The sequence below is a fragment of the Gymnogyps californianus genome, chromosome 1, assembly GCF_018139145.2.
Source record: "Gymnogyps californianus isolate 813 chromosome 1, ASM1813914v2, whole genome shotgun sequence".
Lineage (NCBI taxonomy): Eukaryota > Metazoa > Chordata > Aves > Accipitriformes > Cathartidae > Gymnogyps > Gymnogyps californianus.
Window position 1 is genome coordinate 73,336,998 of NC_059471.1, and position 1,153,433 is coordinate 74,490,430.

The following is a 1,153,433-nucleotide window of genomic DNA, read 5'->3' on the forward strand; positions in this document are numbered from 1 at the left end:
GGCAAAATGGAACCATCACTAGGCTGCTGGTTTAAAAAGGTGACCTGTCTGAACAGGAATCAATGATCAAGTTCCAAAGCCCCCATCTTACGTGGGATGCAAGAAGGCTGTGCTGGATAACACTCTTCTCACGATGTTTTAGTTTTTTTGTAAGGTAACTCATCAAATAGCAATTTGTTATTAAATCATTTGACTCTTATTTCACTGGGGACTGCAGTAATTTATAAATTGTAGTGGCTGCATTTTTGGATTTGCCCAGCTGCTACCACGTATTTTATTTGAAAAGCCTCTGGCACAAATGACACCACTGTGTTTTTCCTCCTGAGAGCATTAGGTAGGCAAAACTAAAGTTTGTGTTTTAAGGAAAATGTGCTAAACAATCTTTTCACCCTCTCATTTATTCAAAGGTAAATCTTTCGTATTCTGCCATTCGTTCACTCTGAACATCACAGCCACGTCTGAGGATCTTGGTGGTCTTCTCAAACATAATACATTTACGAATCTCACCACTATTTCAAAGTAATGTTTATTGTAAAAAGCTGCATTGGAGTAACAGTAGAAGTTGAATCTATTTCATGGATCACAAGGCTGTAATACAGAGAGTATTAGAGATATCCGTTTAATGACTCGCCTCACTGTGCTGCTTGGACCAAGACCTCTTGTGTTAGAAGTCTTGCTGTACAAAGACGACAGGAACACAGAGCAGTCGAACCACTTCTTAGATAAGGTGAGACGGAGAAATGTTGTGTCATATGTCATCATTTTAGTAGGTAAATTCACCATCCTCCCATAGCTTCATTTTCTTGCTGCCATCTGTAGATGTGCTTATAACACATACACGGACAAAACTGTTATCAGAAAATATATCTAGATATTATTGCCCTTTAATCCTAGCAGGCTGCACTGCTAGAAAATCAAATGTCTGTCTGATCAACTGAAACTAATTAAATAGCAGCTTTTAAAATCATATTGATTCAGCTTTACAGTTCCCTCACTTTTGTAACAAGATAATGCTAAGCTTAACTTTTTATACAACTACAGAAAAAAAGTGCTTCCAAAAGCTATAATTAAGTCAAAATAAGAAAATCCAGCTAAGCCTTTTTTTCACTTTCAGCAGGCCAGAGGTGCAAGTATAGATGGAGAAGAGCATTTTCTTCTCCCTCAGGAAACTTCATTCCTAGAGTTCCCTCCACTGTTTGTAATAAAGTTTCATTGTAAAGTGTGCTTGGGTGGAGTCTGAAGTTGGCACAACGTTTGGGAAATTTTTAAGCCTGTTTTCCCTGCAACCAAAATCCATCTTCGCCTTGATCGCAGCCGTTGTTTCTTGGGAAGTAACTAGCAAGGGATACTGCCAGCTAGCAGAGGGAACAGGGCCTGATCGAGCAAAATTTCACCTTAGGCCCTTGACATTATAACAAACCCAGGATACCCTCTGGCTGCAATACAGGTTTGCTGGTTTGACAGGAAACTGCAGAGGGCTCATCAGCAGAAGAGTGCTTAAAACTTCTACAGAAATGTGGGTTATTACCTTAAAACTGGAGTCAATAGATAGGGGCAGGCTGTGAAACTTATGCACAGAGGGCCAGCTACTTGCTAGCTTGTGTAAACAGGGAAGCTCTGATGATGGTGGTGCAATAAAGGATGTAACTTGCGTAGGGTGTCAGCAGAGCAGCAACAGACACAGGATGGCTTAATAGATCGATTCTCCCCTCACCCTAATAAAGTTTTGCTTCATTCGAAGTGAAAGCAGCTCTGTGATTCTTGACTCTGATTGACTTCATGACTTTGTTTCCAAAGAGGTTACTTTTTCAAATAGCAAAAAAATGAAGAGAAACATCAAAGTGCAAATCTCCACAACTTGCAGTTTTAGAAATATAAATAACACATAAAGATAAAATATATATTAAATAATATACAATATAACATGATATATAACATAAAATGTATAATGTATGTTGTGTATTCTGTTATATGATCTATGATTATATAATTTATCACATATCATACCTCTAATATCATATTTATTATGTTAATATATGTTATATATTATGTATTACATTTCTACATGCTGGAAGAATCCTTCAGCACATTTTAGGACCAGACTCAACAAGGAAAGAACCAACTAAAATTCAGCCCAATGTGCAAACAAGAGGAGCTGAAATTTTTTTTTCCCTAATATTTCCTTTAAGTGAGAAATACTAGGAAGAGCTGATTTTGTTCTTAAAGAAAATGTTGTAGAAAAGATTAGCAATCTTGTGGAAAGAAAGAAAGAAAAAAGAAAGAAAGAAAGAAACAAAAACCCTTATAGCAAAGAAAAACTTATAGCAAAGAAAATCTTGTAGGAAAGAAAATCTTGTAGCAAAGTTATATGGTAAAGACAGGGTGACATTCTAGCCAAGGGTGTTTATATGTAGCATATCTTGTGGGTGAGGGTGTTGAGCAACACACAGAGCACCTGGGCAGCCATCTCTCCCTCTGCCTCCGAATTCATGTGCCCAGGTGAGGAGGCTGCAGCCACGGGTCTCCTTCTACATCTGATGGAGGCAAGCTGGTTTCCCTAAAGGTGAGCAAAAGCAAAACCATAATATGGGCAATGCAAATTGTTCTCTGGAAAAAGCCTATTTCTCCCCTCTGGAGGGGACTGAACCTGTGTGCAGCTGAAAGCCAAGGCACTTTCGCAGGCACACGCTTCCCCGACGCACTTCACAAACGCCCCTTTGGTGCCGTGGCTTGACAAAGAGGGAGAGTTAGGTGCTAAAAAGGATTCATAGAAAATGCAATGCAGAGAGCGTGTCCAGGGTGCTGAGGAGAGGTAAGAAACCTACATCAGACCCTCTGGGCTACAGGAACACACCCTGTGCTGCTTGGGATGCAGAGTGTCAAACCTTTTCTGCAGTTAGGTACTTAACACATTTCCTTAGGAAGTACAAGAGCAGTCAGACCTTTGTTTTAAAGCTGTGACAATGCTGCAGAATGTTAGCATTTCCTTCATGCATTTTAAAGGTAAGATTTCCTTTTTACTGATTCCTTTTTAAATCAACATTTACTGGATATTGGAGAATTTAGTCCAAATTCAATCTGTGCTTGAAGGGAGATGGATGTTTCAAGGAACGCCCCAGCTTCTATCTACTAGTGCTGTGTAGGCTAAACGGACTCTTTTTTTTTTTTTTTTAAGCCTTTCTGATTTATACCATGTACTTACACACTCATTAGAGTGAAGCCTAGGACACAAGTCCTCCCCCATACAGGTTTGCTTTAACAATTAGCCTGTAGAGGCATCAGCCGTTCTCACTTGAGCATGTCAGTGATTCATTTTGTATGGCAGTGGAGGAGCTACAACAGGCAGGACAGACCCCCCCCCCAAGACACACACACAAAACTGGGTGCGTTCAGCCACCAGCTGGCAGAGCTGCGGCTTTCTCCAGGGTCCATCCCGACACCCAGCTCCTGAGCCCTTCGCCTCCTCACCGGCTTGTACTCACCTGTGGTTGCATCCCCACACGTGCACCCACAGCCCTTACACCCCCGTCTCTCCAGTGCTGGCCCCATGGTCCGGCCCCATGGCAAGGCGGGCAATCAGCCCTGCCTCGCATGGGCACAGGGGATGGGAAGCCCTTACCAGGAAAATCATTAGAGTTTCATGAGGAGACAGGAGAGGCTGCACTGGCCGGCACAGGCATGGCCGGACTCATGGACTGACTAGCACTCGCTTCCATGCCACCAGCCCCTTTTATCCCGTTTTCCCTCTGTTTTCCCATGCTTGTTCCTCCCAGTACCCCTTGATCCCTCCCTTTCACCACCTTTGTTCCCTCTTCTAAACATCCCATCCAAAATGCTCTTCCCCGATACAGAGTCTCTTGCCTGCAGGCAATCACCCCCCATCTGTCAAGTGACCTAGGCAGAGCCTGTCCCATGGACTCATCTTGATGGGTCTCACCCAGCCCATGGGATGGCTGCTCTCAGTGACACCCAGGAGGGCCAGGGCAGGGGACTCCACTGGCCCCTGTGGGCTTAACGGGGCTCCCCCACACACCCTTGGGCCTCCCTGCTCCTTTTGCAAGTCTTTTTTTATCACACAACCTAACAAACTTTTGAGTAGACCCAGTAGATGGTGGAAGCATGCCGTGGCCATGTTTAGTTTGGCAGGTCCTCAAGGAGCTTTATGCCTCATTAGTCTGCTCTCTGGAAGCAGGCAAGCAGGGACCTGGAGACCGAGACCCCTTCAAAGAGTGGGGAACATTTTGTGCCTGCCAGTCATACGTAGATGTTTGAGTTAGACCCTAGGAAGCAGTTAGCCCGCAGTTTCCCTGGGGGATCTGGACCCGTTTGGGATCCCTCTGGGTGCAAAAATGGGGGAAGTTCCACCGGAGCCAGGAGACTGCATGGGAACAGGGTGGACTGCCAGAGGGAGAAAACAAGGCCCAGAAGAGGCAGTAAAAGCACAAAAAAAAAGCATGTTTTTTTTGTATAACTGAGAGAAAAAAAAGTCCTTGGGCATTGTGAAAGTCTGCTATCAGGATGCAGGTTTTGATAACCTTTCAGTATTGATTAATCAGTTGCTGTGTTCATTTGAAACAAAGCCCATGGCTTGTTTAGGAAGTGGCAGCATTGCAGCTTAGTAGTGTCCAAAATACCATATCGCTATCAAGGCTAATTTAACACTGGTGAGATCAATAGAGCTCCTAGGGCTAGGAGTAGATAAGAAACACGGCTCATTACATGCTGCTCTAGTTCTCCATGGGAAAGAGGAAAAACATGCAGCAGGGTGAGAGAAAAGGGACTTGGAAACTGTGGAGTCCTGAAAATCCGGCAGGTACTTTTGGCTTGCTCCAGTGAGTCACCTGAAGTGACATCTCTCTGAAACAGTGACAGAAAACTGGGAGAGGTTCCTTTCTTGTATCTGACTTACTTAGGTGCGCCTCTTGACTGGAACATCCTTTTCAGGCTGTTGTTGTCAGTGCTTGCTCACTTTCCCTTCTCTCTCTCCCTCTCTATTTATTTAATCTGCCAAACATACAAAATCTGAGTTTTCTCTGCAAAGGTAAGTCTCTCTGCAATCCCATAATCTTTGGTGGTACCAACATAAACATCACTTCTATACAGAACTGTTTCTGGATATTGTCCAGTAAATATTGCGTCCTGGTATAAAGCTTTAGAGTTAGACACAAAAAAGCACCTGGAGTCTTGAAAGAGGGGTGCGATGATGCTCACAAACTGCAGAGCAGCCCAGCTCCCTGGATGGCATGCCACACGTGCCTGTGCCATGCAAGGGGAGAGACGGAGATGCCAGCAAAAATACAAGCAGCAAGCTTTCTGTAGCAGGCCTGCAGTCAGCATGATCAGTGGGCAGTAGCCAGTAGGAAACACAAAGGAAAAAGATGAAATCCTGGTCCTCTCTGGGAGTTAGGTATCTTTGCCAGCCCTGGATGCAAAGCACAGACCCCCGAAGGCAGTAGCTGTATTCTTTTGTTCAAAGTATCAAATGAGGTGAAGGGAGAGTGTGTGGCTGATTCCCTCGGTTTTTCACAGTTTAAAAAGGGAGAACCTCTTTTTGTATATCAGTTTAATAATTGAACTAACAATCTATATAGCAGACTAATAGAGTGCTCAGCAAGAAATTGGGAGAAATCAATTCCCTTTCCTCCCTGCCTGAAAGACTTCAGCTTCACGTCCCAGCAGCATGGCCAACCAACAGTGACAGCATCACATTCCTGCATGTCCCTTCTTCCTCCAGGCTTGAATTTTTTCTTGCAAGTGGCACCAGTACGGTAAGATAGATTGGGAATGGCTCTTCCTTCTGTCTCCACCTCTAGTACCATCCAAGAATAACCCATGTAGTCCTTACCTCTTCTTGCAATCACTAGGCTCTGTGATGTTTTGAAGGCTAAAGTTTGGTTGAATTCTGGTACCTTCTAGGTTAGACAAGCAAAGATGATCAGAAAGATGGCTTAGGTCTTCTGGTCTTCACCAGAAGATGCTGGCACTTCCTGCACAGGTCCAAGGGTATGACAAGTTGACTGCAAAGTGTTGAAGGGATTCACACAGCCAGAGTATTCCCTTCTGGGTTGCAGGTTCATACCCACCCTGTCATTGCAGTGATGAAGAGGGAACTTCAGATGGTTGCTGAGTGATTTATTTGGGAAGTGTTTATTTATACATTCCTATCTGGCACATACATCATCAACAGTCATATTTCATGGTGATGGGAAAGACACTGTGTGTAATTATCTCAACCAGGCAGTCATTTCCTCCTTTTAGAGGAAAGATTAAGAGTTCTGAAGTCAAAAGCATGGCAGACCCTCCTTCCCAGAAGCACTACTCCTTTCCATGGTAAAAATTTATGTAGTTCACGTAAGAATCTTCCTGTCTGAGAAAACTAGCTGAAAAATGGATTTGGATCACAATTTGTTTTCAATTGCCAAACATTCTAGCATGCGATAGTGGCAGTTCCAGGCAATATAATATGATAGTTTTGTACCTTGTTAGAGATGCTCTGTTTAACAAATTTTTGTATCCATCCCATTTAACTTCTCAGCAATGTCACACACTGACCCAGAGACTGGACTTGGTGACCTCAGGATCCTTTCTAGCAAGTTAGATCTACCAGGCTGGGGACGGGCACAGCCCCAGGGCTTTGCCTCCCCCATTAACCCTTGTCTCCCCACTCCTCCCAAAAGCTTTGGAGCTGTACTGGAAGTTGCAGTCGTTCTTCCCGCAGCCACCTCATGCCAAAGCAGCCCCACAGTCTCTGAAGCTCTGGGGCAGAGCTCCACATCAGCATCAGGGAAGCTGCCCTCAGCTGAATTATGCCAGGAGTGGCCAGCTGCTGCGTGCCAGCCCCTGCTCCCAGCGATGCTGCCCCACCAGCTGTCAGCCCACGGGATCCTGCCCAACATGGGACCCCTGGCTGAAAAGGGGCTCAGCCTCCCTATTACCACCGTCCTGTGTATGTGACTGCTTTTTGAGTCTTTCCTCCTAACAGCAGCTCCTTTTCAGGTCATAAGCATAAATATAGTTTAGAAGACTAGGGTCCTAGAGACTCCCGGGGCCTTCTGAACACTGCAGCCATGGCAAAGTATCCTGAAAGAGAAAAAATGCCCTGCAAAAGTTAACATCAAATTTAATTCAGAGATGTATGCAGAAGTATAAGGCCCCATCCTCTCAATAATTTCCATGGAAGCTAACTTTCAATCAAATAACATAGTCAAAGTTCAAGCCAAAGAAAATGAGCTCAAATAAAAAATGAACAGAGCTCAGCTAAAACTAGAATCAATAGAGTAGCGAACTTAATGACCTGTTCATCTTAGTATCATGTAATTAAGCCCAAATGATATTTAAGCAGAAAGAAAACTGACCTTACCATTTGTTAATAATCACATTCCAGTAACAAGGCTATAGGAGTGTTCCTTTAAATGCATGTCGTGTGTTAGCATTAGTATCCTACTCCAAGTAAGGGTAGCTGATGAACTCCAGCCATGAGAGAAGAATCAAATACAAATTAAATATTTAATGGCTTTAGCAAATGCAGTGGAAGTAGATACATAAATCTACTGGATTATGTATAGCAAAAAAGAATCCCCAAAGTAAGGGGAACTTAATTCAGCAGCAGCCTGGTTTAAGGGTTTCCAGTCTCTTTTATTTTGGAGAGTTGCACAACAATGACATATCCAGTGCAGCAGCTTGTAAGCCCACATTTTTCAGTCAGTTTTCATGAGGCAAAAGTGTAAGTAACATTAAACGAAGGTGCATTGCACTTATACCGTACTGTTTGCATGCTTTTGGTCTGCAAATAATTTCATATAGAGGTTTTAAGACTCGCGATTGATAGCTTTATTGTAATTAGCCAGTTATACACAAAGTTATGAAGCATTGTTATCAAGCCGCAGAAGGGTATTTCCTTGTTTAATCAACAGTGATGTTCAATGAAACTAACCAAATAATAATGCATGAAATACATAGGACTGATTAGGGAAAGAAAAACATTTTTTAATTTTTGAAGAAAACTTATGCATCTGTCTGAGATGATCCTTTTCCTGATGACATCTTGCTTATTTCTGTCTTTGGAGGCTAGGAAGATAATGCTGAATCATGGTGCAATGGGAAGAATTACTTTAATTGTAGTAGAGTGGGGGTGTGTCCCCCGCCCTTTTTTTTTTGAGTGATGAACAGGTTTCTGTGTCTAGTTAGGACCAAACTGAAGCTGTCTGAGGTTAGCAAACCTTTGGATTGATTCCAAGGGGGTTTCTGCCAGGGATTAATTCTGCAATTTCATTGTGTCACTGGTTGAACTTTCTTTCCCCTTTTGGAAGAATAACTGAAGTCTCAGTATATACGGGCATGCTCAAAAGTAATCAAGATACAACCCCATAGCTGGAAGGCGCTGTTCCCTAGCTGAGAGGTAGCAACTGACCATGTTGGCCTTTGAAGCCCATTGGAACATAAAGTAAAATCGATTATTTAAATCAACAAGAGTCTTAATGGAACTGTTAGTGGAATATCAGATTTCAGCCATCTGTGACATGGAACATTTTGCATTTTGAATCACAATAAAATTGTGTGGTAGGTGAAATAGATGTTGTGACACTAGATAATCAACAGCAAACCGTTTTACTTCACAGTGCTACAGCCAAGGAAGATAGTTGGTTACCATACCCCAGCTCAGGAAAAACAAACTTCTTGCAAGGAAATCAGCTTTTTTGGAAGTACTAATTCAATTGCTTGTGCTTATGCAAAGATACCCATACCGGGGCATCAATATTTTCATTACACTGTGGACCTCAACAATCAATCATTGTATCTACAGCACAGTTTCTCTCTTTTAATCAGTCTTTCAAGGTCTCCTTTCTCTGTCATATAGATTAAATATAATTAAAAGATAATGCTACAGAAACCAGGTGACTGCAGTTGTTTAAAACTGTTATTCCATTAATATCTGTATTCCTTTTCTTGATCTGGTCTTCATGAAATTCAATATATGGAGGACTGATTCAAAGGACATGCAGTTATTAAACAGAACTAGTCTTATCAAATCAATTTTCTATTACACTTGCCTTTCAGTATGCTGGAATTCTATACAATGTTCATTTCAAAAGTCTTCACATTTCTGTAAATATTCTGACTTGAGCCATGAGGATAAGTCATTGTTACTTATTGTTTGAACAATTCTCTGTTTAGAAGAACTTTGTTTATCTCTGCTTCATTTTATTATCCTGGATTTTCAATTCTATATAGAATTGAAATCTATATACAAGCTACAATCCAAGCTACAGCTATTTCCACTTTCTGTAGACACTTTAGAAATCTGCAAAACCATCTGGAAACTGGGAGATGCAGGTGTTTTTTGACTAGAGTGCTTCCAAATGACCACAATATAATTGAACCATCTATTTTTACTGCATAACCTACATCATCTCCAAAAGTGTGGGTGCTCTCACCAAGCACCCATGGTCCACAAATCACAGGGCTTCGAAACAGTAATTTAGGTAAACTGCTATAATTTGTAACTTATAATCCTTGTAGGAGCCTTAAATTTATAGTGGCATTCACAAAATAAGCAACCACAACAGGTTTGTATATTATAGGCAACTAGAAAAGGTGTCACAGTGAACCTTATTTGGATTATAATGCTGCTGGCGGTACTGTGCAAAGGTTTGCTGTAGAAAAGTTAGGTAGCAGTGGAAGGAAAAGTACTGTACTTCTCCAAATCTTCCTATGTTCCTAAGAATAGTTAATGTTCCTTTTTTCAGGTGCTAGATGTGAACACTTGATCTGAAATCATGACCCAGCTCAAATCACTGGAAATGTTGTCATTAACCAGGATGGAGCCCATATTCAGAGTTTAAAACATATGTCAGTCACTACTGAAACGCACAGCTCTTCTATCTAGCTTAGCTCACTGGTTGCACTAATCACAACCTGTTGGGCTAATATTGCCTTAAAAACAGGGAGGACCTGGACATACCAAGGACTGACAGAAGTTCTGTGTCTTGATACCCAGCATGCTAATGGCCCTGAAAAGCTTGCCTTAAATGGAAAAATCTCTCTCTCTACGAACAAAGCTTGAAAAGGAACAGAAAAACATTAAAACTTACAAAGGGAAGTACCGAAGATGCTTGGGCCTTGATTCGGCAGTCTATTTTTATTGAGCAAATCTGTGAGTGCTAGCGCAGTGGGACTAATGAATGCATTGATGTGCTCTGCTCCTTTGTGGCCTGAAGGAGATTCCTGTTGCAGCATGAAATGAAGGCTTCTGTGTTTGAAAACAAAAGTGGGTTCTGCAGAGCTGGATTTCTGCCCTCCAAGGGTCCATCCCGCAGATTCAGCCCTGTGGGAAGAGAGTCTCACTCTTGGTGCTTCTGGAAAATGCTTTCTTGCTTTCTTCTGGAAATAGCAAGGAAGTGCTTCTGCTCATCTCCTCCATCATTTTTGTGACTTTCACTTCCTGCAGCCTTTCCTCAGTGCCAGAGAGCAGGTATGAATCAAGACATCAGTCTATTGTGCTGATCAAAATGGAGGCATTTTCCCCTCAGAGTTTCCATTCTCCCCTATCTAAACAGTCAAGGAAACAGTCTGCCTATTCAAATTGCAAAACATAAAGTAATGCGTCAGGAACCATCTTAACTTTGTCTGACAGCACCCAGCATGATGGGTTGTGGTCTGTGGCTTGGATTTAGGCATTGTCATATTGCAAACAGTAAATGTCATGGAAATGTGACTAAAATAGGATGAATTATGAAAAAAACCAACCTCAACAGCATCTTTTATTTGTCCATAACGCATGAAGGAAGATTTTTATACAAATCATTTAACATAGGCATAAATGAATGTCTAACACTCTTGTCAGGGAGAGAAAACAGATTTGCATGAAGCACTTTGATGTATTTGTTAACTGACCCTTTTCCTACCTCCTTTAATTAGAATTTCATATCTGGTAAAATGTATCATTTGTTTCTGATTGCTACGTACCAAAAGAGGAGGGAGAGAGTCATTTTAGAACAAGCATTCACACCTGTTCTATATATAGCTAAATATTCTACATCTATTTCATAGCTAGCTTGCAGAGTGGATTAAAAAAAAAGATAAATTACTGCACCATTTATCTGACTTTTCAAAACAACTAATGCCTATTTCCATAGTGAAGAGATGGAATAAGAGAAATGTAGGTCTAATTTATTTCTCACTCTGTTTTCCCTCTCACATTGTTTCTCTAAAGACCTTCTGTCATCTTTATACTATTAAGAAAATAAACAGGGAATTAGCGTTCATATATATTACTTCCTTCTCTAGACACAGTTCTAGAAAGTGAGTGAAAAGCCACAGGAAGGGCATGGACTCAGCATTGCTGCTGTGTGTCTCAGTGAGATGGTGAGTTGAGCAGACATTAGTCCTGAGAGGTGTCCTCCCTTTGTGCCCCAGTGTCATACTATCTTAAAACTGTCTTAGGCCAACTGCACAAGCCCCCTTTGGGGGCTACCTTGCTCTCAAAGAGCTGAGGCACCCTCCCACTTGCCTACCTTGCTGCCCCCTTGCATTTCCTCCCTGCAATAAAACCATTCACTATCGTGGACTATTTCATTTGATTATTGCTATTTGTAGCCACAGGCTACTTCCAAATGTAATTATTAGCCTAAGATGTGTTATTCTTAAGAAATGACTGCTGCTTCAATCTCCCATTGTTTCCTGGTTCCCCTGGGCTCTGCTTGGTGGCAACTGGAGCCCAGCCCTCCTGGAAGAGGTGAAGAGAGGCTCAGGACACCTCAGCAGAGTATATATAAAGCCATTACCATAACACCTCTTGTTAAGCATAAACACTCAGCACAGCAGGGTCTTTGAAGGCTACCGACAACCCAGTGCAAACAGGACACCTGTGAAGCCCGTCTGCCATCCACTGAAGGGTCAGGAGCAAAGCTGCTATCAGATGGACCGAGCACTCAGGATAAAAACAGCAATGCAGGCTGTAATCAGCATCAGTCCAAACTGTCTTACTGCCTCTTGCAGGTAAGTCAGCCAGGAAAGGATTAAGGACAACCTGTCTTGCAGGTAGCCCAGGAGAAGATGTCACGAAGGAGACTGTAAATGATGAGAAGAGTGATGGCAGCGGCCATTAGCTCATGTTGTTTAGAGGTTTTGCTTTATTTTCTGCAATGTGTGGACTCTGTCTTTGCTTGAAGCACTTTGAAGCAACTTGAAACAAGCCTGAAATGGAGGAGGGTTCACTTCTACCTCTTAGCTGGACAGTCATGAAATCCCACTTGTGCACTCTTTCCCTTACCGATTTCCCACCTCATGATGGCAGTTTAACACGGAGGAAGAAAGGCAAGGAAAAGGGTTTCTGTGAATCCGTTTTGGTCAGCTAATAGACAAGAGTACTGCAAGATTTTAGCTTATTGGAAATACAAAGTGCTCTTGACCACACACAACTCCTGAGAAATCTTTGCTAGCTTTCCAGCACCAGATTGTACCACTTCATAGCTGGTTAAACAGGTCTTGCAGATTTCTGAGAACGTTTGGGAGCTTTGTCACCAGTGTGATTCCTCTCCACCTGAGGCACCTGCTGTGTCTCTCTCTGGATGCTACTTACATCACATCACCTTCCAACACGTTACCCGGGTCTCATGAAAAGACTTACTTAGAATGAACCAAGCCATACCAGGTATTGCAATATTTACCAGGAATGATGGCTCAGATCTCTGCAGGACTTTCTATCTACTTTGCTTCAGGCTTCACATCTCAGACACTCCACAGTGACATGAGGACGTTTCCAGGGGAAATGCAGCATCCTATAAATTGTCTTCACAGTCTTTCTGTTCTTAGTTAAGAGGACGCATTTGCGAGGAGAGACAAGGGTACTCCAGATCTCACACAGCGCACACAGGGCAAGAGCAGAGGGAGGGAGAAGAATTAATTTCACCTCTGAGTTAATTTCTCTTGGCTTTTGGCATGCTCAGAGTAAGATGGACATTCACCTAGATTCACTGGAGGGTGAATCAGTTCCCAAGTGCTGAATAGCCTCTGAAGGAGCTCATTTCTTTTAATTGGCAATACTGGGAGCCTGGACTCCTCACAGAGGAGACAAATTAGATGCCCAAAGATAAGTGGGGTGGGGAATCTGAGCCAAGAAGCCTGAGGACAAAAACTTTATCAAATGTTGAGGGAGGAAAAAAAATAAAAAATTATGTGAGGCTTTTGTAAAAAGCTACCCTTACAAATGTTCAGGGACTATGAAGTCAGACTGTAGAGTTGGCAGTTCCTCTGTTTGAACCAGTTGCCTGTCTCATAAGGCTTTTATGTGCCTTTTATCTCCCTTACCTCCCAGTCTCTAGAAGCTGCTGTTTCTAGAGCTCAGGTGATGCACATACATTTCGAAGTTTGATCATTTCATAAGGTGTATGAACAGAAGATTAGGCCTTAGGCCCTGAAATAAGACCCATCACAATTTGAGCATCGAATATTGTGGGGTCCTGGTTGTAGATTTTCTGTAAATCTTCTACCAAACACTCCCAGGAAAACTTTGCCAGTGTTGTTAACAAATGCCTGTTTTAGAAAGGCTGGTCAGTTCAGCCCATGGATAGAGAGATGGCTGTAACACAAAAATATGCAAATAACCTTTCCTGCATTTTAAGATCATTAAGAATATTTTGAGTGACACCTGCCCATCATAGTGGTGTAGTAGACACACATTCACAATTACAACTCTTTCACTTTTTTGTACTCCTATTTATTGCATAAAGACTTCTTTTTTCAGAAATGTTTACAGTGAGATTTTTAAATCCAAATTACCACTTTGCCAACATTTTGTTGCATATTCATAACCGCTTGTGACATGATGCCAACTGCTGAATTAATTATTTAGTGAATATTTAGCGTGACACTTGAAGGAATGTGATGAAAGTGCTGGCTGTAGACCCTATTTTAAGAACTCTTATTAACCAATGCTAGAAGTACCTCAAGGTATGTTGCAGTCCTGGAGATCATGTAATACAACAAAAGGAATTGGAGCAGCAAAACATTAAATTCCTTAATTTCCTTATAAGATATTAAGGAAGTGAACTCATTTGGAGGGACCTGTCCTTTGGTAGCTTGCAATAAGGAAAACTTTTTAGTCTAGCTAGAAAAAAGGTAAATACCCCACTGACACATCTTTACACCAAGTCTGGAAATGTTAGATGAGAGATTCCACTTTTCAACCATGCACATTCTCCTTTGTCCTTTGTTTCCCTTCCTCATTCCTTCTATTGGCTATTTCATGTAAGTATTGCAATTAGATATTGCAAAGGCTTATTCAGTCATCTAGTCCAAAACCTTGCTAATTCTGCATTCCCTACAATAAAAGGCATTTCCTAGAGGATTCAAGTTTAGTTCACTCCAGCACCAAGTATCCCAAAGAGTAGATCTTCCATCCTTTCCCATAGGAATCCATGTCTCAGTCTAATAGACCTCCTGTGATGTGCAGCTTAACTTTTCTCGCTCTAATTTCATCCCACTGCTTCTGGCTATAAACCTCCACAGCTTTACAGAATCTCTCTTCAGACTTACTGTCTTTATGCTGCCACTGTTCAAAACACGAAGTGTTGATTTCTACTTGTCCAAGGCTCCTTATATTTAAGACAAGATTTTCTGAATGGGCTATGTCAAGATAGGATTTTGAGATAGGAAGCTGGTATTCTCCTAAGCGCTGAGTATGACTGCAGGCATTGCTTGGATCTCAACACTTTAATAATCTCAGCAGTCAGCCTTTGGCTAGCCACATCACTTTCAGCTTTCCCTCAATCACATCTCTAGGGACTGACACTACAAAAGTGGACATCAGAGGCAAATCTTCTACCAAGTGAAACAGAGGGTGAGGGCCACTGTCATTTTTCATGGGCTTTCTTGAGTTTCTCTATGTATCCCAAACTTTTAGCTCTCTATGGAAGAGAGCAACTCAATTTGAAATTATTACTTAATTACATTTGGCAAAAAGTCTCTTGATCTGGTTGCTCATTTCTTTCCTTCCAACAGATGTCATTCATAAGTAGAGGACAAGTACAAAAAGCCACTTTTCATTCTTTTTTCCACTTTCAAGTTCTGATGAACTTTCGTTTCATAGCCTTCATGGTGTCTTTCCTGCTTCTGAGGGTTTTCTGCCACAGTCCAAAAGGGAGAATACTTGAGGTTGTGATGTGAAAGGTGCTTAAGGCAACTTCAGAAATATATGCTAAGATTAATGTAATGGATTTATCCATACTTTAACTCCTTTGTGAAAGAAAGAGGGTACAATTTTAACAATTTTCTTCTTTAAAATCTTGACATGTGAACACCTAGAAGTTAAAAATGTGTAAAAAGAAGTGTAAAATTAAAAGGTAAATCTTAATACAAATAGATTTTGACATCTCTGTAAATCACTATCTGGACAAGCTCCTCCTGGACTAGGAGGCAGACAGGGTGAGGAAGAGAAAGAAATGGGACACTCAGCCAGAAGACAGCTGTGAAATTCCCAACATTGAGTATTTTCAAATCAACACTTGCATCAGTTCCACTGACTTGAACACTATCGAAGTGTAACTTTAAAAAATAGATTTGAAGAATGTAACTTGAAACATTTCTGCATCCTAGGAAGAAAGATGTTTAGAAACAATCTCAGTAGCTTAGCTTGAAATCCCTCATCTGCAGACATCTGGAGTGTGAACAGATATTTTTAAAAAGTCAGGAATTTGAAAATTCTGGTAAAAATACTCTTCAAAGGTGATAACAGCAACTGTGAATGAATACGTAGAGATGAAATCCTGTCCGCAGCCACTAACAGTCACTTATATCTCAAAGAAAACTAGGTTTTTCTCTGTGACTGGGGGTGAGATCCTCCAAAAGTCCAAAGAATGCCATTGATCAAGAAGGAGGAAAAAAACCCCCAAGTCTTAAAAAGGAAGTGGTAGCTTGCCAATATTTGATAAATCTCTGTAAAATTTTCACTCTCAGCCTTTTGCAGTCCTAAAAGAAAATGACAAATTGCTTTGCCTGGCACTGCCCCTCTCAAAACATCCTCCCTGTTAGATAGCTCTTGGGATCTACTAGCCTAAAAGGTGTCCTGCACACCCATGGTCTTGGCTGTATCATGATGACAACATCCCTCCGCTTAGCATGAGCCATGACTTCCCCCTGGTACTCTGATCTCCCTGCTGGTTAAGGGCTGTGGGCCCCGCCAGAGAGTTTTTAATGCAATCTTTGCTTCTTGGTGTCCCTCTTGCCATGTCTGCTGGGCCTTCTCTGTTCCTGTGACTTGTCAAGATGATTGATACATTAAATAGCTGGTTAACTACCTGGCTGATGTTATACAAATAAAGAAAGGGAACAGGGAGAACATAATTTCCCAGGAAGCAGCCTGGGACGACATTATTAGCTCCACATTATTATGGGCGAGCAACAAGTACTTGTTGCTTAATAAAGCAGGGACAAATATTAACAGCTGGTACCAGAAGAGCGTACTGCTTGCAATAATCAGAAACAAGCTGCTGATGGGCTGTGTAATAGAATTACAAATCAGTAAAGAAAAACTAGCACTCTCTCTGACAGGTTGGTGTAGGTAGAGATGAGATAATTATGACCAAATAAATACCACAACAATAAAAATTCACAGGGAGGGCAGCGGCAGGCAGCGGCAGGCCGCAGTGCAGAACTAATGAGCAAATTGTTGCTAAAATTCAACTGTAGCTGCAAAATGGAGATTAATTTGCTTTGTTATAAGGCACAGCTATTAAAACCTCACAGGCCTACAGATACATTGCAGTGCAGAGATGGTGAAATGAGATTTCTATGTCAGATTTGTACTCTTACAATCGTGCATGAGGCTTTTGCACATTATTTGAGAGGCTGAGATTATTAATGATTAAGAATCGTCTATATAACCTTCGAAATTACATCCTCTTTTACAAAACTGATTAAGATGTGCTTGCTTTCCTCTTTTCTCCCTCTCGTCTCCTTCCCTCTCCTTCCAGACAGGTGTCAATTAATGGACAAATATGGTTTCCTCCACTCATGACAGTATCCAATTGCATTTTTAGGGAAGTGTAAAAATCACATCAAAATGCCAACCTTTTGAGGTCCATTCATTATCAGACCAGATCATCTATGTTTAGTTATTATCAGGTGTTCAGAAGCTTTTCAGAACTATCAAACATACATCATGACAAGAGTGTCAGCTACGTAGGATCTGCCAAAAGAAGAAGGACCGTGTCTCAACTTCACATTGCCTTCCCAAGCCTTTGCGGTATGGCAGACCAGGCTGGCAGACCTTACCAGACAGGCTACCAGAATCACAGCATAATTTAGGCTGGGAGGGATCCCCAAAGGTCATCTGGTCCAGCCTCCACTCAGAGCAGTGCTGGTTTCCACGTTAGCGCAGGCATTGCAGGCAGCAGTCATTTACAGGATCTCCCACATGAGCTTCAAGCCAGCTGCATCTGCATCTGGGTGCTCCCTCCCTGCTTTGTCCTTGTGTCCAGCTATTCTTCTTGAATTCTTGGCCTTTTTTTGGTCTTCTTTCCTCACCCCCTTATTTCACTGTATACCAGGGATGAGGTCCTTTTTTGCTCTAGTAGCATTAAGTCTGCCTTGATGCCATCTCCTTCTTTCAAACCTTTCTGGGTATACCGGCCACAGCTATTATAAATGTTATTTCTACTCCATTCCTTTGCCTTTCTTTGGTATATTTCCTTTAGACTCTGTTTAGACAGGAAATAATTTGGGGCAGTGTCTGTCACATCTTAAAACCTCTGTAAAGTGTCACAGGATATCATGGTGTCATCCAGCAAACCAATAATAATGAGGATAATGACTTCTTTCATAGCTGTCAAACCTACTTTGTCAAGAACTAAATTTTTAAAGATACAGAAAATGAAATGTTTGTCTTGACTTTCCATCAAAAATATAAAATTTCAAGTGGGTATGAATTTCATTTATTATCATTATTTTCACTCATTTATGTAATCAATCTGCAAAAATGTTAGATATGCAAAAGCACATTAAGTGACATGTTGTCAGTTTATAACTAGTTTCATACTGTTAAAATAGTGATTTATACTGTGTCTGCTGTAGCTCTCACATTGTGGTGTCTTGCTAATGCCTGCACTTAACTGCATCAGCTTAATAGCATTGCCTGCTGATTCAGGACTTACTTGTTTTCTCTTTGAAAGGGTTTTGTTCACATCAGTTTAAAAAAAATATTAAATTTTGTGAAAAAATATTATCCTTTTTTTTTTGCACTTAACAAAGTATTTTTGTTTAAGTGTTTTTTCATAATCCACTGGGGGATAGTTGGGTTTCCCTAAGCTGAGGCAGTTTCTGGGAGCATTTAATTCTAGGAGTATACTTATAGAAATATCTCTTTGGCTTCATGGGTGTAATTTCACTGAACTTCATGAGTTGGTTCCTATATAATTGAGAAAATGATACGGTCTATAATATATATACATAGAAAATAAGCTTGAAATCATGAGTAAGACTGTTTACTACTCAAATAAACTGGCAGTCTTCACAGAATTATTTTAAAAGCTTGAAGAAAAAAATTAACAAAAGCTGAAACACAAACATTTTGTAGCCCTTACGGATGATTTTGTACAAAAGCAGAACACAATAACATCTGCCTAATAATTAAACATTCATCATCGTACAAAACACTGAGAAATAACTCCAAATATATATGAGCAACGGCTTATTCTAGCAGATGAAAGCAGATTTTTCTGTTTTCACATATCTGATCAGCCATAAAGCATCTTATATAACAGGATGTAGGTACATTTCATTCTTTCTTCTTCTGTGATTAGACACAGGATCATCTCATTATACAGCCGAGTGAAACCAGAAGAGGCTCTTCACTTCATTATAAAACTCACAGTTGGAACCTTTTTTTTCTCCTCTTTGCAGTCCTCACACAAAAAATATTATGTGTGAACTAGGTACTTGTGACTTTGCAAGTTATGAGCACTGTTAGAGTTGTACAACCTACATGTTCGAAGGCCTTCAGCAAAAAGCATCACAGGCAAACCCATTTCAGGATGACAAACTGAATGTTCTCATGGTCTCATCTGACCTTAAAATTTTTATTTTGATTTCAGCATTGCTCGGGAGCTGTGCTTATCACATTCCTCATGCTTCATTAGTTTTATTGTGCGACTAGCCACATTAATGAACTTGGTTCGGTCCTTCCAAGACATTTAGGTGTCCATTTCTAGGCAGGCTTCAACCCGTTGCAACTTCAGAAAAATGAGGTGTCTAGATACAGGCTGGGAGATAGGCTTCCTGCTGCCTAATTTGGTGAGGGGCTGAAACTGGAGGTCCTGCCCATCAGTGATGGAGTGACGGAGTTGGGAATGGAGAGAAGAGCCTTCTAAACAGCATACTTCCTTCTTTACTATTTCTGGTCTACAAAGCTAGTTCTACATTATCAAATTAATCTGTGCCAGAAAGCATTGCCAGGCCCTGGAACAAGACTCATTGTACTGACAAGTCTGGGCCAAATTCCCGGGCATAGCTCAGATCACAGCATGGCCAAACAACCGTTCCTGAAGGGCAGTTTGCATGCAGCCACTGTATTTCGGGAAGTAAGAGCATTAATACTGTGCACTTGGGCTCTTCTGTGCTGTTTGGCCTCAATGCCTGAGCTTGGCCCTTAGCAGATTTATTTACTAGTATAGACATAGTCCAAATGAAATGTAATCAATGGATTGAATAGCACCAGTTCCTTTTCTTTAGCCCGGCTACTTAACAGGTTAACCAAAATTGAGTAAGAGCTTGCAACTTGTCTTTACGCCATTGGTTTCTAAACTGCTTACCTAATTCTTTTCTTTAAATTTTCCTTGGCGTAATATCAGAAGAACTGTACAAGTCATTCAGTGCTTAGACCATAAACCAATCCAGAGATTCCTGATATCCTGTTATTTAGAAACGAGAACTGACCAAAGCTAGATTGTGAACTCATCTCTCATAATGTTGAGAAATTACTCACTGAAAGATCTTCTTTGATTTCAGTGAAGCTGGTAAGGGAACAGTGACATGTTAAAATAAAGAATTTTTCACTCAATATTCTTATTAAAAGTTTGTACAGCCCCTGCATATTAATTTAATATGACACAGCGCTAAACTATAGATGAAATTGGCATTTTAATTAATAGTATTTGTTTTGAAATGCATATAAGTAGCCCTTTATATAACCTCTGAAAACAAATGAACACTCTGTTCAAGAATTAAAGCCAGCAATGTTCTGCCCAGAAACTAAATAAAACCAGTGAAAGCAAGAACATTATGTGCCTTTTAAAACATAGACATGTTACTAGAGCATTACTGGATGAAATTCGAAGCCCAGCACTCTCTATATATACAACCAGGTTGGCAATTAAGTTCTTTTATTTGCTGTGTGTCTAGAAAAGCTTCCACTACTTATTTGTTAAGCCAAACAATTTTTTCAGTGTTCCACATCCTTTTGAAACTGAATGTGTTGAGCCCCATCAGTCAATATTGACGACTCTACCATTTATTGTGTTTACAAAAGCTGCTCTGGAAGCTGTCTCATGCTGTAGCAGAAGAGAAACTTCAGCCTGTAAATCTCTTGCTAGCTCACTTTTAAGACTTACATATTAATACATTATGAGTTATGCTTCTGGATTGCATTGTGTATTGCTCTCCAGTACGAAAAATAATTTATCTGCTTCTGTAGCCACCTCCATAATCTTAACCCAGATGTGATCTGCAGTAAATTTACTTGTCTTATAACTCACTTGTAAACAGACAATCAATCTTGGTCCAACAGAAAAGCCCAAAGGTACACTAAGGCAATGCAAAAATTCTCCATATAATATTATATGCCCATTTTGTCCTAGACGAGAACATTAGGGAACAAAAAGTGGCCCAGGGTCTTTTTGGGGACTTACTGCAGGATGGTTGCTTTTGTTCTTAAAAGGCCCCAAATATTTGGATGTAATAAGTCTATACCCTTCTCCTCAGAAATTTCTGGACTATGCTGTGCCTGTAGCTGGAAAAGATGATTTTTGCAAGAGCCATTAATTAGTGTGTAGAACCCACCCCACCTCATGCCCTACAAGTTGAGCTTTATGACTGCCTAAAAATCTCCATGTGATTGCTAAAGTCCCTTGCCTGCTTCTGTACTTCACCATCCCACTCCACCAAAGCCTTCAATCTGGATTTTTTTTTTCTGGATTCAGGTTTTTCTGGAAGTATTCTGCTGCACCATACACACACAAAATGTTTGTGGAAATTTGAACTTTCAAACCTAGAGTGTGTATCCGACAATGGTTCCTGTGAATGCATACCTCCAGTGAAGGGAAATCCATGAAACAGCTTCTTCAGTCCATGGAAGCTGCTTTTCTCTTTCTTTCCACTGCTCTGGCTATCACTCCTCCCCCTCCTCTTGCCTCCAGCTTCTTTGTGCATTTGGGATTGATGGTTATGCAATAACAAGGAATTAGGTACCTTCAGGAAATGTGTCACTTTATGAAATTGTTTTCATACATACTGTAACATTAAGTTTTCTAAAAAGAAGACATGCTGGAAAATAAAGGCACACAGTACAAATTTTAATTGCATTAAGCTAGTGCCCCAGTCCTGAATGGATGGCTGGACTAGTTCTGCTGTTGGCACAAATATATGCTAACATCTTTGCAGGATCCTAGAGAAGCAAGCAGTGTGCTTGTATTACAAAATGTATCCCAATATTGTATTATAGATTTGACTCTTAGCTTCTTTGCAAATCTGTATTTCCTACTTCAGTTACATCAGTGTAAGTAAGAGGAGTGGCAGACTGAGTGAGCAACAACTTTCCAATGTTTATTGAAGCTTAGCCTTTTTCCTTCCTCTTCCCCACATCCTTCTGTAAGGACTGCATAGTCTTTATCAGGAAAGGGATCTTTTATATCAAATCTCTCTTAATGTCTTTATCATAAAAAAATCTTTACCATATTTCATAAGAAATACGTGAAAGTTGGGGAAAACTTGTACGTGTTGGGCTCATGAATCATTACTATACACAACTGTACATAGTACCATTATGCCACTTCAAATGATGTTGTTCAAGTTGGAAAATGCTCTTGAAAGTTACAAATCAGGTAAACAGAAAGTCAATTTTATACATAATTGTTAAAGCAGGCTGGGTTTCAAATTAATAATTCATCCATAAAATGTATCCTAGAGATACACCAGAAAGGTTCTCTTATTATGATAGGGGCCTCTTGGCAGTACAGCACAGTAGTTAGCTGGAAAAAAAGCTCTGCTTCATTTTGTTTAACCAAGGGAACTGCAGCAGAACCTCATTTAAGTATCAGGATCAGCCAGAAACCAAGTGTGCTTGATGTTCTTTCCGTTCCCATGAACAAAGGCTCAAGCAGCAGCGCTTGAGATGCAATCAGTGCCAGAAGACCTTCTTCACCTCCATCCAAAATAAAAGCTGCACTTGGAATTTCATCAGCTGGATCAGTTTTCTTTCCTGGAGTTTGGTTGTAAGAGACCAAGAAGATGGGTGACTCATTTAGTATTTTTGATTTTAAGAGCATTTAAATATAAGAATCACACTTGACTAAATAGAATCACTTTCCTCCGTCATCAATCATGATGGAGGAAATACATCATTAATCATTATGGAGCTACATACAATATGCTGTTCTCTTATTTTAAAAGTAACAGCTGAATTCTCACGTACAATAAGACAGGGTTGCAAAGTGGCCTAATGCACGCGATATATGTAAGTTCAAAGGCTCCAGTGACACTTACATTGTTCTCTACAACTAGAGAAATGTTAAATTTCCAGTTTTAAACTAAATTATTTTTTAAATTTAAAGTTAAATTTAAATTTCCTTCTCTGCTGGGAAGTAAGAGACTCTTCCCCTGAGTAAAGGAACAATAATCCCTCTTTAGAATTAGCAAAATATGAAAAGGGGATAATAAATGGTATAATACCATTTTGGTTTAAAGATTTGGACCGTTTTTTTTTATTACTGGACTGTCTACCTAGAAAGAAGTTCAGCTTTTTTGTACACAGATGACGCATGTTTACCTCCCTTTTTCTTGTGATGCCATATGGCTCCCTTATGAACATTATGAATGCTGACACATTCTGAGGGACTCACAAATGGAACAGATGACTACTGGAAAGTAGAAAGTATTTGTAACTAATTCTTGAGCTTCTGGCAGAGTTGTGCCACTGTGACATTCCCTCCACTCTCCTCCATCTCCTAAAAAAGAATATAAATGAACAGCAACTATAAGGTTTATGGAAGACAAGTTTGTTCTGTTTACCACAGAGTTGCTATATGAAGAGAAGACTGTAGAAATAAATTACCATCGAGTGACTCTTGAAGTGTAAAAGGCTAAAAATATTATTTCATCGAATGGTATACTTTGCATTTCTAGGGTCTGAACCTTTAAAGTTCACTCATAAACACTGCTTTTCACAAATGTCATGGGGGCCTGTCAATAATTTTCATTTCAAGACAAGGTAAATGGTTAATGAATTCAGTTGGTAATTGTTATCTCGGATAAGGAAGGCAAGCAGACAGACAGATGTAAGAGTAAAAGCATGACCCAATAGCAGTAACCAAACATGTAAGGAAAAAAGGCAGTTCTCTTGATTAAGAAGAATTGTGTAAAGATATTAAAATCAACTTGGTCTTTTATCTTCAGGTCTTGGAAAGTGGTGGGAAGAGACAACAACAGGTTGTCACACAGAATTGTCCTTGGAAGGCTCCTAACTGCTCCTGCCCTGCAGAAACAGGTAACCCAGGCAATGCAGGGGTAAAGTCACAGGGTAAACTCTAAGCAAAGATATAGGGGCACAGCATCCTCTGGGGCACAGCAGAAAGAGGCTTTGCCCACAGCTTATATGAGAATGATCAGAGAGCTGATTTACAGAAGTAAAAGACTTTGTTTCGTCTCATCAGTGGCCGGCTACTTGTCTGCACTCATAATATATGGTGTACGAAATATTCCTTCAGAATTAATTTTCTAAAACCAGACCATTACTGAATGAGTAAGTTCATGTGGGCAGTTCCAAGGGGACAAGGATTTTGCCGCCTCCCCAAAAAGATGCTTGAAATGCAAGGAGTTTCTTAAGTCAGATCCTGCCACACTCATGAACCTTGCCCCTGTTGTTGGCAGATGCAAACTCTTCCAGAGAGTTGCGCTGGAAAAGACAGCATCGGGTAGATGTAGTAGAGCCTGAGGACAGAAAAAAGACAAACTGGAGGAGAGATGGTAGGCAGAACTACCAGTGACACATTGAAAACAATAGCACTGTAAAGGGAAAACATGCATCCAGCACAGCTTTTAATTGTCAAAAACTACAGCTACTCTTATTATCAAGGATAAAATGTTGTAGAAGAATGATTGTAGCTATAAAAACCTACAATAGGCTTACTACAGTATTTTTGGCTGCTAGTGAATAATGCTATAATAAATTTATCAGGCAAATAAGGACACCCAAAGAAAACAGCTTTAAAAGATTAACAAGTTCAGTATCATATAGAGTAACAAACACCTGAAAAATATTCACACTTGATATTGAGACAATATTATGTAAGTGCTTTTGTTTCCACTGTGGGAAACTAATGCTTGAATTTATTATATTTTATATAGATGGTATTTATAGAGTTTTGCATCTTTCACTGAGTAGAACTGTGCTCTGGCATGCTTCAAAACATGTAGGGTGTCAGTTGAGTTCTTTCTGGTTTTTTTTTTCCCCTTTAGAAAGACTGAGCTTTAAAGTCTATTGCAAGACTTATCATTTTGCCTTGGGTTTGTAAAAATGATATTTTCTTTTTTTTCTCTCCTGAGAGTTTTAAGAGATAGCTTATTTGAATGGATTTTACTACTTTTATTTGTGCTATTTCTTTGGTTTGCCCAGAATAATAAATAGGAACCTTTTTAAACAAGTGTTCATACAGATACAGAATAAATGTATGGCAGCTTTTGTCTCCTTCTCATGGTAACAAGGCTCCTGAGCCTCTTCTTGGTGGGCTGTCCATCTCTCTACCCATTACACCTCTTTGGCCCGACTGTCTCCATCCATGGTCACAGGTAGCACAGCTCCCCATCTCTGGGGCAGCAGCACTCCATTTTTCTTACACTGCTGAGGCCTAGAGGTGGATTTGAGAGTGGGACATCAGTTGCATCCCAGTCTCTGCCTTTGCCAAAACCTGCAGGGCAGCAGCTAGATGTCTGTTCTTACTGCAAAGATCAGCTTACAAAGTTCCCATCATGAAGAACAAAATAAGATTTAAGCCAACAGCGATCTTACAGATTCAGGACATGCTCAAAGGTGAAAGTCAGACAGAACCATTACAGGGGAGAGACCATAAAAGAGAAGCAATGAAACAAAGATGGCCATTCTGCAGGAGGGTCAGACTGTATGGAGGAGCAGGGAAGGATTCAGATGACATTAGAAAGCCAATTACTGGATCCAGCCTCTGAAACAAGCTGTGTAATTTTAATCAGATGGGGCAAGACTGGAAACGGAAGGACACCATGCAGTTAAAAAAAGAAAAAGATAGATCTATTAAAAAAAAAGACTCTAGGAAAAAATGTATGGTGGAGCAGAAGTATAATAGAACTGAGTCACAAAAGACTGAAAATGAAACGAGCTTCTTGAAATAGATGTCTTAGTTGGTCTTTCCAAGAGGATGACCACAGAGAGGATAGAAATGAACTGTACTTTAAAGAACTTCTGTAGCCACATGGAAAATTTTGCAAAATAATTTAAAGGTCTTTGATGTGCTTTATCTTAGAATTTGAACACTATGAAGTGTGCAGTTTAATACTAGGATATTCTCACAGAGTTCACCTCATGGATTACTGCTTAGCCTCACCTGAAAGGGTGGTAACGTAACAATGACTACAATCTGAAAGCCTGAATAGATGTGAAGTCCTCCTTCCCAATTTCAGTGCAATGCATTCACTTGTTTACCTATTACCCCACATGCACTTCTCACTTCCAGCAGCAGATTTAGAAGTCGTCTCTATCCCTAGTCTTGCCCCATGATGGAGGTACCTAAGCTGCTTCAGAAGGAGCTGGTGTGCCTACACCATCCATACGCCACAGTGCCAGTCAGACACTGGCTGGAAGCAGTGTATTTGTGCTTATAGATAGTGTGATGCTGTCCTGCTTAATTAATTAATCCAGCTTCCCAGCAGCGCTGTGGGCTTGGATTCTGAAGCCCACTTGCTTGAGGGACTGCAAAGTGCCATGCCTATGCGTACCAGCCAGCATAGATGTCTCCCACTGCTCTGAACGTTGATGTCTTCAGGTTGTAAACATTGGGGAAGAGTCTGAGGTCATCTATCCCAAACAAACAAAATTCATCTGGCCAGATTTGAGACGTCTAAACTCTAGATGTCTATTTCACAATAAGTAACTCTTTCTTATAAGTGGAAAGAAAAAGACATCTGGAGAAAGTGGTTCATCTAGTCTACTTCAGACACTAAGGATGAGATGACCTGTATTGTGGAGGAGGCCTGCTCCTCTACAGTGATCATAAAAGGAGCACAGGGCGAGCAGGTCAGATGTAGATCAACCTTCAGATGCTTGAATTAGGACAGATGACTCATCTCAACTGCCTATTTCTATAGTTAGTGAGGAAAAAACCAGGCACCTCCACAAGATAATTCACGCCATGTCTTAGAAAGGTGGGTTTTTTCCCCTAAATGCTAAAACAGGGACCTAAAACCGGGTTTAAAATGGATGCATACATTTTAGACAGCTAAAATGTGGTGAGATGACTCCTAGGGAAGGTGGATACATTCTTCTGTCCCTCTGTACCTTTTATAGTGGGAATCTAAGACTTTTCGTGTGTTTTTCTCAGGACTTCTACATTTATAAAACTTGCATGTTCAAATTAACAGTTTTATACTCTATGACCAATATGTAAGCTTTACTAAATATGAAGTGATTGTTACTTACTGCAGATGCCTACGTGGTTATAAGCATAATGGCATAACATTACTTTCCCTCCTTACTTCGTGTCTTCTTATTCACCCACACTTTAAAATGTAATTCTGAAATACAGTGAGCAGTATAACCATAAGTTTCATCATAAATATTCTCTGTGTGAGAAGACACTGGAGTGCTCTAATGCTGAAAGACGGAAGGCAATAGTGAGCAGAGATTTACACCCATGTCTCTAATGCAATATGACGGGATAAAAATCCAGTGTCATTTTGGAGATGGGTACCCAGAGGATTCATGAAGCAGGAAAGAAGCAGGCCTTTCATCAACTGCACCTTGAAGACTTTCTAACTAAACACCAAAGTGCCAGAAAAATGTTGACAAACTGGAGGGGTTTCAGAGAAAAAGGGCTAAAAAGGGTGCTAAGGAGTTAAGTGCAGTGTGGTAAAACAACAGAAGGAAGACAACAGTAGCAATCTAAGGAAGAAAGGAGTTGTAAGCTGTATGATAGATCCATCTGGTCTAGCATTAAGTGTCCTATCAAGCATGTTTTTCCCTGGGGCATTCCATTCCTGAAAATTAGCATGCACAGGCAATAAAAAGCAACACACTTTTATAAGTAAGGACAACCCAAACCCCTATCTGGGCTACAAGCTACTGCTCTGTTATCTACTGTCTAATGTGATGTCTTCCTGTCAATGAGGTAGCTGTTTTTATGGCTTTCTTGTTTACTCCAGTGCAATGACTGGGCTTTCTGCCCGGTTTGTTTCTCCAGTCTCTATACCTATATGACACATGCATCAGCAGCTGGCTAACTCCTTGCTTGCTAGAAAATAAGTAGCACATCTCCATCTTTTAACATCAGTATGGTTACAATCATACTCTTGGCCAGAAGGCACAAACACAGTCTGAACTATAACGGGCAGAGTGAAGATTTTGGGTGTTTCCTGGAGGCAGACTAAGATGCCAGATTTTCCTCCAATGAAGACCAGAAACCCTGAATAACTTGTGGATAAATTGCATAACTTAGTGAGCTGAGGTCAATGCAATGTATACTGATGGTCTAATTTGAAACCCTTGTTTTTATGGATGAACTAATACTACCAATATTAATTTTGTATTTTTCAGCCTTTTTTTTTTCCTAGAGTTGAAGAAGCTGGAGTGTCCTCCAGACTTAAAACCTGGGATTGTCAGTAGGGCAGGGTTGATAAGTACTAAAAGAAGAGAAGAATAAACAGCCCCTCTGGAAGGGAACTAAAAGTCAAGTTTCTAAGGACAGTCTCTTGCATGTTGCTACAGAACATAAATATTTCCCAAACAGGATGGGTATAATCACTGGAAGGAAGCCAGAAACACAGGCTGCAAATATTTACAAAAATGGATATGCATCTTAGCAATTTGAAGTCATTGACCTTTTTCTCAATACAGCAAATGGAGTGTCTATATAAGCATTTAAGACTTAAGTGTCTTGGAAGGCATGCCTAGACTTAAATACGGTTATTGGTATAAAGAATTACCAAAGTCATTATAATGCACTAATTTATATAAATGTCACGTTGCATGGTTTATTGTAAGCTGTGAAACAAAGTCACATAAAACATATGACCAGAGCATAATTTTAAAAGTATTGCTAATGCAGAACTGATGAATTGCACCAGTAAGAGCAAGCAAAAACTTGTTATAAAAAGGGATATCACAGCAACATATGCACATAGATAATGATGAATGTAAAGGACCAAGAGAAGAGATGCCTGGGATAGGATTCATCTTGCTTAACTTTGGTGGCTAATTTTGAACTCTCTTAGTTCCTGTTAGTGCTGACAGAGATCTAGTAAACATAAGCAATGGTATATAAAGGATGGTTTACCTGCTGGCTATTTTAGACTGCAATGAGTTGCTCTCTAGACTCCATTGACTGGTGTTGACTAGATCGTTATTGACTAGAGTGGAGCCAAGCCAATTGCTCACATGTAGGCATTCGCCTTGTAGCTAACCAGGTTAAGATGAGATGAATTCAGTTCCTAATTTGAGGTATATTCTACCTTATTGTTGAATGAATACAAAAAAATGAAAGGGAAAGGCAAAGGCTGATATTGTTAAATTATGAAAATAGGATGACAGAATCAAAATATGAAAAAAACCACTTGAAATTAACGACGCTGGTGGGAAATAAATATTCCTTTCTGTTTGACACTTGTCTGGAATGCCAAGACATTTTACCCATCAAGGTTATTTCAATGGAGATGTGATTATATGACTAGCTTAGCCGTCAATTTTTTATACAATTTTACATTTATATAATGTGCACAATTACATTTTATATAATTATAATCAGATACTTCAATATTTCTTTTTTGTCATTGGCTGTATTTTATTAAAATTGAAGTAGTACCACAGCTTCATAAATCTCAGGCATTGTTCTTCCCTTTTATTTGCTTTTTTTGTATCCCAACATATTAAGACCTTATGCATTTTTTGTAGCTGTTCAGAAAGGAAATAGAATCTTTGATGACTTAATAAAATTAAATCAATCATAATTACACCATTAGGCTGCAGAGTAGACGAGTATTATAAAAGTAACTTATCTTCTAAAGATAACGTTTGCTTGGTATGGCTTAAGGTTTCAAAAACCAAATTCAGATCTCCTCAGGTGGCTGGTTGATGACCAATAATTTTCCTGTGAATTCTAAGGATGGTTAAGGTTAAAAACATGTTTTCTTTGCATCATGCCAGAAAAAGAAGCAATAAGAGAAAATATCTTATATTCTGGTCAGTAATTCTAAGGGAACATCTTTTTCCTTGGAAGGTGTTACGAGGAAGAGTATTGGCAGTAAGTCTGTTCTGTGGGGTTTGTCACACACACACACCAGGCAGGGTGTTATTCTGCTGATGGAAAGCATCGTTCAACTGGTTCAAACCTGCTTTTTTCACTCCCCAGGAAAGTATAGCAGCCAGAAGCCTTGGACATGAAAAAGAGGTGAGGAGTATTCCCTCCGCCATCCAGTTCAAGCTGCACGTCTGTGCAGCAAACAATTTAAGAACTGACTCTACTAAGTAAAGTGAAGATGGCTCAACAGGGAGGTGGTGAGGGCTGCTGCCTGACAGGACCTTCTCTGGCATTCAACCACCTAAAGCATTTTCATGTTTTGCCACTAGGGTTAAAAACAGGAAAAAGAAAAATCCAGTTCCTTCATGAAGGCTCAGAAAGGAGGTGATCCCAGTCCCAGCTACATCAAATATACAAACATGCTCTCATGAACAGTTGAGTATTTTTGACAGCAATACTGGGTACTATTGGTACCACAGCTACCACCTTCCAGCTCAGTCTATAATGAAATCAGTAAGGGAGTTTTGTACGGGGAAAGGGGATTTGGACTTTGTGAGGCTGAGAGGTCACTGAACCCATGCACACCACTTCCCGGGTCATCTCACCAATATAGTTTCACTGTTAGAGAAAAGATCACATAATTTTGAAAATCATGTTATAGCACTGTATTTCATTTTTGTGCTGTCCTCACTACTGTCAGAGTGAATTGTGTGTGTATATCAAACTCTGTGTCATGGGATGACTTCAGATGAGGTCAGATCTGCCTTGTAAAGACCTCAGCACCCATCACCATTACAAACTGTCTACACTAGCAAATAGTGTGATCCAAAAGGAACCGATTTGTACAGTGAGATAGGTGGTGTGGAGGACCTGATATCCATACTATATGTACGTTCTTCCTTACACTAGCTCTAGCCTCAGCCCATGGACTCAGTGACCATTACAAGCTGAAAAGGATTTGGTACGTTTTGGTACATTTTGGGAATACATCTCCCAATTTAGTTCAGCAGAGCAAGGACTCAGCCCCTCTGGGCCTTCATTCCGCAGGTGTGAGGTGGGAATGATGGCACATCTCCCTGTCCAAGGGAAATTGTGAAGATGAGGAAAAAGACTGTGCGGTACCTCAGATGCTATGGTGATGAAAAATAAAGTTAGATAATCTTTTATAACAGTACAGAAAATGCTTCATTAATCATTTTTAAAAGGCTGTCCAATAAAATGTTCCAGTACTAATAAACTAGAAAAAAAGACCAAAGTGTAAATTACCCAGGGGGGAAGCAATACATGAGGAAGCAGAGGAAGGTTCACAGTGTTGCAGAGCTCAGGGAAGAGCTGTGATCTCCATCAGCAGTGCTAGCCAACGACAGAGGAGCTTTGGGCAGTGCAGGCAGGTGAGGCCATGTTACTGCTCTGCTTTGCCTGCTGAGATGACTGTACTCTTGGTAGCTCTGAAAGTCCCACATATACATATTGATAATTCCCCACTGAGAAAGATGCGAGGCCATAGTGCAGAAAATTGTTTACTTAGAAATTGCAAGAAGTGTGTTTTCTTTTGAAAAGACTGAAAAATTTCAGTAAGGTCTAATTTATGGAAAATAAATTTCAAATTCACTTTCTCCCAAATGGCCGATTAATTTATCTGATACAGAAGTATACCATCAGGCCTTAGCTAACCATTACAACAGTTTGAACAGCTTACATAGGAGCTAGTGATTGAGACTCATACCTAGACAGTACTGTACCAGTTCTGTGAATAATGAGACATTTAAGAGTGTTTCCTTGCAGCTGATATATCAACAACAAGCAAGATTTAATTTCTTGAGTTCTCAAAGTTACGTTCACAGATCTTACAACTCAAAAACTTAATTCTGCTGGAGTTATTTCTTTCACTGAGATATTTTTGAAAGCAATGTGCCCTTCACTCAGAGATTAAAGTAGACAACCTCTCTGTTAATTTAAATTTACAATACTCGTTTGCTAGGCTATCACTTGTTTTCATTTTTCTAGACAAGCAGCTACTGTTCACCAGCCCATGCACTTGAACTGCAGATTGTATCTGCATGAAACTCATAATTCAAACCACAACAGCATGCAAGAGCCCATTTGGAAAATGATGCCCATCAGGAAGAGATTCATTTCTCTGCATGAATTTTTGGCAACACTCTATTCTTCATAATTTGTACTGCAACTGCTCTCATTTACTGGCACTACAGGTGTACCTTTGTGTATTTATTTTTAACTGTAGGTGATTAAGGAAAAAAAAAAATTCTCTCAATGATAAGTCATCTCTTCCATCTTTGTCAGATTTCCTAGTGCTTGACTTACAGCTTTTTCAGTCTGAGTCAGCTTGACTATGGTATTAACGAGAAAACCAAGCATCATCAACCCTAGATCTTGCAAAGATCATCAGACTGTCATTTGGATGAGGAATGAGTACTATGATCTACAACTGGATGTTACCAAACCAAGTACCATACCTTCACAGCACATAACCTGTATGAAATAAATGCAAAACCACATACATTTGCAAGAATGGGACTTCATTATCAAAAAAATTGTCCATCCTCCTGGTGTCCTTAAACAGGGTTATTTAAAGATTTTGTGCAGGCTGATTTAGTCACATTTCTTCAGTACTTTTACTCAGACATTCCATATTTGAAAATAATTAACATGTCTGAGAAAGAACTTTTCCTTGTGTTTCATTGCAAGAAAAAGGAAAAAAAAAAAAAGAATATGGAACTAAATAAATACTCTTTAAAATTGATTCCTAGTAACTTATTCAAAGGGTGTCATGGAGGATCAAAAAGCCAAATTGAAAAGGCACACCAGCGTGCGGGGAATTATCAAGTTATTCACAAACACTGAGTTTAGGGTGCTCCACTGTTGAGTGTATTTCTAGCGGCTCCAGCAAAGACAGAGTCTCAGGATGATGAGAAAAAAATGCAGGCCACTTCTTTCTCTGAAAGTCTTCTAACCAAAATGTAGGCAAGTATTTAGATTTCTTTTGATCCAGTTATTGTGAGTGCTTACAGTAAGGCAGCAAATATCTCTTCATGTATTCTCATTGCAGAAATGTAGAACTCTTGAGACCTACCAGTACGATAAAAACTGATTATAACTGGACGTATACTAGCAAATGTGAATTGGCACCTAAAGTAAATGCTGGCACAGCTACATTGACTAGTTATAGTCACCTGGGGAAAAAAAAAAAAAGTCATGTCTTGTGAATAGATTATGTTCCTACCCATCCCAGCTACATGGTGCTGAAAGTCTTTGTTCACTTAATACCCTTCTCTCTTGAAAAGGACAGATGTTCCAGGTAAGTGCAATTACACAAGTAAGGGAAGGAAACCCATAAAAAGAAACTCAATCTTCAGAGAAATGCAGGATAGATGCAGAGTAGGGGATAATTCAGACCTGCATCCAAAACAAGCTTTTTCAAAGCTTATTTGGATATTTCATTTAAAGCAGAAGCTTCATTGAATCATGTACAATTTGCATGTTCTCTTTACATCTCATAAATTTTGTTTTTCTCATGGTAGAAAGGAGGTGGTAATCTTAGCAGCAAATTACTTTGATGGAAATAATGCACTGGAATGCACTCCAAAACAGTGATTTTATAATACCTTACAAGCATTGTAAGTAGTCACATTTGAGTTTAAGAAGTCCCAGGTTATGTGAAGGAAGATTTGAGGGAAGCATGGGGAAATCTATCCGGATACATGTGGCTTGACGAAGCCCCGCTAACTGGCTTTGAAGCATAGCAGCATGCTAGTGCAGCCACACCGAGTTTGGGACCCGAGCTGACATCTCTGCACAGCATTGTGCTATGCATACTCCCTTCCTTGGAGAGGCTCAAGAACTTATGCGAAGATGCAGCATCATAGCTTTGATAGCTTTCCACGCAGCCACAGCTATGATTCCTGATGGAGTTTTGAACATACTTAGACAAACTGACAGCAACAGAGGGTGGGATTTAGTTGCCTACCTGCCTTATCATGCCTGGCCTCCAGCAGGCCACTTTAGACAGCCTGATGTAGCTGTGACATCTGTGCAGGATTGGCAGATCTAACACAGGAGGTGCTTTGCCTTTGGAGTGGCAGCTGCAGGACAAGGGGTTTATCCCATGGCACCTAAATGGCATTAAAGATCTATGACTGGGTCCTGGAATCCTTCCCAAAGTATGAGAGTGCTTCAGAGCAGTGACTTGCTTTGAAATATATCTAAGAACTAGCAGGAGAATTGGAGAAATAAAAGTACTATTAGGGTGCACTTTTTATCTTGCAATTTTGTACTTCTGTCATCATCATAATTCTGGGAAATGACAACTTTTAAGAACATGTTGTTTTGTCCTTTTAAACTTGTCTTCTTAACTACAAGACAGGTTTTATTTTAAAATATTGGGGAACAGAAAAACAGCATTAATAAAGACTGTCTTACAATGATTTGTGTTTTCTTTTGCCACCCTTCTCTCATTAATCTTGTACTATTCACTTCATAGTTACAAATAATCCGTGGAAGATTTGAGAAATCTCATTGTATATTTTGGCCTGTGGCCCAATGGACAGGACATGCTTGAGCAAGGCACTGAACTTGGGTTTTCCGCTTCATAATTAATTGCTCTAACCACTTGGCTATGGTAAAAGAGAGGATCTGTAGCCCCTGCCACTGAAAGCAGTGTGTCTTGCCCAGTTCTTTAGAAAACTGCTGGCAGCAGCCTGCTCTTAGGAAGAAATTTGGGCTCTGGACTCTACGTGAACAAAGCTTAATAATCCTTACCTAGGGTCCAAAATGTGAAGTTTAGGCAAATATTTGTGCTCGAAGGCTTTCCAGATGTTTGGCAGTCTCAGGTACCCAGCTCCTCCCATGCGCTCAGGCAGGACCGTTTGCAGACAGCACAGTCTGATAACAGGAGCCCGAGCAGTAAAGCTAATGTGCAGTTGTACCTCCCTTTCATATACTTACGGTCTTTACTGGACTGGCTCCAAATCCTCAGAAAGGGTCGGTCTTGTTCCCATTAAAATGAGTGAAAGTTTTCCCACTGAAATCAATATAATGAGAATCAGAGTCATTCTCATTTAGTACAATTCCCATAGATTTAAGAGCCCATCATTTTATACTGACTGCTTATCAGTCAGTATAAGAAATGGACCTCATTATGGAAAAAAACAGCTTTGCATTTTCAAAGCATGGTTTAAATATGAACCAATTAACTTCAAAGTTTTCACCTGATGCAGTGACAAATCATGATGACAAACACGCTAGTGCTAGTTATGAGTCTCACTAACCCAGTCTCCACGCCTTGGAGTTAAGTCTAGAAAAAAGTTTTGAAAGAACCAAAGTTCTACAGTCACGGCTTACAAGAGAACATGAATCATTTATACAAAGAAAAATAATGAAAGGATTTTACTCAGAAAGGTATTTGCCTTTATGTACCTTGATGTTAAAGCACCAGTAAGTTTATATGCTGCTAAGAGAAATGAAGGGAATAGTATGGTTTCTGAGGACACAAAAGAAGCTTTTTCTTATTCTCCTATAGCTGCCAGAAATTTTGTGACTGATATTCTGTAAGATGAAAAAAAGAGAAGGAATCTACAGTTATCTCCAGATTTTACATTTTTTTCTATTTGATTTTTAAATGATATTTCATGTTTAAAATGTCTTGTCCACTGCTTTTAAGGTTGAATCTTCAGAAATTTTTTTTGTGCATGTCCCCAGAATGTCTCCTTCTTTAAAGTGGAATGAGCATCCTTGGTCATTCCTTGCTTTTCTCAATGTTTTGGAAGCTGGATTAGCAAGAAGTAACTTCAGTGAATTGAGAAAACCAAACTGTAAGAACTAAGAACAAACAGACACTTTTGAAAACAAAACAAAACAACACCCTGAAAAAAATGAGCCAAGACTTTCACTACCTCTTTTCCTAAACTAAGTTAAAGCTGGTCACTTATGTGGGAAGATTCCTGATGACTGGAAAAGGTCAACTGTCACGGTCATTTGCAACAACAACAACATGTCAGCCTCACCTTTGTTCCTGGGAAGGTGGTGGAGCAAATCCTCCTGGAAGCAATTTCCAAGCACGTGGAAGGCAAGAAGGTGACCCGGAAGAGCCAGGGCAAACCATGCCTGACAAACCTGGTTGCCTTCTGAGCCATGGGCAACAGGAAAGCAGTAGATATCATTTATGTTGACCACGGCAAGGTCTTTGATGCAGCATTTTTACAGCCAACTTGGTGAGACATCATTTGGATCAGTGGACTATAAGATATATGGAAGACTGGACCACTGAGCTCAAAGGATGGTGATCAGCAATAGAAAATCCAACTGGTCACTGGCTACTAGTGATGTCGTTCAGGAATCAGCACTTGGCCAATGCCCTTTTAAGTCTTTATTTGAGATCTGCACAGCAGGACAGCATGCCCTCTCAGCATGTTTGTGGACAACACTAAATTGGGTGGAGTAATTGGTACACTGGAGGGCAGGGCTGCTATTTGCAGGCACGTTGACATGCTGGAGATATGGGCTGATAGGAAGCTCACAAAGATGCTGAACATTAAGTTTAGCAAAGGGAAATGCAAAGTCTTGCACCTGGGGGATGAATAGTCCCATGTATCAGCATAGGCTTGGGGCAAATGGCCAGAAGGCAGTTTTGAAAGAAAGGACTTGAGGGTTATGCTGGACAAGAAGCTGACCACAAGTCAGCAGTGTGCAGAGATCATAGAATCATAAAATATCTCCAGTTGGAAGGGAACCATAAGGATCATTGAGTCCAACTCCCTGCTCCTCGCAGGACTACCTAAAACTAAACCATATGACTAAGAGTGTTGTCCAGACGCTCCTTGAACTCTGACAGGCTTGGTGCCGTGACCATTTCCCTGGGAAGCCTGTTCCAGTGACTAACAACCCTCTCAGTGAAGAACCTTCTCCTAAAGTCCAATGTGAACCTCCCCTGACTCAGCTTCATACCATTTCCATTTGTCCTATCACTGGTCATCAGAAAGAGGAGATCAGCACCTCCCTCTTCACTGCCTCTCTTGAGGAAGTTGTAGACTGCAACGAGGTCACCCTTTCTCTACTCCAAGCTGAACAAACCAAGTGATGTCAGCCACTCCTTATAAGTCTTGCCCTCGAGACCTTTCACCATCTTGGTCACACTCCTCTGGACACGCTCTAATACTTCGATGTCCTTCTTATATTGAGGCACCCAAAACTGCACACAGTACTCAAGGTTGCGGCTGCAGCAGTGCAGTGTAGAGTGGCACAATCACCTCACTCAACCACCTAGCTATGCTGTGCCAGCTGGCTATGCTAGATGAAGGCTAACCACATACTGGGCTGTGTCAGCAATACAATTAGCCAGCAGGTTGAGGCAAGTGATCCTTCACCTCCCTTCAGCACTTGCAAGACCACATCTGGAGAACTTGGTGCAGTTGGGGGCTCCCTTGTGCAAGAAAGACTTTGGCATACTGGGACAAATGCAGTGGAGGCCACCAAGACGGTCAGAGGCTGGAGCACCCGACACATGAGAAGAGGCTGAGAGAGAGGGGCTTGTTCATCCTGGAAAAGAAACTGTTTCAAGGCAACTTATTACTGTTTTTACTGACCTGCTAGGAAGATGTAGAGAAAGCTGAGCCAGATTCTTCTCAGAGATGGACAGGGATAGGACAAGAGGCCATGGACACAAGTTGAAACATAGGAAAATCCAGATGTAGGGGAAAATTTTAAAGGAAAAGGTAGCTAAATTTTGAAAGAAGTAGCCCAGAGAGGTTGTTGAATTTCCATTCCTGGTGACATTCAAAGTGCAGCTGGACACAACCCTGAGCAATATGGTCTGACTGGACCTGCTTTGAGTGGGGTATTAGACTAGATGACCACCAAGGGTTCCCTCCATCCTAAATTATTCTGTGATTCTGTGGTTGCTATGAAAAGATGGCAGAAAAGCAGAAAGGGCTGGAGCACACCCTTCTCCTGAGAATAGGATAGACTAAACTCTTGCACCTAGGAATTGGGCACAGCTCGCAGCTGAGTTATTGAGTTACAGTCCTACTAAATAATTTCCCCTACTTTACAGAGCATATCCCCTTCTGATGACAATTAGGATTCTCTAGTGAACAAGCAGTTTGCAATGAAAACTGGTTACAGTGCTTGTGTGCTTCTAGCATTAGTGTTTTTCACTCTGCTTTATCTTGTTTTCTCTGTGTACATTCATTTTTGCACCTCCATAAGAACAAATGGGTTTGCCAAGGTACAATTTTCAGTTTTAGGTCTTTCTCACTCCACATCTTAAGGATCAAAATAAGCTGCAAAGTGGCAAATGGACCTAACAAAGAAAGGCCTACATACAGCAAGACAAGGCAAATAAGAAGAAACGCAGGTATTACTACAGTGACAAGTTCTGAATGGCACCCATGAAAGCAGGCTGACAAACAGAGAGTGTGTTCTTATTCCCCAGAAAAGGCATGATAATTTTATATTGAAGAGCAGAACAATCTAAAAAAATGAGGGCTCCTTTAATTTTACATTTCAATATGGCTTAAAAAAAGTACGACACAGAAAACCTGGAGCCTTTTTTGTTCCATAAATTATAGCTTGTAAAGTCATTAACATGAATATCTTAATCTTTCTAAATGATCATTGTTTTCTTAACATGCCTTTGCATAATACACCATCAAAATTGAAATTCAAGAGTAAATTTTTTAGCTGTGAACCATTTTCCTGCTGAATATCATGATCTGCAGTCTGTATATGCATAATTTTCCTGCTTCTTTCTCTCTTGCAGATGTGTAGGTGAACTGTAGTAATTCCTACTTTGCAAATAGTGATATTTTTCTACTTGAAAACCCTTTTTTTCTCCACTCAGGCTTCCCAAGAGAAGCTGAAACTTGTTTGTAAATTAATATAATTTAACTTTGTTCTCCACGGAGCTTCAGGCATTTTAGAGCCTGGAGGTGCCACTAGGCTTGCTCTATCTTAGGGAGAAGGCTGTTATATCCCATCCGTTTGTCCCCAAATTGAACACTACAGTCTGTATTTAACTAAACTATTTCTTCCAAACAGAAAGGGCTTGATCTGCTAGTCTGAAAGGGTCCACCATTTCTTTTGGTAATTTCATCTCACGATTAAAAGTTTGCACCTGACTTCTTATTTAAATGTGTCTGATATCGGCCTTCAGCCACTAGTACTTGTTACTTTCTATTGGATTAAGGAATCTTTTCATACATAACATTTTTCTTCCTGGAGTGGGTCTTAACTATTGCAATCAAGTCACTTTTTGGTCTCCTTTATGACAATTTTTTTGTCATATGCCATATTACAGTGCATATTTTTTAAAAAATCTCACCCTAACAGGCCTTTGCTTCAGTCTCTTGAATAAGTTTTTGCTCAGCCTTCTCCAGTTCCCCATTGTATTTGACAGCAGAAGTGGAGATTTTTTTTTGGTCTTACTCACATTTGATGCCGAGAAGACTGCTTCAATACTTTTCTTGTTCTTTTCTTCTTATGTGTTGATATGAAGATCACATCAAGCCTTCACTCACAACATTACACAGTGATATCGCCTTTAGTCTCCCTGAAGTCTTCTGACAATACTTATTTTCTACAGTAGCGTCTCCCCTTCCCTATATTGATTTATCTTATTTCTTTCTAAATGCACACTCTCAGGGTGTATTCACCTGACCAAAGGTATTCTCCTGATCAAATCTGTATTTACAATTTAGGTGCCCACACCTGAACTAGCACTTACAAGATAAAGGTACAGACATTTCTAAGGCCCTACGACGCTTATCCTGAGGAAGGTGTTCAAAGTAGGCCAGGTAAAATCATGCCCTGAATGATGTATTCTCTATGTTGATGATAAAGGCAGCGGAGGTGGCTAGCTCTGATAGACAACTAGTAGGCATCTAAAATGAGGTAAGTGTCACCCATCATGCTTGCTTGCACCCACCTCACTAAGGAACCACCTTATGCTATATTACTTCCCCCCCTTCTCGTGCTTAAATATGTATATAATATATATAATAAATATATGTAAAATGATACTCATTTCCTTAACAGTCTACAACACCCACAAAATGCATTGGCAGTGATGTTATACTTGCTTCCAGATGAAGCATGAAAGTTTGAGTATGTGATGTTTAGCAGTAATGCCTGAAGAATCACTGAGTAGCTGGGACTGCCCTCTGTTCCCACCAGATGTCATCAAGTCATGACCACAGGTACCGGGTAGCCACCAATCCCTAGTGCAGTAGTGAATTTACCTTTACCCTTCACAAGAAGGTCTGGAAGAGTTACCTTATGTTGTGTGCTATATGTTTTGGACATGAAATGTAATCCTTGTCTTTTAGAAACTGATATGAACTACTGGCTATATACAATTGTCAGTATCCATCTCCAAATTGAAGCTCCCAATGAAGTCTATGTGATTTCTTTCCATGCATTACAAAGGAGCGTTCAATCTCACCTCTGATTTGTACAACATCTTGCTGTGCTCCAGTACACTCAAACTATAAAACAAGAGCCTAGCAATTTACAAGCTCCTCATACCTATTTAGCAATAAAAATAACTGGCTCTGTTTTAAAAGATGTTGACTCTTTAAATGTTTAACTTAGTGATTGGTATAAGACACGCATCTTCTAAAGGACAGAGATAAAGAAATCTATGGTAGTAAATTTAGTGCTAGGAGAACAGACTGCATCTTTCCTGGTGAAGTCACTGAGACTTCTGTAACTTACACTCTTATTTATATGATAACAAGGGATAGTAGTAGATAGATTAGTCTCAACATTGCTTACGTTCCTCTGGTGTTCAAATCGACCTTGCTCACCTCTGGAGCACCACTGAGACTTTCTTTTTATCTGTTAAATCCTCTCTTCCTTCCTTCCACCATGGCGCTAACTTATGCGAGCTGCAGTGGGTTCACATTGTGGGTTGCAGTCATCTCACCTAACTTTTTAACGCCTGCGGTGTCGATGTCCACATGTGACCATGTCTTCCCAGGCTCAGTTTAGAGTCACTGGAGCTTGGTTCCTCTGACTTATTTTAAACATCCGTGTTAAGATGAATTAAATCACACATAGAAAAGCCTGCTTCTTTCTGCTGATGATAAGCCCAGGACATGAAAGTCTACAGTGTAAATCTGGACATCTGGTCAGGTGAGTCCCACACAGCATGTCTGACTGTAACTGGGGCTGGCTGAAAGGCTTCCGTCAGTCCCCTGTCCTCAGTGGTAGTGGGGATGACAGGAAGAAAAACAAGGAAGAGGTTGCTTTGCTTTGAAATACTAACTAAATACAGTAGAGTCATAACAAACCAGCCCAAACACATTCTCAGCGGAAAATGAAAACTATTGTAAGTCATAGCAAAAGTCCTCTCAACTACTGAAACCAAAGGCTGTTCAGTTTTCAGATTCAATTTAGAGATAACAATTTCAGCTGCAAGTTTTGATTCAGGTAAAAGTCTGGGCTTGTTTTCTGTTCAGAATAAAAAAGTTTTCAACTGATTTATTTAAATGTTAACATTTAGAATCCAAATGCTCTAATTATGCAAAATGACTTTTATGTATTTCCAAAATATCTCTGAAAAATGGAACTGAAAAAATTCAGAAGGCAGCAACATAGCTAAAACAGGCTATTCAAGTGTGATATATTCAGTTTAGTTCTAGGTGAAAAATATTTGTAAAACAATAGATATCACAGTGGAAAAAGCACATGGCCAGCGTTTACTATTGCATAATCATTGAATCTTCAAATGTTTGTATTGCTCAGAAGGGAAAGATAAGTTATGCCATCAGGCATGATCACGCTCACATGGTCCCCATTTCCCATGGCAAATGGCCTGGACAACAACAGCAGGTAAGACAGAAATGTGACAGTAAATGATGCGTGTATGTGCACACATGTGTGGGGGACTAAAACCCTAACTGTACGGAGGGCATCGTGCTAAAGAGGAAAATTACTGCTGGATTAAATCATAATCAGGGAGTTGCACAGACACTTTTGAAACAGAGAAGTCAGCTTGAAAATGAGTATAAAAGAAGCATAAAATACACGTATCAGAGGAGAGAGTGCTTAGGAACAGAGCATCGGTGAAAACCTTGGTGGCCCCACGGCTCCACAGCCCCTGCCCAGGCAGCCTCCCCAGGGAACAGGGGATGGGGATGCAAACAGCACCCAAATGGAGTGACTGTGTGGGTGCAGTGCGGAGGGACCCACACCTCAGGGTGTGCCAGTGTACCCGTGGGGGCTTCCTCACCATCATGGAGGTCTGTGGGGTGTTGGGAGCAGTGGGGGTGACATGCAGCCAGAGCAGCCGCATGTCTCACGTGCGTGCGTGTGTGAGATCAGAATGTCCTGGGATCAGCTATAGAAGGGCCTTTAGAAATTTGTAGGTGTTTATTAACATTCTGTAACTGTCTAGTTTTGTGGTTTATCTGTTACATTACCAATATTGATTCTGCATATATGGTTCATGGACTGTGAGTCAATGATCTGTCATTAATAAATCAATAAACTGTTTCAATTCTGATCTAATTCAAACTATGTGAACTGAGCAGTTTTTCCCTGTGGCATCAGAAAGGTCTGCAAACAAACATTTCAGCCTATACTGCCATCCCTACAGTGTCTTTGTGAGCTGTTCCAAAATAACACCCTTGGGTCCACAGTAAATGAGGTCCGTTTTTAAAAAAAAAACACATTAGAATTGCAAACTCATCAGCCCTGCAGTAGACACTGTCCACAGAGGGAGACAGTGGGCTGCAGCTCCTGGAAGTGCAAGCAAGCGGGCATATTTACAAATGACTGGAGGAAGGTAGCTCTAATCTATCCTTCTGCGCTGTGCTTCTCTATTGGTTTGCCAGGGAGCAGCTAGTACAATCCAGCATTGCCCAGATTCCCAAGGACTCTAAGAAGTATTTCTCCCCAGACACACTTGGTGTCACCTTGAACGACTCCTTCCACCAAGCCTGAACTGCTACCACAGAGCCTTTATGGCTGCACAAACTGTGACCTTGTCATCAAAATGATCTACATAAGCAACTGAAAGCGGCTGACAGCAGCTTTATGCTATATGAGAAGAGTCTGGATTGGAGGATGCATGCATATTTGGGATGGGGAGGACCCATGCACGGAGCATTTCTGGTGCCTCTGTACAGCTGCAGCACCCTCCTGGGCTGAATCAATTACAAGCAGAATCTCTCTGACTTTCGCTAAAGCACCATTAACAGCCACTGCTTTAACATTATACTTATAATTTTTTATATTCCCTCCTTTCTTCATTTCTTTTGTGACTGTAACTGATTTTGAAAGAAAAACATAATGTCAGCAGGACTCACCTTGCCCTCCAGGTATCTCTATAATGGACATAAGTGTACAGCCAGCAGCTAGTCCAGCACCTCATAGCTACATTAACAGGTAACAGCCTTTTCTGGGAAATAGTTATGCTATCACTAATGAAAAAAAAAAAATCTGTGGAAATACAGAAAAATTACAGCAAATAAGCAACTCAGTCCTTTATAATTCTGTAATTTGCAGAGGGAAAGCCTTGTGTCTTGTCTGGCACTGTTCTGGCAGATCTAACCTCCAAGACTATGCAAGAGCTGTTTAAAGAGACTTGCTTCAAGACAGCCAGTGCAATGGCCTCACACGATGGCCCTCTTCTCCAAGTGCAGCCCCGAAAGAAAACTCCAAACTTTCATAGCAGTGCAGCTGCTGCACAGTCCCTGCACACAGAGTACCTATCAAACAAGCAGGGTAATTAGTAACCGACCCCTTCATTTAGTCAACCAAATGTAAGCAGTTGCTTGCTTCTCTGTTCTGAGGATGTTTCTTCATTCTTCTCCCATAAGCATTTTCAGGAAAGCAGTTGCAAGACCAAGGCTGCCTGCCTCATTTCATATATAGAGCTATGCTGTTCCCAGCCTCCCCAGTCCTGGGGATTCCCAGGTTTATTTCAACCAGTCTAGACTTCATTAGAACACAATGGCACCTATGTTATCTAGGTTTCATTGGTATCATCCAGAGTAAAAAATTATGGGTTTGACTCTAGGTGTTCGCAGTGGGAAGACGAGGCTGCCAGGTCTGGGCAGTACATAGTCTGTACAAGCACAGCACACCAGCCTCTGTCCTGGTGAAAACCACCAAACTCTGTTGATATCAGTGGTGCAAACTGATCTGACCAGAAACACACTGATACCAGTGCACAATTTTTAGCAGTATTTGCTTTTGTGCGTGCCTGGGTTTTCTGTTACAGGTGAATTTTGCAGATGATGAAATCCTGACTTCCAAATCAGAGAGAAAAGAATGACTTTGGGGAAGCTGGTGGAGCTACCTATCTACACCATGGAGAGCAGGAGAGGGGCTAGGACATGTAAACTGGAGCACTGATGCAAACTGGGGCCCAGCTGCAGCTGGTTTGTGCATAACGGCTACCCAAGAGGTGCAGTGTTTAGTATTCAGATGCTATGCTTCTAAGATGCCAGGCTCATCAGGGGAGATTAAGATGTCAAAAACTGACAATCTAGACAATTAAAAGCTTCCAGTACTGGAGCCCATCAAGTAAGAGGGAGGTGCAGATGGGGGGAGAAAAGGGAGGAGGAAGATTTAATGATTCCTTCAGCGAAATTAATTTCCATCATCACCTTTTGTATTTTTGCCAATTTCCGGTTGACAAGTGCATGCACAAAAAGCAGGAATTTTAATAAGTGTTTATGACAACGTTCTTTTGAATGAAGTTAATCATATTAACCTCTTGTGGGCCCTAGTAAAGGCTCTAAATCAATAACCCTTTGTAAGTCTGTAAGGTAAGATAGCTGTGTCTGGAGTGGGAGAAAAAACATTAAGCCTGATACACATGAGAGGAGTCACAGCACTGCCTTGATTATCACAGCGGCTGTCCAACAAACGCTTGCAAAAGGTTTCCCCTTGAGACACATTTGCAAGTTCCTTAAAATGGGGCCTGAGTGTCTACCACACGTCTTGTGAAATTGAAGTCTGTCCTAATTTTCCTTACTCCCATGAAGCCCCCCATGGTCTGACAGGTATTCCAGTGCTGACTTAAATGGAGGCAAGATATTACTGAGATACTTCCCTACAGATTTACAGTGAAAGCTTCCTTTCTTTTTCTTAGCATGTAGTTTTTTTGCCAAAACATATGTGCTTTTGCTATTCTAATGTCAAGTTGGTGCTGCATTTGCCAAACAATTTAATCTGGGTTTCACTGTTTGATTTGAGGTTGCTTTTCCGATGTCCGCAGAGGCCTGCAGATCCCCTCTGTATGTCTCAGATCCTCCTCGCTGACCTCCCAGGAGAGCAGGCTCAATGCCATGTTGCTGTTTTCCACAGCATCTTCCTCTCACCCTGTGCTTGCAGCCTTTCCACTCTGTTCAAAGCACTTGAATACACCCAGGACCATCGACTCGCACCACAGCAGCCCTTCAGCTGGCTGCTTAGGGTGGCACCGGGGACACAGACCACCTGGGTTTCAGTCTCAAGGCCCCTGAAGAGTTACACATTTTGTGCATAGCTGAAGGGCTTCAGCAGAAGTGAAGAGCACACTCCATCCTATACACCAAGTTGTCTGAGGATAAAGCTCTTTTCCTGGGGTGTGAGTTCAGGAGAAAGGAAGATTTGTGCTGGGGAGGCTGAAGAGTTTCGGCTGAGCTGAAGTTGTTCTCCTGGTTCCCCTTCCTCCTGGTGAATTATTTAACCTTGTGGGGTAATGAAAAATTCATTGCTTTGCTTTGATATAACTAACAGTGGGGCTTGACTCCTATCTTACACCAACATTACCAGATTCAAAAGTTGATAGCTTTTTGCACTTAATTTCAGCCCTATTTTTCTTCACTTCTCATGATTAAGAAAAGAGAAATAATAGAACAAGGTTAAAATGTTCATCCAACAATAGCTACATTTCTATGACAAATCTTGCTGTGAAGTAGCTATTGAAGTTATCTTTAAATACAGTGATACCCATTGCAAACATTATGTAGGAAAAGAAACCCCCATATCTGGGCTCTGGAAAAAGATTGTTTATGTATCCTTTTAATCTATGTACTTATTTTAACACCATTACCCCCAAAATGCCAAAGTTCATTTTCTGAGACAGGGAATTCTCAAACAGAAGGGAAAAGTAACTAAGGATGAGGGATTCTATACTGGAAATTAATAACTTCTCATTAACAGTGCCTAGTGAACCTGCATGGATCACATATCTTGGACTACATCCGCAGTATTATTATTACCATTGTTTCCTGGTCCAGGTTAGGGTCACCTAGCTGGGTGACAGGACAAAATCAGGCACATGTACACCCACTTGCCTCATGATGCTGGATCTTACGAGGAGGAAAGCCTACCGTGGGGGCTGAGCAGATGCAATGGGGTGCTCCAGGACATCCCTGGGTGGTGGAATCAGTGGGACAGAATCACAGAGAATGTTGGAGTGAGCATCAGTAAAGCCAGGTACGGCTTTTGGTGCTAGCCACTTAACTTAGAAAATGAGAGTTACTGCTAGAAAGAGCTTACAGCCTGGAAGATAAGATGTATCAGCAGGGTGGTGGAATTTGAAGTAGCATAAAAGCTGATTTATTGGATGATATTTATGGAACAGTTCTACAGATGTGGTAAGCCAAATGGTGGCAGGTGGCAAGACAAGCAAGGATTTCATTGAATTGCTGCAGTCGAGGGTAAATGATATTCTGAAAGCAAATATTTATAAAATAAAAAAGCAAATGGTTAAAAGGAACAGGTTTAAATTCATCATTCCCCTACACATGTAAACTTTGTTGAATGGAGCAGCACATAACTACATACTGTCAACAGTTAAATCCCAGCCATGGAAGAAGTAGGTCACTGCATTTTGAAGTATGGACTCCTTCCCCAACACATGAGTGGATTAGCTGATTTAAGAACAAGTATTACCCTTTCATTCAAGTCACAAGCCTGCAAGCGATCCGTGTGTAGTTGACTGATGCAGTGTCACAGCCATGTAAGTTACGTGCTTTGACTTTCACTGGCTCTGCTGAGCTACAGATGGAAAGTAAGAGCTTGCAATGTGTCAGACAGTGAGGCAAAGGACATTAGAAGGGAAGACTGAAGTGGAAATGTTGGTGGCTGGCTTGCTAGCTTGCTCGTAGGAAGGCCTCAGCCCCATAGGAATCTTCATAGCAGCTGTGGAGAAAACAATGGGGGAAAAATTGCAAGTAGCATGAAAGCTCTGGTACTAACAAAAGAAAAAAGGAAAAAAAGAAATTTAGGGATACAAAGCGAACAGCCAGCTTCTCAGTATCAGCCTGCCAACCTTGGTGTATAGCGCACATTGCACTGCCTTGGCTGCCTCAGACCAGGTACCATGGGGGGAAGCAGGGCCAGTGGCCAATGGAACACATATTTCATTTGCTACAAGTTTTGAATTCTTGTCATGGTGTATGTGCAGTTTTTCAAAGAGGTCATTTTATCAGCGCACATTCACTGGACATGTTCATGCAAGAACGTGCTTTGCTAACATCTCCCCCTTCCTAAACGTGTTTCAGTGTCTGAGTAAGGTATCAGAAGTTGTTCCATGCACCTTGTGTGGTCACTGAAGGTGAATCAGGGAGCAGCTGAAGTGGGTGAGACTGAACTATCTGCCGGCCTCCTCCCTTCTGGCTGCGTCCCACCATTCCGCTGGAGAAAGGCTCGGCTTGGCCTGTCCTACCCAGGTGAATTCTGAATTCCTGCTTTGCTGTGGCACAACCTTAACAAACAAACTGGATACCATAGAGGGATCTCAAAGCAGATCTTTCCCAACTGGACTTTTTTCTCCAGCCTGGTAGCCTAGATAAGGTGCCATACAGCCATTGCACTGCTGAACTGCGTGTCCAGCATTAACTATGCCCAGTGAAGGAGCCGCCTCTCTTAACACATTGTTTGTGTTTCCAGTCTCAAGGGCCATGTACCTAAGTCACGTGTACATAATTGTATTACAGCTCTTACTGTGGCATGTAAATCCCTTTTTTAGGGTCAGACCTTAGGAGTTTAAGTGTGATTGACTTACAAAGGTACTTACGATCCCAATAAACTATTGAAAGTTTTAAACCAAGACTTAGGACCCTAAGTTGTTTAGATGCCTTGAATGTTACCATCAAATGTCTCTATTAAAGTCAACAGAAGTTGCCAAACTGACACAGGTCGAAAATCAGACCAGAAACACAAGTATTCAGTGGATTCTCATTTTATACTGTTTCCCTTGTACTATTTTACATTTTACTTCCCTAAGAAGAAAAATAGCAAACTTACTTGTGGCAGTTGTTAAACAAGTTGTTTTTTTTTTTTTTTTTTACACTGCAGTGGCACTCATTGGATCTTTTTCTCTTCATCAGCTTCTCACAGCTATACCTGAATGTTGAGTGTGAACTCAGGCAGTTAAGGTCTCCTCAGTGACTTCTTATAGGCAAGTTGATCTTGCCAGGCCCAGAAAAAATTTAAGTTTTCATTGCAAAGAAATATCTTTAGTACAACATCACTTCACTATGTCAGCTTAGGTGCAGTTCCACTTGAAGTGTCAGAGTTAATTTTAATGGGTATCAGGTGCCTTTTAAATTTCCATTTAGAAAAGAAAAGAACAGCAAAAATTCTTAGTCAGCATGCAGGCCTCAGAGGGAGTGAAGGAAATTCACAGACCTGGGCTGGCAGTCTGAACCTTTCACATTGCATCTTGCTGGCCAACCACATTGACTGAAAATTTTTGTCCCCTGACGAAGAAAACCTTCTTCACAGCTTCTCTTCAAACGCTCAACCACTGCACCCATCTGTCCAGACTGGAGCTGTGCGTGTGCAGTTGTCCATACCTCCACAGCTCCCAGAAAATGAGGGTTTTTTTCATGCTCAGGAACCAGGAGGCAGTAACTGGAAGGAATGCAAAAACCTTTGCAAAAAGCTGAATTTCCTAACCCCCAAATTTCCAAGCCTGGCATGCAGTAAAGGCTGTGTGGCCAGAACTGGCTCTGCTGTCAGGTTAAATCATGCAGATTTTGCTCAGTGTTTTGCATTAATGAACAGGGATTAATTTTACTGAAGAAAGTATTAGTGGTATTTAGAGATCTCGTGGGAGCAGTCATGTACTGTTCTTGGCAGAATTCCTTCATCATCTAGTTAATAACTTTAGTTTCCTACACTGTTGACCCAGAGATATCTTTGAGGGGAGATGGATGATGAAATTAATTTCTCTTCTAATCTTTGATTAAACATGACAATGACTTACTTGGACTGATACACATATTATAAGACCTGTTTCAAGGGAAGAGGCCACAGGAAAGGATGGAAGATTTTTCAGTTACAAAGCTTTTCCTTATGTGTTCATGGTGAAACAAATTTCTCATTATGGTAAGTGGTTACTGCAGGCTCTTACTCTAAACTGTATGTTAGCTTCAGGACCAAGTTTAATCAATAAACTACTTTGTCAAAGAAGTAAGTCACAATTAATCCTCATAAGTAGATTTTAGTAGTTTTCTGGGTTAATACAACCTAGTGTAAAGAACTTCATGAAGTTACATGACAATAGGACTCTTGTCTTCTATGTGCAGTCTCTATTTTGAGATTGCCAGGTGCTAAGTTTGAAAGTGATGTGAATTCTGCTCTGTCTGAAGCAGAAACAAAAGCAATAGTGACAGGACACAAATTTTTGATGTGTTCTAAATCTGCAAAATGTCCTTCGGATAGTAAAAAAACATTAGTAACTAGGATCATTTTACTTCTCTCTCTATATAAAAAAATCTCAACACATCTGAATTACTAAGCAGGGTATTGTGCACAAACAACAGTAGCACTCTCATCTGTTCCCCAGAGCTTACCCTGAAAATTCATGTTAGCTGAAGTGACTGAGTGCAGAGATCCAGGTGAGTCTGATCTTGCCTTTGCTGTGTTGGAAGAAGTTACTGAATGCAGAAACCTCTACTTTGGATAGACAGACAGTGTTGGCCTGTCAGACGCACTCATCCAATAAATTTGTCACAGGGAAGAGCTATAAAGGCTCTTCTTCTTGGGGAATTCTTGACCAATTATCATTTTTTTATTTGGAAATACTGAATTTATTACATTTTTACCCTTTTTCTTTGCAATATGGAGGAGAACTGAAAGGATGCTATAAAATGTGTCCACTATGTTATAATTCAAGAGTTTTCTGGTTAGCTTTTGAAGGCTCAGCCCTACAAATATATATTCTTGATCATAGAACTTGTAATGCAGAAATAACCTGACAGATTGGAAGTAACATAAATGACCAGTAGGATTTCAATAACCCTCCAACATCCTCTCTGCTTGGCATTAAGGATTGATTACTCTCCATTCAATGCTGATTCGGCTTCCATAAGTCAACACTTAAGTGAGCCACCTAAACATTCAAAATCAATCCTTCCCAAATATCCAAATCTTTCCAAAACTAAAATGAAACTAATCTCAAAAATTTCCATGATTTCTGAAGAATGATTAAAAGTCTTTTATTCAGATTAGATTAATAAATTTATTAATCTTTGTAAACTTAAAGAAATGCCTAAAAAAATGAAGTTCCTTTCCAAAAAGATTGTGATAAGTTGCATCAATGTACTTCCTTTTTTTATTTCAGAAATAAACTTACTTATTTTACTACACAGCTGTGTTCTCCTGTGCTCCTCAACATAATATTTGCTGTCTGAAAAGATTCACATGAAAAGTTTTGTGTTATATTATTAGGCATTTTCACTGCACTTTCTTACAGATAAGATGAGATTGGAATAAACAATTCATGTCAATTAAAACTAGGGATAAGGACATGCAGAAAAGATAAAAAGAATTGCTGATAATTTCTTAAAACATGTCTCATTTTTGTTTACAAATCATTGGCCAACACATCCTGAGATAGACACACGGTATTCTTAAAGCTGTCAGAATACTCTATGTGAGAAAACATTGGTACAGGTTTATATATCATTTATGTCATGTTTCCTTTAAATGCTGTTCTATTCTGTGCTTCTATTTGTGTAACTGTTGTAGGTTTTTTGAAAGCAAAACAATGAATAGTGATTAACAACACAATTTGTTGGATGAACTCTGTATTAACTATAACAATTTACAACCTAGAAAGATTTTGGGAACCAAACTAGGGCTTGGTGAATATTCAGCAGATGAAAGGCCAGGTGAATGAAGTTAGGTAGCTGCATTTGTGAAAATGTTAAAACTACATATTTTAATATATATGATCAGCTCTTATAACAAAACTGGAGTGTAGGAGGCAGCTTGTGAAAAGCAGAAGTATTTCAGGCATAGGGAAAATATGTGTGCAAATACAGATGCTTTACCGTGGTCTCATTCACATGGCTGAGAAACTCCTGTCCGTGGCAGCTGGTTTCATTCCGGAATTGGCCATTACCCTCAGGCAAGGGCCTGAGCACAACAGCATTTTCTGCTGGAGCACCTCTGGGCACACACTTATCCCCACAACAGCTAGTCTTTCAAGGGAACATCTTTTGTAGCTTCTTTGTTCTTTATATAACAGTATAGAAGGGGACGTTTGGCCAGCATGAGAATTTGCACCACAGCAAAGCACAGTAAAGGTCTGCCTACCCATTGTCCTATCTCCACTTTGGTCAGTGTAAAATGCTTAAAATGGAAATAAAATGTGATTCTTTTCCTGTTACTTATGCCCAACTTTCAGCAAGAAGCAGTTTAGGGAGGGGACATGTTGTAAGAGCTCCCAAGGTGCAATCCATTAGTCAGTCCTTACGCAAGCTCTTCTACAGCTCATAGCTTTTCAGCAGAGAAAAAATTCAGACAAGGGGCAAAATACACTGCTGCTCCCTTTTCAGATGCCATACATTTTCCATAAAGCCCTTTCCCTTCCAGCATTTCCTAGAAACCCTGTTAACTAGAGCAACACTCAATACTTTTGTTCTTCTCTACGCTGCTCTTCATTTTGCTGATCAACTCTCACCTTTTCTCAGTGCTTGCGTCCTACTTAACAGGATGCAGGGCACCTTTGGCCATGGTTTTAAAAGCAACATGGAAAAGCCTTAGGATACCCATTGAAATGAGCAGGAGAGTACCAACCATTATGCTTGATTTATTTCTAATGGAGTACATTTCATCATACATTTCTATCAAGAAGAGGACAATCATGGCAACAGAGCCTACTTAAATCTGTTCTGAGTGTATTTTACATCAGAGACATACCTGAAAATATTTTTTAAAATTAACATTAGCCAGAGCGTTTACTTATGTTCAGAACCTTGCTCCAAGAATAAATAGCAACTGGGGAGGGAACAGCTTCTGCTCCTGAGATTGTGACAAGGAAACAAGTGTTCACTGCAAGAAGTCAGGACATCTCACTGTGCTTTGTTTTCTTGTTCACTTCCTTTCAGACACAGAGAGTTCTGTGATGTCACCCAAATAACATTACCAACATCAAAGCAAACAAAGACAATTTCCTTATCTGATAATTGTGGCCTTTCTCATTCCCTGCTGTGTGTGCTTCTTAAATAACCAGTGTCATTGACATCAGCAGCTACCAGTACATGTTGTCTCATTTGCACACCACATGAAACAGAGCTGGTAAGAAATGTTCCCAATAACTAGGAGGCTATGCATTGTCAATTAACAACATACTTTAATGGGTTTCTTAGCAACATCATTTACTTTAAGCATATGCCCCTAAGGGATGTGTTCTCTGTTGTCAGACAAACAGCAAATGAGGGCAGCTATTGATCCCTACCCTGTTGGGTGCTGAATTGCAACATACAAGAATAACTATGTCAAAATGACATTTGGACTCAAAATGCTTATAGTGCTAGATGTTTCCATTACGAATGAAATGTCCCTTCTATTCTCCCAGTGGGATTCCCTTCTAAAAGTATGATTTACTGAAGGGATTTCAATCAAAAATTGCCAAAAAGTCAAATCTCCAGTCTTGAAGTTACAGAAACATGGTAAAACTCCATTACCTGGTGGAGAAGAGAATGGAAGCCCAAGTGGTCCCCAAAGCTAGGTGAAAGCATTTAGTCAGAGTATTTTTAGGGAAAATACAGAAATAAGGCCTTGAAAAACTTTCAAGAGGCCATCCAGCTCTAAAAAAATTTTCATTCTGGAGTAAGCATAGTTCCAGGGCATAACTGTTTGCATGATGACAAAGTTTCTCCTAATGCTTTACATAATTTTGCATCTAGTATTTGCTTTTTCATCCAGCTCTTATTCAACAACCTGGGCATGCAGAACTGCTCGTTACCTTCTTTTTTTGCAGGTATTGTTTTACATGTTTGAAGAATACTATTTTTCTGAACTAAAAAATGCCATTCCTGCATTCTTTCCTCATCCAGCAGGTTTTCTAGGCATCTGATTACTTTCATTTCTCTACTGAGCATTTTCCCTCCCCTTCGTATTTCTTGAAGATGTTGACCAAAGTAGATCTAGTACCTCTACTGCCCCCTAACTAGCGTGAAAGCTTTGACTTACTACTGTACCTTACAGTCAAAAACTCCTGTTAGTGTAACAGCTGGGGCTCCATGTACACCAACAGGCTCTGTAACCTCCTCCCCTTCCTTGGGGTCTGGCTACATGCGTGCAGGCCAGCTCTGCTACAGCTTGGTCGAGTAACCTGGGATCACACTGCTGGGAAAGAGCTGGGGCAGGCAGATCTGGGAGAAGTTTTGCCAGGGGCTCCCCTTTCCTTGGAGCTGCATTTGAGCTCATGCCCTCTCTCCTTGTCCTTGCCTGCGCTATTGCTGTAGGTACGGCTACACCTGGACATGTACCTCATTGACTCTGACCTACAGACTTGACTTCCTGGCTGGATCTCAGCCCTGCCCTGGCACTGCGGCCATGCCGAGCAGCCACATGGCTCTGGGTTTACCACGGTCACCGTCCCCGGGCTTGCTGGGTCCTACAGGACAGAGCCTGGTTGGTGAGGGCAGAGTTCTGCTGACCCCATGGCCACCCTGGGCGCCCTGCCCTTGTTGGGGCAGCTGGCCCTTGCTGTGCCCTGGCAGCAACTCAGGTTAACCCACAGGCCCCTTTTAGACACAACGGGTGTCTATATACATATTCCCTACTTTGTATGATGTAGTTGGCTGTTTCAGTTGCAATGCTTTTCCCACTATTGAACTGACTAAATTCAAGATACACTAGCTGATGTTTCTTCCCAGTCTTTAGGACCACTGTAATGGAAGGAAATTACACAGATTTTCAGAGTGTTATTTTAAAGGAGAGTTCTTGTTATCTATGGCCCAGGCATGCAATAGTCTTCAGTGAAATAAAATATTCATTTTAGCTAATTTATGTTATTTGCTATACGCTTAATCAGAGGGTGTTACTCATCTCTGACCAGTGATGCTTGTTGGATCTGCCTTGTTTTCTGGGCTTATTCATAGGTGTCAGCAATGTTAAGCCTCTTTTCCAATATTTCTTAAAATAGCAGTAGTTGTTTGGGCACTATTTTTGTTAAGTTTCAATTGTCCTTTTGCATGAATGCTAAAAGGTAGTGCATCAAATGGTAGTGAAAATAAGCCATGTTAACTTTATATAAGTTCAAAAACAAGAATCGTGGATAGACAACTTGTCTTCTCACAGGTGGACTCTTTTTTCAAGAACTATATCTTGAAAAAAATCTACAACACAATTTTGTACAAAAACTGTACAATGCAAATTGCATTGAAAAGATGTACAATACATTTCATTTTAAAGCTCTATTCATGTTTCCATTCTTGTCAAGCAGGCATTCTGACTAGGGTAGAAAACTGAGGTTAAAAAACAAGTATGGGACCACAGCCAGCATCTACCTTGGTTTCTTTTATCTTTGCACTTTCTGGGCCACTGCCAGGCCCCCGAGTGCCCCCACAGACCTCACTGTCCCTGCCGGCCCCCCCGGGGCTCCCCCCACCCTGCCTAGGGCCCAGGACCCCATGTCGGCCCCCCAGGGCCTTCAGCCCCTGCCCAGCGACACTACAGCAGGACCGGTCTCCAGCCCCCCCACAGCCCTGCCCTGCCCAGCCATGGGCCCCACCGAGCTGGGCCCACCCACAGGCCCATGTCCCTGCCTTGGCCTGTCCCCAGGGACATGCTTGATGCCCGGGGCTGGGGCTGCCCCGGTGGCCCCAAGTGCCCTGTTCCTGGCTGGGGGTGGGAGGGGCCCTGGCTGCCAGGCATTTAGGGAACCAAAATCTTACTTTGTATGTTTTGCTGCTTTTAAACTTGACCATTTCTTTAATTTATATTGCTTCCTCTTAACAATGGGTATTGTGCAGACGTTTCTGCTGCCCTCATTAGCTTTGTCCCAGCCCCTGAGGTCAGGGAGGAGCCATTGTTCAGCCTTTTGACGCCATGTTTCTAAAAAGACTTCCCTGTAGTTTTAGGCAACTCTCATCTTATTACCTTAATGTGCAATGTATATACATACACGACTCTAAGGGCAACAGCAGTCCCGTGCTGGCCACACAGTCGAGATGAAGAAGACAGGCAACTCATACCCCACTGCCATCTGACCCAGGTGTCAGGGGCTCTCCTTTTCTTCAGGTTGCCCAAGGCTACAAGAAAGTTGTGGATTTAGTTGCCCTTATCGTAGGTCTTTGCTCTTTGGACTCTGCATTGTCTTGGTAGCAAAGGAATAGTTGTGCCCAATTAAACCCGGGGAGGCACCTAGGACTTTTGTATCTAAGCCTACTTACGGAAGTGTTCCCTTGCTGACTACAGGGTTTGAAGCAGGCAATTAGCTTGCATAACTATTTTCCAGTAGATTTTGTCATTGAATAGTCATCACTTTTCTACTTTATTCCTCTTTCTGAGATCCTAGAACAAGGTTTCTGCCATGTCTCTTCCTTTCCTCTACCACATCTAGAAAAACAACAATGTAGATGTCAAAAGCACAGCAAAAAGTTCAAGAGACAGAACAGTTCAGGAACCTGATTTCACTGACCATGCATGTGTATCTGCCCTATATCTAGCCTTCGAAGAGGTTTATGGATAGACCAGACTGCAAATGCAAAATCAGATCAGTCAGAAAAAAATCTTACATGGTACCTTCCTCGTTGGATCTTCTACTATACCTCTGTGTAGCTAGATCCCACTGCTCTTTTAAAGAAATCAGGGCCAAAATAGGGAGGAGGAAATGACAATTTGAAGAGGTTTTTTTTATTCAGCACAAATATAGGGTAATGGTTTGAAGGGGCAGACAGAACATAAGCTTTATTATGCCTGCCTCACCTCCCTATTGACTTGACACACTAGTAAATTCTGAAAATATGCAAACTTTTCTTACCATTCATGCTAATGGGATAAACAGTCATTAATTACACTCAAGCAAATAATTTTATTCCTTTTACAGTTGCTGCATTTTAGTTACCCTTGAAGAGCTGTGATACCATCCCCAGACTAGTACTCAGTAATGGACCAAGCTGCAAACTCAGTGACAGTGTGAGAACCAGAGGACATTTTGTGTGGTAATTTATATTCTCTCAAGTCTATTAATGCAAATTTGGCCAGTTTAGCCCTCATTTCAGTCACTTTTCTTCAGATTGTTGAGAACACACACAACAAAAGCTTTAACTTTGTTCCAGTAAGAGCAGTTGGCAGAAGAGCTTTGAAAGTGTGCTCTCATGGGGAAACACGTTAGGAATATATGTCCTTACTTTTCATTTCCTTAAGGACATACTTTTTTTTCACAAGAATTTTTTGAGAGTTAATAACTGCTGTCCTCCTTCAAGATGAACAACTCTATGGAAGCACTAAGTACTAAGTGTTTCTGATTTTTGCAACCTTAAGTAATCTTACCAAGATTTGAGTAGCCATTTGGGAGAAAGAAAAAGGATTTGAGTGTTACTATGGACTGCAGAAATGCCTGTTTGCATTTTAGTTAAGGTAAACCATTCTACTAAAACAAATCATTTAAAAGAATCTTAAAAAACTTAAGCATCTTAACACCACACAGAAAAGTTATCAGATTATTCCTAAAAACGTGTTGTAGGGTTGCTGTGGCTTAAAATACAAAATTGATCTTTGTGATTTGGCAAAGATCGCACAGTGGAATTGCCCCTTTTTCTGTGCATGGATGTTGGCATTATTTCAAGTGACTTGCATGATGTTAGCAAGCGTCAGTACACGAAGTATTTCACTCCTCAGTCTATTTGATAGTCATTGCTTCAGTCCCTTCCCAATGGCCTTCTCTTTTTGAATCCAGTCCCCCTGTTCCACTTTTCTGCCAGGTGAGAACAGTTCTGGAACTTGCCACAAAGTTATTTTTTTCTTTCCAGTTAACATGTAGAGTCTTGATTTGCCCAATTCTGTCACTGTCACTGGGCAATGAAGGGGAAAAAAACGGTTAAAAAATGCAGAATTCTTGCATTTTGTTTATGTTCTTTACTCTCTTCTTACAGCTCAGCAAATTGTTTTGACCAAAAAACCTCTGTAAAACAAAGAAAGCTTCTTCTGAACAATGTCTTCTAAATGTTGTCTTTCAAGAACCTTCTTCAAGTTATGAACGATATTTTCTTTTTATGAAAAGATGGAGTTATCCATCTCCCCACAAGTTCAGTTTAAAAAATGGTTCTATTTCATAGGGAGAGAAAGAAAAAAACTTTCGACAGTCTGAAGAAAACTGATCATGTTCTTTGAGTTATGAATCATTTCAGAAAGTCATGAGCTTTTGAAATTCTGATTTCTACCTCTCATTTTGGATTTGTATTGCTTCCAAAGTGAATCTATATTTCCCATTAATTTAATAATCCAGAAGTCCCTATATTCTATGCATTTAAAGTTTTAGAGGCTGTAGAGCATATCCCCAAGAGACAGAAGTCAGCATAGCTCCAGGAATGTAATTCAAGCTCTATCGATTTATACCTGCTGAGGATATGCTGTTGAATGAGATAGAAAAAGGAAATATGATCTTTGAAAGACAGAAAAATCCTGTTAAGAAACCAGTTGAAGTTGCTACTTGCCAACAAAGTCCTTTTCTATTGCATGCATAGATAGCAAGTATTTAAAAGACAAAGAAAATATCACCTGGGGATATTAGAACTCTTGTCTTACCCTCAAGCTGCCATATGTATTTTCAAATATTTTTTAAATGATCCTTTGTGCTGTGTGCCTGATTAGTATGTTTGTGCCTGATTAGAAACAGATTAAAGGGTTTATTTTCAGAAAGCTAATCTTATAACTTGTGCCCTCATCATAAAAAAAATCAAAAGATGTTCTAAGGGCATCTCTAGATTCAAAATCTGCCTTCAGAAAATCTTGGCCATTCAGCTTAAATTATGGACATAACCATCAAGAAATAGGAGTCTGTTGGGTCTATCCTCTTGTCATCTGCACCGGTCTTGTGCCCCTAAGCTTAAGAATTACAAGGTTATGGAAACAGAATTTGGCAGTCTTCCTCTTTGCCACCAAATCTGAAAGGATTTTGAACTCATTTAGACCTTCATCCTCAGTGGAGAATACACCCCACCAGCTAACTGAGGGAGCCCATGTTCAGCATTGCCTTGCTCTGTTCACAGAAGCTGCTGTGTTTGATGAATACATGTGAGACAGAGGATTAGCAGGAAAAGAGTCTGAAAAGAAGTGGGGACTCTTCCTTAAGGCCAATCTCCTGCTCCAAGAAGCTTCATGAAGGTAGAGAAGGAATGAAAAATGTGTCAACACAAAGACATAATAGAGCACATAAAGAGAAAGCATAAGGCATTTCACATATTAAAGATGTGTGAAGAAAGACAAGTACCAAGAAAGGCTGAATACAGTACTGAGCCTCCCTCTCAGATAATACATATTTGTTTCATAAGCTATCCTCGAGACAATGAATATAAAGGTGAAGAGAACATGACAGACCCTCCTGGTGATGGGAAGAAAAAGCTCATCTCACTTGGTGTAAATTGAATTGGGATTGAAGCAGTTTAATTTATGGCATGTATTTAACTGATAATCAGTGAGCTATACATTCAGGATCAATATCAGCACCAGAACAAATAGAAGCTGTGCCTTATGACCATCAATGCAGTCTGCCGTGTACTAGGACAGGTAGAAGAGCGTATATTGTTGTGCTCATGCCCTGAAATGCAGCACCTGTTTATAAACAGGGAAAACCTCAGGATTCCCTGAAGTAAGATCTTGCTCCCCAGTGTTGTGCTTTGACTTCTTCCCACATGCCATTCTCTGCTGGGTTTCTCCTGGCTGCCTCACATGTTTTTTTCAGAAACAAGGAAACAGCATCTGAAAGCTGCTTAGCATGTGGAAACAGAAGAGACAGCAGTGACAGGGTACGGAGGTGGAGTATGGTCCCTAAAAACAGGTGTCCAGGGGCTATTGAAATGTTCAAAGTTATCTGGCTGCCCCTGCAGAGTGCCATGAATCTCTTCTAGGACAGATAACCTAGGAAGGCATTGTGTCATATCTGACAGCCCATAAGGATTTCTTTCCCAAATGTCACTGGGTTCCTTATGGTCAGGTGACAGCACCAAGCCCAATTCAGCACAGGCAGTGGAGTTTGGAGACTCATTCAGCTTTCCCTGAAATCAATGCTTAAACTTCATGAGTTTTGGAAGAAACCTTCTAGTAATGCTAAAGTGAAGAGAATGGGTTTACCTGGTTTGAAATAGCTTAAGACCAAAAGTCAAAATAATGTAAAACCTAAGATACAGTAAGTGCCTTATGGTGTTAGAAACACAGCAATATAATTTCATTTGGTATTCAAATTACTCTGGGGAAGAGGGAGAAATTAGTAAAACCTATTCAGTATTACTGGAAGGGTTGTAGCTTCAAGGGCCCTTTCATTCCCTTCCACGCTGTTAAGTAAGGGTTCCGTTCGCTGGCGTTCCCAACATCTTGGCTTAAGAGGGAATTGCTCCTGGTTACAACACACCTTTCTTATCCTGCTTTAATATCCCTATTTCATACTAGGATATTTGACTTAAGTGGGCCGAATCCTCAATGATGTAAACTGGCTGAATTACTGGAAAAGTTAGTCTACCTCAACTTTGGCAGCTAAAGATCTAAGATGGACACCTGTAATACCTTTAAAGTTGGTTCAAAGAAAAAGTGCCTCCAGAAATGACTCATCTTTTCTTAAAATAGTTGTCCAAGACAGATCAAGCGAACCATCTCTGGAGGTGCCCATTTTTCTCTAATAACTGTAAAAGAAGCCTGCTGTGACTGGCCCAAACTTAGCCATCTAACTTTGACGCCTCTAGGGTAGTTGAGATGCCATCTGCCCTCACTGACTTTGTGGTCTCTAATGGTGTCAATGAACGTTAAAGAGGCAATACTGGAGAAATCAGGTTGCCAAGGAAAAGAAGTGCCAGGTTTGGATCCCTCATCCTGGTTATCAGAATTGTGAACAATATCACTGGCTCACAGCCTTTGTTTTGTTGGAGATATTTCTGTTTTGAAAGCAGAGTTTCTGCCAAATATCACTCATTCTGACATTTCTTTTTTCTTCCTCAAATGTTCAGGTGTCTCACGTGAAAGTTCCCTTCTAACACTCCAGATTTACAGCTTTGTGAAAGGAGAGGTAATCACTGCCCAGGCTTCAATGTGGTTTGTGTCTTAGTCCCAGATAGCATACACACCTCATCCACACGGGAGTATTTATTGTCAGCCTCTTGCTTTGCTAGTCCTGAAGAAAAGTAGCTCTTACTCTTCTTTAGCTCTGGGGATTTAGCTCTGGTGAGCTAAAGGATTCCAGCCTTTAAACAGGCCAGAGAGCAGATACTCATACCTTGGGTCATTCTCAAAAGCAGCATTTCTTAGCTTCCTATTCCCACAAGGTACAGAAGGTTGATTTGCCACTTTAGTTTTTCAGCAGAAAAACTGCAAAAGCAGTGGGGAGCTGACTCCACCCCACAAGCTATAGACCGGGGAAGTATAGCAATACAGAGACAACTATGTGGAAAGCCAAGTGTGTGTAAGCATTTTTTTTTACTTTACTCAGTTACATTCTATATTGGTTTTGTCTGTATGAGGTATTCACATTCCCAGAGTCTGCTTTATTTACGAAAACAAATAAGATTTATTGTAAATAAAAAGGAAGCTGTGACTTTTTCAGTGAAATGTCTAAATCAATGAAGCACATTAGAAGAAAAACGTCATAGGATTTTGGCACAATTCCACAGGTTATAGTTGCTTTGAAATGACGTAAAAACAGAGCCATCACTGACATGACAAAGTCTCATTCAGCAAGAATCCCATGCCAAATTACAGAGACTCAGCAGAGAGACTGCTGCCGCATGAAACATTGATTTAACAGTAAATCCACATCTTAGTACCTAGACGAGCGGGGGTTTTCAGAGCAAGTATTTGCAGATTCATGTATCAGATTTCATTCAGCCTTTAGCCCAGCTGGGCACCCACTGGAAGGAAATCCCTGTGAGACTGAAGAGGCAGGGTGGGGTTGAAGAGGACATACCCGTATTTCAGAATCTCCAAATCTGGCTTCCCTTTGCAGAGGGTTCTGCTGCTCTGGGAACTCTCCACAGCTGTGCAGAAGGGCCCAGATCCTCTCTGCAACATCTGCTCCCTTCGGAGAGCTTGCAGAGTGAGCAAACACTGCAAGCATGGACAAAAGTTGAGTGTCTGTATCCCCCAGTGAAAGACAGATACTCTACTACAGGGGACAGAGTGTTGGGGAAGCTAGGAAGAAGTGGCTATTGTATAATGACTTTCTGCAGCTTGGAGATGGCATGGTATTAAACAGACCTTCGATTTGTTTAAATTACACCTGCAAGAGTACCCCAGAACTGCTCTTAAGGGTATCAAAAGATGGCTTAAACCTTAAGCAGTTTATATGCGCATTAGGAAGGAATGCTTAGAAGGTTGTCTCAATAAGGGTATATGTATTTTATAATCAATACTGAAATATGATTTAAGGTATCCACAAAAGACTTTGAATCAAAGGTAGCTCTGTGAGTGACAACTTGAAAGATAATGTTTACATTTCCATCTCTTGATTGTTAGGAAGTTAATGTTAAATGGTAATGTTTACAGTTTTGACAACTGTAATTGTGTTAATGATGTTTTGTGTGTGTAAGTTCAGGCTTAGTATGATTGATATTTTAAATAAATTTTTTTAACATTCACTAAATTATAGGTTTTACTTGCCAAGTCTATCAAGAAAATAAAACTGAGATAAGTTATTTCCCTAAACTACAGCCTACAATCTGATTAAATTAAAATTTGAGTGCTTTGATTCCCATCAGTGTTTAGTAAATACTTCAAACCTTTTTTTTTTTTTTCCTTTTGCTTGCTTCTTTATGGAAATACCTTAGAGCTAGACAGTGAGGAAAAGCCAGGCCGTTGAATTCAGCATCATCCCTCAGAAAAGATTTTGGAGGTTCAGTGCAATCTATTGAAAATGCTGTTCTATCAAAAGAAAGGTAAAATGGAACAAAAATAACTGTTTTCACTTCTTTGAGGTGATAGCAGAACAGATAATCTCATAAATTTGGATTCATCTGAGCACAGCGGTTCTTGTTCCCATCTACATATGTAATCTGTAAATGTGAATTTTGTCTCTCCACCTGCTGCTTACCTGCTCAGACGAGTTAGGAAAGTTTCAAGGCTGAAGAGCTACATGTCCTAAGGCCTTTTTGGTGGCAGAGACTGTCCTGGTGACCCCATGATCTCTTTAGATGCATCACTGCCATTTAACAGGAGACCCTTACTCTACTACATTCTCCTTCTAGGAGAAAGCAGGGCACTGTAGCCATATCTGTATGGTCTCTGTTAGCCACACCTCAGTGTGGATTTGAGTCAACAGTGCCTGCAGGAGTGTGATCTGAGTTAAAGTCCAACCCTGTGCACGCACTTGTGTAGCATGTGGGTTGCTCATGTCCCAATAAATTGAGTCGTTGTCTAGGTACTAAGGAGGATCAGGACATTCAGGCTCAACCCTAAGAAAAAAGATTATATACATTTGCAGACCTTCCTTCCACTAACATATCTAGTGAGCATGTGTGTCAAGACTTCCAACTCTGTGAGGGGGAGGAAGGAGAAAAGACAGTAAGTAACCCTTCTGTCCCTTGCTCCTCAATCTTAACTATTGAGAAGGAGACTTGATCAAAAGACCTTTGATTCTTAGCAACTCCTGTTCTCCCAGAAGAGGGATTTTTTTAACTGATCAGTTTGCTGTCAGTGGTAATTGTACCAGTAACCACCAATAACAGTGTCAGAGAAAGAGGCTTTGTCATAGCTCTTTGCTCCTGTCCATGAATTGATGGATTTCCTAGCCACGTATTTCAGGCTGCTCCTTAGATCATACTCTGGATGTTACGACTGTCTACTATTCAGATATTTGTATGTCCAAGCTCCCCTCGTTCTCTTCCTCTTGATGTCTGTTGCACTCATTTTGTTCTCTTTCCATTCCTACTTACTAACACATTCCCCAGTCCAGCATCAGCTGGACAGTTTGCTCCCCACAGCAGAATTTCCTTGGGTGAGCAATGTGGGTGCCTCAGCTGAGACCCTACTCTGGAATGACTCTACTCTATTCTGAATTACTTCTTGCTCTACTAACTACCCTTCTTCTACCTCCCTCCCTCCATACTACTGCAATAGTGCTAGTATGAACTCTAGCTGAGGTAATTACCCTGCTTTCAATTTTTCTTTAATTTCTGTAGTTGGCCTGTTTGCAGCATTTCTGCACAAGGAAGTACAAATCTACCCTTCGCCACACATTAAGATAATTAGATGTCACAGCCTGCTTCTTTGTGAATAAGGTCTAATAGACTATGTCCACATCCTGATAATATCTCCGGCACAAACACAGTAAAAAGAATATGCATACATTTTAACAAAACCTGATCTTTCTTGTGCTGTTGTCTGTTCGACAACACCTGGAATAAATGCCTTTTCAGCTTATCCGCTAGTGAACAGCCGACCTCTTCTGTGGAAGGTGCCGCGTGACCGCATGTAGCTAGCACATTGTTTGAACACTGAGGCTTGTATCTGGGAGCTCCAGCCATTAGGCTAAGTTTATTAGAGTTAAAACCAAGCTGTGGATCCACAGCTCTTTCCTTCATGACAATGTTTCTCTGCTCATTTTGGCCACCCCTACTATCTTGCCAGCTTGTCATTCAGTCATGGTATTTTTATTCTCTAGCTTTTCACATTCTGGCCACGGCTCAATATTGTTGATCCCTTCTGCAAAAGTTCCTTTACACAGTATGACTCTCATCCAGGTTTTCACTATCTTACATCTTTATTAGTACAAAATTGTTTTCATCTGCTTTGGCAGTTCCCTCTCTTTGCATATCCATTCAGACTGCTGCCGCAAAGTGCTGTTCTACGAGTCATTAATTTTGATCATATTACTCTTGTCTTGGAAGCTTTTCACTGTCTTTTTTTCTTTTCTATTTTATCAGACACAGGCCACTTGTCATCTCTTTCAAGGATCTTAATATCTTTGCCTTTCCATTTCAGCTCTGTTCACTATCAAAATGACTTCTTGCAACTCTTTTCAGCTTATGGCATCACCCGCATTTTCCACAAAGAAGTCCTCTGTAAATCTTTGCAAAGTTACATCAAGATTGTCCTTCAGTCCCTCCTTCACAGTCTCTTTCTCTGTGAAGACAGCAAAGACCTTGACAACATCTAGCCTGCTGATGCGCTGGAGCCAATACCTCCAGTGCCTTTGCAGTACAGCTCTTTCATTTACCTGGTATGTTAGCTGTTTTCTGTATGTAGCATGCAAACTGTCTGAGGAAAGGATTAAGTTTTTTGTTCTGTGCTTGTATTTCCCAGTCTTGGTAGACTTAGTCGTCTTCCATGACTGGACTTCCTAACCACTGTAGATTACTGCCAGATGGCTGTGAGACTTTTTTAAAGCAACATATAGATATGCTGACATAAGCCCAAATGAGAATACAACTATATTGGTATACTTTCTGGAATGGTATAAGCAATGCTGGCATAAGTACTTGGGACAGCTGAAATTGAAGCTTTTATTACAGTTAAATAGTCAAAACTGCAAAGCATCCTTACTTAGAAAACCTGTAGGTCTCGCTGACGCATGTCACCATCAGACACTGTAAGGGTGGAGATGGGAATATACTGCTGTGAGGGGCATCAATATTATGACAATGAGGGCTAAAAAATATATATGTAGATATTTAGTATGGAAGATTATACAGGCAACACAGATGTCAAATCACCTGGCAGGACTAAGAACATTTTTCGGGGGGACAACAAGACCCTCAGTGACCACATCACGATTCATCTTTGTCAGTTGCCATGTCTACGACATCCTCCTCCCCAGTTCCCCAGCACATGCATTGATTGGTGACCTCAGAGAATTATGTTTATTGCAAAGAAAGTGAATATTTAGAGATATAACCTTGTCCTCTTTTATGTTTTGATTATTATTCAGGCTTCTAAATGTTCTTCATCAATTCCCTCTCCCATTGGATTTTTTTCCAAAGAAGCATTCCCAACATCAATTCCTTAAAGCAACATTACCGGTGCTCACAGTTTCTTTGCCATGACAATGAAATACTAAGCTGCAGTAGATTTAGGCTGCCAAGAACTAATTAAGTCTGTTTGATCATATGGCCATCCCTTAAGTTTAGTAAAAAGGAATAACCCAATCAGTCAGATCTGTTTAAAGCACTGGATTAAGAGTTGTAAGTAGCATGTTAGCAGTAAGAGGTATAACATTTTGATCTCTTCTAAATGCCCTAGTTGAAAAGAGTGAAGACTTGATATATCTGAAAATAAATCCCTTCACCAGATGTCAGTCTGGGGAGCTGAATTGATGCAGCAATAAGATTTAGGAAGAGCTCAGGTGAGGTTGAACTTGTGAGTCTTCGTTTTTACAGGGAGAGGTCCTACCACACATCCCTGCATAGAAATAGAGTTGGGGCAATACTCCCTCTAGATTATATAAAGTAATCAAGAAGCTAAGGCCTTAATTGAGCAAATCCTCTGTTCCGCTAAGCACATGTTGAAGTTGTAGGCCTCTGTCTTTCTCATGTCATGTCCTAATTAGTTACATGACAAGAAATGATATACAGCAGTGGTTAAGGAAGCTGAGAATTAGAGACTGTCATAGGAAATGATTGATAAAACCTTCTGCAGGGGTTACTCCTGCCAGTGTAATGGGGAGAAACGAATGGAGTAAAATTCTGTTTACAGCAGCAGCTCCAAGCCCTCTAATTACTCCAGCTCTGATAGTGACATGTTTACTGTGAAACTTGGCTAAATCACTGGAGAAAGAATTAAGCCTACAGAGGTGGATCCAGAGCTTAGTTAGATACTAGAATACCATTTTTCCCCCATATCCATATGGCCTGAGGCAGACTGGTCCTGGATCCCAAGCCCTTAGATCAACATATGGTTGGACCATGGCATCTTTTTTTTTCAGCCTAAGTAAGTATTTGGATTTCCTTTCCATGGACAGTTGACAAGAAGTTGGGCACAAATGTTGTTGTAGGCCAAGTCACACCTGCGATGAATCCAGGACACTGCTAAAATGCACAACTTCATGCAAGAATTCAGGATTTCTCCTGGCTCATTAATGTAGCTGTCCCTCTGAATGGACAAGCACAGGCAGAGTGTATTTGCTTGGTCTGTGGTCTGAGCCAGAGGAGCCATCTCAGTCTGTTCTTGACTGTGGTCTATGAGTGCAAGTGACCCTATACATCTAGGCTGGGTTCAGTCTTGAACTCAGCTCAAACCAGCATACTTCATTTCGTCTTCCTACTAGAAAACAGGAAAATCATGTCTCTGAATCTCAGAGGGGGGGATGATGTGATAAAAACACACCACTTTCAACATCAGCTTCCAACAAGCACTTAATCAGATAGGGATAAGTAGATTGCAAAATCAAGCAATATAAAGGCAGCAGATGTTTTGACTCTAAACAGAAGTATTTTGATAGTCAAATAGTGAATGGCAACTGTCCATCCTTCTTTAATGCAGGAAAAAAAGGTTGTTTGACAGCACTACATCATTTGTTGCCTTTTCAAAATGCTGTCGTGTAAATGCCACTTGCATTATGGTCATTCACAAGAAATGTCACTTCAGCCAAGCAAGCTTATGGCTGAGGCTCTGTCATTTTCCATCCAGTTTGCACAGTGAATCAGGCACTGTGATAAAGGGGAGCAGAAGGCAGACAAGTGAGGTAAGTGGGGAGACGGCATGCTGAGAAAGCTTGGCAAGACAATTTTCTCTCAGCTTTAACCAAACTGACAAATGCTAAGAGAATGCCATTTACGTGAAAACCGTGATCAGCTTGCAGATAAAGTTTGGTGATTCACAAGCTGCCTCTGTCCTTCTGAAACAATATTTGTAGGGCTGTGAAATATTGCTTTTTCAATATAGTGACATTTAGGATACAATAACACAGGGAGCTGCTTGTATTTAAAAAAGCCTGCAATTTGCACCAGCCCAAGGACACCCAAAAATGGTTTTGTCACCACAGCTGCATCCCTATTGGATGCTGTGACCCCCATTCATCTCTTCCAACACTGTCCAAAGCCCTTCCAATGGAATTGGAGCTCCCAGAAACTGCTGCACCATCTTCTGTGAGCCTGAAGTTCTGCTGAATGGGACAAGGATGTGTAGACATCAGAAAGATTACTTCAGCCCTGCCTTTGCAGCTACTAATAGCTAGATTGAGCCTGGTTCTGGCCTTATTGGTGAGCCCAACACATAAGAGGGACTAGAGACTGTTTGCAGCTATCCAGAAAGAGGGAGAGCTGAATGAAACAAAATGCTGGTTCAAGTCTTTTCCACGTCCCAATAGCTTAACTGGAGTCCCTGTAAGAAATCTGAGAAAAGAGCATGTGGACAAGTTTAGCTTGCAAGACTCACCAAGCCAGCAGATTGATCGCTTAGCCTGTCTTCAGTGTCAGGAATTTACTGCCCACGTGGGTTAAGCAGACTTTCTGAGGTCATGTCAATCACATGCTATCCGGTCAAGCTTACAGAGTTCCCCTGGTTATGTAGGACATATTACTACATTTGTCCCTGCAATATTGTATTTCTATAAATAAACTCTGACTGGTGAGTGGACTTCAGGGGCAAATAAAGATCCTGCCATCAGTTTTAGCAAGAACAGAAATTCAAACACATGTAACACTAAATCCCTTCTCCCACCCCTGCCTAGTTGCAACCATCACCCTAAATGAATTGGTGTCTACATGCAGATGGCTGAATCATACTGTAGGACTGTGTCAAGGGGCACAGTGATGCTGGAGCGATGGTATCAAAAGCCAGGATAACAATAGTCTTGTCCCTGTTTGAATCATCTCTTACATGAATAGTTTGGGGGGAAGCATCTGACCCCCCAAAGACTCAAAAATAAAAGTTAAAACTAGCAGTTAACTGTGGCTTTTCTTCTAACTAGTAAAAGCTACAAGCTGCTGCAAGAAGTTTAGAGTAGTGAATTAGATGCCGGCTTTGCCGTGAGCATTCTCTGGGGAATCAGTACAATAGCAGCCTAATACATTTTATTCATTACCTGAGCAGAATTTATCCCAAGTGTGAGCATGATGGTATTTCGCTGAATGCAGTCGGCTCCACTGATCAGAAAATGAGAGCCCACAGTGCTTAGGAAATAGCCTACGAGAATGAAAATTATGTAGATGTTAATGATGTAGAGATAATAAGGACCATTTGGATTTTGTAAGGACTAGATATTCTATTTATCACAGTGACTTTTAGCTTGCTCCCTTAGACACAAAAACTTGTTTCATAGGTGGCTTTAATTCCAAAGACTTTGTTTTGTATCTCTGTAGTAAATTTGTAATTTAATTTAGAATCTAATAGTATCTACAAGCTTAATTCAGTGAACTCTCAAACTTAATTTAGTGAACTCTCCTGATTGTGATATGGCCAGGGTGGATTCAGACTATTCGGAACCTATGTAATGCAGTCTGACCTTCAGGACATTTACATTGTTACACAACATCTGAACAAATTAGCAACTCATCCAAAAATATTTTTCCTAATAAAATCATGCCATTTTAACAAACGCCATTCTCTTAAGCCAACCAACACTAAGTATGGGGTTTATTATCATGTAGTATAGTTGAATTCTACCTGAAATATTTTACGAGTAGGTAAAACATCTATTTTTAATTTCCCACAAGAAGAGGGTGATTGCATCTGCTTTTGCATTCTCTTTAAATTACCCTTAGTTTATTGTAAAGCATGTGTATCTTCAAGCAACGATCCAGCAAAGCTAGTAAGTAAACACATTTTGAAAGTTTTCCTGGGTGTATATCACAAAACTACTTCATCCATGGGCAAAACAAGTTATCTCAACAGCATCAGATACTGGATTTAGTTGTACTATTCAGTATGAACAGCAAAATTAATCAAGCATGATTATAAAGAAATTTACCACTTACCAGCATATACCTGTAACGCTGCATCCTCATTGGAACTGCAGGTTTCAGGTAACCTTGGTCATTTTCAAAACTATGAAAACATCCTCCAGCCTTTCACTTCTAAAGGAAAATGTGACAGTTATAAGCACAACCTTACATAAAGACCTCCACCAATGACTTGAAATAGCTTTCCTAAGCATAAACATCAGGTGTCTCCAGGCCTTGCAGAATGAGATTTGAGTTGCATTATAGCAGGAATCTGGGGTTCTTCACTCTAACCCTAGAAAGTCTAGTCACAGACCTATTATTGGTCCCAGTCTAAGTGTTTCCTGTCTTGGGCATTTGAACATTGTATGCTTTCCAGAAAAGAACCTGCATTAGAAAAAAAAAACAACAAAAAAACAAACAAAAAACCGCCAGAAGACTGATTTATGAAATAAATTACTATTTCAAGTGGGCATTGAATTCCAGAAATATCCCTCACAGGAGCAAATCAGTGTAGAGTATGAGACAGCGTAAGCTTTATCAGAATACCAATTATTGAACTTGTGTCCCTTCCTCACACAGGCACTTCCTTTTACATATCTGGTTCAAGCGTGTGATGTAAACAATTGTAATAGCATATCACAGCACTTGTTTCATTCTTAAATCCATGGTAATTAAAAATAAACCAGTCACAGCCAGCCAGAAGAATCCCCTTCTTTCCTACTCCCCATCAAACGAGAAAGGATACTTAAAAAGCCTGCCCCCACACAAGAGAAGCATCGATGCTATTTGGTGTTTGGACTTCCCTTAACAAAGAGAAACTACCTCATCACTGCAGAAAGAGAGAGGAGTTTAACTGATTAGCCACACAGGTCTGCAGTTGCCCAAGTGTACTGTCTGTACTCCATTTACCACTGCATATCTCAATTTTACTATGATGTGAGTTGATTGACAAATTTTATTGCGAAATAGAGAGAGACTCAGGGCTGTTCTATCAACACAGCACTCCAGTTTTTCTCCAGGACAACAGACATGGAGAAGATGAATGTCCCTACGTAAATTAGTAAGTAAATTCCTGCCTTCTTGTAGCTGACTGAAATGCTGTCATGTGCTGAAAACTGTGGGCCAAAACTAACTAAAAGCACATTTCATAACCCAGTCACCCCTTTCCTTAGGGGGCGATGCACGGGTGGCGTCTTCATACTGTGTGTAGGAAGGGTCTTGTTCTGGTGTTGAGTGGGAGCACAACAATGTAAGTTATCAGCAAAGCAGCTGCTCAGTGTTGGCTTGGGTGTATTTCCACAGCGCCTGCTTCCACAGCACCTCTCTGCCTGGCTGTCAAGTTTAAGATATTGCTTTCTGTCTGAGGAAACCTTGGGAGCAGATGATTGCAAAGTCAGGAAAACTGAGTTTCTAGTCCCTGATAAGAGACTGAAAAAGGGCAGGGGGAAGGGGAAAATGTCTGAAATCAGCTGTATCAACTGTATATCAACAATAGTGCAAGTAGGTCCCTGAGACGCACCAGCAGAGTTGGTCTGACCGGTGAGACCATAGGCGACCAGACATCAGAAAACCACCAGGCTTACTTTGTGACCATAAATATTACATATTAGCTTGTGGCCAGGAGACTCTTGAAAAGGACTTGCAGTTACTCTACGCAAATAATGTGACAATGCAGTGCATCTCGCTGGCCTAGGAAGGTAGCACTCGTCAGTGTAACAAAGGCATATTTGAAACACAAATTAGCCTTCTGGTCCTCAGCACAACTGAGGCAGAACAAGCTCCTATTTGCGCTATAAAATAAAGTGACTGTTTCTGTGCTCTGTAAAGTCATAAATACTGTGCTTTATTTACTCCTGTTTCTCTGTTCTCCCAAACTGCTCAAATACACTTATTTTTGTTAAAGTTTCAAATTTATACTCACCAGAGAGTAAGCAAAGCCACAAGAAATCTAGACATGTGGAGCTTCAGATAAGTTGTGTGGTACTTTCCATGGAAGTGTAGGGTTTTGAGGTAGAATCAAATGGATATATAATAACCTCACAGTTCTTCAGCTATAGGTCTTCTGTAACAGCTCAGGCAACAACAGTTAATCATGTACAAAGAGATATACAAGACTTTCTTTGGGAGACAGATATAGAAAATACCTCTGCCTACCTCAGCTCTTTCCTGCAGTCATACATTTATCATAGTACCAACTTGCACAAGTTATAAATAAATCTAAATGTGCAGTGCTTCAGGATGTTCTGGTCCTCAAAGTTCAACCTCTTCAAATGTGGTAATAGTTTTAACGTGGCCTGAAATAGTCACAAAGATTGTACGGTACACCATGGTATTTCAGTTAGCTCTGCCTTTTGTGCTGCAAGCAGGTTAAACACAACCATCCTGGAAAAAATAAATACTGGGAAGACATCCCTAAATCCAAGTGCAAGGTCCTGCACCTGGGTCAGGGCAACTCCTGGTATCAATACAGGCTACGGGATGAAGGGATTGAGAGCAGCCCTGCGGAGAAGGACTTGGGGATACTGGTGGATGAAAAGCTGGACATGAGCTGGCAATGTGCGTTCGCAGCCCAGAAGGCCAAGTGTATCCTGGGCTGCTGTCATGGTTTAACATCCAGTGGGATGGGGGGGAGAATTGGGGAAAAAAGGTAAAACTCATGGGTTGAGATAAGAATGGTTTCATAACTAAAGTAAAATATAATACTAACAATAATAATAATGAAATAATAATAATAATTGTAATGAGAAGGAATATAACAAAAAAACCCCCCACAAGTGAAAAAAAAGAGAAAAGAGAAAAAAAAAAAACAAACCAGTGATGCACAATGCAATTGCTCACCACCTGCTGATGGATGCCCGAGCAGCGATCTGCCCTCCCAGCCAACTCCCCCCAGTTTATATACTGGGCATGACATTCCATGGTATGGAATACCCCTTTGGCTAGTTTGGGTCAGCTGTCCTGGCTGTGCTCCCTCCCAGCTTCTTGCACACCTGCTTGCTGGCAGAGCATGGGAAACTGAAAAATCCTTAACTTAAGCTAAGCGCTACTTAGCAACAACTAAAACATCAGCATGTTATCAACATTATTCTCACACTAAATCCAAACCACAGCACTGTACCAGCTACTAAGAAGAAAATTAACTCTATCCCAGCTGAAATCAGGACAGCTGCATTAAAAGCAGCGTGGCCAGCAGGTTGAGGCGGGATGATTCTGCCCCTCTACTCTGCTGTCATGAGAGCCCACCTGGAGTACTGCATCCAGCTCTGGAGTCCTCAGCACAGGACCTGTTGGAGCAGGTCTAGAGGAGGGCCACAAAAATGATCAGAGGGGTGGAACACCTCTCCTATGAAGACAGGCTGAGAGAGTTGGGATTGTTCAGCCTGGAGAAGAGAAGGCTCTGGGGAGACCTTATTGCAGCCTTTCAGTACTTAAAGAGGGCTTACAAGAAAGATGGGGACAGACTTTTTAGTAGGGCCTGTTGCGATAGGACAAGGGGTAATGGTTTTAAACTTGTCATGGTTTAACCCCAGGCAGCAACTAAGCACCATGCAGCCGCTCACTCACTCCCCCCACCCAGTGGGATGGGGGAGAGAATAAAAAAACCCCAAACCTCGTGGGCTGAGATAAAGACAGTTTAATAGGACAGAAAGGAAGGAAAAATAATGATACTGATAATAATAATAATAATATGACAATAATAATACTAAAAGAATTAGACTATACAAAACAAGTGATGTACAATGCAATGGCTCACCACTCGCTGACCGATGCCCAGTTAGTTCCTGAGCAGCGATCCGCCCCTCCCAGCCAACTCCCCCCACTTTATATAGTGGGCATGATGTCATATGGTATGGAATATCCTTTGGCCAGTTTGGGTCAGCTGTCCTGGCTGCGTCCCCTCCCAACTTCTTGTGCCCCTCCAGCCTTCTTGCTGGCTGGGCATCAGAAGCTGAAAAGTCCTTGACCTGGTATAAACACTACTTAGCAACAACTAAAAACATCAGTGTGTTATCAACATTATTTTCCTACTCAATCCAAAACACAGCACTATACCAGCTACTAGGAAGAAAACTAACTCTATCCTAGCTGAAACCAGGACAAAGCTAAAGGAGGGTAGATACAGACTAGATATAAGGAAGAAATTTTTCACAATGAGGGTGGTGAGGCACTGGAACAGGTTGCCCAGAGAGGTGGTAGATGCCCCATCCCTGGAAACATTCAAGGTCAGGTTGGACGGGGCTCTGAGCAACCTGATCTAGTTGAAGAAGTCCCTGGTCATTGCAGGGGGTTGGACTAGGTCCCTTTCAACCCAAGCTATTTTATGATTCTATGATAAATCCTTGAGGATTACTTTGATCCCAAAAGCAGCTGGAAAAATTAACGAGAGAAAAGTCTTTAAAGTCTGTTACACATACAGGCAGCACATCTTGCTCAGGATGCCCCTGCATTTCAGGTTGTTGGAGCTGGGAGACTCTTCTAGGGAGATACCCATCTGCATGACTTGTTCTTCTGCTCTTGACTACCTGTGAAGTAAACATCCTGGGCTTGTTGGACTTTGGTCTGAGCCATGATGGCTCCTAATCCTTCTATATTTATGTTGTGTCTTTGTTGATATTTGTGAGAAAACCAGTTCCAGTCCCCATGCTGTCTCCTCCTCAGGACAGCACGTGCTGCTGTGCGTGGGCATCCATTCTGCACTCCAATTCAATGGTTTTCTAGGCCAAAACTTTGTCCTCTCCTTCAGTGTCTGCCTAAATTCTCCAAGCATAAACACAACACCAGAACTGCCACTCACATTTGCTTTGTTTGGGCAATGTAGTGAGCAGCAAGACAGCACAACATTTGGCACATGGATGCCCAAGCAATTACTATTAGAACCTAAGTGGGCAGCTGCTAGGCTCCCAGGTCTCCCAGCCCTGCGTCCTTTGCATAAAATACATACTCTGCCCCGCTGCTTTACATGCTTACAAGTGGCTTCAAAGCGCAGTTAAGTACTTGGCACACATACACTCACCAGTTTTTGTCTCCTGACCGTGTACTTCACATGAGCATCCTTGCCATATTAGGAGCTGTTCTGGCTTGTAGTGACACTGTGATTGAAACTGGGGGATATCTGAGCATCGTCAGTGATGACATATATACCTGAACTAATACATACTTCGGCCTCTCTCTGCATTTTTGGTCCTTTTCTCCACTTGTCTGTCCCTGTAAGCCTTCTGTCAGTAGAGCCACCTTCATCCTTATCACACTGTTAGCATGCCAAAATTGCCTAAACAGGAAAACAGAGAAAGGTAATTTAAGGTAAGATATAGAAGCATGACATCATTTGGCCCTTCTGTTTTTCCTCAATGTTTGGCAATAATTCTTTTGATATAATTCTTCATACAAAATTTTAGCAAAACCCCCTCCCTTACTATATTTTGATACTAATTCATCACACCAAGGCTGCATTTCTTGAGGGAGGAATTATTTATCACTGATCTTTTTGGTAGGGAGAAAGTTTGCTGGGCTTGGGGTCAGCAGGTCTTTCTTTTTGGACAAGTGCCAGCATCTCTCTGGCTCTGGAAACAGCAATGGTGGAAACCCCTCTAAATCTCTCCCATCTAACTTCTCAGTTAATACTTTGACCCCTTCACTTTTACATTTATGCTACACTTACGGAGCCTCAGGCATAGACTAAAGTGCAAATCCCTCCTCCTCCCACACTCAGTGACTAGAATTGCTTGAGGTTAATTAGTTCCCCAACAGACCTGGCCAGGGGTAATTGCTTGGGTTACCTGCCCCTAGACCTGACTCTCTTGCTGCCTCTTGATTTTTATTTTGTGCTTCCTGGCTCCTTGGCTTTCCTACAGACAACATGTTAAAAGCAATGGCAGAAAGTGTGCTGGCTGCAACTGAACCAAAATGTCACCTGTCATCTCCTTACCTCTTGTGTTTCCCCACTTGTCAGCGCTCCCAGGCAGCCAAGGCAGCTATGAATTCAACAATTAGTGTTTTGTGTTTCAAAAACAGTTACGAGCAGTTGGTGAGTAAATTCTTCATTCTCAATCCTACCTTATAAGCTGCAGCAAAACCTCTCCCAGGACCTCAGTTGAGACTTGAAGTTAGATCATGACATATAAACATTTCTGGCAGGAAGGAGAGACCTATGAAGATATTAAATGTTCAAGGTGTTCCTGCTTTGTGATTACTGATTAAACAATGTGTATCCTCAGTGGTCACACAGTTGCAGGCAGCATTTTTGGCAGTTGTCCTAGTGTTGTCTAACTGCCACCTGTCACATCAACATGTCAGGTACTATGCCCCATGTTCCCTATTGAGAAAGGCTGATTCAGTCGGTTAGAACAAACATGCCAAGGGACATGTTTTTAGTTGGTTCACAAGAGGCTTTGTTACTGTAGCTTTAGGCATTTTGGGGGAGAGGGAAGCAGAGTCTTGCATTACCAAAGAGAACTAGGTGTTTTGCCAAAGGAGGAGAGTAAAAGTAGGAAAACTTGTTATCTTAATGCCAAAATAACACAGGATTCTTTTGGCGATAGGTACACAACCTTGCAAACATGCATATAGGGAGGAGGGAGTCAATTTAAATCAATATTTTCTGAAGCTTTTTGTTTAGCTATTAGCTCATTCCCTAACCCTGTTTTGACCTCCTCAGACAGCCTATCTTCAAAATAAGTTTTCTGTAAAAGGGCACTATAAACCTCCCATTTGGCTATGGCACCAGGAGTCAGTCTTTGTCCAGCTTTTATCTAGCTCTGCAGACATAGCCAGAGTGAGCTGGGCTTTGAGGCTAATTGCTCCACATTTCTGCCAGCAACAGGCTTGGGGGGCTCAAGCTTGAGGAGACGGCGGAGAAGGAATGGAGGAAGTTGTAGAGATAAAGGCACTGAGAAACAGCACTTCACATTGCACTTATGAGAGCGGCTGGCTCTTTGCGTACTATAACGCTACTAGTGAATTGGAACAGGTCAGGGACTGATCTTGCTGGCCACAGTGAAAAATGTCAGAAAACTGTGTTTCAGTCCAATGTGGGGAAATGGAGAGACCAGGAGACTTTTGGCCTTTCACAGAAGTCAGCCAGGATGAGAATAAAGTCCGATTAATCGTAAACTCTCCACAGATTTTGAAAAAAATATGTTTCCAGATTTCCAACTGTTTCTAAACCTCACAGGAAACCATGGTTGAACCTGGAGCATAACTGAGGGAGGAAAGGTTAAGATCACAGTTCCCTGAAGAAAAAAGCACAGGGGGTGAAAACTTGCTTGAAACGAGCTCTGCAGTGCAAACTGCTGTGCTTAGCATGTCAGTGGTCCTGTGAGCCGTCAGAGAGGCACATCCACAGGGTCCCTGCTGCACCTCCAGCTGCTTGTGAAGCTTCGTGGTAGCACTGGCCGTCAGGAGAGTCTTCTGCCAGACCTGCCACAAAAACTTCTGTGGCTCTCCATGTGCTCCAGAAACTACACAGATTTATGAAAGACTTCGTTCAGTCCTGGCATGCTGTGAGGAAACCAGGAGTTAGTATACGTCTATAAACATGCTCAAAGTGAGCAATTACTTCTGGCATGTGAATGATAGGATCAATATGTACACATTCTGAATAGTCTTTGCCCCACCTGCTCAGTGCATAGGGGAGATTATTTTTAGCAGTGCAAGCTGCCTGCCAAGGTAGATTTTTCTACCTTTGCTAAAGTTGCTTTAGCCTGGGAAAGGCCAGGGGAGAGATATCTGACAGAAGAGTACAGATGGAGAGCAAGCTTCCTTCTAAAAGAGAGGAAAAGTTTGGACCAAGCTTGCAAAGCCAAAAGCTAGGTTAATTAAAATATTTCATCCTGTCATTCTGATGTTCATGGAAGCAAACGAAAATACTTAATAGTGCCCTTCAGGGTCAGACCATGCTTTGCTTCGCTTCACTTCTAGATGCCTCTCCCAGTCATTGTTAAGTGCAAGCCTCCAGCTCATAGGGACATCAAGCTTATTAATCAGATTTCAGACGAGATCACATTATATTGGTCTAGGTCCCAGGAATGCCAAGTGTTTTCTGCTGAGGGCTGTCTGATACTTCGGATTGGTTGTCCATTTCTGGGCATTCAGTGGAAACCAATCCTCTACAGTAATGCTGATAAGGTATCACCAAATGAGGTACATCACAAGCTGTAAAAGATTAGCTGTATTTCATATTAACAGAAACCATTTGGGGCTAAAGTAGAAGCGCACTGAATGGTGTAGCATGGAAGAGGAAAGTCTTGAAAAGAATTCTTCCAATGTCCACAAGTTACCAGCAGGGAGACTGCAATATGGAGTTGCATTAGGCTTCTGCTGAATCTATACAATTTGAGCATTAATTTCTTCAAAATCCTTAGAAAATCTTAAATTGAATCTCCCTGAAAAGCCATACATCAAAATGACAGAAGTTGAAGACTACATTTGTTGTGACTCAAAGCTGAAATCAGTACCATGGTCTCAATGACATGAGAAAAGAGCAGAAAAGAAGCAAAAAAGAGAAGATTGACTCAAAAAAAAAAAAAAAAGAAAAAGAAAAAGGAAGATCTATCATGTTTGGCGAGAAGGCAAATATTTGAGAAAAAGACAAAAATAATTCCCAAACCATTGCACATCACAGCCACAGTGACGCACTCAGGAGCCCAGGTTGCTCCTCTATGTCTTCCTCCTCAGGTTCTCCAAACAGTTCTGCCTTTACCACACTACCATGGCATGGCTCCTCCTTGGGCCAGAGAGTGCTAGCAGAAGGTGGCAGCCCCCAGTATATTTGCTCAGATTTATTGTGACCTCCAAGCCATTCTTGCTCTGATGTTGTTGGTAATAAGAAGTGCAGTGTAGCTGGATACTCTCAAATAAGTGATAGCACTGAACAGTGGGACATAGCCACATTGATGAGCTGAGGTAGGCATAAAAGCCAGTGTTGCACCATTCCCAAAGAACAGCCTCTAGGCAAAATCACTGGAAATGGATATACACCAGTCAAGATTTATTTCTCCAGGTTAAGGAGGGGATTATGTTTTTCCTGGAACAATTTGAGGGAGTACGCAGGAAAAAGAGCTGACCTCCAACTGTCACAGGTTAAAGAAGAGGTTAAACACCCAAGGATAGATACCATCTCAAAAGGATAGATACCATCTCCTTTGCTGCAACTCTCTATTCAGCCTCAGGACTCTTGTCTCATTCATGGAGGTTGACTGTAACTAGATTAGTCCTGAACACATACTCTGTCTGCCCTGAAATTCAAAATCTGTCTCTCCTTATGGCTGATAGACATAATTTCTTGCAGGTTTCCAAGTTTTTGAGGCAAGCAAAGGAAGCTAGACCCTTTCCTGGGCCCCTATTTCTTCCTGGCTCATCGGTTAGCACCAAGAGTCGTGATCCTATGGTTCAGCTCTTCTCTGAGCCCCTGCTGGTGTCAGCCTCATTTATCCACTTCTTTGCCTTCTGCTACTTCAAGGTCCTGTTCTCCTGTGAGTCCCTGTCATGGTTTAGGCCCAGCTGGCAACAAAGCACCACGCAGCCGCCCGCTCACTCCTCCCCCCCGGAGGGATGGGGAGGAGAAAATACAACGGAAGGCTCCTGAGTCGAGACCAGGACAGGGAGGGATCACTCACCAATTATGGTCACAGGCAAAACAGACTTGACTTGGGGGAAAAGAAATCAATTTAATTTTGTTATCAATCAAATCAGAGCAGGATAATGAGAAATAGAACCATATCTTAACAACACACCTTCCTCCCACCCCTCCCTTCTTCCCGGGCTCAGCTTTGCTCCTGATTCCTCTACCTCCTCCCCCTCAGCAGTGCAGGGGGATGGGAATGGGGGTTGCCGTCAGTTCATCACACGTTTTTTCTGCCACTCCTTCCTCCTCAGGGGGAGGACTCCTCACACTCTTCCCCTGCCCCAGCACGGGGTCCCTCCCATGGGGGTCAGCCCTCCATGAGCTTCTCCAACACGAGTCCTTTCCACGGGCTGCAGTCCTCCATGAACTGCTCCAGCGTGGGCTTTCCCACGGAGTCACGGCCTTCTCCGGGCCCAGCCACCTGCTCCGGCGTGGGGTCCTCCACGGGCTGCAGGGGAATCTCTGCTCCACCGTTAACCTCCATGGGCTGCAGGGGGACAGCCTGCCGCCTCACCACGGGCTGCAGGGGAATCTCTGCTCCGGCGCACCTCCTCCCTCTCCTTCTTCACTGACCTTGGGATCTGCATGGCTGTTTCTCTCACATCCCACTCCTCTCTTTGCTGTAGCTCTTCTTCCTCTTCTCTCAGGAGTCTTTTCCCCTTCTTAAATACGCTATCACAGAGGCACTACCACCGTTGCTGATGGGCTCGGCCTGGCCAGCGGTGGGTCTGACTTGGAGCCAGGGAAGCTTCTAGCAGCTTCTCACAGGAGCCACCCCTGTAGCCCCTCCCCTGCTACCAAAACCCTGCCACACAAACCCAACACAGTCCCTCTCAACCACCAACAATGATACAGCAGTACTTCAACAGGTGTACATCAGCAGGGCACCAGAATAGATTTTTTTAAAGAAAGAAACAGGGGAATTTCAAAAACCTTGTTCCGTTTGGTCTGCAGCTCCTTCTGAAATGACGTGACGTTATTTCCTATTGTTGTCCTCCTAATTTTTAATTTATTCACCCCTATCATAAATTAAACTGGAAACTAATTTCTTCCTCAGAAAGTAATGGAGAAACAAGCAACAGAATAAGGAGTTATAGCTCCATTTTTTAAAGACTTCCTGTGCTTCAAAGGAACGAGAACTCAGCTCTGCATCACTGGGACGAATAAGTGCTGGAGGCACAACAGACTCCTCTAAGGCTTTGCAAACCCCACTAGAAACAAGAAATCAAGTGTGAGCCCTTCCTCACATCATACTGAGTCCTCTAGAGTTACTGTAGCTCTTCTCTTCTTCTTAAAGCATTTTCTTTCTTCTTCTTTGTCTCAGCTGGCTGGTTAGATGGTCTCCAAAACTCAGGCCAAGGGGCGAGTGAGGTGTGGGGGAAGGTCCTGCTGGCCTGTCTGCAAGGCGAGTTATTTCCTCTGATGGAGGGGGAGTGTATTTGCCAGCTCACAAAATTCTTCAATTACGTGGTCCGTTTTACTGAGTATTAGTGTAATACTCAGTATTTTACTGAGTATTAGTGACTTTCAGAGGCCTTCAGCAATGTATAGTATTCAATGCTGCCAACTCTCATGAGTTTACCACATTATTTGTGAGTTTGTTTTCAGAGGAAAAATGATACACCCTGTTTTTGTTACCCTTTCTCCTTCAGAAAGCACAAGCCTTAGAGTCCTCCAGGTGCACATATAAACTCAGTTAAAATCAGTCAGGGATATTAAGACTGATGAGGAAGTTGAGGTCTGAAGGCTGGGAGTAGTCCCCAGAGCTGGGAAGAGGGTCTGGGGCAGAGAAGGCTGATGGCCCAGAGCCAGAAACAGGGTGTCTCAGGGTGAGGAGGTGGGAAGAGGGATGGGGAGCTCACAGAAATGGAGACCAATTATGCGATGTGCTTGCTGAATGGACTGTGGCTGCTGTAGGGATGGGGAAGAGGAGGTAGAGATGAAGAGGTCAGTGAGTAGAGAGCAGGCTCGAGGTAAAAACGTGTTGATAGTTTTAGGTTTGGGGCTGACATATGGAAGGAGGTGGAGAATTATATCCCCAAACTCTGAGTGTCAGTCTTCTCCAGCTGTCAATGTACAGCTGTGAAATGCAACAACAGAGTGCGTGCCTTATCAGGTCTGGCTGAGGTCCCTGCAGGTGGGGACACCGCACCCTTGCTGCTGTGGGGGCCTCCGCCAGCCCCAGGCAAAAACAATTAAAAGTGCCAACCCTGTGGATTGCCCAAACTCGTGTCAAAAGGATGGTACCTAAAGGACCCTTGGGTTACTCTTCTATTTGTATTCTTTAAAAAGCTATGAAGACTTTATGCAAAACTACTGTAAAAAAAATTGAAATAATGCTGTTTGCAGACTTAATGATCTCAAAGATAAGCAGTGTCAGAAACAGGTGCAAATCAGTCTTTGATGACATATATACTAAATGTTGCCAGTGTCATACGGAAAAGTACTGTCTGAACATGTAAAGACTCTCTCATAAGGCATACACAGTACAGGAAAGGTGTTATATTCAAATTACACAAGCAAAATTTGAGTTTTCCCAGCTCATGAGTGCTTTTTTTGGCAACAATAGTAGTGTTATTTTAGCTTCGCGAGTTCCATGTAAGCCAGTGCTGAAGTTAATGAGAGGCAGTGTACACTGAGCTGCATAATGACATCTATTTTTACTGTAAGAGTTTGGAGCATTAATGCCCTTTAAACAGTTTATAGATTTTGCTTAAACTGGGTGTTTATTGCTCAGTCTTTCATATGTTTGAATTTAACCTATACAAAGTCTATATACACAGTTTGTGTGTGTATGTATGTAACCTCATGTAGATAGGTATAATGAAATATTGTTCCATCAGCTTCCTCAAGTGAACTATAAATGGAACACTGGTTTGTATAGGATATATGTGAATGGCCTACATGTATCTATGCTAAAAACATGCATATGAAGGGAGAGGGCATAGAAGATTTTCTCAAAAAATATTGCTTTCGCATTCTGCTGTTTGTGTTGCTTTATACCAGGAATGCACGAATGTGCTAATGTTTTTTGTAGCTAGGTAACTCATTTATCTTTCTCCACAGCATTTTGACTTCTAGGAACCCTAATTGGTGTTCCATTAGGCACAGTGCTAGCTTCACTTTGAACAAGTATAGCAAACTCTTCCAGTATGCATCATTAATGACTGCGTAGCACACAAAACCGTTCTCCATGAAGAAAAGACAGATGGCTTCTTTACGTTTTTAATATTGCACACAGTCAAATCTTGAAATTGCTTTTATTCAATAAAATCTTTTGTATCCTCTACAGTAGGATGTATTCTAGCCTTTATGGCCTCACAACTTATTAGATAAATAATTACTGAATTTCCATCTATCACTGAAGGCACAGATATGCTATAGATACAGAGGGGACTGGAGTGTGTTTATGAAACTGATAGATCATCTTTAATCAGTGGGTTCCTGAAGTGACCTTCAGAGATATAAATAGCTACCATCAGGTGTCTGAGTCTGAAGCCTAGCTTCCTATGAAGAAAACAGAGTAGGTAAGGAATGTCCAGAGGGCAAATAAGAGGAGGAGAGTCACTAAGGTTCTTTAAATTGTTCTTTGAGAGGAAGTTTATCTTTGCAGATTAGGTACAGTGCCTAGGAAAACAGTGTGAGCACCTAAATAAAGTTAGAGTCCCAACAAATACCAGTTGAACCCTGCCCTCTTCCCTCCTCTCCTCCAGGGAGAGTAGGAAGTATCAGAGGAGAGACGATCTTGACAAGTACTTTGGTTATAAAATGTCCCCCAAGGGGATCCTGTGCATCTCCTCCCAGCTGAGGTAGCTTAGGTGCACCCAAGCACATGCTCAGCCTCTGTCTTGATCTCAGAGGCACCATGTTACCTGCTAATTCTGTAATATAACTGGAAATCCATTTTTTAATACGCTGTTGGAAATGTATTTACAGGAAAGTTCTTGTGCCTGAAGATGAGGCAAAGTTTACTGGCCATTTTCCCACTCTGTGCCAAGCACTGGGACAACATGAGGAAGGTGAGGTGGTCGCCTCTCCAGCTAGAAGTTAGTGATATGCTCTAAGCTATTCACGTAAGCTCCTCTGTGAGCTGATGAAGGCAGAGAAGTGATTCCTTCCCCCGTCTCAGACACTGAGACACTTTGGTGAGAGACAGCACATGTGAACCGAAACTGAGAGGGGCACATTATGTTTTTCAAATCTTGGGTGACCTGTTGCAGTCAAGTAGCCGTTCTCCAGACTGTTGAAGGGCAAAACAAAAAATAAATAAATCACCTTCCCTCCTGTCAATAACAGCAATAGCAAGAAAATAAAGGATGAAGATCATTGGTACCCTAATTGAGCAAGGAGAAATTGAAGTAAGTCACTGTTACAAAGCCCCACTCCACAGAGAACAGAAGACCCTCATTAGGGAAGTCTTGTGCAGCCTCTCCTTTGGGCACTAGTTTTGCTGTGGAACAAAGTTATTTATTCCAGAGGGACAAATGACTGAAAGCACAAGTGTTCTGCATTGATACTTGCCTCATGAATGGCCCATAACCATTATACTCTAACCAGTGTATAGAGTTTCCTGGGATGTCACTGAGAATGAGGGCATCAAATGCTCAATCTGACTGCTCTGATCCCCCAAAAGAATCATTGCTTTCTTTTGCAGCAGTGTAACAAAGGCGTTAACACAGTTTGGCAATTTTTAAAATGTTGGAAAAGGGCACAAGGAATTCACAGTGCTTTTTTTGGAGTGGATTCAGTTTTTTCTGTAATTTTTCAAATCCAGATAAAGAGGAAGCTCAGGCCATCTGTACTTGAAGGATAACCTGGACAACAGCTGTTTCTCTTACATCAGTGATGAACATTTTGTTCTCCTCTGTGATTTGTCATCTGTTTTTTGTTTGCTGTTTTTATTTTTTACTACTATATTCTTGCCCCACTAGGTCTAATTTTTCTCTGAGTTACAGGGTTGTAAATCAACAGCGAGTGCTATGAAGTCAGTGGCGCTGTGCTGACAGGGAGACAGCATTTTCTCTGTGGAGAAGTCTTTGGACATTGCTCCCTAATGCTGTCACACACTCTTCTGTAACTGTGCATGAGCTGTGGAAGCTAGTGATTTTCTGAACCAACAATTTTAATATCTAGTTACAAAATGTAGCCATATGGTCATTTATCTCTTGGTCCTAAGGGTCTGTATATATTTGCATGCTTCCTCTCCAGGGCCACCACAGATGAAGAGCACTTTCGGGACAGAAAACAATAGCAACAGCAACACTCACTACAGCTGTGTGGGAGCAGATTCATACCATTCCCATGGTATTGCTGGGATCTTCCACTTGTTGGGACATTTCTAATTTTCAAATTATGTAAGAAAAGCATGTGTGCGAAAGGGAAAGAGACATACACAGAGGGAAAATTCTGTGCAATGCCTGTGTAAAAAATGCATTAACTGGAAATGGCAAAAAATTCTATTTTGCCTCAATCGTATCAAATGTCTTCTCCATCTTCCCCTTGATCTACAAGTAGGTATTTAGGAGTCCAAAGTTTATCCGAATGTGGAGTGGTGGCCATCTTTTTAAGCAACATCTATCTCTTTCTGTAAAAAAACCTGTTTTTCATTATCCATTCAGTCACCCTGCTACTGGCTCTGTTTCATTAGCACTACCTGTACTTGGGTTGGAAGCCCACTCCAAAATAATTTTCGAGGTCAGTACAGCCAGGCAGTATCTCCTGACACTGTATGGATAGGCATGATGACTGCCTGTGACCAAAAGGACTACCTGTATCCACCTTTCTCTTTATGGCACGTCCCATCTTCCTCCTTTCCCTCTCTTAGATTTGATTTCTCTCTAATAACAAGTTGGAGTACCTCTGGATGCCAACAGGTAAAGGCAGGAGATTTGTGATCCTCCTGCTTAAATTTGAACAGTTTGGGCTGTCCATCAAATTGAAAATGAATGTGTCTAAAGTTCTTAAAATTCAGAGAGGGAGATTAATGGTAGGCAGTCTTTTGTATTATGCTTCTCAAGTAGTGCTGTGTGCACCTATGATCTTTATTTGCGTTTCAATCACAAACAAAATCTCACTACTGTGCTGTTCCTATTCTTCACATCTGCTTACAAAAAGTCTCTCTGGGCGATGCCTGATGGCTCTTCTCAGATACATAATTGAAGAAAGGGAACCTCTGAGGGAAAAAAGCACTTAACCATGTTTAACTTTTTGAATTAGATGCACAGGAGTCTTTGACCCTAAGGATGATCTCAGATATATCCCAAACAAGATAAATATTCAGGGAGGCTCTTGAAAGTGTTGTTTTTCTATTCTCCAGCCTTCTTGAATTTCCCTCCTAGCTCAGACTAGTCTGTGTCACATTTCATGCAAGTTGTAATCTCCAAGGGGAAAAAAGCACTTAACCATGCTGTCAGGCTCTTACTTCAGGCTCTCAACAATCTTCTGCTTCCTCTGAACACTAGTGTATATGTATGAGACTTATAGATATTGTCTGACTAAACAAATCAAGCCACCAGATATCTCATGGGAACTCCTGAGGTAGCTTTACTCCCCTACTCTTCAAAATGTCAGGATGTCTTTTAAATATGATTGAAAATCTGCTAGAAATGCCATCCAAGCTGTAGCAGCTTGAAAACAATCAAATGAATGTACGTAAACAAGTTTGATAAATTTGCCCTAATTAGATGGATTTTAGTAATAAGTTAGAAAGAGATATATATAAATTTGTGAAATAATACATATACAAGTATATTTATATATTGTCTATATAGTAAATATGTATATAAATAGTATAGCAATGTAACATAATAGCATATCTATTGTTAGAACAGACTATTTCAGTTGGAAGGGACCTACAACAATCATCTCATCCAACTGCCTGACCAATTCAGAGCTGACCAAAAGCTAAAGCATGTTGCTAAGGGCATTGTCCAAATGCCTCTTAAATGCTGACAGGCTTGAGGCATTGATCACCTCTCTAGGAAGTCTCTTCCAGTGTTTGACCACCCTCTCGGTAAAGAAATGCTTCCTAATGTCCAGTCTAAACCTCCCCTGACACAGCTTTGAGCCATTCCCACGTGTTCTGTCGCTGATCCCAGGGAGAAGAGATCAGCACCTCCCTCTCCACGTCCCCTCCTCAGGAAGCTGGAGAGAGCAGTGAGGTCGCCCCGCAGCCTCCTTTTGTCCAAACTAGACAAACCCTGAGACCTCAGCCGCTCCTCACAGGACATGCCTTCCAGCCCTTTCACCTGCTTTGTTGCCCTCCTCTGGACACATTCAAGGACCTTCACATCCTTCTTAAATCGTGGGGCCCAGAACTGCACACAGTACTCAAGGTGGGGCCACACCAACGCTGAATACAGCGGGATAATCACCTCTCTTCACTGGCTGGTTATGCTGTGTTTGATGCACCCCAGGATGTGGTTTGCCCTCTTGGCTGCCAGGGCGCACTGCTGACTCATACTGAGCCTGCTGTCAGCCAGCACCCCCAGATCCATTTCTGCAGGGCTACTCTCCAGCCACTCCTCTCCCAGTTTATACTTGTGCCTGGCATTATTCCATCCTAGGTGCAGAATCTGGCATTTCAACTTGTTAAATTTTATCTCACTAATCAGCCCAATGCTCCAATCTATCTCAATCCCTCTGCAAGGCCTCTTGTCCCTCAAGAGAGTCAACAGCACCTCCCAGTTTGGTATCATCAGCAAACTTGCTAATGGTGCATTCAACTCCTGCATCCAGATCATTGATAAATATATTGAACAGAACTGGCCCTGGGACTGAGCCCTGAGGAACACCGCTGGTGAACCGTCGCCAGCCAGATGTAGCCCCATTCACTACAACCCTTTGGGCTCTGTCCTTCAGCCAGTTCTTCACCCAACGCACCGTGAACCCGCTCATCCCACAGTTGGACAACTTGTCCAGAAGGATGCTGTGAGGGACAGTATCAAACGCCTTACTAAAATCCAGAAAAACTACCCACCGCCTTCCCTTCATCCACGAGGCAAGTGACCTCATCATAGAAGGATATCAAATTAGTTAAACAGGACTTTCCCTTTGTGAACCCATGTTGACTGTGCCTGATTTCCTATAGCTATGTAAGTCTAATTTCTAGGAACCCTGGGAAATCAGGGAACTCTAAAGGAAGAATCTATGTGTGACCAAGAATATATTAAATCTATCCTGGATCACACTTGGAAAAATACCAGGAAGTTACTATGTCTTAAAATACTGTTAATCCACACCTGAAGTAAAACATAATTTGGTGGATGTTCCACAGACAAGCAGATTATCTGGGAAAATGATCCACAGAAGAACAGACTGTCTGAAAGAGTATACATTGATGGATGGTACACAGAATGGATGGGTTATTGAATTAAAGAAAACAGGAACCTTCTGTTGGAAAACCAATTAACCTTGTATGTGGATCACATAAGTTAATCACATGAAGAATCATCAAAGTTGACCATAACTAATGTCTTAGGTTGTGTGTATCAGACTCCATCACACACAGCTGAGTTGTGCAGACACTGCTTTTCTTCAGAGTTGGGTGTGCAGAATTGTTCATTTTGATATCCCCTACTGTAAACCTAGGTATGTCAGTACTAGTTTAGTAATATTAAAGGGAAATACATTTCTATTGCTGGTGTTTGGTTTGGCATCCCACCCTTGAGATGTGTCTGTAATTTGGATGTCACAGAGGGATTTCTTCTGCATTACTTTCACAGTTCTTGCAGACCCTGTGGAACCACATGCAGCCCTACAGAAATATAAAGGAATAGCCTGGACCTATTTTTCTTCCTTTCTTTTTTCACTTTCTTTTCTTCCATGCTCAGTTTTCTAGCCATCACAGAGACACAGTACATGGTTTGTGAAGAAATCTCAAACAGCCTAACAAATGGTGTGGGAACAAGCTCTTGATGCAGTACTCTTGTAGTCGACGTCTCTGCACTGGCAAGCACTTACAATTCCCCTTGGGTGTCTCTAATTATAATGTATGGTTCATTAAAAATGACAACAGAGTTCATCAAGCCTGCATTCTTGTGATTAATTGCAATGTTCTCCTAATCAGTTGTTGTTATTTATACCTCCGCCTTTATGCAACTGATTATACTGTACATTTGCACCATTCAGAGAGTAACAGAAGGGACATGGAGGGCATGTTTACATGATGCAATGGAGCATGGTCTAGATATGCCTGAACTAGCAGTGATCCAAGCTGTGTGCTGGCACAGCCCAGAGCTGTACGGTGCTAGAGATACTCGCCTGGGTCTCCTGTCTCAGAGCCACAAGGAAGCCACGCCAAGCTCATAAGCTCTGCCTCTCAGCAGGGTTTGTTAGACTCTACGAAGAGCTGTGGAGTCATGGTTTTTCTGCTTTCAGTTAAGCTCATGCGGTCTCCAGTTGGTGAAAAATCACAGGCAGCTCGGTGCAGATATTTCTCAGGAACTCCCTTTGCATGTTCCTGCCTGTATGTGCGTGTATATATCAGATATCAGATATCAGATTTCAGCAACCAGAAGCTAAATCCTTCTTGAAGCTTCCTAAAAATATCTTTAAAATATCCTAGATCCACTGACTAAGCATTGCTGTGTACTAAAGAACCCACTGAACAAAACCTAAAAAAAATCTCTGAAAATCAGCTCCCATCCATCAGGAGGAACAGAAATTTTGAGGGTGCAAAACTCCATGATAAGTTGCCAATAACAAGGCTGTAGTTTGATCCACCTTGAGTTTACATTTGTCTGCAAATGATTTCTGGTCTTCCTTTTATGATCTCAGCTAAGGTAGTAAGCAATTTTAGGGGCCTGTTATTGGATATACCAATCTGAGACAGACAGCAGTAATCTGATTTTTGGAGAAACTGCAGAGCAGCTATCTCTGAAAATAAGTTAGTCTCTCTTGGGTACACTGGATGTGCATACAAAAATTGTGGCACTGACATGCCAGCTCATTTTTCAGAGTGTTTTTGCAGAGAAGGTGCAAACTTCCTACGTTGTTACAGATCTTTCTTATGCCTTCCCCTTCTTCTAGTTTTCTGCTTGCTACACATCTGCTCTGCAATTCTTCTGTTCCTCAGTTTCAGGCTTTTAGTTGCAATCTAATGCTATTTGCACAGCATTATCGCCTGGAGGCCTAAGTCAACTTTGGCAAGCCTCCCACTGGCATGTTATGTTAATAACTGATTGGTTTTGTTCTCAGCGAGAGCAATTTGTTCCAACAACTGGGATTCATCCCACTTTTTTCGTGAGTACACAGCTACACTCTAGCACAAACATTAAAGGCCAAGATCTTTAAAAATAGAAAGGGAGGGACCACCAGCATCACTGCATCCAATCCAACAGCTGCGGCAACCACAGAGTAGCTGCCTAGTCCAAACTGCACACCCACACCCAACCCCACTGCCACAGAGCCTTGCTCCTGAGGGCAAATTCACATTTTCAGACTTCTGACTGAAGTTTTTGAGCATCCAAGCATCCCTACCAGCTTCAAATATTTAGACCTTTTAGCCAGACAGTTGTTAAAACTTTGGCCCATGCTGGTATGTAGGTACTGCAGGAAAAATCACACAGATAAGGACCTGCAACTGACTGCATTAATTCATATACAGCAATGGGAATTAAGGTTACAGAGAGCATGCTTATCTGTAAGGTGTTTGTTCTTCAATATGTGCAAAGTATGTCCCTAATATTACGTGCATTTGTATTTATCAATATGAGGAGGTATCTCCATAGTTTAAGCTGGGCATTTTAACTGCCTGGGAAGTTTCCAAAAAAATATCCCCAGACAAACAAAAAATGCTACTCGTGAGCAACGAAAAATAGTACGTGAAAATTACTTTGTCATCACATGCAATTTGCATTTTTAAAATGTGTCTGTGAAATTTTACAGTCATTTGCATTTCAAGTCAGGAATTAGATTAAAAAAGCCCACAACTGCAGCTGTGACAAGTACTCTGTTACATGAAAAAACATAAATAATCCTCCTGTCCTCCAGTAACAGCTCTGATGAGAACGAATTTTAGCATAGCGCTCAACTTTTGCCTCTTCATGATCTTCATCCTTGATACAGTATAACTGGAAAACCTAAAAGAATTGGAGTCCAAACAAGATATGTATTTAATAATACGAATTGCTCTTGGTATTGCACTTGACCCTTTACAGAGCATCTTTGCAGGTGCCATTAGGATCAGCTACAGAGCAGCCCCAGAGCCACAGAGAGGGTTTTCCTGGCACACAGGGTGGGATGGCATCCCATCAGCTCCATCATCCTTCAGATGAAGGGGAGATGAAGGTCTCTGGGATGGGCATCCATCAGCTCCCCCGGAGCTAGGAGCACATGCCCTCCTAGGAAGGGGAGCCGAGGCCAGATGCTTTCTTCCTCATCTTCCCTGCCTGTCTTGTTGACAGAGACTTTGAGGCTTTCTTTGGCAAAATGAGACACAAAAGAGCAGGACTGCAAATAAATACCACCTCTTTTCCCCAGCTTCCTCAGCCCTCAGTACCAAAACTGGCACCTTCCTTGGCACGAGCTGGCTCAGCTCGCCCTGAGCATTGGTGCATCCAAACCCAGGCGTAGCAGTCAGTTCATGACAGCTTTGGGGAGTAACAGATATTCGGCGTAGAGAGGACTGACACTGACAATTTAATTATTCAACAGCTGCTCATGGATCAGGTGTCTCTATTAAATGACCTTTGTCCTTAGCTTTGTCTTCAGGTTCTTTCTGTCCTGCCAAACAAGGCATCTCCCCATTTCGCACTAGAACCAGCAGGTCACGACCGGCTGTGGGATCACAACTCGTCTTGGGGCTTGAATGGGATCTGATTTTTGGCATGGACATTTTGGAAATCAGGTCTCCGTGCAGCCCTGCAAGTGGAGTACCAAAAAAAGAAAAGGAAAGGGCAGGCAGTTCTAGTAATTTTAGAAAATGTCAGCTCATATTCAGTGGTGGGTTTTAAAACACGTCTCTGCATCAGTGGGAAAGCTCCTTTGACTTTCTGAAACGGCCCTGCTCCAGCAGGCTGCTGGCTGCGCCCGCAGGGCACGACCCACGCCGGGCAGCCAGAGACACCAGCAATTTGTTATAAGCGCAGTGCACCGCTCTGCTCCGTGCTTGGTTGTTGCCGTTGCTGCCGGTTTTCCCTTGGTGGTTATTAAGAGCGACATTTGTGAGCAGTTTTTATGTTTAGCTGAGCTGGCAAGAGTAGGTGCTGCGGTCTGCCGCAGCCCCATCCCGAGCACCTTGCTTCACGCGTGGACGATGGCTTCAGTTTCAAACCCCGAGATAATTCAGTGTTTAAAGTCTCTTCCTGCCAGCATTAATGCTCACGTCATAACAGAGGTGTGTTAGGTCTGAGTCCCAGGACCTCATAGAGGAAATGTGGCACCTTGGAAAATACCCATCACCTGTTGATGTCTGGTTTTCTCTGCACTTCAAAACCTGTTCTTGCCTGGTCAGTGGAGCTGGATGAAAGACACAGAAGACTTGGTCTCTCTTGTTCATCAGTGAGATGAAATGCAAGCTTTCCCTTCACCTTTAATTCAGAGTTTCTCCTTCCCTGTAATATGTGTTAACACGAATTCCTTTCCTTACATCAGAAGGCAAGTGGACAGCACAGGGAAAACAGAATTAGACACACGAAAGAAGATTAAAAATAGATTATGAGCTAAGGGCTGGGCAGGGGAAGAGACTGACAATGGTTATTGGGAGAGTGTGTCCAAACAGCACAAGAGAGGACGTGATCAGAAGGAATAAAGACAGTAGGAACAGTATACAATATTTTGGTCATTTATGATCCAGAAAGAGGGTTATTACTATTTTTTTCTGCAACAGGTGAGAGAAAGACTAAGATGGTGGTCAGGAGAGAGAAGAGCACGATGTGACTAAAAATAGCTGAACTTGTTTTAGCTCAGCAAAGGGAAGGTTGAGAAAGATGTGATTTCTCTCTAGAAATATATCAAAAGAGTAAATGCCAGATGGAGAATGGCTATTTGAGCTAAAGGGCAATTTTGGCAAAAGAACAAAAGGGGAGGAAAAATCAGCCATAAATACATTCAGCCCAGAGAGCTTTCTAACCATCTGAGTGGCAAGAGTCTGCAGTGTCCTCTCGGCTGGAGCCACTGGGGCAATCTCTGGGACTTAAAGGTAGAGCCTGATCGCTGCATGAAAAGGAGTGAGTGACAGGGCTGCCTGGATTTGACAAGGCAGGATGCTCCTAATGTTCAGGTCTTGCTCTCGAAAAAGCCAATGAAAATGGAAATGAGTGGAGGATTTGCTGGCAGCCTTTTTGTTAGCTAGCAGCTATCTATCAATAGGACTGAGTGCACTGAAAATTTCCGCAGCTAGCTATCAGACCCTCATCCAGCCAGTCCCCTGAAGCTCTTACCTTCATGTTTTACAATCACTTTACAATGGAAAAAAGTGTATATCCGTGAAAACGGTGCTTCAGCGGTTATCAACAGTTTTTCTTGTTACAGCTGAAGCTACTAAATATGCTTTTCAAGATCATTTGACGCGCCAGCCAGCACTGAATTCCAAACGGGCCACCTAAATGTTAAACAGAAATTCTTCCAAAATTGCTACATTATCAGCAGCATGAGGGTAGCCCCCCTTGCCTTCCCACCTTCGAGGTTCTCATCCTTTTCGGTTGTTGTGATTTCTACATCCTCATTTAAACCTGTAGTAACTCACTCTCAGACTGCCGGGCTGGTGTCAGTGGGCAGGAGGCGGCATGAGAATCAGGCCCTGTTTTCACTTTTGTACATCGGAAAGCAGTTTCTGGCCAAAAATTCTTCACTTCCTGAATCAGAGCTGTCCCATAGCTTGGGCTACAGTAACCTGGTTCAACACGGTCAGCTCTTAGATAAGGTTTCCTTTTCAACAAAGCATGTAATATGTCTATATTATTATTAAATAACAATAATACTATTAATATTATGATATCAACATTTGTATTAACAAAAAATAATTAAAATACCTATCTGTTGCACTAGGACATCAGCCTGCCTCTGGAGGTGGGGAGAGCTGTCTGACCTGCCAGAGGTGCTCTGCTTCCATTTTTTGGGGGTGATTTGGAGGTTCTTTATTTGCTTTGGCATTTTCCTGCTAAGGGGCAAGCCTGGGTTTTGTGGACATCCATGGACAAACAAAACCGCAACCTGGCTGTTTGTCACCTTACCAGCAGCAATGTACTCGATTAAACTAAAATCGCACGAATTTCTATCCCTTGTGCCTACTGCAATTTCAGGTTTCAGTCCTCTACTGCATTTTGATCTTTCCCATAGAAGTCTTAAGTTCTGGCATTTTTTTGTGTCTTGAATTTTATGTGATCATTTAAGATGTAAATTTTCCATCAGTCTGGCTAACATTAACTTCAGGTGGTATGCAAAGCCTGTGGAAACCTCCAAGAGCTTTTCTGTTGACTATAATGGGCTTTGGATCAGGACTCTTAATAGCAGTCATTTGTTTGAATCTATCCTAGTTTAATGAGTGATTAGCAGATGTTTTTTCCACTCTTTACCTAACAGTTGATAAACCAGAATCCGTGAGGAGCTGTGTACTAAATAATGGTATGATTTTACAACCCTCAAATTGCTTTAGAAAACAGATTTATAAATCATGCACATAAAAGTAAAGGATATTGACAAATGCTTTGCTATAAAAGGAGGCTTGCTGTGGTTTATGTGGGTCTCTCAACAATAAAGTGTTACCTACCATGGGACATTGGGAAAAACTATCAGATCTTTATATATCTTGGTGTCTTGGGTACCTCTCCGTTCTGTTCTCTTTTATTTGAGGTAATTTACATGTCTTTGGTACTCCAGCTCCAATTGCCGCATCTTTCAGGACCAGATTCTTGTTTAAACAATGTTTAAACAACTCTTCGTGCAGGAAGAGCGTTGTGCAAAGAAAAAAGCCCTTGATTTTCCAATTACTTGTTGTTATTCTTTAAGTCACCTTCCAATCCAAGCAACGTTTCTAACGCTGAAAGATACCAACTATCAGGATTTGTTCTACTCGACCTTTCATGATATTTAGGCATCTGGCTTTCCAGCTCAAGTAATCAAGATGATAATTAAACCTACATCTTTGTGAATGTCAAAACTGTCATCTGCATTCAGAATGTTACAGGTCTGCAAGAAATGATGATCAAGAGAAATTTAACATCAGTGAGGTCATTAGGAAATTATTCCAGCATTGGCTTCACCAAAAACTGCCTTGTCAAAGCAAATGAGATACATGGAAGTATGCTATATTAACTGCCCATATAGAATACCTAATCAGTGTCATTATAAACTAAGCACACGTTGCAAATGTAATTGTCAACAGTATTTTAAATAATGCCCAAGCAGTAGTAGCAGGTTATGGATATCCTTTAGATTGTTTCACTATTAATACCTTGCACTATGTGCAGTTGTATATGCATTTATTACACAGATGAATTACTTTCCTGCTGCAAATGTGTATTGTATTTTTAGTGAAACCAACAAAAACCCCTCAATGCTTCACATTAAATAATGAAAAATTAAATTGTAATTTGAAAATGAGTTAATGATGCAATAGCTTCCAGCTTAGAATAAGGCAAAGTCAGGAGCATTAAGTTCACGGGAAAATGCGTCTTGAAACTGTTCCCGTTTGCAAATGAAGTCATGTCACAGTTTTCCAATCCCAATAAGCAATCAGAAGTTATTTCCCACCAGCCAACGTGGTCCTGAGTTTCCAGCCAAAGTTGTAAGCCCACACTTGGCTCTCACCAATACTGAAGGGGAGGCGAGTGGGACAGTGTTGATCGTGATATGGGATCACACGCATTGCAGGATGTCTTCTGTCATCTGCAACTGAAACAGTTTAGTCCAAAACATTATAAATCTAGGCAAGTGTAAGAATTATCTCCATTTCTCTGGCATTATTTCTCTCTTGCGCTCCCTGCCATGTGCAAACTTCAAGCACTGCAACTCCAGCTGCAGAGCACTGTGCAGCAGCACTGCTGCACACACAGTTACCTCTGTCGTCACTCACAAGTTTCTCTGGAGGCTGGTTTTGCAGCTAGTCAAAGAATTAAAACTAAAAATGTTGGCTTGGAACTCCAGATGCAGGCTTTAAATAGCCCTCGGGATGCTAGTATGTATTTCCGTTGGTTATAAATAGGGTCTATAATGACTGAGGGACTAACCGGCTGCCTCAGATAAATGTGCCGTGTGAGATGGAACGAATTCAGCCCATGTGTCCTCTGCAGCGGCAGGGGAGTTAGACAGCTCTGAAGGGCAAAGCAGCACGTCCAGTGTGCAACTGTCCAGGAGCAGCGGCAGGAAATACAGAGCTTAGGGAGAATCCATGCCTTGAAGGCACTCACAGATATCTGCTTGGCACCCAAGCCTTTTCATGACAGGAGGCTCCCCTCCATCTAAGATGCAGTTAGATGGAGTGCTTTTGTCAGCTCTTTACATCAGAGGCAGATGCCTAGAGCACTTGCCCAAAGGGTGCTCTCGGTCACGGCCCTGGACTGTTCTCAGCTCAGCTGGGAATTTCCATCAAAACTCTCCAGCTGCTCAGCCAAGAAGAAAGACCTTTGAGAGCAAGAGGAGCACAAGTGCCTGACTCCAGCCTAGCTCTCGGGCTGCCTGCACTGGGAGATTTACTGCATGCTGGTTCCTGCTCCCGCAATTGTTTGTGCCTTTCACATTAAATATCCCCAGAAGAAAAAGACAGAAAGACTTCATTGCTAGCAATTTTAAATACTTTTGCATCTACCTACATTACTGGTGTTTTGGACTGCAAACTCTTAAGAGTAGCCCTAGGCAGGAAGAATTTTGTACCAAATTACTTCTGTCCCTGTGGATTAAATGTATAACCTGAAGCAAAATTTGAGCCTGGGTGTACAGAGAGAGGTTCTTAATTGCCTGACAGCCTGCAAATTCCCCTTTTTCTAGTAATTTTCAAAGGATGGGAAAATGGGGTCTCTAGTGGCAGTGCTGGCACTTTAGATGGAGGAACTGTGAAGCAGCAGTTAGTTGTTAGACTAATACAGCGTCTGATCTGTGTGACACTTTCTAACAAGCAGAAGATCTAATGGTACAGCTGGGCAAGTCATCACTTGGCAGCACACATCTGCAGGCTTGAGCTCTCGGTAACCTGTAGATGGGTGGTTAACCTAGTGCAGGGGTAATGTAAACTCTGACCTGTGATATGGATGAAGGACGGAGGAAATGCCCAAGGGAGTACTGCTGAATGGATTTAAAGTCTTTAGAAAACTCCCCATGCTCTGTTCCAGACTCCCAAGTATATACATATAAAAAGCATCAGCACCTGGAGACAAGCGTGCTAACTCTTGAAGGTTAGAACATAAACTGAAATATATTTAAATACAATATTAGAACGAATAACCTAAAGATTACCATGATGTATCATAGCCCCGAGTACACATGCCGTTTGCCGGTGTGCCTTCTGCCAGCTAGGATAATAGCTACTTTAGCTCCAGGTTTTTGCAGCAGGAGCAATAACATCTGAAAGAAGCCAACTGCTGGTGGTAAGCTGGGGGATAATTCAGAGTTTAGCCTAAGGCTCCCTCTGGAGTCAAAGGAGAGAGATCGGTGCCTCCAAGGAGGGATTCAGAGCAGGGACCTGAGTGGCTTTGGGGAGCTCTGTCTAGGGAAAACCCAGGGAGGTGCTCTCCCTGCGCCTCGCTGGAGGTCTGCCAGTGCAGGGACAAACTTGGCCTGAGCAGCCACTTCCTGGTTTTTCCCTTGTTTCCAGAGGAGAACAAAACCTACTAATCTAAATTAGGCTGCAAAGCTGGGACAAAGGCATACCGCATAGCACATTGCAAACGTAAGGGAGGTTGTCCAAACAAATATTGTGCTTGCTTAAGCATTACCTAAAGTTCAGTTAATTAGGCAGTAATTTAAACTCTGGCTGATTTTAGGGGCAGTAGTTTTTCTTTTTGTATTATTACATATCCCATCCACGTGGCTTTAGTTTTCAAGTATGACAAGTGATGCTGTATGTTGGGTAAGCTGCAAAAGGGTTTGATTTTTAGAAGGTGTACGTCCGAGTCCACAAGTCAGGCCCTCACAAGCTATAAAAACCACATAAATTAAACCCCCAAAATCTGAAATAATTTTGGAAAAGCCTAGACCCTGTATTTGGAGGAGTTTGAAGGCACTTATGAGAGATTCTTTGTTCAAAAGCAGTTCAGAGAAGCCTTGGGATTCCCACTACTTTTAGTTTAGTTTTCAGCTGTCTGCCATACTTCTATTAGCAGGTAGCGTTTGCTGTTGTGACAGTCGTGACTATAAAACCAACATCTGTGGAAATAGTCTTGATACTAATAGGACCATATTTATTTGGGGACAACAGTCAATCATTTCTACTAGAACCTGAACTCCTTTAATATGAGTAGTATTTAAGCAATTAATTGATAATGTTTATCCATACATCAGCTCCAAAATACACAAAGAAATAAATCTCTTACTAGATATTCCCAATCACAAAACTAAGCTTGGTACATCATTAATGTTTCCTACTCTGCAATATGGGCTGGACTGGAATAAATAGATAATAGATGTTACTTATGATCTGGGAAGCCTTGCTAAAAGAGAGCAGAAACGTGCTGCAATCAGAGGGAGCCTTTGTGTTGACTTCAAAAGCCTTGCAATCACATCTACAGTGCTGAATATTTTATCTACTCCTAAAAGTTGTGACACATATCATTAGCTCTTGTGAGATTTAAGCAGCGTGTGACAGCTTGTTGCAATGCAAAGCATGGCAACTGGGCTTAAGGATGGTCTGCTTTCCAAATCTTCAGGGTATTTTTTGGTTTTGGAGGAAGGGGTTGGTGAACTACTGTTAACTTTAAAAATCCCTCTTGGAATCTGTCTGTATCCTGACTCCTCTAAAATAACTTACTAAGCAATAAAAAGTGTAGTGAACACAATTAGCATGCCCAATACAATTAGCATTCCTGATACAATTAGCATAGCTGGAGAAAGTTTTTTTGGTTTGGTTTTGAAATATTTATGACTTGGTTAATGAAACAGATGAACAGGACACCACTGTCTTGTTTTGATATCAAAAGCTCTTCTGCCTCCTGGGCAGGTAGAGCTTTCAAATAAAGCAGAGGACAAACTTTCTGCTCCTAACTGGCAATGCCTCAGCTTGAAGAGAGGTTAGTTTGCTATTATGAATCTTGCTAAGTCAGTGGATTTTCCCTCTTCCTTAATCTACCATAGAAAACACTAGGAAATATAGTAGTTAAATGCTTAAGAATCCCTTTTGCTACTTGTGTGCTGATAAGAAAATGCTTTCACGTTTTTTCTTCTTTAAAATAGTGTAAGACTAACCATTACATGATATTTGACATGTAATTAAACATTAAACTTTAGCCAAACACAGTCATCACACTCCCTCCGTCCCCAGAAAAAAAAGCAAGCAATTAATCTTTAAATCCTTTTTAATAAATGAATATTCATTCATCAATATTTTCATAAAGCATCTCTTCATCATTCCATTTTACTATTCTTTTTTTTTTTCACTGCTGAAGAATACCAAAAATACATAGATGTGCCTTAAGCAAAAAAGACTGGGTTTTAGTTTATCTTTACAATGGGATGAAATCAACTTAGAGTTAAACCACCATAATATTTCTGCTGTTTATTGACCCTTTGGGCTATAACACAAGATAGTTACAGTTTTCTTTTTTTTTAATGCCTTTTACAAACAAATGATGTGTAAATATTATTTATAGTAGTGTTGAGTTAGAAAGGAGTTAATTAGCTATGAAATACATTACTCTGGTGCAATTTGGTTCAAAGTACCATTTTTAGTCTTAAAGCCATCTATGGTTAAAATCATACACTGCAGCTAGTGTACAGGGACAAGAGCCAGAAAATGGGAGGTCAAGGCAAACACTGTTCTTAACACATGGCGGGGGGGGTGTGTGTGTGTGTGTGTGTGTGTGTGTGTGTGTGTGTGTGTGTGTGTGTGTGTGTGTGTGTGTGTGTGTGTGTGTGTGTGTGTGTGTGTGTGTGTGTGTGTGTAAGAAGTGGTGCTGGGACTGGAAGAAGGGAATTGGCAAAAAAAGGCACAAAAATGAGTGTTAAAGATGAAGTGTTAACCTTAAGTGAGATTTTCCTGGCTTTTTTCAAGTCAAACCAACACTTTGATCTGTTCAAGGTTCAAGCTGCTTGTGCCCCATGGAACACAACCAGACTGATGAATATGAAATCTCGTGAAAAAGCTGAAACGTGCAACTGCCCACTGTTTGCGATGACAGGCAAGGTGGGGAGTACGGTTTCGTGAAAGGGGCTGCAGTAACACACTGCCCGCCAGCTATGCAAAGGGTAAGAGAGGGAGAGTCCTCAGAGACTCAGTTCTCTTGCCCAGGCAGGGTCCCGAAAATGCACATTGCCTCTCTGCTCTGGCCAGACAGAATTTTCCATCTGCTTGGAAATCCCGGCTGAAACCACCGTAGAACTGATTTCAGTCGGACTGGGAGTACACTTTGCTATCACAACTAAAAAGTCTCTTCTTCTTGTTGAAGATCTCTGCCTGACCACACAATTTCTAGGAGCTGGAGCTTGAAGAAAAGAGAGAACTGTGATTAAATCATGACGGTGGGACCACTCTCTTCTTGAATCCCATTTTTCAGGGTAGTTCTTTAGGGCACTTACTGGAAGACTTGCTTGAAGATGATTTCATTAGGGTAATTTTTCTAAAGCAAAGCCTACCATTTTTAAGTTTTATTAAAATCAGATTTCTTTGTTTAATGATATTTTGTTATTAGGATAAAAGCTTGGGAGGGCTTTTCAACAATTCTACCAAACATGCACTTTGGGAGGGTGTTAATTGTTTAGTTACTTTGATTATAATGATGACAATGTGCTCTATAATCCCTTCACAGTTTGAAGAGATATTAGAGAGCTCATAATACATTGAGGTTTACCAACGGGAGCTAATACTGAGGAGCTTTTAAAAACCAAGTTTTTCTGCTCCAGCTATACAGGTTCCTTTGAGGCTCTTCATACTGTATAGTTGTCTGCAGATACAGTGCTTAAAAACTGCAGTTACAGCCACTTTGCGCCACTGCCAAGGATGCAGCAGGACTGCGGTGCTGATCCTGCACACGCCGGCAGCCGAGGTTACGGTGAACGCTGCGAGCCGGGGATCGCATTGCAGCTTTGCTGCAAGGCAACTGTGCGGAGCCCATTCCTGTTGAAGGAGCGGCCCCGAGGATGGGATTGCAACACAGACTTTGCAACCCGGGTTCATCTATGCTGAATTTCAGCCCAGAGCAAAGTTTCACAGTTCAGCTGCACATAGTCAGGGGTGGGAAGAGTAACGGACCGTACACGGCAGCAACACAAGCATCATTGCTCTACTCACAGATAAATCAAGTACTAGCGAGAACATGGGTCATTACGGAGCCAAGGCAGCCTTTTCAGTTTCATCCCTTTTTGGTGTTTTTGGTAGATGCATATCCACACATTTTTCTCCCATAGACGTCTCTAACTAGCATCCAAAGCTCGCTACCTGCCAAAAATTCCCATCGATGTCCAGAGGAAATCTACATGCAGAGAACTGGCAGGGCTAAGCCTGAATTCTTTTTTTTAGATCTACTTATGCTACTGTATTGTTATTTGAGAATGTACGTGATAGAAACACTGTTTACAAAAAATATATCTTCTTTTCTTTAGAAAGGTTTAGTTCTGATAAATAACAAATTAAGTTTACAGATCTGAAATTGGCATACCTTGACAACTACAATCTACTAGACTGAAAAAAGTTGGAATCCCGGTGAGGGAATGAATTGGGATGAAAACCAAAGTGGTCACATCTGCACGAAGGATATGTTAGAACATAGTTAATGCTGAAACAAAACATACTGTTTGCTATCTCTTGTGATCTGTGATGGCAGCACACTAGCTTAATAAGTGTACGTGTACATACTTTCAGTATATAAATAAAATATGAAAATGCTCCATTACTGAATCAAAGTATCAGAAGTGTTCTATTTGCTCAATTCTAGAGAATAAAAAGTTGTAACATCACAGAAACAAAAATATGACACAGCATGCGGTCACGATAGCAAGCACAGGGAAGAAAAATATTGAGAAAATATACTTATATGCATATTATGCAAATATATTTTACATTAACATACAATGTTATAAGAATGTTAAATAATGTGAATGCATGTTTAAAAAAGGCTACAGCTAGGTGGTTTCATGTCGAAGTAGCAAATAACCTGAGACATCTTCTATGCTTTCACTGGAATAACAATCTTTAAATCTACAGCGGATGTAGAACACATTGACAGTAGTTGAATTCTCAGCTAAATTAGACTAAAAATGTGCTATTCTCTTTCAAAATGACATGGCAGCTGGAACCAGTCCAAGGGAAGGAAAATGTGCTGTACATTTACAGTACTTACAAAAGGTTCATTTCACTGTTGATGGACACTTAAAATGCTTGTTTGAAATATTATGAACATGTATATGTCTCCAAAGACTTAGAGCAACACTCCCATGATCAGCTTGCTTACTGCAGAAGAGAAAGCAAGAGATCATTAAAAACCATGCCCATTCAGGACTGGGAAAAAACTTACTATGACATATATAAACCCAAGAAATTTTAGCAAAGAAAAATAAATTTGGCCTGATGAAATTGTAGTTGATGGCTCTGCAATATAAATGAGTTGTTAGTTTAAACTTACCAGTGTTAACTCTACCGCTTTATGATTAGTGTGTATGGCAGCATTTACAAACAATATTACTAAATACTGACTTTATACACGATTACAGCTGTTTGAAAACTTCTATGACAATCAGTTTTGTAGTGATAATATACAACACTTACTTTCTCAAGGCTTGTTTTGATGACACTTGCCATTCAGTTTTAAAAGTTCCTCTGAAGTGCATTCTATGTTAAAGTGTCCATAACCTCAGAACGAATGTGTACATGTGTGTGTGCATACATATACTTTTGCTTTGCAGTATGTGCTTTTAAGTACACACAATTCTTTGCTACATGTATTCACACATACATGAGTATGGTCTACATAGTAAAAGTTCATATATATATATATTTTTATATATAAATATATATATAAACTCTGCAGGCAAGTAGTACTTCACTTGTTATAACTGAAGTCCTTTAAAAAAGTTCAGTCACTCAGTTAACATAGTATAGCCAGTAAATTAAGTTGAAAAGAGAAAATGTGAATGGAAACACCATTCTTGACCATCTGTCAATGGCATTCACATCTGTTAGATCAGGGATTTTTATTTTCAGTTGCGAAGACCTTCTTCGTAAATGGCCCCTCTTGCTGTGGGAGCCTGTTCTTTCTGACGAACGCCTTCCAAGGCTTTCGCGATGTGAGCTTTGTTTTCTGTACTGGATTCCTGAGTTGTCAAAGGATATCGTTGAATTTCGGGCATCCGTAACGCTGGTGGTGACCTCGTTGCTTGCCACCTCGTTGTGAATTTCAAGCGATGTTAGCAGAATGTTTCCATGGGTGTCCACCTAGGGGGCAAAAATAGAAATATAAATTGTTTCAAAAGACTTGACATCTATCAGCAGAACGTGGGCATATTAAAATCTCCAAACCCACACATATTGTAAGAAAGCATGTATTCACTTTAAGCATGTGATAATCTTGGAAAAAAATGGCAATGCTCAGCTGCTTAAAATTAGGCAAGTACTTACATACTTTTACAAACAGGGTTATCATCATACTACCAACATCCAGTACAAAACCGTATTTGGCAAAACCAATCATTTTCCTCTCCCTCTAACCCAGCCGCGTTTTAAAGGATGGTGTAGTTCAGTGAAATCTCCACATTGCTGGCAATGTGGGGAGAGGGTAACGGATGGATTCTCTCTCTGCTACAGTAGGAAATTAAATTAAACTGGACTAGCTTTTTTCTATCTGGGATTTAAAACCAGATGAAAAAAGTGCCTGTAAAATTTGCTAAAATCACAAGAATAGTTCTGATCTGCTGAACTCTCTGCATTTTGCAATCACAGAGCTTATTTACAACTTTTCTCTTAAACTTTTCCTTCCAAAGTCATTTGCACAGGTTTCCAGTCACGGCACTGCTTAACTGCGGGGCTTTTCCGCCTGGGTAAGTGATCTTAAAGAGCAATGAACTTAGACGTGGAAGAAAGCTGCTGAACTGAGGAAATAGGTGGCACCCTTGCCTTCCACCTCCATATCCAAGAGGCAGTGAGCACAGTGCTGAGCACAGGTGAGCAATGCAATGCCATTTTCAGTAATTAAGAGGAAGGCTCTGATCACTTAAAGTCTGTAACAAATTCTGGGCCAGACTCTCCAGTCCCCCTGAGTAGCGACAGAGGAGGAGCAGCACAGAGTTGGGTACGGCTCCTTCAACCCGGAAAAACTTCCAGTTCCCATGAGTGGCACTGATGAGAAGTCCCGAACAATGCTGTCTTAGTCAGTATTTGGTAGCTTCAGTGGTGGGGCACCACATCCCCTTGTGCCCGTGCCCTGCATGCTGGAGGACGGGCAGAGAACACAGATGATGCAGGGATCAGCTCCAACTTTCCTGCCAGTTTTTGGGAAAGGAAAATGACAGCTGAAGGTAAAATAAATGCTCTGTGCTGGGTATTTTCAGCCAGTTAATGCATGCGTGACTCTGTTCAAGTGAACTCAGTTCCCCATGTCAGAAATAGATAGTCAATCATGGCATACAGGATAATTTCCAGTTTTACGTATACAATTTATTCATCCACAATTCATCCTGCAATTAATACATTTTTCTAACCTGCCACGTGATCTAGCTGTGTCAACTGTGCAGCAGTTGAACGTCTCATCCTAGAAGCATCTGTTTAAAAGTGGTTGAGAAAACACGCTATTGTCATGGCCTTTTGAAGTTTGTAATCATCTGATCCACGTCCTTTGCAAGCAAGCTTTGTGTGATGCATTAGAAGTATGCATAGCTATATGTCTGTCCATATGCATATAGCTTTTTTCAATCTTGTTAAAATTCTGTAAAACGGATATTTCTTTCATCAATTATTGATGCTACAGCTTAACTTTTCTCAGTGAAAACAATTATGATATAGTGTATCAATAATGCTTTGCCAAGCTTCTCGCAAATGGAAAAAGAATATAAAATGCTATGAATGACATACAGGCAAGTAGGAAAAAAAAATCCTAAGGTATCCAACAAATCCTGCTGTTGTAGGCAACAGCGCATTATGCTGATGAGTGCCTATAAATAAAAATAAACAACGTGAACCAAAATAATGGGGTGGAGAAGCCTCAGTGGTGATTAAGAAGAATTTATTTTCCCCATGGCAGAAACCCATTGGGTACAAAAGTATGAGCTTGAGGTTTGTAGAAACGAGTTCATGCTGTTGAGCAGTATCTGCAACCAGGGAATACACACAGCTGTAAAATATAGCCAAGGATATCATCACTACTTATGGTGGTCTCTGAAAAGAACTGATTCAGTTTGTTCTTTTTTTTTCACAAAGAGTACAAATTATGATCAGGATTTGTAACAGCATTGTGTAAAATATCTCCAGAATCTGCATTTTCCTTATGAAGCTTAAAACTAAATCTCTCATCCAGGCCCCCACAGCATCACATGTCATCTCCTTTCCCATCTCCTCCCAGGCTTTGAGAAATGTCCTTCAGCTTACTAAAAATGCCCCAGCAGAGACCATTTTGCTGGGCTCCACCCTGACAGCACTGCCTTCCCCTTGCAGGTCTCTACTCCCTTTCCTTCCACCACCACAGATGTCAGCTGCTCTTTCCCTCAGGGCTTCCTGATCTCTCCTGATTCTGTCTGCCACCTACATATATACAGACATTAGCCCATCCATGGGTACTTTGTCCTTCTACAACAAGCCTGGATTTTTGTAAGTAAAAGTGAGGTGTCCGCTGAAAGCTTGTATTCTGGAGGGTACACCTATGTATTTGGGCTTCTCCTGCCCAAGGAATTAATTTTATTCCACTTATTTCATTGCATTGCGTAGCCTTCTTCACCTTATCTGCCACCCTTACATGCCACCCTAACGTGGCTTCTGCCTCTGATCTGCTAGTGATGCTGCCACTTCTCACTTCTCACTGCTCATCACTGCATCTATAAATCCAACTAGTAAGGTGGTCAAGAAGGTTGCAATGTTTGTGTAAATGCTTTGTCTGAAGACACCATTATGTCCTATGAAGTTGCATGACAGCATATATTTTCTCAAAATGTCAAAGGAAACATATTTGGAAACATACTTTTGAAATGTATCTCTTTGTTAATAGAGCAACAGACTTGCATGTCAAATACAAGGAAGGAGCAGATGGAGAGAAGAAGGGGTCTGCAGAAACTGAAATCAGGCTTCTGGTCCAAAAATATTCTTGAGATCTACTCCTGCAAATTGTATTGATTCCTTCAGAGGTTTTGGATAAACCACCTAAGCCCTCAACAACATTAGAGCAATATATCCTAATGCTTTGTGACAATCTTAAGGTGATGTTGTGAAATATGAATACTTAATGCATGCAACATGTTAAAAAGTATTTGCACATAAGCATGACTTCTGAATGATTTAAGCAATGATTTAAATGACTTTGACAAATGTACACAAGCTCTCTCAATGAATAAAGAAGCAAACCAATAATGGCAGGGTATCCTGTGCAAGTTGACTCATGTTTGCCTGAATACACGGGTAAGGCAAAATCCTTCATGAGTGAACATGAGTGTTGCTCGGTGGCTCCAGGGAAAATGTTACCCCATGTACAAATAAGGATTAAGAAAAGCAGCTGAATGGATTACAGTCAGTCATGGCTACACATGACAAACAAGGCCAATGTCTTTGATAAAACTTTAGCTTTACTCCTTATGAGCCTTAGAATATAGTTTTATCACCTGGCTCAAAAATGTCACTGTCTGTGCACTGGAAATTCTGCCCAAAATATTAATGCCAGGTTGCTCTCAAACCTTGTTATAAATCAGAGAGATGACATTGTGGATTTGGCCAATTTCCCCTCACTCCTTATCATCCTTCTTTAACCTAAATATTTCTCTTTTTTGCCTTCTCTGCCAGCCCTATGCCTCCATGCTTCTTGTAGTCTCCTTTCTGCCCACCATGGCTCCACCTGAAGCCATTCATTCCCATTTCCCCACTGTGGTCTCCACTGCTGGTGCTCCCATCTCCTCCCTGACGCAAGCCAGGGCTGGTTGTTTCTATGGAGGGTTTCTCACGGAGCTCATCAAAGCAGACGGTAACAGCTGACTACCAAATCATTAATTAATTCCCTGCTGAATCAGCATGGATCCAAACACGCAAAACTGATGCTCTTATTTCAGAATCAATTTTAATCAAACCCCATCCCTCCCACCTCCGAACAACTACAGCTCCTGCACCAGGGTGAAGTGATTGAGTCTCACATAACTCCGTTTGGAGGCTGAGAAGCACGAAATGCTGTGAGATGTTTTATACACAGAAAAACAGATTCACTTTTGAAGGTTCACCATTTCTGAACTATACATATTACAGTACAAATAAAAAATCCAAAGACTCTAGCAGCCTAATGTCATTACACAAAAATGACCATAACTGAAGCCAGAAAGAGGAGAATTAAGATAAGGCTCACAAAGAACCTCTGGTCCTTGCTCTTGGAGGAACACCACGTCACCAATGGGCTCAACTTGGATTGTATATTGTAGGTATGAAACTTCAACAACCCTGGAAAGTCCTGAATCTACTTCTTAATTCTAAACAACATATTGGCTCATTTAGATGTTAGGTATTATACTTTTAAAGAAATGAAAGGCAAGAGCTGCTATTGAATACCTTTCTCCAATCAAGATTCTTGGAAAACTTCAGCTTTAATGCCAGTTTGAAAACACTTTACTAGGGTCGGGAAACTACCATAAGGCTTGATTTACTATTAGGTAGTGTCTGAATTATTTCAGGTTCATTTAGTTCTCTGTTTAATATTCCATAAATTTTAAGGAGTACTTTACAATGAAATCTCTTTTTCCTCGTAAGTCTTTCACTCTACTACACAAAAAGAAAAAGAGGAAGCATTTTGCTCAAACCCCATAGGTATGTTTAGGAGTTCATCAATCCCAAATTTTTAAATACCATGTAAACACTTTCCATCATATGAAGCAATATAAATGCAAATAGTGGGTTTAAATAACAGCGTGAAAAGCTGCCTCTGTAGTTAGTCTTGCATTATTTTACATCAAAATCACTATTCAAGTACATCATCCCACAAAATGATCTCCACTTCAAATTATAATAAAATGGAGATTATTTTTGGTGGAAATTGTAATCTAGACTCCAGCTACCTGATTCTCACCTGATCTGCCCTGGTGCAAGCGTCTATGGTTTTGCAAGGGGTAAACTACCTGGTAGCAGTTTTCATCTTCTTTACTTAGTATAAATGGCTTTCCAACATGTAGAACAGTACACGATCAGGCCCTAAGTGTTATCTGTGCTTAAAGCAAAATTCATTGACCACATTATGCCTTGGATATTTTAAAAATAATTTAAAACTGCACGCACAACAAAAATGATAGTGTTGAGTGTTCTCCCTGAGTCTAAAAGTTGATACTTCTCTCACTACCATTTTAATATGTTTATATAAAGCACAAAAAAATGAAAGAGAGAATTATGTCATATCAGCCTAGTAGATGAGCGCAGGGTAGCCAGCAGAACTGGGAAGATGGAAAGATCTTGAAAAACAAGGAAAGTATGAAGAAGAAAAATAATTAGGACCTTTCATATTAATATCACTGTTCACCAAGTAGGAATGGAGTTTGACAATTAACCTTGATGTATTTGAACAGAGAAAGAAAAGGAAATAAATGTATGGTCCTCCCTTGCCCTGTATTTCACATTGTCTGGATTCTTACAATCTCTGGGCTGTACTATGGATTGCACGTAAAATCCTTCTTACTGTCTCTGGATTTGCATCATTCGTACTTGTGCAAAGTGGCTGCAGAACAAAATTAGTACATGTATGAGTCTCCCAGTGCATACTGAATGTCTCCATCGTAAGCGCTACAGGACGAGAGTTCTTCCCACAAGAACTGTGCTCATCACCCTTGACAGATATTTTTCAAAACTTGGCACCTACTCATCACACTTACATTTCAGAAATATCCCACTGTTCAAAACCGCACCAAAAAAAGTATCCAGGAAAGATGAAGATGCACGGGAGAATACTGTGAGCTTTGCTATTCTCATATTTCCCAATTTAAACTGAGTGATAATTCTGCCACAGCAGCAAAGATATTCATTCTCAGAATAAAATCCCACTTGTGAGAAGGGGTGCTACAATTAACAATTCTTTAAAAGTGCTAAGTAGATGTAAGTGGCCTGAGCCTCTATTCTCAGCAATGCCTGGTGGGAAGCTGCCGCCTTGGCCGACAGTGGGAGTTTGAGCCAGGAATCTCCAGAGCTAAAAATACATGCAGGGACTGCCTGACAAGAAAGGCCTTTTTATAAAGGGTTATGCATTATTTTTGTTCAAAGGAAGCTCTTCCCACATGTCTGACAGCCACGGGGGGTTGAAGCTTGAATGAGCTTGTGTGATAGTTACCCTCCTGATTGATACCCTGGGGCTGAACTTTTGGTCCCACCAAACTGAAAAAGTAAATTGCCACAGCTTGAACTAAGAAGCAATATTTTTAGCAGGAGACTGTAACAAACCATAACCTCTGTGGATTGGCCCAGAAGGAGCAATGTCCAAAACACATGCTCACCAGCTGATTATGCCAGTAGCCCCTATCACAAGAGTGAGCAAGAAGTGAGAACAGGATTGCCTTAGAGCTCTCTCGTGCTGACTTAGTTGTAAATTAGGCTGTATCTGAGCCTTATTTAAAAGAAACAATTTATGTAGCAAAACTGAAAGTGCCAACGCAAACAAGAGAAACAGAATTGATCAGTAACAATGGTGATCAATTTTCAAGGGAAAACATTTTTACAGGCCACCTATTCTTTTCTGACATTTTTTCCACAAACAGAGGACTTAAATTTAGGCACCAATACCATAGGCAGAAGAAATATTTTATGAAAAATCAAGATTCAGTTCTTCCTTTATCCTCGAGCTTGTCCTCATATATGAAGCAGTGTATCAAGGTTTTCAAAAGAGAGTTTCCAATCCAAAACTGGTATGTGTATGAAAATTGGTTATACACAAAAAAGGAGCATCCTATATTTGTCTTCAGTAACTATGGTTTACTGGGACAGGCTGGAAAAGTTCAGCAAGGAATATTATTTACAGTGCATTATCTGAAATAAAGTGCGATGCAAAAGCAGTGAAAAGAAGAGCCGGCTAAGTGTGAAATTTTCTTTGTAGTCAGCTGCTGATCCACAGATGAGTCATTCGTAAAGGCTCACTCAGGTTTCATCTCATCACGAGTTCTGAATCTTCTGAAAACATTTCCAGAGATTCAGTTTAGTCAGACGTGCCTCAGTCATCATGCCACCTTCAGTAGTGCTACACGGGAGAATACAGGGCAGAGTTTTCCTCTCCCCACTGCTTTTCTTTGTCACCTCTGCAACGTGAGGACACTGGCTGTGCCGTTTCCATGCTACGAGGGCTGTTCTTTCCCTTGTGCCTGGAGCTATTGGGCTCATTGGCTTTAACACACGGGCAGAGCTGGACAGAAAGCCGTAACGGGAGCAGTGAAGCCAACAGGCAGCTCAGTGACCGCAGCTGGTGGAGCCCTCCTCAACACAGCAAGCCTCAGTGGCAGCAGATCAGGAACAACTCAGAAGTGCCTAAAAGCTTGGTGTTGGAGAGGCACATCCATAGCAGCAGCATCAACATGGAGATGGCTGTGCCAGTTTTGGCTTTTCAAACCCATAACCTCTGATGCAGCACAATGCAAATGCATTAGGAAGCAGAGTTACTGAGCATGAACAGCAGCTGCTTTGCAAAGCAATTATCAAATAAAACACAAACATCCCCACATCTGTGGATTTTGTGGCCTATAATATTTTTGTTATTAAAATTCTCCTGCTCTACAACCAAGTAAGACTAGGAAAGCATGAAAAGCCCTTTTGCTACTGTAAGAGGAGTGTTTATAACCAAGCCTGCTAGCTTGCACGCCAGACTTCAGCTCTCTGACGCGTAAAAAATGAACTACAACACCAGTGTCCATGCTGGTTCTACTGCTTTCCATGGGCTAAAATACTCCTGAGTGAAAACAACATAGCATTTTCCCTCATCGTCCTCTGGTTCCCTTTGCCTGAGAGACAGACACTGCCTCAGCAGCACTCCCAGTCTCGAGTACCATAAGAGCAAGGCCCAAACTCAGGGCCTGAACGCCAGACAATATGTTGTGCTGCCTCTGCTCTGCTAGTGCTGCCTCCCAACACAAACAAGCGACTTCCACAGCACTGCAGCCCCTCCTGTCTGAGCACTGACTCAGGCTGGACCTGATACAGCACAGACTTGTTCTGTCACCACATCCACAGGTTACAGCATCTGATGTGGAAAATAAATGGACTAATATTTATCTATTTATTTGGTTTGGTTTGGTTTTTTTTTTTTTTTTCCCTAGTGTCCTGAGCCAGCACTCTAGGTCAATGACAGGGAGCCCATGCACACAGTTTGTATACAAGCAAATTCAATTACTAAAACAAAACAGCAACACAAATCAACCCAAAATGGTAGTCTTAGAGACAAACTAAAAATAATGTCTTTTTCCAGTTTTATATCTGAACCCTTTTCAATCTTCTTTCCAGCACAGTGTACATTTTGACAGTCATCAAATAGTGGCGACAGCTGCAAAGGGGGCTGCCTGTTTTTAGGCACTCTCCCATTCTTTAAAAATGTTGCTCAGCCCCAAATCATGTGAGATTTGAAATATTTCCCAGGATTAGAAACCTTCCCTGTCTGAATGGAAATACATGCCATGGAAGCCTGAATCCTCACCAAAATGAAAAAAAAAAAGATAATTTCATTGAACTCGCACAAGGTAGTCTTCATCTGTGGCTCTGAGCCTCCCTTACTGTGCAGTATGCCCTCCAGTTTGTGAGCCTCTCCCAGGACATCCAGCCCCTGAGTCACAACTCTAAAGCAAGAAGCTAGCAAATGCCAAGCAGCCGGTATTTCCATCAGATTCAATGATCTTCAAGAGCCACCAAAGAACAGGTTGGAAGTTAATGCCTCTTTACCGCCCCTGAAGAAGTCAGAGCCAAGGTTGCAGAGCTCTCAGGTACTGTCTTCCATGGCAAGTATGTTAAAAAGTCTGGCATGACCACCTGTCCTGCTACATCCATGGATGCCTGTACTGCATGGTACATGGCAGGCATGATCCAGAACTGTGGAAACCATTTTCCTGCTTCAGGGCTATGGTGTCTGGAAGCCCAGGTAAACTTTGTCCAAAGTAGATCTGCTAGATGGATTTTCCCTGAGCTGCTCATCCTGAAAGCAACAGGACCTCTTACCTGCTCTGAGCAATTCCCTCTACTTTGCATTTGCCAGTGTTTTTCAAATCAGAAGTTCAGATTTGACATCCTACACCCACTGAATCTGCATTTTCTGTCTATGTTTTGTTTCAAAGGAAGATTTCTGATCAGCTCCACCTAATGTCCCTGTCTTTTCCTGTTGTATGCTGGCACTGCTTCTCTGAAGGCACCAAATCCAGTGACTGCAACAAAGCTCTGTTGACTTCACCCGCTGAGGCCTGGAGACAAAATGTTTTCCACAGAGAATGGAACCATACCTCATTATTTATCTTAGATCATTTGAACAGCAAATATTCAGTCAGTATGACTATATGTGTTTCTACAAAGCATACAGACTTCGCTTTCACAGCTGGGACTACAAGGGACAAAGCAACACACTCTTCTTTCAGCTCTAGTGTGCTGAATTTGTATCCTAATTTCATTCATGCATGGTTGATATTAAACCAGCAGAAAAGTCAGAAAAGTCCACAATATTTGCTTAGGATGGTCCAGAAAAAAAAGGTTGTAAGTCAAAAGCAAGAAAAAAAAAAGGGTTGATATATGGCATGATCAGATCTGAGATATAAAAATGACATGATCCGGGTATGAAAACCCCTCATTTTCTTTAGTTGAGGTTTATATGCTTCTTTTGACAATATAGACCAATTGATCTCAAGACAGAAGAACACTCAGGCACGGGATGCTATTGGGCCCATTAACAAGACTTGTACTGAATTATGTAAATCATTTAAATGGATGAGATTCACCAGATGGTTTCCATTGGGAGAGCTGAACCTTAGTGCATACATCTGCATTACCTGCTTGCAGCTAAAATCTTCTCCATTACTTTCAGTTGTGATACTCTTTTTTTTTCCCATCTGCTTTTTTTATTATCATAACTATTTATTTTTCCAGCAAAGGGAATTAATTCTTGCTGCTAGCTTAGTCCTAAGCAGTGCTGCCAACTGTGATGAGAAGTTGGTTTCATAATATAATGGACAAAAATGAGTTTATTGGTTCAAAAATTATTTCACAGATATGAGTGTCGATAATTAGGTGTAGTTCTGCATTACATTTACTATAGCAGACAGAATCATTAGGATCAAAAATGCAGCTTGAAAGTACTTTTATGATACCGATATTTAATAAACAGGTAGTAGTTTTGTCACTGTGAACTCTTCTAATTTATAGCTGATAGAAAAAACAGTCTTACGCAACAAAACTGAACGAAAAAGCCTCACTGGGAGCATTTTAGCCAAAAAAGATGTTCTATTCAATGACATGACTTGCTAACATCATATAGTGTTGAATACCTTGAATTTTTCTTCCAAAGGGAAAAAAAAGGGTATTCATTGGATGAAGTAATACTCCAGACACGGAAATAGGCTGGAGTGTAATCAGCACAGACCATGCCAGTACTGTGCTTCAGAAATCAATCTGAAAGTTTCTCTAGGAATCATAATTTTCTGCTGGTCTTAAACAGCAGCAGATGACAATGCCACACAGAGCAGTTCAGCTATGCTGGCCAATTAATTAGCATGGCAGAACTAATCCTTTATCAGTTCTCTCCCATTTTAAATGTGTCTGCTCTAACTGAAGTGAGAAAAAGTATGCTCAGATCCTGGATTCCCTTACGTAGGTACTGAAACAAAATCACAGTTAAATTATATTTGATTTAGACAAATAAATGCCTTTGTAGATCTGAGTCTTTATTTTCAAGCCAGCTGCATTCCCATTGTTTTCTTCTTCTTACAGTTACTTGTCATACAGATCATACTCACTTGATTTCTGTATGCCCAAATATATTCTTCTATGTAGGTTCTTGAATATAAAAATGCCAAAGCTTGCCCACAAAAAGAAGATGTGGTTGGTGATGTTTTTACGCAAGCTTTTTTTGTTTATTATTTCATACTGTTAGTTTTTGTAATAAAAGAGAGACTATATATAGATTAAAGAATCCTACCCGGTTGCCTTCAAACTTTGAGCGATCGTTGTTTGCCTTTGCTGTTTTTTCTGCAAGTTTCTTCTGCCTTTGAGGGCCTTTTCCGAAGAAAATGTAGTTGACAAAGGCGTATTCAAGTAAGGCCAAGAAGACAAATACAAAGCAGCCCATGAGATACATGTCAATGGCTTTAACATACGGAATTTTAGGCAAAGTCTCTCGCAGATGAGTGTTGATTGTTGTCATAGTCAGCACAGTTGTAATTCCTACACAAAGAAAAAAAGAGCACATATCTTACAACTCCAAGCATACCATGCTTCAATTTTATTTTCCTTTTTGGCAAATTTGCCTTGTCAGTGTGAAGAAGCTTAAAAATTTTTGAAAGGTATCTCACAGGTGACATCACTGCAAATGAAAGCAAAATTAAAGCTTGATGGATTATTATTCTGTTACAATATTTCCTTCATATGATCAGGGGGAACAGCTAACAAGGGGGCCTAGCACCACTGCCGTGAGTTAACGTAGCGTCATGGAAGTCCACGTAGCTGTACCGAGGATCTCTTCCATGAAGACCAAACTGATCTGCAACAGGAAGGCAAATAGTCTGCCAAGCATTAAAAGGTGTGCTCTTCCAGCATTGTGCTGCTCAACACAATGGAGAGAAGTTTTTAAAAAGTAACAAAACTAATTAGGGGTCTGGACAGATAACACCATGTGCACATATTAAGGCAGAGTGTTCGTATAGATGGTGAAAGATTCCTCTCATGTAGTTCTAAATTTCTAAGAGTTAAGCAGTTGGTTGAAGTTAGTCCTGTAGGGCGCCCCTGTAGTAGATGGAGAGAGACGGGCACCTTTCTAGAGCAGTTCTTCCCATCTAATTTAGACACCTATTTCAGGAAAGGGCAATATAGAAAAGGGATTTGAGATGACTAGTTTAGAGCAGTAGTCTAATTTTTACATAGAAAGAAGTGAGATGAACAGTGAGAGGCAGACAGGTATGTGCATTTGTGGAAAGAAAAAGCCAAGGAGGGAGAGCAGCATTTTTATAGTGATCGACTGGACACTAATAAAGTACCTAGAAAAATCTATAAGGTATGTCAAATCCTCATTTATTTACCTAAGGATGGACATAGCACCTGAAAATATATTACAGAGCATTGTTTTGAAAAGCTGGTAAGAAAAGCAAATTTATTGTCAGTCTGCTTGAATTCACAATAAACTGCAGGGTCTGTATCTCTGCTGGAAATTTTATGGGAATCGCAAATCACAGGTGGCTGAAAACACTGATTTGTGGAATAAGACTACATTGGTGAAAGAGGCAAGCCGTTCTAATAGGTCCCCTCCATTACTATTTTCTCTGATTCTATAATTATACCATTAGTTTGTAAGTAGTCACTAAAATGCAAGCAGAACAAAAATAAAGAATGAAAGAGAATTTCTGCCATATTACAAAGAACAGATTCTTTTACCTGAAGAGACAGAAATAAAGACAATGATGTAACTCAAAATCAAGCTGTCAGTGTAAACAGCGTCACTCCAGGGAATTGTAGTAGTAGCCTATGAGGTTCTGTAACAGATATTTTGTATATTTAGTAGGTCAGTGTCATGCGGTTTTCAGGCTTTTCCTCTAAACTGTGAAACAAGTGTGTGTTGATGTCAGACGTTTCATGGCTTGAAATACAGCGGAGACACACACAGCACAAGCTTGTTTAAAAATTGCATTGGGTATAACTCACCCTACTCTGCAGTAAAATGAGGAGTATAGCTGACACATTATTTTTACCTAAAGAAACTTTGACAATGTCTCTAGAAAACCTCCATGCCAGCACAAGGAACAGGGGTGAGAAAGCTGGAGGACTGCAGCAAACACTATCATACGTTTGCAGCCCCAGGGATCTCTCTAGCCTGAATTAGCTTCTTTCTTTGTAGGATTACCTGCTGCTGCTTCCCATAAGGGATTCCAAAAGTTACCTAAGATCAAATTGATTTTTGTATCAGAAATCCCACAGATTCCTTTTAACACACCCTTGGCATCTCCCTATCATCCCACAGATGCTTACCAAAGCCTAGGTCAACAAGGGACTTACTTAGAAGCCTGCCCAGCGGGTGTTATAAAGCCCACATTTTTGGTGTCTGTTTCCAGGCTGTGATCTCGATTCCAGAGATAAATCCTTAAACACCACACAGGGAGAGTTTGGTGGCTCTCCTGGCGATCCAGAAGATTAAGCCCACTGAATAGAAAGGCGGCTACCACTAACCAAAAGGAAATATGTCCCCTGGGAGATTCTGCTGACATCCTGCAGGCAAATGCCCTTCTGAAGATCAATAATTTATTTTAAAGCACAGCTGGAAGACAAGCAGCTGACACTCACCTATCATACAAAAACAGGATAATCTTGTGATTACAGCCCTTCCCAAAAGTGAGAACTTTTGAGATTATTTTCCTCCTCACTCAAAGGACTGAATTTAGGAACTTCTAGGGCTAACTAGCAAAAACTCAGTTTTGAACAGAATTGATGGTTTTGAATATTTCTCTTGAGATCAGCCCTATATCAGCCTCTACCTGCAGCGTCTATAGCACATAGTCTCTGGAATGAGCTGGCCTTTGCTCCATGCCTGGGTTTCTCTGTTGAGGGAACTACTTGGTTCAGTGCAGCCTGGACGGCAGACAGTGTGTGCAGCGAGGGACCAGGGACAGGAGCAAAACATGGAAGTGAGTGAACTAAAATCAGGCTCTTTCTGAGAACACAGGCTTCCTGCAGGAGTTGAGTAAAAGCTTGTCTCCATGTCTCTAAGAATGACACAGGGATTTCTTCCTCTAACAAGCACCTAAGCCAGTAGGCCTTATCCTCCTCTGAAATGAGCTTTTCAGAGCTAGTTACAGATGTCCAAAGGTGCTATATTGCCTTTAAACTTTGATACCATTTCATATCAGCTTCAGACTCATAAGAGTGGCTATACAAAGGAACACAGGATTAGACCCACGGTACTGAACTTCATTATACGAACATCAGGTGATACAAGACATAATCACCAAGGCTCTAATTGTTTTCTCAGAAGAACCTATTAGATGGATTTTTGTCCTCTCAAAAGCACTTTTTATCAATTGGAAATAGAACATTTGGGCTCCTGAGCTTGCTTTGAATGTACTCTCTGACTTTTGTTCTAATATTTGTGTTATCACAGTACAGTACTTGATGAACTTGTGCTACACAGAAATAGGCCACATGAGACAGTCCTGTTCCTTAAACAAGGAAAAACTGTGTGAACCCATTATAGAAGGGCGTGGAATGTCACTGGGTTTGGTAACTTCTGTCTAACCATCTGTTCTCTGCAGTCCTGGCCAGTATGTAAAATATAGATGCTGACTGACGTGTTTGAAGTGCTCCCCTCAGTCATAATGTCTCCAGGGTGGATCTTTGGTATCCAGCAGTTCATTTATGAATACATCAGAGCTGTTTGGACTCTATGTCCCACCTCCCATTTAGCTACTACTTACCTGCAACCTGCTGAACATGCACTAGCTGCTGAGTGGTAATGCCAGGCTGTGTCATGCCCATATGCACCAGCTAATCCACAGTATCTGTAGAATTACTGTACAGTAACTGCAGTTAATCTACAATATCTTCAGTTACCCAAGTTCAGATGCTAGGACGTAATATGATATTGCACAAAGGTATAGCTGTGGCTGCCCAGCCTACTTTGGTATGTGCGGCCTTGGGAGGTACAGGGTACAGAGATGAGGAATCATGTGGACATGGGTTGGAGTCCCGGTTTGCTGTGGTACATATCAGAAAAATAAGGGAACTAGGGAATACATTCCTGTTTTAAGAAGAGAAGAGAGTATAGCAAGAAGTTATACAGCATAGGCTCAGTGTCAAGTTTTGGGTAGGAAGGTATGTGCTATTGGGAAGCACAGGGTCGAAGATGGGTTTTGGGATGAGATGAGAGGCAGCAGTAGTTATAAGGATTTATGGATCCATTTAATCTTCCTTGTCTATAGCTACCCCTGAGTATGCTTCTGTAATAGATGAAATATTTCCTGTGAGATATTTTGAAGCCACCTTCCCTTATCTAAAGGACACTTTGATCTGAAAAGGTCTTGGACAGGGATCACTAATCTGTGCCAAATCCATGTTTTTCTGCCATGAGGTAAACGGCACTTTAAGCTGTCATAAAAATGCACTTAGCATACCATGCATTCTGAGGGTTGGGCGGGGTGTCATGGTCCATAGCTTGATGTGCCCCCGCGCTCTGAACTAGCACGTGGTTCTTGAGGTCTGTTTCTACCACTGTCAGTTAAAGCACCCGGGACCTCAGGAAGAAGCTTGGAGCCACACTTGTCTTCCCACACTGAGCTGGACTAAAAGCCCACGCTCAAGCCCTTGGAGTATGATTCTGGAGCTGGTCCCCTCACTGAAGCTACTGACAACAACATTAACTTTGATGAGAACAAGGCTGGGATGCGTATGAGCAGCTCATGTCAGAGACGCAGTGGTAGCTACATTCTTGCATGCAGGGGAAACCACCACTTTTGAGGCAATACTGGATGACATGATTTTGACGTAAATGAATTTGGAATATCAAAACACTGACATCATGTTACAGTCTTTAACAACCTCTGAAGGCTACATTCAGTCTGACATTTTAATGTCCCACTCTTTCTTAGCACATACCAAGGGCAACTCTTGCTGCTGATGCATCATAATTGATCCAGAATGACACCCATGATAAAATGGTAATCAGTATGGAGGGCATGTAGGTTTGAAGAATAAAGTATCCAATATTTCTCTTCAACCTGAAGCTCAGTGAGAGTCTTGGATAGGCACCTGAGGAAAGGGAGGGGAAAATAGCGTTATTTATACTGAAGAAAAGACACTTGCAGATAGTTGTCTTCAGTTTCCGTAGAAACTAAAGCATGTACATTTTATGGGGTAGTATGACATCTGCAGAACAGTAGGGAAAACGCCTTCACTGTATTACTGGTTGGTATTAAATGAAACCTTGCAGTGAATATAGGGATATCCAAGCAATTTGTATTTGGGAAGAAAAGAGAGAGAGCAAGTTATTCTAGATTATTGAACAGATGGGTGAACACCGGTCAGTTTTTAAAAACAGATGCTTAGGTTTCCAAGTAAAATGCTTATCCAAATACACAGTTTTATGTATAGTATTTATATTGAGAGGATTAGTAATGTGCATAGTTTTTTATTTACATGGAAGAGTTGTTCATGAGATGGTACTACTTAATTACATCTGAACTATGAGAAACATGCTACCTGTGGTGTCAAAAATAAATTGTAAAAAATCCCAGTAAGGAAAAGCCTTCAGACCAGATCCTCTAACATCAATTAGAGCTGGACAGAATTTTTCTTCCAAAAATATTTTATGCAAAAAAAAGACGATTTTGTATGTGTGTGTACATATATACAGTATATATATAGGAGTCATGAATTACTACAATTGGAGCAAATAATGAAAAAATGAATAACCTCAATGTCAATATTTCAAACAAAATATTTTATTATTTAACTTCAAATTGGTGTATTTCAAAATTGGTGTTCATCTTACTGAATATATTTTATATATTTAGAAATCTCAGTTAAAAAAATTGTGACTTCTTTCACCAAATGGAAAGAGGATTAAATCTGAGTGCAGCTGTACAAGAAAAAGGTAGTCATTCACACAACCTTAGCTCCATGATTTCAGTGTTTGCATTACTAGTCTTAGATATGATACTTCTAATAGCTCATCTAAAAGCTCTAGTTATAGTCAACATCCTAAAAACCATCTCCGAACATACTGAGGGCCCAACTAGATATTAGATCACATCCCACCCATTCTAATGCAAATATGCGCAAGATATGAAAGATTACATCTAGAAACAAATAAAGAATTACAAACTTCCCTTTAAATTATGTTCATATGTTTGCACATGAGCATAAGAAATTACATTTGCCCATATACACAAGAATGATGGATTTCCTGAGAGCGAAAGCGAAAGAAAGAACAGAAAACCACAGAGTTCTCTTCATCACATTCCTGATAGTTTGGTATACTTCGAGTCATATGACAGAAAAAATGCTACACTGTTTCCAGGCAGCAGAAGCATCCAGGGAGTATCAACCTTTATGCAACTATCCTTAACTGTTTTATCAAACAATCTCAGAAGAACTATCACTGGAAAAAGAAATATCTGGTAGATGTACTTGGTTGCTGTGATTACTTCAATCAGTAGTAATTTCTTCCAGGATGAAATGCCTTCTAGTTTCACCAACAGAAGAATATTGGTGGAGTCAGAAGAATTTATTTCATCATGAGAATCAGACCAAGGTTTTCTGCTGTCTAAAGCAGTCAACATAATTTTCCGCAAAGAATCATTTAGACTTTAGCTTGCTTAACATCTTTGTTTTCCAATGAACAATTTTTCATTTCAAAAGACAAATTACCTCTTTGAAACTGTGCCTGCTTTTTTGGTAACAAAGCTTAACTTTTTCATTGAGCTTCTTATGAAACGGTTTCTATGGCCTTGTGTCTGCAGACTATGTACATAAAACAGGAGCATATCCTGCCATCATGAAATACATTAAAAATGTAGCAGACCTGATCACCTTTCTGCAATAAGAGTGATGCATCAGACAGAAATCTTTATAAAGCTCTGTTGAGGAAAATTATTTCATATAATACACCACCCACGCAAAGGATTCTCTATAAATCTCTTCCTTTCCAAAAGTCCTGTCCAGGTCTGGGTGTCTGTGGAATATCATTGATAGAGGTGATGACTGGAAAATCTCCCATAAAATACTGATTCTTTGATAAATAGTCTGAAGGATTCATTCAAGAAAGTTCAGTGGAACTGAATCACTGAATCAAAGCCTCTTCTTGGGCTGCTCCAGTGCCAAAGACCCTGGATGCACTGGGGAACCTCAGAGAAAGAAGAGAGCACTTTGCTATCGATAAGGCAGGGGAAATGGTGTGGATGGAGGAGGCATGTGTCAACAGTGTAGAGAAGTAATATGTCACTTATGTCAGTAATGTTCAGTAATGAAATCCTGAACTGAGAAACCGTATAACAGAGCAAACTTTAGACATTTATCTTGAATGCTTCACCCATGACCATCATTCATTACCTCATCACCAGCTCCGTCTAATGAGATAAGGTAATTATTGAAACTAGTGGGACCTGGCCTTAAAGGTGGAGTCTCCAGACAGACTGTCTCAAGGCCAGAGACATCAACATAAAGTTGTTTCAAGCACCAGGTTCTTTGTCCTGAAGCTAGAAGACAGAACCCTAAGAACCACATCTAGGGCCAGGGCTGTCAGTGCTGACTGTCTTCCTGCTCTAGAGTTGGAGCTGGACTGTAACAGAGAGACTCAGTTGCAAATCTGAAGGTGCACTGTTCCTTTTGAGATGCCCTATGACATCTCAGACACCAGCATGCAGCTGGTGGATATGACATAGCCCCTACATCTTTTTGATCAGTAGCTGGTGACTAAGAAGGCTGCCCTATGACATTTCAAATAGCAGTTGATTAAGCGACTTGCTTGAACTGCATACACATGAGCTAGGTGTCTAAGTTCCAATTACATTTACAGGAGAGTCAGTTCATCTAGACAATCTAGTAAATGAAACCTAGAGAATTATCCATCTCCTCCTAAAATAGACTCCTATTGATAGACTGAATTTGTCTCCAGACTCCACTGACTGTATTGACTAGATTCCCATCAACTAAGACACCTAGTTCATATGTAGACATTGAAATCATATTCCCCTTAAATCAGAGCAAGATGAATTCCAGCCCTGCAAGTCTCAGGGTAGGTTTTGAGGGTCTGTGACTCCTGGGCAATCTAACCAAAAGTCTTGCTGGCATTACAGCTACTTAGTGGAGTTGACAGATTGCTCAGGTTCATGGAGGTAAACAGAATGTCATCCTGTTTTGTGGTGATTTTCCAAGCTCAAATTTTATTGGGAGGTCTGGATCTCAGGAAATTTCAGAATCATTTGGTCTTTGTATAGTTCAGGTTGAAATCGGAACATGAACTGGTGGCCTTGTTTTTTCATACCATGCAGTCAGAGTTCTCCTTTAGGTAGCTCTCCCTGAGACTACAAAAGTTTGTATTACTTTCACCTGTATTGCTTTTATGCCTTCACAGATGATCTATTGGCCCTACCTCCAGCCTGCCATCTCTGCTATAATATCTCACCTCCAGCAAACTGACCACAGGAATCTGTGGAAAAAAAGAATTAAAAGAAGGAATGTTCCTTATTTCCCCCTCTTTGTCTGGATGGCTAAAGCTCAGTGAAAAGGATGGGTCCTAACCTGCATGGAACAACGATTGTAAGCCCAGATCTTTATTTATCTAAGAAGGAACCACCTTGTGTAACTTATTTAATAAAAATGGATTTCTTGGTGAGCTCAACAATTACACTGTTACCTGCCTGATTATGCTTGGATAATGATTTGTCAATTAAGGCTCAGTACATTTAGAGATTAACTACCAGGAAATTCTAGTTGTTAACATTCCATCAAAATTTGTTTTTTGCCTAAAGAACAGTGTTGCTGTTCAGGGATCAGATTTGCTACCCTTCCTCCCATCTCATATAACATGTTGATGGCTATGGGCTAATTTAAATAGTACAGGAATAACAGAATTTGGCCTGAAGTATTTAAATCTAACAACAGTATGGAGAATGCAGGCATGAAAACAAATACTTAATCAATAACTGAGCCCAAAATATTCCTCTTTCATACATCTGGGCACTTGGTAAAAAGTAATTACTTGTTTCTGTTTCAATTTCATTAAAAGCTAGCAAGCTGAAAGATCTAGCTCCAAGGCTAAATTAGTCTCTTGCTGTTTTATTCAAGTATGAACCAAGATAACAGAGTTGGTCAGTTACAGAATTCTTATTTTAATCTGTTCTTCTGGGCAGGTTCTTCGGCTAATTGGAAATGTACTTTACAGATTGATCTTTCAGAATACAGCAAATAATTAATTTTCAAATCTTTTAAGACTACCCTCCTCTCACCAACAGGTTGCTAATCTAGCTCTGACTGCTATGCATCTTGAGGTTTTTAGGTGGTGTTTTACATATCCCCATTCCTGTTCAGTTTCTTGGCATTTCTGGGTAAGAAACATTCAGGAGGCAGATTCAGCTCACAGGTCTAGGCACTAAATTTCAGATGTTTGCGTGCAGATATTTACACATGGATGGCACATAAGCTCTCACTGTAAACCATGGAGATCTACAGTTACAGCCAGCTGATTCTAAGGGTGTGATTTAATTGCCTATACAGAGGTGTCTAATGCCATTTGAGATGCATTAGGCTACTGAAGATTAGAACTTAATACTAGTTAAGTAATTAACACTGAAGCACTAGATTGTCACATAGGACACAACACCGTAACACTCCAGAACAGCAGCGTAATTGCTAACCAGGATGCTCTACAGCATCTCAAGACACACCAGATACCTATGTTTAGGCAACTGCATACTGTCCTAAGAGCTGTTCACTTGAGAGAATAGAGGTGTTCAAGAGCTGAATAGCTCTTTAGACTCCATTGACAGCACTGATTTGATATCATTTGATTGTGGGCTTAATTCAGTTACTGACACATAGGCATCCAGTGCCATTTTAGATGTCTTATGGTAGCCTGTATGGCCTTCAGCTGGTGTTAGAAGGATAGTCAAACCAGGTTTTTCTTCTTCATAGCAATTTAAATACTACTTTCTCTTCTTTCCATCATGAACAAAGAGAACAGGCTATTGCCCATGTCTTTGCAGATACCTTCTAGACACTTGAAGACTTCATTTAATTCCCACCAAGTGTTCTCTTTTTTTAAACTACACGATCATACTTGTTTCTCCGGTAATCTCAGGTATTCCATTTTCTAGACTTCCACTCATACTAATTTTCCCTAGACCCTCTTCTATTGCTGCACAACTGTCTCGAAGAGTGCTACCCATGACCACAAATACTCAGCTCAGGCTTTAGCAATGCAAGTCAGACTCCTTATAGGATGTGTTTTGGTGTTTTTTTCCCAAAAAGATGTTATTGGCTCATGTTCAGTCTGAGATCAACAGCAACCCCTAGATTTCTACACACAGAACCCTGGCCTAACCTGGTATTCCCTATCCTGAATTTGGATAGGAATAATTAGTTGTATAGACGTTGTATTTTGCACTTGTCCATACTGACTTTTATACTTTTTTTCAGACCCATTTTGCTAATTTGGCGAGATAATTTTTAACTCCAATGCTATGGTTCAACATGCGTGCAGTTCCTCCAATATTCTTGCAGCCCCGCACAGCTTTCTGTCATTATCTGTGGGGTTTTTCCCATGCTTACCGTTGCTTCTCAGTAGTAACTATAGGAAGAGATTTTTCCATTTGCATAAGTTACACAAGATTATACAGCACTGTTCCTCATGGAGGATAGGAGAAATAACTACTCTAAAAGCTGTTTATGGCATGACTCTGAAGTCTTCTTTTAGTTTTATACAATCAAAGCACACTAGTACTGAAATCTCTGAAATGTTCACTGAGATATTGCGCTCAAAGAACTAATATCTTCCCTTGAGCCTTCAATAACCTCAAAGACAAAAAAAAAAAGCATGCCTGACTTATTTTCCACAAAAATGTAGAAACTGGCCCTAATTACTAGGACCTTAAGAAAACAGGTTCTTGAGAAGAAATTTGAAAAGAGCGTGCTGACTTTATTCGTTAGATTCATTAGCATGCTTCAGATTTAGAATTAAATATGTGGTTTTGAGAAACAAATCTGATGTTTTCCCTGCATGGAAATACTTGTCACAAAATTTTATAATTAATCAAGCATTTTCATAATGTCCTGTACCAAAATAATAGTAAATTCAGTACTGTGTCTTCATCAGTGACAAAAATTCTATGCTTCAGAAAATGGTACAAGAAACATGGAGTAATCTGTTCTCTGTGACTGTCTCATCCTACTCCCTAATGTCAAGCTGTCTTAAACCCTGAAGCATGAGACTTTTTTACTCCTTCCACAAGCTTTTTGGAAAGAACTGTTATGACTCTGAAAATTTGGCCAGTCATATAAATGTCTACTCCTAGTTTTCATTCTCTCTCATATTTGTCTCACAGCTCTTTGGATTTCTCTTTTTCCTGAATTTAACAAATCTCTCTCATCTCTAAATTATTAAATCATGCCTTTACTGAAATATTCCATACTGAACTAAAAGGTGGCTTTGGACTGTCATAAAAACTTCCCAAGTAAGTTCTCTGTATTCTTATTGTTGTCCAAAAGAGCCATCCTACAAAATCATATCCAGTCCTGTGGAGGAGCAGGTAAACCCTGGCTGCCAAAAGTGACACCAGCTGCAGAACAGAAGAATATAGGATTAGAGTATCTACTTCTCTATAGAAAAAAACCCTTCCATTCACAATGATAAACAAGAACAGCAGCAGTTGGCAAACCCCCTCATATTAATTTCAATCCCAGCAATATCTACATTTTGTTCTGAAATACAACTTGTGTTTCTGCGTACTTTGAAACAGATGCTGTGTCCAAAGAGTGGGTGAAGTGATGCTTACAAACATAATAGAGCTGTGCTTCATTTGTTCTAGTGCACTGGGACAGACAGAACAGCACACTCCTGTGGTCTGAAGAGCACTGAAAATCTGGAGGTCCCAAATAGTGTCCCCACACTTGCTGATGGCTTTCTGTGTTGCTTTGGTCTTGTCACACATAACAACATTTTCCTATGCTGGTGTCTAACATTAAACATGTAAATCAACGTTGTGCTTTGTCACCTGAAGACATCCAATGCTGTGAGTTACTGGTAACTTTTATCATATCTTCAAGGAAACAAGGAGGAAACCCAGGGATTTAATTTTAGCATCATAACAATGATGACAAAAGCACTGGCTATGTATATAGTACTATATACCCATCAGTGCAAATCAAGATATAAAAGACATTACATTCACTATACAACAACAAAACAAACATGTACTGAAAAGTTGCAGGGAGATGTTCATAAAAACGGTGGCTTTTTTACCTAGTATGCCAAAGCATACCTAAGTATGATCAGTAACGCTGTAGGCTACATTTAAACTCATGATTCAGAGGTGAATGACTTCATATTTATTTAGATCATAGATATTTAGGTGTCTGGTTAAGTATCACACACACACAAGGAAAAGAAAAATAAACAAGAAATGATATTTCATGGGCTCCTACCTCCAGGCTTTATCAAGTAAGTAATCTCTTTAGCCAAACACACAACACGGACTATATATAGCTATGATTAATAATGATTAATTATGATTAATAAACCAGTAATTGTCATACACAAAAAAATTAAACACTAAATGGGCAAATGACAATACTTGCCTGTGGCAAAGACAACATTCTTTGACACCAGTCTATATTCCACGATGGAGAACTGAGGAAGCTCAATCCTCTCCACGCCAGTGACTGCATTATCTCCACCTCTCCAGTAGAACTCTATGTCGTCGGTTGTGTAGCCATCTGCAGGCAAAGCAGGAGAGTAAGTCAGAAATAACAGCAGACTCAAATGTAGCTTCAAACACAGTACACGCAGTTTGTCATTTGAGACAATGAAAAGAATCAGAATAGCTGGAGTGGTGTATTGTATTTTGTTCTGTATGCCTGTGGGAAGGTCCCCTGAAGAGCTATGCCATTACAGTCTGCCCAGGAATTTGAGGCAAAATACTCTGTTTTCTTTTTTTTTGTTTTGGTATCACTCTCATAAAATTCACATAGGGATTAATGGCCCCAATGAGACAGAAAATGCTACCCAATAATTGGCAAAATTGCAGATTAGCATGATTTAAGACATCATACGCATTTAGCACTGAAACCAAGTGTATATTTATGCTGATAATCACCAGAAGAAGGTGGATTATTCAATGAATACAGACAAACATAATTGGGGCAGATCTTTTCCACTCACACTAAAGTGTCCCACCATTTCCATCAGCTTCTGTAGTGGAGGACTACACTTGAATATAGAATATATACTAGTATTTTCTGTATATGGCCCACAATCTCCAGCCAGTAGCAGAAATGGAGCAGGAACTCTTGAAGTGCAAATATACATCTGAATATTGCAATCCTAGAACATGACTAGGTGGAAGACAGAATCTGGTTCTGTGTGGAACACAATTGCAAATCATAACTGGGGCCAATCTGAAAGCCCGGGGGGGTCCTGTGGCAAGACCATCCATGCATAATAAAGCATACTGAAAGAAAATGATGTCACAGAGTTTGCTCTCTTGAAAATGAATCTGATTAAAACATCAACATTCTTTCTCTTGTGTTGAAGATAAGCATCCAGTCACTGCCTCTGCCAAGTCAGGCTGGATGATGATTTCATTCTGTCCTAAACCTGTTTTTCTAGGATGTATCCATCCATCTAGAAATGGAGGACCCCCTAAATTTTTTTAAAAAGTCAAATAAACAAAAATCTAAAGGGTGATAATTACACGATTCACATAGTGTTTATAGACACCAGTGTAAATATTACTAAGTTCTATAAAAGGAAAACTGCCCCGCATCTGAACTAGGTTTTAAATGCATTTTCTTATGTACATACAGCTTTCTATTTCCAGAGTACAGTTTTGTTCATCTAATGGGTATCTTCTCAAGTCCATCATACAAGCTGCAGTGGTTGTGATTCTGAAACACAAACATCAAGTAGAATTACTGTACAGCCAGTAATCCAAGTTTTGTTGTTGTTGTTGTTTGTTTTTCAAAATGAGGACTCTCTGAAGAATAGCTTACAATAATTGAGAATCTGGTCCATAGTTTTACATTGAGCAGCAGCTTAATACAACAGCAGCTACCCTGACTGCAATGGAACAACTCACTGTGACTTACCCTTATGCAACCAGTCCCTTTGGGGTTGAATGGACCTATCCGCATATGCAAATATTACAGAAACATTTGCTGAGATTAAAAAATATGACTTTATATCAGAAAATGTGAAGCGAAAAAAGTCTGCTACAAACGTCAAAATGATTAGAGCTGTGTGAATAACTGATTCCTTGGTTTTGTGGCAGCTCCAGAAAAAACCTGAAATGTTGAAAAAATGTTTTAAGTCCAGCAAAATGCCTTGTTTCAAAGTTGAATATACTTCTCTAGTTTAAGAGGATTTTGTAATGAAGCGCTGTATTGAATTTTAAACTTTCTCCCCAAATAACAATATATTTTTGCTTCTCTATCTCCAATGCAGGCAATTTAGCACACTAAGGATGAATTTGCAAAACATTTCACTATTGATGAATCTGTGTTTTTCATCAAGCTCTTGTATATCAGGAGTGTCAACAATACACATGCACAACCAAAACAACTGTATGAACAGCTTCACGCAGCACTGGCACTTTATTTTTAAATTAATGGATTTATATATTTGTACTAACTTTTAGACAGATATAACCATATGCTCACGATTAATCTTCAGTGTATTTCAGTGTTTTGCTGAATCACAGCCTTCATCAAGATTATGTACATTATTATGCATCATTTTCTTTATAATGGCTTCATATAAATCTCACATTTAAATTATCTTCTGAGCCTGACTAGGTCCATTCCTTACTGATCCTTTTCTGATATAAACAAGAGATGGACCTTGTACACAGTTAGTTCCTAAACAAACAATATTCTGGTGATAATTTATGCTAATAATACAAGAGGGGAAATGCCTCAAATGTACCTCTAAAAGCTGGAACCCTCAATGCTAAGGTTTTGTTCATGTGTTTTCTCTGCTTTGAAGCTTTCTCTTTAATCCCTTAACCTTCTGAAATTAGAGTCTTCTAACCTGGTAAACGACTTTAAAATTCAGGGGCAACATTTCAAGAGGAGAAAAGTAGTTAGGTGCCTTTCTTCACCTCTTTCACACTAAAAAAACCCCATGTTGTTATTATGAATGCCCTATCCAATCTCCCAGAAAAGGAAGGAAAGAATGCTTATCCTTAGCATACAGGTTATTTCAGATGGATAAACACACAATATCCAAAGGAAGGGACTAAGACCATTACAACTATCTCATAGGACAACAGAGGTCACCGTTCTCTGACTGAGAAGGTGCTTTTGCAAGAAAATATTATCATTTCTTTGCACAGGGAGAGACAGTTGTATGAGCACAAAGGCAATGGATGAGCTAGGAGATGAAAAAGCTCAAGGATCTGTCACTCAGCATATCTTCTCACTTGTGTTCCTACCAGTAGCCAGTGAGACAGGCACACAGCTGATCTTTGTCCTTCTCAGCCTTATCTATGGCATGATCATGTCTCTGCCACTGCTGTTCACTCTGAGTGTCCTCTGAATACCCTTATGTTAGTCCTACAGGCTTTCAGGTACCAAGTATTGTATCACAGAAGGATACTTAGGTCAACCTTCATCCAGCTGCCTGCTGGGAGATGCTCTGGTTCCTCTGTTAACACATGTCCCAGTGGGCTAGAATAGTTTACAAACAGCAACTTCTCAGCTGCTCTGTAGTTTAGGGGGACGTCTTCTCTGCAATCAACATTTGCAAGTGCCCTTCTGGACCCTCAAGCAAGGTGCTAGACACAGGGCTATTAATTACGGAGATGAATGTCTCCTCAATATTATGACTACTAGCAGCTCTAGCTAAGCACATAAAACTAGGACTAGCATAGAGTCTTAGAGGAGAAAACTTATTCTTAAATCTGCGATCATTGATGAACAAGGTCTTAGCAGCGATCAGCTTTACAAAGCCATACTGATTGTGCAATCAAATGATCTTGATCCCGAGTCAACTGACAACTGTGCTCAAAGTAAAACAAGCAGGCACACTTGGGCGTTGCTGCTATGAGGTTTCTATCCCATGCTTTAGTACATTCCCCTACACTGACCTAGGTCTCATTTAAGATCCTCCAGCAGAATCCACATGAGCTAAGTTGATACAAGAGGGAGTGTGGTACCAGGATCTTAACCATTATGTTGTATAACTAGCTTTAAATGCCAGCCATACAGAACACATGTACTTACAAATGATTAATTTGACAGAATTATTAACAATTATGCAGCTGGCAAACTTGCATTCAACTTACTAATTGCCTTATGACTTTTTAAGGAATGTATTTTTATTTTGGCCTGTTCACATACTGTAGTGGTTCTGTGTCACAAGTTCCAGTACCAGAAACTGCACATTCTTGCTCAGGTAACTTTTTACACTACAGCAAAATGTATGTTTTTTAATTTCATAAATATCCACTAGAAAAGAAGATACAGCTAGATTTAGATAGAAACAGATTTACCCCACTTACTCAAAGTAAGTTGAGTGCTCAGAGGTCCCTCCTGAATGAATGTTCAAGCAACCAAATTTAACTTGCACAAATGCTCACCAAAAGCAAATATTAATTGCTCGGGCTTGTGCACTCTCTCAAGAAGAGCAGGTTTATTTTTTATGGGATGGGATGCTGCCTGACACAGCAGGACAATAAGGTTTCAAGAACTGATCATCACAGCAGTGACAGAGAAACAATTATGAGCCAGACAAAGATAAAGCGGTACACAGATACACGTACATTTTGGGTGAAAGCAATACACAAAGGAAATATTTTTAATTGTTTAGAATTCCCTACTCCAGTTATCTTTCCTCTGGATATAGATTCTCTTATCCTTCTCTGCTACTTTATTACCGGGCTGATTGCCTTTGATTATACTGCTATATTGCATAGGAACCCCACCTGTGATGTGCTGGGAGGTGCTGCGCAAATGACTGACAGAAGGATATTCTCTGTCCCCCAAAAGTTTACAACATAAATCAGTCTAAGCAATATAAATACTTCTTATGGGACTAGGTCACAGTCCTGATGGCTAATTTGATCCTTGTTTCATCCTGATACAGAAATACATTCGTCCAAAGAATAGATGAATCGCACAGAAATAAGTGCGATTGCCTTGTCTGACCGATTACAACTAACCTTTTCACCTTGCAAACATCCATCATGTTTCATATACAGGTGATAACTAGGTGAATCCTTTCAGATAAAATACATATATTCCTCCACTCTATTTATTTATAACATTTAGCATTGTACTGCCTGAGAACAAGAGGTCTATATATGGCAAACACACAAGCAAGCAGTCAGAAAGACTCTACTTTTGATCCCCAGTCTATAATGTCATTATTTCTTTTTTGGTCTATTATGAAAAAAAGCTGTTGTATCATCATACATCTTGTATATTGTTCTGAACAACGTGGAACAAAGTCAGTATCGTGCCCAGACAAAAAAAATCCCCAGAAATGGGTTGAACTTCAAAAAGCTACTGTCCCATTCCCCCACTCTCGTAGACTTTTGCTGCAGTAGTAAACTGCTTTCTCTGAAGTAGAGAGAAACCTTGGATAACTGAAGGTCAAGTGTTTCAAAACTATAATACATTCTACAGTGTTCAGAAGAGGACACAGAGCCAGTGTGGCCTCGGGATCACTTTTGTCATATATTTTTTGAGGAACTGCTTTGCTCTATGGATATTCTATAATCGGTTGTAACCCTCCAAAATTTCCCCTATTATTCTCAGTGACCCTGTGTTTTGTGGCACATGAAACTCCAGGTTCTGGTCTCAGCCCACAGGATGAATCATTGCCTCCAGACTGCGGCTTGAGGCCAATGCCATCAGGATGCTCTGCAGCCACCACACAAGAAGATAGGCTAGCGGTAAAGCAACACAAAGCGCAACTCTTTAAATCGATGGAGCTAAGGCTCAGGTATTTTCTTCCTTCTGATCACAATGTCTTGTATTTTGCCAAGATTTAATTTCAGACAGTTATCCTTCACTAAGTAACTCAGCTGCTTCACACCATGGATATCTGACCCCGGATATTCTGTGCTTTCAGAGGAAAGGGAATGGAAAGAACTACGCCACACATGAGCCACTGGTGAAATCCCTGCTACGCAAACACTATCAAGTGAAATGCAGTCTGCTGATGGACATTTATGTTTTGCAGAAGAGGAAGCTAACTTATTCAAATACACTATTTTATGACAGATAATCCTCATCTGAATGACTCCAAATGTTTTTAGAGTGTGACAGAAAGACTTCTATACATTATTATGATCACAAGAGTTCCAATCTCCATCACTTTTTTATTACATTGCTTGTGGGGATGGTTCTTGAGATAAAGGAAACAAAAGTATCTTGCATCATTTTTTGACATTTAACTACTTGTGGAAAGAATCCTAAACCTGCAGTGTTCCATACTGGGTCAATAGCATGTGAGATGAAAGCCTCCTTTTGCTACAAACAGTTAATTATAGAGACAATATTTCCTGAACATCCTAAGCTTCTTTAAAGTTTCATAATAAGCTTGAATCTATTTTTATTTTGTCTAGAAAGATTCATCCAATTATAGCCTATACATGATATGTAATAGGAGTTAAAGAGGTGAGGGGCCAAGACCTAAGTCAGGTAAAATGTTCAACTGTTGATAAAAAACAAAAGCAGGTAAAATAATGATACTAGACATATAATCTATCTGCACCACTTTTCTGATCTCATTCATCTTTATACTAGGGACTCTTTATCCTGCACTGCTTATGTGCAGCAATCTTGAGTATTACCTATGCTTAAAAAGACAAGAAACTTCTGATGATGGAAATGGAGCTTCCACTGGCAAAGACTTGTTTTGCTGGTACAGTTTAAAGCACTGGAGCAAACAGAGTAACCTCTCCAAACACAGCAACTGTTTGCTACTATTGAGTCTTCCATTAAGACTTTTGCTAGTGTAGTTAAGTTTATTAAGGGAACGATTTTTCGGCATTCCTAACCATAAAAGCTGTGACAGAAAACAAAGAAAACACAGGTCAAGCCTAAAATAGGTAGAAAGTAGGATAATGTAAGGTCACTTTGTACCTCTGGTTTGAAATATAACACATTGCAGTCCTGATTCCTGCTTGAAGAAATCACTGAAGGTACCCATAGTCATGGTCTTAGCTGTGGCTGACTCCATTCAACCAGGGCTGCTTGTGGCTTTTTCTTTATCAACTACAGACACATCAAGAGACAACATAAGCACCCACATTCAATCTTACCGCCTATATTTTGGACATTTTCAGGTTTGCAATTAATGCGTGCCTTTCTGCTTCCTATAGCCAGTGGGCTTTCCAGATATGGTGACTACAGAAACAGATAAAACCTGACTGAAGGCGCTTCTGGCAAAACTAAGAAACATTGAGTGTGTCATTTATTTTCTACAGGCATCTTTCAGAGTTACAGGGAAGGTTACATAATATGCTACCCAATGTTTGTAATAACCTTGTACCAGGAAGCAAATATCAATAATACATAATGACAGTGATGAAGTCTTCATCATGGAAGCACACACCTGAGGCCGTAAAGCACCGTTCCGTCTGGGTGAAGGCGAATCATTCGATTCTTCACGGTAACGCCATGCACAAATGATTTCTTGTCATTTAGGAAGTAAGTGTCAGGCACCCAGAGTTGATCTGCCACTCGGTTATCAAGCGTGAGGTTGAGAGGTATGCCAGCGTAAGCTAGCCTCTTATCTCTCCAGTACTGTTGAAAATACATAGTCAAAGTGTAATCCTGGTGAGGAAAAAAAGAGAAGCCCAACAGTCAATCATACTTGGTGTAACTAGAACAATAATTTTTTTCCCTGTCACTAGCTTATTTTGCTGTTGGTTTAATTCAAATTTAAATATTTTTTTTAAAAAAAGCTTAATAAAAACATTAAATATTCCTATCACTTACTAAATAATTCTAATAATTCAAGTACCACTCTAGTCTAAGGCAGCATTTCAAGTCTTAAGATATTCAGCTAGTATTGGTATCTTTTGTCCTGCTCCTCCTTTTCTTTCATGTAGTTCCCCTGACAACTACCAGAAATTATGATGTTTGTGGAATGATAAACGAGATAATAGGTAAATACTGCCATCTTCCCCATTTTTAAAAACGATAGGTGAATGGAAAAACATTCAAAGTATTTTGAAGCAGTATGCAAATTTCTGTCTGAAAAATAAGCTGCTAAGATGTTGTTTATACATGTGCCTTTGTGTGAGACTGCATCTTGCAGTGACATAAAGATTTTCTCATCAACAGGCTACATCAGTACTTAGAAGAACAGTAAATTGTAGTAAAGCCCCACTAATGTCAATGTTTGGTTTTCATAATTTTGTCAATTAAGGTTCATGGTGTCTGCTATGAGCTGTGATCACTAACATAAAAGCCTAAAGATGGATACAGAAGCCTAAAACATCCATTTTAAAAGTCTTTATTCCCTTTCAGAATTTGCTAACCTGACTTGGTCATGTTGTAACACTATATTGAAACACTTTGAAAGCCTTAGACAATAAGCCTTATTCATTAGCTTCATGGTATTAAAAAAACAAAAAAAATGTCTGGGAACATTTTAAAGTTAAGCGCCAGAAAATTGAAGAAAAAAAAAAAAATCACATGAAATAGCAAAATTTCCTGTTAGAAAAGAAAATCCTTTGTCTTTTCTTTCCCTCATAACTTTCAAAGTGCGGAAGGACATTTTCATTTTTAGAAAGCCTAATTTTATGCATGAAATAAAAAAGGTGAACATCTGAAAATAATACATTCTTATATATGGAAATGAATGTTTACAATTAAAGAAAACATTGGGTTTAGGTATGATAATACTGCCGTATTTAACAATGAAAAAAATGAGACTGTAAGTACAGGCCATTAAGACTCTCATTTTCAAATTACAGAAGTGCTCTAAATGATAAAACTCTTCATGAAACTCTTTACAAAACACTGAGAATTTATGTGATCTCCAAACATATTTAAATATTTAGCAGCAGGTGTGCAAGCCACAGGATACCTGCATTTGCATCTGGTTCTACAAGCTGGTGATGCAAAACCCCTCAGGCTTGCTGCTTGTTTGGGAAAAGGATGCTCAGGCTTTCTAAGTACGGCTGTTGGGAATGGTCCATTCTTGTAATGGGTTTCATGTGGAGACAACTCAATTTCAGGCACTGATCCTGCCCTGCTTCCCTCAAGCCCTACAGCCTTTCCTTGAAATCAAATGAAACTTGAGCACGCCTTTCACACTCAGAGCCTCTGCATTTTTTATGCAGTGATTCATTCTCTTTAATGAGGGAGCTGCTATAGCTTTAAGAAATCAAATTTAATTGCTTAGAAAAATAAATCATTATAGATATCAAGGACAAGCTGTTCCCATTTTAGGAAACTAATAGGAGACCTTTGAAAACAAAAGGGGCCAGTGATGGGAGAAAGGAGCCCGTGTGGAACTGCCTGGAAGGAAGCTCATTCCTCAAAACTCAAATCCAACATGACTGCTCAGGAGAACGTGCTCCGACCTTTTCGTCAGAAGCTTTCTTCGGTGGGACTGATGGTCCCTGCTCATCGGTGAACGAGGTACCTGCTACACTGGGTGCACTTGCCTCGCTCCCATTAGCACGTCAGGAAGACCACATCTCTCCTCATGTTCTCTGCAACCAATTTTCTGACACTGATGCATTAGAACAAATATCCTCTACCAGCTCTGTTTCGCCTTAATTAAAGCTTGTTTCTATTAATGTTCAAAATTTGCTATGTGCTTGGCTTCTATAATGGCTTGCACATCAATGTCAAGAAATCGGGGATTATAAAAGCTGTGGACACATGAGCAGTACACCAAAAGCTCACTATGTGTAAATGCACAGTATATGCACAAAATAATGCTAAACAGAAATAAAGAAATGGGGTGGCACTGCACAGTGTTGAAAGAAGTGGACCGGCTAGCACCAAAATATAAGAGAAGCAGTACATTGGAACAGAAGAGAGCTTTAGGCTAGCCTCCTTTTTTCTTTGGCTTGAGATAAAATACATGTTAACAGCTAACAAATGGAGTAATTAACTAGCTAAGTAAAACAGGTAACAATACAAGCAGTAATAGTCTGTCATTTTATTTTTAAATAATAAAATTTACTATGGCAGGGAACAACAGAGAAAAAAGTTTACAAATTACACACAGAAACAGCAACACCCAGCAAACATCAAGAACTTTCAGTGTCTTGACTGAAAGACAAACTTCCAAAATACATCCTGTAAGGCAGAGATTTCATTATTGCTTTCTCAATTAACCTTCACTTCTTATTTCATCTGAACTTTAAAAAAAAACCCCTATCTATATGTCTGCTGATGTATATGACTGCATTTGCATGTATTGAAAGCAATGATACCCCGAAAAGTTATTTAAAAAAAAGTACATTATTGCATGCGAAATATCAGCTCATTCCCAGTTCTTCGCTTGGTATCTACTAAGGAAAATGCTCAAACAGCATCTTCTGCAACGGCAACGTACCACCCAGATGCACCGACACGTCTGCCTAACCCCACTCTCTGCACTTTGAACAACAGACATTGCAGAAATAGAGTGCCCGAGAAAGCATGCGTGCTACCACACACTTTGAAGGATCACTGTACATTTGTGCTCTGCCAGCGTCACCTGCTCTGAAGATGACGGGACAGAAAGAATTAATATGAACCATGCTTGTTCACCATCACACTTTTTCCAATCACCTCAAAGCAAAAAGCAGCAGCGAACTCGTATTAGAACTGCACTGAAACTGCTCGGTTGTGTAAGGAGTGATAAAATGAGCAGGAAAGGCCAGTTCCTTAGGGTGGCTCTACCAAAATCATCATCAGCAGAAACTAAGCTTATTAAAACCCATAAGGATGTCAGCTCTCATTCTTTGATTAACTAATTTGCTAGGCTTTGTACCCATAAAGGAAGTTCTCCCCTTTTCTGTACTCCAAAGGAAAATGCAAAAATGGTTTGAGTGTGGACTGGAAAAAATGCACTAGGTATTTGTCAGGTAAAATGACAAAATGGACTTTTACCCCTAGGTAAGTAGCCTACAAAGTTTATTAAGGGCCACCTTCCTCCAGGGGAGCTTATAATGGCTAGCTCTGATACAGACATCAAGAGGGTAGATGTCTAAAGCTAGAAGAGATCAATCCCACTACAGCTACTATATTAGGGTGCTATTATATGTCAAAGATGACACAGAGCTGCCAGCTTTAGGAAATTCTAACTACTGCACAGAGCAGCGGACAATTTTCTCAGCAGCAAAGACCTCCATAAATCATATTTTTTTTCCCCATACAATACCATGCCACGTTCAAGGTCCCCCTTTCCACTCTCCAGTTCCTCACAGTAATAGACGCTTCAGGTGGAGCACGGTAAGAAAATCACTCAAAGCCCTGACAGAAGGACAATCATGGTGCTTCTGAAGTACAGGAGAAATGTCCTCAAAACCAGAAAAGCTGGACTGCACAGGCAACATGAACTTTCTTTTGTGTATTCAAAGACCACGGAACATCCTACAAGGATAAAGAATGGTGACGAGCATCCTTGACTTTCTAGCACTGCAATGATGCCACTAATGTAAGGAAAGGCACACAGAAAGGTGTGCTGGTGTTTTTTCAACATCGTTTTCTCTGGGGAAAAGAAAAAAAAAAAACCAACCAAAAGAAAAAACCTCAAATAGTAGATAATACTTGGGAAGGAATTTAGATACAATGGTAAAGAGGCTGATATCACAACTTAAATAATATATCTGTGTTTCTCATGTGTATTATCTGTGATTTCAAAACATCTTAAGCAAGAATTATAGAGACTCACAAATACAGTATGTGCTAAGCAGGTACAAAGAAATTTTTAAGCGTTTTCTACATGGTATTTGTCTCTCCACAGACTGAACATACCATGTAGGGAGCACAACAATGATTTAACTACAAAGCCACTTCAGACAGGCAGAATGTATTATAGTATGCTACTGTACAGTGCCTAATGCATTGACTATAGGAGTAATGAACGATAAATACTAATATGCTGTAATACTAAAAGCAAACAATAATTTGTTTTCTATTACAGGGTTTATCATCTTCAGCTTTTCTCTCCTGCACTCAAAAAAAGGGAAAGAAACATTTAAAAATATAGTTTGCTCATCAAAATAAAATTAACAACATTATAGCAGCAATAATGCTCTAAAATTGACTATCACTGTTTACAGTCTTACTGTGTTACGTATCAAGGATGCTAAAGTTTTCCATTAGCTGTAAAAATGTTGTGTTTCTTCAAAATGACTGCTTGATAGAACACTACAATTAAAAATTATGATGGAATACTGTTAATATGGCAGTTAAGCAAAAGAAATTATTCATGCAAAATAAATAAATATATTGAAAATTACTGGAAATATTGGAAAAAAATATGCAAAAAAACCCTATTCCACTGCTTGGGAAGACAGCCTTGTATCTACTTGAAATGCAGAGTCCTGTTTCAGATTTGCATTTGGATGTAAATTCACATCCTTGTTTTCTTGACCAACAGACAAATGTGATTATTACCATCAGCTTTTGGATTATTTATTTTTGATGAGTTAATAAAGTAAATGCTCATTCAGTGGACAAAAAGATGTAGTGAAAATCCATGCCTTAGTCTCCGTATAACTTCAACGTTCCTTCCCTCACCTTCTGCACAATTTCAAAAATTAGATATGGCTGCTGTAGTATAAGGAGCTATTTCTGAAGCATTGATGATTGAGTTTCATTCTTCCCAATAGGCCCAAAGTGAGTTGCAAAGCCAAACTCATGAATCCTATGCTTTGACAAAATAGCTGTAAATCTGTCCCCCTACCACACACAGAAGAGACCTGAGAAACAGATTCATGCACACATTAATTCACATAGCTAAACATGAATTTAATAAAGACGTATTCAGAAACGCTAACCTTAGGAAGTCAGACTTTACCAGCAATACTATTCAGTTGTGTGAGATGATCACTTAAACATTTCTTTCAGCATTCAAAATTCTCTAAAAGCTTCAGCAACTTTCATATTAAAGAAAAATTTTATTAAAGAAAAAATTTACATTATATTTCTCCTGTTGACATTTTGATTTGCCCAATGTCTAAACCATACATTACTTATTTAATTGTCAGTGAATGGAGAAAATCACCGAAGTCTATTGTTCTGCAAAGTCTTTTCCAAGAAAACTGCCTGATCCGAACTCCTCTGGTGTTAGATGTAGTTCATGAGCAGCCTGAGTGAAGGAGACGTGCGCATGCACACAGACGCACACACATCCACTCTACTCCACCAAAGCACCTTCCTCTAATGTTTCTTGGTCTACCTGCTCTTATAGTAAAGATTCATCTCACCTATAAGATCCTGACTCGGGCTTCTCTCTGACACCACTCAAAAACCCTACAATAGTGACAGGTTGAAAACATGACACATATTTTCCCAAGCATGGGGCTAAAATACTCTTCTGTTAAGAAAATGCAATGCTAAAGCAGCTCAGTTACACTGATTTCAGTGTGACCCTCCATGCATCCATGTTGTCTTGGTATCCTTCGTACCAAATTACCACGATGTTTTTCCTCTTCTACTGAAACACACCAGGATGATGTTATAAATAGGTCTAAGGAAATATTTAGCCTCCAAGAATCCACTTGATGCTACAAAACAAAGTTTTCCAAATAAATGTATGATTGCATGGGTCTTTCCTGCCCTCTCATACCCTTTGGCACAAGAGTTTGTGCCTTCTCCAAAGAGCCTGTCCCCCACCGAGCATCTCTGGGTGCTCCGAGGAGGGTTGCCATACCAACCAGCTCTCGGCTTTCTGCAGGCAAAGGGAGCACGGTTGACATAGCAACTGGCCAAAGCAGCTTCTCCCCAGCTTTTTGGGGACAGGTGGTGGTCACTGCAACAGAAGAGAAGCTTCTGAACAGGAATGAAGGGAGCAGCCGGGCACCCTCGGTGGGTACTCCCCCACGGCACCTTTCCTGGCATGGCCACGGGAGCTTAATCTTCAAAAGCTAGGTAGTGGCTTTTCCCTCTATGTGTTCCTCTGCCCACAACAAACTGATGGGGATGCCTTCCCGCTCTTGGGGTGTTCTCTCATCCGAACATCAGAGGACACCAGCTGACAAGGAAGCAAGTGCTTGGGCTGAGCTTTGGTAGGCAAATACAAAGAGAGAAAGAACAAAATTCCTGCAAATATTTCAGTTCAGGGACATAAGACAGGACAGTAAGAAGTCAGTCTGGGCTATTTAATCCCTGACAGATGGGGGCGGGTGGAGAATACTTAAATATTCCTTACTCTGAATCGGAGTATCACAGGTATTACAACACTATAGGCTTCTCAGTAATCAGGAGCTTCTATTCCCAAAGGACTGATCAAAAAAACCCTCACACACACCTTTACACATCAAGGATATCACACTCTCTGATCTGGCGGCAGAAAGCTAGCTAAAAGAAGTATGGTCTTTCACTACACCCCTGAACATCTGTCCAAAGATTGTGTGGCAAATTGCAATCAAAATCCACTTGATGATGGACAGACAGAACATAAAATTCAGTATCTGATGGAGCCCTTCTATAAAAGAGGAATAAAAATAGAAATGTCAAATGTTTAGATGCTATACTCAAAAACTCTAAAAGAGATCAAGTCAGAAAAAAAACCCACCAAATATCCTTAAAAAAAAAAGATTTATAAGAAAGAAAAAAAATGCCACACTCAGTGAGGCACTGAACTTGCTTCATGAAGCACACATTTATTTATTTTAGAGCTGACAGGACCTCAAGAAAACAGGTACATTTAATTTCACTAATTGAAATCCTGCTAACAACCTACAGGGAAGAAAAAAATCAACTTTTATCAGCTGTCAGCTGGTTCCCACAATTGAGGCAGCTGACCTTAGAGAGATGGGAACTGACAACTAATGGAGTGTGCCTCCTACACAGTAGCAGGATGTGCCACCAGTGAGTTGGAGAAATGAGCTAGTGCCCTAAAATCTTAAAGCTATGGGATTTTTTTTCAGTTATGAGATATGAACAAAGGCTACAAATTTGGGATCTGCCAGGTTCCCATTTTACAGAAGTAAAGACTTCTTACACTTCTTTGTTCTTTCCATAAATATATCAACTTATATCACTCTTTGGCATTACTTGAATTAGCAATAAAAGTCTGGAAGAAAAAACAAAACTCAAAGAAAGCCCTATAAGTTGATACTATTTTTTATACTTGTTCAGGTCTTCCTATTTCTTAGACTATTGCATGCACAATTCTTTTAGTGTCTGCAAGGTGTTCAGGACAGCAGTGATGGAGGTAGTTAAGAGCCTCCATAGCTGGGCATACACAGATGTGTTTTAAATACTGTGACCATAAATATATAGCTCCATGCCCCTCTTATTTGCTATGATTGAACATGAAAACCCTCCAAAACAGTTTTCAGTAAACCTGTATTTCAGACTGAAAAGTCTACAGTCTTTTTGTCACCATAGAATTGTAAAAAGACCTTTCTAAAGGCACTCCAGAACTTGTACAATATTTTTTTAATCACTCCAGAGTTAACAAATAAAACAACTATATTTAGGAACAGAGAGCTAAGGGAAACACGCACTTGAATGAAAACAGAAATACATCTCTGTTCACATCCACACTTTTTGGTTAAAAAAAGGAATATTTACTCCACTGTGGGGAGAACTTTTTAAAATTTTCTCACCTCCAAACCTATTCATTTGCTGACTCTGGGAGCCAGACAATTTCACTGGCACTAGAGCAGCAAGGCTGACACTCAAATTTCTACTTGCTGCCTGTGATTATCTGAGCCACCAGATGTTCTTACAGGAAATCCCAATCAAGACAGACACCATGAACAAAATGCCCTTCGACAAAGAGAGTGAGAATACATTGGCCACCAAATGCTTTTAAAATGCGTAACTTGAAACATGATCTGTGTATTTTCAATATCGCAGCACACACCATTTGGGTGTGCCAGGCCTGGAGGGCAACCGCAGACCTCGCCCTCAGGGCCCTCAGGGCTCCCCCTGCCCTGCCCAGGGCCCAGGACCCAGGACCCCATGTCAGCCCCATGGGGCCGTCAGCCCCTGCCCCAGCAACACCACAGCAGGGCCAGTCTCCAGCTCCCCACAGCCCTGCCCTGCCCAGCCATGGAGCCCACCAAGCCAAGCCTACCCACAGGCCCATGTCCTGGCCCAGTCTCAGCCCAGCCCCTTCCCCAGGAAGGTGCCCGATGCCCGGGGCTGGGGCTGTCCCAGTGCCCCCCTGCTGCCCTGCTCCTGGCTGGGGGTGGGATGGGCCCTGGCTGCCAGGCCCTGCCCTGCTGCCCTCCATGGGGAGCTCCTACCACTACGGACACCATCACAGGGTGTCCACAGCAACTGTGGCTCTTTATATGTAAACGGGCAGTTCATTGGGACCAGGATATTATATGTTCATTTTTGAGCAAGGAAATAAACTAGAAGAGATTTCTCTGCAATGGCCAAGAGTCGGAAAGGTGATCAGTGAACTGTCCTGAACAGCCTATTCCCTTCCCTCCAGACACATTACTTACACTGCCAGCTTCCCTCACTTCGCCCTTTCACTCTATCAGCAACGCTAAATCCAACTTTACATCTTGCAGTAACAAAACTGGGACGCATGCTAAGTCAAAAGGAAAACAATGCATTTACTAAAAACTCATTACTGCAGGTAGGATAAACTCATCCCGTGACATGGCTATGTTCATAAAACTTGGTAAAGCGCAAGATAAATAAATGGGTAAATAAAGCCAAGCACTGCATCCAAGAGGAAATATTACAAGCATACGTGATATTCAACCCACACACAAACCTCTTGCTGTACAAAGACTTGTGAAAGAAGTGGAAAAGAACGTGTCCCCTGCCAGTGCCTTTTAAAAAATTAGGCTGTGACTGATTTTAAAGGGAAATGTCTTGCTCAGGGAGCGTCTCCCCTCCTGCACATGACCTGAACACCCTGCAAAGATCTGCTAATAGCTTTTGGAATCAAGGAATCAAAATGTGTCACTGCATAAAGAAAAATGAGGAGGGTTTCAAACTGCAACGCTGCCCGACTCCTGAAGCCGCAAACAGGACGCTCTAAACAATGGACATGAAACACATATTTAGTCACAGATCTTCAAAACTTCCAACTTTAGTAGCTGGATTTTTTAAAGCAGAGTTCTCTGATGACAGTGGACGCTCCCAGGGGTTTGTATCTACTTAGGATACTTAGAGCAAAACTGATCCTGTAGTGGATAACGTGTCGGTTACCTTCCCCTTCATGCCAACCTCATTAAGTTCAACAAGGCCAAGTGTAAGGTCCTACACCTGGGTTGGGGCAATCCCAAAAATGGATACAGGCTGGGCAATGAGTGGACTGAGAGCAGCCCTGTGGAGAAGGACTTGGGCATACTGGACATGAGCCAGCAATGTGCGCTTGCAGCCCAGAAAGCCAATCGCATCCTGGGCTGCATCAAATCGCAGTGTGGCCAGCAGGTCGAGGGAGGTGATTCTGCCCCTCTGCTCTCATGAGACCCCACCTGGAGTACTGCGTCCAGCTCTGGGGCCCTGTGCTGGTTTTGGCTGGGGTAGAGTTAATTTTCTTCGTAGTAGCTAGTATAGGCTGTTTTGGATTTGTCCTGGAAACAGTGTTGATAATTCAGGGATGTTTTCATTATTGCTGAGCAGTGCTTACACAGAGTGAAGGCCTTTTCTGCCTCTCACCCCACCCCACCAGCGAGGAGGCTGGGGGTGCACAAGAAGCTGGGAGGGGACACAGCCGGGACAGCTGACCCCAACTGACCAAAGGGATATTCCATACCATATGACATCATGCTCAGCATATAAAGCTGGGGGAAGAAGAAGAAGGGGGGAGGGGCGTTCGGAGTGATGGCGTTTGTCTTCCCAAGTAACCATTACGCGTGATGGAGCCCTGCTTCCCTGGAGACGGCTGAACACCTGCCTGCTGATAGGAAGTGAATGAATTCCTTGTTTTGCTTTGCATGCGTGCACGCGTGGCTTTTGCTTTACCTATTAAACTGTCTTTATCTCAGCCCATGAGTTTTCTCACTTTTACTCTTCCAATTCTCTCCCCCATCCCACCAGAGGGGGAGTGAGCGAGAGGCTGGGTGGTGCTTAGTTGCCAGCTGGGGTTAAACCACAACAGACCCCCAGCATAAGACAGACATGGACCTGCTCTAGTGGGTCCAGAGGAGGGCCACGAAGATGATCAGAGGGCTGGAGCACCTCCCCTATGAGGACAGGCTGAGAGAGTTGGGGTTGTTCAGTCTGGAGAAGAGAAGGCTCCAGGGAGACTTCATTGCGGCCTTTCGATACTTAAAAGGGGCCTACAGGAAAGATGGGGAGGGACTCTTTATCAGGGAGTGTAGTGATAGGATGAGGGGTAACAGTTTTAAACTGAAAGAGGGTAGATTTAGGTTAGCTATTAGGAAGAAATTCTTTACTGTGAGGGTGGCGAGACACTGGAACAGGTTGCCCGGAGAAGCTGTGGATGCCCCATCCCTGGAAGTGTTCAAGGCCAGGTTGCATGAGGCTTTGAGCAACCTGATCTAGTGGAAGGTGTCCCTGCCCATGGCAGGGGGGTTGGAACTAGATGATCTTTAAGGTCCCTTCCAACCCAAACCATTCTGTGATTCTATGGTTCTATGATCTACGTACAGTAACAATACTTTCCTCAAGGCTATTGTAGGCTATTTTCCGACATCAACACATATGTACAACACAAGATACCTGCAAAGATGAAAAACTGTGCATGTATTCTGCCGTATGTTCACTTCAAGTAATTGAATGTAGAAAGGGCTACTTGTGTATTGAGACATTCCTCCTAGTGTGGTACCAACTGGAAGGACAGAAGGCAAATACTTTTATTTCCTTGCAAATTTGGTGAAAACATTGAGAACTTAAAACTCAGTTTATATACCTCCCTTACACAAAGTGTTTTTCCCTCACTAGACAGTTACTCTGCTGCATATAATGCTTCTCCTGCAGCAAAATTACTCGTATAAATCTGTGCTAGGTGGACACGCTGATTTCAAAGGTGCTCCTCGAATTCAGAAGTAAAGACACAGACCAGTTACTTAGAGAACCGGAGTCTTCCCTACCACAGGTACAGCCTATAACCACTGCTCAATTACTCACCTAATTCATCTACTATTGTCAAATACCTCAGAAGTAGCAAAGTGCATTTAAGGGCCAAGAAATCATTTTCCCCACGAGGCCTTTGAGTGAACAAAATGTGTCTGGGTAAAAGAGCGTGAGCAAGGTACATTATATACCATCGCTTTTAGCCAGAGATTAGTATTCTGCAGAGCACCTCAGTTATGATAATCAGATGGCCTCCTCAAATACGAAAATTATATCCTTGATCGTCTACCTCTGCTCCTGCTCCGGCAGTGCTTTTTCATGCTGGCTGGAGAATCAGTCCTTCAGACAACAGCGTAGGGATGAAGGGTTGAGATTCATCAGGAAGTAGACAAACTTTGTACAAAGTCTGTACAGCAAAAATAGGATTCAGGTAAAGCTGCTGGAACTAAAAACCAGGAAGGTTACCAGAGAAGGGAATTGAATTAAAGACTATAGGAAAGCCAACAGGTGCAGAAGAAAATCTGGCTTGGGGGATGAATCATAGAGGGGTGAAATTAAAAAAGCTTTATATCCTTGAGAAAAAAAATAAGACAGCAGCTGGTAAAACTCACTTAGGACACACGTTAAGCTCATTCTGCACCCAAAAATACCATTTAAAGATAGCATAGAAAAATAAGCAACCAGATCAAATGCATACATGCTACTATTGAAATGCTAGAAGTTTTTAAATAAGATGAAGGTCTTTAAAACCGTTCTCATCTCAACCCACGAGTTTTAGTTTTTTTCCTGATCCTCCTCCCCATCCCACTGGGGGGGGGAGGGGTGAGCAGCTGTGTGCTGCTTATTTGCTGGCTGGGGTTAAACCACGACAGAAGGAAAGCAGTCAGTGGAAACCTGTAACATAAAACAAACTACATAGGCAAGAAAAAGAAGGATGTATTGTATGTTAAAAAAAGCTTTGCATCAGATAGTTAACTGTACTGAATGTTACACATTATCTCTACGGATTAAGACACCAGGCCTACATAAGTATTAGAAATAAGTTGTCATGGCCTAATCAGGATGACAATGGTGTCAGTGAGGTGCCAACAGAGATTTAAGAGACAGCAAAAAAACAAATTAGTAATCAGAAACTTCAATCACCCCCACATAGACTGGGTAAATGTCAGGTTGGAGTGTGATGCAGAGACTAAATGACACCACAAATGACTGATTCATGGAGGAGCTTTTGGTGAAAGCTGAAATAAGGCAAGACACTCTTGACTTGGTTCTGAGCAATGTGCAAGTCATGGGTCAAAATGCTGTGACAGAACAACTGCTCCATAACCCTGATGGAATTGGGAAATCATCTTTTGAAAACGAGAAAAGTCTAAAATGACATGAAAATAGCAATTTCAAAAAGTAAATTGTATAAAAATGAGGCTGCTCATTTCCAAGTTGGAGAAAAGATTGTTTATAGTTATCATAATATGAACTTCTGTATATCAAAAATAACTGTTGAGTAACAAACAAACAAAACCAAGAATGTTTAAAATTTCAGGTAAATAATTTTATTAGAAGTAAAAAGATGTACTTCAAAAATAAGAAGTCACATCCAAAGGAGAAAAAACAGATAAGAAGATAAACATAGAAAAGCAAGCCAAAAACACATAAGCAATAATTTGCTACAGGCATAAACATTTATTATACATCATCAAATGGTCTTAAAGAAAGCCTCGTAGAACAAGAAAGTAGTTCCTTCCATGGATTAATGACCAGGTAAAAGACATGAAACAAACAGCAGAGCCTAGCAGTCAGTTTTCACAGCAGTGGAAGGTCACTTGCAGACCTGAATGGGGATCTGTGCAGGACTCCATTCTGGTCATCATCCTCATAAATGGCATAGACAGGGGATGCACATTAAGGTGCTTATATTTGCCACAGCATTTCTCCGAATAGTAAAAATGAAAGATGTGAGTGTGAGGAGGTGCAGGACAACAGCATTCTGAATGCCTGAGTGATAAAATAGATAAAATTCAATGCTGATGCAAAGTAACGCATATGGGGAAAATCTAGTCCTAACTATGGACTAAGTGGTAGGTTCTGAGCTAACTATGGCCACTCAGGAAAAGAAATGTTGCGATATTAATCAGCAGTTTTATGAAGAGATCAGTTCAATATTCTGTAAAGTCAAAATAAGCAAACAGAACGTTAAGACTGTTTGGAAAAGAAATAGGAAGAAGGAAAAATCATTGCGCTGTATCATTTTAGTCTACTTACATATTAAGTACTGCGTGCAGTTCTGCTCCCTGGCCCCAACAGGACAGAGCATAACAAGGTAGCAGGAGATGCAGCAAGGGCAATGAAAGGCACAGAATGTCTCCCATACAAAGACAGACTAAACACACAAGGACTTTTCTGCCTAGAAAAGAAGCAACTAAGAGATATATTGCAGGTATCTGTAATAATGTTGTGGAGGAGGCCAACAGCTATTCACAGCTCCTCACTTGTAAGAAACAGAGAGTAGCAAAAGAAATTACCAGATGTCGGGCTCAAAAGAAACGAAAGGATACTATTTTCATGCATATGTGTATGGATGTGTATGCTTAAACTGGGCAGTTCTTACCCACTGCTTGACACCAAAACTGTGCAGAGGTTCCAGGAAGCCCCTGAGCAGTTTCATAGTTTGATGCTGGGAGAATATCAAAGAAATACCACAATTTAGTCTCATTCTACTTTTATACTCTTCTCGAGCCTTCATCATTGCCCACAGTTGGAAACTAGATACTGAGAAAGATGGACTTCTGGTCTAACTTCATAATGCCATTCTCATGTCCTTATCTTCTTGGAGTGCACTATTAAGTCATTTAGGAGACTGCGGCGTTGTTCATGAGCTGATGTGGTTGTCCTGTGGTGTTAATAAGCATTGCTGTCGGGGCTGACAACTTATTGTTCCAGGGGGAAAGGACGTAGAAGTTGTGACCTGAAACACTTACACAATTCATTTTTGATTCAATTGCATATGAAGATAATTTTGTACATGAGATTTTTGCAAATAGCATAAATATGCCAATGTAGAATATTTAACTGCCTGTCAAAGTTCAGAAATTATTATAGAGTCGCTTCTTTAATGATGCTGAGTGATAGTTATGTTCACTTTAATTTGCCTAACATCTGCTCCTGGCAAATGTAAGCAGATGCATCTAATTATTACCTTTCGATACTTGTATATGCATAACATGAATAAGAACATGAAAAAATTAGATTTTTGTGAAATAGAGGTAAAATGCATTTGAAGCAAACGACACGGCAATCAATCAGATGATAGCTAAAATATCTATTTTATAGTTGGGAAGTTAGCAAATAAACACAAGCGATATATTATTCCAAGTGAAAATATTGTTTGAAGATGATAGATATATTTAGTCTATGTGAAATTTAAATTAGTTTGGAGCTTGAAGTCAGAACTGTGTTCTTTCCAATGTCTGTTGATTGATAGGGGTAATATTCTTGACCTTACTTTCCAACTGCAACACCATTCACATTTTATTTGAGTGTTTTTTACATGTTGAAAGATTTTTAAATTGGTTAAAACCTCAATTAAAGTGGTGCATTTACGCCTTTTAACACAACACAACAATTACATAGATTTCTGGTCTACGTCAGGAGACAGAAGTTTAACTATAAATCCCCTGCAGAATGATTCTGCACTCACTTATGTCTGTCTCCTCAAATTGGGACCTCCAATCCCATAGCCCCTCGTGCAGCCTCTCCACCGCTCTCACCTACGTCTGTAGCCTTGGATCTTGGGTCAGTTGTTGACAGCGCAGCTCTTGGACTTGCTGCCGTGCCCAGGGACAAACTGCTGCCACCCAGCTGGCTACTGCCATGCAAGCCTGCAGGCAGGCAACGCCGTTCGCCTGACGCGCAGGGTCTTGCTGCTGTGCAAGGGAGTAGCTGCCGGCTTTACGTCCGTATTTCCGACAGACCGCTGTCTGCCCTGTCCCTGGCGAGGCTGCTGCTCTGCAAGGCAGCATGCTGGAGAGTCTCTGGACTCTCAGGGGTTATAAAATGTATTGCAGAAAGAGGGTGCGACGGGTTTCTAGGGAGATTTGATCAGGTAAAGCTGAACTCTGACAACTGCTGCAAGAGCAACATAATCTCAAACAAATCAAGAAATCGCACTATTCACACCAAGTGCAAAGTTGGTTAGGTTATCACCTCTCATACACAGAGCACACATCATGCCAGTAAAGAAGGAAATATTTTACTTTAAAATATCTACTCAATCCACAGATAAATTCTTTTAGCAGTTTAAATTTTAAAAATGTTTGTTTCACTATTAAATGACCTGATTTTATTCACAGTATATAGACAAAATGGCTCTGCTCATAACCAAATATCAAATTTTCTACATGGTACAAAACCTGTAAATAGTTCAAATTCTGCTAGATGAGAAAGATGTAGCTAAAACTATATTGCATGCCAATATAGATCAGTGGACAAGCTAAAAATAATTATTCATCCACCTTAGTGTGCTATAGTGAATTTTGATTCTGTTCTTATTTATGCAAACAGATACTTTTTCTACACAATTATCTAGTTTCTGTGATGACTATAAGAAGTTTGTATCTTTTTCTAATTAGAATTGCAATTATCAGCTACTAGCGGAAACAGAATTACTCAATCATTGATTATATAAAACAACAACAAAAAGTAGACTGTATCTCAAACTCAGAAACGAAACGTATGTGCGATTTGTACTTCAGTATATAACCTAGTTTTACATGATCTCTTTCATGTTTGTCCAGGTTCATATCTCAAAGAATTCATTCCTATATGGCCAGCTTTTCTACATGGTCCCAAATCCAGCAGCTCACCTTCAGAGTAGAAGCTGCTGGATGCTGAGCACATTAAAACATCTGATGCTATACTGGCAAAAAAGCTCTTAGAAATCTGGTCGTAATGATGGAAATGGACACATTTGAAAAATATGGTTGATTGGTTATCTTTTACAACTAACTGTAACAAATGCATTTACACTAATAAAAGAATTTACTTTCTTTGAATTCAGACTCTGTTCCCCAGTGGAGTGATTTACTTTGTGCTTAGAAAAGGCCTTTGCTAGAATTATTGATGTATGTGTTGTTATTACAATAACATGACATGGTAGAAATATTCCAAATGGATTCATAAAGTGGGTCCCTGATAATATAACAACTAAATACAAAGATACAGGATTTATCTTTCCTACCAGATACACAGATTATACATGCATTTGTATGTGCAGGCATGCAGACTTTAAATCCTGGTTCCATGCTACTGTACATGAGAGAAACATCTAGTGTCTTCATGTCACACTAACTCATATTTTCAGTAACACAGGTCCCCTATCTAGGCTTTAAAAAGCTACTGGTTTATGGTTAACATTACGATTTAAAAAAAGTAATTTGCTGATTATTCACAAGCCATCTGAAATATATGAAGTCACTGCTTGGAGCTATTGTTTCAAAACCTTTACCTGAGGCTATGAATTCTAGAAAGCTAATTTAATTAAAATTGATTTTAAAAATATCAGTAGGCAATATTGCTTTTTTGGAGTACAAGAATTTATTTTACATACTTTGTGTTTTCAAAATTGATTGACCTTCCTTTGCGGGAACTGTCTTCAAGTGACTACAAAATGTAATGTCACTTGGGTGTTTCCAGTAATAACAAATGCAAATTCTATTGAAAACTGTAGGAAATTAGCCCCTGCCTTTCATAAGGTTAGAATTTCTTCGACTGTCATATGTTCGGGACACACTCCAGTTACTCCTACTTAGTTAAGGTCTCCTTTCAGTCAAAGAGGATGAAGTGGTTTGAAATTGGGGAGCTCAGTCAAAGATGATGAAGTGGTTTGAAATTGGGGAACACAGAACTGAAAAGTCATGCACCTAGGGACTAAGAACGACAACATTAGCTGATCAGTTGGTAGGAAGCATAGAAGATGAAGCTGGGTATTTTGGGTAGTTGCAAGAGTACTATGAGTTATCAGTGAAATGCATATGTGAAAGATGCTATTGTAATCCTAGCATGCAGCAGGTAATGGAAGTAGCAGTGCCACTGCACAAGGTATCAGTTAAAATTTCACCTAAAATATGCTGTAAAGTTCTGGACACCTTTCCTCAAAAACTTAAACTGGAAAAGATGTAGCGAAGGGCTGATGAAAATCCAAGGGAAGAGAGAAGCTGTCTTCTGAATAAAACACTGGCTTGTTTAGCTCAGTGACATGAAAAATGGAGTGTATTATGACTCTCTCCTTGCACCACATACACTGATTTCTTTCAAACTGAGTAACGGGAAATGGAGGGAACGTATGCACCTACATCTTAGCAAAACACGCCGTCAGGACATATCTGCATTGTTTACCTTGATCCTAGGGAAGGAAACAGTCCATGTTCAGACATAATCTAAGACAGTTTACAAGTGATTGCCTCGAGAACCACCCAGCCACAGTTCTTCATCATTTAGTATTAACCTTTCACAGAAAGTCCTAAAATAAACTCCAACTTATATAAAAAAAATAGGCAACAGGTCTTTTTTTTAAAGGTGCCTAGGTGCAGTTAGGATGTAGGCTCCTAAATTACTTATGATCTTAAACTACTTACCAAAGCTCTCATCAAATAAATTGTTGAAATTTTAATGGGAATTAATCAGAATAAATTAATCAGATTTTTTCTAATTTATTAGGAAAAAAGTATTAATTATATTTAGAAGCATCAGTTGCCTACTTAATGTTGATCTGATTCGTTGGTTGCTGTCATTGATTGTCACTACTGAAAGATTCAAGGTATTTATTTTAGATGATTTATAGTGGTGTTAAAAACAGAAAATCTGAACTAAACCTGAAGTTGTGGGACTTGTCCAAGCACACTTAGGGCTAAAGCCACAAAGCTATTTACATATCTCAATCCTATTCAAGTGCATCCTTCACACTGCACACACACATCAGTGTGCATTTGGAAACCGAAACACCGACCTCAAGAGCGTGTGAAACCATGTGCATGGGGTCTACTCATACTGGAGGGGTGACAGTGACGAGCGGCACCTCTGCAGCGTGTGGAGATGCCTGATGCCATCTGCTGATGGGCTGCCTCACCAAAAAGTGATGTAAAGGCCCAGGAGTATGGGAAAGAGAGACAAGAGCCCGCTTTGAGGGTGTAGTTTGAGTGGCGCGATGAGTTGGTAAATAGGAGTTGGAGACCTCTGTGCTTTTGTGATCTGGACTTTGGAGTTTCCCAGGAGCGGACTGATGCCCCAGTATCAGGATCCAAGTGTGACTGATGCACAGGGAAGAGCTGATGAAGAAAGACGACACAAAGCAGAGGTAAAGCTCTGCTTTGGCACCCCGACACTTGGCAAAAGCAGGGTGTAAGTTACAGCCCAGGTATAAGCAAGTGCTGCTTTCAGACTGTTTCCACATCCTCATGTTAGCATTATCACAGTTTTATTTTAAATATGCTTATTCTTGCATTCAAGGTTTATGTTCAATTTTCACTGAAAGGAAGCATTAAAAGGAGAAGATATTGATGAAAACCTGCAACAACAGTGATAGTGCGCAGTTTACATGTAACTACAGTTACTATTGTACTTAGACAGGATGAGAGCATATTCATAGCTTTAATGCACCAGACCTATGGCACGTCCATGCCTGGATAAGCATTCTCTAGAACAGAGTCATAGCAGAAGAGCTGCACATTTTAAAATACTTCTGGCGTGTGATTCAGATTCTGGACTGAGCTCAGACAGACAATTTACAAATAATGGGCCAGATTCAGCTAATGTCATGATATTAGAACTCTACAGGTTCTGATGGGGTTGTACTCCTGTAAAGGACATGTACGTTTCTCCCAGTAAACAATAAAATAATGATTCGTGTAGAATGCTGTGATGCGAGACTAAATACAACCCAGAATTAAACACATATGCTTCCCTCCTTTCAGGGCAAACACTGGCTGCTTCTGTTGGTTTTTGCCTGCTAGATATTTCTTTCTCCTTCTATAAACTGAGTTTGTGCTCAGACAAATTCTTCATTTATTGATTTTTTTAGTATTCCACCTACAGTCATACATTATATGGTCCATGCCACCGGAGCTTCATCCTCTTTGCCATATTTTTGTTTCTGAGTATACCTGATTTGGTCTGTGCTTTCAAATGCATTCCTCTGTCCACAGAAAACATATTTCTTCCTCTAAATGTATTCCCTCATACTTGTTTCTGCCACTATGCGCTTTTTAGATTACACCTGTTGTTACAGTACTATCAGACCAGAGCAATAGCTTCCTCCTTATTTCTCTGCTGTGGATTTAGTCTGAATTCACATAGATGTAACAGTGCAGAAACTGAAACAGAACATTTTAAGGTGTTGGAATCAATCTTTTTCCACAAGCCAGCACTTGTATTTATGTGAATGGGTTTTAATAAGTATTTCTCTTCCTTATAAAAGTGCTGTGCATAACAAGCAGTCATGCAATTCTGCAGGGCTGGTCTTGGGAACTTTGCTGGTTGCTGTGAGTTGGCTCTTGCCATACTTCAGTGCATCAACTGTATTTATTCACTGTTAGATGCAACCAGTTTAATCCTCACTAATCTAAACCTCTCCAAACCCCATAGGTAGTAAATATAACTCCCTGCCTTGGAAAAAATACAGATCATTGAAGCCACCTAAAAACTAACGATTTTATCAATATGCTCAGGTTTTTACATATGATCTGAGCCACCCGGGCTCAAATTTACCAGGCCCATAAATTCAACAGACAGAAGGAAGAGGAAAGCTGAAAGACTTCCAAAGTTCAGCCAAAAGCATTCTGCATTTTATTCTAAGATTTACATGCAGGTAAAAAAAGGCAACTTAGGCTACTGATCCCTCTCTTTCTGGCAGCTTCCACGGGCTGATACTGCTGTGTGTTTTAATGTTGCGTTACAGAACAAAAGGTATTCACAGGAGAGACAGTTCACTCAGGTCTAACTACCTGGATAGTTATACATACAGCATTAAGGAAATGGCACTTAGTCATTTGGAGACTTTTCTTTGATTTATACAGATTTCAAATCAGTTCCTCAAAAGGACCTCAGGATAACTGTTGAGTAATTAAAATATTCACTAGCACGGGATGAATCACAATAGATTGCAACCAAACTAATCTGATGAAGTAATTTTATTTCCTTATTTGTTTCCCTCGTAAACAATACATATCACAACTTTCCCAGGATGCTCAAACTTCCTTCAGATGGATTAGTCAAACTATTTCGAAGCAATTTTTAAAACTCCCTTTTAAAAATAATTTTTAGAAATTTCTATTCTGAATATTGCATCTTTACTAAACATTTTATTTTTTTACTCTTCATATGTTGCATATTTACTGAACATTTAATTCTTTTACGCTTCATATGTTGCATCTTTACTAAACATTTCATTCTTTTACTCGTCATATGCAGGAAAAAAAGTTGATACCCTTTACTCAAAACATTCTCTTTAAACACAATACTCAAAAAAATATCCTGGAGTGTACACACTTTCCCTTCGCTAATCACTTTAACTGTGAAGAAGTTGTTACCAGAAAATTTTAACCAGAAAATCCTCAGCAATCTTGGTCTGGCAATATTGTTCTTATTCTTTAAGCTTTTAAACCACTAAGTAACTTCCAAAGTTCTTTGCTGTCTTCTGTCTTCTTAGAAGCAAACTGGAACAATCATAAACCCATGCAACTTCAGCCCTCATGTTTGTTTAAACATGCAGTGCAGTTGTTAATAGGGCCTCCAACCATAATGACGAAACCCCATTCATTCTGTGTAGCTATCACTCCACAAGAAGAAACAGCTTCACAGACAACACTACAACTGAGTTTTACCCTTTTGTACATGTACAATTTAGTTACAGTGTAAAAATAATCCATGCAGCAGAGATTGAAACGATTTGGAAATACAAATGCTCTGTTGCAATGAAGTCAGACAGAGTGGCTTGAGGGGTTGTGCTCTGCCTCGTTTGGCAATAAAAGTAAATACTTTGATTATCTATTACCATCACATGATACAGTGTCAGTAGCTGATACATTTTAAACCAGTATAAATAAAAGGAACACAGAATGACACCCATATGCAAAAGAGATTGACACTAAAAATATTTATCTGTCATATGCCTTTACTGAAGCCAGAGGGAAAAAAACCCCAAACCCTAATGCGCTATCCTTAAGAAGCCTGGCAATTACTTCAGTCCACAGGAGGTACAATATTTGCACAGGTATGGTTTTACCAGAGAACCCAAACTTCCAATGAAAGAATGAAATAGCCGAAACACGAGGAGGACAGCACCTTACACATGATTCACCTCAGCACGAAAACGTAGGTATCATACCAGTGTCTGAGGACAGTTTGAAAATGCAGATGCTGGAGATTTAGTTTCATTATAAAGATATATATGAAAGGAAGAAAGGACCAGAGTAAAAATGCACCATCCATGAGGAAAACACTGCCTGTGCAGCCCTGGGAGAAAGCCAAGACCCACAGAGGAGTTTTTTTGGGTAGAGTGCTTGTGGCAATGACCAACTTATTTATGAACACAAGGGAAATTCCTCTTGTTTATGCACAGTGTGACCAAGAGAATAGGACTTTGCATATATTCTTGCCTTTGTGTGTTTCCTTTGTAAATAAACACCACAACTGGACCAAATAACACCAAACTCATTCATTTCCCTTTCTCACCAAAAAGTTAACAAGACCCTGTATGTTATCAAACTGCGTGAATCTCAGCACAGTAATATCCACACGTGCTCTTACAGTTTTAATGATTAATTAATTAATATTCACAAAAACAATTTCATTATTTAGTATTTACAAATTGATTCTGTCTGGAATACACATTATGAAGCACCAGATGAATGGAAAAGATGAAAAGAAACATGCTCAAAGGCTGTTTATATATTAATGTATTTTAATGTGCCTCAAATATTTTTTAGTAAAACCTTTATTTTTCACTTTAATTTTTGAAATTTAAGCCACTGTTGAAGCAGAAGTAATTGACACCCTGTGGATGCAGAACAAAGAAAGACAGTGTTACTTTATACTTCCAATATAAAAAAAAGGGTAAACAAATGAGTTCCCAATTGCCTGTGTATTGAACTCAAGGGCTGAATCAGCTCATTCCTAGAGCTGCGCTACCCTTTCAGTGTTTCCAATTCAGGAAAACATCAGCCCATAACTAACTAGAGTGTGTGGTTAAAATCCAAGATTTGCTCATTTCTTGCTCATACAAGATTTTATTATTATTATCTTTAGAAACAAAATGAATTTAAAAAAGAAGTTGTCTGCTTAGAAATAGCAAGCCTCTTCAGCTTAATGCATTTGCTGGGGGTAGCAGGTGAAAACACCTCTTTCAGAATCAGTGACTGCCATTTCAGGCTGCAAAAAATAGAAAGCAGTAAAATGTCAGCTGACACAATGAATATCTGTATAAAAGCAATGATACAACTTGGCTAAAGCTAAGGAGATGTATGTGATAGCTGAGGGCAGTAGAGCTGTCAGCCTGCTATGCAGATTTTATTGTATTTCTCCTAAAAAAACCAGTAATGCAGTTTATATTGTGCACTACAGATACAATATTTTTGCATTTGTTAGTGCTCACCTTCCTACCAGCATTTTTACTTTGTCACTGACATAAATCTGCAGTATTGGCAGCTGCAGAATAAAGGTATGCAACAGGATGTAATGACTTTCTTAACTGGTATCTGCTTGTCTGCTTGTTCAATTAAATCAGCTCAATGAAAATATTAAAGCAAACTTGATTAAAAAGTAACCTTATTTAGATAAAAAAATAATTACATTAGTCAAACTAGAGCGCCTGCCAAATTTCCATGATGTCAGTTTTAGTGAAGAAGCAACCCCAAACTCCATGGGCAGCCACTCTTATGCTTCTGAGGATACTTTACGTACAGAAGTGCACATCATTTGCATCCACATAAACATGAGATAAACACATTTCTTTCTTGCATCTGTCCTCTTCTGGTAGCTTTGGACTCTGTCTACCAATATAATCTGGCTGGCACTAATTCAAAGAGTGTGTTCCTGCCAAATAATTTTCCCTATGACAAAAATGCTTCATATTTTCCCTTCTGTACTCCCACACATATTTGCATCCATCTTTGATAGCCTGTGCACTGTTGGGCCTTATAAAACACTCAGAAAGTTTGCAGAAAAAAGAACTACTTTAGCTGCAGAAAAACTATTTCAGAACATTTTTATTGCCTTAGAAAACATTTTAATATTCACATTGTCCTCAGCAGTTGGTTTGCTGATGTTGCTCTCATCGGCAGTACATAAAGCCCAAGCGCTCACCAAAAAAAGGACAAGGATAAAAACAGTACCCAAATGTCAAATAACTTCGGTAAATTGGGGTCAGCAATAAACACTATGGTGAAACCAGGATACTTTTCTCTGGCACACAATGCTGATCTGACAACAGATACGAATAGTGAGACTACTAGTAAATTGAGTAAATCACTTACTACCAATGCCAGTACAAGCTCTTCCTTTGCCTTTCATAAAACAAATGACAAGATATATAAAAAGGAGAGAAAATCAGTGGCAATGATTACTAGGAGATTTTATTTCCTTTTTGACTCTTAATGAAGAGACAGCACAACAAATTACAAATGAAAATAAAAAGAAAATTCTATCCAACAGACACTGTTTACACTTATAGTCTGTAAAAATTTAACATAATTTCAGCTAGATCTATAATCTTTGTGTTGTTGCTTTGATGTTTGTGTGTACACATCACTTGAAAGAATATATACATAAAAACAAAATAGCTTTTCCTGAAATCTATAAAGTAGTTGTGGAAGCACATTTGTTCTGAAATACAAATATTACAAATATGAGAAAGCCTGGTCAAATCTAGGAGTGTAAATATTGATTATGACATAAATTAACTTAGAAAGTAGATAAGTGGGGTTTTTTCTTGCACGAACAAAATAAACAGTACTTATTTTACAGAATTTCTTAGGATTTTTTTCAGTGGCTCTTTACAAAATAATTCAAGTCCACAATATAGTGTCTTTCAGTGTGTTACTTATAGCTCATTTAGTGCTCAAGGTTTTGTTTTTTCAGAGCGCTCAGAATCTGGCACCCAAACACCAGCTTGTGACCTTGCAATACAGTAACCCATCTCACATCTTTCAAGAAAAAGAACATTTTCATTCTACTGGATACATGACTCATGAACTGAACGCTTGGCAACTTTAGGCAACCAGATTAAAACATCATTTTCTGAACCTTCTAGTAGCTTGCTGACTACTTAATAATAGTTTAAATTTTCCCACTCAAAACCATTGCTTCTTTGTCCTTTACACTTGCCTTTTTCCTCTCCCCTCTCCTTCCCCTTACCTTCCCTAACCCCTCCTTTCCTTACTCCATCTCTCCCCTTCCCTCTTTTTTCATATCAAAAATAACGAAGTTCATCATCTGAGCCATTATGCAGTGAAGGTAATGAAAAGAAACTCAAGTGGACGTTGGATGACAACAGGAATGGCACCCCATGAGAAGCTCACCCAGGATACTCTTGCTGTATTTTAGTGCATTCTTAATTCTCCAGCCCTGGACCCCTCCCAAACACAGACGCGTGATCATTTCTCAGCAGAAAGATGTGATTGCATATTTCAGTTACAGCTTCCATATTCTGAACACTTGTGATCATTGAAAAACTCCTTCACAGCCAATAATACCAAATATTGCTGGACATTAAAGAGGCAAAAGCTTCCAAGGAAAGAAATACTACATGCTATAATGAACATCTGAAACGAAGCCAATCTTGTATTTTGTTGCATGGACAGTGATTCTAGATACAGGCTATATGACGACTACACTTTCCTTTTCATGAATGACAGGAAAAAGAAAAAGAAAACATCTATTACTTCTTCAGAGAGCATGAGTCCTTAGGCCCAGGCTCATCCTGCTGAATTTTAAGCACCTACATGAGTGAGATGCATAATTGCCCCAGGCCAGTGGAGAAAGACAAGCTACTCTAGAGGGCCATTTAGATCTCAGGCAAGCTGAAGCCTCTGGAGGTGCACTTCTCTTTCCATTGACTGCATATGCAACCTAGGACAAATGCACTCATAATTTAGACACCTCATATGAACCCCAAATCAGTTTTCACAGGCAAGTTACTCAACTTGGACTAATTAGGGTTGAAACAAAGCCACCTCTGAACTAAATACCTCAGAATCTGAATCAAATGTCTATTGCAAATGCAGTTTTAGTCTTGCTATTCCAATTTTCACCACATAATTGCAAGCAACTCTTGTCCATTTCAGCCCCTCATTATATTTCTAGAGCTGAAGAGTTGATATTTGTTTATAATAGGTTTGGAAAAAGCTTTATATTTCACTTTCCTGCTGCCTCCAAATATTCTGTAAATAGGAAGGATCATCCATTGTCTATTTACCACTCAAGATAGTAAACAGATAACTAACCTCTTCTAGTACACCATATGCCTCTATAAAAATTTCATGACAAATTTGCTTGTAGAAATAAAGCAAGAAATAATACACCTACTTCAGCTAGAATTGGTTCTGGCAGTTACACTTGCCAGACAGACTCACAGACTACTGGACAAGCATTGGTGTGTTGCTGTCATCTTACAAATACGCTCTAAATTTTCATCCCAAGGTGGTAAATAAATTGTTTGTACACACAATCATTAGCTTAATTTTGTGAGACTATCTAAAGCTGTAATTTCATATTTATTAGAAACCCTTTTTTTATTTGCTGCAGGGAAAAAGAGAGTAAGTGAACAAACAATGATAAAATAATTAACATTATAAAACAAATTTTGACTCACAATCAGACCCTAAGCCCAACCTAGGTTTCTTTTTATTTCCAGAGAGAAATTAACTCTCAGTCTGGAGGACTTACTAATCATAAAGCCAAGCAAGTATTTCCATATTAGAGGCATCATGTGGGGAAAAAACCTGCCTGCCAAGCAATTCATTACAATAGGTGTAAATATACAGAGGTGAATGGATCTCTGACACTAAAATTCATTCTCCTGGAGCCTAGTGCATTTCTGCACTCTGGTGGCTCTGGCAGATCTTGGCGTTATCTAGTCCTGTGCTTCACAACACCTTGTAGTAATGCCTTCGGCTGGCCTGGAAGCTGATTCACATGTCCCTTTGGTACCTGTGGGCAGGGTTCAGTTCCCAAGACACACAAACCTACTCCTCTTGGATATCTAAGATTTCTGCACAAGACTGCAGACAGGACACATGACCATCAGATGACCCACTCCCTTCCTGGGACTGTACCTGGAGGCCAGATGGAATAACTGCAACACCCAAAGGGACACTAGATACCTGTAAATGAGCAAAGGACTCCAACCCTCTCTACTACAAAATTAATACAGATTTAAAAAAAAAAAGAAAGAAAGAAAAGAGATGAGCAGAAGTTGCACAGACATTAGACTGAAATAGCCGACCGAATCACAAGTAGCAGGCAAAAGCACAGGCTGCAAATTCTGATGTCAAACAAATTTCATGCCTCCTGTGTAACTCCTCCCACTATTTTTCTGTTCTATTTTGCTAACTTAGTCATAGAAGAAGCCCCTGCTGTTTCTCTATCAGGGTTTCATTTTTTCTTTATAAATAAGTCAAAAGAGAAATGAGATAAAAGATGACAAGAAATACTTAACTGATTCAACTCCTTTTCAGCCCACGTCTGTGATGTTCATTTCCAACTTTTCCACCCAGACATCCTCAGAATAAGTTACCAGAATGGGAATTTCAACTCCCAAAGCTGTAAACACCTCCAGACAAACAATGCTTGACAATATATGCACTGACAGGGTAAACGCTCACTTTCCTGAATGGCTCATTGCCAAAGACTTCAAAGAGGGCATGATTTTACCTTGAATAGGTAGACATATCAGTTCCTAATATCTTTATATGTACAGCAAATGACCAGCTAGGAATAGTATCTTCAAGAAGAACTAATCTCGCTGGTGTAGGATTTGTCTTTTAGAATTACATGCCTGGCATCTGTGCTTGTGCAAGCGTGGTCTTCTGGTTCAAGCACTCCAGCTTTTCCAAGTACAAAGAGGAATCAGAATATAACTTAATTATACTGATATTACAGTTGCTACCTAGTTTATGACCTAAAGCAGATAAAAGGCGTAAGTTTAAGTATTCAAGCATATGCATATCTGGAGAATACAGGAGTGTTTATATCCTATTCATCTCTTGTGTACAAAAGTAATCTCTGAAAACTCACAAAGCAGAGTCAACAAGAACAGCAGGAAAAGATTCAGCCATTCTCATTAATTCTACATCGAATTAATTAAGCAAATTAATAGCAGAAATGTATCTGTCAGGCATCACTCATTTTAGAGAGTCATTAAAACTTGGTGTAAGAAATATTGGATGGATAGCGGAAGAGCTGTATCATACAAGCTTTTAAACAGAAGGGCAAAATCATACTCTATGCAAATCGTTGTCCAACTAAGGCAATTTTACATATTATTAATTTTTTGACAATAATTATTGAAGAGCTGTTGAATGAACTTTTGGGATTTGAAAAAGGCAATACGATTTAGTTCTGGGACAAAGTATGACCAATACTATATCAACTGTGTGCATCCTCATGAAGAAATCTAGTGAGGAGAAATAAAAAGAAGCCCACCCTATGGCAGTGACCTTTAGAAACTGGGAGAAGACATTCCAGCCATTCCTGAGTATGTTAGCTAGGGGAATTTGCTCAGGATAAATGTACTGGAAGGATACCTCTGTATTACAGAAGACAACCATGAAAGCAGCCCTCTAAGGCAAAGCTGCAGTACAGACCTTGCAAAAGATTCTGGCTTGCAACAGGTTCAGCACTGAGTTGACTTCTGCTGGTGGCTGCCAAGAGATTGAGAGAGGAGGAGAAGGAAGGAGGGAAGGAAGGCAGGAACTTCAGTAAGATTCAGGCCAAGGAAATCAGAAGCTCCACATAAGAGTATTCCAGTGGGAGAGCTTAAAAGACTGTAAGTAATCCAGCTCCTGGGGATGTAGGCTGATTTGGGTGACAAGCTGAATATAATGCTGCCTGGTTTGGTGCTGTCTCACACCACAGCCACAGTATGGCCGCTGCTGTACAACACTACGTATGCTTGACACAGGTAAGGGGAGCTTTCACTGGTTCTCTAGAGACAAGAAGGGCTTAAAGCCAGTTACTCTATCTGAAAAAAAACTAAACTATGAATGACTATGCACAGGATCTATATGTCAGAGTACCGGGCAGTCCTGGAAGAGCCCCCAAGGATAAGTCATACATCCCCCTGACTGCTCGTGTGCTTCTGCCCCCTTGCACAGGCTTCCCAGGCTGTCTGCAGTGCACAGAGCGGGCTGGCAGACAACTGCAGATCTGGAACATTACTGTAAAACATGCAGGTGCATGGGTCGCATCAGAGCACCTATGGACAGGAACAGCAACTGGAAAGACAGAATCTGAATTCTACCTTTGTTTTCAAACACACAAAGAAAACCAAGACCAGCCTAAATACCATTAGATGACATTAGGAGCGAGGACGCAATTTTACCTCCCTGGGAAAACAGGTTAACATCAGAAGGCTTGCTGTACTGATGCCAGATGGGGTTTTTCAAGCATCTGTAGATCAAACTGAAGGCTTCAGGCAAATCAGAGACAAATACATGGCAGTGTTCATCACCCACTCATAAACAGTACCAGGGAAAACCAAACTAACCAAACAAGCAGACGCAAACAAACCTAGAGGCAGGACTTCCTATGTTTTAGGCATTAACTGCGAACTGTATTGGTGCAATTTCTTTGTGGTCAGCTACCCCAGCAGGGACATAAGGCAAAATTAATACAGCTAAGCAGGACTTAGAACAATTTTGATAGAAGTGTGCAAAGTCTATGATCAGAAACAATCTGCTTTTAAGCAAAAACATAAATTTGTTTACACAGGCATGATTTATAGACATGATCAGAAAACCGTTTGTAAAATTCTAAGAGAACATTTTTCTGCTCGGATTAGCCATGCTAAATGGGGGATAGTTTTGCCCCTTCTCCCTCTTCCTCTTCCTCCCTTCTTCCTCAGAACTTAACACAGTACTTCTTAATTCAGAAAAATGTGAGAAAATGTAGGTCACTTGTGCAAAAAAACCAACAACAGAATTAACCATTTTTATTAACAATTCAGCAAGAGAACCGAGAAATACCAACACTTTGGAAATGCCAGGAGGGTACTTCAGAGCCCCACTTTGCCTTTTTCCATGGTCTATGTATAAGGTGGTTATTTCAGGCTCAGGAAACATCCCTATGTATCACCTCCAGTGAGGAGAACAGTGAGTCTCAGCAGTGAGTGCTCTGCTGCAGACAGCTGCTTCTTGCTGCTCCTCCTGTGCTCCGTGAGCCAGATGCCTGGGAAGGCTGGAACTGAACTTCCATCCACATCCTCTTCCCCCCCAAACTTGGGTGGGAGAGCGAGAGCCACACAGGTCTTGCTCTGCCTCTTTCTCTGTTCCAGTACCAAAATGTATGGGAGACTGCCCATGCTAGCATCTAGGCCAGCAAGTTACATCTCTTGAATCTCCAACCAGGATTAACCAAATCAACTATAAACTGACCATTAGAAAGGATGCTAAGGAGACAATAGATAATATCACCAGCCATTTCAAACATTTTAAATACAATCAAAGTAACAGAAGTGGAAAGCTAGACTTTGAACTATTCCCAGTACAAGAAGGAAAGCAAAAAGGGAGGTGTTACTTTTTTTTATCCAGTAGGACATCTAACAGGGATCATAGCTGGCTTTAGTTGTAGAGATTTGAATTCAGATCTCCCAGACAAGTATCCCTGCCAGGGGTATTCTGAAGAGTATTCTGAAATGCCTTTAAGCCACTCCTATCTTTAAGGCTTCTTGGTCTTCCACTAGGTTTAAAATACTCAAATACTCAGGGAGCCATTAGGAAGCAAACGTGAAGTTAACTCTGCCACCAAACACCTACGACATTCACCTATACAATGAGCTCCTCTTCTTGCTCCAGTGAACACCGAAGTATTACGCACCAAGTACAACATTGTCAAATGGGAGAGACTTGCAGGACCCCACATGCGAGTAAGGTATGCTCATGGTTATGTCTTCCGAACGGTAAATGAGTCAAATCCCACTTCAGCGAAGAAAGGAATTGATCCTCAGATGTCCACACATAAGAGTGCCACTGAAGGCCTATAAAGTAAAATGAAACCTCTTCTATTTAATTATTCTGACTTAGTCTTTTTTTTTCCTTTGGAAACTAATGAGTGCCTTCTGAATCATTCTCACTTTTTCCCCACACAAAAGACAACTCTAATTTCAATATACTTAGAGAAGGAAAAAATCACCACTCCAAAAGAAACCTATAGAGACCAAACAGAAAATTAGAAAGAAAACTACTCCAACTGGTTTACAAGTCAAAGGATATATTGGGAAGACCATGATCTTCAATGGCCTTTCTTTCAAATCCCATTAAGAGCAATGTTCCACATCTATTGGAAAACAATGATTCTAAAGAAGGGAAATGGCTGAAAAAGGCTCACTGTGGCATCTTCCTCTTTAACTGGAAGGTCCTCTGAATTTATCTATATATTTTCACATACGAGCTAGTACTAATTCATGGTCTGCATTTGTTTCTCCCTGGTGTTGGGGGAGGGAATACAATTTTTGCCCAGCTAAACTGAGACCCTCTGTGGAAAAGAAAACAACAGGCCAATTCTCTTACTTGGGGCTGCTACATCATTTTCTGTAATTCTGAAAAGCTAAGTCCTCTCCATCTCCCAGTTGCTGCAGTAAAATACAGTACTTCTGGAATCTGAAATAGATTCTCCAAGGAAAAAGATGTACCAGTTTCATGCCAGCCATGGAAATGCTACTTCACTGGTTGTTTTCCAATGACACAGTCATAGTAAATCTCAAGCATGAGTCTTGCATAATCCTGCAGCTCATTCTCCCTTGTTTGTGGATTTAATTATAGCTGGATAAGCTATTGCCAGATAACTTAAGATACAGGAGAAAAAAATAATCCAATTTACACAATAATGTAATTAAATTTCACAGTGCAAATGTATGCTGTTTGTTTCATTTGTTTAAAATCATGCGCCAAACACTAACGTTCTCTCTAATAACCAGCAACCAGCAACACAGAAAAGCTGTGAAGGATGTACAGTTATGCTGAGTGCTGTCTGGTGGAAACTTTAATTTGTGTGGAGGCCCATGTGAATCCTTGGCGCACGTAATGTGAAACTAGTGTTGAAAGGATACACAGGGCACAGTGAAAGGGGGTGAACTGAGGCTCCATGGTCTGGGTTAGCTGTTTGTGTTTGGTACTCTGATGATGCTATGGAGTTGTTATAGCAACAGGCCAGAACCCTCTTGGGGAGAAAAAAGAAAGAAAAAAAAACAAACAGAAAGAGTTTACGTGACATGTGGGTCACTGTGAATCTGTTTTGATTGAACAGGGATGGGGAACAGACACTGCCTCATTCCGATATCTCTGTACAGGCCTGAATTTCTCTGTTTCTTTAGCTTGAGACTTTATCGTCCATTAGACTCCACAACCAAATGTGTACATCCTCCTTTAACGTACATAAAATCCTATCTGGTCCAGTCAAGTAAAGGAAAACAGATGAGGACATTACAGAAAACAGATAGGGATCGTAACTTTTTCCTGACTGTTTCCCAACAACTCTGAAATTCCTTAACTTTTGCTTCCCTGCTATTCATGCCTTCACCTTGCTTTGCTGCTTTTGTGACCAACAACAGCAGCAACCTGTAATGTAAGTGTTTGAAAGGATTAGTGAGGTAAGGGAGTTGATCCGACTTATATTGAGCTTGGAAGCATGGAAACTATTGAACTGCAAACAATGTCAGACTCTTCATCATTGTTTACTGCTATGCTCGTCTGCCTCCCTCTGACTTACCTTTGCTGGATTTTGAAACACTCACCAAAACCTGACCATTCATAACAATTTTTTCTTGCCCAAGAAGAATAATTGTGTCTGGAAATTTTAAGCAAATGTTTTTCTTTTTATCACTTAATATAAAACACTGATAAGGGATAATTCCTCATTATAGACCTATTTTTAATATTTAAATTATCTATATTTGTTATCCTTACTCTTTTTTCTAGTTTGGTAAGAAAATGGAAAAAAAAAAGTTACTTAGCAATGCACCACAGGAAAAAAGCATAAAAAATCTGAATTTTAGTAACTTCGTCACCTTGAAAATAATAAAGAGAGAATTAAAAGGATAATTCAGAAGTGCACTCATTCTAACCATTCATGGCAGCATTGGTGTGGGAAGTCGCACATCACCTTGATATAGTATAGAAGACTGGCTTATAAAGAACCAAAGCAACCTGGATAAATGTTCACGTCTTGGTGCGTGGCATGCAGCATATGGCAATCTTTGGTTTATACTGTCAAATGTAGATACAGGAAGGGTAACATCAATGTATGACAACTACATATTCAGATACAGCAAATCTAAGTTTCTAAAGCCTTCAGGGCTCTACAGTACATCAAACATAGTTACATTCTTGTGCTTAGTGGCCCTTAAATGTGTATCCTAATTATGTAAATACCTGCATTTTACATAAAACTCCTCAAGGACTACTGGCAGGAAAGAGGACACACCTTTTGTATACACAAACATACACCAGAAAGTGGGGTCCCCAATCTTTCAGCTCTTTTTAACTCAGGACCAGCAAAGGGCTGGAGGAAGAGATGAAGTGCTTGAGCTGCCACGAGCAGAGCAATGACTTTCCACTGATGCTTTTCACCCACTTACCGATTTCAAATAAGACACAAACGTAACTTCTTGCACTACCCGGGAAACTAAGATATTTTTGAAAACGTATCCGGTTCAGCCCAGAAATAAATTAGCTACTGTACATTCAGCTACATGGGAATGTGCCGAGGATGACTAGCCAGCTGAGGATTATTCATGGCTGTGAAACCTGCTCTCAGCATTCACAGCTGATAAGCATACAGTGCATGGCCTTTTGGCTGTCTATATTTGTACCACTCTGCTTAGAGGGCTTTGCATTCGCTTAGCATTGGTCAGGTCATTAAATCAGGCATCAGCGCTTCCCTGTAAAACAGAACGATTGCCCAAAGCGGTTTTAATCAGTTTGTAACTGGAAATGTTCCATACAGGTCAATGGCTATCAGTTGTTGGAGCGTGCATAACGTAATTAGCATGGGCTACAATTGCTATTTTTTACTTCAGTAAGGGCCTTTTTGCTAAAGTCCACAGCTTTATCTGAAAAGATACTGAACCGTCTCTTTCTTGTAGTAGTGGCACAGTCCATGGAGGCTTCATTCTCTGAACCATGAAATCCGGACTGTTTAAAGAAAGCCATTATGCATACATACTACTGGAGGGGGAGGGGGCTGCTTGGTTTTCTTCAAGTCAATACTCTGCTGCCCTTGCTCTGCAGAATTTAGGAGTTGCCTTTCTCTTATTAATCAATATAGAACATGTATTGATTAATACATGTTGGAGGGCACGAAAGATGTTACTACTGTTAGCACATACCTTGTAAAGCCCTCCATAGACTGTTCCCTATTATGCCACACTTTATTCACAAGATAGCAATTGTGTCTTCTGAGTCTTTTGGACTTAGTTGTCTTCTTTCAGCAGAATCTTGCAACAGTAGTTTCTGGGCTCCTAGGTGTCTACAGCCCTAAAAACGTTTGTGAACTAAAAGGACACTACCTTTCCTTCAAACTCCCTCCAAGCTTCAGGAATTCCTGCAGCTCCTCAGCTAAACCACTGGCTGATTTCTGCAGCACTCTCCTGTGTTTCTAGGTAGTTTGGTAATTAAACAGACCTGGCTTTGAGAGGCAGGTCATGCAATTATTCTGAGGCAAACAAGACAACTTTTCCAGGCTACTGATAGCGGCTGTTGCCCTCTCATTGCGTTTTACATATTTAAAGCCTAACTTCCATCACAAGGTAAAATTAGCACTGAGGCAGATAATTTTTTAAAGCATCAGTTCATAATGTTAAACAGAGCAAGCGACTTTCCCTTTGAATTTGCATGTTAACGTCCGTCCCCAGTCTGTGTGTTCCTTGTTTTAAATGGCAATAGGTGGAAAAAAAAACTCAGGGAGGCAAAACAGCAGCAAGCAGTATTAGTGAATTGAAACAGTATTTAGTGCTACAAAACGTCTCCTTTTATTATTATTAAATAGCAATGTTAAAGCAGCACCTGAACATATTGGTTTAGATTAGGCTGTATTTGGTAGCTACTGTACAGAACAGACATGAACAGAGTCTTCATTCTGTACAGTTTACACTCTAAAAGACACACTGAGTGCAAAAGGGTGTTTGGGAAGAAAGACAAATACAACCAAATCTACTGATATACTGACCTCTTTGCGTATTAAAATAGCCGTCAATTGTTCATATGCCATCATCCTCTCAATGCACTGGAAAGCACTAAAACTTAGAGGTCTCTCATTGGTATTCCAGCAGAAATGGGTCACGAGCAGCCTGAAACCTTACCGATGATGGAGAACTGCATCAAAAAAGGCGTGGGCATTTTTGTCTGAGTAGCAGAAGGGTGAGGAAAATGAGGATAGCTCCCTTTGTGGAGGGGTAGAGAGCAATCTGATAAAATACAAAAATGAACCAGCAGGAAAGATGCAGCTGTTTCCAGAAGATGAAAAGCACAAAGCGAATGTGATGGAAGAAGAAGATGGGGCAATGGGGGGATTCCCAATGTGAGAGTTCTGAATCCAAACTTATTGGCAAAAAAAATTGCTTGAGTGTCTGTACTTAAAAAAAGAAGAGGGAAAAATGAGAACGGTGTGAGGAAAAACAGAAAAGGAAAGGCAATGTCACTAAAGGACACTGAAGTAAGCTTCGATCACACAAGAACATGTTTTAGAAACTTACTGTAGAGATGCATTAGCAATTACAAGCAGAAAGAAGAAATAAAATGAGTTGTAACCTTAAACAAACAAGGAATATGAATGGAAAGGCAAGGGCTGGGGCTACGTATTTATCTAAGTATTGCTGAATCTTCATCAAGGAAACCAAAACCTTTGGATCCAAATGACACCAAGGATCAAATAAAAATATATTGACAATAGGTAGTGCTGGTTCAGACCTAGGCTAGAGAACTCATGAGAGGGTTTAACTAACGCATATGTACAAAGGGAATTATTTGGTAATAATTATGGAAAGAAAGAAATTCAAGCATGGTAGCTTGTCTTAATAATAGCCAATACTGAAGAAATCTTTCCAATCACATGCAGCACAATTAGAACTTGATGGGGGGGGTTGTATGTTTTTGTTTGTGGTTTGGTTTTTTAACTGCTGTGTCTCTGACATAATTATTAATTATTCAATGCAGGGCTCTGTTGGAGAGAAATGCCAGTCTGTTTCAGATGACCAACCACTGGAATTACAGCCCATTGCTGATCACTTGTTCATCCTGCTTCTTTGCAGCCTCAATCTATTCCCTCTCTGTGATCTTTGCACACTCTTTTGGCTGTTCCCCTCCTCCCATTCTTGGCAGACAGGTGGACATTTTGACGGCCAAGCATAAAAGGAAGCAAGAGGAGACTACTTTGAAGACTCTCTTTCTCCCCATGCTAAGCTCAGCAGACAGTTTTAAGGCCTCTAACATGACTTCTCTACTTGTAACTTAGGGTACGCTCCCCTGTTTCTGGAAGGAAGAGGAGAGGGAGGGAGCCACTTGGACTGGTATCTTGTGCCTGTTGTCCTTATCCGTTTGTAGACAAGGGTATCAGCACAACAAACTTTAAAAATGTTTGCTGTTCACTGGCTCTAATCTCTGGGAGGGGAAAAAAGGGGATCTGAATAGCATTTCTACCCAAATATGTCTACAGATACTTTGTATTGGCTTAAATCTAATTGTAAACTTAAAAAAAATCTAAACAAAAAAAACTTCACTCCCTCTTCACAGTAGGGAGGCTTCACAGGAGTAATGAGTGTACTCCCAGATATCCTTGTTTATAATCAAGACCAAAATGCTAAGCTTCATAGGCAAGGTCTATTATATAAATTAACTTAAATAGTTCAAGCTGGCTTAATTTGTTTTGAAAAGATCCCATTAGTATGTACATTCTTCAAACAAAAAGAAATCTGTCTACAAGTGCAGGGTGTATTTATGTGTATAATTAGTGTAATTGTAATAGCTGCAAAATGAAAATCTGTAGAAACACTCTAGAAAACAGGGAGTAACCAATAACAATTACCATATTGATATAATGTGCTAACTGGCTGAAGAGCTCCCTTCTAGAGACTTTTAAATGTGTTTAGTTTTAGAAAGAGCATGAAAAAACAGACAGCTAAGACCCTTTGCACTGCAGGTCATTTGTCTAAATCCAGTGCAGGTTACAAGAGCTAGATAGTCACTCCCGCATCAAGTGTGGTTCACAGCTTATATGAAGTATTTTGTTCTCCTTAATGAAGTCTTAAGGAGCACATCACAAACATGGTTAAGGCACCAATGCTGAGAGCTGATTAAGAACTTTTTTTTTTTAAGGTTGGCTCAATAAATTCACGTTGTCCAAAACATTTCAGTACATTCCTAACTTTATGCCTCGGCAGAGGTCACGTGGAAGCAAACAACATGCTCCACGTTGAAGACACACCTAAGTGAGCTGCTGAATAAGACCTAAAGTACACTCTTCTGAGGAAGCTCAGCTGGGAGGCCAAAGTCATAGAGAACAAATTACCACTTCGCCCTCAGACATGCCTTCCTCCAGACAGAAACAGAATTATATCAGCAGCGGCTGGGGAGAATTTTGCATTGGTGACAAGATAGGTGCGATTTTCTATCCAGCCTAAGGGAGAGTGATAATACAGCAACCCCCTCCAATACCCCTCTGGCACTCCAGGAGACCTGGGCTTCTGAAATGAGCTCCCGAGCAGATCTCAGCCTGGCTCTCCACCTCCTGTGTAATTATGCTGCTTTTCAGGATGCTAACATCATGGTCTTTAATCAAATTAAAACTTGAAAATCCACAGACAAAATGCTGAATGTGAATTTTATTCTGGATTTGAAGGGTTGTTTGCTCAAATTAGAGTAATGTAGGAGGATAAGAACTCTCTCAGAAGAGCAGGATAACATCTGCTAGTAAGACCTTTGGAAAGCACGTACCATTCAGCCAAGTATCTAAGAGCTAAGGATACAATTCTCAAGCAGAAATAATTGAATTGTACCTTGAGACAGGAGTCCCACTCACTAACTACTGTTTTCAATCTAGCTGTTTGTTACGATGTACTTACTCAAATTATATGCTGATCAATAAACTAATGGAGGTCTTCTTTAAACAATCTGGTTTTGGCCATAAGGTCTTTTCAGCTAACAGTGTTCTACCACATCAGCAGCTGCAGAAGAATAAACCGAAGTATTTCCTGAGATATGACTCTTGATTTAGTTTGGCTCCCAGCTGAGAAGCTGCTGATTCCCAGGAAAGCACGGTCCACCAGCGGATGGGTGATGCAGAACCGCTTTCACGCTGCTGGGGCCGAGCTGGCACCAGCAGGTCTTACCCTTCCCTGCTGCAGGGGTGGTGGGCTTGGCTTCCAGGAGGCTCTTGCTATGCCTAGGAATAGGGCTCCTTTGGCTGCCTCCCATCCTGGTGCAGGACTGACTGCTGGTACCTGTCCTGTGCATCAACAGGAGACTGCAACCCTGAGGGCTACTAGTCTGGTTCTGCTCCCTTCACAAGCAATGAAAACTGTATTTTAAAACTATATAGATACATACCTATATATCCAAAGAAAAGAAGACTTTTTATGCTACTGATGAGTAGCCCATAGGTGAGCCCACATCTTTGATATCTAAGATGACAATATTAATATTTTTATTATCTTTGAGAACCAGGGTACAGAGCTACCCCGAGGAGTTTTACACATTATTTTCTGCACATTGTATTACTGGGTTTATATTCTAGTAGAAAACAAAAGTCATTCTTTTTCTGGCATACTCCAGATTGCAAGAGGAGATCAAGTACATTGTGTGAACAAGAATTCAGAGAAAAAAAAGAAGTCCAGCTGTTTGATATGATAATTAATTTACCATAACAAATACAAAGAAAAAACATTTGGCAGGTGGTGATGGACTTAGTGTTGCTGCTAGCAAATTTTAGTTTAGTTTCAGTAAGAGCATGTTCACTGCATAGTAACCTTGAGTTCACCTTGCCAAAACCAGTGGAGAAACAGCCTGTCAACTGCAATAGATATAGCTGGCTATAGGTAGCTGGTCTAGAGTAGTCACTTTCAAAGTGGTGAGTTGGCAAGGCTTGTCTTCCATTTGGGGAAACAGGACAGGGCACCATCGTTCATATTTGTCTTTGCCTCTACTCTGTGGGTTGTCCTCTATTCTTTACACAGGGCACATAAAATGCTAAACAGTAATTATCTAATTTTATCTGAGCATTTATGTTTAATGAGGTCCGCGTTGTTCCTTCCTGTACATCGAAATGTATCATTTGTCAAAAAAAAAAAAAAAAAAAATCTTAAATGAAAAAAAGAAATAGGAAATGAGGGCTGAAGAGGGGAAGGACTACAGAGTAAAAATTAAAAGAAAAAGCACACAAATATGGCTTGACCATCTAAAACAATTCCCCAGCTGAGAACTCCTAGCTTCCCTACAAATAGAGCTGCACCCTTGTAAGTATTTTATAAATCACTATTCTGCTGGCAAACAGTATGTAACCCGTTAAGCTCCTAGATGTTATATCTACATCAGAAAAGAATAGCTCTATTTTTAGCCACAAACATGTTCTGGTTAAAGAAAAGCAAAGTAAAGCCATGGCAATTAAACCTAATCGCTGTGCACAGCAGTCCTGTCAGGCTGCCTCTCTATAAGTGAATGGAAAATGCAGGGGGACTAAAAGCTCTGTAGCTGAAGGAAATTGCACAATTAAGATGCTTTTCTAATTTGGTATTTTTAATCTGTTTTTTAGGGGAAAGAAGCTATGCATTTGAGATTTTCTTCTAATAACAGGGAAAACATTTCAGTGAGATTTGTTCCTTCGATCCTGTATCTTATTCCTTCCAAGAATTAGAAATACAGTGAGTTTCAGTTTCTTAGAGCATATTCTGCTATAGAAGAGAGGAATTAGAGGAAGATGTAATCATTCACCATTTGGTTCTTTGCTTTCCTTCCAGGGTTCTCAAGTCTACCTCTAGTCTTTAGATACTCAAAAAAACCTCCAAGCAGACCAAAAAAAAAACCAAAACCAAAATACAAAACCACAAGAAACCCCCAACACAACAAAATGCTCGTTTATTTTTCAGATATTGCAGACATTTCTCATTAGCAGACCTTTCTTTGGCCCAAATTTGTGAGTGCTTGGTAAAGCCACTTGTAAGATACAAGACTCAGGATAAATAGGTGTTAATTATGTTTTGAAGAGTCTCTTAGCACTTTTTGCCATGTTGCTTCTCCAAAAACTGTCTGTTCTGGAAACTTCAAATAAACCTCATCTGAAGTGAGATGTAGCTGAAAAGGGCCATTAGAAGAAGCAGGAAGGCATTCTGGGATATTATTTGTTGGTAATTAGGAAAGTAAGAAGAATCTTACGAGCTTTGAAAGACTTTTTAAAGGATGCAAAATGACTAAGATTTGGAGTCCTAATCCTTATGCTTAACTACAGGCGAATGCAGCTTTGGAGGAAACAAGGGAGTAACAAGATTGTTAAAATGGTGGAACTGAGCTCTCTTCCACCCTGTTGAGAGACATACATGTTTCAAGGCAACTGGCAAGGAAGTATTACAGCCAGCAGTGCCTTAAGATGACATCTTCAGGATGACACTAGTGCCTGAATCAGAGAAGCTTCCTTCAGGTTTGCAGTGGAAAAACATAATCCCACTGAAATGGAAGAGATTTAGCATGTTGAGGCTCGCATCCTATGCTGCACAGGGTATAGCACATTTGGCCCTTTGCGTCTTACATCTAAAGAGATGGACGCAAGAGCTCTTCCAGGTGATGCTACGAAGGCCAGAAAATAATCACGGCGCTTACCAGCCGGGCCCCTGAACAGGACGCTGGCAACCAGTGTTCAAGACACGTGTTGGAGTCTCTTCTCTGAGGATGAGGTATTGCAGTGCTTCTGCTCCCACACTGTGATAAGGGTCAGCTGTACGTGGAAAAAAATGGCTGATAACTGGCACATCTAACTGAGCTTGCGGCACCTGCGCAGGTTTTTCCTCTTTGGAAAACTATGACCAGTAGCAGAAGGCTTCCCAATGTATGTTTATAGGGATGCTGGAACTGGATATTTAAAAAGAGGGGAAAAAAGGATTTCAAACCACAGCTAACACAAATATATAATGTCAAGATTCGCACATTAGAGTTCCCTCTTAAAATAAAGGGGTAGAACCCATTTATGATCTCTGAACAAACGTAGGCTCTCTTTGAGAGTCTCCGTGCAGTCTTTTCTTTATGCAACCACCCTGTTCTTACACTCCAGCCAAGGTGAGCTTCATGGACAGAAGCACCATTTCCTATGACACTCTGTCTTAGTCAAATGGTTCACTTCAAATCACTATCACAAAGATTTCATTTTTCTTTTCTTCAGAGGGCATACGCTCCTACTCAGTCAAACCCTGAGTATGAAGTATCTCTTCATCTATAATAAAGGCGTATCACAGCAGTTACAGATATGGATGCTGTGTTAATAAACACCGAGGACTACAGCCTTATTTGTTACAGCTTTGTATCTCTGAAGGTCTGCAAGGAGGGAAAGCAGAAATCAATACATGCAGATGGCGGGAACACTGAGTAACTGCCAACGCGGACATACGCAGCTCTTCAAAGGCTCAGGTAGAGGCAGGGGAAATGGAAAATCATGAAGTAGTATAGACCCACAGACCCACAAAAACTGCTCTTCAAATGTTTTGTCCTGGTATCTTGCAGAGAAAATATACAGAAAGGAAATTCCTAGAGGAAAAAGTCTTTATTAAGCTAAAATCATAGTTCAGAACATATTTCAATAACTAAAGGTAATACAAAAGTATTTCACTCGCAGTGAAATAATTATTAGAAGAGGAGGAAATTGAGTGTTAAATACAACTAAAACTCAAAGATTCAAAAGCACTGAAAAGTGTGTTATCCAAACAGCTCTGGGTCTGTCCAAAAGCTATTCATGTGGAACACCACCACAAAAAACAACAACAACAAAGTAAAACCCAGTTCAGTAACTCCGAGACATCCTTTTTCACCAGAACAAAATGGGTTCATTTTCATCAGCAATACAGCAAAATAGAATTATTTAAATTTAACTTTTAAATTTTTATACTAACACCATCCGCTGGGATCCACAGAGAGCTCACAACAGAAGCTGTAACTTAGATCACTTTGACTAAGGGCAGAAGATGGAAGTCCACCTTCCACAACTTTTTACTGTGAACCCTTTCATTATGTTACAGAAGTTCAGTATGTCACACAAAGGCACAGAGGTTACGTGAAATAAGACTTGCACATATCTATAAAGCAGCAGAGGGGGAAAGAACCTGACCTTAAACCATTAATTTAACAAAAATACAATTGTGCTTTTCAGCCTGAAGCCAGTGTTACATAAGTACAGTAATAGAGAAAAATGGTTTCCATGCAACATAGCTAGATAATCTATCTGAATAAGAAGCTATTTTTAGTTTTGAAGAAAAATTACTTCTTCAGATGAAAGCATCACTTTCACTATACTCAAAAATTACTTCTCGTCAAACAGTCATAAGTATAATGTGTATCATCTATTTACATGTTTCGCATAGATTTGATATTTTACCCGATACATTTCTTAAATGCTAAGTTCTATTAAAATACATATAATTTGTCTTTGATAGTAGAATATTTTATTCCAGTAGGTTCTATTTATTAAAATGAATAAATACAAGGTTTTGCTTGAAGACAACTGCATTGTTATGTGCTGTGAATAGAAGTCAGTGATGTTTCTGTGATACTAATTGTAATTTTTAAAGACACTGGTGTAATTTCCTTTTAAACCAATTTCTCACAACAGTACTGTACAATAGCATAATAAAGATTTTTTTTTTCCCCAGCTTATCCTTTAAGGACTTCTCTTTGCTCATTTAAAAATTTTTTTGCTATGCTGAATGCGTGGCACTTACATGCTGTCCTGGTTTCAGCTAGGATAGAGTTAATTTTCTTCCTAGTAGCTGATATACTGCTGTGTTTTGGATTTAGTAGGAAAATAATGTTGATAACACACTGATGTTTTTAGTTGTTGTTAAGTAGTGTCTACACTAAGTCAAGGATTTTTCAGCTTCTCGTGCCCAGCCAGCAAGAAGGCTGGAGGGGCACAAGAAGCTGGGAGGGGACACCGCCAGGACAGCTGACCCAAACTGGCCAAAGAGCTATTCCATACCATATGACATCATGCCCAGTATATAAACTGGGGGAGTTGGCCAGGAGGCGCGGATCACAGCTCGGGAACTAACTGGGCATCGGTCAATGAGTGGTGAGCAATTGCATTGTGCACCACCTGCTTTGTATAGTTTAATTCTTTTAGTATTACTATTGTCATATTATTATTATCTTTATCATTGTTTTTCCTTCCTTTCTGTCCTATTAAACTGTCTTTATCTCAACTCACAAGGTTTTTTTCCTGATTCTCTCCCCCATCCCAGGGGTGGGAGGGCAGTGAGCGAGCGGCTGCATGGTGCTTAGTTGCCGGCTGGGGTCAAACCACGACACATGCAATGCTCATCACGACAGAATTCAGAAGATACTATTAATAATGTCACTGATTTGTATTAAGACTGCACTACAGGATTAATTTAAAACAGAATCGCACACTAGAAGTCTCTGAGCCAGTCCCTAAACCAACGTACTTACTACACCAAGAAAAGTTAAAAACAAACAAGCAGAGAGGAGAGCGCGACAGAAGTCATATTAGTGTCACAGAGAGAGAGTGCCATGCTTTCTATATATAGATACATACGGCAGGATGACAAAAGAAGTGGGAAGGCAAAAATGGCAGAGGAGAGGGAGCACAACAGGAGAGGGAATGGTAGAAAAGAATAACATATTAAAAGCAATTGGCTTAGGCAGACAGTTAGTGGATGGACAGATGATCACAGGTGACTAAAGTCCTGTGATTCCAGTTGTAACTCAGCGACTCAACAGTGACTACCCTCAGCCCAACCTACTAGTGCAGTAAAACCATCTAGGACACCAGGCAAGTGGCTTTAACCAAGAAAGTTTACTTCACGAACAGAAATGCAGGACTGTGAATACGGTCACTTGATGCTGAGGTACCATCCAGCTTCTCATTTAGTGAGAGCAGCTCCGTGTCCTCAGCAAGAGCAGTTGGTTGTTTGAGCTAAGGGCACAATCATCCCAGGTTTGTTCGTGTACACTTGTGTCTTGCCTTTACCAAGAGCTAGTGATGGCCACCGCGATTGTTCAGATTTATGTTTTTCCATGATGATCAGTTCTGCATGTGTATGTTCGGAAAATCATGGACTTAGTTCCTATATATTCAGAGATAATACTGCAATTCAGCACTACCAACTTCTCCTGGGAATAGGAACAGTTATTTAGTGTAAACACTTTTTTTACAGCCCAAACTGAAAAATAATGCTGGCTAGCCAGCTGACATATGCCCAAAGCATCTTTACGTGACAAAGGAAAACTCCCTCAAACAAGGAAAACAACACGGTAACGAACAAGTAAATGAGATCTACTGCCCTCATAACACTGTAACTAGGATGCAATTTAAAAATGGAAATACCTTTAAGGGAAAATCTGAGGGAAAACTTAAACCCAAGCAGTGACTATTTCTAGAAGGGAAAGCCAGAAACCAGAACTCCTAAAGATGGTGGATCCCAGTTCTAGGAAACTTTCAGAAGGTTTTGCAAAGTCAGCAGCAAAGCCACCTTTGCCAGTGGAGAAAATACCGACGATACAGCATCCTCAGTTCCCACAGCAGTGAGTCCACTGTTCCCTGAAACAAGATGTCAGTGCGTTGTCCTTAATTTTTAAATCTTTTGTGAATTCTGGTATTGCTTCACTAACACTAAATTCAGAAGGGCAGTATATGTTAAGCAATCAGGTCTTGGCTTCTATTGAATGGATTACTAAGCTAAATTATTATTTTCAATGGGTTTGATATCAAACAAACAATGGAAGACTTTTTTTATCTTCCTTTACGTTTTCACATGTGTTTCATAATAAAAATTCCTACCAAAGAAAAGATGATTGATGCACCAAAGCATCACAACACTTGTAATAGCAACACAATAAAATATCCAAGATAGATAAACTTTGAAGAAAAAGTAAGAATCAAAATGAACGAAAATACAAGTCTATTCATGAACAAGTAGAGAAGAAAAGAATAAAGCCTAAGGCTTTGGGGGTTGGGGTTTTTCTTCATTTTACAAAATAGTATTTAAAAAAATATGTAAGATACAGATGAATTATGTAGAATATATACATTATCTCATCTGAAAAGTACTGCCTCCAGAGCCTTATTTTTAGGCATCAGTCTGGGATGAAGGATGAGCTCGACAAAGGATACGTAGCTCTGCAACACAGAAGAGTTTGACTGTCACCTGAGACAGCAAGAGCCAGAAAACTCTGAATAACCATTTTGTGCATGTATGGGCAGATCTGTTTTTATGAGTAATGGGGCACTCAGGCAAAACCTTTTAGTGCCCTAACACCCCTGAATGTGTAGTAGGGAAACTAGTAGATGGGTAATGTGCTGGTCGACAGGGAACCTGGAAAAATATGATCCATATTTGTGGATATTTCCCTGCAAGTCTTTCGCAGAATTCATAGCAAGACACTCCATCAAGAAGTGTGTGTCCTTATGATATACACAAACAAAACTTCAGTTAGTAGCCATAAATTCTTTTTTGATTGCTAATATTATTCACCAGGTCTTTATTTAAGGGGTTTCTGTTTGGTTTAATTCTATTTTTTAAAATTCAAACAGTACATTTTAGCTGTATTTCAGTTGGGGTCAGCCTGAACTGCGACAGCAATTGCTGGCAGAGTTTTTGACCAAATGTGTTTGGCCTGAGACAACTTGGTCGTTTAATTTAATTAAATTTCTCTACTCTTCTCTCTTTTCCATCATGTATAATTTAAGCCATGTGTAGAATCTTAGAGTAATGCGGCAGTGAGAAAGCAAATCTTTCTACTGGCAATTTCTTCAAGCAAATCTTATAGTTAGTATTATTAAAGTGAGTCAGGGTCTGAAAAAGAACAATCTTATGTTTAATAGTTTTTAAAACATTGCACATTTAAGGAATACTAAAAATTCTTTATGTTAGTATGTCAGTGGTGTTACTTTATACTATATACTCTTCAGCTGGCACAGTCCCCAAGCATATTGCTGATAAAGCACAATAACTGAAATCATTATGCCACTAGCACACTTAGGATGTTGGACTAAGCAAGCTGATTGCTATTAATAGCATTTGCCTTTTGATGCAAAATAATAACTCAGAATATAATTCAGTGCTAGAGAAAAAAAAAAGAACCAATTTCACCTGTGGCGCAATTCCAGTGAATATACATGAGGAAGACTTTGGACCAATTCATCAACTAAATCTGTTGTATTGCTTAAGTTCACTTAAGTGACAATGACTTTATTTTGAGAAGTGCTGAAGTAGCACAAAATAAGCAAAGAGTCTGTATGCAGCAGAAATTGCAATTACCTGAGGTGCTTCTTGAAGCTCCAAGTCAATCTTCTTTAGCTGTCATAGAGAGATTATCAGGCAGGATTTTCTGATATTTTGTTCTTAGTAAACTATAAAGGCACACTGTGGGGTTTTGTGTTTGTTTCCCTCCCGCTTTTGAAGACTAGTATGTTCTAAAACATTATCATTCTGTTGTGATGTAAAAACCTTGCCTGTTGCTGTTATGTTTTGGGTTCCCTATTTCAGTCTTGGAGTAAATTAGTCTCCCTGCAACTACCTAGCTGGACCTTTCTGTTGAATACTGAGAAAAGTTAGGGCATGCACACACACTCCCGCATCACAATAATCATGACAGCAGCCATTTTTGCCCACAACAAATCTTCTAGGGTCAAAGTTGCCTCCTTGCCTCCCATTTTTAAGGGTGGGAGTAATTTGTAAGCAGCATTCTGCGTTCTGGCACAATTTAATTGGAAACCTATTGGCTTCCCCTGCAACCTACCATTCGGCAACAAGATAGGCAGGTAGCATAGCCAAGGCTGAAAGGCTGTTCTTACAATCCACTTAATTCCCTTGTGCACACATGTAGCCAATACCAATCTACCCTTTAAAACTAAAAAAGAAGAAACGGATTAGCCAAATACACACACGCTTGTATTAGGAAAATAAAGAATGAATGTTACAACCAGTAAAACAAATTCCATTAATATCACTGAATGTTTCTTAAAGTGTATAATATTTACTATTCTATGTGTTAAACAACCAAAGGAATGTTTAAAAAGAAAAGGAAAATTAGGCACTGTGCATTTATAGCATTAAATAGCATCAAATGCACTAAGGACATTCCAGCTCCAAAAGGGGGGAAGAGCCCAAAACCAAGAAAGAAAAACCTGATCACCCGTGATCTGACAGGCGCAGAAAATTTTGTAGCAATATATGAAACTCTGTTGCTTTCAACACAGATTTAGAGGAACTTCTATCTACCAGAATGAACAGAACAATAATTAAACTTATTACTGTGTCAGAAGTTTTCTACTTTTCATGCTATTGATTAACTGCTGGCAAAAATTAGTTTACACGTCTTGCATTTTTAAGAGCGATCTATGTCTACTGCCCTCTGGACAGTCTGGGTCTCTTAAATTACATCTACTGACTAAGAATTTTAATAACTGTTTCAGTGATTGATACTTTCTGGATCATTAGCAGCTGAATACACAGAAAACAGGACTTCAGTGTTTACTACCAAACACTGGTTTTAAGTAAACATCCAAACAGAGAAAAAAGTCTTCTTCAGCAGGAATGAAATTATCTGGGCAAAAATTATCTCACTTTTTTTTTTTTACAAAACAGAAGTTTCCTAACGGGATTTGGAAAAACTCTTCACAGAGAGTCCATAGTCAGGACACTATATTCTGAGCAGGAAAGCAAGCAAAGGTATGTGTACAAGTGGGAACGGATGGGGGGAACCTTTTAATGAAAATTGTATCACATACGGATTATATTATACTGCACAAACTTGCTAAAGTTAGGCAAGAAAACTATAAGGACGGCTAGACTCTAGTATCTTCATTTTGCTACAGTAAGCCTATCACAAGCCACCAGAATGTAAGAACCATCACAGAACCCCAAATGTAAAAGAACTGATCAGTAAGGGTAGGAATATCAGAATGAGATCCTACTCTCTTTCCAAAGTGAAATCTCATGGTATTTTTTACTAAAGCACAGGTTTGACTTGAAAAAAATTGGAATAAAATTTAAGAAAATCCCAGAAATTTTGTTTTTTGAAAAACACATCCCCAAGCTATTTGCAATTATTTAGGTGTTAACAAACAATTTTCTTCAGTTTTTTCTTTTGGGTACATCATTTTTGTATAAATTTTTGTGAAATGTCCTGGTAAAGTAATAGAGAGAGAAGCACTGTATTATAATTCACTGACTACTGGTCTGATTTCTTGATCCCTAAGAAGTTCAGTGTTTGGTCGTGAAGAAAGCTACAGTAGATAGTTGGTATCAGAACAGAAATTAGACCATTTTAACCACGGTAAGCAGAGTCAGGGAAAGGGAAATAAGAAAAGACAGAAAAGTTGTAATAGAGACTCCAGTCAATGCAGAGAGAAGGTGATGACAAGGGCCATGTCTAATCACGCTCCTGACTACTTAAAACATGCACTGGATGACACAGAGAACTGGGATTTCCACAGCATAACGAAGTTTGAGAGAAGCAAAATCTCTGATACAACAGTTTTGCTACCTGACATACACATTAGAAGGTCCTCTAGAACTTGAGCCACCATAAATATCAACATCACGAAGTGATAACGCTGAGGTAACACAAACAGCAAAAAGATGGGTTAGGGCGATCCATCAACATCACGAGTACTAATCAGCAAAATACCCGACACAAATTCCAACACCCACGAAGGAACGCAGCCTTGTCAAAACTCATGTTTCTAATTTGAAAATCCATCTTCATTTGTGCAACTGCTGAGCTGGCATTAACCTCACCACTCCAGCTGGAACGGGATGCCTGAATCGCAGAAGAGCATGATTTACAGATTTTACCTCTTTGTTGGGTAACCAGAGAAATTCCCCAGCTACAAGCATGTTCTTCAGCAGGAACAGTGTGCAAGGTGAAGGATGCAGCAGCACACATTGGCTCATGTACCATGAAATGTTCTGCAAAAACTGTTTATTACACACAAACCTGTACAGGTGTCTGTGCATCTCATCAGCTTGACTCATTTACTGCCACATGGGCACTCTCAACAGCAAGCAGTCATTAAACAAACATCATTGCTTACAGTTCACCCAGTGTTTTTCCATCTGTGGATTGGCCGAGAACAACTAATGGAAGCATTTGCTACTATAGATTTGTTTCCCAAGTTGTACAGATCAGCCTGATAAGCCAAACAAGCTTAGGAGAATTGTTTCTGGAATGGAAAATGATGATTTGTATCAGAAGAATGCTTTAAAAAAACCTAGGGTTTCCCTGTGTGGCACAATATAATGTGTGAGGATAAACAATACACAAACAATCTCTAAAGAAAGCCTAGCCTCGTTATTTGAAGATTACTTCAAGGCTACAGCTGCAGTTATAGGACTGTCTGTCTAGGCTCATTTAGCCTGCTGACATTTTGCTATGAAGATATTTTCAGCATTTTGGAGTTCTGAGTCTCATGGGGGAAGGGAACACTTTTCACAAGACACAGCAATTAAGCAAGATTAGCAAATATTCAAATAATTTCAGCCTGAATGCTGTTCTGTGCAGCCCTAGCCCTGAAGGTTAAAATTATTATTTAACTCTTTACTGACCACATCCTCCTAACTTTAATCTTGTTGCACACAGGGTACAATGGAGTCCTTTACTCTGTAAATGGGTGAAATACTGGCTGCCTTTAAATGAATCCACTACAGATTTATAAGCATAGGAACAGAAAATGGGGAAGTACCATAAAAACTACTGAATGCCATCCCTTGCGATGGCAGGATTAGATGGAGTCACAATTCCATCCACTACAAGAACTAACAGTAAGTTACTAACCACTGACATTAGAAGGGCAGAAGCAGCCTCTTAAATTAAGGTTTATCAGCCAAAGACTGACAGCGACATTGTTTTTCCTACTGTACATGTTACATTATGCAAAAGGCATGACTTCCAGTTTGCAAGCTTAATGTTCTTATGCCCAGGGCATTTCTATGGGCAAAACTTAAATTGCTTCAGTGCTTGTAAAAGGCACACACAGCAGCAGTATAAATATAAGCAATGCCTGCTAAGGTAAACAATGCAGTGCAGTAAACAGTGCCTTCTCCAAAATCTTAGGAACCTCACTTCTGATTTTTTTACCATGGGATGGAACCATCAGCCTGTGAGAGTTATTTTAGATACCAGTTAAAATGCATCTGATATGGGCATGCCAATGGACAAATACCCACTGTCATTTCCAGAATCAAAGGTCTCGCATACAATGCAAACTGTTTGACCTATTTTGGGTAGGCACCTCCTGATCAGCTTCAGGACTAAAATGATCCCAGATTCATCTCCTGATTGTGTGCCGGGGTGTGTCTTTAACATCCAGGTGGACAGTCGGTGAAAGCTGACAGACAAAATTTGGCAAATCAAGATCTGCTTGATTAGGTCATTTTAGTGTCTATGCGCAAAGTACTGCTTTCCTATGTATTCAAGCTACCAGCGATGTTTGAGCAGGTCTGCCTCCAAAAGGAATCTGACGGACTGCAAGAGAGAAATTGTTTAGACATGACAGGTTTTTCTGCGTGGTAGGTGACACACAGGAGGATTCAGTAAATCCAGCAAATACACCATACAAATAAGAACAGAGAGTTAAAGGTCCCACAGACAGCTCTCGTGCCCACGGTGCAGCAGTGAGACTGCATCATGGCACGGCAGTACTAGCCGAGTCCTGAAAACACAACAGCTGTATCAAGACGCTGACACCATCACTCCAATAAGCTCAGCCACTGCGTGATTTGATACGCCCTTGGAAGCACCAGTCCCGCTGAGATTGGACTTCACGGAGGAATATTGCCTGCTCCAACCAGTTTTGGTTTGGATGACTTGAGGAAGTTCACCATATCAAAGTGGATGGCTGCAAACGTAGCACAAGCTATTTGCCTCCCAGTTTTGTTTTTGAATGTGGGGTATTTGCAGGAAAGGGACATTAACACTGTCCTATCATTGTCATGTTCAGAACAGTGAAGTCTGAAAACTTCTAGTAGAAAAACACTCTGGCATTTTACCAATAGGGAGGAAACTGAAGAAACAAAAAAGCAGAAAAACTGCACTCCAGAAATGTCAGAGAAATATTCAAGTGAAAGAACGTGGATGATACGAGAAGGCGGAGGAGGAAAAGAGGATGAAGACAAAGATGAAGAAAAAGGGCAAGGGACCCTAGGATCGTTTTTTAACCAAGTTTTTGTTCATTGCAGCAGAAATAGAGGAGATTTCTTGATAAAGAAATCTCAAGATTTTCTCTTGAAACTTATCTTCCGTATCTATACTACTACTGCACCGTTCATTTGGAATGTCCTCTAAGCCAAAAGCTATTACAAGTGCAAAACAAGAAACTATATCCTATGGAGCTAGGTAGCCATATTTCAGCTGTGGAGGAAATTGCTGGACCTTTTATAATTACATGAAGTTTAAAAAGGGTTTTGAGATGTCTAGTACTTAAGATAGTGGCTTGCACATAGTATTGACAGCCAAGAACTTCCAAGTTTTACCACAATTTTTTCACCACTCACTCCATTTCGGCAAGCATATCACTTCAGTCAACATCTTCCTAAACCGGGTAGAGCAAGGCACTTACTTAAATATATTTTTAAGAACACAGGTAAGTGGTTTGATGCCTCTCACCTGCAGTGTGCAGCAAAGTAAATAAGACCTGCTAACTAAACATTAAAACACCACTAATCGTTTCAGGAAGAAAATATTGTGGGATGCGATGCAGCAGGAGAACTGAGTATGCTCCACTTCACGGTCCACTGCCACACTTCTCAAAAAAAGGCAGCTCAGGCTGAACGTTTTTGAAGGCAAACATTCAATACCTAATTACATTTTATGAGGATACAAATGATGGTACCATATCCCAACATTACTAAAAGGAGTACAAACATTATTGAATCATCTGTACAACTCAAAGCACTCAATCTTTATTTTACATACTCTTTTACAAAGGCAAAGTAGGCAAAGAAGACGTTTTCATCTTAACTAATCAAAATTCCAGCCTGGCATAAGCAGGGTAAGTCAAAGCATTATTTCCATGCAGTCATTCAATAAAAGCCTACTATACATCTCAGTAGGATAATGGAGGGCAGAAGAAGGAGTTCTGTACTTAAGACCCAGGTGAAATATTGCCACATTTAAGCCAACTACAAAATTATTAAAACCGTAAGTTGTGACAAGAATTATCATTAGGGAAATCAGAACGATAAAAATAGTATTTTTATCAGTATTAACTGTTCTTGAACTCTGTACGCAATAATATTCTTTTTGTTCCTTTAACTAAAATATTCACTATCACCAAAGTAAACAATTTACTTTGCATTTCCAGTATATTTCTGTACCAATTGTTGACTTACATGCGTTTGTTTACTAGCAGCTTCTCCTCAAGATATTGGTGTTACAGAACATCAGTGTTTCATAGTTGCGAGCACGAATAATTCAGGTTGGTGTTCACTAAAGTGGGTTTGTTCACCTCGGCATGTGAAAATCTGAAGTGTGATTTGTGATCCATCCCTTGAAAGTGCACAGTAGTGCTGACAGGATCAGTAAAAGTAAAGAAGGTTCATTTCACTTTAAAACTCGAGCATCAGTAATTGAGGTCTATGTTCAAGTTCTCTTCCCTAAACTGCAAAAGCAGCCTTAGTCCTGTACTCTGATCACTGAGAGAAACTTCAGCAGTTTGATCAGCTTAATATGTAGAACCTCACAAAGTTTAAAATAGTTTTTTCTACATTCTCCAAATCAAAGAATTTGTCTCAAATACAATCAGTTACCTTAATTAAATATGCTAGAATCTATCAGGCTGTGAAGTGGTTTGGCAGCAGCTTTCCATATAGACTGAAACCTCTGCAAACACCAAGCACAATCTTTTCCAACTTTCCAGCAGCTATCATTCCATCCCTTATTTTTCAAAGAAATGGGGACAGACATCAAATAAATGGTTTGAAGTAGTCCTGGTAAAATTACACTCAAGCTCAAAGTGGCAGACAACCCAGGTCACATTTGTTCTCTCTTCCCTTAAGCTTTTCATTATACAGCAAAATTTTTCCTAAACATGCCTTGCAACCCTGATTCTATTTAATTATGCTTTAGCTGTTATCCAAATAACTTAAAATGAGTAATTTTTGTGATGAACAAATATAGTAGGACTGCAACTTCCAACCCAGTTTCATTGCATATTGTATCATTTCAAATCTGTTCAATAAATACACATTCAGTTAGTTAAACAACTAGCACTTCATTGAGTGGACAAACACTGAAGAGCCCACTGAAGGGTAAACACTAACTCTAAATATGCATGAGATAGGCATTTATCAGTTCTTAATCTGGTTTCATTGTCTGACAAAAAGGGAGCCTATTGCACATATGCAAATAAAATTCTCAATTATAACAAAAGATGTCTTCAAACCAAAGTATGCCACGTTGTAGCCAGGTTTCAGGTAATAATGACACTAAACTACGCTGCCTATACTCTTGATAAACACCATGTAGACCTTACAACTCCCTATAAAAATACTAAACTGTGGGATAATTATTTATTGTGTTTTCTTAATAATACATGGGTCAAGAGATTTCAATGCAACCTGTCTTATTGCTGTTCTCTACAAAGCGTCTGAAAATTTAAACAAAATGGCTGAGCTTCAGAGCTGTGTGGCCAGAGAGGTCTCACTGGGAGGAGGAATAATGAATCATGATATCTTTCAGATAATTTGGACCCCTTCCTTCTCCAACATTTTCAGATATGCTTATTATAGATATACACCTAGAAATACCTCTGAGAGCTCCGGGCACATAGCTGGTAAGTAAAACAACTACAAAATTAAGCACTATCTATTTCTATAATCAAATCTTTCCACCCCCTACCAGAATGGAAAAATGAACTTTGCATTATATACAAAGGCCTGATGGTAGACTGAAGAAACTTAGCTACTACTTCCTTTACAGAACCTATATAACGTGCTTCTTTCAGTCACTTACAACTTAGTTGCATTACTCCAAATTCATGTCAAGAAGGACTTTGTAGGGCCCTGCATAACGACTTTTTAAAGGACCAACCTCATGAGAGAATCAAAAATAATGTCGGGTTCACTAAAAACTCAGGGAAAAATAAATCCTATCAAAAACTCCTGTGTTTTTTAGAAAACACTTTTTTTTCTTTCTTATGTATGACGAACTGTTCCAAGTTCACCCCTGCAATTCTGCTTCTCAGTCCTGACTATCTCCCTCTGACTTCTCACCCCATCTATATGCTTATGGGCATATAGTCTTCTGGACTAGAGAAGTTCTGTTCAGAGGTACGTACCTTTACACAGGAGCTCAGCATAAAAAGGAAAGGCACAGGAAACAAACTGGTTTTGGAGTCATATAAATTACAGAAGAACTCCAGGGTTTTTAGAAGTTTCTAGCCCTTACAGTTGCAGGAAAAAAACCTTTAAAAAGTGAATTCTCACTGCTCAAAACCCATAAAACAACAAAACGCCTTACAAATTGGTTTTATATCTGACAAGCACAAATACAATTCAGCTTTGTAATCAGTTTCAAGATGCGACAGCCATCATTAGACTTCGCATCTGGCATCTGACTGTAAAACAGAGCACTGCCGCCCTCCCGCTCAGCACTGTGCCTTCTGCCAGATGATCCCTGCCCAGCCCAGCCCTCCGCTTCAGCGCTGGCTCTCTCACTTAGCGGTGAATATAAATTTCACGTTGCCCCAGTTCCACACTAATTCTTGGAGCTTAAGATCACGTCACCAATATGATTTAGACCCCGATTCAAAAATTTGTTGAAGACAGCAAGTGTTGGATCACTTTCTCAAAGGCAAGTATTAGAGGTCTAACACTTCTACATTCTCAGTCATTTGGCAGGGCTAAGGATCACAATGGTGTTGAAGAAATAAGTTTTACTCAAATGAGGTATGTATGCCCAAAATTATATTATTCAAACTTAAAAGGTGAGTTTAGAAAACTAAAAGATCTGAATGCTATCCAGTCTCCCCATACATTGGCACTGACAAGCATCTACAAAAACACTGTGCAAATCATCTCCCCGAGAGCTTCTGCTGACCTGGGCTCTCCAGTCTTGACATTCAGATAGAGCCCTGAACTGACCACCCTTAAGCTTCAGATCCCTCCTGAAGTTTTTTTTAAGGTGTCTGCTGCTGTTCATTTGATTTCACTCAACCTTGGAGCCAAAACCAGCCAGAAGTGCAGACCACACTCTGCTTCACCTGCAACTCACACAGACAAACCAGTTGAAACCAAATGAAGGTGCACAGGAAAAGAGGATGAGGCAGACTATCTTATTAAGGGTTGAAAGAACAAAAAACAAATATGAAAAATCCTGCTGAATGAAGTGAGATTTTTTATTTGTTTGTTTACGTACATATCTTAGAGATGGCAAAAGATACTGACTGATCCTGCTAATCCTGTCACTGTACCCCATCTATAGGCTTATGGGCATACAGTCTTCTGGACTAGAGAAGTTCTGTTCAGAGGTACATCTGCTTCCTCCTAAACATGTTGGTATGCAGTTTACAAATGGAGATTTCCACTAGTTAACTGTAAACCTCCTCCACAGCCTAACATATCCCACTGACCACCTCTCCCTCACATTTGTTCTAAACCACCGTGTCGTGCTTTAACCCCAGCCAGCAACTAAGCACCACGCAGCCACTTCCCCCTACCCCCTCCTAGTGGGGTGAGGAGCAGGAGGGAAAAAAAGTAAAACTCGTGGGTTGAGATAAGAACAGTTTAATAACTAAAGTAAAATAAAATACACTACTAACTAAGAAGAATAATAATAACAGTGATGAAAAGGAATATAACAAAAAAAAGAAATAACACCCAAGACACGTGATGCACAATGCAGTTGTTCACCACCCACTGACCAATGCCCAAGCAGCGATCCGCCCCTCCTGGCCAACTTCCCCGTTTATATACTGGGCATGACGTTCTACGGTATGGAATACCCCTTTGGCTAGTTCAGGTCAGCTGCCCCGGCTATGCTCCCTCCCAGCTTCTTGCACACCCGCTTGCTGGCCACAGCATGGGAAACTGTAAAATCCTTGACTTAAGATAAGTGCTACTTAGCAACAACTAAAACATCAGCGTGTTATCAACATTATTCTCACACTAAATCCAAAACACAGCACTGTACCAGCTACCAGTAAGAAAATTAACTCTATCCCAGCCAAAACCAGGACACACTGCCATATAGATTATTTGTATGGTATGTGTATATTATGCCTCCTCTAATGACTGAATTGCTCTTTCTCTTTTCAATATCTGTACACTACAAGCAGAGATTATCTCAGGATAAGGGTGTTAATTTAGAGTGTGTCAGGTGGTCAGAGAAACTATTCTTGTGCTTGATCTGATGCCACCTAAAACTTAAGTCATTCTGCCATTCCTTCACTGAGAAGTAAAGAATTTCTAATAAATTATTAGCAATTATTATGACTTTCTTTTCTGATCTTCCTACAGAATGTTCATTCTGGTTTTAAAATTTAAAATGTAAAAAAGATTATGAGGCATAAACCAAAATGCCAGTTAATACTGTACATAAGAATGATGTTGCACTTGAACTAGCCAAGTATGAGAACAATGTAAGGGAAAAATAAGGCTTTACTCATAAAGTATTTTACTCTTTACCTTAAAGTATAAGGTCATTTATCAAATTGTATTTTTAAATGGACCATGAATCTTGAAACTCTAGCTATTAAACTTTTCCACAAATAAGTCCTTTAAAAAGCATTTCTTCCCCAATTACAACACCAAGTCAGAAAAGCACATTTATCCACTTTTATTTAGCAAATCATGGAACATCAGGAGTGCCTTTAACTCTGCTGACCACAGTGTGCTTCACAGCAATGCTGAACCTAGGCCTTAAAACATCATTGCCAGTTTGAACAACCTTGGCAAGGCTCTCCCCTTGTTCTCCGTCCTTTCTGCATTGCTCTGCCACAATGCCACTAGAAACCAAGTAGAAAGGACTCCGGCGAAAGCACGACCGGTATAGCCAGGATGCTGTCATTTCCGAGGTGGTTTTCAATAGAGGAACCGAACGGAAATTCCTGCAGCCAGATTACAAATTGTGGGCCTTCGTGCTGCACTCCTTCAGAGGCTAAGCATGTTTCAACAGAGCAGAGAATAATGACAACGCTGACCCAGAGCATACACAACGTTTCTTTTATTTTTTCCTTCCCTTTGCAGTTGGCAATCTCTTTTTGAAGTGGGTACAGGGGACAGTGCTGTCGGCAAGAGGGAAAAGGGGTTAAAAGACCACAGCTGCTGCAAGATCCCATAGCCTTTGGTGAGTGGCACTGGTCCCCCGACGGCGAGTCCTCAGGGAAGGCTCCCGGAGAGGGAGCAGTCCTTCATCGCCTCACCTGGACCGCTCACACCACTGGCGTGACCAGCTCCTTCTGCGATTTCTCAAACGCATTAACTGGGAGAGTTAAGTAACCTCAATTTGATTTAATCTAGTGGCTCTGGCGGGACAGTAAGTATTTCAAGCTCTATCTAATTTCTGGTGGAAGCAGTAGATTTAGGATTGAAGAATAATTTTTTTTTCCCTGACTCTTCATTTCTCTGCTTCTTCATGATATAGAAAATAATAAAAATAGCAAGACAACTTTATCTTTTAAAATACCTTCTCTTCCCAAAAGGTGAAGCTGCATTTGCTCATACTTCCACTCAAGAACACGATAAAAACATTTAAGCCAAAACGAAGAATTCTAGTCAGAAATCATCCACACTTCTAACAGATGACAACGAAGGGATTAGGAATTTATGACTATAATCAAGGTAGGTTCTCTACATTAAAGAAATAGTTTTTAATTTACAGAGCAGAAAACCTACCCAGAGCCTCCAGAAACTCTTTGGGTTGCTCTGGGAGTTTGGAAGTCACTCACAGCTTATTTAGAGGGTTCTTCCTCCAGTGGCTGCTCCGCTGCATTATGACATGCACTATGTGTCACTGCAGTACAAGAACATGTAACAAACTTCATTGACACTAGCATTAGAAATTTATGATGAGCTCTCCAAGTATACAAGACCATTTAAAATAACTGACAAAAGGAAGGTTAGAATTGCTATTACTTTTATCAGACTCTGCAGTAAAAACAGTGAAAAAGTATACCTTAGAGTTTTAACCATAACATGTTAATAAGTCTACAGCTGGTTTTGAAAACTTTAAATATAATAGTGAAATTGCATGAAAGAAAGGAAGAAGTGATTTTTTTTCAGTGCTACTTCTCTACATTTTGCTTGCAGTCATCCAATTTATTATTAAAAAATACTCAGCAACTCTGGTAAAAGGAAATACATTTCAAAATAAACACTTCTTTTATCCTATAATATTATCCAAGTATGTACTTGGAAAAAAACCGCTCACAGTGGGAATGGAAACAGGAGTTAGTTTTACTAGCACTACAGGTCTGAAAGAAGGATACTCTTTAAAACAGTATTTTTTAATGCATAGGAACAAAAAAGAGTGTTGAGTGAAACAATACAACATTTAGTGTTGGTTCATCTTTCTTACTCCTCTTTGAGAACACAGACATGATTTTACCTTTCTAAAAAGTTAATTGGATTTGCAGAAGACTGAGTGCAACACAGGACTGTACCTTGGAGGCGAATGCCTACCTTATGAGGAGAAGCAGTTCAGACACTACAAAAATGCATATGAACTGTTCAAGCAGAAATGCGATCTGTACAAAAAGCAAAATGTCATTTTGAAAAATTAAATGACAACGGGCCAGGACACATTTATGTAAAATGTTCAAAGTTTGTCTTTGTTTATTTCTAAAATTATGAGATATCTTAAAGGAAAATAAAATGAATATGCAAATGACTAATGTTCTATTAAGCAATCAACAAGTTATAAATAATTACAAGCTTGTCTATGCACTATTACATGAATAATTTTTACATTTATTTTTATCCTAACGTGCACACAGTACTGGAAGTCTAATGCATCGGTTAAGATATATAAAAAATTATAAGAAATAATTTTTTATGTTAACGTATTTTTAGTAGCCACTACAGAGACATTTTTGAAGTTGGATTTTTGCCTATTTTATTGTATTCTTCTGTGAAATGATTCCAAAACCAACATGTTTCTAAAATATTGATCCTGACATGTGTTTTGCAGTCGTCATTCCAGTCAATTTAAACAGATTATTTTCCGCATCTATATAACTAATAAAGGTTAAGTGATGCCACCCTGACACTAAATTATTTCATATGCAAAGGAAGAAAACGCAACACTTGCCAAAAAGTATAACCTGAACAAAACCTTGGCGTTCTACAGAGGGGTGATGAATTAGATCCGTAACTCTGTTCTACTTCATTGAATCTAAACTGAACTAGTGAAATGTAGCATAGTAGAATACCATCTTATTTTCATACAGGAGATGATATACAGCATCTTAAAAAAACCCTAATTCCCAATTGATATAAAATGTCACGGTGTCACTAATTTCAGAAGTGAGGTGCTACAGATAGAGGCACACATGTTGGGTCATGGGATGATTTCAGCGACGAAACGAGTTTGTCACCTGTATCAGGTGTGTGACAGAGGAAGCAGGCCAGCATCTGAGACGCATGTCATGTGTCAGCACCAAAAAGAGGAAAAAAAACTTTCCGCAGCAATTCAGGAGGTTCTGGCAAGAAGGCAGCTCATTGCTTGCTACAAGCAGTCTCACTGGAACACAGCACTGAAAATGCTGCAACTTCAAGAAAGGCTTTCAGTTTCAATTGGAATATTTACTTTCCTCCTCACTATAATTCACTATTATATATAGCTACCTATGTTACTGAGGATATAAAATATATACTTTGTGATGTTTAAAGTGTAAAAAAAACTTAATAAATAAATCTATCGCAAGAATAAATGGGCAAATTATGCATCAAACAGGAGATTCAGTCTCTATTTTAGAGTAATTTCTAAAGCTGACTTGCTGCTCCAGTAGCAATCACTCTAATGCAATGACATGGTCTTCACCAATGCCACATCACTGCATGCACCTGGAGCTACTTTCCTGAGCTTGGACTGTGAGCATCACAGCAGGATCGAGGAGTATGAAATTATCCCAGCATGGCCTCAGTAATAAGTCTATCCTGACAGCCTAGGGCTTTCTGTGATTTTTGTGATACGTGTGGTCTTACCTAGGAATTAATAGCCCAATCTAAGCATGCATCAGTTAATGACTTTTACAATCCCAGTGTACAAAAACACACTTAGTCAGGCTCCACTTCAGTTCAACCAGCTGACTGTGTGTTTAAGGACACCGTTATATCTGTACACACCCCGCTGGCTGGTATAACCAGTCCTAATGCTACATCTCTCATCCTAGACTTCATCAGGCAAAAGATATTAACATCCCTTCGCATCTGCCCCTGTCCAGAGTGAAAAGGACCAAATACTGACCCGCATATTCTTCATATACTCATTCAGCTAACTTAATAGAGCAAATAATACTCTAAAATCAGCAGACTTTTGTTGAGTGGATGTAACTTTACAAAGGATCATAAAGGTCTGCCTGATAGGGTATATTCGTACCCTATCTTTTGAGATTATTCAGTCAGAATTGATTGTAACTATAAATCCTCAGTGAAATATTTAATAGGTATGTAATGTTTACTTCTCTGAAAGTATCTGATGCAACTGGATCCCACTCTGAAGGACTAAACTGTTCCACAGAAGCCTCTTTGGGGAAAAAGTTAACAAATAAATAAATAAATAAATAAATGACCAAGCATATCTATGTAATAAATTGATTTCAAGCAGAGATTTGCTGGAGTATGACATGGAATATAGTTACAAAGCAAAGGTGTGATGACCATGTGCTAAAACACTGGTTTTACCTGTGCTGTCTAAAATAACAGTGAAAATAAGAACTTGAAAGCTCAGGCTTCAATACACTTCTGCATTGCTGGAGTTAGCTCTGCCATTGCTCCTACATGGTAGTAAGTAAATAAAGGCTATTTTAAGTCTTTATTTTCCCACTTGTACTAAAGAGATTCAGCAGGCACAGAGATGCCAGTTTTGTTACACATGCACTTTTACTTTGCTAGGAGTGCTTAGCACCATAATGAGTAGATTCCAATAGCACTGTAGTTGTTTCCACATTGCTAAAAAGTACTATGGCATCAAAATTACACTTTGTCTGCCAGAATATATTGATTTTGACAAAATGTCATTTAGAAAAAAAACTGTTTGAAGAAAATCAATGTTTTGTTGCAATATTTCAGTAAATATTTCAGTATAGTTTCATATTAAATTAGCGCTACATTGAAAAAAAAACAGCATTATGATAAAAAACATTTTGACTGCTCCCAAGAAATATTTTTTAAAATATGTTCTATTGAAAATATTTAAATATTAAATTTTTGTTGATTCCAGGCCAAAACAAACGTGTAAATAATAAAATTGCCATGAAGTGGACAGTCTGGTTCCCGCACAGCTCAATTAATGGTTTGCATCTGGAAGTAGCCTCAGGAGAAGACTTCACATCACAGTAAGTCTACTACTTGGTGTCCTCCTCCCCTATACTCCAGACTTCTTTTGGAATGCTTCTATAGGGGTTCTTCATACCCTGCAAGAGTAAGAGCTCTAATTCCTCAAAAGGCCCCTTGAGTCTGTTGTCTGCCTATCTGATCGTAGCATGAAGCCACTCTGGAGTCTGACAACTCATGGCTGTGGTTAAGGAGGGGTGGAGAACATATAGGCATGTCCTGGTTTCGGCTGGGATAGAGTTAATTTTCTTACTGGTAGCTGGTACAGTGCTGTGTTTTGGATTTAGTGTGAGAATAATGCTGATAACACGCTGATGTTTTAGTTGTTGCTAAGTAGCGCTAATCTTAAGTCAAGGATTTTACAGTTTCCCATGCTGTGACCAGCAAGCAGGTGTGCAAGAAGCTGGGAGGGAGCAGAGCCGGGGCAGCTGACCCGAACTAGCCAAAGGGGTATTCCATACCATGGAACGTCATGCCCAGTATATAAACAGGGGGGAGTTGGCCAGGAGGGGCGGATCGCTGCTCAGGCATCAGTCAGCAGGTGGTGAGCAATTGCATTGTGCATCACTTGTCTTTTCTTGGGTTTTATTTCTCTTTTTGTTATATTCCTTTTCATTACAATTATTATTATATTATTATTCTTAGTTTGTATTTTATTTTACTTTAGTTATTAAACTGTTCTTATCTCAACCCACGAGTTTTACTTTTTTTTTTCCTGATCCTCCTCCCCATCCCACTGGGAGGGGGGAGCGGCTGTGTGGTGCTTAGTTGCTGACTGGGGTCAAACCACAAGGCACTTGTGACTTCTCTTGCACCATCTGGTCATTCTGCCAAAATAGTCTTGGAAGACCTTAAAATAATGCACTAGAGAAGAATTTGAGCAGTTTGCAGCATCACAACAGACTGAGAAAACTATTGTGAGGATTAGCTTCTCCCTTTGCCTGCCCACTCTCCATTCTCCTCTTGCTCTTCAGCGTACCTGAGGCTACAATGATTGACTTATCTGGAAAACTCTATACCAGTTCCAGGGTAGATAACAGTGAAGAAGATGCTGAGGTGAAGAACATAAGAAAGTATATACTGAGAAATTAAGAGTGTGCGTCAGTGAAAGGTCTGTGTGTGTAGCAGGAACCACAGATTCTGTCTAATCTGAGACACCAGGGGACTCATCACCAACTCCCGAATAAGGGTGTGTGTCTCCAGGCGCCATACCTCAAGCATGCCCTGACCACAGGAAAAATATCCTGTTTTCCACCTTTTTATGATGCAAATAAAAATTATATTGTCCATTTCAAGAGATGCAATACTTAATCCTCATCTCTATTTGATTTTCCGTCCTAGATTTCACAATGACTTAGTTCTGAAGCTTTATCTTTTTGGAAAGGGAGGAGTCACGAGTTCTTGAAAGAACATTGCATCTGCTCTCAACTGCTATTCTGCATTAAAAAATACAGATTTTAACAGCTTTCAAAATGCATTAGAGTTTCTTTTTTTGAAGTTCATTGAAGTCATCAGAAACTCTCATCTCAGGGATTACACACTCCTATACCTTATACTGTAGAACTCAGTATTGTAGGCAAAAGGAGCTTGAGGAAAAGTAGTCTCAGACATAAATTAATCCATGACTGAATATCCAAAGACATTCGGATTTTCTCTTCTTGAATTCCCAACAGCATAATTCAAACATCACTTCAGAAAGATTTTTGAGGACTAGTGCGATTTAAAGCAAACGAACTGCTGCTTTGAGATTTCTGGACTGGAAAAGTCCAGAAATTTAGGGGAGAGTTTACAGTTTTTCATCCTTACAGTTGTAGACAGACACACACCGCTTTATACTGTTTGTACATTGAAGTTTTCTGGCATTCAGAGGAAACAGTTGGTGAAAGCAAGCAGCTTCCACAAATCTGCATGAGTGCACAGAGGTAGATTACACTGCAATGTCAGTGATTAACACTGGACAGCTTTGGGGATTTAACGAGCACAACTAACAACAATGATGACACGCGTTGTAAAAGTATGTTGTAGAAAGTATGATCTACAAGGAAAAATGTGGCCAAAACCTATATCTAGAGATATCCTTTATCTAGGTGCACATTAGCTAAATAAGTGCAATCATTTATTTTAATATCCCTTAGCTTAAGCATTAAGAAACCAACTGCAACCACAGATATTCCTGAACTGAAAACCATGGAGGCTGGGAGATTTTTCCAGGGAAGTATCACTTTTTTGTGCTATTCGTTAAACATATGATATTAGCCCCAGTCAGAGATATGATACTGGCCTAAGAGACATTTGGTATGAGCTGATACAGCAATTCTTACACCTGTTTACCACTGCTTCTCGTAAACAGCAGAGAAATGAGAATAACGATGAAGATATCACTTTACAACTAGTTGCTAATTAAGTGATGAATAAATAACACATCAGATGGGGATGTGCTTCAGTGTCCCAAAATGAAATGACAATTCGTTCTAAAAATGGGAGTCAGTATGGCTTTGAGTTACCTGTATTAGCACTGTAGTTCAAATTGGGAACGTGCTTTTGAAGCGAATCTGCCCACTGCTCTCCCTTACTATACCTTGATTCACGCTGCAAAGCTGTTTGGGAGCATGTCAACTTTACTCCTTTTGGATGGCCCAAACCAGAGGTGCTCTCCATAAGCACTCCTAGAGCTCCAACTATAAATAGTTATGCAGCCCACTGAACCAAACCAGAACTACTTCTACAAAGCCAACTCCCAGCAGAAGCATTTAATGTGGACATCAGGCACCCAGCTGCCTCCTGCAGATCCGCACCTACTGGGCTGCACGGTACCAGCCTTTGGCACCAAAAACTGGACCAGATCTCGGGAAAGCAGGGTCTGTCGTTGGTCTGCTGAAGGACGTAGGACATGCTTCCTCTCCTGTCTGTGGCCCCATACCGTAAGACTATTTAACTCCTTTAGATGGAACTTTGAGACCTATCAATAAAAAGCTACTTCCACAGTTATTTCAAATGCATGGTTAACACGACATTCTGGTAATCAGTTCCCTTACAGACGTACAGTATTGTACCTCGGTTTTGTAAACTATCTGTCCCCTGCCCACATCTCACTTGTCAGGCTCTTCACTAGAGAAGACACACATTTGGGCAGAATCAGACCCTCTGGACCCCATGAGCGGCTCAAAGGTCAGCCTGCAGAGCACGCAGGTAGGTCTGATCAACTCAGTGCGGAGAAGGCATTTTTTAATAGAAATCTTGCAGATTGCTGCTATAAATGGAGATGTCAGTCGGCTTCATTCTCCACTGACATGTTTCCAAAACAGACAGTTTCCCACTTTTGTTAACATAAAGCCTGCAAAATAATTCTACATAGCATTAAAAAAAAAATTACCTGGTTTGATCAGTACACATCAAACCAATTTTTATCTGTGTTAACTTTATTGACATTTTCTCCCTCATCTCTCGCGCACACTGAACATAAAGTATTTCTTTGGAGTGCTACAAGGGAAAGTGGAAGGAAAGTTTGCATCACAGAAGGGCTCTAATGGTGTCAAGGATGAAAAGCATAGGGTGATGACATCCATGCAGCTGGCCATCGCACCCAACAGGGACAACCTGCCAGTGCAGCATCAGCTATAGGTCTGAGGCTTGTTGCGTCTGGAGTCATGCATTTCCTTCAGAAAAAAAATTTTTGGGAAAAGCTGAACTGCAAACATCACTGCAGCCTTTTGTGACAGAAAACTGTGGGGAATTTTCACCAGCTCTGAATTCCTGCTGAGAATTCATCTTCATTTAAAAGTTCAACAGGTATGGCTTAGTGAGGATGTTTAAAAACGCTCAATGCAGTACAGCCAGTACATCTGGTACAAAAAACCGCTGAATTTATTAGGCCTACAGGTCAGTATGTAAATTTCTCAAAGAGACTCTATGGCTATGTCTCTACTAGTGAATTAAACATGACTAGAATATTGAACCTACACTCTGGCACTGAGGCCATCCGGCAAGAACATCTCAAGTCCTTACTATCAGACTTTCTCACCCTCCAAAAAGGGGTGGCTGTATGCTAGCTGGGTATCAGAAGCGTCTCTGACCCGCGCAGACTCCTGAGCAGCGCCTGGGAAGTCTCTGAGGGAACACCAGCTGGCAGGGGCCAAAACCACCCCATGAAGCGCTCCAAGAATTTATTGGTAGGGTTGGCTGGACTTCCAGTACTCAGGAACATTTTCCAAAACTGTCGTGAAGTACCCTACTGGCAGTAGTGTCTGTACATGTGTGTCCCCTGCCTTTTTTGTGTAAGTCGAGAGAAGGAGCTGAGAGTCGTGGTGGGACAGCAGAAGAAACACAGACACACACACACACGAACGCAGGTCAGGGAAATTCAGTTCCTGGGGATATTTCTTCGTGGTCCGGCAGTAACCGTTGAACTGTAAAGTCTTTAGTAATTTCTTTGGGATGTACACCAACTCTAAATGACAATGACCCTCTGGAGATTATTGAAGAACTAATAAAACATTTTTTCTCCCCTTTTATCAGTGTCTAATGCTCTAGCTTGTTTATTCCCATGAAGGGAAACGAAGAAAAAAAAATTGTGTTGGACCTGCTGGTAGATACTACATACTGAGTCAAACAAAACTTTTTATTCAGTTTCTGTATTTTTCACTGGGAATTATGCTTGAAAAGAATTAAGAAAACATTGTTTTAAAAATGTAGTGATCGGATCTTCATCAGGTAGAGCTTACAGTCAGAACAGCTGAAGGGAAAAATGGGAAAAGTTGTCTTAAATCACCTTCTTGTTCCTCTGATCCCAAAGTGGCCAGACTGAGCCAGCTCCCAGCATGAACTGCAGCAGAGCAAGGACTACAGAAACACGACACTGCCGAGTCATCTAAGTGTCAAGCAGACCCCGTTCCACACAAATCCTGTCCTCTGCTTATCCTGACAAGCTTCTCTCCATATCCCACCTAGACGGAGAGCGGGTATTAGCTCCAGGGAGGTATTTCCAACAGCATGCCCAAAGGGAATCCTTAGCTTCTTATTTACGCTCTTGCACTGAGACAACCATCAACAGCTAGACTCCAGAAAAGGATCTGGCTACTTCCTAGATTTCTGGATTAAAAAAGCCCATTTTCATACATAAAACTTACAGTACAACACTAGACAATATATCAGCAGGAATCATGACTGGCATTACAGTTGGTGGCCACTAAAGAGAATGCTTTATTAATAACAACAAAGATAAGCCAGAGGGTGATTAATGCAAAAGGGCAAGTTTTAGAAACACATCGGCATTTGAGAACTCCAGCCAATATTCCTGCAAAGCTAAGGAGTAAGTAATACCATTCGCATATGTATGAAGATATTGAACTGAATACCAGCCGCAGTTCTGCTACATGTTTTGCTGCTTTTAGAAACAAGGAGAGGGCAGAACGAGACCTAAAATTCACACAGATCATGGGATGATCAACAGAGGTAATGTTTGAAAAAAAGTTTTTCAAAGAAAAGATTTGAAGTATTTTCAGAATTTAGTCTTGCAATTACATATAATTCTTCTGCTGCTTTTAACACTCTCCAATACTCACAATGCCGTGGTCCTAGTTTTTCAGGGAATATACATAAGATGGAAGGCATGGCCACTTCTCCCCCTTCAAAGCACCTAAAAATTCAGACTATGATACCTAACCGCTTAAAAATTCCAGTCTTGGCGTGAAGATCTGCGTGTCTGTAGCTTTTGTGCCATCCTGTGAAGACACAATGGGATAAGCTGATGGTCAGGATATCGGCATTAGTGCTGGATTGCTTTGCTTCCACCAGCCTGTGTGACAGCCAAGAGAAGATGGGCCGAAATGTCTTCTCTTTGACACAGCTAAAATTGCACCACTGCATGGAATAGCCAAATTTGACACTGTATTTTCCCTGGAAAGCAAAGGAAAATGTGTTCCTCAGAAGTCTGATATGACATAATATGCTAAAATAGTCTCCTCTGGAGTTTTTTCAGTCAATCAATGAAATAAGTGTCTTGGAGGAATACTGAATACATGTTTTTGATCACGTGGAGACTACAGCTCCTTCTGAGTAACTGCCTATTTACCAACGTTTTTTGTGAAAAACAATAAACATACCCTGTCCCTGCTGAGCAATGATAACCAAATAAAATCGAACTTTCACTCCACTATGATTTTATAGTAATCTAAAAATTGAACAATCCCCTCCCTGCCTTCCTTCCCTGTGTTCTCTAACTTCATTAGAAACAGTCATGGTTTATAGGATGGCTCACTACAGCAAAAGCACAGGTGGAGGATTGTTTTGCAAAGGTCTGGTCCCTCAAGTCTTTTAAAGATTTGACCCTTCTTATACTTATTTATATGGCACAAATGTCTGCTATTCAAGTCAAAATAAATAAACAAATAAGATATAGCATAACAGTATCATTAAAAATAAGCACTTTCTGTTTTCAAAGAAATTAACATGCCTGTACTGACAGCCATGCCACACTAGTAGAAAAGGAGACACAGAAAAGGATTCGAAGCTGAGCGTTGAGCGATGAGGCAAGGTAGCCAGCTGTAGGCAAGGGTGTCTTAAAGAATATGAAAAAGCCTAACTGGCAGTGGGTTGGTTGTGCTGCGAGAACTGATGAAAAAATATCACACTTCTGACAAAAAGATGACCGGAGAGTAATAGACATGAAGATTCAGCAAGGGACAACAGGGAGAAAACAATGGAAATACACTAGCAGTCTTGGTAGAAGCTAGGACAAAATCTGGTTGCAGTGATAGATGACCACAATTCAATGACAGATTGAAAAGTAACCCTGACACTTTCATCCTTTGATTGCCTTCATCAACATTACATCTAGTCAATTTTTCACACTCATTATTTCCATATATCTGAAGATTTATCACTCATCTTTGAAAGGCAGTATTTCATTTTGTGTCCTCCAGAAGCAATTAACTAAATCCATCTTCTGAATCTTCAGCATTGTTACTGCATTATTGCTGTGTTTTAATCGAATTCCTCAGAAGTGATCTGCCATTAAGTATAGATTCATCACAACATTTTATTTCAGGTTTGCTTTGGTTTTATCATCATGAAGGAGGCCACAATAACGTATCAATGTATAAAGAGACATACAGGATTCAACAATGCCACACAGAGTAGGGTGCAGATGACATTCAATATTGCTCTATCAATGTTACAATCAAACAGCATATAGTGTTGCAAAGAATTTTAGAACTCATTTATTACCATGCTATGCAGTAGCAAGCATCAGGTACAGTCAAGCTCAGAAGGACCAGCTAATTGTGTGCCAGAAAATAGCAAGCTACATTTGTATTTAGCTTAATTTAGCAGTGTTTTCAGGGAGAGGGAGGGATCTGGTTTTCCCACAACAGACTTTTTTTTTTTTTTTGTAGACTGCACACCTTAGGAAAAGGACTAGAAAAATAACGATGAGAAAAATACAGCCTCCTGCTTTAGAGTACAATAGATGTGAATAAACAAGAGTCAAGAAGGAAGAGAAAGAAAAATTGCAGAAGATTTAGACAGGAGTCTCATGAGATTTGGTCACTTTCTTGAGCTATTAAAAAAAATCATTCAGGGACTTTTAGTGAAAAGTAGTAACAAATTACTATGACTTCTGCCTTAAAGACAGCTGTTCAGCGAGCACCAGCAGTTGAATTAATAGGTACACTTATATCTGAGTGGAATAATTCTTTTTTCAGTTAAACCACTTTGCACATATAGAAGCCTTTGTGCCAGCAGGTTACTAAATGACATTACACTTGTGTCTCTGTGGGTAAATTAGAGGAATATAAAGCAAGATTATAAATGAGATCCTTTTAGATGTGACTAATGAAGGAAAGGGACAACATCATGAGTGTAAGGGCTAGATTATTTCCTTAGGAAGGCTAAGCAAAAGGGATCTTCTTCAGAGGTTGAATTTTTTTTTTTTTTTAATGTAAAGATAAAGAAATACTTCACTAATGGATAACAAGATTACTTTATGCAAACTTCTGGCTTCCCTTTCCAAATTACAGCATCTGCATCCAATTCAAAAGGCACCTAACACCACATAAATGGGTATGCCGGGAAAGACGTACAGTATTAACCTTGATGCAGTACTTTACAGTCAGGTTAATAATATATGAGCCTGCAACTAAAGTGGGCCTACTGGAAAGATAAGCTGATCAACTATCCTAAATGCATTTTCTAATTCACTGCCCATCTTCGTCGTTGTCTTTTTTTTTTTCTGTCCATTTAAGGGGGAGGGTTTATAAAAAGAATTGTAGGTAGATAATCAACATTTTTAAAATAGCTAAGCCATTCCCAAGCTAGCTCAACCATTTTTCTGAAGAAAAAAATGGAAGAAATGCCAAAGGAGACACCATTTTTTGATTAAAAGGAAATGAAGTATTTCCTCCTTAAAATTGATTTCTCTTAATCACCTCTCGTTCATCACACAAACACACAGGTACTGCTAACTACTTCTCTTCACATTTCATAATCTCTTACTGCCCAAGGACAACCTGCTTTCTCTGTCACACAAGGTAAAGGTGAAGTCCAGTCCAGATCATTTAGGCAATTAGCTTGCACCTACATTCTAGGTGCCTAACAAAGGCTGCATAGGGGACTCTGGTACTTTCCTTAGTTTGTATTAATGAAGAGAGGCGAGTACTCTGGCAACCCTCCACAGAAAGACCATTATCTACCTAAGCTGAGGTGAACATCATCTCTATCTGGATTTAAGTGTATGTTAACTGCCCAGCGTAGCTGGCTCGGATACCACCTCAAGTTCATTCTTCTCTCCATCAGTAGCTATCGCTCATCTCCCAGAGCTTTCTGCTCTGTGATGCAGCTCAACACGCAGCTTTCTAACTGTGTGGGAAGTCACTATCAATGAGTATGAAGGCAAGCAAGACCAAAAGACAGAACTTGTCCCCGAGAAACGAGTTTGTGACAGCAGTTTCCCAATGCGCAGAGAATATTTGTCCAGGTACTATCTCTAGAAAACACATCCTCAAAGAGAAACAAAGAGGTCCGACAGCAGGGCAGAGTCAAGAGGACATGCAGGTGGCATTCACTTCACCTACTGCCAAAAGCCTAACAGACAGGCATTTGGCCAAACCATGCTCCCTGTATGGAGAATAGAAAGAAACAAGCTCTCTACAATGAGTCATCTTCTAATATAGGTACTGCCAGCCAGATAGGATTTATCACCCTCTGGAGAGTCACAGTTCTGCCACTAGAAAGGGTGACTACATAACTTCACATGGATGCAATGAATTGCACTTTCTGGATATACCAAACACATAGAGTGGGCCAGGGAGTTTTCTGGTCTAAAGGACAAGTGGCATGGCATGGCATGGCTTGTTTCTATCTAGCTGAACTCACTTATTTCACAGCACAAGTAGCTGCATCCAAGTTGCCTGCTGGGAATGGACCTGGCATGTGCTAACATCCAGCGAGTACCCAAGCATCACCTGGGAAAATGCTGGGCCAAATCCATGCTAATGATTAACATATGATGAGTGCATGCCTGAGTTCAGGCACCGTGCTCAAGCACAGAAGTCCTGACATTCTTCAGATTATCAGGAGCATCACAACTCTTAAATCTAGACGATCCATAGCTTATGGGGTCCTTTTGAAAACAAAATCAAGGGTCATATCTATTCTGCAAGTTCTGCTAACATTTTGCTATGCAAAATTCCAGTTGGTTTGGGAGATGTTTTTGTTATCCAAATAGAAAGCCTATTTTACATGATTGGAAAATGCTCAGAAAGGCCAAGTGTCATTATCTGAATAGCCCAGGAGGTCAGAAGCTAAAGCAAATCACTGCTGGTGGAAAGAAACACAGACATATCATTGTGTTATGTTACAAAAAAAGGCCCAAGTTCATCTTCTGTGTCTTTAATGAATAACAAGACTTACTGCATTACTCAATACTCCTATCTTGAGTTGGTGCATTCTAAAATTCAGAATTTAAATGCATTTTGGTATTGTCTGTTATTTTCAACTTCAAAATTTCAGTGCATTTAAAAAGGCACAGTGTCATCAGAAACCACCAGGAAAAATAGCTATCTGCTTACAAAATAACTTTTGGTTAGGTAGAAAAATGGTTTCCACTAGTTTACATTTTAGCATTCTAAGTCTGGAAGATTCAATTTCTTACCCTTCCAGACTTATTTCCCCACTGAAAAATGTGAGAGGGGCTCAGCTTCCCTGCAGAGTCAAGCTCAGCTCCTGGAAGGGGAAGCCCTCAGTTCTGATTCTGCACCAGCCCAGTCCCAAAGAGTGGAGGGCCCTGCCCAACCGAGCTCACGTGGTGTGCGAACTGGATTACAACTCAACATTTGACGTTATAACTAAGCAATGAGCTCACGTGCTAAGCCTATGATGGATAAGTAACCACCGGAATGGGAGATGTTAAAATATCCCTCATGTGATCAGGAAATAGCCATGTGTGACTCAAGGGAATGAAGCTCTTCCTTTCAAGTAACTTTAGGGTTAACAGACCAGCAGAGTATGATAGTGGGGCTATCTTACATCTCAATTAAAAGTGCAAGGGATGAGCAATTTTTAATCATATGGATTTGAGCTTGCTTTCAAAGGTTATCTTCTCTGTCCTACATGTATTTCGATTCAGGACTCACACAAAGTCTACCTGAAAAACTCTCCACGGTTCACACTGTATGGAGAATTTTACATGCATTAACCTGCTGGGTAATATTACTTAGTGCTGCTAAAGATCAACTGTGTACCAGTTCAGCACAGTCTTCTACTTACCCTCGAAAAGGCAGGTTAAGGAGGAACAATAGGTGGAATTCATCCCAACATTAACTAAAAACTGAGCATCTATCCTAGGACAGACAACTCCTCTCATTGTCTTCTCCGCCCTATTACCCTGGTAGCACTCCTAGACAGGCACTTCTGGAGGGCCAGTCACCCTTACTGTCTTAAATACCTGTCTTCTTAGAACAAAAAATACTGTCTTATGGAAGTGCTTCTCTCTGTTAAAGGGAGCTTTGATGATCAGCGCTGGCTGGAGGCTGGTCATACGCTGCATAACCTATTTAAAGCTTGTGAAACAAGTCGTATTCAAGGACCTAACTCCCACTGATACAACCATCCTGTACAGAGCTCTGTATTGACATAACTTCACAGCTTCCAGAAACTGTACTAGCTGCACCAGAGGTACCTCTGGCATCTCTGCAGTGTGCTGTATTGTGCCATGGAGACATACCCATGAACTAATGAAAATTCAACATTCATATTAGTATAAAGAAAAAAGTCATTAACTGCTACTGAACTGCCAATTATCCAGTGTAACTGCAGACCTCCCAGCACAGCTGTTTTACCTTCCCTCTCTGCTGTATGCAATATTACACTCATATTGCAGGTTACATTATCACAGCAACCTGTAACTGGTTCCTAACTGCTGAAAGAAAAAATTATTTTGCCAAAATTATTGGTTCAAATCCATAACAGTGAATAATGAATTAGACATGCCCAGACTTGGGGATTTTCTCCTTGCAATATCTGTAGTTATAAGGAACTGTGAAATTCAATTACAAATATTAAATGAACTCTCCTTTTGAAATGATTCTTCTTCCAGCTATTTTTTATGACTCTGTGTCATACAGGAGAAAAAAGAAAGTTTGTCCTGGATAAGCTAAAACCCCTAATGGTAGCTAAATATTACTCAACCTCTTCCACTGAAAGTTTTTATTATCCTTCAGTATTGATGGATTGCACTTGATACTACCCGAGCTAAATTCTTTATATAATCAAATCTTTATTAAAGAAAATTGTGGGGAAAAGTGTATCATTACTAAATGATCCCAAAGGTCTGGTGACACCTAAACAAAAAGTACTCTCTCTGCGAGTCTTCAGACTCAGGAATTCTCAAGTCACAAATGAGGGGAGGTTGCAAGAGTACACTAGAGAAGTATTAACACGTGTTTATTTTATTCTTCCCTAAGCATCCACTACTGGCCAGTATCAGAGTCAGGACACTTGGCTGGGTGGACCTTTAGTCAGATGTGTCATGGATGTTCCTGTGTTTGTATGTTGTCTTCTGCCAAGCATGAGATTGTCTGCCATGCCTTTATCAAATTGCTAAGCTTTCTGTATGACTACAGACATTAAATTATCTGAATAAGCACTCAGTGCATGAATAAAAATATTCATATAAGTATCACTCTTTTCTTTCTCTCTTTTCTTTTGTCTTTAAAGGAATGGGAAAAACTGCTAGGCATAGAGTAGGTATAAATCCATAAAGGTTCTGTGAATTTTCCACTCCTGTATAACTTAAATTAGTGTACTTCTTCATTACTTGGGCATGATGAAAGGCTGTCAACAGAAGTAAAAATTTACTTATGGTTACATGCACAGAAGTCCTGACCTTGTACTTTACAACTCTTTTTTTTTTTTATGACCAGTATATCTGAAAGGACATACATGCGACGCCTGTTGCAATCAATGCAAAGATACCCAGAATACGATGAAGATACATACACAATGTTGGTAACCAATGACATCTCAGATGGCGTGGCATATCCTTATGACACTGGCATATATTACAAATGACCTATGGGAAACTCCTGATCTTCTGCAGCATCAGCAGGAGACCAGCAGGGGCATCTGAAACCACACCAAGACACGCTTGTGTGTACAATGCAGGGGAGCCCTGACAGAAATAATAATTAAATCAGAGGACAGATTCACAGAAATGCAGTGCCGGAAAAGATCTCAAAGCATCAGCTAGCCCAGCCTCTCCAGAGCAAGAGCAACACCACTGGAACAGGTATTTTTCTAGTCTCTTCTTGAAAACGTGCAACAAAGGAGATGCTAGAACAAATGTAGCTAGCTGATAACTAATCCGAAATCAATTAATTAATTTCTTCAGGTCTTACTCCAATTGGTTCTAAAGAGCAGCTCATCCTCCTCCTCTCACCACGCGCCTCCTACATATTGGGAAATTTATGTCCTCTCTCCATCCTATTTTTCAGTGCTAAACAAACCCATTCACTTCAACATCGCTGCATACGCCCTGTTTTCTAATTATTTTAATTAGAAACATTTGTTTCCCTTCCTTACACCTCCTGTTCGTTTCCATCTCCCTGAAAGCCAGCGCAAAAACACTGGACACAGCATTCTTGCTCAGGCTTCACTAATGGCGGAGAGAGAAACCCCTGTGTCTTGTGAATGACACTTCTATTTATGCACCTGAGACTAAGATGCGCCTTTTTTCAATTGCATTACACTTGTGACTTGGATTAACTTTTTCACTTGCTTTAGACTCTGGTTCAATAAAACCTCCACATCCTCTTTTTCTGCACTGCTGCTTAGCCAATTCTTTATCGTTTTAAATACTGGATTCTTCCTTCCTTACAAAATGTAGCACTCTGTGCTTGCCCCTTCTTTGTTTAGGGCCTTTCCTCTAATTTGTAAAGATCATTTCGAATTCCCTTTTTGTCCCCTGAAATGTTTGCAATTATTCCAAATTGATGTCATCACAAATTGTATCTATTTCATCATCCAAGTCAGGATGATTCAACATTGGCAGCTGGAGCTGGCTTTTAAAAAGCCTACTGCCACCTTCCAGAAACATTAACTACCTCTTTGTCTCTGCATAAGCAGGTATTTCTTCCCCTTCACAGCAGCCGCTTTCCTCTGCGGATAAGCAGAAGCCTGTCATCAATTCCCCTGGCCAAACAGGAGTCATTCTCCTATCATGCCGTCTGCTACAAGCACTCCTCTCTCTCTGTCAACAGGAACTATGAAACATGACAGGAGTGGAGAGACAGAGCGAGGCAGGCTGAGGGAGTTCACGGGTACTGTCCTGAGGAAGAAAAACAGACGGGGCCAGGACAGAGGATTAGAAGGAAGGATGCTCTTGTTGCCAGCTGGCAAATAGAGAGCAGGTAACCTGCTAAGATAGACTGTCCTCCAGGAGCGGTACCCGTTGCTGCCATCTCCTAGTGGATGGCTGCTGGCTCATCACCAGCACAGCGACAGCGCTCTTCGCAGGGCTATGCTGGCCTCAGGAGATGCTTCCCTGCTTGGGCAGTATTTCTTTCTTCTTCTTCCTTTTTTTCCCTATATTATCTATCAAACACATACATACATACATACATACATATATACACACAAAATGATTTATATGGTCTATCTGCCATATCTGTTCAATATGATCTACTAGTCTCCCTACGTACATTAAATTACAAAATATATGTTATATATTCTATTTTATACTCTTGTGATTTGTGATCAAGTTATAAGCATTGCACACATGAATCTTCTTCTAGCTAGAAAACCTGTGTTTGCAATAAAAATGATTATGTAATCACTCTATTAGTACAACTCATTTAATTTCTCCACCTGAATCTTCAAAGCAAAATATGTCACAACTCAGTTATGATTTCCTGCATGAGGTAACTTCGAGATTCTGTTTGCAAAGTATTTAGAAAGTAGCTGTTTATGGCAGGAAATATAAACTACATTTATGACAGAAAACATAGGTTACATTTCACTGTGCCTAGCTGCAGCCACTTGAAGACTAACCAAGTTGCCTTGGCTCTCTCCATAGCCATTCAGGAAAGATGGACACCTCCCAGAAAGACGCATCCTTCCATCTTAAAAAAAACCCACATAGATGTCTAAGACATCTCTTACAAATTAGTGCCCGACTCCTTCTCGTGATTCCAGAGAGAGCCTGGAGGATGAGCTTTGGCTGGACACCTAGGGAACAATTCACTTACCTAAGCAAGGGTGTCTGGTGCCATTTTGGATGCCCTGGATTATGCAGGACCCCTGCATAGGGCTGGCAGGTACAGCACAGGATCTATGGGAGTCCCCTACCCTTCTGGAGGGGCAGCTGGAGTCCAAGCAGGATACCTTGAGACACCTAAAATATCTAAGAAGCACTACTGAAGTGTCTTCTTTATTTTAAGGTAAATAGCTTTCTGGACTCCATCACCTGTATTGACAAGAATAACAGTTGCTTAAACTTCAGGAGCTGGTGTCACGTCTAACACAGGTGCACAGAGCACACAGACATGGCAGAGGGCTTGCAAGAGATCTGCACCAACCTGGACTGGAAATTGGAGGGCAAGTATGGTACCTTGAAACCGAAATGACAGTAGACACTTTTGCCTGAGCAGCCACATTCTGTTCTAGATCTCCATTAACTGCAGTTGTAGAGCTTAGCAATCCAGCTCTCATTTAGACATCTAATTGTATACCTCTCAATTTACATAAACTGAATTCCACTCCATTTTTTAGACGTCTAAAGTAAGATGTGACAAATCTCATCAACAGAAGTATGAAGGTTCTGCATCTTCAGTACTTCAGGTGAAGTATGAATTAATTCACCTAAAAATAATTATTTGTGCATCACTATCTAAGGAAAGTAGACAATATTTGCCCTCGGTGAGTAAGAACTTCAGTTGACCTTAGAGCAGCAACTAAAACACAGTTTGTCAGAAAGATGTCAAAATTGCTTTGAAAATCAGCAGGCACCCAATGAAGTCCATACGCATACTTGCAGTTTTATAATGGAACATATGTAAAAATAAAAAATTACAGTGTTAGCATAGAACAGATTACATCTTTTTCAGAAACAACAGCTCGTAAGTTTTATGGTCTGACTTTATGTCAAACTAATTTTCTGAGTACAGTATTCTCAAAACAGCAGGATGACTATATAGCCAATGATGCCTCCTGGGTTTTGCTGGTTTAATTTTATCAAAATTAGAGCCTTTGAAAAACCCCGGATGAACAGCTCTGAAGTCCCCTCTATACACAAAGAGAATGCAGACAGCACTTCAGAGAGCAGTAGCACAAGTTTCCTTTCTTACAGGAGATCGTACTATTCTCTGCAAAACATCTCTAAGAAGAAAGGTTCATTTTTGCACTGATCCCCTTGTTTTCTCTATCCACTTTATAGCTTTACCTCCCATAAACTATAAAACACATCCTAAAATGATGGTAAAATGACAGCACAGCACCTTAGTCTTCCAGCTATAATGATGAGTTTAAAGAGGGGGTTATTTGGAGACTCAATGTATTGATTATTTAACTTCCCAAGGATAAAAAGCTACAGGAGTATTTGGGTGCTTGAAAATTATATGCCTGGAACTAACGCATTTGACTCACAGACCAAATGTTGAACAAGAATCAGACTATAAAAAAAATCACAAATTGTGGATACTATCTGATCGGAAATAGGCTGACAGACTAGTAAAAAGCACGAGAACTATTTCTTTTTCAATTCACATCATCTAAGCAAAACATACCTCTAAAACACAGGAAGTACAGAACACAATCAACCCAAATCATGTAAAATGATAAATTATAAAGCTAAATTATTGAAATCTGACAACAGTAATCTTCCATGCTCTTTATTTGTAAGATGAATTACAGTATTTTCTCAGTATTATGTCTGTCATTATTGATTAGAATTTTGTTTGGAGATAATTTGTTTGGAGATAATTTGTTTGTACAGTAATGTACATTTTACAGGCATTTACAGCAGTTTCAAATGCAATTATTGGAGGTATGCACAAAAATAGGTAGGTAAGTACCCAATCACAGGTATAATTTGTGAAATAGGCAAATAATAATGGGAAGGCATGCACAGGTAAAGCAGGGAAATAAAGCACATATGGAGATACACATATATATGCATATATATATATATGTGTAGGTCATTAACAGACTGCGGCCCTTCCTTGAACAATGCACTTCTTACATACAACTTCATTAATTCATTCTTGCTATCATATAGATAACTTAAAGTATAAATATCAAAGCATATTATTTTTACTTCATAAATGTTTAGTATGTTCAGTATGATGTAATCAGTATAGCAGAGTAACAATTTCAAGAATGCTACTCAACATTTTCAAGATGTTAGGAGATCAAATAGAAACTGCTTATTTAAAACTCCTCAGTAAAACAATTTGATGCTGTGCAGTCCTGATACTTCCATCAGTCCTCCTGATCCAGCTGAGCATTTCAGCATCAAAAGTAAAGAAAAATGTTAACTGTTCCATGTAATCTGAGGAAGATGCACATTACTGTTCAATAAGTCTATTCTAAAAAATAGCTACAGGTAGCCTGGATGTATGGACGGCAAAGGATTTTTAATAATTTTCAACAGAAGGACTAAAAATACACAAATTTTTTAAATGCTGAAAGGCCAAATGAATAACTAGTAACTGAAGATTCATAGAGGAATATATTATATGTAAGCCTACAGTTTGATTAAGAATAGAAAAGAGTATGATACAAGCTGTAATTCTTGTTACAAAGAACTGTCATCATATCACTGAAAGGTACATTACAGGCTGCCTAGAAGGCAGCATAATAAAACTTGCTGTAATAACTTTTTATTTATATTCATAAAATTGGAGAATGTTAATTCTCTGGTTATTTTATTTTTAATATAGAGGTGAATCTTAACAAGCTGATTTATAAAAATTTACACCAGTGTCTAGATTTAAATCAAAGGAATTAATGTCCATACTACCACAGTTCATAGAGAGAAATTCCTGTAAGACATTTCAATAGCTGATGAGGCTAAAGGTCAATGCTCACAATATCTGCTTGGAATTAAATGAAAGAATATGTCAAAGATAAAAAGTTTAGTTGGTAACCAGCATGAAGTTCAACAGCTATGCCTCAGGTCTTCAAACTAACTGTGACTTTTTTTTCCCCTCCAAATTACTATCTTAGAATGTATACTTCAGTAATCTTGAAAAGCTCCTTCTGTTCGTCCTTATTCACCATTTCCTGATATTTACTCAAGAACCTTTGCAGATCAGTATAAAGTTACTGAAAATAAGTGGAAGTAATCAACTCGGGCAATACTTGAATATAGCTGTGCTTAGTCAAAGATGAGTTCTTTCACAGGGAGAAGAGACAAGCTCAGCTGAAACTCCAGTTGTAGTAAGGTGTTCGCCAACCAGAAGCCCTTTCTGCTCATTTTTCCTGAAGTAAATACATACAGTTTTTGTAACAATAGTACTTTAGCAACTCCCTTCAGAAACACATATTTGTTTCTATTGCAAGATCTGTACTGGTATTTTTCACACTTTGCATTGCCCCATGAGAGGGCACGGGAAAAACCTCTTCACTTCTTCACAGCTCTGGCAACTAATGGGAAACAGCGGGCACTGACTTGTGGGGCAGCTAGAAACTTAAGTAACTGGTCGGCTGGCTCACTGTCCGGGAGAAAGGGATGGCACCCATCCTCTTGAGGAGCTCCTGTATCATTCAAGACCTAATTACCCAGTCTAGCAGCGTAACAAGCAGTGTAATTACTTACTTTTCCTTATACCCTTGCTACAGTGGGTTGGACAAGTTGTTATTTAAACCTAACAGGCTTTCCCACAGCTGGGGGCGGGGGGGGGGGGGAAGGCACAAAAAGCAGCATACATCCCCTCATTTTCTTTCCAATCTCAGCCTGTCTTTCTCTGATATTTATTGCCTATGGGGCACTTCGCATACACAAAGTGTTATATATTAATTTAATGCGTAATTTAGTGCTTCCCTAAGTCTGGAGCATAGCCAAAGGTGGGGAAGGTGGCAGTGGGGACAGTGAAGTCAGACTTTTCAATTACTCTTCAAAGACTCAGCTTCCATTTTTTTTAAAAGCACTCCTACAGGTACAGAAAAGCCTGTGGAATATACAAGGTGTCTCTGCAGCTGCCTGAATTTGCAGAAAGCCTAAAATAAACTCTTTTAAGTAAGAACTATCATCTCACTTGTTCCTCCTGAATAAGTAAAAAGGCAGACGTTGGTGGCACTTTTAACTGCAAACAGGTAACTAACTCTGTTAAAACCATTTTTTAAAAGATCGGAAGTAGAGCAAAAGTTTCTATCTCAGAATTCTGGGTAGAGTGGGTGAAAGAAGGGGCAGGATTAATGAAAATACACAGATCATGTCTAAAGCCAAGCTATGCCAGCTTGTAACACTGCAACAGTGCATTGAAGGAGTAGTGCGGTGTTAGTGTCATATCTACTAAAAGAGAGCTCAGCTTCCAAACGTGCAGATTATTATTTTTAATGCCACAAATGTAACCACAGCACTGCAGAGTAGGCTGGTCTTTTTACCTCAGGTTTGCAAAAGGAAGAACAGAAGGAAAAATCTGAGATACAGAGGGAAGGAGTAATTTGCTCAGGAACATGAGAAATCCACCTCAGACTGAGGATTAGGACAAGAAACAGCAATTCTAGCTTCTAACCCCAAATCACCAAACTATACAGACCGGGGGACCGAACCACAGAAACACAGTAAACACCTCCCTTTTCCTCAGTGAACCCGACAGCCCCAGAACAGTACCACTCTGCGAGGCAAAATTACAGTTCCTCCAAAGTCCGTATGCACTCGCGCCTGCTCTAGATGCTCAACAATAATTAACACACTCGCACGTGTCAGTTTATCCACCGACAAGCTGGGTCGGTTTTTTTGGGTTTTTTTTCCCTGAACCGCACAAGAAGCGGGGAGATGCCGCCAGCCGCGGCCCTCCGCCACCGGCCCCGGGAACCCCGTCGACCGCCGCCGCCAGCCCGCCCCGCTCCGCATCCCGCCGGCTGCGAGGCCGAGGCAGGTGCCGGTGGCCCGGCGGAGCCCCAGCGAGCTCCGGCCGGCGGCGCCCGGGTGGGGGGAACGGAAGGAGGAGGAGGAGGAGGATGGGGGGGTGGTCAGGCGGCCCGGCACCCCCGGGCTCGGCCGGGCCACGCACACCCGCGGAGGCGGCCACCGGCAGCGAGAGGCGAAAGGCGGGCAAGGGGGACAGCGCGTCTCCGGGGAAATAAAGTTTACAGGCGGAGAGGGCAGCGCTCGGCGCCCCGCTCAGCTCGGCCGCCGCCCGCCAAGGCAGCAGCGACTTCGTGCAAAGGGAGGGATGAGGAACGGGCGGCCGTGACCCGCCGGGCGGCTGCCCCGGCCTCGGCCGGGTCCGTCCCCGTCCCCCCCCGCTACTCACCATGTTGACTTCGGAAACCATGTCGATGCTGGCGATGTCGATGTTCATCCCCACGCAGACGGGCGGACCTGCGGGCAGACGATACCGTTACCCGCCGCCGCTCCGCGACCTGGCGGCGAGAGGGGCCGCGGCAGCGGGAGCGCAGGAGCCGGCCCCGCCGTGCGGGAGCGGCGGCAGCGCCGGGGAGAGCGGGAGAGCGGGTGAGGGGGGGGGGGCCTCTGGGCGGCGAGCCCGGGCAGGACGACTCACCTCCGAAATCCGGCCGGAGGCGGATGTCGTAGCCCTTCAACAATTTATCCACAGTTTCTTTCACGAAGGACATGTTGCCGGGATCGTTCACACTGTGGGGGCGAGAGAGACGGGGGGGAGAGGGGGTGTCGGGCGGGGGAGGCAGAGGACGGGGTGCGGGGAGCCGGGGGGGGGGGGGGGGGGGGGGGGAAGCGCATCAGCTTGTTCCCCTGGGAAAACGCATCCCGCGCCGCCGCCGGGGCACGCTGGCTCCTACCTCTGGGCGCAGCAAACCACGGCCACCAGGACGGGAGCGGAGAAGATCCCGAAGATCCTGCCTCCCCCAAAGCCCCACATCCCTCCGCTCCGCGCTCCCTCCGCGCAGCAGCCGCCGCCGCCGCGATACGGCTGCCCCGGCTGCCGCTGAGGAAGAGGGGGAGGCGACAGTCCCCGTTCTCCCCCCCCGCCCTCGCCCTCCCCCCCCAAAAAAAATCCCCCACCCCCTGCCCCAACACCGCTGCCCGGCACGCGGGAGCCGGCAGCGCACCCGGCTGCGCCCACCCCGCGGCCGGACGCCGCCGAGCCCCGGAGGAAGCCGCCCTCCGCCGGAGCCCGGCCGCCCGCCTCCCCGCCGCCCGCCCGCCCTGCCGCCTTCCCGCCAGCCGGGAGGGGAGGGGAGGGTGAAGGGAGGGCAGGGCGCCGCCGTGCCTCCCGGCGGAGAGCCCGAGGAGGGGCGCCGCGGGGAGCGGGGCTCGCCGGGGCCGGCGGCAGGGGGCGGTGGCTCACCGGGCACCGCCTCGGGGCACGCCCGCCCCGCCGGCCACGGCGCCGGCCCGCAGCAGCCACTCTGAGGCGGGGGTGCCCGCTCGCAGCCCCCGCGGCGGCTTACCCGCAGCCGGCTCCTTCTCTTCGGGAGGGCGAGGGGATCCCCGGGGTGGGAGCGGGGCTGCGGGGCCAGGGCAGCCCTCCGGGACCCCCCTGGAGCCGGGTGAGAGGGGGCTGCCCGACGCCGGGCTGGGCTGAGGGGGCGCGGGCCTGGCTTCAGCCCTGGGGCAGGCCGCCCTCCCCTGCCCCTCGGCCTGCTCCGTGTGGGGTGACTGCGCCCAGCTGCCCCTCGGTGCGTCCTGGGAGCGGTGCCCGGGGGGAGGCCGCTGGGGTAGGAGAGGGAGCTGCGCTGGGAGCCCTGTCCTGACCCGCACAGGGCCGGAGGGGGTCCCTGCCACGGCCAGGGGTGCGGTGTGCCTGTGCAGGTACGGGGCCTGAGGCTCCCTTCAGCCATGCCTGTGAGGCTGCCATCAACACAGACCTGGATCGTCATGTTTTGCCAGGCAGACGTTACATGGGACGGTAATGAAGGGAAACTGCGCTGGTGCCAAAGGGGGGTATGGTGAGAGCTGTCGGCTCTCTGTTGCATTACCTGTGAGCTTCTGGGTGCTCTTAACTTTGTATAAAACACTGGTTGGGGTGGAGACAGCACAGTTGTTATTATTGTTAATCTCCTTTCAGGTTAATTAGTCCTTTTAGCAGGACTAATTGGCATGGAAACAGAAGCATGCTGACTTTGCTATATTGCTTTTGGTTCCAGAGCCAGCTCCTTCTCAATGCCAGACCTCTTCACCATGCTCTACCAACGGTGTAAACATGCCTTTAGCCAGCTCCTGGTTCTGGTTACATTGTAATCAGTGGCCGCTGGTCCATGACAGAGCACAACATTTCACTAGCCAAGGCAGAAAAGCAATGTCTTTTTTTGCCCTTTTTCTCTTACTACCTGTTTTTCCTTCTACATATCCTCTTCCCTTAGAGAAACTGCTAGGAAAAGGATGTACACTTGAGGAATGCTGTGGTGTTGCATACAGGTGAGAAAGCATGGACAGCTTTTCATCTCTCCTCAACAAATTCTTGAAAAGAAAGACGAGTGCAATCCATGGCGTACGTCCTGACCTTGTTGCTGTTGCATTTAATAATACAGCTCCAATAAAAGAAGGAGCAGGCTCAGTTTTAAGAACAATATAAAACCCTACAGGTGATGAGGAAAAATGTAGAGAAACTGAGTGTTGCCAAATCTTGTTCTTTCATTTTAAGTCTTGCAATATTTGGATTTTTTAATAGTGCCATAATTACTATGATTATAAAGTAAGTGAAAATCTTAGCTTTCATTTAAAAACTAATAAGGCTTATGATGAAAGCTTGAGAAATGTGACTCGAAGCATACATGACTTAAGGGCTCAAAAAGGAAAAGTCAAATAATTAAAATACATATGTGTGTGTATATATATATTAAAAAAGTGATTTGAGGGTCCTGGATCCTGATTTTTTTTTAATGCTATGGATGGGCAGTATTGAAGATTAGTTCTTTCAAAGACTTCACAGAAAGTGAATTTAGGGAAGGGTACCAACTCAGTTCTCTCCCCCTAAGTACTGAAAGAAAGTATTAACACTGAAGAAAATATTTCTTATGAAGAATTTAACGTGGTTTAAAAGCACATTTAAGCACTAATAACTTTTGTTAAATAGATTGTCGGGTTTATAACAGAAATAAAATATTTTAGAGAACACTACTTCTGATTGACACGCTATCCTGGTACTTTGGAAACACATCTGAGGTAGGAATGAATCAACAGTGCTGTAGAGTCTGTCATATTTTATCACTTCATTTAAGTATTTGTCTTCTTGATCTTTCAGAGCAACCATTTCCCTTTACTTGTGGGTAGTTTAAAGATAATCCAGATTGGAGCTGATGGGACAAGGAGGTAGTTAGAGGGTTATGGAGCATTTGTTCTGTGGGACTTTGGATTCGTTTAGGCTTAGCAGTAACTGAAAGACTTTAAAAATTATAAATGATCAATGAATTTTATGAAAGGTAAAAATCATCTCGACTTCTCAGTGATGTGGCATTTACAGTGAAAATGGCACTTTGGGTTTTGTCCACAGGAAAGACTCAGAACAAAGCTGCTGTGGCAACTGTCTGGAGGTAAGACCCAGCAAAGCCCTGCATAATGCAGAGTATTTAAGGAAATAATGGCAGAAAAGACTTTTGGGGAGCTGTTTAATGTGGCCCATACGAAAAAAATGGGCACAGAAATAGACTCCTTGTCCTGCCCCAAAATTCACCACCCTGACTTTTCTCCTGGAATTAGACTCCTAAACATCTCCTTTCAAAAAGCAAACAGCTTATTTCAAGGCATTGTAGGAAGGAGTCTGGGCACTTTTATTCACTGAAGCAAAGCACCCAGTCAGAACCTGCAGGTTCTCCATCCAAGAAAATCCCAAGGATGTGTCTCCTGAGATCAGCCCAGACTACAGGACCTCGAGGTAAGGTTTTCATCTCTGTTGTTTGAAATGTTCCACTTTTCAGCAAATAATTAAGTAGGGGAGAGAAGGAAAGAGTTAACATGACTCTGTGGCCTAGTGGTTTGGCTCTTATCTGTGAAGTACTGTTATTTCACAAATAATCCAGTAATTCATGAATTAATTACTGGATAAAATGAATCAATGTTCGGTGGTGTAAGGAATGGAACCTGATTCTCTGCTCCCCTTAGGTGCCTTCATCATTGCTCATTCTCACTCTTGCTCTTTTTCCAACGTACAGTGTTTCCGTCCAAGTAAAATTATCCCTGTAAAAGATGAGACTTCGAATGTTGTAGTTCAGGGACTAAAATTCATCACCGTTTCTACTAGTTTGGTGAACGCTCCAGCCTCTGGGCCACTGGACAGTTAAGATCTATGCTCCCGATCAAATTTTGTTCAATAAGGTAAGCACAGCGATATTCTTTTCTTCCTTCGAATTGCCAATATTGTAAAGGCCAGTTCAAAAAGGGGTAAGTCTAAACTGGAAAGGCAAGCATTATGTGTGAAGGAGCAAAAGGACTGTCCTTGGGCCAATGCAAATGCATGTGGAAGAATACACCTGCCAAGCCTACAAGTGAAAGGAGTCCTTGGGGTGAGTGGGGTTACAATGAATTCATCAGTTATGTCTGGGTGAGCAAGCACTGAGGCTGGTCTGTAGAGCAAAACTGCTGTTGCTGAGGACCTGATATCCACACCATACTCATTTGGGGTGGTTTTTTTTTCCCTTAGGAAAAGTTCTAATCTAGTCGCATACACTAAACGCTCATTAGCGGTTGGGCCACATTCAGTGTGCTGCTGGGCTGCATTTTCCACCTTAGTTTCGTATGAAAGGAATCGAGTTCATGTGCTCTGAGACTGCTCTGAGATGTGAACCAAAGCACAGTAAGTGGGAATGATCAAATGATTTGCTTCACAAGCAGAGTCCTGATCTGCACTAAAATGCTATGTAGATGCACCCATCATCTCCTTTCAGAAGGAGGTGGAACAGAGCACGCTCAGCCTTTGTTAAAGGACAGAAATTGTTGAAGGCAGTGGGAGTGGAATGAGGAGCCACTCAAAATTTTGGAACAAATTCCAGTTTTCTTCATCATTGTCAGTACTAATGGAGATACAGAAGAGGAGGCAATGACAGGAAGGCTAGAGAAGAGGAGACGTCTTCTCACAACTGATGCATTTGCAGTACTACCACTATCAGTCACCAGACTGTAGGAGAAAGACTGGTTTGAGAATCAGGGAAGAAGTAATTGATCACACCATGCAATACATCACTGGGCTCTTGCACTGGAAAGTGGTACTGAGGGTTTACCTGACAAAATGAACATAACCCAACTTACACGCTGAGGTCAGAAACACTTATCAGAACGTTTTCTTTTTCATTTTCCTCTCTGACTTGTCTGTCATTTAACTGATTTTGACAAAGATCCAGTCTTATCCTGAAGCAAACTGCAATCACAGAGGGTTCAGAGATACAAGAGAGAGAGAGACAGAAACTAAAAAAAAGTGGGAAGAATTGCTGCTACAGCTGAAGTGGTGTCTTCTGAGGAACACAGGACATTAATCTTACTAGGCTGAGACCCATGCTGCTGCTTACCTATTCTGCCTTGCAGCAATTTTAATAGCCTGCTGGTTTAACCTGCTGAGAAGGTGTAATTAATAAAACTGGCTGGGAAAAAATCCACAAGAAAAGTTTCAACTCTTTTTTTTTTTTTTTTTCCCCCAAGCCTGACTTCTTTGTTACTTTATGAAATGAAAAGTTGAGGACCATTTTTGCCAAAATACCATTCAACAGAAACTTAATATTTCCTTCAGAAAGCTCAACTTTCTTACTTTCTGTCCTACAGTATCTCAGCAGAAGCAGAGTTTTAGAGTGACAGGAGGATGCTGGGGAGTAGATACGCGGCATCGGGGTTTAGGGAATACTCTGCACTTTGACAGTTTCATACGCTGTGTTTTGCCTGTTCAGATAATGAGCAGTGGTTGTTGGACATACTATGTGGGGAAAACAATATTATATTTATCTACTATGTATATTTATCAGAAAGCGTATGTAATATTTGCTGATGCTGAGTAATACTCAACAGTTTATGCTGAGCTTATAACTGACAATGAGTTTATACTCATTGTCCCCATTTCTGTCAGGCAGATTGCAAACAGAGTTGCATGAATCCGTTTGCTTGGGTTGCATAATCTGCTGGTTTTCATTTAATTATACAGAAATATTAATGTTGTTATGTCAACAGTTCTGATGTAGTGGAGATCTGAATGTTTCAGTGGGCCACATAAAGAATAAGGTATTAATCAATATGAGTAATGGGGACAAATTTGCCTTTGATAAGAGGCTTGATCCAAATTGTTTTGAACTGTTGTTTGATTTTCAGATGGTTATTTTTCTTCATATTCAAGAAAATAGAAAAAAAATTTGCATTATCTGAATGAATTTAAAAGAGTATTCCTGCAATATTCCATTCCTTATGCGGCAAAACCTCTGGATTATGCACATAATGAGTCAGACACATCAAAATAAAAATCCATTGACACTTTAGCAGAGGAAGAAATAATCAAGGCTCTTTATAACTCACATTTTTTCATCATAAAGATTAATGATTATGGACTGAAATAACACAAATACATTAGAGAAGCCTGTGGTGCTTTAGAAGTACTATTCTTTAAGTCTCTGTCCTGATGAAAACACAGTCTGTTTAGAAAAACAGACAAGTAACTGAGTTATGATTTTTTTTTTTTTTACTGTAACTGCAGTTGAGGAAGAGCTATTTTACATAAGACTTATTTTTTAAGAGTTTCTACTTGAGTGTTTTCATCTAAATCCCTTTGTCAGGAGCACATTATTCTTAACAAAACTATGCAGCAGTTACCTTTTTTCTTTAAGATTAGATAAAAATAGAAGGATATAGCCCATTTCTTTGTGTTTTCGTGTTTATCAATACCTTTATGATCTCATTTGTGATAATTATTTTTTATGCAATTTTTTACTACAGCAACCAGAATTCCAAGTCAAGACCCAAGCTTCACTGTGCAGGAGATTATATGGATGGAAGAAGACAAATGCGAATTATTTGAATTGCTTATATTTAGTATTATGTATATTTAAAGGAAGATCAGGTCAGGATCCTAACTGATGCGTCTGTATAAGGACTAGCAAAAACACCAAGAGATGTTGATTCCTGACATTCTCATCCATATGTCCCTTTGAATTTTAACAGTGGGAAAGTAGAAAGACAAAGAATAAACACTGGGGGGAAAAAAGAAAGCCATTTACACATGCAAGCACTCCCACATAAAGCAGGATAAGCAATGAGAAGGAAGTGCAGTGAAATGATTTGGCATCAATCCTGATTTGCTAAGATTAGGAAGAATTCTGGAAGTGATAATCCAAGGTAACAAAGAAAAAGCTATGGGTAGAATAAAGTGAAAGTCTGCTGTATGGCTTGCTCTTATCCTTTGAGTAGGTTTTCTACTTATGCTAAGGAGTGCCCTGAACAGGAAACAGTCCGTGAAGGATGAGGGGAAAGGAAACGCTTCAGAGTGTGGAGAGTGTGGAGGTGTGTTTATATAGAGGCTGTATCCACAGCCGTGCAGTGCCAAGACACAGCGCTCTGCTGGTGGAAGTGCCTCTTAGTCTTTTTAAATGCATCCTCTTTTCCCAAGGCTGTGCCAGCTAGCCCTTTGCTTGCGTTCCCCAAACACTGGCATCAGAAGCAGCCACGGTTAAGCTCATAATACACAGATCAGGATCGTGGGCCGTATTCCATCTGTGGAATAACACGTAAATTAAGCTGGTTGTGTAACTACATTTCTTTTTCATATGCACTGTATACAAAGGGAAATCACTATAGGTAAAGAGGAATCATTATTAGGTACATACAGAATTCTGTGCATGAAGATCTAAAATATTTGTCATTGCGCCTTAAGTTAAAGATTACTTTGTGGCTCAGAAAAAATAATATTTTAAAATAAATGTTAATAATTTTTAACATTTTAAAGGGTTAACATTCCATTTACAGATAATAATCATGTTTTTAAAGTACTTTTTGTTACTCACCTCGTGTCATAAATTGCATATAGTTTTTTGTTTTCTTCAACTGCATTCCTAAAAAGAGAGAAAGAGAGAATATCATCTGCATGCCCTGTGTCCATTGCCAAAACAAAACATAGTTTAGGGCCTTGAAGGTTTTCAGATCATCACTGTAGAATCTAGGGATGGGAAAAAAAAGAAAATCTATAAATTGACTTGTTCAACCCCTGACATGACAAGATTGTAATAATCTTTTGGAAATTGTCTAAGTGGGTTTTTAATTATAGATCCATGACGCTGTTGCCAAGAAATGAAAAAGGAAAAAAATAGTCACTGCTTTTGTGAAAAACACAATGCAACAATATGGTTTCGATAGAGCTATGTGAATAATTTTCAGAAAAGGTTTCTAATTGATCCAGATGAATGTTATCCAATTCAGTTATTTCATTATTTTTTTATAAGCCAAACTAAAAAAATATATTGAAGTCTAATGCAATGTATTCAATGTAAAATGAAATACTTTATCTCTGATGTTTTGAATACTTTTATGTGTGTTTAAACGTTGAGGTTCATATAAAAAAGGCATATTGAAAATTCGAAGCTTAAGTCTATATTTTTGAGCTTTTTCAGTTGAAATCCATGTGACTTTGCAGAATACATTTTGCATTTTTTAACTAGAAAAAAGATATTTTTTCCTAAAATTTTTTGTTGGACTATTTCAGAACATGTGGGAACAAAGGACTCTTCTGAAATAGTGCTACCGATTTAAAGGGGAGCAAGAGGAGATGTTGTCTGAAATGTGTTGGCTTTGCTGGAATCAGCAATAAAATATAAGTTTAGCTAAGTAGTTTCTGAGAAGGCGTGATGAATGTAAGGGGCACTCCATAATAAGTATTGATTTGTATCTTACAATCTGATTTATGTCTCTGTGCATTACTTTACCTGTCTGCTTAGAGAAGTTAAAGAGAAGCAACTAAAAGCATGGGGTAAATGATCCTGAGCTTGAATGCATTAAGCTCCACTTACATGGGAAAGGTAGATCCTGGGTTTGGTCCCTGTTCCTGGAGTGGTTATGCATTTTACATTAAATGTGCACTGGCTAAAGGATGTTAACAGCTGAGTATTGTGAATGCCTGACTCCCTTGTGCACTGGGTAGGGAGAGGTGGGGCCTCTCTCATGTCTTGGATCCCCTTGAAATAGCCAGCCATCTAAAACAGAACTGGTAGGGCTGGGTAGGGCTCAGGTTAGATGCCACCATCTAGTCCATTTAAGAAGCCCTGAGTTACCTGAGACACTGCATAGAGCTGTCAGTTACAACACAGGACCTGTGCGATACCCACACTCTAGTGGAGAGTCAACTCGAGTCCAAGGGGGATACCTTGGAGCATCCCAATGGCTCAGGATGCTTATGTATGGGAACTGGGCTGAGCCTCTCAGGTCAGATTCCACCCAAGAGAAGGATCCCCAGCTTTCTATACATAAGCTCCATTAACCGAGTTGACTAGATCTCTGTTGACATAATGGGAGCACCCAGTTCTCATGTAGACACCTACATCTAATCTTCAGATGAATCCTACCCCAAACTTCACAATATCTTATGTTCTTTTGATAGTTCTAGGCATCAGGATTCCCAAGCCACATTTCTCTGGATTTAAAGATCACTGTATTGCATGCCTGCAACCATGCCTGAGCATGCTATTTTGTGGTTTGATTGATATTCTCAAGTACAGTTTTATCTAGTGTCCACACTTCTTAGTTGTCAGGTCCACCGTAACTCAGTATAGGCTTGGGGTAATTTCTTGAGCTCAGCAAAGGAGAGAGGAGGGGAGGAGGAGCAGAGAAGGGGCATCTGAAGCCTCGACGCTGACCCAAATATATCCCCTGATTATAGTCACATATCTCATATTGGTAGAGTCACATGGTCAATACTGAGACGAGAAGATGGCTGGGCTCTTTTCTGAAGTGCGCATGGCCACTTGCTCCAAGGAATTGGAGCAAGCACTCTACATTTGCAGAGGCTGGATATAGAGAGTCAGGGAGCACGCTCAGCCTTCATCTTCCTTTAGGACTGTGCTCCCAAACATAGCCAATGACACCTGAGAGACAGATGCAGCTCACCCTGTAACCATGACAACTGGCATGGGATTTATAGCAAATTAGGTATGGGCGGAAGAGGGCACCACTTCTAAATGAACATGTACAATATAGATGGAATAAGTGTCTTTTCAATCCCCTTACCTAAATATATCCATACCCATAAGATAAAAAGAAACTTGCATATACTAACAGTTTCGGTTAATATATTTATTCAGATTTTCAAAACAGTGCAAAACATTGTATATGGCCACCTTGTGTTTACAACTTTTGACATCCATCAGCAAAAATGCCAATGGCAGGATAGAATTAACTTAGCTTCTTTTTTGGAAGAGAGATTATAACAGCAAAGGGAGATCAGGAAAACAATTAGGCAAATGTAACAGGAAAGAATCAAATTTAATCTTTTAAATGTTGAAGTTTCACAATGAGCTTTTATTCAGACTGATAATGCACTCAGTTTTTTTCTTCTCTTACAAAAATGTAGACATATCTTGATGTTGAAATTCTCTTATTCAGCAGTGGTAAAATCCTTTGGTCTCTGCATTGAAAAATGCCTTCTTGTGAATGATGAGTAAATGGAGTTCTTCTCTTACAGAAGTCTCCTACTGCTGCTGTCTGCCTGGCACCAATAGAAGACATGCTTCTGAAAGTATTACAAAAGTAATTCCCCTATCACAAAAGTGCCACATTAAAAGTACTTGTATTAAAAGCACTTTGTTGTAGATGAATCTCATTATATAATTGATTATTCCCATTAAAATGCTTTGCATCCTTATCACAACTTTAATAAAAGAACAAAACTGCTTTGAATATTATACATGCGCTTGCCTAGAGCCACTATTAAGCAGAGAGGCTCTGTGTGCAGCCAGGCAGTCACTGATGGTAAATCAAATGGAGGGCATATGGTTTCAGTACTGCTGCTGGTGGAGTTTTTGTTGCTAGAAAGAGCTAATATTTTGCATTTAGGATTATTAAAGTAACAAAAATAGTAACTCATCTTTTCCCCTTTTTTTCTCCCCAGCTCTCTTGAAGGCTCACTCAATATAATACAGGAAAACATACCATGAACAACCCATACTGGAATGTTAGGACTTTTCTGAACTGCAAAGTAAGAACTTTGTGTGCTTTTTTAACGCCTGCACAATTTCTGGGTGATACCACAACTCAGAATGTCTCTGGTTGGGATTCCTCCTTGCTGATGCAAGCATCAGGGATTAAATGTGTAAGTCTGAGCCAGTTACCATGGGCTACTTTAATAAGCAGTGAGGGGGGGAAAGCAAGTCCAAAGAGTGAAAGAAACTCCAAAGGCTGAAAAAGACTAAAAAAGCGTAGATGAATCACCCTCCAGAAGTACCTAATAGCAATGAACATAGCCTATACCTAGCTAGACATCTAACTTTTGGGTATGTAATGTTGCATAAGATAAATCCCATCCATGGTGATTTAATGGGAAGGAAGGCTAGATCTGTTTCAGTACATTAAGCATATTGCCCTCCAAAAGCTTATCAGACCAAGATGACTTATATGTCTTCAGGTTGGAGCTCCATGAAGAATATCTCTCCTAATGGTAAGTGGACAGCAAAGAAACAGGAAAGCTGTTAAGTTAGTACTGTATTTCTGGAATTGCTGGAGTCTTTTAACTAAATGTAAGTTAAATTTTAAACAGCGATCATCACTTTTTGTCACACCTTTAAATCCTACAAGATCATGTAAAAGCAGAAATTAAGTTAAATATCATATTCATTTGACGATAGTCTTGAGGAGAGTGAAATGTAATAGCCCCTTCTGGATTAAGGCCAGAACACAAAGCAATGCTAGTGAATCACAGAATGCTTAACAAGTACTCTTGGTGTTATGCATCTAACAAAATGATTCAGCGTGAAAATATAGATACAAAGGCTAATATTTATAGCTTGGAAGATAACGCTGACAATAACAAAGTGAGCTATTTCAGCTTCATATTCTGAAAGCATCTGAACATGGAATGCCACTATTGAGAAAAAGTACTTTCTTTTTCTACTCTGGTAAGAACTCTGTACACCTCACACAAGCCATTTACAAACAGGAAGAAAAACAAACGTGATGCTAAACTCCTTCTCCACAGGCTTGGAGAATGCACACTTCATTATGTTTGAGCCTTTTTCATTTTGAAGTGAAGAAAACACTTCTATTGATTGACCCAGCATACACAATAGAGACCAAATTAAGCCCATACTACGTGGCTTTGGTGCAATAACTATTGGTTGTAACAGCTAGATGCAAAAGTTCAGTGTAAATCTTCCTCCCTGGAACAGCTGCTCCTGGACTTCTACCTCAAGATTGCTCAACCCGCCTTGCAAACCCTCCCTCCAGAAACTTCAGAAGCAGTGAGGCACCCGCACCAATGAGTCAATAAAATTCACTTTCCCTTTTCCTAGGAGGTTCAACCCATGCTAACTAGGTTAGGTACTCAAGGGCATCATTGTCACACAGCGTGATAGGCACTAACAAATTATTTTTAGTACCTAGAAGCCTATCAAGAAAAGTAAGAAGGTACAGACTGAAATGCCAAATGCAAAAATGGGAAACTGTGTTTAGAACTCCCAGGATATTATAGACACAGTTATTGAATTACCATTGTAGATCTGCTGAAACCTCAGTAAGCAGCAGACGATGGAGGTTTCTGCTATAAATGTGATTCACATAGCTATCTCTTATTTTTTAAAGTATAAATTAAGTGGATGCAAGCCAAGTTTTCATAAATAATGCCAAAAATGTTTATGTATGAGAAGCTTAAAGTATGTGGCTCTAGCTGAAATAAATGTTTCTGTGAACATGATTTTAAACATGATTTATTCAAATGTTATGTTAAGTAAGCATTCAATATGCTTTTATGTAATGCTGATGCCCAAGTTACATGTAATTATGATGACATTATAGCATCCTTGATCTTTCATAACCTCTCTAGAAATTCATTTTTCCCAGCATCAAGCTCCACAAATAGTATGGAAGTGACAATGTCACATAGTATAAACAGTTACCAGAACAATACTTTCCAGGTCCAATTCTCTGATGGCTAGCCAGTCTTGACTCCTTTTGACATCAGCCAGAGCTGGGAAGTTTAGCGTTGCTCAGAAACATGCCAATGAATTAGCAAGTCTACAAACCCGTTCGTTGGCATTTAAGAGCAAGGTAGGAAGGATGAAGTGAGAATATGTCAAGATGTAGACTCCTATTTACTCACATTTTAAATCACTGATATTCTTGAAGGTGTCTGGTTCTAGTTCAAATCCAACAGGTTCTATACCATTATTTTAGTCCACAGAATTTCTTTTCTTTTTAATGCATTCTATTTCCAAATATAAAAAATAATAGGCATAGGGAAAGCTATCAAAATATATACAACAGTGGTGCATAAATTTGCCATTCATAGAATCATAGAATCATAGAATCATAGAATCATAGAATGGTTTGGGTTGGAAGGGACCTTAAAGATCATCTAGTTCCAATCCCCCTGTTATGAGCAGGGACACCTTCCACTAGACCAGGTTGCTCAAAGCCCCATCCAACCAGGCCTTGAACACTTCCAGGGATGGGGCATCCACAGCCTCTCTGGGCAACCTGTTCCAGTGCCTCACCACCCTCACAGTGAAGAACTTCTTCCTTATATCTAATCTACATCTACCCTCTTTCAGTTTAAAGCCATTACCCCTTGTCCTATCCCTGCATGCCCTTGTAAAAAGTCCCTCTCCGGCTTTCTTGTAGGGCCGCTTTAAGTACTGGAAGGCTGCTACAAGGTCTCCCTGGAGCCTTCTCTTCTCCAGGCTAAACAACCCCAACTCTCTCAGCCTGTCTTCACAGGAGAGGCGCTCCAGCCCCCTGGTCATCTTCGTGGCCCTCCTCTGGACTCGCTCCAACAGGTACATGTCCATCTACCGTTACCCTTACAGTAAAGATCTCAGAGACACTGCAGATAGTTCAGTGAAGGTCCCAGCTCAATGCTCAGCAGAGGTCAAAAAGGTAAACAAGTGCTAAGAACAATCAGGGAATTAATGGAACAAAACAGGATCAGTACAGTATTGTAGAAATCTGTGGTCTACCCACATCCTGTAAACTTCGTGCAGTTCTCTTCCATCTCAAAGAGCTTGAGAACTAGATAAAGCTATAGGAAAGAGCTACAGGGATGATTAGAAGTATGAGATGGCATTGGTAGGAAGAAAGAGACTTAGGCTGAGACTCTTAAGTCTGGAAAGCAGTTGAGGGAGGAGAGATATGATAGATGTATATGAAGTCATAGACTGCCTAAATGATTATTTGTTATTGCTCATACTATGAAAAACAAAGGAGCACTCAGATGATCAGGCGGTTGGTTTAAAGCAAGCAATATGAAGTCCTTTTTCACACAATGCATAATTAAATTGTGGAGCTCATTGCCAGAGGAAGCTGTGGAGGTCAAAGATATAAATGGGCTCAAAAATCCATTAGACAAATGCATGAAAAGGAGCTCCATCAATGGCTATTAAAATCAATGTTGTGAATGCACCCTCTGGCTGAGGAAGTCCATAAAACTCAAGACTGCTTGAAACTGAAAGGTTATACCTGGGGAAGAATTGCTTCCTATCTGTCCTGTTTCTTATGCTCCTCCCAAAGTATGTGCTACTGCCCATTGTCAGAGGCAGAACAGCAAACTGGATGCAACTGTAGCTTGATTCAGTATGGGAATGTTTATGTTCAATGCGATCAGAAATACATATTTCTGGTTTACTGTGACCCAGCAGTAAAATAATTTTCACATCTCAAACTGTCCTGTTGTTTTTATTACCACACTCTCCACAAATAAACCACTGATTTTGCTTCTCTTCCTTCAGAAATTCATTCAGTTGCATATTTTTAATTTCTGTTCTTTGATCCCCTGAAGCACTTGCACACATGCCAGGGTGATAAAAAGTTTGCCAGTGTCCCTTCTAACCCTCCTGAGCTATTAGACAGCTGTTGTAAAACGCATGCATTTTTTCAGAAAGAAAAAATTTAAGATGTGGTTAGTGCTCATAAAATGCTGTAAAAAACCCCCTCTTTACACTTTCACAGACCAGAATATATGTTTGACAAGTGTATCCATATTATAAAAGACATGAGATTTACCTCTTGATACAAGGATTGTGCACCTTTGATGTATATTGGAGTGTATTTCAAGTTCGGTGGCAGGAGAAATTATGACTTAGAACAAAGCCTACTGTCTCAGCCTCTTCAATTTCTTTTTATTCTTTTAAGTATTTTTTCATTTTCAGAATGAAAGTTAATAGTCTGGGTAAAATAAAAATTAATTCATGAAGAATAGTTGATGCCACTTCTGAAAGGCTCGTGACTGAAAAGGCCAGTTCCTCACAGAGGGATTTAGGTTTTCCATGCAAAGTTACACAGAGGCAGAAGAGCACCTTGAGTTCTCATCCTGGCATCCTAGTGGGCATTGTATATGTTATTCAATGACCTGTACTACAAAATGCAGAGGTCACCTTGACCCAACATTATGACAGATTTGAATGAAAGTAGGTGTTGCTAACGTGCTCTGTGCTGAACTCAGTGCTGAACTCAGTGCTGTTGTGTAATAGCCATGCCAATGAGCACATCTATTTGACAGGGCCCCTTAGGTACTCCTCAGGTACTTTTACTGCAAAAATTTAAGGTGCCCTTGGTCTCCAAAGAAGTTAAGGTTTCTGTGGATCATTCCTTGGATTTTGTAGGCATCCACAGAAAACAAAAAATACTTTCTTTTGTTTTGTTTTAAAAATCATATTCTGAAAAAAAATGGAAAGAAGACATTTCCATGAAATGCTCAAGTATTTCAGTTATTTGAAAAAATATCATGAGGAAGAATAATTTCTTGATCCATTCTAAACCTCATGAGTGTATATATTGTTAAACACAAATACATAAAATAGGGTTAGTAATCCCCCTGACACACACTTGTACAGACAAAACTTGTCTTCAAATTGTTCATGGAAGAACAATTTTAAGATCATGAAAACCTGTATGATCAGATGAAATCATCACCTGAATGTGTACATGGTAATACTTTCTCATAAGTTGCTACTGCTTTGTAAGACCAGATCAAAATAATTATTCTAAGTGATCTTTAGCTCTTTTGGTTGTTTAGATAGGAAGTCTTTATAAATTCAAAGGCTGTCAGCCCGCAGTGTGTCACAAAACTTGAATTTAGGAGCCCAGCCCTAACATTTACATTCCTAGGTTATGCTTCAGAGTTGGTTGTAGATGTGAAGAATATTGCCTTTGGGACCTTTAAGTGCATTATATCATAGCCTCAAGCTGTACTTTCTTTTATCCACAACTCTTCTTTAAACATCAGAAGTTTTGATTTAAAAGAGAAACAAGCTGGTAACAGAGTGTATGTATGCATCTCTGCATCTTCCCTACTTCACATCAAGTGTGAGGGATGAGAGAACTGTAAAGTGTAGTTAAATCGTCATGGCAGTCTACAAAAAATTGGAAATGTTCTGTGAATTGGAAAACATGGAAATGTGCTTTACTTTAAAAATGAATCAGAAGAACTAACACCATTTTTATTTTACAGGTTTTTGAGATGTGAATATGTACACTTAAACTATCCAGAATATACTGGGACATCCCACCATCTGTTGCAGTAGTGCTTTATTCTAATTCAATGCTTTTAATAGGGCTCGGTGGAACTTTAGCAGCTAAAACTTTCTTTTTTTTTAAATGTAAAATGAACATCCAGTGACACTGGAATACTCTCAGCTCTCCTCTTGACTTTGCTAAAAAAGAAAACATTGACTTTTTAAGAATGAAAAGGTTTAGATATTTTTATTGAAGTGATGTTTCAAAATTCCCTCCATCTTCATTTTAAAATATTGTGAAGTACTTAACTCTGAAAAAAGACTGCTGAAATCCAAAGCACACGTTTCAACACCTCAGCTTATCAGGAAGTTTATAAACAGTTTTGAATAAGCCTGAAATACTTTTCTGTCGCCGGTAAACAACAACAAAAAATGTTTATTCATACCCCTTTATTTATTCATATGCATTCAGTGTTTATTCATCCACTAGAATCTCCAAATTGCCTGGCTTTTTTCATTGTCATCTTTATAAATTGTACTATGCATGCAAATTGGCTAAAAGGCTCCAATATAACCTTTAACTATATTTGGTGTTTTTCTTTCAAAGTTCTCAAATGTTGTGTATACATATATTAGACAATGTAAAATTGGGGCATCTGAAACCTCAGAGAAGAGAGCAGTTATTCATCTCCATTTAAAAATCCCACTTGAGGAATATGGGGCAAACACTATGGAATTAAATCATTTATCATTATCATGCCGTGAGTCCTGGTTATAAGGTTTCCCTGGCAGACGGAAGAGAATGTTAGTCTCCTAATACCCAATACTTTGTTGTAAGTTCTAGGAAACCTAAGTGGTATTTTCCCCTATTGAAAACAGCTCTACATTCAACAGTGCTTTAGACAAAATAAATCAATTAGACATCTATTTTACAGTATTTCAGACATCCTAATACCCTTCATTTTGGCATGCATAACTCTTATCTATAGGTTTATTATATATGATTAAATACAGATTGACTTTTAACTCGAAACTGCAGGTTGCTGGAATTTAGGCGTTATGGAGGAGTTGACTTCCCACTGAATGTTGGGTGCCAGGCAATGCAATTTTGGCCCTTGAGCAAATGAGATACTAATTCCTCTACCACCAGGAAGTTTCTCATTACTCCCAAACTACCTGCCTATATTTTTTTTCTCCTTTCACCCTCCCAAGCCCCTTGAAATTTCAGCACGTGGACCTCAGGCAGGGTGGGGACTCCAACGGAGACCCAGAGCTGACTGGGACCGCAGTGGGAGGGACTGTGAGGCTGGACCCTCTCGCAGCCTTCCCAGCCCTTCATTGCTGCTAAGCAGAAGGGAACTGCCCTCTCTTTTGGTGGCTCTGTAAGTACTTGCCCTCTTCGTACTCACTTTCTATAAGTTTCTATGGGGAGTCGCTGAATAGGAAGTTTCTGTCTGATCCAGTGTTCCCATTCTTATGCGCTTGTAACTGTACAGAGATTTGCCATTTCACTGGGTGTCTGTACATTTAGCAGCAGTTTTAAATCTTAACAGAATCTCTCAGTAGAAATGTCTATAATGAAAATAAGCTATAGTTAACTGAACTTTAGACCCAATTCCCTTTTTGCTTTAGAAATCAGCGTCGTATTATGCTTTACAAATTTTCTTGCTTTTCATTCAATGCATACAATCTAATAACTTTCAGAAAGTTTAAAACCTCATTCTTTAAAACAGTAGCAAATTGAACAAAACACATACTGTGTCAGCCTTTATTCCCTCCTTAGTACAATCCCTTCAGTATTAAAAGAAATTGCTACAAGTCCACTGTAATTGATGTTAGACTGAAAGAGGAACCAATGGAGCTGACAGCTTCTACGTTTCAGTGTGGTATGTTCTGGCGTCTTTTCCAGTTTCCCTCCTGGAAAGATTAATCTAGCTCTTGTAACATAAATCATTTTTTTTAGTCATATTTCTTTCTAATCTGTTTTCATTGACACTTATGCATACAATCCACTTAGAACAATAACTAAAAAGCAATAATCCTTAGAAAAAGAAAACATAGTTCTGAGTAACAATTTACTCTTTGTTTTTCTGCTAAATGAAGGGGATTATATGAAACTATGGGCCAGATTGTGCCTCACACAAACATGCCTCCTCTGGAGGTTATGGCAAGCTGCACAGCCCGCTGGGAGCTCTGGAGCTCCATCAGGCACAGTAGACATGTGCCAGATGCCGCACCTTCTCAGCCATACGACATCCCCTCTTCTGGGGGTTTGCCCAGGGTAGAAGATGGCTAGGTTTTATTTCCCATCTTGGAGGATGGTTAATAGACCAGGAATGGGAGCGCAATGCAGACACAGCTCTCAGTAAAATGCACAACTGCCTTGGAAGAGCACAGGAGCATACACACAGGTATGTGTGTGCCCCCACACGCGCACAGACACCTCACATGTTGTAGTCACCCTCCATGTGCCAAGGGCTGGCTAGCATTAGGTCAAACTTTTGCTTAGGAAGTATCTCTTATGGATGCTTACAGATAAATAAAAGCGCTTGAGATTCCTATCAGCTTTATACTGTGATAAAACCAGAGTGTTTAGGGCTTTATTCACATGAGGGTGGCACCATTTTTAAATTTGATGTGACTTCATCTGTTGATAGTCAAAGAACACCCCAGATTAAACTGAGAAGTGTCCTTAATACTGCCCTCCTAAGCCCAGAAAGCTGTGAGCCTGCGTAATGCCATGGGGTGCACTGTTGAATCTGGGGGCACACCAGGCCCCAAATCTTCTCTTCTTATTGTCTAAAAAGTATTAAATGCCAGGGCACAACTTCTGTGCTGCATCCAGCCTCTGAGCTGTCGCTTAGCCCTGAACTGCTGCCTAACACCTCAACGATTAGAAGGGTGCTTAGGTATGAAGATACAGAAAACTTGGGCAAGGAGGAAGGGAACTGCTTGAGCACTCTGGCCATTCCTGCATCGGGAGCTGGGATGAGAGAGCGTAGCGAGCTGGTGATATCCAAAGTGACAGAGAATTTGGTGCAACTCTCTATTTCATCTGTGCAGCTCAGAGAGACAGAAGGGGCCAAAAAAATCTGCGTAAGTCCAGACTTCAGGAGAGCAAACACAGAGACTGCATGATGGCTTAGCATGGGTACAAGAGCCATTTTGCTAATGAATTCAATGCATGGACAAATTTACTTTGTTTCTCCTTTGGAAAGAACCCCACCATACTGTGGTACTGGATAGCAGCATCTACCAACTACCATAAATAAGTTGGTTAACCTAAACTGCGGGGAACCCCAAAGACCTTTGAAGACCCTGACGTACCATCTGATATGGGAGCTGGGCCATTTTCCTTAGAATTAGATAGCAGGAAAACTTTATAACATGGGCAGCATGGGACATTCTAGGGCTTTTATTTCATATATTTATTAGCAGAAGTCAGAAGATTTTACCAAGAAAAGCATTTATCTAACATCTGGGACAGACAATTTAAATTTTGTGCCCTATCAAACAACACAGCTATCCTCGTTGATATTTCCCTCCTGTAGAATCACAGAATCATAGAACGGTTTGGGTTGGAAGGGACCTTTAAAGGTCATGTAGTCCAACCCCCCTGCAGGGACATTTTCAACTAGATCAGGTTGCTCAGAGCCGGGTCCAACCTGACCTTGAATGTTTCCAGGGATGAGGCATCTACCACCTCTCTGGGCAACCTGTTCCAGTGTTTACCACCCTCATTGTGAAAAATTTCTTCCTTATATCTAGTCTAAACCTACCCTCTTTTAGTTTAAAACCATTACCCCTTGTCCTGTCGCAACAGGCCCTACTAAAAAGTCTGTCCCCGTCTTTCTTATAAGCCCCCTTTAAGTATTGAAAGGCCGCAATAAGGTCTCCCTGGAGCCTTCTCTTCTCCAGGCTGAACAACCCCAACTCTCTCAGGCTTTCCTCATAGGAGAGGTGTTCCGTCCCTCTGAACATTTTTGTGGCCCTCCTCTGGACCTGCTCCAACAGGTCCATGTCTTTCTGGTGCTGGGGGCTCCAGGTGGGGTCTCATGACACCAGAGCAGAGGGGCAGAATCACCTCCTTCAACCTTCTGGCCACGCTGCTTTTGATGTAGCCCAGGATACAGTTGGTGTTCTGGGCTGCAAGCGCACATTGCCGGCTCATGTCCAATTTTTCATCCACCAGAACTCCCAAGTCCTTCTCTGCAGGGCTGCTCTCAATCCCTTCATCGCCCAGCCTGTATTGATACTGGGGGTTGCCCTGACCCAGGTGCAGGACCTTGCACTCGGCCTTGTTGAACCTCATGAGGTTCACATGGGCCCACTTCTCGAGCTTGTCCAGGTCCCTCTGGATGGCATCCCATCCCTCAGGCATGTCACTGAGAAAGATTTAACCACATCGCAGGGTGCACTGAGGATTAATCCATTTGTTCTTGTAAGGTGCTTATCTATTTCCATGTGTAGATGTGCACAGTTCTACACCTGAGTTTGCTTTTTTTCCTCTCCTCCTATTCTGCTCTACTAGCTAGCTATGTACTGCTAGTATTAAAGAACATTTAGTTTATGGTAACTGACATTTTCATTAGAAGGGTCTTAAATAAGGAGTAGATAATTCAATTTTCAGCTAAGAAAAAGAATAATAAATAAATAATGCTGAAGCCATCTTCTTGTTCCTCCCTAATGGGAGGTTAATCGTTTATCTTTTAGCCACTGGGGAAATACATACAAGGAAAGATTGGGAGGAAAATAATAATTAAAAAAAAGACTGAAATGAGATTACTCACATTAGCAAAGTTACCAATACCATGGAGTGTCTACATGCAATAGAGAGAATGGCAGGGAAGGTTTTAATTATTCATGTAGGCATCTGAAGGCCTAAGAGCCATGTAGTAGCAGCCATATCTGTTATTTTTTAAAAAAAAAAAAAGGAAATCTTCTGAATGATTCAGGCCTTTTATATAATATGGAGCATTGCTCAGGTTTCCATGCTGTCACCTGAGTCTGTCCTTCTAAACATGGTCAATTCTCTCTGTGCATCTCAATAAAAACACTTACACAGCAAAACTTACAGCATCAGCTCCTTTCCACAGTAAATTCTTGTCTTTAAAACGTAAACCTGTGTGCAGTCATAGCTGGGTTAAATAAGCCACCATTGCATAGTTGCTGCTTGCCGCCACAGATTTTGTTGAGTTTAGGCATCATTCTTATTATAACCTTGCTTGCGGTGCTGGCTCACAGCTCTACATTACAACTGGTCCTGGAGTGGTGGTAGATGGTACATTCTTCCTCCATTCAGGTTTTTCCCTGGTCTCACTGTGACCTTTTCAAAGTACATTCTGTGATATGAAAGATGACAGTGATCTCTCCTTCCCCTTAATCTCTTTCCCTGACACCAAGAAACAGACATCGGTCTTTCAAATTGGTTTTGATTACAAGCACCAGGGTGCTATTCCAGGAAGATGAGAGTTTTGTGTTTAACTCCAAGTACAGCCACGTTACAATCATTTCGATATATGCTAGCACTGAATTCTTTGTACTTAGCACGAACCCTGCTGAAATTCTGCTTGTTGCAATTATGTTCATCTCCTACCTCTCAATAGTAGCATTATTTCAGCGGCCACAGTTTTCGTGGGAGATCATGGTAGGAGATTTTTTCCAGTGACCTCATCAGTGGTTAAAGAAAAAGGCCATTTTCAACTGGCCTCTCTTTCATGGGGGAGCCTACATGAAAACTCATTCAGATAATCCACATTCTACTTACTTTGCTATGTTTTCTAATACCTAGGTGCCTCTGAAGATGTAGACCTAGGCAACAGGAAATACTAAGCAAAAGACATTAAATGAAATTTAGGCCATCAGATTCTGTCAGACAACAATGCAAAAGGTGATGTACTTCTGGCAAACTTTTACTGAGCAGCAAGGCTGCCGTGTTCACAACAAGCTAAAGATTTCTTCACTGAGATCTCTTTTACAGTCATCCTTTTCATATGCAAACTATTTTTAAAATGTTTTCAATGTGAGACAGCAGATGTTTAATTCATAAGTGACTAGAGGTAACAGCCATCCCTGACAATGATTCTGTGCCTATTGTTTGTATCCTGCTCATAGCCAGTAGCACCATTTGTAAAGTGAAAAGTAAACCTGAAGGACAGTGTTGCAAACATTTTTCTCCTGAGTTAATCACTGCAATAACTTTGCATATGGATTCTGTTGTGATGAATTCTCATGCCCAGAATGAATCATGTGTGCAGTTCATAAAATCAGGGCCTATAAAGAGACATTCATGGACATAATTTGCTCCAAAATATTTGTTCATGAAGGTTCTCAATATAAGTAGCAAGAAGAAATGCTTTAAAGATATAATTAAAAAATATTCTTTGAGGTCATATATTTCTTTGTTTTATGCTGTATATTCTTATTATCTCAAATAGATCTCAGATATCACAGATAAGAATATCAAGTAGACGTCTAGAAATGTGTAGAGTTAGATTACAATAAAACATGATCCCTTATTGCACACATTGAAAGGCTGTAAGTATTATGCAGTGGATGATTCCCTTTTATGTCAAGACTACTTCAAATATCATGATTCTAATTTGATATGTCCTAATTTTAAATGTAGCATCACCAAATGGGGTGGAGATTGACCAACAAATCTGTGCATACTCTGTCTTGGCAGAGCTTAGATCTCCTTATGTGTAGAACAGTAAGCATGACTCCAACTATACTCAAATGAGCCCTGTCAGGGAACTGCTGCACTGGCACATTGTATACACAAATGCAAAATAGAGAATGACAATACAGATCTCTGAACAATGTAATTGTAAAGGGACATTTGGCAGCTTGTTTTCTGGATTGCACATGCTTTTAACAGATGCAATAGCAATGGTCTAATAAGCAGTTGAATTGCAGGATAAACATGCTCAGACTACTCTAATAAAGTTTGAACTGAAGTGTTAGCATACCACTGTGTACAGTGGTCTTCATTGTTTTCCTTGCTATTTTCAATAGCAAAAATCTATTTGTTAAAAGAGGAGCCCTTTGGGTGGATTTTATTTGTATACAAAGAGAGAGACACTGTAACAAATTGAACAGGTCACCTATCCTGCAACTAATCTGAGAACCCAGAAAAATGCGATATAAGAATGGGAATATGATGGTGTGGTCAGAACAGACATAAAAAAAAAAGAGGGCAGATTTGTTTTTCCTGGCTTTCAGACAGAAATAATTGCACATGAAGAATGGATACACGTGCACAGTCAAAATGCTATTTTTGAGTAAAGCTCTTATGGCAGGGCGCAAGTTACAAACCTAATCATGTGCCTGCGCAGAAGACAATTGCCTTAGAAGAACATAATAATGGCTGCCAAAATCAAGTGCTTTAAAGTTGGAGAACACTAGAACCTAAATGGATGATGAAATCCTAACTGTGCTTTCCTGTAAATCAGTATTAAGATTTTTCTTGAAATGTGTCTTTGCCTCCCTTTTTTTCCCCAAAGAACCCTTTATCATTCATTACACAGGATAAGTAGGTACTGATTACACAGTACCTACAGAATAAGTAGCTACTTAGAAAAGTAATCTCCACCAGCCAGTTAGCAGTGCCTTATTTACTGCACACCCAAAGCCTGCAGTAAATACAGAATTATTCATTTTTTCATGGTCTTTTCTGGGCCACTCATCACTGTAGTATTTGCATGCCTCAAGAACACAGATGAATTTATCGCTGCCAAAAGATAGGAAACCATTATTATTATTCCCATTTTACAGCTGAAGAGATAGGGACTTGCCTGGAGCTACACAGTGAATTAGTGGCAGAGCAAGGATTAAAATTCATGGCTTGCAACCCTGTGCACATTACTGGAGACTGCACTGCCTTGCAGTCAGAGGTGCTGAGAAACCACAGCTCTCATCGACTTTGTCTACCACTGCAAGTGCTCTATAAGCCTTGGGCAGCCCAAGTTGGTCATCCATAAAATAAGACACACAGTTAATAGTCAGCTGCCAGAATATTGAGTTTATCATCACATTTAAGAGACTAATACTTGAGTCCGATGTTTACAAAAGGGTCTTGAACCTGGTTCACCCATGCCTGGGTGAATGCCTTAGCTACTGGGGTGCTGGTGGTTCCAGAGTGGGTAATTTACTTTTCCGTGGTGTAGATGCTGGAACTCAAAAAGCTGCGATAAAAGCACCATAACCTGATTTCAACAAAATGGCACTTTATGATGAAACATGTTTAGAGTGGAAAACTAACTGACAGGCTTAAGGTCTCTTCTCTTGGATTTTTCACTTGAAACTCCTTCCCTCCTGCTGTCTTGAGCATCCCAGGATTCTGCCCCAGCGCTCTCCACACAAAAAGCATCTGATTAACATTTGATGGCTCTTGTTTTGTTCTTTTTAGTGAACTGGGAAAACACCAGTAGATCAAACTGCAACCATTCCAGCGGTCATATTTTATTTAAGTCGCTTTTTTCTCTTTGAAGCTATTCTTTTGATCCTCTTCTGTGCACCTGAGATGCTATGTTCATTGACCGTTCCCACTCTTTGGCTGCTAAAATTAACATGAGTGTTAGCTCCCTGCATCCACAAGTGATGTGTTTAGACAAGCAGGTAAAGTTTCTTGTACACAATTGACCAGCAGTCTGTGATCCATTCCAGTATACAGCCCCAAATTTGAAACTAATCCACTAGTTCTCAGTTGCTGAAGGTGAAAGGCATGGTGATAAATCCAGCTTATCTTACTTATGCAAGTAGTCCTGTTTCTCCAAAATGTGCAGCCAATGGAGTTGTTGCGGAGTTTAAAGAAGGACCGGACACAGTAAGTGTGCAGCCTGGGGACCTGGACAGAGTGTGCCGCGCTGTCCCTCCAGTTCATATGCCTGTTTGCTTCCTTCAAAAAATACAGCACAAGTAGTCAAGGAAAACACTCTGCACCCGGGACTGAACTTGGATCTGCTACGTCCTAAGTATGCAGCTTGGAGGTAGGGTGCTTTCCTTCCCTCCAGGCAAAGCTTTCCTTGGCAAGGGCTGGCACACAGGTATTCATCTCCACTAGTAGTTGACCCACTGAGCACTCAATCACTTCTGTAAAAGTGGAACAGTTTATGAGGAGAGAACAAGGAAAATCCATACAAAGTTCCCTATGTCCAAAAAGATAATGGCTGCCCATAGCAAAGACTTAATCTGGGTTTCTCACAGCCAAAGGGAATATTCGAAGCATGGGTTGTATGATGATTCCTCACAGCTCTTCTTAACTTTCTGCAACTAGACCCTCTTCTTCCATCCTACTGACCTTTTTAGAAATGTTAAAACCAAAATGCTCAATATCTCTAGTGTTTTACTGTACTTTTTTTCCATTGACTAATACAAATTGGCAAATTTTAGCCTGCTCTGCAGTTGTTTCATGAGCTAGCCACCTGCATTTTTCATTGAATAAATTATTTACCAAAAAGAAAAAAAAATGCCCCTACTTAATATCTGTGCCAAATCTCATTCTTCAGATTCAAACAAACTCTCATTGATTGAATCATAATAACTGTGTCACACTCGAGGCATAACCCTCAGCTGATGTATGGGTGTAGTTCCGCTGCCCTTCACTTAGCCAATTTATACTACATGAAGATCTGGCTTATTGACTGATATACATAATATATGTTATTATTTTTAATCTTTCAGAATTCTACTGCACTGGGACTGACAAAATATTTTCACACAAAGCTGTAGGACTAGCATTACCTGCGTTGGTGTGATATATTATAATGCTTGCTATAGTTCAATCATTAATATTTAACATCCTGTAGTGTTATATATAGATCATTGTGAAATCTCCATCAATATCTTTTCCAAAACAAGGCATTTTCAGGTTATTTCCTTTTTCTTTCTTTCTTTTTTTTTTTTTCTTTTAGCAGCTCTGTCCAATTGCTGTAAATGTTAATTCTACATTGAACAATTTAAAAACTCATTTTTCTTGAAATTTTATTAATTATAGCACTGGAATCTATATAACAGAAGTCACATTTAATGGGATTTGGAACTGCTGAGAACATTTATTCCCACCTAACCCTTGCCAAAAAATTCAGCCTGAAAATCAGTATATTGCAAATCCTAAAATAAATGTAAGTTGTGTCTACACTGGTATGCATTAATGTATTTTTTGTAGCAGCAGCTAATTATTATAATGAATCATTACAGGGTGACTTGAAAGCTTACGTAAAATTTTACAAAAGTGGAAACTAATATTTGTTCGTATCTTTGACAGTTACCTGTGTTGATCAGAAACAGAAATAATGAGTTCTGTCAACATACCCAGCACACATGTAAACAACACAGAGAAATGCAGTAAATATGGAAACTATAGCAGCCAAAAAATACCTGAGTTCATCACACAACTTAAAACATGCTAATCCAATCTTATCTTAGCATTTACATAGCCAAAACCCAGTTGACAGGTAGGCTTGATATGTACATACATGTATCAATAGGCATAAATATTTATAGCTTATAACCTAAATATGAGAGAGAGATATACATACATATGTATGTATAATAAAATTTGGAGATGTACTGTCAAATAGATTTTGGTACCTCTTGTCTGTATTTAACCAATTTCTAAACTTCAAATACTCTGTCCTTAACATCACTAAGTACATTACATTACTGTAGTCCTATATTGTCCATGAGTACACTCACCTTCCATCCATTATGAATATTTGAATATATACTTAATGAAAAATTTATCAACACTGATCCTTCCATCTTAGTTCAATGAATTTCTGTGTTGTTCCTTCTAAGATTTGTTCTATCCTTCCTGTTATGAAGGAATTATATGTACAGTAGCGTATGCATAAACCCTTGAATATTGATGCAGAACTTGTATGCTCTAGTTTAAGACTGATTAATCTTTCTTCATGAGCCATATGTATGAAACTGAATCATTGTGGTTATTCTCCACAAAGTGCTTTCTTACTTAGATGCTTCAGAACACAGAGTAAGGTGGGGTTTTTTGCTCAACTGTATCATTAAAGGTGCGCTCTGTCCTCACAAGCAGTGCACTGTGCAGTGTCATACTTACTTACAGAAAAGATGCACCTGAATCACCAGACAGGAGGACTGAGGCCTTAAAGATCATATACAAAGCTACCCTAATGACCCATTATTTTTCAAATATAGATATAACTGCTACTCTAGCTAGCTAAAATACTAATCAGTAAATTTAGCCATTTTGAAGATATTAACTAAAGGTATTTTATATATGATAGGATCATAAAGTTCCAGTTCAGAGGTTTTCTGAGTTGATGCTCACTTGTGTGCAATAAAAAACTCCTAAGTTTACACAGAAAACGGTAACATTTTAGATATAAGCATGTATCACCAGTGTTTAACATAGGATAATCTACTTGAACACATTAGTTACCAGTATCTTACACGTTTAGAGAACGCTTATTCATCCTTTACATTATTATTTCTTTCTATGCAAAAGTATGGTTTATATATTTCATGTTTAAAAGTAAAATTCTGGAGAACTGGAAGATCCACAGGCAATTGCCTGGGAATGTCAGGATACAATGACTGCCACCGCTGAGTAAGCGCACAGACTGAGAAGACAAAATGTGCTTCTCTTTGCTAACTTTGGCTTTTGAATACACCTGCTTCTCACTAGGCCTGCTAAGAAGCTTAAGTACATCTATTCACACTGTCATTCCCATACTATTAGCACAATGTCTATGGTTGCAAAGCAGGGAACCTGTAATCGGTCCAGCTCAGAGGTGAGCAAAATGTGAACTTTTTTGAACTAACACATTTGTATCCACTATGTCCATATAGGTACATTAAATCAATTTGTTAATATGGCCCAGGATGTCAAATCTAAGAGATCTTCTGGTTATAAACTCTGATTGGATGACACTCTTATTTCAAATCTCCTTCTACTTGCAATGCCAATCGCACTAGTCCACAATCTTATCTCTGCTAAAAACACTGTGCCAACAAGAGAAGAAACTAGGGGCAGATTCAAGGTGAGATACCAGCAGGCACTTTTTTATGGGATATAACGCTCACGGAGGAGGTTACTTGCTGCAAAGTTCTTGGATACCCAGAAAAAACAGCCTGTATTCTCACAGAGCAAGAGGAAAGCAAACCAGAAAGTCACAGTTTATACTGCTATGGAAATCTGTGGACTGTGTGGTGCAGGAGGGGCTGCTGCTAGGTAGTCCTTTCCGTCCCCCAAATCTAAGACCATGAACTGGCTTGGCTTTCATGGTTTGTGTCTCAACGGCAGACTTTGGTAGACTCTACAGGAACAGGGAGAAAGATTTCACATCTGAAACTGGAAAGAATGTGAATAAAATCTCAATTCTTCCATGGGAAAAAAACATCTGTGAGCAGGTTTGACCTCACACTCTGACTTTGCGTTGCCGTCCACGGGTATAAAGGAAATTCTCTCTTTTCCAGGACAGAGGAGAAAAGGGCTCTCTCACTGACAAGCTGGACTGATACGAGTGAACTATCAAAACCCGCCTGTGCACAACATTTCCCTGCAAAGTCACTGCAAGGGCAGCGCCAGGCCTGAACCCCACCGTTGGCCCGGGCCCCATGCTCCGCACCGACCAGCTCCAGGCTCTCAACAGTTACACTCATCTCAGCAACACAGGTGGAATTTAAACTGTGTAAATCTGGCCCAGCTGGGTTAACCTGTAGGGAGGATAGGATCTATAAGGGAGAAGGGAACTGTAAGGAGTCAGACAACAAGGTGGATTTGGGGAAAAAGATGGAGCCCCTTTATGTGTCCTTATGCAGAAAGACAGGGACGTCATCGTAAGTAACAGACAATGTTTGCTTTAATGCTCTAATCCAAGGTTTTAAAACCTTACAATAGACTGAAAAATGTTGGAAATGTTCTCCACTCCTTCAGGGGAGGGTGTGAAATATCATTTCCCTGGTCTAATGGGGCAAAGTGTCTAATACAGATCCAAACTCATTTAAATTTCCTGCCAGCCACTTTTGAGAAATAGGGCTGCCAGCACCCGAGGCTCTCATCTCAGAGTAGGGACCTCTGTAAGGTGCCTAGAGTGGTTTTCAGAAACACTGAAGCTTAGGGCGTGCTACAAATCCATGACAGCAGCGTTCAGGCATACCCTCAACATTCACTCAGCTGTTAGTCTAATATGTGGAAATGGACTGAAGCGTAGGTTGCCCATAACAGATAGGATGAACCATCAAACAGAAAATGTAGCCTTCCGTTCATTTCTAAACTGAATGTGTGCAGAAAGCAACCGGCTCAGGATTAGCTTCAGATGAAATTTTTAGACCTTTGAACCTGCAGATTGGGGAATCGCAACAAATAGCACGCAGAAGCACCAGTGTTGCTTGCTAAAGGTGTCGCTTTTCGCAACCAGCTAGAATTTTGCTGGGACAGAGCAGGCGGTCACCTGCCTCTCTCTCCCAGTGACACCACTGATGTCTTCTGTGTCACACAAAAAGGGACCAACTCTATCTCTGAGCAATGCTTCCCAATGTTACTCTGCCCCCAGCTGCCTTTCACAAAGCTCCGTTAAGTAGCTCTCTGTTGCCACCGGCAAGCAAGAAACAAACTGCCAAAACACCAGGTCCTAAATGCAGCTCTGTCTGCAGCGTGGCCCGTCAGACAAGTGAAATGCAGGGCACTGGTCATGTTTTATGGGTGTCCGTGGCACTGTAGAGCGGGCATGCATGAGGGAAAAAAAAAGACTTTTAATATCCCTCCTTGTCATTCAGAAATACACCAAATGCTTCAAAGTCTATCAGACTCTAATACCTCTCACATCAGCAAGGTTGGTTGTATCATTCCACTACCAGATACAGTTGTGAAATAGTTTGGGGGAAAGTAACAGAGAGTTTCACAGGATGACACTGTTTTCATAGAATCATAGAATGGTTTGGGTTGGAAGGGACCTTAAAGATCACCTAGCTCCAACCCCCCTGCCATAGGCAGGGACACCTTCCACTAGACCAGGTTGCTCAAAGCCCCATCCAACCTGGCCTTGAACACTTCCAGGGATGGGGCATCCACAGCCTCTCTGGGCAACCTGTTCCAGTGCCTCACCACCCTCACAGTGAAGAACTTCTTCCTTACATCTAATCTACACCTACCCTCTTTCAGTTTAAAGCCATTACCCCTTGTCCTATCACTACATGCCCTTGTAAAAAGTCCCTCTCCGGCTTTCTTGTAGGCCCCCTTTAGGTACTGGAAGGCTGCTACAAGGTCTCCCTGGAGCCTTCTCTTCTCCAGGTTGAACAACCCCAACTTTCTCAGCCTGTCTTCACAGGAGAGGCGCTCCAGCCCCCTGGTCATCTTTGTGGCCCTCCTCTGGATTTGCTCCAACAGGTCCATGTCTTTCCTGTGCTGAGGACTGCAGAACTGGATGCAGTACTCCAGGTGGGGTCTCACAAGAGCAGAGTAGAGGGGCAGAATCACCTCCCTCGACCTGCTGGTCACGATTCTTTTGATGTAGCCCAGGATATGGTTGGCTTTCTGGGCTGCAAACGCACATTGCCGGGTCATGTTGAGCTTCTCGTCAACCAACACTCCCATAGCCTACAGGATCACAGAATGGCTGGAGGGCACCTCTGGAGATCAGCCAGTCCTACCTCCTGCTCAAGCAGGGTCAGCTACAGTGGGTTTCCCAGGATCATTCCCCTTCAGGTTTTGAGTATCTCCACAGATGGAGACTTCATAACCTCTCTGGGCAACCTGTTCCTATGTTTGACCACCCTCAAAGGAAAAACATGTTTTCTTGTGTTTAGATGCAATGTCATGTTTTTTAATTTGTACCCACTGTCCCTTGTCCTGTCAGTGGGTAGCACTGAGAAAAGTCTGGCTCCCTCTTCTTCATTCCCCGCCCCCCCCTCAGGTATTTATACACATGGATTAGATCCCTCTGAGCCTTCTCTTCTCCAGGCTGAACAGTCCCAGCTCTCAGCCTCTCCTCATAGGAGAGATGCTCCAGTCCTTTAATAATCTTCTTGGCCCTTTGCTGGACTTTCTCCACTGTGTCCATGTCTCTCTCATACTGGGGAGCCCAAAGCTGGACCCAGCACTCCAGATGTGTCTCACCAGGGCTGAGTAGAAGCCTCTTGACTGTCATCTCTACAAATACTTAGAGAAAAGGGAGTGGAAATGACACTTTCACCCTTTGTTCAGATCCAGTCTCTGTGTTGAGACTGGCCAAATTGGTGTTAGCTGATGATTAGGGATTCATGCAGTGACTGATGAATTCAGACTGCTCTCTATTGGAAGAGGGTTTGTATCACCAAAATCACTGTCCCAAGCGCTACCTTTTGCGGAGTCTTAGCTAGGAGGCCAAAGAGAAGATTTCAAGAAAACAGGCAATCCTCTCCACCTAGATGTCAGAAGCGAAATGTTTTGGCAGAAGAGAATGCCTTGGAAGAGCCTACTGCTTGTGTCAATACCCACAGCATGTTACACCTCCACGCGACTTCATGAGCTTTCTGTAGCTCTCCTGGGAGAAGAAGGAATGGCTTGGGCGATGACAGAGATGCCTTTGGCTGCTGGAGAAACAGACCATTTTCCAGCACAGAGCATCACAGTGTCAGGATTTGGTGCGCATTTCCTGGTGAGCGCCCGAGTGTGTAAGTACTCACGAGTGCCATGGTAAAAAATCACAGCACCCGTTTGCCTGTACTATTGTTTCAGCCCCTTGTAGAGGATGATCTAGCTCAAAGGCATTTATCTCTGCAAATAAGCAACATTACTTAATGATGTGGGGAGGAGAAATGTCAGAGAGGGACCATGTAAAACTTCTCCCAAATATGAAATGTCTTCTGGTAGGCTGTGTCGGCTTTTGCCAAACGCCAGCGCAGAAAACATCCAACCAACCAATCCAAACGTTTCCTTGACCACAATAAAAAGCAATTGTTTCACATACTAAATTCAACACATCCTTTAAAATCGAACAAGGAGGCTAAGAACACAAATAGGGTAAGTGTGAATCACAAGGGAGTGCCTGAAGAAACACACAGCGGAGGACATGTACAGTACTGCTGCCTTCAAAGCAAAGATCTCTCTATTGCTTGTAATAACTCTGCTATCACAGGTCAAAGCCACCATCCTGCAGGGATCCAATCTGGAAACCTACGCAATTAATGTCTGACAAGCTCTCAAGAAAGCACCTTTGCCCAGAGGTTAATACCTTGCATTATGAACAACATGTTTCAGATATATTGCGTCATTAGCTACAACTAGCTGGCAAACAGACCCAGATCTGTATTACACTGCTACCGTACAGACAAGGCTATAGGAAAAAAAAAAACCAAAAACCAACCCGACGCCGCTGTTGGGAGCCATCAGACGCGCTTCCTTGCCGGTATCACCGCCACCGGCGATGCCTAAGACACCTTTTCCTCCCAGCCGCTTTATTTTCGCTGGACTTAAGGCGCCGCACCGCAAGCGGTGGCTTCCCAGCGGCTTTTGCCGGGCTCCCTCCTCGGTACCTTACCCACCAGGTCCCGCCCGGCACCCCTACGACCACCGGCCCCAGCGGCCCGGAGCCCGCGGCGGCCCGCCGGCGCCACCCCCCTGCTCCGGGGCGCGCTGCCCGCCGCCGCCGCCGCGCGCTGCCCGCCGCCGCGGCTTGCGTGGAGCTGGGCTGCCCCCTGGCGGCGGCGGGGGGGCCGAACGGCGAGCCCTTCGCCGAGGTCGCCCACGCGGGGTGACGGTAGCGCAACCGCGGGAGAACCAGGTGGGGCCCGGCGCGGCGTGGGCGCGGAGCGGCGTTCTGCACGGCGAGCGCGGCGTTCTGCCTGACGGCGGGTGTCTGTCAGCCCGCCGCTCCGCTGAGTGAGGCGCGCTCTCCTTTGGTTTGTTTTTTTTTTTTTTCTCCCCTTTTTCTTTTTCTTTAAGCTTTTCTTCAACGTTCTCTCTCGCCGTTTCGCTTCCCCGAGTCTTAAACGCTTTCTCCCTTCGGTTCCGTGAAGCGGATCCGCAGCGTATGGCTTCGCGGAGGAGATGTGGCGAGTCGGGGGAACCAAGGCTCGGTTCTGCTTGCCGGAGAGCTGGAGCGAGCAGCCAGAGCGCCCAGCTCTCGCCCGCTCGCACGGGAAGCCTAGGCCAATATTTCTACGGCTTTCTTTTGCAAAATTATTTAAAGATCACATATTTTTACAACATCACCTATGCGGAGATATAAATAGTTCATGCTAGAAATCAAAGCACTGTAAAAAATCTGATTTAAGCACTCCTAGGCAAGAACATTATCATGAGAAACTACTGGCACTTCATACTACTTCACTCAGATATTTTTAAGCACCCGGAAAGCTGTTCTGATAGCAACATTCATTCACAACTTCGTATTTATTGAAGTCACTAAGGAACAACAAGGAACAACTTATGTCATTGGCTCTGCATTTGAGATCATAAATCATTGCTGGAAAACCTGAACGCAGCTAAGCACCACATACAACCAAAAAAACCGAAAATTTAAATTCGTAAGGACGAGTTTTCAATTCAAACCGTGCAGACCATGAACTAGGCACACGCATAGCAGCACCCTCTGTGGCAATGAGCTACAGAAGCAATATGGATTTCAGTGGACAGATTAATTTCACAGAGCTTTTTTATGGATATAGGAAAAAGACAAATGCTTAATTGATCCATAATGTTGTCTGAAAGACAGACATTACCTCGTTAGATCTGTTAATTTAATAACTGAGTTTGGAGTATTCTTTTGAAGTATGGTCACAGCAGTATATATTGAAATCATATTTATCACATGTAACATGCGAATGGTACAAGATGTTGCATGCATCTCCAGGAGTCCACGGGAACTGGGACCATACAACACTCACTTCATCTTTTGGATAGTTCAAAATGCACCAGTCCTTCCACACCTGCAAGCAGTATAGAATATATGTGATTTGAACATGTAGCAAGTGTAATGCTCCCTATACTGAGGCTGTGAAGCAGTGCATCCGTTTTTCTAGAATAACACCACATACAGTCACAAGGAAACCTCGAAGTTATTGCAGGTCTCCTGAAATTATTAATACCGATACAAACCATGGATGTCTAATAACGAGGAGGTACGAAGAAAGTTAATGTTGCGGGTACAAATCCCCACTTCAGCATTTAAGAGTTACAATGGTTTAGATCAGGTCCGTTGGCTACAGAAGAGGAATGTAGATACAGATCTATGTACGCATGGGTGCGTGTGTATATATGTATGCTTGTATCTGTGTGTGTAGGGAGCCCACACCACAGACCGGCAAGCCTCACCCGCTGCTGGGGCCGGCCCTGCCCCGCGGTTACCCGACACCTGCACGGCCGGGCTGCGGCAGGGCCTCTCCCCGCGGAGGGTCGGTGCCGGCAGGGCTCGCCCGGGACCCTGCCCCGGGGGGGGGGGCGGGGGCCCGGCGGGGGCCGCTCTCGGGAGCCCGGGGAGCCGCAGGACCCTCCCGGGGCTCCGGCGGTGCCGGGCGCGGCCCCTCCCGGGGGGGTCCCCTCTGGGGTCCCCGAGGGGCGGGCGCGCCCCGCGCACCGACCCGCGCTCCCGGCCGCGGGCTCCGCGCGGGGGCGGCGCGGGCGCGGGCGCGGCGCTGCGGCGGGGCCGCGCCTGGCAGCGGCGGGGAGGCAGCGCCGCCGCTCCCGCTCCGCTCCCGCTGCCGCTCCGCAACTTTCGGGCAAACACCGCCCCCCCCCTCTCGCCCTCGTCCCCCCCCCGCCGGCGGCTGGTAAGCGCCGGGCTCCCGCGCCCGGCCGGGGCGGCAGTGGGCGGCGGGGAGCCCTGCCCGCAGCACCCCCCGGGCGGCCGCCGCTGCGCTCAGCGCCGCGCACATGGCCGCGGGAAACTTTGGCGGGCGGGCGGAGTGGGGGCAAGCCCGGGGGCGCCGCGGGGATGGGATGGGATGGGAAGGGAAGGGAAGAAGGGAAGGGGCGGCGGAGCGGGCGCGGGCGGGCAGGTGCCACCCTCGGCGGAGCGGTGCGGAGCGGTGCGGAGCGGTGCGCGGCGCCCCGGGGCGCAGTGCGCGGGCGGCGGCGCAGGGGAGCGGACGGCGGTCGCCGGGCAGGTGCGGGCGGGCCGGGGCTGCGCGTGTGCGGAAGGGAGCGGCGGCCCCGCAGTGGCCGGTGCGGAGCGGCGGGGAGCGAGCGGGACCCGCCGCGGGGCAGCGGGGGCCGGGCGGGGGGGAGCCCCGGGGGGCGGCTTTTGGTTTGGGCTTTTCGCCTTGCTGCGCCGGCGGGGTGGGGAGAGTAAGTTGCTGAGCGGTGTAGCGCGGGGGCACAGGGTTCAGGTGGAAAATCCAGGCAGCTCCTCTCTGGGTGTGTTTTTGGGGGTTGTTTTGGGGTTTTTGTTGGTTTGGGGTTTTGGGGGGGGGTGTTTGTTTTTTGTTTTTTTTTTGTTTGTGGTTTGTTTTTTTTTTTTAATAGGGGACAGAGGAAAACGTTAGTGCACAATGCTGAAATTGGTGATCTGGTCGCTGAGGCAGGTATCCGAAAAGCGGCAGTCGCTGGAGCAGCCACATTACTGTCATTCTTCGTGCTAGCGTGAGGTTTATGTGCCTTTGCGAGGAAGGTCACTTTTTACCCCCCCCCCATCCCACCCTCTTTTTGCTAAGCCGTGCATCAGCAGTGTGAATTCCAAGAAGCAGTAGGTGTTTCTTGGCATTTCAACTGGGATTTTGGAAAGGGAAGCCGGGTATTTAATGGGAAAAAATTGCGATGGAAGGAAGGGATGCGGAGGCTGCACACAGCCCTGGGTTTGCAGGCGTGTGGAAGTTGTGGAAATAGGTAAAGGTTTGAAATTGGCATTTGGAAAATGGTGACTATTTCTTTAGTTGCTTATATCATAGACGAATATAAGGGAAAACTGGGCCACTAAGAATTTTTCCTGTTTTGCAGTTTGCTGTCAGCAGAAGGTAAAACATGTCCTTGAAGATATACAATTTTACATAAACAGCTGATGTTTACATAAGCCTAGATAAGTTTGTGAAAAACAGAGATAGCAGAAGATGCGGTGTTAGCTGAACTCGGCTATCCTGCTGTTTGTCCATGTAATAATTTATCTTTTTTTTGTATTGTTGCAGCGTAAGAATAAAGTGAGCAGCTGCACCTTTACCAAAGCAACCACCTGCGTTCCTCCTCTCCTCTGGAATGGACAATGGGATGGTCTCTGGCTTTATCATGATCAAGAACTTCTTCCTCTTCTGCGTTTCCATGAGTTTAGCCAGCCACTTCGGGTGAGTTGCCAATTGCGTTTGAATTTTTGCTGTGGTTTTTTGAAAGACATGAAAAACCTTGGCTCCGGGTGGTGCGGAGCAGCCGAACAAAACAAGCAGGCTTTGCATTTCATCTTAACGTGCGGGTGTCGGGGGGGAAGGGAGCGATTTGCTTTCCTGCTCAAATTTACTCTCTCGTATCGGTTCTTTATGCCCGTAATGCTGTTGCGGGAAGGCTTGGGGGGCACAGGGAGCTCAGACCAGGCCTACAGCTGCTGAGTGCTCTGACCTGTGCGGAGCACAGCCGGGGGCTGCCGTGTTCCCTGCCTCCGTGGCTGCGATGAGGGAGGCTTGCACCTTCCCTCTCACCTGGCGGGTGCAGGCTGTAGGCAGTAGTGCAAGGCTGCAACAGCAGGACTCAGTGCATGCTGCTAGCTAGTACTGGCTTTCCTAGTGAGTAAGCTAAGATCGTGACTGCTCAGAAGGATGGCTGAGTGTGAAACTTGCTAGAATAATTAGAAATTGTGTTTCCCTGAAGCATATAACAAGGAATCCTGTTTCCTTATTTTTGCTTTGGATGCTTTCCTGACGGTGATGTTCTGAAAACTATATTGAAGAAATACTCCTACTATAGCTCTTAGGAAAAAAAAAAAAACAAACAGAAACCCTCTATTTCTATGTTTTTTCCTAAAGCCAGAGATCTTAAGAACTTTCCAAAATCAGGCTATGCAATGGAATCTAGAAAAAGCATTTCGCAAGTGCTCTGGAAGCGTAGGTTGATTCTTTTTTGTGGAGGAGAACAATTATTTATGATTTCACCAGAAAAAAATGAATCCTCCCAAGGTGCTGATTCACAAGCACACCCATCATTCCTTGCTACAAGAAGATACAAAATGGAGATGCAAATCAGTTTCTGATTTCAAGCGAAGTGATTTTTTCCAGATTGGAACTAGGAGAAAGACCAAACTTTGAGTGATGACTGTTTATGCTATAAGCAAAACTTAGCCCTGTCTCCAGCGTGCGTCTGATGTAGGCAGGTGGAAGCGTGTGACCACAGTGGCTTATATGAATGGTTGTAGGACAGCACACTACAAAGGATGCAAAGAGCTTCACACTGATTTATTCACCTTGGAAAAGCTTGATCCTGCTTTCACTGTGGTCTAAGACAAAACTCCCTGGACTTTGTGATAGAAATGAAGAGGGCTTAGATAGTGCGGGACTGGTTTTAAACTTGTCTTGACATGGTTGTAATTTGACAAAGTATTACCACATTGAGAAAATCTTGAGGACTGTAACCTTAAGTCCTTCCTGATTGTCCATCATCCCTGCAGAAGGCAGCACATTGCAGTAGCTGAGCATGACCTGTTTGGTGTGGGGTCTTTTAACTGTGTTACTCCTCTAACAGAAGAATAGATAGGTGAGGCTGCAAAAAAAAAAAGAGGGTTTAACTCCCCCTTTCAACTCCAAATCAAGTACTGAATCTAAGTCCCATGTAGGAATCGGTGTGACCTGTAACCTGGCAGATAATCAGAACAGGACAGTTAGGGGAAACTAGGACACTTCTTTTCTGCGAGTTACTCAAAAAGCTTCTGTGCACTAAAATGAGATCATCACGTAACCTCCCCCCGCCCGCCCCCCATTTCTGATCTAGTAATTTTAGTCCGGGCCTGTAGAGATAAGGATCTCCAATTCACTGCACCATTCACACGCTGCCTTAGGGCTGAATTTTGACCCTGCTCAAAAGACAGAGGATGCTCCAGTGCTTCTGTTTCAGAGGCAGAAGCAGTTTCAGAGTGTAATTTGCTAAGTGCTTTGGGACTGACTCTTCAGGACAGAATGGTACAATTTACATGTAGGCTGGTATATTAACTGCAAGAATCTAATACTGATAATACTTGCTGTTGCTACCAGGTTCTTCTTTATTAGCTTCATCCATGTTTGGACTGCACTGTTACATTGCAGTGCGTTTTGCAATGTGCTAGATAAAAGCGATTGGTCAAATGGGCACAAATTAAAAAGCAAAATACAGCAGGACATTACAGATGAAGGTAAAGATTTGTCTACGTTTCTCCGTAGTCATTACATATTTATATTAAATCATAAATACAGTTTTTGCTGACATAGCCAAAGCCACCTTAGGGGATTTTGATGCACAATGCCTGGTAAAATAAACAGGAATTGTGTATCTTGGTTTCCTAGGCTACTTCAGAAATCTCAGCAAAAGTCTGTGATTAATGTTTAACATAAATGTGGAATGACTATTGAGAGTTATCCACATCAATAGGTGGTAGAGAAGGACTGTAGGCATAGTTGGTAGAAGTTATTTAAAGAAAAATCACTAAATTAAAATTCAAAGATATAGATGAAATGAGAAGAGGATGTGAAGCCCCCCACCGTTGTTGGTGTAACAGTTTTATGAGTCTACTTCTGCAGAAATGGTCCAGCACGAGTCAAGGCTTTTTCAAGCTTGCTTGAATTCAACCTTGAGTTGTATAATGCTCTAATGAGTTAAGGTATTTTACTGAAGCATTTCAAGATAGTTCACAATTGTCTTGAAAGTAAACATTAATAATTGAGCTAGGGAATAATTAAAAATCAAATACAACCGTGAAGAGTGCTTTCAGATGAGACAAGAGTGATTCCTCCTGAGCCCTCGGGGAGCCCACGTAGTGGCAGCCCTGTGAGGGTCGGCGCCATGGGTGGCTGCCTGCACTGAGATCTCCCTGAGACGAGGTAGCACGTGGTCAGCCCCATGCCGGCCAACCTTACTGCATCCTCACTCTTTTTTTGCAAGCCCCAGACTGTCCACGGGCACATCTCTGGGGACACGCTGGTGACGCACGCTCCCTGTGCGTTTGTGTTTTGGACGTGCAATTTCAGAAATCTGTCTGAGAGCCAAAACCAACAGGGATGGATGTTGTTGGTGTACCCACAGTTTAGTTGCCATCTGCTAATAATATTTATAATAGTAGAAACATGGAAAACAGAAGATCCCAATTAAATGTAGCCAACACAAGACTTCTCTGTACACTGTAAGAATTCAGTCCGTGGCGTGTCTGTAGTTTCACATACTTTTCCACTAGCTCACAGCCCTTATCACTAAGACCATAATCCTGCTATTTAGGCTAAACATACCTTTCCTTCAGGCTGTTATTTCAAGTTAGTCTCTGTAACCCTAAGCAGTTAGTTCTGCTGGGTTATCCCTTTCCAAGTACTTGCAGATGCTGGGGAGTTCTTCCTCATATTTTTAAGACTGATTTTGTAAGAATTATCATATCCTTATGCAGTCATGCTTGTCTATTTTTTTTTATCCTGTTTTTCTTTCCTTCTCCATGTCTCCAGATAGCTTTTTGAACCCATTAGACAATTTTAGTAATTGGAGAACTAAGTGGGTACCTAGAACTGCTTGGAGGAGGCAGACAGACATCAGTCAATCCCTCTGCCGAGCAGAAAGCTACAGCTTCAGCATCTCTGTTTCGCTTGGCCTGCCAGCTGGCCAAATAGCAGGCGTGTACCTGCAGGCCATCCAGCACGTGCTTGGTGCAGGACCAGCCCTGGCACGCATTGCCTCCCAGTGACGCTGCAGGTCAGTGACCTGGGGAGCTGAGAGTATTGGGAGGTGTTTAATGACCCTGGGAGAAATTCAGGATATTGAAAGGGGCGTTAAGGTGCAAGGGGGTGAGGACAGTAAGACATCGCCCTATGAAAAACAGCGCTTTTGAAGAGCTGCTCACAAATTGCTCCTTCCCAGAAGGTAGTAAAATACTGCTCTTGCTAAATAAAAGAATTAAATTATTCTTTAAGGACCTGCAAACGCCATTGAAGCTCCATCATTTTAGTCAGACCTCTCCTCTAACCTAATCCGATGTGAAAGAATTGAATCTTCATTGCACAAATTCACAAAATATCAGCATTTTTAGACCTCAAGAATCTGTAAGAAAAGGATGGCAAGAAGCTAACTTAGAAAAGTAAATCTATTTCCTTCGATGTCTGGCCAGCTGGCAGTATCCAAAAGTGTGCAAGTATGTTCTTCACTGTCTTTTCCACAAACTGTTAATTTGCCTGAAGTTCTGGTATAATTCCAATCCTATTAAAGCAAGTTATTGGAAACTCTGCTTTTGAGAGAGAGAGAGAAAAAAATACAACTTTCAATAGCAAAATACTCCTGAGTTATTTTTCCAGTGTCTCTTACCTTTTTTTTTTTTAAAGTTTTGGGAAAATCATGAAATATCTACCATACGTTTTCCTCTTATTACAACTAAGCTATGAATAGTACCTGTCATGATTTTGACTAGATGGCAAAAAAGACAATGGTGTTTAAAATGGTAAATGATGAACTCATCGGAAGACGTAGCTGAGCATCTTTAGAGAGTTATTACATTTTACACTGATGGGCCCCTTCTGTGGCTTTGGATTTTTTCAGTCACCCTGAAATTGCAATATTAAATAAATGTGATGAGAAGTATTCCTCGTTGGTTTAGTTTATGTCCAATAATAAGCTTGAAATGTAATTATCTTTGAATTTTCTTAGCATTTTCCTAAGGTTCTTTTCGAGGTTTATTTTTATCCATAACTGAAAATGTCTGCTATAAAAACATTTTTGGTTGCAGAGAGACAATAATGTGCTTACCTACTAATACATTGATAAAACCTAATCTTCAGCTGTGTGGAAATAATTTATTTAGGATATCACCTGTTTTCTCTCTATTCATAGAGCTATAGTATCTAATACATGCGTGTAACTTTGCAAGTATTGTTTAGAGGTCTTAATGTCATAAAAGACAACCTCAGGACTTACTCCAAAACAAGCATTTCACCAGCAATCTCAAAAATAGAAATTAAACGCTAACTTTTCTGTGAAAGAAAAAGTAACATTTGCATTAAGGGCAAACAGTAATCCATCTACAAATGCAACTTCACATAATACTGACATTTCGCCGAAATTCAGCATCAGATGCCTTCTTTTTCGGGTAAAGTGATCTGCCAAATCTAAATTGGATTGCAGTTTTGCAGATGAAGTGCAGACTTTTTATGAGTCTTCACTCTAATTGTTTCTCCATCTTTTTCATCTATTAATTAGCTTTTCTTGTGGAGATATAAAAGTATTTCAGTATTTGAGATGTGTATACTATTCTTGTGAAAGATGTACGTAGCTGAGATAGAAGGAAGCAGCATCAATTACTCTTGTTAGACTCAGAGGAGCGGTTATGAGAACTAAGTATATTTTGTCCCATCCCTACAAAAATAGTTCAATGGAAATCTTCCCTCTGAGTTCAATTAGCTTTGAATTCAGCCATAAGCACTAAAAATAACAAGCTTTTTCAAGAGCAGAGGAACTAGTGAAGCTTTGTATCCTGTGCCCCCAGCACCGTACCTTTGCAATAATCCCGGCTCCGCATTTGGCATCCCTTGTTCCCATCTCCCACTGCAACACCTACATTTTACCTCTGCGGTCCTTTTCTCCCAGGATCTTTCCTAATCTCCCTGCAAGTCTCCTCCATATCTCTTAATTAGCAGAGAGGAGGTGGGCTGGTTTTGCTGAGGCTGTTCCTGAGCTACATGCGTGCTGACTGGCCCAGTCAGCGAGCCGGAGGGAATAGATGACTGCTGACCTCACATTTTTACTTAATGAGGCACTAATTTAGCTCGGTCTCCCCTTGTCTAGTCACTGCTTCTCATGAAACTTGTAGGAATAAAATGAAGTTTGATCTCTCCACTTCTTTGTCAGATGCATTGGAAAATGAAAACGGGTTCCTACATTGATACAGTGAAGCAGGCAGACAGCATGATGCATATCTCTTTCTTATGAAAAAAAGAAGCTAAAATAAATGAGAAAAGTTTAAAATAGTATTCTAGGATTTTAGCAAAGCTTTAGTTATGGTCGCTGCATATGAAGAACGTCTGTAACTTCTGTCTTCTGTTTGTATTCATTAGGCTGCTGCTTGTAAATATTCACCTTTACGTGGTGAATCCCTTCGATTACGATTGACAAAAAAATATACACTCTTTTGTCTTGAATGGTCCAGCGTGCAAGGGTGTCTAATGTTTCTGTAATCAGTTTGCATCTGCTGGATTAACTGTCTTTCATTATAGTCAAACATGTCCGTGGTGGTGTCTGCCTCAGGTACTCACTAGAGGTTGTGGTCACAGCATAGAAAACAGAATTAATTTGGTCTTTTGACCACGGAGAAATGGGATGGCCTGAAAAATGGGTGAGATTTGCGGCTATGCCTCTGTCTGCAGTGAAAGGGAGCTCCTTGGTGGCCGTGGGCTCTCCAGCGTTGAGCTTGTTGAGGGTCGCAGCAGCGCCGACGGCACTCGGGCCGCAAGGAGCCTCCTCGGCCAGGCGTTTGCATGTGCTTCGGCGTTCCTGGGAATCGGACCCGTGCTCCCACTGCCTGGCCTCACTCCCTTTTCCGGAGAGGCTTTGCAATCCTTTCCTTTTCCAGCAGAAGCACACAAGCTGTAAAGGGAACAGGTGCAGGACTGGGGATCCCCATGTCTGTGGGGGGCTACGTGGCCACTAGCAGCTTGTCCTGAGCCAGGTCTCGTGTCACTAAAACTTCCAGACCCATTACATGGGTGTCAGCAAGGTCCCATAAGTGTAAACCTTGTGCAGGTAAAACTGGGTTGAGGTCCCTTGTCTTTCTTTGTATAAATCCTGTTCTGTTAGGTAAGCCTAATGCATATGTTACAAGCATTCTGCAAGGCAAGCTGTTCAGAGGGATGCTTTGAGGTTCTCTATTTATTTACTGATTTATTTCCCTGGGGACTGGTAGTAAATAAACATGGATTTTTTTTTTTCATTTTTTTATCTCTGGGTGACTGGCTCACATCGAGTTCAGGTTGTTGGAGTTGAAGTGATTCCTGTCTGCTGGCAGGGTGCATGAGGCAGGGTACAGTTCCTAGTGGGGCCACGTGCCCTGTCGCAGCTGGAGCATTTGTTGGCTATTTCAGCAGAGACTGAAACTTGAATAAGCACTGAGTGTGAGCAAACTTGCTGTCTTAAGAGATGCTCATTGCTTGCTGCAGGTGAAGCATGCTTATGGATAAACTTATGTGTCTGTTCTTTAGGTAAGCAAAGGCATTAGTAGGCAGGGGATTCTCCTAAGCGTCATTAAATGAAAATCAAATAGACTTAAAAATGCAAGTTATAGTTGTGCTGTGAGCAACTTCCTAGGTCTGAGCCATGGATAAAATGATGAAATAAAAAAGAGTTCAGAATAAAAACAAATCTGGCCCAAATGATATGAAATGAAGCCCACTACACATTGCTCTTATTTGCATACTACAAAGGAGGACTAATTTATGCAAAAGAGAGAGGAGGAATGAAGAACTGTGTTTTCTGTACTGCAGTATGTTTTTTCAGCTACCCCAGTGATCTGGGGTGGGATTTTTGAATGCAATGGGAGTTCGTTATCCTCAAATAAGGTTAGAGTTTATCCTTTGTTCTGGCAATGAATTACATAAACTGTGGAAATTAGAAGCTGTTTGGCATGTAAGGATTAAAGAGTACCTTCAGGCAGACTTGAAGGAGTGTCCCCAGGCAAATGCGCGCTGCTCGTGCAGCTCCCCTGCCAGCTGATGTGGTTCCCAAAGACTGGAGAGCTAACCCAGGGAAAAACCAGTAACAGCTTTTGCTGGCCCCGGGAGCTGACCTTGCTCCCTGCAGGGGATGGAGACATGCCAGCGCCGGGCAAGCGGTGGGCTGAGGTGGGGCACGGCAGCGTGGGGGACTGGGATGTCCCTGTGCATTACGGCAAGAGGGTCAGTGGGCTCAGTTGCCCCCTGATCCAGCGCCCCAGGGCTGTACCTCCATGGCATTGGTCCTTCCTTGGGTCCTCCTCCTCCAGGGAGAGATATTTATGATTACTTACAGCAGTGATGAAATCGCCACAGCTCCCCGTGCTTCTCAGCTGGAGCAGCAGGAGAGGGCAGAGGCTCGGAGGCTCCGTCGCAAAGTTCCCTTGAGACTGAAGCCCCGTGAGGCTGGCACGGCTTTTGACGTGTTTCTTTTTGTTTGCATAAAATAGCTTCTCGCAAACACCAACAGCATCGGGAAAAGAGGACACCAATGATAACATCACTATATTCACCAGGATCTTGGACGGTCTGCTGGACGGCTACGACAACCGACTGCGCCCAGGACTGGGAGGTAGGATAATGCATTCGCTGTGGCCGGTCTCCTGCTATGCAGGACCATCGTCTATATGATGCCCTCCCAAATGGGTACCTGCTCTCGGCACGGGCCTTGACGAGGGAGTTGTGTTTCATTAGCTTGATGAAGCTCAGAAAGTAGATTTGTCTCCTGGCAAACGGGGCACAATACAAAGGTCACTGAAAGTCGTATTCTTTCAGTCATTGAGGTCATCTGAGGTTGGGTGAGGAGAGCACTTGTGATGCATTTTTTCTGTAATTGAATACAGTTTGGGTTTCTTTTCTTTCTGGTACTCCCTAAGGTGAGCGAGACAGGGTGCTAGCAGGTTGCTGCAAGGTTCTCTCACTGGTCAGCATGTATAAAATTATGCCAGTGACAAAAATCTCTGTTAAAAACAGATCCCCAAACCATCCATTTTTAGACAGCTACAGCAAATCTGTATTGATATGTCATTTTGATAACCTCTACAGCAGCTATTTTAAAACGATAACATGTGAATAGTTGCTTGCCATCCTAACCTTGTTGAGCCCTCCTTCAGCTCTCTATCCCCCAGATTTCTCTCATCTTCTACCCATGTGTAAACCATCTGTTATGTTTCTTCCTGGCCCTTTTTTAATCTGGCTACCCCCACCCCTTCCTCTTGTGAGACCAACACATTGCTTTCATTCCTTTCTCTCCTTCTCCTCTCACTTTACACAGAGATGCTTGAAAATAGGGCTTGATGCTCCTATCTTATGTAACGAACTTCTGAAATTTCTGCCCTTAAATTAAATTAGTCCTGGATTTGAAAAGATGCCAGAAGGACTTAGAGTCTTGAACGTAGAATTAATTTCACCTCACTTTGGACATCTATAATATAGATGTCTGAAATTGGGCAGATCACCCAAGCCAGCAGAGGGGAATAGGTCCTTCCAAGATACACTTCATCTCATCCTATAGTAGGTATCAAATATGTGCTGGCAACTTGCACTCACAGCCCAGAAAGCCAATCGCATCCTGGGCTGCATCAAAAGAATCATGACCAGCAGGTCGAGGGAGGTGATTCTCCCCCTCTGCTCTGCTCTTGTGAGTACTATGTTCAGCTCTGGGGCCCCCAGCATAAGAAAGACAGGGATCTGTTGGAGTGAGTCCAGAGGAGGGCCACGAAGATGATCAGAGGGCTGGAGCACCTCTCCTATGAGGACAGGCTGAGAAAGTTGGGGTTGTTTAGCCTGGAGAAGAGAAGGCTCCAGGGAGACCTTGTAGCAGCCTTCCAGTACCTAAAGGGGACCTACAAGAAAGGCGGAGAGGGGTTTTTTACAAGGGCATGTAGTGATAGGACAAGGGGTAATGGCTTTAAACTGAAAGAAGGTAGGTGTAGATTAGATGTAAGGAAGAAGTTCTTCACTGTGAGGGTGGTGAGGCACTGGAACAGGTTGCCCAGAGAGGTTGTGGATGCCCCATCCCTGGAAGTGTTCAAGGCCAGGTTGGATGGGGCTTTGAGCAACCTGGTCTAGTGGAAGGTGTCCCTGCCCATGGCAGGGGGATTGGAACTAGATGATCTTTAAGGTCCCTTCCAACCCAAACCATTCTGTGATTCTATGATCAAAACCTGTCGGTCAGAGGAATTGCACCCTTGAAGGGCCTGTTTCTTTCCACTGATTATAAGAAGAGAGCCTGGGCTCCCAAAGGTCGACATCTGCATTTGATCAGGGATGAAATTCCTCCTCAAACATCATCTTAATTTTAAGCTTTTGGGGATTTTTGAGTGATTCAGAAATTGTTAATGGAGAAATGCAACTCAAGCACGTATTTGCGTCTTAAAGCAATTACTAATGCAGAGCCTATATTTATTACAGAGAGAATAACTCAGGTGAAAACAGACATCTATGTTACCAGTTTTGGTCCTGTGTCAGACACAGAAATGGTAAGTTTGAGCACGTGGCTGCCAACTCCATTGTATTTACTTTGCTAAAGTAATTTTTTGAACCATCGCTTCTATTCAGATCCTGCAATACCTTGACTGTTTCTTTGTGCCAGGAATATACCATTGATGTTTTTTTCCGACAAAGCTGGAAAGACGAAAGGCTGCGATTCAAAGGGCCTATGCAACGCCTCCCTCTTAACAACTTGCTCGCCAGCAAGATTTGGACCCCGGACACTTTTTTCCACAATGGCAAGAAGTCTATTGCTCACAACATGACAACCCCAAACAAACTTCTGCGCCTGGAGGATGATGGCACTCTGCTGTATACCATGAGGTAATAACCGGGATCGATTTCTTCTGATGCTGATTCCCAACTAGCTCTGCAAATACTTGTGGGGAGCATCGCTTCCCCCACTCCTAGTAGAGCCGGGCAACCAATCTTTCACACATATTTATGTGAATGTCAAGAAAAATGGAAAACATAATCGCTGCCTACAAGTACCAATTAATTTGTAGCTTCTGAATACTGCTAGTGCTTAAATATTTCCTTTGATTAAATGGAAGGCATATTCTCAACAGATTTGATGATTCAGTCCAGCTTTTTTATGAAGATCTGTTCTCTCTTACTGTTTGTATTTGCAGCTGCAGTGCTGATTGCAGGAGAACTGTCTCCAAGGCCAGAAACTGAGATCTTGTTCAGGGGCAGTACATCTTGAACCCTTGGAGCTTTTATTATTATTTTTTTCGATTTCACTAACAGTGCTAAAAGGCAAATCATCATAGGGATAAATGAAATAAGCTAGTAGCACTGAAGCTGCTTTAGCAAGTACTTTCCTGAAAACAAAGCTGGCACATTATATTGGCAGAGAAGCAAACTGGTGTCTCGGATCTTCAGGGTCGTGCTCCTCATCTGATTAGAGGATACTGTCAAGCTTCATCATTGCATAACCTAGATATGAGATATAATGATAGAGGATTGTCTGAAATTCTTCTCAGGCCAAATCCCACATCAGTGTACAGCAATTTGCTCATTAAAGGTAATTAGCCTGTAGTAATTAAGACTGCCGTCTATCTTCAATAGGGTTTTCTCCAAAAGCGTAGTCATACGGACAACACTTGGAAAAGAGATGAAAGGAAAAACCTACCGAGCAACAAAGCGTTACCGTGAGCTTTTCACATACGAGCCCAGAGTGGTGCCTGAGACCCAGCAAAGTGCTCAGGAGCCTGAAGTTAAGTGCTGAGATGCTCGTTAAGTGCTGAGATGCTCGGGTTTTCAGCAGGCAGCCCCCAACGAAGGGAGGGGGGAGCTGAGCTCCCTCCGGCGCCCCGTCCCGCTGCAGGGCCGGCTCTGCGGGGCAGAGCCGACAGCCACCCGGTGCCTCACGTTGGGAGGGCGAGACCCGAGCTCGCTCCTGGCGCCCAGTGGTTAAGAGTTGTTGGGACTCAAATGTTGCACACTTTTGTATGCAGGCACCTGGAGCTTCCCAGATTTTATTTCAGGCATTTTCGATCTGTTTTATTTATTTATTTATTTAGGCCCTAGCCTTAAATGCCTTCTTCTGAAAGGAAAAGAGATTTAGGAGAAGTAAGGTATCCTTACATAAGTCCTTACAGCTTCAGACCATCACAGTTGTAACTGCACTGGCACTAAAAAGACTTAGACATGATAGAGGTCATGTTTAAAAGAAGGAAAAAAACCCCTCATTTTCTCTTCTACTATGTATTGCTGTTCTTACTAGCGTCAAGTTAGTGATCTCTGCAATAATAAACTGAAACAATGTGAGGATACACGTATGCACTTAAATGAATAAAAGTCAGATAACTATCAAAGAAACTTATTTTCACAAAAATATTTGTAACGCCGGCCTTAAAACCAGTCTCACTCCTGCTAGGACTATACTAGTACCACTCCAGAGGCTGCTGCAGAGGCAATTCCCGATTATCTGTGTAAATTACTTGTGTAAGTAAAGTCCAGATCAGGCTTGCAGTCAGCCTGGAGCAAAACATTACGTCATGTGGCGGATTCGCAGCTGGCATGCTATTTCTGTGCAAGCACTGGGTTTTGCAGTGTTAAAGAAATGCAGCGAAGCACCAATTCAGGAGGCAATGAGCTGAGCCACCCGAGGTAGCGGAGCGAGACCTGGGTGTGTGAGACCTAGGTGAGCTCGCCGCTGAATCTGAGTTGCAATGTGGAGGTGCCTCTCCTGTGACCATGGGAGAGTATTGTCACGTTAGGTGCCACAGGCTGTAGGTATATTGAGGAAAAGACAGTGCCCTGCTCAGCATATGCAGCTGGAGAAAAATTTGGGTTTGACACAGACTATCTCATCGTCCCACTCAGTCCCTTTTCCCCCGGTTTTCACAGAGGGAATGCTCTTTGGGATTGATATTTTTGTAGGCTACAGAAAGACACAGAATGCTTTTGTAACCTAAAAAACATGCAACATAACTTTTTTCTTTTGGTAGAGTATTGTGTGTGGGTGTGCATGTGTGTGGAAATAAATTCCCACTAGCCATGGTGTATGTGATAAGAAATGGAGCGCAAAGCTTTTTAAATAGCTTGCCTTTCACTATTGCAAGTAATAACTTTAAAAATAAAAGAATGTCTATGCTATTCTGTTTAAACACAAGTCAGTAGACTACTTTTGTAATGTGCATGGAGCTGTGCTACTTTAGGGATAGCAGTTTTTTGTGATGGGCGTTTCAGCAGCTTGAGTGATGCTCTGCCGTGAGGTGGCTTGAGGATCCCATCCCAACCTGTGCAGAGGTGGCTGTGACGTGCAGCCAGCCCCTTCAGCTGCCTTTGCATGTCGCGACAAAGGTAAAACAGCTCAGCAGCCCTACCTAGCATGGCTTTCACTGACAAGATAGGCAGCATTGGGCTTTTTGAGGGGAGAGCTGCTTGTCTCGGCAGTAGTGCGCTGGTTGAAGGTACTGGCTCTTAGCTGGGGCTTGACCCCCCATCTCCTGTAGCTCCTATATCAAGCTTACTCAGTTCTCAGGATCTGGGGATGTGGAGACAACCCTCTGTTAGCTCTGCGTTCCCCTCGTTTCCAAGGAGGAATTGCGAGCTTCCCAGACTGTACGTGGGAGTAATCCGTGCAGGGAGGATTGGACCCTCTGTCATTGACGGAGATGCATGAATTGCTTTTGCAACCTCGCATCTGGCTGCCTGAATGAAGAGGAGGAAAGCAGCCGAGCCGATGCTGACCTTCCATCTTATTTGACTTCCAAATATACCGAGTATAATCAGCTGAGCAAACTTCCAGCTTTAGCACTTGTCAGTACATACGTTTTCATGATACATGTGTTTACTTACAAAGAAAAATGTATTCTTTGCATACTGCATTTGATGATATGTTGTCTAGATCAGAAGTTGATGGGATATATGTTGCTAGGGATATCTGATAAATGGGCTTCTATATACATGTAGTACTAAAACCCTTCTGCATGAATATAGGAACACAACATGCTCTTTAGACAGATTTCATAGGCAGCAGCGTTCTCTGCAGGAAACAACTTAATAATTCTGGTTGTCTTTGATTTGGTAGGCCCTATTTGTTTTATTTCGCTAATGTGGTTTACAAATGATACACTGCTGAATTGAATGTTGCAAATTCTGTTTCTGCCCCTAGAGGGGAGTATTGTCCGTAGCTCCACTTTTAAATGATTTTTTTTTTTTTTTAGTAAGAGCACTGTGGTAAAAAAGGACTAGTAAATATGCTTCATATTTCACTAATCTGTACAGAAAATAGCTTTGTGAATTGAGGCAAAAATTTGGTTCTTTCCCTTTGAAAACTTAAAAGATATTTAGTTTATCTTATCCGAGAAATAAATGTTGTAAAAAGCATAAAATTCATTTATTCCATCAAACTATTCTGAAAAATGGGGCCAGTGATTTAAGCAACCTTTTCAGGCTTAGAAGAGAACCAACATGTCTCAGTGAGCTGCATTTTTTCACTCAGTTGGAATCGGCTATAAAGACAGAAGCTTTCATAAACTTTGCTGTAGAACGCCAGGAAAAAAGCTGCGAAGAAGCCAGAAATTATATGAATTAGAGCATGCTCACTAGAGCTAAACTTTTGGACCATAAATTAACTTTTTGCCATCAGATCATAGGCATTTTTTTATGATTTTCTATCAGCTTGCAGATATTGAAAAATCTTTCTGTGTCATTGGAAGGGCTAGGCTCCTTAGAGCCCCATTCTCACTGTCATTTTGAAAGGACCCCAAACCCCTTTTGCTACCACTAGGACTGCCAGGCATCTGATATAATTTGGGATTTTAAATATGACATGGTTGTATATCTGAAGATACAGATCTGTACAAACAGATTTTTCCCATGTTATTATGGCGACTGAAGGTTGCCAGAGATCCTGAGACTGTTTGCAGTTAAATCTGTCCTATTAATCTGCAAATGCATAATTTATCAGCTGGAGACTGCAGACATTTGTCAGTATGGTGTTAAGAAACTCCAAAATTTTTTAGTACAGCCCTGAAATACAGTTATCTTTACCACTCCTGGAAGATATTTAAAATTCAGCAATGTGTAGGATGGCTATCCACTTGATGGCAGCATAACCACACTACTTGCTGTTCTGTAGCGAATACACAGGCTTATCTAGGCTGAGAATATTGTTTCTTACATTAGCACTGAGCGTTAAAATTGTATGTGCAAGTGTACACGTCCTGGATGCGTGTTAGCACAGAGTCTGCTCTTCTATGAAGCACTTGATTAGCAAGCTAACCATTTTATGCTGTAGAGCTATTGATTATAAAACCAGTTGACTAGAAGATACGGTGCTGCTTTCAAGACTTCCATTGGGAAAGCCAGGTTTTGTTTGCTTGGTTTTTTAAGGGGAAATTACGACAAGGGGTAACGGCTTTAAAATGAAACAGGGTAGATTTAGATTAGATATAAGGAAGAAATTCTTCACTATCAGGGTGGTGAGGCACTGGAACAGGTTGCCCAGAGAAGCTGTGGATGCCCCATCCCTGGAAGTGTTCAAGGCCAGGTTGGACGGGGCTTTGAGCAACCTGGTCTAGTGGAAGGTGTCCCTGCTCATAGCAGGGGGGCTAGAACTAGATGATCTTTAAGGTCCCTTCCAACCCAAACCATTCTATGATTCTATGAAAATTATTCTATGAAAAATGCATGGGTTCTCAAGTGCCGACTTTGCCAGAAGGCAGCCTTTCCCAGATGCAGATTTGCTTGCGTGGCCCTGAGCGAGGAGTGACCAGCAAATCTACGCTTTAAAATGAACCCTTAGTTTTCAATCAGCCAGCCTTCTAGATGGGAACATTTCTGTTCAATTTGAATATGTTGTTCTTATTTCAAAGGGAAGATTTCATTTATGCATCCATTTATATTTACAGAAAGGGATCTGTCAATGCTTTTGGGCATTGTATAAATATTACAAAACAAATTAGGAGCTATCAAGCCATACAAATACTCATTTCCTTTCCCTGTGTTAGACTTGCTGCCTTTTCTTTCATATTCAAGCTTCAAACTGCCTGAAGCTGGAAGAAAAAAAATAATTTCTTCACATTGGGCTGAATCTTGCAGTGATGAAAAACTGCCATGGTGGCAAGGACTCTCAGCTGCTTTTCATCAATTCAGATTTTGACAGAGCGAGAGAAAATAGGGATGTATGAAGTGAAGGGCCCTTCCCTGAGGATAGCAGCAGGATTCTTGTTTTAACATCAAGCCTACCGGTTCCCGTCTTTCTGCTTTGATTGCACATTGCCCCATTTCTCAAAAGTTGTCCTTCAAGGAACCAAGATTTGTTCTTTTGAAAAATCCATGGCTGGAGTTACCCACAGGGAGAGAAAGGCATCAGAGGAGACTGTGGTGTAATACATTCAAAATGAGCAATTATGACCTGCCCAAATATAGTCCCTATTTAGAGTCCGTGACAATAGCCTGTTCCGCTGGTAATAAAAGTGGGCAGAGCCCTGTAGAGATCTCCATCACAGAGATGGGAACTCACACAGCAAGGGCAGAACTGATTAAAAGACAAAACCGAAACCAGAATCAGCCCATCCTTGGATGAGGGAGATGCTTGCCTGGACTTTGAGGGGTTACAAAAGGTCCAGCTTTAGTTTCAGGTCTGCACTGATCACAGAGGCAGACCCCACTTTCCCTCAGGGTTAGCTGATACCAATTTCTGCCAGATTCCCTTGTGCTCCCCCCGCTTTATAAGGACGAACCAGGAGGGCTGACCTGATGTCCTGGGTGTGCGTGGAGGGAACGGGGTGACTGAACAGGAACCGGAGGGAAGCAGTGCCCTGATGGGTACCCCCCAAGCACCCCCAGGAAAGTACAGCTGTGTTGGTGACTCTGTCTTTGCCCAAATCTGCAGATGGGTCCCAGCTTCTGCAGCTGGGGGCTTTGGAAGTACCTGGTAGATGCTGAAGAATTGTTATGGCTACGCTATCTTTTTTTATTACCAGGGGAGGATAACATTACAGTGAACTCCCTAGTCATTTCACTTAGACTGAAATTAAAATCTTCATCTGCCTAATCGCAAGTATTGTCCCCTGAAGTACATTTATGTTTGTGCTGAAACATCAGACTGCCTATGAGTAATCTAAAATATGCTGTGGTGGAGTGCACCAGGCAGGATGGGTGGGATTCACCTCAGCTAATTTTACTCATATGTAATGTTGATGGCTGCAGCTGAGCCTCTTGGCTCAGAATTGCTCCCAGTGCAGGGGAGAGACTTTCTTAAGGAGTTAGGTGTCTGCATTATTTCAGATGTCTACTTTAGTATGAAAGATGCTTATTTCTCTCCACTTACACTTTAGGAGGTTCCTGTTTTCTTCACAGTGACAGAAAAAGGAGCATAGGGTAACTGCTGTTACTCTTGATGTCTGCATTTAGTCACGAGTCCCATCCTACTTACTTATTTCCATTGCTGTTTCCCACCCCCGTACTCATGTAGCCTGGAGATGGGTAGGGTAGTGTGCCAGCCGCCTAAAGCTATGGGATGTTCTGGCCAGCAGCTGGTCCTGTAGCTGTGTTGCGGAGGACGTGCATAGTTTCCTCTCCATGCAACATAAAGCCAAAGGTTGTGCAAGCGTAGCCCACGTGAGCGCACTTAAATTGGGTTCAGTCCTCCACTTTTGTCTAGGTGGGTGTCGGAGGGAATATAGTACACCTTAGGAGGAGCTCAAGAAACTCCAATAAATTGCAGTCCTGCTTGTGCTTGTTTAGATGAAGGGAAGAGCCCATAGAATGTTGGTGAGGAAAGGGCTGTCTAGCGAGGGATGCCAGAGGCCAGCTAGCTGCTGGTGGGTGCCGGGTACCTGTGGCTGAGTCAAGAGTGGAGGATCAGGAAGATGCATTTGAGGGCTTAGGTGAGATAGGGTTTTGCAAGAAATGGGGGTAGAAGGGTTTTGCAGAGCAGGATACTTGTTACTGGTGATGGTCACTCAGGAATAACTAGAAGGTACTGCAGGTTGGGATATAGAAAGTAAAAGCATGTGTGTGAGGAATAAAGGGCTTAGGGAGGCTGGAGAGTGGCTCCAAGCTACTTCAGAAAAGACGACAGGAAGGGCCTGGTCTAAGATGCTTCAGAAACGTCTGATCAGATGAACATATTATGGTGGAGTGAGAAATTAATCCTGGATCATGTTATACCACAGTTACCCTGTAGGAAATTCTTGGTAATTTGCCCTTCTCTGAAGGCTTCATTAAATCCAAATACCAATATATACAGCTGAGTAAAGTCATGCAATGGGCATGGGTAGGAATAGTCTTCATTGTCCCACTCCATTCCTTTCTATTTGGCTTCTTCAGCCTTTCTACAGGAAAGTGTCTTGGTGTGACGTTGCAGATCAAAAAATGCATGTGGCTTGTCATTTAATGAGTAGTCCACTGGCAGTGCCTGTTTCTAGTCTTTTGTCTGCTCTGTTCTGTAGAAGTCTTAAGACATTGCCTTTGGAGACCTCAGTTGCTTTCTAAGAGATCTTACTATGTTATCTTATCTTATATTGATGTTCAGCCTGACTTACTCCATTTTCTACTGTTAAATTAAAATTTCCTGAAACCACATACACAAATTTTTATCTTACAGTCATGTTTGTATCACTCAAAAAATTCCAAACTGTTATTTCTATCTGGTTGCTCTAAACGATGAAGCAAGTCTTTTTCACCAGGCTCTAGCTAAAATCCTAAGGTTGTGTCCATTGTATGCACTATATGCAGTATAAAAGCCTAGGAAGAATTTCTGCAAGCAAGGCTGGCCTTCCCTTTGCATATTCCTGTCAGGAATTTGGGCCAGGAAACTTTGGGACCAGAAGGGTCCCAAAACCCCTGGATTATTTTAATGGCTCGGTCAGACTTCATAAGGTTGTCTCATTGCTCCACAGTCATCTCTTCAGTGGCTAATGCACTCGTGTTCTGTCCATGTAAAAAAAATGCTATGTTTTGAATTGGAGATTCAGCTAAAAGATAAGGAAAATTAGCAAAACCTTCTTAGTCAAAATAATAAATACCTACTGTGTTTTTTGCCATTAACTGTGCATCTTAAAAACATCAGTTACGCAAATTGATTTCAGCATCAAACAAACTCAGACCACTATCTCTAGGTTTGCTTGGTCCAGTGGTAGAATATGTATCATCTCACCCATTCTGCCTGCTTTTGCTTTTCTGTCTCTTCTGAAGGTGTCTCTGAGCTGACCTGTCCCTGAGGTGTAGGCACAGCTCTGTCGTCCCTGTTTGCAAGCAAGGGCACAGGGGTGCATGCCCTGGGGGAAATAGTACCCCACTGATCTTGATAGGAGCAGGGAGCTCCCATCCCGCTGCATAACTGCATCTTCATCCTGGGGAAATCTGGGTGGAGAGAAGGAGCCAAGTACATTGTTGAACGTGGTTTAGCATGGGGACAGTCCAATGTCACTAGGAGATTTGGCCCTTCCTTCTCTCAGGTTGCACTATAGCAAACAGGTGCTTATGCTGCAGCAGATGCTAGTGCTGGTGGTGGTATAAATAGCAAACAGATGGTAAAGTGAGGCTTGTTTAATGACTGTTTATGGTGTGAAACAGCTGAGGGATCAGAGGGCTCTTTCCCTGGAGCACCGAGCACCCACAGCCTGTCCCTTTACCTGGCACTTCACGGCTATATTGATCAGGAGCGTGTAGCATTTCAGAAGCAAGGCAAAAAAACCAGATAATAATGTCCTGCTTGGATGGCCAAACAACCTCCTCTGTGTACCAATAGGGGTACATACAAATACGCACGTGCACGTTTCCCTGTGAAAGAGCATATCGTCAAATCGCTTGATGCATGCCCTTTTCACGCAGAGGTGTGGAGGAGCATTGAAGTTACACAAAAGGCAGGAGATCTTGATGAGAGCTGACCTGGGAGGTGGACATAGAAATGTGTGGTGAATAAGAAGAGACTGGGATTAAATGTGAGTTGCTGAAAGGAGACTGTGGTGTGATGTTTCAGAGCTCTAGATCGTTTGTCTGAACTGTGGAAAATAACCAAGGATTTCAGCTCTGTATTTAGGCTTTCCAGGTCATAATTCCTCCTACCTACCTTCCCGTGTCTGTGCATCCCAGTCGAGATGTAAGAGAGTCCAAATGGCCTGGTACTGCCCATCTGGTTCCCCCCACCCCTTATTACTTTCTAAATCCAGCTCATTTTTCTCTGTAGGAAATACTGCATGCGGTTTTGTGCCTGTCCATACAAATATAAAGGTTGTATGAACTAGGAGGAAGGAATAGGATGGCTGTGCAGCCAGGTGACCCTCATCCAAGGGGGGAATGTGTGCCATACTGACAGACAGAAACAGAGGAACAAAAGCCCCTCTGGCCAGTCAGAAAACCTGCACTGATCAAATCGTCTAACGGGTGGTATCAAAACTGGAGGACAGGTGCACTGTGCCGTGTCCATCACAGTCCTTAGCCTCCATCGCCTAGCGTGCCTGCAAGAGCTTTCTGTGATCCCTTCTTCCTTGTTTACTTGGGTTTTCTCCCACTGAAAGCAAGGGTCGGATAACCCCCTGTGCTGTTGGGTGGCACTGGTTATTGCCTTCACCGGCTGGTTCTGCCAGTAGCTGGGACTGGCCTCTCCTGAGAGCCAAAGAGAACCCCATAGTTCAGTCTTACACAGCACTGCAAGAACAATTGTATTTATTGCAGTTAGCATGTAGTTGAACATGCCACCAAAGGGCCATGCTGATGAGGAGATCATAGCCAAAACATGGAGCATGTGCAGACTCCGGGAAATGTGTGGCATGGCATAATGAAGTGTGGGCTGGTTGAGATGTTGTTTCCCATTTTACCAGCATCAACAACTGCATCAGCTTCTCAGCATTACTAGTACTAGTTAGATTTTTTGTTTTTAATTCAAGAATTCAGTAAAAATGGAAGCTACTGCAGAGGAGAGATTTGAAGGCCTTCCTCATGGTGTGTCAAGGAGAGTTCATCATGTATGAGGGACCAGCAAGGACAGAAAGCTTGGAGAGGTTAAGTGAAACTATCAAGTAGATGGGTGCAATATTGTACTATAGCATTCATAGCTGCATAGCCATATTGGTCTAAAGTTTCTTTAGGTAAGTAAAGTTTGTAGGCAGAGAACCTAAAGGAGCTGACTGCAAAAAAGCTTGGGTTTTTTACTGCACCAGTTAGTCTGATAAAAAATAAAGCTTCTTCCAGCAAGTTTTACCTTGTTCATGGACTTCATTAGACACCTTGCATGGCAAGGATGGATAAGCATAAACTCAGTGTTCCATCCATTGCTTTTATCCATATTAAGGAAACACCGGAGAATGAAAGGTATTACCTCTACTATAAACTTTTACCAGGAGCTGGAAATGTGATTCTTTCTATAATGCCCCAAATCCCTATCAAAGATCAGGTAATTTAAGTGCTCTATTGGTTATTTCATTGCCTTTCTCAGTTCTTCCTGTGTCTAGAGGCTGAACATCCCCCCTGCCCCTGTCTAAGAGTGTGCTCTGGGTATGCCAAGGTACTCCACATGTAGAGAGGTCATTCCAATAGTGGTGCAGCTTTTGAAATCAATCCTGTCCACCTCAGATCATCTCAAGATAACCTACTCTTCAGCACAGTTAGTCTAGGCAATTAAAGTCTTGTTTTCTCACTTCAACATAAGCTATGCTAAGGATTTGGTTTGCTGAAAATGAGAGTTTTGCTGTCAAGTACACCATGCATCTGAATTATGTATTCACAGCTCACAAAACCATCAGTAACTGGAGCTCTTAGTCTTCCATAGCCCCTTCCCTGTGGCATTTTTGAAGCACATTTCGATATCATATAAAGATAACACATCTCAGCATCACAAGAAAGTTGGGAAAGGGTAGTGTTCTTGGCAGAGTGGTTATGAAGGAAAAGTGGGCTAAGATAGACACTTCTGCAGACCACCTCACTCCAGCTCCTAGCTTTAATTTCTATTCTGTGTTCACTTGGTATGGTGGATCCCAAGGAAACGAGTGTACAACCAGCATTATAAATAAGAAGCAGTGAACTGCCTCTGCGTCCCATGCAGAGGTGCAGAACAAGGCCTTGAGTCCATATTTTGGCCTCTTATCCAACACAGTGACAGAGATTCTTGAGCAAGGCAGTGTTTGAGTTACCGAGAATAATCACTCCTCTCCCCTGAGCCAGGCTGCAGACAGTCACTCAGCCAGGGACGGGTTTCAGGGTGAGACTTACAGCCATCGATACTGTGACTGTATGTGTATCCACATCCTAACACTTCTGTGCTATGTTTGGTAAGCCGCTATCACCACCATCAACAGGGTTTGTTAGGACTGTATGGGAAGTGCTTCAGAACCAAGAAAGGTCTTTACATATATATATGTGTGTGTGTGTGTATCTGTGTGTGTATATATATGCTCATATAAGCACATGTTACATTCATTCAAGGAACACAGGGAGACATCGGTTCCCTGGACTACACACTTACTGTGCTGGGGCCTGAAACAAGTCTTGCTTTAAAACCCTTTGAAAGGAATAACAGTTTGGTTATAGATGTGTTCCTAAGACATCACAGTGGGAGAACGGGTGAATAGTGTCCTGAGTGAAGGCTAAACGAGTAATTTCACAAACCTAGCAATGTGTTCACAGTTTGAAAAAAAACAACCCAAACCAGCAACTCTCCATTATTCTCTTATCCGCATGAGTGTGTGAGAGTGCGTACTGGAGATGCTGCAAGGGCTCAAACTGTTCTGCCGAGATCCTGTTGGAGCAGGTACCTGGGGAAGCTCCTCCTGGAGTTGGCTCCTGAGAAGGGTCTGACCTGACCCTGAAGTCTCCCTTTGCATGGAGCCAGCTGGCCCCTTGGGATGGGGTATGGCTTGGGCAAGGCTTGATCCACTTAACTCTTTTTTGGCATGTTGGGGAGATGTTGAGATACATTCGAGATGAGTTTCAAGCAAATATTTTGCCTTTTTTTAAGGAAAGTGGTGATGGCTGGCCTTGTGCTGGGAAGGGCTCTTTGGCTGTTCTGTGCCCATTCTGGCCTGAGCCCCACAGTGGGTACTGGTTGCCAGCACAGGTAGGGCCAAAGCACAGCATTAAAATGCTCCCTTTATTCGGGGCAAGGGCAGTGCACATAAATAAACAACTAAGAAGATGGAGCTGGTTTGGGGATTAGGGCAAACAGGCAGAAGAGCTTCGTATCTGTCTGGCCCCAATATCTTAAAGCCAACAAAACTTTCTGTGTGTCCCCTTCATCAGTAACTCTTGTTATTCAACACTTATCTTGCGTTAACTTCTCCCAAAAGCCACTAGTGACTCTGCCTTTCTGCTCCCCTCTCCTTCTAAAGCTCTCTATTTTAATTTGTTTCCATACTAAAGCTAGTAGCTGATAAGAAAAAGCAAGTTGCTGTGGCTGTCTGTTGGCTCCCCAGGCAGGTGACTGCCCTCACCTCCTGCCTGGCAGCTGCAGATAATACTCTGGAAAGTGTTTTCTGCACTTCCAGGGTATCAGAAAGAGGATAGCTTTGGTCAGTCTCCCAGCTCTTTTCCTACGAGCAGGAGCAGATGTTCCTTGCATTAAGTGAAATCACAGGAACAGCGGGGAGGTCCCTGCAGCACCCTAAAACAGGCTCTTGCAGGACAGAGTGCCTTGTGCTCTCCTTGAAGCACACTTGCTGCGGATGTCTGGCTCCCAAACATCTGCATTTATTTCCTCGCCACATCCTTGACTTAAACACCTCCTTCTCCCCCCGCCTGTTAAAAAGCAACAGCCTCTTGAAAGCGTCATCTTACTTAATTCTCCAGTAGAAATTGTTGAAGGTGACTTTTCTGGAGTGAAGAAGACTTGCTGCTTGAATTGTTGTGCTTTTCTTAGATGGGTATTCACTTATGTGTCTATATCTTGTTGAAACAGAACATCAGTAATCACTTAATGTTCTTAAAGTAAAGGCTATACGTAGTGAAGCTTTGATGAAACTTTCATGTACAATTATGGATGATAAGTGAAATAATTTGTAGACCTAACTTTTTTTTCAGATAGTTAAGGTGTGCTGTAGCGTTTTGTTGGCTGATTTACATTTGGATAGCAGTGTAAGTATTTGGAGCATTATGAAAGTGAAATTTTGTCGTTAATAATAAATCAGCAGCTGTAAACCAGGGTTTGTTACCTATTTTGGGTGAATACCAGCCCCATTGAAGTCAGGGAGAATTTTACCATTAACTTCAATAAAATCAGAGTTTCGTCCTCCCATTGTAAAGGACCTTTAACAGCCACTTATAATCTTGTCAAAAACTCTGTTTTAGTGAAACTAATCCCATAGGGCTTTTATTAAGACAGAATGATGGTGGAGGAGGGAAGCTTTTAAATGCTTCTGCTGGAAAGATCTGCAGTTTGAGCAGTGCTTGTGCTGTGACAGAAAAATCCTGGTTTGGAGACTGTCTCTAGCTCAGATAACTGTGCTGCAGTGATCACAGCAAGATCGTTCTGGAGTGACCATATTAAAAGGATTAGGCAAAGGCTGTTTCATATATGCATGCCAAGGCCTCCTTTCTCTTCTTTCAATAAATGCAAACTGGGAGTAATTTTGTTATAATCAGCTGTGTAAACTAGGGTATGCAAAGGGTACCAAAGCTTTAACACAATGTTAAAAGCCAAAGTGTGCAAATATCAACCCAGGTGATATTTGAAGGAGCAGACTAAGACATCAATTTCTTTGTGACTCCTGGAGCTATGATCTGAATATATAGTTTGTACTGTGCACCTAGGAGCAAATCTGTATGCAGTGACCCATGCTTCCAGCCCCCAGAGTGTAAGAGATGGCTGCTGTGCTGCTTTTTTTTCTGTATGCAGTAGAAAATCCAGTCTCTTTGAACCAGGAGTCAATTTAGTGACTCTGTTTTTCAGGTCCTCACACAGTAATGAAAAACAGCTCCTGTTGGGCACAGAGTGCTCTGCAGAAATTCAGGGTGGTGACATTTATGCAGTGTATCAGAACCCACAGTCAAGTTTTCTGTTGCGTTGCCCATTACAAGATGCTTCACAAGCCTTGGGTAATACACGCTTTGTAAGAGGTAGCTAGGAGAGTGTTCACTGAGCATTTTAAAATTACCTAAGAGGCTCAACTACATACTTTTTAAGAATAGCATGTAACAAATAGGTATAGCTAGTTCATTTGTTCAAGATGGCCAGACTAGGAGTGGCCCTAGGATGGAGGCACAGGAAAAGGAAAGAAGCATGCAGATATCACTGATAATGAGCAAAAGGAACTTCTTCATCCAAAGAATTCATGTTAATGAAAGGAAAGGCTGTATGCAAGCACATTTGCAGCTGCTAAACTCTGTTCTCCCTACCCCTGGGCTAGACCCAGAAGACTGCACCAGGCACCATCCTTTTAAGGGATATGCTGCCTTTTGCTGGATGAGGAATTCAGAGGGGGCACAGGAGTAGCCCTGGCACCACCAGGGTCTTTGCGGCTTCTGAGACAGGTAGTGGCAGCCAGGTGCCCTCCAGCCTTATGTGCTACCCTTTCATTTAAGACAGGCAAAAATAATTTCTGGAGGGACTTAATTAAATTCCACTAAGTCATAGTCTCTGTGCACCTCATCTTCACTTCCACATTTACAGTTGAGGAGTGTCTACAGCCTTCCTCATTACACACAAGGGTTATTTCCAGAGATGCAGGCAGCAGGATACAATTCATAGGACAATCAGATGAAGCAGAAGGTCTTATTCATAATTCTGCATTGAATCTTCCTTCACTTCCTGATTCCACAGCTGGTGTCTTGGTAAGATGGCTATAGGGATCCCCTCTGTTGATGTTTGTAGATGACAAGTGTGTGTATTAAAGTCTTGTCAAGCTGCAGCCTTTGAAACAACATACTTGAACTGTTGATAGACAAAGAGACAGGAGATGGACTGCAGTAAAACACACCAGCTTTCTTATGGCACTTAGAGCAAGGTTTCTGAATTTATCAAGAAAATTAAATTTGCAATACTTAGTACAGAAAATATAACGAAACATTGGAGGTATGGCAGCCTTGCTTTCAAGTACCCATTAGAGTGATTTTTGTGAAAAGGATGCAAGTTCTGGGCAGGATGCTACTAGAACCAGCTTGTTAAATTCATCCATGTAGCACTCTAAGTGACTGTGGCTTTGCTGGCTTTGGTGCCCAAGGGCAGTCTCCACTGCAGACAACTCCGTATTTTAGTGATTTTAAAATTTCTTTTACAAAAATAAAGTCCAAGAACAGTTTTGCCTAAGGGCGGGTATCTCAGGCCTCAGTAATTTCTTTTCTGTATTGTAGACTTCCTGTCTGCTCTTACCAAATGATACGTTATCTCTGTTCTGAACTGGATTTTTTTTTTCTTTTGCTTTATATGTTGTATTATCTTTACATTTTCTATTACTGTTTGCAGTTTACCTTCTTCCCTCCCTGTTTCCCAGCTCATCCTCATGATACGATCTCTAGCCAACGATGCTATTGCATTTCTCTGCGCTTATTTTGCCATTTCCAGCTATTGGTAAAGCTCCAGAATTTCTGTGCGTTGGCAGAGAGTGGAGCTGTTTCCCCCAATTTATTGTCCATGTAGCTGGAGTGCCCCGACAAGGCATCATTGTGTTGTATTGAATTGGACTGGCTGAACGCTGTGCCATCTGTACATGGACAGATTGTTACCTTTTATGATTCCTTTGGATAGAAGTTCTTGTAGCAAGAATACTCACTTTGGTGTGCTAATATGAAGCGGTGAGTATATATAGCTGGGGAGTATGGCTACGTGCGGCTGTTGTGATAGGAAAGGGTACTTTTGCATTCTGGTAGTAGGGTGTCGTGGATTTCTTTGCAGATTTTTGCCCCCCAGGCAGCAGTTTGGTAAGGAACCAGGCTGCCCTCCAGCAGAACCCTGCATCACCCCAGCACCGGGCAGTCTGTGAGGCTTTGGGTGTCTCTGGTCTGTTGCCTCTGAGGCAGAACAGCAGCATAAAACGAGAAAGCCATAAGGGTATTCATAATGTAAAATGAGACTTGCATCCTCACTATCCTGAGCAAACCATCTGTATTATGCAAATATCAAAATGGCATAATCAAAACAGATTCTCATTGTGCTATGTGCTGCGTGCACCTAGAAAAGTAAGCTTTGGCTCTCTTGATATATTTATTTGATATATTTGATATCAATACAAGTGATATTGCACTCCTCAGAAATTTACCTCAGACTTTTCTTTGTGTTCAGCTTGATCTGTCAATCATACAGAAAGTCCATGGGATATGTCTATTTTTTCCTAAGTGTTTTTCCTTCCCTACACCTATGTCCACTGTAGCTCAAGAATTTCCACATAGTGGCAAGGCAGTACAGGATAGAATTGCTTCCCCAGGCAATACGCTGGGGAAAATGACCCTGTTGTTTTTTCCTGACAAGGTGCCCAGGTAATTCACAGTATGCTGAACTGAAATGGACTGCCCCAATACCATGTGATTTCCACAGAAACTAACTATAGTGCTACATAAAGTAATCTATATATGTCATTAACTTTATACAAAACTTTACATATAGTTATAAATATTTATATTCTATACTTTTATTTTTAAATATTTATTTTAATGTATTTAAATAGTTACATCTATATATAAAGTCAATGCTTCTTTATGTCTGTAACAGTGGTATACTCAGGAGTCAAATTCCTAGTCCAGTTGCAGTATCTACAGAAAGCAGATAAGTATAAGGTGCGTGGCAGAAGCTCCAGCACAGGACTTCCTTCACGTACTAATAAGAAAGAATGATCTTATTGGAACAGCTTACATACATAAATGAAATCATTTCATGTGTCTCAGGGTTACTAGATAAGGCCTACAGCATGCACAGACAGTGGTCCACCTGGCTTATCTCACATTCAGTTTAACAGGGGGTTGCTGTGATTTCAGCAGGAGCGAGGAGCCTTCAGGAAAAGCTTGCTTGTGTCAGCCCTCATGTATTGCGGTGAGAGGCCTAAAGGGAAGGTGCCAGAAAAAAAATGATGTGTTTTCTTTTTACTCCCCCACAGACTGACCATCTCTGCTGAATGTCCCATGCAGCTTGAAGATTTCCCCATGGATGCACATGCTTGCCCATTAAAATTTGGAAGCTGTAAGTTCTCTTCTGAAATAAGAACTGGAAAAATCCATCGTTATCTGTCTTTTCACGTTCAGCCATGTCTTGCACGAATCGTTCACCCTTCCCCCTCCCCTCCCCTTTTAACATTGCTCATTAGCACCCCCAGTCTGCCACCCCTGCTGCTACCCTGCTGCTTGTTTTCCATGAGTGTGCTTTATCTGGCACTGCTGCTTTTCAGCTCGTACTTGCATGCTCCATGATAAACGGTGAGCTGATGGGTGATATGTCTTACATATCCACATCAAGTGTAACAGCCACTGTTAGATGGAGTAGTAGATGCAGCTAAGTTGATAACTTGGTTTTACATTTGTAGAAAAATGGAGCTTTCATTGGGCAGATCGGATTGATGTGCTATTGTGGTATTTACGTGAATCAGACCGCAGTGCAATATCTACATCGCATATATTAAAAGAGATCTAGAATATTAAAAGAGGAAATATCTTTCCATTTGGCTTTAATAAATCCAGTCCTGTATCTTGTTACATGATGTTGTATACACATGTATTTTTGTATATGCACACATTATTCTAAACTGTATGCTGAATGATGATTTTTCCTCAATTCCAAGCCTCTAATCCACCACATTGCTGCCTTGCCAGAAGCTTACTTTAAAAATAACCTCAGGGAATCAGATGGTTATATTTAAATACAAAGCTCTTAATTAAAGTACAGATTAGGCTACTACAGTAGACATTTTTTATTTCGGTAATCAAATCAGGGGTTCCAGGTGCAATCAGTGTCTCTAAAGACTTTTGAAAATTACCAGGCAAGGCATTTTGCTAGTCCCTGAAGCCACCTAACTTCAGCATTTTTCAATGTTTTTTCAGTCGTATCAATTTAGAGTCACTAATCCTAGCAAGATTAAGCTTTGCCTTTATCGTCTGTATCTGCCCGCATTTAATACTGGCTATGCATTGTGTTCTAGTGATCATACTAAGAAGTAAAAACACTGTTTACAGTAATGATTACCAAATTACCAAACTTAAGATGAACTGATTTCCCTTCCCTCTTCCAATCCAGATAGACCCAGTTTCAGCTGAATAGCCACTAGTATTTTACAAGGTCACTGCAGGTTCAAGTGTGTCCATTTACTTTAGCAACATTAATTTACAGCAAAGCCAATGTAAATCTGAAGGTCTGTACACCTTTACACTCAACTTAAAAAATTATATGCAAACCATCCGTTTCATTCCAAACTTAAAAATGGGAAAACATCTCACAGGAAACTGTCATTATTTGTATATAGGGTTAAACAAAAGCTACTGGAAAGAATTAAGATGAAAAAGAAAAATAAGTTGTCCTTCCTGGTATTACATATTCTTTACTGTATTGATAGATAAAGTTGAAGTCACACCTGTTGGTCTCTAGTGCAGACTATAGAACTGGGATTTTGGGTAGTTTTATGAAATCTTGCAAAATATGCAATATAAAACTAAAAGAAACATATCAAAGAGCCTGATGCAGCAGAGATCTGAAGGTCAACCTTAAATGGATGCTTCAGTGCATTAGTAGATTAGGTGCAGTAAGGTACAGGTTCTAACTCTCCATATAGTAAGACAAAAAAACCCCCAAACATGCAAGTGCGGGAGATAACATTACTAGATAAGCTACAAATGCTTAGAAGGAGTACAGTCTTCAATAGGATTGAAAAAAACCCAACAATCTGTCTGAATGCAATTATATGTTCTGCTTGTGCCAAATGTGTTACATATTAATCACCTATTAGTGCACAAGTAATTTTAACCTGGGGAAAAAACAGCACTGAAAAGTCATATTTTAGGCATGTGAGGGCTGAATACGGTTTTAGTTCATGCTCGCCATGCTCAGCATACAATCCTAGAGTATATTTTACAAGCTACTACAAGTCACCTTTAAGTTCTTCCACAGTGTATAGACATGGAGTCATTTGGCCTGTGCTAGTCCACACCGGTAGCCCCTGCAGTAAGTAAATATATAGGGACAAGCTATAGACAATCTTTCAGCCTTGGGAATATCTGTATTACTGATCTGACAGCTCATTAGTCATTTATTGGGATTTAATATGCAGATGTTTGCACAACTAGCAGCCAACAAGTCAGGGTTTATTGAATTAGCCCAGATGTATTTTAGGAGAATACAATATTTATTCCCTATTTCCAGCAGTACTGGTTTGCATTATGTCATCTTCAGGCTTGCGGCAAGACAAAGCCTGCAGGGATATATTACACACAAGCACATGCCCTTTCTGCTTTAGCTTTCCTCCCTGTCTTTCCCCAAACGGTTTCTTTTTAATGGTCGTCTTTCCAAGAAGGGTTTTGAAGAGCCTCAAGGAATAGCATCAAAGTAAATGTTAAACACATCATTATCAGTAGAGCTGGGAGGGTGGAGAAGAGACGAGTGCTAACTGGTCAGAGGGTGGAGAGAGCAGCGCAGCGAAACAAAGCAGCCAGCGCACAGGCAGATCGGCAGCAGAAAGGATGCCAAGAAGCGATTGGTGCTGCATCAGAGACAGGAGCAGGTTATCATTTTTCTGGCTGCATGAGCGTTCACTGCACTTGCTATAATTCAGCAAGCAAAAGGAAAAAAGCCCTGACATTTTCTTCAGTATTAAAGAGAAGGAATGTTAACCTTGCTCACAGAAATAAAGGTAAATGTTGAATTCTTATGTCCCGTTTGACTGGTTTCTTGCTATATTAGAATTGTGGGAGATTTTATGGGCGTAGGCAGCATTATATGTAGCAACAGAATATTTTGTAGAAATAATGAAAAGCAAGGTTGAATATGGGAAAAGGGATATAAAGTTACATGCACACACCACTAGCCTAGATACCTGCCGGGCAGTTCCAATGCCAACTACAGAAGTAATACTTCTTAATGTCCTATGGCATGTCATGAAAAGCTATGCTGGCAAGAGGACAGAAGTTCAAGGATGGCTTCTAATGAACTGAACAAAGCAGGTTTTAGTTGTCCTTCTCTTAAGTACAACACCCCAGTGCTCAGAGAAGGCAAGATCAGGTGGGTCTGCTCCAGGAGGTGCACGTACGTGGATATTCTCCCTCCGGGCCTGCATCCCTGCTAGTGATAAGGCCACCTGTAGAAATTATCCTGCAGAAATCTCATTTAGAGGTACAAGGGAACGGGGGATGGTGCGCGAGTGCAGGCTCTTGGATCTCTGCAAACAGGCTCCGCTCCCTTTGAATCAGGGGTGCTCGGTGGGGATGGCTGTGGCAGTCTGTTCCTTACCTCACGGTAGCATGGGAAGGATGCTGGTTTCTTCCATGGCCGAGTTTAAAATAAACTTTCTGTTGCAGTTCTAGTGCTGACCTGTACTCTAAATAAATTTGCTGGTCAAACAGGATCTGATGAAAATTCCTGATGCCAGCCACAGTTTCGCTAGCAGCGTCTTAGCCTAAGAAATTCCTCCTTACCCCCAAGCTATTTCTGGTGTGGGGAGGAGGAATTAGATAAGACAGCAAGGACGTTAAAGCTAGGAAGCTTTAATGTTTCACCTCTTCCACTGATAGGCCTTAAGAGTACATCAAAAGTATCATTTAGTACAGTTTCTAAACACCCATGTGTCACCGGGTAGGTAAGCATCATTATCTCTAGGGCAGCTGAGGCAGAGAAGTTAATTGACTTTCCATAAGGTCACACAGCAAATCAATGTCAGAAAAAGGATTAGACTCAACTTCTTTGGTTGGAGAGACAGATGTCTAATCCACCAGACCATGAAGGCCTCTGCCCAGGCAACTGACTTAACTCCTAAATCTCATTTTACTCATGTGTTAATTATATCAGTTTTACCTAGCTCACAGGGTTGCCCTGAAGATGAATCAGTTAATTGCTATTAGTGAACATTAACCAGTGCTTTGACAATGTCAAATACTGTAAGGTGGAGTCTATTTATGGCAACTGTCTCTTGAAGGCACAGTGTCTGAGTACATGTAGTTATCAGATCTTGTATTGTGGAACGGATAAATCCATGAAGCTGCTGCCCACTAGTCACTCGGCGGCAAAAAAACCCCTACTATTTTTAGAGTAAGTAGAGAGTCTAATGAATATGCTGAAAATAATGAGATCCCCTAGCTCATGAGCAGAGGAAAAACAGGCCTGGCATTTATTCCTGATTAATTTAAGTCGGCCGTGAAGATGGCAAAGGTTGATCACTGTAGATCAAAAAGGGAGCTTGCCAACTGTGAGAAAACAGCACTAGATACAATTTGTAGCATCTGAAGAAAGTAGTTAACACGGTTTGTGTACATATTCCTTTTTAACAGTTCAAACTGAGTCATGGTGTCTGCTGTGGTCTTTGATAAAAGAAAGTGCACAGGCTATTTCTGTAGCAGGAGGCATGCTCAAATTATTTTCCTCTAAGAAGGCTGGTGAAACCAGAGTAACAAGGAGACAGTAACTTCACCAGTATCCCAGGATTTTATTGCAACACTTAACATTAAGGCACTCACTGTTCACAAACTATCCATGCACCTGCAGCTGCTGAGAAATTCCTCCAAAAAAAGTATTTTAAGAAAATTCCCCTTATGGTGATGTTTCCCTATAATGCTGAGAAGGCACTGAGGTGAAAGCACCTACAGGGGGTTTCTTGATTTTGTGCTTCCCCCCCATTAGCACCTGTGAAGCTGCAGGAGAACTGCAGGTGTGGAGGGAGAACTTCAAAACAGAGTCCTTCTAAACAGACTCTAATTCTGGTTTAATAAAATGTGATAAAGAATGTATTCAGCCTCTCAAAACCTGTGGGTAAAAGTCTTGTATAAGAATATAATTAAATGAATAATAAATAAAGACAAATGTTAATTTTAGGAGACTTTGAAAAGGGGAAATGGCTCTTCGGTAGGTTTTCCTGGGCTGCTCCCAGGGAGAGCTGGAACTGCAGTCTCACGTGTAGAGGCAGAGCTTTTCTGTTACTCATCTCTGTCAGCTGGCCAGAAGAGGCTCCTGAGTCCATTCCTAAGAGCAGAGACAGGCAGCATGGCTTGTTGACTCTTCTGGGAAGTGTTAGTGCCTTCTTTACAAAAGAGCATATGGAGAGAGCCAGGGAGGTCCTCTGTGAAATGCTGAGCAGCCAAGTTCAAGTCTAAGTTGTGATTTTGCAATTTAAGGCAAAAGCCAGCTAACACAGAAATGATAGGTTTGGCCTTTATGCGGTGTGCAGAAGCTTTACTTGAAGGCAAGGGAGGCGTGCTGCTCGCTCATGTAACATCTTCTCTTACATTTTCCTAAGGTTTATCACTGCTTCCTTAGACAGCTCCATTGCAATGGACACTGAATGACTAAAATAAGGTGAAGCTAGGTGAATACTAAAATTCAATATTTCTAAGACATTTGATACATTTTTATGCTCCCTCCTTCTGCCCCATGTTACCACCAGCTACCAACCACCACTTTGGTTGGAATTCTTCTCCCCTAATTTCTAGCTGTTTAGAAGCTAGGTCTCCAGACACACTGAAAGAGATGCTTGTGGCAGCATCTAGACAACTAGCTTGAACCAGGGCTGTAATATTACTTAAGTTTAGCTAGTAAAGCATAGGTATCTAGCCTGAACTAATTTTCCATGCAACCCTTAGAATGAGTGGAGGAGATGGAGACCACCTAATGGTATTGCTGTTATTTGCCCCTAGTTTCTTTGAAATCGTGGACACATGACTAGTCGTGGGGCTGCGTTGTTTAAAAAATTAAATCTTTTAGTTCAGAAGTCCTTAATACACAGAATCCTGACTGAAACACAGTCACAAATTCTTAGGGATTCACTAGAGCCACGAGGCTCCACTAGACTCCCCCAGATCTGCTGTGGCTCTTATCTGTTCTAGAACATGGAAATGCTCTGTTGCAGAATGAGCACAGTGGTTTGGCCCATATCAAAAGCCTTGCATTGACAGCAAAGCCTTGGAAAATGGGCAGGATGGATCTGTGACAATTTTAGATAGACAAATATGTCACAGTTAGTTGTCTAGACTCCCTTTATGGCTGCTGAAAGGAAATAAGTACTTCTGTAGTGAGGTTCATTAAAACTATTTTTGATACCTGCCTAGGGATGAGATGAATCATATTTTAGAAGTTCCTATTTTTCTGCAATACTAGCTCAGATGTAGATAAGTGTATTGTACCCTGGTCAGAGTAACTTAGAAGTCCATTTTTCTCTACATTGCTAGCTCAGAAATACATACTTCTGTTGTACTTCGTTCAGAAGAATCAGTCATCGCTGTAGATTAGTTAGGTGTTACATATGTTGGTGGTGAGCTTTTGTATCTCTTCTAGGTACTATTTTAGCTGTTTCTGCTGGAAGTCCCATTTTTCAAAGGATCTTAATAAAACAGTCAGTAGGGCTCTTCAGTATGGAGACAACTTTACCATTTCTGCAAGCATCTTGTATGAGCTGTGCTGTTCCTCCTGCATTGAGTGGAGTGGGTTATACCAATAGATACTTAAGCCTTCTCACAGGTGGTGCAACATAGCCTGTACTCATTTCAGATATGCATGTATAGCGATATAGACACCTCTTTAGTCCAGCATTTTGGGCAGTCAGTGCTGCCAGGGTCTTCATCCTTGCATTGAGTCCCACAGTCAGGGTGGAGCAATGCAGTCTGGAGCTCCCAAAGGGCAGGAGATTCAGCAAGGGTGGTGCGTAAAACAAAATACTGTAATATTCAAGTATTTCAGAGATCTAAGAAGCTTTCTTAACAGGAATCTACTTAGAAATTAAAACGTAGAGTTCTGGACCTCGACCGCGTGGTGCGGGTTTCTGCAGCAGCTATTGTTACGAGACCCCAGGCTGCATCAGAACTTGCAAATGAATACGACCCTAACTTCTCACTCGTCTGATAGGTTTCTCATAGAAGTGATACCTTTTAGGGTGACAAAAGGGAAAAGGGCCCTTTCTAAAAGCTCCCTAAAATTATCAGATCAGTCATTTTTTCTTCACCCATTACAATGACACACATTCAGGACTTTCCAGAAAAGGCTGGAGAAACTCTTCTAGTATCCTCTTTAAGCGTTTGCAGTCGCTGTTGTTAATTAACTTTTCAAAGACTCTGTCACGCATACATGGTTACTGTTTGCACTGAGATAATTTTAAAAATACATTAAAAATGCAGCGTTTGCTACTGTCCAGTCCTCTGGGTGTGTGATTGCTTTGCTGTGAAACACTGCCCAGCTCTGAGTCAGTCACTTCCTACTTCTGGTCACCTCCTGTTTAGAAGCCAGTGAGTTTTTCCCCCTTAGGTTCACAACAGAGCGAAAAAAGGAGGTCAGAAAGAACAATTGGTCGCACAGGGCATTTGCCACGTGATCCGAAAAAGCTGTTGTCTTCGCCATCCATCTCACAGCCAGCAACAACCCCAGGCTGCAAACTCTGCCGACGTGCAGCGGCCGAGGGCTTGGCTCCCCACCAGCCTGGAGCAGCCGCCGCGCAGGCAGGATCGCCCTTAATGAAACCCTGTTTTGTATCGGTAAGGAGTGCTTCGTGGGGGTGGCGGCGGCAGCTTTTGTAGCAGCTTCAGAGAGCCCCCTGAGCGGCTGCTGCTGAAAGCCTGCGCGCCGCCTGCCTGGGGAGCAGCCTCCTCATCGGGAGGTGGCCCACGTACATCAGGCTTTTTGGGGAGGAAAAGCTCGACCGGTGGCGTTTTCGAGCTCAAGGAAACAAAAGTTCAGGCAGGGGAAGGAGTTGGTGTGGAGATACTCAGGAGTGGGGTTTTTATCTGGAAGAGGTCTAGACACGATTGTGGCGGAGCGGCGTGGAGATCCAGGTGCTTTGCTGATGGTACAAACATCAGCATGCGTTTCCCACTCTGGAGATTTCAGCCTAAATTTAAAGGCTGTGCAACTGCCTGATTACAGGAAAACAGTGATTCAATTTGAGTTGTCAGCAGTAGAAAACAACATGCAGAGACTCTGTGCTTAATGTGCTTAAGCTTTCAAATGACCCTTGGGTGCAAACCTGCAAAGACATTGCTGGGCCCATAATGCCCCAAAAGGCACAGCGAGGGCTTACAGTTGCCAGCCATGGATCATGGGTTTATGCCACTGGTAAATGGGATATTATTTGTAAATGGGACAAATGGGTAAATACTGCTCCACTGCTTTACAAGCCAGGTTTTTAATGGCTGTTATTTTCTAAGGTGGCTGTTTCCATGGCTTGTAAGCATTTCATAAACGTTTCTGAAATCATTCTCATGATGCTGGTGTGAGGTTGGTAGGTCTGTGCCGCCTGCATTTTGCAGGTGGGGATAAAGGAGGCAAAGAGCAATTACAGTCTCTTCTGAGCAAAGATAGAGTGGTTCATTACCTGCTTTTATTGCCTCTGTCGTTACGGGTCCCAAGGTTCAATTAGAGCCTCCCAGTGCTACTGCAGTACTTTAATGACAAAATGACTTGCCTAGGGTTTTCTGGCGGGGGGAGGAAGCTGCAAGACACTGCTGAAACTTGGATTTCAGTTTCCAGTCTGGCAGCTCCTTCATGACACCTCAGTCGCTGGTGGGCCAGGGAGTCCTCCCTCTAAATTGCTGGATCCCGCATTAGCCTCCTCCCCTACACAGAGAGCCATGTTAGCCCAAGCCGTGATCTAGCGCTGCTGCAGTCCCAGCTCAGCAAGCTTCTTCAAAGAAAACAGTCGTTTTGTATTGCCCCCCATGAAGAAACGAGAGGGAAGGAGTGGGAAGAAGGAAAGCCTGAAAGGCCGTCTGTTTTTTCCCTGTTGCCCATCATATCCACTGAAAGTCTCCTCATGGCCAGCCTGTGCTAGCAGCTAGCTGTTTTGCTGAAAGCATCCCAGCGGTAAATCTGTCAGCAAAGCTGGGATTCCTCTCTCCTAAATTTATATTTCTGCAGAGTAAATATATACAGCTGAGCGGATCGCTCTCACTCTCTTATAGTCAGGGGAGAGAAGTAGATATTTTTAGTCTCAGGTTAATCTCCTCCTAAAGCAGATGACTAAAATAGGTCAGCTGATGGCTGTAGATAAGGAGACGTTTTACTTGTGCACAGGGAAGATGAGACCATGAGCACCTTTGGGCCTGGATCTCCATGACTGGAAGGGGCCGGTTGCCCAAGAGGGGACATGTGCCTGAGTGCTGTGGCAGACAGCAGGTGAAATGGCAGTGCCTCTGGTAAGCAACAGCTCACCTCAGAGAGGCTCCTTGTATCCATCACTGAGGTTGGGCGGTTTGAACCGATGGCCTCGGGAGACTTTGTCCCCTTCTCTTAAATACGGGGCTGCACTGCATCCCACGGCAGGAGTCTATAATCCAGCTTCTGAGTTTTAGATGACTGCACCTCTGGTGTAGGGAATAAGTTCTAGTGATTGCAATATCAGAGCAGTATTAAAGTGTTACAATAATAATATTTCAGCCTGCTATCTCTGCATACCTATTGATTACACATTCGCACAGTGTTATTAATGTAGCAGTACTTCTGAGATTTGTAAACGTCTTCATTAAGGGACTGGTTTCAGAAACAAAGGTATATATTTAGTTCTGCAAGTAGTCCCAATCACTGTTGGCTGGTTTCAGGTCATACTGATTTATAAGTGAGGATGCTTTGAATGGTAAGCTCAGCAGATAGGCTAACTATGATTGGTGAGTTCCTGGTGCCACTCAAGTGGGTGGGAAGAACGTCTGCTGACTACGATGAGGTCACGGTTTCATTCTGTGATGTTAGATGTAGCCAAAAATACCATGTTTGTGAAGGCACCTTCCACAACAAGATCAAATGGAGTATTTTCAAAAATTCACTCCGCATTTCTCAAAAGAAACTCCAGTGATACTCCTGGAGAGCTGATCACATTAGCTTTGCTGATGTTAAGCGGCAGCTTGCAAAATGAGTGGACCGCTGCAAGCAAGATTGCTTAGAGAGTAAGGTACTATGCGAAGTGAGTAATGGTGTCAGTCACACTTTGGAGGATACTTTTGTTTGCCTTGCAAAAAGTAAATTAAATCTCTAACATCTTCCTCACAACCATGCTGTTTTTTCTAATGAAGCAGTTAATATAGCTGCCTAATATTGTGATTGCAAATTCAAAGTTCATTAAATATTAGTACAGTGCTCAAACTGGCCGACTGATTTGGAATTACCATATGCCTGGCCTACAAAGACCAACATAGGGTCAGGAAGTTCCCAGGACATTTTGAATTTTTAAATGTCATCCCAGCACATCCTACTGCTCTGCTTGTTGCTCTAGTCCTCTTGCAGTGGATGTTTATACCGTCCGTAACAGGAAAAAAGAAAGCATCAGAGGCTGGAATACCAGATTTTGACCTGTTCCATATGAAAAGCAATTGTGTAGCCACCATTAAATGTGGTGTAAAATCAATTCTCAGATTAGTTCTAGATCGAGATAGCTACCACTAAATCTGAAAATAAAGCAAGAAGTTGTGTTATAAATACTGACTGCAATGAGAGGAAGAACTGGGAAGAAGCAAAAGAAGGAAGGCATCACCTGCTCCCTCATGTCAGCTCTCAGATGAGAGCGGTGACTTTGGGAAGATGACCTGGTACTGCCTGGTACCGCGGAGCACCTGGATGTGTAATGGTCCCGCAGCAGACCCTGTTTATTCACTCCTTTCAGTCAGCTTGTGGCAGGCATCCCACAACAACGGGTGGCACAGTTTAGTTGTCTAGACCTGTGTGTCTGTTGCCGTTTGAGGTGCTCCGGGCTGCCCCATGGGAAAACTTCTTCTTTGCTGCTTTTTTTTCTCCTTTTCTGAGTGGAGCCTGAGGACCTGCTATCCCAGGACACACAACTCAATTCAGCATGCCGTGCCTGGTTTTTAATCCAGGTGCCTATATTGCCAGATTTCACAGCAAGGAGTCAGTCCCAGTCACGGTCCCAGTGCTTGGGGAATAGATGCAGCACTCTGCTCCCCTGTGGCCACATGGGCAAGCAGGAAGGGGCAGGGAAGAGCTGACACTGTCACCGGTGATACTGCCTGCGTGGTGGCAAATATGCACATCTCTTTAAGGGGCATCGCTCAAATTGCCGTGCTGTTTCCACAATCATCCTTGAGAGACATTCTGTATTACTCTGCACAGCTCCTAGCTCAGGGCTCTTCTTAAATGGTGTAATAGCATTCTGTGAAGGTACTGTGTCTGACTGAATTATCAGGACAACCGTTCATTAGTATTCATGTTACATTCATCATTGGTATGACTGTGATTTAGTGTACCAGCTTGCAAATAGTCGATTTATTGTATTAAAGCAGTCAGCAGCCTTGCCTATGCTAATCATGAATCACACCTCTGAAATCACAAAGTCGCTTTTAGGCAAAATCATAAGGGTTTTTTTTTCCTTTGCTTTATATTTTTGAGCTCTACATCGGGTCACATTTAGAGTTTTCCCACATGAACTGGAACTTCTAAAATTAAGCAGGACCTTCTACCTGTCTCTTGCTTTGAAAAGCCAAAGAAAATGGCTTTTACAAAACTATGTGTCTCAAAATGAATTCCACAGGCATCTTCAGTTCTGTATGTCTCACCACCTTGTGGGTACAGTCTGTGCTTCCATTTCATTTCCAAGCCATAGACACTTCTATCACATTCCTATTCCCACCTTTTCCTGAGGTGACTTATAAATTACATTCAGAAACAGAGTCATTTTGATCTAACTTAGGGCTTTATTTTTTTAGTAATGATCAGTATAGTATATTAGTGTTGCTTAGTAATGAAGTCTCTCGAGACCTGTCTGGCACATTTTTCAGAACATCCTATTCTATTCTCTGCAGAATGTGACAACAAGATCAAATAAAACTGTGTATCGGGAAAACGTATAAAATACTGCCTATGTTATCAAATTATATTTTTATTTTAAATTCAGGAAGGACAGAAACGATCATTTTAGTAAGACTGAACTTCCTACTGCCCGTTTCACAGCCAGTGGTGTCCTATTATCTTTTGTCATCAGTTTTCATACAAGAATTGTTCCAAGTCTATGAATAATTTCCTCCTTGGATATCCTCCGTTGTCGCATCTAGATGATACTGTGCCATACCAAAAAAGTTTCATCCTGAGCATTTAATTTCTACTCACATCTGGAGCACTGTGTCCCATTCTGAGCTCCCCAGCCCAAGGAAAATAGGGGCTTTGTGGAGCGTGTCCGGTGCAGGGCCACAAAGATCATTTAAGGACTGGCACTTCTCTCCTGTGAGGAGAGACTGAGAGAGCTGGGACTGTTCAGCCTGGAGGAGAGAAGGCTCAGGGGGACCTAATCCATTTGTATCAATACCTGATGGGAGGGAATGAGGAAGAGGGAGCCAAGCTCTGCTCAGTGGTGCCCACTGACAGAACAAGGGGCAGTGGGCATAAGTTAAAAAACATTAAATTCCGTCTGAACAGAAGAAAACATGTTTTTACTCTGAGGGTCACCGAGCACTGGAACAGGTTGGCTAGAGAGGTTGTGAAGTCTCCATCCATGGAGATATTAAAAACCTAACCGGACGTGGTCCTGGAAAACCTGCTTTCGGTGTCCCTGCTTGAGTAGGGGGTGGGACTGGATGATCTCCAGAGGTGCCCTCCAGCCCCAACCATTCTGTGATTCTGTGTGATGCGCATTTGTAATCCAGTGTATTTATACACATTACACTTCTTGTCCGTGGCACATATTTAAAATCATGCATGCTGTTTATCCATATGCTGTAAGCTCATGCCAGTTTAAATGATCAGTCTTAATTCTGATGATTTCAGGTCCCTAAAGTAATTTCCATGACCCTCAAATTCTCCCAAGAACAGCAGAATTCATCACAGTATGGCAAAGTCTTCATTTTAGGCTCTTAATCACTGAATATGTGAATACATTTCTCTTAGTATTTAAATTGCTATTTTACTTTAATAACTTACTGTTACAAAAAACTATTTCCCCCTAGACCCAGTCCATGCATATTTAGTACCATGTCTTGTTGTTTTTATATTTAAAATTACATTTTTACTAGATCGCTTTTCCACTAGTTCTTCCTATAGAGTGATCTCATTTGTGCATCAATTCATTCTTATCAACTCAATTTAATGGGAAATGCCAATTACAGAGCTCAAATCTGGCCTCAGTTGCATAGGCGCAACCATTGACAGATGCTTTGTAATGGGTTAAAAAGTATTTGTGCACAAACCACAAGAAACCCAGCCTGACTCTTAGAATTCAAGCTGGTACATGATGGCTTAGTAGCAGCACTGTTTTACTGCCTGCAGAAGTCCTTGAGACGTTGTAAATCTGGATCTCTATTGAGTTGTCTAACCACCTCTAAGTGAGTCAAAGACATTAATGGATAGATAAGATAGAAAGATAGATATTTGTATGCGTATTCCGATTGCAATTAGAACTTCTAAAAAAGATGACAATTTATGCACATTTTTCACAATCAACGGGCTTTGATGGGGATTAGCAATACTCCCAAAATTAGGCAGTCTGATGATCCTGTGGCGTGCACTAAATATCATGATGATAAAGGCTAAGAATGTAACTGCACAATTGTAATGAATAAAATAGAAAACAAGCCAAAAGTTATCTTTCTACAGTATCTTTTTAAGTTAATTCAGCCTCCAACTAGCGTAATTCTGAAAGACAAGTTCCAGCCGTGGTTTGTGGATAAACAGTTTGTTTAATAGTGGAATGCAACTCAAGCACACAGGGTGGGCACCTGTACACACAGATCCCACATTTCACAGGTTGCCTTTCACAAAATTATGCAAGGCACTGCTTTTATGACTTCCTGTGGGGTCTGTCAAAGGGTTTGGGGGTGTTTTGGAGAGGGATTCTTTTTTCCTAAATTATTTATGCTCTGTCATGCAGATATGAAAACACTGGCAGACATCAGTGGTGACTTTTTTTTGTGGGTTATAGCTTCAAAAAATCAGTCCTAGAAATACATCTGGGTCCTATGGACTCAAAGTTTGGACTCAGCCATCCACATTTAGGTTTATTTGACTTAAGGAGCCAAGAAACACTTCCCCCCCCCCCGCCCCGCCCCGGAGTTTATTCCAATATGGAGGAGAAAGAAAGGCAAGAAGGGAGAGTGTCTGTCAGTAGCCACAGGTGCCACCACTGCCCTGTGGTGGGGGCAGTGGCAGGAGAAGGTTCCCTGCTTGTGGGCTGCTTTTTGAACGTATGGGAGGATGCTGCACTGCTCACACTGTTTCATTCGCAAATGAAAACAGGGAAAACAGGGCACCCCTCAGTGCCAAGGCGAATGGCAGGGATCCTCCAGGTCTTACCAACTGGCTGCTCTGCTTTGTCAGGCTTTGTCTTAATGTATGTCCTCCCTTTGGCTGTGGTCGCTCCCCTGCCCTCTGTTCATTGGCGTAAGAAAGACCATGTCATGCTTTCCTTGCCAGACATACATGAGCAGGAAGAGGGTGGGAGAAGAGCAAGGGAGATCTTTACTGTTTTTACATTTCGTGGTGTGTGTTGGATGTTAGAATGCAGAAAAATGGATCTGCTTGTCAATAAACAGATAGGAGAAGAAATTACTCATTTCATCATTCTGGTAGGTGATAAGCCTGCAGCCATTTATCAAATGTCCACTAGAAATAAATGTCTGTTGTCATTTTCTCACTTTTAATAACGTTATACCTCTCTGTAATTTTAGCTGTTCATCTCAACTGCTACCTTTTTTTTTTTTTTGCTTTTTGAAACAGCAGGCTTAGAAGAGAAAGAATAATTTAACGAGGCTTCCCCCTTTCTTTGGCAAGCCAGTAAAATGATTGTAAAGAACACCAAATTAATTATTTGGATTCATAAAAACAGAAGAAGCCCACTTGCTTAAAGTAGAATAAACACCAAGCAGTTTCACTTGGATTTTCAGTGGCTTTGAATTTAAGTGTGCTTTTACAGCAACACCAGCAGCATTCTCCCAGCTTGCTAACCCAAAGCCTCTACTACATTTTTCTGTCACCCTTTGGGAGACTTCTTGTCCCCACTCTGTGTGCCATGTAGAGGAGATGAGGGCCGTATTCCCTTATCAGCAGTAAACCTTTCTCATAACTCTAGAAAGCATGAGCTGAAGTTCTTCAGTCCTTCAGCAAGCATGGCTGGTAGGCAACCTACTGGAAGCTTTGCTTAAGTGGAAGAGGGTTTTTACACAATTTGGTATGACAGTGAATAATACCATCTCTCCATTAGCACCTGCTCTATCCTGATAGCAAAATAACATTATTCTAGACTACTCCCACACTTTCAGCTTTCAATATGACTGTGCCTAATTATACTGCATGGGTTATCAGCAGCAGAGCTGGAGCTTTTGGTAGTCAAGTTCGGGATAATTGGAGTTTGAGGTTTCTGGGAAGATGTGGCAGAAGGTTTGCAGTAGGAAGACAACTACCTGCTACAAGTACACAGGTTTATCTACCTGGAGGTTTATCTAGATGACCAGAAAAGAGGTGGTCAGTGGTTCAGCTTCCACACCAAGGTGCATGGAGTGGCTTTTTCCTGTCAGAGCTGTAAGTTTCTCTCAAGGGTGTGTATGGACTGAGGGGGCGGCTGTATCTTTTTACATTCACATTCATGTTTTGACATTTTCTCCATTCTTCTCTTTCTCCCAAGGAGGCTTAGACACTCAGAGCCTGGCCTACAGTGAGGAAAGGAGGCACTAAGCAAAAACTCTTATATTACAGATTTTAAAACACAGACCATGTTTTCTTACATATGCAGGGAAGATAGATGAGGATCATATCATGTATGTGATCCATCACAATAGAATATCTCTAGACTGGGGTAAATTCATCCTGTTCCTAATGTGACAGACTTCTGAGGGGGGAAAATCACTGCAGGTTGCATTGGTTTGGATTGGGCTCTGCAGGGACACATCTGTTACCCTCTTGTGTCTTAAAGCTCTGCCTATAACCATCCTGCTCCTGCACAAGAACCTCTTCTAACTGGGCTGTTCTCCCTTCTCCTGTAGATGCTCTGCTCCTGGCCAAGCAGTGGCACAGCTCTCTGTCTTGTAGCCTCGCAATAGATATTTTCCTGTGAGAGAGGACCTACAGGCTGGAGTCCTCCTCCCAGGCAGGGACTGGCCTCAAGCTCTGCTCTTGCCTGCCTGAGTGCTCTCTCTTCTCACCAGTTGGCCTGGGACAGGCAGCCTCCCTTCCCTGCCATGGTTTGGAAAGAAAGCAGCCTCACGAAGTATTGCTTGGGCATACCTGCGAGATCTGGGTGGAGTTTTGGCACCTTCTGGCCTCTGTCTGAATTACAGCTGTTTTTTTACAGGAGGAGGTGCTGGGCTTCTGTCGTGGTTTAACTCCAGCCAGCAGCTAAGCACCACGCAGCCGCTTCCCCCTCCCCCTCCCAGTGGGGTGGGGAGGAGGAAAAAATTAAAAGGCAAAACTCGTGGGTTGAGATAAGAACAGTTTAATAACTAAAGTAAAATAAAATACACTACTAACTAAGAATAATAATAATAATAATAATAATAAAAAAATTGTAATGAAAAGGAATATAACCAAAAAAAAAAGAGAAATAATACCCGAGAAAAGACAAGTGATGCACAATGCAGTTGCTCGCCACCCGCTGACCGATGCCCGAGCAGCGATCTGCCCCTCCCAGCCAACTCCCTCCTGTTTATATACTGGGCATGACGTTCCATGGTATGGAATACCCCTTTGGCTAGTTCAGGTCAGCTGCCCCAGCTGTGCTCCCTCCCAGCTTCTTGCACACCTGCTTGCTGGCAGAGCATGGGAAACTGAAAAAAATCCTTGACTTAAGATAAGCGCTACTTAGCAACAACTAAACCATCAGCGTGTTATCAACATTAGTCTCACACTAAATCCAAAACACAGCACTGTACCAGCTACTAAGAAGAGAATTAACTCTATCCCAGCTGAAACCAGGATAGCTTCTCCAGAGTAGGAGCCTCCAACCCTGTACTGGTGCGTGTGTTTAAGTACCCAGTAAAGGCTGCAATTCAAAGCAGAGGCACTGATTTATTTTAGGACCCCCAAGGCTAGGCAGAGCAGAGAACTAAAGCATCTGAATACTTGTTAAGCCTTACAGGCCTATGTTCCTGTGTGGTTGCAATTTCAGTGGAATTTAGTTACAGTGCTCTCACTGGGAAGTGCCTAGTCGGGCTGAATTATTGTGTGTCGTTGGCAGAAAACAGGACAAACCCAATTATCCCAGTGCCTGGGATCCTTGCAGTAACAGGGAACTGCTGAGGTGGGATACATCTGGATCATCCCAGCAAGAAGTCCAATGCTGGGTTTTTGCACAGGAAGTAACATAGGTAAAAATCAAATTCTCTGACAATCCCAAATCTGCCTACACAAATCTAACATTCACTGGGGATATCAGCACATGAACAACATATACCAGATAAGCATTTAAAAAGGAGGGCTTTCTGCAGCACCTTTTTAAATGGACCCATCTCCTCCTACTTGCCTTCTCCATATCTGGCTTTGGAATTATTTACAACATGTTGTGAACTTGCAATCATCTCTGAGATGAGAAAGTATCTCAGCTCCAAAGGGAAGGTGAAATTCCATCGCTTTTTGTGATGCAAATATTTTGAAATAGGGAAGACTTTCCTTCTTAGCCTTTCAAAGCGGATCATGAGATGTAATTACAGTAATTTTACTGCACAGCTACAAATACAAGCACATGGAAGGCGTGTGGGCAGTCCTGCATAGCTGCATGGCTAACAAGAGATGGAGAATTTGTAGATCCTCAACTTCCAAACCCTGGACCAGCGCCAGCCCTGAATACAGCAGCAATAACTGTCAGATATGTGACAAAAAAGATCTCATCCCATCATTATCTTTCCAGTGACAGTAGTCCATATTTTTTTTCTCAGGTTATCCACTGTTTAATTACCCCACCCCCCAGTTAGGAAATTGTGTCCTGTTCTTCATCTGAATCTGCCTGAAACCATCTTTCAGGCACTGAATTTTTCTTTTCCTTTTGTCAGTAGTACAAGAAATCCACCCTGGTTTTAGATTTCTGTATGCAAGTATCTATACTCAGCGCTTGAGTCACGTCTCAGCTTCTCGTCAGTGAGCTAAATAAGTTGAGCTCTTTAAGCTTCAAATCATGACTTGTTTTCCAGTCCCTGGAGATACTTGTGACCCTCTTTTGAACTCTCTCCCCATCTCTGTCCTCATTATTTCCTTATCTTTTCTGAGGTGTGGACAACAATGTACAAATAGCCATAAACAGTCAGACCAAAGGTGTATCTAGCCTAGTGTCCTGCCTCTGGCAGCACTTCCCACAGACGCCACGAGAAGATTAACAACAGTGAAAACAAGGTGCTGCTTTCTTCCCTGCTACCTACTCCAGCATCCAAGTGATCTGCAGCTCATTGTGCTATGCACATATGCTCTTAACCTGAACCGGGATCGCTTCCCATTTTCTGCTTGACGGTCTTGGTTGCATGGATCCAGGGACAGCCTTAGCATATTTCTTGCCATTGCAGTGCCTCAGAAGCTCATGTTGACCCACTGTCTGTGAAATTTTTTAAGTCCTCCATGGAGCTGTGGCTTTCCAAGACAACTTACTAGCTCTAGCGAACAACACTTGCAGTCTGATGGAGCCAGTACGCACGATCCTTCAAGATAACCTCTTGCCCTTGACTCTCAAGTCCTTATCTGGAAAGTCACCGTGTGTTGCCTCCTGCACAGATTGCATTGAACTAGGATGTGAGTTTTTCCAGAAGGAAACATTCTGCACCCCCAACTTACAAGTTACAGAGTGCAGAAGGTGAGATATTAGTATTTGACTTCAGACTGCTTCCAACTCTACCTGCTTTTCACCTCCTATTTGGAGACTAAGCCTTGCCTGCTTTCCAGAGATTTTAGTACAATGGACTCCAGGCTACTGTAACATGCCTGCAGTAATGTTACCTGAAAGCTTTCAATGATCGAGGTGTTCTAAAAAGTGTGAGAGCTACTTAAATTAAATAAAATATATTTAAATGTATAGTCAGCTCCTGGATTTTTTGAGACTATCTGCAGAGAAGGCTCAAAAAATAAAACCAGCATTGACTGTCTTTCTAAAAGAAAAGTGAGATTCCCTTATAATACTGTAATTACTCCAGGTGTTAGGGCATTAAAAGTAACAGCAACATTATAGAGGAAGGAATGAGTTGGCAGTACCACCTTTATTTCCTAGGACTTCCAAATGAATGTGAGATAAATCTTACCACATTCGCATCTCCAGGTGTGCAGGTGTTTCCACACCACCACTCATTCGCTCCGGTACGCACAACCCCGCCACACTCCTACTCTCCTTCATGCAGTCTCACCCCTGAACCCTGTCTCTGCTCCTCAGCATCGCAGGCACAGGCAGACACATCCCGGCTTCCTTCATTTACAGCCGTCACCTGCACACAAGACCTACCCCCCCATCCACGCGTACATATCCCAAAGTCAGCACACACACACCAGACCCCGCACTTGCACAGGGCGTCACTTAGTATTTTATCCTGGAGATGGGACGAGACACAGAGGGTCCCCTTTGTCCAGGCACGTAAGGTGCCTGAGTCCTTTTGAGGGGGGATTTCAGCAAAATGCCTTTTGCAGCTTGCTGGGGCTTAGGAGCTGCCAGCTAGGTGAGTATAGGTCTGAGCTGCTTTCTCCCAAAGCGAGTGGTTGTGATAGATTATATTTATACCTCCACTGTTCCAGCCTTTGACAAACCATCCCACACATCTGTTATGTTACAAGGCTTCAACCTAATATTTTTTTGAGCTGGGCATATGGGAACATGATTATATCATCTTTATTTGTTTTTCTCCATTCACTCTCACTCCTCCATTCTTCCCTCTCCCCACCATTTATCATCTAAGGATCCACTAAAATATTACACAGTGTTTTTTACTCATCATTGTCTTTTTTCCCCCTTGTTGACAGATGCTTACCCCAATTCTGAAGTGATCTATGTGTGGACTAATAGCACCACAACGTCTGTTGTGGTGGCCGAAGACGGCTCACGACTTAACCAGTACCACCTGATGGGACAAACTGTAGGAACTGAAAACATCAGTACCAGTACAGGTAGGGAGAATATTTTCATCCCATGGTTGCTGATAGCTGGAGCAGGAGAGAAGTCCACAGGCTCTGGTTATTTTGCAGGGAGGCTAGGGAAGCATCTGTGGGACATGGAGTGCTAGGGAGATCCCGTGCAGCTTCCTGGCTCCTTAGCAGAGGCACTGAAACACTGAGAGGCTTATATGCTGGCTCTTAGGTACGTCGCAAGGCTGTTGCTGAAGGTGCAGCCAAGCTCCTGCTATTTAACAGGAACGCTGGAGAAGCTGCACGCAGCTTCTTGGCGACCGCCTTTGCTGAGGCTGCCAGCGCTATTGCTGGCTTATTTCCCTGTGGGAGGAACCACCCCGGGAGGCAAACACCACCCACGCATTTGATCCGTTTCAATCATCGCTTTAAAATGATTTGCTTGATGAAACCGCGCGGGGGGGAGGGAGCAGAGGGCAGGCGTGGGCTGTGTCGTGGCTCTGCAGCGTGGCCGGGGGACCATGTGGCCGGAGAGGAGGTGCAAACCCCGAGGATTCCCATTTCCTCCCGGCCTGCAAGCGGAGGCGCCAGATGTGGCAGCATTAGGGAGGCAAAGAAGCTTTAATCCCAGGCCGGGCACCCACGTCAGCCATGCCCCCCTGCTTCTTCAGGCTCCCACTCAAGGGCAGCCCTGGGCGCGCACTGGCGGGGGGGGAACTCCCGGGGGGGTCGAGGCCCGGACAGGGATCACGTGGGCTCAGCAGGACGGGGGGGCTTAACCAGGTTACACAATGCACTCGTCTGGAGAGCATTAGTGGCATCCAGGGGGGGTGGGGGGGAGGCGGTAGGGGGGGAACGAAATAGCCTGCCGTGAAGGGAAGAGGGATTTCCACTGCCGCTGGTTGCGCGGGGCTTGGGGTGGGGAAGGGGGGCAGCCTGCAGCGACACGGCTGGGAGCAATTCCTGCTGGCAAAGCACAACAGAGTTTTCTGGTGATGTACTGTGTCCCTGGTGAAAAATGACGGGCTTTGAGCTGAAGGCAGGATTGGAGAGGACAAGGTATAGATTGAGTTAGGAACCTGTTACTATCCACAGGAAATTTAGGAGATGTGAAAACAGGTACACATACACTTGCACGCAAAGTTAGCTGGACCGAAACATGAAGGCGCGTAAAGCTTTCTGCTCAAACTGTCCAAACATGGCAAATAAAGAGGGGGCAGCTGAGCTTCCCGCTTACTGTCCAAACAGGACACAAAGTGAGGGAGGGCTTGCCTTGGGCAGCACAGCAGAGCCACTAAACACAACCACCGTCTCCATCCTATAGAGCTTCACCCCCTCCCTTGCCCATTTCAGGAGACACAAAGCTGTTGCTAAAGCAAAGATACCTAAAGTCAAGAGAAGCATATAGACAGAGTCAGAGCAGCCACTGCTGCAGAAAGAGGACGAGTACGCTATCTCCCATTAAAGAGCAAAGACACTTTTTTCCTTACCAGTTTACCATCATAGCCGCGTTGTTTTCTGCAATGAACGGCAGCTCCCCTCTCGCCTTCATTGTTGCCAAGAAAAAGATCCAGAGGATGTACTGGGGCATCTCCTACAAGCTGATCCTGCTCCTCAGAGCAAGAAAACCATCCAGCCCAGCAGTGAGTGCTCCAGCGTGTCAGCTCCAGGCCACTTCCAGTTTGCAGCTTTGCCTGTGAAAGCTCCTTGTACTCCGCAGCCCAAGGAAACAGAGGACTCTTCAGGCAACCCCCAAAGTTTCTGCCCAGTAGAAACCTCCCTCCTGTATCTTAAGATTTAGGCTAATAAATGCTTGTTTTCCAACGTCAAGATTTTGTATTAATGTCCCGGGTTACATCTGGGCTGGCTGGATTCTGATTGCAGGGTGGATCACAAAGAGCAGGACACAGATTGTAACCAGGGATTAGCAAAATACAAAAATCCGATTTTGCCCAGGGAAAGCATCAGTCAGCGATGGATTTTCTGGACTTCATCAAGCTTGTAGGAGGCCAGTAATCAGGGTTACTTATGAACGGCCATCTAAGGCATTTCTTCCTTCTATTGAATTGTTGAATGTGAAAAAGAAAAGCCAAATAGCTATTGCACAAATCCAAGTGCTGGGATCTTTTGTGGGTTTTTTGACACGCAAGTCAAACTACACAGCCCTTGCAGTTGCATAGGCAAAATGTTTGTGCATGTCATAGGATGTTTATGCTCTCCTTTCTAGCAGACTTTTTTTTTTTAAATGGAAATGCTGGACCTGCACCAATCCCTTGGGATTCTGCTGATTTTGTAGGCAAGCTGCTAAGTTTGGCTGTCTTCTCAGAAAAAATATCCTGGCACTCCCAATTCACCAACCAGTCTTGAAATTGGGAATATTTTAGCCATGCCACAGAAGATAGCTCGGACATGTGCCACCTGTTTGGTTTTTTTTTCCTTGGTGCTAACATCCCCAAATGTCATTCCCCCCAAAAAGAAGATATTTGACTACTCACACTGCTTGCAACAGGCCCAACATCTGTTATGGTGGTACAAGTGCTGAAAACAATCGATATGGGATTTGGGTCCAAGCGGATCTTGCTGCTTTCCACAAATGGTTGCCCAGTTCTGTTCCCCATACCCAGAATCTCGCATTGCTAACTTAGGATCTGCAGTGCCACCAAACAAAACAAAAACCCACTCTTTTATCTTCTGCCAGCTGGAGCCTAAGCTCTGAAATATCCAAAGCCTAAATAATAAAAGAAGCATTCAGCCCTTCATTTTGCACCAAATAATTCTGGTTTTTCCCTGAGATGAATCTTTCCCCTGCATCACTATAAAAAGGACACAGGCATTTCTCATGGGCCAAAATATTCTGTGTGTCAGCGTGGTCAGGGATGCAGCATCACAGACCTAATGTCAGGATCTCGCCAGAACAGCTGTTGATACACCTGAGCCCAGGTATATCCAGTAAACAAACAAGCCTGGGGGCTGGTCCAGCCTCATTAAAATACTGTATTGAATCCCAGCATCATGGCAATGGAAGAATACATGCAAGATCCTGGAAAATTAGTAAGCATGATCTCCAGAACTTCATCATGTAGATACCAAAAAATACACTGTAGCAGCTTTTAAAGCATTAAAAAACCCTTAAGACCAGCAGCAGCACAGTAGCATAGCTCTGTGAAGAAATGCAGCCATTCCCACTCTAAGGCTTTTCATTAGTGCTAAATTTGTTATTAAAATTGTTTTGTGCAGTGATGAGTGGACCCCATCAGGAACAGGATTCTCTTTTAAGTGCTACATAAACCTATAACAAAAATTAGCTCTTGCTCAAGAAAGCTTATGGTCTAAGGATAAACAGTGGCCTTACAGAAGTACAAGGGAGCTTTGCCACTCCAACAGAGCCAGCATTTTGTTCTATATAAACAAAAGGCCAACTCAGGCAGCTTTTAGCTTTACTTTAAGCAGTGGGCCCAGGACATTAAAAACCAAGCTGTGGGGTTTAAGCCCTAAGTCTGCTGGAGGAAGCATTCCTACTGCAGGCATTTTTGAAAGGGACAGCATGGGAAATTGGAGAAGATATCGGTTGGAATAAACAAGTACAAAATCAAGGTTATATCATTATTTCAGTGGAGACAAGAACTTTGATAGGTTAAAGAAAATGATAAGAAAAAAATCAGCTGTGGAGGGCCATCAAAATGTAGGCATTCATTTTCTGCATTTTAAAAAGGAAAAAAAGGGATCCTGTTGCTCTGCTGAAGCTGTGTAGAGTTTTTTTATTCCGGCTCCGAAAGCATACTGTCAAAATCAATAATGCACATCGTCACTCCTTAGCAAGCAGGGAAACTGTGACTTGAACACATCCCAGTGCAGTAGCAACTCAGAAACAGATTATAGGCACATAGACTCTGCTGCTCCTGGCATATTTTATGGGCAAGCCACAACCAAAATGCTCCTAAATAAAGAGCAAGTGGGGTTCCTCCTGAGACCACAGCGTGTTCAGCATCCCTGGTTCAAAATTACACTAAATGGAAGGGAATTAGACGTTGCTTCACAGGGATTTTCTCCCCAGTTTCACAGCATTCCCTGTCCATCTCCACATTCCTCTTCAGGGAACCATTTCACCAGAAAATCAGACTCCAGAAGAAAGTCATAAAGATTGAGGCAGGCTGTCAGGTAAAGTATTTCTGTGCTATTCCAGTCTTTCTGTCTAAAATCCTCAGCACGAACCAGGTCTGTAAACTTCATCCAGAATAACAGAGCTCCTCTAGCATAACATATCAGTGCAGCTATATCTGCAAAAGCCCTTTCACTGCAGACCTGTTCTCTGCTAATAAGCCATATTGTCACTTAGAAATAATCTGCCAAATCTAACTGCTTAGCAATGCTGGCCGCAGCTCAACTCGGGCTATTCACTCAAGGCAGAATCAGACTGTTATATATTTTATTTTTGTGGCTGGTCTATAGAGACTAACCGTCAAGTCTTGCAACCGAGATTATAGCTATATTTGTTTTGTTCTTGGAGGACAATACATATTTCAGAACAGGCATTACTCTGATTCATCAGTACCCAACTGAACCGTGCATGCTTTTAAACTAATTTGATGTCAATGTGAGTGGAGATCTGTTGGGGCTTGAAGAGGTTGGTTGTTTTTTATTCTTACATTTTGTTTTTACTCCTGTTTTTCCTAGGCAAATAGTAGCCTGTTTTTAGCTAGCAAGATTTTGGCTTTGGGGAGCAGTTACCATCAATGAATAGCCTTCAGTAACAACTATATGGTATTCCAGGAACAGTCTGAAAGAACCAGTTAAGTTTTGATTTTTTCTGAAACATTAGGGAAGGTGACAGCTGGTCTGTTGATTTTGGAGTGCATTTTTTTTGGCTTTTATTGAAATTCAGAGGACCTGACAAAAGACAGATTAAGGCAATGCTGTGAATTTGGCATATAAAAAAGACATGGAATTTAGTGGCAGCTTTCAGTGAATTCTCCATGCAGGCAGTACAATATTCATTGCACAAGTGAACAAGACATGGCACAATGTCTATCCAGAAACAGATTACCTTTCCAAGGGCTAAGGTGTACCAAATTCTAGGAAAACTGTATGCCCTAGAGGGATTTTTTTTTTCTGGAGGAGCAATCTGATGGGTTTAGGTACTCAGATCAATAAGACAGCCCAGGATCCATGTGCAAAACTGCAATTTTTGCAGCACCGACACTGGGACAGGCAGTCCCTAAAGTGCAGCGCAGGAGCGTCTGGACCTGTTCTCATTCCTGAAAACTGATGGCTTGGCAGTAACAGTTGCCCTAATGAGGTTAAGTCCTGCTGCTAAATCAGGTTTCTAAGAGTAGAGGGCCTTAATCGTTACTCTGGTAAGACAGTTTGTAGGACTGAGTCAAAACCAGGCAGGGCTGAGGCAGTGCCAGCAACCCGGATTTTGTAAGCCTGTGAACATCAAGACGTCCTAGGTGCATAAAAGGACTGCAGCTTTTCAGTGCAGTAGAAGTAGTCAGTCGTTGTCTTCTGCTTTTGGGGACTGAATGTGAAGACTAGCAAGACCTAGCAGCACCTCTGTCTCAAGTCCTGGTTTTCCACAGCGTGGAAATCCAGACATTTTTCATGCAATTAAGAATGGCTGAATGGTATCCTGAAATGGGGGGGGTGGAGCTGGCCTGCTTAAGTCCCTAAATCAGTAAGCCTCCCTTATTTTACCCACATGCGCATTTTTCTCTTTCTAGGTGAATATACTATTATGACAGCCCATTTTCATCTGAAAAGAAAAATTGGTTATTTTGTCATCCAGACGTACCTTCCTTGCATTATGACTGTGATCTTATCGCAAGTGTCGTTTTGGCTAAACAGAGAATCTGTCCCTGCTAGGACTGTCTTTGGTGAGTATTCCACTTTCTCCCAGCACGCGGGAAGGATCGGTCTGGCTTTTGGAAGTGATTTGCTCTAACAAAACCACAGTGCACTAATGCTTATTTCCGCTTGAGATGTTCTAGATGTTCCCTTCCCTTCCAGTTTAAACTCAAAATCCATTTAAAAACACTATCTGGGCTTTTTTGGTAAAGTTATGACAGAAATTGCTCAAGAATCAATTATATGAAGGTTAAGGACAGAAGACAGAAGAATCAGATTGGTGTGATTTGTGGGGGTTTTTTTGCAGTCGGGTAAAATACTGGATGGTTTAGAACAAAAAAATCACACATATTATCATACTCTAGCTAAGCATTTGAAACAGATTTCACTTCAAGACATTTTGTTTATCTCTGTTTTAAGATGTTTATCTGGGAAAACCGTGTAGAGGTTAATTAGTGACAATTATCTCTATTACCATCAAACAAATTAATATGATTTTGCATTTAGAAAACGTATATTTACGACAGAAGTTGTCATGGAAAAATCCTTCGGGGTCTCTTAAATGACTTGATTTATTACTAGAAGATTGCAGAAAATAAACAAAATCTTAAGTGAAGGCTGATGAAATACAAAATTTTCACTAGATGAAAAATGAGGGGAGCAGGAACAGTTTATTTTGTAAAACTTCATTCAGCTGTTATTAAAAGAGTCATTCTTCTCTACAAACCTCCTGAAATCAGTCGGCAGCTTTGATCAAAAATCAGTTCAGCAAGCTGTATGGGGAGAATACAGGTACCAGCATCGATTTGCTGACCAGTGGTATCCATTCTAGGTTTACAAAGCTGTAACTGAGAGTTGAATTTTGTCCTATTGGGAGCTTCCTTCCACAGATGAAAGTAGCGGCAGCTCTGTCATTTACTGGCCTATGGGAAAGGAGGAGCTGCAGTCAAGGAAATCAGTAACAGCCAACAATTTCATACATAAAATGTTCATGCAAGAAAACAAAATCAGTAATCCCACTTTATTCTGACAGTTACTGCTGAACAGGTTGCTCACTGATTTTATAATGTACCACTTAACAAGGGACACTCTATACATACCATGGATCAGTGTACAGGGGTAAAATACCAGTAAAGGTTTTGGTTTATGTAACAGCTGGGTTTGCGTTACCCCTAAAAATACTTCCTTAAATACACTATAACTATAGGTAACAGAACACCACAGAAGTGAACACCTGAGGGCTGAGGCTTTCATTTTTTCTTGGGGAGCAAAGTATCTTACTCTTTTGGACTGTAATATGCAAACACTGACTGACTTCATGTGGCCTTCTTAGGCATCCTGCTGAATTGGGGCCTGCTCGTAACTTGTTAGGGATCTCGTAAGGGCTACCAAACTGATCTCTGCCTCTTTTTTTTTTCCTTCTTTACAGGAGTAACAACAGTCCTCACCATGACCACCTTAAGTATCAGTGCCCGTAACTCTTTGCCAAAAGTGGCCTACGCTACTGCAATGGACTGGTTTATAGCTGTCTGCTATGCCTTTGTATTTTCCGCATTGATTGAATTTGCAACAGTCAACTATTTCACCAAGAGGAGTTGGGCATGGGATGGCAAAAAAGCCCTGGAAGCTGCTAAAATCAAGGTGCTTACCTTATATTTTTTAAATACCTAGAATAAAAAGCAGGTACTCAGCGTAATTCAAATAACTGACTGGACACTTTTCAGCTTCTTCATGAAAAAGGTATTTAATTACCTCATGACATACTTTCACCTTCCTATAGAGGAAGATTTGCAAGGAAATATGCTTTCTTCTCTTCACAGAGATAAATTATCAGTCTGTACCATCTATATGAAGAGGATTGTTTTCTGAAGGATATAGCGCATTGAGTACACGTGGCATGGGATTTCAGTGACCACACTTCTGATAACAGCAGACATATACTATGAAACATATCTTGGCAGAGCACTCCCTATGTGCTCTCCCAAATAAATGATAAAGCTCACACTGAGCTCCATGAGTCAGGGTCCCACCACAGTATCCCCAGTAAAAAAGAAACAAAAGAGCGGTTCTGTGAAAACACAAACTTTTGAGGTTTCATGCTGAAATGCAAATTTTGGAACAGGACTGACTCTTAGCAAATGATCTAGAGAGAGCTTGTACCTGCAGGCATCCCGAAAGAGCAAGACAAAGAGGGCAAGCTGGCAGGGGCAATGAGCCCTTCCCCACACTCCTTGCTGCAGCCAGGAGGGTGAGGTTCGTGTCTTGGCAGCTGCCTGCGGGGCCGCAACCTCTGCAGGTGCATGACCGCATCGCCCTGACAAAAAGAGCTGCTAATGCACACACCAGGTGGGATCCGGGTCCGGCCGTCCGCTCTTAGCTTTCTCTGGCATCAGGGAAAGTTTAACCTGAGTAAGGGCTATAAAATGAAGGCAGAAACAGCTGTTTGGTAGTCAAAGTCGGAATAACCAACAGGCATTTGTTAGCATGATTGATTACGGTACTTAGATTTTTGGGTTAATATCTTGAGAACATGTTTCCACTTTCCATTCCTGTGGTCTAACGTTTTGTTCTTTATATTGCAGAAAAAAGAGCGCGAGTTGCTGGCAACTAAATCAACTAATACTTACAGCACTGGGAAGATGACCCCCGCACCAAACATGCCAAAGGACTCAGCCCCATCTGTCATCTCGAACACTGCATCTGCTCCAGTGAAGTCTGCAGAAGAAAAGCCCGCTGAAAGCAAAAAGACTTACAACAGCATCAGTAAGATTGACAAAATGTCCCGGATAATTTTTCCAGTGCTGTTTGGAACTTTTAACTTAGTTTACTGGGCCACATATTTGAATAGGGAGCCTGTTATTAAAGGTGCCAATTCTCCAAAATAAACTGAAGGACTCTAAAGCCACATGTGAGCCATACTTACAAAGCAGATGCTACCAAGGAAAATTTGAGATCCAGACGACTTTCTACATTTGGGCAATATTCTTCAGGAAGTTTTTTGCATGTTTAATAATATGTACAAATAATATTGCCTTGATTGTTTCTACATGTAACCTCAGATGTTTCGGAGACGATTATATTACTTACAGCAACAGATCTTTATAAAAGATCAGAAGGCATTGAACATGGCTTCTTTGCTGCTGAGTATCTTGCATTGATAGTTTACAAATAAAATAAGTTATATTTTTTAACTGTTCAAGTGTACTACATATCGTGGTTTTTATACTTCAGATGTACAGTCATACAAATATAGGCTTAACCTATATTTTACAGAAGAGCTCCACTATTGTCATCTGATAAGTTACTGAGTAACGCCAGTTGTAAATGTGCCAAATTATTAAGTGTAGGGCTATGTTTGAGCACCTTTACTGGTTATAGGTAGTGCATTACTCCACAGATAAAACTGCTCAGCCCAATTTTCATTGGAAGTTGATACAATGCAGTAAATCCTAATGGGGCTATGCCGATTTTCACTGCTGGAGCCTCTAGCTTGCAGTGAAGTAACATAGGGAGCAGGATGCTACTTGTGTAAATAAAGGTGGTGGAATCTTGCCCTTAAAAGAAAACATGAAGTTTGTTTGGATTTTGCATTCCAAGGAATTTTCTTGAATGATTCTCAGTATTTATTCCAAAAATTAGAGATATATTGCATGAAATTAACATAGATTAGGAACATAATTGTGCAAATAAAACTTTTAACAACAGCAGTAGACATTTTTATTAGGGTAAAGTAAATGTTGTTTGGACATTTTCCGAAGAAGAAGATTGCATTATATTAGCAGAGATTAACAGTAAAGAATTACAGTAAATCTGCAATAATTATTACTTGTTTCCCACAATGAAAACCAATCAGCCAACCCTAAGAAGTGTGATCAGACAAAAAGATGTGCTTCGTGACAGCAAGGTGTTTCAGTGACAATATTGACAGAAAGGTCTTTGTACTGTCCATCTGAAACTTTTCTATAAAACGCCTTGCTGCTGCCAATGTGTTTTGCTTTCACAATGAATGAGAAAATGCAATCTGAGTTTTCAGCTCTTTCCTCCTTGGCATCCTTTCCTTGTTCCAGAAGCTTTTGTAATTTAATCTTAATGTTTAAATAAAAAATGCATTCAACATTTGATTGCAAAATGTCATTCTTATACTGGTTATCCTTTTAGAGAGACCAAAAAATCACCACAAGAGCTGGAAGAATTAATTGGAAAGCACACACGCACGCACATGTGTGCGCATGACACGTCCTTACTGTTGCCCAGAAAGGTACATACTGAGTTAAGACAGTGAATCAAGATGTTTCAGAATTAGGTGATATCTTGCTGTGGAGCACCAGCTCCATGTTCTGTTTGGGACAGAGAAGAGAGTTCATGCTTCACTTTGAGGTGTGGGTCTGGTCTGGGACTGGGGAGCTGTCTGGGCTTCTTGTGTGTCTTCTCTTGATCCCCTTCATTCCTAAACATTGCTGAGAAAAAAATCTCACACACCTATTCCTTTTTGCAGCTTTTTGTTTGATGCTGTGGAATTAAAAATTTGCAAATTCTCAGTGGCCACGGAGAAGCCACAGGACTGAGCGGGTGACTGGAAGCTGGTAAAGAGGAGCACGGGAGGGGCATCCCCATCTATTAGTTACAGTGCTATCCTGAGCCAAGGTGAGGATTTGGATCTCTGTTTTCATGTAGGCTTCCCATGTGGCTTTGAGCAGCCACACCCCTCCTTGTTCATCATTTCTTTGTTTTTAAAAGTGGGGTAATGGTATCTGAATACAATGAATCTGGCCCTTTGGGGATCGAAAACAGTGAAAAATTGCAGAGCCTATTGGGAGGCAAAACTTTATAAAGTCCCATGGCTATTTCTTTTCTTGCATGCAGGTTATTCCCACAAAAAGGTTGGAGGCAACAAGACCTCCTGTTTTCTTGGTGAAGAGCACATAGCTTTGCCAAGTCCAATAGGGATGCAGTGCAGTGAAGTGCACGCACATTGTACTGGATGTCCCCAGTGATTCACTCACTGAGCACCTCCGAAACAGCTAAAACCACCTGGCGACTGGTGGAGGGGAGCAGCTCTTTCTGCATATGCAAGACAGACCCTCTCAGTTGCAGCCTCTTCTGCCTCTACCTATGGCCATAGAGATGTACAATTAATGCCATGCTAGGCTCCTAGAGGCTGAATATCCAGTCGAGGAGAGGTGAGCCCAACATGCTGTCAGGGCTAGCAAACATAACAATTCCTCTTAGTTGGGATGACTGGAGAACTTCATATGGGTGCGCATTCCTCCTGCGGCAAGGCAAAGCGACCATGAAATGAGCAGCATGGTAGGGTCTTGTTAATCACTGAGGGAAACTGCCTGCAGCCCTACAGATGTTTGCTCACTGCCCTCAAGTCTTTTCCTGTGGTTGATGATGATAGGGCCGCCATTGACACTCATGGCAGATCGATGTGTCCTGCGTAACGCATCTGGACAAGGCTTCTTGCTAGGAATCAATTTACCAACAGCTTGCCATTTCTAGTCTCACCAGAATAACAGATGAGATGTAACTCTAGCAACATCAGTGACACAGCATAATGCACCAAATTAATCTTCCTCAACCAGGTGTCTGAGGATGATGGGTGGGCTGGTGAGGACCCATCAGGAGACAGTCCACTTGATGATTTGCCGGTTTTTTTGACCCCATATGTACACATGCTACCATGTTGTTGGCAGGTATATATCCGTACCTGGCAGCTCAATTCTCTTCCCAACCATTCTTGCAGCCTACAGGTGGCACAGGCTCAAGCTTTTTTATCACACATTATTATTTACGATAATATTTGCAGTTGCAAAGTTGGATTCTTAACACTTCTTCCCCTCAGATACCAAACATTCAAGTTACATGAAAAACATGGTGGGTTTGGTTTTGGGTTTGGTTTTGTTTTGTTTTTTTTCCCCACAGGAAGATTAGGTAGTTGTAGGGTTTTAAAATAAAAAGTTATTGAACAATGAAGTTCCAAAGATTAAGGAACTAATTGCACAGTCACTGACCGAAACCAGGTTCTGTGGGCTCAAGTTCAATCTGGAGCGTGGGACTTTTGCACAATTCTCTAAATAGATTGAAACTATATCAGGATCCTGAGACGCTAATTGCTAGAAGCTAAAGGAGTACTTGGGAGGAATGTCATATATACATGCCCTGTTCCTCTTATTCTTCCCAGAAAACCTCTGCTTCTGGCCACTTTCAGAGGAAGGATACTGCTCTATCCAGACCTTTGTCCTGACCCCATACAGCTACTCAGCAAATGTTTTTCTGCAAGAGAAGGCTGGAGTGCAGGAATGCCTAGTCAGACCCTAGGTCACACAGTACTTGTGAAAGTGGCACCAGAGTGCTTCTGGGACAATATGGAGGCTGTATGTACTACACTGTTGAAAACTATGAACAATCTGCAAACCTGCAGAGGATGCTTTCCTCAGACTTCCACAAAAAGCCTCCAGTGTGAGGTTTTTCACTACATGAACGAGAAACTCAGAGCCATCTTTACAGCATCTTCTCCAGAGCCATTCTGTCTGCCCCAGAGGGTTTTCTGTGCTTTGTTTCATTTGCTTACACCCAAGTCTGACTCTTAACCTGAATGGTTCAGCATCATTTTCTGGTCTCCATTGCAGGACTCAGTGCCAAGACCTCTAAATCTGAACTATTTTACTTACATGGAAAGTCTTCACTGAATACGGAACTACCTGCAAATAGCAGAGGTGCATGGTCGCAGGATCAGGCCCTTTGCTTTATTTTAGTAAACAATTTATCAGAGTTTACCTGACGTGTAGAGGACCTGATAATTACCTGCCAAAGGCATATGGCACCACAGACATTCTATACATAAATCACTTCCAGTTATATTGAGTGTCGCTTTCTGTGTTTGAAGGTAAAGGCAGAAAATAATGATTAGAGCTCATTCTGTTATCGTGGATTTGCTAAACCAGGTTGAAGTTTCCTGAAGAAACCGCCTATCTTACATTTCTTGGAGAATCCCACGCACTCCTAATCCTTGCCGAGAACTGAAATGATAGAAGAAGCAGCCGCCACCTTGCAGTGTGTGCTCCTTCCTGAACAGTAGGTGTTGTCCCATAGTTTGGGAGATGCTTCGATAAGCCGATCGATTCCAGGCTGGAATACTTAAATGCCACTGCCTCGCACTACACAACACCTAACATTTTAAATCTCTCTGCAGTCAGTGGAACTGTTTGCGTGGGAGACCATTACTCACTGATGTCATCTGAACTGTGGGAGATGGGAGCATTTCCCAGATCTTGGCTCGAAGTAAACACCTTGGCCTTGTCCTGCTCCAGGCTGGGGCGGTATCTGGATGTGCATCAACCTCCTCTGGTTTCCCCTGGAAGGAGCTTGGGCCTTCAGGAGCGGGGTGAGCTGTGTCACTGTCTCCAGTATGGGTGAGCTGGGACCCTACGGGGCACATCTACTTCACAGCTTAGTCACAGCCAAAGAGAGTAATAAATAGGAATTGCTTGTCATTGGGTTTTTCCTGTATGCTTTCATGAAAAAAGAGTTGAAAAGTGATTTACAACAATTCAGCACTGGAGAGTAAGTGTGTGCAGTTCTACTGGCAAATTTCCTCACTTGCGCCCATTAAGAATGAAAGAACAAGTCAAATACAATGGAAAAGGTTTTTATTTCTGATATTTGAGCTGTGCCAGCTTACTCCAAGGATGAATTTAGGCAACAATGTGTTTTCTAAAGCTTAGGCCTCTTCTGTTATCTTGAATTGTGGTCTGCTTTTTTCTAAATGGAATATGGCCTCTGTGGAATAACTAAACATATTTGTACAAAACTGAGAAAGAAATGATTTTATTAAAATAATCTTGTCTTTCAAAAATTCTTGCTCAATGTATAAATTAAACTTTGAAGAAAACTGAATGAAACTGTTTTGCTATTCAGTTTATGCAGACAAGATGAATGTAGCACTTGCACAGCTATTTGTTTTTTTAAATCTGGAGATAATGTTCTTTGTAATAAGGATATATTTCCCCTAACACCCTTGCTCCTCAAATTGGAATTGACACTGAAATGTTCAGAGGAACCTATATTATTCTAAAGGAGTGTTTGATCAAATTGCTTGAATTCTTTCTGGCTTTTTATATGTTTTTATATGACTACAAACACTTAAATATGGCCATCGCGTGGTGACAGTCTTAGATGACATCCTCACCTTACCAATTTTGCATCTTCCACTGTTTTGTTATGGACATTTGTTCAATTTTGAGAAAGACAGAAAGAATGGAAATTAGACTTTATGAAGCCCAAAGGACTTCTGAAGGATCTTCCTAGGATTACCACTAATTTAGACTCAAGTGTAAAAGTGTCCCATTCTGTACTGCATTATTTGCCTTTTCATTGCCATCCGCAAAAGCAATTATCACTTCTCACAGTCATCATGTCTTAAAAGTTGCTGTTTAAATTGGCCCTGGCTAAAAACAAAGTGAAAAGGAAATTAAGAATGTTGATTGAAGATACCAACTCATTTCAGTTAGATGAATTTGGAGAGTTTTTGAGAAATACCAATAGATTGCAATGCACTGGACTGACAAGGATAGGTTGTATTTGTAGGTGGGAAAATTTGATGTACTACACATAGGACAAAAAATACCACATAACTTGTCACATACATGATAACAAATGCTGGAACCAGCCACCCACAGCAGTCTTGGCCTCAGTGGATCTGGACTCAGTTCTTCATTCACTGCAGGCTGGTGATACTGATATCCTCAGAACAACTGCTCAGGGGTCGTCCGGCCCCAGAGGTCCAGATCTGCCTGCCCTCGATGCCCATGCTTCTGCCAGCAAGTGTACGCAAAGCTGCTGAAGAGCTGCAGCATGGCAGCGTCAGGAGGGATTCTCCACATCCTGCCCACAGGCCAAAGAGAGCGGCGAGCCCTGTGCTGAAGGACAGAGCTGAGGGCACACAGAAAGTGTCTGGACCTCTGAGGTTCAACTTCCTACCTCGAGGCAGATTTAATTATTTGTGCAAAGCAGAGTGCTTCCAGCAGGAGCGACAGAGACCTTCAGCCAGAATAAACTGGCTCTAGTCTCTAATAAATCTCTGATAAGCCTCCAGCTGGAGTACTCCAGGAGCTGTAGGAGACAGGTTTCAGCCCCTTCCTTGTTTGTTTCAGAGCAGCCCCAGTTCCCTCCTGTGCTGCTCATGGTGCAGGTGGCAGCCTCAGTCACTGGGATGCCAGGAAAGCCACCAGTGAGGGCTCTCCTTCAACATTTAATCTCAGAAAAGTTCACGTGCCCAATTTCAGGAACCTGTTCAGTGCTAGAAAAAGGGCACCCAGTTCTAGCACGTGAGACACTTGATCTGTGAGCCCCATTCCCTCCCTCTGCATTCCCCCCCCCCCTTATTTATGCTAACTAGCTCCCTGCACAGCCGCTTTCAGAGGCTCTTACTTCCCCGCCTGCACAAGAAATACCACAAAGGTATCCTTTTGGTATCCCTCAGGTTGAAAAGATAGTCATCCTCTGTGAAAATGCAATGAAACGTAAGTTAAAATGTGGATCCATTTTATTGTGCTAGAGAATATAAACATTTTACTATCATTACAGGGTATGATAAAATGTTCTTTTGTTAAAACGTGTGCTGGATAATCATGATCCTTACCTGAATACACAATTTGAAAAGGCTCAGCAAAGGCAGAGAGTGTGCTTAAAAGTAAGAGAAAAGCATGTGAGTATGAAGAAAAGAGAAAAAGAGGAAAAGTGGAAATGACCAAGGGATGAGGTATAGTAAAGAGTGGTGCTAAAGTATTCCTTTGGCATTAACACATAGCCCACCGAGGACAACAGAAAGAAAATCTTAAACATCACCTTTTCTTTTTCCTTACAGCCTGAGGAGAAGGAGGCAACAATTAACGAACCATAAAGCTCCACTCGAGCCTTGGGGCTTGCTGTCACACTGCCAGGGAAGAGGGGAGTAGTCGGTCTAACGCCGTGAGGGTTTTCCCGGAGGGCTGCGTGACTTGATGACCACATACAGCACCGGTAACGGCACACGCTCACCGAGCAGGGGTAACCGAGTGCTCTGCCGCTGGCTGGAGGCGGGCCGGGGGGCAACCCGGTCCCGTCCCGTCCCGTCCCGTCCCGCCGCGCTTCCCGCAGCCGCCGCCAGAGGATCCCGCCGCCGCCGCAGGAGGCGGCGAGGGCGGGACGGGGCTGGCGGGCGGCGGGAAGAGGCGGAGCGGCGCCGGGCGGAGCCGCCGCTGCGGGGGAAGCCGCCCCCGGCCGAGAGGGGAGGGGGCCGGGGGTCCCCGCGGCGCAGGGCTGCCGAGAGCCCGGGTCCCCGGCCGGGGAGGCGGCGCTGGACCCGGGCTCGCCGTCTCTCTTTGCAAATCGCCGCCGGTGTGTCTCTCCTCCGGGTATTTCTCCCACGGTACCATCTCGCCTACTTACGCCGCCCCCCCCGGGCGGCCCCTGCCGCGGCCCCGCCGCCCCCGCCCCAAACCGCTGCCGGCAGAGCTCCCCCGGCCGGGGCAGCCGCAGCCCGCTCCGCCCCGGAGCGCGGCAGCCGCCGCTGCAGCATCTCCCCAGCAGTTTGCTCTGCCGAGCTCCTCGGCAGGGGGGCCGGGGCCGGGTTAGGCTTTTATTTATTCGACTTGAGTGTGTGTGTGTGAGTACACGCATTTTTCTATACGTGGCCAGCGCGGGGGTAGCTGGCGATGGCGAAGCCCCTCTCTGTAGGCAGGGCGCTTCCCGTCCTTGCTTTCCAAACGCGCAGGCACTGCGAGCCGGGACGTGGGTACCGCGGCCTCGGAGCCCCAAGTCATGTTTCCATAAGCGCCAGCCTTCAGAAAACCTTCGCGTGCCTGAAAACGCTCGTGGCCGCGGCGAGCTGCCGTGCAGTGGTGCCGGCGGCAGCGCGAAGCCCTGTGCCGCCGGGACGCACCGGCACCGGCACCGGCACCGGCACCGGCACCGGCACCGGCACCGGCACCGGCGGGAGTTTCTCCCGTAGCTGAGAGGCGGCGGCTCCCCCGCTCGCCCCGTCCCGCCTCCCGCATGCCCCACAGCGCCGGTGTTTCTGCAAACTTCACATCAGCGGATCGGCGTGGTGCTTAACGGGCCCGCGCCTGAAGAAAGGCGCACTTTCACATAGTTATTTCTGGTGAAATCCAGGCAAACCCCGAGCTCCTGCCGTGCCTTGCCTTGCCTTGCCTTGCCTTGCCTTGCCTTGCCTTGCCTTGCCTTGCCTTGCCCTCCCTTCCCTTCCCTTCCCTTCCCTTCCCTTCCCTTCCCTTCCCTTCCCTTCGATATTCCGGCCGTTATTTTCTCAAGGCAGCAGGCGGTCTGGAGTCCACCTGCACTTCTCTGCTGGCGACGGAAAAGACCACAAGTCTTATAACAAGTGATTATTAGCAATTCACAGTAACTGCAATTAGCCAAAGTCAACACGAAAGAACTGCTGCATAATCTAGTAAAGAGACGTTTAGGTTGAAAAAAACCTAAAGTGCATGACTGGGAATTAATTGCCTGGCTCACAGCGGATTTTCCCTAAGCTGTCTCGTTCCTTCAATAAATAACTTCGGGAACAGAACTCTCTCCAGCCAGCTCTTCTAGTTATCATGTAGGAGTTATTCTAAAAGCAAGATTGCATCTTCCAGCAGAACCTTTTTTTTTTTTTTAAATGTAATGTCATAATTAAAAACAACTCCCCCAGAACTTGGAAATTATGTCTAAGGGAGGAGGAAGCAAAGATTTATGCTTCCGAGATTTCTGTTCACAGTAAAACGATTACTCGTTGTACCTCTAGCAGAGCTTTTGGTTTCCAGATTACCGTCATGTAAGTGAAATTTTGTCATTTCCCATTCTGAAAGCAAAGGGGAATATTCTTATTACCTGATGCCTGGTGCAAAGCTCCACACACCTGGAGAGAATTGAAGTCGCTAAAAATCACATCTGTGCTGTTCTTAGTGGAGTAGAAAGACACATGATGTCCAGACCCAAACTATTTTTGCCCTGAATACACTTGGCTGCCGTCACATTTCCGAGTTCTCACAGCAGAAAATCCTCATTTATTCTAAAGTTCCCAATATACACACAAATCCATGTAGCTCGGTCTACCGCATCTCTCTCTCTTCTCTGTGCATACATTTTACAGGCATACCTTATGCATACATATGTGTATCCATGCATTCGTACAGTGCATGCAAACTTCTACATACATCCAGCTAGATACCGAGGCATATACAAACACGCTGCGTTGTGTATGTTTGTCTATCTGTCTGTGGAAGACTGTACTGTGGATCCCTCTCTGTAGCCGCACCGATTACATGGATCTGCGTCTCTGTGTACATCGGGATGCCCGTGGTTCCGACCACCCCGGGACCAGAAGCAGCGCCGACCCCTCTCCCTCCGTCTGAAGAGAGCACCTCCAGCGCCCTGGGCGGCCCATTCGGCAAGTGAGTGTGGGGTTTGGGGATGGGGGCACCCCCCAAAACAGCGGGGGGACGCTGTCGCCGGGCGCCGCAGCCCCCTCGGAGTCGCCCCCTCGGGAGCATCGGGCTGGTGATGGCGGGGAGAAATCCCCGCTGCCGGCTGCCGTCTGACTGCGGCTGGCGAGTTTGCTGCTCCCCCTCTCCCCTGTGCGTGTGTGCGTGTGTATGTATGTGCGTGTGTGTGTGTGCGCGCGCGTGTGTGTGTGTGTGCGTGTGTGTGTGCGTGCCCGCCGGGGCGGGGGCAGGGTTCACTTCCCGGCTCACCCCCTTGCCGGCGAGGCGGGTACCTGTTGGGCAGGGAGCGGGGACGAGGTGCTCCCCGATGCGGGGCGGCCCCCGGCAGCGCTCCGGTGCCGCGCTGCGGGGCTGGCCGCGGGCCAGGCGCTCCGCGGGGGGGGGGCGAGGTGCGCCCTTTCCCCCCCAGCCCCAGCCCGCCCTCCGCCCGGCCCGGCCCGGCCCGGCCCACCCCGCCCCGCGGCGCCGGGGGCCCGGCGGGGCCCGGGCTCCGCCGCGCTGTGCACAGCCCGGGGGGCACGGCCAGCGCCAGCCGGGGGAGCGGGAGAGGCCGCGCCGCTGCTCCCGGCGACTGATTGCCAGGAAGGGGGAAGCGCCGCAGCTCGGTGCCCGCTGAACACCTGTCAGCCCGTGGAGCCTGACTTATACCTGGCCCTGGCAGCCTCTCCGCTGGGGATTTCCCCCTCGTCCCACTTCTTTTTTTTTTTTTTCTTTTTTTTTTTCGCCTCCCCCCTCCCTTCCTGGACCGGTGTGAAAGGGGGTATTTTCTTCAGGGTATAAAGCTGAGAATACAGAGGAAGAGAGGCTAAGAGCTTCACCTCATTGCCTCATTCTCCCTTTCATGTGAACATCCTGCAACATTTCCTTCATCCTGCCGCACCTCTCACCTGGCCAGCGCTGCCCAGATCATGTCCGCTAAGCTCCTGCCGGTTTTCTTCCTCCTCTCAGTGTTTCACGCCTGGTAAGTCTGCACTCCCCTCGCATCCCCCCACCCCCGCTCCTCTCCTCTCCTCGCACCGGGGCTTGCGGGCTGGAGTCCCGCTCGCCGGAGTTTGCAAAATACTCGGCGCCCGGGAAGGACAGCGAGCTCTTCCCCCCTCCCCCGTGCCGTGCCGGGGCTTTATTCCCGAACGCGCCTTCCCCGGCTCCCTCCCCGGGACCCGCCTGGCTCCCCGGACAGCTGCAGCCCCGCTCCCGGCGCTGCCGGCGCGGCCGCCCCGCCGCTGTCCCTCTCGGCCCCTCGTGAAGCGGGAGGTCGCCTGCGAGGGCTCTGTCCTGAGCCGGCCCGGCAGAAAGTTTTCCCGCTCCGGCGGCTGCCAGGGTCCGGCACCCGGCGGGACGGCGGCTGGCGCTGCCCGGGCTCCCCTCACGGCGCGGAGCGGCCGGCAGCCCCGGCTTCCCTCCGCGCCCCACCCCCGGAGGCCCCGCAGACGGGGCCGGCCTGAGGAGGAAGAGGGCAGCCGCGGGAAGCGTGAGCCCAGCGGCCGGGACCAGCTGGGGGTGCTGAGGGATGCCCTGGTGCCGGGGCGGGGGGGACCGGCGGCGGCTGCCCTTAACCGCCTCGCCGTCGGTCCGGCGGGCGTGGAGGGAGGCCGGGAGGGGCGCATGTGGCGGGCTGGGCCGGGCCGGGCCGGGCCGGGGAACCCCTGGCACCTGCCTCAGGGACGGGAAGGGTCTCCCCGGCGGGGCTCCGGTAACGGCGGGCGGTGAGGGGCCAGAGGGGGATAGCTGGAAGCTGCAGCTGTGACCTTTTGGACCAGGCTCGCCTTCGGTCCCGGTGGTTGTCCAGGGTACTGGGAAGGGCCCTCCCCGCGCATAACCCAGGCAGAGGGGTCACCTCAGCGTCCCCCCGCAGGATCCGCCACCAACCGGGCTGCAGGCGTGCTCAGAGGCCCTTCCCTTCCCTTCCCTTCCCTTCCCTTCCCTTCCCTTCCCTTCCCTTCCCTTCCCTTCCCTTCCCTTCCCTTCCCTTCCCTTCCTTCCCTTCCCTTCCCTTCCCTTCCCTTCCCTTCCCTTCCCTTCCCTTCCCTTCCCTTCCCTTCCCTTCCCTTCCCTTCCCTTCCCTTCCCTTCCCTTTCCGATTTATTGACCGTGTTCTACTTCTCGGCAGCCTGCCCCACACCCGAGTGGCATCTCTCTCCCAAATCCCCACAGGAACTAGAGGCTGCTTCATGCCAGCCCCCAGAGCAAGTCCCGGACACATGTGTTGCAGGAAATAAACCCTTTCCCCACAACCTCTCAGGGTTTTCCAGCCTTCCTCCTTTGCAGTTCATGGACTGCCTCCTCTCTGTCTCCTCACGGGATCAAAACTAGTGGCCCCTGAGGAGTTTGGGGAAGGTGTGCAGTCTTTCTTCCTCCCCAATTTGAGAATGGCCTGCCATCATCCCGTGCTTGTTTCTGTGGATAACAGGAATATGCTGGCAGTCACCAGTAAGGCTACAGGTGAAAATGCAACCTCAAGTGCCTTCAAGGAGCTTAATTTTGTAGGGGCAAGCAAGGGAAGTGAAATAACAAACTCTTAAGGAAGAAAACAAAACACCTTGAAAAATATGTGTCCAGTGTATTAGTCGGATCCACTGTGAAACCTCTCCCACCCCCAATCTTAATCTAGAAGGCAGGTAGGAATTTACATGGCTTGGAGATACTTTCTAGGAAACAAGCTGCTAGAGTGAGGGGATTTAAAAGGTCTGTCAGTGCTTAGACTCTTGTTAGTGACTAGTTTTAAAGAAACGGCTCCCTGAAAGGGGAATCATCATCCTACCGGAACTCAGTTCTCATTTCCACGTGCAGTCTGAATGCCTCCAGTAAAGTTGTGGTGGGTGCAGCAGAAAAAGATGTACGATTTGTGCTCCTTTCCTATCGGCAATTCAGCACCACTGCAGCGTTTCAGCTCTGAAATATCAACCATATTGGTGCCTCCTTTGAGAATGGTTCTGTAACTGCAGTATTAAAACATAGGGCTTGTCATGAGTCTGAGGGAGGAAAAAACGGAAAAAATCCTCTTGGGGTTTTTTAATGCTCATTGGGTGAATTATACAAAAAAGATCAAGTTTTTGAAAAATACATCTCACTAACAGAGAAGGAATGGTCGTCTATTCAAAATTTCCCCTAAGTTTTCTCTACTTTTGCAGCTTGGTTATGTGAGGTCTCCCTGTAGAAAATCCTCAGGGACTAGGTTTCAAAATTATTTTTATATAGAAATTGTACCTAGAGCACTTGCGATTTGTGAGATCACGTTCAGTGATTCATGGCTAATCCTTAGGGGCATATTGGCTGTAGAGCAGTTTCAGTTAAAAGTTTCATTAAATGCTCAAATGTTGGTCTACAAGCAATGTTGAGGGTTGATGATGCTCTGTGATTAAATTTTTATACTCGTATTCATTTTTTTTCTGTTACTGTAGAGTGTCTATCAAATCTTCTGGACATCTGAGATATTTTAAAAGACACTAGTGTCATTATGGAGAGGAGAGGGAGAGAGAGAAAGGAGGTTGCTCTGATGCGTGTAGCACATCCCATGAATAAGCAAGGCTGGTGCCTCTGATTCTCCGCCGCTTTGTACCTTGCATAATTATTGACATTTGTGTAAAAAGATTGCGAAATGATATTGTATCACCAGGGCAATTGCAGGTCGAAGCAACACATGATTACTGCTGTAGGTTCCACCACTGAGGTTATCTTTTCTCCTGATAACTTCATCTCAGTTTAACTGTCATAGATTTTCTCCAGTGAGAGACATCAAACAGATTTGGTTTCTAAGATACCAAAAGATACATCTTCAAATCAACATTTTACTGTTTGTGCACAAAAAGCTGCACAAATGAAATTAGTCTTGTGTGAAAATACCTCTAGCTGTGATTTCTGGGCAAACTGTAGTTTCACCACATTTATTTTAGCAAACTCTTAAAATACAAATAATCCACCTATGAAGGAAAAAAGTCGCAACTCTTGGTGTAGTACTGTTTTTTAAAAAATGTCATTAAAATTACAGGGAAATTCAGATTAATTTATGCAATGTATTTGTGTGCTTGTGAAAATCCATCTTAAATTCAAGGAGCAAGCTCTTAATTCTAAGCCTTGTAATACATTAAACTCTGAAATTCAGGCACTGAGAATATAATAATTTATTAATAGGATAAAATGATCAGGAAGTATTAAAAGATCTGAATTTTTAATACTCTTATTAGCCTTTGTGCAAGAGATGAATCAGTTGTCTTGATGTATTAATAAAATAATACTGCAGATATTCGCTCTTTGTAAGAGTATATTGTAAACTAACTAGTCGGGATAGGTTGGTTAAAATACAGGATATAAAATACTACTCTGATAGCTGTATTAACTCCCAGAGTATAATTTTTTGAGAGACTGGCAGAAGACAATTTCTACACAATTCTCACTCATGACCCATCCACAGATACTCAACAACTGTTAATGGGAACATCCTGTTGCAAAAACAGCCTAAGGCTAGGTAGATGCAAAGCCAAGGGAGATATCTAAAACTTCTTCAGATGAGTGTGGAGATTTACCCACAATGTAAATTCAGATTTTAGTTGTGTAAAATAACATCTGTTTGTTTGATTTGTTATTGCAGTTCTAGAAAAGTTGAAGAGGATGAATACGAAGATGGAACAACTAACCAAAAATGGGTTTTAGCTCCAAAAACACAAGACACAGATGTGACTCTCATATTAAACAAGCTGTTGAGAGAGTATGACAAAAAGCTGCGGCCAGATATTGGAAGTAAGTACTCCTTTCTGCACAAGTGAGGAGAAACATCAGAAAAGACATTATGTTACACATTGGTTAGTGTGCACAAATGCCTGGGAAAGTGGAGATTAAGGTTTTTTGGCTGAAGTTCATTTCCAAGTCAATATTTAAAAAATGCTCATTCTCATGGGAAGATGTGGTGGTAACTTAGGGTGCTAAACTCTGGTTTGCTTGTACAGAGTTTGTGTAGAGATATGGAACGGCTAGCTCTAAAGTATTCAGCAGGTCTTTGGCAGAGTTAGGAACATACTTATCTCTTTTGTCATCCAATCCATGCATATGAAAAACTCACGCTCTGAGAAGCAATAAAAACCCCAGCATATTAAAAACAAAAAGCAGGACACAGCAAGAGAAGAATGTGCATCTACTCCCTTCGAAATGCGATCACGAAAGTTATGTTCCTTAATGCTGAGAAGAAGGCACTAGGATTTGCCTGTGTATAGGGCAACTCTAGAGATTTTCTTCCCCAAACCAGCAGCCATCTTATCTCCAAAAGAAATCTGATAGAATGGAAGTGTCTTGTGGGCAGTACTACTACATATAGGTATAAAATTTAGATGAGAGCCAGTAGATACCTGCATACAAGCATTTTGAGCTATTTTCTTTTCCTTTTTTTTAAATTTGTACGGTGAGGTTGTGTGTTTCAAACCAGTATTGTTTTACCTTTTGTGGTTATGCCCTGTTTGCCTTGTTTGCATCCTTAGATCAGAATGGCTATAGCACAACTGCTGCTCAGTTTGTTCACAGCAAGTTTGTATGACAGAGATCAGAGACAATTTGTCATTTACGTTTACTTCACCTTGCGTATACTTCAGAATGAACTGGGAATGAGGAATGCTCAAAACAACCACCTAATATAATTTGCTTTTCCTAAATTTTTGCAGAGATTAGAGGGAGAATTCCTACCACTGATTATAAGTGACACTACCATTTGCTGATGGCACATGTATTGATATACTTTCTAGGTGATCCCTTTGGGTCAGTTTAGAGGGAAGTAAGAGCCATCGGTATGTATTCACCATTACAATTATTAGTGTCTCATAGCTACACATTAATACAACAGTTCCAGAAAAAAACCTATGCTGTGGTATGAAAGAAAGTGTGGGTTTTTTTTTTTTAATAGCTATTACTTTGATTTTCCATAGTATTTACAAAGATCATATTTGATAGATGTGTCTGTTTTTAACACAGAGTGACATTTATCTCTCTTTCTCTCTACTTAGTTTGTCATACTGGATTTAGCTGATCTTTAATATCTGATGGAGAAGTGCTTTAATGCAGTTCCCAACCCATATCAACATCTGGAAAACATTCTCAGACAAATGTTTTATTTTACTTTGTACACGGTGTCCTCAGATCACTGACTTCAGGCAGAGTAAATTATGTTATGGCTATGTGGGGCAAAGTAATCATTCAAAGTCCCCATGTCAGTTGCCATAAAATCAGTAGAGGTCAGACATATCTTACAGCACTGGAAAATCATTGTTACCAAAATAATTCCTTTTGTCTCTCCATAAACTTTCATAAATCCTGTTTTAGAGAAAGGAGTTAAATGACACAGCTCCTCATATATCGTACCAAACAGAGATTTTACATTTCTCAACTACATCTATCTATTTCTGTCAAGCGTCTCAGTCCTAGGCCATTTTTCTCTTTGATAGGAATCTGGCTATTTCAGTACTTGAGCTGAGTGTTGTTCAAACGCTAGAGAAGTTAGTTCACCTCTGCTTCCTTCCCTGGTCCCTCTTCCCTCCTCTCACACCTTTGATGCAGATAAATAACATTGCCCTTTTGAAGCTAAGGAGCTGCTGCATTTGTCAAGGAGAACATGAGGGGAATGTTAGAGAATTGGGCATTATACCTTAGCTTCCCTGAATTGCTGGCTGGTGCCTCACACACAAGCACATTTTCCTTTCCCTCTGGGAGAAGGTTATCCTCCAAACTAGATGGTTGACTTGTCCTGCAACTGAACTGTGTTCCTGCCCTGAAGGTCCCAGTATTAATACAAATCAGTTAAGCATAATACATATCAGTTAAAGCACTAGGAAAAAAAGTAGTGGACCAGGTAACATAAAGCATACAATAAGAAAATGCATGTTTTAGAATTTATAGAAAGCACGGAATGAACCGGTGGAGGAAGAGAGAAGTAATTCTCAGAATCAAGCAGAAGTGTAGCCAATAAAAGATGCTGAGGGTTAAATCCAGGACTAACATGCAGTCAGCTACTCATTAGGGCCTTTATGTTTGTGCAGTGCTGCCGGTGAGCAAATTGGCTGTCCCACAGGTCAGGGGACACTCACCGTTTCATGCCACATTGCTCTTCACTCAGTTTTCCAATCCTTTATTGCAAAGCCACTATATCTAACAGTGGATAACTTTAGCAATGCTCCTGAAGAAATGGTCTTCTTTCTGAATGCAGTCAGAAAAGCCTAGGAAAATACTGACTTCTTTGCACTTTCAAAGGTTAGGATTGCAATTTTTATATCACTTGGGAGCGCACTTTTGCAAGGCAAAGGCCATGGGGAGAAGGAGAAGACTGTGGCAAATAGAAGGTATTGAAGTGCATGCTGGCCCAGACAGTGACTTTTCTGTGGTCTTTCATCCTTCCAGGGCAGCTGATGTTTTGGCTAGCTCAGGTATGTCCAGGTACTACCTGGCACTGTACAGCCATATTCTGAGTGCCCACTTGCCATGCTATGGGCACTGAGTTCTTCAGTAATCACGTGACCTCTAGGTCAGGAGTATAGCCATCGGTGAATGAACTCCTGTGAACAGACACTCGGCCACCCTCCTTCCTCCTCCCCCGCCCAGCCCATCTAAATGACTGTAAAGAGCGTGTAGGTCAATGGTAAGATGCAAGGCCAGGACTTGCTCTTTCCTTTCTTTTTTTCTTAGGCTGACCTATACTTGGCCTAGGCTTTCAGGTAAATGACTGTTGGTCAGATCACATTCTCAATCTACACTCAGCAGTGCAGGCATCACCTGCAAGGTTCCAAGCCAGGATTTTGAAAGAGTGGATTGAACAACCTAAGTATTATGCAAAATAGTTACCCTGTGAAGGCTATCAGCAATGTGACACCTTAACAGGACCTGTCTAGCTAAAAGGGGCCTTTGGTCTTTGGAAACAAAGCAGTGTTCTACCAGCAGGGGAATGTCTGACTGCATTCCCTGTGACCGCACACTTGGCAGAGTTCTTGTCTCCATAAATATCACAGCTTGTGAGGGTTTTCATTTTAATGGTGGCATCTGACAGTTTTCCATTATACCACAGAACATACACGCCTTTTGGAATTGAAAAAAAAAAAAAAAAAGAAAAGAAAGCACCTCACACTGAACAGCTTATAACAGTGTACTGATTAGATCAAAAAGAAAAGTGTTTTATGGAGACAAAGCATCTTTTCCACCTACTTTTTACCAGCTACAATTATAGGGCTGAGAATGAGAATCATGGGTCTGTTGCATGGTATAAAAGGTATCAGTCCCAGATGATAACAAGTAAACTCATTCTGAACTGTGAAGGTCTTAAAATCTCTTCCATAGGCAGGTACTCTGGAGTTCGTTTCAAAGTCCTTTGAAGTGAAGACCTGTTCAATGGATATGCAACATTTTCTAAGTGCAGTAAGGCTTACTACCCTGCAAGAGTGATTTTTTTCCCCCCAAAGTCACACTGGCTTAAGTCCTGACATTTAGTAGGACTAAGTTCTGGCCCTGAAATTTTACCTTATTAATAAAATGAGAACAGAAAAAATAGAAAAACTAACAGGCCACAGAGTAGAATGATAATAATTACAACTAGAAACATCTCAGTCTTATTTAGGTTCTATTAACAAACTAGGTTTTTGCCATTGCTTTATTTTTGATTAACTGATTTAAAATTTAAGTTCCATTTAGAAAAAAAAAACAACAATGAAGCAAACCACAGGTAAATTAAATAGCACATGACAAAACATATTTCCTTCAAAGTCAGTTTTACTTTAATGAAACCTTCCCTTTCACCTTCCTTAATGGACAGCTTAGTCCACAATGGAGTCCTGGAAAATAAAAGCTACCTTTATTACCCTACATTGTTGCGTGCTTCTCTTCATATGGAATGTAGGTTGCCTTAAACAGACAGAAAGTTTGTAACAATGTATTCTTCCAAAGTGAAAGTTTTGCCAATCACATTCCCTGAGTGAGCTTTACATGGGGAAGATAATATGCTATCTTTTTCTTTCATTGTGAAAGACGCCTTACCCATCAAAAAGGTTAGTATGTGAGAGGTCTCTGAAATGTGCCATTAGTAGCGGGAGAAAAAAAATCTCACTCTAGACCAGGCTCAGAGCTGCAGTACTCATTTGGAGCATGAAGAGCAGTAAGTCTTAAGAGTTGCCTTTCAGTAGGTAGCTGGTTTGCTTACCTCAAAGAAAAGATCTTTTTCCCTCTTGTTCATTAAGAAGCAATAACTAATGTGGCCCAAAATTTCAGTGATGACAAGGCAATAGTAATGTTAAGACTACTTCATAAGCCGAGCTAAACTCCAAGATTCCCTCTTTATCTCAACCTGCTAATGTAAAAGAAAACATTTTATTTCACCAGTAATTTTTAGAGAACAAAACCGTTCCCTGAGCATCTCTAACAAGGAGTCAGTTACCTCAGCACTCTAATTTCAGTGCGAACGATATTCTAAAACACACATCCTGCAGTCTGACCAGGTGCTCTGCAGCCCTCCTGTGATTACCTGCCCTTTTCCCCAGCTCCTGAAATACCTTCCCCAGAACACAACAGGACTAGAATAAGGAGTTACATGCACTTGTTAGGTACAAGCAGACAGAACTGCTGTCCACTACCTTTCCCCATGGTGTTCCTAATATGAAATTAGGAAAGTGATAAATTTCTGTTTTAGTATTTTTTTACAAATGCCTAAAAAATCATAGGAAAAAAACATAGAAGTTATTTCCCCTGCATTTCAGGCTCTACCAATGATCTTTGCAGTTATTTATACTCTGCCAGGGAAAGTTTAATACTTTCCATTAATTTCTAGTTCAGAGGCTGGAGCAAAATAATGCTGGTAAGAGAAAAGCCAACTAGAAGGGACTACACTCTAGTGTACTCAGACTACCCAGGGACATTGAAAGTAGAGTGTGATCTTAAATATTAGAAATAAAGCTAAAATAAGATAAGAACCCAAATCAAGGAATATAAAGTTACAAGACAGAACTTCCTGTGCCTCAGAGTTACTTAGCTGACAGCAAGTTTTTCAACTGATACTTCTTGTAATGGTCAGCCAGAACTGAGCAGGCCGAATTCCATGTTTAATGCAGTGGAAGTCTTGTATAAATGTGGTAGTTTATTGTATTCATTTATTTTTCCTATACTTTCTAGCACCTGGTTTCTAAGCTGCCTACCTTCTTACTTAAAAAAGAAAGTCAAGCTGACATCAAATCAGACTTGAGGCAAGAGCATTATGGGAGAGACAGAACGAGCATGAATAATACTGATTTTACTGATATTATTCACTGAAAGGGTAGATAAGAGTAGTAAGATAATTTGTATTGCATGTTTGCATCTTCTGTTTCTCAAATGTATCATATTAGGGAAGGCTCTGAATTGCACATGTTGAAGAAAGCTTCGTCAGCTTGTGTTCTGAGATGCTTTCACCACTAATGCTTGCTTTTCCCTCCTTTTTTGATTATCCTGCAGTAACTTTTGGATTCCTCTTGGATCCTCTAGATTTATTTGATCCCTACAGCCTCTAGTGGTCCCCTGTATTTATTGTGTATTTATAAGCCCAAATAAATTCACTTTGAAGTATGTAAGTGTATATGCTTATATGTATATGTGTATATATATATGCATATACACACATACGTACACCCCCTAATTTAATGCCTATATATCTTCTGACTCCACCAGTTCTAGCTGTCTTGAGAGTCAAGCTGGTTTTCTTTGCTCCCCAGGTATCTTTATAATCATTAGCCAAATTTCTGAAGATGAGAGCAGTCTCACAAAAAGCTGTGCAGCTCTTAGTACCTTGAGTAGGTTTGTACGAGTGTAGCTGGTAGAAATAGATGGGCTCATTTGTGTCAGCAAACACAGAAGACTAAGTTCTGTCTGACATGCTTTACTGTCCTGGCTTGGTAGCGTTTAACAGTGGTTCTCTTTTTAAGCAGTTAAAAGTTCTCGCTGTGATTTAAGCAGTTTCTCAGTGTATGCAAGGAGCAGATCTGTTGGGTGAGTGGGCACAACTTTTATTCTGTTGCTTTTTAAAGGAGATGTGCATTTTCAAGCACGATCCTAATGAAAACCTTGAGTACTGAAGCAGTATCACAACCTTTCTTCTGTCTGACCTGCCTTCCTAGCACGCCACACAGAGATGACCCCTGAAGTGCACCACAGGCTATTACCACTGTAGCTGTCAAGTTATTTTTGCTAGCTGCTGATTGCTACACCTGATACTCTTTTAAATTAGCTCCAGCAAGGTTTCCCCATATGTGGTGACAGAGGGTTGCTTATTGCCTCACAGATCAAAATATTTCCCAGATCATAGTGCAGAGAAAGCTGTAAACTGTCATGCAAGGTCAAATTACTACTTTCTGCTGTAAGTCTTTTTTTCTGCTAGCCTACGAGAGACAGTGTCAGACATCTCATAATAGGAAATAGTGAGGGAGACAGTTGTCACTTAGGGATTGATTATAGACAGTTGCACCTGGAGAGCTAACCAGTGTGTAGAGGTACTACACAATGGGAAGGAGAGAGGGAGTAACTTCTGTTTGTATTATGGCAGCACTCAGGAGGGGAAAACCATAGTCCTGGATCCAACTTCTGTAGTATTGGGCACTGAAGAAGATTGTGGAGATTAGTCTAATTCAGGTTTGTATGGAAGAAGAAACTTGAATAACCCATTGGTGAGGATGAGGAGTGCTGTGGCTAAGACTCAGCTAGGAAACAGGGCTGAATACAGTGAGAGCTCAGGAGCTGAAAAAGATCATAAAAAAATCAGAAATGTTTTAATTGTTCTCATTGATACTTCCCTCTTTCTTTTTTGGGGGAAAGTGGATTGTCTTTATTTCAGAAAACTTTTGTTCTGATTCAGCCACTAAACTGGAAATCCATTAACTGTCCATTTCCATGAGTGAGACAGTAAATATGAAGACTATTTTAGTGCCAGTCATCTCCCATGCATTATGTGTAAGCACACCTATGCAAGGAGAGGAATATTCCTGAGGAAAGGGTTGCTATTCAATGCAAACGAGAACAACCTCTGTTCTAGGTGGGAGGATAGAAGGGATTTCTTGATTGTCTGCAGGAGTTCTAATTCTCTAGCATCTTCAGTAATCGATGCTTTCTTCTGCAGACTTTGCCATGAACATTTCTAGAATATTGATGGAAAGGCTAATAAGTGAAGGGTAAACTACTCTATGGCCACTCCAAAGTCCCAGATTTAGATTTTGAAAACTGTGATCCATGTTTGAGTTTTAAAACATGATATAAATAAATATGTTGGTTGCACCTAATCCTTGTCTGGTGCCAGTATAGTCCATCAAACTTAGGCTCGTTCAAAATCTAGCATGGGAACATTTCTGATTAGGATAGGCTGTTGACAGTGAGTTTTTTCATGCCTACATTCTGCTTTTTTAATCGCTTAACCATGGAGCTCAGTAAAGGGGAATTTCTGACTTTGGCTTCTGACCTGGTTTGGTTCACAGCTTCTCAACTGTCAGGGGAAACACCCTACTTTTACTCATTACTTTTTACTCATCCTTCTCTCAGGTAAAACTCTTAATGTGTCATCCTGAAAGAATACATAGAGAAATTTTATTCCAATGCAGGAACCCTGAAGCCCTCCAATTTAATGTTTCTGCTTAAAAAAAAAAAAAGTGGTTTTATTTTTTTGATTATTTAACAGGTTTGATTTTTTTTTGCTTTTTTGTTTCATTTTTTTAGAACACCTAATTTAAATCAAATGCTGGAAAACAACACTTTAATTTGAAGTTTACAGTACTTCAATATATAGAAATATTTCAGTATTCAAACACTTTGTTTTTCTGAAACTAATCTCATAATTTAACTCAAGTAATACAGTTCTTTGCAGATAAAACTACTCTTTTGTGTAATTTCTGATGAGCCACTTGTATCTTTGCAATACTAATGTCTTGCATGTAGTCCATTGGGTTGACAAAGATGTACTGGTTTTGTGTTGGAGAGAGAGGCCTTTTACCCGAGTACTTAACAGCAAGGTCCCTTACAATACAACCTTCACTTTGTGAATGTAAATAATTCATTTACACAGATAACTCTTATTTAGAGTTTTATTTCCTGGCGGTGATTACTTGCTGAAATGGCTTGATACAAACACAGACTGAATATTTTTCTTGAGTGGCATTGTAGGTAAGAAAGTTTCGTTGACAGTAATGTTTGCCAAACTCTTCATCTAAACTGTCAGACCCAAAACTACATATAGCAGCTGCTAGTTCTTATTTTCTCTTCTTTTCCGTAACTTCACCTAAGAAATCTGAGAGGAGGTTGGGAGTATAACACAGACTTTTGGGATGCCACAGATTGAAAGTTAGGTAAGAGTCAGGAAAAGTCTGAGATATTAATTACATAAGAAAATCCCTTTCTTCTCTCTCCTTTCTTCTGCGATTACCTAGACTATGCTGGCTTTTCCAAGTGTAGAAGTTTATTTAGAAGTCTTTCTTATTAAAGGGGGTTCTGAGCAAGTATTTGTAAATTGGGCAGATGTGCAGTGCTACAGTTGCCATTTTGAGGTTGTGGCACAAACTAATAAATTATTCTGTCATCTTTAAACAAGGAAAACTTTCTGCACATATTATTTTAAAATATTGTTGCTCTTTTTTGCAATTGTATGGTTTTCTTATGACTGCTATTGTTCATCCAGACCTTGGTTGCTAGCTTGCTAGACTTCGCAGGAACAAATTCTATTATTGTTCAGTCTTATAATATCACATAGGATCTGCCCCCTCCTATGAATATAAGTAAAACAAAAATGGAAACTTTAGGGATTGATTGTAAAACCAGCCTAACCATTAAGATCTACAGTTTTCATTCCCAAACAACATAATACTGGAAAAATTACAGCTTGTGCATTAAGGAAAGGTAAATGAAGGATAAAAATGCTGAAGGTTGATTCATGGTGATGGTGGGATATGAAGAATAAAAGTGATTTGTAGTTAATTGAGGGAGTCCGTTTATGTGCACGCTTGTCATTCACACTCCTGGACAGAATGGCAACAAAACCTAGCATGTGAATAAAATACCCTGTTCAGAAGACTGTGTTCTCATCCTGGTATTGCTGTCATCCAAACTTTCTTTCAAGTCTGCACCCAATTTTTGATTATCCTTTTGATTTTCATTTGCAGTCCTGTTTTGGTAGTTTGATCCTAAAACATAGGGATGACAGTTCTGTCAGAGTTTCTCTGGCTGTAGCAAGTGGAGGGCTTTGACCTCTATCTGTTGTTCAAGCCCATTCTCTTCTGTGCCGGAAGAATGAGTCTTTTTTATTTTCCTCACTGATACCTTCGTAGAATCATAGAATAGAATCATAGAATCATTTAGGTTGGAAAAGACCTTTAAGATCATCGAGGCCAACCGTAAACCTAACACTGCCAAGTCCATGACTAAACCATGTCCCTAAGTGCCACATCTGCACGTCTTTTAAATACCTCCAGGGATGGTGACTCAACACTTCCTGTTACTATGTCTTTCTTCAAATGTGGTAATTTGTCCTAAAATATAGAAGTTTTAGCTGACCACAATTATCCCTGAGAAGTGAGTTGTTAGCATAGCCATTTGTTTTACAGGAACAAACAGGTAATTAGATGTTGCCTATAAGGTTGTGTAGGAAAATATTAGTAGTCATCATCACTAACACAAAGTAAACATTAACATTATAATCACTACTACTACGGTTACCGATAACTGTGTAATGATTTATTACAGCTTTATCCCAATTTAAAAATAGCAATTTATGTGCTAATGAGATAATGTAAAATATCATTATAGAGTAATTTCAAAAAATATCTCATTACTGTAGAGCCAATCTTGTTAGTCTTTTGCGTTCAGGAGCCTTGTGGAACTTAGGCAGAGTTTAAGTGGCTGTGTATTTCTGGAACAGAGCTCATATTGTGTTTGTTATGTGGTTGTGTGCCTTCTAAAAATCTAGTGCTAATTGTTTTGCTTCTAGAAATATGTGTATATTGATCCATAACATTTTTACTACCACTGTTTTGGGTAAAACCAGAATAATTTAGACCTGGGAGTTGCTTGAACAATGTAAGAAAGGTTAATGCTCAACAAAAATTAATTTTAATTTTATTTTAAAATTTATGAGAGCTCAGCTAGTTCTACTCATGTTTAAATGAGCTACCAATAAAAATATTTCTAAACATTAAACTTTAAAAAATAATTTTAAATATTTATGATTTGTGCAGGAACATAAATGCTATTTGGACAGACTTCAAATGTGGAGGAAGCTTTCTGTAGGAAGCACATAAAGTGGTTTCATTCATGAAATAAGCATCAATTCTGAATAGCGGAGATCTATCAAAAATTAAGAGATATTTTAAAAGGACAGGATAATTTAAAGTACTAAGTAAAGATAATAAAATGTCAGGAACTTACTGGAGATTTTTTCCCTACATGACTTGTGAAATTGTGTAACAATCCCTTTGTTCATTTCCTCAAAAGTCTTTTAAAATTCTCCTGATTTATCTGTTGAGTTTTTTATACACGCGATCAGCTTACATGTGTCCAAGACTAAAGTATTCACGGACTTTAATGGGATTCAAGCTCAGGTACTGTTTATTTCACCAGTGTAAATCTATAAAGCAGGACTACACAAATCCTAGAGTTGGCCTGCATGGGTATTTGTGATCAGGGCATTATTCTAGCTGTTTCTGTGTTTTGTTGTCCAGACATACCTGACCTAGCTTTACACTAACTGTCTAAGTGTTCACTTGGCTTCTTAAGTGAGCTTTGCAGGCAGCGTTGAACTCACGACTCCTGTGGCTAGGCGTCTTTTGAACCGTCTAAAGTTTGTAGACAAATTTCACTCGGATGTGTCTTTGCAATGTGATAGTCACAAGGCTGACTGGAATATAAACACTCCGTCTGTCTCAAAGCCATGGCATTTGGATCAGATGGGGACTATTAGCTAAATATTGGTGTGACCTTAGTTTTGTTTGCAGATATTTTGATTGGCTTGATAAATCCCTTCCTCAATTAAAACCAACATGTTTGAAGATGAAGTGATTATGATAAGCAGTTAGCTAACCTTAGATAGCACTGTGTAGCAGCATAACACTGCAGTTACTTGGATGTTCTTACATTGTCTTTTAGGGAAAGTTGACTACCATATATTAAAGAATATTTCAAAAAACTTTGAGAAGGTTGGTACATTTGTTGACAACCTTTAATTGCTCTCCTGCACGTGATATACACATGGTTCTGCCAGTAATTTTTCTAAGTTTCTGACAGCTTTTTAAAACTATTTTGGGCTGATGCCGATATCAAAACGGTACTGGAGCTGGGTATCCATTTGTCATCTTATTGCCAACTTTTAGGGAGGTATTAACACTTTCATTGTTTAATCAACAAGACTGTGAGGACTTTCCTAGTGCAAGAAAAAAGGCTCCATCTGCAGCTCAGCAACTCCATGCATGGCTTAAATCAGTCCATGAACTGAGTGTTCACAAATGCATGTAGTATACAGAAAAACTGAGCAGGCCTTGAAATAATTGTTAATGTAACTATTTATGTCTTCCATGAAACTCAGTTTATTTTGAAGACTGGTAGAGGGTGAGTTCTTTCTAATAAGGTGTGATGACTTTAAGACTCAGTTATTTTCTTTTTCATAAGGCATTTTGGAAGAAGTAATCTTAAAATCTTTGCCTCATTATGGTTGGTATTTTGAATTAAAATCCTATGATAACAAATCTAAAATTTATACCCGATGGTTCTCCCAGTTTATATCTGTTTATATCCATGAGAGACCATGTGCAACAAGAACTGTACTCTTCTGTCTTTTCTTTCAAAAGCTGAACACATATGTACCTTACAATCATATTACAATTGTATTTTCTGCCTCTGCCTAGGAAAACAAAATATCATTCAAAGGAACTTTCAGTCATCTTTGTTGCTGTAGTGATATAATAGCTTACCTGTATTTTTTTTTTATTTTAAATTTGAATTTCACTGGGAATGTCTGAGGCTAGATGGTGATTTGACATAAGAAGTGGCTGCTGCTTAGTTTTCTTCTGTTTCAAGATTAGACCTTTACTGTGAGTAAGACCAAATTCTCTTTAGCATTAACAAGCAGGGCTTCATTCTTTTTGCACTGGAAGAGAATTTGGCCCAGCACATTCAGGAGAAATTATCATCTCATAATCTATTTATGTACTTAACTGCAATGATTAAACAAAAATGGATTCCAGGCACCGTGTTCTAGTCCTGAACTTTGTCCCTGATCCTGCCAAGATTCAATTGCATGCCAATTTGCACCACTAAATCTAGTCCCATTAATGTTCACCAGAACTCCTTAGTGTTGAACATCCAGCTAGATATGTGCATAAGCCCTAAAAAGATCAGAGCCCTTTATTCCATGTATGCTATCTTGGTAAAAGAGCTAGTGTAGTTCCCCGCTATTACCAAATCCTATGTAATGACATTTATTACTGCATTTTGAGGCAAGTCTCATTACCAGAAGCTGCTAGACTCCTATTTAGTTATTAGCTGGGTACAATTAGAGTTGCATTAATCAGTTGTGCTTGTTCAACTGAGTTCAGATTTTCTTTTGCTGAAGGGAAGATCCGAGTTTATAAGCCAGTATTTCAGACAATTTGAAACCATGACCTTAAATAATCTTGGATGTTCTGACCATATGCAGTCAAAGAAGTATGTGGTACTTAATGAATTAGAGAGAATGGTTACCATCTTTAACCACTATTTGTACCCACTTTAATGTCTGTTTTTGCAACATTAGATCTAGTCTTCCTAATGATATGTACACACCAAAGTCTTACCTGACAAGCCAGCCTGCCTACTTTTTCAGAACCATCTAGCTTTTCAGGTATTTTAAAACTCCTTGGCATCTCGTTGGTCTGAAATTTGGGGGATGCAGACAAAAATTATTCATCTTTACATGTGAAGATTCCTGTCTATCTTCAGCTTTGTGGGGGATGGCTTCTTAAGCTTTAGACAAATTAACTGTTATCCACCTGAGATAAGCTTCCCACAGAACCGTGGTATTTAACTGTTCCTCACTTCTCTGCTCAGTAGCTTCCCCAAGGAAAGCTGTCTGAGTTTTGAGTGGCCGATGTACCTGCATTTCCTCATTCTAGGGGGCTTGGGGATTGGTGCAAAAAAGTCCTGAGTTCAGCATAGTTCCCAAACCTCAGTGGTTTGAACTGCTCTCTGGAGATTTTTGAAGACCATGGAGAGGGGAAGGTGCCTCTCTGGGAAAAGGAGATGTCTAACAGAAGCTGTTGGCCTACTAGGGCCAAGTTTACATCAATTCTGACTATGCAGGTTAGAACAGGATTTATACTTACTTAGTTTTGGGTCAGCTAACCCTGGAGAAAGTAAAATACCAATTTAGATCTCAATTTAGACGTTAATGTATACCCTCTGGGGTTGGAAGGAGGGCAGTATAAGTAAAAAAAACAATGTACCTTTCAGTGTAAGAGTGGCAGAGTTAGGCTTACATCACCAGTAAGAGCTATCTGAATAGTGTTCAGCAGGTACACTGACACCAAAGACTAAAAGGAAGATAAATCCTAGTGGCCTCAGCTAAAGAAAGGAGTACAGAGCTTGTCTTGGCCTATTAGATCCTGGAAGTCTGAAAACATGGAAGATCTTGTGAGAAACTTGCATGGACTAAACCAAATCAAATTCAAAAACCTTTGCATGAATGAGTGCAAAGGCGATGTGAGCTGAAGGGAACGAGTCTAAATTGAAAGGAGGAGAGTTGCTTAGGTTTAGCTAAATGGATTTCATAGTGATTTTACTCTGTGTTAGGATGATTTCAGGGCTGATGAGATGAGAAAATCTGGAAAGATTTTTTGGTGTGGAACAAACATGCTAAAGGACCTGTGTGTTGAGGCAATGGGAAAAAGTGATATGCTGCATTATTTCTAGTTTCATGTCAGTCATCTTAGGTTTTGACTTTGAGCCACTGTGCTTAGCACTGAAAGTTTCTTTAACAAATTGCTGCTGAGATAAATGGGGATCGTGATGATAAAGTGGTACAGGCTGTAATTTATGGCAATTTCTGTTGGGTAGGAGGAAAAGAACCCTGTCTTCCTGAAAAATACATAATCCATATTTCTCAGTAGTTCTAGCCGAAGAACTTACAGTTCTAGACCTTACAGTTATTGGGGAAGAAAATATTTAAAGTGATTACTTATGTTTTCTGCAAAATAATATTAAATAATTTTTTTTTTCTCCACAGTAAAACCAACAGTTATTGATGTTGACATTTATGTCAACAGCATTGGTCCTGTATCATCAATAAATATGGTAAGTGACTTGCTAACAAAGATTTTTATCTGGACTGCTGGTGTTGGCATCAATACTAGCTTCTGAAAAAGACAATAAATACCACTGGGATAAGTTGTTTTGATTGCTGATTTAGTTCTGTTTTCAGCTATAGCTCTGTTTTTCAGATGACTCTTTTGTGTCTCTTCAAGAGAAGAACAAACCTACAAGCAATATTATGCTCTACCACAAAATGCTGGTAGATCTTGAATGGTAAAATAGCCATCTTAGGAAAAAATAAGTATGAAGCAAAGCTATTGTCAAGAAAATTCTTGAATTAATGTTTCAAGAGTCAATCGAATATACAGAGCTTCATAATGTGGTTTTAATGAGAGTCATCACATACTATCAGTATATTTATTTGAAATTCATCATCTTTTCAGTGGTTACTCTTCTTTCACTGAGTTATCAACAATCTTTAGCCTTAAAGTATAATTTTGAAGGAGTTCTATGTAGCTGTACTGCATGTGTAAAGGCAGGAGAAACTGAAAGAGTCTGTGTGATAGTGTGACGATAGTGAACCTAGCAAAATGTAACAGTTGTTCAGTTGTTGTGGTCGTCTTAACTTCAGGACTTTCCTCAGTTCTGCAGCAACACATTCAGATGTAGAAGGCAAGCTGGATGTTTATGTAGCTGTGGAGGTACGGGTTACTGTGGCTGCTTGTGCAACTTCAAGTTTGAATTCAGCACAGTATTCCTCTTTGTAAACTAGGCTGAATTTTTTCTTAATGCAATTTGGAAACGGAGGACCTGTTAATATCTTAATTTACTTAAAACTCTTATACTAACCTCTTCAAAGCAATGACTTTCTCTTGTTCACAATGACATTCAAAGTCTGCTGTGTACAATGGTCATATAAGATTCTAATAAATGCGTTGCATGTATGTTTTGTATTTTTGGAACAAAAGGTCCTGAATTTGAAAGGTGGTCATTCAGTCTGATTATTTGGTTTTGCCTATGTATATGGGAGAATGTAAATTATTGCAGCTTGTCAAATACTGGGTGCTCAGAGACTCCTATGCCCCCTGGCAATGGGAAATCTGGCAAGTAAAGACAGAACAAATTATGTGCTGGGAACAACTTGGCCGCATATTCAAAGAGTGTGAAATGTATTGGTCATATTTCATGTGAAGCACTGAAGGTCAAGCAATGGGAGTACCTGCTCCATTCTTGAACTAATAAATAGCTAATTATCTTGCCCTTCCCAACTGCGTACCAAAATGACTTGTCCAGAGAATGATTTATTGGAAGATCTATTCTGCTTACAGTCCTCTGGCTTGCATTTACGCATACTCTAGGAATGGGTACTCTGTTCAAAAGCAATGGGGACAATGGCGAGGATGCTTACTTTTCAAAGTCTTTTTGCTCTTTGCCCCTCTGATTTAGCTTGTAAGTAGCATTTTAGGGTGCTGGAAATGTATGTGGAATAATAATTAAGAAAGCATTTGATCGGAAGCGCTTCAGGTAGGAAGAAGGAAAAAATAATAATAGAAGGAACCAGTGGTTCTTGGAAGATAATTATGGCACAGTCAAAACATGACTAGTTTACTTATCCCTGAACTTTGAGTTCAGGATATCTTATGGCACAAAGATGGAAAGATGCACCAAGATATCAATTTAAAACATGCGTACTGTATCTCTTTGATAGTAGACGGCCTTATTAGGATAGTTAATGAGTGTATGACATAGAGATGTTTCTTGGTTACAGCTGAAAAAAACCCTGTAAAATCTGTAAGGGCAGAATGATAAATAAAACAATAATGAAATATAAAATGTAGGTAGCTGAAGTTTTAAGGACTCAAGTCTGCTTAAAGCTGTATTTATACTTTTGAATAGAAATGGACCTTGGTTCAGATATGCTTGTGGACAGTATATCCCACTGAAACTGAATCTGAACTAACTAAGCACTTACTTTTGAGTTTTACTTCTATTCTCAAACCTAATTATAAATATAGGGGATGGACATTAGGCACCCGAATGTAACAAACTTTTGTCCAAAAGCTCCATTTCTGCTCTGTTACTTTGGAATTTGTCCGAACTTACAAGAGAGAGCAGAAATGAGCTTGCAGTCTCAAATTTACAATGAAGATGGGAAGTCCTCCTCACAGACCTACAAGCTATGGTGCTGTATGGTAACTTGTCTCTCCAGTGCCAGGACTGGTTGAGGAGCTACTTTTCCCACCATTTGTGTTATTTCAGCTGTTTGGCTACAGTATACAGTAGCTCTGTGATGCTTTACTGGAAAAAAAACAAAACAAAACACTTTTTGGAATTAAAAATAATAATGAAAAAGAATCATTTATTTATTTTAAGTAAGCAGTTTTCCATGTAGCCTGTGAACTGCTGGAGCATGGGTACACAAACAGCTGAACAGAAACAGTAGCTAGAAATTACCTGGGGCAGAGGAAGAGGAAGGAAGGGACCATCCTCATTCTGATTACTGTCATATAACTGAACTCTCAAAGGGAGAGGAATGTGTGTGAAAATCGTGTACAGAATTTAGAATAGTATTCTGGGAGAAATAAAAGAGTATTCTTGCGAGAATCTACATATGCTATGTTTCTCAGCAGGACGGGAACTTTTAGCTTTTCTCACCTAAATTATTATTAAAAGTTGAGCTATTCTGTCAAGGCAACTTGGCAAGATGGTAGTTGATTGAGCTAAAAGAAAGATGATTACATTGATTTCCATCTTTTCTATTTCAAGAGTGAGATCATCAACATGTACAAGGAGGACTTCCCTGCTGTGTACTTCCAAACTTAGCCCTTAGCTCTATCACTTTTTTCTTAATCTGCAGCACTTTTGAGGGAAAATCATGAGGAGCTTCTCTAGAGATCAAACTCTGCAGGTATATTTTCTTATCAGTTTTGATCAGCACTTTTCATCCTGTGGGTGAAACCTAGGAAGTAAAATAATTTTAAGTAAGTTATCTGTTCAATGGGTGTTCAGTTGAATGTTCAAGCCAATTTTGTAGAGCAAAGCTTTTCAGATGTCAATAACTTTGTTGTAATTATGATTGGACTTGAGTATGAATATTAATATCTCACTGTTTCTTTAACAGTCAGGAAAAAGACAATTGCTACCAGACACCTGCCTACAGCAAAGATAACCTCAGATGAATTTTATGTGAATATTTGTGGCCCTGAGGAAAAAGATATCCTCTTAGACTGAGTCTGGAAGTGCCACAAGGGGAAGAAATGTTAGGGATCCCTTCAAAAAGGCTTGTAGTCAAAGGAAAGGTAATGATGTTCTCTGTGACAAAGATGGCATAGTCCACAGGAATATATGACTGACCCTGCATTCCAGACTGTTTGCAGAGGGTTTATGCCACTTCCCCTAAAGGCCTTACCAGTGATTCATTTCCTAGCTGCTTTCAAAAGTATCTATTTAGAACCTCAGGATTTCCAGAAAAAACAGGAGTGATTGTGAGAAGGTAATGTAGATGCTCTTCTATTAGAGACTCATCATTATAACATCTTTATGATGATAATAGAAACTTGTTTTTTGGATAGACAGTGGTGACTCTTCCTTTCTCTGTGACATGGAAGATTTCTTGGGGGCACGGTCTAAAAAAAGCTAATGTTAAGTAGCAAGAAATAGGAATTGTGTAAGAACAAAGAAGTAAAAGCAGGCTGAATAATGAACTGAGTGATACTAGGAGGTAGTCTCAAGTGGCAGTGGCTTTGAAGAAGAAAGTAATTTCAGCATTTTGAGCTATGGCATGATGTTATGAAATGACAGAAATGATTGATACTAGACAAGAGTATTTTGAAATTTAAACCTCTGAGATATTTGAATGCCCATTCAAAAATTTTAGGGTGGCTTTTTAACAGATAAAATCCATCTATTGTATAAATATCTTGATGCCTGTCCTTTATCAAAAACATAATGGAATGTGAGCTTGGACTGATTTAAAAGAAACATAAACTGGTTGATTTAAAAGTAAATGACACATGGATGTTCTGAGCCAAATAAAATCTTCCTGTGTGTGTATTATATCCCTTTGTCTTGGTTTTCATCTCTTCATAAACTAAGTTACAGAAATCTACAACTTGCCATTTCATGTTACAATGTCATTAGAGACCCTGATTTGTACGATGCAATATTCCTATCGCAAGATTTTATTTCAACCTTTTCTGTATTTCAAAACTTTGTTATATCTGTAATCATAATGAACATGCTTCCACTGCTGTTAGGGATCTTCTAAGTGAGTTTTTTAAATTTGAAATTTATCTGCAGTCTTGTTTTTATTTTTTCCCCACACTTTATATTGTAAAACAGGTGTATGAATTCCAGATCACTCAGTTTTCATATCTTAGTGTCTTTTTTTTTTTTAACACTTCCCATGCAAAATGGTGTCCAGGAACCATATGCTTTTGCATTAAAATCCATGCTCCAATTTTTGTCAACAACCCAGTTTTGTCAACAACAGCAAAGGTTTATAAGTTGCTTTATAAAACTTAGATCTTCATGTGGCTTACTGTAACCTCGTTTTCTACAGATAAGCAGTACTGGCTTGTGTATAAAAGAACAGAAAAAGGAGAGAGACCATGTCAATATGCAAAGTGGGAATCAGATGTAACTGATGGGAAAAAAAAATCCCCTAGAAGTAGTTTGGTGAGACAGAAATGTAAACACACTGAGATTACAGACTGTTAAATCTCAATAACATCAAAGTCTGTGTGGTTTTGCGTACACACATATAGTCTTAACTGAGTAGCTACAGGAATCTGAGGCTGCAGCACAAGTTGCTGGTAAAGGAAGAGTTTGACACCTATATGGTTTTAGCAACTGGAATCTCATTTTAATGCAGCTATACAGAAAGTATGTTGAAGAGACAGTGTGATAAACAAGCTTATAAACTGTACTTACCTGTTCATAAAACTATTAATTGGTTATCATCTGCTGGATATATGCTCATCTCTTTATTCTCAGGTAATCTGAAAAGGTAATTCATAGAGTGTTTCTTTTGTGTGTTTCATCACTTCATTCTTTTGTGTCCACTCTCTAGGCTATGTCATATATCTTTATGGATGCTGTATTTCCCTTTTGTTCAGTTAAGTGTTGTAGAATAAAAGCAATCTTTACTCTTTTTTTCCCCTTAATGTATTGATAGACTTCTTTGAACTTCAGTTTCCAAGTCCCCACATGCTCATTTTGCTTCTCTGCTAGACATGATAGGTATTTAAAAGAATAGTCTTGATGTGGAGACTTGTCTAAAATATTATTCAGAGCTTATAATTAAGTCTGAATTTCTTGCATATTTTTAGACTCTATGTCTATTTACTTGACAGTTAAAACTATTATTGGAGTATCTGCAATTATAGAAACATAACCTGGTGAATCTTTCCGTAATAAGGCAAAGCTAATTTAAATCCAGATTTCATCTGTTTTTCACCCCACTGTGTAGCCCCAAATATTTGCTTTACAGGCTTCTTCTCAAAGATAATGCAAGACACTATTGGAGCACAAGCCTGATATCCTGTTGTTCATTGTTAACTTGGACTGTTTTTTTCTAACTGTATCTCACTGTCTTGCCTAATCTATTTATAAAGCAATTGTGTAGGAAGGTGGTTTCTGTTATTTTTGAGGGGTGAGTTTTCCAGTTGGTGAGTTCAGATCATCTCTAAAATAATGGAATGCCTCAGGATGTTTGTATTTTTCTCTGCAAATTTTACAAGCTTCTTTTTTGCTGTGTGACCTAAGAGAACACTCAAGTCCTGGATTAAATTTTAGTTTGAGTGGGTCTGTTCATTTACGAGGACTAAGATACTAATCATACACTTAAACATTTTGCTAGATTATGATCAAGTTACTATTCTTGTTTCTAGAGCATATTTATATACTGTCATTAAGTTTGGGTCACTCATGATAAAAAAGGTATGAATTATAGAAAACTTTTAAGCTGCATGGATTTTTGCTGATAAATCAAAATCATCTCACATACAGACTCATTCTTGTTGCTTCAAGCTCTGGCAGTCAATGCATCACTATGAAAATGTTTCTGGGAGGTAGTAGTAATAAGCTGAAACTTGAGTCTATTTATGACTTCTGTTCCACCATTGAGCTTGTGAGAGGCTAATAAAATCTCAAAAGTGAAACAGAGTGGAAAGGACGAAGCTGGAGGGAAAAAAATGAGCATGGATTGATTTTTTCACATATCACCTTGGCAGCTTCTACTTTTGGTCTCCTCTAGAGCCCCACTTCGTGTAACTAAAATAGGACCTAGCTGATAGACACTTGGATAAAGGCCTTAGGCTGCCCTTGTTTGAGGTGCAATGGGATGGACTAGCATAATGTTAATTTTTCTGTAATGAAGCTTATGTACTGTGCTGCGTAGCAGTAAAATACTTATTGCTATAATTTACTACATTGGCAGGAAATCCAGTTTGCTTCTTGGAGGAATGATAGTTTCTGTCACAAGCCTTTGGTAATGGACTGATCTTCTGTCTGCTGGTCTGTCTTATCAGAGTTCAAGCAGATTGTCAAATATGGATGACTTAGCTTTAGTGTTGTCTCAAAAGATGTATAACAAATGAGCAATTTACTTTCAGTAATATAGGAGAATGAAATGTCTCATCTGCTCAGTAACAGGCATTGAAAAAAGATCTAGAGAACAGCTGGACTGAATGTTTTTTCCATAGCTGAACAGTGCTACAGTATCTAACAGGTACCTCATCTTTGAGCAAATAAATTGGCCTTTGTACAAAGTATGGGAAGAAACTACTTTCCAGCCTGATGCCAGTTCTTATGCTTGATTTCTCCCACTTCAATAACCTATTTCTTGGGCCTGCAGGTCCTAGACTTTAGAGTAAGTGTATGCACTGTTATAGTTCCTTTAGAAAGTAACAGTTGCCTGCCTTGTCTGTCTTATGCTACATAGCTTCACTTTCTTGCCAACATTTGGGAAAGTTAATTTAGAAAAGCTATGGCTAAATTGCTGCAAAAGATATAGAATTACTTTAGGGTAAATTGAGGGTCTCTTTGCCTAAATCAATTTAGTTTTTGAGTGGTCAAGCATTTATCAACTATGTTTTAGAGCTTGAGCTTTCCATGATTGCTCCATGAAAGAGTAATTACTTTTGTGTCGACCTGTTTATTGGATTCCTGCATGATATTGACATAATTTAAAACATAGTTTTGAGACTTTAGTCTTCCTTAGTTCTTCCAGTGATAGATTTACCCCAGAAGCAAATGGATGTTGCTGATTGGTTCCATAAATAATAGAGCAGTCCTAATGACACTTTGTTGTAAAATTTCATGGCATAAAGTTTTGGGAATGCAGACCCAGCCATCACAGCATCCACAGAGTGATTCCAGTGGCATTATAAATGTGCTTGTAGTTAGGAAGGAACATCTGAATACAATGTGACCCCATATAATCCCTAATTGGGTCACAGAAGAGTCTTCATGTTTCTGTAAGGTTTTTTTGGTTGGTAAAGAATGAATACTATTCATCAGTGTAATTTAAATATCAGAACAACACCCTTCATTTTTCACACCATTCTTATAATGAATAAAACCCAGAAGAACCCACATACCTTCATTTTTTTCCACATGAGAGCTTGTCATCAGTCTAATTGGACATAATTTCCTTTATTGTCTCATTGCTGAAAAATAAGGTTTAGAGAATTGTATTTCATTTCCCTTTAAGCATTTGTAGTGAACATGGTGTCCCTTGACTCTTAAGTACTCTCAGACATGCTTTTTCTGGTACAGACAAGGTATTTCTGCTGAGTGACTACACAGAACTGAAGAATAAAATAAATGCTTGGTTTCTGCAATTAAAAAAGTCTACAGACAGCAGAGATGTATCTGTATCCCAACACCTCCATGCTTTTGTAAACATCATATGCTTTTCTCCTTGTAAATCACTGTAGTCTTTATTTATTACTTTCTTGATCTGGAAAAGGGACTTTTATGTTGTCAAAATAGTGATATTCTAGGTTCTTTATATGTTTTCATAGGTTTCTTCCTCAAAGCTGTCTCCACCTCTGTCTTCTCATGCATCTGCTTTTTGTTAGACTTTTAAGATACAGGTGGTTCTGCTACGTACTGTGTTGGACAAGCTGTTTTCTACCCTTAAAACTGCTATCTCCTCCAGAAACTTGTGTCTCTCTTCCTACTTCCACAAATGACATTTGCAACCCTTGAATGCTGAAGAAATTTGGTGAGAGGAAGATGTTTTTGTAACTATTATTAGCTTTTTGCATACTACACAGAAGCAGACAATTTTGACCACAGAGTTTTGGATGTGTTTTAGTTAAACATCTTAGGTATTACGGTGAAGTAGAGTCACTCCATTAAAAATAGCAACAAACATTTTAATGTCAATATAATAATTTTACTAAGTGTTTTTTTAAGTTTTAAATGGTAAAGATAAGAAAACTGTTCAGGGGTCTAGGAGATGAAATTCTCAAGGGTGTTGTGAGATTCTTAGACCAAAGAAACTGCTACCTTCCTTTCTGACTGTTCTTTGTGCTTACCCCAGGGCTAGCTGTGTGTGCTCAGAGTTTATCTAGGAAACTGCATTCCTTGGGAGACTTGGGAGCAGGGATAACTGATTATTGCTTTCTCTGACTTGCTTTGGCATATTTTGCAAGGAGAACAGAATTTTCAAAAGTACTTAAGGAACTTAGTCATGGAAGTTATTAAATACCTAGCTATAGTAACCTGTTGTAATTCTCATACATATAACTTGACAAATTTAGGGCCATGTTCACAAAGGTATGAAGGTGTCAAGCTCTTTCTTACAGTGCCTAATTTATCATAAATGTCAGGGGTTGTTAAATACTTATATCAGTCTGAGCTCCACTGATATTTTCCTTGCATAGATAGTGAATACTTGATTTAGGTGGGATTAGAAATCTAGAAGAAGTCTGTATAATTCTTGACACTTTCTGTAAGTATTCTTCCATAGGAATTCTGGTCTTAAAAAAAAAATATGTTGTAATAATAGGGTTGTTGTACCTGTTGTGATTTGAGATTTAAAAAAGCAAAGTCTGAAGGAAGGAAATTAGGCCAGCTGGTATAAAGAAGGTATATTTGGAAAAATGGAGGGACGCTTAGTCATGCAGATACTTCATCATGTTTGACATAGACACAGTGATGATTACATTGTCATGTAATCTGCTTCTGTATTAATATTCTTTTATGAAGCCAAAAGTTCCTGTGAAGATTGTATGGTAGAAACAGAACAAATATGATGCATCACAGTGATCTGTAACAGAGGAGGAAAGACAAAAATGGTTGGTTACTATTTTGAGAACATTTCATAAGACAGTCATGCTATTTCAGACCTCCTGGTCCTTATTCTCGAGAGACATTTCTAAAACCTTCACAAGAAGAAGCCTGGAAACTAAATTTCATAATTGTGTTGAATATGGAAAAGCACAAGCTCAACAGTGGCATTGGTTTTATGTCTCTGTACAACTTGTACTCCTGGTAACCTCTGCAAGTGGTAACTACTTGTCACCTTTCCTGTCTGTTGCACCTTCTCCTGATTCAGTTGTACATACTAACCTTTATCTTGATTGTCCATTGGTTAATGTAACTTATTTTTACCCGGAACATAGTCATCTCAACAGGCTTGAAGTTTGTGATGTCTCTCTCAGATCAGAAAAAAGGGCATGTGTGCCCAAGATTTTGTGATTTTTTTCCAGCTGTATTATTTACCCAATAAGAATAAATTACCTCTGTTTTCAGACCTTGCCTCTCAAAATCATTCTTGGAAACAGTAGCTAGTGGACTCAAGGGATAGTGAGCTTTGTCTGATAGTTCATGTTTTGTAAAGTGTGTCAGCTAACTGAGACAAAGAAATAGCTGCCATCTGCTTACACACACTCCGTATATCAGGCTCTGATAGTTCTGTGCTTTCAAATGGCTTTTCAGGTGGATATTTCCCCGAGGTATATTTACTGCAGCGTGCACAGTATGTTTTTTTCGTTACCTAGAGGCCTGTAGATTGAGGTTGAATTACAAGGCAATCAAAATTGTGAACTGTAGAAAGGTATGACCTTATTCTTTCAATTTATAGAGATTATTATATTGTAATAAAACATCTTTTTGTCTAATAATGTCAGTTACTTAATTTTACTGCTTTTAGTAATTGAAGAATCGAGATCACCAAGCTGTTTGCTGGTCTTCCCCGCTGCAAATGGAAATGAAAAATTTCCTCCTGTATTACTTATCTGCCTCAGTCTTGGTCTTCATTTCTCTGGGTGAAATTGTCACTTGATCACATGCTCACTAAACATCTGGCCATCTTTAAGGCAAAGGAGTTTCAATTTTCCTAAATTGGATTCCATGCATTATGCAAACGTTACTTCATTAGACACTGAGATGAGCTATCAAGCTATATTGTTTGGTCAGAATAATGTAGGCTTGCCTGTCCTCTCGATGCTGGTTTGAAATCAGACTAACAATTTTGGATAAATTCAGTTCATGCAATCATTTTTGCTTGTGATTCAATTAGGGCATACATAGGGATCTAGGTAAATGCAGTCAATGATTTTGTCTCTGTTCCTGACTTACGCTGATACCTGTGTGCAATGTGTGAAACAGCATAAACAATAAAAGACCTAAATTAATCTCTCCGGAAGTGAATGGAACTATGCCAGGCATAAATTTGAGCCACATTCTCCTAAAACATTCCACTCTGAGAGGCTAATAATAAGATCCAAAGTAACCCAAAGTTCATTTTGCTAGTAGCACATATTGGATCCTCACTGCCTTCTGTCTTTTCTTTTCATTTGCACTATTGTGGAGAGTGCAAAATGAAACACCAGTAAATTGGGGAATTTCTTCTGTGCTGGATGGGGCCGAATAAACAGGTGATATGTACAGGAGCGAAGGATCTGCCTGGTGCCTAATATTGTGGTCTGAATTCCACAGGGGGCCCAGGTTCTCACCTGACATAAATGGCTGACCGCATCAACATAAATGGAAATGTGCCGATCTGTGCTAGTCCATAGGCTGCTGCTTTCATATTTCTTTTTTCCGAAGTACTTTTCATTGTTTACAGATTAAAAGGTTAGGTATTAGGAGGTTTTTTTGCATAATACTATAATCTATTATATCATTCCTTTGTAGAGTGTATTAAGAAAAAGAACAAAAAAAGACTGCAAGATTGTCTGATTGCACTCACCTGAAAGCTGCTAAGTTTATCTTCTTTATTTTCCCTGTAATGTGTTCTCTAACTCTCCGGTGTCTGAAACTGTATTTATGTAAATATGGCTGAGCATTTCTTTGCCATCTGGATGGTACTGTAAGAATGGTACAAAGAAAAGGAAAATGAAAACAAATGTAGGAAGCATAGGAGAATGCCTTAAAAAGATAAGATTTGACCTATATTTTGCGAGCTGCCTAACTGGACCAGCACACAAAGCTTTTGACAGATTGTGGTACAGCTAGATTAGCCAACTGCAAAGAGGCAGATTAAAATAATTATTTAGGAGTTTCTTTTGGATTTCCAAAAAGCCTGGCTAAACTGGTATTGTGTGAATGTTCGAGCTAATGGGAACAATGATAGCTAATGCATTGAATTGTCAACTTGTGCTTGTTCTTTGGTTTAGCCCAGATTTATGCATGAAACTTTGGCCGACATAGCAGTGTTTAGGACTGTGACTTCTTTCAAAATACCTCACCAGAAAAGCCATCAGCTAGAGTATGAAGTAAAAGTGTTTTGCTTATAAAGCCCACTGTGCTTGGAGAATCAGCAGCTGGCTACTACTGTTGGGTACAGAAGTACCTGTGCTAGCAGTTACATTTGCTGGCATTGTGCAAGTAAAACTGTATCAACAGATTGAGAGGGTAAGCTTATTTAGTAGGAAAAATATAAACATCAATTTACATCTCGCACAGAAAAAACTCCATACTTTCCTAGGTCTCATGCACCTGGAAATGCTTTTTTTTGGCTGTTGCTAATATCTCTTAGCCTGTACATATATATAGGCTGTGATAACAGATCAGCATCTCTCAAATTTTAAACTCTCCATAGGTCTAGGGTTACAAGGGTCTTTGTAAAACTCTTTGAATAAAATGACAAACAAACCAGCAATCAAAACCTTAATTAAATAAAAATGAGGGACATGCCAAAAATCTGTCAGCTCCTAAATAAGTGACCTGGTTTATGCCGAATATCACATGGAAGCCAAAGTCAGGAACTGGATTTGAAAGTGCTCTTTCATTATTTTTGTGTCTAATTGAACTTTACAAGGCTTAGCTTCCATTTCCGCTCAGAATCTGAAGCCCTTCCATGGGCTAATTCTCCAGTTGTTTTAACTGAGTATTTTCCAGGATGAGATGCAGGACAGTGTCAGTTTTACTTAGAAAACTGTAGATAATTTTAGCCTTACCTAGTAATTTTTTCCTGTGGAACTATTCTGGATTATAAAATTACAATAAAAATTGTGAAATAAGGGTATAATTACTTGAGGTTGATGTTATAATCTAATTGAACATCTATGTAATATTTTTCTTTATAAATACTGGTTTTCAGCCGAGTATTGTAAAGATTTGGGGTAAAATTTTCAACAGCAGATATCCTTCACAAAACTTTTATTTGCCAAAAGCAATTCAGACAGTGGTTTGGCGATTTCTGAAATAAAACTAGGAAGAAGCATTTTTTTTACGTTCAACAGTGAGTGACCCTGCACCTCTCCCCAAACTTTACTACCTCATGCTAGTTAGAAAGGACATTGAACTTTAAGGCTTTGGGGAGGAGGGAGAGAGAGAATGGTGCATTTCCTGTATGTCAGAGATGCCTTCTGTTGTCACTGTGAAAATCTGCCTGCAAGTCTGTTTGCACATGCTCTGCAGAGAAAAATGATTTTAGCAGCTTAAATCTCTGATTCCACCTGTGTTGCATATGTTTCAGTGTGAGTGTGGGCCAGATTTCCTGGAGAGCTTACATTTGAGCTACTGCAGCTGATGTGAAAGAACAGTATTCTGTGCTCCTAGTGATCTTGCTTGCACCACAGCATCATGGAGGAGGGAGTTACCTGATTGCAATGGACAAGTGGCTAGGGCTGGTGTCAGGTGGTGGAATGCATGAAATAAATGTGAGAAGAACTGACTGAGACATGGGTGTGTTGAAGATCACAAAAAACTGAGGACTGGCTGAGTGCAATGAATCGAGTGGACTGAAGAATTGGAGTATGGAGAAATCAGGATTGGGGGTAAAAAGAAAGAGCAGGGTGAAAAGAAAAGGGGCATGCCAGGGAGAATGGATAGGAAAATCTATTAGTAGAGCCCTCATGTTCCTCCAAAATCTAAGAGCGAATTCAAGGCCATGCTGATATTCCTTTTCATAGCTGTGTGCAAGTTTGGATGTAAGCATCCTGATGATTATATTCATATTGCCTATGGGGATGACTATCAGCTATGAACTAGTGTCCATCTATTTTGACTTATCTAGATAGCCAACTGAGTCACTCTGAAGGTGGAGTGAGTGTGCAGGGAGGGCCAGTGTATAGCTGGAAAGATAACCACACGATCTAGGCTTGGGCCTGGATATGCTTAATCTGAAAGAACTGTACAGGTGTAGCCCCAAATTCCTTACCATTCTTAACATTAAACCTTTGTGAAACCCAGTGGCAAACTCTTCTGGTCCTTGAAGGGGATAGCAAGCAATGGTTTATAGTTACTGGGAACTAAGATGGTCTTTTAGCTCAAACAGAGCTCGCTGTGATGGAGCTCATATTTTGAACTCTGTTTATTTACCTACAGAAATGACAGTACGGTGGTGTGTAATAGGTTATTTTGTATGTAAAAAGCCAGGAAAGTATTCACAAAAGTTATATTTAAAGACTTCTTTGGAGTTGAAAAGTCAAAGTTGTGGTTGATTTTTTTGCTCACTTGCACTCAAGTGTGATAATACAGTCCTGCATTTCATGATAATCTACCATGTTTCTGCAAAAATAGTTCCTCCTTCAGCATACACAAAGCTTCTCTGGTGTCCTGGTTTCGGCTGGGACAGAGTTAACTTTCTTTTTAGTAGCTGGTACAGTGCTGTGTTTTGGATTTAGTGTGAGAATGATGTTGATAACACTCTGAGGTTTTAGTTGTTGCTAAGTAGCGCTTATCTTAAGCCAAGGACTTTTCAGTTTCCCATGCTCTGCCAGCAAGCAGGTGTGCAAGAAGCTGGGAGGGAGCAGAGCCGGGGCAGCTGACCTGAACTAGCCAAAAGGGTATTCCATACCATGGAACATCATGCCCAGTATATAAACAGAGGGGAGTTGGCCAGGAGGCACAGATCGCGGCTCGGGAACTAACTGGGCATCGGTCAGCGGGTGGTGAGCAATTGCATTGTGCATCACTGTTTTTTTTCTCCCCCCCCCTTCCTTTTTTTGTTATATTCCTTTTCATTACTATTATTATTATATTTCATTATTACTATTGTTAGTATTATATTTTACTTTAGTTATTAAACTGTTCTTATCTCAACCCACGAGTTTTACTTTTTTTCCTCCTCCTCACCCCACTGGGAGGGGGAGGGGGAAACGGCTGCGTGGTGCTTAGTTGCTGACTGGGGTTAAACCACGACATCTGGTCTGAGACTCTTTGTTCATTAAAGGAGATTTCTGTTTATTGCTATTGCAGTACTACCAGGTGTTTGTAGGGAGACAACAGTAGGGTCTTGAGGTTGCAGCAGCAGAATGCTGCTCCAATAGAACTGAATCCTGCTTCTGCCAAAGAAAATTTGGTAGCATCTGGGACAAGAAGTTTATAGCAAACTTCTCAAAATGGCTATTAATTGGATGTTGCTTTCAGTAACCTAATTTGACACTCTGTGGCCTGATATGCAGCAGTGCAATAGATACTGAGCTGATGAGTGTTGAACGTAAATCCTATGGCATTACATATTACTAATAGAAAATACTCTGAAAAAACCCAAGAAAACCTTGTTTCAAGCACCAAAAAGTTCTGTGAATTTTTGACTTATTCTCAGTCTCAGAGGCAGAAATTATGAGACTTTTCTGAAACTCCTTTTCTGAGCAAACATCTGGGAAGATGAGTGTGTGTTAGCACACTTAACGTATATTTCTTGACACATATTAAAACTAAGTGGATGGAAAGGACCTTCATGACATTCTGGACTTTCCTTATATTTCTCTCTTTACTATATCCTTAAGTGCCTGTTTTCTTACTGTAAATTTGCATCAGCTACAAACTTCATGGGCTCTCATAGGAGAACAAGAAATTAGGGGCTTCCAGTTGGCATTGCTTCCATACACAACTGAAGACCACTCTGTCTTGTCCTCATTTTACCATCTTCTTCTGTCTGCAGCTGAGAGGTATAAGTTCTTCTGCAATGAGACATGATTTAGGTAAGGTTTAAAATCCAGTTGCTGTTTAAAGAAAGAGTTTTGATCTCTTTAATAGCCCAGTCCTGGATTTCTGGGATGGCCAGTGAAAGTAGCTTTGAGACTTAAAAGACTTCACTGGTACAGTATCAGGTGCAGGTGTAGTTCCATCTTTGGTGAAATGCTTGAATTAATCTTAGTTTTACCACATAGCTTTTTTGTATCTGTGTAGAAAAGGTGTTGGATATGGCTAGGGATCTCACTTTCTGGTGGAAATTCAGGGTTTTTTACGCAGAATCCACATACACATTAACTGACAAAAAGTTTTCAAAGGATGGATTGCCTGCATGTTGTTTGACTACATCTGTTTCAGGACTAGTTTAAAACAAACAAATAAACTGGACAAAACAAAGTTACCTGAAACTCACTCAGACACTCCTATGATCAACAGGAGATGAGCCCGCAAGAAGCATGGCAGCCTGCTCTTGGGCAGAAGGGCAGCTGGGTGCTGGGAGCTGGTTGATGAGAATGGGCAGGTTGCTTTTGTTGTTGTTTTTTAAATAAACTGTAAACTGGCATTTCTCATTTAAAACTTGTGAGGTTCTAATAACCTTTAAAAGAGCAGTTTTCTACTCAGGAGTTAGGAGGATTTCTTGAACTCTAAGTAGAGATACAGTGAGCGAAGAAATAATTAGAGGCCTTTCAGCTGGGATGTAGGAGAATGCAGATCAGGTTTTTTGTCCTGCCTGGAAAAGAGATGGGACTTAAACTCAGGAGTTTACTACTGAACGCTACCAAAACTGGGTAATTAGTGGTTGGTAATTAGGTTGGGTTTGGGTTTTTTTCCTATTCTGCAGTAATTTCCATGAATACTTTGTGCCCCTCTTAAGTGATTGTTGCCGATACGCAGAGACAAAGGAACACAACCTATATTTACTAAAAAGACATAGTATGAGGAATACGCAGTGATCAGAAAATGGGATGAGGAAAGTAACCCAACTCATATTTTGAAGGGAGACACTCTGATACTCTCCAAATAATACTCCATAATCTGTTTCCATATAATTTATGAAATGCTGTTACTGGGGGGGAGAGGGGCAAAGGTTAACAGAAATCTTTCTTTCCTCCTAAATATTATGATATAGTTAAGCAAGGATCACTCCTTTAATGAAGAAGATAAAGTCTTAGGTGGAGCTTCAATGTAATTTGCTTGAAGGCATATGACGTGGTAAATTCTACATCACGTTAGGAGAATGCAGTTGTTGGAAGTAAGGCTTTACAGCTTTTTGGCAAGTAAATTAACCCCTGCTCACTCATTGATTTAAAACTAGTGCATTATGAAATCAGCCTGTGATTTTTAATGTCATTCTCGTGAATGGTCAAAATCTGTCAGTCTACAGATGCAATCTTCTATTTTCTATAGTAGGCATCTTGGAGAAATTTATTTTAATCAATGAATTATTGATTATAATACTTGGTAATAATGCTTGCTCATGTAGAAACAAAAGCTTGGGTTTAACAAGCAAACTTTTCTATCCAAGATACGATTGTTTGGCTTCTGTGTTTTCCTTCAGATAAGCAGAACTGACAGACCTATCCAATCCATAGCTTAAAGGCAGGACCTGAAATACAATATGAAATACTACTTCTTTTCTGCTCATTCTCTCAACAGATTCTCAGCAGATCAGTGTTATTTTTCTCTTCATCTGAATTTTCCTCAACCCATTTTTTCCTCTCAAAAATTGTGTATATTTTTAGAAAGCCTCTGAAGGAAATACGACGATGTTGTTTTGGAGTTTTTGTTTTCTCTAGAGGACAATTGTGTGGTAAAATTGCTCTCTCCTTGGCTTGTTGTTCCCTTGCCTCGCCTCGCCTCACCTCGCCTCGCCTCGCCTCTCTCTTCATTTTCTTTCTTTTCTTTTTTCTTCATGGCTACTTTCTCCATGGCTAGTGTTAGTCATTACATTTCAAGCTGTTACATGTAAACAATTGTCTATTTCCTCCTCTGTGGAGGAAAAAGAGAATGAATTTCCAAGATGAGACCATTACTGTCTTGCTCCTTAAGAAAACGATGCCGTTTGCTCAGGTTCCCATATCTTTACATGTCATGTTAAGCCTGCCAAACAGGTTAACTGCTAAAAGCAGGAAGAGCGATCTGATTGCTCGTGAATACCCTCACTTTTGCTTTTAATATAGAAAGTTGAAATATTTTCTGGAGTTCTCAGGTGGTTTTGAATCTTGAGTGTGTTTGACTTTTTCTGATGTGATTCAACTGTGCAGGCCAGTGGCTCGATTCCAATTTTTAATGGATCAGGTGCATGGCAACATGGTCCTTTCTACCCCTGTTATGCTATAATTCTGTTAAGCTAACAGACTCCAAGAGCCCTGCTGAGACTATTTGTTGATTTGCCTGTAGATGTTGGAAGAAAATGACAGAATAGCTTTGTACCTGCAGTCTCCCATCTCTTGTGTTGTAATAAGCAGTTTAGTGCTGCCAATTATTCCCTCTATAGGCTGTGGCCATAAAATTTTGTCAGACCTTTTCTTCAGCAAGGAAAAACTAGTGGGAACATTGAGGCTATTCTTGTGTCAGGTACGCAAGACACAGTACAATCTTTTTAAATGATTCAGGTAGGGAGGTGTCACTGCTGACTGAGAGAAGTCATGAATGGAAAAAGTATTGGTTGTTGTCCTAGATGTAATACAGGTAATGCTTCATGATGGAGGGAATAAAAGATGTGCTATAAAGAAAAGAGAGTGTTGCCATTACTGTGGGATTGCTAGATGTGTCTTCAAGCTAAGGGATATTTGTGCACCTTGAATGCTCTGATAGTCTCAGTTGGCTTTGTGACCAGAAGGACCTTTCTATATCATGCTCTTATAAAGATTATAAAGTTGCAGTTACTTTAATTTATAATTCACAGTAGCTGTCCTGACACTTGCTTTACAGACCACAGAATCCTATGTTTGTTTGTAACAGCTGTATATTGATCGGCTACGTCTTTGTTGTTAGTGAACACTGAGTTGAAAATGCCTGTGCTTTTTGCAGTGCTTGCTACACTGGGAATACAATCCTTGCCTGAGATTTCTTTGTCTGAAGAGAATAAGACAACTCTGTTATGGGCAAAGAATAACTTGGTGCCTGAGAGGGAGCATTAAGTACGTAATGGCAGCAACCAAAGCTAAATTAGTTAAAAGGGAAGAGAAATCTCTCAATAATTAGTAACTGTAAAAAATTTGTGGGAGAGCTGGATTGTAGACCAGACAAATGGACAGGTTTGCATAAAACCTTAAAGCCATGCTTGAAGACACTATTTCTTTATGCAGGGCAATAAAAGCTGAAGTTATCCCCTATGTCACTGGACTGATTCCATGGTGCTGTAGGAAGCCGTGTAAGCTAGGCTTTTTCATGTATCCTTCTTTAGTCTTCTTACACCTAAACAATTGGTTTCTACTTCTGTGGATTGGCTGACCAGATTTTTCAATTCAGATCATTCAGGTGAATGCAGAGATTAGCATCTCCTTCCATTGCTAGACTAGTGAAGAAGCACATCATACACAGTGTAAAATGTAGAATGGCTTTTCTTTGTATTTCTTGTCTTACAGGAGAGCATGAAATCTAGGCTTCCAGATGCAATGTGCTGGATACAGTAAATGAACAGAGGAAGAGATGATCTGTACACACAAAAAAAAGGTGGGGGGAAGCTGAAGGGAGAATTAGCCACTTTCTGGGTTTTAGTTTGTACAGTCTGTCATTCATAGAGGGTGGAAATAAAGCCCAGACACTCTGGCTGTCTTGTCTCTCTTAAGGGTTACTGCTGCAAGCTGCTGGCATTACATGGCTAAACATAAATATGGTTATATTTAACATGAGAAGCATATACAGAATACCACGTGGAAAGAGTGAATGAAAGAGCTACTGAAATCCATTACTGATGGCATATTACAAAGGAAGGGTTCTGCTCTGTGTTCCTCTGGTTTCTTTCCCATCACTGTAACTCATCTTTACTCCAGTTGTTTCTTAATTTCTTACTCTCATTTCCCTTGAAAAGTCCTCTTTCTGCCTTTCCTTTCCTTGTAGCTTATCCTGTCCTAACTTATGCCACTCCACATCTTCATAACATTGATTTCTCCCTTCCAACAGAACTGTTGCACAGTCGGCTACTCTTCCATAACTCATTCTGTGCAAGATTTTGTGCCTTCTTTCTGCCCTCATTCTGTCATGCGTACCAATTCTTTAGGACATGGGACATTTATAACAGTGTGTACAGCAGAACTGTAGTGGATTTTACCCTTTGTATAATTGCTCTCTAATAAATATGATTAATATTAAAGGCCTACTATTAGCCTAATATACAGTCTGTGCTGAAATTAAAAATTTGAGGGATACTTGTATAAATGTCAACTCTTACAGTTGTAACATTTTACGATTGCAAATGTCAAAGTATGCTATGTAATGATGTTTGTCTGTGTGTGAAGTACATTATAATCACTGATGGATGAATCTTAAAATTTTCCAAAGTTCACACAAGTTAATCAATCCAAAGTTTAGATGCTTTTACAAACTACTGAATTTTTTCAATGTGCTAATGGAGTGGAAATCAAGGTGTGTCAGGATTAACTAAGAAAATGCCGAAGCAGTCAAAATGAAAATTCAAACTCCAAGGAATCTGGGCTGTAAAGCACTGCTTAAGGTGCATGATTGAAGATTCTCATCGGTTTAGACATCCTTATGTGGTCATGGAAAAAATATTAGCAGCAGAGGCCTCTCATTCATTATACATGCAATTACAAAAATGGCATGTGAAAGGGATTAAGGGGGGATGATTTTGACTAATCAGTGAGCTAGTTGAAAAAGACTGTGATGAAATTCAGGTTTTCCATATTTATCTGCTCAATTTCTTTCTTCTTAGATGGAAATCTTTAAATCGTGATTGCAAGAGCAGGCAACAGTCCTTTCCACAGGCAATGTTTTTCAATTTTTAATCCTGGGCTTTTCAAGTGATAGACCAAATATAGAAAACATTAAAAAAATCATGGTTAAAGCAGAGTGTATATCTCATGATTCCTTTAGATTTGAACAGACAGAATTTTGACAGTTTCTCTGTAGTCAGAAGAAGTCTGACTTGAGTCAGCAGAAGTGGACACCTGGGTGGTATTCCAGTCTAGCATACAGGTTGTTTCAGTTGCAGGGTCAGAATCAGTATCTTGGTTGTTATCATTTGCCACTCTGTCCATTTTGTTGGACATTTGATTCAAACAATGCATGAATGCATTTTTATGCATGTCCTTAGCATGAATGCAGTTTGCATGAAGAACAGATATGGGGCCTCATGACTGGTTTGTCTTTTTTGGACTCTATATAGAGGGGCAAAAAATGGATGGGTACTTCTTCCTTTCTTGATATTTATGACAGTGGATGGTTGCTGTCATGGAAGGATACATGTTTTAATGGATATCCTTTAAAAGTTAATTTGAGGTTTGGGAAGAAGAGTGGGAAAGGGCTGCACAACAGGCTGTCAAAATCCCTCTAGAGATTATTCAGAGTTTTCTTTTCAATGGTCTAATACAGTAACTGATCTTGCTTCATAAGTTGACTGTAGCAAAAGTAGAATGTTAAGTGTGTAATACCTTTATTGGTTGAACTAATCTATAGAGGAAAGAATACTTTCCCATTGGGGAAATACTGGTGTAGCTACCCGTAATTGCAATATTCTCTCAACCCCAATTGGTTTAATTTAGCAATGAAACAGAACAGCAAGGAAGCTTCTTCCCAGCCGTTCTGAGCTTTGGTTTATCTTAATTTGGCTGGCTCAAAGAATGCTGACTATCTAATCCACATGTAGAGACTGCTCTATTTTTAAAAGACTGTGTCTCTTTGTGTCCAAGGCAACCGTTTGAAGCCAAGGAAATCCTAATATCTGCAGAACTTATTCCATGTATGTATGAGTCCAGCTACAGAAAGCTATCTCTCAGAGTCTGCCAGTTTATCACCCGAAACATATAGCAATGCAGATGTCATCAATTTGTCTCCATGGGATTAAAGCTGGCAACAGCTGTTGGGGGTTTAATAACACTGCTGATGTTTAAATGTAGAGATGTGCTCTTTCCTTTTGCAATCATTTTTCACTTCCTTAAAAAATAAGTTGTTTTTTGTTTCCTGGTGTTTAGCTTTTATTAATAGATTGGCCATATTAATCACAGAGCTATTCCAGCTTCGCAAAGCATTATTATAATTGAGCAAAGTGCAAATGTACATGTATGTATTTGGTCTAATTAGGCAATTCAGTGCTTCATTCCTGATGTTAACCATGTCTTTGTGATCATTGAAAGAGTGTCAGCAAAGTGTCCTGAAGGCGTTTGATATCAGCAAACTAGGGCAAGATACAGCCCACAAACTCCTTGACAAACTCATTAAAAGCATTGTGAAGTACCTGCTTTAGCAATCTAGAAGTGATTCACAGCAAGACAGTGTGGCTATGTACTTCTCAATTTTTTTTCCACTTTTCATAAAATAAAAAAAAGTGCAGCTATGTACATATGTTAATTAGGTTCACAGCAATCCTGCATGAGCTTATAACCTATTCCTCATGTTTTAGAGGTGTGTACGCTAGGGCTCAGAAAAAGATTTTCATGACAGCAGGATGCCTCAAGACCATCCTTCCCAAACCAAACTGGGGAGATCGAGGGAAAAGACCCCAGCATTCTTTGTCACTTACCATTACGTACCTTGCAGGTAGTAGATATGTGACAATCTCCCATTTCTCATTTTCTTCCTCTTGCCAGGTGCTCAGAAATGCTAAGTGTATTAAGATATTTCTAAACTAAATTCCCCAGGTGCTTTCCAGTTCCAGTCGCACACCTTGATAATGTTGTGACTTCAGGCTGGGAGGAGACCTCAGCCTGCATCATCCTCAGTGTGCTTTGGTCTTCAAGGGAAGAAGGTGGGGTGCATGGACAGGAAGGGATCTGAGGAAGACTGCAGCTTCACTTCATTGTAGGGATGGAACAGTGTTTCCCGATCAAGGGGGCTTCAACTCAGCAATATGCTTATATTGTGCTGAGGAGCTGAAAATAGTAATCATCAAACTGTACCTTACCTATAGCAAACAGCTCATTACTCATCATTACAGTTCTTATTTTTAAAGGCTTGCTTTAGGTTAAAGCTATGATTATATGTTGTAATTAATATATCATGAGATAGATGATGAGAGACCTCATGAAAGATTTCTTTCCAGAAATCACCATGTGATTTTTCTCTTGAATTCAACAGAACAGTGCAAAGTAATTATATGGTAGGACAAAAATAAAAAATAAACAAAACCTCTGTTTCCTTTTTGCATTGCTAAACTGCTTTTCAAACATTAATAGTGGCTTCCAAAGAAGTGATGGAGATCTACCTATTTCTATGGAGTCAAAAGTATTCTGGAAACATTTGAGACCTCTTTGGAGGAAACTGAGTTGTCCTAGTGGAAAGACTGGGAAATGAATTCAGTAAACAATTAGAGGAAGTAGAAGGGCAAGAGAGATGATTACTCAACCTGTTCTGAATTCTTGTTATTCACTGTCGTGGTTTAACCCCAGCCGGCAATTTAGCACCACGCAGCTACTTGCTCACTAGCACCCAGTGGGATGGGGGAGAGAATCGAAAAAAACCCACCCCAAACTCGTGGGTTGAGATAAAGACAGTTTAATAGGACAGAAAGGAAGAAAAATAATAATAATGATAATAATAATAATAAAATGACAATAATAATACTAAAATAATTAGAATATACGAAACAAGTGATGCACAATGCAATGGCTCACCACTCACCGACCAACTCCCAGTTAGTTCCCAAGCAGCAATCCACCCCTCCTGGCCAACTCCCCCCAGTTTATATACTGGGCATGACGTCATATGGTATGGAATATCCCTTTGGCCAGTTTGGGTCAGCTGTCCTGGCTGTGTCCCCTCCCAGCTTCTTGTGCCGCTCCAGCCTTCGTGCTGGCTGGGCATGAGAAGCTGAAAAATCCTTGACTTAGTATAAACACTACTTAGCAACAACTAAAACATCAGAGTGTTATCAACATTATTCTCCTGCTAAATCCAAAACACAGCACTGTACCAGCTACGAGGAAGAAAATTAACTCTATCCCAGCCGAAACCAGGACATCCACCTAGCAATTTATTGGAGTTGATTCTTATTTGACTTTCTCTTCTGGATAATTTTTTATTTGCACTTGTGCAAAAAGAAAGCATTCTGATTTGGAAGTGACTCTTGCATCCATCTAGCATTTACTTTTTTCACCATTAATGATAGTATAGTCAAGAAAGTAGGATATAAGTCCTGTTAATTACATTACTCTTGTGTTGAATTAATGAGAAAAACAGCAGTGTGTGGTATTAGTGTTCTTATACTTCCTCTAGTTTCTTGGAGCAGTTTGTCCACAAGTGCTATGGTTTAGTTTTATAAATAAATAATAAAAATAATGTTTGATAAATTGATGTCTTCATTCTTTCCTACCAACTCCTAGCATTTTTATTTATTTATATGCATTTGCCAAAGTTAGTTGGCTTCTGTCTGAAGTTTTGCCACTGCATTCTGTTAAACTGTGAAGGTCATAATTTTATTAAAAGTAATCAGAGATAGTAACCCAACATAAGCTCAAAACTGCATGTTACTTGTTAGAAGCTGTTCATGATCCTTGTTCTTTCTGGTCCTCTATAAGCTGAATTTTCAGCTGAATATAACTTTTTTTTTTATGGTACCTCAGTCTCAGAAAGGTCATGGCAAGAGGGACGTAATTGAGAAAGTCCTTGGGGTTTAACTGCCAAATATTAATAGCTTTCTCATCTTGATCTTAGGATCAAGCTAGGAAAACTAATATATTTTTATAATGTCAGCTGTGACATTCAAGCCAATGCCATACCAGAGTACCAGTTTTTGTTAATAAGGAATGTTGAATAGAGTATTATTCAAATAATCAATAGTTGAATTTGCAAACTTGTCTCCAGTTTCCTTGTCCTGCACATGGCTATGCTAAGTAACCCATGATAATTCATGGAGCTCTGACTCTCATTACCGTGCAATGACAGAAGGAATTTTTAAAAAGAGTAGTTTAATTTAAGGGTAGGGCATAACGACTGGGGTTTGGGTATATAAGAGTAGCATGAAAGGCTGACAAAGCTTTCTGGACTGTATCTAAAATTCTTGATACTAGCTGAAAAAGAGGCTTTTAAAACTCACTGGAAATCTACTGGTATTATTTTAAAGGTATGCTCAGCTAATTTATACAGATTTCTCTCAGCTGTATTTCATTTTTGTAGTTTCCATTGCTTGAGTCTGTTCTTGCTTAATATTACTTTACTTTTCTTAAAGCAACTTATTTTACAGTTGCCTTATCCATCTTTATGTGGAAAAGTTGGTCTTTCTTCTTGGGTGACTTTAGAAAAATCTGCAAGTCTAATAAATATTGCTATGAACTATACAACAGCAATTTCATTAAATTATCGGGATAGAAGTTGGGTAGATAACAGGCTACAAGATACTAAAAGCTGAAATACTTTTATTTTTTTTTAATGGATTTCTGAGACTTGACTCTCATCTAAACAGATTCTAAAGTTTGCAGGTTAGCTTGCAAGTATAGCCGTAATGTTTTAGCAACTTAATTAGGCATCCTTTAATATAGTAATGTTGACTCATGTTCATCAGAGTTCCAAAAACTGAGAGGTACTTTATAAAACATGAAACTGTCATGAAATAGCTAACATAAATTGGCTAAAGCTGTAGTATTTTTACTTTGACTGATGATTTGCAAACCCAAGTATTAATTTCTGAAAGCTTTTCACTGTAATCTTGACCTGAGTGCAGAGGAAGTGTGAGAATGTTCAGTTTAGTTTGAAATTTATCACACCAAATTGTGATGTGGAGTTGGGAAGAGAGCACTGGGAAGGGACTTGGACCATTTTGATTGTATTCCAGGCTCATTACACAATTTTGATCAATTCATTGCTCTTCTCTCTACTTTACTTTTTCTTACCTTTCCTTATAGGTGAGCAGAGACAACAGAGTGCAGTTGTGACAAACTTGTTTCCTGTATATTTACCCAAATGTCCAATCTAGCACATCCTTAAAAAGGCATGGAATCCTGAAGCACTAGTGCCTGGTACTGTGCAGGCAACAGGGCTGTCCCAAGGACATTGTAGTCTACATGGTAATTGCTTTTTTCCGTATTGCTGTCTGGAAAATCCAGAGAAATTGTTAGAGAAATGCTTTTCTGTAGAAAAGTAGAATATTTATGGGTATTTTAATACACTGCATGCCAACAGATTAGGATATTTGGCAGTTAAACAGATTGATCCATTGGCTGCCAAACCTTTATTATCCCTAAATTGATCTGATCAGCAGTATGCATTTTCAATATCTAATCCTAATAAATAGGGTCCTAATGGGATCCTGTATATTCTAATCTGAAATAAACAGGGCATTTTTATCCTCAGCATGCTATCAGGAATCGTATAAGATTCCTTGGAATATTATGGTGCTAAGTTACTTTTGTTAGCAGGAAAAAAACTTGGCTTAAACTGAGAAGCGAAAATGAGAGAAGTCAGCACACGAAGGAATTTATTTTGGATGCTTTGTTTGAAGAAGGTTATCTTAAATTTTTGGATGCCAAAACTGTGGGACATACTTGTACTTGTACCTGATGAAAGCTTTCTGTTTTCCACAAAGCTTTCCCCACCCCACCCCCAACAAAAGAGAGGATGAAGGCGTAAAATGCAACTGAAATGTTGCTGCAGTTTATAGGATAGGATGAAAATGGAGTGAAAGTTTTGGGTACTACCCAAATATTTGCATCTGTCTACAAAAGAAGAGAACATAAGAGGCAGATTTTTGGACTGGGAGTGTAATGTGTGGAAATAGATGACCATGATGACAAAGTTGAAGAAGAAACTGAGAATGGAGGAAGAGATGGATATATTGGAAACAGAGGAGGAGAAGCTGTGAAAACAGAAGCTGCGGCAAGCAATAAAGGCAAAAGAAAATATATGGGGGATTTTTTCTACTGCGACAACAGATAGAACTGTCATAGACCTGGGACAGTTTACTGAGAAAACTGTTTGTTAAAATGGAGACTTGAGTGATTTGTGGAACCTTCCAGTTCTAAAGCTGGCAATGGGCTGCATGATTTAAAGATGCTTATTCCATTAGTTATTCCAGGACTTTTACGACAAAATCTCCCCACCTTTCAGTGGGAGGCATGCTGACTGGCATCAGTCTCTTCAGAACAGCATCCAACAGCTCCAGAGCTTGTGAAAACAGATGTTTTACAGAAGTAAGAGATAATAATTGTCTAGAACACAAGTGCTCGTTGTTATGTTCTGTTAAGGGAAGATAGATCATGTTGTAGTAGCTTTTTTGGTTGACTATGGGGTAGCTCCATAACGAATTCATGTTAAGGATGGAACAGACTTGGTTTGAATTCCCTTTTACTTTTGCGTAGAGATAGTTTTTGAGGTTTTGATTTTTTTCTTTTGTTTTGTTTTTAAAGGAACTCCCTATATAGGATATATAGGATATCCTATATATTCCTAGGACTGGCTTTTATTACAAATAGAGATTTTCAGAATAATGCTGTGAGAAATTTTTCTAGGAATGGTATCAATGTGTGAAGTTAAGGTTTCCCATAACTGTTATGGAAAACTTATTGAGAACTTTTCAGTAGGTGTAAATATAGTATTTGATATAAAATAATATAGGCAATTGCTTGAAGAAACAACTTGAGTGCCAAATTATTGTTTAGTATTATTTTTACTTTATGTAGAGAGAAGATGGTACAATCATATATGATTGCTTTCTTGAAATTCAGTTGCCAATTTAGATAAATTAGGTAAGATTTCTGCCTGTATAAGTAATTTTACTATTAATGTTCTTTGAAATAATCATTACTTTTGGTTTTAAAGATTTACTTTCTTTTTTAGACTCTTATTTTCATTCTGTCTTTAGTTAACCATCTTTTGCACCACCTTCTTATCAGTGTAGCTCATCATAGCTGATATGGCTCTTTACCCTTGCTGTCTGTACTGCATAATTAAGTTGTTAACGTAAAAGAATTTTACTTTTTTACTGAAAAAGTCTGGTCACTTTTGGGCTTGTAATTTTCTCAGCTAATGTGTGAAGGTCAGCATAAAGTTCAGTTATTCCTGGATGTGATAGCAGTCTGACTTCTTTACTAAATAGTTACTGGGCCAAAAAACTGTAATGTTTGGTTGTGTAAGTACTGGGGAAAAAAAAAAAATAAAAAAAAAAGAACCCTGTCAGATTAAGAGGTTGCACATCAGTTCAACTTAACTTTCACTTCAGACCTGTTTTGATTTTCCTTCCAGGTGATATACTTTAAAAATCAAATTTTGAGAAATTTAAGGCAATTATTTAATGAAGTCAGGCTGATTGCACAGCTCAAGAAATTTAATGTTAAAAAGGCTTGTAGTTACTTCAAAGTTCTATTTCATCCCAAGCAAAAAAAGAGGTGGGATGGAGGTGAAAGGGATAATGAAGGAGAGGGCTACAGAACTAGGTAAAATGGAATTAGGAGTCAGCAAAGAGCCTGTTAAGAACAGATAGTGGATTAATTACTGAAAAGCCAGCCCATTTATCAAAAGGGTCTGAGGATAAAGTAATTCAAAAGGTAAAACACTTTCCAAAGAACATTAAAACTCCTAGTACTGTAGCTGCCAAGTACAAACAGAATATGGACAACTGGGGCTATTGTTCACTTGCAATGTGGTATGATCCCAATACTAAATGAATGCCTGCTCAATTGAATGAGAAGGTTGTGCAAAGGAAGAATAGCTGAGAGCAATGAAGCAATAAAGATAATAACTGTGAAGTACAAACATGCAGTCAGGTCAAGGGAATAGCCACTCTCTACCTGGTGCATAAAATTGCAAATTTACCACCAGCAGGTAGGGCTAGTGATGCTGTACAAGGTGGGATGAAACTTCAGCTGAAACTCTTTAAGAAAGATGACCTGAAGATGGAAGAGATGCAGAGAAGAGCTACTAAAATCATAAGGAGGGTGGAGATTTTACTTTCTAGGAAAAAGACCCACAAAAGCTGTTGTTAGACAAGCCATTTTGGCTGCAGTTGAGCTGAATTCATATCTGTATGTATGGTGCTTATGTGTTATCTAACCCATTTCTGTCAAAAACCCTCCAACAGAAGAATGCTTTAATATAATGTTGACAGAACTGGGAGAGGAAATGAGCTGATATATAGTTGTGCCACCTCATTTGAAGAGGCAGGGAAGATGATCTGGAGATTTATATTCTGCAGGTTTAACCTAGTGCAACTCTACAGCTGAACAATGTAAGCAAGTTTGACTTGTTTATTAATATGATGTTTGATTGCTGATTATGTATACTCTTATGAGGCTAAACACCAGGGATGAAGAAGTTCAAAGGACAAGGTTAATACAAATATGCAGTTATAGATATGCAGTGATTCATTGTGGGCTGAAAATAATGTTTCTAACTGTCGGAACAGTGAAACCAAAATGGTCTTCTCTAAGGAGAGGTAAGTGGGTTTCAAGAGGGAGCTTGTTAAGGGGTTATATGTTGTTGTCACAAGCCACAACATAGGACTAAATTTGATTACCCAATTCCATCATTCCAGGTGACAAAACCAATCACAGAATCACCATATTACTTACAATAATGCATTCAATCAATTTTCTGTTCCCCAGTGCTTACTTGTACAGATCCATTATTTATTTCTAGATTTACAATGTAATAATGTTCAGTATGATGTAAAAAGGGTCTTTTAAATTCAGGTTGTTTCCAGGTGAAAAATATGGCATTCATTTTTAATCCCTCAGCCTATCTGGTTTATTAAGTAGGTCTACAGTCATCTGCTCATAGAAGTACTTTAACAGAATCTTTAATCTGTATGCCTTCAGTAAGGTTTTAGATAATATGATTTTCTTTAGTACTTCTTTTGGGACTTCGCAATATGGATATATCTAAATCACAATAATAGATAATGAATTAAGTTTTCAATTTAATGTTGATTTGTAAGGATTTTTAATGTAAAAAATTTCAATGTAGTATAAAAATGCCAGTTTGTTTCCCCCATATCTGAGGCCAGTAGTGGTCCTTTGACACAAATAAATGAGACTTAAAAAAAATGTGCATTGCATCTTACCATTAAGTGTGAGCAATGGAGTTTAACTGACAGATTATGTATAAGCAGAACTTTGAATTTTCCATTGCTGTTTTAGGTTGAAACTGTGAAGAGTTTACACCTAAATGTTACATCTTACGAAGTTTTTGAAGGTTTAGTTTTGGGTTTTTTTGGTGTGTGGAGCTAGATACCAATAAGCCAGAGCTGCCTGAAATTTTGCTGCGAACAGGAGTGGGAGTGTCACACTGCATGTTTCTTGTGTCCTATACCATAGTAACAGGACAGAAATTTTAATTTATATCTACTTTCACACATTTTGTCTGAACTAACTGAAATAGCCAAAGTACTGGAGAGGCCAGTATAGCAAACCAGTGAATAAATATGGAAGTGCCGCTATGTCTATACAAATCAATGTTGCTCCAACATGCAATTCTAGATCAAAATATTTACCTGGTTCTTCATGCAGTTGATGCAAAGAGAGTCATGGACAGTGTTTTTTAGAAAGACAAACTAATTTATTGGGATCTTAATACAGAGTAATGTTCTCTAGGCTCCATTGCACGTCCTTACAGCAGCATCTTCATCTGGATCAGATGAGACTCCCCAAGCCACTGCTCTGCTCAGCTCTGGCTGTGGCCCTCGGTGACCACCCAGCTCATGCATAATTCATTGCTATTGACTACCTTAACTACATACAAAACACACTTTCTAATGACTATTTGCAAATGTCTTACTGTGGTGGGTTGACCCTGGCTGGATGCCAGGTGCCCACCAAAGCCGCTCTATCACTCTCCTCCTCAACTAGACAGGGGAGAGAAAATATAACAAAAGGCTCGTGGGTCAAGATGAGGACAGGGAGATCACTCAGCAATTACCGTCAGGGGCAAAACAGACTCGACTTGGGGAAATTAGGTTAATTTATTACCAATCAAATCAGAGTAGGACGATGAGAAATAAAAACTAAATCTTAAAACACCTTCCCCCCACCCCTCCCTTCTTCCTGAGCTTAACTTCACTCCTGATTTTCTCTGCCTCCTCCCCCACAGTGGCACAGGGGGACGGGGAATGGGGATTGTGGTCAGTTCATCACACATTGTCTCTGCGGCTCCTTCCTCCTCAGGGGGAGGAGGACTCACACTCTTCCCCTGCTCCAGCGTGGGGTCCCTCCCACGGGAGACAGTCCTCCATGAGCTTCTCCAACATGAGTCCTTCCCACGGGCTACAGTTCCTCACGAACTGCTCCAGCATGGGTCCCATCCACGGGGTGCAGTCCTTCAGGAACAGACTGCTCCAGCGTGGGTCCCCCGTGGGGTCACAAGTCCTGCCAGCAAACCTGCTCCAGCGTGGGCACCTCTCTCCACGGGTCCACAGGTCCTGCCAGGAGCCTGCTCCAGCATGGGCTTCCCACAGGGACACAGCCTCCTTTGGGCAGCCACCTGCTCCGGCATGGGTCCTCCACGGCCTGCAGGTGGATATCTGCTCCACCGTTAACCTCCACGGGCTGCAGGGGGACAGCCTGCCTCACCATGGTCTTCACCACGGGCTACAGGGGAATCTCTGCTCTGGCACCTGGAGCACCTCCTCCCCCTCCTTCTTCACTGACCTTGGTGTCTGCAGAGTTGTTTCTCTCACATATTCTCACTCCTCTGTCTTGGCTGCTGTTGCACAGCAGTTTTTCCCCCTTCTTAAGTATGTTATCCCAGAGCCGCTACCACCATCACTGGTGGGCTTGGCCTTGGCCAGTGGTGGGTCTGTCTTGGAGCCGACTGGCATTGGCTCTGTTGGACATAGGGGAAGCTTCTAGCAGGTTCTCACAGAAGCCACCCCTATAGCCTCCCTTCTACCAAAACCTTGCCATGCAAACCCAATACACTTACCTATATACAATGTAATCCATCTTGCGCATGAACTACTTAGAGGAGTCTTTGGAGGAAAAGGCCATATTCTCCACCTAGGATGTTAATCAACATATTTAAGTATCCAAATTGCTCAGACTACACACAGCAGGAGCTGCCTGAGGGAAATCTCTAGAACTGTACGAAGGTACCACCCAGAGAGGTCCTGTAATAATCTGTCAAATCATCCCTGTAAGCATCAGCCATTAACTCCTTGGGTCAGCTGCATAACTGAGGAAGCTGGACTGGCCCAAGGTAACAGACAAACTTGAAACTGGGTGATTGCCGGAAGTTTCAGTGGTGACGGGGCTGCACCCAGGCCAGGTGGGGATGTCAGCCTGCAGGTCAGGGTCAGGATCAATGAGATCTGTGGCCAGGCAGAGGCATCACTGCAATACAGCTGGAGACTGGCACTCCTACAAGGTTGCTGAGGCAGGGACTGACAGTCCTGGCATGGGCTGAAATCAGGCCCCTGGGCCCGTGGGCAGAGGTCGTAGGTGGGGGGTCCCAGGTGAGGCTGATCAGGGCAAGTAAGGTCTATTAGTGCACTCATGGCCCTGACATAGAGGTACCGCAGACCCCTTAGACTAGACATCTATCACATGGCTGCCTGGGCTGTAGGAATGCTGGAGCAACACTGAGAACTAAGGCATGGTAATCCATACCGGAGTCTTGTGCTACAGTTAATGATGGCATTTCTAGTACCTGTGATTTATGGTTTCATTTTATATGGTGCTGCCTTTGTCATGGATCTGTTCTTAGCCTCCTTGCAATGAAATAGTATAATGTACAAATGTTTCATTCAGGACGTCAGACTGACAATGATGGCTTCTTTTGTTTGTTACATGCTACTCAGTTGTGCTTAAACCCTTACCATTTTTTAGTGGAGTTGCTAATCGTTGCTCTGATTATGCAACTGTCTTCATGCTGCATTGTGGATTTCATAATGTCCTATTAGAGCTCTGGTTAGCCAGCAGATCTATCTTGCCATCAGCTGTAGGAAAACACTTTCAGAAAAGTGCACTCCCAGTGGCAGTTATTCAGATTTTAATGAGCAGAATGTTTTATGATCTTTATTAATAAAAATGAAACTGGAAGAGAGCACTCTCTTGCCAGAATGTGTTCTTCTCCGTATTGCCAGAAATTGCAGGATACTCATAAACTGTTGTAATTCCAAGCATATTCTGTCAGAATATGAATATGTATTATTCAGTTAAGTGTTACAGTATGACCATATAAATAGTAATAATACCATGTGCTGAGATGGGAAATCCCATCGTGTATAATAATGCCACCAACAGAATAGAATACTAATGTGTCTTCTTAAACATTCAGTGAAAAGTAGTTAGTGACCTCCCTGCTCAGCAGCTCTCTTCAAGCAAAAGACCTAAACTATTTCAGATTCTCTACCTCTCCTCCCCAGCCCCTGAATTCCCAGAGGAACAGCATATATTAAGAGCTAACTGCCTACAGCTTGTGGGCTTACAAAATATCGCTTCAGTTTTTTTCATGACAAAAGCTATTTGAAAGCATTCTTTCACTTATAAATAGAAATAGCCTGCACAGTTAATACTTCTTTTAAAATGTGTTCCTGAATTGACAACCTAAACCAAATGCTAATGTAAGGTTTAGTCTGGCTGTTGAAAACTATATCCAGCTAATAAATTAGAAAAATAATGTTTGAGATGATAGAATAGATTTCCTTTCTGCCTTGCCTTTACCAACCCTGAGGAAAACATATTTGAAACAATTCTAATGTATGTGCTAGGGTCATACTCCCAGATTCTTTCTGAACAGAGTTTGATTGATCTTGCTGTTGGAGCTGAGCCATGAGTCTGTCTTGCTACTTTGCCACACTGTCTCGGAAAACAGCAGACTGGGATATGGGAGAATAGAGGTCTCTAATAGGCTCTGCAGTTAGCCTAGTAAGATGCTTTGCTGTCTTCTTAAATATTTCTTTACTCTCATTCTATAAAACATAGTATATTGTCTATCCTGGAAAGAAGTTTGAGCCTGCCATCAGTATTTTTCAGTAGTATCTATTTATCATTCTTATTTGGATGAATGATGACCTGTTATTATCTGGAAGAGTTTTTATGATGTTTTGCCTGCGCCAAGATTTTCATCATAAAATACCTTACAGCATCTTGTACATTATATGTTTAGGCTAGGACAGTTACCTGTTTTAGTTCCTTACATTGTTGTCTAGTAGGTACCATGTGTTATCTGGTAAGTAAGAAGGCGTTTGACACAGCGGATGTAGGATGGGTACAATTATGGTGAGGCTATTCAAACCAAGTCAGATTACAGTGGAGATCATCGTAATCTGTCAATAGTGGAGGAACAAGAGCAACAGTATTTGTAGGTAATGAGGTATATATGTTTTCACAGAGGAACTATTTGAGTGTTCTATATCCATAAGTACTCTAGTGTTAGCCTGATGCTTCTTTCTTCCTTTTTTTCCCCTCCATCCATTAGCTCAACAGTGATAAAGAGAACCAAATTAAATCTAAAAACTAGCATTTGGCCATAATTCATGGCCAACTTGAATCCTTTGATGGCAATCTTCATGTAAACCATCTGTTAACACCTGGGGAGAAAAAATGTGTAATATATTCCACAGTGGTCCATGGATTACATGGGAGTTAATCTGTGTGACCTATTTAATAGCATCAGTCAGGACTCATCTGTTTACATTATTGAACAACTGAAGGTAGAGGAATATTCACCACTTGCTTTAAATTGAAACTCTGTTCCTAATGGAAGTCATTTAACAAAGGGAGCTCCTGTTGACATGAGAACAGAGTAGAGACATGGGAAGGAAGAAGAGGGAAGGAGTACTGGAGTTTTTCTTCTCTGCATAAGGCTGAAGCTAAGAATAATGGAATTTCCCAGAAATAGAAGAGAGAAGACAGTGTTCTAGATGCAAAAATCATGAAATGATGAGGGAACTGCTGATCATGGGATTAGGACAGGAGAGAGGAGCATGTCTTGTAAAAGAAAAATCCAATTTATTAGGCTGGCTAGGTAAGGAGGAAGGAAATTGACTGAACAAGAAATGGCCTAGTTTATAGAAATAACAGCTAGAGGACTCTCTGGAGAGGAAACGAATATGAACAATAGACATCTTGGAGGATCCGTGAAGACCCTGTGCTCAAGAATTATTTGGGAAATTATGTGTGTTGTTTTCACTTTGCCTACAGTTCCCTTTTAGCTACGGCAATAAAACTGGGGAGGAATTTGTATGGAAAACTTCAGTTATATTTTGTCTTATTTAACTTCTGACAGCTACCTCTGAATTAGTAGCAGTATTAAACAGTAGAGAAGTAAGTATTTCTGGGATTAGGCATCATTTGATCAAACACAGACATCTAATTTAGGATAAGACCAGTTGCACCCTACAAGCATGTTTTTTTCTCTGTTGGTTTTCAAGGGAGACAGTCTTTTAGTTCTGTGAGTCTATCTCTTTAGCAATTGTGCATCCTGGAAGAGTGAATTGTAAACCTAGAGTGAGGATGGAGGGGAAAAACTATAATTAAACTACTGACCAATATGGAGAGAGAGAGAGTACTGAGGAAGGTGCGGAACTAGCTGTTGTCCTGGTGGCCTAAAGACCTCATGGTTGCACAGGCTCATTTCCATCAAAGGACAACAGAAGGTGTTTGTGCCCTGAAAATATATCAGAGAAGCCTATCAAAAAGAGTGTGCTTCAACTTAGCTGGGTCTAACCAAAGGAAATATAAGACTAGATGCATTTCTGTTCTCAGGTTCACATTTGAAGGCTGCTTGTGTGTGTGTGTGTATGTGAATACATGTGTCTAGTAGAGGAGAAATCTGCCAGGCATATGACTGTTCAGAACAGATTATTTTATACCCTCCTCTGAAGACCTAGTGCCCTCCACAGCTGAATATTGGCTGTACCTAGAAGGAGTGGCAGAAATACCTTGATTGTCCAAATCAAGGGTTTCTTCAGATCATTTTGTGGCTCCTCTCCAGTTCAATTACCTTGGCCCCTTCCTGCAGAAGCCAAGACCAAGGGGCTGAGAACTGGTTTGCACTTGAGTCCTGACTCAATATGGAGTCAGAAGAAAAGCACCTGTACATGCACCTGGATAGGGGAGTTCAGCGATGCTTGGCCTACCAGTGTTGACTTAGTCATAGCGACTTGAATGGTTAACTGGGTGAGTCAGGAATGCCATAACAGGCATGAAATGCTCTTATATGACTTAATAGAGGTTAAGGTAAAGTCCAAATGTTCTTTATCGTTTTTATTTCTCAGGCCCAAATATCAAACCCACTGTAAGATTTTAGCAAAACTATATACTTACTGTAACTTAAGTTGGATATAAAGGTGTTGATTCAAATGTTTTTTCTCTTACAATTCTCAGCCTCCTAATATACCTTTGAAACATTGCAGGCTTTGCGAACACAGTATGGTATAAATGGTTTCCCAAAATGATTACAGTAGGTTCTTCACCCTGCACAAGCAAGCTTGATATTCCATAGAGACTGCACCAAGGTCGGGGCCATTACTTAACAAGTCCTACTGAGCCAGATGAGAGTCTCATCAAAGCAAAAACTGAATTGATGATTCAGGATCTGGCTGAATAGGAAAAGGTCTGAGTCTTTAGCTGAAGACAGGAACGTAAAGGCAACAAAGGGATGTTGAAGAGAAACAGCCTTAGATTTTTTTTTTTTAAACACTTATCATTATACTAGTGCTCTGCAGCTGTTGCCAGGTCATAAGCAGGCTATATAAATGCACCAGAGGCTCAAAATTGGCTTTAATAAACTTTTACAAATAAGTGAAAGAGATTTTGCTCTGTTTAAGTAGTATACAAATAAAAGTATCCAGGGCAGCTGTATCTTTCAGAGGATGAAGATATTCAAAGTATCTTTTGTTTTTAAATCCTCAAAGTTGATCAACTTGTGAATGTCATTGAGGTCAGGAGGTAATATTGCCCAATGAGGATGGCATATTGGGCTTGTCGTTGGTGTATTAATCTTTTTAAGATCTTGGTCAAATAATTTGGTTCATATCAGTTAAGCAGTAACAGGAGTGCTTTTTCTTTGCAGAGCACTTTTTAGGATTTTGAGGGTCTCAAAGAGATCAGAAGACGTTCTGAGGAGTGCAAGCTGTGACAGTTTATTGACCTCTTGTGTTCTTCATAGTAACCACTTGCTTAGTGGTCAGCAAGCAGTAAAATCCAGTAATACCACAGATACAGTTAACAGCCCACAAATGGGAGCCTGAGATGGCAGAGGAAGGGTGTTAAGTCTGAACTAGTTCCAAGACAGCAGTAATTGCTTCTGGATTCATGACGATAACTGCATTTGTTTTAAATAGAGATAATGCTGTGCAACTGTTTCTCTGGTAAAAATAAGCAGGGCAAAGACATAATTGTATCCTTCCCCAAAAACTTCAACTCCTCATCCTTCCCCCCAAACACAATATTCCTAATATTTTTTCTCCTTTTTCTTCCCTCTCCTGCTTCCTCTCTTGATTCTTTTCTTTGCCAAACTTACCTTTCAGCCTGTTTTTGTCACCTCTTGAGTAATCTGAAGCCCACCTTGCCAGTCCCTGAACTATCAGGCTGACATCACTCCAGCACTGCAGTTAATGCTGGTGCATTTTCTGTGAAGGTTCCTGAACTGGTGCTTACCTGGCTGTGTGTAGTGGGTAGCCAGAGGATCCGTAGATCATGCTAAACCTCCACCTATAGATCTGTCACTCTCACTGTTGGCAGAATCCCCTCACAGGTACTGGAGGGATTCTTCTCCTGGCTGGCAGCTTCATAACACTTTTTGTCTAGAGAGTATTATAACAGGCAATCAAAAACAATCAGAAAACCTCACACTGTGCTGGATGCTGTTGTTACCTGTAGAAGACCATCCACATACCAATGACTCTGGATTTTCTTCCCACAGTAGGAAGTCTGTTTTGTAGTAGAATACATAATGGATCAAATAAAACTCTGATAAACCTTAAAATGGTGACTAAACTTCCATTATATATGGTTACATGAATTTAAAGAAACTGTGTGGCAGGCACTGCTCCCTCTGCTGGCTCTCTTATTGGGCATCTCACTCATGTAGTGAACTGTCACTGCTTGAGTCATTAGACCAGTGGCTTTATCAGGTGACAATGATGACTGTGTTAAACTAGTAGACATAGAAATGCTTGTGAGCTTGCCAAGTCTGGGTACAACCCTAGCAAGATCTCAATACTATAGTGAGGTAAAACCCCAATGCATGGTGCTCCTGCAAGCCACCCTTCCCTTCTCCTTCATTTCATTGGAAAGATCATAATGGAGTAATAGTCTGCTCTGGTAAGGTGTGAGGTCTGGATGACAAATGACCAGGGCCACAGAGAATGTTGTGATGCGTGCTACTTGGTCTGCCAGAGAAACCTCATAAGGTTCGTAACACATACACGGTCAGCTAATTTCCAGAGGGGAGGGTAGCAGAGCATTAAGCATTCATCGCACATGTACTATAGTTAGCTAATTCTCATTGTGTCACAGGAGACAGAAGACATGGTAACTTTATTTAGCAATACAAAAAGACATTCTGTACACTGCTGTGTTTAATACTCCAAGGTCTGAACTACAGATGAACAAAAAACTTTCTTTCTGTCTAATAGCTTAATGTTCTTAGTTTTATAGATTGCGAGGTACTTTTCAGACTAATGAAGCTATGATTTTGAGGGGAGGATTCTTTCCTCCCCCTGCCCCTTCCCAGTGGGGAAATTGCTGGTTGCACTAATTCTGCCAAAGAAATAGAACTTAGTAGTTGGAGACAAAGAAGCTAGAAAAAGTAGGTATACGTACGTAATTCTAGCTTTTTGGAAGAAAAATCTTTGAAAAAAGCTACTCTGCTTTCTGCATGTTCACAATGCTTGCAGTTGGTCATTTGAGGTGATGCTCAAAATAAATACAACAAACAGGGATTTCCAAAGGTCATGTAAGAATTTGAGTTCAGTGCAATTAGAAAGGCCATCAACATTAAACTCCTTTAAATCAACTTCTTGAGCGTCCTCCTTAAGTTGAGAGTCCTGGAAGAATAAATCCATCAATGCAAAATTGAGTAGCTTTCAGTGCAGGTGTGTGCATAACTATTTAAAGGCAAAATGGGTCAAATAAATAGGAAAGAGTTCCTAGAATGAATACATGTGCCTAAAGCAAGAAAATCATAACAGAACAGGTTATTAAATACCTTTTTGAAAAGCCTGTTAACAAGCTACCTAAACAATTTCTTTAAGCAAGTGAGGTACAGGACAAAAACAGGAACTGCAAGAACAGGTCAACCTGCACTATTGTGACATGAAGGACCCAGGAGAAATGAGCCCAGGATAGGGCTGTGCTGGTGCCGTGACTTCTGCCTTATAGCCACCATGTCTCCAGAATCAGGGGCGTGGTGAAAGTACACAGATCTGACATTGCTCTAGTAACTGGCCATTTAACCTAGGGAAGCAAAAAGAGTGAAGGGGCCATGGGAGAACGGGTATTCCAGCACTACAGATCTGAGGTGAATACATAAGTTTGCAAATCCTGTTTAATTAGTTATAAGAAATTCAAGCTTTATAGTCCACATGAGAGCACAGTGTCCTACGTCCAAAGGGCATTGGTCAACTGCCCATAATTATGCTTGTAGGTCCCGGATGTTGCTTGTTATACTCTAAGAGTCTCTTCATAACATTTTAATTCTAACTTTTGTCATTGTTTGAGTGGTTCTGGATAACTGCTAGTGGTGTTAATTTATGTTAACGTCTCTCCACGGTTTAATTACCTTGGAGACCTGTGGGTTTTACTGTTATCATAGAAGAGGAAGCTGCTTGGGTGGCATGCCTCTCATCAGATCCAAGCCATTTATAAACCCGCTAGATGTTTGATCTAAGCTAATCATTTACAGTCTTTGTAGAGCCAATTGAGAGAGAAGATGAATTTCTGTCAAGGTATCTATCAATTTTAGACACCTGTCTTAAGTATTTGCAAGGAAGAGTTTATGCTAACCTGTCTCTTTTTTCATTGACTAAGAGGCATACAGGTGCTAAAATTCTCAGGCAGCTGAAAGAAATTCACCCTTGGCTACTAGTGTTGCTGTAGAATGCTGTGGAAATAAGGGACGATTATTTTTGTAAGTAGAACTTGCAGCTACAAGCAATCACTTAATATTCTCAGTAATCTCTTTGAAAAGAGCTTCTTTCATTCTGAAAAGATGGCCTAAATGTTTTAAGGCATAAACTATGAAAAGCTTTGGATGCTTTTCAAGGTTAAAAGATACTTCAGATGATCATGATACTAGATATGTTGCCATTTCTAAATCTTGGCTAGTAAGCATTTTAACTCATGCAGACTTGTTTGTGTAAGCCAGAAGCAATGATGCTATGGTTTAAGATGAACAATAATACCTTTGTGTTTGAATTAATGTTTAATTATAAGATACCAGATTGGAATTTGCTTAACTTTAAACATTTAGAAGTACTATAAGAGACCATGAATGGAAACATCAGTAAATAATGAAGTTATCTAATTGAAATCAAGAGCACAGACTATGGCCATATAGGTCGTTGGAAAACTATAAATCTAAAAGAGCTAAATTGAAAACATGATGAGAAATTTAAGCTGAATTCCTGAAACTCCAAGGGAGACCATGTGAAATACGAGTAGTGTTTCTTTCTTAAAATAGATTGTTCTATTAATAGAAGCCTAAAGTGATGCTTCCACGCTGAAATGCTTTGGCTTGACATCAAATGTAATTTGCTCTCTGACATTTGGAAATATCTCTCAAAATGATGGTAATGTTTAGACTTAGGATGCATTAGAAATTCTTTTCACTAGGATGCTTCTGATGTATTTTTGCACTCGTTACCTAGGATTCCAGAGAAGAGAGTATTATGAATAATAAGCAAGGTTTTATACTAATGTCTGCATTGTTTTCTACCATGGATATAAAAATGTATCATGAGACAGCAGACTCCTACAGAACACATTTAATTAATTAATTTGTAAAATTACCTACCACTGTTATATTCAGATGAATACAAGTATGTATCTGAAAGCATAAACACAGCTGTGTCTGGGTCTTTCCAAAAGGATTACCTAAGAAATTTGCAGTGCAAATGATGGATGGTTTCCTCCACAAACAGAAGTGTGCTTTTCACTTTTTTCCTTTTTTATTGACCTCTCCTAAAAGGCTCTTGAAGATATTAGGTTCAGCTCTGACAGCCCTGTTTCTGTTACAGTGCTGCCAACTACAGAAACATTTTACTACATAGCTTTGAACTCCTGAGCTTTGAGTGACATACACTGCTTCTACGTTCTTTCCCATTGCTGTCTGTAATGAGGATATTTGTGCATCTGTAATGTTTTTCTTTTACAACAAAGAGAAATACTCACTTTTTTCAGGGATATTGCAAGCCAGTGTTCCAGCCATATGTTCTTTCACCTTGGTAGCTTTTGATGTGTCCAACCAAACCTTTTGCGTGGTGAGTGTACTGCTGTCCATTGAAGGCATGGATTGGTGAGGGCAGCCTTCAAGATGTTATGCCATGGCCGCTGTCTTGCAGGTCAAATATTTAGATGATAATGTAACTTTTTCACCACTGGGGGCTTGATTAAATAGAATAAATAGGTGGGAGGGTTTTTTGTGGGCTTAACAATCAACAGTGAGATGAGACACACAGAACACTCCAAGTGCGGTGTTGAGACTGAAGATTAATTGAAGTATACAAATGGTATGGCTTGTTTCATTTTACTTTCTGCTTATTATGACAGTCATTGTCTGGGGCTACCAAGCGAGAGAGGTAGCCTTCTGCCTCCCCTTCTCTTTTGTGCATGCGGTATCACCATGAAGGGAAAATTTGGGCTCCGGCAATACTCACTGTATGTTTTTATTGCAGTCTCAATAAAATGCCTGGAAAATGCCCGTTAACAGATGCTAATTGCTCTTAGTGCCATGAAAACTAGCATGCCAGAGAAGACTCGTCTTATTGAAGTTTGATACAAATTTAGAGCTGTTTTAGGAAACATACTGAAAACTCTAGGTTATAACATCTTTTGGTCCTGCCAAGAAAATACTGTAGATCAAAGTTTGAATGAGGGCACAGGTTCTTTGCCACAATGCCCACCATCTCTTATGTTGTCACTTTTTTGTCCATAAGGCTAGAAATACTCCCTCCACATTCTCCATTTTTTTTCCTCTAGGAACATGTAGCGTCAGAGAATTAGGATGATGAGAGGAAATCTTGGCAAATGAGGGCCTTGCAGAGGCTTACTACTACGGTGCTGAGGATATCAGGAGACACTTGGACACCTGTTTCTTTCAGGAGTAGTATTGTTCTGTGCTTGCCAGGAACATTCCTCCTTTGGTGATAGGTGCCTCTGCATGTCTACTAGGTAATCCAGGTCACTCTACCTTGATGCTATATAAGAGAAAAGGTTTACTGCTAACAAAAAAAAAAAAGGCGTTAAAAGCGACTTCTAGACCTTTTGCTACAGAATTAGTACTAAGTAATGATGAAGAATAAAGAGAGCATAACCCAGGATCATACTTCATACTGCTTTGTTTGTGCCTTTTCCAGAAATCTCCACACTGTCAAAAATCCCTAACAGAGAGAATTAGAATTAAATCAAGGCTGTTTTCCATTAGCACCAGTGGACTTTGAATGTGACTGTATTTAATGCTGTATGCGTATCTACAACATACTTGTTTACATAGTGTGTAAAGGCAGTGTTATGTGCCATTCTCTAAGCACTATAATGGGAAATACCCATTACAGTACATATTAGTTAAACCCAGTTTAAGTTTGATTGAGCTGTTAATTTCCATGTTAGCAAGAGTCTGTTTTTCTGTTATGTTCTTTGATTACCAAGACTTCTAGTCTTGCAAGACACTGGCTGTTACTAAATTGCTTCCTATTTTTCTTTTCAGAGGGTCTTAATCTTGTTAAACCTGGGACTATTATACCTTGACTCACTGTACTTTCTCTACTTTCTGGCTGAAGTGCCACCTGCGAAAAAGGCTGTCTAAAAATACAGCCTGTAGACTTTTCTATTGATTGCAAGGGTAAAACTGGATTATCTCATTCTTGTTTTGTCAGCTCAGTTTTTCAGTTTTGTCTTTCATCTTTAATCTTTGCATTCTGTTTTCTCGGGTTTGAATTTCCTCGATTTGAAATCATCGCATTAGGAGGCAGGTCGTAGACTAATAAGGCATTCTCTCATGATTACTTCCATCTATTAAACATTCATTTGGAGTTAAATGATGAAGTATAGATCCCTTGGAAAATGCCTATACATGCAGCCAGTTGTCAATCAGTTATCATTCCATGTAACTCTCCCCAAAGACCCCTGTTGGTAATCACAAAACCTTGGAGAAATTGACAGTAGGAAAGTGATTGACACTAATCTCATTTTGGAAAGCTCCTTATGCTGAATAATAACACCTGTTAGATATTTGTAGGATTTATATTCACTTTATTTGTAGGATTGCTAGCAAGCATCCTCAGTGTCCGGGGAATTCAAAGTGGTTCTGAGAGATTGAATTCCTGAGAAGACTGGAGAACGATGTACTCCTTTTTTTTTTAATAAAGTTTTTCCTTTCCTGTTACTGTTAGAGGTAAATGCACGTAAGTGATATCCAATGAAAATGGAAGTCTATGCCATGGCCTAGTAGTCTGCCAGCAGATTAATTACTCATATTTGATTTTGAGGGTTGAGTACTGGTAATTATTGGAATGTAATGGCCAAAGTGTTCTCTTGCAAAAATGACCAATAGCCATAAGTTGGCTCTGAAATGTCTAGCTTATGGCTGTGACATCAAAAAGCCTGAAAACTTCATTAATTAAAGCCAGTGGTGCTTTAAAAGACTGAGACAAATAGCTCTGGTTTCTTTCCCTTTAAAAAAAGAAAGTGCAAGCACACAAGATTTTAATTAAATATCAATGTACTACTTTTAAACTGTTTTCTTGTTTGAATTTGAAATCAAGACATTGAAAAGGATTGCACCTCCAAAATAAAATTCTGTATATTAGAACATGAAAGTAGATCAGAAATGTAAATGTGTAATATAATACATAGAGCTGTTTTCAAAGTATTGTTTTCCCCAACACTGTTATTTTTCTTTAGTTCATAACATTTCTTGGAAATCCATTTATTAGATTAGGATTGGACTGATATTTATTTTTAATTCCTAGAGGAATATCAACTTTTCTTTCAGATATTGTTCTTTCACATTGCATTTGGTGGGTATAACTCTTGATTTGGGCTACAAAATGCATATGACTGAGAACAGTAGTCTGATCGTATACTCTTTGAAGTCTGGAAGGACTCAAGGCCTTCACTTTTCTGACTCTAGCCCACAGGGCTTAATAGCAATTTACTGATGGAATATTAGCAGTGAGTCAATATCTTCCCAGGAGCAAAAGAGGGAAAAGATGAGGAATAATAATGCACACAAGTAAAACTACCATAGGATTATATTTCTTGCTGGTGCATGAAGGACACCGCTTATCGATCAGTTTCAGACTTTAAACTGTCTGAGACCAGTTAAAATCTCAGCCAGTGAGCTACAGCTAGATGAAGTAATGTTGTTAGGGACAATTCCCATGAAGAATTTACAATTTTATCAAACACTTGCTATATTCTTCCTTCTTTTTCTAATGGAAAGAATTCTGGCAGGAATGTGATGTAAAAAATATTGGCACTGGAAAAGATTGTTTGAGCATTTTAAAGAAGGGAAAACATCAGACTTTATTAGGGTTTTTTATATTGTTGCCTTCACTGAATGAAACTCAGTTTTCATACTTGATAGAGTGCTACTGCAGTTTCAGGTCAACTCTTCAAATACAAATTCTTAGTGACTGTGTATTAGGCATCTACTGAACAGGTTCCTGTTTTAACCAGAAATTTCAGAATAGCTTTTTTTTTTTTTACATTCTGTTTAAATAATGAGGAATAATAAGTAGGAACAGTTCCCAGCCAAGCATCTGACCAACTATTTAGCATGATTTATAGGCCATGGTTATTAATATTTTTGTGTAAAGAGTAGTATAGTGGGTTTTTTCCATGTCTTACTTAAACAATGCTTCTAGCAATCCATGACTCATGACTTTCTAGGACAGTGATGACACATACCGGTAAAATCTAAGGAACAAGAGAATCTGTCTGATCAGTCTAGTCCTCATCAGCAGGCAAACTAATCCTGTAAAAATAGAGCAATGAATATTAAAATGGATAAAAGGTAAACTGAGGACAATAAATTATTGTAAAAAAAAAAAGGAGCTTTATTCAGGGAAATTTAGGAAAGTTTGAATGTGGAATGTCACAGAGAAACCACTGGAGACTCAGTAATTCACCCATAGTTAATGGTTTGCCTGCTATAAATAACATTTTATAGAGGGTTAATCCTCATCTTTTCATAGTCTGGCAGCTATTTCTGATGGCTTACAGCTACACGTGAGTACAGACTTGGGAGAAGAAAATTTGCTAGCTAACAGCATATTTTCTTTGTAGAAGCTGGGGATTCTGGTTAAAAGAGATCATCCAACCCTGTGATGACTTGGGGGAGGGGGTTCTGCCCAATTTATTCAGTGCAGTTAAGGATGTGAAACTGTTGAATTTTTTTAATGTTCTGTTATTCAGCCACCAGCCAACACAGAATTCATCACATACCATCTACCCTGGTGGAAAGAAGATAGAGAACTTGTCAGAAATTAATTCTTAACGAGTTTGCTCTCTAAAGGCAATGAGGGTGTCTGAACTGGGATACCATCTGTTCAGCTGACGTGGTTTCTAAGCCAAGCTGTGACTCTGTGCTGTAAAGACCTGGTCAATGCGAGTTATGATGCCAACTCTTCCTGTGTGGATGGGTTTCCTTTTGAAAGACACCAGGATTTAGGCAAAAGACTATTATTTGCTTGAGTCCTGCCCTACTGCGGGTGCAGGTAGGATATATGCCCAGACCCAGAAGCTTGGAAGCATTCCCAAGCTCCCAAATTTACATCCTGCTTGAATTTATTATCGGGCAACCAATAGTTTCCCTCTACCAAGACCCAAGCCAAAGAAGAACAGAGCGGTGAAGAGGTTGCACAGCCCATTTTGGGGAGTTTTGACTATGGTAACAATCACTGTTAAAGGAAACTGAGTGACAGTTGGGCTGAAGTGGAGAATAAGGAAGAGACGAGAGGGACTCCTTGTTCCAGAAAAGAAGCCATTAGCAGGAAAGACACCAAAGAAGGAGACCTTGACCAATGGAAACGTGTCAACTATATCTTAACATGTTCCAAAAGAACATGAGAGAAACTGAGACAAGGAATAACACATGTTCTGTTCCTTTGCCTAAATTGAAGCCATTCTTGTGCTGCTTGTAGTACAGATTGATTACTTTCACACTTCTGGCAAAGATTTTTAACTGTGCATGCGCCAAGTATGTGAAAGGCTGTGTTTCACTGTGTTTGCCTGCAAATTTAAAGAGGGAAATGTGGTGGCACCTCAAAATTTTCACATTCATTTTGCAGGATTTCCCATTCATTTTACAGAAAATTCAATGCAGTCCATAAAAATGCCTCTCACTTTCTCCCCTTCCTCCTTCCGTTTCAGTCTTTATCCTAAACTTCTTGACAGGTTTGGAAGCCTACCTTGGCAAGACAGTCACAGAACTCTGTAGTGCTTTGGTGAAAACTCACATCTTCAAATGTCAGTGGTGCCCCAGTATGCTCATCAGCACAAGTCTCCACGTGAAATATGGTAGAGTTTTTTGCAGGAAATGGGCTTTTTTTGAGGTTCATTGCTAGGTATTTGCCATATTCAGTGCAAATTGGGTATAGGCTAAGTGTATTAGCTCAAAATTTTATTGTGTGAAGGAGATGTTACTTTTAATCCTCAGGCTTAAGTGGTATTTTCTGTTCCATTTCTCCTGGGGTATATTGTAAGATTTGCTGTGCTTTAAGAGCGCAGAAAATAGCATGTAACAGACTATTATTCAAACACAACAGTAAAATTTGAGAAACTGAGATGTAGGAATTTGTCAGTACAATCCTGTGTTCATAGTGGGAAATGTAATCAATGTATTGGATTTTTTCAGTGGCATGTCCGAGGGGATTGGCAAGTTAACTTTGTGTGACATTTAGCTGGAGATTAATAGTCTTCCTTGCACAGTGATACTGGCAACTACTCCGTGTCACTGAGGGAAACCTCCTGAACTTACAGAGTTTGAAGACATGCACTTATTTAAATACTTGTGCACCTTTTCACAGTAGTGACATTTCTAAAGGTGGTCAATAGAAATATGTTTAGCAACTTTTTTCTAGGTTTTTTCCTCTGTGTAAATCATAGGCTCTGTCTCTTCCTGTGTGAAAGTATATGCTCTTCTTTCTGTAGATAACAGAAATTGAGATGGTAGGATATAGTAACTAAACTAATCCAAACAATTTCTGAAATATCATTTTCAGTTAAAAAAGCTTTTTCATTAAATTAAAGATATTAGTTACTTTTGGCTTTCCAGCTGACAACGATCTGCAATACAAAATCCGACAATGAAGTCTTTCTGTGTTTGGGATATGAGCTTCAAATTTTTCTAACCTTCAGATTCTAAATAGCTGAAAAGAAGCTCAAAGAAAGAATTGAAAATTATTTATAAAAACATCCATTAAGCTCTACAAATGGTTTATCTAACCTCTGACATAAATAAAGAACCCATTTTTTTCCACAGAGAAAAAATGTTGACCACTTTGTTGATCTGCGAAAACAAAACAAAACGAAACAAACCCAACCCCTCCTACCCCAGCCCATTTCTGATCGAGTATTTAAGTAATACTCTTAGCAAGGATTTTGTCCTATCATTTCAGTTTCAGTGCCTCCTCTTTTTTCTGATCAATGCGTCTATGTAGAAGAAGAATTCTTTGGACTTCTTTTTCTTGCCACAAGTTCACATAAAATAAAAAGAAACAATGTGTCTCGAATGGGATGGGGAGGGGTAGTGCTTCTTTTCACTCCCAGTATGAGAAGATCTACTAGTGTCACTCAAACATGTTTAATGGAGGTCAACCTTCCAGCAGTTTTTGCCAACTGCCATTCTTCATTGCTGTAGTTTTAAGTCCTGTTTGGTTCATCAGGAGACTAAATTGAGTGTCTGTGACAAATGTCAGGAGCAAGAACAATTGCATTGCCAGATAGAAACCTATAATAAGCAAGAAGAAATGAGATTTGAAATAGAGTTGGGTTTGAAGCTCAAAATGCAGATCTAGGATTGAAAACTACAGAAGCTTTGAAAACTGTTCAGCCTGTTTATCGAGAAAACTAAGAAAGTCCTGCTTTAGTTTGGAAATGTTCCTGCATAATACATTTAATTGCATTTTGACCAATGCTGACTTTTCATGCTTGCTAGTTAAAAAGATTTCCTCCAAACTTCAGCTTCTTGGTAGGTGCAATTGTAGCTTTGGAACATTTGCATTTAATATTAGTAGGTGGTGTATGCAGCAGCATCAATGATAGCTAAAACTGAAGGAAAATGGTTTAAGAAATAAATATGGTTTTAGGAGCTTTGGTAGTTGAAGTTCTTGAAATAGGCTGACTTGGAATTTTTTGAGCTCCAGAGACTGCGCTTTGTTTATTTGTTTTTCCTCTCCCCCTAAATAGATGTTTGCAAGATGACAATGTTCCAGAACTACAGCGTTGGCCGTTAAACAGACATTCAATGTCTGTGCCCCTGTGATCCAGAAGAAAACTTTTAGATGCTTTCTTTTACCACTGAAAGTCAATACTGAATGTACCAATTGCAACAGGATTGCACTGCTTTTGTTTTTTGGTTTGGTTAGGGCTTTTTTTGATCCTCTGACAGTCTTCTGGCATACTGGAATGTAATATGAGAGAGGTTTCTTACCTTCTTAACTGTTTAAGTTCCAGATTCACCTTTCCTAATCTTTACCTACATGTCTCTCCTCCATTGTAGTCCTTATATAATTTGTCCTTTATCTGCATGTGTTAGACTTACATACTTGGACACTTGCTGCAATGCAGTCATGCCATGGCAAAAATATGCTTATTTCTCAATGTATCATCATTTCAGGTTTACTGGTCCTAGGACACTATGGAGTTCGAAAAAACCTGTCTGATTTTTAGCAGAATCCTCCTGAATTTTGTCATTTTAGCCACAGAAAAAATGTGAGAATGTAGCAGCGGAACAGTGCTTAAGAGATGCACGCACAACTTCTAAGGCATCATTACATCTGAAGTCACAGATCCCTGCTCTGCTGGTAGAAAAGAGGGAATCTGTCACTGAGGGATGGTTGTGCTCTTCAGATCAGGAACGGTGCTTGTTATTGCTGATGAAAACTGTCTGGGCAGCTGACATGACCCAGCAGTAGGCCCTTTGCTGCCTGAAGAAAAAGCTTGTGAAATCCCGTGTGATGCTTGACCTGTGGGTCCTGTGCGTGTCTGTGGGGAGATCCTATTTCTGATGCATTGGAAACGTTATAGGGATGCTTCTCCCTTTGTTCCCATGAAATGTGAAATGGGCTCAAAATGCCCATAGCAAATTAATATCTCTATCAGTTGCTATGATCATCAAAAAGACTCTCAAGCCGCACTTGAGCACACAAAGGAAATTTATGTTGGAGGGAAGTTGGGTTCTTTCAGACTCTCCTGCTCCACCAACTTGCCTGCAGCTGAATATGATGGCTTGCAGTGGGGTGCTGCTGGCTTTTAGCAAGGAGAGGCAAATAAAGGCTTGTTCATCCCTCAAAGTACCCTTACTGTGAGCTAGTGCTACTAGTAATCAGCTCTGCACAGTAGGCGTTTATTCATTAACTTTTATCACAGTCCTCTGCATAGGACAGCGTGATTAGTTCAGCCATAACAGGGGCATACAAAGAAAATAAAACATGGCAAAAAATGGGAGAAATATTGAGGTTATTAAAAATTAAAAATGGGCTTTAACTGTTTTATGAAAATAAAAATGCATCTTATAATACTACTTAGTTAAAAACTGGTCATGGAAAAGCATTAATAATCTTTTTGTGCTTTTTGTTTTTTAATTTGGAATGATTTTAAAACTAATATTAAAAATTGTTTTAAAATTTTTTTTCCTGATTAAAGTACTCTCTTTCTGGATCTAGGGTTATGATCCTGTTAAGAAAAATCCTTCATAGGTTCTTAGTAGGAGTTCTGATATTGTGGTGGATTGACAAATGTGTAGACATACCATTCTTTAATTATGAAACTTCAAGAGCTTCTAATCCTCCCAGGATTGTAATCAAGAGATGTTGCAATCAATTTCTGTTGTTCTTGGAATGATACATAGGATTTTAATTTAAACTGGTAACTTCTCCCTCCAATCACTTGAAAGGGAAGCTGGCAGCATGGTCAATTAAATTCAGACTTCTGTAAATTATTTTTATTGCTCATGATTCATGCAATAGCACCTTGATGTACACAGGCAATGTCCTGCTAGGCTTTGGGGATGTGGATTTTAATCACTGCGAGTAGCCAAGGAATTTAATGACTTAATGACAAGTCCACCCATTTTAATGGGAACTGCGTGCTAATTAATTAGTAGAGGTAGTTTGTCAGCTTTTTAAGAAACATTGATAACTAGGCTGCATTTGCCCTTTGGGAATGTGAATAATTGACTAAGTTTAGCTTCCAAATCAGTTTAATTGGGGGAAGTGGAAAGATTGCTGCAGATTAACAAAATTCTATGATTTTTCTTTTAATAAAACAACACCTCAGAGTTTTATGTTCTGTTGAACAAAAAAAGCTTCATTTACTCAAATCCAAAATACTTCATTTCAGGTATTAACTTAAAATGAGGAGTGAACTAACGTGAAACAAAAGGCTAAGTTTACTGTACTGTTGGAGAGCAGGAAGCCACCTTCTTGTTCCCTTCGTCTAGTAACTGAAGAGGTTAGAAGGAAGGCTTGTGGCAAGACCCTTCCAGGGTCTGATGGCTTTTGCAGGGGGGATGTGGGAAGATTAACCAACTGAAAAGATACAGGAAAACTCTGGTTTCTGAACCTCTCTACCAGGATTTAGAACAGTAATTTGCAGTAGGCACAAAACAAAGTCGAGTTGTAGCTCTTCCATGAAAATAAAATTGATTCACATCTGCAGTTGTCACTTCTACATACAGATGAGTTGGTATCTATAGTTTTATTACCAGAATACAGTAGATACTGGAAAAGTTCCCTTTGATCTGCTTATTTTTTATAGAATAATTTGCTTTGAATGTTTTTCTTCTTTAGTCATGTGCTTGATTCCAGCATATCCCAGAGTACCACTCTTCATCTTGGCTAAGAAGTTATTTTCTTTCTGGAGTTTTTCTTTCTTTCATGGAATCACAGAATGGTTTGGATTGGAAGAGGCCTTCAAAGATCATCTAGACCAACCCCCCTGCTGTGGGCAGGGACATCTTTCACTAGATCAGGCTGCTCAAAGGCCCATCCAAATGGGGCTCAAGTCTCTTCACCTTTGAGACTTGAATGGGGCTTCAAGTCTCCTCACCTTTTCTGGTTTTGCCAATGAATCTATAAAAATTACTTTCCATAAGGATGCCATGGCATTTACCTACTGAAAGTGAGGTCAGGGTGAACACACCAGTGTTCCAGGGGAAGAAAAGGGCCCCAGCACTTCTGAATGCGGTAGGATATTTGAGTGAAAGGTGCTTTATGTTCAAAGTTTTCAGTCCTGATAGATTTTTCCAAGACAGACATATTTTTTAAATTGTTGCTATGCTGCTCTAATACTGACTTGACTCCAGTTGAAATCAGTAGAAAAACTCTTACAATTTAGAAAGACGTTGCAAGAGCAATAATTGATTTCAGTGTAAAGTTTGGCAAGAGTGTGAAAAGCTGTAACCTGAAGTTGTTTGTGCTGCTAGCTGATCCTCAGATTGTTCTGTTTGCAGCTTATCTCGCTGCATTACTTGTAAGATGTGTTTGTTCTTCATGCAAATCACATGCAAGCATAAATATTCAATGCTTTAGGCTTGCTTTTATAATAGTTTGTCATTCAACGCTGCAACCAATGAAGATATCTATGATGTAGCAAAATATAACATGAAGTAATTACTCCTCGAACCTTCTCCTACAGTATTTATTAAATATTTACAAATAGCAGCTAGCTTGTGGGTTTTTCTGCTTGTTTTTAGATCAGAATGGGAAAGCAGAGGGGGAAAAAATCTGAAGGCTTTTCCAGTACTGAGTGTGCATAATATTTTTGATGGGCAGATAAGGCATATGTTGTCGAGAGAAATCTCCCTATATTAGCTAACAATTAAAACAATGAAAAATGATTTGAAGGTAGTGCTTTTACAAGAATGTATAGGGAATGAATTAAAAGAGTTTTGATTTTTTTATCTAAGCACCCAAGACAGAGATCATGTGTTACCTGAACAAAACCAGGAAAGAGCCTCCATTGATCCTGAAGCAGTCCTGCTTGCTGAGCTTGGAAGTATAAAGGTTCTGCTAGTGTGGAGTGAATTAGTCAGGGAAAAAATAGTCAGCAAGAGGCCCCAAGATTCTGGTGATTCTGGTGGTTAAAGACTGCTGAATATAAATGATTGCTACATTGCAGGTCAGTTCTTGAATGCTCTATTTTTACATATGTTGTATCACTTTTTCACTTTTTTGAAATGCTGTTGCCATTCATGCTCATAGGTTCTTAGAGACTGTTGCTGTCATTATTTTATTTTATTTTTTAAGATGCCATCCCTTAATTGTACTAGCAAGGTGAGTAAATTGTTATGACATCAAAACATAAAAAAGCAGGATATTATTTTAGGTGAGGAACAAGCAATAGACAAATGTTGTCCTGAGCGACACATCAGTTGCTTTTTACGAAGTCCTTTGAAAATGAAGTAGTCCCAGTCACTCTTTTTCAAAAATGTGCTTGGGAATATAATCTATAAAATAATAACAATTAAAAGGAAAACCAGAAAACAACTAGCAACCAGTATGAGATAGTTACTATTTCTCTCCTTTGTGTTTCTGCCTTTTTCTACAGTATTGGAGCAATGCAGGTACTTCAGACCAAGAGGGATAGTGGATCTGATTTGAGAAGTAATGAAGGTTAAATTATTTAAGTACAATCTGCATGCTTTGAATCCTTTAGCATACAAGCAAAAACTGACCTGAGTACAAACAGAAATGGAAAATTTCAGTACAGAACCTGGCTTTAATGGGAGATAATGGTCAGTAATTTTGAAGTGAGGTTGCTTCATGTTAATCCCATCTCTGAAACTGTCTCCCTATCCAAGGACAAGCTACTTTCCTCTGTTTTTCCAGTTTGTTGAAATTGTTCCAGTCTGATAGTGCTTCCTCATCCGTCTCACAGGGCTGCAAGGAGCTATTATGGCTACCTGGAAGCATCATAGCAAGGAAGATGTAAGAAACTAAATGCTTCCATGCCTGTCCTAGAAAATGTATTCGGCCTACTCTCTTGCCATCTCCATTTAACAATCTGTTTTTGAACTGCAGAATGGACAGCAAAGTAATTATAAGGTTCAGAAAATGGAGATGGGAAGAGTTGCCTCCATGTGGGAGAATTTTGCCTCAAGGACGCCTTGGTTGTAGATCTTGCCTTTCACCTCAACAAATCAAATGCCTTTAGAAAATACGGTGCATTTGTGTGTAGTCTGAGTAGTGAATGCTGGCCAGAAAGCTTTTGGGAGTTGTTGTTTAACGTTTGTGAGTGCAGAACTGCATGCAGGAAGACAGTGTCAATGTTGTTGAAGGCCATAAACGTAGCTATGTGGAGTAGGAGGCTCTTTGTGAGAATGTATTGGGTTTGCATGGCAAGGTTTTGGTAGAAGGAGGGCTACAGGGGTGGCTTCTGTGAGAACCTGCTAGAAGCTTCCCCTATGTCCAATAGGGCCACTGCCAGCCGGCTCCAAGACAGACCCACCACTGACCAAGGCCAAGTCCATCAGCGACGGTGGTAGCGGCTCTGTGATAACATACTTAAGAAGGGGGGAAAAAACCTGCGCATTTTGCAGCCGGAGAGAGGAGTGAGAATATGTGAGAAACAACTCTGCAGACACCAAGGTCAGTGAAGACGGAGGGGGAGGAGGTGCTCCGAGCACCAAAGCAGAGATTCCCCTGCAGCCCGTGGTGAAGACCATGGTGAGGCAGGCTGTCCCCCTGCAGCCCGTGGAGGTTAATGGTGGAGCAGATATCCACCTGCAGCCCGTGGAGGACCCCATGTCGGAGCAGGCGGATGCCAAAAGGAGGCTGTGACCACATGGAGAGCCCATGCTGGAGCAAGCTCCTGGCAGGACCTGTGGACCTGTAGACAGAGAGGAGCCCACTGTGGAGCAGGTTTGCTGGCAGGGCTTGTGACCCTGTGAGGGACCCACGCTGGAGCAGTCTGTTCCTGAAGGACTGCACCCCGTGGAAGGGACCCATGCTGGAGCAGTTCGTGAAGAACTGTAGCCCATGGGAAGGACTCACATTGGAGAAGTTCACAGAGGACTGTCTCCCATGGGAGGGACCCAACACTGGAGCAGGGGAAGAGTGTGAGGAGTCCTCCCTTGAGGAGAAAGGAGCGGCAGAAACAGTGTGTGACGAGCTGACTGCAACCCCCATTCCCTGTCCCCCTGTGCTGCTGGGGGGGAGGAGGTAGAGAATTCGGGAGTAAACTTAAGCCCGGGAAGAAGGGAAGGGTGGGGGGAAGGTGTTTTAAGATTTAGTTTTTATTTCTCATTATCCTACTCTGATTTGATTGGTAATAAATTAACCTAATTTCCCCAAGTCGAGTCTGTTTTGCCCCTGACGGTAATTGCTGAGTGATCTCCCTGTCCTTATCTCGACCCACGAGCCTTTCGTTTTATTTTCTGTCTCCTGTTCATTTGAGGAGGGGAGTGATAGAGCAGCTTTGGTGGGCACCTGGCATCCAGCCAGGGTCAACCCACCACAGAGAACCATTCATTTCCCTATAGATTTTCTTTGTGCTTATGCTTGTCTCCTAAGCTCAACAGATTGGTAAACCTCCTCTTCAGTGCTAGCCCATGCAGCAGCAAATCCAGTAAGGCTGGAAATCAGAGATTTATTCCATCTTCCTGCTCACCATATCAATACTTGTTTTATCAGTTATTAAACATGCAAGGATGGAGATTCTCCAGCCTCTCCACATTCCTGTGCTTCATACTCTTAGAAACTCAAATATCCCTTGCTGCCTTGGGCATTGTAAATGTGGAGAACTGATTGCACCAGCCTTTTATATATTTGAAGACTATAAGGTTTTGTTGAGTCTCTTATTCTTCAAATCAACATCTCTTTTCTCATTCCACAACTCATTCAGTCTGTCCTAGTAAATTTTAGATCTTCAGTTTCTATGAAGGACACTGTATGTCCCCTTTGAACTTTCTGACAGTCCATGCCTATCTTGGTTTCATGCTTGAAAGTAGGTCTCAAAATAATTTTCTAGGTGAGGTCTTACCACTGTCACATAGAGCAGAAGGATTTTTTTATGTAGCCTTCTTGTTTGTGTAGCTGATGACAGTGACCTACATCTGGAAATTTACATATGTTCTATCAAATTTCATTTAGTTTTCCTCCAGCACATTCTCCAATTTTCAAGTTCATTCTGAATTCTCATTCTGTCCTTTAGCTGCTTAAAGCCACTCCCAGCTTGATGTCACCTGATTATTTTTTTTGTGTGTGTGTGTGTGTCTATCTTTTGTATGGTTAATAAAACTAGATGATTCTGGATCAAGATTAGACCCCAATGGAACATTGCCTGATTCAGCCTTCCAGATTTTTGGTCATAATCTACTAAGAGGCAAATATAATGAAGTAGTTTTCCATTACAGCTTCTTGTTACCATGTTCATATACATCATAATTGTCCTGGTTTCGCTGGGACAGAGTTAACTCTCTTCTTAGTAGCTGATACAGTGCTGGGTTTTGGATTTAGTGTGAGAAAGTTGATAACACACTGATGTTTTAGTTGTTGCTAAGTAGCGCTTAAGCCAAGGATTTTTCAGTTTCCCATGCTCTGCCAGCAAGCAGGTGTGCAAGAAGCTGGGAGGGAGCAGAGCCGGGGCAGCTGACCTGAACTAGCCAAAGGGATATTCCATACCATGGAACGTCATGCCCAGTACATAAACAGGGGGGAGTGGGCCGGGCGGCGGCAGCACAGTGGTGGCGGGATCGCTGCTCGGGCATCGGTCAGTGGGTGGTGAGCAATGGCATAGTGCATCACTTGTCTTTTCTTGGGTGTTATTTCTTTTTTTTTGTTATGTTCCTTTTCATTACAATATTATTATTATATTATTATTATTATTAGTTAGTAGTGTATTTTATTTTAGTTATTAAACTCTTCTTATCTCAACCCATGAGTTTTACTTTTTTTTCCTCCTCCCCACCCCACTGGGAGTGGGGAGGGGGAAGCGGCTGTGCAGTGCTTAGTTGCTGGCTGGGGTTAAACCACGACAATAATCCACCTTAGTAGAGGAAGTGTAAGCGTTTGAGGGAAGAGGGAGTGAGACTCCCTGATAGCCAGTCTATTTCCTTCTCAATTAAAACCTCCTTATCTCTCTTTTCTCCAGCCTCCTATAGCTAACAGAGGATGCTTAACGGCAAAGAACACTTGTACAATCTTTTAAAAGACTGGAAATGTAAACTAAGGGAAACCATTTTTTCTGTTTTCAACATGCTAAATCTATCTGGGAATTTTTTTCCTGTTATAATTTTTTACAGAATTGAAAAAAATAAATGTGTATTTGTTTTGAGACTTACTGAGAGGAAGCTATTTAGCAAAAACATTTCAATACGAAAGGATTTTCATTTGGCTAACACTTCCACTTATGTGGAAAAGTCAATACAGTTTGGGCAAAGAGATTTCAACGCCTACTCAACCCATTAACTGTTGCTAACAAACATGTCTGTAAGAGTTCTCTCTATGAGTAAATGCATAACATGCCACTTGCATAATTCTCTAGACTGTGTATGGTTAAGTTCTATTCATATCATCGTAGTGTGCCTGTTGCCAAAAAATCTGAGATGCTTCCAGGAAAGTGACAGCAATATAATCTACCATCTGACACTTTTTTTGCTTTCTTTTTTTTCTTCACAAGGAGAAACTTGCATGTGAGATTTTTTTAAGGGAAAAAAAATGTACGGTATGCTAAGTAAAAGCACTTTGTGTCCTCAACAAAGACTCCTAATGCAGTCTAACACAGTCACTGCCTAACTCAACTTGGTATAAGTCTGTATAAGGTGTCAGGGCAGTGTTGAACCTTTGTTTATCAAAAGTATAGTGTTTGGCTTGGACGATTGGACATGGAACCTTCAAATTTAATAAAATAAGTCTCCTTTTTTACTTAAGCTGAATTTTGTATGTGCTTCTCAGGCCCAATAACCAAAATCAGTCTTGTAGAAGATTCTCAGCAAGGATACATGTTTCCAAGCTAGCCCCTAGACATTTCCAACACTCAAATTCTTTTACTTGTAATACATTTGTCTCCTGCAGCCATACAGTCTGTTTAGTTGATCTGTCAACATGCTTCTTCAGTTGATCTAACTACTTATTTTTATGCAAAGTTTCCAATTCTAGCTGTTCTCTACTGATAGAGGGAAGTAATACATGAGATTTGCTTTCCATTAGCAGTTTACAAAAGACAATCAGCCTTCTAATAGCACCATGTGATAAACCAATTAAGCTAAACCTGGCAAACACAGATGTAACAAATGCTTTTTCCTGATGCCTCTGTGGACAGATTTTTACTCAGCCTCATTCTTCTCTCTCCCCATTTGCTAGGAAACAGACTGAACTGCAAGCTCACTGTAATCTATTTTTTAAAATCCTCATGTAGTGCCTCAATCAAAGTAGATTTGATCCCGTGTATAAGCCATTGGTCTGGGCACTGTGATCTTGGTTGTGTCCAGATTTATGGGACAAAGAGAGGTTTTAAAAAACCCCACAACCCTCCTGCCCCCAGCACCCTACCGAACTATGACTTTGTCTTTAAAAATGGAAATATAATCATGGCATCTCTGTTGACCTTGCATCTGTTAGAAAGAAATATTGAGTGGTTTATCAAACTCTTTCAACACCACTGGTGCCGGGGAGAAAGTTTGCAACATCCTCTCAGCTTGTAGACTGTTTCCCAGCATTGGAGAGAATTTTTACTGTTTTTCCTTTTGGTTTGGGGTAATCAGATTAGTAGAGGACAATGGTAGTCTTCTGCTGGCTTGGACTGTAAATGGAACATTATTGAGACTTGCATGAAACTATTGCCCCACGCAACTCAATTTTGGGTGTGTTTATTTCAACCTGTTTTAGTTTAGTTAAAGCAGGATCACTGCTTGTATGAATGCATTTTGGTTTAGGACTGCTACGAACTGGTATGAAAGACTGAAAGGCAGCTTAAACCTGCTCCTGTATTTTATCAATGTACATGGTTCTTAAACTGAAGCAGGCCTGTTCTTTTTTATCACTTATCCATCATTTCCAGATGGCTCACTTGAACTGCCTGTGGTGTTGCTATGTTCTACAGTGCTGGGGAGAATTCTTTGCTGAAGATTTTTCCACATCTTAGTGACAGTGAGAAGACAACATGAGACAAGGCAGGCTGTTCCCTTGCCACTTTAGTAACAAGGGAATTCTGCCTGGAGGAGGTTTGCTATTCGTAAAAACAGTCATGTTTAGTGAATGGGGTCAGAATCTGTAGATAGCTAAGGGTTTTGTATCTGCAGGAAAGCTGAGGGAGGCTTGGAGAATAACTTGCAATACATTTATGAAATAAAGCCTCCACAGTGAGTCTGAAATAGTGAAGTGTGCATATAGCAGGTTCCTGTTTCTTGTTGATCTTTGTTCACACTTGTTGCATTCTTACCTGTAGACAGTCCACAAGCCGTCTGTGACAGCAGTCATCTCCCTCTCTGCTTGCTCAGTAAGGCAAGAATGCTGACCTTTCGGACAGGTCTCTGTCACACAGATGATGAGGGTGATGATGATGTATGTATTAGTTCCCAGCAGCTTGACGTAGAATCAGATCAGAAGTATAAATCTCCTTTCTTAAAATTCAGGATTCACTGTCATCCTTCCCATCAGAAATGGGGCATGGCTGTGTGTGGCTGCTGCATTCCCAGGCAAAGGATGAAAAATATTTTCAAAACCCTCCCTGCAACTGATTATTCTTACTCTCCCCATTACCGTTCTCATCGTAATGTGCTGCCTGTGCCCTTGCTTCCAACTAATAATCCATGCTTACTGATGGAGGTTAAATGTGATTGTTGAAAGAAATAGGTTAAAAAGAGTGGCAGCCAGTTGGGTCCATACTGATATAATAAAAGCAATTACACTTAAGAGATTAGAAGCATTGAAATGGCAGCTGAAGCAGCTCCAGACTCTGGGGCTCAGTAGGAAGTTCAAATGCCCTGTTTTGGTTTTAGTTTTGTATGGAGTTTTTCAGAGTGGATTATAAATGGCTTCTACTGGGAGAGCAATTAGAATTAACTGGTCAAATAAGTTGGAAGTACGACGTAAGTACAAAGCTGACAAATTTTGTTACTGAATGGTCAGGTGGGAGATGAACAGTGGTTTACTATATCTAAGGAAATAAAAGCTACTGCAAATTAAAAGCTGAATTGACGTAACAGATTTTAGTTAGGCTTGTAGATTCAAATGGGCTGTGCTTCCAGACTGTGAATGTAAATCAGTGGGGAAGTGCAAATGGTTTTAGATCTTAAACAAATTGTTTCATGGTAAATAGTCTGTGATCTGGGGCCAAATTTTAAAGGTCCGTGAGTTCAGAAAGTAGAGAAGCACCAAAATGAATGAAAATGTCAGTAGATTTCCAATTTCCAGTGTTTCACTGACAGTTAGGAACTACATAGCCTCTGAAAATATTAGTGGGAATCTGCATCGCTTTTTCAAGATCTAAGCGATAGCAATAGATAGACATCAGATCAGGACTACTCTTGTGATCACACTTAAGTCAGTGTGTGCAGTATCGAAGTCATCCTGCCCTTACATAATGGCAAATCTTAAGTCTTTAGAAAAATCTACGAATATGATAATGGCACTGAAGAAGAATACCAGTCTCTGAATTTCCCTATTAGTTGTAGCTTGGACAATATTCACAGTGCCTAGAATAGAAGAAGAGAGAAGTTACGAGACAGCATGTCTTGACTCAGCTGCTTATCAGAGTGCAAAGTATAAGCAAACCTACGTAACTCTGTGCTGTGCTGAAGACAATTCCCAACTTAGCGTGTAAGTCTAGCATTGCCCCAACTTGAGTTCTTTCCATTCGCACACTTCTGCTTTTGCAGACACAAGAGGCTTTCCACCCTGAAATTATGAAGTGGTGAAAAAGATTATCGTACAGTGAATCCAGCAGAAAATCAAAACCTAGCATCTTCACGTGCCCTGTACTGCTGCATTTGGCAAACTCCATCCCCAGTGTTTTGCAGTTCTGGTTGTGGTATGCCCAGTTTCAACCACTGCAGGTTCCCATAGGAACATTAGCTGTTCGTATGCAAAGGAGAAGAGCGTACTGTCAGAATTGCTTCTCTTGTAATTTCTACCTAAATGCTGCTAATGGGAACTTTGTCTCTCTAATCTTGCTCAAATAAGTTTTACTCTTCCATCTTAACACTGTCTTTAATTATTTTTTTCATGTCTCCCCCTAGTCTTCACCCAGGCTTAAATGCAAATTTTTTTTGTTTGTTTCTTTTACTGGTACTTTAGTCCCTGCAGGAATTTCTAACCAATTAGTCACTCAGAATATAGCTGTTTGTTAGGTAGAACAAGAGAAGATTCTCCAATTTGCCTCCCAGTGTCAAGAGAAGCAGAGGTACCCTTGCAGGGACAGTTCCTCACCAAGAGCAGCACTGCTGTCACAGATGATGAGTAAAAGTGAATTCATAGTTACTCCTCAAGGATCATTACTAGATGCAATTTACCACAAAAATGCCAAATATAACTCCAATGTTCTTTGAAAAACTCAATTTTGTTTCACTCCCAGTAGAAATATTCATGTGTAATCTTTCATAAAGCAGCTTTTTTACTGCTTAGTACTAGGATGTGCAATTAGTTAATTGCATGTGTATATTTTTTTTCACAATCAGGAAATCAGTATGATCCAAAGCAGAGAGAACTTTTTTTTGTCAAGTTGATCTATAGGTCAAGATCTGCAGCAGAGCAGAGAGTAGAGGTTATTGGCAAGCATTTTTTTGTGGGGATTGGTTTTTGTTTGTTTGTTGTTTTTTCTGATGCACACTGTTAGAACATCTCACAGACCAGGTTTATACAGGAAAAATGAAAGCATTAAAACCTAGGCAATATTGTTCTTGGTGATGTTCACATGCGATGCCTAACTCCCCAGAGATGCGGTAACGTTGTGAAAAGCAAGCTTTTGCTGAAATAGTATTACAGTTTGTAGGGAGCTGGGGCCAACTTTTTTTTCTACTGATAGGTGGATCAACCAATCATTTAAATGTCTTTTAGGACTGCTAAGAATGCTTTTGTTAGAGTTATTTACCCCGGATGATTTTTTCCCAGTGTACATTAGACCTTACATATGAAAGCCCAGGGTAATCCTGTGGAACAGCGGCCAGTGCAAAGGCACTCAGAGCTGTGTCAGTGTGTGTTTGTACTTCGGGGTGGCATGGTGAAACATCCAGTCCTTTCCAGAGCTATTTCCTGTGAATCTATGACTTCAAGAGGAAGAGCCACATTGAAATAAAATTAGGCCTGTGCTTAAACATGTACTGAATTGAAATTTAAAGCTAATGTTCTGTACAAGTAATAGTATCCCAGTAAAATAATGACTCTTTCTTTTCAAATGCATTCACTCAGCTCAGTAAGAGTATCTACACCTTTATCTTAGGCAGTCCATTTTTAAAACGACTTTATCTAGCAGTAGATTTTCATAATATGCTCATTGCTGGAGAATATGTGCTGATTAGAAATCTGTGACACTGCTTCTGGACTCTGTTCTAATACAGGCTGCAAATTTCACTGAGCTGAATGCATCTGGAGCTTTTAAGTAGTAGTCACGTAGTTCTGGCAATGTCACTTGTTCATGAGAGACAGGGGGCCAAGATGTAGAATTCCAATGGTGATATTGTAGTCTATAAACTGAGTATGTTCATACTGGGGAGAGAAGAAGTTGTGACAGAATTACCTCTAAGTTCCCATATGTATCCAGTGCAATAGCAGTGGTTCTGATTATATGATTTACTGTTTCTTTTATCATTCAAATACCTGTTTAGTTCTGATTTCTGATTCATCAAAAACACTTTTTTACTCTGGAAAGATGCTACTGCTGCCCTTCTGCCAGTTTTCCACTGAGGTAAAGTTAAATTTCAGTCTAATTTTTAGGGCCTTTCTTCAGTGGATGACTGTGTACTGATATTTGCTGTCTCTAGAGATCATTTTTCCAACAAATATTTGGAAAGCTTTTGTATAGAGGTAGTATTATTAGTATCTGAAGTGACCTGGTGTTTCTGTAGTACCATATTTGTTCTTCCAGGTTCTGTTGAACTGCTTGTATGAGGACTGGCAAATCACAGTAATACAAGCTTTTGGGAGCAGGGTCTCTTCTCCCTGTATATATTTAAGAAGAAATGAATGTCTTACTCTAACATGTCCCCAGATTTTGTGATGGGATTAGTGCAGCTTTAGCATCCAGAATAACAAACAGTTTTATATATGTAATAATCTCATTTGAGCCCTGGATATTTGTACCAATATGTTTTTCTACAAGACCCTCAGTATTATATTCTTCGTTTTAAGTAAGTGTATGTACTGCCTGAGTCCACTGCCAATATTTTCAATTGTAAAGCTATAGTAATCTGTTATATTCAAGTTCTACTGACTTTCTCATTTTTTAACTGTATCGAAATACATATAAGCTCAAATAAGCAAATTTATCATGTTGAAATTTTTGAATCTAATCCATAACTTTCCAAGGCTCTTTTAAAATGAAAGAAATTTGTATTATTTCGTGATGCTGTAGTTTGCTTTCCTTGTTTTCTGGGAGCATTTTAACATTCTCACTATGAAAAACATTACCAGCTTGTTTAAAGGAAGAATTTCAAAACAGGAGGAACAAAAGCAAAGAAATGTAACTTTTTAATGTTTCTATTTGTTTTTTTTGTTTTCTTTGAGTGTCGCAGAATCACGTAATGGTTAAAGTTGGAAGGGACCTCTGGAGGTCATCTTGTCCAACCCCCCCTGTTCAAGCAGGGTCACCTAGAGCCGGTTGCCCAGGACCATGTCCAGGTGGCCTTTGAATATCTCCAAGGATGGATTGCACAGCCTCCCTGTGCAACCTGTGCCAGTGTTTGGTCACCATCACAGTGAAAAAGTGTTTCCTGATGTTCAGAGCGAATCTCCTGTCTTTCAGTTTATGCCCTTTGCCTCTGGTCCCGTCACTGGGCACCACTGAGCAGAGCCTGGCTCCATCTTCTTTGCACCCTCCCTTCAGATATTTATATACATTGATAAGATCCCCCTCGAGCCTTCTCTTCTCCAGGCTAAACAGTCCCAGCTCTCTCAGCCTTTCCTTGTATGATTGATGCTCCAGTCCCTTAATCGTTTTTGTGGCCCTTTGCTGGACTCTCTCCAGTATGTCCATGTCTCTCTTGTACTGGGGAGCCCAGAAATGGAGCCAGTATTCCAGGTGTGGCCTCACCAGTGCTGAGTAGAGGAGAAGGATCACCTCCCTTGACCTGCTGGCAACACTCCTCCTGATGCAGCCCAGGATACCATTAGCCGCCTTTCCAACAAGGGCACATTGCTGGCTCATATTCAACTTGGTGTCCACCAGGACCCCCAGGTCCCCTTCTGCAAAGCTGCTTTCTAGCTGGGTGGCCCCGAGCATATATTGGTGCATGGCGTTGTTCCTCCCCAGATGCAGGACTCTGCACTTCTCCTTGTTGAACTTCATGAGGTTTTGTGTCAGCCCATTTCACCAGCCTGTCAAGGTCCCTCTGGATGGCAACATGACCCTCTGATGTATCAGCCACTCTTGCCAGTTTTGTGTCATCAGCGAATTTGTTGAGGGTACACTCCACCCCATCATCCAGATCATTAATGAAGATGCAAAACAGGAATGGAACCAGTATTGACCTGTGGCATACATTGCTAGTTACTGGTCTCCAACCAGATCTCATGCCACTGATCACCACCAGTTTTCAACCTACCTCACTGTCTGCTCATCCAGCCCATTCTTCATCAGCTTCTCTATGAGGATCTTATAGGAGACAGTGTCAAAAGCTTTACTGAAGTCTAGATAGTCAATATTCACTGCTCTCCCCTCATCTACAAGGCCGGTCATTTCATCATAAATGGTTATGACGTTGGTCAAACGTGACCTCCCCTGTGTGAATTGATGCTGACTGCTCCCAGTTGCCTTCTTGTCTTTTATGTGTCCAGAAATGGTTTCCGGGATTAGCTGCTCTGTCATCTTCCCAGGGATCACAGTGAGGCTTACCAGCTTGTAGTTCCCTGGTTCCTCCTTCTTGCCCTTCTTGAAGATAGGAGTGACATTTGCTTTCCTCCAGTTCTCAGGTACCTCTCCCAGTTGCCATGATTGTTCAAAGATTATCAAAAGTGGCCTCGCAATGGCATCAGCCGACTCCCTCAGCACTCATGGGTGCATCCCATCAGGGCCCATGGACTTATGTATGTCCAGTTTTCTTAAGTATTCTCTGACCTTAGCTCTGAGTCAAGCTAATCATGTTTGTGGCACATCCGTGGATACCTTGTGTCAGCTGACAACTCCTTACTTCTTGAAGAACTCAGAAAATTGTTGTGTCTGTTCTAAGCCACAAAGAAAAGTTTGAAGGGAATTTAGGATACTGTGCCAATATCTGGGCACAGTATGTTTCTCCATAGTGTGTCTTAGGGGGGAGAAAATAAGTGTGGGATTCTAGAAAGGCTTTTTTGACTTGGCTTTCTATCTTCAGCAAATGCTTCTAATAACTAATTACCATACAGATGTCTGTTAATCTATTTAAGCATTTAACTTAATGTAATATTCTGTGCTAAAAACACACCTTGCACTGTAAAACTGCTGAAGTACAAGCTAGGATTTTAACAACTTATATACAGTACGCAAAAGCATATCTATAATGACTGAGTTCTAATAATAAAACTGAAAAGCTCTTGAGAAGAGACCATTATATTTGGAAAACTGAATTTGATATAGCCGTAGAATAATATAGGTTAGAAGTGATGTCAGGAGGTTTCTAGTCCAACCTTTTGCTCAAAGCAGGGTCAGCTATCGGAGCAGATGGCGTTGTTCAGGGCTTTCCACTCAGTTCTTGAAAATCTCCAAGGACAGAGGTGAAACAACCTGCCTGGGCAGTTTGATAGATCCTGTTAGGCTCCTGTTAGGTCCCTCTGAAGCTGTCTCTTCTCCAGGCTGAACAAGTCCTGTTCTCTCAGCCTCTCCTCACAGGGCAAGTGCTTCAGCCCCCTGACAGTCTTGGCATCCCACTGCTGAACTTGCTTAAGCAGATCATGGTCTTTCTTGCATTTGAGGACCCAAAACTGAACATCATATTCTAGATGCAGTCTAACAAATGCCAAGGGAAGGAGGATAATCACTTTTCTCAATTTACTGGCTGTGATTCTGTTAATACAGCCCAGGATGTTGTTGGCCTTTTCTGCCAGGGCATGTTGTTGGCTCATATTCAGCTTGCTGTCTACAAAGACTCCCAAGTCCTTTCCCACGGACTTCCTCCTCAGCCAGCCAGTCTCCAGCCCGCATCATTGCCAGGGGCTCTTCCTTACCAGGTGCAGGATTTGGCATTTGTCCTTGCTGAATTTCATGGTATGTCTGTTGGCGCATTCTTCCAGTCTGTCCAGGTCCCTTTGGATTGCAGCCCTTCCCTCGAACATATCAACTGCTCCTCTCAGTTTGGTGTCATCTGCAAATTTGACAAGAGTGAATTTTGTCACCTCCTCCAGATCCTTGATAAAGATGTTAAACAGGTCCCAGGATAGACTCCTGTGGTTCTCCAGTTGTTACTGATCTCCAGGTAGAGTAGGACCCATTGACTGTTACCCTCTGAGCCCAATCATCCAACCATTTTTTTTACTTATCTAGTTGTCCGCTCACGCAGATCACATAATTTTAACTTGGATACAAGAATACTGTGGGAGACAATGCTGAAATCCTTGCTAAAGCTGAAGAGCATCCACTGCTCTTCCCTGACCAACAAATCCAGTTGTTTCATCATAAAAGGCAATCAGTTTTGTTAGGCATGATCTAGCATTGGTAAACCCTTGCTTTCTGGTTCCTAGTCACCTTTTCCTTCTTGTACCCAGAAATGTACTTCAAGAGGACTTGCTCCATGATTTTCCCAAGAACCAAAGTGAGGATGACTGGCCTGTAGTTCCCTGAATTGACCTTCCAGCCTTTTTTGAAAATGAGTGACAATATTTACCTTCTTCCAGTTGTCACAGATCTCCCCCTCGGTTTCCTGTAAGTTGAAGTTACAGTTTGCGGTTTTTGAACAAGTGAAAGAAGCAATCTTTTTGTTTCCAGTAATTTGTCCACAAGTCTCCACCCAACTCTTTGTGGATTTAGAGAACTGATGTTAACAAGGAATTTTGCCAGAACAACAAGGATTTACTTTTGTTTTGAACAGATAGTAATCTGAGGAGAGGGATATGTAGCCTCTGTTCTCTTTTTTTTCCCCTCAGTCAAAACCATTTGTAGCTTCTCCTTAAAACATCTCAAGACTGTGCTTTGAAGTGCTCCATTTTGATACAGACCTCAGATGGAAACACGTTTTTCCTTTGATTATGCAAACGCAATGTCTTTGGCTGAAATGCAGCAGGCAAAAGAGAATTTGGGCCCAAAGAAATGAGAATCTTACATTAAGCAAACCATGTATGTCTCATGTAATACTTCATCAGAGACACCTCGGTCCCAAGCAGATACTAGGACTTAAGACTTCTAATGGTTGCCCAGTGCCATGGATGCCTTGTTATGTAAAGGCTGGGGGGAAGTAAACACAACTGCAGATCACACCTTGGCCAACCGTCTTTGTTGCTTCCTTAAGAACAACATTGTATTTCAGATTAAAAATGCTTCAGAGTAAACCTGTATTTTATAAAATGTGTATGGTTGGACTTGATGATCTTATGGTTGGACTTGATGATCTTAAAGGTCTTTTCCAACCTAAATGATTCTATGAATCTATGATTCTATGATTTTGCTGCAGTGCTGAGAGGAAGCTATAGTTCTTATGCAGGTTTCTTGAAGAAGTAATGTCTCTGCTTGTCTAGTATTCATTCACAGAATAACTTTCAAACCTACTTGCTGATACAGAATTAATACAACAGTGTAAAAATCTCAAAGATTTAGTCACTCTTATGAATTCCATAAAAAATAGGGAAATACAGGGTGCAGAGAAGAGAGAGTAACTATACAAGTGTTCAGGTAAGAAAAGAACTTAACTATGTTATTAGACACTAAGGAGTCCTTAATGAAAATATTCAAAAACTTCGTAAGATTACAGTCTGACCTGAGATTCCAACCACTGCGCATGTGGATGTATAGAGAAAATCAAGCTTCTTTAGTTACTGCTGCATCTGAAACTCTTTGTTTGAAATAAGAAGATTCATGGGGTGAATGTTTCTTTGGATAAAAGCCCTGAAAGTCTTTCAGTACTGTTAAACACCCTTTAAATTAGTTGTATACAAACATTCTTGGGAATGATTTGCCCCCAAGAATGCTTCTGAAAAGCAAAAGTCTCCAATTCTTTAGTGTGTTCATGGAGAGATTAATGATGGGAGTACCTATGCTACCTCTTTTGAAAAGCTTTTGATTTTTCCCACCTCCCCTTAGTCATAGAAGTTAATTTACCTAATTAGGGAGCAAAACTAATGTGATACAGATGATCACACCCTGCAGATAGCTAGCGAGTATTATCCTCTTGATTAAAGCTTCTGTCTTCTGTTGGTGCAGAGGCAGGCTTGAAGTGAATATCTTAGGAAGTCCAGATGCAGGAATCTGAGCATTTGGCAAACATTTGTAAATAGCAAAACCAATGAAAATAAAGCTGTTCTCAGAGGAAAAAAGGCTAAACTAATTGAATAAATACAAGATTACAGCAGCAGATGTCAAACAGTAGGTACAGGTTATTCTGCAGTTGTTATGTTAATCAGTAATTCTGAAAGTTAGTCTCTCTAGTGGTGGCTCAAAACTTAGTGTTACCACTTGTGTACACAGATGCAGGCTTGGTGAAATACAAAAGACCTATCTGAATGCCATAAGAAGGTCTGGTTAGCCTAAGGATTGGACTAGGAAATGAGAAGCTTGGAAAACAATCTTTTCCCTCTTTTTAGCATGAAAGATGAATGATTAAGATTAGAAGAGAAAGTTATAAAATGTGGTTTATTCTCTCTCAAATTAATTCCTGTCAGTTTTAAAAGCTTCATAGAGTCATTATGTCACTATGTCATCATGAAACTCATCTGAAACATCACAGTTTTCACTTCAGTGAGAAGGCTAAAAAGTTATATCATTTAGGAATTGGTTTTCAAACTGGCCTAGAAACTCCTGTTTCATTTCCAGAAAGGGAGACTTGGTTATTAGAAAGAATTTTTTACTTTAAAGTGCAATGAATTTCTGAAAAACTCTCTGGGAGGTGGTGAGATGCTTATGACCAGAGGTTTTGAAGACTAGACTAGAATCTGACTGCATCAAAGTGGGTGTGCTTTGCTGCTGTGCAAACTGCCTGTGCTGGAAGAGGAACTGGTTAGTGTCTTGAGGTCCTCTTCAGAGATTACGCGTTTCACGTTCCTCACCTGTCCCATATATGTTTCAGTGCCATATATATTATGATGTAATGATAAAACACAACAAGGTTTATCCTGTAAAGCACCAGTGTAGCGTGTTCTCCGAATCAGTGACAGAGTCTGATCAGTATTAAGCTCCCGGTCCTGCTGTTCCAGTGTTTTGGGTTGGGGTGGGTAACTGGAGGCTCCCCAACCTCTTGCTTCTGTGGATTGACATGGAAACAGAGAGACGGAAGGAAGCAAGGGAGGGCTTTGTCTTCACTCAATCTTCTCTGCTGCTCCAGAGCAGAATTTTCCATTCTTAGGTAAAGCTGATCAGAAGAAGGACCCAGAATGAGAAATCCCTCTGAAAATACTGTGGTGAAAGCATTCTGGACTCATTTTAAGAAGATGTTCACTAATTTGGGAGTTCTGTGAGAATCAATGATTAACATGGTGTGTGACATGGTACTATTTCTGTTCTGCCTGTGTGTCTGATTTTCTACTGGGGGCAAGGGAGATGTTGATCGGAGTAAGTGAAGAAAAGAGCCTGTAAGACAGCCAAAACTGTCTTTAGTTTCTACTGAAACACCTACCAACTGCTACTCTTCTTTCTGCACCAACAGTACCAATACTGTCAGCACAGATGTGCTTCTAGGAGGTTATAATGATGTTTCTTGGCTATCCAGTGCTTTTGAAACAGGAAGGGATGTCAAGAGAAAAAGCTTAAAGTGTGAACTGTACAAGGAAAAAGAGTTAAATTAGTTTCCTCTTCATCCTTTCTATCTTACTATTCATTTGTTGGATCTGTTATAGATCACTCTAGTTTTAATGGAGAATTCTCTTCTATAGAGAATTGGTAATGTAAAGCCCTTCAGGGCTAAGCCTTGCCTACAGGTCTCCCTGACAAAGTACAATCAGGGCTAATAAAAGGTTCTTAGAACTGAGAGAGGATGGGAAATAAATAATGTAATGACTAAGCCTTCTAAACTTCTGGGACTTCATAGTAATCTAGGTCCGTATTCTGCTAGTACCTTTGTGCTTGCTGAGGTCATTTACATTATTCTGGAAACCTGTTAGCTCTGAAAACAGAACAAGGCTTGAAGTACAACAACAAAGAAGTGTAGCCGTGGAAGACTTACCTAATGCATGGCACCATGAACTGAGAAATTTTACAAGAAACACTAGCTTGTGTTTCTGTAGATAGTATTAAAGGATCTTAAGTATTTCCAATATTCTGGTAAAGGTCACCAATTAAAAGATTTTGGTAGCTTTCACAGTTTCCAAAATGCAGGTAATACCCAAAGATATTCCATAACATATTTCTTCTAGTTTTTTGAAGACCAGTCTGAAATATGGGCTGCAGCCCTTCCTTGTGATCCCAAAAGGTCAGGAATGCATCCATGAGTTATCATAAATGTTCTCAAAATACTTACCTCATAATAAATGAGCTCTTAATTATAAAGTCTCTGGAGTTACCAAAAACTATCATCAAATTCTTGAACTATTCATATACAAAGTTGCCTTCAAAGACAGATGTATGAAAACTATTGGTGCTTCTTGTGTTGAAAATGTATTAGTTATTTTATCACCTTATTTCTGGTGAACTACAAGCATGCTCTATCTTATGCTCTGCTAGTGAAGCAGAAAGAAACTGTGTGCATGAAACTAGGTGAAGCTACAAAACTAAACCAAAATGGCAATGCTGGAACATTTGCCAGGCAAAGAATCATGAAAGTGAGAGGAGAGGATGACTTCTGTTATAACAAACAGTGCCACACTTTCCAAAATGCCCTCCAAATCCCTTGCTTATATACACATTTCTCGTGCAGATTTCAGATTTGGAAAAAGCTAAAATTTGCTAAAATTGCAGTATAGTAATTCATCATTCTATCTGAGGTAAAAATTCAAGCTGTTTTTGGAGTTTTTTCCCTTGAAACTTGTAAACATAGTTTGGGACTGTTTTAAAACACTTTTGGTCTCTGAACAGTGAGCTCACTAATGCTTTTATGTAGTCCATTAAACCTGGGAAAGATTATTCAATTGTTATGGGAGACTGGAAATGCAAATAAAAGTCATGGAAATAGTCTGCATTATGAGAGAAGTGTTTGAAAATTACTTTGAAGAGAGGACATGTTTTTGTCTCTGTCTTCTAAAGTGAGCAGTAGGAAAATGCCTCAACCTCTTGTAGACAATATAAAATCCATTGATGTGGAAAGCAGCAAAGGCAGAAAATTAAATATGTCATAGATTGTAACAGAGTGGAGTTCAAACAGCCTGTTTGGATAATAGACTACCATAAATATATCTATGACATGGAAAGCATGCCAGCTGAAATTATAGAGGATTTTCTTAGTCTGAGAAATGCATATTCCAAAGATTGTTTCTGGTCTAATGCTTTCTATTCCAGGAAGACTTAGATGGTGAATTCAAAATATATTTGCAGTTCCATCACAACTTTGATGTAGAATATTTAGCATGGGATATTCAGGCAGATGCTTTCTCTTTTTACACCTTACTCCTGTCCTTTCTGTCTTTCTGTCCTTTTTTCTGTCCTTATTTTTAAACATTTTTCTGTCCTTTATTTTTAATCCATGCCCTTTCTTTTCTGGGTTATTTTTTTTTTAAATGCTTTGAAAAGGTGAATTGGGGAAGGGTCCTTGTGTGGATGAACTAGAGCTTTACCTCTTAATCTAAATGCCAACATTCAGTACTGGAACTTTAAGTTCATTTTATTTTGAATTATTCATGTTTTCTGTGTATGTGAACAATTATTCTCTTCCAAAATCAAATGAATACTGTCACTGACTTCATCAGCAATCTCCGCTTTCACAAGTGAGCTTTTCTGTAGCAATGGGAATGAAAATAGGAACATTGCTACATATATCAATATAGTCTCTAATCTCTTTCTCCTCAAATTTTGTACATGTCTTTACATTAGCTCTGACTATTCAGTACCATGTTTAAAATGTGGGAACCAGAAGCTGCTGCAAAGTCATGAGTAACATCCCATTTTCCTTTATGCATGTAAACAATGGTTGTGTCAACCTTTTTACGCATCCTGGAAGTCTGTCTGTTGCTTGTCCACCACGACCTGACTGACATTCTTTGCAGTCACTGCTTCCTGGGATAAAGTACAGCCTCAGCATAGGACGTCTTATGATGTGTGTATAAACGTATGACTTCGCATTCGGCTGCATGGAAATGTGTTTTATGTTTGCATTATCATAGCTCTTGGTATGCCATTCTTGCAATCATTGCTTACCAGTTTCAACTATCATCTCTAAATGTAAAGGATAGACTACTGTAAATATAATGGTTAGACAACTGTCATTCACATGGTTTGATGGGAGATTATAGCAGGCTGCTTCTGTAATTTTTAATAAACCAACTCATGTGATTGGTTGTTTTTATTACATTAGGGTAATAAATATGAGATAGCAAATAGTGCAGTCTTTTAATTGGCTGTGTTTTGTATTTTCAGCCACAGTGAATTTCATACTTAGTTTTCTCCAGAGACTCAGATGGGGTAACAACAATTAAATATGTCACATGCAGTCTCCCAAAAGATATATTTGTCTTTTCTAATGGCAAAGGTTGTTGGAAGTAAATAACACAGCAATCATTGGTGGTTTATTTTCATCTTCTGTGTCTAAAGTAACAGCTATTACATTTGCTGCTGAGTCTTTCAAGCAATGCTCTTTTTAAATTTAAACTTAATTTGCCTCTTTTCTACAAAAATTGATTTAATGTAACACAGACTTCTATGCTCAGATTCATTAGATTTCTAGCTTAATTGTGTCTGGGCAAAGAGCGGGACCTGACTGCAGATTGCCACTCTTGCAGATGCAGTGATATGTCATCTTCATAACCTTTTTGCATTAGCTTGTCCCTCTTTCACTGACACACTCCTTGGAGAATTCTTGTACAAGGACACAGTTAAAGCACAGCACTGACCATTTGAAATACAAACACTTTTTTTTTTTTTTTTTTTTTTTGCCAGGGTAGTTTTGAATTTCTCTTTGCATTGCTATAAAACACAGCATTTGAATTTAGGAGGTTTTTTTGTTTGTTTTTTTGTTTTATCAGATGTGAGATCCATTTATTGCCTAGTTTATTGACATACATTACTACATATATAATATAATGTGGTGGTAAGCAAAACTGAGCTTGGATCTCTAAATACTGCTAGAAGACATGAATATATTAAATTGATTGCTTTTTAAGGAATAATTGCTGGATTACTGTTTTTGTAGTTAGGTAGATACACTTACCACCACCGCCAAAAATGCACACGTACGCATGCACACATACGAGTTGAGTTCCCTCCTATGGAAGAAGATGGCTTTTAACCCATCTAGATGAAATCTTCAGGCAGACTAAAGAAAATCATCAGAAACTCTGGGAATGAGATTCAGTGAGTTAAAAATGAGTCAAGAAGCAAAACTTGTGATGTTATACTTGAATTTAACTGAGATTGTGCATATGGTTTGCTAGGGTTTGAAACTATTTTGCAGATAAAATACTGGGCAGAAGGCCTGGGGAGGGTCTGCCTGAGGTAGCTCTAGGTAGCCTGCCCACTACCAAAAAGTGCTGCCCCTTGGATCATGCTGGGCTCTGTGGAGGACCTCCCCGCACAGGAAGGCCGCTATGCACTCGAAGTGATGCCCTTTGACCGATGCTGCATTGCAGGGGGTCTGCATGCCTGCCCTGAGTCAAGTGGAGCCAGCTATGGCTAACACGACCATTTTCACATAATGTAGCAGAACAGGCTCCTTGGTTTAGGCTGTGACAAATTAAAGGTGTTACTGAAGTGAATAGCAATTCATTTTACTTTGACTTCGAGCCTGCCATCAGCTAATAATGGCTTTGTCACTAATGATTTGGTGGGAATGATTTCTTTTTACATAATACCTGTCATCCAGAAGCATCCCAAAATGCTCTATAGCCTAATTTAGTGATTACTCAGAAATTGCTTCCTTCACTAGTAGAATGCAGCTTTGGATAAAAGGTGGCAACTGTGTGCTACAGCTCAAAATCTACTTGCCAGAGATAGATGGGAAATGAAAGTGGTACTTACTAGGGTCCAGGGAGAACTATCTAGTCCTGGTAAACGAGAGTTTAGCTATAGCTAATATGCTTGTAATCTGTGCTGTACAAACTTCTAGATGAGGAGGGAGACCTTAGAAGGGGTTTGTGGAGAGACAGGGCAAATCTAAGGGAAGATAAAGTTCTGCATGCAGGGGTATCTTGGTTGTGGAATGGGAAGGCAGGTCAGAAACTCTGCTTTCTGAGAGAGACCATATCCTAGCAATTAAAGTCATGGGGTTTTCTCGTGGAGGAAGTCTCATACTGCAGTGTCATACAGATTACTGCTCATTTAACTTACAATTATTTTTAAGTTACAAGTTTGCTAACTGGAAGATTCAAAGGTGAGAATTACACAATGTCTGTTGAAGAAAAACACAATGTAAACACTTAAATTTACAGATTTATTCTTAAAAAAGAAGAGTGGGAATTTAGATTTCTATTCATCAGACTATGAGATTTTGATGGCAGTGGGGAATGATGGAAACAAGAAAACCCTCTACACAATTGTGAAAAGTTTATAGTTTCTTTATGGCCTAGGTTTGAAAGAGGAAGGGACTATACACTGCAAGTTTCTTCTTGACCAGTTTCTTGTAAAGGCCTTCTGCACAGAGAGAAATATGTTCTCATGTAGAATATAGGAAGATCCATGCATGATAATATTGATTAAAAGGTGTTTTGACACTGTAAAATACTTTACAGATAAAGACAGGACATTAGATTGGAGGATACAGAGGACTTTGCTAAAGGTCCTGTGATTGCATCTCTGATATTTTAAGCCTGGAATTTTATTATTTGTTGTGTTGATATGCATTTCAACAAATAGTTGCCCTAGTGATAACAAGTGATAAAGTGATAACAAGTGATAACAGGAGATGTTTCAAAGCCAGCAACTTACTAGATGTTAGTGTAATAGTAATTTTTGTTTGTTTGCTTTTTAATTTAAATGCTTATTTTTATTTCTGGGTTTTTTTGAGACAAATATTCCAAGGTTTTTTATATACTGTCCTGATGGATGAAGAACCTTGATGTTTCTATTTCGCATGTAATCACAGAATCATGGGATGGCTGAGGCTGTAAGGAGCCTGTCCCACCCCCTGCACAGGGCATGGTCAGCTAGAGCAGGTTGCCCAGGACCGTGTCCAGTTGGGTTTTTAATATATCCACAGATGGGGACTCCACAAGCTTTCTAGGCACCTGTTCTGGTGTTTGACAACTACTGCAGTAAAAATGTGTTTTCTTGTGTTCAGATGGAATTTCAACAGTAATCCCCATCACAAGGTGAACATATTCTTTAAGTACAATATTGCTTTGAAAAATGTAAATTATTACTCCTGTTCTAGGAAAGGTCAAGTGAATTCAAAGGAATTTTTTTTTCCTTTTTACTCAAACCTGAATGACTTTTTTGTATGAAATTGAAAAAGTTGTTTGAGGAAATAAGAATAAAAACTCCACAGGAAGTATTTTAGACAGGATGTCAGTTCTTCAAGAATTGAACTCAAATAAGAGTAACTTAAAACACTATAGGATGAGAATGAATTCTAGTGTTCTTGGGAAATAATTCACTCTGCAGGAGGATCATAAAAGAGACTTTTCAACAGTGCTCAGATGTGGAGTCTTCTCTGAGAAACAAACAGCAACACTGATAAAATCATAATTGTTTCGATACAGGCTATGCCTATCGTGTAAGAAGGGTGTTTGGAAGCCTGCTGAACTACTTTGAAAAGTACTAGGAACCAAATAAGATGTTTTTTCTATGAGATGATCTCCCAGGAATGCAGAGCTTTTGCAAAGGAATCCACTTATCTAGTTGCCTGAAAATACATTATGGATGCTAACTGCAGCTATCAAGTTTGTAAATACTGGTTGCGTGAATTTTATTTTTTGACTCATACAGTAGTAGAAGACTGTTTGAATTATTGTATCTCATTGGAGCACCAGTTTTGTTGCCAGTGAAGATAACAGTGAAAGTAATCTTCAATGAGACCTTGATTTAACCTTGTGACCAAGTGAAAGAGTGCATGAAAAGGTGCGTGGTAGGAAATCATGTGTAACATTGGGTGATGGATAAGAGAGTGCGAGAGACAATTTCATCATAAATCTATTCAATATCAGTGTCAAGGGAAAGACCACATCTGACAATCCTACATCTGAATGAATTCAGAGTGTCAGAGTGATTCTACTTTTCTGTGTCCTTGGACAGCACTCTTTCAAACTTAATTACCTGCAGTTAGGCCTATTTAGAAAGCTACAGAAAATAAGTAGCATGATCGTTTGGAGGCTTTGAGCCCTGTAACTATTATCCCTGAATGCTTTTTTATTATATTTTTCCTGTTCACCCTCATCAGTCCCATAAACAGTTGCTAGAACTCCTCGGACAAGACATTTACACAAGGCCCCCAAACAGTTTATTTATTTATTTATTTAGTGTTTACCTAGGTTTTCAAATTATGAAATGGAAGATAGATTTACTTAAAGAAAAACCCAAACCCCCACACCATCTGGACTGAATCAGGAATTTGTCAGTTTTATCCTTCTAGAAAATTGTTTTATATTTTGCTCTTAAAACTTGTTCAAAGAGAAACTGACCTTTCTAGAGAAACCAATTATGTTTAGAAACCTGAACCAATATTTGGATGCTCTAATAGTTCCTACTGTTAAAAAATATTTTGGAAATATTGACCCTTCTGTAATGCACCGTCAACTGTGGGAGCTGGAAGGCTTCATACTGACTTATAACAGCCGAAGTCACACAAAATTATGCATTATGCTCATTTGCATTATCATATTTTATGTGGGTGTTTTTTCCCCATCAAGAAGCCCAAGTAAATAAAACCCAAAATAAGATAGTTTTGCACACAAAGTATGGAGAGCTTTGGAGTGCATGTTTTATGTTTGTAAGTAAGTAAAAGTTCCTTCTGAATTGTTATGTAATATAAAAGCCTCCTGACTTAGGAAGCAAACTGGATTACATTTTTCTAATGTATTTTTCAGTAACATGTAAAAACTGGTTCCTTTTCCAAATGATGTGTCGTGGTTTAACCCCAGCCAGCAACTAAGCACCACGCAGCCGCTCGCTCACTCCCCCCACCCAGTGGGATGGGGGAGAGAATCGGAAGGGTAGAAGTGAGAAAACTCATGGGTTGAGATAAAGACAGTTTAATAGGACAGAAAGGAAGAAAATAATAATAATGAAGATAATAATAATTAAAAAATGACAATAATAATACTAAAATAATTAGAATATACAGAACAAGTGATGCACAATGTAATTGCTCACCACTCGCCGACCAATGCCCAGTTAGTTCCCGAGCAGCGATCCGCCCCTCCTGGCCCACTCCCCCCAGTTTATATACTAGGCATGACGTCATATGGTATGGAATATCCCTTTGGCTAGTTCGGGTCAGCTGCCCTGGCCGTGTCCCCTCCCAACTTCTTGTGCCCCTCCAGCCTTCTTGCTGGCTGGGCATGAGAAGCTGAAAAATCCTTGACTTAGTATAAACACTACTTAGCAACAGCTAAAAACATCAGTGTGTTATCAACATTATTCTCCTACTAAATCCAAAACACTGCACTATACCAGCTACGAGGAAGAAAATTAACTCTATCCCAGCCGAAACCAGGACAGATGCAATAAAGAATATCAAGCTACATCTTCTAGAACATGAATTTTAATAGCTCTGCAAAGTTTTGAAGTTACAGATTCAGATCACGCTTTGCTTTGAATGCAGATTGTTTTTACCTAGTCTAGAGGGATGTTGTTACTTTTATGGGGACTTTTAACAGAATTAACAGAGAGAAACAATGTACGTCCAAGAGGAGAAAAATGATTTTTCAAAACAACAGTTTAGAAGAATCCTTTGTGATCTCAGCAGTGACCATACTTAAAGGCTTCCATTATTTATTCTCCCTGTTAAAATTTATTTCATGAGACACCAAACCAGCGTGATATATATGAGTGAAATCTGGAAAAAAAATAGGAGAGTTCCCCAACTAAACCTGTAGATCTAAAACAATAAGTACAAAACCCCCTCACTCTGTCTTCACTGAGGCTCTGGAATCTGCGTAGGACAGTTCTAAAGAGAAATATTTCCAGTATTCATCATCAGGGGTTTTTTTTACACAAAAATTTCCAAAGACAATGAGAGAAGTCAGTGGGAGGAAGGACAGTAACTGCTGTTGGAAGCTCCTAGAGAAGGTACCCTGCTAGTTTTGTCTTTGAAGGAGTACTTTACTTCCCCCACTTCCCCCACTTTCCACCCTTAGCACAAGAGATGGGACCTAAATGAAGAAGCCAGCTTTGGAAATAAAACTTGTTTCAAATGAGCTATGAATGGCAATGAAAACATATGCTGCATAGCTATTGTATAGAAGTTGCAGTGTGCATTGGTTCTCAGACTGTTCTCTTTGCCATGCCATTGCCATGCCTTTAGTAATGACTAACATCTGTCACATGTTTATTCTTTTCCCTATACCCCAAGGGAAGAAGTGTGTGCAGTGAAATATTTTGTTTGTTTTATTTTATTAAATTTATCCTGCATACATTTACTGTAAGTTTGTTATATGAAGTGAGGTCAAAGAAATGTTCTTTGAATTTGAAAGCTCAAATTGTTATTGCCTTTAGTCCTTTGAAAGATCTCTCCGTGGCCTTCAACCATCCCTGGAGAAAGCTCATCTTTATCGACGACAAACCTTTACCCTCAGGGCAGACAGTTCAATTGAATGTTTAAGCTAAGAAATACCTGTTTGTATCAAATACTGTAATATTCAGTGAAACAACTGGTAATAGCACAAACGCTCTAGCCAAGAGAATTAAAAAGACAGCATCGCATGATAACTCAAATAAGGTTTATATAAATACAACTCCTAATATAACTGAACTCCAAATTACTCTAAAAATAAGCAGGGAAAGGAGGAAAAAAAATCTTAATGTTGGAAAGGCAGTCCTAAAAACATATTCAGCAAAATATTCCATTCAATACTATATAAACCCAATGTTTTTTCTTAAGTTGCATTTTTGAACAGTATTTGATATTTAAAAGAAACATTTGTGTATCTATCTCCTTGGAAAATTTTCAGTACACAAATACCTAAGTAAATTTATAAACACCACTTTTAAATACCTGATTTCAAAGAGAAAGTAGATAAAAACAAATAAATCATTGTAATGAGATTAAAAGGCAAAACCTCCGGGAAGGCTGTTTATAATGCATGCTAGAACAAAGAGCAGGACTTTCCTTAAAAGATTAGTATATGCTGTAATTCCGGTGAAACTGAAAAATATTGCTGCTGAAAAACTAATGAGTAAAATTCTGTAAGAGACCTTATAACTCCTAACAAAGCAGCTAAGCAGACAGAAGCAGAATAACATCTCCGTTTCTCCAGGCTTCATTAAGCAACCATTAAAACCTTCTTAACACAGACTAGCAGGAATAAAAAATGGTTGCTCTTCAAATAAGTGAAGTCACATCCTCATAAACCCTTAAGGTGGTACAAGGTATGAAACAAAATGGAGGTTTTCTGGTTCTTTTCATGACAACTCATGATTTGTACAGCAATAATAGTGGTTTGGGAGGTATGGAGTAGAGAGAGATTTTCCTTTTAAATAAATATGAAATAGGACCTATGCCTAGGGGAAGGAAGAAGGCTGGCCAGTGAACCACAGTAACTGTGTTGCTGAGCCTCTCACTGAAGTTTCAACTGAGCCTCGATCAACAAGATATTAAAAAGCAACATAACCCAAAGACGTTCATACCCAGACTCTGGTCTTGTGAAAACCTCAGTCTCAGTCAGTGGTTTCTGGAAATTTCTTGGTGCATATAGTCCAGCTTTCAATAACTTTTAAGTAAATGAAGGGTAGCAGGGGAGAGGAAAGAAAGGATTCAAGAAGCTCCAAAGTCCCCTCCAAGCATTTCCTTTTGCACACTGAATACCTTCATTGCTATTATGCTGGTGAAAAAAAATGACAGACAAGATGAGAGAGATTTCTGAACCAAAGTAGTTTGCCCTGCCGCAAAAACACCTCTTGCTGTGGTAAGTACTTACCCAAACTCAACAGAAGCTTTTCCACTGACTCTAATACTCTTTGCATGGGGCATAAAAAGCACAGGGGCTGGGCTAATAGACTTCTTGCACCTTGTTTGTCAACTGGAAATAACTGTATTCTGTTTTTAATGCTGTTCAAAGACTACATTATATGTAAGCATCTAAGTCATGCAGTCATGAGGATGATTTTTTGAATACAGCTTTGATTTTACTTTGTGGCCTCAAGCTTTCAGTCATCCTCAGGCAATGAGCCTGAAGATGTGTTTGGAACATCAGACCACATTAAGTGGGTGCTCCTGTGCCATTGGGATCTGAGTGCTCAGCAACACACTGCTTGCTGACATCATTAATAGACATATTAGCTAAGAGCAAGCATGATATGGACTGAAATGGGGCAGAGGACAAGGTGATGCCTTTGGTAAATATATGATGAGGATGTGGGATTATTTCCATGAGATTACTGGCTGCTTGATCCTTTATCTGTGTAGTAACATCACCATAATATTATTAGTTTTGCTGGGGATGGATTGGCATAGTTTGGCCTTGCTTTACCAGAATCACCCATTTCAGTTGGATGCAGCCAACGTTGCATGCCATTTGCATGTCAGGCAATCCCTTTGCAGCCAACGGAGGAAAACAGGCACTTCTAGAACATAAAGCACTTTGTAGTCTCCAGTTTTTCTGTCAATCCAAAGACTCAGTCACGGTCTTATGGTTTTTTAAGTACATGAGTTCATCCCTTGTTGCTAACATCAGTGCGCTACTACAGTCATATTTGAAGCTTGCCACCTATCTGGTTACATTAATTAGTTCTTTTCCTGCCAGTACCCAATCTGTTTAATTTCTTACTTCTGTTTTGCTGGGTGCATTAAGCAGCACTTCAAAGAAGCTCTTTCTTTGCTTTCAAAGGATTCTTTTGAACCTGTATAAAGGGTAAGCTTTTAAGTTGTAGACTTTGCACATAAAACCACATTTATAGAGTGCCTAATCTTTATCTTTGCACCCTTCAGACTACTTATCTATCATTGTGGTGACATGCACAAATAGGCTGCCTTGGATATGATGTTGTCTCGGGTTATTAACCTCTGCCATTGAATCTCTCTCAGTTGTTTCTCAGTTGATTGTTGCATAGCATATTACATAGAAAACAGTGTGTAAAATATATTGATTACCGTAGGAAACCAGCTGCACTTATCCTTCAAAACTTAGTTGGCTTATGTTTGGAAAGGAAAGGCCTAAAGATTAGTTTTGTCTGAAAATTTTCATCAGAGCTCTCTTTACAGATCTCATTCTTCTATTAGAAACATTAGAAATTTGTAACAATAAATTATAACATCAATTCATATAGTGTTCCCATCAATGAGGAATCTGTACATAGGGTTTTCATGCAGATGGACCCATATCAATGTGATTTTTGATATATCATTGAAATGGGGCATTATTTCAAAGCAGCAGTGGTCAAAGCAACAAGAGAACTTAATATATAGTGAAGAATTGGTTATTTCCATCTGCCCTGCTCCAATCCCTTTCAGCTATGGAAAGGCTTAAGAAATGTACCTCAACATTTCTTAATTTTCCTTTTTTAAGATGAGAAAGAAACACAAGGAAACAAAAACAACTTCTTTGCTGCCAGGATGGTGTGGACTAGCCATACTATAGTTCACTTTAATGGTACATTCAGTTCCAGATTAGAGAAAAACCAAGAGTACCAGATTCTTGACACAATAGTGCTCTCCCCTATTTCCATTACATGGAATAAAAGTGGCCAGTTATTGGAAGAGCTGTTAGTCTTCTCTCCTTCTCTCATTATGCTGTCAAGGAGAGCACAGGCTCCTTCTGGGTGACTTTACTGCCTAAAGAGCTCTTCTTTCTACATCCCTCCTGACAGACAAGGACTTCTTAACTGGACAGTCCCATAGGACTTAGTACAACAATAACATTGCTTTGAAAATGGCCACAGATACCAAATAATACCAGCCTTCATAGGTCCCGTGGCTATTTCAGTATCTACTGCACTAACCTCGTGCCTCTCCCTGCTATGCCCAACCTGGGGTTGGGCTGCCTGCCTGGCCTCTGCTCTCCAGCAGGAAGAAGAAGTAGAGAGCAGTCCAGACTTCTCCTCTTCCCCCTGCTCAGAGATGCTCCTTTATCACTACTCCAGAAAGAGCAAATACTCTTGAAAAGAGGTTGAGTGAGGATGGAGGCACTCACAACTTCACCTAGAACCACCCTTCTCTTCAGCCTAGAGATTGATTAGTTTTGTGGTATTTGGATGTGGTGTTCTGCTTTCGATGTTAAAAAACCCCTATTTATCATCTAGGCTGTCCTATTTGAGGAGGTTACTAGGCTCACTTGATGATTCTTTCCTATGTGAAAGTGAGTGCTGCTGCTATGTGAAGTTTCAGCCTAATGTGAAGTTACAGCAAAGCAAGAGAAGGGAGGGGGCTGCCTTTTCAAAGTACAGTGAGCCACTTGGTAAAGGTACATCCAGCAAATATAACTCTGAAGAGCATTTGTAGGTGGTGTGGCCACATCACCAAGCTCATCACCCTGGTTCCTTTCCAGGTGAACGTAGGAAGCTGATGTACTTGCCATAGCCAGAGCTGCTGGAGAAGTGCAGTGCCATGTTCTGTACCAGCTGCAGATTTGGGAGAATACAGGGGCTTAATGGTGGTCAATGTTAAGATGATAAAGACCTCTATAACTGAGGATGGGTCATGTGCCAATAAGGTAATCTCCTGGCCAGCTGAAGAAGGTAGGAAGTGCTGCCCATCTGTGTCGCTCTGTGGGAGCTTAGGGTCAACTGGGAAGCCAGAAGCACGTCCCAGTTTCTGGCTTGACTGTCTGATACACTAATTTAAGTCCTGTTATTCCCTAGTTCAACAGTCTATTGCATCTGCAATAACAGGAGTACTGTGGAAGAAGGTATTGCTAGCTAATGTAGGGACAGTTACAGCAATATTACTTATACTACTTCCATGCATGCTTGCTAGTTGCTCTGCTCTTTGAACTATACGTATTCAAATTAAAGGTACTATTCAGTCAGAAGCACTGCATAGCTTCTTTATTATCTGAGTTATGTTTGCATTGTAGGTATTTATAACAGTAAAAATACCCTCAAATGTAATGGAAAATAGTATGTGCCTACATCATGGTAGAATTCACATTGATTTAAATAATTGACAAACCATTACTTTATCACTTTGCAGTTAGTGGAAATCCAGTCTGTGATTTTATTTTTACTTTTTTTTCTTTATTTATAACTCAGTTACAAGAGTTGTCGGGGGAGGTGGTAGAACAGAGAAAGACAGCTTACAAAATCACAGAAACCTATTATTTTAAAAACAGTTTCTACCAAGTCTAAAAGATATTAAAGAGGAAAGAAGTGAAGTTAACTACTTATCCTTCAAAACTACTGTAGTGGAATAAAAAATTAATGATAGATGAATACCATTTGCACATAAAGGTCTTTATAAATAGATCAGAGATACAGGAAGGAAAGGAAGGAAATGATAACTCAATGGAAAAAGCAATGTTTTTTTCTGTTTTGCTTAGCAAGTGAAAGCACAGTTCTGGCAAATTTATTTGTGACTCTTTACACACTTTGAAAGATATTTTAGCTCCCAACTAAGACATTCAATTATTTTTGAATGATGTAGCAAGATGTAGACTAAGCAGAGTGAAACAATGAAAAACAGGGAAGATGTGCCGTGAACAAGGCTTGTGGCAAATAAAACAGGTGTAAATTCTACTGTGAACTCTAGGTACCAGTTTATAACCCATCTGGCACCCAAGAGCTTGGTTGTCTCTATGCTTTGATCTCCGCAGCAGCACAGACTCCAAGTGGAAGGATTTCAGACAAACTAAGGAGATGTTCTGCACAGAACTAATTACAAGTTTGGAGTCTTTTTATTGTGACTGTTATTTGCAAAGAAAGAATTTTAAAGTTGTCCCAAGTACAGTTTCTTTTAAAAGAGCTGGATGAAAAAAATCAACTTCTTAGGACGACATGGAATAAAATAATAAACCCTCATTATGTTTATACTCATGCACATGTTGGTTAGGAAGGAGGAAGAGGATGCACGTACAACTAGGACAATTTGCACCCCACACTGTGCAACACAATTTTTCAAAGTGTGTTTTGTTTTCTTGTTTTTCTTAATTAAATGCCGCCTTGCTGCATAATGCCAGAAACCGTATGGGAGGTATGGGGAGAACTTGGCAGGATTTGACCCAGAGGAGGAGAGATTGTAGAACTGCTTTCATCGCAAACCTCTGTATACAGAATGAGAGGAAAACCCAGTGATGCTGAAAGTTCCTAGCCACAGAAATGGAAACTATTTCATGACAGCTAAGACACTGGCTTTACAAACACTGCGTAAAAGGCAGGTGGTCTCATAGCAGTTGTAGTGAGAAATAAAAAGATTCAGTCTTGAAAGAGCTTTTCATTTTTACTTTTTATTCTAGCCACCCATGAGAGTCGTAATGAGATCTCCTGTGCTAGATCTTTTGAATTTGTTTTTAGAAGCAGGTTGTAATTTAAAGAGAATAAAGCTGCCAAAATGTTCTGATGCTTTGGCTGCTCAATATTATCTGTTCCAGAGTCCCCTAAAGTCTCTAGGCAGTCATAAGGACTTCTGATGCTGCTCCTCTGTGCTGTTTTAGAAGTAATGCTGTTGCCAAGCTATGAACTGCACAGAAACCCATAGCTCATGTCACATAAAGCTGCTGACAGGACTGGAGATGAGTGAGTGACTTACAGCCTGAGTCTGTAAAGATTTGTGCATGCTCTTAAACCTTGAACTGCAGTGAGAGTGCTGCCAATGACTGAGCTGTCTTTTGTTTAAGTTGCGCATTACGTCATACTGGATCCTGACCTAGATAAGAGACGAACCCATTCTTGTTTTGCAGTGTTGAATTGCTCTTAAGGTCACAGAAGGTGTGAGGAAGCAGGCTGAATTTTTGTGTTCCTTTTGCTGAAAATAGGTGGTCCAGCAGGCTGGGCTGGTAGCTGAGTGTTAAGGTCCACAATCAGCACCTTCCCAGTAAATTTTGACCTGGTACTTTTGAATTACCTTGTGGCTATTTGAAAGGAGAACGTTGGGTTTACTTTTCATGACTTTTCTTTTGGTTATTTTTTATTTTCTGGAGGCTGTTTAGTGCAGCTCATGTCTGCACATTTGCAAGAAAGACACTAATGTATTTAGGAAATTGTAAAAAGCAAAAGAAAGGGATCAGGTTGCACTGTAACATTAACAAACTGCATGGCTTTCAACAGGCACTCAGGAAGGGAGCATTTGCTAATGTCAGGATAATTTTTAAGATAGCATTTAATTTTACAATTGAAAATTTGAGGTAAAACAGTGAACGCAAATGCATCAGTTCAGAAAACAAAACTACAACTACCTAACGGGGTTTCAGAGCCTCTTGACAAAAACAGCTGTGGCAGGACTTGTCAGCTCTGGAAAGAAACCAAATCAAAAATGACTGCTTGAGCATTTTGGCAAACAGGAGAAACTATTGAAAACAAGTCTATATTCTAAAAATGTTAAAAGGCTTTCCAGTTGCGAGGAATGATAATTAAATTAAGCCATGAAGGAGTATCTTCTGCCTTTAATGACCCCATTCAGAGTTAATTGTGACCGGACTGTCTGGTTTTGTGGTATGATTCTGACTACAGTGTTGAGTAAGGACAGCTGGAAAAAAGCCTGCTTTTCATCTTGACACCAGTTTTTCTAGCTAATATTTCCTTCCCTGTTTTTTATAGAAATGGGATGTGTGTTTCAATTTGGCTATCTATTTTGCTGGCAGCAGCTTTTTATGAATATGATACAATGTCAGACATTTCACACTGAATGTGCTTTGCATATGCTATGCCCTTGAATTTAGGCTCCCATCCTTCCCCTAAGAAGTAGAAGAAAAACTCCACACAACCCACCTCTTGTTCTGAAAAACTCTTTTCAGGAAACTTGAAAGGCTTTTAATTCTGCATGGGCTCTTTCCTCCCCCCTTTCTTTTATTTCTTCTTTCATAGCCATCAATGCCACAGTGCTCCAATAAGTATTTCTAAAAATAAAATCTGCAAATTACAGGCCTTGGTTTACCACAGTGTTGCAAACTGTCATTAACAAACAGTCTTCAAAAGCCACTGGCTCTGCAAAGCATGAGGTAGCTTAAGTCCATAGAATTATATTATTCTCTTCCAGTGCTCCCAGTCACTGTTTATTTTAACTAGTTTTTTTAAAAAAAATACTTACTTGTTGCTTGAAGAAGCTGGGTTTTTGTCAGCAATGAATTGATGTCCTGTCTATCACTCCAATCATTTTCCAAAGAATATATGACTTAGAGGATGAATAATCCTCAGGACATGCTCTTATTACAACTTCAGTGAACTTTTAACATCTTGTCCCTGCTGAGATTTAGTGCTTAACTTCACACACAGAGTAACATAGCAGTGGTGCGTTCCTCCCCTTGCCCCACACTATGAAATCCAGAATATGGTGATGCATAGCTGAGAGAGAGATCAGAAATGTGCTTTTCTGTGTGCCGTCCTTTTCCCCACCCTGTATGTGATTCATATGCAAATTATGTGTAGGCTACTTTTCAAGGCTTTTCTATAAAGTTGGCTGACAACTAATTTTGCTTATCTAAGTAAAGGTCTGGGTATACTTCAAAAGGTGGTGTCAGTTACTTCCAGCTAAAAATGACTTTGCCAAATTGCTCTTTAGCTTGGGGTTAACATCACCTGGTCCTCTTTGGCAGGCAACTTGGTGAACAAGTCAAGTGCTGGATCTATAACTGGAAGAGTTTCAGAGTAGCCATAGGAGCCATCCATAGGAGCCCTTTGAATTCAAGAACATTCCCAAGATTTAAACACCTGTGTCCATACCCTGTTTTATATATAGCTCATGCAGACCTGGAGATCTTGTTGCTTTCACGTCCCATCTTCCACCACCTGCCAAGGACTATCAGAGCCTTTTTAAGAGGGACCTGAGGGCAGATGGTTAAACACTGCTGACATTGATTGTACTGACCAGCAAAATTGGGCATGATATTGAAGCTCCTGCCTTGAAGACTGTTATTCTCTACTTGCAATAGGTCCTATGGCTTGCGTGCCTAACCTCTCTCTCAGTATACAATTTGTTGTCTTTTTAAACTGAAACTTCATTTTCTTCTTTGTCAAATTTTGCACTCCTGCAGCTGCAGTCATTCTCCTGGAGGTGTCCCTGACCTGAACTGAGGAAAACACAAAGAGAGGACAAGATAGCATTTAATATTAACTAAACTGTGAAGAAATGAAGCATTTAATATGGGACTTAGATACCTAAGTTGAAAACCTAGTTCCTCCAAGTGTCTATTCGGTCACTGCAAATTCCATGTGCCAGCATGGGAGGATGAGGGGGTGTGTGTATGCTTTGTTTTTTTCTAATAACCATATGTTTTATCAAAAATGTATGGTCTTCCAAGGTTTAAGAGCCAGTCTCCCTTCCCAAGTGATTGCCTAACTGCTAAGCTAGAGCACTGTCCTTCCCTGGAAGAGTGCAATATGTGTATAGTGCATACAAGACCTAATAGCTTCAGTAGCATCAATTACTGATGTACCTAGTTATCCAGGTCTGGTGCTCGTTTGTGCTCCTCAGACTAGGTTCAAGCTGTCCAAGGAAGAGGAGGGAATTAAGCTCAAGTCTCTTGTATAAAGCCATAGCTTTAACCATTGACCTATAGAATAAATTTTATAGGTGCTTTTCATTTCCTTTTCTACCATATTTGGAAAGAAAGGCCGTGACCCTTACAGCTGCCTCACTAGCTCTTTTGTTAGTTTGTTTTCTAAATGAAGGGCTTTTTAAGTGTTTATTTTCAGGAGGAACTTTGGAGCTGTGGGTCCTGAATAGATGCACATGTGTTACTATAATGATATGAAGTACTTTTTGTTTTGATAAGAGCAGGGTTTAAAAACTAGTCCTTCTGCTAACCTTTTCCATAGGCAATGCTCAGTCAGCTGGTGAGACTCATCCTGTATTATAGGAAATGTGGGTGTTTAATGCAAGGCAATTCAATCCACTATCTGGCCAGGTTGCTTCAACATTCAGTATTTTGGTGCCGAAGTCCCTTTGTAGATCTAGGCCTTTTTCTTAATTGGTCAGAGACTGTAGAAAATAAAATGCAAATAGGGATTGATTTGAAAAAGCAAACTAAAATTTAGTCTTTTTTAAAACTAACTTTTGTTGAATCACAAAATTATTATTTAATGAGTAGCTATTATTTACTGGGTTCTTATGAATCCTTACTAGTAAGAAGAATGGAGAGTGGGTGATGAAATGTTGTAATACACAAAACATTAGACAAACTATTTCCCTTGAGAGGTTTTCAAGTAGCCTTATTCCAAGACGATACTGTGAAATATGCCTTTGTACTTTATCAATGTGTTATTCTACAATCCCTAGAATACATTTCTTCAGAAATAGCACCTAATGATGAAAACTGGAGAGAAGAAGCATTCACTGACATTACTTCTTGAATTGTGTCAGTATTTTTTGTTGTAATCCAGAAAAAAATACTTGGCTTTTCTTTGGAGTGCCCACATTAGTAGTCAGTGGGAGTACTAGCTGTGTAGCGCTTAATCAAGTTTCAGAATTTGACTTAAGAACACATTGGGGTTTTTTAATTAGACTTTTTATTAATACTATATTCTGATTGTAATGTTTTTGCTTGTTTGTATAGAGATAGATTCATATCTACCTGCACATATCCATACACTTCTGTATAGATAATAAGTAGCCACATAGGGTTGTACTGAAATACTAAAATTGATACAGGTAGAACAATTGTGCTCTCTGAAAGTAATGATTATGTGATTCAATTAGCTGTGTTTCAGTTGATGAACATCTAAAGCAGATACTTCCTAATTCTGTGATTTGAACACCAAAATGTTTAAGTTATAATGCGTATTACGGTACAGGATGCAATTTAGTTTCAATTAGCATCTCTTAACATAATATTTTTATTCCAGTGAATCAATAAATTGAATACTTACTTCTCTTTAGCATGAATGATTCTTGGTAGATTGTAGGAAAATTGACAGTATGAAATAATTAGCAAACTTCAAAGGCTACACTGCAATAGGAAAGATGACTTGAGCACATTTCTGATTAGACTAAAAAGATATCTGAATGTTGATGACTAGTTTTACATTAATTTGAGAATGCGAACAAAGCAATTTGATCCATCTAATATATTAAAAACCACTTAGCCTTAAAAATTAAAATTTAAAATTAAGTCACTGCAATAAGTTCAATATGGTAGTTGGAAAAATTAGAAATTATGAAGCTTCAGATATTTATTTCAGTGTTTTAGAGTAGAAAATGCAATTTACTGAGCCTGAAAAAGTGTGCTCAAGATATTTTGTATTTAGGAAGGCATCACCAAATTCACAATAAGTATTCTTTAAGTTCTATCTGAATTATAAGTAGATACTCTCTTTTTGAACTCGAGGTATTAATCATATATATAAACACAAACAAGAAAGAATTGCCTAAAACTCAGGTGGGGAGATGTTGTAGCACAATGTCTGAAATTACCTCTGGCTTAATGAAAAATCAGTGCAGCATATTTGAATTTAAAATTTTTATTTGCAGAATGTTTCTTTTTATGATTTTTGCGTGAAATTCTTGAAGACTTGGAATGAATTTTTAAGATTTTTCTTGAGTGAGAGAAAAGACTTGTGAGCACAGAATGTTTTTCTACTCTCCCATGTGTGTGACTGTGGAAGCACAGCTGGAACTGCAACACGGTAGACAGCTAGACCAGAGAAGTTGTGTAAACACAGAAGAGGAAGAAAACCCGAGTTCTTAGCGTTTTGCTGGACTTAAGTACAGCATCTTCTTTTCACCCTCTGCTCGAGGAAAGATGTAGACTCCCCAATAGTGGTTCATGGTGCAATGCACAGCTTGTGCTACCTAGTCACAGTAGCTGTGTTGGTAGTGGACATCCCCATCGCCCCTCATCACCCTTGTTATCACTGGAATGCTGAGGGCAGCTGAACACGTCTCTTATGTGTTCACCCCCCAGCTGTTCTAGCATTAAAAATAAATAAATTTTCAAAAAATCAGCGTGAGGCCTCTGTAAGATTCCAAACCTCAGTCCTCGTCTGCTTTCTGAGAGTTACAAAGGCATTCATTTCGCTCCAGCACAGAAGGACTCCTTTCAGCAGGGTATTCAGAAGCATGTAGAAATTGGTTTCTGGCTGCTTAGCCATTCCTGGTCCTGCCAAGCACAACATCCAAAGGAGCATGGACTTCAGCAGGGCTTCCTGACAAGGTTAGACACCTACTAGCAGAAACTAGAAATTAGCAGGCTTCTGAAGGCTGGGCCCCTGGCACTGAAATTAAGGATGAGGTTTCTCTTCCTTCACATAGTGAGGCATCTATCTATGTGTGAGAAGGCTTCTTTGCCATCCTTGACAGAATAGACATCCAGAATAGACACATGATCTGTGCTTTTTTTTTCCCTTCTTTTTTTCATTTTTGGTTTTATTTATACACTCTAACTCTTACTACTGTATCTGTAAACACTTGGGTTTCCACATTTGAAGCATGAGTTTACACTTATTGTGATGCATGTTGGAATTATAGAGGTACAGATTAATGTTTGCTATATTTCTAGACTGCAAAGTTTGAAAATGAAGTGGCATTTTCAGAGTGGGGAGGGGAGAGACTGGGAAAAAGTCCTATGTTCTTGCAGATTACCGACTACTGTTATTTATTATTTGCAATACCACTAAAGAAGCAATAATATTTCTATTTATTTTATTTTGTCAGATTATCATCTGTTCTGATCTCCCTCGTGTTCTCCTCCATTCTGTTGCCTGTTTTTTCCGTTGATAAAGAAATTTTTGGGTGTTTTCAAGTTGTGTGAGTTCCTCTCTCTTACATGCCTGGTCTTCTAAAAGAATTGTGGCAGCACTGCGCATAAAACCAGAGATCTGACACATTCCTCACAAAATGTGTTGGATATCAGATATGGTATGCTAGACCTGGTGATGATTGCAAAACTTTTTTAGTCTTGCCCATGGAAGAAAATAGTGCAGTATCTACTCACCTTAAGTATACATTTATGTAAATGGAGATAAAAAAGCACACTCAAAAGCTTCAGTGTTTACGTGTGTAACTGTGTGATCACTACTGAGTCAAAATCGTTTCTGAAGATTTTCCAGCAAATGTATTTTCTTCAGTTTATCTGGAATGCTGTGCAGTCATGGTTGTCAAAATATGGTAGATCTTAATTTTCATTATGATTATACTCATACTTTTCTAGCAGTACAAGCAGCAGAATAGCTTATCTCAATAATTTGAGAAGGTGGGAATGGCTCACCGGTCCATGTATTCATTCATTCATAGCCTCCTCATGTGCCCATTTCACTCTGTGCCACTCTGACATGAACTCAGGTCTTTTTCTGCCTTTCTCTATCCTGCTGTAACGCACCTCTGTTTGGACAACAGGTGAGCCGGGCACTTTTATAGGCAAGTAGCTAGCAAGGCCATCTAAATCCCTTTGAAAGCAATGGGAGTTTTTTGCAAGGGCTTAGGGTAAGTAAGTCCTAAAAGTCACTGCATGTGCTTATATACAGGAATACATGATTTACTGTATTTGAATTATATGCATGTTTGACCAATGATTTATGTAGTGATTTGCAAAAAGTTTCAGTGGTGTGAATTCCTGAAAATATAGACAGATTCCTTTCTTGCTCACTGACATTCATTTTCTGGGCCGCCATTTTGTGCTGGAAAAATGTTTCTGCAAACTAGTAAGTACCTAGAAAAAAAAAAATCATGCTAGGTTGAAATAAAAACACTTGATAGTCTTTTCACAGTATTTCCTACTGCTGATGTACCAGAGAATGTAAAATTATAAGCGATTTTCAAAGCTCATAGATTTAATTTTCTAGAACTGATAGCTTTAAGTGTAGTTTATATCAGTCCAATTTTAAGAAAGGCTGCTTACTGTAGTTGCAGAAATAAATTTATCAGTGACACTGTGTTAGTCCTCTCAAGGAGAACAATGTTGTAGTGATAATTCTCTTTTTTTCCCTCCAATTAATATTTGTCTGACCTTTAAAATTCCCCTTTATGAGAGAGGGAACTGTTCAAGGTGAATAATATTTACAATGCAATGCATCCTTGTGCATTTTATTGCTCACCTGACAGGAGAGAAATATCCAGCATTCTTATTTTGGTTTTATACTTCATTTTAAAACAATCTTACTTAGATACCATCAGTGATATCTTCAGATGGTCTATACCCTCTACTGTCTTTCAGTTGTTACTTTTTTCTGCAGAGTGGCAGAAAAAGCCACTTTTTTAGCAACAGACAGCTAGAGCAAGGCAATGGGTTATCTCATTTCCCTTTCCATCTCCTTGCCGTTGCTTCAAGCTTTTAGATCAGAGTTGCTAGGATCACACTGTGGGACAGGTGGATCTTCACAGTCCAGATCCCCAGGTTATCTATAACAAGAGACATGGGGCCCCTGATACAATTATGCTTGTTTTTACAGACTTCCTGGAGGTGTCATGTTTTTCATCTCATCTGATGTATAGTCAGGACATGGCCGCAGGTTACATTTGGAGGCCAGGTCTATGTAGTGGATCTTAAGTCATCCCTAAGCTATCCAAGCATATCAAAGATCATATAGCTCCTTCTGAACATGTCAGATCTGTGTACATCAGGAGAGCTTTTAAAATCTTGGAAAGTGTTTAAACTTCTTGTAGTAGTTTTTCACTGGTTATTTGTCCTTTGTATTGGGAGTGGTCAGTATACTGAAGAAATGGTGCTGCTGATGACGAATTCTTAAACTAGAAACTGGTGGTGGTGGAAATCTTGCAAGAAGAAAATTGCCAAGTGTTTTCTGGTATAATATTTCAGATCCTAGATAAGTTTAGAAGTTCAGGGCAAGCAATGTTTCAATAATAGTATATTCCGATGGAAGCATATTTACTTATGGTTATCTGGATAAAAGAAGAAAGTAAGAAATAAAGCAACATAGCACTTAAATGGGGAGGCTGTTGATGTGCTGTGTCATGACAGCTCTCAGAGCAGCTGCACTTGCTTCATGGTTATTCAGATCTTTAGAATTTTTTATCAGAAATTAAAAGGTATTGATGTTAGTACAAAGATCCCAATCCCACAAATGCTGCCTGTATGCTGCCAAAGTTGAATATTTGAATATCTCTATTTAAATCCACTGAATTACTTCTGGCAGTGAAGTTACCCACAGGTATGTATTAGTGGAAGCAGGCTAAAGTCTGAATTGCCAGAGGAAAAAACTGTTGATAAAATATTTTGACTGAGTTGAGACCAAAGAGGAGTTCATCTGAGAGGCAGAGGCTGTCATTAACATGTCAGCGTGGGAAGAGCCTCATCCACAGTGATCCATAATACAGCTTTTATGAGCTAAGCAAATGCTGCGTACTTGTGAATAAAGGAGGCATGCTGTGGCCACTGCTTCTAGTAGCAGTTTTAGTTTTGAGATGAATGGTTGACACAAAACACTGCTCCACTAATGAAGACTTAGATCGCTGGGGACTCCTTTCCAAGGTCAGGACCTTGTGCGCAGCGAGGAGGACAGGTATTCTTCATGAGCAAAGGAATGAACATTGCAGATACTTCCTGTGACTGCAGTTTAAACTTTCATGCACCAACTTGGTATCACAGAAGTTATATATAAATACATAGGTGTGCATATGCTCACCTATCATCATAGACACCCCTTTCCCTTTCCCTTTCCCTTTCCCTTTCCCTTTCCCTTTCCCTTTCCCTTTCCCTTTCCCTTTCCCTTTCCCTTTCCCCTTCCCCTTCCCCTTCCCTTTCCCTTCTTTTTTCTTTTTTCTTTTTTCCCTCTTTGTATAGATGTGGTGGTTTCAAGATCTGCAAAGGGCTTTGGAATAGTAATGGCAATTATAGTTTCTGCTATGATATAATTTAGCCATTTTGTCCACTACAGCTGCTGAGGGAGTTATGCTCGGATTTTGTTTAAGGAATCCAAATACTTCATAGTCTTTAGTAAACATTGCTTCCTTCGATGTTCTGTAATAAATATTTTTAGGATCTCTTAAAAATTAATTACAAAAGCAGGTAAACTTGAACTATGATAGTCTCTGTTCATTACAAACAAAGGAAAACAGGTATCTTCTGCTTCCTTTATAATTTGGAGGGGTCACATTTTTTTCAAAGTTGGCACTTTTTTGTTTATTTTTTGTATTACTTGTGAAATGCATGCTTAGGTTTCAACCAGTTCAGCTAATATTTAGAAGAATAAAGATAACCACATCAGTTATACCTACAACAATTCTAGTGTTATTTGTTTGCAGAGTGGCAGCAAAAATTGAAGGCTTCCTTCTGATGCAGCAGAGCTGTGCTGCCTTTGTGTTTGTACTAGAACAAAAGTTTTCTTGAAGTCCTGCAATATTTACATACTCAAGAGGTCTTTTTTTTTCTGTTGTTTACTTTTTCTCTTTCTTTACTTCCAGCCTGTAAAGTTGTTCCTTTAATATTTTTGGCAATCAACACAAATGAAAGTGGTATAAGTATCTCAAGGAGGTCTGTTCAGCCTTGGGTTTTTTAAGACTCAAGCATCTTAAATAATTCAGATCTGTGGAGCTTTTATGTAGCTTGGTATGAGTCTGACAATCCTGTTGAGACTGAAGTGTTTAGAGACCTTGTCAATTACTTTTTAAAAACTCCCTAGTGCAGGGGGGGGACTCCTCTTTTTTCCTTCTGTAAACACCAGTTATGTCCATTACCTGAAGAATGGCTGCATGCATGCCTCCCAACTTCTTTTTCTGTCAGCCACTCCGACCACCCTGGCATGTTGTAAGCTTTTATCTGATGGTTGGATTTTCTTTTAATTTTTTTAAGTTATAAAAGTTCAGACCATGTGACTCTCTTGTCAGGCTTTCAACTTCTGCTGTGCTGTACAGCCTGGAAAAGGCAAATCAGAGGCTGTGGAAGGAGTAACTTCACCTTTTCCTTGTCTTCTCTCACACACTGTTACTGGGAGAATGGAGATAATTTGGCTTTTTTACAGACTTAAAGCAAATATTTCCCAGGCTGCTTTGGGCTGGGGGTTATATAGCAGTGCACATTTCCTTGTAGGTTGTTTTGTATGAATAGATTAGTGTCTAGAAGCCTTCTGCCAGGTGGCTGCTATCCTAATGTTTCTTAATGGTGGGAATATTTTTGGTGCTGCAATCTGATAGCAATTTCCAGTCAAAATAGCATTGATTTATATTGCCTTCTGGATGCTCTTTTGTCTCATATATGTTGTTCATTCTTACAGAACTGGTCCAACAGCTCTCAAGTAAGCACCGACTTCATTTCTCACTTGTGACACTGACTAAAGTATTATGTTCTGTTGAATATAGATGTCTGCTACATGCTCATACTTAAAAAAAAAAAAAAAATTAGCCTGTAGCTGATTTCTGGTCATTTAACTCTGATGAGTATAGGTTCCTTTTTTCTGTAGAAAATGTTCCTATTGCATCATTGAGTGGTTCTGTATTTTTAGTAGTCAAATGGGAGTCTTGGGGGTTAATGGAGTTTGTTCCTTTTGCTTACCTCTACACACACATATCTTTCTTCTGAGAATGCCCTCAAACACTGGTTGGAAGTGCAAACCCATCTCAATCTAATTATCCGTGGCAAAGACATGCTGGCTTTCTCAGCATTATGCTGATCTCTCCAGTGCAATGGTAAATAAGTTTACAAATCCTACTCTTTATGGTATAGATGTTGGCTCTGTCCTGCCTAAAACTTGTTTTTCTACATAGGTCATCAGTCCTATAGCAATTTCATCTCTTTCATGTCAGAACAACTTTCTTTGATAGTAAAAAGCTCTTTTCCTGTTGCTTTAGCTTCTGATCAAGAACAAAACATAAAAAAACCCCAAACTGTGCCATGTTATAGCACTTCATATTATGTTACAGGTGCCAGAAAGGGGAATTTGTCCCAAACACTTCATTAATATAAAAGTGTACTCTGGTTTTCATTTTATACACTTTCATTATATTTGCTATAGTAGTCATTTCATCTAATCTTTGTTCTAACAAATGTCAGTTGCACACAGATTTTTAGGGTCAATTTGTTCAAATCATTTCAAGTAAAGCAACAGCAACAAAGTGTATTTATGTCTTAGTGATTAGTCAGACAGCCGAAACCAGGACAACCTTTGCACACTCTTTTTTTAATTCTCTTTACCAACAAACTACGTGCTGTTTTGATGTTTACCTGTCTTGTGTAAGAAAGTATATTGCTAAAACAGAGGCCAAGTCAAACACTCTGGTGGAGTATTTTCAAGGGGTATTACCTCAGAGTAGAGGCTGTTGCACGGAACGTTTAACGTGACTGGATGTACATGGATGCTTGGCAATGGGTTATGCCTTGATGAGACATTAATTTGCCTGGGGTAATATTCTGTCCCACTTGTGCCAGGGGTTTTTCTGGAGGGAATTTTAAACCTTTCTCAATGTGGTTACATACTGATCATGGCTTTTTGCTGTCATCTGTGATTAACTGCTACTTTGACTGCAAATATGCACTAAACTGCAATCACAAATATCTGCCTTCATTGCTGAGAGGTGAAAGGAGAGTTTTGCTCAAGGAACTTTCCAGAGGGCAGTTAATAGCTTATCGGCCACTGGTGAGGCATCAAATATACTGTCCCAGCATAAAATTCTTTGCTGAGGAGAATTTCTAGATTACCTTTTAAAGGCACATCTCTCCCTTGGAGGTTTTCAGGTGTACAAGGTTTTCCACTCCGAATCTAAATCAGCCAGCTACTTACCTTTGTCAGAGATGATTGACAAGACATTCTGAGTTCTGTCTAAAAATACTCCTGTGCTGCAAAGGAATTCTGATCAGGGCCTCTCCCATTGTTTGGTTTACCTTTATACCTAACAGTCCTATAGATTATATATTTTGTCACTGTTACATGGAAATGATGAAATTACTTACTCTGTACTACAATGTCATAAATTGCATCTTGCTTTCGTAAATAGTTTTGGGAGGGAAGAGGATGTCTACTCTGGAGATTATTAGTCGTTCTTCTGGAAGTGGATGATTGTATTCTAAGAGACTTTTTTTTTTTCAGAAATTGGGTAGCTATGATTTGGGTGGCTTCAGCTATTCAACATGATTGGTGGACAGATATGAAGACATGGTAGAACCTGCCATTCAGCATAGTTCTGTACTAACTCTTCAATTAGAAACTTCCCCTCCCTTTTGCTAGCAAGTCTTTGATATAGCAACATCTATGCCAGCAAGCACTTTCACCAGCTTACTTCACCAACCTTTTTCTGTTTCTTTTATCAAATACCTAGTTATGAATTGCATGTCCTTATGTAGCATTATAATACCATCAATGATTCACTTCTCATTTTGAACTCATTATGAGTTGTAATGGGACCTATTTATGTACGTAGGACTTTTTGCAAATTAACAAAATGGGTTGTATCTCATCAGCTTCCTAATATATATGGTTGAATGAGGATGCCAACCATTTCTAGAGTGACTTTTAAGCCACAAGCAAATGCTCTTGCTTTAGATATACTTTTTTTATTTGTTTCTTTTTCTAAGATTCTAAGCACTATCACCTCTGGGTCTACTCTTCAATTTGCCTTAGTACATTATCCCCACTCACATTTGAGATGTTCAAATTGGCATTCACTGTGTAGGTATTGACACCAATGAAAACATTTGCATATGAAAACTGGTGCTTGGGTAGAGCAAGACTTTCTGCTTCAGCATCAGCTGACACACTATAGCAGGATAATCAATGCATATATATTTGCACTTCATTATATATTCATCATTTTCCTTTCCTGTTGTAGCAATATTGACTTTTATCTGAATGTGTCGTGAAGATGTTTGCTTAATTGGTGACACATGGTAATTTAGGTTTTGGAAGTACTTGGACACTCAATTGCTATTCATTGGACTACACAAGCAAAATGCTCTGGATGCTATGGATAAGTATAATGTGAAGGCAAAATAGCTCAGAGTGTTTATCATTTTTTATTTTAAATAGATATACATGGCTATATATTGCCATAGACATATCTAATATTACAGATTATGACTGCATTTGTTAGAAGTACTAGACATTGTACTAAAATGAGTACTGCAAACTGTTATTCTTATTTAGTCTGACTTGTGATCCTTGAGTGCTTGGATGTGAGATTATGTAAGAGATAGATGTTGGATTAGGCTCCTCATGGACATGTCTTTTATCTTCTGTCTTCCTAGAAAAGAGCTAAGGAGTCAGCAGACATTACATGTGAATTTTTTTAAGAGATTTTACATTGCTTTAATAAATAAAATAAAATAAATTCTCAGTAGGAGTTTGAGTTTTCTTAGTGTCTTGGAGTGGGACTAATTTCTATTGCCAGGCTTCTCAGCTAATTGTGTTGTGATAAATTACCACGCCTTTAATAAAATAGTAGCAATTTAGTTGTACAGTAAATGTTAAATGCAAATCACCTACTGCTAATGTTTTGAAACTACGTTCCATCAGAAGCTTTACTGAATTACAGCTATCAACCAATTCATAATTGCTAATGAAGGTTAAATTAAGGTTTGGGAAACCATGTTCAAAAATCATTCTGCCCATGCTATCATCTCTGCATTTTCTAGCTACATCACGTAATGGCTTAGAAAGTATTCTGTGAAGGTGGATGAAGTTGTTAGGTACTAGTAGGGAACTAGGATACATCTCAAAGATAGCACAGTTTCACACCACTCTTCTGTCCTCCATTTTCCCATCTCTGAGATACCAGTAAACCACTGCTGTGAGTTCTGTACATTAGAAATTCTGTGTAAATGGCTGAGTAATCAAACTTTGGAAAGGCTCTGTAAATAAGGAAAGGCTTAAAGGCAAATACGGGAGTTACATAAGAGAGAATACTTACGGGAGGTTTTATGCTATGCTATTAGTCTGTCTTTCTTTAATCTATTTTCACTTTTTTAACTAACGTTTGGAAGCTGCTCTTGGCTCACTGAGCTGTTTTTGTTTTCTGATTGTTACATATATAGTATTTGTTGCCTTGGTTGGACACTCTCGATCAAATAGCCATGCTTACATTAATAGATGATAGAATCACAGAATCATAGAATCATTTAGGTTGGAAAAGACCTTTAAGATCATCAAGTCCAACCATTAACCTAGCACTGCCAAGTCCACCACTAAACCATGTCCCTAAGCACCACATCTACACATCTTTTAAATACCTCCAGGGATGGTGACTCCACCACTTCCCTGGGCAGCCTGTTCCAATGCTTGACAACCCTTTCAGTGAAGAAATTTTTCCTAATATCCAATCTAAATCTCTCCTGGTGCAACTTGAGACCATTTCCTCTTGTCCTATCGCTTGTTACTTGGGAGAAGACACTGACACCCACCTTGCTACAACCTCCTTTCAGGTAGTTGTAGAGAGCGATAAGGTCTCCCCTCAGCCTCCCTTTCTCCGCACTTAACAACCCCTTAACAGCTGCTCCTCATAAGACTTGATCTCTAGACCCTTCACCAGCTTCATTGCCCTTCTTTGGACACGCTCCACACCTCAATGTCTTTCTTGTAGTGAAGGGTCCAAAACTGAACACAGTATTTGAGGTGCAGCCTCACCAGTGCCGAGTACAGGGGGACAATCACTTCCCTAGTCCTGCTGGCCACACTATTTCTGATACAAGCCAGGATGCTATTGGCCTTCTTGGCCACCTGGGCACACTGCCGGCTCATATTCAACTGGCAGTTGATCAATATCCCCAGGTCCTTTTCCACCAGGGAGATTACAAGAAGAGAAGGATCTTTTGATCATCCGGCTGATCTCAGGTATCACAGTGACCACAGAAGCAATGCTTCTTCCAGTACTTAATTTAAGGAATTAATGTACAACCTACTACTTCCAGCTTACGTGATATACCCCCCATCGGGATTCTGAAAACAGGCTTCCTTCCCTTCATTGCTAGGTTCTCAAACGAACTCACCTGGAATACTGTGGTATATAAAGCCATACTTTAACCCCCCGGAACAGAGATGGACTTGGTTAGCAGAGTAGATGCTCATAAATTTTTAAACATAACATTAAAAAGTGCATAAAATATTAGTGCCTGGGGTACGATAACTCTGCATCATCTTGCCGTACTTCCATCTGTATATACTTTTTTTTTACAGCAACTGGCTGTAAGGAAACATTCAGCGACATCTGCAGTACTAAAAGCACAGTGATAGCCCAGGAGACTGCTCCCTTAAAATACAAAATATTTTCCTATAAATATTATTCCATTGATAGTAAAAATTGCCAAAATATTTCCAATCCAACAGCAGCTGTTTGGGGAATTTATTTTGTCTTGTAGCAGGCAAAATGGAAGAAATGCAGGATAATATTGTTTATCTGCATATTTTTATATCGATTTTAATTATGCTTTAATACTATGACATTTGGAATAACCTTTACTAAATGCAATTTTTGACTTTTCTGAACAGCAGGTAGTGGCTTTATTGTTACTAATACAAAACTATAATTTAGTCATTTCCTTTTCTTACTATGCTATTTGAGTATTTTAATTTTCTTCGCATTACAAAAGATGTAGGCAGATACTATTTTACTGGATGGAGAAATGGGGACTTATAATTTCTTTTCACTCACTCAGGCAATTAATAGTAAACTTAGTTCTTAAATGGATAGTTTTAACTCTCTGGTTTTGCATGTTAATGAAATCACTTCCCTGTCCTACCCAGGTAGTTTTAAGAGTAAAATGACTGAAATCATACATGTTGCAAACTGGAGAGTTTTGTCTTATTTTTTCACGTTGTGAATAAATACTACATTGCTACCCACCTGAATTTCTGGCTAGCTGGTATAAGTCAGAACAAAATGTTAGCTATCCTTAAACTTGCTAAAGTGATTTTAAGTGCCTTTGGCTTCCTCCATTTGGGTCCGGTACATGGGACAAGCTGAGATGAACTGTACATTTAGAGTACAGATTTCTCAAATATCGTTAAAACCCTTCTTAATAGTCTTTGTCGAGGAATGTAGGTCCAAAAGCAATAAGCCATTTAAAATGCTATACTTAGAAAGCCTATCCTGTTCTCCTTTGAAAGGTCTTACTAATTCTTACTTGTTTTCATGATTGTTAGTGTATCTCTGAAAATTTTAACTGTCACCTGGCTGTATGCATGGCACAGTGTATAACTTCAAATAATAATGCCCAATCTCCTCCTCCCCAAATACCAGATTCAATATTTGATCTTTTGAGTAACTAACTTCTGTATGCTCATGTTTAGCTTTTTGGTTTTTATATCTGTATATCTATATATTTAAAATCATCATAGAATCATAGAATAATTTAGGTTGGAAGGGAACTCCAGAGGTCATCTAGTCCAACCCCATGCTCAAAGCGGGCAAGTCAGATCAGGTTGCTCAGGGCCGTGTCCAGCCAGGTCTTTAACACTTCCACAGATGGTGGGTCCACAACCTCTATGGGCCCCTTTCCCAGTATTTGACCACCCTCAAGGTTAAAAATCTTTTCTTTGTATCTAATCGTAGTTTCCCATGTTCCAGCTTCAGTCCTTTGCCTCTTACCTTATTGCTATGCGCCACCAAGATGAATCTGGTTCTGTCTTCTGATCACGTAGTTGTAGACAGCGTAAAGGTCTACCCCTGAGACTTCTCTTCTTAAGGGTGAACAGACTCAGCTGTCTCAGCCTCTCCCTCTGTCTCATGTGCTCTGGCCTCTGACCATTTCAGGGTCCTCTGCTGGATTTGCTCCAGTGTGCCAATACGTTTCTTGCACTGGGGAGCCCCAAACTGGACACAGTTCTCCAGATGCAGCCCCACAAGAGCTAAACAGAGGGGAAGAAACGCATCCCTGCACCTGCTGGATGTAGTCATACTAATACTGTTACACATTATTAGCATCTGTTTATCTAGCTAACCAGCTGTATTTATTTCTGTGAATTGACTACAGTTCAGTGCAAGAAATTATATAATAGGGCATTTTCGAGGGCACCTTGGTGGCTAACATCTTTCTCAACTATTCATCATATGTGCACTCAAAAAACCTGACAACATTCCATACTAAATTAGATACATTTAAAATAATTTGTTCTCACATTTGCAAGGTTGTGTCAGGAAATGAAAAATTGGGGAGAACACGTTCACGTCCAGTGTGTTGTGGTGAAGTGATTTTGTTCCATGAAAGTACAGTGATTGACTTCAAATATTTTTATCAGGTTTTCCAAAGCATACCCATATACTGTGTCATGCTTTTTGTTATCATTGTGTGTTTAGAGTAATTTAAGAATGTATTTCTTTTGTGCATTGAGCAAGAAGTTGGGTTCTTTCAACTGCACTGAATTAAATTCTGTCTGGAAAAAAAATTTCTATAGATTGTGAATATAAAAATGTGACTTCTAAAAGTTTTAAGAGCTTTTAAGATTAAACTGGCACAGACGCCCTGATCAAGCTACTTCTGTCCACAGGGAGCGTGCCGGAGTTCCAGTCGCAGTAGCAGCTTTGGGCACTGCTGCAGTTCTACCTCACACTAGCAGAACAGCAAAAGACCAGCCATTCACAGAAAACACAGTATTGAAGCCAGTTTTATTTTCTATGTGTGAATCGTCTACTGTCAGGCATTGCTTTTTTTATGGAGTTGTTGATTATTTTGATTTTTTCAGTATAGACTATTATATGAGCCTTTTCACCTTAGAGATTACTCACAAATTATTTTCTGAGACTGTTCTTGATTTGTTTTTCATGCTGGGATTTCTCAGCTAAGTCAAATAATTTTAGTTTGTTTCGTAACTGGATGAATCCTAAACCCACCAAGAGCTTCTAAGTTAGCAATATGAATAATTTTGCCTGAATACTAATGTGAAGTTTTGTATAAGTCTTCACAGCCACTTAATGCTTTCCCTGATCTTCCGTGCGTATATGAGCAGTCCCAGGAAACCAACTGCAGGTTGCAAATGGCTAAGACGCATATCTGCGCTTTCTCAAAGGTTGGATGCAGCCAGGATGTGACTTGAGTGACAACTATATGGTGGTACAGTGGCTGGCTTGTCATCTGACCTGGAAGATATGGCATACCAGGCAGTGTGGATGGTGAGGAGAGTGCCACGGCTTCTTGTTAAATCTCTTCTGGGTCATCCTGAAGAGTGCTGAGGATGATCCTTTTGTTATTGCATTATTGCCTTACTTCTAAGCGGGAGTCCTTCTTTCCATTCAGCCTTCAGATCCCTAAGGCTCCAATCAGTCTTGATACTGTATAGTTTGGGATACAGTGTACCTAATGATTATGCTGTTCTCTTCATAATTCTATTAATTTTCCTGTACAGCTTCAGTGAACTTGCACTATTTAAAACAGAGGAATTTTTTTTTATTCTTTGAAGACCGAAAAATGCCATCTGTGAAGAGTGTGGTTGATAATTCATACGCATCATGTGGATTTTCTCTCATGTATTTGCATAGTCGACTTTCAAAGATCTCTTGTAAATTATAATACCATATAAACTAGTATATATCTATTATGATGGCCTCTTAGTTGTCATTTTAGCTTATTCTTAAGCTATAGCTGCAGAAAAAAAAATTATAAGCTGCATAGAAATGTCTCTGTTTCATTTATAAATGTATCTACTTTTGAACTACATGAATCAGTTTACAAATATGGGTGTGTGCATCCTGTAAATGAAAAAAAAAAATTCTTGAGAGTATTTGCCAATAAGATGTGAAATCTTTATACTAAGTTACAATATATGCTGACTTAAAAGATGACTTGACCAAGCTAACTGGCAAGTCTCTTTCCAAGAAGTTTTTCTTAAAATTAATTTAAGTAAGTTGAATTCTTGGCATCTTTTAGAATCAGGGCTGATTCTGACTGAAAAATTAATATGGCACAAAGTTAGCATTAATAGTAGCGTTGGTGAACTCTGGTTATTTAAGACTTAGCTCTTTTTTTTTTTCTTACTTAGACATACGTGGTATCTTGATTAACTTAGAAGTAGAAGCATCTCCTGGTATCCAGCCATGTGGCTTAATCTGTTTCATAAACTTATAAAGCTCAATCTTAAAAGTAGTGAAATGTTTTTCTACTGTAAGTCCTACCGGTACTCTGGTTCAGAACCTTTTCTGGTGGTCAAGTTTGTGGACACAGAAGCACTTTCATACCAGATGAACAATAAACAAATTTATTAAACATACATTCCAGGCTGATGATTATGGACAATAGTTAAATCATGTAACTGCCTAGGGCTACAGCTGTACAGTGAGTTACCCAAGCAATCTCATAATTGCTGGAATATCTGCGAGAAGATATCAGTGCTTTTGTATGTATACTGTCCTTCTTGATAGTGGAATTATAATACCCCAAGTAGTGGGTTCAGTTCTTGCTATTAAACTTAGCTGATACACTTAGACCTTAATCCATGCGCTCAACAATTGGACTAGATCTTGTAACTTTTATGTTTTTCAAAGCATGATATTTAAATTTGTATCTGTTCTTCAGCGGTGCCCATTACTGTCTGACTCTAAACATATTATTATTTGGCTTTCCATTACTTACATTTGTTGAAATTTACCTGTTTGGTCTGACCACTTTTTATGGTATTGTCCCTACCTAAGAAAAAATGCTGTTTCAATTCTTTTTTTGACTGAACATACAGGACACCCAGGTGTCTTTTATTTATGCCAACTTTCCCTCTGCCACAAGATGAGGCAGGAAAGCCAAAGCCTCCTTTCTCCTCTTCAGAGAAGCTGCAACCTAGAACACCTGGCCAGAGTGCATGAAAAGCTGTCTTGCCAGACTTGTTACAGTAGGAACAACTTCGATTTTTTAGACCTAAATTTATTCATGCAGGGGCCATAATATTCTTCAAAGAAAATGTTGCAGACTAACCTTCCCATGTACATTATTAGTGTAAGTTACTTGATTACTGACAAACCCTAATTAATCTCAGTCAAGAACCAATAATGAGCTCTTTGGCTTACAGAAATTCAAGGCTGCCTCTGCATCAAAGTCCTTAAGCTGTCCAGTCCAGCTAAGTCACCCTTTTCAAGATCTTGAAGCTTAGTTCTGTCCTTCTGCTAACATTAAATTGGATTGGCTTACATGCATAGATCCATGGCTGCTTGGTATGATGAACTCCAGTGACTACAGAGGTAACCTATGTGCTTAACTTAGGCTAGGCACATAGTTTTGCATTCAGACTGTACTGTGTTTCAGTCTACTGGTATAATCAATATCTTCGTGATTAGTACTTTACTTCCTCGTGCAGAAGTAAAGTCCAGCATTCTACCCACTGAAAATATTTTATGCATTGTTGTGTCTACATTTATGTTATTTTTCATTATCCTGTGTATTACAAACAGGAGGTGAATGTCATGTGTTCCTCCCAGCCTCCTCCCCCAACACACAACACGAGATTCAAGTGAATACAGAAGGTTCCCAGAGGAAGACACAGAGGAGAAGAAATGAAATTTAGACTTAGTATATTACTTCCATTAATGTAGACATTTTGCTTCCTGCAAGCGTTTCCACTTAAAAATTATTTTGTTTTGTTAAAGTGGGCAGAGAAAGTAGATAAAAGGTGATCCTTTTCAGGGGCTGTGTGCTTTACCCAGTGCCCAGTTGTCTCTACAGAGCTAACAGCGAATACTAGCTATGCCTCTAAACTATCCCATGAATAAATTCAGGGCTTTTAATATTTTGCATGTTTCATATATCAATGAAATTACCAGAAATTCCATATCCACAATGGACTAATAAATTTGCTTTAATTCACTCTACACTAAATTCCCATCTTTAATTGTTTCCCGATAAAAGTCATCATTGTTTTCTAGGAGGCCATTTTCCATCTTTTCAGTGATTCCATTAGAAAATCAATATCATTAGAGGATATCTGCAGTATCCTCTAATTTCTGAGATATTTTCACCCCATTCAAACTTACTGAGAAGTTTTGATATTACTTTTGTATTAAGTCATAAGGAGTGTTAGCCTACATTAAATTTGTAAGGGCCTTGTATATGCAAATGAAATTTGCATACATGAATGAAGTTAAGGGTATATAAAATGCTGAAATTAGCAGAGGTAATGGATACCTTTTGTAAAAAATTGTAGGTCAACAGGGTGTCATGTTAATGAGCTTCCTAGATTGGGGATTACCCAGCTGCTGCTCTAGACTGCTTTTCACACCTTCAGCATAAAAGTTCATTGATGTTCATTGGATTCATATTGACTGGATGTCCTCCAGCACCCCATTTTAAAGGCTGGTGGATGGCTACGGTTGAGTCCTTTTCCAGTTCTTGGTTCCTGGGGTTAAAACCATCGTGTTGAGGTTTGCATTACTGCACTCACAGGTGTGTAGAGTACCCTGTGCACCTGCCTGGGGCTGGGGAACTGATTGTTGCAGGTATCTCCTGAGCTCTGAATCAAAGGGTCAGGAAGCCTTTGAGCATAATCATCACACCAAGGATATATTTGAAGGCAGTGCTAAAAAGATGCAGTTGCAGATGAAGGTAAGGGAGTCTGTACCAGCTTGATAAGAAAACTAGAGATGGCACTTTACATGCTTTTATTACAGAGAATGGGGTATGACCTTGCTCAGAAGTAACATCAATTTGCATTTTATTGTGCATAACACCAGATGAATGGAGCCACTAAGGACTTCAGTAGTAACCAGGACATCAGTGAGGAATAACACTCTTTTCAACAAAAGAAACCCAAGACCTCTTGAAAGAAAACATCTACACCTGGTCCAAAACCTTTAGATACCCGAAATTAAATTTTATCACACAGAACTCATATCACGTGTTTTCATAAGTGTCTACTAAATACCGCCACAGTGTTTGAACATTACCTAGTGGCTATTTTGCTGGCTGCAGCCATGATCAAATGGCTTGGTAAGAGGAATCTTCCCTCTTTCCCACCTGACATCTGCCACAATTCCCTTTCTTGCTTCACATGCTTCTAATCATGATGCTTTGCTGCTGTTCTTGAAATATTCACATATTTCTTTCTCCCCTCACTTCCAGATGTAGTTTCTTTCAATTGCCTGCTGCAGGAAACTTTCCTTGTGCCTCACATCTGAGGGGCAGCCTTGCACTACCTGTCATCTCTCTTTTGACGTGTTGGATTTAAAAAATAAAAAGCACATATCAAATCATGTGATGAGCAAGTAGAGCTTAAAACTAATTTGTCCAATGGACTGCTAGGATATAGAGCTTTCACATTATCAGATACAGTTTATAATACAATCTGAAATGTATTTCGAAGGATTTTCATCATTCCCTATGAAGAGAGAGATTTTACAGTGTTCTACCCAGACATTTATTCCTGGCATCAAAAATAGCATTCAAACAGTAAATAAACTGATTAAGATACACATGAAAATGCATTCAGGTAGTAAGGCAGCAGTAAAGTGAACCAGAGGATGCTCTGAACCCCTAAGGCTCCAGATAATTATTATAAAACTCCATTTCTTTCACAGCAGACTTTCTGCAGGAGACACAAAATAGATTTTAAGGTACAGTGAGTGCTCTCTTTTGGATCAATGGGACTAGACAAAGCTGCTTTGTTATTTTGTTTAAGTTTGTCCTTTAATCCTTCAGCTGCTCATGGGGGGACAATATTCTGGTGAATAATACTAATTCACCTCCTGTTGAGCTTTCCTTTGGTTTCCTAAGTGGATATTTCCTCTGTCTTTTGGTCACAGGGATCAGTGACACATCATCCAAAGGAAAGGCAGCCATTAAATGCATGTGCAATTCTTAACATTTTTCCTCTCAACCGTCCTGTATCTAACTCTGCCTTTGTTTTTCCCAAAAATCACAACATGAGATGCAACGTAAAACTCTATTGCTAACATCCTGGCCAATTTGCTTACTTTCCTCACTCAGCCACTCTTAGCCTCTTTAAGACGTGGCACACCATGACTCTCTGCAGAAGCACTCTATGGAGAAGAAAGCTTGGCCGTGCCATTCATGCAGAGTATCAGTTCTGGGAGAAGGCTTACAGATATGCCAACTCAGAATTCAGCTGAAATATTTTTTTCTGCCCTAAAAATAGGCAAAACCCAGCTATTACTTGTAACTTTTCCCTTCTTTACCTGAGCCTCAAGGACAGAAATTCGATTAACTCCCTGATGCCTGGAAAATCTGTGGGGAAACAAAAGGCAAAAGTTATATATTTGGAGAATATCACTTCCTGTGGTCAAAAGAGTGAAGAGAGCTCAATAATAGAGGAGATTTCCCAATTCTGAAAAGGATTAAAGTCTGAGCAGAGACAACCTTACCTTAGCAAACCTCCTTCTCTGGAATGACACAGCATCTGAGAAGTTCCCATGTTTCACTTCCCAAAAGTCTACAGCCAAAGAGCAGCAGCTCATACCAAGAAGTCTTAGCCACACCTTCTCTCCCCTGCTGACTGTTATGTCAAAAGAGGATTTCTCATTAGCTGTGTCATAACACTTGAAAGACACATTCTGCCTAATCCTCAGCAGCTGAGCTTATGTTGTGAAGGAGGTCTACTCTGCACCAGACCCTTTCTCCCATCAAGCCAAGTGGGAGACCTACAGAAGCTTACCATAGCTGTCATCCTGGCATATACCTGGGTCTCCTTCCAAAGAAACTGGGAGCCATGAAGTTATGATGTGTAACTAGATCTCATCTTGTTGTGCAATTATAATATGGCCAGTGTGAACTGCTAGGCACCAGATGGTGGAGGGCACCATGGAGTATAACAACTTCTCATGCACTCACATCAGGTGAGACTTTCTCACTTATTTTGACTTCATGCTGTGTTTTGCACAGCATCCGTCATAACATAAGGCAGAGATTGCTCAGAAGCCTCTAGTTCCAGACATGAATGGAATGCTGAATAAATACATGCTCCTGAATATGTGCTCTGCCATGGTATTTAGGCAGTTCTTTAATACCGTCCAGTTGGCGAGCAGATAGCCTCATCAGCCAGCAGAGAAGAGCTCTGGAGGGTTGCAGAATGTAAGCTCCATTAGTATTCACCATTGTCCTGGAATTAACTCACCTTGGATATTATTTCATCTGGTATGTAATAATTCACTCTAGGTTAATTTGTGTGATCAGTCCAGGCTCAATTAAAAAAAAAAAAAAAGCCCCTTTCCATTTTTGGTATCCCAGACTGGTTCCATAAATGGTCTGAGTCAGATCAGGAACTGCTTTTAGCCTATACGGAGTATACTTTTGCATGTCTTCATCAGGAATGTTGCAGTAATCTCTCTGCCAAGAACAAACTTGTTATCTTTTTGCCAGCAGCAAAGGAGGTGTGTCCATTGCCAGCTACAAGCCATTTTCCCAGATGGTTAGGAAAGCTCTCATACCAGATACTGATAACATAGCAGATGGGTGATATCCATGGATAACTCCAGACTTAGACCCGCTGTCATGCTAAAATGCAGCTACCTCTTATGGTTAGCCAAGACTGCATAACTTCCTTCATTCAAGGCTTCTTTTATGTACCTAGAAATGATGTTATATCAAGAGCAGCTGAAATTCCTCTGCAGATAGCTAATCCTTTTCCCCTCCATTTCATGGTTACCGTCCTTCTGCTGCAGTGGACAAATGCTGCAAGGTCTGGTCCTGGTCTGGGGCTGGACTTCCACGCTGAAGAGGTGTTACATACTTCTCCCCAAACCATCTCTCACTCACAGTGATCAGGAATACAATGCATTGTATTTCTGTTTGTTAAGAAACATAATTTTCAAGCTTCTACCAATCACTGTGGACTAAAAAGATGTTTCAATAGGACTGCATGCAAAGCACTAGCAGAATTTGAAAGTTAGACTCCTGAGCCTACTGGGTTTTTTATGGTTGTGAGAGGCTTCTGATGTTTATGTTGCAAAATGCTGTGGGGCAAAAACATATATCTTGCAAAATGCAGTTCCCGAGAGAAAAGGACTGGGATCCCCATTCACAATGCTGATGGTTCACCATATGAGAGCAATGACTTAAACTGAAGTCTGGGTCATTTGGGCAACTTTGTTCCAGAACATCTGATATGTTAGTCTTTGAACCACAGGTTGCTGTGGGGCCACCTGAGCCTAAGGCTTGTAGCTCAACTGGTTTGGGAATGACTCTTGGTTTTTTCCACATCATGTTTCTCCAAACTCTCAAAGGTGATACAAAGCAGGTAGAAGAAAGTGTGTGGGTGTGTTTATGCATGTGTGTGAGTACACAAAAATGTCTTTTGAATTGCTTTCTCTATAAAGAACTCATAAAAAGAAACATGAGGATTTACTTATTAGAATATTAAAAGCTCTTTCTTGTAATAAACTGACTGATTTAGGAATAATAATGTTGTTTTAGATAATTTTGTGTAGAATAAACTTGATTAATTTCCTGTTTCAGCAGCACATACAGTGTACTGCTGTCACCGATTTCCTTTGTCATAGCATGTTAACCAGTATTCTACAGTAAGCAAAATAATCCCATCCCCAAAAAGCTCTTTCTCCTTCCAGATTCACTGTGAAATGCTGAAATTCAGCTGCTTAGGAATCATGTCTTAGAAATCTCCACCAGTTTCCACAGTTCTTGTGGTACGCTTTGGCTCTCTATTCCTTTTTATTTCCCTTCATCGTCCTCTCTGTGGTAGCAGAAGCGCTACTCTTTACATTTCATTGCTATTCATCTTTATCACTAGACAAAAGCACATGATTGCACTTAAAAACCCCCAAAAGAGCACTACAAATATGATCATGTTTACAAGAATAAAACCAAGGAGCCTGAGAAATTTAAAATTGCAGCAGCTTTAAAGAGAGCAAATATCTCAACAGAGTATAGAAATCTGATCTCAGTTCTAGAGAGCCTGGACAATCCAGTGGCTCCAGCAAGCTGTTCTGAGTCAGTGCAAGGTATTAGTATTGACACTACTAAAAATAAATAAAGAATGAAAAACATGACTGTGAATCACTGTTTTGAGGGAAGCAATCTAGATTTAGCAAGTCTAGCTAGCATGCCTGTAAACCCAGCTGATTTGATTACAGCTGGGATAATACTATCTACATTGTGATTTGACAAATCATATTCGCATAATGCATAGCATTTTTTGAGTCTGTGGGGTTTTTTTATCTGTTGGCTTAACATTTATCATTTCGTTTAGCCTTTCAAGTAACATGTTCCACCATCCAGATGCAGCTTACCTTGGAAGTGTTATCTGATCTTTCATCTTGTGTTTCCCTAGCTGTTGAACTCTTTCCTAGGGCTCTGACATCTGTTAAAACTAAGCTGGGATAACAAGGTGCCTGTGGGCTCAATGGAGAGCATGCTGAAAGGGTGAATTTCTTTTCCCCATAGCTAGGCTTCACTCAAACTAAAAAAAACCCCAGACTATAAAGCTGCCATTACCAATTTTAATGATGCAGAAAAAGAGATGGTCTATTCATCATTCAAGGCATCTAAGGCATTCATTTGTTGAGAGAAACTCTGAGCTGCAAAATTTGTAAAACCCTGGAAAGAAAATCTAACAAAATAAAGACAAAGAACTCGTCTAACATTGTGACAGAATAGGAAAGGTTGTGGTTTAACTCCTGCCAGCAACTAAGCACCACCCAGCCACTTGCTCACTCCTCCCTGGTGGGATGGGAGACAGAATTGGAAGAGTAAAAGTGAGAAAACTCATGGGTTGAGATAGACAGTTTAATAGGTAAAGCAAAAGCTGCGCACTCAAGCAAAGCAAAACAAGGAATTCATTCACTACTTCCCATCGGCAGGCAGATATTCAGCCATCTCCAGGAAAGCAGGGCTCCATCACATGTAACAGTGACTTGGGAAGACAAACACCATCACTCCAAATGTCCCCCCTCTTCCTTCCTTCTTCGCCCAGCTCTATATGCTGAGCATGATGTCATATGGTATGGAATATCCCTTTGGTCAGTTGGGGTCAGCTGTCCCAGCTGTGTCCCCTCCCAACTTCTTGTGCACCCCCAGCCTACTCACTGGTGGGGTGGTGTGAGAGGCAGAAAAGGCCTTGACTCTGTGTAAGCACTGCTCAGCAGTAACTAAAATATCCCTTTATTATCAACACTGTTTCTAGCACCAATCCAAAACGTAGTCCCTGTCGTGGTTTAACCCCAGCCAGCAACTATGCACCACACAGCTGCTCGCTCACTCCCCTCCCACCCAGTGGGATAGGGGAGAGAATCAGAAAAAAAACCTCGTGGGTTGGGATAAAGACAGTTTAATAGGACAGAAAGGAATGAAAAATAATGATAATGATAATAATAATAATAATATGACAATAGTAATACTAAAAGAATCAGACTATACAAAGCAAGTGATGCACAATGCGGTTGCTCGCCACCCGCCGACTGATGCCCAGTTAGTTCCTGAGCTGCGACCCACCCCTCCCAGCCAACTCCCTCAGTTTATGTACTGGTCATATGATGTCATATGGTATGGAATAGCTCTTTGGCCAGTTTGGGTCAGCTGTCCTGGCTGTGTCCCCTCCCAACTTCTTGTGCCCCTCCAGCCTTCTTGCTGGCTGGGCATGAGAAGCTGAAAAATCCTTGACTTGGTATAAACACTACTTAGCAACAACTAAAAACATCAGTGTGTTATCAATATTATTTTCCTACTCAATCCAAAACACAGCACTATACCAGCTACTAGGAAGGAAATTAACTCTATCCCAGCCAAAACCAGCACATAGCTTTAAATTCAAAGATAAGGAAAAGAACAAGCCTCACAGGTAAAGGAGAGAGGAAAAAAAAGACAAGCTTAAAGTTAGGGGAAAAAAAACGTAAAGAGCATGCAACTAGAAAGCTCAACAAACACTGGACAGAATAATCCCCTGGTAGGCTCAAGATGTGGATAATTACTCCTTTCATCAAAATGATGGTCTTGTTAGTTGGTGTACGCTGTGACGAAAGCCGCCAACCACCAGAATGAGTGAGTAATTGGGATCTAAAATTCTTCTTGAAACTCTGATGCTTGCCTGCATTTAAAGTTAGTAAGGAAGATGAGGCTGTGAGTCTGAAGGGGTGTCTCTAAATCTGGAAGAGATGAGATCTCACTCTTTTCAGGACTAATAATAATAGCTACTGGACTGAACCCTTCTCTGGGGCCATGGCCGTTTCTGTGCACCACATTCCTGCTTGTTCTGCAGTATGGCTACCTCTGTTTAAAATGTCTGATTTGCTGGTATTAGTTAACACAGAGATGTGTGTAAATTGCTGCAATTACCTTCTGCTGTAACTTCTGCTGCTGTATTTGCTGCTGTGTCAGCAGTATCATAGTACTGCTGAGCGTAAATTTACAGTAATCCAAATCCCTGACGATAAATTGGGTATGGCTATTTGGAAATTGGGAGAAAAAGAAATAAGGATGTCAAGTCTTTGTAAGCAGCAAATATTCAGATCTCTATTTTTTCCTCAAAAATAACAATAATCCCAAGTGAGTCCCATATGCTGCAGTGGGCTTGGTGTTGCTTATTTGTTTGCATCCTTTTTTTAATGCAGTGGCAATATTTTTGTCAATCCCAATGATAATTAGAAAGGAATGGTCAGTGATGCTATGCTGAAGCAAGATGTGCCTGTTTTTCAGGACAAATGGCAGAGGCAACAGACCTCCCGCTTTGTGTGTGCTGAGGGAAAGCCATGGCTTCTGCTCTTCAGTGTGTGTCTGAGGAAATGAAATGGAGTCAGGCTTTAGAAACAAAGCTTGTTGCACAATTATCTATCCTTATGCTTAATTATAACACTTGCAGTTGAACTTGTTTTATTCTTCACCTGTATAAGTAACTACTGAAATCACTTGCTATACATTTTCTTCTTCTTCTCTAATCATTTTCTTTTCAATAGCAATAGTTGGTGCAGGTCTGACACGTCTGTAAATCAGAGTTGTCTACTGACAGAGCAGAGGGAAATGACCTGAGAGATTTTCAAATCTGTTTCAGAGGGGTCTCCTCTGACTACAGAATAGTATTTCAGCCTGTACCTCTGACCTACTATACCCAGTTTGATCTACTAACAGGAGGGATTAATTAATTTGCACAAGCTAAAATATCTTCCCACACACTACGGTAGTATATTGTTTAAGCTGGAGAATGTTCTGTAATTTGCCTGAACATGAAGCTGGGTATAGGCATGTTTTTGAAACTGTTGCTCAGATAAGAGAGCAGTCTGGAAGCTGACTAGATGTTTTGCTTATCTTGTTCTTTGGTATATTTAATGAAAATAAATCTATTTGCTAAGCAAATGGCAAGTGTTTGCTTTTCCATTTAATAGGATTTTCTTTTCTTACCCTACCTGATTGGAGGGGCAGCAAAGGTGAGGGAGGGTTTTGTGGTGGGTTTTTTTTTGTATGACTTTTTGCCTCATTAGTGTAAAAATGAAAGCATCAAATCACCATCTGTTATACCACATCCCCTGGCAGCTGCACCCCAGTGGCAAAGCTCCTGTCCCATGTGGCGGTGAAAGCCCTCACACCTTGCCATCTGCCGTAATCCTAAACTCTGAGCTGTCTGGGCACCTTACACGATGCATGGGAAGAGGTGGCTCAAGCCTAAATTGCTCAGGGAAGAAGTACGAAGGAAAAGGGTTAAAAGAACCAAGAACTGACCTTTGCACAGAGGTCACCTAGTGTTCGGGTGACAGATATGAAATCTTTCCATTAGGCATTCATAGTTAAGTCAGTGCTGTGCTTCTCCACCTCATTTTTGAGAACATGAGAGTGCTCAAGGTCAGTGATAGAATAACCAACAACGTAGTTTTTGGGCACTGACCTGGAACAGGAGGACACTTGAGCTCTGTTCACATAGTCTTCCTAATCTTTTTAGCTCCCTGAAGCTTTTCGATATGCTGTTGCTGTTTGCTCGTAGGAAGTAGCCAGATCTCAAAGCTCAAGCCAGACTGTCTTGTAATCATAAATGGCAGCCACATTTCTGTAATTGAACTATTCCACCAACAGTCTTCTCTCTACCTTGTCTATCCTTATAAGTGATCCAAATTCCTAGCTTTGCTTCCCAGGATTTTCCTGAACTCTGCTGAAGTTGTGCCCTGCCTGTCATTAGCTTTAGATGATAAGGAAATACTTTTTCATAGTTTCAGCCACTCAAAGCAGATTTCCAGAAGGCAAAGGCAATCTTTTTCCTGCCTTATTTCTATTGATGAACCCATACAAATTTTGAAAGCTAATGGCAGTTTGTTCTTTGTTCACATTACCCTCACATACAAGTCCATGGAGGATGACTTGGGAACCTGACACCTTGCTGCTTGGAAAACTTCCCATCTTGGATTTTGCTTTGATATTCACGTGCCCTATAGGAGAGAGACTAATAACGCTGAGAATATTTCCCAGGAGCTTGGTTGATGGAGACGTCAGTGACCAGCCAAGCTCAACATAGGTCTCTGTGTGCTCCCAAGGGACAACACGATAGCTCACATTAGGAATCAGCTGTCCTTAACTGCACTTCCATGCATGATATAGTCGTATGATTCAGATTGAAATATAAGGTATTTGAAAATTAAGTTAAAGCTCAAGAAATGCATCATAGGTTCACACATACAAAGCTTTCAGCTCATTCAGAGGAAGAGGTAAATATCTGAAGCTCAGGCAACCATGTATTCTGAAGTGTCTCTAGATCTCTTGTTCTAGAGCTGTCTTAGTTTCATTTTGTTTATAGGCAGTTTTACAAGTGGATTCAAGAGAGGTCCGTATGTACTCTATACCAGCCAGATGTGAGCTGGTTTTGAATCAGAAACTCTGCAGACACGTAGCTTGTCATGCTGTATTTTGGTTAATAATCTTGGCATTGAGTTCAGACAGAGCCTGCAAAAGTCTGTGTAGAGGTACTGAAAATATGAGAGAAAGCTACAATAGGACTGTATATTATTTTTGATCTTTGCAGTGAGGATTTAATTCCAGTTTTATTCAAAGTGGGAATCTTCAAGAGAGAGGAAGGAAGGGAGACACACCATAGTATATGAATGTCCTAATGACGGGAGTACTTTGGGAGTAGGGTTTTGAATCTAGTTTTCCCATATTCCAGTTCGGTACTCTTATAGGCCAATATATGCATGTGTTGTGGCTTTCATTGTCTTTTACACTGGACCTTGGGCAAACTCTGAAACTGGTCATGGGTCTGCAAGTTTAGAAATAGGACAGTAAGATTATTCTCTTCCTTGGTTTCTGTTGAAATACATGAGGTTTATTCCTAATGTGGGAATAACATAAGACAAAGGACTTTATAATCAGAATTAAAATGCTGGTTTTGATTAACATTTTTTGGGTCTTTCTTCTTAGAATCTGTGTTAACTTAGGGCTCAGACTGACTCTTGAACCCAAACTCCATATCCTGATCATCTGGTTTGCCTCTATCTTGGCTTTTGCAGTTCTGCTCAATCTGAATTAAGTCTGTTGGCAGCCCCCTCTCTCGCACAGTCAAGGCTCCAATTTTAGTGATGCTTTGAAGGCATTTGAGATGCAACTGGTGTTCTTGGGGGAAGAGAGGAGGAAGTAGGATAAGATTCACTATAATAAATAAATATCCCCTCTTCCGCCTCTCTGCAGTTCATTACTAAGGAGGTTGAACTCTTTTATCTCTTTAACCTTGCATCTCATAACTCAATTATACTCTTATTGTGTTGTCTGGAGGCCTCCAGAAAGCCCTCTGGTGTTCTGTGATCCATAATAATTACAAAGGCAGAGGTAAAGAAATAGGCCAACAAGTTCAACAGGCCAAACTACTTTGCAGTGTTCCTTTCACAGGCTATAGTTTTTATTTGTCAAATGTCTGTCAAATTCCTGCTGGTGTGAAAGACCGGAAGGTGCAGGTCAGAAGTTGCAGGGGACTGATTATTTGTTTGCCCAGAGAGCCTTGTGAAAGAGCAACACATTAACGGGGGGGGGGGGGGGGGGGAAGACAGGAAATTTGCTATCTTATAGAAAAGAGACAAGCAAAAGAACTGCTCACCAGAAGCAAAGGAGCAGGAGGACACAACAAAGAAAAAATCATGTTTGCTATTCTCATTTAAAGGTGAGAGAAACATCAAAAGAGCAGCTGACTGGAAAGACATCCACGATCATCCTCAGTAAGCTCACCAGAGCACTTTAAAAAGAGGCATTTTAAAAATCCTCCTCCATCATCTCTTTTTCCTTTTTTTTTAACTAAACAAGTGAACTGGAATTATCTTCAGCCACTTTCATTATTTTGTTATGAGTTCTGTAAGTGTTTTAGTACAGGAGAGATAAAAAAATAGTAGATTTTATGTAAATACTGGTTGCTAATGATGCTATCAAGAGACTGGAAAGCAGGAAATGGGAGGAGTTGATAAACAGGAGAGGTTAATTGAAAGTGCTGTGCAAAGCTGGTTTCAGACATGGCTCCTGGATGAGGAGACTGTTGTGTTCCTGCAGTTCATCCAGGCAATGAATATATCTGAGTATTTGATTAAAGGCTAGTGTACTGCAATAAGATGTGAGGAATAATGCACCTAAGAGATGATGAGGAAATGTACCAAAGACTTCTATCAAGTGGGATCAATGAAATTCATGGCCGAGGAAAATATACTTGGAGACCTAAGCAGCTCTCTTTGTGTCAACCAGGTGATGTTGAGACTTTCTTCACTGTCAGATACAGGAGGTCTGTGGTGTACCTTGTCTTGTTCATCATTCATAGGAGCTCCTTCAAGCCCTACCCTCCTACTACATTTTATCATTTTCTGCATATTTTTTTCCTTCACATGAATGTGGCTCATCAACCGTGCTGATATTCTCTGAGGCCCCAAACTGGAATAAACCTGGAGCAGAAGAGCATCTGAATAGAGCATAAGATACTGGGAAATCTTACCAAGGCATGCTTATTTAGATACACAGACTGTGTCTAAATAGAGCAATGGAACTATGGAGTTAGAGAGTATTTCAGAGATTAGGGACATGCTGTATAAAAGCTAAAGTAATATTTGGGAATTGTTGTAAGTGTTGTACTTCATTGGCAATAGATGCACAAAATGACCCAGAATTACTTAGTTTCATACTATGAAACAGGACTTTACTATCTACCAAAAATAAGGCTTTCATAAATATTAATATGGAGGTCAAAATGTGAGAAATTAGGAAGCTGAAAGAGATTGAAAGGGTTCTGTTCCTAGACAGATATTTCTGTATTGATATAGAGATGCTGACTGAAACCTAGCTTCTGCGGAGCAAATGGATTATCTGGCAGTTAAAATGGCAAGATTTTTTCTGGTTTATTAAATTACTAATGTGTAAAGAAGAAAAGACATTGAGATAGATCAGACTGAAACTACTCCAATGTTATTGGTTACCCCAGTGGGACTGGTTATTTTCATGTAACAGTTGTCAGTAAGACATGTTGTCCTGGCATAAACCATGAACGAATGGAAAGAATGGTCAGCTCTGAAGAATATGGAGTTAAAGCAAAAGGTCTTAAGAGAGAGAGAAACTTCAATGCAAATCCTACGTGAATAAGATAGGTGAGGTAGACTACATGTTTATATATACATTGAATAAAGTATTATCTAAATAACTGCCATGACTGAACTAATTAGAAATAACTCAGTTGAGTCTGAGTGAATTCATAATGGAATTAGATAAGTAGAAAAGTACTAATGCCATCAAACCCCAGCCCATGTTGAAGAAAGTTGCAGCTGAATTTCTAGAAGAAATTGTGCTGTTATCAGACAGAGAAAGGTGATAAAAACAGTGGCTATGCCTCGGTGATTTTTTTTTTTCACTTGCTTTTGGCTGTCAGGTCTTTGTAAGTAGAGCCAGCACTGCTCAGCAAGTTCTGTTAGTCCAAGAAGTCTTGAAAAATGGTCTAAACAAAGTCTCTGTACCATTGTCTGTATCAGAGGTAGTATTATTTTCTCCACCATTATTATTGGCCATTCAGACACCCATTTCTAAATGAGGAAAGATGGATGGAGTGACTCTGTAGTAGAGAAGTTGGTGGTATCTGGTTGTGGTGCATTGTAAATGTGATTTGTGTTCACACATATACCAGTTCTGAAATTAGATGGTCAAACAGCATTAATGTCATTTTTCTAGTTTATATCTGGTTTCTAGGAATTAATTCAACTCCCAGAACAGAATCTGCTAATGCACATGAACCCTGTTCCCAAGAAAAGCTTAGCCTATTTGCCTTAGCAGGCTGCTGTTTTTTTGTCCAAATTAGTGCACAGTTGGGTCCCGCTGTTTAGCAGGATGGTGATGACTGGTGTTTTCAACTAACCTGTTTGACTTTCCTCTGAAACAGGCTAGAAAAATTCTTGCAGTTGGTTACAACAGAGTGGTGGTGTGAGGAGCTTTTCCTTACCGAACCTCAAGTATCTCACCCCAAGTTTCTTGTGTTGCATGTTAGCATTCTTGCTCACCACTTGGTAGCCAGAGTTCGTACTTTCCTGTAATAACTGTCATCCTTTCTCACCATTGTGTCCCAGCAGATCCCAGTCTGTGGCCTGGGATGGGAAGCAGCCTGGCTTGGAACGTTGTCAGTATCTGACTACAGTGACATGAGAATGTCACCTGAGAGGCTTCTACACCTAACCCACCCAACCGTAGAGGGTCCTCTCCAAGCCCAGCTTTTATTTGCGTGCTAATATGGCTTTGGAGGCTATGTGAACAGTGAGACTTAGTGGCAACTGCCAGAACTATACCTTCAGGAGTAGAGGCTGTGTTTGATAGAAGTAAATTGTAAGTAGAAGTTGTAACCTATCTAATTGGCTAACGTATCTAATTAATCAAAAAGGTCAACAGTAGCCATTCAGCTTCGCTTCCCAGTGGGTTCATTTATGTGCCAGTTAAACTCTGTCACAAATGGGAAAAAATGAAGGAAAAGAGAACACTAACTTCCAAGTCTGAGTAACATTAATTAATATAGGTGATGGTGTTTGCATGTGTAAATGCTGTTCTCTCTATACTGCACATTAAAATTATTTGGTCTTAGTACCTGAAAAAATCATGAAGCCCTGGTACTGAGACCAGGTTAAATTACTTCTAAATGCTTTTCAGTTCTGTCTGCTCTTTTCAGTTCACCTGCCCTTTTTCACTCTTTATAGGTAGTGCTTTTATTGGCTACTTTATCTCTAGATAAGATAATAGTTGGACGAGTATATTTGACTAACTTGCACTTATGGAAATGGAAGGATGGACTTTCTATGTGCCATCTTCCATTATTCCTCTGAAATCTTGTATTTTTTTTCCCCTCTTTCTTCTTTATTTTTCCCATTGACTCTTGCTTCTTGTTGCTGTTTTCCTGCATGTCTTAAAGCAGTGCCACTGCTGAACAATTGCTCTCCTTTTGTAAGAAAACTATTAACTTAAATTGATGCCAGTGACGTATCTCAAAAAAGAGGTGCAGCCAATTACCTGTGGTTGTGATTTCTTCTTGCATAAACAGAAGTATCCTCATTGTTGAGTGCAGATCAGCTACAGAAAGTGGGGAATTGCCTTGGACATTACATTGCACAGAAGGCACACGTGTGCACTGTAGAGTATTGTGTCTCGCTACATTGCTGCATAGCTACATAGCCTGAGGGTTATCATGATGTGAAGAACAAGATGACTGAGGATAAGATAGAGACCTTCCATTTGGCAGGCAGTGTTGCTAGCTGCCTGTATCAGTTATTATTTTTGGTCTCTGCCATGGGTAAGACAGAGTGAAAAACAGCCCTAGAGGATCTGGATAGTGGGGATTATTTAAAAACCAGCAAGATTTTCTTTTATTGTCTCATGCAATCACTTGCACCCCCCTCAGTGTTGTATTCGACAAGTCTCAGCTTACCTCCCCAGCAGGGAGATGGCTGCTGGTCTGGGAAGGTGGGACAGAAAGTGGGATCAGTTTGGGCTGTGCAGCTGCCCAGCTGTTAGTGACCTGTCTCAGCTGATAGTGGCCAGGTCCCTGGGCGTCCCCGGCATTTGTTTCCATGCACCTCCCTGATCTCCAGGATCTTCCCCCACCTCCAGGATCTTTCCTCCACTGAGGATCTTCACCTTTTAGCCCTTCTTTTAGCTGCTGGCCCCCAGTTTTCCCAGAATCACAAGGCATGATCAGCCTCCTAATTGGCGGTACTGTCTCATGTCTCTTCATTAATTGGAGGATTCAGGATACGGCACTTCTATTTAGACCTGGTGTTATCAAAATTTACAACCAGCCCATACAGGTTGCACACAGCAAGTTGTACACGTGTACTAGAGAGTTCAAATGTTCAGTTTTGAACATTTACCTCCCCCCCATACATCCAATTATCTATTGTCTATAAGCATTCACAATTTTTTTTTTTTTTTGCCTACAAGAGTCTCAAAGCACAATTTTAATTTTATTTAGAGATACACCATCCACTTGCCTTTTAGCTGCAGGTAACTCAGTTCTTGCCAGATCTTTTCAATTTCCCAGCTCTGGAGTTTGTTAGGTTCACAAGAATTTTGAACTTGTAACTTTCTGGAGATTTCTGGAATTGCTATGAGAACATTCTGGTTCGGCTGATTAAATTAATGATTGTTTCAAAGGAATAACAATCAAAACAGAAGAGCTAGTTAAATGAATTTTGAAAGAACAGTATTCTGTGGAATTACATGTTTTTGTTGTAATCACAAATGGTAAATTTATTCGGAATTTGGTATCAAAGGAAACTAGAAAACAAGTTCTGAGCTATGTAGAAATGTCATTTTTTTTCCTGCTGTTTGCTTTAAAGAAAACATGTTTAATGCCTTTGTTCTGAAGCAAGCTTCAGTTATAGTTGTGTCTAGCTTGTATGTGATGATAACCTCATATTGTAGAATTATTACATGGACTGGAAGGGGAATCTGGAGGTCATCTGGTCCAACCCACCATTCAAAGCAGGGACAACTTACATCAGGTTGCTCAAGCTGTTGTCCACTGAAATTTTTAATATCTCCAGTAAACTCTCTTTGCAGACTGTTCCAGTGCTTGACACTCTCATGGTTGTTCTAACATCTAACCAGAAACTTCCTTGCTGCAACTTGTACCTGTTTCTTCTTGTCCTGCCACTGTACTCCTCTGAGAACACTCTGGCTCAATTTTCTCCAAACCCTGCCATTTGTTGAATACATTAAAACACTTCACTTTGCCTAAAGAAAATCTTTACACCAATAAAAACAAAAATGGAAAGATCTCTACTGGCTTTCTATGAGACCGTTTTCCTTTTGGCATGCCTCTGGATAAAAAGAAGTATTCCTGATGTTTTTTGTGTGTTGTGGAGCCCCAGTGACTGAGGAAGGAACAAAATTAACACAAATCCTGAAACAAAAATAAGCTTCTGAACCTGTAGACTTTGTTAAAGAGTACTAAACTGGTAGTACAAAGCCATATTTGAAAGAAGAACTTTAAATGTAAACATTTGCATCCTGAATAAATATTTTCTATTTCAGAATATTTCTAAAAACACTCAATCGTGGAAGGGGTAGAAATGTAATAATATTAAATTCTTCCTTACATAGTTTTTTCTCTTGATGCTGTATATATTTTAACAGAAGAATGGGTGCAGTTAAATGATTCATCATCCCCCATTCTTTTGATGCTGAGCTGTTTCACAAGTGCAGGTTCTTAATAAATTTTACGAGGCAAAATCTGAGAGCCAGTATATGTTTTGAGTTCCTGACCCTAGAAGGATCAGCATTAGATTCTTGCTGTTCAACAAAATAACACTACTTTTCAGCTCCGAACTCAGTATCTGTGTTTTCTCTGTGCAGTCTTTCGCTGAACACCACATTGCTTTCACTTCCAGGTATTCCAGTAATTGTGCCTTCCAAGTGCAGCACCACGGCTTGATGTGATTGCCTCTTACGATCTTTGATTATGATGGAAGTCTGTTTCCAGCTACATCACCCCATCACTCCTCAGTCAAATTCAATTTCAGTTGGAGGGAGCTCTGCCATCCCTTGCCCGTCATTTGCTATTGTCCTCCTTCATTGAGTTCAACCTGTTGATGTTCTGATTGCCGAAGGCGTATCATTTGATTTTGAAAAGCCTCCTCCTCGGTGAACGCCTCGGGGTACTTTCAGCTCTATTTAGATTTGTGCATTACAGTTTTAAATTGCTACTTTGGGCTCTATTAAAACAATTTTCAAAAAGAAAATGTCAGTGTGCACAAACAGGTAATTGAAAATAGCACTGCCTAGGAACAAATACAGTTTTCCTGCAGATTTCCGTAGCTTTTGTTTAAAAGCGCAACATTAGTATTATGCTAGTGGGTTTTTTTTGTTTGTTTGGTACAAGTGCTAATCATGACAAAATGTCGTTGGCTTGGGTAGCTGTATAATGCTTGTTAACATATCCATTTGTGCAAGAACAAATGATCTGTAGGAGTTGTGGTGCACACAAGTAAGGAATCCCAGGTAGTAGTCCATTAACCTCAGGAGTGCAGTTCCCATTAATTTATGAATGTTCATTATTATTTTACAGTATAGAATATTTTATTCATTCCATGCACATTCAGCTTATAGTAGTCTAGTGTTTTCTGTGAGTGGTAAAATACTCAATATTCAGCATCCTATAATCATAAAATATTTTTATTCTGGAGTCACAACAATAAATCTTTCAACTCTGGCAAACTGTATAGACTACATAGCTAGTATCTTGATGTCTTTTGACTTCTGAAGTCATTTATACCATTGCAAATAATTATGCATCATTTTATCAACTTAGCCTGACTTTGCTTTCCTTTTCCACCTGCGTAAATTCTATACAAAGACCAAGACATTCATTTAGCTTCAGTGGGAGCAGTGTAGATGAAGGTCATAGAGGGAGCTTGGAGAATTGCCTGTGACATTGTAGATTAAATTTTCTTTAACAAAATTTTTAGTGAAGCATCACTACTTTCAGCTTCAAAACATTATTAAAAAAATTATTCCAAAACATTGTTAAAAAAAATCCACTAGGACCAAATTGGTGTGTTTTGTCACTAATTTTCTCCTGGAGCTAAGAAGGCTCTGTAATTCTCAGGCTAGCTTTTTCTTATTTTACATGTGTTATTGACAGGATATTAGTAGTGAAAAAAGCATAGATTTCTATTTAATTTCAGTACACCATTTAATTTCTTGTACAGATGGGTTCAGGTCTACTGTAAAGCACTGCAGACACTTAAAGCACTCTTCTATATATCAACTGGTGCAATGCAGTTTTCCATATTACATAAAATCGTATAACTGCATGATTCCACAACCTAATAGCTTTTCTCCTGGTCAAGTCCTTCACTCAGTGCAGATGTATCTGGAAGTAGCAACCTACTTTGGCAGCAAGTGTCTGCACTATTTCCTTGTGTTGTCTCTCTCTGTAGTCCTCTATGAACATGAAAATTCTATGTAAAGGAAAGGAAACCTGTAAAATAACAGAAAGCAAAAAGCATAATTAAGTTACAAATGCTGCAGATACTCCCAGGAAGACTTAAGGAAGATTGAGGGACTTCTATTGACCTAAGCATTTTGGAAACCAAAGAAGTCAAACAGATTACATCAGTCTGTGGCATTAAACGGATCAACTCTGAACTATCTTGACAATATGACCCAGGACTGGCTGTTGGAAGGAAGCAAGCACATTCTCTGCTGCTCACCAGCTCCTTCTTATTGCCTTAGACATCGTTTGATGTTTGTATAGTGCTAGAATGGCTCTATGTTTGTTGAACTTCTTGATCTTAAAAGATTGACTGTTGGTATAAAAAATGGGGAGGTTGATCTTTGGAAGTCTGAGTTATTGAAATTGTGTTCACTTCCAGTCAGTCTTCATTCATTCACAGATGTCTCCCAAAGAAGGTAAATATGCCTTTTCAATCAGTGTCTCTTTGACAATTGCTTTTGGAATAAAATCTTTGCAGATCAATGTTGCCCACATGTCCACACGGGATCCGTATGCTGTTATGCAGTGGGTTGGGAGGGGATCTGCGCACGGAGCAACAGCTACATTTTGGGTGTGTTTGACCCAGGGATTTGCCCCCTGGTTGTTCCTGTGCCCAAGCTAATGCCTAGGTAAGCATTTTGCCTCTCTCAGCTGGGCTGTGATCATGTGGTTTGTGGCTCTCAGATGCTGCGTGCAGAGCACCGGTGGGTTAAGGTCTGTTTGGCTTTGCTGGAGAGCGAGTCAGGAGCACTCACTCGGTCAGGCAGAGCTTAGAGGCAATTGAAGAAGTGATGGTGTGTTGCCTTTCGGCTGTGACCGTCAGCCTTCTTGTGGGGCTGACCACCCAGGCAGCGTGCCAGCCATAGTGCAGGCAGTCCTGGCACCCCTGCCTGCTCTCACACCTTCCTCCTGACCGTCCTCCACGTCAGGTCTGAGAGAGCTGCAGCATCAGGAGCAGCCAACAAGGTGCTCAGATTTGCGTGGAAATGGTTCAAAGCACCTTCTTCACAAAACAGGCAGGCTTTCCTCACAAGAGGAGCAGCAAGGAGAAATAGTGGCTGTGCTCACATTAGAGGTAGTATGAGGTACCCAAACTGCAGGATTGTTCCAAAGTCCTTGTATACTGAAATAAAAAATTTTTAGAAGCCAGAAATATATTTACAATGTATAGGTATAGACACTAGCGCAATTGGGGGCACAACGAGGCGGGGAAGGGACTTGGAGCATCTAGGTGTTACTATACTATGCGTAGTAATATCATAATTTAAGATGTGATTTCCTCAGTTTTATTCTGCTCCTAAGCTATTACTCATCTTGACTGCATTGTGTATTATGCATGAAGACAAACTTAAGCTTTGTGGAAAGAACATTATCTTGGGATTTCCCATGTCCAAAAGTGCATGTTGTTTAACAATGTGTTTAGACAACATAAGCTTCAATCTAAAAGGATTTTGTGTTGGTTTTTGTTTGTGGTGTCTGTTACTTGTGACACACAGAAGCACGGTCACACACACTCATACAAGCAGAACAACCTGCAGGGGGAAAAGGGAAAACTCCAATCTTAAATGAAGATAATGAAAGCTTTTTCAAAGGCAATAATGTCAAATACAAAAGTGGTTAAAGAGGAGCAGGAGGAAAATATTTAAATGTAACTACATTCGTTTCTACCAGCTAATAAAGAGACCATTTTCTTTGCTTTCTCTAGTGGGAAAATAGAGCAAAAGAACCTCCTTTAACACTAGTTTCTATAGTGACAGTATCCTCAAAATCATCTTTATGCAATCAAAAAAAACTTCATAGTACAGTGTAGAAACGGAGCTTAATCGGAATTTTCTATCCTGCAGAAAACTGTTAATGATCTTGAGGAACGAGAATTTAAATTGCATGGAACATTAAATTCTTCTAGTTTAGTACCTGAACGTTTGTTTGCTCCTGCTAATTAGATGAGAGATGGCCAAGGTCATCCTCCCCAGCCTCATAACCCCAGCTGAGGTCCATGATGCTCACCATGCTTTTGTGTTTGAGTCCACAGGTGCTACATCTGCCCATTCCTTAATTTTTCCTTGGTCTAGGTGCAACTGAGCTCTCTGGTTTTCCTTGGGGTCTGGGGCATTTCTTCTCAGCACAGACACTAGGGAGCTGAACTTGACTCCGGGGTGGACGGGGAGCGGCACAGCTCCCTTCTGATCACATGAACCCACCTTCACAGCTGGAGGTACAAACCCACAGCCCTCCGCCCTCTCCTACCCTGGCAGCATCCTCTTCTGCAACTGGCATCTCCTGCTGGTCATCACCCCTTTCTTCCTCCTCCCTGCAGTCGGTTTCTCTTTCCTCAGCTGCTTCCACAGCCAAATCAGCAATGAAAACACGTCCCTTTTCTTACTCTCTTGCTCCCAAATTCCTTTTGTTTCTGTCAGCCCCTGCTCTGTAATGTACACCCTGCTTTCCTCTTTGGGAATTTTTCAAGTGTCTTCCACTCCTGTTTCCAGACAAAGACCAAAATGGTCTTCTTTATTTCTTTTTTTTTTAGGTCTGACTGTAGGGTTCATCCAAACCCTAAATATTTCAGTTAACTTCTGTCTTTCATTATCTATGGGCTTATCTTCCAGACAGAGTGGGCAGTAATTTACAAAGGACTTAGCTAGTTCATGGCTGATTCATTACACGCTGAGGCATTAAATATTGAGCAATTTTACATAATTAACCAGAATTCCTAAATTGCATGCATGCAGGTTCCTCAGCCAGTCACAGCTGATTATGCTTCAGTTACTGATGAATTGTAGCACTAAAAAAAATGATCAGCTTCTTCCCAGGATTGTTTTCACAGACGAATCTGTCTGTTATGATGCAGCCATTCCAGCAGTGTGCTTATTTAGCTACTTAACTGATTTTACACTCGGAGCTGCAAGATATTGTTAGAGAAATAGTTCACTCATTTCCCACAAAGTTTAATTAAAAAGAATGATACCATTATATTTTATGTGTATCTATTATGTGTATCTATTTTAATGTCCTCTTGCTTATCAGGTTTCATTACTCTTCATGGTTTGTTATTTGTTTTGCAAACACACAAGTCAGGAAATAATTATGAATAATATGTCGGTCACCCATGTGAGCTGAGGGGGAGAAGTGATCATCGAGTTGTTCTGTTCCTGGAAAATCAGAGAGAAGCGTTTGAGCGGTGCAAGCCTCCAAGGTAAAATACGCCCTCTGCTCAAAATTTCTGACATGCCGCCAGCTGTTCAGGGCAAAGAGACCTTTGAGCTGTAACCAGTTCTGGGAGGTCTGCCGTCCAGGCGTGCTGTTGTCCTCTGCGGCTGGAGCCTGCAGGCACTTGCGCAGCCCTGGTGAGGAGCCAGGAGTGATGCTTCCTCCCTGTGCCCCCCCTGCTCCACGTTCAGACCCTGCTCCTGGAGGCCACGGTCCCTCCTGAGGAGCAGTTGCTGGCAGCTGTGCCTGGGAAAAGCCAAGGCCTTACTAAATCTGCACATCCCTCCTCTCTGACAGTGCTGCAGACGGGCTTGCAGGACTGTATTGAGGAATATAATTCCTAACTGAGAGCTTTAAAGAAAATCAATCACTCTGAATAAATGCCTTGCCTGTGCGCTGCTGTTTTGAAAGCGTTGTTTTACTTCCAGTGAAGCTGCTGCAGGAGGCTTCCCTGCAGGATGAGGCTTCCCTGCATTTTGTTAAAGGTGAGCAGTGTCTCCTACTCTGACTTTCCACCTGCTAGCCAAGTGTCAGTCCCCCGGGTTGCCCTTCCTGCCTGCTGTCATTCAGCAGTGCTGGCTGGGTGCCATTCACAATGACTGAATGTACTCCATTGTCATTTGACTCATAATATTTGCTGACGGAGCCACTTGGAGATATGGAAAGCAACTTAAGAAATTCTGATATTGAAGAAAATCAATCCTATTAATCCTGCAAATTAGTGTGAAATGTAACCACTTGCATTCAGACCTAAATCTTGGATAAATATTTATTAATTTAATAATTAATATTTATCAATCCAAGATTTAGTCTGAAGACAGCTAAGACAATTTGAGTTTGGCTGCTCAGGTTGTTTATGTTGAGCTTTGCCAACTTACTTAGGCTTGTCTTCTTTCTCAGAAGTGTTGAACTTTAAAGCCTAAACTGGTGCCTAGCATGATACTGGCGTATCTTCAAATCAGAGATAAGTCAGTAGGATAAAAATAAACCCGACTGTTTTCTTGTCTTGAACATTGTAATCCATGGTATAATATTATTCCCTTTTCTCTGTTAGAGATCTGAATTATCAATGACCCAAAGGCCTTTTTATTCACTAAAATAATTGGTTTTACCTTTCTATTCTTCTAAGGCCAGTGAATTTAAAATTCTTATAATTTTGCCTAAATGAAAACATATATTATGCAGTAGAGGGAAAGATGCATCCGTGATTAGTCTATGATTATCTTGCTGTTAAAATAAATCTAAACAAATGGGATTTTTATTGTTCTAGTGCAGACTATCTGGATGGTAAATTATTCTAAATTGTTCATAAGCCACAGCCCATTCAAGTTTTTTCAGAAAGCATACGCAAATGTGTATCTTTTATTATTTTTAAATATAGTTAATTTTTTTCATTCTTTATGGTTTTTTCTGGTTATAGGTAATAAATGCAGCTATATATTACTGCTTTGTGTACCTGATATGTCAGCATGATATTCTTTAAAACACCAATGATACCATTTGATTTGAATTTTTAAAAACTGAGCACCTTGCAGAAACCACTGTAAGTAAATGATGGTTAAAATTACATAGACATATAAAGTGAACTCAGTGTCAATTTGTCTTTGAACTCCAGATGCCTACTGTGAGAGGCAACAGTGCGTGACCATAGGATGAATAAACAGTGTATGCTACTTTAATGATGGAGAAAGAGCAGTGCATATGTATATACATATAAAGAGAGATTCACTGCTATGTTGAGAAGATGTGAGTACAGACCTTCCCGAGCTGACTTTAGGGCATCTTCTGTGAGGAAGGTGAAGCAATGAAGATGCAGAGGCATCAACTTCAGCCACCTGAGCTGGATCTGGCACTGCTGCTGTGCTTTCCCACTAGCTGCCGTGTTCAGATCTAGCATGATTCATGTATCATGTCTAAGACAGTCAATGTGTGGTGGCCGAGAGCGAATGGGATCTGCATTCCTCCTTTCTGCAGGTACATGGCCTTGCAGAAGCAGCAGCTGCTTCTCTGTTAAACAATCTGAACTAACTGGACCCCTTTTATTCAGTTGCCAGCGTAGCAGAAAATAGTATTCTGCCTTGTTAAAAAGTTGATTTGGCTTGCTCTGCAGTTAAAAAAATATCTGAGCTGGCGTGAGAAGCAGCAGATCTGAGGAGGTAAGGTGAGAGAGGGTGACTAAAGGGGACCAAGCCCAGATCTTTTCAGGAGTTTAATAACTTAACAGTATTGTTCAATCTAGTAGAAATGATGACTAACTGCTCGTTACTAATTGGTTACTAATATTTACATTCTGCAGCATGTTATGATGCTTCTATAACCTAAAAAAAACAATGTTATGTGTTTGGTTATCTTATTATGTAAATTAAATAAGTTTTTTTCAGGGGAGATGAAAACATAGCACATCATAGCACTCCTATAGTGTTCAGCTGGAAGGAACAGTCTTGTGCATGTTTAGAAGCTAGTTAATTTAGTGCCTCAAAATGCCCTTTTGCTGTTAGAGGGGTTAGAATAAAAGAAAATAATTTCCCCAGTGTGGACCAGTTAGCAAAATGTAATAACTCATGTTTTGCTATAGAAGTACAAAACTGGTTATTCAACCCTAAACTACCAAGCTTTGGAATTACTACTTTCTCCGCCAGACTGTAGCTGGATGAGCTGGAGGCATAGTTTGCTATCAAGTACTGGTGTCACTGGTACAGCCAAGCCTGTAAGGTTTGTCATGGTGATTGCCATAGGTCATATGGATAAACGGGTGATATTTTGTTCTATTATATGGAAGATGTCAATCTCATTCAGTTCCCAGTTTTGCTACAAGTGACCTTGTAAGTTTTCATTTACTGAACTAATAAGTTAATGATGTTACTTCCTAAGGCCAGGGAGAAAATTTTCTCATAGAAATGTTTTCTACTGGAAAATGTTGATTCAGCTAAATCAAGGCCTTATGAGGGAATACAACTTTTTTTTAAAAGGAGTTTTGGCAAGATATTACCGAGTTTTTCAATGTTCTTGACAGATTTTTAATGTATCAAAATAAGATGTTTATGGATCAACTATTTCTAGAGGGTTGAAAAAATGATTTTGAAATATTTTGCTTTGTGAACAGTCCTGATATTTTGATTTTTTCTTACTGATTCATGATGAATACAGTGTTTAGTACCTTAGAGCTTTGAAATACATGGACAGTATTGTTTTTGGCCAACCTTGGCTAACTGTGCAATGATATTTGATAGCAGAGGTACTGACATACACACATACTAAATATAATTCTGAATTAAACAGCTGAGGCTACTCCTGATCTAATTTCCTAATTCAATGTACTTCCTTCATGGAAATAAACAGTTCCAAGATGGAAGTCTCCATGAAACTATCCCGTGGAGATGAGTCCTGTTCTATTAACATGCTCCACGAAGTGATGAGTTGTACATAAAAATATATTGTTTCCATCATAACTCAGAATCAGATAAATCCTTGCCTTAAGCTAATCAGAGGTCAATAATGAGAAAGAAACGTAATGAAAGAATTTTAGAGGGAGCACTTGTATTGCCAGGATACTGTTCTGAGGAGATGTTGACGGTCTTCAAAGTGTGGCACAAAGCCTGAGCAACTCTGACCTGTATTGCTGCCTATTGCTGCAGCTCCAGCAAGTACACTGAAACTTGGTGTTACACTCCAGTGAAAGATTTAATGTAAGATGTCTCCTCCTTTGCCTTGGGAACCACTGTGTGCCTGGAAAATTGTTGGATTAGGCACTAATATACAACTGACCTATCTGGCTGATGCTGTTTTTGTTTAGAAGGACTTACAACGGGGACTTGTCACACGTTTGCAGACACAGATTTCTTCATGAGGACCATTCTGTTCTTCTGTAACTGATGGTTCAAATAACACAAGTATGATCTTCTTCAAGCACTTTTCTCCCTGCTGTAAGCTTGCATGGCTTCCTCCTACAGTAAATGCTCCTACTGTGAATTCCGCTGTTCCCGGTCATGAGTGAGAGTCACGGACATCTACCCCAGTGAGCAGGACTTCTCCTGCCTCTGGGCTGTCACAGTGCTCCGTCGATTCCCCCACTTTCCCTGGAGTGCTGCTGTTCCTTGGAGAGCAGGGGAGCTGCTGGCTTATGATTTGGTTTTATTTTCCTCAACAGGGTTCTCCCTAGCAATGTTCAGTGTTTTATTGTCTGGCCTATTTCATGTAGTACACTTGCCACCTCTAATGTATAGAGTTCTGCGCTATTTGTTAATCCAGCTGAGAGCTATAACCCAAATAGTAAAGTGCCTGGATGCTTTCTAGACTTCTCTTCATGCCCGTATTCCAAATGGAGTAAAGACACTGAAGAAACACCCTGAAATACATGCTTCATTTATAAAGTGAAATGACTCCATATTAATTCAATGTTAAATAGACCAAAAGGTATAAAGTTGGTTGCCCAAATTTTGGCACATGACGTCATATTTATGCAGCCAGATGCATAGTCCAGTCTTCAAAAGTATGCACCACTTTTCTATCGGTTATCAGCAATTGCTTCTCATGTGATGTGTTGATGCTTCACAACTCTGAAAAGCAAGACTCTTACGTGGTGCGTAACTACTGCTATAGGACCTACACACAGGCAGCAAAGCCTGAAAACACTCATCACAGATTTACACTTAAACATTTTCCAGGAAGCCTTTGGGAAAATTCTGTTTGCATCAAACAACAGTGTCTTGTTCTATAAAAATATTAAGAGAATATAAACATGGACCTAGTTAAGCACTTGTGTAAGGAAATGGCAGCATTTGAATTGCAACCTCAGTAATCATTCTCTCCTATGGTTTCAATGTAATAGTACATGGTTCAACATCTCCTCTTCCTGCAGCTTTCATGCTATTTCCAGCCAATACAAAATATCAATTAGCTCTATGGTATGAGTAGTTTCAGTAATGTTTCTATTCCTATCATATCAGCAGAATTTCTCCATCTTTATGGACAGAGCTGTGTATAAGTCTTCTGTGAAAATTTTAACACTCTGGTCAAGAGATGTATATTAAGAGTTTTCACTCAAGTAGTGCCTCCTTGTTAAGGCAAAATCTGATGTTTACTTTTTTTTAACCAAAAAAAAAGATCTTCCGGTGGAATTTTGGAGGAAAGGCAAATTTGTATAACTTGATTGCAACCCAAGTATGCAGTCGGGTAGCTGGTACACATGGAAATTTTTAACTGATGATACTCTGATACTATTGATCTGTGTCATATTTGAATAAGCAGAATTCGTGTCTTGCAGGTACGAGGGAAACAAGAACAAGGAGACCTTTGTTCTTGAACATATGAGAAGAGCTTGTGATACTATAAGCACAGATATTATTGCATGTGAAAAAAGGTCAAATATTGAGGTTTTGATCACAAAAATATTTTTACACTAATGCCTCTGGTTGGTATTTTCGTTCATTTGTTAGACAAAACCAGTAATGACATAATGCTGTTAGTCATCTTGTAATGTTCATCCCTGCTCTCAGCTTTCATCTGCCATGAACAGTTGGCAACTGATGCTCAGGCACTCTCTGCAGTGAGATGCTCTTCAGCCACAGACTTTACAAGCGTAGCACTGCTGTTGAAAAAGTAATCATGTGCAGGGTAATATTTCAAGGGTTCCTAATTGAAAAAGGAGAACTAATTTCCACTGGGTCACTCATATCCATTGTGTGAATTATGGTTTGAAGGGAGTTTGTTATAATGTTTTCCCAAATCATTCCAGAGAGGTCTGTTATAAAATCTTTGCCCTTCTTTTAATCCACAGAGGACCCATAACTGATAATTTGGAAGGGCCTTCTGGAGACTGCCTTTTGCAGGATAAGCAGGGCTTTTATATAATTAATTGATCAGTCTGATAACAAAATTTTTGTCTGAGCTGGCACTTCTGCAACAGAGCAGTTCTAATTTGTGGCACTGAAGTGAATGCTTGGAGTAAACCTAACAAATGACATCAAGAAAATGTATCAGACATTAACTGCTTCAGAGGTAACACTGCCTTTGCAAATGCAGACGCAGGCACTGCTTTAAGAATGTGGCAAATTTTTCACAAGGTGAAAATTCAATTTGAAAATGAGTGTTTGGTAATGGAAAAAAAGTCACATTTGATTCTGAGCTATGTATTTTGTACTTTAAATAGTTATTTAATGCCTACCATAGGGCTTCATTTTTTCCAAATGTACTGATATGAAGATCTTAATGTCAGAAATCATTATGTAGTACTTCAAAATTATTTTACTTGTTGCATTAAAAATACATATGGTACATGTGGAAAACCAAGACCGTTAGGCTGTCTCTCCCATTTTGTACCAAGCTGCCATCTCAGTAGAACGGACATTTTAAATCCTTTTTAGCAACATATAGAGGATAAATAATAGTATTCTGCCACATGAAACATTTCACTAAGTTGATATGGTTGTATCACCTGTCTGTCCCAAAGCAAAGGGTCACACTGAGCGTACGCAGGATGTTGTTACACCTGAGATGTATTGTTTGGTTTGGGGTTTTTTTTTTGCAGAGCTGTACTACTAATAAGCTGTTTTAAATAGATATTACTGATTAGGTAGCTGATCTTAATGAAATTAAATAGTTTGAGGCTGACAGATCCCTTTTCTCTGATAGCATTTGAGAGAGAGGGAATCAATTAGCATGACGCACTGGCAGTGTTGTTCAGAGTGTACTCACTGTTTAACAAAACGAAATGCAATCCTGCCTTTGCTTCCTACAGACACGGAGAAATACAACACTCTGGTATGCTCTTTAACCTTTAGGGGTCTAAGACAGTAACAAATGAAAGAACAGCTTGATAGTGGAAGATGATACACTGTTGTTGCAAATACATAAAGATACAAATCTTACCTGACAATCAAGAAATGACCAAAAAGGCAGGATAAAAAGGCAAAGGAAGGCATAGATACGTTATTGTAAAGTCTCAGTTCTTCTTAAGAGGCAACTTCGTGCCACTGATCACCACCCTGTGGGCCCAGCCATTCAGCCAGTTTTCAACCCACCTCACTGTCTGCTCATCCAGCCTAAACATCAACAGCTCGTCTATGAGGATCTTATGGGAGACAGTGTCAAAGGCCTTACTGAAGTCCAGGTAGATGCTGCTCTCCCCTCATCTACCAGGCGAGTCATGTCATCATAGGAGTTTATCAAGTTGGTCAAGCATGACTTCCCCTTGGTGAATCCATGCTGACTACTCCTGATGATTTATTTTCCTGTCGTTCATATGCCTGGAAGTGGTTTCCAGGACTAGCTGCTCCATCACCTTTCCAGGGATCGAAGCGAGGCTGACCGGCCTGTAGTTCCCTGGTTCTTCATTCTCGCTTGTCTTGGAGATAGGAGTGAAATTTGCTTTCCTCCAGTCTGCGGGCACTTCTCCCAATCACCATGATTGATCAGTGATTATCCAGAGTGGCCCTGCAATCATCACATCTGTCCTGCTGTTCTGCCAGCGTCTTACTCCTGGCTGGCAACCTCTGCTGTTTTACACTCGCCGCAGCAGGTATTGAACACCAGTCATCTGCACCATTTCATAATGGATTCAAGGGCTGAGTTTTGCAGACTTTGAGGGCATCTAAGGGCACTGTACTCCCACAGAATTCAGTGGGGTTTGAAGGTGTGCAGATGTTCTTCATGGACAGACCTCTAAAACAACATTCTTAGTTGTGTCTGAGCCAGAGCGTGATTCTAGCACTGAGGTGCAACCACAAATTCAGATTCTGTGCTAGCGTAAAATGACATACTAACTGTTTTATCTTCAACTGACAAATTAAAAAGGAAGATATCTAGTGATAGCCAAGCCTGGAGTGCAGTCTTGAGGTAAATTTTGCAATTTTACTAGTTCCTATTTAGGTTATGGTGATCTACAGAATGTTTAAAAGCAGATAGAAGGAAAAATTGCTTAATATGTAAAAGACAGAAAAGAATAGCACCACTATTTGAGAACCTGAGGATCACAAATTTTAAACAGCTTTAGAAATTATATAGCATATTTCTGCAGTAGTCCAGAGACAGAACATTGACATATCCAGTGAATTTATAGAATGGAGAAATACCCTGATAAATATAGGAACTGAGCACAAGAGGTTCAGAATGGAACTTGGATTTCTAAATTGAACATGTAATGAAAATTCTGAATAGGTATAAGGATATAAGCCTATAAATAGGCTTTAAGAATATGTTAGAAAAAGAAGAATAATGTTTAGCTTATTCTGGGAGAAAAAAAGGAAGAAAATCTGAGTGAATGTGGGGGTTTTATGCATAATGGGACCATCCATTCAACTTACTTTTATCAAACATGAAGTCTCCATAGGTTTTGCAGAAGCAAGAATGCTCTATAAATGTCTTCAGTTATTGTTGCTGGTTTGGTAAGACCCAAAGAATTAATTTCTACATTTTCTGATAGACATTTGGGTCTCTCTAAATCCAAAATTGCTACCATTTTTCTCAGAAACCTCTTCATGTCCTATCTTTACCCTTCATTTTCTAGCATTTGTCAACTGACCGATGTGCTTATCGGTCAATATTTTACTCAGTTTGATTTATCAGATTTATCAGTTTATTGCTATGAAAGTCAGTATTTACCTGCAACAACACAGCAGTATACATATACTTTGGAATACCTGTATGCATAGTCACAGTGATTCCTCCATGCCATATTCCACTGTAAATAGCAAAGAGTGAATATCCGCTGAAATACCTGATGTGATGCAATGACCTCAGTGAAACTCTGTAACTCAAAAGTTAATGGAAATTCTTTTGGTCAAGTTCATTTCCCCATTTTCTCTTTCACCTGGTTGGGAGTGTTGCAATGAAGTTTTGCTGGGTTCTGCTAAGGTGTGATCTGAAAGAACTGTCCTCCACCCACAGTGCATGGAAATAAAAGAATGTACAGGTCAGAAAAGACAGGATATTTACTTTTTGCTCTGTAGCTAAGGCCTCAGCACTTCAGAGCAACGATTACAAAGAAAGTCCTGTTTACTGCCAGCAGAGAAAATTGTCTATTTTGGACAGATTCTTTGGGAATTTAGCTGCAAGGATCTAGAAAATGTCTACTAGGAACATACAGACTGACTTGGGTTTGTTGTTTGTTTGCTTGTTTCATTTTCTTCTGGTCATAGTTTGGGTAGATTTTCAGCATAGATAAACATATGTTTTCTAACACAAAGCTACCCTTCTTGCAACTTTTGTATTCTTGACCCAAGTCGCAAGAACTTCTCTCCAGAGTTTGCAAGAACTTTTTTTATAATGTTAGATAAGATGATGTTGCTATTACAACTTCATACTCAGAAATGGCTGTACTTTTTTGACTGAAATAAAAACAATAATTGTGAAGTCGGTCAGAGTAATTTACTTGACATTGATACTGCTTTTGGTATATGTACTGAAAATAGATTTCTATAATGGGACAAGTCAGATCCCATAATGTCTGGTGACATTAAAAACCTCACCTGCAATATATTAAAATTATTTTGATGTGGAAACTCTTAATCACATAATAGAACTGTGTTTCCTAATAAATTTATCTAAACTGAACCTTGTTTAACTCTCAGATTTGGGGCTTTTAGCATTATAATTCTGGGGATATAATTTAGACCAACCTTATGCTGAGTTGTCCGTGTGGTTCCTAATGTTCATTATAAGCCTTCCTTATCCATCAATGTGCGGAGTACAAGTCACTTGGGTGCATATATGAAAGTATTTCTGGCAGGAATGGGGGCTTGCTTGTGATTAATAGATTTAATATTTGGGTCTCTGATAGGAGTGGAGATGATGCTTCAGGTTATTAATATACTTCTAACATAGATGTCGTCTGTGGCAGCAGGTGTTAACACTTTGATCATTCACTTCCGTTTGCTTGCTATTCATCTTGATCAGTTTAGGCCGTTTGCCATTTGATTACATTATCTTTTGATCTACTTCAGAATTCTCATCCACATAAATGTATTTTAATGTCACATCAGCTTCATGCCCTTATTTCTAATTTCTTTAGTTTTCTCTTTAAAAATATGACTGAACTGTATCAAATATCAAGTTTTACTCAACTGGCCTGAATGGCTTTTTTATTTCAGTCTTTGTTATGAGAAATAATTGATTTCTAAAACATTATGGAAACTTTCAAGGTGTGGTGTAAATGTGCCCTTTTCCTGCTACATTTCCGTATCTATTGCAATGCCTGTCAAATTGAAATGAGAGGTCTTAAGAGCTGTGGCATTCATCCCAGGCTTGGGTGTTCATCACCTGTCTCTGGGAATGTAATCCATACACTTCACTGCCTCCCAGCCCACCCAAACATCAGGAAAGTTCTGACATTCATTCCCATTTCAGTATTTATAACAGGCACTATTCTGAGTTCTGGGGTACCTAAATTAACAAAAAGTACATTTGATGGAAGAGGACATGCTTTGAAGCATTGACTTTTGCATAGCCCTAAATACCTCTGTGAAACTGGAAGTCAGGGCCAGAAAGTGCTTTCTTAGATAGGACTGGAGAACTAAGAAGGACAAAGCTTTAGCATGTTATTACTTTTTTTTAATCCAGTAATTGTCTAATGTGGAGTGTGTAAATTCTTGCTCGTCTCCCACTCTTCAGCTAACTTTGCAAGTAGCAGTAGATTGCCGTCAAAGTGACTTTTTTTCTCATTCTCCTGGCTCTATGAAACTTACCTTTCTGGTGACACAATGACACATCTTCAACAGAAAGGGTGAAATGTGCTGCCATCCAGAACATTCTTCTCCCTCAGCCTGTATCCAACAATATTCTGTCCTCGGATGTGGGAGCGTGGGGTTCAACCCCCTTTGGCTATCACCTGTCACGTCAGCTATCACCTCAGGCCCCTCAGGCTATCTCCTGAGGTGACTAAACTGTCACCTCAGCTAACAAGGACTCTGCTGGGTTTGCTCCATAGCATATCTTCAGGCATTTAAGATGTCTGAAGCACCTCAGCAAATTTGGTCAAAGCTTTCCTGAGTTGTTCTCCTGAACTTAAGATTCTTAGAGCCGTTAAAAGTATCATTTGGGTACATAAATGCTTTGAAGAATGTCCACCTGCCTTTGCTGACCCTCATCTAGATAAAGATTGTCATGCTTTGGAAAAAGCCATCACTTGTACATTTAGTCTTCATTCTTTAAGACAGAATCATGACCAGTTTTCTTTAATTTTAGATGCATTGACCAGTATAGCACTGGCAACTGTCCAGACTTTGTCCCCTGGGAGCCTTTTTTTTAATTTGTAGAACTTCAAGTTTTTTCTTACTTGCAGAGTAATTAGTGTTGGCTTATTATCAAAGAACGTAACATCAGGTAGAACAGTTCCCATGTTTGCTGTTGTGATTGCTCAGTCTCATTCATCTCTGAAGCACTCCTAAATCTGTGTATTGTAATAAGAACAAGATGAAAAGAACCTCAAATGAAGGTTCAGCTGAGAAAATTCTTTGGTTTAATATTTGATCACTCATTTCTCCCAGACTGGTAGTGTCACTTTAATTATGAAGGTCACTAAATTCAAATGAGCAAAGTTGCAGCAGGTGGCCACTTTGCAACTCTGATGAGCGTTCTTCTTTATGAGTTTAGAGAGAGAGATAAACTGCATTAGGATTGCTCCTCAAGCTTTGTTCACTCTAATGACAGCTGACTTATATGTATGTGTTTATCAACTAGGACTGATGGTTGCTTTTTAAAAAACGCATAATTAAAAATTCAGTTGTTCAATAGCTGCTTTCAAGAATTCTCACATTCCTTAGTTCATTTTTCATGCAATTATTGCATCCAGAACAATTCAACCATCTTTCTCATGGCTTTCATTCCACGTTTGAAGAATGAGAAGAATCTGCTTAGAACAATTTGTACTTTGGATCCTTTGTTTTAATTCTTACTGTTATTTTAGGAAATTAAAAAGTAAGGATTCACACAGGGTTCCAAGCATGTCCACTTCTTTCATGTTGTTCACAATGGACCAGTTTTTGGTATTGAAACTGCTATAATAACTTTTCCCTTTCATACGCAATTGAAATGTATATTATGAATTGTTTCGTGAAACACTTTTAAAGAAAAACTTCACAGCTGGGCATTATGAAATATGTTTTAGAGAATAACAGTGAAATAGAAAATTGCCATAGAAAAGAGATCTCTTTTTTCCTGTATTGGCATAAGTTGTTGTCGAATTAGAGCTGAGTTTTTCTCTCCTGCAACAGCCGCACCGAGTTTGGAGATGCTCAAGTGAAGAAAACAGCGTGAATGTGTATTGATATCATAAAAATGGAAACCAGTGTTAGCCCTTGGACTTTCACATGTCTTCTTGCTGGACTTCCAGTTGTCTGCTACTTACAGTTCAGCAGTGGGATAGACCATGAAAGATTTGTCCTATTCTTCTGGTGAAAGGAGCTTTAATAATCTGGGAAAGTTTACAGTGGTTAAGAAAAGTTCAGAAAACTTGTGCTGGAAAGCTTACGAAGTTTATATTCTTTGCAGTGGAAAATGTTCAAGGCTGGAGAATTTTTAGCAGGATTCAGAAAGAAATACTGTAAGATCCTCAGCAAAACATTTATTTTCATCTTCCTTTTACTGACATTGGGAAAAAGAAAAACAAAATAGAAATAAAAATAAAACCTCTACCAATTTAAGAACAGTATTCAGAAATGAAAGAAATGCAGACTGAATAAGCCAAAATACATTGAGTTAGAGAAATGTGGTTGGGTTAATATTATTGTTTCTTTTCTGTCATTAAATAATACAAGGGGAAAAAAAACGGCAAAAAGCCTGCTCTAGAGTTAATTACTGGTGACATTCACTGCTGGGCAAAGGATCAGCCTCAGTCCGTGTACCACAGCAAGTGACATACAAGCATTATATTGACCCCATGACTTTCCCCTATAGCATATCCCTGCATAAATGCATCCAAACGAAACAAACAGAACCTCCACAGCCTCTTCTGTCTGAGAGAAACCGGTGCTTTCCCTACATCTCCCTGGTTAAATTTCCAGCTGCGTGGTGCCGATGGCAGTGCGTGCCCTGAGCCCATGGCCGAAGGATGGGTGGGTGTCCAAGCAGGGCTGCAGTCTGTGGAGGGATGCAAGGGTGGGAGAAGGGGGACTGATGTCAAGTGGTTACCGCAGCAACGGGGAGGGGACCAGCGGTGGGGGGGAGCAGAGGTGGGAGTGTTACCATGGCAACGGATGGAGTGCCTTCCTCACTTGGGTTGGAGATGCAGCTGTTCTTACTTCTAATTACCTGCCTGGTGCTGGGGGATTTAGGCACAACGTACAGAATTGCCTGCGTTATCACTTACATATATTACCAATTTAATTTCTAGTTAGAAAGTGAAACTGCACTGGAGATAAAGTATTTTTCCCATGCAAGCTACACACATTTTAATCTCTTTTGATTGATGAGAATATAACCAGTTCACAAGTAGTAGCAGAATTATTTTTTATTCTTTCTAATATAGTGTAAAAAAACTATATTCCAGTATCAGTTATTAATCCTGCAGTGCTAGAAGAGATGCTGAGTTAGGGAGTGAGTTTAAACTGTGTTAAGGAGTGAGTTTGTCTTACACATCATTACATGGCTATATTTCATTTTCTCTAATGAACTTTGCACGATAGATCTTATGATTTCTTGTTTAGGTTCTTTCATTATTTTTTTTCCTAATGGTATCAGGTGTTGCAAATTCCTGGTAGGCTCTTTTTTGAATTTGCCCAACTGGGGAGTGATGGAGTTTGTGAGTATAAGAGGAATGTGCTCATATAAAACTGATAGGAACAGCCTGGACTCCTGAAATTGCTATCATTGAATGGCCCAGTGAATGGCAATCAGCCATCTGCTGTTTCATCTGGTGTCACTTTTCCCCCTGACTAAGGACAATGAAGAATTACCAGTGTCAATAAGTGATTTAATATGAGTCTCATATCAAAAAAGGATGGACTGAAATCTAGGGGGAGCTGGAATTTAATCAACTTTGGCTTGAAAAGTAGGGTCTTAAAGGGAGACAGAGCTATTTTGGGTGTCAAACCATCTAACACAAGAAGGCTTGGGAGGAAGAAGGACCTGGATGAGTGGAGCCCAGGGATTACCTTGGAACCACCCACAAAACCAGATCAAAATTAAAAAAAAAATGCCCAAGAGGTGAAGAAACTGGGTGAGGCAAGGATAGGCCTCCAGATATGTACCCTATTGAAATGTCTCTGTGCTTGTTTTGTGAAGCCTAGATGAAGCCTAAAGACATTTGCCTGCTGTATTTTCCTCTGAAGAGGTAAGCTTTGAACCGGAGTGTCCTCAGCTTGGAAATGTGGGAAGGCTAGGCTCAGCCTGCTGAAGGCAACCAGCACAGTCTTAGGGGCAATATATATTGTGAATATGGAGTCTCAGCCTCCCCTCAAAGCATACTTCCAGTAATGCAGAAGCATAGGGGGACCTGGTTTTGCCTGAGCCAGCAGTGCAGAGGGGTGCAGGGCTGCCCCGGCTCCTCTGGAGGCCAAGAGCAAGAAAGGCTTGAGCACAGCTGAGACTCTCATTACAGCGTGTCTCTCTGTGTCTATGTGGCAAAACAGTCTTGTTCTCATTTTTAGAGCGGTTAAACATTTGCATTTCCCTCAAATGCAAATGAGGGCTTTTACAAATGAACTTTTTCTACTACTTTATGCACAGCTGGCTTTTTTGTGCATCGTTTTGTTTAATGACAGTAGCACCTATTCACATCCTGTGGATACAGGACATAACTCCCTCACTCACTGTTGCTTCATTTATTTACTTGATTTCTGTCATCCAGCACTTCAAGCTTTCCTTTTGGATCCTATTTGTGTTGTAATGAATTTAGACTTTGTGACCTGGGTATGCTGATTCTGCTAAATCAAAGATGTCCAGGGACCAATACTTGTCCCCAAGACTGAGTGGCACCAACTGGTGTAAGTCTACATTTCTTAGTTTTAGCTGCCTCTGTGGCAGATTTGCCTTGAAAGGATCAAGGTAAGGAAGTCAGTTGGCAATGAAACAAGGTGAAGCGGTGCCTGAGCTATGCTTGTACTCTCCCTTTATTCATCTGCGGGGATGCAATCACTGCGTTAGTGATTCTTTTGAGGAAAAGCACAACAAATGCAGAAATGTATGTATTTATTTATTTTGACCCTTGAAAATGTTCACTGATGGGTGGCAGGATGGTTTCAAATGAGAGAGGGTTTGAAAGAATGGGGTTTAAATCCCTGGTGAGCTGTAGCTTTCCTGCAGAACCCTGGAGAAGACATGGATGCCCTCAATATCTCAGCTTCTGAGAAAGCAAAAGAAGGTTATAACTTTTTTTCCCCAACCAGAGTGTTGTAAGGATAAGAGAGCAACTTTCTGGGGCACTTGGATACTGTAGTAGAGTGGTATGTGGGTTCTTAAGATATAACATAACCTCAGGAGATACCCTACAAATGACACTGGAGGGGAACAGTTGGAACAGGACTTCTACCCATCTGATTTTGCCACCTACCTCCTTACAAAGTGCTCCTTACCATCTTTCCTGTCGCTCATGATTCTGCGTAAGACCCTCACTGTACCTGATCCTTCAGCCTGAGATGGGTGTCTGTTTTTTCATCACTGCCCCGTCTCCCATTCCTTTACACCTGTTCTTGTGCTAAGAGTGACAGTACACATAAAAACATCATGGTAACCTCTGCTTTTCTAGCTTCCCAATGGCATAAAAGATGTTTCAAAATGTTCTTCCACTTCTTTGGCCAAAAGGCTCTCTCTCCATCATTAAAACAAACTCTTTAATACAGAGCTTATGCACATAAAGTCTTACTGTGTGCAGTCTTTCAGAGTGCATTTATTTTCGTGAACAGGGAAGTTTAGCTTCTGTTATGAATAAGCTAACACCTCAAGAACTATGCTTATAAAGTTGATACATCTTTTGTTGTAATATGTGAATACTATTGAGTATCTCTATAATTTGTTTTATATTTTATATCAAGTATTCTTAGGAGGCCTTAATAGTGTACTTTATTATATTAAGTACAGTGATTAACATATGTTCACAGACTTTCAGTTTTCTCTTTCTTTGTTTCTTCCATTCAGTGATTATTTATTTTTATTTCTTTATTATTTCCACAGGAGTTAAGCTTGTCCTTGTGTGTTTGTCTTACTAAATTCACAAGTTAACAACCTTGGTTTCTTACCACATTGAATTATGCATTTGGAATCTCTCTCTCTCTTTCTCTTTCTCTGTGTCTCTCAAACAAAACCCAACCTGTCTGCTGTTTTAGTAAAGCCTTAAATTACAGGTCAGAGTGGGCACTGTACTTTCTCTGTCAATCCCAACAACATTGTTTCTTCCAGCAGCAGTCTCCTTAAGAGGGACTATTTTGATTAGCATTTTGAGTTACGTTGCCCACCAGATAACAGTGACCAAAAGCCTGCCCACTGCCATGTATCGCCCACCTCGACTTCCCCTGTGAATTCCTTGCATGCTTTGGACATCCATTTTTCTAAAGTGGCCCAATTTAAGAGCATATAGTTATGACTCATCGAAGACAGAGCTTCTCATCAGGCCCTGTCCCCAACAGGACATGAACCCTAGCCTTCTTGACACACCAAAAGAAGAGGCTGTGGAAGTGCAGTTGTGGCGTGATCATAGCAATCGCGATGTCTTTGGGAATGCTCTAAGAAACAGAAGCCAACAGAAGAGTCCCAAAAGAAATGGGAAGCAGTGATATTCAGTAAGAATGAAGAGTCTTCCACCAAAAGGGATGGGAAGAGAATAGATCTACAGCTGGTTTTCTAAAATGAGCTGCTTTCTTTCTAATTTCGTGCTGTGTTTCTGATTATGGAATGGTTGATTGAACCAGAAGAGATAATCCATCAGTGCAGAGTGAGGAGGAGGCATGAAGGGATCTCAGGGGATGGGCCAAGACAAACATCTCCAGCCTTTCCTTCAACTGAGTGTAAGAAGTTATCTGGAATACAGCAGGACTGGAGCTAGCCTCCAAGGAGCCAAAATAGGCGCAGTGAGACAGATAAATGTTTTCTCAGTCAAAGAAAATGCTACATGATAATTACATGTTTTGTTTTTAGTGTGAGGTTCACTGTCTTTCACTCTTTATAACAGCAAGAAATCAGTGAAATAATCTCCTAAAGCAGCCAGAGGGCAACGCTGTAGTGAAGAAGGCGAGCTTCCATCCTCCTTGCTCCGAGACTCCTGCTGAGGCAGTGATGAGAAGAGTTGGGTTTTTTTTTTGACTCAAAGCATTCAGCTATGGAGGCAATTGTGACTGCTTGCTGAAATATTTTGCCAGTATTAACCTGAATAGCCACTATATCTGTGGTGACAATCTCAATGTTGACTTTGCTTCGTTCATTGTATTTTCTCCATGTAACTATCATGCTTGTAACTTTATGAAAGTATCAAAGCAGATTCTCACAAAAGAGCAAGTTATTCAAAGTATTTCTAGACATAAAACAGTTTGGAAAGTTTTCAAAGTTATCTGTTTTACTACCACTGTAAACCAAAGCTACTGTTCTGTGTTTTGGTTTGTATATTTATTTTGGAGGTCTTTTGAAGGTACACCCTCAATGCTGCTGGGAAAGATAAACTCAGATTAAGAAAAGAAAAAAGCTCAAAAGTGGTGAAGTGTTTCCTGAGCTCTTCCACCTCTCAGAGACTATTACGAATAAGGGTAGGAGCTGGATGGGGAGCAGGAGCGTGGAGAGTGGAAACAAAGGAGGCTGGTGGAGAATGGGAAGGTGTGCCACGATACGCTGTCCTTTAGGCCCCAAAACCCAGTGTTGTATGTAGTGTGAAGTAAATCCCCCCTCATTTGGCTCCTGAGCAGCCTCTGAAAACATGAAGCTCCAGGCTGGCAGAGATACTTCAGGGAAAGTTACAGGCAGCCCTTATTGGTGCTACTCCCAAGCCGTGCTGAAAGCAAGGCAAACTTTCAGGGCATGCATGTGAGAATTATTGTCCTCACAGAAGGCTTGTGTTGGTCTTGATGATACCACAAGAGTTTTGAATATACACTGTATATGAAATACACTCTATTTTACCAGGTTTTCTCCAGCAGACCTAATTTATTTCTTTCCACATTATTTCCACAAAATGAGAGTGTGTAGGATTCAAAATGGCTTTGCTGGAAAATGGTAGACCATTCCACTACTTTCAGTTCCTTCCCCCAGGATATCTGAGAGTTTTTTATCAATTTTTCAAACTAGAATGCAAGTTGCACAGGATGCAAAACCAACCAGTACCTGTCAAGGAGTAATGCTAAGGTAACATTTTAAGCCTTCCAGGGCTCTCCTGGAATCGCCGTAATTCCTGGCTTTTTATAATCTATACACTGTGCAGTCTGGGGAGCAATCAGCACACGTCATGCAGCAATTGCTGTGGGAGTATTTATTTCCATCAAGATCAAAACTAGCCATGAGCACGGCCTGTACCTCTTCAAATGATCAAAAGCCTGTTCAGAAGATGTTCCATTGGACAAAGGACAATTCTCTCCTCCTTCTAGCCCGCTTATCCAGGGTAAGATATGACGAATCAGGGAAGCTAAAGGTGGGCTGTGCTCCCCAGAATTACTCTTGGTGTTTTGATATCAGGCGTGTGAATGTTCTGGTTCAGGAAGAGGGAACCACTCATCCCATATTTCAGGGACCATTTCTTCTTTCACTCATTTGTCACAAAACTAAAGGGGCGGCTGAATCAATCAGACAGCCCTTTGCAGGGTAATCTTTGGCAATTCAGTTGTTGATTAAACTTCCTTTCAGTGGTGACCTGGGCTGGAAAAAATATTCTTTTGTTGAAAATGAACTTCAAACTCTGAAAAGATTACCCTCTCTTAATGTTCTTCAAGTGCACCAAATTGCAGACTAAATAAACAGACATCACAGGTATTGCTCTAATGTTTGGGACATTTCCTATTAAAACACAGTATCTCAAAGCCTTCTCTTTGTACTTTTAATCCAAGCATGGCAAGGGCATAAAGGGCGTGTTCACCTGTGGTCTATGGCTGAGTGCAGAAAGAGGGAGACCCACCCCTCAGAGATTTTGCTCCCATTTCTCTCCTGTTTCCCTGAACAGCCCTGTCCCATGTCCCAATCTTAAACCATAATGCTTAACATTTCTGTGACGCTGTTTGCATGTAAAGGGTTCTACCATTATTAGTTTTTTTAAGCATACTTCATACTGAATGGTTTAGACTGAAATATAAAAGAGAAGTTTAATACTTATTTCCAGAACAGTTTAAGACTTACAAATAGGATTGCCCACTTTGGTAAAGTCAAGCCTCTTGGTAACTAAAGGAGATTTTATCCCTTACACAGTTTATTAGACTAGTTTCAAGCTTATGGGAACAGTGTTTGTGGTGTGTTGGCATGATATACAAGGGGTGCGGAGGGCACAGAATGATCATAATCTAAACTGGACTCTAATTATTTAGGTTGATTGAGTACCAGCCTCATACAAATCCCAGTAATAGCTTTAATCAAAGACAGTCTTACTCCATCAACAATCAAGATATAGGCTCTACAATGAAAAAAATTAACATTTTGGAAGAGTTAGAGAAATAATTCTGAATTGATCAGAAAAGATAGTAATAGTTGCCCAAAGGCTTCCTACAGTACAGGAAAATGGAGTCTTGAGGTGATGGTGCGTTGTGTGGTAGGCAATAGCAAGAACCTGGAAAGTATCATGCAAGAAATTCTTGCATTTTTTCCAAGGACAAGACTCTTGACGTTGTTGTTGTTGTTACTGTTGTGAGGAATTGTGAAAATGCAGAAAATGAGAAGGCTTCAGCAGAAGCAACAAAGGCATACCATACTATTATCCATAGTCATTCAAACAGATCACCCAACTGTGACAGCCAATTAAATCGTATTTTCCAGGATTAACCCACAGCTAAAATGATACATCGTGGTAGGAGAAAAGCTTCATGTATTGCCAACAACATGTTAGCTCCTCTTTTGTCCAGAAGACAATGAAAGACTTGGTTGAAAAGCATATATTTTTCTCTGTGACTACAGATGCCTCAAACAATGGCACTTTCAAGGTGTTTCCCATCATTAATCATTCCTACACAGTTGAAGGGCAAATAATTCACTGCTGGCTTGATTATTTTCAAGACACTAATGAAAACACATTAGGAATATTTGAAAATGTAAAAAATATGCAAAACCCAAGTAGTTGGAACCCTGACTATGTCCAGTTATTTGCAGCTAATACTGTTGTTAACTCTGGGTTATGTCCCCCTGCCCACAAATCAATAGAAAGTAAGAAAGAAAAATCGTCTCTAGCTTATTGCTCTGTACTGAACCACAAAACAGAAAAATACTGTCTAATTAAATCATCATTTGATTTAGAAAAGAATTAGTCACTTTTCCTCATCTCATTCAGTCATTTTTCTCAGCAAAAGTTTCAGATTTAAAGGAAAGCTTATAAAATTTGAATGGAAAGAAATGTTCTCCATGAGACAATTACTTGCATGCTATACAAGTAAAAGGACCATAATCTGTTTTCTTTGTTTTAGAAGTTACTTTTGGAAGTTAAGTGAGCATTATCAAGTGCCAATTTTAAAATCACATTTTCAAATATAACCTTGTTGGACGTGATAGAGATTTTCAGTAACAACGTTACTTATTATTTTCAGGTTGTACTGAGTGTTTCTTGCAAGTATAAGTCTTGCAAGTAGAACAGACTGGTTTTTTACATGACAAAATGTATAAGATAATGCATTCATTTAAGGGTAAGTTGCAAAAAAGAACAGATGACAAATTCTTTGGTCATAAGCTAGTCATCATTGGAGAAAAAAAAGAAAACAAAAACATTTCACTCAGAGGTACACATTAGCTGCCAGAAATGAGGCTTTATATTTTCATATGATCAAACAAAATACAAATAAACTGATTTAATTTTACTGAAAAGCATTAGTCTTTCCAGAAACAGTAAAAAATATTGATAATTTAATATTTCTTGAAAGGCCTGATGTTATGTAGTTAGAGATTCAGCTGAGTACTTGTATATGTCAGGAGTCTTCATCTGGGAAACATTCTCATATTCTAGTTTCACATTCTTGCTCTTTCAATTTCTTAAAATTGTTTACTTTATTAAAAAACCGTTTTCCTTATGTAATCAGATTTGGACAGATTGTGGAATCCTCAAACAGATTCCATTTTGATGAAGTTTTTAAGTGTGAGGATTTTAACATGTAAGTTGTTTTATGAATTTACTTTTAAAGCCAAACATAATGAAATCTATTAAAATTGATAATAAATCATTCTTCTATCAATCCCTTCAAGTTTATAACTGAATTTTGCATCAGAGAAATTTAATATTATTTCAGAAATATGTGATGTACTAAAGGAAATAAGATTTTACTAGAATTTCCCTTCATGTTAACATGTAGAGCTATTTTTCCCCTTAGGATTGGCCCTTACTTCTTCTCAAGAAGAATGTCTTTTCAGAAGAGTGGCTGCTCTGCCGTGTAGCTTCAGTTAATGCATCCAGGCACAGTGTGAATATGTGGTATAACTAGGAAAAATCTTGAGTCTGTTTTGGTAGCGTGGCAAATTAGGTGCCTGCAAGATGAGAAAACTTAGTGACAGGACACTTTACTGTACATGACCTTGGCATCATTTCATGGAGAACATAGTGTCACCTTTCTGCTGCTGGGAAGAAGTCTTATTGAAAAATTTGCTGGTTTTTATTTCCTCCTGTGTTCATTATAGCAGTCAATGGTTACTGCCAAAAAACAAAAAGGAAAAGAAAGAATCAGAATGATATTAACATTTCTGGTGCAGTGGTAGAACAGAACATAAAAGATATTATTAGAATTGTAGGATGTTGCTTCATCTGAGGCATCATTTTGCTGAAACCTGATGTCCTGCCTGAACTCTCTAAGTGCAACCATTACATTTCATAAAGATCTAAAATGGCAGGTATTAGCTAGCAAATGAAAAGCATTCCTTTCTTATATTATATTATATTATATTGACCTGTGTATGAGACCAACATAGAAACCTTTCTTCTGGCAGTTTCTTGTTGGATGCTGAGTGTTGGAGGTCACTGTACCAGTTTTGTGCAAAGCAGTGTATGGAAGCTGTTGACTTCACTGGGAACTGAGTATCTGCTGTCAGTGAAGACAAAGGTATTTTTCCTGAAGTATGCACAGGCTTAGCTCCATTAGAAGTGAAGAACTGAGTGCCAGTTTCGGAAGTGACCTCTGTCCCTTCCTAGTAGAGTGAATATATGAATATCATACCCCATTATCTGCTTGGCTGAAGACTGAAGCAATTCCAAAGATTAATGTAAAGGATGTACTGATCTAACATTCACTTCTAAAAAGGATTAATGGAGAGAATAAAAAGGATGAACTTGCAATTCAGATATTAAATAGAAATGTGCATTTATTTTTACTGGGAAAATTTTGTTTTGTAGTTTCTACATTCTGACTGGACATTGTAAATACTTTACATAAAAAAAATAGGGGTAAAGTGTTGAAAAAGTCAATGCAACTAATTTCAAACAACTTTGACTTTTCTTTTAAAAATGTTGCTTTGCTTTTTACAACCTCAGTTTACAAAAAGAAAAATGCATTTTTTAAAGAACTAAATAACTCAGAAGATCTGTGAACCATTTAATTTGAGTTGAAAGGTTTTTATTAAGGTGAATGGAGTTACAGTGGCCCATTGCAGAGATATTTTGAATAATGATCACTGCTGGTGTGTTCTAGTTGCAGTAATAAGTAAAGGAGATGCAAAATGGGAGTTGGACAGTGGTGTTAGCATGGCCCTGCTTCTAGGCTAATGATGTAATCTGTTTCTCAGCCAGAGTAGTTTACCTGGGTGGAAACCACAATGATACATCTATACTGCTCCTGGTGCCCACTTTGCTCAGATCTAGCTGCAGTGCCTTTTCAGGACACTGTATCATGGAGCTCAAGGTCTTTCTTTCCTTTGGCGGGGTAGAAATCCTAAATATCCAAAGTCCTAAAATCCTAAATATCATTAAATATGTATGATATACTAGAAGGGAATTATGGCTGCTCCTAAATTTAGTCAAAATAAAGCCTTCATATAAAAGAACCTCAAATATGAATATCATGCAAAAACTTGTCCTGTAAAAAGACAGCACTGTCATTAGCCAGCTGTATACAAATGGTCTTTGATTCTATAAATACTGATTCTCACATGTGAGCTAAAAAAAGCAACTCTACTCACTCAGCATTTGGAGAAACCCATAGACATGTCTGGCATATTCCTCTCTATAGAAGCTGAATGTGCCAAACTCTTGTCACTGGACTTTCAAGGACTAAAATGATACAAAATTGATTGTAAAGAAACAAGATCAGCACTCTACCATCTTAAACCTGGTGAATTAAGGGTGTCCTTTTTGAATAATATGGGTACGCTGTGTACATTACATTGCATCCTTTAAGTGTGTGGAATTGTGCAACTTTGTGCTCATCGAGATGAAAGAAAAGTCTCTTCAGATTCAAATCTGTCAACTTCCCTGAGAAAATAAAGCTAATAATACAATGAAAAACGATAGTGAGATAGGCTATGAAGAAAAATGGTCCTTAATGCCTTTGGTGGCTAAGCTTTAATTCCTAAGGTGATCTATTACCTGGTATTTGGATACATGCTAGCACCACTTATGCACCTATTGATCATTTGCCATCTCGAGATGAGAGGCCCAGAGTGTGTTTTGGACTAGGATTACAGTGTCAGTGTATTAGGTTTCCTGGTTTTATAACATCAGCTTTGGAAGGATGGCCTGCCAAAAATGTAATAGTGCAGAAGAACCAGATGTCTCTTAGTGAAAACACTGTCCTCAGTTCAGACTACAAGCTCTTCTAACTATCTATAAGTAAAAAAATATACAATACTGTTTGTATAATAACATTTCTTTTTACACCTTCTATTTTAAAGCTTAGGAAAAGACAAACAAAAATGCAATAAAAGCAAGTTCAGAGTGGTCAAAGGCAAAGGCATACCAGACTTTCCACACAGCCTTAATTGTCCTTTGCTCAGCTATACCAAGAGTACACCTACCAGGGGACCTAAGGAAATGTTTTCCTCTGGATTATACCCAGCCCCTGTATTAGCCTGCACTGTAGAGTATATGCTTTGTGTCACATCAGCAAATGCCGTCCCTGTCATGGATGTGGCCAGCCCTGCGATACTGAGAGGGTCTTTCACGACACGGTCAAATGGCCATTTCCACGGGGTTCACAGGTAGAGCAGTCTGGAAAGAGGAAGAGGAATATAAGCAAATCAAACGTGACCTTTCCCAGCCTCCGGTGGCTGGAATTCGCAATTCAAATACTGGTTTTTACACAGTTTCTTCCATGGGGTATTAAATACATAAATGAGCGTGTTTGTATGTTCACCTATATTATTTTATCTGTTTGTCCATGGGTATTTTAACTTCTGCAATTATACCTACTATCACTGCTTACCTACAGAAACACAACAGTAAACATGGAGTGAAAGAAAGGATGAGATTCATGTAAATTATGATATTAGCCTATTCAGGGCAGCAAGCTAGTGACCGCTCAGCTCTTAGCATTTGGGGTACATGAGGTGTCTGTAAAGAAGTACAAACATGCCTTTTCAGTTCTGCTGTAGTGTTTCCTGAAAAAGAGTGGCTGAACAATTGGTAACAAACAGAACAATTGATTTATTGAATTTACACAACCCCCTCCCCAAGTCATTGCTATAATCAGGGGAATTTACCATTCTCCAGCTTACGTGTGTTGCTCCTGTTCATCTTTCACACCTCTTTTATCAGTCTGCCCTACAACAAAGAAGTCTCTGCAAATTGTACCTTGTAGCTGTGACTTTTCAGAGACAATGGAAAAGAACGTGCTAGGGCAGAAATTGTTATGGCACAGGACCAAGGCAAGTGAAATGTTTGGCCTGTTTTCTAAAGTAGCTAGAGGGGAAAAAAAGGAAAAAAAAAAAGAAAAAAAAGTATTTCCTCAGGCAGTAAAAAAAGAAAACATAGCTCCATTGGCCTGAACGTATCCTGCTGCTCTACACCTGGATAGACCTTATCAAACACCAAAAAGTAGTGAGGATTGTGGAACTGATTTCAATTTGTGTGTTGTGCTTTCATTGCAGGAATATCAAATTGATATATTTTTTGCCCAGACGTGGACAGATAGCCGTCTTCGCTTCAACAGCACCATGAAAATACTGACTCTGAACAGCAACATGGTTGGCTTGATCTGGATCCCGGACACAATATTTCGTAATTCAAAGACGGCGGAGGCTCACTGGATCACCACCCCCAACCAGCTCCTTCGCATATGGAATGATGGCAAGATCTTGTACACCCTCAGGTGAGCAGTCGGTGAGGTGCAGGGCTGAAAGCTGCTCCTGCCTCTGGCGTAGTAATAGTAATTTTCAGCAGTATCTTTGTTCTCCTCTGCTGTTTTCTTCCTGATGCTTACCTGACCGTGCTTGACAAATACTGAAATATTCAGGCGTAAGTACTGCCAAGTTTTAAAAACCAAGTCTTGTCTTTCTAAAAAAGAAACCTTGAGAATTGGAAATAGGTCTGTCTAAATTGTAGAAGTTGGGCTTTTTAGTGCTTGTAATAAAATCAGGAGCATGTAGTCCCATAAAACCTGTCAGAAACCTTTCTGATCAGAGTTAGATGCAGGGCTGGATAAAGTATTTCTAGATTCATTCTAATGCCAATACTTGATTCTTCAAGTAAGTCATGCTGAAAGATAGTCTGTCACATCTCATCACAAGGGTGAATTGCTGGAGGAAAGGCTTTTAGAGTTTTTCTAGTCTTTGTGATCAACTGTATGGTATTAGAAATACTGTATATATTTGCCTTAAAAAAGCCTGTGGAAATTAAAATAAGTGTTTACTTATGGAAGAGATGAATTGCTCAGAAGGGAGTTTTGCCATAAGCCCTATTCCACACAGCAAACTGTTTCAGAAACATCCCTTTCATGCTACATTTTCTTCAGTGATTGTGTTCAGCCCTCTCAGTGGAACAGCATATTCTGATCATACTTGCAATTGCAGTTGGGGTCCAATAGAAAGCCTTTGACAAACAGTAAGAAAGGAATTAAACAGCTGGAAAAGCTACTGATATTTTTAGTGCCCTTCCCTTCTTAGGCTTGCTCCAGTGTGAAGAGCTCTTGCTTACTTCAGCAGCCTTTAGCTAAAGGCTTGGTGATTAGGATGTCAACTCCAATACCCTCTTGGTTGGTTTGTTGGGTTTTGGGTTTTTTTTTTCCTATTAAGTCCTGTTTCAGTATGTCAGGGCAATTTAAGTATCTACCTAATAGTAGTTAGACTTACATACCTGTCACTAAAGAAACTATTTGTTGAATGAACTGCAAAATTTGTCTAAAACAACTAAAAAAGGGGCAATACTTAACCCAGTGGATAGTTTGAATCAGCATTTTTAGTTTGTGAAAGATGTTTTGAGCCCTTTTCGCCCACTTAGGTCAGCCTCCTTTTTACATAGGAGGAGCTGTTAGAACGATCATTGTTCATTGATAACACTGCCTAATTCAAAAACAGTTCATCTGACTTAAGTGAGCACAGACAATTGGTATGGTATGGAAGCAGTAAATACTGTATGCCCTGGTACTGTCAGGCATTGATGAGTGTTCTGTATTCAGGAGAAAGTGCACAAGGTTCAATCATGCTCCATGCCTTTCCATCCTCTTCCCTGCCCGCTTTTGGGTGTGAATGCACTCCAATAGTCAATGAACAATCTGCAAATGTAGTCCTTTCCTTTCAGGCCTTACTTATGGATGTCAAAGCACTCTTGCATGACACCTAAGGTTACCCTGCGTCCTCCTCTGACTGTTCATTGTGCTGATGTGTAGTAACAGATGCTTGGTTTCTCCATAGGCTTACCATCAATGCTGAGTGCCAGCTGCAGCTGCACAATTTCCCAATGGATGAACACTCATGTCCTCTGATATTCTCTAGCTGTAAGTACTGCTTTGATGCTTTATTCTTGTATATGACTAGTATGCAGAGGCACGAGTTTGATTCTGATTTCTGTCAGGTTGTTCAACCATTCCACAACAGGTATAGGAAGTTCAGGTTTGCCTAGATATTCAGGGAATTTCTGTTTTCCTCTCTAGCACTCCTGGTCAATGGACTTATGCCATGAAGTCTTCTGTAGATTTACTCTGTTATTTTTGCCAGAACCAGCTTTTTTAGTTGATACTATAGTCACACTTTCAGCAGGGGCAGATATTCATACCAGTCTGTGCTATGTTAATCTATACAATCATGTGACATGCAAATGAGAACAGAAATGACAGTTTTCTTGTGGAGGTGCACAGCTTGGGAACATGCCCAGCAATCTCTGAACATCTGAGTTTATAGCAAGTAGCATGGTAATGCCTCTCTGTTCCGTAATAAAAGTAAATGGCTTAACTGGTGTAAATCTCATTTTCCTTTTATTGATCAGCTTATCCAGTAGTCCCAATGTTGTATCGTATGTAGTGTTGTTGGTATATTTAAAACCTACCTAGTAGGCAAAACAAATACATCGGTGAAATGGATGGAAAACAAAAGTCAGGTGAGTTAATCTTGAGGTCCAATATTACTGTGAGGAAAAGTTACCTTCATGCTGATTCGTTTGAAAAAGCTTGAGAGCTGTCTGCTCATGGGTACACCTGCACAGTTTTGTAATCCAAAGTCACACAATGCAAATGTTTTACAAACATTTTTAAAAGGGTCTCCACTACAGATTTTTCTTTTGATAAACTCCAAGACTCAGCATCTGTGTTCTCCCAAAGTGAATGGGAAATGTATTGTTTTATCTTTCTATTTAGAAAATAGCATTTTCTCCATCATCTCTTAAAAAGTGATAGAAGAATAACACTATTTAATGTCTTCATAATAGATATGCTGTTGTGATAGTAGGGTATTGATTTCCATTTATGAATAGTATAAAACCAATGATCCTCAGTCAGAAACTGGATTTGAATTTCAGCTGATCCAGGGTGTATTCTTCTTTTTCCCCAGGAAAACGTTTTAAAAAAATCTGCCAGTGTAAACGTTTCCCTTTCCCCCAAAACATTATCACTACATTGCCATTTTTTATGATCTGTGCATATAAGTGAGCCTGGGCAAGAATACACAGTGGTGTGTTTAATTCAGATGTGTGGAATATGTGCATACTCAACTGAACAAGAGGCAGATAACTCCTGAATGAGCTTTCCTGCTAATGAACACTTGTCACTGAACTATATGCAGCTCAGCTATCTTTAGTTACTGCATAAAGCTACTCTTACCTTGTGGCAATCTGCTGTTGATTTGTTGAGGTACTGGGGAAGGAATGTGTGATCTTAAATCCCAGTCCAGAGATACTAATTAAACCTACCACATAAATTTGATAGGTCCTGCGCTAGCAATATCCAAAGGCGAACTCTAATAAACAGGGAAGTCGCTTCAAACCTTGCATTCCCTAATAGCTAGACAGTTGCTGAATGCAAGTAAATTATGCTCTGTGTTTTTTATTTAAAGAGAGAGAATATCAGTGGGAACTTCAGAAGGCTCCGCTCCATGGCAAAGTTTCAAATACATCTTGATTTGCAGAGGTTCCTCCTAATTTAGATCTATTTATTCGGAGTCCTTCTGCCCTTGAAAATGTACATGTAATACCATCATACATGTACTACCATCATACATGTACTATCATCTATGGAGATGGAGATTACATAGGATCAAGCAGCAACTGAATGTGCCACGGTTTCTATGTGCGTTCATTGTAGTTTCTTGCTAGATGGAAAAACCTGTGGAGGAATATTAAAATAATGTTTTATAGTTTTGTCAACCTTTTTGGTCATGTAGATATCAAGGTTTTATATCTTTAGGTTCATACTGAATTGTGTTCTTTTCATTGAACACTTTTAGCACTACTATTATGATAATAGTAGGACATCTCCTGTGTGATTTTGTGTTTCATAACTCGGTTGTATTTTCAGTGTTGTGTACATTCATAGCAGTCTCAAGATACATGGCACTCAGTGGGACTTACAAAGTGAATGACTTAGTGAATGCCTGAATGATTTATTACTGCCTGCTATGACAAGTTTCTGAGGGGACAAGCTGATTATGGATTCCGAGACGTACGTCTTTGAATAAAATAAAAATGGTAGTAGAATTCACAGCACAGCTCTGCTTCCCTCTGCATCCCTTTCGTCTGTTCCCCAGCACACAGATAAATCTTTGCAGTTTCCACTGTAGGTAAGCACAAAAACGCACAAGTTTCGGAGAATATTCCCTGCATCTCTACACACACATGACCAAGGTTAATATTTGAAATGTCTTACTTTTTATATAAATTTCCCTTGATATTTCAGAAATGTGAAACTAAACTAATCTCAAATCGTTTCTAGAGTATTTTCCTCTAGTGCCAACTAATTCACACCCTAACCCTGTTGTTGCTCTGGGGACAGTTGATATTCCGTCAGTGGGAATACTGAGCTCTACTTGGTCCGGTTGCCAGGATGAATAGGGAGAAAACAGCGGCTTATAAACAAGAGACCATCTCAGTGTGCTAACAGTGGTTACTAAAATCTACCTGCCCTTTCCTGTGGAAAATCTTGTTCAAGAACGGTTCCTGGAGCTCTCTAGTGTCTTTTGTAGGAATTAGAAAGTATTGAAATAATTTGAAATCTCTTTATTCTCTGTGCAAGTTTTGTATGTGCTTCAGGTGACATGATGAGATGAATCATCTGGCATATCAGGGCACATGGTAGGTGTGTGTCTGTTGTTGCCGTCCTTACGTAGATGTGCGCTTAGCACGCTGCTTATGTGAAAAGTTGAGCCCAATGGCATAATGCAGGGCTGCTATGCAATGTGACAGCTCTTTCCCACTCTGTGTACCAGATTGGTTTGATCAACCACATGTGGCAAGCAGGATTCCTTAATACAGAGATGCTACAACATTGGCATCAATGCCAATGCATGGTAGGAACGTGTGTTTCCCTGTGAATGTGAAGAAAGAATCAAGGCTGTGACTTGATCCTAGTGTAGCAATCTTTGACAGATTTTACTCTATATGATCACATTTTCTTCATATGGTTTTAAAGTACTATATACTACTGCATAAAAATATTCTGTCAGTGTGGTTCTTCATTTGGGTTAATTTATCCTCCTGTGCCAAGCAAGGCTGCTGTGCTAATTTTGGTACGGAAGTAGCTTATTAAACTGTCTTGGTTATCTCTATTCAGCACTGATTTGAGCATTGTGGAAATAATTTCAGGATTCTGCCATAAAATTCAGTTTATTATTAAGGTAGTTAGGCTTCACATAAACATCAGTAAGGAAGAGGAGGTATTCTGTCTGAAGGACGATGTCAGCACAAGAATAAACAAATAAGATATGGGCAGCAAAATGCAGGCTGGAAATGAGAAGTTAAGCAAAATTAATTGTGGAACTCCTACCATAGGATACTGTGGGTGCTAAAATTTTATAAGGATTCAAAAGTGTTTGGACAAATCATTGGAAGAAAAACGCATTGGGAGCTATTAAGCATAACGAGATCACTCTGTACTAATGGCCACTATTTTTTTTTATTCTGAGGGAGTAAGAGTGTTTCAGATTAAATAGTAGGCAAAAGTGGCTGTATGGCTAAGCTACTTGAAGGAACTCTTTTCCATTATAGTCGTCACACAACTAGTTTCCAGCTGGCCTACATGGTTTTGGTTTTCCTTTGTCAGCCACTGGTGGGACTGTTGAATGTTCTGGATTTTCTTAATTTGGGAGGAGTAGGCACACTGCAGAATAACGTGAGCATGTTTGCACCCACACCTGCGAAACAGTTAATTGTTCGAGGTGTTTATTTTTTCAGCCCAGCACAAACCTTCACCTCCTCTCCCCGTGCATGTGCTCAAGATTAACTTAAACTCATGACACTCCTTCAGGCAACAGCATATGACAGTGTTGTGGTTTAACCCCAGTCAGCAGCCAAGCACCACACAGCCGCTCCCTCGCTCCCCGTCCCCCCACCCCCCGCTCCCAGTGGGATGGGGAGGAGAATCGGGAAAGAAGGCAGAACTCATGGGTTGAGATAAGAACAGTTTAATAACTGAAATAAAATATAATACTAACAATAATAATAATGAAATATAATAATAATAATAATAATAATAGTAAAGAAAAGGAATATAACAAAAAAAAGGAGGGGGGAGGGAAGGAAAAAAAACCCAGTGATGCACAATGCAATTGCTCACCACCTGCTGACCGATGCCAGAGCCACGATCCGTGCCTCCCGGCCAACTCCCCCCTGTTTATATACTGGGCATGATGTTCCATGGTATGGAATACCTCTTTGGCTAGTTCGGGTCAGCTGCCCCGGCTATGCTCCCTCCCAGCTTCTTGTACACCTGCTTGCTGGCAGAGCATGGGAAACTGAAAAGTCCTTGGCTTAAGATAAGCGCTACTTAGCACCAACTAAACCATCAGCGTGTTATCAGCATTATTCTCACACTAAATCCAAAACACAGCATTGTACCAGCTAAGAGAATTAACTCCGTCCCAGCCGAAACCAGGACAGACAGCCATACCAAAATGAGGCTGACAAACCCATCACACCTTGTTTAGAGCATCTGGTCAACTAACTTTTTAATTAGGTACAAGGAGCTTTATGGTGGGAATCTGTGCCAGCTGCATACCTGAGGTCTGAAACAATCTGTAAGGCCATGCTTCAGGCTTTACCAGATGCAGTAATATTGAGCTGCAGTGCAAGATGCCAGAATAAAAATAGTAAGACTGAATTGATTAATGGGTTTTCATTGCTTTATTTTTCTTGCTGCTGTTCTGATCAAACTGCAGACACTGTTGTTCATTTTAAAAAGCACCTTATATTTAGGTAATAGAAATGATGACATTTTTTGTAGCCAATTACTTAGCTTTTCCCTAGTGAGAAGGTCTACAGTTTCCTGAGTTGCCCATTACTAGAGGATTGCTGCAAGGCAGGAAAAGGTGGGCATGCCCAGAATGCTATTCCTACTGCAAACACTAAAATACACACACAAAGGTTCACGAACAATTCAGGTGTTTTCAGTTCAGTTGAAAATAGAGGAAAGCAAAATTTCCAGCTATTGATGGTCCAGTTTGCTCAGTCAGGTCTTAAAACATGTACTTTTAGCCTTCTAAAAGTTCAAGGGGTTTTCTTAAGTGATGAACAAAAGCATGCAAAGTATTGCAGAAAAAAAGTAAGGAAATGTGAAATGCATTTAATAGAAATTCATCCAAATCTAACATAGTGCTTGAAAGAAACAGATCCCGTCTTTCTAAATATAAACTCAGTTCAATCAAATGTTACCCCTTTGAACATGAAACCTCTTATGGATATGCAATCAGTACTTTGAGCCTCATATCATTAATTTTCTAACAGAACTAGCTGTCATCGCCAATTTTAATATGTTTCTCCTAGCCTAGAAAAGCAAATGCTGGTTTTGTGGAATGAGCTGTGCTTTGTTTCATCTCATGTATCATCAGCAGAATCATTAATAAAGTCTGAGGGCAGAATTTTACTCCTGATGAAGAACAGGCCGGAAGGAACACAGCTTAATGTTCATATCTCAAGAGGAGTTTCATTAAAGATGCTGGGAAGGCATTGCAATGTGTGGAAAGAGCTTTAATCCACATCTGAACTTCCCATCTGTGCTCTCTGTAATGGCCTGAGCCAGATCATGGGGCATCAATGGAATTCTTGATTCAGGTTTTGTGATGAGCATATTTTAGCTATTGTAGATTTTTCCTCTTCCAGGAAGGTAGAGATTAAGGTACTGGGATGCATCCATCTTTCTCTTCAGAAAGCTGTCTTTTTCAGAGGATAGTCAATATAGAGAGGTCTTATAGAGAGGAAAACAGAAATATATTTATGGAAAATTTGGCCTCTGATGGTTTCCTCCCAAACCCTGTGTTTAGCATATGACTTGTGTCATATATGACAATTCATGAATACAATACGTGAAGCATATCTGTGATAAAACCCTCTTCCTATTCATCTGCTAATCCCTCTCATACACAGACACTCCCATATCTTCTTATTTCTGTTGCCCTCTTTTAGACTTTACTGTTTTCATTACACATTTTTTCAAATACCTTGGCTGGTGTGCAAGGCAGTATTCAAAGACAAGTTGACCATTCCAAAGATTTATGAAGGAGTGCATGATTCTGTAGGGATCTTCTTTGCTTTTGTTAACCTGTAGGCATTAATGTTTCTAAGCATTTTTTTCCTGAGGTACCCACAATAACACCTGGATATAGTGAATTTGAAATATGTTATATTCTTATGTGAGTGATTGCATTTCTTCATTCCAATAGCCATTCTGAGTGTAATCCGCTATTGCATTGCTTAGTTGTTAACTCTCCTTAGGTTTCCCTAAAATTCCCTGCAGGTGTTTCTTTTTTATCTAACGTAAATAAAGTATTCTTTCTTAGAGAGTCAAATATTTATCCAATTCCTTGACTACTCACTACAGGCTAATTCACTACTACTTTTCTGTGGGTGACCCAATACATTTCTCAATATGTAAGAGACACTGCATTAAGGATCTTTTAGATTTTTATGACTTTCTATTTTATAGCCAAGCCAAGACTCATAAAAATTTTACAAGTTAGTTTGCACTGGAAGTTCTGCTAATTTTTGTCTAATTGCTCCAATAAGATGTACTATATATCTATGAAATTGGTAAAATTCATCCATGATGTAAGTACATTCACTGTAAAGTTACACTTTCTAAATCTAATTTATGGTAGATTCATGCCAAATTAGTGCATATTTTAAGTATTAGTGTGGCACTACTCTTTCTGTTAATCTTCCGTCTCATTGCTTGAGGTATATCAGGGACACCTTTCTAAACATTTACAGCTATATGGTTCAATGCTGGTTCCAAATTTATACAATATGTTGTGATATAAGAGTAATAGACTTAAAACAATCTGATATTAGATCTGATAGCCACCAATACACAAATGATCTCTGTTTGTAGAAAAAGCAGCGAAACTTCCCTAAGGTTGAGGGTTGTCCGTTGCCTCCCTGATGGTCAGGGAGAGTTGATGGCAGTGGTTAATTCATGTATTATCCCTTGCTCTTCTGTTCCTCACAAAGAGATAAGGTTTTGGCCTAGTAGCAGACCAAATGTCTCTCTCCTTTTATAGCGACTCTTGAGATTTTTCTCCATGAGATTGAAGGCTCCTCTGGAGAGGCAGCAGCTGCTGTTACTTCCAGCAAAAATGAGACCCTAGAGTAACACTACAGCAAGTGCTAATTAGTGAAGCCTAAAATGCTTAACTCATGATATCCTGGGTCCAGCAAACTCTTCCTGAGACTCTCTGGATTGATGGCAGGCTATTCCAGGAACCTGGCATCTACCCCAGTTTTGCAGCGGTCTTCCAAGGATCCTTGGTGTCTCTATTTACCCTGCACGGTTGCCTGAGGAAGATGGGAGGCCCCTGTCACTGTGCAACTGTCTAGGCAAACTGCTGCAGAGCCAAAAAAATGCTCTTATTCCAGGATCTGAAGATTAGGATAGGCAACTATTTCAGGGATAGGACCCCCCAGCTCTGACTTAAGTTTAAACAAGGAGACTGGAAGTCCCAAAAATCCCAAGTGCAGTCTAGCTTCTCAAAGCTACCAGTCTTATTTTTCTAAATTTTCTATTAGTAAGATTAAAAAAAAAAAAATCAATACCAAAAACAATTTTAGAAAAGAAAAAACCTGCCTGCGAGCCATTTTTTTTTTGCAAAAATATATGTAGCTGACTAAGTTATGCTTATGGTGTCAGGAGAAAATAAGAGAAAATGCTGAAGCAAGGCAGGTGGCTGGTTGCATGTCTGACAGCTGAATGTATCAGCAAAAGGCCCTGGAGTCTCTGCCATTTAACAATCATTGTTAGTTCCCATGATTTCATCACAGATCTCATGATATTCAGTGTTTACTTGAAGCCAAAACCCCTTTAAGCATGTTATCGTATGCCAATGTGAGCTTTCTTTTTTTTTTTTTAACAAACATTTGACAGTGTGACACAAATGCACCACAGGCAGGAAGAAAATAGCTTTCTCCCTCAAATGTAATATAACATCTATTATATACTACATATTTATATTATTGTTAATTGCTCATTTACATATGTGATAACTGGTTTGCATATGAATCTGATCTTTATGGAGAGGCTGGTCCATAACTTGCAAACTTCTGGCAGCCCCGCGTTTGTAACTTCTGACATATAGAGCTCATATTTGTGATATACAGAGCATCAGGAGAGAGTCACACTGCTCTGCATCATATTTTTTAACACAAAAAGGAGTGACTGGTTTTGGCCCTCTGTAACAATTGCATCACAGGACAACGTAGCCATGTTGTACCAGCCAGCTTGTAGCCATCGGTAACTGGATTTTGGCTATCGATGGCTACAAGCTGTTCAGAAGGGACAGGTGAGGAAGGAGGGGCGGAGGGGTTGCCCTCTACATCAAGAAATGGATAGAGTGTGAAGAGCTGTCTCTGAAGAATAGCCACGAGCAGGTTGAAAGCTTATGGGCAAGAACTAGAGACCGAGGCAACAAAGGGAACCTTGTGGTTGATGTCTACTATAGGCCACCCAATCAAGGGGAGCCTGTCGACACAGTGTTCTTACTCCAGCTACAGGAAGCATTGCGCTCACAGGCTCTCGTCCTGCTGGGGGACTTCAACCACCCTGACATCTGCTGGAAAAGTAGCACGGCAAGCTGTAGGCAATGCAGGAGACTCCTGGAGTGCATTGAGGATAACTTCTTAAGGCAGGTAATAGGCAGCCCTACCAGAGGGGATGCAATACTGGACCTGATGGTCACCAACACAAGTGAGCTAATCGGTGATGTCAAGATTGGAAGCAGCCTGGGCTGCAGTGATCACGTACTGGTGGAGTTCACAGTCCTGAGGGATATGGGTCAGGTGAAGGGTAAAGTCAGGACCCTGAATTTTAGGAAAGCAAAATTCCAGCTGTTCAAGGAATTAGTCAATAGGACCCCCTGTGAAATCGCCCTCAGGGACAAGGAAGCAGAACAGAGCTGGCAGATCTTTAAGGATGCTTTCCATAGAGCACAAGAGCTCTCAATGCCCAGGTGTATGAAATCAGGCAAGGAAGGCAAGAGACTGGCATGGCTGAGTGAAGGCTTGTTAGTGAAACTAAAGGACAAGAAGGAAATGCACAGGCAGTGGAAGCAGGGACAGGTATCCTGGGAAGAGTATAGGGACTCTGCCCAGTTGTGTAGGGATGGGATCAGGAAGGCCAAGGCGCAGATGGAGCTGAACTTGGCAAGGGATGCAAAGAATAATAAGAAAGGCTTCTACAGGTATGTCATCCAGAAAAGGAAGCTCAAAGAAAGTGTACCCCACCTATGAGCAAGACTGGCAAACTGGTAACAACGGACAAGGAGAAGGCTGAGGTACTCAACAACTTTGTTGCCTCCGTCTTCACTGGCAACCTCTCTTCCCACACCTCTGGAGTGGATGGACCACAAGGCAGGGACTGGGGGAACAAAGTACCTCCCACTGTAAGAGAAGATCAGGTTCGAGACCACCTGAGGAACCTGAATATACATAAGTTTATGGGACCTGACGAGATGCATCCCAGAGTCCTGAGGGAATTGGCTGATGTAGTTGCCAAGCCACTCTCCATGATATTTGAAAAGTCATGGCAGTCAGGTGAAGTCCCTGGTGACTGGAAAAAGGGAAACATTGCACCCATTTTTAAAAAGGGTAGAAAGGAGGACCCTGGGAACTACCGACCTGTCAGCCTCACCTCTGTGCCTGGGAAGATCATAGAACAGATCCTCCTAGAAGCTATGCTAAGGTACATGGAGGACAGGGAGGTGATTTGAGACAGCCAGCATGGCTTCACCAAGGGCAAGTCCTGCCTGACCAACCTAGTGGCCTTCTATGAGGGACTACATCAGTGGACAAGGGAAGAGCTACAGTTGTCATCTATCTGGACTTCTGTAAGGCCTTTGACACGGCCCCCCGCAACATCCTTCTCTCTAAATTGGAGAGATATGGATTTGATGGGTGGACCATTCGGTGGATGAGGGATTAGTTGGATGGTCACATCCAGAGGGTAGTGGTCAACGGCTCAATGTCCAGATGGAGACCGGTGACAAGTGGTGTTCCTCAGGGGTCCATACTGGGACCAATACTGTTTAATATCTTCCTCAATGACATAGACAGTGGGATCAAGTGCACCCTCAGCAAGTTTGCAGGTGACACCAAGCTGAGTGGTGCGGTTGACATGCCTGAGGGACACGATGCCATCCAGAGGGACCTGGACAAGCTCAAGTGAACCTCATGAGGTTCAACAAGGCCAAGTGCAAGGTCCTGCACCTGGATCGGGGCAACCCCCAGTATCAATACAGGCTGCCCCTCTACTCTGCTCTGGTGAGACCCCACCTGGAGTCCTGCATCCAGCTCTGGAGCCCCCAGCACAGGAAAGACATGGACCTGTTGGAGCAGGTCCAGAGGAGGGCCACAAAAATGATCAGACGGATGGAACACCTCTCCTATGAGGAAAGGCTGAGAGAGTTGGGGTTGTTCAGCCTGGAGAAGAGAAGGCTCTGGGGATACATTATTGCAGCCTTTCAGTACTTAAAAGGGGCCGATAAGAAAGATGGGGACAAACTTTTTAGCAGGGCCTGTTGCGATAGGACAAGGGGTAATGGTTTTAAACTGAAAGAAGGTAAATTTAGACTAGATATAAGGAAGAAATTTTTTACAATGAGGGTGGTGAAACACTGGAACAGGTTGCTGAGAGAGGTGGCAGATGCCCCATCCCTGGAAATATTCAAGGTCAGGTCGGACAGGGCTCTGAGCAACCTGATCTAGTTGAAGATGCCCCTGCTCATTGCAGGGGGCTCGGACTAGATGACCTTTAAAGGTCCCTTCCAACCCAAACTATTCTACGATTCTATGATTCTATGAATGTGGGGATGCTCTGGAATAGAAATCTCTTGGTTAGGGAGTCATAGCAATCAATTCTATAAATAAAGAATTGTCTGTAAGTAAGATAAAAGTGCCCCTTTATGGGTCTTTTATTTCAACATGAGAAAGCAGACTGAATGGCTAGCATGGTGTGGCTCTTACAGGCAACAGTCAGAGGTGGATCAATAGTCAGCAGTGCCCAAACTCTTAACAGTGTTGTGCATAGCTCATTCCTCTTCGGGTTATGGGCAGATTTTGATCTTTGGTGGTTATCTTGATCCTTGAAGAAACTTCCTAAGGCACCTTCCAAGATGCATGCTCTATCGTGTGTGCACAGACGTTACATCATAAGCTTATTTGGGGTTCCTTTCTTTTGGAGTCTTACGTTTTTGCAAATGCTGATATAATTACATGTGTTTATTCCTTGTAGCCTCCCTTAATGTAGCTGAAATGTACATCACAAAATACAACATAAAACATGAAAATACAAGTCAAGGTAACCTACTGCCAGGCAACTCAAAAGCTGCAACAGTTCCCTTCTCCTACCCTTATTTGCACATTTCCAAAGGCAGGAGATGAGCTTGCTTGAACCTAGAAGGTTCAAGCTATTTTAGGTCCTAGTAGAGTATGTGGCATATTTTTAAAGAAACAAAGAGCATATAGTTCTCTAATTACTTTAGTTGTTGCAATGAGTAGATTTTAATTTTTTTTAATTATTATTTATTTATTGTATTATTGCCTTTCACGGCCACCTCAATGGCCACACTAAAAGTTACACTAGTGCATCTCCAAACTGTGAGAACTGTGTGCTTGAACTCACTGGTGTCTTATTAGAAATGAAGAATTGCTGCAGAATTGCTTCCAAGTGTAGAGAAACCATTTGGCACTTTGAGAACCAAGAAGTACTGAACAGATGTCAGAACCAGAACAAATACCAGGTAAAATCGTTGAGGAGGAGAGAAAAGGAGAACAAGAAGAGACCAGAATTGCCAAGGTCAGACAGATATCCTGCAGTATGCCACAGAAGTTTAACAAAAGCAGTGACTGTTGACTCTCAGATTAGATGCATCTTGGCTAGAGCCCAGTCGGTGCTTGTTACTTTTGCAAGGCTTGACTGACCAATGATAATGAGGTTAGTTAGAAGCCATCAAAGGTTTACTTGTAACGGACTCAAAAACCAGGATGAAAACATCAAGTCCTCAACTCATTAGCCTTGTCTTGTCAATGTTATTTACCTTTAACACAGCCTGGAAAAACAAGGCAGCCTGGAAACATGAAACGTTACCATGAGAAAAGGCCCCTCCCTTTTCTCGCTTCTGCTTCTGCAAAATTAACAGAAAAACAAAAACATATCCCTAGTGGCCATGGAGCTAGGAAGGGGAAGGAAGTAAGAAGGCAGTCGTGCAGCTTTGAACATTGCTTTGCTAATAGTGCTAGAGGACAATCAGGGAAATGCCCTGTGTATCTGCTCCCGTTAGAGGGGTGTTGCTGAGGTCTGCCTGGCTAGATCCCTTGCTATGAAGGGCAGGTCTGTCTCCTTAAAAAGTGATTAACTTTGTGTAACGGGCATGCTATATGACAGATAATAAAACTTTAATCCTTTCTCATAGTTGGGTAGCATATATGTCTGTCAAAACAAAATAGGCTGGGATTATGTCTCTTACTATCAGATAACCCCTCAGACAGACAAACAAATGAGTGACAAGATTTAGACAGGAGAAAGCAGAAACACAAATTGAGACATCAAATTTAACTTAGTTTTTAAATAAGTATTTTTATATTCTCTCATATGATGTAGATTTTCAGTTGATTCTTCTTTAAGAAACACTGCAGTTTTGTATATCTAAATACAGAGATTATTTCTGTGGAATGGAAATTAAGTTATGATTTAATACTGGGGTTAGCCATGCATATTTTAAAGTAACTTATTTTTTTCCTATTTTTTTTTCATAATGTCACTTCTGGCAGTTTTACCGCTAATCTGTTAAAGCTGAGGAATAGCTGACTTTTCCACAAAACTTTTCTATCAGTCATAAGAAAAAACATAGGGAGTCATGTAGATTGAACAAAAGGTACATGCTATTCTGGGGCAATTGGCCAAATCAGAGAGCTTGTGCAGAAGACACTGAGGCTCCTGTCTAGTTGCTTCTACCTGAGTTTCTTTCCCAGGGAAACCAAGACAGTATGGGGAGGGCTGGTGTGTGACTTTATTATGTCCTGATGGGGGTAGGAGCATCTAGGAGCTCAGAAGTTCTCCTAGCTCCACCAGTTGTGAAGCAACCTTAATCAGACTACTTGTTTCATATTGTCTGTTGCTTTTGCTGCCACTTGAATTGGTGTCTTTTGGTAAGCACTCGTGAGCAAGGTTAGCTGCACCTGTCTCCTCTGCTTGGTCAGCCCTGAGTGCATCACTTTGGGGAATGGCCCAGTTAATGTCCGGTTTTTCACTCTGGCAGCCTGATTTGACATCTGTGTTTCTTCCCTTTGGAAAAGCACCACCAGTGAAAAACCAAGAGCCCCATTAAAACAAATCTGATTATCAGAAATTGGAATGAATTGCAGTTCACAGTATTTAGGTCCTTCATCGATATCTTTCTATTTTCATCCTTAGCAACACAGGTTACTAGAAAACCACATCAGAGCTGTTCCATGATTGACGTGGGCCTCTTAGGCAACAGAAAGATGAACAAAGCTCATGGTCTGAGTCCCTAAGCTCAAGGTATTCCATACCATACCCCAGGATATATTAAAGCCATCTAAATTCCTAATTAAAACTGTTGCTTGACTAGAACAGAAGAAAATCATAGGTGTGAAAGGCTGATATGAAGTTAGTCCTTGATTTGTAGATGAACATCTTAGAAAAGAAGATCCATCCTGATCTCACCATCTTCTGCTCCAGTTTTGTCCTCAGTAAAAACACAAGCAACATGAGTATAAAAACAAAGCTACCAAAAGAATCTCTGTTCTTCTCTCTCTCTCAGAGGCATGCATCCTGCTGCACACACCCACTCACTTACAGACACACCTAGAAGAATGAGAAAGGATGAAAAAACAGATATGTGATAGTTTTCAATCTTTTCATTACTGGCAGATGCTCAGCTACTAAGGCAACAGGCGATATGCAAGAAGCTGCATAGAATTAAACAGGATGAAGCAAAAAGAAGAACAAATCCTACTGTGAATCCTCTGAAATGGACAAACTGACTGTCCTTTAACTTTTCTTAATGGAATATATGTCAAATATTTAGTTATGGCCTTGAGGCACTCTGATGCTGCTATTCTTATAAGTCTTCTCTTTATCTGCATTAACTGATTTGACATTTGAATACACATTTCCTATAATTGCGCTTTAAAAAAAAATCTGTTAATATTATAGTCTTCATGGGTTGCAATGGTATACTCTGCATATCTCATGCCATTTGAACTGATGAAGGCTGAATGTCAGAGCTGATGAAGAATTTTCAACGGAAACTTCTTTTTTTCCTTTGGAAAGAGGTTATTCCTGTGAAATATAATTTTTTCTTTTTGAGGAATACACATTTTAAGTTTGTGAAAGATTTTAGGAATTTTTGGTCCTCAACAGAAAGAAGTATCCACCCTATAACATCCTGAGGCACTCGAATCCTGAATATGTGATGCTTAGTTTCAAATCTTGTCTTAAAAGGACAACGGAGAGATTCTCAATATACTTTTTCATTTTGCCTGTAAGTGGCCTGATCACACACTGGCTATTTTACAGTTTTTGAATCGTTTCTGACACTCTGATTTTTTCACTGCAGAACGTAAAATCAATATGCTTATTGTATTTCAAAATATAGCACCTAAGGGAAAAACAGTAGCTATTTTGCACTTACAGTAGTTCCTATGCATTTATCTGGAAGGGAGCAAAAATGCCACCTCATTTAGGAAAAAAAATGGTAGAGCAGTCAATGATGTTGTCCATGTTTTAATTCTGGAAGGTCAGTTGCTCTTTTCAAGTTAAAAGGAAGAAAAAGTAGCAAGAGGTGCATGTTTGTACCTTACAGGTATTTTCTTCCTGTATTGATTGACTTCAAATGAAGTTACTAGACCAAATGAGCATGGAGAAGTTTGTCTGCAAGTGATGACTTTCAACAGAAGGGAACTTTGAGGTCTGAACAGTGTATTTGTTCACAGCAGTTGTCTGAAAAATCAACATTTCAATAAGACAACGTTGCTTGCCTCTGGCAGCCAGAGAAGCCAACCACAAACTCTTGGATAAATGTCTCATGATTAAAAGGAAACTGAGATATCCAAGTGTTTCATAACACGGTATTTCCTTTCTTTCTTTTTGTCCCCAACACCTTTCCCCAAAGTCCATACTTGAAATCTTTAAAGCTTTTCTTGTCTAACCAACACAAGACTGCAGAGAGGAAGATAAAAGGCTGTTCCCAGCAACTCGCAAACCTCAAAGTTGTTTGGGAGATTTGTACTGTAGGTTTGTATTGATTTATGTGCAAAATATAGCAGCATTTCTTATGTCAAGGCTTAGCAGAATTGGCAGCCAAAAATCCTGGTCCGTGGTACTATCAGATTTCAAAAGTTAAGCAAGCTGAAACTGGTCACTACTTGTATGGGAGTTTCAGCAGGAAAACTGCGGTGTTTCTGTGATTCCAGAAAGACAGTTGCACTTTTATTTATAATTGTGTTCACTGTGATTCATTACAGCCACCTTAGGGTGTCTTCCTGCTAGTATCTTACCTAACTGTACGTACCAAAGCAAAACACATTAATGGCCAGTGCATGGTAGTATTCTTTAATGTTTAGATACTATACTGAAGTGCATGGTGGAGTAATGTGACAATGGTCATTACCTTAAGCAGGGGAGGTTCTGACTTGATAGACGGAAAAGAAAAATCACCAAGAACAGTCAAGCATTGGAGCAGGTTGTCCAGGGACGTTGTAAAGTCTCTGTCCTTGGAGGTTTTCAAGAGACAACTGGATCAAGCCCTGAGACACCCGGTCTGAATTCAGTATTTCCTGCTCAACGTACTTTGAGCGGGAGGTTGAACTAGAGACATCCTGAAGTCCCTTCCAACCTGACTGACTCTATCACAACATCTTTTTCACATTCAAAACAAGATTTATGTTAAAATACTCAATCTTCACTATAGAGCAATTTGTTCATATTCAGAGATAAAAATCTGTGTTTGTGAAAACCATCTTTCCCTGACAACTTTTTAAGAGATTCAATTTTCAGTGTTGGCTTTCTTAAGGAACTTCCAAAAAGGGGGGAGGGGAGAAAGAATTGAAAATTGTTGCAGCTTCCTCTTTGCAGTTTATTTTTCTGAATGACTGAGTATATGTCCTATTAGAAATGGCAATGTTTTTTCTGTATTTTTTCATTGTACAATGGTTGTTACCACCAGCAATCACTGGTATATTATTTGCAGACAAGGTAAACTTTTGTTGATCAAGACCTGGGGATTCTTCCAAAGATTAATACAGTCCGGCAATATATTTTTAAAAGTCAAGCAGGATATAGAATTTATCCTTTTATTTCCCTAGAGCTCTCCTCACTCTGTGCAGATTCCAGGAATTGATTTTCAGGTCCCTGGCATACTGCTGTGATAGCTCATTTCTTCCACCCATTTGCTATCGGCATTCACAGCACAACAGTATGCAAGGACTCTGGCACTGACTCCAGCAGCTCCTTCCACTCTGCTCAAATTAGACACTACTTCTGGTTCTTGTCACAGGTCAGACACGAGATCTGTTTCCCCTCTTCTCTGCCACCTAGTCAGTCCCCACAGAATCACCTCCCACCTTTCACAACTTTCTTCAGAAGCCTCCTAGGTGTCTCTATCTTCTACAATCCTTTCTTTTTCTCCTTCCCCCCTGCCCTTTTTTTCTCTTTTTTAACTTCTTTCCTTCCCCCCATTTCCTTTCTTCTCATTTTCCCTTTTTCATCTCCCTCTCCCCTTTTTTTAATTCTTCGTATTGTCTTCCACCCATGACTGTTTCCTTTCTCCACCTACCCAATCTTTCTTTGCACTCCTGCGTGGACTGGCTGTAGCCAGAATTCCCTTCCTCAGGTCTGCCAAGGAAGAATGTTCCTTCCAGCTTCTTCATTCTCTGGCAAAAAAGAGGAGCTGAGAGGCTGACCTCTACCTGCGAAACCATAAGGGTAACACCTAGAGAGTACCTCTTGCTTGGAAGGTCAGGGTGGCCTCTGCATAGGAGCGACAAGTCTCAAGTGACATTCAGATGGACAATTACATACAATAAAGGAGGGGTAATTGAAGAGCTGAGAGAAGCAGCCCAGGAACAATAAGAAGAAGATTTAAGGACTAGAGAATCTTCTTGTGATGCAGATGTTGACAGAGGAGGAAAATGGATAGTCATGTCCATGTTTGAAAAGACAGATCCAAAAAATTGATGATATAAGGTAAAACCCATAGAGAAATAGAAAACCCAAGAACTATGACTGAATTTCAGGATAAGATATTCACAGTGACAAGAAACTTGGAATTAGGAAGTAGAGAGAACATAGAGAGCTAGTATAGAAAGTAGATCAAAACTAAAAAAAAAACAGAGAAAAAATGTGTAATTATTTCATTGTTCAGGACTCAAGCATAAAAAGACATAAAACAGTGCCATATACATACCTATCACACAATTCATACAGTTTCTGTGAATTTGTTTTTCTAAACTCTGTTTCATAAGCATCAGTTCAAATAATTAACTGAACTGAAATTTTTGTCCTTTACTTAAATTGACCAGCTTCTGCAGTTCACTAAAAAACTTCAGTACTTACGTTTGCAGTAATTTTCTTATCATATACTTCTGAATTTTTTTCATTTTAATCAGAACTTGATGCAGAAGTGCTGAAATACTGTAAAAAATATTCTTATAGTATTCCTCCAATAAAGAAAGGCAGGGCATAGCAGAAATTTCTCACTGGAGATTTTACCTCTGTAGAATTTCTGGACAACTGTAATAACTGCATGTGAGACAAATGTTATTCAGACAGACATACACACTTCTCAGTGATGGTCAGAACAAAACCTTTTGAAGTTCTGGAAAGAACTCATCATACAAATACTATCATGAATGACTGACTGCAATTCCAAATCTGCTTCATCATTTTCATCTTAACTTCAGTTTAAAACCGTTATCCATCACAGGCTTAAAACACTTTTGAAACCATAGGAAAAGCTAATACCTATAATAGTCAGAAAGTTCGTAACGACTGTTGAAGTTAGAGAAACAAGGTTTTAGAAATCTCTCAAGGAGATTTTTGAATGTTCTTTGAAATAGTATTTAGCTTCTTCTCACCTCTCAACTCAGGCGTATAAATTACTACTTTTTGAACTATATAAGGCCTTGAGAAACTAAAGAGGCCTTCGTTAACTGACCTAAAGTACTTATGTACTCCATTAAAGTGTCAGTATTTTCAAGGTCTTTTTATTAAGCCACTCTGGCTATAGAATATGACTTTCCTTTCCAGCCTTGGAGGATTTTAAGATGTTCAATATCAAACTTATAGAAATTTTATACCTAGCAAGATTATTAAAATTGTAAGAATTAACTTATACTATACCAGTATTTGTGTGTACATAGGATATACCACAATCAGATTTATAGGATAGTAACATATGAAATGAATATTGCTGATCTATCTCAATCAAGAGAGAAACAACGGAAGTTCTTTTTCACAATTCCTTATCTTTAATTTTTAATGAATAAGTCCATTTAAAGAGAGTTTTGTTTTGTTTTTAAAGTAAAGCCAGAAATTGAACAGTTGGAGGAACGTTCCTCATATAACTGAAAAACTTTTCAGGTGATGACTGACATATAGCAGATTTTGACCTAGACCCGAATTTGGTGTCACTTTGGGGGTCTTTTTTTTTACTTTCTTAAATGTTGCCTGTTCTTTTGTTCTTATACCATTGTGAATGGCAAGTGATCTTATAAATTAAAAGTACAACAAACCTAATAAAAAAGACTGAGCAGAGATCTAACAAAATGCATATGAACAAATTGATGTTTTGTAGGTGATAATACCTGCATATTTATTTTTAGTAAGATAACTTGGATTTCCTATGTTTTATTTTTAAATGTTGTTCTCATGAAAACAATACTTGAGCATTAACATCAGATACATTTAGCCTTACCTCAGGTTTAATATGCCCAGGGTTTGTACAAAAGTAAATAAATCCCTGATGTCTTTGCTGTGTTTATGAGATGTCAGTGTGTTAGTTTGGACATCTGTGTTACACTCTGATAGTGTAAGACATCTACAAGTGTCTGTAACGCTAATAGTTTGATGCCAGAAAGACTTCAACTTATTAGGTTGGAGGAGGTGTCATGGTATGTTGCAAACCAATCCAAAACTCACGTGCTGTGATGGCGTAGAGACACAAAATTCTCATGCTGTGATGGCATAGAGGTGAATCTTAAGAAGTTTAGTGCTGTGGGTATCTTCTTGGCTGTATAGCATAGGAGATCTGCTAAGAATCTTTGAATGCCAAACTAGCTGGTCCATGAATCCATGCAGGGTTATCACCAAAACCTCAGGGCCTTTCCTCTTGATGTTGTAAGCATTGACTAATTAGTTTACTGTGAACTGCCAGCACCAAATGTAAGAAAATCGTGCCAGGTACCTAAGCTATCAGATGAGAAGGGACATTCCAAAGGATTTCTGTAATCACTGAGTCTTATTTTCAGTTGTCTTCCTGCAACTGTGAGACTTAGAAACTTAATTTTAAAATGGCAGCCTGGGAATGTGCACGTTTTTCTTGTTTCCAGGAGCTAGGTTTTTAAGTGAAATAGCAACTCTACCAAGTAGGTTTTTTACAGCATGCAGTTGGAGTTGCCAGATAGTAAAGGAAAAGCATGGGACTTCTTCAATCACTGGCTTTGGTATTTTTATTTCCTTAACATATTGAGTTTTCTAGTTATTAGGAAAGGGAATCTGCTTCTTAGTTGGAAGAAAAACATCTCACCCAATTACCATTTCTTGTCTATGTTGTCCCAGCCTAGGATTCCTCTCAGTTTCGCCCCTGTGCACATAACGTAGAATATCAAGTGATTCCTAAGTATAACAGTGTATAACTTCATATGAACTACTGGCCTATACATTAAGGAATGACATTTTTAAACTCATCATTAAATATTTAAAGGCTGATGGTGACCTGAAATAAATCTGGGGGTCTGGCTGTGGATAAAACCATTTGTGAACTGTTAAGGTGGAATAACTTATAAAAAGGTACCACAGTCAGTACCCTGTGTGAACAAAACACGTGTTCATCCAAAACGTTGAGGCTGTATCTGTACCAGTAAACTAAACAAAACCAGAGTATATTCTTAGGTGTTGGAACCAGATGCCATGACTGGATTGTTGGAGCAGCCCCTTGGCAGTGTCTTGTTCTTTGCTTATTGACTTTCTCCCATTTTCCAGGCGTGGATTTGGGAAGGTGAGGAGGAGAGGTTGCACTTTATGTTAAGGAATAGCTTAAATGCATGGAACTTTCCTAGGGAATGTGTGACAAGGACCTTGAGAGCTTATGGCTAAAGATCAGAAGACAGACTGATACGGGTGACATCATGTCAGGCATCTGATGCAGATCACCTGATCAAGAAGATGAAGACTTCTCTAGGTAGCTGGAACAAGCTGCCCAATCACAAGCCCAGGCACTCATGGAGGACTTGAAGCACTCTGATATCTGTTGTAAGGGCAGTATGGTTAGACATTAGCAATCCAAGAGATTTCTACAGTGTGTTGATGGCAGTTTCTTAACACAGGTGATTGACATGCAGACTAGGACATCAGTTTCTGGTGCACTCATTACACACAAATAAGGAAGAACTGTCTGGGCATGCAGGAGTCAAAGACAGCCTTAGCTGAAGCTACCATGAGGTGACACAGTTAAAATCCTATGAGAAGTGAGCAAGACAGAGTAGAATCACAACTCTGGAGTTTAGGAGAGGAGACTTCAGCTTGTTCAGAGACCTGCCTGGCATAGTCCCATGAGAGGCTGCCCTGGAGGGCAAAGGGGCTGAGGAGAGCTCATTGACGTTCAAGGACAGCCTCTTCAGGTGTGACTGATCAACAAAACCCTACAGTGGAAGAAGACTTAGAGGAGATGGGCAAGAGTGATGAGCTCAGGAAAGGATGTGAGGAATGAAAACTAATTATCATAAAGATATCTGAATTTATATCAACACAAAGGGGACTGGAGGGTGACCTTTGTTTTAGATATACAGCTGTACCAGTGGATCATTGGGTTGTGGTTGTGTAAACAGCCTTACCTGAGATAATTAATAGAGAGTAATGTTTTCCTGAGCTAGCCAGACCAGCATGGAGGGCAGAGAATTGCATATGTGACTCAGCCCAACATAAAGTATAAAAACTGAACAGTTAACAAAACGTACTTTGTAGAGAACAAAGGGCTTTAGCTGGCTTTAACACACATATTCCTTCCCAGTGACGGGGAAAGTCCAGTATCATGATGGTGGAGCATATGGAGACTGGTAATGGGAATCACATTTTAATTGTGATTCAACTGCATATTGCAATTGCTATATTGTGCTTATGTTGTCATTTCAGTACATTGCTGTAGCACTCTGCTAAATCAAAATCCTGTGTAATGTCAAATGCCTACAAATAAGTAAGTCTGATATTAAGCATTAAGCCCTCCTCATGTGGAGTATCTAGATGAACCTAGTGAGAGACTAACGGGCTCTGGCATCAGGGAAAAAGAAGAGCCTGCTCCAGCATGCAGGACGTCAAACAAACATGACAGAAGGCCAGCATGGGTGAATGGGGAAACCCTGATGGAGCTCAAACTCAAAAAGAAAGTACACACAAGGTGGAAGTAGGAAGAAGCTACCTGGGAGGAGTATAGAGACATTGCTGAAGCATGCAGAAATAGTTAGGAAAGCCAAAGACCAGCTAGAGTTGAAACTAGCAAGTGATGCAATAGCAACAGGACGAATTGCTACAAGTACATTGGCAGCAAAGGAAGGCTAAGGCAAATGTGGGCCTGCTACTCAATAGGGCAGCATCCCTAGTGACAAAGGACATTGAAAAAGTTGAGGTACTCAATGCCTTTTTTTCTCACTTTTTTACTGGTGAAGACTGTTCCCACGTCCCCAAGCCTATTGGCAGGGTCTGTGGAGTAAACTGTGAAAGACAGAACTATGAAGTGCTTACATCAGTTTAATATACACAAATCCATGGGACCAAGTGGAGTGCGTCCAGTGGCCGATGTCATTGCAAAGACGCTTTCTGTCACCTTTGAGAGATCACAGTGATTGAGGCAGATTACTGATGGCTGTAAAAATGCAACATCACACCTGTCTTCAAGAAGGAGGATCCAGGTAACTACAAGCCACTCAGCATAATCTCAGTCCCTTGGAAGGTTATGAAGCAAATCCTCGTTGAAGACATCTCCAAGCAGAGGAGGGACAAAAAGATGATTGGCAGCATCCAGCATGGATTTATCATGGGCACATCATGCCTGAACAAACTGATTGCCTTCTGTGATGAGATGATTGGCTTTGTGGATAAGGGGAGCATAGTGGATGTTGTATGGACCTTTGACATAGTCTCCCCTAGTATCCTTGTAGCCAAATTAGTGAGATATGGATTGGATAAATGGATTGTAAATTGTGTGGAAAATCGTCTGTGCTGTTGACTCAAAGGATCCATGGTACAAAATCTACCTATGGCTGGTTACTAGTGGTGCCCCTCAGGGATCAATACTGTTTAATACCATTACTAATGACCCGGATGATGAGACAGCATAGTCTCTCAGCAAGCTTGAGGATGATACCAAATTTAAGGAGGGGGAAGGTAGTACACTGGAGGCCAAGGCTGCCACACAAAGGGACCTTATACAAGCTGGAGAAATGGGATGACCGGAACCTTAAATGAAGTTTCATATAGGGAAATGCAAATTTCTGTATCTGGGATGGAATAATCCCATGTAACAGGGGGTTACTGGCTGGGGGCTGACTGGCTAGAAAGCAGCTTTGTGAAAAAGGACCTGGGTTACTTTCTGTAGTCTCAGTAAAAGACATCATGTATCAGTGGGAACACAGAGATGAAATAATTTGAAAAAATATCACAGAGTGGGAAAAAAGCCATAAATCTCAGAATTTGTTTAAGAAAGCATTTATTAGCAAACTAAAATCAAGCAAAGTTATTTCAAGTGCCAGCATATGAATGAAATATTTGACAAGTAATACCAGTGAAACAGAAAGGGGTGGGCAATGTAATAATTTTTTTTTTGAAAGTGGCAAAAGTAAGCGTAATCTTGGTATCTAGATTTAAGTTCATTTGCAAATCAAATACCCATGAAGGCACACAGTATTCAAAAGAAGATTTGAAAACTAGAAATTGCTTTTTTATTTCTTTTTGGCTGGCTTGAATAATGTACATCAAAAGGTTACATCAACTATTATTTTTATGGTCTGTATTGAAATTAAATTCCCTATATCTACTCAACAAATTCATTCAGCTATTCAGTCTTCATGAGTTGTGTTATCCTCCACCTCATTAACCAAACGAGAGTAAAGGAGGGAATCAGGAAAGAAAATCTTCAAAATTTATTCTGTTATTCTATAGCAAAAAATATTCTTCAGTTTTTCACAATTTTAGTAATGAGAGTATTGAAAGAGAAATTGAGAAAAATACCTGATGGTTAGCAAATACAATAGAGAATGTCAAGATTCACAGAAGTCTTTGCTTCAAGTTTAAAGGGGATTCTGGATAATACAGTTTTTCCTCTTTACTGAGAAGAACATTCTATAACAGCGTACAATTCAGATAATTGTCGACAAGGTAAAAATGACAGGAGTTTCGGGGAAAAAAAACCAAGACAAACTTGCAAAAAAATTGATGCCCCTGAAAAAGTCTGGTGGAAATTTTTCCCCAGTTCTGTCCCCAGGGAATGTAGACTCTCCCTCAAGATCCCATTATTGTACTCTCATTAGGACCACAGCAACACCTATTTTTCCCTCTCTGTCTTTTTCCATGGGTCCTGTATCATACATTTACTGCCATCTCTCCCTCTTTATTTGCCTTCTTTGCATCTGCTTCCTCTTTGTTTTCTCAGTTACCCTGTGGTCAGTTTGATATTACCAGGTATTACCTCCAGGCTGCTGCCTGAATGTTTCTGGCTATGCCACCTCTGCTCTGTTTCCCTATGAACTCAATGCTTGTCACAGGTGAAACGTTCTGCCTACAAACTCAAAATCAGCATAGCAGGCAAATTTGGGACCATGGGACCATCGGTCTCCATAGTAATTGCCACCTGTTACCATGGAGGAAGCACTGGCTGCCTTCCCATTCTGAATGTGGTGCTTTTCTGTGATGAGGTGGGCATCAGAGAACTGGTGCTGTCTATGTATACGTTAAATATAGGCTTACAGTGCTCTACAGCTGCTACTTGTCTTCCCTATAGTGAAATTCTTGGATATCTTGCATAGGTTTTGCTCTAGGGTGCTTATTTTTCACTCCTTTTTTTTGGTGGTGGTGGTTTGGTGTTCTTTTCTGGAGCGTTTTCCACAGCAGTCTGTGTGCCTGAGTTAATTTTAGAAAGAGAACTCACAGACTCCTACTGTAGTGTTCATGGTTCTGTCAGTGCTTCTGATTTTCCAGATGTCAAATAACATTGAAAGTTATTTCATCTTCTCTAAGCCAAAAGTCAACATACCAAGAAGCAGCTGGCCAGGTAGTACTAGTCACTCAAACACCATATTGTCAGATGTAATCCTGGTACTTCTGGTATATGTCAGTGCTCAATATCACTTTCTGTCTGTCATCTCCTGTATTGAGCGGCAGAAAAAATATTTTTATCTAATCAATATATTTTCTGTATCTCAAATTCAACCAAGAACCATGAGTAAGAACTGATAAGCAATAGTTCTTGGCAGATATGTACTTCTGTTTGTATAGTATTCTTCTGAATAGCAAGTAGAGGCAGATCTCTTTTCAAAACACAGATCAGTGGACAAAAAACAGAACAAAAACTCTGTATGCATGTATGTTCAGGGAGAAAAGACTCTCTCCTGTCCCCAAGTCAGAGGAAGTACTGTCTGGCATCTATTACTTCACCTAACTTTTAGGCAACGTTTTTCTCATTGTGTTCCATCCTGAGGAGACCTTCAGCCACGGGATCCATGAAGTCAGAGATTCTTCAACCACATTCCTCCTTCAAGTCACTGTTGCCTGGCTAATACAGTTTCTCTTTCTGCCTTAAAGAAGCCTTAAGGACTTAAGTCAGAAGTTGTGTAGGGGCAAGATATTAACTTACCAAGCACACACCTGGAATTCCACTTGTATTTATCCTAAAAGAATTGCTCACTTCATTTCCATTTTTCCATGAGTGTCTTCTATGCATTCCATTGTTTAAAACTAAATACAAAATGAATGCATAACAAGATAAAAATAAATCTATGCCAGTTCCTTTGACTGGAACTTTATAAGGAAGCATAATCTGGACACATGCCATTGACCTAATCTTGAATATCACTGTTTCAACTATCCTTCAACTCTTAGAGTCAACACAGTCCATGATAAAATGGATGGCTGCTCTGAAGGGTGCTTACTGTGAGTTCTTGGGATCAGTCAGCCAGTTGATGAACTGAACACACTGGCCTGATCTTTACAAGGACCCATTGTGGCTACACAATGTTCTTAATACAGAAACTAGTTTTTTGCAGTGTTTTCAACCCATAGGTATCTGTGGATTCTGAACTAATATATACTCACAGGCCAATCACTATTCATTGCATTGAGTGGGACTAGAAGAAAAAAACCTGCTTTGGTCACAGAGTCACAGAATCACAGGATCACAGAATGGCTGAGGTTGGAAGGGACGTATGGAGGTCATCTGGTCCAACCCCTTGGCTCAAGCAGGGCCACCTAGAGCTTACTCTATCTGATGTATCAGTTTGTGATTTTCACATTCATTGTCTATGCAAAATGTACTATTCTATGTCCAATGCTTTTTAGTATCAGTTCCATGATTTTCAGAAGTTAACCTTACCCCTAACTAATAAGTATATGTGAGATGACCCTGACTGCTTCCTTCTTGTTCTGAGAGAAAAAGCTATATGCGGAAACCTCCATTTTCTCCCGACAGGTGCAGCTGGTCAGCCACATAGGTGATTAGTAACATGGAAATCTGTGCTTTCCATTCTTCTTCATAGATATGTAACTTAATTGCTTAAAATATATATATCTTATTGCTATATATTATATATATGCTTAAAATATGCACTAGTTTTCTAATTTGTGCTTTTTTTGTGAGTCTTAAAGTCCTTAAGGTTGTTAAGACTAGGAAAGAATCCACATCTGTTCTTCACCAATAATGTTTTTCCTTTCTTTGCATTTCTGCCACTTTGGACAATGAAAATAGCCTCCTCAGTTTTCAATTCTGTTTACATTTGCTGCTTCTTTCCATCTGTCATGAACTATTACAATGATACTAAGCTTTGCAAATAGAGAATTATAGAGAAATTCTCTCCTAAAAAGCTTGACCATGGGAGCTTCCACAGAAATTTTCAAGATTTTGGAAACATTGTGATTTTCTTGTTGTTGGGTTTCTTTTTTTTTTGGTCAAATCTTATTTTAGTAAACTCAACTCTTTGATCTAACATTTTATTTTATTTTAATTGATTTTATTTTATTTTATTTTATTTTATTTTATTTTTAGGTGTCTCATAGCTGGCATTTTATTTAGTTAATGGGATGCAGTAATTGAAACACTTGAATAGTAGCGCTTTGTTCACATTGGTTTGTGTCAACCATACACTGTGGCTTAATCTAGCCTTGGAGAATACCATGTCCTGATCTGATGCAGAGGTGTTGCTTTTAGGAGAGCACCTTCCCACACACACGCATGCACCAGCAAGCATAAAAGAGGTAGCAGTAGTTCTTCAGGGAGCTGCGAGAAGGAGTGAAAAACAATGCCTGTTTATCTACATGTAGCCGTGATCTGGTGATAACCACCTGTGACTAACAGGGACAACTCAGCCCAAGTCTCATAAACTGTACTCTGTGGTAGTTTGTGGGTGAAGAAACTAAAGTAAGGCAACCTGCGATCAGGCTATATGAATGTCAGGAAACTGGCTGTGCATTTAGGTTACTAATAAAAAATACTTTCCCTATAAATCAGTATTTTTTATAAAAAAAGCTTCGTGTGGATTCCATTAGAGATGTCTGAATAGTATTCAACAGTGTATTAATTAAACTGCCTCAGAAGACATCTGGCTTTTCTCTGTTAAAATTAGACAAGGATTCCAATTACATCTTTCTTAGGCATTAGCTAGCTAATGATAGCCTTAAATTGCACTGTCCAGAAGGACAATGAGGATAGGATAACTGTCTAAAACCAGGTGAAATCTAATCTAAACAAGTCAGTTTAGCTGTTTCCAGAGGGCAGCTCATCCAAAAAATAGAATAAACTGCTTTAGGGCTGAAGTGAAGTATTTTGTATTCATTTTAAAAAATCTGTATATCGAAAATGCATTTTTTAAATATTCTGGTGGGCAGAGGATGTTCTTAAACTATATAATGTCATCTTACTCAGTGCTAATCTATTCAGATTTCAAGATGGGGGCAATCGGCAAACCTTTTGTCTTACTGTGTTCTAATTCAGAGAGAATTCATCAGGTAGTGAACGTGATTCTCCTTAATGCAAAGAAAATGATATACTCGTATGAAAAATAGTTCCCAGAGCCATCAGGGTTCTTTGCTCATTCTTTGAACTCTACCTTTTACAGATTTAGTAACTTAAATAATAGGGGGGGTTTAGATTATTTTTAACCTTCTCTTGGTCTCTCACTGCAATATCCTCCCTTGCCATCAGTGAGACATCAGATTTTCTGTATTCTGCATTCATAGAGTGACTGGAGAAATCCTGACCTTCATCAGCAACAGGAAGAAACGTCAGGAGCGAGCATGGCTGTTAAACTTTTGTTCTACTTACTTTGACAGTTGAATTTTCTGGAGTGAACTGGGATTTTTCTTCCTCTTCCACATCTAACCTGTACCTACGTGCTTCAGACTGGGAACTTCACTTTTTGCCTGAGCAAGCTGCATACTTTTTCATGTGCGACAGTATGCTGAATGACCCTGGTTGTGTTTGATACAGAGACCAGGCAGATTTGCAGAATGGAAAAAGAATGAAAAGGGATTTGAAGTTCTGTTCTTTCCTCGCTCCTGTGTCACTGGACATTTTGTGTCACGCTGCTGAAACAGTCTGAGTAAGGTCAAACTTTGCCAGGCACAAGGCCACCTTCTTCTTTAAAAGGTTATTTCAATACATCAGCATGTGGATTTTACTAACCCAGTAGATAAGGGAAAAGTAGTCCTGCTACAGATTAAAACACTGTCAGCCTGTTCCCATTTAGCCATTTATCAAGGGGCTTTTTTGCCTGTGGCTCTCAGTTTGATATCATCTCTGGATAGCACAGTGTTAAATGGCTTTTTTTGTTAATAAAGCACACAATTTGGAGGATTGAAATCTGTCTGATTTAGGACTTTACAGTGAAAATCCAAAATTAGAGGCAAATGAAAGTGGTATTGGCTACACCTCAAGCAAATTTTTATCATCTGAGTCATGTGATTATTTTTTTCCTTTTGTTGGTGTTTCATTTTCATATTATCCTGATTAGTCTACTTGTAATTTCAGATTAGGAGTAGAAAAATCTCATTTAAGTATTTGTGATTGGATTTTACAATTTGCAGAAAAAAAAGGTGTGTGTGTGTGTGTGAAAGAAACCTTTTGTGAGCTCTCTTTGGAACAACATCTTCTGTTTTCCAAACTCTGTCAGATAGTAACATTTTAACACTTTTGCCCAACATATACCTGTCCATATCTTCTAAAAGCTTCTCTTCTAGGGCTGCTTCCTACTTTCAGTTTCATTTAAAAAAAAAACAACCTCCAGATTGTTGCTAGTGATGTTATTGTTATTTGCAAAGCATGTATTTTCTAATGACACTGTCCCCCTAACTCCATTTTGCTCAGTTTATGCCCTGTATATGAGAACAATGATGTCTTCTTGTTCTCAAGTCAGGCACAATCCATGGCAGGTATCGCAATGACAGTAATTCCTCAAAGGACCCACATAGTTAAAAAAGTTTCCCAACAACATACAAACAAAATAATGAGTTTATCTCTTCTTATGTTATTTTGAGCATGGATACCCACAGTACCGTGCTGTGCCTTAACTATATGTAATTGCATGCATCTCTTGATGATTTCTCTATTGATGGCAATATGTCTATGTTTTGAATAGAGAGAGATTTTTTCCAAACCCACCTTACATCTAGAATTTCTAGAAGAAAAGCAAGTGATTATTTAAAATGGGTTATCAGGATATTCCCAGATTGGTCTATGGAAAGATTTTTTTTTGAGTGAGAGAAGAAACCAAAGATATGATCTCTGTAAAGTTGAAGAGCATGGGCAGAGAACGCTGAAAAAAGAACAGGTCTTCTTCAGGATTTGCTCAACAGAACATTTTAACACCCAAATCTACCAGCACTAAAGCCGGTATTTATTGTAACTCTCAGAGGAGCTTGAGACTGAATGAGTTTGTGGAAGTGCCACTGCTATGTAAGGTGAATTTATGGGAAGTTGCTTACCTGATCGCTTGTATCAGAGGTACTCCACAAACTGGAGGATGATCTCCAGAGCAGCTTCAGCTAGCCTGGCACGTAGGCAAGATATCTGAGCTAGGAAAATGACCTATAGTTTCATTCTTATGAAAATCGAGAGGTCAGGAATCCCTTTCCACTTTTTCCCGACTCCTGGGTTAGCACAGTAGTCCACTGATTGTTCCTTTCTGCTTTGTCTGTACATCTCTAGACTATGGATGCACCTTCCTAACTCCTCTTTACTTCCCAGCACAAAGCTTACACAGACAGTGTGCAGTACCTACTGTACTAGTTGCATAAATGAAGATTTCAGCTGGAAACAAGGAGCAAAGATTTATATTATTTCCATTTAGTGTGGATGGAAAGAGCCATTAAATGTTATTTTTTAGTCTAATTTTAATTCTGAAACTTTCAAATAAGAATGTTTAAGTTCTTCACAATGATCACTTCCCTTTTACAATGACCTCTATACTTATTATTAAACTAATTACACTGATATAAGTACCCTTAACTATTTCTTTTTTTTAAGCCCAGCCACAGAGAGATAAATGGTGGACAGATTGATTGTTTTAAATCACAAGTGTGAGGGAACAATTATGTGTCTGTTAAAATGCTGTTGCAATCCTTTAATTAAATTATAGTTTTCTTTCCTGTGCTTCAGTGCTGCATTGAGTGTTTAATATTGTATTTAACCATTGGGTGATATCTGGAGAGAAAGGAGAGAGTGAAAGTAGATATGCTTATTGGCTTCCTGAATTAAGGATGGTTTGATTAGTTTAAGGCACAATGACATTTTCACTATAAATCGAATGTATGACAAGTCAGAAATAGTTTATTTCTAAGTTAAAAAATAAATGAGTAGAGAATACTTTTCACTGCTTTGGAGGAATGAATTGGAGAATGTAATCTGAGGTAGAATGAAGAAAATCCCACTGCACAGTAGATCATAGTGTGTGTGGTGCAATGAAAACACAGGTTGTATGTACCTGAGAAATATAAAGCACATTCAGCAATACCTCAAGCATCATGTCATGAGTATTACCACTAGTAATAGAAAGTAATCTACTCTGAATGTAAACAAACCCTTCCTCTTCTCATATCTCTAATAAGACTACATTTCTCATTTATTTCCTTTCATCCCAGCATCCACTAACATGTTAATTGTTACTAGGGCATTTTATGACTCTGGTTAGTCTGCGTGGTGATAATGGGCAGGAGGAATGACAGCATGGTTGAGTCTGGAAGGCACTTCTAGGGATCATTCGGTCTTTACCCCCTGCTCAGAGCAGGGTCAGATACAGCAGGTTGCTCAGGGCTGTGTCCAGTAGTGTCTTGACTATCTCTACAGATGGAGACTCCACAGTGTCTCTGGACAACCCGTTCCACTGTTTGACCATGGCCACAGTGAAAAAAGTGTTTTCTTATGTTGAATTGGAATTCCCTGTATTTCAGTTTGTGCCTGTTGCCTCTCATCTGTTCATTGGGCACCACTAAGAAGAGTCTGTCTCCACTTTCTTTACGCCCCCCATCAGGTATTTATAAAGATGGATAAGATCAACTTGAGCCTTGTCTTCTGCAGTCTGAACAGTCCCAGCTCTCTCAGCCTCTCCTCGTATGTTAGAAAGCTGGTGGCTTGTCTGGATGGAGCTGAATCAAACAGTCTGGAAACTGTATGTCGCAATGGCTTGTAGGTAAATGCATCACAAGTGCAGAGATAGCCACTCGTACACTGAGTGTGAGACTCCTGAAATTGAATTTGTCCTCACACTTACCCTCTGCTGGGACTGGCCTTTTTTAATTTTTCAGTGCAAAACTATGACAGATCCCACCTGTCTAATGCATTTGGTAAATAGTTTCTTTCACCTAATCAGCATCTGTTTCTTGAGCATAATCAGAGCAAAAGATCAGCTATGCTGCTGTACAACAGGCAGAGTCCTCTGGCAGGATCATGTGTGAGATATACACACAAGAAGGTGCAATTTCCACTTTTCACAGTTGCTGTAGCCCCCATCTGTTCCATTGTCTGATATACTGATGTCTCAATGACTGAAGCAGAGGAAACAGAGGGATTTCTGTGTTGCCTTTGGGCCAAACGATGTTGCCAACAATGCTAGAATGACCCCTCTGTACATTCAAATACCTGCCATTACAATGGCATCCATTGAATGGATGCAGGAGGGTCCAGGAGGACATCTCTGAACACCCAGTGTACCCCCAGGGTGCTTTTGTTATAAAGAAGCCCTCTATTCATGCTTGGAACTAACACGCTTTTGTAGCTACATGAGTAATGTAAAAGTAATTACTGCCATTCAGCATCTTGCCAATGCATTAAGAAAGTGAGGCAAGGAAGGGGGCATGTTGCAGCAAATCGTTCTCCCAGATCATGTACTGTCCATCATTTTATGGTATGCAGGTGACTCAGGCCACCACTCTTCCCTGTCACATGTACTTGGCTCATCGTTCCTACCTGGATTCACTTGGAACAAAGACAGAGTTTGACAAAACAGGAAAGTAGAATAAGTTAACTGTTCAGTCAAATTATTTGCTTCCCTTAACCATCTCCTCTGAGTTGTAGGTTAACAAGAGTAGATGTTTAAAAATATTGCTTTTTCATTTCTCAAATTAGGGAAGAAGGATGTACCACCTGGTTAGAACAAGTCTGCAGGAATCACATCAGTATCTATGAAGGTATGCCTTGCACAGTAGAGAGCAACTAATTCTGTTAAGGAGTACTAGAGGCCCTAACAGAGGAAGCAAGGTGGCTTCTCTTACTCATCAAGTATCTGAGGAAAAAAAAATTACTCTTCTGAAGGCAATGGCAAACTCTCTTCGGCATCAGTAAAGTAAAAAAAATGTTCTCTCTCCTAAAGTTCTCTGACATTCATTGAGTTGAGAGAAAAAGAATTGTAGCTCTGGCTTTGTTCATTATTGGGCTCTGGCTTTGTTCATTATTGGGGTAACATAAAAGGTCAATCATATGCAAGTTGCATTCAGATTTGCAGGCTATAGTCTAATGGTCTAAAAGCATTATACATTGTAACATTACACGAAGAAAATATGTTTTGCGGTTTCAGTCTGAATTCAAATATATATATTACAGGTCAGTTGCAGCCTTTGGTAGAGCTGTGCAAGAGCCAACATTTTTCCTTTGAAGGAAATTCATGACGGACTTTTCAGTTTGTGTTGCTGTGGAAATCAGTGTGTTCCTGCGGGGAAGTTTGGTTCACTGACACTGTCTTTCCTGACAGAAAAAAGTTCAGGTAGAAAATTTTCAGTTAGTTCAAGTATTACCACTTACTGAGAGTATCTTTACGAGCAAGCCCCAAATCTTATTTTAGCCTGAATCAATATTTTAGCTGTGTCTAGATTTCAGGGCAGGTGCTTTCTGTAATTTGACCCCTAATGGCATCCCACCTGAGGGTACGTATTGGCCTCATTCTCTGTGCACCCAGGCACATTGCTTCCTTCTGATGTGCACAGGCAGAGGTAGGTGTCATCACTGTGGCTAGGCAGTACTGCAGGGTGAGGGAAGGAAGAAGTGTAAGTGGCTTCCCAGTTTACTTTTTATACCTACAAGTATTTGAATTATCTTACTGCATTTCAACCTCTCCAGGGATAACTATGCAGTTTGACAGATGGTGCCCCCGTCTTTTCTACCTCTACTTACTAAGGGAAGAAAGTATTGTTCACTGGAACTAGAAGCATCATGTGACAAAGTATGAATTATGTTTTACATTTGAAATGATTTAAAGTATAACAGAGGTCTAACAAACCTTTTCCAACTGGATATTTTCAATATCATTCACTGATATGCTTGAAATGCTGAAGTTTCCTGTGGAAATTGGTATTTAATGCCATGGCATTGAGTATGTGAAGACATTAGTGGCTTGAATTCTTTGGGAAACCAGCAGTAAGGTTAGGTTACTGCAGATTTACAAAGTGAATTCTTTACAAAGATTGATTATAAAGAGCAGAATTATTAAAAGGGATTATTTGACAGTCACAAGTGCTGTCATCTTTTGCAATGTTTTAAAGGCCAGGTTCTGGTTTGTAGGACTCTGAAGAAAAGAGCTTTTTCACATGCTAGGCACTGAAATGGGACAATAGAAACAATATGAAAGTGCATGCTCTCAAATTAATTTGAGATTAATGCTTTCTTTTGTAGGAGTCTTTGGAAAAGGTAACTTTCTAATTCTACAAAATTGCTCACCTAATTTATGTATACTTCTTTCTTTCAGAAAGTGCCTTTAAGACTGTACTGCATACCCCAGTATTATATCTCTCACCCTTATGGCATTCAGTTCTGTGCCCTAGTCTTTCATGCATAGGAGTAAAAAGGCACAAGTGGAGCATGCATTTGTTCCCTTAAGTATTCTGCTTAAAATACTGTCCTTATTCATTCGATGTCTCTCAGAGTTCTGGGTGAAAGAGTCAATTATTTTAGCTTCCCTTCAGTTATTAAACTATATTGTGTCTTTTATTAGTAATGACGATGTAGATGAAGCTGTAAATGTTGAAATGTCCTGTGGGCTCTACACAGCGTTACTCTGCTGTTCTGCCATTACTGCATCCTCTCTAAAGTTCTTAGGTATGAGTTATATGTATATATGTGTGTGTGGGAGAGATGGAGGAGGAGAATGGGGAGATTTGCATAATCTGACTGAACCACCAAACATCTGAGCCAAGACTCCCAAGGTAGTCAATGGAGAGAGTTTGGCTCCTCAACAGGGTGATTCAGAGCACCTGAGCTATACAAGCTGCTTAGAGAGACTACAAATCAGACATTTTAAGTTAGATGGTATAAATAATCATTCCTCCACCCCCATGTGTTAAATTTGCCATATGGCCAAATGTAGATTCATGTCTGGATAGTTGTAAGCTAAACTTCTATCATAATCTTAATGTATTTCAACCGCTTAATTGTTGTTGAGGTAGCAACTCAAGTAGTTATTAGTCATCTGTTAACCTCCATCTGTATATATTTATCTATTTATCCCTCTGTCTTGCAGAATGCAAACAGGCAGAGGTATTCCTAAAAACAAAATAAATTTTAGTAGAATTTGTATAGATGCACCTCAAAAGTGGCATATTCCCTTGGGATATTATGGAACTGAACCGATCCCTGTGGAACACTGTGGAAAGTACTGCTTTACCAAATCCTGTGGTCACATCATGCCCTTAGTTGCACTTCTTCAGTGTTTTCCATGTGCAATTCTCAACGGAATTTGATCTTGATAATTTTGGTGGTAGTTATCTCTATCTCCTTTTTACTGCAATTATGCATATACTTTAATGGACAAAAAATCTGCTGGAAATGAAGAAACTGCTTTTATCTGCTAAGGTTCTTTTCCTGGCAGTGATGGAGTTTGTAGTCTCTCACTGAAGAAGTGACAAGAACTACCACTACATTCATCAGGACTTTGACTTTATTTTCAAAAGGAAGTGTATGGGCCACTACAACACTCTGAGTCAAATATAAGATTTTTGTTGCCTTACAACTTCAACCTAAGTATTTGGTTTTGTTGGCTCAGGCTTCATGTTGCTCATATTAACACAATATACTCATGGATCTGGACAGCAGTCTCAAATAACTGAAGACTAACTAAGAATTAAGCACATGTTGCTGTACAGTTGGATGGCTGTGCTATGAAATTATCTCTATTCAAAGCATTCAATAAACTGTCTAGCAAGAAGCATTGGACTGCTTGTTAAATCATTTTCAGTAGAAAGCCATGTTAAATGAATTCAAAGACTATCACTTTCATAGCATAATTCCATATAGAGTAATGCAATGGAGCATAATAAATAAGATAATTTTGTGTTCGATGGACGTAAGTCTGCTACAGGTGTATGGAAGGCTTTAGCGAAGGACAGATCATACTTTGAGTAACATAATTATAGAGTTTGAAATACTGTTCAGATGACCTTACAAGCTTGGCTAACTTGAACACCTAGTAACAGTGAGAGGTCACAAAATTGCTGCTAATTTTCAGTGTATATTTGTAGTCTGAATTTTATATTTGTTCTGCTTGTTTGAACATCAGAATACATGGTTTATAGGATTATTTGTGCAACACTATTCCATCTTCTAACGTAAGCATGTGAGACATTTCATTACATTGTTTCAAAAAGGTAGTAAAATAATTGTATTTGAATTTTGGACATGCTGCAGTTCTTCCATAAATAATTCTCAATGGAGTATATCAGACATGATCTAAAAAATGAAATACTTTGTTATGTTGCATTGCAAGTTGCTTTCAAGCTGTTGTATAAATATAGATATATATATATATATATAGTGTCCAAGATTTGAATGATATTTACTCTTCATATGCTAGAATATTTTGGAAAAAAGTCTGAATTAAAGGAAACCACTTGATCACTTAAATCCCAAGGTATTACTTTCAAAATGACAAAACAAAGTATTCCTTGCAGTTTAGTATGACATAGTAGTTCAGTTTTACACTGTTGTTATATACATGTTACATCTAAGGGAGCTTAGTTTATGTCCTGAAAAGTTTATGAGGAAATTTCAGGTATAACACATGATGGTCCTGGCATTGGTTGAAAGAAAGACAGGGGCAAGAGCAAGCAGTTACATGGCAACTTAGAGAGGGATATTTCACTATATGTTCTAGAGAAGAATGAGTATGTATGTAAACGTCATACACTAAGCAGTTATCAAAAGAAAAAGATAAAGATTATTTTGGCAAGCTAAATATTTAAAGAATATTTAAATAATAATAATTTATTTTATTTGCCATTGGGTTATTACTACAAAATACAACCACCAAGGAAAATATGTTCCAGTATTTGCAAACAAAACGAATAAATGTAAAACTTTGTTAATAGGGATGTGTTAGAGAAATTAACCACAATGGTGTATTTAGTGATAGAAATACCTCCTCTTTTGGATTAACTTTGCTGCATTGAGTGATGATTGTTACAGGGGGAAGTCCTTAGCAAGAATGACTGGATGAGCTAAAATGAATCAGACACAGATTTCTAGTCTTGATTTCTGGCTCAGGAGTTTGGGAGTTTGATCATGCCTGTCTTAGCTGTACCACTATCCCATCATAGATGCACCATCAACTCTTATTAACAATGGGGCACAAGTAAAACTAGATTACTTGTAGTATAAAATAATTTGTAGCTCTCTATTAAACCCCCCCCCCATATTTACAAAGGTTTACAGAACAAAATATCATTGCTGTATTTCACCTGCAGGTGTTTTTTTTTGCCAGGAGTTAGAGATAATCTATTTAGATTTAGCAAATTTTCAGCATCTTTGAAGCAGAATACAGTAAGGCTGCTGGTAAATGCTGTGGAAATTGGATTTTAAGTGGTTCTTTTGTAAACAAAGCAGAATATTTCATAAGAAAAATTTCTGAACATCACCCATTTGGCCACAGATTATACATTATTAAGCAAATTAGGCAACAATTGAAGCATGTATATTTACAGAAAGCTAAAATAAGGATTTTCCCTAATTGTAAAATTTCATTGAAACTGTGCCAACTCATAAATTAATATTTTAAAGATTACGAAAAGCACAATAATCATAAGTACATAAAATAAACAAGGATAAATCTAACTGATTTTCTGTGTAACTGAGGATTTTGTAGACTTAGGTGATGTAACTTGGAGCATATTTGTTATTTAAATAGCCATATCAGGTTTATTTAAAACCTATTTTTTTCATTCCTGCGTGATCTTAAAAAAATTGACTAACATAGAGGATTAGTTCAAGCATGATTTTAAGCTGACTATGAAATGCAATCAAAATGCTTGGATACGGGTTTGTGCAGTATTTAAACAAATCTAAAATGAAAACCTAGTTTCTCCAGTGCAGAAGTTTGAAAGTTTCAAGGAAAGGAGATAATGTATTATTGGTTCATCTTTGCAAGCAGAGGTTTCAAAAATATATGCTTCAGTCAAATTATTTGTAGGTAACCCTTAAACTTGTATCTTTCGTGAATCCAGTACCTTTATAATGTCCCTGGAACGGTAGTAGTAACTAATACTGTCAATAGGTTTCTCAGGCTACAGAATTATAATTCCACTGAGTTCATGATCCAGTCATATTGTGGAACTATTCTGAGCATATCTAGTCTTGGGACAAAAAAAAATGTAATTTGTGATCTTTGTGTGTAGAGTGGAATCTTATATTTAGCCATGTGCTTCCTGGGCTAGTGTTCTTCTAACCTCATTGCAACCCTTCCATTCTCAATGAGCTAGGAAGGTGGGAAGAGCAAATAAGAATAGATCAGTCTGACCATAACTTATTTTCCCATAGACTTTCATCTTTGCAGCCAAAAAATATGTGGTTATGATGGCTGAGTGAGTGCTTATTTGAATAATATACTTCCGATCAAAAGAATAAAGCATTTTAGTTCCCCATCATATGGAATATGTCCCTAGATTTATCTTTATTTCTTTTTTGAGTATTTTGAGTGGTATCTGATAAGAATTTAATAACCACTTTAGTGGGTTTTCCTACTGAATGTAATACTTGTGCAAGGCAAACATTCTTTGGTATTTTATCAGCTGCCTCAAAGATCTTTCATAGAACTAGAATGTCAATTCTAATGTGTGTTTTTTAGAAGATGCTTTTTGAGCTTTACATCTATTGCTAGACAAATTGTAGGTTCCCCAAGCATGCAGACTGGTACAGCAAAATGCATTAATCACAGCTGTTTGAGTGTTCTAATCATCAATCCAAGCTTAATATACAAATTTGCAGAAAGACAATTAGATAACTGATTTCAGTTCCTGTGCCAAAGGATGAACTATAACAAGCTTTAAGTAAATATTAAGTGGAAAAGATTAACATTTCATGAAGCTGAGCCTTAAGCAATTAAAACTCAGTGAAAGATTGTTGAATTTATACAAGTAGTCTAATCACTTACCCAAAAGTATGTCATCACTGCGACAAGAGGGTAGAACAAGGACAGGGGTCAGTTTTTTTTTCTGCTGCCTTGGTTTATCTCATGTTGTGAAGTGGCAGTGTGTCTCCTGTTGTACATGGGCTGGAAACTCACTAATGGCAAGTGATGGTGGCAGGGCACTCATGTATTAGTACATCGCTGTGTCACAACACAATACAGTGTTTTGAGCTCCTAAAAACACAGCTTCTTGGTGCATAAATGTTACAAAAAGAACAGTATAACATTTTATCCAGGTATGTCAGAATGGTTATAAGTGCATTTACTAAAATCATTTTGCAGTGTTCAGGAACAATAATGATAATATTATGTTATTTTCATAACTGTAACCAAGAACTCCCTTGCTTTTTTCTGTTCGTTTCACAACCTAAATGTTAGTTTGCTAGTGAGAGAGGGGTATATTCCTTAATCTATACAAAGGTGTCCTGTAAATGCAAATACAACCTTCTTTGGACAACTGACGTGAAAAAGTTACACTTCAGAGGGTGGTAAACAAAGAACTAAAAGACAAACAATTTTTTAATATATGTAAACAAAATCTGACAATCAGAAAAATGACTGTTTCTGAATAGCTGCAAAGTGTGTGTCAAGTTTTCATGAACTGTAAGTCAACCATAGCTTATGACAGGAGATGAGAGAAGTTTAGATCCTAGCACAGGATGGTTTATGCTGAGTTTCGGAGATTATATAAAAGAAAAGTTTCTGGATTCAGCTGTCACAGTGCTGTCAGAATGGCTACCTGCTGGTTAAGGAAGAGTGAAAGGTGGCGTCTCATCAGAAGGGCCTTTATTGACTGCAAATAATGAAAAACATGCACACGACTTCACCGTAACCTTCCAGCTGACAAATGTGACTTGTGCTTTATTCATGCATTTATATGGGAAGGTGTTCTGAAAGGGCAGTGTTCTTCCCACCCCGGTTTTCAGGGACCTTCTCTCTCAGAGAACTTTGTCAAAGGAAAAGCTACAGAAAGACTGAAGGAGCACCGAACAAAAAGCTAAGATATTAAAAAAATACGGTTCTGTGAATATAACTGTTTCTTCTACAGTGATGACATGTCTGTTGTTGCTGTCTCCCAAGAAAATAAAGGATTGAATGGGTCAAATTCTGCCCTCCTGTGTTCATATGGCTCCTCTTGACCTCAGTAAGAGACATGTCATCATGTGGATGCGTTATCTGAGGCTAATAACTCAGTGAATGATTCCCCGTCTCTCACACCGGGCAAAATGGAAAGCCCTCTGAAGTGGGTATCAGGCATGGGCAAAATATGTGAGTGTGCACATATGTGCCAGAGGTAGTTCTGCTGATGGAACAAAACATCTTGCTGCTTTATGTAACAGTGTGTTAAGATACTTTGTGAAAAACTATCAATAAAATATTAAGCCTTTTATCAGTGTATTCAGTATGGTGATGGAAGTTAAATGTTAAGGTTCCCAAGAGGGCATGCCTCCAGCCTGAGATAAATCTAATACAGCCTCACTGACTTCATCTGAGTGCTGACTTTTGGTAGTACCCGAGGGCCTGCTGGTTTCAGCTTATTTTCTCCCACATTTCTAGTTAGAACTGAGATTAAAAAAAATAAGTAAATGGAGATCGTCGCTTCACCAAGAGTACCTTGGTAGCTCATAGAGAGGCTAGAAGAGAGTACGGAGCAGACACATCATGGTCTCCCTTTGTGCTATGTGATGCAGAGGGTGTGAACAGCCAGTCTTTTGGAAAGGGATATAATAATTAACTCCGAGTCAGGTCGGTTTTCCTGTAATGCCACAGTGCCTGCAGCGATGTATGTCAATGCCAGCCGGCTAACTTGCCTGCACATATGTCCTGTAGGTGAGACAGGCGACACTTTCACATGATGAGACCTTGAGCAGACCAAACCAGGGTGAGAATTTCCACCTTCTCCCACTCCTAAGCTGCCTGTCGCTTCTGCCTTTCTCCGTCGCATCTTACAGACCTCTCTGCTGGCGCACAGGTACAGGTTCACCTCACTGATAAGTTTTGGAGTGCAGATGCACTCAACCAGGGAGGTGTAAACCATGAGGAGGGTGTGAGAGCAGAGGGAAGAAACAGGCTTTGTCTGTGCAGGAGAAATCGAAGGACGCCCGTAGTCATAGGCATTTTCTACAACTGTATCTCTGGTGCTCCACTGCAGATTATGCAGATATGGAAACAGCCTAAATAAATAGCATATGCTTGATATAAATGATGCTTTTTTTATTTGAGGTAACATTCTATTTATTTCTGGGTTTGAAGATATTTAAATCATGTTTATGCTAGTCAGTGTTAAGTTTTATGTGTACTGGAAGGCAGCAAAATGCTTTGGCAGATAAGCAGAGAGGATGAGTTTTGAAGAAGTTCAAATCATTGTGGCATTAGTTTCACTAACAAGGAACTTTTAGTTTTGTTGAAGTTTTCCAGAAGGTCAAAACTTAACTCTTGTCAGGTATAACTGCTCCCATAACTTCAGAAACAAGGTTCTCTTCTCTCCAGGTCATCCATCTTGTTCAATTCAACACATGCTTCATTTCTAGTCAAACTGAATAGAAGCTGAAAAAAAGAGGAATGTTTATTTTCATCTAGCAATGCAGTATTTTAATTTGAGATACAAGGAGATCTGAATTAGTTGCCCTAAAATCTTGGCTAGGATGGTCTGATATAAATTGTTCAATCAGCTAAGTGCAAATAGTATTTAATTTCTTCAACAAAAGGCTTATGTTCAGATTTAGAACATGTTTTAATAAAGCTTTTTTCTATGTACAACATATTTGAGGCATTTTTATTTAAACAACTGTAAATGCTGGCTTTGTTTCCTTGAAATTGAATCGAATTTCCCTTTAAATACAGCTTCATGCAAATCACAAGTAAAATATGAAGTGTGCCCAGTAAACCAGTTACACAAGCTTTACGTTTAGTACATGTTACTATAGCACACAGCAAAAGGGAGTCCCTGCCAATGTATCTGGACCCTTAAAGTCAGCAGCCTGGAGTCAGATTTGGTCTGACCTGTGCAAACAGTGAAGAGGGAACCGTGTAAGGAAGGATCTTTTCTTCCTTTGTCCCATGTCTGCTGAACAAAAACGCCACAGAGATCTGGACTTCATACATGCTGTAGAGTGATTGCTACCTGCTCTCTGCTGGTCTGAAGTGCTCTGTCTTTAGTTCAGTTGTGTTGCGGCTTGTCCAGGTGTGGATACAAGTACAACAAAGAAATAATGAGATTATTTGATGAAGTTTGTTTTTACTAACCTCTGGAAATTCCAGAAGAGTCCTCGTTTCTGAACTGTGGTCCCTTGGTATCATTTCATTCACAGTGTATTAGGGCACTTTACAAATTACATTTCCATGGCAACAATGTTCACAGTTATCCTGAACTTAAATACTGTCACCAAACATAAAATATGTAAAGCTGAAATATTGAATGCTCAGGTTTCCTTTTTTAAAGTCCTTAGCTTTAATGTTTCTTTGAAAAGCCATGTTCATTCTCCCAAGTATTGATCTAAAAGCGATGTCAGCACTAAATCATGAGTGGTGTGTGAGCTCTCAGGCCTTAACGTTTTCAGCATGTGGAAAAGTGTCATGTCTCCACTTCAAGTGTGCTTCTCATGTCTTGAGAAGGGTTTCAGTCTCCCTGGTGTGCGGGAAAGATGAGGCTAACAACACGATAGTGTTTGTACTTTGAATGCTGGTGTGTTGCTCCCTGCCGAGTCTAGGTTTACAAGTAAATCGGTGATAGTGGAGAGGCTGGCTATGGTCCTCACTGCCACCCCGTTCCTTCTGGGGTCAGAAGGGAAGAATAAATGAGATTTTTTTTTAGTCCTGGTTTTGAAGGAAGGAAAGACAGGCATTGGGACTGGAGAGGAGCCGTGTCATGCCTTAGTAGGTCTGCACATCCAGAGGATGGGCAATGCCTGTGCACCTCGCACCCACCCAATGCTCAGATACAGCTCTCTGTCAGCGCTTTTCCAGGACTCAGCCCACCTGTAGGCCTCAGAAAGGGGGTGTTTGTCTCTCCGATGTGTAAGGACTCAGCGGTAACATCTGAAGAATAATAAGAATAGCACTCTGGAGGCTTCGCAGTATATTGGAGTGTGAAGCGCCAATTCATTTTCTGTTACTGTAGCTGTCTTAAACTTACGCCTTTCAGCAAAGAGCTGACAAGAACAATCCATCAGTTTGTTTCCCCCCCTTAATATTATAACAAGTCTGGGGTTTTTTTGTTTGTTTTGTTCAAAGTTGTTTTGTTTTATTTTTCAAGTACTTATTTCTTAAACTTGTAAAACAGGCAAACAAGCAGCCCCCTTCCTGTAAGTGAGGCACCGCAGTACTGAGTGGGGAACTGGCATATGAACTAAAGGCATTGCTCAAGAGCCTCTGTGGGTAGGACACGTTTCCTTCTTCTAGACAAGAAACAAAATGAGAGGTGCAAACTTACCACAGCTCCCAGTTATTGAAGAAAACTGAGAGGTCCAAAGTCAAGCCCAACCAGGCGTGTGGTGTCCCCATGAACACATCCCAAGCCTGTTCTTTAGAGCTTCCATCGGTGGAGGCTGGAACCAGCCTGCCCAGGAGGGCTGTACCCATGACTCGTTGTCCTTACTGTTAGGTTTTGGATTGTTTTTTCTTGATATCTGACTGAACTCTTCTAGTGCAATTTAAAGCCATTACGCTTTGTTCTGCCCATACAGGAGATGGATTTATTCACTTTATACCTGTCTTTTTGCAAAGTTGAAAGAATTACCCAGTTTTCTTATGCCCTCCATAATCTTCTCTAAACAGCCTTTTCTAGTTCACATACTTTAAACTGTTCTTGATATTCCCCTGTCTCTAATTACTTCACCATTTTTTAAGTTCAAGTAAAACTGCAGTTTTTCAACCAGCTCAGAGTGGAACATCACAGGTTCAGCATCTGTGTTGCTTCCTATTGAGCTATGTCCTGTTTTCCTCAAAGCGTTTCCCCAGTTTGTTCAGTTTTCTTTGAATTTGATGTCACCTAAAAGTTTATTTTAGGTTTATTTCTTTTCTGCTAGTAAAAACACTGAGTAACACTGGATCCAGGACAGATTCCTGTGGAACTGTACCTCCTGTTTTGGCAGCAAAACACTGATAAGCGCCATTGAAAGATGCAGTGTGTACTGCCCTTGCACTCACTCTTCTGTTGGAGAACCAGCACATTAGCACATTGCTGGCCTAAAACTGTTTCAATGCGTGAGCTTTGCACAGGCATCTTGCCATATTGCAGCGCCTGCTATGTGATTGTACCAGCTCAAACTGCTGATACATTAGGGTGCTGGAACACAGGATTTTGTAAAGGAAGGTAGATCAGAAAGAACTAGGAAAATTATTTTGCAAAGTTCTTTGAACAAAAATTCTGTACTGGGACTCAAACATTTTTTCATGACTGCTACAATAAATGAGAACATGCATGACCTAAGACTAGAATTAATGTAGTTATAATCAAGCTGCTCTCAAAGTCACTAGATATTTTAAGCTGTTGAGCCATTTTTCCAGCCCATTAACTTTATTTAGACATAATTACATTTTTTAACTTGTTAATCCAGATAACACCTTGATTGTGGTTTTACATATGCTACAGTGCAGTAGACACACTTCACAATTATGTATCTTTGCTTTGGGTTTCTTGTATGGCCCCCATGTCCTGGTTTCGGCTGGGACAGAGTTAATTTTCTTCTTAGTAGCTGGTACAGTGCTGTGTTTTGGATTTAGTGTGAGAATAATGTTGATAACACGCTGATGGTTTAGTTGGTGCTAAGTAGCGCTTATCTTAAGCCAAGGACTTTTCAGTTTCCCATGCTCTGCCAGCAAGCAGGTGTGCAAGAAGCTGGGAAGGAACATGGCCAGGGCAGCTGACCCAAACTAGCCAAAGCGGTATTCCATACCATGGAACATCATGCCCAGTTGTTAGCTCAGTTTGTTAGAGCGTGGTGCTAATAACGCAAAAAGGTTGTGGGTTCGATCCCCAAATTTCCAGTATATAAACTAGGGGGAGTTGGCCGGGAGGCATGGATCGCGGCTCTGGCATCGGTCAGTGGGTGGTGAGCAATTGCATTGTGCATCACTGGGTTCCCCCCCCCCCCCCTTTTTTTTGTTATATTCCTTTTCATTACTATTATTAGTAGTAGTATTAGTATTATTATATTTCATTATTATTATTGTTAATTTTATATTTTACTTTAGCTATTAAACTGTTCTTATCTCAAACCGCGAGTTCTGCCTTCTTTCGTGATTCTCCTCCCCATCCCACCAGGAGCAGGGGGAGGGGGACGGGGAGCGAGGGAGCGGCTGTGTGGTGCTTGGCTTCTGACTGGGGTTAAACCACAACACCCCAGATATCTGATGATGAGTTGTTGTGGTTTTTGGGGGGGAAGGGGGGCAGGGAGATGCTTTGAGGTGGTGGTAGGTTTTTGGGTTTTTGATATTTGCATTTTTCTCTGGAGTTTTTTCATTCTTTGTCATGGCTGTGATGATTGCTTCTCAGATTGTTGCTCCTTTTCCTTTCATGACTACTGTAATTACACCCCAGCTCTTGTTTCACAGTTGGCATCCTGTTTGCCAAAGATGATGGTATTACATGGTATACATTCCACAATTAAGAGAATCCCTATTTTACTAAGTTTGTGGAACTGTTGTGGAATTTAAAGCTTCATTTACTACTTGGCTTCTGATGGCCTGACAAGTATTAAACAAGAAGTAAGAAATTGGCCAATTATTTCTCCCTGCACAGAGGTAACCCTCAAACTTTCAACCTGGAGCACCCTTGTTTGATGGATGGAGATTGATTTGTGACTCTGAAATACATGTGTCACATTTTAAGGAAAAGCAACACATTTTGCCTGTTAGGAGGATGTTAGGAGATCTCTGCCTGTGAACAGGAGTCTCTGAGAAAGTTTAAGGTGCTATGTTTGGAGAATTTCAGGGAGATAAAGATTCAGGGACAGTTTTATTAATTCACTTTTGCTTCGTGAACATTTTTGATTAGGACAGAGAGGAGCGTTCCCAGTCCTTATTGATACTATGCTCTGTTACATAGGCATCTCCGCATTAGTTAACGAGGTGTCTCAAATCGAGCAGAGAGTCTGCATTAGATCCAGCAACGTGCTTCTGAGTTTAAAATGAGGTAGCTTATCCCCGCAGTGGAGTCCAGAGCACGTCCAGGCAGTCTGGTCCCCCACGCCAGTGGTGGGGGTAGTTCAGTACAGGCTAACGGGATCCCCACAGGCTGGTACTCAGAGAAGCTGCTAGACAAAGTAAGGATAGGGACGTTTAAAGACTGTTTTTCTTTTGAGTCCTTAGGCATCTTAGCCAGGGCTTCAGAAAACTGTCTGCTACTGTTGCCCTGGAGTCTCTTTTGAATTAGGTCTAAAGAACTTAATATAGGGTTTGTACAAGTGGTACAGAACAAAATTATTTTCATCCCTAGCATGTAACAGCTTTTGCCCTAGAGATGAGAGAACTGAGTTCGGCTCCTTCTTCAGCTTCAAGGGTTTTAAATCTTCCCACACCATATAATGCTGCAAAAATACAAAAACAGGTGGGGGAGCAAAGACCAAGACGGTCCTAACCACCAAGGTCATGCTCTTGATTGATCCAGTGAATCTTGTGTTATATTTGGCCTGTCCTTACTGGAGGGCATGGAAGTCCTAGTCCATCCAACTTTGTCTACAACCTGGGGCAATCCCGCAATTAGTGGATTGCGTGGATTTGGATCCCCAGAGACTGAGGAAGGAATTTTCTCACAATTTTTCTTATCTTCCAGGCTAATATTAAGTGAATATCACCTCCCTCTAAACTCACCTAAATGCCACGTGAGTATGACAGTTTCAGCTGGTATCATTTAGGTGTGATCTGAAAATGTCCACCAAAATGAGCTCTGAGAGGGAAGGTGTTCCCCTGCAGAGGTTTTGGGCTCTATTCAGGTTTAGGTGTTCTTAGTCCAAGCCACCTTTTGGTCACAGGCAGCCTCCTAATGTGGATTAAAGTCAAGCAGAGAAGCACCTCATGAATTCAGGCACTTCTCGCATTACACAGGGATAAGAGAAGGCTTTGGGGGGTTAGAAGTGGAACTGATGCACTTCCATTCCTCTTAGCACTTTGGTGGATTTTGCTATTTATGACTAAAGTGAAACGAATCATCTCAATTATAAGGATTGTATGAAGAGATGAAACTCACTGATGAAAAGTGGGTAAGCTACAGTATTTAATTAATGGGTTTAATTACTGCATCTAATCATTGTGTTTAATTAATTACTGTGTCTAATTAAGATAACATTAGCTATGAATAAGCTATGTTGGTCTGGATGGAAAACCATCTCTCTACTACCAGTCTCCCAGGGAGAATCTGCCATTACACATTGAACTGCCATATTCTTTGGATCTTGCGCCCTTCCTCCCATGTGAAGCAAGGAGGCATGCTTGGAGGGTGAGCTGGAGCTTCAGCTGCAGTTATATAAGGCTTGTGCTGCTTTACATCTTAGTCCCTCTCTCTTGTTTGTGGATTATAACTTCACTCGGCTGTGACAATTTCACTGCTGGACTTCACAGGTAGCCACATAACTCTCCCAGGACCAGGGAGTCTGGATTAAGTACCTGAGAGCAAGGTATTGTGCACATGAAAGGTACTGTACGAACTTCAGTCACTTCAGTGACGCATAGTATTTTGCATTGCTTTCTGATCTTTCTAATTTCCTATATTGTGCTGCTATGCCTGTAAATACAAGTAATATTTTCTGAAAGGTCTTTTTCTTTTTCATATCAGCATTGGAAATAGTATGTGCGTGTGTTGCAGACCACCAAAATGATATTTATATAGACTACAATAGAGGGTTTGTGTTGCATGACCTGGACTTGACATGGGAATGCGTAGGGAGTATCCAAGGACATCGTTTGCTGGGATGGGGTGGAAGACTGTAATGTGGAAAGAGACAACCCTGGCCTGTCGTCTGCTAGGAGAGGTCCCTGGAGTGAATCAAATCCAGAAGAGTCCTGGATCTTCATCTCAGAGGACATTAGTGGTTTTACTTCAAAGGAGAGTTTCAAAGTAAATACATGCAATATGGACAAAGAAGGGTCCAGGCAGTTGGAGCTAACCAGAGAGCTTAGTTAACTGCCAGTACATGTGTCCTGAGATTGTCTGAGGCTACTGCTAGTGGCAGTGGTTTGTTACTAGATGCTGGTTCAGTTCCTCATATCCTTAGTCATAGCTCCCCCAGCAGCTGCTCTGCGAACAGTCCAGCTGCGTGACAATAAAGATAGCGGCTCGTTGTGAACGAGAGGATTTGGATACTCTGTTTAAGGAACTTTGATTTCTTAGGACTTGTTTCTTTTTTTTGTCTCCCAGAGCATTTCTTTTGATGGGGGGCTGGATCCATCTTAATAATTTGTTTTTTTCTTGAGAATATGTAGTTTGTTCTCAGGGATGGCTGTTTTAAGTGTCTGCATTATAAGAACCACCTATCCAAATGAAGTACCTACTGTGGGCATAAACTGAACAACCGGTATAGCACCTCTGCTGGGTAAAATATACAAATATATGTGCAATTTTAATATCTCCACCATCTATGGAAGTACACCACCTTTACAGTTACAACACTAATCTCCTCTTTCAAATCCCCAGGAAGACCATGAGATTTAAGATACTTACCTGTATACGGAGCTTGGGCAAAGACAGAAATATACATTGAATAAGCTGTATTTGGACTCCTTCTTCCATAAGACTGAATTATGCATCCTTCAGCTAATAGGCTTCAGAAGGCAAGGGTATTATTTTCTCCTTTTGTTCCTGAAAAACAAAGATTATGTCCAGTGGCAAGAGGTCATTAGTTTTCAGAGGAAATGATGTTTCCTCTGGTATTTCACAAAGACTTAAAGACTGTCATATTTTGTCAGAAGGTACTCAGGTGAAGAACAGCTGAGTTAAGGAAGTTGGCAGCTGTTACCTGGTGCAATTCTTTAGTGTTTCTGCCGTAGATTCTCTTACTCAGTTATTTGTTGTAAAGTCTAGGATACAGCTGAGCAAATAATTTGAAGAAATAGAATGTGCAATCTGAATTTCTCTCAAAAGTTCCCAGGTGAATCGCATGCTTTGAATAGAACAGGTATAAAGAATGCTTAAAAGACTATGGTTCATTACTTCTGACTTGTCTTTGAACAAAGCAAAAAAAGAAAAAAAAATTTTGCAATGATTTAGTGTAATAACTGGAACTAATAAAATTGGTCTGTCACTTATTTCTATAATGACTTGCAGTTTTCACTTACAGCCCTGCAAGTATAAAGTCACTGTTTCAGTGCATAATATTGTTTATTGTGTTTTATTTCTTTTTTAAATATCTAAAGGATTTCTTATATTGAATTCTTAGGGAAATAAAGGAACAGTTCCTGTGGTATTATACCTCTCAGCTTTTCTTGGCTGATTTGCACCCCAAACAAATCAAAACTTCTTCCTGAAAGCAATTTGCAGGAACACCGTGCACAAAACATTCATTAAGAGTCACAGTAGTGACAGGAACCAAATTAGAACAAGAACATTGCCATTACTATGCTTGTCCAAACTTGATGGGCAATGAGAATAAACACAAACACAAATACAGTTTCAGTGAATGTCTTTAATTGCAGAGAAATAGCTAAAGCATAGAAATCACATTTCATTCCCTTGTATTTACAGCTGGGAGAGAACAGTCACTGTCTCTCAGCTGTTATAGTCAACTGTGCTTTAAGGTGAACCACTACCGATATCGATTGCAACATAAGGTCAGAGATATAGCTGAGGCTGTTTCCCTTTTAAGTGGACAGGAAGGAAAAGAAATGGCTTCAGCAGCACAATCATTTGCTGGCTGTTGGAGGTGAGGGAGGCAGAGGGCAGGCAAAGAACATAACCATCCAGTCAGTACCAGCACAGAGATACTGAATACTTACAGCTGTATATTTGGGGCTTGTGTCTTGCATTCCTGCGCCGCTTCTCAACTTAACTTTGAATTTCTAGCTGAAGGCTTAGTTCTCCACCACTGCCATGCAGAAGCATAGATATCTAAGGGTCTGATCAATCGGCTTTCAGGAGGGTGAGGCAGAAATTCTGTTGATGCAGAAATTATGTATGGATTCCTTGAAAATTTCCTTTTATGTTATTTGCATGCTTTTGCCCCTAGGCACTTGCATCAAGTCTTCCTCACTGGGGAAAGCTGTGGTGCCCCCAGGATTTTGGTTGCTCAGTCATCCAGGAGACTTCTTCAACAGCACGTTGGAGTCCTCTCTATACCCGTGGGTTTTCTTTCTCTGAAAACTTGAGTCAAGTGAGGGGTGAGCACCCAGATCTTGGCCTAGTATGAAGTTGTCATACAGTGAGAGCACAAATATAGATCTGGGAACCTGAAAGCATCCCAGGATCAAGCATATAAATAATGTCATGGGGGTGAGGAACTCAGCTGTTACCCCATGGAGTTGCTCACAGACAAGACATGAAAAAGCCTCCAGGTGTGGGGGGTTAGTTCCTTTTCCCATGGGACCTTGTGAGAGAACAATTGCTCCTTACTGTCAGAAGACACAGGCCACCTCAACACCATCCTGCTCCTTGCAGTGCTGTGCCTTCCCGCTGGTGGAGTCCAGCTCCTTTTATACAGGCAGCGACTGCTGGAAATCATCTCCAGCCTGGTTTGAGAATCCCCCACCAGCATCTTTATGTGATCTGTCTCATAGATGAACAACTACATCTTTTTTATTTGAAAGACAGAATAAATGAGTACAGTTATAATTTCTCTTATGTGCTGTTAGTAAATAAGACTGATAGGTTTTTGTTGTTTGGATTTCTCACCCTCTCTGAGATTCAGCCACTTGGACTTAGCTAAGAATTACGGTTTAATTTATTTTAAGTAGAGATGTTCTGTTTTCAATTATTTTCTGTTACTTCCCAAAGGACTGTTCTATCTGGGTATTTATTTTTCAGCTGCAGATTACTGTTACCATCCTTGGATCATTTATTAGCTGATGACAGTTCTTGCTGACTTGGTGGAGAGATTGCTGAGGAAAACTAATATAGTAGCCTTCCTACTATATTAAGGACTGCAAGTTGTTTTTAATGGAAGTAAGGGAAAGAGTTTTTTTCCCTTCACATTTTAGCAGAGATCAAAACGGAATAATTTGTTTCCTCCTGAAATTGAAAGCAACATCTCTTAAAGGAAGTTTAAGTGGAAAAAAATTGTACTGTGTTTCCTGTTCTTGCTCTAAAAACCAGCACACTAAATCCAGTCTTCATTTCCCTATCAGTTACCTAAGGAATGTTATCTGAATATATCTGACTGACATTTTGCCTCTCACATTTCATTATTGGAGATACTGCTTAGATTTTGCAAAGTGAGTCTAACAATTCAGTGATCATTTAATTGTTGCATCAGCCTGGTGAATATATGTTGCTTATTTGTTAAAGTATGTAGTGAAGGAAGCGTAATAAAGTACTTGAGCCACTTTGAGCTGAAAATAAATTGAGAAGATAATTCCCATCATTTTAGCAAGTTTACATATATTTTTTTCCTGGACCTTAAGTACTTTATGATTACAGCAGAGTAATATGTATACCAAACTGTTGCTTCCAGGAATGGTAGCCATTAGTCCATTTATGAGCATGCCATATATGTGCGTTGGGATATCCCCTTACCTTTTGACAGCCCTATTTGTATTGTTCTTAAATGACATTTCAGCTGAAAGCTTTAGGACAAGCTGTGCCTCGCAGATGCAAAGGAAGAGACCCTTCACTTTTCATTCAGTCCCACCCTCTTCCATTTATCCTATTTTCCTCTCTATATGAGCATGTGAACGTGTGTGTTTTATTCAAAAAAAGAAACAAAAACCCAACCAACCAACAAACTACCAAGAAAGAGAGAGACCATTGGTTTTTAAAAGAGAACTTTTTTTTTCATGCTTTTGACCATACCTTCTCTGTATTTCTTCTAGTAACTTTTACGTAATTAAACCTATTGACTCTCTTTGACAGAGTCTTGTGTTCTGTCCTTTTCATTGCCAGAATTTCAGTGTCAGGAGGACTCTCACCACTGGCTAGTGCAGATTTTGCAATACAGCCCCGACATCCTGACTGGTCTCAAATTCAGAGTCACAAGAGGACCTGCCTAACAGATATTGAGTGTTGTAAATGGGCTGTCAAAGGAATTCCTCATTTTCCCTGGTGCTGTGAAAGCATAAATAATAACTGTAAAGCTTTCTCTGTAGGGCTTTCTTTGGTTAGAGGTCCTTGCAATCACACAATCTGACATTCACAGAGTGCAGGAGTAGAGTTTCTGGATTAGAGTGATTTTTTAATAATAAAGCCATTTGTGAATACAAATATAAAAGCATATGTGCATACATATGTCTACCTTGGGGTTACCATCTGCCCATGGCATATACATGCTAGCTGGCATTTTGGGAAAAGCTGAATAATCTGTTTTTGGAATTAAAATAACATCTATCATTATGTACATACCCCAGCTCAACAGGCATCGGCTGGCCAATTCTGAAGATAGTGAATGCATGTAGTCTCTGTCTCCTTCATAATACATTAATATTTTAGGTGTAATTTAATGACAGGCAATTGCTCGATTGCTGTTTCTATAGAATCCCTCAAGGATGTTAATCTGCAGTGTGATAATAAGCAAATATTTTTTAATGTCTGGTATTAGTGTTCCACAGGGTAATACCACAAGAGGTGATTTCCAAGTAAGATATTCCTGCTGAATAACCAAAGTAGCCAGAATAGTAGAGTTCACTAAATAGCTACATTAAACAGTTTTTTTGTTTGGGGTTTTTTTGGTTTGGTTTTTTTTTTTTTTTTTCTGAGCTAGTACTACGAGCTGTTGCACTTGCTTTCAAAGAGCAAATATTGTTAGTATGTGTATTTGTGATACAGAATAGCGGCAAATGACTGCACTGGAAGCAGAGAACACTTACTACTAGATTAGATAAAGCATTAGAAAGCACTAATTCACTACCAGCGTAGACTAGACCATATAATGGTACTGCTCAATCTTCCTCCACAAAGAATCACAGGGAACCAGGAGAGTTACAGGATCTTATGATATTGTATTGGGTCTGGCTGAGATGGAGTTAATTTTCCCCATAGCAGCCTTCATAGTGCTGTGCTCTGTATTGGTAGCTAGAAAGGTGTTGATAACACACCAGTGTTCTGGCTACTGCTGAGCAGTGCTCGCACAGCACCAAGGCTGTCTCTCCAACATTGCCCCCTCACCAGTAGGCTGGGGGTGGGCAAGGTCTTGGGAGGGGACGTAGCCAGGACAGCTGACCCAAACTGACCAAAGGGATGTTCCATACCACATGACTTCTGCTCAGCAATAAAAGCTAACAGAAAGGAGGAGGAGGGGGGGCATTCGTTATTATGACGTTTGTCTTCCGGAGCAACCACTATGTGTACTGAAGCCCTACTTCCCAGGAAGTGGCTGGACATCGCCTGCTGATGGGAAGTAGAGAATAAATCTTTTGTTTTCCTTTGCTTCTGCACACAGCCTTTGCTTTTGCTTTATTAAATTGCCTTTATCTTGCTCCATGAGGTTTTTTCCATCTTATTTTCTCCCCCCCGCCCCATCCTGCTGAGGAGGGGAGTGATAGAGTGGCTTGGTGGGCACCTGGCATCCAGCCAAGGTCAACTTACCACAGTCCTTAAATAAGTATGTCTTCTGTAAATCACTCATCCAGTGTGACCAACTCTATGCCAAAACTGACTGAATGCCAGGTTTATGCCAGGTTTCTTTTAGCTGGAATAGAAAAATGTGTATCGAAAACCCTAAAGTAGCTTCTACTCAGAGAAATCGTATTGCTGTTTCTGAAGTCCTGTGATGAATTAGGGAAAATAATAATTAAAAAGCAAGTGTTTTAAATAGCTATCTATCACTCCCTGTAAGAAATACACAGTACTTGGGTTGCTAGTTATATTTTAGCAACTGCTCATGCTGCTTAAGCGCAGCCTGTTCTGACAGCTATGATAACAAATTGTTCCAATGAGCCATGGAGCTAATAAACCCCTGTTTCCAACACACTTTGTCCTTTGTCCTCAACACCTACAGTAACTTCAGCTTGTGCCCCAAATCCTAGGGCACAGTCACAATGGGGGAGACAGTCTTACTTTGTCTGGGTGTACAGGGCTCAGCCAGCCAGGGACCTGTGCTACTGGCTCATGAAACCTGTGAAAATTTCATGTTTCAGCTTCCTTCTTGCCTTTTTAAATTTGATTGAAACTGGCCTGTGGGTCCATAAATCAGTGGGAAAGGACATCACAGAACAGCTGATTTCCTTGGAAATCAGACTAACATTAGCCCCATAAAGTTCTCACCTATTTTATGTCTCAGTAATGCCATATTCCTCATCCATAGTTTTAAAGGAAAAAGACTGAGTTCTCAAATATGTTTTCTCCTGCATTTGTATGTCTTTACAACACAGATGTGAACTCTGTTCTGCTTAATCTGGTTCCAGCTTAATCAAAGATCTGATCTTATATATGTTGTTTATCCACAAATTCAGAGACTTCATCAAGGTGCTTAAGTATGTGCTTGTATTAAGCAGCTGAGTAGCCCTGCTGACTCCAGTTGTACATACTTAAGGACCTTGATGAGGAAGTTTCTGAATATGTGGATAAAGATCTGGTGCTTTCCCAAAGTGAATGAAGGGATGAGCTGAGAAACATAAAGAATAAATACGAAGGGGAAAAAAAAAAAGAGCTGGGTATACTGAAAAGAGGAATTTTGCAGTGAGGGTAGCTGAGAATAATTAGCTGCTTGTTAGCTCATTAGCTGAGCTCAGATGGACTCTGAGAGCTTTGGCAAAAATGTGGTGGCAAGTTAAAATCAGATGACTGAAACGGCTAGTGCCCCTCATCAGCCACCCTGTGCCTTTGATGCCCTGAGTTAAGGCAACCTGGTCCACCTGTGAATCAGCTCCAGCACCAGTTAACTCTTCATCCAAGTATTTTAAGATGAATCTAAATCAGGGACAGAAGCAGTAATAGGAACATCAGAATGATTCAAAACTGGGAGTGAGCTTTATTTTCTATTTTATAACAGATGATTGCCACTCATAGTCTAGGATAGATTGTACTTTGACTGCTAAACATATAATCCCATTGCCTTTTGATTAAGTGCGTTGCAAACCTCACTGTCTTCAGTGGGGCTTCATTTTTGAAACTAATGGCAACATTAATCTCAGAGGGATGATTCGCGGCGCAAGATACTACTCAGCATGAACAAGGTTGTGCATTAAGGGAAAGCTGGTCCTACAGGGGGGTTAGCTCCCTCTGTGATTAATCATCTGCCTCCCAGCTGCTGCTCTGATTTTTTTTTAATACACTCCAAATGCAAACAAAGGCACAAATATACCTAGAGCCAAAACTAGCTCACAGCTTTCAAAGTTGTTTTTCAAACACAAAACCAGACACAATTCTTAAACAGAGATATTCCTACTGTTATTTGCCTCAGTATTGCTCAATCCTTGCCCTGTTAGTTAGATAACCAACTCACTCACAGGCCTAATCCATTCCTTTATCACATAGGTAACAGGCTGTTTCACTCACCTAAGTGGACCTTGTCAGTGCAGCACTTATACACCTGCAATTAGAAAAAAAGAGACTTAGGTAAATGAAACATAAAATATTACTCCATTGCAAGTTCCCACTCCCATTTTCTCTTACAGTCACAAGACCTATTAGCAGAAAACTTTATGGATATTTTTAGGTAAAAGATTCTAGAAGTGTTTACTGGAAATCATTCTGGGACTAAACTGAAGTATGGAGGGGAAGCCAGACGTAGCCAGAAATGTGGCCATTGCTTCAGGCTAAGAAGTAGGAAACAAAGAAAAACATATTGCGAGGTCTCACAACAGGAGAAGTTAGCAGTGAGGTTTCAGAGGGAGATCTACTGTTTAACATATTCATAAATGACCTGGAAAGGGAGATGAATAATGAAGTTAGAGAATTTGTGGATACTACCAAATTATTCAGGTATATTAAAAAAAAGATCGCAGAGTTGTAGAAAGGTGTCATGACAGTTTTGGATGGATAATGTACAGCATATTAAATTATCAGTGACCCAGAGAAAAGGAATGATTACTCTGTGTTTCTTCTAATGTAAGATCTCAGGAGCATCAAGTGAAGCAATTGGGAGGCAGGTTTTCAACAGACAGATTTACTTTCCTTTATGTGCCATGCAATTTGATTTTTAAACTCTCTGTCACAGGTGTTCTGGAGACTAAAAATATAAATGGTTCAAAAAGCACTTAGCCATGCGTCTAGACATTTTGAAAAACCCATCAAGAGTTATTAAACATCAAAATAAGGATATAAAAATAGCTAGCTCTAGGGAATTGCTCCCACGGCAGAAGACACTCCCCCAAAATCCAGAAGAGTTGAAGTCTAAAAGAGAGAGGAAACTATTTGTTAGGAAGAAGAAATGAGCTTGCAATTCTTTTTCACAAATTATTCTTATTTCTCTACAGTATCTCTTACCAGTTCCAGGTCCAAGTTGAACCTCCATTACTGATAAAGCCCCAGTGTTCTACATTTCCTTTCCTCATGGTTGTTCCACTGGTCTTCTAAACAGGGATGTGTTAGTCTGCCTTTGAGACATGGCTGTGTCCCCTTATGACCTGTTGTGGGCCGCATTTCTTGGCATCCTCACAACTGAAATAGCAGTAGCAAATGTCATTAGATGGTGAGAGGAGAATCTTGTTACCATTAGCCTCAATGTGATGATCGTCCAACTCACAGCCAAGCCAGAGGAGCCACAGCAAAGAGGCATCTTACGCCTGCACGCAGAAACCATTAGCCCTGTCTCTGCACTGATCCCTTCATGAACACCGTCTTTTGAATACAGAATTTGCCATGCTGAATGAAGCTATCTGAACTCCATGTTTGGGGAGTATGGTTAATTATATTCATGTGTCTAAAGCACAAAAGCTTTTCTTTAATCCGCAAAACACTAAAACTTCCTGATAAATTTTCCAGCCCAAACTTCGGGTATTTTGTATCAGAGGTGCCAATGAGTATGAAATGAGCCCGCCCTTCATTATGCTCTGCAAAGCATGCACTGTTCAAGTCAGTGTTCATAGCAACTTCCTTAACATAGTTTAGCTAGACGAGGGGCTCTTAGTTGTGCGAGGATGTGTTTTATGCCCACCTTTCTAAACAAGATGGTAATCCCTTTTGTAGGGAGCGTCACACACCGTTTGTTAAATACTCTAGCAAACAGTTGTGGAAGAGGTCACTGTCATAGGCTTTCTAAGTCTAGAGAAACTTCTCTGCTCACAAAGTTGCTTCTCCCAGTTGTGATGAGACAGTGACCCTCAGACCCAGTAGCCTCCCTAGTACTCTGGTGGCCAAGTTCTGCACCTTTCACAGTTCTGATACTCGTTGGGGAACTGATTTGGTACTCCTCTCTCTCATCTGCTGGGTAGGCTTCTCTGAAGCCCACCAGCAAGAAGCAGTGCAGTATCTTTAGTCACTACCTCACTTGACAAAGTGATCTAGAGAATAGGAGAGCCCTGAAATCAAGTCCCTTTTCTGTTTAGGAGTTCCCTAGACCCTGCCTACAGAGAGGGGGAAGTTGAGTAAACTATTCCAGGGACTTTCAGTATCTTGACTGGCATTCTTCCATTTTCCCCCTCTTAGTCCAACATTATTGTGAGTGAGGAAAGAAAAATATAATACCATAGATGTAAACTTCCATTTCCAAAAGTTCCATTAGGAAAGTTAAAGAGTCGAGTCAATTCCTGCATTTGGTCAGGCTTTGTTATTTGGTGGGTGTGGCATTGGTCCAGAGAACAAAGAATAACTTCGTCAGCCTGCCACGGGAGGATGTTAACTTGGATCTGTCTGTTCAGCCAGGCAGATGAACCCCCGTTTCACACATCTTCATGGGATAATAGTTCCACAGTAGCCAGTGAGCAGAAGCTTCCTTCCAGAAAGCTTTTGTAAAAAGGATTGCTTATCTTAGTTTTTAAGGATAAAAAGTATGGGGACTCTCAGTCCTTCAGAGAACACTAAGTGAAACGAGGTGGCTTTTCTTATACCAGAGAAAACTGCCTAAATCCAGAAGGGCAGGGCTGAAAATGCAAGTCTTCTCTGCAGGATTTGTCATTGTGACTCTCCACTCACTATTACCTGGTTTTCCTATCGTCCTGCGACAGGATCCCTAGCTGGATCCCTAGAGGTCATCTTGGACTGTGGGTCCCATTGCATTGGCAAAAATTTCTTAGTGAACTCAGGCCTGTTTGTTCTTTCAACCAAAAGACTTTGACACATTGAGGATAAATATCTTCTTCTACCCAGTGTACTGCTCTAGATGGACCAAAATGAAATGTAGCCATTAGAGACCAATGGCACAGAATTATTACAAAATCCAGGAGCCTTTGAAACTCACCAGATAATTGTTATTTTAAATTCTTCCATATTAATGTACTTGTGAGGTCATAGTGTCAGAAAGATGAAATTATACATTTCATTACTCATGTACAGCAGAAATGGGTTTTTTTATATATTACTTGCATACAAAACAGGAAAAAAAAAACAAACAAAAAACAAACCCAAACAAGGGAGGCTCTTGGAGACTTATCTTCAGCTAAAATAGGCAGATTTAGTCTGATTTAAGAGGCTTATTAGCATTCAGTGGAGAAACCAAAGAATTTCCAAAGTACGTCTATATTTTTTCTTAGATATGTTTCAAAGACAAAGGCTAGCCTATAGAAGAAAAGCTGAAAATCCAAGGTAGAGAGCTGCACATGCAGTCCTTTGTGAAAGGGCAAATATTTTATGTAATAGGGAAGACAATAATACAGTATGTTCCTCATTGTGCTGCTAAGCCTTATCAGAAATATTCGGTTTATTTTTAGTAACCACTGAATTCAGTTCATTTTTGGTAATCTGTAGTGAAAGTGTTTTAAAAAAAAAGTGTGATATAACACTAAAACTGGTCACTGAGTTTGGTTTTATAGGAAGAAATCCAGTTAAATAATACACAAAGTTTGAAGTGTGCAACCAAGAAAATCTACACTCTGTTTATGTTGCAATGACATCCCACAGACTCACTGAGTGAGGAGTTCCTGCTGACTTATTGCAGGTGGCTGGAGACAAGCTGCTCCTCGTTTCCTTCTCAAGAAGTTTTTTTATTGTGTTTATGGTTATCCAGTTTATCATAAGACTTTTGTAACCTCTGCTGAAGCCTGGAGTTGTTGATTTTGATGGGCTGCTGCTTTTAAGATGCTGCATGCTCTTTGTTTAATCACTGTGGTAAGCAGTTTTATCATTCAGCTGAATTGCTCTCTTAGGTTTAAAAAAATTGATTACAGGGTATGCAGTGACACAGCACTCTTTTTTAGACTTTAAAGTTGCAGACAAGCCCCCTCAAATATCTGGCTTCTTTTTTAACCTTTTCCTGCAAAAGTATGCAATGAACAAATGTATCGCATCCTGGGGCCCAATGCATTTAATGTGGATCCTGAACTGCAAAACTTCCAAAAGCTTCCTGTGAATTCTTAGCCCTTTTTTTGGTTAATTCTCATCCTTCGGGTATGTTTGATGAGCTGTGACACTCTGCCATTGGTACAGTATGTGTACTGCTGCTGGCTTGCATTTCCAGTGCAAGGAGAGATGAGGGAATGCAACTTGGAGAGATGAGGGAACATGGCAGACCCCAAATGCTGTGGGGTCTAGCAACGCGATGCCAAGAGGTGGACCAGCTCAAACACTGCACGAGTAGAAAGCGTGAGAAACAACCAAGACAATGATTTCAGAACATCCTTGAGAGTATGGTGACTTGCTGAAAGAGCTTGTAACTACAATGGGAAGGTGAAATTCATTCAATCATTTGCTATTAATAATTCACTGAGCTCTCATCTCCACTTAATGGGAAATTGAACTAAACCTAGTGACCTTTGGAACAATTTCATTAATGCCTAACTGCTTTGCAAAACGGTTTCAAACCTGATTTACTGAAGTAATATTCTCTGTTCTTGTTTAAAAAGCATCTCTGAGGTCTATTTTTAATAAAGGGTTACAGAGCTCTTGGAGATAATACCGGAACATGCAGTATGTGAAGAACTTTCATAGGGAATATTTAGAGTAATTGTGTCATGTTGTTGTGTTTATAGAAAGTTGTCAGTCGGTTGCAGTGGTTTTCACTAGACTTTCACTTATGATCTTTCTTGGGAAAGATGAAAACCTGTCACCCTTAAGTAGGGATATTCCACACAATGTGAAGTGCCTCTTCAAGGTGTATGTGCGGTCATAGTGGGTGCATTCCCTTGGTTTGTTTCCCAGATATTATGTACTAGATGTGTTTTGAAATAAATGTGCCCCACAAATTCAAACACAGGAGATCACAAATTAATCTGGTACCTAACAAAACAACAAAAAGTAAAGGTGTATTCTGTCATTTCTATGGCCGAACTATAAAGTTAAATAGACAGTGCAAATTAAGACTGTTTGCAGGAACCAACAAAATCGTAGATTAGGGGATTATGCCTAGTTTAGGCCTGTCTGCTCTATATTATTCCAGTTTTATGCTGCTGTAAAGTGATTAAAATTAGCAGCGTTAAACAGGTTTCAAAATCAAAGTATCATAATAAATGCATGCATAAGGCTCCAAACTGATTTTTAGGAGTAAATTTTCTGTACTGATACATATTTTTTCTGAAAGTGTACCAGTTAAATCTGCTTAACAATGACACTAAAGCTCAGCTAGAGACCTTGCAGGCTGAATAATATCAACATGTTTATGAGACATGAAATACTTAACAAATGAGCCTGCAGTACCACTGGATACTGGAGATAAAAAGGTAAATAGTTCCCAAAGTATTATTAGAACTTTTGTTTATGTGGCTGATGTTTTCCAGTTACCATGGCAACTCTGCCCAACTGCTAGAGCCCTATAAGGCATCTTTACTCCGGTAAACACAAAACCTGGTCAGCTGGCTACAGGGATGCTGGCACACCAGGGCACGCTGTTGAATAGCACAGCCTGAATATCCCTCCAGGGATTAGCAACCAGAGTGGCACCAAACAGTCATCCTTGCCTTGACTGTGATTACATCCTATCTCTTATGAAATGGGAGTTATCCCTAAGATGTTTTGTTCAGGAAAGAAAGGTTTCACTGCAGAGATAGAGAGGGAAAAATACTTTCTTAATCAAAGTCGTAACTTTCCTGAGCTTTTTCCCATTGCAAATTCTTACCGTTTTAATACTCAAACAATGAATGGCTAGGTAAGAATAAAAAAGATATTAAGAAAAAAATAGCAGAAAAAAATTTTTCTCTGGCTGCTTATGAAAGAGAGAATTATTTACCTGTAACTCCAGTAATGAAGTTGATTCAAAAGCCAAAGATTTACTAACAGAAGACCTCTGATAGCCACCCTCCAAACAAATATTCTCCTCTGACTCGCTATCTTATGAATTGCGTTGATACTTAGAAACTTTTTGTTCTCTCTGGAAGAGCCTGTATCGGCTTGATTATACTCAAATGCGCATCTGAAAAGAAAGATTTTTTTCTCTCACCGTTGCTGTGAGTGAACTTACTTCTGAGGAGTAAAAAACTGGCATCTGTTAAGTGGCTACTTCTAAAGGGACTGTAACAGCTCCCAGATCTCTAAGTCCCAGGAATGTCACCTTTTCATAGCTGGAGAGGAGTGCTTCTGATGGCATGGAGACTTTGAGAGTCCCCAAGGCTCCATTCTTTATAAAGGCAGTGGTGCTTCACATCACTAAAGCATAGAAATGTAAAGCTGGAGAAAATTTCAAGAGGCCATCCAGTACCCTTTGCATTGAAATAGCATCAAGGACACCTACATCAACCTTAACAGAAATTCATTTGATCAGCTGTAAAAAAAACCTTGAAAAGGAAATTCTACAATCTACGTAAATTTTACTAAAACTTTACTGTCTTTTTTTTTTCCCAGAACTAAACAAATCAAATTCTTCCATCATTTCCTCATGCTTCTTCAATCTGTTTTCACTCTACTTTTCTGAAGGACTCTCTGCAGCTTCTCAGAAAGGGTGGTACACTGAATAAATAGACATAGGCCTTGAATGGTATTCATGACTTTTTCTGCAAAGCTGCTGAACAGCCATTGCACAGCTACACAGTTAATACATTTATTTTTAGCACGTTGCATCTTGTTGATTTTGGACTCTACTGACCCTACCTCCAATTTATCCATATGATTTGAACTCTGATCCAACCCAGAGTGTTTGCAGCTCTTTTGAAAGCTGATGACATTTACAGAATTTGAGAGGTTTTTTTATTCCATAATTCAAGTAATTACTGAAAATATTAAATGGAAACAGATCTAGAAAACAGTTGCATCAGATCTTGTTTGATATTTCTCCCAGTGATCCTCATAGGCATGCAGTAGAGTAAATCCTTCTTGTAGCAATACATTTCAATAGGCTGTGCTGGAACAGATAGTCACAAGATGTCACTGGCAAATCAGGGCATTTCAGGGTCCCAAGGACGTATGCGCATATGGGTCTTGCTCCCTGAAATTCCTGTTAAAAGTTCATTTAAAGTGGGCAACCAGAACAGAGCAAATACTCCTTTGTTGTGCACAGAGCACATGTATATAGCGGGAGCAGAATGAGCCAAGCTCCCCTGCCCGGGTTTCCAAGGTGGCCACCTCTGGCATGCAAACTGGACACTGGAGCAACGCAACATGCATCCGCTAGCATGGCCTGCTTCCCTGCTTATGTACTGCACTACGGTAAGCATTTATGGCTGCATCTACTTTAGTGTTTTGGCTCAGATCAGTTGATCTTCCACTTTGAAGTGGATCTCCCAATTGCCTCCCCTTACTGTGCTTTGGTTACACCGTGGAGTGGTCTCAGAGCTCACAAACCAGATTGCTTTTAGATGAAGATGAACTGGAAGCTGTGCTCCAGCAGTACGTCAGAGAGAGACACTCCAACTGCAAAAGGGCACTTAGTCCTTGGGCCAGACTAGCATCAGCCTAAAGGAAAAATTGTGGAAATGTTCAGACAACACCAAGAGCTGTTTATTGTAATCCTCAGCACTGCTGTAGCTCCTAGACCTGTTTCTTGTAGTCGAAGGGAAATCCTACTGTATTTCATGGCTTTCTGCAGCAAACTGCATTGTCAGAGAGCAGACTGTCTGGTACAGGAACAATAGAGTTGGGTATTCTAGCAGGTTATGAAAAAGTCTTTTTTCTGAATTGCCTTTCATAAGAAGGATCAACTTATACAAGAAATCCCCAAAGTGCATTTAGTCATGTCATCTTCTTGTCACAGAATGCGAGCAAAGAGCAGCTAAAACCCAGAGTGAGTGTAAAGCTCAGAAGTACTTTGGCAGGCTACTGTTGAATCCACTGGATTGAGATTCTTGATCCTGCATAATTTGGGAACTCAGATCACTGAACTATGGGATTTTTCTTTTTAGCAAGTAGATTTTTATTTTTCATAAAATACGAAACTACAGAAGAAATGCCAATGCGTTATGAAGTACTTACACGTGCCCACAAAGATGGGATGTCGAAGCTAGCATGTCATAAGGATTTACCTAATAAATAATGCATTAGTGGCTAGTCTATCAGCAGTTATGTATTAAATAGAGATTTCTAAAGCCAGCAGGAGGCTTTTTGAAAGCAAAGTTTTGAAAGAAATGGAGGGAAAAGCAAAATAATATTGACCTGAAACAAGGTTACCCCAGGAGCACAGCAAAAGCTTTGTTATTATTATAAAATAAGACTGATTTGAAGGGAAAGATTGACCAAGACTCAAGGAATTTGTGATTCCTTAGTACACCTATAATAGTAGGAAGGATTGCCATGTCATCCTGTAAACACTTGCAAGCATAAATCAACTTAAGTTTTTTTCAGGAAAGCTTTGTTATTTCCAGCCCACACTCTCCGTAGCCAAAGAAATCAATTCATTTTTCTAAATTGAGTATGGCTTTCTTTTATAACTCTGTAATAGTGGATACTAATTTTGATGTCAGAATCGTTCCTTAAGAATCTTCTCTTCGTAGACCTTCATGACTAAAATAAGCACATGGTGATTACACCATGTGCCGACACACTCTGCTCAACAGTGAGAGTTACTATAGGGCTCTTATTTGGTACCCATGTTATCCAACAGCGTGAATGGCCATTTGACGTACGCGATCAACTCTATAAAGGTGAAAGAAGATTCAGAACAAAAGATTCTGTGCAGGATCTTAAATTTCACAGATTTGCTGTTCATGACATATAGATGATGTGTACGGGATTGGCCATTAAATATGACATGCACAGGGGTTGGAATATCTTTCCAGATAATTTGAGCTCTAGAAATACAGCTTTGTTGTTCCTGTTTTTGGTGCCGTATTGTAGTTAGCAACTGGCATGAGAACATAAGAAAGGCCATAGAGGGCCAGTCCAGAGTTCTAGCTCTCTATCCTGTTTCTAACTGTAGTCAAGAGCAGATGCTTAGAGAAGAGTATAAAAATTGAAAGTTTATAATATTTCTTCTTCTGTGCATTCTCCTGTCCTCTATATATCTTCAGCCCAAGGACATCTTGAGCTAAAGATGATATCTTCGTGTTTAATAGCTTTTATGCATTTTCCTTCCATAATTTTTCTTGTGGCTTTTTAAACTTTATGTAACCTTTTAGCAGCTACAACATCCTGTACCAATGAATTCCTAGTTTAACCATGTTTTGAGGAAGAAATACCACCTTCAGTTTGTTTTGGAACTGTCACCTGCTAGTTTAATTTAAAACCTCCCGATATATATGTGTAAGATCTATATGTGGGATGGCAGTCAGATAAACAATCAGCAAACAGTCACTCCAGCTGCTCTTAAAAAATACTTTGAAACCTTGCTGAATCTCATTGACAGCTGAGTGCTTGAAGATGCTGTTGAAAAAGTGCATCTTGATTCTGTCAGCATATATATGAAGGAGGCTTTACCTACCACTTAGGGAAAAATTAGTCATGATGCAAAAGCAACATAGCTCTGGTTCTTCCTGAAACAGAGCTAAGACAAGGTTAAGGCAGCACAGACAACTAACTACTAAAGGTACCAGGATTCAGACAGCTCAAAATTACAAGGGCTTAGACAAATGTCTTCTTGTGAATATTCCTGAGATTGTTTTTATCTCAATGTCTGCTCTTCTAATAGCAGTTTAAGTGAATATATTACTTATTTAAGCTAGGTGGCTGAGAAATTCAGCTTCCTTCCCTGTTTCAGGTGTGGCAATACCTGGGAGAGAGGGGATATGGGCAGGTGTGGGGAGAAATGTCTTCAGTTCCCTCACCATGATTCTCCAGTAGATATGTCTGTGTCTTTGGAGACTGGAGTTAGAGGGTGGCAAGAAATCTTGCACTGACAGGAAGTCTTTAAGAGATTTTGGGAAGAACCCCGTTGCTCAACCTGTGTCCCCATTCCTGTGGTCTTGTTTATCCCTGGCTCTGCAGGCTTCAGGCCCAACAACACTTCTTATGGGGTTTTTTTGCAGTTTTAACTCCAGCAATGCCTCGTACTGATAGGTGCAGATGGCAGTTTCCCCAGACAGCGGCTTGGTTGGTCTTCCCCACCGCTTAAGGTATATCTGGTCCTATACAGAATACGTATGAATGTGGGGAGCACACTGATTAAACCTATTCTGACACTGATGGTATGGTGGAAGATTAAGGGACATCCAGGAACATTCAGGCTGAGCACAGACTGATTAAGTTGAAGCACTGCAGAGAAGATCCTGGGTATCTTGGTGGATGGCAAGTTGAACTTGAGTTGTCAGTGCACTCTTGTGATAACTGCCCATGGAGCCATATTGAGAAACCAGAGCCAGCAGATAAAAAGAAGTGATTATTCCTCTCTCTCCCTCACTGTTGAGTCCAGTTCTGGGCACCTCAATACAAGGCAGAAGTCAGCAAACTGGACAGAGTCCAGCTGAAGGCCACTAAGGTAGTTGGGGAGAAGCTGAGGGAGCTGGGTTCATTCAGCCTGGAAAAGGGAAGGCTAAGGAGGAGTGTCTGGCTGGGGCCAAACTCTTCTCAGAAACACACAGCAAAAGGACCAAAGCAATGATTAGAAGTTGCAGCAAAGGAAATCCTGGCTAGGCGTAAGGGGAAAAAATCCCTGTCAGAGTAGCTAAATACAGGAACAAGTGCTGTGGGAGAGGCTGTGGGATCTCAGTTCCTGGAGATTTTCAAAACTCAGCTGAACCTATCCTGATCTAACTTTGAAGCTAGCAATGCTTTGAACAAGGGGCTTGAACTGAAGGACCTGCAGAGGTCCCTTCCAATATCAATATTTCTATGACTCTACGAATATGACTTCTTTGAAGTCACAATTTCTTCTCTTCATTGTATGGCCTGCAGTCAGGTTGCTCTATTAATATTTAAACAAATTAAATAAAAAGGCAATAGTCTTCATTCTTAACACCCGAGAATCCCACTGCAGTTAATGTGAGCTGAGGAAAAATTTCAGAATACTCTAAGTAAGGAATCCCAGCCACCAACATGGAAGATTTTCCATACAAAAATGAAACTCTTTTTCTTTTAGCAAAATGTTTTGGGTTTTTTGTCCTTCAATATGATATAACACATACCATATATGTCAATATATATGACAAAGGAGAAAAGTAGTTACATGTATAGCCCATGAACCAAAAACCAAATGGCATACGCATTTGCTCTGAGACTCCAGCCCAGTTTCATAACCAGATAAAGCCCCACCATCTCAAGACGTTTTGCTTTTTTTTCCTTGTCAACCATTTTGAAGCATTTTTTAAATACAAAGATAAGAGAAAATAAGGTCTCCTCACAAGCAGTGCCCCTTCACTACTGCATTCCATTACGTGAAGCAACATAGCAGTCTATTGTAAAAATGACTTCTGTCTTGTCAAAGACATGTTAGGAGTGTGACATAACTCCTCAAATGTAGAAAGCTCAAAGAAAACCCTTGTTTTCTTGTTCCCAGTGCAAGTTAAAAGTATTATTAACTGTACAGGTATGAATGCCTCCAAAAGTGTTGAGCAGACTGACAGGCCTCCGAGCTGGCAATGTACTGAGTTCCTCGTGCCATTAACATAAAGGATTTAAAACAGGATTTTGGTTGGAGAAATGTCCAGACTAAAATATTGTAAGAGGCTGACAAGAGTATTACAATGGTGGTAATCGTACACAACTTTCAAATTAAGATACATTTTCTTTCCATTTCAAAGCCTGCAATTCCATCTTGGCATCAGATCCAAAATATTTCTCTCCTGCCTTTCTTATTCTCTCCAGAAATGGATCCTTCAAAACTTCTGTTTTTCAGTATGATTGAGGAATGGAGTTGGAAACTGCTAAATTATTCTATTGCTCATGGTAGAAACCCCAGCTCTATCTTTCCTTTCTGTGTGAGCTTTACTGTGCTATCAGGAACATGCATTATTAAAAAGTTATTTGTCAGTGAAGCCAATGGAAATGAGTTTGAATACTCATGAGGACTGTACCTGTTAAGCAATAAAGGCCTTTTCTTATCTGGTCTTTTTGCACAGTAGCATCACACACTGAAACTAGTGAAAAGTGCTACTCAGTCTTTTTTAACATAGGAGAGTGCCGTCTGTCAGAGGTAACTGTGTACTTCATGCAAGGAGAGGCTCAGATCTACCCTTAGACGAAGTTCATTTATGAGCAAGGCACTCTGGAGCTTGTTATACAATAAGTCCGGGTGCTTCAAAGAGTATTACTTCTAAACACCAGTGTACTGACCCACATCCAAACCTCCGCAGTCCTTGGAGTGGCTGCTCAAGCTTCCATTTTCGCTTTGAATTCACACCTTCACTGAGGAAGCTCAGTTCATGTGAAAGAGCAAACTTTTCTTTCAACTCACATATTCCTTTCTCAGAGTACAGCTGAAGGAGCATGTTTTCTATCTGATGGCTATGAAAAAAACTGCCATGACAACATTTGTGCACCATGAGCTTCCCTTCTCCCGCCAAGCACACACAGTTCAATGAATATCTGAGTGTTCTTTAAAAGTGGTGTCATTTTCCTGAAACATCCCTTAGCTGGTATTTAAGTCATTAATGGAGGTGGCTTGTTGCCTTAAGCAGTTACCAAGAGATGGCAGACAATAACTGAAAAATACTGTAATTTTATTGGGTGGGCTGATCAAAAAAGCCCCCAGAAGAAGAACAGTCCGAGAGAGATTTCTGTATGAATTTTGTGAAGAAAGCTTGAGCTGTAGTTAAGGGTTAGTCGTAGGAAACTTCAACTGAGGCTTTTTTTGCCCCTCAGTATACGAGTCTAAAACAGTTAATGAAGAAATAAATGCAGTCATAGATCTTACAGGATATTTTGTGTAGCATATTGGTAGATTTAATTTATTTTTTATTTTACACTGTAAAAAACACGTATGTATTAAAACACTGACAGTGACAGTACTCTTCATATTCTCTATATATTTGTACTATTTAGTTTATTAAAAGATAATTTATTGCAGACATACATTTAGGCGTGTAACTGAAACTTTAACATCTTCATTGAATGCATATATGAAATCTATAACAGATTTTACAAGGTCAAATTTCATGAAACTCGGGGTTCAGGTTTAGTTTGGAGTTTGACATCTTTAAGTTGATAATTAAGCATTACCACATTTAACTTAGCATATCTTTATGTTTTGTAAGTGCTTTTGTGTTTTTCCATCCTTTCAGCTTACAAAAAAAAAGAGAAAATGATTGTACATGATCTAGAAGCACTTTACTTGATATTTCATCAACCCTGATCATGTTCACCAAGAAATGCAATGCAAGCAGGAAATTACTACTTTTAATCTTTCTTTGACAGCTTGTATATCAAAATACTGACACTTAGGATTGTGACTGATCACTAGCTTAGCATAAGCTCAGTTGATTCCAGTGCTAAATTTGGCTGAATATTTGTACTGATCAAAGAGCAATTATTCTGATCAGTTTAACTTTCCTAGATGTCAGTTCATCTCTATGTCCCAATCAAATGTGACCTGTGGAGTCATGTTCATCAGAAACATATCGTAGATTGGCATTTTTTTTATATCTGACATTTTAAAGCTCCAGCTGCCTGATAGTACTCAATAATATGAAGTGTGAAAACCGATGTCTGACATATCCATGGGTTAATAGATTTTGTAGCATTCACAACAGGCAGGGTTATCAGTGGTTCTCCACAGTTGCCTTCTTTTAATACAATATATCTGCAGTGTGACTGAAAGCCAGATTGGCTTCTTGATCTGATACAGAGCAGAAAAAAATTAAGATTTTAAGTTGGTGAACAAGAAGCCATCCCCCTCCACCAAGCAATGTTTCTTGGTGCTGTACATAGTTTAACTTAAAATCAATTTGTCTTTCACCAGTGTGAACCTCTGCCAACATTCATCCTTTTCCAACCCTTCTTCCTCTATCTTCTCCTCTGCAGACTGAAAATCTCACATACTGCTTTCTGGCAGTAAAGGTATTGAATGTCTTTCTCTAGCATGGCATTCCAGTTCTGCACACTGTAGCTGATCATTTAATCATAACAGATAAGATACTGTGCAAATGTTGGCTAATCAGCAATGGGAGAAATTACACATATTTCTGACCAGAAGGTAGACTAATTGGCTTAAAGAAAGAAATATAATGCAGTACTGATGCAGATATCTATATCTACGTAACAGCAGATAGGCAGATGGATGGTTGGATGTTTGGCGGAATGGATGGATGGACATGTCACCCAAACGAAGTAAAGCCATCCACACTGCAAATGCCATTTCATCCTACCTATTATGCAGTAACACTACTACTCCCTCTACAATGGCTATGATACGTGAAGGCAAGTGATTGTAAGCAGGATTACTGAAATAGAGCATTAAATGATGTGTTGCAGAGCTGAGTATAAAAGGGATTTACTCTACATACAGATTGCTCTTCTTTGGCTTTTCTACTAAAACCAGACATAGCGCTAATTAAAAAAAAGTAGTTGCAGGCAGATTGTTTAACAAAATAAATAGCCGGGGAATAAGGACAGCAGGAACAAAGAGATAACAGAAAACCCACTGCAAAAGGTGACACAGAACATGCACCTTCTGTCCCTGCTGTTCTCCCTCTAATTAAAAACAGAAGTAGGAAACAAATTAAATGTACCAAGCCTCTGCTATGTGCAATTCTCAGACCAGACAAGGCATGCATATCTCCTGCAAAAAAGTACACATAATGGGTGGCATCTGATGGGACTTTAGGTCCTTTTTCATCCCGTTGCTATAGGACTGTGGGGCAATGCAATACTGAACTAGTAGGTGGGCTTATACCGTCAGGTTGGTTTGCTCCCTGTTTTGCTCCTGGCCCTGATTTCCACCAGCCTATATTTATATACGTCACACTTTGCCTGTAGGCTTCAGCCTGGAGTACACCAAGTTGCTATAGAGGTGGGAGAAATCCAGCAAAAACCAGGTGATTATTTGCCCTAGGATCTCTTCTCCCTACCTGCAGTATTCAACATGAGACAGTCCACACCAGTTAATCCGTAGACCAGGCCCCACTCCTTGGCACCAAACCCAGGTCCCCTTACCGGTATGGCTCTACAGAAATACATCCAAATCACTTTGTGTCCAGCACTGTCTTCTGTTCTAAGACTGTACAGCACAGGTAGACCTAGCATAAAAATAAAAAAACTAATGTATTTTAAACATACAATTTTTTACCATCTTTGAATTTTTGGACTCTGAGGATGAGGTGCATCTCACCTACTCATAAATGGAGGAAAATATGCACCTCCAGAATGTGATTCACGTGATGTGTGTTAGAAAAGTCTTAAGATGTGCTGGATCACCTTGTAAAAGCACACACAGAAATATTGTCTGGATAGTCTGAGATGACTAGCTGAGAATTTGCTTTCTCAGTTTTGGATACCTAAATTGGGGTAGATGAATCAGAATAATATTATATTGGGAGATCCTAGAATTCACACTTTCATATATTTTCTTTTGTCTTTTTTAACGGTAGAAGTTGCTAATTCAATATATGCTAGTACTAATTCCTTTCTGAAGATCATATTCTGAAAGCAGACACACAGACCCATGTCAAAGTTATTTTCTGTCCTTTCTGCAATGTATATGGGAACTAAACATATCCTAGCTGATCTACTTTTGTATTTATTTCTGAAAAGATGAGCTTACAATGAAGGGACGCCAGCAGCAAGGTTAAGGTGCCTCCAGTTTTGGTAAAATTATGTAAACACAAAAAAAGTAGAAAAGTTATTTGGGGAGGTTTTTTTTTTCCCCTACAATATAGTGAAATAATGCAAAAAAATGGGACTTTGAAGTCTGATATGAAGCTATCTTTTAAGAAAGCTGAAAAAAGTTCTGTTTGTAACAAATGACTGTCATAACTCCCACCTTGTCCAACATGTTACCGACTGAATAGGAAACCTGAAATTGGAAACATGAACTCCTGTACCTCAGACTACATTCTGCTTTGGGCTGGAAGAAGGTGTTGTTGCCCCTTTGGCTGCTGACACTTTGGTAAACTCTGCACCAATGAGGACCTTTAATGTACACATATTCCAGGTTACATGAACAGTCATCATTAGTGTTATCAAAAGTTAATCTTCCATCACATAGATAAGCTCAGGATCTACATTAAAATCTATGTTGCTTGCTCATATTTAAAGACTCTATATATCTTCCTAGGGTTTTCCAGACAGAAGCGCATCCACATGCCCTGAACCATCCATGCCTTTCACCAGCACACTATGATACACACACGCACAAAAAATTTTCTCCTGCTTTCTAGTGAGATCAAAAGATGAAATCCTTAATCCTTAATCCTTAAATATGAAATGCTCCTCTGTTGTTTTCACTGATTCTTAGCTTTAAAAGGTTAGCACATATTAAAGAGTAAAAGCTGAGATTTCAGTTTTCATTCAGATCAATTCCAGCTGAGTTCCAGGAAAAAGGTAGATCACAAAATGAAAAGTATAAAGCTTTAGTAGATCCTGAAGGCTAGATCTTGTCAGTCCTTCTGCAGGTACAAGAACCTGCCACGTTAGAGCAGACCATGTTAGGGCAAGGTAAAGCTGTGGCTCTGGCTTTTCAATACAAAGTAGGACTAGCTGCCTCTCTGCTTCCACAAGGCACAGGTATTGAACCCAACAAGGGGAGGAGAGCAGACCTCTGAAGAGGAAGACTATTGAAAGAGGTTGTCTGATACTAGTGAGGAAGATACACCACACCTCTCAGTGATGTGCAGAAGCAAGCTCATTTGTTTGCATGCTTGGAAAACCCTCTCTGCAGTTGCAGGAGCCCCTTACTACAGGCCAGGCATTTATAGCATAATTGAATCATAGGCTGAAGACCTTAGTACATAGCCTGCAATACTGTAGGCTTTACACTTATGTATGGAGCATGTTAATCCATAGGGTATTTCTTCTCTGACTTTCCAGATGTTCTTCCAAATTGCAAATACAGTGCATAACACATCGTTCTCTGCATGTCTACAGTCATGATAATCTTATCATCTAGTGGTGTACATATCTTTCTCGGTCAATTGAAGTGTAAACATCAATTCATGGGTTGGCCACTATCATTATCACTGTGCCACAGATGTAGCCTTCGCAGGTTACAACGTTCTGGAAAGGAGAAGCCGTTGCTCTGTAATAACAGTAAAAAAAGGAACCTCATCTGCAGGAGAGTGTTAATGTCCAGGATGCACACAGAAGCTCTGGGGCCAATCCAAAGAACTGGTGCAACTAAAATTTGTAGAAAACTCAGTGTGCCTGGCATGCATATTGAGGAAGTACCTCTGTCCTTGGTTAAATACTGAATAAAATATGAAGCTAGAGGCATTCACAGTTTGAAAGAATCTGTTTCATATCCTTACAATCTGTGGCAGCTTCCATTTTTTACTGTGCTGTTTTCAGGCTTCTCTCAGGCATGTTGTTGCACATCAGAAAAGTATCAGAGTGTAAGTCCTCAGGTATTTCATTCTGTTGTGGTACGGGTTATTATCAGTCTTCAGAATATTTGGCCCAGGAAATGATTTGAAGCGGTTGCACAGCAAGAAATATTCTAGACTTGCTGCTGTCTGGGAGCACTCAGTTTTAGGTAAGAAATGGAAAGACACAGAAACTTTTAGAATACACTGGAAGCTAATCCTCAATGGATTATTTTTGCATTAAAAAAAAAAGTAAGTTCACAGCTGCAAAAATAATCATGTAGGAATATTTGGGGATCAGAACTGGGAGGATTTGCAGAACAGTGGACTGGAAGTTTATGCAAGTCCCTAGTCCCCTTTCAAGTGCACTGTTGACTGTACTGCATAAATTATTTTTGTGGTTTGGTGAGACCAAATTATACATATATATTTAAATAAAAAGAGGTTATATATGTCTCCTTATGGCACAGGGATGTACTCCTGTCCCTGAATACCTCCTGGGATGAGGAGTGTGTACCCATATCCATACAGTTGCTGAACTCTCCCATTCAGACTGTAATTATGTCTGCCCCAAATATTGCCTTCTGGGGTGGTTTTTTGGAGTTCAGCTCCAGTTCAGATCCAGAGCACCCTTTTCGGTGCTAAGCTGGAACTTAGAAAGAGAGATTCCATAAAGTACAAATAATCATTTTTGTATTGCTGTTTTTCTCTTTGTATGAAGTCCTCTGTATCTCAGTTTCTCAAGCCACCTAAAACCAACCCGGTACGGATTCTGGAGTGTCAGTTTAAAAGTACATTTTCCTAATTACTTTTTCCTCACTAACAATTGATTCCTGGCATTTTTTTTTTCTCCTGCAGCAGGTGTCATCTTACAAAAGTCTCTGCAGCAGTTAATGAAAAAGTGGAATATTCTGGGAGTTGTAGTCTTTCAAACAGAGCTTCGCAAGGACATACCTGTATTGGAACACTACAGCTCCCTGAACTTCCTCGCATCACTGCCTATGAAACGTCCTGCAACGTGACTAGTTTGGGGGGGTGGTACTCATGGAATTCCAGCACTGCAAATCACACAGCACCTCGCATCTGTGTATGGGAGCAATTGGGAGCCAGAATGGACACCTGTGAACCCGTGCATGTTTAGGGTGGGGAACAAATAAAGAAATCTAGTATGAGATGACAACAGACATGACAACATTGTCATTTGAAATATTTCACTTTAGAAAAATATTCAACCCAATTTGTGCCTTTACCACAGAGCTCTGCAGGAGCCCAGCCACTTGGACACTCTCCAGACACCTACATTTTGGTCGAATTGTGTTGCACTTAGCTGCGTTTAGAGTTTTCTTTGAACTAAATGACTTCCACTGCTGGCTGTTTTCTTCAACTCGTCTGGCCCGTGCCCTGGGAACAGGCTGTCTGTCTGCAGTCCCTGAATAGAAGAAAGACTCTGGGGCCACTGCTGCACTCACATGCCCAACTCCTCCATTGTTAAAAACTTTCTAACCCTCTGAGAACTATTTTTCGTTTTCTTTTTTTTACAGCTTAACTCTCTGTGCTAGTTCATTCAGACAGACACAGGTTTCGGAGGAATTACAAAAGAAATCACTCTACCTAGCTGGAGATATATAAAGATCTAAATAACAATATTAAAAACTTGGACATATTTCTTACCTCTGTTTCTTTTGGCAATTCCTTGGCCTTATCTCCAACTTGCCTAATGAGCCCAGATTTAATGAGACCCACATTATTCCTGATTTGAGAACTTAGGTACAAGTTACATATTCCCTGATGGCATATCGCTGGCTCCAGATGTAGACTATATTCATTGACAGAGCAACTGGAGAGCTTCACTAGAATTTTTCAAGTTATTATAAAATGACAGTCCCCCAAACATCATGCTCATCAACTGGTAAACATGTGCTGAAACTCCTACAGCAGCAGCTGTGCTTGCGCTGTGAGCACTGTTGGTTTCTGCTGCTGAGCAGGTGCTGTTAGAATACCCTCTTTCACTGCCTTTTTGCATTCATGATTCTAGCTGGAGACCAGAAGGTGGGAAAAAGCATAAAACTGTAAAATGAAGAGATAGAGATAATGATACTTTCCTTCTCCCCAAGGATTCAATTTCAGTTTAACTTCTGAGCAATTGTTTCGGGAAATCTTATTTTAGCTAACCAGCCTGATTCTCCATCTGAGTCACAGTTTTGGTTTATCTGTACTAACACAAACTTTCAGTGGCTCTGCTGTAGAAAACCTCATTTTCAAGTCACAATATTCATTGAGACTATTATATAATTTAAATTCCATGGAATAACTATATGCATGGATTTATATATGCACCTAAATATTTGGAAGAAAAATGGAATCTTAATTTGCAAAAGAAGCATACAAGCCCTGAGGAGAAAGGGAAGAGAAATGGATGCTGAAGGAATCAGCTTCCACAGAGATCATTCACTTCATAAGAAGGAACTTCAATTAATTGAAAAATGTTAGGAAATACACGAGAAAAGTACATACTATTCAAGTTAATGACTAGTTTTATGCTTTACAGTCTTTGCCCTACATGCACAAATAAATTCCACAAACATCCAATACTTAGATCTGGCAGAAGATGTATTTATAATTAATGTCTTGTTGGACTGAGTGATGCTTATTTGCAGATTTCACTAAATAGCATGTTTAACACATTCCTAAAGAATGCCAAGAAATTTACGTGAGGTAAAAATTTAACTGTATCTTGGGCTGCTTTAGGGAAACTCCAAATGCAAAGTGTTCTTGGATGCTCACTTTTACCAGAGGAAATATACTTTCTGATTTTTTAATATATGCTATCACCTGGTCCCTAATGGTGAAAAAAGACAAACTTTTTTTCTGTGGTGCAGTCATGCAAAGAAAAACAAACAAACAAACAAACAAAACAGGGAAAAGAGAGTGGTAGAATAATTTTTTTAGATAATACATTCCTGCAGAGGACACAGATATTTTATTATCTTTATTTTAAAATCATTTCCTAATGTTATGTGGCTTGCTATTCTTCAAAAAGCAACAGACTTTATTATTGTAATCCCCTCCAACAAATAAAAAAGAACAGATGCATTTTGTCTTCAATCAAAATGTAATTCTTTTCGTCTTCTGCAATAACAAACACTGGTATAAGCCCAGATGCTTTTGAAGATGAATATACATGTTAAATGCAAGATTATTCATTCAATTAATTCAATTAATTCAATTATTTATTCTATTAATTTATTCAATGAATAATTAATTAGTTGTTGTTTACTTTTAAAGTTCAAGAAGTCCTTGAGCAATTCATGGACCAATACATCTGTGTAATTAACCACAGGCTGCACTAAAAATACGGTGAAAATTTTTCATCTCCTGCTTACAGTGGATGGAGGTGCTGGTCCTTAATGAGCTGTAACAGACCTCTTTGGAGAGCGCTGCTATCACTCCGTACTGCTTGCTGTCTAAACACACAGAGAACAAGGAAATGCATAATCATAATAACAGCCCTTCCTTCCATTGTAGGGCAATACTGAACAATGGAAAATGAATGCCACAATTCAAACAGTCAAGACACTACAGGCTAGATCTTCTCAATCTGTCCTTGGTCCTAACCAAGGGAGATGATACTTCCAAGGTCAAATGTTGCTCATCAGGTACAATGTCAGGTAGTGGTCAGTGTTTCAGGAGTGCTAGGCTCCAAATTTGTCCTGATCCATACCTATGTGGCATGGAGTTCAGGACCAAATTTAACTATCACAGTGAAGGAAGGCATATATTTATCCAGTAAAATTCAGTGTTAACCCAGAGACATTAATTAGACTGTGTTAATATTACCAGACATTAAGCAACTGGTATCAGTTACATCCTCTGAGTCTGCTGCTGTCCTCTAAGGTACCCTGGATTGTTACAGCAAATTTGCCCCAGCATTTGTGTCAATAATCCAACATTTATTTACATTCATTATATTTTTGGATAGTACAGCAACAAAAACATCAGTAAGTGCTATTAGCTGTTTGGGCAGCAGACCAGAAAAATGGATATCCCTCAACAAAATTAGCTTAAAGCATTTGTTAGGAGATGTAGAATCGCAAACTAAGATATTAGCTATTGAACTAAAGACTCACATTGGCCTTTTGAAGTTATAGAGTGGAGATTTTTTGTTTGTTTTTGACTACATCACTGAACAACTGGAGACATGATGATTAATGTAAAAGAGATTCACTACATTTCAACATGGCTTTTGCTTTTAGAAATACTTTATTAATATATTTTCATTTTTATCAGTATGCTACTTGTAATAGTTGATGAATCCTTTGTGCTGATGTACATAAAAGAAAACTTTTACTTGGGAAAAACTAACTGCACACCTTTTTTTGTACATAGCCATCTCAGCATTGCTTTTTCTTTCCAACTGGGTGCCTGAAAATCAAATAATAAGTGAGAAATCTAATGTCTTAGCTGCAACCCTTCCAGTTTGCGTGTGCATCGACATTAAGCTTTTATTGTTATATAAACAGTAGTTGAATATAAAGAGGTTACTCATATTGCTATTTCTTGGAAGCAAACAGATTTTGTTAGAAAAATCACAGAAAAAAATCTTTTGAAGTAAATCTCCAAACCTGTTTTGTGCTTTATTTTTAAATGCTGATTAAATGTACTGGTTCATGTTATTAGGCTGAAAGTTTGCTGATAATCAAGAATAATTTATTAATCACAACACATTAAAATATGTTAAGATGTTTTTCAAGTATTTATATAAATTTGCATAATTATTATTTATTCATATAAGTGAATTTGCAACTGATTATATGTAGGAAGCGTTGTGAGCGTGATCAGTTCAGTGATACCTCTTATTAGTGATTCCATTTGAGCTCTGTGTGGTGGGGAAAAGACCACATCTTGCTGAAGCCGGTCTTTCCCTTTCCAAGGGAAAGTTCTAGCTTTAATTATTCCACAGCTAAATCTTTGCAAATCTCTTCTACCTGAATTTTGCTTTGTGACCCAGACAAATGTGTTCCAAAGTCTTTTGGACTTCTGCTTAATCTTGAGGTGTTCCAGGGACCTCATCTACTGAAAATTAGGTGTATACTGAAGTTTGTCTTTCCTGGGAACTATACACATGCATATACTTTATTTGGTATATGCATATATTTATTTGGTTTTTATCTTTATTTTTAATTAAATTTAGGACAAGTACTGATCAAAATTATTTGATTGAAAAGCAATCATATTTACATTATTTTCTTTCTAAAAAGCTTTCAATGAATTCAAAATTTTTTTTTTTAAATTATCATTTCTCCAAATCTTTTAAGGGGCTTTTTTAATGTTTGCTTTGCATTAAAACTAAGAAACACCCTAAGCCTAGATGTAGTTGCTGTGGAAATAATTTTTAATTAATATTTACTGAAAAATAAACAGCAATTTTCTATAGACTGTAGTAAGTTTCCAAGTATTCCTCATTTACTGCAGCCTTTTCCTCCTGGAACTCCATAGGATGTTTGATCTCTCTAAAGCCTGTGACATCAGTTACAACTGTTCTTGTTAAATGTTTTGGTATAGTTTTCTATGTAAAATTCAGCTTATCCAGAGAGATACTAAATGCCCTTTAATTTTTTTTTTTCTAAGCAGAGTAGGCGTTTTGTATCTGTAGACAGTAGGAGATGTAGAAAATGATAGCATTGCTGTGTTTCAGGCAACTCCACTTGCCAAAACTACAGTTTTAATGTTGTTGTTGTAGTTGAAGTATCATGCTGATAAGATAACAGAAGCAGACTGAAATGCTGATATGGTCCAAAAGAAGCAGAAAGCCAATCATTGATATAGCCAGCATTACTGGCAACTGTAAATTTAGGCCACAGCAATGTAATTTTGACTTCATGTTGATCTATGCAAAGTTATAGTACCACAGAGACCTATAGTTTGGTGATCTTGTAGGTAGGATGTGAAAAACATACAAGGTAGTAAGAACCTCCCACACCAAGGTGTTGTACATACACGCAGTGAGATCGTAACTGTGGGCAGCAGGCTCTGCGGGATGGCAGATTCAGCTCAAGGCGAGGGCACAAAGGGAGATGAGGATGTAAGTCATCATTCCTCTATTTCTGCCTTCTCTTTTAGGGTCAAATCTTATTTTGCCTCCTTAAGAAGATACACAGCAAACATTCAAAGACTTAAACTGCATGTTATTTTCCCTTCATGAATATCAGATCCTGTACAGACCCTCTCACTCTGCACTTCTCATGCCTTTAACATGATGCTGTTCCACGGCATAAAAATATAAACCTGTAGTGTTTACGAAGGTCAGGTTTTTTCACAGATAGCAGCACAGTTGAGAAAAGTCTTCTTAACATCATATCCTCCTTCTGATTTTCAAAGAATAGACTTATTTTGCCCCTCCCACATCAGCTCAGTGGTAAATAATCTACAATTCACTGAAATGACCGATAGTCTTTCGAAGACCAGCTCATATACAGGGAGGTGGAGCTATCTTTAGTCATGGTTTGGGGCGGGGTGTTTTGTATATGTGAAAATATACTGTATATGGGGAAGAGGAAAGGGCATTGGTTTTAAATTGATTTTTAGTCTTACTGAAAGCTGTTTGGCTGACAGCAGTGGAGAATTAAATTCTCTGCCAGCCATAGAAATAGTATAATATGAGCAGTGGAGATTTGTTATGCTGCCAAGTGTATAACTTCCACCTTGGTCAGAAGGAAGAAGGCCAAAAATCCAGCAATGACAAAGAAGTCATTGGCCTCCCCACCGCCACCACTGCCCCCATAGCCCTGCAGTATCTGGCAGAGAAAAAAGCTGGGACTCTGCCAGCTGTGAGGATGCAGAAAGCAGCTGGGAAGGACTGATTCATGTCACGGACCATATACCCAACAGCCATCGGAGGGGAGCAAAAATTGGTCACAGTTTGACCTCTATTTGAACCAGCGACTTACAAAGGCAAAAGGCTCTACGTGCCATTATCAGGTCCCAGAGTCATCCAGTCCTCTCATGGAAATTAAATCTTATCTTCAATATGGCATTCCTGAGCCCTAGTCGAGAGGATAGCAGAAATCAAGGCTGCATGCAAGCCTGGCTTTATCTATCTCCTGGAATCTGAAGGAAGCCATTTATCACTGGGGTTTAAAGACAGAATTAGAATTTGATTTTTCTCTCCAGCTGCTTTATGTGTTTATGTGTATGAAATATTTTATTGAAAAATAATTTAATACTTTTGTAATAACCATGTTTCTCAAGGAATGCGACGTTGCTATGCCAGAGTTCCTGCTGTGTTCTGTAAACTTTGAATTCATTACTGAGGGAAAGCTATCAATATTTTTTCATTATTACAGTATCCTTTTGCTCTGAAATTATCACAGAGAGAGAAGCAGGCCAGATGCCATTTGCTTTCATTGATATGTCACGCATTCAAAAGTCTCTCATGAGATTCCCAGAGCGGCCCTTACTCTTTGTCTGGTTTCGATTCCTTCTGAACCAAAGCGTAGATTTTGCTTCGTCTTCCCAGGAAACATGCAGGGAAAACGAGTTCTGAGAGGAAATGTTACAGTTTACCCTGCAAAAAAGTAGTAGCGGTAACTGAGCTCTTCCCTTAAACTTCTGTAGGTGGAAACACGTTATAAACCACCAGCCCCTGACTGGTGAGCAACACCAGTGCTAGCGGCAGTTACTAACCTTTCAGTGATGTCTCAAGGCCCTTTCACATTGATGTGATTAGAATTGGGCTGTGTCCTAAAGTATTTAGCAACCCTGGAGTAAATGGAGTCATTTAGCTAGGTGTCTGGGAAATGGTATTACCCAGAGATGATATCGTAAATGAAGCCTGGAGATGCCTGGGTTTGCTCAAGTGCCGTAGTCCCCTTGTGCTCCCGCCACCAGCTAGGAGGAGGCTGTGAAATGCTTGTTCTTTCATGCATGGTCCCACCTCAAGGACTAGTGGAACACGGCATCTGGTTTTGGCTGTCTTGTTTCTTAATAACTTGGGTGGATTGCTAATGAAACAGCTGGAAAAAATCTGATGGGGAAAAATTAGCCTTCATTTTTTTAATGCTTAATCAGAAAAAAATAAGTCAGCAAGAAATGCCAAACTCTAGAGGAAACTACTCTACACATTCAGTTTAGCCAGATACATTATATGTGCTGTGTTATGTGAGGAAAGATGATTGATAACATAATTTATTTTTTATTTTTATTTCTTATGAGTGAAGTTTAATTAACTATGTGTTACCATTATGTAAATCCCTCAGATTTAATAATTGCAATGGATGGCAAAAGCCTAAGCTTTCCTGACTGAGATATCCATTGCATTTTAAGATATCCTGAGCACAAAAAAATGCTGTTCTATCAACAAAGAAGGATAACAATATCACCGAGGAGTGAGCGTGATGCTGTTGGCCTTGGCCCATTAAGCTGGTTTCCAGGTCACGTACACAGAGAACTGTTAGCAAGTTCAACAATAGCCAAAGAAACCAACATATTCAAGGCTATGAGCTTGAATGTCTAGAGACTGGGATAGTGTATGGACCTTAAAACAAGCTTACTCTAACAACAGGAACATTTTGAAGGATCATATCTCAAACATGCAGCAGTACATTCAGAAACCCATTGGGATAAGCAGTGCAATGTAGCAGATGTGGCTGGAGACACCAGAGCCCTCAGTACTTCTTCTGACTCTGTTGTTGGTCTTGCAGGATGATCTGCAGCCAGTCACTTCTCCTCTGCGTTGCTTCCCCTGCTAGTCTGTGTCCAAAACAGGGAGGAGGTCCTAGGCTGGCTTCCCATGCCACCAGGGACTGGTGCTTGTCTGCTCTGCCCCTCTGCTCACCTGAGAGCTGGGTGATGGTGGACATTATCAGAACAGGAGACAGTGTCAGTCCAGAAATGCAGTTACCTTGTGAAATTTTGAAGCCTTATGCCTCTACTTTGTGCAGGTTTATATTTACAAAGTAGAAATTAGACTCCATTCTTCCATAGTAGATAAGGAATTAAGTAAGTCTTGGGTTCCAGCTGCAAATATGAAAATGTGCAGTAAGGAGATATTTATTTGAATTATCTAAGAAGAAGTAAATTTATAAGCCAGGATCAACATTATGTCTATGAAAGCTTTAATTTTAAAGATTTTTTCTGGTTACATTTTTGTCTAATATCAATACCAGAGTGGAAATCACAGGACAGCTGTTCAGTTTTCCCCTCTCTGGGACCATACCATAGAGTGAACAGTACCCTGGTTAACTACAGTTTTGTCTGGCGCAGAAAATGGGATGGTAGCCACCTCCTACAGTCAATGCTCAAGGGCACTGTGATGGTCAGCCTCTTTATACATAGTAGCTTTATAGTAATCATCATTTCAGCAGCAATTGACCTTGCAAATATAAAGTCCCGAGGCAAAGAAATGATTTACAACATAGCTGCTGGAATGGCATCCAGGGTGGAGAGCTCAGCAGAAGTGTAGCAGCATCTAAGACTGATGACAAAAGGGGATATAGTTGTTTCCCAGACATAAACAAGAAATGCATTATCAGCAAAGTGTGAAGAACACTAAAAGAATGAACGTGTCTCCAAGCTATTTTGGAAAAGGACTCACCCTTTTAGCTCTACTTAATATTGCGAGGAAGGAAATTATTTTGGCTCATACCCCATGAGTATGCAAGGACAGCAGAAATGGAGCATTTTATTAACATAAGTACTCTGTTGTTAAAAACACAAAAACTGCTAGATCAAACCGGACCCTACATCTAGTCCAGCATCATATTCTAGCAACAGGTCATATCTGAAGTTTCTGAGAAACTCTGCAAGAGAAAATTAAATTATTTTGTTAATTTGGGAAGCCGTCTATGTGAAGTTTGTGGATTCTGCACAGGTGTGAATCAGACCAAAACTTCAGTCAGATCACAAGTTGATCTGTGCTGGCTCTTTGTCTTGCTTTTGCCTTAAATTACTGTTCCTGAAGAGTCCTGGAAGATGGTGAACATCTGTTGCTCGTTGCTGTCACAGATACACAACAGAAATATCGATAGTAATCTTCTCCTCCTCGGAAGGTTTGGGCTGCCAGGCGGAGCTGTTGTGGCAATACGACGTGTGCCCCCTCCCTTCAGCAGGCTTAAACGCTAGGATGCCCCCAGCATCCCACTGCCCAGGGCTTCCCAAGGGCTCCCTGCGCCCCTTTGCTCCAGGCTGCCAGGCTAGGGTACCTCCAAACCAGGCTGTCTCGAGAGCCTGGGTGGCTCCTTGGCAGCTGGCTCACATATCTCTGCATCATTTCCAGGGCCAGTCAGCACTGCTAGGTCGAGCATCTGTACCTTCCCCAGATTAATCACCCAACAGCCAGAGACATATCAGAGGCTAACCAGGTGATAAAAGGACAAGACCTCCGATTTCTCCTATTTTATACACCTCAAGCTGAAAGGCACTGCCAAAACTGGCAATCTGGTGAGGAGGGGAAGATCCTGCATCCATCAACACTGGTAGATTTCTGGGAGCAGCTATGGTAGCCCTTCTGCCTTCCTCTCCCCATGGGTGACCCCATCACTCCCCCCAAGATGGAAACTTGCTTCCCGATGCTCTCAGGTACAGGTTGAGATGCCCTGAAAGGAAATGAGGGTTTCTCTCTTTCCCAATCCCTATTTCATTTTTTAAATTCCTACTGTATACATCCTGGTGTCTTAACTGAAGGCTTGTTTAGTGGTTTGGGAGTTTTTTTAATGATAGCTTTGATAATAATCATCAATGGGCAATAAACTTTATTGTCTGATTGTGTACTTCATTGAAAAATAATTCTACCTTTTTTAAAATTTTCTGCCCTCTGAATTTAATAGCAAGCTCTCTCATTTTTGTATTCTGTGGGGACACATCTAGAAGCACTCGTGCCACCTTCTTGATGTCATGCATTATTTTGAAAGCCGTTGTCAACACCTCTTTGTCTTTTTTCCTAAAATAAACTGCCCCAAACTTTTCAATCTCTCTTCATACAAATGTGGTTTCTGAATCCAGCCATTCCCATCATTAATCTCTCAGCTTCCTCTAGTCTCAATTTTTTTAAATAGGACAGCCGGAGATGAGCACCATGTTTCAGGTGACAGTGCACTTTGTAATGGAATTGTTACATTTTCAGGCTGAAATTCCCGTTCTTGTTGGTTCTAACATTTCATTTGTTTTGTATTTATTTTCTGACCATTGCAGCCCTTTGGATGGCAAGGTTTTCAATTAACTCCTAGAGTTGTTACAGCTTTAATTTAGACCCTGGGAAGCAGTTTGAATAACTCAGAGTCTTCCACCTAGTGTGCATTATGCTGGTCAGCACCAAAGAAGTGACAAGGGTCTACCAGCCAATTATTAGACTTGTTGCAAGGAATCACAGATACCAAATAAGCTCATGGTAAGTGAGATGTTTTAGATTATCACCACTGAGTAGTAGGGTAGGTGTGAGATTGATAAAGGAATTAAGACACTTGGCAACAAAGATTTCAAACGCCTTCTATTTCTGCTGCACACCTGAATCTCCTAGAGGAAAAGGTCTGGAATAGCTGCATAATTCCCTGTGGCTGAACGGCAATACTCACGTTGGTGAGATCTGTTCTTTGGGGAAGGAGCATAAGAATGTGAAAACTTGGAGGCACACTGGAGCTGAATGGAATCAACATTGTCTTGGAGAAAAGCCATTCTGTCCCAAGGACAATTGTCTTTAGCCCTGCCGCAGCAGGCATGGCATTCTGCTGCGTGGCTCCCAGGCTCAGTTACATCTCATCAGTGACTAGACATGAGACATCTAGTCTCATGAGACATCATGTCCCACTAGATGTGAGAAAACTCGAGCAAAATCAGACCTTGAGCCATATAGATTATATACCCCCCAAAAATATCTGCTTCTCCATTACAGAAGTGTGCTTTCTTCTTAAAAAGTGGTTAATCCAATGGCACATTGCAAGGGAAAACAAGAAATGTCTCTCAGATCGCCTAGAAACTTTAAAGTCTTGAATCAATCACACCTAGCCATAATGCCGGGCTATTCATTTCAAACAATATCTGACATTTCATTGAAACAAGCTGTTATGCAAGCAATCCCTTCAAATTTAATGGAGTTTCTGAATTTAGTACCAGGCGTCTGCATTGCCACCTCATCTTTTTTTCAAAAGTAAAGATTGACAAAAAAATACAGAAAGGAACACCTTTTTGACTCAGAATACTAATCTAGGTGTCAATCTGTTTGAGCAAGGTACTACATTTTGAAGATTTACGAAAGTGCTATCTTTTATTATTATTTAAAATACAGTAGGCCAGATTGATATCTAGTGAGATGCAAATTAAAGTAAAAAATTAAAGAATTATGTACAGTGGAAGGACATAAGGATATAGAAAAATTATTAGAGAAGTCTGTTATGTGTTGTCTGTGGACTTTTTTGTTGCTATACTAATTTGGTGTTTTGCACATCTTCGGTACTGCTGTTCTACTAACTCCCTTTTCTTGGCAATATTCATCTTACAAACCCATGGAAGGGAATTCAGAAGCCTGTGCTCATGCTGTGTGTGTTATAAGTATCAGCTACCATACTGTTTAACTTCAGCTGCAGTTTTTATATTTCAGCAATCATAAGGATCAGGATGGTGTAGTTTTGATGGGCGTGTGGGCTTCCTCTGCATCAAGCATCTGTATCTACATAGGGGACTTATTGCAGCCCCTGGAAATGGAGGCTGAGTGTATGACTTGCGTGGTAATCCAAATTGAGATTGATGTCAGGCTCCCTGGGCGAGTTGCCTGCACAAGTAGGGAAGAAGGGAGAGGGAGAGCAAGCTCAGCATAGCCACATTTCTGCATTCCACCCCAGGGACAGGGAGCGGGTGAGGGCTTTACTTTGCATTCTCACCCACCAACAGAGCTGGTGTGTCAGAAACAGCAGATTTTAATCAGAAGTACATGTGGCTGCCTCCTCAGCCAAAGAGACCAGGGAACTGGATCACAGGCTGTGGTACAGCACAGTTACGTGCTTTCTTCCCTGCATCTCATGACAAAGTCATAACTAAGTCTTAAAAATCTCCTGAGGATGAGCTGCATTGTTACTGCCAGAGCTCTAACTCTGCCGTTAAATATCCTGCGCTCCAGCCACAGGACAGTTCTAGTTTTGCAGCTGCACTTTCCTGAAAGTGTTCTGATTATATATTGGATTTAGAAAGAATGCAAGAAATACACAAGAGACACATTTCCTCTGATACTTAAAAACAAGCAGTCAAGTCAGTCATGGCTTTTAAAGTTGCCAGGGGTTTTTTGGTGGTGGTGGTTTTGTTTTTGTTTTTTTTTTTAACAGAGTGTTAATTGAAAATCTAGCAGTATATGGCTGACTGGAAAGAATTTCTCCCTTCAGCTCTTATCTCCTCATGTTTTATACAAACTCTGCTACAAGCAGTCTACATTAAGGGTTAGACTTTGAGGTTGCTTTTGCAGTTAAAATGTACTTCATATTACACTTACACATAGCACCTAGCTGAAGCAATCTGCTAGGCAGCCTATGCAGCAGCATCAACATCTACCTTTCCATATGTGATAACTCAGTTTCAAAATGTAGCCAGTTTTGAAGGGCATTGCTTGCCTTCATTATAACACAGATGAGCAGCATGTGCCAGCTCATTATAAGATGCTGAGTCTGAAAAAGTAAATTTTCACTCTTAAAATTCTCTTGAATTCTGTGCAGTTATAAACAAAACGTGCCTTATGAAATGATCTCTTCAAAGCATCTGTAGCCATTATAACCTCCTACAAATAACTCTCACCAATATCTTAATCTCATCAAAAAGTAAGGAGAAATATAGGTCCAAAGTAATTCCCCAGAGACTGGCTGACATTTTTAAAAGAGAAAAAGATTAAGGGGTCTCCAAGCACCAGAAGCATCTGCACCACCAGAAAAAAAAGCTATGACTGCCTTTTCACACAGAGGGAGGACATTTGCACAGTGTCCTCTCACATGTGCCATCCTGTTCTGAAGTGAGGAGCACTGCAGCTAATGAGCATCTCTGACATGCTAATTAGCATCTCTGGAAACATGAGAAATATATACTTTTCTTTTACTAATACAATGGCTTAGAGGCTCAAGTATCACAACAGGAAGCATTGCGGAGCAAATGGCAGTGTATATAGAGCGATCAGGAAGAGAGGAGGATGCTGGAGTTTTATAAAGGTGCCAATAAACACTTAAAATACCGGGCACCGCTCTCATGTTCTCGCCAAGGTAAGTGAAACATAGTGAGCATCCCACCTTCTCTCTACCACTGCACAGCAGAAGGCAGAGGCAATTTCTCTCTCTCACCTAGTTCCTCAGTATGCCATTTCTCTGATTCTTTGCACCCAGATATGGGGGTGGTGAACTGAAGGGAGAGTCAATGTAAGTCATATATGCCTATTGATTAAAAAAAAACCAAGAAAGAGAAATATAAAGTGGAGGTGGTGCTTTCAGAAGACAACACTTTTTCATCCTAGCCTCCTGTGGAAAAGCTCTGTGTTTTCTGAGGTGGAGCAACTGGTTTCATATGCCAGTCAAATTTGCTTAACTGTGCTGCTGGTAGCGAGCGTGGACTTCAGCCCCATTTTCACTCCTTACCTAACACACAACTTCATTCATGGAAGTCCACTGAACTTTATTGATGAGAGGAGGGTTACTTCAGTAACTGGGCAGCTGGGAGGGCTGCTGCATTGTTTGCTTTGCTGGGTGATAGCATTACAGTCACTGTTGTTTCTTTCCTTTGAAAGTTTCTTTTGCCAAACCAGCTGAAAAGCCAGGACAGTTATTATTCTGTGCATGTGTTTATTTAGGCTGCCAAGTCAGCAGACATGGGAAGCTTTTTGCTGAAAGGAGCAGGATTTGTCACATACAGACAGATGGCTTCGTTACAGATGGTGTAATTTCTGTGCAAGGTGTGGGGACCTTTCTGTGCAAGGTGTGGGGACCCTGTGCAAGCAGGCCTGGACTTCAGTAACCCCTTTCAAAGGAAACAGGAAACTGTGGACAGTAGGAGAAGGAGTTTTGTACAACTAGATACACTGCTGTAATGAGTGGGTGGTGGAGCTGCTTCTCCTTTCTTTAGCCGTGAAACAAGATTTTTATTGTTACTGGAGTTGAGCCTGAATAACAGCTTCTGGCCTATCGTTCAAGAAAGGGAGCTCTTACTTTCACAAAATTTAATCATTTCTTGATCCAGAAACCTTGTAATAGGTACTCACAGGTTTTCAACATATCCAGGTTCCAGCTTGAACTTTATCCTGTTCCTTTCTCAGTGGGGTTCACTTCCAAAGACAAAAGAAATGCTGCCCCTGTGCCCATCTCACCTTATATTCTTCTGGTTGTTCTGGCATGCGAAGTATAAGTCAAGGAGCTATTTTGGGCTGTAGGGCTCTCCTTGCTCTCCTCTTTCACTCGTGCATTAATTCTCATCATCTTGATTTCCTTGCTTTAAAAGCCCGCTCCTGGCAAGCAAGGAGAGGCAGCACTAGGACAGGCAAAGTCAGCAATAGTCTACTGTCTGGGGCAGCAGTGTGCATGTTTCTGCTGACCCTTTTGCCCGTGCCAGAGCCTTGGAAAGCTTGTACAAGACTTAAAGACTTAGACCAACCATCTGAGCCCCTTGCATTTGAATCGCTTTACCCCGTGTTTCTGTGAGGGCTCTCTCCCCTGGGACATGGGCTATGTGTTTTGGAGCTGGGCTTTCCGTCCTGGTGACGTGTTGAACCTTAGCTGCCTCTAGCATCTTCAGCAATCTGTCCTCAGTGAATGGGCAAACAGAATGAAGATTGCTTGCAGTGGGGTTTTAAATATGCAGCAAGAGAAGGAGACAGATGGGGGAAAAGGAGATAATTAAAACATATACCTCTTCCAAAATACTTTCAAGGAAAGGCAATGCTATAGGCTGGAAAGAAAATCCAGGGCTAAAAGTTAAGATAAAGATAGAAGCCCAAAAGGGTTAAGGTAATGTGAATGGATAAGACTTGGTGTCAGCAGTGATCTGGTTGGGGCACATTTTGAATCATCTTCAAATGAATGTAATTGGCATGAAGCAATAGCATGTCATGGCAAAGTCAGCCATTGCAGCTGAAAAACCTATGCTTGCTGAGAAGCAGAAAGCAGTGTCCAGGAAGCCTCCATGATGACAGATTTTCACCTGCTGGTAGGCTGAAGGATGAGATCCCCTACCTGTCAGTGTCCTTGGGCAAAGCCATCTGAGTAGTGTAAGGCCCAATTAAATATAGCATCTGCCAAATCACTGGGTGGTAACAGGGAAAGATCTTTTGGGAGGGATACTAAAATAAGTAGCACTGCTGGAGAAATATGTGATGAAGGCAACACAAAGGAAATGATATACTACAGACAACATCAGGAGACCTGTTGAGACTCAAAACTGAGACTTTGAGCTCTGCAACGCATGTGGCGTTAGGACTGGATGAGCCCACATATCTATTTTTAAGAGCAGGTGCTCTGTTCCCCTCCCCTTTTTTGTGGGACCAGTCCTCTCAACCCACTGGAGTAGTGCAGTGTTCCCAGCGTCAGCAGCATTTTTGATTGCAGGAGCAGTGAAACTAATGAAGGCCGATATCCCAAGGGCATATGACTTGAGGATAAGTGGCCTTTCTCTGATCCTTCATAAGGCTGCAGCCTTTTCCTCCTTGGGGGGCATTATTAAAAAATGTCTCCCCTGTTTGGGAGCTTCTTTTTACAGAATATATAATATCTGAGGCTTACTTCCTTGTGTCAAATTTTGATAAAATTGGTGAATGGGTGCAAAAGTTATTGAAGCAAGGACAGATAACACACACATAAACATAGACAACGAATATAATTACATAAGCCTCATTTCCTAAGCAAACCAAGCTAAAAAAGATTTAATTACTGTAACTTGACCCAGAGACACATGAAACAAAAACTGCTGAGGTTTTGATTTTCTGACTGGAGATTTTTTTTTTTTTTTTTTTTTAATAGTTGTCAGTATGATTTATACAGGGCCTGGAAGAGCTGTGAAATGGCAGCCATGCACTTCAGGAGAACAGTGTTCCGACTGGTGCGTGGATATGAGGAGTAACAAGAGAGCAGAACAATGGGGAACTTGGGAAGAAACTGAAATTTGACCTCTCCCAAAAATTCCAAAAAAGGAATTTTCACAGATAGGATCTTGCACAAAGGGTCTCACTGGTTTATAATGATTTTTTTTTTTCTAAATATAAACACACAAAAAACATTTTTTAAAAAGGGTTTTCCATGAGCTGGATATACAGGTAATATTTTCTTTCAGAAACCTGGGCACACATTTTGCAAGAACAAATGATTCCGACAGAACCTGGCAACTGCTTTGTGCAACTGGCATCATTGCCATTGTCACCGCCGCAGGAAAGGCAGTTTCACTGTGAATCAGCCAAGGGCCAGAAAGCACCTTTGTCTGGGACAGGGCTGCCAGGCTCCCAGGGCTGCAGCTTGGAGCACTCTTGTAGCCGCGACATTTGGGTTTTTTTGAGTGGTAGCAGCTGCCTGATGCCCTGGAAGGACTTGGGGGAGCCATAGCCTCTGGAGCATTCAGAGCTATTGGAGGCAGTTGTGTTGTGTGCTGATGCACAATATTGCTGCTTTAAAGCTTTAGTGGAAAATGAAGCAGCACAAAACTATGTACGGTTGGTATGTAGACTTGTTTCGCGTAGTAACTTGTTCTGAAACAAGGTACTGAAGAACTTGATTTTAATACTTCTCAGTTAACTACAGGCAAAGTTACCTATGAGCCTAAGAGCTGAGGAATACTGCACCACAAGGAAAACTGAAATGCATAAGAGAAGTACAGCTGATATCTTTGTTTTATCAGGCAAAAATATTAGTGAATTGGCTTCTTCAGCCTTACCTCCACAACAGCTGTTCAATTTTAGAGCAATAACTGATTGTCTGAGGGGTTTTAGATCATGATTAGTGTCTGGGACCAGAAATTGAGAAAGAAACTACCAGGAGACTCAGAATTTACCCTATTGTGTACTGTAAGATACTGAGATTTACAGTCACTCTGGGGATCTGGGGAGAGCAGTAAAAGAGCATGACTCCTCAGAAGCTTTAGAAAGAATGTTTTAGCTGAGCTAAAGTAAAGCTAACCAAAATGACAGTTTCATGTGCTTGAAATAACATACCTGGACAAGAGATGAAGGCATTGAGATACACAGACACATGACAGAAAGATTACTGTGATCAATACATGTACCTCAAAAGGTGAGAAAAGGACATGAGGAATACTTGGACTGGTGTACTACACAGGAGCATCAGCTAATTTCCATCAGCAGTATCCTGAGAGCAAATGAGATACAAATACTAGAGTTTGGGGGAAAAAAAAGGCATTAACTGGAGGAGGGACAGCCCTGAGATGCTTGGAAAGTAAATGACAAACCAAGGCATTGATAAATGCTTCCAGAGAAGAGGAAGGCCAAATTTAGTGAATGCGAAATTAATGTATTTACCAATTCATCATAACACTGTTGCAGATGTTTAAATGAAAACAGTGCAGTGCTTTCACTAATTTAATTGAGTGTGACTATAAATATGTCAGACTCAACAAAGTGTCCTGTTCCTCTGAAACTTCATTTCATCAGATAATTTCTGATGAGGTGTTATTAAGAACAGGGAGATTACATCTCAGCCATGACCTTTTCAGACACTGTTCTTTTCGTAAGCACGAGACACAAAAAAGTATGTTAACATTTATCTTTTGTTGCCTAGACTTACATGCTATGCCAATAAGGTGCAGACAAGTCCTAGGGAGCTAAAATTGAAAACTAGCAAAATATTACAAAAAATAGAAATCTCTTTGTTGCTTTACTTTATATAGCTATAAAAACTTATTTTTTGTGAATTTTAGTGTATGGGCAAATGACTATAAATGTGTGTAAATGACAATAAATCTACATACAGAATGATAATAACTACATGAATAAGCAGATACCACTCATTTCTTTGTAAATAGCTGATAGACTGAAAAAACCTGGCTCGAAGAACCTAGTCGTAAATAACTAATTTTGATTTTCTAGTGTCAGTTCACATGTTAAGTTACACTGTGATGCAAAACAGAGAAATGAGTCTTTCAACAAAAAAATATTTGCATGGGTTTTTTTTTTTCAACAGCAGCAACACTATTTCACAAATCTTTTAAAAGCTAACCCTGCTTAATCTCAGGCTTAATGAAATTTTCTGTTTATGTTTGAGTTTATGCTGCAAACTGTTGTTTTATTCTATGAAATGGCAGTACTCACGAAAGACGCTGTGTTTTCCGTTTTGAGTGTTCTGTTGTTTTACCTTTTATTGTCCATTCGTGATGCATTCTGAGAAGACCTATAAAAAAGTCATAATAATCTTGTATGGAAATCTTTAATTCATAACCTGCTTCCATCAATGCTATGTTGACTGAGCATAGTACATTTCTGACAGCTTCTGTAAACCGACAGGCTTTGCTCATGTAGCTCCTGTGAAGCCTGAAATGGGTTTCATGGCAATTCAGAAAAAGCATTGTTGATACCTAAATTTTCATTTTCATGGGTCTGAAAATGTACAGTTCAGGCTAGTCACAAACCCTATGGACTATGTAAGCTGAATATATAACTAAAATGACTTTTGTAATTGAAATTGGATAGAAAATTTCTGTACATGGGACAATGTGGATAGGTTGTAGTGTATTTCTAGCCTAAGAAGTTGGGCACTGATAAATAGGCAGATGCTAATACTTCTGTGGATGCTATTACTATTTCATTGTAACAGCTACCTTCAAGTTGTGAATACATTTTTTTAATCTATGCTTACTCTATTATTATTATTATTATTATTATTATTATTATTATTTTGTATGAGAATACAAAGTCTTCTTGCCTGTCTTTAGAAACACAGGCTATTCCTTCCCAGTGCTTTTTTATATACTTTGTACAACAAATAATAACTTATTTACTTATATTTACATGTTGATAATAGTATACTTCTAATCATAATACTGTATTATTGTGCTGCTAATGGATATCCCTTTTTTAGTTGCACTCATACTTAACATATACATACTAATTATTGAGTAGCAGTTGGAAGATAAGGATTAAGCATGTTTAGCATAATCTTTAAATACTGTCATGTCCGTGTGAGAAACACAAAATGAGTTCTCAGTGTTAAAAAAATTTTGATATCAAGTGTTGAAATAAAAAGCTTAGATAGATTACTTGTCAATGAAAGGAAGAAACCTGTAAGTAAATTATGTTCTCTCCATTCCTCCCCACTTGTATGGAGTAAAAAACTTTACAGGTGTATTTTCTTTCATTTCCTGGGCTATTTATGGCTGTGTTGTTTACTTTACTAGAGCTCTGAGTCTCCATTGGAATCTCTGCTTGTCCATTACATGTTGTCAGATGAGCCAAAACACATTTCCTCAGCACTTTGTCTAACAAAGCAATGGATGAAGTCAACAATGTTATCTTTCTCATCAGGGTAGTCTTAAGGAAATCTTAGTAGTCCTACATGGAGGATACAGTTAATTATTGCCATTAAATGGGTAAAAGCAAGATTATTGTATCTTGTAATATCCAGAAAAGCTGAAGTTGATTCTGAGCATTTATGGGCTATTTTTAATTCAATTCACATATTTGTGTTAAAGATCTTTGATGGAATTTACTCCATTTAATTTACACAGCTATTCTGCCCCTAAATTTGAGGTGTCCTACGTAGTCAGTAGAAAAAAAAAAAAAGTATTTTTAAAGTCCTCTAGAGAATGGTATTCCAATCCCACTGGGGTGTTTGAACTCAGTTGACCAGCATCTTTTGGTGGCACTGCTGTCCATCCTAGTCATAAGGAATTTAAGCACTTGCTTTAGAAGGCCTATGTCACTAAGCATCTTCAATATAAGTGCAGTTTAAATGAATGGAAGAGGAAAGCTGCATCCTGGCTATAGAGAATGTCAGCAGACCAAAGAATTGCAGATTTGACAGAGATTCCTTTAATAAACTGAGAGGTTTATGTTCTGCTTTGGCTATTTTATAGCTTTGTTTTCTAAATTGTCCAAAGCAACCCCTACTAGGCTTGGTTTTAAATTCTGATGCCAGGAGCTTTGACTTGCTCTGGTTTATCCAAATATTTTTCATCTGCTCTATTGTTATGATGTTGGCTTCCTCTTTTTCATAAGGCTGAATTAAGAGTCAACTTCTATACAGAAAATTGTGAGTGATTGCCATCACCTACATCTGTCTGAGATACTATTTGAGTATGCAGCCACTCAGACTTTGCACATCTCAGCAAAAATCCTGGGAAGCACCTCAAAATTTGCCCTCAGCGCATCCAGCACAAAATTAATGTTTAAACAGACATGAGAAAATCTTGCATGCAGCTTAATATTCTTCGATAGTCAGTTACAAACTGTAAAAAGAAGTGATTTTTCTCTTCTCACTTGAGTTCATGCAGTCAGCCAAACACAAATTTCTAGCTGCTAATATATTCATTTTGCACTGTTAGTTTTCTATTACAAAACTCAATGTACATATTTAGCAGTACAATAATGAGGCTGATCTCTCGGCAGTAGTACATAGCTCTTGAATTCTCGGCATCATTCAGTCATTGTTGTAGGCCATATAAAGTCCATGTAAAAGAAGGGAGAAGAGATGAGACTGACAGCTGGTCGAATCTCACCCCAAATCCTCCGGAAAACAGCAAGTGCTCAGGTGAAGCCTCCCATCTCTATGCAGAGCTGGCCATGGTATATAAGATCTAGGGCAGAACAAAGCAGCGGCACAGGATCCCAGCAGACTCTGAAAGGCCATCTCTTTGCCATACATTTCTGAAAATTTCCTTTTGCCTAGAATCACCATTTGCAGCCTCACAGCCAGTAGAAAAGTGAGACTTGGTCTACATGATCAAAAATTATCTAAACCATATTATGAATGAAGTCTTGGACTATTCTTTGTCTGTAATGACACAGAAATATGAAGCATCACAAGATCATTATGGAATAGCTATGTTAGCAATGAAAAATCAGTACAGGGAGCTAGAAAATGAAATTCTGTCTCTTACTGCCGTCTTGTTTATAAGCAGAAAACTTCTAAATAAGTGGAGAATAGAACAGGTACGTATTCCAGTATCATTCAAAACAGGAGAGAACTTGAGCTAGGAAAACTGATTTCAGGACGTTCAATTTTCTCTGCAAGGCATTGGTATTGCAGAAAACCGAGGGTAAAATCTTCACATTGTTCCATACATAACAGGAGGTTGGAGTGAAGTATCCATTCTGTAAAAAGCATGAACAAGACTGCATATGGCTAAGCAGGGTTTCCATATATGTCCTCACTACACTGATCTGTGCAAGAACCCTCTCCTTAGAGAAGATACAATTTATATCCAGTAAGCTAGGAGCGAGGTGAGCCCATTAACCATTAATGATGTTAGGAATGGGGATGCAATATAGCTAAATCAGAGGAATCTGAACATTTATCACGTGTTCTAATTACCAGTGGAATAATTTGTGAGATAATCTGCTGACCAGAGCAATGCAAGCAGATAGGGAAAAACAATTGCTGCACACGAGGCTTCTGAAAATTGCCTTCCAAATAAAACTGTTAAGCAAGCAGTAAAAATAAGTATATAAATAAAAATGCATAGCAAAACATTAAGACAGGCTATAAGATGAGACTGGGGTTTTGTTTTGTTTTTTGTTGGTTTTTTTTTTTTTTCCAGAAAAGGTGAAGGCATTTGCAAAACAATAGAAAAGTGTAATTATAGGGACAATATATGATAAAACCAACCATTTTACAAAAACTACACTACAAAAATCACTTTTGGTACCAATTGCAAATGTGTCAAAAGGCAAATTGTTTCATGAGCATAAGGACAGAGTACAAAAGTATGATGATGCAACAGAATTGCCTTAGTTTCTTAATGTAATTTCAAGCTATTCCACATATCTTTTACAATCTGATACTCAGAGCAGGGATTTTTCACTACTAGGGCTGTGTGTGTCAAAATCATAGCACCCCTATATAAGAAGTATCTGTTAGATTTAAAAAAAAACCTATGATTTTTTTCAGAAAGTGAGTACATGGAAAACCACATCTCAAAACGACTTCAATGGAAAACTTCTGTCTCTCATTTCAGTCCAATCCTGTTCATTCTTCTCTGCATTCCTTCTTTCCCTTCTCATTTTCACCTTTCTGTTCTCTTCTGTTTTCTCCGAGCCAAGATTACAATTTGTCTATGAGTAGCAAAAAACAAGGAAAATGCTTACCTCCTGCAAGAGCTGGTTAACAGAAAATCCTTCATTTGGGACTTACTTCTCTGACAGCAACACTTCTCTTTTCCTCCTTTCTATCTTGAAGGCCCAAAAGATGCATGATGCCGCAAGTTCCTCCCAAAAGCTAAGCTACCATATAATATATCAGTAAATTGTATCAGCGTTCTAGCACTTCTCTCAAAAAAACAGAATTAGTCCCAGGTAAAACGATAATTAAGCATTACTGTTGATGATGGTAGCTGGATTCTCAATTTCTTAGCCAAAGTGCTATCACAATCATATTAAAGCACATTTTTAGGTAAAAAAACTTTGTTCTCTTCAATGGGAGATGTATCCTTTAACTTCAGGGCAGTATTAGATCCATTATTCTGCAGTCATGGTTATGTTGGTTGATTTTTTTTCATGAGCTAATGTACTGTTAATAATGTGTCAATTACCGATGCAAGCAAACAGGGCAAAGAATAACGTTTATAATTGCTGTAGTTATCACCTAAGTGCAATTATCTACAACTGCTGAAATAAATCACTTCAGGTTTTAAAGCCATCTTTACAGCATTCACATTTATCTTTTTTTATTATAGCTGCCTTTTAAAATACCTATCTTTTTTTTAAATCAATGAGTGAGAAGAAAGCTAGTCACCTCCGTTTCTGGACAGAGAGAACTCAATATGCATTCAATTACAAGTATGAGTATTGTTTTCCATAGGTCTTAAGTAAACAATTAAATGTCTCCATTCTTTTTCCCTACTTCTGCTTCAGTCTACCCTGATCGGTTCCTCCTGAAAAGACATAATGAATTTTCTATATCCCCTAATTTTTATTTTGTTTTATCTTAAACTAGTTGAACTGAAACTTTGCTCTTTCTGCCATCTAATTTTGCTTAAAAAGTGCATACAATCATGAAATCTAAGGTAGTATCGTTTTTAATAGGGGAACTTCCAGGATTCTCCTAGTTAAAAGCACACACACCTTCTGAGAACAAACACCAGACAGATACAGGAATAGATCACTGAGAAACCTCTTGCTCTGAAATGTTGAGAAGTTTGGATTAAAAATGCAGTTTGCTTGCCAACAAAAAAGCATTTATAAAGACTGCTAACAAGAAAAAGAGCCCAGGCAGCTTCTGTGGAAGCATATGATTTGTCATCCACAACATGGTACCAGAGAAAGGTGCATTTCTGGACTTCATTATCCTCTTCTGGCTGGGGCTGTGCTGACAGGGGTCTCCCTCTTTGTCTGACTGAGGCTGTGTTGACAGAGGTCTCCTGATTAGCCAGAAGAAGAGTTTACTAGGTAGCATTCGAGGAAGCAAAGCGTGTCTGGAAGCAGCTGGCTGTAAGGTGTAAAGGGCTGCTCATCGCCTGCCTCTAATTGCGTCAGAGCATCCTCTCTCTCCTGACTACCTTCATCGGCAGCAGTCGAATCTACCATACTCCCTCCGTGCCTGTGGTGTAAACTCTGACCACTAGCTGATGGCGACAGCTTGTCTTTCAGATCGTGCTTTCTCCTGACTTTGAGTGTATATCTAACACCCCTGAAAAAGCAGAACCTTCCCAGAATCTGGCTGTGTCTTTCAAATATATACTCCTGTCACAAGCATCAGCCCCCTGGCAGATACTTAACTGAACCGATCCTTTCTTGCCTGCTTCCCCCACATTTTCAGCTTTGCTGCTGCTTTCATTAACTCCTCATTCATCACATGCTCTGAGCATACAAATTTTTCCACGGCTGGGAAGGAGAGGTGAGCTTCCTTGTTGCATTATTCCTTCTGCGACAAGCTGGGTCTGCCTGTGTTACATGCACACACAAAGTGTGGGGAACCAGCAGTAAAATAAACTGATTTCACAGAGGGGGAAAAATATGTCTGAAGACATGAAAGAGGTTGGGTTTTTTCCATGCTTCTCTGTCTTGGATACCTTTCTAAGGAAAGTTTTTTAGACAGAAGCTAGTTCTTCAAGTCATCTGTGTCCTTTTTGACATGACTTCCTCCCTGCTATCTTCTTCCCATCTCTACTCACTTCCTAAAACAGATCCATTATCACAGAAAAGAAGGTGAAACAAAGAAATCAAGCATTGATCTAAGATGCCCAGACCAACAACAGCATTGAGGAAATCAAGGTTAGAGGCAGTATGCACTAACAGGCATGGATACATCAATGGTTGTATTATGGAAGTTGCTGATTTTCCATCAGCATTGACTCCTGTAGCAGATGTGCTTCAGGGCCACTTGACACCAATCTCATGGCTGTCTTGTGATTGCACATGCCTCTCATCCAGCCTGGAGATGTTTCTGGCCTTGACCATTTTTCCAGCAGTTTGGTGGAGGCTTCTGAACAAATCACTCAGTCTCCCTAGAAAGTGAAGCAGTATGAACATGAAGAATGAAGTTTAAATATTTTTAACCTGTTAGTTATAGATTATATGGTGGTGATGTGAGATGTGGTAACATGAGTTCAATTATTCCAATAACAAAAGGGAAATAAAACAAAATCCAGAGAGTCTCACAGGTTGTCATGACAATTTGGCTTTCTGTTGTAATAGGTTCACCTCCAAAACAGCAAAAAGTGCATTTATTGTTTATCCATGTTTGCATTATTGGAGTTAAAGTCAGTGGTACACTTTGAAAATGTATATGTTTAAGCCTATGAGTAAAGCAACAAAGGTACCAATCATTTGTCTTAACTGGAAAAGCCATTAAGTATGTTTGGTGAAAGTAAACAGGAGGTATTACATGGGTACTTTCTACTGGGCTCTTAAAGAAATAACTTCCACCAAATTTGTTCTTGACTTGATTTTACAAAGGCATGTAGTACCAGTCTTACAAAATGGTCAAGGTGATCTCTAAAAGTCTTTGACATGGTAGTATATAAATCTAAAACCTGCAGAAGATGCAAATATCTACAGCACAGCCTACAAAATAACCACCAGGCCAAAAAATATGAGAATTTAAAGGCAATCAAGTAAATTCATGGGAGGTGTTGACACAGACTTTGGTTGAGAAGCTCCTGAGTTGCAGGTTGCCAGAACTTGGATGTCTGTAACACAGAACACACACTTGGTTGTCATGGTTGTCTTCTTCCCATGCCATCCCCCTCGCCATCTTACCTGCATCCACTGGAAAGCCTCCAGGACCTCCTGGAGCCATTCCCTGCTGCAGTATGGATATTCTTACATAACCTTAAGCAACCTGACAGGGTAAATACACACGATAGCAATTTGTTCAGCATGGATGGCTTGAAGCCATAAGGTCAAGAATTTATGGTAATTTACTGCCATTTGTCATGCTGGGGAAGTGAAAGAAAACAGACATTTCTATAGATAACACACTCTTAGTTGTGTTGCGGGCTGAACAGCAGAGGTTGCATTTTCTTGTAGAAGTACTGAAGTCTCCAGTTCTGATATTTTCTAAAATGAAGCATTTAGAGGGCTAGAAGCAATTAGGCTGTATACAGGAAATACTGGATATCACTGAAAGAAGAACCATCATGAATAGTCCATCACGTAAGTTTAATGAATCCTAGGAGTGATATGCTGTCCAAGTAGATGTGTCATTATTCCATAAGAAATATTATATCTTTTAGATGAATTAAAAAGTGAAGTCACCTGGCACTGGAGCAGAACATAATAGCAGTTATTTAACAGGTTGAAACAACTCCCATTGAATCACTAGTACTTATCTCCTTTGATGTAAGTACCCCAAGCATTGTAAGAGCAGATGTCAGCGACTGTGCATTAAGGGGACTACTATTGAAAAGGCATGATGGTCTCCTGAAGTCAGTTGCTTACTATTTAATGACGATGAATAATACCGAAAGTAGTTATTCTGAAATTAAGTCTGTCTCTTCTTAGTCAAAAATATAGGAAAAATCCCAAAGGATGAGAGTCTCATGAACTTGTTCCTGACTACATGCTACTCATGCCAGGATAAACAGCTGTGCCTTGGATAATACGATAGCAAGCTTTTAAGCTTACTGACAGTGTAATGGATTTGTGGTGGGGTGGCCATGGGATGAAAAAAAAAGCCAAAACATGAGGAAGAAATTGAATTCAAGACTAATTGACACAACTGTTTCAGTAAAATTTGGAAAAAAAATTTAAAAGTTCATTTTGGATAAATTTAAAATAATGTATTTAAAAAAATGAAATCTTTGTTACTTCCAGGATATTTGAAACATTTTTACTTGCAACAATTACGGTGAAATTTGCCTGAGAAAAGGGGCCCCATCTACTGCCTGCTACAAAATCTGCAAATTCGCACTGGGGGCCGTAAGTTCTGCAGTGGGAGTTGGTGCAACAGGGCCAGGGTTTCCTTTCCTCCACATCAGGAGGCAAATCAGGAGGTAGGATTAGGACCCAGACCGCATGGCAGCCCCCCTTGTGGGGGAGTTTGTGGGGAAGGGGTGGTTCTGCCACCGCCGCCCGGCCCTGAGGGCACAGCAGCCACAGCACAGGGAGGAGGAGGAGGCCATCTAATGCTTTTTCCCTCCTGCGGGGAAAAGATATCAGTATCCACAGATTAATCCAATTTGAGAAGGCCTCTGAGGTAAAATGTAGGGCTTTCCGTCAGAGGGAGACATTATTTGGTCAGAAACATGATCAGAGGGCTCAGTCAAACAGGAGCCAGGCTCGAGAAGATTTCAGAGGATGCAGGGCTAAGGCGCAGAGGCCCTGCAAAGCTTGACTTCTGTCACTGAACCTCTGCATCCTCTGACATAATCTGCCAGCCAAAAAAAATTAACCTTTAGATCAATCTCACAGACTGGCATAGCAGAATTGGCAGTGAAATCTGCTTGGCAGCAAGAGTTCTCATGGAGAACAGCAGGGCTTGTGTTTGTTACTCAGTCGGGTCCTTCACGGGTTATTTCTTTATTTACATTGATGGGAAATATATGAATGTGGCATTTTGAATTAACACGTAGTAATTTTCTACAGATTAGAACTGAGGGACTTGCGGGTGCTGTGTTAGTGAGAGGGACAAATGAGGCCACACACACCTTACAGCAGTGCCCCAGCAGGGTGGAACCTTAAACAAGATGAAGAAGACACTCATAGGAGGAAAACATCAAGGAAACAGCACCATGATGAGAGAAGTTGTTTTGCAATGCAAATATAAAAATTTATCAGTATCCAATGGGAAAAAAATTTACTGATGAGACAGTTACATTAACTGGCTATTGTTGTTGTTAGGCTTTTCATTTGCCTTGTAATCTACATCTACCATATTAATTATTAGATGAATAAGAATTTATTGTATTATGCATTTGAGAACAATCTAGTTTTAACTGGCATGGGCATGCTGTTGTTTTCTAGATGGTCTATTATTATGTTTTGGGCTGGTTGAAGATTTGTTGTTGGACTTCAATTGGAAAATGCCATTCTTGAACAAAAAAGAAACTAAATATTGGCATGAGGATTAATTATGACTACTGAGTGCTAAATTGATAAAGGAAGACTTTCAGAGGCTATTTCAGCTGTAGAGATGAGGTGATGTCTCATTATATACCACAGCCTTTAGAAGTAATATGATGGCATAATCACTTTAAAAATCCTTTACTAATTAAAATTTTGCTTTTTTGCACTGTATTGAGCTCATTTCAGAAGTACAGTAACACACACCACGTTAGAACTATTGCCATTTTTAAAACAATCTGTCCTTTTCAATTGTTTACATCTTACACTGACACCCCCCCCCTTTTTTACATTCTATTTGTTTGCACAGCTTCTTCAGCTGTGAGCATATGTAAAGCAGTATACTTCTGTGTCTGGACCTCAAATTAGTACAATCAACTGCATCTCTGAAGAGATCTGCTTCTGACAGAACCAATCAGAATTTTTGTCCTTTGGGAAAAAACAACAATTGTGAAAAATCATAGTTCTGCTAGTATTACAACTCTATTTTTGTGTGCCATACAGCTCTGTAGATGAATTATACCACCAAACCCACTGAAAAAGCATCAGATCAGAAATTTAGGTATTCCCAAAAAGGTCTAAATCAGTGAACAGATACTGTTTTGCAGTACCTTTTTTATGAAATGCAATATATTTATATATATATATATTTTTTAATTTCTAGATGGCTACCCTAAAGAGGAAATGATTTACAGATGGAGGAAAAATTCAGTGGAGGCTGCTGACCAGAAATCTTGGAGACTCTATCAGTTTGACTTTATGGGTCTCAGAAATACTTCAGAAATTGTGAAAACCTCTGCAGGTAAGAATGATACAAATGGTAGTGCTTATTTTGGAAAACAAATTATTTCAAAATATTTGTTCCAAGTTTGCTTTAATTTGAGTGCAATTTGATTTCAATGTGTACCAATGTTCATATTAAAACCTCTAGTGCAGACTTCAAAACTATTGACTTTGTCTAGATTTTTGATAACTTCTTCTCTACTCTTTAATTTCACAAACTGAGGAATAAATGCTAACTTGACATGGCTGTTTGTTATTTACGTGAAGTTACTATATGATTCCCATTCCTCAGTTAAGTTTATTAAGCCATTCCTGCATTGAGATATACGTTTTCACCGTAAATTAAAGAGAAAGATTTTGAGCACAATGGTAGGGTTAGTGAAATTAGACACTTTCACTAGTAGTTAATCATTCCGCCACAGGTTTAGTATTTTTCTTAATATTTCAAAGGCGCTCTTTATTTCTCAGCTGATCAATGCCTTTGCTAGTGACCTTACCAATTGATTGTAATTAAAACCTAATGATGCCTGTTTTATTTCTTCAGAAATCTTGCTGTTTCTTATAATAACAGCAACATAGGGAAAAAAGATGTACAAATAGAATACATTATTTGAACTGGATAAATTATCATAAAAATCAAAGAATGTCTAAACTTCATACATGACTCTGCAGTAAGGTCCGTGATTACCGTTTGGTAAGTCTTCTCCCAGCTGCAGAAGGAACCTGCTAGAAGCAACCTTCTGCTTAACTGGTGGTGAATTTTTGAAAAACATCATTTATTTATTTTTTTCAAATGTAAGCAGAGCTATGTTATTCTTTTGGAAACACTGTGAATAATAGTAATAATAAAAAATTATTAATCTGTGAAACTGCTGCTGTTGGGTCATGGCCCACCCACTAATATCAGCAATGTATTCTCAGGACTGGATAGCAATTTTTGTAATGAAGAGTCACTAAAGCTTTAGTGAATATTTTGGGCTGGTAGCTTAGCAGAACAAAATGTTGCAAACAGCACACATGTAAAAGTTCTCTTCTGTTATGGATACAAATCCTTGTAGTCTGTAAGTTTCTCACGAACACAAATTTCCCGTAAGTTGAACCAGGAGTTGGTGGATAACAGTCAAGTACAAAATACCAAATCATTAAAGTATGCAGGCATGGAGCTCATTGGAAGGGATGGTAGGAATAGGAGAGAGAGCCCTGCTCTTTCTGCTTTGCTCACATCTGGAGTGATGCCATCCTGAGTTTGCATCAAGAACTGCTAAATCTGCATGCAAGAAGAATTACCAAGTCAGCCGTATTAAGATGTTGACAGTGTCTTGATAAACAGATCTATTAAACTCTTCCTTTGCACAGGACAAAACCATTTTCATAAAGGTCTTAATCAAGTAAGTGAATGGTTAATGTGGAGCAAGGAAAAATATGTTTCCTATGCTCTTTTTAGTATATGCTCAGTTCTTATTAAGATGAGTGAGCTGACACAATATTTTTCCTATTATTGCTATTGCTGTTTCTGCCCACCCATGTTTATGAGTGCAAAACCCAATAGCAGTGTTGAACTGAACCTACTGGAGCCATCACATGATATTTCTGTTCTCCTGAAGGCATCACAGTGGCAGAAAGTTGTTGGCAAACTGGAGTTTATTCAAACACTAACCCCCCCCCAAAAAAACCTGTCAGGAGGTTGTGGAAACTAATGTGGAAGAAACAATGTAAAAGGTATGGGTCAGATTGTCATCTGGTGTTATTAGGTAGAAAAATGAGTTGTGCATCTCAGCAGATGTCTGAGAAGGGGCTCTCAGTCAACAAGTATATGAAAGATGTGAAAAATAAAACCCTGAGTTTGCACATGGACCTGAATTTGCATAGAATAGGCTCTCTGGCTGTTTTTACGCTATGGTTTAAGGTACTTTCAAGGCCAGATGTACTGAACTTTGACAGTATTTACTGTCAGGAGCAAACCCAGGGCCAGGACTTGGGAAAACTAACAGGTACATTGGAAAACCTTGAGTACGCCCCTTGCTATAGAGCAAGGATTCCCAAAATGGAGGGAGGGGGGCAGGACACAACCCATCTGGGACTTTGCAATATGTCTCAGAGACAAAATTTAAGGTAATTCTGCGACTACCTGCTGTGAGTGTCTAAGTATATGTGAATGAGTAGAATAAAGAGGCATCTGTGCTATGGTACGTGCCTATTTACTGAAGAAAAGCAGCCCTGTCCAAAAAGTTTGAGAATTAGGGAACCCCAAAGCGGCTGTTCCCTACTGTGTGGAGAATCTCTGAAGAAGGGAGGTGGCAGCTGCTGCCTACAGGTATCCCATCTCCTTTACACGCCACAGGGCCCAGAGGTGGTCAAAAAAGAGATGCCAGGTTCTGTCATGGAAGATCTGTGGCATACTTACACTTACACAGCTGCCCAGAGAGGGAGACTGCGCTGAGTCTGCCTCTAGGATGCTATGGGTATAGGACCCCCCTCGACTTCGGGCTGCTCCCCAGAGAGACCAGTTCCCACCGACTAGCCTCTGGGTCTGTGTGGGGCCCCTCTGAGCCATGCGGGAGCCCATAAAGGCCCCACCAGCTGCCATCCCTTTGCATACTCGGGACAGAAAGGAAGAGCAGCGTTGTTCAGAGTGCTGTTGCAGGGAATCATTCAGAGTAATGAGATGGAGTTAGGAAAAGGGAGGCAGGCAGGATACCAACAGCAGCTGGTATCCAATGGCAGGGAAATATACCAACAGCATACCAATGGCAGGGAAATTATGGAAACTCCTATTACTCAGGGCATTTAAAAGCAGACTAGGCAAAGTATGAGAAAATGTGCTGCGGGGAGCAGTCCTCCACTAGCAGGAGATGGATTCAAAACCCTAACGTCTTTCTTTGCTTCTGACTTACACCTTTCTGCTGGTTTATGACACTATTACTTCTCATTAAATTGTGTGTTCATCTATAATGTGAGAACTGCCGCAGCGTTACCTACCTGTGTCCAGTTCAGGGATGCCTTTTTTAGCTCCTTTTCAGCAGTGTTCTGGCTACAATGAAGAGAGGTCACACTGACCACACAGCAACATGCTGCTGTTCTTCCAGCATTTGTGTAAGTCCTTTCTTGGTAGTCATCTTCACCACAAAATTACTAGATTTAGTACTCAGCACAGTTCTGCTATTTGATATTCTTTCAGTCTTTGCAAATCTTTTTCAGACATCTAAATAACCTTTATGTTAATCTAGGACAATTTCAGAGGTACACAAGTAGTCACAAAGAGTGTATTTCTGAAATCTAAGCAAGATGAGAAATGTGGTCATCTCTTGCCTTGAACCAGCAGTGGCTTAAAGCATTGCCACAGTGGTGTGCTTTACTTTTGCAAGAAGACTACCCTTTTTTACAATAATCTGGCAGCCAGAGAAAGTTTTCATGGCCATCTGGAAGAGGTGTTCAGCTTTTTCTTGAGGATTTTTTTGAATTTCATGCTAAGATACAAACACAACCAGATAAATATCTACTGCACATGGTGATTACGTGGAATACACAGCAGAAATCACTGTGCCAGTGCTGTGGTCATGAACCTTTATCTTACACTGTAAGTAAACTCTCACTGTCAGGTGATATCAAACTAATTCACAAGTACTGAAGAATTCCCCTGTTGCTATCTGGCAAGATACTCAGATACAATAGCAAGAGCACTTCTCTGGCTACAATGTCAAATAAGGCTGACAAAGATAATTAAAGTAGAGGGAATACTAAGCCACCTGGCATTGAGCTGTGAAAAAAGGAGGAACTGCATGTAAGGAGAAAATTCTCAAATTTTAAAACTGCAAATCAGCCAATGGAAGGGTGACCAGGAAAACAGGAGAGAGGAGAACATCATCCTTAAAAGAACTCTCTGTGCATTTGCAGTAAACTTCAGGTTTCCAAGTCCTAGACTTTCCAAGTACACTGGGGGGGGCGGGGGAGGAAAAAAGAAACAAAACAGAATCATGAAGGCATCCACAAATAAGGCTCATGGAGTGAGCTTCAGTGTTGCTTGTACTTTTCTGCTGCCATCTCCCCCAGGAAAAGTCTATTCCTTCTTTTTAAACCACTCAGTTTTTTACACTGCTAGATAAACACAAAGACCTTGTAGCTACTGAATCTAATTTTCATTTACTTGAAAACTTCTTTGCATCATGCAAGTCCTATTTGTGTTCTTCCCCAGATGCCTTTAGCCTGAGAGATTTTTGCAGTCCAAAGGAGCCTTTACATAAGTAAGTTCAAGATAATTCATCAGAAATAGGAAACACCATAGAAGTGCCCTATTTAACTCTATTTTTTATTAAAAACTTTAATAGCTGATCATTACAAATGAAATATACAGAACCAGACAGAAAGTACCATTTCATACATTCTGAAAAACCCCCGAGCATCACTACCCAAACCTAATAAATAGCCATAACTACTGCCATAAAAAGGTACACCTTTGCATGCATACAACGGATGGGTGACGATTAGTGGAGTCTGCCTGTCATACCACTTCTAAATTGTGCTTTATATTTTGAAATTGCTGTTTCATCAAGTACCTCAGCTTACATGATGCTCTCAGCCCTATATCACAGGGCTGCAAAGCAAGGTTAATATCTGTTGTCACTGATTCAGATAAAGCTCTTTGGGATAATGCTAATAACAACACAATTTAAAGTACATTCTCTGTTGCAGGGGACTCAGTAAATGGCAAGTAAAAAACTACCACAGAACAAAAATTGGAAAGCTTGTCTTTTAAGAAGACGCAAAGACCTGCATAAATAGCTATTGGCAGAAGAAGGGAGGAATAGACCTATTTTTATAGAGAGGCCAAATTTCACTGGGGGAGCTTTCATCAAGTCAAGGAATGGATCAGGCAGAGACAGGCATTAGCCAATCCTCCTTGACCTTGTCAGAAGACCGACACACTCCCAGAGATTTATCCAGAAGAAAAGATGCTTATGTGCCTGGCTCTTCTACTAGGTGAGCAAAGAACAGCTGGCTTGAGAAACCATTTCAAAATCGGCACTTCTGCTTGCTTTTTGCTGTTAAATGCTCCCAGATCACTTAGCTGTAGGCACAGAGGGCCCAAGACGAGTACCCACACAAGAGGAGCCAAGCTGCCCAGTGGCAGTCCAGGGTTCAGCCAGCAGTCCAGCCATCACCCCATAGGTCCATGTCAATGGGGCAGGACCACCACCCAGCCCAGACATCGGGTTGGCAGGGCAAGGCCAGGGTCGGCAGCAGGCAGCTAAGCCCCTCAGCTTGGGGAAGGGATTGCAAGGGGGGTGGCAAAGAAGGATGGTCACAGGCTGAGCAGGGCAACTGGAGCCTGTTGGTGCACTCGTGGCCCTGACAATGAGTGGAAAAAAATGCATGAGATGCCATAGTTGCTGAATGTGGTTGTGTCTGTGCATACTTGTTTTTAATTATCTGATTCAGTCACACTCTCTTCTGTACCAGCTAACTGATCTGAAGACATTTATTTAATGAATATTCATGAAACTTTTGGTTTTTAAAGTCATTGACATTTTTTAATGTCCCACTGAGTCCTGATGGCACATCAGAGAGTGCTTGTCATCTGTGTGTTCTTCCCAGGACAAATGTGAATTTTGGGTTTTTTTCCTCAAATAACAAATTCAGTGGGATCCACCACACACTACTTCAGCTGGCTGTGCTGCACAGACTGTCTTTAATCAGATGCAGACAAGTGGAGGCTCAGATAAATGCACCGCATTGTTTGAAAACAGTGCCTATTTTTATCTACCTGGCATTCCAGGAGCTTTGCCTCTTTCAGTCAGGGTATCACATAATCTTAATTGCTTTAATGGTTAGGCTTTAGTTTACAGCCCTCAGCAGACATCTACTCTGGGTACCCATGATTCCAGACAGTGTCCCTTCCTCTTCCAAATACTGTCCCCTCCTCCCCTTATCCTGTCCTGCCTGACTCGTAATGTGAGTGCAGAAGGGGAGAAAGAGAATTTGCTTTTTTTTTTTTTTTTTTTTAACCTGGCATGAGTGGAGTGGCAGCTGGATTCCAACGTCTCAGAACCTGCTTTCCCCTGACAATATCTTCTGTATGTCTGGCATTTGTGTATGGAAGAAGTCTGTCTAACACTCCCCAAAGAGGTAGAACAGAAAATGGTTTTGGTGGGAGAATCCTCCATTGCTCTACTCTCCCGCTCTTCAGTTCCCACACACCTCCCCTGGCCTTTAGACACTTCCAGATACAACCCATTCTCATGGTTGTTGGGTCTTTCTTTGTATCAGGTAGATGTAATTATCCTCGTAGCTGTCCTTGGGTTCTTGAGATTTGTGGTCTGAATTTTAGACCTTGCAAACCTACAAATTGTGCTTGCATTTGTTCCCAAGGTTCATTAAATCAGGTTTGGGCTTTCAACAATCTGTTTCTGTCATTTTGAAGGAAATCCTGAGAAGTTAGGAATCAAGCTAAAATCCTGTGTTGCTAAAATCCTGTGTTGAGTCTTGAAGCTGAGTATAAGTTTATTTTTATAGGTGGTAGACAGAACCATAGAGGGACAGTCGATGCCTGAGGTGCCACCCTTCACCAGAATCTGCTGCCCCCATCACACTCCTTTCTGCTTTCTCACCTTACCTACACAGACACACACACACAACTTCTCAGTGTCTTTGTGCATCTTCTGCCCCCATGGGCCCTCATCCCCAGCAGCTCCAGCACTGCCAAACTAGCAGGTACCAGGAATGCACCCCTTGAAGTCCTTCTTGTCCAAATCTCCAGCTCCAATGCTGAAGATACCTCTGCTTCCTGCCATCAGAGCAGGCAGCATGTGCACACCGTACTAGCACTTGCAACCTACTTTTCACTCATCTTTTCTTTCTTATCTGCAGCTTTCTCCACAACTTTGTCCTTAAGGAAATCCATCAGACCTGGTGCAAGAACATAAAATCCCATTTTGGACTTCAAATAGGTTGAAAACACTAATTAGTACTTGAAAATAATGCCTAGTACTGACCCACAGAACTGACCCATGGCATATATAACCAATTCACTCTCTTACTTTTTGTCTGTTCATTTTTCATAGTTCTTTGCGAAATATGACTCCAACACCACCTTTAAATCCAGAATGTTTATACAGCTTAAAATTACTTTGTGTGCAGCACCAAATACACAGCCTGGATTTGAATTGGCTATCATTCTTTGGCTCCTTTCAGAGGAACAGAATAATATTGAAAGTCCTTGCCATTGCAATCATCTCTGGAATGAGGGAATATTGTAAGACTTCTTTTCTGACAGTAAACACCAATTATGTGAAAACAGAAAACTAGTCTGATTATAAGAAGATTTAGCAATAATCTTTTTGTTGACAGAGTTTTTATCTCTGATACAGTATTTGCAATAAATAAAATCCCATTTTAGCAGAGATAATCAACAGTGGCTGTATTGACTTTTAAAAGATATTCACATGTCAAATGATAATCGATCAGAATGAATATTTTGAATAAGCCTAGTTTTTCTAAGAGAAATTTCAATTTTTATTTTTAACAGCAATTCATCTTGCACTGATATTGTAAACTTCATATAATAGATTCTGATAATTTTGTCATTAGCCACTCAGGTTAGAAATGTAATAATTAAATAGACGATTACTAATAATACTGCTATTCTGTTAAAGTGTTTTCCTATGTTGGTTAGAAGTTTGTCTGACACTTATGGGAATCAAAACTTCTATATTGCCCTGCAAATCCAGCACTTGCCCATCTTGTTACAAAAATGTCTCACAAAGCTCATAGTAAGACAGCTTCTGAAGAGAGTGATTTGTAACTTGATCAATAGCCTACTGCAGTTAATGGAGCTTTTCCCTGATGCTTGCCTGGGATCAGATCCTGAAATGTAGAAGCCTGAAACTGGCTATTTAATGTGAGTAACGCTTCAGTCACTAGAAACTAGAGAAAGCTCAGCTTAATGATATACCAGGGGGCTAAGTATAACATGCTCTAAAAACACCTTTCTTCTTCTGTTTACGAATAGTACAAAAGATGATTAGAACAAGAGGAGTGTTCTGTTCTGTTTTGTACATTTTGTAAGTTCAGCAGAACTGCATATATAACTGGTTTCTTTCTTATGCTCTGCCTTGCGGAGACGAATGCTTAGTGTCCTTTGTATAGGCCCTTACTGCTGCAAATGGTGAGAGAGATTAGAAATAAAGTAACTTTATTTTGTGGTAAAAGCAGAAGTAAAAAAAAAAAATAGACAATGGAAGACTCGGAGGCAGGTCTTTGCCTGCATTTTTTTCTTAAGGGAAAATTTCAGTATGAAGTGATTTTTCCCTAAAAAAATATCCAGTTGTCCTCATTAAAGGACTTCAAGTTGTCTTTCTTAAAGATTTTCATATTGTACAGAAAAAAACCCACACAGTCTTTTTCCATTAGGTTTTTCTTCAGCTGAGGTTTTTATCTGATAGCTCCATATTCTGGAAGTTTTATATGTGTCTAACTTTAAGAGGTTCTTGAATTAATGTCTTCATTCACTCATCCATTGGTATTGTTGAATTTGTTGCTTCTCTTTGTACATGGAGTCCTGATCTCCTGCTCCCTTCTGCTGGAGCTACATCATTTTCCATTCCAGGATAATTCACCAGGACAGGAGGATGACAGGGCTGACTGTTCTCCAGTGGTCATAACCCAAAGCTTGGGGTTGTTTACCTGAGCTCTCCTCTGATCTTGAAAGAGTAATTGAATATTAAATAGCAACACCAAGAACTAGGTGAACCCATCTCAGAATTTAGCATAAAGGCTAGCCAAATCACTCATTTGAAAGGTAGGGACTTTGGTCTCACATGTCCTGGTGCTTCAACCGGTAGGCCACCCGGTAAAAAGCAGAAGGCTGGTATTGCTTCCATGTTTTACTAGGAAAAAGACTTTGGTTCCTTACTTCAAAAGAACAGAGTGATGAATTCTTCATAGCAACAGAGGCCTTCCTAGCAGCCACTTCTCCTCATCTGTACTTTCTCCTGCCCAGCTTAGATGACACCATGGTAAGCTGCTGGTTTTCATGGGTTCATTCTGAGATGCCCAGCTCCCACACTTGCTGCAGAGAGCCATGGCAAAATTGGGTCTGTGAGGACAATTGTGTAGCCAGGCATTGCCAAGTGAGAAGTTGCACTGCTGTGTGCATGATACCCAGGCCCTTAGAAGTACAACGCTTGGTCTGCTGGGCTATGTTTATAAAGGCAGTAAAATGCTGTCAGTGGTGGCAAAAGCAGTAGGGAAACGGAAGTATTTTCATAGAAAAGACACCATGACTACAGTCAGAATGGCTTTACAGGTGTCTTTAATACACAAAATACAAAGTGGAATTGGATCAATAAGTTGTATTTACTTCTAAAAAGCTACACAATGTAGACAGAATATTTTGACTGAAATTGCGAAACATATCTTGAGATTTTCTGGCCTACAATGCAGATTGATGATACAATTTCTGGTACTAGTATCACTGTAATGGGGGTGGAAAGACATATTACATAAGAGCTGTGAGCCTCTTTGCATTTACACAGCTGAGAACAACTTCCTAGACTCTTGCTATTCCAGCACCTCTGGCTTTTATTCCTACTTCTGTGTCATTACACCACTGTATTGGTGATTTATGGTTGGCTCAATCAAAAGTTTTATATTAACGCAAACTGTAAAAGTTTGGCCTTTGCCCAGGGTTGCTACAATGTTATCTAAAAGTCTTTCACAAGCAGTAATTGTACTTAATTTAAAACTCACAGTATTGCACAGGATATTTTATATTTTATTCACTGCTGAATCTACAATCTTAATGAGAATGTTAAGATACAGAATGGGATGACTATTCACATCACAGAAAGGTGCTAAGTGTCTTTTTAAATTTTAATTTGCCATACCTTAGAAAAAGTGCAGCACAGGTTAGTTATGTGCTAACAAGATCTCTCTAAATTTAGCCTTTACTCTTTCACATTGGGGTCATGTTTCCAGATTTCTTCCATGCGGTCATGGAGGCTCTTTGCCTCTAGGACCCTTTTCTGCAGCTAATATTCACAACAGTCAGGTCTAGTTCATAATAACAACAACTCCATTTCAGTCAACACCTTCTGCTTCCTAGTTACACTGGCAAGAACCAAAATCTCTTCTATGATTAGTTGCCTGATGCTGGATTTATCCACCACCTACTGAAGCCAATAGGCATCTTACCATTAGCTGCCAGAGAGTCTGGCAGGTATGAGCTATGCTGTCAGATAGCTAAGGAAATGGTACAGTACAAGAATAAGTGTTTAGCAGGTTTCCAAACCTTCTAGCAAATGCAACCAGAGTAATGATATGAGATAACATGAAAGAGCACTCCTGAAATGTAAGGAAGCCTGCCATGGCCAGGGCTACCACAGCATCCCACAGAGAACCAGAGGTGAACCCTTGGCACTTGGGTGTGGCAGTTTGGCAGTGACAGAAGTCTGGGCTGGCATCAGTCATGATGCATTGTGGTGTTTACAAAATAATTTTGGCCGAAGACACCAAATAGACTATCACTCATTACATCAGAGAAAGTTAATCATAGTCAACTTGAGACCAACTGAAGGTGTGGACCAGAGTTTCATTGCTTCATAGAAGTGACATATATAATCCCAAGATTACAGGAAGGTGGCATTAGGACAAGGATCTCAAAACACTCAAGTGACTTGTACTAAGTTCTGCTGATGTCCTTGTGCTTCTGAACAGATGAATCCTCTTGAATACATCACCTTCTTGAATGAGCCTTGCAAGTGAGTCTGTTTAGTCTTTTAGACCTTGTTATATAAAAGTGGTAGAACTATAATAGTAGACAATATCCTTACATAGGATAATTCTGCATGATAGTGGGGCGTTTTCTTGTCAGCCTCTCTTTCAAAACCTTTCGCTCTTTCTCGGAATTTACCATCTTGTATTTATCCTCAGTGGAGAGGAAAATTAAAATTTTCATTCTGACATGACCCATCAAGACTGGCATTTGGAAGACTACATTTAGCTATGTTGAAGATCTAGGTTGCTCCCCAGTGCAAGGGTTTCACAATACCATCTACATTATCTTTCTTTAACAGAAACAATCCACAGCTACTCCTGTTCTAGTTGTTTTAAACGTCTGCAACTGCAGTAAGTTCCCTTTAGCTTGTACAAGTCTTTCAAGTCTGCCTTGGACCTGAGGACACCCCCACTCCAGCACCCCTTCCCCTCCCCACCCCTGAACAAAACAATGTACAGTGTTGTACCAAAGGAGAACAGCTTATTTTTAGATAGTATAAAATACAGATTTTCATCTGAGAAGTACAGAACCACCACCCACATTCTAATTCAAGTCAGTATCAAAGTTAATTGCAGACCTCGTACAGCTAGGAGCAGTTAGAGTGAAAAAAACATCTGAAGATTTTTCCGCTCTTCATGTCCACAGCTTCAGGCATGTCTTTTGCATACTATAAACAGTGTGCCAAATTATTCCTTCAGTACTACTGGTTCAAAACAGAAATTTTCTTAGAATAATGAAGTAGGAGAATTATAAAGCAGCTTGAAGAGAAAAAGAATATGCATCTTATACATTGTTCACTAGATGCAGGTTGCTTTTAACACAAAGATGTTAAAAGTGTATTGAAATTCCCATACGTCTTCCTACTGTAGTTGGACACTTGTCAAAATAATGCAAATCTTTAGGCAAAGCTGAAGCCAAACTTGCAGATCATAGTTTTAATCTGTGTCTTGGTCCACTTGGTTTGAATTTCTCTCCATCTAGTCAATTTTTTATAAGGATACCTCCCAGAAAAAAAAATACTGTTAAACATATGTCTATTAATATAAAACATTGATTAAAATGTCTGTTGTAGTAACACCAATTTACACACTCTCATTCCAAACTCTCTATTTTATCTTTATTCTTCCATTCCTCCACTGAGAGAGAGCATGTCTGTTTGTTTTGCTAAATGCTTCTTTCAAAAGGAGGAAAACTTGGTAAATGTTGCCTGTGTTAACACAATAGATAAAGACAGAAGCACATTCAAATGTGAATAAAACCTTGTTGCAGCTTATTCTTATTTATATGAATAGAGAGATTAATTTCTAAGGACACATCTTGAGCAGCACGTCTAAAAAAACTGAGTCCTTAAACAGGTTTCCACAGTGTCTGCAAGGATCCCCTCAGCAAACTCCGAACTTCAGGTCACTCCTGGTTTACACACCTGGAGTTAATTCTTTTTTCTTAACTCAAGCTGCCTCCAGGCTGTGTCTGCTGTTGGGACAGGCATCAATCAGAAACCTTCAAGGAGCAATCCTGGGCTATCTTTTCTGCTTGAAGTCACCAGAAACATTCAAGCAAGAAAGCTGCATCATGTGGTGGGACCACCCCCTTTGCAATGAAGTGTATCCTTGAAGAGTACTCTCAATACTAGGCTGACGAAAGCTCCCTCCATCACCCTCAGGGAACACTAGCAAGGGTGCAGAGCTGACCTTTAGCTTCCTCTAGCAGCAAATAAAGTAGCTGGAAGCTGTTTTGGTCTTGACATTCTACACTGCGACTTCCAGGTGTAGAAAGTTTGGTTTTAGCTGTGTCATCTGAGATAACAGAAGCCCCTTTAGCTCAGCAGTAGCCTCATAACTCATTTCAAGCCAAGGCCTGTTGCAAATGGTGCTTAATCCCATCCTCTAACATTATGTGTTTAAAAATCAGATCCATGGTGAGATGTGCAGAGAACAGGATTACAGGATGCTAATAAATACCTTACCATCTGGGAATGGAGGATTGCTTAAAACATAATACAATGTTTTCCCATTGTCACAACCTTAAAATAAAACTGCACCTTAAACGGATTTAATTTCTTTGTGCAAAACTTGACATTTTTATGGCAAAAAAACCTTCTTAGGACAGAGGATCTCCAGAGAAGTTCAGAAATTATAGCAAACAATACATTTTTCATTGCTCCTGTTTTCGGTAACTTCTGATTGTCTTTGATATTGAACTGCCAATATACCCCTTTTTTGCCCTACACTCAAAACCATTTCCAAAATATTAGCGCTGCTGGCAGTTATTCCACATCCAGTCTCAGTCATCTTGAGGAAAGAAGAATTTACTCTTGTAGTTTTATCTGAGATTGAACCAACAATAACATCTGGAAACAGCTTCAATCCTACTAATACTGTATTAAGCATTGCATTATAAGGTAACTTGTGAACATTTTTTGCAGTTCCCAAATTCATACATAAATGCCCATTTTCCTCCACTGCTTCCCAAAGTGTTTAACAAATTGACAAGAAAAAAATCAGATCTCAAGTGTTGCAACTTCTGGAAGTAATAATTTCTCAAAGAATATTATAACTTTGCATACTTAAGGACAATCAGTGTTTCTACTGCTGAAAAAAAAAAAGAATTTTGAAGACTGCAGTCCACCATTTTCCTGAGGTAATCTGTCTTTGACTGTAAGATTTTTGTACAACCCTGTAATTAGTATTTGGAAGTGTTTTTTTAGTACTGATAGTGGCTCAGAAAAAAAGACAGAAAATGCATTTATTGTCTGCTTATTGTAAGCTTCAAGCTGATCACATAAAGTAGACGTGAGATGCTGTTATCATTTTCAGCTTTTCTTCAGAAAGCTACTGTGAAAAGCAGTGACAATGAAGTAACTTTAGCATTATGTATTTCAAAAACGCCTTCATCTCATATTATCACATCTGAATTCCTGTAAGTAAAAAAGACCATAAGTCATTCCAGAGCAGAATTGAGTAAGAAAATTAAAAGAATAATGTTGAAGATTTTTTCATTGCATTCATGTTTTTGATTCATGTAGCTCATAAATCTTTGAGTACATTAACACCTGGGTTTGTAATTTTTGTTACTTTGGTTTTGCTTTGTTCTTAAAGTCATTTGTTATTCTATTTAGGAAAGCTGTCATCCAGTTAAAGCACAGACAGTGCAGTTGTGGTCGATATATCATAAAGGGCTTTTTAATAATTGTATTGTTAAATTATTTATTGACGCTATTCAACAAATACTAAACAAATAACAACAAATACATTTGGCAATATTCAAGGTCAGTTTGAGAATGATAATCCAAAAGGGGATGAAATCTTCTTTAGCCCATCACATTTCTTAATTACAATCTTAAAACTTTAATCATGGGATGGGGTTCAACAAAAGTACAGGTTATGGCTCCCGGTATTGGATCAAAAACACCACAGACACACTGTAAATAGTAGCAATCACTTATAATCTCACTGTGCTCATTTAGATGTGGTCAAAAATGTTGAGTTATTTCTGCTTTGACCAGTTTTATGCCAGTTCCACTCCAACATGTTAAAGCCAGCTTGCCTTTCCACACCTAGCCTTCAGGCCTCCTTGCTTGTTTCTTTTTTTTCCTTCCCACTTCTTTGTCCCAAAGACCATTTTCTCTCGGTACTACTGTCTTTCCATTAATGCAGGTTTGGGGCTTTGCTTTTACTTTCATTTGAAACATGCTGGAATAAGACCTTTAGTCTTCTTTGACCATTTGCCACAGACCTGTTGCCTTGTTCTTGGCTACTGTTTCTTTTTAGCTCAGACCTTGCCATTCTTTCCCTACCCAGAGGCACAACACCGTCACCTAACAAGGGTCATGCCACATGAGAGCCATGCACATTCTCCTGGTTCTATCTGCCACCCTCCAAACTGGACACAGACACAGGCAATGGGTTTAATAGGGCTCTGGAGTGTTCAGTATCCCCCACTGGCAACACATGAATATGGCTTATTGCAACTTTTCTACACAAGTAATCCAACATGGAGATCCAGGGAGCTGGAGCAATGCAGGACCAGGGCTCTGAGGAAGGTCTCAAAGAAAGCTCATTAATGAGCTATTAATGAAAGATTCCCAACATTAGTGTTTGGAATGAGGAGTCATAGGAGGATGAGAAAATAGTTCTGGAATGCAACAGAAATACATCAACAAAGTATCTAGGATTCCCTTTTTTAAAAACCTAATTCTACTATTCTAAGGAGGAAAAGGGATTCATGGATAATTAGCAGATCTTTGTGAGAGCAGGGACAATTGCAGAAATTGAGGAAGTTCCCAGGAATCAGGTCTCTGTAAAGATCAACTCATTTCAGTATTTCAGGAACAGTGGGATCAACAGACTGCCCTCTCCTTTATGTCCATCATCCACATGGTAATGCCAACCAAGAACCTCAGGAATAACAGATGTCACCTTTTGAACCACATAGGTGGCTGTTGTCTTTCCAGATACAGTCTGCTTGCACTCTGCAGTCAGCAGAGTGATGGTATTCAAGCATTACCAGCTTCAAACTCAGCAATGCAGATCTCTTTCCATACTTGGTAGTATATTTCCCTTGGCCATCTGCTACATCAAATAAGGGTTAAGGTCAGCACAGATCTTCATGAATGTTGCCTTCTCCTGCCTGAATTTCCTCCTGCTCTGATGGTTGTTCTTCCCACATATTGCAGCACAGCAGTTCACTTCCTTTCCCTCTAGACTGACTCTCATCTCCACTGGATTCCCTGCCCTATGCCACATCCGTGGTGCATTGGATCATCATGTGCTTGCTCTCTTATGCTGTATATGGGCGATACAGAAACTTGAAACACTTTTGTCACCACTTCAGCTGCAAGCATGAATAATGTTGCTTTATGGTTGCATGACATGTACATGCAGTGCAGGAAATAAAGGGTGTTACTCCTGCAGTGGCAGCTTCACCTGGTAGTGGCATGGCATACAGCAGTCTATGAGAGTGTTTCTGTTTTGAAGTCACAACCTCAAGGCTATCTCTCTTCTGCTTTTCTCCCTCCACCTTGGGTTGATTCCACAGTGCACAAAGCTGTTATTGTAATGATATAGCAAACCACAGCACACGGAATGTCTTAGACGCATTTTTGATTCGTAGTGAATTTTTATCTTAAGAAAAACAGTTCAGTGGCTTTTGCACTAGAGGCAATGCAAAATTACAGGATTGTGTTAACTCTGAAAGGATTTATGGGCATGATAAAGAAATTCAATAAGCCTGATTCCATCTACCTTAGAGAGACTTTCTGCTGTAGAAGGAAAAGATAGGCAAAAGCAGAACAAAGTAAATTTTGCACAAGATTATGAAATGTTCATCAAAGTGAGAAGCAAAGGTGAAATGAGTTGCCCATAAACATGAGTATTCAACAAAGCCAGAAACTGACTCTAGCTTTAGTGATCCCTATCTGTGTACCAGGTTTCTTCTGAAAGCAATCAGAAGACATCCTAGTGAGGAGTTAAGATTCAGTGTGGTATTATGCATCACGAAAGGCTTTCCGTCTTCCAGTGTAGAAATTCTTTTTCTTATTTACCTTACCTGTCTCCAGTCCTCTTCTGCTGGGGGACTGTGATCATGGGGTTACTGCTATTCTGAATCAGAACTGACTCAAACTACTTACAGTTTGACAATAGATAAAAATAGCAATATTTCAACCTGATTCACTTTCCTCAGGGTACTTTGTTTTTCTCCTTGCCTGCCCTGTTCCCCACCACTTCATATTATGAGACATCCAGTTATCAACACTGGATATTTAAATAACTCTCTATCAAAAAGAGAAAATCAAACCTATTGTTAAAGGGTTGCGTTAGAAAGTGAACTTTTAAAGGTTTTCTTCCCTCCTCTTTTTCTTTTTTTTCTTTTTTTTTAATTTTAATTTTTGTCTTCTGACACCTGCAGCTTTTCATGCCGTAAATTCAATTTGGCAAACAGCTTAAGAGGTAGACTGTCTTGTATGTTCACACTACTTGTAGGGACCTTCATGGAATGTGATCTATAGATAGATGTATGTTATAGGAAGACCACTAAAATCAGGAAAACAAGAAGAAATAGAGGAGATAGATAGGGAATATGTTCTCTCTTCCCTTGAATCTAGTGTGGCAACTTTTACATCAGTTTAAGGGGGATGTAAAAATAACAGCCAATTGGTATGTAATATTTAAAATTATTTTACCGAAGTTTACATGACTTTATAAAAAGGCAGGAGAACATTCTAACTATACAGGATTTAAATGTACTGATTTCTTACTATAGATGTATTTATGCCATTTTTTTACTGCAAAAACTGAACATGAAATGATCTACATAATTGGAGACTGAAGGAAGAAACAGGGAGAGGAAAGATTTACTTGTTCAGCTGCAATATATAAACTTTGAGATTTGCATTTAAATATGCTTAAAGAAAAGAGAGAAAAAACACCCAAACAAAACCCAGGAAAACCTCTTTACAACAGTGTCTATGGAATTAAACATGTACTGTTTTTACTGATGATAAAATGCAGTTTTCTCCCTCTGCAATTCCATGTAAATGCAGCCTCAAGCATTAGTATTACAGGATCTCTGATGATTTCCAGCTTTGATTTCCCAATTCAGGGTTTTTACTAAGTTGACAACCTTCACATTAGTAATGAAAAGCAGCAGTTTTATTAATCAAACATGCTCAGCCACCCAAACATCATTAAAACTTGATATAATCTTATAGTGCAAATGCTTAAGCACCTGGAAATATTTTCATGAAATATTGACTTAATGGTAAGTGAAGTGTCGAGAAGATATCTAGCCCTCTACTCCCTTTTTCTTTAACTATGTAATCCAACAATATAAATCATAAACAGACCTGTCCTCACATTTATAAGACTACGGTCCAGTCTCCTGCCCGTCCATTTAAGTAGCTAAATTCTAAGCAGTTTTGGTCAGTTAAGAACTCTGTTTACTGCTTCATTGCTTCTTCTTCAAAGCACATGACCAATGGAAGAAATTATGTTTCCAAAAGATTTCACTCCATAAGTAAAACAAGAAAGAGTTGAAATAATACAAAATTGTGGAAATAGATTTATATTGAAATACATCATTTTGAGGAAGAGGGCTAGTTAAGTTTAAAATGTCCTCACTCCACCTGTGTGAGGTCACCATGCGAGTTAAGGCATGCAAGGAAGAGCTTGCACCTTAGAGTTAATAAATCCAGAGTGACAGCTTTCCAGGGAAAATACCTTGCCTTATTCTGTGTTTGAAGAGTTTGTGGGCCCAGTCCAGGCTCCCTCTGGTCAGGAGATCACACTGAAGGAGAAACGTAAAAATGCCCTGTAGGTCCAGGAGGAAAGAAATCCTCTCTTCCAGGTCTTATTTTTCTCCAAAATTAATTAACCTAAAGCCATGCCTCATTTGGTGATTTTGCCTCATTACTGTTCACAGTTCATTAATAAATTCATTAAACAATCTTAAAAGTTTCCAAGAGAAGACAGAGCTGGGAAATGATGAGAAACTGGAAGCTTGGATCAGGGGGATGGGACTGGTTGGACAAGGACACTAATACCCAGGGAGAGGCAAAGTGGGAAAGATGGGACTAGCAGCTCATGAGAGGAGGAAAATGAAAAACAGAGAAGGAGCTTGGGGAAGGCTGGACAAGAAAACTTCTGTCATAGGAAATGGAGCCATGCAGCGTAGGAAACACTGGGGCATGAGAGAGAAGGGAGGTGGCAGGGATGAGGAAGCTAGGACTGGGATGAGAGGCTGGTGAACTGGTGCTGGAGCTGTTTGCACAAACCAGCTAGAAAGTTGGAGCTGTGAATGAGAACAGGCTTTGGACAGAGGCAGAATATATTAAGCTTGGTGGAAAGACTACGTTGGTGTTCAGAACCTGGAAAGGATTCCAAGACCCTCAGATCTCACCAGTTCTCCACTGTCAACAAAATGTTTATGAACCCATGGCAAAATGTCTGTTTTGCCTGTTTCTGGAATTGGGTGCTAAATGATCATAGACAGTATCACTCACTGAGCTCGGGTATCAGTAGGGCTGCAGGATGGCCTACAAATAAAGTAAGGAAAGAAAATGTTCAGCAGAACCTTTTGTTCAATCAGGAAGTGGATAGATTCAATAGTAACTATTGAATCTAGCAAAACTTTGGATGAAAACCAAGAAACGAGGGTGCTTGTTTTATCACAAACAAACAAACAAACAACCTCCTAAATGCAACAACCGCAAAGCTTTGACCATTTTGGCTTTTGTCATTCATTGCTATCTGGAAGGAACTGCCAAAAATGTAATATTCCCTGTTGGCAGGGCTTCAGGCTTTGTGAGACTTGATAGGCTCCTGCAGGGAAAATCAAAGCAATCTGCATTAAAAATGCACTGCTCTGTACTGAAAGACCCTTGCAGAACACAGGGAACAAAAAGGAAGGTTTCAGCTCCTAACATTGTAGTCTGCTGGTTTTGACATGAACCTGTTTAAAGAATTACCCTATACAATCACTGCGAGAGAGAATCTGAAGAGTCCCATTTAGCAGGACAGGCTAACATAAGAGAATGGCACTTTTCTTCAAGAAAAGTCTTACAAGAGAAAAGATGTACAGCCAACAGCTGAAAAGAGAACATGTCAGATTTAGAGCTTTAGATTTAGATTTAGAGCTGTTCTTGCTTATATCCATCCAAGTCTTTTATTGCATTAGAAATATCGTAGGTAGATTAGAAGCTCCAGATCCTGGACTGCCTGTCTGTAGTAAGGAATAATGCTGACTGTCTTGGCCTCCACCTTATTTTTTTTTTTAAATCTGAATTATTATGGGGTTATGTAGAAATCCATTCAAGGATGGAGTAGATATATAACCACGAAGTAAGAATATCAGTTATTGCTGAAGTTCATTACTGCAAGGTTGAGAGGGTGGGATGGCAAGGAACAATATATATCCCAAGTTTAAGCAAATCATACAAATCTTACAATCTTGAGCTGCTAACTTCATATATTGCTTCAGTGCTAAGATTTACCTTTTATGTTTATGAATTTTCACATCTATGGAACTGTATCAGAGATGTTTTTATAATACTGTCTACCACATTAAATCATCCAGGCCTTGATTAAAACCACTTAAAATTAATAATTAATGGATAGTATCATAAAAGATATCACGAGAATAGGAAGATATTTCTGAGTGCTCATGGGAACTAATTATGTTTGCCATTCTGATGGAGACATGTATGTTATCTTGCAAGAGTATAGGTCACTGGCTGGTATTTAGATATCAGCATTATTCATCGGTCCCATTGGCTTCATCAAAAAGCTGTGTTTAATGATTATTTTAAAAAACAAATTGCATTTTCTGACATTAAAATTCAATGTATAGAAAACTCTTGAAGTGATAATTTCCAAAGCAATTCGTAGACTAAGAGGGATTATGCTAGAGGGAAAAAAAGTGTGTGATAGGTTGAGATGGAGCAAAATTGCATATATCTCTTTGCTTAAACTAAGAAAAGAATCATAACAAGGAAATAATGAAACAGAAATGAAGTCTGCCTGAGGATAGGTAGCTCCAGCTGAAATAAACCAGGTAGAAGAAGGTTGATTCAAGGAGAAAAGCAAGGAGGAAGTGGTTAGAGGTTTCATATTTGAATTGATTTGAAGATATTCTCAGAATAAGAAGGGATTTGGTTTGGGTTTTTTTCTGTATTGTGGTTATTTAAATGTGCTCTTTCCAAAATAGCCAAAGCAATTATTTTATGTCAATCATTAATTACAGTACTTGCAAAAAAAAAAAGGTATAAATCAAACCAGGTTACAAATTGTACTAAGAAATCTTTAACCAGTGGAATAACTTTCTTCTTTTTTTTAGGGTAATCTTTCTGAAAGTTCTGAAAGTAAAAAGCCCCAAGGCTGCAGTATTGTTTGGCAAAATTCAGTTCTGAATACATTTTCACAGATGGCCCATGCATCCCTAAAAACTCTGGGAAATGCTGACCAAATGCAGCTACACATAAAAAAAATAAAAACTCAAGGCTGTGCTCATAGGTGATCTGTCATTTTCCATTTGGTATGTATCAATATTGTTGTCCTTGTCCTAAAAATACACTTAAATATTAATGGAAAAGCAACCTACTTGCATCACAAGTGATCCTTCAGGCTCTTCCAAGCACTTCAGTTTTAACAGTCTCTCCTATTCATTTTCTGACAGTTTAAGGAGGTTACACCTGCTATTAGCATCTCATTAACATTTTATTTATATACAAAGACCCAAAGTTTGCCATAACTGATTGGCAGTGCCATAGAAACCTAATTCCAGGGGCTAAACCATGTAGGGGCTTAGCACAATAGCCTTTTACCCAAGCAGGGCACAAGTGTGTTTATTCCCATTATTCCTATCGCAAACCTACTGCACAGCCTGGAGATAATGCCCAGCAGAGGTCTAGATGTAGAATAAAATTACCGGTAGTCAAGGCTCAAATTATGTAGTCAAAGAAAGAACACATTAAGGGAAAACTAATCTTAATATCCAAATACTCAAGCTGTTTGTCTAAGGTATTAAGTCTCACATGGAGCATCTTGTCATAGTCAGGCTCATCAATAAATGCAACAGTAATTGATCAGTGGTAACTCAGTTTCAGAAGGCACTTCTCATTCTATAAGGTATAATCTGCACACAGGAATAGGCTCTCTTTGTAAAGAGCAGTAACAGCAAAAAAAAAAAAAAAGATAGGAGAAAAAGGGATAGGCATAATGTTTTGGTCCTTCCCAAGGTTTTTTTCAAAAGCACTTTTTATTGGAACAAATGTACACAGCAAACTTTACTCCTTGCTAACAGAAACTCCTCGAGCACCTATTTACACAGTGCCAACCTCTACCCTGGGCTAATCTAATGCCCTTCTTAAATATTGTATATGTTGCAAATCACTGAACTGTCAAAAGCTAGCATTTAGTAAGCAGGTGCTGTCAGCGCAGATTCAGCCATAGCGCTTGGTTACTGCACCCTTCACAGAGTGAAACTTAAGACTAGTTTTCTTCCTCGAGCCGACTCTTCCCCTCAGGTTCATGCCTACTAAGCATCATGAATATTAATTTCCTTGCCGAGACCTGTGACCAATCTGTGTAAATAAGGTACTTCATTCTCCAGTCTGCCTGGTGGTTTCTAAAATCAGTAATGTTATTGGGGAGAAATATGAAAAACTTGTTTATGCTTCTTTCCCAAAGTAGGCTGTTGCTCAGGTAGCTCTTAGGCAAAGTAGGTCTCAAATGTGATGGCTGTTCTGTACGTGGTCAGGTTGCAAAGGTGTGTATGCTATTTAAATGGGACCCTAACTATTTATGAATTTCCTGAGTTTCCTTCTCACAGGGCTGAATCATACCTCCCCAGCTAGTTACCATTTTGTGCATGTGGTATTTTCTCCCCATGTTGCATTCAGATTCATCTGTGGAAGCAAAGCACAGGGCAAAGAGACTGCTGGCTGTGAAGAAAAAAAAATAAAAATCAGAGGCTTAAATTAAGACTGCCAGTGAAATTTTTTGGCTGCCCCTTGGGTACCTCATTAAACACGTCATTTTTGTGGTCCTAAGCCCTTCAGAAATGGTACCTTTCCTACACTTTCTTCTTCAGAAGACTTAATTTGAGTGAAATGTAGAGAATGTAGGTCCCATACTCTTTTCATTAGATGACCAGTACTGACAGATTCTGTTTGCATATGTAAAACTAACATACATAGGAGAAAACTCTCAAAAGTGCCTGTTGGTCAATCTGTGGAGTGCATAGAATCATGAGGGACTTGCGTGCTGTGGATGTCCAGTAGCAGTGGTCCCGAAGTGATCCCACTACGACTGGAAATCCATCAGTATCAGCAACGCATTCATATTGCTGCAACGTGGGCTGGTGCCAGAGCATGCTGTGCTTAAAGTCTCCCACATGCTCATCCAATTACCTTGTAAATACGTGGCATAAGTGACTTAGAAACCTGTACCTCATTGATTTCCAATAGAGTGAAATGCTTTTGAAAGTGCTACCACTAATATTTAGGCTGCAGTCAGCAGAAGACGTCCACTAGGCTAGAGTTCACACCTAGTTGTTTAACAAAAGCAGGGCATGGTTACAAGTCCCAGGCTGCGAGGCCCAGCAACAAAGGCTGTTCATGCTGAAAACAAGCAGTGCAACCAGAGGTACGCAGGAATTACGAACAGCCAGCCTCCAGCCTTTCTGTAGTGTCGTGGTTTAACCCCAGCCAGCAACTAAGCACCACACAGCTGCTTCCCCCTCCCCCCTCCCAGTGGGGTGGGAAGGAGGAAAAAAAAAGTAAAACTCGTGGGTTGAGATAAGAACAGTTTAATAACTAAAGTAAAATAAAATACACTACTAACTAAGAATAAGAATAATAATATAATAATAATTGTAATGAAAAGGAATATAACAAAAAAAAGAAATAACACCCAAGAAAAGACAAATGATGCAGAATGCAATTGCTCACCACCCACTGACCAATGTCCAAGCAGTGATCCACCCCTCCTGGCCAACTCCCCCTAGTTTATATACTGAGCATGACGTTCCATGTTATGGAATATCCCTTTGGCTAATTTGGGTCAGCGGTCCCAGCTGTGCTCCCTCCCAGCTTCTTGTACACCTGCTTGCTGGCAGAGCATGGGAAACTGAAAAAATCCTTGACTTAAGATAAGCGCTACTTAGCAACAACTAAAACATCAGCATGTTATCAACATTATTCTCACACTAAATGCAAAACCCAGCACTGTACCAGCTACTAAGAGGGAAGTTAACTCTATCCCAGCCAAAATCAGGACATGTAGTTATTCTGTTCCACCGGTGTAGCTCTTCAAATTTTTAACTGAGTCCTTTCACATGAATGAAACAGAGTTGGCCCTTTCAATCAAACATGCATGAAAACTTAATGTTTTACAGACATTTGAGAAAAATAACTTTAAATCGCGCGCTCTGCTCTTTGCTTCTATGTGCAGACTGGAGCTTCAGCCACCACAGCAGCACAGTCATTAAAGAGTTAAAAACCAAATAGATTCTCCCATATTTAGCCATTCCCAAATTGTTCTCCTCTTATAAATAGTTGGTTGCAGCTGCTGAATTTTCGAAGACTTTCTAGTGTTACACTCAGAATTCATCTCATGTTCCCTTTTAATTTGCATGTATCTGACATACAGTCCTCTTCACACAGGCCCATGTGAACAGACGATACAGCAGGCCACTCCACTCCCCCCAAAACTCATACATTTTTAGGTAACTGTATGAGTATTTATATTTGAGGAAAACTGGAACCTATAAAGTAATACTCAAAGATATTACCATATGCTCTTCAAAATTTAGCATAGTTGGAAAATTAATCCGTAGTTTGGTCTGGCTTAATTACACAGAACTGGTTTTTTGTTTCCCCAAACCTAATTAACTTCTGGCATCAGTGGATGTCGGTATCTTCCTGCACTATAGTTGCTCCATTCTACAATTAACTATGAATTTTGAATGAAACATCACCTTTGTGTCACAGAACCACTTGCTCATCCCTTTCTTCAGCGTTTTACAGGAGTGCTGTCTTCTCTGCAGTTCTTTGTGGCCACTCTTCCTTTTCCGGATCATACAGGGAAGATGTAGAAAGACATGTGGGCTCTTGCCCAGGAGTGAAGAGAATGATGAAAGGTGTTACTGAAAGGTACTCAGGGAAAACAGCTCTACTTCTTCATTTGCAACAGGGATAGCCTTGGTAGTTTTTCTGACAGTGTGTAATTTAACAGGACTCCCTTAAAAAATCAGTGCATGTTATTCTCCTGTAACTTAAATATTTCACACTGCAGAATATCAGATAAAGAGAATTCATCAATAAGCAAAAGCAATTCCCCAGAGACAGCAAGGAGAGCAATATCAAGAGACTTGGGCTAAATCTCTGATTTTATGTCTTTAACAATTTTAAACTAACACTATTGGCAGGTTAAAGCCAAGTTTATTGTCAGTTGAACTAAAAGAAGAAAATACTTCTGATAAAAACAAGTGGAAGTTTGAGCATGGAGTTCAGAAACGAAAAATATTACTCATAAATAGAGATGAACAGATGAGAAGTAGCTGGATTTGGATGAGATTTAGGCTGGCTTTTTCATTTATCACAAAGGAACTGGGAAGTACCGAACAGACCAACTAGATAATCCAGGAGGGCAGTACACTCAAGAAAAAGGGCCCTTAGGAACAGGGAAAAAAAGGAACATTTATTTAGCACAAAATTAATTTATTTACAGCACATTGGAACAAAGGCACTAGGGGATGCGAAGGAAAAAACATTACATGAATACCAGAGGTACAAGCTAGGGAAATTAATAAAGGCAATAGTCATGGCTTGTTTATGAATATGTATTTGAAAAGGTGATATCAATGAAATTAGAAGAGAGAAAATAGTCATTGTTCGGAATGTAAGAAAGACTGATAATAATCCAGTTAGAAAGGCTTGAGTAGGCAAAGGAGCTAAAATAACACTCAATCAGAATTGGCATTACCTTTTTCCAGCTGTCAAATGTCTTGGAAGTAAATAATGTGAATGCATATGGATCAATATTTTTCTTTATTCTACCAGATTAAACAGCAAACAGAATGCAAACTTGCATCTGTTACAACTACCAAATACCTCTGTAGAAAAACAAAACACATCTACCTCTAACGTGAAGTGAGAAATAGCTGTGCCAGACGGCTTTAATCTGAAAGACTATGCTAGAAAACTCCTTCTGCAAATACTAGTATTCCTTAGAATTTCTCGACCTTACCCTTTACAATTTCTTAACTAAAAAAGCATTGTCTCCAGCACACAGGAATTTGGTGTGAGATAGAAAGTTAGAGTGTAAAAGATAAACTAACTCTTACAGGTTTTTTGAATGCAAGTAATCACTTACTGGTTTCATGTGTGGAAAATAGAGAACACAATTTAAGAAGGATGTGAAGGTCCTTGAATGTGTCCAGAGGAAGGCAACAAAACTGGTGAAAGGGCCGGAAGGTATGTCCTATGCGGAGCTGCTGAGGACTTTGGCTTTGTCTAGCTTGGAGAAAAGGAGGCTGAGGGGCGACCTCATTGCTCTCTCCAGCTTCCTGAGAAGGGGAAGTGGAGAGGGAGGTGCTGATCTCTTCTCCCTGCTATCCAGTGACAGAACGCATGGGAATGGTTCAAAGCTGCGCCAGGGGAGGTTCAGACGACATTAGGAAGCATTTCTTTACCGCCAGGGTGGCCAAACACTGGAAGAGGCTTCCTAGAGAGGTGGTCGATGCCCCAAGCCTGTCAGCATTTAAGAGGCATTTGGACAATTCCCTTAACAACATGCTTTAGCTTTTGGTCAGCTCTGAAGTGGTCAGGCAGTTGGACTAGATGATCCTTGTAGGTCCCTTCCAACCAAAATATTCTATTCTGTCCTGTTCTGTTCTAATGTTACCAGCCACTTCCCCAGCACCACCTCTTCATTAATTCCTTCTTTACTTAACATACCCTTTGAGAATTTGATAACAGTAGTTTAAAGAGCTGACCAGGGATCACTACTCTCCATTTGTAACAAGTCCTCAAGGAAGGCTTGAGGGGAAATGAAACACTTTTTTTTTTTCTTTTTTTTTCTCCCCCCAGTTTCAAAAAGCTGTAAATAAAATGACCAAAGTAATTACAGGCTTTTCATCCTGGCATTGGTCTCGAGCAAGGTTATGGAACAGCTGATCCTGGAATAGATTAATACAAATGTAGAGGATAATATAATTAACACCAATAAACATTCATTCACAGAAACTAGCTCTTGTCAAACTAGCTCAATATCATCTTCCGAGCTTATATATTTCTGGTGATATAATGTACATTTGTAAGACTTCTCACTTGATACGCAGTATGACATTTTGATTAAAAACCTCCAGTGATAAGAAAATCATTGTGGCACACATCAAATTATTAAATTTTGACTACCTGGTAAGATTCACAACATAGCTAGAAAAACCATTATTCATCAGGACCTTCTGTTGAGATGCTATGTCTTCTGGCTTGATGCTGTTTAATACGTTTTGTTAATGATGGAGAAGCAATTGTAACATTAAGACTCGTTAAGTTTATAGGTGACACAAAGGTTGAGGGTGTGGTCAATAATAGATACAAGTCAGGGTAGAAAGCAGTTCAGATAGCTTTGTAGCCTGGATTCAAGTGCCAACAGGCATTTCTGTACTTCAGAACACGTATTCAGGATTGAAGCATGTATTTAGGATTGAAGCCTATGGATTTTGCTTTCCCAAAATTGGAGACCTGCAATTCTGGGTGCTGCAGGTCTAAAGGCTCTGGGATATTTCTTATCAATTAATAGTTATTTTAAAATATACTCCTTGTTTTAAGGTATGGCCAAAATACCAAGCACAGATTTTGGATATGTATTCAGAGAAAGATTATTCCCTAGAAGAAGGGCATTTATGTTATCGCAATACGTTATGCTTATGCAGCTGCTATTAAAATAAGACCTAATTCTGATGGCTGCTCTTCAAGAGTTATTTTGAAAAGTTGTGGAGTGCACAAAAGAGCCAGAAGATTTATTAGAGACTGGAAATATTTCCTTGTGTTAAGAGACCATAAGTGTTTATCTTGAAGGATAAAGAGTAGTTGATTACCATCTCTAAATACCTGCGTGAGAAAAAGAAAACTGGTTAAAAAGAGTTCTTCAGTCTAGCAAAGATGTATTAAGACTCAAGATCTGAGTTGATACTAGATGACTGCAGACTAAGGAAAACCCATCTGTTTTTCACAGTGAGAATAACTAAGCATTGAAAGAACTTCAAGGGTTGCACTGCAACTCTATTGCTGGAAACTTAAATTAAGATAGGATGCCTTTCTAAAAGATGTTCTACTTTATCCATAACTTTCGGGTTTGCAGCAGTGATTACTTCAGAAAAATCTCATGCCATGCAGAAAGTGCAAACAGATAATCACCATAGTCTCTTCCAGAATGCAACATGATCAACAGGGATGGGCTTCCAACAGTGAGATACTATTTAAAGCTTTCAAAAGATTATAAGGGAAATTGGACCACAAAAACGTATGTTAGGGACAGTTGAGGTGGACTAGATGTCAGTATGGATAAGAAGAAACAGGTTACCCCATTCCACAATTATATAAAAGATGTCACAGTACAGTCACAATGGTGAGGCCAAACTCATGAACATTTTAATTGAACAAAAAGAATATCAGGTCAAGCAAAATGTTGCATTTTTACTACTTTTTTTTAAATGTGTAAAATTAAATTCTGAGGAAGAAAAAGAGAGCATTCTATTTGAAAATGTTGAAATGGGATTTTTTGATAGCTAATTGAAAACTATTTCAACTGGTTTTGAAATTACAAGCTCACCAAATCCAGTCCTGTGGGACTTCATAACAAACTTCAGTACAAAGGGGCTTCTTCCCACAAACAACAGCTCTTGTGAGTAAGAAATTCAGTCTTAGAAATAAATGAGAAGTGATCAGCATTGACAGATGACATAAACCTGGGGGTTTCCAGGCATGATTTGGTGCTTATTAAGAGCAAAGTATATGCAAAAGTCATTAGTGTTGTATATTCTCAGACCTCCTACAGTATTTGGTGCTCTGTGGAGCATGAAGAAAATTCTGTTCGAAAAGCATTGCACAGCTCCCTGTCAATAAACCCTCTCAGAAGAAGATTCCTACATAAATGACACTCATTTTCACTCTGATCCTGCATCTACTTTCACTGACATAGGCAGCTATGGTAATTTATTATTGTTTTTACTTCATCTGTTATTGTTCACTTTTATTCTTCAAGCACAAAAGAAAACCTATATATGGTAAATAACAACACTTCTTAGGAATAGTGAGTAATGGATCATGCATGCTACACCATATTTGTATATAGATTTTCTCTCAGATGGATGCATGAATGCAAACAGAGATTATGTGGGTAACTTTTCTACTGTTAAGGCAGAAATCGAACAGGACTGGTAATCATGGATCGGAGTCTTGTTTATGGCATTATACATTTTTATTCCCATTATGTGGCTTGATGAAACTGCATTTTTTGTAGGATTTTCCAATATTACTTGTACCTTACAACAGCCAAATTAAAATTGCATTGTTTTCATTAGTACCCCATTTGAAAGAACATACGAAACGATACTTCGTGTTGTAAAACGAAAATGTCATTATGCCTAAAGAGAATAGGCCTGAACATCCTGAGAGGAATTCTGATGCTTGTAATACTGCATAGATGAATAAGATGCTATAACTTCACATAGCTTTCGCTGGAGGAGAGTATTATAAACAGTAGTAGGACTGGAAAGAAAGAATAGGTGCATTTTGCAGGACAACTTGTATAAATATATAATCGCATAAGTATACAAATAAGCAAAACATTCTTGATGATGCCACCAAACACTTTTTTTTTTTTTTTTTGCAAAGCTTGTATTTTTAGAATTAATTTTGGAGGTCAATTGTGTCCATGGATGTTGATCCATGTCCCGAGTACATTCAAAGCACTCCAGACACTTAACAGAAGATATGGGCTACAGACAGCGAAATGATTACAGCTGAATCAAAAGTAACTCTCTTTGAAAGTGCCAGTATGGCATATAATGAATTGGTTAGGGCACAAGAAATACTGACTAGTAGGTTTCAAATGACTATGGGACACAATGAATTTAAATGTTGAAAAAATGGGTCTTTTATTTATTTATTTTCAGTTCTTAATGAAAAGTTCCAGTATACAACCTATGTATGCCAATAATTCTGGGGGGAAAAAAAAAATCGATACAAAGAAATTAGATCTTTGAACAAATTCATTGGTTTTCCAGATTCAATACTAAATGCCAAAAGCAGAGGATGAAATAACTTTATGTGCTGGAAACATAGACATTAACTTTTAAAAGCAGGCAATAGTTCATTTAACAAAACTGTCATTTTACAAAAATCTTTTGAAAATGCTGCTTGCATCAAAGAAAATGAAAGTTCACTATCTAAGGAAGAACGAACAGAATAAATGCAAATTTTTTGATGGTGATGAAAAAAATTGATAGCTTCAAGTAAAAATATGTTCCTCAATATTATATTCTTCTTGTTATTACACAAGAAAAAAAAAACCAACAACTTAATGTCTTTCTGTTCTAATAAGTTAGGACAAAGTCTTGGTCTTACTTGACTTTAAAAAATCTGTTGCCTTTAGACAGCCTGGGATCTGGTCTTTGCTTTTCACACTCTAATCTGTCAATATTTGATTTTTATTATGCATGCTTATGAATATGTATATACTTATAATTGAACATGATTTCTGCAAGCACAAACAATGCTGCTGGCATTGGGTTTCTTTTTTTCACTGTATACGGGTATAGTAATTTGTCTATGATAATGGGAAACTTAAGCAATGATTTGGCACTCATGGTGTGCATGCATTTCTGGAAAATTTGCTTTTCAAGTGTAAGTGCTGAAAGCCAAATCTGGGCTTCACCGTACTTGTACACGCACGCGCGCACACACACGCACACAGAGACACATCCTGATAATGCCAAAGGCAATTATGAATTCAAAACCAGAGACCTTTGGGACACAGAAAGCTTTTTTGTTCTCTGTTCAATATCTGTTACATAAGACCCTTGCCTGTGAGTCAGCATCTCATAGCTACTATGGCAATACATATAAAAATGACACCTCTGAAGACCTGTATGCATTTCTTGTGTAGTTGAACATCCAGCTTATGCAGAAATTACATATGTAACGAGTACCTGTTACCACTCCAAGAACACTCAATTTATTTGGGATGGGGTGCAAACATGTTTCTCTGCTGTACACATGCTCCCATCCAAGCATAGTATCTTGGTTATCTAGGTATCACCATGAAGATACCTAAATGCCAGAGCAGCATAGGGGAATCTAAGACAAGCCCTTAAGTGACAGAATGACCTCGATCATTTTGTTCTTCCTTTTGGCTTGGAAGCATTTGTTCTAGAGTGCTATGGAGCAAAGATTGTTCCTGGAAATGAAAACTGTTGATGCATGCTGATTGACAGATTTTGGAGGAGTCAGAATAAGCCTGCAATAAGTCCTCAGCATTTCTTCATTGTTTATAAAGACGCTGAAGAAGATAAAGGCATTTTTAATGATACTTTCATGACTCTCATTCCTTCTACATTTCTCTTCAAGAGAACTGCAAAATCCTGTTTTCACCCTTGTCTTTTCTGTTTTAATAATAGCTCCTTTTGGAGTCATAACTACCTGTGAGGGCATTCAGCTATTTCTTCCACCATTTTGCTTAGGTTTTGGATCTGCCGAAGTTCAAACCTCCTCCATACCTGGACTGGCTGGAGACCAAGTATCTAGAAAAGTCGTGTTAGGATGGGATACCAGCTCTGTAGATAGAGCACCTGCTGAAGTATTAGTAACAGGCAGTGTACTTTAAGAAATCCTATTCCATCTGTTTTTATTTTAGTAATGCTAGTAAGAAGATAGCTTGAACTTCCACTGGCATGTCTCTGAGGGGTTGGGATGATGGCCTGGGATGTGAAAAGGCCTAGTTCACATGACTCTTCTGTCTGATTTTGAAGAAAATTTCTACTCTGAATTAGGCAAGGTTGGGTTTCATACCACAGTCTCTGTTTCTGCCTGATTCTGAGCTGAGATATTCTTTCCAGATATTGCAAAATCTGTAACCTGAAACCATCTCTTGAACCTGAAACTTGCACATCCCTGGTTGACACCAGCACTGCCATGATAGCATGCGTCTCTTCCAAAAAACCTCTCTGGTGAACATTTTGCAAAAACTTCTGTACATACTGACTTTGATGAAAATTTGTTTTTTCAATGGTTTTATTTGTCAGCTGTCTGACCAATGTATTCAACAACAGGAGTGGTCTCCTGCTTGAGCTAACTGTTTTCAAATATTACAGTTCTACACTGATATCAGACGGAAGAATTGTAAATGAAGGCATTTATGATGCAAGGACACCATCCTGGATGACTGATAGGCAGTCACCAAACCAGTAGAAAATTTTCAGCTTACTAAGAAAGCAGAGAAACCTAGTTCAGGAAAGAAAAAATGGAGCTTTGGGAAGCAAAGATCAGAAAACAGGTTGGGGGGAAATGAAGAGCGAATGGCAGGATTAAATAGGGTCTTCTCTTGGCTTCCAAATAAAAATAAAATTAAAAAAAAAAAAGAAAAACAATGAAGTTTAGAAACTTAGTTTGCTCACTAGTAAGTAAATTTGATTTATTAAGATAATAAGGAAGATGCCTTAGTGTACTCTTTGTGGTCCACTAATCAACAAAGAAATATTTGTGACACACTATGTGAGTCCTCATTCTAATGACTAGGACTTTTTTCTGTAATAAAACTTTTGTAACAACATGGATAAACTCTGCCACTCCTCATTATTCTGCAGTTCTAGTGATGGACAATTAGCGTGTAACCTTCACTCACGTGCTGAAATTGCTCTGTGTATGCATTGTAGTTTCATACTGCAGTCTTTGTAAAGTTATCCTTTGTTTAACTTTTTTCTAAGATAATTGGCACTGTAGTACTTGTTAACCTAGAGTATAATGGGAGGATAAATGAAAAGGTGTGATAAGATAGTATAGTATGGTGTGCTGGTTTTGGCTGGGATAGAGTTAATTTTCTTCACAGTAGCTAGTATGGGGCTGTGTTTTGGATTTGTGCTGGAAACAGTGCTGATGATACAGGGATGTTTTCCTTATTGCTGAGCGGTGCTTACACAGAGTCAAGGCCTTTTCTGCTTCTCACCCCACCCCACCAGCGAGGAGGCTGGGGGTGCACAAGAAGCTGGGAGGGGACACAGCCGGGACAGCTGACCCCAACTGACCAAAGGGATATTCCATACCATATGATATCATGCTCAGCATATAAAGCTGGGGGAAGAAGGAGGAAGGGGGGGGATGTTTGGAGTGATGGTGTTTGTCTTCCCAAGTCACCATTACGTGTGATGGAGCCCTGCTTTCCTGGAGATGGCTGAACACCTGCCTGCCGATGGGAAGTGGTGAATGAATTCCTTCTTTTGCTTTGCTTGTGCGCGTAGCTTTTGCTTTACCTATTAAACTGTCTTTATCTCAGCCCACGAGTTTTCTCACTTTTTTACTCTTCCAATTCTCTCCCCCATCCCACCAGAGGGGCAGTAAGCGAGCGGCTGTGTGGTGTTTAGTTGCCAGCTGAGGTTAAACCACGACATATGGTTTGAATAAATAAATGATTTACAGTATATAATTTTATATTTTTAAAAGATTGTATTAAAATAAAATAACCAATTGCATTCTGCTCCAACATTTCACCTTTAAGGGAGCTGGTCTTGGTGCAATGTAGGCAAAACTCTGGCAATTCAGTCAACCATGCCCTTAGTCTTCAAAAGACAAAGGAAATAGGTTATAGTTTAGCATTGCTCATTAAAATCCACAGCAGTTATTCCTTTAAAAATTATTATTGTTCTAAATAGTGTCCTACTTTCAAACTAGAAACTTAAGCTAATATAAGTCCTGTGGGTCACAGACAGCAGTCATCTTGGTTTCATGGGAAGCATTGCTACACTATTGCTATTACTCCAGTTTTGCTACTTCAAGGTGCATCTTTTGCTCTCATAGAAAACTGGTTGGGCACTATTTTGCCTCAAGGTAATTTTCATTATTTCAGTGAATTGATGGTCTGATGGTTCAGTTAAAAGTTAGTTTGCCTTCCTGGGAAATTATTTAAGCTGTTAAAAAGCAGAATTCCTCTCTGGGTTTCAAAGTGAAGTTTTTTGGTATTAGCTATTCCAGTGGTCCCTAGGTAGGCAATCACCATGTGATTACTTTTAAACCAAGTACACTGATTTAATGATATGTAGTTTGGAAGGAGGTTTTTCCCATCTTGCCTGCACTGCAGGGCTTTGTCGCACAGTCAGCTCCAGCTCCTCTTCTAGCAGTGGTAGTAATGGCAGGTGGAGCTCTGAAGGCTGGCGAAGGAGCGAGGAGGCACTGTGCAGAGTTCTTGAAAGCTTTTTCCTCTCCTTTGGGTTGCTCATGCCTGCAGGACATACAGAATGAATTGTAGGTCAGGTCTTTTAGAAGAGAGAGTTTCTTTGTACAATTTGTGCGTATAGAAATGTATGTACCATTCCTATTTTCCTTTAAGCTGCAGACAAGTGCTTTTAGATACAGAGAGAATAATTACTTCTGGAAGGAGTAATTTAGACTATAATAATAATAATAATAATAATAATAATAATAATAATGCAGTTTGGAGTAGAGCAACGAGGGTAGTAGCCATAGCACATATATACTGGCTCTTCCGTATGCAAAGAGACAAATCAGGAATCTCAACAGAAGTTAACTTGGCTGAGGATAGAAGAACTGAAGTGGTAGTTTAGTTGAAAATTGTAATTTACTGTAGCTATTAAAAAAATGCATTCAGTACATGTTGTACAGAAACATGCTTGCCTCTGACAGCAGTCACAACATTGGTGCTTCCAGTTGGGGCTCTGCGTTTCAGCAGTGGCAATTTCCTCCTCCCACTAAGCATTGTCATCAGCATTGTCTCTGAGCTGCATCCTCTCTAAGCATGGTTAGAATACTGTAGGAGAACCAGCAAATTCTCTTCTTCCACTTCGCATCAGTAATTCCACTGAACCAAGTTGTTCTCCCAATCTCTTGGTATATTATCTGTCAGTGTGTTCCCATAAATTGGAGTACAGCACAGAGGGTACAGTATATAAGTCCGTGTGCACAGCTGCTGCCTGTATGACTGGGTCTGCCCTCTTCATGGTGAGAATTTTTGTATGGCTCTCAGACGAGAAAATAGGTTAGTGGCTAAATGAATGCAGCCACTCACTATCCTAGGATTTCATCTTCATTGGGTGCTTGTTAGACATCTATGGGTCTTTGTTGGATACTTGGGAATTTGCAACTCCTTGTAAAATTTGACCAAGTCACAGTTCCTTTATTTAACTTGCTGGAAGGATGTTCTGCAGAGAAGATGAAAAGTTCTGTTGTAATAAACAGCAAGGGAGGGAGGGAGGGAGGAGGAAGGAAGGAAAGAAGGAAGAAAGGAAGGAAGAAAGGAAGGAAGGAAGGACGGATGGAAGGACGAAAGGAAGGACGGAAGGATGGAAGGATGGAAGGATGGAGGGACAGACAGATGGAAGGAAGGAAGGAGAAAGGTGGAGGAGAACAGAGGAGCAAGCAGAGAAGGAGTTGTGCATGTCCTCAAGTATGAAGGCATCAAGTTTAATTATGAAACAAAGGAGGAAAATAACTAAAATACCCTTTAAAACATTAAGAACATTATTATATTTAGGTAAAATTACCTTAGCACCCTCACAGAAGTAGCCCAGTTTAGCTTTCACCATGGAATCAAGGGGTGTGATTGACTCCTTGGATCATCTGCAAGTGTCTACAATGTCTTTGTCCACATCTGAGCCAATCACTCTCCTTTTTTAATCACAGGAGAGAAATGGAAATGTTTTGGGCACATTCACCTCCTTCTAAAGTGTACCTCTAAAACAGATTAGACAAACCATATATTAAAAGTACAAATTTCTCTTCACTACGTATAGAAAGGAGGCCACAGTGTGCAGGTCATCTGTAGAATTTACCTTCTAGATGTCTAAAATCAGGGGAAATGAATCCTGCCTGAAAGATACTGAATCAGTTCATGACTAAATGTGATTATGGACTCTCTATGTCATTTAATCTCTGTCTCAGTTCCTGTCTGCAAAACAGTTGAAATGCGCCATAATTTTCTCCCACTCTTAGTTTATCAGGCTTATTCCAGTCAAAGACCTTGGAAGCAGGGACTCTGCCTTACTTTCCCAGTATCCTACTGTCCAGTATCTAGCCCCACTCCCATTTGCTGTGCTGGGTATCATGATCATACTATTCAGAGGAGCAGTGACCTATGTGTGTACTTGAATTGTGTGTATCATATACCATTGTATACAATGAGAAGTCTGCAGATTGCTTTGCTTTATGCCATTCTCAAGCAGCTTATCCATAGACATGCAGTTCTAGATACAATAACTGAGTAAGGGAAATGTAAAGGCTTGGCACATTTCCTATAGAGTCTTTGATTTCCTTTTTTGCTCATCTTTCTGCCTTGACAGACAATGTTTGAAACATTATCATAACTTTTTTCCCAGGGTTGTTGGGCTGGTTCCTGTCAGTAGAAGCACGGGTTTACACAGCCTCTGATTCCTTACACCTATTTCTATGAAATGATCTCAGTTGCTGTGGTGTAGATCTTTCTTCGGTGCAGCAAACCAGACTAGGGAGCTGATGTAGTCTAACAATAAGCCAGCAGAACCAATGGTTACTAACCCACATCAGTTCCCTGGTGCCATTCCCTGCACAGAGAAAAGTGTTGGGGATTAGTGGAATGAAAATAACCCTTAGCCTATGAACAACCCACAAGGCTCACTATGTCATGATGTACTGCAATACTTCCTACTTGTAACAGCAGTGAGCTCTTTCATTAAAGCTCTGTCCCATAATGCCAAATACACAAGGCTTCTGAAATGACTGTCCAACTTCTTGGGGTCACACGATTTTACTGGCACAATACTTGTGAAAATGTACATATTCATCTAACAGAGGCATGATGGAAGCACCCACAGGCTTATCAACCTCTTCCAAATACATCTATCATCTCAAACTTAACACATAGAAACTTTTCCTTTTGACTCATTGTTCTAAGTTTCTTTCCCCAAATCCCACCCTCAGATTTTTATTTACCTTTGACTTTGTAACTTATGGTAGTTCATTCATTTTACAGTGGCCTTTAGAGATTCTTTAGGTTGAAGTTATTCTTACTGAATTAATTTCTTTTCTATGTAAGATTTAGCTATAGTCAAAATATCCACTGTATTAAATGCATTTCTTCATATTCTCTCTGTTACTAGAGATTAAGCTTTAATTTGTCTCAACTAATGAACCCATTATGCCTCTACTTGGGTGAGTTATATGTACATTCCTTGAGGGATTAATCTCCCTGTGCTACCAATTTCTTCAGTCTTCTGATGGTTTGCTGTAACAGGACAGACTTACCTACCTATTGCAAACGATACCTTCTGCAAATATCATATTCTAGAAAGTCAAGGTTTGTAACAAGAAGCAATATAATTTATTAGGTCAAGTCTGACGTAGTCAGACAAAACCCCTATAAAAGTTCTCAGGCATATAAACTCTTCACATCTGAAATGGAAGCAACGTACTTCAAGCAAAGTACAGAAATTGGTCTCAGTTCAGTTTCATTACTGTTAATCACTGTGACTGTCTGAGAGAAAAGGATAGTTAGCATCTATGAAGCTGAGGGAACTGTTAGTAAGGACAGAGGTGATAAGGTCAGTAGCCTCTACTGAGTAGAGAGAGAGGGACAAATTATTATCCCCTGTGGAGTCATGAGGGTTAGCAGAAGAGATGCTGTGAAGAAGATCATATAATGTGAGATAAACTAGCCATCTTACTGAGCTCTTGGTTTTATGATTTTTACCATCCAGCGGAATAATAACCTTTATATCCAGACTCACCTTCTGAAAGTTTACAGATACAAGTGACCACAACTGCTTTGAATGCTGATGAAAAGAAACTCTTGATTTTTAATGATGATTCCTTTAAAAGCATGCAGTCTGACCTCTATCGCCAGCATTGAGGCTCTAGTGTCTATAAATGACTTCTTATGTAAAGGCATACTCATGTGCGTGCTACACTTGCCATAAAGACCCCTACTGCCTGATTCATATCTGAAAAAAAGATAACAGAAGTCACTCAAACCTGAAATTAGGGCAGGGGAGACAAAGCCTGAAGAAGGAGGGATTTTGTGTGGCTTGGTTACAGAATCTGGTGAATGATAGTAGCTTCATATTTGTGGCCATGGAGCCATCCACAAATATCAAGTCTGGAAATTCAAGATGCCTTTCAAAAATTTACTCATCCAGAATGATTACTGAGAGCCTCTGCCTGTCCAAAGAGATCAACATTTCCAGGGAGACCTAAACCTAAAGGAAATTAGAATGGAAAAGTTTATTTAAATTCTATTTCAAGTGAGCATTACTGCACAGATGCTCTCGAAACACTAAGAAATATTTCATATGCAGTGTTTTTATGAAGCTTAAAAAATTAGCAGGTCAGTGAACAACTGTCTGTATCTCACCACAATGTCAATTTATTTTCTGTGCTATTATTGCAGGTGATTATGTAGTCATGACTATATACTTCGACTTAAGTAGAAGAATGGGATACTTTACTATTCAAACATATATTCCCTGTATATTAACAGTTGTTCTTTCCTGGGTATCCTTTTGGATTAAAAAAGATGCCACACCAGCAAGAACAGCATTAGGTAAGTTGTTAATAATTCCCTTTTCTGCTCTCTTTGTGTAGTTCCTACACTATCAATTAAAAATGGCAGCTTCCTTTCAAAGAGTCCACTAGCTATATGCTTTGGATTATTGCTACCACATCTTGCAGACCCAGATCTATTATCACTGAAGCCTCTGGTTTTCTGCCTTTAACAGGGTAATTAAAAGTAAACTACCCTGACCCTTTGGAATGACATTGCCACCTATTTTGCATAATATTCTAGAATTAATGTCTGTCTCCTTGTTCTCACTATGATATTTTAGTGACATTTTGGAAGAATAAATTAATTGCACTGCTGGCTTCCTTCCCTTCTGAAACTCTCCCCCACAGGGCATTATGTCTTATATATACAGAAAACTGTGGGATATAATAATATTAACTTATGCAAAGTGTTTTAGCTTGTGTGCTTGAAGTTAAGCTCCACACTGGGTGTACAGATATTTTTCATAGATTGTGGAGATTTATGGTGGTATAGGTTTTCCAGCAGCTCATTTATGTCAGGACCAGCATGTGCATTTTGGCATTGTGCTTTAGAATACACTTAGAAATGTTGACCATTTATTCTTATGGCTATAGGAAAACCTGCAGGTTTTGTCAGCATCAAGGGCATAGGGCTATATAATTGCCACTTATAGGTGTACATCAGAACTGAAGGAAAAACAACATTTTAGTCCAGATTGTGGCTGCCAGGGCTGCCAATACTAACTGATTCAGAAATCTACCAGTCTAGGAAAAAGGGGAGGCTATGTCAAGGTTTACATGTCTGTTTTCAAGTGTAGAGTTTACCATTCCCAGCTATTCATTGCTTCCTCCTGCTGGAGTTTGTTACCATCTCCAGTAAACCAGCTGGGCTCTCTAAATCATTTCAGTTTGAAAGAACAAGTTATTAAAAACTGACCTACCTGACTTTTTGGACTGAAATCAGATGGGAAGCATTTGTAGGAGCAGCTGAGTCCCCAGGTTTGAGAGGGTGATACTGCTGCAAGGAAAGACTGGAGGACAAGGGCTGTGAACAGGCTGCACCTCCTTGGAGGACACGTGAAGGCAGCCTGCAGCAGGCATGATGTTCTCGAGTGCTGCTGTGTGCCGACAAGCCTTCGTTCAACCACAGTATAGGAGAGGCCATTTGTACAAACCACCTCTGTTTCCCACTCCCCTAATCAGCAGATCAAGAGTCATCAGTACTCCTCATCCTTTTTCATCCAAGTAACTAAGTGTTTACCAGAAATGGTGGTTACTTACGTGTGAATCCATTTCTGTTAGCTCTCTTTCAAACACCATGTAGAGGTGCTCTGCTTGATCTCAGGAGGAAGACACCTTGTTTGACAACGCAGCCTTATACAGTTATTCAAAATTACTTGTCCTGTTTCAGTCTGTTTCTCTCTCCTGCACTAATAAATCTGAGCAACAACCAATTTTGAGGGTGCTGTGGTTTCTAGCATAAGCCCCCGAAGGTTCTGAAGGGGAAAAGAAAAATGAAGTGCTAAAGAGACTTTGAAGTCCATCCACTCAGAATGAGATTTTAGCTGCTAAGTCTCTTGAACTTGTCCAGAAGTCTGATCCCACTTTCTAAGTCCTTCACTCATGCAAAAAACACGCAGTCATCTATTCAGGGTGCACTAAAGCCCGGGTTACAAACATTCTTCCTCCCAAAACTTCTAATGCTTCAATAGCTTAGTAACTTTCAGCTGAATGATAGAAGAAATACGTTACCAAAAATATCCTCTAAGTGTAACTCCCTCACTAGCCACAGCTTTATTTAAGCAATGAAGCTATATGCCAGTCATTCCTGCTATCAATCCTTAGGCATCTTCCTAGGGGGATGTTGTATCAGCTTTAATTCTTAGTGAGTGACAAGGGGCATCCTTCCAAACCAAGAGCAGCTCAGTGGCATGGAGCTATGGAACAAGATCAGTAGAAAAAAAAGTCTCAGAGAACCTGTAATAAGATAACTGCAAGCAACCAACACTGGTTCACACTTTACAGATAATTCTGTATTAAAACCCATTTTGCATGAGGTCAGCAGAAGACCATAACCTGCTGGATTTGCTCCAGAAGTTTGTAAAATTAACAAGGGTAGGACTTCGGACCATTATAAGTCATGACGTGTCATGTGGGTCCAGTTTTCTGAGGTTATTTTCCGAGAAAGGAATATTCAGTTCTCACTCCCTTCATGTGAGTGCCAAAGTGCCTTTACACTGTGGCTCCAGCAACGTGACAGACCCTAAGACTTACAGTTATTCTGTGATCCCCTCCACCTCCAGGACAGCACGAAGACTATACAAAGGTGAGGACAAAGCAGCTGTACAACTCCCTGTTCCTGGCTGTGTAGACTTGCCTCTGATAGCCAGAAAATTGAGCAGTAGGCCTTTAGCATACTTCTCTGCTGAACGCCTTTCTTCTTAAATCAGGTGACTCAATGGAGATAAGGAAAGATTGACCATGCTCCGTCTTTTTAAATAGGACTCTGAAGCCCCATGTGTGTGCAGAGAGTCACACAGCATCCATTTGGATTATCCTTCTTAATACATAACAGAAAATGGAGAAAAGGCATCTAACAGTTTGCATTACTGATTTTCTGTAAGTAGTGTTCATACCCTGTCCCTGAGGGCAGTTCCCCACACCACACAGCTCCATTTCCCAATTAATTAGACACAGAAGTAGCTTAGATCACTAGTCACAACAGCGTGACTCTCCCTGCCTCACCCCCTCAGCCAGCAGGAACTTCAGACAAAAAATGTATTCATATACTGAGGTCATGAATTTGAAGTAAGAACATAAAAATGAGACGTTCCAAGGCTATCATGACTAACTTCTAAAATTCTGATGAAGAATTAAATTACTGGGCTAAAATGTAACTTTTTTATAAATAAAGTTAAATGACAAGAAAATAATATATACATGGGTCACCTTTTTTTGTGCACAGAGTCCTGTTGCTCCCAAATCGGCAATGGTCTGTTGATTCTTGGGATGCAGTAAGCAGATGTTTCCAGTTTACTGTAGGTCTGCTTATATAACACAACTTATAAATCTGTCTGAGCAACAACACATATCCACATTTGGATAGCGGCACATGGTGAAATTGTGAGTAATACAGCCAAAGGCAAACCACTGAAATTGTCCTGCTAATTAGTTGAAATGAATTGTAGACTCAGTGCACCAAACCTGCTCCGAGTATAGCTGCATTAATGTAAAGAGCTAGCATCAGGGAAATATTTCACTCTCTGAAATTAATGAGTAATTTCCTAAGCTATTGGCAACTACTCACAGTTACATGAAGGACAGGTTTTATCCCTTTCTGAATAACGCAAAGTAATAAGCTATTTCTGTGATGGAAAAATTAAATGCAAGCGGGGTATTTGGCTGTGAGGGAAAAAATGGGACCATAAGTATCCTTTCATCAGCGCTGTCCAGAGGCATCAAAGTGCTCTTTAAAAACTTGGCATCATAGTCCCTTTTTCACATGCACTTTGAGGGACTGAGGCTCAGAGTGGCAATGTGACTCACTCCAGACCACCTGAAAAGTCAGTGGGAAACTGGAAATAGAATTTGAGTGTTGGATGAGAACTGTGTTTTGTGTTCTCAGGTTATTCTGCCCTCCATTCAAAGAGAAAAAAAATGGCTCTCTGCTGCTTCTGCTTGTCTCTAGTAATCAAAATTATCTTCTCCCAATGTTCATAGTCAAGAGCAGCCAGCAAGTGTCTGAAGAAGAGTTATGATCTGGAAAAGAACAGGTTGTTTTCCTTGAAGGTGAATGGAATTAAGTTAAACTGAAACTTTCATCCCAGTTTCCCCCTACTTTTTCAAAATGGGTATAATACGTAAGAGGACTAGGCAGTTACTATAGAGCAACTTTAAATTGCAGTTCAAAAAAATACAATGAGTATCAAGGCCAGCAATGTATTGATGTAAAAGAAGATACAGATGATGTTTAATAAAAAATGAACATTGCTTTCCTTGCCATTCCATCTTATGCTCGTGCACTAGAAAACCAAGCAAGTGCTCTAAACAGGTGCCAGATGAGAAAGGTGGAGAAATTAAGTTTATAAACAAGTGATAGCATGAGTAAAAGCAGTACACCTTTCCTCCAGTGTCCCACCAACATACCCTCAGGAAAATAAGAAAAAAAGAGCCTCGCCGACCAAAGAGTTTCTAACACTGAACTTCCTGCTACCTCACTTTGCATACGGTTGTCCAGTAAGCAGCTTTCAAACAGTAATACTTTTAAATAACTGTTTAGGCCAATGATCTAAAGGTTAAGGTGTTTTCATGCATTGTGTATCCCTGCATCATTTGAATTCCCAGACAGTCCTTTTTGATTTATCAAATACCATCTTTGGTATGGAATTTTCTCAGAGAATATAAATGTCACAAAACTGTATCTATACACAAACTTGTAAACTCCCACTTACACTTGTCTACCTGAAAATTTTGAAGCCAGGTTACTTCACAGCTGTCTTTGGCTGATATTAAAATTTTATTGAAATATACAGTTCATGAGCACTGTGAATTTCAATAACAGATGCAAAGCTCACTTTGCCATACAGGCCTCCCCAAAGTGAGAGACTTAACAATTTCATCTGGCAAGGTTTATTGCATTTGAAATCACTCAACAAACTGAATTTTCTTAGCATGAGAGATAAAATGAGCTAAGGGTATGGAATCTAGATATTCTCTCTGGAAATAATGGGTGCTGCATTTTATTGATATATGCATATCTATATTCCGACTTGTAAATACATAGGAATACAAAACTGTATCATCTGGTGCACCTTCTTTCTCTTTGCTCTCTGTACGTATCCCCATAAGACTCATTTTAATATTTTAAAATTTGTGCCAATGTGTTAGATGTAAAATTGATACACTAGATAGAATTTTTATTATTTCAAAAACTCATTGTTTGTTTATGATGTGAGCTGGAATCCAAGTCCAAGCCTCAGCTTAAATGAAGAATGATGCTTTTCCATTGGATTTCATATCATAAAAATATTTTGTATAAATAACAGAAGTAAAAATATGTTTGTTTTACCTTTGGATGTTTCCATCTATGTGCTCAGCAATCTTGTCTCATGCCTTCGCCATAATTTGAAATGTGACATATAATCCAGAAACTATGATGGCTTGTGATAACGTTAAACTTTCCTTTCCCCAAGGTTTTATATTCTGGTAGCAAAATGTGATTTGTTGTCAAAGAGACTGAGGATGGACACTATTAATATCTTAAAACCAAAATAAATCTTACACCATCGCTGTGTCTATAAATTTAGTAAAACTTACTTTGTTTCAATAGCTAAAATTAGTCCAGAGCCACCCAAAACTCCCAGATTCTGTATCAGTGAGGCATGATTTACTGGGCTGGTTTTGCTTAGTTCTCACCTAGAGCTTCTAGGTTTTCAGAGTCTCAAGCATTTTGGGCAGGCATTTCACATTCAGGCTTAAGGCACGGATTTAGGACTCGGGCTGAGTTGAGGACTTCTATACTTAAGCATAGAGACTAATGGTAATTTTTCTTTCACTTCTCTGCCTTCCTGTCCATAGTCACTCTGGAAGCTGGCCGTCATTACAGATACCTGCACAATACTTCTTGTCACAAATAATACAAAGTTATACCTCCATTTCAGTAAAAATAGAGGAAAAATATTACATTATCAATACAGCATGCAGTAGAAAAATTGCAGACCTTTGCAAAAAAAAAATTTTTTTGAGCATTGCAAGCTTTTTTTTCCTTTTATTTCTTTTTAGCCTTTTAATTAAAAAAGTGTCCTAAAGTAATCTGAGATCCTATCACAGCATGAGCAGGAAATAAAACCTTTCCCTTGAGTCCAGGTAAAAAGGACACTGTATATTGTGCTGGAAGAACACTATAGGTTTTGAGGAATGTTTTAAAGGTAGTAAAATACCTGAAAGCAGGTGCACGTACATGTGGCTCTGAAAAGGACAGATTTGTGTTAGAAATCTAAATGTGGGTTAGAAAATGTTAAAGAACTTCATTTCATATTGTAGAGTATGTCACAGTCTGGATACAGTTCTTCTGAAGTTAGTGACTCCCAAGGCCTGAGTCAGGGTCATACAGAAAGCCTAATTAACCTGTAGTTAGCAAGGGCCAAATCAAGGCTAGTGAGTCAACACCTTTTGCAGTTGGACGTCTTTGCAGTTGACTACTGTGATGAATGACTAAGCATGGGCTTTGTCTCTGGAGCTTTTTCAAAGCATCAGCTAGCTACAGAACTCATGTTGAGGGGTCTGGAGAGGTTGCTGAATCATGGCAGCCACATGTGCTTATATTGGGAGGTGGCACAGATGACAGGAAACAGAAATATTTTCCCAATAGCTTTTACATGTCCAAGGTACACACAAAGTCCACATTTCCCACTTCCTATCAGCATTGCTTTCATCTTGATTATTAGGTTGTAGTTTTTTCAGCAACTTTTTCTTTTCTTTCTTTTTTTTTTTTTTTTGTTTCTGGGTAGTGGATATTTAAGGAATACAATTAGTTATTATTCATTGTAGAAGAAGTTTGAGACCTAGGCAATAATATGCCTTCTGGCTCCTCCAGGGGCTTTCCGACAGTTTGAATGGGGAGGGTTATTCTTGTGAATCACTGTAGTTTCTCTCAAATGCTACAAATCAGAGGTGGGCATTCCTTCATAAAGAGAAAGTAGTCAAAAGTAATCCACAGATACTTCTTTCTCTCCAGAGTGCTGTTTGTGGGAAGTAATTTTACTATAAGGCATAATTTCAGTCATCCCCTGCCATTTCAAACACTGTGTACCATTGCAAAATATCACTTTAACTATAAAAAGAAAGATTACCTTATGTTATGTTGTTTTTAGAGCAGGTTCTCTCTTGAGATTATTTGAGAGAGGGCTTTATTTTTCTTCCTAAGCCATTGAGGAGTTTTATTTTTTCTATCAGAAGGCTTGCAGTTCATAACATATGATTAAAAGCATCAGTCCAAAGTGGGAATTAAAAGACTTCTATTTCTCAGGAATGAAGAGAAATTACATGAATTATCAGCAGCCAAATAACTGACACCCCATAGATTTCATTCTAGGACTGGTTTTATTGTTTCAGGATATTTCATACTAAGTAATTCCCATTATATTCATTATTACTATATCAATCTAAGATGTGATGCTTTGTATGAATTAAAAAGGCTATTTCCATTAAGGTAACACCTGAAGTTTGTATAAGAGTCTGTTTTCCCTTACTCAGAAGGAAAAGAGCAGTGGAGGACTCCCAAGGAAGCAGTGGTGTGAAAACATATTTTCTAAATTCATGGTCAGAACTTTGCAGCAAAATTTCTTTTCTTTTCTCCCTCCCTCCCCTTTTTTCTTTTTTGAGCACAAGATTTTTCATGAGAGCAGTACTGCTGTGAAAAAGACCATGTTTCCTTCATTGTTTTCTTGGTTTCTTATTTTTTATTTTTCTGGGTTTGGTATCTTTTCTGCTTTATACTTTTCTTCAAAAATGTATTCATTCTCTCCTTCTACCTCACCCCCACCTCCAACCTAACTGGGACTAGAAAAAGGAATAGATGAGGAAAAGCATATTGAAAGGCATGGGAATGTCACTTTTGCAAAGATGAATATAAACAGCCGAGGAAATCTTTGTTTACAAAATACCACTGGCTCTACCGATGTTATTTTTCATTATTTTTTATACTACCAAATGAAATTAATGTATTATTTGGGTACACTTTGGATTTCTGTTTTGTATGTTTGTTTCCAAAGAGTCTTCTGCGACATGGAGAAATGATGTTGCATACAATTAAATCAAGTTTCTCTCTGCAGGCATCACCACAGTATTGACCATGACAACTCTGAGTACCATTGCAAGAAAGTCATTACCCCGTGTCTCCTATGTCACCGCTATGGATTTGTTTGTGACTGTATGCTTTCTATTTGTCTTTGCTGCTCTGATGGAGTATGCAACCCTCAACTATTACTCAAGTTGCAGGAAACCAAACTGTACTAAGAAGAAAAAGTCGGTAAGATGGGAGCATTTAAATTTCTTTTCTAGCATGTGCATGGCTCAGAGAGCAGAGAATCACTCAATGACAGCCTGTAATCCCATGATACTCCGCTCCTCCGAGCTCTTCCCAGTTTGTGGTGTGATCTGCCCTGAAAGCTGATGGAAAATAGTTACCCGCAGTAACAGTAGAAGCAGTTATGTGCCTGTTGAGTGAGGTCTGTTCCTAACAGAAGCAGCCTGCTGACCATGAGGCAGCAACCCTGCTTATGCATCTTCTGTCTTCCAGTTACTGTGCTTGTAGTCATGAAGGGCTCCCACTGAAAAAGATTGCATAGCTTTTTGCACAAATATATGCACGTCCATGTATATTCAAATGCATCTGCTATTTCATGGCTTAACAGGTCTAGAAATATTTATGAACTTTACAAGCGGGATTTCCATGTCTCCACTGGGAACCAGCACTTGTTTTTAGCCCTATGCACAAAGGGGCTTGTTCCTAAGTACAAAAACAGAGGAGGTCACTTACAAAGGTTTTATACATGGCTGCATTTTTGGCCAAAAAGACACTTCCAAGAGTGACACTCAGACACAGACAAAAGCTGTTTATTTAGAATCAATTAAAACAATCATGCAGGAAGAATTGCCTGGTGTACTTCATGATTGACAACAAGAATGAGAGGGGGCAGTATAATGGAGAAGAATTTCAGTGTAAACATAGGGAAGGGGAAGTGAGTTGCCCACTCAAGATCAGTGGAAAATCTTATGTGTTTGAGATCGGTAATTGGAGATGTTGGATGCCATTTTGTGTAATGGAGGAAATAAGGACATTTGAAATCAGAAATACAAAGCCAAATAGGAAAAACGTGAAGGAGGGGACTGAAGAGAGAGAAGGCTAAATTCAGGGAATAATAGGTCACAAGGTAAAAAGGGATTGAATGAAGAGCTATAGAAAACGATTGAATGAAGAACTAATGAAGGAAAAGCTGAAACAAATACAGAATTAGAGAAAGCCTAGAAAGCCATAGACTTAGTCATTGAAAACTCCATTAAACCTCTAATAGCTTCTTGTAAAAATGCATTCCACAGAAAAGGCAAAAGACTGTTACCAAAAGAAAAGCATGAGACAATCAAAATGAACTTGCTAATGATCAAATTAAAGTTGCCATCTTATAGAAAGACTGAATGAAAAAGTCATGAGTATCTTTGTGAGTAGGATGTATTTCCAGACATGTGAATGAAGATGAGGGAAAGCATGCAACATTGATGAGATTTGAATTAACACAAGAACAAATGCTCACTTAGCTATTGTTTGCTAAATAAATAAATTTAATGGGTTGAACAAAGATTTAAAGTGGATGGAAACTAGGTGCACATTCTGCTGAGGTTTCATGTAGTTTTAAAGTGTACAGAATATTAATCTGAATATATAGAATACTCAGTATGAAGTGTTTTATGGACAAATGCATTGAAAGGCTTGGTTTAAGGAATGCTATTGAACATTTGATGCATATGAAGCAATAAGTATGTTTTCTCCTGAGTAATTCTTTTGTTATCTTTATTTAAGCTACCTGATGTCAGTTTTGGTCATGTGATGGTAAGTAAACTATTTTAGTCAGTGAGAGCAATGGAGGCATGAATGTATGGTTGACATTTATTTGCAATAATTCCTGAGAAAGCTGTAACGCGATGTTATGCTTTATCTTGACTTTACTATAAATATTGTTTTGCTTTTTTGTTAAAAGGTCAGTTTGTTTTTGGCTGTGGTGGAGGAACATAGCTGCCTCTTTCTATAAGGACTTATCAAATGATTAGGGAGGAAGAAGGGTCAAATGTAGAATATTGTGTGTTATTTTTACCTCAGAAATTTTGTGTGTCTGCTTTATAGAATATTGCAGTTTCTCATTACATTTTATAAAAAAGTAATAAGCACAAGTTATGTCATAAACTTATATGGAGTTTTAACTGAGTTTCATAGAAAATAATTCATTTGTGCATGTCTGTAAAATCTTTAGCAAGCTTTCAGGTGGATTTTCAAATAATTTAGGCACACAAGTTTAACACAATTAGTTGCACTCTGTCTACAAATAGAATAAATTCTATTCCCCAAACCTCTAGATAACTATTTATATATGTACAGCAGTAATAAAGTTGAAACTGAGCACAAAGTTGTGTCTCTTAGTTGTATGAAATCTGAAACTGGAATACATACTATAATATATATAAATATAAAGCATGCAGAGGGCCAGTTAATCAGCTGGTTGGATGGCCTACCTCCCAGCTATCAGATCCAAATAAGAACACGGACAGAACTAAAACATTGCTTTTGCATTTCTTGGTTTGGATATGCTGAAGTTTATCATTTACAACTGCTAGCTCCATGTTACTAGCTTACCTTTTACAAATAATGTTATATACTTCTTTTTTTCTTTTCTTTTTTTGTTTTACATGAGTTTTCTGATGTATTTAAAGAGCTCATTTACCATTGAAAGTCTGCTTATTGACAGTGAATGGTTTACAGCAAGCATTGCATTTATACATTTACTACTGCTGTCACTCCCTGGACAGACTTTTCTGAAAGATTAAGTTAATAAGGCACATTGAATGCGTAGCAGCACTTTCCTTTTTCCAATTAAAAAAAAAAAAGGAAAAATATACACAATTAAAATTACAATAGGGTATAACACTTAGTCTTTGTCTAGATCTAGTCAGTCTGATCTGCTTGGAAAGTATTTGCAGTCTTTTCAAGTTTTTTAGTCTTTTCCTTTTCCTTTTCCTTTTCCTTTTCCTTTTCCTTTTCCTTTCCTTTCCTTTCCTTTCCTTTCCTTTCCTTTCCTTTCCTTTCCTTTCCTTTCCTTTCCTTTCCTTTCCTTTTCCTTTCCTTTTCCTTTTCCTTTTCCTTTTCTTTCTTTTCCTTTTCTTTCTTTTCCTTTTCCTTTTCCTTTCTCTTCTCTTCTCTTCTCTTCTCTTCTCTTCTCTTCTCTTCTCTTCTCTTCTCTTCTCTTCTCTTCTCTTCTCTTCTCTCTTCTCTCTTCTCTCTTCTCTCTTCTCTCTTTTGCCTTGCCTTGCCTTGCCTTGCCTTTTTTCACTGTAAGACAGATATTGAGCAGGGCCTTGTTCTATACAGAAACAACTTCCATGTTCAAATTGTAGCATAAACTCCATAAAATAAGCAGTGTCTGACCCTCAAGATATCATCTTGTCTTTTCCAGCCTTGTAGTGATGCCACCTAAAAGGTGAAATTTATTAATCTTAGTAAATCCATGTTCAGGTAATCCCACCCCTTGTTTTTCCTCCTAGAGAACACACTTATACCTTGTCTGAAATAATTTTATTAAGCGTATTTAACACTGCATCTGAACTGCCTTGTCCAGGGCACCTGAGAAGTGCCTTACCTTGCCAGACCTCTCAGGTGGTCCTGGGCTGGCGCCCACTGTGCATGCATCCCTCTCCTCCCAAATCCAGCTCAGCAGGACGCACATGACACAGTGGGTACCATCCACCTTCACCTGGTATCTAGTCACTTCAGGACCCCTCCCAGCTGACAGAGATTAAAGCAACCAGATTAATCTTTCTGTATTATATCAGGGTATTTGTTTTATCTTCTCTCCTGAGCAGATAGTTGATATAACAAAACAACAACAAAAAACCCCATGCTATTTATAGATGAGAAAGGTTCCTTTGCAGAACCAGGGCACTTATTTATCTTTACTTACCAAAATCGTCTGGAGAGATCTAACTTAGCCTTTCTTCTTTTTAACATAAATATTGTAGCCAGGCATAGAAAATTTCAGTCCCTGAGTAGGAAATTTTCATAAAGTCCTGCAATAAATGAACAATATGTGACACAGTGGTATAGCAGAATTCCATGTATACTTTAGCCATAGCTTTTTTCTCTCCAAAGTGCTACGGTCGAAAAATGATTGCTTGTACAATAATCTTAGAACTTTCCCATGTGGCAGCACATTGTAAAGCTCTGAAACCAGCCACCTGAAACTTTACAAATGAGAGAGAAGACCATGAGGGTGTAATTTCTGTCATCTAGTCTCAGAGATAAAGTCCTTCACAACGAATAGATTTGCAATAATCTCCTTCTAAACTGCAGTCTGTTTAGAGTCCACAGCACAATGCACCTGAGAGATTTTAGCCATTTACTTATCATGAGATTAATTGTGTCCTAGAAGTTATTGGCTGGATACCATAGGGCAGTTGTTCAGATATAGTTATCTATATTGGAGATGCCAACATCTAAGCAGAGGGGTGCCACGTCAAGTTCTCAGCTCGGGGACCAGCATTTTTAATGAGATGGGTAATATTATTGTGTGCCAAACCAAAGGATTTGTAGAAAGAAAATGAAGTCAATAGAAAAAGGAAAATTTCCACTGAGCACATCAGTCCTATCACTGATCTGTTTCATATCTGGACTGAAAGTTTTCAGAAAAACCCCAACACCTTCAACAGGAAATGTTGAGTACTTTGTATAGTAAGTGTGGAAGCAGGGGTCCAGAGCATCCTCCAGAATGCAAGCAGGCATGATGCAGAGGCATGACTAGCTTGTTAGTGCATCCTCAGCATGCTCCTGCAGGCAAAGGCAATGCTCAGCGCAATCACAGGGAGAGGAAGGGCCCTCGAGTTGGAGAAAACCGCACTGACAGGGCTGGAGTCTGCTTTGCCAGGGTGGTGCAGACAGGCAGCAAAGCTGACGGGACCTTTCCTGGTGATGCCAGCGGAGGAGGTGACATTTGTGAGGATGGAATGGGTGGCTTGATGAGAGAGGAGACTATTGTGAGAAAGCACCTTTCATGAAAAGGAAACGGTATGACAGAAAAGCTGACAAAGTGTAAACAGGGAGTACACTGAAGAAGGAGAGGTCTGTAGGCGCGAGTGGTACCGTGAGGATGCGTGATACTAAAGTGTCCTATTTCTGAGCATGGTTAGTGTGATAAGCACTAAGTGGACGTGCCTAGGGATGGCATTTTGAAATCCTATACTGAAATCATCACTATCTGTTGCTGACCATATCTGTTTTTATAAATCATGGTGAAGTAAAGAGGCAGCGAATACAGCTATACTAAGTGGAGATCATTCTGTAATTAAATGGGGAGGGGGGACATCTTCCTTATTTTTCAGAATCCGTTCTTAAATGTAGTAGCTGCAAGTGTTTAAAGCAACTTGCAAATAATATTCTGACAGGCAAGTGAACTGCTAAGTGTGAAAAAATGATTACTAAGAAATACATGCTTGAGTTTTACCCAAGTAGAAAATACACCTAGAATTCTTTAACTTGCTACTCCACAATGTCTCTATGGAAATTCATCTGAAAAGGCATCTTTTGAGGGAAAAAAAGATGCTCCCTAAATCTAGAATTCCTATAGTATCGACCTCTTATTCTCAGCTTCTGTGATTTTTCCCAGGATTATTAATTGTGATCTGCATCATCCATGGAAGCTTATCAAACTGTTGGTTTCTTTTTCTCTCCCCAGAATTATTCTGTACTTGATATGAGACCACCAACTACAGTCATCACATTGAACAATGCCATGTATTGGCAAGAATTTGAAGATGCATGTGTCTATGAATGTCTGGATGGGAAAGACTGCCAGAGCTTTTTCTGTTGTTACGAAGAGTGTAAATCAGGCTCATGGAGGAGAGGACGGATTCACATAGACATCTTAGAACTGGACTCTTACTCTAGGGTCTTTTTTCCTACATCCTTCCTGCTGTTTAACCTGGTCTACTGGGTTGGATACCTCTATCTTTAAATGTTGCCTGTAGTGGTGAAGACTGCTGTGTTTTCACACTGTGGAGGGATGGTGAAAGTGCAGAAAAAGTGAAGGACACGGTCAGTTTCATCTCAAATTATAAAGGCCACATTAACCTTCACCATCACAGAGCCTGATGAAGAATTTTAATATGTAAATGCCTCAAAAAGAAAAACATGGAAGAATTGTCTCCTTACTGGTATTCATTTTAAGGAAAAGATTCTTACAAAATTCAGCTGAATTTGTAGTGTAAGCGATGTTTATGATAATTATTGTATTTTAGAATCTCTACTATTCTCCCTTGGCATAGAAGCTATATACAATTCAGGCAAAGGTTAAATATGTCATTTTTGTTTTTCATTCCCATACTTTCTTCAAAATGCTGCCATATCCCTGAGGCTCAGAGCAACATACACTGGCACTGGCAAATAAGCCAAAGCCAATGAAACCACTCATTTGTATTTAAACTTACTTGAGCTATATCCCATAGGTTTTGGGAAATATTTCATTGGTGATCTCCTTGCTACAGAGAAACCACCAAAAGACAGTAAGAAATGTCTCTGGTGGGATCAAAACATGGACGTTACTTTCTGCAAAGGTCTGGGATTCATGGAATTAGCCACTTACCTACATATATTGGTTTTCACTTAAGGTGAAAAGGCACAGTTATAAGAAAGCTGTTATTTTGATATAAATAAAAGACTTGCCTATCTCTGAGGCAGCTGTAGGCCTAACTTCTACAGTTTTTCAAGCTTTTAACTGTCTTTTTTATGACTGGTTAAACACAGGATGGTCACTGATTTCTAAAGTACTCTACTTGAAGCAGGACAAGATTCCTGCTTGTTTGTGTCACTGTAGCAGATCATAGTTGGCCATGAGTAAAAGTCACTATATAATAGCACTAGGAATATGTGACTTTCTTTAGATTGCAATTTACTAAAAAGTGCTCTCATGCATTCTTATTTTTTCTCTCAAAATTATTTTACAAAATTGAAAAACATGTGTGCCAAAGGACATTTTTTTGTTCCTTCCATAAAGTTAAATATTGCAGTGCTTACTCGTGGCAGTTGTTCCCTGTGTCTGAGCTGAAGACTGAACACTTTTGACTTGAACAGTGCATTACGGGAACTCAATTGTCACACTGGGATTAAACATGGAATAGTTGCCACATGTAGAAAAAGGTTGTTTTCATTTTTTTCCTAAACCACCAACTATATTTTACCCTAAAAAGTTATCTTGTATTTTTCAAGCTTTTGACCATTAAATTCTTAAACTACTCATTGTTTCAAAAACTAGTTTTACAGTGTTAAATGATTACGTCTTTTACAGACCGTCTCAGTAATTGTTATTAAGCAAACAAAACAGATTCAAAAGTAAAGAGCAGTGGCTTTTCACCACCCTTTGGATGACAAATGGTTGCAAATGATTAAAGTTAAAACATAGCTAAAACCAAAATTCTGGTTTTTTTCTCTTCTGGAGGACCTGATAATTTTTTTATCATCTCAAAAAAAGTGTGTCTCTTCCACACAGTATTTGATAAAAAATGAGTAGTAGATGTGATTGAAGAGCAGTTCCTTTTCTCCTCAGAAGGAAAATCCTGCAAACAAGCAAAAACTAATGCAATGGTAATTCTAAAGGAACAGAAATGCTGTCATGTTCTTTGAAACTTCACTGTCTCTCATTGCTGTTGCTCTGTGCTTCCAGTGAGTTTTTAATTGAAAAAAATTACTAACGCAAAAGTTAACTGTAGTTATTCAAAATACTTTCTTTTGTTTTTCACTTGTGTAAAATATCAGAGACAGAGCTGGGTTTAGGTGGAGGAGGGGAATCACTTCTCCAAGGATTGACAAAATTCAAATTAGAAGCACAGAGAAGAAATATTTTGGGGCAGGATCAAAACCTTATTTTTAGCAAAATCTGCCCAATCTGATGTCTTGTAAACCAATGATAACGTTCTGATTTCAAAATACATGTTGAAGTTTTTGCTAACTCTCAGTAGCAAATTACTCTGTAAAATCTATTACTCTGTAAATCTCTGTGTCCTGCACTTGGAAGTATGGATTTTATTTAAGGATGAGAGTTATATTTTCAGCAGTGCAAGAAGGAGATGATTGAATTGAAGTTGAATACCCTGGTCTCTAATTATGAATTAGTCTACTCTAACAGCCACCTTCAGCCATATTTTGCAAGAATACTAGAAATATTTCAAGCCTAAATAAAAGAATGGAAACAGTTATCCTGTAGGGGCCTGATCCTGCAAACCCTCTGCACAATCAATTGATTTTGGTGGGAGTATTGAGACAGATGAGGCACAAGAAGGTGCCTTCCACCATTAGATCTTGAACAGGTCAAGTGAGGTTTATTTAGCAATTGCATACTTGAGTGAATGTCCTGGGAGTAAGTGTAGAACGTTCCCATTTTAGTTGATGAGCATATACTTTTCTTATACTTCTGCTCATGGCTACCCATTCCTGCTAAAAGCATGCAATCCCATCAGATCCTTCCTTGGAAGACTAATTCTGCTAAGTCCATTCATATTGCCTCTGTTTTCTGAGTGCTTTCAGAAACAGAAGTTGGAAGCATACAATTCCACTTTTTTCCACAGTCCTAACCAGAAAGAATCTGCAGACACTACTGGCTTCTGCTCTTATGCTGACAACAGAGGACATATTCTACCGTGTAATATATTCTACTCTGGGGTTATGTGCAAAAAATTGTTTTATATGCAAGGTGAGCGGCCGCAGGCTGGCAGGTTCCAGAATGCATTCCTCTGCTTATTCCTAGTTGCTTGGTTTACTCTCTCTGCTTCACCGCTCTGTGCTTTGGCAGACACTGAAAAACCGCAGAGATCAGGGAAGATAAGCTTTCTAGGCTCTGCATCATTCGAAATGCAATTATTCTAGACACCTAGATAATGTGGTCTGCATATATCTATGTGCCATATCCTTCTGTAGTAGTAAGAATATTCTCATTAACCTCTAGATATTCTTTTGCTTCTTTTGCAAATTGAAAAAAATTAACACTTCTGTGCACTGTCCCATGAGAAATGTAAGAACCTCCTTTTAGTGTTTTAGAACATTTTCATATCAGATAATTTCATATTCAAGACTTGCATTTATTCGACTACTTCTTTTTGTTATTTAGTACTTCTTTTTACCCTTCCAAGGAAGGGAAGGGAACAGAGGAAGGCAAAACCAAATGACTAGTGAAATGAACGCATTTGGATATGTATGTAAAATCACAAAATCAGCTATCTTCATATTACATTCCTTCCTTTTTGAAGTTACAGAAAAGATTGTGAGGGTTTGTTTAGATAACCAACTTCTCCCAGGAGGATCTGAAGTCAAACCTCTTATTCTCCCCCTTCAATTAAAAATTGATGGACAGTGTTTTCCTGCATTGAGGGCAGCATTTTCAAGGCAATTAATAATGTATAAAAATACTGGTCTGCTTAATTCAGTCTTCTCATTTCTTCTGGCCCTCATGCCTAGCACACTGACAGCTCCTTCTTTTACAGCCTTTCTTCTAAGAATAAGTGTACAAGAACTTGCAGCCAGTTTATGCTGTCTCCATGTCCAGCAGTAATGTGGAACTGAAGTACGCCACGCACCACACAACTTTAATATAACTTTCTAATCAAGAAGTATGGCTGTAGATTAAAACACCTCAGGCACTTTGATAACTTCTCTTTCATATGCTCATTTTCTCCTTCATTAGCTCTCAACTGTATATTGGTATATTGTACATACCAATAAAAATTACAGCACGAAGAATCAAAAAAGCCAGAACTGTCTTCACAGAGACAGCGATGAGTAGTGAAGCTAAAAGGGGAGGAAGAACTTATTTTTTATTGCTGTGCAGTTCTTACCTGTCCCACTCCTCTTATTCAATTCTTCCCACCAACTACTCACAGCTAATTCCAAATCATCCACCTGGCGGTTTGCACATTCATCAGCTGGAATAGCAGTGACACATGAGCCTTTAGCTGATAGCAAATTATATTTCTGGAACTGGAGGCATCCTGCCAAATAACTCAGATGATAGCTATCTCAAACACTTTTGCAGTCCTTATGTGTCTCAGAGTCTAGCACCTCATGTTGCTGCATGAACTTATCACGACTCACCTTAGCTGGTCATTTCATGAAGGGAAGGATGCTTACCTCCTTTTTACACCCAATTTCACCATACATCTAGAAAAATTACTCTGCTCTGCCCATGCTCCTAGCGACCGGGTGCAAGACAGCTCTGGAAAGACCATAGTTGCTGTACTGCTGACTTTGTGGGAAGGGAGACTCCGTATTTTAAGACAGATTTCATTAGCCTTACAATCCAGAGGGTTGGTGTTACCTTCTAAGCTGCAAAACAAAGTGCCCACTGCAACTTGTCCATAACAGACTGTACTTTTCCCATTGGCTGCTCTTTCTGGGTTTCCATAAAGCCCTAAGAAAGGACAAGCCATATCCCATAATCTTAGCTGCCTACACAATTAGATGATTTTTTTCAAGGTATATTCTTCTTCTTGCTTACAGTGGAATCTTTGTGCTCTTACATTAGTGCCTTTAGCATTTCTTGATATTGAAGGATATACTATTCCTGGCCTGAGAGTCAGAAAGAGGGACAACGACCTTGCTGGAGTTCTTCCTGAGCACCACAGTGTGTGACCAATATTCTAGATGTCTTCAACCTACACATTGAGCATTTCTCTGATTTTTCTTTATTTCTTAAGCAGTCTGTAGGTTTCTTAATTCCTAAGTAGCAAGAAAACTGCAGTGGGATTTCAGCAGTTTAGCAGAATCCTTCCTTCTTCACTCAAAAACTTCATTCCACCAAGAGATGCAGAGCATAAACTCAAGGCTGATGTTTACCTCATCCAGGTCACTTCCCAGAAGACTGTTTAAAATAGGCAAAAAACAAACTATGCATTGGGAATGCCTTTCCACAGCTGAAAGGTGAGGTTCTTTTTCCTTCAGAGCTTTTTTTTCCTGAGTTCATTTTAGATCCTCCCTCCCTCTCCCTTCAGCTATACAACTGGCAAGCACAAAATCAGCTCAACTTACATACATACTGAAAACTTACATTGAAACTTACATACTGAAAAAAAAGCATAGTGTCATTATTCTTATACTATATTTATATGCCTACAAGCTTCTTATGGTTCACCACTTTCTCTTCTTGAAGAGTTCCAGTATATATGCGAAAAAAAGAAGGCCTTCCTTCAAGACTCAGTGGCCTTAATAGTTTTACCTTTTCCTCTGGATCCATGGTTTGTCTGGAAAACAGAGAATCTACTTTCCTCATCATTTAGGCCACTGTTTTAGATACTAAAAACAAAACTATGTTTTATATCTAAAGTGAAATGATGTTTTAACAGAAAAAAATAATCTCCACTTGAACTGCATTGCTTTGACAAGTTAAACAGTAAATTTTTGTACACTGTAGGTGTGGTGGATAACTCAAAGAGATATGCTACCCTATAACCCTGTCTAGGACTAAGTCCTGAATTAGAGATAAATATTGTTCTAATCATCCAATTTACCTAGCAGCTGTTTCTTTAAGTGACTGAATTGTGACTGACTTCTGATTGTGACTGACTTCGAGCACTTGGTTAGTGACTGCTGACATTCCTCAAGGGAGATATCCAAGATCTGTGATGAGGTATACCTTTCCACAAACATTACTTTCTCTTATTTTTTCTCTTTTGTTGTGGGTCCTCAAGCCAGTGTCTGTATGCATCTGGAGTCCTCAAGGGTTTTCCTAGAATATATGTGAAATTAGACAATAAAATTCATCATGAAGTTCAGTGCCTCAGAGTTGGACACCTGAGAATTCTCTACTTTCTATCAAAACATGTATTTTGATCTTCTAATCATTTGCTATTTATGAAGGACAAAGTAAGACAGCAGAAGACACGTGGTTATGTTTATTCATATGTCTGGGGGTGGGACTGAACCAGGCAAACCAGGCACTGATACAGTCAGTTATTTGCCAGGTATTCTTTTATCTGGGTAATGAATGATACTAGCCAGAGGAGCCACAACAGCCTGCTTGGTGTCATGGAAGCACTCACGTAACTCAGCTTTACTTGGAGGCCTAAGCCAGCCTGTAGAGCTTCTTATAGAGGAATCCAGGTGCTCCCTTTAGTGTTTAATACAGCACTTAATACTCTCCTAATGTCTCTTTACCTTCTTGCAGCCTATGACCGTGCTTGGGAGAGATGAAGCTGTACTGACACAATATATTATAGAATACAAAGAATGAAATATCCACAGTGAAGCTGGTGACAGCTTGTTACTAAGACTGTGTTATGATTACAAGTTTTAAAGAAAAGACCTCTAGGTCTGAGTCAAAAACTTCCTCATCAATCAAGACCATTGACCAGAAGAGGGGTTTAAGTTAAAATATTCTTACAAGCAAACAGGAAGAGCTTTGGATCATATTCTGGCGGGGTTGACTATCCATTGATTGGCTTCAAAGCTTGCAGAGAGACGATTTGTAACTTAAGTACATAAAGTGAGATTTGTGATTTACATACTTAAAGTGAGGCCTAAAACAGGTAAATGCCAAAATTTCTAAAAAATTGCACATTAATAGAAAATGGATGAAGAGAACAATATTGATGACATATTTTTAAAAAAACTGCTGACAAATGAATGTGGAACAGAGCATGCTACAGAGTCCATTCCATACTTACAGACCACATGGGATCCTTAAAATGTGAGCTGCTGTCGAACTCATGGAAAGCTGGTAAAATAATCGCATCTGACAGTATTACACAGGCAGACCAGGGAAGTATGCCACTGTCAGACAGAGTGCTCCAAAGGAAACAAAATTTCAGAATAAGCTTCCACAAAACAGTGCTCCTCTGAACAACACTGGGAAAACTTGTGCAGAGAGATTACAGTATCAGTCCCCCATATTCTCTTTTGTAGTCATTAAGGAGTCCTGTAACTTTATTGTCATCCACGCTTACATGCAATACCAACAATAAATCACGGGCCAACATGTGGCTGTCGGAACACCAGGCTGCAGGGAATCCAAGCCCAGTCTGTGGCTATCAATCACAGGCAGTCATCAAACACCTCATATAATCCTGTTTTAAACTCTCAGTATACTGCTCTCAAAACATTTTTTCCCAACATGACAATATATGGATTTTTTTTTAATTTTAAGTGAGTGCAATTTTAGGAATCATATAAAAACTGCCAACTATGTGCCAAATTGAACTTTCTTATAGAACACAAATAAAATTTTAGATTTCTAATTATCCTTCCTTCCTAAGTTTTTCTTAGGGGTGTGTGATTTCTTTGCTAGCAGTGCAGCTTGTGATGTCATAGTGAAATGAAAGTACAATTATGTGCCCAATGTGCCTTGAATAATACAGGTAGCACTAGTACCAGTATGTCATTCTAAGTTAGATAGCCATCCTAGTGATCCCCCAGACTGACCTAACCAGAAAAGTCAAACACCCGTGTGCTTCATCTCCTCAAGTTCTCAGACAACGACTTTCCCTTATCGACCACATCCATTCCAGTTTACTTTGTGTTAAGGAGTAGGGCTGTGCGTCTAGAATACTATTTATATTCGTATTTTGATCCCAACATTTGTATTTCTGGATACAAATAAATACACATTATCAGAAAATGCAAGTATTGCGTGCATATATTGGTGGTTGTATTTTCTTACGGAAGTTGAAAGCTTAACAAAGTAGAAACAGACATCTGAAAATTTGCCTAAGAGAAGAGGCACAGTGTGTTACCTTTCTGATAGGGTGTTCTTGAAAGGAATTTCAAGAGTCTTTAAAAGTATTTTCAATAGTCAGCATGAGCAGCCAGTAAACTAAAAGATTTGAGACTCAGGTTTATCCATGGGACTCACATGAAGTGGGAAGAATATCCTACAAAATTCAAAGAGAAATCCAGAAATAAACTGTATCTTTTGAATAAACTGCTTGAATGTAAAGGCTTCATAATTTAAAAATTGCAATCAGATTTGATTTCAAAACTTTCCCAATCCCAACTTTTTCAGTACATTGAAAGCTAGTTCTTGGATCTGCTTACACAATGAAATTTACTGGTAAAACTATACTCTGCATTTTTACAAGTATAATTTCTTTGGCAGCAACTTATTGTTGAGTAAGAATGTCTTCGTGGTTTATCTTCTTCAAATGCAATCTAATTCCTGCCTCTGTACATTCATGACCACAGAATTGCCAGTCTCGACCTACTCTGACTGTGAAATCCCTACTCCTTTTCAGGATTCCAGTCCATAGTAATACTGGACCTGGCAGCTGGGCCACAGATAATGCAGAAACTTCCCAGATTTCTTATGATCGCACAGATGTCCCTATCTGAGCTTGTTATATTTATACTTTCTGTATGTTCCTACCACCAAGGCATTTTTTTCCAAAAGACGTTTTATTTCACAAGAACCAATTACACCCAATTCTTCTATAATATTTCATTAAACTTTCACTAAGAAATCTCTCTTTCCCCTTCAGGAACTCCACTGTTTTCACTTATTAGTTTGACATGCAATTCATGTTTTACCCCCATTTGTGTTTCAATACCACTAGTTACTAGTACTGACCTCTCTACTCAAAAATAAACATAGATTCTGGACTTCCCTAACAGCAGCTGACACTTGTTATAACAGTGTTTGACATGCAGTAACCAAATAGATGTGGTTATGCCCCACTCCCCACAATAACAGGTAAACATAATTGTTGCCACGACTATTTGCCTTCTACACATCAGTCCTTAACGCATACCATTGTCCCAGTGTGAACACAATGCCAGCTGTTCTCCCTTGCAGAGCTTAACCTGGAACACCATCTACATTCTTGCAATCATTCAGCGGGACTGAATGTGAGCTGAGCACATCAGCCCTTCCAGAGATTTAGGGTGCTCAACTGACAAATTCAGAAGGCTCTGATACATCTTCCAATTTAATAACGTTTCCTGCCCAGCAGGCTCGAGTGTGCAATAAACTATGATGATGAATCGTGCCAATAAGTTCTGCCTTTTTATGTTACCCTCTGTCTCACCACCACAAATCTAGTTAAGAACTGAATTACTGCTTGACAGTTTCAGTTAAAGTAAACTCAGTCTCTGAAATGGAAAATGAGCAAAGCTGAGTATCAGGGAGCTATCCAGAAAGTAAGAAATAAACAGAGTAGATGTCCTACTGTCTGATATTAGAAGACCACTGTCACTTAATAGCCATGGTAAAAAAACCTCCCATTTTTAAAGTTGGTTTATAAATGGAAGACATCTGCAGTAGCAATGCAAAATAATTGATATATGGTAAAGTTTCACATGCAGCAACATCTGCCAGTGGGTTTTTTATTTATTAATTGGCATGTTTGGTTATTTTTATTATCATTTATTATATGTTCCTCCAGACTGCAACAGAACTGGCCTTAAAAGAAAGAACTTTTCATGTAAGTAAAATCCGGGCCAATGGGAGTTTCATTAGCGCATCCTCTAGTTTTGTGGAACCAATGCACATCATGCACATTTTTACATACTATAGCAGCTTTAAATTCTAGGTTGTCAGAAGTTGGATTATTTTTTATAGAGCAAGTCTTAGTCTAACAGCATCATGGATCATAGCAGAGCTGAAAAGGTACCCTTTGATAAGGTGCAGCTAAGTTTTCTGGGGTCTTGTAGTTGTCAGACAGGAGTCAAAGGTCCACCAGACCACAAAAATAAGGCAAATCAAGAAAAAAGTGAACTCTCACCCTTCCCAGGTGAATGAAGGAGTCCTTGCTATCCTGTGTGTTTTTTCACCTCTAACATCCATTTTTTCCCCTCCACACCTAACTAGCACTGCTTAAGTCAGATAGGGCAGAGCATTGCTGCTACGTATCTTCACAGCAGTGAGGGCACTGTAGCCTGTGCCAGCCCTGGTACCACAGTCCTGCATGTGTAACAACCAGGAGGGAAACCAGCATTGAATCCTGTAGAGCTTAGTGTGATGGTCATCTGAAATACATGAAGGAGCAGATCCTAAAACACACAGGAGTGGAGGCTATGACCATTCATCCATAAGGCATCCTCAGTGAAAGCAACAATGAATACATTAATGAAAGATTAGATTTTATCAGAAAATATTAGATTTGAATACATCTGAGTGTTGATCAAGGCCCTACAGAACCCAGTAGAAACTGAATTGGCAAAGTTCATACTCAGCCAAAACCTTACCTCTCCCAAACCCTGAGACATTCTGTTTCCAACATTTTTTACTATGAAATACTGGTTTTTTTAAAGATACTCATGCATTTTCTACCAGAAAAAACTTGGTAAATGTCAGGTCAAATGCTTTGACCAAAATTTTTTGATAGAACTCTCCACTCAAAACAATGACAACTATAAAAGTTAAATGCAAAATTCCCATCGACTCCCCTACTTTCCAGTGTCCGTGCTAGATGAAATTTAAAGTAAAGCTGTAATGCTTCTTAATTGATTATACAGCGTATCTAACTCAGAATCACCCAAAGACTCATAGGATTCATACTACCCAGATGCTGTCATGAGTACACATTGACAGTGCAATTGCCAACATATCTCTGAATATTTTTCAAATCCAGTGAACTATAAACCATACAACGGTCCACTCCTGGCACTTATGCTGAGGATTAAACAGACAGAAACTTCATGGACTTCAGTAAGAAAAAGCATAACACTCTGTATGAGAGCAGACAAACCCCATGCATCAATACAGGCTGGTAACCAGCTAGCATGAGAAGCCAGTGAAGAGTGCTGCAATTGCCAGGCTGAATGTAAGATAACAGCATGTTCTCATCACAGCTCATGCAACTCTGTAATGTGCTATGCTATGGCTGCGTCCCGCAGGTCAAAGCAATTTATTACTGCCCTGTGCTCAGCACAGGTTTGGCACGTCCTTCCCACCCACAAGGTAAAGGAGGATACTGAGAAACTAGAGGGGACCTGTTAGGCAGCTGCTAAGATGGTCAGGGGCCCAGAGCAGATGAACTGTGAGAAGTCGAGGGAACTGAGCTCCTTTGGAGCTGAGGCTAAGGGATGTTCTAGTCACAAACTACAACTACTTGAAGGACAGTTGCAAAGACATTGGAGCCAAACTCTCAATCTCTTCTCAGTATTGCTACAATATAGCAGGGGGCATGAGTTTCACCTTGGGAGGCTCAGGTTGGAGATGAGGAACAGCTTTTTCACAATGCAGTGCTGCAAGAAAGGGGCTGCCTGGAAGGGCTGTGGGAGCTTACTCCACAGAGGCTTTCAAGACCTGGCTGGACAGAGCTTGACCTAGTGTCGGTGGTAGTCCCCCTTCAAGCACGAGGTTGAACTACATGACCTCCAAAGAAACCCACATTCTAATCAACATTTCTATGATTCTATAAAAGGAATTTTTTCACCAGTTACCTCTTCCATAAATATTCAACTAGATACATAGTGAACAATGACATAACTAAAACCAACATACAAGCTATCTGCTTTGGCTTTGCCGCTATTGTTCATTCTCTGAACAATTTCTCTTTTTATATAGCACATAAGCCAAATCAGGAAACACATTATGCTCTCCTAGTGAGACCTCTCAATGCCATCTGGAGAAATGGATTTTTTTATGACTATGCGAAGTCCCAGTTTGAACATGTCATTTATGTCAATGAATTTTTTTAATGTACATTGCTGCCCCAGTTTTGTCAAATAAAAAAATTTGTTTATTATGCAACTTCTTAAAAGAAGCATCTGATACCATCCCAATCTTATTTTCCCCTTGCAAATTGGTAAATTATACTATTTCCATATTATGTTGCATGAAGGAAAATCCCTAGCTGCTTTTAGTGGGCAACCTAGATGCTGCATTTCTACACAAATCCAGGCTGCAATAGGCAAAAGTATTAACTTTGAACATTGAAATATGTGATTGAGTAACAGGTTCGCTGTTACAGAGGATCTACGGTGTGGTTCAGCTGTGTCTGTAAATATAGGAAGATACTTGTATATAAGTGTGAAAAAACAAACAAACAAACAAACAAACAAACAAACAACAAACAAACCCCTCTAACAAATTAATGATATTTCTAGCCCTTATTGTAATGTAATGTGTACTAGATCTTCCAAAGGCTTAACTGCAGTCATTTCAGCAACTGGTGGACAACAGATATATATTTTTAGCCTCTTTTTATGTGTTACATCTACAAATAAAATAACCTCTGTCTGCTTGTGTTTTGCAACAGATGTGCAGTGTGCAGTTATACTCAAAAGGGTGAAAAAATGGGTTCTTTACAAGGTTCTTCTTGTAAGTTTCCTCCCCTTTGGCCACGTACAATACCAGCAATTCATAAGTGGGAGACTGTATGGATAGGTGAAAACGGAAAGCTTAGAGGAAGGTTAAAGGGTTGAGTTAGTGAGCACATTTCTAGCTAGTATCTTCGGCCCAAAGGTTGTACTGTATCTGCGCTATGTGCATACACTCACTTACTTAATAAAGGCATTGAACTCATTAGTTCTGCACATGTGGAACAAAGCTAGATTGAAACTGATGATCATACGAAGATCTTTCCAGTACAGGTATTAATTTCATACATCTACGGACAAACACCAAAACAGACAATCTCAGCTTTGTGCAAATCAAATCACAGTAGCATCTGCTACGCAGCTGATTCTAGGAAGGGGATGGTTTACATAGTTCATTCCAGGGAAGAGGTATCGGAAATGTCAGGGTGGAGGGCTTTTGGCAGTAGGACCGTTCAATGTCCTCATCACATGGCACTGAGTCTCAGATGAGGCAGTGAAGGGCAGCTTCTGCACAAATAAGCTGGTGCAGAATATATCCTAAGGAGAGTTGAATTCACAGCATGAGCTCATCTACATTGCATCTGTGTAAGGTACGGAAATGCAGCTTCGAGTCACAGAGTGGATTCCAGCACTTACACGAGACAACACTCCCAGCAGTAGGCACTTGGGTGATCTATGAAGTGATATCAGCCTTTTCAGGTCAGCATGCAGGACAGGAGAGAGCTGCCTGCTACAGCTCTATGTAGGCAACTGGGAGTGCAGTTCTCCCACCACCCCAAGTGCCAGGTGATAGAGAGCAATGCACTCCAGACAGAAAAGGGGGTCTGCAGGTTTAGAAGTGTTGAATATCCAAGACATTCATAATCCTGGGAGGTAATCTGCATATTCACAGGCTTTGCTCCCTATTCTATAGGCCCACAGGTATCACTACCACTTCAGCCCTCTCCCATCAAAAGTTGAAAGCCCACAACTCTTTCCATGGTGTGAGAGTAGATCCATGAGAACAGGAAAAGAAAGAACCCTTCCAAGCAATGTGTTGCTTGAGTTACTTTTACTGAAGGTGGCTATCAGGCAAAAAGAAATCCCTATTTCTATATTGCAAGAGTTCAGTCAAATCAAATCTCAAAGGAAAAAAAAAACCCACAACCCAGCAATATACACAAAGCAAAGTTCATCTGTCCAAATATAGATATAAATATTGTAGACACTGTCACTGGAGTGAGTAATCTAAATTCCCTTTACAGTTGATGGAGAGGCACAGACACTTCTGGAACACAACTCATCTTATCTTAAAGTAGACATCTGAAATTGGAGTCATATAAACCATACTCTAAAAGAGTTCTTTTATTTTTCAGCATCTATAAAAGAAGTCTAAAGGGAGTCTAGCCCAGCCATAAACATTTACAATTATGGAAGATGAATCCCACCCACATTATCCCTTAAACAGCAGAAACAGGGATGTTGCACCGAGGAACGCAGAACAATAATAGCATAAGAAAGATGTGTAAGCAATAGTGCAGTTACGAGCAACAGAGCTGGATGTGGGGATTTCCCTGTTCTTTCTAGGACTAAAGGAAAATACTGACACAAATATGTCTACAGTACCTGCTATATTATATTGTGCGCGTTGTGCGCCTGCAGTATCACAGCGCAGGCTGTTTGCATTAGCACAAGTATAAGGAGCCTTTTTGCTCTGGTAGCATGGAGCTGTGTGTGAGATCACTCACTCGACTGTGCAGGGAGCTCTGGGCTAAAGGGTTTGGACTATTTCTCCAATTCAAGCCATCTGAAGAAAATCAACTCAAATATTTCTAGATTTCACCACAACACGCAGCAGTTTCATACCCAAAGGTACCCATATAAAGAAGTATATAGCACAGTGGTCTTGAAAAGTCATGGTCAGTTCTCTGTAACACAGCAACCAAGTGTCCCAAGTCACTTTCCAGTTAGGTTCTAAATGATCTCAAGCCTTTCTAAACAGGGTGAGGATCAAAAGACAGTAACAAGTAGGAAAACAAGATGACGTGGAACAGGAAATAATTGTATTCTGGAGAAAATGCACAGCCTTGTGCTTTTAATGTTACTGCTACTGGGCTTGCAATGAGCTCTTCTACATGAGGAACACTCAAGCAGGGTGAGGTGCTGCATGTTATACAGCACATCTAAGTACGTATTGGACCTCAAGGGAACGACTCCACAGTTTCTGTCATTTTTCTACTGTCATTTTGGAGGTCCATCATCAGTCATTTCATATTGTGCTCTGCTAAATGCTGTCATAACTGTTTTCCCTTCCATCAAGACTACCCTGAGCCATCCAGTCATACTGAAGTGTTCCTGCCAAATACCTGTTTGTGCTAAAATAACTGCTGAGAATATAGAAACAATAGCTACAATGCAGTATTTTAAATATTTCACTAATATATTGCTTGCGTATCACAAAAACACTAGCAGAAATATGCTGAGAACCTTGTGTGTGGCTATGCAGCAGCATCCCTCTTTGTTCTTCACTTGTGCCATTGAGATCTTGCTTTTTTGAGTAGTGTTACTGGAATGAGGCGAAAGACCTTATTGCCGCTACATACTGACACGCTGTCCCTGTGTGTTGCTGTCCCTGTGTGTTACTGTCCCTGTGTGATTAAATTGTGTGTATTTCTCAAATCCCTGCATACAGTCTCCCCTCCTATTGATTAACTAACCATCACGCTTTCCAGGAACGTATTCTCAATGGATAACAGGGTATGCCTCTGTGTTGTGAATATAGTGTCACAGAAGAAAAACACTTGCCAATGAAGTATAGAGGCAAAGTGATGAGCATGCACAGCCACAGAGCACGCAGATTCTCACATCCATATGCTCTCTAGCGAGAGGTAAGCTATCCTCCCTTTTTGACTTGCATTTCATCCTGTACTTGGCACAATGTGAAGAATAACTTGGAGCTGGCAGAGCCACATGAATGTGAATCCTAGCTGGAATGGTTTTTCATACTTCTCTCGCACACCCTCCAACAGTCTTTTGACAGAGACTGGCCTCTGTTCACAAACGGGGATGTGGCCATTGTTATCGGCATAACAGGGAGAAGGGCTGCACTTCTGTCTGGCCATAATTGCTACAGAAATTGTATGAGACAGACAATGGACGTTGCTGCTTAAATGCTGGTTCAGTGTGACTCACCAGAGGCAACTGGCTGCTTTAGTTTATCCCACTAAAGCTCGCCTGCCAAAAGGGTGGCCCTGCCGTGCCTGTTCTCCAGCTCCAGTGTAACTGCTCCCCCGTCCAGCTGCAGTACGGCTGTTTTCTACTTTTGTTCCCCTCCTTGTCATAATGTGAGGAGACCATGGCACTTAGTTTGACGGTCCTCTGGAGTAAACAGAATAGGAGCTACGTCCCTCTTTTTGGAAAACAGTAACACTGCTTGTTTAAGTAGTGCTCCTCAAGGATTAATAAAAATAGTTTTCATGCATTTCCCTGGAGGGAATGAATTCCTTTTCTCATTACCATAAAAACTCTCATACCCAGGGTGGGATTGATCTCTGTTTCAGGTGGCTAAATCTAATCTAGACTCCTAACTCCCTTCGCAATTAATGAAAATAAGTAAGCATAAGCCTCTGTTAGAGGTTTTACTCTTTTGCTCAGGCATAGCATACAAATCCTTTGCTCACACGTAAGCACCCTGTGCCAATGTGGGCCTTGCCTCCAGCTGCCTCCAGATGGGCACAGGTTTCCAGTAGGACCTGTGTCATATCTGGCAGACCAAAGAAAACCCTAGATAACCTAGGGAGTCTCAAATAACATTAGATATGTATGTATGAGCAACTGAATCAAGCCCTAGACGTTCACCTTGGAACGAGATGCCCTAGAAAGATCTTCTTCTCTCACCTCATATAAATGGAATCAAGACAACTAGAGCTAGATTCAGTACCCGGAGAACCCACATTGCTGACAGACACGACACAGGATGTAAGGGATGCCTGTGACCACTGAAGTGAAAGCTGTGATGAGCCATGTTATTCTGTGGCATCTCCTATACCTCAGAAAAGATCCGTTTAGGGCACTTGACTGAGACCAGCAAGAGAAGCTAGTAATTTGGGCACAGAAAAGGGTTCCAGTCGCACTGTTCCAGTTTCACAGGGTGGCCTTTGTCCTTGAAGAACAGAGTTTAAGGTACAAGCTTTTCTTGTAGACTAGCCCATGCTGTCATGAAGACCAGCTCAGGTGCAAAAACCTTTCCTATTTATCATATAAGGACCCTGTCACCCAAGTCACTGTGAATAGTACTTCCAGAACCGGGCTTTTAGACCTGTCTGTTATTCAAATATTTGTGGAATTGGGGCCATCAGGTTGCAAACCTGTGTATTTAGCAACCTGCTTTAGCCCTTCATGTGCGAAATGAAAATAATGCCATTTCCCTAACTCAGAAGCACTGTGAGAAACAGTACAATAAAAAGTGTGAGGAGATATGGTAACAAGGCTCTTCTAAGCAGCACAGATGAAATCTGCTTTTGTTCCTTCTGGGTGCTAAAGTCGATACCATCACACCACATTTCTTTCATCATGTTAACCACCGACTGCAAAAAAAAGAAGAGGGTGAAATCTTAAATAAGAAGTTAAATCTAGCACTGTTTCTTTAGGCCTAAAGAATCTGTGAACATAATAATGTTTATGTGCAAAAAAGCCATTTATATGGGGGAATTGGTAGACAGCTATTTAGACGTAAATGAATTTCAGACTGGAGCTGCGTGGGTTTTGCTCTGTCATTCATTTAAATAAAAATGTCCTATGCTGTATGGTGTGAAAATTAATAAATGCACTGTAAGTATCCTGAGACACACTTCAAACAATCTCACAGCATATGCACTTCTTCCTCTGAAGTGCTTGGATACCATGGAAATTAATACCAAAGAAACACCTATAAAAAATATCAGTCCAGCTTCTTAGACAAGCTGAATTCTGAACCTTTATTGTGATGTAAATTTGAGTAATATTGTAAGTAGTTCTGAAAAATGTCAGCCTTGGTGTATCAAAACTGTTTATTAATGAACAGCCTTCTATTTATGCATTTCCTCTTTCTTAGTTCATCTTTAATTGCCTGTAGTGCTGTTGCAAAGTTTCTGGTTGATGGCTCACAGATAAAAATTACCTACTTATCTACTGAAATGTGGTCAAAAGGCTAATGAAATCTTTGGATGTCTTAGCAGGGGAGCAATGGGTAGAGAAGCTACAGCAGTGTTACATGTGCCAGAGGACAGTCTTTACTGGAATAAGTCATGGGACAGGGACAGACCTTCTTGATCATGATCAAATTTATTACAACCAACCATGTCATCCTCATCTATCTCAGAAGCCGGCCATGATCCATCTTAAAATTAGGTATTTTCCCCTTTATACTGTTGGAAGGTGGTTCCAGGATATCACTAATTGGATATTTTCTTCCAGTACCCACTCTAAATTCACTGAAGACCACTCAACTATTTGGTCTGAAAATTCTGTATGAAATTCTATTACTCACAATTCAAGATAATGCATAAACATTGGGGAAAAAAAGAAAAACAATGAGATTGGCCAAAGGATTGAAATATGCTATGGAGTGTGAAGGTGGGATCGACTGCAAAAAAATGCCACATGGCCAGGTCACTTGTAGACAACAATTTTGTAGAGATCTAAGTTTCACCAGATGAATAATGGAGGTGAATCTATTTAACTTATCAATGAGAAGTGAGGAGAGGGCTGTGTGGGGAGGGAGGTTTGAATGGACAGGTTGTGCGTGCTGTGCAGCTTCAGTCCAGCAAGTCAGGTATAGAGCGAGCCCTTGAAGGGGGGACACCATTCCGGGCCACAGAGAGGTGCTTCGTAGTTGTGACATTTGCTCCAGCCAGGCAGACCCAGACCCAGATATTCATGGGCCAAAATAGGAAGGAAATGCCAGCCTTTCCCATCGGCTCGAGGCAACAGTCCCACAAGTCTCAGGATTTCTAGAGAGGGTCCAGCATAAGGAGGTACCTCAGGCACTGAGGTGGAGCTGCAGGATGTGAGCCAGTGGCACCCAGATGCCTGCCCCCTTCCTGAAGGTGTGGGGCAGGCCTTGGGGGCCCCGAGCATATCTCTGAAAGGGCAGGCTGCTGTACTTTTTCCAGCACCGTGATCCTCCTCCTGCCAGCACTGTTCCACCACACGAGGAACCTGCTTGCTCTGCCCTCCAGTGACCCCTCCAAATGCCCTCCCAGAGCCAGGTCCAGGACATGGAGGGCTCATTTATGCCCCCGTTCCCCTACTGTGGGTGCTGGAGAGGAGCCAGAGGCTCTGCCCACAGGAATACCCTGGGAATCCCATTTTCTCTGCCCCCTAGGACCTTGGGATACATTCCTGACTTACGGCTGGAAGAGGCCTGTATTTGTCCCACTACTACTACTCACACATAAGAAATGAAACTCTGGACAATCAATTGAACTAGGGAGTTGGTTGCCAGTCAGGCTTTTCCAAGCTTTTTCATTTTTCCTTCAGATTCCACTGTCCCCTGTACCCATTCTGCTTTCTTTGCCTGCTGCAAGCCCAGGCAGGAACAGGAAGAGATCATGGCACCCTTCTGTCTTCTCCCTCCTCACTCAGTCACATGCAGATTTCTGACATATATACATACATATTTATATCTATGATTAGTTCCTGTTCCAAAGGAAATGGGCAGCCAATCAGAGGGTGCTCTGAGCTCATGTGGGTATGATGTGTTCAAAAATTAGCAACAAACCAATCTCAAAGCAGTGTGAAAACAAGTGGGGAATGATATCATCGGAAATGGCAGCCTCTGTGTATGCAGGCAGGGGCTTTCTATTCCAGGTAAACAGGTGGCTGGTCCTGCCAGGCAGTCACAGGGCTGCCTATGAACATGGGGAACATGGTGGTGTCAAAAATGGTGGCTCCCCGCTGTAAAAATGGTGGCTGAAACAAAATGGTGGCCCTCATGTATGCAGTGGGAAAGGCCTTCCTGCTCTGATGTCCTTCTGGGAAAAGTGGGAGGGGCAGCTGGCAGCCAATCAGAGGGCTGGCTGTGAACATGTAGGGTGTGACATATCACACAGTGGAGACCCTGGGGCAAAAAGAGATGGAGTCAGCAGAGCACGTGACCAGAAGATGGGTGGAACTCCAGGGCAAGTGGGTGGTGCCGCAGCCATCGGGGCAGGGCTACAGCTGAATTCTTGTTGTTGTCCTCCAGATACGTGCCTCTGCATTTTCTTCTGTTAGATTTCATACTGCCTCTGTCAGACCAGCTGATAAAATGATCCAGCTTTTCTTGTACTATGGTCAGGTCCTCTTCAGCTTCAACCATATCTCTCTAAGTTTGTTTTTCATCATCAACTTTTGCCTAGTTCTACCTAGAGGTCAAATATTATTATTTGCAGCAGGGACAATTTCAAGTCTGATCCCTAAGGAATACTTTTTTTTATGGTCGTCTTTTTTTATCCTGATAATTCTGCTTTAGTCAACTCTGTTAACCTTGGATTCTCTTTTGTTGCCACCAAGGATTTCCTATGAGCATCGGATAAAGTACTTTATTTAAGTACAAATGGATTAACCCACTGCATTACCTGTCTCTGAAAAATCTGTTATCAATAAAAAGGTATTTGAGCAGACTAATGGCTCTACCTTTGGCGTTCAACTTCTCATTAGACTCCATGTCTGTATCTGTGTTGCTTTTCTTTGAAATCTCTTCCAAGAGTTTGTAAAATACTGATGTCAAAGTAAGACATCTCTGCTTCCTTGAATCACTGACTTCACTCCCACACTTTTACTTCTACTTGCTACCACTCTCCAGGTATCAAAATAGTCCTGAAATAAAAGATCCAGGGAGAAACAAACAAACAAACATTCATTTTGCTGGCTTTGCAATTTCTTGTGCCAACTCTCTTCACAGTCTAGGACAGAGGTTAGCAAAACTATCTGGTTTTATGTGCTTTGTAATGCTAACTGAAGTAAGCTTTGCTGTTAACTTCAAACATGGTCATTTGAACTATTGTTCTATCCTAATTTTTTCCACAATTTGTAAGTAATTCAAAAGAGGGTGCCCTATTTTTTCTTTCTAAGAAGATTTCCTAAGGATTATTCTTGTGAAGCTTGGAAAATTAAATTCTTCCCCATGAGCCTGAATTCTATAATTTTATTCATCCTTTTTTCATACATGTAGCTTCTGCATCTGTGTCTTTAATTATCTGGCTCAGTCTTTCCTTTTTTCTGCCTCCCTTGCAGACTCAGTCTATTTTCTCTCCAAACTTCTGGGCATATGTTGACAATACTTTTTAAATGGTCACAATCTGAGAGGAACTATTCTAAAATGCAATTCAGTTGATTGTTAATAGTAGTCATCAGAATACTTTGTAATTATTCCTGTGAGAATACTTGTATAGATTACATGAAAGGATGATTGCAGAGGAAAATAATGGCTGTCTTGAGTGCCTGTTATTTATCTGGAAAGCATTTTTTAATAAAGGAAAAGTTTCTGGCATACATTACATAAATGTTGCATTGTTTCGAGTCCTTGTTCTTAGCTTCTCTCCTATCCAATTTTCTAAAATACTTGTGTTTGTTTTTGAGTGCCACTACATCTAGAAATGGAGCACTGTAGCAATTGGTGACAACTAGTGCTACTGGGGAAAGCATGACCATGTGATCTGGGAACTTGTCATGTGTATACTATTTGGCTTGTCTTTTGCCATAAATGAAAAATAAACTAATTTCTTTCATGTTTCAGTCTGACATATGAACACATATTTCCACACAATCCCCTAGCATTGACATGAGTGTTGGGTGGCAAAATGAGTTAATGAGCTAGTTGTGTTGGGCTTCTGTGGTGGGGGGGTTGTGTAGCGGGGGAGGGGCTACAGGGGTGGCTCCTGTGAGAAGCTGCTAGAAGCTTCCCCGGCTCCAAGACGGACCCACTGCTGGCCAAGGCTGAGCCCATCAGCAACGGTGGTAGTGCCTCTGTGATAGCATATTTAAGAAGGGGAAAAGACTGCTGAAAAAACCTGCAGTGGAGAGAGGAGTGGGATGTGAGAGAAACAGCCATGCAGACCCCGAGGTCAGTGAAGGAGGAGAGGGAGGAGGTGCGCCAGAGCAGAGATTCCCCTGCAGCCCGTGGAGGACCCCACGCTGGAGCAGGTGGCTGGGCCCGGAGAAGGCCATGACAACATGGGAAAGCCCACGCTGGAGCAGTTTGTGGAGGGCTGACCCCCATTGGAGGGAGTCCTCACGCTGGAGCAGGGGAAGAGTGTGAGGAGTCCTCCCCCGAGGAGGAAGGAGCGGCAGAGACGACGTGTGATGAACTGACCGCAACCCCCATTGCCGTCCCCCTGCACCGCTGAGGGGGGAGGAGGTAGAGGAATCGGGAACAAAGCTGAGCCCGGGAAGAAGGGAGGGGTGGGGGAAAGATGTGTCTTTAAGATATGGTTCTATTTCTCATTATCCTACTCTGATTTTATTGGTAACAAAATTAAATTGATTTCTTTTCCCCTAAGTCGAGTCTGTTTTGCCTGTGACCATAATTGGTGAGTGATCCCTCCCTGTCCTCGTCTCGACTCAGGAGCCTTTCGTTGTATTTTCTCCTCCCCTTCCCACCAGGGGGGAGGAGTGAGTGAGCGGCTGCGTGGTGCTTTGTTGCCGGCTGGGCCTAAACCATGACACTAGTATAGAAAGTTTTCAATATTTCTTAATTACCTAAGGCTACAAAATGAAAATATGTATTGCCTATTTTGTTCCTCGTACAACATGGCCTAATAATACCTTCTTTTTCAGAGAAGTTCTGGAACAATGACATAATCCTAGTGGGACTCCTACATAGTCCCTCATCTCCATTATTATCTGACTAAGGGGTAAGGTTTTTAATGACATGCCACGCAGAAAATTTCATATCTGCAGTGCAGACTGGGAGAAGGGATGGTCTGGGATAGAGCCAGAAGTGAGTGATGGTGATGCCTCCAGGACAAGAAAGAGCAGCCTGGGAAGGAAGTTTCTCACCTGCTCTTCCGCTGGGTTAAATGGTCTGGGCTTTTTGGGGCTGCTTGAATTTATGAAAGACTTGCTAGCATGTGGTGAGCATTTCCAGAATGGAAGGAAAGCTGAGCTTTCCAGATCTACTGTCCTGCAGGTCCCAAATTGCTTTGGGACTTTACTCCTTTGTATGTTACCAGGCAACAAAAAGAAGCTGGCATGTCACGTCTATTCCTTTATGCCACCCATGCTACCCAACGAATGCCTTTGTCTGACTTGCTGTGACACCTGAAGAAGTACAATGGAGATTTACAGTGATGACAAATGAGTTGGATTATTTCAATGTTCATCCAGTTTCATTTAAGAACGTTAAAGGAAACCCTAATAATAACATCTCAGCTTGGGTGCACACTGCTTTCCTGGCCTATTTGAAAATATCAGCCTCAGTGTTACGGCAGGTGCACCCGCCCCAATAAAGACTGAAACTTCTCGATCACTGAAAGGAAAGAGTTAAAACTAGAAGCTGCGGTCTGGGGGTCAAGCTGGCCAGCCGAACGGTGGAGTCACGTATACAGAGTGCCCCAAGTCACGTACCCCAGCTACCTGAGCCCACCAGAAACACCTCAACCAGTGAAACACCTCGGTTAAGAGAAGTTTCCAGATCGCTGACCATATATGACCATAAGCCCCAATCCAACTTAATACAAGGGTATAAATGGAGCCCACTGGAAGACCCCTTTGAGTCAGTCTTCCTTGGAGCAGCGGGTCTGCAGTTGAAGACTCTCACCTTAGATCGGGACACCATCTAAGGCAACTCCCCAGGGTTGAGTGCCTCGCCTTATCGGTGAGTGATTGCGCATTTTGAGTCATCGTTCTAAGCTTAGATTTGGTTATATTTCGTGTAGTGATAGTTCCCAAATGGCATCCTGAACCTGTAAATAAGTTGTGTTTGTTGCAGCATTTACGACTTAATATTCCTGTCTAGTCTGGCTGTTATATCTCAATACAACATAACATTGCTGTTCAATTTGACCATTATATTTTGATATCATTAAAGAAAATTGACTTTTGAAATATGTCGCTATCTGTCCAGTGTTTCTACGACAAGTGCATTTGCATGCAATTAGCACATGCCCCTCCACTCACCATCACAATGCTGCCATCTAAGTGAGCTATAGTTCCTGCTCACTATTGCCATCTATAGGTGATTCTACTTTCTTATCCTTTTTCTCCTGTCTTGTGAGACAAAAGACTCACAGGAGAAAAAAAAATTCCATCAAACGTGTGCATACAAGTTGAAGATGAATAATCATTTAATCTATTTTGGACTTCTACACTGATTGCGAATAAATTATCAGTTAATAAGTTAAGCTAGTAGGAAGTCCTCTGCAATGTTCTGTATTATTCTTCTATCTAGTTCTCTTTGGCTTAAAGGAAGTTCATTAACGACTCTCTCATTCTGGACAGAGATATATTTATTTCCATCAAACTTTGCCAGCTCTTCCTTCTATAACTGATTACACTCAAGTTTTTACTGGGGATCAACTAGACTTAAAAATTATAAGGGAAATGTGATATTTATCCTGATATGAAAGAATTGGCTTATGTTCACCATTCCCACCCTGGAACCTGTTATTGCTGAGTAAATCGGGTTTGCTTCTGCCAGCAAAGAACTCAGTCAGCCTTCCTCAGGGCTAAATACAGTGCTCAGCAGAGCCTGACTTATCCTTAAAACACAGGGATTTCCCAGCTGCAGGGAAAGCTCCTTCGGTTTCTCTGCCTTAAGAGCTCACTGTAAACTGAACGGGGGGGGGGGGTGGGGGGGGGGGTGTACATGTGCCTGGGGCGGGGACGGGAGTGCTCCTCAGGAAGATTGGACCCTGCTCTGGGCCAGTGTAATTCCTCTGACTCCTGCAAGACTCCAGCTAAGCACTAATAAGTCCTGCAGTCTTGGATAAATGGTATCCCTGGCAAGGGTATGACAAGTTTTACAAGTAAATATGTAATTGAAATTAAAAATTAAACCATAGTTACGTATAATCCTGTACCTGTCAGGTTCATGAAGTCAGCTTCTTTCTGATGGAGAAAGAAAAGGTCTGACACATTTTAAATGCTCTCAAGCCCACATAATCATCAATAAAAAACCAGGATCTATCTTCTTACAGAGGATTGCTTATACCTTACATTTTTGTAGGCAACACCAGCTGTGGCCAGTAGAGTTAAGGATTTGGACACTTACCATTGTAAGGCTTTGTTTTCATTCATCAACTTTTAACTGTCTAGGCAGAAATTTTGGAGACACAAGGTTCACCTCAGTGTGACAGTCTTTCTTTAAAAAGTTAAGAAAATGGTTTGGCTTTTTCTTGGAGTGTGGCAGTCTGTATGCTTAGGAAGACTTGTACTTTGTCAATGTTCTTTGTAGTTATTTCTTACAACAGTTCCTCCCTTTTCCCCCAAGATGCCAGGGATCATGTTTCCTGCTTTGGAAGGAGTACCCTGGGACCAGAGATAGGGAGAGAGGTTCCCTGGTATCTGTCACAAACATGCCATCTGGGCCATTTTTGGCTAAGACATGCATCTCAGGTGGCAAATTATCAAGCGATGCTGCGTAGGGTGTGCAAGTTGAGTTCTTACATGCATCATTTACAGTGAATATGCTGCAGCAAAAGGTCAGAGGAGTGGAAGGGCAATTTGCTTTTTGCCCTTCTGGTGGAGGCTGTAGTAGCTGTGACTGTTAGGAAATGAGACATATAGCTAGGGAATGGGAGCCAGGCAGGCAGATGTGGGAAAGAAAGGAAAAAAGGGCAGAGAAAAATTTAGGCAAGGATGAGGAGGTGAAAGGACTGGTGAGAGGGTATATATGACTGTGTGAAAGAGAAGGATCTGACCAGGAGAGAAAAAAGCCCTTCAGAATAGTCCTGGAACCAGAAATACCCGGATGTCAACCACTGTCTGCTCTCAAATGGTATCTGTGAAATCTCCTGGTGAACAGCTACGGACCCTCTGTCCAGAGGGACATCTAGTTACTGCTGCAGTTAGCTCCAATGGCAGAGGTGTGTCAGAGGACTAAAAGCTTTAATCCTCTAGATGTGACCTGCCGGAGGCAGCACCTTAGTAACCATTAGTGAGAGAGGCAACAAGAGTGGATAATCAGAGTCAAACAGTTGGTGCCAGGGCCCTGACATCTACCTTAGACATACTTCAGGGCCTTTTTCACTTCAGACTAGCTCTAGGTCATGGACTGAGTGCCTGTGTGTGGTTGCAGTGTGTTAGGTATGGTCATGGAGCACACCATCCTGTTTACGCTGATATAACAGGAATCTCGTTCATGCTTTCTGACACCGCTCCACAATGCAAACCAAAGCACAAAAGGTGGGGCTGTCCAGGAGATTCACTTAAAAACCCAACAGTAGCCAACAGTGGATGCCTGCGGAACAGTGCACGAGCCTTCCCATTGTTTTCTCTTCTATGAATTTGTCCAGCTGGTTTTGGAATCCACATAAGCTTTTAACATTTTATGCCAAGGTTTTTCACAAGTCAGATACACAAAGCATGAAGAAACACCTTTCTTTGTATGTTTTGAATCTGCTACCTATTTCTTGCATTACAATTATTACAATTTTTATGTATCCTGTCCTGGCACCTGATGATTAAACCTCTACCATATCCTTATTCATTCATCTTTGAGCAGGGCTGATATCTGCTACCAAAAAGTGATGGCCTCAAAGCCTTCATCTCAGTTTGTATAATTTCTAAGTTTAGAGGCTTGATTTGTCAATGTTAAAGTTTCTTTTAATCATTTTTGGATGTAGTTATTTTTTATATTACAGGAGCCTCTACAACACTGAATCATATCAGACTTACAGCAACTAATTCATCCTCTAGGCCTGAGGAGTGTGTAGAACTGTACAATCCTAGCTCTGAAACACTCACTCTCTAAAAAGGCAAAGCAGGGATGTGAAGAAAGGAAGCACTGGTTATTTGCAGGATGGATAGAAAATTGATGCACAGACAATTTGCCCAAGGTCAGGTGGAGAGAGGCAGAGCGCGGAGTGGAGCTCCACCTGCCAAGTTAGTGTATGGCCTAACTTGAGTTGCCTTTCTCACAGAGGTGGTGCTGGTAAATCATATGTAGAGCAGAAATAAATGTTGTAAGTACCCTTAGACACTAAATACTTTTTTTTTACCACTGCATTAGTTAAAGATAATTCACATGAACACAGGTTTTCTAGATCGATGGTTCTCCTCCTCCAGTTTTATTGACTTCTCGCAGCAGAGGTATGGTACATGGCTTCTAATGCTTGTCCTTATAGTTACCCATTTACAAAAAAGATGTCAATTTATCTTCACAAGATGTGTCAAGGGAACATTTTCTCTGAATCTGAAGTGTCAATATTTTTCATTGAGCTGTATGTTTAAAAATAATTTTAATATTAAATTGATACTTTAATGTTCAGTTTTGTTAAGTATTGAGGATAAATTTCCTAAATAGTTAGGTCACTCTTAGGCAGGGGAAAAAATCTTCACTAGTACAAGGCCTGTCTATCCCTACAGTCCTGACTTCCCAGGGATAAGGAAAGATTTTTCAGGTGCTTATGGATGTGGCTGCACACCTGTTTCCTTTTCAGAAGCACCCTACTCATGTAGGTATGTCAAACTTACCTGTTTGCTCAGGACCACTCATAGAGCAAACTATAGCTGAAAAGCAGTGTGGGAAGTTATCTCACAACTGCTAGTGCCCCTTAACTGAAATGCTGTTCTTGAGTATAACTCAAGATGGGCTTAGCAAGTGCACTAGCATATCATCAGTCAAGTCAAATGTGACTGCAAATTTAGTTTGTTAGCAGGCATGCTGTGAAGGATCCTATGACAGTGAGTGCAATATTCTCTCCCAAGCCGACATACTGAAGTTACTTAAATGCAGATGTCAAAAGCCTTGTAGGCTTTTGTCAGGGGATTGTCTGGAATAGGACTGGAATAGGACAGGCAATAGAAGCTGCTCACAACATCTGTCATGAACAGAGATCTGTCCCTGCCAAGTCTGAGGCAGAACAGACCTTCCCCTACACTTAAACAAGGATTAAACTCCCATCAGAAAAGGAGGAATACTCTTATTTAAATGAGTCAACTATGCCCATGCTGTTTTTTCCACAGGGAGAGAAATAGCATATTTAAGCTCCCCAAAGTGTGGGACAAACTATTCTATTCTAACTTGGTTTATGACCTTTTCAAGGAGGTGCATAGCTGGGTGAATTTACTGATGGCATTTATGTATACAGGGTAGTAAAGTCAAGATCTGTTTGCAAGAAATTTCTGGAAGACCTTGAGACCAAGTATCTGAGGGGGAGGGGAAAAAAAAAAGGCAGATGAAATTGAACCTGGCAAGTTCACAATAATGTAGAAGGGACAAATGAATGTGGGCTTTGCATATAAAATGATGGACTCTGAGCAGACCATTACTCTGTAGAGGATTAACACCAAATCTTTGTTTAAAAATATCACAAATTATCCAGTTCAATAGAACTATTATCATCTGAGTCTGTGGTTAATTATCCTCTGAAATTTTTTATGCTTGCTTGCTGGATATGTCCACTTTCAGCTCCAGGTCATTAGATATTTTTTTTCCTTTGTTTGCCTTTGTTGCCAAATATTTATTTCTCATGTTGTTAGCTATATGAGCAGTGACCAAATAACCGCTTTGCCAGGCCCTTGCTGAGGAGAGGATGGGCCCTGCACCCAGCAGCCGGGGGGCTCCCGCCTCCCTCTGCCACCGCTCAGGGCCCCTTGTGGACCACCCCAATGGCCCCTTCGCCCGGCCGTGGGGACCTGAGTCACCGAAGTAGGAGCAGAGCAAAGAGCCACCTGAGCAGGGGCAGAGAGGAGATGCAGGAGGAGATGTAACTGTAAAGGGACTTTGTCCGGTGGAGAAACCCACACTGCATTTTTTTCCTCAAACTCCGCTGTCCCCCTATGCCCACTCCGCTTTCTTTGCCTGCTGCAAGCCCAGGCCAGAACAGGAAGAGATCGTGGCACCCTCTGTCTTCTCCCTCCTCACTCAGGCATATGGGGATTTCCGACACTTTCCAGAAGGCCATCGATGGCCCAGCCATAATGAAACACATTCAGCACCAGCTTGTACCCTGTATAATGGTCTTACAGGCAGCTGTAAGCTCCCCAGCAGCCGTGGGCAAAGGGAGCTCCCCCTCCTTAACCTCTGTGTGAAACTTTCCTCAAAATACAGTTTCCGATTCATGTGCCCATCGACCAGTTCTCTTGGTTCACGTGGTCCTTTCCAGGAACCCCTCTAGGGCTTTTCCTTATTGTCCCCAGGCACATTTTTTCTGAAGTTGGCATTTTGTTCTGGTTTTCAATTTGTTTGTTTACCATGCAGCTTTTCATTTGTTTGCTGAAGAAGTTGCTTGTGACCAGGAAGATGGCTTTAACTAAGAAAAGTCTTGCAAGCACACGGAAAGATTTGAGAGATTCTGAGAAACAGGATAAAAGCTGCTTTTAACATCTGTACATTTATTTGCTATTTCCTTTTGCAATTTATCCAAGCTGGTAATAGCTGAACCCATGAACCTGATAGTAATACATACATCCTGGAATAAAGAGGAAACCACAAAGCAGAAATCTCGGCATGCATCACGTATTTAATATCTATAACATTTCCATAATGACAATTTAATGATTTGACAGGTCTGATAGAGATGCGTTAATGAATAGGAAGTGCAACCGAGACAGTTCTGAACTGGCAATATGTCATGTACCTCATGATGGGTGCAATCTTCTTCCAGTTTGTATACAATCTGTAATATGAAGCATGCATATTTCTTCCCTGTCTGAACTGTATCCTGAAAATCAGCCTGTAACAAGATTTAAATAGACTGATGCTAAATGACCTTTTTTTTGTCCTGGGTCAAAAACAGTTTTCCCAACAGTTTTCTGCCTGAGATCTCAAAATAAGGAGACATAAGGAAATGAAAAATAATAAGTTTGCCTTGCAACTCACAGAATCTTTATTTAAGCAAGGTTTTCTTTTTTATTTTGAGTCATGCATTTAATCTGTCTCAAGAAGTAGGGACTGCAACCAAACATCAGTTCTTTACAGCATTACACTTTGAGGAGCTAAAGATCCAAATCCAGCTTGGCATACCATGTCTGTTTCAGGGCTCTTATCGGTCACATTCAGATGCATTAAAATGCTGGCCCTGATCGATCTTGGCAGTGAGGCAGCAGTGTCAAATAGTTAGTCATTACCAAATGAATATGATGAGGAATTATAATCCAAGCAAATCATACAACAAGAATAAACAGGTGAAGAGAAAATAAAAAAGGTAAAAGATATAAGGAGTTTGTCTAATGATAATGGCTGTGAATTGCTGATGTCGGTCCAAAAAAGCATATAGCAGTGCTGCAGAGTCATTGGCAAGCCAGCAGAGGCAGATAAAAATAAATGAAACTTAAAATAGATAAGTGTAAAGTAGTATATTTATGGAGAAAATATAATTGGCAGAGATAGAAAACTGGAAATTGCTCTTTAAAAAAGCAGTAATGCAGAAAACCAAACCCAGAGCTATAATAAATATATTAAAAAGGAGCTCACAATGAATTGTCATTGCAGTGTAAATAAATGCCAGTGTGTGCTGCAAATAAAAAAGAGGCAATCATAATTCTACTCAGTCCATCTCTGACTGGAAGCTACTTATAGTTTCATTTTATATCTCTCTATTAGGCCCTGGAGTGTAGCATATAAACTAATAGCACTGTTGTTTTTTTTAAAAGACAGACTCGTGTCTCATGTATATGTATCTATTTAGCCATATACATACTCAGTAATATGGCAGAAGAAAAAGGCACTGGTAGAATTGTAAGCACTTCTTTGGCAACATTCACAGGCACCTTTGTGACAAACTGATTTTGAGGGACAGCGATATTTCTTTGCTGCAAAAGTTCGACTAGAACCAGTGTACTAAATCCTTGTTTAACATAAAAACTTGTAGCAGACAGTCAAGGAACTAGTGATGTTTAGGCTTGCTATCTAATAGTTCTGTTTCAGTGTCCTGATAAACTGAGTGGAATCAGTCAGTCAAAGATACAGTTAGCAGAATATATTGCTATTCAGTTTCCAGGTATGATTAGAAGGCAAATAGATATTCACAGTAAGCTCCTGAGATTTCGTGCCTTCCACGTGGTATCTAAGATGGGACTTACAAGCTTCGTAATCATGGTGAGCAATCCTGCCAAAAAAATTTGAGACAGATTCTGAAAAAAGTATCCTAATACTTGCACATGTCACAAGATTATTAGACCTTGGACAGGGATCAGTGTGAGTGCAGAGGTTTGCAGATGAGGACCCAAGGTCTCTTCTCTCTGCTTTTTCTACGCTAGCCAATCTGATCGCAAAAAGTGTTTGGGACCTGTTCCAAGGGGATTTCTTCCCAGGGAAGGTCCTTCTTGCTCTGGGGAATAGGACTACCACCCCCAATATTGCCCCTTTCTGGGGTCCTGTATGCACAGTTGTTCCCTGCTTGTGCTTTGAAAGGAAGAGGAACGCTGTCACCAGACAAGGGAGGAAGGAAGAGTGGAAACTCTACTTTCCCTCACCTTTGTAAGTAAAGACCTCATGGAGGCAGCACCACCTCAAGGGATGGGCATGGGGAGAAGAGAGGGAAGGAGAGATGCAGTGCACAGCGAAGCTTCATCAGGTGGTATGTCACAAATACGGGAATAGCGATACTACCAGTAGTACCAGGTACGTGAATCCCCATTATCATTTCATGCATTTATAAATATCAGTGGGGAGGGCCATTCAAAAATCAGTACCAAAAAAGCCATAAATTTACTTATATATAAAAGCTTTGACAATATACGTTAACACACATAACTAGACCCACCATCCCCCACTGAACCTGGGCGATGTAAACCCATTACAGCCCAGGTTTAATTCACCAGGTTATGGATGCTTTTCTTCTCTAGTCTCAAGTGTTTGCACACTGATTCAGCTCATGCCACCAATGTGTCCGCCGTCTTAGATTAGGCTGTACACTATCTGTAACTATCACAGCAAATCTGTGACGCTTTCTCCCCTCTGAAAGCAATGACAGTGGAATCCCGTCCAAAGAGCTTTCCAAAAGCAATGTCTGGGTAACTACACCAAACACTCTGAAACTGGAGTGTTTCGGAGAAAGGCATCTTAAAAAAAGGAAGCAGACTGTAAAAATGCCCCTAGGTAACTACATGCCTATACCCCATCCCACGGAACTTCCTATTAAAAACATAATTTCTATGCTTTGGTTGATCCAGTCAGTATCTGTAGATAAAAAAACTTTGCATGGAGAGCAAGTGAAACCTGGAGCTTAACAGAGATGGGACATGAGTATAAGAAACTGGCATTTTCTCCATTGCTGTTGATATATATATATTTCTGGATGATTTATCTGGATCTTATCGTATTGCTCCCCTGCTTGTTCTACCAAAAATCTATTAAATAAAAGTAAACCAGACATGGAATAAATATTCTTCTAACTGCAACATGACTATACAGTCTGTGTCCATAAAAGAATGAAGTATTAATACAGTGTTAATGCCACTATTAGATAGCCATCTCGTGACTATTACCTCTAAAGTCACTTAATTTTCCAGAAGGTATTTATCATTTTCTATTATTATTTAATACATAAAGTCACAGATTTCCCCTTCTCAGTTATGACATCTAAAGTTTGAACTTTGATTTTTTTTTCCAATGGATGAACTCACTTCTCCTTGCATTATTTTTTTAACATAGTAGGATTGCAGTGTCATGCAGAAGCAGCATAGGAGCGCCAAGAAATCTTTGTCAAGTGAGGGTTTTTGCACTTTTTGTATCTTTTCTTATCTGCTGTGGAGTGCATCCATCTGAACACAAAGGGTTCCCTCTCACCTTCCTTGCAAACATTTCCTGCAGTGTCTTATAACACATAGGTAGGCAAAAGCACAACACTCTTGCCATCAAGATATCAGAGAGGCCAGCGAACTGAGCTCAATGTTTTCAAAAGAGAGGTGCAGGCAAGGATTTCACGGAGGTGCAGAGGTCTGACTCCCAAGTGGACATAAGCACTTCTGTTCAAGGTCTCAGTCACGTGCCTGAGCTCCAGAAAGAGCAGGAGTTCAAATGTATCTCAGCCATTCAGTGTGAGGATATTTCAGACTGTCTTTTTGAGATAGATGCCTCCTCCACACTGTGCCCTTGGTAGGGAATCTCTGGTCGTCTTGCTTTAGGCTCCAATTTTTATCCTGAGTGCCAGCCACTCTGAAGTGAAGTATTGCAGCATGTAACTCCCAAGCACTTAAATTGCCTGGGAAGATCCAGGTTCATAAAAATAACTATGATCATCACCATTGTCAGTGGATCTTTGTTACTTCATTTTTAGAGATCCTGCTTCCAAAACATCCTTTTAGATGCACGAGTTGTTTCTTTTCCTGCATCAGGGATGGGCTAATTGCATATGTCCACAGTGACAACCTCTTCTAAGCTAGTCACCGTTAGATCTCTTTATATGAAAAAGGCCCTGCTGAGGCATGATTTATTTCCTTTATTTACATGGCTGCTTTGGAAGGACATGAATAGCAGTCCAGAAACACCCATTTCTCTCCATTGCCTGTAACAGGAGCTTAGATGCCTAGCTTAGGTGGAAACACACACATTAGGTCAGATGAATCTCACTTCACAGTATGTTCCTGGTTACTTTGTAGAGACATATGCACAGCTCCGTGACTGATACTTTATAAATTTAGACTCAGGAAACAAAAAATTAACAACTGATTGTTCTTCCTAAGAGCATGTGCACTTAAGGTTTGCTCACATGGCTCCATATGACTGAGTTATGCCACTTTGCGTAGGTGATGACATTTTCAGTGGCAGGAGAACGTCCATATCAGATGAGAAATGATACGTTGCTAATCTGTAATAACTCAAGACTTGTGATTGTGTGAACTTACCCTTTGTTAAACAGAACTTGCAGAACTGCTATAACAATGCCATATGTCGACTACTAAAATTAGGACTTGCATTTTATTTCTGCTGTTTTCCTCCTCTATTTTGTGTCTTCCCTGCAACAGCATATCCAATGTTTATTCCTTCTTAGAGTGTATTGGATTTATTATTTTATCAGAGGCTGATTTTTAACCTGTTTTCTTTTTCTCAAATGGTAATCTTTATGCCGACCACAATAGAATTGATGAGCAAACCCTACTCTGTACGTGTAGGTTCCAGAAAGCTAAAACATTATATTTGGCCTGAATAATTTTATGAATGAAAAATATACCTCTCACCTTCAGAGCGGAGAGTTCTTTCCAAAAGAATATGAACATGTGGAAAAGGAAGATGGGTGCACATTTCAGGAGGAAGGTTTTTAGTGCGCTCAGGAAAAATATGCAACTTCTGTGTCAAGCTTCTAGTTAAGGCGTAGGCGTTAGGCATTCTAGATCCATAAGAAACTTCAGATTATTTTTTCAAAATGCAGTTCCCTTCTTCCAAATTTGAGTGTCTGTCTATTATTTCTGTTATGTATAAAATGAATATTCCACTTTGAAAATAGCACTTGTAACAGTGAATGGAATTTTGGGTGTGGTCATCTCAATTTTGATACTTTAAAATTTCTGACTGTATTTACAAAATACAGCAATACTGTGCTGGCATTTCCTTTTTGCAACATAGAATAGTGGAAATAATCTTTTAATGACATAGTAATTAACTCGCCACTGTAGCTGGTTATACTGGAATCAGCTATGTTTCTCAGGATTTTCTGGCCTAAATCTGAATTATTTAGTTTTTAAAACCAGTCATATATGTCCCCTTTTGCTACACAGAGCAGTCTGATTCTGCTGAGCAAATTATCACAAATTAACACAGAAATAATAATTGCTTTCTGGATACACCAAGGAAGAATTCTTTCCAAACATCTCCAGTACACTGATCAGCTTTTCTAGTCAGTTTGTAAACCATATGTTTGCAATCTGGGCGGTGCTAGCGATGCAACAGGGATGTATGAGTGGATGTGCTGGTGAGGTGAGTTGTTTTTTCTCTTGTGCAGAAATTGCAAAGCCAAGATGTGTCATAGAAAGTAGTTACTTTAAACTTTTATACTTTTGGAACTGTAGGCTTCTCCAAGTCTGTATTACCAAGCATCTGGTCATTGAAATACATTTGCTGTGAATGTCAAATAGATTAAGTATATACACCTGCTAAGAAAATATATCTTCAGAGCGTTGCATGTAATTAAGATAATGCATAACCTTAGAAAGACACTAGCCCATGATTTTTGTAATCACAAACCATTTTCTGATATCCACTCAGATTTGTTTTAATCACTACTTCATTCATGTCCTTGAAATTGTAAACTTTTTCTAGCAGATCCTGTCATTGTCTGTGTATTTATATAGTATGAAGCACTGTCTAGCCTCTCATCTCCACTGAGAATATTTAATAAGAATATTTAACTTCAGCCATCTAAAAGCTTGTTCTAGTTGTCCACTTGTTCTAGTTGCTCAGAGCCTTTTTGCAGTCAGTGGAGAGAGCTGGTGCCTGCAGGGTTAAGTCTCCTTAGATGCCTATTTCAGTTTGTGAGGAATTGCCTCCTGAAGGTGTCTCCACTGACTGTGGAAGGAGGCAAAGACTGACTGAAACTATGTGGGAGGCACCCTGTCCACTGAATTCCACCAGGATTTTATGGGTAATATAGCCCACTCTTAGGAGCCCACTGCAAATTCAGATCAAGGCTTACTGGTGATTGAGAGCAGTCAGACACAGAATATTTTTTCATCCACTAAAATCACTTTTTTGATTTCCTACTGGTCATGTCTCTACTGCAGATACAGAAGTAGGTAGTCAGGACCCCAGGACCACCCACTTCAGTGATTATCACCTGTACGCATAGCATCCAATTTTACTTTGCAAAAAAGCATAGGTCAGGAGTGAAATATTCTACAATCCCGTGTTAAACTGAATGTAAATAGTCTTTACTGAAGACTGTCTTTACTTGAGTTGACAAGAACGAAGAGCCTGTGGCCACTGTGGACTTCTTAATCCTTTGAAATTAAAGAAGCAGAATCTGCAGGAGCCTTGATGTACAGCAGGTACCTGAGAGCCCAAGGATGTCTGGTGAAATCTTGTATATGAGGACTACAAATCACCGCTTCGTTCTGCACAGTAGTGTATGTATCCAGTGGAGATTTTCTATTAGAGGACAGACTGTCTTTGTCTCAGCTGCTGACTGCTCAACTGCTCGCTACCCAGATTTATCACTTTGGCAACAGTGTGCATGCTGAAGAGTTATCCAAGCATTGGTTATGTGCTTATGGTTCCCATTTTCCCTCTCCTCATTTCATTTACAAGAACCACTTGAAATAACTTAGCTCAGCTGGATAATGGTGATTTTTTCTGTCTTTTGGTGTGATGTATGGGCCTAGTCTATTCCTAAAAGTTTCCATGACAAGCACTGGCGGTGCCCCAAATGCTATTTTGTACTTAGCCCTTCAGGTCTAGGGATCTATTTTGTCCTCCCCAAAACTTTCATACTAGTGAGTCAAAGTCCATGAGTCATGGTTCAGTTATCTGCAGCTTGACTCCCTCCCAAGCAAGGTGCACAGCATGGAGGGAAAGAGTGCTGCATAAAGAATATATGGGCCTTTATGATCTATATAAATTTTAAGAATCTTACAGCTCTCTTCACTCGTTCTGTTAGACTGGTTTGCAATGTTCTTTGATTAAAGAATTATTGTAAGTGGAGCAATCACAACAGGAAGACAATTTTCATATATTGTGAAGGTGTTTTTTGATAAAGTAGAAACCATCTTAGATGATACTCTGAAAATCTTCAAATCAATTGGAGTGTACATACTTTGTAAGTTGTATTTTTTTCCTAATAATTTTCCTACCTTTGTCATATGTCTGAATTAATACACGCGCTTTTTTCTGCTACATACCTGAAGTGCCACAGAATGTTGTACTCCATCTTTTAGCTTACAAGGCAGATTTCAAATTCAAAGAGAATTTGTCATCCTGGTCCCAAGCTGTCACATTTCAAGTAGGCTGTTACCTGGACTTCCAATTGCAGTTTAATATTTTTTCTGCCCTCAGAGTTCAGAATATGGAGTTAAATAAACTATGAGTTGCATAGGCTAGAAGTCCTTTGAGATTTCACTAAGAGTTAGCATATGTTATGTATGTTATGTTATGTTATGTTATGTTATCTTATCTTATCTTATCTTAGATCACCAGTTGCATGGAAATATGGATAACTTACTTCTGCAAATGCAATCTATAGGTTTTTTTGATCCATGAGAACGAATTGAAAATAGACGATAAAATTGTATCCTAGAAGCTGGTACATTAGCATCGTATGCCAAAATCTATGTTCTTACAGAGATGAAGTCGATAAATTCATGGGAATCAATACAGTTTCTTCAGATGCATACATTTATGTAATTAACAATTAAATTACATCTTGTCATCTCTCAAATACTTTATTTCATTATTCTAGCCAGCTTGCATAATAGGAGGAAAATGCTAGTTTTATCCTAGCAGGTGAAACTCTGAAGGGAAATAGGAGTGGGGATACTTTGGCTGGGAATCAGCTGAGGTGGGTATCTGCATTTGAGCTGGTCACCCTAAGCTCCTATATCAGACAGGGAGGAAAGCCTGTAATGCTCAAGGGTGAACCTTTAAACTCAAATGTAGATGTGTGTATCTGCTCTGAGGATTTATGCCTCTGAGTGTGCCGATTTCTCTCCATTGCATATCAGAGGATCTCAAATGTAAATGTTTACGATGGATATATGCAGCTAAGTGTGATGAACACTACAGTGTGTTGGTGACACATAGGTCAAACATCAGTGAGCTGTAACTCTGATAGAGTGTTTTCATGCTCAGTTCTCCTGTGGGAAGACATATCCTTGCCCACCAATTTTGGATACAATTGGTTTTGAAAACTCTATGTATGCCAAGCTAATTGCTACAAAAGCTACTTGTCTTTGCCATACTTATTGCTTAAATGTTACTCAGTTTTTAATTTTTCCTGACAAATGAGTCCAAGGAATAAGCTTAGAAGCAATGTGAGCAATGTCCCTGAAACAACGTACTGTGAATAAGTAGTAACTAATACTCCACCATATTTTGCACATTTGTCTTTGCTGACTTACTGTGTGAGTAATAACCTGCTGAGCATTAGAAAAATCTGTGACTCTCTATTAAGACAGAAATATGGATTCCCTCTTTTCATATTGAGCAATATGGAGGAGGACAGAAATTTGATTTATTTTAATTTGGACTGTTTTGTATTGTTATTGCATATTTAGATTTTCTCTTGTCTTTTTGGAGTGAAAGAGATATTTCACAGCTCAACCAAAGATGAAATGTTAATTGTTTTCTCCCTTCAATGTTACTTCATTTTTCCCTTCCCCTGGCCTTATGTAAACTTTCATTGAAAAAGTATTGCTACTGACCTTTTGGACTTCTCCTGTTTAGGAAAAAGGAAATTGCAGGTCAATGTCATAATGGTTTGAGAATATCTTATTTCCCAAAATCTCACCCAGTCCTGTGAGCTTGCAAAAACAGCCAAGCCTTCACATTTGGATAGCATCTGAAAAGTGGCTTCACATTCACAGCCTCATTTCCAGAATCAGCTTTACCCCTGCCTGTCTCATGGCAGTGTGCTCAGCAAACCTGCAGCCATGGGTGAACTTTTCCCTCACGGATGAATGTCAAATATAGCGGCAAATAATCTCTATCTAGCCATGTGACTGCCTCATTGTTCTAAGCTTTTAATCCATGGTCTCTCTGTCTCCTAAAATATTCACCTGAGTCATAAGAAAGACTCACAGATCAGATTGTGGATCTGTGTGAGTGTGGCTGAGCTGAGAGGGTTTCACTTTGTGCTCCAGAAAACCTTGCCCAGTCTCTACCACTTGGAAGTACTTCATAGAACCAGAGGATGTCTAAGGCTGGACAGGACGTGGATCTGGAGATCATCTAGTCCCACCCTCTGCCCAAGCAGTGTCATCTAGAGCAGATGGGATAGTTGTTCCCTAGTCCCTATCCCAGAAGGGGCAATCTTTGCTTGGTGCATTGATACATTGCAGGGCAATAAGGACAGAAAGAAGTAAAAATATAAAAGCCCAATGGAAATTGTGTAAATATGTAGAGCTTCAAGTTTAAGATACAGCACAAACCTTTGAAAGCAAGTATGATTAACCACTGTGAGAAAACACTGAGAGAGGTAGCAACGTCTTCGTCTTTTGAAGTCTTCACATCAAGGCTTGATGATACTTCTATTTAGCTAAATACAAGCTGTTCGTTTCAGAACAGAGGGAAGTGGATCAAGTGTAGTGCCTGTGTTATTCAGAAGTCAGACTAGGTGATCTAATGATGCCTAGTGGCTTTAACTATCTATAACTGACACTGAGCTGTTGCTGATTTGGAGCCATTAATACTGTCAATGCTCCAGAATTCCCCTAAGCTACAAAAAGCATCATCCACATCATCTCTTATTCTTCCTCGCCTTTAAAAAAAAAAAAAAAAGGAAAAAAAGGTGTTCTTTACATCTCTGAAAGAAAAAAGCATTCTATGGGGCAAAGGAAATGGTGAGTAAGAACACCCATACACTGCAAAGTGCTCCCTTGATTCACAGAAAAAAAAACTGATTCTATATCCACTAGAATCTCTGACATAAGATAAAAGAGAGACTTTCAGCATTTTCATCATGCATGTATAACATAAGATGTATTACAACAAGAAAGGGTAGTAATGACATTATTAGGGGGAAAATGAAAAAAAAAAACCCTATTGTCATTTTTTTCCCAAGATTTTGTTCTAAATTCTCCTCTTAGTTATGCTATGGCAAATACTGATTAATTTCAGCCAGCTGTCTTGCTTCTGATTTAAGGCACTGACATGAAAGCAAATGCAAAATTTGTATATTCAGTACATAGCACATACACCTATACAAATCTGGTCCACAGTGAGTTGCTAATGTTCATATTATATTTCCTAATACACCTCTAGAGCTTTAAAATTCTTATCTTCTGTTGTTTGTGAGAGATATGACCTATACTATCCTGGCATTCCATCAAATATGTAAAAATTCACTAAGGCAAATCATCTTTTGCCAACAGCAATATGATTGACAGCCTGCTATTGTCACATCCCGAAAAAAGACCAAGTTTTTATTTAGTGAGGAGAACAATTACAATAGTGGAAGTTATTGTGCTTCTTTTTACTGTGGTGGAGCTGGATCTGAAATATTTAGTAAAGTTTGCTAACTGCAGCTCTTGAATGAATAGTGTTTATTGTCATCATCTGAATGAGCGAGCAGTATTTGTATCAAATTTATCACTTAATGCTGCAATACATAAGTATATCCCCAGTCAAGTTCTTAATTCCAAAAATGGAAATGCTAATAAAGGTGCTTGAAAATCAGCAACAGAAAGATAGATCTTCTCCTGTTGCAAATAATTGTCAGTATTCACCAGAAATGCTCCGTTCCAAGTTTGTTTCTAGTGTAAATTCTGCTTACCTGGAACATGCATGAGAAACATATTATTTGCTGAAATTCGCCATCTAAGCACATAATATTGAAGTGGTACCAATTATTAATAAACAGCATGTGCTCAGATGCTGACATTTCCACAACATAATCAACTTTAATGATAACAGTCTAAGCTTATAGCAGTCTAATCTTTTGCCAGAGGCTGGAAGAACACAATCAAGCTTCCAGGAAAGCCTCTCTTGACATTTAAGAACAAATAATAGGTATACTACAAAGCACAGTTTGAATTTGAATTCTGTGGGCAATTCATTTATTCCAAGAAGGGTTTGAACAGAGAGCTCCTAAAAATGTGATGACAATGGCAGGAGCCTTCAGAGGCATTAATGAGTTAATTAATTAACTGTTTAAAACAGTGTATGCATGCTATGACTGTGAGTATGACTTAATAGAAAATCAAGGGCTCAATAAAACCAATGGTAACAACAGACTAGTTGTATTTTTTCCCTATTCCTTATTATTATTGTTGTCGCTGTCATTGTTATTTATAACAGATTTTCCAATGAGGACTGGGCATGAAAAAGCCAAATGTGAAAAGCTGTTGCCAGAACAGGATTTCCCTGTGCGAGGGCACAGAGCACTGAGGTTTCCAGAGGGAGCAGGCTCCTGCCCACTGCCTGGCAGGTGATGGGGGGGGCTGGGGACCAAGCAAGCCCTGACTGGAGCCAACTGAAATTCATGCAATTCTTCTCAGTCCCATTGCTACACAGCACTGAACCCAATGGAAAGAAAGTCTGCTTTATTCCATGATTGCTACTGAAGCCTGTGCAGCTGTTGAAGTCCCCAGCTCAGTAACAATTGGGTGATTAAGCTGAGCACAAACTCCTGAAAAGAACAAGCCTTTCTTGCAGGTAAGTTTGACTTCAAAGCTTCAACAAATTCAGAGCATTCAAAAAAACCCAAGAGTAATGCTTCCCCCACTGCCCCGAATTTTTCACCTCACTTTGCTCTTGACCAAGCCACTGAAGTTGCCAGTCAAATGAAGCTTGAGGCAGTTTTACTTTCTAGCTCATTAGTGATGGAAATTAATGTCTTCTTGGGAAGAATCGTCAGCCTGAAATGTTGATTACAGTATTTATCCTTTCACCAACAAAACAGATATTGTAAGCTACATATAAATGTCCTTTCATTGTTTAATATAAATCAGTCATACAGGGATTAATAAAGAAGGTATCTGTTCTTTAACTTCTGATAGCCTTAGAAGATGTAAACCTTCATGTGAATGGGCAGAAGTGGTTCATTATGAATATCTGCAGCATGAGTGACCTAATCTTGAATGGGTAACGAAGGAATTCTGTGTTTCCCAGAGATTAATATGACAGGAATATATGTTGTCTTTCACAGCTGGAAATACCATAGAGGGATGCACTGGAGTTCTGATGCAGGTCAGTCTGAAGGATTTTTTCCTGTTCTGTTTAAGACATTGTACACAACCTTAAGTAGCATTTTAGTACCTTCTGGGGCTAAGGAATCAGAGAGAAAAGCCACTTTCCGTAATACAACATTCCTAATGGGGAAATGAGGGGAAAAAACCCTACCAACACAGAATATATCTTTTTTTCTAATTAAGATATCTACCTAAATCAGGGCTTGCAGTCTGTCTCTCTCTCCCATCTTAAAATTTCTGCTTCCTTTGCCCCTTTGCTTATATGGCTTAAAGGCTTAAGCCTTTATATGCTTCTGGTACAGCTTAAAGAAGCAGTACATGGTCCCTCTCCTTCCTCCAGTATGAATGCTCTGTGCCAAAAGAAGTTTATTTGGCTGCAAACCACAGATCCAAAGAGGAAATTTCCTCAGTGCACATCAAGAGAGACAAAACAGTAAGTCCACTTGATTCACTTGCCCTGTGAAATGCCCAGGGGTGCACAATTCCCTTCGGTGACCTGCCTTCCCTGCAGTAGGGCTGCTTTATGCAGGTGCCGAAGGTATGGGATTCACAGCACCATAGACCTTGTGCTAGTAAACACCTGCGTTATCTAAAAAGACTAATTCAAAGCATGATGTCCCCCACAGTTAATCATAGAAACTTTACAAGAAAAAATGCAGACCGAGCGGCCTGTTGCCATGACTGGCATATTTTCAGGATGCTGCAGCACTCAAATGGCTCTTTGAGTAGAATAATATGATTTTGCTGTTTTGACACTGTGTTGCTTGATCTGAGTGATGTCACTCCGGTACGAGATCTATCTGCCACCCCCTCTTTTTGCCAACAGCAGAAATCTTGGATTTTTTTGTTTCCCCTTAGCAAGAGACAATTGAAACATTTCTAAAATTATGTAATATTGTACAACTTCCCTTGCATATAGAGGAAGACTGCATGAAGTGCCGCAGATGGTTTGTGGATCTTAACATGGCCCAGATGATCCTAAATAGCCCATTGTTGTTTTTATTTTCTTTAAATCCGTGTTATGCCTTCCCTTTCTATGTTTCTTGGCTAAATGATTAAGGTCAGCCACTTTTCAGCCCCAAAGGCTCAAAGCAATATTTTTGCTATTGTGCAGTTAATGTGGGCTTTTTTTCAGTTGATTGACTTTGTTTTTTGGGTTTGGTTGCACTATTAACACTCCCCCTGCCACAGCAGACTAGACATGCTAGGTAAGTCTATGCACAAAATCTATTTCTTCTATCTAGGAGATAACAAAAAACAGACATCCTTTCCGTTAGTTTCTACCCAGAATAAATTTCTCCTAGCAGGTGATGATTGCCAGAAATTTTAGCCCGGACTGAGAAATCTGAGTGAAGTCTTGCTTTCTGAAGGGTGATGCTCAGCACTTTCTCAGGATAAGGACTGTCAGATTCTCCCTTTAAGGAATTTCATATTTTGCAACTGAAATTAACAGATCCATTGGGAAAAAATAGACTTCCTTGTTTTTGCTGAGATTTCTTCATTATTATTCCTCAAGCCCTCTGAAAAGGTAGTGTAACCACAAGAGCTCGCCTTGGACGTTCACGCTATTGTATAGCTGCAGTAACCTTCAAGGGCTTTCTCAGTTTTGACAAGTAGTTACAGCAAACACTACAGCAAGATTGAGCACCAGCCAGCTGGGCTTTTTGACTGGCCTTAGCGTTGCAAATTTAATTTTCTGCAAAGAGAGCAAACAACCTCCTGGGCAGTTCCTTAAAATACATGAGATGTCCAAGCAGTGAGGCAATCATTAGATGACAGACATAGGTAACCTAGAAGAGCATATGCCATTTTACCTTTCTAATTTTTAGTTAAATGACAATAATAATACTGTTCAGTTTCAGGTGTATCTTAAGTTCATTTTTTTTCCTAAGAGTATTTCTCTAGGAAGCCTCCCAGAAACATCTATCCTTCAAGGATATGAAATAGAAAAAAACAGGTCTATCAGGGCAAAAACCAAGATCAGAGTCAACTTGAAAGTCACCAGTACTCAGTGTGACAGTCTCCAACATATCAGTTACACTTCAAGATTATTGTCTTAGCATAAAATAGCTTATAGGGAGAAAAACAGAATTCACATGAACTTTTACTAAACTTAGGCTGATGTTCTGTGGGACTGATGGTTAGACAGACCGGTGCCTGTCGATTATGCTATTACTTCAGTGCATGAAACCAATTTGCTTGCAAGTAGTCCATATTTCATTAGCATTATAGAAGTGCTACAAGAAAATAATTAGCTTCTAATGCACTCTATAGCTAAATCACTGGAGCAGAAGTGATCAATAAAACAGTCGATAGCAAATCGTTTGGTTCCATTTTATTAATGCTGTTTGAATTCATGCACTTTCCTATCTGGGGTTTATCTGCACATCATGAGAGATATTTCATGTCGTGCTACAAGTTTCATCACAATGACACAGATCACATATCTATGCAATATAGTTGACAAAAGCCACCAGCTGTCTAAATCAGTAGGTGTCTGGGAAATCAGTAATTTTTTACATATGTAAAATTTAATCACAAGGTGTTGAGACTCTTTGCTAACAGATCTGGTCAGACAGAAGTCAGATAGGGGAAGGGAGGGAATTTAAACCAGGTGCCAGAGGCCTTATCAGATACGACAGAATAAACGGCATATCTCAGGATTACTATGAGGCATGAAGGCTCTGCAATCAGCAATCCTGAAGCATCCAGAATTACTGCCTTCACATTTCATATTCGTTGGCACTGTGGAGGTCAGATGTGTTGGTGACCCTTTTTTCTATATGATTAATGGCTCCAGTGTTCATGATTTTCAACCAACAGAATCACATTGATTGGAATTGCAGCAAATAAGATTGCAGACGAGAGTCTGCACATCATAGCCTCTGACTATGTGTATAAATTTGCATTTACATTATATTTGCATCTGGGGAGAGCCCACGTACTATTTTTTTCACAGTGCAGCTGCAATGTCTTCAGAGCCCGGATTCAGTGGTTGAACATCTGTCACTCAGTGCCAGACTGTTTTAGATCTTTTAAAATTGTAAGGAACTGTTTAGTAGATGAATTAAATACTGCTGTGTTTATTTGTAACTCTAGCACTTCCTCTTCTTCTTGTTGAGCCATCATTTCATATTAGGATTGAAATCCTAATTTTAGTTGCATTTACAGGCAAAGCATTGACTTAGGAAGACAGATTTTAAAAGTCTAAATATGACTGGGTCAAAAGGGTGACAGAATAGTTAGGCAAAACGAGCAGATGATAAACCACACAAGTGTATGATGAGTATTTCAAGAGCCAGAAGAGACTGTTAGGTAAGGAGGTACATAACAAGGTACCACTTCTTTGGTGATGAAAAGAGAGAACTAGTGAAAGGCAGATGAAATTTAACAGATACCAACACAAAAAAGGCAGTATGCTAAAGCAAGCAGTACACGTGTTTAAAACAGCTATTGAATGGTTCTACCAAACTTAAAGGAAAAGATCAGAAGAGCGTGTCTGTGAAAATAATTGTTTTGTGGAAATGAGTGTTAGGAGGGTTCAGGCAGTCACAACAGGGAGCTGCTGCGGCTTTTACTCTACCCTTGAGCATCAGAAGATTTAGTCTAAATGACTATGAAAACCTAGGTCATAAAATCTCTTAGTCTTTGGTCTGGCTTTCCACAAAAAAAAAGTGAAAAAGTCATTCTTGGCACCACTGGACACTAAACCAGATAAACCAGTAGAAGATGTACTACTAGGGAACAAGGAGTTTCATAGATAATCCCAAAGATTTTTGCTGTCCCCTCTCTTCTCAGACAGAAATAGGTGAAAAGGGATTTCCATTATATACTTTTCAGATTGGTTATTTTTGCAAATAGGAGCAACCAATGGGAACAACATTATATTTCTTGTCTCTGATGACTAAAATTAATTGGGAAAATCTAATAAAAATGTAATATTGTATAGTAAATGTCTTTAAGCTTTGCCGTATCTTTACCAAGGGCGTTCTGAAGGTGATTGTTGTTTATGAGGGGGCTGCAGTTTCTCTTTTACCCATTAAAGGATCTTGAGTTTTGTTAATTTCAAACGAAAATGTCACTCTTCGTTGCAGTTTATGTCAGCTATTAGACATGAAACAGCACCATGTTCTTAATTGCAAAACAGTCTGAGAAACACAGGGAGCTTTAATGTATTAGACTTACTGGAAACAAATTCAGAGCTCAACAAAATGCGAATACACCAAATGCTGGTGCAACAGTATAATAGCTTGCAATTCTGAAATTATTTTAACATTAATATGTCATTGTAGCTACTTATCTGTGTCTTCATTTATTGGTATTACGTACACCTTCAAATTACTCATTACTGCTGCACATCGCATGGCATGATGCAGGCTGGTCATCACCTCCTGAGACAGACAGTCCTGGGGGCCGCCTGGATTTACTCCACCTCCCTGCCTCCCCAGCGCCTTGCCTGGGAGGAGCGCATTGCAAGGCTGGGGGAAGAGCTAAGCCCCCACTCCAGACCTACTTACTGCTGCTTCACTTTCCCCTCTCATTCCTGCTTGTTTACTTTATAAAAACCAAATAGTGACTGACAAAAGACACCTTGGACAAGAATAGGATGGAGCATCTCAAGTCATGAGATTTTGCAGTGAACCTTCCCACCCTGCAGGAATCTGTGACCCAGGGAGCATCAGAAGAAGTGGTGGGGTCTTTGTATTTCAAACCATTCTGTGGGATCTTCTCCCATAACTTCATTTGGTAACTCTTTGAAGACCTGTAAGCTAGTACCCTCGGCACTTTGCTGTAATCTTTGGTTTAACCATGTATTATCTGGAGACTCGTTTCCTTTTCACTGTTTTGAATTTTCCTCGTGCTGGCTAACTTGTAGGCCATCTAGTTCTTACACTGGAATTGTTTCCCACACCCCTGCCCCATGCCAGCGAAGATTTTATAGACCTGTATCATGTGTACCTTGTCAGTTGTCTCTTTTTCAGGCCGAACAGTCTGTATCTATTTAAGTCATTTCTTGCACAGAAGCTGCCCTAAAGCTTTGATCATGTTTTATGTGTATTGAGTTTCATCCACTATTTTATCATCTATGCTATGTCATCAGGGCCTTCCGCAGTTCTTTATTATTTTTATACCTTACCTTTACCGTTATCTTTTTTATACTGAATAACTTCCTTCACTGATTACTTCCTTCAGCTTGAATCCTTAGTATTTATTCCCCTTTCTCTTGATTGATATGCGAGCATGTCCCCTTGGTTCATGTTACCTTCTTTAAGAGCTTTTGGTGAGGAATCTTGTCAAAATGCTTTTAGAAAACCAAATACATACAGCAATCAGATCTTCTTTGTCCATCTTCTTTGTTTCCAGCATAATGCAGAAACTCTGTCAGATGGGACTTGTCTTTACAAAATCTGTGTTGATTCTTCCCAAGTAATTAGTACGTATCCATGTAATTCTCTTCCTCATATAGGCTTATTGCTGGGTATTTCATTGCATCTAACCTGGAATCCTTTCCAAAAGTGGTGCCACAGTAGCCTGGTACTATAATATGGAAGCAATTGTAAGCTTAAGGTTGTGCATCAGTTCAAATGTTCCACATTTTGAGAGCTCTTGGGAGAATACCATCAAGAACCTTGCAATTTATTAATATTGTGATTTGTTCCCTGATCTCTTCTACTGACATTTTTTTCTGAGTTAGAGCCTCCGCTATGTTCCCCAAACACTCCTTGTGTGGAAACCTTCCCAAGTTCCTTCGTAATCAAGGTAAATTAAAAAAATTCATTCAGCTTTTTTGGTACTGCATCTAGACCAGTGAAATAACATGGTCACAGCATGGCTTCTGATTATTGTAGTCACTATTTTACAAGGAACACACAACAGCTATTATAGGTATGAGACACAGGAACTCTACAAAACCAGGTTTGCAGACCAGCAGTAATTTATATATGTCTCCTGGCCACCTGATGCTTTGTAATATGAATCTCTGTACAGCACAGGTAGAATCGAAGTACTTTGGTTTACATAGTAGCCAACACCAGCTTCCTCAGCTGTATTATTGTCTTCTCTTGTCTTTGACTGATATAAGGAGACATATGCCAACTCAGGATATGTTCCTAACTTTTAAAACTGTTTCTCACTTCAGTGCAAAGGTGAGTGTTAATCTAGTTCTGTTATTAACTTCTGTAACTATTCTCTGGTGTAACAAAATATATATACCTCTAAATAGCAGTCAGACAGTAACTGTCCAAATGATAGCCAACATCATGGTGGCTGCAAAATTCATTGGGGAACCACTGGTCTAGCAATCCATTACCAAGATTGGATTTTATAGCTTCCTTTCTGTTTTATCTCCACAGGAAACTCACTTAAAGACAATTTAAAGGCTAGATGCTTCCTTATACTTGTGTAGCTGAGAGCTAAATACTGTTGTAAGGGAACTGTGGCTTAAAATGACTGAGCAATACCAAATGAACATTTTCTACTTCTCTTCCTGCAGAAAACAATGTCCAAGTGTTACTATAAAGTTGACTGAAATCATGATGGAAGTTTCTAATAGCTATTAATGGATTCATAGTATAATATCTTTTCTTGTAGCAATAATACTTTCAAAACCACCCTGACTGGCAGTCCTTTCTTGTTGCTATCATTGATGTAATAATTGTGTTTTCTTTCTAACCTAGGGAGAAGGTTGCACTATTTAGTTTTATTTATACTCCTAAATATTATGACTCAGTATGGCATGGAACATGAATCTTAGCAATGATACCATTTACAGGCAATGGTTATAATAACAAGACAAACAGTACTTACTGGTAATTGAGGTCCTTAGTTAATAACGTTTTAAATCCTAGGACAATCTGTTCATTAAACATTGCAGTAAAACTGCTCAAAATTCATGCCTTCTATTCAGATTGTACCTGGAGTCATTGCTGTGCTAACAGGTTTCACCAGTCTCTCCGTTAAATCTGACAAATATAAACTGCTTTGCCATATAGTTAGAAAAAACACGTTTATTTTAGAGTCTGTGGTAATCCAGGCTTTTGAAACTACATCCTGGTTCAGCTGGTAGCTGTATCACTACTAAGCTGCTGTTGCAGCATGGCAGGAGAAAGAAATTACATGGCTGTTAGTATCTGGGAGACTTGCCTCCCAGGCATCAAATATCACCCAGAAGGATTTACAGCACCTCCTTACCACGTGAAGCAAGCCCAATGGCAGGAACATCTTCTGGATGTGGCCCAGTTTGGCTGAAGAATAAGGAACAGCACCTCAGTAAGTGTCCGCCACTGGGAACTGCAGCTCCTCTGAGGATCCATAAATGTCCAGTGAGCTGGGGCTTCACTTTGGTGACAGATCATGGCAGGGAGAACATAGTGGAGAGGTGACCTGAAGCAGCTCTGTGTGCGTTTGTGTCAGGTCCTGGTGCACCCGCTCTATCAGCTAAAAACTAGGAACTGTTACGCAACACTTGGTAGCTGAAGAGCATCTTCTGGGGAAGATGAAGGCATTGCAGTTGCCACTCTGCCCATCTGTGCTAGCACATGCTCCAGCTCATATGACAGGGAAGAGTCTGGTCTTCGGCAGAGCATTTCCACTTCTCTCAGCGTTGCAGAGTTATCATCTGTCCCATCTGTCTTCTGCTTCAGATCACTGTAATTCAAGAATAGCACCCTGGCACTGAGGACTGATAGTTGTGATTGGACAAGTACTAGAAATCAAACCTGAAATGAAAGTCCAGCTAAATTAAGAAACGTTTGCAGTCAGAAAGGTCTGCCTCACACCTCTAAGACTGTTACTTTTGCTCGTGATTTTCCACCAGAAATCTTTTCTAGGTAAGTACTTGCAGTTCACAGTTAAGATACATCTTAACCCTTCAGGTAAATGCTAAGTGATTTTCTTTGCCTTATGACTACTCATGCTTTTTAAAAAGTCGGGAACAATCAGATATGTTTAAAAGAACATCTGGACAGTGCCAGATGTCATTCATCTAAGTTGGTATGGCAGGACTAAGTTTTTTTCCTTTGTCTGTATTATTCACAAAGATGGGACACTTTGCATTTAGAGCATTCTCCTGTCATGACAGCACTGCAGTATAAATTTCACACTTGAACCCAGTCATTCTGTTCTCAATTCAAGTAATTTCTGTCAAGGACTGTGGGTCTTGGCAGTTTCAGCTGAAGTCTTAGTGAGGGAAAACGTGACTGAAATACTACAGAGAGAAAAATTCACTTTAATTTTGAGCGGTGCACCAGGACCTGACACAAACCCACACTAGAGCTGCTTCTGTTTCTTTAAAATTCTTTTTCACTTAAAATGCAAACTCATACAAGAGTTTAAATATTGCTTATATTGCTTTCTACAGTCATCTCGATGTTGACGCTTTGGTAAACTTTTCATTCCAGCTTTTCATTCATAGCCACCTTGAGCCCGATCCAGTAAAAGACTTTGGTGCCTTTAAGTTAACAAGTTTACATTTTCAGGTGCCTGAGCCTGAGCTGTGTTGCAAAGCATCTACAGTTCCTAGTGAGTGCACAGAAAGCACATTAGGTTGGAGGTGCTCCAAAAATTTTTCGTGGCAAGCAGGGAAAAACCTACAGCTAAATGCTACATCCTGGAATAGGTCAGAAATTTTTGCTCCACTCCAGAGCTTAGGTATGTGAATTGGGACTGCAAGGCACCCTTCTCGTGTCATTCAAAACCCAGAGCTGAAAACCCAGTCCTAAATGTTCCTGGGCAGAATGAGCAGGTGCTGTTTCCCCCTTCTCCACAGTAGCCAACCTCTTAAAGCAGAAAAGTTCAAAATCCTCAGCCCACAGAGCGGGTAATTCACATAACTCACTTCCACTGTCAAACTGGAAAGAAGAGAAGTTAAAGGAGATTTGATGAAGGAACCCCACTGACCCCACCTATTGGTAGCTGGCCATTATGCAACTAAAAATAACAGGATTCCCAGGATTAGGAATTCTGGGAATTCCCAGGAAAGCAAATAAAAACGATCTATGTCCGGTGGTTAGGGCACACAGTAATGGAAAGAGAGGGGAAAAGGCTGGTCTCTACCTGCAGAGCTTGCTTATATTCCTGATTGTGTTATTCATTCCATAATTAAAAATTACTTAGTGTTAAGTCAGGCTAGCTAAACCCAATCTGGGCCAGCTGTGCTCTCAGAAATGATACGATAGCAGTAAAAAACATGAATGTGGAAGGGAGGAAGCTTTGCACATACATCCCTGCTTCTGGCATATCATTTCACCTCTGTTAGTAGCACTTATACTATAAAACTGCAATTTCTCCGCAGGCATCAGTAGTCAGACCTCAGGGCTGTGGAGTTCACAAAGCAGGAGCTAAGCATCTAAAGTTTAAACACTAAAATCAAATTAATTTGGATACCAAAAATTCCTCCCTTTGAGAAATTACAAAATATGTAGAAAAAAAGAGATTGAGGTAAGAGAAAAGAATATAATCTATAGCAGGCTATTTCGGATAAGTAAAAAATGGTCTTTATACAAATGTAGATTTATATAAACTTCAATGCCTTTAGTTTAATTAGCATTTTAAAATTGTGCTGTGGTTCTAGAAGGGAGAAAATGTTGGGACCTTCAAGTGTAAGAAATGTCTTGTTAACCTTCAAGCAGCTAGCCAGCCCACCCTAATTCTCACTTACGAAGGAGCTGATTTGACAGCTGTCATTAAATCTATTCAGATTTATTCTGAGGTGTACACAGATGTTTGATAGGGGTAAAGGGAGGGAATGGTTTATTGGACTGCTTTGTGGAGGGACTGTGGAGGGAATGCTGTGCTGGGCCCCCTGATGGTGAAGTGCTGTTTTGTTGCCAGCTCCAGAAGCTGAAGTGAAACTTCAAATCCACATCTTAGATTCCTTTCTGCAAGATTCACCTGCTGGTTTTCCTTTGTTTGTGGAAGGAAGTCAAAATCAGGAGATGTGAAAGAAACAGGTGGCTTCAAAAGGGACTTCTGTAATTAGCTACAGACTGCACTGTAGTCACTGTATTGACATCAGATCCTGTCTCAGGTATGTGACATCCCTATTTTACTAAGGACCAAAGATGTTATTGCAAGGTGGGGTAAGGATGAACCATCTGCCATAGACTAAGTTCCTGCGGGCCCTGATGTACCTTTCCAGACACCAGCTATCATTTTGCAACCTTCCCTCCCAAAATCCCCAAAATGACTGCACTGTTTCTTCAGCCTGAAATAGGGACAAAAACAATCTAAAGACACTTTTCAGTTCAGAAAATGAACATCAGAAATATATCTAACTGCAACGGCAGTTCACCATAGCAAGTAGGGCCAAAGACTACAAGAGCTGAAATGTTTGAATATCTTTTTATACTAACTATTTAACTCTGTTTTTGGGGGGAATACACTTTGGAATCCTTGTAGCTACACAGGAAAGCACCGGAGAATATTTCCATACTAAACTAGAATGTCTTCCCTTCCAATCAAACGTTGTGGTTTTCCTAGGGTTTTGTCAGTGGTGGATCAGTGAAAGAACTACTGAAATATGTGCTCATCAAAATAGCTTGTAACATTTATATTCCCTGGGAGAGAGGAGAGAAAGAGCAGGCTGATTAGCATCTGTACTTGATGGTGAGCTTCCAAGAAGAAAACATTAATTGGCTTCTGAGATTGTAATGTAGATTTATGCTCATTTGCTTTTTATGCTAAAATATTTGCCCAGCTAAAGATTTATGTCATGGCTGTCGTCGATCGTGTTTTGAAACTAAATGAATGGTTACCTGCCTGAACTTCTTGCTTTAGGATTTAGGAGTGATTATTTGCAGCGTTCATGTGATGGTTTTGACTAATCTGAGGATTTACTGCTAGTGGTGCTGATAAATTGTTACATGATTTTATTTTGACCATAATTTGATATTTGCACTGATTAAATCCTAACTGATTGGGAAGTATTTGTAGAAGGCTTAACTATTGTGTCCTCTTTAAATTGATTCCTGTTTATTTATTACTTTTAATAAAATTCATGAAAAGCATATTCAGTCACTTTTTCTTCAATGCATGGTTTTAGATGAGCCACTGAGACTGAACCAATTACTTCCATATACCTTCAGCTGACTCCGGGTGATTTAAAAAGATGAACAGGAGGGAATTATCCAGTATCAATGAGTGAATGCATACTGGTTCTAAGTGCTTGGTAACTGTAGACATGGCTTGGTAAAAGCAGAGATATCATTAATTTCAGTTGTACTCTGACTGCCCTTTTCCAGTATGATTTCCTGTCTCAGAATGGCCAATAAAACAGAAGTTTCAGTGCACAAGGAAGTTTTTGACATGTGATCTTAATTCAAATCAGATTAAAACCAACTTTTATAAAAATTCCCCAGAAGCAGAAATTCCCCAGAGCCAGCAACTGTTCTGTGAAAATGACATTCTTGTCAGTTTGACTAAAAATAGCTGTAACATTGATTTATGAGAGCAGTTGTAGGGGGTTTCAGTATTCTCCTGCCCACAGCAGGTCTGTTGGTGGGATGCCAAGACGCTGACCCTGATGCTCCCAGGATCTATAGCTCTGGGATAGGCACAAACCTGTTTTGGCTCCAGAGGAACTGTGCTGCATCCGAGATGCTTTGAATGAAGTATTTCAGGCTCGCTGAGCTAGTCATTCCAAGAAGAAGTTTTTCTCTTCACAAAATGTCTGAAACTCCTGAAGAAAGTTACGAGTTACTAAAATGTCCTGATTTGTCTTGCAATCAACTGAAACAGCACAGTTTGTAATAACTCTCAGTTGCATATCTCACCCCTGGGCTGACCTGATTACATTGCAGCCTAGCCTTCATTTTGAAAATTAAGTTTCAAAATGTGCCCCAAATGCTTTCAAAGACCCTTTTTTCCGGCCAAGCCTGCAAAGATGCTGAAACAACAGCTCTGAGAGCTGAAGTTACACTTCTGGTCTCTTTTGGAGGGTTAACTAGAAGAGGTTGAAGTTCACCAAGCCACATGTTCAATGGACCACATCACCATTACAGCAAAGAATTTCCTGCAGTAATAGAAAAGAGCTGGAGAGCCAGCTGGTCCCTCTGCTCCCAGCTGTCCTGGTACCTCAACAGAAATGAAAACCCAAGCTACCAACTACTGCCTCCCATGTGAAGTGTCAGTACGTCCTGTACTGTAATTTACAATCTATCCAAGCTCTAAGCGGTGGAAACTACGACTTGCTTCTTACTGCAGCCTGCAGTTAACCTTCTGCATCTGCAGAGCATGGAGAACACGGAAACAGAGAAAATAGCACTCTAGTTTTTCAAAATGGAAAAATCTATCTTCCAGAGCAATAATCTGCACTGGGAGGAGCAGAGACAGCAGCCGAACATAAGTGGCGGGGGGAGCAGGAAATTGCACAGTCCATTCTGAAGAGATCAGCACTGGTGCTCCTGTCAGCCAGCTTTTACAGAAAAAAAAAAAAAAAGGCTGAAGGTGGGATTCAGATTCAAATTCAGACCCCAGATTTAGGTTTCAGCCATGTCAGCCTACAGTATATGAACCAGGATCAGAGTTCAGCTACTAAAACACAGAAACCTAGTGACATATGACATGCCTTAGAGCATCTGAAATATCTGTGTGTGGGTGGTGGATGTGACAAAGGGCTGGAGCCTTTGGGACAACATTTGGAGACCCGGTGGGATTTCCCATAGTTCCTAAAAAGATGCTAGGTGACTATCTAGCAGTAGGCAAATGATTTATACCCTGACTGTTTAAGCTCCCATGATAGCCAAAAAAGAGCTTGAGTCATTTGCCCACATTTGGTGCCATCAGAGGTGCTCTGGAGTGAGCGCCTGAGACAGCCGCAAGGCATGGGCAGGTGTCGCACAGGACTGGTCAGTGTCACACATGTCACCTGGAGATCAGGCAGGATGCCTCAGGCACTGGACATCTACAAGTGAGCAACTGATTTCAACTTGGAAGTAAATCACACTTCACTGGAGTACAGAGACCTGTTCACCTCATGAAAGTTAAGGTCACATTTGCTGAACTGAACAGCTCTCTATATGCATTACCTGTATCCCCACTGTCTGCAGAGATTAAAGATCTCATTCACAAGGTGGACGTTGTAGGTTCACCTACCTTTTTAAGTGTCTGGAGCTGGAATGTAGAATGACATTTAATATTTTTTATTTAAAAAAATCTTGGTTTATGTGTCAGATGTCAGCAGAACTGTGGAGTCCAGTTAAAAAAATCCCTGGAGCTCCTACAGAAAGTGCCTATAGTCCCAAATAGGGCTGTTTTATCCAGGCACACTCAATCCTCCTGTTTTACATATGAATCCTGAATACCTCAGCTGGTTGACTGCTTCTAGGAAGGCTGGCACCTGAAGGTTAGATGCTGCAATGTACTGCACTGCAATGCTCAAGTGCCCATGGTGGATCTGAATGTCTATCTGTATTTAGGACCCTAAGCAGCTTTGTAATTTCTTCCCTGATGGACTTAAAGGAACAGACAAAAGATAAGACTGAGCTTCATTTTTCCCAAATTGTGTAAACCACAGATGCTTCGTATTTAATAAAAGGTACCACTTGATATTGGCTTCCTGTGGTCCTTTTTATTAAGTGTTACTTTTCAATGCACCATATGAGAGAATAATAATAAGCTCTGCCACACTTGCTGCACAGAACCCATTAAAAACAACATCTGTCCTTGCCCTGTGAAAATGTGGCCTCTGAGAGGTGGTATGAACATTGATTTTCAGAAAATAAAGAAAATTACCAGCCAAAGAAGCTTCATACATTACCTATGGTAAAAAAAAAAAAGAAAAAAGAAAAAAGAACAAGTCTAAATTTCAGAGGTCACATGCACCATTGTGGTACTTTGACTACCGCATTGCAAAGTTTGGTGATAACTGAAGTAACCTGACTGATACTTGTCCAACTGAAAATTCAAATGCCTATTTGAATACTCTCTGGTTTCATAAAATGGGGCCCAAAGTTGTCCTCTCTCATGTTTTGACCAGAAACTCAGAAACTCTTCAGAGAGTCATCTCAAAAAAATTTAGTCCAGAGCACATCAAACATCACCTTTTAATGACACTGAACTGGCCTAGAACAGTGAAAGTCTGTGTTTGTTTCTGTAACTGATCTGGTGAATAACACTAGCAAAATCCTCCTCCTCCTGGTGCTGCTCTGTCCACGGCTACAGTGAACAGTGTTGTGCTTGGCCACAAAGCGCCTTGAGAGCTGCAGGTTCAGCTCCAGGATTTGCAAGTGTTGTTAGACTATTCTATTTCCAACAGAAGCGAAGGGACCAGAGTCACGACAGAGCTAACATGACAGCTAGATACAGCAGCAAACAGGTGAAAAAGGTGCAGGGTTTTGAACAGTGGTTTTGGTCTTCTTTGTTTCACAGCAATGACTACCATTAAAAATCTTGAAAAGTCCTATTAATAACGTAGGAAAGGAAGAAAATGAAAATGGTTAAGGCTGTGTTGATATAAGGTATTAAGGAAGGCTTTTACTTTAATGATATCTTTAATCCTTTTCTTTTTCACTGAAAAGTTTTATAAGCTCTTGTATGACTATATTTTAGACTGTATTTGAAAAGACTAATTCCTTACTTTCAGGGGGAAAAAATAGTCGAGACAGAGCAGAGCTCGTTGCTGCTGCTAAATCTGCTTCCTTTGGAGCCAAGTGATATCAACACACAGCGTAAGAGAGAACAGCAAAGCTGCAGCTCTTGTCTCCGGTGACGCTTGCTGCTTGCAAGCCCGCTGCTGGAGGCAGCCTGCGCTGAAGGCAGCTCCTCAGTCACCGCGCTGATGCCAATGCTGTCCCTGTACCAACAGCTCTCGCTGGCACTACCACACTGCCTGACCTCTCTCGATGCACTTGACCCTCGTGGCACCACTGCCTGTGACCGTGTCGCCTTGCAGGACCATGCTGTCTGAGTCCAGATTGCTCTGGTGGCACTGAAGGAAGTTAGAGACTGGCACTAGGTTGCTGCCTTTTGAAGGATGTTATTGGAAGGCATAATAGTGCTCTGTGCGAAGACCCCAGAACGGGCTCTGAATGAGCTTCTTCCAGGACTGGAGGCAAAAGCACCACTTGTCTGAGTTCAGTTTATAACTCTGTTAATTAACTCAGATGAGGCTAATTACCATAGCACCACAGCGCCATGGCCATGCTCCTTGCAGGGCCTGTAAGAATTTATTTGTCCCACTGTATACCCTGCGGTGCTGCCTCACTACAGCTCCTCATTAAAGCTTGAGAATATCTCCCTGTTTGGCAGGGACCAGGGGACCTTGGGCACCTTGGAGCAGCTGAGCCTGTGCTGCAGGCAGGTACCTGCAGTACTCACAGGCTGAGAGCTCACGCTTCTCCTGCATCTACCCCCAGGCCAGTCACACCCACCATGTGTTATATCCAGTTTGATGTAAAAGACCAAGATGGATTTTGCTGCCTTGAAAACTGTTAAGTACAGGCCATTCACAGAAGAGCTTAGACCTCTCAGATCAATCCTTCTCTTTATGTGCACAAAGACAGAGATCAATAAACACAGGTTGTGTTGTTCCAGGTTGAAAGAGTTAACTGCTTTTCAGCTGATTCTAGCGTCTCCATTTATAGGTGGTGACTTATGTTTGCCTGAGCTGTCAGACAGTGTGTCATTCCTGTATTAGTCATAATTTAGTTATATGTTTCTGCATAATTTTAATGTATGTCAAATATGACTCATCTGGGATGCTACTTCTACTATCACGCAGCACTTACCCAACTGATATTTCAGGATAATGCAGATCTTGGGAGACCCTTAGAATAGGAAACATATTAAAACACCAGAAGAAAAAAAAAAAAAAATCACACCAAGACTGTGAAGGTGAAGGCTGCCATTAAAAAAGGACAAAAAGGTGTAAATGAGCAGGTGCTCTGTGTGCAACTCAAGAATTTTGGCCAGCAAAGTCAGTCATCTGGCATCCCACAATATTAACCCGTGGATACCTTCACAGAGAGAATCACTGCAACTCAGGACAGGCATCTAAAATAAATAAGAAAAATTGCCCTCTTCAGACACCCTTTCTCTCTCTCTTTTCAATAAAGCGAGTCTAGACAACTAGTTACATTTTCAGAAGTCAAGAGTTCAGCAGATAAACCCCACTTACACTAACTCAAAACGGAAAGAACAAAGACATAGGTTAAATCCCATTCCTAGCTTAGGCTTTCTTGAATGTTTAGAAGCTGTGAACAAATAACACACATGCTGCTCAAATGCCCTTTGCTTCTCCCACTAACTGGCATACCAGGGAGAGGCACAGGTGGAGCAGCCACCAGTAACACTGCTACTGAACAAACCAAGCCTGAGTCCTCCAGGGGACGCATGAGGTGGAAACCTCATAAAGTTCAACAAGGCCAAGTGCAAGGTCCTGCACCTGGGTCAGGGCAATCCCTGGTATCAATACAGATTGAGGGATGAAAGGATTGAGAGCAGCCCTGTGGAGAAGGACTTGGAGATACTGGTGGATGAAAAATTGGACATGAGCAACTGAAAGAGGGTAGATTTAGATTGGAGATAAGGAAAATATTTTTTACAGTGAAGGTGGTGAGACACTGAAGCATGTTGCCCAGAGAAGTTGTGGATGCCCCATCATTGGAAGTGTTCAAGGTCAGGTTGGACAGGGCTTTTGAGCAACCTGATCTAGTGAAAGATGTCCCTGCCCACCTAGATGATCTTCCAACCCAAACCATTCTGTGATTCTATGCAGAGATACAGAGCCCTGAGTCTCCCACCTTGGCAATGTACGACTGATTTCAGCGAGAAACTAGGAAAGCCTGAGGATTCAAATTCCCTGCTTCACCAGCAGAACAAGCCATTAGCTGTTTAAAGCATTGCTGATCATCTCAAACCAACACTTGACAGTTATCTTATGCAGCAAATTGTTCAGTTGCTGCTATGCGGTGTGTACAGAGCTGCCAGAAGGCAAGCACTGGCCAACAGTTTAATACACAAGTTTTTTGAAAGCCAAGCACAGTCACAGCTCCTGAAATTTTGTAAGAATACAGGCACGAACACCCAAAATGGCTGGTAACACTCTTCTGTTTCAGTGGGAAGCTTTGGTGGGCAGGTATGTGTGGAAATGTTAACAGTTATAACTAATTTATTCCTTGGTGTGTCAGCGCTGCCCGTTTGTTCTCTAGAATAAAGCCCAAAGTCTCTCTTTAAAAATGAACTGTCTGTGACAGCTCTACTGAAAAACTGTACCATGACTAGAGCCATTAATCACAGCGTGACTGTAACACCTTAATATGAAATCAATCCAAAATAATTGAAGCCTTTCTAAAGATCTGACTCAGGTTCTTGCATTGATTCTGGTCATGTCCAGCTGAGATCAGATGAGGGAATGATGACTTACTCAATTTATATACTTATTCTCTAAGTCAGCTCAAAAAAAAAAGATATGCATGCTGCCAATTATTTATGCTTGAAAATCCTGCTTTTAAATAGAAGTACTTAAAAATTGCACCACCAACAATAAATTAAAATCTTGGCCTTACTTAATATAGATACAGATACAGAGCTATAGTTCACAAACCATGGGAGTGGAAAGCACTTAGATCACCCATTTCCTGTCCCTCCCCAAGGCAGGTTCAGCTATACTTACGCCAGTCCTGACAGATGTTTAAAGACTTACGACTTTTTGTCCTTTTCACAGAAAATATGGGGAAGACCTTATTCCCTTTGTCTTTATAGCTAATTTTTTGAAATGTGATCTCATGTCTGCCTTATTGCTTTTCTAAACCAAAGAACTCCAAGCCTTACTTTAGCTTTTCCTCATTCACAGTGTTTTCTAAATCATGCTTGCCATGCACTTCTCTCCAGCTATGCATATTTTGTTGAAATTAGATAATAAACACTGCTCACAGGTCCGCTCACGTATTACCAGGATCAAATAGGAAGAATTATTTCATGTCCCTCACACATAATAGCTCTGTTTATACATCCAAGGACACACCTTTTATCACAGTGGCACAACATTACTGCTTTGTGCTTGTCTTGTGTGCCACTGTAACTCCTGTGCCATTCACAGAGCTGCTGTCTGGCCAGTTGTTCTCTACCCTGTATTTGTGCAACCTACAGCTCCTGCCTGCAGGTCACACTTGGTTTCTTGCTCTTGAGGAAATGTGCCCCATTTGAGTTGCTCCATTTCTTCAATGGGCCTTGAGTAGCTGGAGTTGGGATCCTTCCCTCCCACCACGGTTCCCGGTCGGTGCAGTCCCTCACTCAGGCTGCTCAGGAGGATATTGAAGAACATTGCCCAGAGGAGGTTCCTGTGGATTTCCCTTCAATGCATCCTTCCCACCTGGCAATGAAAATTCAATAATTCTTCTCCAAGAAGTTTTCCAACATCAGTCAATCCACCTAAGAGTTGTATATTTTCCTAGTTTGCCTTCAAAAATATTAAATGAGATAGATATAACAGCGTTTGTAACATAGAGCTTGCTACTGGGTTGCATTACATTGGTTTGATATATGTTTGACAAAATATATTTGCTGAAAGTTTTCTTTCTCTTATCTTCTAGGTGTTTACACAAGGTTTGCTTCATTATATTTCAATTTCTTTCTAGAAATTGAGAGTATCTAAGCTCATAATTCCTTGGGGGGGCCTTCCTCTTTTAAAAAGACAGAACTTTATGTTGTCTTTTTCCAGTCTTCTGGAAGCTTAACTCAGCTCCAGCTCCTTCAGACTTTCAAAAGTAACTACCTGCAGTTTTGAAAGTCCTTCAGTGTCGTGGTTTAGGCCCAGCTGGCAACAAAGCACCACGCAGCCGCTCGCTCACTCCTCCCCCCCGGAGGGATGGGGAGGAGAAAATACAACGAAAGGCTCCTGAGTCAAGACCAGGACAGGGAGGGATCACTCACCAATTATGGTCACAGGCAAAACAGACTCGACTTGGGGAAAAAGAAATCAATTTAATTTGTTACCAATAAAATCAGAGTTGGATAATGAGAAATAGAACCATATCTTAACAACACACCTTCCCCCCACCCCTCCCTTCTTCCTGGGCTCAGCTTTGCTCCTGAATCCTCTACCTCCTCCCCCCTCAGCGGTGCAGGGGGACGGGAATGGGGGTTGCGGTCAGTTCATCACACGTTGTCTCTGCCACTCCTTCCTCCTCAGGAAGAGGACTCCTCACACTCTTCCCCTGCTCCAGCGTGAGGACTCCCTCTCACGGGGGCCAGCCCTCCATGAGTTTCTCCAACGCGAGCCCTTTCCACAGGCTGCAGTCCTCCACAAACTGCCCCAGCGTCGGCTTTCCCACGGAGTCACGGCCTTCTCTGGGCCCAGCCACCTGCTCTGGCGTGGGGTCCTCCATGGGCTGCAGGGGAACCTCTGCTCCACCGTTAACCTCCATGGGCTGCAGGGGGACAGCCTGCCGCCTCACCACGGGCTGCAGGGGAATCTCTGCTCCGGCGCACCTCCTCCCTCTCCTTCTTCACTGACCTTAGTATCTGCATGGCTGTTTCTCTCACATCCCACTCCTCTCTCCGCTGCAGCTCCTCTTCTTTTTTAGCAGTCTTTTTCCCCTTCTTAAATATGCTGTCCCAGAGGTGCTACCACTGTCACTGGTTGGCTCGGCCTTGGCCAGCAGTGGGTCTGACTTGGAGCCAGGGAAGCTTCTAGCAGCTTCTCACAGGAGCCACCCCTGTAGCCCCTCCCCCGCTACACAAACCCAACACATTCAGTCACTCAGATGATGTAAAGTTTTGTGTTCTCTAACTTGTGTTTTTTAAGCTAGCCACCTGACTAAAATCAACCTTTTCAGTGAAGACTGTTGCCAAAAAGACAATGAAAACTCTGACCTTCATACTGTTATCTGCTAATAGCTTTCCATTTCTATTGAGCAGTAGTCTGATGCTTTCCTTGCTTTTCTTCTCCTCAGCTTATTTACTTTCTAAAAATCTTTCTTGTCATTCTTTGCTTATGTTTTGTATTTTCCCCCTTTATCTTATGCTCATCTCTTTATATTTTAATTAAGTTTCTTTTGTTTGGCAGGTGAGGGGGGAAGGGGTGAGGAAAGAGCTTCTTTCTTCCTGTGCTTGTGGTCAGTGAAGAACTGATGATTTAGTCAGGCTTCTCTCTTTCACCACTTCGAGCCTGTGGACTAAACTGCTGTGTGGTGATATCCTTGTTATGATTTTGGTTCATATGTACAAAGCAGCTGATGTGGCTACTGCTGCGTAGCATTAACTGAATATTTTTGCTGGTTTTCCTTTTATCACTAGACAAAACCACAATTCTGCAACACACTGTGCATGCAACCAAAAACTGCACTGAGATTACCTATGGGATAAAACAACACATAGGTACAACAAACTGTAGATGTAAGGGAGCAATGCCATTACAAAAAAGCTTATGTGACTTCTGAAATGGGCACTGACATATTACCTCTCACTCAGGCATAGGTCTCACCTTGGAAGTAACAACTAACTGCTGAGTCAATTCAGTCAGTGATTTAAGGCACCCATAGTTCCACCATTATTTGTGCACTCCCAAATCACCCAGAAAAGCATATCTGGCCTGATGAAAAAAAAAATTAAAAAAAAAAAAAAATTACAGCTCCATTTAATTATCTAGACTACACAGTCCAGAGGTTTATGCTGGCAGCAGGAGGATGGATGTTACAGACATCATGCAAGTTAACATGGTCAGCAAGTGCATTTAACGTGCTCATGGCTATTCTAGAAATGTTGCTCCAGAAGAGTTCATCTCTGTGTCTTATTTGCCAGCCTGGGTGCCTAAGATATCCAAGGGCATCTCAAGTTGTACTAGATGCCTATGGTTGGGCAACCAAATCCCATGTCTAAATCTCAGTGGGAGGAATCCCATCCAAAGTTCTAAAATGTGGTTTGAATTCTAGACAAAAAATCAAAAGCTGGATGAACATTTGCACATGGGAACTGAAACTGTAAAAGACATTATTAAAGCCTTAAAACATGTGAAAGTAAAAATTGTGCTTGAAGAAGAACTGCTCTTTAACTATTGCAAAATTCATCCAGAAAGCCTTCCTTTGCAGTTGAAACAAGAGCCAGGTCCCCAGAGGACTCATAGGGCTCCTGAGTATGCCCATGAGGAGAGAGAGCAAAGAGCATTTTTGGAATCTCACTGGTGAGAACACAGGAGGCTGTTCCTCTCTGCAGAGATTTCAAATTTGCCTTTAAGGCTACGTAGCAGGCAGATTTTTTAGACTTAATCTATACTTGAGAGTGGTTTTGTTTTGTCAGTTTATGGACAACATGTCTGTAAGATTGATGAGGTCCAAAGCTATATGCAAGGCAAGAATGAAGATAATGAACGAAGAGGTCTATGAGGGTAAAAAGGGGATAACAAGTGATGTAAGGAAGTGGAGTCCAGCATGTACACACTCCTTAGTCGTCAGCTGCTTTCCAAAGGCATTAATGAAAACAACTAAGAGACACCTGGGCCCGGGGAGACTCTTGTGGAGTCAGTTGTACTCAGTACATCCTTCCCATACAACTGTGCTCTCTAGGGGTGCATTTTACTGTAACAGGGCAATGCCTCTGTATACTTTTTCATATTTATGGAGGGACAGATATATGTACATGTGGATGGTGTAGACAGACACATGCTTCTCTGCCTGTGTCTGCTCCAAGCTGGCCAGACACAAACTAGCTCTGACACAGAAGTCATACGGTGTTATCCAGGATCCATGTCAGCAGGACCGATTGGCTTAGGCTAAAAACTGTACGCTGCATCTAGATTGGATCTGGTTCCTTCCTAGATAGCTCAGAGAGTGTCAGCTCAGGCTACAGTGAGCTGTAGGCCTTCCCACTGTGTGTAGAGACTGAGTGGTGTCCTTTGAAGTAGTGCAGGAGCTCCTCATTACCGATCCCTCTGCCTTAGCTGCATGGGTAACCTGGCACAGGTAACCAACCTCATGCATTTGTACACAGCAAAAATCACAGGCTCCTGGAATCCCACTCTGCACGGATGGGCTCCTAATATTCTTCATATTGCATGAATAGCAAAGGTGCAGCCCTCACGTAAATGAATAGAAGCAATATTGTTCCTATTCATGATAATCCAGTTAACTTTTGTTGATGCCATGCCCCCATATCAACCTCTTTTAAATGAAGAGGCAAACAGATGGAAAGAGAGCTTCCATTTTGATGCCTGTTTCTTGTATCTTTGTTTCCACATTCATCATTGCCACACAATAGTTGCCAAGTTAAACAATTGTTGCTTCTGTTTGTTCATTTGAGCATAAAGACACAGTTCTGTGGCCTTATACAGCTATTTAATTATTTTGAATAAACACAATAAGAGTGAAAGTAACTGCAAAAAAGTCGATCAAAGCATATAATTTTCACCCTCTTCATTGCCTAATTAATAGTGCATTGAGGCAGGGTGTAGTGGATATACCAGATAAGCTTCAGGCTTATTTTGATCTCAGAAATTTCCTTTCCATCACTCTTTTTTTTACAGTACTAGTATGTACACGCAATTTGTTTTAAGGCTTGAGTTGCATCACAAGGGATACAGGAAAATAGAGTATAAGGAGCCTGAGATTTCTCACCGAGGGGGTCAGTGATTTGTAAGGACCTAAGAAACATCTTTCAGCTGCACAGTGTCTTGCCAGCCTCGTCCCCCTTCCATCTGTACCTGCACTACATACATAATATGCACTCTCCTACTTTATCATGCTGAGACAGACCTGCTCAAACAGATGCTGAACTGACCTAAGGAAAAGCACCTGTCAAGTGAATCCTCATGGATTTTGCAAAGGTACACATAAACACTTCTTATACATGTGAATTACCCACACTATTCAAATAATGGTGACTGGAAGGCCAATCTGTAAATGGTGCTTCTCCTGTGACATACTACAGGTCAGAATAGGTGACCTGGGAATCCCCTGTGGCTTTAAATTCAGAAAAAAGTCTCAGTATCACAGAGTACCCTCTGCTGTCCTTCTGTACTGTCATGAATTTCAAGTCACCTTGCCCATTTTTATTTCACATAGGGCAATTATTAAACAGCCAGACATAAAATCATAGGACACACAAAATCCTCTGAGGGGAAACACCCAAACAGGCTATTGTCTTCCAAAAATGTATTCTGTAGGTTCTCATTACTTCTGAAGTACATTATTATTCTTTATTAAGAAAACATATCTGGGATGACATAAAACTCAGTTCAGCTCAAGGGTGACTAAACTGTGTCACCAGTCCAGAGGTCAAGAATATGGCTTTTTCTACCTAAAGTTACTGTTGATGGAAGAAGATATTGGACTTGAGTCAAAAATCAAGCCCTTCCGATTTCTGTTGCTGGTGTGTAACCTAGGCATTCTAGGATTTATGAAGCAACAAATGTTTGGGGTTTTTTTTTGCTGACACACATTTAAGGAATAATTCTTCAGTGCAAGACAACAAATAAAAAGAAGTTATTTTCCAAAGTGGTTTCATTTTACATTTTTAATATTCTCATTCTACAATGACTAAAGTTACACTTGAAATATAGTTGCGGGAGTTGGTTTGCTACACTGTTTTCTTTGCTTCAGTGTGATCAGAGAAATCATCACCTGGAGGAACTGTCATAATTCACGCTTCTAGGCTGTAGGATTTGCATTTTATATGAGTTGAGTTAACCTGTAAAGGCAATGACTGCATTTATTGCAATGTGTCCTGGTTTTGGCTGGGACAGAGTTAACTTTCTTCTTAGTAGCTGGTACACTGCTGTGTTTTGGATTTAGTGTGAGAATGATGTTGATAACACTCTGATGTGTTAGTTGTTGCTAAGTAGCACTTATCTTAAGCCAAGGACTTTTCAGCTTCCCATGCTCTGCCAGCAAGCAGGTGTGCAAGAAGCTGGGAGGGAGCACAGCCGGGGCAGCTGACCTGAACTAGCCAAAGGGGTATTCCATACCATGGAACATCATGCCCAGTATATAAAGAGGGGGGAGTTGGCTGGGAGGCACGGATCACAGCTCGGGAACTAACTGGGCATTGGTCAGCAGGTGGTGAGCAATTGCATTGTGCATCACTGGTTTTTTTTCTCCCACCCCCCTCCTTTTCTTTTGTTATATTCCTTTTCATTACTAATATTATTATATTTCATTATTACTATTGTTAGTATTATATTTTACTTTAGTTATTAAACTGTTCTTATCTCAACCCACGAGTTTTACTTTTTTTTTTTTTTCCTTTCCTTCTCCTCACCCCACTGGGAGAAGGGAGGGGGAAGCAGCTGCGTGGTGCTTAGTTGCTGACTGGGGTTAAACCACGACACAATGTCTTTCATGTAGTCAGTTCTTTTTATACACTGATAGTTTTGCTGATGAATGTGTTCAGTATGTTGTTTGCCAGATAGCCATAACTAAAGCCCTGGGAGAAGGAAGCTCTGTCAAAGTGACAATTTTCTTTCTGAAAATGAGGTTTTTGAATAGACTACATGGAGATTTTTTTTCTGTTTGGGAAAATTCTTTACCTCTATAAACATTCTTAATCTAGGGAAGAAACAAAAATACAGCAAAAAGCTTGTATGTTGTGTTTTGTTCTCCTAGATTGTATATAATTTTCCTTTTCTCTTAAATGTTGGAAAAATAAAAGAACATACCTATAAATTTTTAACAGATTCAAGAGATTTCTAGGTGTCCAGTGTAAAACAACTAAACTGACTGTGATTTATATATTCAAAAAGCCATTCCTTGCACAATCTATGTAAAATGGACTTCCTTTGAAGTAGCTTAAATTGGCTCTCACAAATTGAGGTACTCAACATTTTGGAAAGCTTGGACTAAATACACCTCTACCCATTAAGGTTTATGCTCTTAGGAAAGATCTTAGGCCTGATCTTGCAAAACCTTCCATGCATAATTAATGTTAACCCTTGCTACCACATATGTATTGTTGGGATCAGAGTTTCATTTGTGTACAAGCTCATTCAAAGACCTTTTTTTTTCTTCCCACAACAGAGAACCAGTGTTATTCTGGAATTAATGATGAGCAAGGGGTTAGTAAGTAGTGACTCACTTGCACTTTGAGTGATCACACTGGTGCACTTGACCTGTACAGCTAAACCAAGCCATACAATTCAACCTAGTAATGTTTAAGTCCAAGCATGATTTTCCTGAACACTTTATCTGAAAAATGTCTATCAATTACAGAATGAGTCATCCAAAAGGAGAATAAACTGCAGAAATATAAATAATTAACTACAATGTACTTACACAGGAAGATATAGGCAGCAAAGTCTTTCATGGGAGCCTTAAGGAGAGTAGTGATGCAGTGAGCTAGTGCTTGAATGGAGTCCACTGAGTATTAAGGCTATAGTCCTGGAAAGACTTATTCTCATAGCCAGCTGCAAGCATAAAACACAAGCCTGTGGAAGTCAATGTACATGTCCATGCACTTAGAGATAAGCCCCTGTACGTGCCTCCACATGGCTATAGGAAGAAAAAGACAGTTTTGTTGTGAGGTCATCCGTCTGAGACTCCAAAGTGAGGATTCACTTCCCAGCTTTGCCGCCAATTTGCTTGTGACTTTTCTTTTCCTTGGTACCAAAGCTATAAAATCAGAGTAATGGAACTTCCCTAATACATGGGATTGTTGTGACAAAACAAATAAAGGCTGTGAAGTAGCTTCGTACAGCAGTGAACACTAAAATGCATTTTAAAAGCAGCTGACAGAGGAATCTAGTAATCACAAAGTGACTGAATTCTAGGCCATCTTACATTTTTCTTTTGATGATGTAACAGTCATCAAAACTGGATTTAATTTTACTGCATGATATAATTTGAGAAGAGCTTTAATAACATACGTAATGTATTTCTGCAAAAGAAATCTTGTCTCAAAATACAGAGAATTTCAAATACATCTCATATTTTGCTTTAAAAGTGCCTTGATCCTGCAGAACTTTTCAGTATATGCTCAAATTGTTAGATGAGAATAATTGTACTGAATTCATATTCCAGACAGCAGTACTTACAGAACTTCAGATGAAATTAACTATACAGAGACTGTGATTGTAATTGGAACCAGTGGCTGAAATGGCTTCATACACACATACACGTTATGTATGTCATGTACCTATGTCAAGCTGGAATTTGAGACAGGAATGCCACAATTTTTCTACCTATATGTAACCTGACAGTCATGGCATACTAGGATTTTTTTTTCCTTTGGGGGAACTTCCATGTAATATCTTGCTAGTACCTCTAAAGCCTGGCTTCATTCACTACTGGGACTGTGGTTCACTCTAATGGGATTTTCCCCCATGCATAAACTTAGTCACACACACACAATTTTTGCGAGGAGGGAAGAATAGGATATTATAAAAATAATAACTTTTGTTGACCCTTTCCCTATGCTATTTCACTGTAACTATAGAAACCCAGTGGTGTTAACCACTTTCAGACACACGACTTCTATTTACTCCAATACCGACTAAAAGCACCAGCTAAGTCATCTGCAGCCTGTGTTAGACTATGCTGTGTGACTTAAATCTTCTATAGGCTTGCAGTGCCAGGACATCCAGCATGTCCCAATGCAGTTGCATTTCCAGGGAGCTGTAATCCCTTGTTGTGCGGTTTCTGGAACTTACAGTGTTTGCAGACTGCTCCCCATGGCTCTACAGGAACCTGAAGAATTGAACTTTCTTCTTCTTTGTGCTCCTCCAGCCTTCTCCTCTGCACCCCAATGGCACGTGAGAAGAAGATGCAAGAAAATGGCCCCTGTGGAGTTTTTTTGGGGCTGCCTACCGGAAGACTTCCTCCCACCAGGCACCATGTACCCTACACAGGGTAAATTTGAGGAAATTACAAAACAGTATTGGTCACACTAATGTTTGAAGCGCTTTTCTTCAACTTTCCTAATATTGCTCCTATTTGCTGTGCAGCCCCAGTCGTAATAATAAGCCGGTTACAGCAGTGTTAACGTCTTCTGTCTCAGAAAAGGTATGTCTGGTCAAACAATTGTGAAAACCCTGACAGATTTGCAAGAACAATGCTATCATTGTTCGGCTCAGTGGTAGATTTTCTCCTTTGTACAGAAATAGAAATATGAAGAAAAGGACTCAAAGCTTAGGGAGAAACCTGAGCAAAATTTTAACAAAATTAAGCATCATTAAGGTAAAAGAAAAAAAAACGTTACAGGCTACCTATTCTAGTGGGAAATGACTACAGAGTATAAAAATTTCATCTACAAAGACACTTTGCATAACATTTTGTATACCAGGTTGCTTCCTATTTTTCTTGGGAGTGTTTTATTTTTAGTGTTTTGTTGTGGTTTTTTTTTCTCTTGGCTACTAACAGGAAGCTTTTCTGTGGTCATTACTTGAGTTCCCACTGTACCGGTGACCCATGCAGGTTGATAGCCATTTATGAATGTGCAACACCGAACATTTTACAGAGTTCATTAGTCTTCACTGCCAAGTAATTAATGTCAAAAAGACAGCATATTTTCATACACATGTAATTAATGTAATTATAAATGAGGAGAGTAAGGGAAGCAAAAAGCAGCAAGCAAAGTAAATTAGTTCTGCAGAGGTCCAGGGGATTAAACAGTAACCTTTTATTGCTTGTTCAGGAATATGTGAAGCTTCCTTCTTCAAGAGAACATGCACACAAAAATTAATGAAAGGGTAGGAGGGCTTCACAGACTCCAGAGGAAGGTGATGGACTCCAAAGCAGTTTGCCAAGTAGAGCACCAGAATAAAAGCTTCTTTACCTTTGAAAGAATGTAGAAAGCAGAGGACAATATAATCCTCTGCTACATTTCAAATACAGCTTCTGTCAACAGTGAATTTGCATTTCAAAACTGATGAACACGTTGTATCAGACTCTGCCCTTGCTATTTTCCTGGTGCTGGCCCAGTGAAATACAGAGGATCGCTCCAGCACAAAGAGCAAAGGGTTCTCAGGGGGAATCCCCATAAGCATGGAGATAAAAGCAGCCCTTCCCTTTAGCCATTAGTGTATGGAGGAATTCTCTGAGTAACAAAAGGCAAGGGTCTAAAATGTACACACAATAGATAATTGCTTATAAAGGATTAACGTCCTGTTGCTGCAGCTAGATGATATTTTAGAACTGGTCTAATCTAACTTTGGATGGAGAAGGCATTTAACTAGATCATTTGCCTAAACGCTCCACACCTCTGTGCTTGTAGCATCAAGCATCACTCGGCTTTTAAACTGGAGTGCTTGGCTGAAGAAAGGGATGCTGATTATAAATAGAAACACAGTTGCCTGCAGAGTCCTGGATGTCTTTCCTCAGCACCTAAAAATAATTGCCCTGGAAGATGTAGTCCCTGGACCTATTGTGTCATACTCTTATCCAGCCATCACACAAGAAGAGATCAGGACACTGCAGAGAGAGAAGATCCATGTGTGCTTTGAGACTGACATGGTGTTAACTGTTTAACATACGTCTTCCATGAGAAAAGAGTATGTTTACAGTGGCTTGATCTCCTTGAGTTTGGACATGCCTACATTGTGACTGCCTACTTCACTCTTTCCCAAACTGTTCGTACCCCAGGTTCTTTCTTTGAAACAGGATTTTTTTTAGAATTTCTCTAAATAGTCTGTGCAAGGAAAGAGTTCCTGTTTCCTCAGTGACACCTATCATGTAAGGCAGTGAAAAAAACCCTAATTAGAAGCAGTGGAAGCTTTAGGATTTGGCACATTTAAAGGAAGATTTAAACCACAGTAGTAGATCTGAAATAGTGAACAATGCTACTGCAAGACAAAAATGAATTAGAAAACATAGTAGGAATTTTTCATTGCTAAAGTTTATGATTTTCTGCTCAGAACAGTAATCACCACTGATTTTAAGTTCAATTTGAAAAAATTTTCATCAAATCCATTTGACAGAGGTAGAATTTCCCATGGGAAAGTTCCACTGTGCAGTATTGCCAAGACAAAGAGCTCAGAAGTAATAAAAGTGGTATAACAATTGTAAGTCCTTTAAAAAATAGCTTGTTACATTAAGGTTAGTTTAATTTCTCCATATTATTAAAAAAAAAAGAAAAGCTTTCTAGACAAGCATTGCATTTACCTTGAAATTCCACTCCCTAAAAATTTTGTGTGACATTCACGTCATGATTTGAGGTTAGTTTTAAAGGCTGATCATTTCATTCAGCCTTGGAATTTCACCAGAGATCTCTGAAGGTTTCGCACTGTAAGACTAAGACAAATGTCCTAGCTGTAGAGAAAGAAAAATATATTCAGATACACACCTGTATCAAAAACTCCATACAGCCCATTCCTAATGTACGTGGACTAGAAATATCAAAGCACCCTGGTAGCACTGTCACATTCCACTGTAGTCAGGACACATAGAGTATAGAAAAAAATACAGCTTGAGTCATATGATCCAGACCCCCAATTGTATTTGTAATTATTAATTATATTTTTTAATTTTCATTATTTTGTTATATAGATTGTTATATTGATCAATAACTTTATCATTTTATGAATTGTTAATGTAAAACCAATTAAATACTGACTGTAAATGCAAATTTATAAAATATCAAAAAACATCTAGATTAATCAGCAAAAAATATAACATAAAAAAGCAATGGGAAACACAGGGACTGATTCTAAGATGAGCAGTCCACCAGAGTAACTTTCCATGTATAAATAATGCTGTATTTTGTGGAACAGGCTCAATTTTTTTGCTAATGCAGATTAATTATCTTGACTTTGGTCAACTTTCTCTGGGATAAACTGGTTATAAAAAGACTGATTGCATTCTTTCTAAAGGTAGTAGAAACATTTCCCTTCCCTGAAAGAAGTATTGAACCAAACGCTAAAAGTCAAAATTGGCCTAGAGTATTTGGTGAGACCAACAATGATCTTGAAAATTGGGGGGGGGGGGGCGGGAAGGACTAAAAAAATGGCATGAAATGCAATACGGTCAATTCCAAAGTACTCCACCTGGGCTGAAGGGTGAATAACTACTGGGTAAGCAGCAGCTCTACAAAGGAGGCTCTGGTGATGATGGGGACCCTAATGTGAGTAGGAGTCAATAACAACAGTGTGAATTGACTTAGTCAAATGTTAAGTCATCACAGACTAAGCATATCTGGTCCTGTTTTAGTTTAGGGGTTGAGCTGTCCATACTAGAGTACATGAGTCAGCCTTCATGATTTCTGTTTTACGTGAACTCCTGTTTCAGTTACTGCCCAGTTTGTATCATATCCTCACAGTGTATGTTCACAGAGCACGCTCTGAACAAGCCCACCCTGCACATTCCATGTTTGTCTAGTGAAATTTCTAAAGGGCGTCTGGATGTTACTGCAGAATGTTCACTGGAGTCTTCTTCCCTGGTTCGTATAATGCTGTAACATACTTCACATATCTTATTTAGAGAAGGAAAAGTTGTTGTTATATTCTGCTGTTTCAAGGAAATTTCTCTTTGGGAATTATAGTCCATTTTAACAACAAAGCTGTAAAAATAATTTCTGGTGTTTTCTTGCCTTGGATTCTCTGTGCCCATTTCTCTGTTCCTATAAAGATATTTTCCTGACTTTGGAAGTATTTTTTTTATTCACTGTTGCTGTGTGAAATGTAAAACTGATGATGGAAATTGACTTCAGGCCCATTCCTGCAAACACAACAATGAAAACTAAGTACTGACAAATGCATGAACAAGTTAAAAAAATGAATTTTATTTCTGCAGTCTCAGACAAATATATAATTCAGCTTTGTCTATGCAAAGGACTTCAGAATACAGACCTTGGAGTAAGTAAAGTGGAGAAACATTCTGCTCTTTTCAAAGAAGTTATTTCTTTCTTTGTTTTTATCAGCTTACAGAAGAGCTGCAGCTATACAGCTATATCTGCAATTTTATATTTTTTTTTCCAAGCATATGGATAGCAGGAAGTCCTAATATGCATCCTCTAGATAAGTGCTCTTTGCTCTCCTTTTTGGCTCCTCCTTTTACTGCTCTGCAAGGGTTGTGAATTGGGCTCTACCTTCATCTTTTAATTTTCTATGCCTTACATTATCAACCCTTTGCACATTTCAGTTGAATACTTGCAGTCATTTCTATGGTATCTTGTGGGGAAAAAACATACTTCATTATGTGTTAGTTACAAAACAAGGTCCTTGTATAGTAGTAAAAGAACCAGCACTTCAGTTCTCAGTGCTCATTCTTGTTTGGGCTTTTGGTTGTTGTCTTCCAACCTTCCCTTACAATTGGCAGAGATTTAGAATGACGAAGGTGATTTTTGTCCCAGCTGTGCACAAATAGTACCACGGCCAAATCTAGAATTGTGACTGAATGTTGCTTGTGTCAGGTGATAATGGAGGGAGAGTAAAAAATATTGTCTATCAGTAGGGCTGTCCAAATAATTCATTTTTTCTGTTTAATGGTCACACTGAAGAGAAAAAAAAATGGTGCTTGGATCATTTAAAACTTTTCAATTTTCATTTGACCTAAAATGAAATATTTCATTAATAACCAAGAATGGTCAATCATTTACCTGTACATCACCTCAGTGAGAAAATGCTTCCAGGCAACACAGCTTGTAGACATGATGCCAAGGCCTGGATTAATATTAATGCCTAGAAAGATTACTACCTGCTCTACTGAATTATGCCATTTCCTGAGGCACACAAGTATTCTTTGGAGAGAATCCCTCCAGGTGAAGCAGGTAGCCCTAACAGCACTTATTGCAGGACAACCAGAGATCACAGCAACAGCTGAAACGTGCAACAAACTCAGGTGAACTCAGGCAACTTAGGAGAGAAGCAGCAAAGCTGAGCACAGCAGCAGCAAGGAGCGGTAACAAAGGAAGCCAGATGGATAACATAGCAGCTGCTTAGGAGGACACAGAGGAAGCCAGCTGAACAAAAACTAGGTGAGGAGTTTTGAAAGCACAAATGCACAAATTATTACTCACTCTGCCTCTGAAAAGTTGTCTGTTGTCAAAAGTTATGATAGAGCCATCTTCCTATAGTAAATGGAATTGATGAGCAGCACGTAGTGTGGTGGGGTAAATACTGAGGTTTTGATGGCATAGAGCAAAGGCCCCCGCTCTTCACAGACTGGTGGGAAGCATTGCAGAGGAATAAACGCACTGCAGGCAACAGCATAATCTACTTTCTTTGATGCTGTAAAGAAACGGGTGTTTTCCTGTGGCTGTACACAGTACTGAGGGTGTCTCAGCAGTGTATGTCTTCTCACAGATGAAGACAGGAATGTGAGTGTAGTTGTTTCTCTTCTAGTGTATTGCTCTGATTCAAACTTTCAGGGGACTGCTTTGGCAGACCTGCTCTCAGAAAAGGCAGACTCCACAAAGTATCCTGGCACGCTGCAGTAGGCAAGCAGGATATGTCAGTGCAGTTATTGTCATGCTCTCAGTCCACACGCAATTGATGTCAGTGCATAAAGAAGATCAAAGCCACAACTCCATCTCATCTTGCTCCCCTCAGTCTTTGAACTCCTTACCTTCACTTGGCAGAGGCATTTTCAGTAGTTAATTTTAGAGTAGCAATGGTCTATTTTGAAAAGGATGTTGAACCTGTCCTTTGCCATGCTGCTGGCAGGATTAGTGATAAAAAGGATGAGGAAAAAACAGGAGTGCACCCTGGGACCTTTCAGAGGGCGCTGTGGAGTTGAGAGTGCCATGGTTGCTAGGGGGATGATGTTCAAAGAGCCTTTGTTCCAGGTAGAACAATGAGTCCTTTAAGCCCACAACACTAATTAAGTCTGTTCTTTCCAGCTTCCATGAAATAGGTGTTTATCCGAAGACAATTTCATTTCTTCTTATCCATCAGCATGGGTAGCTGTAAATGTGTACAGCAGGATTTGGAAATGTCCAACAGCTTCTACGTGTCCTGCACAGTGAGCTCTGGCCTGGTGGGCATGGGGTAGGAGGAGGGAGCCTGGCACTGCTGCAGCACTGCTTGTGCTGAATAGACTTTTATATTTGATAGACAGTACATTTCAGTGGATGGATTTTGTGAAATACTAAAAACAAAGGCATGCTAGTCATTTGTACCCCCAGTACCCACTGATCCTTTATTTCTGACTCCAGGAGGTCCAGAGCATTACGAACCGAATTAATCAGGAGGCTATGGGGAGGGTTTATTTAAATTAGCAAATTAATGGGTTTCCTATCTGTATTAATCTTTCTATTCACCCTGAAAGGGAGACTTCTAATAATTACTGTATTTTTCTGTGCATATACAGTACTGCAATCACATGATAACAGCATAGTTTGATTATCTGAAAATACAAATTTTGTTTAAAAAATGAATCATAATTACTAGGGGAAAAGTACAAAAAAGAACACATACAACTGTTAATTAAAAAGTATCACTTACCTCATCAGGAAAGATACAGCTACCATTGACTTCAATATCTGAACAGATTTTCCCAGCGACTGCTGCAGGTTTTGGTAGAAAAAAAAGTGTTGGAATTACCACTGCCAACATGGGCGTAATGCTTATCAGTATAAAGACATGGTTGTTCCTCTACTGCCATGACTTTGTTTTGGGATGGTGAAAAGACAAAGCTTTTGGATCATTGCATTTGGCTGCTTCATAAAGCCTCCTGGCTTTCCCAACGCAGTCAGGCAGCTCTGATTGTTGGGTCACAGGCGGAAAGGAAGGCCGAAATATTTTCTGAGGAGGGAACTAGTTTCACAAGGTGAGATTCATCTGACCATATTAAAGCATCTATATGGGAGCTAGTGACCCCCAGCTTCTCCTACAGTCAACGGGAAAAAATGTGCCGCTGAACTCTTCCTGAAGAGTTATTTGAAATAGTAGCTTAATCATGCATTAAAAGTGCCTGTTCCTCTTCATCAGCTAGAAGGGGAACGAACATTAGAGTGAATAGTTCAGAAGAAGGCAATCTGTAGTGTCAAAGCACAAGAATTTCTATGATCCTTGATGCTTACACCTGCCCATGATGAATCTCATTTTCTCTGTCTTACAGGGAACAATGCTTATCCCTGTGTTATAAAGCACAGACTAGTATTTTATGATGACATGGCTGGTCTCTGCAGAGGTATTTGCTATTGGCAGAACTAGAGATCAGACAAAACCTCTGAGGGATGTGGGAGAAATACGGTGAGAACTTCTTTTAAAAAGAGAAGGGGTGAAAACTGTGGACTCCAGGTCTTTTGCTGAAGAAAATTCTTGGTTTAACTTGTTCTCAAATTTAAATGAAAGGCAATTTTTGGTTCAGTACAAACACTTTACTGTTACTTCCAGCAGTCTGAAGCTTGGTGCAAGCAGAGACAATTATTTCATTACTCAGGAGTGACTGTTGTAATGGGAGGACAAATTGCTGAAACTCCCATCCCATCCAGCGGTCTCCCCCAGTGCCAGCCTGTTACCCAAGAAGATCTACAGCTCTTCTCTATTTATACAGAACAGGGAAATAGTAGGTAGTGGTAAACACTAACTTTTACGTAGGTCAATAGAAAGTAAAGAGCTTTCTATCCCTGTGTACCAAATAAATAATTTGCCATCGTGATTTTTCAGCTAAGGTAGTTCTCATTATCTGCTGAATAAAACCATGCCGCTCAGAGCCCCAAATAATTTTTTCTGTAGGAATTCCTATCAAACTTGAACAAATCTGCTAGGAAACCCATGGAAGAGATCCTACTTCAGGTATATCGTGAACATCCCTAGGGTACACCAAAATCTAAAACAATCCATCTTTTCCATCTAAGAAGAAAGAACCATACAGAGCATATACAAATGTACCATATGAAGACCTGTGTGGACTCAGACTGAAGTTCCATCTAGCCCAGTATCAAGCACATAATGAAGAGTATAAGGAAAGAATTTTTTTTTTTTTTTAATTTATAAAAAGAGAAGAGATATTTTCCCTGAATAGTCTCACCATCCCCAGTTATTTGTGGCTTAGGAACATCCTGAAGCAGAGCTAATCACAATGGACTCTTCTACCCAGAGTTTGTCAGATTGATCTTTGAATCCACCTAAATTTTAGAACCCACTGCTCTGAGGCAAGGAGTTCCTCAGCACTTTGTAAAGAGATATCATCAGATATGAAAAAGGTGCCTTTTTTGCCGCTTTTGATCTCAAGTGTTCTCCCTTAATATACCCCTGAAAGCTATCTGAGTTAGGAAGGTAATATCTAGAAGGAAGAAGGACCTTTATTCTGGCATGAATAAACTTTCTGCTAACAACAACTTCCCCCCAAAATGAACTTTTCTGTTTCTTTCCTTTTCAGATATTTTTAAGCCACCATCTTGTTTAAGTAGATAGAAGTAATTTCTGAGAGAGCTTTTCAGTATCCTTCAATCTAAACAGAAGTGTAAGTGTCTCTGTCAGACACTTGCCACTGTAATCACAAGGCCAATTATTTCTTTTGATGTTTGCAGTTTAGGGAACTGCACACACATCCCAGTTGCGTGCAGCTTTGGGAACTTGACACAATAACTGCACTTTGCATCTTTTGCTCTTTAGGTTTAATTACCTTTCAGCTGCTGACATCATTCTTTTCATTCTGTTCCACAAATTCATGAAAGATTGTCTCTTTCAAAACCAGCTCTGTTCAGTGCTCCACAATCTTAATTTTATAAATGACACTTTCAAATAGTCTTTCAGAATCCATTTCTACCTACACAAAACTGTGCAGAAATCATTTACTTTTGCAAGACTCAGCACACTTAATTACACACACACACACAAAAGGAATTCGAACCCATAGGACATTTTTACCTCCTGTGTGCTGCATGTGCGCCCCCTTGATTGCATTTCGAAAGTTTTAAAGACCTCATGTAAAACCCTGATTTCATTGAAACCAATGACAAAAATCTTCCTAATCAACAGAATCAGAACCAGAATTATGCCTTCTATTTTTAATATGTTCACGTACAATTATTTGATTGAATGTGATGAAAAATTACGTTTAAATTCTACCAATATTGAGCGAGAAACCCTGATATTAGGCTATTTTTCTTCCTCGACACAGTTTAGACCAAGAAAAGAAAAAGTTTTAAATCGCAAAAATTCTCCCAGATCCTCCTCCTCATCTCTAAACTTCTACCTGTTCGATACTCCTTGCTTACCTGGTGACATCTTCAATGATCTTTTCTCTCAGGTACACGTCATACTGACTGTCACATGTTCATTCAATCAGAAAGAAGAAAAATTCCATGCAGCTTTGGCCAGAATGAGTCTGATTTGAAACACTGTGGCTTCATTATCTGCCACAAACCATTCACAGAAAATCACACAGTAGGGAGAGGGGAGGAAATGACAGAAAAACATTGTCAGGTAATAACAAGTAAATTCATGAGTCATAAATTACTTGCTGAAAGGAACATAAAGAGCAAAATTGTGTTTTTGCCATTGACTTAATGGGAACACGACCAAAAGTATTAAATTTTTTGCTCTGACTTACGGGATTGAATCTAGTTATGAAAAGCTTCTAACTAGAAATGGAACTTGTGTATTTTTTAGCAAAGTCAAAAAAGAGTTTTCTTCTAAGCTATTGCTGTACTTAGGCAGTAAATTAACACAGTCCTATCATTGCAAAGTTGAGGCTTCTGCTACAATATGACTGTATATCACTGATGTCACTTGCCTAAATTGATCAGATTAATGTGCTCGTGCTTTGAGATATGAAAGGTCTCTGCACACTAATCACTGGAACCGTCAGCCGGAGATAGCATGTTTAATTTCCCATGACCCAGGTATCCTGCAGCCTTCTGTGTGTATCTGTGTATAAAAGATGTAGAAGATCATTCAGGCCTCAGTCTTAAAATTGTGTTCCTCTCCCCCTCCTGAAATTTTGCAACTACAGTCAGGCTCCCTGACATATGATTCTTTCAGATACCAAAAGTACTCAGAGGAACTGTATACAAACCTAATAAATAGCAACATGAGGCAGGATCAGCTAAGAGCTCCTAATCCTTCTGCAAGCAGAAGGAGTAATTTGGGATGATCATTCAGCTAGTAGGATTAAGGTACATAATTGCAATGCCAGTTTACTAGTATTTCTTCTGCTTTCCCCCACCCCTAGAACTATTAAGCCTTGAAAAATGAGCTGTCATCTACTGAATATAAAACAGGGGAAAGGGGAGACTATTTCCACCTGATTCATGCTATGACAGGTATAAGACAATTGTCATTTGTGTTACCGAGATTAAATTGTTTCTGAAGCTCTGTCAGCCATTTGCGGTTTCTGTACAATGAACAAAGCCATTTTTGCCCACAGATTCATGCTGCCCTTGAATTATTCCCACAGGGCTTCACATGCCACCACCTGCAAAGGCAAAGGATCTCAGGAGCTAGTTGGTTTCAGTCTGTCATACAGCTCTCAGCATACAGAGCACATAGAAAGGGTGGTGGGTAGTTGCAGGCATTTCAGATATGAACGATCTCATTTAACTCTGTGGGCAACTGTATTACAGGCAGCTACAACTGAGCTATTCATCTAAACTTCCGATATAGCCAGTGGAGAAAAACATTCTTATGCATGATCCAGACAACCTATTTTAGATATCTGCCTTCAGATGAGATTAATGTCATCCCAAAAATGTCTCTTCTCTCTATCAGTTACAGTGGGAGTCTAGACAAGTAGCCCAGATGTAGGGATCTATGCTGTACATCCTAACAGTCAGGTGATTTGACTTTCACATTTTCTTCTTCATCCAATGACAGCAGACACTTTACTTCACAGAGAATGATAGAGAGAAACAACCTGAATCCAAACTGCTTCCCTGCTAAAAGATCTGGAAAGGCTGCAGCCTAGGAAATCTTGGTTAAAAAAAAGTCTAGAAAGAGAAGCTGCTGGAAGAAGGTTATAGGACTGATAGGAAAATTCAGGTTGGAAAGGATCTTGGGATGTCAGCTAGTTTAAAATCCTGCCCAAATTGCCCAGCTATGAGATCAGACCAGGTTGCTCAGGGCTTTGCAGAACTGGGTCTTGAAAAATTCCAAGGATGGACAGTGCTCAGCCTCTCTGGGCAACCTGCTCCACTGTCTGACTGTGCTCTCGGGAAGAAGTTTCTCCCCTCTTGTTTCAGCTTGTGCCCATTGTTGCCCTCCTGCCACGCACCACTGCGAGAAGCCTGGCTCCATCTCCTTGATGACCCCTTGTAGGTACGGGGGGAGCTGTTAGGTGTCCCCAGAAACATCCCTCCTCCAGGCTGAACAAGATCAGCTCTCCGCATGGGGCAAGAACTCCAGCCCCATCACCTTTGGGGCCCTCCACTAAGCTTCCTCTAATTTGTCCATGTCTTTCCTATTTTGGGGGCCCAAAACTGGACACAGTATTCCTTGTTGAATTTTATGAGGTTTCTGTTGGTGCGTTCCTCCAGCCTGTCTGGGTCCCTCAGGCTGGCAGCCCTACCCTTGAGCATATCAACTGTTCCCCCAAATTGGTGTCATCTGCAAACTTGACTAGAATGCACTCTGCCACTTCTGCCAAGTCATGGATAAAGACGTTAAACAGGACAGGTCCCAGGAGAGACCTCTGCAGTACTCATCACAGGCATCCACGCAGGGCACAACCCATTAACCACTGATAATCCAAACAGCTTTTTACCCAGGTAGTTGCCCACCCATCCAGACCATTATGTCCTAATCTGGATACAGATGACAGTTGCTCCTTAATGTTCTTAGCTACAGCAGCATCTTCTGAATGACCAGACAAGAAATAGCCTCATACTAGAGTCCTGTTTGGATGTTAACTCTGTCATCAGAACATTTCCTCAGTACTCTCCCCATGAGAGATGTGAAGGTTGTGTGGGACCAGTCCCTGGGTGAGCGGGCCAGGGACCATGTAATTGACTGCTCTGTATGGAAGAGGAGATTTAGCTAATCTACCTTCCATGGACCTACACAGTCTTGCTTCCAAAGCTGCTCTGCATACCAAAATGAGTTGCCAGGGGCTCCCCTCCAGGTTTGCAGACAGCTTCAGCACTCCCAAGATCAAGATTGGATGTGGTCTTTTGGAAGGTCTGGAAAAATCCTTTACAGGCTTTCTGCCTCTATAAATTATCCTGGAAGGTGAAATACAAAGAACCAATGCACATGTGGTATATGTATGTACGCAACCTGTCAATAAATGTCTCTGCTGTCTACAGTTGGCTTCAGTGAAGACAAGAGGCTTTCTGGTTCCTAATCTCCTACAAGAAAGCAAAGCGGATATTGTTAGATTGAGGAGTTAGAGAAGGTCATACCTCGTCCAAAACTGGTGACTGTCTGTCTGCATCCTCACTTGTCCTTGTCAAGGAAGGAGGTAAAATTTAGCTTTGGACTGACTGGAGAACTGTGAAGCAAGAGGTTGAGCACAAAAACTTTACAGTTATTTCACATTGTATCCCCCACGATCCTGCTAGTTTGCAGGGAGATATCAGTTTCTTCTGTAGGTTTAAAATACAGGAGCAAAAGCTACTAACATGACAATTAAGATTCCCACAGAGGACTACGCCTTTGCCCAGCTGTACATCACAAATCACTTGCTCTGGTTAATCTAGCACCTTCTGTGAATCAGCAAAGCAAGGAAAGCATCAGTTGTGCTGTGGAAGTAATCACCTCCTCCAAGTAGATGACCAGTTTCTCCAGGGCTGATCCAAAGCCCATGGAATCACAGACAGAAGATTTAAATTAGTTTTATGATGGACATTTTCAAGCTAGCTTGTGGCAGCCTCCTTCAGGAAATTCTGCAACGTTGTGCAGCAGAGAAAAATACAGAAAAAAAGAGCAATGCACAATAAACAGAATGAAAAAGAACATACCAAAAAACACAATTTAGCAGAGCTGATGATTAAATAAGTACTAAAAGTAAATATTTTTTCTATTTTCCACTGATGTGAAAAACCACCACCACTTGAGATGCTCCTAATTATAAACAACTATTGGAAACCATCCCAGGCTTCCTAGGACATTCAGCCAATTTCTCATGGAATAACAGAATGCTAGCATATAGATCAGAAAAATAGGCTTCATATGCATGAACTGGAAACCCAAGCTGATCCAAAGTAAAAGAAAACATAGAGTTACAAACACAACACATGACAACCTTCACTAACCTGAGAAGCTTTTTCCCAGCTCCTGCTGGTATAAGGAAACAGACAAAATATTGATTCATACAGAGTTCCCCAAACTCTTTATCCCCAAGCTTTCTTGTCAAGGTTTTCTGTTTCAGAGCAAATCTATTGGTATAGCCACCATCTGACATGCAGAACACAATATATAATAAGAAAGTTTTCATGAGAACACAAGTTCACCAAAAAGGATGGAAGGATGGGATGTTTCCCTTGTTTTGGGGGGATTGTGGGAGCACTTACGTAGAAGGAGATGCGTGCATTTTGATACATGGAGTGGTTACAAAAAAGGAAAGTTGTACATCACATAATAACTTTTCCCTAAATATAACCTTTTACAAGTGATTTTTTTTTTCCATGAAATGTTCCAGATTTCCCCCATTAACAGTGAAAAAAGTGTGTATATATTCATTAGAAAGTGTTTGGATACTCACAAAAAAAAAAAAAAATCCCACAGATTAAATAATGAGGGAAATCTTTAACTTCATGACTTGAATGACATTGGTAGCATATCCATAATGTTTTTCTGTACGTATGTCCTGGTTGCAGCTGGGACAGAGTTAACTTTCTTCTTAGTAGCTGGTACACTGCTGTATTTTGGATTTAGTGTGAGAATACTGTTAATAACACTCTGATGTGTTAGTTGTTGCTAAGTAGCGCTTATCTTAAGCCAAGGATTTTTCAGTTTCCCATGCTCTGCCAGCAAGCAGGTGTGCAAGAAGCTGGGAGGGAGCATAGCCGGGGCAGCTGACCTGAACTAGCCAAAGGGGTATTCCATACCATGGAACGTCATGCCCAGTATATAAACAGGGGAGAGTTGGCCGGGAGGCGCAGATCGCAGCTCGGGAACTAACTGGGCATCGGTCAGCAGGTGGTGAGCAATTGCATTGTGCATCACTGGGTTTTTTTCCTTTTTCCCCCCCTTCCTTTTTTTGTTATATTCCTTTTCATTACTATTATTATATTTCATTATTACTATTGTTAGTATTATATTTTACTTTAGTTATTAAACTGTTCTTATCTCAACCCACGAGTTTTACTTTTTTTTTTTTTCCTTTCCTCCTCCTCACCCCACTGGGAGGGGGGAGGGGGAAGCGGCTGCGTGGTGCTTAGTTGCTGACTGGGGTTGAACCACGACAACGTAGAAAAGATTGATTTCATATGCTTCTAGCTTTAGTGTAGGTTAAAGACATTACTAGTATATATCAGAAATATCTTCTATTTAAAATTCTTCCTATGCATCCCATCCTAAATGTGAAACATGAGTAGCATTACATTATTTGGGGCTTCTGTGCTATAAATATTATTTCATCAACATGTCATATGTTTATATCATATTTACAGATGAAGGTTTCTTCAAGACCTATCTGTCCCTTTTCCTCTTCACTACTGTAATCAATAGATACAAATTTTGCAGAGGCCTAACTTTACACTCCAGTTAAAACAATAATTGCTAGGAAAGAGCTAGATTCAACAATCAAGCATCACATAATCCTTGGCACAGAAGCTAGGAAGTCACTCAAATTTTTGAGATTTTTAATATCCAAGCAAACTTCTAAGAGTCGGTTCATTTCAAACTCTTTCTAACAGAGCTTCAGATGTCTATAACAAAATAACCTTTGCAGAGGTTTCTAACATAGTACTGTCCTTTATTAAAACCAGAAGAGGCAGGGTTGCTTGTTTCACTTCAAAATTCAAAAAAAAAGAGTGGACTGGGCATTTTACGATAATACTTAACAAAAAGTCACCTCTGTGAAAGTTTTTCTGCATTAAAAATGGTCTTACTGCACAATATGTTGCTAGAATAGAATTACAAACTGATGCACCTACTGTATTTTAATATTCAACTAAATTAGAACAAAGGTTACTGTAAGTTAAGTACAAAAGATGGTATTAATCTGATTCAATACAGACATTACATCTCAGTGAATGACTCTGTTCTCCCTTTATTGTCTGTGGAACTATTTCTGTGGTTCACTTCACCTCATCCTAAATTAAGCACTTCCATTTGCTGAAATGACTTTTGCTCTAAAAACACCCATTGCCTGTCAAGGAGTTCACAGGGCACGAGCTCAGGTGTCTACACTGGAAACATCTAAGGTTCAGTGAAAGGAATCTCTATCAGATCAGCTGGGAAATATACCTATCCTATACATTAGGGTTGATTTGGATATCCCAGAAACTCAGATTGGCTTGGTAAAGTCAGCCTGGAATCATAGAGTCATAGAATAGTTTGGGTTGGAAGGGACCTTTAAAGGTCATGTAGACCAACGCCCCTGCAATAAGCAGGGACATCTTCAACTAGATCAGGTTGCTCAGAGCCCTGTGCAACCTGACCTTGAATGTTTCCAGGGATGGGGCATCTACCACCTCTCTGGGCAACCTGTTCCAGTGTTTCACCACCCTCATTGTAAAAAATTTCTTCCTTATATCTAGTCTAAATCTACCTTCTTTTAGTTTAAAACCATTACCCCTTGTCCTATCACTACAGGCCCTACTGAAAAGTTTGTCCCCATCTTTCTTATAGGCCCCCTTTAAGTATTGAAAGGCCACAATAAGGTCTTCCTGGAGCCTTCTCTTCTCCAGCCTGAACAATCCCAATTGTCTCAGCCTTTCCTTATAGGAGAGGTGTTCCATCCCTCTGACTATTTTTTGTGGCCCTCCTTTGGACCTGCTCCAACAGGTCCATGTCTTCCCTGTGCTGAGGACTCCAGAGCTGGATGCAGGACTCCAGGTGGGGTCTCACTAGAGCAGAACAGAGGGGCAGAATCACCTCCCTCGACCTGCTGGCCACACTTCTTTTGATGCAGCCCAGGATACGGCTGGCCTTCTGGGCTGCGAGTGCACATTGCCAGCTCATGTCCAGCTTTTCATCTGCCAGTACCCCCAAGTCCTTCTCTGCAGGGCTGCTCTCAGTCCCTTCATCCCCCAGCCTGTACTGATACCAGGGATTGCCCCGATCCAGGTGCAGAACCTTGCACTTGGCCTTGTTGAACCTCATGAGGTTCACATGGGCCCACTTCTCAAGCTTGTCCAGGTCCCTCTGGATGGCATCCCATCTCTTAGGCATGTCAACTGCACCACTCAGCTTGGTGTCACCTGCAAACTTGTTGAGGGTGCACTCAATCCCACTGTCTATGTCATTGAGGAAGATATTAAACAGTATTGGTCCCGGTATGGACCCCTGAGGAACACCACTTGTCACCGGTCTCCATCTGGACATTGAGCCGTTGACCACTACCCTCTGGATGCGACCATCCAACCAATTCCTCATCCACCAAACAGTCTACCCATCAAATCCATATCTCCAATTTAGAGAGAAAGATGTTGTGGGGGGCCATGTCAAAGGCCTTACAGAAGTCCAGATAGATGACAACTGTAGCTCTTCCCTTGTCCACTGATGTAGTCCCTCCATTATAGAAGGCCACTAGGTTGGTCAGGCAGGACTTGCCTTTGGTGACGCCATGCTGGCTGTCTCAAATCACCTCCCTGTCCTCCATGTGCCTTAACATAGCTTCTAGGAGGATCTGTTCTATGATCTTCCCAGGCACAGAGGTGAGCCTGACAGGTCGGTAGTTCCCAGGGTCCTCCTTTCTACCCTTTTTAAAAATGGGTGCAATGTTTCCCTTTTTCCAGTCACCAGGGACTTCACCTGACTGCCATGACTTTTCAAATATCATGGAGAGTGGCTTGGCAACTACATCAGCCAATTCCCTCAGGACTCTGGGATGCATCTCGTCAGGTCCCATAAACTTATGTATATTCAGGTTCCTCATGTGATCTCGAACCTGATCTTCTCTTACAGTGGGAGGTACTTTGTTCCCCCAGTCCCTGCCTTGCGGTCCATCCACTCCAGAGGTGTGGGAAGAGAGGTTGCCAGTGAAGACGGAGGCAACAAAGTTGTTGAGTACCTCAGCCTTCTCCTTGTCCGTTGTTACCAGTTTGCCAGTCTTGCTCATAGGTGAGGTACACTTTCTTTGAGCTTCCTTTTCTGGATGACATACCTGTAGAAGCCCTTCTTATTATTCTTTGCATCCCTTGCCAAGTTCAGCTCCATCTGCGCCTTGGCCTTCCTGACCCCATCCCTACACAATTGGGCAGCGTCCCTATACTCTTCCCAGGATACCTGTCCCTGCTTCCACTGCCTGTGCATTTCCTTCTTGTCCTTGGCTTGACTAACAAGTCCTGACTCAGCCATGCCAGTCTCTTGCCTTCCTTGCTTGATTTCTTTACACCTAGGGATCAGGAGCTCTTGTGCTCTATGGAAAGCGTCCTTAAAGATCTGCCAACTCCAGTAGGCTGCTGCCTACTACCAGCTTGTCTATGTCTGATACCAATACTGCACCATAGAGAGTGCAAAGCCTTTTTTTTTCCTAGATCTCAAAAAATAAGGTCTCAGGAAATAAGAAATCCTTTTACATTTCCTGGTCTCCTGTGAACACTGAGGTAAGGTGGCCTGTTGTTTGAGACAGGCTGTGGAACAGCTCATCATCCACACAAGCAAATAGCCTGTTGCACCTAACATCCTTCTGAGATAACAAAGCCTGAGGACTAACTAAGGAGGAAAAAGACAGGCACACGTCATGATGTCCTTCGGTACATGGATTCTGGGTAAGGAGAGGTGGTAAATTGGGTTTTGGCAGTTCCTTGAGCTCAGTCCTCCGCTAGAGTGAGGTAAAACACACTTCAGTGCTTTGGAGTGATGCAGAGCTGATTCACCCAGAGTGACTCACCCTGTTAAGGATGTTCCTTAGCTGTAGGCTGACCAGAAGTACCAGAGAAGCTGCAAAGTTTGTGAGCAATGCAAATAACTGAAAAACAAACTGTTCAGAACTTATAAAGTCATGATTTTGTCAAGAGATACCACTCCTCAGTTCTGCTGCCACAGCTGCTCTTGGGGTGCCCCACCGCAGGCAAAATGATCCAGAACAGTTCAGGCCCCTGAACAGCACAGTAACAGGGGGCAGGGAGGGAGAAGAGCAGATGCAGAGCACTTTGACAGGACCGTATTAGGGGAGAACTGCCTGCATAACAAATATGTGGGAAATCTCAATTTTGTACATTCTGTCTAGTGGGAAGGGTGAAGAGAGGTGAGGGATGCTGAGGGTGACAACCTTTTAATCTGGCTGGTTATCAGCAAGAAGACAGGCACCTGCCTACAGCTTTGCCAAAGCAAGCACACAGAGCACCCGCCTTGCCGAGTGATTCATTCACAGAACAAGCATAACATAGCACTAAGGGATAGCTTTATCATGCAATTATCTCATTTCCTTCAGGGTTAGATGTTCTGGCGGTTTTTTTTTTCCTCTTTCTTGTCATAGTTTTTACAACTTTTAAATTTCTCAATTAACTTTAATTAAACTCTCCTTAGGCCTAGCAGCTCAGAGAGCCCTTGAACTTGCTAATTCTGCAACTTGCTTGTATTTTTTTCTTGGACTTACCACTTCATTTTCAAAGCCTACATTACAGAGATTTAGAGTGGATTTTTTAACTATTCCGGTCATATTTTTTGTAGATAAAACATTGTTCTGCCTCTTCCCAGATCAGAGCCAGTTCTCCTTGATAGGAAAGGATTTTTACTTAAATAACAATTTTTTTGCCTGCTCTATAACATGAGCAGAACATTTAAGGTAGCAATATGCTGAAAGTTACTTCAATAATCCAGAAAATAAGGAGTGAGCACCATAGTAATTCGGCTACAGATTTGATTTATAAAGTCAAAATTTGACCTTTTCACAAAACCAGTTCAGAACTAATGTTGGGTGTTCACCATTTTTAATTGGATAAAGAAAAAAAAAAAAGGAGGAAAAAGTCAAAAGAGAAAAAAAAAATTAACAGCTGGCATAATCCAGTAACTTATTTACGTATAAAAGACTGGATGTGATTTTTGCTTTGTAAGAACTGCATTTGTTTTCTACTGGTAGCATATGCGTTGTACAGTTTGCAGCACCAATGACATTAACAAAATCTTGAAAGTCATAAAACTTCTGTTCTGCCTGCTGTTGCTCGCCTATTGTTCTGTCAGAGAGAAGAATGTATTACCCGCTTCCCTGTGAAGGAGCAGCAGTTGTTTGCACATGGAAGATTAGCGTTGCATAGGATGCTTCCCTGCTGGAGCATAGAAGGTGTTAATAATCTAAAGAGTATGAACAGCTGTTATCTTTACAGTAATTAGCATAATATTTCCTGATTGACTACACTATGCATTCTCTTTTTTGTTTTTTTAATTGAAACTGCTTTCAGAGTAATCCATTTATTCATTTTCTGGGATTATTTCCAATTTATATACTGAGAAAGTTCATAAAATGAATATAAAAATCAGAAAACAGATGTAATGACTCACAAGTTCTGTTTTCTAAGGTTCTGTATGTATTGTCTTAATAAGAACAGTGTGGAAGATAGCATTAAAGCATAAAGGGCTACATCCACAGAAGACCTCATGAAAGAATGAGAATTGAAAAAATCAATTTTTTGAGCCTGTCACTTACTTGTGGAAACCTAAGTACCAAGTTTGGGAGCCCAGGTTCTCTAGACAGTACAAGAAGAACATTGAGCAACTTCCCAGATGCTCACATTACCTGGTAGAAAATACTGAAGAGACAAGTGGATTCAACATTAGATATCCCTGAGGTAGCAAGTTTCAAGCCCAAGAGGCCCACTTTTGCAGCTCTTATTCTTACAAGAAGTCCAGTTTATTAAATTGCTCCATTGCCTCAAATAATGTATTTTAAAATAAGGGAGCAGGAAAAAAACTTACACTAAAAAGCCTTCTTTCTATTTATTCTCATAAAAAGTGTTCATAAAGGGGTTCAATTTGTCCAGGTTAGTTTTCCAAACTTTAATTAAGTGTTAGGTAGCTAAGGTGCACCTACACTAACATTTATTTTGGGTCGAGGGAGTGCTTTTGAAGAAAATCTAATTGCCTTGAGGTTCAGTCAGAACTGTGTAACTGAGAAGGGGGGAAAGAAGATTATCACGGGTCTCATGAGGAAAGCAAAATTATTATGGGTTATTTAAATGAATGGTGGGAATATGCAAAACTCCAGAAGGGCCAAAGGCAGGAAAGGAGGGGATAAAGGTGGATCAGAAGCATAAGAAAATGGAGAGGAGGGGCATAAAAGGGGCCAGTTGCATGCAAGCAAGCTGCTGGTCAGCACAGTCGCCTGGCAAACCCTGCCTCTGACCACTGCAGTCTGTCATGTCATCTTACAAAATCCTGTTACCAACTATTTGCTGTGTTACCCTGCTCTCCCTTCTGTGTGCATGTATTTGTGTGGTGCATGTGTAATTCCCTAGCGACCTTCAAGCTGGATGAGCTGGTGAGTAGAAAATATTTTATTTGGAGCAGTGTCTATTTCCTTCTCTACCAAAAAGGAGTGGCTGGATTTGTTTCCTTAAAGTATTATTGAAGCATTATTATATTATTAAGACATTTACACAAACATATGTCTATATAAACATATTTAATCATATCACAGTAAAGCAAATCCAGCCACTCCATTGTGGGGGATACAGAGATATAACCTGAAGTGAATTCAATCATCCAGACCGCCCATAGGAAGGGTCTAGAGAGGACACTTCATAGCATTCCCAGAAACAATAGCCATCATACCAGTCATGATGATGATACAATAACTCTGAGCTCTGTCTTATCACTGTGGTCCACTGTAGTCATACTAGCATTTCATCTGTCTGAATATGTGTAGGCATGTTCAGCATTAATGTCTGTATCTGGGCAAGTCAGCTTAATTGTCCTTTATGGTTAGAATTTGAATAATTCCATCTGTGTTAAAACATCTATATGGACCACATGATGTTTTAGGTCAGATGAAACCCACAGCTATTTATTCTCTGTTGACAAAAGAGGGAGCCTAGAGCGACCGGTTTAGGTGTGGGCATCTGCATAGGAGGTATCTAACATGAGTCATAGTTTAATCTTCCCCTTTACCAATTAACTACCATGGTCAAGTATCCCCTGTGCAGTGCCTACAGAAACAGGCTTCCCAGCAACTTGAATCATGGCAAGCAGACCGTCAGCTGCATGGAGACCGTCTGTGCAAGGGGTGGTCTGCTCCACTCAGGCTTCATCAGCATGTAGGAGAGAGCTGCAGTTGCAGAAGTTCTGCAAGACATGTTTGCCATAAAGCTGATCCTGTATTAATTGCTTCTTTAGGTGACATTAACCTCTGCTTGTTCTCTTGAAGAGCTAGAAGGAAAAGATGAACTGGAGAATAACCAGAGATGCTGTGGTGAGTTCTTGCATTCTTCCCAGCTGGGGACAATGCCTAGTAAGTTGTGCCAATTGTGTCCTAGGACAGAAGGAAAACTAAGGTGACATTTTCTTCAGTAGATAAACATCATGAAAAGTGTCATCATCTTTCATATTTAAATAAATCTAATAAGATTTACCAGATTATCAAATACTATGCTTCTTGATTTCCTTTTATATATAAAGATGTTATCTTAATGTGCTTGATGCAAACATGCCCATAAATACACACGTGGCCTTACAAACAGTTTACATGGAAAAAGAAGGAACAGTTCTATCCCTAAGGAAAAAAAGTGAACCCAGAACTTACTCCCCAGACAGACAAATTAGGAAACCTGCTTGGATTATACCAGACTTTCTGTGCAGCCTATAGGCTCAGGTTTCCTTCTGTTAAGACTGAGACACAACAACTGGGGAGGACGTGGGGGAAAAGCTGACTGGTATTCATTATATTGCAATATACTGATTACACTAGACATTTACTTTGTGATATGGCGGCGAAGGTATCCAGAGTGTCCATCTGGATATCGACCTAGGTAATATTGCCTGAATGCACCTTTGCACAAAATGTATTTCCATCAAAATAGATAAATTTGTTAAAACCTACTGATCTGTGTGTGTTTTGAGGGAGACTTAAGACGAAGTAATGGAGCACGCTTTTTACAGTAAACACTATAGGGTAGTTGACAATGTAATGCAAAAATAATATTCACTCATTCTAGTGAATAAGTTATATTTCCGACTCCACACACCTTTTCTCAATGAGTTAAAATTCAGTGCTGAATTAGTATTGTATGTTGCAATAGGTTGGAGGGTTGTAATCATTGCTACTCCCCCAGTGGTTCATGTTACTGTTCCTTATTCTAAATAACTAGATTTTAGATGATAATTTGCAATGTTCTATTTTTCTTCTATGAAATCTTTGAGTCTTATTGTCCTGAAAATGTTTCCTTTTTAGTACCTGATTCAACAAAGAACTAAACATCAGGTTAGGTTTGCAAACGTGAGAACAAATTGATTTACTCCAGCTGGAACTGATTGAACATACAGGGTATATTTTAAGTGCTGTACTGGAACTGGCAAGGAGTAGTTTCTCTATTTAAAGATGAGCACATACTAACCATTTTTCTTATTTTTTGCCTTATCCATGGGCAATAATCTATCCCCACTCTGGTTCTTATTCTTATTCCAATTAATCTCTTTAATTTCACAAAAAATGAATTTGTTACTTAGCCTGCCCTCAGTTCACTCTGTCTCTTCCCTCCAGTTCTTGGTAGCTGTGCCTTGAATTACACTAAGAAGCACCATAAATCTTGTCCTATCCATTGCATCCCCATCTGGCAACTCGCCCGTAGCACCAATTTCACTTGAGAGGCTGAGCTTGGAGGAGCTAGTACAATTGCTTTGGTGATATTTTGGATTGCACAGCATGGAAGATGACAGCAGAACTCAGCACTTACGAATCAGCCAGCTCTAAAGTAATGAGAGAGGAAGATTTATTCTATTTCAGAGACTCACAGGTATTACAAAGCTCCAGCCTGCTCTCAGTGAAGCCAAGAGGAGCCTTTCCTTTGATTTCAATAGGAGCTGGATCAGTAGAGAGAATGAAAGGAAAGCTATAATTTATCACAGTAATAACCTTCTTTCCCTTGCAAGGATAAACTATTCAGCTTTCAGACTCTCTGTGCACCCTTGTAGGTCTCCGCATTTTCACTAGCTTGAATGGCATCTGTTTCCATTAAGTGTTGTATACAACGAAGGGCCATTTGACTTCTCATTACCACAGCGGTATCAATAATATAATTGCTCATATGAAAATATAACCAACCTGCACAGAATTCAGGCTGGTGACAGGCAGGCATACTAATGTAAAAAATTTATTGAGTTAAAGAATCATTTATGTAGGGACAATCTGGAGACAAAATACATTAAAGTCTTAGCTTTAAGCTAATAAAAGGACATTTTCCAAATCATATAATTGATATTAAAATATTTAATCTAATCTTAGAATTAACTTTACATTGGTATTTGCTCAGCTTCTTGCTGATTTATTCAAATTATCACATGTTCAGCCTAGCTAAGAGTCATGTTTCCACTACAGCTTTGGAATAGATTTAAGCAAACTCATCAGTAAAAGGAGTTACAGGATGTCTTCTTTACAAGCTAACTATTCAGTGCTGCAATACTTAAAAATCAGGAGAGACTGGAGTAGGAAGTGTCAGAGGACAAATTGCCATGGTCCTTTCACTGACCCTAATGAAATTATGTATCATTTCAGATATAAAAAAGCATCTACTACACTTCACCATACTTCGGAGAAAAAATTGTATTGCAGAAAACCAGCAAAAAAATAGGCTAATGTGCCCTGCAAATAAAATTACTTTTTTTACTATTCTTGTTGTTATTCATCTTAACATCTCAGCTGAAGATAAGTGGCACATTACAGGAAACAAATGAGGTAATTGGTTCTTGTAGGTACTGCGTCTTCCCTTTGACCTATTAATTCGTAGGCTGTTTACCCTACAGCCATCTATGACTTTGAAAAGGACTAAATCATTTGTTTCAACCATCTCAGCCACTTTCTGATAGACAGTTATTGACCTATATGGTTTTTAGACATGTGGGAAAATGCCCAGCAAAATTTGAAGGCCCCAGCGCTTGTGAACACAATTAACAAAGACAACAGGCCATCAGAGCTCTTTTGCTGAGGTGTTGTTTTAATATAAAAATGGTGCAATTATTTTCTTAAATAACGAATGGTTAATGTGGAAAGGCCTTTAAAAAAAAATATATATACAAAAGGGAAGCGAAAAGCTACCGGCAACAATTTATGTCAATTCATAGTCTTTACAGCAAATGAGGCAAATATTTAAATCAGCGCCTACACAAAAGTCCATACTCACCTCAGCAAAAGATTATCATTAAATGACCTTTCCAGTTTAAGCAAGTTGTGTGTATTGATGTTGTGCAATTCCACATACACGTTTGCCATGATTCAGTGTCAGTCCATTCAGTAAGTACAGGACGTGTATAGGACAGCTACATATTCAGAGGACAGCAAGTACTGACAGATTTAGTTTCACAGAAGTTTCAGTTCAGTAAAGTGTTTAAAGATGAGATTAACTGTCAACATGCAAATAGACTGCGTCCAGATTTATAATCACATATCCAAATGAAGGCATTTGCATCTGAAATAATGTAAATTATTTGTTTTGCCACTGAAAATTTGATAGACTATATGAAGAAACATAATAAAAGAGAAGGGAATCCCAGGACTCTCCTGCTGTGATTTCATTGGCCACGTCACAGTATTTGATTTTTTACTTGAAGGTCTGGCTAATAAATAATGATAGTATGGCTTATTATAAGGGTGTTTCTATACATGTCATGATCGTCTGAACTCCAAGCAGTAAAACATTAAAGTAACACTGGCTCTTCAACCTACCAGACGGATATGTTTATGTACACAGAGCCAACACAAGCTCTGCATATGAATTTTGTCTCATCAAAGCCCTATTCTGAAGAGCTGAGGGACTTCAAAAGCGTCGAGTCCTTGGCTGAGCTAGGATGAATTTAACTCAGAATAAGAGTATATTGACAAAATGGGATTATTCAACAGTTCTGTATATCTCTAAGGATTTAGCCCCATGCCCATTGCCAAAATCAGATGTATTGATTATATTTATTTTTGTTTTTCTCAGGATAATTATGTCAACCCAAACATATTAGTGATTGCATTTAGATATTGGTAAGAGTTTTTCACATAGACCCAAATAGAAAGGAGGTTATTGGCTGAGGAAGAAAATATTTAAAATTATGCCTATGGTAATAAGTGAATCATACATATCTTCAGTTAACTTAATTTTGGCAGGAGAATGTGATCTTACGGCTAAAAGTGAAAGAAATCTTAAAGTTCACTTTGTTAGTGTGTCCAGTGAAAGTCAAAAGATTCATCTTCCATAGCAGAGGAAAAAGTAGAAAAGGTAGATATAAAAGTACTGTTGAGTATGTTAAAGGCTTTCAGCTGATTGTTTATTTCTTCAATAATTTAAAGCAATAATTGATAAATCAAATAAAAAATATAATCAAATCATAATTATCCACCATTTCATGAGTTTTTGTAAATTAAATAAATTATTCAAAGTGCATGGCCTATTTCACGTGGCCACACACAGTCCTAGCATGTACTTGCCTTTCTCACAGATTCATAACATGTCGACACATATTAAATATAGCTGGGTTCTGTTTCCACTTTCTAGTTTCATCTCATTTGGGTAGCAAAACTTGTTGAGATTTCATTTTTACACCATGACCTTGCCAAGATGAGTCTTGCATTTGTAGTCTGGAGAAATATTGACCCAATCCTGCTGCATGCTGTCATTCCATTATAACAAAATCCTTAAACACATGCGTAGCCTTCATGTAATTCAGATATAGTCTGGATCAAGGCTAAGTTCTTTTAAGATTTTTCTTGATTTGGGGTTTAGCTGTACAGCTGAATTAAAGACCAAGCCCATCATTATAAATATTGTTTTCCACTCAAGTGTATTTCCATTTTATCTCTAGTGAATACCCACAAGCCTTGAAACACTGGCAGCATTTAAATTCAGGTGTCTCATTTCAAGGTTCTCTGTCAACTTGCAGTAACAATCTGCCCACTGTGGGGTATTTACTGATCTGAGTATAAGCAACAGTATAAAAACAAGGCAAAGTCACAGTCAGCCATAACAATGTGTCTAAAAAAAAGACCAGGCTGCCCAAGTCTTACAGGACTGGCCTGTTCCAGGCAAATTTGATTGTCCAAACCAATTTGTCCAAAGCAATCCAGCCATGGCATCAAGAAGTCACTCACATACAGGGCAAACGTGACTGCTGCTGCCGCCGTGGCTGAAATCACTTTGAGTGCCCACATTAATTTGTTGAAAGCAAGTCTGGCAATCTTGCCCTGACAAGCCATCCTGCTGTGTAGCTTTGGAGCAAAGCCATTGCCAACCTGAATTTCATGTCACTCAGGAGCACAAAGAAGCAGCAAATAGCCCCCTTCTTTTTGTATCAACAGTATTTTGTGTTCTTTTTGTATCTTTTTGTAATTCAAGATACCCAGTGAGTAAGTCCTAGTAAACTCAGTGTGACCTAAGGATGTGCTCATTGATGAATAAAGATAGTGTGTTGAATCATATTTATGCATACCCATGCAAGGGCTGACAGGCATAGGATAAACAAGTGATGTGGGAAAAAGCACACTGGAGTAAAATTGTGAACAAATGATATAGCAAAGCATATATTGATTCTCTGATGCGAAAATAAAGGAGGTGAGGGCTTTTTTTAGCCTTTCTCCCATGAGAAAACAAACTAAGGTCTCTCTATTCTCCACTTGAGTTCCTGTTTTCATAACTGTAGGAAACTCTTCCCATCTGTCAGCGTGAACGAATTTGATCCATAGTTTAAGAGTTGTCCAGATCACACACGGACAGATACACACCAAAATCTTGTAAGCCACATTTCCTTACAAAACTAGGCTAAAAATTGAAAAGGTAATTACAGAAGCGAGACATTAAATTATCTAAACCAAGCAAAATTTCTGCTTTGAACAGCACCAAAAATCTCATTTCAGAGCCATTCCTGCTCTGAATGAAGTGAGGGGCAACATTTTCAGTATTTCAAATTTGTGTTATAATTTCATTGATGACAGAAGAATACATAAACTTATGTGGTTTAGGAACTGGCTTCACAACCTCATTCCTGAATCTAAAGAGCAGAATGTGTGCCTGAAACAACTGAAACCATGTTTTCTGTGATGACTTAGCTGTTTCACCTCCACTTAAATAGGGATATTAATTCTGATTTACTTACATTATTAGGGTATTGTAATCAGTTGATGTTAATGTGCCTCAGACAATAAAGCAGTACAAAGAATTGTTATTACATTTTCCTTATGAAGCACTGAAGCCATTTCCCAGTTGTGTATGAAAGGGTTAAAGGCAAAACTCTATACTCAGACTGTTTTTCTTTCTGTTCTCCTATTTGTCCATAAAGATAGCTTTAATTAGTACTTGCCTGGAAACAATTTTTGTATATATTAACTAAAAAGTGTAATCAGTATGAAGAGAAGCTGATGAATAGTTATAAAAATAGCATCCAAACATCAAAGTCCCTTTCACAAGAAAAATATTTTTAATCTTTATATGAGATAGTACAGAAGTGTTGCCATGTCACTAGGAAGTGCTCTATTTGCATGTCACATTAACATGGCAACAGGAGCAGTGGTCACTTCATATTCAAGACACATTTTCAAGATGCACACAGGGCAATCAGAGCTAAGCCTTATGTCTCAGATGAAATTTCTCTCCATCTCAAATTTGTGAGCTATTTCAATTATATTCACCCCATTTCCCTAAGCAAAAAAAAAAAAAAAAAGGAACAAGTAGTTGCTACATTGCCAGATTTCAAAATCTTATCATAATGTTTATGATAGTGGGCATTGTCTTAAAGTCCTGCTCCTACAGCTAAGTGATCAAATGAGAATCTACCATTTTTTTTTATTAGCACGTTTCTTGCCTTTGGTTGGGAACATATTTGAATATGTGAAGTTGTATTCCAGAAAGAAAAAAGGTAAAAACTAAGAGTGTGTATATGTAAAGAAAATCTTAAATGTATATAGGAAGGGGGGGGTGGGGGGTGCTGATGGGGTGCAAATTTGGGGGACTGGGAAAACTGCATATGTCAACAAACACTAATCTCACAGTATTGAAGCATCACTTAAGGCAACAACTAACCCTACAGCCATTTTGTCTTCCCCACAAAACCCTTTTTTAGTAAGTGGGAAGGTGTAGAAGACAACAAGGAGTGACAGGGAACAGGGAAGTGAACTAAGATGACCAAGGGAGGTGAGCAGAGGAGCTGAGCAGGAGGAAAATGGAAAGAAGTGACAGCACAGAAAGGAGGAGGAATGTGGTGGGCTGGAAGGAGACAAGGAAAACTGTGTGCCCAGTTATCGAAAGGAAGGAGAAAGGCAAAGTGGGAGCAGCAGACTGGGTATGGAGCAATACAAGACTCTCTGATAAGAGCAGTGCATGAAAGGGTCTGTGGCAAAAGGTTTGGACTACAAATCTGAGACTTGATGCCAATAATCATAAGCAGCTGACAAGTGCCAGAGTGCCAAAGCAAGTCCCCTGACCCTCTCTACAAGATAAAGAGCAAAAATTCAAAGAGCTAATACCTTTCATCTCAGCTCATAAAAATTAAATATACAATACCCACCGAAAATAGTATATGAATTATTAGCACCTTCTTTGGGAGATGTGGAGAGGAAGTTGCAGGAAAACGAAACGGGGCCTAGAAGATCAAGATAGCATTGAATTATATACTGTCTTTCCTCTACACAATGGGAATTCAGTACAAACTTACATGACAATGAAGATTAAGAGAAGAAAGGCACTCATAAAGAGCTGGAAAACAATGATTTTGGATTTCTTACTAGAAGTCTGGCACTGATGAGGGGAAGAGGAATACGTAAGTCCTATGGGGTAGAGACATCTGCTTCTTTCCACAGAAGGTCTGGGTTCATTAATGGTTCAAACTGTGCCCTGAGAAGACGGGAGGGGACCAAAATGACCTACCTCCAACCACCTACTGCTTTTCACAAAGGTAAGTCTTTCAGGGAGATGGAGTGAAGTGTGGTACTGGTCCAATAGCCGCATCGCTGTGTTAGTGCAGTGCTGTGCTTGAGCTAGTAGCCTGCAGAGAGGACATATTGTTAATTGTTAACTCAGGTCCAAAGTTAAGCAGTGCATTTATATTCACAAGATGCTAAAACCAAGCTAGTGAGTAAGATCTGATTCTGTGTAGAGCCAGCTTGGGCACTTACACACCATGCTCCTCAGTGGCTACGGGAATGCCTGTGTTAGCCAACAGCTGCAAACTCTAAGGAGAATTAAATTCTTAAAGTCTCATATGAGAGTGGACTTATTTTGATCAGCCTCTTATTTAAGTTAATCACACTGAAATATTTTGTGTTCCTAAGGATAAGAAGTAAACTTTTTTCCTGGAGATCAGACACACCTCAGGCCCAGGCACTGGTCACTCCCTCATTTACCCCAAGCTCTTAACTGTTCCACCCTTTTTAAGTTGTTGCTGATTACTAAGGAAGCCCAAGGACACCTTATACTGGCAATCTTTGACCCCCTGTGACTGACACTGCCTACGGGTGGGCAGTGTTTGGCAAAGATAGTATGATCTCTCTGAGTTCAAACAAATGCTGTCTAACATATCTTTTGTTATATCTGCAAAACTTTCTTCAGTTCCATTTTTTCTGAGGAACTCAGTTCCTCATATAAATAAATTTTTTTAATGGGATATCCTCTTCATGCCCAGTAGACATATCTGGCAGGGAGAAACCATGCTCAGCCATGTTAGACTTTTAACCTATTGACATGCACAATTTGTGCTATAACCTGACTGTGAAATTATTTTTACTTGTTTTAGTTTCTTTTTAGTTCACACCCCCAACATCAACCTTTTCAGTCACCTCAAAATGCCTTTCCACTCTTGCAGAACTGAACAGCTATCCAGCCTTCCACCTCAAACAAACAAGATTCACATTGTTTAATATCTCATGCTTTTAATTTTTTGGGGTTAATTTAATTGTACCAAGTGCATTAGGGACTTTGAAATTCTAGTGAACTTTACGAAACCTCCAGTGGTTGCTTCTCTTTCTTCTTCCTCATCCTTGGCCATTCCCTGACAAGGTCCGTGACTATGCCTTCATTAGCAAGCAATGCAGTGCAGTAGGAGAGGACCTGTAGAGAGACAGTTGATACCAAGTACTTCACAACCCCACTATTTCCATTTCAGAAGGGGCTCCTTCAGACTAGCTTAAACTGCTCCTCTGAGCTGAAGGCATATTAACAATTAGCAGTTAGGCATCCTTTCCTTTAGTTTCACTTGAAAGGAATCCAGTTTGCACACGTGCATTGTTCCAGGATATGAACTAAATCAAGGTAAATAGGGACAATCTAGAGATTTTCTTGAAAAGCACATTCTGATCCAAAAAAAGTAACTAATATAAATGCTTCTTACAGCATTTCCCCACTACAGAGATACCAAGGTGTCGTGGTTTAACCCCAGCCGGCAACTAAGCACCACCCAGCTGCTCGCTCACCCCCCCCACGGTGGGATTGGGGAGAGAATCAGAAGGGTAAAAGTGAGAAACCTCATGGGCTGAGATAAAGACAGTTTAATAGGTAAAGCAGAAGCCACGCACGCAAGCAAAGCAAAAGAAGGAATTCATTCACAACTTCCCATCGGCAGGCAGGTGTTCAGCCATCTCCAGGAAAGCAGGGCTCCATCACATGTAATGGTGATTTGGGAAGACAAACACCATCACTCCAAACATCCCCCCCCTTCCTTCTTCTTCCCCAAGCTGTATATGCTGAGCATGGCATCATATGGTATGGAATATCCCTTTGGTCAGTTGGGGTCAGCTGTCCTGGCTGTGTCCCCTCCCAACTTCTTGTGCACCTCCAGCCTGCTCGCTGGTGGCGTGGTGTGAGAAGCAGCAAAGGCCTTGACTCTGTGTAAGCACTGCTCAGCAATAAGGAAAACATCCCTGTATCATCAACACTGTTTCCAGCACAAATCCAAAACATAGCCCCATACTAGTTACTATGAAGAAAATTAACTCTATCCCAGCCAAAACCAGAACACATGGGCAAGGCCTATTGTGCCATTCTGAGCAAGTTAGGAGTAAAACCAGCATCATCCCATCTTCATCCCCAGTTCTTTCTCATTCGAGGTGTTCACTGTGTAGCTATAACAGCACTACTGAAATTTTAAACCGAACATCTAGGTCTTAGTAGAGCATATTTCAATAGCTTTCCCCTCACAAGCTCATAACACATTAAAATAATAAAGTCATGATACATGTCCTTCTCCTCTCATGTTGTCTCCTTTGGAGAAATTGTTTTGTTTTGAATATGAATACTGGAGAGAAGTAGACTCATAGGCAAAATTTTCTGTGGACACAGTGTTGTATATTCAAATAGAGGAAAAGTATAGTTTGCTTTTGAAACAGCTGATAAAAGGCACTGCAATGCGGGTATATTAAAGCATGATGAACCAATTGGATGATGCAACATAATGATGATTTTGTGCCAGCTGCTCTTTTGGAATAGCAATTTTGAGTTGATCTTATACTTTTATTTGAACACAGCCATTGAAAACTAGTAAAAATTAGGAAAGAATTACAAGAAAGTATGTGAATGTGGTGATTCTCCTAAGTCCCAAACTAATCAAATTATCCAGTCCCTTAAGCTGCTCTGTAGGTTCTCACCAGTGTAATTGGAACTCATTTTACAGCCATGTTTCAGGGGTGACAGAAAAAGATGAAAATGAAAGTTGCTTGTTTCAAAATTTTAAACAAGCTGGAACTTTAATCCAAAATGCAAAGCACTTCTGTGGTTGGGAGTGTCCTGGTTTCGGCTGGGATAGAGTTAATTTTCTTCTTAGTAGCTGGTACAGTGCTGTGTTTTGGATTTAGTGTGAGACTAATGTTGATAACACGCTGATGTTTTAGTTATTGCTAAGTAGTGCTTATCCTAAGCCAAGGACTTTTCAGTTTCCCATGCTCTGCCAGCAAGCAGGTGTGCAAGAAGCTGGGAGGGAGCACAGCTGGGGCAGCTGACCCGAACTAGCCAAAGGGGTATTCCATACCATGGAACGTCATGCCCAGTATATAAACAGGAGGGAGTTGGCTGGGAGGGGCAGATCACGGCTCTGGCATCGGTCAGCAGGTGGTGAGCAACTGCATTGTGCATCACTGGTTTTGGGGGGGAGCGGGATTCCCTTTTTTTCCCCCTCTTCTTTTTTTTGTTATGTTCCTTTTCATTACTATTATTATTATTATTATTATATTTCATTATTATTATTGTTAGTATTATATTTTATTTTAGTTATTAAGCTGTTCTTATCTCAACCCATGAGTTTTACCTTCTTTCCCAATTCTCCTCCCCATCCCACTGGGAGCGGGGGCGGGGGGGGAGTGAGGGAGCTGCTGCATGGTGCTTAGCTGCTGACTGGGGTTAGACCACGACAGGGAGTAATCTGGTTTTCCCAGCACAGGTCCATCTCTACTTAGCCCTTGATATCACACAAGCACTATCTTCACACAAAAGTATAAAATAATTTTAAGTTTTCTTGGTAGATGAACAGTGAGCAGCTAAAAACACTTCCTAATTACAGTTCATTTGATTTGGTGGGTGTGCTGATTTTGGCTGGGATAGAGTTAATTTTCTTCATAGTAGCTGGTATGGGGCTATGTTTTGGATTTGTGCTGGAAACAGTGTTGATGATACAGGGATGTTTTCCTTATTGCTGAGCAGTGCTTACACAGAGTCAAGGCCTTTGCTGCTCCTCACACCACCCCACCAGTGAGCAGGCTGGAGGTGCACAAGAAGTTGGGAGGGGACACAGCCAGGACAGCTGACCCCAACTGACCAAAGGGATATTCCATACCATATGATGCCATGCTCAGCATATACAGCTTGGGGAAGAAGAAGGAAGGGGGGGATGTTTGGAGTGATGCCGTTTGTCTTCCCAAATCACCATTACACGTGATGGAGCCCTGCTTTCCTGGAGATGGCTGAACACCTGCCTGCCGATGGGAAGTGGTGAATGAATTCCTTCTTTCGCTTTGCTTGCGTGCGTGGCTTCTGCTTTACCTATTAAACTGTCTTTATCTCAGCCCATGAGTTTTCTCACTTTTACCCTTCTGATTCTCTCCCCCATCCCACTGAGGGGGAGTGAGCAAGCAGCTGGGTGGTGCTTAGTTGCTGGTTGGAATTAAACCACAGCAATGGGGAAGCTAGAAATACGAATCAATGCATGCTACAGACTGTAATTTGTGGTGTTCTAAGCAGACTTTGTCAAAACCAGCACATTGCTTTCATCAACAGCTTTTAACACTGTCAGTGCTGATCCTGTGGCCTTTGGGAATGTTTCCTGCCCTTGCCTTGGTGCTAACTTTTCACAAACTATGCTCTCATCCCAGCTGAAGAATACATTGTCCCTCATTAAGGTGCTCAATATGTGCTTCATAAACATAAGAGCAGTCTTTCCTAGCTTTTGAGCTGAAGAATTACCTCAACTTGGGCCGTCTTGCACAGCTTCTTTATTGACAGTCAGACTGAGGCTGAACTTTGAATTCTTATTCATCTTTTGCAGTTTTCTCCATTCTGTTTTTTTGTTTGTGGGCACCAGAGCACGTGTGCCGTTCCATTTTAGAGGGGTCAGATTTCCAGTACTTTTGTCTATTGTCCTCTGATTCACCGTTGTCCTGAGGTTGAGTGACACTTCACTGGGATCCCAAGAGACGCATTGCCATAATCAGCTCCATTGCAGTCAGCAGCTGCAACATTTCCAACCAGGCTGCTTAGCTTTTCTCCATAACACTGTCATATTTTCCAGTCTTTCCAAGATCTGTATGACTGGTTCCCAGTTCTTCCCCCACAAACCAAACCTTTAGATACACCAAAGGCTCTTGTTGGTTTTAAGCCTCAAATAGTTATTCTTATTAGCCATGATTTTGCTTTGGTTTGCTGTGCACTCTGCTGCTCTGGGGAGTTAGCTGTACACAAGGTAATCTTTTTGGAAGGGTACCGGTGACACACCCAGATTTCATTGCCTCTTTGAATTTAAGGGGAACTTCCTCTGCAGAGTTTTTCCTCTTCTTTTGAAGTAAGAAAGCAGCTGAACCTGCTTTGCTGACAGCTTCTTCATCCCAGCTCTGTAAGATGCAGCTCATCATATAAGAAACCATTCAAATTGGATGCAATTTAATTACCCAGGCTTTTCAACTCTTGAGCATAATCATTACATTCATTCCAGAGGCAAAAGAAAGCTGTTTGCTTTTCTAAAAAGAAATGCTGCAAAATGCTACACAACATACATGTAAATTAGTCTGCTTAGACTTGATCTATTCCAGACAGTTCTGCTTGCTCTCCATGAACTGATGGATTTTGCTAATATGTTCCTGTTTTCCCTTTTAACTAATGGATATCACAAGGAAACCCCAAAGCTTGCAATAGGATGGAAACAGGTCACCCCACTTAACAGACAGAATGGAAAGTAACTACTTAATCAAATAAAAAAACCCCTTGCATCAGCTAACTTGGATGATCAATGAAAGTCAAAAGCGCTTTTAGGGGGGCAGTTTATAGATCAGAGTCAGGACTCTAAAATACAGATTTTGAATTCTTTCTGTGAATTTACTATTTGGACTTGGTATACTCATGGCAGATTCCTGGAAAAGGTCGTTATTTCCCAAAATTTTCTTTTCACCACAGCAGTGGAGTGCTGCAGTTTTTCAAAGACAGAACATTTGATATAATTAACATGACAAAACAATATTCATTTTTTTTTTTTAGCAAACGTCCTTTCTGGATTTAGCCAGAGCCATCTTAGTAAAATTTATCCCCATTTCTACCAACACATATTCTCATGAAGGACCATTTTTCTAGACGTGGGGGGAAAATCCCAACAGTTTTTTTGGCTGTGAAGCCTTTGAGGTCAATGGCATTGAAGTTGCTTGTTCCAAGATCCAGTCCAACCTGGGAAGTTGAATGGTATGATGAAATTTTGTGCAACTAACAGACTATGATTAATACAACAGCAAAAGCAAGGCCTGTGTCTTCCTCTTGCTTCTTTGTTCTTCATTATCTAACTGATGAATTCTCAAAAAGAGTGTTAGGTTGAACAGAAACAGAGATGTAAACTATGTGAAAAGAACATGAGTAGGCCTTCTAAAACAGGCACTCAGGTGTTAGGAAATGCCCATCACTATCTCCAGCACTCTTTTTAAATCTTCCTCTGTTTTGTTTTTCAGACATAAGAGGGTATGATCTGTTGGGAACCCAAGAATTCCGAGTTATAATCCTGTCCCCTCCAGCCAACGTCCTCTGCTGCTGTCCTGGGTCATCTAATCCCTCTGCTCCGTTTCTCTCTGTGTGAATTATGGATAATGATAGCTACCTTTTGTGCTTTAAAAGGATGTCAGGGGCTTGATTAGAATAATATTTTTACAGCAGCATGAAGGGGAATGATATCCGAGATCATCCCTGTTTTTATTGGCACTTTAGTTATGCATTATTTCCCTAAGTTTATTTGCTTTCTTTCCAACATTAGTTCTGTGTCTTATGATTTTTACTACTCCCTTGTGCCGAATGACAGGTTCCTGCATGTTCCTTCATGCTTGCTGCTCTCCACTGTTTCATTTACATTTATTTCTCCACCACCTGGCAGACATTCCTGAATGATAAACTGTAAAAACTAAGTTACATCTCACATTCCTCTTCCAGCAAGTTCACATTGACAGCAACATTGTAGTGTATCCATCAGAAGAAAGCCATGGAAATTCCTTTTCCTTCATCACTCCAACAGTTCCTCTTGCCTCTCTAGGTATTCAACAGCAACTGTCCTGTAAAAGGTCTGTGATTTGCAGTATTGTCTATTAAAAATACTACAACATAGTGTTTATCCTGATCAGCGGCTTTGGCTTTTCAGTCTGTAGTGTTTTACTCTAGGAAGTTAGAATCACCTTTGTAGCCCAAGGAATCACATTAATGCACCCAGAGAAGCTGGGTCTCTTTCTTACAGCCTGCAGAAGTGACTGTCCTGCTTATGCCTACTCCTGAGCAGCCCAGGCTGGAGAAGACAAATCTTGCTCTGGTGCTGTCAGAGGTATACAAGAAAAAATAAGGAAAAGTAGATTTAAGAACAGAAGAAAACTGCAATTTTCTTTTTAATGGAAATAAACAAAAACTTAACTGCCAAAAAGATCCCTGTATTTAAAATTAAGATTTATGAAAGTGTCGTGGTTTAACCCCAGCCAGCAACTGAGCACCATGCAGCCACTCGCTCACTCCTCCTCCCCTCCCAGTGGGACGGGGAGGAGAATCGAAAAAAAGTAAAACTCATGGGTTGAGATAAGAACAGTTTAATAACTGAAGTAAAAGAAACTATAATACTATCAATAATAATAATAAAATATAATAATAATAATAGTAATGAAAAGGAATATAACAAAAAAAAGGAAAAAGAAAAAGAAATAAAACCCAAGAGAAAAATTGTGATGCACAATGCAATTGCTCACTACCCACTGACCGATGCCAGAGCAGCGATCCACCTCTCCCAGCCAACTCCCCCTGGTTTATATACTGGGCATGACATTCTATGGTATGGAATATCCCTTTGGCTAGTTCGGGTCAGCTGTCCTGGCTGTGTCCCCTCCCAGCTTCTTGCACACCTGCTTGCTGGCAGAGCATGGGAAACTGAAAAGTCCTTGGCTTAAGATAAGCGCTACTTAGCAACAACTAAAACATCAGCGTGTTATCAACATTATTCTCACACTAAATCCAAAACACAGCACTATACCAGCTACTAAGAAGAAAATTAACTCTATCCCAGCTGAAACCAGGACAGAAAGCCAAGTGAAAAAACCTACAGTGCTTGGAAGAAGTAATTGGAGAAGACAGGTGAACTTTAAAGGTATGTTTCTGTAAGATTAAGCAACACGAATTATGGTGAAGAAGGAGACTGTCTAGCTAGGTATGCTGTATTTCCTGTCAGTCAGCAGAACAGTGTATCTGCTGTTCATAGGTTATACCTGTTCATGAGCTGTAACTGGAAAGGAGCAGTTGCTTTTCATTCTTCTAATATTCAGTCAAGCCAACGACAATACACAGGGTCTCCAGAGATGTTTATTAAACTGGCATTTGCAAATGTCACACATTTTATTATCTCTACTGGGCACCCAAGTGTTTTATTAAAGCCATGAAGACAAGATAGGACAATGAGAAAAAACAGGAACATATAAATAAAATATAAGGGAGCTGTCCTCCCCAGGACGTTCAAGGAGCGTCTCGATGACGCTTTTAGTCATATGGTTTAGTTTTAGGTAGTCCTGCGAGGAGCCAGGACTTGATCCTTAAGGGTCCCTTCCAACTTGAGATGTTCTATGATGTTATGATTCTATGACATTCAGGCAATACAATCCTTTCACACCTGGAAATCCTGCCATCTACTGTGTAAAAACACACTGCTTTACAGTTATTCACACGTCATGCCTCACTAATGAGACTTGCTTAAACATCATCACAGAAACAAACTTTAGATGTATGAGATCAGAAATAATTTTCACCTTTACCAACAGTGCAAGCAACACAGGGGATCAGAGAGCATGACATAATGTCAGCATAAGAAATGTCACTCTATCTTAGACTAATAAGCTTTATTAGCTCACTGCTTTGGAGGTTATTGACCTCTCCAGTGCATATTTGGCACAACAGTAATATTTATATAGTCATGAAAACCATAGGTGACTAATTTTATCACCTCTTCAGACATCTTTATTCCTCTTTACCAAAGTAAACAGATCTAGAGCTGCATTCAAAAACATCCTGTGCCAGTTCTTAGTCTATGCTTTGCATGAACCAAAACCAGTTAAAAAACCTTCACATGGAAGTGTACCTAGTTTGAACAAGCTACAGGTACTGATATTGTTAAAAGAATACACTCTGTATGTTTATTTTTCTTAACCAGTATTTCCCCAGAAAACAGAATGCAGATGCAACCTCACTTTCTAGTGGCATCCTTGCTTTACAGTTAAGATGAAACTAAGTGGGAAACTCCAGCCATGTTCATCTTGCCTTGCTTTAGACAATTACAATCTGCATGTCTACTTTTGAACTATGCAGAACATTTATATTGGGTTAAGACATATCACGCTTCTAGAGGGCCTGTTTCCCTTTATAGACTATAAAAGAAGTATGGAATGCCTAGCCTAGATATAGACACCTAGGATGTGATTCAGTTACCTAAACGCAGGTGCCTATTACCATTTTAAATCTATCAAGTTATCTCACCTTGTTTCCAGACCTGTCCTTCTGTAGGTCCTGTATCATACCTAACTGGCCTGTGCAGAAATCTCAGATAATACTGGGTGTCTGAAATTGCCCTAGACAGCTATGGTTGGCAACTGAAACCTGCTCCTACACTCTGAGCCTCAGAAATTTGATGAGATGAATCCCACCGTTTGCTTTACAGTTGCATTGGTTGGACCCTCAGAGAACGGGTACCAGGGTATATGTGGAGCAAAGCACCCGGTGCCGTGGAGACTTCTGCCTAAACAAAAACATCCAGCACCATTTTAGAAATCATGCAGCGTCCAAGATGTATAGGTGAGGCTGGCAGGAATGGCAGGGGAGTGAATGTAGGTCTGTATCCTCCAGGAATGGCACCTAGCAGCCAGATGGATGTCTCCAAAGAGCTGGAACAGGAGTAGATACTGATGTTTAGACAACTGAATTATCACCTGTGGGGAGCATTAGGCCTAAGATTCAGACATCATCAAGTGTCTGTGACACAGATATCAGCCTGTATGCTGCATGTCTAAGTTCTCATTATCATCAGTGGTGATCTAGATCTTCACTTGGTTGCCTATAACTAGGCCACTGAACTGATCAGTAAAGACAGAGAAGCCTAAAGACATCTGTTCAGGTGACAAAACATAGGCATCTGAGACATCCGTGGAAGATGAGATGGATAACTCACTAGAGTACTTTTCCTGTACTGGCTCCATCCTGGGAGCTTAGGCGTCTGTCTCACATATGGGCACCTACTGTACCTGGAATTCAGTGTCTCAATCCAGAGCTGAATCCGACCCCCTGCTTTGGGGGGTTTTCTACGATCTCTTTCTGGTTTCGTGCCTCTAGAAATGGATAAGAGATCAAGTTTCTACATCTAAACATTAATGTCAGCTCTCCCAAATCTCTCCCAAATTTCTTGCACAACCCATGTTCCTCTAAAGCCACGAAAATGTCTCTCTTCAAGATCTGGTGGAGTAAATGCGTCATGTAGCCTTCTCTGGGAAATCTGCAAACCAGCACCTCTCATCCACAGAAAGGCAGTATGGAAAGGCAGCAAAAGAATACAGTGTAGTCTCCCTTTCTGGGAATCCCTAAGAGATACTTCTGCTGCACCTCTCAGCTGCATGTTTGAGCTTTCACCCTGCAGACCTCTACATTCTCCTTCCTCTAGCAGCAGTGGGAAAGTCTTCTCCTTACACCCCTATTTTCCAGGGTATTATGTGACTTCTCCCTAGTTTACGAATTCACATCCCTCATCCAGGGACTTCATTAGTTGATTTCTTTGGGTAACACTGTGGAGGAGCAGGTCCTCTGGACTGCAGCTGGTGCTTTATGATGCTGATACGAGGTGATCAGCTGTTCTTGTCTTTGCTTTGTTAGTCACCTGTTATCACCACTTTAAATCCCTGTCCAGCATGAGATACATGATAGAAAGATAACTGTGCTAGCACAGAACAATTTGGTGTTTACAAAAAAACAGAATTTGTAGTTTGGTGTTGATAAATCTATACAGAAACACTGGTGTGCTACATCTGATATACACACCTGCTCACATATTACAGTGATGGCCCCAATAAATGAATCTTTGTGCTACAGAACAGGAATGCTCATACATCACTCAATTACACAGAGAATAAGTAACCATGAAAAGTTCCAGCTCCTTTTTTCACTTGAAGGCCTGTGTGTCCCTTCCATTTCAACCCCATTGCTCTGCAAAATGAAAGAGAAGTGTTTTTAATTTTAAGAATGCAAAGTAAGCGTTGCTTGGCAACACCACGGGTAATAGCTGGTCCCTGTCTGGCCTGGAGCATGCCTCTTCAGAAACACTTTATGTAGGGATGTCCCTTTGCTACCAAGGATGATTATTGAGATTTTTTTCTCCCTGGCCATTTAATTGCGTAAGTTTTCTTTCAAAAGCAACGCAATTAGAAGAATCTTTTTGCTTAATTTTACAAGTAAAGTGTTCGTATTTCATGTAGAACTGATCAGGGGAAAAATTCCCAATGCACAGTTATTAGCACAACTGCTGCAGCATACAAAACTTCCCCAGTTAGGAACCTTTGCACCGTTATGTGCCCTGACTTCTAAAACCAATACATATTTTTTCATGCATTACCACTAATTATTAATGCTATGGTTTCTGTACAAAGCAGATAACCCACCATGTCTTTTGCCTCCACTGATACCACTACCATTCCTCCATTCGTCAACTATTTGTTAAAAAAAGAAAGTGGCCTAGGTGATTTCTGTGAAAAAGTCAGCACATTTATTTCAGTTTTTAATGAAATGCTATTAAGTGTATGTGAATTCCAGACAGGTATTTTGTAGGATCATTTTTAAAATTATTAACCTTGCAGAATAGCTCAAGCTGAAAAAGATAATAGAGAGTAGCTGGTCTAGAGCTCTAAAGAAAAGCTCTTGAGAAAAGTGTTAACAAGAAGGTGCTTTCTTCCATGAATACCAAAGACACTTTAGATTTAACCTCAGTTAGGGAAGGTGAGTCCTCAGAGAGCGGATATTCACTCTATCATCTAATGTGGCATGTGTGCATATGCTAAGAAGCTGGTCTGGGAATTTGAGCCTCCCCTATTAATGTAGGAGTCAGTTTTAAACTAAACAAGCGGGTCTGCAGACACTACAGGAAATACCTTGAGAGGGAGAGATTGATGTGTCTAACTACTATCACTAAACTCACAAACAGTAACAATCAATCAATCTAAACCACTACATTCAAGAAACAGTTACTTTGCAGCCCAGGTCCTTAACTCATGAAGTATCTTCTCAACGTTAACCAGATAACAACTTTTCCTTACTGAGAGTCTCGTTAGTCTATTGACAAGCCCTCCCAGCAAGTCCTATCTGAGTGAGGAAGTTACCGGAGCAGAGCGCTTGGCCAAAGGTTGGAGATAAATTACCATAGGGTTTATAGTCTGAAACCTGTTTCTCCTTCTTGAGTACCATCTTGCTAATTCCATATTTCAGTTCATCACTTCCACTACAGGATCAGGTCTGAGTTTCCATCCTTTTTGCGGAAGATAAACTGTGCCTAGAAAAACTTTGTGGTTTGCACTTTATTCTCATTAAAGTTTTACTAGACTCCTCAATTCACAGAAACAAAAAGAAACAGATCCACTCCTAGTGCAAAGTTCTATCTGCATCTTGATTCACCGTTCAAAATAAATTATTTTTACTGGACTACAGTCATTTTTTAAAAGTCCGTTATGGAATACCTTTTGCTGAATATAGTTGCAATAATTCATTCTCCAGCTTACAAACCACACACAGCTGGAAACTGTGGACTTTGAGTAAATTAGAATATCATTCTAAAGACGAGGCTAGATTTAAGTATCTGATTTGCACCAGTGTCTGTTGAAACATCCTTAATGTGTCTGCAGGGCACAATAAACTGCAGTTATTCTGCACAGTTTTGAATAAAAAGCCATGACTATCAAAGCAAAATAATCTCATTGAAAGATAGCTATGCTTTTTTCACTGTCCATCTGTTTCACTCAGAACCTCAGATAATCTCCACATGGAAGTCAAACATAACATTACTTACAAGTGTAAGTCATAATATAACTAGTTAAGGTGGCATTATTTTCCTTGTGCTACACACAATTAACAATTAACCAGGCAAGAAAAAAAATATGTAGAACTCCTCTGACAGAAAGATATTTTACTCGTTATCAAAGAATTCAAACATTACCCAGTAAAGCTTACTAAAAATAGCAATATAAGAAAATTCTGGTCTTCTTAGCTATTATGACATACAATGCATGGTGATTAACACAGAGAAATATGCACAGGGTCAATTAGCCAGTGGGATGAGTAACCAAAATTAGCAAGTGATCATTATACCATTTTTACTGCATCCTCTTTTCCCCGTTTTCCCCTGCAATTATTATTCAAGTTTCTTTAAAGTGTTTGTGAGATTTTTGGAAGCTATTAGGATGCATTTTTTTCAATAGATTTTTTATTACTTTTATCACCACAACTTTATAAATATGTTTGCCAGGAAAATTATAAGCTGCAGTTCTTAATCTTTTATTCCTTTCTATTTGACAAAACAATATTGCAAGACATAGGACAGTTTCACCTCTCCACCTCTCACAAAAAGATGGACTGTAGTAGGAAGGGAGCCAAGGACAAAGCTCTGGAAAGTCTAGTCACTGACACCATAATTATGTGCAATCAATGCAAGGTTGCATATAATAAAGAGAAATGGTATCTTAAGATGTTTGAGGAGATGGAGAAATATAAGTGCTATTGCAGTGCTGGTTACACAATTCATGAAATACATACATTTCTTGTCAGCCATGATTAGAAAAGATAAACTGAATTTGGAAAAGGTGCAGAAGGGGATGCTAAGATAGTAGGAGAATGAAGATTATATTATCTGAGAAGAGATTAGAACAATTGATTGACCTGATCTGATGAAGTCTAGGCCAGGAGGAATGATGGTGAAAGCCTGCCAGAGAGGCAGAAGGACATGTAAGGAAGACAGAAAGACAATACTGGCACAAGGAACAGATGGGTTTAAACTGACCATGAGCAGGGTGAGACTGTAAGTTGGGAGAATGATCCTAAATATGGGAACAGCAATACTCTGGAGCAAACTGCCAGGAGAGAAAGGTGGGAGGAAGGCCCTGAATAAATTTCAGATAGAGCAGAATAAGCTTATAAATGGAAGAAAATGGCACGGCTGTCTCTCCTGGCTCTGTATGGGAGAAGAGCCAGAAGGTGCCAGCCTTACTTCCCACCCCTGCGTTTCGAGGTCGGCTGGGGGCACAGGCCAGCCGCCGCGGCTGTTACACCGTCGCCGTGCTGTGCCCTTGCTAAGGGCAGGGCTACGGCGCAACAGCAAAGGGTGGGAAGGGCGACCCCAGGACTTGCTCCCCCATCTCACCGTGCCCTGCTGACACGCGGCACCTGGGATTCTCGCTAGCTCCACGGGGGGAGCGCGGTACGAGGTGGCACTTCCGAGGTTCACGAGAAGGGGCAAAGTAACGTGAGGGATTTGCAGGGTGGGGGCGTCCCACTGCCGCAGCAAATTGGGAGGGTTGGTCTTTCATGGCCAAAATAGAAATTACTTTCAGTCCAGCATTGTATCAATTTGAAATTTTCTGCAAATAGAAGAGGTGAGCCAGTAATATATTTTCATTGGCATCACTGGGATGGGTGAAGTAAGTTTACACAAACCAGTGAGTATATTATTGTCACTTAAAAAGAAAAAACACTACTCCTCTTCAGCTGACTTCACTCAAGTGGCAAGTTCAGCCATCCAGAATCAAACAGTTATTCAAACACAGAAAAGCTTTTTACAGCTGTAAATATGAAAATAATAGATGTATACCAAAAATGAACCAGAGATAATGTTGCACACTGCTATCAATGCAGATGTTTTCAGTGTCTTGGTCACATTCAAACCTGCTCAAAATGCTCATGTCATTAGAAAAACTCCCTGTGTGAGTGACAAACTCCTGTTTGTCTTAAAAACCATGAATACAGGTGAGCACTGCACTCTAAACTGTACATTATATATTTCATCTAAATTCAGTTTGGAGTATAGTGTTCATCCGGATACAGTGCTTGGATAATAATTGCTCTAACATACTTGTACAGTCCAAACAAATTTGAGCTGTTAATTCTTAGTTCACAGCATTAGATCTGATATGGATGGATGGATTTTGTCTGTCTCCCCTTGATTAATCTCTTTGGTCAAGAGTCATGCTTAACATCTATGAATATGGAGGGCATTTTTAATGAGAGGGTGCTAGGAGGGAGTAAGAGTCCATTGCAGAAGAACACCCAAAGGGAAGAAGATTAAAACCTTGTATAAGGTGTCATATATGTTTTACTGGATAGTTAAATTAAAATATGCATTTAGCCTGAGCTACTAATATTATTCTTCCCCTAAGAACACAACTATCTATTTAGTTTTATAATCAAAGAAAGAAGCTTAACGTTACTTAGTTGAAATCAAGTTGCTAAAATTTATTGTTGAAAATTTATTTTTCAGGTATTTTAACAAAACTATTGCTGTCCTCAGAGAAAATCCTCCCTTTTGGGGGCCAAAGGCCAGAACAAGCCCTGCACGCTAGTTCAGATCTCCAAAGAAGGCTCACATTTCGGTTTAAGTGTCACATCACCATTTAGGGAGCTTTGGCACAGAAACAGAGCATGTCATCTCCTTGATAAGTTAAAATAAAGAATGTAGTTATTTCCATATTTGTAATTAACTCATGACAGCCTTTTATCGATTATTAACCTCCACACAAAACTGTCTAAGAGCGTTTAAGAGCTTCTCCTTGAAGTTGTCTGAAGTATGTGATCATTTTTCTGCATGACTCCTCCTCGCGTGCCTTGCAGATGCACTATGTGATCTGCCAGAATCTGTCAGAATCTTTCTATAAAGAAAAATTCATCAAGATGAAATCAGTTTGCCATCACTATAAGGATTTTGAGAGGCATATATTTTGCCTAAACACCCATTTTTGAATCAAAAACATGGGGTTTGGTTCTTTTTGTTTATCATTCTTGTTTAGCTCTTCTTTAACCATGATGTCCTAATGTTGCCACTTCACAAGTCACCAATGAATCATTCAGTGTAGACTTCTCAAATATTTAACCTCCACACCGAAGTCGCCATACTTTCAGGCTTTTTCTGAAAGATCTGACACAGGATTTTAGAAAATCCTATCTTCCTAGTATAACTGATTGATAAATCCATATTAGAATTAATTTTATAGTTCTTATTACCATCTCTCACCCTTACAAATCAGACACAACCAGGTTGTCCAAGCATGGAGCAGGATGCACAGAAATGCCAACATTCAGCACATACTGTGCATCTGCTCAAGCCTATGCAAGCATGTCCAGGACAAAATTGAGGCATAAGCTCCTTACCTTTATCACACCTATCAATAGTTTCTGTAACAGGTTTTACACAAGATATGCTAAGAAAATACGCTTTTCTTATTCTTTAATGAATCCGTTTCTGAAATATGAGTCCATATGTAGCATGTGTCTCCACAGACCCATTTGAAAATCCTAATGTATCGCAGAATTTGTCAATGCAATAATAACCCAAAGAGAAGGTGTCAGCATGACTCATAGTAGCTTCCAGAAGTACATGAAAAAAATAGATCATCACTCCAGTGACACCACTTCTGTCCTCTACGTAACTGTCCATAATGACCTAAGAGCAAAGAAAGAAAGAAATCATTGCTTTATTGGTATAGCACACTTTTGTTCACTGGAAGCTTATAATTCCTTCAGTGAGTTCTTCAGACACTTCACCTCTTTCCACTTTCTGTGAACAAGATTGAATGATTTGTTCATCTCTAACACAGAAAATACCGGGAGTCAGGTTCTCCGCTGCCTTGTATCTTCTGTTGCAAAATAAATACAAACAACCTCATTTTTATTTAATAGCGTTTTTTCCTTCTTCAAAGGGCATGAGCATCTTAAAAAGGCTCCAGACAATCTAGTGCTATATATTATTTATCTAGAGAGAGTTTTCAGTTCTCCGAGTTCTGATGTCACAAGCCAAAAATCAAGAGGCAAAGGTATTAATTACACTCCTGTTGCAAGACTAGACTTTCTCTCCAAAGCTGAGCCAGAACTCGTTTAAGCAGTCCATGGAAGACCTGACCTTCTAGAAATGTCATTGTGTCACTGCCCATGCTATAGATTTTCCTTGTCAGAGATGGGCCGTAACGCCTCAATTATTGACCATTTTCCAAACTTCCACTGAGCATATCTTTGCCAGAAATAACTTTCCATAGTTATTACTATTTTAAATGTTTGTAAGGTCATCACTATTATAGTGACGAGGACAATATATCTAGACAGATGTTCTAATATATACTATGCTATAAAGCTAAAACATACAAGGAAATTTAATTAGCATGTAATTCACTGTTACTTCATATGCTATTGTTTCACAGATTTCCTTTATCCAGCTGTGACCTGTTTTCCCTCTCTTTCTCCTATCCTTTTTTCCCCTCTCCCGCCCCCGGCCCAGATGTCTACCAAAACACAGCACAAATAATGACAACAGAGGGAAGAAGCAGAGCTCACTCAAGCGTGCAGAGAAAGGGTAGGAAGCACAAGCAGTGAGCACTGGCAACATTTCTCTGAGCTTGTTGCCCTGATTTCCAGCATTTTAATGAAGTAAAGCAAGTAAAATCTTAGTCATTAAAGAATTCTGGAAATAGCTGAAGCAAGCATAATGGGTGCACGGATGTGCCTTTCACAATCTGTGGAGATCCTTGCACTATGCCTTTGAAAAAATGGAAAATGTCCCTTTTCTGTGAGATGCCGAATCCATTGTCCTTACGTGGATATGTCGGTCAGTGTTGTAGAAAGCTACAGTAGTCTTGCAAGATGGAAGGGGACTTAAAAATCTGTTTTGTATATTGTGATTTATATCTCATTTTAATGTCAGAACTCCAGTATTTGAAGAAAAAGAAGTAGGAACTTTTCTCTGTAGGGAAGATAAAAAACTTAAGAAATCTGACATGGTCCCTAAGCATCCTCAAGCCACTGCAAACAGAGCCATTAGGAAGGAAGTAACCAGGTCTACAATGTCATATTTTTTAATATCTATGCAGTCTTCCAAAGGTAGTATTTGATTTTGGCAACTTTCTCAAAGCTTATTTTGTGCACTTAAAACTTGTAGGATAACTAATGCCCTTTTCCAGGTTTGCAATCTACAGATTTTTAAACCAGAGAAAAAAACTGGTTTTGGTCCTGTGTCTTCCTTATGGATTCGGGGTGGGGTTTTTTTGCTTTAACTCATACAAAACTCATGTAAGACAGACTTACAAGGGACCTCAAGAGGTCATTCAGTCTATCTGTTTCTCCCCACAGTTGGGTTTGCTAAACCTATGACATTCCTAGCAGAGGTTCCTAAAGATCTGCAGTGAAGGAGATTTTGTTATCCCCCTAAGCAATCTCCTCCAGTGCTTACCTGCAAAAAGTACTCAACAGTGGGTTTAGTCCCTTAAAAAGGATACCTTATAAGTGGTAGACTGACATCCTGAAAAAATAACCTTTCTGTTTTTATCACAAGAAGGTTTTAAAAATCCAAGTAATAAAGACTGTATTAAAACAACACAAGCAGCTGGAATACAAAGGTTTCCTAACCTGCCTGTTATCCTATACCTATGCTCCTATTTTCTTCACTTCAACACAGCACAGGAAACATGGGAAATACAGTCCCCATGTCGAAATTACATGCTTTGTAAGGATAAAACACAAACACAAGGAGCACAGGGGGCAAAGGACCTTATTACGTACATAAGATCTCACAGCCTAGATGTAACTCTTAGGTTTCCTTGTTGACACTAGAGCTGGCCAAGGTCTGTCAACTAAAGCTCAACTCAAATCACCTGAATACCATAGCAGGTGTCATCTTCGGCACCACAGCAGGCACTCTGAACACAGCTGTATGTGCTACGGACACCCAGGAGTTAAAACATCACTTGCGATAGATTGACAAATGTAATTTATTGGAGTGCAATGAGTATGCCCCAAAGGAATACAATCTGAATGAAAAATGTGGAGAGAGTAAAGTGCAGTCAGTTGGACCCTGGTTGCACAGATAATTAAAAGGAGCTCCCAGCATTCCCTGAGGATGCAACTCCTTCCTTTATCAGGATATGGCTGTCATAAACCTGCCCTCCCTAGTTTTTTTAAAAAACTTGGTATCAAATCCTTTGAAACGTGTGGCAAAAAAACAATTATGCTCTGAAGTGCTGGAAGACAATGATAAATGAACAATGTAACTGCAGAATTACTAGTGCTTTTTCATAGCCAGCAGGGACATACTCAGTGAATCTCAGAAATTTGATTCTTGACACGCCGTAGGCTTGCAAAAAAAGCAAAGGTCTGTGTGAGTTTTTCCTGTTTTTTAGAGGATTGTACTTCAGTCTTTTCCACCATCTAATGAGTGTGGCTCCACGCTCACTGAAATAAATATGGCAGCCAATAAAACACATATGATAATTGCTACCACCTCTCTCGGCCTTTAACTTGGGGCTTAAACATTGCCTGTATGTGATCTCCACTTTTTTCAAAATGCAAGGGTTTATTTGGAAGGGAGAAGAAGAAAGGTTAGTCTTTTGATGATCTTCAAGTTAAGACACATGGAGATGATTTTCATGCAAAAATACAACAAAACTTTCTATTATTAAATAATTTTTGTCTGTGTAAAAATGTATGCTTGCTGTGCAACAGGCTACATGAGTCCTTATTTAAAGAATTAGAACTGCCAGTAACCAGGATAATTATATTTAATACGAATGTGAAGATGAATGTGAATCATTCAGCTGACAGGACTCTTCCTCCTGACTCAAGCTCTAACACTTTTCATAGGACAGTGAACTAAAATCTAGTGGGGTTTTTTTCCATGGAGAACCACAATCCTGAACCCTAGCCATTTACAGTTATTAGAGACTCCCTGGTAGTGTTCATAAGTGACAGGGAGTGAGCCACATTTTCACCTTTGCACAACACTCTCCCGGTGACCTGTATATGCCTGTGAAGTTTTTAATGAATGCACTACTCTTCATCTCCTGCCCTGAGCTTGTGGTCAAACCGAGGGAAATACAGGCTACATCTTACATTGACATCATGCAGCTTATCTCACTAGCTCGGACCTGAGTCCATCTGGGACCTTCCGCACGCATGCAGAAGGTGGGAAGTGTGCTTGGTGGGAGGGCTGGGCCAGGAGAGGGCAAGCCCCATTCTTGGACCAACAGATCCAAACCACTACATTACACAGGAGTGGTAAGCCGTGCTTCTGTAAGTATCCCAACGTGCACGGGCGGCAGTTTGCACGCCTGTTTGTGCTCTTGATGTGTGGCTCTGCTGAGCACCATGCTGTGCCTGTGGAGTAATGGAAGCGTATCCCAAACAGCCTTAAATTAGCTAGCCTGCACACCAAATTAGAAACACTGAGCTTAACACAGGCTGCAAAGCTCAGCTGAGAAGCAATTTACAGTTCCAAGTACCATATGTGAGAGGCAGCTAGCTGAAGCTGCTTCAAGTATGAGTGGGCTCTGGTAGAAACAGAAATAAGTGAGCAAGGGCAGGTTGACAACAGGCATGTGAGCTCCTAACTCATATACAGAGATCTGCTTATTGTACCATGGAAACCTGTGGCTAAGCTGGGGGTCTACACAGCAAGAGTCTGCCCTGAAGCAGGATGGGTCCGGGCATGGTCCTCTGGGGCTGAGCTGCAGCACTGCTCCCCTGGCTGCCAGCTGCCTGTGAAAGGCACTGAGCAGCATTTGCAGAAGAGTTTGCTGAGTGTTTTGTGACCTAAACTCTGGTGGACTCTGGGACTATTCTGACCCAAACCGGTCAGTGTGACACAAATGATTCCCAGGCATGGTTCAGGAGAGGGCACATAGCAGGGACCATTCCCCACACACTTGCAGTCTGCAGGCAGGCAAACTGCTTAAGGGAGAGTAACACAGTTCCTTTGCAGACATGCACACCACTCAGTACCAATTGACATCAATGCCCAGAATTGTTCCTAGGCACATTTTTTTACTAGTATAAACATAGCCTTTGAACACAGCATTTTCATTTTGCTCTACGGGCATGCTAGACATTTCAGGCATTTCTTAAAGCATTTACTCCTTAATGTTTCCACAACTTTCTCACTTCGTCTCTTGCTGCAACTTTGCTCCTCCCTAAAGAGACAGTTGTGACCAGCTTTCATCTGTCCAAGTAACTCCCTATTTAATGGCTATTATGTACCTCCACCTGCAAGACAAGTCAGTAACTCATCTTATGCACACACAGATCAATGCTCTTCCACAGAAGGACTACTTGTATGCTATGAAATTTGGGAGTGCTTTCCAGGGGTTAGAATTCCTTGACGTTCCCAGCAGTACGTTAAAACAAGACCTATACACATGACCCATGCAGGAACTACAGTGTACTCTTGCAAAATGTCAGTCCAGATGAGCTGCAGATTGGGATTTCAGGTCTTGAAGAAACTCGCAATAAAACTGAAGAAGAGATCTAAGGGGATGTACTTTATTCCTGTTTTTACTTGGGGGCCAGAAGAACTGTTTCTTGGTGTGACCAAGTTTAGAGGGAAATTAGAACTACAACATATTAATCATCTTAAAGCTCCTAGAGACTCATGAAAGGCGAATTATACTGCCTGAAAATGTTCAAATCATCTGCTTCTATTTTATATGAAAGCATGGGCATAAAAATGGAAATAATCCCCTCAGGACACAATCCAGGGAGAAACAACAACATGACCCTGAGTAATAAACAGGAAGAGATTTTCAGTGTACTGCAGGGGATTTAGTGAAGGGATCCCCATTAATGTTAATGGGAGGCAGAGGGATGAATCCCACGCACTGAAGTGGAAATTTAGCCCTTCATGTCAAATGTTCTGAAAACCAGGCAGCTTGCTACTGCCTGTGCATCCAACCTGAAGCAGGGATGAAAACAGTTAATTGCTCTCTGATGTTGAGTTGAACTGAGGACACAATATAAGCACAAGGCATCTGGAAATAATGCTCCTTTTAAGAAATCTGGGAGGTAAGAGCCTACTTTGCTGCACAGACATGGGATCCCTCGCTGTGCAGCTCTCCGGCAAAATCTAACGTGAGTGTCATTTAGATTAGATGAGATTAACCTCAAACTTCATTGCCCATGCAAACAAGACAATCTAAGTGCACTAACATATATGCTAACCATTTTTATTAAAACATAAATGCTTCTTTCTGCAGGGCTTTTAAGCAAATTATAAGCCAAAATGAACATAAAGTGCAAAATGAGCTATTCTGTTGTAAAGGTCTTGTGTTTTTTATATAATTTCTGAAGCTTTTTATGCTTTGTTATGTTTAGCAATGTAAACTATAAAACGTTCTGGTGTATTCTTCATTCACTGCATTTTCTCAGCTGAAGCTTGTCTTTTTAAAATAGAAGAGCTGAAATATTGAAGGGACTGCTGGTCTACTGAAGTAAATAATAGATTTCTCACTGTTTTGGAAGAAGCTCGGATTTCATTCATTTCCTTCTTGTGCATCCAAAAGTGAGGGGAGACAAACAATGGAAAATAAAAATTAAAGCCAGTGGAGGGAATAATGGCAGTGCATAATAACTGGAGATCTGGCCCTATACTTAGTCATGTGAATGCACAGTTGTAAAATATGCCACAAGCTCCAAGACTGCTTTTTCTCCCTTGTGATTAGGGAGTACTGCCTACTCCTACTGACATCCCTTGAGGAAAGGGAACGGGTTAAATGCAACACTTATGCAAATCATTATGATTTACAAACTGGGGGGGTGGGTGAGTGGCTGATAAACTGGAGGGCAGGTCTGGCTTGACAGGCTGGAGAAATGGGCTGACAGGAACCTCATGAAGTTCAGCAAAGGCAAGTGCAAAGTCCTGCACCTGGGCTTGCATAACACCAATGCACCAGGACAGGCTGGGGGCCTACTGGCTAGAAAGCAGCTTCTCAGAGAAGGACCAGTGGGCCTGGTGGACACCAAGCTGAGCATGGGTCAGCAATGTGTTCAGAGATGAAGACCAACTGCATCCTGGGATGTATTAGTAATATCACGGTCAGCAGGTCGAGGGATGTTATTCTGCTTGCTGATCGTCTGTGGGGCCACTTCTGGAGCCATGTGTCTAGTTTGGGCTCTCCACTGCAAGACAGATGTTGACAAACTTGAGAGTCCAGAGACAGGTGAGTGAGGGGAGCTGGAGCATATGGCATAAAACATGAAGTTAAAGGAGCTGGGTTTATTTAGCCTGAAAAAAAACAAAGCGGGGATTTAGTTACCATCTCCCACTATTTAAAGGGGGGTTGCAGAGGAGATGGGGCCAGACTCTTCTCAGGTACACTACAAAGAACAAAAGGCAACAGGCACAAAAATTCTGCCTGAACACAAGGAAAACAGTGTTCAGGTGAGGATTGTCAAATACTGGAATATCCTGCCAAGAGATTTTGTGTGATAGCCATCCTTGCAGATTTTCAAAACTGGACTGGAGAAGGTTCTGAGCAACCTGATCTAGCTTTGCAGGCAGCACTGTTTTGAGCAGGGCATAGACGAGAGACCTCCAGAGCTCTCTTCTAACCTAAATTACTCTCTGATTTTATGTGAGGTTTAAAATATTGCTCAATTCCATAAACAATTCTGTGGAAGAAGAGACATTGCTATAGTCTTTATAAAGGTGTAGCCTGAGCCAGGAGGGCACAAGAGGCCACTGTGTTTACGAACAGATAATATTCAGCCAGAAAGAGGCTCAAACTCACATGCAGGGATCCTTTCTTATCTTTTTAATCACTTGGCACCTGTACTTCCAGATCACATTACCAGTGCAAAGTAATATGTGTAACACCAAACTATCCTATTTTGGAAGTGCTCAGGAAAAACTCAAAGGATTTACCTCAGAAGCTCTTTCAAATATTATTTAGAAGCTTTTCTAAAGTGAAATTTCAGCATATAGGAAAGTCTTTGCTATAGTTTCTGTTCCTTGTTTCATTGACCTTTTCCTGGTGAGGAACACGAAAGGCAAGGTGGTGTAGGTCTCCCTCTCTGTACCCCTCTGTAACTTGCCCCAGGCATGCCAGGAATGGGAAGCCCCACACTGACATGGCCCAGCTGCATAACCTTGGCTCAGGTAATTGCTCAGTTTGAGAAAGAGCTGTGAAAAAGTCTGTAGAGCAGAGATAAGGAAGATAAAATTGCAGACAGGGAAGAATTCTGAGACTGGATCATTAGTAGCTCAAGGATTCAAGAATGAAAGCACTGTCATGGAAGGGTATAAAATCCTAAAAAATAAAAACCAAAGGCAATGCTGAAGGATAGCAACTCAGCAACAGCATCTATGCCATGCAGCAAAGGAATTCAATCCTTCTCTTCCTTACTAATGCCCACCTGGCCTGCAAACACTCTTTGAGTGTCTTACTGCAGTGGGGAGCATAACCAACCATGTGGCTTGTTAAATACAGGCTATCTTTTGTGTGTGGTGGCTAAGACCTAATTGTCTTATCCTTTAAAGCTGTGTATACCCTGCTTGCAGGGTCTCTGCACAGGGCTAAACATGCCGGAACAAGTGGTCCCCCCTCATCACAGGAGTACAATTTTGAGCTTTGCAGCGATGTTTGGGTTTGCATTTTGGGGTTGGAAAAAAGAACCTTTTAATCTGTCATCTTGTTAGTCAACTTGAATTGATGCAAAAGCATGCAGGTTGTATGGACAAAGCCCTTAGGATTATTCATGCTATTGTCACTGACAGCTTTCTGTGTGGTTACTCTGCCTGGGTATTTTGTATTTAATGTCATTCTCAAATAGGCAATTGAAGACTAGCATTTCTTAAGGGTTTTCAATGCAGAGCCACTCTTCTTTTTACAAACTTTGAGCACTGAGTCATGGAATCAAGAGTAGCAGCATGGTTTTAGGCAATTTATGCATAGTTGATTGCAGTTTTAAAATTATTACTCTTAAGCAAAATTGCCTGCATTCAGTTTATACTAGTGGAACTCCTAGACCTTGAAAATATTTACAAGAAAGAAGAAGTAGCAATGTTGTTTCAATTACCAGAGACTGGAAAACCCACCAGTACCTATTGCACACTACCAGGGACCACCACAGTCTGTGCCAAGGGCATCACGTCATCCTCCAGAGAAACCACTCCCCATATCTTCTACCAAGTTCCTCTTATGCTAGAAATCTCTGCTAGGCGCTTGTTCTTTGTCAAGAAAGCAGTATTAGAAACAGACTCCTGGCTGTTAGCTCTTTTATTCTGTCTTATATAACTTTGCAGATTTTTGGCTTCCATACCCATTAGAGCTGTTGATGTTAAGCAACTAGACATGGAGTTCTCTTGAGAAATTTGTTTCACAAAACTTGAACAGGTTAAGCAAGGATGCTCTGACTTGTTAAGAAATTCTCCTGGCAATACTTACCTTCTTTGGTGTGTCCTCAGATGGTCAAAATGATGGAGGCTTCACAAGGGCTGGCCTGAGGTTAGTTACAGTTAAAGCCTTGGCTGACCAAGCAGCTGGGATCCTCACTTAGTGGAGGAAGACACCTTTGTGTGACAGCAGATGATAGTCATGAAAGCATCACAGGCTCAGCAAGCCCTAAAAAGCACAGAATTATTCTGGTTCCAAATCTCCTCAAAGAGGCTACACTTCCACATTCATCAACCATAGCTGTTGGCATATTTGCCATACACCTAATATTTCCCCCCTTTCCTGCAGCAGTATGTTGCTCATGGGGGGGATCTAAGCTGAAATCTAAATTCCTCAGTTGAAGTTGTCAAGCTGGCTTCTTAGCAGTGAGGTATAGAACCAGGTATCATTATTGCTCTGAAAGATGCAAAGGGAGGAAACTGAGCAATTAGGGGAGCTTGTAAAACCCTGTCAAGCTGCAGAGTGGTCCATTTATTTTCCTATTGATCTTGCCTTTCTTTCTTTGAGGAATAATGACTGTCTCATCAAATTCCTCATGTTCCCCATGTTGCACAGTACCTTAACCTTTGTAATGCTAAAGATCTCAGATTTGCAATTCTATAGTCTGTCTTTCACTCTGTAATCTTTCACCTAAACTGCTGTGACGACATTTTTCCTGCGTTGTTCTCCTGCTGTTATACTTGTGCTGTTATTCTCATGCCCTTGCAGCTCCAAACTCAAATATCAGATTTCTCATAGGAGATGATTGCCCTGGCATGAAAATTGCCCCTTCTTCCCTGCTTTTCCCTATACCGTGTTGTTTAAATTTTAGTTTAGTTATATATCTGATAAGTATTATCCACTAATATACATGGACAGTGCTTAGCCAATGACTACCCCTTCTGTGAAGATGTCCCAGAAACAAGCCTGAAGTCAGTGTTCACATTATTGGCTACTAAATAAAAGCCTGCTTTAAATTTATTTGACATATGTTGCTGGCATTTTTAATTTTTAAGGAAGCTACAGGATATTGTGAAGCACTTGAGATAGGAATGGTGTTTCCCCATGAGCTAGTTCAACACTGAATGTCATGGGCACTGAATGTGACCATAATCTTCTAACTGCCACCACAGAGCTAGGGTACCAGTCAGAGCATCATTGACTCTTTATTTATCTATTCATCTATTCAGCTTAGGTTAAAAGTATTATTTTACTTTTATATCTTTGGGTTTACAAATACTGAAAAAGTTCAGAGCATTTGAAATCTGAAATCCTTTCTGCAGACATAATTTTTAGCATAAACAGCACCTTACTGTTACCTCTTGGGCTGGCTGTAAGAACTCAGGCAACTGAGATGTTGCAGCTGTCTCTGCTGTGAGAAACCACTGTGCAGACGAACCTCTGCTCTCCCAGGACAGCCGTACTCAGTCAGCCACATGGGGTACTTACTCCTACCATATACTTTGTGAACCGTGCTGAGGACATTTTGTCACAGCAGATACATCAAAAGCAGGTTGAACGAGAGAGGTAACCTGGTTACTTACAGTCCTTAAAAATGTTCCAGGCCAGGTGTTGACATGAACAATGTCAGAGTGACCAGCACAGCACTGCAGCATACAAAGCCCTGCCTCTGGGCTGCTGGGGCTTGAGCCAAATGCACTTGCAGGAAGACTGTGTCTTGCAGACCTGAAGGTCTAGAGAAGAGCCTGGCACAAACAGAAGTGACTCTCACTGGGAGTCAGAGAGTCACAGAAGAAGGGAGATCAGGAAGCCTGTGCTTTGATACATTAGTACTTTCTAAACTTTTTTTTATAATTTGGAAAGGAATTACTTAATTCCACCTCAGTAGGTCCAATGGAACAAGGAGAAAGGAAAATCTGAGTATCTGTAGATTATTTGGGTTTGCATTTGAAAAGCAAAGTCTCACAGATTGGTTAAATATGCTTGGCTGGCAGCATTTTAGATGACCTCAAGCCATGGCCTGATGCCAGACAGGGGGAGGTTTAAAAAACTAAGTAAAGGAAGATTTAAATCTAGATATAAAGACAGTAAATAATTTTCCCCCTGCAAATAATAATAATAAAAAAACCCAAACACAAAACCTTTGATTTATGTTGAAGTAAATGGTTCTGATGATTGATTTGCAAATATTATTTTTTCTGTGTAACTTGAGGGGAGGGGGGCACATGTCTAAAAGTAACTTAAAAGACTAAATAAATAAATAAATGTTTATCTTTTTTGCGTCTCAGACTTTTCTTGATTTGTTACTTGGTCACCAGAATGAAATGTCTATTATTTGTCCAGTTAAACTTCTGAGTACAAAATTTATATTCTGGGAAAGGAAATCTAGCCCAGAGTGGTCAACTCTTCCTCTAAAATTATATCTATGAAGAGAGTTTGTACCAGAAATCTTGTTTGCTTTCCTGAATTTTTTCACAAATTGAAGCCTTGTTTTTCTTACAGCTATCCCTGGATCAAGACAGCTACACTACCATAGCCAAGCTTTTTTGCGATTCTACATAATGAGCCAGAATAAAACAAAAAAACCTTCTTTCTCTTTGTATGCACACATATATTAAATGACAGATGCCCTGTTGCAACATGCAGAATTACCACTCACCACACAAAATGGGCCAGATACTCTGATCTGGTATCATTGCTTTGCACTACATTACGAACATAATCCAGACCTAAAGCCTTGTTAGCTGACATGGTGAGGATTATCCCATTGCAAAGATAATCCTTTTGAACACAGACCAAGTCTTGGAGTTCTCCTGGGACTTCTTCCTTTGCTGTAAGTATACCAAGGAAAGAGGGGTGTTGCTAAATGACAAGAAAAAATAATTAGTGCCTTACCACGTCACATCAGGCAAACCCTTATGACGGCTTGTAGCCTGCCTGTAATAGGATTGACAGAAGGACTTCCCCCAAATCTAGCAATGTGTGTGCAAGGAGGTGGAGAGTATTGAGCTAGATAGCATAAGCCTTCTCAACTGACTAACTAGTTTCACTGTCCGGGGGTATCATGTTTAACCTGTTTCTGAGTCTCGCCTGAGTCCCCACAGTCAGTCTATAAAGTAACAGTACGGTGATACTTACACTAAAAATGCAGTCTACAGAAGGGATTTCAGATTTCAGATGCTCTGAACTTTTCAGTATTTGTAAACTATAAGCAATAAGTATGTATCATGAGATACTCAGAGACAAAATAAATAGAGAACAAAAAGAATGTGTATTCAACAATCTCTAAAAGATTTTGCCAGCGCATGTTCAGGACACTGTAACAGAGATCAAGAAATGGCAGCCAAAAATTATTAGGTACAATATATTGAATTAAGGAGGAAAAGAAAGGGTAATGAGATAATCCCCAAACCCAAAGCAATGTTCTCATGCCCAGTCAGAAGACAACCAAGCCTGGAAAGAGAGAAGGGGCAGTCCAGGCTGGTTTGGCACTGCCTTGGATCCTGCTCCCTGTCAATGGGGCTGGGCTGGGCTTATCACAAAAGCCCCTGGAAAACAGCCCCCTCTTTTCTCAAAATGCAGGCGGTGTGCTGCCCCTGAGCTGCTAGCTGACATTAGTAGCAGGAAGATTAGAGGTCAATCCTATCTTTAGCTCTCTTACTATGCAAGATGATGCCAGGCGCTTGGAGAGCAGAGGATCATTAGCAGAGAAATGAACGAGTCAGACATGGAAATTGGATTCCTGGGTTGCAAATTCCTCTGAATTTTCTCTTTGGAGATGGATGAACTTGTGGATAGAAGACCAGAATAGTGTTGGAAGAGTCCAGCTCTCCCTACAGACTCTGTGTGAGCTCAAGCAAGTCACCCAGTCTGTCTGTTTGCCAGTTCTTTTATCTGTAACACAGCCAGAGTAATCCTTTGTTTCCCACATCCTGTGAACACGCATTGTTCCATTTTCTGAAACAAAGACCATACCAACTGTGAGCTGCACTGAACACAAGGACATTTTGTTTTTGTTTATCAACATCCAAATAACAGCAATAACAACAACTGACTGGACACCCTGGGATGAGTTTAAAGCAGATAAGGAGAGGCCACTTAAACCATTTTTCAGTTTAGATTGCAGTATGATGATCCCATCATAAACTGATACATCAGTTCGCCCTAGTATGGAAGAAGAAAAACATAATCCAAAAGATATGCATAATCCAAGAGATCCTCCTAGGCCAAGGACTTCAGTAGTATGGAGAATTCTTTAGGTGTTAATAGCAACTGTAGTTTACAGAGAGCAGCTGACAGGTATGCCTGTGGCCTCATTGACTATATGGAAAACCATATCCACCTTTCTAACACATGAGATTTCTTCACACTTGTATAAAACGTGAGGTTGTTCTCTTAAAATACAACTGAATAATGTTCACATGGGTCTTGGCTTCCATTAACGTTATGCAAAGCTTTGCATTCAGTGACCCACATACCTACCATCTGAACACTAATGTCTGCTCTGGGCATGCACCATTGCTAAGCTCATTCTCCTATTTGGGGAGGTCATGAAAGCAGTGTGCATGGGTGCTACTGCTCAGACAGCCCATGTAAAGACAGCAGCAGTGCTCCTGGGTGTGCAGCATCTAAGCACTGCTGTCAGTGGGCGCTTCACCAGTGGGGCCTGTGCAGAGCCCTGCAAAAAAAACCCCTGTAAACAACCTGCCTGCTGTGTGGAAACCAGAATGCTCCCTATTGTAAGGGTAATTCCATTCATTAACTGAATTTTTAAGCATTAAAACTATGGACTGTCTCACATTTTCTCATGTAACTACAGCTGAAATTAATTGAACTAAAAAGTAGTTTTATCTAAAGCTGAAAGTACCTCAGCCAATATTTTCAGGGAGGCTGTGGCAGTATGTCTGAGCTGCCGTATGCACTACAGCAAATGGATGAACTGAAAAAAAAAGAGGAATTGTTATATGAAGCCCATATACTCCATGATCCATGCTAACAGGCAAAATCCAGCTACCTTCTCAGATGTGGTTTTGTGCCAACATCAAGTGCCTGTTTAGGAAAGCCCAGTGCAGTACACATTGCAATACCTTTGCTGGTGCTGGATCACTCTGGTTGCCACAGAGATTTTTTTTTCCACTTATATGAGGAATTTGCTGCCCTGAGCTAACACTTCATTTTCTTTAGACACTTACAGAGCTTCATAAGGTCAGCACGCCTGTGACATTTGAAGAATTTCTGCTCATGTGTTTATTTCCTAGAGAGGTATCTGCGAGTGAAACAGTGGACTAAAATACCTCTTTTGCTCTTTATCTCTACAGCAATGGTGTCAGATTGATCTTGGTAGTTTTTTCTTCATTTTCGCATGAGTAAGTATCTGTTATCAGATAAAACAGGGAGATTACTGGGGAATGTAGTTTGTTTGATAAACATTCAGCTTTGGCCAAATAAGAAAAAAACAAAAATCAGTACCTTGTTTTTGTATTTCTGAAACTAAGACTGAGGTTCCATTGGCTTAGTGTAGGTACCTAGAGGCATCTGAATACCCCTTGAATACCCCACTTGGCCCCCACTGTAGAGCAGCCTGGGACCTATCTCCCAGCTCTATGTAAATAGTTCAGCTATCCTAAGACAGATCAAAAGGCATTAGATACTTATGTTTACACATCTGCATCCCATCCTCAGTGTTTTGCTTTTAAGGACCAGGACTTTGATGCCATGCACAAAAATAAGGGAAGTGAGGTGTCATTGTCTCTTCTCCCTCCCTGACAGTCCCCGAATCCAGCTTGGTGAGTCAAGGCGCTGATCAGAGACATGAGAGATCCAGATACAAATCCCCATTCTGCCTGATTTGGAGCAGGGATTGCAACCCTCACCAAAGACACCTAAACTATCAGGTAAGTGCAGGGTACCTCCTGTTATAGTTTATGTAAAATGAATATTCATACAAACAGGGATTCAAACCTACATTTTGCAGCAAGGTCCTTAATTAAATTACCACCAAGATTTTCTTCCTCTTTCTAGCTTGAAGAACATTTAACAATGTGAAATGTAACAGCTATAAGTGAAGAGCCTTATCCCGGAAGAGTTTATAAATGTTTGCAAATGTTTCATTTTAGTGGCCAAATCAGAAATCCAAACAGTTGTACAGCTCAGATGTTATTGTTCTCTCCGCTTTATTGTGGTCTGCTAAGGAAAAGGCAGTAGCAATGGCTGATTATGGAAAAGCCTGGCACATAATATATGCAAAACATTCAGTGTGGAGCTCTTCTGTGAGGAAGTGCACTCAGCACCCCCATAAAATTATGAGGGGTAAAACAATTAGGAAGGAAAACAATTTTCTGTATCTAAATATTTATTCAGTTTTTAGTATTCTGTAGCAAAAGAAAAGTCAACAAATCCTTCTGTTCTTTTCTAAGTCCTTTCCTGAATGAGACTTTTTGATTACAATTTTTTTGGCACAGTTGGTCTTACTATTCACTGCCAATGGAAGATGTCACCCTGAGGAAATATCTTACTATATTCAATGGGATTAGCATGGTCTGCATTCATCTTTCAAAATACTAAATAGAGGGTCTGGGGTAGCTAGAGAATGGATGTTCAAGGGCTTGTGGACTACACTTAACACCCAGGTCACAGGTATTGACTTTTCCAGTCTAAGGTCTTCCAGGTTTCTCTGAGTGATTCTATATTGGTGTTTCACCAGAAGTACACTTTTGAAGCAGATTTTCCTGTTGTGCTTTGGTTCACATTGCTCAAGTGTCATCAGAGTGCACAAACTAGATTACTCTTGGATTAAAGTAAACTAGAAGGTGCGTGCCAAGAGCACACCTAAAGCACTCCAGTTCCTCACTAGCATGTAGTCCACCAGAGCAAGCAAGACCTAGTTCAAAATAAACTCCCCTAAAAGCTGTCTCTCAGGTCTTCACAAACGTCTGCTTTCGTCTGCAGACCTGCTCCTATTCATTTGTTGTATGTGCGGTGCAAACATAGCCTCTGCATCTTACCTGTGAAACAGCATGTCCTTACTCTGGAGGGAGCAGTCACAGTGGTGAGGACAGAGAAGATGCATGTTTGGGCAAAGGGCACTTGGTGTCACACAGTGGGAAGAGGTGACAACTCCCCAGTGCCCCTAGGAGGAATGGCGGGACCCCTTGTGCGCAGGGTGAGTGCTTCCTTACCTGCCAAAACTCACTGTGCATTCAAGAGACCTCCAGGCACAGCTGAGTCAGGAGCTGGCCGCTCCTCACAGGACTCAAGGAAGCCCAAGAGAGTGGGGAGGCACTGCCTGCCTCATTGGGAGGGACACCGATGGTTTTGAGAGCAGTAGGAAATGCTGCTAGATGTGGGGTCTGGGTCAGGGTGCAGCTCCCTGTGCCAGCTCTGCACGTTACAAGAGCTGGGTACACCAGGCAGGGGGTCCTGAGGGGTTACATGGGTTGGGGGTGGATGGGATGAATGGTTGCAGCGTTTGGTCAAAGGCTCTGCAAAGGCCCCTCACAGCAGCATCAGCACTGAAAGTTCTGGAAAACACAACCAGATGGCTTGGAAGCGCCCTGCTGATGTCCTGCCTGGATGGCATGTGTCTCCTTCCCAGCCTTCCCACCAACCTCCAGACCACCCAACCAAGCAGCTCAGTGGCAACGCTGTGCCTGTCAGCAAGCACCGCTCTTCTGAGCCCTCGTCCAGCCCTACTCATGAATTCTGCAGCTCAGGCCTATTGCCTACAGACAACATAAGAGATGCAGGTATCCTATTTTGGGGCAAGTTTCAGTACCATTTTCTGTTTCAAACCACATTTCAGCTTTGCAGAGTGTTACTTTTTTCTCTCTCAAGTTACCATGGCTGTCGCCAAGGACAAACCAAACACCTTCATGCTCTTACAAACCCAGTTTATCATCTTTCACGCTTCTACTTTCTAAATAACTGCAAATTCCTTAATTTGGGCCTAGACTGAAAGACTGGCACTGCTTCCTTTTTCCTACACAAATGTATGGCAGCAGGTATGGATGGACTGGCAGCCACATCAGCCAAGAACAGCCCCCTCCATCCGTCCTGCGCTGTCCATTCCATCATCACTGCCCGTCACTGCGCTGTGACCCCTGCAGGGTGCACCTCTGAGTGTAGTCAGGCACAGGCGCATCCAGCTGACACTGAATTCAATTCTGACTTTTGGAGACATACGTGTGCACAGCAGTAAAACTAGTTTTTTAAAAGCAACCTGTTCTGCATACAGTCTCTTGCATGGGTTTCATGCTGAAGTAGGAGATAAACTCCCTTTAAAACACTTCCCCTATTTGCTGCCTTCTTTTGAGGGCAAAGGAACGAAGCAGGAGAGCACTAACATGTGGTAAAATTAAACTACTTTTCTGGTTTTCCTCTTTGCTCCTCCGTAAGTGTGGATGGTGCCTGCAGCTTCTCAAACAAGGAAAATCGTGTATTTAATTTATTGTGTAGTATACATTAACTTTGAACAAAAGTCCTGATCTTTACTGGCAATGGAGAAAATCAGATATCTTTATTGCTTCTGTTTATAAAGGCTCCTTTTATCAGCTGAAAGAAACATACCCATCTACTATGCATTTTTTTCTCCTGATGTTAGTTGTCTGCCAAATAGCAACTGCTCATTGATGGGCAGATTTAGGTGTAGGAGAAATCTTTATTTAGACATAGGGAAGCCTCAAAGTAGGAGGACAGTAGATAACTATCCAAATACTTTAGCTAAATAGAAGACTTCTGAAATAGCAGGCATCCAATATTTTTAGCTGTCAGTGGGAATTCAGTAGGTTGAAAAATGTGTCCAGTAATAAATTTCTTCCATAAACTAAAGAGCAATCTTGCAGGGAGCTATTGCAGAATTGAAAAAAGTTATGTCTAATCACATTTTTCTACTCTTCTGGGAAATTACAGCAGACACCTACAGAAAAACCTACAAAAAGGTAGGTATCCTAATTACAGATTATTGCAACCCAAACCAGGAAAGTTCCATGCATTTTTTTTAATTTAATGTATACATTAATTAATTAACAAACAACAGGAAAGGACTAAGCAGCAAAATCACTTGGCTCTTTCTAATCAGGCTCCGGCTGCGTGGTGCCAATTGCGTGGTGTTAGCTGCAGTCTGCCACTGACAGATGTATTCAGGTTTGGAAGCTGTTACTTAACCTAGAGGCAGTGACAGTGTTTGGATAATTCTGATGTTATCCTGAGAGGATTAGGACACAAACACAAATTTAAACTCTCCAATGCATATTTGAAGACGATGTACATTTGCAGGGGACTGGCTGTCACAAAACTAATTTGGCCTATGTTTTTATTTGAACATATGTGGTTTCTCAAAGGAAGTGGATTGTAGGCAGAGATGAAAGCAATTCAGTGCCTCTGATCTCTGGGATTGGCACTTCCAAATGAGATCACCTTCACTGCACATTTTCCTTTTCTGGCACCGATCTGGGGAAATTTAGAGAACTACAAACACACCCTTTTATTTTCAGAGTTTTAAAAATTAGACTAGAAACTTATTCATTTCTTTTTCTTCAACATATAATGCATGTCATAGAAACAATTTGGGGCTTTGTTGTTTTCAGGGTAATGTAATTTCCTGAGAACTGAAGTAAATGGGATTTTCTGAAGACAGACACAATGATACCACCAAACAGCTTCTGTTTCCTCCTCAAATCCACAACAATACAAAATGCATCTAGAAGGCTTTTGAACTCCTTTTATTGTCCCCGAAGAAAAATAACAATGCAAGGAAACTATACTTTAAGTAGTAAGAGCATCACCGCTTTTCAGAGGTCAAATGTAAAAGCTAGACTTGTATTTTTATACACAGTACATCATGAAATCCTTATACACTGAAAAGAGTGAATCTGAGATCAAGTTTTTCCACATCAGAAAAGTCAAAAGACCTACTGCTGCTCTTATTAGAGATATGACAAAATTGTCAGTTTCCATTTCATCTTCTATTTGTTGCTACATTTTAATAAGAAACACCACAGTAAGATCCACCTTTCAAAGGACAAATTGAAATGGAAAATATCACCTCTGTTGCTATATTGGCATTTCAGTAGATATCCTAATTGTTAAGTGCTTGATTTCTTACATCTAGCAAATGTATTGTGATAGCTTCATGCATCTAATCTTCCCAGATCATTAAGGGGGAGGGGGGAAATGTACTTTTAAAAAGAAGATAAGGAAAAAAAATATGGTATTAAACCTCTCTGATGGAGGTGCTTACACCTTAGTGATTTGGCTTGTAAAAATTAATATCCATTACTTATATAGCACACTAAAAATATTAAATACCACCAAGCATTTCCACACTTCCAGATTGTAGACGAAAGTTTTAGAAAACAGGGAGCTTACTAGAATGGTATTTTTTCCTGGTGTGATGCTTACAGACCCATATGATTTTCAATTTTATTTTTAGTAAGTTATTCATTTTCCAAATAAAACAAAGAGACAGCCTTTGTCACAAGCATTTGCTATAAAACACAGATTTGCTAAAAAGAAAGCAAACAGCATCTGAACTACATGCTATGCCTCCAAGTCAAGTCATCATTAAGCACCATTTGCCATTAGGGAAAAAAAAAAGATGTTCTTAAGGGTTTGTAGAAACATGAACAACAGCTTCAGTGTAAAGAGCTATTTAGTATTTACTGAGCTTTGAAAATGCTGTGATTTTACTACTCCGTGTTCTGCCTTGAAATGTTATTTCTGTATGTTAGGCATAAATACTGATTATATAGTTCCACTGAGGACCGTAACTACAGAATGCCAAACTGGAAGTGCGAGAGGATTTGGGGCTTAAGCTTACGTGTTCTAAAATGAATTATGAAAACAGCTACTTTTTTTCCTTCCTCAGCACTGTCTTTTTATTTCCAGCTGAAATAAACTGTTATTTTTGCATCTCATTGTAAGGTTGTTTTCATAGCTTTTGAATTGCTTGTCCTTGGAGTCTGCTGCAATTTTTTAATAATAATTCACATTAAAAACTTGTTATATTGCCTCTCTACAACACTCCTGTGGCTATCTAGACTTCATGCGTTACACCAAGGAAAAACAATGGAAGAGATGAGTGTGAAAATAACAACCTTTTTTTTTTCAATAATCTATATTTTTGTTCCTTTTATTCTTATTCAAGTTGCCATGTTTCTAGGTTGGACATTTTCAAGTTTCCCTCTGCAATGATGAAAATTAACAAATGAGAACCAAGATTCTGGGGCTTTGAGACAAAGACCAAATGTCAGGAAAGTTAACAACTTTGCTTACAAGGACACAAGAAGAGTTTCACATGGAGGACCTTTTGCTTTGTGCAGATGACCTCTGAATTTCTAGGGAATTTTTTAAGCCTGCACCAAGCCCACTGAAGTTGATGGGGTCCTGTTCAGCAGAAACCTTCAGCCTTATAGGTCGTTTCCAGAATCAGATTTGTACTGTCAGTCTGAGTCTGTAGAAAACTGCAGGAAGAGTATTTCTCCTGGTATATTGAGATTAAATCATGAACCAGAAAACACTTATTAAACTTCATTATTGTAATGCTGACTTTTAGGAGGTTTACCTTTAAACTATTTAGCTAGTCTGTTGTAAATTTTGGCTCATGGCATTGCCTGAAGAGAAAACCTACATTTTCAAAGAAGTCCAGTTGGCAGAGGAAGAGTTACAAAGTTAAAGGTGGTGTCGTAGTACGAATATATTTATTGTCAAGTTCTGTGATAAAAGGTTGTCTGCAAACGCACAAAGGAGCACAGCGGGGAAGCCCAAATAACACCCTGCTCCAGCTGCTCCCAGGCCTATCGCAGGAGCCGTCAGCCCATCAAAGGCCCATCTCCACAGGCCCAGAGGGACACAGGGGCACAAAGGCAGGTGGAAACCCAAATTAAGGACTCCGAGGAAGGGACACTCTGTCCAGACCTTTCTCAGGGCTGCCCCAGGAGATCCTCAGCCCCATGCCCAGGAGTGAAACCCATCGGGGGAGTCAACTCCAAAGCATCTTTTGGACTGAGGGAAGTTGCTGTCTAGGGGTATGGGACACATGGTGGGATGCAAGGGAAGAGCATTTTGGGATTGCACAAGACTAATGGGATGTTTAGGGAAGGAACCAAAAGTGGAGGAAGGGATGGATTTAGGTGATTTGGGGAGGACCAAGTGTGGAAAAATAGAGGGGTAAGAGATAAAAGAGGCTGGTCACTTGTAAGTAGTTGGCTGGTTGGTACCCTTGTCTGGCCATGCCCTCTGTGTGTATGGGGGTCTGAGCTTAGCAGCTGGAGTGAGCGTGGGTGTATGAGTAAGCATGTGATGGCTAGTAAGGATCAAGCCCAACTAGCCAGCGAGTAGATTGCCTGGGAGCCAGGGCAAGATCAGGAGCGTGTTGGACAGTGGGGACCTGGAAAGTCCCAGCCGGCTGGCAGAGGGATGGCAGGGTCTGGGGTTTCTAGGGGTGAGTCTCATGTCTCTGTGTGTGTGCGTGAGGGTCTGTACCAGCAACTAGAGGGTGGCTGTGGCCTCGGAGACTCATATGTCCAAGATCCAGGAACTGGGGGGACTGGGATCCAGGGGCAGCTACTGGGCAGACTGTCTGAGTTGGAGGAATGTACTTTGTACATGTGTATATATATTCCTACTAATGGATCTCCATCCTGCTCAGCCAGAGAGGTGGGCAGGATGAGGCTATTGGTGCTGTCTGTGCTCATGTGAGCGTTCTCTGTGTCTGTCTCTGATCTATGTGGCCAGCCATGTATATACGTGTATGTATGGTGGTGTGTATATTTGCTCTGTGTGCATGTGCCTATTGGGAATGCATCTTCAGCCTTACTACTGGTTGGACCTGGGGCATGGAGCTGCTGCAGCCTTACCTCTCTCAGGCTATCAGATCCAGAGCATTATGTTTTTCTCCTAAATTTATGTACCACTGTGTACAGGCACAAAAATCAAGCCCATTCTCCCTTCATTATTAAACAGCCAAAAATTAGACTAATTCAAAAACAGGCACTAAAACTTAGTTTTCAGTTGTACTTCAAGCTGTCCAATGAAACTGTTGCCTGATTAGCTCCAGATGAAGTGTTTAAAGTTCATATGTGAAAATTAAATATGATACCATTAAAAGGAAATTAATTGCAAGGTTCCAGAAGGACATAATCAGTCTTTATACAAAACATACCCAGAACCTCAGTGGCACATGCCAGGGCTTCCTGCAGCCTTGGTGCAGCTCTCCCCTCCTTGTGTATGTCTGCTGCGAGGTGACTGGGTGGCACTGCAAAGGTCCCCTGCTCACCAGCTGAGTGCAAAACTCCCTGCGTAGCCAGCACGATTTCTGAAGTCTTTTTCAGCTCAAGCCCTGCAAGTCTGCTCTGCCTCTTGTTAGCTCAGATCACTGCAGCAATGAAGCACAAAGAATACTCCTCTACTGCCATACAGTGTCTGCCAACAAGTGGCCAAAGGAAAGATTTTCCCAGGTTTGCCCCAGCAGCATCTGCTGGCTGCACTCTGGGTGCCCAGAAAGGCTTTGTTTGCCAAAACGAAAAGGGAATTCTGTCTGTCTCCAGAAAGATATCTTGCTGTCTCTAGAAAGGGAGAGAGACAGCAACTTCTTCTACTGGTGGTAGGTGAGGGAGGTCTGTGTTACAGCAGAAGTTTCTCCCAGTACTAAATTCTCTCTTGAGAAACTCAGAAAAGACTCCATATTCTCTATTCAAGAGCTGGCAAAAGAGAAAGAAAACTTGCACAGGACTTCTCATTCATGCATATAAAAATGTATTAAGCATAGAATCATAGAATAGTTTGGGTTGGAAGGGACCTTTAAAGGTCACGTAGACCAACCCCCCTGCAATAAGCAGGGACATCTTCAACTAGATCAGGTTGCTCAGAGCCCTGTCCGACCTGACCTTGAATGTTTGCAGGGATGGGGCATCCACAACTTCTCTGGGCAACCTGTTCCGGTGTTTCACCGCGCTCATTGTAAAAAATTTCTTCCTTATATCTAGTCTAAATCTACCCTCTTTTAGTTTAAAACCATTACCCCTTGTCCTATCGCAACAGGCCCTACTAAAAAGTCTGTCCCCATCTTTCTTATAGGCCCCCTTTAAGTATTGAAAGGCCACAATAAGATCTCCCTGGAGCCTTCTCTTCTCCAGGCTGAACAACCCCAACTCTCTCAGGCTTTCTTCATAGGAGCGGTGTTCCGTCCCTCTGATCATTTTTGTGGCCCTCCTCTGGACCCGCTCCAACAGGTCCGTGTCTTTCCTGTGCCGAGGGCTCCAGAGCTGGATGCAGTACTCCAGGTGGGGTCTCACCAGAGCGGAGTAGAGCATGGTAGCATACACCCCATTTTACTGATGCAGAAAGTGAGGTAGTGATTATGTAGTTCCCCTGTAACTGCAAATTGCTATGAGCCAAACAGAGAAAAGGAAGAGGAATAAAAGGAAAATTTACACATAGAATTAATCACAGATAATTGCCCAAAGGCCTAAGACTCATTACAGTGCAAAATATTTTTTAAATTATTTTGATACAGGCCAAATGCAGACCCTACTTGATTACATGTATTATTTCACTGTTTCGCATTCTTAACCACTGTTTGGTTTTTGATGTCGTCCTGGTTTCAGCTAGGACAGAGTTAATTTTCTTTCTAGTAGCTGGTATAGTGCTGTGTTTTGCATTTAGTAGGAAAATAATGTTGATAACACACTGATGTTTTTTAGTTGTTGCTAAGTAGTGTTTATACTAAGTCAAGGATTTTTCAGCTTCTCATGCCCAGCCAGCAAGAAGGCTGGAGGGCACAAGAAGCTGGGAGGGGACACTGCCAGGACAGCTGACCCAAACTGGCCAAAGGGATATTCCATACCATATGACATCATGCCCAGTATATAAACTGGGGGAGTTGGCCGGGAGGGGGAATCGCGGCTCGGGAACTAACTGGGCATCGGTCAACGAGTGGTGAGCAATTGCATTGTGCACCACTTGCTTTGTATAGTTTAATTCTTTTAGTATTACTGTTGTCATATTATTATTATCATTATCATTGTTTTTCATTCCTTTCTGTCCTATTAAACTGTCTTTATCTCAACTCACGAGGTTTTTTTTTTCCTGATTCTCTCCCCCATCCCAGGGGTGGGGGAGTGGAGTGAGCGAGCGGCTGTGTGGTGCTTAGCTGCCGGCTGGGGTTAAACCACAACAGATGTTTTGGATGGAAGTGAAGACAATTAACAATAACGGGGTTTCACAACAATGCCTTTAAAATATTCTAATTAGCATAGGATCATTTTGTTATGAAATATCACACAACATGATGTAATCTGGTGGGCAACAGGCCAAGGTAGGAGAAGACTAGTGGGAAAGCAACAGTCCCAGTATGTAATTACATTACTTTTCTTAATAAAGACAATAAAATGACATTTCTGTACACTTGAGAGAAACTACAAATGTCTGTGTGCAACTTAGAGAAGCTTGACTCAGGAGAAGCACGCAAAAGGCAAGTCCATCACACATTTCTTCCTGTTGTAAACATTCAGTCCAAACTTTATATAAACCCAAGTGAAGTTCTCACTTACTTAGATTCTGCCTGCTCCTCTTTTTTTGTTGAGTCACTGAGCCAGCAAGCCAAAAAAACTCACTGCATTTGCAGAATGCCCATCCTCTTGAAATGTGGGATAAGAGGAGTCCTGTTTGTCCGTGGAGGTGAACAGCAGCTGGAAAAATACCACTTTCAAAATTTTAGGCTCACATTGATAACATGCTGGTGGCCTGGGGGAATGGTAGCCCAGAGGAGTATCAGAACATGTGTACTTCAGATCTTAATGTACATCTTATCATTTGAATAATTCGTCAAATGATTCAGTGATTTTGTAACACTTTCAAAATTTTCACTGAGTTTGGCTCTGTTTTTAACCACCTGCTAGTGTGACAGAATCTGTTGTTTCATCTGCAATAGTGCATGCCATCTCCCAGAAGCCTGAGAAATACCACTTGTCATTTCAAAAGCTGTGATTTCCAGCATGAGTTTGTCTCCACTCTTTTTCAGCAACTTTGAAATATCAGGATCATAATCTGCTCAGAAATAAAAGCAGCTGAATAAACTTGCAACTAATCTTTCTAGTTATTTTGGGTTTATTTCTTGTAATGGTCTTGTATTGAAAACTTGTTCAGCAAGATATCATCAGTTACTTAGCATTTATCATAGGATCAGGCTTCTTTCTTCAGGAGGTAATTAGAAATTTAGGATGCTATTTGTATTCTTTTGATGAAGATCAACTTCTTCAGATTTTGAGAGTGTTAGTTCCTGTCTCAAGCATTTTTTCAGTTAGGGAATCCAGAATGTATGAAAACTTCCATATAACCCCAGTCAGATGCAGCTTGTCCCTAAATGCTATGCAACACTAAAATAGCTGATATCAGCTGATGTCGCTGATATCAGCATGATGGAGCCACCGAAATTGCTGACCCTGGGTGAGCACATCCACTTTCCAAAGTGATTTACATGGAAAGGCATGACATGCTTGCTGAAACAGAAAAGTTAACTCACTTGCTGGAAACCAAGGGGGTTTTAATTTTTTTTTTTTTCTTTTTCTTTGCCTTCTTTTCAGTCAGGCATGATTTAAACTATTTTGTTTTAACACCTTGGAATTCTTCATCTTCTTTGCACCCCACTCAGTCACTACTCTGTCAGCAGAACTTGTACAGGCTTGAAAGACAGAAACACAGCCAACACTGTCTGAAAAATGGAAATTTTTACCTGGCCTCTGGGTTTCGCAGCATCTTTTTTTCTTTCCTTTTTTTTTTCTTTTCTTTGAAGAACCTAAAATTAAGGAACAGTCTAGACTGCATCACTGGGAGGAGATGGAGCAGCACAAGCAAAATGCAGCGATAATTTGGGATAACTGCTGTTTTCATGATTCTGCTAAGTAAAAATCCTCTGTCAAAAGATGCTCTAACAAAGAAATGATTGAAGTTTGACTAACAGGCATGACAGCCAAGTCAGACATCCCAGGCTCCAGGTCTTCAACAGTGTCTGGCTTTTCTTTTCTCAGTGAAAGAACAGCCTGGAGTCAGATGGGGATGGGAGGAAGGAAGAGGGGATAAAAGTCAGTGGGGAGACTTGGATATAGCCTCAGAGAAATGGCAAGGCAATCTCAGATGTTCTCGGATATGAGACCACTGCCACACAGAGTGATGAAAACAAGTACCAAAATTTATGAGAGAAGGAAAGAAAGAATTTGCTATGCTTCAGAAAGTCTGGAGGGTGGAGGGCAGGGAGCAGGCAGAGATAGAGAAAGAAAATCCAAAACATAGACAAATGGGCCCCTTGGGGAGTGATTTTGCAGCCAGGGAAGGAAGGAAACAGGTTCCTGGGCAGACCAGTCTTTAGCCCTGTCAGCAGCAGCCAGATGGGCATCTGTTCCTCCAGGCGCCCCATAGAATGTCATTTCTTCCACCAGAGTTAGAAAGTTTAAAAAGCTATTCCTTTTCACATCTGTCCTCCTGTTTCCCTAAATTAGTAAAAAAAAGGGAGGGAGGCTATGTTTCTTCTGCTACAGAAAGACCTTCCCTTACAGCTGTTTCTTCTTTGTAACAGAGGTGATCGTACTATACTACCTACAAAACACCACTCATGTCCATGCTAAAGGTAACCTTTATTGTGCTCGCATTACTTCTGTTTTTAACTGCCTCTTGTTCCTTGCTTTCCTAAATTGTTTCAGTTTCCTCTAAGATTTTTGATAAGGCCTCTGAAAGGCCCAAATATTGATGAATCCCATGTGAATAAGAGATCTTTTCCAGTTAATGGGAGTGGAGTGAGGGGACATGCCTGCTAACTATGCCTTTGGATAACATTACTGTTTCAGGTACCTGAATATCTAATCTTTTAGCACGAGGCAGTAACGACCTAAAGTGTAGAATGTTTAAAAAAACAAAAAAGGGGAAAAAGAAAAAAACTCGTCTTTTTGAAAGATCTTACACACCACGGAAAGGAAAAGGCAAAAAGCCAGTTTTCTACTTTCCAGTCCACCTTTAAAGTATTTCAGCTACAGATTGCGCTTGATCTGCAGCTGCTCTCTTGACATGTCATGGAACAGTTACTTGTAATTCAACTGTCCTTAGAGGCAATCATGATTTTTTTCCTGAAAATCGTAGGCCTCCCTTGTGCACTGAATGCCTCTATAGCATTCCCCACTGTATGACAGGTCTGCAATTATCATTCTTGCAAACTATTATTTAAAAAGCTCCAGCTTGCTCCTGAAGCTGTTAAAGGGTATGAATTATAGGACCTGCAGCAAGAGTGCGCCAGAGAACATTTCTGTCAGTGTGCAGACAATTGTGAATCATGTTTCAGCTCGATGGAAATGCTCATACATTGCACTGCAGTCAAATGATGTGATTGCCTCTTGATTTACAATTTGCTATTTAAGATTTTTCTTTTCCAATCAGTTTTTCCTTTTTAAATTATGAGCTGGCAGTACAAGAATTCAGGACAACAGAATAGGGAGAAACACATTTGTCTTTCTTTTTCTTTTGTGAGGGATACAGGAAGACACAAAGGAGAATGGCTCCAACCTGTGAAAACTTAGTTCAAGGGAGATGTTGCAAAAGAAGAAGAGATTGTTCTTTGAGATGAAAAAAGCAAAAAGTAATTTTCAGGTATGGAATAAATCTATAAGATCCACTCTAGGACACAACTCTGCTACTAACAGTAAGAATTCTCTCAGGACAACACATGTTCTGCAGAAAAGAAAAAACAGATGAGGCAAAGGTACAAAAGCAATTACTTGGCATGAAGAAATATAGAAAGCAAGGAGAATACTGAAGAATGCTAATGTCAACAATGGCTTTGTGCAATAAAAAGTGAGAGCGAAGTCTTGAAGACTTGAAGAAGAGATAGAAGTCATCAGAAAGCAAGCCGCACTTGAAGATACCATTCAGATTCAAAAGTCTGGGTTCCCCTGTCTTTTTGTTCTGTCTAATAGACTTATGAAACACATTGTTGACTCAAAGGCCAAAGAATCTCCCCTTATGAAATACACATGCTCCCTGTTGCCAACAAGTAGCTGCACCCATGAGAAGCTCAAGGACTTAGATGCCCAAAGCCCTTGCTTGATCCTTTAGGACACTTCTGGGATTACTTCAGAAAGGCAGTGGAAAGCTTTATAAGTGGATTTGCAGATGACCCCATAAACTTTCCTGCTTTTATCCCAAAATTATTCTCTAAAATTTAGCTGAAAATAAGATTGGAACAGTGTATGACTAAAACCTGCAGAAGGAAAATGACTTTTCCTCTTGTAATGCTGAGTTACACAAAGCATATGAATAACTAAAGAGCACTCAGGCAGATACATGGCTGTAAAGAAGGAGCTGAAAAGATCTATTGACCCCATCTGACATGCTTTGCAAAGCACAACTCCAGCTGAGCGGAGTGGTGCCATTCAAAGGCGGCTGATAAGAGGTAGCACAGTGTCCTGAGGGGACCACTCTTGGTGAACATAGACAGTGATTATGCTGAAATAATTAACACCTCTAATCAAGCAGAGAAGATGCAAGGTTCAAAACACTGATTTTGTTCCTTTCATTAAAGAGAAAGAAGTTGTTCTTTTATCCTAAACACTGTATCAGCCCTATGTTCACACTGCTACAAGTCACAAAGCTCTTATTTTTTACCATCCAGTCTGAACACACCAAACTGCACACAGCATGAACTGATAAAGCTTGACTTGAACATTTTTTTTCTGAATGTAAATTGCTGTAGGCTTTAAAGGATTCCAGATCTCCCTGGGGTAGGTACAAACTATTTTTAAAATGGATTTGATACGACGTCTGTTTTAAAAGTCAATTTGAAACCGAATATGTCTGTGTGCTAATGGGAGTAAATGGGATTGTGAAACATATGCTGCAGGCCTTTTTTTTAAAGAATGCAATAATGTAAGCACACAAATAATAAAATAATAACAATACTAATTTACTGTGTATTCCAGTTGCTCTCCATACACATCCAAGTGTATTGACATCACGACAGAGACGTACCAGGCAGCTGTCTGTAAGTCATGCAAACTGCAGCTGAATTCCATGCTAACAGCAGCCAGTGTGTACCATGGGGGCAGAGAGGGTTCCCTTATAGAAAAGGTTATAAAAATTATTTTATATGCAGATATACACATATATATGTACATACTTTTATATATATATATGCACACATATATATACATACATATATGTACGTGCACACACTTCTTGGACAAGATGTCTACAGAAGATTTCAACTTACCAGCAAAGTCAAAATACCAGCTATGGCCCAGCCATTGATATATTCCCATGTTGAAATGTCTCTTCTCTCATCCGAGCTCCCAGAGAGCATTAAGCAGCCCCTGAGGCACACAGATGCTTCTAACAGTAAGGTAAGGCAGTGCATTAGGGAAGTTTCTCGCCTCCAAGGGAGGCAGCAACTGTCTGAGGGAACCCACTACCTACAGAGGACAGGATTGCAAGACCCCCAGACTGTCAGTCCTATGAGATTCTGTAGAAATATCTATTTGCAAGAGAAATCTTTGGAAAAACACAAAAATGAAAAGAAAACAGATCTGTGCATTTTAAAATCTGGTGGCAAAACTTCCATTATTTTTAATGGAGCCATGGATTTACCACTTTTAAAAAAGCAACAAGTCTAAAGTATTCCCCCACTGACTGTCTCAGCACAGCGGTGGATGAAAGAGCAAGCAGCAATGTCCCACCTGTATTACCTCTCTGCCCTTGTACAGGAACTGGGACGTGTGGAAATTGTGATTTTGGTTGGTGACTGCTTCTGGCTCCAGTACCATCCAGGCATCCTTTCTCTGCCAGCATCTGCAATCACAGTCTGCCAAACTCAATTCTCTCAAAAAAAAAGAATAGCATTACTTTTTCTCAAAGAAAAAAAAAACCAAAGTAAAGAACAAGAAAAAAGAGAGAGAAAAAGGGCACTTTGGAATATCTTAGAGAATTAAATTGTCACATTTACTCTGAATCATTTATCGCATAGAAAATACCTACCTGTACTCATCAGTTTGTTCTTCATCCTTTATGCCACTTCTACAAAATGATGCTACAAAACGGTGGGCTTCAAATAACTGTTTTATGAAACTGCATGAAGCAGTCAGTCCACCTGGGTAAATCCCTGTGCCCAAAAAAAAAACCAAACCATCATGCCATTTTCTTGGAAGAGAAAGCAAAACAAAGCTATGATTTTAATTTTTTTTTTTTCCTACTTAAATGTTTTAAATGTCTGTGGTAGGGGTAGGATTAACATGTTGAAAACATTATCTCTGTCCTTAGTGCTGGATTCTTGGTAGGTCTGTAGGTCCTGCAACTCCTTAGGCACTTCCCAGCTTGGCTAGAAAATTCCCAGAGAGCTTATTTTGACTTGCTTAGAATTTCTTAGAGTTGCCCATTGTGCAGAGATGGACATCTATCCTGTAGTCTAAACCTTCATTACAGTGTAGGCTGAGATGAATAGGGACCTGAGTGCCATCTAAGTTTGTCACTAAAGCATTAGAAGTGATCAGAGCTATAGCTCTTGTAGTAGCAAAGGCAGCACTTGAATGGTAACAGGAGCATTTCAGTAAGCAACCAAAGTCTTTCTTTCTTCCCTGACATAGAATTTAAACCAAAACTGTGGTGCTAAAACTTCAGTGTCACAGTGCCTAGAAAAGTCTAGGCTCCACCACAGAGCACCTGTGGCATGACAGTAAAAATTCCTCCACTTCTGAAGTGTAAGGGACTCAAGACTGGCAGCACCCCAAAATGCAGGCTAGTACCACGAGTTACCTCTTAGTGTCAATACAGGAGAATTATTAAAGAGCCCGATCTTAACAGAATAGACGGATGCTTACAAAACCGCATGGTAAAACAGGAAAACATCCCTGTAGGCAAAGCTGTCAAGGCTACAAAAATCTGAAAGTAAAATTGGTATAAATAATTATCTGGAACCAATGAGGCAAGAAAGAAAGACAAATACTGTCAAGGGAGAATAAGATACAAATTTAAACCGCAAGCTGCAGCAAGTGAGACACATGAAAGCCAACCATTGCTATAAAGTACAAGATAAGAGGAACAGCGCTGAGGTGATTCTGTTCCAGTAGAAAAATGGTATTCTTAAAAACAGTTAATCAAACCCAGAATATTCATATATTGCTAGTTAATCTAACTTTACTTCTCAAGTGTTCTTGTTTTCCATTTTGAACACAACTGAAGAAGATGAATATGTAGATTAAACTAATCCTGGAATTAATTTTCATCATAACTGCTGAATATTTGTACACAAATACCATAGTGCTGAAACGCACCCTACACTTTTAATTTAATACCACGAATCCATGAATGCCTCTTTGGACTGAATTAGTGGAAACTTTTAAAAGGTTTATACTCTGACATCAAAAGCTACACATAAATGTTTCTAAAGGGAATGCAAGAACCACCAAAGTGAGGTTATCTGTGCTTCACATTCTTGTTTTTGCTGGCTTATAAAACCCTTGCTGAAACACAAGACTTTGGGACTGTGGTTAACCTTTGCCTAACAGGGCCCAACCTTTCCTACCTTTGTCCTTCCTGCCCTGGCAGGCTGAAGAAACATCCTGTCCCTTCCTCACAGACACGCTAGTCACTCAGGACAAATTCCCACACTCACCTTTTTTCTCCCCTCTGCTTCCTTCCTTCCTTCTCCTCCAGCAGAGATGAAGCCTTTTTGCCTAACCCCTGAATCCTTGTACAGGTCCCAGCTGGTTATTTCTGATGAGCCTCTTGGCCATCATGGGGCTCCTTCCCACCTCGCTCCCAGGCTGCCTTTCCTGGGGTCAGAATCACAGACCAAGCGCGGTGACCACCACCTCCCCACAGCTGCTGACATCCCCAGAGGCCACCTCTTCCCTGTCCCCTCTCAACATTTGCTGTTCCTGCGCTGGAAAGATTATAAGCCCTGCGATCAGCTGAATGTCAAACAGTAATAAACTCTCGGATTTATTGCTATACTCAAAATTGCCCATACCAGCATCTGCGGAAAGGAGATACTCATGGAGCTGAGGACCAGGGCCTTTAGTATCCGTTCACATGAAATTCAGGACTTACACCAAATGGAGCAGAAAAAAATCTCTTCTTTCTTGCCAAGACCTCCTGGGCAGGGAAGGCGAAAAATGAATATTTTCTCCTCCCTGCATCTGAGCAAGGTGTTGCTGAAAGCATTTGGCTTCTGAGAAGAACCAAGCTTAGAAGAGCAAGATGCTGGAGGTCACAGAGGTATTTCTCATATCCCTGAGGACAACAGCTCTGCCAAGGAAGAGCAAGTCTCAGACTTCTCCGCTGACAGGACCAGTGCAACTTTGACACTGTACCTCCATGGTGCTTGTTTTGGTCTCAGCTTTGAGGCAGAGAAGCCATTTAGATCCACCCCACAATATGCTACACTGCATTGCATCTAAATATGCATCTATAGACAGTCCATTCGATCCCTGTGATGGGAATGTTTAGGAGACTGACAAACCAGGCCAGAGTTAAACTTTTAAAAAAACCCACTACCAAGTTTATTCATCAACATGTCACTCCTGCTAATGCTATTTTGCTTAAAATTTGATTACAAGGATTTCTGCTTACACATTTTTCCATGCCTCCTGTCTGTAACTACACAAGTCTTTCTTTGTCCCTTTAGTGGTCAAGTTGCTCACACACCTTTGTAAAATGCTTAAACGTTGTGTCTTGCCATCACATTGTCACAAGATACTTATATGCAATTGTAGATCACAGTGTTTTAGAACACTTATATTTGGGTTCAAAGCAAGCTATTATTAATTATATCCTAATTAGTGCATTTATAATTTATAGACGTCACAGACCTCTACTGGGACTGCAGTTGCATTGTTTGCCTATGCTCAAGATTGGTTTTTGCTGGCACTTCTTTGATTTTGTACTGTTGTGAGACACAAAGTCTTTCTTATTTTAAGTATCATTGGGATCATTTCCAGCTTTTAGGGTACTGCTGCGTGTGTTGTTTACACCATATATGTCCTGCCACAAACAGATTTTCTATTTTTTAAGCCTCTCTTTGGAGGAAGGTGGCAGTCATATGAAAATAATGGTGTGAGAAATCCACTTTTATAGACAATAAGAGGATTGTGATTAATAGTGTTATAAACATACCTGCCACCGCTCAACAAAAATGTGGCACACTGGTTTGTGAGATGTAGCATCCTCATTTTTCTATCTGGGATTTCTTGGACAGAAATGTTTGCCATGCCTGTACCCTGCATAAAAAGTAGAGTTGAACAGACCATACCAGACAAGTGGCCAAAATCTTCTTTTGCCTCAAAGTTAGGAGAGAAATAGAAAAAAATGGCAGGGTGATAGATGACTTGTAAAAGTAGTAACATCTTTTCCCTTCCGTCCCCCAAAAGGAAACAGAGGCATCAAATATGCGTATCTTTTTACAAAACTAACCTTGAGTAGATACCTGAAACATTAAAAAAAATAAGACAAGGAATAAGCAAAGAACAAAATGGGCCAATTTCCACTCTCAAGAAGCCTGTAAATATATGGAAGAAGAGAAGAAGGGGAATAACTACTAGAAAGAGAATAGAAAGACAGAAGTGAAGCAACAGCTGGAAAAAGAATGGCAAGGAGCTAGACGAAGTTAAGCAAAAATAGCAGTCTAGGAGATAAAACAAGAGGAAAAAAAAATGGAAGGCAGAAATGGGAAATATACATATCTTAGAAGGGCAAATAAAAAAAAAAATAAAAAGGAGGAGAAGTAGGAGAATTCTAGTGAGACTGAATGATTGTGTATCTGAGGCAAAACAGCCTCAGGGAAAGAATAAGGACACAAAGTCGTACTGCTTTAATCATGCTATGTAGTTACACTAGTAAAACCTCCTGAGCATAGACTCAGCAGCGTAGATCTAAATGTGTTTGTATCAATAAAGAATATTCGTAAAAAAAAATGGAAAATCTGCAGGGCAGGAATACAGCTAATGACAGCAAAGGCAAAGCAACGGTCACGTTGGAAAAAAGCGATAAGGAATTGCACATTCTACTCAGCAGTAACAACAGAGCAGTATTTTAATGGTGCCTCAAGTTTTACTGCAGAAAGGTTTCACTTCTGCAATCAAACAATAAATTCAGCTTTCAGACAAAGGTTTCCAAATCTCACATGGTTCCCTCTCATGCCAAGATACTTCAGACACAGACTTAGACTGCACGCTTTCTGGTATGTTTGCTTTGCAGAGAATGTTCTCATCAGCTTAGGCAATTGCATTTGCCCCTCACACACACAGTTGAGGTTCTGGGGGAAGACTTAAGTTTTGGGCTTCTAACTTCAGTCCTCTTGACTGCACGTAAACTCAGGGCTGAAGGCAGATGGCAGGAATACCCACCCGTACCCCATGCAGGGATCCACTGCAGTCAATACTGGACTCTGGGGAGGTAACCCGATATTTATCTATTTTGAACACATTTTCAAATGCAGTCACGAATCACATCAAAGAGAAGAAGATTGCTGTACAAACTAATCCTCTTTTCTCTTGAGTTTTAGAGCAATTACACTGCATTTGAGGCACTGTGGATTTCAGCTGACTAAACCAGTGCCTGGGTGCCAAGGGCATCTTGGTAGATCTGATAAGCCAGATAATTCATGCACAGATGAACAGCAGTTACTGTTATGCTCATCCCTTTCTACTATTAATATTTTTGCAGCTGGTTTGCTTTCTTAGATAGAGGATAATAAAGATTCGCATGATACAGACCAGGGTCTCTATTATTAGTATGCAAAAGCAACCTTCATTTATGTCTACTGACAGCATGACTACATAAGTGGTTCAGTCTGGTGTCCTTTAGTCACAGCCTCTTGAGGGCTAAGGCTTTCTATATAGCAGCAGGGACTACTTGCACACTAAACACTGATGCTCAGTTAATCCAAGTTCTAATTAATTGGTTTTCTTTTACTGTGTATTCATGTCTAAAAGGGATTTTTATATCAATTTATCACATTTAACAAACCAACACAAAGCTGAGGTAGAGCTGTTGTAATTATTGTATTCTTTTTCACACCGAGTGAATACAGAGCATCCATTTTAATTCTAGTGTGAGCAGGCACATCACCACAGTAGCCCATCTTGATGCAGGGATCTGGAGCGAGATGCTGGGTAGGTCAGTCTTAAAGGTGACAGGGCTCCACTTCACTACATTATGTATTAATAAACCCAGTCCAGCAGAGCCAGAGACATTCTTATATTACAGAAATTTCCATAATGAAGCATAATCAGTGGAGTTAAACTCATTAATAACAGAGCTAAGTGTATGTTAACACAGTAACAGGTAAGCTAATAATTATTAGAGAAAAGATACTGCTGGAGAGGCAGAGTCGTGCCTTCATCAGGCTACTAACCAGCTGTTGTCTCAGAGCTATGGATAGAGGGAGGGTTATGTCTCATTCACTTTCTCTTGAAAAGACAAGTGCTTTATAACACAGCCACAATATATTTGCCAGCTAGGGTTTCTCTGGACAGAAAATACAGGCTGATCTTTCTACATTTTGAGTCACAAAAGTGTTACCATCAAGTGTAACAAAGGTAACCTCTGAGCAGACCTTTATGTGTCAGCTTTCTCTGACCCCTCTTGTGAGTTGCCTATAGATGTATGTGCAGTCAGTCACTTTATGTTAGTATACGGGCTTGCATATCCCATCAGAAGAGCTCCTAGGTTTCCAGAAATAAACTAAATTTCAATTTCAGTTGATGGCTTAGGTTTCTAAGTATAATTTCATTTAACACTAGCACAAATGTACAACATTTCCAAAGCTACTAGCTTACAGGATGAGATAATTTCTTTAGGAGACATTAAAGAGGTACCCATTTATACTGTAGAGGTGAGAAAGCTGCTGGAAGACTTGGAAGGGTTCCTTCTCAGAAATAAACAAGAGGAATCAAAAAGCTCTTGCTACATGGGGAGAAAATGAGCATTTAGCAAAAATTTTCAACAGGACCACTTCAGGGCTTCAGATACTTAGCTGAGCCAGGTTTAAAAGGTCAGGCCATAAAGTTATGTTGAAAAAAAAACCACTCTAGTTTGATCAGAAGAGTTAGAATTAGAATTAATAGGGACCAAAACATCTCCTAAATGGAGAATGCCACTGAAGTATGGATTGCACTAAGCTCTGTGCATGCTAAAGTACTGCCTCAAAATGATTTACCCAACTCATAGTCATTTGTGCATATTATACTTGCTAGACTTATTTCCAGACTTGAGATGGCCATAGGCTATGAGCCATCCTTGTGCCACAGGGATCTCTTTTTCCTTCACAGTTCCTTGGTTTTATTTACCATTTACACTGGCCCACCCCTAGATGCATGCACAGAAAGAGAGCCAATTCTGCACAAGATTTTATGAGTGACAATAGAATTCTTCTCCTTTGCACAACCATTTACTCCTGCACAAAATCAGTATTAAAACCCACCTAACAGCATTTGCAATGACATAAACAACTATATAAGTGCTAGGGTATCCTGCAGGCTTTTTGATTGTGGCTCCGTTACCCTTTCCCCTCCATATCAGTTGCGGCATGAGAGAAATTGCCTTAAGAGACACTATTGCTGACAGTTGCTTACAGCCATGAAGCCTCATCCCACCCGCCATGGCCTCTGCGACTACACCAGCAACAGAGAGCAGATCCTTCCAGCAGGCCAAATGATTCAAATCATTTCTTTCTAGGAAGCAGAGAGAGTTGTGCAGCCAGGGCTTTATTGGTGCTTCTCTTGCATCCGTCTTCTCTGGAGAGTTTTTTTTGTGTTTGCTGTTTTTTGCTTTTGGTCCTGCGATGGCCCCCTTCTCTGTCCTGAGCAGATGTTTTGAGCTGTCATTGGAGGCAATGACTGACTATAAAGTTCCGGCAAAACAGAAGAGCTCAGTGTGAAATGAAGCTGCTATCAGGAGCCACCGGGATCTGTGACCCTCAGGATGGTTTGGGGTGGAGGGGTTATTTTCATGCTATCAGTCAGAACTGCTTCCTGAGCAACCTACTGATGGCAAAGTCCTACTTCTTGCTCCATTGCAGCCTGGGAGAATCCATTGCAGAGTCCTAAATCAGGTCTTCCGTGAGGAGAGCCACAAAGCCCACCAAAAGGCAGGTGCAAACATGTCTCATGTCAGAATCGATGGCTCCATCCTGAGGGGTTAGTTTGGCTCATGAGCAGGGCTGAAGAAATCCTCTCTCCTTTCATTGCCTCCCTTGAGCTTTGTCATCCTTCAGTTACCAAAGCAAATGTCACTGCTGTGCTGTTTGAAGCAGCTCTGATTAATTCACCTCCCCAATATATAATGATGATAAAGCCAATAGAAGCGAAAAGCTCACAACCAGCTGCTAGGCACCGACTCACCAGAAATGTAGAAAAGAGAGCAGGTCTGACTCTAACTGCCTTGTTAAATGGCATGGAGATTGCAAACGGAGCATACATTTCTTGTCTGCCGCATAAAACCTCTTGCCATCCCTTTCCTCTATCATCCTCTGAATTGTAATGAGACACTGTGTCTTCACTGTTGCTTATCTCCTGCGATTATGAGACGTTTTCCCTTTAAGCATGTTGAAGAGCCAAACATGTATTTATGGTATACAAGATACTTTGCTTAGCATTACAGAGGAGAAAACTGTATGAATCCCTTTATGTTCTATCGCTGGGATGTATTTATCATTCCACAATCAAATGTAATGCAAGTTGGCATCAATTTTACTAAGAATAATAAGCCAAAACATAATGTGAATACATAAAAAGTGTTGTTGACAGCTTGTTTACAAAATCCAGGACTTTTATGCAGATTTTGTTTTAACACAAAACCTATTAACGTAGAAAGAATACTGTTTGCTTCAGACACCCTGTTATCCTCAGCTGCACTTTTTTTGGAGAAGTCGTACTTTCTCAGACACCCTGAAACTTTGCTTACATACAGTCCTCACTGCTGCTAGTCCCACGGATTTGTGAAGATTTTATGAAGGCTTCTCTACCAATAAATATGGCTGTTCTTCCCGCTTCTCGGGAAAGATAGGTTTATTTTATTAAATGCTTGCCCTTTGGGGACACGTTATTTTGTAACCCTCCAAATTCAGATTTGCATGTACAAATGGGGTAATTAGATACACATTTCAGTAGTTCAGCACCTTTTCAGGGACAAACTTGTTCCCTTTCTCCAAGTGCTGAGGGTCAAAGTAATAGTACCAAGATAAATAATCTTAAATATTCAATCTAAGCCCCAGTTCAGGAAAGCAGTTAAGCAACTGTTTCACCATTAAAGAAGAGCACAAATGCCTTTTTAGAAACAAAACATCACTTATATATTTCATAAATAAAAATATTTTCCTAAATTAAGGACTTTCTCTGAAGAACTTCTGCTTAATGCATCAGGTTGGAAGAAGCCACTTCACAAGAATCTACCTCAGCTTTGTGTGAGGTCCAATTTTATCTGGTATCTTTATTAATCATTATAACAGAGAACATAAACCATACATTTGAAATCCAAGGAGGACTGCTGCAGGCAACACTACACAAAGAGAATAAATGCAGCCATCTATCACAAAGGTCGTGCACAGGGCTCTGTTTTAACTGTAAAACACAAAGGAACAAACCTAAGCTTGGGTGTATAACTTTTATTTTGGTGTTCTCCAGCTCCTGAGTGCTTGCCGTGCAAATTCTTTTACTGTTTGCTTTGCAACAAGTATACGCATTGTATACATATATCCATCCCATGAACAGACAAATGTATTGATGGGTTGATTCTTAAATTTGTCCCAGTGCAGAGATGCCAAGTTTGATAAATCTTTTACAAAGGCAATAAAAAAAAAAGTGTCTAATATGACCCATAGAAAAGTTATGTAAAATTTAATTATGTTAAGGCAAACTTATAGTAAAGGTTTAAAAAGCTCTTATAACAAATGCTAAATCTAAAATATAAATATTTACAAATTTAAATACTTTAAAATCTCCTGTTTATATGCAGAGTGTATAACATATGTTCTCTAGATATTGTTGTTATCTAAAGTTGTTTATAGTAATTGATACACAAAAAATATTTCCAGTTTCTGTTGGTACTGTAGAATATTTATATTAATTTTGAGTCCTTATTTTGAAACAAATTTCCAAATCTAACCTGCGTTGGGGAAAATCCGACCACCTACTTGTTTTTGCAGTCTGACAGTGGAAATAAGATTACAGCAAGTATTTTATTGCACGCAGGAACAAGAAAGAATTTGCAAAGGCTGTAGAGTCAAGAAATACCCAATTAAAAGTTTTACACTCAAGTTGAAGGCAGCTTCTTTATTCGTCTACTTCATCACACAGTTTTCACTTTCATGATTACATAATTTTTTCATGAAAAAAACACAGCCATCTTTAGTCGACAAGTGCTATGAATATCTGTTTGGCATGTTGCTTTACATCAATTCATGATGTAGCCGCACATTATTCATTGAATGTTGTTCAAGCTTTTTTCTCTAATCAGAATTGCAGATTTCCTCATGGACATCCTTGGAGCATTTGACAAACCTCACTCAACTTATTTTCACGAGAACCCTTCAGCGGGATAGATGAAGTGAGACAAAGAAAGTTTAAGATTAAAACTGTTCGCTAACTTGCAGTTTACAATTTGCAACTGTGACTAATCAGCACATCAGAAAAATCAGGTAGTAAATTCTCAGGTGAAAGCCTTGCTCAGCCTCCAGCAGCTCCCAGATGCAGTATATGCACTGTAGATGCTGTCTTAAAGGTTTTAACTGCCAGCCTAAGCAGCAGATAAGATTTTTCAAAGGCTTATGACAAGGTCAGCTTGGAGGATTTTTCTTATAGGACACCTAAAAATATGTCTGTGACAGTACCTCAGTCTCTGACAAATTTCAAACCCTGAAGTCTGTCTCTGAAACATGAGAGCATTAAAGCTCTTCAACAGAAAGGACTGTGTGATAATGTGTTTCATATTCATCTTCCCTTAGTCTTGTTCTTGACAAGTAACTTGAACTGTGAAGTGGCCTTATTTACTGGCAACGCTGAAAACTGTGCCTATAATGACAATATTTATTATCTGGAATGTATCTTGTCAACATTTTGCTGGCATTCACTGTCCATGTTGTGCATGCACATGCCTTACATTGTATGTAGTAGTTTAACAGAGGCCTTTGAGCTCAAGCAAATTACATTTGGACTCTTCACTGACTCCAGCTGGTATGATACAAAACCTCAGCGTGTTATTCATATTCTTCTTCAGTCTCACATTAATACTTCTTCCCATTTTCACATACTCAAGACAGAAAAATATCTTTTTCATACACATTTTGGCCAGTCAGGTCACACTGCTTGGGCCCAGAGCTGGTGGATCTACAAGCAAACATGTTGCTCAGAGGTCAGAGTATATGCCCACATTAACACCCAAAGTCATTTTTCCAACCAGCTGTTAAAAATAAATATTCAGTCATGTGTTTCCTGAGATCGTGGACTGATCTTGCACATACCTTTAAGACAAAGAATGTGTGAAATGGATTACATTACCCACAGCTTTAACCATCACTAAAAATCTGGATCAAAATGAAATAACCTATGTGCTATAATCAAACAAGTAACACAAAGTTTGACAGATTTCCATCTAGCAGGTAAGTTACTCCTTATTTATAAAACTAAAATAAAAAAAAGAATTATACTTCACAGATTTCCTTTTCTTAGGCATTCTGGGAGCTTAATAAATTAATTCATTGGCTATAATCTGCAGCCATCTGAGCTCAAAAGTGAATGCAGGAAAGACAATGAGAAACAAAACATCTTGAAGCATTAACACTCCTGAGTCAATTTGAGGAGAATCTTAAGTTTTCAATTTATGTTCATGAGCCCCAGCACTGTCAAACTTGCTGTGATTTTTTACTTCAAATCAGTGTCGGTAACTCTTTTCACAACCAATGCATAAAACGCACACAAGAGGTTACAGGTTGGAAAGTGCAATAGGTGAATATATTAAATAGAAGGCTGAAGGGAAAAAAGGAGACTATGCACATCACTGACATTAGGAAATTTAGGAAAAAATAACCCTTTTCCCTATTCTCCTTAACATTGTTTGTTAAGGGGGGGGGGGGGGTCCCCACTCTTAAACTTTATTAAGGATAAGTAGGCACAGGCCGTCTGGAGAAAGGGGCTGGAGGCAAAACAAATGAGTTGTTAGGGTTTTGTTTGGCAACTGGTGGACTGGAGGAACAGAATGTGAATGAACAAGGAATAAGGTTCAAAATAGCAGATGTCTATAAAGGGAAAATGTCTGGTAGATGATAAATTCGAGAGGAAAGGGGAAGACGTGGGAGAAAGCAGGAAAAAGAGAAAAATCTATAACTCCCCACTGATTGTGTCTCTTGTTTATAGCACTCTGCAGCTCCCTTCCTCCTATTATCTTGTACAGTTAGGGCAGCTCATACATCATGGACAAACCAATGTGTGTTGATTTTCTTAAAAATAGCAGCACGTCTTTTACTCCAGCCAGGATAATAGTAATGATGGCCAAGACCGCATCTTGAGAGGGCTTTCTTTCCATTACTGATTCATTAGTCAAAGCACTAACTGAAACTACTGCTAATAAATCACTGCTGCCTATCAAAGTTGCAACAGCAACCTAAAAAAAGAAACACCGGCATGTGATCTACTTTAAACATAGTGCAAAAACCCTTTTGCTTCTTATTATTTTGAGTAGCACTGGGATACTGCTAATCCTATAATATTGTCCCTAATAAGAAATGTGTAAGAAAGGGTTTGTTCCCTCATCCTCTCCCTCTAGAGCATCTATGGAGGAAGATTTTAATCCTTCTCTCAATAAATCTTCAACACTTGCTGATTTTCAGTTGTCCTTAAGTCACTCAGATTTTCGTATGCTGACTTCATCTGAGGTGGTTAGCACTTATTCTGAATTGCTAGGATTCTCTGTTGTAAATTCACTTCAGAAATATTAATTTAATGCTTCAGCTATTTCATTATTTTTTCTGACTTGGTTCCCAATAATTTTCTTAACATCCCATTACAACAAATACAGAGGCTCATGCTTAGCATATTTATTTTCTGTCTATTTCAGCTGCCACTGATTTTCTGCCATTTGGAACCTATAAGTTCTTTAATGGTGGTTAATGTAAGGAGTAACCATCTGATAGCTGTTACACTGATGTTTCCACATTTTTTGTTAGTATCTTTAAAATAATAGATGGTGTTTGCATACAACTCTAATTCGCTGCTATTTGATCAACAGTATTTATTTATTTTACCAAGCCCAAAGCATCCATATAGAAAATGTACCTTTTTAAAGCACTTCAGAAAGTTGGGTAAAATCAGGAAACAAATATGGAAACAAATCCATCGATTATAAAAAGTTGCACAGAAAGCTAGCAACACAGCAGGAAATAGAAGCCTTTTCTTTCTGAATCTATTCCCATATATTAAATATAAAATCATCCTGAGTCACCAGAGGAAGTCAGCAGTGTAAGCTGTCTGAAGACAGTTTTTGCAAATACTTTGCAAATAACATTTGACTTCTTAGATGAGACCTTCCTCTTTTTGGGTGGTCGAATAATTTTCCTTTCTAACTGTACCTTTAAAATTCAGTTTCTTAGAAACAATACACTTTATTTTGATTTTTGTTAAGAAAACCAGAATTACTTTCTAGGACTAGACTTGGTGTTAACCAAGACATGGTACAAGAAGCTTTAGTATGGTCTAAAATAAGATTTTATGAGTAGCTGTGGAACAATCCATTCAATTAGGCAAGTTTCCTTTTATAGATACGATCTGGAGTTGTCTTATTCCCCAAAGAATAAATCATTATATCTTTTTCAAGACAGCTGGGTGTTTCTAGATCCTACAGTTTAATTCAAATACTCTCGTAGAAATGAGAAATATTTTTTCAATCATATCTGAGTAATATCTGCTAGCAAGGTGTTCACAAAGCTCACTGCGCAGTACAGGAAAACATTTCCAGTTTTTAAACTCATTTTTATTTGATCTGTAGTTATGATAGAGAGTAAATATATCCAGTCCAACAGCTCTTAAAGAAATTAAACTACCATAGGATAAGGGGTATGGCCCCTTATGGAAACATTCCCAAAGGCCACAGGATCTGATGTTCAGCACTGACAGTGTTAAAAGCTGTTGATGCAAGCAATGTGCTGGTTTTGACAAAGTCTGCTTAGAACACCACAAATTACAGTCTGTAGCATGCATTGATTCGTATTTCTAGCTTCCCCACTGTCGTGGTTTAATTCCAGCCAGCAACTAAGCACCACACAGCTGCTCACTCACTCACTCCCCCCACAGTGGGATATGGGAGAGAATTGAAAGAGTAAAAGTGAGAATACTCGTGGGTTGAGGTAAAGACAGTTTAATAGATAAAGCAAAAGCCACGCGCACAAGCAAAGCAAAAGAAGGAATTCATTCACCACTTCCCATCGGCACGCAGGTGTTCAGCCATCTCCAGGAAAGCAGGGCTCCATCATGCCTAACGGTGACTTGGGAAGACAAACGCCATCACTCCAAACATCCCCCCCTTCCTCCTTCTTCCCCCAGCTTTATATGCTGAGCATGGCGTCATATGGTATGGAATATCCCTTTGGTCAGTTGGGGTCAGCTGTCCCAGCTGTGTCCCCTCCCAACTTCTTGTGCACCCCCAGCCTACTCGCTGGTGGGGGGTGTGAGAGGCAGAAAAGGCCTTGACTGTGTGTAAGCACTACTCAGCAGTAACTAAAACATCCCTGTATCATCAACACTGTTTTCAGCACAAATCCAAAACACAGCCCCATACTAGCTACTATGAAGAAAATTGACTCTGTCCCAGCCAAAACCAGCACACCCTTCCATGAAGCTCTGGAGGGAGTCAGGCTGGCTCTGTGGTGGTCAACATATTTTCAAATGGTCTAGATTTTGAAGTAAAAGGTTAAATGTGAAAGTCTATGGGTTATTCAGGGTACCAAAGACAACAGTTAATAGTAAAGAATTATAGAAAACCCTTACAAGAGCAAGTGACTGGGAAAAATTGGCCTGTGACATTCACTGTGGATGGTGGTAATGTAGATAGAGGAGCAAAAATAACCTTAACTTTACGTACTAAACAATGTGAGCTAATAATTATCACTCAGGAAATGCAGCTTATTATTATAAGATGTTCTTCTATAAAAATATATTCCTCAGTTTATTTGTCAATAGCAGTCCAAGAACTGAATTAGCTCTTAACAGTTATTAGGAATAAAATGGAAAAGCAGAAGAAATCAGCAGGCTGCTGTATAAATCTGTGGTGTATTTGTGTCTTGGTTAGTGTTTATACTTCTCATCCTTTCAACTGAAAAAAGCTATGGTGAAACTTCAGAAGGTGAAAAAAGGGATGAGCAAAGACATGAGAATATTTCCATATAACAAATGAGCAAATAGACTGTGATCTCCAGGCTGGAAATAAGTCTATAAGATCATGATTTAGAAAAAGGATGGCTATTCATCATCCCTTCCCAACCAAAAGATTTGGGAAAGGTGTTGGGGGAGAAGTGTCATGAAAATTAAATTAGCAAAAAACAAGTTCAAAACAAACAGCTGGAATATTTTTCCCACAGTGTATAGTTTATCTGTGAAAATCCTTGTAACAGATGTTGAATTTACACAGGTTCAGCAAGGAGCTAGCTAGGTTTATGGAAGGAAAATCCATCAGGTGCAATGCAATATAAAAATGCCATCTCTCATTCAAGAAGTCTCTGGGTCACAGAAATCTCTGAAAGCTGGGACAATATTCTGCGAAAACATCATTTTATGTTTGTCTACTCTTGTGTTCTTCACAGGCACCCACTATGCCCCATTGTCAGAGAGAGATGCTGGGCTGGGCAGACCCTTCGGCACTCTCAATGCTATTCTTTGCTAGATAGCTCACTATTTGGTGAAGTTCTAGTATGTCCCTATTTCTTCCCTTGCTTTCAGTAATTGCCCTGCTTATCTACTGGACATGGTTTCTTTTAATGGGCTTTGCTTACATTGCCCTGTAGTGCTACAATTCATATATTGCTGTCTTACTGCATTTTCCACCATTCAGAAAGGGTAAACGGATCTCAGAGTAGTCATATATTTATATTTACTCTATGGATTAAAACAAACATCACCGAATAGCCTAAAGGGATATCAGTGAAAATGAGAATCCCGTCCTCTGAGATCAGCCACAAGCATGCTAAAGATAATACACTTTTACATAATTTATTACTTAACTAATATTTTGTTCAGCCTTTTAGAAAGAAATTCACTGCAAAAATAAATTCCACCCACTCTTCAAATTCACTCCATTTTTGTGGGATCTTATACACTAATTTTGTCAAGGATGTAGTCACTGTAACTTGTGCCCTTCTGATGTGCAGATTACGTTGATAACTATAATGGAAGTCAATGAAAAATATACTTCATTACCTTGAAATTATCTGAAGTACCTGGGTAATTTGCATTACACTCATGTAAAGCCCTGTGCAAACAAACAACTTTATCTTATTTTTACAATTTGCTTTGTCGTATGAGCTCTCACTGAGCTCTTGGCTGTGCAAAAGAAACAACGAGGTTTTTTAAGGAAGGAAAGCCAGTTTATTTGAAGGAAATCCTCAGGAAAACAGTATATCATAAAAAAATTTCCTAGAAGCAGAATTAATTTAGCCTTAAGTTTGGTTGCCCAAAAGCGTGATCAATATGATTTTGTACTCCCTGTGCACTACTTGCCTTCTTTTGACAGGACAAGCGACATAAGAGAAAGAAAATCTCATTTGAGTCCTGTTGATGTATTCCTTCTGAAGCCAGTGAGATCTGTCTCGCACCAAAGTATTCCAGAGTATTTGCTAAGATAAACAAGTGGAAAAGAATTGCTGCACTTCTACCTTCCTCCTTCCAGCAAACTGTAAATGCAGACATGCATTTTCATGTCAGCTAATGTGATCGCATTATTAGCATGAGTTTGCTTAGTGTTGGCAGGAGGATTTCAAGGTCCCAGGAGCAGGATTAGGTTTTGTTTAGGTTTTTTACCCTTAAAAAGAACAATAAAAAAGAATTAATAAGTTGTGTTGTGCATCCATAGACTCATTTTTATACTCCTATATACCAACAGTGTTTTAATGGAATAGAAAAGAAAATAAAACCTTAAATCATGTGAGTGAAAAAAAAAAAGAAAAGAAAAAAGACCAATCCCCCCCAAACATACAAAAACAAACATGTTTTAGCAGAGACTGATTTTGCATTCTCTAAGGCTTAATACAACAGTTCTTGCACCAAGATTGCTCCAATGTGAGAAATGCTGAGGGTTATAAAATATTGTGTGAATATTTTTAACCAGGGATCAATGTTAAGCTGATTAGCATAAATGTTTGTTTAATTGAAACAGAATTCCAGTTATTACAGAGTAAACTGCTCTCACAAAGAAAAAGTCTCTACACTGAGAGTGAGACAGGCCAAATGCAATTTCAGACAAATTGTCTGAAGGAGTGTCTTTCAGGCTCATCTGTTTGTTTTTTGTTTTGTTTTGTTTTGATCCAGACTTTTTGCAGAATTTTGGTTTTGGTGGGCTTTTTTAATATAAAAGGAAGTGGAGGTTATGCTTGTTCTGGGAGAAGATCTTGTGATCTACAGTTAGTCACTGTTAGAGCAGCCTCAAGGTTTTTCAACAGTGCTGCAAACTCAGCCCCGCCGCAGGAGACTTCACCGATCCAGGGGGCCCAAGTGTGGATGGGGCTGGCAGTCTTGGTGGGAGGTTTTGGGGCAATGGAGAGAGCTCTTCCACTCCTACTCCACACGCTTCCTCTGCTACCACTGAATCTACTAGAAGGGGTGGGAGCCAGCCTTCCTTTGAGTGGGTGCTGTGACTCATTTCCATTAGCCTCTTAATATCATATTTCAGACTTAAAAAAATATCTAGGTGAGGGATACAACCTGTATATGAGTAAGACAGGATGTATGATTAACCTCACACCCTCTGCGGGAGAGATACTGCTTCTCTCTCACTTACCAGGTTATCTCAAGGACTAAGCACAAGTAAAAGCCACATTCAATCGTCTCTACTGGCTACCTGTAATTCAGCCTTGTTCACTTGGGATGCACTCACCAGGTTGCCAATTTGTCTGACTCAAGATAAAACAGACCCGCCAGTAATTCAGACCAATCCCACAAAGGTATTGGAAGATGGGGATTGAGACCCTGAATGCCTCACAGGACTTAATATTCGTAATGAGAAGTTTGACCTGTTCTGGCAGTCAATTATACAAAACAATATATGCAGTTTAACACATTATTATCAGAGACAAGGAAATCAAAGCCAAAGTATGATCTCATTCTTCCATATAGTGTATTAACCTATTAAAAGATTTAGAGTACTCCATCACAGAAGTGAATTAATAATTAAATGGAAGATGTCCGGTGCTTTATCACATTTTCTGTCCGTACTTTTATAACAAGAGGGGCATCAGTTTATTTTAAGAAAAAGAGTAGCTTGACAGTGGTTAGGAGCCTTAAAACGAAAAACAAAGCCTCCGCAGAATGCAATCCCAGTTCCAAAATAATAATTCCTTCCACAGCACATTTTCAGGAGATGTGTTTATTTTTAAACGTAGATAATGATACATCCTTCATAGTGTACAGACTTTCTGCTTAACTGTCTATTATTACAACTTGAATATTAGTTACTTTAATACAAATAGCTAAATACATTGACAAAGACAAATGAAGCCCTAAAAAGAAATTACTGAACATCTGCTATTGTGAATGAGTTTTTCATCTGTGACTCTACTCAGATTGTGTCAATACAAACTTTCAAGCACAACATATTCCCTTGTGATGGTGCCTTTTCATCTGCACAATAATTGCATTCATAATTAAATGTATGGATTCTTTTAATTTTGATTGTCTAGTTCTGCAAATTGTTCACAAAACAGAAGGTTAAGAATGACCAAACCTGATGCTGATGCTGACAATCATTTTGATTGATACTGTATGTTGGGGTTTTAGACATCTTTTTCCTTTTATGTATGTTCTTAGTGTTCTGATATATAAACTAAATGAAAGAGAAAGCTTCTTTGAGTCTTGAAAGTATAAATTACTATGAGTTCCAACCTACTACGACATGAGCAACAAGAAGATAGCACATCCCGATGGTACAGGACACAATCATCATGGGGAAACCTAACCTGAAACAACAATAAAATACAGGAAAGATTAATAAGAATACAATAGTTTGTTCTCCAAGCAATTTATGAAAAGGAAATTTAAGTTATCCTACACATTCCAAGCCTTGAATATGCTTATGGCAGTGCCAAAAGCATGGATGTACTGAGAGTATGACAATGTCTAGGAGTCTAATATTCAAGCTCACATTTCTACTTCCATCCTATTTAAGAGATAGGAGGTCAAAATTAGCATAATTTCATTGGTTTCAGGACATCTCTTCCAATTTACTCTGTCTCAGAATCTAGCATGCCTTGTTGTTTTGTTTGTTTTTTTTTTTCCCCCAGACAACATACAATTATACAGGTGAAATAACAATTCTTACAAATTATGCAGCATTAGAATAGATCATCCAGTGTGTATCACTTCAGATTAAGTGTATAACCCTGGTATGGCACTGTATAACTTAATCGATGGCTGAAACTCATTACATTGTTTCCCTGTTGATCAGTAGTCACATACAGCTAGTATTCCTCTTCTGTAGGTCTCACCAGGTTTAACAGACTTGAATATTAATGGAATGTTGGAAATAACCCCAGGTAGCTGTAAAAGTGCTAAAACCTTGGTGTTCTATCAAAACAGCTATTTCTTTTTCACCATAGAATAAGCTTTTCAGACAACAGCCAGATTTTATAGCTTTCTTTAGCCTGACAAACACAGGCAGCAGAGACAGACAACTGGAAAGGATGTTGTGGAGTTGGCCAAGTCCCACTCTGCTAGATGTGTAGGTCTTCCATATGTGTGAAAAGAAGGGAGTTTTCTGAAACTTAAAAGCATTATTGTATGATACTGAGGGACTGTGAATAACCACTGCTGTGATCACACTCATTTGTTTTATGTTACTGAAACCACAAGGAGAACTGAGATGAGAAGTGATCATGCCACAAATGACCCTCCTTACATACTTTCTTTCGTCAAGTTCAGCCAAGAATTTCCGTAAACCTCATCAAAGCATGGCTATGTTCTCTGAAGTACAGCATTTAATTCATTCTCTTCCTTGAAGTAAGACCTACTTATTACATGTGGGTATATTAGTTGTGCCTTTTTGCCTTGCTTGTTAGGAGCCCTTAGGAATGTTCCTCAAGCCTGTTCCCCTCTGCCATTGCTGATCAGAGCACTAATGAAGAGATGTCCATTTCATAGGTGACAGGAGGACACCACTGTCTGAGCTTGGGTGGATGAATAGCTCCTTTCTTTAGGAAGCTACAGCTAGAAGGGACCTCTTGGGGCATTAAGTCTGGCCCCCACTGCCTCAGGGTATGAAACCACTTGCATAAAATGAAAATTAAACTTCTCAGTGGCTCACTGCAGTCTGCTCTTTCTACCTGCAGCTGCGACATTACTCTAAACCTTGAGATCCTCGTAAGTCATGTTTCTTTCATTGCTGTTTTGCTGAAAAGCTGACTAAAGGAGGCATAGATGTGACCAGCAGATCAGAGGTGCTTTCACCTTTAACAGCCATTGGTTCAAGTCACTGACAAGGGAATTTTACCAGGAGTGAGGGTCACTGCAAACACAAAAATAATCAGCCCTGACCTATAAAGTTTGCAGAATAATCAGGAAATTAATAAAACCCAAACACTCTAAAGAAAATGTTGGAATTATTTAGTGAAGAACAAGTTTGTCCATAATGCCTGCTTCACAGCTGCTTTTGACCTACTATCAAAGTGAGCCCATCTCACATACCAGTAAGACAGAGGCAAACCAAGAACAAAAGGAAACCCATGCAAGGCTGGAAATGTACAAAGGGCAAGACTGTCAGGGCTGACAGATCATCTCGGTTCTGTCTCCTTGACATCCCCCTGAAGAAGCTGGCATGTCCCTGTGTCCATCACCCAATATTGCCTGCGAGATCTACCCCAGAAGGACAGTTCCCATGGCTGGCTCCAGAGGCTTTCTCCTCCATCTCTCTGGGATTTAGAACCGGGTGTGCTGGCCTCTTCTGCCATTTTGGTAACAGGCATTATTATTGCTATTCTGGCTTCAAAGCCATTAATGTTAAGCTGGTATTTGGACTTGGGAAAAGAGAAAGGGAGAGGAGGAGAGAGAAGGGCTGGCTGTGTCCAAGTGGTGAAAGGTATGAAGAATTGTTAGAAAGGATCATAGGATTGTCACAGCTTTCAAATATTTCCTGAAAAGTCTGAAATGCATTTGGAAGATTTATTTTTCTTTTTTTGTTCATATGAACATGTGTAAATATACGGCAGATAAGTGTTATTTCTTTTCCAGACTGACTGGTTAGATCCTTGCTTTTGAATGACTCATTACTTGAAAGAGCTGAATCATTATTCAGTCACTAGACTATGATCAAGCTGATAATACTGTAAAACAGCAGAGCTAAAACATCTTTTGGACTTATTTTAGAAAAAAACAAAAAATAAAGAAATCGATGGCTAGCCAACCGCTTCTCAGATCCTTTCCTTCCTTCTCTCAGCAAATATGATCTCTGGCCTTCCCTAATCACACTTAGATAAAAGTGTACAGATAGGACAAAAAAGCAAAACCAGCAATGGCTATAGGAATAAAATAGGATGGCTGAAAAATCCTCCTACATCCTTCAGTGTATCTAATGAATGCTCCCTGCAGCTGTATCCACATGACAGGCTGGTGAACCAGAGATTGCTACAACTCTCATAAGAAAACCAGCCGTTGTTTGACAGAAAACAGAATTTGCTTGACCTCGCAGTTAGCAAACAATGAACTGGTACTGGGAGGAGTGGGGACAGCGTAGATCTTAATCTGTACTAATGCCACCTAACAAACCTCCCTGGAGAACGCACAGCAGCTCAGCAGTGAATGGCAATATAACGCCTTTGTGAAGACTGGCAAGGGGAGGGAAGGATCCAAAAAGATTCAAGGGCTACTCGACCATTGAAAAGAGAACAGAAAAGCTAGCTCCAGGTTGGAGGAGGTTTCTGCAAGAAAATGGATGAATTATACAGGGCCACATACAAAGATGCAGGTATTGTGATCATACCTCCAATATCACAGTGCTAGTCAAATATGTAGCTGGAGCCAGACACAGCCGGTCTGGGGAGGAATCTCATTTCATTTAGTGTGCATGCTTGCGTAGGGCACAACTACGAAGCCATTATTCTCATTGCATGGACAATTACCCCTCAACTTGAGGCCTGAATTTCAGGCTTGCTGGCCTGAGCGCTAATGTAATTGGATCAAATTCAATGTGGACCTTGTGTACCAGAGAGAGGGGAGATAAAGCTCAGTCAGTAAGTGTTAGTTACTCCAGAGTTAATCAATTACTTGAGTTGGTTCAGTGCCCTATTATGCTATTACATTACCCATTGCACTCCCCCAAAGGAAGATACAGTTCCTGTCCCAGGCCACATACAACACAATGTTTAGGTATCTATGTTTTCTTTAGTTATATCAAATCTAAGAACACATTTTAAACAATGTAAAAATTACTTCCAGCAACTCTCGTTTTCAGTGTACTCCTTGGAGTCGAAAAGTACCATGTCATTCAGTTGCTCCTGTCCAGGAAAACCGATCAGCAGAGTTTAGAAGCCATAAAAGTCTTTCTTGCACTAAAACTTCAGATTCGTAAGAAACACTAATTAGCATCTTTGGCATAAAGATACGTTTTTGTATCCTGCACTGGGTAGCATTTTCTTGCCTCTCCCTCTCTGCAGACAAGGAGATACACATGCCCTGCATGGTACAAAAGGTTCATTCCAAATCTCCACAGCCAGCTCAGGGAGTTTTCACCACTGCAGGGAGGAAGCGGGGTCAGACACAAGGAAGGGATGGATGACAGTATCTAGCATTCACCCCACTCTTCCCTCCTCCTCTTCAGACTAGAAGCTTACACGTAAAACTGCGATCTAAATGAAATCGCCCAGCTTAAATATACACAAGCAGATGTTAGTTCAGTGTGAGATAGTGAGAGCATTTCAAGTGAGAGCCCCAGGGATTTGTCTTGGACAAAGTTTTACTTATTAATAACTTCAGCAATCCAGTAGCGAAAAGCTTGCAAATCGCCTCAGCGCGGGAGAGATGTCAGACTCTGTGGAGTACAGAATTCAGCATGTTCTTAACAAACTAAAATGAGAATTTGAAATTAACAAAATGAAACTCTGTGAATGTAAGTGTGAAGTATGTATTAGAAGTCAAACATGGGCACAAAAACAGCAAGGAAAGTGAAGCTTTTCACTGGTAATGACCTAATTATTTCTGATCCTGCCTCACTGCAAGATTTCTGGCCCTGTATTGACTTAGAAGAAAAGGAAACTGGTGTATGATTATTCTGGGAATAAATCCCATTTTTAATGAGTATCTACAGATGTGAATATTACAGTTGTCTTACGTTGTAGGTTTATCCAATATTATTTGCTAAATAATAATGAAGCCTTTGGGGTCTGAATTAAGTTTTCCTGGACAAACTGATCTCCTACAGTACCTTGCAGCTCTATTTTGTGACGTTTCAAGAGCCAGCAGGACCCAGGATGTACAAGATCCAGGTTCAGTGCCCCGTTCTGCCTGATTTGGGACATGACATATGAAACTTTCTTACCCATAAAAACCATATCTACAGGCACTGCCTTCCTTGACAGCTCATAACTTACACAGCCTGTGCATCCTCGGGGGGATCTGTGGAAGAACCATGCCTCCAAGGAAACGGGGAACTTTCAGTGGTTCCTCAGTGCAAAAGGAATAGCAGAAATCTCCCAAGACCAAACCACTGGCAGTGAAAGAAGCCTGGTGGTAGCCAGGGGTAAGAACTAAAAAAGAGTTAAAGCTAACTTCTGCTCCTACTTGTATTTGCAATTTAATGCACAATTTAAACTCGACTGGTGGAGTTTGCACCAGGCTAAAAATTTTGCTTTTCTCACTTCATATCAGTTTCATACTGAATGTTCTGCAGAAGGTATAACCTCATCTTTGCAGGAAAGGACCTGGGGGTCGTGGTGGACACCAAGCTGAACATGAGCCAGCAATGTGCCTTTGCAGCAAGGAAGGCTAATGGTATCCTGGACTGCATTAGGAAAAGTATTGCCAGCAGGTCGAGGGAGGTGATCCTTCCCCTCTACTCAGCGCTGGTGAGGCCACACCTGGAGTGCTGTGTTCAGTTCTGGGCTCCCAAGTACAAAGAGACATGGGCATACTGGAGAGAGTCCAGTGAAGGGCCAGAAAGGTGATTAAGGGACAGGAGCATCTCTCCTGTGAGGAAAGGCTGAGAGAGCTAGGACTGTTCAGCCTGGAGAAGAGAAGGCTCGGGGGAACTCATCAATGTGTGTAAGTGCCTGAAGGGGTGGTGTAAAGAAGACGGCACCAGGCCCTTCTCAGTGGGGCCCAGTGACAGGACCGTAGGCAATGGGCACAAACTGAAACACAGGAGGTTCCCTCTGAACATCAGGAAACACTTTTTTACTCTGATGGTGACCAAGCACTGGCACAGGTTGCCCAGGGAGGTTGTGGAGTCTCCATCCTTGGAGATACTTGAAAGCCATCTGGATGTGGTCCTGGGCAATGGGCTCTAGGTGGCCCTGCTTGAGGGGGACCTCCAGAGGTCCCTGCCAACCTCAACGATTCTGTGATTCTCACCCACCTACTTGTTCCTCTGTTATTCAACACAAGATAAGAAAGCATCATCTGCACACCTGAAGATTGGCATGTCATCAGAAAATATTTAACAAAGGACAGATGACAGATAATTCTTCTCATTCTTGGACAGTCTCTCATCATATGCAATGCTTTGCTCTGGAAGTTTGATAATCACAAGCTCATTTTTAAAAGAGCATCTAAATGCCTATGAAAGCAGCCTAAAAAAGAGACTTAGGTGTGGGTATACTTAGAAGATACATAAGGTTATTTCTGAATGAAAGGAAAGTTACATCTTTTAATGAAGTGTCATAATTCAATTTGCAAAGTAACTCATTTATATTTTTTTTCAACAAAAGGGTAAAACCACAATATTCATGTATCTTAATGGAAAGAATGTATCATAACCCTCATGAACTGAACTCTAGAAGGGTGGTTTTTTTTAATGGAAGATAGGACAATTTTACCTTGATGAAGAACAGAGCTCAACTAGTTAACAAAAGTTATATAGGTCTACATAAGTTACAGTCTAATGCAGTACGGTTTTGTGAGCAAGTTCTTTTTCTGTAGCTCAGCCAAGATTTACATAGCAGAGTTAAATCCTTTTTGGGGGGGAAAAAGGGGAGAGGACAAAATTACCTTTATAAATGTAAGACTTGCTTGTGAATGTTGTAGTTTCTGAAGTTCTCCATATTTTTTCAGATTTATCCAAAATAATCTATAAATTTTTTGTACTGATGTTATTAGATATATAGCTCATTTTCATTATGATCATTTGCTGCCAAATTCTCCTATGGAGAGATTTCCTCGAAAGTTTATTTTGGCTTTTCATCCGAATTGTTAAAAAAAGAAAACATCAGAATTCCTTGGAAAAAAAAAAATCCATTTTTATTAGCTCTATTGATTAATTCCCTACCTTTTTTCTTTGGCTTTGAGAAGGAATGGAAAACGAAAGGAAAGATTTTTAATTTGTTGTCTGCCTTACTCTCAAAGCCACTAGGAATTTTCCTCTTGGTCAATTTCTCTGTTCTTATTATATCTGTGGTCACTTTCCTGTCATCCTATTTCTTCTTTCCCTTTCTTTCAATGCAGACTGCCTTATGAGTCTCCTGTCATTTTGGTTGTGTCAACCTTTCCATCATTCCAAGTCTTTGACATACTACTGATCCAGTTTACCTGAAAGGAAAGTATGGACTTTACTAACAACTTAAAGAAAACAGATTCAAAATGTTTATCACATGCCCATGACCCTTTCAAATCCAGACACCTGTTGTAGCTCAGAAAACAGGTGGCTAAAACTGCAAGTGATCATTAGTTCAACATTAAATTGCTGTGAATTTCATATAGTCTGGAATTACATAAAAATTACAGTGTGGTTACCTACTAGTTACCATACACAGGAGTTACGGTGTAATTTAAATCACAGAAAAAACGTGTAATCCTATTTTCTTCTGATTGCTAAAATTATAATAATTTCCCGTGAAATTCTATCTGTTTTGAGTCTATGCAAAGATTTCCCGTAGAGTCACTGCCAAGAGTGAACCTGAGATGATAGGGAAAAATCAGATCCTGAGTGAGAAAATGTAAAGTTGTTAGGTTTTGCCTCCCACAGTCTAGAACGTCCTCCTAAAGATGTTTTGCTGTAATCTCAACACTTTTATGTGCAGAACAAGCAATGGGCCTTTCCTTGGCCTTCCAAAATTCTGATTATCTAAAGAAAAAAGTGCAGAGTTTCACTGTAAGAGAATAGTTGGTCTGCCAGCTCCACCTGGCAGATTCAAATGACTAATGATAGAATATTTGTTGCAGTATCTGTCTAGGTCTCTGTGGTACAACTGAGATGAAATACGGGACTGTCAGAACAAATGACTCCGATAACTATCCAAAACCTATTCATACATGGTAAGCTAGCAACCTGTATGAAGCACCATGGAAAAGAATTGGCAAACACATCACTTCTAGTAAAAAAAACCTGTAATTAATTATCTAAAAATCAGCAAGACACTAGTTACTACATGACAACAGTATCCGACCTTTCTTTTAAAACTAAACATACAACTCCAACAGGAAATGGTGAAATCCTACAGACAGCCAGGGAAGAACAGAAGCTCAAGTACAGAAACAAACCTGAAAACACAGAGAGAATGGTGATATTTTACTGGGGAAGAGCAACATAACACTGATAAATTTGTAGGAGTTATTTTTCCCGCTATCCTTGTGTTTCTAATATCCCTTTAAATGAACGAATCAGTATTAATAATTTGGCAACGTGCACAAGGTGTTCAAAACCTTGTATCTAGGTGACAATGGGGGAAAAAACAGTAACTTTCCACATTAAGCCTTAAGAGCCCCACAGCCAACATAAATACACCACATTTAAATGCGAGAGAATGACTTAAATCAAGCTCATTGGCATGACAGGATGTAAAGGAAGCTAGATTGAGACCTTTGCACAGGTTGAGATGCATTTTACTAAATTTATATAGCCCACTCAAATCCAGATTACCTGGCTCTCTAGATTAGGCTTCGGTGGGATATTATTACGGAGAGAGACATGCACAAGCCAATGGCCTGAAAAATGTCTTAAACTTAAATCACTTGTTTAAGCATGGGAATAATTCCATCCTAACTTAGAAAACACATTTAAGTGTTTTGCTGGATCAGGAGTCAAACAGACAAATCAAGTGACCACAGATATCTCATCTGTAGTCTCTTTTGGAAGATCACCAAAGGCAGAAAAGCCAATATAATGATAAGAAAAAATGATTCCCCATCTTTACTTCACCCATAGAAGTTGGGGCTTTTTCTCCATCTATCTGCACTATGGCATGAAACACCTGTCAGGGTCTTCAACGGATAAGTTGCAGCTTCAGGTAAAAATTTAGTTACTCTAGACATGAATGATACAATTACCCAAAGCAACTCACAAGATTGCCCCAAGATAGCACCACTTACTTTCTACCTGACTACCAATATCAAGAGTGAACCAACCATGTTTGAATGTGCCAGGTGCATCCTTTCCCCAAGAAGGCTTGTACCAACCTTCAGCCAAGGTGAGAGCCAGGAAAACAGAGCGCAGAGGAAGTGCTCACATTGAGGATGGCCAACTGAGCCTGCCCTCAACACTTTCCTTTTCCTAAGACCTGTATAATTGGTATAACCTATATAACAAGAGAGACTGTATCAGGTGGCCATGACAACCTAACACACCCGATTTACTCATCTGAAACCAACTGTCACATACTAGTCTATGGATAAGAGGTCATCTTTTCACACTCATACTTGAAGTGGGCTGACCTTTCATTAGTTTCCAGAAGGAAGTAATCTTGTACACATCGGTACAACGTTCTCTGGCTTCCAGAGGGGCTAACCAAACCCACACTTTGATAAACAGAAAGAAGCCTTTGCAAAGTCAAGACTATGACTATCAGTCCTCGTTTCCATGGGGAACTGTGCATTCAGACCTTCTATACTATTACAGCTTTAAAAAGATAATTGCAGCAACTCAGTTTCAGTGTTGCTAAATCTCTAGTTATTAGAAAAATCATGTGCCTTTTGTTTTGTTTTGAAAAAATGGGCAAATGGTTGTGTCCTAGCAACTTGAACAAGATTTGCATTTAGCTCAGAGCACCAGTATTGTATTCCAATGTCGAGAAACAATTGATAGCCTGAAAAAATAAATGTTGCCAATACAACAAGATAAAGACTAAAATTATTTACTACTTACAGAAAAGATCTTAGGTTACACTAGTGTTTTTCCAAATTCCAGTCAACCAACTGGATGAACTGGAATAATTTGGAAATACCTTTCCTCTTTTTTGTTCAGATTTTTCTCTTCTGTCATGGTTTAACCCCAGCCAGCAACTCAGCACCACACAGCTGCTTCCCCCTCCCCACTCCCAGTGGGGTGGGGAGGAGGAAAAAAAGTAGAACTCGTGGGTTGAGATAAGAACAGTTTAATAACTAAAATAAAATAAAACACACTACTAACTAAGAATAATAATAATAATAATAATAGAATAATAATAATTGTAATGAAAAGGAATATAACAAAAAAAAGAAATAACACCCAAGAAAAGACAAGTGATGCACAATTCCATTGCTCACCACCTGCTGACCGATGCCAGAGCAGCAATCCATCCCTCCCAGCCAGCTCCCCCTGGTTTACATACTGGGCATGACGTTCTATGGTATGGAATATCCCTTTGGCTAGTTCGCATCAGCTGTCCTGGCCGTGCTCCCTCCCAGCTTCTTGCACACCTGCTTGCTGGCAGAGCACGGGAAACTGAAAAATTCTTGGCTTAAGATAAGCACTACTTAGCAACAACTAAAACATCAGCGTGTTATCAACATTATTCTCACACTAAATCCAAAACACAGCACTGTACCAGCTACTAAGAAGAAAATTAACTCTATCCCGGCTGAAACCAGGATATCTTCAAAGATAATCAAAGTTTAATTCACCTCTGTTTTGCCTTGCTTTGTTTCTAAGCCTCTATGGAAAACAGAAGAAAGTGTGTGCCATTTTTTTATTAGTGATTATATTTTCTGTCATACATCAGTCTCTTTAGAGATACAACGGTCCTGCAAGTAATTTTACTAGACAGCTTTGTATTTAATCAATTTCCCCTAAGTTTTAATACTGCTAAAATCTACATATCTCTTTAAAACCTAAATTGCTTTATATCTACTTTTTCTCAGTAATTCAATCTGTATAGTCCATTTAAAAGAGTATATTATCTCTCTTGTCCATTAACAGATAATCCCAAGAAACATACAGTATACACTGTTAAAACTCTAAAATGAGCTGTCAAAACTATAGAAGTTTATAATCAAAGTAATAACTCCATTCTTTGCCAAGCAGCATTGTTATGACTATTTGAAAACAAGTGATTTACATGCTGTATGTTGGCAAAAAGGAATGTCACAGACTGAATTTTAGCTTCGTCTTTAGTCAGATGATATTTCTCCATGTTGCAATGTAACATACTCGATTTTGTTTCTAACATTTGTGCTCCAAAGAGACCAAAGAATTGCAAATACAGTATTTATTGTTACTGCCAACGTGCAGCTAGACAAATTGTTTACCAATACATTTACCAGAGCTGAGATAAATTCCGCAAACTTAAATTTGCACACCTTCTAGCAAATTCTACTGGTAAATTTAGTTTAAATAGTTTCAATTCACATGAGTTTCTGGTCCACTAATGACAAAATTATTTTTTTTTATTGCCAAGACTATTTGAGTCCCCAAATAGTCCCTAACAATCCATTACCTGGTGCTTTAATATGAAAGTCCTAGAGGCAGAGTAGACTTTCCATTCATTATTAGGGGAACATCTTCTATATAGACAGACTAGTTCCCTTCATGCTCTACTAAAGAAGTAGGACATGCCATGATAAAGTGTGGCATAAAGATTCAAGATGATCTGCTAGTGATTTTTTGAGTTTATCACAACTTCATGTCACCCTTGGATCTATCATCATATGTTGGCAATACATTTGCTCTCCACATCCTCCAGGCAGACCCCAAACCAAGTTTAGTCCTCAATTTGTTGCTTCTGGTTTTGTTATGAAACCTTCACACCATTCTGAAGTCTAGGAAATGCAAATATATGTCATTGATTCAGCTCCTTGGGAAAGCCATACTTATTCCTTTCCCACACATCTGGGTAATGAGGTGTAGTTGTGAGTCTGAGCCTAAGAAGATTAAAATCATCATGGATGACTAGAAGAGAAAATCAATGAAGTATGTCTTCTCTGACAGTACTTTAAGAGACTCACGTACTGATTGTGGCTACAAACCTCAGTATTCCTGGTAGTGAATTGTTCTCATGAATTGTTTGAATGGTTCTGATACAAATATTCTACTAATGAGATAGATTTATACAAAACTAGTGAGATTTACTGTGCAAAACCAAATGCATTAGGACTGCTCAAATAGGTTTTGCAATGTATACAGTTAGTGTTTCTGTATTTTATGAAACATTTAACACATTGTAAACTCACCTTTGATGATTATATGCTTTTTGTTTTGCAAAAAGAAAATTTGAGGCTTACCCATTTTTTTGTTAAAATACCTTTTTATAGATCAAACCTCTCTGCTATAGAAATTTCTCATAAAGTGTTTTGTCTATTTTTGAAACAAACTGTATCTACCAAAAATTTCTAGACTACAGTATTTTTCTACATAGTCTAAACAAACCAAAGACAATGGATATGGCAGAAATTAACTGTGATTTATTTTAGTTCCAAAATGTTTCAAATTAAATAACCTTTACTGACTCTGTATTATCTTGCTTTTTCTCAGTGAGGATTCAGGAATGGAAGTTGCCTGAATGTTATTTCCATTAATGTCCTTAATCCCAACCCTCACAAACGGTATCTTGGGGCACTTTTCTTAGTTTCTTTCTTTTTTCACCAATGTGCTCTTTTATTTTGATTAAAGCACAAGATAAAAGGAAAATGACATTTTACAGTAGAGATTAATCAGTCAATTCTTTAATAATTTCATCAGAGGACTCTCAACTGTTTTAAAAGCCCTGGACTTTGTTTAAAAGCCAGATGCTACATAAGAAAGAGTATGTTCCACCCTGTTCCCCTCTCCTCTTCCTCCCCACTTTGATTCCCATTCATGTGCCTTATGATGTGACGATAGAGAACTCATGTACAGTAGTTTACCAGGGCAAAGGAGCAATGTAATTGCATTTTGAATTAAAAAGTAGAAGGATATTTCCTGTGCACTAATGAGTATTTTTCATTATGAACTCAGCAGATACCTCCTGATAAAAGGTTGTTGATGTTGTAAGGCCAGTAAACTTTCCACCACAAACCCTAATCTTTAGGCCACCCAGTCTAAGAGAAAGGCAGAGTGGAGATCTTCATTCCAGCAGGGTGCACCTGGAGGCTTCTCTCCAGCCCACCATGAAATGCCAACCAAAGGCAAATAAGGGGGCAGCTGGAAGCTCCCAAGCCCTCTCTGCCATCATGGTGCACTGCAGTGTACAGGTCTTCCTACCCCACAGAAGCCACAGATCTGAGCTCTTATGTGCTCACTACAAGGAAAGCTTTTATTAACCACAGGTCTAATTTTAAGTGTACTAGCAAACTAAGGTTAAATAAAGTGAATCCTATTCTAAGTTCATCAGTTCCTCAGTACGTTAAAGCTCCCATATACAAAGCATTAGAAAAATAAATAATATACAAATATATCCCTCCAGATTGTCACAGATATATACTAACATTTCTTATGAGATGAAAGAGGAGACCTAACAAATGGACAAGATTAAAAAAATATAGTATGGAGAGGCAGATAAGTACCACTAGCACGATATTTTAACAAGGGCTAGCTACATGACCAGTTCACAAGTGCTGCAAGTCAATCAGAAGCATCAACTGGAGTTCACTGGCTAATTATTGTAGATGGCAGGTAACCCTTAAGGTGCTTCAAATTGAAAGGTCAGAGCTTGAGAAACTCCGGTTCTCAACTCCTAAAAATGCACTACATTTTCAGAAGTTTCTTTGAGAAAGACCACATTAGTCCCAGTGTTGTCATCTAACCTACACCATCATAAGTGTTACTCAGACCTGCATTGGGAATAAGGATTACAGAGTGACTGAAATGAGGGGAAAACAGGAATAAAATTATTAGAATTTTTTTTTAATTATAAAGACATTTTACTATCTTCATATTTTCAAAAAGTGGGTGAAAACTAAGCTGGTTGCTTCACTAACTTCTGCCTCCCTCCTCCCATCTCCACTTCTGCAGTGGAAGAGATGGATTGCTGCTCCAGGAATGCAAGCACCACCGGCAACCCGCCTGAGCATTGCTTCATGGGCCTACACTTAGCTCATAACATGATACAGGAGTGTCATGGAAGTTCCCCAGCAAGTGAGTTATGCAGGAGACCAGAAGGTCTGGGCCAACCATTTATACTAAGGCTACATGCACCCCAGTCTTCCTTCTTTATTGTTTCAGTTGTTTCATTTTCTTTTGCACAGCTTGGACAATCAAATGGTTGGTTTAAGTGTTGTCAAGTGATTTTGAACCATTCCTGAGTCCCACCGCAGAATCATATTATTAACTTTTTAAAATATCAGGATCATTGTTTCAGATATGTTTAAGACATTTTCCATTTTAGTTTATTTCTCTGAACTTGGCCTTTTCAGCTAAGGTCAGTTGACTTTTGAATTTCCTGTCTTAAAAACAGAAGGTACAGTGATGCATTCTGATGCATTTCAGCTGTAGCATTATGAAACAAAATCTTAAGCAAAAGCTTGGCATTAATATCCTTACAGTGCCAGAGATAGAATATGAATATTTCTTGACAGTTTGGAATAATTTAGGGGGAGGTTCCCTTTGCCTTTAGAAAGTTTATTCTTTAGATAATATCCATAGTACTAGGAAAACAATTTACTTGTATGGATGCCACTTACTTTTGAGCATCTAACAGTTTTTGTTCAGCCTTCATTATCAGCAAGCAGTAAAGAAAAAGCTTAATAACAAATGAACCCAGGAAAAAAAAACCCCACAAATATTTTAAAAATTATTTAGTAATATTTAGTAATATATGTTACACGGTACTACAAAGGAAATAAAAAACAGAACTCCTTCTCAAACTTTCCTAGGATGAACTCTTCCCTTTTTCTTTATTAGGCTTTTTCAAGGCAAGTAGAATAAAATTGATACCTAACCAAAAAAACAACAACAAAAAAAAAACCCCACAAACCAAACCAAAACAAAACAAAAACCCTGCAAAACCTCATCTGTTTTTCAGGAATAGGTTTTGTACATTCTCCCAAAAAAGCAGCTCTTAGTCACTATCATTTTAAAACTAATATCATTACATAACCATTACCATTTTAGCCTATTGCATTGCTATATACCTGCTTAAAACTTTAGAGTACCCCTATTTAAGTAACCCTCACTGAAGCTGAACAACTGCAAGTGCTAACAAGGAAGTTATTATTCAAGTGGTTTATTAGTGCTGTTTAAATTAATGCAATACCCATGAGTATAAATATAATCAGGAAGATAATAATTTTTTAAAGTTATCAAAAATCACTGCTAAGTTCAAGCAATAAAAAAGCGAAGAATATAGTAAATACTACCACATCTTTTGTGTGACAAAAAACATCTACTGTACACATGAAAATAAAAATCTATTTACTATTCCATGAAAAGTGCTACTACCTTTGAGCAGTTCTAATTTCAAATGCATTATAATGAAAATAACATAAACATTAAATCCTCCTTTTTTCTAATCATGTTGGGAGACACCAGGATAGTCTGTTTGACACATTATTTAGTAACAGAGAGAAAATCACTTTGCTAGTTCTATTAAAAATATTAAATTATTTGAGAAAATGAAATGCCATGTAAAACTATGATTCTGATGTAATTCCAAATGTCTGTATGATGCTTTGGCAAGCAAACATGAAGCATGGCATAAAGCAAGCTTAAACTGGGGAGAATTAATACATTCTCTTAAGAAGGCTTATTAGTCAGGGTTCATATGGCAAATGTATACAAGCTTCATACTGACAGCGTTCTCTGAGTTTCCCACAATTCATGTCTCTTCCTGCCATTTAAGTTACCTTTGTGTTTGGATCTCTTGCAAATTGTTTTTCAAAACAATGTTTAGAGATACGGAATTTCTCCAAGCAAATATTCTCAATCCAGCACTTTCTGACTAATTCTGGTAATTGCCAAAGTACTCTATTTAATTAGAAAATCACTTTCTTATTTCAACAATGTTTGAATAAGACTCTTGTTCAGCAACTATAGTGACTGTCTAATCAAATTGAGCATGTTGTAATTAACTGGAAACTTGGCACTTGATGTAATAACTATATGAAACTGCAAAAAGTAGGAATTCTTTGGATAACAAAAACAATTTATACCAGCACATACGACATTACACGTGAGAATTCAAATATGTCTTGCTCAATACAAACCACTGTATATTAATTTTATATCATCTCCCAGGTGGAATAAAAACACAAACTGGGTTAAGGTAGTTTGGCTTTTTATCTCTCCAAGTCAAATTACAAAAAGCATGGAAATGAACAAGCATTTCACTAATTCTTCTCTTATAATCATCTCTACTTGGCTGAACTTGTTCCCTTCTCAAACTCCCCTTCTGCCCTTCTCCCACCAACTCACTTATCCCCAACTTACAATGCACAGTTTGTCAGAACAGGACTATCTTCCACCTGGCTGTTTACAAGCTCAAACCCTGTTCCTGGACATACAGCTCATACCCTGAAATGAATCACCTTCTAAAAGTTATTTCTCTCCATTGACTACAATGAGAGCTGGGTGTGGAAATAAAGATATCAACACTGTAGAATGCAAAAGTGAGGTGAGATGAATCTTTCCTTTACTGACGAGCAGCTCCATGAACACTGGGAAATAATGAAGCCTTATTTCCTACCAATTTGCATCTTAAGTTTGATTGCCTTTCTAAGTAGAAAGCTCCAACTGAAGCTTTCTTCCATAACTTATAATGATGCTCAACTGGATAGATTTTTTCAGTGTGTAAAGAAGTGTGGGCTCAAACTGCACTTTCCCTCAGTGGCAATACTAATAGGGTTTCTTTTCCTCTTGCCAGCCACCAACTTTGATGAAATTTCAAGGATTTTAATTATATTTGAGAAATCAAGCCCTCTTTCCCCACCACCCTCTCCCCTGTCAAAAGTGTTTGAAGTTGATAAGCACATTCAGAAGTTGTTAGGTGGAAAACACAGAGACACATTCACAGCAGTATGATTGCACAGGAAACCAGATGAAAAGTTAGGCTTTGATGGAAAGAGACGAACAAAAAGCTTTTCAAAAGCATTCTTTTTTCTGAAACATACTTGTTACAAGTAGCTAACTGATCTTGAGATGTGCCAAAGTCTTACCTTGATATAACTCAAGAATGATTAGAGAAAGGGATCTAGCTTTGCATGTGCTTACATTATATAGTCCTAGTCTCCAACTTAATATCAGAATGCTTATAGGCGTGGGAAGGTAACGGGGAAGAGAAAGAAATATGAAGTTAAAAGTCGGCATGAATTAGCATACATTTTGATTTGAAATTTCATGTAATCCCTAAGGAATTGTTAAGTTAAATAGAAAAACTAAAATTCAGTTATTAAGTTATAAAAAAGAAAAATTATTATCACAATTCGATTGTAAATTTCAAGGCAATCTTAACTAGTGTGCCGTTGTTGACACTCCCACAGTATGTATCTCAGACTTTAATAAGAAATAAAAAAGTAAAGTTCCATTTACCAAAATATTTTAAAACAGCTGTATGACTTAATGAATGATCTCTAACAAAGTTCAAATAAAAGGAGCATTTTAGTCAGTTTACTACTCAGATGTACACCTACTGAACATGAAAACATTGCTGAAGTAGGGAATAATTTATCATTATTGCTGAAAGTGATAACACTTCTGCATGCAGTTTGTATTCTGAACAGTTACATATTCTGAATACTGTTCAGAACTCTCACAAAGCCAAAAATTAATATTCTAGCAGTGTACCTCATAACTGAAAAGTCCAATTATTCTTATGATGAAGAATAATATCAGCCAAAATACAAAGAACAAGTGAGCTGCTTGTATGTCTTGGTTGAAATTATTAAACATGAAAAATGTATTTGAAGGTTTTTTTCTAAATGCAAGTACCTCAGTAGTTTGCACCAAATATACCATGCTCTGGTAGTTACAATGGAAATAAACAACTTGCACAAGTGTCACTGAAGTAATTTATTTAATGATAAGCTTCAGCACATATTTAGTATTTCAAATTCTTCTATGCATTGACATACTAATTGCTAGCACTTCAGAATATACACTGACTAAATATACTTTGTGTCAGAAGAATGTACTCACTAGATTTTCTGTACAATATTCAAAACATGGGATAATCTTAGTAACCATTTAAGTGAGGAGATACTTATTCTGCAGTCTGCCTAGTACAATGACAGAACATCAAAGTCCATGTACACATATGAAGTGACTGCAGACTTAACCAATGACTTTTTGAATGTCAGTGTACCAGACATAAAGCTTCTTTTCCTTGGTATGCATGTACATGAATTTATGGCGGGGAAAGGAAATTAGTTTATGCTGTAAGTCAAAAAGCCCTCCAGGGGCAATGAGAAAGATATACATTACCTTCTGCCTATTTCTTCTTGTAAAGGGCATAAATCTTGTGCAATATTCACAGCATCTGGTGGGGTCAGCTCTACAATCTAATGCAGGTCATGTAGTTCTCCATGTTAGTTGTGCTGGTTTTGGCTGGGATAGAGTTAATTTTCTTCATAGTAGCTAGTATGGGGCTGTGTTTTGGATTTGTGCTGAAAACAGTGTTGATGATACAGGGATGTTTTCCTTATTGCTGAGCAGTGCTTACACAGAGTCAAGGCCTTTTCTGCTTCTCACACCGCCCCACCAGCGAGTAGGCTGGGGGTGCACAAGAAGTTGGGAGGGGACACAGCCGGGACAGCTGACCCCAACTGACCAAAGGGATATTCCATACCATACGACGTCATGCTCAGCAATAAAAGCTGGGGGAAGAAGAAGGAAGGGGGGATGTTTGGAGTGATGGCGTTTGTCTTCCCAAGTAACCATGACACATGATGGAGCCCTGCTTTCCTGGAGATGGCTGAACACCTGCCTGCCGATGGGAAGTGGTGAATAAATTCCTTGTTTTGTTTTGCTTTGCTTGCATGTGAAGCTTTTGCTTTACCTATTAAACTGTCTTTATCTCAACCCACGAGTGTTCTCACTTTCACCCTTCTGATTCTCTTCCCCATCCCACTGAGGGGGAGTGAGCGAGCAGCTGTGTGGTGCTTAGTTGCTGGCTGGGGTTAAGCCATGACATTAGTGTATATATATGTATAAAAAAATAGGATTTTCCTCAACTAAGCTGCAATGTAAACTACTACAGTCAAGCACAGATTTCATTTCGGGCCTCAGTTTGGCCCTCGAAGTGTTTCTTTTTTTTCCTTCAGTCAGTGACAGAAACTTTAAAAATACTTTATAATACCAGAGCATTTCATTTTATTGCCAACAAAATTACTCTCACTGAAGTCCACTCCACTGACCTCTTAAGTGAAACTAGAAGCAATGTTCCTTCCTCTTCCTCCCAGCAGGGTCACTGGTTTTGACACGGCTGCCTGTACTATTCTTGACTTTGGGGGCTGCTTCATCTTCCAGCTCTCCTCTCATCTCTCTTCATATGTGTGTCACTGTCCTCTTGCTGAAGAGATGCTGCCCTTGATCCTCTTCTCCCTCTTCCCCTGCCTCCCATCTCTGGCTAATTTCACCACAGACTACATACAATTCAGCAATGTCCCCTGTGCTGACAATTCACTGATCTCATTCCCTCCAATTAAGCTAACCTCACTCTCTTCAAATCAAAGTTCAGCGCACTCCTCTGCCAGGTCTTTACTGATGTCTAGCTATCAGTTTACTCTTCATGCCAGCCAGCACCGTTCTTTTTTTTCCCTTGCAAATCTTTCCATTTATTTCCTTTCTTCATAGCACTACCATTGTACTCCTTACCTTCACACATCATTTTGGTCAGTTTGGGTTCTCATGTCTGTTCACATCCAAGCTACATCTAAAGTTTTTGCAGATTAGCTCTGTGTAATTGTTCTTCCCTGCCTATTCACATAACTAAAATGCTAACCTAGGGCTCTCTCACCTCAGTTTCTCAATGTCCTTTTCTTTGGCCTCAAAAAATACCAAGGATTATTCTCCAGCTCCAAAAGTTCGATCATTGCAGGACTCTGTTTGCATCCCTCCACTAGTTCTCTTTTGAAGAAAGCAGCAGCTTTGTCAACTTTCATAGACTAGCACTTCATTAATTAGCTGTTTACTCACAGTGCAATGTTTCCAGCTGCATCCTAGTGTCAGCCCTCATCACCATTTGTCATATTTCATGTTAGTACCTTACTCCCACAACGTTTCCCAGCACTGGTAGAGATCCCCTACAACTGCCTGTAGAGTCACCTTATCAGTATTCCTCCATTCCGTTTTGCCCTGGCACAACTGGCAGTACACAGTCATCTTCACTGCAGTCTCAGCATTACATTTCTTTGTGTTTCTCTCTCAGTTGGACTAACATCACCTAACATGGGATGTCCAAAACTGAGGCACTCTGAACTAGGCAGCAGTCTGTGCAGTTATCAGAAAAAGATAGACACTTACATGCATACATGAGCACTGAGGTTCCTATCTATCTTCAGATCAACTTGCACATTTTTTCCCATTATACTTAGTAAGTCTGATAAAAGAGGTTACTTTTTTTTACAGACCTTGTGCTTACTATGTCCCCAAAACATGTAGCAGCATCTCCCAAGAGTACAAGCACAGGATGACAACGGAGGTCCCACACTTATAAACACAAATCACAAAAGGTCAGTTATTCATGACTGAAGGGAAGCCACCTTCAGATCCAGGCAGAACTGGTTTTAGGCATAATAAAGAGAGCAAAGAAGATGTATCCAGTGTATGTAAAACACCATATGTACGGTTAAAATGCAAAGGAGGTAAGAAGAAGGTATAAAAAGAGCTACAGCTCCAATATGAATGATAGCAAATGAAGAGCAGAAAGAAAATTGCTCCAGCACGAGATCCCCCACATCTGATCAATGCCACTACTTATCTGTAGCAGGTCCTTCCTCACCTTTGGTAGAGAAAGAGATCTGTTTTTCTGTTTGCTGTTCACAAAGTTTTGCTGCCACACCTCCTTAATCATTTGTAGTATATTATCTTTTACTATATAACTGGGCTAAATAAATTACAATTCTACGGAGATGTGTTTTCTGTTCCAACCTTCCAATTTTACTGATATTTTAGTGCTAAGCTAACATCCATGCAGATACAATATGACATTTATGTGTGGTGGGTTGACCCTGGCTGGATGCCAGGTGCCCACCAAAGCCGCTCTATCACTCCCCCTCCACAACTGGACAGGGGAGAGAAAATAAAACAAAAGGCTCGTGGGTCAAGATAAGGACAGGGAGATCACTCACCAATTACCGTCACAGGCAAAACAGACTCAACTTGGGAAAAAAAACCCTAATTTAATTTTTTACCAGTCAAATCAGTGTAAGATAATAAGAAATAAAACCAAATCTTAAAAACACCTTCCCCACACCCCTCCTTTCTTCCTGAGCTTAACTTCACTCCTGATTTTCTCTACCTCCTCCCCCACAGCGATGCAGGGGCACAGGGAATGGGGGCTGCGCTCAGTTCATCACACACTGTTTCTGGCACTCCTTCCTCCTCAGGGGGAGAACTCCTCACACTCTTCCCCTGCTCCAGCGTGGGGTTCCTCCCACGGGAGACAGTCCTCCACAAACTTCTCCAACATGAGTCCTTCCCATGGGCTACAGTTCTTCATGAACTGCTCCAGCATGGGTCCCATCCACGGGGTGCAGTCCTTCAGGAACAGACTGCTCCAGCGTGGGTCCCCCGTGGGGTCACAAGTCCTGCCAGCAAACCTGCTCCACAGTGGGCTCCTCTCTGTCCACGGGTCCACAGGTCCTGCCAGGAGCCTGCGCCAACATGGGCTTCCCACGGGGTCACAGCCTCCTTCGGGCATCCACCTGCTCCGGCATGGGTCCTCCACGGCCTGCAGGTGGATATCTGCTCCACCGTTAACTTCCATGGGCTGCAGGGGGACAGCCTGCCTCACCATGGTCTTCACCACGGGCTGCAGGGGAATCTCTGCTCTGATGCCTGGAGCACCTCCTGCCCCTCCTTCTTCACTGACCTTGGTGTCTGCAGAGTTTTTTCACATATTCTCACTCCTCTCTCCGGCTGCAACTGCTGCTGCACAGTAACTTTCCCCCCTTCTTAACTATGTTATCCCAGAGGCGCTACCACCGTTGCTGATGAGCTCAGCCTTGGCCAGCAGCAGGTCCCTCTTGGAGCCGGCTGGCATTGGCTCTATCGGACACGGGGGAATCTTCTAGCATCCTCTCACAAAAGCCACCCCTGTAGCCCCCCCGCTACCAAAACCTTGCCACACAAACCCAATACTCTATGATAATCTTCTGTTTATACTGACCACACAGGAAGTACAGGGCAGGTTAAACACCTCACTTGAGTAGCCTAAATTAGCCTACTCTTTGTATTCATTACTGTTGAACAATCTTATACTCAGATTACAAGTTGGCTGGACAGATATCATGTTTTTGATCAGCACTTTTACAGTGCCTCGCCTTTTTACTGTGCTAGGCCTTGGCAAGAACTTGGCTCTGTGGTAACAGCAACTGCACAAATCAGCACAACAAACCCAGGTGGAGTAGGCAGCTCTGGGTTGAGAACATGCACATTAATGAAGTCCTCATGAAACTACCTGCACAATAACCCCACCTTGTACTAGCACAGCATAAATCAGAAGCACAATATGTTTCTAAAGGAAGACACAAGAAGCGCTTACCAGAAGAAACACAGTGGTCTCCACAAACTGAGTTGGTATCAAAAGAACAATGAAAAATTCTGGAATACCGAAAGATTTCGCCTTGACTGTTTCAGTTCACAATCCTGGTAGTCAAAAGAAATTTAGCTACCAAACATTATGCTAGCCTCATGAACTGATAGAAAACTCGTACAGTCTGGGGAAGTGAACTTCTGTTACATGAATTTATATACCTGCATCTTATTTGTAATGTATATTTCTGTGAATTACATTTAAATTAAACAAGCACTGGAAGAAAAAAGGTGGTATCAGCAACCAACAGACGCAGATATTGCTAGATTACCCAGGTCATTTTGGTCCCAAAGCTAGACAAATGGCCCAAGAGCCATTTGCTGGTTTATAAGCAGCCTTGTAATCACCTATCAGCAAGGTACAGTTCCACCTGGCAGAAGACAATTTCTTGCATTAGATTTCTTGTATCACCTCCCGGCTTATGCCACATTACTGAATCATCTCATGAACTCTGTATATAATCCAACAGTGCCTACAGTGACAGCACACAGTCTAAATGTTTGCATTAAGAAAAAATGTGTCCTTTCACAGGAAGAGATAAAACAAATGTACAAGAGATTCTGGAAATATCATTAAACTGCAAGGAAAATATTTTTTCTTGTTCAACACTATCATTAGCAGGACTCACATTTGCTCCATAAATGCCTAACCTTTAAAGAGGCATGAGCAACATCTGAGTTTATCAAAAGGGCATGGTCTGGCCTAGTTCTGCCCTCCCCCAAACTCTCTGAAGAATGCCCGTGAGCTTCAACTGAGACATATTAGACCACCAGTGTATACCTTCAGCAATCACAGTCCTCACTGTTTTGTTTTGAAAAATGAGACAGGATCAGCCTTGGCAATAACAACAACAAAACAAAACCAGTTCAGCCTCTGATATTCCCATCTATCTCAGAAACAAGGTTAAGAGCAATGGTGTGTGACACGGACCTCAGCACAATGAATGAAATGGAGCTCCCTCATCCAGAGCACATGTTCCATCTCCTCTGTGCTTCAGCCAGTCCAGCTCATGGGCCCTAGTGCCCGTCATTCATCAGCACACTTAGAGCCTGAGGCTTACTGGACAGTGGTAACAGCTGTTGCCTTAAAATACTAAACTCGGCCATCTCCCACACTGAGGGCTCCTGAAAAACCAAGTATTCTGCCAGTCTGAGGATTAGTTCTGTTGTGTCTGAAGGTGTTTGCAGGGTGTGGACAGGCTGCCAGTTTGGGTTTTTCAGTGTTTGGCTTCAGGGTGCTCATCCCTGGATATAGACCAGTTGACACATGTGCCCTAATCCAAAATGAATCAAATCATTCCTTTGGCAAGAAAACACAGGCTTGCTGGTTTTCCACATTCTGCCGCAGCTGCCATTAAAGGTGGGATCTTTTTTTTTACAGTAAGATAGCTTTCTTGGGGTGTATGTCACCACAGTTACACCAAAGATCATAGCGCAATGCAGACGGTGTTGACAGGGCTGAGCTAGCATTACGTCTTCAAGCAGTCTAGTCCCAGCATCATGGAGCTCAGTGCATTCAGCTTCATTAGTCACATAATTGTGATTACACTGCTACAGCTGATCAAGGTCAGGAACATCTGCATTACACTGAAGTCACCCGACATGTCCTGGACTGTGGGATTCAGCTCCAAATTCATCCACCTAAAATCAGGTGCCTACTGTGTAGGCATCTACATGGGAGGTGGCTAAGTTCTCACTGCAGTCAGTGGACACCCAGCCAACACAGCAAATGGAAACTGCAGAGGTGTCTATCTCATCCTGCTCTGATACCTGTATTTGGTAAGATAAGGAGCTTTTTAGAGATAGCCAAAAAACTCCTGAGGAGAAAGAGATTTTCTTTTTTTATTATTATTATTTAAATAGACTGACAAAGTTAAACTTGGAGGTATTTATATCAACTTTCTGTATTTTTCTATAGTTACATCATGCCCTCCTTCCACCGTAAGTTTGCATAAAGATGCATAAAGCACAGGCTATCTCTTTGTAAAAAGCCACCTTTTATGGCAGTGAAATTAAAAGATAAGCCAGACCAGTGTATTCTCTCCAACTGTCACCACATCCAAGTGCCCCCACTATTATCTAAGACTTACTTGCAAAGCAATCCCATTCATCACTCATCTCTAGAGTAGTAAACAACCCTTTTAACCCTTTTAAACTTGGATATCTGGGCTCATTTAAAGCAAAGATGTCTTCATTTTATAACTCTACATATCAGGGATTTTCTTGTGTTTACTGTGAACTACATACTTCCTGATCTTCTGTGATATACATATGTGGCACTTGAATTGCACAAAGACCAAAGATTTTCTGGAAAATCTTCCCTGGGCTGCTAAATTAATTGTATCTTCATATAAAGTAGCAGGTTCTAGGCCAATTCAAGTAAGTATGTGTATGTTAGCACAGTTAGAAAAATCAGCTGTTAAATGGAAAGTTAGTTCCAATATTAACCACTTTGGCATTACGCTTCCTGCATCAAATGTTCATGGAAAATAAAAATGAAATCCTTTTTTGGATAAATCCTGATCCATACTACTAAAAATATATTAAAAATATGTATTAATTGCTTGCTAGCAAAATAGTCCTGTTTTATTTCTAGCTAATGAACTATAAATATATCCAACAGACTTTGCTTTTAATTAGATAAAATGTTTTAAGAAATGAGATGCCAAATTGAAATAATAAAACAAAGTTGATATATTAATGTCTCCATTAGATTCTCTAAGGATATGTTCTCCTTCAAAGCTGGTCAAGTAAACAGAGGTTATTGTCAGAGATTCTAGAAAGAACAGATGTTTTCATTTCAGATTACTGTTTTTATAACCCAAAATAGCACAGCACCTAGATAGATAGCAAAACATACTTTGTAGACATTAGTTTGTGGAAACCTTCCTAGCTGAAGCAGATTTTAAGGAAATTTTTAAAAAACAAAACCAGCTGAACAGGCAAACATCATAAATTATACATGCTAAATTGCAAATTCAAGATTTACTTTATTAAGAGTCAGCACTAGCAACGGCAACAATGATATAGAAGGAAACTACTACATGAGGAAAAAAAATTCTCCTCTTAATGACTAATAATTTCCTTGTTCTTGCAGAGCATTTTAAAAGGCTATTTGAGGAGGCCGCAAAGCTAAAATATTACTGAAGGAATCATTAGACAATTTTTATGCAAAACCCACCAAATGAAATATTTCACTGATGTGGCTAGCACACCATGTAGGGAAAAACACTTTTAAAATCCCATGTATTTCCCAATTTATATTTTTGGCCTCAGTCAAGTGAAGTACTTAAATCACCTGTATCTTTTTTATTTTAATGGACTATCCCCATGCTCAAAATTAGAATCATAGGATCATAGAATGGTTTGGGTTGGAAGGGACCTTAAAGATCATCTAGTTCCAACCCTCCTGCCAGGCACAGGGACACCTTCCACTAGACCAGGTTTCTCAAAGCCCCATCTAACCAGGCCTTGAACACTTCCAGGGATGGGGCATTCACAACTTCTCTGGGCAACCTGTTCCAGTGCCTCACCACCCTCACAGTGAAGAACTTCTTCCTTACATCTAATCTAAATCTACCCTCTTTCAGTTTAAAGCCATTACCCCTTGCCCTATCCCTGCATGCCCTTGTAAAAAGTCCCTCTCCAGCTTTCTTGTAGGCCCCTTTTAGGTACTGGAAGGCTGCTATAAGGTCTCCCCGGAGCCTTCTCTTCTCCAGGTTGAACAACCCCAACTCTCTCAGCCTGCCTTCATAGGAGAGGTGCTCCAGCCCCCTGGTCATCTTCATGGCCCTCCTCTGGACTCACTCCAACAGGTCCATGTCCTTCTTATGCTGGGGGCCCCAGAGCTGAACACAGTACTCCAGGTGGGGTCTCACGAGAGCGGAGTAGAGAGACAGAATCACCTCCCTCGACCTGCTGGTCATGCTTCTTTTGATGCAGCCCAGGATACAGTTGGCTTTCTGGGCTGCAAACGCACATTGTCGGGTCACGTTGAGCTTCTCGTCAACCAACACCCCCAAGTCCTTCTCCTCAGGGCTGCTCTCAATCCACTCATCACCCAGCCTGTATTTGTGCTTGGGGTTGCCCCGACCCATGTGCAGGACCTCGCACTTGGCCTTGTTGAACTTCATGAGGTTCCCACAGGCCCACCTCTCAAGCCTGTCAAGGTCCCTCTGGATGGCATATTAGTGGGCATATTATTAGGTATATTAGTGGGCAACCATGGGATCTGGAACTTTTCTTATTTTTGTGCATCAGTATGAATTTGAGTTATGAAGACAAATGGTGTCATGCAATCTATATGACTAAGCTCATGAGAACAGAAGAAAAGATTAATTTCAGATTTACCTTTGACTTTCAGCAAAGCTTGTGTTGAGTGGACTTGCTCCTAATTTCATATTCTTCCAATTTGTGCTTCAGTCATTGTTTTCATCAATTTTGAAAATCTTATGGAAATATTTCTAGTTATCCTGGGTTTAATAAAAGCAATCTTCATTGTAGTCACAACCTAGAAAGACTCTTGTGATCCTGAACTATCTGTAACAAGTCTTGGCAACAGTAAAAGTAAAGAAAGATTGCAGTTTATGGCATGAAGACCCTGGGAAATAACCAGACAGTATTTGATTTACTGTTCTTGCACCAGGAAGTTTTAGATAATTCTAATGTTACATGTCAATTAAATCCCTAACAGCTTTGCCATTGGAATATGTATCTGTATGTGTATAAAGACAGAATGTGTTCCCTTTTAGCAAACATCACGCTTCTATGAATTCTCTGATTTATGACAAGTATCAGCACATACACAGCAATGAGAATACTTTCATTTCAAAATACTGTATCATTTTCAACAGGAATTTATTTCTGATAAGAGAAAAATTTCAGCTGCTTTCAATGAAACAAGAAGTTATACATAAATAGTCATGTTTAATGGTGAAATCTGCAAACATTAGGTTCATATCTGGGGTTTAACTGACTAGATGATCCTCATCTAAGCAAAAATAATAGACCACTTCTTTAGGAATTTAATAAGGGATGTAGGAAGCCAGGCACAGAACCATTAAAAAGGAAAGTCAGGGTAAAAACTATAAGATTATTATAAGTCTCATGGAGAAGAATTCTTCTGGGGTCACAGGTGTCTCCATGAAGTATAAACATAAACATCTATCTTGCATTCCTTGTGCAGCAAAAATTCCCACTAGCCAATAAAACTTTAAGGTTCCCATTTTATGCATGATCAGACTTGAAGATTATACAGATTATGTCTATCAACAACGCATGATTCTTACAGAAGTTATTCTCATTGAGTTTGAAATTTGCAGTAGGTATGCATCATGAGCTTTTTATTTTAATAGATTCTGGTCTAAATCTGATAAATGCAGAACTTAAAAATATGTTACGTGACAACAGAAGCATGAAAATATATTCAAAATTTTCCCTGGGATGAGAATTTTAAGGCGAAGCAAACATGGCAAAAGGGCTATTTCCAACAGACTAAATAGCTAACTGGTAAAGAATTGTAGGTTGTTAACTAAATATGCTTTACATTTGGGAGTGCAAAAACAAGTCAGTGTCCTTCCATTTTTACCTCCTAAATACACTGAACAAATGATGCCTGCTTGCTGCACATATATTTTTTATGTAAACTGAAATACAATGACCGTGACTGGCCACCTAAGCGTCCATGCACAATCTTCACCGAGACTGCGCCAATAAGGCACAAGTAGGAGAATCCCTTTCAAATCCCCGTATTCCCAAGGAATCAGACCTTGCTCAGCACATGGCTGCACTCCCCTATGAACTGCCCTTTTATGCTCATTCCAGTGTTTGGGGGGGAAGTGTACATGAAGAGAAAGTGAAGTGAAGGAGAGCCGCCCAGTCCTGCTGAAGCCAAGGTCCTGACCCGGCCTCACCCTGCAGCACCAAGGACAGCGCCTTCACCGCTCTCCTCTGTTCACCAGCAAACCGGGCCCAGCGACCCAGCTGGGTCTTAAATGCAAAAATCATAACAAGACCATCATCGGCCCTGAAACGGCAGGCGGTTGGCTGAAGAACAAGGTTACCATTTAAAGTCCTTTTCATTTATTTAGCCAGAGGAAATATAGACTTGAACCCGGCTCAGCCAGATCCTGCTGAAAAGTCCTGACCGTTGACCTAATAGCCGCTCAGGAGCTTGGGAAGCACCAGGTCTTTATCTCTGCCTTTCTCGTTATTCTCACACATCTCTATAGGGGAGCAAAACACTACCTGTTACTGGGCAGGAAATAACAAGGGAAGAGATATGAACAGAGGGACAGTAAGGGACAAGAAGAAAGAGTAGAGAGTAGAGAGCAAAATGAACATAGATGAATGTGCTGCAGTATCTTAAACTGAGTTTCAGTGTACATATTTTTTCAGTGTACATAATTTCTACATTAATATGTTTCTGTCTTGGTTATTGCTTATTTTTCTCTTTTGCATTTTCATTTGAAGGATTTTTGCACAATGTCAGTGTATCCATGATGAGAAACTTATGCTGGGATTCAGCTCCAGATTCAGGACATGAAGATGGGAACTGTATGTGAAAGGGGTTTTTTTGTCTAAGTTCCCATGGTAGACAGTGGAAAATCTAGTCAACACAGTAAGCAGTGCGTAGAATAGATGTGTCTATTGCAGGATGAGACAAATCACAAGTTAGATTCCATTGAGTCTATTGTGAGATGCTCCAATCAGTTGCCTAAACGAAGGCATGCAGTGACATTGGAGATGTGAAGACTGTCTCACTCAGCTTCCAGCTGCCACTTGAGGATGGCATGGGTCCATGTGTCTTATGTCATATCCATCAGACCCATGAAGAAGTCCTGGATACAGGACTACATAAATATCTGTATTTAAGCACGTGAATAAAGCCTTACATCTCCGCTGGGAGCTCTAATGGAAGCTTAGACAACTAACTCTTATCCCATCAGGTATTTTAATTGAAGTTGAATCCCATCTTCAGGTGAACTGTCGTATTGAGAATCAAGATACTTTTGTTACATGAAGATCAGCCAGAATAAAAATTGTGTTAAAATAGTGCATTCATTCACTTTTTTGTTCTACACTTTTCTGGAATAAAAATAACCCAGAAAATTTAGTGCTTGCATTGGTCAATAACATTTGAAGATTGCATTAGAATGGTTTGAAGACTAAATTATTTCAAAATTGATGTGGGTTTGATCTACTTGTTTTTCAATTGAAGTGTTAATTAAAAATTTGAAATATTAACTTTTAATTAAATACACTATATTAATGTAGAATTACTCTCAGTTACTATGCCTTTCATAGACATACCCCACATTCATGCATAAATTCCACTAAAAATTGTCAAGATAAATTAATAGTTTTACCCTTTAGCTCTCATGAATCAGGAAGTAGCAAAAGTAACGTGTCAGGTATCAGTATTTCTTTTGTATAAGTGCTATAGTGCAGCCTTTATCTAGGAGCTGCTAAAAGTTAACTATATATATGGTTTACCTAAGGTACAATTTGCATTATTTAGCTTTTAGACGCAACAGTATAGGGTTATTTTCAGTCAGCTGAAAGAAAGGGACCTCAAGAAGGTAATTCTTCCCATCTCAGGATATCCCTTTAAGAAGTCAGGACAAGTCTTCCCTTTTCCACTCCACTGACTGCAGAAGGAATATAAATGAATAGGCTGAATTAAATGGATGAACTCAGGTGTGATGAGTCACATTTCAAGTAAAGTATCCTATTTCTAACAGTTGTCTTGTTGTTTACAAGGAAAATGCAGAAAATTCTGGAGTAACAAAACCATAGGGAAAACCTGTAACTTCTGTGAAGTGAAGGTTCACCCAAAAGGTGACCCGAAAAGCCCCTAACCAGGCTAAACTTCTTTTAAAATAATATCATATAATTCATACTCATGAGTTTAGGTAGGCAGTTTTCTGTGCTGTGTCTTATCATTCAATATACACCAGAAAGAATAGCCTGCAGACACAGCTCATGTTGGTAAATCATGTGATTTTCAATTACACTGCAAAGCTGCCATGGCCCCGAGGGCACCCACAGACCACACTGTCCCTGCGCAACCTCCCCGGAGCACCTTTGGGCTCATAGCCCAGGATCCCATTTCACCCCCCCTCTGGGGCTCTTCCACCCAGATGTTCTTAATGTCAGAAAAACATGTTGTACTTGAGATAGCAGTGTGTTTTAGCAAATGGTGGATTTTTTTAATAGTCATCTGCATTAAAAAAGAAATTTAATGATTTTTCTATACTACAGTAATTCAGAAATTAGCTGCTTTTCTGAAAAGTATTTTTAAAATTTCTACATAATCAGAAAACTTAAAAATTTCAAAACCTGTAATTCTACTCCATCTGCAACGGTAATTACAACAAGCGCTGGCTTATCATGTTTTTCTTAATTATTTCAGTAATGGTTGTTGATTGTATTTATTAATAGAGTCATATTCACTGTCTCAAAACTTACAGAAAAGCTGACCACTCATTTTGAATTTGTTTCTATCTCTTCCTACCTGAACAGTCATAGAAATTAATATTTTTATGGCAGTTCTGTGCATACAAAAATGTCAATTATTTTTAACCTCTAAACTAAGAGAAGGCACATTATCTGTCACTGAACTTTTGAGTTTGACATCAATTAAAGTTCTCCCATTAAAAAGGAGTTACTAGAGCAACACGAAGACTTACACGATCAATCTGTCAAAAAGATATTCCTGTAAAACCTTCAAAAAGAAAACCTTTCTTGTCAAACAGGCACAATTTGTAGGTGGCAGGCTTTAACTTCAAAATTAAAGCCCAGAGATCCCAAAGACCCTACTTTGCTCCCATGTCCATGACAGATAAGAACAATTTTTATTTTTTTTTTAAGATTACATTTAAGTAATAAAATGTGGCAGGCTATATACTATACAGGAATACTGCCATGTTTTTCATCATATTAGCCACTAGGCCAAATAATCCATATAGTGATAGGTCTAAAAATGAGACATAATCTAAGCTGCCTTTGTTCTCATACAGTTTATTTAACTGTATAATATAGAAAATATTGTATTTTATTAATATACTAATGACCACCTGCTGATTGCAATAGTCAATGGAAACAGTGCATGGAAATATTACTATCAACAACAATCCAAATAAATAAAAGAGACCACTGATTACAATGAGTTCTCACTGAAGCAGCAAAAGCAGAGGACTCCATAAGCAATAAACCTATATTTGACTGTTCTCCCAGTCACTGCAAATAGCCTTTACAGCCTTCATCAATATGTTATATTTAAGAAATACAACAGAATTTTTTTTTTTTTTTAATTTTGCTGGTTTTTGGCTTTTGCTGTTTTGGAATGGTCTCAATTTTGTTTTCTCTCTTCCTGGTTTGATTATTCATAGCTATACTGCTCACCTTTCTTTTAACATTTCATTTATCACTATCACTACAGACAAACGTGCTGCTCTTGCTGAGAAGAGCACACTTTTCAGACTTAAAAAGCTCCTCATTACACTGGAAGAAGTAAAAATGTAATTCAGTCTATTTCAAAGTGAATCCCCTTCAAGACACATGAAGTCTCAGTCACAATGAAACAAATCAGTAAACAAGGTTCCCATGAATAGTGGGGACAGCATCTGAGCTGCAATCAAATTAACTTTTTTAAACAGTCCAGCCAGCACCTGGGTAAGGCAAATTTTCACAGCTATTTAACAAACTAAATAACAGTGTTTCAGTACAGCTTCTGCATTTGCTTTTCAAAAGGCAAGAATTTAGGCACAAGGCAGCAATTTAGAAACTCCCCAGAAGACACTGCAGGAATAAAACAAAAATGGTAAGATCAAGAGAAGTGTATGCAGTAGCCACTGTCTTTCTGACAGAGAAATTGGAAAAGAGATGAAAAGAACCTTAAACATATAAAAGTCATGAAATACACATGGCTGTGAAACCAGTGTAAAAAGACAAAAAAGCTTCCAGCAAATCCTGTTCCATAGACAAGTCTATACACAGAGAACTTGGAATATTTAGCAGGATTATTACTAGCTTATTTTTTCTTCTTTATGGGTGGGCTATTTGCACTGGCCTGAATGGCCATAACACGTGGCTGCCCGAAGGCAGGATCTGATCTGACCACCTGAATGACAGAAAACACTTTGCATAAGAGAAAGAGCCTTGTGTTCAGCCATGCCAACCCCAAAGCTAACCTCAATATAATTAACTACTTTTGGACCAGGTGTCACTCAAGAGCAAGTAACAAGCCACTAACAGTCAAATTGTTCAGTTGTCTGTGAAAACGTTTTAACCTACAGGATAGTATCAACTATAAGGCCGCAACAAAGATGGGTTCCCTCCCAGAAAGTCAGAGGGAGAGGAAAGGTCTTTGTACCTCACTGAAGCTCTTATTTACTCTTGCATCAAGTACAGGAGATGGATGACTCCTAGAATAACAAATACCATGGAAGAAAAACAACTTATACCCTAATTAAGGGAGTAACAAGATTATCTCCTGCCTGAAGAGAGAACAGGAGTTTCGAGTTAAAAATAAAACCAGTCTGGACTAGTTGAATCCTGATGGTCACAGGGAGAGGGGGAGGGGGCACAATAGCTGATATGATTTCAGAAGTAATCTGCACATTTCAGAAAACAATACTTGTAACAGCATGGACTTGCTTTTTTTTCAGGTTTCTGTTCTATTTCTTATCATATTTTATCACTGTAGTTTAAAATACACCAAAGGCTTCCCACACTTGTGGCAAACATCTTTTTATAAATATTTTCTAAACCAAATTAACTAAGATTAAGATTTTGCATTATTGGATTTTTTTTCCCATTATATAACATACGGCTCTTTTACAAATACACAGTACACAGGTCAGTTGGGCACCACATCTATCAAAAGCAGACCTCTCCTTTTCCATGTGTTACATGAACTAAGATGGTAACAAGAAGAAATTCAACCCAGTTGTTAGCTCCAAGACATGGTGGGGGAAAGCAGCAAAGACTATTTCAGTCCTACTTCTCTTTTTGCCAGAAATATTCCTCTAATCTTAGCTAGCAAAACAAGCTGGCAATATGAGGTGGGCATGGTCATCAGTGAGTGGAGTCACTCAAAAGAGACTGCAGACATGCTCTCCTCTCTTCTCACATGGACCTACTCACTGCTTGTAAGGCACTAGCAAACCTTTCATTTAATGATCTGCAATGAAACACAAGTGCTAGACCACAACCGCAGCAGAGACATGGACACAGTAACTCTTGACACATGGCCCGCATTCTCATTAGCACTACTGACACTGATGAATTATCTAGGAAAATAATGCACTGACCTCTTTTAACTACAGAAAATCTCTCTGATTTAATAGGCTCCAGGTTTTTTTAAATTTTTAAATCACAATCATGACAAGCCTAACAGCATAATGGTACATATGACCTTCATTTTGTGCCTTTTAGCATTTAACAAAAGCATATTTACCTCAATGCAAAAGCACAAAGGCTGCAAATGAACTCCTGCCTTGATGCTGTGGAAGTTTAATCAACTACAGAGCCTTCCTATTTTCACTCCAGATGCCCCTAAAACTGGATAACATCTATTTTAATTATATCTTATATCTAACCATGAAATTCTGTACATTTAGATACGGTACCGCTCAAACTAGTTTTAGAGGATCTGGTGGAAATCAAACTCAGTGAAATGAAAAATGAGGTAATTTACTTGCCTTTTAAAAGCTTGCTAGAAAGGTGAATATTCTCAGCTGATTTCAGCCCATATTAGTAGTGGTAAAATATGGCCAGACGTCTCAGCAAAGAAAGATTTTTTTATTTAAACTCCATCACCTACCAGTGAAAAACTGTTCCCTGCAGATTTTTCTAGTAATTAATTTTTTAAGTTTTTACATGACTACTATTTAAAGAGACACTGAAGAAGCACTATACTGTTCTTTGGAGCAGACATTCGATTTTCAAATCCACTTTTCAGCACAAATCGTAATCTGCTACTAAAATCCTGGGCTTTGGAGATACTTCAAGAATCTTTTCTTTAAAATATGATTCTGTTCATTTAAAAAAAAACATGGTGTGAAAGTTTCACAAAGCACTTCCCAAAACCTACCTATCTCACCCACCTAAATGTAGTAAGACGACGACTTCTCTTCAGCTTCCTTTACAAATTATTAGAAAAAGAAATGCAAAAACATTTCAGTAGTCTAAACAAAAAAGTCTATAAATAAATAATATCTTTCTTACTGCAATATTCACTTATGTAACAACCATCATAGCTCTGTAACTTGAAAGAGGAATTAATTCAGAAAATTTGTACAGCCTTGTCATATGCAAAAAGTCAGCTATGGAAACAACAGCATTAAACTAGAGTCTGAAGAAAGACAAGGTTTTAAATCTTTCACAAATGCCAAACGAAGGCAAGAATGAACTTCTCCTTCACAGATATTGTTTAAATCCCCATTTTAGAGGAGATCTTTTTTTATTCAGGACTGGTCTAATAAAAAGACAATAAATGTGATTTCTTATGTATAAGTTAAAATACAAACCCATAGAGCAAGCTAACTGTGGGTTAGCTACAGGAATCATTCCATCCTGATGCACACCTGATTTAGTTTGTGTGTTTCAATATTCTTCTTCGTCAAAATTCATTCAACACAATAGTGCTAGAGAAGATGGCCAAGACACATATGGGTGAAGAATAAGAAGCTAGGTGTTAATAGCAGTACAAGAAGCCTTGCTCCAAGAACATGAGCAGCGTGAGTCTCCAAACGGGCTATGTTCTAGCCATGTACCAGCTCCAGTCTGAAGGTGCACAATGGCCCCTCTCATCCTTCCTTCTCTCTCTTCACCTCTTCTCCCCCTACCCTCCTCCTCCCCCCAGTTTCTATAAGAAGGAAATGCAAATAGGAATGCCAGATTGGAAATGCAGCACATTCCAACACATTTCTCAAACTGGGAGATTCAGGGACAAGGACCCAGGCATGACAGACCACGTTACCTCACATCCGCACCATGCACCTTTAAGTCACTTCAAGTACAGTCAGGTTTTTCTCTAGAACTCAAAAAATTACAATTTTGTTCTTCTTCCTAGTTTTGCAGCTGGCCTATCATTTCAAAATATGAACCAGGCAAGTATGAAGTTTTCTATGAACCCAATTTAACATTTTTGTTTGCTACAAGCAGACACAAGCCAAAGTTCATGATAGAACACATCTTTTTCTTTTTGCAAGGATCCTGGTGATGGGTTCTGGTAACAGGAGTACCATAGAGTAGTGGAGAAGATAGAACAAGAAGAAAGTAGTCATTAACTGTGTTGGAAGTTAAAGAAAGCCTATACATGTTTAAAAGTTGGCGATATTGGCCAGAGGTTAGCTAAGCAGATGAATATATTGTTCTATTATTAAAAATGTGATATCATTTCTTCAAAATACTTTAGAAAAGTGTCTGTTACAAGAAGTAAAAAGACATTGCTGTTATGTCCTTGCCTTTTCCACTCTCAGGAAAAAAGGACTAGTATTTTCATGCTGGACTGCATGAAAGCTGTCCCTTCATGTTTCCAGAATGCCTCAGTATAGCTCCTGGTTTCTTTAACTTTTCCCTTCCTACTCTCTAGCTTCCCCTTGCCATCTGTACTGAACATGAAGTAAAATTAGAAAATGTTGGTTGGAACAGACAAGAAAGGGGTTCATCTTGCCAGACTTTACCTGTGTAGGAGTTCCAGACTCCCTCCGTACTCAATACAGCTATAAGTATGTACACAGAGAAAAATCCATCCCATGTATTTTAAATAAAAAGCTTGGAATGTAATGCTCTCCAGGTGTGCTTAGGCAAATTTGTTTAATGTAGATTAACACTGTAGAATACTATAGATTAATATAAAGTCTTGAAAGATGACTCCTGTGCCCACAGGTTGTATCAGCCTAATGACATAACTAGTACAGATGCATTGGGGGAGAATTTTATGTCTTTTCTTCCATGAAGACACAATACAAGATATCTTCAAAACCTTTGTATAAAATAGTTTGTATAGGAGTAGAACTGTACAAACCCAGCAGGATATCCACTTTCTGACACTGCCAAAAATATCTAGAAATCATTACTGTTAAAATTATTTTCATTTGAAGTGCTGTTGGGAAGTTATTAGGTATTGATTCAGTTGGTAGCCTGTATTTAGAAAACGTGACCAAGAACGGGTTATGGTCAATGTTACAAAAATATAGATATATATTACATTTACCACTCTCCTCACTGTTCATTGGTTAGTTTTAAAGCGTTAAATTACTTTATACTGTTTGTGACTTACAACATCCATTGCATGCAAGTTTTAACAGAATACTCTATAAATACGATCACTCCTATAACCTGTATATCTAGTAGAAGCACTAGCGTGATCAGAAATTCTTTAGTAACAAACCTAATTCTTCCATCCAAACTGGATGCAGTTATTATGGTTTTCAGAATAAACCAGGACCAGTATCCTGCATTTCAGCTAACAATAAAAATTATATTCTCAGCTGGTTTTAGTGTGATCCAAAACAGTCTTTCTCTCTGTGCTCTATTTTTGTATGTGTATTTATTTTCCTTACTTACTTTAGTGATACATAATGTCAGTAAACTAAAAATAACTGCAAGAACTGGATGGATAACTTTATGCATATTATGTATACATGTAATATTGCACAAGAGGAAAAAGGTTATACCTGCAAATACAGCAGAAATGTGAGGAGTTTGTATCTATGCAACATTTAGGGAAGAGCTTTTAGAATCACATTCATTACTCATTTGCATGACAGACCAATATACTTTAGACCTTGTCCTGTAATGCTCCTGAATTTAACCTTCCAAATTTATGAATTTCTGAACACCTCAAAGATTCTGAGTTCCAAAGAACCACTGATGATTTGCAAAAAAAACCCAACCTTCTCCACAGATTGTCACTGTCCTGTTTGGTGCAGACTTTCCCCCAGTTTACACCTTCTTGAAACCCACGCAAGCAAAGTTCAGTACACAGGTTTTGGAGAGTTGGTACATGTGCAAAATAGACTTCGGAATGCAAGGGGTGGCTTAGACTTTTTTCTTAATTTTTTCATAACCATTTATATCAGGAGATAGTCTGGATTTCATGGCCAATATGCTGTAGTCGTATGAGGCTAGAAACAGTAGCTTTATGCTAGTGGAAGGGAAAGATATCCTGAAGTCCTATGAGGCAATTCAGAGATTATCTATCAGACGTCCTAAATGGTGTGCAACACTTCAGAATTTAAAACAAGAATATTTTTAAGCATGAAAAAAAGTTGATCTGGCTCTTATCTTGATACGGTTTGGGTTTATTATTGAGCTTGCTTTTTCCCCCCCCCCACCTCTAAAAAATGAATTTTTGTATCTGATAGTCATTCCACAGTCAAGTGTCTTGACGATATTGCGTTACAATGATTTTACCCACTTGAGGTACTAGTGTTCATGCTTGGCCACTACTGACCCATACTCAAAATCTATGTCAATAAAGGTTTAATTCAATTTCTTCATGTGTTTCATGTATACATATATGCAGGGACTATACAATTTATAATCACTTTTAAACCATTCTGGGAACCTTCAGCATGAGAGTCTTGGAACTGAGGATTTTATGAGACATTCTTCAATTAATAATGTTTTGAACGAGAAGTATTACACAAATTGAACATTGCACTTTTTTGTATTTTATACCTTAAGCTATATAAATTAGTTGCATATATCACATTTTACTATTATTTGTTTCCTTGCTCGAAAACCTCACCTAATTAACTGATGTCAATATTTTGTAGTCAGCTCTATTACTTGAAAACTATTTGGGGCATATTTATGGGGTTTTTTTTAAATTATTCAAATAATTTAAATAAGATCAACACAGAAGATCAACCAGAAGATCAAATGAGAAGAGTTACATGTGATGCTGAATCAAAATTCCCATTTCAACACAAACAGATATTTAGAAACAGTTCCTTTCTTATAATGGCACCATTCTGAATACTAATATTGGATATCATTGCATACCACAACAGTTGTGCAAAGTTGCACTGGAAATACTAGACCATAATCTTACATTGGCTGAAAAGTAAGTGGAAGGCAGGGCCACCATCCTGCAGGACTTGGACAAACTGGAGGAGTGGGAAGACCAGAACCTTATAAAATTCAACAAGGACAAATGCCAATTCCTGTCCAGGGAGACGGAAGAGCCCCTGCAATAACACCATCTGGGGACAGAGCAACTAGGGAGCAGCTCTGCAAAAAAGGCCCTGGAGTGGTGATCTGCCCGTGAGCCTGTGGGAATCCCAGCAGCAAAGGCAGCCAACAGCCTCCTTGGCTGTACGAAAAGGGGAATGGGCCTTAGATCTAGGGAAGGGATTGTTCCCTTCTACATAGCGCTCGTTAGACCATGTCTAGACACTACTTTCAGTTTTGGGTCCTCCAACACAGGAAAGACATGGACAAACTGGAGGGACCTCACAGAGGGTCCCCAAGGCAGTGGAGGCTGGAGCATTTGCCCCTTGAGGAGAGGCTGGGGGAGGTGGGCTGGGTCAGCCTGGAGAAGAGGCAGCTTCAGGGGCACTAGCAGTGCGCCCAGCACCTACAAAGGGTGACTGAGAAGCTGGAGCTGTGCTCCTTATGGTGGTGTGTGGCAGGACAGTGAGAGAAAACTGGCACAAGTTGAAACAAGAGAGGAGAAACGTTTTCCCCAGAGACAGCCAGGCAGTAGAGCAGGTTGCCCTAAGAGGCTGTGCTCTTTCTATGCAGCCCATAGCTGACCCTGCTTTGAGCCCAAGACTGGAAGAGACCTCCTAAGGTCCCTTCGAACCTGCATTTTTCTATGTTTTTTCTGTGATCCTATGATTAGATACTACTTCCATGAGCTTACCCCATAATATTAAAGTGATGTGTATGTGTCTGGAGGATCGGTGCTTCCTATGGAGCCCAATGAAACACTGTATCATTGTAATTGCATTTTAAATGTCCTTTTTCAAAAACTTAGAGGATGAAACACATTTCATAGACTTTAAAAGATAAAACCATAATAAAATTTTAATACCTGAATCACATAACCTTATTTTAAGCTGAGTAAGACGACAAGTATTTAAATTCCATCTACCTTTACTGGAAACTAATTGCTAATTCAAAAGACTTCACAGCTATAAGAGAAGAAAAAAGCAATACTTGTATGTCCACAGGCCAAAAAATTCAAAGATATTGGCTCTACTTAGAAGACATAGGAGCATTTTTAGCTCCATGAAAAACTTCACATGATACAGATAAATCCCATTTCAAGTTGGAAAAGGAAATATCCTCATATTTAAGGGCTCAAAACACAATTTTCCCACTTTTTCCTAAAAATAAACAATCTAAAACCACATGCGTTTACTTTTCCACTTACAATGTTTCTTGACCTTAAATAAAATCAAAACAAACATTAAAAAAAAACCCTCACCCATAACTCAGGAATTATTCTTAAAATGATTTGCACCACACTATTGCAGGAATACTTATTTTCATGGGGTTTGACGCAAGCTATGCAACTGTTTAAAATAAGCAGCATTCACTTTATTCAACTGCCACAGATGTCAATGTAACGTTTGTTTGAGAGCTGTCATTAGATCAACACTGACAGTTTAAAATCTTGCAATGATTGTTCTTGGATAGCTGAAAGAAAACTGGCATTCTTCTTAACAAACCCAGCCTAGAACCTAATATTGAAAGATGAATACATGTTGAACTGCCTTTCTACTTCGTTGAGTGATCAGCTGAAAATTAAGATTGTCTATAGCTTTGCCCTTCCTAGCGTAATAGTGAATAGGATGTTAAAATCTAAATTACATTTGTTAAACTCGGTTCCCTACGTCTGATAATAAATAGAGATTTTCATATATAATTGGATATGAAATTTATTATTAAAATGAGCTATTTAAAAAAAAAAACAACCTTCTGATGTCTTCCTTATACATGTAAAGAAATCAAGATAAAGATGAAAACAAGCTGATGTAGTAAACCTTAAAGATTTGGATTTTTAAAGATAGAAATTTTATGAAGCAGAAGTTGTGAAAAGTTGAAATTTGCCCAAATTAGAATTGTACATTAACACATGTTTGTTGAGAGGGCTTTGCTCAAGTATTGCATTTGCACTTATTTGAACAGAAGAAATCTGTTTTCATGTCAAATATCAACATTTAACCCATGACCAATTACTCTTCTTTACTGATCAGAAGAGTAGTGGGAAATGAGATTGAGCTAACTTGTGTATCATAAGAATTAAATCTTTACTCAACAGTTCATTGAATCTTCGTTACATACTTTGAACATCCCCAAATTCTGTCTTCTGGAACTGCACAGTTGATCAGAAAGCCCACAGGTGACCTGTGTTCAGGTGTTTGGATACCACATTGCTCAACTGAAGTCTCCATCACCAAAATTCACACCCAAAATAGTAGGGCTGGTTTTATTCTGATCAGAATCAGCCTTAAAACAGCAACAGTGTTTGGCATAGAGTGGTGTTAATAGCAAGAAAATAGGGAAAAATGACACTAAATTAACAGGAATGAAAAGGACTACAGCTGTCTAGCACATAATCAAGTAGAGACATTTATATGGCTTTACAGAGCCCAATGTTTTTTTAAAACAGTTATTTTCAATAAATTGTGTAAATAGGATACACAGGTGGTAGCAAAGAACATCACATTTGTCCTCCCACATGCATGAATGACAGTTCTCACAGGAAGCACTGTTTCATAGTCTATGGGTGAGTGATCTCAAGCAGGGATAAATAGGATATCCTACTGTAAATAATTTTGGTGTGAATATCTCCCAAGACAAATCTTATGATGAAAACAAATTCTTTCCTAAGCTATTATCAGAAACTAATATTCTTTGACACTTCCAAATTATTGTTACTCCCAGAGAAGACAGAGAATATTAATTCAGCTCTTCAGATGACATATAAAGGGAGAGCAATGACAGAAAAATGCAAAACCTGAAAATATGCATGATGCTTTCAGGATCATGCCCAGCTAACCTTACTACTGCAATCTAAATTAGTCCTTAGGCTCATACCCTGTTCCTCTGGGCAGACTGATTTCCTCATGTATCAAATCATCTCTCCCATATTCTTATCCTATTACATAGTTATCCAATCCATTCTTCTCCTACCTATATATCCTGCACCATGATATATTCACAGTCAGCCAAAATTTGCTTGAAATAAAATTAGAGTATTTCCCATAACACCCACTTTATTTTTGTGTCAAATAGGTTTAGCATTTATCTGTGATTCTTTTTTTTTATCACATCATGGATCACAGACACACAGGGGCGATTGGTATTGAATTACAATAGGATGAAGGAACATGACTTATTTTATGTTTGAAATACTATGTGTCTTTATAAGGTTATAAATGCCTCCCTTAAAGAGAAAATGAAAATCAAGCTGGCAATTTTATTAGCAAGTGGAACCAGATAATTAAAGCCCCTGCAGCAATGAGAACTTCTTATGCTCTGAAGCTGGAACCAAATTTTTCATTGGTAACAAAAAGATTTCTGTGGGTCATTTTCATATTCCATAGGTTGGACTGACCTATAGCATAGTTGAATGCTATATTGCAACAAACAAACTCAGAGATATGTTGGTAAAAACTAAAAAACTAACACGAAATTAAGCGTCTGGGTTACAAGAGACATCTGCAATGCTATTTCTTTTACGTTATTCCTCAAGGAAAACAAAGCTCTCTTGATTATTCTAAAGTCTTAATTGATATAAAATCACTGTGTTGTTAACCTCTGGAAATCATTCAGGCAAGAAGACTATACTGTCCTTATCTGACCATTTACCAACAGAAATAGTACTGTCCTGTATTTGGGGTTTTCCTTTATGTTAAGCTCTTATTTATGATTTAATGTTCCTCTGATAACTAGACTAAAAAACATAATATGCATATAATCTTTCCCTGCCTTCTGCTTACTCATATATGCTGTCCCTGAGCAATTACCTTCACATTATTGACACATCTAATGTTTCCTACGGGGTCAAGACTACCAAAAAAATTGCTCTTCTCTCCAGCAGCATAATGCTCATTTGTACACTCTGATGTTTACCCTTGACCATGTACAGCAAATATCCCACTGCTTTCTATCTCCTTTTCCAAACCCCACTGACTCACAATTATTTCTATTTTTACCACTTAAATATTTGTCTTTGTGTCCATTCTCCAATTCACTTACTAGATCACATTGCACACCAATTCCCTTTTATCTCTACCCGTTGATGATATGTTAATTAGAAACACAATGTAGGAAAAGTATAAGAACTTGGGGGTGGTGGAGAATAGATAAACTCACACTCCAGTAAGTAACATGAAAGCTGAAAGAGACTTGGATTTAACAATGAATAGTAAATTAAACAGGAATTTGAAATGGCCTAGATTAACAACGAAAAGGCAAATAGCTCTGTATTTTGTATTTAATCTTGTCTTTGTAAAATGGGAAAAAATAAAGAGGACTGTGCCTGGAATATTGTGTTCAGCTCTGCCTTCTGAGTTACTAGAAGGATAATGAAAAAATAGGGTACATACAAGATTTTTTCAGGAGAAAAGATTAAAACACATAAATACAGTTTGATGAGGATGTTTCCAAGGTGGAAAAGGAGTATAATTTGGCAGGATTGACTCAAAAAATGCAAGAGCATCTTTAAGCAAATTGCTACTTCTGAGCTTAATCTTCCTAGGACTTTCAATTTTCTTTTTGTCTTAACATTGCTTCCTTTCCTTTGAATTTCAGGTAGTCCAAATGAATCATCCAGTGGCAGTTATTCATTATTTGCCTTCAGATTTCTGGGGCTGGTTAAAAGCTGAATCCCAGAATGGCTGAGCTTGGAAGACACCACTGGGGATCACAAGCACCCTGGGGAGCACCACTAGTGACTGGCCTCCAGCTGGACTTTGTGCTGCTGATCACAGTGCTGAGAACCTCTGCCTTCTCCACGTCCTTTGTCTGCAGGTCATTTCCCCATTCAGTGGCAGGCTCACATGTCCCCCAATCTTCCTTTTGTTGCTGATATACCAGTAGAAGCCCCTTTTTGTTGCCCTACCACCACATATAAGAGATTCAAAGGGAAAAATATTTTCATGGTGATAAAGTAAGTTTATTACAGTATTTGTATATTCTAAGGGATGTGGGAATCTTTTTATTTTGGTGGAACATAATGAAGTATGATGAAAAGCTCACAAGGGCCAGAAACAGCAAGTTGAATTCATAGCAACAGAGGGATCTTTTGTCACAGGCAATCTTGCACTTCCCTTTGTGAGCACTGTTCAGACAGAACTGGTTTCTGCATGTGTTGACGGGTAATGTGGGAGAAGGGAACAAGACCTCAGGGCATTCTGGGTAACATACTTGGTGACACTGGCCAGCACATTTGCAGCCAGGCATGTATGGTTGGGACCTGGTGTCTCCTCAACCAGCAGTGTACTCTGGACACCAGGCTGCTTTAAGATGTTTCAACTCAGGGAGGGAGGATATATGCCTTTCTCCCTCCTTTCTCAGTATAATCTTTCCCACCTAAATGCCGTCCTACTGGAACCTCCTTACAGGCACAGCATTTCCAGCACATGGGCCCGAGTTGCTTAGATGGTGAAGATGGGACACCAGGGCTGGCTGTCTTCCCCTTACATCCAGCCATGTCCAGCAGTCTGGAAGGAGATGAGTGCCCCCAGGTCCTTGGGGAGGTAGGACGCTTGATCCAGGGAAGGAAGCAATTAGAAGTGGCTCTGAAGGGAGACCTTCCCCAGGATGCTAGATTTCTGACAGACTATAGCATTCATGGTCATTCAGGCATGCACCCCCCTGGCACAGGATTTCTTCTGCTGAAGGCACTCCAGATATAGATAGAAACACATCAAGCTGGTCAGACCACAGCATTTGAGGCAAGTTATCACACCTGGCCACCTCTGGCTCTGGCTGGGCAGAGAATAGCATTGTACAACACACCAGCTGGGCTGCCACTGCTCCCCTCTTAAAAAAGAGAAGAGGAACCTCAAACTGCACCAAGTGCCACTGTGCAAAGACACATGCGGGAAAGGTCATGAGCCCATCAGCCCTCTTACAGGACACAGAGCCTGGTTCTTGCCTTTTCCTTTCTCTCCCTACACAGAGCGTCATCATGATGCCTCTTGCCACCAGGCACCCACAGCCTCCAGGGCCTCTCCACCCCTGTTGTGTCAAGGTGTACTCACCAGACACGCTTAGCAACCCTGCCCAGAGTTCCTCCTCAGACCACCACGTCAAAACATGGTTTGCAAAAAAGCTGATTCTAGCAAAGGCACCCCTTAAACATAGTTGCATAATTTTGGCTTAGCATGCAGGAAGGATGGGGAGGAAGTGTATGGGAAGTAGCGTACTGTGCTGTATGACGCCAGACGGCACCTGGGACAGACATGTCATGGGTTTCCTGCACAGAGACACTTGAGAAGGACAAAACAATACCAACACAGGTTGCACTGAAGGCATCTTAGCATAAGTCAGGCAAAAGAGGGCCATCATCTCCCCACACATGGTATCCGTGATTTTTCTCTGGTCACTCACAGGGAGAGTAACAATCTGTGTCTATACTGGTAGAAACACTGCAGAAGACCCTGAATAGGGATGTGAAACCTAATGAGTGATCCTGGGCAAACGGGAAGAAATGCAGAAAAATCACTTTGTGCTTTGAGACAACCTTCATAGATAAAAGTAAGCAAGATCAAAATCCTCAAGGGATACATGTAATACTTCTTAATGCCAGAGGAAGCCTCAGAAAATATTGAATTGGGGCCCATTCAACTGAAACAAATATTTTCCTAAGACAAATTATGAAGGAGCTCATGATCTGCCTGCTCAGTAATTGAGAAGAAGCCAGCAAAAGCGGGCTTTTATGTTCTTTCTGCTAATTAATATCCATTGCTGTCTTCCTGTGACCGCTCTGGATTCAGTTCTCACATCTTTGCTCACAATGGCTACAGCCTTCCCCAGTAATCGTTTCCACTGAAAGTATATGTATAAAAGGTAATTTCAGAACATCTGTGTATTGTCTTCAATCTTCCCAAAGAATACATTCCAGTGAACACTGCTGAAGAGACTAGTCAGGCTTTACATCCTTGTTTCTGCTTAGATACTCAGTCAGTGTCATGGAAGCTTTAAGAACATTTCGTTACAAAATCTACATAGAAGACACATTGTTAATGCTACATACAAGTTAAATCCCCAAATGGCAAGCTGAATACCTGCGAAACATGAACAGAACAATCCACAAGCCCATTATTGCTGTATTGCCATCTTTTTTGTACAAGGGCCTGACTTCCAAGAAGTCTGTTAGCTATCACTGTATACTACATAAGACTGCACTGCAGTCTCAAAGGTCCTGACAACCAAGACTTTGATTTGATAGGCATTCTGTCTTTCTAAAACATATTGTCAGAAGACTATGGGTGAAGAGATAAACTGTGCTATGAGCAGCACATGCTTATAGCAAGAATTTTAGCAAGAACAGTTCAGATCATCTTTATTTTTAGGGTTATCTTTGGCTCTGCTCCAGACACTCCCGTATGATTAATCATATTAATTCTGCAAGTTTGAAGGCTTTGAGGTGAACAATATAAAAGAAAGCTGATAGGGTTGAGAAACTAAAATAAACAATGTAAAGAAAAAACAGAAAAAATATTGGTGTGAACTTAACAATATCCTTTGCCCTAAATATGCAGAAAAATAAACAAGGAATTATGTTTTAGTTAAATCAACTACACTTTAAACTTTAACTTCACGTCTAGTCCTATATTTACCAGTTGCCATTTACACCTTTCAACCACAGTCTCAAAAATTGGAGGTGTTTGGAAAAATATTAAACTGTTGTATGCATTAGGTACACCTTGTCCCTTAAAAACCTGCTGATGAATGACCTGCAGAGGAACTTCCATTATTAAAGAACAATTATTAATTATTAATTAAACAATTATTAAACAACAACTTGAGCTGTTACTAGCTGCTCATCACACTTTCACTCATAGCTGTTAAGCAGCTGGTCAAAAGAAGTGATTGCTTTTAGATAAATAGATTTACTCATGGGATCATGGAGTAAAGTTCTACTCAGTCTGAACTTGAATATCCCACTTTCTCCTGGCGATGGAACGTCCGTGAAAATGTGCAGATGAGAAACTAAGTTTAAACTGTGTTTACAACAAAGCAACAATTTAGTATCCCTACAGAGCTGAAGATAAGATTGAGGGTGATCAAAGCAGGAATTTCTGAGGCTTTGTTTCTCCTGGGGTTCCACTGTACTCCCACCACCTTTATGCATTCCATCCATAGTATACAAAAATAAAGTGATCGGCCCTCCACCCACATTTCAGTTGCCAAAAACAAATTAGGAACACAGGTCTATTTTATAGACCCTTTCTGCAGATTTTCTCCTTGGAGGATCCATTGTTTGCCTAGAGAAAAAAAAATTACAGTTTTAAGGTGAGAAGTTTAAAATTGTACCTGAAAAACTCCATGAAAGAGAAGCCATAACCATGCTGTTCAGCAATTCCTGCACAAACAACGTTCGCAGATGCTCCAATCAATGTTCCATTACCTGCAGTTCAGAAAACAAATACCAGTTTATAGTTGTGCTCTGTTTCTTACTCTTCCTCTGTTTATTCTTTGCTAACGTCCTAAGATGTACCAGTTAGTTAGAAAAGAGAAATCCATTTCTGTTGTATAGGCTTGAAAAGAAACATACAGACAGTATCTTCACATCCTATAAACAGCTTCACGCTTTCTAAGATAACCCTGGTATTATTCTCTGATTCTACATAAGCCAGAAAAATAGGGAAGGAACAGAACAGCAATCTAGCAGTTGTCAAAATGACACCAGAGACTTGCATTCAGATAAACTTGCTGATTTTTGGTTTTACGTACAGGAAGGTGCCATCAGATGAGCTGAAAACAAAGGATGAGATAGTTTCAGGATGCTGAGAAAAATGGATGCCTTTTTTCCTTACACAAACTTGACATTGACAAATTAGTGTCTTTTTTACAGAGAGGATAACTAATTGCTAAGGTATATATTTTTTTTTAACAGAAACTTAAAACAAAATAAGTGGGACAATGGAGGGGAATGGATCTGTTTCACATCTCTCTGCTAAGGCAAAAGGATCACCACAAATTTTGCTTACCAAACCACAATGGTTCTTTAATACATAAAGGAACATAACTTTATTCAGTGAACTTCACCAAATTACATTATATAAGTCCCCTTAAGAGAGGAACACACCAAAGGAAAATACTACACCATGTTTATAATGTGCATCCGTCCTCTTGGAAGAACTACATACTTCTCCTAAGCCTTTTCCAATAACTAATTTATTCCTGTGTTTTCTCTAAACTTTCAACAATCGGGCAATGTAGAGAAGTCAGGTATTCAGAGCTCAGAAAGACCAACCCATTTTCTATAGCTTTCCCATGAGTCATATCTCAGACTTAAGAAATGCTGTGTACTTGACTTCCACAAAACAGATGTCTTCAGCAAAAGTTTCTGATCTAAGGCATGACTCGGGAAGTGACAGTGACTCCTACATTCTGTTCCTTAACTGCAATTTTGAACAAAAGAGGTAACAATCTAGGAGAATTTTTTTTTTACTATGGCAAGTCATCTCTTTTGCCATACATCACTACATTAACAATTCGTTATTCTAAGCACAAGTCTTCCTTTGCTCCCATTGGCATATAGTTACTCTTCTCATTTTGGCCCTGTTAAACATTACTGCTCAGTGGAGACTCTTCTGGTCTGACTTGGAGAGAAACAGATCAGAAGGCAAGTAATGCTCCAGTTAATTGTTTTGAGTTAGTAAATGTTTCAGGTTACCCAGAGATCAGTTTACCAAAGAATAGGTCAGAATAAAGGCAAAAGGATTATTCCCCTAAGTATTCACACATTACCCATATGGCCTTCTGCACCTGAAAGTGCACACAAAATGAGCAGACTTCTAAAAATATTCTTAAAAATAATAGAACACTCTTAAATTCAAATAAAATGAAGTGATAGAGTTCAGAATAAGGAAAAGGAGAGAAAAGATGTGATGTGGAAGAAACATTGGAGGAAGGAAGATCTTCCTCTTCTAATACGAAAAAGGGTAGGAGAAAGAGCTTGATTGCAATAATTTTGATCCCAGTTTGGATTCAAAGCCGTACCAGTGTCAGTGGATACTGAGATACAGGTTTTTGACTGGTCATTCTAGGGACAGAGCAACAACTTTGACAAACCCAAAAAGTCGCTCAGGACTTTTTTTTTTTTTAAAGTTGATTTCATGAAAGCCAATGCTTTCCAAGAAAAAGCCCTTGTGTGGCCAAGATTTTTCCAGTTGAGTCCAAAGAGAAAGCATGATTCTTATTTAGTCCAGGATGGTCAATTATTATCGACACAAAATAGGCAGCAAACTGAGATTTTCATCCTGGAGAAGGGATCTGAACATGGACATCTGTTGTCTCAGGTGAGTGGCCTGAACAACACCTATTAAGAACAGGAGACTGGTTTTGTTTTCTCATCAGCACCCTCAAACAGCTCTTGAGCTGATCCCACTATGGAGCAAGAAAGAAGCTGAAATCTTGCAGACAATGTGAGATAAGAAAAGCATTCCGCCCCACTCCCTGCAATCCCAAATAGACGTTTTATTTCATATATTTAATTGTCCCTTTATTTTTTTAATTCCTGTTTTTTTCTGGCCTCCCAGGAGCTATGCTAAGTAAGCTGCTTCCTACTTGCTCTGTTTTTAAGGCTTTGGCATTGCAAAGGAGCTGGAGCTGGGTGCAGAGGTCCTCTCTGTCTATGAGGAGCTCTGCTGATGTTAGTGGAACTGCACGTCAATAGAAGGGTATATCCTTATGGATCATAAAGCATCGTGGAGCATTCTCGTGAGACACCAAGGGCTATTTGTGACCTAGGCTTCTTATTATACACAGTGAATCACGCACCCACCCACACATGCTTCAGGTATGGAGAGAAAGGTGACTAACTTTACTAGAGGACCAGAAACCTTTAAAAGATAGTGTCTAGCACTGGTCATTAGGAGCTGCACAGCTCATTTCCCTTGCCCTCTCTTTGCCTCAAAGCATATTTTAGTTACTTTAATGTATGTTTAAAGATATCAAACTGAACTTGGAACATCAGCGTTCCTGGTAGGCTCTGGCATGAGAAAGCCAAGACACAAAGCGTGTGGCTTAATGCAAAAACAGAACAAATGAATACAGCTGATGTTATTAGAGGAGTCAGGCAGGAACACTTAAGGAATTTTCAATTCCAAAACTAATCACTAGTCTACAGCCTCCAAACATTTCATAAGAGGTTTCTGCTCTATGTGCAGCACAATCAGACATCACCATCAAAATAATATTACTGTAGACAAGGAATACAGCTCTGGCTTCAAATTAAAGAAACAGGACTGAAACTGCACTTGTCCCATGGCTGCGACTAGATACAGTCGAGATCTCCAAACAGCACAAGCTCTCCTATACTGTACATGGGCTATAGTAATGCCTTCACATAATGAAGTATTACAGAAAGAGTTTCTGCTTCAGCAATGAATTGATTTCCCCAAGTAGATCTCACTTGAGAAGAAATTGTCACCTTAAATGTTATCTGAAAGGAGCAGCAATTCTTTGTCATTTATTCAGAGCATATGTGCAGTTTAATTAGGTATTGGCTCAGCAGGCTTCAAAGAACTACACTGAAATTAACAACAGAGGCAAACTTTTGTTTCTCCTCCCAGAAACATCTGTCTCCACGCAGACGTTTAACTCAGTAGTGAAACAGCAACACTGTGACCTCTGAATCATGGAAAACCCAAGACTAGGTTAATGTACATGGAAACCTACACACGTTACATTCATTCCAATTAATGCAAATGAAGAATAAGTGTTTTCTAGGACTTCACCCAATCTTGACTTCATCTTCACGTCACCTTCAATCTTAAGAATAATTAAGCTTAAAAAACATAGCAAAGACTCTTACTTGCTTGTTTGTATGCTCAAAATGTAATAACACATGGGTGAACTGTATCAAAGAATAAACTGGATTCATTACAATGAATTAAATATTATATTTCTAATATCAATGGTATGTGATATGTATGAGGTAAGCCATACATTTTATCCTGCATATCTATTCTGCCTTTTATTCTTTGTAGACTACATGCATTATTGTCAATTCTAACTAAGCATAATAATTCATAAGCACGAAATCAAGAAAGACCTTTTTCTTAATGTAAAAAAAAATTCTCCTTTTGAAGTATGATCATAGAAAGATACAGACATGTCACTTAAAGAGCTGCTGCTCCCTAGGCTACAGAGAAGAAAATGACAGAGGAATCCTCACGATCTACTCATTTTTCCATGGACCTCCCCTAGCTTTGCACAATCATTGCAGAAGCACAGTAGAAGGTCTGCTGTTTCTGTCCAGAAAAGGTGACATAAAAGTATCTTTCTGATAGTTCTCAAGGCAAATTGCTTTGAATATCTTTAGGGAATGTGAAATCGATTTCAAGTATAAGAAAGTATTCAACAGTTTTAGTTAAGAATAAACCTATCAAGAAAGATCCAAAATCAAAACCCCCACATTAAAACTTGCCTTTGCATCTCCAGCTAACTTAGAGGTATAAGCAGGAAGATGTTGACAAGGTTTGGTAAGCCTGATTTGATACCTGCAGTATCCACCAGCCCTGCTTCTTCCAGCCTTCTGCTTCCATTTGTAGCTACTTCTCCTTAACCCAGTGTTCAGCTATTACCCTCTGCTACATCGCTCCTTCAGAGACTGCCAGATTCAAACCCAGAACCTGCACACCACATGTAATGCACCTCCCTTGGGCCCAGACAGCCTCTCCCTCAGTAAACAGAGTTTGCCCAGGTGACTATAACCTGCAATGCACTGAAAATCAATGCTGGGAGAACTGATTAAGCTTGCTAAAGGAAGCAGCTGGGAAATCGGAGTAGAATCATAACAAGGCAAGGGAGAGAGTTTGCAGCAATAACATGTTTCCTCTCACAATAACAACCAGCTACACCTCAGAAGTGTACAGCTAACAAGCTACGCCTGTGCTTAACCGATAGAATTCCTGCATTTTCTCTTCCCTGTATCTCTGGCTAGCTAATGCAGAAGCAAAAAGACCACCCTGTTTTCATGTCAACACAAGCCCTGAAAACAGCTTTTCCCTGGCTTTGGACAAACATCTGTGACAGGCCCACTTTTACACAGGTACAGCTGTTTGCACTGCTTTGTCCCAGAGAAGGGTTCTCACTCTGAAACCAGGAGTTTGTTACGGAGTCACGAATATTTTTAGGGTGAGGATTCTCAGCCCTGCTTTTTGCTGTAATCAAACCATCCCATTACAGTGTCAAAGCAAAACTTACTGAAGGAAGGCAGCTCCTTGCTTCCCATCCATTTTCAAAAGAAAACTCTGTGCAGTCTCCCATATGCTTTACATCGTTAAATAAAGGTAGACTGACGTGTGCAGCTTCCTTTCCATAGCATGTTCCATTTCTCTACTTAAAGCACAAACTGAGCAAATGTAATAAATCTGGCTGCAGAAGTGAACACTGAACAGTTATGGTTTTGATTAGCCTTACAGGAGACAGCCTTCATAGCTTTCAGAAATTTTCTGTTTCACACAAAATTAATCCAGATTTGCCTCATTAAACAAAGCCATTTATATTCATCTGTTAAATGTCTACAAGTCTTGAATATCTTTTAATAATGTACAAGTCTTGAATATCTTTTAATATTTTTTATGTGTAAAAATTAACAAGCCCTGGATAATCAAACTTTGCAGTCAATAAAGAGCTACGGAATCAAGGCCAATTAAAACATTAACAGTCCCTAAAATAACAAGGAACCTCAAGTCATAGGCAGTAAGGGGGAGAAGGCATGCGTGAACTCATTCAACATTGTTATATGTTATAGATTGCAGTCTTATGATATCAACATTTTTTAATTTTACTGATTTGGAAACATTTTGAATGGGATGTTTCTGCACAAATACATACACATGGACTTTATAGGAAAAATAAAAAAAAAAGAAAAAAAGAAAAGAATGTGAATCAAAGCTTTGAGTTCACTTATCCAAAAAGTTCATTGAACTGCATTCAATCCAACAGTTTTAATCAGGTGAACTTTACCATTTTTTATCACCACTACTATAACACCAGCAGGACAGTTACTGTAAGTATTGCACTATTCAATGCTCATTGCTTCCTTTTTGCTATGAGAGGAAAAGGTGAAATTTAAATTTGTCACCTTTCTACCAGAAGTGTGAAATAAATAAGGCAGGTTGCTGAACATCCTGCACTTGTTACTTTAACGACATAAAGAAATCCATAAGCTTCTTTCAAATCCAGATGTCTGTGAAAGAACCGTAAAACCTGAGGTGGTCACTGAAGTCACCTCTCTCCTCGAAGTCAACTTACCCAGTACGAGGGTAAAATAAAATAGTATAACGAGGGATAGTGTCAGCAGTGTGCTCTGACATGTCATTCCCTCATGCCCTGAAACACATATTCAAGTAGGTTCCCTTTAAAGGTTTTAATGCTGCACACAAGACCCAGTTTGCACATGATTTCTAAAAATCTCTGATTTTTAGATTCAGAGGCTAAAACTATGTCAGCTCAATTTCACAGCTTCTCCACATGTGGCACTATTAGGGACCAAATATTGAAAAATAATTCCATGTATAGACACCTGGCATAAAAGTACAGTATTCAACTTTATCATAACTTACTTTGAAGCTGAGCAGAACAAGAAAATATTACTAAAAAAAAAAAAAAGGTGTCCCTCCATTAAGTTATTTTAGAATATCCAGCTGCTTTAAATTCAGATTCTGACTTTAATCAAATTGACTTTTGATTGGAGCCTACCTGTTATGCTTTGCTATGGTTCAAGTGCCTTGTTTAAAACAGTTTCACAACTCCTGCTAGTGCCCCTCTTTGGTTTAGGTGTGCTAACTGCAACTGTGCTAGAGATATTTATTAATATATGTATAAATAATATCTAGGGCATGATTATCACTTTCTTTAGTGTCATAGAGTGTCTGATTCATCAATATAAATCAATATGAATATTGCAGACTGAGATTTTTTTTCTTCCTCTCTGTTGCACCACTCAAGGTGCAGAAAAGAGGGTACTGTCTGGAAAATGTCTGCAGAGGAAGGAAAGTAGATAGTCCAGTATTATCTTCTGCACTTAAGCATTTTGAAGCTTGCTATAGCTTCCCTGTCTTGTTCTGTCTGATAGTCCAAGTGCTTACTTCTAACTGAATATACGTCTTCGGCTGACAGCTATGCAGAGTCTGTATTCTTGTACTGCAGCAACTCAACACAACATAATGAGTTTGTACATTCTATATAATTCTGGAAATAGAAGTGACCAAGGCTTCTAGAAAGAACCTTCTGTAATTTATGATAAACAAATGCACAAAGCAAGTAAGTAAAATTAAACAAAACTCCACATATGCTTTGTAGGAGTCTCCAATGTAATCTCTGATCATTATCATGTCTCTAATCTGCAGAACTTTATAGCATGCAGTTATTTTACACAGATCAAAAACCATTAATACAAGCATTTCAAATTCATCAGTAATGCAAACATTATAATCAAGTGACCTTGATGCTTGGTAAAAATTCTTTTTCTAAATCAATGTAAAATAGAATAGAATTCTACATATTATGCATAGCTCTCTTCCTTTCCATTTTAAAATCTAAGATTTACCATCCAAACTATAAATGCTCATCAGTACAGCTGAAACGGCATCCTTTACCCCATATACTTCATATTTCACCTTTAATAACATACATACATCTATATATGCGTGTCTGCCAAGGTAACTCTTTTCAAGCTTAGAAAAATGTCCTTGCTGAGAAAAATTGACTAAATTCAATACGGTGGGGGGTTTTTCCATATTAACTCAGTGTCTTAAAGCCAAGCAGGCCTCTGATATTGCCTTAATACAAAGGCACATCTGTCAAATGTACACACTCAGTTTCAGCTGTTTTTATATTTTACATTCACAACTTTCTTCTGTATATCTTCCATGCCACAGAGGATTACCTTCAGTAATCTTAAAGATTAGAGAATCCCCTTTAGCTGTGGGGACTCTGGTAACGAGCCTGGCTCTCACACCAAGGACTTTACAGCACTGCTGGGCTTTAAGAACTTCATAGTGAAAAAGCATGAAGATGGCCCAGAGTTTGAATATCATGAAAGAGCTAAGGAAAACAGCAGCTGGATTTTTATGGAAGGTTACAGATTCTGGCTGTTCCAGAAAACAGCAAGAGGACAGTTTGGGCACTCAAATATCAATAGAGAGAAAGATTCCTTGTGCTTATATCTGATGATGCTGTTCTTCATGCTACAACAAAAACTGAAACTTTCAGTTAACACCTGAATGATTTCTTCATTAAGAACAAGCAAGTAGTACTGCCATTTAATGGACAGCAATCACGGTTTAAGTCCAGTTTACTCATTTCCATCATTGCAAACATCATAGAAACAGTGCGAAGTATACTCAGAAAGTAAATTAAATATCAGTGTAAGACATACAAAATACCTGCTGTATTTTGCTTCTAGATCTGTAAAATTTAGAGGCATAATACTGCTAAAGACTGCACTGAGGTCTTTAAAGAAAAACTGAGACATTTCCTGAATTGCCTTATTTGTTTTGCCTGCCTTTCAAAGTCAAAAGCAGCAACATCCTTTTCCTTTTGAAAGATCTCAAGTCACTCTCATTCCCTACAATACCACCCTTTGATTTGGATTATGAGTTTTATATCCATAGACAAAATACTTATCTAAATCAGGGCTGCCTCACCCACAAGACATAAAACTGAGCCCCAGGATTCCTCATCATTAAAAGACTCCTTTAGGAACAATAGGAACTTTCAATATCAGTGTCCTGGTTAAAATCAAGCTCAAGTAGGTATATTCTCTCCACTAAAAAATTTTCCTACAGTTTCAATTACACACTGTATACAACAATTAAGTTCAAAACCAAAGCTGGATAGTGCTCCTTTTAAATAACTGCTATATTTTTACGCCATACGCATTTGGTTCTTGATAGACTTTTTGAATCTTTTAAATTGAAAAGTGTTATACAAATTTGATCGATTGTAACTATAAAAGAACTTCAAAGGATCTACAGTTGTGCTTTTTTCATAATATTAATTATTATATATTTTAATACATTTTATGTTTTATTGAAGGCTATCACTTTTCCCTCATATTGCAAAGAAGGAGGGTTGGTTTAGGAATATAAAAAATATTTCTAGGTTTATACCTTCAGTGTGTCTGAAGCTTTAAAACCAGCTTAGGATTTTATTGAGCAGAATCAGCAGGAATAATAAATCAGTGATACTCCACTGTGCAAGGCCCATCTGCATCAGGGATCTAACGAGGGGTGCCAAGAGACAGAATAGCTACAGCACTGGACGACTGAGAGAAATCCCATTCTTTAGCTACACTGTGGGTTGCACTCTTTTAATAGCTGTAATTAGCACAATGTCCTGTGGATAATGGATTTTATTCACACCTGGGTTTTGACCCTGTGAGGTTAGAAGAAAAGTGCCAGCAGCCCCCTCCTCCTACCTCCTTTCTTGAAGTAGAGCCTACAACTGAGATTGTGTGGCCAGAATAACACCGCTGTATGCATCCTAAAGACTGCCTCTTTCTGCAGAATTGTGACAATGATGACTTTCAGGTGTTGTCCTCCAGGAAAATATACAGAGAAGAAAAATAGTGCAAAACTATACACCATCGAAAATATCCCCTTGGACCAGAGCAATAGTCACTGCAGCAGAGAAATACTTTTTGCACTTTTCTACACTAGCAACTGAGAACTCAGAAGGTAGGGACTTTCAAATATGAATTCAATCTTTTTTTTTGTCTTCCTTTTTTTTCTTCTTTTTTCAAAAACATACTTTTTATAAATCATGAAACAAAGAAAGAGATAAAAAGACAAATAAATGCCAGCTCTTTAAATGTCAAATGTAGAAAACCCCTTCAAATAATATCTTAGCTATAACCTCTTCAGCTCAGTAAAGAATCTAGTTCTACACAATTGAACAGTCTTAACAACAGGTGGATTTCTGACTGTGCACTCACTCAAATTGAGTTGAATCCATATTTCATGTTATTTTAAAACTCATGAGCCAATAGAAGCAGTGCAATTAAAGCTCCTCTTGTTCTGAAATTGCTGTAGCTAGCAATCTTCATTTGTCCTCCAAAATTTCAGGGCAGCATTCCCTAGACACTATTGGAAGGTATTGTGGTTTAACCCCAGCCAGCAGGTAAGCGCCACACAGCTGCTCCCTCACTCCCCCCCTGCTCCCGGTGGGATGGGGAGGAGAATTGGGAAAGAAGGTAGAACTCATGGGTTGAGGTAAGAATGGTTTAATAACTAAAGTAAAATATAATACTAACAATAATAATAATGAAATATAATAATAATAATAATAATTGTAATGGAAAGCAATATATCAAAAAAAAGAGGAGGAAAAAAGGGAAAAAAAAAACCAAACAGTGATGCACAATGCAATTGCTCACCACCCACTGACCGATGCCAGAGCCACCATCCACCCCTCCCGGCCAACTGCCCCCCGTTTATATACTGGGCATGACGTTCCATGGTATGGAATATCCCTTTGGCTAGTTCAGGTCAGCTGCCCCGGCTCTGCTCCCTCCCAGCTTCTTGCACACCTGCTTGCTGGCAGAGCATGGGAAACTGAAAAATCCTTGGCTTAAGATAAGCGCTACTTAGCAACAACTAAAACATCAGCGTGTTATCAACATCATTCTCACACTAAATCCAAAACACAGCACAGTACCAGCTACTAAGAAGAAAATTAACTCTATCCCAGCCAAAACCAGGACAGAATGTCTACATACAACTCAGTCTCAAGAGGTACCATAGCTCTATCATGTACAAGAACAGGAAGTATTAATGAATAAAGCTTTATTCAATGTCCTCTTGTGCAAAAGAAATATGGATGCAGATTCGTCAGAACACCACAGAAAACAAGTGAAGTTACTTTCTTGTTTGTTTCCTTTAGTTGCTTTTAAATTTCCTGTTGTCCTTCCCTTCATGGTCAAAACATAATTGAAACACTGGCAGATAGTACATAAAAAAAAAAAAAACATGAGGAATACAATTTTTCCAGCTACTTAGTCAGCCTGACCATTAATGCCCAGACAGATGTGAACTAATAGTGTCGTTCAGCATTCAGAAGAATTGACAAACCAAAAGGCCCAAATTAATTTGACCTGTCTTTGGGCACCCCTCTCAGCTACTGAAGTTCTGCACGAGGGCCTCCAATGTGCTCTGCAGATAGAGTCTGGCAATTTCAGTGGATGAATAAACATCTGTCTCCTGGACATGCCGGTATCTTCATCACCAAACAGGGAGCCTGGAGCAGCCAGACTCCTAACTTACAACTTAATTTAAGTTCTTAAAGACAGTTGGGACAACTATAAACCTAAATTTCCAGAACCAGATCCCCTGAAAAATGACCATGTTTATTTCTTAACGGTGTAAGTTGATCTGATCTGAGCAAGAAACCTTCTGCCAGAAAAGAAATGGCGAACTCCAAGGAAGACCCAAAAATTTCAAAATTGTGACCATCTCACCAGGAACTGCCCATGGCCATGACTGTCCTTGGCTTCCTTGATTAAGAGACAGGATTTTTCATCCCTTCTTACCTTCAGAGGCACATTTTACAGAGCAAGGAGCATCTATGCAATACTCAGTTACTCCTTATGTCTGAGCCCAATGCTATGAAAGACAGAAATGTAATAGCAGCAGCTCTCTTTTGGGAGACACTGCTGAAGATGACAACAATGTGGCAGTTATACAGGCAAAGGTCTCTTCATCTTGCTTGAGACTGACTCAATCCTTCTTTCATTTCCAGGACAACAGCTAAAGCAATGAAGGAAAATTACTGTCTTTTCTCTTCCTATCATCTTCCAAACCTGTAGCTGCCTGTGCACTTTGTGACAGTAGAAAAACGTAATTGCATGCACTGGAAATTTTTCAGGACAAAATGTTGCACAGTATTTTCCAAGACAGGCACAAATGCTGACGTTCCCTTCACGGACACATAAGCATACAGCAACGTTCACCCTGAACCCCAGAAATGCTATCAAATTACCAGAATTGACATTCTGCATTATGTGGTAAGCAACTAACCCTAAAATATGTAGTTATAATGTGTTATTTCATCAGACTTTTCTACAAAATATCTTGTTTGCCAAGTTCCTTTGATTGCATAAGCAGTGATAAGATCCAAACTTTTGTCTTAAGCAACAGGTAGTAATGATATAATTGTGTCCTGGTTTCGGCTGGGACAGAGTTAACTTTCTTTTTAGTAGCTGGTACAGTGCTGTGTTTTGGATTTAGTGTGAGAATGATGTTGATAACACGCTGATGTTTTAGTTGTTGCTAAGTAGCGCTTATCTTAAGCCAAGGACTTTTCAGTCTCCCATGCTCTGCCAGCAAGCAGGTGTGCAAGAAGCTGGGAGGGAGCAGAGCCGGGGCAGCTGACCTGAACTAGCCAAAGGGGTATTCCATACCATGGAACGTCGTACCGAGTATATAAACAGGGGAGTTGGCCAGGAGGCGCGGATCGCGGCTCTGGCATCGGTCAGTGGGTGGTGAGCAATTGCATTCTGCATCACTCGTCTTTTCTTGGGTGTTATTTCTTTTTTTGTTGTATTCTTTTTCATTACAATTATTATTATTCTCAGTTAGTACTGTATTTTATTTTTACTTTAGTAATTAAACTGTTCTTATCTCAACCCACGAGTTTTACTTTTTTTTTTTCTTTCCTCCTCCCCACCCCACTGGGAGGGGGGAGGGGGAAGTGGCTGTGTGGTGCTTAGCTGCTGGCTGGGGTTAAACCACGACAAATTGTCATCCACCTCTTCCACAATGGGATTAGCATACCTTGAGGATTCCTTCATACCACTTCAGTGCTGATAAGACTTCTCTTTTGGAAATACTTTTTTAAGGCCATCAACACTTTCTTTTTTTAAAAAAAGAAAAGCCCCTTTTCACCCATTTCTGGGGGCTGTGAGACCTTTTAAAGCAAAAGCTTTTCCACACTTTTCATTCCCTAACAATAAGCTGCTGTCCATTAGGTTTTTTGTTTTGACATGGAAAGGTCAAAAACATATTAATTTTCAGGCTAACACTCCTGTGAGACCTTTGCCAGTATAACTCAGCATACGCTCAGCTTTATGGTAATAAAGCACAGTCTGGAGAGTTTAAGCTTTTGCTAATAATGATAATGATCTAACTTTTTATCCAAATATTTGTATGGAGCCTATCTGAATACCTGAGCACTTCCTATGGATCTCCAGTGCCTTTAATTCAAATAATTCCCATAGTACTATTTATATTTTTACTTTTGTCTCATACTGCATACACACAGAAGTCTCTGTTAAAATCCCAGCAACCCTTCAACAGATCTAATTAAAGGAATTTGGGTTAATATGATAACTGATACTTTAGGAAAATCAGCTGAGACTTGTAAAGGCTCCAAGGCTGGTAAAGTACCTCCCACTCAGAATACGTCAGTGTAATCTGGCCAACTTTATATTTCTCATGCTTTTTTTTTTTTAATCTGAAAGTTTAATGAAATCAGAGTATGTTCGGTGATTAGCAAATTGTGAAGAAAGATTATATTTTTATGGCAAACATCTATATAAAGATATGCTGATTATTCAAATCACTGGTTTTAAAGAGGAACAGATTAAAGTCACAATATAATGATGAGTAATGATGAGTACAAAAAGATATTCCTCAAATGAATAACTGTTGTTTGGTATAAATTGTCCTGCCTTTGCAACAAGCTCTTAAAATTCAATCTGTAAATTACATCATTATAATCTTTGTTAGGTATTAAGGTCACTTGTACTAGCAATCATTTAGCTAAATAAACAAACCAGAACTTCTATTACACACAAAACTGGTTTTAGTTTTAATCTCTGTAAAGTCAAGGAAACTATTTGGAGGGACATGGAGGGGGAGAAGGGTGGATCCATGGCAGAACACCATTTTATCCATTTTAACTTTATTTAACCTAACTACCTAAATATTTAGGGATCAAAACACAGCCCAATGCAATATAATTAGCATTAAAATTCTCAGTAGTAAAAAAATAATACTAACTTTATTTCTCATTAAAAACTTACACATTTTAATTGCACTTAGTACACTTGCTATTTGGAAATGTGTTGTAACACCTTCATAAGCCATTAGCAGAATGTAAAAAAAAAAAAAAAAGTAATCAAGTATAAACATTAATTTAAAAACTACCGGATGGCTATTCTCCTTTATTGGTATGACAAATAGAGAGGAAATCCTGGGCCTACAATACATATATGGTACAGTTTCAATTTAAAAAAAAAAAAAGTAATGAAACCATCTGCTTGTTTTGTGCTAATGCACTGACAATACAAGAAATCCCAGTTAACACCAAGGTGGGCACTAGGAAAATGGCTATTAGCTTTCATTATTAGAGGTACATTCCCCAAAGACTTCAAAAAGACTTTCCTTAGTGTGAGGAGTGCTAAATAGGTCAGCAAATGGATACTCAAACCATTTCTGTGAGCCAGCCAGAAAACCTCCCAGTGACTTCAGTAGACTTTGAATCAAGCCTTCAGATCTCAGCTATTATACATTTTCTGCATCTTTTCAATGAGCAATGATGGGTCTCTGTTCTGAAAGCTAAATGTATCTTCGTATTTCCTCTCACAAAAGATCAGAACCCTGTAAGCACCATCTGGACACTTCTTTGTGCATCTGTACTTTATGCAGATATGGTCTTATAACATGGACTGCAAAAATCCTATTGTAGCAGCAGACAGTGACTGGGATCCTTATACAGGAGTCCCTTGAAGTCAAAAGGAGCAGGATTAGGCCCTCCCTATGCTTTGCATAATAAAATCATTGAACCTATTGTGCCAGTTTATACATGCCTTAATTGCATAGCTATTACCTTATGTCAGCTTTCTCACATAAACTCTTACCTCCAAGGCACGCACCCATGGCCAACGAGAAGATTAATGGTTTCATAGGCAAGTTAACATCAGGATCTTTACTCAGGTTGAGAAGCACAGGAATCTGTGGTTTAAGAAGAAAAGAGAGAGAGATTCAGGAGACATTATCCAACCATCAGCACAATATAAATAAAATTCATTTAAGTAAACAACTTAAACCACCAGCAAGTCCAAAGAATAACTTGCATTTTTTTTCTTTTTTTTTCAATTAGTATCTTTGCATCATATTCTTAATCTGTGCTCACTTTTCCCTACTCACTGTGCTAGTCCCACAAGCCAAAGAGAAGGTATCGGCAACGTGGGCCAAGCCTGACACAGGTACTGCTACCAAAACTGAGGCTTTTTAAGGTTGTGAGTGCCTCCCGATAGATCCTTCTAGTTCAACAGGGAACTGACAGTGATTGTAAATCAACTTCCCCTCCATTTCTTGAAACCTAAAGGACAGAGCTGTATCCCCTCTTCTTGCTGGAGAGAGCTGTGAAGAGATACCCAGACCTTCACAATCAAGATGGTTGTAGATCATGTGTCAGTAACTAAAAAATTCCTGAATACTTGTTATAATCAAAAGTGTCTGATCTGTTAGGGAAAAATTGAGAAAGATCAATGTGGCAGGCTTCTGAATTCATAAGCAGAGCTGAGTTATTTGCTTTTTATTCTAACATTATATTTACAAGAGAATGTAGATTTGGTTCACTGGGAAATATTTGCAAGTTTTATGAATTTCATTTAATCACTTTAGCAAATGAAATAAAATAAAATAAAGTAAAATAAGCCCCCTGAAAAGTCAAATGAGGTTTGTAGGGAGACATAATAGACTTCATTAGGCAATTGGTATAGAGCCCAAAAATACAGCAGGCAGGCTTTCTAGTAGCACCAGATCTCAGCCAGTTACACCCTTCAAAGCTAAACAATTTTCACCTTAGTTGGGAAAAACTGGTTTGAGTTCAACTTAATTGTGTAACCACTTGGTTTGAAAGAAAGGTGTAATCACTACCTGTAGAGAGAAGGTCATTAGCAAGGGGAGAAGTAATAATGTTATTAATCTGGTTTTAACATGTACAGAGGTTTATGGGACCAAAAGGGAAAGAGAAAGAATAAGCAAACATGGAACAGCAAGAGATCAAGCAGGAAGGGATTTGTGGAAATAACTGTGATATGCCTTAAAATTAGTGCTTTCTCAGAGTCCAGGATTTTCAGTAGTGAATAGAGTTATGAATTTTCATCCTCCAATTTGTCATTTGAATGTATTTCACAGGTCTCCCTCAAGGGGTATGATCTCAGAGATGGAACAGCTGCTTCCTGAAAAATGTTTTCACTTTGATGGCTGAGTGATGCTCACCTTTACTGACTGTGTGTGTTCTTTTGGTATGGAGCAAGATATAGGCTTTATGAAGAATTACAACCCTTTCCCCATCCCTCCTGCTAATCCCTCCAGTGGTGCTAATCATCCCTCTTAAATCCTCTAATTGATTAACCTAGAAAAGTTAATGTCTAAACAATTATTCTTGAATTGTACATTGCCTGAAGATGTCTATTTCTATTTTAAGGCCTAAAGAAGGGTCAGCATGCCCAACATCTTGTCTGTTTTTTTCCATTAAAGTCACGAAAGATTTCATTTCTCCCCACAAACTTTGTTTCCCTCAAACCATCACTGCTAGAACATGATATGCAATTCAAACTGCAGTTATATTTATTTCAAAACAATGTTGTGTTTCAACATAAAACAAAATTTAAACACAAATACTGAAATCACAGGATAAGCCATCTTGCTCAATCTAAATAAAGCATTTTTTCCTGTGATATAATTTTGACCAGAGAAAACAGATTATTTAGTTCCTCAGAATTATTTGCAAGTATCCTGATGTACTACAGTAACTCACTTGTTGCAGGACACAATCCTGAACCATGCAGGCTAGCAACACCTTTTTAAATTAGACTCCTCCTTGTGCGTGCCCTGCCCAGCACAGAGAAGGTGGTTAGGCAGAGGAGATTAAAATGGTGATCCTATTTTCTTGCTGTTGAGGTCAGTCCTAAAGCTGTTGCCAGCCAGCTCCCAAGTGCAGAGCAAGTAATGCCATTTTCACACCCCACTGGTGAGAACCGTGCAGAAAGGAGAGCCCTACGGCCCTCCAGTAGCCCCTTCCCTAATTACGGCACTGTGAAGGATAAGGGGAAGTAAGAAGCAAAACAGACATCCCAGACAGAAGGTCCATGAGGTAATTCCCTACTAGGTCTTTGCAGCTACATATGCATAGTACTCCTATCAGAAAATTTGGTTCTCTGTTTAGTGAAGGAGCTCAGTGTCAGGAGCTCTCAGTGTCCTGTAAATCTCTATTGATTGAAGGCACAGAAACCCCCTAGAAGAAAGTCACTGAACAAAGGTTTCAACTCACTGTGTCTTCTTTTAAACACAAAGAAGATAGATTGCAATGTACCAAGAGAAGGTGTAGTTGTGTAATGTGCTTGAATCTCCATTTCTTATTTTTTTTAAACCCAAAAAAGTATTTTAGGAGCCCAAATATGCACTTGACCCCATTGGTTTTATTGTTTTCTCCTTGACATAACATTGGTTTTCTTCCACTTAGAAATACAGGAATTCTTTTTAAAAGGCTTCATAATAATTAATCATCTATGTTAAAATTATCATCAGTGATGTCATGCTCCTAAGTGCATTAACAGGCAGTAGGGCTAGATCAGGAATCTCTGCTCCCATAAATGTCTGGTTTTGTGGCAAGGGACAAACATTGAAATGTGCCTTAGCAATACATATTTGTGTACACTTAAATTTGAATGTTTCCCCTATTTAAAGGAATTCATCTCTACCAAAGAATAACGGTTATAAGTCATAAAGGGAATGGAAGTCCTATGGACCTCTGACACATGCTTGAGTTAGATTTAACATGCATATATCCTTTGTAAATAAGAGGTATTTGTAACAAAGAATGCTGCACCATAAGTTTCAGTTTTGAATAACCAGATGAAAGATGAATGCAAAACATTCAGTTAAATTTCTAGTGTTTCAGAAAGAAATATTTAGTTGATCCATAACGTACACTAATTTTTTTGCAAACGTTATGGATTATCCTGTGTGACACTGCATGCCAGAGTCTCCAACAGTCACTGGCATCTAATTCTTTTGATCTAAAAGTAGGCATAATGCAAACAAATTGTTCTAATTTCCATCCCAAGAACTTTCCTGCTCCAAAAAAAAGAAGAATTAAGAAACTTGATTATCAGCAAGAACTCTTGAAGAGGTGTTGCAAAGCAATTAAAGCCAATGGACATTTCTCATTGCTTGAGCGTTTGTGTTTTAAATAGATAAGGATCATGCACAGGGTCGTGCAGAGTTACAAAGGAACCTCGCTCTCTGATTTCCCCCAAAATCACCTTTACACATTTTTTGTGACATTCATTCATGCAATTATGTGTTAGGCAACATTTTTGCACTATCAATATCTCAAACCTCAGCTTCATCTACTGTTATAATTATCCTAAGCGCTAAAAACAGAAATGCGAAATATAAAAGGGTTAGAAGGAAACTTTTCACTGTATTTTTCAAAGTTTTTGGAAAACTGAATTGGCTCTACAACTCTTTCTGAGGTAAGCCATAAGCATTTACAATAGCATCAAAAGCACTCCAAGCTAGGATCCTTTGCAAACTGGGGTATAGTTGGCTGTGATACATAGTGTACAAATATCTTTGTCATATTGATTTAACTTATTTGGAATGCAGATTTTTTCATAGTTTTACGAAGTGCTGCTCCTCAACAGAGAAAAAAGCAAAAGTTAAAGCCTATGAAGCCTCATGTTTCCTTCGTTATTCCCTCTTCAGATTATGTAAACAGCACCCTTATCAATATTAGAAGGAGAAAAACAACGTCTTATCAGGAAAATAGTCTCCATTTCTTATACCATTTGTTTCAAGAGTCTTACCAGGATAAACCTCTGTTTGACTAGTTTCTTGAAAACTTGCTAGTTTTGCTGAAAAGTTCAATATTGAAGCACCCCTCATTGCTGATGATTGGCAGGATTTAGATAAAATTAGTGATGTAGCTCAACAGAGCAAAGCCAACCCCCTGTCACCCACTCATTGTAAGACTATCTGCCTCCAGGTATTAAAGCAGAAAAATGCAACTGTAAGAAATAATGATTGTACCTGGAAAAAGGAGAGTGTCCTCAAAGACTTGATACAGAAAGGAGACAGTCATTAATCTTGATTCTATATAGGGTGTTACGTGTATCATATATATATATAGGATGTAAGCTGATGCACAAAAAACACTAGTGTCTACAGATGTTGGCACATTTGTCTATATAACTATCCTAATCAAAATCAACCCTTGTGAAGAAAATGTTTGTTTATACTATATACTGTGGAAGTACACAGAATATGTTACAAATATAAAAAGAATGAAAGTGTATACATTTCCATTTTTATCTTTCACACTGTTCTTAATCTTAAATCAGTATTGCAAGCTTTTAAAAATGGAATGGGATTTTATTACTATTATAAATTATCCACCTTCCCTAGAAAATATCATCTATTAACAATTAATAATATTAGAAATTAATTCAGACTCAAAAAATATGATTCTGCAGGACAGTGTATTTCTTCTTATCCCTCTCAGCTCTCTAACATCCTGAAAATTTAAGCCAGATGAAACAATCAAAAAGAAAGGAAGCTCAATTTTTACTTTAAATGAAGGCTTTGGAAAAGAGAAAACTAAGAGATTTTAGACCAGAATTATATACACCAATTACTACTAAGCTCAATTTCATAAAACACTGTTAGTTTTCTCATAACAATCCTTGCATTTATATTGTGGTATGCAGTCCCTTTTTGTTAAAAGACACTGGTGGTGATGTTTGCACATCTCAATTCTGTTGCCTAATTGACAGAGGGGGTCTACTTGACAGCTCTCAAGCCTTGTTCCTTCCAGTCCTTTTTGTACAAAAGTGGAATAAAGAGTCTTGAACATTTTGCTTTCACATTTACTTTGGTACATAGACTGCTTTCTTTGTAAGCAAAACCATGACCAAAGAGTTAAGATTTTCACATCTTGCTGTCACAGCCTCTTTTCCAAGACTCCAAATTACCAAAGAACAAGTTGCATCAAGACCTTTATCCTATTCACCTATTTTTACAACAAAACCTTCTCATAAGCATGGCATTCCACCAGTCAAGGAGATGAAGAAAGAAGACCTCTTCTGAACCTATGAAGACCTTCTGAAATACAAACAGAAATGATGATTTAGCTTTACTAGCTGGACCCTGGATATGCGGAGAGGAGTCTCAAGATCCGTTAATTAGGCATTCACGTTTTTTTTCATTTTTATTTTTTTCTATACACAAAGCAAGTCATTATGAGTCTGATTATCCCACTAGTACAAACAAAGAAGCTGAAATGAAAATTTGGACCACCATACTTAACTTGGTTTTTTTTAAGGAAACACAATATCACAGTTACAGAGCTATCTGCAGGTTTTTCTCTTTTTCTTCCCTCCAGCTATGAGTCTCATAAGTCAAGCCTCAGGCTATAGTGGAATTCCATATTTCTTCTATTTCTCAGGCAGGTCCTGGGTCAAAATGCTCTACATATCAATTGTATGGGCTACTTCTACATAAGCAAGTAATGTGGTGTAATATGAGATTGAAAGAGTTGGAGCTGAGTCTCTTCTTATCTATGGTGCCTTCAGCCCAGGGGAGTCAGTCACCTCACATGGGAGACCCTTACTTCTGTCCACTCTCATGCCATTTCTGAGTTACTACACTGAGTGCGTGTAGCCCATCCCATCTCCCTGCACCAAGTCTGGACAACACGCACTGCACAGTGTTGTAGGGGATGAATGGAAGACCTTATCCAGCAACACAGAGGCAGTGTTGGGGACATCCCATGAATGAACTGATGCCTGTCTTCTTCCACCTCCCCACCCCTGAAGAGTAGTATGACTTTCTAGACACCCCTGCCATCACAGTAGTTTTGCCCACAGTCAGCTGGAGGCTCACAACCAGAAGAGCTGGGGCGGGCAGGATTGTCTCATCCCTGGAATATGGGACAAAAATCATGGTATACTCACCTTTCTAATGCAGAAGAGACACCATTGGTGTCCTTGACTGTGAGCTGCCACCAAGCCTTTCATCAGCTCTGCATGATATTTCAGGAATCCCTATCCATGTACAAGTCAAACAAGCTGTCACCCTGTGAGCCTGGTTTCCTCTGACTCCTACTTGTCAGTGGCTAACCACCTTGGGGTGAGCAAATCCACTATTGGCAGAGGTCTCTGATGCTGTCCTCCAAACGCTCTTTGCTCAGTCAGAGCATACAGCTGATATGTATGAAACCATCCAGATTTTTTGTATCTCTGGGTTCAAAAAATGGGAGGAACTTGATGGGTCCCACATCCCTACCCAGTACCTGCTCCATCAAGGCTATGACTACAAAAATCACAAGAGATATTGCCTCACTGTCATGCAGACATTTGTTCACCACTGAAGGAGATTTATGGAGCCCTGGAGGGACCCAGTACATCCGTCTTCCATTATTATGAGCACAGGCTCAGCTGTGAAGCTGGAACATTTTGCCAGGAAAGGACAGGATCATTCATGGCTACATCATAGCAGGTGCCCCATACTCCTATATCACTAGGGCATATGAAATCAAACTCATATATAGAAGCATGTCAGTATGATCCTCTGCTTCTGAGTACACACCTGGGGTTGACCTCCAAGCTGTTGTTCCCACTGGGTAACTGTGTGAATGTGTGAGTGAACTATGTGGCTGAATAAGTGAATTTGCTGTGTGGGTGGTTATTTGCTATTAATTATTACAGCTTGATTCTGTAAATAGCAAGTCAATAAATAAAAGGAGATCTAAGAAATACCTTTTGCACTCTGTGTTTATTACACACACACACACTCAGACCCCGATTAGCAAAAAGCCATTCTACAAAAGAGGCGGGTTCAGTATAGGTAATACTCCTCATCAGAAGTTTGTAACTTTGACATATATAGTGATAAATAGCCTTCCATAACCAAATATTGTTTGTTTTAACAGTAGGAACCAAGTGCCAAAGAAACAAAAAGAATTTTAAATGAAATTTTATATAATCTTACTTAAGAACTTGGGACTTAGTTACTTAGGAATTTTCTGTAAATACTTTCTAATGTAGGACGACAAAGACCAAAGTGCAAGCCCGTTCACTGAGACAGATGATGCTAGGTCTCAACTTTAGTCTGCCATATAATACATTAATGTCTTAACACCTCAGCTAGTGACTGCTTTTGCATAGGTGAGAATGTGCCTGCTTTTTTCTTTCTTCCTGCCTCCTCTCTCTGCCTATGTTTAAAGAAAAAAAATTGTAGCAGTCTCTTAGGTTCAGCCCAGAACAGAATGAAAAAGATATACATTTTAAATGTCTGAAATGTTGGCAAGGATCCTTTCCTGTTCATCTGTCTTTCCCTCCCTCAAAGATACAAAAGAATTGGTCTTCAGGCATCCTAAAAGATTCCTGCATTTCAGTCCCATTCCCCAAAACATACTCCTTTAAAAGAGGGTTCCTTTCAAAACCTGTAAAAGACCCTTTGGTCGATGTGCATGCAGGTGCTTTTTGGTATTGCTCCAAGCCAATTTTCATAGACTAGCTGGATATGAGGCAAAACCTTCTAAGCTAAGATTTCTGCATTATTGCTTAATAGTCCTGAAGTGTTTGCCGGGAGGTGACTCATCCTGAACCAATCTTTCCCTTCATGCCTATTGCTTGCAGTCTGTTGTTGTTAAATCAATATAATTCCACAGGAAACACCACGGTAATCAAACCAAAATACCATATTAACATATAATTATAGAGCAGTCACAAATCTGTCCAATCTGTCATATGCCCTGTAAGAAGTGTCTTAAACCTTGACACAGGTTAAGCGTGGACATGACCCTTCCAATAACAATGGAAGAAAAAAGGCGCAGAAAAATTATACATAGCTGAGAACAAGCTGTAACAAAGAATCATTCCTATGGTACAATGAAGGGATTATTGCACTTCAAACAGAGAATGTGATTGAATAAACCTATCTGATCATGCCCTTATTTGTTATAATTTGTTACTTTTCTGATATTAAAACTCAACTGCTGATAAGCATTTGTTATGCTTAACATTATTTGCTGGTTTTTAAACTAATTACATAAGTAAGGTAGCAATAAAAGGTTCAGGTGTTAAAAAAGCATTAGCCTAACTACACAGCACATCATAGAGGGAAAACATTGATAACAGCAGATGGATAGCGACAGTTTCCTTCAAAAAGACAATTTCACTTTTCAGCTACAGATGTGGATGTAAGAGGGAAAGTGCAAAAACGCAGCCAAAACAATGTCTCTAGTTCCACAGCTAACTGTAGCTGCTAGTAGCAATGGCCAGCTAGATGCCTAAACAGTATGAACAAGCTTGCAATAACGATTCAATCTCAGTGGATAAAGTAAACTACAACACAGCAGAGGTCAAAAAAAACCAAATCGTAATCAGCAAGCTCAGCTCCCTTGCCAGTACCAGAAGGAGGATGTGCAAGTGCTGCACAGGCCCTACCATTGTAGCCGTGAAGGGGATATTGTCGATCACAGAGGAGGCCAAAGCAGACACCCAGAGCACTAAAATGATGGCCACCGCCAAGCGCTGGTCCTCAGGAACCACCTGGAATTGAGAGAGATCAAATTACGACTTTGATGAGATCAGTGTTGCTCTGGCCCCCGCCATGGCATAATTGCACGTTCTTCACAGTTTAAATTTCTCAACAGTTATTATTCCTTTAGGCTCTGAGATAAGAAAAGCATCTTAAAGAAAATAGCCCAACATTTAGTAACAAAATTACTGTTCTTTTTCCAAGAAAATTTGAACAAATAGAAATACAAAGACTTATATTTCTAATACTCAGATTTCACACAAGAAATACATTGTGCAATTGTGAATTTTCACCTTTAACTGTTTATACTTTTTTCACCTTTGTATTTTTTGGTTTTTTAGACTACAGAAAAGGCTTCCCTTTTGCATTTATCGCTATGTTTATTCTGGCTGTGGACAAATACATACGTATTAAGTATCACGCATGCCAAAGTATGATATGCTTTCTTGATATTGCTGATGCAGGAATGCAATCATTAATATTAAATTCAAAATGAAAGTATTATTCATTATTCTATTGGAGTAAAACTATTTTCCTTGTTAAAAAACCGTAAATATCTCAAACATACCTTTATTAACAAAGCTGTCTGCTCTCCTATATAGTCTATTAAGTGCAGATGAGCCAAAGCCTAAAAAAAAAAAAAAAAGACATTGATATCAACTAGTGAAGTCCTTGATGCAGTTACATTTTTTTCAGTGGATGTAAGAAAACACAGCAATTCCTTCCCATTCACAAGATATTGATATTCATTTTGTGTAGCTTCTACAGCAACTTTGCAATTGGTGGAAGGAAAAGACACGGCAGAAATTGGTAGTTGTATTTGCACAAGTGGGTTGGTTGTACTGCAATGACCAGTAGGATTACTTAAGAGTATGGGGCACAGGCATCAGAGAACAGCTGAAATTTAAAGATGACATTCTTCAGTGGATACATGTTTTCTGAATACCTGAACACAACAGATTTTAAACCAACTTCCCCAAAATCACAATATAGATAGAAGTATATCATGTGTTTAAAAGATCAGATGAAATCAGGCATCTTCTGCTCGGTCTCAGATGAAGAAATAGGAAAACAAAATACAGGTTTCTGTTAAGCAGCTTTCTCAGACCCATAAAAAACCAACAGTACCCATCTGCTAAAACCAGGCCAGAGATCTTGGGTGAATGGAAATTGGCACAGAGGCAGCAGCACCTGAAAGGCAGGAAAACCAGCTCTCCAATGCCCAAGTCAGGCACCCGAACTGAGGAGGCTAGCCCTGGAAACACTGGACCCAGGGACAGCCTGGACCAGAGTGCTCTGTCCAACCTGTGAGAGCCATTCCCATTTGTACAGGATACTTAGATAGCATCCCATACAACCATGGTTACTACCATGGATGAAAAGACATAGGAAGACTCCAGCCTAGTGGTGATGGCTCTGATCTCTCCTTGGGGAGACAGAAGAATACAAACTGAGTCTTCACACCGCAGGAGAATGATCTATTCCCTCAAACCACAAGGTAAAAGGGTGATTTTAGCTCATGAGAGCTAGCCTTTAATTCACTTTGGTTTTGTTTTCTTTTCTTACAAGTGTCCTGAATGAAGTACTATTTTCAGGTTGAATAAGGTGTATCTATTTTATGACTTTTCAGTTTCTCGGGGGAGAAAATCACAGCATTTTTGACTCAGCCTGCACGAAGCTGGTTGGCTTGCTTCCATTTTTTTCTGCCATGACAAAGAATTAGTCAGCAGCGATGCTTCACTTACTGACTCCATCCCCACACAGAGCCACAGAAGTCAGTATTCACACAAGACAACTCCATATAACCCGCACACCTGGCATTCAGACAGAGCCCTTCAGAGACATCAGTGGAAAAAAAAACATTCAACTCGCACACTGCCAGATTCCATGACAGAGATGGGCAAAGATCCTAATAGGCATCGAGTGGTGTGGTATAAGACACAGTAATCTCAGAGTGACAAAGGGGCTGTCATTCAGACCGGCAATTCCTGTGCCTGCAGCTTGTTCAGGCAGCAACTGAACGCTACTGGTTTGGGTATCACCACATATTAAATTTGGCCCAGAAATTATATTTCCTTTTAACAATGCATTGCACAAGAAAAGGTATATCTACATTTAAAGACACAGCACACAGAAAACAAGTGATAAGACTTTTAAATACATACACATACCCCTTACATTAAAAAAAAATGGACATTTTTTCATGACTTTAACTTCTCAGGAGAAAGTTTCCTAAGAAATGAATTCTTGTTGGTAATTTTAAGTTACCATTTTCATTCTAAGCTATCTGTGTTGCTTTATCAACTCAAAGGTTATAACAGTGACTTTTTAAATGTATGTAAAAGCAATATTCTTAATGAACCGTAATAATTCTTCTGCAATTGCTTTGTGTTCACACTTCAAAATAAACTTTTTAACACGTAGTTGTCAGCAATTAGAGCCCAGAGTTACATTCAGTTACCATTGCTGCCTTATTACTTAATTCTCTATTAACAGAACATACTACTTTTGAGTAACACCCGAAATTTGTTCTGGAATCCAGACATGGTACTACAAAGGAGATATTCGGGAAAGAGGGAAGGGAGTGAGGGACGCACACATTGCTCCGGCAAGACAGTCAGTCTGCAGGTAGCCCATCACGTTAGAGATGATGACAGTACTACTCACATAACCAACTTTAGGATGTCTCTACGATATCCAGGCCAATCGCCTGCAAACACCTAAGTGAAAGTCAGCGGTTAGCACCCTGCCACTGGCCTCCCCTGGGTGTAAACTGCACAGAGGGTCTCCTGGATCTTCCTGTGTCTTGTAAGAGGAATAAGTATTACTGCACTGATTGGTGTTTTCAAGCATACCAGTTCCTGTCTGACAGCTTGTGTTGGGTTTGTGTGGCGGGGGTTTGTGTAGCGGTGGAGGGGCTACAGGGGTGGCTCCTGTGAGAACCTGCTAGAAGCCTCCCCGGCTCCAAGACGGACCCGCTGCTGGCCAAGGCCAAGCCCATCAGCGACAGTGGTAGCGCCTCTGTGATAACAGATTTAAGAAGGGGAGAAAGACTGCTGAAAAACCTGCAGCAGAGAGAGGAGTGGGATGTGAGAGGAACAGCCATACAGACACCGAGGTCAGTGAAGAAGGAGAGGGAGGAGGTGTGCCGGAGCAGAGATTCCCCTGCAGCCCGTGGTGAGGCGGCAGGCTGTCCCCCTGCAGCCCATGGAGGTTAACGGTGGAGCAGAGGTTCCCCTGCAGCCCATGGAGGACCCCACACTGGAGCAAGTGGCTCGGCCTGGAGAAGGCCGTGACTCCGTGGGAAAGCCCATGCTGGAGCAGTTTGTGGAGGGCTGACCCCCATGGGAGGGACCCCACGCTGGAGCAGGGGAAGAGCGTGAGGATTCCTCCCCCCGAGGAGGAAGGAGCGGCAGAGACAACGTGTGATGAACTGACCGCAACCCCCATTGCCGTCCCCCTGTGCCACTGCAGGGGGAGGAGGTAGAGAACTCGAGAGTGAAGTTAAGCCCGGGAAGAAGGCAGGGGTGGGGGGAAGGTGTTTTTAAGATTTAGTTTTTATTTCTCATTATCCTGCTCTGATTTGATTGGTAACAAATTAAATATTGATTTCTTTTCTGCCAAGTCAAGTCTGTTTTGCCTGTGACCATAATTGGTGAGTGATCCCTCCCTGTCCTGGTCTCGACTCAGGAGCCTTCCGTTGTATTTTCTCCTCCCCATCCCTCCAGGGGGGAGGAGTGAGCGAGCGCCTGCGTGGTGCTTTGTTGCCGGCTGGGCCTAAACCACAACACAGCTCAAAATAGAGTTTACTGCAGAAAAAAATCATGTGCTGTTTTAGATCAAAGTTTAATTTATGCACAAAAATTTGCATGAAACCCTCTTATGGACAGTATGTCATGATGACTGTTGTAATAAACTCTGCCTGAAGGGATTAAGGTAAAATGTCAATTTCAACTATAAAAGTGAACAAAATACTGTATCCCTGAGAGGCACAGGAACTCATGCCACAGAGACAGAAGAAGCAGAAAGATTTTATAGCCTGTAACAGTCACTTGAGAACAAGGACTAAAAGGACAGTTGTAGAGACGAATTACCCGAAGGACACAATAGAAAACAAGAGAGCTCCAAACAATTTCCAGCTTTTTCACTGCAAAAGATCTACCAGATTGGACCGATGAGCACCCAAAGGCAGAACCTCCAAGAGTTCCCCCATGGCTCTGGAACTCAAATCCCATTTTCCATAATGATTTGCAGCCTAAGTCTCACAAAGGTTTTTAAATGTGTCTTGTAATAGGAAAGGGAACATTTATAGCAGTAGGAAATAGCTTCAGACTGGGAACCATCCAAGGTGAAGGATCACCAAGGGTGAAGAATATGAGCTGACAACTGCTGAATGCCTAGATAGTGGAAAGATTTCTTATACTTCAATGCGTATCTTTGTTTTGACTTGTTTCTTCTTGACATTGTTAACCTAAAGGAAAGAAACATGCCTTGGCAAGGACTGTCATCTCCTGCTAATCCAAAGGGTAATAGATTCAGATCAAAATTAGCAACGATGATACTTAGAACATTTTTCTCATTCATTTATGGGGAAGAATTTAATGTCTCCCACTTTTTTCTTGATTACGTGTACAAGTTTCTTCCATGATCTTAAATTGCTGCTATTCTAGAGAGCTAGGGAAAATATTCTTTTGTTAGAAAACTATTCACTGGTGACCTGAGAAACCATAAAAATGGAGTTCAGTGAATTACAACAGTCGTATCCGAAGTCTGGCAATAAATGGCAAATAACTTCCTGCGTGTTTTACTATGTTATTGTGGAGTCACACAGCACTCAAATCAAAACCATTCAATCCAAGCTAAAACAATAAATACATCAGGGAATGCAACTAATAAACTGTTACAGCAGCAGCAGACAAAATAATCATGGCTTCAATATGGATTCCCTATAAGAGCTAGAAAATGCAAGGATATATAGAGCCTGATAACATAAAGAACTAAAAATTGCCTGTACTAATGAGTGTACAACAAATCAACATTTCCTGATGAATTTTAGACCTAGCAGGTTGCAAACAAGCCTCCTAATGATAATCAGAGTTTCCATTCATCTTCTCGGAGGCTACCAGATTTTGACTTCCAGTTTGGCATTAATTAGAGTTCGTTGCATTATTTGCTGTTTGTATTGGCTTCAAATTTTGTCCCTTTTACTGTTGGTGGGGTTTTTTTTAATAGATCCAAATTTACAAATTCTTGGGCTCTTTGCAGTTACTGGGTGAGAGGGAGGAGGAAGGAGGCTGTGCAAACAAATTTGTTATTACAGGCTTTTCCCAGGCTGCTCACTCAAACAATTCAGTAGCCATGGTAGTGCCAGTTGGCACTTGGGTTTTGTCAGTCATGTTTCTACAACTTTATGACATCATTTAAACCCAAAAAATAACAACTGAAAAATACCAAGCATTCTAGACGACTAATTGACAGGTAAATGTGAGTATGCATACAAAGAATTATCCAAACATTTGGAATAAAAATAAATCCTCTCAGGCTATACAAAAGCATCGCACAGTAAATAAAATGGGATACAAACATGGCTGGATTGTTTCTAATAGTCAAGCAGACAAACACAAAGAAACTACTTAGCAAGATATCCAGGCATTTCAAGTACTGAATATCTTTTTAAATTACAATTGGAAACTGAAATTCAGTGATATTATCCTTTCAAACCATGAAATCTCTTAGGCCATTTGGTAGCCAGCATGTAGCAGACAGCATTAGCAACATTTTTCAGCTCTGGTTTATTCTTGTTCTTTTATTTTTCCTATCACCTCTCTAAATAATTGCAAAACAAACACATAAATACATATAAATTATCTGCACACATAGACGACCGACAAACCTGGAAACTAAAAGTCCACTTACATGAAAATGATTGTGTCAGATATATTCAGCAAATGCAGCAGAAGGAGAAGGTGTGAGACTAAGATTACAGTGAAAAATTAAATATCAAAGAGGTCCAGCCAACTTCCACCACTCCGCAATTTCTTTCTGTACTACCATTACTACACTTGATCGACAATGTTCCAGTGGGATTGAATCTCCAGGAGGCCTCTGCCCCGAAACATAATTCACATTTTAAATCAGCTGTAACCCTTCAGGCTTTAGAAATCAGAGAATCTTACCTCCATGAGAACAAACAATGCTGCAAAGAAAAGAAGGGTTGCCCACTCAACTCTGTTCAGTATCATCTCAAAATCATGGATGTCTGCTAGCACTAGCAGCCAAATGGCTCCCAACATGGCAATCCAGCCTGCATGAGAAAAAGAGAGAGCAACACTTTACACTTCACAGACTTGTTATGTGCTACCAACGTAAAAGTTACAGTATTGCAATTTTCAAAGATTTTTGCCACTCTTTTGCGCTGACTGTGTAACAGGGAAAGTTCACAGATACCGCAGGATGAATGGTCTCTGCTTTCAAATTAAAATAAATTAGAAAAGAAAAAAGGCAAATAAGGCACATTTGGGTTACCCCCAATAATCAATGGGTTTGAATCACAGAGAAACCTTTAGGTGTTTACGAGGTAGAGTGAAGGAGTTGGCTGCAGCCCCAGGGCCTTGAAGACTGACTGCCTACCTGCTCTAGAAGATAAACAGAGGAAAGGAAAATATCTTCAAAACAGAAGAGGGACTGATTTCAAATAGCAAAACAGGCTCTCTCCAGACAGGATCCCTCTATACATTCTGAAGTGTTTTAAGGCACATATTTAGGCAACTGATTGAGAGAAAATGCAAATCAAATGCACAATCAGCCAGAGAACATAATCAGCGAATCTCCTGTCCGAGCAAGGCTCACTTCCTCTCTGTACAGTTAAAATGCTTTCTGGAGCTGTTTGATTCCTCTGGCACAGTTATCATAAACAATAGAACGGGATTTCAGACATGAAACAAAAGGGGGTTGGGTGGTTTTTTTGCTCAGAATGATTCTCCTTTGTCTGCCTTCTCTATTTTTTCCTAAATAGCAGATGATTTTTTTTTTTTGATACAAAAAACTAAGATACATAATTTAAGGGGTTTTTAGTAGCATGGAAATAAAGCCTTCCACTTCTTCAAGTTATTTCTCTCTTTATTGTTACTATTTCATACACCTCATCCTATTTCATATATTCACAGTCAGAAAGTGATGGATTCATGGAATTGCAGAAAAAGTGAGGAAGAAAGAAGAATAACAATCTTTGCTGGCAAACAACTTTAAGTCACAAACTTATAATCAAATATCAAATGTGACTTAGGGAGAATAGGCCCCTGCTACAAAGTAGATAGATGAATAAAGTGAGCCCTCTCCAAACGCCTTCAACAGTTGTAAGAAAATTCAGAGATAGAGGACTGATTCATAAAGTTTTAGGCCATTCAACTTACAGCTTATGCATAAGTGGTTTTCCATTAAGTTAAAAGAAGAAAGAAATCCAAAAACATCCAACAGTTTAAAATTAAGCTATATTCCATTTAAATCCTATTTAAATATAAAAGAAATAAAGACACCAAAGGTTCTTACTGTTCATGAAGCTGTAAACATTAATTATTTTCTCCGAAAAATCCTGTACAGTGTCACATAAGTATTCCCTAATCAAAGAATGCATTTTGCTCTCTTAAGTACATTTTAGGAGCTTTCAGTGACATACTGCACTCAGTTTCAGGTTAACTGTGATCAGTAAGGAGCATCTGCTGAAAATATTGCAGCTCAGTGCAGGCAACCACACCTGCCCAAAATCCGAAACCAGCAGCTCAGGAGTTACTCTAGCTGGTCTGTTTGGTAAGGAGAGCTAAACCAGCTAGCTTGACACTAGCTCCAGCTTTCACGCTTTGAGGTGGGTTTATTTTCTGCTGCGGTATTTGCACAGCAGTGAAATCATACTTCTCGTATTGTTTGGCTCCAAAACCAAAACGCTCTCAGTGACACCAGCTCTTCAGCTGATGACCTATTTCTGTCCTCTCAAGCATCTCCAAGTGCCATCTTCTCCCCGGTTCAGCTCTACTCTTGATGCCCCTAACCTGTCTTCTGTCCTCTCTGCTTGGCTGAAACCACGTTTTCCAGCACTACAAACAACTTCTCCCTTCCCCAGCTCTCTCCCCATGATCCTTCTTCTTGAAAAGCTTCCACACGGCTGATCGCTCTAGTCTCACCGTTTCGTTGATAAGTGGCTCTCGCAATAAGTTTTTCTTTAGCCTGGTGCAAACCTAATCTACAGGGAGATGCAGGGAAATCCTTGTAAGGGAGCAGGTATGAAGGACTAGGAAATTTAATGGCTTGTCAGCAGAAATACCACCATATAGGTGGAAACAAAGCCAAAGCTAAGCAGAGAGCTGAAAAATGAAGGAAATTTGCATCCCAAATTTTGTAGCTTCAGCTCCTACATTGTTCCCAATACAGATTTTGAGTAAAATCTGATCTGAGTGCCTCACTGGATCCAAAAGCTATGTCTCACAGCCAGCTCTGCTCACCTCCAAAGACAGAAACGCTGCCATGCTGCAAGCTGAGCAAGTCTGTTCCCTGCTTCGGTCACAGTGATCTAATCAGAGTGCATGGTCAAAAATAGCTCATGCATGAGCATCATACTGCAAGGGAGGAGGAGAGCAAAAACAACCACAAAAGAGAGCAGGGTGGGAATAGCTGGTCCCAAATTTTCTTGTGAAGAATGGCGTTTTACCACCCACTGGAAAGAGACTCCAGGACTGATGGTACAGAGTGGTAATACTCTGTACTGCTCAGGATGAATGCTGGATTTTGGCATAAACGGAAAAAGTATGATTTTTTTCTTTGTGCACTGGACTCTGGGTATGTGTATAGACTTTGCAAAAACAGCTACAAACCACAGGGACAGGAGCGCTCCCAGAGTTCCCAAAGTAGCAAAAGAAAGTGAGGAGAGAACTGTCAGTTCCTGTCTACCACGCCTTTTTTGCTAGCATAGTTGATTTACTGTCTTTTCAAAAACAAAGCTAATCTGTCCATGCAAATTAAATAAATAGTTATTTGCTCTGAACATAAAGAAAGGGGTTGTGGAAATGCACTGCCTAATTGTCTTCTGACTGTTGTCTTGGCTGTTCTCAGAATTCCAGTAAAGAACAGTGGGCCCAACTCTGCCTTAAATAAATAAAGATGATGGCAATTCCTGTTAGAGGAATACTGCAAGCAGAAGTAGATGTGTGTGGATCAGGAGCTTAGCAGCAGAATTTTACTGCTATTTTGTACAAATGTAAGCGACAACATTGCATTTGGTCACATACATTTTGTGTGTAAGTACAACGAAGTGAAGAATTAAAGAACAGCAATTTCTCAATAGTCCTGGAACAATCTGTGATAATATCTTGGCATTATTTCTACCCTCCTGCCTCCAGCAAAAACAAATCAACTTGAACATGCTATATGGAGATAACAATTATTCACTAAAGCTAATGAAATATAATTGAATTGCACAAGAAGTGGATAGAGCCAGGCATTTTGTAGCACCACGGGTGTTATCATCATGCATTAGCTCCACGCATGCAGCTTTGCATGAGAGAACAGTGCCCTGCCTTACAATATTATTCCCTGGGAATATGGACGGGCAAGGGAGGTGTCCTCCTGTAGTGCTCCAGCAAGTACAGCTCTCCGGAGGCTCAAACACGTCAGCTGCCAGTTCTGGCTGCACAGAGCTTATTTCAGTCTACACGCATGGTCTGTTCAGCTTTCCTTGCTATGCCTGCAAAGAGGAGATACAGTTACCCGACTCTCAGAGGGAGCGCAGAGAAGAGGAGATGAAGGAGGAAGTCTTTTGAGGAATTTGGGGGACTTCATGCAAGATCTCCGTTCACGACACCCTTTAGTACCATGGTTTGACTTCAAGCACCCCGCAGCTGGACAAGAGTAGTCTTCTGAAGCCTGAAGGTCACAGTAGTTAGTGCGTGCCATAACTGCTTGATTGATTGCTCTCTGCTGAACTGCTTGTCAAAGTTAACTACAAAGTTAGTGGCGGCCTGCCTTTCCAAGTGGGCAGGTTTTCTAAGGCTTTTCCAAGGCCTTTCTAAGTACATTCATGACAGTGAACGTACTATATCAGTGTTTTATATATTTGGGTAGCTTTGCATTTGCCCTGGATTCAATTCAAAGCATTCCTTCCTTTTTGAAGAACTGAAAGTACTAGGATACATTAAAGACTGGCTTCTCTGTCCATTTATTTTCTAGCTTACTGGGCCACAAAAGAGAGTCAGGAGGAAGAGAAATAGAAATAATTTAAAAAAAAAACTTCTCGTTACTATAGTGAAAGAATAGCCCATTTATAGTTCCATAGACCACTTCCTTTACTGCCTTTTAGTGCATCTGTTTTACAACAATTGATGTTCTGGAAAGATAACATGGAAAGAAACCGAATCTAAATTCCATTTCTGCACTGATATGGTATCTGTTGAAGACAGTGACAGTTTCTATTTATTTTAGGAATAATAAAATGAAATTTTATTATAAAATGCACCTTGCAAATTTATAATGCACTCTTTATAGAAAAGATTCCCATGTCTTCTGCTTGGGACCAGAAAAAAAGTACAGTAGAAATGGCTTGAGTGCTTTGCTTTTCTCATACGCTTTAGCCAGTAGGGAAAACCACCTATGGAACAATAAATAGCTCATGATGAGCAGAATACAATTGCAGTCCTACTCAAAAAAACCCTTATTTAGAAATAATCAAGCAGAAGAACTTGAAAACAGAAAACAATCTAATAGAATCAAATTGAAGTCTAGAATATGTGGGAGGAAGGTAGGTGAAAGAGAAAGAAATGAAAGAAAAGCATTACTGTGTAATCTGTGGGCCTTTCAAATGCTCATTAAGAAAAATTTGTTTTCCTTAGTAAAAGTAATTTTGTCTGACCTACTACCAGCTGAAAAGCATAATAAGCTTCCCCCTAACAATGTGAACATGTAGACGCTGTATGTTCACTTTATGTGCACAGAATTTGAAATAATGTATTTATGAATACTGAGGGTACACAGAAATTTCACTTTTGTGGAAACTGAAATGGCACTTGAGACATTTGCACTGAAAACCAAAGCCAGGATAACATTGCATGATCTCAGTGCTGGCCTGAGCTAAACAGCATGCTGCTCAAGAAAGACAGGCACAGGGTACTACATTTAGGTAGGAAGAGTTAAAACTGTACAAATCCAGGGTGGGAAGCAAATGGATGCTTAACAGCCCTGCGGAAAAGACTCAAGAAATACAGTGGATCACAACTAAACCTAATGGCCCACTGAAATACAGAACCAGGACTATAAATATTAAATCCTGTGAAGCGACCTCTGCTCTCTTCATCCCCGGCAAACCCTGAGAAGATATACTTTAAATAAGATGCATACCCATTAGGAAATCCAAGGCAGAGAAGTAAGCACAATCAACAGTCTGAAAAGTTGACTTTTGAGGAAAAATTTAAAGAATGCAGGATATTTAGCTCAAAGATAAGAAGATTAAAGGGGTCCTGGCAAGTCTTCAGGTATGTACCAGGCTGCTCCAGAGGGCAGAGCGCGACCTGTTTGTGTCAGCAGTAGCGGGTAGGACAAGAGGGAGTGAGGAGGAGGTGTAATAGCAGCGAGAAAGATTCAGGCTACACAATATTCAGGGTCACATATTTATAGTGGTTGAGAAATAAGTAGGTTTTTTTAAAAAATCAGCTAAACCAGCTTCTGCCAGATGAAAATATAATACTCCTATCTGCAAACAATGGGATGGACACACTGATTTTTTAGACATTTGTCACTGAGCAAAGTATGATATTCTTTTTCTGTAATCTTAACAATTCTCTAGTTGTCAAAACGGCCACAGCAACTTTTTGTGAACTGCAGAAACCCTTTTAGCCCACAGTGTCTACTACAGGCTTGCCAGCTAAAACATATTTGGTGCTTAGCTTTGAATAATTGTTTACACAGCATGTTATTGAATATATGAGGAAGTAAAGTCCATCACTGTGTTCCAGCAGCTTAATCAGAAGAAGTCTTATTAACTCCACAACCCCTCAAAATTTGGCCTAAGGATGTATGTCAGTCCTTCACATACTATAGTGTAGTTGTAATGGTATGTAAAACATACACTCAATTATACTCTTATATAAGCATATAGAAATATTGGGGTGAAAAAGTTAAATCAAAGACACATTTCCAGTAGTGCTTGCTCTACTCATGGAATAAGTTTCATCAGTACTTCCAAATGTGAACGAAAATGTCCTGTATTTCGGTTTCTGTAATTTTCTGTTTTATCAGGCATTCCTGAAAATATACATTCTGAAATCATGCTGAATGTTTATAAGTAATACTTGCTGTCAACGGATAAGCACTGTTTTATCTTTAGTATTATTTTTTTATAAAGTTGCCCTCTTACAAAGCAACTTGCTGGTATTTTGAGTAGTCTCTTTTCATAGGCTTAGCTTCATAGAAATCATTTTCTGTTGTTCTGTACTATTTGTGGCACCACAGTTTAAGGCTACTCCTTGGGGACAGAACTGTGATGGTGACAGTTCAGGACAGCTTGCACCACAACAGGAAATGCTTGGTACAATACAAGAGGATTAAAAGAACATGAAAAAAGTTGGTGGAAGCTATAACCCCATGCAAGGCAAAAGAAACAGAAACCTAAGCTGATAGAAGGTGATTGCAATGTTAAAAACCAGAAGTGTAGCATAAAACAAGGAGGTAGAGGACAAGCTTCTCTGTAATCACAGATCAGCACATGTGCATTAGGAAAGGATGGGCTGGACTTTGTTGCATAGCTGTAATACCATGAGGTCAGAATGCAGAAATCACATTCACCGTTGTATTGCAGTGTCAACACCTAACTTCGTTAATGCTCCAAATGCAACTTCATAGATGAGATAGGATGGCATTCAAGATAGAACACTGTAAGAAAGAAATCCTGGTTAGAGATTGCTATAGCTAGGCACTGCATCTACAGGGAAGATGTGTTGACAGCTATATAGCTGTGTATATTGCACCAATCCATAAGTCTAAAAAATTTACAGAGTTATCATCTCAGTAAAGGTCACTGCAAAAAAACACACTCTATTGCCATAGCCTCACTGACTCTTGTGAACCAAAAATAATTTGAGAAGATGCGGATATCAAGATAGAGGAAAGGTCAACTTTTCTACAAGTAAGTAATAAGGTACAAAAGCTGCACTAGCAGATACAACTGTTACTGGTTCTTGTTTTTTTCTCATCAAGTGTATGGGCAGCTGCAAGGACAGAGGATATTTTCCATGCTTAATTACATGTTCGTAAAGATGACTGTGCAATTTCAAGGGCAGAATTTTTTGAAAACTATCCTAAAAGAAATTAAGACTGCAAGGATCATGGAAAGCAGATTTCTCTTATTTTCAGAAGCAAAGTGTTATGCTGAGAAGGACGAATAACTAAGATCAGGACCAGACTTTCTGAGTCCAAGTCAATGCTGACTGCATCAATTCAGCTCCATTCCAACATTCTCATTATTACAAAATAATTGTCAAATTTATTTTTAACTCATATTCATATACACTGTACTAGGAATTTTTTCAACATCACTATGAATCAAAGATGTACTAAGTCTCATATACAGTTATGTCCATTCTCATTTTAAAACAACAATTCGCATCTTCATGGTGCAATCAAATCTCCATACTACGTACTCAGAGGCCAGCAGGTCAGTCCCATGCAGTGCTCTTCTTGACCTCAGTGTAAAAGTACTAGACAACTTAAACCAACACCATTGCATGCCAGAACAAATAAAACAGTAGACGAATGAAGCAAGAGCAGGGAAGCAGAGAGTACTAAACGAGGACAAATATGCCAAACTCCACTGACAGTTGTAGCTGATACCAGCTGGGGAAAAGAGCTGCAGATCAGCCCCTGCAAGCACAACTGCAAGGACCTGGAAAGGTCTCCAGAAAGGGTTGAGGACTTTCAAAGAGGAGTGCCTAAAACCATGGCTCTAATCTTACTGTATCTTACTACATTAGGCTGGACGGTCTTGTCAGATGCTACAGTTCGTTGCTTTGTTTACCATTACCAGGTCAGGAACTAAAGAAACCACTTTAGTCATGAAAAGCAGTGTCACAGCTTCGCGTAGGTGGAGCATTAATGGAAAACAGTAAGAGAAGAAAGAAGTTGCCACAGGCAAGAGTGCACAGGATGAGTAACTGCAGCTAAAAAGGGGTGCATAGGACGATACTAAAGGCCCCAGGTTTATCAGCAACTCAGCAGTGGTTAGTTATAGATGATAGAGCAAACTTAGGAGATGGTCAAATCCCATTTCAGGGGTAACAAAAAGCACAAGAAACAAGTATGTAACCTACATACAACACACCACATATGATAAAATTGGGTATAATGCAGAGCTGAAGACCAAATTTGAAAAAGCAAAGTGTAAAGCTTTAGAAAATATATAAAAATGGGCTCAAGTGGACCCAAGAACACGGAGGAAGAAACCATCAACATCAACACTATTCACCTCCTGGTAAAGAGGAGGAAGACACCCCTATCGTGCTCATTCCAGCAAAGACCTGAAGATATCAACACTTTGTTGTGACTCCTCCCAGCCTAAACCAGTGAACATTAGCACCCTGCAGAGCATCAAAGTGTGACCCTAACATCAGAATATCAGGGGAAAATACTGGGAGTATTTTTGGGTTTTGGTTCTTGTCTTTTTTTTTTTACACCAGTTTTAACTGTATATTGTTAATGAGTTTTGGTTTGTATTAATTAGATAATTTGGACTGTAAGGGTTAGTATTATCATAACAGGACTAACAATAACTGTTGTGTTTTGCTTACACTGATTCACTTTTCATTAGACTAACAATAAATTCTTAGGTCCAGGTATAAGGAATGTTCCCCTTTTTGCCCACAATATCACAAGCATAACATCACCACTGATACTTTGAAAGCGGGAGCCTACTGCCATATACAGAGAAGGCATCCCTAATTCAAATGTTTTGGGGACCCAAACCATCTACTTTTTACTGAAATGTGTGAAGGAGTTTCCAGGCAACCACAGATGATTCAAGCTGATATTTTTAGCTGCATAGAAAAGGTCCATAAATGTTGCTTCCCAGGCTTTGCATCTGGTTCCTTAATTTATCAAGCCATGTTGGAAAGTTTTATAAAGTCATAAAATAAGAAAAAAAAATACAAGGAGAAAAAAAGACAAGAAAAAGAAAATATTGGTTGTGACAGCTTTAAATACAGTTGATAATTCAGTATCATTTGAGCCATTACTTAGCAGTCAATACTTACAAGCTCTCCTCAGCTAAAACTGATTAATATCACAGACCCTAGATAATCTGGAGATAAATGTTAGATTCAGTGATAAATTAAAGAACAAATGTGCACTTTTTACAATGAGGATATAGTGATATATGATGTGAAATATAAGATGTGCTAAACTTAATGTGGCTTTTGGCATTAAGCCTATGCTTTCTTAAATCTACATCATCCACCAGTTTTTATAGCTTAATAGCTATCTGTCTCACCAGGATTTTTTATTTTCTTAAGCGCTAAACAATTATACACCACCTTATTAAAATGATCTGTTTTTTAAAACTTTTTATAAAATAACTCCTCAGTAACATTGAGTAGCTCTATAATGAACCTTTCATTTTAACTATTGCACAAATTAACCTGAAACCAAATATTTCCAAAATATGAACACTTTGTCTTTTTTATCCCTCTCTATGGGTACAAACACTTAAATTTTTAGAGTCAAGTTTGTTTCTTTCTGCACATACAATTTGTAAACAGTGTCAGATTTATACAACTCCACCATCACACAGGATAGTAGCATAACATGATTTAATCTATTTACCACTGATAGCAGATGAGAAAAAAGTTCCAGAATAACATTTTAAAGTGTAAAAATAAGAGCTTTATGGATGCTTCGACATTAACACCCCTTTCAGACTAATGGGATCTGTCCACACCTTTCTGAGCCCTATGCTCCTTCTCCATGACCATTTATAAATCTTTTGGACCTGAGAATTTCTGCTGCACACTGTGAGGCAGGATCTTTCTCACAGAGCTGTGGGGGAGTGGTTCAAGTTTAAAAACATTTTCACCATTCTAAAGAAACCTCTTCGCACAAGTTCAAATGCACATACGTACTCTGTCCCAGGGCCCAGACAAAAGCTGGGGGAAAAAGCTTATTAGGGTTCTTCTTCGGCAGCTTCCTAGGCTGCACATTCAGAACAAAACCACACAGACTACATTTATTTCACTTGTGCAATATTAGTTCTTTTTTAGCTTATAGCATTAAATAATTTAGGCAAAGATCTCTAAGTTTAAGGTTTCTGTTGTTGGTTACAGCACTAACTCTCGTGCAAGCTTTTACACATACTGACCCTGCCGATCTGTCTCAAAGTTGTTAGGGAAGAATCATTGCTGCAGTGAGTTCCTTACTGAAAATGTTGCGGAAAAGAAAACAGATTAAGTTAGTTGTTAAAAGTCTTAGTAAGCTGCAGTAATGGAGAACTAGCTTCAGTGTTTCTAAGCCAAGTAAATATAGATATGGAACTTCCGACATTCTGTGATTCAACAGCAAATTTAAGCAAGTTTATGAAGCTTTCTAGGGCAGTGCAGCCCTTTCTTCATCACTAAGCAAGCTACCAGACAAGCACCACTCAGTTCCAACTCTATTATAATTATTGGTTCACCTATGCAAATTACAGTGTAAGCTCAAAATTGTGCATGTCCACTTAAACAAAAGCAGGATGAAAATCAAGAGAAATTATATGGGAGAAACTTCAGATCCAGTCCACTTCCCTGAATTTGAGGTGTCACTTCTCTCTGCAGGTTAAGACAAAATTTTTGCTATAATTTGCATAACATTCTCTGTAGACATAATTTGGGGGAGTTTGTTCTGCTGAAGCCCTTTCCAATTAAGGTATTTAGTCATGTGAATTTCAACAATTTTTCTGTAAATTATGGAAATGAGTCAGAAAATATGACAACTGGTATCCAAAGGAGTGACAATACAACAGGAGTCTTTTGTATCTACAGCAACTGAACATATTTCTCCTTTAATGTTCTGGCAATAAAATAAAAAGGAGCTCTGCACAACATGGCCCACCAAACAAACAGAAGTCAGTTTAAATTAAATGAAAACAATTATTTCCCTACTTTTCCACTATTTCAGTCACAGTTAAGTGTGACAGTCACAGTCTTAACTAGTTAAGATAAATCGCAAGAGTTTCAGATCCTCAAAAGTATCTGCAGCAGAATTTGCAGACCAAGCCCACAGTCAGAAGTTAAACCACAGTAAATACAGAAGGCAAGAGAGAGTTTTCCAAGAGAAACTAGATTTAACTACATAAATGAGGTCTCATCAAAGAAGATAACCTTTGCCTGTAAATATTGAGGGATTTTAGCTTTAGAGAAAGGACAATGGGGAAAATTTAGACCTGGGAAGTTTGCTTGACGGAAGTGACATGGAGTGCTGATTTATAGAACTTGTCCTACTACCCAGAAAGGTCATAGTGATCACATTAATTATTTAAAAGAATAAAACCATAAATTTTTTTAAAGTTCTTAAGTTTGGGTTTTTTGCTAGCACTGCTTTGGTTAATAATACCAAAGATGATTCCAGTTAGAAGTGAAACCCCCAAATAATCAATTATCAAGCCAAATGTCCATCTAGCTGTTTTGTTTTTAAGTATCTATGACTAAAACTTGGTATAGCTTGAGAAGATGCCCTCTGGCATAGAAAGAGTGCAGTGACATAGGGTAAGGAGAATCATTTCATGAATTAGATCTTTAAAGTAGGTGAGATGAATCATAGCTGTCGATCACCTCCACTGATTATTGACCTCCTCCAGAGATTATTTTAAGGGCAGCTGAAGGTAATTAGCTTAAACATTGATGTCTGAGGCATCACAGACATCCATGGCACCAAAGATACCAGAATGGGCTCAGGCAATAGTGTGAAGACATAACCCCTCTGCAGAAGCAAAAAAAGCCAAGATAGCTCCCTCAAGGTTTATGATCTGAAACTCTGTCTTCTGCTGGGGCTGGAGCAAATAGCAGTCCTAAATTATGGAAGAATTCAGTGAGTCCAAAAATGTCTCCCTGTCCCCTTGCATAAATAATTAATTCATCAAAGGAACATGAGAACAGCCATAGATGGTAATACCAGAAGTTCATCTGTGCAAGAGTCCTGTCTCCAATAGGGAAAGTGGTGGCAATAATGTGGGAATGAATATACAAATAAGGCAAACATACAATTGCATTTCTCCTGGCATACCTTCCCAGCTTCCAGCAGTCTGCAGCCAAAATAGAGACAGTATCTCTTCTCTGAAACAGGCAATATCTCTTTTGTTTGCTCTTGGCTTTGCACCTTGTTTCTCGAAGATGAGAGCAGCAGAGTCTGTTGCAACCCTCTAAAAGGAGGAGAGGGCCTTCCCCTGCCTCAGAAACTACTCAGCCTGGTCCTGGGAAAGAGGTGTCCAGAGGTGGAAGGGAGTAAGAGCGAGGGGGTCTGCAAGGAGCAGAGTGCCTGCATTGCATGCAGAGACCACTGAGAGGGGCAGACAAAAGCAGGGCCACAGAGGTGATGGGTCCATCCTCATGCATACTAGAAGGAACTGCACAGAGTTCACAGCAGCTCAGCAACTCATTGAACTGACTGAAACCAAACCAAAGAGGAAAGACCTGCCCCACAGAAGAAGGAAGTAGGTTATAAATTGATTTTGTGTGTTCTTTCTGACCCAGTCACTTTGAGCATCCTCTATTTAAAAAAAAAAAAAAAATCTAGTTTGAATTTAAACAAAATCTTGCTTTATTTTACTTTTACAATTTTTTGTCTCTTTTGGGGGGATCTCATTATAGTTCAAAGCTCTAGACATGCCTGCCTAAAAGTTAAAGTCAAAATAGGAGCCAGGTACAATCCTCAAAGGGGCTTTACTTTCATCTTTTGTCATCTTTTCCCAGACGCTTTATCAATGCTTTATCAATAAAGTAAAATCCCATGGGGCTGAATGAGAGCACTGTAGAAATCTTAAAGTTTGCCATATCTGTTTATTTAAAGTCTCAGTACTAATCTTTCATTAACATAGATATTTCATAGAATTAGACTAAATAAATTGATGAACAGGTACAAGTAAACTGAATAGGAAAGTGTTCTGCATTTTAAAAGGCAGCTAAGTATGCAAATTTTATTATTTAAATTAAAATGTCAGTTCCCTCAAATTATATTAATGATTCCAAGTTCATAATGGAAAAATTGTATCAAGGCTGGGGACCGATAATTCTATAATCTTTCTAATTCACCCTACCAAATGCAATTAAAAGTTATTAGATTTCTAACACTTCAGCCTCTGTATAAAACATTATTCTGGTAGAAAATTAAACACTGAACTACAATCTGCTTTCATTTTTATGAGAAAAACATATTGAACGAATTTACCCAAACCATCAGAGTACAAGATGTACTGTATTTTAGGAAATTAATTTCGATACACTGGAGGACTAAAATCCATAGAGACTCAAAGTGGCACTACTTCAGTAATGATAAATAAGTGACAGCTATCATCAAGATAGTGGAATTTAGGAATCACCAATGAGATCTCAGTAGAAGTTTGCAGGTTCCATTAATTGTTAATAGAAATTATGTGTATGCTTTAATAACATTTATTCATTAATCTGACAGGTTTGCCATGAATACAGAACAGGGAGAAATTATACAGAACACACACAGCCCCTATTTACTTTCAAGGTTGCAGCTGAAGATCAGCTAGTGAATAAAAGAAACCTGCACTGCCAACCATGCCATTTGTTTTCATTTATTTTACTGACATAAAGTAGGACAAAAACCAATCATCAGTTATTAAGTTTCTTCTAGTATTGACTCCAACTGCTTTGCAGTTTTGAAAGAATATCTTACCAGGAGCATATGCAACCAGTGCTATGTGGTCTTTACTGACTGTGGCTTTTCAAAAACACTTATAGATGTTGAGTTTAATTCAAGAAATCCTACCTGGTTCAGTGCCCACTTATCTGAGACAGAAAAGTAAGGGTGAAAATTGATTTCTTAAATTACCACTGTGAACGCCTTCCTTATGTTCTTAGCCACTGTGACTTCAAATATCTTCAATTTCTGCATCTTCCTACACCTTAGTAATGTAGCACTTTTGCTGTTATAATACGTCAGTATACCTTTTATATTCTTAACAGCCAATAATCTTTACGGGCTGAAATCTTCCATTTCCATGGCAAATACTCTGGAACAGGGAAGCTGCCACAGCAGCTGTGGCACTGGCTGAAACGGGGAAGAAAGCCCGGCTGATGTGGCCCCTTTCCTAACCTCATACTGCTCCAGGGCACCAGGACTTCCACTGCATGCCAACAAGGTCTTTCTGGGTGTATCAACACTGTTCGATAACTGCTTAGCCCACGTCCACAGCAAGGTCCTGGTCCCCCAGAGTCCCCCTTGTGTAAGTGTTGCTTTGCTCCCAGACTCTTGCAGTGACCCAGCTTGTTTCATCTAAGATAAAAATAAACCAAGGTGCAGTTCTGGAGACAATTCATTTCAGGGATTACACCCAAACAGCATCATGGGTGAGTCTGGATCAGGTTTGGGTGTCTCTGCTCTGTACAGGTACTCCAACATTATGCCTGATGGCTTCATGCGCTCAAACTCCGTCACACGTACCACATAATGCAACATATGCCCTCAGCCTCATAATCTTGAAACACAGCTCTGCTAGGCTACAAAACTGCCCTCGCTGCAAACCTAAAAATTAACTAACCCATACATACAGTGTCAAGAGGAAGCACAGGGCCAATTACTGTGCTGTGGAGATACGGCCAGTCTGCTCTGAAGGGACAAGGTCTGAGCAGCGTGGACACAAGCCATCCTGCACCTCTGAGGCCTGAGGGCTGGGGATCAGTCCCTAGAACAAATGCATTTAGCAGCAAAACTATACCTATTAAAACACGTTGCTCCGGACACAGTAGCCCATATCCTCCCACTGGTGCCAGCAATACACACCACTGGTGCTTCCCTAGGTCCCAGCAGAGAGAAGCCTTCTGCTACTGGTACCTTTCTAAGCCAGTCAATACACCAGAAGTGTCAGCAGCGGATACGGAAAGTCTCATTTACAACTTGATCACCATTGTACCACTATAACTAGGTCTATATTGTGCATAACAAAAATGGACTTCAAAATGGTATCTGTGTATATGACGATTCAATCAATGGTTTATTGATTATGAGTTATTCCTCTTCCAGACTGTTGCATCTTTCAGCCACTGGGATGGATGTACACAGTGGAGGAATTCAGATTGCATGAAAAAACATAAATCTGAAATTTCACAACTTTCAAGTGCACAGCAGCCAAAATAATATTTTAAACTTTTTATAGGGCAATGCACAGGTAGGTTTTATCACTGTCCTTCAGTTAAATGTGAGCTTTAATTTGGTTCTGTTTTCAGGATATGCAGAGCCTGTCCTCATACAGTATACAACTAGCTGTATAAAAGCCTGCACGTATAGGTCTATACATAGAAAGTGTGCATACAGCTACTTTCATTTCATACATATACAGTGTCTTCCTGATTTTATTTTGGGAAATTATTTATTCTGGTGATAAAGTAAGGCAGACTGGAAGTTATACAAAGAGTTATCTATATTTAAGAAGTAACGCCAGACTTCTTTTTTGTTCTTCCATGGAGTGATTATTTTCTGATCTTTATAATGCATCTTGGTCATTCACTCAAACCTACAGTGCAATGATGCCAAGGTCAAATTTGCTCATTCTGTAATGTTTAGCCAGCTAGTTAGTATTAGGAAGTCAGAAAAATGAAGTCATGAGCACTCTCTGTTGTTCCTCCTGGGGTGACTGGGACATGACGGCATTTTGAAAACTTGTTCTGAGAAACTGCTGTTCTGATTAACCTGGTGGGATTGCAAGGCCAGACACATATGGAAAATGGCTTTCTGAAAAGATCCAGACTCAGAAAAATATTACTGTTTTTTTCGGGAAGGTTGTTTGTTTTACTTAGATAGAACAAAACTATGAAACTTACCAAGATCTAGGTAGATGCCTGGAACAAATGAGTTGAGAAAAAACATAAGAATAACACATCCCAGCACAGTCAGGCATTTGATGAGAAGAATTTTGTCTGTTATTCTGTGCTGTAGGCAGGGAGAAAAAAATGAGTAACTGTATTAAAGAAGGAGTTATCTATTATGCATAGAGTTCACAAAAGCACGTGTGAAGTGCAGACTTCTGTTCCTGTATTCTATTTTCCTCTTCAACATAAAAGATAGAAATATTTAAATTGAAGCATTTCATGCATACCTATAGAAAACATAAATATGTGGCCCAATGTAATCTAAGAGATACAAGTAGCTAGCACCTGCTGCATACATTCAGCTGTGTTCAGCTACACCCATCACAACTTCATTTCAGTAGAAGTAGGGTTGAAATGCAATTCCTACTACAGGGGGCACTCCGGGCACTCCATGGTTTCATGACCCTGGACAAAATCACCCTTTTTTGCACATATGCTCTGAAAACCTATAAACTAGCCTAGAGGTCAGATCTTTCATGCCTCCTGTACAACTCTCAAGGACACGCCAAGCCCATAATCTCTATGCAGCTTCTACATGCCCGTGCCCAGCTCCTGCATGCCTGTGCCGATCTCCTCATGCTCTCACCCTCAGACCCAGCGTTTTCCATCGTGACTCTACTTCTCTGCTCTGATCTCACTTTTGCCACCAACCCAGGGAATCACCTTCTCCCAGCGTGAGTCCCTCGTTTCACATAGTTTAAAGCTCTACTAAAGTACAAGTAAGTCTCTCTTCTTTAAGAAGTTTGTCTTTTATGCAATGCCTTGAAAAAGGTGTAAAACCTAATAAGAAATCCTGTTGGTTTTGTTCTGGTTTGGTGTGACACATAGGACACTGATGTCCCAGTCAAGGACTTGAGCTCCCAAACACAGGCCTGGATTCATTAGTGATGCCAGTGAGGTGGAGAGGATGTGACATTTAGACAATTAAATTTAGGTTAAATTAATCCCACTACAGAGTTTACATCTCATCAGACCCAGCTTCAGCATAAAGACTTAGCCGGTGTTAATGTGTGCACAGCAAAGAGAACAGGATTTATCCAAGTGGGTTATCCCTACTTGGATAATAAAGCAGGCATGTCACAGACAGTGTAGTAAATTAGAGTTGGTATTTGGTACATCAGCAGCAGTGTACTCTATCGTCATGCATCATGGTTATAAACAACCTATTGACACCTTCTGAGTCTTTCTGGCCATGGATTAAAAATTTAAGAAAACACAGCTGAATCATTTATTGATCCTTTAAATGATATTTTTCTGAGGAACAAATGTATAAAACCTAACAAAACCTCACAATGTGGTTCAGTAACCCTGTCCCACTGAAGTCAGCCAGCCTGCCTGCCAGCTTTTCTGCTATCATGAGAGTTATTACATAAAGCACCCTCTCTGTATAAAGGCATAGGTCTGCTTACACGGATACTGAGAAAAACTGCCATCTACTTACTTTTTTCTGGAGTTCTTGAATATTTGTTTCCCAGTTTTTATCTTCTTGTGAAATTTGCCTGAAAGAAAATAACACCTGCTTTTTTCCAGAGTGAAATTAGAGCTCTGCGCCAAGAGTGTTGGAATAAATCCCTCTCATCACAAATAGATCACCCTTTCCCCCGTATGGAGTAACTCATACCACAAAGGATTCGTGGCTTTCTTATGGCCAGCAGCAAAATTCCCATGAGCATTCACTTAAGACTCCACTTTTGTAACACGCTCCACTAATACCCAAACCCTTCGGTTCATGAAGAGTGCCACAGGCTTGGAAGGAGCTAGCCTCCAAAGTACGGACCTCAGTATAGGATCTGGCTGTATGCAATATGTAGTTCCCTTAGTAGTTTCAGGAGTTGATGTGTGCCCTGCTGCGATAAAACAAGGGTCGTTTGCTAACATCAACAAGTCAGAACACATATATTTTACATTTGCATTTTATAATGAAGTTTTTGAGATCTGAATAACTTCATTATGTTATCAGCATAGTCAGCCCTCCAGCAAAAAGCCTTGGGGTTTGCAGTTCAGGAGGGCTGTTGTTAATGCTAATGAATTTTTACATTGCTGTAAATGTACTGTGCTGGAGGAGTCCTGATTTTCAGGATTAAATACGCAATTTTTATTTATATTTCAGAAGAGTCGTCTTTAAAGTGTCATAAAGTCTAATGATCTGTTACAATCTTTAAAAAAGGAGGCGATATTAGCAGCCTTTTTTGTCTTTAAGTATTAATACTGTCACTCCATTCAAAGTGCACAATATCAGCAAAAAATTATATAAACAAAAGTCATCTAATTACTGGAATAATTTAAGAAATCATATTTACATGTCCTTGCTCATACTGCCTATTTAACATGTTTATTAATGAAAAAGAATTATTTCAGTTTTACTTTAGTCAATTCACTTTCAGAGTATTTATCAGTGCTATTCTCAGTCATCAAATTCCATAGCATAACAGCTGGTTTTGCCAGAATGTAAACAAAATAAGGTTAGCATTTTTGTTAGTCCTAGTTTATATAAACTTCTTTTCTATACATGAACAGCTAATTGTGTTTGCGCTCAGGTTCACACTGAAGATTCGATTATGAAATAATTTTAAAACGCATCAGTTCACTGGTGACGTATTTCTCAAACTCAACAGTTCACTGAAGAACACTTGAATTTTTCAGTAAAAAAATAAATTATAGCATTTACTACGCTGAAGCCACTATTGCAAGGTAAAGTCTAATGACATATTTGTGATCTTTTTAAACCAAAAACCTGAAATTTCTAGGCCTTTAAATTTGGGTCATATTGATATATATTTTCCAGGCCTTACACATCAGTTTTGTCCTAAAATAATTTGTGTTTTACTGAGGCTGAGGGTGGCTCTTCATACCTGCCCCAACACCCGTCTGATCAAAAGACAACTACAAGTATAGGTCTCATCCCAGTGAAGATGCCTGAAAGCCTTCCCTTTCAGCTCTGCCTAAAATTACTAGGTACGAGCCCTTGGCTGGTTGAAGCAAACAGAAATGTTACCACTGATGTTAGCAAAGCCACGCTATCATTCCTGGCTGTAGACTGAGACGAGCAGGAGCTCCCTGCCAGTCCAACAAACTGCCTGTGCCTGCAGCTTGTCCCCGCCGAGGGTCGGAGCAGGGGAGGTGGGGCACGCTGGTCCCCACTCACCTGTGAAACGTCCTCAGCTTCTTCCTCAGGAGCATCTCCAGAGTCAGCACCTTCTGCATCAAGAGGTATTTCACGGCAGTCTCCTCTCTGCTGGCCGGGTTAATGCGCTGTGCGGTCAGTCTCCAAACATAGATCTCATGTTTCAGCTCTAAAAAGAAGCAAAATTGCTTATCTTAGAGACAGTATAATGGGTATGAAACCAGAGACGCACAAAATATGTGTAACGTGCCCTGGACTCAAAGCTGTTCAAATTATTGGAATGGTTTCCCAACAATTTTCCACTTAGGAAGCTGCTTTTACCATTCATTTTGCAGAGCTGAAGGGAAGGAAAAATAAATAGAAATTTTTCAAAATTTTAAATAAATTAATCTCAAAGTCCTTTTCCAAAGAAAAAGAAGTACCATCTTCAAACGCTTGCAAATGCCTTCCACAAGCTTTAGTGCAAAAATTGTAGCATGTTCTTTTTTCATCACAAGATAAACTGCCAATATACGTTATTATGCTGCTAACAAGATACTAGTCACTTTGTAGTTAGGAATTACAGTAGATGCTCCTTCACTGTATTCAGAATGGACATGTTTCCATTCACTGTATGTTCATACAAGCAATTTTATCAATGTAAGGTAAAACTGAAATTTAGCACTGTCTTATGGAATATCGTTTAATAACATTTTAAAGGTTTCCTAAGAGGGCTTAATTCTTAGGCACTGAAAAAATCCATAAACATAGCTACCATCAGCTGCATGCTGACCTGAATGATACCTGATCCTGTGTAAGTTCAGACAGACTGATTAACACTTGAAATAAGCTGTATTTTCCAGTATTGTCAAGGCCATGGAGAATCACCAAAAAGCATGTGTTCCTGTTCAGGAAGGACCTTAGACTGGGCATGCCAAAAAAAAGCTTTGGATTTTCCAGGAAATCACTAAAGAAATAAAAGCAGAATATTCATTCAGAAACTGTCTGTGCAAATGCTTCCTGATGAAGCAACAGGATGTTTCCTCATCCTTCTTTTCTGTTCCCCTCAAATTTCATGTTGTCGAAGACAATGTGTCAAGAATTCAAGGTTTTATATCTTAAGATCCCTGTTCAATCAGCAAATTGTTCTTATCCTAAGAAATCAATGTGGAAGTCTTTGCACCATGTATAAAAACTATATGCATTATTTATAAAAAAATAAATTATATGATAACATAAGAAATATTTAAACACATTTTGATGTAGGCAGTGATATTAACATTTACTGCTGCAAATTGCTAGTGGTTCACAGTATCTACTATCAAAAAGAGTACTAAGCGTGTTTAATTCCCCTCCTTCCTTTGTGACCAAGTATTTATAATCGTAATACAGAGTGAACCATGTAAAGATTGACCATAAGAGGTAATTAGACTTGACAGAACTCAAACATTTAAGAGCAAAAGTAAGCGTGTCCAGAGCCTGCATAGTTGACACAAAAAAGGGATCTGAACAGCAATTGACTCACATTTTGTATGGTTCATGTCTATAGATGAGCACACATCCATGAACATGGTAATCTTTGCCTAAGCTTTACAATGCAAGACCAGAAATGTAAATTCACACTATCTAAAGTCCAATGACTATCCCAGGTTATTAAACAACTAGTGCTCAGCTAAATCTTTTCTTCCAAGAAGGGATTCATACCTGAACCACAGATATCAGAGGTGCAGAATCTACCACTTTCCTTTGTAATACATTTGGTGATTCTTGCTAGGAGTATAATCTGACACTAAATTATATTAGAACATGGATAGGTCCTGCTTATCAAAGGATCCACATGACTTTGTGTGGAGACCCTGTCCTGGCCATCGTTTACTTTTCCATCAACATTTGTGACACACACAAATATATCAGCAGTGATTTTCCATTCTCTTCCAGAATATAAACAAGAAAGTGACAGAGCTTTAGGCCACAGCTGATCTTCTGCTCCCCACAGGAAAAAAAAAACCAACCAAACCAACTCTTTTTGAGGATTAGAGTGGATGGGAGCTGTGCAAAAACCCCATATTTTAAACCACAGAAATGGTGACATTTTTTCTTTAATAAGATGGCAAGATAAAATTTTAAGTCTCTGAATTTGCATAGTAATTTCTGAAAGAAACTAGTGACCACATGTTTGGAGTCCGTTTCAGCTCCACAGTTTCTGGTCAATGGGGCAACAAGCTATTTCAATTGGCAACTTCTTCCTCATAACATCCACTTTGAAACTGGTCTGAAATCGTGAGCTGGGAAGTTATTCCTTCCTATGTAGATAAGCAAGACTAGATGGAGAAAAGTTGGAACATGGCTTTCTTGCACACTCTCCTGTGCAACTTCCCAGGCAAAACCTTTTTCTTTGAAAAAGTTTCCTGAGCCCTTTGGGGTAAAAGAAATATTTCTATGATCCTACATGCTGCCCTAGAATGAACGAGATGATAGAAACTTTTGTATTTAATTTAAGCAAGTGAAGGGGGAGAATCCACTCAGCAGGTGAACAGTCCTTTCTGTACCGCTTTCTCATTCAATTTTCAAGTCAATTGGACTGTGGCTCTGAAACTGTCTCTCATCATCAGTCCAAGAGAAAGAGTGTGGTTTTGTCTTTTTCTCTGGCAAATGCTCACTATCCAGTTTGCTATCCTGCTTGCCAATAGCTTGTCTTTGCTGCAACACCTTTTTCTGATCGTGTCTGTTCATCCTGGCATAGCATTTCCCCCCATCCTTTCCAAGTGAAATTTCACCAAGGGTTTTGCTGATGGAGGAAAGTTGAATCTTTCATCGTCTAACTGAGATGCAGATCCCCAGCAGGTATTTTCATACAAGGAATCTTTTTCTTCTCTCCTTCAGAAAGGGGCAGCTAGCATCACTGTATCTGTGCCACAAACAAACCCGCAGAGCGGAAAGCAGCACGACTTGCGTTGCACATTCCTGTTCCATGTCTGAAGTGCCGTGGGGCTAATCTCCCGGTTCAGCAAGGTCAGCCTGGTGCTTTCTGGTCTATGTTAAAAAATCTACACGTGTTTTCACATGGCTTTGATCTTGCCTTTATGTACAGCAAGTGCATGCTTGATTTTTCAGTCATTAGTTTTCTAAACATCCCAAAGGTGTGAACATCCAACCTGCTGTGGAATTTACTTCAGAGTAAAATGTCCTTTGAAAATCAGAACAGTCAATATATCTTTTATACTGCGACTCCTGTTGCAGTAACAATTTGTGAAGAGGTTTTCTAGGTCATCCCACAGAATGTTTCTCCTATTTCTCTCTCATGCACACTCTTATTGTAATAGCCCATTGTGGCATCAAGTGATACACATGTATTAACAGTATTTTTTGTTTTGAAGGAAATATAATGCAGGACCCTGAGGTCAGTGAGAACACTGAACATGGCCGATAACCTTTGGGCCTTTCTATACTTCTCCCATTTCAGGTCTGCAAACCCATTTAGGCAGCAACCCCTAGAGTTTGGGAACATCTGGTATTTTATGACATACTATGTTACACATGGACAAGGGTTTAATACAGCTGCAGGGTCTTATCAATCACTTTGAAATTATGGCTAAGGCAGCATAAGGGCAGCGTTTGGCTGCCCCTGAACGGGAAGGTCTCACACCCCGTTTCCCCGTGTCCATAAGTTCCTGTCCCCTCCTCAGATGGGATCTAATGGTCATGTTACACCAGGGCAAGCCCACCCCACTCACTCGTCCAACAAAACCCAATCTACAGGGTTTTCGCAGGGTTAGCTTCATGGTGGATCAGCCTACTAACCAATTTATCCTACCACTGCTAGGTCTATTGCTAATAATTGAAACGGTATATATGTGTGGCATGTACCTTTCATGGCAGTTTATCATTAAAGCAGCTAAATTAACATTTAACTGCAACTGTAGTAGCAGTAGTTGAAGTGATAGAAACAAAGCAAAGTTTAGCATGCAGTGCTCTGGAGTAAAAGAAGACAGGAGAGCTGCAGCTCAGTCAGAGAATTCAGCCCATTATGATACTAAAATCTTTGTGAACATAGTACATTCATAAAGCCCACAAGGCACCACAATACACCTAGCATTATTATTTCACAAAAAATTTCTTTTTTTTTCTTTTTTCTTTTTTTTTTTTTCCCCAGAAAGTCCATTTCCAACAAGAAAAGAATAATTTTTGGCTTAGTTCTAGGATCAAATACAGGATCAGCAAACATGTAAACCCTATGCTGCTAATCTGTTCTGGTTTTGTCATTTATCATATTTTGCAATGGAGACCACATATATGACATCCTGGACCCATTGAATTTAATGGAGTTTCAGCTACCGACCTGAGCTATTTTAGAAAACATTGTTTCATTTAAAAATGCATATTCTTTCTGCAATCCGATGATTAATAGATTGATTTTCACTTAGAGTAATCACACATTCCCTCCCACTTGACTGCCGATAACAAAGAAGACATCCTCAAAAACTGAGTGTAATTAATTCCCAGTCTCAGAATCTGAAAAGGCCAGTCTTGTTAATTGAAGATACTCAGAGGAGCATGACCAATCTTGATGAGATTATAAGAATTATCATAAAATGGCAATTTTTAACTTGCAAGTGCACTAAATACATTAACTACCTTTTTGCAAGCAACACAAGTTTGCACTGCTGGACTGTGACTAACAACATGCAAAACATGTTTCCCTGAACGTGGGGGGGGATTCTCCACATGCTATTGTAGCTTAACTATTTTCAGTAAAGCAATTATTTTTCTTAGCTAAATTCTCAGAACAAGAATACTTCTGTTTAAATGTTAACTGAAAAGCAAATTAAGTACCATGAATTATAGCTTAATCTAGTCATAGTAATATCTATAACTTTTAGTAATCTTTTAAATCCCTGATATTATGTAATTAATCCTCTAAGCATTATTAGACAGTAAGTAAGTGTCACCTCCATTTTAGAAGCACAGAAATTAAGTCAAAAAGGTGAAACCCAAGTGTAGAAAGAATTCACCTCGAGGCATATTCCAGCTCAACAAGTCATGCCTCTCTCCTAGAGGCAGCACCCCTTAACAGGACACAAGCATAAAGCTCTAATTCTGAAAAAAACAAGGGCCTGAAATGTTCTTGTATTTATTCCTTTGAGTAGTCCAGTTCATCAATAGTGGATAAAGGTAAGCAGAGGCATAAACATTGCAGGGTCTTCAAAACTGCAACAAAACACACTTTGCCTTATTCAGCCAAATACTTGCAAAGGAACGCAAGAAATCTGCACAATGCTGCATAAAGCAATACAGAGCATTTATATAAGCTTTTCAACTCAAAGTCCAACAGCTGGGGCCCCATTTGGTCAGAGAGGCACCTAATGCCAGTTCGGTTGCCCAGCATGGGATTGCATCCATGGCACAGGACTTCCAGGACATCCTCATCCCTGCAGCAAAGCAGCTGGAGCCTGGGCAGAAAACCGCAAAGCTCAGAGGGTGCCACACACCTAAGTCACCTCCCAGGAGTCATCTTCTGGGCAAGCTGGGGCAGGCTGCAGCAGCCCCAGGAGTTAGGCTGTTCAGAAAGCTGCAAAACAGCAAATATCTTTCTCCTTCAAAATCTAACTGGAATTTTTCCTCACTGTGCTTTGGGTTTCCCCCTGCAATTTTAGCTACTGAAAGGATCTACAACACTACAAGCCTACCCCTGCATTTTATAAGGGAATAGTCAATTTGATACCTCTATGATGGTCATATAACACTCAGACGGAGTAATCTGCAGATATTAAAGAGGGTTAGATCTCTCATAACGATTCAGGATGACATACATTACCCTTCAGTTGGTTTGTCCCTGAACGAGGGATGGGATCTCTCTCAGGTGATACAGGCTCTGTTCTCATCTCTGGGTAAGTCAGAGCCACAAAGTTATTTCAGTCCTTATGGTCTTGCCCCTTACTTTCCTCTACGGCAATTCCCCATCTTTTAAAAGCAAGAATCTGAGTATATTTAGGTTTCACGTGTGCTCATTAGCACTTGCCTAATGTGATCACAATACTCTGTGTACAATTCTGTTACACTGAGAATGGCACAGGGTCATGGGAAGTAGAGTCACATATTTTGAGCATTCATTTATCTAAAATTCCAGTGTAGTTTGTTTCAGAAAAATTTCATCAGGTTTGCAATCTCGAAAAATAATTCCAGTTTACTTGCTATCAAAAAGTTGTAACTCAGACTGCCAGACTTACCAATGAAAAACAATTTAACCCATGTTTTCCATTAAAGTACAAGTCTCACAATTAAAAAAATCTCTGTTCAATTCACTATCTTTTGCTCAAAAGTGAATAGATACATTCCAATCATAAAACATTTTGCACCAAACATAACTACTGCTGAGGTCCTTTCAACACAAGGCGGGGGGGGGGGGGAGGGGCGGGGAAGTGCTGCAAGCAACCACTTAAAGATGGCATTCCCAAAGTCCTATTAAGGAAAAAAGAATCACGAAAAGGTACAGCCTCAAGAGGACAACTCTCATAAACCAAAGGATGGTTGGATCTAATCTCATGCTCTCATCTAATGCTTTTAATAGGACAAAATTGAGAGCAAAATAATGAAGCACACTTCAGATTCACCATATCTTTTAGCAACTGGTTTAAATGTAAAAATGGTGACTAATAAGTTCAGCTCATTTTGATAAATAAAAATGGCAGGAATAATTTAAAAATCTGTGAAGGTTACACTTTTATTTGAAACATCATCACAGTGAAAGCTCTGTGCAGCAAACAGATACAGAGCATGTGTTAAATTAACCTAAATTTTTCTCTTGAGCTCTGTATATCAGGAAAATCTTATGAGTTTCAGAGCCACCAGAGTAAAGCAAAAAATTTTATCATAGCTTCACCAAAACACTGTTAATGAAAAGGACAGGTCTTGCCAACCAGTGTATATCTGTACAATCATTTCACAGTTGTGGTATTGTCGTGGTTTAACTCCAGCCGGCAGCTAAGCACCATGCAGCTGCTCGCTCACTGCCTCCCCACCCCTGGGATGGGGGAGAGAATCAGGAAAAAAAACCTCGTGAGTTGAGATAAAGACAGTTTAATAGGACAGAAAGGAATGAAAAACAATGATAATGATAATAATAATATGACAATAGTAATACTAAAAGAATTAAACTATACAAAGCAAGTGGTGCACAATGCAATTGCTCACCATTGCCCAGTTGACTGATGCCCAGTTAGTTCCCGAGCCGCAATCTGCCCCTCCCGGCTAACTCCCCCAGTTTATATACTGGGCATGATGTCATACGGTATGGAATAGCTCTTTGGCCAGTTTGGGTCAGCTGTCCTGGCGGTGTCCCCTCCCAGCTTCTTGTGCCCCTCCAGCCTTCTTGCTGGCTGGGCATGAGAAGCTGAAAAATCCTTGACTTAGTATAAACACTACTTAGCAACAACTGAAAACATCAGTGTGTTATCAACATTATTTTCCTACTAAATCCAAAACACTGCACTATAGCAGCTACTAGAAGAAAATTAACTCTGTCCTAGCTGAAACCACAACAGGTATGTATACAAAAATTAAGGGGGACACGTGCTGTAAAAGAAACAGGAGGTATCACTTCCTAAGTTTTTACCTGCCATCAGTGATTTTTCTGTACTGATTCCTTCCATAAAAAATGTGTATAATAAATTGTGAAGTGCTGCTCTATTGATTCAAAATGCCACTGTATTATACTTTCTTTCTGCATAAGGCAGGTAAGGTAATATTACAGCTGCCTTCTTGTGATGGCTACATTATCAATGCACCAAGCAAATAACACAAGATTGCCATATTTCCCTTATTCTGCAATGTCAGAATACTATTTTTATCATCTGAAAACAAGAAAAGACAGATCAACATTTTCCTCTTTCCAAGGGGAATACTCCATTAACTCTAAAGCAGTACAAAGGACTTATAGAGGATTTTAAACATAAAATGATCTAAAATGTTTAAAAATATAAAAATCTTGAATCTGTGTAAATAACTACACATATTTTTATTCCTGATCATTAGAAGAGCTATTGAAGGTGCAAATAATAAAAGACAGATTTTTTTTTTTTTTTTTTTTTTTGTATTTTCAAACATAAAAGCATGACCCTGGTGGATCTGATGTATTATCCAAAAAGAAGTATACACAAAGTCTGCAGGACTACCTAGTTCCTTTGAGACTGGAAGTCTTACGGTTCTTTAAAATAAAAGTCACAATATGTACCAGAAAGATACAGTCTTAGATCCCAAGACAAGTTGTAAGAAAGCTGCATCTTTTAGTTTAGCATCCACAGTAGGAGAGTTAAAATGTTAACTATTCATTGTTAATATATACAACTGGATTGCAGAGAAGAGGAAAAAAAAAACCAAAAAAGTTTTCCTGTTCCACATTGTTCTTCAAGATTTAAAAATGCTTCCCACATATTTCCATGAATTTAGCATCTTGGGCAAGGACAGTAGAGCGCAATGCATATTGCAAAACTGCTGTCCAGCTTGAGCTTGGAGTTGAATGTTTGCAAATATCTTGAAATATTCCTTTCTTTGCACATTATTCTCTGCATAATCTGCCTGCTGATTTCCTCACCTGAACCAACTTTCAAGTGAGGGCAGCCCACTACTTTCAACGTTACTTTAAAATACCAATAGTGCTTTACTGACAGTTAGTAAAGTATCTACATAGGTACAGATGCACCTCAGGATTGAGATTTGTTGATGTACTTAATCCAGCTAGATACTTGATGTGCCTCTCACTGATTCTAGCAAGAAAAGATTCCTATGGTTACAAATACGTTACCAACTAAAATAGTGCCAAGGACTGTTCTCTGACCCCAAGCAGCACACATAGCTGTACTGATGCTACATAACACCTTACTCTGGGTCCCCTCTGTGCCCCTGCGGTGTCCTTGTGGCCCTGGACATTATTATTATTTTATGTGGGCTTTTTTCAATTCAAATTGTCTGAAGGAGCATTGGGGTGGTCTTGCAAGTCATAACAGTAGTTATTCCCCAGCATTAAACCGAAAGGTTGTACGTTACGCTGCAGGGCATGGCATGAGGGCACACACCGCTGTGAGAGGATGCAGAGGCCACCCAGACATAGCATGCCTTGAGAAAAAAACAAAACTGCTAACCCTTTAACCACGGCCACCTGCCCTGGGGATCATTCCCGCAAGCAGGTATCTCGGAGCTGCGACAGGCAAGGGGGTTCACATGGACAAAATAATAATGACAGCACTGAGCTCTGCCTTCTGTTCAGCTACAATTACAGTTGACGATGCCTGTGCTTGGTCAATCGCATGCAGCACAAAGTACGGTAGCAGATGTTTGTAGTCACTGTACGACACAGAGAGGGAAACTCACCAGACATTAAGTGCTAAACGAGTTTTTCAGTCTTAACTTGTTTTCTCTCTTGACCATCCCCTTAGCTCTGCCATTCTTAGCACAGTTTCATGCAAAATGAGGCCCGATGTAAGCAGTACGTACTCTAAGTCCAGGAACAATGCCTGGACATCTTGCGGGCAGCACAGTCCTATCGGTTGCACATGTCTGACAACCCTCAATTATCGCTCCCCTACTTCTTTCCTCTTCTACACTTTCTACTTTTTCACTGCTGGTTTTGTACCTCTTTTTTCCCCTCCTCCTCTCCTTTTTCGTCTCTTAGAGAAGCAGCTGTAAAGCTCCACATGGAAGAAAGAAACAGATTTGCTCACTCATCTGGTTACCACATTTCACATTGTGGGAAACAGCACGGTGTTTTTCACACATTAAGCACTTTACACGTGACTATGATTAATTAGGATTTTCCTTCTGTTGTCAGCTTTACATACTGACTATGACACTACCATAGCAGTGTTCACCCAGCTGCTGCAGACAGTGAGCTACTCCAGCGGGAACAATGTGCTCCCCCCTCTCCTGGCATCACCACTCCTGCTTCAATGGTGGGTCTCTCTTTCAGCCAGCAAAACAATCAGAAACTGGAGCAAGCAACACAGGAGAAATGGGGAGCTGGTGCCAAATAAGTTGTTGTGCTAAGAGAAAGTTCTTCCTCTTTGGCAAAAATAGCAATAATACTACTTGTCACCAGACCATGTGCCACCCACTGTCCTGGGGACAGCAACCTTCCCAAACACTGAGGTCCACATCTCCCCAGCTTGGTAGTTGAGACATAATAATGTATTGTCACGCTTCCCAGGGACTAAATAATGTATTGTTAACCCTTAAGGGAAGTAAAAACTTTGGTTTCAGGTTTTGGGGGGGGGAGGGGGAAACAGCAAGTTTAATTCCTCTTACACTCCTATATTATTATTACCCCTTACATATTCTTTTGGGAAAGTATATATATACTTTTTAAACCTTCTCAGCTTACTACCCGAACCCTAGCATCTTTTTCTGCATCACACAGAATGAGGTGCAAGTTTATCAGCTGAAAGTCGCACTCAAAAAAGTCCTCAAAATATCCCTTCATTCTTAAAAAACATTTGATTTTCTCTCTCACAGCTGAGATCTTCAGACTCTTTTTTCTTTTGTAATATGCTCCGCTTCAAGCCACTGCATGTAGATAGCGGCTCCTGGGGAAGGAACATGCGTTTTTTCTGCTGCACAGGTGCTGCAACTCAGTCTGAAAGCCAACAATTTAAAGACACTGGTAACACACAGCATTGAAATTAATCTGCCAATGTATCATCAGAATAACAACATTGTCTGTTCTTAAAATTAGTGCTTATCCATTCTCAATAATCTGTGTAGCCCAAAGCAACAGAAAAAAATGTATGCTTTAAGCACATGGCATACAGGGAAAAAAATCTGGGGTGAATAATATCCCAGTTAAGTCTCACATATCTTGTTTAGTTGCTAATTGGGGGCAGGGTGAGGGAAGGCTGGTATTTAGTTGATTAAAACAGCTGCTTCAAACAAGCCATTTGAATTATCACAGAATCATTGCAACTTGAGATGGAAGGACCCCTGAAAGCACCTTGGAGCACATTCTGCAAATCCAGACCATGACAGCTACCTCCTAAGGGAGCTGTGTTGGTCGCTTTCTCTTCCCCTTTCACAGAAAATTTCGATAGAAAGAGTAGCTCTTCAGCATTTGTTCTGATTGAACAGCTACTGATTAGCTTCACAGCAATGGAGGAGCAGCTGATTATAAGAACACATAGTGTACTCATTAGGAGACTGCTATATCTGAACATACTAAGCTGAAAGTAACAAAGATTAGAGAGATGAATTGAGGGAAATATGCTAGCCAGTGTTTCACTAGTACAGTGTTTCACTGGCAAAAATATTATGTCAGTGAATAAATTGTACTATTCAAATTAATAAAAAAAAATTGTTATGCATACTTGATTTCTTAAAAATCCAAAACATATGCTTTAAAAGTTTATAGATGAAAAAAAAAATAGCAATTCTATTTTCTAAAATATATATTCACAAAATAATGCTATTATGTCAGGATCAAAATTGCTCACAGTTGGCAGAATGAATTTTCTGACCTTTTAGATATTACTTATCTCAAGACACCTTGCAAGCTGGCATTTTTAAATATAATTTAAGTATATAACAACTCTAGTTATTCACGGTAATGTCACTGAAGCTATGATTTTTATTAGAAAATAAGAAATTAATAAAAGCAAATTAATTCTTTTTAAATAAGAAAGTTGGGAAGTTACCAAAAAATGCTGAACACCAAAGATTTAATAATATATTTCCAGGCACCAAAGAAAAGTAATCATTTTTTATAATGATGCATAATTACAAAGGGTTTTATCTGGGAGATTGCAAAGGTTCCTCTCCTCCCCAACAAAAAGATAATTCCTTTCCCAGAGATGATCTCTTCCACAAAGGATTCTCATCCTTGAGCCCTGTGTAGAACAGGTAGGAACTTGCTTTATATTTAGCATTTTGATATAGAATCATGGAATGGTTTAGGTTGGAAGGGACCTTTAAGGGTCATCTAGTCCAACCCTTCTGCAATGAGCAGGGACATCTTCAACTAGATCAGGTTGCTCAGAGCCCCCTCCAACCTGACCTTGAATGTTTCCGGGGATGGGTCATCTACAGCCTCTCTGGACAACCTGTTCCAGTGTGTCCTGGTTTCAGCTGGGACAGGGTTGACTCTCTTCTTGGTAGCTGGTACGGTGCTGGGTTTTGGATTTAGTGTGAGAATACTGTTGATGGCATTCTGATGTTTTACTCGTTACTAAGTAGCGCTTATCTTAAGCCAAGGACTTTTCAGTCTCCCGTGCTCTGCCAGCAAGCAGGTGTGCAAGAAGCTGGGAGGGAGCAGAGCCGGGGCAGCTGACCTGAACTAGCCAAAGGGATATTCCATACCATGGAACGTCATGCCCAGTATATAAACAGGGGGGAGTTGGCTGGGAGGCACGGATCGCAGCTCTGGCACCAGTCAGCAGGTGGTGAGCAATTGCATTGTGCATCACTGGTTTCTTTTCTTATTTCTTTTATTTTTTGTTGTATTCTTTTTCATCACAATTATTATTATTCTTAGTTAGTAGTATATTTTTATTTTTACTTTAGTTATGAAACTGTTCTTATCTCAACCCATGAGTTTTACTTTTTTTTCCTTTCCTCCTCCTCACTCCACTGGGAAGGAGGGGGAAGCGACTGCGTGGTGCTTAGCTGCTGGCTGGGGTTAAACCACGACACAGTGTTTCACCACTCTCATCCTTATATCTAGTCTGAATCTACCCTCTTTTAGTTAAAACCATTACCCCTTGTCCTAACACTACAGGCCCTACTAAAAAGTTTGTTCCCATCTTTCTTATAAGCCCCTTTTAAGTATTGAAAGGCTGCTCTAAGGTGTCCCCAGAGCCTTCTCTTCTTCAGGCTGAACAACCCCAACTTTCTCAGCCTTTCCTCATAGGAGAGGTGTTCCAGCCCTCTGATCATTTTTGTGGCCCTCCTCTGGACCCGCTCCAACAGGTCCATGTCTTTCCTGTGCTGGGGGCTCCAGAGCTGGATGCAGTACTCCAGGTGGGGTCTCACCAGAGTGGAGTAGAGGGGCAGAATCACCTCCCTCAACCTGCTGGCCACACTGCTTTTTATTCACCCCAGGCTACAGTTGGCTTTCTGGGCTGCGAGTGCACATTGCCAGCTCGTGTCCAGCTTTTCATCCACCAGTACGAAGAGAAGGAGCAACAGGAACACGAGCCAACTCCCCACCTGTTCAGATTATGCATTTCAGTAGTCTGTTGGGGACATCTTGGGAGTAGATATTGTTTATCTCATAGCTTTTTCGCCTCTCTTCAAAGTACTAACTTTGACCAGACAAGTAGGAAGATCACTCACCCGTGATACACAGTTTGCAATGCTTAAGTTTTTTATGGATATTTATTTTAGGTAATGATGCCTTCCCATAAGACAAAACTCAACATTGATTATTTTAAATTGACAAATTTAAGGCACATCTGTGACTAGGAGAGGAGAGCATCCCTTTCTGCATGTTAGCACTGCCAATTTTCAGTGACTTACTTTCTCTAAAGGCATTCCTGGCACCCAAGATAAAATTCTAGCTATTTGAATGGGAACTGATGTGGTGTAAACTGAGGTGAGCCAGAAGTGTCCTATTGGTAAATAAAGTCTTTTCTCTCTTTGACCCAGGAGTATATAGTCAGTAGATATATTTACCAGGTTAAGGAAGGTTCTTGCAGCACCTTCCCTAGCATGAGAAGGTAAGAAAAGAAGATTCTTGATGGCTTTCTGAAAAAATCTTACTTTTATAGTGTCATAGTGAAATATCTAGGCATTTTAGGGACTGAGTTCATTGCTTTATTTCTCTTGCTCTCAGGATCAAATCTCTAAGGGTGCAGAAAGCCTCAGCTGTTTTACAACGGCATAGTAATGAAAATGCCTCTCTTATACCAAGCAAATATATACAAGGAAAATTCTCCTTATTTCTCTTAGAAAACAGTTAGGTAGTATCACCTCTAGAACACCTCAAAAATGCTTTGGTTCTTAATACTGGGAAAGACTTTGGCCCCTAGAGCTATGAACAGGTAGGCTGAGCGCGTCTTGTGCTAAATGCACGCTGAAGTCCCTCAAAACCGAATGTCTGTGCAAGAGCTAACTTCCTAAGCAGTGAAGTCTCTTCTCTGACCTTTCTATCAGATGGAATTCAAGAGACATGGTACAATCCACTGAGGAGAGGACAGTCACTTCTGTCTTTTTAATAAAATCCTATTCCTAAAGCTAGTTTTCCCTGGAACAAGGCAAGTCACTACAGGTGGTACTCATTTTGCCTAAACTAGTTACATATCATGGAGATCTCTACCACTGAGTTAGTCACCTTGGACTCCCCTTATACTCAAAAGAGAGAAGTACACTTTTGGGGGCTGCAATATATCTGTTCTATTGTAGACAGCTACATGAGTCATTAGAAGGGCTTATCTTTCTCCACAGATTACAAATGGAGCCAAGTTATGTCAAACATATCAAAAGTTGTCCTCCCCATGCTAAACAGACCCCCCCACACAGGTTCAGAGATGTCATACAGCACATTAAAACATCTGTTGCATGGTCAGTGGAAGCCTGGATCCCAAGTCTTCTGCAGCCAAAAGTGAAAAAACATCAGTCACAGGGAAGAAACAGTTATACTCAACTATCTTTGTACAAAGCTTACTAAGAAATTATACTTAGTGAATTATTTCTTACCTCATAAAGAAATTGTGAACATTTGGGGGTTATTATTAAGTTTCATCACTGAAACAGAAGCCTGAAAACAATGATGAAAACTTCAAAATGACTGAATAGAGAAGCATAAAAGCATGAAGACAAAAAGGGACTGATATACTCAACAGGCATTGAAACAGCTTTACCAAGACTTCTAGAGACTACTGAGGTGAGCAACCTAAAAAAGACATAGATTTAGTGCTACTGAATTATAGAAATTATACACTGGGGAAACTTAGGGTTGGAAGAGCCACAGAGGCAAGCTGGAAAGAGCTTGGAAAGTTCTTCTACTCTTGATGAATGTCCTTCACTGACCACAGACCAGGAAAAGATGGCTGAAGAAATCCAGTGGAAGAAAACCAGCAGTGAGGGAATGCATCAGTACACTATGCCCGTCATAAGGGAAACCTGGGGTATTTCTAAAGCTGTGAACTCAGCACCTTGAGCAGATGTTATCACCTGTTGCAATACAGAACACCCTGGTATTCAAGCCTATGGCTATAAATGATGCAAAATATCCCTATAAATTTTGAAATATATTTAATAATTCATGTCAACACCTCAACCTTAGCACCAGAAAAACATCCATTTCTAAAAGTCAGAAAATATCATGACTAAAAATAAAATCTAAATTATTAGTTAAAAAATTGATGTTCAGAGACTGAAGGAGAATGGGCACTTCCCTCTGAGGACAACATTGTAGTAGGCACTATTCAGTTTCTATTTAGCACATATTCCATGTAGTGATAACAAAAATGTTTTCACACTCACACTTACCAACAATTTCGCTCGGCTCCTTATTGTAAAGTTTTTTGTTCCAGTAAAGAAGTCTGAGAAAAGGAAAGGAGACCAGAACAACAAGGCAGATGCCAACAAACATATGTCCTGTGAAGGCTGCAAAATCCAATCCCTGGAAATAAAAATGAAAACCTAGATTAAAAATCAGTTATTTTTCTATATTACCTACAGGGAAAAGTATTCAACTATACGTACTTTAGCAATCAATAATAAAAAATATAAGTAATATAAAGCAATAAAGTAAGTTCCAAGTACAACATATGCTGTATTTCATCTGTTTCAAGGAGACAAGCCACATTATAATTTAATTCAGAGGACTAAAAAATAGCATTACGAGTTATTCTGAAATACATTTAGTGTTCCTGACATGGATAGAAAAAAAACCCAAACTGAATCATTAACTTTCACTTTTTAATTAAATCACTATAAATTCATTTTGAATCACACAATCACAGAAACAGTTAAATTTTAATGACCAGCTTTTGTTTTAAACTGATGACAACATGGATTTTTACAATAATCCTATCTGAACCAGGATTTCATCTAAATTCACAAATATTCTTCTACAATAAAAATATTATATGTCAATATTCTGTTTATTTTCCTGCCTTGTTAATAAATGGACACATTTCTTTACATTTTGCATAATGAAACCCTTTAATGAAGGGGTTCTCAAAAGGGTTAGGCAGATTGTATTAAAAAGCTACTGTTCTAAGCAATAAGAATGAATAGTGACAACCCGCCCTAAAACTTTGAAGTTAGCCATCCTTTGAGTAGGACGCTGGACTAGATGACCTCCAGGGCCCCTTTCAACTGAATTATTCCATGATTCCATATTACACACACTGTAGTGGATCAGGGTTAGCCTTTGGGCTGGGGTTTTCTGAAGTAGTTATGACTAGCCTGTCGAAAAGAAGCTGCCCATGAAGCTCCAAGGGGGATCACATCCAAGTACTCTGGTAGCAAGGAACTGTCTTATATTCACAGAGCAGAGGTTGTCTGAACCAGTGATCCCAGCAGAGCAGCTCTGTGACATTTGGAAGAAAGCATGGTCTGAGCCCTGGATAGCTCAGGTTGTCCAAACTGAATTTTCAGAGCATCCATTGATTTCCCAGAGACGCTAGAAAGTCATGGGATCTCTCTGTGCCACACCTCTATGTCTCTAGTGACTTGCCTTTTACCAAATACCTGTGTGCTACCTATAGACCCTTCTGTAACACCAATACCTATTAAAAACAGCTTCACAGGCAGCATCAGCTGATATTACCTCCTGTGTGTTAAGACTATAGGGGACTTACTACCTTAAATGTGTGTTCTTCTATATTGTCTCCTACTAAAAGAATTTATGTGGAAATGTCCCAGCTGAAATGCCTCTGGTTCAAAAAAGGAAAAAAATATTTCTCTATTGCACCACAGCGCATAATAAAAAGACACGCGACACAAGAAACTGATTAAAGTCATAAAGAACTTTTGTAGCCAGATAAAGATTAGTGCTCTTTTGCAAAAAAATCCATAGTTTGCAGACAGTTAAATATATCTCAAACCATAAATATGCAGACCTAGGGTTAGGGATTGATCCTATTAAAAATACAGGTTTCAGCTTCATGAGCTAAAGAAAATAATCTTTAGTTGCTATGTAATAGTAGATTCCTTGCCTCTTCTACTCTCCAGCTACTAAGAGGTGAAACTGTGTACCTGTTCATTCGCTGGCCTTTCATTGTAGCTCAGCTACTGCCATTTCTTTTATGAAAGTAGAAAGAAGACTCTTCAGGAATTGGAATAAGATTATTTTAAGAAGTGGACAGAAAAACATGATACCACAAAGGAAAATAATATACCTTCATTCAGTTTGCCTACATAACAGGTCAGCCAGTCAAATGTCTGACATCTCTGCAAGACAGACTTTACAAGTCAATTTTTACAAATGCTCAGAAAGATTGGCCTCTGGGCATCAAGTCAAGATTCAGAGCTACAGGAGACTTTTCTACGAAGGATGAAATCAACATTCATAACTCTAGGAAATTTACAAATAACGATGAGAAAAAAAAAATAATTGAAATTCTGCAAAGGCTCAATGTTCGTAAGACCTGCCCCCAAAGTATATAAAGTCCCTATCCCCCATGTGTATTTCCTTAATTACAGCCATTTAAAATTGACAATAAATCTAAGAGTTGCCTCTAAGATTAAAGCCAAAAAGAAAGACCAGAAAATTATGGCCAGAAAAATCAGAATCCTTAAAAGCAAGGTGAACTGGCCTTGATTCAGAAATTTCTCAAGTATTGACAATGTGCCATTAAAAAGTTCAGGAAGTATACAAAATAAGTATTCTGTTTTGTATGGTCTCTAAAATGGCTTAAGGAGAGGTAGGAAGCTGAAAGGAAATAAGCTGTAAAAACACTGAAGCTACACCAGCCAAAATAGCAATGCCTAAATCTGACTGAAAAAAATTTTATCCTCTGAAAAACAAAATGACTGGGAAACAGCTGGTTGAGGAGCAATAAAGTAATTAGAGGTGGTCAGAATATACTCAAACCAGAATTACCAGAACCAGGAAAATATTACTTTTGCACTCCACCTAGTCTTACAAAGAGCAGTGGAGACGAAGCTTTTCTTAGGCTGGCAGCAATGTGCCCACATCATGCAGAAGGATGCCAGCTACCAGGCAGAGTGATCTCGCAGAAATTCTCTGCAGAGATACTCAGGCGTAAAGATAATTGCTAATGTAGGAAATAAAAAAGAGAAATAGGAACCCGAAGAATCCTTGGAAACTCTCAAGTTTAAAAATGTGATGTCTCCATCACATGTTAATGGAAATTGAATTTAAGGAAGTGCCTCGTTGCAAACAAATGCAAAGATTTACAGATTCACTTGCCTCTACATTTTGAATATCGTACCAATTTCAGAGCAAAACAATTGTGCTTTGTTACCGAAATGCCACAATGCAGAAGCTTGTCAAACAAAAAATACAGCACAAGAAATGTGTCGCTTGAAACCCATAAAACTAATTTCTCCGTGAAAAGGAAAATCACATCAACCTAGAAGGCAAACTAAAATGCTGAGGTTAAGAAGGAGGTCTCAGGTCTGACTGATAGTTGAAAGGAATTGAAATGAGATGGAGATCACAATACTCTTAAAAAAAAAAATCAGGATTAACACAGCTTCGTGACCTAAAAGCTGACATAGATGAGCATTAAATGTGATTTGCAGACACCATCACAAAAGAAAAAAATTGTCTACCAGATTTTTTGGCATCCTATTCAGGAGCTTACCCAAACTTTCCAAAGAAAAAGTACAAAGAGAGTAGCTGGGCTGAGATTCAGGATTTTGTTAAACTTCATAATATCACCCCATTGATCTTTCTTATCTCTGAGATCCCTGGGGAAAAAGAAAACATGCTGCTCTGCTGCGACTGCAGAACATCTTTCCAATTCAGCTGAAACAAATCATTTTCTAACATGGAACGTGCTTATTTCAGGAAAGAGCTTGCATGACAGTATTGCCTGTGATATTGCAAGGCTGGATTCAATTCTCTTCCCATCTCTTGCTCCTGGCTTTCCTCCCCATTACCTCCTTGCATTGACCCACAAGACCCAGTGAGTGAAAATGAGTCCTGACGATTGCTAGCCTTGGACAACAGGTACCCTGTAGTCATGAGGAGGCTGAGGACTACCAAGTGCACTCCTTTTTATGGCTGATATCAGAAGGGCTCATGGTGAAAAGCAGACCACTGCCCACCCTGATGCTTTGGGCTGGGTGCTTAGCACCAGCCCCTCTGCAGCACACAGAATATGCTTTCAGGGAAGGACAAGCAGATTTCACACCAGACATTGTCAGGTAGCTAGCAGTCAACTGGCAGCCTCTGGAGAACTTTAAGAGACTAAAGGGTTTACATTGTACCACAGATACAAACAGTGCAGCAGAGGGTACCAAGATGGTGGCACAGTTACTTCATCACTTGTTCCTGCTCCCTTTCCCACACCCTAGAAAGGGCATGCAACATCTCCCCAGAGCCTACATTCATACCCTTTGTGGCTGTGGATAACACATTTTATACCTTCTGAGTTCTCTTCACTGCTGGGGACAGGATTCAGCATTGTAAAAACACATTAAAGTGCTGCACATGTTTGCTGCATATAACAAAATGTCATTTTCATAAAGATTTTCTTTTTCCTGCACAATAGACTGAAATGGAATTGACATGCACAACAGACAAGAAATACTTTTCTTCCAGGAGATTTCAATCCATCAGATAAATACAATACATGCTTCAAATGTCCCTTACTTGAGGCTGTGCTGATTGTGTTAAATTTCTCCTGTTCCCCAGTCGACAGAAAATCTAAAGATTTTGTTTTAGCAAGACAACAGCCTAAAGGTTGCACTGCCTACAGATTCAGAACTGAACCAGAGCAGGCATCTTTCCTTGGTTTATAGTTTTAAATGCAAAGTCAAATATATCAATTTCATATGAGAAGGAAGTATCATGCTGTTTTCCTAAAATACTAACTTTCTATCATCCTGACTATTATTTTTTTCATTGCTTTTGGAGGCGTGAAATTAACTTCTAGTAATTCAGATCTTTCCAGAAGAAGCCTGCCATTTTAGAGCAAAGAGAAAGCAAAAATTATAGCTAGCTGCAGTAATTCAGGGAGCAGCAAATACTGTGTTTCTAGCCAGAATGCCCTTTACTTAATATCTTAAAACTAATAAAATGAGGAAGAGCAAGAGTAATTTATTATTTCTACACTGGTTTAAACACCCCTTCTAGCTGAGTGACTGAGATCTACGCTGTCTCAGGGGGAACTGCTCATGACGTCACTGAGCCAGAAATCACTGATGGTCTAACACAGTTACATGAAGATAACGCTTATCTGAGACACTGATGAACCTCCTTTTTTGTCTTGCACTATACTCTTTAATGATTACTACATGCAGAAGTGGGAAAAAATCTGAAATCAGCCATAAACCCATAAATTTTATTTCGTATACCTTACCTAGGATTTCATTTTTTCTTGAGAAAAGGAATCAATGAAACATCGACAGAAAGAGGAGTTCTACAAATTGACTAAAAGTTTAAACAAGCTTGTATCCAGCAAACTCAATTAAAATAGCCTAGTAAACTATGGGAATCCATTTCACACTCTGTCAGTGCTTGAAATACCTTTATAGATTCATATATAGGATTTTCTCTCTTCCATTTTTCAGAATTATCTACTTTTATTCATAAATTTTTGGTATCACAATTTTTCATGAAATATAATCAACTAATATCGCAGCATGCTAAATTTCAGCATGAAGGCTGAAAGTCTCTGAAAGGCAGAACAGGAGAACCTGATGGCTGTCCATTTTCCAGGGAATTCCTGTTAAATGGCAGGAATAACTATGAGTGGGATGCTGAAACCCCAAAATCCTCAGCAAGCATCAGATTAACAGTACAAGCTTTATCACATGCTAAAAAAGACAGTAAATAAGAGGATATAATCCAGTGGCTATCACATGCTAAAACTGCCTTTGCTCTTATCATTACCTCTCTTAAGCAGATTAAAGCTAGATACACTAGTGCATACTATGTTCACACCATCATTTTGCTCTGGACACCTATTCACCATCCATTCTCTAAAGAACTTGTAATCACAGCCTACGCTTAGAGTACAAGCAACTTCTGATTTTAAAGGTGCGACTGTACATGCTAGTGAAGTTCCCAAATATGGAGGACTTCATGTTCAACCTTTCTGAAAGCGATGACCGTTTCCAACCGGTTCATGCCCTATTGTGCATATAAAATGGAGTTCCCAAAGTCTGAAGCACATAGCTCTTCAAGATAAAAATATAGTTTTGCTAACAATGGTCACTCAGTAGCAGTACTCTGAAGGTAAGAAAAAACAAAAAAAGTTTTGTATTCACTGAGTTTTCCATTTGCTCTTAATGAAAACTCTTATTTTCCTTCCCTAAAATCACAAAATAAATGCTATTTTCTGAAACTTCTTCCAACTCCAACTAAGAACAAGCAAGAGTACAACAAATCTTCCTCTGCTATTATGCAAATGTTCCACTGATTCCAGGCATGATGGTAGGGAATATGTCAGTATTATAAATTAACCACTGCTACAAAGAAAAAATCCTTTTGGCATCTATTTGCATCTCAAAACAAATAAACAAACTTATCCCTACATTTTAATGAGTAAACTGTAACAAAAAGCTTATTTATTCAAACATACTTTAAATAAAATATTCTTAATATGACATGAGTTTTCCCCAGAACCTAGGGAGACAAATCTCTCCAGCACAACAGTAAACAAACAGTAAAGCATTTCTAACGCTATAACCCAGTAACAGCACCCAAAGTAACAAGGCTGCACTTCATTTTGTGTTGATTTAAAAACCAAGGTTTCCTAAGAAAGTGTAAACTTGCATAATATCTTACTAGGCTGCTTTTAGAGGTTGATATACAACAGTAAAAGTTCAGGAAGATTGGTAAAATTCTCCTCCTGATCATACCTAATAAAATAGAAAAACCAATCTTCTAGATAGTACGATACACTATTCAGCCTCCTACAGGGCAGTTGTCCAAGTACTCCTGTACTTACTATGCAAAAATAACACTGAAAAGGAAGTGCAAGAGGATGAACAGGGGAATTTCAATGACAATATCAAGGAGAAAAATTTCCTAGAATGGCAAAAACATGACCATAATGCTAAAAAGAGGTAAACCCCAGGTATTTTCTGTAGAAAGCATCATAATAGACACTATAAAAAATACTGCATGAAGTGCTGTTTCCAAAATGCTGTTATTGCATTCAAGAACTTTTACCTCTGAAAAACTTAAAAAAAAAAAAAGAATAAATTTTACTTGGTACAAATACAGCAGACACCTCATGCATTTTAGAGGCAGATTTGTGGTTGATGATATAACCCTTCCTCACAGCAGCCTTTGCTAGAAGTAGTTTCAGAAACAAGACAGCAATGTCTATGTTTCTTCCTCTGAACAAAAGAGAGCATGCTGGAGCAGGTGGACAAAATTAGGAATCGAGCTATTAGTTCAACGTGCAGACTGTAAGAGGCCAGATGGTCCAGCTCCCTCCCTGCCCTCACTCTTGGCTTCATCCAGTTACTCCTGCCAGCACTCTCCCAGGCAAATCTCCTTTAGAGGGGGTGAGCCCTAAGCAGTGAGGACAAAAGCCAGTCCATGCCACTCAGCCTCAGAGCCAAGGATAGGTCTTTGACCCTCTTTTATTTGTATACGTAGATATAACAGTTGAGAATATAGGAAAGAAACAGTACAAGTCCCATGGTCCTGTGTTGAATCTGATTTTTATTACATCCTTGTTTCTGTGATGCAACAAAAGATCTGAAAACAATCCAGAGTGAAAACAATTGGAAGGTTTTTGTGCTTGTTTCAAATAGAGAATTTGCTATGTCACATTTGCTAGGGTATTTATACATCTGAGTCCTCCTAAAATTATCAATATCTCGTTCAAGAGAAATGTAAAATTGTTTCCTTTCAATGTGATTCCTTAATTGCTTGCCATGGTTATAGCCACTTCTAAAGGTTCTACAGAGATTATGAGTTTCTGAGTATTTAGGAAAATGACCTGCATGATAGGTGCTAATTATTCTCTTTTAGAAAAGAACATTTAAATAGTTGCACAGATTTCATATTTTGAAATGCATAATTCAGCTATCAAATCCTCAGCCAGGAATATTACAGAGTCTCCAAAGTCGTCATCCAAACAAACTAATTGCAGCACATTTCAAATATTTTGAAGGTAAACATTCAATTTATTAAATACTATGAACTTTCAAAGACATTTTCCAACCTGGACAGTACTTAATTAATTTGAGTGTATTCAGTCAATTAGAAGACATCCTTTTTTGGTACAGCAATAGAAACATAATTGACTCCAAATAAAAAAATCTAGAATTTTATACTACAATTCCCTCATCCCGCTTGCACAGGTATTTTCACACTAGCCCATACACTACATTGAATTCCTTTAAATTTATGTATTTGGGGGGGTTATGACACCTGGCCAAAACAGAAAACCCATGCCTGGTGTCCCTACAGACTTGCCCGTTACATTACTGCCCCTTCCATCGTGCTGCTTGCTGGTGGTGGTGCAGGGGCAGGAGAGCAGAGCTGCCCCTTGCACCCTGAGCAGACTGCCTCCCTGCTGCCCGCAGCGCACCAGAGATGGGTGATGCACCAAGGGATACCGGGGAGCACAGTGTCAGAGGCAGAAGTGGGACTTGAGGCCCTCCTGTTCAGGGGTGGCAGGGATAGCTGAAAACATGGAAAACTCATGCAAACAGCAGCTCCATGCAGAAGCTGAAGGCTGCAAACGTGAACACTCACCAGCAGCGGGCTCTGCCTGTCCTCAGGGCAGAGAGGGCCATGTGGGTGGGAGGAGATGGTGGGACGGGGACGGTCCCGCTGGCAGGTGTCTGGAGTCTTGCAGTCCCACCCAGCACCAGCCACCATAGCCTTCCCTTTGGGACCAGTCACCCAGCAAAATGAAACAATAGAAGAGCCAAGTGTTGGAAGTTAAAATCTGTCATTGCAGCCTGGGGATACCAAAATGTTGGCAGGAGGTAGGAGCCAGCTGTGGCCCCAGCTGCACGGGAGGCGCCCCCGCTCTCCTCTCACCCCCCACGTTCCCTTGGGCTGCGGCTGAAGGACAAAGTCTCTGCCTGCAGAGGAGTCCTGTATGACATGGGTCTACAGGGGCAACGCAGCTTCTCACGTTGTGGGTTTTGCATATGGACAATTATTTCTGGTTTGAAATTTCTGAAAAGAAATTGAATTGTCTCAATATATTTAACTTCTGAGAGAAAGCCCGTTCTGAAAAAAAAGTTTGGATTTTCATCTTCATTTTCACATCTTTCTTTTTTTCCACCTTGCTGCCCTCTCTTTACAGCCCTCCATTGTTTTGCTTCCTTCTTCACTTTGCCATTGACAAGGAAATCCTTCCCACCACCAAGAAAAAAAAAAAAGGAAACCGGTATTCTCAGTCCATATCAAAAAGTCTATTCTTCGTCACAGTTTTATCCCCAAAAGATCTCTCTGTTCTGTCTGGTTGTCCTACTAAGAAGGAAATAGCGTGGCAGAAAAAGTGGATTATGTTCTGTTTATATGGCTGTCTGGGGGAAGAGAAGTTTCAACATTGCATAAGTCAACATCAGTACTTAATTTTAGTAGCCAAAGAGCTTGCAGTACATACCTGCTTTCTCAGCTCCTGCTTTGAAACAATAATCACATTTGGAGGATCCCCAACAGCTGTGGCAGCCCCCCCAATATTTGTGAAGATTACTTCTGCAATCAGGACATGTCTAGGATCAAGATTAAGTACTTCGCAGAGCCTGTGGTATAAAGAGAATGAAATTAACCTCTTACCCTATGACTAAATTACCTTAAATCTTAAAATTTATAAAATACAAAAAATGCAGTCATTTCACTGAAAAATTGCAGGATTTTAAACATAATATTTTTGTGTGTGTATATTGTTAAAGTTTTTAATTGTGTTACATTATATGTGCTACAGTAATTACAGCAATATAAATGCAAAAATGATAGATTTTTTTACATTTATATTGCAATAATTAATGTTACAAAATTGATGCATTTTAAAAAGCATTTCATTAAAAGTAAACAACTATTACAAGAGTTTGACTACACAGAAAATAGCATTTCAAATTTTCATCGTCATACAACTTTTTAAACCATGGTCCCCAGGCTATACTGACCTACGGAAAAGTATTCTGGCAGCCACAGGCTCTGCATTCAGCATCAGTTATTAACTTTGTTGCAGGGAGCAGTGGTGGAGGATTGCACAGGCAACCTATTAGCCATGAATCATCTATTAGAGACCTCAGCTTTCAGCCTAGGTTTATCCAGTTTATTCTGTTCCTATTTTTCCCCTTCTCTAAAGCTTGATCACGAGTATTTCTATTTGTAATGCAACAACAGTAGAAAATACACATTCCTCATTATTAAAAAAATCTCAAAATGTTTTTATCAATTCAAAAATATTTAATGCTTCTTTAGTAAGATGCTTCATTAATAAGAAAAAGTAAAATGCTTCTTTAATAAGGAGCATCTTAAAGTGCTCTGGCAAATACTGGGATTGACTCAGTAACCTCATGGTCCATTTCAACTCAGAGCCAACTTACACACAGTAATCTTCACACAGATTACTTCAACTCGCACAAATTACATTTACACACAGATCTGCACAATCTGCTCATTTTGGAAGTACACGTTTGACTTTAAATTTGGGCTGTAGTATTAAAGGCTGAAAGTTAAGGTCACACCTAAGCACTTTGGAATAAGGAACGACTGCTTTCCTGCTCACAGCTTATCAAAATGTTGCTCCAGTGTGTAAAAATGGAGGCCACACTTAAATTATTGCCCCCTCTACTTAATATGGCATGGGGGGAAGAGTGAGCAGCAAGAATGCTTTCTCAGGATTGCTTTCACCGTAGTGCTGTCAGACGTTTCCCTGAAGGAAGACTTGAGCTTTACTGTTCAGTCTAATTCTGTATTATTAAAACCTATATTTCAAAGGGAAAAGAGTGTATGGCACAAAAGCTTAACTTGATACACTTATGCTGTCACCAAGAGTATCAATTTAAAACTCAGAAAAAACAGTCAGATGACACATATGTCAGCACATAAAAACTCCAGAACAAAATAACTGTGCAAAAATACACTATTTCCCCAACAGCATAAAATTATGCAGTTAAAGGGTACTTTGTAGTACAACTGGCCCAGTTGTATCAGGTGTGGTACAAGACCACAATTGTACTTGTAATTTTAACTTCATCACTCCTTGATTTCCGAATGTTTCAAAATAGAACCTTAACTTTTCTTTAGTGATTCTTTCTTTTTGATGGGCCTAGTGACAGCTTGAAGAAAGAACCTCTGACGTACACCAAGAAAGGCCAACACATCAAAATGTGTTAGCTATATGGTAGGATCAAAATTCTTCAGTTTACTTAACCCTGGTTATATAATTCCCCATGTGAACAACCATTAGCCTTTTCCAGTTCCCAATTGTGCTGGTTTTGGCTGGGATAGAGTTAATTTTCTTCATAGTAGCTAGTATGGGGCTATGTTTGGGATTTGTGCTGAAAACAGTGTTGATGATACAGGGATGTTTTCCTTATTGCTGAGCAGTGCTTACACAGAGTCAAGGCCTTTGCTGCTCCTCACACCCCCCCACCAGCGAGCAGGCTGGGGGTGCACAAGAAGTTGGGAGGGGACACAGCCGGGACAGCTGACCCCAACTGACCAAAGGGATATTCCATACCATATGATGCCATGCTCAGCATATACAGCTGGGGGAAGAAGAAGGAAGGGGGGGATGTTCGGAGTGACGGCGTTTGTCTTCCCAAGTAACCGTTATGCGTGATGGAGCCCTGCTTTCCTGGAGATGGCTGAACACCTGCCTGCCGATGGGAAGTGGTGAATGAATTCCTTGTTTTGCTTTGCTTGTGCGCGTGGCTTTTGCTTTACCTATTAAACTGTCTTTATCTCAGCCCATGAGTTTTCTCACTTTTACTCTTCTGATTCTCTCCCCCATCCCACTGAGGGGGAATGAGTGAGCAGCTGGGTGGTGCTTAGTTGCCAGCTGGGGTTAAACCACAACACCAATAACAAAGTAACTTGAAAATAAACTATAGCTAAAAAGGGGTAGTTATTAATTTTTTTATCAGCTTACTCCAAAATGCAGAGTGAAACAAGTATCATGTTTTACGCCTTATTAATGGAAATATAAAACCTTATATTCATATAGTCAGTAGGATTTTCTGCAAGCTTTATCTCCATGGCAATGACAACGCAGTGCAACATAGTGAAGCTGTAGACAAGAGCTGAAGACAATGGCAGCAAGACAAAAACAAAAAATGACCCCCAGCATGAAGCTTTTAGAAATAGGCAATTATTTGGTTTTAATAGGCAAGATAAAACTTTATTTTCACTTTGATAGTGATTCAAATACAAATGTTTCCCGCATACTGAGTTTCCCCTTCTTCGGTGTTACAAATTCATTTACGATAAAACTAAAGTACTTACTTAGTACACATTTGGTATAGAACTCCAGTACTTAAAGGGTGGCTACAAAGGCAGAGGCTCTCTCTTACAAGGAGCCACATGGAGAAGACAAGGGGCAACAAGTACAAGTTGCACTGGGAGAGAATTCATCTCAACATAAGAAAAACTTTTTTTATGGTGAGAACAATTAACCACTGGAACTACCTCCCCAGGGGTGTGGTAGAGTCCCCGCCACTGGAGGTTTTCAAGACATGACTGAACAGGCTGCTAGATAATCTCATCTAGGCTCCCTTTCCCATGAAAGACTGGACCAGATGGTCTTTCGAGGTCCCTTCCAACCTGTGCTATTCTATGATTCTTTGAAAACGGAATAAATGCTACAGTAGCTCTGCCTGTGAACAGTAGTTCATGATGCATTGACGTCTGGATTTCAGTCCATTCCCAGTTACAGTTAATTCAAAATATTCTGCAACACAGCTAAAGAAAACTTGACGTTTAATAGTTCCAGTGTTGCTTACTGCTAGAGGTGAAATTATTGACTGGAGTAAGGCAAAGTGATCTCTTTAAAATATAATCGGACAGAAGACAAATTGAGCTTTCATTCATCAGCTGTTTCCCAATCTAGAATAAATTCCACTTGCAAAATTGGTTTTTACTGCTTTACACTACATTTTAAAGTGGAAGCATATCTTAATAGAATTTTCTGTACTTTAATGTGATAATGGCTGCAAATATCACACCACTCAGGATCATTTTAGAAGCACACTAGATCTTTCTGAAGCTGAACTGGATTAATCTCTATTAAAAGTTCCAAATATTTAATCTCAAATTGTGGAATTAACCAGTGGCTGTACCAATGTCATAATCACCAGCAGGAAGAAAATTCAGAGTCTCGTATTCCGAAACAAAGCTTTTAGCTGAAATCTGGAGATTTTTTTGATTTATTTGTCACTAGTATTAGAAGGGATAACAACTTCACTAAAACATAAATTACTATCAAAAATGTTCTATATAGATATTAGCCAGTAAAAGACAAGGCAGCTTTAATTAAAAAATTGTCCCTGCTTACAGGAAAAAAATTTCATCTACTAGGGAGCATTTGGTGCAATATGCTATTGCAGTTCAGATATGGAGACAAACCAGAATAGTTTGTTATACAGCCAAGGCAGTATAACAGGCTTCAGATATGTACTCAGTATTAACACAAAGGGAAAAGGCAACCAATCCCTTTGAAAACGTTAGCTCTTTACCCTACTGCAACAGGAGTATTTGAAGTTTTGATTTCCATTTAGATGATCAAAAGAAGTCCAAACAAGCATTTTGCACACATGTCTACTACTGATTGCTGGCTATAAAAGACCAAGTCCAAAACCATAACAATAAAGTACCTTATGGTTACTGGAGTAAAGAGCAGCATAGTGGTAACGTTGTCCAAAAATGCAGAAAGAATTGCAGCAATGAGGCACAGAAGCGTAATCATGGCCCACACCTTGCCTCTAGAGAATCGATAAGCCTAATAAAACCAAACAAATAGAAACAAAATTAAGGGGCTAGATCACTCCAGCTTAGTTTTCAAAAAATGATAGATAAAACAACTTCACCAAAGATGAGGCAACAGTGAGCTCAGAGCATTTACTACTCCTTGCATCTCCAACAGCACCCTCTCCAATATTAATTAATTTAGCAAGAAAGCATTTTGTGGAAGGGGGCAAACATTTCCATCATGCAGAGGAAGAAACAAGTCTGAAGAGACACCGTGCTCCACTGCCAGGCATGAAGGGGGTCTGTGGCAGGAGCAGGGCTGAGCCCCCATCTTCTGCCTTCATGCCTGGGTGGACTAATGTGGTTCAGATCTCCCACCCCCTCGACACACTGGGACGCATTCCCCATTCTCAGAGCAGCACTGCTGGGGTTACAGAATCTGGGCATCTATGTAGGCAGGGGTCGTGTCCACCCATCTTTTGTTTAGGGGTTCTGTGCTCAAAGCAGTCCTCCTTGTCACTTTTGTTTTCTTTCTTTCCACCCTTCTCAAGAAAATTAAGCTTTGGAGCAGGTGAAGGAGTCCCTCACCATGGGTAGTACGTGCCTTACAACCAATCCATCAGAATTACCCTTTTCATGTAATCTTTGATTCTGCTACTGTGCAAAGGTCTGTGGCCATTTATCATGTGTGATTGTAAAGCTAATGGTAGTTCCCATACTTCCTCTCTCCCACTGCCAGGCATAAATACAGATTTCAGCTACAGCAGAACTGCAGTCCTGGGGAAGTCAGTGGAATAACTCAACTTTATATTGTCCATATGCTTGCGTACCCTACTGGGGGCCTTACCTTTCTCCTGTAGAAACAGAATTACCTCAAGGGCTTCCTTTCATCCCTAGGAGATCTTTCAAAATTACAAGTTGACCACTGTCATTTCTAATGTGGGAAGTATAAACTGCCCTAAGAAAGTTTCTTCAAAGATAGTGCTTAGTATAACAGATCTGATTAAATACTAACTTGATTAATCCAGTAATAATTAAGAGTACCAAAACAAGCCTACCTTTACTGCACAGTAATCAAAGAATCCGGTCTCTGAAAATATGGCCACCAAAACCATCTACCAAAAGACGAAGAAAAAGAATAGCTTGCTACTGAATTATTACACAAAACCAAAGCAATGTAGTTTGTGATCCTAACAAACGTCCTTCTTATCTGACACAGCTCTGAGAATCCGATCACCTTCGTATTAGGATATCCACTACATCTGCCAGATATCTCTTGTTAACGCATCATATGGTGAAATTTAGTTCTCAACATAAACAGTCCGTAAATGTCATACTAGTCTGGTTGAATTTTATTTGTAGAGACTAAGTGAGCATCATACATTAAGTACTCAATGTATCTCCCTTATGTCATTAATCAAGAAAAGCCAATAAGTGTGTTTACTTTCTGCAGTAATGCCTCACAGAGTGCAGTAGATGGTGTGTCCAATAATTACTTGCATTTTCCCACATTTCTAGGAAGTTTCCTGTCCTTCCATCTTTGCTCCCAACAGATTTTTTTGCTTTCTTTTTCTGTGGTGTGGGCAGGGGAGTGGGGAGCAGTGTCAGGCAATAAGAAAAGCTCAGAATGGCAACAACAGATAACTGTAATTTTGTCTCTGTATGTTGTATATTTTGTGTTAGAGTTTAATAGCACTTGGACAACTCTTTTTACCATAAATAGCTCTGGGCAAAGTGATTAAAATACTATATTATTATAATCTAATCAGATATTTCTCCTCCATTTCTGGTTTGCTTTTTTTGGCTCCAAACATAACACTAAGACAAAGAAAACCACTTTTCCAGCAGACTGTGTTTGAGGAAGGTTTTGAGTAAACAAAATTAACAAGATAAATGAGAGTGATAATACTTGGCACTTAAACAGATCTTTCCATTTATAGACCTCAAGGATGCTTTTATCAAGACAATTTTACAGGTTTAAAAAAAAAAGAGAAAAGAATCAACCTTTTCAAAAGGCTCCTTCAGAGGTCTGATCATCCTCCTTTTTGATAAATCCCTTAAGGCCCAAATTTTCATCATAACATGTCTCAGTAAAGTATAATTAACAAAAAGTTTAAAAGGGAAACATCTCTATACTGAATGTGATTATTTCAGCACATTTAGAGCAAAAGATACATTTTAGTTACCATTCCAAACAGCAGCGCCAGGGTCTCATAATCAATCCACTCCACCACTTTGACCATACTTGGCCTCTGCAATCAAAAAATACAATTACCAGTGAATGCCACAAAACACCTAACTTGTGATTAGCTATGAAATATAAACTCCACTTAATTGATGAACCATTTAAATAAGCTATGATGGAAATTAATAAGTGTTCCTACAAGGTACACAAAAAGGACTCTTTATCATTACCATTATTACTGTTGTTATTATTATTACTACTACTACTACTATTACTAATTCAAAGTACTGCTGGCATCCTAAGTGGGTCATTATCAAAAGTCTACATTAGGTTATTGGTTTATCTAGTTGTTCCTTATGTAGCATTACAGAAATAAAAGATAACCAAATTATATGGTACACGCCAGTTTCCTTTTTGGTACGAGAACAAAGGCATACGGCTTCACCTGTGAACAAACTGGAGGGAATTTAAGGGAACATAAAGATGATGTGGTGACCAGTTATGAGAAAAACAGAGACAGTCAGTCAGAGGTTTCACTAAATATCAACTAAGAGTAAGCAGGGGGGAAACAAAAGGATAGGAAGGTGTAAGCATGAGGTGTAATTATTTAGGGTAGTGTAAGGCAATGTATTTCCATTTAGGTTTGCTTGGTAACCTAGCATTACTGAAAATAACAGTGTTAAAGTAACTCTGAATTAAGCTGAAAATGGTTGTACTCAGCTTCCTGCAAATCAGAACAAAATAACATCAACTGACTTTTTCTACTCTTCTTGTCTATACCCTAGGCTGACTTGTTTTCCCCAAGATGCTTCTCCATCCCAATAGCTGCTCTACCATCTCTCTCTCTTAAAAAACACTGCTCTGTCATGTGCCCAATCACAACAGGGTAAACACAGAAATTTATGATATCATACCCAGAAACAAAGTGAGCACTTACAGTTTGATAACTTACCTCCCCAACAGTAGCTAAGGCGGCTAAAGCTGCCAAAGAGCCCAGCATCGCTGCAAGGGTCCTGTGAACAATCTGCAACAAAGAGTAAGAATTGACCAGGGACTCCTCTAAACATCTCCTTACTATTAAAAAGGAGGAGGGAAAAGGATAAAAATTCCTGTAGTTGATTCTTTTCTTGGTTTGTTTGGAGTTTTTTTTCCTTATTGCACCCTACCCCCCTTCAAAAAAGACCTGACCAGAGAACGGCTGATTACTTTGCCTCACTATAGGATGCTATTTAAAAAAAAAAAAAAAAAAAAAAAAAAGAAAGCTCACCATGCCTGTTCAAAACCCTACTAGGAAGTCTCAGCTCTGATCTCAAGGCAGAGAAGGGACTTCGGCATCAGTTTCTTATATTTGCCAGCGGGTGACCCGAGAAGGAAAGCAATTCATCTTCCCTAACTTAAGGTTCAAAAAGCCTAGTCCTGTTGGCTTCCCTTCACAGCCCATGGGAAGAAGACGTGTGCCCAGGAGGTGATCCACCTCATTCTTTATAGGTGCTTGCTCATCTCCAATGTCTACAAAGCAATTCCCAACCAAATAGCTCAGACCTGGGGCAGATGCATCCTACACATACACAGACATACCAGACTTTGACTTTCCAGGTCCAGTTTGTGGTCTGGGGCACAGATAGATCTGTCAAGCCTATACACCTGCTTTATGTCTCACACACACAGAGTTTTCTTCCTTCATAAAGTGGTTTTTTTACATCAGTGTTTTCTCTACAAAGTGTTTTGGCTTCAAGAAAGCCATATACTTCAGCTAAAATCTGCTGGATGCCTTTGCCACAGTCTCCTCAGTTGCTCAAAAGCTGCTTTCACCAGTGTATAGACTAACCCAGCCTTGAACGGTGCTTCTCCTCCATCTCTAATGTTTCTCTAGCATACAAGCAATCCATCTGAAAATAGCATCCAAACCTCTGACCACAACACAGACATGCATTTAATACTGCAACAATTACTACAGTATATGGACATTTGTCCACGTATATGTATCTAATGAATAAATCACACTTAAAATTCTCAAGGAGAAAGTATAAAAGCAAGCATGCCCTGAAAATGTGCTTTTTCTTCCAAGTGCTCATTTGTAGTTATTTAATCCACCATCTCTGGAAGATCACAGATTGTGTAAAATAACTCAATTAAAGTAAGAATGTAATTAATGAAAAATCAGACTACAAAAGACCGAATCTAATTAACAGCATTTACTATTAATGTGTTCAAATATTATTCAGACACAAGGCAGAATTATTTCTGAGAAAGAAATAAGGCAGTCTAGAAATATTTTATTTGCTGCTAATTTCATAAGGAATATTTTGCTGATAAGAAACAATAGGATGTGGACATCTCAAGGCCCTCCTACCTGCTTGTAAACGAAAAGAAAAAAGGAAAGATTTGGCTTCGGTTTTTCTCCTTGAACATAAATTTTTAACAGCAATGGTAAACAACTAAGCAATTTACCATACTACTAGAAAAATAAATATATAAATGACTAATTTAGGAGTCAAAAGAAAAATCTGTCTTATTCTCCTATATTTTTCTTCAAAATGCACTGGAGAATAACCTATTCATAGTAATAAAGCAGGAGATCAGACCAAGGTTTTTATGTCCTAATGGCCTAAAAGTACATAGCACAGATTACAGCTCCCACCAACTCCCGCAGAAATGTGTGTGATAAGCCACTGTTTCATCTTTGATTTCCAGTTTCAGAGCATTGATATGAATGCGCACGTATGGCCCTTCTGATTCTGCAAAGGTGGGGAGCATTCGATAATGGTCGATAGTACTTGTGGCTGATGATGGGGTGCAGCAATTAGACCTTACAGTTCTCTCCAATAAAAGACACGAAGCAGAGATGTCAGTTAGGGAAGGAGATCAGCTTCTTACCAGGGCAAAGTAAGTTCAAGGGTAAGCTACTGGGGAATCTTCAGCCATGCTCAGACTGGAGGCTTCCTCCTCATCTAATCACCACCCACGTTAGATAGCAGTTTTGCAGTTCTCAGAAAGATATCATGGATTTCCTGAGATTTGATTGGCTTAAGATTTTTTGCATATTTCCACATAAGCATTTTTGCTGTCACCATTGTATACTTAATTGCATACATTGTGTTGGCTGCATTTTCCATTTCCAAGAGTTTGCTGTCACCTATGGGTGAAATTTGCTTTAATTTATGCAGAAAGATGGGAAAAAATGCTGTACAAATGGAGTCATTTGTCAGTTCCTTCATCCTGGTGAGTTTTCAAGAAGGATATAAAAAAGTATATCCTGAAGAATGAACAAAGACTACTCAAGTGCAAAGCTCTATTACAAAAAAACCTGTCAAATGTACAACTCTTCATTCCAGCAAACTATCAAGTGGAAGTTATACAGTAACATAAAGCCTAGAAAGGACACATGTAAACTTCGAGACATGTAAATATTCAAAAGTTGAGATTGGGGGAGGTTTAGGAAAGAATGGATTACTCTTTAATTTTCTTTTCACATAGAGCAAACCCCAAACAAATAATATATTCATAAATGCATTTTTAAAAGCTTACAAATGGAGAAATTAAGAGATGCAGGTTATAAGCTGTGACACTCTTTGAACGACAGTTCCATCTAATACACATTTGGAGGGCATTATATTAGGTAAAATTCCATTATTATTCTTTTGGAAAATAGTATGGATCTGATCCAAACCCTCTTGAAGCCTGGCAGGAGGATGAGTATCATTTCAGGATGAATCTCAGAGTGTATCCATAAACAAAAGCTCAGATACAGAATTGAAAGAGCTCAGAAATAAATTAACACAGAGATTTAACCCCAGAAAAGCTGAGAGATTTGGTGGACTTCTGAATCTAAAGACATTTTAAAAGATTAAGTGAGAAATCATCTGTATTCATCTGGTCCTTCTTGTGCTTGAGAAAGTGCACCTTTGTGCATTCTCTAGTAAGCAAAGACAGTTACACTGAAAGAACCCCATAATGAGTTTCTCTTCCAAATGGGAATTGCCTATAAGATCACAAATTTGGGTTGCCTGCATCAACCTGACTGGGTAGAGTTTTCATTTTACAAGCTAGGAATGGAAGCAGAAGGAAACGGTGGGCCAAAAGTTACTTCAGTAGCACGGACGACTGAACTCAGGTACAAGACTCAGCGTAATGTGTCCTCATCAAAGACTCTGAAGTAGTCAATACCTCTTGTAGATCTTATTATGGTACCTACATTTTCCTCTCTATTTCATCTCTCTTTTTCAAAATCCATCTCCCAGCATTGATAAACTCTTGCCTGGACCACTGTTCAACTACACAGTACTCATTCCTTTGACAAAAACCATCACTAAAATTCTTTCCATCCTGCACACCTCATAACAGCTCTTCTGTCTGATCTTTCATTCTCTCTCCACCTTGCCTCTTACCTGCATATCTGTTTCCACTGTCTTGCACATAAATACCTCCTCACATGCTCCCATCCTCTCTGGCCCTTCTCATTCTGTCAAAGCCACATGTCAAAGTGACCTCTTATTTTCTTCTCACTCTTTTTTCTTCCATCCCACAATTGGATCCCCAGATTTCAACGATTCAGTTTTAGCACACTCTGTAAAATGAACTTATTATAAAAGTTCCTTGCCTCATTTCCTGGAAAGATTTCTTAAAAAAACAAGCAATTGCCATTGAGACAAAAAAGACAGAACAGACGAGGAAGATGATAGATAACAAAGCTTTTTAGTCTATCAGTTTGCATGCTAGAGCTCCCCACCTCCCAACCCAATGACAAATCTTATAATCTCTTCGCAGAAGGGGCGTCTTCACCATCAACATCATCTTTATTTTTGTCTGAAGAATGCCTAGCAGTGCTGACTTAATGAAACAGCAAAGGATGGTGCTTGCCTTTCACAAAGGGACAGTTATCTCAATACAAACTGCTACTGAAAACAATGCAGCCCAGATATCGCTCCTTACAATGCACAACAGTCGTAGAGCTCACTGATACCGGGTATCACTAGGCTGAGAGCTGAAGAGATTTCAAAAAAAGGAATGGATATTTACAGAATTTTATATAAGTAATGAAAACACCCAAAGCTGCAACAATGGAGGCTCTTAAAAATAACATCAACAATGTAGGTGTGGTGATAGCAACATCATAGGGTCATGCTACAGGGTCAATTCAGAATGGGCAAAGATTAGGAAAAACTTCTATAGTGATTTCATTTCACAATTAGCTGTAGAAAGTTTGTCTCATGATTGCCTGCTGTGTGATAAACACAATGTGCTGAATGCTGATTCTGTATGATAGTTTCCATACTCTTAATTCAGGAGTTAGTTTTAAGGTAAGAAATGAAAGCAACACAAATCATTTATGCCACAAGTCTTTGTGCCTGATATTAATTAAAAATATACATTTCCAGAGCTATAATGCAAACTGGATTTAGACAACCTAGACCTTCCCCAGATTTAAATTTCTTTATCTATCTGAAAGTGCTTTGGAATATTTGCACAGAGTTCATCAAATCTTTTGGTAGACTGCAACAGCATCATTATAAAAACAATTCAAAATTCCAAACACTTTATCACACAGTGCTCCAGGAGGTAAAAGGAAATTATTTAGAAGCCAATTGAATGGTGACCTGTATGCTATTTCAGACCATACATTTCCCAGCTGAAATCCAGGGCATGCATATTTCCAAAATGTGCTTCTGAAGATATTCAATAAATGATACATCATACCAAATATTTTATTTCCACAAATCCTTCTTTATAAGTGATAAATGGTAGTTGAGAGATGACTGTCAGTGACTTTAATGTAAAGCTTCAAATGCAGCCTCAATTCATTTCTTATCCAGTTTTTCTCCAGTGAAGCCTGTTGCATTAAACTACTTATTTTACTGAGAAATTAATTTTCATTTGATAGAGTAGCAGCATTGCTGCATTTCAACAGGAGACTGTTATTCCCAAGGCTATACCCACATATGGGTTTTATGCATTTTCCAGCTACCTCCAGTGTAGCTAAGACCTTCCCTATAAAATCAACAGCCCAATCCCTCCTAGACTTTATAAAGTCTCTAGTTCAATTCTTTATTCTCAGGGGACAAGGAGGGAGAGAAAAGGAGTAAAATTTGCTCTAAGATAGCTTTTTTTTCTGACTTTATGCTTTATATCTCTTCTTTTTTATGTTTTAATAAGGGTTTATTGGGTTAAAAGAAGATATCCTCAGCAGACAAAGAGTTTGTTTTTCCTAAAGATAATCAAGACAGTATTAGCCTGACTGCCTCTGGAAACACGTTCCTCAGTCAGATCCCTTGATGGAGATTATCTTATCATTTGCTGTCACGTACTTTATAAATTTTGATGGTCTACTTTGCCTTGGACTATTCCAGCTGTTTTAGCAGGATACAGACGACACTTCAGTCTTTCATGTTACACGTATTTGATCCACTTACGATTTGGAAAATTAACACCAAAGCCTGAAACTGACTTCAGAAGCTGAAATCAAAACTGAAATTTGCAGAAAAACAATGGTAATTTAGCTAACTAATTTAGCTAATTTTTCCTAACTCTGTCAAGCAATGTAACTGAAAATTTGGGCTTATGTTAGAAAACAACAAGGGTTAAAAAAAGCCTTGCAATACTTTGAACTCTGCCCTGCAGTAGATCCACTTCAAAACTGAATGGCATGAAATTCTCAATTCATGAAAATTTGCTTTATTTCTGGAAAATTGCACAATTTGGACAGAATATAAACCAGTAGACTAGAAATATAGGATATAGTCAGGTACAGATGAGATCAGAGCCGCGGAAAAGGAAGGTCAGTTGAGCCAGACATATTTACCTGATTTTCTTCATGCTCGCCTATATTAAAGAGACTGTCTAACCAGTACCAGTTAGCGAAGGCATAGCAACATACCCCCGCTTCAGCTGGTGATGGCAGCTAATGATTTACCTCCTTACCCTCCTCCCCTCGGTTTGCTCCCTACACGAGCTCTGCAGAAGCAGTTCTGCAGCTTCTTCAGCTGTGGGGCACTCTTCCCAGCACATGGGAACCCCTTACAGGGGATGTGTCTTAACAGCTAGGGCAAAATAAATGATAACAGAAAATTAATTGCCTTAGAATTATTTAGTTAAGCAGTAGCAAGTAAATTCTGTAGGAATTTTAATGAAGCAAAAGGGAGCTGCTTGACGTAGTTTAGAAAGTGTGACTTATACTGATGGAGTATTCAGGGATGGACTAAAGCAGCTCTTGAGGCAAGCAGATGCACATCAAGGATCCCAAAGTGACTGCAAGCATCACAAAAATCAGTAACAAGAACACTATTTATATCTTCATCTGCAGATTAGGACACTATCTATATGTATTCTATACATGCAGACATGCAAATCATAAAATAAGACTTTACACTAGGTTAAATTTTTAGAAAATCTTATTATTAATCTCATTTTTGTAAGTCAAAATACGTCAAAACTGCATCACTGTACATAAGTAAGCTTTGCTTGGGAAAAAAAAAAACCACCTGGACCAACAGCTTTTACTCATTTTTACAAGAATTCAGTGGTGATTCAGTATAATAGTACTACCATATGCATGAAATATGTGCCCAAGATCAGCTAAGAGCACAGACTGGAGAGGTCTGTGGACTTGGAAACGTTAGCTGCATATCTTGGTACTAACATGTATTCTTATTAATTGCACAATAAGTGGCTGATCCCTGTAACTCTGTGAAAATAACATTCCGTATACATTCAATAAGCTCTTTTTACAGACAGATTCCCAACCCTAGAAGACCTGATTTTTTTAAATAGAAACATTAGATTCTATAGCAAACTGTGTAACTCCCTGAAGAACATCTACACAACCCCAAGGTAAGAAAGCATCCATCTATGACATTCTGCTATAATATCCGTTTTCACTCAGACAGTGTGCCAAATTACTTGTTCTGATTCAATGTCAGTGGAGAAAGTCATGGTACAAACAACCCTGACTTAGGAAAAGTCATAGAAGGCAGCAATTTGCCACTTCCTAATGCAGTGTTTCAAAATATAAGATGGCACTACACAAGATTATTATCTTAATTAGAAGGTGATTAAAAGTAATACTATATGGTATCCAAAACAAGTTAACGCCTGTGTTAGTTCACTTTTATTCCTATGGTATGTTGACTGAACAGGCTAAGAAATACAAGGTAGGGATATCTTGGGAGTTTCATCTCGGAAAGATAGCCTTGAAATTCTATGATTAAGTAAGTACATTAAGTTTCACCAGCTGACATAAACTCTTTCTATATGTAAAACACAATGCATAAAAGGGGGGAGAGAGAGCGAGAGAGACTTAAGGAGATCAAATTATTTTCTGTTAATAAATTACCTGATTAATTCATTCCCCTCTTCTATATAGAAAATCTAGATTCTGCAAAGGCATTCATTACTCCATAGCTCTATCAAAGGCTTTGCATGAACAATGTGCACAGTTTGCAATTTTTTCACTGCCTATGAGCTTTCTTCCTCAGCGATATCACTGCTTGCTCTTTGTAGAGAAAACTGGATGGGTTAAAGCTTCATGCTGATATGGAACATTGAATTAACTGGTTCAAAGTAGCCCTCAAACGATGCAAAGATAAACGTATCCCTACCATATGAGATGAACAAGACTACTGAAACTCTCATATTTTCATGCCTTGGAAACTTGGGGGAAAAGCAAAGCTGGAGAAAAGAGTGTAGGGCCAGGAAGGAAGGAGGGAAACAGCATTTGTACAGATGTTGGCCAGAGGACCCAGAAGAGCGTTTATTCCTATATGATGAGGGTTGAAATGACTGCTTGACTTCTAAGTTGAGTCTGGTTTTGAAATAACCTCCCACCTCAGAATATTGCTAATGAGAACTAGGGATAAAAAGGTATAGCGTCAAACCTAGTAAATATTTCTATCGGATTCATACAAAAAAGAGGAGTCTGCTGTATCTATATCACTACAGCCACAGGCGGATGTTTTCCAGCCTCTACCTGTTGGAATGGCTCTGATGTAAGAAAATTGTTTTTATACACCTCCAGGAAGCACCAGAAGGGGAATATCCAGTAACATCTGATAGTTTGAGAGTCCCTCAGAGTCAAATTTTAAAAGTGAGTCTTTTTATTTGCTATGAATTTGAGGGCTTTGTCTTAATGTGAAATTGGACAGAGGCACACAGAGATGAATGAGCTGATGTTCTGTATATCAGGGCCTTGTGTAAGGTCAGGTTAATAGAAAGCAGAGTCCTGTGGAAAGACAGGAAGGTGATCATTTTTATGTGCCAAGGCACCTCACTCCTGTAATATTTAAGCTACAAAAAACATTTGCTATATGACTAAAGTAGAGAGATCTGGTCATGAGCCAGTAAAGGACTAATGTTGCTACCTAGAAGGTGATAAACCAGACCACTACTGTGGGCTGACATGACCAAAGCCATTGTATATCGACAGGATGGCCTGGAAACAAGCTTTCAGTCTTGCAAGACCCTTTTGCAAGGGTCAATACAGTCCTCCAGCACCTATCTCAGTAGGCTTTCCTGCCTCCATCCGCTCCACGTGCCTTGATATCATTCCTGATGCACACCCTCGTTTTTATGTCCTAAAAGCATTACTTGTGGGGACTGCAAGACACTCATTATATTTGCAGTTTCAGGATGTTTTCTGAAAATGAAGAAGATGCCACCATCTTTTTTTCCCCAGTTATCTCAGCATCCTTAAGACTAGTGAGACTGTGAATTTCTAGTAAAGAAATTACATGGAGCGTATCACAAAAGTGAAGGGCAAACCTGTTTTACTTTCCTTGTGTGAATCTTTGTCAGCCTTCTTTTAATATTAGGGTAATACAACCATACAGAATTACAGCCATGCACTATGAACAACAGTACGGCAAACTGCAGCACTCGCATTACCTTTACAGGGAGCTTTCTGCTCTAGCCACCAGTTCCTCTGGAGAGTCATTGACCCCCAGCATCTCCTCTCTCTTTCACTCCAGTTTTCTTCTCTGGATTTTTTTCCTCTTTAGATCATGCCATCGCATCTCCCTCCAAGCCTGCCCCCTACACTCTCTCATGTTTGTTCATTCACTTTTGCCCTTGCTCTTGCTAAAGGAAGACATCATTTGAGGCCCCAAAAGAAGCTGAGTGGTTTTCATCCCTGTTTGTGTGCATTAGAAGTTCTAACACCTTGTTAAAATTTTAAGGCTTCATGGCTCTCTACCCCTCTGGTTGCTGTAGGCAGGGTAGAAGCTGAACAGCAGCATTCAATTAAGCTAATTTAATGTTCTATTGCCTGTCTCAAACAGAAAGGAAAAAACCCAACCCACAACATACATAGTATGCAAGGCAGGGCAATACATTTGTGCTTGACAGTCTTTCACAAATTGAACAAAATACAGTTCAAAATTAGTTTTAAAAGGCAATAGAAAATAGAAAATGGACATTTGGAAATCAGTTTTTACACTTAGTGTTGAAAATATGACTCCTATTATTTCAAAAAACAGCATTCTGCGAAAAGTGGAGCCTGGGTAACAGCATCTTTTAAAGCAGACAATCCTATCTAGTCCTTAAAATAGCAAGCAGCACCATCCAGTGGAAATTTTTTCCTATTAAGTTCTTCATTAAGGCCAATTTACATACTACAGAAGTACCATAGCACCCAAAAGCAGATATTTTTCCTTAAAGCACACATATTCAGAGGAGAACCAGACTTCTACCAAGATAGATCTAACAATTAGACAGGCAATAGTCAGTGTAAAATCAATATTCATATTGGATTAATAATACAAAACCACTGCTCTACTAAGCTGGGATCCAGCTGAGGATTTTGCTTGCTGTTTTACTGTATTTTTGCTTGAATTTAAACTTATCCTGTCCTTGTCTTACAGCACTCTGCTTCCTGTACACTTCCTTTGTTGCAGTTACGGCAGGTAAAAATGACTGTAGTTTATCTAACTGGTGCTGGCTTTGTCCTGTTGGAGCCTCCTCGTTTGTGGCAGTGGCTCTGCTCTACCAAAGCAGTAGAAATCCTGGCACCTCAGGGGTACTGATCCAATGCTCCTCATAAGGAGCAACTTGTAATGCTCCTGCGCAGCTGCTTTAAAGTAATTTTGAGCCTCTGAAAATGCGCAGAGGTCAAAATGCACAGAGGTCACTCCCTCTTCCTAAATCAGAGAAAGGCAGGGAATGACCGTAAGCCTTGATAGTCCATACTGCTTAATTGCTAGCTCAGTCACAGGCTGTTCTCTCTGGGAAAACATCTAGGATACTGTTTGGTGAATATTTCACTCTGGGGAACAGGACAGATGGATCTGCCCCATGTCTGGATCCCCCTTGTTCAATCCAGTCCTCCAGCATCTATCTCAGCAGGCTTTGCTGCCTCCATCTGCTCCACGTGCTTTGATACCATTCCCAACACACACCCTCAGTGTATGTCCTAAAAGCATTATTCGTGGGGACTGCAAGACTGCCCTCATTATACTGCGCATTTTCATCGGGGGGCAGGGGGAAGAGTACACTTTTGAATGGTAATGGTGCTTTAGGGTAATGGGGACTCCAAACCAGACCCACAACCATATGCTGCCGAGGAAGAATGTGGCTAGCCTGCTCCAGAGGGAGCTAGATTTTTCTTCAAGCTAAGTTTTTCTACTGGATTTTATGGTTTAGGTTTCATGACGCTGGATTCGGGTTCCGTGCAACCCTCAGAGTCACAACATTTATGATTTCTGCCTCAGGCTCTGAAGTTCGCTCTTTTGGCTCCATTTCTACTTTACTGTAAAACACTACAGATAATCAAGACAATATCAAGGCAGCCTTCTCTCTCCCCCAGTCAGGACCAGTACTCTCTCAAGGAAGGAAGGATGTGTGGGAGAGCATCCTTGCCCTGCTGGAAGCTGGCCAGTGCACCCAGGGGCACCAGCTTTCCTGCTCTGCCCCAATCTTGGGCTCTTTTGCTCCCTCCCACCCCCAGACAGGAGGGCAGATGAGGGCAAACTTTTCTTTTTGCCCAGTGAGGTATGGCTCAGACTTTTCATCAAAGAGGATAGATGGTTTGTTCTGATAATCTGCCCCTAATTTTCTGCCAACTCCTACAGCAGTGTTTTAATTCCTCTTCACAATTTTTCCATCCTAGCAGGAATGAAAGCAATAGCAGCAGGAATATATTCTCTCCCACAAAGGCCAGGGAGAGCAGCAGCTATGATTTTCTTTTTTACACTGTCTTTTCCAATAAAGCCTATGGATTTTCTTCTGTCCCTTTGCTACCAATCTTTTGGTAGGATATACGTGGAGGTGGGAACACTCTAATCCACACTCTTCTCTGTCTATATTTAAAGACAGATCAATATGAGAATGGACGGGAAGTGAGAAACCGTGCTGAGTAAGCTGATCACTATTTTCTGTGACTTTCCTCATTGGAAAAATTCTCCCTTAAGATTACCCTACTGCCATCACTTAGTATTATGTTTCATATACCAGTGAATATTTCTTCTGTTTTCCTATTCCTGCTCTGAAGAATAACCTTCCATGTGCAAATAAATAGCCTCCTCACTGGAAACAAGCAAAAACTGGACTGTGTGAATGTAGACAGCAGCAATAACAGACATCTTATTTCATTTGTAAAAATGCTTCCTGCTAGGAAACACTGGTTGAACCAGCCCACAACAACAGAAAAATGGTCAGACTGAATGACATAAAAGTTTTGCTGTCTACATAATTTCTGTTGGTTAGTTACTATTAAAAATCACTCTGCTTTGAGTTAAAGAAATTAAGCTTAGGGGATGTTTATTCATAATTTAAGCCAGTTAATAATAGAAAAGTAATATGGAGAGAAACTGACACTCTCCATTTCCATTAAAGTAATAAAAATTGTGATTACAAGCCCATACTTCATGCTAGTAAGAAGCTAGAGTTTTCAAGGACAGATCTTGCACTTTCAAGTATTTGTGTTTTACGGAGAAATACAAACATGTAAATGTTATTCAAGATGCCAGATCATTAAAATGCCATCTGAAAGATCCTGGCAAGATCTTTCTTAGGGCTACCTACAAGACAGGATACAAAACTAAATGATAGCTCCTGTGACAAAACAAGCCCTATGGAGGCTCTCACAGAATTTCTGATACTTGCTGGTATCACTTTGCTGCCATTTGATGTGCTATTGGTATGTCTTCTTTTTTTTTTTTTTTAATTTAAAAAAATGAATGTTATTCTGCCCTTTCTCCTGACTAAATAAAATGTTTTATAAAATAGCTTTAAAAAGGCCATTACCTTCATATTTGTTTCTGCTGGCTCATTCAAGTATCATAAACAGCTAACACTCCATTTTAACCCACAACACAAAACAAATATATTATTAAAGGAAAATATTGGACAAGTGCACACAATAATTCATTCAAATTAATGAGCTCTATCCTTTAATAATAAATGTTTAACATTCCTCCTTACATATTTCTAATTAATGTAGCTCCAACATAGCTACAAATGTGCAGCTAATAATTACTAATAAGAGCTTTATCAGCTCAAGAAACTTTTCTAAACACCAATAAAACTTTATAATATTAACAGATATTTTAAGATATAGACAGGCAGATAGATTTCTTTTCAGGGTAACCAATGTATTGTTCCATTCTCTGTGTATACAAATACAGTCAAAAGGGGAGAAATCAAAGATATGTTACTGTATTGCAAAGAGGAAACAGTGATATTTTATCCACACTACTTTTCCTTGACTATGCTGTACCACCAGAAACAACCATACGCCACTGCTTACTGAATCTGAGTGAATGGGGTGTAAATAGTCACTTTATATACATAGAAAGGCTTTGCTCGAAAAAGAATGGAAATCAAAGAAGGCAAAAGACAAAACACACTCTTAGCTGAAAGAACAAAGATGTTTGGAGCAGAAAAGTGTAAAAATTAAATTTTCTAAGATTTTTTTGTTTGAATTTTTTTTCAAGTTCTCAATCAAAAGAGGTTACACATTTTGAGGACCAAAACTAGAAAGAGCTTATCTTGAAATACATTGTGAACTGATTTAGTACAGCAACATCAGCATAGAACTCTGTCCGTCAGCACTTTACACCAGATGTCCCTGAAGATCAACATGAAAACATACTTATAGCCCATCTTACCTATGTTCCTCAGTAATCCTGAAGGGTCAGACAGTAGAGCTGAGATCAACAAAGGTAAATCTGGCACACTTTTTTTTTTTTTTTAACATACACTTGTTTTAATTTCCTGTGCAGTGTAGGCTTCCAAGAACAAAATGAAATACTTCATTGTTTTCAACAAGTCTATAAAATAGTATAGATTAGATCAATTCAAAAATACCACAAGAAGCAGAATTTTTTTCTCCTTTCTCCTCTGGGAGAAGGAGAGGGAACAGAAGACTGAAATGCAAAGAGGGAACTGACTGATATTTGAAGAAAAATCAATTTCAAGAGAATGAAAGCCTAGTTACTGAAGGAAAGGATGATTACATGGGGAAAAAAGAAGAAAAAAAACCACAGATTTCAAACAGAAAATGTAACTGAGAGATGTCCATCTAAAGAGAGTTAAAAGCAATATACCAAAATTTCAAGGGGCAGAGTAGGATTGTGAAGTAAGAAAATATTCATATTTGTGGTAAGCATAAAAAAAGAAATCATTAGAAATTAAAGAGGAAAAAGAGGCATCTTTTTTTACCAGAAACATATTTGTGTTTTATGAATACGTAACACGCGATCAGTTTCAAAAGAAACAACACTTAAAATAAATGTCTGAAGAAACAAAGTTCAACAGCTTAACGTGTTTTCTGAAGAACAGCACATCCTGAGACAGTAAGACTTCTCCACTGACAAGGACTGGTACTTGACATACATTGACCTCCTAGAAATTTGATGCCAACATAGAGGCAAACAGCTGCCTCAAAGCAGAGTTTACCCTGTGTTTTTACAGTGGTGCAAGTTTGGAGAAGATGACAGTTTACAGTAAATGCACTTCATTTTCCAACTGGAACCTCTTACTTCGTCAGCTTTTCCCATCATCTGTAGCTGCAGGAGGCAGGAGCTCTTGCAGCCTGTTCTCCTGCACGCTCCCTGGCAACTAAGGTGGCAAAGGGCAAGGGGAGAAAGGGAAAGAAGGATTAAAAGATGAGGACAGTGGGGTTAAGGAGGCTGTGGGCACAAGATTTACAATTCATGTTTGGGGAAAAGGGCTGTGCAAGAGGAGCAAGACGCATGCCTTTGGGTGGCTCTTGTGAGTTGTAACGGATAAAATGCTTCCTCTTTCTTCATCATTATAAGAAAATATGTGAAAATATAGCTCTAAAACTTGTTTGCGTGTCCACACTGTCTGAAGTTGAACCTATATTGCCAGTGATAATGAATAAAACACAGAAAACTAATAAAGACTGATAAAAGATGGGGACCAGCAACACTGAAAATGAAAATTCATGAGAGATCGCTCCTGCAGCAACACCAATTGATTTCTCTAACAGTGATAACTGCTAATGGAATAGAGAGTGCAATGTGTTGAGAAAGCAGGACTTCAAGCACTAAAGTTATAAATAGTGAATATAAGGTAAGCCACTATTACATATTGTAACAATATTAATGTCCATCTCTTGCAAGAGATCCATGAGGGAAACAAACAACAGTCAAGTTTTGTTTCTATGATAGTTATTGCCAGTTTATATATTTATAGTTTAAAATTTACTGTGGTTGTAGCATTTGTCATTCCTACAGATGTTATGGAGAAAACAGTTAACATCATTTTACAATAGGTGACTTTCCACATTTTAAAATTCAAAAAAGTTTACTTATAAGTATCTACTTCTACCTTTGAATTTGCAGAAATAATTTTTCTGCCAACAACAGAAATTTTTCCTTGATCTTTTCACAGAAACAATAAGCTAAAGAGTTGTTTTAAAGCTTTTTCTTAAAAACAACAGGACAATGCATGCTTTCCTTGGCTTTGCTTTTCAGTTTCAAGCATTTATTTCCTTTTACACATTAATTGTTCCAAAGCAGCTTTCTAGGATGCAAACACAAACCCACCCTTTATATACATTAAAAATCTGATTTTTTTGCAATTGCTAAAGGGTTGCATAGTTGGGGTTTTTTGAAAATAAAAGCTGCATTTAAAAGTATTAAGATTATTTTGGTGCTGTGCTGCATGCCTACATATATTTATAGTAAAATCTAGTCCAATCCCCCTCCATACTTAATATTATATCTCTTTGCTCATTTATAAAGTACATAGAGGCATTTTTAGCTTCATAAATAAATCACCATTGCTGAACGACATAATCTAAATGTCTAAAGCATCTGTCATGTTATGTGTGCCCATTATTGATATTTGATTAGAAGTGCTCAACTGTATTACCATTTCAATCTGTAACACGATGAAAAGCTTAAAATACGCAAGGGGTGTGGAAGAAAAACGAGCATGCTGGACATATTTACTATGGAGCACCTTGTAGACTTGATTTGATTCACTTATCTGTTTCATACCAGTGTAAATCAGGTGTGATACAACTTGAAGAGTTCATTGACAGTGTGGATGCTCACATGAATAAAAAAAAAAATGTTTCCCCCCTGTATGTGTTCTTTATTTCAAGATAATCAGACAGAGTTTTCAGTTCAAAGTCAGTTGGAGCCCTGTGCTGTTTCTGACATGTTTTCCATCCTTAGTGCTGATGCAATGCATTTTCATTGGGTTTGGTACCTCAAGACTTTGGAATGTTGTTGCAATGTATGTTTAAAGTTCCCTGTCCCTTGACTTCTTCATGTTAACTCAGACTCCATTTCCTCTTTAAATAATACAGTAAAAGAATTTCTAAATGTCACTCATTAAAAAGTGTGCTTAGTTTAACCTTTTAAAAGTACACTAAATTCATAGTTTGAGGTGTCTTAGAGAAAGGAATAACCAAAGCTTTTTTTTCTTTTACCTTATCTTAAAAAATAATTAACTTAAAAACAGATTTTCCACACCTTTTAAAACCCAGACTTATTTTCACTCTCACAGCCAAACTATAATCCTGTTAACATATTAAAACACTAATAGGTCCTAATAGAAAAATACACAAGATCACTGTAATGTTAATACAACTTGCCAAAATCAGTTACAATTCAGAAGAATTTCCTTGCACATATCTTATTCACGCCATTAGCAACACTGATGGTACAGCAAGGATTCACACATACATTTTAAAATTATATTAAAGCCCAAGAATGAAACCCTTCCTTGTGATCCATTTACGATGTAGGGGGGAAACAAAACAAAACAAAAAAAAAAAAAATCAAAGTACAAAACTGGCTTACTTCCAGTATGATCAGCACGTAGACACCTACTAAGATGATGGACGCAATTGTTACTTGTGCCTCTATATTTGCATGAAGGTATTGATGTTTCATGGAGAGAGGAACACTTCTAGGCTCCTGTAAGAAAGCTTGAATGTTTATGACGATGGTGCCTCTGGTGAAAGAAAGAGAAGTTTTGCTTATTTCTGGAATGAAATACCATTAGTTTTATTTATGCATTGATTTTATATTGAGTACCTATAAATGTATGTATATGTGTTATATCTTTACAATTGCAAGCAACTTTTCAAACATTTTCACTCTATCCCTCTAAATAGCATTGTTTGGAAAGTGACTGAAGTACAAACCAGCCTTGTAAATCCATTTAAAAAGCAACAAATAGTCATCCTTTCCTGCCCCTCTGAAACAGGCAGTGAAGGATTATTTTTAAAACATTTATCTATTCCTTCATAGTCAAGTCTACGTAAACTACTACTCCAATGGATCATTTCTCAGTCTTTTAGCCAACCTGTTTGGTATCTGAAAGGTTCTTGTTGTGATGATTTGCTGATTTCTTCTTGAACTTAAGGGTAGAGACCAGTTGTATACCACCTGCAAGACAGTCACATTTGGCAATATTAATAAAAGTCAGTGAAAGTGATGTCTCTGACCTAGGGTTTTATTCCTCTTTGTTCTCTCTCCTGTCCATTTAGGAGAATTTTTTGTGGACAAGGCATAACGCACACCAGCCTAAATTAATTCCACCTGATTAGGTATGTTACAGGCACTCAGGCTGGAGCAAACTCATCCTCATTCCCTCAGTCAGTGAAGTGAGAGACACCTCCAGGAGGTGCTCCAGAGAGGGAATGCCAAATCACACTTTGCATTGACTATAAGGAGCATCTAGGGCAGCTAGGCTCAGAGACAACAATATGGTTCACTCCCAAAGACTGCCTGGGAAGAAAACTAACATGCATGAGGTACAGACAATGAAAGGCCCAGGAGCAACATCATATCCCCAGACATTATGAAGAGGACATGGTAGAATTTCAGTAAACAAAATTCCTGTTTGCTGATCTTCTAGCAAAAAGAAACAAAAAATCTTCAGAAAATAAACACTTTCTGAAACTTTGCCTGTTACTACACACTGATATTCATGCAAGTTTAGCCAAATATACTCTTTAAATGTAGACAGAGATATTCTCTCTTTTTTAAGGAAGAGGAACTTAAAAACACTTCAAATTTGGTTAATTGTAGCCTAAATCCTAAGCCTGTCCTGACCCTCTATGCTACAAAGTGCAGAAAAAAACCAGCTTAATCAGCCAGCTTGGAACACCTGACACAGCAAAATGCCTGAGGAGCATGCAGGCAGGGAAGGTTAATTTGGCTCCCTGCTCCTTTGGTCATGTCAGGACCACCGCTGGCGTGCCAGCAGAGGTGGGCTGCTGCAGCCAACTGTGCACTGGCTGCCCCACAGCAGCGCGAAGGCTGCTTGGGGATCACTGCGAGCAGCACAGGTTACAGCAGCTTCCTCATCACAGGGGTGGGTGGTTTAAGAAAGTAATTGCCATTATGGTATTGTTCGCCATGCTGAGGTAGTGGGACTAATCTTTTGCTGTAGACTGTGAGATTGGGTATAAGCGGCAATACTGTTGGCACTGTTCAGCTGTGCTGTCACTGGTAGAGAGGCAGGCCATCCTGTCACATATACAGAATGAGAGGCAGTTGTTTGTATGGCAATGCTATTTATTAAATGATGAAGCTTATTTTTATTTTTCAGTGATATACAATGACAGGCTGTAGAAGATCCTCCTTCACAGAGTTCTCTGGGAGAGATCAGCAGGCACTTGTTACAAACAACATCAACAATGAGAAAGCTTTAAGAGAAATAAAGCCAATAAATGTGACACGTGTTTGAGAAAATAATTTGCAACAAAATGTGAAAACGTATTTCAGTGAGTGCAAAAAGGCACTTTGCACTTGTTTCTTCCTTCTAAGACAACTTTTGAAACGTTGCCAATTTTAAACACAAGAACTTCCGTGCTAAGTGTCAGTCAAGGGACATAAGGTTTGCAAAATTTTAATATAGGAAGCTAAAGGAAGTCTTATAAAGACAAAAGAAAACATAACTTTACTCTTATTAGAATAAGTTTTCTAATGCTGATGCTGACACGCTTCACAGCAGGGAAAAGCGCGACCGCCTAATTCACACAATGGTGATGGAAATATAAGTGATAAAACACATCTCAGAAAAAGTGAAAGAAAATTTAAAGACCATCACCTGCTGCTGGCGTCTCCTTCTTGATCCAGAGTCTTCAGTCTGGCTGATTTGTACTACAATGCGTTCCTCTGTTTGCTGATCAACTACATCTGCTACAAATGGGCCTCCTATGTCTAACTTCAACAGAGGAGAATCACGAAAATCGGTCAGATTCATAGCTGTTAATAAAGTTGTTAAGGTGTAAATTTCCAGTAAAAATTAGTATAGGCTGTACAAATTCCAGAAAAAAAATCTAGATTAGTCAACTTATAATGAAAAACACATTCTTCAGCTAAAATGTATAAGAAACTATGAAAAGAACAAACTAGTTGTCTACTTCCTCACCAAGTAGCACTGTTTTGGCCAGGTTTCCTAAGGAAACACAAGTTATGGGTTCAGAACAAATACATCTGTCCTTTCCTAGTGGCTTTTGAGATCACCAGTGCTTTCAGCTGACACTGTAGATGTACCAAAGCTCCAAAATAGCATATGGAAATACACAGAGAGACAGAGAAGTAAGGCTTTTTAAGTGCTTGTACTAGATGAAAGGCTGCATCATTAGCTCAGCAATTTAAACATCACAGAATTTGTACTGGGGAAAACATTGTGGAAGCTCCAACCATGGGGAAAACTAAACGAGAATCAACGTCCTATTCATGCCAGAGGATTTGCTTTTTGGTCAAAATTTTACTCACAATTTTTCAAACATCTGAAAGACATGTTTTCAAGCTCCTCTTGGTTGGAGCACTCACAGACTCTCCTCCAGCTCCCTCGTCTACTTTTTCTTTCTTTCTCTCTTGGATATCTAGCATGAGATGTGTCAAACTACATTCCTAGTCTAATATAATTAAGAAATCAGCTAACCATGATCTGCAAATCCATTGGAAGTCTGGGTCTATTAGTCCCAATACATCTAGGACTATTTAAACTTAGTATTGTGATAGTCCATTTCTGGCATGGGAGAAAGAAGCATCCCTGTGGGTTTGGGGAAGAGGGAAAGCCTGAGATTTTAAACTCTTCACAGTCCGTTTGTTGCTATAATAGAGCAATACTGTAATTGTTTTGCTCCGATCTGTGACCAGACAGAAAGCTAAGGCATCACCAACAAAAAAAACATCCTAAGAAGGGAAAAGAAGAGACTTGATTTTACACATATATATTCTGTTCAAATCGTGCGACTTAATCACATGCTTGAGTATCTTAATGGTTTTAACATCTGACATTTAATTGAGCATACTACAAAGAGTGAATCTGTTGCAAAAAAATTTACAAGATCGTATACCTACCAGAAGGATTTTCCCAGAAAGACATTTTGTTGCCCACAGAACTCAGAGATTTTAACAGGAGAAGAAAAAACACAGTATGGTTAGAGGGGACTCAGGGCAGTGCTGTGTCCTGCTTCCCAGTGAGCCCTCGTAAGGCCATCCACGGTAGACCAGTCTCTAATGGGGAAAGCTTTGTGACATTATGCAGGGGTCCTTCATCTGTAAAAGAGTTATTACATCTGTCCACATTCTCAGCAGGAGAACTGGGTCTAGAAAAGAGATGTCTCTCACACTAACCCAAAAAAGACCCTAGCAGATCTAGTGGCAGGTGAGCAGCCAATGCATTGCAAAGTAGTATAAATGTCACCCTGCTTAGCACGGTGAGCAGAGCAATCACCACCGGTGTCACTCACATGCCATTCATTAAGAATGAACCTCCCAAGCATCTATTTGCTTAAAGGAATCACACAGGAAAGGATAAAAGAATAACCTCAGATGCAACAAATCGGGACACCAACTCCAGTCAGGAGAATTTACACACGCAGCCCTTAGCAAGCGTAAATACAAATTACAACAGTTCTCTTCTGGTTCTGAAGGTTTTACGTGTGATTTGGCATCACAGTTTTTCTGTGTCCTAATTAATACATAGTATTAGTCTCAACTGGAACTATAGCTATACCTTTAACTAGAGACATTAATTATACCTTCTGAAAGGCCTGCTGACCTGAAGTCATTAACCCAATGATTTGGGACACCTCTTGACAGTCTGCCTTTTTTTAGGAGTGTAGCCAGTAATTTATGTCTTGAAAAGCTTCAGGTGCATATAATTATGGCAACCTCCTTTTAAGCAATACTTTTAAAATAAATCCTGTAATTACCTAGATGACACATTCAGGAGCTATTATAAAGGATGCTTAAAATTAAAAGGGGAAAAAATTAAACCTTATTTTCAAGAAGAGTGGTTCCTTCCTTCTTTTCCTATAAAGATGAGGATACTTAAGAAGTTTTTCCATTGCTTTCTGTGCATTTACAAAACCATCGGAAAAAGCCCTAGCAAAACAGGTTCTCCTTTGATTGCAAGCGGAACTGAACATCATTCACCCGTCTGCATTGAGGCTCTGAAATCCCATCAGAGTTCTCTTTCTCCAAACAATATTTAGAGACTCTGTCATAATTCCATTGTTAGACTGCAGCCGATCACAGCCTTTATGAAAGGTGGAATCAAAATAAACCAGGAGAAAACTTCAGCCATGCTTATATGAATCAAAATGCAATTTTTTTTTATCAAGCTGCTCTTCAGAATATTTTTGTTCTGCCTTATCTTGGTTTTATATTTCCCTTAAATTGCCAGAATGTGATTTCCTCTATATTTTAATCATTCAGATGTGGCTAACTTTTGGGAAAACTATCTTTTTACTTCTAATATCCCCTTTTATTCTGCAACTTAACCATGCTGGGATTTTTTGTCTTTTCTGAACTTTTTTGGTAACGTGGCCTCCAGTGTGTGCCTTTAAAGCAAAGAAATCTCCCTGACAAGATTTACAGCCAGAGCTGTTATTTTTTATTTCACTTCAGCTAAGCTGCCTCATTTTTATGTAGTTCCATTCTTGAAATTATATTACTGCTGTGAATTATCCTGTCAAGGGATTTGGGTTTGTGTATGCCTTGTGCACCGTTACACAGTGGCTGCCTGTATTTACATCTGGCACCAGACTGGGTCCACTGCTCAGAGCTAAACCAAGAGCTGTTTTTTCTGATCTCTGTTTCCTGTCTAGCTGCTCCTAGAAGGTATTGAAGGGTGAGCGAGAGTCACTTCATGTCACTTTACTTTTTTGTAGCTTACGTAGACAACACGATGGAATGGCATGCAGTAGCTAAGTATTTAAATTGGTATTCATTCACCACAGTTTATACTTCTGTACTGTGGACATCTGCATCTGAGTTGGTTACTCCCTTAAAACCAGTGAAAAGAGGGTGTTTTTTAAGATGGAATTCACTGCTTCATTTTAGACCACCACACAAAGATGAGAGGAATCGTTCATGAGAAGCATCAGTTCTCTCTATGAACTATAAAGAGAGCCTAGGATGACTAACTAACTCAGGTGTAGCTGAGATGAGTCACTCCTGAAATACTAAGTCCCTGCTCTACCCTCCATCATGCCATTAATTCAGTATGTACAGAGCCAGCTGAAAAGCCATGATTGACAGAGATTCTCTGTTATATTTGCATGCAGATGGCTGACTTTATGCTTTCTTTAACATCTACTTGTATCACCTACTCTGCCTACTGTAAAACGTACCTTGAGAATACTCTTATTTTTCACCAAGTTTCTTTACATACTATTGATCCTGATTTATGACCAGGTCACTCATGCTAGTTTCTCTAGGATATTACCATTTTAGAGAAGGCATTTTACCTGGGTCTTAGCATCTATTTTTACATGTTGTCCTTAACTGGGGTTATTTCTGCATCAGTCTTTGCGGTTTTCTCTTTTGGTGTCCTATCCCTGTTTGTAGCTTATGAGGTTGGTTTCACATCATCCCTTCACAATATACCAAGTTGAAGCACATGCTTTTCTATACCTATTAGTTTCCCCATCTAAAGAATGCTCCATAACTTTTTTTTTTTTCTTTTTGGAGTTTCAGCAATCTGGTTCCTTTTTTGTCTACATTGGATCCATCCTTTCTCTCTGTGCTACATCAGTTCTAGAAGTTTTGTAATAACTTAATAAACTCTCTTTTCTACAGCATTTTCTCAATGATGCCTTGAGATTCTGCTTCTTTGCCTGCCTCTGCACATGGTCCTGGTCTTCATCCATCTACTTAGCAGCTTGAACATTGCCTGCAGGCCAAAATGCTTAGTACATTTCCAACAGCATCAACAAACGTAAATGATTTTTAAATGTGTTCTGCAAGGAAAATCACGGAGCAGTGTCTGACAGTAGAGAACTAGAGTTACAAAATAAAAAAATTCGAAAGGGAAAAAGAACTAAAGGGATTAGAGAGGTTGTTTCATTCTTTAAGTTAATTTATGCTCCCTGGGAGAAGAACCCATTTTTAGGACCTCCATGGAAACTGAAAAGTCTGCTAAAATCTGACTGTATTATTTGCCTCACAGTCTTTCTTTCTGTATATATACCTCTGGTTCAGGAAGCGGGAAAGGTGATTTTCAGTGCCACTAGTGGTCATGGCATGATTACAAGTTTTCCTAGTGACCTTTTCTTGCTCCATGATTAATGCAGTTGCACCAATCATTCAAACTCATGCAACTTCAGCAAGGAATTTGATAATAAGGCCAGCACATTTACCCGTCTTATGTCTGCTTGGTCTAGAGCCTCCCCATCAACTTCCATACGTGGAATTGTTCTAACTAGCTCCACTGAATCCAAATGAAATGAGAAATCTAGCCTATGATGTAAATTTCAACATATTATTGCTACTGAGACACATCTTCTCCTTTCTGAATTTGAGATCTTAATCCTGGACTGGATGCGATGAAATCTCTCAGAGCTACTGAGGAGGGAAGTAAGTCAGTGAAAATGACCACTGACTAGTCCATTTGATATCTCTGGTTTTGTCTGACTTGGACTGACCGAAGACCCATTCAGCCATGACTTGAGATGATGTATTTTCATTAAGTTTTGTTTTGCACATAAAGGGCAAGTGAGTAAGGAACCCTTCACACTGGGTGCTGTGCAAATATATACCTTGCAAAATGTCAGCCCTTGCTCCAAAAATTTTACTGAGGAGATGTCAAACATTTAAAGCTAACAATCAGATCAGGACTGAAAGGCTTTAAAATATATTTATAAAAATGTAAGATCCTCGGCCAGACTCAGGAAGAATTCACAATCCACTCCCCAGTTATTATCAGGTTTCAGGTCCAAGAGAAGGAAGTCCTGACAATCAGTCTGAAAAAGGAAAAAGAAATTGCTTCACCTAGACTGATCTAACTTTCCCTCACCTATAACAGGAACTGGCACAAGCACAGAGGTTGAGAGGGAAGCAAACAAGATTGTTACTGAAACACTTGTCAGGGACAGAGTAAAGATGGAAATTCACAGCTCAATGAGGTAGGTGTGAGACCCCTTGCACAGAAATGCATTGGAAGAAGACTTACCTTTTCTTGTAAAAAGAAAATATTTCTACTATTGAGAAGTGTAGGAATAGCAATAATTTTATCAGGTACAGTGAAAGAAAAGAAAGCACTGTATCAGGGAGACAGACACTTCTTTAAATGACAGTGAAGTAGCGTACAGTTTGATTGCATAATTCCTTAATAGCATCCACGAGTCCCCATTACTTTTTAATTTCATAAAGCCTAGTTCAATTCAAAGAGTTAGCGCACAGTTCTGCTCCAGCTGTCTGTTCCCCATTGCTGGAGAAAAATTTAAAATTTTGCTTAGATCAGGGCAGAAGTTATTAGAAACAAAAGAACACACATGGAGTATATTTAGCATTTCAGAAGATTCTTCAAGTCTGAAAACCTGTGTACGTTGTGGAGAAGAACAAGAATATTTCTTTTTCACTCTTTGGTCAGCCAGTTAATGGAGAGAAGTTACCTGAAGGTTTGAATGGCCAAACAGCTACAGAAAATAAAAATGTTCATGTCTTAGAATAAGTACATGTAACTAAACTAAGAAATGCTGGAATTCATTCAGACTCTATATCTCTTCTTCCATTTTTATATTCTGCTTTCCAAAGGCACATCATCTTATTAATTATTGATACTCCCCACTTAACATACAGCCTTTGAGCAAAAGGTCTCAAAATGCTTCACACATTTACTTCAATAGGAGTATTGAATCTTGCTTCCTGTAGAAAAAGATCCTCAAGCTAGGCTTCAGTATAAATTTACTTCTTTCTGGTATTAGAGAGCTGAGTGTTAGAATTTATAAGCCAATAAATCCCAAGTGTTTTCAAAAAGGAACAATATTACCACTATTTTGAAAAACTATACTAAATCCACTGAATTTGTATCTGGTGCTGATAGGGAAATCAGTATTAAAAAAAAAAACCAAACACCTTACAGACTCAGAATCTTCTATTAATTCACAGGATGCAAGATGTTGTTTTCAGAAACTGCAGCCAACACCCCTCAGTGCTACATGCCAGGTTCGTACCCATGGGGATGGGCAAAGCAAAGGGACGTACAAGTGGGCTAAGAAAAAAGAAGATAATAGGAAGAAAAATAGCTAAAGTAAATCCAAACGAGAGATAAAGGTATAGAAACATAAACAAACGGGAACTAGAGTGGAAAACTGCTAAAGAGATGTCATACGAAAAGCAGGTCACGCCCATGCCAGCTGATGCAGGTGTCTCCCAGCACCAGAGACAGAAAGTCCTGCCTCTGAGCAAGCCTGAGATCCAATGGGCATGACAGAAAAACCACAAATATCTAAGTGACACCAGGATGACAAAGGATATGAAGTCCAAAGGGGATCACTCGATTTGGTTTTTAAAAATATTTCAAACTTTGTTTTGATTTTTCTAGTGTATGCAGTCTAGTGATTGCAGAAATGCAACATTTCTCCTTGACCCTTCTGCTTGAATTACCACGTCACCTTGAAAATGAAGCATGGCTTTGCTGGATTGCTTGCCTCTCATATTTTTCCCCAGCTCAGTGACCTCAGGTAGGGGACAGAACATCCAGGTTTCAACACACATGACACAAACTAAGAACCTTCAGCTCCAGGTTTGTCAAGTAAGAAAGGGGAATGCTATATTCTGACTGTCTGACAGCTGTTTGGCTCAAAGCATCCTGACGTGATAGGTAAAATGTGAAATATAGGAACATCTGTTTGTACTTAAATCCCAGTCCCACCAGCACTTCCCTGAAACAAACAAAAGGAATAACTGGTTGCGGAGTCAATGTGTCCAGTGCAGCAGCTATGGTTCCAACCCAAAATCTGTGGAAAGAGAGGAAATTCTCAAGCTATGCTATCACAGTTGACTAAACCTTGAACTTAAAGACTCACTGCCAATACACCCTCATTTGGCAGAAAGGGCCATGACAGCCCTGGTGCTGTTCAACACCACACATATATAGGAGCTTTCAACAACAGTTTCAAGGAGGACAGAAATATTGATGTCAACAGGATATTGATGGGAGTTTACAGCTCAAGTTGTCACTGTTCCTACTAAATGTTCACTTGTTTTCCTCCAAAAAGCAATCTCAACTTTTAATTATAATAGCCCTCAAGCACTAACCTCTTCTTCCTCATTTACCCTACTAATTATTGTGTTGTATTGTGTCATTATTTGTGACAGTGAGAATGCTAATAACCAAACCTATTTAAAATGGACTCTCTTTGCTCAAAACCATGGAACTGCCCAGTTAAATAGAAAAAAATCAGCATTTCAAAAATTAAACTCTACCGCACCTTTTCAAAACAAGACACCTCCGAGGAGCTTGTGAAATATATCTATAGGTGAATCATCTTTTAACACTGGTGGAATAAGAGCCAAGCAGGTTGCGGACTAGACTGATTAAACTAGAAATATAGTGGGAACAAGAATCGTAATTTATTTGCAAAATTTTTTGTTTGTTTACTAACTGAATGTTCATCCCTCAAAGACTTTTCACATTCAGGTCTGCATTCACCTGCGATGAATCATTTTTATTTTTGGTTATCTTATTGCTTGTTCTTTTGAACAGTTTCTTGGCAATATCTGTGGACTTAAATTCACTATTGAGCAATTTTGCATGGAAAATTTGTAAAGGAATCTGCACCTCCACTGAAAAATATCTGCAGATCTACAAATCCGTACATATGGCTGGGCTAAGCTGTTCTGGAAACATATCCATGAACCATCTAGTTTCCTGCTTTTGAAGGAGTTCACTGAGTAACATCATGGTCCAAGTATACACTACAGATATGTTACAGATGACAGTATACAACTGGTCTGGGGTGCAGTTGCTGCAGCCAGGTGCATGTCCTAGCCATGGTCCCAGCTATTTGCTGGACCTTGATCCCACTGGGTCTGCAACCCACTTCCACACTCTTGGCTTCATGCAGAGACTGGACACAAGGACTGGTGCCATTCAGTATGACCTCAATGGGGAGCACGGCTGTGGCCTGCATCAAAGGACAAGACTAAGTGCAGCCCAGGCTCTGAGGACACCCAGTCCTCTCAGGGTATAAGATAGAAAACACTCACCCATTCAACCAGTTTATCAATGAAACTTCAGTTCAGTTTTTTTTCAGTGAAAGAAGGATACAGAAGCTTTCCAGAGGTGATACAGCCAACATCTGCCAGGACACACTTTGATCTGGATAAATGCCAAATAAAATCTAGGGCAAGGATAAAAACCGAACATTCATTAATAACACAAAAACTGAGCAATACCTGCTAAGCCTATCTCAAATACTTAAACAAGACTCTTTCAATCTGTACATTAAATTGTAAGATTGCTTTCAGTATTTTCGGGTATGTTTCTACCACAGCTGAAAAGCAGCCCTGGGATACTTAACAAGGACAAGTAATATTCCTTCTGTAAACTTACTGCCAAAGTCACATATTCAATGTATTTTATCCAAGTGTCTCTTAGGACAAAGTTGCAATCTTAAGGACCTATCTGGAAAGCAACACCCATATCTGAGGAAATACAGAGTGTCATCTATTTTGTCTCTGATACAGAAGCCCTGCTACCCAAAAAAAGAGTTCCTCACAGCAGCTAAAAGGATAAATTCCAAATTTTTGAAATGTTTCTCAAGTCTTGCAGTGTAAGATTTTGCTGATTTTGAAGATTTTGGTAGGGCAGGACAGCACTCTGGCAGCCCCAGTAGGGAGCTGCCTACCTCCCCGTGGCCTTCTGCCTTTCACACCATGGAGTGCTGCCATTGCTGGTGCATCCTCGCCAGCATGGCTTTTCCTATGAACATTCCTCAGGTGTTAGCCAGTATCTAAAGACTCATCCTAAATTCAACAACCAACCATAAAGGACATACAAATTGAGTTTAAGCTGCCTCCTCAAACTCAACTGCTTACCCTACCATATTATCCAGGATGGTGGCTAGTGCACCAAACGGTGGTCTGATTAGGCATGAAGCCCTGCACAGTATTTTTTTTTTTTGCCATCTTGCCCCCACCCTTGAGACATTTTTTTATTAGCTAAGACCAAATATCACACCTCATTTTGAACTAATTCTGAGGAAATGGGGGCCAGGGGAGGATTGCAAATTCAATACTTACAGAGCAGACAACTACAAAGATAAAAAGGCCTGAAACTTTTAGGAATTTTAGACAGCATCTGAAATGTAAGAAACAGGTATTTACTATATGGCTAGTTTAAAACAAATCTTTTCTGTTCTCTTAAAAGCTCTGACATTTCAGAAGCATCATGGTAAGCACTTATGGGTGATAATATACCATGTCAGAGTATGGACACCACAATGCAGGGTCAGCGGGGGCTTGGGAAGCCTCGGTGATTATAAGGGCTCCTGCCCCAGGTCTCCTGCCAGCTGGGTCTTGTTGCACAGGAAAGAGGTTTTACACCTCGGGAAAGCCGAGCGAAGGCTGCAGCGTGAGCTGGCGCTGGGACCTGGAGCCACTTCTCCGCTGCTACTGCTGGCCCCCGACAGACCCAGAGCCCCATCAGCTCGCCCTAGTCTGTCCCGGGGAGGCAAAAGAGCATTTCCACTGCAGGGAGGTGGCATGGCCAAGCAGAAAGCACAGCTTGTTGCACAGAGGGGTGATGTCATGCATGACTTCCTCAATACTAGACTTCTAGCATACGTCCTGAAAGGTATTGGGAAAAGACAGTTCAAAGACAAGAACAAGCTTTAAGAATCTCCTGGTTTTAACAGTGTCTCTTTAAACCAAATATACTTCATGAGCATCTCTAGATAAACCAACGAGCAAAACTAGATATTTTTTCCATAGCACATCCATGCCCTTTGAAGGAATGCCCAGTTCTGGACATGTGATGCCATCAAATCTTCTGAAGTGTCAGAGCTTACTACTGAGTGGGTTAAACAAGAATAACTCTAAATTAAAATGTGGGTGTTGAAAATGCATGCTCTCGAGTAAGAAATCTTAAGATTTAGCACTTTTAAATTACCATTTTTTTAATCTTACCATAAAAGGCAACTCAACTAATTATTTTCTGGCTGCCCATCAGTATGTTACACAGATGTCTTAATTTACAGAACTCTTTTTGGTGATTTGTCCTTATTATATCTTTTCATTAATTGAAGGCATTGATGTTCTTATTTCATTTTTTCAAAAGTAAACATTCAAACATCGCTTTTCTGACAGAATGACAAATGTAAGGTTTGATTTAAGCCTGATGACAAACAAGAAAGAAAATATTTCAAGTTACTAGGATAATTAATTGAGAAGGGAACAGTGCAATAAATAGCTGCATTGACAGATGCTATAGAACAAAATATTAAAGCAGAGTAGTCTGAAGAGAGTCAGAAATAATTTTTAATCACAGTGGAAATGAGTCCCTAAATCAAGTTCATTGACTGAAAGCAACATAAGTGACTAGAGACCCATTTTTTAAAAACATTGTTTTCTAAAGATCCCTTCCTCTTTAGAATTCTCCAAACAGGCAGAAAAAAAACCCAGCAGCTGATAAAAATATGTTGCCACAGACAAACTCATACAAATGGGCTACAATATCCTATGAAATACAAGAGGTAGCAACTTTACACAAACTTTGCACAGCATAAAAATCTAGAGAAGGCAGAGGAAGAGGGGAAGGAAGCCAGTTAGGTGCTTCTTCCAGAAATGCCAAGTAGCCCTGCTCTACTGAAAAACAAGGTGGCAGAGAGCAGGAAGAAGATAATAAAGGCTTGAAAAGAGAGGAACGACAACAAAAGCCCTTATCAGCACCTCATAACAGTTAACTTCTTTTGGTATTGTGTGATTTATGGAAAATATCTAGTGCCAGCTTAGTCATGCATCCTCTATCCCAGTTGTCTACTCTCCCCATCTCTACATTACAGTTCTATTCTGGTATTTTTGAGAACTTATTATGTTATGAATTACTAAAGCCCAGTCCAGATTGGTTTCGTTTTAATGTACTTTATATTTTCTGTTTGCACTTTGAAATTATCATTTCTAATAATAATAATAATTCAAATTATTACTGAAACAAGAAACAGCAATAACTTGATTTTAAGATATGAGAAATCAAAAAACATTAATTAAGCCTTTATAAATTCATAACCACTTGTCTGTAAATAAGAGAAACTCATCTAAAGAAGCTGGCAAGATATAATAAAAAAGCTTTTGGAAAAGGTTATTTTATTAAATGTAGAATTTAGAAGGCTCTTTTCCTCCTGTCTGTTTGTTTTCAAGGCATTTTGTATTAGGGAAGCAGCGCTTTTAACAGCTTACTGTTGAGAAGTGATCACCCTTTGACTCGCCTGTGGTTTGCAATCTGTCTCTTCCTACAGCACTAATCTGGCACAGTGATGCAAGTACAAACTCTGTGCCAAATTCTGCACTGATATGTGCCTCTGGCATAATCCTGTTTGACTTCAGTTGGAAATGCATGAAGTATAAATCTATGAAGGATTTCACCCCCTGTTCTAAACCAAATGATTTTTAGTCTGACGTGCATGTGGTGTCGGGCAGTTTAGCTCCATTTATTATCTCAGCTCAGAGTTATGCTGATTTACGACAGCCAAGGAACTGGCCCCATATGTGCAACCCGCACTATAACAACGAAAATATTTCACGGGAAGTTCTGCCAGAAAAATGCGCTACTCCCCAAATTATAAACCTACGCTGTACTGGAAACAATGGATTCTACACTCCCGCTCGATGCCTTTGTTCCATCAAATACCAGGGAAAGCTACCGCGAGCATGAAGAAAGACGCCTGCCAAACTTCTTCACATCTGCTCATATTGCACTAATTGCAGCCATTGAAATTCTCCTGTTCCATTTGTTCAGCAGCAGTGCAGGAGAGGAGCACTCCACACAATACCATATGCACGATGAAAGGAGGAAAACAATTGTGAAGTGATGAGCTGAGACAACATACGGACTGGGCAAAGGCGCACGGACATCTTGTTCGAAAGGCTCCGTGGATCAACACGGAGATGCGGAAATACAGTGCTGGGCTCCATGCAAACATGCAGAGCTATTTGCAGAGGCCAAACCAAACTAGTAAAAAGTGTTGAAACTTGTGAAGGGACAGAGAGAATTGGTATCCAAGATTAAAGGGTTTGCTAGTTAAACCCCAGGCAAGAATATCCTGAGAAAATGTGAACTTAAGCTCTTACCATATTGGCATCTTTTAATATATTAACAGATTCAATTTCCTCCATGCCTAAATGAGGTAGAAGACTACTTTGAGGTAGAGAGTGAAATATATTAATGTACTTAAAGATAGAAAAATGCTCACTTAGATTTTGTGTTGTGTATATGTGAAAAGCTACTGTAATGACTACAGAAAGACCGTGTTAGATACATATTTTAATTAAAATGAAGTATTTCATAAAAGCAACAAAACACTGAAGAATAAAGCTGTGGAATCAACCAAGGGGCTTTTAGGAAATGGTTTCAAAGAAAGGTTAAAAGCAATATAGAAGGTATTTAATTACAAATTTAGAATAAGTGCTATGATTGATGCTTATAAGGACAAGGGGCTATTGATTATTAGGTAGAGGCTGTAATCAGTTTTACGAGGGTTTATTTATAACCTATCAATGGCCTAAATATGGAGTGTTATTTTATTCATTTGCAGAAAATAAATCATTTTCTAGACATCTATACTTAAAAACGAATCCCTGCAGAAATTTAAAAAAAAAAAAAAGGGGAAAAAGAAATAAATGAATGTTTGAATTCAGACCTCATCTTTGATAAATTGAACTTGATATGAAGGTTGTCCAAGATTTCATATTTCTCAGAAGAAGCAGATCTGGACAAACTTGTCATTTCACTTCCCAGTTGAAACCTTTGCTCAAATTCTGCAGAGCTGTTGTCCCATGAATCATCATCTGTGGTAAAATCTGGATTGTGAAGAGCCATGCACTGCAACCTGTCACACATTTTCAGTAAACACAATAAAAGAAAACAGTGGTTTATTTCAACAGGTAGTAGATGCAACTGACCTTGCATATCCTTAGGTTCACTGTGAGAGATTTTAATGGAAAAATTCATAGGAAGAGATGTATTCAGTACAGACTGAGCTCCCCTTGGTGACACAGCTGGGTAGACTGGAGAGAAAGAACAAAGACCCCACGATGTTTAGGTGCACCTGGGAGAACCAGCTCTCTGAGGCACCAGGCAGATGTACCTCAGGATTTGGTGTGTAAACCCCCTATAAGGACCCTTTCTATAGCTCAGCTGTGTCTTTCAGTGCACCTGATGTAACAACACATGGAGGAAAGAAGAGCACACAACCTGCAGTTTCCTATCCTTAGGGCTCTCTAATCACCCTGACCTCAGACCTTACATCCTTCCCTTCCCCATTTACAGCCCCCTCTTTCCACTCAAGGTCTTCCAGAGTAATTCGCTGCTCACAACCCCTGCCATTCACTTTATTTCCCAGCAGGTTTGGTGTCAGGATATAAGAAAGAACCATGCACAATTAAATAGAAGAGAGCTTAGAAAAAAAATATTTCAAGTAAAATGAAAGTAACTCACCCATTTTCCTCTGAGGAAACCTTCAGCAGTGGTGTCCTCTCTGTAAAGCCAGTGTTTTTTGACCTTGAGCTGAATAATTTGGAAAAATTGAAGTGATATCTTTGGAGGGGGGGGAAAAAAAAGAACAGTAAGTCTGCAGTACAATGATTCACTACAGTTCTACTGAACATTTTGCTAGAAGTGCATCTAACTAGTTAAATATTCTTTAAGAATGGTGTTCACCTAAATTAATGTTTTCATTAGGTTTGAACTAGTCATGGTAGTTACTTCCTTATAGTCATGGGGGACTCTATTGCATAAAATAAGAGAAATTTGTCTTATCCTAAAAGCGGCATCTAAAATAGTCAATTAAATTCCCTCTGAACACCAGAAGAGCAATAGACACCTAACTCACACTCACATCCTTATATTTTAGACATCTAAATTTACAGTGGAACAACTGCACCGTAATATTAGTGAGGCAAAATTCTTAAGGTAAATAATTACATATATTCATGTAAGTTCACATTAATATACTTCATAAAACATAAAATAATAGGATAACCTCTGTCTCATAAATGTCATTGTCATGGAGACAATGATCACCAGAAATCTGCTAATCTCTACAACAACCTCAGCACTGTTCATATTAGGGAAGAAAGCTTTATCTGAGGTACAAGTACTTCATTCCTGCAGCACAATTCCTTCCGAATAGTTTCTGTCAAGTCTTGGTCCTGGTGCTGCAGATAATTAACAGAGAGTAAGTTACTCCTTGCCATATTGCAGCTTAGCATTTTTAAGTATTTTGCTAAAATATAAATCCCAAAGCTTAAGAAACAGCTGAAGAGAATCAAGCACAATCACAGCGGTCTGGCTTTGGGGCAGGCTTCTGGGAGAGATTAAATAATTGAGCCATTTTAGAACACTCTCCAAGACCTGTCTCTTCCAGAGACATTTCCCATCAAAACCACCATTATTCAGACATGCTCAGATTTATTCCATTCAAAACTGCAGCCACCCACAACCAGAAAGTCCCGAAGAAATCTGCTAGACATACAGTCAATATGCAGATCTCATTACTCCCAGAGACACTTAGAGGAAACCTAAAATGTCTTCTGCTATTGCTGGACTGTGAGGGGAAAGAAATTGTAAGATCATAGACAACTAAATAAATATACAAAGGTGACTGGTAATTCAGTCTTCTAAACGTAAGGCCAGTCCTAAAAGAAGGATCTGTGTATTTAACTTTATAACACAATGGAAGACAGTGGAATTTCTTGCAATTTGTAGAGATATGTGTGAACTCAGACTTTTTAAAATTAAAACCTCCAGTTAATGCTTCAGCTTGCTTATTTAGCGGTGTTATCATTCAGAAGCCATGCTAGGTGTGGAGCAACTGGATATGGTTATTTCAGCCTTGAGTGGCCACAACGTTCATTTAAACTCTGCTGTAAGCACTGCATTTGCAGTCTCAACAGAAGAGAATGAATGAGTTAGAGAGACTGAATTATCCAGTGCCTCGGGTCAAATGTTGGGCAGATTACAATTCAGGTGCTACATTGCACTGACACTTCATCTGTGGAGACGTGATTGAATACTCGGAAGCTATCGAAGTGCTTCCTTTTTCAAATAGGATAATATCATTCACACAAAAAGTTTAAGTGGAGAAACTCTGGTATTTTGAAGCAAGTGCTATTCTAATCTTATCATGGCCTTAGATGTAAAAGATTACCTAGAGCTTTTACAAAAAGGAATCTATAAGATTAGCAAAAACATTATCAGGACTTTAAATGTGTGCTCACCAAGCATTACTGATACGCTCCTGGGTAATCCCGGCATCCCACTACATTCAAAGTTTGCATCCAAAGGTGACAATTTTAATTAAAATTCTGATGGTGGACCTTGAACTTGTACATTCAGAAATTTAACTCATGCTAAGACCGATTAGCTGTTTCTGCTTTTAAACAAAATGATGCCACTTGTTCCACAAAAAAGGCTCCAAATAATATATATTATAAGCCGTTCTAATTTAACCTTGCATTGCGCACACCATTAACCTTTCCACATGTACTTTTCTTCTTTTCCTCCTAGGACGTGCAAAATCTGAGATTAGTAACCAGAAAACTTTCTTCAAAAAACTTCCATTTTCTTCTAACTGTTAGAGGTTGATACCAACGCTGCTTTGTGTTGCATAGGCATACGTATCTCTACTGATAATCCCTCACCTCAGCAGGTCTTCACCATTACTGTGAGTGACCGGTATGCAAAGAGTGCTGAAGGGCAAAGCAACTACAGCAGTGGCAACCAGAAAGAGAGGATAAAGGTTTGGTGGAAGGTGGTTTAAATGACAGAACCCAAGATGAAGGATCCAGAAGGCTAAAGACATCACCTTCGCTTTCTTTTGCACATTTGTTATCCCCACTTGCTGGTACAGGTCTTGCCACTTTTAAATGGAACTGTAGAGCTTCACAGATTGCCAAGAATGGCCAATACAGTAAAAATGGAAAAGGTCTTCAGATAAAGTGAAAACAATTAGTACATGACAACATCAATTTGCAGAGAGTAAAAACATATGGACTAGAATAAGCAGCAGGAAACAGCCAGGCTTGACAAAACAAAAATAATTAGAGAAAAAGCAGAAGAGCCTCAACTCCCCCGTGATGTGATTACTCTAATTAGAGAATGAGAGTAATATAAACAATAAAGCTAATTAGGGCATAAAAGAATCTTGAAGGCTGAAAGCTCTAGAAAGAAAACTTGAAAAAACATCCTGAAAAAATAGCATGGATTATAAAAATGAAAGTCATCCCTGAACGGAGAGCCTAATGCAAGCCCTTCTGTGCCTCTTATACTTCTGCAGAGACACTATTGGTGCGATTTGGTCATCCACTTCATCAAAAGATAACAGAGTTCATCTGCAAGCAAAATGTAGGAAGGCCCAAAGACCCCCTGCTATTAGAGGAGCAAGTCTGCAGTGCTCAGAAAGCCTCTTAGCGTCATTCTTGGTGCTCCTCAGCCCTGCAAGTGGCTAGCAATTGTGACACTGTGTAAATAAGCGAAAGAAATCGGTGTGACACATTTCAAAACCTAGGATCAGTTTACACTTTGAAAGTTTCTTCACAATGAAAAGAGATAGAAACTTTGGTTATACCTACATGCTAGAATGGAGTGCAATCTATCTCTACCGAGCAATTCAGCAATATTACCAAGGAGCTAATTACCAGGTCAGCTCATTAGTCCATGGTGGATAGACCCGTTCATAGGATGAGAAGACTGCTCTGGATTTATACTGTGTGCAGGTGAGGAGCTGGTAAGCTGGACATCAGTTGTGTCCACTGTTCTTCTCTCATGGTTCAGACTCAAAAATCATTAGCATTTTATACAGCAAATATGAGAAGAGACATGAAATAATTGTATTTACAAATGAATACATTTATATGTAGATATGCACATAGATATTCACACAAAAAATCAACATTCTCATTTCCCTTTCATTCAACAGTGATGGGAGAAAACTAAAAGCAAAAGCTATGGGAAAAAGCATTTGACAAGGACTTCTTCAAAGACTTACAAAGCATAACTCATACGGAAACATCCATGTAGAACTGACATCAGAAAAAGAAGAGCATGTCCTGCCTCCTGTACAACCACAGCTTCTCATGTTTGCTACAGCTGGGTATGTTTGGGGTTTTTTTTAAGAGAAATCTTTCAAACAGAAGATTGTGTTCTTAACCACTTGGCTACTGCTGTGGCAGTCGTATATACAGATTTTGGCTCTCTCTGCAGGAGTATAGGTTTGTTCCGATGAAGCATGTTTTCTAAGCTGGTTACTTGCAGTCAAAATCATACTTTCCCAACGCTAATCTTTCAAGCAATTACAATTTCTGACTGTCTCCATAGTAACTCAGAAAAGGAACCAACATCGTAGGAGGGCTGTCCCCACCCCAGATAATACAGCAAGTTCTGCCAAGTCATGGAAGTGTCCACAGATGAAGCTCCAGTTGCCTGACAGCAGGTGGAGAAAGATCTCACCCACAGCATTAAAAAATACAAGGGTCCAAATGCAAGTCCCGGGCATCTATTGCAGAAGCCCCCACAACCTGTGGCTGTGCCACTGCTCACACGGATGAGCAAGGTTCACACTCTTTTGGTGGCAATTTGTACTTCTCTACAGCTGTACAGCAGAGATATGACCTTCAATCTCCTACACTCATTTGAGCATTTTAAGGAGAAGGAGGCTCCCCCTCCACCGGCCATGTGGAGAGGTACAGGGAGAGGAGGAAAGGAAAGGAAGAGATGTGGGAGACTCCAGTTTCTCCCACTGATGGGCTGATCGCTCCTTGGACATTATTCAGAGTCGGTGGCTGAAGAGTGCTGCAGGTTCCACCTACAACACACCACTGTTTCCCATTGCCTGCAAGTGATAACTTCCAGCCTTTAGGGGACTTTGGATGAAGTCCAGAGAGAGAACTTGATTCCTGCCATTGAGCACCAGACCTGCCCCCTGACCACATTTTCAGGCATTTCCTACTGTGTTTACACATGCCATTTTAAAAGAAAGGAAAAGGAAGACTTTGTGGTAGGAACTGTTGTTCAGCAATAAGCAACCTTTCAATCCCAAATACACTACAACAGAGGACACCAAAAGAAGTAAGCATCCTACAAGAACCTGAGAAAGGAAAAGACCATACTCATCCTAGTTAGCTGGCAAACACTTAAAATAATCACTAGGTTTGGCTGGAACCTATTATTTAGCCTTATATTGAAAAGATTAATCATGCCACACAATGCATTAAGTTTTCACTCCCTATAATAAAAAGCATACATTTTAAACATCAGCTAATATAATGCTTCATCTGCCATATGCTACATCGTGCATGCAACTATCAGTAAAAGAGCTATTTCTATGACAACAGAAAGCAATAATTCTCATTTCTATGGAAAGGATTTGGTCAGAATTGAAGAAGAGGTGAATATGGAAGCATATGTATTATGCAAGAACATCATCAGTTTTGAACATATCTTACTGGAAATTGCACTATATAGAAAAATAAAAGCAGAATCTCTTCAGGAAAAAAAAAAAGTTAGCATGTTTCCCTGAATTAGTAATCACTAAAACCATTATAAGTGTGAGGTTGCCTCTTAAACAAAAGTCCAGGAATACTACTGAGCCAAGAGACTGTAACAAATACAATAAAAATTTAAGCAAAGTTTCCTAGAGGAGAAGAAGGCCAGAGTAAGAATATGAGAGATAATTAATCATGCAAGAGACTAGTAACAACAGTAAGACTTTAATTTATCATTTCTACATTCTTATAGGCTAAAGCCTGATTTCAGAAATATCATCTTACCTGAATAGAGAACGTTTATACAAATCATATGTACTGAACTAATTACTCTTATCATAACTGTAAACAAGCACAATGCAGAAATAAATTGAAAAACAGAGAGGTTTTTACCAAAAAAAAAAAAAAACAACAACAACAAAAACCCAAAGAAAAACCCACACCAGTTTTTGACCGCACTTGAAACACATTCTTCCACTACATTTGGTATTTGTCAGTTTCTGGTAAAGTCCACTTTTGGACAATGGTTACATGGTACAAACTGTGCTGACCAACATCATAGCATTCAGCTTTTAAACATTTACTGTGCACGAAGCAGCTGTATATATACATCCGTCAACATTATGATATATATGTGCCCACACAGAGACACAACCCTCCATCATGTTTTCTCCTCAGTGGTAGCATGTCATGGGGGAACTGTTATGACCACCCATCACACATGAAATATGGTCAACTGATACACTAAGAGTCAAGGGAAGGATCAAAGACTCCAGAGCTCACATCTCTAAACAGGCTCCAGACATTTTCTGATGACTGCTTTATGTAGCTTCAACTAAATCAGCAAATAACTTCTAGACCCTTTAAAAGCATGCACCATTAAGATGTCAGAAAAATTTAGCAGTGAAAGCATTACTTAATACAGACTCATTTTCTCTTTCACTTTCCTAATTTTCTATTAGACAGGACTGTACAGGATTCCCCAGAGGACTGCGGCACTGGCACTACCTGACAGCAAGACACTGCAAGAGGCACAGCCAACTGGCAGGTCTCGTATTGAGAAGCATCTGCCATGCCAAGACCCCGGGCAAATAAAGAACATGCTTAAGAAAAATGTAGTGAAATGTGTGCCGAGCTTTTCCAAGATGGAAATAGTTCTTTATATAGGGCACACACAATGTGCTTGCTTCATTCACTTCTGCTGGATTTGGAGAGTGAACATGTCCTGCAAGAGCACGTGGTAGTGGTCTCTTCTCCTTCATTTGTGCAATATTCTCCTATTTTAAGAAGTAGGGCAATTTTAAGTTCAGAAATAGCTTGGAAAATAGAGTGCTTCCTGTGTGTCTTTTTTTTAAATCAAATCAGGCTTTGTAGGATTATTGTGCTTCCCTGAAAAATGAAATTTTCAGATACCTCCAGGACTCGGTAACTCCTTTTCCTCAAGAGTCTTTACCTGCCTCTGTCAGGGGCAGTCTCCATCAAGAAGACATTGGGACATGGTTAACAGACCAGGACCTCACTGCAGTGGGTGAAGCTAAAAGAAAGTACTTAATCCTTAAGCTGCCCTGAAGTTCCTCTGACTCTGCCTAAGAGGACTAAGCTGCTCTCCACACATTTTCCGCTCCCATGTCAGGGCACCACGACGTCCGGCTGCCCTGTGTGACAGAGCCAGGAGAAGAGGGTGGCCATAGGTCTGGCAGGACCATGACCTCCCCAACCAGGGCCTGTCCCACAGCCCCCAGTGAGGCAGCAGGGACAGAATGGGGACGGGGACCTGGGCCAGCCCAGATCTTCATGACTGTCCAGCAGGGTCACAGTGATGGGGCAAGTCCAAAAAGCCTACCCTTCGAAGGACTGAGAAGTTGCCCTGAAAAGGCGTAGCTGCTGCTTCCTCCTATCCATTTTCTGCTTCAGCAAAGAAAATTGGAAAGCTACAGGAGAGAGCATGCAAAAACTGCAGGCAATCTGAAGAAGAAAATACATTTCAGGAGCAGATGCTGCCAAAACAGTTTAGCTGTTGGCGACTGCCAGCAAGCTGAAAATTTGAAATAGGCAGCAGTAGCCAGTCTTGGTAGTGGTCCAAATTCCAAAACGCCAGTTTCTCTATGGATTACACAGATAACCTGTTAAGAGGTATTATTCTCAAATGCTGCAGGGCATACTGAAAAAATGAATCTGCTATAGGGAAGCAATTTATCAGAAACACTTTAAGCATGGCTGCACTTGTAATACTTTAGCATATTCTGCAGGCTTGGCTTTTAAATGCCAGCATTTCTCTTTGGCATTCACGATGCGCTTTTAGCTTAACCAGCTCTGATGCTAACAATTTATGACAAATAAAGGGGGGTTCACACTTTTTTGGTAGTCTGTGAGGCAATTCCAATAATCTCAAAAGTTAAGGAAGTGGTCACAACTTTTAATGTTTTAACTTTAGTCTGACCAGACTCTTTTAAAGATGCAATATGGGGCACTTGGATGACGGAAACACGAACAGAAGGATAGGTCTGAGAAACAACTAGATGATGTGACCATCTCTAGAGAAGGTTATTCTTCAAGCATTGCAGTGATACAATGTTGTAGTGTCAAAGGTTTGGGGAAGCATATGTTGAAGTATGAAGATTCACTTTCAGACTAGCTGAATTTAAGGATGATACAAGAAAAGGAAGCACTATTAAAAGAAGATCATTGACCACTTCCCAGATGAGGGAACACTTTCCTACACAATGGTGAGATGGGATTATTTTGATACACTTTTCCTTAATCCAAGCGATGTACTGACAAGCTATCACACGTAATCATGCTTCTGGCCTTGAATAGTCTTATAACATACTCTTATGCCACTCACCCCAGTTTTGGAGATTGAAAAGAGTAATTAGTGAGTGTCCTGGTTTCAGCTGGGATAGAGTTAATTTTCTTCTTAGTAGCTGGTACAGAGCTGTGTTTTGGATTTAGTGTGACAATAATGTTGATAACACACTGATGTTTTAGTTGTTGCTAAGTAGCGCTTATCCTAAGTCAAGCATTTTTCAGTTTCCCATGCTCTGCCAGCAAGCAGGTGGGAGGGAGCACAGCCAGGACAGCTGACCCAAACTGGCCAAAGGGATATTCCACACCATAGAATGTCATGCCCAATATATAGACTGGGGGATGTTGGCCAGGAGGGGCGGATCACTGCTTGGGCATCAGTCAGCAGGTGGTGAGCAATTGCATTGTGTATCACTTATATTTTCTTGGGGTTTATTTCTCTCTTTTTTTGTTATATTCCTTTTCATTAGTATTACTATTATTATTATTTTATTATTATTATTGTTAGTATTATATTTTATTTTACTTTAGTTATTAAACTGTCTTTATCTCAACCCACGAGTTTTACTTTTTTTTTCTTCCTCCCCACCCCACTGGGAGAGGGGAGGGGGAAGCGGCTGCGTGGTGCTTAGTTGCTGGCTGGGGTTAAATCATGACACAAGGCTAGTTCAAGTACCTTCATATCTGGTAAATAGTCTGGTTCTCATAAGGTATTACAATATAACTAGGACAACTTACATGGCCTTTATGTAGATCCTGATCTCAGTGGACCGGACCCAACAAAAATGCTAAAATTTGCTCCAAAGCTAGGACACAGAGTAGACAGAGAAGAAACAGTAGTAAAATTTTAAGATAAATAATTTGTAGGGGGAGATACAGCTATGATATATTGAAATAACACTATTAAGTTGATAAAATAATGGGGTTTTTTTCACTATAACGGAAGTCCTTCCTTTTTTTTTTTTTTCCCATTATTTTAATTATAATGGAGGTACTAAGAATTCCTTTTCAGGTTCTGGCTGAGCATAAAACACTGAGATTATTCATATAACTTTTGCCATCTAAAAGTCTGGTCTAGGATAGTTACAGTCACTGGCAAGAGAGAGACCTCTTCAAATCATTTTCATCCTCCCCGTCTCCCATGTTGAATGTACAAGGAACCTGGAGAATTAACTTTGAGGTAACAGAAAGACTTTTTCACTAAATAATGTATAAGCCTCACATAAACAATGTCACAGTGTACCAAAACCTACTTGTTACAGTGTACCAAAACCTACTTTTTTCTTGTACTTTTTATTTGCTCTTAGATGAAATCTCTTTTTTGTACAGAAGACTTTTCACCAAAAAAGTTGATTAGGAATACAAAGAACTATCAACAAGTCCTTCCAAAAATGTTTTCCTCATAACTTCCTAACAAGTAACTTCCGATACAGAGTAAATCCACATCACTGGTCATTGTATTCCACCTTGAGTTATATCAGAGACAAAAATTTTTAAAGCACTGAAAATCCCAGAGGAACAAATTAGAGAAACCAAATAGAATAAAAAGGTATCTGATAACAATACAATATTTGCTCTTACATTTGGAGAATTTTCAGTAAAAACATTCAAGAATAAATGCAGTTTTATCTCACAAAGATGGTGCTTTTCCCTGCAATAGCCTTTCACTAAGATCACTGTAACATGTTAACATATGCAGTTTACAAGACTCAGGAAACTCATTCCACAGTGTTGGGTTCTGTTTTGCTACCAGACATCTTTTTCTGCCTTGAAAGACTTCAGATATCTATAGGTACCTCAAGGCTACAATGTCAGAGAAGGAGCTATCTAATTTATGTTAACAAGCAGCTTTAAAACACAGATTTTTGATTCAGTGCCAATGGGAGATGAATTTGAAACACAAGATCTGAGTCCATAAACACATTCAAGTGAGATCCTCCAAGAAAAAAAAAGGGAGAAAAAAAAAAACCAAGGATTATAAATAATGTATTCCAAAGAAACTCTGAGAATGTCCTTGTCTCATGCAGAGTAGCATGCAAACTATATTCAGCAAGTCTCCCCTAAGTGGGGAAACTGATCACAAAAGCAAAGAATAATGATGCCATTTCAGCTTCCCTTCCTCCTGATTTAAGCTGTAATCCTTCTCCAGGTAAGAACATACTCCTGTGCACTGAAAAGTCAAAAAACCAAAATCATGCCTCTCGGAGTTCAGAAGGAAATTCCTTTTCCTACGTGGCAGGTGGCTTTGTTCCAGCAACACAGTTTAAATATTCATCATATTTCTTGATAGCAATGAGGCACATCTTCCCTCTCAGTCACACAGAAGCCAGACTCTTTCCTCTCAGACACTGCATTCCCTTTGGCCTTATACAGAGTGATACTTTGGTTATTCCATAGTCTCACAGAAGTGATTTCCTTCCATCTTGCTCCTGAAATAACATAATCTTGAGGAGAAATGCCATAATATGTGATATGCATGTTGTAAAAATCAGCACTGTCCCAAAGCTAAATAAATCCCGGACACTGATCACCAAAAAAAAGACAGGTTTCCGTTCAGTAGCCATATGGACAATAAGTCTTTGCATACGCATGAAAATTTCTGGCCATCCAGACAAGAGGTTACATAAATAAAACCTCATTCTGTGCTCCCAAAGAAAAAGAAAAGAGAAAAGGAAAAGTGTCAGTGCTGCTGACTTAAAAAAAAAATAATTCTTCAGCAAGAGATTATCTGCAGAAAAGGGGAAACCCCATGCTGACACGGCTGTCCGTTGTCATCAACTTCTTTCTGTCTTCTTCCCCTTATTAAGGCAGAAGGCTCTAAGCTGCTGTACAAAGAGGCAGATGAAAAAAAAACGAGCAGGTCCTTACAAATGAACCCCATTAAAGAAGCAAGACAGATATGTCTGTCTCCAAAAGCAGAAGAATTGAGATGAAGGATCTCTGTTACTGGTCCCACCCTGGCAGAGGTGCTGTGGAGCACAGCTAATTTAGACAGTTAAAGACAGAAGAAAGTTTACAAGTGTTTTGTTTCTTCAGGCAGATATATTTTATTAGGTTTATTAGGTTTCTTCAGGCCTGAATAATCTATTAATTTTCAATCAGAACCACTGGTTAGCATTTTTAAAAGCATGAAAAAACAGGCTTTTCATCAAAAAAAAACCCCAAAGCTTGTCCTTTCCTATATGTTGGACCAGACAGTTACGCAGCTATTTGATTATAAACTCAAACGGATCAAAAAGGTTTAGTGCTCTTGAATCAACAGCACCTCCAAATAAGAGAAGCCTGAAACACGCATCAGATGCCTGAACGTAGGATAAAGTATAGTACTAACAAAACACAGCTTCTCACATATGTCTTTTGAATAAAACAACTCCAGAAACTGTTGCCAAGATAAACAGCCACTGCACTAACAAATGTCTTTTCAATACAGCCTGCACAGGCAGTTAGCAAAAAGAAGTTATTCGTAGAGTGTGACATAGCAGGAAAACTGAAGGATACTCTGACAATATGGAAATGCAAAGGAAAAACCTAAGTGGATACTCTAGGCAGCGGAGCAATAAACGAAGTAACAAAAAAGAGAAAAAAGAGAGAGAGACACTAAAATGCCCATAACCAGACATTGTTCTTAAAAGTTGATGTAGGGGTAGCTCTTCTGCACCTCAGGAATCCACACAGAATAATGGTTGTTCCTCTACACAAAAATAACAGCTTTAAAGCCCAAATAATGGAATCACATTTGAGTCACGGCACTTAGAAGTAGGTTACAACTGCAAAGAAATGTTTTAAAAAGAAACAAACAAAAAATGCTTATGAGAAGCAGAAGTCTATAGCACATTGTCACAGAGGAAAAAATCATTTTGTACTATTTTAAGGTTATGCAATGTGAAAGTTAATCAGAATAGTGGAAGAACTAAAGCTACAGGAATTATCTCCTCCAGAAGCGTTAGGAAAAAGTGTGGGCTGGAGAGAAAAAATATCATGACACATGGCAGAGCCAAAAGAACAGATTTTAACTTAAGACAAAAGCATATAGACATACTAATTTTAAAAAAGACCATTGATTTAGAAAGGAAGGATGGACTCTATCAACACTTATTCTTCATTGCAAGAGGTACGCTTAGAGTCTCAGCTCTGCAGTGTTATTTCAATTTATATATTAATTTATTTTGGTCAATAACCAAATGCTGTAACCTTAATAGGACAAGGTATGCTCCTACTTGCAACTTTCATGTTAAAGAAGACTAAATGTGATGTAGACCATAATACCATGAAGACCTTATCCCTGAAGAGATACATATGCAGCATGGGTAGAATCCTGATGATAGATTCTGCATACAAGTAAATAAATTCCATTCAATATAAGGAAGCTGGTGTCAATACTTACTTTTAATGATCTCAAAGCATTATATGTATGACCTAAATCTCCCCAGATTCATACAGTGTTTAACAAGTATGAAGAGCCAGAATTCTCTTTGCTCCTTCCTGTCTGCTTGAGCCTAAAACATTTGTTGGATTGACATATCAAGAAAATTAAATTATCAGTCCTACTCTAAACTGTAAATAAATTGGTACATTTGTTAACCGCTTTTGATGTGGAGTTCTTGTGTGTTCTGCCTCACAAACATCAGATTTCCAGCTGAAGGAAAGCATGACGGGTCTAATGACATCAGTGGAGCTCTTTCAGATTTTATTGACAGAGCTATAGGTTCAAAACAGTGATTAGCACGATACCCATACCTTATGACAATCTATCATTCTTTTCTGCCAAGGACAGTCTGTCTTCTGTCAAAATAGGCTAGTTGGAATATTTCTGGCTCTATAATCCTCTTCAATACTGTCATACAACTATGAACAGGTTTGTAATGCACGCTTGTTGCCATTTTATTTGTGGTTAAAAACAATAATTTTCCACACATTGATGTTCAAAATTTTTACTCTGAAACTTCACTATTCCTTACAGTTCTGGCTTAGTTTATTTTGGGGCACAGACTACAATATGCCAAGTAGACGTGAGCCAAACACTCTGTCTAAAATGCACTAATTCCATTGCACCACTTCTGCGTAGAACATTTGCTCTTGTTGGCCTGCACTGGAAAGCACTGGGAGGCACAACGTACAGCACACAGAGCAGCTCAGCAAAGAAGCTATTTGCTGCCAATGGATGCAACAAAATTGTGTATTTATATAGTATTACGACATAGCCCTGCTGTTTTAGCTTACACAATTAAAGACACATCAGAGAAAACAGAAGTGCATTCCTTGTTACGCTCCATTCTGGGTTTACTCTTCCTTTTATCAGACAGATTCACTAAATTCATGTTCATGCTTTTCACTGTAAGAGGTTTACATGATGAACCAGCTGTCAATAGACTCCTAAAGAGGATTGCATCTCACATGTCATTGACGTGGCTGAGGAGGTAGAGTTGCTCCTATGACCCCTAGAAAGATTAGAGACAAAAGAATATTTGATGCTGCTTTTACTTTTATATTTTCTCGGCAGCAGAGAAGATAAATTACATAAGACCACAAGAGTGAATGGAAAAGTCACTGCAAAATATTTACCTACCCTATCCAAGGAAGTATTGTATTAAACCAGGATTAGACTTCTTACAATAAATTCATCAACAGTATAGTGCTTCCTCCTCAAACAGCAAGTGCAATGCCCTGCCAGACATACCAGTTCAATATAACTGCCAGCATGGCCGTCTGGAAGAAACGCTTTCATACTCCACCATTGCCAGAGATTCACTTTAGGCAAGGGAGTCCTTACAGAAACTCTGCTCAAGGATAGCAGGGAGTGAATGGCAGATGGACTGTGTTTACTGTCCTTACTGACTAGCACGGAAAAGGGAGTAGCTCAGAAAGTGTGAGCAAAACCTTCAGGCTTTCACAGCTGCTTCTGAATGATGCTAATTCACAGACAGTACTGAGTCAGTATCTTCTGCTGCACTTCTGAAAACTGTGAGTTTCTGTAACTGCCAATCTGTTTTCTTTTTCACCCTGCCCAAAAGAAATCATATAAAAATGTGCAAAGGAAAAAAAAAACAAACCCAAGTGCATTACTTCTGAACTTACTCAGTTCTGACAGACCTGGCTCCACCTCACTGTGCTGTCCTTGACTTAGCTCCGACCTGCTGCGGACAGAGTTCTGCATGGTCTCTGATTTCTGCTGATCCATTAGCACAATTATTGCAGGTTGCCCCTGCAGTCCCATTAGTACCTATCAAGCAGAGAATTGCTTGTTTGGTCACTGTCTGTAAGCATTTTGGTGACTCATTTATCAGCTTTTGCTGTATTTCAGAGAGTAAATCACTTGAGCTCCTTATGAATAGCAGGTTTTTAAAAAAGCCATATGATTTGCCAGACTACAGACTGTGACCCTATTTTTTTTTTTTTTTTAATTCACTGGCTAATTTCTTCCATCTGCATTAATCTATTTTTCCATCAACTACATTCAATTTAACATGAGCTTCAGTTCTTAAATGTACGACCACCACTATCCTGGAAAATTTTACTGTGGTTGAGGAATGATTTCCAGTGCTTCTAACACAAGAGGACAAACCACTCTGATGCTAATTAATTCTAATGGGAGAGACATTTAAAGTGTTGGGCAGACTGAAATACATCCCTGTCACCAAGCAGAAGTATGCTCTGAAACATCTGTTCCTAACAGTAAGCTATGAAAAAAAAAAAAAGGAAGGAAGGAAAGGTTTCTTTCTGTACCCTGTGCAGGGTGGGATTGTTTTATTTTTTGAGGGATCATGGCCTTCCATGTTTTTATTTTGTTAACATGTCTTATTTTTGTTTGGAACATCAAGCTGCAAGTACTCACTAGTGCAAGGCGTTCAGCGTAAGCAAGGAATGCAGTTAACTCGGCTGCCTCGCTTCAAGGTTTGGGACTCGCAGTTTCGTACTCTTTTGTTAACTGCAGCTTTGGCTGGAGTTAGGATTTTTTATCATAACTGAGGACTGATTGCATCAGAGTCTGGCTTACAACCACGGCATTAACTTGCTTTTATCTAATTCACTCCATAGCTTGCTACACCCTGCTCTCACTCCGTATTTCATGCTGTATTTCAGCTTCACCCAGTGTCCCTCTGTAGCCGCATGGAAGGGTTTCCATTCATCCTTCTCACTATTCCTACTGTCTCTGCATTTTGTTGATATCTCTCCTTCCAGATGCTTCTCCTTCCACCTGTGTATGAGAGTCCTCTCTCCTCCCTCCATGCTCAGCAGCAGCTCTCCAGTAGCCTGGGCAGAGGCTGAGGCAATATTTTTGGGCAAATGCTCAGTATGAACGAAGCTACCCAAGCTCTCACCTGACTACCCTGACTACTAGGAAAGACAGCAGCCTACAAACCCTTCCTCCTCTCTTCCTTCAGGCCCTTATATTTTCAACAAAATAATAGTCACTGGAAGAAGCAGCAGGAGGAGGAGATAAACAAAACAATGCTGATTATCAAGAAATTTACTTAGAAAATAGAATACCTGAGTTACAGTTGCTGTTTCAATTGATGTTTCATTATTTATTTAGAGCGATAAATTGAAACAGCAAAAAAGAAAAAGAGTGCCTTGGAGTCTGGTGGCCCATACACTTACTCAAGAGTTAGGAGGTGTGTGTGTTTACTGTCCCTCAGAGCAGAGTGGAGATTGTACATCCACCTCCTACAGGATATTTACTGTGAGGGAGCCCCACTGGCATTACTTCATTTTTGATTGGACCATGAAACCAAGCTGCCCTTGTCCTGGGCTCTCTCCTCCTACGCTCTGCAAAGTTCATGGGCTCCTGCCCCATCTCAGGCCCACTGAGGTTCAAGTCTTAAAGCTAAATGGTCCAAACTTACACTCAAACATCAGATTCCTCTCCATGACTCCCTTTCTCACCTATTTTTGGCTGCACTTTCAGGTTTTGTCTTGCTGTATCCTTCAACTACAGGCCTGGGCCCATGGAAAAGTTGCCATGTTACCATGCAGACCATTTACCGCCCAACAACAGTGCCGCGGGGCTGCCTATCCGCATGGCCACCTGATGCAGTGATACGTGTAAGGGCCGTGGATTTCCAATGCTTTATTTTCCTTCTCCCCAGTCACTGTCAGCAAAGACTCTATTGTTCTTCCCCACATAAACTTTTTGCACACCTACATGGCAGAAAATTGGGGACAAAACTGAATTCTTATTAATTAGTATAATTTGATCACCTGCAAGTACAAAGTTCTGATTCCCACAAATTGTTTAGTATGTCAGAGCTGCCACCCGCACATAGGCACATCAGCCAGGAACAAAGCACACAGAACAGTTTTTTAAAGAAAAAGCTTCACTGAGGGATACTGAGTGACTGAGTTATTTGCTTCATCTTACATGGATAGCTCCTCACATCAGCTATTTAAGCCCCATGCATGCCCTCCTGCTCAACTGTGACTGCCTCCGTGCAACACATTTCTTTTCAAAGTCTGGCTGTCTGGATGGCTTAACACTTCAACCTTACAATGTAAAAAAGTCATTGCTGACATTAAAAGCCTTTCCCCATTTAAACAGAGGTTTACATGAGGAAACAGCTGTCCAACCCCAAAGAGGATTGAAGCTTGTATGTTACTGGCATCTTTCCATGACTGGCCTAAGAGGTCTAATGAAGATGAACCCTACATAACCATATTATTAACCATTAGGAAGAGAGCAGCTGCTTGCAAAATTCAACAGTTGTGTGCAATGTCACAGGGACTCAATTGAAACATCTGATCTTTGGAGGTTGGTACACTGCAAATTTTTCACTGACTGCTGAGTTCAGTTTTTAGCCTGACAGTTGGGAAAGTGCGAAGCAGTTAATTAGTATCCCCTAATTCTTTCAACAGAGCACTTAGAAACAAAAATTAATAGCGGTGGATTTTTGTTTACCAAAATGTCCTGTCAGAATCAAAAAGCATTTGAGTGGTTACATGGGAGTGCTATGGTTTTAGTCTGCCGATGACAGAACAGAAATTGTAGTACATGAGATACTGAGATATTGTGAATAATTATAAGAAATAAGCACTGACGTGATGAATAGTACACAGTGACAGAGAAATGAAATCATTCTAATGGGGAACAGAGAGTAGAAGGGGGCAGAACTTTCCAATTAACTTATTTATTTGCCTATTGTGCATAGTTGTCTTTCTGTTGTACTTCCTACCATTCAAGCTAAAGGTTTGCTAGAGCTGCCTACTGCTTCTTTTAAGTTCTTCAGGTTTTCAGTGGTATTTTGTGACGTAGTAGGGGCAATGGCAGGGAGCTGTAATCTGAGCTAGAAGAGTCTCAGCAGTCCCATGCCCCTACACAGTTTGCTCATGACAAGCTGTGTTGCGGCCACATGCCTCCATGTTAGCAACAAATGCTTGAGAGAGTATATTCAAAACCAAATGAACCAAATTAAATCAATTAGTAAAGTCGTGACTTTAAAACTTCTTTAATATTGTTTATTCACTGCAGTGTTGTAGCATTTAAAGGTCCTCAAGGGAAATCAAAACTCAGAAACATTCACTACAGATAAGAAATGGAAAGAAAGCCAGAAGCGTCACCATTCAGGCAGCAAGCAAGATCACCAGAAGCCACACGAGAATGATGAATGTGACGGTTTACTGTGAAGTCATCTATCTGTCCTGGACTCTTCTCTAATGTTCGTGTGATTGACATGAAAAATCAGAATGGTTCCTACACAAACATGCAATTACGATATGAAAATGACCGCTTTCCCTGTTTGACTGTTGAACAGAAGACGATCCCATTTTATTCTAATAGCCAAAGACCAAAATTAGTCTTAGGACACACACAAAAATGTGTTTTGAATGTTTTTGAGGTTTTTTTTTTCCTCAGTCTTTTTCCCCTGTCTGAAGAAGCTTTTAAATTGTCACATAAATTTTACTTATTTAGACAGTAACCATGTCTTCTTGACATCTAATTCTAAGTCTCATAAATGTCCTTTAAAAGTAGCAATATATCAACATAATTAAAAATCAAAATTGAGATTTATAATCCCTCACTACTAAAGGCATAACTTCATTTTCATATTGACTTTTCACTATACAATAGCTTATCCTCTCCCAGCTTCTCCAACTAACAGGAAATACAATTGCGATCTTTCTGTTGTATTGCTGCAAACTGAGAATTCAATAGACATTTTAAACTCACTGACCTTCTCATTGCAAACCAATCTCCTTACTGATCCTGGGACCACAGATTCAGGGCAAAGGAAGAGCTGGATTTCATTCATTGTTTTTACTTTTTCTTACATAACTGAGCATTACATAAGTGAAACTGAGGAACAGTAGAAATGCTGAGAGAAATAGTTTTGCCTGATGAAACACAAATTCAAGCAGATTCAAAAAAAGACATTATTTTTTGTAATCCCAGAGATTAATCTTCTCAATGAGGCACAAAAATTAAAAGAAAAAACTTCCCAGAACTATCATATTAAATGACCAGCAAATTCCAGGGCCAAATTCATCCAAATATAACTTCACTGGAGTAACACTAGAGCTTGGTTTCATCACCTTGCTTTCACAGTCTAATTTCTTGTGAAAAGTTCACGACATAATGAATGTGGAACTGCCAACCTTTTTTTTTTCCCTAAGAAGATAATGTTATTACCTGACCACCTAAAGGAGGTACAACCAGCAACTACATCAAAGAAAGAAAGGGACCAAAAGGCAATATGAAATGAATGCCACAGGATCTAGTTACTCTATTACTCTGCTCTTCCACCACCTTCCACCACTTTTATATTCCAATGAAGGCCCTTCTTTTTTCAGCAACACAGTTTTAAATAGCAAGACAAAGTAATTGGTTACATGGGATTAAGAATTACTATTCATCTTATTTCTATAGATGACCTTTGAGGATCACTAACTCCTAAGCTGAAAACAGCTGATTTCACCCCCTTCCTGTGGATCACAAAGGAGGATTTCAGATTTGGTTGATATAAAGCCATGCCCTTAGGCTTTTGCCATGGAAGTAGCACTGATGATGATGAGACCAAGGCAACCAAGGGGCCTTTTTTGTGGCCACATCCCGTACGTGCAGAGACATGATGGAAGGAAGTAGCCTGTGCTTTTGGAGATGCCAGGACTGACGTGAAGAGCATTGCCAATGCTGCCACAGAGCAGTGTGAAATCTTCCTGCAAGGTAAGGGACTCAGGAAGGTGGCTTGGGCTGATGTCTATCGACTGCAAAAGCCACTTTCATGTAACTGTAATGAAAAAGATCCTCGTCAATCCATTGTTTAAAGGCTGAGGAGAATGAGAGAAGTGCAAAATCAAAATCCAGACTTCACTGACTTTTCGCAGTACTTTAAAACCTGTATTTCCAATAGACCAAACTACACCACAGTTCAGTGTAAACGTACACCTAGGCCAGGTGCATTCCCACTGAACGTCACTGGAGCTCACTCACAGTCCACTTCAGAGAGGCATGTCTGCACTTCCAGAGAGCGGGACTGAAGGAAGTATGTTGCTTACAACAAGGCGGACAGGCTTATTTCAGTGGGAAGGATGCTCTGGAAAGACAAAGTCATTGGAGTGACCACTGTGGATGGTCCAGACCTCCTCACACAGAGCCCATGGAGCCTAAGGCAACGCAGTAAAAGCTGGAGTCAGAAGGTACTGTTCTTCAATATGCAAAGTAAATGAGAAGGCATTCTGACAGGCAGGCAGCCCGAGACAATACGCACACTGACCACAAAATACCTGCAGAATTGTGCTGTAGTCAAATGGAATTGTTCAGTCCAGATAGGGTGGACATCTACGTCCCTGGGAAAAGGGCCCCGCTTAACTCAAGAACACTTTCTTAAAGGTAATTTCAGCAACCGAGATAAATCCCCTGTTCTGTTAAACAGATTCTTTGGAAAGTCTTGTCTCAGCGTACATTTGAACAATTTAGAGAACCTGGGAATCTTATCCCTGAAAGATAATTCAGCAATTTAGTTAAGTAGATGCATTAAAACACACCATACAGACATGCCAATTTAGTGAACCTCTTTATGGAAAAAAAAGAATTTGGTCTCCTCTTTTTTTAATCATTAGTAGTTTTCTTTGCAAGCAAAAGAACAATTTACATTAAAAGCTAGTTCTCATTCTAATGAAACTCATCAAACAACTCGTGAGTCTGCAAAGGTTTATCCATGTTTTTATCTGCATTCTGTTGAGTAGTCCCAATGATTTAAGGGTAATTACTCATACTAGTAGGGTCACACAGATCACATCAGTATTTTAACTGCACCTAATGTACATTAACTAAAACACATGCTAAGAAGAGCCAGGTAAGATTCATCTCCATGCAAAAAAAATCAATATTGGAGGAGCAAGAGAGGTAAAGATCAACAAGGAGAAATTTCAGGATATTCCTTCCTGAGCCCTAATATATTGCTATAGAAGATTAGATATACATTTGTCTGTAAAGGAGCATGGGGATGGCTCTTTAATTGTACATCTATTCCTAAATCATGCACAGTGATGACAGTTTACTCAACAGGAAAACAGCATTATCAGAAGACCCGGAGCTACTCCCTGCACTTGCAGGAAGGTGGGCTCCCCCATGATTTAGTATTTTTCATCTCTGGCACCTGTGACCATGATTTCCAAACTGTGGTTCATTGGTTCACAACAAGTTGCGTATCGCCAGTACACAAATTCCTATCACCCACTGGAAATAACAGGAAGAAGCTTAGCCAGAAGGCTAACAGCTGGTCCGTAAGAACACAATCATGTTTTTTGTTTCGGTACCAGGATAGTTAACAGGACAGTAAATAGCACTGGTAAACACACCTGTAGCAAGATATATATGTGAATTTGCAAAAGAAAAATGTTTTCTCCAGATGCACCCAGTCCTTCCCTTCCCCTGCCTTCCTCCCACCCTCACATACACGTTATACTTACCATGCTCTTTCAAAACAAGATGGCATTAACTCACCCCCACCACACACTGAACTGAAGAACTTTTACAAGATTTGATTCTGTCGGTAAAACTCTTAGTCAACACAACAAATCCTCGGATACTCCAAAAATCATTTCTAAAGGATTTATATGGCTTTTGTGGTCAAGCTGTCAATTTGATTTTTTTTTTTAATATGTGGAAAGCATAGCTATAAAGATTTCTAATTCTCACTCTGATGGAAATACTTTCAGATGCACATAAAACCTTGACGTGGTTTGCTGTAGACTTATAGGACACACTTACGCTGTAGGTAAGTAAGGGGTGCAGCAAAGCTCATCCAGCTAGCCTGGCTCCCCCTTGCCCAGATCAGGGAACTTACCAAAATGCCCCAAACCTCCTTTCCTCCCAGTATAAGCAGATTTCCTTCTAACTGAGATGCAGGGGCAAGGGACAGACCTCAGCCATGCTCAGCAATGCAGGGATGTGACCAGCATGCCCAGAACTGTGGGGAGCCCCCAGGACTGCACCTCCCACCTGACATGAACAGCTGTGGAGAACCACATGAAGAGGAGGGAGGGAAGGAGAGAGAGAAATAAAAAGAAAATTCTGTCCTTTGGATGAAAAGTCTAGCTGACTACAGGTAAGACCCAGTATTCTGATCTGCATTACACTTCTGATCCACTTTAATTACATAATTAAATAAATTGTACTTTTATGTTTATTTAATTTTAATTAGTTTTAAAAAATCTGATTTAAACATTAAACTGCTTTGAAATCTACCCTGTTTTTTCCTGATTTGTAGGAGTGCAAAAAGAGCCTCCAGCATCAGGTTCTGGAAATTGTGCTGGCACTCTACTTCACCACTGCAGTGTAAGCCATCTTGCTCAATGCAGACACCCCCAGGCAGCGTTTCAAGGCCTGTGCTCTGCAGGAGCTCGGATCAGGTACAGCATTGCTCTCGCTTTAGGCTCTGTCAAGTCACCTCTACAAATTCTCAAAACTACCCGAAAAGGTTGATAGTTCACCTGCTTCCACTCACTGTGGCTGCTGCTGGTGCAAAGCTTGCTCCAGCCTGCTACCAAAGGGATTTAACAAAGTGAACGGGTGAACAAGAAAGGTTTAAAAAGCCACCTGCAATATTTTGGGGTCTATAAAGTATTTCTAAACACCTACAAATAGAATTGCTAATGCTGTATCTGTCACGACAGGAAAGACTAGCACACACCCCCCCAGATCTGCACCTTTCCTGATGCAGGAGAGGATACACAAGGAGCACATACTCCTTGTACACTTGATATGTGGTGTGTCGCCTGTCACAGTCACATTATTAGTGCCATTTTAGTGTTCACAGTCTTAGCCATAGTGATTCAGTTTATGGCCTTATGATGCATTTTTGTGAAAGAGGTGAGGGGTGGGATGTGAAAACTGCTTTATCTCTGTGTGTTTTGTGACACCAAGTAGGGAAGAAAAGCCATGTGTCTGATCTTGAAAACACAGAAAAATTGGCCCATGGCTGCTATTAAAGCTGAGATTAGTTCAGAAATCTGGTGATCCACAACCGCCCCATGGCAATTAAGGCTGCTCTGATGTCCCATTAAGCTTCCTGTTCTCTATGTGGGTGGGAGAAACAGCATTCACTTAATGAACATATGTATCACCTCTGCAAGGAAATAAAAATTAATTTGGATTAGGAGAAAAAATACTCTGTTTGTCCTTATTCTTACCTTCCCTGCATGGGGACAGGAGTGAAATCCTTCCCCAGAGCAATGCAGCCATCCTCCTCTATTGCTGGTTTTTCACATAGAGTCTGTGGCTCTCCAAGATTTGCTACCATGCCATGATTCTCTTTTAATAGCCGCAGCTCACCGCAACTTCTGGTCACCGGTTTGGTTGCCACATTTGCAGATAAACTGGTTTGATGTAAAGATGTCTGATTCAGCTCCATCTCTTGCTGTCTAGAAATTGTACTGTCGTCTTTGTTATCCAAGTACATCTGTCCCTGGGGGGTGTTCTCCTAAAGAAAGTGAAAACAAGTATATTAGGACTAAATTGAATTGACTCAATGTTTACTTCAGTACAGGCGTGTTAGAAATGCCAAGCAAAAGATTTTTTGTGCACCTTTGGATATTTCTCTTGTTGGTTTATTTCCACCAGGAATAATTCCAACATTTTAAACATCTTTGCAACTTCAAAATTAGCCATTATAAGAAGCATTGAAATACATAAAGAGATGGGTCTTCTACTTTTTCCATGTCTGCCATGATTTTCTCCCACAAATTTCCCAGCAACTTGCACTGGCGTATCTCAAAGAGTAAGCCAAAATCATCTCTGCGTCAGAGGCACAAGAGCCACTGGTGCGGAACATCTTCCCGGCTTATAACAGCACTGCTTCACCACCACGACACGGCTTTTCTCCGGTGGCTGCGGTGGCAGCAGCCCCGCGGAAGCCACCGCTCTCCTCCCAGCCCTCGGGCTCCCTCCGAAAGCCCTGTCATGCTGAAGCTCTGCTGCAGCTGATGGCCCCTCGTTACGCAGAGCAGGTACTTGAGTTTTATGAAGACAACGTGCCATTTCACCAGTTGCCAGAGGCATTTATGAAATGTGAATCAAACCTTGATGAAAATTAGGTTCTATTATATGATTATTAACAGTGATTATCATAAAACTTAGTGCGTAACAGTCAAAAAGCTTTTATGCTCTCATCATTAAAATTCAGTGTGAAAAGTTATAAAAAACACTTCAGAATTCCACAAAGTGCACAAATCAGACATGAGGACTGAGTCAAAGATCAGCCTGTCTTAAACGCATGCTGTGGAGTCTAATCACAGGAATATTTCAGCGTAAAGTGCTGAAGCCACCACAGAGGAGAGCAAGAGCTCAGGAAACGGCCCGTCAGCCTCCGACGTCCCTGAGGCGGGGGAGAGCAGCCCTGTCGGAGCACCTACCTGCTCCTCCCTGCGGAGATCTCAGCACAGGACACGAAGGTAGACCTGCAGGGCTGTGGGGCAAAAATAGCACAGTAATAGGGAATAGGCTCTGCTTCAGCCCCAGCAGGAGAAATCACTAGAAAGAGAAATAACAAAGAGCTAATGATGATTTTGTGCAGCTTTGAGCTCTCATGGCTTTGCAGGCTAGAAGGGAATGGAGGCTCCTGAAAAAAAGAGTCTGAACATACAAGTCACCACAAATGCAGATCTTGGCTCCAAGCAAAGGCAGGCTTGCTAGCCAAATCTAAATTTGAATTTCCCCAGGTGGAATTTCCTTCCCCAGTCCTGCATTTCTTTTTCTTTCTATTCCCAGTGCCCTTAGTTCTCATCTCCTAATCTTCTTCACCTGTCCTTGCAAGTAGATTGACAAACTTGACTCTTCCCATTCTGTGTCCAGTCCTGGTCCCCACAATTCAATAATGACGCAGACAGATGGGAGGGAGTCCAAAGGAGGGCCACAAAGATGATCAAGGGCTGGAGAATCTACCCTATGAGAAAAGACTGAAGGAGGTAGGTCTTTTCTCCCTGGGGAAGAGAAGGCTCGGGGGGACCTCATTGCAGTATTCCAGTACTTAAAGGGTGGCTACAAAGAGGACAGGCTCTCTCTTCACAAGGAGCCACATGGAGAAGAAAAGGGGCAATGGGTACAAGTTGCACCAGGATAGGTTTCATCTCAATATAAGAAAGAAATTTTTTACAGCGAGAATCACTGGAACAACATCCCCAGGGACGTGGTAGAGTCCCCATCACTGGAGGTTTTCAAGACACGACTGGACAGGGTGTCAGATAATCTCATCTAGGCTCCCTTTCCCACGAAAGGCTGGACCAGATGGTCTTTCGAGGTCCCTTTGAACCTAAGCTCCTCTATGAGTCTATGATTAACAGCCTGGAAAACATAAACATAAATAAGCCTTTGCTTACTTGTTCTTTCTTGGTTTCCTTGAAAGGGAGAAAAAAGAAAGGAAAGGTAGGGAGACCGTGGTGAATTACTGAAAGAAAGAAGGTGGCAGCTATTGGATTCACAGGGCTCCCATTTTTAGACATGGCTGGTATACATCAAGAAACACTGAAGACACTTCAATTTTCAATTGATAATACCTCTCCCCTAGATATTTCCATAAAGAGACAAACCCTTTCATCACCTGGTGTAAGGAGCACAAGCATAGCTGATGCAATAGCAAACGCATTGTCACTGAGCTGATCCAGAGCTTCTCCATGGCCTGGAAAGCACTGAATTTTGGTGATCCAAGACAAAATCCTGAGTGAAAGTCCTGGAAAGCCAGGCTTGCCACTCCTGCACTGTGGGACCTGAGGCTGGGCGTGTTGGGAGGGCCAACGCACACCATGTGGGGGCCACCATTGCCCCACCAACACCTTCTTGTCACCTCTGGTAGCCTGCTGCCCTACCAGGCAGTCAGTTTTGCTTGTTCTAAAATCCCAAACTGCCTTCCTTCCTAATAAATAACTTTGAAATGCAAATACTTCCAACTCCAAATGGAAAAGATAATTGCTCGTCTTCAATCTCACTTTATATGTTTACATACTGGTTTTATTAAGACACTCTGTAAATCATAATTGAGACATCTGCCCATTTATTCCATTTTTAATAACATTTGGTTTGTCTGAGTGCCTGCTGTGAAAATATACAGATTTTTAAATGATGTCAGGCTGTGGAAACATGAGCAGTAAACCTACAGCAACTCAGGCTGTACTAGTTTTTAAAAGATAAGCTGAACACAACCTTTAAAATTGATCCTGTCTCACCTCAAAAGTGGGAATTTTTTATCTTGAGGTGAGTAAGGACTAAATTAGTCAGGCCCTCATATGTACAAAACCTTAGCATGAAAGACGTTTATTTTCAGAATTAACTTCAATGAAAAAATAAAAGAATGCCAAGGACCAGAAGCTTGAGAGAAAATCTGATGCCTAGATACAAAACCATAAACCACACTATTGCATATTCACAAAAGCTTTGCAAAAAAATAAAATAATAAAATAAATAAAAATAAAATAATACAGCATTTTGCCACAAGAGACAGGTCTGATTGTGATTACCTACGTAGCTAAAACATTGCTAAGGCGACTATCACCATGGTATCTAAACTTCTAAGACATCGGTGCATTTACCATTCAAGAAATTCTCAAATGATCACATTTCTCTGTAGTTACAGAACTTTTCTTCACTTTTATTTCTTCTTCCTTTTTCTTGTCTTGCAATGCCTCCATCAGCAATAAGACATAGGTGAGGTGTTATCATGTGAAGATGAGAAGAGATTTTAGCCAAGGAAAGTTCATTTTGGGTTCATCTCTCTGGAGCCGTGCACTAGCAAGGGTTTTTTAGCCACAGCTAGAAATTGATCCAGCAACCACCCATCCGGAGTTTGACTATAAAAGGGCTAATACAGTATTTAAGCTGTGTTTGTTATCCCTCTTCATCCCTTTCATCCCAGTCCAAGCAGTTGAACATCTGCTTTTAAAGCACTAGTGCAGAATTCATTTTTTTCTTCAACTTTTCAGGTGCTACTAAGAGCAACAGGGTATGTTATTTTATTTAAGAGGCTTTGTGTAGCCTGCTTTTTGGTTGCAAAACAAAATGCTGGAGGCAAATGATGTAGCTGATAATACACCATCATTTAAAACATTCTTTTCCTGTGTATCAATAAGCACAGCATAGCATTTTTGCAATCAAAAATGAAGCCAAATTTAATCTTAGGGGCCATGAGGCTACGAAATATCACATCTGCTCCAGGTAATGCCCGGAAATAGCATGTTTCCTGTCTTACACATCTTATTATCCATCACAGCCTTTCTCCCACCAAGACTGGAAAAAACATTACCTCTGCACTAAGTCACCTTCCCATTATCAGGCAGAAAACCAAATTCTAAAAAATAACTAGCTGAAGAGGGAGGGTGGGGTGCTGCTGAGCAGAGTGTGCCTGCATGCCTGCCTTTTACCCAGGGGAAGGAGAACACAGCTCTTGAAGCAACACTCACGCTCAGCCCCCAGAGCTTGCATCTGCTGGGGACCCTCTCTCCCAAGGAAATTTCAAGCCAAATCTCGCCTGCCTGGGAAGTCTCTCCATAGCATCTGAGACTAAATAAACTTATCTTCTGCTCCGACTCCTCTCTCAGTGTGCCCCTGTGCCAGGAGCACTGCAGAAGCCACGGGTACGAGCTGCTGCAAGGAACCTCCTGCAGCCTCGTGCTGACAGAGTATGCCAAGGCAGACGTGCCACCGAGGCATCTTTCTGTATATACATCTCCCTCCAGATACGCATCTCCTGACAGCTTCCCAACAAGTCAGGCAGGTGATGTTGTACTGGCCTCCTGTGGCAAAGACACCTTAAAATGGCCTCAGCAGCAGGGAGGAGAGTTGTTATTCTTAGCCTGTGGCCCGGAGAAACAGAGCAGGGCTTCAGCACTACATCTCAGAAATCCTCCCATTGCAGGCTTGTCCTTGCATGGCCACTGCCACACATATCTCTGACCCTGCCATCCTGGGGACAGCAGAGAACCATTCCCAGGACTGGTAAATGAAAACTCAGTTGAAAACCTATCCCTAGAGCCACAATCTAAAAACAAGACACCACACACACACATGCTCTCACACTACCACTGCCAAAACACACTTATTTATATTTATTTATTTTGAGTAAAGGAAGGGTACTGTGGTGTCTAACGCTGTGATGTGCAAGCAAGAATTCTCAGCATTTCTTAAATGGTGTGTTTTCCCTTATAAATAGAAAGTGTTTCTAGCTGCAGGAAGGAGGTAAGACTGGTTTGGGCATACAAACCCAGTGGTAACAAATGACTTCGACATCCAGGACTTCACAGTATGTTCCAGTGCAGCTGTTTTCCACAAAAACCCTGCCTATCCTACATATAGGAACTCCATTATCCCATAGGGTGGTGTTAGGGATCGCACAGAATAAAGCTGCGCAGAGCAGCCTTCCCTTGCATGACCGAGTGGGAAGACAACAGAGCATGGTGTTGCAGAGTGGGGCTGCAGGCCAGGCCACAGCAGATTGTTACTACTGACTCTTCCATGGTTTTGGGGTTGTCTTTTCTTGCCACCCATCAGTGGCAAGAGGAATGATGTGGATAAACTTTCATCATTATGCATCAACCATACAAATAAGACTGCCTGAGGCTCATGTCTAAGATGAATAAGACTCCCTACTTACATTCCCCATGAATTCTTGGCCCAGGGCTGCAAGGAGGGCTATTTGGCAGGTGGAAGCAGGGTGATGGGCTATAAGAAGCTTTGTCTCCTTTGGCCTACCCAAGAAGAAATTGCTTCAAATTGTTCCCATGAGAGCTGTTCCCAGGCGGTAGCTCCCAGACACAACAAACCATTAAAGCCCAGATACTTTATATTCTCTCTCATCAGGTTGTAAAGTGTTTAAAATACCACAATTATGAACTGGCAGAACTTCACAGCTTCCAGTAAGTTGCTGCATTTCCTTAGTCAAGAGGAGGGTGTCTGCCTGAGAGCGATGTGCTTTCCTAATCCAGGTACTACATGGCCAGATCTGCTGGAGGTGGGGCAGCATGGAGCCGTTTACCTTGGCCTCACATTTTTTGCTGTTGATCTGGGATGGGCACTCATGTGTTCAGGAAAGTGAGGAAGGGCTCCAGCTATAGCACCTTGCAGGAATTTAGCAGAAGCCCCTAAACCTCGGCGCAAGGCAGTCTCTGCTGCCCCTTTGGTGGCTTCCTGCAGCCGGGAGGCAGCTCATGCTGGAGCACAGCTCTTACGGACTTCCCAGCTCTGCAAAGGCTCTGACACCTTGCTGTTCAGACCCTGTTGCTTGGACCTTGCTGCTTAGACCTTGCTGCCCTGATCCTGCTGCTCAGACCCAGCAGCTCAGACCTTACAGCTGTGTTAAGGCAGCAGCCCCTGGTGCGCACACAAGACCTTGACTTTGTTAGTGCCTGGGCTGCTTGTCTCCCCCGCTGCTCACAGAGGGCTGATGGGGATCCAGCACCACAGCTTCACCTGAGGACCCTGAGCTTAACAGGACACAGGAAATACCTTGCTGCACTCAGAGTCAAAACCTGGCCTCTGCAAATGGTGAAGTCCCAGTCTCCTCTGTGCTCAGCTGATGCTGCTGCAATCCAGCAGCTGCTGTGCCTGGAGACATGGCCTTGCCTCCTGGTAACTGGCATTCCCTAGACACTCGCAGAGCTCAGGGGAGATACGGGAGTGGAGGCCTTGCAAGATGGAGGTCCCTCACTGCAGTGGAGTGGTGGCTGGGCTAGAAAGTCCTTGGTGGGGAAGGGAATGGGCAAATTGGGCTGGAGAGTCAGAATAAGTGGGAGGTCTGCGCCAGGGGAGTGGTGAGGGAAGCTGTGAGGGGTTTGGGCATGGCTGATGACAGAGTGCGTGGAGGAAGCTGAGGAGCTGGTCGTGATGATGATGATGGTCATGATGGAGAGGGCTGCCCAGGGGACAAGCTTATTGTACAGACGTGATTCAAACAGCTTAAGAGGAGAGACCATTTGTGGGCCACAAGACAAAAGAAAAATAATGTTATGGAGAAACCACTTGCAGGCCAGCAGACAAAAGCAAAAAACCTTTGGGTTTTTTTCCTTTTTAAAGTGCAACCCCACAGACGGTTGCATCAATGCAATTCTCTGGGCAGCAACTCTCATAGCACAGGAGCAACAGCAAACAGCCCAGGTGGGACCTCCTTGCAGAAAGAAAAAGTGTTGTCTAACTGCATCCCAAGAAAGCACAAAACTGTCAGGCTGCACTAAGCAGCCGAGAAGTGAGTATGGCAAGTAAGCATGACAGAGCAGATGTAACAGAGAGAGAAAACAGAGTTGACACAATGTGGCAATGGTTTTAAAAACCATCCTGCCAGCAAAACATGGAAGGAAGAGCGTGTCTTCCCTGGGTCGCATCTCAGTGCCTGTGTCCAGCAGGAGAGGCTCCACGCGTGATGCTCAGGCGCGCAGAGCTGTGACAGCGGCGCTCGGCCTTTCCTGGGACGCTTTCGGGGCAGCTCTGCGGGGCAGCACCAGGCATCAGCAAAAGCGTTTCAGTGCCGCCGACAGCCTCGGGTATTCACTCAAAACGGCCGCAGCCGCTGCCCACCGGCCCCGGCCCCGGCCCCGGCCCCGGCCCCGGCCCCGGCCGCCGCGGCAGCCCGGCGCATACGCGGGCACAGGCTGACCCCTGCTGGCAGCCTGACCGCCGGCCAGAAACGGGTTTTCCCCGGGAAAAAAAAAAAAAAACAAACACTTAACAGGAGAGTCCATTTTCAAAGCCGGGTGTCACGGGAGGGTCCGCGACCCCGGGCCGCCCCGGCGGAGCACGGAGCAAGTGCGGGCGCTGTGCGGTACAGGCGCGCTGGTTAGTCTGCCGGGAGGAGGACCTGGCCATCGCCGGGTCCCCCCCGGCGGTTCCTGCTGCAGCATTCACCTGATTGTACGTGGATAAAACATCTGTAATTAGTCAGCATAAAGTGTTTCTGCGTACGCGGGAACGGTCTGATAGGGCAGTCCTTCGCGCGCAGTCGCGAGAGGAAGTGGTTTGTATGTATCTTAAGATAATCGATGGCTGTGGGTCATGCACAGGCTACTGTGGTCGGGGCAGCTGGATTTTAAGAACATGCCAGGAAAAAAACAGTTTAGGGAGTCTCATCTGGTTCAGCTGAAGATGGCATTGACACAGGGACTCCCATCATCACCCAGGCAGTAAGCGATCATCCGGTTCGAAGATTCATTTCCCCAAGTAAGCATTACCCTATGCAAAAGATCCCCATAAATTAGGATTTTTTTTAAAGAAAACACTCTGTCCCTGAATGTCTATATGCTAATGTCCTGCTCTTGCTCGGTGTGTCTAAAGAGTTGGTTTGGGGAGCCTTTTAGAAGGAGCCTTTGCTGAAGGAAGAATGTAAGTGAAGAGCTATCAGCTTGGTCGTTAGCAGCAGGGAGTACTGCAGGCATAATGACAATCAAACAGGCTAGCTACCAAAAAAAAAAAAAATCCAGATAAAACAGGAATTTCCTTTTTGCTTTCTTACTGCATCTGTCAAAGAGGTCAATACAAAGCCCATTCAAAGAATAGACAGACTTTTAAGGTGTCTAATCAGATACAGATAACTAAATTGCAATACATTGTAAGTTTAGCCTCCCCCTCACCACCACCTTTACATCCTAGGTCCCTGTAGAGCCCATGGAGAGAGACAGGCACTGACTGCCAGGCCCCCATCCAGCTCATGCTACAGTGAACCCCTGAGACAGGGTCAATGCACCATGCTTTAGAAGTGCCTGTACCTCTCCCTGACTACCAAGGGACCCGGGGCTGGGGGAGATGTGTATTGTAAAGATGTCTCAGCTTCAGTGAGCTAATTTCCAGCAAATGTCACTAGCTGAGCATCAGGGACTGGAGTCACTGGGAATATGAAACCTGTAGCATTAAGTAATGCTGTACGGTTACTGGGACCAACTCTGGGGCTTGGTCATTTGAAGACTCACTTAATGCTGTCACATCACTGAACCAGCGCATACACTGAAGTAGATTTCTTGCTGGTAAGCTGAGCAAGTAAAGGGGGAGGGAGGGTGAACGTCAATATTAACACAGCAAGCCACTGAACAACTTATTCAGCCAATGCTATTCCAGTGTGATAGTTGCGTCATCTGTGCACAGCGTCTTTGAGGTACCCTCACTGGAATCAAAATGGTGCCCACATCTTAGACAAACAGGAGAGAAAAGCAGCTAAGTACTAAGCAGCTAAATACTATCTAAGTTTATGAGCCCAGAGATTCAGGGAGCTGTGTTTGAAGTAGGCTGTATCAGAAGGAAAATGGTGTAACTTTGAAATAGACTTTTTTGGATTTAGGTCTTACTTTGGGAAAAAAAGAAAAAGACCCTAGAAGACACTTGCAAAATATAGCTGGAGACCATTCAGCATGTGCAGCTTGCTCTGATTAAAAGATGCTGAGAAAACAGGCAGGTTTGAAAGGAAAAATAATCTCCTTCTTGTCATGACCCAAGTGTAAACCCTGAGAGGGTTTTCATCTCTCCTTAAGCTACGAGAGTTGCTTTTTATGCCATAAAGTTAATGTTTCTGCATTCTCTTAAAAATGAGATCAACAGCAAATGCCATGTCTCAAGAAAGCTAAATAGCCTGCTGAGATGCCTAAGGCCTTTCATGGCACCTCTGTGCAAGAATGTGAAATGGTTCACACTGATGAGTAAAACTCCAGCACTATATCCTTGCTAGAGGACTTTTGAGAGCTTAATACTTCTCTTGCACTTTCATAACCCGTTGTTACGTGGTCATGGGAAGACAATGAGATCTCTCACGTTCTCAGATCACATTGAAGAGCTTCTGTGGGTAACTGCTGAGGTCTCGAGGTAGAGGCAGGCAAGAAACGCCCGGCCCTGCAGCCCCTGGGAGGGTCTTGGGCCTCGCCAGCTGCTGCAAGCGAAGGCAACACAGGGTGACAACAACCCAGGCAGGAAAAGCTGTTAGGAAACAGTATTCTGAAATCTTAAATGTCTTCCAACAGGTCTTTATTGATTATTACAGGTTGGTGATGTTCTTATTTTTACTTTGGGTTCTTTATCCTTCAGACATGTCAGACTAAGTATATAGCAGTGCTCTATCCTGTTATTTGGTGCATATAAACATCTTTATAGCTTCCTTTTTCAGTAACCAGCAAGGCAGTAGGAACGGGTTGATTAGTTGACACTATATTTTGAAATCATTAAAATAAGCCTGGTTAGTTTCAGCTCTGTTTCAGAAAAAAAAGAAAATTCAAGTCGCCAAGTGGAAAAGAAATACCTATATCAGGGGTTGGTTTTTTATTAGTTTTATGCCCATACTCTACTAATAAGTGTTACAAGTTCTTAACAAATTATTCTACAGACTTTCAAGCTGAACACCAAGATCCCGAAAACAAAGTGCAGGAAAAAATGTGTTATTGCCCCCCGAATGACATGTCTAGATGATTGTTATTCCCACAGTGTCAATCATTCTTATGTCTAACTTGATAAACTGCAGGTGCTTGAGATTGCTGCAGCAGCTAGAATACTGATACGCAATAAGCGTTCATGTCACATTTCTCCTGTCCGCTGTTAGCCTAAATTTACTTCATAGAAAAGATGATGATAAGGAGTCTCTTTGCACAAAGGAATTAGAGCCTCCATATGCCTTGGCAGCTGTACCATGGAAAAAGATAATACCAACAGGTGCAGAAGAGCAGAGTTCACGATATTGCTGGTTTCTCCTTTTTTCCAAACATGCAGCAAAGCAGAATAAAATAGATCTTTTTCCTACAGGACTCAAGTGCAAATGGAGGTAGCAGTGAGATAGACTTGCAGTTTTTAGCTGGTCTCTTTGTCCTAGTATTATCAGACTGGAGTTTCATTTGTGAAATGCCCTTTGGTGCAGCAACTATTTCAACTGGCAAACAAAGCAGCATACTACATATGATTATACTTTTCAAAATGAATGTAAATTTTTCATAGCCTGCTAATATGGCTGCAGTTTTTACTTCACTGCAGGTAAAAATAGTTGCTACGTGATTTCTTGACACTGGCCATAATACATCCAAGATAATTAAATCAAAGAGGGGATATTAAGGGAGCTAGTTAAGTATTTTGTATAGATCCATTTCGATATTCAATGCTCAAAAATGTTGGAGATTTTGTTTACTTTTTAAAAATTATTTTTATTTATTTAAAAAATTGTTTCCCTCCTGTACTAAATAGTTTCATGGCTATATTCAGAAATTAATCATGACCACAGGACAAAACTATTTCCTGCTTTACAAAGCAATGAACGCAAAAATAATACACTTCTGAGACAGTCATGGCAAACAGCAAAGCATTCCAGGAGCCAGCCAGTGACCCTGTAAATGGACATAGCTGTACTGATTTCAGGCATTGTTAGTACTTACTCTTCTTTCCAGACAGCCAAAGGGATTTGGTTCTGTTCCTAGCGAAGTTTTGCTTTGATTTTAGCTGGGACAGGGTCAGACTTGACTGAGCTAATAAGCCTCAGTTTGGATTAGAAATTTCAGTGCTATTCTAATAACCTGCTCCGGTATGAATTAAAAATTTAAAAAGCCTACACTGAGTAAGCAAGGGTGAAAATGAAAACAGACATACTTAGAACTTTCTTTTTTGCATTTGGGCACTCTATTAGCACCCTAATGCTCTACACAGCTTTTTACCTGCCTCATGTTGCAAATGAGCCTGCTTTTACGTACATTCATATTTCTTAGATGCAAACAATCATGCACTAGAAGGAAACACAGCATCTTCAATGAAAACTGGTGTTTCTGTGCTGTTGACGGCACTGGTTCATGTTATAGTCCTGACAAATTCATTAACTTCTCTCTCAGCTTTAAAGCATTCTTATAAAACCAAGAGGCTGAAAGCACATGCTATGGGAGGTAGACTTGTGAAGCTGGCAGCTTTCTGGAGTGTTAAAGCTTATGAAAATCCAAATCCAAGCTAAAATGTATGGAATGTGAGCCTTGCCTCGGGGCTTTATCCAAAATGCACTGAGGCTAGTGAGAGTCCTTCCACTGACTTCACTTGGCTTTGGATCAAGCCCTTCAAAGATGTAAAACAAGCTTGAAATGCTTAGCCTGTGAGAGATATTTCATTACAAAAAGAAGTTGCCCAAGTCTGTGACTCCAAGGGGAAGGCTGAATGATGCAATCTCAGGGCCAGAAGGTCAAAATTACACAGAGAAACTGCACCCTTCATGCTGGCAAGTTGGCAGCACAGGCAGAGGAAAAGCGGGAAGGGAAGGACACCAGATCAGCCCCGATCCACAGCAGAAGAGGAGGTCTATGAATAGCAATGCTGCGGCTGGTGCGTTTCCATTTTCTGGCACTGCTGCCTGCAGACCACAGTGTTTCCTCTTCCCTCACCCATGGCAGACACTCTTTTCATGTTGATGGCAATGTGATTATGAATGATTTTATTTAGGTATCGCTGGGAAGAAGATATTTCAAATATAGCACAGAAACAGAGCTTTCCTACCACAATAAAAAGGAAGAGCAAGAAAATCTCCAAAGTGATCAAGCCATTTAAATGTTCCAGCAACCGGGGATTACTTTAAGCATTTAAGAGGAGGTGGCGAAGCCGCAGCCTAGCAGCTGTCACAGAACTGGAGACAAGAGGCGGGATTTTCTGTTCCCTGGTTTACTATGCGTTTAAGCTTGTCTCAGGGCTAAGGTGTGCCTTGCCTGCTAAATCACATTTGTCCAGTAGGTTTCATTCAGCAAAGCTGTAAATTATTTTGCTATTTTGAGGAAGTACCTTACAGTAGTAACAGTAACAGCCTCTGCTCATCAAAATGTTTGGCCTATATGTGAGAGCACACCTGAGTGTGTTTTCCTCTCCTGAGTGAAAGGGGGAACAAGGGTGGCCTCTCTGTTCAGATTATCTTAAGCAAACCACCCCCAACGAGTGATTGTGTTTGTTGGCACTCATGGAAGACAGTGCGTTCCTGGGCAGAAAGTTCACTGCACAGAAGAGTCATTAGCGAGCCCTTCTGTGAATCCCTCCAAGTCTCCAGAAGGTCTGCAGCAAGAATGCATTTCTGAAGCAGCTGCTTAAAGATCTGAGGGAAACTTGGCTGGAAGAATAGCCACATGATCCTCCAGTCTCTCGAGTATTTTTGGCTTTCAGACGCTAAGTCCAACGTGACATGACAGCCTTACACAATCAAAAACTCACCATTGACCAACAGAGCAATGCGACACTGTGACAGTTAAACAGAGTGGGGACGGAGACGCGCACCCACCTTTCCCCTCCTTTCTTTATTCTCATTCAAAGTTTTTTAGCCTCTAACAGCTCAGATGGAAGTGAAAATGTCCCACAGAGACTCTGGCTGTCATGCAGGGCAGCACGCTGGCTGCGAGCGAGTTGCCCTGAGCTTGCGTGAGCACCGTGATCACTTTGTGTCAGGGCAGACCCACGGGCACAGCCAGCTCCGAGCTTTTGAAAAGTTTGGATGAGTTTTTGTTTCATCTCTAGCTCTAGCCCTCCATCATCATACTATCCCTTTAAGAATCCGTATTGAAAAATAGCCCCTGAAAAATATAATTTGCAGGTCATAGAGCTCAACAGAGGGCTGGAAGAAACTATCACCTTGTTGTGTGACAATTGGCTGCACTCTCCTCTTGGTCCCTACCCTTATATTCTGGAGATGACACCCTATTCGCATTGTGGGATACAGGTACAAATAAGAAGGGGAAAGGAGACAAAACTGTTGGGCCTGACACTCACACTAATGACTCTTCTCTCTACCATAAAGCTAGAGTAAGATACATTTGTACTTACTCTAAATCCTATTTTCACTGTCAAAGCAGTGTAAATGAATGCTAGGGTTGGTGGGAATAAGGACTATTATCTTCAAAGAGGTAATTTGACCTATCTAAACTTCGCAGCGATTTCACTGGAATACAGAATTTTCTTTACCCCGATAGAATTTGGAAATCTCACCCTAGCAGTCATAAGAAGTGGAAGACAATGACTAGATAATTTTGTGCATCCCAAAGTCTTTAATTTAATCATGGATCATACTTCAGGATACCTATTATTCAAAGATACGTATGAATTTCACATCAAACTGCAGACACTTGTTTCTTTTGCTTCATACAAGATAATTGCTAGATTATGGATAATTGTTAGATAAAATAGTCTTCTTTTCATTTATCAAAGTTCACAAAAGTTACCTCACAGCAGAAATAGTTCTGAGTTAACAGAGCATAAAAAATTCTAAACTGTTAACTTTCTCTGACATCCAAGTAGTCTGTATTTTAAAGCTAAATATCAGTTATTGGAAAGTAAATCAAGTCTCTCTGATGCTCAGAGTTATAGCTCAACTAATTTATTGCTTAGTAAAGTCGAAAAAGAGCTATGTTTATTCCATTCAACTTTTTTAAATGTGTTGCATTCAATATGTTAAACATTTTTTCTGATTTATGGGACTTCAAAGCAGTCTGTGGGTAGAGGCAGAATAAGCTGTTTACAAAAAAAAAATAACTAGTTTCTCCTCTGTTTCATAAAAGCCAAAAAGTTGGACCTCTGGGTTGATTTCTAGAGCAGAGAATAAAAGTCGCTAAACAAAACCAATTCACATGAAGAGGGGAAAAGGTGTCTATAATCTGTGAATGACTGATAAACATATGTAAAGCTTTTGTAAAAGAATGCATAACTTTGTTGCCTTCAAAATGCAAGGAAAAACAGTAACAGCTGCTTAGCCCAAGTATTGCTGGAACTGGTGCAAGAAGTTTCCGTTTGAAAATACAGACACCTTTAGCTTAGGGTTATATGCCCCAAAATTATTGAGATACCTTTTGCTTAATGGACAACATTGCCATTTGAATTTTTTATGATTACAAACTGTTTTTAAGGCAGTCGTCTGGGCCCATTCAGAGCAAGCACCTCTGCAAACAGACCTATGCAAATAATAGGTCTAGGAACAAGGAATGCAGTCTATTTGCAGAAAATGAAGCTATATAGCAAGGAGCTGTGGCCCTGCAAAATGCTCTAGCATTTAACAGGCAAAGCAAGCCTACAATCTCCTGCACCATGTAGCAAAAAGGACAAATGTAATCCTTGAAGGTGTAAGTCCAAATAGTGGGTAGGAATTGAGATTGTTGTTTTCCCTCCATGTGAGAAATTGTTACCCACCAAGTGCTGGGTACAGTGCTGCAGCTCCCCTTTTGGAAAGGAATTTGGAAGAAGGGAGGCAGTGCAGAAAAAAACTCAATGAAAATAATTCAAGGGCTGGAGAAATGCCTTACCACGAGAGAGACCAAAGGTATTCGATCTGTCCCATTTTTCAAAAAAAAAGATGAAGCAATGACTCAGTTACTAGGCCACCTTCACAGAGACAAAATATCTGATACTAAAAGGCTCTTGAACTTAGTGGACAAGGCATGACACAAACTGATGGCTGGAAGCTGAAGCCAGATAAATTCAAACAGGAAATACAGCACAATTTTTATGACTCTTTTTTTTAAGTCGTCACATTGATTAACTACTGAAACAAACTACTGAGGACAGCGGCCTGGCAATGTCTTCTCAACTAGAGTTATCACTGGGACATCTGCTCAGACAAGGCACGCTGCTCAGTCCAGTGCTTGGGAAACTGGCTGAAATGTGCAAATGTGCGATAAAAATGTGAGAGTTGGAGTCAAGAGTCCCCCTCGAGCCCCAAATGCTACGGAAGTCCGGCTGTACACATTTCCTTCCAGTCCATGATCTCAAAATCATTTGGGGTTAATTTTCCAGCTCAGGAAATAAATCAGTGTCAGTACCAACTGGAATTTGGTTTTTAGACCTTGGCTTTGCAGATCTTTGATAACGACCAGGGAGAAGAGAAATGGTTATCACAGTAGAAAAAGTTGTTTCAAAAATCCTTACAGTAATCTGTTCCTTTTGGACCTATAAAACCTTTAGGAGGCTTAGGCGAAAAAAAGCATCTAGTTATTGAGATTTTTTTTTGTACATTTTCATGCTTAAAAAGCAATGCTTCTGCCAGCAATTTTCATTGAACATTGTTATTTATAGAGCCACTTCAGCAATGAAATAGGAAGCTGTAATCATACTCTACATGCTTTGGCAGCCTTTGACACGGGCAGGATGTCTGAGAGGTACTGTATTCAGACTATTTTTTTTCCCTTCCTAATAATAATAAAAAAGGTAATAAAAATCTGTCTTCAGAGCTTCCGTATAAAAGGGGAGAACTTGTTAGCTGAGAGACACACAAAATGCAGAGAGCTCATTATGTTTTTGTGATGAAGATACCAATTTTAGCCAGACATTGTATTGTTATTGGATTTTCTAGCAGTAAAAGCAGAAGACTCTCAAAATGAACCCTCTGAGGGTGGAGAAGAGTGACTCTGCTCTTTCCCTTTGAGCCTCTCTAGCCAACGGGACATCTCCAGGTCTTTGTTTCTCATGACTCCAGCCCCAGTCCGCTCATTCACCCACTCTGCAGAGGAGGAAGCTGGTGATGATGAGTGCAGGTGCCTGCAGCCTCCCCTCCCAGCCCCACACTGCTCAACCTGCAGAACTGCTTTCCAATAGGCCATGCCAGAGAGGGATTTAGTTACGCGCTCCTCTTGTCAGCCCAACTCTCGTTTCACACCTGAAATACCTCATCCCCTGCTTCTCCTTGGGAAGCTGCTAAAAGGGACCCTTGCACCCAAGGGGAGCTCGGTGGGGTGAGTGGAACCCACAGGCGCTAGTGCCCGGGCAGCTGCACTGCTAGGAAGGCAGCCTCGTGCGTCCAGGCGGGCTCCTGTCCCTCAGCGCCCGAGCGTGCACGCGTGCTCTACTGCAGCACAAGCAGGGACTGTCCAACAGCCTTGCGGAGGATGTCACTGACACATGCTGTTGTTTTAATTCACGGCGTGGCATAATAAGGGATTCTGGAAAATGAACGTAGAGTGGCTTTTCTTCCTTTTAACACTCAGAATACAGGTAAAAAGCTCACAGCAAGCTGCTTTCTCACATAACTATGTGATACGCACCGTAGAATAATTCAGGCTGGAAAGGACCTGTGGAGGTCTTCTAGTCCAAACCCTGCCCAAACCAAGGCTAATGCCAAATTGAATCCCGGTTGCTCAGGGCCTTGTCCAGCCAGGTTTTGTATATTTGCCAGGATGAAGATTCCTCAGCCTCCCTCTGCCTGTTGCAGTGCTAACCCACTCTCAGCATGAGAAAAAATTCCTTACATGCAAGCGGAATTTTTCTTACTGTAGCTTGTGTCTGTCACCTCTTGCCTTTTACTGTGCACCTCTGAGAACAGCCCTGCTCCATCCCTCTATAACTGCCTTTGATTGTTGAAGACAACACTAAGATCCCCTCAAAGCCTTCTCTTTTCCAGGCTCTCTCAAGAGAGACAGAGATCGTAAACTCAAAAGCCTGCACATCACACATTTCATATCCTTGATACCTGTGTGAGAAGTGAGCGCCGACTGGCACTTGCAGCCTGAGGAAGCGAGGGCAGGGAGTTAAAATGGAGCCCTAACAGCCAGAACATGTCACCTCTGGTCAGTGCCGCTAACATCTTGGGTAGCCCCAAGAAAACCTTTTAAAACCTCTGTCTCAGATCCCCTACATCTAAACATTGCGTCAGTAAACTTTATCTCATCAGACATTTGAAATTTGTAGTCATTTGAGATTAAAACGGTCTTAAGCCACAGCAGTATTGCAAGTCCATCAGCAGCAACGTTGTCTGTGGTCAGCCAGGCAAAGAATAAAATATTCTGTTGTAAATTGAAAATGCATCCCAAGTACATTTATTCCTGTTTGCACCAAGCACACAAGGTAGAGAGACAGGACTGCCAGTCCAGCAGCAGGCCTGTTCCTGCCTGCTCTAAGCCCAAGGGATTTTGTACAAGGTAAATGGCTTCATGCTGTCGGAGTTTTGTAAGACTCAGACCTTTTTTTGCAGCTGATCGGAGAAAGAAGCTACAGGAAAATGGCTTACTGGGGGCAATATCAGACTCCCTGTCCTGTTATCCATAAGAAATGTATCTCCAGAAACATTTGCCTAAGAATTGGAGCACAAAATCACTTCCATCACAACAACTACTGGGTAATGGCTGCCTCCTGACCGGCTAGCACCTGAAGCTAGCGAAAGAGAAATCACGAGCTGTGTGATGACCGTCTTTGGATGGGAACATACAAGCATGTTATCACTGTGAACCTGGGAGCGTGGTCACGGTGCGCTGGCTCTGCCCCCAGCGCTGCCCCTCTGACGATCCTCACTGGGACCTGTGTCAGACCTGGAGATGGGTAACCACAGGAGCACCTACTGAAAAACACCAGACACATTCAGTGTCACACGGTAGCTCTTCCTCTGATAACTTCTTTGGGTATTCATATCCCAAAGCTGCTTTAGAAAAATGCTTTCGATGAAACCTTCATTTCCTTGAAATGACAAGAAATTTGTCCTTATTGAAGTCAGTAGCAAATATTTCCTTCTTTGTACCTCTGGCAAAACAGAAAAATACACACTTCTGAAATCAAAATGAAGCTGTCCGTGGCTTCATAGTTTCAGCCAGGCTGCAATGACTTAGCTTCATTGTGGTTCCTACATGTGGGCAAATGAACTGGTTTACTAGTATTTAATTTGGAGCATTTAAGTTAGTGAAGCTGAAACACGTATCTTGAGACAGAGTTGAGATTTAAGCCCACTTAAGCCATAAACAAGATAAGAAAGAGATGCAAAAAAGAGCTATGAGGAACACTGAGAGGGAATGGACAAAACAGAGTCACTGCTGACATCCTCAGTCATAAAACCTTCAGTACGTGCAGGAGTTTCATCAGGATCTTGGACATGTCGCCTAGGATGATTTCCTTCCAGAGACTTACCCAAATACACCGGGTTCTAGTGCTCGAACAGCCTGTATGTCCAAGACAAGAAAAGGGCCATGCAATGAAATCTGATGCACAGAAAATGTTAGCAGAAAGTGGTATTCTCGGGGCCTTATGACCATGCAGCCTTTATAAAGATATACACTCTGAAGTTATAACCTTCCTATATTTGGCACATACGGGTGCTAGAGTGTGCGTATATGACAGAAAAGATGTCCCATGCCGGCCAAAGACAAGTGACCAAGTGATGTACTGCATAAATTAGGACTTACCTGCTGAGAAATTCCTTGAAAGCAGAAAAAGGAGTGTATGAGGAGTGTCTCCTGATACATCAGGTCCCTGCTCAACCCCAGTCCAAGTTAGGTGTGATTGTATGTAAAGTTACTCTATTTTTTTGATGGCCAGTTGCCATTTAGATTATTGAGAAAGAGATTTTCTGGCCTCTAGCTAAAGCATCCAGTGCCCCTGCAAAGCATAATTTGCCTGGTGAGGAGTTTCAGAGACCGTGTTTTTCTATTAGGAGTTGAACCATCAACTGTATTTGAGTGCATTGCACACAGCCAGTCTAAAAGGGAAGCAAAAGCAGCTGTCAACATGGCCAAAGAGAGATATTAGAGAAATGACCTGGTAAAGAGAGAAGCACATTTGTTCTGGGCTGGAAAAACACCAGGAGAAGGCAGGAACAGAAGCACATTACAATATCTCATATATCACCCCGCACTGGCTGTATTGCCCCAAATAGTAATAAAAGAAGACAAAAGTACTCCCCAAGCTGTCTGTGGCTAAATCTGTGTTAGTAAGTAGTGTGGCACAATAGGAATGAATCTGTAGGGTGAAGGATTGGTGCTGAGGACCTAAAGTCCACACTACACACATCTCAGAAAGCTTTAGTGTGGACTAGGCCTAGTCTGGTCCCGTGGACTGAATGCCCATCGGTGGTGAGAGCCCATCTCTTGGTTTAATTTCAGCCAAAAGTAAAGTTTGTGCACTCTGAGGCTGCTTCACCACACGAACCAAAGCACAGCACAGAGAGGTGGTGGGGAGATTCAGTTCAGAATCAGTGCATCAGAGATGCACTTCTGATCCACATTAAAATGTGCTCAGTAAGACTGGAACCGGCATCCACAAGTAGTCACATAAAATGGAGGAAAGGAAAATGTGTGCAAAAATTAGCACTTACATCCCAAAGAGAAACACTACAAAGACAAACTTGCAACTATAGCCACCACTGGTTAAGAACGCCTGAACAACTGTCTTCAAGGACGGACTGAGGCAAGGCATCCTCTCCACCAGGGCAGATACAGATAAAACTGTCATGGATGGCATGAAAAAGTTCACTGTTTAGTGGGTCTTGGGAGCTAACAAGGATGATGCACAGAAAATGTCAAGGAGAAAAAGAAGAAAATTCATTACCACATGGTACTTAAAAAAAACTCATTATATTATTCATTGATATCAAAGACCATATTGTTCACTGAAATTACTCAGCTTCCTTCTTCAGGAGAAAAATGTTACAGCATTGCTCAGGAGGGAAGGAGTGCTCCCTAACAGCCTGACAGTCCCTCTCTATGAAATGCTAATGCATCACGGGTCACTGAGGATACAGACACGGAGCAACAGCCCTTAAATTCTTAAAGCAAATAAGAGTTCTCATTGTAAGTGGTTATGCGTGTGTGACTGTTATATCTACTTTTTCAAAGAAGATGCTTCTTTCAGTCTAAATTCACATTTACTTGTTTTAAACTCCTTTCGTTTCCTGTTTTTCATTTTTACTCAGCTAGGAAAATTGCTCAGAGGCAGGCACAAGCACGATGCACTAGCTGCTGCCCAAATTACGTATGCAATGAAAAGTTTGCAGCCTAACAAAACAGTAAATACACAATGACATAAGAAACTCTCCTTTCATTCCCTTCCTCAGTTGAAGTCAGGGATATAGAAGAAGTGTTTGCAAAAACATTTCTTCTGCAAAACATGTACATTAGGTTGTAAGACTGTCATTAGGATACGTGACCACATTAGGATGTGGTCTGTGGAGGAACAACCACAGAGCTGCTGCTGAAATGCAGCAAGATTAAGGTTAAGGCACAGCTCGGAGAATCTGTTCATAGACAGCCAAGGCCGTGCCTACAGACCAGCCATGCAAGCTGGGATGCTACCCTCCCTCGCCCTAAGTCCTGTGTCCTGCCTTCTCCAGTCTCCAAGGATTTGCAGCTCCTGAGCAGGTGATGGTAGCTTTGTTCTCCACAGCCCTTGTTGGACTTCCATGGCATGAACTTGTCCAGCCACCTTTTGAACCCATGAAAATGTCAAGTATTCACAACTTCCTGTTACAAAGAGCTCCTGGCCCGTGACACTTCATTGCAAGTGATATTTTATTAGAAGGTTTTTCCTGGACAACTGCAGACATTCTGGTTAAAACCAGACTGAAAGAGGGACCCTAAAGCATCAAGAAGACCAAGGGCTCATTGGGGATACAGGGGAGTTGGATTAAAATCTCTCATCCAAAACCAGATTTGCATCTGAGTGTCCCAGCAGCCCAGCATTTGACCTGACTTTGGGTATTCCGCTGCTAATATCTACCAGTACAAGCTGTTGGAGCTATACCAGTTTCTACAAACTGGTTGACTATACCAGTTTCTGCGTATCTTTTGGGTCAGGGAAAAGGAGACTTGTCAGCCTGCTGTCAGGGCATTCTTTTCCTGTGGGTCAGATGCAGCTTGAAGTTTTTTCTTCCCTGGAAGATCTGAAGCCACCCGAAGCCCTACTGCGAAGGAGGACACAGAATCAAGAGCAGTCCAGTTTGGGAGGGACCTCTGCAGACCGCCTAGTCCAGCCCCTGCTCAAACCAGGCCTGGCTTCCAAGCTAGCTAAGGCAGATAATAGACCAAGGTACTATCAGGTGGGGTACCCAAAGCAGCCCAGCATTTGGGCCAGGCACTCCCTGAGTACCTGAACCCAATGTAAGAAAGGAATGGGCTCCCAGTAGCCGGTAGGTTATCGCTCCTGGGAGACACAGATGTGGAGTTTGTGTATCCTGGGGCCGAGCTCAGCACAAGCACCAGACTGTCCTTCGGGGAGTCTTCATCTGCCTCTTATTCCTGAGTTCTTTATTTCATCTCAACACCAATGGCAAATGTTTCTAAAGTGTCACAGTTTCTGAGGACCAGGCACCTAATTCCCTTTCCAGAAAGGTTTAGGCAGAACTAGGTATCTCCCTACCAACCCATAAGGTCAGTTTTCAAAGCTGATATAGGTCCTTATTTTATCAACGCGCTTCTGAAAAGTTTATCCTCCACCCCATCCCCGCAAGCCACCACCTGAAACTACACCATAGGCTGGGCCCAGCCCGCCCAGAAAGAAGTTTGCTTCAAACAAGACGGTGACGCCTGCAGCAAACCGTACCAGGCGAGGGCCAGACCCCAGCACACATGACAGCAGCGAGAGCGTCTGGCTGACGCTCGTCCCTCAGCTGACCGGCCTGACTGTTATGTAAAATTCCTCAGACGGCAATGAAACATTCCCGGTCAGACACAGATGGTCTGAGGAGCAGCTGGACACAAAACCCGCTGCGGGAGGAGGCGGGGATTTATGAATAGACCCCCCATTTCCCCGCACACTTAACAGCAACCCGCCCTGATTCCCTGCTCCACCAGAGCCTTCCTCAAGCTATCACATGAAGTCATCCATGAGCAGCAAGTTCGCCAAGCTCCAGCTCAGATAAAAGATAATTGTCCGCTACTAGTTATAGTTAAGAACTTTCTCTCCTGTGCTTCTGAACTTCTTAGTGTAACACACCAGGAAAAATAATTTCAACGCGAAATTGTATCTGCAGGGTGAAACACCAGTTTATAAATTAAATTAGGCCCGTTCAGTGCACTATGAAATTTTAAAGTAAATCAAGCAAGGGCATACAAGCACAAGACTGCCAATTTTGAAAAAATATATTAGCAGTTATAAAAGCAAGTATAAAACACCAGCACAAAAAACTAAGGGACTCTTTCTTTCAACGGATTGTAACAGATTGAGTTTATTGTTGAAAAAGTCAGGTCCTTGACTTAAGCTTGAGCCATGTTTGAGGGTATTTAAGGCTCTCCCAATAAGTTTTCTTGTGCCTATTAGTGAGTGAGTGTGTTCAGCTGCCTTATTTCCTACAGAAGCGCTGCTACAGTGTCTCTGCCTCTCCCTCCCTTGCCCATTTTCAGGAGCTTTAGCTTTGAGGCGCACAGCTGTCTCATCCACGTATATCCCAAGGCTTACTTTGGTTTTTTCCCAATTTTTCCAGTGATATTTGTATTCAAGGCCCTGTAATTAGCCCACTGCCCTTCACAACTGCCAGGTAAAATTCTCCCTGTTACTGATGAAACAGAGCAAGAAAGTTTAATTACCTAGTCAGGAAATTAGAAGATAATTAACAGAGATTTATGAAGGCGCATTATGTCTTTGAAAAGGTAAAAGAAAACATATTGCCAGAGCTACCAAACAGGTAGAAACTATTCTTGCTTTAAACAGCCCCCTTAACCAGAAATCTTCCTGCATACATTCCTAAATACAAATGGCAAATATTCAAAAGTGCTTTATGGTATGAACATTACTGATGATAAATGATACCGCTTTGACAAATATTTCTGCCTAGAGAACCCTGGTTAGCTTCTAAATTACCCATCTATCATGAGATCTCCACAGTGTTGTGAAACTTGCAGCGGCTTCTATAGCATGAATTCTACTAGGAACTAAAATTAAGTGTCCTTGCAAAGAGCCACAACGACCAAAATTAACAGACACCATTTGTAAAGATCAATCACTGGGGATAGATGTGCAAACACTGAAATGGCTCCTTCATAATCATACAGTTATTGGATGACGTCTCTACAGACAAAGAGATATTGCCTCAACTATGCATACGTCTATAGGTTATGATTAATGTCTGACATAGGAGAGGCTGTCACTTAAGAGCAGTAGTAGTTTGAGAGTAGTTTGTAGTCCTGAACAGTTGCGACATATCTCCAATTTGTACTTAGTGTATCTTTGGGCATTTTTCACCCTGAACACTGCCCTGTTCCCAAGAAAATGGGAAAAATCTTCAATATTCGTGGTGCTTGTGTTATGACTTAAATATAGTTTTCATGAAGCATTTTAATCAATCCAGCTGTTCTGCTCAAAAACCAAATCACATACTTACAAACCTACAAAGCCATAACAAAAATGTATTTCTAGGACAAGCAATTACAAAATGCTGCGTTTCATTACTTCTCTGAAAGAGAACCTCTTTCAGAGGGAAAATCACCCACAAATGCCCTTTGCGGGTGTTCAAGAAACAGGGACTGGTGCCAAATGTCACACTTATATTTCTGCTTTGATTTAGTTTCAAACAAACTCCCAGCAAGCTTCCCGGCACCTCCGCAGCTCCCGCATCGTGCAGCTGGAAGAGGCACTTTGCTGCACTCACCCTGCTGCTGCTCCTCACAGAGCGCAAAATACATCCCAGCTGTGCCTTGTGCCTCATGGGACAGTCGCTTCCCTGCGCAGTAATTAACAAATCCATGCTAATCATGAATCCACAAATCCAAAAGAAGTCATGTAACTGTATTGCCTTTCTGCTGCCAGACTGGGAGGAAAATGTGTGCTTCAAGTCCTCCCGGTCTGATGACGGGTAAAAAAATGAGATTTTTAACAAATGATCCCATGAACAATGGAAAAGAAAATACTACATAGTCCAATGCAAGGCCTGAGACCAGAGCAAGGCTTTGGTTTTGGGGCAGCCCTGGAGCACCCCAGCATGAGCAAGTCTTTCTCCATTATATTTGACTAAACATTTCTCGGGGGTCATTATTTCAGTCAGGGCAAAGTGATGGCACCAACTCTAATCCTGCTGGAGAAGGGTTCTGTGTAGGCAATATCTGTGAGGCTGCTGAGAACTGCAGCCCAGCTGTGGCAGAAGCTGAATGAGGCACTACCTCATTCCCCAAAGCCAAACTGCTGGTGGCTGAGCTGCAAGCTGCAACGCCACAGCAATACTAGCAGAAAGCAGTTTTGTTGGAGCTGAGCAGAATTCAATAGCTGGGAACTAGTGCAAAAAAACCCAAACAACGAAACAGACAAAAAAACCCTGCTGTCCTTTTGTGTGAAGCAACCAGAGAGATCATAGCCCAGTCTGTTGAAAAAGAATAATCAATGCTGTTGTCAATTTTGAAATTACAAGTTATAAGGCTCATCATGCCAAGATGCTTTATTTAATTAAAACAGAAATGTAGCAGATGATTGATTTTCTATGTTAAATTAAACTAATAACTGTAATGATACGTGTAAAAGAGGTGAAGTTCTCTGCTACAAGCAGTTCATGTCAGAGAAGAGAAATGGTTAGAGGAGACCTCAAGCGTAGCATCCACAGGGTGTGCTGGTAGTTTCATAGATCAAATAGATGCAACAATAATTAGCCCTCCCAAGAGAGTAAAAGAAGTCATGTGTTTATGCAAACTAGTAAAAGGCAATGAGCATCAAATGAGACCTGTACAGCATTAGGCTGACACTGCAAGCCTCTGAAGTGACATGTGACCATGGAAGAAGATAAGGGTATCTGCTGTCAATGCAGGGGGAGGCTGGCGAATGGCAAGCAGACTAAAAAACCTGTGGAGGACAGATGCCTCCATACCCTTGTCCTGTGCCACATAGCTAACGAGAGTCTTTTATGAGACTTCAGTAGCCCCTGGATCAGTATCTTTTGCACTTACTGAGGCTCCATTTTAAAAGCCAGCTTCTCTGAGAGAGAAGTCCAGAGCCCCAGAAATCACCACTGTGGCTGATGCTATCAATTATCAAAGTCCCCTCTTCGGTACTTGTTTTACTCTTTTTTATAGGCTCCTGAAATCCCACAGACCTGGTACCTAAACCCATTGAATGCTACAGAAGGACTTCTGCCAGCCTAAGTTTTCTCTCAATAGGTGTCATGAAGATGGCTTCAAAACAAGGTAATGCATGCAAGAAAAAGTCATCAATCAACCAGAAGATGCTGTACCCTGCATAGAAGCAGGTTCATCCATTCATTTGCTGAACAGGAACGCAACTTCTATTTCATTCTAGGCTATCACTTTTCCTCTAAAAAGACACCCCTTTTTCTGCCCTTTTTGATAAGAAAATGCTGGATGCAGTTATATTTCTGCAGAGATCAAGAATTTCAATCTTTTCAACAAGATCACAAGGTCTAGGATCAGGGCTAAACCATGCAAATGTGAGGAACATGAAAGCCCGAATGCTGATTTATGGCTGAATACAGTTTTTATGTTCAACACATCTTAGAGTGAATGGATGGTATTGGCAGCACTATGCAGCTCTTCTAATGGACACAGGATGTTTTCTTTCTTCTCTCAGGCAAATTAAAATATCAGTGGGTTCATTCCTCTTTCCTGTTCGATCTGTTCCTAGCTGGACACACAGATTTTAGAGTGGATGATGATCCTCCAGTGACCACACTAAAAAAGCAAACATCTGCCAACCATTACCACACGGCAGTTTCTGAGATAATGCTCCATTTGTCCCTGCTCAGAGCAGTGACACACACAGCGTGTACCTGTCAGAAAATAGCAGGATTATTGCAGTATTCTGGCTCCTTTGCCCAAAAATTGTAGGAAAGGTCATCCAACCTCTGGTACACAGATTTCAGTAATTTTCTTTTGTAAGTAGGACAGGTTGACGGGGTTTTGTAAAGCTCTTGAAGAAGAAACTGGGTCATCACTGTATCAATAGGCAAACTTCATTGCACTGTTAACACAATGTGGTAATATTTGCTCTTGTCTCAATTTCAGATTTTTTTCCCTTTGTTTTTAATTGAATGAAATAACCTCAACTGAATACAGTCGCTACCCTTCCCCTAAAAAATGTATTGGCTATGTGGCTGTTCTGCAAAAGTAATTTACCAAAAAGCCAGCAGTTTAATCTATTCTGTGAGAGACACAATGGCCAAATCTTAACAGTAAGAACCTGAAGGCTTTCTGCTGTAACAGGATTTAGCAATAACTTTTAATTGGCAGTTCAAAGTTAATCCTCAGGGGAAAATGTGATCTGGCAAAAGCACCCAGTGATGGAAAGAAAAAAAATATTCATTGGACTGTGGGTTTTGTTCTCAGTATTTCTGCAGCTATTGTTATTGGGAAACATTATAGAAATAATTGCTGCATTGTCTTGGACTAACAAGGCTTTTCTTACGTGATACCTTTTATCCCTTTTGTACTTTCTTTCTCTACCAATGAAAAAGAGGGCAAAAGTTTAAATTTCTCAGTTCTCCTAGTAGACTATATATTTAACACACCTTCTGAAGGGAAAATCATAAGCAAATCCCTTAGACTAACACTCTGCTCTTCCCTTTTTGTCCCTCGACATCAGTTTCACATGGCCACAAGCCTAAATTTTTCCTCTGTTTCTACTCAAACAGCATCTCCAAAGGCTTGTGGTGAGGAACCACTTCTCCTCCTAGATTTAGCTGTAGGAAAAGCCCATAACCCAGACAATTCTTCTCATTAACTCACCAGGATCTGCTCAGCTCTAAATTTCAGCAATTCTGTCATCCGTGGTTTCCCTTCTTTGTTCCAGTGATGTTTAAGACTAACTCATGGTGACCTCCTTAACTCAGAAAAAAGCATATGGACACTTCAGGAGAGAACTGATGACGTCCAAATTAGCCGCCTACCAATAGATCAAAGTCTGCATTGAAAGCTAAGCTTTCGGCAGCAATTCAGGACCTGCCCTCATGAAGCTACCAGGAATTCTGATGGCAGCATGTGAGAAGACCAACTTTTTTTGTGAGATTTCAGGTAGCAAATAAGCGTCTGTTCTCCATCTATGACTGTATTAAGAAACACAAAAAGATTCCTGCACATCAGCTGAACCACATCTCTTGAAAGTTGCAGCTCTACAGCATCTGTTTTATATGAGTAATAGATCTTATTCTCAAAAAAAAAGAATATTCCCCATAAAAATTATGTAGCTACATTTAAGTGACTAATCCCCTGACGTCTTGCCTTATGTTTCACTGAAAACCAAACGTTCACAGCTAATTTGTAAAATCTCAAGCTCTCAGGAAGTGGGACAGTTTCACCTTCTTCCTCCTGCAGCAAAAGCAGGGCTGAGCAGAACAGACCAGCCCATTGTTGGTCTGCAGACTGCTCTCTTGCTGGCAGACTGCTCCAGCAAGATGACTGGAAAAATCACAACAGCTTGTTACAAATACAGCCAACGTAAGTAAAATCCATGAAAAGGAATGCTTCAGAAAAGTAATGGGAGTATATACCTGCTTCATTCATTTTTTATTAAATCATTTTACTCGAGAGATGTATTCACTCCACAACATCAATGTGTTATCTCAACACACAGACCTAAACATACTTTTTAAACATGAAGGTTCATGTTTTACAGAACATCTAGCCCAAAAAGTAAGCCTGAACTACTTCCCTTGCACATAAATAGGAGGGCAAAAAAAATACATCAAAAATCACAGTAAGTTTGAGTCCCTAAAGAATCCACAATCTGAAGTTAAAACAATCTTTTAAATATTAAATATTCTGGGAAAGGTTAATGTTTGAGACAATGTAAAGGTAAAAGGAAATGTAAATAAAAGAACTATTGAATATTATAACATTTACTCAGTGTGCCTCACTGATGTTTTAAAATGCTGAATGCTCAGGTACATATAAATGATGTCCAGAGACCCTGCACTATTTGCAAAGTTTGACTAACTTTTAATATGTAATATTTTATTGCACATATTAAAACTCGTCCTCTCAAAATCACACAACTGCATTAAACTGTTCTAAAAGACATTTCTTGTAGAAAAATTGCATTTTACCTGCTCTTTTGAAGAATTCTTGAAGCGGTTCTTTTGTTTGAAAATAAAGTCCTCTGAAATGAAAAAAAAGAAGGTGCACAGATGTTAAAAATAAAAGACTTGGTTCAGCTGAGGGAGCCGCAAGATGCCTGGTGTTTTCTGAATAGAGAGTTTATTTGGGTAAATGACTTTGTCGCTGTGGAATTCAGCTCAGTTCTTTGTAGTAAGCATCTCTGGATGGGGAAAGAGTGACATTGCATCCTGTGCACACTCATAAATGAAGCAGGAATTCCCAGATTTGCCATCATGTGATTTCAGTGAAGAACTAGCACTCGACTTACTCCCAGCACCCGTTACTCTCTGACCAAACACAGCCCTTCCGAAGGCTGAGATGGTTGTAACAAGTGGCAAAGAGAGAAAGAGTACACAGGTCACGATTAGCTTCACTGAGCAGACACTTCAGGCGCTGCCCTGAGTTTGGGCAGGAAGCAGGAGGAGAACAGAGCAAAAGTACCGTTGTTAAACTGCCGCAGAAGTTATGAAAGCAGATTTAACAGTTCTCGCTATGAAAAACTGGTTGTATTTGAAAGGGGGGGAAAATTCACTTTTTCTGCCATCAGAAAGTACTAAAGAGATTATCCTGACAGACACTCATTCTCATCCTTTATACTGGAATTTCAAAGATTTACGAATTACACTGCAGTACTCAATGCAATGTTAATTAAGCACCACACCAGCCAAACTCTTTTTGCCTGTATCAGACAAAAACTGATAAAAGATAATATAATCTACACTCCCCATACAGTATATGCCAGCTGGAGAAACAGATGCTACATTAATATCATAGCTACAAGCAGAATAACACAAAGGAAAATAATACAAAATTCATGCTTCACAAAGAGAATGGTGCTATTGACATTTTGCCTTGAAGAACTGCATATTATTAAGTAGTAATGATGGTTTCTGCTAGCTGAGCCTTCCTAAAGAAGCAATTGTTCTTGAAAGATGAGTAACCATTTTTGACCTTCTAAGATTCAAGGCAGAGATGAACACTTCCAGCTCCCTCAGGATTATCCATAAGGTCATCAATAGTTATCTCCAATGTTCTCACTTGATGTGCATCATGGATGTACGTCCATGGCCTGTATCTTCCGTCTGGCTGCTGGGGAGAGGCGCTTACTACACGAATCTGGTGAGGAAATGCGATAAGGTGGACCATTGTACAGTTTCTATTAAATTGTTCCATTTGTGCTGTTGCTGGAGGTACTTAATTGTCCAAAAGTGTGTTTTTCAAAGCTTCCCCCGCCCCCCCAGGCTGTAGAGCACATATAATGGATGCCCTTTTATTGTAAAATAGCTTCCAGTTTAATCTGATTGTCTACAAACACCAAGGCGACAATAGCTTAGGTTCTAGGAAGTTATTTACACCCCTGTAATTCAAGAAGTGCCTGGTCGTATTTTGTGAATGCAAATCTATTTATACCTATCCCCAGTATCACAGGACAGCTACTCCCTGACTGCTCTAGTGTGGCAATAGACCTGCCAGCATAAGACAGGCCTTTTTAATCACAGAAACATAATTTCCATGAAAATATCAATTTATAGATAGATTATAAACATACAGGTGTCCTCCCATCCAATTTTATGCAGATAAGTGAATCCAGTTCTGCTTTCAAAGATTATTCTGATACAAAAAAGAATCCCTTTATTAAGGTAAATTATTCACCTCCAACTTTATAATAATTTATTTGTGTTTCTATTGCTTAGATGCTTCAGCCATGGCGGAGGACCCCAAAGCAGGAGATGCTGTAAAAACACAGAAAAAGATTAAGTTTCCCTCTATACAGATGATGTAAAACACAGAAGACAGTAAACAGGGTAAGGAGCGAGTAAGACATCGCTGATCTGCATAGTAATGGTAGTATTTCAAGAGGGCGCACATCAAAGGGATGCAGACTATTCTGTTTGCCGTAAGAGTTCACCAAACACCCATCACCTCATTTAACCTACATTTCCATTAAGATTTGCACTACATCACTGAGATAGCCATATTAACAGTGGAAGGCCAGGCAGAAATCCCAAGAAGTCAAAAGAGATGTTTTCTGTGAAGTTTATACGTTAAATAAGCAACTTCACGCACTCTAGTGAAATGGGAAATTAAAGTCATGCTTTTGCATCTGTTTCCTACAAACCTTTAACTGGAGACCTAGCCATAGAAGTGAGGGCATTTCCTGGTAAATGTAGAACTAACCTAAAATCTGCATATAAATTTGTGATAATTTGGAGGCTGCTGTGCACACAGAAACTACAAGTTCCTGCTGATGCCATGGACTCGCTGTACTCTTCCAGGCTTTCTGAAGCTGTGTACACCACTGGGTTGGAAGTACCAGCAGCATTTCCCTCCTAGGTTATAAAAAGCCTGGAAGAGTCAAGTCTACCCAGACAAGCGTACTGAAGAGATTAACTGAAGTGATTCTCACCAGTCTGCAGCAGCAGAAGAAAGTTGCCCAGCATCAAAAATAGGAGCTAAGGTATCCTTAGGGAAAACAGATAAAGGTGAACTCAAGACACTCAGGATACACAGGACAAAACAAAAATGGGAAGCAGATGAGCACCTTATGGTAGGAAGGGGTTTCAGAAGTAGGTTAGCTGCAGATCCTGTGCAAACAGCAGCTGAGCAGACCTGAAAGACTGCATGGTTCAGAAGGAGAAGACACCAGATGCACTTCAGTACCCTGAGTTATGTCCTGAGAAACTGAGGCTGATGTCTGAGAGAGATGAGAAATGGGAGGAAAATGCATCCAGGGTTTAGTATTATTTTCCTAGATCCATGAAGCAAGAGCAATAGGAACCTCAGCCAAAGTGTACAAAACCAGGCAGGGCTCACCTCCCAGAGCTGTAGGGCCAGCAACCAGGTCTTGACCAAAGCTGTGGCAGAAACATGAAGTATGGGAATGGCTTTATGGGTTATAGAGATGCAGGTGTCAACACAGAGGCTGGAGTATAAAGGCTGAATGAATACAGTGAGTCCAGTCAGTTGTTTAAAAAGTCTGTCCTAGCAAGGCAATCAAAGGATGGCTGAGGGGAAGAGGTGGAGGGGAAAATACAGCCAGTGGACAGCTGGGCAGACAGGCTTACAAATTAACGTTGGAAAGCAGAAGGCGAGGTGTCAGCAAAAAGATCCAGATGAACACTGAAAGGCTGGAGGAGGCTCAGGCTGTCAGGAGTGAACAGGACACTGAAGAATACACTCCAGCACACACATGGATGATGGAATTGGCAGAAATGCCTCAAATTAATGGCAGGTTATTGGTGCGTGAAATGCTGTGGCCTTTGCTATGCTCATATGTGGGTTTGTTCTCATTCATTCCAGGAATACGCTGGGCATAGGAAGTGTGAAAGCTGGGGACACAATGTTGTTGGATTTGCTTATATTCCTAGTCAAAATCATTTTGCTTCCCTATTTCTATTAGTACATTTAAGAAAAAATAGCAAAGTAACTTCATATATTTTCACTAGAGAAAGTGGTGCTTAGCATATGCTTCAAGTCTCTGAAATCAATGCATTCAACATGCCGCTGATGTACTACGTGGAACATCATACCTTGCACTTGCAGAAGAATCTGCAATGGGAACAAAAAGATACACAACAAATACTAGTAAATTATGAAATCACGTCTAGAAAAAACTGCAAAGAGAAAGCTGTGATGTTGCTCAGTTTGATTTAGGATTTCACGTCCATAAGCCTGTACAGCGAAACAGGAGCTAGCTGGGGTCTCGACTCAAATTGATCATTTTTCCAATACTGAGTTTTGAAACTTCTTGGTTTCCACAGAACTGACCAGAGCTGGGTGGCAAACCAGGCTTGGTTCTGGTTTCACTATCTGTCTTTTCAGAGCAAAAATGGGGTTTCCAACACCCCCTATAAAGGTTTTTATGGAGAAAATTCTGGTTTTGAAGTTAAGATAAATAAATAGATAAATAAATAAGATCATAGCCCATGTATTCTAAACAAGTCCCTGCTGTAGAGGTGGAGGTAAGACTTATTTCTCAGTAGGGAGTAACGTGCCTGCAAACAGGCTGGCCGTTGTGTGAAACTTGCTCAGCTCAGACCCACAGAGAGGGGTTTTCGCATTCCTGACAGACTTTCCAGGCGGGAGAGCGTTGCCCGCCCAACCCCAGGGGCTGGGGGTGGAGGGGAGCGGCGGGGAAGCCCACCAGCGGTGCCTTCCACCCGTGGAAGGGGTGACTCCTCCACCCACCATCTCATCCTCTCCCACTGTGCTGCCGTTGCTGTATGAAAGCTGGGTGTCTAGCTTAACCCCCCTCCTACACTTTAAATAAAGATACAGACACCTCTAATGGACAAATCATCCCAGCGTAAAGTAGGGGGGGGTTCGTGTTCGCAAATTTTAGGTGTCTACACAAAAGCTGCAAGTCTAAACTCCCACTTGTAGTCCCTGGAGATGAAGGGTCAATGCAGTCAGCAGAGCCTAAGAAGGGACACCCCAACCACAGCCAGCTGTCCAACTGCAGGATGAGATTAAAAACTCTCCAGACTGTATCGACTGTATTGATTAAGTCTCCGCATCCCAAAATGGGGAGAATAGACACTGAGTTCACATGTGGACACCTTCACCTCAGACACCTAGATTTAGGAGGCATGAAGCCTTAGGTGACACAGTTCAGCAGTCTTCCGGAGGGAAATGCCTACATCTCCTGCACAACGAACGGGAAGAGGGAGATGCCTTTGCAAGTGGTCTTTCTAACCAGGAACAATTTGATCCCCCTAAGGCAAGTGTCCACACGCACCACCCTGTAGCTGCACTGCTGTTTCCCTGTGTTTCCTGGAGCTGCACTGAGCAAATGCACACCAGGCTCAGACAAGCCCAAGTCCAGCTGTGGCTGGGCTCTTTCTTCATCTGTCTCTTCTGTTCCTTTCTCCTCTAGTTACCATTTTTCTACTTGTATGCTCCTGGCTCTTCCTCTTGTTTCCTACCCCTGTGAGGGCCTGTCTGCAATAGAGAGGAGATCTGGAGGGGAGAAGGATGGTGAGAGGAGTGGGAGCAAGCAGAACTGGTGAAAACACAGGGGCAGGAAAGTCCATTTGCTGAACACCAACCTGAAATAGCATAACTTTTTTCAGAAAGGAAAGTCGAAAGGTAAAAGACATGGGGCAAAAAAAAAATCTAATCTATAGTTTATACCTGCAAACCATCTAGCTGTAGTGAGCGTGACAACTGGCTGGCTTCCTCTGCAGTTACGAAACAGGAACAGTACAGTTTTCCAGCAACACTGCCCACTCAGTGGCAAGTTAGTAGTTGGATGTTGATGTGTCACCTTGAACTGACCATCTGAGAAGCCTGTGCTGATGCATGCCAGAGCTGAACAAACCAAACACAATTAACCAGTGAACTTAAACGAAGGATTCACCTTCTGGAGCACACGGGAACAAGCAGCCTCTCCAGGCAGGGCTGCAGCAAGGAAAACCAGAGGAAATCCATCTCTGGCAGCCAACCCCATGATCTTTTTCTTTCAGGGTGAGGCTAAGACAGTGCCAGTGGTCCTGTTATTCAGTCCCCAGTGATATTAAACAAACCTACTCCGCACTCTATATGGCTACTATTGGAGGTGTCTGAGTGTTTCATATCAAGCTACAGTTTTCATCACACTGGTCAGCCCAGCAGCGAGTGTGCTTCGCCAGCAGCAGGAGGGCCCACAAGGAAGAGCAGAGCACCCATGAACTTTTGATCCTTGCTCACAGCACGCTGCTGGCAAGGAGACGGGTGTGCATCCTAGCCCTGTTGTCTGTGCCTGGATCCGCTGTGAAAGGCTCCACACGCCAGGTCATGGGATGCAGTCGGGGAGGGATGCAGATAACAATGGTACCCTTTCAGCTCTGGGCCCTGAAAGGTGGCATACGCTGCCTGCCCAACACTGCTCCCGCTCCCGGCTGTAGCCCCCGGCAAGTTGCAGCCGCCCTGCACACCAAATGCTGCCTGTCTTCGCAGGCCAGGGAGCTGCCGGACATCTATACCTTGCTTCAGGGGCACAAGGACAGGAGAGCAGCATCCAGGTGATACAGGGAGGGCTACTAGGACCATTACGTGACTCTCTGTATAAGAAGATGCAATTACAAGAGCAAACACCCTTTTATGCATGAGCACATACGTCAAAACAAGAATGAGACAGTACTCATTGCACAAGAGGAGCTTCATGTTCAAAAGTCATCCCATATCCTTAGGGTTAATCATAACTCAGCTGAGGCAATTACAAAGATAAAGATTTATCTGTGTGGATCTCTCATCTACATAGAGAAACAAATACTGAGTGGCTCCAAACTCTACATCTCTCTGCACCTTTGCCCGTCTTCACATCTATTCCAGAGTAACCGCGTATGCCCCCTCTCCACTTCCCCACCCTGCACTGGTCTGGAGTGGAGCGAGAAAAATAATTACTCCAGGATAGTTACGCTGGTGTCCATGCAGAGGCAAACCTCAGTCTTAAACGGGGCTATGGAGCCATTATTTCTGTGTGTGAGGCAGAGCAGAGAATATGTCTCTAGCAGACATGAAACTAATTTGCTTAAACTGGGAAGCTTTCTGAATATTTCATAAAAGAAGGTATTTGACTGCTATGATTTTTCAGTAAAGTTTAATAGTGGTTCACAAGGTTTTTTCTTCCCATCAAAGTTACATATTCCTCTCCGATTTTTTTGCCATATATGTGTATAATTAATAATAATAATAATACATAATGATAATTAATGATACACACATACTTTGTATATGATCCTGCTAGGAAAGTTATAACATTATTACACATTACCTAACATGGCCCAGCCCCATTTCGCAGAATCCATCGTGTTAGTCTAGTTGAGCAGAAACATCCCCACCTCTGCAGGGTTTAACTCAACATTTGCCAAACCGGTGAAAAGAATTTTCTTTCCAGGCTCTTCAAAGCATAGCTGCCTCCCATAAGCTCACCTATAAGAATATCTCACCATAAATCCTCGTCTCCACATCAGACTTGAAGGGAGTAGAGGTATAGTTCACAAGACACTGTTTCATCTCACTTCACAGTTTTTGTTTCTGACCTTTTACTCTCCATGGGAATGGAGCATTCATGTCTTTGGGAATGGCAGAGATGTCTCACATTAACATCAACAGGACTGTTAAAAGGTCCAGAGCCAGTAATGCCCACTGGCTTATTTCAGCTTCTCCTTTTCTATCTGCTATACTGGTTTTTTGTGCCGGCCACAGGCTTTGTCAGGTCTCTTCAAGAGGTAACTCATCATGGGTGACCTGGGCCTTTCACTTCTTTAAGGGCCCAGTATCCTATAACAGAAAACTGCAGGATTATAATGACTGATTAACAATTTAGTAAAAACTCTATTCACCGATGTAACTCCATCAGACCAAAAGCCATACCAAAAGGAAACCAACTCTGCACCATCACCAGGGGCGTGTTCCAGGGACCATCGCCGACCTTGCATTTCTGAGTTACATGCAAATGCTCATCTCTGAAGGGTGGATCTCGTCACACAGGTGCTGAGGACTGCTCAACGTTGGCTCAAAGTTCATCTCGGTGCTAGGAAAGCATCATTTCACTTCATGACAATTCATAACGCACCAGATGAAAGACCTCCGTCATGCCAAAATCCCACCCCCACATAGTATAGCCCCTTCTCAGAGCAGTCTGTCATCCCCAGGGTGGCATTTCAGGCTAGCTGATGTTTAACCCAGAGCAGATACCTTGCAACCCCTCCCAACACAGCAGTAGCACAGTTAGGATGTTATTATTAGGAGCTGCTGTCTTCTTCAGGCAACAGACAAGTTACTGAAAACTCATGAAATGACCCCAAGACCAGCCACGTCAGTAAATGAGTGCTCAGTAGTTGCAATTCACCTCTTTCCTAAAAGCAGCTGGAAAGCTGGATCTAGGCTCTGATGGGTAGAGGGGGCACTGACTACTCCTGCAAACACTACTGTCTCAGAGTAGTTTTGAGACCATAAAGGAACCTGAATCTCCCAGAGGTGCCGCAGAGCAGTTGTTTTACCATCTCCCATAAGGCCTTAGCAGTGATTGTCACCACTCTGTAAGAGATGAGAAGGTGATAAGACAGTTTGTACCACTCCCAAATGGAGAGAAACAGCTTGTACAGCTGTCTTTCAAATGAAACAGCCTGTAAGCAAGTTCTAGCTGGGGATTTTGTCCTCCCCACTTCTCCCTTCAAAGCCGTGCATAAATGGATATCCCAAAAGCACACTTTGAGCATGTGAGCCATTTCTGTGGCCAGCTACTGTAAAAAAATATTTGCTCAAACTCTTTCCCATTAGTCGTCTCTACATTCTCTAACTCTTACATCTTTGGCAAACTATACCCAGATCAACATTAATTTGTTTATAAACATGTAAGGGCAATCCTACTTGCATTTCTTGGCCATGGTTATGCTGACCACATCCTTCCCAACTCTCGTGACACAAGTAAGCACAGTGACCTTTTGCCTACTCCTTCCTCTTCCCACTGAGTGCTCACCACTTTGAGGCTACTTTCATGGACATAGCAATGTACATTTTACCAGACCGGTGAGCATCGGTGCTGTTTGTCCTTGCTCCCTTTTCAGGATGGCAGCCTTTTCTAGGTGGGATGAGCCAATTCTCTGCAGTGCACCGCCTGGCAAGAATGAAGCCTTGGCCCCATCAAAGAAATGTGTGTAGCACTCCTGCAAGATCACTTTTATCAATGCAGCCTATGTGTTGAAACAGCTTTTCTATACAACACAGGAACTTTGATCTCCTGACTCCTCATCCTGTGCCTTAACCACAGAGGAAGCTTGAAAATCTCCCACAGGCTTCTCCTCCCCTGGTCATGCCTATTCACAGGCATCTTAACACCACTGCAAACTGCCTGGGACCAAGCAAGACCATCTTGGAAGCAAACATCAAAATGGTATTGATATCCTGCAGCATGCAGGCAGTTTTATTTGTTGAAACAAGACTGAGAGGCAAACCCAGGGACTGAAGCCAAAAGTGATTTCACCTGGAGCCAAGACTGTCACCTGAAGTCATACTTGCCTGTTTCTATGAAGAATTTTATAGCAAACATGTTTCTTACTCCCAGGGACTTTCCTCCCCTCACACATATAATGCCCAACATTTGTCTTCTGACAGTGCACAAAAACGGTTAAACAGACTACTGCCATTCAAAATAGTTGCCATTTTCACAACAAACAATTTGGATTTGTGCAAAACAAACTAGAAAGACAAATCACCTGGCCCCAGGATGGCATTCCCACTGAAGGAGCTGAGGCCCACAATACAAAATTTGGGTCAGCTTCATAGTGACTCCAGGACAGACAATAACTAACCTTACACTGAGCTTGATAACATCTACTTTACCCACCATCGTAATCATTTGAGCAAGTTTGAATTGGTAAAATGAGTCTACACAACATTTAGTTATCCATGCCATGGGGCCGTGGCATTTTTGATCTGAGAGTAAAAGCCTTGAAGCTGGACTTCCAGCCCCCTGACCTGACAATGCCGGGTTATCCCAGCAAAGGAGCTGGCTAGGATGCAAACATTGAGTCTGCAAACGGGATCAAGATGAAAGGCTTCCACAAGCCAGAAACATTAAGGAGAAAAAAAGAATGGATTGGAAACAACAAAACGAGGCAGTTCCAAAATGCCAGAGGTGCCCAGGGCCCCCTGTGTTGCAGGGGCTCCCCCAGCGCCACCCACTTAACCTGATGGGCAAAGGGCGTCCCTTGTCCATGGCCTCCCCGCCTCTTGGGGGGCACCAGGAGGATTCAGCTGCTGCGGATGATGGAGGCAGTCTTGCCTCCTCACCCTTCCCCGCATGCAGCCACGTGCTCCCGCCACTTCGGTCCCCGCCAGCCAGCCTCCGGCCTTGACACATCCCATTCACCAGCAGCCAAAGCGGCGGCTGTCCATGAGGTTGTGCTTTGCCGACAAGAAGCGTGCTCACAGCTCAGCAGGGCTTTGCGCTCTGCAGCCTTAAAAGAAACGGCCATGGCCAGCACACAGCCCCTGCATCCAGGAGGAGAGCAGGCATTGTGGCAGGTATTTGCAGTCTTGGGGGACTACTAACAATGACCGATAAGAAGGACTCAAGAGCAGGGCTGGCTTAGTGGTGCTTGCTCTCCTGTCCCCATCTTACTGGGCCAGTGCAATTGGTTGTGGAGCCACCTAATAAACCAGAGAAAGGAAATGATCCCATTGAAAAAGAGCCACCAACAACTTTCGGGCAGGGGATGAGGAAGGAGTCACTTTATTGATCCAGTGTACGGGTCTCCCCTGCCCCGAGAGAGCAGCACCACAGTCCAGCCCAGGCAGGGGGCAGGCAGAGGGGAAACGCCTCTGCATGGCTTTCACTAGCATTTTAGTGCAGACATGGTCCTTGAATAAACAAAATGCCAGTGCGACAGCTTAACTCACCTCTTGCTTCCAGAGCTGCCTGAAGGACTGTCATTTGCTGCTTCGTTGCTCCACCATTTAGTTTCTCTCACCTGGGGCAGAGGAGACCGCTTGTCCCACCTCTCCAGGCTCGGCCAGAGCTGTGGCATTCCCCCAGCAGACACACGGCTCTGGCTGGAGCTGCAGGAAGGTGCGAGAGGACTCTTGCAGCTCAGAATGGCAGCCTGTCTATATCCTAAATGACCAGCAAGCCCTGATGGGGTCAGGGAGAACTGTATATGCAGAGGAGTTGGCATCTGGTTAAGGAAGCTGTTATTGAAAAGATCCTGTTGAGCCAGTGCAGGTCCACATTGGAAAAGCAGGCAGCTGAAAAGCTTCAGTGTCTTCACTTGTAGTAACTGACAAAGATTTCAATGGTCTTGTCTACAGTAAGTTTGGATGTCTCAAGGCACCTTGATTAGAACATGATGGACGGGGTACCACTGCAGAGTCTATTCTACTTACTAGAAATTCATTTTTAGAGAAACTAATAATGAATAGAGCATTGCAGGAATAACAAATAAGCTGAGAGGACTCGAGAAATTGGTTTGGGCAGCTGCCTGACTGAGGGTAGATCACGTATCATCAGATCATCACCACGAGATGTCTAACAAGACTTTAAAAACTCTTATTGACCAAAATTCATGATCTGCCTAGACTGGGCATTCTGGTGCTTAAATGTCTCTAAAGTTAGAAAGTGGGAGAGGTGAGGTGTGAAGTATCTCTGCTCTAAGGATACTATTTCTTCTTGACCTGCTTTGGATAACTGTGGACAACTGATCGTTCCCTTTTTTATCCCAATGTTTTACATATTGAAAGATTTACTATGGTGTTTTTATCCAGCATTTCTGCATCAGACATTCCCACTCTTTTTCTTTTCCCACTTTCCTTCATCTCTGTTTTCTAACACTGCCAGAGATGTGCTTCCCTTTGTACTTTCTCCAGGGAGCATGCTTGTGTCTTAGGGAATACCCAGGAGTACTCCAGCCAAGGCTTTATTCATTATCAGGTTAAAATGGACTTTCACTGAATGACAATGAAACTCCCCTGGAAGGATACTTGCTGATTTTGTAACTGCTCATCAGTGCTGAATTGATTGGTCTGTGGTCCTCACATCCTTTTGTCTACTAGCATTGCCTAATCAAGAAATTCTTGTGACGTTGTTTGGCTCTGACTACAGATAAAGGGACTACACACACTCTTGACTTCTTCATGTAGCTGCAGGCCACAGCTTCATTTACATACAACATGGTAACTAGAAAAGCCAGTATCCAGTATCCGTGTGTGAATTGCCAGTACAGCCTACTCCCAATACAGAAAATTTTGTCCGCTACACCTGCAGGTGGAGATCTTCAGAAAAATCTCCAAGTCTGTCAGACCTCATACAAATCCTGTCAGTGTGGGCCTACCCTCAGCTATGGTTGGAGGTCCTGCAGCCTGTCCTCATAGCTTTCACCTCTATAGGAAGGAGCTTGCTCTTATTACATGGGAGCCAACTCATTAGCCTACTGCCTGCAGGCCATACCCTCCCCAAACACACATCCAGTCTGCTGGCTGCCTCTGTGCCTCTACGTATCTTCCAGCTGTCTACCCAGTCCTTGTCAGACACACACCAGCACTGTGAAACTGCTCTTGCAGAGAACATTTCACCCTGCTGGGGTGAAATCTGCTTCTTTGCATGCTTGCCATCAATACCGACATTTGGATGTCCATTTCTCCACACCTCAGTGATCATCTCCAGATAGGGCACCATACAGCTAATTCCTCAGCTGCACAGCCAACTAATAAATCAGGTCTGACCATACTTGCAAGGGTATGTGGAAGGAGAGTATCCGCTCCTTTGAGGCTATCTGGTCAAAGGAGCCATAAACAAGAACAAAGACAAATCTGACCGACACATGATGGGGAATATCAAGATGAGAACAAACCCAGTCAGTCACACTAATTGGTAAGGATGTGTGGAGCGTGGGAATGCTTATTTTATCAGTCAGGAGGATAAGGAAAGGGAAGGATACAAACACACAGAGCCCTGAAACCTGAGCAATTAGCGTTAACAAACACAATAACCAGAAATAAAGCTGGTCAGTCGCAGTAACTGATGGGCTCGCAAGAACCTGCAGGCAAACTGGGACTTTGTAACTGACAGGGATGCAAACTTGAGGGTCCACGGTGTTGGAGGGCGTGGGTGGGACTGTGCCTGCTGACGAGGGACATGCAGGGGAAGGGGAGCAGGGAGGGACAGAGGGGGCAGACACAAAAGGGTATAAAGGGGGCTGGTCACGTGTAAAACGAGGCCAGTCAGCACGCTTGTCTGGCTGAGCCCTGCGCCTGATCAGAGGTCTGTCCTGTCTTCTTGTATCTTCTTCTTAAATCTTTTATTAACTATCTCTCTGCATGATCACACTCTATCCCATGTGTATGTGTGTCACAAGGACTGAGTGCCAACTACCGCCGAGATCTGTGTGGGTGTGAATGAAAATTGGTGCCAGCTACTGGCACAAGTGGGGTCTCAGCATCAGCTACTGGAGCAGGTGGGGGCCTTTAACCCCCAGCCACTGGGGTGGGACTGGCCATGTCAGTGTCCTGTGTGTGTCCATGCCCACGTGTGTGTCTCTGGGATACATGCACAGCTTCACCACTGATTGAACCTGCAAAGGGGACAGAGGCAGTCACGTTGCTGCCCCCCTGGGGCAGGCTTCAGTGGCTGGGCAGGAGGGTCCTGGGCCAGGGTGGCTGGAAGAAGTGGCCACGCTCTTAACGTCCCTTAACAATACTTTAACACACACAAAATATCCCACCACGTTCCTGTCACTCTGACAAGGTCACATGCTCCCAAGGGGACCAACATCCTCTCAGGTAGGTGGCTTCTTGACCATACCGGCCATTGTACAGTGTATTTTCTTCCTCTAGTACTTGTAGTATGGTCCATCATACAACAGGTCTGTGCTATTAAATTAAGTCACTTTATTGCAGTGACAGAGGCAACGTGACTGTTCCCTGGGTACCACCAGCCTAAACCCCCAATCCCTCCTACTGCTATCGGCGACCCATTGTACAGTAGATCCACACGTGCAACTAAAATGGCTTCCTTTGTTCCAAAATGAAAAATTCCAAAGGCTGCTGGGCTCTACCCCGCATGGGTAATTTTGGTCACGAGTGCCACAGACTGGAGCCTGGACAGTGACTCTGCCAGGAAGCAGCAGCCCCCAGGATCACAGGAAGGAAGGTGCCAGATTTGCACTACAAACAGTCCATTTCTTTCCTGTTTTTGTCCAGCCAGTTCCCCCCCAGGAAGCCCCCATCCTCTGCAGGAGCATAGAGGAAGAGCAACTCACTCAGGCCAGCCCCAACCCCACCTGGCCTCCCCACACAGGTACTTCATGCATTTGATTTCTTCCTCCTTTTACACACAGCACTTCATAATCCATTGACTTTTGCATTACTCAGGTCAGACAGCCCTTCTCCTGTCAGCTTCATTTTGGACATGGACAACATGCCCAAACATTCTCTGGTTTATTTTTAGGGGTGCTTCTAAGTTGATGTGATGAAACTGATGAAAAACCCAAGAAGCAGCAGAACCAAGAAGGACACGTGCAGGAGTCTTACTCAAAAAGTTTTTCCTGTTTAGGAGGGACCTTCACACTTTGCCTGCAGCTCTACCTCCACTTCATTTAAGAGGTCGTCTTAGTTTACTTATAAAAGAACGTTACAAAGGAAGGGAGAGTATCAAAAGCCATACTAAAAGCAAACCTGCCTCATCTGTTAACTACTAGGTCAAAGCATTGGAATGGTTTCATAATTTGTGGTTGACAAATCATATGTTCATGCCACAAATGTCATGCGTATCAGAACAAACGTTAGGAAAATTATCACTTGGAAATTATGGAAAGAACTTTCTCAAAACAGATGAGTTTCTGAAGCTACAGAGCATCTTTATATACCGGTGAAATACTTTACTCGGAAGGATTAATTCAAAAGTCTGTCTTCTAGGAAAACAAATCACAGCTTCATCTACTTGGTCATTCTTTAATTTCTCCCCTTTTGGACCTTTGAAATGGCATACTGGATTGGGAAGAAGCATTAACTGTTATGTCTTGGCCACAGATCAAACTTTTCATAAGGAGCGAGAAGGGAGAGCAGCCTCCTACGGCTGCAAGCATCCTAATTTCATCCATTTTGATTTTACACTTCCTTGCATTTTCTTTTCCTATGAGTTGCTGCTAAACAGGATAACAAAGCTCAGCTGACCACCGAGACCGAACCACATCAGCACTTTTTGCCCCCGCACACTGATAGAGTTGCCACAGTGAAACAAGGAGGTGTACTCCTATCTCGGACTTCATTTTCTGGAAGTGCTGTACCCCATCCCTATTAAGGCTTATCATCAGTAGTGAGTATATGCAAGTGCCCAATGAGAATTAAGTTTCTTTTCACTCAACGCTGACCCGTTTACAAAAGAGAATCCTAGAGGATTTTGTATTCTGTCATGTGCATGTCTCCACATCCTCCAAACAAACTTCTCAAAATGCTTCTGCTGAAACCTTTTAGAGGCCACGATGCCAGTGCACCACACCCAAACGCGCTGGAGAGAGCTGATCAAGAATGACCGCAGCCAGGAAACAACTGAGACAATTCTGCTCTGTGTTTCTGTGAGATCTTTGCACAATCTTACTCGCTGGCCATCAGATGACTAAATGCAAAGCTGAAGAAAGGTGCCTTGCAGATATACCATCAACATTCACATTTGAGACAAACACGTGAACCAGCAGAATCTTTTCCAAGTATTAGGAGCATCAGTTCACAAATGGTTTGTGTGTCACATTCACAGTCGTGTTGCCTTGCTGCAGTTTTCACTTAAGGTAAGGACATCACTCCACGATACAGTAACTTTTCCACCAATCTCACACCCTTGAACTCCAGCTGAGTAGAAGAACCATGTTGGCATGTTTTAGTTAACACCGTAATTTTTAACTGTAAGATTCATCGGGAGATTAACCTTAATGCAACATCTGCAGGAAACTACACATTTGTACATTTTCTTTAAACTAAAAAGTGAAAATATTTTATCAATGAGATCTTTGGAAGTCACTGTTTCCCTTTTTCCTAGAAAAGCGCTGCACGGTTTAGTTTTGCAGAATCTGCTGACAAAGATGCTTGCAGGGGAGGCAAGTACCTGTATACGCTGGCCTGAAGACTTCGACTAACATGATGTTAAGGAACAAACACCATGATTATAAATGGTACATGTCCCCTCAACTCCCTGATGGGACTCAATGACCTTCTCTCATTCTTCACAGGTTGTTTAGCAGCCATTAGGTGGTTTTAGAGGTATCAGGAATTTACCAGGCAACAAAGAGTAATTTTGAACACGAGAAGGGATTTTTCTCTGTGTTCTGCAATTTCATAATGGTAAAGGTTTATAATAAATCAAACCATCATCTTTGGTTTTACAGGGAAGTAACATATGAAGAAGGGAAAGGAGCACTAGCAATCCATTCCTCATTTGCAAGGTTGAGTCCTTTTCCTTCTCAGACTAGGAGTTTGCATCTAAAAGCCAATTAAGAGCAAATCCCATTTTTTAACTACCTCAAACAATGGTTTTTCAAGAACGACAACTGGCTACTCAGAAATGCTGTCAGTCAGGCCATAGGTGACAAGCATTTCACTCTGTAAAAGGGCATCTGAGACTCCTCTGTTAGGATGGGAAAGCAAAGGAGGAGGCTTAAAAAACTTGTTACACAGCTCACTAATTAACAATGTAAACTGCTTGCTTACATAAAGGATACTTGCTTTTTGCTTTTCTTGGAAGAAAATCTCTGACATTCTTTTTCTTCCCTAAGCAAGTTATAAAATTTCTCCATGTTATAGTAGTTCATATGCTCCTGAAACGTCGCGTTTTGAAATTCAAGAATGGCAACTGAACTCTGTCTCAGTCCTTGGACTTGTGGCATTTGGGCATCACTCATCCATCACATCTGAAAAGCTGACTACAGAATCTCTTTGGTCAAGCTGGATGCCTACAGGGCTCCGGTGTCACCATGGCGAAGGACCGCAGACGACCGCATGAGCACTTCTGTACTAGACTCTCCACTCTTTACCCTCAGGAGAAATTCAATTCAGCAGCAAAGGTAAGAGAGGTTGCTTAAGGCTTTTAGGTTTTGCATCTTTAGGACTCAAAAAAGACTCAGTGTTTTTCATCAGCAAACAGACAAAATCTGGAGGACAGGGCACAGGCCGGACTTCTGGAATCTCCAGCAAGACAGAGGATCGGGGCAGGAGCATTTATTGCAAGAGATCTTCAGCACTAGAGAGAGGCCTCTAAAGCTAACGAATTTCAAAACTCTGACATCTTCACAACAAATAGGTAGTTTCATCTCTATTTTGAAATATCAGGTATGTCTTGGGAAAACTTATTTCATGACCACAGTAAATATTTAAATTTGCAGAAGTTGGAACAGACGTCAAATGCACACACTAAAAAAAATGAATCAACTCTGAATTGTAAAATGTTACATATTCACATATACCTATCCTAATAATTAGTGAAGAAATGGTATGACATCACCTTCTACTGGATTTCAAAGTAAAATATTAGTGCTTTGGCACAACTAAATCTTATTTTCCTACTTTGTAAAACTAGTGCATACACTGTGTAGTAAACACATAATACCTGCCCGAATACCACTTGACTTCAATGTTATTCAAACAGGCTACTCTGGATGCACAATGTTTCGTGATCAAGCCTTGTAAAATGATCTGATTTTCTCACAGACAATGTGTTACACGAGTGTGATCATACTCTTCTACTCACATTCAGGTACTTGAAGATATCTGTCCCTTACACTTCCTCAAAAGCAGTTTTTTTCCCAGAATTTGTCCAAGAACAAATTTACCATTACTGACAACAGTAGCACTACAAACAACTGCATAAACAAAGTGTACCTAATTGCTACCATTAACATGTTGTGTAGACTTGCTCTGAGTTTACTATAGCTCACATTCTGTCTATGGCAATGCACCTGCTATTGGTGGAGCAACACCAGCAACGTTTGGTCAACAGCCGTAAACTGCAGAAACATTTCTTAGTAGAGCCGTTGCAGTGTTCATCCCACGTAACAGCTGCATTACCACTAAAAAACACGTACTATTTTTTTATGTGGCAGAACTTTTATTTGGAGGGAAATTATAACTTTTGCATTTACATGGCACAAATTATATACAGTACACTTTCCATGATAAGAATTATGATGCCGTTCACAGAAAGGTATCAAATTTGAGATAAATAATGCATAAGCTAAAATATACAAACCAGGGGTGGAAGTGGAACTATTGGCCATTTTTATTATCTATAGAAGAATTTCAAGGAATAATGTTAATTCAATGTTCAAAAATTTTTAACAAACTTCTAGTAAAGTTAATTGAAATATTTATAATACTATTCAGTTGTTGCACAGTATTTCCAATATACAATCAAGAAGATGCACAGAACACAACACCTAATATGAAAAAACCTATTGCACCCACAATTTAAAGGTTTCACTGCCTCTTGGATGCTGCACTACCATATTTATATAAACATTTACAACACTTCAGTAAACACAAAGGTTCTAAATGTAGTGCAGCATTATGGGGGGCCACTTTCAGCTCTTAAAATAAATGTTAAATGCCCATATACTGTGCCATTTATTCTAAGCTGATGGTTTAAGCTGTAACCCTTAATTCCTACTGTGAGTAGCAAACACACTTTCCCCACGTTCAGAAGATTACCATCCCTCTGACTACATACCCTATATTCTGAGACCTAAACTGTCCTTGGCTTCATTGTCTTTGTGGCGTTTTGCCTCAGTGCTTGTGACAACTATCCCTTATATTATTTTTTTAATGTCCTGTTAAGTAGTCCTGTGTAGAATCTGAAGCAAAAGAATCTGCGTCTTCATTATCAGAATCATCACTACTGTCATCAGCTGCTGGCTCTCCTGTCAGCGCTATCCGGGCATAATCATCAGTGTCTATAGACTTGCAGAAGTGAATGGCATACTTCAGCTTTTCCTCTAGTACTTGCTTACAGGAATACCTGGGCAGCTTCAGGAGAAAGAAGCAAGTGTATGACTCAGGAAGGAAGTGGTCTGGAGGATTGTATTTATCCAATACCTGTTGAAAACAAAAAGCATAATATTTTTGATTCACTGCCCAAACCACAAATAAATATCAAAATAATACTTGAGAATTTTTTTTAACAGCATGTTAGATTTGTGATTCCGATGCTGAAGTTTCTTAAAAGAACAAAGAAAAGACCAAAACCATTTTCCCTACACTAAATAAATAAATAAAACCAGACATATATGAGCTTCTTTGATTATGAATATGTGGTTGGGAACAACTTAAAAAAGATTATATTACTTCAGCAAATACCAAAATATAATTTGAAGATTGTGGGGTTTTAATTTAGCTGAAATGATTAACTGAGCTGAATGAAATGCTAAATAAATGCCAGCAAAAACAGCTGACGACTGACAGTGGAAAATTATCAAAATCCAGAGAAGAAAATGGCTGGGAAATGAAACAAACAGCCACTTGCCCAAGTGTCGTGGTTTAACCCCAGCCAGCAAATAAGCACTGCGCAGCCGCTTCCCCCTCCCCCCTTCCAGTGGGGTGGGGAGGAGGGAAAAGAAAAAGGTAAAACTCATGGGTTGAGATAAGAACAGTTTAATAACTAAAGTAAAATAAAATATACTACTACTACTACTACTATTATAATAATAATTGTAATGAAAAGGAATATAACAAAAAAAGAGAGAAATAAAACCGAAGAAAAGACAAGCGATGCACAATCACTTGTTGTCCAGCCGAAACCAGGACACCAAGTCAAGAGAGAAAAACATTTATATACATTATAGGTCTCTGTTGCACTGTCGAATCTACAATGTAATGTTGCATAAACAGTTTAGTGAAATCAGCCTGTTCTCTTGTTACATCATGCTACTACTTCTCCACTACCAGCTTTTTAAAATAAAAACCCCACAACCCCATCCCATACACCTTACTTGAATAACGAAGTCCCTCCCTCTAAAGTCTGCAATAGTCCTGGGCAGCCTTGTTCTGCCCCACACAAAACGCAGGAAGAGAGATCGCTCTGTATTGGAGAAGGACTCCATCACTTCCCAGAACCACTGTATCAAGGAAGCAGTTGGTTCAATGCCTTTATAAGTTGCTACAGATTTCAGAAGGTGAAGTGGAATATCCGGGCTTCCACATACCTGAAAAATAAAATATAGTAACAGGCTACAAAAGTCTGACCAAATCAATTACAGGTGATTTGTTCCCTCCTTTCCTTTAAAATATTTAATCAACTTTGACACTGACAAAATGAACATTCAAATATTTGAAGTGCTGTGCATAGTCTCCTATTACAATAATACTAAATTTACATCTTCCCATCAGGGGACAATAATGAACCTTCTTTCATATTCCTGAATCACATAAAGAATTAAACATTTTACTTGGGACAAATATCTCCAATTCACCTCCCAGGTCTCCATTTTTGTTGGGTTTTTTTGGTTTTGTTTGTTTGTTTCTTCCAGAGATAATTCATTACATCACTGCTCAGCTATATCAAAATAACCTTATTAACACCCAGAGGGCAATTAAACATTTTCTAGTCTTTCCTTGGACAAAATGTTTGCAATCACAGAGCAATCATTGTAAACAGTATTTAATGTGGAGTCTGGATTAGTAAGATATAAGTGAAGAATCTCACTCCACGTTAGTCTGACAGAGGTAGCAAAGCAGAAATTGATACCATAGTTTCCAGTTCATATCCCGTAAAGAGTGAAAGTAGAGGAACTGGAACAACACGGGCCATCCCCTCACGAACTGCTGCAACTTGTTCATCAAATTCATGAAGTCTGCAGAGACACATTTTCAGAGTTTCTGTGAATGCCATTTCTAGCAATTATTTCTAGCAATTACTGTAATATCAAGGAAACTTTAATTATTCTCCTCAAGTCTCCAGCTACATGCCAAGGAAAATTAATAAACATTTATCACACAAGATACTTGATTTATAACAGTTTCTACACGAATTCATATTGCACAGTAAGCTCAGTATGGAGAGATCTCCCAATGTTTAGGATATTTTATTTCCAGTATTATTAATGTGCTGTGCCTGCCAAGAACAAACCAATACCCCATTGGAAACAACATGCTCTTGGGAAAACAATGGCTGTGCTTTGAAACTGCCCTCAAACACTCCCAACACTAGACAGACATTATGGTAAAAGAACAAAGGGTCTGAACTAAAACACAATGTCTGAGGGGACAGGAGTTGCTGTACTTCCAGACAGACACAGATAAGTCTAACATTTTGCTGCTTCTGCTGCCACACATGATTTGTGTTTTGATTTTTTTTGTTCCTGTCAAATAATTTTGAGACGTTTTACAGAGCTCTCCAGAGCACAGATTCGCATCATTGACAAGTCCTGTCCTCAGGCTTGTCATCACCAAAATAAACAAAGATGTCAGGACAAACTTGGTCTTTTGCATCCACTTTTTCACATGGATTCTATTCAGATGCTAGTTTTTCTCTCAAGGGCTTCATAGAATTAAAAAACTTGATACTTAATCTAAACATTTAAATGTTTCTCCCAAAGGCCTTTTAACTGTAAAACGCTTTAGAATTGCTCATGTCCTTTGAGGATAGCCAGAACTGGCAAGAGAACAAAACCATTTCTTCAAAGGAATGTAAAATTTTATATAGATATATCATTTATCCATTCCAAAGGAAATTTCTCTCTTCTGTCAAAAATAGGTTTAAATATTGGTTCATAACCATTGGGGGGGGGTGGTAGAGAAACTAAGACTGTAATTCAGTAGTTGTTGTCAGACACTATAACTACAAACTAATAAGCAAGTATATAGTGATTATACAGTCTTGCTCAAGCACTCTCTAAAACAGTGAACTATGGCGGAGAGAATAAAAACTATGAATCAGTTTCTCATCCAAATTATCTAAATTTCCATATTTCAATAGGCACGAGGCCCACTGCTTCACACAATAAGATGCCTATGGTTGCTTCTTAGATGTACTTGTGTAGATTAGCTATCTACGTATTTAAGTAACCAAAGGCCTGTCTTCTCAAATAGTGAACAGTTATTCCCCACTGATATCAGTGCAATGTTCAGCTTTTGGCCTGTGGGTGAATTTACTTGTCTGCACACAGGTGTCAAACTTATTTCATGGTGTCCAAGGAATGAACATTTTGTTTTGTGTGTTCCAACCCAGATAAGAATAGAGTAAGAATTCAGTTGGGACTGCTCTTGACTGCAACTAATGATATGAAAAACTGCGGGAGCAGTAGTACTAAATCTAAGCTCTCTTCACAAAGAACTTAATGATCAAGCCTATTACTTTATCGCATATGAAGAACTAGATAGATGGCGCATTTCTCTACCTGTAAAACTGGCTGCCAAAACTGCTCTGTCAGGACAGCTATTCAAATCTAGAGCCATACCTGCTAGTTTATTTTGTTTCCTAAAAATTAAGTTTAATCTTTTGTCCTTGGATAGATGAAATCAGAAAATCAACACTGTAATCACATCAAAATATTAAAATACTTGTATATAAGAGGTTAGAGTAGTATATTGTTTAAAAGCTTTTACATATTTTTTAGAAGAAAACGCTTATTCATGTCAATAATTTGAATTACTTCTTCAACAAACCTGTAGTTTATTGCCAGCCTCACGTATTCAGCTCTATTATCCAGTGTAATATGGGTGTACTTGGAACTCAACTGAATATCTTGACCACTTGCATTAGGCACAGTGAATGGGAGGCTCATAGCTTCAAACTCTTCTGAAGTAGCTTCGTTGTCTCGAATGTACATAAGCCCAGGAATAAAATCTTTATCAACCTTTTGACAATAACAAGCCCGAGTTAAAGTCAGTTTAATAGCACTATACAACAGTGTCTCTTGCATACCAAAAGCAGTGCATCATCATGTGTCATCTACCAAAAGCATTGTCAAATGTCTGACCACAACCCATCTAACTTAATTTCAAAGCCATAAAATGGCTTAGTATTTTACATAAAATTCAATTATGCTTGGATGTGGGAGGGTGCATGTGTTCTAGATTTCAGTCCTTTTGGGGAGCATTTGCCAAGAAACTGTATTATACAAGAAAATGGATTTAAAACTTAAAAACATAATCATCTCTACAAAGTCCAACGCCGGTTTTGCTACAAAAGGAATCCCCTTACTGATAAGGAAACGACTTAATGCTTTTACAGTAAGTAGATTTCTACATGACAGTACTTGAGAAGGAACTCTTCCTTGTAACGAAGACCTAACTCTTACTCCACATTTACTGAGCTCAGTAAACAGAAACTGAAAGTTTGTGATGTTCAGTATGTGGGCACAAACTATTTTCAGTAGCAGTTTGAACTCATTTTCTTTTACTTCATAACAGTGTAGGCGTGTGCACCCAATCAGTTACTGCATCTTGGCACAACAGTCAGTAACAGGTACAGAAAGGTCTACTGGAAAGTAGGAGTTCCGCCACAAACACTTGTCTAGTCAAACCCATGAGAAGATTCGAGAATGCTCTAGAATTCAAATAGTTTATTTAACTACTTTTGAATGACTTAAATTTACAGTTTTAACAGTGAGTACAAGTCATCCTTATATATTGGTTCAAAATGTAAAAGGCCAGTCAAAATACAAGTATATAGAAACCAGGGAAGCCAATCACTGGAGAAAAATTTATGCTAGAGTCTGCTTGTCTTCTGTAAGTTATATCCTACTCAGGAACTTCATACTTACCTCACTGAGATCAGCAATTGTTAGGTTCATTCCCGCAAGCTGTTTCCACACAGGCTCAGCCAGGTTGAGGCTTAGAGGGCTGCCAGTCCGGATAGCAATGCCCAAAAGTACACCTGTAAGTTTAAACATAATATTTTAAATTTTTTGTTGCTAGATTCCCAATATTCCAATCATGTAATGCAAGCAGAATGTCACAATGTTGCTAAGAAATTACCAAGAAAACGAAACATGTTCATATGCAAGAGTGACTTGGCAGCAGGATTTAATAGGAAACAATCTCTGTTTGCTCCAGATTCATCTCTTCCATTTGGTGTCACAATTAACAGAGGGGTCAGCCCATTCTGAAGCTCCTCGCACATTTCTGCTATTGATTCACTATAACCTCCACCGCAATCATCCACAGATTCACCTTGGAGAAGAAAAAAGGCTCAAAATTAAATGTTCTTTCAAAAATAAATCAAGTATTGAAATAAACAGTATTTCCTTCCATGGGGATGGCTGAGTAAACAAAAGTTTACTAAAAGCTACACTGTCATATCTGTTCATATGAAAACCCTTTATGTTTTGCTTTATATTTGCATATTTCCAGTTCATTGTAAATTGTATTATTTAGAAGATTATACAACATATCACAGCATCAAAAATACTATTTTGCCAGAGTGTAACTAACATTTCCGTGTTATACACTAATCAAAATAAAATAGAATAGAGGTAGAAAAAGAAAGTGAAAGCAATGCGATTCCTAAGTGACATTTTAAAGTAGATATATAAAATATATCTTATATACAGTAGGTAGAATGGCTCTTTAATCTGAAATACTTTTCATCAAAAAGCTTAGTGATACATGAATTGTAAAAAACAACCCCACCAGTAAAACCAGCTAGCCAGGATTATTTACCAATCCAGACAGCTGAAAAACAGGTTTAGGTTTTGCAGAATGTTTGTTTTAAGCAGAATAGTCACCCCCAGAATTTGAGAATTACAGACACATTTCCACTAATCTTGAGATTTTTTTATAAAATAATTTAAAAAGGCTTTTTTACTTCCTAACATTTTAAGCACCTTCCTCTGCCTACACACATACATTGTTTTCCTTTATCCCTTCTTCAGATTTACTTTTTTGGAGGACCTGAAGGAAAACTGTAGACTGAAGTGCAAAATGGGAGGAGGAGGTGGGGGGTGGGGTGGAGAATCCTCTTACCAACAAACTTGACTTTCCAAACACGATGAGGAAGCAGCAGGCTATCAGGGCTAAAGGAACTCATTTTAGCACACATCTGTCCAAACACTGACTTTGTACCATCAGGCCCAGCCAGTCCTCCTTTACTCCTAGAACGTTTTACCTATTGAGTAAGCACATTATAAAAGTCACTGTAAGAACATATTTCAGCTGACATTGCTGTGCAGATCAGACCATAACATTAATATTTATAAAATACTAGTGTGTTCAGTGAAACATTTGCAGAGGTCCACAGTGTATCTTGTATATATGTGACATATACAGAAGAACCACCAAATTTCACATTACAGCACTACAGTATTTTTCAGTACCATCTAATATCCATCCCTAGATATAGATATCACAGACTCCTATTACATATCCCGATCCTCTCCAGGAGGATGAAAGCACTTAAAATCTCAGGCTATTAGGAGCCCAGAACTATTTCAGAATCACAGGACGGTTGAGATTGGAAAGGACCTCTGGAGGTCATCTGGCCCAACTCCCCTGCTCAAGCAGGGTCACCTAGGGCCAGCTGCCCAGGACCATGTCCGAATACCTTTGAATATCCCCAAGGATGGAGACTCCACAACCTCCCTGGGCAACCTGTGCCAGTGCTTGGTCACCCTCACAGTATAAAAAAAAAAAAAAAAAAAAAAAAAAAAAAAAAAAAAAGTGTTTGCTGATGGTCAGAGGGAACCTCCTGTGTTTCAGTTTGTCCCCACTGCCTCTGGTCCTGCCACTGGGCACCACTGAAGAGAGCCTGGCTCCCTCTTCTTTGCACCCTCTCTTCAGGTATGCAAAAATATACATTAACGAGATGCCCCCCTGAACTTTCTCTTCTCCAGGCTAAACAGTCCCAGCTCTCTCAGCCTTTCCTTGTATGATTGATGCTCCAGTCCCTTAATCATCTTTGTGGCCCTTTGCTGGACTCTCTCCAGTATGCCCATGTCTCTCATGTACTGGGGAACCCAGAACTAGACACAGTGCTCCAGATGTGGCCTCACCAGTGCTGAGCAGAGGGGAAGGATCACCTCCCTCGACCTGCTGGCAACACTCCTCCTAATGCAGCCCAGGACACCCATTAACCTTCTTCATGGCAAGGGCACATTGCCGGCTCATGTTCAACTTGGTGCCTAGAAAGACCCCCAGAGCCTTTTCTGCAAAGCTGCTTTCCAGCTGGATGGCCCCCAGCATGTACTGGTGGCTGGGGTTGTTCCTCCCCAGATGCAGGACTTTGCACTTCTTGTTGAACTTCAGGAGGTTCCTGTCAGCGCCTTTCTCCAGCCTGTCGACATCCCTCTGGATGGCAGCACGACCCTCTGGTGTTTCAACCACTCCTCCCAGTGTTGCATCATCAGCAAACTTGCCAAGGGTACACTCTGCCCCATCATCCAGATCATTAATGAAGACTTTGACCAGGACTAGACACAGTACTGACCCCTGGGGTACACTGCTAGTTACAAGCCTCCAACTAGACTTTATGCCACTGATCACCACCCTCTGGACCTGGCCATTCAGCCAGTTTTCAACCCACCTCACTGTCTGCTCATCCAGCCCACACTTTGTCAGCTTGTTTCTGATACAAAAATAGGACATACCTAAACATTAAGGAGAAAGAGTTACTGGTTCCAGGATAGGCTGCACTGCAACTTCTGCAATAGATCCTATCTCTGTGACATAGCTGTTTAACTGTCAGTGATTACTACGATTATCACCATTTATAAGCACTGAAAATTCCAGCGCCTCTGTAACAGAAGAAATTTTTCAGCTAATGCTTGGATTTGCACAAACATGAAAACCAGTATCTGGTTATCTAGACGCTTCCACTACATGTCCTGAACTGACCTGACAATGCTGAATGATTGTTCTAAGTAATTTCTATGACCTGACATAACTACTTGAGACAATCTTAGTTCAAACACAGCTGACCACAATGATGATGCTTATTTTTTTTTAAATGAAACTAAATATTTGGAGGTTGATTAGGCCTTAGTAATTTTACTGTTAGAGCTGGAAACCCGCAAAAGCAATAGGTGTGTTCATTGCAGCTAGACAGAATGATTCTTACCAGTTCAGTTCACAACCTTGTGGGCTTTCTTCCCTAGATAAGGAATTTTACATTCCCCCAACCACCTTACTTATCTTTAATTTCAAACAGTTCATTGTTCATCTGTCTCTATTCAGCATTATATCTGTTCATCTTTAAAGGAAAATGGAAAGACAGAGGGGTATCAATGATAAAATTTGTTGATAAAGTTTTCTTCCCCTATTTCTGAAGAAGCAGCCAATGTCTTGGTAAATTCAGTTTATCTGCATTGCAATCCACTTAGTTACTGCATCCTATCTCTACTCATACGTTCTATTGTCAAATCTGGGTAAGTTTTTCATACATAAGACAGATCAGAGGCTGTGGTGTTGGCCAGAAAATGGAATACGTGTTATTCTAATATTTATTAATGATAATATTTAAATATGCAACTATGATACTTACTAGGAGCCTCTAAAAATGAGTAAGCACTACCAAAATACATAAGTATATACACACACAGAGTAATGTGTTTCTTAGGCACCTATAGGAAAAGTATATTTTAAGATTTGATGAAGATCCATAAGAAACAGCATGCAAGGAAAATCCCAAGAGATGCACACAAAGTGGATGAGAATACAAAAAGCATTTCACCAGTATAGAGAGGAAAGAAATGGAAAGTAAACAGAAGGCTGGAGAAACTCAAGAAATTTTTTTTTCCCCTTGGTGTTCTTCAGTTTATATTCTCAACCTGCCCTGACTGCAAAGGGACTCCTGCAGTGCATGTAGTTCACCAATATCCGTGAGACTGTTCATTCAGAAATAACCTAGATTCATCCCACTGATCTGTATTTGGTCCCACTCCAAGCTACAGTGCATCTCAAAATCCAGTTGTTCTGATGCTGCATACTTCTGATGCTTTGGACAAAACATCCACCGGATTTCTTTCAGGTTGTATTGAAAGGCTAACACACTCAAGTCCTCCTCCTGTATATGATGTTCTGTATCAGCACAAGCTGGTTTTAATTCAATGGATTTCTAAGAAATTTGGATGCCCAAGAAGTTTTAAGTTGAGAAATCACTTAGTCTTCTCTTAAAAAGAGGAAAGTATGAGTAGAAGGTCTATGAAAGCAGTAGTTAATTCACTGTTTTTTCAAACTTCAGACCTAAAATACAAATTAATCAAATGACAATAAAAAGGCAAGCAATCCTGCCTGAACTGAATAGGATGGCATGCACATTTGCTATTACACGTTTAATTTAGTGTTCATTTACTAGCAAGACAGAATTTTCATTTAATCTGATCATTTAGATGCAGGAATGGTTACAATTTGACGTTTAACAAAGCAATGTAAGAACACCATGAAGGATTATTGGCATTTCTGCCAGCACCTTAATATATTGCTTGCTGACAAAGACAGATGCCCACATTAAAATTTATTAGCAGAGAGTAAAACACTTCACTGAAAAACGGCAAAAATTCATACAAATATGTTTAGGCCACAGTCCACCACAGGTGTTTTAGCTTTTTATTGTAGAGGTCTGGAGCACAGCATCTTGCTCATGTTTCCACATCATCCCCTTTAGAGACATAATAAGTATCCTGTGAAATCTATTTTACTGAATAGGCTGAATAGGGTCAGATATCACCCTCATTGAATACATGCCTTATTAAACACAGATTATGCAGCATCTCAAGCTTTTAAAATACAGTTCCAGCCTTCTTGCTGATGAGATAACTTTTTAGCATAAAACAAGTTAATACGTTGATTAGACCCCAAGAAGGATTTTCATAAAACAGTCTGCCATCAGAAGATATCAGCTTGTGGAAAACCAACTTTTCTTGGACCAGAGAGAAATGCAGGAGCTCAAAAGCAGCACACAGTGAAGTGTGGGAGAATCAAGTTCAAGAACTTGCCTCAGTAAATAATCACTTACTGTGAGCAGAACCATTGCAACAAAGGGGGAGAGGCACTCAAGTCAATCTGTAATCCAGTTAAAGCATTTTGAAGTGAAGACGACCAAAATTTAAGTTCTTTCTCTGATCTGAAGAACAAAACTTTATATTTGTCTCAAGCAGCCTGAGAGTATCCACTGAAATACTGGCCATCCTGTGGGACTCTCTCCAACCCACCAGAACTTGGGAGAAATGTAGTACATGAAGTCATGCACTCAGAGACTAATAAAAAAGTTTATAAAAAGATGACAGCTTATTAGTTGGAATCAGCTAAGAAAGAGAAATATGTACTGTTAACAGAGAAGACAGATCTATGAAGAAAACAAACACAATTCAAAGATATGTCATGAAATCAATCTCCAGAAGAGGTAGAGAAGTATCAGTGCGATAAGTACAAGAGCACAGACGCAGTCTCACCTGTACCCTGAGGTTTCAGTTATCTATGCTCAAACTAAAATGCTACAGAAAAAATACAGTATAAGAAGACGAGGAGTAGAGAAAGACTATTCTACACAAGCAGACAAAAAAAAGCTTAGCCTGATCAGTGTAGGAAAATGAAGGCTGTCATGAAATGAGTGTTCTTTAAAAGCACATTTGATAAGGGAGAAGACAATAACCAGGCAGGAGGAACGTTATTTAAACTGAAGTATAACATTCACAAAAGAACAAATAATTCATTCATTGATACATTGGGCCTACTTTAAGATCAGATCATTTTTAATCATCATGCTAGTGAGATTTCTGTAACCCACATTTAATAAGGAGCCCTAGTGAGGAGGAAGAAACTATTCTTAAAGTGATATTTCATATATCCATACGTGTGACATTCCTCCCATGACAGCAGAGAACATTGAACCAGGAGATCCTCTGCAATATTACATTCCTGAAAGTAGACATTCTCCTTAATAACTGAAATTTGTTTCCTTCTTAAAAGGAGGAAATTCCTTTCAACTGCTGTGATAATCTCTTTCATCTAAAGGCAAAGATATGATTTAACAGCATTATGAATGTGTCTGCCTATAGCTCATAACACACTGTCCATTTGATACCACAAGAGCTACACCGGTACTTAAATACTAGGTTAATCTGATCTGCTAATAAGAGGGTCAGTAAGCAAACTTGAGCACTGGGGCCCTGTCTAGACGCGTAACTATTAGTTCACTTTCTGGCTCAGTCTTTGACTACTTCTATTACACCTTTCCAAAACAAGGCCCAGGTGCTGTTTTGGAACATTTCACTTAACAACCATTCCCAAAAAGTAATATGGATAAAACTGCATCAAGTTTGGTTTCTTCTGCCCTACGCAGTCCTCCAACAGTGTCCCAAACTGTCTCTGTGCGTTCAAGCTTGCCCTCATGCTACACCTCAAAGCATAAAACATCTACCCTCAATTTTATGCTATAGAAATACCAGGCTGGCACTTGGGCGAGTTGCAGTACAGCTACCACATTGTATTTCACACACCTCGAGCAAGAAAACTACATAAAACTACTGTGTCCTACTATTACAAGGCTCCCAACAGAAAAGATCCAGGACCAAGTAGTATGTAAGGTGAATGTGATCTACTCTAAAGGAATCTGGTCCATGTAAAAACTTGATGTCAGGATAAGGGAGTGGTGTTTGGCTTGCTTTTATGCTGCAAGTTAGACAGCTGTTATGTCCAGTTCTGGTACTTCCAAAGAGACCACTGAACAACAAGGTAAGCTGAGGAAATATTTTAGAAAACGAGTCAGTATCTGGAAAACGACTTTTAATTAAAAACTCATCTGTTTATTTTATACGAAGGAAGATGATGAAGTGAATTGACTGCACCATATAATATATAAACTGTAAGAAGAGTCTTCTGAAAGCAAAGGGATCTTAAAGCCTAGCTGCAGTTAAACTCACAACTGCAAGTAAGATGAAAATTCTTAACATTGACAATTAGCTGTTTGAGACTATGTAAAGCAGCTTTGAATCTTCAATTAAATATTATAAAGGATCAAACAGTTAAGAATTCACATTTTCATTCTCTGCAAAAGCTAACTCAAGAAACTGTGACCCGTACTTGGTACTGTGTAATCAGCCAGATGATGAACATGGTCTTTTTTAGCCTTCACTTGGCTAAATCTAGGACAGACTTGTGTTACAGCAATATTTCATTTCCCCCAGAAGCTATGAAGAAGGGAAGTCCTGCAGCTACCAGTTCTTTTCTAGAGTTCAAGACAGATTCAAATAATGAACTGGAATACAAGAGAAAGCCTATCTTAATTAATTAACTCAACAGTAGGAGAAGGACACTAGGAAATTAGTCCAAAACCTACTCACCGGTTTGCTGCTTAAAGTTAAAGACTTGGACTGCTTTACTGGACTTTCTGAATTCACACACACACACAAAAAAAGTAACGAGAAAATCTCTGGCACTCTTCAACTTCCCAAATAATAAACTAAACCAACACATTTTAATCGCATAACATTACCACAAGAAATTTTAAGTGCCCATAGAAAATGGCAAGGAAGCAGAAACAGGGTCCAGCCACAACAGGATGTACTTCTGTTCACTAAGAGAAAACTAATTAGTCAAAATTTGCACAATTTCTCCATTCTAACCTTACAAAGAGTAGGTTTTCTTACTTTTTACAATATACAAAATAAAGAAAACCACCACTAAAGGAAAGAAATGCATGAGGACTCAGTAAGACCAGGCTTCAGTCCATTTAAACTAAAACAATGTTTTACTATTCTGTTACAGAAATATCTATGGAAAAAAAGACACATCTGGCCTGAGGCACAACATTACATTTTCTAACGTCAATGATAATGAAAAAAGCCCTTTTCTATCAAAGAGTTCTGCAATCAATATGACCACATGTGATGCCAAGCAAAGGACAAGTTTATCAGCCTGATTTTTAATTATATTCAAGGGTGCTTTTTTCCTTGCCTTTTCTTTTTTTCCGCCCTTCATGTTCTCTGTTATGAAAGCAGCGGCCGAATAATTCATCTGACCATTTGGAAAGGTAAGAAAGGCATCAGAATCACTACTCTCTTAAATTACTAATGTAGTGAGTTTTGAAAAAGTGGTCCTTTGTCAAGCAGGACATACTTTGCTCATTAGAGTCTAAATCATTCACCTAATATTTCAACAAGTGTCCCCCTTCCCCCAGCGTATAGCACTGTGGGCTAAACATACAGATACTAAAATCAAAACTTCAGCTTAAGATACCTGTATTCTGTTGAGCTCTACGACTGGCCCATGCTGACGATCTCTCACCATAGTTGCTTGCACAACTTTTCTGAAAGCTGCCTCCTAAGAAAGGAAAATACAGAAAATTAAAATAGTGGCAAAACTGCAATCAAATAAGAAAGCTGCACATAGTTAGTTCAACTCACGAAAAAAACTACTCTTCAGCAGAACAGAGAAACTGATCCTGCAATACTATCCTGCAGTAATTTCTTTTTGAGTGCATCACAAAACACTAGAAAAGGCAAAACACCTCTGAGTCTTTCTTTAGAAGAAATGGAAACAAGGATCAAATACTTTTGAAATACTAAAAATAAGCAAAAGCAACAGAAGATAAACCTGTGAGATGTTAGTTAAGGATCACGTTATTTCTGCTAATACAATTCAAGTCTGAAACAGTCAGGATACTAAAAAAGTAAACAAGAAAGTCTCTGCTCTATCACTTAAAACCACGGCTTGAAAGGTTGTACTGCACTCAGATTCAGTTATTACTAAGCAACCAACATGCCACTGAGTGCAGGTATAAATTAGTTTATATCAGAATAATATATGTATATGGAGAATAAATCATGTCAGAGAAAAACAATCAAAAAAGCCAAAGACGAGATCATCTTGCTATGGAAGGCAATAAATAAACAAAAAATAAAAAAAATAAACTTTTCATGCAAATTCAAGTATCTGAGGTTCTCTCACTAAATATTTGGATCTAATTTTACACTGTCAGTTTCAAGCAAGCTTTAAAATGATTTTTAAGTCTTTAGAATCTCTGAAGGTAAGCCTGACTTAAATGCCTAGATATGAACATGGCATCGCAACTTCTGGTGTCGCTGTTGAATGCTTTTCACATAAAATATGCCTAATATCATATTTTATCTTATATCTGAAGCCTTTCTGTAACTGTTCTGCAGACTCTTAATGTAAATTATGTGTTGTCTCCTGCATACCCATTCCTATACTTAACATCATATACCTAAAGACTCCCTATTAATAGCACTAACATATAAAAGTGTCATGAACAGAATAGCTAGGATTCCCCTTTCCTTTTTTCCAATTCAGGTTTTGATGAAAAACATGTGGTCTTCTCTTGGTCTGTGAAGCATGTATTCTGCTGGATTGCTCTACTACACAATTTTATTGGAGTCTAGAGAAAGAGACCTTGAGACAATACATGCTAAGGAGTCTAGTTACAGGCCATGTGTCTTATTTAAGGACATAGAACAGCACTGCAGAGGTAAACTTAACTGCTTCTCCTTTCAAATATATCTCCCAGCAGATTTTGTCTGTTTATATAAGGTTATCATTTTTTGTTAGACAAGTTACTATGACAGTGAGAAAATTCAGATCCAAAACTGATGATCATACTGAAGGCAAGTCATGTTTTTAAAGGCTTTCCATATCTGAAGTTTTGAATAAGTGTTGTAGCCTTGGAGCATTATAATTATGTAGATTTTCTCATGACTGACTTTACTTACAACTATAAAAATCTACTTTCTTTACCGATTTGAGATTGAACTCCTAGGTATTCTGTCTTCACTTTTAGCCCAGTCTAAAACAAGTCTGTACCTGCATAGAGCTTTGGATCAACTAGTATATCACCTGATCATGACAACTGAAATACAAAAAGCAGACAATGACCATTTCATACCTATCTTACATTTTTTTCCAGGATAGCATCTACTGAATACTCTACAATTCGGCTATACTACAAACTGAAGATTTACAGTGTAAAGTTATTTTCAAGATCAACAAACAAAAGCACTATGATGAAGAACTGAGGAAAACATAATAAAAAGAATACATTCACAAAGACAGAAGTTTGCATAATGAGAATGCAAATATTTGATATGCCACTTACAGAACAAATTGAGATATAGTTCTATTTTCTTCAGAAACAGTTTAAACAATACATTTCACTTACAGTTACAAATCACTCCCTTAAAAACATTCTGATAAATACCTTTCCCTGTGATATCAGTATTCCCCGTAATGTGTCAAACCCAACTGAGGGTCCTTGGCCAGTTTCATCAAGTCTTCCTTCAAGATCAAACATTGGAATGCAAGGACAGAAGAGTTCAGAAATGTGATGCAACAGCAGAAGCCTGTTTCTCAATGAAATGATGGGAATTTCCTGCAGATGATTGTACTCCATAGGAACCTATGATAAGGCAATGATATCCAAATGTAATTTAGAATTATTATATACCTCATTAAACAGAACAACAGAGATTGTTGTTTATAAAAGATACTATTAGTATCCATCTAAACTGAAAAAAGTATTAGAAACATGACAGTTAAGACTATTCTTGCTATTCCATATTTTACAATTCTCTTTATCCATAAACAGACACATTTTACATCCTGTCATCACTACACCCAGGCATTATAGCTGAAAGATAGAATATTCAAAAAACAATCTTCTCAATGTAAAGCAAACAATGAAGAACTCCCTTGGAAGGCATAAGATTTTCATAGCTGAAATACAGAATTAAAATTCCTGGCAATTTGCAAACTGAGTTACTGTTCTGCATTGAATTAACAACTGAATGAAGAGACTTTCTCACCTCAGAAAACTGGAATCCTTCTTTGGAAATATGGAAGTAAAACAAAGTAACTGGCTCAAACTCGAAGCCAAATCAAAGCACACTGAGCCCATGCAGGGATTTAGAAAGGAAATAAGTCTACTGAAAGATCAGCAATAAGCATACAAAGTGTGTTTAAAATCTGAACACAATAAGCCAAAAATATTACCTGTGTAGGGAGCTTGCCAGCATTAGCAGGTTTACTGGTTGACCAAGCTAAAGTATGTGCTGAGCCACAGGCTACTCTGTTGATCTTTTTACCCTGAAGTGCTGCAACCAAGCGTGGTCTTTGGATGGCATTAGTTGTTCCGTCTCCAAGCTGTCCTTCATCATTATCTCCCCATGTATACACTTCCCCTAAACCAATAAAAATAATTAATTGTTCTGAAGCGAAGATTAAAAAAAAAAGGGGGGGGGGGGCCCAAAATTTTCTAATTAGCATTTATAAGTCATTTAACTGAATGAGGCCTTGGACTGTAATCAGGATTTCTAGGATTGATGGCCATCCTGAAATCCACTATCTAGTGCACATAAATCTTGAATGACATGGTTGGGCCCATGATCTATGTAGAGCAGCTAGTATAAGATGTATTTATTTCCTCATAGTTTGTATAACTTAAAAGTTCTGTTCCAGAACAGGAGGAAAGAGTGAAGCAGAAGAATAACAACAGATACACCAGAAACAGCCTGTATTTGATAGTTTCATAGCAAAAAAAGCTGATATTAAAAAAAAATTAGAAAAGGCTTAACATTTTGTATGAGATGAAAGAAAAGACCCTATAACAGGTTGTATTACTAGAGAGGACACTGAAATGGGTGCTTACTGTTGCAAGATAATTGGAAAATACTTCTAAAATAGCAACCTTGTTTCTGAGCATTAATTTTCTGCAGCTATATCCTATTTCACTAGCACCTATAAAACACTCAGTTATTGTGCAGACTTGTTAATTACATGTGGGAGTGAGTCTGCCACAAAGAATATTCAGTATCTCAACCTGTTCTGTAAGAAGCAGTATTGTTTGCGCATTGCTTCATTTAGAAAGTTAAACACCTCAGGAGGCTCAGAAGACCCTGTAAAAAAAATGCCAAATCCATTCATTCTACTGCTTGACCAATCTGTAATTACTTTTAGAGCTCTATATTTTTCTTTGACCATTAGCATTTACAAAACTTAAACTCTTTATTTTTTATTAATTAAAAACCTTCAGTTGGTTTTATGTGATCATTTTAAATCAATGACATGCTTGCTGCTCAAGAAATATGCAACATCTGCAAACACAAAATACGTCCACGCACACAGAGGACCAGCATTTTTAGCAAGGACAACCTACCAACAGCTGACTAAAAAATAAAGTTTCATTTTTTTCCAATTCAGTACTGAGAACTAAGTAAATTATTTGATTTTTATACCATCTTCAGTGCAGCAAACACAGTGCAAAGACCCAGTAGCAATTGCAATGACTTTCTTCCCTTGCAGTCCCTGCACTTGTCGCGGTCTTCTAACATGGTCATCAGATCCATGGCCTAACCGATGATAATCTCCTTTGCCCCTGCACAGAGAAGGTAAAATATTTCAAAACTGTGTTTTAATTGTGGAAAAAACAGCACGACAGACTGTGTCTGATATTTGATCTGTAGATGTATTTATAAACAGTCCAATACCAAAATATTCTCCAAATATTCAACATTAATCATCCCTAGCTCATATGACATGGATGTGATTCTGCTGATACAGTTAAAATTCTTAAACCTCCAATATGCTGTTCCTACTTATTCTGTGTACGTCCTTTTACCACTTTTGCAGGGGGTTGTTTGTTTTTTTCCCTCTTAAAAGGGTCAAGTATTAGGAAGCATTCATCTGCAAAAACAGTACGTTTACTGACCTCAGAGACTGGAACTTTGTACAGTTTAAGGATATCTCTAATGCCATGCAAACAAGGGGGCAGAAGGATGCTGGGAAGGTATTTTGCTTAGTCTTTTTGAACACTGAAGTCTAGTAGTTTAAACTACAAAATTTGGAATGACGTAGGAAAATTAAAACAATGAACTAAAACCAAATTTTCAGATTACAGCCACCACAAGCTAGACACAATTTTGATAATATATGAGAATGTTATTTATGTTATCATCTTCCACCCTGCATGACACTTCAGGCTTATACTTCTACTGACCTCCTTGGAACTTCTGCATCTTGCAGTGGTCAATGCCTGGAATGACAACTCTGTGCTTAGGTCTCCAAAACAAAATACTTTGATTTTTCGTTCAAATAGCACTATAAAATGTTCCCCAAAGTGGTAGATTTTATTACGAATCAAGACAGAGGAACTCAAAAAAGTTTTTGATGGGGGGGGGGGAATATCAAAACAATGAACACTAATACCTGTTGCAGACAAGGTTACATCTAACACTGTCAAAATAACTAATACAAAATACTTACCATGTATATACTGATCCAGATTTGGTAAGAGCCACAGAAAATTGTGATCCACATTCTACTTTAACCACTCCAAGGCCTGTGAGGGAATCAATCTAGGAAAACAATATCAAATGAAATCGAAGTTAATTAAGGAGGCTATAGTTTCATCGACTGCACTGTCTTAAGTAAAATATAATGTGCAAGTGTGTAAGCATCTATACGTATATTTATAAATTAAAATGTGTATGTAGATCATTTAGCAGAATTCTACTCCTTTCATCTTCCTACCATTTACTACTTAAACATTAAAAAGAAGCTCAGATTTGGCAAACTGTTGAAGATCATCGCTAATATGTTTTGCCTATAGTTACTCAGCAATCGCCCCTTAGTAGAAACGGTAAGGCTCTGTCTCCAAATACTCAACATTAATCATCCCTAGCTCGTATGACATGGATGTGATTTTGCCGACATAGGAAAAAATATTTAAACCTCCAGTACACTCTTCCTACTTATTCTGTGTAGGTCTTTATGCCACTTTACCATCAATCCTATGGGACTGACGATTGATGAAACATAAACAAGCTATTTTCATATTGTCATATTTTGTCATAATATGTCATTCCTATTTTCATATTCATCATGCAATAAAAAACTGTTATTTGGGACAGGCTAGTAGACTTTGTCCATTTGGAAACATGATAGGGACACCTGTATCCACGTAATAAAGTGTGATTCTGGACTAAGAATCTAAAATCCACTGTGCATACGTATACACAATGACACTCACAAACATTTCTCAAACACAAACAAGGTTCATCTTCATAACAAGTGCTGGAATTCAAATTAGATGGTTACATGGATTTCATTTGTAACATATGAAGAAATTCCAAGTCAACCATGCATTCACATGAAAGGTTTAATATAAAGTAAGATAACTTTTTAATCAATTGATATCCCTTTCTGGAATGAAGTTATGACTTCAGCAGTATTATGGAAATTTATTAACACAAGGAAATATGAAGACTTCTTGGCAAAATCTAATGTTTTGACAGGAACCAAAATTAAAATGAGAAATATTGCTGGAACCAGCAATGTTCTCCAAAGAAAAAACCTTCAAGTGCAACTTTAACAGTCAGGACAAAATTTAAAGACTCGTCATTGTAGCCTACAAAGTTCGTTCTTAACAACAATCAGAAGAACCCTGATGTCCCAGGATGGGTGGAAGTTTGCACATATTGGCAAATCTGTCTTCAGAGTTCTCCATCAACCTCATGGTTTCTCAAACAATGAAAAAATTACATTCAAATACCTTCATTGGTACTTTACAGCCATCACTGCCACCTCTCCCAAGTTTTCCATAATCTCCATCACCCCAGGACCAGACTGTATCATCATCAGTCAGGCACAATGTCTGTGCATCTCCGCTGCCACAGGCTATGTCAATCACACGGTAGCCCTGGAGAGCTTCCACCTGTAAAGAAATCACCCTTTTTTGCTCACAATAAAAGATGCAGTCATTTAGTTTCAGAAAAGATGACAAACCCAACTTGGAGAAGTGCTTCACTGGAACTACAAGTCAGAAACACCACCTGAACAAGCAAATAAAGGCAACTCAAAGGGCTTTGTTCTTTCAAACCAGCAAAATGAAAACTAACTATGTATTTTAAATACTGGATTATTCTTTTTAATTGGTGAACTGGTTAAATTTTTTTGACCTAAAAAGTCAGGGAAAACAATTCATAAAAAACATGTAAGGTTATCAAACACTATGCTCTGTTGAAGTAATCTCAGGCTCTCTGGGTGAGTATTGTATACAGTAAGAAAAAAGAAGTCTTATTTTCAAATACTCTTTCACTAGTTTACAATTTTCTAGCACTTGCATCATAATCTGAATTCCATCAACATCTTTTGAAATGCTGCCATCTAGTGATGAAGCATGGGATTTGGATTCACAAAGTGAAAGGATGGTGACCCACTTGTATCGCATCCTCCCCATCCTCACCCCTACCTGAAATAGATTACAGCTAGCACAATCCATCATCCAAAGCAGCACGGAACTTCACATACTTCAACTCATCTACAGATTATCTATTTTCATACTAACCAAGAACATGGAGGGGGGAAAGATGTATAAAGATGTATAGGAAAAGTGGGTAGACCTTGTTTTTTGGGGGGCAGGGGAACGAGAACATCTGGATACAGGTGATAAGGTCCCAAAAAAAATCAAGCACTGAAAAAAGTTAATGCTTGCGTGAACAGAAATATATGCACAGAGCTATGAATAAAAATAAAAAACTAACACTCAGTTCAATTCAACTAATGTAATCTTATCCTTTGCTGTATTTTCAGCAAGAAAACACAGGTAGCGAAGTGAACTCTCATTTCAAAGGCATGGCAGTTTTCTTAATATCACTACTCTAACTTAAAGTTCTTACAGTCTAGTTCACAGGAGTACGACGGTCTGAATTACAATTCATCAGCTAATCAGTATTCTCATTCTTCCTACATTCCATACTGTCCAAGTCCTCAGATTTACCACTTAAGAATCAAATGGAAACAGCTATCTTCTTCATCAATAATTGCTAAACTCAAATTTCTTTAGCAAATAGCAATTAAATACTTCGTAATTACTTCGGTTAAATTCTTATTAACTTAGTATATACTTCAGTAACATCTCAGTATTCAATCATGAGAATTAAGAGTATAATTGTTATCTCAGGAAAAAAAGCAGTTTGCAAGTGACTAAGTGGCTATCACTGTAATCACTCGTATATTTTCCAGGAAGTAAACAATGAGGGGACCCAGTAGACAAGGAGCTCACTTGTTACTTTCAGTGCAAACTACTCCTGTGAAGGGGTGGAATTTACTTACTGGGGGGTGGGGTGTTTGATTTGGGGTTTTCTTTAAGTCTTCTCTAAAACAAGTTCCTTATAAGCTGTTTAGTGACCTCCACTTTCATTTTATTCTTCCAATCCATTCCTGTTTTCTAAAGCAACTGTTCATTTCTTACAAATACATGCCACCATTTTGCCCTTTCATTCTTTATACGCAGAAACGCAAAAAGTTACGAATCAGAAGGTAAGAACTGGACTAAGACGGTATAGAACTCCAAAGGTTTCTTACCAGTTTAGGTTTTAGTTGGTCCTCACTATCTCCATGCCCAAGGCGTCCATATCTTCCCTTTCCCCATGTAAAAAGGTCTCCTGCAGCTGTAATACATGCACTGTGTGCTCCCCCAGCAGCAATGTCAACCACTTCTATACCTCTCAGAGATTCAATTACACGAGGACGATCACAAGGGCTGAAATGAAAATATTTGTCTTGAAAAAACTTTTAGAATAGACCATTCACATTCACCAACGTATGGAGAGAGGTTTTTAAAATGAGTATGAGGACACCTAAAATAACTGAGTATTTGCTTTTGCTCCAGTTTAATATCCTAAAGATTTATGTTTAGTTAGTCATTCAGAAATATTTTCAGAGGCCTATAAAAGCTAGAAGTATTTTACCATATATTATACTACAGCATTACAGGTAAGCTGAAACTACAAAACCACTTCCATTAAAATCTAGTCAAAGCTAAGCATTTACCCTGGAAAATCAGTCCAATTTAAGATACATTATCAAAATTTCTAGCATAAAAGCTACTGTTGCCCCCCACGGACTTCAGCATCCTTATTCTATTTGGGTCAGAACATTGTTTTCTTTAACACAACAGAACTTCTCCTTTAACGTAGGTAACAACACGCATGGAGATCAGAAGCAGAATGGCAGTTTTGCTCTCTGAAGTGCCTTGAAGTTCCACATACCTACAAGACAGATCCCAAAGGAAAGCCACTAGACTTTAGATATTGTGTTCTAACATACCTGTGGATGCTAATTACAGAAATCAGTGTAACTGTTTATCTGAAAAATATTTTGTGGTTCTCCAATTTAAAAATGCACATTTCCACATCACTACTTAACCCTGACTTCTACACATAGGCAGTACTCATACAACACTTCAAATACACAGCAACTATAATAAGTATCCATTTGTCCTGGTTTCGGCTAGGACAGAGTTAATTTTCTTCCTAGTAGCTGGTATAGTGCTGTGTTTTGGATTTAGTAGGAAAATAATGTTGATAACACACCGATGTTTTTAGTTGTTGCTAAGTAGTGTTTATACTAAGTCAAGGATTTTTCAGCTTCTCGTGCCCAGCCAGCAAGAAGGCTGGAGGGGCACAAGAAGCTGGGAGGGGACACCATCAGGACAGCTGACCCAAACTGGCCAAAGAGCTATTCCATACCATATGACATCATGCCCAGTATATAAACTGGGGGGAGTTAACTGGGAGGGGGGATCGCGGCTCGGGAACTAACTGGGCATCGGTCAACGAGTGGTGAGCAATTGCATTGTGCACCACTTACTTTGTATAGTTTAATTCTTTTAGTATTGCTATTGTCATATTATTATTATTATCATTATCATTGTTTTTCATTCCTTTCTGTCCTATTAAACTGTCTTTATCTCAACTCACGAGTTTTTTTTTCCTGATTCTCTCCCCCATCCCAGGGGTGGGGGGGCAGTGAGCAAGCGGCTGCGTGGTGCTTAGCTGCCGGCTGGGGTTAAACCACAACACCATTAATAGTTTTTAAAAACAACATTTCAGTGTTACTTACCTTCGGTTTCCATGACCAAGTTTACCATCTTCTGCCTCACCCCAAGAATAAACTTCTCCCTCAGAAGACAATGCCAAGCAGTGCTTTCCTCCTGAGTTCACTGCAACTTTCTTTATAAACACATGTTGAATGGATTCCAGTAAAGTTGGAGCAGAAACTGACTCTGTTCCTCCTATTCCAAGCCTACCACCTGCTCCATATCCAGTGGCATACAGCTTTAAAGTGAAGAATAAAATTTAATTTTGTTTGCCTCTTGAAGAACATTCACTAGAGCTAGAGAGAAGAATTCTTAATGAATGTATACTAGAATACAGTTAAAGGAAAGCCTGAAAAAACAGTTTCTTACATGCCTCTATACACTCTTCTGGAAAATAAGAAATATTTTGAAATATTTCAGAAAAAAATTGTGAAAATATGGCTACATTCAAGTCAATATGAACTGTCACTGACTTAATGGATTTCATTTTAAATCCTAAGGCTGATTTTGTAAAACTGTCAAGAAACCATAGCTTTGTGTGGTAACATTACAAAATCATCTATCACCTGGAGGTCTCTTTCAAGCAGCACTATTCTAGCTTTCTTTCTTCTGTGAAATATACACACCTAAACACAGTTACTTCTTCCCCTTCCATCCCATAAACACAGTTTTAAGTACTGCTTTTCACTCTCTTTTTGTCTATATGAAAGTAATTTCTCTCAACAGAATGATGTCAAGCAATGTCATTAATCTGTCCCTTACCCTTCTGTGAATCATTAACAAGGATGATACTGACTACTGAGGAATCATTACAGTACCTCACTAGATGAATGTAACTGTTACAAAAAGCTCTAGCTAAAATTCTCGATCATATCCTTAACACAAAGCTGCCATCTGTATCGAAATAAAGACTTTTTCAAATTCGTGAACTTATTTTTTTCTCCTATACCTTACACTAAACCTCTGCATGGTGCTCCTTTTCACTAAGGATTTAAGCATCTGCAAATTAGATCCTGCAATATCTAACTTAGAGGCATTTAGCCAACTGTGAACAATCTCATATTCCAATTACACCTCTCCCCTGTCAGACAGACACAATCACCATCCCATTTTATCGTCTGTCCTGTTTTATGGGACTCTGTGAGCACATTACTTGTCTTCCAAAATCTGATCACAGTTTTGAATTGAGAACTAAACTACATGTCTTCTTTCCTGCATTTAATGCTATAGTACACTGAATTCCTAGACCGCACTGGCGGAGTTGGTGTAGTTCAGTTTCTTTAAAAAAATAAAACAAAACTACTACTACTATTACTAGTAATAATAATAATGACAATAATAATAAAAAAATCTGTGCTATGCATGTTATTTTTTATTTAGCCAAACCCATTCTGACTGAGGATGCAATATTTCAAGGGAGTCTAACAAACAATTATTTGTTGTATCCTTACTTTCCCATCAGCAGTCACTGCAAACAGAGTCTGTTCACCACCAATTAACTGCACTGGTCTAAGGGTAGCAAGAGCTTCACATGGAGTCGGGACTTTGACTTTTGCCCCTTCAATCCCACCAAGCTGTCCTCTGTGATTATGACCCCAACCATAAATAGTTCCACTGCCTCCAGCTGAAAGCGTCCAATCATCAGGTCGTCTGCAGAAAATGAAAACCAAACAAAATTTTAGAAGAGTTTTTAAAAAAAGTCATAAAAAAATGCAGTTTATCATTGTACAACAACGAAGCATCACAAGATCAAACCAATGACAGTTGAAAGAAATAACCTATTCATCCACTGGACAAGCTGCTCATCCTGTTCTCTCTTAAAGACATCATGGCACTCATGAAGAACATCCATATTTTCATTATCTGCCATTAATTCTCGGATTTTCTTTGCCACCTGTAAAATATTTTGGATTAAACAACATTATTCAAACTATCAGTTACTCCTAACACAGTTGGCATAAAATACTTCAGACTCAGTATATCTTTTTAAATGAAACACTTTCATATGTTCCATGAACCGTTTAAAATATTCCTGCAATACCTCATCAAGGAAAAGGCGAGGTAACGGTGTCCTTTTATCAAGAGCCACAGCAACCCTGGATGCCATACAGTATCTCCTGAACCAGGCCCATTTGTGCGTCTCTGCACAGCAAGGGAGAGTGTCCAACTCCAGATCACAAGCAAGAGCCACAAGCACCTGCAGACAATCAAAAAATATTTTAGAGATGGATCAAAAATGTGTAATAAAAAGTAATATGCATTTGATGTAGCTGAACAGCTCATACACCAGTAGGGCCTGAACACAGTCTCAAAGACATGTAAAGTGCAAGGGACATTAAGAGCCATCTTCATTACCCTCATTGATGGGGCAGCATCAAGTGTACCCACACTAACTCACATGGCTATGTATCTAATTTCCTCTTCCAATCCAGAAATTTTCACAACCCCCCGTGAAAAACACTCCTAGATTAATTAACTTTTCTACATCAAATACCATGTGCTGAACTTTTTACCTTCCATTTCTAAATTAAGTCTCCTTCCTACAATTAAATCAATTTTCAATTGATTTTCAATTTGATTCAATTTCAAATCAATGTTACTGATGAAGATTGTGAACAATGGATTACTTCTTCCCTGTATAAACTTTTACATATTTTAAGAATTTTATTTTCCTTAAGATAGATAAGTCCTCTTAGTTTAACTTTTACTACATGGGAGGCTTTTTCAGCCTTTTATTCTTGTTGCTCTTCTCTAGACTTCCTCAGCTTGTTTATTTTTACTTCGAAGTACAGGGTCCAAAACTGAATAGCCTTCCTTTTAAGACATTCTAATTTGTTCCAACTAGACGTAAAGAAAACCTTCAGAGTATTTCAATAAATAAATAAAAACATACAACACTCCTATTAGGACAACTCAGAAATCACTTATCAAAAAGTGTAGTTTACTGTACTTCCAAGATGTTTTTCTGACCTATCTACCTCTGCCTAGCTAGGAATTCCTTATTCTTTATTTGTATATTTGATTATCCTTTTAGAAGAGTATTCTGATTTTGTCAGAAAATATTTCTGATATGGGACTAGGTGAGCTTACCACGTATCTCACAAAAAATCCAGAACTATACTAATGAATTCTTTACTGATTGTACCCCATTACCTTAAAGAAAGGGCTGTGGAGCAATTGTTTGCCGCCTCTCACAATGGGGTCTTCATAGTCAAACTGTCGCTGCAAAGCTTCTGGAAGACCTTTAACCAAAGCAGCTAAAGCACTCCCTGTGAAACTCTAGAGAAACCACAGAACTAGAAAGTTAGTCTTACTGCATGTATTACAAAAAGTACATTATTTAGATGACCATGACAAAACATTAATAACTTCCCAAACTACAGTTAGCTATGTGAAGTATCATTTCCATCCATTTCCTAATATGAAAGTATTTCTATCACTTTTTGGCAATTCCAAAACCACATCTATACAGTATTGGAATTAGCCATTTTTTTCTAAAATGGAGTACCTTTACAGACTTGCAGACCTGCGCAAGAAGGCTATTCATTTGCTCATTTCCTATTTTGCCATTAACAACAAAAACGTTGTACATCAGGGCTTGTATTTTAATGCTTCACATACATCTTAATGTGAAAAACGTGAAGAGGAGAGCATCACTGCCTTCTTACCAAAGCTCGTGTTTCTCCATCATTATCCCCTAGAATCCGGTTGATGTTAATAGACTGGCCAAACTCTGTTGTGAGCAGTTTCCGTAGTCTCTGCAAGGCCCACATTCTGTGGCCAGCAGCTAAGGAAATGTAAGCACACAAAGAATGTAATTACTTAAAACAATCATTTTAACTTCAAACAAATAGACTTAATTTTAAGGCTAGACCTACCTAAGGCACTCAGTTGAGCGCAAGCTGCAAGAGAAGCTGCCAAGCGAGGAACTATACTCCTGTTGGAAGCAAAATTTAAGCGAAAATCCAACAAACACGTAACCAAATCCATTGAGGGACATGAAAGAATGCAACGATCTGAGAGAAGGTCTTTAGGGCCTGCAAGGAACAAAAAGCAAAAACAACAACAAAAAAAAAAGGTGGGGAAGATTTGTCCTCAGACTGAAATAAGAACAGAACATAGGCAGGATTTAGCTGACCAAACACAGCAGTCTAGAGTGCCAGTCCTCATCTGAGTTGGTCCATTCCTCCTCCCTTTGAAGGGATTGGAAGAAAGAGGCACTTTCATGACATAATTCACCTAATTCCAAAACAGATGCATTTAAAAAAAAAAAAAAAAATCAGACAAATTGTGCCTCAAAAGTATCCTCTCTTCACTGATTACAAAATATTTTTATCTCTTCCCTATGTACAAGTGCACCTCTCAGCACTTTGTTGAAAATGTTTCCTAAGTATGAATGAAAACATTTTCTTAGTATGAATGTAAATGAACTATTGAACTTTGGCATGTAAATATCATGCAATAAATGCAATCGTAAAAAACAGACAAGTAAATCTACTCTCTTCCCCTTCTGTGAATGTCATATATGACACCTTACCTGCAGCTGGCATGATAGGGTAAACAGTGAATCGCCATCCCCATCCATTCACAGAGCCATCACTGATGAACTTCCACTTTAGTTCATCCCCTGGAATTCGCAATTCACTAGACCAATCTGACCACTCACGACCTGTTACAGTAGGTAATACGAACATACTCATCTATGCTGTCTGAGCCAACATGCAAGCCACTCACCAATAGCAACTTCCCTCCATGGTTATATATTATAAACATCACATAAACACATTCAAGGAAAAAAGCTATGTAAAGCAGATGAACATAAAGACGTTACATTAATGAAACTTAAGTCTTAAGCAGTTCAATTAGCATGGCTAACAGATACCCTCAGTATTTTTAATACCACATTCAAAAGACAATTATGTGATCTTACTAAAATCCATTGTCCTATTTTCAAATTATCATTTCATATTACAAAAATATGTAACAACATATACATTAAATAAAGCTTTACAGTTTTTTCCAACAAGTAATCCAATCAGAAATATCTCAATAATGAAACACATGTGCATCTGAAACAGTCTGGGGAAAAACAGGTCAACAGTAAAAGCCTACATCATGACTGCTCAGAAATGTTAAGCAAAGGCAGTAACTACCGAGACCCTTGCACATGATGTAATGTACAGGTAGGTTCAATGTAAAATTTGATGAGATTAAAAATATTCCTCTAAAATCTACTGCAAATTAATAGTGCTTAAAAATGAAATCAGAAATAACAGGATAAAAGATGCAAAGATTTCATGTAGTGTCACGTACATAGGCCAGAGCAGAAAACAGAAAGAGAGAGCCTAGCTATTATTTTGTGCATTTGACAGCAGAAGAGCATTTGTCTTGACTGTATGAAAGCTCAAATTTCTGTAAGTATTACTTGAAAAAGAAAAAAAGCTAAAAAAGAAGTATCCTTTTCCAATTGTATTCCAATTTGTTAAAATATACTTTGATTATAGAGAAATTCACACTTGTTGGCAGGGGTGCTAAACACTGACTTTTTACACTCTAACTGCTCTTAGGAAAAGCATGACAACATGCTCTTCTGAGAGACTTTCTATATTCAAAGATGCAAGATCACTCTTACATGTCTGCGTCTAGATTCTTCATCTTTTTTAGTTTAAAACAGAATATCAATTTACATAGTTTTTCCTCTTTTTTTATTGTCATATCCCTCACAGTAAGTCAGTCACAGACAGTGGTACATTTCATTCAGCATTTAACAGTAAATCACACAAGACATTTTTGAAAAGCACTAGTTCGAATAACCTGATCGGACGGAAACAATTCTGTTGACACCATCCATTATGGTGAGTGGATCATGACGCCGCTCTGTAGAACACTGGCGATCAAATTCTACCCTCAGTCCCTCAGCACCTAAATAGCAACAAAGAGTTTACGCATTTCTACAGAGCAATCAATACCACGAACAAATGCAGTATTTTAGAAATCCACATGAAATCAGAGTTGTTTGGAAGCCGTAGCGCTCATTAATAAAAACAACTTCCTTTGGTTTAATGACATTATTTGTCTGTAATTTCTTCTCTTTGAAAGGCTTACATAATAGCAAGCTCATATGAGCAGGGGCTAGCAGACAGAAGACTATATTCAGAACATTCCAAACTAAAGTTGCAACAGACAAAAAATGTCTATTTACAGTTAAGGCAAATAGCTCTTTGTTGCCTGTACCTTTTGATAAGTACTAGGTAACATACTGAAGGAAGCACTAATTGAAAAGAGAGCATTCAAAAAAAAAAAAAAAGTATTTCCCTAATGCTCAAGACTAGAAGATAGGTGTCCAATTACTGACCCTGAAAAAGACTCAGTCCTTCTCAGCTTCGTAACTGAACAGAAAACAGCAATGATATACAGCTGCAGTCACAGCCAGTGAACTCAAAAATGCGTATTTCACAGGATCGGAATGTTCATGCACTATGTAAGTGTTTTAAGAAATACTTTATTATAGCGACAGGATACATAACATAGCTTTAAAAGTTCAATACGCATTTTTGCAAGCTAAGGGAAAATTTTATGCATGCAGGCTTGAAATTAACTGAATTTTAGTAACATAACTCTAAGAATTCTATACCTGGTATTTTAACTGTGCCACTAGAAGATGTATCATCAGTATATGGATGGCTGCTTTCTACCACAACTGGTTGCGAAGAGAGGCGACCACTTTGTGAATCAGTTGCTACATCTTCTAGTTCAGTAACACACAGCTCCAACAACATATCAGCAACCTAAGAAAAGAAAAATATACACTTTACAAAAAGTAAGTTTCATCAGTCCAAGAAATCTAAGCCAACTACCATTCTTCCCAAATTTAAAATACATAAATCAATCAATCACTTGTTTTCTGAATTCTGATTCATAAACCATCATATTCATTCAAAAATACTCTTTTGGGGGTTGGTAAAGGTAGAAAAACTCCTAAAACTAAAAGCCAAACAACATAAGTTTCCAGTAAGTAAACGACAACACAAATAATTGTTTTCCCTTACAGAAAAAGCAAACTGTAGAATCTAAACTGTAAAGCATAGGCCAAGAGATTAATGAAAGGTCTAAATATTTAACCAGTATGTAATATTGCAAAACACTGTTTAGACAGAAAATTCTGATAGTACTCATTTTTAAAGAGCAGTTTCAAATAAAAATTCTGACTCTTGAGGTTAAAAAAAAAAACCCAAACAAAACAAAACCACAACAAAAAAACCCAAAACAAAACAGAAAAAAAAAACCCAAACAAACAAAAAAAACCAAAAACAAAATCAAACCACAAAACCCACCCACAAAAACAAAGTTGTTCAGCTACTCACTATTAATACTAGAAGCAAAAAAACAGAATTAATGTATAAGTGCATATATAGCATGCATCTAATTGGGGTGGGAAGGGGACAACTACATCTCAAACCAAGAACATGGGTATATATAGCTGATCATTGAAAATTTAGGGGGGGAAAAAACAGGGGGGAAAAAAAAAGTAACAGTTTGAGAAATAGCACTCAATTGCCTCTACATGAATAGCATCAGTGAGGCTCTCCCACAATCCTAGTTTACTTGGACAGAGACACCGTAAAATTTCATTGTTTAAAACTGAAGCTGTTCTGTGACTTATACGATTAATAAATAAATAAAATTTCTCTCAATTCAATGCACACTCCTTAGCAAAGTTATTATTCATCTTTTTGGTTAGTGATGTGAAGTTTAACAAAAGAATACAAAAATTAGCTTTGCATAATCACTTCTGATGTTTCAAACCAGTCTTTAAGCAGTGCAAAGCCATAAATTAACTACATCATATGAGCATCTTAGAAGAAATGCATTGTTACTCATTAGAAAAAAATATCTGAAGGGTAAAGCTACAAGAAACATTAAGCAACTTTCAGTTCATGACTGTAAGCAGATATTCTATAAATAATTTATGATTTGTAACATTCTTTCATATAGCTGCTGGTATCCAATATTACAGCATTTATTAATTCTGTTTGTCAGTTGTCCCAAAAAAACCCCACACCCATGGATACTTTGTAAATAGTTAGAAAATTCAATGCATCAAATGTAAATCTTAAAAATTAATATGAATTACTATATCGTTAACAATCTATTAACAGCATTTTTAGCTAGCAATAATGACTGCATCAATTTGAGAAATAAACTCAGATGCAAAACAAAACCAACATGGCAGTTTTTAAACTAACATTCCACCGATCCAGGAAATAGGGCTTGGTTAATTCAGCCTCATTCCAATAACCACAGCCACTTTTCCAATACATAGATACAGTTCATTAAGCTTCTATTTTAATGTCTAATTGCAGCATGACAAATCGAGGAAATAGTCTTTTACTGACATTTGTAGCACACACATATATTCATGTAGTATTTCCATTAAAATCATTAAGGTTCACATGCATTGAAGTTCAACTCAAATTCTCACGTTTAAGTTTCTCAGTATGCTGAACTGCACTTCAAATACAAGAAAATATTCTAGTAAGCTACTAATAAAAAGGACATAGTTAAAATGCAACAGAATCAAAACCCGACCTGTGGGTAAGCTGTGCCCATACCAGACAGCACAGCCGAAAGAACATCTCTTCCCTTTTCACCTGCTCGGTTGGACACAGCAAGCTTTAGCAGGTCAACCATGACTCGCGTGTCATCTGGTACTAAGAGACTAGTAAACTCATCCAAGTACTGCGGTTCTGGGCCAGATACTTTACTTTGACTTTCTACGTCCTACAAAACAAATTGCAGAAATATTTAGACAATGAAGATGAAAGAAGTATTTCACTGAATCCGAACAAGTTAACTTGTCTGAAGAAGTTCAAAGGTAGTTTAAAACACAATTCGTAAATCTGGGATTATATGGCCCCAAAATTAACCTACTGTTAAACCCATTTCTCAGGTGAAAAAGCTTTCCTAAGACTAAACTCCTTTAACTTTGGACAAAAAAAAAAAAAAAAAAAAAAAAAAATCCCTCTGTCTTTGGACAGATTTAAAAAATGCAGTCATCTATAGAATAACTTTAAAAGCACAAAAGAAGCAAAACTGCTTGATAAAAGCATGGTAAGGACTTAAGTTTTAAGGAAGGTATTGACAACATTACTTCTTTGGTTTTTGTCATGGTTTCTGCAATGATACTGGCAGCTCCAGGATCATCTGTGACTGGAATGAAAGGACGGGAAGAGGCGGCAGCAGCTGAGGGAGTTACAGCCGATGGTGTCACAGCATCTTCTGAAGAAACAACCTAGTCAAAACAAATAGTAACTAACAAAAGCTGCAACAAGATACTGTAAAACCTTTAAGAGTCTAATTATTTATTAGAAGAGCTTATGTTCAAAGACACCAGCAATTTAAAAACAGCCATAAATTCAAAACCAACAGATTCGCTCCCTGTATTTTTAGCTTCTATTTTATGTTCCTAGGAAGGCAAACCAGCCAACACCCCCCTCAATACCAGCTGCTACAAAAACATACAATAAAACATCTGTGCCTGCAGAAAAGTCTACAATGTAGAAGACGAGCCCTAACAATACATGTCAAATTAATAGTTTGTTAAAGGAAAAGATCTCTTCAGTAGCAAGCCTTTTCTTTTTTCTGCTTCTGTTAGCAGTTGGGAATCAACAGAGTAGAATTCCATTCAGGCCCACCTGTCTACAGTAGTTGATATAAGTTTACAATTACATTTCATTAAATAATGGTCAAATATTCCCTTAGTCTTGACTTTTTTTTTTTTTTTTTTTTTTTTTTTAAAGATCACTGCTGTAAAATTAATTTAGTATCTGGTCAAATGGTTAATATTTTCATGTTAACTCTAAAATACTACTAGAAATCATCACAACTGCATTTAAATGACACAGTGCATTCTGAAAGTTCAAAACTGTTCACACTAAAATTCTAGTTTTTCCAAATCTGACATACGCAGAGTACCCACTCCTGAAATTAGAGCATGAAAGAACTGTTTAACCTCTGCTATTATCAAACTAAACGAGACAATATTTTTCAGCTTTACTGTTAAACACTGATGGAAAAATTCATTTGACACTTTACCTCCCCTCTCCTGTCCTGCCATGGGTTTGGGCTCAGCCTCTCTTCTATATCTCCTACAAGCATGCATTCATCTCCATTTCCAGGGCTTCCTGTAGAAGTAGCATCTGACGGGGGGGCTGGAGATGAAGAGGGACATTCTACTGGTGCAATCATACTCGCAGGCATCAATGCTCCAACAACTGCATCCCTGAAATCATTTAGGACAGATTAACATAAACTTAATTATACTCCCTTGTTGACCTTAGAAAAAACGGTACGAGGTTGTCTTAATAAAATAAAAAAAGGTTTCCAAGCTCTGGAATTTAGAGAGTAGTTTATCTCCATTTTCCTTTAGGCCTGATGCTTAAATACTGTGTTTTAAGGCCACTATTTTATGTGAGTTCCTCTTCATAAGTTTTAGCACAAATACTCTGTTCTCTACCAACAATAAGGAGGCACTGTAAAGTTTTATTGTTCTTTCCACCCTGCCCCCCACTGCTTCCTCCATATCATCTACCATGATTTACTTACACTCCTTTTACATGATTTACTTGAGCATTCCTAAATAAATAATTTTTTCCCCAGACACTGGGAGCTTCTGTAAAGAAAACATAGCAGCATAAAGCTAACATCAACATCAAAAGAAAATTTAAATGAAGCTTAGGCCTATCCTGAGGAGTCCAAACGTGTGAAACAATTTATACCTGACTCAAGAGACCCTAACAGATGGTAAGGTATGTCATCTTTTGCTCTGCAAAAGACAAGAATGTTTGCGTGCCTACCTGGCATACATGATTTGTAATGCCATCAGTATATGAGATAACGCCTGCTGTTTGGCAACATTCCCATCAAGTGACAGGAGAATCTTAGCGAGGGAAGGGCGATTCGGCTTGGAACTGTTTGCCCCACTAATTTTGTTACTGGCAGCAGAAGAATCTGCATCTGAAGGAACACCTGGAGTGAGGGGAAAAAAGAGAAGGCAAGCGTTTTTTAATGGTGTAATACATAAGTGGAACTGATTTACCTAATTTCTTGTTAAGCCAGAAAGATGACTGTATGTCATGGTTTAACCCCAGCCGGCAGCTAAGCACCACGCAGCCGCTCGCTCACTGCCCCCCCACCCCTGGGATGGGGGAGAGAATCAGGAAAAAAAACCCTCATGAGTTGAGATAAAGACAGTTTAATAGGACAGAAAGGAAGGAAAAACAATGATAATGATAATAATAATATGACAATAGTAATACTAAAAGAATTAAACTATACAAAGTAAGTGGTGCACAGTGCAATTGCTCACCACTCATTGACCGATGCACAGTTAGTTCCCGAGCCGCGATTCCCCTCCCAGCCAGCTCCCCCAGTTTATATACTGGGCATGATGTCATATGGTATGGAATAGCTCTTTGGCCAGTTTGGGTCAGCTGTCCTGGCGGTGTCCCCTCCCAGCTTCTTGTGCCCCTCCAGCCTTCTTGCTGGCTGGGCACGAGAAGCTGAAAAATCCTTGACTTAGTATAAACACTACTTAGCAACAACTAAAAAACATCAGTGTGTTATCAACATTATTTTCCTACTAAATCCAAAACACAGCACTATACCAGCTACTAGGAAGAAAATTAACTCTGTCCTAGCCGAAACCAGGACACTGGAGAACTAACTCTACAGCAGATTCTTAAACTGCAGTGCCTACAGTTACAACATTAAAGTCAATACTCAGGCTTTGCAGCATGGGCTTTCATAAAATAGTGTTCCGCCTTGTTACTTACTCATGAAGATTAAGGTAACACAGCTATAAATATCTCGGTGATCAGCATCTAAAACAAGTTTTACTTACACAGAAATTTCACAAATAGCAAGAATACTTATTAGGTACTCTTAAAAATACTAATCAAATATTCTATATATGTAGTTCTTAATCTTTTTTAAATACATTGCCTTGTTCATAAAAAGGCTTAATTAGCAAAATGTTTAGTGCTTTTATATTCAACACAAAACATTGCCGTTTTGCCTCCCTAATTCTTAAGTCACCTACCTTAGAAACAAAAGGTAATAGTAGCATCAAGAATTATAGCAAGAAGTAACATGTAAGAAAACCAATATTACAGTAGCATCCATCTACCATTACCTCCATAAAGCTCTATCCCATATTAAAGATGAAGTCTTCGGGGTGTTTGATAAAGCATGTTGCATTTTAATTTCCTGAAGAACAATAAAAGTTCAAACTAATGCTACTTCTGAACAAGTCCTTTACAACTTCCACTTTCAGGAAGAGGTTTTATTGGGGTTTTTTTAGAGGTATGTTTTTTTGTTGTTGTTTTGTGGCGTTTTTTTAAAAGACAGTTTTCTCTTTGCACTCTTCTATCACCTATTAAACCACACACACAATTAACTCTCCAATGGCATTAAAAAAAAAAAAAACCCACCAAACCATAAGGCAGTAAATACCAACCAAGATAAGAAGCACCTAAAGGGTCCCTCGCTGTCTGGAAAAGTACCGGTTCATGAACAGATGGTGTAGCTACATCCACTGTTGTCCATGCTACACTGTGGGAAGACCCACAAGCAACCCGAGTGATTTTCTGGCCTTCCAAGCCCTGGACAAGAGTAGGCTTTCTATTCACTGTAGTAGTTCCATTGCCTTGTTGCCCATGGTCATTGTCACCCCAAGCGTAAACCTGCCAGTAAACATTTCCACATATTATTTTGCTTCGCTGGTTGCCTCATTTAATTGTTTTCTTAAAAATTCCTACAAAGGAATCTTAGTGATTTGTATTATTAATCTAGGACACTTAGAGAACCTATTGCCATGACTTTTCCCCCCCCCGTTAAATAATGCAGGCATTATCATACATGAAAAGGAAAAAAAAAAAAAAAAAAAAATCAAAGCAGCACTTTATCAGATGATTCATAAATTACTGCCGATTCATAAATCATCAGTTGATTCATAAATTATTCAATGTTCACAGTGAGCAGTAAGTTAGAAGAATTAGTTGCATAGTAATTACATTGGGGATCTGAATCAATACTATGATAATGATAATGCTGGATCACAGCAGAAAAATCTGTCCAGAATACTATGACTGCTTCTGCATTTCAAGAGTGAGAAGCAGGAAACTGATCATGAGATAATACACAAACTAGGAAATTACAAAAGCTACTACGACAACAAATTTAAACTCCAATAATAATATGAAAGCTAATATATTTTAAATTACAATCATGCTTATATTTATTCAGGACTTTAAAAAGCAAATAAATATAATTAGAAAATTTTATTCCATTTAATCAGCACCAATGCTATTACAGTCTTCTTCCTCAACAGTTTAGTTAATTCCTTTCTGGATCAATGAAAAAGGGGAAAGGGGGGTGATGCACAACGTACCTGTCCAGTGTCGGTAACTGCTAGACAATGGAGTGCGCCTACAGCCACGTGCACAATCTTTTTACCCCTCAGTCCTTCCACAACTTGTGGCTTTCGTACATGTACATCTGTGCCATGGCCTAACCTGAAGTAGTCGCCCTTACCCCTGCAACAGATAGTAAATGTAAAATTCAAAACAAATATACCGTTTACACATTCCTCTGTCAATGCAGCTTCCCAAATCAAAATACTTCATTTATCACTGGGATTAAACACAAGCACCAACTAGCAAATTCTTCAAATCTGAATTACAAAGGCCTAAAAATGAGGGTAACTGCAGTTCTATGACTCTGCAACTTTTCACCTCAGTATAGAACAGGCATCATTATGACTATTTTTTTGTACGTAGTGCAACTGTGATTACACTGAATTTCCTCTGTTGCAGAAACACTGCAATTATAAATACTTACAAAACTGATGTGTTTTGATAGACTTGGACAGATTTATACTACTGAGGATAAACCTAACAATAGCAGACCCTTTAATAAGTTCACTTACATGAAAAAATATACAGGAACTAACAAGTTTTCAGAACTGAGTTTTTTCACACTGTTGGAAGCCTCAATATAGGTTCTTAAGCCTCCATAATTTAAATTCTTCTAAAATTGTTATACACAAACTGCACTAAAAATGTACCATATGCAAAAGCAATGTAAACTCCTTAAAATGCCTCTAAGAATGTCAGTAAAGAAGAAAAAGCCCTTGAGATTTTTTCCACTGTGTTTTTAGTAAACATTCACTTGGTTCTGCTGCTCACCACCACCAACACCAATTTTTCTCATGAAAGGTCATGTTATGCTGGAGGTGAGTATGATCTATAGCACTGTTGCCTACCTAAAGTTGTAACACAGAAGTTGTGATTTTTCCCTCAAATCAGTACAAATTCAAGAAGAATAAAATTTTAGAAACAACTCAGCCATCCTAAAGTGCAGACATGCACAGCTGAAACAGACCCCAAAAATCTCCTTGTAGACCTGTAATGTCATGAAATAGCTGTAGATTTTATGACTAGACGTAACAGTGTTAAGACATACTGGGGGAAGGAAGGAATGAACAAGAATTTTGCAAAGAGTTCTTAAAGACTGCCAAATTCCCTTCTCTCTTACTGCTTTTGTCACTACAAAAGAAAGAATTTAAAAGAGAGGGGAAAGTGAGAGAGAAATACAGTTTCCAGTGGCCACTCTGAGAAACGACATCTCTGCTAAAAGCTTTTCTCCCTTTTAAGAATAGAAGTAACCTATAAAAACAGAAGTTTTGTGGATTTCTCTTCATATCATTCATCAATTACTGACAAATAATACAACAAAAATGACCATTTTAAGTCTTCTTATCTTTGATATACATCAAACAGGTCATAGTCTTATTACACAAGGATGGGGTAAAGACCTTGATCTGGTTACAGCTCTGAAGCTGATCTGCCATACACTAAGCTCTCAAATTTTACAGAAAGGTTTATAAACTCAAAAAGCCAGGTTTCTGTTCAAAACAAAGCAGAAGCAAGCAGACAAATCGAAGAAAAATAAAAAGGGTTTCTGAATAACTCTTAGTGATCATCTCATACCATTTCTTGCTTCGAGGCATCATTACTGACAACTCAGTGGCCTTCTGAGCAGCAATGAGCTCTGTAGAGACCCTGCGTTTCCAAGGAAGTTCTTCCCGTCTCCTCTGAACTTTAGCCTACTTCCTTACTCTACTACATCCTCACTCTCTCAGTCTCTGCTTTAGCTGTAGGCTACATACTTCAAACTACGATTCTCAGGTTCTCTTTTTCCCACTCCACTCCAAAGTCTTGAATTAACATTCCTTTACACGCTCCATTGTTCCCAAGAGCGGGAATGATCTTCCCCTTCCTCCACGAATTCAGTAAGACCCAGGCATCCTAACTGAGTACAATACACAACTGAGCATGCTACAAGACACAGTGTTAGAGTAATTGAAGAGATCACAGCTTGTCTCGAAGAGCTGCCAATTTAAAAGACAAAGCACACAGATAAGGCATAGATGGAGTTAAGACAGTCAAATAGCAAGAAATACAACACATACTTAGCAATTACTTTGTTAATACTTTCTGGCAAATGTAACATACCATGTCCATACCACTCCTGACTTGGTCAGTGCCAATGAGAACTGTGCACCACACTCAATCTGACAAACGCCTTGGCCATTCAGTCTTTCAATGTTCTGAGGAATGTTGCATCCTTCACTTCCTCCTCGGCCCAGTTTTCCAAAGTCACCATCACCCCAAGAAAACACCAAACCTAACAAACACCAAACTGCAGGTCAAACAATGGTCACAGTATTCCCATGTGCTAGAAAGCTTCTGGAACAAGACATTCCTACCTTCATCTGTCAAAGCAAGAGTCTGAGCATCTCTGCTTCCACAAGCAACCTGAATGACTCGGTGGCCAAGGAGCACTTTAACCTACAAAATAGAAAAAGTAAGCAAGACGTTTCAAAGAAATTGTATTTTAAAACCTTACAGACATCTTCAAGCTCTTATGACCGATCTTGTTCATTGTGCCCAGCCTAAGCGTGCCATTTAGCAAAGGATTATCAAGCCTTGCTCATTCAGGATCCAACATTGCTCAATGACAGTAGTAGCTTCCAGATATGTATCAAAGTAGATGCAGGACATCAATGTTCAGAACAGCACTAGCCATTTCACATCACTTCCCAACAAAAAGAGAGACTGGATCTTTTTGGCCTTTCTGAAATAGCTTGCCTATTATTAGAGCTATGTGTACCAAAACCTAATTTAGATCACTCCAAAATGATGTCTTTATACTGTTTTCATGGTTTTTGGCTTTACTTTAGCTTTATTTTATCATTTATTAACCAAACAAACACATTTGCATTTCATCAGAGGCAAGAAATAGTTATTTTACCATCTTAGGCTTCAGCTGCGTGGTATTATCTCCATGTCCTAGCCTTCCATATTCTCCAAGACCCCACGTATACAGTTCACCACTAGAGGTAATGGCAGCACTATGGGAACTGCCACAAGCAATATCACGGATGCGTTTGGTTTTCAATGCTTCTATCAATCTGGGTTTATCACAGTTCCTAGAGAAAATGAGTAAAGAATTCATTGCCTTAATTATGAAAGAGTTGCACAATATACTCCAACCTTCATAATCCAAAAAATTGTGTGCAATAACTAAGAGCAACCTAAAGATAAAATAAGATGCAACATCGTGATTCCAAGACGTACTCTTTAGTAGCACCATCAATCTGAAGTTTACACTATTCTAATTACGTCAAAGTTTATTTAAAGAAATATTTTATGTATATGCCGCAAAACTTAGGTGACAAAGCCAAAATACCAAAGTGATGAATCAATTAAAAAGCGTGTAATACAAAGTGAAAACTGATATCCTGTCATTGCCTAAAGTTGAGCGATTTCTTAGCTGTGGACACAGAGCCAGGTAGTAAGATTACGAGGTGACACTCCCGTCCCAACTTTGCTCTTCACAAGAAAGAAATTAGAACTGGAATTTAATGTTAGGCTTCTATGAGAGTACTGGAAACTTTTACTATTCATATGGTTACAGTATTCTTTAAATTCAGGGAAGAGTTTCAACACAAGGTTTTCTAATATTGACTGTATATCAGAGTCACTATTAAGGTTTTATAAAATTATGCATGGCCTCTGGAAAATCTGCTCCCATGAAATGCCCAAGAGTTTCAAGTCTCACTTTTAATAAAATTACAGAAAACATGAGGCAGTTGAACAACAAACAACAATACTGCTCTAATCTGGACTTCCCTTTTCATTGATCTGACACACATACCCCTATGAACATTTATTTCTTGTCATATATTAACCATCTGAGTTGGGCACTGTAATTTTTTTATGTATTCTGAGAAGGTCTTCAAAATATATCAGAATGACAAAGATTTCGCCATGGGATATGTTTATCACTTTTTTTCTTTCAAAACATTGTTCTGTGGTGCATATAAAGAAAAATCTGACACAATTCAAATTCTCCTCAAAGCTGTCCTGTGGAAGATTAAACTATGTATTACCAAAAACTATAAGGAATTTATTTCTGGCTAACAAGTTTGTGAACAGAAGTCTAAAGAAAAGGGCTACAAAATACTCTGTCAGGCTTACATTATGAACTGTTACAGCTCAGGAATGTAAAACTGCTATGGTTTTACACCTCAAGGCACCTCTCTAAATCTTACCTTATAAAAGTAACCAAAAACTCTATGTCCAAAAGTGTGCCATTTCATCAGTGACATTCAAAAATACTATTAAAGACTTTAACCACTAAGTATGTTTCCAAGTATTGTATTAATTGAATGCCTCCTTTTTAAATGACTGAAGACCGCTACAAATGCTGCACCATAAATTGACATACACCGCTGAAAAAAAAAAAAATAAAAATCTTTTCACAACACAATTTTTCATTCCTATTGTATTAAAAATCCTGTCATTGTCAATAGTGGTGGTCAGCCGTGTTATAACATCCAACACAAATGTTCTCTTACTGAAATACAGACAAATTTGGTATCCTTACATTCGACTGAAGTGACCAAGTTTTCCATCATCTCCTTCACCCCATGAAAATACCTTTCCATCAACGGTTAATGCCATAGCATGCCGGCCACCTAAAAGTGTAAACAGAAATTTAAATTTTCAAGCAGGCAGCAGGTCTAGCAAAAATCTCAGAAATTTGACAGTGCTGTACTTCTACAATGCAATTGTACGAGCCTTTCAACCCAATACACATTACTTATTTTCTTCGGAGTTTTTATGCAATTTAATTTAAAACACAAAACTTTTGTGAGAGTAGGTTTCCTGGCACATTAAAAAAAAAAAGAAATAATCACTCAATTTGCTATTTTCAATGTTGCAAAGAAAAAAGAAAAAACCACCCCACCATTTAGCAATATTCAAAAATGAAAACACTTTCTTTGGATCAGACTGAAAAACTATTCAGAAGTTACCAAATTTAACTTCCAGCAAGTAGGAAACCGTGTATGATCTGAATTCATAGATTTTAATAACAGAACCATTAGATTTAATCTGACATTTTATGCAACAGACAGAATTTAATAACCTGTATTTATTTTGAAAAATTTAAAAAATATCAGATATGCTGGGGCATCACAGCACCCCAGAAAATTGCAAAGCAACTATTTTCAGGCTTAATATCTTATGTTTACGTATGTAAGAATCGCAATAGTCAGTACCTGAGTGAACAGCCACCTTCTTTACCACATAGTTACTGAGAGCTGTAATCTGGCGGGGAATAGGCACAGTTCCACTGGATATTCCTAAACCCAGCCTTCCATTTGTGGCTTCTCCACAGGCGTATACTTTACCCTCTACAGTCACTAAAATGAAGGAAAAAAAAAAGTTTGAAACACTGTTAATGTTTCACAACTGGAAATCTGTTTCTGCCCTTCAATAGTTATATTTATTTTAAACTTATATTACCTGCAAAAAGGCTTTTGGATCCTCCAGCTACTTGTACAACATTCAAGGCAGACAGGGTTTCAGAAAAGGAAGGGACCTTTATCTAGAGCAGACAGGAAATAAAAATCATTACAATACACTTTAGCTCTTCTTTTTAAAGTACAAAACTTTATGCTTAAGTGATGAACCAGTTTATCTAACAGGTACTTTTTTTTTTTTTTAATTAATATATGAAACTCCCTGTATTATTCAGACACTTCACACATACCAATATACACCAGGCAAAAGACAGAAACCAAGAAAAAGCATTTAATACTGAAACCATGATAAATAAAAAACCTGAGAAAAAATGAAATGTGATATAAACAAGGACTTTCTTTTTAGTAAAGTTTTCTTGAGAAAACCAAAGAATACAGTAACGGTTAACTTTTTGTTTCTTGAAAGGCACTCTACGGATACAATAGTATACATTTTATTTACAACATAAATTAAAGAAATGCTCTTTTAACATACTTTTCAGATTAATGATATCTTAAACTGATTAAACATTCGCCACGTATCTCCCATCTTGCACTGTATTAAAAACTATGTATAAATGGCTGCACACAGGGCTGAAATTCCTCTCGAATTACACTGAACTGTAATCAAGTTACACCAATCAAAAAATTAGAATTCAACCTTTTTTTTTTTCCTGATGACTGCACCAGCTCCAGGTACAAGTAATAGATTAAAAAGTTCACCAATATCTTCATTTCATGCACACAAACTCAAAAGGAACAGAACACGTGTAGAGTGCTACACATTTTTAGAACAATTAGTTCACTATCATCTAAAACAAATGATTAAGTGGCTGCTAAAAATCAAACTGGATTTCAGAGTAACAACCAAAACACAAATTTTCTCCAATTTTCCACCCAGCAGACATCTATATGTCTTAACAGTAAAAAGCCATTAAAACCTACTCTTCGTAGCTTTTGATAATAAACTGTAAAATGCTAATTAAATTTGAATTAATTGTGAGTTCTGTGAAACTTGTACATTTTATTTTTTAGCTGTTTCTGTTTTGTACTAAAGTATGAAAACAACAAACATACCTTGGAACCTTTTAGCCCTCCCAATTGGTCTTTGTCATTCAGTCCCCAAACAAAAACTTTGGTTCTTATTGTAGCTGCTGATTCGAGCCCCGCTGCCTTCTTTCTAACAAGACTGAATATATCGAGAAAAAAAACAAAGTTTAGCGACCTGCATGCTATAGCACAGGCACCTTTTTACTGTACTTACTGATTTTACAGTTTGGAACAGTTTCAGTACTCAAACTACACCACCACAGTTAATTGGTGGCTATAACAAATAAAAACAAACAAAAAACAAACTCAGAATGTTTCACTGAGCAGTGGTAAATATACAGGTACCACATACCAAATATAAACACATCAAGTTTTTAGCTAGGTTTTCAACTCCAAGTCTACTGCAGAAGCAGAAGAGTTGTACAAAATGCTACCACCTTACCAGTGTGATAATCTTAAAGAAGTTATTTATCAACAAAGGACCTACTTATAACTCTGACAAACTAAGATACTGATTTCTCTCTACTACCATTCAATCTAATTAAGTTGCTGCTCTTATAATAATCTCCTGAATTATAGGAATATATAGACACTAAGGTTCTTTACCATTTCCCCCCCACCCCTGCAGTTACCTACCTCCCAGTGTTAGCCTTATCGTCATCCTCTTCCTCATTATCAGAAGCAAGGAAAGGGACTGCAGCCAAATCTTCATCCTCTGCACGTATACGTCCCAGTATGCTGAGGCCATGTATTTTACAATCAATCCCAGAGCTTCTGCACTGTTTGATTGCAATTTCAACATACCTGTGGTACTAAGAACAAAAAAACCTAAACTGTCATCTTTTGGGTCCTATATAACTTCATAAAACATAGCAAAGAATTAGAACTTTTGCTTGACTTTGTCACTTTAACAAAATGAATCTGTAACTTCAAATATTTGGCTTTTCAGCCCTACATAATTCATACTTGAAGATAAACATATGGCCTCATTAATTTGAGAATAATTTCACTTCCAATCTTCTAAAAATTCATTATGCATTCCTCCTTGCTGTTAATGAAAAAGATCAGAACTACTATCCAAAATAAGCCTTATCACCCACCAAAATTATCCCCAAATTTAAGTTTATTGGGATGTCTTCTTGGTTCATAAGTATATTGACTTACATCAAAAAACTAAAATATCTTCGCTACTAAGGCTATTATAGAGTTACACTGTGATTATGGCGAAACTTATCAGGATAATTAACTTTACTAAACTGCCAGAAATAGTGCTAATTTAGAGGAAAAGTAAAATACCATGCTTTAATAATCACAACAATGCTTTTCATCCATCTCTTGCAGCAAAATATTATTCTGTTGCATACAACAGAAATTCTCACACAAATTTCACTTACTTCTGTACAATCACTGAGAAGAGGCACTGTGGTGTCTGTAGGATTTATATTGATTGTCTTTAGCTCTATAAGGTTATTTAAGGAATTCCCCCCTAGAAAACAAAACATGGAAAGAAAAACGTTTTAAAATATGGTGTTTGCTTCATAAACAGGCACTACGCATGTTAAATAGATGACTATGTTAACTGAAACCAGATAAATACCTACTGTTGAATGTACAAAAAAAAAAAATTTTTCAGACTTCTCAGAGAAAACATACACATACCTGAAACTACAACTAAAGAGGGCATGTAACTGCTGTCTGCAGGGTCCACTATCATCTTTAGTCTGTGAACAAGAACCTCTGGAAAAATCTCCAAGCGAATCCAGTGCTAGGGGAAACACACAGAATTTTATTTTCAGATAGTGTTGTTAGGACCACCATATGGTTAACAAGAATAAATGTGTGCTGTTTTTGAAGAAAGCATGAAAAATGTTTGTGAATGGTACACAACAGCTGCAATGCATGGGAACTGGCCAAAGGAAAATGACCTTGTGAACTTCTCGCCTGTCCAACCTCCAAATACAAGAGAAACAGTTGCAGCAAATGATTTATTCACCCAGGAGCAACACCACTGAGAAGACTGAGAAAGCACAATACCATTGGAGGTCAAGAAATGGGACGTAATGTAAATCTTTTGTTACGGTCTGTAGACAACCCGAAGGAAGGGTACTTGGAGATATTCTCAGCATGGCCATCAACAGAGCATCAAAATACACTGGACAGAAGCCTAGCTGCAAATCCCAGTGCCTAGGCTGGCCACAAAGCAGTGTTGTGGGCCAATAAAACTGGTAAACCATAAACTAAGGAACAACGCTTTATTACAAATGATCTGGACACAGGAGTCAAATGTACATTAAGCAAGTTTGCCAATGACATTAAACTGGGAGGAGCTGTGGACTCCCTCGAGGGTAGAGAGGCCTTACAGAGAGATCTGGATAGACTAGAGAGCTGGGCAATCACCAGTTGTATGAAATTTAACAAGAGCAAGTGCCAGATTCTCCACCTGGGACAGGGTAATCCTGCTCATACGTACAAATTGGGGGACAAGAAGCTGGAGAGCAGCCCCGCGGAAAAAGATCTGGGGGTTTGGGTTGATGGCAAGTTGACTATGAGTCAACAGTGTGCCCTGGCAGCCAAAAGGGCCAACCATGTCCTGGGGTGCATCAAGCACAGTATAGTTAGCTAGTCGAGGAAGGTGACTGTTCCACTCTACTCTGCACTGGTGTGGCCCCACCTTGAGTACTGTGTGCAGTTTTGGGCACCTCAATAGAAGAAGGGCATCAAACTATTAGAGTGTGTCCAGAGGAGTGCAACCAAGATGGTGAAAGGTCTCAAGGGCAAGACTTCCGAGGTCACTTGGTTTGTTCAGCTTGGAGAAGAGAAGGCTGAGGGGAGACCTCATCACTGTCTACAACTTCCTCAAGAGGGGCAGCGGAGGGGGAGGTGCTGATCTCCTCTTTCTGGTGACCAGTGACAGGACACGAGGAAATGGAATGAAGCTGCATCAGGGGAAGTTCACATTGGACATTAGGAAAAGGTTCTTCACTGAGAGGGTGGTCGGTCACTGGAACGGGCTCCCCAGGGAAGTGGTCACAGCACCAAGCCTGTCAGAGCTCAAGGAGCATCTAGAAGATGCTCCTAGTCACATGGTTTAGTTTTAGGTAGTCCTGCAAGGAGCAGGGAGTTGGACTCGATGATCCTTATGGGTCCCCTCCAACTCAAGATATTCTATGATTCTATGCAAGTGAGGGAGCGCTTGGAGGCAGTTTTAGCTAGTGAGAGCATAGGTGCTTTTCGTATTGCAAACTCGCTTAAGTAAAATATAATCAATGTGATTGTTAAGAACAATTGTCATGAGTTATTATACTGAAAAGGCAGTTATAACCATATAACCAACTACAGAATAATTACCCTGTATTTCAAAAAATCACACAAGTTCCTTACAATTCACATGAAATAATTAGAAAGATGAAGCACAGCTTTAAAAAAAAAAGAGGCACATTTACTATGAAGAAACACAGTTTTGTACTTCAGATGTCTGTTTTTACTACTCTTCTTTCTTACACGAAAGTAACAAACAAATATATTTCATGAAGGTAAATACTTATCCTCTTAAGAAGAAAGTATGCCAGAATAAACCAGTTATGGCTTCAAGTTACCTTTCCTTGTGAGCCAGAAGACTGCCAGCACTGCTCGCTACCATCAATAAGACGTGAAGCCTGATTCACAGAGGATGAGACATTCAAATTCTTAACTATTCTTGACCAATCATCCAGTAACATTCCCCGCTGGCTACTATGCCGTCTCTTCAGCTGCTTTCCAGAACGCCCACAAAACACTGGAGACTGACCTGCATGGTTAAGTGAAACATTAAGCATGTACCTCTCAAAGAAAATTGCTTTTATTAAACCCATAAGCAACGTGAAAGGAAATATAACAAATTAAAGATTTCAGATATGTATTCTAAAAGTAGAATGCAGAAGCATGTCACATAGGTATGGTAATACTACTCACACTTAAAGGGCATAGCTCAAGATTTATTTATTTTTTTTTTTTAAAGGATTTTCAGGCACTTTACCTGACTACAAGTTTTCATGCCTGTCATTTGGGATATTCACACCTTCTATTCTTATACTTATGATTGATTTGTACCAAGAATCCAAGCATGATTTAGCAAAAAATAAACATTAACAAATTAAGGAAAATTACTCTCTTCGGGAATGTAAGACACTAAGAGTAATTCCTAAAATCAAATGATAAAACCCTACAGGGGCATGCAATCTTTAAACTGACAGAATCCTTAAAAGACTAACATTCTTGACTAAATAGCCACTTGAAAGGGTCCTTCCTTTTGAAATACACATCAAAATTTAGGATGACACATACTTAAAAATACAGGCCCACAGCACATGAATTTTGTACACCACCATAGCATATGAAAATTATGCAACCAGCCCTCAACAAAAATCCCTTACAGAAGAATAGACATAGCTAAGTTACAACACTCAAAAATACCGAATCTTGTTCAAGAATGAGGTGGTTTAACGAGTTGTTGATTTCCTCCCTGCAAAAACCCACTTCTACTTCCCTTCACCGATCCTGATAGCTTCTAGAAAGCCTGACTAAAAGAATATTGTAACTCCTCTACCCTATCCAGGGCAACGGGAAGGATTACAGACTCACACCATACTAGCTGTACAACCATATTAACTGATTTATTAATGGAAAGTCTGTCTTGCCCTTTAGACAAATCATCATACACATGCAATGCATGTTCATGATTTCTAGTAGGGAATCAGTTTTATTCATTTTCCAAATCACTTAGACTGGCTACATGTAAATATGAAGAGGTTTAGTCCAGAAGCCAGCATTACCTTGCAAATACTAGCAATCAGACTGATTTTTAGACAGGTGGATAGAAAAGAAACAAAAGCTAGTGTCAGGTAAGTTCTGCACAATAATGCAAAACCCAAAAGTTTTTGAGTTAAAATGGCTGCACCTATTCTTGCCCTAGAAACAAAAAATTCTGATTAGGAGTCTTTCAAAAGGCTTCCCTTTCCTACCACACCTCTCTGGAGTCTCCACATCATGGGAAATGAGGCAACAGCCATCACACACTGACAGGCAAAATTGCTGAAGAGCAACTGAGGTGTAAGAAAGTATCTTAGGTATTTCAAGCTGCACCTGCTGTTATGAGGATTCCATTCACCTACATTCAGGCTGACAGCAAAAAGCAGAAGGATTAAAGAATTATAAGTTTTACTCTTGGTGTAGCTGAAAACACCGTTCTGACATAAAGAGTTACTGTCACGTAGCCATATTTTTTAAACTTTTTTAACACTACAAAGAAAGCTTAAGGGTTGATGTTTTGGTGTAGTCCACCATGTGCAATTGTAGCAGTGCTATCATCTGCTAAAAATGTTTTGTTGTCTAGAGGGTCAGTCCGAACACAAATTTCATTATGTTAAGAAGCTGAAATTTAAAACTGTTTTTTTTTAAAACAAATTAAATGCATTTTAAATCAATCTACGAAACACTTAGATTCTGAAACTTACCCGGTTCATTTATTCTGCCAAAAGTATGTCGGGTGTTATGTTTCCTGGTTTTAAAACAGGTTTCACAAAAGTCAAAATCATCACAGTTTCTGCATTTGAATCTAGGCCCATTGATAGGAAACATCTGACAGCCATCACACCTGATTTCACAAAAAAACAATGAGTAAATATATTTCTAGCAGTTTTCATGGTACAAGTTAATTGTAACACAAGTCAAGATAATGGAATCAAGACAGTAAGACTAAAGGATAACCCATATACATTAAATGATCACTTACGTGACTCCAGGATGAATGCTGGGGACCAGTTCCATTTCTGACAACAAGCCAGTCCAATGAGACTGCTGAGGAAAGTCTACAATGACATCTTTTCCATTCGCACTAAAAGCTGTGACAAAAACATGCAGAAAATACAATGTGTTGCAAATCTCTATAAAATGAAGCAGAAAGTGTCCAGTGCAACATCAGAGTAGAAACACATAATAAAAGTTACTTTCAAAAGTAATCTTTTATTTTAATGGAACTATGTATTAACCTTATCAAATAGCCTGGAAAGCAGTAGAGGGAAAGTGAGTTCTAAAGATTTTTTGAAGATACATATTATTCTATTTAAATTCCTTGACTCTGATTTTTTTCTTTTTAAAACAGTTCCCAAAGGGAGAGAGTACTTCTAAGCACAAATATAGTATGACTAAAATCTGTACCTCTTCAAAGAATCTATGCCCCACAGATTACTTCTATAACATCCCTTACAGCTTGACACTAGTGCACAAGTCTTCAAGTTAGATTTAGTTCTTAAAGGAAAACCATTTGTGGTTCATCCAAAGTATAAATGAGAACTAGAACAGGAAGCTGCACAGATTCTTAAAGACCTTTACTGTATGCGAACGGAGTGGCTCAAAAAGCAGATGAACACACTAAGAAAATGGGCTGCCACAGAGTATGTGTTTATAAATTTGTCAGAGACTTCAAATGCATTCTATACTCTCTTATCATCAGTCAATGTTCCACAAAAAAGTGTGATTTGTGTGTGTGTGTCTAGAAGATTCTCTCCTTAAACACTGCTGAAAGTCTGTATGGTTTCCAGTTTTATTACCTCCCCATGCCCCATTTTGAATATACATTACCTTTGACAACTCCCACACTTCGGTGAGTAACTGATCCCCATTTGTATTTGGGTGTGGTAACAGAGCTTTTCACACGCACTTTGTCGCCTATCTTGATATGAGAGGCAGAACTCTGTGGTGGGAATCCTAGCAGTTGCAAGAATAAATACATGGTGAGTGGGTTTTTCCCCTCCAAAAATAAATCTCCCCTAGTGTATCATTCAGTTTGTTATTAAAAAGCAGTTAGCAGTGAACTTACCTAAAAGCTCAACATGGATATATCTGACCCAGTAAGTACCACCCTTTTGTTGCCAGTCACACTGTACGTTCAGGTCATGCAATCCATCTCGATCCAATTTAATAACTTTGCCTACATCTCCTTCACAAACCTCCTCATAGGTTCTGCAGCACCTAACCATCATCCCCACCTAGGGAAAAAGGACAATGGAACGCCATAGCCATGCAAAGACTTTTGTACCAGAAGGAAAGCTCTACAATAGAGCTTTTGATCATCATGCTTACCTGAATATTCTCCCTCACATAAACAGCATAGTCATCATTACTTAAGAAATCAGCTCGTTTCTTATAGGTCTGGCTTTCTGTTACAACAGCACCACTTGACTGGAAAAAAAACCAAATTAAACATGTAACAGTTACCAAACTTGTTTTCAATTCAGATAAATAAAATTGTAGCAGAGACTGAAGATAACCCAACAAAAACAAACACATATAATATTCATGTTGCATGACAAAATGGGAAAAATCTTCCAGGTCAACTCACTAACCTTTATGATCTACTTTACTTTAAACTAAAGTTTAGTTTCCAAAATTACTTCCAAGTAATGTAGCTGCAAATTTTCAAAATGTGTGAAACAAGCTGCAAGTTGCTTTTATGAAATCTGCTTGCCAAAGAAAATTAGAACAAAGAAGATGTATGAGTAATCTTCTTAGCCTTGCAGATACACATTCACATTCCAATTCTTAGGCTACTTCTTTGGAGAGGAAAAAACCAAAAACATAGTGGTGAAATGGCAATCTCCTACCTAAAGTACACTACTTATTTTTTGTTACATAATGCAATGGGATTTAAAGTATTCCCTTAGAAAAACAAGCTGACGAAAGAGACAAGATTGTAGTTATCAGAAATAATTCCTTTCAAGATCTAATTAACTTAAATTATAAGAGAACTATTGCATTCCAGCTGTAATGAGAATTTTCAGAAAACTTTGTTCTGTTTTGAGCATTAAATGTTTTTTCATTCAAGGCAATATATAGCACAGTTTCTCACTGCAATACTGACAAAGTTATAAGAACTCAATGTCAAGTTAATTTCCTTCAAAATATAATGCATTTCTTTCAATTACAACATCCCACATGTGCCAGAAAACTCAATATAACTCCTTAAAAAATAGAAGTACGGAACCCATTTAATTTTATTGGCAAATCCTTACTGAAACAGTTCCTGAAAGTCAACAGAAGACTAATATAAATACACATTAAAGCCATTACACTCAATAGGCATTGTAAAGGTCATTATATCACCAATAAGTGAAAACAGTTTTTATAAGGAAAAAGCTAAGCTATTTCACTGACATCTTTTTGCCATTTATTCACCGATTCCTCAGTCATTCCTTGTAGCTAACATACATTTGTTTTTCAGACCAAAGGAAGGGAGGTGGGGGAAAAAAATTTTAAAACAAACCAAATAAAAAAAAAAAAAATGAGTCCTTTACAAATATTACACTATAGCATTGACTATTTTAGACGAAACTGAGACCAACTATCAGTGATACTTACAGCTACTAGTAGTGAAACATCTACCCGCATTCCACTCTTCCCCTGTGCTACTCACACATAAATATTTACAGATTATTCTTGAGTTCTTTTATGACATGCTTTAGAAACATATGGCAAACTTGGTCCTTGTTACAGTCATGAAAGCTTGGGACAGCAGAATGTCCTTGTACTCTAACCAAGTTCATAAAAGGAAAGAATTACAAAATTTTCAGCCAGCTAGCATGACTTCAGTTTTAGTAAGTTGATACTTACAGGGCAAGCAGCTTCAGCTTCTTCCACCTCCTCTGCTATTTCCTCATCTGAGTACTCATCAGAGATAGTATCAGCATCAGAGAGATCCGTAATTTGAACATCAGGGTGATCCAACAACCAGCCAACCAAGGCTTCCACTCCTAATACAGAAAACAAACTCAGTCTGTCTCTAAGGGATTCTTTGACATTCTTAAGATAGTATCCAAAGAGACGTAACAATTGCTCCCTTCTGAGTAGCATTTTAATCTGCTCGCAACTTTCCTTCTCCTTCTAACATCATTAATTTAACTAAAGTAAATACCTGGTAATCCAGAAGCACTTCCGGAGGTTCCAGACAGAGATTTTAGTGCAAATTCTATGTTTTTTCTAGGAAATCCCATTTCCATAAGTTGAACTACAATGGGGAGGGGTGGAATTGGAGATTGCTTGCGTTTCTTCACTTTAGTGGGTCGGATATGTTGCACTGTGATGGGTGTTGTAGCTTCACTAGAGCTGCAATCTTCAAACACTGGAGTTGAAGGATGTGTAGACTCTACAGCCAGATACTGGCATACTGCCAAAGCAGCAGCCTAAATGAGAACAAAGAAATCAGCCCAAGTAAAACAAGCGTATTTAGTATGGTATTTTTGTGTGTGCCTGAAATTAAAGGTTATTTGCCAAAAAGGGTTCAGTGTCACTTTTTTTTTAAACCTATAGCTTAACAAGTTTCAACTGGAATGTGAATTAGACAGACTTATTTATTAGGTTACTTAGCAGAAAACACAGACTCTACCTCAAGCTCTTGTTTGTCAAATACTGCTTTCACAGGTGATGGTTGCGTAGCAGCTGTCAAAAGTTGCTGTAAAAGAATCATGGGAGGCTGAGGTCCTTCAGGAGACATATCTCCTATGTCGGGAGAGGCAACTGCTCCATCCTCTTGAAACAAAAACATTATTTTAACCAAAACCATGTAATACAAGTCAATCAGGAACTTATTCTGGGGCCTATTGGTTGATCAAACATATTGTTATTTCTCCCATATTTCTTCTCCACAGGAATCATGCATTTAAGATTAAACCATGTGTGCCACAATCTCCGTACAAAAAAGCAAATGAGAAATTTGTAGATAAACAATAGTTTTACTAAAATACACCCAGAACACATCTAGCAGAAACTGCTCAGTGGACAGTGAATTTGCACAAGTATCTTCTGAGTTCACCTTTTTACAGTAAGATTATTATAAAGAGGTCCTTCCAAGATAAACCACTTTACATAGACAACCAACAATCTCTTTGATCCCCAAAACCATGGTGCATACTTTCTGGATTGAGTCATTTCCTCCTCTAGTACACCTCTTGGGAAGAGTTTCCTATAGGTATTCATCGCCCCTTCAAAAGAGTATACTTTTTTTGAATCAACTGGCTCATGATTCTGCAACTTTTATATTTGATTTTGTATTCTTGTTGGCATAAACATTCATGTTTCCTAGTTCTTCACTGTGGCTATCTCAGGAAAGTGTTCTCACTCTTCATTTAACTCCAACAAAAGGAAGTTCTCATATTTGAGACAATAACAAAACAGTTAATAGGCCTCATGTACTTCTGCTGTTTTGGTTAAAAAAAAAAAAAAAAAAAGTTGGGTGGGGTTTTTTTTCCCCTTAAAAACTGATGGTAGAAGTAAAACCATGTTCCATTCTTGGGAAAAAACTGATGATTCTGTTGACTTAAAATTTGGCAACTGACAAAAACCCCCAGAAATATACAAATAAAATGAATGTATTAATATATTTAAGACATTACATGCTTCACAAATGCCCAAAGAATTAATATAAACTATAAGGGCATCAATAGCCATGCTGAAAGCTGACAGAGCTATTTTATTTATTTTTATATGTGTAATGAATGTATATAGAGAATGAATTCAAATTATTAAAACTACAGTTCCTTAAACTCCTTTTAAGATTATGCTTATGACACTGTATCCTGGTACTTGTTTCACTGGAAACTGCAAAACATTTGATGTAAAAGGAATAGCCAATTGAGAACTCGTACTGTAAGCTCTGAAGCAGAGAAAGAAGCCACTGCAAAAAACCTGCAAGTTTTTCAAAATTACTTACAAAGCTTACTAACTATAGAAGACTTACAAATTTAGCTAACTCCAATATTTCAAGCTTCAAGCACTTGATCCACTGTATTGGGTTTGTGTGGCAGGGGTTTGTGTAGTGGGGGAGGGGCTACAGGGGTGGCTCCTGTGAGAAGCTGCTAGGAGCTTCCCTGGCTCCAAGTCAGACCCACTGCTGGCCAAGGCTGAGCCCATCAGCAACGGTGGTAGTGCCTCTGGGATAACATATTTAAGAAGGGGAAAAAGACTGCTGAAAAAACCTGCAGCAGAGAGAGGAGTGGGATGTGAGAGAAACAGCCATACAGACCCCGAGGTCAGTGAAGGAGGAGAGGGAAGAGGTGTGCAGGAGCAGAGATTCCCCTGCAGCCCGTGGTGAGGCGGCAGGCTGTCCCCCTGCAGCCCATGGAGGTTAACGGTGGAGCAGAGATTCCCCTGCAGCCCGTGGAGGACCCCACGCCGGAGCAGGTGGCTGGGCCCAGAGAAGGCTGTGACTCCATGGGAAAGCCCACGCTGGAGCAGCTCGTGGAGGACTGCAGCCTGTGGAAAGGACTCGCGCTGGAGAAGCTCATGGAGGGCTGACCCCCATGAGAGAGACCCCGCACTGGAGCAGGGGAAGAGTGTGAGGAGTCCTCCCCCTGAGGAGGAAGGAGCGGCAGAGACAATGTGTGATGAACTGACCGCAACCCCCATTCCCTGTCCCACTGCACCGCTGTGGGGGGAGGAGGTAGAGGAATCGGGAACAAAGCTGAGCCTGGGAAGGAGGGAGGGGTGGGGGGAAGGTGTGTTTTTAAGATATGGTTCTGTTTCTCATTATCCTACTCTGATTTGATTGGTAACAAATTAAATTGATTTATTTTTCCCCCAAGTCAAGTCTGTTTTGCCTGTGACCATAATTGCTGAGTGATCCCTCCCTGTCCTGGTCTTGACTCACGAGCCTTCCATTGTATTTTCTCCTCCCCATCCCTCCGGAGGGGAGGAGCAAGCAGGCGGCTGCGTGGTGCTTTGTTGCCAGCTGGGCATAAACTACGACATCCACTTAATCTTCAACACCTAAGTTAAAAAGTCAAAATGCTTTTAATATATAAGTTTAAAACATTCCTGAATTTTAATTTTTAATTTTTAGTCTTTAGCGGGCAAACCTAATTTCTACCCTCCAACTGCCATCAGCAAGGGTTATAGTCACATACTGTATCTACCATCTAAACAAACAACAGCACACTCAGGTTGCATTTCAGAATACCTGCAGGATTTAATGCACAATCCTGAACAGCTGGCTGAGATAAGATCTGCCTTAGTGTATCCTGGTGAGAAAGCAGAGCTCGGCCTGCTTTCAGTATGTACAGCTTTAATTGCTGGCATCGCAGTAGATCCAAATCCACTTGACCTATCAGAAATATTAAGCAGCCAATCAGCACTAGGAATCTCTTGTATTAGAGAAGAAAGGCTATCATTCATGCAACCTCAGTCCAAAAACGAGTTTACATCTTAACTCACTGTGTGAAAGCTTGTGAAATACTGATGATAGGAGGTAGTTTGAACAGCACTTGGATAAAAAGTCTGCACACATTCTACGACCCATGATATTAAAAACACCCCGCCTTCCTACTTTTCACACCCTAGACAATCATACAGCTGATACATAGCACAGTAAGTGCAGTTAAGATGTTACATGGATCCAATATTTTAAACAATTCCACACAAGAAGTCCAGCCCCAAACCTTATTTACACTGTCTCGCTGAAGTAAAAACAGTATTCCACTTACAGTGCAGAGCAATTCATCTCCTAGCTAAACTTGTCTCGTAAGTGCTTATTATTCAATGTTGACTAAGAAAAAAGGTAAAGTTCCAGAAAACCCTTTTTCTTATGTACGTTCACTGTTACCAGTATTTTTCCCAGACTACATTCATCTATTTAAAAACAAAACAAAACAAACCAACAAAAAAACCCCAACTGTACCTGAAAGACCCTGATTGGGAGACTTCATTCTTTGTTTTTCTATTTTACTTCCAGCCAGATTTACTAGTTGAGCCCAAATGGATAGCATAGGTTCAGTGAAAGGCAAGTTGTTCACATTAAAAGCCACAACTGGAAGCTAGACAGTGGGGGAAGAACCAAACAAAACAAAAAAAAAATACAGATAAGCTTTTTCCAAAATCACTCAGAAGTTTCAACCGTTATTAACTGAAGAAGAGAAAAAGTAGCATTCATCTTGCTCTGGACCAGGAACCACTGGAGATGGTTTCTATTCCCTGCATAGCTCCTAAGCCTGTATTTGTACCACACAACTGCACGTCTACTTGGTGAAAAAGCAAGACAGAGTCAGAGCAAGGAAGAACGGCAGTCCCTGAAGCAGACCAGGCACTTTGACTGTGCTTTCACTAAAGCCATATTAACCAACTTGAGATTAAGATTCAAATGAAAACACTCAAGACTTTCTACATTAGTTTGCAAATCAAGTTAAATACAAATAAATAAGCTCCTCTCATCTAAGAGCTATAAATCACATTGTCATGACTTGGGATTTTACCTCAAGTCAAAGGACTTCAGCTCAAATCCCTTCTCCTTTCACCTCCTCAACAAATGAGGATGGACTTTAAAGGCCCTACAGAGGTTCGCATGAGTACCATCTTAGATTTGCATTCAGAGCATTGTATGTGTTGAATGTCAATGTATTTACCCAATGAAGAACAAATATTTTCTTTGCACCATATCAGAGTCTTTAACCATACCCTTCCCTGTATTAAAGCCTCAATAAAACTAACTTACTGGTTTTAGTTGATTCAGAGGGCACACTCTGCATGTTCGCATGTCATAGAACTGTACAGTGATTTTCCCTTTTGGGGTGATGCGTGTCACTGTGCCTTCTCCAAATTCATCATGAACTACTTGTCCACCCAGTCTCAAGCGACTGTCTATGCCACCGATCACTGCTAACACTGCCATTAGGCCTCCCACCTCTGGATTCTCAGTGTCAGGAAAGTAGTCATCCAACAGAGCCTAACAAAGAACAATAAAATTAACTGTAGGGAGAAAACATACACTTCTATCTGCTTTAAAATACAAAGTTAATCACACACACACAATACAAAATTACAACACATAAATACATATATATAAAAATAGAAAAATGGTTTCAAAATTAAGCTTAATATTGTTTACAAATATTTAATATTTATAATTTTAAAATAAATATTGCTATAAAAATGAGCTTATTTTAAAACGTGGAAACTACCCCTTCTGACTGTTTTCCTGCAAAGATGTGGGTGATGGAGGTTAGCTGAGAGTTGATGTACTTGTTTATGAGTCCATTCCACTGGCTGAGCGAATGGAGCGTCCTCAGCAGTGCCACTATCTCCTCTGCTAAAGTACTACTGTGAGTGGCAGTTAGAGATGCTTGGGGCCTGGCCTTTCTCCTTCTCAGAGTAGATTCTGGAAAGACAAAGCAATTGCACAACAGTTATCAATTTAACGCACACACTTTCTATACATAAAAATATGCCACTGAGGGAAAACTCCTCTACCTCTGAGCAGTGGGATATCTGAAGAACAAGTACTAAGCAGGCTGCCTAAAAATCCAAACAGTTTTTCCACAAGAAATTTCATGTCTCTTGACCTTTCATTTTTATCCCAGGATGGAAGTACTGCTTTCAACAGATGTACAGCAAGGATCTAAAAAGAGAACAAAATTAGTGTTATTCCATTCTGAGTTGCAAATATTAAAGAAATTCTCAAACATAGTAAGCACAGAAGAAAGACATTTTAAAAGTTAGCCTTCCTTTGTAGTTCTTTCTATAATGCTGATTTCTTTCCGGCTGTGGAAATTACAGAGCTACTGATCTTCTGTTCAGTTTGCTACGGAATATTTTAAAAGAAGTTGTGCCAGTTCAAAGTCAGTAACAATTTTATTGGCACTTTACATTAGTGAATCCAACCTCTTCAATACTCAGGACATGAGACAAACACACACTGAGAAAGAATGTAAATGACTAAAACACATAGGAGAAATAGGAATACAGAATGGGAAGGTTTGTTCAGATTCCAGACTCAGAAATTAGTACTAAGATGTATTTCAGAATGAAAGCTTCCAATTGTTCTGCAATGAAGGTATGATAATTAAAAATCATGAGATACAAAGCTGAATGATACAAGAAGGCAAAAAGCAACCACAGTGACACCCAGAAGTAGTTACTGTGAAACCAGGGCCTCCGACACAGTACAGAAGGAACAGGCTGGCATCTCTAAACCTAGACACTCAGTGCAGGACTGACGAGGAACATGGCAAGGTGCAGCGCTGCAGTATCAAAGAGTAGATGGGGTTGCACATTCTGAACAGGAGTACTTCAGGTTTTGAGCTTCCTCATCTTCTAACCAGAAGACCAATACAATACAAGTGACCAATAACAGTGAAGAGATCTCTCTTCTTGTAAACCTCTGTCAATAACACGTGTTTCTAAAACTTCAAGGTCTCGTCTTTTTCTTGTTATTAAGTTATACACTGGTACATGAGGAATGCTCATTTCTCTCGAGCATTCCCTGAACAGCACAGATGACTCTAATGCACTAAGTCCTGGATGATGACAGAAGTATCATCATATTAAAAATACTGACAAGAATTTGCTGGAAGATCACACAAACATGCACAGGCCTTTATGATACAAGGCTTTAGCTAAAAAATGCTGATGCCTTAGATTAAGAAGATCTTTTGATCCCCAAAGATCCCCTTCCTTGATTGGAAGAGTTATTCCATAATAAGGATGCTTTTCAATCTCATGAAAAAGGCACTACAAGATACTAAGGAAAGGAAAAAGAAAAAAAAAAAGAATATAAAAAAAAGGGGAAAGGGGACAAGGGAAATACAATACCAAAATAAGATGCAAAGATGCAGCTTCTTAAGAGAGACTGTGATTAAAACAATAACAACAGTTTACTATGGAAGGAGGGACTGTAGATAATACACAGTTTGATGACTTTAAAATGAAATTGCACATTTTTCCTAACAATCTTTTTGTTACTCTTTTCTTTATTCAACTTCTAGGAAATGTTATATGGGAGTTTCTGGAATACATTTTTGGAACACTGTTTTGGCCTCTCATCTGTACAAAACTTTCAGGCTTTCAATAGAACAAGGAAGACTGTAGTGCCCCGAAGGCTCAAAAACTTATAAATTTATATTTCAGACAATGAATCCTAAATGTAAGACAACATGTTACCTTTTTTCCAATTAATTAAAAACTGATTTAAGCACATTACCCATCTGTTTTTTTAAAATACACTTTCTTCTTTTTTTTTTTAAGGACAACTAAAGTCTACTAAATTCATTGCCTATCAAAGTAATTTGGAAATACACACATTACCTGTCTCTGTAGTGAAGCAGCAGTGAAAGATTCATGCCCCTCAACAATTTTCATTAGCAAAGTTATCCACTGAGATGTACTAAGAGTGCTGCACATCTGAGGCATGAGTGCTATACTTCGAATGAATCCCAACGTGCACCAACTCCTATGCTGTTCTTTATAAACTAATTTATTTGGCAAGGAAGCTAAAAACAAAAAGATATATACATATAACAGTTGACTTTTCGGCCAGCTACATAATTCTCTATATACTACACGGGGCTTTTTTGGACAAATCATAACACTGAGCTACTCCACTGTTTTTACATGAACTATTAACTTCAGTTTTAGAGCCTTTAATTAATTTTATTAAATATGCCTTTAAAACAATTCTCATCCTTACATTGTTTCCTCATTTCAAAGTAGTTAACAGCATTACTTCTGAAATTACAAAACAGCTATGGAAATGAATACGACATACCCAGTCATACTGTTGTCCCCAAACAGAAGACAACTGCTAAGAAATTCATTGTCTAAGCCAACCATACACATCCTGATGCTCGACATCTCATGCCTTTCTCCTGCTTTTACTGCTCATGTTCTAAGAATGCTCAAGATCACTTATGGTGCCTTTGCTAACAAGATTTTAAAAGCTCTGAAAACACATTTTCTAGCCTTTGGCCTTAAAGGATTAAAAAACAGTAACAAAAAAATTTACAAAGTTACAAGATAACAAAGCACAAAACAACAGCACATAGCCGAATCAGACTGTTTCTATATAATATACCTGATTTATCTATTGTTCCACTCTCCACAAGCATACGGAGTAGACCACACAAAGTCCTAGTAGCATCACTTTGCATGACTTCAGCATGGACGCCAGCAGAGAGACACAGTGTCTGCAACAGGTTCACAGTACTTGTCAGCATCATGGAAGTAGGGTGCAGATTCCTTTCAACTTGTTCTCCTTCTGAAGGGAGACACAAAAGGCAAAGGAATACATTAATATTGAGTTAATCTATTTCACAAAGAGTTCTGAAACAAACACGATGTCAGAAACTACTTGTAAATATTTTCTCTAAGATGATTTGACATGATGAAGATTCTTTATTTCCAACTGCAAGAGCAAAATATAAACCAGATATTTTGCGCAGATATTTTCAAGTTATTCTCTAGCAGTACACAACTTAAAAGAAATTCCAAATGCAGTGCCAAGAATAGGGAAGCAGTGTGACTAGATGTATAATTAGGTGATATAAAAAACACACTTTAGAATGGCATTAACATATGTTAAAATGTATACCTCCTGGTATCTGTAACTGAAACTATTTCAGTTGGATAATACTGTTTTCTTTGGCCCATGAATATGCAACAAATGTGATACCATCCTTTCTATCCTTCTTTCTCACAGTAAAGCTATTTTAAGAAAGATTCTGGTCAGAAATGTACACCTATTAAATTAACCTTCTTTGATGAAGCATCTTCTCCTGTGAAAGAAGCTTTTTCATATTATATCAATTTTAGAATTCAACTAAAATCCTGCCTCCACTTTTATAAAAAAAAAATGGGTTTTTTACCAGAATCATCTTCAGTGTCTGAATCCTCTGTTGTGGGCTGCGTTGCCGGCGGTGGCTCAGCTAGTTTGAGATCGTATTTTCCCTCCTTCCCCATTCTGTAAGAGTTTGTACTTCCGGTGTCCCACTGCACTCTAATCCAGCCATCTTCTCCCAATTCTCCAATCACACGACCCAAACCTGGAGCGGGTCCATCCTGACAGAAGAGAGAGGTTCAAGTTACACAATCAACAACACTAATTCGTATCCAAAGTTCATAAAATAATAATGCAATTGCTCTTTTTTGCTGCTAACCTAAAGGTTAGGTAGTAAACATTCAATTATATTTCAAAATCCAGCATAAAGTTGGAAAGCATTTCATAATCTTCAAAAGAAATCACGCCAGTACACTGCAGCAACACTCATGTTTAGATCTATTTTACTATGTACTACATAAGTGCCATACACACCTAGCTGGAAGTGTGTAATATTGTAGCAAACAAGCGATCCAATTTCCTGTTAAATCATGAATCAGAACAGTCTCATTAAAAAAGAATTTTCATCTCCAAAAATGAAGTTAAACATATAATTAATATATTTTATGTTAATTCTCCAAGTCTCTGAAATGTAAAATGACCTTTAAAGTTTGAACATAAAATTCACAGACAGTCCACTGAATAGAGACTTCAGATTTTAACATACCCAAACCTGTATGAAAGAAGTTGTACCTGATCACCCCATTTCCAGTCTACCCCTCTCACCACTCTGGTACCAATTTTCATCATGGCTGCCAGCTCTGGTCCAGAAACAGGGAGCTGAACAGGTGTAGTTTCCTTTCTTGACTCTTCTAGGACTGTGGCAGAAGCTCCATGAGAAGAAGCAATCATATCTTCTTCAATGTTGTCAGAACTAGGTCCTAAAGAGGAAAAAACACGAAAAAATTTAAAACCAGCTACAAGTTTTTATATGTACCTTTGTCACACTTAAACTTTAAGGCACATAAGGTTTGCAATATAAAAGCAATAACAAATAGGAAAGCTGACTTAACAGGTGATACAGTCCGATGAGCTTTTAGGAAACTAGGATACAATAGTTTTGAATGCACAGGACATTAAATACTTAATTTTGAACAAAAATAAGTGACAAATAATAGAGACGACATAATGATGAGTCCAGTGGCTAAATGGTTCTACTAACAGAATTTTTTTGGAAAAACTTCTTATGAGCACTCCAGTTAAGTACAAGTTACGAGAACAACTATTTGCTATTATCTTAGAAAACCAAGGACAAAAAAAAAGAAGCAGGAGAACTTGAATCATGGCAAAAACCACCACAGAACTACTTAGAACAGAACAAACAAAGGAAGCTTCCAGCTTAAATATGCGGACTGGGAACGGTTTTAATAGACAGAACAAATGAAACTGAATGAGCAGGGAGTAGGCAGTTTTTAATGTTTTAATTTTAAATTTTCCATTTTAAATTTATTTGTAATGTTTCCACCAAAACTACACTATCACTCCTAAATTCTAGCAAAGGATGGCCAAAGCAAAGGCTTAGGAGAAAAATCGTGACTGAATAAAGGCTATAGTCAAACTAACTTCCTTCTCAATCATGCTTACAGATGTTGGGTTTGTATCAGGGGTAAAGGTAAATAGCATTAAGTACTATCTTTAAGCAGCAAAGTCATTCTGTAGTTTGGGTACACCAACAGGTAAAAAACACAGAAGATCTATAAAACATGTGCTTTCTTCCAAACAAGAAACAGAGATCTCGTACCTATCAGCCGCAGTGTTGTTTGTGTCAATGCTAGCATGCCAGAATTAAGGAGGAGGCTCAAGGTATTAGCACCGTGCTGCAGCGTCAACATGTTGAGCATGACTAGCAGAAAACGTGCTTGTGGTATAGTTCCAAGACTTGGTCCTGCTGGATTCTCATTAGTAATTGTTTGTAGAGGAACAGGCTGCACACCTAATTCAAAAGTAATATAAATAACAAAGTTGGTTGACATTTGGGAGCTACAATAAAATAGGTTATAGATTTGTTTGATTGATGGTTTAAAATATTTTTTATTCCCTGCTTGGCTTTAAGAACTTACAAGCTGAAGTTCCAAGAAACTTTTTATAATTTAGATTTTAATGGTAAAATGTTACTAAAGAGTAATCAATCACCTGTTGCTGGAAAACCAGCAACACTCTCTTAAACACTGAAAAGTGAGTGGAGGGGTGGGGGGGTCGGGGGGGTGGAACGACACATGGACAGACAGAAAGTCACAGTAATTCTCAGCACAAACCAAGGGATCTGATTTTAGGATCCCAATTATTGGGAACTTTAAAAAAATGCAACAATATCCATTTAAAACAGTTTTCTCCCCAGCCAACAGCAACAAAATGAGATTCACCTAGTTCTTTAAATTTTGCATTAGCATCTAGCAAGATGTTCCGGACATTCTGAATAGCCCATGCATACAACTTCCCAAAAGTTACTTCTAGCAGCATTCTGTTAAACGGTGGGATCAGATCAACATCCTTCAAGCAGTCAGTAAGAGGTTCCCTTCACAGAAAAACAACACCAACAAAAATTAGTATTTTTTTCTTACTGAAGAATTGTGAAAGCAAAAGCAACAAAAAGTTTTACCCTATATTGGCTCCTTCTGGAATAAGCCTCTGCCATCCACAGAACATAGCATACTGCACAGATGGGAGCAAAAAATTTTTTGCTGCCAATTTCAGAATAGTATCTATTCCCTCCAGACGAACTTCTGCTCTTTCCAACTGCAAAAGAGAAAAAAAACCTGTCATAGTTATGTAAACTGCTAATACATGCGAGACCATTTTCATCCATTTTACCTGTTTTAATAAACATTTTCTCATTTTTTCTACATCCACCGGCTCTTCTTTAAGTGCAAATTCAACAATGGTGTTAAGGAGGGCAGACTGTGGATACAAGCCTTGGACGTTTTGCTTCAGCCATTTGTATTTGTGGACACCTGTAACTGTACTCAAAAGTGGCTGCCATTTATCCTGCAAACCAGGAAGGTACCATGTTAAAACATTTTAAACAATTTAATTTTAAATTACTAAAAATGTAAGTTATTTCATGTAACACCATGTCCAAATTTAAAATACTAGGAGGAAAAAAAAAAGGAAACTTCTTCAAAGCTAAGAAAGAGCTTAGTATTATTTGTAACTCATTATCTTGTTTATAATTGCTACATAAAATTTCAAATGCATTAATATTCAAAAAAAGAGGAAGTAACCCATCACAACCTTTCATTTTGAAATGAAGCTTTATCTGAACACTTCTAAGATTGTCAATAATCTAAAAATTAGAGAAGGCATCTTTACATATTCTAAATACGCAGTACACAAGCTTATTTTTAAGAATTATTCCAGGTTTCACTAAAACAATGTGCCATACTTAATTATATATCCCAAATACTGTTATCAGAATATTAAATGTCAAGTTATAGCAATCATGCTTTAGCTCGTATTTTTTCCTCTTGTTATTTTTACTCACAAGGTTGATTCAAAATCTGATATCCTACCTTGGGTGATTTGATTGGTATGGGCCTTTTATCTATAGGTACAGGACTGTGAGGTACCACACAGGATTCTTCTAAATCACTCTCTTCGTTTCCAATTTTGGATTCTTCCACATCAGCAGATTCAGATTTTTTTGGCACTAGAATTAAAAAAATTATTCTTTCATGTAATCTGATAACATTTCACAGTGTCACACTTTTAGGTTTGCATGATAACCTAAGCATACAGAATGCTTAAGATCTGCCTCTAATAAAATGGAAATGTACTCCTGGTGAACTCTATGTCCAACCATTATCAAATTAGCTCTGGTAATATCTGCAATATGCTTTTATCTTTAAAGACCAACTTCAAAAGCACTTTGGTGTTTGTTTACCACATTAATTTATTTCCAGTTAAACAGTTCTTTGACTACACTGCTTTAATAAAACATGATTTTTAATAAGATGCCACTTCTAGTTAAACTTTACTAAAACCAATTCAGAGGGACTGATACTGATGGATCATTTTTAATATGCTGGAACACAAAGAAGCATGCCTTACCTAAACTTGACTCTCTTATCTGCCTGTTCTTGCTGTAGGACCTGACGTGTAACTATTGATTTAGAAAACTTCACGAAAATGCAACAGAAAGCAAATGGCTTTGATGCTTTAGCTAACAAGAGTCTCAAATATAGAGCAGCAAACCTTGGAATGAGATTGATTTTCATTGTTTCAAAGAAAAGACAACATTAATGTTGCTTACCTCTTTTTTTCCTTTTTTCTCTAATTATTTTCTGAGCTACCCTCCGCCATCGGGGCAAGGAACTCAGAAGTTTAAATTTAGACATTATAGAGAGATCATTGCAAACCGCAGGACGTAGTTCATTGAATAAGAATCTCAAACGCTCAATGACAGGAGCACAAACTTCCTTGTAAGAACGTCCTTGCTCCTGATGGGTCTAGAAAAGGCATTGAAAGATTAGGTTACTGTTTAATATACAATAAAATGAACAATATATAACTTCTTAATAAAACACATCAAATGAAAAATAATCTAAACTTCAGCAAGTAAGAGGCTTACCTTAATCAGTGAGCATTTTGCTTGGTAGACAACACGACACACATCCACTACAGATTTTGGTAAGGTTTTGTGCTTTACCTGGTCAACTCCAAGGGTACCAGGATGAACAAGAGAGAGTGCTACGTGACCTTAATGGGAAAAGACAATCTCTGAATATGCATTTCCAAAATCATCCATAGCAGAGTTTAAACTGGTCCAAAATGTATTCTGGGACAGCTATACCACAAGCCTACCTACCCAAATCTTCATGCTTCAGAAGACAACATAATAACAAACGTCCTACTTCTTCCACAGGATGCTCAGGAGGGAATGTGATTGGTGTTGTTAAGTGACACTGTTTACAGTATCTCTCTATTTGACACAAGAAGTCCTAGAAAAACACACAACAGCCTCTATTTAATTTTGTTTTTAAATACAATGAAAAGACCCAAAATACTGCAGCCAGCATTTAAATAACTCTGAATAACCTCCACAATCTGAACTAACATTTAAAAGTGAGATACAACATGTAGTATGCACTATTTAATACACAGCAATTACAACCCAATACTACAAAGAATACCGTGTTATCGTTCTTCTTGTATGAAGAGCAACATGGCTCAAGGAACAGTTACTACTGCTTTTATCTCTTCCTGAGATAGCCAGGTCACATGACATGATTTTTGTCTTCTCTTGACTCATCATTATTGCTATCCTATCCCCCCAAGGACTTATTCGGGGTTTTTTGATAAAGGAGCTGAACTCAAAGGGTTAGAAAATCTGAAGGTATTACAGAAGACAGTGATGAATGTAAATCTTAGGGGTTTTCATAATATTCACAATTCCAACTAGGTGAAACCTGAACCCCAAGGCACAAAGGTACTTTAAGATAAAGGCATACATGCACCTGACACACAAAACACATTTGCACTTTGACAAAGAAAACTCCATCTTAGTTCAACTGGAGGTGAGCAGGGTCTGTCAATACTACTAAAACTTGACATGGAAAGTAATGCATTATTAATTTTTTTGGTAAGAATACATGTAAATTTTTTAGGTGTCCCACTCAAAAATCCAAAAGAAAAAACTGTACTGTTATGATATTAAGTGAAATACACAAATTTTACCCATTAGAGTACTCAACCACTCCTTTCACAAAAAGTAATTCTGAAATAACCTTTTCAATTGTTTTGCCATAACTTTTGGAGAATTTTCACCAACAAAGCTGTTTCAGGCCACCATTGTCACCCTTCAGCAACATTTTCTGTGAACAGAACCACTGAGGGCTTACCTTCACAGTGTGATCCTGAATATTATTATCTGCAATAGCTTGGAGAAAAGGTTGTGAATGGTCGCTCAAAGTTAATCGATGTGTATAGAGTTTTGATTTATTTGGGGTAGTGTTACCAGGTGAACTGCAATGGTCTTCATCTTTTTCCTCATTGTAACTGTAATGAATCTGACTAGTTTGCAAGCCTCCAGAAAAGATAGATGACTTCAACCATTCTAAAATAAAGAAAAGAAAATACAAATGTATATTTTGATGAAAGATTAAGCTATAAAGACCCAACAATTCCCTCAAATAAAATGCATACACAGCTTCAAACAAGGTTTAGCAACTCTGCCATTTGCTGAAACTTTTTCCCAGAAAAAAAAGGGTTCTGCAACTAAGAAACAATTAAGTAACAGGGTAGCCATCGCCTGTTTAGAGATAATAGGGCCTTAGCTACTTTTCTATGATTAATATTGAATTATACCCTCCATTCACCAAACTAAGATACCCAACAAGATAGAATCCCAACACCAGATGCTTCAGGCACTCTTAACTGAACACAAATTAGTGAGATAACTGTGCTATACAGAGTCTCCTTTCTCTTCCAATATTCTCTCTATCTTGCATATTACAAAATTCTGGATATTTAACTGTTCAAAATTATCTAATCCCCATTTAAATCTTGCTAAATTATTGGACCTTGATGAGCGTGGTAATTAAGGTTAAGAATAACAAACTTCTTCAGAAGACAGCAAGAATAAAGAGGTGCTAGATTTCCAGGTAATTTATTTGGCCTGCGTCTTTTGCATGCTTTGACAAGTATTTATCACTTATTTAAGCTCAAAATGAAGTTCTGCTTACTGGCACATTCAACTTCCAGAGGAGAAAGTGGTGTGCTCATTGCCAGGTAGGAAGCGTGCAGTCCAAGGAGAAGTCCCAAATTCCTTTCTGTGTCTATTAGAGGTGATGACAAAGTACTGAGATCTGGTGTTGTAATCACTTCCTGGTCAGGCTAATTAGAAGAAATAGGATTTGAAAGCTAGAATTGAGCTCCAACAAAAATTTTGAAAGCAAAGCAATACTTTACTTTAGAAAGTGTGTATCCATTAATATGTAACATTTTTACCTCCATATACTGGCCAACACAGAAGGCATGCATTGACTCCCGCGTGTCCTCAAACTGCAAAGCTGCTTCCAAAGCAACAACTGGGTCCTCACCTGCAAACTGAGCTAATGAAAGAATGAGGTAGTCAGTATAATATCTACAAACCTGCTTATGCCATCTAGTTTTGAAACAGAAGTAATTTGTGTCTTTAATTCAGATGCTGATTCTCACCAAGTATGCTACTGCCAGTTAAAGACTGGGTTTGGAAGTCCTTTATATCATACACTTTCCCATCAATCACTGTCCAAAATCCTCCATCTTTGTTGTGGTTCTCTAGATCAGCTTTACGTATAAGTGTCACCTCCTCATTATTCCTGCAACTCTGGCCAGTAAAAAATGAACCTACAGGTATAAAACAGAATAGAGAATTTATCAACAGAAAAACAGAAAGTAAAGTTTTTCCTGAACATTCTTTTAATGCCTAACCAAATTCTTCACATCTGTTCAAAGGCTGCTTTGTCTTTCGATATGCTCAAAAGTCAAAACGGCTATTAATATGTTCCTGTCTACATATTATGCAATTAAATTGTCTCTATGCTGTATTCTTTTATGCACTAATCTCCAATGTCACACTATCAAAGACCGAGCATTGCCCAACTATACGGCTGTTTCATTTGGAAGTGGAGCAGAACAACCAGTGTTCTGGCAAATCACTGCTCTAGTTGGTTCTCCCTCCAAATTACTTTAGTTTTATTACGTGCTTGCCTGCAAGGCATTGGCTGTATATCTGATTTCAGTCTAAATCCGGATTTTTTTTAAGTAGAAGAAGGAAAGTTACATACACGTTAGAACTCTTCCAATCTACGTATGAGTAAACTATTTCACACTAAAGGTAATTTCATCCAGGCAAGAAATATCAGAGTAATGTTTGGACACATGTGCCTTCATCTCAGTTTGCTCTATTAGACCAGTAACTGAATTTTCACATAGTTTTTCCTCTCCCCAACACACTACAGTCTAGCAGTGTGACCTTTAGCTCTCTCGGGTTATGCCAACCATGTTTCATTCCTCCCTCCACCAGTAAAACGCTCACAGTCAGAAATACACATTTTCTGCTTCTCTTTTCACCCCAGTCACAGCTCGTATTAGAAAGTGCCCTGGGAAAAGAAAACTTCCTCATTTCAAAGCTTTCACATTACTCTCCCTTTATGTTACGGACAGAATTTAGTAACAAAATGCGTAGATGTACTACTCATGTTTTCAACTGAAGCTTTTCACACTCAAAATGCAAAATGATGTGAACTACATCTTTAAAAAGTTGCATTTGTACTCTGCTTAATCCTACCTCTATACATAACTTCCTTAAGAATTTATTCACAGAAATAAATACTGTCATATGACTGCCATATGAATTGGTTAATAAAAATTTGTAAAGTAGAATTCTCTTCCTGAAAGTAATTCATGAACAGTCACCATTTTTATATAGCTACTTTATGAAAATGAAAATAAGTAGTCCAGATGCTACTAGTACATACCCATTATTCCTGGCCATGCTAAATCCTCATTGTCATCCCTTTCCTTTCCAGGGGCTAAATGGTTAAATCTGTCTAGATGTTCTAGCAAGCCAGCCAACAGAGGGATAGCACCAGCTTCCTGCATTAATCCAGCATTTTTACTGAGTAGCAGCACTACAGAAACCACCAATTCTGGAAGAAGAATGCCTAAAACACAGAAAACACCGAAGATACTCAGATTTAATTCAAGACCTATGTTTATAGCATCACAGAAGTAAATCACCAAGCAATACATTCTGCCTTCTATTACTGCTTTAGTACAAAGCTCTTACCTTCCTCATCAAATTTGCCCTCCTTCTCTCCCATCAATCAAAAGATTAAATCGACTCTTTTTCAGTCATTTAGAACTTTCAAGAACATCTACAATATAACTTTGTAATTTCATGGAAAGGGAGGAAAAGAGGACAGCAAAGAAAAACCTACCTGTTAAATCTCCATCCACAACACGAGATACTTCTGCAAAATGCCTATGACTAGTAGAAGCAATGCTGGTTGCCACAGGAAGTATATCACCAATGTGCGTGCACAGAAGAGCAGTGTATTTCTTCAATAAAGAGCCAACGCCTAAGAGGTCAGGACCTGTATAAAAAGGAGGAAGAACACAGAAAACCATCACATAGTCATACTTAAGAAACAGATTTCAAAAGTTGTCAAACTCTTCTGAAATGCAGCCACTCAGTATTAGCACTGAATTAAGAAACCACATCATTTTAAAACTTTTTAAAAGTTTATAAGAAGTTTATTATCTAGATCCCGTTACCTTCCAAAGAGAGATTTTCCTTTACAGAAAACAATTTAAAGAAACTACTTTCAAACACTTTTCAGACAGACTCAGCAACTACGCTGATAAACGAGACAAGAAGATAAATTAAAATAAGAAACCGCTATCCTGTAAAAGAGGTATTACAGAAATGGGGGGGGCTTTTTTTTTTTTTTTTTTACAGTAACTTACTGTATGTATTAGGGACCTGTCCAACACAATCTCCTGGGTAAAGTTTACTAACAAGTAGACGCTGAAAACGGAGCAACAGGTCCAGAGAAGCAGATCTCTCTTTGCTATAATGTTCATGGTCCATGCAGGAAGAAATGCGACGAGCAACATCTTTTAGTTTGGCTATTGTCTGTGAAGCGATGTTCCTAATTGGTATAAAAGTATTGTAAAGTACTTTAAAGGGAGCTGATAGTGAAGACGGTCCACAGAAACACGGGTTAAGCTTTTGCTAGAATTTCACACAAATATATAAGAAACCTATGCAAAGTTTCTTTGTAGGATGTCCCCTTGTTTGCACCATAGTACCCAAAAAGTCAATGGTTTTTGTGGAGGCATTTTGTTTAACAGGATTCGTAAAACACATCGATTTTGTATTTTTTGTCATCACTCACTACAAAAAAAATAATCTGACAATTTTGACTGAAAGGCTGCAATGAAAGTCATGACACTATGTAGCTCAGAAGAGTCTCAGTACTGATTAAATTACATGGTTACCATCACAATTAAGTGAAAAAGCACAATAAATTTCTTGGTAATCTCATAATTACTTCCTGCTACATATGCTACATATTAAATACTGCTGTAGCTGACATAAAGAAGCTTTGTTCTCTGCATCCTATTGATCATGCATTCACAATTCTTTCTCAGTGTCAAGAATTTAAAATTCAGGTTTCTTCCCCAGTTACAGCCCCAGCTACAGTCTCCTTGAGACAAAATATTCAGTTCTAAATAAATTTGTGCTGATTCACATACTTTGTAAGGACAGGCTTTTGAACGTTTGTCCTATATTTGTTACACAGACTTTCAGAGTACAGGAAGAAGTATCAAAAGAAGTATCAAAATCCGTAAAAGCAAGGCAGTAAGTCTTTCTAACATCAGGTAATTAAGTATACCTTAGCAAACACAAAACAGGAAAACTATAGACAAGCTAGAAGAATGTTCAATATTTTGAATTCTGAGGAGCTAAAATGCTAGCAGGAGACTATTTATTTGCTAATCAAAATTAGTTATCCTTTAGTTGACTAGTTCATAAAACATCTAAACAGATCTTCTGTACAAAAATAAAAGACAAATCGAAGCAATTACCTTAGTAACTGCTGAATTAACTGAACTAACGGTAAACTTTGTTTTCCTGCAGATTCATAGATTCCAGTATTAATAAGGTCTTTGTCCAATGGAGTCCTGCTCCTATGAAGCGTTGATGCATTTGCTTCTTGTTCATCAATTTCTTTTTCTTTCTGTGCTTCTTTTTTTGCTTCGATATCCTAAAAAAGTAAATCAAGTTAAAAAAAAAAAACCACGCAAACTGCCACTGTGATTATGAAACATTTTACTAACAAGTATTCACGATAACAAGATCAAGTTACTTCTGCCTATGCCAGAAATTAAACAATTCCTACCAGACAAATGTGTATTGTATATTCCATAACAATCACATGGGCACACTTTTTTTTAAACAATTATAATACGAAAGAGGGGGGGGAGAAGGTAAACAAGAGTAGACAAACTCCAAAATCAATTTCCACCAAACCAAGTTAACAATTGATTTCTGTTCTATGTACATTTAAACATGCCAGTAGCTGCTGCACAGTTCACAAGGCATGTTTACTTTGTATTTATAAAAGTAACAAATTCAGTCCACTGCAGAAGAACCTGGGTTAGATTTGCTACTGAGCCATAGTCATACAGAACTCTATGGAAATGAATTCACCCAGGTTTTAGACAACGTAAATTAACCTGTGCAGTGCTGTATGCTGCCACCTAGATCACTTTCAGCATACATCTGAAGATGGCTCTGGCATCTCTGACCTATGCTATAATGTAAATGTGCCCTAGGAGACTTGGTTAAGAATCAAGAGGTCCTGCATGTCTTCAAATACAACAGAAAATGCTAATGCATTAAAGCAAAACTTAATACATGCATTTCCTCTGCATCATAAACTTCCCCATTTACCAACAGTGGAGAGAAACCAGGAAGAAAATATACTTGGAAGAACAAAACAAATGAAGAAGCAAGGGAGAAGCACATTTTTGTTTTCACAGCCATATAAATATATGGCAATTTAAAGCAGTCTGTGCAGAGAATGTCCTATCTCTGAGAGGCTAATGGAGAAGCCAGTATATACAGAATGTTTCTTTCATCCTTTGTATAACTAGTCAGCATCATTCATTCAGCATCAAACATTCGAACTAGTCTGAAATGGAACTTATGGAAATCTGGGATGCTGCAAAGAGTTCATTCATCTTGAATTCATAAGTAATAAGGCTGAAATTTCTGCTGGAGAAATACTGGTGAAATCAAGGAAGTGAAGAACTCAAGAATCCCACAGAAAGGTACAAAATGCTTTGTAAAATCATGCTCCTATTACAGAGCTTTATGAAAAAGTCTGTTAACGTTGTTAAAAGCATCACTCTAGGCAATGAAAAGAAACACTCTACTAAAAAGGAGAATACAATTCATGCTTCTATACAAACACTGTCTCAAGTTTCAGGTCAAAAGAGGATAACATCAATCCACAAACTTCAGAAAACACTTGATACATCTTCTTATTCTGTTTATACAGAACTGCAAAGCTGCTGAAACATACCTGAATTTCTGCAGTAATAGCAGCATTTAGTGCAGACTCTAAGCCTCCATCAGCCATCAAGCTGCCCACCAAGAGGTCAATCATAAATCTACGGCCTGGACTTACATTCATTTCATTTCCTGAAACTAAGAATGGAAGAAGCTATTAATGAACTAGAAATGCAAGCACAAAACAAATAGGTTTAAATCTTAGGACCAACCTGCACTGGGTAAGAGCGCTGAGAGCGCCCTAGCCCGCTCTTCTGCTGTTGGCAGTAACACAGACCATCCACTCTGCAGCACTGCTTGAGCGGCCGATTGCACGGTATTAAGAACACCAGCATTGCTTGCTAATGTTACCACTGTCTGTTTCAGGCTATTGAGCAGGATACTGCCCAAACCTAAGCCAAGGCATTCCGGATCCACCTGATGACTAATGGCAGCATGAAGCTGAAAAAAAGAAAGGGAAAAAAAAAAAGGCAAATTTTAATTAAGAAGAGTCAATCCTGGAGCAATTGAGTAAATTCACCGACCAAGATACAGACTTTAATCTGTAAATTTGTAAAATTAAAGGGAAATGCTGGCTTGCCCAAACACATACTGAATTTGAACTAATACTCAAAGATTATGAACTATATTTAACTATATCCCCTAAAACTCTGAACTATAATAACCTAAAGAATAACCTAAACTGTTTCTACTTTGCTACAGTATGCTAGGAAAAGTAGCACATCTTCAGTGACTGTCAGATACCTTCTAAAGAGGACGTTCACTCTTAAAAATGCTATTTTCAATTCTTAGAAATGCTCAAAATCTCTGAGTGTATGGGCTTATTGAGTATACAAGGCTTAATCTATTTACATTTTATTTTTATAGTTCATTTTTAATGAGGTTCAAAAGCTGTCGAGAAGAAAAAAACCAACCACTAGCTGCCAATTTTCAGAGTAGAAAGTGATAGTGTACTTATTTCACTTTTTAAATCAATAAAAATGTTTTAAAGCACATTAAGTCCACTGTTTTCACCCAAGCAATTTACTGAAACATTTAGCTCAATGACTGCTCAATGTGTAAGAAATCAAAGGTACCTGAAGCCTTAGAAGGTTTAACGTTGCCACAGCCATACACTCCTTTTCCTGAGGAGGGGGCCAGTCAGAGGAGCCATCCATTCCCTCTGTCACTTGTCTTAGTAACAGATCTAGCTGCTCAAATGTCATGGGGCAAACATCCACCACAAAAGGCACCCGCAAGCCTATTGACCATTCTGAACATGATGACCAAGCAAAACTCTATAAATGGAAACAATGTACAAAGTTCAACAGTTATTTCCCAAATATAAGATGACACTGATTAGAGACAGGAGTGTAAAGCTAACATCTGCCTTCAAACAGTAATAGAAGATGCAGAAATAATATCAGTACATCTGTTGAAGAGAACCCTCAACTTGCATCCTTGTAAACATACATAAAACTCTACCAATCCCAGAAGAGAACTCTCTTATCACATTTTCCAAAGTGCTGTTATGCCAGTCACTATCTTTGCTGCAGGAAACATCCTGCTTGACAACTCTTCAATTGCTGTACCAGATAAAAAACAAAACAGGTAAATAGCTACTTCTCAGAATATCCAACAGAGGGAAAACTAGTCATCCCTTTTTGGCAGAGGAACTGCACAAGATTTGTTTTTCCAAGCCTTCATTTATTCAGAATAAGAAATAAGAATAAGAAAAGTCATGCAAGCACAGAAAGAGGGACTGGGATTAGCATACAGAACTAGTTTCAGTGAGAGACAAAGACAAACTGTAATTAAAAATTCAAAAATAAAACTTACCTGAGCAGGCCCACAAGCAATTCCAATGATATGCTTTGTGTCTAATCCTGGGAGAGCTGCAGGCTCTGGTTTGGTGATCCGCAAAGTATCAAAATGTTGACACTGGTCATTGCTTCCCCAGCTATGCACTTCACTATCTTCAGTCAGTGCTAAACAATGGGTAGATCCAGCTGCCACATCTATCACTTTTTTTCCTGATAGGAAAGTCAAATATTGAAAATATAACTTAAAGACTACAATCATTAACAGAAAAATGTCAGAGGTAAGGAAAACTGTGCTAATTACAACCATACTTAACTATGAACACATTATGGATGTCAAGAGTCTCACCTTTGCCTTAGTAGTGGATTGGAAGAGTACAGCAAAGGAAAAACCAAGGAAATACTTAAAGATTCTTAAGAGACAGCTTACGTATGAAAGTTTACAAGTTTTTAAAAAAATCTTCTATTTTGTATCCCTTTTACTTAGATACTTTTTCAGGAAAGGTTTATTAAAAGTTCTCCCCATCTATGAACAGAGACTGTAAAGTTATATTGTAGTCATTAGTTCAGAAGTTACTTTCAATTAGATCATATATTCATCATATATGAATAACAATTTTAGGAAAGACAGAGCAATAAAAGAGGTTTCTTCCTCATCCTCCCCTACAGAGCCTCAGGTTTCTCACAAATGCAAGAAATAATCTTTACTCTGTTACAAACTAGCCAAAAGTACTGGCACAAATGCAACTTTAATGACATTACTTGTTGCCTGTGATTTTCATTTATTCCATTCACATGCCTTAATCTAAGCATACATATGTTATATGTATTTATTTGCATGACTGTAAAAATACATGTTTAAAATAATCGTTTCTGTGAACCTAATAAAAGAAAAGCAGTAAGAATAAAAAGAACACACGATAAGCAGCATTTAAGGTAGTCATAACATAGTGTCTCTAAGTCTGCTAGAATTTTAAAAGTATAAATGCAGAAGTGATGGGAAATGTGCACTATTACCTTTTTCAATGCAACTAGCATAAAATATGACAGAGTACATGGTACCGTCATTCTTAAAGTTGAGCTCATCAGTGTCCAGTGAAAGATTCCAACAACAGCAAAAAGAACTTTGGAATATTTCCAGCTCTGATAATTACCTTTCAAGCCTTCCAGCAGTTTGGGATATCGAACATGCTCTTCTGTTCCATGCCCAAGTCTTTGATTGTCACCTTTTCCCCAGCTGTAGACCTGGCCATCTTTGGTTAAAGCAATAGAAAACTGACTCCCGCAGCGTACTTTCACAACGTCCAGATCTTGAAGCTTTTCTATCAACTTGGGAGTCTTGCAACCATCACTGCCTCCTCTTCCCAGTTTTCCATAATCTCCATCACCCCAAGACCACACTTGGCCTTTAAATCAAGAGAAAGAAAACAAAAAATATTGCATTGCTTTTTCGTGTAACAAAGTTATCTGTTTTGACAAGCAAGCTCTTAAAAATCTGAGATTCTCTAATAAGCACAATTTTCAAATTGTAATTTAAGAATAGCAGTAACGAATTAATTTCTAATTGTTCATGAAAATAAGAAGGAAGAAAAAGATGTGAAAAGTTTTCATGTTGATAAAACTAAACATAAAAAGTGTAACACATAACATGCACTGAAAATTCATCAGTGTACAGAAAGTCCTTCTTAAAAACATATGAAGTGTAGGATTTACTAAAAATCAAGCCTGTAGTACGATCTTTAGTCAAAAACTGCCTTCTTTTATTATAAGGTATTATTTATAAGAACTTGCAAAATCTTTTTCCACATCAAATGGCCAAATGGCCTGCGAAACTTTTCTTAATTTTCAGTTCTTGTCATTCAACCATTTCACAAAATGAAATTGAAAGTGCCATTGTCTATCATGTTCTTTTGAAATACACTACTAAATCTAAACCCTGATATAGGAACTTAGAAACAGTCAAGTCATTCTGCATCTGCATTAAATAAAATTATGGTTCAAGAATGGTAAACCCATGCATGTCCAAAAAGAAAGTCCTGCTTTACATTCTGATGCATTTATGTTCCCTACTTGCATAAGCTAGTTTCTAAGGTACTCTGATAAGCAATAGAACCATGCAAGAAGGAGACCAAGAGGGAAAAAAAAAAAAAAAAAATTAAAATCTGGGTTTCCATTTCGTCAATGAGCAAACCTTTCAGCTTTTAAATACTGCACATCACCATAATCAGATATATTTTAAAAGAACAACTAGGTTCCAAGAACATCTGCTTTCTAAGGGATGACTTTGGGGCTTAACCTCACACAGTGAAATTCAGGTTTTGAATCTGTCTCACCCTCGGCACCTTGCTCAGGGATGCTGGGAAGCCGAATTTCAGTACAGCCTCTCTTTGGCACTTCCCATGGGTTAACACAGACAACTCTCCTACTCAAAATTCTGGCTGTTGTGACAACATGAGTTATTTGCGCTTATATAATAATGAGTAAAATTTAGATGCATATGTACATATATGTAATATTTTGTGTGTGTATCATACATTTACATGGGTATTTTAAATATATATACCATAAACGGAAATATATATTTGCATATTCATAATTAATATATTGCATATCTATGCATGGACATATATCTCCATACGTTATATGCAAAACGTATAAATGCACATATCTATATCCCCAAAAGGAATTTCAGCTTCTTACAGAATTCAAGCCACCAGAAATAAGCATATCTGCAGTATAAATATCTTCAGAATGAAAGGAAGAAAAGGTAAGCTTATTTAAAGTGTTAAGTTATATTTTGCTACTAACCATTTTCAGTAACTGCAAGAGTCTGAGCATCTCCACTCCCACAGGACACATCAATAACTTTGAGTCCTTTCAGCCCCGTGACCAGCATTGGGATGGTCTGATCTTCACTAGAACCTTCAAAACAAAGTAGTTCTGTGAGAAGCAAAACCAGGGCGGCCTAGTAGGTTCTTTTGTTTGTGAGGGTTTTTTTTGTTGCGGGTTTTTTTTTTGTTTGCTTTTGGGTGTTTTGTTGGGTGGGGGTGGGGGGGTGTTGGTTTGGTTTTGCTTCCAGATTTGAACATCATGACTAAGTTCCCATATGGTTTCTTAGGTATCTAATATGGATTTAACCCATGAGATAGTCTTTGCTTCACAAGGAAGGGAACAGAGAACAGCGTAGATTTTTCTTCTCCATCCAATTACTTATTTTCACATAACTCATAGAAATTTAGTGATTTTGAGACATTCTCTCCCATAATTGTTTCAATTCATGTGAAACCACATATGGTTCTCAAATCAGCTTTAGGTAAGTTGGATAAAAGATCATTTGAGACAGGCACTAAACAATACTTTGACAAACAACTAACTTTAAGATACCGAGTAACATACCATGACCAAGCCTGCCATAGTTTCCTCGTCCCCATGTATATAGCTCTCCTTCAGCAGTAATGGCTGCACTGTAGGTGCTTCCACATGCAATATGAACAACATGTTTCCCAGCTTGCTTTCCAGATAAAGCAGATATCATCTTAGGTTCCTCCAGAGGGCTATTTAAAGAGAAGGTGACATATTTCACAAAAGGTGATCTGATGAGTAGACAATAAAAGGTGCAACATACTTGTTAGAAAACAACTGTTGCAATTCTACCTGCAAACCTTATTACTAGTCTGAAGTATCAAGATATAAATAGAGCTATCACCCAAAAATTAAGTTCAGATTGTTCAACAACATACAAACCACTGAAGGAATGTCTGACAACTATGATTTCTATTTCCAATTAAATTAATGCAGTGTTTTTAAAAAATATTTGTCTATTATAAAAAAAATAGTATCTTTAATTACTATATCTGAACAATTAATTTCATGACACTGCTAACCCTTGTGTAGTAACTCCCTTGCTTTATAGGGAATTCAGCACTGGGCAAAGACACTTAAAACCTCTAAAATATATTGATGTGCACCCCCTACAGAATACCCCTGTAGAAGACTGCTCTTACACAAAAGCAGGACAGTAACGTTATTGTTTAACACAGGAAAAAAGGAATGATATATGCAACATGACTGCATATGAAATAATGACCCCACTCTGACATTTGAGTCAATGTTTCTGGAGAAAATGCGTTGTGGATTCATAAAACCATGAATAAAAGGCCTAATAACAGTGCAACCCCTACTACACCCTCTATCTACAAGTATTTCAGAAAGTAGCATTAATACAGAACTGGGAATATTACAGGCAAAGAAAATATGCAGGGAGAATGCAACTTCTGTTCAATAACAGAGACGAATGTCCCATTCTGAATGTGCTTATATACACAACCAAATAGTTTTTACTATGAATTCAGAACACTGGCAAATAAATGTTATGATTATTTTTATTACATACACTGTATCCCCATGGCCTAGTCTTCCACCATCTCCACAACCCCAAGAGAAAACTTCACCATTTGCTGACAAAGCAAGATAGTGATGGCCATCTGAATGTGCTGCTATCTTCACAATATTTCTGGAAGCTAGACTCTGCACTAGCTGTGGTCCCTGTGAACCAAACAAAAGCAATACACTTAAAAAAACTGCTCATATTTTCCATCACTTGCCTATATACAGAATAACTAGGTACAGTTTTCGTAAGGCTTTATCAAAACTGTGCACTCAAATTAATGAGTTGAAGGTATAAAGAAAAAAAGGTCAAATCTACTATTCGAGTCTGACAAAAACAGCGTTTTGAAGTTATTTTGTTCCCATTCTTATAAGGTCTTCACTATATACAAAAATGGTGTTTATCTTAATCTTACAGGCAATCTCAGTGACAAATGTTTCTGCTACAGTATAGTTTTGTTTGAGAAACTACACAGTTTGGGCACAGTGTTACATCACTGAAGTAAAATCCATTTCCTATCTGCCAATTTCTAAAGTTGTTACCAAGGCCAGCATACCAATGAAAGCAATTATCATTGTATTCATAACCTCTAGCCTGATAGAAATTACAGAAACCAGATGCATTTCATCAAATCAATACAAGAGATCAAAACCATTTCTGAAAGTTCAAAAACAACATAGAAGCTCACAAAAATCAGCATGTCTCCATCCACTCTTCCAAGATACTCTAAATAGTTAAAGGAGCAGACTTATGCTATGAAGCAACACAGAAGAGAACGCATTTTTAAGAACATGTAAAAAAACTCTCACCAGAGTATCGCTGTTGTACGCTTGTGTATAAACTCGTCCGTTCCTAGATAATATTAGAAAACGTTTCTCTGCACAGGCAACCTGCACAACGCCAAGATTGGCAAGTCCTTCACATTGAATTGGACCACTCACATTAGCATAGTATTTCCAACCTATTAAACCCCAAGCAATGACCTCTTGCAGAGATCCCTAGAAAATAAGAAATTCTGTAAGTACTAATTTTGAAATACGCAACTTAATAAAATGCATAGAGCAGATTAGTTTTTAAACCTTTATATGCCAAATATACTCAAATCTGTGACATTCATTACTGCCAGCAGTCAATAAAGCTTACCTATTAGAAGATATCAAAAATAGAGACTTGCATTCATCATATTCAGTTTAGTCTGGTACTGAATAAGCTATAAATATCTACAGTAAGTGGTCAGAGATTTTTCAAGCTGGGAAGTTTAACATTTACTTTTTAGTTTCCTTTTTTTTTTTTTTTTTTAAATATGCCAGACCCCCAACATTTATAAAGTCTGATCTTGAGCATTTACTCTGATAAACCCAGGGAAAAGCTCAAAATATGGCAGAATCAGCCATAGCGTTGTGATAAGAAAGAATGGTTCACAAACCATAGAATTGTACTCCAAGGCTGACTGAAAGAGCGCTGGTGTAATGAAAGATACCCAAGTAAGACAAATTTAGGCAACTCAAGGGTACCTTGTAAAAATCAAAAGGAAATTTCAAGAATCTTAGGAGTCGTTTTCCTTCCAAATTGGAAATCAGTTACACTTTTAGGAAAAACATCTTGCTAAATTTGACGTTTCAAACAGTTACCTTATGAGATGTAGGAGAGCTACACTGTGGAGGCATACATGGGGTGGCTAGACGGTCTAAATGGGCCATGATCACTACAGCTGTTTGTCTCAGATCAATCGCTAGCTCATTGTCCTGTGGTAAAGTCAGATACCTTAGAAAACTTTCATTTGGACTCAGAGGGTAAGTCAGGAGCTAGAAAAGAAAAAAGAGCAGTCAGAAGAATATTCAAGGTATTTCTATGCCACTACACATACAGATACACAATATATTTTAGACATGCTGACTATCTGCACAAGTTTAAGAGAAACCGAATTAACTCTGCACATCCTTTTTCTTACAGTAGAGGAAAATTCCAAACGTATGTTGAGAAAATATAGTCAGATTGTGAATATAATAGAAGGTTACAAGCATAATAAAACTGATCTACTATGTTTTATCAACCTCAATAATATTCACAAAGAGTCACAGTTCAATTAACTTCAAACACAGCTAAATAAAACCAATCCAAATATGCAGAAAAGTTAACTGGCCACATCTCTAAGTTAATTATCATAAAAGCATTAACTCTGAAACACAATGCTTACCTCTAATCATACTATGACATTCCTCCTCCTACCTCAAGAAACTCAAGTGTACGCATGAAAACCAAACAACAGTGGTGTATATACCTCTTACATGGAAAACACCACAGCCAATTTTGTTTTGATAATTTTATAATTATTTTAGCCAGCCGAATGAAATTTGATACCAACATAATGCCCCTTTCAAATAATCCAACGGTGAGTACCTGAATCTCTTCCTCAGTATTGGGCACGTCTTTATTACATATTATACTCTGAAATCTTTGTAGCAAAGGTAGAAGGGGTGCACTTGTTCCCTGTGCAGATCGCTCATTATCTGTTTCCCTTGTTCCATTATCCCAAAGTTGAAGCAACAACATAACTGCAGACAACATTTGGCTGAAAGAGGAAGTTTATATCTTCTATTAGTAAGCATTCCTAAAAACATTATTTTAGGTTATCCAGACAATTCACTTTCTATATTTTGAAGTTTAGCAATATCAGATGTCGTGGCTTTCCATTTTAAACAGATTATCAAAATATCAACAATGAATTTTGCAATCTAGCTAACATAAGATCTTGATCGTCACTGCATTACAGAAAAGGTTCATATGCTTTAAACCACAATTACTAGGTTAAACCCAAACCCGTGAAAACTGAAGACAGGCACTGCTTAGGCCATTCCAACCGACAGCGATGGTTAAAAATCAGAGTGCTCATGCTTCTCACCTTAGTGTACCCCTCTGCACTGCCAGTTCTAGCAATATGGCAAGCGCCAAGTGCTGGTCTTGTAACGGAATGTTTCCTGGCCCTTTGGTACTGGGAGCTCCATGCACATCTCTATTTAAAAGTCAAACAATACACATTAACTAAGAAGTAATTGGAAACAATACAACATATTTCCTTACCAAAAGCATCTACAAACACACCAAGAACCACTAAACTTATAGAAAAACATAAAATTGGTGATGAAAGCAGCTGAGAAGAAAAGATGACAGATTCCACACAAGATCAATTTTTAGAGTGGCAGCTACGCTTTAAAATTGCCCCAAGCTTCACTATCTACTCTATAGTTCTATTAAACATGCTAAGAACATGAAAAACATTTTTCACAGGTGAAATTCAAATATTCTTTATGATATTCACTGTAAGGACATAGTTCCAGCATTCAAAAGACAATTTCTGATAACTATCGTAAAAGGGTAACTTTGAGCCTCCTTAAATAACAGGGAAAAAGCAGGGGAGTGCTCTAAGTCCAATATGAGTGTATTTTCCCCTCACATGCACAGAAGCCTGCATTATTTTACGATATTAGAAAGGTACAATTAAGGGTACGCATATATTGTAAAGCACTCTTCATGCGGATACAGTTTACTCTAGCGAAACACTTTTTCAGGTAAGTCTACATGCAGTGATTCAGAGTACTCAAATTCAGATTTTTCTAAAACAGTTAAAGGAATTAAATCATATTTAAAAAGCATGATTTCAACAGTTCATGTATTTTTTGCTTGCTCATATAACATTAGAGAAGGAAAGCAATCTTTTTAATTTTCCATAAACTATTATGTTTATACCATCAGCTGCTAAGAGATGCAAGTTTGCCATTTAACAGCTACTTCAGCAATACTCAAAAAAAGAAACTTACCCAGTCACAACAGACCTTAGGAATTTAGTAGCTCTTTCCACCACTTCCAGCCATACAGAAGATACAGTCCCTTCATCAAAAAGGGACGCCTCTGGTAGAGCTCGTAGTGCATCAAGTGATTCCTGTAACAATTCACTGCACAGGTCTGCATCTTCACCTAAGGAACACAGTAATACTAGTTACACTCCCATCTTTACAGAAGTTATACAAATTTTTGCATACAATGTTTTGTGGATTTTTTTTTTAACCTCAAGCTTACAAGTTACTTAATATGTACAAAGTTCTCAATTTTCACACAAACATTTTGACTGCAAGACTTCCGAAGAACTATCTGCTTCACAAAAAATACATTCAGAAAGGTGACAATTCTTAAACCACCTCGTCCCACTATGCATTCGCTGAGGAAATCAAAAGAAACTACGGCTGGCTGGACAAAGAGTGAGCCAAACAGCTGCTGTCTGAACAAACAGCGCAGACTGAGACAAACAGGTAGGTTAAAGTGGCACAGATTGCTGACAAGTACACAAACTGAACACAAGTTTCACACTACTGCTCCAAACTCCTTTTCTAAGCTGCTACTATCGTGTAGTGATATAGTGGATCGACCCTGTCTGAAGAATAAATCTAACTTTTCTGAAACCTGGCATTAAAAATATGTTCTTTTCATGAAATCCCCATTTGTCTTCCTAGCATAAAAGTATCCCAGCACAACACAGCATTGGTACTGGCTTGGATGGCTTCAATCAGCAACAGTATTGTTGGGCATAATATCACATAAACATAAAATACAATTATGCAAATCTAACATTTATAAATGTATACTTCTATGCAAATATTTAATACACACACATGCTTTAATGAATCATCCATCTTCTAATGAAAAATATATTCACAATGCTACAGAGTAGACCTACCTGACCTCCAGGCTCTACGAAGGAACGCAAATGCAAATGAAAGTGCTGCTCGGGATCCGACTCGTGCAAGTCCTTCTACACCTTTGCCTACAGGTCTTGGGCTAAATAAAATTATATATGCATTGTCTCGATATAATTTATATCATAATACATATTTATATTAGTAATTATTTTTATAACTTGTATATTCAACAATTTTATAATTTAGCTATATGCATGCATATATCATTACGCAATTTTTATTTGTAAAGAATTGTAATTGTCTCTTGAGAACGAAGGTGATCAACATCAACATGTCAACAAGCAAAATTCAACTTCAGCTGCTTCAAAAAACAACCAGTTCATCCCCCAACATCAAATACCTTCACAGAGAAAAAATAAACTCGACTGGCATAATTGACTGCCATCAGAAAGGTGCCTATGGTCACTCAGAGTGAAATTATGATGGTGTATTCAAAATACACAGATGTGTACTCATTATTTACTCATGAAGTTTATACTTCTAGTTAATTTCGACTGCATAAACTATGCTTATAGGCTATTTTTTTAAAATGAATCTTCAATTACTGATAATTAATTCCATCAATTTTGTCATTTCTTATCTTTCCATTCAAGCGTCAATGTCACGAATCTCTCTTTGCAGCTTCTGTATTGGTGTGTGTAAAGAAGAGAGATAGCCTGAACTTTTGTTAATACCCACTAGACTCACATACATTTCTGTTAACTTTTCTTTTTATACAATCACATTAATTTAAGTAAGCTTTCCTTTGTACTTAACAACAGGAGATTCCTTACTGCTTCCTCTCAGAAAGACACCAACAATCCTGTTTTCTTTTTAATCTCACATTGAAAGGAAGTGAACTGCTTAGGACTTTTCAAGAGAGAAAAAATTTAAACTGGCATTTTTAGCAATCTGATAACTTAAATATACCAGTGCTCTTTTTAAGCAGAACTGACAAAAAAATCTGCAGAGAAAAGACTACTCAGAGAAAGGTATCATTGTCAGAACTACAATCCCATAATAACTAGTCATGATATCGACTTGCTGTCTCCTTTCATTTTTTAAGCTAGAGACAATCTAACATAAAAATTTCCCTGGCTGAATTGCTTGTTCTGTCAGACAGCAACTTTGTTCAGCTACTGAATAGCTTCTTTAATGCCTCATCTGATAGATTTTTCTGGTTTTAGGTCAATAAGCTATCTAGACATGGAAAGTAATCGGATAATTCTTATTCAGTTAGTTCTCTGGAAACAGTTTCATATAAAATGTATTACTACAGCATTTCTCACCCAAGCTAAGGAAAACTGTTCAACTTTTACTTATTTGTATTTTTAAATTTGTTATGTGCCTTAACTTAGCAAATATTGACAAAAAAATATATTAATGTTATTAGAACTACGTAAGCTCCATCAGCATCATTTCTGAAATAGGCTTCGCCATACTTTCTAGCTAAGTAGAACAAAAAGAATACCTCAATAAAAGTATACTTATAGCTCAAAGAATAATATCTACAGCAATGTATTACAATAAAAACCCACCAGTATGAACAGAGACACTATAAGCAAGCATCAGCCAAGGAGAAAAACTGCGTGGCAGATAACACCACGTAAAACCACCTTAAGAAATAAGAAGAGTTTCTTTACTGCTAATGTTTCAGGAGGAGGAAGAAACCACATTAAGCTCTCACACACAGGTTAATAACCTTTCTATGACTTTCCTAATGTATTAGCTTGTTCATGCACGTGTCGTTACCTTTTCTTATCCACAGCAGGCAGAGGAATACTACTGCTTTTCCACTTAACTTTGACATTCTCTTGAAGAACTGTTCTGTTCAATGCAATGAAATATCGTTCCAGGATAACTAGCCTCTGCTTTAGCCTCATAGCTGAAAGAGCTGTTGTAGCAGTTTGTGTGGCCAGAGTTTGCTGTTCCTTCACTAGTACATGAAGGCACTCCTTCAATTCGTTCACGTCTGAGAATCAGAGAAAGGTATCATTTTATGTGTGTTCATCTTCATTATATACAGTATCAAGAAAAATCAAGACAAATTGAAAACTGTGAACTGACCAGAAGTCTGAACCTCAAAACCCAGTGAAACTCCCTGTTTCCATATTTAACATGCACATTTCTAATCCACAGTATTACATAATCACAATCACATTTAACAGGTGTTTAGATGAAGTTTATCATTAAAACTGGTTTTGTGTGAACACATCTGAACCTTCATACTTCACCTCTGAAATTGAAACATCATAGGAAATATTTATGCATTTCAGAAAAACAAGTTATACAGCAAATTCTTATCATCATCCGACCTCGGAGTCAGACTTCTCTTAAGTGCAGGCAACAACCCTGCAAGTCTCCACAAGGATATCCTTTCATTTTGCACTGATACACGTTACCTTAAGTTTCTCAGAAGTTACAAAACCACTCTCAGAAGCTCTAGCCTCACTGCCAAGAGCTGCTAAGCTTCTGAAACAAATAATGTCAGAAATTTAAGATGCTTGCAAGCACTATTAGCAAATAAAAGATCTGACTTATGTACCAACACTAGAGAATTAATTCTTCACTAATCATAAAAAGCAGCCACCAGCCCAAAGTCCTAGTATTCTAATAATAGGTGGTAACAAGTACAGTGTCAAAAACAACAAAAAAAAACAACCCACAACACTTTAAAATAAAAATTTGGAAATTGTGTATTTTTACATTCTCTGTAGCTTTAATTCCTAGGACAAATATCAACAAAGTCCATTCTTAGAAGGGTTCTTTTCTGTCCCTTTATTAACAGTCTGATCACTGGGCACCCCACTCTGGTTTGCACTGAATTACTGTACTCGACCCTAAGCCAACCACATTTGTTGCCTGGCTGCTACACAGAAGTACCTTTGTTTTAACTGACATCTGACTAAGGAGTACAAAAAAACCCATTCATCTGCATATATGTAACAGCGTTTGCGAGAAGACGGACACAACCTTAAAAAAAAAAAAAACAAAAAAAAAAACCAAAAAACCACCACAAAACCAACACATTTTTTTGAACAGCTGCCTCCAAGCTACAGAAATTTAGACACACTTATGGTAGTCTCCACAGTTGAAAATTCTATCTAACGAGGCATAACTTTTTTTGCAACTGTAACCATACAAAATATTTCAAAGTCTTGTCCCCACTCTGCAACGCATCTTTGTGTACCCAGCAGAGAATTCAAGTGGCCTTCTCTGCCACCGGATCACATTGCACAGGCACTTACAGTTTGTTGTCAGCCATCACCCCAGCCTGTTTTCGACATTGCTACTCACATTTCACCATTTCGTAATGTGTTAGATTCCTTTCCCTGAGGCAATTTACATCTTTCCACTTGACTATGAGGAACAACTTATTTTTTCAACAAGAATAGATTAAAAAGTGTTCCTTGCAGTCTAGATGTTAACAAAAAATTAGACAAAAGCAATAGCAGCTATTATACACATTCATACCTTGACTCAAACAACAAGAAATATGACAAAACCAACAAGAAATATGATAAAAAAGCCACACTGTTCTTAGTATTAGCCCTACCAAATTCCCCGAAGAACTCTACAGCACAGTCAAATATCAACAAGTTACATACATACAGCTACTTCAGATCACAATGTAAAGTAACACACAAATAAAACAGATGCCTGCCAAAGGCATGTTTGATTTGTTAGGTTTGGCTTTTATAGTGTCCCTTAACATTATGGCCATATAAAAGTTTACTCAGAAGGTTTAATGGATGACTGTATCAGTACCCAGTCTAAAGCTCCGGTATACCTCCAGGTTGATCCAACTAAAATTTTATTTCATTAAACACCACGATTTTGAGGGAAAAATCTCAGTTGCGAAGTATTAGCATTACTCAGAACACCAAAGTAAAAACTTCTACAAAATATAAACTACATTGTTCTGAGGCTGCTGCTGTTATCTTAGGTGTGCCTTAACCTTTATTTTGTATGCAAAAATACAAAAAACCATCTTGCAGCACATGGCTTCTGCACTTCAGAGTATCATAACAGAACATGGTCAATACTGACATGCCAGTTTCATGATCCCTCTAAACAAACCATCAGAAGAGATAAAAATCAGGGTTTTTTTCTCCCCTTCCTGAACACTAAAGCCCTATCAACCTCTAAATACCACCAGGATACAACAATAAAGTAAGAAATGACCATACTCTCCACTTCACAAAGAGGCTTTTCTTAACATTGTTCTTTTTGGCAACTGATTTCATTCTGCAGATTCATTCCCCACATTATGGTTTCATGTATCTATAGGAAAAGTAAAGAAAAAGTCAATGAAGAAAACACAAGGCACTTCAATTAATGCTTATGTTTGGGGAAGAGAGAGTCTATGTTTCGTGCTACAGAAATCAAGCACTAGGTGCCAGACTCAGCAGAGTCTATAAAGTAATACAGAGCTACAGCATTCATCATTCCTTCCTGGCTGGCAACTTATCCAAATGTGGACACCCTCTAAAATTATTCCTGAGAATTGAAGAATTGGATGACAAAGCCCTTCATTTCAAAATAACAAGCTTATTAAACATATGTCATGGGGACTACTGGAAAGAAACACTTAGGACAGGCAGAGACCACCTACAATCCTCCAGCAATTACTTTATGAGGAACTTTGCCTAAAAGTCTACAACTGCGTACCTTTCAAACCACTTTCAATCAACCATGGTACTGCTGTTACCAGCATCACAGCCATTCTGATGCAATAGGCGACGCAAACTATTGTATGAACTCTGAATGCATAGAAAACAGAATCCTACAGAAGCACATACAATGTATGCACATCAAGCAGTACCAGTTTTGAAGCTGGCCGTTGTATATACACACGATATTGTGTCTCTGCAGAAAAAAAAAAAAGTTTCATATCTGCACCTACGAAATTAATTCCTAATGGTTCAGCAATACATAGTGAGGGTAACCTGTAAGATACTCAACATCCTAATCAATGATCTGATAGGACAACTGGCTCATTTGACAAAAAAATTAACATTACTGTAGGTTTTAAACACCTCAAAGGTTCAATTCTGTTTTAATACAAAAACAGTCCATAGTTCCATGGACTATGCAATGTTTCACAAAACAAAACCTCACAGTAGCGCTTTCTAAATTAAGGGATTTTAAAAGCAAGTTATTTTGCTTTCCTGTCAATGAAGTCAACATCAACAAATAAAGTCAAATTAAGACAATACAAAAGCTAGAAAAGGAATCAACTAAAATTCTGTCTTCACTTTTTATGAAGAAAAAGGGCTGGAAAGAATTCAATTTTCAAGTGATTAGCCCTAAAAATCACTTATATTTTAGTGTGAAGTCTTTATATTCAGAAACTAGTAATATGAAGAGCTGTTCAGTTACAATATACTATTTTCAAATACTTAAACATTGCATGCAAAAATTTTTTTTTCTAATGGAAAATACGATTTAGCCTCACTAAGATTCAAACCATATAAAAATATCCTGCATTAAGCATAAACTTAAGTTTACTGAATTTAGTTGTAATAAAATTCTTTTCTTTCCCCCTTCCCACCTTGCCTTCACAATCTCAAATGGCTACAATTTTAGGAAGGCTTTCTACCAAAATTAAATAATTCCACTCTTAAATATTTTATACATACTTCTTTAGTATTTCAAGAATGCAAAAGAAAGTTCATATGCAAAGTGTAGTAAAGGCTGCAACAGGCTACAGTAGTCCTATAACTCAAGACATCTCAAAATTGAATGAAGGAATCTCTTTTTTTATTAAAAGTAACACTATTTTTAGGTGAGATATATCTATACACTTCCTCACTTTAAATCTTCTCTTATTCCATAAGTAAATTTATTTTTACAAAAATTCAGTTCATCTTTAGAAAGATTTAAATATATCTGGGAATCAACCCAGTGAAATTGATTTCAATAAACCCTCCAGTCTGAACAACACTTATTACCAATGAACTAAACCAACTAATGAGAGAATAGCTTATTAATAGTAACGATTCAAATTTCATCTGAGAAGGTTACAGGGAACTCTTTAAACAAAACTGTTCATACACCACTATGCCAGCCCTCGATGCTAACTACCCCTTGCAATGCTTTGGTTTGTCCATTATGTGATGAAGGGTGGAGACATATTATTTACCTAATCCGCACCTACAATATAAGAGTTGAAGTCACACGATACAAGTCTAAATTCTCAAACTACCATTAGCAGAATACTGACAACTACAGTCAGATACATTTCTCGCTGCAGTAGAGACAGGTAAGGGTTTTACCATCTTCTGTTAAAATCTATCGCATCTCTCCCTCCCCTCAGCAACTAACTTAACTACATCTTCACTTCTTAAGTCCTCCTGCGAGAAGTTCTCTACATTAGAAGGTAAAATACTGGTAGTCTTTAACCCAGATCATTTGACAGAACAGAGTTAAAAAGTGACACGTTATTTAGGTATGCCAGCAAAACTGGGGCGGCAAAACAAGCAGCTGAAGACACTAGCTTCTTAACCCATCTCAGCCACAGCCAGAACACTAACCTGACATGAGTCTAAGACAGGTAGCTTGTCCAAAAACATGTTTGCTCCTATTTTAGTAGCTCAAAAAAAAATTTCACATACTAAATGGTTTCTTAACACTTATTTCATTAGCTCTTTCAGGGAACACCACAGGCTTCTAACTGGTAAATTAAGGACCTTAAAAATGCCAATATCAAACAAAAGTTTCAAGGACTTTGGTTGAGTCATGAGCTTTAGTAAAGGCAAATATAGATGTTACGGTGTGGAGAGATTTCAGACCTAAAAACTCAAAATACATTTCAAACAGCATTTGGCAAGAATCTACTGTTATAATGAGCACACATTCCTGTCTGTAGCAGAACTAACGTGCTCTAATTTCTTAGAGTTTTTTATATTTTGTCTCCTCTTTCCCCTTCCACTACATGGTATTTCCATTGGACAAAGAGCAGACAGAAGATGCAGTTGGCTTGGCTTAACAGGCATCTAATGACCCTGCAAGCCATCACCAAAGAATGGGTGGATTCAAAAGTTAGAGGGCGAGACAAAAATGCTATCACATACACACAATTTCCTTCAGAAACAAAGCTAAATATGCTCCCAAAATTATTTTATACCAACAAAGAATATAATTCCTAAAGGGCGTTTAGCTTTTAGCTTCCTTCTGTCTGCTCCCCTGTTCAAAAGACGACCATCAGCAGACCTCACCGTACTAATATTCAGCAGGAGAAATAATGAATAGTTGCATGCACATTCAGAATGCATCTCATTATGTGGCTGGGTGCTTAATTTTCAAAGTCTTATATTGTGAGTAAAACTTGTTTAAATTGATGCTCAAATACTCATGCACAGAACAAAATAGCAAGAACTGAGCCTCGTGTGTGTGTAAAAATATACACACACACGCACATATCCCTTAAGAGCATAAACAGCAACCAAACAGATACTTGGAGCTGGACAACAGCTTTCAAGTTGGGGGGGGGAGGAGGGGGGCGAGCTAAAGATCTGTTCCAAGTGGTAAGAAAGTAAAAGAAAAGACAGGGATGAAGGAGTTCTGAGAATAGAAATGTAAAACAGAGGAGGTCAAATTTCATCCTTTGACTGAACCATTCTGTTACCAGCATTTCTAAATCTAAACTTAAAAGTATTGATCAAGAAATTTTATTAAAGTAGAAAGTGTCACTATAAAGGAGGTTAAAAACAGTTTTTTCAATGCCATGACTGCTTTTAATTACTTTTGTACACAGCACAAACGTAGATTTAATCCTGTAACTAACAGTCCTTACAGGATGAAAGTTCTGCGTATCTCCTTCTCTCTCAAAGCAAACACAGAAAAATTCGACTGCTGTTGGTAGTGACATGTATCTCAACAATATCTCACTAAATTCACACGGGTAATTTTAACCTGCGCCCTTAGGTATTGCCTCTAAAGCATTTCTTAGTGCAATCAGCTATACTAACGATATTGGAAAAACAAGATGCAGCACTGTCTGTAAACAAGCTCTCACTCATACATGAGGAAACCGCAGAAGTGCTACGTCATGACACTGATTTACCAGCATAATAGTTTAATTCACTGCTAATATAAACCAGATCGGACTACACAAGAAAACCGTATTCCCAATTCAACTGTACATTGCTTATTCATTTAAGGATGTGTCCATTAAGATTATTTCCTCATTTACTCTGTTGTCCTACAGGGCAAACAGAACAGTAGCATTCCTACTGAAACTTCCAAGTAGAAAGTAGCACTGTACAACAGCAGATGGAAAAACAGAGTATCAAGACAGACAGAACGAAAACCAGAAATCATTATGCCACTTCATGAAACCCATGAGGTACCCACAGCTTAAGTAGTATATACAGTTCCCAACCCACCTTCCCCAGCATAAAAATGGGGGGGCGAGCGGAACCACAGAGGGAAGAACTATGTGTTTAGAATAGCTTCTGTATGCAAAGAAGCTGCATGAAATAACATCTTCAGTAAGGGAAAGATACAACTGATTACGACAGAATTCTTAAAACACAAAAAACTCACCCTACCAGTGTTGAGGAAGACAGGTAAGGAACAACCACTCACTGCCTCTTCCAGTATAAGAACAGGGCATTAGGTGAAACCAACAGATGCCAAAATCAAGTCAAGGACTAGGAGGAGATAATATTCATGCAATAAACAGTAGAATTACAAAGCTCCTTGCTACATATAGCTGTGGATGCTAAAAGTTCAGAATGTTCAAAAGGGACTAGACAAATTAATGGAAAAAAATCAACATCAAAAATATTGAAGCCTATTAAGTTATGCCAGGCACACACATGCTCCAGCAAAATAAAAGGGGGATGGGGAATCCAAACACACATTCACATTCCCCCATACCACCACCTCTGGCTCAAAGTCTGTAGGCTACAAGACAATGTATCATAAACATAGGACCTAATTATTCACTTGGCTACTGCTATTTATGCTGTGGCTGTCAGGACATCGGACTAGACTGTCCTTTGGTTTGACTCAATATAGCCAACCTTAAGCATATCATGACTAAGAAAAAGAAGCCCAAGAAAATGAAAAACTGCTCTATTTTCTGTAGGTTTTTAAAAACTGCTTCAAAGGGCTTCCTCTTTTTCTTCCCATATCCAGGGCTGAACACCTGGACTTCTCTCCAGATCATGTAAGATGCTAAAAATCAAATATTTTCAGAAAAGAAAACTGATGAAAGTAGTAAAACAAGATTTTTAGGAAGAATCAGAACTGCTTAATGAACACACAACCTGGTATGAATAGGATAGGGGGAAGATGTTTTAAAGAAGCACTCATGTCAAAAATGAGGCCTGAATAGTTCAACACTGACATCAGTTAAGAGCTGAATGTGAAACGGATAAACACTAAGATGCAAGAGAGAAGGAAAAACACCTTAAAGTCAAATAATGACTTACCCATGTATTTATTACTATCTGACGCATTTTTACAGTACTTGGCATACCACCACCATTTCAAAAAAAAGCTATGACCTCTTTGCCCTGTTCTGGCAGAGTAGTGACCTCAGCATATATTAGAACTAGGGAAAGCATTTTGCTTCTCTGAACTTGTGCCAGGATGACAAAACAAGCACAGGGCTGGGGGAGACAAAAAGTACTGCTTCTCAACACATTTTATGAACAAGTTTTTTTATGTGCTCTCAAAATCTCTCAGCCCTTATGGGGGAGGGATGTCACAAGGCCCACTGACATGGACTAGCCTGTTGAAGTTCAAAAGCATGATCCTCCACACTTCTTGGCAAAATAAGATTGTATTACAACACTTCTAAAACATAGATATACACTGTCTAATGTCTAGATATTATTTTCATAATGTAAGACTGTAAATCATTAAACTCAGTAGAAATAGTTCAGAGTATTGACCTGAAACACAGACTTTAAATGCCTCTTCAGTTCTTTTTGCAAAATAACTCCAAGCTCACATCTCCAAATTATACCTTACTTGTGAAGGAATATAAAACATAAATGAAAACATAGTAAGTCTTTAATTCTTACTTGATCAGCAACAATATATTTAAGAAACACTTCTCCTTTTCAAAAGTTCCTTCATGCTTTTGACAGGCAAATGTTCAAAGGTTCATTTTATTTTTATGAAGGATGACAGAAGAAAAGCTTAAAACAGTCTTCCTCGTTTTATGAAACGCTTATACAAAGTATCAAAATTGAAATGATTTTCTGTATTTTTTTCAAAATTAATTACCAGGCCACAAAAACTAGGATGGCTCAAAAGGCAGCTGTTAGCTATATTTCTGACAAATACAAAACAAAAAGTTACCTACAATCATGAACAAAAGCCACCTGTAACACTTCTATAAATAAACTGCAAGCGTGTTTGTAGTATTGTTTAAGGACTTGTATGTCACAGCTAGCTGATGCAAACTTCAAGCACAAATGGTAACAGAGACCAAGGAATACAAATTTATTAGCTAAAGTCTTCATAAGTTATTTTAGAGTAAGTATCTATATGTGCACCAATAAACGACACTATATATAAGCACTAAAAGTAAACACAAGATAGTAAGTTATTTCTTTCTGAAAACTCCAAACACACATACATCCCTTTTTTTCTAAACAACTGTTTGTTCAATTTTTAAGAAATAATTGGAGAGTGAGCTTAAAGGCCAGGTCTTGTCCCAAACACCTTGGTCAGTTGGGAGAAATTTGGTAAGATACTTGGCATTTAGATTACCATTTTGTAAAATAGTTTTATTTTACTCTTCAGCAACAAACACTAAATAAAAATATAAAACAAAAATAATGTGACCTTCAGCTTACATCTCTTCAACACATTCATTTCTCACTCTCCCTTCCACTGTAGTGGCAATTCTTTTCATTCTTCCTACGCTGCAAAATTCTGTCCCACTACTAGAGTGACAGCAAGTCCATCTGTCCTCCTGTCCTTAAGAAAAGGGAGCAAGCTGGCTGGCACAGAGCAGAGGGCAGCAGACTGGCAGCTGACCTGTGGCTCAACAGAAACAAATAGCTTCCTAGCAAACAGGGCTACACAGATGCGGATCCTGGCACTGAAGAAACAATACTTTTCCCAGGGATCTTCAAGTGCTTCTGGGTGAGGGGAAAGGAAAAGGGGCACAACAGATGTCTCCAAAGTCTGTACATGCCAACATCTGAATCAGACAATATCATACACCAGAACTGTAAAACAAACCACTGAAGTGAAGCTTCTGATCTGCTATTTTTAAACGTGGACAATTTTACACAATGAATTGCTGCTCTGCAGTAATAAACAGCCATGAACTTCACCTGGCTTCAGTATCAAAATCAGTATTTTAGAGAGCCATACATGAAGATGTGAACATGCAAACCATTTTTCCACTGCCATCATAGGTGAGATTACTGTCAGCAAAGGTCAGGACACACGGTTAATTGAACTAACCATTTCAACCTTCCTCCCATGATTCACTCAAACTTATCTACCAGGTCATGAAATCAAAAAGAAAAATCACCTATTAAACCTTTATTGCCTGCAGAAAATTCAGGCTTCAGAAACTAAGCAATTTCTTTTTAGTGTCTGCAACTGAAAAGAAATATCCTGAAGACATCTTAACATTTCACTGTATAACTGCATTTGTTCCAAGTCAGTTTATCATTCCTTCAAGCAGCATGAAAGGTGCAAATTGACTCTTCAAGTCATGAGTCTAATTAAATCTGAAAGCAATTATAGTAAATGTTCAACTTCAATCACAGTTAACCACTTATCCAGATGCATCTGTCAGCAAGTACATTTGATCCAATTACTTCCTGATGCTACAAAAGTAGTGATCAAGTAGAATATGTAATGCTTCAGTGAGAATGACCAAACGAGCTGTAATACCTGGCTGTTTGCCCCATATCCAACTCTCAACAATCGATTTGGCCCTGTAAGTGGGCAGCGGAGTCTCTTCTTCATCTTTCTTTTCTTTGTCGTTTTGCTCTTCTTTCTTTGATGCAGTTTGGCATTCAGTGCTATCATCTACAGAAAAAAAAAGGGGGGGGGGGGGGGGGAAGAGGGGGGGAGAGACCAGTTAAGCTACTTCCCCCTTGAATTCAGTTCTAGATTAGAAACGTAAACGTGAAATGCCCAGCCCACAAGTTTAATGCAATATTGTCTATCATTAAGAGTACAGCATGGGGGGAAGTAGTATTTTACCATGTTAACTGTCACAGGTGCTAGGTCTCATGTTACATTTTGTAAGACAGTGACCTTAGAATCCAGAAATCATTGCTGTAACCTCCTAGGGAGATGAACATTTAATATCAATACCATCACGTAAGACTTGCAAATGATTTGCAACACACAGTATCACAAAGGATGAACTTTAAGTCAGATTTTGCTCCCAACTATCCACATTTCTGTAGCATTTACTTGTTTTCATATTCCACTTCCAACACAGAAAAAAAGATAGCAATTGCCTTAATTTCAAAATCAAGGAGAGCTATATATTGGCATTTACACTAATTTTATGCAGCAGTATTTCAACATCTGTAATGTATCTAGCATCTTAGTAATTACCACAAGTAATGAAAATAATACCACCACTTTCTGCCCAAGCAACAAAACAGCATTTGCAATCCTTGAGATTACTTACATAAAGACAGAACACAGACATTAGTCACTTATCTCTGTAATCAAAGGCTGCATGGAAGTCCCAATTTTCTAAACACAGTAGCACTAGACAGCTGGAAGTCTCTCCTTATTCATAATGGGGACATGGATTTCCATATCCATACCTCCAGTCAGTTCAATGCACAAGACTGCCTTGCAATTAAGGGCCACACGGGCAACTGCTTTCCTCACCCTGACCTTCTTTTCTAAAAATATCCCCCAAAATTTCTCAAGTCCAGCATTTGCAACTTACCCATGTGTCCTGGTTTTGGCTGGGACAGAGTTAACTCTCTTCTTAGTAGCTGGTACACTGCTGTGTTTTGGATTTAGTGTGAGAATAATGTTGATAACACGCTGATGTTTTAGTTGTTGCTAAGTAGCACTTATCCTAAGTTAAGGACTTTTCAGTTTCCCATGCTCTGCCAGTAAGCAGGTGTACAAGAAGCTGGGAGGGAGCATAGCCAGGACAGCTGACCCGAACTAGCCAAAGGGATATTCCATACCATGGAACGTCATGCCCAGTATATAAACAGGGGGAGAGTTGGCCAGGAGGTGCGAATCACGGCTCTGGCATCAGCCAGCAGGTGGTGAGCAATTGCATTGTGCATTGTGGTGTTTTGTTTTCTCCCCCCCCTTCTTTTTTTTGTTATATTCCTTTTCACTATTATTATTATATTTCATTATTATTATTGTTAGTATTATATTTTACTTTAGTTATGAAACCATTCTTATTTCAAGCCACAAGTTTTACCTTCTTTCCTGATTCTCCTCCCCATCCCACTGGGAGCGGGGAGGGGGAGTGAGGGAGCGGCTGCGTGGTGCTTAGCTGCTGGCTGGGGTTAGACCACGACACCATGAAGAGTTTAGTTCCAGCCATTTTCATTAGGCTCTTAAAAATGACTGGTCCTCCATTCCTATCTGCCAATCTAGTCTACAGAGACTCCCCCGCTAAATGTCCCGGCCACAAGCCAGACAAGCATCAGAATTTTGTCTTTTTTCCTATCTCATCCCCCACACCTGAAACATACGCATTTGTACCAGCATATTTCAGAAAACAATAATAAGCAAGAGGTTTACAGCTATAGTCAGAAACAGCACATCTGACTGCAGCCTTCCTCAGACTCACCATGACCCCACTTGGAGATCAAAGGCTCTCATTACCTCAGAACATACAAAATACACCTATCACAATGTACAAAAACATTCAACTATTCTTTCCATCTGGCATGAAGAAAAATTAATGCCTAATCTGGTTGTAACTGGATCTATGACTGCCTCTTTGTTAAAATTTTGTTAGACTGTAGACAATAGCACTTCCCAAAATAAACCTTTTTAAGGTGCCTTAATTTTACAAGTTTTAAATTAAAGCCAGTGTTTCCTAACTTACAACACCCACTAGTGCTCAGGAGGTGGCAGATGAAGACTGAAAGAGAACAGGAAAAAAAGAAGAGGAGACATAACTGCAGCATGCATGCTGCAGCTGAGATCGTGGGCTAAGGAAGGGATCGCAAAGTCACTTGAGAACAGGAAAAAGCAGTTTGGATATCCCCTTTGTAAGTGGCAATCAGAGAGAGTATAACCGTTTCTCTCAAACACCAAGGAACAGCCAGTAGTACAGCAGCCATCAGCATGATAACGCATGTCCAAAATGTGACTGAATCTAGCCGTTTCTATTCCAAGGCACACACAAATAATATTAAAGCCACAGATTCCATTATACAGTTAAATCAGTGGCCAAGGATCCTGTTCAGCCCCAGTAGTTCAGAATATTCCCACAGTAACACCATAATCTCACTGTTTCTCCACTCACCCACACATCTAGAGACACACTCCGCAGGGTCTGGGATTTTAGTTAGTGGGTAGAAGGGTGTTGTGCCAAGACACTATGTTTCGCAGGCAGTTGTAAGAGAACTTGTTACACTTTTTAACAGATCCCTGGCAAAGGATGACAACAAAGGGCTGTGAACTTAGTCATTTTGCCCAGCTCCTCACTGCAAATAGAGAAGATCCCAACCCAGTCAGGTACTTAAGCTTTGTATTGTATAAAAACAACCTTGGCACGCAAATCCACAAGGAGGATTTTTTTTTTTTTCATTGCCTGTATGAACAGAAAAGGGGAGCAACAAGAGAAGTGGGAAGGAGCTGAGCTAAAAATCACATTAAAAGCCCACGTCAAATTGTTCCACAAAGACTTTTCACTATACTTGCAAAAAACCACTTGCCCCATAAGGGATAAAGTTGGTATCAGTGTAGATTGAATGCAGCAATGTAAAATGCATTGTAATTGTGGAAGCTCAGTTATGCTTAATGAAAGGGATTTTTAAAAAGGGAGCCCCAAAGATTTTTCAGAAAGAGGGACAGGGAAGAAGAAATCTTGAGTGAAGCCAGCACAGGCCAAAATAACAAGTAATAAGACAGTTTTCAAAACAATGGATGCAAAAACACACTGCAGTGTGACAACCTGTTTTAACTTCATTTTTCTCAGACTGAAGCATGAATATTGTGGTGGGGGAAAACAACTGTGTAACATTTCCCTCAAAGAACTCTCAACTATGTTTTGGTTTACAACCTTAAGCCTCCAAGCTGAGGTAGGTATGCTTAGCCAGTCAAAACTGAGCAACTGAAGTAACCATCCTCAGTTAGAAGTTAGGTCCCAAACTGAAGCGCAGTGGCTCACCATGTGTGCTCTATCTTGCACAGCAATAGCCTAATCCAATATAAACAGAGGATAAAAAGGAAGCAACTAAAGGTGGAACTTACATTTCATATTCAACGAAGAAAATAACTGACACTGCATAGTCGCCTCCAGCACCTGTTACAGTATGATCTTGTGCTGCTCTTAAATGCCAATGAACTGATATAGTTAGGAATCCCTCAGTAGAAAGTAAAGGCCTGCAACAGTTTCCCAACAGATGTTGTCATTCACAAGGCAAAAAGTTACGCAGTGTGCTTTAGGCAAGGGCTGTATTTTACAACCACACTAAAATAGTATCTGGTAGTCCCAGATCCAGGAAGTATTTCAGCTGCAATCCAAAACAATAATTTGCTTTCTGGCAAAGAGCTTTTCTTTTACATATATGCATATATATAAACTTCAACTGATAGTTATTTGTGAAGGAAGGACGCATGCCTAACCATTTGCAAACCATGTTTACACAGCCTTCCAGGTGTAGAAGTCCAGATGACAGAAGACTCTGATCTCCTAACCCGAATCAGAAATAAAGTTTCTTTTCTTCCCTGGTATACTATTTTTTAAAATGCATTCTTTAAATTATCTGTTGAATATGCAATAAAGCATTTTCCACTTATGAAGTCAAACTGCCCAACAGGGTTACTACAGACTTCCCTCTGTCCTGCAAAGAGAGTATGATAATCCATAGCTGAGTACTGAACGCTTGAGCCACCGGGTGCAGCCAATACAGCTGGGTTGGGGAAAGCAGAAAAGAGGGAGAGAAAAGAGGCAAAAAGAGGTACTTCTCACTTTTAACAAGTTCTTTCTTACACAAGAAAGGAGGCTCAAGGCAGGAGCCAGCCTATATGCCTGCTTGCTACTACAGTTTGATACGTATGTGGTCTGAACGATCACCACCATAACCAATTCCCACATACTATTATTCTTATCATAAAGATTTAGTTTCTGCCAGCCTCTCTGGAATCGCTTGTGGCGTTTGGACTTCATTATCTATTTGCAGGTGCAACACTGAATACGGTTTGTGGATTCAACAGCACTAGGCTGACAAAGGTCCAACTTTCAGGAAAGGGGGAACAGAAGAGAAGAGGAAGCTCACAGTGTTTACCAAAGGCAGGACAGAGGCATGAAGCTGACGATTTTATATTTTTGCCCTGGAACTTAAAATAGCTAATAGAAACAGAAATTCCCACCTATACAGAATTTTGAGGAATCAAAAATAAAAAAACCCAACCCACATAAGAGACCTGTGTAGTTGACTGATCTGTCTTAAAAATTTACAGTAATGGTTCTCTAACTTAAAAATTTAGTAAGAATAACATTATTTAATACTTTTTATTATTTTCAGTACACAGCTTCCAGTATACAAGATATTAATCTCATCCAAATTTCCTGAGGGCAGCCTGATTATCTTTTAAGTACATGCCATGCTGCAAGTGCACCTGTATTCAGACATCACTACTGTCACAGCTGTGTCCTCAGATGATACTTGGAAACATGCAAACACATTCTGCTGAATGCATTTATCAAACATGTTTTTCTTAAAGTGCCATGAAGAAAAAACAAAAAGATGTTATTCCTAACCAAATGTTCTTGCTAACGGGAAAAAAATACACTATTTGCATATTCTTCCTAGAGAGAAAAGGAATGCTTTTCGCTATCAATAGCATGTTCTTCCAGTCTATTGCCACTGCTGATATCCACTGAAAGAATGAAGTGCCTCTTCTGAGCAGCCCAGTCAGCATCAACAGAGAGCGACAGCACTAGTGAAGAAAAGGAGTTAAAATGGACGGGCATAAATCAAAACTTCTTAAAACAGACTGAATAAAAAGGACCACTTACAGCAACCTCTCTTATTTATCTCCAAATTAGTCAATTTAGCAGCAAAATCTGAATATTGAGATTAAAATATATTGCTTTTAATATAAAAGCACTGAGTTTTATATAAATCTCATTACTTGTATGTACTTTTCTCTCTCTTCTTGAATTACATCTGTAGATCATTTATGCAAAAAAGTAACCACCAACTAAGACTGAAATACTCTAGATCTTAATTTCATGAAACTCAATTTGAGCTGCAAGTTCAGAGGTGCAAACCAACCGCCAATTTTTCTGGTTCCATGATTCACTACTGCCTAATGGAATCAAATACACAATCTGATCGACACGGACCAAAAATAGCCTTGATTAGCTTTTTCTTCTCAAAGCTCAAGTCTAGTAATCAAGATACAGGTATTTCACCAATCCTGTAGGTCAGCACAATGGCATTTATGAAGGCTAACTTCACTGAAGAGAATTCATACATTAATTCTAAGAGGTAAGAGCCTGAAAAAGTTGTATTTAAACTTCTAAACTACTGTAGCTTTTCAAGAAATAGATGTTTTAGAAGTACCTATGTAGAAGAACATAGACACTCCAGTTGTGGAAAGGAACAGATGCGATCTATGCTATATAATACCTACACTTAATGCCTCCAGAAGGAAGGGCAAGGGGAAGGTGGTGTTTTAATTTTTAACTTTGTTACTATCCAACTCTATCTTAATTGGCAATAAATTAAATTAAATTTTCCCCAGTCAAGTCTGTTTTGCCCGTGACAGTAACTGGTAAGTGATCTCCCTGGCTTTATCTCAACCCACGAACTTTTCCATTTTATTTTCTCCCTCTGTCCTATAGAGGACGGGGCAGCGAATGAGAAGCTGGGTGGGCAGCTGGCTAAGGTCAACCCACCACAATACAGTATTGGAAACAACAAGTGACAGTCTTGCTTTAACAAAAAAAAAAAAAACAAAAAAAAAAAAACAAAAAAAAACCAAAAAAAAACCAAACAAACCCAAAACAACAAAAACACCACACACAAAAAAACCCGCACCACAGATATAAGAAAGCTTTTGAAAGCCTCATCATAGCTTGGACCACTGACATTTTAAGGTAAAATAAATGCTTTATTTCTACAGTAAACCATCAGAATTTCTGTATTTTTAAGTAACAGTATCCTAGAGCCTTTAACACTATATACCTTTTTGATCCTTCAAAGTCATGTGTACATACATACACCCAGCATTTAAAAAAAAAAACTTCACATCATTACTCAGAATAGGTCTCCCAAGCATGTATGAACATGTGAAGTCACAGATGATCGACATGCTTAGCACTTTTACTTTATACTTCTCTATATGTTTTGGATCAGAACTGACAGCTTGCATTTTCCTGGTTGATATTTCAATGATTCCCCTGAAAACAAACTAATTATACTATGACATCTTTCTGTAAGCTTTCTCAAAATCACTGAAGGCACTACAGCACCGTAACTAACAAAAATTCCAATTCTCTGTGGCTACTTAGCTATAAAGATATTGGAAGAACAGCTTTCTGTCAAAGACCAGCACAGGTACAACTCTAAAAACAATGTGTAAGTATCTGGCACAAAAAGAGGAAACTGCATCAATTTCATTTGTAAAGCAGGTATTTACTTTAATATATTGTCTTTATTATTATAGATGTTTGTTATCTTTTTGCTACATGAGAGCAGAGTGTGTTGAACTGCTATACCATGACCATCACAACACCTCTATCATGAGCTGTCAGTGAACGGGAAAGTGTTTCCCACAGTTCATTTAGGGGATAACCCTTCCCTTCGTTGAATGAAGTTTATGATGTCTTTTAGTAATATACATGAAACTACCCAATCCTAAGAAAAAAATGTTACACTACCTCCACTCATTTCATGAGCAGCTGCTGTAGTAGCCTTTCTGATAAGATCAGCCATATTTTTGTCCAGTGTCAACAATAATATTCAAAAAGGCCAGTAGCAGAAGGACAAAAAAAAGTTTTCTAACTCTGAAACAGTTAAGAGCATAATTCTAGTCCTTACCACAGCATGCAGCCACTCACAGCCTACAAAGCTTATACTCTTGATAAAAATCACATATAATTCACTCTCCTCTCATAAACTATTTATTATTTCTACAAGAAAGAAGCTATAACTTCCTCTAGTCAAAAAGACTTCCCCCTCCTCCCCATTTTGTAAAGAAGACAAATTATAGGTACAAAAAAAAAATTTCTCTCCATAAGGAATTGAGCATTACTGGTTTGAAATACCCGGTCTATCCAACAGTACAGTTCAGGAAGTAACAAAAGCTGAAATAATAGTTCACTGCTACCAAACGCAGTATTTCCACCCTTCTCCTAGACAGAGCCTCTTTTATTTAGGGGTCACATAAATTACTGACAAAACTTATCTGACCATTTCGTGAGCCCATTTCAGCCAGGTTAGGAAACATAAACCTTTTCCTTTCTTGACCAGTTTAATTTTCTGTTCAATAAGGAGTCAAAAGAGCACCACAATCAGAAGAAGGAAAAAAGGCAAGAGCAGAATCACTCCTTTTTAGCATAGCCCATCACGAAACGAAATCCACTTCCACCAAAGTAATCTCTCTAAATAGATGCATTACTCTGCCATTTGCAGTATTCGCAGTGTTTGAACTGCTCTCAAGTACACTAGAAGACCCCCCCAAAAAAAAAAACCAACCAAAAACAAAAAAACCCACTACATTCTCAGTCAGATTGTGGACAGTTTTTTAGCTGACCTTTTAGTTACTTTATGAAGATCGTAAACAAAATTAGAAATAGCAGTATCAGCTTTACCGCATTCCTCAGTCCACTTCCTTTAAACAAAGGCTTCAGCTGTAAACACATCAAGTGTATCAAACAAAAGGACACTGACAAGCCTCTCTTATAATAACATGCCTAGGTATGAAGTTTAATTTCAAAAGGCTGGAACAGATTTAAGCCTTCATTTGAAGGCTTCGATGTTACCTTTCTGTATGCTTTTAAGAAATCAGTTTCAATTGTATTTAATTCAAAACATGAACACCTGCAAATTGTATAGACAGGTGACAATAAAGTGAAGTTCTGTGACAGTATGAAATTTGAATTCCATTTTCATCATCGCAATGAAAGAAAAAATGAACAAAGAAAAAAAATAATTTAAAAATCCATACCTTTTCTTGGAGGTAGTTCACCACTTTGTGTTAACTCTGTTCCAGGATATACAATCTCCCCATCTTTTACCATTTCATTCCACAAGCCACATAGTCCATCTCGTGTAAAAGCAAGCTGTTAAAAATAATACATTATATATAGTTAAACACAACAATTTTCTCTCAAGCCAACTCAAGCTAACATTTAAAATACATCAGATTTTATATTTTGTCTCAGAAGAAAGAAAACACATGTATCACCTCACTGGTATATTCATTGTGTGTGTGTGTGTGCATGACAGGGATTTAAATCATCTTCAGGATCTCTGATTCTCTAGCTATGCTATTTTCACACTAAAAGCGCAGAACAGTAACTTTTAGATAGGCTCAAATACAGCAAGATAAACTTTCTTTTGGTGAAAAATTTTCATCAAAAGCATGGATTTGGTCACCTCAGCACTATCCACACATTCAAGATGACATCACGCAATAATTGGGGGGGCTGCATGGAGTGGGGTGCCCTTTTTCCCTTCAGGAAAAGCTATCCAAAGTAAGTCAAGCTGCATAAAGTCAGAAAACAGGGAAGCATGAAGAAAGTCAATACAGTCCCCTCTTCAAACCAGCAACTGAGGACCTGAGCACTCAACCAGAACACATGACATCAAGGCACAGATTCACAAATGTATTTCAAACTGGTCCTGCTGTGCAAAGCATCTCTCACAGCCCTCCCTCTTCCTTCCAGCTGCTACAACGCCTCCTCTCGCATGCAGGCTAATGCACGTGCGTGATCATCTGCTGAACCAGATTATGGAACCAGTCAAGACTAAAACCAGCTGCGCCTGGGGGAAGAGCGAGGGGCTGCCTCAGCCCAGGTCAGTTCCCAATACACTATGTGTGCAATAGGACAAATACTTGTGACAGAACAAATGGCAGGACCGTGCTAGCTGGAAGCGCTCATGAAAGCACCGGCTGTAATACGAGTCTCCTAATGATTTATAAATTTGGATCTCCCTTGAAGAATCCTAATGACCAGGATTACTTGTCTTCTCCTGATGTCGTTCCCTGCTTTATAAAATGCTGCAAAACAGGTGTCAACAGCCCAAGCAAGTTCCATAATAACCAGGCTATAATTTGCAACCATATAGCATAAGGGAGGAGGGGAGTACATGACATTGAAAAACAGAGTACCTTTAGCATACCAAAGTGGTGCAGTGGAAACATTTAAAAAAAACCTGCTGAAGGCTTATTCAGAAGCATCTTTGTGTTACATAACTAGTATTCAAATCCAAATTGAGGAGTAATACAAAAATGTTACTTACACAACTGCTGTAAAATATTTACCGTTATACACAGAAGTCTACTTATACTTCATTTTGATCTATTTCCTAAAGATATTTTAATGATTAAAGATTACAGGTTTTAAGAGTCGCACCCACCAGCAGTGAAGTCATTTGCTGATCTAGCTAATCTCAGTTAACATGAAGAATTAAAGACAAGTCGCATATTTTGACACCACTGTAACACACTAAATTACCACAGTAGTTTCTTGACTTCATATTGCATACTTCAGAAATTCACTCCAACACGTATTAATGATTTCAATCGTTTTTCTTTCATCATAAAATATGAGCTGACACATTGTACGTATTTGTCACTTGCTGTTTCCCGATCTCAGGGGGATAAGAGGGAAAAGAATCACACAGCGTGAGCTAGACATTATTCAACTTATCTGCGATTTATCAATTGTGCAGCACCAGAATTACACTGTGGCCACACTTTACTGAAAGGTACAGTCCCTGTTCTTCAGAGCTAGACAGCACATAGAGCTTTTGCAAAGATTCTGTGTTTTGCTAAAAGCTTTACATTTGGCTTAATTTTTTAAAAATTGGAATAGTCTGAATTAAAGTTGCATTTCAACAACACAAAAAAAAAAATCAACCATTCACCATTGACTGAATTTCTTGCATTGTTCTCAGTCTATAAATATTTCAAAAATAAATGGTGTTCACTTTCCCCTTCATCAGATGTCGTCATATACTTTAGTGGGGTACTTAAGGAATTTATTTTTCACAATTTTTTTCTTGCAAAAATAGCTAACCACAACTATTTCATTATTTTGGGCTCATATGTGATAGAATTTTTTTTTTTTTAAACATTCACCTGTTGAATGCTAACCTATGCTAAAATACAAGCTTGAAAATCGTGAGTGAGGCTACCCTTCAGATGGGTTGCATAATAAATTATGGTTTTTACAAAGTTAAGATTTTTGTCTGATAAACTGTCTTTTCATACATTTTATTTTACATTCTCAGATCACCTTGGTATTCAAAATGATTCTCACAGCCCTTAAGCTTACAATCTAAAGGCCTACAGGCTTGGAACTCAAGGTTCTTCACAATGCAGCACTCTTACTTCAGAAAACTTACTACTTTTGTAAGCATTGCTGTAAAGTAGAATCAACAACTGTGTTCTCCATTTTAAACTCTAATCCTTTTAACATGGCATAAAGTTCACCCAAGTCTTTCACACAACTAAAAACTGAAAAAGTAAACAAAATTTCTTCTGCCTTGGGCTTGGTGTTCAAATTCTTATCAAAGTCATTTTCTTGGTATGTTGCATAAAGATAGAGCAACCGCCAAGATTATAGGTCAGAGAGAGTTCCCCCTCCTTCTCCAAATACCTCATGTGGAAGCTTACACCATAAGCAGCCTTCAGATAAACAATTTTGCTTTTATTCAGGCTGTAGTTAACATTTTGCCAATGGTATATGTGTTGGAGGAGGGGGAAAAGGAGACGTTTGAAAATAAAGGAACACTGGACTTTTTTTGCAGCAATAATTGAGGCAACCAACTGAAAGGACAATTAAGAAACAGTATTTACAATCCATTCATCTGTCATAACTGAGGGCAACTCAATTCCAACTGTAACAAGTTCACTATTAATCTACTTGATATTCAGCAGACATATTAAACAGTGAATTGCCACTGTGATAGCCAAAAGTGAAAGAAAAGTCTGAGTTTTTAAGTGATAAATTATTCAAGCAATTTTATTTTCATGATCCCAAAATTCTATAACCATAATAGAAGCTTCACAACTCCCTTAAGAGAAATATTTCACTCAACCAACAGAAACAGGGAGGAGTGGTTGATACACCAGAGGGTCGTGCTGCCATCCAGAGGGATGTCGACAGGCTGGAGAAAGGCACTGACAGGAACCTCCTGAAGTTCAACAAGGAGAAGTGCAAAGTCCTGCATCTGGGGAGGAACAACCCCAGCCACCAGTACATGCTGGGGACCATCCAGCTGGAAAGCAGCTTTGCAGAAAAGGCTCTGTGGGTCTTTCTGGGCACCAAGTTGAACATGAGCCGGCAATGTGCCCTTGCCATGAAGAAGGTTAATGGGTGTCCTGGGCTGCATTAGGAGGAGTGTTGCCAGCAGGTCGAGGGAGGTGATCCTTCCCCTCTGCTCAGCACTGGTGAGGCCACACCTGGAGTGCTGAGTCCAGTTCTGGGTTCCCCAGTACACGAGAGACATGGGCATACTGGAGAGAGTCCAGCAAAGGGCCACGAAATTAATTAAGGGACTGGAACATCTCTCGGAAAGGCTGAGAGCTGGGACTGTTTAGCCTGGAGAAGAGAAGGCTCAGGGGGGAACTCATCAATGTATATAAATATCTGAAGGGAACATGTAAAGAAGATGGAGCCAGGCTTTGCTCAGTGGTGCCCAGTGGCAGGACCAGAGGCAGTGGGGACAAACTGAAACACAGGAGGTTCCCTCTGACCATCAGGAAGCACTTTTTTTTTTTTACTGTGAGGGTGACCAAGCACTGGCACAGGTTGCCCAGGGAGGTTGTAGTGTCTCCATCCTTGGGGATATTCAAAGGTATTCGGACATGGTCCTGGGCAACTGGCTCTAAGTGGCCCTGCTTGAGCAGGGGGGTTGGACCAGATGACATCCAGAGGTCCCTTCCAACCCCAACCATTTGTGATTCTGTGAAACTAGCAGCTGAAGATAACAGTAAGTCAACTGTATGGTAGAAAAGTCAAATATCTGCTTTGACTACACAATTCTGCTTTTCTTTCTTTCCACAGTGTTTTAAGACTATCTTAGCCAGCACAAGCACATATTACTTTCTTCTTTTGCTCCCACTGATACTTCTGGCATTCAGTCATTTGCAAGGAGTCTATCAACACATCTAAGTGCTGAGACAGGAGAACTAAAACTTTGTTCAGAACAAATTCGGACAACATCTCTCTTTGGTTTCTATTTTCCAAAAAATATAACTCCTCTTCATAAATATGGCTCTTCTTCCACTCAGTTCTTTAAAGAAAGTTCACAAGGCAATCGATGGTGCAGTGCAAAAGAAAAACACGTTTGGTGTCTTCCTTGTTTCTGACATACTGAGGTTGCAAGTACAAGAGTACCTACTGGTGTTTTGTTAAGTCTAACACTCTCTCACTAGATAGCTTGATTTATGTGGGCATCTTTCCCTCTAATAATTTAGTAACTTCATTTGTGAATGTTTAAAGGGATGAACTTGACAAACTCAGCAAATTAACAAATTAGGACTAATTAAGTTTTGATTGAATTTTTGCAACTGGCAACAGTGCCAGAGATGTACACTCTGTAAAAACCCCACAAGGACCCCAAGTCCCAGCTTGCCCTACCACCTACATGCTGCCTTCCCAAGACTGAGACAACAGCAGCTCCATGCTCCATCACCACTATCCACTGCCTTAAAACCTTGGCCCGTGTTCTTAATCCTCCTACTCATTCCACCAGATCAAGTGCCACTCCCCATGCCTTCCCATGGCATCTCCTGACCTCCTCTCAGATCAGACCACAGCCACATATCCCGATCTACGCACCTCACCCTCACAAACCCCAAGCCACTTCCACCACTTGTCACACATTCTCATCCCCAGACCGTGTCTTGATCTCTGCACTTGTAAGGCATGTATCTCACCAAGTTCATACCTCCCACATAGACCTAAGTCTCAGCCCTAGTCACTTAACCCAAGCCAAAAAAGCAATGGCCTAAGCAGCCTTCAAAGTGAACCTCTACTGCACTGTAAAGTGGACAGCCCCAACTCTAATCTTCTATTAAGCTTATCTCTGCAGTTAAACTGTAATTTATTCTGTCTGGTACAACATTTAATTAAGTCAAATGGTTATCTAGTTTGTTTTGCTGGCATATGCTGCTGCCATCCTCCGACAGGGCTGGCAGTGAAATTCCCGTCCATCCCCATCAACTCTAGAGAGTAAGGCATTGGCATTAACAGTTCCTTACATTTCAAGAAAATTAAATCTTGAAACCATAACTGGATAAGCTTCTGAGAATTCTCAAAGCACCACTACAATTTTGCTTTTAATAAGTTATTTTAAGAATAATCAGCAGCTGTGATTTTGTTCTAAAGTCAACTGTTTAAGTCAGACAAAGCTTACTCCATGTGATACAGCTGCTTGCGTTCTTGATGTGGTTTCATAAACTTTCCTGCAGAAAGCATAGAAGCCTCTGCAAAAGTTAACTCGAGCTCAAGACAAACAAAGCCAGGAAAAGAAAATGACACAAAAGGCCAAGGATTGATTCAGGTAGGATTCCTGATTATATAACTGCACTGGAAATTCAAGAAAGTGACTTCATAATCACAAAATGTCAATATGGATTTAAAATGTAAGCTACTTAAATAATCTTCACCTCAGAATTGCGGGGGGGGGGGGGAGAATCTGTTCTCCATTCAGTTACTTCTGCATTAGCCACTGGCTGTATTTTAAAGATTACATTAAAAAACATTTTTCTTTAGAAATAGATTAAAAAAAAAAAAAACAAAACTTTTTCAGCCCAGCAATGGTGAAGAACATCACAGAACAGTAAGTCCTTTCCCAAGTGTCTCTGTTGTTTTCGCTTTTTTTAATCCATTCAATTTGTGTTTCCTTTTTCATTGTCATCTTCTGCAGTATTTTGTCCTAGCTTCCTTCCTCCCCTGCTGAAGCATGCCCTGAAACCACAGCTGCTTATCACACCTATGCAAAGCACAGTGAAACATCATTAGATCTAAACACACTGCTCTAAAGCTCTGATAGCAAAGACAGAAAAGTTCAGCAGCCCCACATTACTTTAACAGACTTGGGGTTAAACTAGAAATGTCCCCATAATAACAGTCTACTGGTCTTCCATTTGTAGCAAACTTTTATTAACAGTTAACGGTCATATGCAAAGAAAAACTATGCAATTCCCTCAAACTTAGAAGAGAAATTCTCTAACTTTCTCCATTTGCAGAACGGTAGTTCTGTTTGAGCCCAAATATTTGCATAAACATTAAATTTCATTTCTCTAACCTATCACTCCACATATGGTCTTCACCTCTCCTTCTGGAAATCCCTTATTTTGGAGGAACAGCATTATTTCATTTTTTAAATAATTAAAAAAATCCCTATTGCAAACTTCACTTCCTTTAAAAATGTAGGAGTTCTCATTTGCAGTTTGCTATAGGAACTTCCACATAAGCCCTTCATTTTTTGATCAGAAAACCGAAACTAAGAAGAAAATTAACAGGAAATCAACAAAATAGAGAGAAAGCAACTTTCAATAACTTCTTGCTTTTAATAGTCAAGACATTATTTATTTACATTATCTTCTTACAAGCAAAGACACTGATCTAGATGCTAGAAGAGTGGGATTTTTGTGAAAATCAAAATGCCAAATGTAACTTCGAAGGGAAGGTAAAAACGTTTCAGACCAATGCAATTCTTACAGGTGGCCATTTCATTTTAAAAAGCTTACTCTCATCTCTGGCAAAAAAAGATGAGAGAAATAGCCTGCCAACCATGAACTCCATGAAAACTGATGAAAATGCGTCATATTTCTCTCGTAGACAGCTCTTGCACCTTGACTGTTGCCTAAAGTTTTTTTCCACGGTACAGGAAAATGAAAGTTTTTCACCTCTAATCTCTGCTATTAAGCACAATAGTTCTCTGCAGGATCCAGAATAAGCAGACTAATTAAACGCCATTCGAACACACACATGCATCCCATTAGCTGACAGCAATTCTAGTTTTTCGTTATTCAGCCATCACTAATTAAAGTTCTCTGCATAAGGTTCTAAATTAGTAGTACAGTACATCTATTTAATCAGAATTATTTTAAGCACAGTTTGATTCAGCAAACTGGGTATCAAGGTTTAGGGAAACAATTTTAATCTTCCCTTCCATTTGTATATTTTTTATACTTGCCTTTCTAAAAAAAAGTACATGTTCCTTAGAAACAGCCATTAAAACACAATCTCCCATTACACACAGATTTTGCTATAAATGTGATGGTTTCTACCAGTAATAGACATAAATAGGTAGGTGTTTTTAAATGTATTAATTCAACTCTAAAAGAATAAATTGGAAATTTAAGTTATATGCCAGCCTTTCTAGCAACTACGTTAAACATGACCCATGAAAAAGTGGCCTGTACTAAAATCCACCTGTTTTATAACTTCATAGGATTATTTTATTAATGGTGATGTTATACACATATTATTGATACATGTAATATTACATATTGTACTATTGATGTTACCTCATATTGAGCTGAACTGTCCTAATTTTTCAGCTGCTATAACAGTTTGTGTTTTTTCAGACAACACAGAATATCTTAATTTTGCTTCACTGGGAAATTTAGACTTTTAATAAAACAAATGTTTCTAATCAGTTCAAAATTATACTAGCAGCTGTAAATCATACAATAATAGGTCAATAATTACAAAGTTAGTAAAAAGACATGGAATAGTTATGGGGTGCACTTGGGTCTTTGTAGAGCATTTTGGCTTCCTACAATATTATTGATTAGTTTCAGATAAATTAATATAAGCAAAAAATACATTGTCAAGATATAGTTCCATTAACATTTCACACCAGTTAATCCTGCAGGCTAGAGGCTCACTGCTATTACAAAAGGGCTTGTGTCTTTGATATTCTCTTAAGAACAGTAATAATATGCTACATCACGCTGGCTTTGTCTCTTAACAGTAACATCCCAAAGGTGAATAAGAACATTCAAATTTGGCCTGGATGCCAGCTGGAACAGTGATGCGCACAGGTGATTAAACACAATCCATGCTAAAATCCATGTGTCATTCTTTTCTTAATATATTAATACCACTATATTATAGACTTATTCATGCACGTAGTATTATAATATCATGTATTACATTATTAATGCAACATCGTCTTGAGCTAAAGCAAAAAAGAATCCGATGATTTTCAGAGAGATTTCACTGGCTTAATACACAATAACTGCCACAGCCATCAAGTCTAAAGAGCAAACTCTCTGGCAACAGTGACTAAAAAAAAAAAAAAAAGGCAAGTCAGACTTTGGAGACTACTAGCCCACCAAATGAAACATTTCACTTCCATTTCTAGCTATACTCCCCAAATTTTCCAGCAGCAAAGAACTTCATTTAAAAACAAAAAAAGTTCGTTTTAAAGACTAATCAATCTCTATGTGTCTTCTAAGGTAAGAATTCCCCAGTATAATTCTGTTTCTCTAAGGATTTTCACCTACCCACTCTTGGACTGCTGTACAGTGAAAAGTTAAAAATCTAGCTGCAAAGTGAAGAGTTTCAGGGTCTAATTCCAAACAATAATTTGTAGTCAGCTTGATTAATTCACATAAATTAATGTGTCTTTCTTCAAACCTCTCCTAGGTGCTATGCTCATCTTTTCAATTCCTGTTGACAGTCTCTTGAACACCAATAAGGTCCTTCTATAGTTAGCTGGTAAAAACATACACGGTAGGAAATCAGCATATCCAGTACACATAGAAATTAAAGGATTAAGAGGCAGGATTTACACCTATAAAGAAATTTCACATGCAGCTAGGTCATGCTAGTCAACCAGTAGCTAAAACAGTTAATCATGCAATAGAAAAATTCTCCAGAGCCCGAAACCCCTTTATTTGACAGAAGACATCTGCCATTTAATACATCAAAAAGGAGCAATTCAAGATTCACATGCACATTTTTTAAAATACTGAACACATATATCCAGATACAGTTCTGTGATGAGGACCTGTGCAATACCAAAAACAGTTAACCTAATAAGAAAATTATATTATACCCAGGAGGCCTGGCTAGTCTTCAGATTCCAGAGAAGTGATGTTTGCGTCCAGCAGATCACAAATGATTACTGTTCTCTTATTTCATTAATCTCATTATTTTGACTACAGCATGACTGGAAGAAAACAAAGGGAGTACCCTGGCAATTAGAGTCTAACTTGTTATTACTCATAAAGAACTCTTATAAATAAGGGAGCTTATTCATAGAAATGTTACAAACTAAGATTTTTATTATTAAAAGGAATTATTACAACACATTAACTACACAATAGTCTCATAAAAGACAAATATTTCATTGCATTTATACACACTCAGCTGACAATAATTCTTAAAGTTTGGATGGCAACTGAAGCCCTCTTGTCAAAAGTTTACATAAACAGAAAAAAGGGATGTAGAAAAAAAGGCACTACAAATGAGAGGAAAAGTCTGACAAATCACGTGAACAGTCACATTTTTCACGCCATATAATACAGAAGAAAAATAGGCAATGCATAGTCAGCAGCTGCTACAAACAAAAATTGCCACTTTTTCAGCTAAAAATTTCCTCTGTTCTACAATCGTTGAAGCAACACATTTGTAATCCAGAAGCCAGCCTCCAGGGAACACAGAAATATTTCTGCATTTCTTAATATGCTTATCTTCAAATTGTTTCCGACTATGTTTATTTACCACATTAGCCAAAACATCTAACTTCGGATCAAAACTTTTACTTTGGTAAGAATAAAAGATGAAAATAGAACTAATCTAGCCAAATCAAGAGCAAGCCCTGCCATTTTATAGCATTTACATACAAGACCTACTAAATAATGTAACCTCTAAGGCTGTATCTGTCACTTCTGATTCCAATTTAGCTTGTTTGATGTAAAATATTGGAGAAAGGCTGCTTTTGAATCACAACTGCATGGGGAAAAACCCTTGTCTAACCACAAGAATAGCTGAACTCAACCATTCAGACTACCAGCATGTAATTTTGGGTAAAGTCACTCAGGATGCAATTTTTAAAATATTTTATTATTATTATTAATCTGTAACAAAGAAATAACACTGGCTGGCCCATCCCAACAAGAATTTCAGAGTTTTGAGCAGGACTTGGAAAGGTTATTCAAAGTAAGGTATCTATATGCAGCATCTGGGGGAAGGAAGAAGACAGACAAGACAAGGACTTACTCTAGTTACCCATTTCATCTGAAACAAACATAACTGACCCAAACCACTCTACTTCTCTATATTTTCCACTTAATTTTCAAACCTGAATTAGGAAAACACGATAGTATCCTCATCCCCGTATCACGCAACTTTGATAAATGAACAGATCATCTTCTAAGACAAAAGAAAACCTTCACCAAACATTTCAACAAAGATCAGTTCCATTTCAACCACGTATCTTTGACAAAAAGTTAACTCCCCTCAAAAGGACAAGATTTAAAGGAAGCCTGTACCTGCTATACAAACAACTACAGTAAAAGCTGATTTAAATTCTTCAAAATATAGATTAGATTTCCATTGCCTTTCGCTTCAGTTCTCTTGTGCATTAAAGCTGCTAGCTCATACGCAGGCAAGCAGTTTAGCAACAGCCCAAATGAAGAATTTATAGTTCTAGTAGTAATGCTACATACTCAGCTATGTGCTCTGACACACTGCAAAGATAACATACATACGTAGTCCAGCTTGTTTCTAAGCAGAAGGGACTGGACTGACAACACAGATCTATTTGCAGCTCAAAATAAGTTAGTGTTTCTTCAAGATCAGTTTTAAATCAGCATACTCAAAAAACCCTACACACCTATCTCAAGAGCAATGCTGCAGTCTTCCATTTGTCAGCTATTTAGGCTAAAAGCATCCCTGATCTGCACCTGAAAGGTCACAATGCCATACAACTATCTAACTCCTTACCTGTAAGTCTGTCTTCAACCATTTGGAGTCAAACCTAGCTTGAGCAGCCAGACAAAAAGATTCAGAAGACATGTTTCCTTCTCCAGCCTTCTCTCCAGGCTGGCTGAGCAGCCCAACCTGCCACAGAATGAGAAAAATAACAATCTAGCACATGAAATAAACCACACAAGGTTATTTTTGTTCAGACTAGGATGGCTTCCACTTGATCTTTAAAAATTTACTGTAAATAAGGACCTCCCTTGTTCACATCCCCTGAAATCGCACAGGGAGAGGAACACGCATTAAGAACACTATTTGAACCCCAAAACCCTCCACTTCTCTTCCCTATGACATTTGTGGAAGGAAGCCTCCCTTCTGCTGCACTGAGCTACATCAGAGGCCTAACGCTGCCCCTCAGATCCATAAGTGGTGCATGAAATAAATAATTGATCGCAGATTACGCAAGCCCCAGGCCAACATAAAGCGATTATCAGGGTCACCCGCACCCCCTCCTCCCCGCCGCCCCCGGCGGCAGCCGAGGCCCGGGGGCTTCCCCTCGCCGCACGACCCCCTCTCCCAGGAGCATATTCCCCCCCCCCCCCGCCCTCACGGCCCACCGTCACCGCCCGTTACGGTCACCAGCCGCGGCTTTAGCCCACCTCGGCCAGCCCGGGTGAGAGGGCCGCGGGCTGCCGGGACCTCGGCCGGCCGACGGGGCGCAGGCAGGAGGGGCGGGTGAAGGCCCTGCCCGGGCAGGGGTCGCTGCACACGGCGCGGGGGCTGCGCCGCCCCGCCCCTCTCGCGGGGCTCCCTGGCTGAGGAGGGGAGGCCCCTTTCCCCGCGTCGCCAGACCGAGGCCGAGCGCGCTCGCGCCCCCCGCCCCCCCCACTGCGGCCAGCTCTACGGGGCAGGGGGAGGCGCTCCCGCCCTCTGTCTCCCCCCCCCTCGCCCCCGCCGAGACAGATGGAGGCGTCGAGGCGCCCGCCGGGCTCCCTCGCACTCACCGGCCGGCCGCGGCGACGACGGCGGCGGCGGCGGCGGCGGCGGCTCCTCGCCCCTTGCCTCGCCTCGCTCTACCGCCGCCCGCTCGGCCCCGGGTAATCCTCGCCCCTCCTTCCCTCGCCCGCCCGCCTCCCCCCCTCCGCCGGCAGAGCCGCTCGCCGGTCCCTCCCTCGGTACTGGAGACAGGGGGACCTCGGCCAATTCGCGGCTCAGCCCCCAGTACGCCACCAAAGCTCTCGGCCAATCAGGAGAGGAGGGGGAGGCGGGACATCCTGTCCCGGAGCGGGCCGCAGCGCAGCGGGGAGCGGCGCAGGGGGGCTGGGCCGGGCGGCCTGCGGGGCGGGCAGCGGCATCGGTCCGCCTCGGAGATGAGTCTGAAGTCAAGCCGCTAATAACAAAAAACAAAGTCTCCTTTTAGGTAGGATGCAGAAATTAAACAAAAGAGGGTTTGGGTTGTTTTTTTTTTTAAAGTCACTTTAGGGACCATCTGCAAACTATACTGTTAAGTTCGTTTCTAAAAAAAAGAAGCTTTTAAATATTTCAGAGCAGAAAGGTCAATAACGAGTAGCTCAGAGCCAAACAAAATGGCAGAAGCAGCCTGAAAGAGTCGAGGCTGGAAACGGGAAAATGATGCCGCTGCACGCAAGGGAAGAAGGATGCTGGGGAGGAGAGCGGGAACTGGCTAATGGCAGGCAATGGCGAGAGTCTGGAGGCAAAAGTTGGCTGATCGCCCAAGTGAGAAACTGCTCTGAGGCAAATAATCATGCTTCAGCATACGTTTGTTGGGAATGATGAAATATATCAGTAGTTTGAAATTCAAATTAACCAAAAGTAAAGTTTCTCACAATACTTGGACTCCAATTCCCCGGCAGCTAAGGAATTAGGAAGGCAGGAGCAAGGCTTGGCAGACGGGGATATGATTGGCTTTGGCCAACGTGAAGCCACAGACTGAATGTCAATGAAATTCTAACAGAACTGAGACCATTTGCTGGCATTTAGGCAAAAGTACACAACATTTAGTTATTATTATTTAAGAAGCATTGTAATAAAACACGGTGAATTTGATTCTCCTGGGTTCATTTTCAAAGTAACAAACAAGTGCAACTATGATGTAACCGCTTAGCCTGTCGCTTACCACAGACCTCTCTTGGATCAAGATACAGTGGTCACTTTAAGTAAAATACTGTACAAAATTTCTGAAGTGCCTGAAAATTTATATATAAAGATAGAAGTACCTGATTTCCTCAAGTTACTCCCTGATACTTTAAAATACAAATTTTCAAAACCAAAAGTAGTTTCCCTTGAAAAATCTGCCCAAATGCCTACATGTCAAAAGATCTAAGTTTAACATGAGGGGACTGGAGGTTTTGTCACGCATATCATGTTGTGTCTATTCTGACTAGTCCATGGCTGAGCAAGAGCTAGCACACCAGGGTGGGAAATATTTTAGTCTCTTCTTAACGTAGTAGACTGGAAATAAAAGAAAATAACACTGGAAGAGGTTGTCTAGAGAAGTTGTGGATGCCCCATCCCTGGAAGTGTTCAAGGCCAGGTTGGATGGGGCTTTGAGCAACCTGGTCTAGTGGAAGGTGTCCCTGCTCATAGCAGGGGGGTTGAACTAGGTGATCTTTGAAGGTCCCTTCCAACCCAAACCGTTCCATGATTCCATGATTCCATGAAAATAGTTATATTTTCATATTCCGAGTAGGAATAAAAACTGCTTTGCAATGTATGGAGCCCAAGCCAGAAGGAATTAGTAAAACTTGGTTGAAACCACAGTGCCCACTGATTGTGCCTACTGCTTGCTTAAATGATTTGCGAGTCAGATCTAAATGAGAAACTTTGCATGTGCAACATTCACTGCCATTTTTTGTTTGGCTCTCCAAGAGCAATATCTTTAGACAAGCTGCATTTATTTCAGAGAGTTTTCTTACTTTTATTAAATAACAAATGGCAATAGCCTTTTGCTGGCACTCTTGATGTGAATAATTTGAAGAGTGCATAACTAGCTAATTCAAGTTAGACTTGAATCACTGGCCCAGTTAGCAGGTACGCACTCGCTTCAACAAAAATCAAAACATATTTGGATGCAGTGCAAATTCAAAGCTAGAGATACTTCTGAAGAATTTATGGATTATTTTGTATTTCCAGATTTAGATTTCAATTCTGATGAATAATTTTTGTTTGCATTTGAAATGCACTGTAATAGCATGGTGCAATCTCAAATGGCATTCTCATTTATAAAAATATGTACCCACCAAATTTTCCAGAGAGAAAAGTATATCTGGTAAAACAACATGAATAAGTACTTTGCCAAGATTATTAAAAATAATTTTATTTTTACAAATAATCGGAAAATTCCAAGACTCTGGAACCTGAAGTTTGTCTCCATACACAGTATTTGCAGTATTAAGTGCATCAATAACTGTTATTCTGATGTTATTTAAATAACAATGGCATGTTGTTTCACTTCAGACTGACCAAGGTAATAAATGTGATGTATGGGTCTGACAGACTGCGAAAGGCAAGTTCAAGCCAAACAGTTGAAGTGTTACCACTCCAAGCCTTGTGCTCCGCTCTTCTGATGCATAGTTCCATCTTAAAGCACGGTTATATGATCTTGCGATCAGTTCTCCAGCCATCATCCTTTGTGCCCCAGCTTGCTAAAGTAATCTACTTTATACCCAAGAAAATCATTAAGTGGATCTGATGGCCCTGCCTTGGAGACACCGACATCCTCAGGAGCTGCAGGGCAGACTGCTAGTGAGGTGGAAGTAACTTCAGCTCTCTGCTTTCACTGCAAGTCTGCCAAAACCCTCGCACACCTTTCTTGCTTCCTCTAGAGAAATGGCTGGACATGGAAAAATCTAGTTTCCGTGGACAGACACAGTCAGTCATTTACACGTATCCGCTTCTAGGCATATGGTCAAATCACTATTATTAGAGATTAAAGCAAAAAGTAAATACAACAGAATGAAAGGCACACTAAAAGCAAGGGGTCACATTTTCTGGTCCACCTCTTAGAACACCTACAAACAATACAGAATGCTCAAAAAATGTCTGGCTCTGGGCAGGAGACCTCTTATGTTGTAAATGTGGCAGAGAAGCCATACTAGCTTCTACAAGAGAAGAGACGCTGTAGAGGTGCAGGACGTAGAGGAAAAGAAGGATGGTGGTGCACGTGGGATCTGTGTAAACCATGAAGGCTGAAGAACGTAGGGTTGGTAGCATGAAGGGTGCCCTCCCCTCACCTCCGTGCAGTGCCAATTTGTGGCACTGTCGGGCAGGCCTAAGGAGATGGGGAAGAACAGACACTAATTGAGGAAAATAAAACTATCACAGTCATCTAAAGCAGAACAGGCAGAAGGAAGAGAAGTATCTTTGGACAATCTGGGCAGCACCATATTTCTTTTTATTTCACTTGTGACAATGGGATCATAAGTATTGGCAAGATCGGTGTCATAAATTGAGGCAATTGCATTCTCAAGTAACTAAATCCAAAACCTTAAGAGCCAACAAACAAATGGTGAGAATGAGCTTTTTTTTTAATCAAAAAGGACCAAAAATAAGCAAGTATACATTTACATAAAAATAGTATCTAGTCCTACCTGCAGGCCTTCTAGGTATAAGCACAAAATCTTTACTAACTAATAATGATTTTAAATGTCTGAGCTCTGGGGAATCCATTCTAGTTATAACAGCAATGGAATGTGGGGCATTTTTTTCTCTCATTAGTGAGTATCAATAATTGTTATGCATGAGAATGGGACACAAAACCATCTCTGTAACAGCAGTGCCTAACTGTTTACTGCAAGACAATGCCTTTTTTGTTTGTAGGTTTTTTCAAGAGCCATTTGTGTTGAGCTCTCCCACTGAGTTTGGAAGCCTTTGTGTATTATTATCCACAAAATGCAAAATCCAGTCCACTCTGGGCTTAAAACAAGTCTC

General features: G+C 40.0%; 5 protein-coding genes across 9 annotated transcripts; 2 read left to right on the forward strand and 3 right to left on the reverse strand.

Moving 5' to 3' along the window:
- Nucleotides 1–101,811: 101,811 nt before the first annotated feature.
- Nucleotides 101,812–299,547, reverse strand: GABRB3 (gamma-aminobutyric acid type A receptor subunit beta3). Of its 2 annotated transcripts, XM_050894733.1 has the most exons (10): nt 299,447–299,547; nt 221,522–221,569; nt 214,135–214,226; nt 213,886–213,953; nt 132,371–132,591; nt 126,614–126,696; nt 125,389–125,526; nt 117,691–117,843; nt 113,036–113,280; nt 101,812–102,162 (listed from the first exon to the last, which is right to left on the reverse strand). In XM_050894733.1, the coding sequence occupies exons 1-10, from the start codon at nt 299,545–299,547 to the stop codon at nt 101,812–101,814; spliced, it is 1,500 nt and encodes a 499-aa protein (XP_050750690.1). The 2 variants fall into 2 exon arrangements, with proteins under 2 accessions (XP_050750690.1, XP_050758644.1); XM_050902687.1 differs by lacking the exons at nt 221,522–221,569; nt 299,447–299,547 and adding an exon at nt 214,391–214,470.
- GABRA5 (gamma-aminobutyric acid type A receptor subunit alpha5) lies at nt 249,630–306,862 on the forward strand. Its single transcript, XM_050897615.1, has 10 exons — nt 249,630–249,649; nt 250,247–250,399; nt 258,412–258,533; nt 260,375–260,442; nt 260,556–260,776; nt 277,933–278,015; nt 297,855–297,998; nt 303,677–303,829; nt 305,230–305,441; nt 306,383–306,862. Exons 2-10 carry the CDS (start codon nt 250,314–250,316, stop codon nt 306,683–306,685), a joined length of 1,392 nt encoding a protein of 463 aa, XP_050753572.1. The 5' UTR covers nt 249,630–249,649; nt 250,247–250,313; the 3' UTR covers nt 306,686–306,862.
- Nucleotides 306,863–317,196: 10,334 nt separating this feature from the next.
- GABRG3 (gamma-aminobutyric acid type A receptor subunit gamma3) lies at nt 317,197–643,122 on the forward strand. The gene is made up of 10 exons (XM_050900977.1): nt 317,197–317,249; nt 320,877–321,025; nt 335,499–335,566; nt 487,519–487,739; nt 489,280–489,362; nt 591,178–591,315; nt 629,217–629,369; nt 637,183–637,379; nt 638,928–638,957; nt 642,844–643,122. Exons 1-10 carry the CDS (start codon nt 317,197–317,199, stop codon nt 643,120–643,122), a joined length of 1,371 nt encoding a protein of 456 aa, XP_050756934.1.
- Nucleotides 643,123–804,344: 161,222 nt separating this feature from the next.
- On the reverse strand, nt 804,345–987,027 carry OCA2 (OCA2 melanosomal transmembrane protein). The gene is made up of 23 exons (XM_050910147.1): nt 986,759–987,027; nt 964,284–964,382; nt 963,487–963,675; nt 959,873–959,930; nt 958,899–958,971; nt 950,433–950,590; nt 948,681–948,763; nt 948,173–948,326; nt 931,861–931,932; nt 930,910–930,975; nt 929,782–929,838; nt 928,630–928,754; nt 924,411–924,549; nt 915,175–915,307; nt 899,749–899,896; nt 898,045–898,102; nt 896,556–896,664; nt 880,671–880,798; nt 875,063–875,122; nt 874,401–874,505; nt 865,797–865,890; nt 851,234–851,327; nt 804,345–804,620 (listed from the first exon to the last, which is right to left on the reverse strand). The coding sequence occupies exons 1-23, from the start codon at nt 987,025–987,027 to the stop codon at nt 804,533–804,535; spliced, it is 2,559 nt and encodes an 852-aa protein (XP_050766104.1). The 3' UTR covers nt 804,345–804,532.
- A 45,809-nt stretch (nt 987,028–1,032,836) lies between these two features.
- On the reverse strand, nt 1,032,837–1,149,525 carry HERC2 (HECT and RLD domain containing E3 ubiquitin protein ligase 2). Of its 4 annotated transcripts, none has more exons than XM_050907275.1 (93): nt 1,149,488–1,149,525; nt 1,148,505–1,148,621; nt 1,137,530–1,137,644; nt 1,129,070–1,129,207; nt 1,118,945–1,119,164; nt 1,117,192–1,117,292; nt 1,116,293–1,116,434; nt 1,115,362–1,115,472; nt 1,114,860–1,115,031; nt 1,114,091–1,114,264; nt 1,113,269–1,113,457; nt 1,112,466–1,112,617; nt 1,111,469–1,111,626; nt 1,110,881–1,110,994; nt 1,109,227–1,109,478; nt 1,108,092–1,108,285; nt 1,107,350–1,107,550; nt 1,106,486–1,106,714; nt 1,106,287–1,106,411; nt 1,104,785–1,104,963; nt 1,103,660–1,103,844; nt 1,103,131–1,103,286; nt 1,102,669–1,102,854; nt 1,101,365–1,101,535; nt 1,101,155–1,101,258; nt 1,100,890–1,101,040; nt 1,100,047–1,100,261; nt 1,099,014–1,099,146; nt 1,098,777–1,098,904; nt 1,098,459–1,098,654; nt 1,097,719–1,097,855; nt 1,097,021–1,097,194; nt 1,096,809–1,096,945; nt 1,096,573–1,096,724; nt 1,095,951–1,096,142; nt 1,094,903–1,095,090; nt 1,094,199–1,094,391; nt 1,093,409–1,093,591; nt 1,092,643–1,092,827; nt 1,090,810–1,090,957; nt 1,090,521–1,090,717; nt 1,090,055–1,090,285; nt 1,089,245–1,089,380; nt 1,088,528–1,088,671; nt 1,085,960–1,086,102; nt 1,085,489–1,085,756; nt 1,085,188–1,085,327; nt 1,083,661–1,083,759; nt 1,083,398–1,083,566; nt 1,083,160–1,083,285; nt 1,082,312–1,082,420; nt 1,082,034–1,082,173; nt 1,080,138–1,080,328; nt 1,078,201–1,078,306; nt 1,077,936–1,078,027; nt 1,077,178–1,077,353; nt 1,076,569–1,076,680; nt 1,075,496–1,075,577; nt 1,075,249–1,075,392; nt 1,074,573–1,074,663; nt 1,072,935–1,073,112; nt 1,072,390–1,072,471; nt 1,072,136–1,072,307; nt 1,070,011–1,070,155; nt 1,069,078–1,069,303; nt 1,067,417–1,067,588; nt 1,066,656–1,066,842; nt 1,065,712–1,065,852; nt 1,065,150–1,065,341; nt 1,063,195–1,063,348; nt 1,062,375–1,062,482; nt 1,061,098–1,061,229; nt 1,060,439–1,060,597; nt 1,060,229–1,060,347; nt 1,059,714–1,059,839; nt 1,058,602–1,058,757; nt 1,058,339–1,058,454; nt 1,058,012–1,058,210; nt 1,056,584–1,056,798; nt 1,055,045–1,055,222; nt 1,053,231–1,053,392; nt 1,051,943–1,052,034; nt 1,050,916–1,051,055; nt 1,049,675–1,049,862; nt 1,048,884–1,049,081; nt 1,046,909–1,046,992; nt 1,039,703–1,039,844; nt 1,038,716–1,038,910; nt 1,038,502–1,038,614; nt 1,037,402–1,037,592; nt 1,035,483–1,035,588; nt 1,034,728–1,034,940; nt 1,032,837–1,033,834 (listed from the first exon to the last, which is right to left on the reverse strand). In XM_050907275.1, the coding sequence occupies exons 2-93, from the start codon at nt 1,148,574–1,148,576 to the stop codon at nt 1,033,562–1,033,564; spliced, it is 14,502 nt and encodes a 4,833-aa protein (XP_050763232.1). In that variant the 5' UTR covers nt 1,148,577–1,148,621; nt 1,149,488–1,149,525; the 3' UTR covers nt 1,032,837–1,033,561. The 4 variants fall into 4 exon arrangements, with proteins under 4 accessions (XP_050763232.1, XP_050763241.1, XP_050763222.1 ...); XM_050907284.1 differs by having other exon boundaries at nt 1,094,936–1,095,090; nt 1,116,278–1,116,434; XM_050907265.1 differs by having other exon boundaries at nt 1,116,278–1,116,434.
- Nucleotides 1,149,526–1,153,433: the final 3,908 nt, after the last annotated feature.

Coding starts and splice junctions, on each gene's coding strand:
- GABRA5 (XM_050897615.1), top strand. CDS start 250,314: ATGGACAATGGGATGGTCTCTGGCTTTATCATGATCAAGAACTTCTTC. Junction 260,777..277,932: donor ACTCTGCTGTATACCATGAG/GTAATAACCGGG, acceptor ACTCCCCCACAG/ACTGACCATCTCTGCTGAAT. Junction 297,999..303,676: donor AAACATCAGTACCAGTACAG/GTAGGGAGAATA, acceptor TTCTCTTTCTAG/GTGAATATACTATTATGACA.
- GABRB3 (XM_050894733.1), bottom strand. CDS start 299,547: ATGCCCCAGTACATCCTCTGGATCTTTTTCTTGGCAACAATGAAGGCG. Junction 213,954..214,134: donor CCTCCGGCCGGATTTCGGAG/GTGAGTCGTCCT, acceptor GTCTGCCCGCAG/GTCCGCCCGTCTGCGTGGGG. Junction 117,844..125,388: donor GAATGTTGTCTTTGCCACAG/GCAAGTATTGTC, acceptor CCCTTTCCTCAG/GTGCCTATCCAAGACTCTCA.
- GABRG3 (XM_050900977.1), top strand. CDS start 317,197: ATGTCCGCTAAGCTCCTGCCGGTTTTCTTCCTCCTCTCAGTGTTTCAC. Junction 591,316..629,216: donor AATTGTGAAAACCTCTGCAG/GTAAGAATGATA, acceptor CTATTATTGCAG/GTGATTATGTAGTCATGACT. Junction 629,370..637,182: donor ACCAGCAAGAACAGCATTAG/GTAAGTTGTTAA, acceptor TTCTCTCTGCAG/GCATCACCACAGTATTGACC.
- OCA2 (XM_050910147.1), bottom strand. CDS start 987,027: ATGTACTTGGATAACAAAGACGACAGTACAATTTCTAGACAGCAAGAG. Junction 959,931..963,486: donor TTCAATTTATCAAAGATGAG/GTCTGAATTCAA, acceptor CTTACATTTCAG/ATGCTGTCTAAAATTCCTAA. Junction 931,933..948,172: donor ACGTGCTGATCATACTGGAA/GTAAGCCAGTTT, acceptor TCTTTGTTGCAG/ATTGTTCACAGGACCCTTGC.
- HERC2 (XM_050907265.1), bottom strand. CDS start 1,148,576: ATGTCTTCTGAATCTTTTTGTCTGGCTGCTCAAGCTAGGTTTGACTCC. Junction 1,117,293..1,118,944: donor CCTGCTGTGGATAAGAAAAG/GTAACGACACGT, acceptor AATTTTATTTAG/CCCAAGACCTGTAGGCAAAG. Junction 1,102,855..1,103,130: donor TGTGGATGGAGATTTAACAG/GTAGGTTTTTCT, acceptor TCTGTGTTTTAG/GCATTCTTCTTCCAGAATTG.